General features: G+C 37.3%; 4 protein-coding genes, 1 non-coding gene and 1 pseudogene across 13 annotated transcripts; 3 read left to right on the top strand and 3 right to left on the bottom strand.

The window, feature by feature from the left end:
- The first annotated feature begins 73,791 nt into the window (after positions 1-73,791).
- LOC123623718 lies at positions 73,792-73,962 on the top strand. Its single transcript, XR_006729998.1, has one exon. It is a non-coding gene; the product is annotated as a U1 spliceosomal RNA (small nuclear RNA).
- Positions 73,963-591,254: 517,292 nt separating this feature from the next.
- CNTN4 (contactin 4) lies at positions 591,255-1,026,142 on the top strand. The gene is made up of 22 exons (XM_045530432.1): positions 591,255-591,313; positions 732,327-732,453; positions 739,909-740,084; positions 808,596-808,691; positions 848,112-848,309; positions 864,381-864,483; positions 867,584-867,768; positions 880,372-880,508; positions 882,127-882,256; positions 903,741-903,891; positions 957,248-957,375; positions 995,079-995,254; positions 1,000,441-1,000,561; positions 1,004,233-1,004,391; positions 1,006,235-1,006,384; positions 1,007,940-1,008,010; positions 1,009,057-1,009,291; positions 1,011,402-1,011,514; positions 1,012,044-1,012,230; positions 1,012,662-1,012,774; positions 1,021,642-1,021,810; positions 1,024,314-1,026,142. The coding sequence occupies exons 1-22, from the start codon at positions 591,259-591,261 to the stop codon at positions 1,024,412-1,024,414; spliced, it is 3,081 nt and encodes a 1,026-aa protein (XP_045386388.1). The 5' UTR covers positions 591,255-591,258; the 3' UTR covers positions 1,024,415-1,026,142.
- LOC123623610 lies at positions 954,533-955,272 on the bottom strand (annotated as a pseudogene).
- A 10,957-nt stretch (positions 1,026,143-1,037,099) lies between the features above and the next one.
- On the bottom strand, positions 1,037,100-1,065,532 carry IL5RA (interleukin 5 receptor subunit alpha). Of its 2 annotated transcripts, XM_045529724.1 has the most exons (10): positions 1,065,430-1,065,532; positions 1,063,727-1,063,872; positions 1,062,804-1,062,942; positions 1,060,753-1,060,906; positions 1,060,485-1,060,672; positions 1,057,818-1,057,963; positions 1,054,625-1,054,763; positions 1,041,949-1,042,045; positions 1,040,751-1,040,835; positions 1,037,100-1,037,224 (listed from the first exon to the last, which is right to left on the bottom strand). In XM_045529724.1, the coding sequence occupies exons 1-10, from the start codon at positions 1,065,509-1,065,511 to the stop codon at positions 1,037,138-1,037,140; spliced, it is 1,263 nt and encodes a 420-aa protein (XP_045385680.1). In that variant the 5' UTR covers positions 1,065,512-1,065,532; the 3' UTR covers positions 1,037,100-1,037,137. The 2 variants fall into 2 exon arrangements, with proteins under 2 accessions (XP_045385680.1, XP_045385679.1); XM_045529723.1 differs by lacking the exons at positions 1,037,100-1,037,224; positions 1,040,751-1,040,835; positions 1,041,949-1,042,045 and adding an exon at positions 1,054,418-1,054,490.
- An 18,401-nt stretch (positions 1,065,533-1,083,933) lies between these two features.
- TRNT1 (tRNA nucleotidyl transferase 1) lies at positions 1,083,934-1,112,768 on the top strand. 7 transcript variants are annotated; one of them, XR_006729932.1, is made up of 11 exons: positions 1,084,518-1,084,835; positions 1,084,998-1,085,168; positions 1,091,587-1,091,780; positions 1,096,200-1,096,338; positions 1,099,913-1,100,039; positions 1,101,371-1,101,564; positions 1,102,430-1,102,683; positions 1,102,889-1,103,170; positions 1,104,054-1,104,211; positions 1,112,216-1,112,417; positions 1,112,567-1,112,768. XR_006729932.1 is itself a non-coding variant. In XM_045530893.1 (9 exons), exons 2-9 carry the CDS (start codon positions 1,084,811-1,084,813, stop codon positions 1,103,135-1,103,137), a joined length of 1,353 nt encoding a protein of 450 aa, XP_045386849.1. In that variant the 5' UTR covers positions 1,083,966-1,083,984; positions 1,084,630-1,084,810; the 3' UTR covers positions 1,103,138-1,103,996. The 7 variants fall into 7 exon arrangements, 5 of the variants coding, with proteins under 5 accessions (XP_045386852.1, XP_045386849.1, XP_045386853.1 ...); XR_006729931.1 differs by having other exon boundaries at positions 1,104,050-1,104,211; XM_045530893.1 differs by lacking the exons at positions 1,104,054-1,104,211; positions 1,112,216-1,112,417; positions 1,112,567-1,112,768 and adding an exon at positions 1,083,966-1,083,984 and having other exon boundaries at positions 1,084,630-1,084,835; positions 1,102,889-1,103,996.
- Positions 1,105,515-1,131,926, bottom strand: CRBN (cereblon). 2 transcript variants are annotated; one of them, XM_045530898.1, is made up of 11 exons: positions 1,131,830-1,131,926; positions 1,127,583-1,127,695; positions 1,126,768-1,126,970; positions 1,125,771-1,125,920; positions 1,121,153-1,121,312; positions 1,110,643-1,110,705; positions 1,109,568-1,109,652; positions 1,108,821-1,108,936; positions 1,108,260-1,108,324; positions 1,107,262-1,107,393; positions 1,105,515-1,105,990 (listed from the first exon to the last, which is right to left on the bottom strand). In XM_045530898.1, the coding sequence occupies exons 1-11, from the start codon at positions 1,131,894-1,131,896 to the stop codon at positions 1,105,810-1,105,812; spliced, it is 1,335 nt and encodes a 444-aa protein (XP_045386854.1). In that variant the 5' UTR covers positions 1,131,897-1,131,926; the 3' UTR covers positions 1,105,515-1,105,809. The 2 variants fall into 2 exon arrangements, with proteins under 2 accessions (XP_045386854.1, XP_045386855.1); XM_045530899.1 differs by having other exon boundaries at positions 1,127,583-1,127,692.
- Between the last annotated feature and the right edge of the window lie 21,507 nt (positions 1,131,927-1,153,433).

Here is a 1,153,433-nt window from a genome sequence, read left to right as displayed (position 1 = left end):
TTACCAGAAGCAATTATAAAAGAGGAAACAATTACAGGCATAAGAATTGGAAGAAAAAAATAATAAAACTAATCTCTATTAGCAAATGCCATGATAGACTTTAAAATAAGAATTATTCTGAGATCAAGAGATCTATTGTATAACATAATGACTATAGATAATAACAATGTAAAAATCATGTATCACTTAATGATGGAGATACATTCCAAGAAATGCATCATTAGGCAATCTCATCATTGTGCAAACATCATGAAGTGTACTTACATAAACCTAGATGGTACAGCCTACCTGGTACACACCTAGGCTATATTCTGTGGTCTACTGCTCCCAGACTACAAACTGGTACAGCAGGTTAGTATACTGAATACTGTAAGCAATTGTTAACATAATGGTAAGGATTTGTGCTAAACATAGAAAAGGTACAGTAAAAATATGGGATAAAAGATTTAAAAATGATACAACTGTATAGGGCACTTACCATGAATGGAGCTTATAGGACTGGAAGTTGCTCTGGGTGAGTCAGTGAGTGAGTGGTGAGTGAATGCGAAGGCCAGGACATTACTGTGCACTACCATAGACTTTATAAAAAACACTGGACACTTAGGCTATACTACATTTATAAAAATATCTTCTTTCTTCAATAATAAATTAACCTTAGCTTACTATAACTTTTATGCCTTACAAACTTTTCAATGTTTTAAACTTTTTGACTCTTCATAATACTACTTAGTTAAAACAAATACCTTGTACAACTGTACAAAAATATTTTCTTTCTTTATATCCTTATTATATAAGCTTTTTTCTATTACATTTCTTTTTTTTATTTTTTTAAACTTTTCTGTTAAAGTAAGACACAAACTCAACTTTAGTCTAGGTCTACACAGGGTCAGGATCATCAATATCACTGTCTTCTACCTGCACATTTTGTCCCACTGGAAGGTCTTCAGAGGCAATAACACGTAAGGAGCTGTCATTTCCTGTGATATTATACCAATGCCTTCTTCTGGATACCTCCTGAAGGGCCTGCTTGAGGCTGTTTTACAGTTAACTTTTTTCTCAGTAGAAGTACACTCTAAAACAATGATCAAAAGTATAGTACAGTAAATACATAAACCAGTAACATAATTGTTTATTATCATTATCAAATGTTAGGTACTGTGCATAACTGTATGTGCCAGACTTTTATACGACTGGCAGTGTGCTAGGTTCGTTTACATCAGCATCACCACAAACACATGAGTAATTCATTGTGCGACAACGTTATGACGGCTACAGGGCCACTGGGTGATAGAAAGTTTTCAGCATCATTATAATATTATGACACTACCATTGTGTATGTAGTTCATGGGAAACTGAAACATCTTTATGTGGTACATCCCTGTATTGTATTCTTGAAAGTTGACAAGAGAGGTTTTAAGTGTTCTCACTGTAAAGAATGTGTTATATATTAATATATTAATATATGAAAGAATATTGTTAATATGTGAGATAATGGATATGCTAATTAGCTCCATTTAGCCATTGAACAATGTGTTACCAATAACATGTCTTACACAATAAATATATACAATATTTGTTTGTCAATTTAAATAAATAAAGAAATAGATGTAAAAAAAATAATGATTTTGAGGGAGAAAGAATATTTCCTAATGGCAAAATGCTCAATTTAACAGGAATATAATACAATCCTAAATGCATACGGACCCAATAATAAATTTGAAGCATTTGTACATTTCAATGATTTGTGAACAGGTATACATTAGAGGAAATTAAAAATTTATGAAGCATAAATATACAAAACTGGCAGAAAAGAGAAAAATTCACAATCCTAGTTGGTGGTTTTAAATTTCCTATTTAAACAACGATTATAACAAGTAGACAAAAAAAATCTGTAAGGATGCACTGTATAAGACTTGAACATGATTAACTGAACTGACCTAATGCTACACCTAGCAACTATAGATTATGTACATATTATTTTCAAGAGCACATAGATAATTTAGAAAAATAGACTATGTTCTCGTGAATAAGGCAAGCCTCAAGAACTTTCAAAAGACTGAAATCACACTGTGCATATTCACTAAGTAAATTACCACGGTGTTGAACTCAGTAACAGAAAGATATCTGAAAATCCTCAAACGTCGAAAATTAAACAACACACTTCCAAATAACCTATTATGCATGGAAGAAATTGCCATGGATATTTCAAACTATTTTGAGATGAAAGATAATGAAAATATGATTTATCCAACTATGTGGAATGTATATAAGGCCATGCATAGAGAAAAACGGATAGCTTTGCAGGCATATACAGGTGCTCCTCAACTTACGATGGGGTCGCATCCTGATAAAACCACTGTAAGTCGAAAATAATCATGAGTCGAAAATGAATTCGGCACACTAACCTACCAAACATCATAGCTCAGCCTGGCCTGCCTTAAATGTGCTCAGAACCCTTTCTGTTGCCTAGAGTTGGGCAGCACAGCACATTGTAAAGTACGGGTTTTTTACCCTCCTGATCCAGTGGCTGACAGAGAGACGCTCTTCCCTGGTGCAGCACAGCATCATAAGAGTACCACACCACATATCATCAGTTCAGGAAAAGACCAAAATTCAAAATTTGATGTACAGTTTCACTAAACACAGATCACTTTCACACCACCCTACAGTTGAAAAATCCTTAGTTGCACCATTGTAAGTTGGGGACCATCTGTATTTAAAATGAAGGGTTAAAATTCAGGTACCTTAGATTTCTAACTCATATAGCTAGAAAAGAATAGCAAATTAATCCTAAAGAAATAGAATGAGGAAAAATAATACACACTTAAGAGCACAAATCCATGAAATAGAAAATGCACGTATGATTAAAAAAAAAAAAAGTAACAAACCCAAAAATTCATTCTTTGAAAAGATTATCTATTGCCATTCTCCAGGCAGGAATGATGAGTCAGAGAACACAAATTACACAGATCTGCAAGGGAAAAGAAATAAAACATCACCACGTATAATACTGACTTCAAAAAAAGTAAAAGCATATTTGAAATTGCAGAGGAAGGCACATAAAGAAATATTCTGGGGTAATTGTCACGGTTAATGTCTTGATCTAGATGGGAGTTACAGGTGCATACCTATGTAAAAATGTATCAAGCCTTAGAATTCGGACTTGTACACTTTACTCGATGTAAGTTAGACCTCAATTATTTTTAAGCAGGAACTGTCTCAATAGATCCCATATTTCTTTATATCACAATTATTGTATTAATACCTGTATCATGGTAACCTGCTGGGAAACCAGTTATGTCTCTTGTGGCTTCTTGGTATTGCAGGCATGTCTGCCTTAATTATCTGTACTCTGAATGCTCTGCCTTTCGTGAGTTACTGAACAACTTTCTATCACCTGTACCTGGGTTCACCCCCAATCCTGTATCACCTTGAGCAGTCCTTTCTAGCTTGGCCAGTGATAAGACTCCTTAAGGGATATATATATATATATATAATATATAGATCACCTCTGGCAAGTCATACTCAGTGGGTTTCAGTTGCAGTCTGTAATCTTTCTTTTTTTTTATTTCTATGAAGAGTTCCAGTGATTCTTATCTTCAGCCAATTTTGGAAGCAGCACCCTAGGTGGTATGATTAATTACTGGTATGATTAATTACCATCTCCTGACTTGTCCCACTTCCTCACCTCCCTTTCTGACTAGGTCTAGCAGGCATCCTACTTATTTTCAAGACTAAAAGTTTGAAAAGAGGTCAGAGAAAACATTCAAGATAATTTCAGTGATATTAAAAGTTAAAGGGAAATAGTTTTATTGATGAACTTGTGTGGTTTTTCACCTTCAATGGAGTTAAGAGCTGTGATAGGAAGAAGTAGAAGTCTTTGATGATTTTAACGTTAAGAAAAAACACTGATACACAACCAATTTGGGGTTCAGCATAGTATCAAGCACTTAACATATGTAGTTTTCTCCAGTTTGAAGAATGCTACCACCGTTATACCTACACTTACGTAGTGGTGTTATGTGTTAGTTCACGGTTTTGCAACATCTGTGATGAGGTTCTCAAGAACTGTGCAAATATCTGGGTTTTTTATCCCTCCATTTTCATGCAGAAATAAAAAGTGGAAAAAGGGGAAAACATAGATTAAAAAAATGAACCCTATTGGTATTATTTCTGTTGGGGATATGGATTTTTCACCCATTTGACATTTATTTAACACATACTATGTACAAAGCACTGTGTAAGGCTATGGTTTCACAGCAGTAAATAAGAAAAACATAATCCTTTTCTTACTATAATCTCTACTAGAATTTACGGCAGAGGATAGAGGAGAGATTTTTCTTAAGTTTATATATTTGAATATCAACATGATAAGTTATACTACGGAGAAGTTCCAGATACAACGATGAGATGTCTAACAGAGGGAAGGAAGCTAGTTTAGCAGTCACTCAAAGTTCTCCATGGAAGGTCATGTATTTTACCCCCTGATTTGTACTTTGTTTTTTATTTCCAAATGAATGAATGGACTATATTTTTCACAAAAGAAATTTGTTAAAAAACCAGAGGTTTTCAGTGACATATTGTGATTTGATTCTCTCAGGGACATGTCAGTTAATATACAAGGGCAACTACCAAAGCGGAAATATTTTAAGTGTCACTGTGATTCTGCTACCATTGCTAGCAAAGCCAGCTCTTCTCTTCTTTCTGTTTTTAAACAAGTACCCAACTGTAGTTAGTTTCTTTGCAGACAGACAATAGAAATAGATATGAAAACTTTAAAAAAAGAGAATGAGTATATCTAGGTAGGCGTATGTGTGATTTTTTTTTTTCATTTTTATTGGCTCTGTTCAAAATACGTGACTCTAGAGAACATCAGAAATAGCATAGTTGATCAGACAATACCATTTCTGTTTCTACGTGAACCTGAGGAGATAAGCTACATTTTTTTTTACATTTCCAACGAGACACAGGGCTTCTATAAAAATATATGCCTATAAGTAATATCCAGAAAGAAAGAAAGGCTCGTTAGCATTTTCTCTTGGGCAGTGGTCATTGGTTTCATTTTTTCAGGCTGTTTTGGGGTAGGTTATACATCATATCCAAGATCTATGTATGTTTTTGATAAATGCTAAGATTGGTCAAGATTTTATTTTTTAACTACTGCTTCCATCAACAGAAACCTATATCCATACACAATTCTTTTGGAGAAAGAAGACATGTATCCTTTGTATTGAATTTAACTTTCAAAGGCAGAACTCTAGCATGACTTAGAATGTGGACATGGGCCTGGAAGCTTGTGATAGTTTTCATGAAAAGGTGAAGTTCAAATTTACATGGCTGCTACCTATCAAAGGCAAAGAAAAGTGACCAGTGACCTGAAAACTCCTTTCATGTCCTGTAACGGAATCCAGAGCTCCCAGGAGGATATATGCCCAGGTTGTTACATTAATGCATCAGTGTAGCTAGTAAATTTATTTATTCACCGAGTAAAGAGCACCGTATTCTGGGTGCAGTGCTAGGAAATATGAAGACAATTGAGAATGAAAGAAACTCAAGTCTCTGCCATGATAGAACTTATATTCTGGTCAGAGATGGAAAATAATACACTAAATAAAGAAACACATATATTATAAGAATGTGGATGGGTGTTACAGAGGAAACAAAGGCAATACAGTGATAGATGCCATTGGTGTGGAGAGGGAGTATCACATAGAAAGGAAAGGTTAGGTAAGGTCTCTCATATGCAGTGATATTTAATTAAATATTTGAAAAAGTAAGAAGCGAAGCCAGCCATGGGAATAACAGGGGAAATGTGTCACAGCCATTTGCTGAGATCACAAGACAGGAAAGAGCTCTGTGGTTCTGAGGCTCATTGAGATCAGCGTGTTTGGAGTGTGGGTGTGAGAGGAAGGACAAATAGAAGGTCAAGTGGAGAAGTGATCAGGAGCCAGACCATTTGGAGCCTCTTGATTTTACACAGTGTACTGGAAATAAACCACAACCGACCCTTGAACAACACGGCTTTGAACTGCTTGAGTCCACTTATATGTGGATTTTCTTCTGCCTCTGCCACCCCTGAGACAGCAAGACCAACCCCTCCCCTTCTCCTCCTCCTCGGCCTACTCAACGTAAAGACAACGAGGATGAAGACCCTTATCATGATTCACTTCCACTTAATGAATAGTAAATATATTTTCTCTTTCTCATGATTTTCTTACTAACATTTTATTTCTTCTAGCTCACTCTATTATAAGAATACAGTATGTAATGCATATAACATACGAGATATGTGTTAATCAACTGTTCATGCTATTGCTAAGGCTTCTCGTCAACAGCAGATTATCAGTAGTTAAGTAGTTAAGTTTTATTCGTGGATTTTCGACTGCACGGGAGGTTGGCGCCCCTGCATTGTTCAAGGAGTCAGCTATATATAAAAACTTAGCTGTTAGAGATATGTAGAAGATAAAAATTTAAAAAAAGATTATAGATATGTAGGTTTTTAAAACTAAGAAACATGATACTAGACCTGTCAGTTCCATCAAAGAAGAAGCACCACCAGGATCACCAGGACTTAAGGATAGAGATTAGACCTTACAAAATTATTAGAACTGCTTAAGAAAGCTATGTAAGGTTGTTGCCTTTGTGTCGGGTGTTGAGCTTAAACTGAGGGAGGGGAAAGACAAACTGGAACCTTTCTCACTCGTCCTACACTGCCACCAACTTTGATGATGTAGGTAACCTGTTGGTGGGTGATCTTCACTGCAGAGCTGTGTGCACATCCGGCTCAAAACTCAAAAAAGCCAAAGGAGAAGAGTTGTCAGGAGCTGGAGGAGTTGAGGGTCTGGGTGCACCCTACACCAAGATGAGCCAGAAAGTCAGCCACAACATCCTCAGGTGGCCTGGTGGCAGATCCCTAGGCTGGCCACCAGACCCTAAAGATGGCCTGGCAGCTGCTCCACTTCCGCCTCCCAAATCTCCCATGAATCTCTCTTATTCCAACCCGGAACCACACAAGGAAAGAAATTTTGAGAGTGTACCTATTGTATTAAGTTTAGCTAAATTGATGCAGAACAAAGCTGTTGCAATAAAGGTAACAAAAAATCTGCTATGAAAATCACTTATAGTGATATGACTCATTGAACCTTTTTGTGGTGGCAGTAGTGGTTGTTATGTGTGAGCGTGTCTGATTTGAAGAGTTTGTTTTGGTGAAAAGAGATCTGATCCTCACCCACTCTTTGTTCTCTCTTCTTGTTTTACTGAATGACAAATTCTCATATCTATCCATATAAACTTTTGTTTTGATAATCTGCGGTGTGGTTAATAACCTAAAATTTTACTTTTCTAACAACTTCACATTGAGCAATATACAGCTCCAAGAAATAGATGTGAAAATTAAAAATGGAAATTGTGGAGGACTATGAGTATGTTCCTAATTGCATGATATTCAGGAACACACAGAAATAGATTCTGAAAGATTCTCAGAGCTAGAGGAATCTACAGACCCAGTGGATTTCAAATAATGTTTGTCATGGGAGATCAAAGGACTCTTTTATGCAGAGCATTAAAATAAAGAGTGAGAAAAAGCCTAACAGTAGCTTTGATGGAGGCAGGAATAAGAGCTTGAGTAACACCTCTCCTTTGACCTTCTGTAGTCCTGAGAGGGCTCCAGGGAATAAAACAGGACATGGATGTAAGAGATCTCTGGAGGCTGCCTCTGTCTCATTCTTCCCTCCTTCAAAGCAAGACTCAGCACCTCTGTTATAGCCCCAAGATAAATGCATCCACACAGCTCATAAATGGGAAATGGAAGTTTCCCTGAAGATTCTGAGAGGAGCCTGGGAAGAATGTTAGTTAGTCCTGTTGCCACACCATATGGCAACAGTGCATTAAAATACTCTTTTAAATATTTTTTTCCTCCGGAGTTTCTCTCCGCCATATATTTCTTTCACCATCACCAACATACCACTTCTCGCAATTTCTTTTTTCTCCTGAATAATAACTCAGTGAAAGAAATGCATTCAGTTGGTTTGAGCTCCCCTTTTAAATAATAACAGCTACCATTTGCTGAGTGCTTAGTAGGTTCCAGGCACTGTGAAAATTGCTTCACATGCACAACCGCTTTTTAGTCCCAAAACAACTCTAGTACGAAGTTACTATTATTATCTCCTATTTTACAGTCAGGGAAATTGAGGCAAAGAAAGGTTACCTAACTTGTCCAAGGCCTTTCAGGTAATAAGTGATAGAGACAGGGTACACATCCCAGGCTGACATGTCCTAAGAAAGACAATTGCCAATGGATATAGTATTGTCATTCAATCAGAACTTTAACAGACCTCATGCCCCACCAACCCAAGATGTACCAAGTATTTCCCAAACAAAACCAGTTACCTCCTGGGTGTTGGGGAAGAAGAGGATCATAATGCCTCCAGAAGAAAACACGATGTTCTTTATGATGTGACAGCTGTTTGAAACCCACTAGTTCTTCTGATGCTCGTATTTGTAAAAGCCAAAACTTCTATTCCGCAAGTCATCAGCAACCATCCATTGAACTGAATTATACCATGGCAGACTGTATTTTCTAAAGACGCTCACAAAAAATCTCCCATCCCACAAGCTGCTACTATAATACAATGTGACTTTGACATGCTTTCCATTAAGAGATAGGGTTTATGTTCCCTCCGCTTGAATCCAGGTGGGCTTGTGATGACAGTGAATGCAAAGCTATTTGTCTTTCACGGCTAGTTTCTACCTGACTCTCTTGGTGTACTCACTCTTGGTAATCAGCAACTATTCTGTGAAGAAACCCAAACTAGCCCACACAGAGATCACCTGAAGAGGCCATGTGTAGGTGGTCTAGCCAAGAGTCCAGTTGGCAGCCAAATCAACAGCCAGATGCATGAGTGAAGATACCTCTGGATGATTTCTGTCCTGAGCGTTTGAGTCACCCCCAGCCTTTGAGACTTCCCAGCTGAGGCCCCCAACATCACGGTGCAGAAACAAGAAATACAGCTACACCCTGTCCAAACCCCTGACCCACAGACCCATCAGCACGATACTATGAGTGATTTATGCCACTAAGTTTTGGTGTGGCTTGCTATATAGCAATAATAACTGGAACCTACAGTGAGGAACCAGGTTTAATGAAGAAGTAAGCTCTCAGAAGTCCTGGAACACACACTCAGAATGTTCTCAAAAATATTCATTGAATTTGACTGCAGCATAGCAACCAAGCCAGCATCATCATCTCAGTAGCACTCTGCCTGCCACACCACCGTGCTTTCTCCAATTAGGCCTAAAAGTAATAAAAATTTTTTTTTAAAAAAAGGAAATTCTGCTATACTAGCTATTAAAATCCATGGTAACCAGAACTTTTAAATGTATATAATATATGCTGGAAAGTTCTTGGAAATAGTTTGTTCTCATGAATAAGTTAAAAACTCTTCCAAATATTTAATTCATACTTTCAAAGTATTTCTTGACTTTTTGTTCCCACTCTACATGCCTCCTACATTGATTTAGCACTCTGTATTCTATATATTCTTTCTTCTCCAGTCGAGAAGTTTCATTCTGCTTTACTTTCTGGCTTCTGTAAGAAATAGGTATAGCGAATATACGTTTTCAAACCTGGCATGCTTCTGGGTAACAGATTCTGCCGAAGCACCCCATCCCCACCGAGAATGACTCTTTCATGGCACTGCTTCGGAAATCATTTTTTACACTTGTAAAAAGGTAAATACTATCTGGTTCCCCATCCAAGTTATGACGGTATTCTAATTAGCTGGGTCCATATTAGCCATGTAGGATTCTGTTCCATATTCCCTGCCATATTCTACTATTTCTGAGCAAACAGCAATTGTGCCAATGTCTTGAGTAGTGTCACTCTAAAACTGAAATGGTTCCAGTTTCCTTAATATCATCACCAAATGTCTTATTAATTAATTAATGTTGCTGTGAATAATACAGTCCTAGTGTTGTTAAACCAGGCAAAAAGCAGTAGGTGGGCGACAGCAGCAACGGCTCCAGCTGACCGGAGTATCTGCCAATGAGCTAGACGGAGAAGGTGAGCCTTCTCCAGTGCACATTGGAACAAAGTAGGCAGCAAAATAAAATACTAATAATTCACAATCGGGGGCAACTTCTCTGGTTGAACTCTTTGGAGATGTGATGCTCCTCTGGTTGTTAAAGAGGGCTTTTTTTTTTTTTTTTTTTTTTTTTTTCACATAAAGCCCAAGTTTTCTGCCTACTGGTAATCTCCTGAGAGAATTGCCCGTGTGCCTTGTGTTTGTTTTAAAGCACCTTTCAGAATTTGGGAGTAAATGTAATTCATTGGACAGGCCACACAATGAATAGGTTTCGCAGTCTGCTCTGTCAGCTTTATGATGCTGGAAGGAAAGGTGGAACAAGAAGAGTGAGTATTTCGGACAAAATAGAGTGAGTAATAAGAGAACAACAAAGCCATCGCTGTTGAAAAGAGCTTTTGCTCAAGAGTATTGAACAACAAACTTATTTTTCCCCCCTCATCCAGTCCAGGTGAGCACAGTCTGAGAAGACAGTCATCGCTTCAAATGATTGATGTTATTTCTTGGAGTTTGTCACCATTACCATAAGTATGATCTGGACTACTTTGTTTGCTCAGCGGTTCCCAGTCTTGCTCGTCTTGCCTGGAACCAAGCGCACCGAGAGGTGCACAGATCATAGGAGCCATCCATCAACCGCCTGACGGAGCCCCAAATGCAGGGCTCCCCCTCCCCAGTCATCAATCTCCATTGTCCTGGCAGGAAGGTGACATGCAAAAGCGGAAGCGCATGCCACACTCTCCGGCTGTCAGGTGCAGCAGTGCTTTCCGAGGAGGCTGGCTTCCTGTAATTGATTGGAGATCCCTGGTTTTCATCCGGGGCGTGATGTGCAAGAGGATTCGGAAATGTTGCTGGCATTTTTCAGTATCTACTTCGTGAAAGGCGCAATGCCACTTCTTTACATATATTGCCATTCTATTTAAAGCTTGCAATAATGCTGTGAAGTAGATACTTTTATTTCCCACTTTACAGATAAGGAAACTGAGGTTCAAGATCATAAATAATTTGCCAAAGGCTAATCAGCTCCTAGGGTTGGGGTGTAGAAAATGATTTCCGAAAATATGGCCCTCGGGCATGTTTATGTTAGATCCACCTTACTTTTCTGACTGACAGAGTAAAGCAAATGCAACAATAAAAACGGGTACATAATTAACATATATTGGTGGGAGACAGAATTCTTTATGAGTTAACCCCATTTGATGAGCGCTTTTGAAAATTGAAGGGCCTCAGAAACAAGGCCCCTCTAACCTTGCCTTCTCCCCATCGACCCCCCAGATGTAAGGGCCTCTCACTGAGATTTCCTTATTGGACCAAGAAAGCATCTTACCAAAAGAAACACAAACACCTTCTGTTCCCTCACTGTTACCTCATTATCTATTGCAGAAAAGAAAGCTGAAGAATATAATTGCACCTGGATGGACTTTGACAAGATAATGCCTTCCTCTTGGGGGCATTCAAATTCCCAAGAGAATCATTTCTTAGTTAGTATCTGTCTCCCCAGTCCATTCATTCTCCCTAAAAACCATTTACTGCCCCTCAAAATAATTGTCTACTTTTCTGTCTCCTCCCTCCCCTATGAAAAAGGGCATATAAGCTTCTGTACCCCATTGGAGGACTGGAATAATCAGTCTGTGATTCTCCCCTGTGCACTAGTAATGAAACTCCAAACTCAAAGACTACAGGGATCTCGCCAGTTTTTGCTCACCAATGTGTAGCCTGGTGCCTGGCACACCACAGGCACTCGATATTTGTTGAGTGATGAATGAATTAATAAGTAAATGAACAAATAAAGTGGCAAAACAAGCATTTATCCCTAGGGCTCTGATTCCAAAGTTTATGTTAGATCCACATTACTTTTCTAACTGACAAAGTAAAGCAAATGCAACAAGAAAAAATGGTACATAATTAACATATTGGGGGGGAAATAGAATTCTTTATGAGTTAACCCCATTTGACGAACTTTTTGAGTTTTATGCCTTTCTGTTGTGCAGAGCAAGTACACGATTCATCAGTTTTTGTTTTTTATCTTTAATGTTGTTGTTTTTCTATATGTGGTGCTTTGGCTCGCTGTTAGACATCTGGGCAGAAGACTTGAGCTAATGTTGTAAGTAAAACATTTAAATTAAAACTTCAAATATCTCCTCAACTTATAATTAAATGTACCATATGGTTCTATTTTACTGAAAGTTGGAGCCTAATTTAATGTTTTCTTTTTCAGCAACAAATTTTATTGGCTCGTTCTCAATCATTTTTATGTCATAAAAACAATTACTACCAAGGCAATATTTTGAGATTATTAGACAGAAACAATCTCTTACCTGGGGATAAAAATATTGTTTTTGATGTGGCTATGTCATTATTTTAACTCATCTGGGAATAAAAAAATAATTGCTTAGCTTCACAATTGTGTCATTGTAGGAAAGGTTCACACTTTTCTCTAAGTTTCATCATCCTACTTCCTATTTAATTTGAATGCAATCTGAGACAAAATGCTGATTTTTGCACATTTGAACACATATAGTTGAGCATCATTTGGGGTGTGTTAAAAATGTCCAGTAAGCAAATTACAAATACAAGGCCAGCTTCCATCATTTGAAAAATTTTCTATCTTCTCCTCAACTTTCCTAAATAAGGAAAATGGGATGTGGAGAGGGTTAATTAATATTTAAAGAGAGTAGTCTTTTAAAGAGGCAATTCCAATTTTCTGTCCAGTTTCCTTCTAGGTCTGTGGACATGTTCAATGGCTACCATCAACTTAAAAATTCTTAACAAGCTATTTGATTAAAAAATGTGAGTCATAGTTTTTAATCTTCCCCACCAAATATAGTATATGTACAATTGTTCTGCCAGACATTATTGGTCACTGGCTACATGAGTATGTGCCAATATGCTATATTGCCTAAACTCAACCATTATTCGTTTTCATTTTTAGAGCAATGCAATCTCTGCCCTTCAGAAACACTATGAGAGGCAAACACTTTCAAGAGTGTAGTAACCCTGAAAGGGAGAAGGTTAATACTGTATTGGCAGCTCCAGTAAGACATTATTTTGCACAAGGAAGGATTCATTTAAAGGAGATACTTATACTTCTTGATAAACACTAGGGTTTAAAGTGGTTAAATAATTTGTCATATATCCACATTTTTGAATCCTACAGAGATGTGAAAAAAAAAAAAAACCTGAAGTAGACCAAAATCCAGGTAGTGACATGGAATGACTGCTAAAACATATGAAGTAAAAAAGGCAAGTTATATTCACCCCCCAAAATATTTCAGTGCTTACTATGTACCAAGCATTCCTCTCACTTCTGGTTACATCCGAGAATCAACAAAGTCTCTTCTCTCATAGATTCTGTTATAATCTCAAGTTATGTCAAAAAGAACAAAATGATCTATGTACATATACATAAATTTATTCATATAACTGAGTAGAAAAGAAGCCCTGGAAGAATACATACATGTAGCTTAACTGTTTGCTTCTGGAGAGCAAAGTATGAAAGAGGACACAGTGAAGGAAGGCATTGTGTTTGTTGGGCACAATTGCAAGAAGAGTTGAACACAAAATCAGCGCTAGCAGCCTGTCAAAGTTTGCAAGGAATATGTCTTGAGACTTCCCGTATCCCCGAATCTGCCAACATAGTTAAGTTTCTCTTGAATCATGGATCCACGGAGAGTCACACGCAGAACCCACAGTGTGTAATATCATATCCCTAGTTTGATGCCATTTCAGTTTTCATTGTTTTATATCTCAGTTGCTGGACCTGAAAAAAAGAAAGCAAGAAAGAAAGACTGTCATCTTGAGAGGGTGGCAACACTGGCAGTGAGAAAGACGACCCACAAAGCTAAACAGATATGTGGTTGTCTGGCTGTCGGCCAGTTTTGCTGCTGGATAAATAACTGGCTTTACACATCAGCCTTGTAAATGGTGATAAGAATAATTTAGATTTGCACCTCAACAGAATGACAAATTACTACATATCAGGGATCACTCAGGAATAGTGAAATTATAAATGCTGGAACTGCCATGTCATGTGTCCACTCTTAAAATTAAAAAAAAAAAAAAAAAGAAAAGAAAAGACGAAGAAGAAGAAAAAAAAAATCAAAGCAGATGGTGTCTGGAAAGTGCATCAGTTCTGACTCTGATGGGCTTCTGAAAGGCTTTTGCAGGGCCTGGCAATAGGGTGGAAGTGTGCGGGTGCGATCAATAAATAGTCGGGTAGAAAAGCAAGCTGAAAAATGGAAACCCATGCCAATCCCACAGATGATGTTGCTAAACCACTCCATGTGTGAGAACACCTTCATGTCAGTGCTGGAAAGGAAAACCTCTGGATTCCTGGCCTGTGATGTTCCTTTTCGACCTTTTGTCTTGGCATTGTTGTAGAGAAGCATAGGGAAGAAGATTAGGTGGCAGTGGTAAGCTTCCTGTGGACCTAATTAATACCAAACTCTTTCTAGCAGGCCAGTGGTCTGTACCTGGAGCTTGTTGCCCTAGTGTGTGCAGTGGTCATCCCTCCATATCAGACAAGTCTGTCTCAGTGCTTTGAACAAGGAAATATTCAACAGCCTTGGTGAAAAGTCATCTGTCCACTTCATGAGGCCAACCCAGGACACAGAGTCCTCTGATCAGTGAGTAGAGCTACTTTGCGTATGGGGGGGAGCTTTATTTAAATATCCAAAATATAACATGTTCCTAGTTGTCTTATGTCAAAATAAAAGCAGTCGAACTGTTTCCTAAAACTCAAAGATACCATTTAGCCACCTTACTAATTTGCCTTTACAGGGGTCAGGGACATATGTTTATTTCCTCACTTAAACCATTATCATAGATTCATTTTAATTTTTTGATAATTTTTCAGAGGTTGCTTTTGAGCTGTGGGGTTAAGTTAACAGCATTTTTTAAAACTGATTTTACAATAGTATCTTAATGATAGTATATGGACAACTGGAAAACTAAATGCAAAGCATTTCAAAGGTATTTGAGCATGTTAGGAAAATAGCAATAAATGGCAGTTTAAATACTCATTTGGTGTAGTATCAAAACTGATTGGGGCTTTCCAAAAGGAATACCAGATTTTAAAATATCACTTATTTCTTCATTTAGCCCTGTCAGTTGTTCCATGCTGTTCCCAGTATACAAGAGAATTATTTACCAGTAACACACGGTCAAATATGCGAGTGTCTCCTAATACTTTTTATTCACATTATCAGCTCCAACAATTTGATGAGTTCCCAGCCACTCCCAAGTAGATAAGATCAGAGAAATGGAAGATCTATTACATACTTTGTTAATATGTGAAGTGTAGATGTGTAGGTCTGTGATCAAAATAGGCTAGCAAGTCACAGCACTGCACTATTGTGAAAACCTAGAATATGCCATTAAAATACCTCTTTGTGGCTCAATAGGTCTATGTGCTTTCTTATTCCATTTCAGATATCAGATCCTTTATGTACAAACACCTTTCACACAGCACACTTTCTATCTTCTAGACACATGAAACATTGCTCACCTTATACATTTTCTTATATCTAATACTTTTCCCACAAAAAGCTCCAAAGTAATTTTTCAAAAGGTTTGAATTTTTTGTTCTTCTTGGCTTAGTAGAAAAAAATCTTTATAGCATGTGAAAAATAACAAGTCTAATAAATTATTAAAAGGTCCTTAATGTTTAATGATGTAAGACCCCAAGAAATGACATCTCCTTAATATTCTAATATAAACTATCAGGACCATACACTTGCAAGAAAATGATAGTAAATCTTTTTGAATATTTCTTTCTAAGACTTGACAGAATATTAATAGGGTATTTCATTTCATTTGTTTAAAAAAATTCAGAACATTAAGTGAGAGTTTCCCCTTCAACTACTAAAAATGTCTCAACAGCAATGATAATATTATTGCTCTTAACATAAAGGAGAATTTTAAATCACTTTATCTTTGTATTTATACAAAGATAACATCACCATTAATGAACAAAGTAACTCAGGAAATAAAACTCATTATATTTCCTTGATGTGACTAGGTTCCTGAGAGGAGTAATACATATTTGTTACAAATCATAAAACAGATTGTCTTTGTTAAACATTTTTCACGAACTTGTAGTGAATTAAACTAAATATCTTCATTTTTAATTAAGATGAGAAATCAGACAATTTCCTCAAAACTTAAGACCCCTGCTAAAATGACAAGATTCACTTTGGGCATCCATTGATTAAAATTGCCAGAACATCTTTTACAACTTCTATTTTCCGTTTGCCCATCAAAATAGATAAAAGTGTACAAAATAAAATAAAACAAAATGTCAGCCACCTTGACATATTTGTGTCCTATGTTGAACAACATTCTTTTTCCATAAGATCCTCTGATTGAATTTAATCATTGGAAAATAATTTGTCAAGGGAAGTTTGTGCATAATTATATTTAAGTAGCAGATACTTTCCCCTTTAGATTCATACAATTATTTAACAATATATTTCCATATTTAAAATGGTTCAGTGTGTCAAAAGGTTAGGCTTGCTGAACAATGACTTTTCAGGAGCATTTTGTAATGCCATATTTTTCAATTAAACAATCATGTATTATTATAAGTGCTAATTTTGTTTAACACGCCATGATAAGTAAAGATAGGCAAAAGTGAAACATAGCTATGAAGATGAACAAGACCCAGTCCTGGCCCCAACATAAAAAGTGTTTTTTAAATGGGTTAATTCTAAGAAGAATTACAATGGCTGCAAATTCAATTCTCTAATCAAATAGAATTTCAAAATGTAAATTCAATTTCCTTTAAGCCGCGTGTATGCTTAACAATTTGTGAAGCACCCTGCTAGTTCTGTAGCTTGTTAGCTAACTTTCTTGAAATTAAGACTTTGTCAGAGAAACATCTGTACTCTCTCTTTGGTCCTGTCCATGCTTCCCATGAACTATGGAATAAAAGTATTAATACAGTGGTGGTGATGATCGATTGATTCAGCACATATTTATTGAGCACCTACTGTGTTCCAGAAATGTGGTGTTCAGTTTTCAATTAAGTCATTTGCAATCCAGGATCTCTCTACCAATAATTAACTGTTTGAAATTAAAAATACATCGGCACACACAGGATATCCTGTTGTTGCTGGCTGTATTCTCTTCAAATTAGTGAACATTTGAATATAGCTATATTTCACTGAAATAATAAATTCCAATTCTTGTGTTATTGCAAATTATATCATTTGATAAACCAATCTTTGGTGGGAAGGATGTGAATTAGATTAAGTTGAGGAATGAATCAGTTTGCAGTAGGAGGCTCAAGATTATTTGAATAAATTATTGATATTGTTTCTGATCAAATAGTTGTGATTATTACATCAGGCTGTTAGAATTGTTCCGATGTTACTATCTCATGAACTTCACTGTATCCAAATCTAGCTACTATCCAGTATTCTCCTTTAATATACTATAATGTGTCTTTTCCTCTTTTTCAGAATCTATGTTTTGTCCCAGTGTGAATATGATCTAAGGATCAATTTTATTACTCAAGCCCTTTTTTCATTTTAACTGCTTAATTAAATCATCATGAAGTGCACTGTTTTCCTGTGAGAATAAGATCCATTTCCTTAGCCTTTCTCCTCAACATACTAAATCTCCAAAATAGCCACCTTCTCAGTGTTTCCTACACTGTACTTTTTCCAAATCTATTTTCTTTTTCTTAAGGAATTCCATAATGACCAATCCAATACTTCCTCTAGGTGAGGTCAAATTGGTAACAATGCCACTTCCTGGATTTATTACTTATTGTGCTAGAAACATAACCAAGAGAGTTCCTCCTTTTTTCAGTGCCAGCTTAGTTTGCATTGCATACTTTGGGACTTTTCCCACAATCTGATTTTAGGTTACTTTCTTTTGGGGGGGTGGAAGGAAGGGGGCCATAAACTGACTTTCCTGTTGAATGTCTTGCTCTAAGCCTGTTTACACTGTGTTATAAATATGCCTGCTGTTTTTTGGCCCAGTAATCAAGTGGTACAAATTCATAGTTCCCCTGAAGTCACCATTTCTCATTAAGAAAAAAGAATAACCTAAACAAAATTAGATGACAACATTGGACAGTACAGTATTAGTTTCATTTCTGAAGGAATGACAGGGTGTTTTATTTGTTTATTTTTGGACTCTGTATTTCTTAAGCTTTATTTACATAAACTTAATTACCAAGTTTGGTCAAAAACAAACAAACAATATAAATAAAAACAAATCAGCCATTTCAGGGAAAAATCTGAGACAAACGAGTAGTAAATTATATGTAAATACAATACAATCTTTTTGTGTCCTATATTCATAGACATTTTTAATCTATATAATCTAGAAAAATGTAGTCTCAAAGGAATTTCTTTAATGATAGAAATGTTCTATATCGTCACTTTTCAATGTGGTAGCCACAAGCCACATGTGGCTGTTGAGTACATGAAATGTGGCTGGTGTGCATGAGGAACTCAATTGGTAGTTTCATTTTATTTTAATTAATTTAAATTTAAATGGCAATGTGTGGCTAGTGCTACTATACTGGAAAACACCAGTCAAGAATACCACCATAATGAGTAATTCTGGAATTATTTACTATTTAAATTATAGTTTTGAGGGGGGTTTTTGTTTGCCTTACAAAGAGTCATTCTCTTAATAATTCTTTAATATAATCACAATAGTCCATTTATTCTAAGCATTCCTGTTTCTTGAAAAGGATGACTGTCTAACCAAGTGTGATGGTTTGTGGCTGAAGTCCCAGGTACTCAGCAGGCTGAGGTGAGAGGATCTCTTGACCCAGGAGTTCTAGGATGAAGGGTGCTATGATCAAGCTTCCCACTAGCCACTGCACTCCAGCCTGGGCAACATTGCAAAAGCCCATCTCTTAAAAAAAAAAAATAAAAATAAAAATAAAAAAAGGATATTTACACATCTATCGTATCAGAGCTGGATTGTATCAATAAATTCTCATAGCAACCCTCAAAAGTAAGTATTCCTTTAAACATATATTACAGCTAAGGAAATGAAGGTTTAGAAAAGTACTTTTCCTAAAGTCACACAGCTATAATATGGCAGGACCTGTTTGGAATCCGTATATTTCTAATTCCAAGTTGTAAGATTCTAACAAATCTAATATATATTTTTAACTGCTTGCTATGTCCCAGACTTTGCTTTGTAGACTATCAACAAGACAGAAATGAAATAAAAAATATTTCCACTGACACTAAGGTGAAGTAATATGCAAATACTATCAACAGCTCTTTTATAGTAAACCAATCCGAAGGTCTAAACATAAACCCATAAACTCAACAGATACACACACATACTCAAAGTCTGAAAAATAAGCACTTTTTAGGACTTTATTTCTTAAAAGTCTTTTTAGTTTAAAAACACTTCTCAATTTAAAAAATTTTGAAACAACTTTTAAGTACATGAATGAGCTGGCAAGAAAGTAGGGAAAATCTCCCACTGCTCAAAAAGACAAAAGCGCATTGGTCTATGTCTCTATTATTGTGCCAGTGATATGCTGTTTCGGGTATTCCTCCCTTCCAGACAGGTAGCACTCTGATTACTAGAACTAAGGCAAACTTGGATTTATGGAGCCATTTAGTGCCAGAAAGGAGGCAATGACCTAGCAGGAAAAAAAAAAAAAGAAGAAAAAGAAAGAAAATCAAGAGGTAAATTACCAAGAATCTCCAAGCAAACATACCTATTAAAAAACAAAACAAGCCAGAGCAAAATGAATGGAATAAATAACTAATCCTTCAGTGCAAAGACAAAGATGTATATCCCCAAAAAAGCAACAAATTAACACATGCAACCAGAGGAAAATCACTTAACCCCAAAGGAAAAGAGGAAGAAAGGAAGAGAAGACTTACAAAACAACCAGAAAATAAGCAATAAAATGGCAGTAGTAAGTCCTTACTTATCAATAATAACACTGAATGTAAATGGACTCAATTCCCCAATTAAAAGTTGTAGAGTGGTTGAATAGATAAAGACACAAGACCCAACTATATGTTGCCTGAAAGATACCTACCTCACCTGGAAACAAACACATAGACTGAAAGTGTAGGTGTGGGAAAAGATACTCCATGCAAGTAGAAACAAACAAACAAAAAGAGCAGAAGTAGCTATACTTACATCAGGTAAAAGAGTGTATAAATCAAAGACTATAAAAAGAGACAAAGACAGTCACTCTATAATGATAATGGGGTCAAATCAGTAAGAGGCTATGATAATTATAAATATCTACACACTCAACACCAGAGCTCCCAAGTATATAAAGCAAACATTAATAGATCAAAAGGGAGAGATAGACTGCAATACAATAATACCAGGGGACTTCAATACCCCTTTCTCAAGAATGAACAGATCATCCAGAAAATCAACAAAGAAACATTGGAGTTAAACTACACACTAGGCCAAATAGGCCTAATTGACATTTACAAACATTTCACTCAACTACTGCAGAATACACATTTTTTTCAAAAACACATGGAACATTCTCCTGAATAGATCAAATCTTAGGCTACAAAACAAGTTTTAACAAATTCAAAAATGAAGAAGTAATAACAGTACTTTTTCTGACCATAATGGAATAAAACCAGAAATCAATAGCAAGTGAAATCTCAGAAAGTACATAAACATGGAAATTAACCACCATGCTGCTGAATAACCAATGAGTCAATGAAGAAATTAAGAAGGTTATTTAAAAATTTCTTGAAAAAAATGAAAATGGAAATACAACATACCAGAATCCATGACATATAGAAAAAAGCAGTATTAACAGAGAAGTTTATAGCAATAAACACTTACATTAAAAAAGTAAAAGGACTTCAAATAAACAACCTAACCAGGTACCTCAAAGAACTAGAAAAGTGAGAACAAACCAAACCCAAAGTCAGTAGAAGGAAAGAAATACAATAATAAAGATCAGAGTGTAAATAAATGAAACTGAGACTTAAAAAAAAAAAGAAAACAACAGAAGATTAACAAAAAGAACAGCTGACTGTTTGAAAGATAAACAAAATCGATGAACCTTTAGCTAGACTAAGAAAAAAAGAGTGACAACTCCACTAAAATCAGAAGTAAACCAGGGGATCTAAAAACTGAGACCACAGAAATACCAAGAAGCATTAGAGAACATTATGCACAACTATATGTCAACAAATTAGAAAACCTAGAAGAAAAATAATAAAGACCATATATGACAAATCCACAGTTAACATCATGCTATTAAAAGAGAAAAAAATTGAAAGCCTTTACTCTAAGATCTGGAGCAAGGTGAGGATGCCCACTTTCTCCGCTTTTATTCAACATAATACTTGAAGTCCTGGCCAGAGCAATTAGGCAAGAAAAAGAAATGAGGAACATTCAAATTGAACAGGAAGATGTCAGATTAGACTTGCTTGCTGGAAACATGATTTTATACTTAGAAAAACCTAAGAACACCACCAAAAACCTATTAGAACTGACAAATGAATTCAATAAAGTTGCAGGATACAAAATTAACATACAAAAATCAGTAGCATTTATATACATCAGCAACAAGCAATCTAAAAGAAACCAAGAAAGTAATCCCATTTACAATAACTGCAAAGACTATAAAATACTTAGGAATCAATTTAACCAAAGAAGTGAAAGACTGCTACAAGGAAACATATAAAACACGGATAAAAGAAATTGAAGAGGACAAAAAAAAGTGAAAAGATATTTCATGCTCCTAGATTGGAAGAATTAATATTAAAATGGCAATTCTACCCAAAGTAATTCACAGATTCAATGCAATTCCTATCAAAATGCCAATGATATTCTTCACAGAAATAGAAAAAACAATCCTAAAATTTATTTGGAATCACAGAAGCACCAAATAACTAAAGCAATCCTGAGTGAAAAGAACAAAGCTAAAAGTATCACACAACCAACTTTAAAATATACTACAAAGCTGTAGTAACCAAATCAGCATGATACTGGCATAAAAACAGAGACATAGACCAAGGTACAGAATAGAGAACCCAGATATAATTCCATGCATTTATAGCCAACTCATCTTTAACTAAGGCACCAAGAACATAGAATGGGGAAAGGACAGTAGTTTTTATAAGATGCTTGGGAAACTAGATATCCATATGCAAAAGAATGAAACTGGACCCCTAGCTGTCACCATAAACAAAAATCAACCCAAAATGAACTAAAGACTTAAATGTAAGACATGAAACCATTAGAAGAAAACATCAGGGAAATGTTCCAGGACATTAGTCTGGGCAAAGATTCTTTTGTGTAAGACCTCTAAATCATGGGCATCCAAAGCAAAAATAGACAAATGGGATTGCATCAAGCTAAAAAGCTTCTGTGTAACAAACAAAAAAAATCATAAAAGGAAGAGACAACCCGCAGAATCAGAGAAAATATTTGCAATTTACCCATCTAACGAGGGATTAATGACCAGAATATATGAGGAGCTCAAGCAGCTCAATACCAAAAAACCAAATAATCTGATTAAATAATCAACAAAAGATCTGAACATTTTTCAAAATAAGACATACAAATGGTTAAGAGGCATATGAGAAAATGCTCAACATCATTAATCATCTGAGAAATGCAAATCAAAAACCACAGTGAGATATCCTCTCACCTCAGTTAAAATGGCTTTTATCAAAAAGACAATAACGCACGCTGGTGAGGATGTGGACAAAGGGGAACCCTCGTATACTGTTATGGTGGGTATGTAAATTATTATAATAAGGCCACTATGGAAAACTGTATAAAGATTCATTAAAAAACTAAAAATAGACCTACCATATGATCCAACAATTCCCTTACTAGGTATGTATCCAAAAAACGGCAATTAACATATTGAGATATCTGTATTGCCATGTTTATTGCAGCACTGTTCACAAAAGCCAAAATACACAGTCAACCTAAGTATCCGTCAAAGGATGAATGGATAAAGAAACTATGATGTATATACATAATGGAATATTATTCAACCACAACAAAGAAAGAAATCGGTGACAGCAAGTGCTGTGGTTGCCTAGGGATCGTGTCCCCGAGATGCTGCGGAGCTGGAGCCCTCTGTGGTTGTGCGACGATGTTGGGCTCTGGCCTGTCCAGGTTTCAAGGGAATGGTCCCGAGGATGGTCCAGGGATCCTCAGAGTGGAGGGAGGACAACCAGGCTAAAGAAACCTTGTCTGGCCTCCAGGACGCAATTCACGCCTGCCTTGTGGGCGTGTATGTGAGTCTCCATGAAAGTTGTGTGCCCTGTGACCTGAAGGGCTGGACTGCCTCTGTGCCCGTGGGCTGCTCTGTTCCCAGAGGGGCCTCCTTGCAGGGAACAGAACCCCGCAGCCTCAGGAGCTGCCTGTGTGAGTGTGTGTGCCTCCGTTGTGTGAGTGATTCTGTGCAAGTGTTACATGATTGTGTGTGTGTGTGTGTGTGTGTGTGTGTGTGTGTGTGTGTGTTGTTCCTGTGTGGTGTCTGGTTGGAGGAATGTCCCGTGTGCCTTAGCGGGGCTTTTTTCAAGCCAGCTTTCCCTCCTGTGAGCCCTCCCTGTGTTTCTGCTTGGGCTACATGACCAGGTGAAGTCTGCTTTCCTTGTGGTTCCTGTTTGGGTTGTCAAGGCCTGGGTGATCTGGGGGCTGCTGCGGACTGTCTGGGGTAGGAATAACCTCCCCAAGAAGAGGGGTCACTTTTCCCAATGTAAGAAGACCACATCACAGATGACGACAGAAACCTCAGGATGAACTCATTCTAGGCATTCAGGTGAGGTGCAGACAGAGACTTCAATGAAAGTGATGTTACCTCCATTCCTCTTTTTCCCTGATGGTCCCATCTACCCTCACCATGGCCCAGTGATTGAGAAGCAGACAATATTGTGAGGACACTGTGTTTCACTCAAACTGCAGCCTTTCTGGCTACATCACCCATTTTGCTCCCCTTCCCGCATCCACATCCACACGGCAGTTGGGAGCGATTTCTCCTGGGTGGGCTCCAGCCTATACTGGGGTCCTCCATCCTTTCTTGTCCTCAGTCTTTTTCATGAACCTAGACTTTTCTTCTCCTGAGTCAATATCATCAGCAGAAAACCTTGCCCAGTTCATGGAGGACAATATTCTTGGGGATCCCTTTCAAGGGGGTTTCCTTCTCCGTACTTCCTTCTTACTAACTGAGCAGCTGTGACTATCACACAGATCTGGGTTTCCACGCCTTCTGCCAACAAGGGAACCCTTGATCCCAACGCCCAGTCAGATATCTGTATGATTCACATAGGATTGGATGTAGCCCACCATGGCTAGCCTTTGCCTTATAATAAATGTGTTGTTTTATTTCGAGAATAAAAAATAAAAAAAGAATGAAATCCTGTCATTTGCAGCAATGTGGATGGAACTTGAAATGTTAAGTGGAACTAGAAATATGTTAAGTGAAACAAGCTTAGCACAGAAAGATGAATATCACATGTTCCCACTCATGTGGGAACTAGAAAAGTGGATCTCGTGAGATAAATTGGCAGTTACTAGAGGCAAGAAAGGGAAGGGTGGAGGGGTATGAAGAGAGGCTGCTAAATGGACACGAATATACAGTTAGATAGAAGAAATAAAACCTAGTATTTGATAGACCAGTAGGATGACTATAGTTTACAATAATCTACCCTGCATTTTAAAATAGCTAGAAGAGAATAATTATTAAATATTAATACAATGTTTCTAGCATAAAGAAAAGACAAATATTTAAAGTAGTGGGAATCCCAATTACACTGATTTGATCTTTACAAATTATGTGAATATATTAAATGATTACATGTAGCCCCCTAATATGTACATCTATTATGTATCAATAAAAATGATAATTTTTTAAAAAGGGAAAAAAGATACTAAGATATAAATAAAAATTGAAATATAACATCTTCAGTAATCCTGATATTCAATATCTTTAAATTAAATTATACATCTAGGTAACACTAGTGAAAATCAAAATGGATTTTTTATGAAAATTCAGTAAATTTATATGAAAGAGTAAAGGGTCACAAATAGCCAAGACAATTTCAAAGAAAACATACATGGTGAAAAGATTTACCCAATCAAATCAAGACTTATTATAAAGCTATAAGCAATTAAGAGGTCTGGTACCCATGCAGGGAAATACAAATTAACCAACAGAGCAAAATAAAGACTCTGGAAATAGACCAAAGCCTAGTTAGAAACTCGACAAAATGACAGGGAGAGTGTTGCAGATCAATGGGTAATGACAGGACTGAGGAGAAAAAAAGGTGGGGGATTGAATTCCTACTTCAACCATACACAAAATCAATTTCAGATAACATACATTTCTTAGATATAAAAGCAAACTATAAAACCCTCAGAACAAAATATAAAGAAAATCTTCATGACATTGAAGCTAGGGAAAGATGTCCTGAATGGTACATAAAGCAATAAAATTTAAGGATGCATTTGAAAATATTTTACTTCATCAACAAACACCATAAATTTAACAACTAGGATGAGATAATTACACCACATCTAAGAAACAAAGGACTGGTATCCAGGATACATAAAGAACTCCTACAAGTCAGTTAAAAAAAAAAATACAACCAATTAGAAAAATAGGCAAATGCCACCAACAGAAGTGGAAGACACAGAGGGGACAAACATGGAGGAAGAGTGAACATAGGAAAGTATAGCCAATCTCATTCATAACTGTGGAAAGATAAATCAAGCCCACAATGAGATATCACACTGTATTAACATGAACTGCAATGGCAGAGAGAAAGAAGTTTGACAATAGAAAGTGTGGGCAAGGATATTAATCAGTGGCAACTCAACTGCTGGAGGCAGAGTAAACTGGTACAATCACATCAAAAACCATTTGGCCTTATTGTGATGTGGAACATTCACATTCCTCCCAGCAATTCCACTCATTGCTTTATACTTAAGAAATTTGCAGTCATGTGCACCAGGAGACAATTCATACGATGAGCTATTTCATTAAAGATTATTATGGGAGTTATGAGAATTAAGTGAATCACTAGGTGGAAAAAAGCATCAGAGGTTTTGTCTTGGGTGACAATCTCTGAGAAAGCCAATGTTTTGTGGTACGTTAAGGAAACTGGTGAATTTGGGAAAATATACTAGTCAATTATTTGCACAGAAAAGGGACATGTTTATTTGCTCTCTCGCATAGCACACTATATCCTGCTACCAGAGTGAAAGAAAGGTAAACTTTCTGGAGTTGTCAACCTAGTACCCTTGCAATTCAACTTTTAAAACAACATAACATTATGTTAAAGGAAGTTATCCCACAAGGTACACATGAGAAGAAAAGGGTGGGTTGGAATACTGTGTGACCAGTAAGAATTTGTAAGTTTTGTAGTATAAGCAGTGGTTCCAGAGACCTCAGAGCGGCCAAGGAACAATCCAGCTAAATTTTAATTTTAGCTTCTTGGGGACAAAAGAATGATTATCAGGAGAACACAGAAAAGATGAGGAAAGGGGAAAGTGGATGGGAACAATGCCTGTGAAATGTAAGGCTTGAAGTGAGGAGGAAAGAGGAGCAGGTGCAAGCTCTCTGTGTCACCCCCAAATCACCTGAAAGCAATGGAGCCACATGACTGTGGCTTTTTTTCCTTCTTGCCTCTGATGCTCACTTTATGAAAGAGAACAGAAAGCCTCTGGTGTTCAGAAGCTTGGAACCCGTAATTCCACAAGTTCTAAGAAGAGATGGGAATGCCTTCTTATTAATCCAAAATACTGCAGTCTAACTGGCCTCCAAATATAACTTAATTAACATGAATGCAAAATTGTTTGTAGCTAAAGTTTACATGTATTATATTAGCAAATTTAAAAGCATGCTTGAGAATAATGCAGAACGCTTTTAAGATAGTAATCACCTCTGAGGATTTTGGAAAAGAGGAAGCTAGAACTCTAACTCCTAGAATATATACACATATGCATACATACATGGAAGGAAGAAAGGAAGGAAGGAAGGAAGGAAGGAAGGAAGGAAGGAAGGAAGGAAGGAAGGAAGGAAGGAAGGAAGGAAGGAAGGAAGGAAGGAAGGAAGGAGAGAGGGAGAGAGATATTAGATAGGAAAAAAACAGTAATGATAAGATGTCTACTTACAAGAGAACAAAAGTTCAGGTGAAGGCTAAGGGATGTTTAGTGACCTGACTCTTAGAAATAATGACTGCTTTCAATTACAATTATGTTTCTTGATTTGCTAGTAATTAATAGAGATGAACCTTCGGTGAGTTTTTATAATCAATGTAAAACAAAGATTAATAAATGATAGCTCCACCTGGAAAACTGAATGGCATAAACATTTACCCATCTGCTCTCTAAAATTCCTTCATTATCATTTCCTCTTTCTAAATTGTAACAATATTTCCTTATTTTTCAATATAAAAGTTAATTGCCTTTATCAACTCAGTAATGTCATGTGCCCTACTGTTAAAAACACAATGAAATAACCAAATGGAACACCTTGAGGAAACTTTTCCATTGTCATATGAACATATGAGCAATTTTGCCATATTAGTAGTATCAAAATTATTGAAACTATTTTCCTTGTTTCCAAAATTATACCATGCAACTTTGCAATTTGAGGGTCTCTCTTTTAAGTATAGGTATACTTATAATTAATATATATTTCTCCATAGTTTTGAACTTTGAGGATGACCAAATAGTTCAAATGTAGTAATTTATTCCTCGACCTTTGTACATTGATTCGTATCTCCCTATCGGGATTCTTCCCTCTGCCTTTACTTTCCAGATGTTCCATATGATTCAAGGCCTGGTCCAAGTCCCCACAACTCAGACTGAAATGTCCTTTCTATGGTCAGAACTCATTAATATGTATTATATCTACCATATATTTGGTCTTATGCATGTATTTCATAGAGATATCCTTTCTACTTTAATTTTCAACTATTATGTACTTCTGCTCAGTTTTAATGTTAGTGTTCATATCTCATCTCCCTCAATAGACATGATTTCAAAATGCAGTTTTCCTAATGGACTCCAAACTGAAGCAAAAGATATAAGACCTTCCCTCAGATCTTTAGGTAAATGATATGTAATTCTACTAGCTTTCACTTTTTACACAATAGAACTAAAGAGTTCTTACTAGTATAACCTACTAAATACATTATTAAATGTAACTAAGGTTTGGTATTCATAAACCAAAACTGGTATATTGCTAGGGCTCACTGAAGACTCTAATTCAATATTCTGTTAACTTTGATTGTCACATGGCACTTGGCAACATTTGCAATAATAAGTGTTGGAATTCCAGTGATGCTGGAGAATGCTTTGTTATGATTATGTTATTAATGTTGTCTTGAGTGAATGTTTTCATTTTCTGCCATTCTCGGTTCTTCATTATATATCAAGTAATAAATACATCATTATCAATTTAGTTTTTTATGATTTTTAAAATTAATCCTAATATGTGTTACATATTTCCATTAAGGGGCTTTTAGCATAACATTTTCCAATAACTATACTTGAGATACATAATGCATTACAGTTCAAAACAGAAATAATTCATATCCAGTTCCTGGAACAAATACATATGTAATACCATTTCCCCTCCCAATTTTTTTGGGGTGGAAATACTCTATTGCATATCCTGTGAATTTGTAGCATTTTAATAACTTCCAATATACTACCAAAGTTAAGCATAATAAAAATATTGGGCTATGTTTACCTTATAGGCTTAATTTATATTTAAAACATGTGTATATACACACACATTCTTTTCTCATCAAAATATAAAAGAAAATTTCTGTCTGTTTCTAGCAACAAAAGTATAACAATTTATTTGTTCTTCTCCAATTCTTTGCTACTCATAAGTCTATTTTTGACTGGAAAGCTCATCAGACCTTTTGTTCTGGGGTGGGAATCACAAAAAAAGTTTGAGAGTCCTGTATACCAAATTATAAGAGGAGACTATACTTTAGGACAGGAACTAACTAAGTTGCTTTCTTGATAATATATAAAAATATACCATGGCCATTATTAGGTTCTCCCAGAATGGTGCTGGAGATTCAATGTGATCCCAAGCATTTGAACAATAATTGCCCATTTAATATTATATTATTAATGAAAACTAATTCTACATTTTAAAGACTGAGAATCAAAACATAATTTTTTTACAGATACAAATGCACTTATTATGCAGGAAAACTGTAGATTTTGATGGGCTTGAGTGGTTAGGTCACATATGGCAAATGAATGGCGTGGTTTAATGTTTCCCATAGAAACAGGAAATAACAATAGTTTAGATCATCCTCATTTGTCTTTTGTAAATTATTAATATATTCTAAATTTATGTTATATGTATATACTAAGGGATTTAAGGTGAAATTTTTTACAAAAATAAGAAAAAGCCTTTGCATTCTAAACATGATAAGATCTCTTATACATATCAAAGTCACAGATCTACTTAGTAGTTGGAGCAAAAGGAAAGTGGTTCATATGTTCATTCACTCACAAAATGGGTAGCAGAAACACTTTAAGTATTGCAGATTAGGTCTAATTTTCAAATGAAAATGAGAGAAAGTAAAGGTGCAGCATCCCAGGGAGAAGTGCATTTCTACCTGGTGCGTTTTACCAATTAATGCTAATTGGCTTCATTAAAACTCTGGCACACTTGAGAATCACCTAGAGAGCTTGTTAATACAGATTCCTGACACCCAGCCTCCAAAATGCAGAAGGTCTTGGGTGGAGCCCCAAATTTTCATTTCTAACATGCTTCCCGCTGATGGTGATGTTCCTGGTCAAAGGACCACACAGAAGTAGCATTTTTAAGTCCACTGACATGCAGATATCATCAAACAGATGTTTTGTAAGAAACACTTGCCTTGGCCATGCAGAACAACATGATGATTAATTAATAGTGATTGCTGTTTTCAAAGATATTATTCCTGTGTAATTCAAAAGTAAAAGATGACCATTTGTGGGAGCATAAAATAATAGACCCGAAAGAAAATAGTCAAGTTCTCATTTGAGAATCTGATGTTATCAAAATTAAGTTTTCCGACCCACACACTTTCAACATACATTATTAAGTATTTAATAACTACAGTGACTATTTGGAGGTGGAACATGTTATGCATTCTCTAGGGTGGTATAAACTAGAAGTAAACGCTCAGATAAATTTGGCCAGATTTTAGAGACAATTTGGTAAATGTGATACTTTTTAGAATTTAACAATTCTATCTTTTAAAAGAAAGGGGGAAACGAACCATCAAATAGTTGGTTCTAGCATCTAGTTCACGTTTTTCCTGGAAAATGGCACCAATAGCAGCTTCCTCAGTATTATGTTAGGGCTCTGTTTTAAGTTTTGTAGATAGAAGGAAAGAGTGCCACCTACTGAATAAACCGAATGATTACTCGAGCACAAGGGACACGTCTTGGCTGCCCTGACTTAACCTTCTTAACACCTGAGAAAAAAATTGGTGCGGATCTATCCATAAGACAGTAATAAAAAAATGCCCAGAAGTCATAGCCAGTTGGATTTAGACCCTTCAAAACTAAAAGACCCTAAGCTGTTCATGTGTTTATTTAATAAATCATGAGTTATAATTACACAGGACATTGTGATGCCCACCTGTTTATTCAAGATGAGAAGAGAGATGAAAATTGTGACCAAATTCTTCTGAATCTGAAGAAGCAGGCTAGGAGTAAGCAACCTAATAAAAATGCATTCTGTTTATATTTTACTCAAAATTGCGAATACCCTAGTCTCGCCAACCAGGAGAGGGTTTGTAGTATTCTATTCGAATTTAAACTAATTCAATCTTTCAGATCCTCCAAATCATTCATTAATTTGTGAGATTTAGTAAAAACAAAATTCCTTGCCTAAAAATATGCATCCACATATATGAAAGACAGTATAAAATACCTTTCAAGATCCCAGATTCTAGAAAGAGCGCGTGGGTGCAAATCCAAGACCTGCCATTTATTATACTAGCTTATCTGGCCTTGCACAGTTATTTGTACCTCAGTTTGCTAATCTGTAAAATATGGATGGTAATCTCATAGAGTTATTTTGAAGGAAATGAGATAATAAAGTGCAAGTACCATGAGTAAATGCTCAATAAATATAAGTTGCCACTAACATTTATTGGAAATCTCTTAAAAGTTATGAAAAAAAAAAACCTTGAAGAAATTCTTAAGGGCACACAGCCAAATAATAGGACAAGTGAAAGTCAAACTCAGGTGTAATTCAATTTTGGGAATAGAATAAAATTTTTAAAAGCTTTCTTCCACATTACATACAAAGTTACTAACACTAAATGCAATAGTCTTTTCATAAAAACATTGAAGACACATCGTCAATTCAGTTGGAGAAGCTCTTAACCACTTAATATGCTTACTTTATATGATCAAAATTAACACAATTTTATAAGAAACTAAACTATTTGTGCCCTAAATGTTTCTTGCACAGGGCTACTCTTTCAAATGCTGAAAGTCAAACTGGGTGACTTAATGTTTTCTGCTTGAATTTTCGTGTTTCCTTAGTTTGTGGGGCTTCGTTTGCTTTGTTTTTAATTAAATTATGCTATATGATATTCTACTCTGTTAAGCTGAAAATTCATTAGATAAATTATAGGAATTACTTTACTATTTCATAAACAATCATATTCAGAAACTGGGAGATAATTTTAAAATGGAAGTTCTAATCTTCAGTATAAATAATTGCTGGCTGCCAACAATACAGGTGCTTTCTAAAAAAAGATCAAGAAATTTTAGTAATCCACTCATGAATTGACAGGCACTTGGGTTGTTTCCAGATCCTTGCAATAGTGACTTGTGCTGCCATAAATATTATTTAGTCATGAAAAAGAAGGAAATTTTGTCATTTGCAGAAACATGGATAGATCTGGAGGACATTATTTTAAGTGAAATAAACCAGGCACAGAAAGAAAAATATTTCATTTTCATACTCATATATGGGACCTAAGAAAAAAATTGATCTCAAGGAAGTAGTGAATAGAATGGTGGCTACTAGAGATTGGTAAGGGTGGTGGGAAGGGGTAATGAAGAGATGTTGGTGAAGGGATAATTCTGTTAAATAGAAGGAAGAAGTTCTGATGTTCAGTGGTACAATGGGGCAACTATAGTTGACAATAGTTTATTGTATTTCAGAATAGCTAGAAGTTTTCAAATGCTCCCAACATAAAGCAAAGATGAATGTTTCAGGTGAATCATGTCCCAGTTACCCTGATTTGATCATTGTATGTTGTGTGCTTGTATCAAGATGTAACATGTACTCCATGAATATGTACAATTATTATGTATGAATAAAAAAATGAAAAATAAAAAAACCTCCTCAAAATAAAAACTACATATGAAAATTAGACCAAAAAGAGATCAAGAAATATAATATACAACAGCAATTAATATATTTATTAGATTTCTGGCTACCTTACGTAAATCACTGTACCTTCTGATTTATTCTTTGTTGCCTGTAACTTACTTTAACATACATCAGCATAGGCTGTGTGTGTGTGTGTGTGTGTGTGTGTGTGTGTGTGTGTGTGTTTTCATCTATACCTAGAGACTGTTATCTAAATGAGCAATACAGTCTCCAGGTGGTTAGCTAACATTTAAATGGCTTCCTCCAATCAAGTCACACACCAGAGACAGATAGCTTTGACAAGTAGTATTTTATGTCTAATTACCATGTTAATTCTCACTTAGGGTACTATGGTGGCCTTTCATTGGTAAAATTGGTAGAATTCAACTTAAGTGGATTGTCAGGAAATATTGTAGAGATATTCCCACCCTTGAACAACGAGTCATTGTTCTATACCAAGAACAATGTCCTAAGCTTGATGCATAAATGCTGATTATGAAAGCTTTTGTTACCCTGCTGTGACTAGATGATTAAGACTAGATGCCATGAGAAGATTGTTATGAACATGATGTCATGCAAGGAGCGGATGGAACATCTAAATACACAGAGAGCTAGGACTTCACTGACCTTTCAGGAAAGGTGGGATGGCGATTGTTTTGCCTGTCTGCTGTAAATATTTGAATATGCAACAGTTCAGTCGGAGGCTTCCTTTCATACCTGAAAAAGAGGTTGAGGAGGGTAAGACTATTATGGGGTCTCACCTATTTCTAACAGTCAGAAAATATGAATTTTTACCATTGAGAACCTAGTATTTATGAATTTCCAAACTGGATTAGGGCAATTAACAACACTGTGTTACACACCCCAATGTGCAACTATTTGAGATTTAGGTTCTTGGGAGAGTTTCAATAACCTGGATTTTTTTTTCATAATTAAATTTTTACTGATTAAGCTGAACTGGCAATCTGATAGACAGTTTTAGTACTGAATGCTGTAAGAAGTCTAAGTTGGCACTTTGAGGAGAAAAGAGTTATGTTTTTATCATGTATTCTCAGTTGGGTTGATTTGGCTCACTGACAATATCTTTGAGTTTTAACCTAATCTTGGTTTTATTTAAGATTGTGAGTTTTATGTTCTGAGAGATGAAATGCTTCAACATCAGCTTTGTTCCTCAGTAACTACATCATCTTCCCAAAATACCTTAACTGATGGTTCTTCCAGTCATTTTATAGTTACTTGGTGATTATTTTCCCTTTGACCTAAGGAAGAACAAGGGGGAGAGAAAGCAGGGAGAGGGGAGAGAGAGAGAGACAGAGAGAGAGAGAGAGATATTAGGATAAGATATAAACATGTCTAGGTGTCAATATGAAGTTGGATACTGATTGAGAAACAAACTGAATTAAAGAAAGTATGGAGGCTGAGGGGCAAGGATCACTTGAGGCCAGGAGTTCAAGACCAGTCTGGGCAACATAGTGAGACCCTGTGTCTAAAAATAATATAAATAAATAAAATAAGCCCTGCATGGTGGCACATGCTTGTAGTCCCGGTTACTAAGGAGGCTGAGGCAGGCGGATCACTTGAACCCAGGAGTTGGAGGCTGCAATGAGCTATGATGAGACCACTGCAATCTAGCATGGGCAACAGAGTGAGACTTATCTCTAAAAAGAAAAAAAGTAAAAAGGAAGTATGGCTTCTCCCCTTCTCTCCCCCGTGTATATAGGCTTTCTTAGAAGCTAAGGATACTGATTCTGTTCTTCATTGGATATACAAAATAATGGCACCTTATAGCTATCATAATTTGCAAAGTAATTTAATCTGCATAATCTGACTTGTTTTTCGTAATCCTCTAATGAGGACCTTCAAAAGATTATTCCTGTTTCTAATTTATAAGAGGAAACTAAGTTACTGTTTCACTTGCCTATATGGCAGAGCTGGATCTTATATCGAACTTTTCTGAATCTACCCCAGGCTTCTTGATCTATTATGTATGAACTGATATTGAAATACCTTCAGGAACTTTACGGCTCTGTTGTTGAGCTAGCCATAATTCCAGCGTTTTGGATTCATTGAAGAGATAAATTATCACGCCTTATTGCAATTCAAGATTCTATTCTGTTTCTGAGTGGACTTGAAGTTTTTCTGGCTTAATAATATTACTTCTATGTAAATTTTGTTTACATTGCTAGAGTTAACAATTTAGAAATGGCCACAAAGAACCCCATAAGTCAAATCATTTGTACACACAAAATTGTATCTATTATTTTATGTATCGCATGTCCTGGCAACTGCCATTTCATGGTTGTTCAGCTGAAAAAAAAAAACAAAAAAAACACATACTACTGATACAAAATACATCACTCTTTGGATGCCTTCACCTGTCAAATTAAACTTTTTAAAGATAGCAGTGTTTGTCTTTAATTAGGGTGTTCTGTGTGTCACCTGGTGTGGAGCCCTTCTGCTAAGGTCATGAGGAATAACATCACGATGAAATGTGCAAAGCACTAGTAGGTACGCTGATTCCATTCATGGCCCATAGAAGTCTTTGTTTTAATGTATCAACATGTTGTTTTCCTTCTATTAAGAAATTGTTATATCCACTATTTCATCCCCAGAGGTTTTTAGCCCTTTTCATATGACTATGGAATCTGTGATGGATTACACAAAAAAAGTGCCCCTGAAGTCCGCTATTTAATTGAAATTCTTTTGTTTTTGTTTCAAAATCAGGATAGAAACCTGAATTTTCTCAGATTACCCTTTCCCCTCATTTCCCAACCACCTTCCAATCAGACACAGGAAAGGATTTTATTTAAAAAATTTAAAAGACAGTTAATATTCAGACTTCTAATAACTTGCAGCATTCTGTTATATATAGCAAATGACTTCACCTTTCAGAGCCCAGGTTTCCTTATTTCCTCATGTTAGTTGGATCTGAATCTCATTCATCTTTATAATTGGATTTTTTTTCTTTTTTCCCTGGGGCAACCTCGGGTGGAAAAAAAAAAAAATAGGAATACAGTTGCTAATCCAGGTCATATGAGGGCAGGCCTTCTGTGTCCCTACACAGGAGAGCTTTGTCCGTAATTGAGGGCTGCTGACACAGAGAAACCCAGCATAATGGATGTGAACTGCCTGGGTTTGAATCCCTGCTCCACCACTTACCATCTGAGTGACCTTGGGCCAGATCTGTGCTTCCATTTTCTCATCTCTAGCAAGGGTATAACAATAATGTTTGCTTCATAGAAATGTTGCATAGAATAAAATGTTTTAAAATATATAACTAGCAGTCACATAAAGTGCTTAGAACAATTATTTGGCCCATAGTAAGTATTTAATTAATGTTAGCTAGTAATGCTATCATTGTCACTTTTCCACTGTTGAATTTTCTGTGTTTATTAGACTTTATTTTCTAAACTGCCCATGATATGGCCTATTTTGACACCATTGGGAGTGCTGCCATCTTCTCAAATAGAAAGCAATTGAGAACAATTCAGAATAAATTAGACCTCTGAAGATGTCAACCTCTTCATGGGAGACTCATTTTCAAAAGCTGCTACCTCTAGGGCACTGCTGCCAGGGAAAGAGGCATTCTTTGAAAACCTATTATATTTGTATTCACATGTTCATTTTCTTTTAAAATGTCTATTCAAATATTAAGAAGAATTTTGTGTAAACATCATCAATTTAATGGGTCACGTTCATTACAAGATGGAAAGTACTTCAACCGCAAGAAAAGCATGAATTTCTTCACCCAGTTTTTGCCAACACAGTGTGGCATAATGCCTAAGTGCACAGGGTTTGGTATCCAGCTGCCTGGGTTCAAACCTTGGCTTTGCAGTTTTCCAACAGGGTCACTTCAGTTTCATCATCTGGAAAATGGGGATAATAGTAGAAGTTACCTGTCTTCAGAGTTATTGCAAGGAGAGGATTCAAGAAAAGCACTTAACCCAGGGTCTGGAACACAGCAAGCTGTCAATATTTAGTGGCTATGCTTATGAAAGGATAACTTATGCTGTGCCAAATCTCAGTGAGTACTACTGATTCCTGGTCTAATTAGGGGAATACACCAATCAGGCCACTGTACTGGAAAGATGAGACATTGAGACATTCTATCATGAAATTAATTTATTTTATGGATTAAAAAGAAAAAAGAAGTCCTAAGGACTGAGATGAGTTGTCCAAGGATTGCAGTAACTATAATTTGACCACAAGTAAAATGATTTTCACCTATTCCATTCCACTGCTACCTTCATGAACACATGCAGGTTGGGTACATGTAATGCAACCTTATCTGATTTATGTCAGCTGTCTTAAACTGCCATCCCGGCCCTCAATTGTGACAGTGAACCATAAATGTTAGACAAAAACTAACTTAAGAAAAGAAAAGGAGATATATCTGAACTTCCAATGTAGTCATTTTTCCAATTTTAAAAATCAGGAAACCTGTACCAAAATTTTGTGTACATTCTTTTCTACGATGATTCAAAAAAATCATGATATATGATTCAAAACACGGTTGTCACACATGGATGGTTGATATAAGGTTCCAAGAGTCAGTAACTAGACTTTAATGAAAAGAAGATTTAGATTTTTTGACACTGCCTTTAAGTTTTAAAAGCACAAAGTGAAAGAACTCTTTAGATCTATGCTGTTCAATATAGTAGCCACTAGCCAAGTGTTAATTTAAATTTAATGTTAAATCAATTAAATTTTAAAAACTTAAAAAGTAAGTTCCTCAGGTGAACTAGCCACATTTCAAGTTCTCAATAACCACACGTGGCCAGTGGCTACCATACTGACCAGGGCAGGTGGACATTTCCATCATCACAGGAAGTCCTATTGAATAGGTGCTTCTCTAGAGCATCTAAGAAGTCCTCATAATTATAGTGTGTAGAGTAGGCTGTTCAATGGCCAGAGAAGTATTTTCACAAAATGCAAAAATGTGCTTGAACAGATGATAAATAAGAAAATGGCCTGAACTCTCAAGAGAATTTAGTCAATTCCAAGGCATTTACTATGCAACAAAGAATCTATAATTTGTGATGTGGGAAAGAGCCCCCAGAAGAAAAACAGAACCTGCAAACTCTAAAGGGAAATAAAAAAGGAAAACATTAAACTAATTCTGATGGAGGCTCACCTGATTTTCTAATTTATTTATAAGCATCTTTGAAGTGTTTTTCACTTTCAGCATCACAACAGGGGCTTTTCCAATCAATATTTATGTTACTTACAGTACACTTGGAAAACAGGTAACACTTTCAAACGCTGATATATGTGGAAGACGTGTTGGCTCAAGACTGAGTCTATCCGTGGAAAATGTCCATGTTGATATAATTCTACCAGTCACCATGATGAATTTTAAACAGAAGATACATTTTTATCTGCTTAGATTTTATTTTGGCAGTAAAATATCTAATGATTATTCAATTTGGTCTGAAGTATAAAATATCATTAGGAACTCTGCCTGCACAAGTGCTTTAAAATTTAATCTTACCTCTGACTATTGCTCTTTAGCATGGATTAAACTAATTAATATCAGTAGTTTCCAACTTTGAAGTCAGGAAGGAAGAATTGGCATTTTGACCTCCCAACTCTAACCTTTGACAGTAATGATAATTCTTACATCTGAATTGTGTTTTAGAGTTCGTAAAATGCTTTTGGGCAAAGTATTTTCATATAAAGCAGCTCATTTGCTCCTGAGACAGTCTCATGAAACAGACAGGGGAGTTTTTAGCATTCTTAACTTAGAAATGTGGAAACTGGTGTTTATAGAATTAAGTAATGTGTCCCAAAGACTCACAGTGATGAGTGGAAATCATCTTAGTTTAGTGTTATTTCTGCTACACTATGCTGCCTTCCTAAGCATCTTGTAACCTACACCTGTTGCTACCGCCAGATTTTACACCAGGCTGGGAAGGAGGGTAAAGGGGAAGGGGAAAGAAGAGGAGAGGAAATGGGCACAAATGAGAAATGAGAAACAATTTATGCCCTGAAAAATGATTATCTTGGAGTTGATTTCTAGTTTTATTCCACTGTTGTCAGAGAAGATACATGGTATGATTTCTATTTTTTTTTATTTGTTGAGACATGTTTTGTGGCCTAAGACATGATCAGTTTTGGAGAATGTTCCATGTGCTGATAAGAACAATGCATATTCAATAGTTTTGGGGTAAAATATTCTGTAAATGTCTGTTAAGCTAATTTATTCTAGAGGTCCATTTAATTCTAGTGTTTCATTATTTATTTTCTTCTTGGATGATCTGTACAGTCCTGTCAATGGGTGTTGAAGTTCATGGCAATTATGAGGCTGCTGTTTATCACTTTGTTTAGATCTAGTAGGGTTTCCTTTATAAATCTAGACACTCCTATGTTAGGTGCATAAATATTTAGGATTGTTATGTATTCTTCTTGAATTGCTTCTTTTACCATTATATAATGACCATCTTTGTCTTTCTTTACTACCACTTAATTAAAGTCAATTTTATCTGATACGAGCATGCTATACCTCCTTTCCTTCGATTTCCCTTTGCATGGAATATTTTTTGTATCCCACACCTGGAGTCTGTATGAGTCTTTGTGGATTGGATGTGTTTCCTGGAGACAGCAGATACTTTAGTTGTATTTTGTCATCTATTCAGCCAGCCTGTGTCTCTTGAGTGGCCCATTCAGACCATACATGTTGATTGTTAGAATTGATATGTGGGATGCTGTTCTGTTCATCCTGTTAGATAGTACCTTATTGTTTTGTTTTACCTCTTAAGCTATTGTTTTATATTAGCTCTGAGCTTTAGCTTTTGGGTTGTTTGCTGATCCATGCATAATGTGGTTCTGAATATTTCCTGCAGGGCAGGTCTAGTCTTGATAAATTTCCTCAATGTCTACTTTCTGAAAAAGCTTTTATTCTCCTTCATATGTGAAACTCAGGATACAAAATTCTAGGCTAGCAGTTGTTTAAACACTCAATTCTACACAAAGTCATGGAAATTAAACAACCTGCTGCTGAATGATTATTAGGTTAATAATGAAATTAAGATGGAAATCAAAAGATTCCACAAACTGAATGACAAAGGGGAAACTAGCTACCAAAATCTATGGGATTCAGCAAAAGCAGTCCTAAGGGGAGAATTTATAGCCTTGAATGCCTACAGCAAAACAATAAGACGATTACCAATTAAAAATCTAATGACATGTCTCAAGGAACTCGAAAAGGAAGAGCAAACCAAATCCAAATCCAGCAATAGAAAAGAACTAACTAAGGTCAGAGTAAAACAAAACAGAATGGAAAAAAAAAATACAAAAGATCAATGAAAAAAAAAGTTGATTCTTAGAAAAGATAAACAAAACTGATAGACCTCTTGCTAGATTAACCAGAAATAGAAGAGAAAGGACTCAAACAGGCTCAATAAGAAATGAAAAAGGAGATATTACAGCTGATAACACAGAAATGCAAAATATCATCTGTGAATACTATGAAAATCTCTGTACATAAACTCAAAAATGTAGAGGAAATAGACAGATTTCTGGAAACATATAACCTCTCGAGACTCAATCAGGAAGAAATAAAACTCCTAAACAGACCAATAACGAGCAATGAGATTGAAGCAGCAATGAAAAATATTCCAAAAACAAAAAGCCCCTGATCAGATGGATTCACAGCTGAATTCCAGGCCTATGAAGAAGAGTGGGCACCCATGCTGCATAAATTATTACATAACATTGAGAAGGAGAGGACCCTCCCCAATGTATTGTACAAAGCCAGTATCCCCTTGATACCAAAGCCGGGAAAGGACAAACCAAAAAAAAGAAAAGAAAAGAAAACTACAGAAACAATGTTCCCTATGAATATAGATGCAAAAATCCTCAATAAAATACCAGCAAACCAAATTCAATAGCACATAAAGAGAATAATACACCATGACTAAGTCGGCTTCATCCCAAGGATACATGGATGGTTCACTATATGGAAATCAATAAATGTGATTCACCACATAAACAGAAGCAAAAACAAAGACCATATTGTCATCTCAATAGATGCATAAAAGACATGCAACAAAATTCAGCACCCTTTCATGATATTAATAAAAACCCTCTACAAACTAAGCATAGAGGGAGCATATCTCAGGATTATAAAAGCCATATATGACAAACACACAGCCAACATCATATTGAATGGGGAAAAGTTGAAGGCATTCCCACTCAAAACTAGAACAAGACAAAGGTACTACTCACTGTCACCACTTCTGTTCAATACGGTGCTGAATGTCCTAGCAAGAGTAATCAGGCATGAGAAAGAAATAAAGGGTATCCAAATTGGGAAAGAGGAGGCTGAGCTATCATTTTTTCTTGACATGATCTTATATCTAGAAAACCCCAAAGATTCCACTAAGAGATTTCTGGAATTCATAAATATATTCAGCAAAGTCTCAGGTTACAAAATCAATGTACACAAATCAGTAGCATTCCCTATACACCAATAACAGTCAAGCTGAGAGTCAAATCAAAGACTCAATACCCTTCACAATAGCTACAAAGAAAATAAAATAACTAAGAATACACTTAACCAAGGAGCTAAAAGATCTCTACAAAGAGAACTACAAATAACTAAGGAAAGAAATCAGATGACACAAGCAAATGGAAAAATATCATGCTCATGGATTGGCAGAATCAATATAGTTAAAATGTTCATACTAACCAAATAACCAAAGTTATTTACAGATCCAATGCAATCCCCATCCAAATACCATCATATTTCACAGATTTGGAAAAAAATAATTCTGTGCTTCATTTGAAACCAGAAAAAAGGCTGAATAGCCAAAGCAATATTAAGTAAAAAGACCAAATCTGGAAGCATCACATTGCCAGACTTCAAACTATACAACGAGGCTATAGTAACCAAAACAGCATGGTATTGGCACAAAATAGAGACATAGACCAATAGGACAGAACAGAGAACCCAGATATAAAACCACCCACATATAGCCAACTGATCTTTGACAAAGCAGAAAACAATATACACTGGAGAAAAGAAGCCCTATTCAATAAACGGTGCTGGGAAAACTGGATGGCCAAATGCAGAAGAATGAAACAGGATCCATATCTCTCACCACTCACAAAAATTAATTCAAGATGTATCACAGACTTAAATCTAAGACATGAAACCATAAGAATTCTAGAAGAAAATGTTGGAAAAACTCTTCTAGATATCAGCCTAGGCAAAGAATTTATGAAGAAGACCCCAATGGCAATCACAGCAACAGCAAAAATAAATAAATTGGACTTGATTAAATTAAAAAGCATCTGTCAGCCAAGGAAATAATCAACAGAGCAAATAGACAATCTACAGAATGGGAGAAAATATTCACAAGTTATACGTAGATAAAGGGCTAAAAACCAGAATCTACAAAGAATTCAAGCAGATCAGCATGGAAAAAAAAACAACCCCATTAAAAATTTGGCTAAAGACATGAACAGAAGCTTTTCAAAAGAAGATACACACATGGCCAATAAACATATGAAAAAATGCTCAACGTCACTAATTATCAGGGAAATGCAAATTAAAACCACAATGAGATATCACCTAACCCCAATGAGAATAACTTTTCTTAAAAAGTCCAAAAAATGCTGGTGTGGATGCAGAGAGAAAGGGATGCTTATATGCTCTTGGTGGGACTGCAAACTAGTAAAACCTTTGTGGAAAACAGTATGGAGATTTCACAAAGAACTAAAAGTAGACCTACCATTTGATTCAGCAATCCCACTACTGGGTATTTACTTAAAGGAAAAGAAGTCATTTTATCAGAAAGATACCTGCTCTTGAATGTTTATTGCAGAACAATTCACAATTGCAGAGATGTGGAATCAACCCAAGTGCCCATCAATTCATACGTGGATTAACAAAATATGGTATATGTATACTATGGAATACTACTAACCCATGAAGAAGGATAGATTATGGCCTTTTGTGACAATTTGGATGGAATTGGAGACCATTATCCTAAGTGAAGTATCTCAAGAATGGAAAAACAAATACCATGTGTACTTGCTATTAGACTGGAACAAACTGATGAGCATACACATGCACAGAGGGAAGTAAAACTCAGTGAAAATCAAGCAGTGGGGAGGGGGAGGAGGGAACGGGTAAAAACCTACCTAACAGGTACAATGAACACTATCTAGTGATGGGCACACTTATAACTCTGACTGAAGCATAACAAAATTGATACATGTAAACAAAAACATTTGTACCCCTGCAATATTTTTAAATTAAAAAAAATGTCAATAAGGAGTCAATACTAAATGCAACACATTACCCCAGACCTGTTCCCAGCACAGAGAAAGGACATTAGGTAAAAATTAAGGAAATCTGAAAAAAGCATGGACTCCAGGTAACAAATGAACCATAACAACGTAAGATGTTAATAATAGGGAAAATTGGGTGTGGGCTGTATGGGAATTCTCAGTACTACCTTTGCAATTTTTTTGTTAATCTAAAACTTGTCTAAAATAAAAAGTTTATTTAAAAAAGGATAATTAGTAGGAGGATATATCCAAGATCCCTCAAGGTTTACAGTGCTCTGTATTGGCTCTGCTGCACTCGGCTCTGCTTGGATGATGGGAAGGAGTTTCTAGTACAACTTATGATGTTTCATTAGATGATGCAACAGGGTAGATTTGTCGAACGACAGCCTACGGGCCACGTCCAGCTTATCTCCTCTTTTTATAAATACAATTTTATTGGAACATGGCCATGCCCATTCATTTACATATTATCACTGGCTCTTTTGTGCTCCCATCAGCAGAAGTGAGGAATTATGACAGACTACGTAGCCCACAAAGCCTAAAATATTTACTATCCAAATCTTGAAAAAGTTTGTCAAACGCTAGAATAGAAGCTCAGATTCTCTGGTTTTCTGCAACAGTTCTTCATTGAGTGCCTAGCATGTGCCCAGAATTCTTCTATGCAGTGTAGACACAATGATGATCAAGACAGATTCTGCCTATTATGGAACTTGTCTTCCAGAAAAATGGAATGATAAAAAATAAACAAATAGTTCCACCAACAAATTATGCAAGGTTATGTCCAATAGCTCTAAGTACTGCAAAGAAAATAAAATGAATATAATTGATATAGAGAGTGATGTTGGGGGTTAAAACAGCTTGTTTAGATTGAATGCACAAGGTAGGCCTCTCTGAGATAGGTCCTGAATGGTGAGAAGGAATCAGCTATGTAAAGATAAAGGGAACAGCATTCTAGGTAGAGGGCCTAGAAGGGCAAAAGTCATAAATCAGAAACAAGCTTAGAGTTTACAGCAAGGATATTTTTAAGACTCTTCTAGACTTTAAGCCCTTCCAAAATTAAATATGTCAAAATAAAAATAAATCAACAGCCCCCATTCCTATGTATTTATTTATATTTATTGCCATAAACTTTTTGAAAGAATTTTTTCAATGGGAATAGCCAGGAGTTTCATATTCCATGGGGACTTTGCTAATGAAAATATTTATTATTTTAAGTACATTCACCACAGGAAAAGAACAGCACTAAATGTTATTTATCACAAGATTATTTGGCATGTTACATTTTCTTTTAAGCCTTAAAAAAATAATTCCTTCCTTATCCATGCTAAAGAAAGGAAGCTGCAAAATCTTGGCTACTGTGTTGTATAGCAGATATCTGGAATTTACTCATCTCTTATCTCATGTAACTATAACTTAATACCTATTGAAAAATGACTTCCCATGTACAGTGTTTTTTTATATCCAATTATACTCAATAAATCTGGGGGTGTGAAGAAGCCTGGCTACTAACAGACCAACTTGTAATATGAACCAGTTCCCTTTCTCAGCTGGACATGGAAAGGAAGGAACCAGAATGTTTCCCAAAATATGATTCACGGGGTAACAGTTCTCAATAGTGTAATTAGGTATTACATGGCAAAGCTGAATGATATTGGTAAAATAAAATTTCTTTACAATAGTACTTCTTAGGAGCCTTACTATGCTAACACAAATGGTGAGTCAACAAGCTTTTAAGGCGTACAAAACATCTAATGGATAAAGGCTCTGGAGAATACTTTTTTTAATGTGGCTTTTGAGATTATCATTCGCTGCTTTGGATAATCAAATGAAATCTGATATTCTTTTTACTTTGGTCAGATATATAACCAAATATGTCATATTTGGTATGTTACAAAATTCCAGAAACCTGTTCACTGAAAATAAGCCTGTTCCTTTAGCATGCAAAAAAAAAAAAAAAAAATCACCAGGAGGCGTTTTTAAATACATTGATTTCTAGACTCTCCTCCTGGAGTTTCTGATTCAGTAGCTCTAGGTGAGGTCTCAGAATTTGTGTTTCTAATAAATGTCCACGTGATGCTGCTGCTGGTCAGGGATTGTACTTTGATAACCACTAATCCAGATGTAATTTCAATTTCTTGTCACGTGCATATGGACAACTGAAGGTAACTGGAATCACTAGGAGTTGTGATGTGTCAGCAATTTTAGCATCTCAATTTCTTTAGGACAAAGTTCATTTTCCCCTGTAAAATGTTGATGATCAGAATATGCATTAGTTGCTATAAATCACCCATATCAGAGGTAGTGTAAAAGACACACAAAAAAACAGAGATGACCCATGACATTAAGGGCCAGCATCTTCACTTTAGGTCCACAATCTGTGTCATTTATTCTCCTTAGACATCCTCAGTTATGGTCCATTGAGGCCTTCACTGTTACTAAGGTGAAGGTGGTGTCAAGTCCCCCTCCAGCTCTCTCATCTCTAGGACATACACCGTGCTGTCAACGTGTAGAGTTCAGAGAGGCCAGTGGTTGTTTGCCCCCTAACCCCAACCTCAGCCAACAGGCTGCATTCAGCCTCTCGTTTTCCCTTGCCATATTATTTCTGCTGAGTTATGAACTGCTTCTATCTCAGTCATTATATACATATGGTCATATACATATATAAATATATGTTCATATGAACATATAAATAGATGTGTATATACATATATCACATCACCTAACTACAGGATACATTCTGAGAAATGTGTCATTAGGCGATTTCCTCATTGTGCGAACATTATAGAGAGTATATACACAAACCTAGATGGCAGAGCCTACTACACACCTAGCCAGCATGGTATAGCCTGTGGCTCCTAGGCTACAAACCTGCACAGTGTGTGACTATACTGCACACTGTAGGCAATTGTAACACAATGGCAAGGACATTCATACACATAGAAAATGTACAGTAAAATATGGTACAAAGGAGAAAAAATGGTACACCAGTATAGGGCACTTACCACAAATGGGGTGCTTTTAGGACTAGAAGTTGTTTTGAGTGAGTCAGGAAGTAAGTGGAGAGCGAACGTGAAGGCCTTGGACATTATTCTACACTACTGTAGACTTTATAAACACTGTACATTTAGGCTACACTAAATTTTTTTTCTTTTATCAATAATAAATTAATCTTGGCTTACTGTAATGTTTTACTTTATAAACTTTGTAATTTTTTCGATTTTTTGACTTCTTCGTAATAATAGTTTAAAAGACAAACACATTAGACAGCTCTACAAAAATATTTTCCTTCTTTTTATCCATATTCTATAAGCTTTCTTCCATTTATAAAATTATGTATGTATTTATTGTTTACTTTTAAAATTTTGTTTAAAATGAAGACACACGCACATTAGCCCCAGCCTACACAGGGTCAGGATCATCAATATCACTGTCTTTCACTTCCACATCTTGTCCCCCTGGAAGGTCTTCAAGGCAATCAACATGCATAGAGCTGTTATCTCCTATGATAACAATGCCTTCTTCTGGAATACCTCCTAAAGGACCTGCCTAAGGCTGTTTTACAGTTAACTTGTTTTTTTTTTATTTTCATTTTTATTTTTTTTATTTTTTATTTTATTTTATTTTTTATTTCAGCTTATTATGGGTGTACAAAAGTTCAGGCTATATATATTACCCATACCCCTCCATCCCCCCAAGTCTGAAAATGCAAGCGTGTCCATTCCCCAGACAGTGCACATTGCACTCATCATGTAGGTACACATCCATCCCCTCCCCCTACCCCCCACCTCAGTCCGGTACTCAATTGGTGTTATTCCCAAATGTACACTTAGGTGATGATCAGGGAAACCAATTTGCTGGTGAGTACATGTGGTGCTTGTTTTTCCATTCTTGGGATACTTCACTTAATAGAATGGGTTCCAACTCTCTCCAGGAGAACAAAAGAGATTCTATATCACCGTTATTTCTTATAGCTGAGTAATACTCCATGGTATCCATATACCACATTTTAATAAGTGGAAAGAGTACATTCTAAAATAATGATAAAAAGTATAGCTTAGTAAATACATAAATCAGTAACATAGCTGTTTATTATAATTGTCAAGTATTATATACCATACATAATAATATGTGTTATACTTTTATATGACTGACAGTGCAGTAGGTTTGTTTACACCAGCATCACCATAAACATATTAGTAAAGCATTGCTCTATGACATTATGACAGCTATGATGTCACTAGGAGATAGGAATTTTTCAGCTCCATTATAATCTTATGGAACCATTGTCATATATACAGTCCATGTTGACCGAAATGTCATTTTACAGTGCATGACTGTGCATTCCTTATGGTAAGGCATTCTTGTTCATTTGAGAATATTTTTAAAATACAGAAAAGTATAAGCAAAACAAAACAAGACAAAAAACCTTGCAAATTAAAATCATCCATAATCCCAAAACCCAGAAAAAACCACAATTAACATTTTTGTGTATTCTCTTCTAATTGTTATTTTGACTGAAATATATGTTAAGTTGGAAATGTTTTTACGTTTATTGTTCATTTCTCTTTTTTCTAGAAATTGTTTCTTACTGTCTTTCACCTATTTTTTCCATTTATTGTATTTATCTTAATTTTTAGATTTCTAAAAATCAAAGAAATCTGTCTTCTAATTTTTTTTTCTTTTTTTTTTTTTTTTTGAGACTGAGTCTCACTCTGTTGCCCAGGCTAGAGTGCCATGGCATCAGCCTAGCTCACAGCAACCTCAAACTCCTGGGCTCAAGCGATCCTTCTGCCTCAGTCTCCCGAGTAGGAGAGCTAGGATTATAGGCGTGAGCCACCACTCCCGGCCAGCCTTTAATTTTTATATTGTTTTTACTTTCTCCCAACTTATTTATGGGTTGCCAATATTCGATCATGTTGAAGTACAAAAATAGTGAATATCATATGGCTCAAGCTAATTTTTATCTTTTGATTCTGTCATGTTTGTGATGTTCAGAAGTCTTAAATTTTCACATAGTTAAATCTCTCTATTTTTTCCTTTATGATTTTCCCCCCAGTGTTTTAATAATTAAAGCTAACCATCCAAGGTCATTTTAATGTTCACTTTTATGTTCTTTTTTTTGTTTTATTATATCAGTTTTATATCTAGTCAAATAGATAGCTCCAGGGAACACTAACTTGACATTCTTATCAAAATGTATTCTTTTCCTTAACACCATTTGTTGAATATTCTCCATCTTTCTTATGCTTGTTTTAGGATATCAATTATGGATTAAAACTCTTATATAGTTTATGAAGATCTTACTTATATAAACATTTATTTCATTTATTCTCTGTCCTATTTATGTTTTTATATTATGTGCCTGGTATGATGCTATTTTAATTATGAAAGCTTTATGAGACTGTAATACATAATTGGTAGGACAAAGTTTCCCTTATTAGTCCTTGTCAAATTAGATCTATTTCATTTATATTTTTATTCTTTTTCCTTTGCTATATATTTTCCAGAAGTAAATCTATATTGTGAAAAGATCTTTTTCATCTCTTCTAATATTTTTCCTTTCTACTTTATCTGAAATAGTTTTCCACTGCCTTGTTAGTGTGTGTGCTGCTGGGTAAATTGCTTTCATTCTTTAATTTTTCATATTTTAGCATAATTTTATTATTGTTATTTTCACTGTGTGTGGTTTATATAACTACGTATTTGATTACAAACCAAATTCAATTGTGTTCATCTTCTAATATTATAGAAGAGTTAAATCCTTTCACACTTAGTTTCATAAGTGAATTTTGTCTTATGCTTTGTGGAATTTGCCTGTTTTGTGCTTTTTTCTATAGAAAAAAATTTTTGTTAATATTCAAGGATTGGAAGTAATTCTTTCAGTCTTAAATCCTTAAATAGTTGCTTTTTGTTTTCATGATAATCTCCAATAATTAATCTTTCTTTATTTCAGGAAATTATTTTCTTTTATTTCTTTCCTATCTGTTCATAAAAGATGAGAAATTTAGTATGCTGTACTTCTCTGTCTTTTTAAAACTTACTCCTATTGATTTGAGAAGATTTGGTTTTAGACCCAAATTATTGTTATTAAATTATTATTACATTGAGCATCTATTTCATCAAATATTCTTGACATTACAACTTTTGAAATAATTATTTCAATGGTTTTCAAAATTCATCATTAAATCTCTTAGATTGTAATTCTGGAGCTTTAAAATTTCACTCATTTCTCAAAATCTAAATTTATTTTAAAGAAAGACATATACATGGTGTACATTTTTAAGCATCTCCGTATCTGAGAATGTCCACCTGTTGCCTGAATACATGGAGGAATATTTGTCTTACCTTCACAGGTCTCAAATTTACCACATCAAAATTCTAAGGACAGCCCGGGCGCGGTGGCTCACGCCTGTAATCCTAGCACTCTGGGAGGCCAAGGCTGGTGGATCGCTCGAGGTCAGGAGTTCGAGACCAGCTTGAGCAAGAGCTGAGACCCTGTCTCTACTAAAAATAGAAAGAAATTATCTGGCCAACTAAAAATATATATACAAAAAAATTAGCTGGGCATGGTGGCGCATGCCTGTAGTCCCAGCTACTCGGGTAGCTGAGGCAGTGGAATCGCTTAAGCCCAGGAGTTTGAGGTTGCTGTGAGCTAGGCTGATGCCAAGGCACTCTAGCCCGGGCAACAAAGTGAGACTCTGTCTCAAAAACAAAAATTCTAAGGACATTGTTCAATTGTCTTTATGCAATTAATATTGCAGTAGAGAAGTCTGAGGCTAATTCAAGTTGTTCCTCTATGGTTAACCTGCTTCATTGCCTGGATGCTTGTAAAAATGTTTATATTAATTTTTCTAATTAGAATTCTTGCCTTGGTTGGGTACTTTTAATTTCACTTTCTGGGAATATTATGGAGCATTTTTTATTTGAAGACTCATAGTTTTATCAGATGTGGAAATTTTCATCTTTTTTTTTCATTTCATGATTACTTCCGTTCCAATTGTTCTGATTTCTTCTTTAAGAAAACCCCATATACTCATTTTAGATTTCCATTCTCTAACTTCCATATACTTTATTTTTTCTCCAATAGGTTTCCTTTAATCACTTTGTCTTTCTCCTTTGTTCTCAGGCATGACATCTCAATTTTGTGTTATGCGTGAATGGTTTTATTTGCTGCAATAGTAGTTCTTATCTTTACTGCCTCTGATGCAAATTTTAATTATGCTTTTGCAATCTAATTTACTATATATACTTCCTCATCTTGATCAACTTTTTAACTTCTCAGCCTTTGGTCTATGTGTCTCATCTTATTTCATTGTCTGTCCATTTCCTTTTTGTTTCATATCTGATCCAATGTACTCTCAAAACTTGCTGCTCATGTATGCATAGACACCATCTTTTGTTGCATATGGTGTTTAATTCAAGCTGAAATATTTTTAACATTTTCTTCTGGGTTTTTTAATAAATCATTTTCTAAAAATACTCTTTAAATTATCCATCAGAATGATGTCTTAGTTTCTCTTTTCCTGTATGGCAATTAAATTTTAATAGGACACATGTTGTTTTATTTCATTTCTTGTATGCGTGGAGATTTACCTATTTACAGTGTTCACCAATCAGCAGGATGCCCTTGGCCACTGCTACTGTTCACTTGATCATAAATCTAATCCTCTTCTCAGATATATATATGAAAAGCAAATTAATGTACACAGGTCTTGGCCCAATTTCCAGGGTCTTTTCTGTTCGAATTAAAAGGGGTGTCTTTCATCTCACACTCTGGAGTTCTTACTCTCTAACCGAAAGCAGTACATGAAAATCTACTGCATGTATTGCTCCCGCATCTTTTCCACTTTCTGACTCAAACCACACTGCTTTATTTCTGAGACCTACACTTCCCGGGATACAATGCGTCTCTGTGTAAAATCTCTCATATTCGCGCATCCTACTCCGTCGTGTGTCGTGTTGTTGCAACAGAAACATGATTAAGAGCGTTGCGCACCATCTGGGGAATGGCCATGCTTGAATGTTCTGACTCGGGGGGATGGGGTGGGGGGAGGGGATGGAGGTATAACTACATGATGAGTGCGATGCGCACTGTCTGGGGAATGGACACGCTTGAAGCTCTGACTCGGGGGGATGGGCGGGACATGGGCAGTGTATGTGGCCTGAACTTTTGTAACCCCATGATAATAAGCTGAAATAAAAAAAAAAAAAGTTAAATGTTTAAAATGTTAAAATTCACTGTATAGAATGGTCACATTAAACAAAGGTAAAAATATGAAATGCATTAAAAAAAAGATTACACATAAAAGCAACTGCTATATAATATAATAATAGAGGAAAGGGGTGGTGGCTCTAAGATCCTAGGAGTTAGATACAGGGAGCAGACTCTATAGCAAAGAGAAAAAGCAAAAGAGCAAAATAAAGAGAGAAGAGGCCCCAAGGAAAACAAAGTGTCCTCTATCTTTTTTCAGTAGTTTGAGGCTATTCTCTTTTGCGAAACCACCTTTTTATTCCTCTCCATCGCATTCCATCAGCTTTATAGTTAGTGGAAATTCCTCTCATTTTCTAGCAATAGGCTGTCTGTCAGTCTTAATTTTTTGTGATGTTGTGAGTTTTCCTGTGTCTTAATAGCTATTTTAGAGGGCAGTTGGTAGAGACTGTCTCAGGGATGACTAGCCAGATGCCATTTTAAACCAAAGCCTATGGTTAGTTATAACCACTGGGAAGACAATTGCCCATGTCATAAGATAACATCATTGTTGATTCTTCCCATTCTGGGTTGATGTGAGCCATAGCAGTATTATTTGTTTTCAGCATCATATATTGAGCAAAAGAAATTATGTAAACTCCTTGATTCTCAATATAAGTTCCCCCCAAATCAAGTTTTGCATTGATTTAAGATTATTTTGTATGTTGCATAACCCAAAATAATATTGGCTCAAAGTAGATATTTCCATTTACTAATTTAAGATAGAAAAAAATGCATATTACTACTATTAGATTTGGGTTTTTTTGTGTCCCTTTATGATGTCAAAACAGTTGATTTCATTCCATCTTTAAATTGTCTTCCATACATTTAAAGATTCACCAATGCAGTGGTTCTAAAACAGTATTGTGAATAATTTTTACAGGAGGAACTCATAAAAATATTCAGATTCCCAGACAGTACCTTTATGGCTATAGATTGAGTAGGACCACAGCATCTTCATTTGCAGTGGGCACATACAAATGATACTAATGCAGTGGTCCAGTTATTCTTTGAAGAATGTTGATGAGTTTCAGGTGTGTGGTTAAGGTGAGATTTCTCTTTTCTTATTTGCCTTGACATACTACAGTCTCAGAAATGTGTAACTAATCTCCTACATTAACGACTCTCTTCCTTGAACTAGATTTTTATTGCTCTTGCTAGATTTAAGAACAATATGACTGTCACTTCCAAAATTTGTGAACGCATAGCTCAGCTATCTCCTCGTTGACTGTGAGATTTAACGTGATTTGTTCTAATAGAAAAAAAAATCTTTCCAAAATACTCCCAAATGAGTGTTATTAACTATCAAGGTTAAGTATATTAAATGCTAATTATCTGATAAACATAAAATGCATGATGAGATAGGAAGGGCAGTGGACTTAAGAGTCAGGATAAATAAGTCAAGATCCATCAATGTAACCTTGAGCCCATTATCTAATCTAAATCTCCATTTCTTCATCTGTCAAATAAGGCTAATCCCACCCACTTTAGTAGCTCAATGGATATTAAAAAGGCCACACGATACGTGTATGTGAAAGTGCTTTGTAAACCCAAAACACTGCACACATGAAAAACACTGTGCTAAATGAAACGTACTTTACCTCCCCACCTACACAGCATCAACAGAAGTTTCAGCAATTCTGTTCTTTCCCTGAAAACCAAATAATCATATGGATTTATTGAAGATTATACCAAGAATAAAAACTAGGCATCCAACATACAATAAAGAAATGTCTTTGCTTTTCTACTTTTCAGTTAAATTTGTTGGTATTTAATACTCCAAAAGTATAATATGAGTTTTTCTGAAACTATTAAACTTGAATGCTGCTGTTTCCTAGATAGGATGAATTCATTAGTCTAATAGAATACTACAGGTAACATTTACCCCTTAGTAATTTTTTCCACTAATTCCATGCACAATATTTCATTCTTTCAATACGACTTTAATGACTTGTAGACTTTTACTCAGGTACTTCCTAATTAAGTATATTTGTAATAGCTGTAGTTTTTATTATCAAATCAGTCTTGACTCAGATGTTAGGCTGATAGTTGTTTTTTAATTGCTTAAATTTTTTTATTTAATTAGCTTTAGGTGGCAGAACAGATGGTCTGCGAATCCATCGGTGCTATACCTGTGTGATTATATACTTTGGTTCTGTTTAATGGGGTGACTCTTCTAAATTTTCTCATTAAACAGCACTCTTGGTTTCTCATTTTTTCCCTCAATTTGTGTCAAGGATAATGTGAAATAAACATGAATTTTTTCAAGTTGTAATCTTGGCCAAACTCATAATCAAATATGATTGTTTTGTTTTGTTTTGTTTTTGAGACAGACTCTCGCTCTGTCACCCGGGCTAAAGTACCATGGCGTCAGCCTAGCTCACGGCAACCTCAAATTCCTAGGCTCAAGTGATCCTCCTGTCTCAACCTCCCAAGTAGCCGGGACTACAGGCCTGCACCACCATACCTGGCTAATTTTTTCTGTTTTTAGTAGAGACAGGGTCTCGGCCTTGCTCAGGCTGGTCTTGAACTCCTGCTCTCAAGTGATCTTCCTGCCTCAACCTCCCAGAGTGCTAGGATTACAGGCATGAACCACTGCACCCAGATAGTTTTAATTCTGATAAACTTAGGTTCATAAATTTAAGCTTGTGACACCCAATAACATTAACTCAGTACAAGAGGAATCTTTCTTCAACCATCAGGATACAATAAAACGATTATTTTAAAAATTTTGGTAAGCACATAATATACATGCTGAACTCCACATAAATCATGAATCAAAATAAACAGTGCCCTGCCCCTTTGCTCTCAAGGGGCTTACAGTGCAGGGCAGTGGAGGGAGGGCTGGATATTAAACTAATCATCACACTGCTGATCAAATAATTACAAACTATAATAAAGAGTCTGAAGAAAAACATATGATCACGTGAGTAAAGAAACCTAAACAATAATGGATTTTCAGAGAAGACTTGTTTAAGGAAGCAGCATTTAAGCTGAGATTTGAAGGATGAATATCAATAAATTCTGTTAACGAAGAAAGGTAGGAAGAATATTCAGACACAAAAGGCATAGCATGTGTAAAAAGTATAATATGAGAGCATGTAGTACATGGAGGAAGGCCAGAGTGGCTGAAGCAGAGAAAGTAAGGGGAAGAATTTGTAAGTTGAGGCTTAAAAGATTGAAATAGCCAAACATTTCTTGTTAGAATAAAACTTTTAAGCAATATCTTAAGAGTAGAGCAAAGCTTTTAGATTTTTTTAAAAGAGGGGTAATATGACCATAATTGCTTATGAAAAGATAACTTGGTTGATTTCAACATGCAAATTGAGCTAAGGTGATATGTACAAACATATCAAAATGCTGGGTAAATATGCCAGGTGCAGTAGCCTGTGCCTATAGCCCCAGTTACATGGGAGTCTAAGGTGGGAGGATTGCATATCAGGAGTTCGAGTCTAGCCAGGGCAACATAGTAAGACCCCATTTCTTAAAAAAAAAAAGTGTATAAATGTACAGCAAACTTCTAAAGCATAAAGAAAAACATATGGGCTGGGTGCAGTGGCTCAGGCCTATAATCCCAGCACTTTGAGAGGCTGAGGCTGGAGGAGGATCTCTTGAAGCTAGGAGTTTGAGACCAGCCTGAATAACATAGTGAGACCCCTACCTCTACAAAAAAATTAAAAATTAGCCAAATGTCATGGCATGTGCCTGTAGTGCCAGCTACTTGGGAAGCTGGAGGCAGAAGGATCACTCACGCCCAGAATTTCAAGGTTACAGTGAGCTATGATCATGCCACAGCACTCCAGCCTGTATGACTGAGTGAGACCCAGTGTCCAAAAACAAAAGCAAACAAAGAAAAAATTATCCAAGAGCCAATAAAGAAGAAAGATTTCCTTATAGACACATAAGAGAAAGAGTAGCTGAGTAAAGAACTTAAAACAACAATATCCAAACATGAACCAAGGAATTGGAGATCTTCCTTAAGTCTGTCTGAGTCACAGAGCTGGAATTTGCATATATGCAGAAATCAGGGCCATTGGAAGCCCTGTCCTCCAGGTAAAAGGGCCTAGAAAAATTCTAGTATCTGCACAAAGAAACTATAGACTGGGTACGGTAGCTCATGCCTTTAATCTCAGCACTTTGGGAGGCTGAGGTGGGAGGATCTCTTGAGGCCAGGAGTTTGAGACAAGCTGGATAACATAGCAAGACCCTGTCTCTACAAAAAATTTAAAAAAATTAGCCAGGCATGGTGGCACATGCTTGCAGTCCCAGCTACTCGGGAGGCTGAGGCAGGAAGATTGCTTAAGCCCAGGAGTTTTAGGTTACCGTGAGCTATGATTAGCCCACTGTGCTCCAGCCTGGACAACCAAGTGGGATCTTGTGTCTACAGAAAGCAAAGGAAGGAGAGAAGGAAGGAAGGAAGGAAGGAAGGAAGGAAGGAAGGAAGGAAGGGAGGGAGGGAGGGAGGGAGGGAGGGAGGAAGGAAGGAAGGAAGGAAGGAAGGAAGGAAGGAAGGAAGGAAATAAGAAATAATGCAAAACCACTTATCAGAGATACTTGCACAAATACTTCGATACTTAAAAGTCCCATGATAAAAAATACAGTCTCAACTTAAAAGGAACTTAATTTTTAAAAAATAAATAAATAACCCCTCATGAAGATTAATGCAACAAACTGAACAATAAGAACTTAGACAAGAGGATAATTTGAAAAAGATAGTAAGATGAGAATGTTTAAATTTTTAAATTATAGAAGGAGTCAAAGTCTTGACAAAACAATAGAACATCACGGAGAAATAACAGATATATTTGAAAATGAATGAAATATAATTTCCAAAATAAAAAACATTATTAAATTTAAAATTTTTAAATCTTTAAAGAACAGATTATACATTGTAGAAGAGAGGATTTTGAACTAGAAGATATGTTACAGAGGAAAAGTAAAAATGGAAAATATGACAAATGCAAAGAGAATAGATAAGTAGAGATACCAAAGAGAAATAAAAGACAGAATAAAGGAGAATAAAAATACTTGGAGAGATAATTGCTATGAATTTTCTAGATTCTTTCTTTTTCTTTTTTTTGACTTTTTATTTCAGCTCATCATGGGGGTACATAAGTTCAGGTTATATACATTGTCCCTGTCCCGCCCATCCCCCTGAGTCAGAGCCTCAAGCGTGTCCATTCTCCAGACAGTGTGCCTGGCACTGACCATGTAGTCATACCTCCATCCCCTGAGTCAGCACCTTCAAGCATGACCATTCCCCAGAGGGTGTGCAACGCACTCATTCTTTCTTATGTACAAAAGAAGGAATGTTTGTTTTGATGAAGAACACCAAAGCTAGATTAAAACAAATGAAAATCAATAACATAAAAAGTATACCATAGTGAGTCTGAACAATATTAAAGATAAAAGATGACTCCTTGGTTTTTGGCTTGCCCAACATGGTAGATGGTGGGACCATTGACAAAGACAGAGAACAATGAAAGCAGAGGAGATTAGGGCTGGTAAGGTCAGTCTTGAACTTATTTTATTTATTTATTTATTTATTGCCTTAAAGCTAGTCATGTGAAAAAATCTAGTGAGCAATTGAATACATAAGTATGGATCTGAAAGCGGAAGTCTGGGCTGGAGATATTTGGCTCTCACATAAATAGATGTTAAATGAAGTTGTTTGTATGGGTAAGACTGCCCAGGAAAAGGACTGAGATAAAGTTCAGGACTTTCTGCAACTACATAGAATGACTGATAGAAAGAGACACACCTGCAAAAAATAAACAAAAAAAAAAAAATAGAAGGATTGTCAGCGTGTTAGAAGAAAATCCAAGAGAATATATTCCCCCCCAAAACAAACCAAATCTAAGACCATCTCTATGCATATTTTATACATTTATTTAAGAATAAATATGTTATGTTATACATCATTTTAATATGCATTTCTTGCTTTATTTTTTTTGCTAATGACTTATTACTTGCTGTTTATTTTATATTTATTTTACACTATGGAAATGATGTTAGGCAGAAAGCAAACTTGAGCGATTTTCTTATTCAAGTTCAAAATGGGTTGTGAAGCAGGAGAGACCACTGGCAACATCAACAACGCATTTGGCTCAGGAACTGCTAAGGAACAGCGCAGTGGTGGTGCAAGAAGTTTTCCAAAGCAGATGAGAGCCTTGAAGATGAGGAGAGCAGTGGCTGGCCCATCAGAAGTTGACAATGACCAGCTGAGAGCAATCAACAAAGCTGATCCTCTTACAACTACATGAGAAATTGCCACAGAACTCAACGTCCATTGTACGGTTGTTCGGCATTTGAAGCAAATTGGAAAGGTGAAAAAGCTTGATAAGTGGGTGTTTCATGAGAAGACTAAAACTCAAAAAAATCATCATTTTCAAGTGTCATCTTCTCTTATTGTATGCAACAACAGTGAGCCATTTCTCGATTGGATTGTGATATGGGACCAAAAGTGGATTTTCTACACAACTGGCAATGACCAGCTCAGTGGTTGGACCGAGAAGAAGCTCCAAAGCACATCCCAAAGCCAAACTTGCACCAAAAAAAGGTCATGGGCACTGTTTGGTGATCTGCTGCCAGTTTGATCCACTACAGCTTTCTGAATCCTTGCAAAACCATTACATCTGAGAAATATGCCCAGCAAATTGATGAGATGCACCAAAAACTGCAACACCTGCAACCAGTATTGGTCACCAGAAAGGGCCAAATTCTTCTCCATGACAACGCCTGACCACAGGTCACAAAATGAATGCTTCAAAAGTTGAACAAACTGGGCTACGAAGTTTTGTCTCATCTGCCATATTCACCTGACCTCTCGCTAACCAACTACCACTTCTTCAAGCATCTCGACAACTTTTTGCAGGGAAAATGCTTCCACAACCAGCAAGATGCAGAAAACTCTTTCCAAGATTTCATGCAATCCTGAAGCATGGATTTGTGTGCTTACAGGAATAAACAAATTTATTTTTGTTGCCAAAAATGTGTTGACTGTAATGATTCCTATTTTGATTAATGAAGATATGCTTGATCCTAGTTATATTTAAAATTCACGGTCTGAAACCACAATTACTTTTACACCAACCTAATAATATCATATTAGTCTGACATTCTTTTCCTAACATTAAATGTTAACATTGACACACATTTTAAAATATATTATCATATGTAGACATCAGGATCCTTCAGAAATAATGGGTATAACATATGTTCCCTTTATTTCACTAGAGGTTTTAGTCACTCTTATCCTCTAAACTAGGGATCTGCAAACTTTTTCTGTAAAAGGCCAGATAGTGAATATTCTAGGTTTTAGGGACCATGAGGTCTCTGTCACAAGCACTCAACTCTGCCACTGTACCATGAAGGCAGCCCTAGACGATACTTAAATAATGAGGATAACTATATTCCAATAAAACTTTGTTTACAAAAAATAAGCAGCAAGCCCGAGAATCTAAATACGTGACAGTTTCAGGATTTGCTATACGACAGACTCCGAACTGTTTCTAATCTTTTTTTATTGTATATAAGTAACATTTGCCTGCACAGGATTTGTTTTCATTTCCCATATTTCTGTGAGGTAAAGAAAAAAAATTCTGTTTTTTACCAAGATAAGCTAGATAAAATATTATTAAATGCAAACAATGTGCTAGGAAAATATAGGTTTAATTAGAAAATATCCAACTGCAAACTACAGAAAGGGTAACAAGAGAATATAAATAGCAATTTTTCAATTAAGGAGTATGGCTTATATATGCCAAAAGGGAAATCACATAGAAAATCAATCTGATAAGAGAAGGGAAAGTGTAAAAAAATTCATGATCTGTGTAATAAAACTAAAGTGCCTTTTTTTTTTAATTCCAAGACATTCACATAAATACTTGTGAACAATTCTGTGGGGGGAAAATAATAATAACAGAGGATATATCCCCTAAAATAAAAATGCATGTTCATGCACCCACAGGCATGCACATGCATGCACACACACTACTATAGTTTGTAGCTATATAGTGGCTTACATTTTCTATAGAATACATCTCAAACTTAAAAACAAAAAATGTTGGTTATGTAATTATTTTAAAATGAATATGTAAGAAAAAGACTAAATATATTAACATATCCTGTTTTGTCTCCCTGAAACAACTAGAGTACTTACAGTCTTTTTTAAAAAAAACAAACTGACTTTCAGGAAGATGGAATAAACATACATTTCTCTATTCCCGCCACTCAGTACAATTAATATCCTGCTAATTATATATGTAACAAAGAAAAGGAGACTCAAGGGTGGAGAGAAAAAGGCAGACCAGCTAGGGAGCTCAGGACCCAAGTAACAAATGCGAGTTTTCCGGGTTTTCTTTTTGCCTCATATATTCCAGACTTTGGGCTAAAAAGAAGTTCACAACCTGCAAACATACAGAGGTGCAGACAAAAAACAAAAACAAAAACAAACCTCCTCAAAAGCCTGCTTTCTCTAGCCAAAGGTCCAGGAAAGAGACAGCCTAGCAGGAGAGAAAACTTTTGTACAATAACTGCCTAACTCCAGTCAAACACCATAAAATAAAGTGTGGCCTCACCCACACCAGCACCCCAACACCCGTCCCCACTACCACTACCAGGGTGGCATCAAAGAGGGCTGAGTAGAGCTTGGACTTTCATTCCCACCACAAAGTAGAAAGCTCACTGCTCTCCAACCCCTGCAATATCAGTTCAGACCACGTGGGGAGTTAAGACATCTACCTCCACCCAGCAATAGTAAATAGTCTCTCCTCTCATTGGCAAGTGGTATTGGAGGAGGCTACCTCCTTGTGTTTTTAGTGGAGCCTATGTGGAGAGCATTGAGGAGGCACTCCTACCCCTCCCAGCCAGGGAGGTATCAGAAGAGGCCTCAAGGAGAGCCGACCATACCACCTCCACTCCCTTGGGCATCAACAGAGACCAGGTGGGGAACCTAGACTTCTAGTCCCACCTGATTGTATTGAGAAAACACCACCCTTTTCCTACTAGTACAGTATCAGAGGAAACCAGCTAAAGCGGAGGTTTAAATAAGATCATGTCTTATAACCTAATAAAAATATGTCAATGTTTCAGTTGAATATCACTCAAGAACCAAAAAGATCCCAAACTGAAGACAATCAGTATATGTTGACTCCTAGAAAACAGAGTTGTTAAAATTACCCAACAAAGACTTCAAAGAAGCCATCACAAAAATGTTCCATGGAGCAATTATGATTATACTTGAAGCAAATAAAACAATAGAAAATCTCAACAAAGAAATAGAAAGTCTCTACAAAGAAATAGAAGACTTAAAGAAGAACCAAATGAAATTTTAGAACCATTAAATACAATAATTGAGTTAAAAACTCAGTAGATGGGCTCAACAGCCAGGATAGAAAGGACAAAGAAAATGATCAATGAACAGAAAGGTAGAGCATTAGATATGACCCCATCTAACAATAGAGAAAATAGATTGGGTACAAAATGAACAGAGTTCCTAGTGAAAAGCCAACCCCAAAGATTACATACTATGTGATTCCATTTATATAACATTCTTGAGATGACACAATTATTTAAATGAAGGAAAAATGTAGTGGTTGCCAGAAGTCATGGGTGGTGTTGGGAAGGAGGGGAGGTAGGTAGGTGTGACTATAAAAGGATCCTTCTGGTGATGGATAGGTACCTTGGCTTGTATCAGCGTCAAAATTCCAGTGATTATAATGTAATGCTATAGTCTGTAAGATCTTACCATTGGGGAAAACTCAGTAAAGATTAAACAGGTTTTATCAATTATTTCCTACAAATATATATGAATCTGCAACTATCTCAAAACAAAAATTTTAATAAAAATTAACTGATTCTTAAACAATACACAAGTTCAATACAATATCTACTAAAAAAAATTCTGATGGCATTTTTTGCACAATGGGAAAATTTAACCTAAAATTCATATGTAATTTCAAGAGAACCAGAATAGCCAAAACAGTGTAGTACTGATATAAGGGTAGGTATATAGACCAATGGCTAGGGTTGAGAACCCAGAATAAAAACTCACATCAATAAACCTTCAACTGATTTTTGACAAGGTTGCCAAGACCACATACTGGGGAAAGTACCATTTTTCAAAACAAAAACAAAAATAAACTGATTGTGTCACTGTGTTGCTTATAACTCTTCCATGGCTTCTCAGCATGGTAGGATAAACTAAAACTACTCCATTTGAAACAGGCTCTGCATTTCTGGCCCCAGTGACTTCTCTGGCCTCCCCAAAAGCCTTTCTTCCCACCTCTTCCCACCACAACAGCCACCTAGCACTTACTGTCTGCCAACCTCACTCCGGCTGCCAGCCTTCCACTTGTGCCATTCCCTACACTTGGAAGAGGATTGCCCCTCTCATATCTTCCTATCTCTAGTCAGAATTCATTTATCTTCATGCAGTTATGGTGTGAAGATTTGCTGCTGTTAGAATATTGTTACCAAAGACTAATTCAAACTAAGTAATCCTTATTTAGTGGCCTTATGTATTTCATTTGTAACATGGCACAGTTACAATTTTTAAAATATATCTGTGATCATGTGACTAATATTTGTCCTCTTTCCCAAGAATTCCAGATCCATGAAGGCAAAAATCATGTCAGGTATATTCACCACTGAATCCCCAAACTAGCGCTATGGTGGGTGTGTTATTAATAATAAATATTAATGGAGTTAACGAACATAGTTCTTATTATTTTATGCAATACTCTTCTCTAAGAAATCATGTGCCATATCCAAGAACCCTAAGAAGTCAAATAAAGTTGTCTGATGCAAGAGCAGATAACTTTGAATTGCACATTGATAACAGAGTCCACATTCAACATCTCACTGACCCAATACTCTAGATTACTTGTCTGCATTATATAACTAACCTTGCATATTTCAATAAATATATTTGCTATTAATAAATATAGCAACAGATGGTATTTGAGTGATTAATATGTTTTAAGTACTTTTATCACTTAAGCAAATATTATCTACTTACTTTATAGACAAGGAAAATTAAATTTAGGGATACTGAAGTTTGGTATTAAATTATATTTTAGTTTTAGTAACTACTGTATATATTAAAGTAACACAGTTCATTCCTTATAGGTATGTGGCTAAAATAAACATGTTTACTGAAAAGCAGAATCTTGGGGTTTTAAAACTGTGATAATGTACAAAGACACTGGTTTAAAAAAAGCCTGTGAACATTCTAAGATTAAAACATTATTTTTATGTAAGAAATAATATTTATTATTTATAATAATATCACAGACTATTCATTCCTTATTGATCTTTCCTTTATCACAATGCACCTGAGTAAAATAGATTTTTTTCATATTGCACTGGGTAAAAATTTTAGAGAAATAGACTTGATCCTACATGTGTAAAACCAGAGTTGTATTAGTAATTTTATGTCTGATTTTAAGTTATTACGTCACTGTGGAGTAATCTTTAATTTTTTTGTATCCCATAGTACACCATCAAAATATTTCAAGATAATTCTTTTCTATTCACAAAGACATGAGGATATAAGATTCCTTATTTATCTCAAACAGTACCCAATTTATGGTATCTTCAGATACTTTTTCCAACTTAATTCAGCAAAAAATGTGTTTTCCCCCAAGCCGTTTCACTCGTTCTGCTAGGGAAAATAGCCTCTTTTTAAACAGGAATTCTCAGCAGAACTGTTAAGTAAGCACAGCTTGTAGATTAGACTTGAGCTCCATGAAAAATACAAAAATCAGCTACTAATAATTAGCAGCCTCACACAAGCTTTGTAGACTCTGCTTTGAGTCTCATCTAATTGTATCTAATCCCACATCAGTAGGCTTCCCAAGCTTTTGCCTAATGAAAGATTTTATCATAAGTCCATCAAAATGGACTGTGAGAGAGTTATTTCCTATCTTTCTCATCCCTCCAAAGCATTTTAATTCTTTACCACTTTTTAAAATGCTATTTTGCTTAGTTCTTCTTGATAGTTTTGGAAGTGATAACCACTAGCCAAATTAGACAACAGCAGGAGCTAAGAAAACTAAGTGCTCAGTAAATATCCCAGGTGATATATTGATTATTGAGGTCTTAATTATTCTGCACCTAACTACTGCATTTTCCTTCCAGATTTTCCAGAAATTGTAAAATCTTTAAAATAATTTTCTATGGAGGAAATGATTTCATTTAAGTATGACTTATTGTGAAAATCCTGTAATGTTATTATGCTTCTATTTTAATATTTTAATATTTTTTAAAATTTAATAACCTTAATCATATTTTGTATTTTTAATAAATACATAGTGGATTCTAGCATAGGGTAAATGGACATAGGGTTGTCTAAAATAGGAAAAAAACTAATTTAGAAGGAGCATAATTTAGGAATCTGGTTATAATCCAATTTCTAGATAGCAATCTTTAATCTTATAATTATTTTTCTTTCAATTATTGCTTGAAGATTTGCTATTATTGTGGGATATTGAGACCATAACAGTAACTCAGAAAATAACCCATGGGTTGTAGAGAATTATTTAATGCTCTATAGTGAAGATTTGACTTATAGGAAAAAAATACAATAAAACACAATCACCATATTACTTAATTCATTGTGCCAACAAATTTTAGGATATTGAGAACTAAGCTTTCAGAGGTACAATGGTAATATATCTGAATATCCAAAATTTTAAAATTTGATTATATAACAGATGGATTCCATTATTTTTTTAAATTGCAGATACATTTGTTTTGTTTCTCCCAGTGGAGATTTTTGAGTATTTAATTAAAGGCCTCATTGCCCCATCATTAAATTCAAAGAAGCATATCTAATGTGAACACTTAAATGTAATGTCACTCATTAGTCTTTAATGAAGAGAAACTTATTCTTTCTCTAAAGAACAGCTGTAAAAATAGTATCTGTCACCTACAAAATTATATATTCTGAATATTATTAATGTGCATTTAATGACTTTGAAATATGTCTTTGCAACAGTTACAATGCATGTTTCTTTCTTTTTGGCTTAATCTGTAAAAGAGGTTAACTGAAGTCAGAAAGCCTGGAATTCTCATACACCTCAGGACACCAGGCTGGAGCAGAAGCTGAATTTTCCCAGATACCTATAACAGATCTGGCTTGAAACCATTTGGCTATCTATACCACATGTTCTCTTCCTGGTCCTGTACCTTGATAGCAGATTTCATGATGCCTCGGCCATAAAAATCTGTCATTAGACAGTTAAAATTCATCTGGAGCTCTTTTTCCTAGGATCTAGTCAACAAGAAAATTGATTTTAATGTTTGTGCTATTTCCTGACTCTGCAAGATGCAACTCAGAATACAGTTCAGTGAACTGCAGTTGATTCACTAGTGTCTTATCACCATCATCATCACCATTACTATTATCCTTACCACATCATCACAATCACCACTAGCTCTGTCATTCCTGAAAAATGTATTTAGACATTCTATGTATTTGACTATTGGGCCATGGTAGTTCCCTAAATCTACTCCTATCTTTTTTTTTAAGACAAAGAAAGTGCTAATTAGTTCTGAGGATTCTCAGCAAAATATTTAGATAAATTTTTTTAAAGGCCATCAATTATCCACACCTATCCAAATTTCCATATGTCTGATAAATTAAACATATATTTTTTATAAAATGTTTTAGATTTTATCTAGATTTAGTATCAAATAGGTACAGTTCATCTATGTTCTCAAGTATATTACTACCTTGTTGAAACGCAACCCATCATTAAGCAAAATTCAGTATGAAGTGCCTCCTTAAAGTGCATCCAAGATGCTTTAATTACAGAAGCACCTAAAATATTTCATCATAGACACATTTGCACACCTAATGGTTTCATGGCATAACTCCAAGAATAACAAAATAACATTGTTCTATTGATTTACTTCCAATAGAATATTTTCAACTAATATTTGTAATGCTATGTTCTAGATGAAAAATAATAGAGTCTCACATTTGTGTATATATTTCCCAAAGTAGTGCTATGTTCTAGGTGAAAAATAATATAGAGTCTCACATTTGTACATATATTTCCCAAATATAATTATGTCTTCCTCCTGACATTAGGGAAATATTGTTCTTTATACTCTTAATACTTCATATTTTTTTCTTACAACAGGAATGTGAACTACAATAACACAAAGCGAGAGTGTTACTTCTGGAACTACTACCAACATTCAACAAAGGTCTAGATGCTGTGTCATACATGGCTCTTATAACCCAACCACCTTTTATTAATATAATTCCCCCATCTGGCACAAGAATACATGTAGGGGATACACAAAGACATTTATTGCCAGTCACAGTGGCTCCCAACTCTAGTCCCAGCTACTGGGGAGACAGAGGCACTAGGATCACCTAAGCCCACAAGTTCAAGGTTATAGTGAGGTATGATCAGGGCACTTTGACCAAGGCAAAAGAGTGAAACTCTGTCTCAAAATAAGTAAATAAATAAATCATATAGAATTTTTAGAAAATCTTTTTGTACAGAATTGATAACTTTAACTAATTGGATCAAAATTCAACTAAGTAGTACATTCTAGGTTGCTAAAAATGATGAGAACATAGTCAAAACTATTGACCTAGGGGCTCTGCAATAGGAAGATGTTTGATAGGAAGACTATGATGAGTTTGTGTTGCTTGAAGACCTGAATCTGTGCTGTCACAGCCAAGGCTCTTCATTTGCAGATGATAGAAATCCAATTCAAACTGACTTGACTTTGTTATGTGAAGTCTAGGGACAGTCTTTAGGCTTAGCTGGATCCAGAAGCTCAAACAATGTATAACCTAAATCTTTGTACCCCCATAATATTCTGAAATTTAAAGATAAAAATGAATTTCATACTAAATTTAAATAAAAACGAATTATAATCAGCAAGACTTCTCTCCTTTAATAAGCCCTGCAACCGGAGGCCTACATTCAGCAATCTCACTAGAAAGAAATCCTCCTTCCCAAAAGTTCCAGAGTTCCAGCAAAACTTGCAGGGTTGATTCTTATTCCCCAAACTTGGGACACTCAAATTAGGACTCTGACTAAGGCTGGCTAGGTCACAGGAGTATCCTAGGAGGCGGGGATTTGATCAGCCCCATGTGAACTGGAGGACAGAAAGTAAAGGGTGGTCTCAGAAACAGAATCCGAAGAGCTATCACTGAAGGAGGGAGACATGGAGGCTGATCAAAACCATGCGCCACACCTCGCATGAAATAAAATATACTGCAGATGGATATTCTTGTTTTTACAAAGGTTTTCCAGCTAAAATACCAAATGGAGCCCATAAAATAAGAAAACATGTCATCCATCGTCTACAGAAACTTTTCACATCTAAAATTTTCAGAAATTCAGTTTCCCTTTAGTTACATTTTCATATCAACAGTATGAATTATGTCTTTGGAAACCTTGGTTGCCCTGCTGTATTGACTAAAAAGAGCAAATAACTCATGTGAAATAGCCTTCCTCTCTCTCCGTCCTTCTGTGCTCTATATCTCTATATGCATATAGATCATATATATAATGCATTTCAATTCTTCTCAGAGTGCCCATTAAGGACAGTGAGTATATATGGTACCACTTGAAAGAGCTCAGTAAATTTATTGAACTTTTCACTTGGCCTAATTCATTTTCCGTCACTTCCTCAGTGCTGCTCCAATAATGAATGTGTGTGCACATAGAATCTTTGCATGTGTAAACATCTCCCCGACACCTCTTATGTGTGGAAATTGCTTTACATTTGTATGCATTTCCTCCTCTCCTGCTCTCTTTCCTCATTTATCTCCAAACATAATCTCCACCTGGGCTCTGCTCTGCAAGCTTATTCTTGAGTCTTTGCCATTTGTAAATGGACCCTGTTTCTTCATAAGCTCACTATTTTCTCTTTCTTTCCCCACACCATCAAATTTCTTTAGAGATAGTCTACTCTCAGTGTCTCTGTTATCTCTAATCTCATTTATTTTAAAAATCTACCTTGCAGTCTGTTTTTTGGGCCCACTTATTCTACAGAGACTGCAGTCTTGTTAACACTGATTAAAAATGATCTAAGTATGATGCCTTCATCTCTGAGATAATGTAATACTGTAACAACAATTGTAACGGTAACTAACATTAATGGAACACGGGGGCCAGGCACCATGCTAAATTTTGTTTACAAGAATTATCTCAATATCTCCTTTAATTTTCACAAGACCCCCAAAAGGTAGACCCTATTTTGAATCTCCAAAGAATATTAATCCTCAGACATTGGAAGTGAATTGTCCAGTGGTGGCATGGCCAGGTTCAATCCTGAGTCTCTTGATCCACTGTATTTGGTGCCTGTGTTTTCTCTTAGTCCATTCTCTCCTAATATCCTCCTTTCTACCAGCTCTCTGGTTCTACCCCTCTACAGAAGATGTAATCTTAGAAATTAACAGTGATAACAAATCGCCAAGTACAATGATTATTCTCTGTCCCGACCTCCCTACTTTTGTAATTAAAAAACGATGACATTTCTTATCTCTGTTACATATCATTTCCCCTTAAGACCATAAGGAGTACAGGGGCCAATTCCTTTGTATATCCAGCCTCAAGCACAATGTCTTGCACATAGTAGACTCTCAGTAAATGTTTGATAAAGGAATAAAGTGAATCAGGACTTTTTATCATGTATCATACAGCGTGGTAGGGTCTCAATATCTGAGGTTGGCTATTTGTAAAGACTTCTCAGTCTCAGCATTAATTTCTGTGTCTTGGCACTAATTCTTGATTTACTCATCAGACACCAGTGTGTGATGAGTGTGCCAATACTTATTTTACATAGGAGGCAACTTATTTTTTAAAAAAATATGTAAACCTGGTGGTATCATTCTGCTAGCATTCTGCTATGATTGAAGTAGCATTTTGGGAAATCTCATAAAGAAAATAATACAGGATTTAATGAGAGGGAAAAATATTCTTCTTAGCAACTAGGGAAATACTTTTAAAATGACAGTTTACAATCTCTTGGGTAACCAATATCAGTAAGATTTGGAGTATGCTATAAGACTCAAAGTAATTTCGTTCATGTCAGAGATGTGACTTATTACTCAAGATCTACCTGGTATATCATTCTCTCCTACTCACTGACTTACTGTAAGTTTATCAGCTACACTTAGGAGCTTGATCTTGGTTTCTACTTAAAACACACTGCAAGTCTTAACACTCAGAGGAAAGCACCCTGCAATCTGAGCAGCCACATTTTCCATTAATCCAAAGTTACCTTGATCTTGCTCAGATTCATAAGTCAAATGGAAGTCAAGAACGGAAGAGGAAGGAAAGAAATCAGAAACAGTTTCACGTTGAACTAACTTCTAAGGTACTTTTTTTTTCCTTGATTAATAAAGTCTTTATAACTCAAATTCCTTTCTACCCAGATCAAGGCCTTATTGAGCTGTAAAATTCTTGACACCCACTGGTTCCATTTTCCATGGTACCATATTGATATGCCCCATTATGCCACATACACCTGCCATATTAAAATTCACATTTGCTTCAGATTAGAAATTTTAAAAAGCCAGAAGAAAAAGAACTTTAAGTCATGTTGCAAAACTATGGCTGAATCAAGGATGTATTATTATTCATGATTAACTCATTTGTGCATTTGTGCACAGTTTTATCAAATTGTATGCCTTCAACCTAAATGTGCCAATTCCATTTTGGAGAGAGCTCTCATCATTGAAGTGAAAATAAGAGAAACCACTTTATACATGCACTGCTGAATAAACAAGCCCTTGTTTCAAAATTATTCCTTAACAGCTTCTGCTTCCAATTCTCACACTCACCCTCTGCATTAGCAATATGACCCATTTACTAATCATTAACAGGTGTGTAGCCAGTGTGATGATGCTTGCCATTGTAATGAATCATCTAGCCTCTGAAATGTGAATGAAGCAAGGTATTCCATTCTCTTTATCAAGGATTGGCATAGGCACTGTACTTATAAAGTTCAAGCTTAGCAGTTCTAGAAAAGTTAGAAGTATTTCCTATCATCTAACTTAAACTTTTGTTTTTCATAACATTGCTACAATGCTTCAGCGTCCACAACCATAGATGACATAGGATATAGGTGTACCAAGTTGGCACCAGTTTTATGGATGTGTTACTCAGAAATCTAGAAGTGCATGTTACTCAATCCATCCGCAAAATATTAAGCACACTGCAGTATATGCACAGTGTAAAGATCCCCCCACAATGGAATTGAAGTTTTGGGGGGAAGATGGTAATACACATACAAAAAAAGAAACACAGTAACAACACTAGGTAATAGATTAAGTTTTGCGAAGTGATATGGAAACTGTTGCTACTGGAATTCATAGGAAAAAGAGCCAGCATCATATATGTAGTAACAAAAAACAGACAGAGTCCAAAGTAAGACTTGAAGTACAGGTCAGGCCATGATTCATGAAAAGAGAATATCGTAGACACAGGAAACAGGGCAAACAAAGGAAACAGTTGGAAATCATTCTAACAGCTAACTTTCATTGAGTGTTGAGTCTGTGCCAGGCATTGTACTAAATGTTTTATGTGTAAACTCATTCAGGAGGAAATTAGAGATATAGTTGAAAAAGCTTTAAACAACAGTCAATAAGGTGGTCCAGGTTTTATTCCTGGTTCTACCACTATGCAATCTTCTACCACACTAAGATCTTTCCCTCTGTAGGCCTCAGTTTTTTTATTTAGCAAATAAATAGTATGCACTGGGAAATCCTGAAGGTTCGTCCTGCTTCAAATTCTATGTGAAAATGTCAACACAGGAAAAACGATTTACTATCAAAATGAAAATGGATTGAAAATGACTGTTAGGCATCAGGGACTTTAGTACAAAGATACCAGGTTCATTCAGTTGTTGAATACTATGTTCAAGAAATTTTGCCATTTCATTTGTGTACATTTGAATTTTGTAAAAACTGAGGTCCTGATCAACACTTATTTATGACTTTACATAAGGGTAACCCATCCCTATGCCTATAAAGACCAAGCAGGTATTGTAAGTGAATAAATAAAATTGCATAGTGACCATGGCCATCTGGAGAGTGCATATTCTGTCTAAACAAGGAAGTTACTACCAGTTCCTGCCAATTGTCGGTGCTATGGAAATGACGCTGTGTTCTCTGCTTTGCAATAATTAAGAGAGGATTCAGAAGGACGAAAACAGCAATCATTATTAAGCTGTTCAGACATTCTAGGTTCTAGTCTACATCCTCATATGACTCTCAAACAAGGCTGGAGATACATCTTGTGGTGCCATTTCAGTTAAGAGGAATTTGAAGCTCACAGAAGTTAAGCAACTCACCCAAATTTCTTACTAACACTAAGAAAGGGAGAAAATAATATCAAATTTCAAACTCAGGACAATCTGGCTGTATCGTGCTTTCTTTTCCAATATCCAATGCAGCCTGGTGAGGCTGCATTTAAGTATAATAAGTTTGGCCATCTTTCTCATCTTTAATTATATTAAATTCTTGAATGAAATCCAGCAGTCTAGGTTCATGCCAAAGCAAAGGAAATGGATATAATATTAAAATATATCACATTAAAGTGAAGAGGTGGCAAGGCAATGAGAAAGAATAAACCTCAGTTCTGTGGTCCCTGTGGTGAGATAACAGACATCCATAGGCACTGTGCTGTTCAACCTATTATCAACATCTACTTCCTGTACCTCCAGTTGCTTTTTCTGCCTAGGTGCAATCACTTATCTGCTCTTACCTCAGTGTTGTTCGGGATTTTTCATTTATTTCTATCCGAAACGTCGGCTTAGACCAGATCAGAGTCTTGGCCTCAAGGTACCCTTTTTGTGCTGATGTTTAGTACTTACGTCTCTGAATCCTAGTAATTGCATATTCCTTAATCTTCATTTTATTTTTCTGGTTTCCAGGTCCACTTCTCATGCCAGTCCCTGGTCACTGCATACCCTCCCACCTAGCCAGCCCCTGTCAATCTTGTCCATGACCTCTGTATAATAACTTCTATCCAACAGCTACCCAGTCTAAACGAATTCCAACTGCAGGAGACTCTCAAGTGTCAGTAGCTTGTACCGAAGCCTTTAATGTGATAAACATTTTAATTTTCAAGACATATTGGGGAACAGTCTCCAACATGTGTGTGAAGTTAATTCATCGTTAAAATATTGAATCTTTTCTTTTTTCTCATCTCCAGTATAGTGAAGGGCTTTATAGAATCCAAACCAGCCCACCTGTTAAACATCTTCAGCAGTCTGCTACTGGGAGCTGATTTTCAGGGCTGTAACAACTTTATAATTTGAGCAACTTTAATAAAGATTCTTACCTTGGCAGATACCAGCTTTTTGCTTCAATTTCATACCAGGCTGTTCTGACAGTTTGTTTGTTGAAATTTTTGCCCTTTATTTGGTCCCCAGTGATTTCTTGTTTCATGAGATCCTCTAGATTACTAACAGCTGTTTATCATGTGAAATTCTTATATAATTAAGACTTTACCCTTCTACACCATGGATTCTCAAACCTGGACTGTGTTAACTTGTTCTGTACTTTGGAGAAAGTTTTTTCAGTGTCATTTCTCATGCATGCTCTAAAATAAAGAGCTACTTAATGGTCAATGATATCCCATAGGCCATAAATATTAATATGAGTGCCATTAGTTAGAGTGGAATGCACTCATCTGTGAATGTTTTTAAAGAATATAAATGCTAATTTATTTTTGCATTAGAGGATGTATTCTTAGCATTTGGAATCATTTTTGCTTAATTGGTTTCAGCTATTCTCACATAAATAAATGAATAAATGAAACTCCCATTTGCTAGCCCCCAGTGAAACAAGAGAAGCTAACTTCTGGCACCTTTCTAAACCTTGTCACTGATTACTACACTCACAGCCATCCAATTAACGAGAAGAACCCTTTGGGTCGACACAACATGGCTTTGATGTAGAATTGTAGACAGAATGCGTGCAGCTTGTTTCTTCCAGAAAATATCTCATTAGACATAATTAAGACACACAAAAAGGAGGTACTCAAATTCTATAGCTTACTGCCAACCAAATATCTCAACCATTCACAAATAAATCTCAGTCAGTGGCTAAGTTAATTCACCAGTCAGTTTAATGCAACTGGGATTATCTTGGAATTAGCAGTTTGGAGTTGCTGTGCTCTCCCCCATGGAAAGCTTCCAAAGTCAAAACCAAATAACAACAAATAAGAAACTATTTTATGGAAGGCATATCTAGTTAATTTTTTGACAAAAAATAAATTAGTCATTTTGTGAGGTCTGATGATTAACTAAAAAAACACAAAGAGAAAGTTTAAAGCATTAAAAAGCATAGATTTGGGCTCAGGATTCAGTATGACTATGGCACAAGGAAGTTAATCAATTTAGATTTTGTAGGCTGCCTTTCAAACACAATAGCAGACATTATTATTATTTTTTTTTTTTTTGAGACAGAGTCTTGCTGTGTTGCCCGGGCTAGAGTGAGTGCCCTGGCATCAGCCTAGCTCACAGCAACCTCAAACTCCTGGGCTTAAGTGATCCTACTGCCTCAGCCTCCCGAGTAGCTGGGACTACAGGCATGCGCCACCATGCCCGGCTAATTTTTTCTATATATATATTTTAGTTGGCCAGATAATTCCTTTCTATTTTTAGTAGAGATGAGGTCTCGCTCTTGCTGAGGCTGGTCTTGAACTCCTGACCTCAAGCAATCCACCCGCCTCGGCCTCCCAGAGTGCTAGGATTACAGGCATGAGCCACCACGCCCGGCCATCAGCAGACATTATTTTTAAAAGATATTATCCAAATATCATACATGCATTCAATAATATAACTAAAAAAACTTTATTGCCAGGCATGAATTGGCAGTTTTGAGGATATGAAGAGGTTTTAAGATACAGTTCTTAACTTTGGGCCTTCAGAGAATTAATAAGTTCCCTTGCGGAGCCTCTCTGTGATTCTTCATCTATTTCAGTATTCTGTCTCTTGCTACAAACATGTGGGTACCAAGTTCAACAACTGCTATTGCTGGCTATTTGTCATGACTAGTGAACTGACAATTGATCACAAGAAACTCTAGGATAACAGAATAAATGAAAGTTTGACTTTGCTTATCTAAAATATCGATGCATTATTGAGTAAGTACTGTGTGGCAAATGTTGTACTATACACTAGTCCTTATGTTAGCCCAGGTAGCTAATCTGTGTCTTATAAGTGCCATCAGTTCTTTCTCACAAATGTGGACACTTGGTCTCAGAGAGATAATACAACTTGCCCAAGCAGCAGCTAACAGGTAGTAGAGACATGTTTTGAAGCTAAGCAATTTATCTCTAGAGCTTAAGTTCTTAATACTGTTCCAGTTGAACTCCAGGCATTAGTATAAGTAAACAAAATCATCTGAGTCAGACTGGTAAAGTAAATTAATGGCTAATTGCTCTGCTCAAAATAGAGAAATAAGCTCAATAAATTCCATATATCCTTCCATTTGTTTAAGATTTCACCAGGAGAAAATAGCTTCCAAGGCTAACCTCAAGTGATATGCAAAATAAGTTTCTTTCCTTTTTAAAAAACAAAAAAAGTTTTCTGTTTTAGCATAAAGACCCCCAGATTTTTACAGAGTAGTCATTGCAGAATATTTAGTGCTCACCAATTATTTCATGTATTCCCCTACATTTCCCAGCCTGCCTTGCATTTGTGCTAGAGCCATGGATCTAGGTTTACCAATGACACATTTTATGTCTGGGCTGAGATAGTTCATTCATTCCTCTTTCCTGTGGTATCCTTAGACTCCATTTCAGATGACATAGCTACAAGATATAGAAGGAATACTTACCTGGCAGCAGAGATACCATGATCACAAAGATGGTTTTCCCAGGACGAGGCGTATCTATTGCACAAGATACAGAAGGGCTGCCCAGAATGCACTGGAATTAGAATGTAAGTAAACTCTGATTGTGTTGACTAAGATTTGGGGATCATTGTTACTGCATTATAGCCTAACCAAATCTTACTAATAGTAAAGTTTAATTGTCTGTGGGTTAAAAATAAAGATAAGTACCCTTCCATGCATGTCTTTTTGGTCACCTTGGAGACACGCTTCCTTGGAAGGCAGAGCTTGTTTTGTGTGTTAAGCATGAGCAGGATGCCCAGTTCCAGCATGATCTAGTGCCAACTAGCAGCATGCACAGCCCTCTGGGACCTCAGTACAAAGAAATTGGAGATAATGATGCATGCCTTGTTAGGGACTTGGCTCATTGTTCCTGGTAGCCATTAGTAGGTTGGTGGGCAGAAGTCATTCTGCTCACCCATAATGAAAGGGGTGTGTAAATTTTCCATGGTGGTCACCATTGTCTCTGTGTGTTGAGGCAAGTCATAAAAAGCTGCACGCTCTTTGGCAGAATTCCAGAAAGACCACAGACATTTGTTCAGACTCTTTGGCAAGGATTGCTTTATATTAAAATTTTGCCATAAACAATGTCAAAGGAAAGGCAAGGTATGTTACCATCATTTTTTCTTCTTTCCTAAAAGGAAAATATATCTCCTTTTAAATATGGGATATTCTAGATCCCATCACTTTCACCAATCTGGTATAAAGTTAACATTTAAATGAAATTCAGTACCATCTAATCTCCTGCGATGCACTGCATCAGAATCAAATGTGTACATATTTAAGGAAGAAAGTTTAAAGTCTGTCTCCTGGGTTTTATGTTATAAGCTGGGAATGTATTAGAAGAATCTGGGAAAGCCAAGCCCCGTCCTCTTGTTTTTAAAGACCCAAAATTATATCTCACAATTACACACACACACATGCACACACACACACACACAAATTAAGGATTTCAACTTAGAAGGTTTCTGAACATCTCAGATTTTCTGGCTACAAATAAATTCTCCCTCAGACAAATAGTACATAAAATTAAAGAAAATATTAAATGCCAAATAACAGTGGCATCAGCCAATCTGAGATCCTCTATACTGAGAATTTGTCATTATGCCTTTCAAATTATCTCCAAATCCCACCTGCTTTCAGATCCTCAGAAGCTGGCTCTCTGTTTTGCTATGATTGCTCAATAGAAAATAAACAGATGGGGCTGAAAAAAATCCAGAAATACAAATGGGGTAGAAACTGCCTCGGGCTTTTGAACAGCATCAAAGTAAGTTGTATTTTTTTTTATTTTTCCTGTTTGACAAACAAATCTCCTGGAACACAAATCATTATATGGTTTTACTCTAAACCACCATCAAATATGTTTGCTTTTGCTTTGTTTCTCTTGAAATTCATAGCTAATTTGGGAGTTTATTTCTTTAATTCTGATGAGCGAATGATCCATGATTGGTATTTGAAAAGTATATTAAACTGGGGTGGGGGGCAAATCTGTGTAAGACACTAAGATGTATAGATTCCCTTATTTCATCAGTGAAGAACTTCAGGGGCACTAATCTCATTAATTAAATTGCTTTCAAATAAAGGCCATGTCCACTGACAGCTGACAGAGATAAATTATGCACAGGATAGATTTCAGTTTTCGTGCATGTATTTGACCTTTATGTGTGGACTTCCACATACAGGAGTTTAAGTTAAACGTATTTCTTATTTCCAATCCTCTATTTTCTACCTGCTTTTTTGTTTGCAGAACTTCATCAGATAACTTTAAGTATAAGACCTCAAGCGGGAAACGGAAAGGCAAAGATGCTAAATGCTACGGCTTGAAAAGGATGGAGCTTGCAGTTGTACAGGTTTATTCTGAACAAGGCACCGGGCCAAGGACATAAATGAAGACTTAAATCCAACCTGAGGTTTGCTCTCCAAGCCCCAAACCTGCAATGCTACATTAGTCTAGACTAGTATGTTATTTTTTTTTATTTTTTTAATTATTATGGGAACATAACAGTTGCATATCTTAATGGGGTACATGGATGTTTTGATGCAGGCATACAATACAAATCAATCAAATCAGGGTAATGGAGGTGTCCACCACCTCAGGCATTTATCATTGCTTCATGTTAGGAACATTCCAATTCTACTCTTTTAGTTATTTTAAAGTATACTCTGACTTATTGTTGATTATAGTGGCTTTGTTGGGCTATCAAGTATTATTCATTCTGTCTAACTAGCTCACTATGTTTTTGCACTCATTAACCATCCCCACTTCATCTACACACACACACCCGCCCCCACTATTCTTCCCAGCCTCTGGTAACCATCATTCTACTCACTGTCTCCATAAGAGCAATTGTTTTTAATATTTAGCTCCCACATATGAATGAGAACATGTGAGATTTATCTTTCTGTGCTTGGCTTATTTCACCTAACATAATGCTCTCCAGTTCTATCCATGTTGTTGAAAATGGAAGGATTTCATTCTCTTTGTGGCTATATAATATTCCATTGTGCATATGTACCACAATTTCTTTATCTATTCATCTGTTGATGGACACATGTGTTGATTCCAAAACTCAGCTACTGTAAATAGTACTACAATAAACATGGGAGGGTAGATATCTTTTCGATAAACTGAATTCCCCTCCTTTGAATATATACCCAGAAGTGGGATTTCTGGGTCACATGGTAGTTCCATTTTCAGTTCATTGAGCAGACTCCATGCTGTGCTCCATAGCGGCTGCACTAATTTACATTCTTACCAACAGTGTACCAGTGTTCCCCTTTCTCCATATCCTCACCAGCATTCGTTATTGCCCATCTTTTGGATAAGAGCCATTTTAAGTGGGGTGAGATGATATCTCATTGTAGTTTTGATTCGCATTTCTCTGATGACTAATGATGTTGAACATTTTTCATATACCTGTTGGCCATTTGTATGTCTTCTTTTGAGAAATGTCTATTCAGATCCTGTGTCTATTTTTTAATCAGATTATTTGATTTCTTCCTATTGAGTTGTCTGAGCTCCTTATATATTCCAGTTATAAGTCCCTTGTCAGATGGGTAGTTTGCAAGCATTTTCTCCCATTCTGTGGGTTATCTTTTCCCTTTGCTGTGCAGAAACTTTTTAGCTTGATGTGATCCCATTTGTCCAATTTTGCTTTGGCTGCCTGTGCTTTGGGGGTATTACTCAAAAACTCCTTGTAAAGCTGCATGGATGTAAATACAAATACATAAAGAGGATAGATAAGGCTTACTCTCCTGCCCACAAAAATACCAGAAGTTAATTCTTTTAAACATTTTTGTGTAAGGCATTGTACTAAGCAATTCCGATGCATTATCATTTAACTCCCATAACAACCTTCTGGGGTAGGCACAGCTTTACCTCCACTTTACAAGCTGAGGCTTGGAAGGACCATGTAACTTTCCAAGGAAAAGCAGCTACTATATGGTAGAGCAAAAATTTGACCCCAGTCTGTCCGATTCTGACATCTTTACCCTTAACCATATTCTATCAAATACAAACTGATAAAAGAGAATTGTATAATGATAATAGTTAGCAAGATCATTTTCTCTATATGATTATTGCCAAATGATTTTCAAAAAAAAATAACTTCTAAAATATATTTTTTGAAAAAACAAAAATGCCTCCCTGTCTTCACAAGTTTTTCTTTGATGTGGATTTATGAACAATTTACCTAGGAGAAATATGAAATGCTCTAAGAGCTAAAAGAGACTTTTTAGAGGGGAAAAATACACTATTTCACAGAAAAATCTTTCTAAAGCCATGTCCTTTCAAGGAAATGGTATCCTATCAATTCTTAGGACAGGTGAACTTTATAAAACTAGAGATTAATTGTACATAAGTCTTTCATTATCTAATCAATTTTAAATAAAAAGTATATTGATGTAATTATTCTTATAATTTTAGCATGGATAACTAATATTTGCTTCATATATAATCATAAAATTTGCAAATAAAACAATGTTAGCATTTCATCAACTTATTGAAACGGAGAAGACTGAAATAGTTCCCAAAGTACGGACCATGACATATGGGCAAAAGAATCACCTGAGTGCATGCTAAAAATGTATCTTTTTGAGCCTTATTATTGACAAACTAATCAGAATTAATGAACTCAGGATCTAGAAATCTCCATTTTTAACACACTTAGCACGTGATTCTTACAGAATCTTGAGGTTAAGAACTTCTTAGAGATAGAAGTTCTGGCTCAGAGACTCATTATCTGTATCAATTACTTGTTTTTATAGATGGAAAGACAAACCCATGTTGGTTTAGCTACTTTCCAAAGCTCACACAGCTGGTTTTCCTATTTACCTTTCTCTGTATCTTCCAGAATTTTGATGGGCTTCATCAATGAAAAAACCCTAAGGACTTTTTTTCACCCAGCAAGGGAAGATGAATCAGAGACTAGGTTAAGTGTTCCAGAGAGAGGAAAAAAAATTAGTAAATTTTTGTGTTAAGATATAACCACACTGAAGCTTGCTATGCTTCTACTCATTTCTAAATTCTGCCTTAATGTTCTATCAAATCTAAACTGTAAGCCAGAGACAGGTTGTGGATAGAACAGTGCCTTCCTCAAGGACCTATTTCCAAATGGCATTTATGTACAATAGGCCACGATTGTCAGTGAATATGGAAATATACAAATAAAATTCGTCAGTTGCCTCCAACTCTGATTGTCTTAATGATTGATGTCAGGCTTTCCCAAATCTAAGGAGTAAGATCACTTTCCCATTGATTGACTAACAGGCCAAGAGGCACAACTGTAGCAAAATTTTGCCAGGCCACATTTCATTTACCTGTCTGGTATAGAACTGGTATTGAACTGTTGTAGAAATGGCCCTGAAGATTTGAGATTTGTTAGTCAGACTTACACACCAGGATGAGAACACACCAATCATTTCTCTACCAGTTGAGAAAATGAAGTCTAAAAAGTAGAAGGAGGCTTTGAAATCACTTGACAAATTCCTTAATTTTATAGAGAGAAAAATCAAAAGCCCTCCAAAGTCAAATAATTTATGCAGAGTCACATGGCAATATGGGACAATAGGCAGATCTGGGACAATGATAATAGTATCAATTTTAATTCAGACATGATTCTAGGTATTTTCTATGCCATTAGTTCATTAAACTTCAACATTCCATTAGCAAGGAGGAAAATGTAACTTTGCCTATGATCACATATCTAGTGTACACAGAAGCTGAGCTCTAAACTGTTATATTAGAACCATGGTGCTGAGACCTACACCTAACTTCTCCTGTACCATGCTGCTCTCACACCCCACAATTTCTAGTATACTGGTTTAGTGCCCCTTCTTCAATCAAACTCTCGAAGTTGAATTGATTTTGTATCTCAAATCTGGGTTCATCAAGGCTTTGAGAAACACTATTGCCAGGCTGCTAGATGTCAACAAATGAAAAATGTGCGATGGGTTTATAAAGCCAGTCGAGGAGAGTTCTGCACTCCAAAATGTCACTGCTGTCATTTAGATGATTAGCGGACTTGCAGAGTAACTGGAAGTTTGGGACCCACTTGAAGCATTGGTTCTCTTGGGAATAGAAGAGGGAAATGAGATCAGGATGTCTCCTAAATGGCTATTTTTATAGCAAAGGTCTTTGATAATAAGATAAATGGAGATGAGTAGACAAGGGAGAGAGAGAGAGAGAGAGAGAGAGCACTAGCTAAAAGGAAGAGAAGGCCAGAATACCAGAGTAATAAACCAATAAAGTTTCTGGAGAAAGTACATATATGCTTGCAATGGAGACTCCAAGGGAGACTCATGTACTTCCTCGTACAAAAGGACAGCTGCAGTATATTTGCTGCTTTTATAGGATCAGTAGCCATTAACAGGAGCCTAAAATACAGAGAGGATCTGCTGCAAGCTGCCTGCTAAAACAAACAACCATCCTGTGGCTGACATACCTGTATAACAAAAATAATACTGGCAGTAGATGCTAAAGGAAACTACCGGGACACCAGCCTGGTAAATACAAGTGAGGTACAAGTATGATTCTTGTACTGGTAAGAATGATTGTGATTGCTGTTGTTATCATTATTATTTAGTTATTTATTAATATTATTAATATTTCACGCATTTTAAATGTTAAAAATGTTTGGGACCTCATGGCAAATATAAGTTTTGCACAGATTTTAGTAGTGGGATCTAATACCGTGTGCATGCTCTGATTAAAAACCAAACTGCATATATAAAGACCAGACTTTCATATCAACAGTCATCTGTCATCCATATGAAGGTGGCCAGTGAAGAGATAACACCCAGAAAAGTTGGATAAAATTGCAACAAGTGGCTGGAATAAGATGCAAAAAGTCATAAAGGCAGGAAAATGAAGGGTGCACACAGAGATAAAAGCAATTTGGCAGAAGAATGTAGCACATGGAGGGAGTTTCAAAGAGATCAGACTGTGGATAGGTTGGTGGGGCAGGGGCAGACTGCATTCATTCACTGAGTGATGGGTGAGTTAGTGACAGTTTTGAAGCAGAAGCTTAGTAGACATGAAGCATCCAATTAGCCAGCAACTGCCAATCTAAGCCTTTGGGAATAAAGAGATATAAAGTTTTATCAGCACTAAAATAAGACAGAAATCTGAAGGAATTTTCTCCACCATAAGTGGTAACAGCACCATATAGCATCATAAAATGTTAGGGAGAAATTTACAAAGTCCTTGTCTTCAAAGGTGAATAATTTCTACCTACCAGGAGGTTAGTCATCACCATCCACCTTCCCTTCCTCTCTCCTCCTAACTCTCTACATCAGCTACTTTTTCAGCAGTTAGGACTACTCTACTACTTCATTTCTCACCTCAAAAGCTCCTTGTATACCCCTTCAAATACCAGGAATGCAAAATGGCGGAGGGAGTGGAAGATAGCAGTGGTGGTGCGCATGGTGTTCTAGGATAAATTGCTGGTAGTGGGAAGAGGGACAAGAGGGGAGTGACCAGAGAGTTGCAAATCTGAAGAAGCTTTAGATTCCCTTCCACTCTTCTAACAAAACAAAAACTAAGCACCTCTTCAAATTAACAAGGAATATAATTACTTCTACATTGTCACATGGTCAGGTAACATCATATATGTCTTCTCAAACGATGACTAGACACCTGTAGTTTGACTAGAGGTTTTATAAAACTGTCAGGCTTCCATTTGAAAGGAAGATTTAGCAGCAGCCACATGAAATGAAACAACAAAAAATCCACCACTTCATTTTTATTTTGTGAGACAAACAACTTCTCACTGAAAGGTAAATATCATATAGAGAGAAACAAAAAGGGGGATCTCAGAAAAGATTCTGTGCCATTAAAAAGGATAATTTAACATTCATAATGTATTTTAAAAGCATGTCATAGAGGAAAAGAAAATATTAAACAATTACCTTTATGTTCTAAATAGTCTTTAAAGAAGTATTAAATACCAAAAACAAGAGATTAGAGGTGACATGAAGTCACAATTTGGATGTATACTTTGCTGATTGAGATAAGAAAAATCACAAGGAAACTAAAGGCACAATAACAAGACTGACGCCACTAAGGAGTTAAACTGACATTGCAAAAAATGTAATCATTGGCAGAAGGTTATGAGATGCTTTTCTAGAACAGAGGAAAAGGATAAAAGAGTGAAAATGACAACAGAAAAGTTGTAGATAGCCAGGACTGAGAACGGGGAGTCAACTTTCAGGTAATGAGTGTTTCTAACCCATGCAAACAGATTCAAATAGGATTCAAAGAATGCTTTCCTTAGGTTTTCTTGACCTTTCCAATTAAAAACCATCATTAAATTTTAATTATTCATTGAATTATGTTGCTATTGACTCAGAGAGTAAGATTAGTGGAATAGAAGAAAAATCTGAAAAATAGTCCCCCCAAAATACAGGTTAATTGTGTGATAAAACTGGGATTCCAGCTCAGTGAAAATAAGATGGATTATTGCTACAAGTGAGTATTTACAAAAAGTTCAAGTTAGATGCATATAATGTCTTAGCCCATTTGAACTACTATAACAAAAATACCATAGACTGGGTGGCTTTAAAGAGCAGAAATATATTTCTTACAGTTCTGGAATCTAGGAGGTCCCAAATCAAAATGCTGGCAGATTTGGTGTCTGGTGAAGGCCCACTTCCCGACTCAGAGACAGCTGTCTTTTAGCTGTAACTTCATATGGCAGAAGGAGCAAAGGAGCTCTCTGGGATCTCTTTTATAAGGACACTAATCTCATTCATGAAGGCTCCACCTTCATGATCTAATCACCTCCCAAAGACCTTACCTTCAAATACCACTACATTGGGTGTTAGAATTTAACATACCAAATTTGGAGGGGACAAAAACATTCCATTTACTGCATATAATACCACATGCAAAAATACAGTAGGTAATACAACAGATGGATTTAAAATTTTAATTTTAAAAAATGAAATTATCTATGAACTAATAGAAAAATATGTGAATAATTCTGTTATATCATATGTTGAAGGCACACCTAAACATAAAAGCACTGAAAGATAATACAAACAAAAGTATGATTAGATTTGGCTACCCAGTTATCAAACGATCTCTCTTTCCCTTGGACATCCAAATATTTTGAAAGTGTTGTCTGTATTTTCAAGCTTTACTGACTGGATACTTTCTCCTTAGGACACTGAATCCTGACTTCCACCCCAATAAATTCAATATAATAGCACTTGCTAAGGTCATCAATAACCAATAGCCTACTGGTAATCAGTGAAAAATGCCACAATCTTCTTATGAATTTCTTGTAATATTTGACACATTTTACCATTCCCTGTCTCTTAAAACTTTCATTGGTTTTGGTGACCTAGAATTCCCCTTGCTTTCCTTCCACTTAGTGCCTCAACTAGCATGTATAGAGCTTTTTTCAAAATTGGAAAAATGTAACAATGCCATGCTAAGGCACAAAGCATGGTGCGTGGGATTTTCACTCACCCCTTTGAGCAAATGATCTTGTATATTCAGCATGCTCAACTGTACGTGACAGCCCTCTTCCTGTACTTCTTTGAGCTCATTCCCCTTTGTGGATTTCTAACTACACTACTTTCTTCTACAGTAATGTAATTTGATAATCACAATATTTTAAATGCAAGGGTTTTTTTCTGATTTTTAGACTTAAGCTATATGCAAAGCATTGAGGACTTAATTATAATTATAAAACAGCATTTAAATCCCATAAGCCATGAAAATGTGAAAAAGAAGAGTATAACTAACAAAAGTTAAAAAGGTAGGTAAAAGGGATAAGTGCACTAATTTACTCATATTTCATAGTTGGAAGTCAATAGATATTGTGTGAAAAGTTATTACATATAAAAAAGAAAGGGGTAACTATATTATATGGAGTTACAATGACAACCATCAGAAAAATAAAAAACTAAAACTAAAAATTCAAACCAGCAGTTGCTTCTGGGAAGTAAAACGGGAGGTGGAGAGGAAGAGTGAAATTTCTACTTTTTATTTTACGCTGTTCTATACTGTTTAATTTTTTTTAACCGCACATTACATCTTTAATAAACAAAGTGCATATATCCAGTTCTGATATTTATGAAAGAAAAGAAAGAAGGTTAGATCAGTTGACCTTTAAGTCTTCTTTTATCCGCAGGTCCGATTTTGTTATCAGAAGCACAATTTAGAAAGATAAATCTTATAGCAGCGTGTAGGATGGATTGCAAGGGAGAGAGAGAGAAGTGGGGAAGCCAATTACTGGTTATTATAGTAAAGAAGGTAGGAAAGTAATGAGGATCTGAACTGACATGTAGGCAGCAGGAATAGAAACAGGGTTAAAGATGTGAAGCCTTTGTGGAGGTAGAATGTATGTAATTTGGAAATTGATTGGATAGATGCACAGGGTTAGGGAGAAGGAGGTATTAAATTGCTATAAGGTTTCAAGTCATTGTAATTATAAGACTAGTATTAGCTGAAATAAGAGAGTCCAAAGTAGAGGGAATATTCCAAAGGCTAGACCGAGCTTGGGTGAGGGAAGATTGTAATTATGAGAAGCGCCTTAGTCATTAGCGGATGGGGATTTAGGAGAGCATGGTGCTGGTCAAAAGAAATTTATGCAGGCTTTTGTTGAAGAGCTTGACTCCCACTCTCCAGCTAGGGAGGGTCGGAGATCATTTCTGAATGGGTAGGAGTTTATTTGTAACTTGATGTGGTCTGAGCTGAGAACATCAAAACAAAAACAACAAAAATATTGTATTAGAGGAAACAAAAAGTATTGAATTTTGAGATATTTCCCCTGCATTACTCTTTAGAATTGATCTTATTATGCACAACATAAAAATAAATAATAATGGCATCTAACTAGAAAAGCCTTTCAGACACTGCATAGGTTACGAAAGTAATTGCTCCTAAAGGATATCTCGTCGTATCAGAAATACATTCCTAAGGCAAATAAATGGATGAATATTAAAAATACACAAGTACATCTGTAACAGTTACCTTTTCTTACTTTTCTTAAGGCGCCAAAATTGCAAGAAGAACTGCATTTCCTAATTTCACGGAAGTAAATTAGACTATCTCCTGGGGACATGAATTCATAGCCATCCACTTTATTTGGATGATTTTTTTATATATATTTATACCTGCCTCTCTCTATGGAACAGATGCAAGATTTTTTTAATATATCATTAAAAATTGTAGTTAATTCAAAATAAGGAAATAGGGCAAGATAATGCCAGCTGCTATTATAAATGAAAACTGAAATCTCAGTGGATTAGCACAATAGAAATTTATTTCTCTCTCAAGTGAAGGTCACTGAAGCAGGAGTAGAAACCTACTCCAAGCAGTTTTTCAAGGATCGAGGGTGCCAGGGCTTTACCATCTTCCACACACTCCTTGCAAAGTCTCCCGAAGTGCTGGCTTCCCTATCAGCAGATAAGAGACAAGAAAGATGGGATTGCCCAGAGAGTTTTTATGCACCAGGCCTGGAAGTGACACACATCACTTCTGCTTATATTCCTTTGGAATAAACTTAGTCATATGACCACAACAAACTGCAACAGACGCTGGAAAATAAAGTCGCACTATACGCCCCAAGGGAAAAGAAAGTAAAATCTTTTTGGTAAATAGCTAGCCAGTCTCTGCCACAGTTCACCCTGCTGATCATGAAATACCTGGTTTACTCTTCATCCACACATAGAATTTACCCATCTTCTTCCCAAGTCCCATCCAGTCTCTGCAGGTAGCTCAGCTGCTGAGATCTCTGGATGAAGCACACATAGCTCCATAAGCACTCGATATGGTTCTTCATGGGTTGAAAGAACAAAGTATTTGCACCCACTGCAGTGCATGCATGTGCGCACGCACACACACACACACACACACACACACACTATATTAAAGGGAGAAGCAGCAATGAGATAATCTCAAAATCCCTTTAGAAAAGGGCAAAGCAGGTGACATATAGCAGTCACTGGTTCATAGAATTGTGAAACCCTGGTGGACACCTCTGCCCCGGCAGTGGGGTCAGTTTCTTAATTAGATCTTGATTCTGCTTTCTTGAAGCCAGGGAGATTGTCATTGTTTTCTATATACTCTCACTCTGCCTCTAGTCAGTTTTTTCACGCTTTTTGTTATGACTGGCCACATCTGAAGTGGGGGATGAGAAGGGTGCTCTTCTAGGGTCTGCTCATGTCCACAAGGTGCTTTTCTGCCCATCTTCAGTCTTAAGAAGTCAAATTTATATATTTTTTTTAATCTAGGCTTGTGGGTTTTTGTAAAAATACAATACCTTCAAAATCTTAGTAGGTATCTAATTTATTGGCTTTCAGTCAATTCGGTGTTCTGATAGCCAAACAATGTTTTTTTCTGAGAAATAGTTTTCAAGTGTGTGGGGTTTTGGGGTTTTTGTTGCTGTTGTTGTTGTTTGGTTTGGTTTGTTTCCTCTCTCTTGCAAATAAATGTTAGCTATCTTGAGAACTTCTGTAACAGTTTAACTGGAAGCCCCAGCCCAACTGTACTTTGCTACAAGGTTGAATCTAAAAAGACCTTTGTCACTCAGAGGTTTTTTCAATCTTATTTCCCATTTGGCATCTAGAACCATCAACTTTTCCAAGTCTTGCAAAACCTCAAATTTATGGACACATTTTATCCTCTCTCATTCCTTGTGCAAAGCAGCTAATTATTATTCAACCTGATCTCCATCTTCTAATACCATGTTTTGCTCAACCATTGGCAACCAATAGTCACCAACAATGCTCTTTTTCCATCCTTTTTCTTATAGCCAAAGGCTTTGTATGTATGTTATCTCCCTTCTGAGTTATCACAGGCAAACAAATGTTTTGCCTCTGAGAAACTGGAATTCCTGTCTTTCTTACCTGTGACATCAGTTCTTTTGTCACCCACTAATTAACTGCTGAGCAAAGGGCAACCTTGGAAAGAATGTCGTGAAGATGGCAGAGCCTCTGTCACCCTGGGATCCTGAATGTCTAAGTGAAACAGAACTCCCTGCACTGTAATTTTTGTTACGGCAACACCCAATGTCTGTTTCCAGTCTGTTAATTAACGTGATCGTAATGGCTGTAACCGATAAACTCCAAAGCCTTGGTGGCTCTGTACATTAGGAGCTTATTTTTTGCTCATATAAGGTATAACTGTTGGCAGGGGGTGGGAGAGCAGGGTTGAAAGAAGCTTGACTCTCTTCAGTACGTACCTTCCAAGATGCCCCTAGCCCTTGTTAGTCAGCAGGCAGTTTGGGGAAGGGAGAGAAGATGAGCAGTGTGCAGCCAGGCCTGAACATAGCCCACGTCACTTGTACCTACATTCCCTCCATTACAATCAGTTATGTGGACCCAACTACCTTTAAGAAAGGCTGGCAAATGTGGCCTAATTGTGCTCGCAGTAGGAAGGGAAAATAGGAAAAGGGTATAGCCTCTGCCGCAGATGCTAAATGGTTGCTGTGATAGAGCATTTCTATTGGGTCTGAGCTTCCCAACTGCCAGGGTGAAAATTAAGCATGTTAAAAAGACAAGGCATATTGTCCCTTAGGGGAGAAGATGGTTTTTCTAGAAATAAATTCCAAAGGGTGGGGGGAGGGGATGGAGGTATGACTACATGGTGAGTACCAGGCACACTGTCTGGGGAATGGACACGCTTGAGGCTCTGACTCAGAGGGATGGGCGGGACATGGGTAATATATATAACCTGAGCTTTTGTACTCCCATAATAAGCTGAAATAAAAAAAAAGAAAAAGAATGTTCTTCCTAACATGGAAACTTGCATAGAGACTGTGAAATGATGTAACAGACAATGCTTTCGACGAGACCCTTAAAATCAATTTACTAGTGCTTTTCATATATTTCACATAGCATTAAGTAGTAATTTAAGAAGAAGTTTCCCCTTATTTTTAGGAGCCAGGATCCCCATTTTAAGAAGGATGTACAGTATCTTATGGTGGCTCTGTTGGCCTTGGAGAATAGCCTTGTCCCCTAATTGTTCTTCTCTAATCTCTTCTCTAAAGAGAATGAAATGCTGTAACGCTTTTTATCTGAATGCAAAAAAAAAAAAAAAAAAAGAATTTCCTTGAGCCTCATTTGGAGAGATCTATGATGGATACCATCCTGAAATCAACAATTTCCAGCTGTGCCATTGACAACTCTGCTAGCATAAATAAACATTCTTTCCTGACTCTGACCCCAACCATTGGGTAAAAAGACTCAGTGACACACAAGTGCTCAGAAGCTGTCGCTGAAGATGCATTGCAGCATCAAGAAAAGAACTTGTATTTTGGAATCACAGAGTCATGGGCTTGAAACTGAGCTCTGCCCCAAGATAGTTGTGTGCTTTTTGGCGACTTACTCCACTATTTCAAGCACCAAGTTTCTCATCTATAAAATGGGGATATCAACAATAGCACTGCCCCTGTGGTCTATAAGTACCAAATGAGTTCCGTGCATGTAAACAACTCAGCACAAGGGTTGGCAAAGAGAAGGGTACTCGACAAAGACAAGCTATCATTATGAATATAAGTTATTTATTACTGTACGAAACATGTGAGAGCCTAGCAGAGTGATTGGAGCATGATACCTACCAAACAGATGTTAAACCCCTTTGACAGCCTTCCCTGTCTTAGCTGGCCATGTGTGACCACACGGATCTGTTTCCACAATATATCTTTATACATAAATAGTATATCTCCAAACCACACCAAATAGCTTTTGAATTTATAATAAGAAACACAAACAAGAGAGTGAACTTTATCTAAAATTTCAATTTAAGGAAGGAATTGAAGTGTCTAAATTCTTACAAATGAAGACAACAATTGTCATTTTTGAGTATAGTTCATGGAAGAAGATGACAGAAGATTGCGCAATTACACAAACCAATCTTATCAATGGTTACAATAAAAGCATGTCCCAAAGTTATTTAATATATGTTTCTTTTATAATTCCATGATACTTCAGGAGATAACCTGTTAGTACAATAAAATCAGCATTCTTGGTCTGAGATACAATTTTATTTGCCCATGGATATGTGTAAAACTAACATAATCATAGTCTATTTTTTTTCCTATCAGAGTCTATTGGATTGATCCCACTGTTCTTGCAGTTCTTTGAAAAGCCATAGGTAAGAGTTAAAATATGTCAAACATTTACCATTCGCCACACCCAATTATTAAGCCACATGTTATGTTCTAGTAGGACATTACATGGATGATTTATGTATTGTTCCATTTTATAATTTTAATTACATTAGCATATTTATTATTGATTTATTTTGCCATTTTAGTAAAAGGGACTTTCTTACCCACTTTCTGACATGCACGTCCCAGAAATAACGCGGAAAAAAAGTTTTAACCAAGATGGCAAGAACTGTTGGGTTTCTAACTTCTATATAAACATACCCAAAATAGTTGTTCTTTCTTAATTCATTCAGTATTTTAAGACACACATCCAAGGTAGATATTTATTTATTCCTTTTACTTCAAATAAGATATATGTGTTTATCCAAAATATCCAAAGTTTATTTTTAAAATTTTAAGTTTTCTTATTTCAAATAATTTCTGTTACCAGTTTGAGTAATTTGAATATTAATCTCCCAAATTTATGAAATGAAACACTAAGAACTTTCTCTTCATGATGTGAAAGAAGAACCTAAATGAAATAATTCTTTTCTCACCATATGAGAAAGTTGCTAGCCAAGGAAGAATTATAAAAAAATCAGATCTTTTATGGGCCTATTGTGATTCACTAATATGTGGTAATAAATCAAAATATTAATAAAGATCGTGGTTAACAGAAAGACTTTAAAATCATATAAACTTGGGATGAAAGCAAAGTCTCACTACTAAACAGCTATGTGACCTACCTAGGTAATACACTTGATATCTCTGAACTTCATTTCCCTTACCTATAAAATGGAAAATCACACTATCTATCACAGATATGCGCACTGTTCCCCTAATATCCATGAGCTCTCTTGTAATTTCTGCCCCTTGTTTTTTGCCAGGGCCATGGGATAAGTTAAACAATGGGCTCTTCTGGGTCACTTCTGGGTTAAAGTATTTAAGAGCAGATAAAAGTATTTAAGAACAGATAGCAACTCTCCAGATTTCAGGACTTGGGAGGCACATATTGAAACAGTGGCATCACAAAATTGAAGCAGCCTGAATGTCTGAGTCACAGCATGCTAGAGAGTTTCTCTGAAGGTTCACCAGACCCCATATCAGAATTTGTTGTGTTAAACCCTGAGATTTGGGGGGTTATATGTTGATGTAGCGTAGAAATAAATGATCTTGTAATTTGATTTGAGTACTAAATAACATAATGATATGAAGTAGTGTCACAAATTCTAACACATAGTATGACTTCAATAAGTGATGTCAGATAGTAGTAGTAGTCTTTGTACAATCTTTCTACAGTGTCCCTTTGAAATCATCAGAAGCAAATATCACCATCACACTTTACAAGAGATGAAACTGAGGCTCTTTGATTCCAAGGGCCTTACTTGGACAGGGCTATGATAGGGCTAGAGTTCAAAGCCAGTGACCCGCTTCCTGAGCATTGCTTTTCCTGCTACTGTAATACGATGACAATAGTCAGGGTTTTCTGCATCATTACCACAGTGCGTTAGAAATTAACTTCCAGCATGTCTGGCTTTAACTGTCTTCCAACAAATAATAACACATGCTCATGTTGAACATCTCAGCAGACCAAAATATCTGAGCATAGAAAATACTCAACATAGGAAACAGCCCTTTTGTGGTATTTCAGAGAGGCATCCAATTAATAAACTTGTTAATATTCTTGTATAGTACAAGGTATTGTCTCAGCTATATTTGCCATCCAAAGACTTATTAAAAAATATTTTGTGTTTGTCGAGTTCCAAAAATTGTCCTGGGGAATAGACAATCTGTTTACTGGGGCTTTTTTGTTTTCTTTTTTCCCCACTCACAATTACCTGATTGCTCAGGAAACTTTTTCTTGGAGTATTTCTCCCTAAATAGCATGTCTGGGTCAGAACAATTACAGTGGTTAATTGCCAATGAAGAGCCTTTTAAGCAACTGAATGAATTTTGAGAAATAAGTGTTTTCTAGGTGCACGGGGTTCAAATATGCTGAAACTGCAGCCTGCATTGTTCCAGGCTGTTATTTTTGGTCCACTGAATAACAGCTGCTGCATATGGTGGTTGTTGAGTTTTCTGCTAAAGATCCACTTACTGGCACAAATAGTAAATGTTTGCATGTGCTATTTTGATACATCTCCTGTGAGGCTCCATTTCCACATTTAAATATGGATCACATATGGTGAATCAAAATAACTTTTTGTATGTAAAGCATATGTCCAATGAGTAAATCAAAGAGACATAGTCTACGGCACTGTCGTGTTCCATATGTCTTCTATATGGGTTAAAATTTAATGGCAAATAATATCACCAAAACCGTATAAGAAAAAGTTTAGTTTCTTAGTTATAACACTAGCAACTGGCAGCAACAAGGATAGGCATATACAATGATAGTATGTATAATAAATTCTATTATTCAAAATTTAATTAATATAAAGACTATATAAAATTATACTAATACAAAAATAATGAGGATAAAATATATCATTAAAATACTGCAATAAACTTCAATTCTTAACAACTATAACATTCAGAAACACAATAGCTCCCTGAATCTGTGACTTGACTTTATAAAAATAAAGTAATTAAGATATTTAGGTCTCAGATGCTGGACACCATGTCAAGAGGTGCTTTAGATATGGATTCGCTATTCAGAATATTTACAATCTGGTAGGATCAATATGACGTGTAGACAAATAACTGTAGTTATGTGCCATTTAAGAACAGGAATACATTCTGAGAAATGTGTCATTGGGCAACTTCGTCATTGTGCAAACATCATAGCGTGTACCTAACAAAACTAGGTGGTATAGCCTACAAAACACCAAGGCTGTATGGTATACTATAGCCTATTGCTCCTAGGCTACAAACCTGTACATGTTACCGTACCGAATACTGTAGGCAATGGTAAGTATTTGTGTATTTAAACATGTCTAAACATAGAAAAGGTACAGTAAAAATATGGTATAAAAGATTAAAATAGTGGCACCCCAGTATAGAGTACTTACCATGACTGTGGACCTTTCAGGACTGGGAGTTGCTCTGGGTGAGTCAGTGAGTGAGTGGTGAGTGCATGTGAAGGCCCGGGACGTCACTGTGCACTGCTGTGGACTTTATAATCGCTGTACACATGAGCTACACTGCAGTATAAAAATATATTTTTCTTTCTTCAATAACAAATTAACCTTAGCTTGCTGTAACTTTTTCACTTTATGAACTTTAATTCGTTAAACTTTTTCACTCTTGTAATAACACTTAGCTTAAAAGACAAGCACTTTGTATAGCTGTGCAAAAATACTTTTTTTTATATCCGTATTTAATAAGGCTTTTTCTATTTAAAATTTTGTTTTTACTTGTAAAATTTTTGTTAAAAACTAAGACACAAACACATTCAGCCTGCTGCCTCAGCCTACACAGGGTCAGGATCATGAATATCACTGTCTTCCTCCACATCTTATCCTGCTGGAAAGTCTTCAGGGGCAATAACACGCATGAAGCTGTCATCTCCTGTGATAACAATGCCTTCTTCTAGAACACCTCCTGAAGGATCTGCCTGAGGCTGTTTTATAGTTACTTTTTTTTATAAGTCAAAGAAGTACACTTTTAAAAAAACAACAGAAAGTATAGCATAGTAAATATAATACATAAACCAGTAACAGTAGTTTATTATTATTATCAAGTATCATGTACTGTAAATAATTGTATGTGCTACACTTTTATACAACTGGCAGTGCAGTATATCTGTTCACACCAGCATCATCACAAAGACTTGAGTAATGCATCGCTCTTGAATGTTACGACAGCTGCAATGTCATTACGCAATAAGAACTTTTCAGGTCCCTTATAATCTTACGAGATCACCATTGTATATGAGGTCTGTCATTGACAGAGACTTAGTTATGCAGTGCAGGATTCTACAGTAAGGAAGGAAGAAGCGGAGCCTCCATAATGGAATTGATAGGTTTATAAAAAGGGGAAGAGAGACCAGAACTCACTTGTTCTCTTGTGCCTTTCTCCCCCGATTCCCCCTACCATGGGGGGACACAGCAAGAAATGGCCATCTGCAGGCCAAGGGGAACGCTCTCACCAGGAAACTGAATTGGCTGGTACCTCAATCTTGGACTTACCAGCCTCCAGACCTGTGAGAAATAAATTCCTGTTGTTTAATCCAGTCTCTGGTATTCTGTTATAGCAGCCCAAGCAAACTAATACTGTGGGTAAATTCAAAAAAGCCACATGGTTTTGTTTATGTGCCATACCTCTCTGGTTGGTATCTAATAGTTTGCTTCCATGACTCTGAAACACCATAAGATCCCACAAATGAATCAAAATTAAATTATGTTCTGTTCGGGATTTTGTTTTTACTGTATTTCATTTTTTAATTTGTTTTCAAATACTCTAAAGCTGAAAACTATGTATGGTTTATGTGATAACTGAGTAAAATAGAGTATTTAATTAAACAGAACCCCTCATTCCCCAAGCTTTAGGGGATTTACTTATAATTTCATTATATAAATCCTGCTGATATCTCATAGCAAAACTATGAAGAACATCTTAATATTGTTCTCTCTAGTACTCAAAATAATGAGACAATGACTAATTAAGGTTATATCTCCACTGTTCACAAAATTTTTAAGCTGAAGTAGATATATCAAATAGGTTGATACATTTAAAATAAACACTCTTCAGTGCAGTACATATTTGAAAGAAGCCTCATTTAAACAGGGAATCCTAAACATAACACAGTTTGCTTGTAAATACTCCATTTATTTCACTAATATGGTTGGTAACGATACACTTTGTAATGAATACCAAGGGTAAGTTAAATACTATGGAATTTGTTACCAAAACTTTTATATTCTCATTATAACCTGTTAAATCACATTAATCAAATTAAATTAATTAAATCATATTAAATAAATGTTAATAAAATACGTTACAATGTAAATTTCTGAGCATCTATTTTAACAACTATTATTCCGTTGTATGGATATAACATAGTTCATTTTCACAAATCTCTGTTCATGGCCTTGTGGATTTCTCCCAGCATTTTATTATAAATGAAAAGCTAAATTATCATTCTTATTTATATACAAATCTTTGCTTATTGATGTGAGCATATATTTATCTTGGATAAATTCCTGGCTGGCAATTTGCTATGTCAAATTCACATGTCATGATGTTAAAATTTATAGAGACAACATTGGTGAGCAAACATGTAACTTTGTCAGTAACTGAATTCAACTTAGCTCATGAATTACCATTTCAAATTACTGAAAATAATTACATTTATTAGTTCAAAGTGTATTGGTCACCTCTTGTTTAAAAACTCAGTCACTTTTGGGTAAGTATTCACTTAACTGTGGAATTCTCCCTCTTTCCCTCCTCTTTCCATAGGGGACTATGACTCTGCATTAGACAGTCTAAGTTCTTAGAGTTGGGACAGGGGATTTTCCATCATCTTAGACTCAGCTCCATGTGCTGCCTTTAATCCTTGTTGCCTCTGCTGAGGTGGATGTTCATGCTTAGTCTTAGGACGCCAGCTTCTGTCCTTCCTGTCTCCCTCTGCACACCTGGTCTAAACTTGAGACTTCTTGTTATCCAATGGCTTTCTCACTATTTCCATACTGATCACTGTGTAGCTCAGGGACTTCCAGCTGCTTTTTCCACACCTGACAGAAAGTTTTTAAACTGCATTCAGGTCAAGAAATCTCGCACAATCATTACTTTTCTAGTACTACTCAGGTGTCATGATGCTTCAGTCTTGTGCTGGATGCAGGTCTAGTTTACGAGAGGTTGCCCATCTTCCATGATATAAGCTCCTCTGCACTGAGATGTCCCTCCAAGCTATTCAGAAAAGAGTTAGAATAGAGTTACCCTTCTTAGGCACCCATTAACATCCGTACTCTCATCTCATCCTCTCTGAATCTCTTGTTTCTTCTAGTCAAAATCTTACTCATACTGAGCAGGAAGAAAATGATGACACTGTGCATTTTCCCTCTCCTGTAGCTTATAGTATAAATTCTTTGCTCACTCTTAAAACCTTCTCTTGATATTTTTTAAGCTGATATTTTGAAATTCTGAGATAAAGCTATTTTTCTCTCCAAGGCCCAATGCTTGCGAGTCAAGTGGCCTTTAAAATCTCCAAGCATGATTCTAATTAAATGTTAGTAGGTTAGTTATCTATTTTGAAAAGTCATATATTTACATAAATTTCAGAAAATAAAAAAATGAGTAATGATTTAGAAAATAAAAGCATTTATAAAAATGGTTAGTTGGTTACCTTGGAAGGTGAGTATTGTAATGATAAAAAATTTTCTATTTCATGTGTATTTAAGAACTGCTTAATATATTATGAGTTAAATTATTGATATCATAGATGAATAATTCCATAGTCTATTTAAGGAAATGGCTCAACAATGAAGAACATCATTGTCAGGACCATGGCGTTTTTAATCTTCAACTTAGTAGAAGGGCTTTTTTTTACCATCAATGGAAGAAAAAAACAGAGAGGCCTTTACAATGATATAATTGAATGAAGGGAAATAAAGAGTTACAAATTTCTCTGGATTTGAGAGATTTCATACAAAATGCACTGTCAATTTGTAAAAAAACCACATTGTCTTCCCCAGAAGTTTCTTATTGATAGGAAATAGGTTATTCCTATTTACGAAACAGTCTCAGTGAGTCCTCATTATTGGAGAATTTATCTGAGCCCAGGCCTTATAGCTACTATGTAAGAATAAAGTGATTATTACACAGTATTCACTGCCTAATGAATAGGCCATTTATAAAATTAACCTCCATTCAACCTTCCTTTACAGCTTGGTATGTCTATGACCATTATTGATGACTTTGTAGGTCAACCTACTAAGACATAGTAAACAATTACAAATATTGTACAAGACACAGGATATCACGAAGTCATGGCAGTTAATTCTCATATAATTCTCTATAATTATAATTCTTGTAATTATAGAGAATTAATCAATTACAGGTAAATCCATTGATGATATAGCAGAGTTAGACAGCTAAAAACAAAGAGAAAATTAATGAAGACAGAGACACAACAAATTCAAGTAAGAATGCTTTCAACCTCAGGGGATTAAAAGGAGTGAAATTTATGAAAATCTTGGGATGCCCACAAATTGTTTTTCAAAAATTAGCCTCACTATGATCTTGCCAGGCTAGTTAAATGAGAAGCAGGGAATATCATACTGTGTTATCTATATTGTTAGAAAACTAATATGAGACAATCAGAAACCAACATTTGATAAGGTTTTTGTCCTCCCTAAGAAATTAACACATAATCAGAATTAGAATCTACATTTTGTTAAATGAGATAAAATGTATTTGTTTTTATAAATTTTAGTTTTATGTATTTAAGAAAAAAAATCTCAATCCCACTTTATTTTTTATCCTAAACACCAATGAAGTATTGATTTGCATTTTAAATGGATTTCCTTCAACATCTTTTCCCCAGTACCAATTACAGGGAACACTGTGCCAATGAAGCTAAACTTAAACTATTTTTCCAAAATTCCTTTCCCTGAATGTCCCCAGGACGTGGCTGTGCGCAAGAGACATTTCACACAAAATGTGGAAGGTGAAAGTGAGACAGGACCTATATATTTTGTTATGTTTTGGAGGTCGTTGCTGGGCTCCAGGTACCACGGATGCTCACAGGTGTTGTCATTGATTTGCTAGCTCACCTTGTTGGCATGGAGCAGACATGATTCAAGCATGTCCTTGAAAATTTCATTTTTCCTCATGGGTTGCAGCTTGTCTTTCCTATTATCCACACGTGGGTTTACTTCCCAACTGCCAGTATGGTGGGTCTACGATGATGTAAGTCTCAATAGTAGATACAGAGGCAACAGCCTGTATAGACTGCCCAAATAACTTCCACAGTCATACCAGATTTAACTAGGATGCATCCCATATCACTCCTAGCAATTCTGTTCTTTGATAGAATCATGAACTATACACTATGATATTCTCAGACAATGAGAATCTTCTATTAGATATATAAAAGAAAATAGAATATTCAATATGCATCTCACGTCAGCAGCAGTTTTTCTTTGACCCTAGTTTCTAATCAATGGTATGGATCTAGAAAAAAAAGGATTGCCATAAATTTTAAAATTATAAGAAATTGTCAATGAAATAAATTCAGACTTTGAGTCAGAATATTTATGTTCAAATCATAGCCCTAACACTTAGAGTGCACATTTGAGTAAGAATGCTCTGAATTTTTCAATAAAATGAGAATAGGAGCTAAAAGAAAAAAAAAAAAAGCTTGCCTTGTCCTCTTCATAGAGAATTATGAACATGAAATTAGATAAAACTTTCTTAAAACACACACAGAACCTTGCATGCACACACACACATGCACACTCACACCACAATACCCATTTGGATTGTCTTAATGCATGACTAAATATGTAGTCATGAAGTTATATACTTTGCACATTACTAAGCATTTGATATGAATTACATTAGTCAGACATACTCACTCTGTAAATCATTCAACATTTGTGAGTCCATTTCCATGTTAAGAAAAAAAAGTAAATAATATCTGTCCCCATACTTCATGATAAAACTGTAAGATTGAACTTGACATAGTATATGAAATTGTAAACTAGTAAGTATTCTATGAGAAATATATCAAGATAGTTTTAGTCCTGCAAGTGTTATTGGAATGCATGTGTGTATCTTTCTACTGATGTACAGAGTACACACATGGAGACCACAATTGATAATTTCTGTATAACTCTCACCTAGCTGGGGCAATTTATTTTTATCAAGGCATTAGACCTATTCTTTGTCCCATTCTATTGATTTCTCCAGTCTTTTAGTCAGTTCACTACTTGCCTTTTCCAAAGAATCTAGGATAGCAGGAGTCAATGCTCCAAGCCACCCAAACTGTTACCAGTTAAATCTACTTTAGAATGAGTAAACATTTGTACAACAAATGGTGAGATGAGGAATGGGGTTAGATTTTCCTTACCATCCCTCACCTCAATCAACACAAGTAATTGAAAACTGACTCATGTAAAAGCAAGGTAAAGAATGAAGCTAGATCCTGGACAGAACCAAGATCTGGTTTTCAGTTGTTGAATCATATGATGATCGTGAATAGAGAGCTATAGTCGTGTAGTGCAAGTGTCATTTCTTGTAATTTTACTGAAAGGAAGTAGTTTATCTTTCATTCCTGTTAACTAGAACTCTCTTCCAAAGATGCTAAATAATTGTGAGACTTCTTGAGAAAGAGGCAGATGAAAACTCTTTTGTGAATATAAATTTTTTTCAAACACAATTGTTATTTACTTTATCAACTTCCACCGTGGGGGAAGCGAATAGGCACCCTCTCTGTGAACTGATCACCTTGTCATGAAAGCTAATGAGGTAGGAACCACATTAGTTTTAGTCAACTTCTATCCCTATTAATGAACACAAAACATTGGGAATCATTGATCATGCATTTCCTATGTGCCAAACACTATGTTAAGAAACTCATTGGGAGTATATAACTTAATCCCAACATAGCACATGCCGCAATAGAATCATCTAATTTTGCAGATAAGGAAACAGTGATTTAGAGAGGGTTTCTGGGCCTCCCCAATGGTATACAGCTATAGGGTTGTCAGATAAAATACATAACACCCAAATAAAATAGAATTTCAGAAAAATGGCAAATAATTTTTAAGTATAATGTCCAGGATATTTAGTATAAGTATTTATAAAATAAAAATTGCACTGGACCAGTTAAACAGCCAAGAAAGACTTTATTTGTGACTATTGCAATGAAGAGAGAGACTAAATCCAATTGGGTTGAAACAAAAGGCAGGAGACTTTTAAGTGCTGGGTGAGCTACTGGAAAAGTACTGGAGGATATTGGGAGGAGGTTGGTCAATGTGAGTAGGCCATCTGTGTTTGCTAATTGCTGCTTATCAAAATTAGGCCCCCCATCTTCTCACAGCAAGTGGGAGATAGGAAGCCTATCTTTCTTGATTACATTTCAAAGGGATGGCTCCCACATCCTTGAAAAAGACATTTATTGGTTGTAGAAGATTTATATATCAAAGAGACAGAGAAATAATTTACAATTGCAAGTTTCCTAAAGTAAATGCTCTAAGAAAAGTTATGTCAAGGGCCAAGAATCAGGAAGAAAACTGTCTAAAGTTTAGTAAAGCTGAGGACAGTGTTAAGGCTGCCTAAGTCATGTCCCAGTAATGCACAGGACATAAGTATACTAAAAAAATTTCACTGTTAACCAAATTTAACTGGGTGTTCTGTATTTTATCTGCCAATTCTAGCTGCCCTATATAGCTACCAAGTTGTAGAGCCAGTTGTCTGTGTTGTTATCTACTCCTGAATTCCTCCCTGGCACATAAAAGATTTTGATTCAGCATTTGATAAATAAAGAAAGTCTTCAGGTTCTATTTCTGTTTCCTATTAATTTATTAACTATACCCATGTGTGTTCATTGCTTGCCTTTGTATAGATAGAATATGGGGATTATTGCCAAGAGGTATTAGGAGGTATGTCCCAAACCTAAATCAAAGCATGCCCGGCTGCTTCAAGGATTATATAGGGAAGAAATGTTTTCACTACTTCTCTATCTGCACTTACAGCTGTACTGTGTTGCCTTAACACAGAAGAGAACACAGCAGTTCTTGAAGCCTCTGAACCATTAAATTATGTGCCCAAAGGAAAGCCACTTCTGGAGATGTTCACTTTTTAGATTCCATTTTTCATACATGACTAAGGCTTTACTTGTGAGAAAATTTGCCCTTTCTTTCTTCAGAAGATTAAAACTCTACAAAACAAAAAAGAATCCATCAAACTAACACAAATTCCACCTTAAATTTTTGTCCTTCTGTTTATTGCATACAAGGTGATTCTCATCAAAGAATTATGCTTTAGCAGAACAGAATCCATCACTTAGATTTTTTGTGCATTTATCAATAATAATATTTGAGATTTTTCAAATGCTTTTTCAACAACTGTACAGATTATAAAATAATTTTATCGTTAAATCTCTTATCAAGCTGAATCATATTAATAAATTTCCCAATATTAAACCATCCTTGCATTCCTGAAATAATCCATACTTGGTTATAATGTAGTATTGTTTGCATGAGCAGCTTAATTAGAATGATAAATGTTTTATTTGGAATTTTTAATCAATAACAATAATGAATGAGATTAGGGTTTTTAGTATAATCTTTGTCAGGTTTTTGTATCAATAGTATAATCAGTCCATAAAAATATTTTGTAAATTTACCCTTATTTCATACATGCTGTAATAAATTAAATAGCATTAAGATTCTTCAAAGATTTGAGTAAACCTCCTATGTGACCATCTGGGCTTGAGGCTTTTGAGTAGAGTCTTCTTGGTAGCATTCAACATTTCAAATTTTTAAAAAAAGATCAATTTGGGTTTTTAAAAAATCTCTTGATAAATTATATTTCTCTATAAAATGATATACTTCATCTAGGCTTCTAAACTTATTTTCAAAAATAAGCATATTAATTTTTAATTATTTTTTAAAAATTTTCTTTTCTTCTAAATTTATTTTTCCTCATCATTTCTTATTTTGTAAATTTTCACTCCCTTTCCTTTTTTTTATTAAACTAGTTAATGGTTTATTTTCTTGTTCTCCTCCCAAAGTCTATTTGCATATTACTTCTATTGTTTTAAGTTTGTACAATAATTTATTTTTGCATTTATCTTAACTACAGATTCCTTACTTAGACATTCCTTTACTTTATTTTCTTTTTTTTAAACTTTTTGAATCTTATGCTTAATTTATTTGTCTTCATTCTTTCTTTTTTAAAAAAAATAATATATTTTAAGGTTTTAAGTTTTCCTCTGAGCATGGTGTCCCATAGGTTCTGAGAGGTATTGTATAATATTTATTTTTATTCTTCTCTATAAATATTCTTCAGTTTGGTTTTTCTTCTTTGAACTAAGAATTGTTTGAGAGAGAGAGAGTATTTAAATTCCTGGTTAAAATTATCTTTTATTTTTTGGACTTATTATTTTTGTCATAGTTTTCCTGCACCAAACATATTCAGGGATTATTGTCTGTATTATTTCTCCTTTTATAAATTTATTGAAGTTTACTTATGGCCTAATATTTGGCCAACTTTTAGGAATGTTCCATTTGCTCATAAAATAAGGTATTTTTATCTTTGTAGGAAAAGGAAGATTATTTATACATTGTCAGTAAGCTCAGCCTTTTAAATTATGTTTCTTAGGCCATTACTACAAACCGTTTGGTCCTACCCAAAATTTATATGTTGTGAAAGCTAATCTTCACTGTGATGGTATTTGGAGGTGGGGCCATTGGGAGGTGATTAGCTTATGGGGGTGGCTAATGAATGGGATTAGCACCCTTATAAAAGAGGCCCCAGAGTGTTCCCTTCCCCCTTCCACCACGTGAGGACAAAGCAAAAAGACAGCTGCATATAAACCAGGAAGTGCCCCCACTAGATGCCAAATCTGCAGGCATCTTGTTCTTGGACTTCCCTACCCTCCAGAACTGTAAGAAATAAAATTTCTGTTGTTTATAAGCCAACCAGTCTACAGTATTCTGTTATAGCAGCCCTAACAAACCAAGACACCCATCAATACTTGTAGTTTGTCAACTTGATTTGCCACGATCTGAGTATACTAGTCCTCCACTACTGTGTTTCCATTTCTCTTTATATTTTTATAATTTTCTCAAGAATAACTTTGAAATCATGAACAACCAGCCAATTTACGTTCATAAGGTATAGATATAGATGCAGCCACATGTTTATGTTATGTGCAACACTTATGATAGAGTGTAATATTTCTAAATTTTGTTTTATTTTCTTCAAATTGTAATGTGTATATTATGAGGTAGAGAGACTGAATAGAGTAAAACCATGTCATTCTCACTGTTGTACTGATTGTTTGACAGACAGCAAAGCTTTTCTGCCCCTAGTATAATAGAAAAATCCCAGCAGGACTTTTCAAACACTTCCATGCAACCGGGAGCTGATTTTCATAGGACCTGAACTTTTTTATAGCACTTTTGCAAAAAAATTAGCTTTTACATCAGTAATCTAAATATGAAACCCTGCAACATTGTAATGTTTTCTTAGTATGTAAAAAGTAGGCTCACACTCCTCACATGACTTCTGTACAGAAGAAAAAAGAGAGAAACCAATGTCCTTCCTGACAGTCAAAAATGAAGTAGCCACTAGACTGAGGACTCAAATCATTCTGAAGAATTCAGTGCATCCTCCTGCTATTTGGCCTGTCCATCTCCAAATAAAAAGTGCGTAAGTGGAGTTTTTCATTTCTTTTTATTATGATTGCTACTTTTCCCTAAAATCAAACTAATATGTATCCAATATCTTAAAATTATTAGCTCCTTCTTCAGAGCCACAGTAGCTCAATCTGTGTTACTTCCCTGTTTTAAGCTTTCTTTTTTTCTAAGTAAACTTATTCCATAAAATCTCTCTTTATGTCTTCATATTTCAGCTTCCATACCAATTCTCTCAGGAGACATATCAAAGGGTTTTATATCCTGTTATTTTCCCCATGACCAAGTCTCCTTCTTGTATGATATTTGCTCCCACTTAAACATTCCCACGATAAATGCTAAACTCCTTGAAGGAAAGGAACATGCATTTAAGCCTGGGGACTAGAACATTCTTTTATCCCAGTGAAACAAGAAAGGAAAAAATACATTGTTTTTACAATTATATGTATTGGCTATTAATATTATATTCACAAATTTTCACACTAGAAGAAAGATATCATTAAATTCAATCCATTTACCTTAAAGTTGACAGAATTGATCCTCACAGAATTGATCCTTAAGAAAAGGAAATGATTTTCTTAATACCTAAAACCACTGTATCATTGTTCAATAGCCAACTTCATTGAGAAAAGAAAATAATATTTCTACTCATCATTTATATTATTCCTGCATAAGGATAACTTCCCAACTTTGACCTCATTGCTTCAGTCATTTGAGCTACCGATCAAGACAGGAGCCAGTTGTATTTTTTGTAGTTCTGACCACTGAGCTTCCCTCTAAATGGGGAGTGGCATGAGAAAGGAGTTGCATTTGTATAAATAATGTACATTAACGGTATACATGCTGCTAAGAAAATGCTCATGCTTTCAAACTATGCTGCCTGGAGAGCACAGGTGGGATTTGTGGATTAGCTATTTAAATATTTATAAAGCTATTTAGGCATATTTTATTTATTACAAAAATGTTTATACTATAATTATTTCAAGAATTAAGCTTCCACATGCCATCAGAGGCTTAAACTAAAATCTAATTATTCTCAATCACATCCTCCTAATGCTAGGTCTTGTCCAAGTTGAAAAGGGTGAGAAAAGTTCTTCAATGGTATTTTTTGCCATTAACCTATTGATCTAGCAAAACAATCGATCAAATCATATTTTCAAAGCAACTTCTATGTAAAATCATAGTAGAGTTGTGTTAGGGATTCCAACATATCACAGTAGTAAACATGTTTACCAGGTACAAATGTCTAGGAGCTGGTGTACATTAACTCATTTAGCACTCAAAATAATTCTTGAGGTAGGTCTTATTATCTCCACTGTACAGATGAGGAAACTTTCACTGAATTCTATGAGCTCAAAGTTAATTTGAAGGCATAGGTTTTTCCTGTAAGTACAGCCAAAAACTTTTGATAAATGTCAAAGTAGGATTGAGAATCAATTCAAAAGAAATTAGTGGGAATTAGAAGAATACATTACACAGCTGAATGATGAAAATACAAAGAAATCAGACATCAGTAAAGTAGTGAATTGCGGACCATATTTAGTCCTCCAATACCTATTATGTAACTCACATTTGGAGAAATATAATTAACTCCCAACATTAAATAACCAGTAGACGTCACATAAAATTCCAGATTTCTGGCTTCTCTTACAAGACAAAACAACAAAAAAATTAGGCGAGCTAGAAATCCTTGCGTCATGGTCTCAAATGGCCACAATCAGCTGGGTCTAAGTACCGTTTACATCTTTTAGATGAGTATTTGCTTTCCAATTTACCATAGTCATCACTGCTCTCTAATATCTCTTAGAGCCATCCTGACTCCCTCAGATATTTTACCCCCCGGCTGATGAAGTCAAATGTCCTAAATGTGTATTATTTTCTCATCACTAATGGTTGAGAGTAAGTTCTTCCAGATGAATTTTGTTATCAGACACATTAAATGAATATACTATCATTTTCCACGTCCAGAAGCTAATAGTTGCTTTTAAAGGAGAGTAACAGGAATAGCTCAGAGCAGGCCTTCTTCGGTTATCTTTTTCTTTCCTTTTTCTCCAAGCATATTCTTAATTTCTTTTGCTTTTCTTCTAACACGAAGCATTCTATTTGGGCTGAGGTTTGTTTTTGTTTGTTTGTTTGTTTGTTTTCAGAGTGGAGGAGGGTGGGACACCATTCAAACAATTTTGAAGGAAATGAGTGAAAAATTAAAAATAAGTTAACAATCATAGTTTCTATTATTTTCATTTTTCATGAGTAAAATAACCTTTCAACAGCTCTCTTTGGTAATTTTCTTTCTGTTTTCTACTTTCCTCTCTTTTCTGGCCTCCAGCAGAGAAACACGATTCTGGGCCCTGAAAATCAGTATGACCAGCCTTAAACCCAATCAGATGACATGCTGCTTGATCCTCTAACTGTGCATGTAAATCAGAGACCACAGGCAGACACAATCCTTTCTCTATACGGACCACTGGACAGAAGAGTTCAGGAATTTTAAATTTCAAGCCTGTTGATCTCAGGAAGTTCCTACTGTGTATCACAGTCACATATACCTGTCACAATACACTTCTTTTCCTCAGTCTATTTAGGAAATTTTCTCTGTGCATTGGCCCTCAAAATTTCTCATTTTGTGCTGCTGGTATGGTGTCTTGTTGATTCTTTATTGAGTTATTATAAGGCAGAAGAGAATACAGGAGCCAGCCGGTTATCAGGGATTTCTGTGATCTCTCTTATAAAATTTCAAGTTTTATTTTCTCCTCTTAACTTTTTTTTTTTCTTGCCATTTATGTTTAGCACCAAAAAAGATAGAAAACATGCCTTTAAAAGATGAAATTGCGGGTGAACATTTTTAGGAGGGTAAAAGCACATGAGGAAAGAGTTGACATGGCTTATTTTGAAAGTGTGAATCACACGCTGGAACCGTGATGCCACCAAACAAACCATGGAAATACACCTTTGGAGGTGAAAATATGATTTTAAGGAATGTGATAATAGTTTCTATAGAACACACAGAAAATATCATTGAAATTTTGTTATTCCTTTTATTTCTCACTACAAATATTAGAAAATTGAAAATGAGACCTTGTCATAAAAAACAAAATTGATATCAACCTTTGAAGTTTTTGTTAAAATTCAATCTCAGAATTCTCCTGGAAAAAGACATCTACCACCATGCCCATTTCCAAGTTAAGTACCGCAAGTGAGTGACCTTAGAGTAGTGAATGGGCGGGGTTTTCTGCCTATGTGGAATGAGAGCAATGGTTCTCACACTTGGCTGGATATCACATGGGAGCTGAAAAAGTACTGATACCTGGGTCCCCACACAGGTATCGCCGTATCATTGTTCTGGAGGGTAGCCTGTGCGTCACAATTTACGAAAGCTCCCAAGTGATTCAAATTTCAAACATGTTTGTGAACTATCAAGAAGAGGAAATGGTTGTAAAAATAGTGGGAAAAAGTATAAAGGAGTAACAGAAGGACAGAAATCAGAGTCCCTCTATTCTTTTTGAAACAAGTCATCACACATACAGGAAAAAGGGAAGACGTAATTTTCTTCTCCATAGAAAAGATAAACACTGGAAAGCATGCATGATTTCCACTAATTGAATCCTTTGTACAAAACAAAAATGGCAACTTCATATTGTTCAACCTACTCAATAATTGGCCAACAATTATAGATATATTCAACAATGGTAAAATGTATAGCAATATAAAGGAAATTATATTACTGATCAAGTATGCTAATGTATATAAAATATCTAATTGCGTATCTTTACATTTCTTATTGTTTCCCAGTTTACTAAATGCTTGTATGCGTAGTATCTTATTTGTCTCAGTAATTCTACATGGGACAGTGAGGAGTTATCTTGATTTCACAGGTGAAGATACTGAGGCCAAGAAAGTTAAGTGACATTCCAAAGGTGACACATGCTTGAGGTAGAGCCCAGAAAGACAGTCCAATGTTGCCATGAATAAACCTTGATTTCTTAATCCAGCTATTTCTTGTCTTTGAGCGCTATTGACCGTTTGTATCATACTGACCCCAGCTGGGACTTAGAGGCATTTACGTGTTCTTAAAACAACTCTCCTGAAAGCTTTCTGAGAGTAGGATGAAGGTGCTGTGGCTAAATGTACAGAAAAGATGGCTCTGTCCTCCATGAACCCAGGACAGAGCCACTTCTGTAATCTTTTGAGTAGAGAGAAAAGATAACTTAAAGAGAAAAAATACACTGAGAGTCATAATAGAATATGCTTTGTTCCAGATTCTCTACATGGTATAGTAATGACATTTAATATCTGACCTCCTAAATAAGCTTTTCCCCATTTAACAGAGGAAGAAACTGAGACTCAGAAACTTGTGTAACTAAGTTCCATACTCTTTCTATAATTCTAGAGGCATTAAAAAACCAACACCAAACAAGCAAACAAAAAACTTTCTTGAGAATTAGTAGTCCTGAGTTATAATCTTGGCTCTGCCACCAACTTATTATATGATCCTTGAAAAAAAAAAAAAAACACTTTCTCCTTTTCTAAACATCAAGTCTTTAAGGTCTCATCTAACTAAAATTATGTAAGTATGTGAGCTATAGTTAAAAATACAATTCTAAAATGCTTAGAACTTGGATTTTGATTATATAATGCAGCAGGCATTTGCTCTCTGCCATCTCTCATCTATTCCAACTTAGTCGGGTCCAAGGTCCTCAATTTTCCTCCAGGGAACCACTGCCTCTTTCAATGTCAGTGTAAGAAGTTTTGGCAGGATTGCCTCCATCCCTGGCCTCCTGACGTGACATGTGACTTCATCCTCATCAATCATATTACTCTTTACCATGGTAATTCATAGAGAGGAAGTAACCCAATTCCAGTCAAAATGATCAGGGCCAAGACTAATTTTTTTCCAAATTAGTGAAAGAGAAGCTTGTTTCCTTTCTTGCTGGACTTGGGAGCAGAATGACATAGGCCTGGAGCTGCTGGTGGCCATTTAGCTATTTGGTGGAGCTTGATATTTAAACTAATGGGGTGCAGAGCTGAGCAATGGTGGTGAAGTATGACCTGTCAATATTGTTTGAATTCTTAAATCAAGATTTTCCTAAAACTTTCAGTGATATGAGAAATAATTTCCTCTTTTGTTTAAGTTAATTTGCTTTGATTTTCTATCACTTGGAACTCAAAAATTGACTATTCTAGCCAATAGTCATACACCAAGCACATCCTTTTATTTATTTATTTTTTTTTTTTTGAGACAGAGTCTCGCTTTGTTGCCCATGCTAGAGTGAGTGCCGTGGCGTCCGTCAGCCTAGCTCACAGCAACCTCAAACTCCTGGGCTTAAGTGATCCTACTGCCTCAGCCTCCCGAGTAGCTGGGACTACAGGTATGTGCCACCATGCCTGGCTAATTTTTTTCTATATATATTTTTAGTTGGCCAGATAATTTCTTTCTATTTTTAGTAGAGATGGGGTCTCGCTCTTGCTCAGGCTGGTCTCGAACTCCTGACCTCAAGCGATCCACCCGCCTCGGCCTCCCAGAGTGCTAGGATTACAGGCGTGAGCCACTGCACCCGGCCCAAGCACATCCTTTATTGGCACACACAGAGACTCTTGAGCGATTTAAAAGATAGCACATTGGGTGACAGAAAAGAGACACTGGGTGATTATTATGGGTTTAGAGCACCGATGCCTTTGTCACAAAGCACTCAATTTAATCTGAGTTCTAGCAAAGCAGAAGACTCATTAGAAAGCCTTTGGTTACAAATGAAAGAATGTCTCTTTCAAATAAGATTAAACAATAGGGGTCGTTAATGACACCGGTAACTGTAAGCACTAAAGGTTCATCAAGATCAAGCAGACCAACAATATTGCAAAGATCCAATTTATTTCTATATTTCTGCTGCACCCTGGGCAATGGCTGTTTCATCTTAACACTGTGATAAAATGGCCACCAGCAGCTACAAAAGCCATAAACTACTTTGTTCTCTTCCTACCAGTCAAGAAAACACTTTTCCCTATTACTCTCTTAAAAATGTAAGGAAGCTGCTTTCTCAGAAGCCCTCATTAAATGTCTGCTCATAACTAATTGGCCCTCCTTGGTTCCTGTGCCCTGAAGCTGTACCTGTGGCCCTGGGAATTGTATGTGCTGATTGGCTTAGGCTGGGTGTGGGTTTGGCTTCACCAGAAACACAAAGGGTAAGTGAGGGGACAGAGGGACTGAACATCATGACCACAATCCGGATGCTACTGCCAAGCTGATAAGGTGGTCAGACACCGGGTGGTGACAAATTACAGATGTTAACCACAGTGTCAAATGACCAAACGGTTTACAGCAGATTAGACATGAATGGAGATGACTTGGGCTCCACGTCCGTGGGCTATATGTTTGTGCCAAACTGATTAATTTCCACACTTTCCAAGTGGGGGAGGGTATGTGGAAAAACCCTAATGAAGAAAGTTATGTTGAATAAAGAACAGAATGAGGCCAGTTGGACCAAGTGGTCTCGCCACTCCATTTCAGAAGGCTCTCTTCAAAGCCACTTATAAAATCTGGATTAATTCTAATGGATACAACTGGAAGGAGAATGAAACTCTCTGTATATAGTGAAGCCAAGCAGTGTCCAGGAATGAAGATTTCTGTGATACTGAGCATTTCAGTTTAAACACAAATACATGCAGTTCAGTGTGCAAGTTAACCACAAAACATAGGATTTGTTTTCATGAAGCGTGCAAAATTGTATGAGGCTGCACTGTAGTTTCACATTTTCAGTTCTCCCTGTAATTTATGTATTCATTCAGCAAGTATTTAGTAGTCCCTCTATGTGCCAGGAACTCTTCTACTCCCTAATTTATAGCAGTGGGTCCATAGGCCGAACTCTGCATTAAGCCCTACAAAATTATCTTACTTAATTCTTATTAAAGTTGTTTTAGAGTAGGCGATTGTATTATCCAGCACTCTTGTTGCATATCTAGACTCTGGATAAAGTAAGCAGAAAAGAATTAATTGAAAAGATATTAGGAAGCTAAAAAAAATAGACAGTATGCAGAGAACTGATGTTGAAGAAGGAAGCAAGAGATCTCCAGTGTCACAGGCGGTAAGAATCACAACAATTTTCTAGAAGCAATGAGTTCTCAATAGACCATTAAAGCTTTTTGCAACAAATGCCTTATAATTTTCCAAAAAAAGTCACTTACTCAAGAAAGAAAGCATCTGATTAGCCAAGTCAAAATTATGTGGAGGGAAAAGGAGAAGAATCTGGCCCCTTCTGATTCTAAAGTAGGATAGATAAGATTTTCCATCAAAAAACTAGTACAATCAAGTATTCCTCCAACGTGAGCTAGGAAGGAGTACTAGTAGTATGAGGGTTTGCATGCAGGCCAGCCAAAATCTAATAAATGTCCACACCAAAATTATTAGCTCTACTCTACAGATAAGAAATCAGAGGTTCAGACAAGATGAGTCATAAATTCTTTTATTCTCATATTCTCTAATAGTTAACAAATCAGCAATTGCACCCATATTGTGAGGCTAGTTTATAATGTGTATGAATTCCTGGGATTGGGATTTATTTCTGTTTGGTATCCTGCTGTATTTCATCTTAGTTTTTAACTTTTATAATTTTAAGTCATAATGTAAGAAATCAATTGGATTCATTAAAAAGTCATTGATAAGTGACTCTCAAGTTTATGTTTCCACATACCTTTGCTTAATAAGGTACTTCTAAAGCCATATGAGTCATTAATCAACAGGATTATCAAATGTTTAGCATATTTAAACCTCAATGGATCGACAAGGCATGAGTTAGAACCAACATGGACACCATTTATTGTGAAATATTTAATTTTCAGTTCTGATTCAAAAATATTTATTGATTCATTCTTTAAGAGTAAGTTGAATGTGTGCAGCATTGTACTTGATACTATTAATACAGTGAATTAATAGTTAAAATTTTGGTTGCTGGTGACATAAACCCAACCCATACTAGCTAAAGCAAAATAAAGAAGAAATCAAAAATGTAATGTTTTGACTAGTTTAACGAACCTGTGGCTGGGGCATAAATGGAGCCAGCCTTGGAATACTATGGGATACCGTAACACCAGGGACTCCAATATGTCAGACCTGTCCCTCCCTTTTTCTCTCTCCTCTCTCTGCCCCCCCCCACTTTATACTATATCTTCCCTTTATACTCTATCTTATCCCTGATTATGCATATTGATCTCATTCCCTCAGGCCAGCTGGATCCAGGGCATTAGATAATTTTGGGATTATATCCATATAACCTACCAACCAAGAAGAAAAACAGTATGTTCCTCACCATCTCCAGAAAAAATGTTAAACATATAAATCACTATTAATTACAATTAAGGTGAATGCTACTCAGAAATATGAGTATTTTTAAAAAAGCATTTCATATAGATAGAAAAGGATTCTTCCAAGAAAATGATACCTGAGGTGACATGTAAAAAAAAGAGTAGAAGTTAACTAGATGAAAGGTGTGAGAAGTTCCTAGGCAGTGGGAAAAAGGGGAAAAAATGGAAAGTATAATTAAAGCCCAAAAATATGCTTTAGAGAATCCAGATTAGATGGTTGAAATATAGAAAAGTATCTTGGAAAATCTTTAATAAGATTTTTTTAAAACTTCTAAGGGTGTGTGATAGCTAATATTTTATTCTCCTCATTACATAATTTCTTAATCCAATTACTCTCTATAGAAGAAGCACTGGGCCAGGATCAGAAGAACTACTTCTGACACTACCTGTACTGGATGATCTCAAGCAGATTATTTTTCTTCTGGTATCTCCATTTTCTCCTCTTTATATGAAGGAGCTTGGATTGGACTAAGAGGTCATTCCTGAGAGTCAGTGTCTCATGCCCATGGTGGAAGCTTTGAGGCCAGTAAAGAGCTTAATTTGGGGTGAGGGCAGAATGGGATTAAGAGTTAGCCCTGTGGCATGCCATTTGATAAAAGGCACTAAAACTTCACAAGAGTCATTAAAAAAATATATTACCTGGAAATATGAGATGAAGGAAACAAACATTTATGTAACAGAATCATGGTCAGGAAAAGTTCCTTTGAAAGGACTCTTTGGATGAGTCACCCAGGGTAGGGGTGAGGCCTCCAAGGAACGTGCTCATCAAAGAGCAGCCTCCAAGCTGTCTTCTAAGGAAAGTTAGTCTGGGTAACTGGGTAGTTTTGTTTTTCTGATTAGGGTCTACTACTCTGTTGCCAAAAGGGAATTGTTCAGAAAAATAAAATAGAGGCTAAAAAAGCCTAACAGTCGTGGTCCTCCATCACCATCTATTAACCTACACACCTCAGATTTATCTTCTAAAACACTGAAAACATATTTGCTGCATATTGGTTTGAAGGGTTGCCAAAATATTCTGGCTGTCCAGAATACATGCAGGCGTTGGTACAGTTCTAGGTGAGGAAGAACACCTTTTCCATTACCGAAATTCGTGCCACTGTACTCCACCTAAGGTCGAAGATAGAGGTGAGGCCAATCTTGACGCTCTTTAAATGCTTGCCAAGGAAATTTAACATCAGATGCTGGCACAAACTTGTGAGTTTCTGGTAAAGTGTGACATCATTCAGCGTCTATTGCTTTTATACAGTAGAGGTGCTGCCATAGACACCCCCTAACAAGAGAATGTTGAGACAGCCCCTGATTCTGACAGGCAGACAAAGGAAGGCTGTGAGCAGGGCACGGACTGTGAACTTTGGAATGAAATTTGACAGCTCCATGCAGTAATATTTAACCAGGAGAGTGAGCGGCTGATGGTGTGATCGTATGTTTCTGGGGACACTGGTAGACATGGAAGTGGAATATCAGTATTCATCTTTGCTAAAAGAACAGCAGATTCAGGGTGTACGTAGGCTCCTCAGAGGCAGTGGTTGTAAGTATCATTTATTCTATCATATGCTTTCTGGAGAGGAACACATACAGACTAATTTGGTTGTTCGTTGCAATGAAAAGAGTCATCAGGATGCATTTTTAATCCAAACAGATCTCTTGTGCAATTATTTTCCAAAGACATAGTCTAATGACACAAACTAAACAGAATCTATAGCTAATTTTCGAATCAGTAGAGAATACTGAGATTTCAGGCATCTTTACTTAGTTCCACTTTCCTGTATAAATAGAGAAAAGTGAAGCTGTAGTGTGGTGTTCTTTGTCTGTTTTGTTTTTAACTTTGAAGGAAAGATTGAAATTTATTTTAGATAATATCTGTATTCTTATTGGTCCACAAAATAATTTTATTTTCCTTTGTTTTTGGAAAATTATCTCTTTAATTATTACACTATCCCAATCCTTTTTTCCAGGAGAGAATATTCTGATAAGGAATATTCTAGACTACTAGCAGAACTAGGCTGATTCCTTTGATGCTGTTTTTATTCTCGATAAAGCTGCTTTTGCTTATTTTAGGCCTTGTTTTTACTTTTCTTTACTTTTCTTCAATGGAGGTAGCTCCGTTCCTAATTCACTGACATCATATGGAAAATTGAAATAATAAAATTTTCAGTCATCTGTACATTTACTAGGAAAAAAGGAGAATTTCTCTTATTATCTTTAAGATCAGAGACTGGATTTTGCCTCTATCAGTTCTTCATGCAGCGTTTTGTATTGTGTAAACAACAAGTAAATCCTTGATGAAGACGATGGTAATAATCATGATGATTATCAGAATAAAAACAAGTAAAAGTATGGACAGTCACTTTCTAAACTGTACATCTTTATAAAAGAAAAAGGTACAATGTTGAAATGGATCTGAGTTGCCATGAATAATTATAGATTACTATTAGCGATGCTAATATTATCCAGATAGGTATGCAGTGATCTGACTTCCATCACCTCATTTTGCAAGGATTTCAAGATAAATGTGTGCCACCTTGAGTTATTTAGAACAAAAGATAAATGGAGACTCGTCAGCATTTTAGCAACCTCAATATTATTAAAGTTGTTAAAACAGTTCAATACAAATTTAAAAGCAACTAAATCTGCTATATTTATAAGCCCAAATGCTGCCTTTTAAAAATTGCATACATAATGTTGGTTTTATTTACAAAGGTCAAAAGAGGGACAGATTTAGTTCCTGAACTTGTTGATTAACAGTTTGAGGAATAAAATAACTAGAATATGTTACACACAAAAGTCATAGTCATTTGAATGTATAATCTGTATATTAGCATCATTAACATATTCACATTTTCATGCCGTCTGATGTGTGCCAAAGAATTATAAATTGGTCTCTCAAAAAACTACCCAAGCGTATTCCACAGAAAAGCAATGCAAGAGGTGGAGAGGAAACCAAAGGTCAAAATAAAGTGTTTCTGTCAAATGGAGCCAGAATGTCTCAAAGCACTAGATTTGCAACCAGATAATCTGAGCTAAATGCTTGAAAATTAATGCAGATGGAAGGACTGTGAATGCTGTGAGGAGCATGAGATTCCACCTGTGATGCTCTCACATTACTGTTTTTGATATTTAAAAAGTTAAAGTGCTACAGAGGTACCTCATTAACACACATGACTCCTTGGCCCCTCAAAGAATGCCTAATGCTAAAAAAGAATACCATGGAAAGACACATACCTAAATAGTCAAAGATAGCTAGGTGAATGGAGGCCATGGAACCTCTCAAGATCCTAGCAGCTGCAGGAATCTGATCCACTTGGACGCTTCTCGGTGGTCCCCGGGGCTAGAGTGTTGTGACGTCAGCCTAGCTCACAGCAACCTCCAACTCCTGGGCTCAAGCGATTCTCAGCCTCAGGCACACACTGCCACACTCAGCTAATTTTTTCTATTTTTAGTAGAGACGGGTCTCATTCTTGCTCAGGCTGCTCTCGAAATCTTGACCTTGGGTGATCCTCCTGCCTCTGCCTCCCAGAATGCTAGGATTACAGGCCTGAGCCACGGTGCCAGGCCTTGAACAATTCTTTTATGGACAATTACATGGCAAATCAATGGAGATTTCATGGCTTGGTTACAGCTGCCATTAAAACAAAAGATTGTTGAGTCTGGGTCTTAGCTAAGAACTCTAATGTGTGCATATTTGCCTATACTTGTAAGTGTAAGCCCACTTTCTGTACTGGCAGACACTAACAGTGGAGCCTGCTGACCACCGGACAGATTAACGAATGATTAGAATTGTTACTAAAAATATAAAAAATATTGTTAATGAATTTTTTAAAATCTCACAGAGCACAGTAGGGCCTCCCAGCTCAGTCACATTGTTGTGGTTCAGCCTAGCAAGTAGTACTTTTTAGTGTCAGGGTTCTCTATGAGAGTTTTAAACATATTTGTGTGGTGGTAAAAGGCTCTGGTAAAAACAATCATCATCAATAAATAATTAAGCCACTGCCTAGATTACAGAAGTCAACACGGTCATAATCAAATGCAAACATGATAGAGGTATATTATCCATGGGCGCTCACCCAGATTCATTCAGGACCTCTCAGCAGTCAGGAGAGACCAAGCACATTTTTACTTTCTGACATCCCTGGTATCATAAAAATTAGGAAACACCAAACAAAAATTATTAAATGTTTCAAATATTTTCATTTAACAAATGAATGTCTGATGAAGGTCTTTGTTTCGATTCTGTCAGTATTTCTGGGACTACAGATAATACCTTATTTGTAGATAAGATCAGAAATTTCACTTTGAGCCACTGCCCTATTGTGATTGCCAGGCTTCCCTTGTGATATGGGATTTGCTTTTCAGATATGAGAGTGGGGGTTAGAATAATAGCCAAATACCTTATGCAAATATCGTTATATAGGGAGGAGTGATAGACAAATAGAAAATACTGTTTGAAAGTTTAAAAAAAAAAGTCAAGGGTGGAGAAGAGGAATAAATATTTAAAGTATTGAAAGCTTAATATTTGAGCATGACTTCTCACTTTTAATTATTCTCTAAAGAATATCTTACATTCTAGTCATTGGAGTACACGTCCTACTGCCAGAAGCCAAGGGCAGTGTGTTAAGCACATAAAACAAATAAGTACTCGAGTTACAAAGATGAACAAAAGAGCATGAACCCATAACATTGTCCTAGAAGTGCCTGGTGTGTTGTCGATGCTCAAAAAATATTTTTATATAAATGAATGAATGAATGAATGAGTAAATGTTAGTCTTATTACAATGTTAGGTAGCAAGGTGATTTCGGTTATAGTATTTTGTAGCCCATGACTCCTTTTCTTTTTCTTAAGTTGGAGAATCTTCAATCCAGGCTGAATGTCTAATGTTTTATCTCTTATATATTTTTTTCTGCTTAGCGGGCAGTTCTTGGTTTGTTGGCCTGAAGTATTATAAGAGGAGCCTTTCAGTAGTAGTCTGGGACTGTAGCTTTCATGAGATATGTAACCAAAGCATGAACTCTTGCTAAGGGCATGTATTGCATGAACCCTCTCCTTGAATCCAGTGCTTGGTAAATACTATTCAACTTTCAAAACACAGTGAGCCAAGACCACATCTTTGCAGTCCTTCACTGCTTGTAGTGATGACCCAGCTATTATTCAGGTATGGGTCTCATTAGTCTCATGGGCCCCTGAAGATATATTTCCCTAATTCTTGATGTGTTTAAATGACTTTGCAGATGCATAAAACCTCAAGTAATTTAGTCAAAATGGAAGTTCATTTACTCTGGTGCCCCTATGCCAACATAGTCTGTGGGAAGAGTATATTCAAGCTACAGCCCTGACATAAAGCATCCACACATATAATATTTTAACAGACTTGAATATCTAGAATCAAACTGTCTCATTGTTTGATTGAATTGAACCTTTTATTTTCTCCTTCCTCTATTCAAATTAGATACCAACAACTCTGATCCTTCATTCCTTAGAACAAAGCCAACCAAATGCCTAATTCTTTGAGCTTTCATGTTTGAATATATTCAATGGTAATAAAATAACCAGAAAAATTAAATCCTGTTCTATCATATTTTCTTCACAAAAAGTGCTTATATTTTGAGGTCAATTAAACAGTGACCTCTGTTACCACAGGGTCTTCAACACAGAAATGAATCTATTATATATACCTCATTTAATTACTTTATGGTCTACAGTATGCACAGGGAGAGATAAAATTCTGTACATACTGAGAAGTAGTCTTTTAGCAAACCTAAGACTGGTTTCAGTGAGCTTAGAGACTTCTCTTATAACAGCAGTAAAGAAATCAGTTATATAGGCCACAGTAAAATATACTTATTTAGCACAAAACAGTAGGAAACGGGGTGGCAGTGATTCACCTTGACTACAAGGAATGATTTCGGAAAACATAGAAATGATAAGTAAGGAAGTTTTATTTGAAAGCATTTAAGAAGCAATTATAGACAATGAAGAGTAAAAAACTAAATGATAAAATAAGTACTTGAAAGCTTATGAATAACAAATAAGGCTTATTCAGGTAATAATAGGTTGCAGCAAAGTTGCTAGAGTATAGTATTCTGTCAATATTAAGGAGAAGGACAAATACATTCATGCTTAGCTATTTGAAGAATAAATCCATGTGTGTATTTTTATCACTCCTCCAAAAGAATAAAAGAGTGCACTTAGTAAGCAAGTTAGGGTTTTATGGTCCTAATCAGGGTCAAATTTTAGCAATAAGTCAACATCTAAGGCACACAAAAGGGCCCTGCACAGCAATAACATTAGTTAAAAATGTGAAATTCTCCTGAGCTGGTACAATTTCCCAACAAAGACATTATGCTTAAATTGTATTCAGAGCTTAAATTACTAAGGCTAAACAGCAACTGCTTCTAGCAAAGGTTGTTTCATGATATCTTGGGTTGTAAATTTCTCCAAAAGAAGGTTTGTAATATGATTATTTTCTTTTTCTTTTTCTTCATGGCCATAAAGGCTGCCCACAAAAACATGGACATGGATAAAGTTGATGAGTTAATGCAGGACATTGCTGACCAGCAGGAACTTGCAGAGGGAGTTCAACAGCAATTTCAAAACCCATAGAGTTTGGAGAAGAGTTTGATGAGGATGAACTCATGGTTGAATTAGAAGAACTAGAACAGGAGGAGCTAGACAAGAATCTGCTTGGAAATCAGTGGACCCGAAAGAGTCCCACTACCAAGTGTTCCCTCTATAGCTCTACCATCAAAACCCGCCAAGAAGGAGGAAGAGGAAGACAATGACATGAAGGAATTAGAGAAAGGGGCTGGATCCATGTAACTGGGCCAGTGTGAGCAGGCCAGACTCTGGTGGCCTGCACAGTGGGCAGGTGCGTCTGTGTGCAGGGCAGGCAGGTTCCATTTCTCTCCATTCTCACTTCAAAGCAGTAGGGTCACAGTGTTGCTCACTGCTCACTCTCTGCATAGCATGGTCTGTACCCGATGGGATGGGTAGGGGTAAGGGGGCAGGTGGGGTGGGAGGTGTCTGCTGTTTATAATATTGAATTTCTGTAAAATAAGCTGTATTTGCAAATCCAAATGCTTTTTTTTTTTTTTTGCAATAGAGAGTATACTTTTCATTGACCTAAAAATGGACAAAAATATTCTTAAGTAATTACTTTAAAACTAGCTAAGGGAATGTGCTGCTTTTGACTTGTAGATCTAGAATTACCATAATTTAAGAGGTTTTAGGACAGTCAGAGAAATAATATTGTTTCAGAACACAGTGCCATAAAATAAAATCAGATGCTATGTGTTGTTACTTCCCTAGTGCTTTTTTTTTTTTTTTTTTGAGACAGAGTCTCGCTCTGTTGCCCAGGCTAGAGTGAGTGCCGTGGCGTCAGCGTAGCTCACAGCATTCTCAAATTCCTGGGCCTAAGCGATCCTACTGCCTCAGCCTCCCCAGTTGCTGGGACTACAGGCATGCACCACCATGCCCGGCTAATGTTTCCTATGTATATTATTAGTTGGCCAGATAATTTCTTTCTATTTTTAGTAGAGACAGGGTCTCGTTCTTGCTCAGGCTGGTCTCGAACTCCTGACCTTGAGCGATCCACCCGCCTCTGCCTCCCAGAGTGCTAGGATTACAGGCGTGAATCATTGCGCCCGGCCCCTAGTGCTTTAATTATAAGAACATCTTTTACCCAAAGAGTTCAAGTTGTAACTGTATGCACTTTGGTTCATAAGTTTTTGGAAGGTGGTAAGTAAACTGAAACCACAGAATGGTCTGACATAGAGGTGGTGAGTCCAGAGTTTCAGTAATCTTCTCTAACCACAGCCCAGTTTATTCTTCATGTCTAAGTTAATGTTATTGAAGAACAAGTTGAATAGCATTAAAGAATGGTTTTCACTTCCAGACTAAACTGTTTCCTAAATTAGATAGCTGTTATTATATATTGCCATTAATAATCTTAACCATGACATAAGCTGAAAAGCTAGTTCCATTTTACTCAGTGTGCAACAAACACACTTGTAATTCCGGATATAGACTAAATGCATAATAAATGTTATGAGGTTAAAGAGACTTGAGAATTCACTAACTGTTGTGTTTCCCAAAGTCTGTACCTTCTTGAGCCTCTGCAAAAGGGAGCAGGTCAAAGAAGCCCACTAGTGGTGACTTCTTGATTCCTTCCTGTAAAGATTTTATCAAACATTAAACTCAACCCACATTACACAGTAAATAAATTTTAAATAACTTTATAACTTTGTTTCTGCAATTGTGTGGACGTGAAAAACTCATTTAATTTATTGCCTATGATTTCTCAGCAATCATAATGCATACGCAAGAATTCTTGCAAAGTGAGAAAAGTCTAATCCACAAAATGTTTTCCTAAGTGACAGACAAGATGTTTAGGGATAGTGAAGTTGAGAAAATACGTTTGGAAGACATTTAATCAAATATTTATTAATTTTTATTTGAGGTTTTTTTTGTTTTGTTTTGTTTTGTGTTTTTTTACTTTTGGGAAAATATATCTAATTGTTCTGAAGGTGCTGAAAGGTTGAAGGCCCTAAAAACTCTAGGTCCCAAAGGATAAAACAGCTCCATTTTCACCCCTTCTTTAACTAGAGCAGATCAAATTTGAACAATTTTACACATTGGACATCTGCTAAAAAAAACAATATTGGGAGTTGGCAATCCACTGATACAGAACTTTTTAGCCTCCCAAATGTGGAAACATAGTAACATAAACCCACTATTTTGAGAAGAGAATTCAGGAAATCAGAAATATGGAATCTTTTAAGAAAGAAATCAGCTTATTTTTAGGGAAAATGACAAAGCTCTCACCTGGACATTTCATTTATTTGGATTCAATGCAGTAAACTGCCTTTGCTTCAGAATGTGTATATCTTTGGGATTTGAATTCTGGCTAGCTTAATTACTTGGGCTATTTTTTTAAAAATCCAATTCAGGCTTATTCCACTATACTATATATACTATGTTCTTTCTCATGAAGTTTCAGCTCCCTGAGTCTCCTGACATCTAAAGTCTGAGAAGGGAAAACCGATCTAAGATGAGTATGAGGCACATTTTTATCTCTATTAGAATATATATTCTAGTGCCATATTTCGTAAAAAAATAAATGCTGTCAAATATATCTTCAATAATTGCGAGAAGTCATAAAACACACCTAGTACAGGATATAGTAGTAGTTGATAAAATGAACCTATGATAATCATATAAGACACAAATGATTTCCAAATGAACTCTTCCTTCTTTCTCATCTTGAATAAAGACTTTTATTTAATACCCCTCTCAAATTCTGCATGAAAACCTGAAATATGGCTTTGAAAAATCTGAATCCCTGATTATATTAAAATAATATGCCTATACTTATTAAATGTAAATTAAGTCCTTTCTAGTGTAAGACAAGATCATTCAGAGAGTCTACAATTTTTTATACTCAAAATTCCAGCACTCAAAATTACCAGGCATGTTAGGAAAGAAAACCAAATGACCAAACCTAAGGGGGAAAAAAAAACCAGACTCAGGGTGATTGATATATTGGGAATGTCAGATACAGAATTTATCATAATGATAATTGGAAAGGGAGAAATTATGCTTCCATTAAAGAAACAGTATGTCATACCCATTCAATTCCCCTTCAGATAACAATTATAAATCCATTTAAGACAGGAATCACAACACGTAGACTCTATTGACCTGAACTATCCCTGAAGGCACATACCAGTTCGCTATGACACGGGAGAATATGTGAAGTATTGTATAAAGAGGTAGGGCTGAGAAGACAGGGATTCAAATTCAGGGCTACCAGGTTGGCTTGAAATTGAGAAAAAAATTCCCTAAAAGAAGTCCAAGGTGGAAAGTTTTAAATATGAGTGTAGATTCACCTCAAATACTTGGCTGAATCCTAAACTGCAGATGTACAGGGCAAAAATTTTCTTTTAAATCATAAAGCAACATGTGGGTGTCTAAATAGCTAAGCAAAGCTTTCAACAGATGCCCGGATGCTAGGGAGAGAGTTTTGAGGTAAAATCTTAAGGTTAAGGAACACATACAAGGACAAACAACATTGCCTTGGAACTAATAACAAACTGAAATAAACCCATCTTAACAACTCTAAAACTAAGATTCAATATGATTAAAGTGAACTGCCAATAAATTGCTTCCTTCCAGAGTAAAACTCAACACTCTCTAAAGGAAAATAGCAAAATAAAAAATGGCCAAAATACACCATCCACAATACACAGCAAAAACTAAAATTTTCTAGACTTACAAAGAAGCAAAGAGCTATGACCCATAACCAAGAGAAAAAAGGAATCAATAGAGACATATACACAGACAATCCGTATGTTAGAATTTATAGACCAAAACTTCAAAGCAACTATTATAAACAGATTAAATCATACACACAGGCATGGATAGACAGAATGAGGGAAGGAATGGAGAATTTCAAGACAAAATGGAAAGTTGAAGAAAGAGTATAACAGGATCTCTAAAACTAAAAAGTGCAATATCAAAAATGCAAATTCATTGGATGTGCTTAATAGAACACTAAACAGAGAAAAGATCAATGAACTCAAGGCCAAGCCAGTAGAAATTATTTTACAAGGGAAAAAAATGGTTTAAAAATTGGAACAGCTTTTCAACAAATAGGACTGGAAAATCTGACATCCACATGTCAAAAATGGATCTAAACATTGACTTTATACCTTTAACAAAAACTAACTCAAAATGGATCATAGAACTAAATGAAAAACTGTAAAACTCTTAGATGATAACATAGGAGAAAATCTACGTGACCCTGAGTTTGCCAATGACTTTTTATATACAATAGCAAAAGTGCAATTTATGAAAGAAAAACTGAAAGTTGGAATTCAGTAAAGTTAAATACTTAACTCTGCGAAGACACTGTTAAAACAATGAGAAAAGACAAGCAAAAGACTAAGAGAAAAATCTTTGTGAAACACATACCTGATTATAAAACTGGTGTCAAATATTAGAAAGTCTTAAAACACAACAAAAGAAAACAAACAATGCAGTCAAAGAAGATCAAAAGATCTCACCAAAGAAAATAAACTGATGACAAATAAACATATTACAAGATATTCAACATCTTATGCCTTTAGAAAATCACAAACTAAAATACCCATGAGATACCACTACACACCTATTTGAATGGCTATAATTCAAAACACTGACAACCCCAAAGTTTGGTGAGGATGCAGAGCAACAGGAACTCTCATTCGTTACTGGCGGGAATGCAAAATGCTACAGCCACTCTGGAAGGCAGTCTGGTGGTTTCTTATAAAACTAAACACTCTTTTTAGCACAGACTCAGCAATCATGCTTCTTGGTATTTACCCAAATGAGACAAAAACATATATCTACCAAAACCCACAAATACTTTATTCATAATTGCCAAAATTTGGAAACAATCAAGATGATCTTTAATAGTTGAATAGATAAACAAATTAATACTTCCAGATAATGGAATATTAGCAATAAAAACAATGACCTATCAAGCCACAAAAAGACAAGGAGGAAACTTAAATGCATATTGCTAAGTGAAAGAAGCCAATCTGAAAGTCTTCGTACTGCAAGGTTTTGATTATATGACATTCTGGAAAAGACAAAACTGCGGAGACAGTAAAAAGATCAGTGGCTTCCAGGGAAGGATGAAGAGGTGGAGCAGAACATATTCTCAGGGCAGTGAAACTACATTGTATGATTTTGTGATGGTGGATACTTATCTGATACCTTTCTCAAAACCCATCAAATGTACAACACCAAAAGTGAACCTTAATGTAAACTATGAGTTTTAGCTAATTATGTATCAGTATTGGCTCACCATTTATAATAAATGTATCACACTAATGCAAGATGTTAATTAATCGGGAGACTGTGTGTGTGTGTGTATTGGGGGACGTTGGTAACATGGGGACTGTCTGTAGTTTTCACTCAATTTTTCTGTAAACTTAAGACTGCACTAAAAAATGTTTATTAATTTTAAAAAGTAGAAGAGAACACCTGAACTGTGGGACAGTATCACATAATCTAATATGCATATAAAAGGAGTCTGGGAGCAGGGAGAGATAGAGCGATAAGACAGAAGAAATATTTGAAGAGACAATGCTGAACACTTTCCAAATTTGAAGAAAGTCATCAGTCCCAAACCCAAGAAGGACAGAACATAACAAGCAGAATAATTTCAAATAATACTATCTATAGGCATATCACAGTCAAATTGCTAAAAACTAAGAATATGAAAACAAATCTTCAAAAGCAGCCAGCAAGGAAAACAAAACCAACCAACCAACCAAGAGGAAAGAAACACCACTTTCAGAGGTCCAGGATGAATTATAAATGACTTCTTATTAGAAACAGTAAAAACAGAAGACAAGGAATTACTCTTCAAAGTATGAAAAAGTCAACCTAGAAGTCATCCTAGAATTCTAAGTGTTCAACAATAAAAGCATATAAGAAATTTCCAGAGAAGTAAGATTTGATAGCATTTGTTTCCAAGAGACCCACACTAAAAGACTTTTTTTCAGGCTAAAGTAATGATTGTCTTATATGGTTAAATATTACACTTTAAAAATAGTGTTTAGAAAACTATTCTCTGTTTAAGCAAATATAAAAAATATATTGTGGGTTTTCAAACATATGTAAAAGTGATATCCATGACAAAAAAAGCACAGCTAAAAAGCCAATAGAAGAGGTAAAATGAAATACGGAAAACAATTTCAAATCCAAAATAAGGCAGGAAAAAAAGGAACAAACAAAGATGGGTCAAATAGAACACAAATGGCAAGATGGTATATTTAAGTTAACTAGATATATAACCACATATGGTGCAAGTAGATTACATTCCAATTCAAAGACAGAGATTGCTCAAGTGAATTTTTTTTAAATGCCTAATCTGCTCTGAGTGGGGTATGAAATCCTCCAGTTCTCAAGATCCAGGTAAAGACTCACTGTTTCAGGGAAGGGATACAAGCAAAATCCATCTCCCCAGGGTAAGGGGCAGAAGCTGTCTCACACATAGAATCTTGCCTGGCTACCACGGGGAAGTTGGGCAGGAATACTGAGAAAGCCCAAACCTGTGCCCTGGGCTCACAGAATCTGCCTAATAAATGAATATTCAATGGTGATGAGGTTTTCTGTCCTTTATTTCACAGGCGACAGTTTGTTAGATATTTTCAAGAAGATTTAGAGTGCTAATATAGTCTGAATTTCACAAATTTTCTTGAAACTGCTGTTTTTTCTAAATTGGAACTTTTTTTGTGTTTATGCAAGACATTTTGAACAAGTTTTAATAAGGCATTTAAGCATCTCTTCCTTTTTCTAAAATACATGACTCTTTAACAATTGGAAAGAAATCATAACTTTTTATCACAATTTCAAGTTCAGAGCTAGATAATGAAGTTAAACAAGGATATTCTTCCTTTAAAATTTCTAGGTAGATGATGTCTTCATATCTCAATTAAAATTTCTTTGCATTCTTTGAGTGGAAAAACTTTAGGAGTTTCTTATAATTGCTTAGATTGACTTTTCCTAGTCTTTAAATTCAGTCTTGCCTTATAATTAAGATTTCAATTACATTTGTGGTTTACATTTAAAAACCTATAAAGTATATTTTTTCCTTAGTAAGAAGTATGCACTGGTTTTCTTTAGAAGCATTTGGAAATCTTAACCATAAAAGCAAATAGCTGATTTTTTTAGAAGAACATGAATAAGCTATATATTTTACGCAAGAAGTAACATTGGGAGATATATGTATAAAATATCAAACTTCCATTTGTCTAAATAAGTTTCCTGAAATAATCTGTAGTTTTGGATATATTGAAGAGAGAGAAAGCACATAGTTTTAGGGAAAGTGCTTGAATGGAAGTCACTTGATCTGGCTTTGTTTCCTGACTCTATCACTAAGCAGCTGGGCGACCCTGTATATCTCAGCTTTTCCTCTGTACAGTTAAGGGTTTGGGTTGTATTATCTCTCTGGTTTCCTTCACACCTGCCATTCTTTATGCATGCCAGAGTTACTCTATTTCTGACTATTCAGTTGTCTTATTCTACACTTAACCCCTCTGCCCTGTCTTTTATGGAAGGTGTCCAGCCCTATAAGTAGAACCTCTTAAACTTTCATTTGAAGATTCCTATTACAGAATAAATCCCTAGCCCCACTCCTATAGCTACAGTTTAGGAGGTATGAGGTAGGGCCCAGTTTATGAATTTTTAACCATCATGCCAGGCCATTCTGATTTAGTGGTCACAGATACAAAGAGCCTGAAAGCTGAGAATTTTTTTTTTTAAGTAATCTTTATAAGCCAGCCAAGAAAAGTCTAGAGGCTATATTATGTCAATGGACATGGAAAGAATTAGATTGACTGGGGACATATTTATGAAATCTACCACAATAATCTTTCAATGTCATCAATATGTTGAAAGAGGTAATGGAGGAAGAGAGAGGAATCAACTTGAAGATCATGTTTTTGGCTTGGGCAGCTAGACAGACAGTAAGGCCTTTCACTCCGAGGGCTACTAAGGAGTATGAACAAATGGGGAGTGAGTTAGGAGAATAGTCAAGAACATTGGCAAGTGTTGGACAGTCTTGCCTATGAAACATCCATGCAGACTTGTTCTGAAGACAAATGGACATGCAGGTCCAGTTCCCAAGAGAAAGGTTTAGATCGAAGATAGAGATTTGATATTTTTCCACATACAGGTAGTAATTGAGGTCTCAAGAGAGGGTTTTTAGTCCAAGAAAAAAATGACTAAGCTATAAGAAAGTTCTTTTTAGAGGACTTAAATAGCATGTATACATATAAGGAAGTAGATATCCATATTTAATGTGCATGAAGATCACGTGGGTGCTTTTGAAGTTTCCAAAGGCCTTACTAAAAGAGATTCATGTTTTCTTAAACGGAGCTGGACTTTGGAGTCTGATTTTTAACAAGCACCTCATGTGATTTGAGGATAGGGATCCTTAACCACACTTGGAAAGACACTGAATTGTAAACTCAAGAAGCAGATATTTTCCATTACAAAGACAGATGAATAAATAGGTGTGTTTATACATAAATACACGTTTATTCTATAGAATTTGCATATGATAAATTTAATTACTCTTGCATGTCATAGATTAAATAGAAATAAAAGTCATCTGTATTGGTAAACTTTAGTAAGTTTCTTCTCACTATTAGAACTGAGAACTGAGAACTGAGAAAGGGAAAGCATCCTTGATGTCCTAGTTGTCTCCACATCTTTGCTTCCCAGTGTTTTACTGGGTGCTTAGCACATAAATGCTTAATAAATATTAATTGAACTAAATTATAAGAATAAAGTTCTTGGCAGATGTTGCTTTTTTTCCTTTTCTGTTTTTTATAGATATCTGTAATTCCAAAAAAAATGAGCATTACTGAATTGGAAACCCTAGTACTGTAAATATGTCAATTCCCTTCAATCTTCCATTTATTAGATGTGTGAACATGGTTAAACTTTCTAAGCAGTAAAATAGGATAATAATAGAAACTACTAGGACATCCACTTTTGTCAAGGTAATTCAGACCACCCATCCCACTGATATCAAATTGAGTAATGTCTTTTTAAAAATATGCTTGCAGGCATCAGAGAGCTAACAAGGCAATGAAGATAAACTTTAAGTGAAAGCCAGGAAAGCAAGAATGTACTTGGGGGCTGTTGTTTCTCTAAGGAAGGCCATTTCTAATTCTGGAAGAGGGGTTGAAAGACAGGGAAAATTATCCATGCTATTAACAGCCTCATGGAGTAATCTGTGTATCTAGGTCTGCAAAAAATGCATCTTGGTAAACCTACCATTCTGTGAGTTAGGATCATGCCAGGCTATGCTTTAGGAATAGTGATCCCTACAAAAGAATTAAGGTAAACTGAGATCAATATTTCCTCTAGCTACCTATCAGAATCAAGCATAAATACAATCTAAAAAGACCACGTCATCTTGGGTCTCAAATTATTTCTACCACTTTTCAGATAAAGTGTCCCACACTGAATCAGAAATAAGCAGTCACGTGAGGAGGAAAGATCACATGCATGAAAAGCAGAGAGTATACAACAGAAATAGGAACTGATTCATAAAGTTTCTAGATAATGGAGTTATTAGAATCAGACTTTAAAATAACTAAGGTATTACAGACTAAAAAAAAATAAGATTAGGAACTTCTACCAAATTGAATTGAAAACACAAAAAATGGAGTTACAAACTCATTGGCCAATATGAAAGCAGATTAGAGATACCTGGAGAGAAAAATAGTAAATTAAATTACAGATCAGGAGAAAATATCCATATTAAATATTAAAAGCCAAAAGAAAAAAAGAAGAAAAAATACAGAGGAGAGGGTAATAAACAAGAATAGGCTGGGCCCAGTGGCTCACACCTGTAATCCTATTATTCTGGGAGGCCCAGGCAGGAGGATGGCTTGAGGTCAGGAGGTGGAGACCACCCTGGGCAACATAGGGAGCCCCTGTCTCTACAAAAAATAGAAAAATTAACCAGATGTGGTGGCGCATATCTCTGATCCCATTACTTGGGAGGCTGAGGCAGGAGGATCGCTTAAGCCTAGGAGTTTGAGGTTGCAATGAGCTATTCTCATGCCACTGCCTTCATGCCCAGGTAACAAAGTGAGACCTTGTCTCAAAACAAACAAACAAACAAACAAACAAACAAACAAAAACATAGGAAATAGAGTAAGAAGATGTAACATATAAGTCATCAGAGTTCAAAAGGAAACTATAGAAAGAATCAGGCAGAAGAAATATTTGAAGTTATGATGCATGAGACTTTTATAAAATTTAAAAAAGATACTAAATCACAGATTACCAATGACATGATAGATTACAAAAAAAATTGGCCAGAAATTCCTCCCCTCCCTAAATGAAAACCATTTGGCAATGAGACCTCATTGCTTATCCTGTCAAGAAGTGAAGTGTATTACTTCATCCCCTTGAATTTGGTCTGGCCTTGTGATTTGCTTTGACTGGTAAGAAAGAAGGTAGAAGACGTCTGAGTGTGGGATTTCTGAGCATAGACCTCAAGAAGCCTTGGAACTTCAGCTTCCACTCTCTTTCTGCCTATAGACTTCCATGTGAAGAAACCGAGTCTATCCTCCTTGAGGATGAGAGGCCGTGTGAAGAGAGGGTCCCAATGAACAGCCAGCACCAATTATGAGGCATATGACTATGCAGCCCCAGTTGAGCAATCAAGTGATTGCAGCTGTATCAGTCACTGCAGGGAGGACAAATTTAGGACCATCCAGTTGAATCCAACCCAAACTGCTGACCCACAGAATCATGAGAGAATACATTGATTATTGTCTTAAGGCATTGCACTTTGGGGTAGTTTATTAAGCAGCAACAGAAAACTGATACCAAAATTAATATTTAAAAGTAACTTCACTGCTGTATAAAAACATAAAACTCATGCCAGTGGCCTTGAGATTTGATGTTAAGTGAAGCCTGGAAAATTGTGGAGGAAATTCACAATGTGACCAGGAATGACAATGAGGAGGCTACAATGACCTGTGTAATTCAGTGCCAGGAGAAACTATAACCTGAAGTAACTTGGAAGATAGAAAATGTGTTTGATGAATTTGTGGCTCTACATAAGGCAATCTGTAAGAGTCTTGGCAGTGTCAGTTTTTGAGCAGAATTTAGAGGAAATATAAAGGGCCTAGGATTTGCAGCCTTGCAAAATAAAACTGTTTGTCATCCCTCATCCTTCCAGCTGGCAAAATACTCTCAATGTAAGAATTGGTCTCAGAGTAAAGGTCAGATCATGAGTGTCGCTCTAAGATGCTTTAGTAGAACCTCAGAAAGATTTAAGAAGGGGACTAGTAGACTATTAGTCAGACGAAAGAATTTTAAGACTGTTGCCTTCCAGCTGCCTGACATGACCAAAGTAGAGACAGATCTGTCTTGAAAATAAGTGTGCACGTGGCTTTGTGGATTTGGCGTATTACTCAGTAAGGTTTAAAGGAAATCCCAAAGTTTTTAAAAGAATTGTATTAAAAAACAAAGGGCTATTAGCCTGATCTAAAAGGGACTGAGACTATCCAGGCTGTTCAATATAAACGGTGGCCTCTGAGCTGGTAACTTTCTATGGCAAGAAGAATGATGAGAAATATATTTAGCTGCAAAATGGACCATTTCACATTGAAAAGGAATGATTATTCAAAGGGTAAAGCTAAGAGCCTTAGACAACAATAGACTAAAGATCTATGCCTAGGGAGCATAAATGGGTCATAATCAAGGAGCATTCTCTGCATCTGAAGGAGGAGAAACTAACAATATGCATGTGCCTATTAAAAAAAATCTATGGTCCAATGAATGCTATGTGCTTCCCAATCTTCCGCTTTTGAACAGGAGTTTCTATTAGGTTACCCTATCCTGTCTCACCATTGTATTCTGGGTATATGGAAGAATTTAACTTGTCTTTTGAGTTCAGAAGAAATGCCACACAAAAGGAGCTATACTTTGGAACCCTTATCATGATCTAGCCTGGTTGCAAACCACAAGATCTGAAACTATGAGCTTGATGCTGCAATTAGACAAGAATTTTGGTAGTCATCAGAATTTATGAGCATATTTTGCATGTGAGAGGAATGTGAATAATTTGTGACCACGTGACATATTGTGGTAAATTAACAATATTAGCCCCAAGTTTCTCCCATTCATATATGCACACCCCTTTGCAATATATTTCCATTCTTTTCATCAAGAGGTGGAGTTTATTTCCTCGTCGTTTTGAATCCAGATTTGTCTTATGACTTTGTTGACCAAAACAATGTAACAGAAGTTATATTTAGGGACTTCTGAGCAAGGTGCTGGCCGGGCGCGGTGGCTCACCCCTGTAATCCTAGCACTCTGGGAGGCTGAGGCGGGTGGATCGTTGGAGCTCAGGAGTTCAAGACCAGCCTGAGCAAGAGTGAGACCTCATCTCTACTAAAAATAGAAAGAAATTATATGGACAACTACAAATATATACAGAAAAAATTAGGCGGGCATGGTGGCACATGCCTGTATTCCCAGCTACTCGGGAGGCTGAGGCAGGAGGATTGCTTAAGCCCAGGAGTTTGAGGTTGCTGTGAGCTGGGCTGACACCACGGCACTCTAGCCTGGGCAAAAGAGTGAGACTCTGCCTCAAAACAAAAGAAAAGTTATGAGCAAGGTGTTAAGAGGTTTTGCAGCTTCACTGCACAAAAGTGAGTGAAGAAGCTAGCCTCCTTAAGAATAAGAAACTACATGAAGAATGTCCAACTGAGGTCTCACATGTAACACAAGGCATGAGAAAAAAGGCATCTTAAAATAGCCAGCTCCAGTTAAGCTGCCAGACCACATTAGTAAGACGGGTAGGACCAACAGAAGAATCAATCCAAATTGCTGAGACACAAAATCTGAGCAAATAAAGGTATCATTTTAAGCCCTTAATATTTGGGATTTTTTATATTGTAATTGATACAACTGTAAGCAAAGCCAATATATTCTCTACAAACAAAAAAAAAAAAAGTAAATTTTCAGACAAGTAACATATGAGAGAACTCCTTAACAGATCCTCAATATAGGCAATTCTAAATGAGCCTAGATAAAAGATAAAAATGCAGGAAAAATGAAGGGAGCCAAAGGGTAACTATGCCAGTATATAAACGAGTAATGACTACAAAATAGTGATACTGCTAAGGTAGATTAGATAGATACATAGGAAACAGGTAGAAGATAGATAAAGAGAGCAGGGAAAAGAAAGATTTAAAAATCACAGTACTGATAGCAATAAGTTTGGAGGGAGAAACGTGAAGTTAAAGTGTTCTAAGTTTCTTGAATTATTGGAGAAATGGTAAAAGTACAGGAGAACATTAAACTTAATATGTCAAGGTTGCATTTGCAATCTCTAGGGTGCTAGGGTGACGTCCTTCTTTATTTTTTTTTTTCTTTTTTCTTTTTTGAAACAGAGTCTCACTTGGTTGCCCCAGGTAGAATGCAGTGGCATCATGATAGCTTATTGCAACCTCAAACTCCTGGGCTCAAGCAATCTTCCTGCCTCAGCCTCCCAAGTAGCCAGGACTACAGGTGTGCGTCTACATGTCCAGCTAATTTTTCTATTTTTTGTAGAATGAGGTCTCCACTCTTGCTCAGGCTGGTCTCAAACCTCCTGACCTCAAGTGATGCTCCCACCTCAGCCTCCCAAAGTTCTAGGATTACAGTCATGAGCACCACACAGAGCCTAGAGTGATTTCTAAAAGAAAAATAAAAGAGGGGCTAACTATCCAACTAATAAAAGGAGAAAATTATTGATAAAAACAATTCAAGAGAAGACAAAAACAAAGAAGGGAAGAAAAGAACAGAAAACAGGCAGGACAAATAATGTGGTAGGCTTACACATACATATGTTAGTACTATAATTACACCTGATGTAAATGGAAAAATCACTCCACTTAAAAGATAAAAATTGTCAAAGTGGAATTAAAAAAATAAAATAAAACCCAGCTATTATTAGTTGCAAAAAACATACCTTAAATAAAATAATAGAAAATGATTATTAGAAGTCAGGAGGGTGCTTATCTTTAAGGAGGAAGAAGGAGTAGTAATTAGGAGAAGATATAAGGGAGCTATCAGGTTGCTGGCGATGTTCTAAGTCTTGATATATTTACTGGTTGCACAAGTGTTCAATTTGTAACAATATTCGTTCCTTCAAACCTTGTGTTGAAATTTGATCCCCAATGTTGGAGGTGAGGCCTAATGGGAGGCCTTTGAGTCATGGGGCAGATCCCGCATAAATGGCTTGATGTTGTCCTCACAGTAATGAGGAAGTTCTCACTCTATTAGTTATCCTGAGATCTGGTTGTTGCAAAAAGCCTGGCGTCTTCCTCCTCCTCTCTCTCTCTTGCCTCCTCTCTCTTGCCATTGTGATCTCTCACATGCTACGTCCGCTTCGCCTTCTGCCATGAGTGGGAGGGGTCTGAGGCCCTCACCAGAAATAGATGCTGTCGCCAGGCCATGCTTCTTGTACAGCCGGCAGAACCAGGAGCCAAATATACCTCTCTTGTTTATAAATTACTCAGCCTCCGGTATACCTTTATAACAACACAAACAGACTAAGACACATACATATCACTTACCTTATAGACGTCTCATAAGGATCAATTGATATAGGGAATGTAAAGACTAAACATTATTTGATACATCAAAAGTGTAAATAAATATATATCAGGTATTATAATCATTATTATTTTTCTATTGCATACACAATCCAAATAATAATATCAATAATTTTTTACCTGATAAATGCATTCTATTAATAATATTTATTTTGAGGAATCAGCCAACAAAATTAAAGAAGAATTCACAATGAAAGAAGAATGAAAAGGTTTACTTGGCCTAACAAAGATTGAAAAATATATATATATATATAATAATTAGTAAGAATAATACTGGTATATCTCTAAAGAATATAATGAATAAATGTGTGTATATATATAAATGCATGTTATATTTTATCAAATAATAAATTAGCATTTCATATTTGTTGAAAAACAGATGTTAGAAAAATAGAATGTGCAGCACTTGATGTCATTTTTATTTCAGCAGCAAATAACTTATTACATGATCCCCTAACCCTTCCTTCTACTGCCCCTGCTACTGTTTCATCAGTTGGCTTTCACGGTATTCTCATGAGAGCAATTATACTCTTAAATTGTTAGGAGCACTCTTCCAAGAGTTAGTCACCCTTTTATTTCATACTTATTCTTCCTCAAAGCAGGATCTTTGAGTGAAATGTTTCCAGCCCAAGTGCTATTTCTTCAATTTATTCCCTTTAGTATCTTGTTTGTATTCTTTTACATTAACACATTTTTCACAAAATTCAAAATATACCCTTATTTCTTTTGTAAAAGTAAAATTGATAATGTTAAGGTTGAACTGCCATATATAATGATATTGGCACAACTGGCTAACCATTTAGTAAACAAAAACAATATTTAAAAAAACAAATAAAAATCACCCACAAAGTAAAATTAATGCCAGAAGAATTAAAGACAAGTATTTTAAAAATAAAAGCATGAATATGGTAGGAGAAATATGGGTGTGTATTTATGATCCTTTGAAATTAGAACAGTTTTTTTGGTACCAGCTTTATTGAGATATAATTTACATACCATGCACTTGGTTTTTAGTATAGTCTCATAGCTGTGCAACCATTATCAAAATAAATTTTGGAATTTTTTCATCACCCCAAAATAAACCCTATATCCTTTATCACTCTCCTATCTCCCTATCTTCCAACTCCCCAGGCCTAAGTGTCCAGTTACCTACTTTCTGTATCTATAGATTATCCTTTCTGATTATTTTATATGAATGGACTCATATAAGATGTGGTGTCATGACTGCCTTCTTTAAGTTAGCATAAGGTTTACGAAGTGCATCCATGATGTATCATGTATCATTAATTCATTCTTTTTTATGGCCAAATAATATTCAATTTTATGAATATACCACATTTTGTTTACTTGTTCATCATTTGATGAATATTTAGGTCTTTTCCACTTTTTAACTATTTTGAATAATACTGCTCTGAATATTCATATACAAGAGGTTTTTTTTTAGTTCTTGTACTTTTCAACCCCAGAAATTCCATTAGACTCTGTTAAAAATATTTCTCTTTATTGACATTCTCTGTTTGAAATGCCAATGTCATCATGTCGTCCTTTACTTCTTTAATCAGTCTTTTCTTTAATACTGTCATAATATTTATAATGGTTACTTTGAAGTTTTTTTGTTTCCTGTTAAATCTGACACCTGGTTTCTTTCACAGGTAGCTTCTGTTACCTGCATCTTTTGTTGTTGTTGTTGTATGGGTCACATTTTCTCATTTGTTTGCAGATCTCATAATTTTTTGTTGAGAACTGGGTGTTTTAGATAATATATTGTTACAAATCTGAGGAGTCATTCCCTCTTGCCTCAAGGGTTTATTGTTGTTTGCTTGTTTATTTGTATAGTCACTTGCTGGGCTATTATAATGAAGTCTATTTCCCTCACACCGTGAAGACTCTGATTTTGCTCCTCAGAGGGTGCAGGTTGGCTTTTAGAAGGGTTATCTTCCACTCCTTTTAGAAGAGTTATCTTCTACTCCTTTTAGAAGGGTTATCTTCTACTCTTTTTCCATGATTACACCCAGCTGTTAAGCTCTACTAATTCCCAACTGATTGATCCATTGTTTTTAACAATACCCCAGGGCATAAATGGCTCCCTAGACTGAGACCAATCTAATTAAATTTTGACTTCCTTTATGGGGTAATTTTGAGATCAATGTCTGAGTTTCGTTCTGACCCAAAGAAGGCTCTTCTTAGCTTTCTTTTTCCCTGGTTTCCTCTGGTAAGCTTACTGGTTTGTGGCCTAGTTTATATCCCTCACGAAGCTACCATCCTTTTCTTAATTGCTTTCCACCAAAATCTCCTTTGTTTTTGAGAGCATCCTTAGGATTGAATGTCTCCATACTCTTTTTCAGGTAGAGTCAGGGATTTCTTTTTTTCCTTATGGCCAACTCTCCTTCTGGACAAAATTTCTGAGCCATGGTTTTGGATCTCATTGCAGGGACAGTGGGATGCTTCTGAGTGACACCCTCGATTTAAAAGGGATGTTGGTGGGGGCAGTAGCCTCCTCTAGTCTAGGCTTATCTCTCTTCACACAGAACCTCCACCTTACAAATAAACTGGAGTGAAGGCAATTGGGGCCCTAATATTTTCAGCCTGCTATGCTACAGGAAGAGCCTCTCTACTCTATGAGTGGAGCTGGATGGAAGAAGGTAGCCCTGGTCTCTTGGCCATACTACCTAGTATTTAGCCTCTGCAACAGGTAACTGTAGAGAGGATAAGAAATGCTAAAGGTATGCTCCTCCCCAAAAGATACTATAGTCCCTCTACTGGGAGCCCTGAAGGGGCGGAAGTGCTGTGGTCCTGGCTGTGCTCACCTGGAGAGGAGTCACGCTGAGCTGGTAGGAGAAGGTCATAGTTCAAATGCTACAGACTCTCACTATTCTTGCTGAGTTTTAGCAGATTTTCTTGAATAAATATTTCTTTATGAACAACATAGCAAGACCTTGTCTCTACACACACACACACACACAAATTAGCCCAGCATGGTGGCACACACCTGTAGTCCCAGTTACTTGGGAGGCTGAAGCAGGAGGATCTGCTTAAGTCCAGGAGTTTGAGGTTGCAGTGAGCTATGACGATGCCACTGCATCACTGCATTCTAGCTGGGGCAACAGAGTAAGACCCTGTTCGGAAAAAAAAAAGTATTTCTTCATTTGATGTATGCCCTTGTCAATGGAAAAGAAGCTGAACTCTGTAAAATAATTTTAAAGAGATTTATTCTAAGTCAAATTTGAGGACCAAGACCTGGAGCCATGCCCAAGAAGCCTTGAGCAAGTGGACTCGCTGTGGTTGGGTTACAGTTTGGTTTTATACATCTCAGGGAGACAGGAGTTACAGATAAGTCATAAATCAATACGTGGAAGGCATGCATTGGTTTGGTCTGAAAAGGTGAGCCATCTTGAAGGAGGGGGGCTTATAGGTTATACATGAATTTAAAGATTCTTTAATTTGTAATTGGTTCAAGTAATTGGTTAAAGACATGAAGCTTTGTCTAAATAAAGGCTAGGAATGTTTTAAGATGAGGAGGTCTGTTAATCATAGACAAGCCATCAGACATATATTTGTTGTGTAAATTGAGGACCTGCAGGTTTGTCTTGCATACCCTTAGGCCTATTAATGAGTTGCAAACGATGTCTCCAAGAAGGGAGTAGGGTATGATATGGTAAGTCTGACCTCCCTCCTCCTGGCAGACAATTTAGTTTTAGGATATCCCCTTGGCCAAGAGGGGGTCCATTCAGTCAGCCGGTGGGGGGAGCCTTAAGATTTTAAGTTCACACCCTTAAAACTGCTTCTATAGACTTTAAATGTGTGTGTGTGTGTGTGTGTGTGTGTGTGTGTGTTTAAATAATTTTCACGTCAAGTTATGCCTGTTTTGCTGGGGAATGGATCTGTTGAACTCATTACATTGCCCTTCCAGATGTCAAACCTAAGAATATATTTTAAAAATATGACATCAAAGATTGAAATGTAAGAAACACTAATAAATATAATTATATAAAAATGTAAAATAGATCTAAATTTCTAAAGTTAAAGGAAAATAGAAAATTTGCAACAGAGAAAAGCTTACTATCTTAAATATACTGAAAATTTTGACAAATCTCTAGGGCAAAAAATAAACACTCAAATAAATAAATGAACAAAGAACACAAAGAGGTAATTCATAAAATGCATATAACACATAAAGTTACAAAAAATCTTTAATCTCAGTAATAAAAGAAATGAAAAATGAAAAACATTTTATGTCCACAAATTAGAAAAGATGTAAATAAAATTATAATATGCATTTAGCAAGTATGCAAGGAACTGAAAAAAACTGTGATGAAAGAGTGAATTGACACAAACTTTGGCAAAATGAATAGATATTATAGTTAACATGTGTATAAATTTCCATGTTGCATTTAATTTAATTAAAACTGTTATCTAGTGTGACATATGGCTGATGGTTGTGTGTGTGTTTTTGAGTGTGTTGGTTTTAACCTATACTAGTGCTGCTGTTGGGTAACATTTGCAGTTCCCTAATCAGGAATACATATGCCAGAGGTAGGAATTACAGTTAGCATCTGTAAACCTCTTATCAAAAACTCCGCAGGAGGGGGCCGGGCACAGTGTCTCACGCCTGTAATCGTAGCACTCTGGGAGGCCGAGGTGGGAGGATCATTTGAGCTCAGCAGTTCGAGACCAGCCTTAGCAAGAGCGAGACCCCGTCTCTACTAAAAATAGAAAGAAATTATATGGACAACTAAAAATATATATAGAAAAAATTAGCTGGGCATGGTGGCGCATGGCTGTAGTCCCAGCTACTTGGGAGGCTGAGGCAGTAGGATTGCTTGAGCCCAGGTGTTTGAGGTTGCTGTGAGCTAGGCTGATGCCATGGCACTCTAGCCTGGGCAAAAGAGTGAGACTCTGTCTCAAAAAAAAAACAAAAAAAACAAAAAAAACCTCCCCAGGAATTAAATTAACTTTATTTATTAATACTATCAAGGATCTATTGCATAGAATATAAGGAGAGAAGCTTTGCTAATTGGCATAACTGAAGGTAGCAATGATTATTATTACTGATGAATGATCATTTTCACTAGTGAAATGAGTGGTGCTTAAGATAAGGGTTTGGCTAGAAATACGGCACAGTGAGTTTTGCCCTTGCAGAGTATAGTATGAGAATCTGGTCAGCCAAATAGCCCAGTATTCTTAGAAATGACGCTCTATGCTTATAATTCCAATTAGTTCTGTGTTGAGAAATTTCCAGAGGATTTTGTTACCTGACTCCAACTAAGACTTTAATTCAGTCTTGTTCTTTCAACATTCTTGCCTCTAGTGAATGTTTCATTTAAAGCACTACTGGAAAACCTATAACAACAGAGTTGAGACTTTATTGAGCTTACAGTTTGAATGACCTGATTTTTTTGTTTGTTTGTTTATTTTGTTAATGTCTGCTATGTTGTTATATGTGAAGATTTTATCCTTGAATCTTCTTTTATTATAATTTACTATCTTATTTTGAGGGTATTGGGAATGAGGCATAGACCCCTCACCTACGCCTTCACCTCCTCTAATTGTTTAAGATTATGGATATCTACCAAAAAGAATCTTATAATTAAGAATGAGCAAAATGACAATATTTTTTGACCCAGTAGTTCAAATTCTAGGAATTTGTTCTAAGGAAATAATTAAGGATGTGTGTAAAATTTAACTTTACTATATTTATCAATGAGTTATTTGTCATAGCAGAACACAAGCAATTTAAATGCTCAACAATAGGGAACTGATTAACTTGTAGAACATTCTAAAATGGAATATTAAGCAGTTTTTAAAAATTAGGGCCTAGAAAACTATTTAGTGATAGGAAAATATCAGGTCACGTTGGATCTGAGGAAAATGATATTAACATAATATGCAAAAAACAAAAATATTTTAAAAATATACAATTATGGTAATGTAAATATACTATCAATTGTTTAGGATAAAATTAAAAGATATATGATTTGATGAATTCTTTAATTTCTTTGTAACTCCAAATACCAGGGCTTAATAAAGAGCGGATTATGAACCATCTACATCAAAATCACTTGGCTTGTTTGTAAAATGCCCATACCAGAATATCTTCAGGGAAGTATAAATTATCCATTGCTGTGTAAATGAATTACCAGGACACATAGGGACTTAAAACAACAAGCATTAATTACTCAATGCTTTTATTGGTCCGGAGTCTAGGTACTGCTTATTATGCTTGATGGGATGTTTCTGGCTAACCCTCTCTCATGAAGTCACAATCAAGCCCTTGGCCAGTGATTCAATCGCCTCAAGGCTTTACTGGGACTGGGGAACCTGCTCCTTGCTATAGCTGTTGGTAAGCTTCAAAATACCTCAGAACATCTACTTCACATCTTATTCACAGGAGTGCAGGCAGGCCTTGGTTAGTTGCCATGTGGGCCTTTCTGTAGGCTGAGTGTCTTCACAACATGGTAGCTGGCGCTCTGAGAGAGAGATACAGACAACACCCAAGCCACAGTCTTTAAGTAATCCCATTTTGGAGGTGACATCCATCATTTCAGTGAATCAATAAGTCTAGCCCACATTTAAAAGGAAAGGAATTAAATAAGGGCACAAATGCCAGAAGGCATGGATCACAGGGGTGGGGGTGGGAGGAGTGGGCATCTTACATGCCTCCTAACATGGGCTGAGTCCCCCAAATCTGAATTTTTAAGAATATACTCAAAGGATTCATATATAAATCATTTACTTTCAAAGTCCTAATAATAGAGTAAAAAATTTGATAGGTAGAATTTGACTGACTCATTTTAGCCCATAGATTGATTTCCTCTGAATCTGGCCTTCTGAGCAGATAATAGTCAGTCTTTGTTTCTCATCAAAGTTCATGTTGTTCTTGGGGCCAAGATCAGAACTCCGGTTTTTTCAATTTCTAAAAAGACACACTTCTCACTTCACTAAGCTCTCTCTTTTTTTAACCCTTTACTTTAGTTCTTGAAACTATCCTTCTTTGTGAAAAGCTGCATGAATTACAAAGTTGAAGAGCAACAACAAAATCACCAAAATCCACTTTGGAAATAAACACAAACCACTTGAGGTCTGCAATAAATAGAAACAAACAAACAAAAAATCCCATGTGATTATAGTATATAATTTATTTGAGGAAGGTGGAGGAAGACAAATAGTATGAAAGGTATCTTTTCTTCTCACAATAATGTATTCCTAAAATGATTGTGTGTAAATTGACTATCTATAAATTGAATCATGTAAGATATGGGCCGAGGTGGCTAGCCATTTAAAGGAGACATTTGATACAGTTGATCCTCATTATTTGGAGATCCGTATTTTGTGAATTTGCCCATTTGCGTAAATTTATTTGTAACCCCAAAGTCGATGCTTGAGGCACTTGAGTAGACACTTGTAGACAGAGAGCAATTAAAAATGTGAGTCACCCAATGCCCACGCTCCCAGCTGAGATCAAATAAGGTGATGCCCTGTCTTCTTGTTCAGTTCTCATACTGTTAAGAAATCTCCCTTTTTGCAGCATATCTAGTGCCATGATTTTCCAATTTTTATGGGGTTTTTGTTTATTGGTGATTTTGCTGTTTAAAATGGCCTCACGCAGAGTGCTGGAGAGCTGTCTAGTGTTCCTAAGCACAAAAAAGCTGTGATGTGTCTTACAGAGAACATACACGTATTAGGTAAATTGTGTTGAGGCAAGTGTTACAGTGCTGCAAACCGTGAGTTCAGTGTTAAGCAATCAACAATATATATTTAAAGAAGGTGTCTTTATTGGTTATAAAAAAATCTTGTCACCCAGAGGCTCTCAGGAACCTAACCCTCTTTTTTCCCTAGGATTAATTCAGTGTTTGCCATGACTTTATAGAACCTAACTAGTGAGAACAATGAAAATCAACCATAAATATTTTTGCAAAGTAAAGACCTTTGGAACTATTACGTTTAGGTTTTGTATAAATAATCCAATAAAATCTGGAAAAAGCGTGGATGACAGAAAAGCTGACTGAGTCCTAATTCCACTTTATTATGCTTAAATTCAGTGGGAGTCTCATAGTCCTGTTGATAAAGGAATCTTGGCGGGGGCTTCAGGTTTCTACTTTACTTTGACTCTATTTGTCAGTCTGTATCACAACCTTCATGGCAATTAACTGTGCTTTTGTGTGCTAATTATCATTATCCCACTATGTGGCCATTATTATTCTGATGTCCTTAGTTCGAAGCTCAAATTTCAATCAGTCACCTAAAACAATTGCATAGGAGGGAGCTCTGGAAGGCTGGTCTCAAAGTCCTTACCTGAGTTCTATTTTATTGTACTCCATTTCAAATCTCAACACAAGGTTATTTTTGACACAATTTTTTATAAAACTACTGCTTTAGTGACTTGATTAAAGCAAATTTGAAGCTATGTTTAAAAAATGGGGATGGGATATGGGTAAATGGTGCTTTATAACTGAAGATCTATTCAGGTCTACACAGTAAAAATAAATAAGAACAACTAATTATAAGACTATCTGATGGAGTCAACCCTGCCATTGGATGACCTTATTCAAGTCATGTAGAACAAAGAGGGTAGTGTTTATGAGTTTGTTTCAATCCCACCGGATGCCAGAAGTAAGGAGAAAATCAAATCAAATCAGATGCGATCAGAAGAGACATATTTCTTTTTCTGTGATACTCTTCCTCTTTCCACCTCTTACATTAAATCCACATCCACTAAATCCCCAGGATGTTTGGAGAAGGAATAAGAGGGGGAGGGGAGGAAGGGACTGAGAGATGCCTGTTTTGGAGTTCACAGAACTGTTGCATGCTGAGTAAAATCTGATAAAGTATTCCATCCATGTCTCCAAAAAGTCAAAAGCATTTTCAGCGCTGATTTCCCTTAAGAGTTATCAGACCTCATTCAATCGGTTTAATGAGTGTAAGAGGCGACCTTGTGTCCACACAGATACTTCCATATTAAAAGACCTGGAGGTAAAACTTCACATATGTCCCTAAATAGACATTTTAGAGGGTGTGGTGGGGCTTCCTGCAGCTCTCTGCTGAGGTACTATTCAGTCTAAAAGGGCAGGAGAAATTTTTCACTGCATTATCACGATGATTATTTCCAAATTACATGAGCACCAGTAATTCATCCATGCACTGATACAGAGGTGGGTCTCAGTGGAGTGGTATTGAGCTTGATGCTGGCATCGTTAATTGATTCGTTTGGAATATTTCCCCCAGAGAATCCCAATCACAGGTTCTCTGAGCAAGAAACTGACACCCAGCTGGGGTCCCGGATATGTGGGGATACACATGTGAGGATGTTGTCCTCAAAATAAACCATTTCCATCTCCTGGCAGGGGATGATTCTATTAGGAATACTCCCCAATCCTGGGAGCTTCAGTGAGAGGCTCTCTTTTCTGGCAGAGGTGGCAGCTGAGCATGGCTTCTTCCCTGCAGGATGGAAAAAAGGGACTGGATTATTGGTTGCATTTTAAACTAGTGGCTATTATGCTGGGGGAAATTTTGGGGAAGTGCTGATCAAGCTTAGCATTTGATCAGAGGGGGCATGTTGGTGAAAAGAAAAAATGCCTCCCAACTTAATGTTTGACTCACATCCCCTCAACACAATTGAAATCTTTCTCCAGATACACAATGTCTGTTTTCCCAACTCCATGGTGAACTGTGTGTGGAGCAAGTCTTGGTCATGCTTAGTTTCCTAGCACCTACTAATACAATGCCTAGCATATAGTAAGTACAGACTAAAGGTTAAGGAGAAGGATGAAACAAAACATTTATATTTAAAGTTTAGAAATACAGGTAAGGGACTTTGCTTGAAAGCTTCATAAAACTTTGAAAATTGCTTTAATTTGTAGTCTCAGTGGGAGAATGTGACAACCTACTTTATTCACTTTATTCTTTGTTCTCTGAAATTTTGTGTCCAGTCTAAAATACCACCTTTCCCCTGAATGTGTTAAGAGTATGCATATACACACAGGGATATTTTCTGGAGAACTTCTGGGTAGTCATTTTTAAAATACATTTTTACTGAAAATTATATATATATATTTACTTTTAATTGACTAGTTGAAGAAAAATAATCAATCTAAAAAATGTCACAGTACAGGTAGTGTAAGTCATGGTTCTGGCAGGAGCACAAAAGCCTTCAAACTGAGTGGAAGCCATTCATCTTAAGAAGTTATTTACCATGGAAAACACTCACAGCAACCAACATTCCAGTTTTATAAATTGCCATTATTAGAGAAACAGATGTGACAAGGAGGGGGGAAAAGGTTTAAAATATCTCTTCAGGTTTAGATAATCAGAAAATCTGGAAAACAAACAAACAAAGCAAAACAACACTCCTTTCTTTGGCATTAATCTCAGCAATCCTGAGAGCCATGGAATTTCAAGGGGTGAAAATTTGACCCCAACAATACCGATCACTACGTCTGGATTTGCCCACTTCTTGAATGGGAATTTTAAAAAATTAATTAATTAGAAAACAGAAGACAGAACACGAAGCAAAACTGACACTGTGTGAACTAACAAGACTGCTGCATATATTTGTAGGAGTTGGATGTTTGTTTGCTTACTACAGTAGTTTAAAAATAGTTTTCCAGTTAACATCTTTTCCACATAATGGAGATGTCAGGGTAGGTTTCCATGATTGTGTAAATGGTCGGAAGTTGTTTATGCAGCGCTGAACTGCTGAGTGATGAGCAAAACCCTTGGGGCTTTTTCCCAGAGAGAGAAGCCCAGGTTCCTCCTGGGGTTGCTGGAAATGCATTCCAGATGAGTTCTACTGGGTTAGCTTTCCTCTGCCTGTCAGAGTCACTTTGCACAGTCCCAGTGAGGGGCTGTGGCATCCCTGCCAATCTCTACGGTTACCCTGAGGTTTGGAGTCGGGGTGAAGGGAGCCATTTCTGCAAGGAAACAGTAGATTTACCGTAGAATGTCCGTGGTAACGTCATCGCCTAAAGCACATGTTTTGAATAACAAGGCTTTCAATATGCCCCCACACACCACAAATTGGTCCTTGTACCTATTTTATCGCAACCGTGTCGTCTCGCACACACACATTCCAGCTTGAAAGCACGTTGTATCGGTGAGTCTCCCGGTCCGCAGCGCTGCCTCTATGGCCAGTGTCCCCCGCATAGGGACAGGCAGGTAAAACCTTTCGAAAGCCCCCTCTTCAGGCTTCTTAAATCCAGCGCCGCCCGCCCACTCCCAATCCCTGGCTCCGCACTTCGCAGCCCAGAGCAGAAATATCTGTTTCCCTGGCCAGGGCGCCGTAACCATGTCCGTCATTCCGCGTCTCTCGGAGGCCGGAGGTTTGGGTACCTGGACAGGTCGCGCCTCCTTGTGCCCCGACACCCAGGTTGCAAAGGAAGGCGACATCGCCTCAGTGTCTCCCTGGCCGCCAAAGCAGCATCCTCTGCAGCAACCGTCCACGCCCCTGCACGGGAACCAGGTCGACGGCCTCCACCGGCCCGGGGTTCCGGCGAGGCGCCCTCACCGAGTTTCGCGCGTGGGGACTGGGGGGCCGCCTGCTCCGGGCAAGGCCTGGCAGGTGCTGCACCCCGGCGGGCGCCTTCTTCAGCCGCGCACTGAGCATGCCCAGCCCGGCGGCGCGCGGGCTCCCGCCCTCCCCGTCCTCTCCCCTCCCCGCGTCTCCCCTTCCCCGCGTCTCCCCCTCCCCGCGTCTCCCCTCCCCGTCCTCTCCCGCTCCCCGCGTCTCCCCTCCCCGCGTCTCCCCTCCCCGCGTCTCCCCTCCCCGCGCGTCTCCCCTCCCCGTCCTCTCCCGCTCCCCGCGTCTCCCCTCCCCGCGTCTCCCCTCCCCGCGTCTCCCCTCCCCGCGTCTCTCCTCCCCGCGCGTCTCCCCCTCCCCGTCCTCTCCCGCTCCCCGCGTCTCCCCTCCCCGCGTCTCCCCCTCCCCGCGCGTCTCCCCCTCCCCGTCCTCTCCCGCTCCCCGCGTCTCCCCTCCCCGCGTCTCCCCTCCCCGCGCGTCTCCCCCTCCCCGTCCTCTCCCGCTCCCCGCGTCTCCCCCTCCCCGCGTCTCCCCTCCCCGCGCGTCTCCCCCTCCCCGTCCTCTCCCGCTCCCCGCGTCTCCCCCTCCCCGCGCGTCTCCTCCTCCCCGTCCTCTCCCCTCCCCGCGTCTCCCCTCCCCGCGGCAGAGGAGCCCGCAGCCCGAACTCCGGCGCGCCGGGTTTTTCGAGCGGCCGCGAGCGCCGGGAGGGGAGGGGAGCGCCGCACCAGACAGAGCACTGGGTTCGACACCGGGATTGGTCGCAAGTAGGCAGCTTTCGCCACTACGCCGGGACCCTCGGACTGTGCCGACGCCGCACCCGAGGCTCCAGCCGGCCCAGCGCTCAGGTGCGGAGGTAAGTGAGGCGCGAGCCGTCCGGTCAGCTCCAGCGTGGGCGCGCGCTGCCCCGGGGTCCCCGGCTTGCGGGTCTGGGGAGAGGGCACGGTCCTCGCAGGCTGCCGGAAGGACAGGGGGCTTCTCGGGGCTCTGCCTTGTGCAGGGCTGGACAGCTGCTCTGGGGCCGACCACCCTGAGCCGGGCAGTCCTGTAGGTCGCAGCAGCGGGCGCTGAGCGCCCTGAGCCCGGGAGGAGGCAGGGCCCCGACGACGCGACAGTCACCCCACGGCGACCCTTCTTCTCCTTTTTAATAAGAAAATAAGTTTGTTGCGCTGCGAGGCAGCCACAAAACAAGGAACCCAGAGCCCGGAATGCTTCGGGGGAAACCCTTAAAATCGGCTGCTCCAGCTGGCTCGGGCTATCTGTCCCCGTCGGTGCTCCCTTGCCCCGGGCGCACGGTTCTTGGCGGGCGTTTTCCTCTGATAGTTACCCGGGGTTCCCATAGCCCGGCTGCGGCCCACAGTAGAGGAAGGCGAAGTTGGGCTGAGGTTTGAAGAGATTTGGGACTAAGGGAACAAGAACCCATAGCTGTGATGGAGGGAGACGCGTTGACGGGAACAGACTCTCATTTCGGGAGTGTCCACCGTGCGCCGGGCTCGGTGCCGAGCGCCGGGGGCACAGAGGCGAACCGTCTCGATCAGGTTCCCGCTCTTGTGGAAAGTACCTGGTTTCTGCTGAGGGAGCCTATGGGGGTGGCATTCATTTCCAGCAACTTCTGGGTGGGGGGGATATCCATTTTCTTTTGAGAGGCAGAGGCAGCCACCTCGCCTCCTCCCCGGACTCTGACTGCGAGACGTGCGCCGGGGCACCGCGGACGCCAGTCGGCCCGCTCGCTCCCCTGGAACGCAGGGCTCCAAACCTCCGTGCCTTTCCTCTCTTTGCGCTTCGTGTGTACATTTTACTATTTATGAAAGGTGCGGAGGTGAGGGTAGGAGGACGTGGGTTCCTGAATCTTTCTGCACCAGTAAGGGAGTCTGGTGCGGGAAAACCTTGTGCAGCACAGCGGAGCTCCTGAGAGGAGGCGGCTTCAAGCAACGGGAAGATGAGGCTGTTGGTCGCTGCCAGGGGTCTCCGGATTTGGAGCGACAAGGCTCGCGGAGGTCGTGTAGGGCGAATCAATGTGACCGATCCCCTGGGGTGTGTGGTCAGCGTGCAGGAGGGTGCGCTGGCTCTTGATGTGTGTTGGAGATTTGTTTTTAAGGAGGACTTCCTGAGGGAAATGTTCGTGGAACTTTTAATAGTTTTCCTACTGGAATCAACATAAGGGCGGGGACATGTTTGTCAGAATAACGGTGTCATTTAATTGCAGGGGAAGCTCCTGCAGTTTACTGTGGTGGGAGCTGGATATTACAAGGAATAACGCCACGTACCTGGTTTGTTTGGACACCTACATAGAATAATTTGGAACGTACTTGTAATTTTTTGCATTTGAAGTTTATGGTTTATGTCCTTTAGGGAGTAGGGTAAAGACTGTATAGGTTTTCCTGCAAGCAGGTCCACACAGTAGCGTTTCAAGTCGGGCGGATTAGCAAGTTTGTTCGCTCTTTTCTGTCTCTCTCTCTTCCCAAGTGGGTGAAAAAGAACAGCGTGCATCACGAAGGCAGACACCTTGCGGTGATTTTGGTGGCATTCGTGAGAAAATTCTCATTTTACGCATAAGTTTATTCTTGCTGTGTTCATCTTGATTTCATTCAAGACTTTGTGGGAATCTCTGCAATGGGTGACTGGAGTAGATAAGATTGCTAAGGATCAAAAACAAGTCCCATGAGAATATTATTTTTGCTACCTTATAAAATGGCTATCGATTGGTTTGTTTAAACTGGCTTCAACTGTCCTGTCTTGTTGAGGAGTGATCATAATGATAAGCCTCATTATTTTTCAGTCTGAACCCTGTGAGGGTGCTGGGATGGGAAAACTGACCTTTTTAATTAGGGGCCAAGATTCTAAGAGAAGTGAATTGTTTAAGGCTGCATCAGAGCCACATGGATATTTCAACAGAGGTAGATTTCTTTATTTGTAGCCTTTATGACAGTACTTTTCAGTTTCTTTGACTTGGAGGACATTCAAGTCAGTTGGGAGTCAGTTCAGCAACTCTTTTCATAGTCATTTCATATTGGCAGGTGATTAAGAGTGATTAGTGAACAAACCTTTCAAATGCTGTTGGATTTTTTTTTATCATCCACTTATTTTACCTACGTCTTTCTCCTCCTTTTTGTTCAGAAATAGGTCTTCTGATTTTTTCCCCTCTAGGCACTAAATCTTTTGGCTGCAGTTTTTCTTATGAAATGTACACAGGGTACCTGTTACTTCAATTTAGGTCTTACAGAATAAAAGTAACCTGACTGTTTAAGCTTCTAGCAGAACATTCCCCTTTATAGTTGTGACTTTTCTACAAAAGTTTGTCTGACAATGGTTTTAACTTGTTGAAGTCTTCTTTGTTATGTCTGAAGACAGAAACAACATACATTAGTTTCAATCTCTCTTTTTATCTAAAGGAATTTGTCTTTTGTAAAACTTGCTTTCATATGATTTTAATTGAATTGATCCATTTCATATGATAGGCAAGGGGATGTCTCTGCACACTGATTTGTTATTTTTGTGATTTTGTTTTCCATAATGAAATGTTTTAAGTTTGGTGAAGGAAGCAAGGAAGCAGGATTTACTGCCTAGATTAATTCATATTCGTATTTTTATTATTTACCATCAGAACAAAATCTGACCACACGTCAATAAAATTTATTTATGCATTAAAGATATATACTCTTATATGATATGTTACTTATAAAACACAGAAAAATAAACTAAATGATGAATAAAGCAAAAATTATGAAACAGAAGTTCTACTGTTGTTTTTATGTATTCCAGTGGATTGTATTGCACAGCCCCTGAGGTGTGTACCCCACTTTGGTGATTACTGCTGGTTGGAGATTGTCTTCTCTCCTTACCTCTGCTCTGCTATTGTCTGATTCTGGGTGGTTACAAAACTGCTACAATTCTGTCTCCTGTAACAGATAGAGTAAGCTCAACTGTTTCCCTGTCATGGACTCATATGTGGAAGGAATGAGGTATAAGAGATGAATGTGCTTGGGAGGCATCGTCCTTAATCTCCCAAAGTGGATGTATAAATGATGAATAAACAGTGAAGATTTAGTTTAAGGACTAAAGTACCACTGGTCAGGAAGTGAAGAAACCAAGGAGTAAATGAGTGAGGAAAGGAAGGACACTTTCCGCATTGTAGTATTGTGTGGAGGCTAGAAAAGTCACGGATATTGAAGCAGATTGATCCAAATCTGGCCCTAGCTTTTATTACATTCACAATATTAGTCAAGATACTTCCTTAATTTCTATAAGCCTTAGTTTCCTTATCTATAAAATTGGGATAACATCTATTTCAAGACGTCGTGATAGGGATTAAACATGAGAGGATAGGTACAAAACTTGGCTCTATTAGATTGGATCATTTAACAGCTATAAAAAAATGAATCTAAAAATATACTGCCTCAGATGTGAAATGCATTTATTTCTCATTTGTGTGAACTCCCAAAATGTGTGATCATGGCAGCACTCCTTCAAGGTGCGATTCAGAGACCCTGCCTTCATCCATTCTGTGTCCTTGCCATCTTCAGCAGGGTCACCGTGCTTATCTGCCTCATCCCATTGGAAAGAGGACTTGGCAAGATGTTAATTGCCCAGATCTGGAAGTGGAACATATTACTTTTGCTTGAATTCCACTGGCCAGAACTCAGTTCCATGTGGGTGTATCTTGCTATAAGGGAGGCTGGGAAATGTAGTCTAGCTGTGTTAGCCAAGAAGGAAAAGAAATGGTTGGGGGAACAGCCAGCATTCTTGGACATTCTATTACTATGTGTGATATTTCCACCACGTTTAATAATTGTGACTTGCTTTTCTTTCCCCACCCTCTGTTTTTCCTGGCAGAAAAACTGGAACAGATGTAAGAAATAAAATAATAGTAGAAGCAGCTAATACATCTATAGTGGTTACAATTTTTAAGATACTTCTCTGAGCACTTTGCCCTCCTAGATTGGTATTATTCATATCTCTATTGTACATAGGCAAAGAGAAATTAAGTCGTTTGTTCAACATAGCTAGTAAGTGGCAAACTTGGGATATGAACCGAGTTTTCTGACTCTAGAAATGAGTTTTTTTTTTTTTTCTAGCTGCTCTGTACTACTTTTTTTGTTCTTTCTTCAATATTTTTCTTATTTAAGCCATTGGACCATGTTTTCTGTTTGTCTATATTAAAAAAGTAAGGAAAATTAAAAAATCCTAAAGAAGAAAAAATATCACATCTAATCTTAAACATACTGCAGTGGAATTAGAGATGATGTAGATTTATCTTGAATACCTAGCAGAATCAGGAGCAGATATTTAAACAATGCTCTTTCATTTCTCATAAACAAATTGTCATGATCTATGCCCTAAATTATTACCTTTCTCTTAAGCTTCCATTGTAGGAGTCTTGTGCTCCTACTTTCCTGCAGCAATATGTGAGGATAAAGTCCTCCCCATTTCTCAGCAAAATCAAGCATCCTTCCTGGTAAATACACAGCTAAAATAGTCTCTGCTGACTTTTCTTTTGATAAGGCTTTGCTCTTTATCAATATCACCAACCCTCAAGAAAGGAAACTCTCCTGTTCTCTCAGTTTTGCAAAATTTTTTTTTTCTTTTTGATATTTCCTGCATGACTAAAGGGACCTGTATCCATAACCCTAGTAGCTTCTAAAAGAAAATGATCCCTCTTGTTCTCATCTTGTTGTCTTGTCCCACTTACATTAGAGAATCTGCCTCATCTCACCTTTCTTATGTATTTGTCTTTTATAAAAATGCCTATTATGGTTTTGGTTCCCAGTGGCTGCAGTGGAAATGTGAAGTGTTCAACAGCAAGAGAATACTTTTTGCCAAGACAATTCTTTTTCCAACATTAGTTATTTTTTTCATCTTGTTCAGGATGTGTTTTTGGCATCTTCACAATTAATGGTGCATATCTTCTTACCATGGAGGTAGGCATATATACTGTATCAGTCACCTCTTTTCCAAAAGTCCCTGTTCATTTCCACCTGACTTTCTCTGAACCTCATGACATAAGAAATCTGCTTTATTTTCCTCTAACTCTTTTTTTTCCCCAATTTTCCTCACTTCCATGCCATTTATGTATATGTATGTGTATGTGTGTATTTTTTTTTCAAGCCCCTTCTATGATTTATTTCATGTGGTTGGAGGAACAGAGATGTTTTAACACACTGTTTTCAGACTCGCAACAAGCCATGTTCCATAGGGAATTTTAACAAGCTAAGAAGAGCTGCTGTAACAAACTCCAAATTTTCAATGACTTAAACGTAACTTTTTACATCTTTTTTATATTACCTTAAGATTATTATTTTTTAATTTCAGAATATTACAGAGGTAAAAACATTTTGGTTACATATATTGCTGATGTGGGGTAGTTCAGTTTTCACAGCATAGTTTCTGATTGAGTGACTTTCCACACGGTCATTCAAAAAATCAAGTTCCTTATACTCTGTGGTTTTGTCCTCTGCTGTGTCCCTAGAGTCCTCATCATTCCAAGGTAAAGAGTGTGAGGAGGGAAATTATCCAGAGAGGTCTTCCAGGAGGTGGTTACAGGCCCAGCTTGGGAATGGTTATTGTGGCTTCTGCCTACACTCTGTTGGGCTGAACCCAGTCACTTGCGCATTCTTTGCTGCCAGGGAGGCTGAGAAGTGGAGTCTAGCTGAATGCCTCAGAGAAAAGGAAGGAGTTTGGCAAGTAACTAGCCAGTCTCTGTCACAGGTTTTCAATGAGTGCATGTGAGAATATCAGCTAATTCTCTATTTTTCTCTCTAAGGATGGGAAAAGGAGAATATAGATACTGGTTATTTGCCTGATAAATACCCATTCCCTTTCTTCCTTTTAACTTTGGCCTCTATTACTATCCCATTCTTAGTGCATATGGTCTGGGTGGGACTCAGTTTCCTACTTAAGGATTAGATGGTGCAAACTGGGTCTTAGCTAAGAAGAACACTGATACTCCCTGTCCACAATAATTGCTTCCAGAAGAGAGCAAACATGAAGCTCATAGAACCACTGTGGAACAGTGAGATGATTTGCTGCTTCTCAGTGGCTCTAACTGGGCTGCATGCATGCCCCTGAACCAATTCCCGTGGACAAGGCAACTGGAACCAGGGAGGATGTCAGCCTGCCCCTGAGGCAGCTGCCCTGCCACCAAACAGAGAACTGAGAACTGCTACGGGTCACCACATGTTACATGAGACTGAAGCCAACAGAAGGGAAAGCCGGGGTGCAATGGAGGAAAACTAGGTCGGTCCTTTTGCATTATTTAAGCCCATTAATCCAGCTATGCCTAAGCCATGTTTACCTGGTAATTTTATAGGTCTTTGAATTCATAAATTACCCTTTGACTTAAGCTGGTTTGGGTTGGATTTTTATCACTTAAAGTCAATACTAATTTATTATGTCGAGGCGAAAAGAAGAAAGAATTCTAGATGGGAGGGGGGATCTTGTTGGTTTTTTTTTCCCCTGAGCTCATTTTATGTGTTGCTTTGGTTGTGTGTTTAACAATTCCCCTCCCTTGGAATAAATCAGACTTCAGTCAAGAAACATTTGACTTCCCCCTACCCAGGCACATGCATACCTCACTAAATCATAAACCCAAAGGCTGTGTTTTTCCCAAAGCATATTGCTCTTTATAGAGTTATGGAAGGGAAATGGAGGTAAAACCACATCGTCAGGCATAATTCACTCTTCCTAGATTTCCTGTGGTCCCTCCTAGATGGTGCTTTCCTATCTAGCTTCACTTCCCCACTCCTTTCCTCCCTTAGGCCTGCAGCCCATCTGCACCAATCCAGTCACCAATCCTGGAACTTGCCATAAGATTTTTTTTTCCCATGCCTTTGTTTACATTGCCTCTGTGTTTGGTCTACTCTTGCTGTCCTTTTCTACTGTGTTTATTACAGTTTGCACAATGCCCAACTCAAATGTCACTCTGCTAAGCCTCTTTCAATACTACTGAGGCATAAAGAATGGCTCCCGCCTTTGTACATACTCCCATTGTGCTTGTTTCCATGCCACTGATGTAATGTCTATCATGAGAATGACCAACCCTCCTGTTTTCCCCAGGATTGAGGGGTTCCCAGGATGCTGGACATACAGTTTTAAAACCAAGAAAGTCCTGAGCAAACCAGGATAAATTTGTTGCCCTGCCTTCTACATTGTAATAGCTCTTATTTCACATGTCATTCAGTACAATGTGAGTTCTTTGAGACAGTAGATAAGAGCTTGAAATTTGGAGTCAGAATCCTTACCAGTCCTAAATCTGTTTTATGTTAGCTACATGATTGTTGAGCAAGTTTTCTACCTTTTCTAGGTTTCGGTTGGTTTCATCATCTGTATGATGGGGTAATCTGTATTTTGTAGGGTTCAGATAATTAAAAGGCATAATAAATTAAATGACTTAGTTGAGTGATGGGCACATCTATAAAATAGGGTTGTACCTTAATACACAAGAATTTTGTGACGATTGTATGAAGTACTCCATGCAAAGTATAAGTAGCGTAATGCCTAAAGCGTAGTAAGCATCCACTAAACAGTTTTGTTACTGATCATTGTTATTCACCTTTAAGTATTTCTTGCCTAAAACATGGCAGGTGCCAAAAATACAATTAAACTTAGAGAATACGTATTCATGGAGCATTCATTAGTGATGTTACCCAGAGTTTGTGATAAGTGGAGCAAACAAGTCAGTGAGAGTGATTAGGAAATATTTGTGATAAATTATTTTGTCTTTGAAACTTGAAAAATCAGGATTAGTTCCTTTTTAGACAACGTTCATTTTATTTTTTCTTGCTTATTTAAGTCACAGCCAACAATTTTTATGGTTTGGAAAGAGAAAATGTTTTCCATATTTGGGCAGGGTCAATTTCAGCTCATGACCCTTAAAATGCCTATTTTTCACTATTAATTAAATAAAGGTGGTGTGTTTTGGGGAAGGGAATTGGTGTGTGAATAAATGAGGGTTAGGTATAGTAGAATCACTACTGATTCCATAGTGATTTTGAGTTTTAAAAAAATGCATACAAAATTTTCTTTATTCTTACCACAGAAAAAATATACTTTCTACCTTTGGGCTGAATCTTTGTATATAAAAATATTTTGTACCCTGAACAATTGCACTACTATAAATATTGAGTATTCATGTTGCCTATGCCTTTCAGGTTTGCCATGGAAATTTCCAGCAAGGACAGGTGTTGCGTGTGTGTTTATGCTGATATGGGTCCAGTTTGGACAAGAAGGAAATCAAACAAAAAAAAATGATATGACTCAAATCACCAAGTATGTTTTATAAGGCTTGATTCTGGGCACACTGCCATCATTTCAAGTTGTGCAAATTTATATTGTCATCTGTAATATGACGGCTCTTCAACTGTCACATATAAATATGAATATTTTTGTCTTTAGTCACTCCTTTCATTAGCTATTAGCTAGTTATTGATTCTAGACTCCTTGCAGATTAGTAAATTAATTGGGAGTCCAAGCACTATTGTTGCAGTATTAATTGGCTGAATGATATCCTTATAGATACCATGATTACCTAAGTCACATGTCTAATTCCTAGTAAAAATTATAGTACAAACATAGTCATGTTAGTGTTCTTGGATTTAAGTAATTGTACATGGGGAGTTGTCTTGAATATAATAATAGTTTTTTATTTAATTGAAATCCCTATAAAATATATTCCTTTCTTGCTTAAACAGGTGACTAAATATAATTTACTTTGTGATGACACAGTATCATCATGACAAACATAGTATAGTAGTTTAGACAAGAGCATGGGCCTTTCAATCAGACAGACCTGGTTTGAATCCTTGTTCTGCCTCTTGTCAGCTGTGGTCTCAAACTTATTCTTACCCTCTTCAAGGCTGTTTTTTTAAATTTGTAAGATGAAGTTAATCATCCCCACCTTGCAGAGATGCTGTGAACAAATGTTTTGAGTTAAAGACATTAGTGCAGTGTGCACAGCACATTCTAGAGCACTAAGTAAGTTAGCCCAATACTGTGATCTTTACAATTTATACAGAACATAGTATTTATAGATGTTTTCTATATTTGTTGAAACAGTGAATGTTGCCACATTCCTGTGACACTGGTCTGTGCGACAGGATCCCGTCAAGTGTGCTGAGAAGTTGTTACCTATGCTGGTGACCCCTGTCTGCTTTCTGCTCCTTTTCAGATTGTCATATATGATCCCTTGCTTTGGTGAACTTGCCTTTTCTACTTGCTGTTTCTTACTGTTTGTAACCTGAAAAAATCAAATATGCAATCTGTTCAAACTGCATTCATAATAAGAGTGAATATAGATTCTGAATGAGGCTCTAAAGGGCTCTGTTTTTTCTTTATTCTACCTCCCACCCTTTTTTGTGAGAGAATAGTGGTATGTATGTTTCACATCCATTTTTACTGTTCTCAGTTTCACCTTCCCCACTTCCTGAATGAGGTACTAAGTGGTAAGATGTTACCATACTATAGCAGAAATAGAAAATAACTTGCTTTGATAATATTGTGACATGTCTTTGTGGTAGGCATTGCAGCAGAATCGTGTTTGTGAAGATTCCTCTGTTATAGTTGTGGAATGTTGGCTATCCCACCTGCTGTACAATAAACTTCATTCAGAAGTCTGTGCTTGGAATACAACATGGTCTTTACTGTATAAAGAAATTCCTTTTATTTTTTTTTTCAGCACATTTCAATGTTTCACTTACCAGTTACTAGAATCTAACTTCAACTTCCTAGTATTTTCGTTTTTGATCCTAATAGCCGGTATTCCAGATACCACTATAGTTCTAGATATAATTAAGGTGGTTGTCACATGCATGTGTATGCACCGTGTAACATGAGTTTATTGTGAATTCATAGTTCCATTAATTCCACTAAATTGTTTCATTGGTAGCAAGTTAACATTATATTATAGTTTATATTATGTGCTATAACTGAAATGAATACTTTTTAAAACATTACTGTTATTAGAAAAGAATCTTTTTCTATTAATGAATTTTTATAAAGTTTAGTAGGTTTCTTAGAATGTGGCTCCTTCAATCAGTATATTAAGATAAACTCTTAAGAAAAGAAACATAATATTATACGCTCTCCAAAATAATGAATCCCATGTTTTGAATTGGGATTTAGTCTCCACAGATGGAAAACACTATTTTATGTGAGGTAAAGGAAAGGCTGTAGTCAGACTTGGTGTTCAGAATGACTTGATGATTCAAATCCTGGCTCTACTACTAGTGTATTTGGTACGTACTAATGTATATTAATGTTGGTATGTAACATTAGAGCAAGTTATTTAACCTCTCTTAGCCTCATTTTTCTCATGCATATAATAAAGGTGTTCCTGCAGGGTTGTAAAGAATGAAATGAGTTGATTGTACGTACACGTAGCCTAGTGCCAGGCACATAATTAGACCATCTCTAAAAATGCAGAGTTTATCATTATGATCTTACTCTTTTGAGCACTCTTTTGATTCATTTGTTCAATATGACACCTGCATTGTGGATGAAATAATGTGGATGTTAGGATTTACAAACTTGAGATTTCCTTCTTTTAAACTACTCAATAAAATGATTTATGTTTGCTCCTGTGCCTTTATCCGCAGGATAGACAATGCAATCTCGCCTCGCTGTGTGGAGCCAGAGGAAGGCAACATTTCCATAGTGCGTTGTTTTATGGTTGACTATTACTGCGAGCCACTGTATCAGAACTGAGATGAGATTAGCACTATTTGAGATTTCATTTTGGAGAAATGGTTTTGGCTATGGTCAAGAATCTTATTTATTAGAAAGAATGAATTACTGAATAGGCTCTCATCTGTATTCTTTCTACTTCAGCTATAGCCCATCTTGCTATCCTGCAAAAGAAATGCTGACATGTGACAGAGTAGAAATATGAAAATGTTTCAAGTTGCTTTCAGTCAAATGTGATTGAAATTTTATAAAAGATTTACACTTTTTTTATTTGTAATACTGACAGTACTGGGAAATGAATTTCTGTTTACACTGGAGAGTAGCAGTCAGTTTTTGGGTGCTTTGAATTTTAAAACTTAGGAAACAGAACAGTGATGACTGGTATAATATTAATATCCATGCAAGGAGTTTTACATATTTGAGGAGGAACTAGTTAATGTTATTTTACTTCCTGTGTGTTTTTACAGCCTTTCAAGGCTAACAAACTTAGTAAGTTTGTTTTGAATGTTTCTTTTTTTACATCCTTATATGTAGGTTTTTTATCTATTTCATGGAATTCAGAGAATGTTTATCACAAATTATTTTGCTCAGAGTTCATTTAACCTCATACTACTTAGATGTCTTAATTATTATACTTTTATATTTTTCTATGTTTCTAGCACATACAATGAGAATTTACTGTTTGCCAATGTGTTTTATTTTTTTCTCCTGCTAAATTACTAAACTAACTCACATCAATATCTTAATTCCCGGAGAGAGATCTCCATCCATTTACTTATGTCCTATAGCATCTGACTTATGGCTCTGTTATGGAAATTGGCCTGAATACAGGCTTATCATCATACATGCCCCGGTATTCTCTGCTGTTGTATTATTTCCAGGATGTACTGTGTACTACAGTTTCTAAGTGATTCTTCTGAGCACCAGACCTAGTATTCATGAAAGTCTTACAATATACACTTGCAATGGAAAGGATGGTAGAAAACCAGGCATTTCTGCTTTTTTAGTTTTTTAGATATTAGAAAGAGCTACAGAAACATAATTACGTAACTCACCACTCCCAATTGCCTAAATTACCTGGATTGAGCAACTGAGGACGGTGGAAGGGCTGTTTCCCTCTAATATCTGAATGTAATATAACGAATTGCCCTTTAGAAGGGACTATTTGAATTTGCTGTTGATCCTTGATATTAGGCACCCTGCATTTCTGTGACTGAAAACATGCATTTTGGTTGGGCCTAGGTGCACAGTCTAAGTACACAGTCTATCGTTCAGAACAGAATATCATTCATATAAGAAATTTGCTCATTGCCTTGATGTCATTGTAGTCCATAGATTGCCATCTTCAAGGAGCTTGTGAGAAATGTGAAATTTGATCCTTACCCCAGACCCACTGTTTCAGAATCTTAATTTTATTAAGTGATTTGTGTACACATTAAAGATTGATAGACATTGATTTGCATAGTATTCTTAACTAATTGAACCCACTGATTCCATGCTACTAGGCCTCAATGTCAAGCATATATACAACATGCTTAATTGTATAGTAAGGACCCAACACTTTAGGATTGAAGATAGGTATGGTAGGTTATGGCCAAAGGATGATCAGAGTCTATATAGCTTAAGATACACACACACACACACACACACACACACACACATTTTCCAAAATACAGGTATAACATAGTCAACATGAACAGAATAGAATAGACACTGCTTTGGAAATCACTGGAGGGAGGCTTTATCATTTAGTGGGAGTATGTTCTTATCACTTTTCTGCTTGAAGCCCTTAATGGTGAAATAGCACTAGCTATTCTTCCTTTTTTTTTTTTTTTTTTGAGACAGAGTCTCACTCTGTTGCCCAGGCTAGAGTGCCATGACATCAGCCTAGCTCACAGCACCCTCAAACTCCTGGGCTCAAGCAATCCTCCTGCCTCAACCTCCCGAGTCGCTGGGACTGCAGGCATGTGCCACCATGTCCAGCTAATTTTTTCTATATATATTTTTAGTTGTCCATATAATTTCTTTCTATTTTTAGTAGAGACAGGGTCTTGCTCTGCTCAGGCTGCTCTCGAACTCCTGACCCTGAGCGATCCTCTCTCCTCGGCCTCCCAGAGTGCTAGGATTACAAGCGTGAGCCACCACGCCCGGCCTAGCTATTCTTCCTTATGCTGAAGGTCAGGAGCCCCAGGTACCACATCTACCATGTTACCCATCTATGTGATTGGTCACCCTTTAGTGAGTTCCTACATAGCCAGTATTAAGGATAGACTTCTGGCATATACATGTGCTCTCAAAGACCTCTTGAGAAAAATCATGTTACATGTGTTCTCAAGGAGCTCTTTCCTTGTTATAAAAAGAAAATTAAAATTACACTGTGATGCAGGATATAATGGTGAAAGTTGCATAGAGATGATTGGGAGGAATTGATAATTGAGATAACATGGAAAGATGAGTAGAGTTTTCAGACTGGATTTGGAAAGAGCACTTAAGAAAGAGGGTATGGTGTGTATAGTGGCCAGGGAGACATGAGGGAAAATGGCATGTTCAGAGAATGGCAAAGGTGTGAGTGGACCTTAGGGATGTGGGAAGGTAGCAGCAGGGTCTTTGATTACACAGTTTCATCGACAAGAATGTGAATGTTGCTCCCAGAGTTGGGCAGCCAATAAGCAATGACAGTGTGATTATTGCATCATGGAATTGTGCAAAGTAGTATCTCTAGCATGTGGGACAAAGTGGGGAATATGAGGAAATTGGGCCATATTCTTTATGCCACAGAAAGCCATTACAAGATTTTAAAGGGCTGAAGTGACATCAGATTGTTAAATTTGAAAGATCCATCTGAATTCAATATGGAAAGCTGAATGATGGATTGGGGGTGGTGTGTGGAGCAGCATCTATAAGCTGTCTAAGCTTTGAGATGTATGCCTGACCTATGGTTAGTTATTTCCTATTCTGGCTCACATTAATTATGTGGGATAACAGTAAACTGAATACAAAAGTGCATTTGCATTTTATATATAAAATATTTATACCTGTTTAATGTATTTCATATTTAAATCCAATATGCAAAGGGATTAACAAGTAATTTGGGGCTTAAATTAGACAACCAAAAAAATAAGCAAACAACAAAGGTTATTATGCATATAATGAAAATAAAAGCATCTCACAAGGTAATTAAGTATTTTTATATTGTAGTATGAGAAGACTTATCTCATGCAGGCTATAGGTTTTTAAATGCACAATTTCAGTTGAGTACAAGTCACTTTTTTTTTTTGCATTTTAAAACATTTGGATGTCAGAGGTTTACATGGCAAGATATCAAGTGCTCATCTGCTATCCAATATATTTTCTGGCTTCATTCCATATTTCTCTCCTGTGACTGAGGTGCATTCCTTTGCTGATAACATTTGCTGTTCTTAGACATTATTAAAGGGAAACTAATGTTGTTTGACAACATTTCAAGTAGTAGCCACTGATATTGTAGTGCATTTTTTTTTTTTTTCTAATTTCACAGGAACAAGTTTCCTTTTCTAACAGCAAAATCTCTTACACCGTTGTGGTCTTGTTGGATGACAAAACCTGAGCCCACCCTCCTGCTAGGAAGTGGACCAGAAGACCATTCTGGAGAGCCTTCAGCCAGGCTCTTCTCACTCCTCTCGTATACCAAAGGTGGGGGCATGTGGCCTCACTTGTGGTTATCAGACCCTCTCCTCATATGTAGGATCTTGAGATTAATAACACAAGGATGAAGAAATGGGCAGTAGGATGTATTCCTTTTGCTGTGTCAGTGTTTTGGTCACGTTGTCCAGTGGTATCTGCTATTGGAGATTTTGGGAGCCACTTGGTCCTCTAGTTCTCTCTTCTATACCATGAGCTTCCCACATCCTATTTATAGTCTCCTTTTGCTTAGGTTCCCAGACTTGGTTATTCTTGCTTGCAACCAAAGAATTAAAAAGAGAAATGGAGGTGCTTCCAGTTAACACTGTTTATTCTCTGTTAGGAACTTTCACAGTGCAGACATACAGGTTACTTTTTTAGGGTGTATCAGTTATTAGCTTGAGGCCTGTTCAGTATTTTGGAAAATTAATCCCCTTGGACAGCCTATGGAATTTTCCTCAGTTTACAGTAAGTAAATATTCTCATAGTATTGATCTGCAGAATCGGGGAAGATACCTGGACATTTGGTGTGTAAATTTCTCTACCTCTCCTGGTTTTCTGGGTTTGCTGTATAGTTTTATTCAAAAGAAGTTCTAACATTTCATATAACCACAGCTTCCAAGTTGCTTCTTTAAAAGCTTGTGCCTTCTCCGAGTAGTTCACATCACCCCGTACCTCCTGATGTTTCATAAGATCGCCACCTGAAAGTTCCCTTCATGGTCTAGCCAATACTTTGTCTTTTCTGCAAATATGTTTCTAGAGGCTCTGCTATCACAGTACTGAGCAGACATTTAGCTTTTTGTGCCCAGCCTGGAAACTTGTTGTCGTTAACTCTGGGAACCATAAGTGTTGGTATTTATGCAGTAAGACTTAAATCTTTCTCTAGGATGTCTTATAATAGCCTGAGCATAAAAGTCTCTGAATTTAACTTGGGCTTGACATTCATAATTGGGTTGGACCCCAGTCCTGATGTTCTTTGAATACTCTTTCATACATAGTCATCACCACTAAATTCTTACTGAGCTTCTGTTAGAAGCAGAGCATTGCAGGAGGCCTCATGGTGGATATAAAGATCCATTCCATGTCCTCAGCTTGGAAGCAGAAGAGGAGGGACATGTTTATTGGACTGAATATAAACTCTCTGGGGTAATTGCGACAAAATATGGTCCTCAGAAAAACCTGGGAACTTCAGAAGAAAATAAAGATATACAAGCACTATTCTAGAAATACTGAATCAGAGTCTCTAAGGATGAGCTTTAGGAAACTATATTTTGAATAAGCCCCTCATGTGATTCTGATGTTCAGCCAGGTTTGGGAACTAGAGCATGTTTTGTGGAACACTAATTCTTCTAGACATAAATAGTATTCCCTTTAAGAAATCGTTTAACAGAAATGAGCTGAGGAAATTCTGTATTTTAAACAAGTTCTCTTACATTAGGATTTTTCAGTATCTTTATATCCATTGTGAAATGCACGTTTCTAAAACTTGTTTGACTATAGAACAACCTCCCTCCACCATCCCCCCTGCCAAGCTCCCACCCAGCGCAAGGACTGTCTATTAACCATCTAGTGTTGGTTCTCTCAGCCTGGGCCGCCTGTTAGAGTCATCCAACTTAGTTGGTCTGCAGTGGGGGTGGGGTCTGGATAATAGAGTATTTTAAAGCTTCCCGGGTGATTTTATTGGGCATAGCAGAGTTTAGGACTGTAGATACAGTGGAATAGTCTTTGGAATACATTTTGGGAAATTTCATCCTGATGCATTTATTCCATATCACCCAGCTTTTTATTGTTTCACATCTGTCTGGTGGTTTTACTCAATTTATATATATTTATATATACATATGTATATATATATCATATTTTTTAGTGTATGTTTTCAAATATATTATTTTTATGATTATAATAAAAATGTTTTAGGAAGATATGCCCCCAGTTAATTAGAGATACTCTATAAGAAAAAAATATGTGGGTTGTCTAAGTGAATTTTAATCACAATGAATAACATTAATTGAACATTTTCAATGCACCAGGCAAGTTGCTAAATGCTTTTGTTAATTATCTCATTTAAACCTGTAATAATCCTATTAGCTATGATGACCCCTAGGTCCTAGATGAGAAAACTGAGAGTCAGGGAGACTTAGTAACTTGACTCAGGTCATGTAGCTGATAAGCGGCAATACAGATTTCAGGTCCCAGGTATGCCTGACTGTGAGCTACAGCTCTTAACCAATTTGGAATCCTAGTTAAGGCAGAGACTTTTATGTTTAACGATCAGTGTATGGTTAAAACACCTCAGTATGTGCACACTGCTTTCAGAACTACATTGTTTTGCAAAGAAGGTGAATCTTTATAGATTACAGAGGTTTAGAAAGGCATTCCACATGTTAGAACCATTTCAAAATGAGAAAGTTTTCAACCAAACATTGGGATATGAATGTAAACAGAATTTTGTAGTTACAATAGACTGGTAATTTGTGCCCCTAAATTGTACATTATATTCATTAATTTGAATGTATTTGAATACTCACAATTCACTGTTTAAATATATTTTTCATACAAATAGGCTTCCAAATATTGCTAAGCATCTAGAAAATATTGAATTTGATAAATTTGTTGTTACTCTAGCCACAAATTTAAACAAAAATAAAAGAATGATTTTGACTACTGGCAATAAAACTCAGTGAAGGGGATTTATATTTGGGTCCAAATGCATGCTTATTAGTCACTCAGAACATGATGTTTCATTTTAAAAGTACATGCCTTTGCATGTTGTTATGACATTTATACAAAAGTTTTCAGTTGCATATCTTTCATTTTGCCAGAGAAGATAAATTGAGTAATATGTAAATGACATTACAGGGTCCAAGTGTGATGGTAAATTTTATATGTCAACTTGGCTAGGCCCAGATATTTGGCCAAACATGTCTGGATGATGCTGTGAAGATAGTTTTAAAATGAGGTTAACATTTAAATCAGTGGACTTTGAATAAAACAAATCCATAATGTGGGTGGGCCACATTCAATCAGCCAAAGGCTTTCAGAAAAAGGCTGACCTCCCCCAAAGAAGAGGGAATCCTGCCAGCCGTGCTTTCAGACTCCAGCTACAGAATTAACTCTTCCTTGGGTCTCCAGCCTATTGACCTACTCTGCAGATTTTGTACTTGCCAGCCTCTGCAATCATGTGAGCCAATTCCTTAATATAAATTCCTCTCCCCTCTCTCTCTGTCTCTCTCTCCACTTATGTATATTGTCCATCCTATTGGTTCTGTTTCAGTGGAGAATCCTGACTACTACACCAATATTACTTATTCTCCCTATTTAAGCAAGGTTTTCCCATTATTTTTCAAGAATTTTACTTGGATGTTCTTATCCACAGAGTTGCTATCACATTTTGCAGAGTGATGGGTGAGGGATGGAACCATAGTCTACCATCTCTGACACTGGTGATGTTTCCCCATGTATTAGGAAATTTCATAGATGCTGTATCGGGTACATGGGAAACAGAAAGTTCAAAAATGGAACTTTTTTTTGCTCCCTGAAAATCTGTGGTGTTATAGGTTTCCAGGTGTCGCTTTTGTCTTCTAGTCCAAGCATGACAATTTAGACAAAAGTGAATAAAGTCTCTTTCTAGAATTTACTTCATTCTTTCATTTAACCTACAAATACCAAGTGCAACTAAGTGCTAGAGCTAGGCTAGGTCCTGTGGATAGAAGAGAAGAAGTCAGACATGGAACCTGTCATTGTAGGGCTTAGAGTCTGGTAGGGGATACCAAAAAAAAAAAAAAAAACAACAACAAAAAAAAGAGTTAAACAATTAGTACTTAAAAAAATAAAAATAATTATAAACTCTATAGGCATTCTGAAGAAGAGAAAGGGGTGCTGAGATAGAATATAATGATGGCAGAATCTGCTTTAGATGACATAGTCAAGGAAGACTTCTTGGTAGGTGTAAACTTTGATTCCCCCAAACTTGAGAAGAAGGCAGCCATACAATAACCAGAGAAGAAAGTTCTAGGCAAAGAAGACAGCACGTAAGGGACAGTAGGTAGCTAGGAGATTGGCTTACCACCTAACGTGAGTTTTTATGTACAAACAAGTTGTTGTTGGTCAAGAAAGCCTTAGACTAAGTTGAGTGAAGGGGAGGCTATGAATAGAATGATGTAGGAGAAATGATAACACCAGGAAAATGAGGACGGTTTAGCTGGATTCTAGTTGGCAAGTATGTTAAAGGGGAAACATTAGTTTCATACTTTACTAGTGTTTGAATATGTTTAACTTCCCTATTTAAACCATAACATGAGGCATTTAGGTAATAGATAAGTAATTTTTTTAACGTAAGTATGACTGTCATGAGTATGGATTGCTACCTAAAGCTAGCTCATCAGTACTTGTCTACAGACCTTAAATCTTTGAATGTAATATTGCTGGTTGGGAGGCTCATACTTTTGGAGGCTGTCTGTACATCTAAAGTCTAGGCTCATTGATCATGTGAATTTTAATATTTCCTCCCTCCCTTCCTCCCTCCCTCTCTTTCTTCCTTCCTTCCTTCCTCTTCCCAAAAGCTAGAAGTCAGTGTAGCACTGGCTATGGTGAATATATCACTTCAAGTATAAGAAGTTATATGCCTGGAGATCTTTGTCCTTCAGTCTGGAAGAATTATAAAAAATAGGTTACCATAGAACTTGTGCTGTGTATGGAGCCTTTCACTGAATAATGGAAGCAAATGTCAAACTTGTAACTTGGCAGAGTTTCCATTTCGCAGCTTGATGAATTTAAGTGTGCAACCTTCATGTACATCATTGAAATGAAGTGTTAAGGTAATTATCCATACAATTTAAAAGAAAAAAATTCTAGTACTACTGAAAAGTAGGATCTGGGACCTTGATTAATTTGGATTGGCTAATAATGTTGTTTTATTTCCCTGGATAATGTCTGAACTTTCCGTTTCAGTTTGCCTGTATAACCCTTTGTATTTTTAAATTATTTTTCTGTAAAGGTTATATGTCTGTGAGTATGCATTTTAATAGTATAAAAGGGTGCCTAGTCAAAACTAGGTTTCCTTTTTATCACTTTCTGTTAGCTTTTCCCCCAAGAGGCAATGTTACTATTATTTGTTTATCATTCCCGAGATCTTTATTGTATATGGGCACATATATGTTAACACACTTCTGCAATGTAAAAAAAATCTGAAAGCCTACTTATTAAAAAAAAGTGGCATGGAATATCCTTTCTTTACTTAAGGATGAATCTTAGCTATCTGTCTACATTAGTCTATGCATAGCTAACTCTTCCTTGCCAATGACTACTAGCAGTATTTATTCCCTTTTATGAAAGGCATAATAGTAGAACTTTGCTCATAGTCATTTATGTTCTTTACAAGCCTTTGTTACTATAAGCAATATTTTTGTAAACATGTCTGAGTATATATGTAGAATAAATTCCTGAAAGGGGAATTGGAATTTTTTAGTCAAAAAGAGCTGTGTTGTGTATTTTTTAACTTGTGTGGTTATTTTCAGATTGCCCTGCAAAGAAATCATCACAATTTACATTCTCAAAACAATGTCCCCATAACTTTTGAATTGATGCAGAAGCCCCTTAGCAATTAGCAGAAGTTCATTCCATAATCTGTCAACATTAATAGTTTTTACAAAGCCTTACAAGTGGTCCCATATCCAAGTAGAAAAGCTTTTGTTAGGCATTCTGATGCAAGATTAAGGTTGGCTGTTGTTACTGTCCTATCCATCTGTAAGAGCTCATTGAAAGCTCTCAGTTCAAGGTTGCCATATTATATTATGAGGTGTTGGGTACTATGGGTAGGCGCATGGCTTGACTGTATGGCCAAATGGGTCTTTGAAATCGCACATCAGGTAGAAGCCAGGAAAATATGTTTTTGGCTTAGGGCAGCCTCAGCAAAGAGATAACCTAGCTGACCTTTTGGGAACCCTCAGTCAGGCACATAGCTCTTGCTTGTTGAGCATTAAGTGTATGCCCCACACCTTTGCATACATTATTTCTAATCTTTGCAATGACACTCTAAGGTGGGAATTATTATCTTCATTTTACAGTTGTGGAAATTTAAGTTCAAAGAGGCTGAGTGCATTGCTCAAAGTAACATAACTAATACTTGGCAGAGGTAGTCTCCTCTGCACCACACCCATGTTTGTCACATGGCTATACCTGCTTCCAGAGTTTTCCCTTTTATTGCATCATTGCATTTGATCATCATATTCACTTTGACCTACTAATCTTTATGCATTAAAAAGGTCCCTCTGGTCAGTATCCAGGAAAACTTAGACAGTCCTTGTCTAAAATGTCCCTTTCTTGGGTTGGTCCAGCTTTTGTCCTCTTGCTGCTTATAGTGGTGCTCAGATATCTCTGCTGTTCCTGTACCTAGCAGTGGTGTGTCCCCTCATGCTGCCTGTTCCCAATATTCTTCACTGACATCTCACAAGATTTATTGAGATGCTGTAGTTTTTTTAGCAGTACTCTGACTGTAATTAGTCGCTGACATATGATGATTTATTACAGGAGATTTCCTTAGAAATTTACTTTGTGTTTTGGGGCTAAGAAATGATTGTTAGAATTTCAGATTTACAGCTCTTGTCCTGCACCACTTAACATATCAAAACTACATTTGGGATTACCAGGCAGCTTGACATCATAGCACTAGTCATCATGACCCTCTAAGTAAAACTGAAATGTGCAGCAAATTAAGAGCGCTGAAAATGGTGTGTGGCCAAATTAATTCTTCCTGATTAGGCCCTGGTGAATTTTTAAATATATAAACATATTAGGAGAATTTAAGATGTGGGCTAGTCAAAGCCAAGAATCCAGGAAAACTTCTTACAATTCCACAAAGACAGAAAACAAAGAAACCAGAAGGCAAAACCCTAGACCATCAGTAGAGGAGCATTTTGTCTAGGGTAGGAAAATCAGGTAGGAGGCATCTCCCTGTGGACAGGCTTGCATGTAGAGTGAAATTAGGGGAAAATTCACTAACAACAGGTTACCAATATACCCTGTCGAAAAGTGTGCCAGAAGTCAGGTAAAATTTCCAATCCAACTTACAGAGATTGTGGAGAAGCAACAAGGGTGGGAAAGGGAGTGTCCAAAAATATGAATAGGGTAAAAGTGAGAGAAAATATATCAGCATTCAGTTTCCCTCTCACTTGTTTTCTCACTCCTGTTAGCCAGGACACTAAGGTCAACTTGGTATGTTGTTAAAATGAGACAGTTTTAGGTAATGGTGATTTTCTTGGTAGAAGATCCTCTTCTCTTTGAGGTCATGTTTTTCTAAAACCCTTTGTCTGTATAGATTTATTTTTCTAAAATGGCTTTATTGAGGTGTAATTGGCTTAAAAAACTGCACATATTTAACGTGTCGAATTTGATGACTTTGAACGTATGCATACGTCCATGGGACCATCACCACAATCAAGGTATTAAATGTATCTATCACCTCTGAAAGTTTCCTCCTGCCCCCCTCTCCATATCTGGGTGGTAAAATCACTTGAGTTTACTAACGTACAAATTTTTAAGTATGCAATACAGTATTGTTAAATATAGGCACTCTGTTTTGCAGAGATCTTTAGAACTTACTCATCTTGCATAACTGAAACTTACACTCTTTATACCTGTTAAACAACAACTCTCCATTTTCCCCTTCCCTAGATTCTGGAAACCACCATTCTACTCTCTGTTTCTATGAGTTTGACTAGTTCATGTATCTTTCACTTAGCATAATGTCCTCCAGGTTTGCCTATGATGTCACATATAGCAGGATTTCCTTCTTTTATAAGGCTGAGTAATATTCCAGTGTGTGTGTGTGTGTGTGTGTGTGTGTGTGTGTGTGTGTATGCCACATTTTCTTTCATCCAACGATGGGTATTTAGGTTGTTTCCATATCTTGGCTATTGTGAATAATGCTGCAAAGAACATGGGGAGTGCAGATACCACTTCTAGATCTAAATCTTCAAAATCCTGATTTCGATTCTTTCAGGCATAGATTTCTATGAAGTTTTCTAAGTCCCTCAGTTTTTGTTTTTGGTTTGTGTGTGTGTGTGTGTGTGTGTGTGTTTTAGTTTTTAAAATGTTATCATGTTTATGATTTTCCTACTGATGAGTGTGGTTGGCATTGATTGTGACTCTGTTGTACCAAAAGCCTTCTCCACAGTTTATCTTAATTGCAAATATCCATTAACTCTGGAGCCCTGAATAGAATATAGCCATTTGAATTTTTGAGTATTAAACCATTCACTGTCTTTATGGAATGTCCTTTAGTGAACATGGTTTTTCCTTAGTAGCTCACTGATCTTTGTCCAGTTAGAAACCACAGGCTCTTATGTGATAGATGGAAAATGGAAAAAATGCATTTCTACGGTATGTTATGGTGTTATCTTGTCCAAATCTCCCATTAGACTGAGCTCCTTGAAATAACTATTTCTCTCTTGCCTTCGCTCCCAGTGCATGAAACATTGCAGTGTGCCACAGAGTTCCTAGTATTAAAGTGTTCAGTAAATATAAGAGTGAATGCTAGTTGGGTTCCTTATCTAACACCTTTTCCTGTACTTTCTGAGCAACAAGAAGTAGAGATCTGGTTTTCTAGTAGATTTATGCCTTATAATTAAAAACTATTGATTTACTAATTTTTTCATCCTGTGGACTTTATTTAATCATTAACTAATAAGACTTATTGAGCATCTTGTAGTTCTGTAGCCCTATACATAATGATGTTAGCTCCTTAGCACATAATTGTTTTGAATAGAATGGTAATTTAAGATAATTTGGTATAAAAAACTAAATGCTGTTTATGGCAAGGTTGAGAGGAGGAAAAGAAGAGGTAACTTTAAACATGGTTGAAAATTCATCAGGTAATAATTTTCCTACTTTTAAATGTGCTTTGGGGTTTTTTGTTTTTTTTTTTTTGGTTGCAAGCAATAAAGACTTATTTAGGTTAAGTAACTGGGGGCTTATCAGAAGGTAAAGTAAAGGAATAAAGAAGAGAGGAATGTCTTCCACCTGGAATATTCTGATGGGAATTCTGAGAAAGCTACACACTACCGTGGTACACCTGGACCTCAAGACAGAGGGTGGTTCAGAACTAGAAAGTTATGTGTGGTCTTTTGTGATTTTTACCTGATCAGGAGCACTAGCAGTTTGTGGGTCCAGGTTTTACTCTACAGAGTTAATTTGGTTTACCTACTTATCCTGTCTTTCTTTGAGGTTTGTGTTTCTTTTCTTTCTCAATGAATTGCTTGCTCTTTGCTCAAGGGAAGACTGGATTGGTTAAGTCACCATCTCCCCAGCTTTGTGGGCAGTGCCATTGCTAGGGTCCCCCTGATGCCTTGTAGATCGTCTGCCCTTTATTGGTTTCATGTCACAGCCCCAATATGCTGTGGCTGAAGGTGTGGCCAGGGTGTTCAGAGACAACAAGTACATCAGAGAACTCAGAAGTCCCTTTCTGTGAATCAACCTTCAGAGCCTAGTAGGTGACCTCCCCCACCGTTAAATTTAAAAAAGAACTCAATATTTGATCAAATTAAGTGGAGGGAGGGAAAGGGGAGTAACCGGATCCTAATATAGTAAAAAATTCAGGCTTATTTAACTTGTGTGATGCTTCATAATCTTTTGAGAACAAGCACCATGATTGAAAATAGTCTTCTTTTCTCTATTTGCTTTTTGAATTGATTGTTAAAAATCAAGAACATTCCTAAAATATCAAAGAAATTACATGAGAGATAATTTGAGTCTCTTCACTTTTTACACTCCTGCCAAGAGTTCTCCACAACCCCACCAATTATAGAAGGATCAGAATCCATATTGGAAATATATGCCAACTTCAATTCAGCTGCTCAGTGCCAAGAATTCTTGCACCTATAAGATGCTAGAGGTTTGAGCTAAATGGAGCCACATTCATCATTGTTGTAGAACTCTGCCAGTGTTTAAAAGGTGCTACAGGGAACTATAAGTCATGCACTGAATTAAAAGATTACAAACTCCACTGGTATAGTCAAAAGCAAGCTCAAAGCTGAGCGGCATCAGACTAAGAGTAGAAGATAACTTGACACTGAATTTTGTTCCGCCTCTGAATGCCAGTCTTTCAAGCAGAGCAGGGAAAAGATGAAGTCTGTGTTGTTAAAGATGTTTATTTCCACACCCCCATTTCTCTTTCAAATTGAAGGCTTTGCAGAGTATGTTTCACTGAAACCCTTAAAAGAAAGTGACATGTTACTACATGGGAAGACAAAGATAGAGTCTAGTTGGTAACGATTATGCAGTCAGGGCTTTATCTGCTTGCAGATAATTTGTGGCTTATTTTTAATCCTCTGCCAGTTTCTTTTCTTACTGTTCCATTTACCCGCTGATTGCAACCCTGAGCCAGTCACTGTTGAGCACTTCATGAATTCTACTCTTTTAAATTGGCTGGAAGAAAACACATATTTCCAAAATGGACATATTGATACTAGATAATATTTATTGAATACTTACTATGTGGCAGATTCAATATTTTAAATTTAATGTTTACAGAAACCTCACCAGGCAAGAATTATTGTTATTACTGTTTTACTGATGAATAGAGTGAGGCTTAGAAAGTTAGCTAACTTGTCAAGGTTTCAAAGATAGTGAATGGTACAGCCAGGGCCTGGACCCAGGGAAAACCTAGTCATTATTAATCCTGCACTCATACGATCACAATCTGAGGACAGTGATCTACACTATGGTGGATTTTGCCAAACAAGCATGTGTCATGAGGAGATCAGCCTAGACGATGATGGCATCCCAAACCACGTCCCATGAAGACTTAGGATGTTTAGTGTATAGTGGTGGAAATTCAGTGCAAGGAGTTCGAATAGTTTTCTTAATGCATATGAAACAATTTCAGTTGAAAGATGACTTAGATCTGTTTTGCATTTGCCCAGAGGTCAGATCCAAGACACATTAAAGAAAACTATAGGGAGGCAACCGAGAGGAATGATCCAAAAATGAATGTATTGCCTCAACATGTGTTGAGTTTCCTATCACTGGAAACTTTAAAAAATAGACTATATTTTGGTTTTACAGGACTCTTAGAGCTATTGATTGATTAGCATGTATCATAGAGTATAATTAGCTGAAATGTAGCCCATGGAACATGGGGGCACTGCAGACTAATATTTTCTCTGATCACATATTTGGTTAATGCCTATTTTGTTGATTCATAACATATACTAATGCATGAAAGTCCAGAGAAATTATGTAGGAAAACAAAACTAAACTCCACAAACTTTATTAACTTGAAATTTCCTATGCTTTAAAATTTTTTATTTGGTATTATTTTGTAATTCTGGGAAACCCTTCTTTTCTTGTGATACCATTAAGATCCCATAGAACATTGTAAATGCTGGTCCAAATCTACAAAGAACATTGTGGCAAAGACCTTCCATGGGCATTGGATGCAGCTATTTGTAATGAGAAACAAAAGAACTGCTGGCTTTCTTGGTGGACTTGTGAGAAACCTGTAGTTTTGTATGGTACAGGGATGGATAAAGACAGTTGTTTTACAGATACTACTTTGCATTCTGTTTTATTCTCAGAAATAATCAAGTGTTGATGGCATTAACTTTCCTTTAGCACACGTGTAAAGAGGGCGTGTTTCTGGGCTTTGATTCTAATTTTTTGTAACAGGTCTTATTTTCCCTGGGTATGTTTCTACTTACTTAAAAACAGATGCTCTTTGAAAAATTCATGAAAACCAAAAATATGCTGGAGACTTTGGAGAGAAGCTCTTTACTCTGTTAATAACTTTAGATGGTTTTTAACAAATGGTCTTTTGCATCATCTGCTTGGCCGTTAACTTCATGACCTTGAGCAAGTGTCTTGGCTTTTACATAACTCAGTTTCTTCATTTACCTACTATTTAACCAGATTGTACATAAAATTACATAGTATATGTATATGAACAGATAGATCCTTTCAAGCATTTATATTGGTGATTTCATGAATGAACCTTGCAGTTGTGGCAGATACACCTGTTTTCTAAAATGAAGGTTTTCAAAACTGCCATTATACATAAATTTTACATATTATCACTTGCTTGCCCCCAAAACTATTTGCACTATGAATTAGAATATGTCTTAAAGAAGAATTTTTAAAAAACAATCTAAAGAACTACAATAGTAAAGTGATACAGCCCATCATATGTTTATTCGTTATCGTAAGTAACATGGCTGTTGATATGTCATTCTGATTTGAATTATAATTTTTATTTTTATTGTATGGAGGTTTACATACTTTTATTCTCAATCTTCCATTTTTGTTTTAAAAACAGAGCCTCAGAATCTTTCTTCTGAAGTTAAAACTTAACCCTAGAGAGAAGATATTGCGGCATTTCAGTCTGTTTTTCTGAAGGTCTGAACCATTGAGAGCTGTATCTGACAACGTAAGCAAAATGAGCAGTCCCAAGATGGCATTATAATTCAAACCTTTGATTTATCCAATTCAGGATGAGTAAGAGGATACAACATGAGTGAACAGCAAGCCTGTGAGAAACCTACAAGTGTGAAACCAGTGATATTTAATTCAGGTAATAAAATAGAATTCTTAAACACACTCTAAATTAAAAAGCCAGAAGATGCAGTTCTAATTACATGCCTTAACTAGAAGTAGGATATTTGTAGAGCAGCTTATCAAATTATATGTAAATTTGTTCCTTTGGCAAAATTTGCGTACATAAGCAGTATTAGTTCAGTATAAAATGTTTGTTTGTTGTTGAAATTGGCTCTAATATAATTTCTGGGTTTTGAGAAATCGTCCCGGTTTTGTAGGATCACCCGCAGTTCTCCATTGCCACTGTTCTCAGTGTATGCGATTTTTATTATAGATTTTTCAAATAATAATATCTTATGTATCTACAGCCTCTTATCTGAAACCCTTGGGGTCAAATGTATTTTAGAATTTTAGCTTTTAGAATGGCAGTATGCTATTTATGCTGTATGCTGTGTGACATTCCCATAGGTTCTTGGGCAACACCCACACATTGACATTTCTTGGTGCTTGAATGGGATAAAGTTCACGAAGAGCCTCTTTTCAGCTGAGGTCAGCTTTGGCTGACAATAGTTTGGTTTTTCAGAGCTTTGTGAATAATAGATTTGCAGAAAAGCATTCTTTAGTATTTTAAACATAATAATTAAGTGTAATTATTAATATTATGAAATATTAAACATAATAGCTGATATGTATTGCATTTACTCCAAGCTATACATGGTGCTCTACTTGTATTATCTCATTTAATCTTTGCCACTCTCTGAAGAAAGTGATATTATTAGCTTTGTTTACAGATGAGGAACAGTTTCAGAGAACTTAAGAAAATTGCCTAGGGATACATACACCTAGTAAGGAAGTGAGAGAGTCATATTTAAACTAAGTTGAAGTAGACTCCAAAGCTGGTATACACAATGACTATCCTTCCTGTATTCACTTTCTCTGGCCCGCAGGCCATAAACTCTGTCTTACGTGAGCACAAAGGAAATTAATGGGAAGGGTATCAGGTGGCCAGAGTACGAGGCCCAGGGGTTAACTAGGGGAGGGAATGGGACTCAGTAGTGACAACTGTGTTATGGTCTCTCCAGGACATTGCCACTAGAATAAATATGCTTCAAATATTGCAGTCCTTTTCACACCTTTTTTTTTTTTTTTTTTTGGAGACAGATTCTTGCTCCACCCAGAATGCAGTAGTGTCATCATAGCTCACTGAAACCTCAAAGTCCTGGGCTCAAGCGATCCTCCTGCCTCAGGCTCCAGAGTAGCTGGGACTACAGGCGTGTGCCACCATGCCCAGCTAATTTTTCTATTTTTAGTAGAGATGGGGTCTCGCTCTTGCTCAGGCTGGTCTCAGACTCCTGAGCTCAAGTGATCCTTCTGCCTCGTTCTCCCCGAGTGCTAGGATTATGTTAATAGGAGTGAGCCACCGTACCTGGCCTTTTTTCCCACCCTTTTTAAAAGTCAGATGAGAGAGAAAGAGAGAGAGAATACTTGAGCCCATATTGCCCTCAGCTAGTGTACAGCAGAGTATCATGAATCCAGTGTGGATGGAGCTGTGCTCCTAAAGGAAAATTAATTGCTTTTAGTGAAAGAAGGTGTGATTAACGTGGGACAGCAGACTCCCCTGAAATGTCCACTCTCTATGGATGGTTAATTAATTGTAGATGAAATTAACATTTGGATGAAAACTTCATTTACCTTTTTAAGTGTAATCCATTTTAAGTTTACCACTGCCTGGTACCAGTGGACTTTGAATACTTGGATTCCTGTCCCAGTTCAAACAATTTCTAGGTCTTGGCTCTGAGACCTAGAATCAATGAGCCTGTTTCTTATTTGTAATCTGAAAGCCACTATATGTCTCCCAATTTACCCACTAGGCACTGTTTTGGCTAAAGTGGTCCACAGAGCCTCTGGAAGTTCATGCCCTGTGTGGTCATCTACTACACTGAATCTCTGCTGTCCCTGTGTAACTGCTAGACACAGTGGAGGGGACGCTGCACAACTTTGTGGCTAAGTCATAAGTGGCCTCACAGTGTCCACCTTGTTTTCTCAGCTTGTTCACTCTGAGGGAAGCCACTGCCATGTAAGAAGTATGACCATTATGTCATGAGGGAGCCCAAACTCGCCACGTGGAGAAAGACCCATTCCTGGCCAGCCAACTGCTGTTCCAGCTTCCCTAACTGATGTGCCAGGCATGTCAATTACCTTGGAAATCCCCACCCACCTGAGCCATGGGCTCATTTCAGTCTGACGTGTCATCTGACTAAAATGGCATGTGAGATGCCAAGGGATGACTGCCCTGTGAGCCCAGAACACTCACAGAAACAGGAGAGGTAATAATCCATGGTAAAAAGGCACTAAGTTTCCCAGTAGTTTGTTACGCAGCAGAGATATCCAAAAACAGGTTTGTTGAGAACAAGAGGGGAGATAATGTGTTATATTCCTCAAATGAAGGTGAGCAGCTGTTTTATTATAATTGTTTTGACAATCTAGAAATCAAGGCCTTTCTCTCTAATATCCTCAGAGGTTTCATTATAATTTGCCATTGTGATGAGGATAGTGATCATTCTGAGCTCTCTGGACAAGTACAGAGGGTGAGTGTTTGTGATTGGCCAGCATCCAAGATGGTCATCCTCTCTCCTTAGTGCAAGAGTTTAAAAAATTCTGTTTTTTTCTCACTCATATTTATTTTTTGTCACAATGACTGGGATTTTCTATAATCATAGCAGTTTATTGTCATAAAGTCTCTTATTTGGAACTTCTGATAGATCCTCATTCCAGATGACGGGGCCCATTTCTATGTTTTTATAGACTCCATCTGTTAGGAAACTATAGGGAAAATAAGATGAGATGGAATTTGAAAAAGTGACAGCAAAAATCAAAGAGCAGTTGGTGGAACAGGTTCCCACCGATGGGGACAGGCTGGCAGAGCCAATGTCAAAGTGAAATCGGTTCTTTGGTGGTGTTACAGAGCAAGGAGATACTGAAACAAAGAAATAAGCAGGGGGGGATGCGGAGGGGGAGGAATGAAAGATTTGCTATTAGAACACCAGAGCATTCGGTTGTGGCTTGGATGGGAGGAGGTGGGAAGAGAGAGAAGGAAGCAACTTGGGGTTGGTTGGGACTTCAGCACATCCTGTCTATAATTGATTCTAGCTTTCTTTAGCTTATTTTTTCTTTAGAGAAAAAGCAGGTGACCTGGACTGTCTCCTTTATGTTACAGTTGTTTGGAATCAAGGGTCATTTTCTGTACAGTCTGTTATCCCGTATAATTCTTCAGATTTCTCAAGTGTCATTGCCTGATCAAATTTAGAGTCTTGGTGCATTCTATGACTGTTGCTAGCAGAGGGGACTAGAAGAAGATAATGATACTTTGCAAATAATAGTAAAGAGCAATTGGCACATCCCGATGTCAGTCTCTTCTCAAAAGAGAATAACTCAATGTTTCTCCAAAGCTTTTTGAAATGTCTCTGATTTCTGTATTTTTTCCTGGCTATACATAGATTTTATTGTGAGGAAAATTTTACATAGTTGCATTATCCTTAATATTTACTGATTTGCTGTAGAGTTTTAAAGTGGACAAATGAAAGCCCTTGAGGATGAGATATTTATATTCTATCATAGCAAAGTAAATATATGACCTGCAGCTTGAATTGTTGTTAGGAAATTTTAGGAAATTACTTGTGTTGCCTGAGTTCATGAATTATTTGATTTAAGGTTATTTTCCTTTTTAAATTTATCACTGGCTAGGTCCTTTAACAATCTTTTGATTTATTAAGACTCACTTTCCAGAATTAGATTTAAAGCCTTATTGTTTTCTTATGATTTCTCCATGAAAATTAAGCATGTCTCTTATAAAACCTATATGTCTTTTCTATGACCTGCCCCATTTCTCTGTTATGAAAGGTAATCCTTTTAAAACTGATGGAATTTTTAAAAAATTGACCTCATCTGAAGGACTAGCCCATTTCAAGGTCTGTCTTCAATTATTAGAAAGACTATCGAATTGGGAGTTGGGGAATGTGCTGAGTTCCATCAGGAGGTAAAAGACTTGCTTGTGTCTAGAGGTGTGCGTGTCATTTGTTTCTCAATCCTTCCTGCAATTTTAGGGGAACTATGCTCCTACTGGGGTTATGTATCCAAATCCCCCATGAAGCTTTTTATTAATAGAGATCCCTTGGCCCCACAGTGAGGTTTATTAAATCAGAATCTCCAGGGCACTGGTGTGTTGAGCAAGCCTCACAGGTGATTTGAATTCATACCCAGTCTGGGTCTGAAAACCACTGCTTGACGAAGACAGGGCAGGCAGGTTGATGGATGGTAAGATCCAGTCTGAAGCATCGAAAAGCTGTGAGAAGAGACCATGGAGGAATTCTTAATTCGGGAAGAGCTGGGTATTATGAATGGTGGTGTAATCACTACTAAAAATCCGTGAGGTTTCTAAGACAGTTTTATTTCCCCAGTTGTCTTGATGGAGTCTCCAGTTAAGCTCTAGTACAGTGTGTCTCAACTAGGAGCATTTTTGTTTCCAGGGGATATTTGACAATGGCTGGAGACATTTTTGGTTGTCATAACTAAGGTGATACTACTGGCATCTAGTGGTTAGAGGCCAGGGATGCTGCTAAACATCCTACGGTGCATGGGAGAGCCCTGTATTAGTCAGAATTCTCCAGAGAAACAGAACATATATGATGTCCCAGCCTATAGAGTCAGGCAGGGTGAGTTTGCTCTTACTCAGCCTTTTTGTTCTATTTAGACCTTCAGTTGATTGGATGAGGACCACCCACATTATGGAAGACAATCTGCTTTATTCAGTCTAGAGATTCATACGTTTATCTCATCCAAAACACCCTCACTGACACACCCAGAATAATGTTAGACCCAATGTCTGGGTACCCTGTGGCCCAGTAAAGTGGACCCCTGAAATTACCCATCAGAGTCCCCTACACCGAAGAATTATCTGGCCCAAAACATCAGTGGTACCAAGGTTGAGAAACCCTGATCTAGTGAAGTGCAATGAAATCCTTAAAATAAAAATATTCTGGGGGCCAGCATTGAAAAGGATTTGACAGGACCAGGCAGGAGAGCCTTGGCAATGGCCCATGTGGACGTTGTGGAACCAGATGAGATAAAGAGGAGGAGGGGATATGGACATAGGCTAGAAGCCTGGGACAGGAGGAGTTGGGGTTATAATGAACATTAAAAATTTGGAAAGAGGCGTGTGCATTGGGATATTTTTTTTCTAACAGCATTATATAAAACACAAGCGTTATCTATCTTATAGTCTGAAAAGATTGGGCAAATGTAATATCAGCTTTAAGATAGTAAATCTCCCTACTCTATAAAGATGTAATGATAATTCCTGAGCCTTGAAAACTGCAAGTGCAAAACAATGGTAGCATAAATGAGCCAGAGAGAATTTGATGGTAAATTAGCAGTACAGTACTCTAGACCAGTTTTTAGTAGGAAGAAGCATCAGAGAAACAGTAGGGGTAATCACACATTTGCTGCCTTTCTAGGGCTGATAAGGAAGCTACAATGTGGGGGCAGAACTTTTTTTTGGTGGGGGGAGGTGGGGCTGATCAGTGCAGGTAAAGGGGTAGTGTGAAAACTGTGTGCTTTAAAATACACTGTTTCCTTTTCATCCCAAGTGTAGCTCTTCTTGCCTGATCTGGGTCCAGATTTGTTGTCCAGAATGAATGGAGTTGCTATAAGTACGGAAGATGGTTCCTGGCCTTTGTTTAATTGGAGAGACTGGAGAGATGAGGCCAGTGCTGCTAAAAAGCAGTAACCCCTGTAAATTCATATTCCATCACCTTCTGGTAAATACTTCCTGATTTTCTCTAGGGGATGTGCTTTCCCTAGGTTTGCTCTGTTTGTTCTGAGAGGTGTTGGGTTCATCCAAGGTTTTAGGGTTGAGTTTGCAGCATAGCAATTGCCTCTCAGAAGCACTTGGCCATAAGTCTCATTCAGGTATGAACCTGTGACCCCAGGTCAATTTAGTCAGATCTGCAGATCCTAATTCTGAGACTCTTTTGTCCTTTACTTTTGCATTTGGAGGTATGAGGATGTAATCCCAAGTCCTTGACCATAACTTTGCCAATACTGTAGGGAGGCACTTACTGAAAATGTTATCAATTCAAAAAAGAGAAGAGCTGAAAGATATGATATCATTTGTGCTCCTGTATGAAACCGTACCTGAAGCCAGTATAGTCCCAGAATTCAGTTATGTAAACCATTAAATTTCCTTTTTGGTTATACGAGTTTGTGTTGTTTCTTTCACTAAAGACTGAAAAAAATTACTAAAACATACACTGAATTATTAGAAGAAAATGTGTAATAAGACAGGGAGTGATGTAGCCAACTAGTGAATTTAGTCTTTCATGCTCCATTATTTGGTCTTTATGAACATATTGGTGATATTCTCCCATTCTTGTATTAAATATGTTTTTGTTTTGGAGAGTTTAACAAAAATGCACAGGCTTTCTCTGTTAATGCTTTGTTTAAGGCAGCTTTCATATTTCAGAGAGTTTTTGTATTTGAGAAGTAATGTGAGAATAGTTTTTGAGAGTATAGTTCTTAGAAAATTAAATGGTTACATTGTTTTGTTGGTTTAAAAAAAAAGGAAGAAGAAAAGTATAAAGAAAAAGAAATAAATAAATAAGTATTCCAGCAGTGTTAACAGGGAAAACACACTTCATGGTATTTGTCATTACAGACACAGCTCAACAGAATTGAGTGTTTACTTTTTTATTGTTATACTGTGAGAATGAGTTAATTGTAAAGTCTGTTGTTATCCAACAATGTGAAACGAGTAAAGATAGAAATATAAGGATTATTAGTTTAAAGGACTAGTTGCATGATTGCTGAGATGAAAAAAAAAAGTTCTTAAATAGTATATTTATGACATAACAAATTAGAATCTGTGAGGGGAAAATATTTTCACAATGTCTAAAGCCATTGAATCAAAATCATTGTGTAGATCATACTTGAGTTCAGATATAACCTAAATAAATTCTCTAGCTGTGGCACCCATCTGTCAAAAATAAAACTCTGGCCCTCACTTAAAATGGCTCTTTTGGTCTGAGGTCATCTGGCTGTATCTATAATGCACATGAAATGTCAATTTCATATGTTATAGTGGCACATTTCATATTGCTCTACTTAAGGTTATGTCAGCCTTACCCATAAAAAGCAAGTGATTTAGGTCTCATTCTAAATGAACTAACCATAGATATCAGCAATGTGCACTGCCTGGCCACTACAGACGAAGGGAATACGTGAAGGGGAGGCAGGAACCTTTTCAGTTTCTTACCTCTGGAAGTACGAAATGTTCCAAGTCAGGATGTCTTGTCTATATTTTTCCACATTTTCGTTTCTTGTAAACGGTAATTTGAGGGGGGGATTTTTGGAAAGATGCTTTATTGAAAATGAGTTTTGTTGCCTGCAGGTGACTCACTTGCTCAGGTTATATTTGTGGTGATTTTATGTAACTTTATCACGTTGGGAGGTTTATGAACCTTGTGTAGAAAGAAGATTGCATTTGGGAAGCTGTGCTCATCATGGCTTTCTCACAAGTGACAGAAAAGTACTGCAGATGATTTAAACAGAAATAAATGAATTTTGGAAGATTTTGAGTCCAGCAGGGAGGTTGGAGAGTCAATCTTAGAGGATTGCAAGGAGAAAGGAGGCCGGGCAGGCATCCCCCAGCTATAGCCATGCCAAGGGAGCAGTGTTTTGAACAGGCTACCCGGCTTCTACTGCCCCTTGAGACTGAGTGTTGCCACTGCCTCTGACGCCACCAGTAAACACTGCTCCTTATTCTCTGCATCTCTGGATCCCAATTCAGAGTCCTGGGCACAGTGCGTCTCATTGGTTGAGCATGCATCAGGCATTGGTACTCAAGCTGCAAAGAGGCTGGGAAAGTAAGTAGCCTCCTTCTTTGACTTTTATAATGGGAATCTGATTACCTCCCATTATGTCTCCTTATGGTGGGGATATCTCAAAAGAGAAAGGCTTCAGATGCTTGATAGCTGTAATGGTCAATTTTGTATGTCAACTTGACTGCGCCAGAGAGTGCCTGGATTACACATTATTTCTGGGTGTGTCTGTGAGGGTGTTTTAGGATGAGATTAACATTTGATTCAATAGACTCAGTAAAGTAGATTGCTCTCCCCAGTGTGGGTGGACATTATCCAATTCACTGAGGACATGCATAGAACAAAAATACAGGAGGAAGAACTTGCCCCTTTAATTTTCTTCTTTGTCTGGTTGAGTTGGGACATTGATCTACTTCTGTCCCGGAACGGGTATATACACCAAGTTCTCAAGCCTTCGGATTTGGACTGGAATTACACCATTAGCTCTTTCCTGGGTCTTCAGTTTGCAGATGGCAGATCTTGGGACTTCTCAGCCTCCACGATTATGTGAGTCAATTCCTCTTAGTAAATCTCCTGTCTGTCTATCATCTATCTATCTAATCTCCTGTGGGTTCTGTTTCGCTGGAGAACTGTAAATAATACAGCAGTCAAAGCAAAGACAATTGTTATGTGTATGGTTTTATGGGGAGTCATTTTTCTGGAAAGCAGGAGAAAGAGATCTTTCTAGGGCTCTTGGGTAGTGCGTCTTTTTTCCTCTAGCAGATGAGGGAGGTACTGGGTACTGGGTTTGGTTGGCAAATCAGGAGAGCCAGTGTTTGTAAACTTTCCTTAATGGAAGAGCATAGATCCAGGGCTTCCAATCTTTCTTGGTTCACCGTGCCTGTAGTATCTCAGTGATGTTTTCATGGCACCCCTAGGCCAAAAGAAGTACCCAAAAGTTTCAACATTAAGTAATTAGGCTGAAACAAATAAATAGGAATTTATGTGTTAACATAATTTGAAAAATATATACCATTTTAAAAAATACACACAAAGTGAAAGAAAAATAATTGTATTCCATTTCTTAAATAACCACAATTGCTTACTAATGGGATATCTCCTCCCATTGGGCACTGATTGACTTCTCGAACACTGGAATTAGACTGGACACTGCCACCTGATTTCCTGTCCACGTTGATTTTCATGCAGCACATTTTATCACATCAATGGCTGTGAACCCAGTTTTTCAAAGATAAGACATAATCAAAAGGAACGTGGCACAATCTAATATTGAAACTGTGAACTACCTCGAGCTACCTTGAACGTTTCACACAACTTGGGAGCTGCAGACATAGATTGTCATTGCAATTCTCATGATGATGGTGGCAACTTGAATTGAAGGATATTCTTGGAAGACTGGTTGGGGAGTGTCACAGCAGCCGGGTGGTTCCAGAACCAAGCGCTTGGGAGAAACTAATGCTGACGTGCACAGTGCATGCTCCTCCTGTGCCACTCTGCTTCTGCTCTGTGTTTCCTTGTCTCAGGCAGGCAGACACTTATCACAGATGTGTGCTTCTTTCCTTCTGGTCCACAAAATTCACTTAAGACAACTGCGTCTTTTAAAACTTTTATTTACTGACTCATGAGAGAACACACCTTTCTTCTTATAGATGAACGGAAGATGAGTACCTCTGTTGCCCAGTTTAGGATGTCTTAATCCATTTGAGCTGCTATAATAAATTACCGTAAACGAGGTAGGTTGTTTCTAAACAACAGAAATTCATTTCTGACAATTCTAGAGGCTGAGATGTCCAAGATCAAGGTGCCTACAGTTTCAGTGTCTGGTGAGGGCCCATTTCCTGGTTCACAGATGGTACTTTCTCACTGTGTCCTCACATGGTGCAATAGGTAAGAGACCTCTCTGGAGCTTCTTTTATAAGGACACTAACCCCACTTATGAGGATTCTTCCCTCATGACCTAATCACCTCCCCAAAAGTCCCAAATCCTAATACCATCATCTTGGGGATTAAGATTTCAACATATGAATTTTGGGCAGACACAAACATTTAGAACATAGCATAGGCCAGTTAAGAACTAGGTGTGCAATTCACAATTGTGAAGATGTGGAAACAACCCAAGTGCCCATCAATGCATGAGTGGATTAATAAAATGTGGTATATGTATACCGTAGAGTACTACTCAGCTATAAGAAACAATGGTGATATAGCATCTCTTGTATTTTCCTGGAAAGAGTTGGAACCCATTCTACTAAGTGAAGTATCCCAAGAATGGAAAAATAAGCACCACATGTACTCACCATCAAATTGGTTTCCCTGATCATCACCTAAGAGCACATTTAGGAATAACATTGATCAAGTGTCAGGCAGATGTGGGTGGGGGAGGGGATGGGTGTATACATACATAATGAGTGTAATGTGCATCGTCTGGGGGATGGACACGCTTGAAGCTCTGACTCTGGGGGGGGAGCAAGGGCAATATACGCAACCTAAACTTTTGTACCCCCACAATATGCTGAAATAAGAATAAAATAAAAAAAGAACTAGGTGTATATATGAAAGCATGGTTTCCTTTGTTTGATACTGTGTATATTAGCACAAAGCTGGTGTATGCCTTATAATTTATATTTTGCACACACAAAAAAATTCGTTTTGTTTTCTGAGCTGCTTGTTCATGTGATCTCTGCTTCTGTGTGTCGAGGTCAGTTACATATGTGAGAACTGACTGTTTCATTGTGGCAAGAACAGCTGCTGATTTTGTTAAGAAATCTAGCTCCTTTTCTATAAATGTACCAGATTTCATAATCTGGCAGCCTAACGACCCTCAGTGTACTGCATACAGTCTAAGAGTTACATGAAACCCTCCAGTGAGATATTCCTGGTTCTTCAGCTGGGATATTAGGTACTGGGAGAGTTGGGGGAAAATTTCTAAAATGCAGAGCACCTTGGCCCTTCCAATGCTCTTCCTTCATTACAGTAGCTTTCTACAAAGCTGTTATGTGGGGTTTTGTGGTAGGCAGAATGATGCCCCCAAAGAAGCCCTACACGTCCTCATTCCTGGGACCTGTGACTGTGTTAGCTGACGTGGCAAAGGGCACTCTGCTGGTGTGAGAGAATATCCTGGGTTATCCCGGTGGACCCAATATATGTATCAGTGTTCCTATAAGTGACAGAGGAAGGCAGGAGTTGTGAGGATGCGATTCCGGCTTTGAAGATGGGAGAGGGCCATAAGCCAAGGAATGAGCAGCCTCTAGAAGCCAGAAAAGGCAAGAAACTAGATGGATTCTCTTCTGGACCCTTCAAAAGGAACAAGGAAGGCAGTCCTGCCAACAGCTAATTTTAGCCCAGTGAGACCCATTTTAGGCTTCAGACATCTAGAACTATAAGATAATAAATTTATATTGTTTTAAATCATTACATTTGTGGTAATTTGTCATGGCAGCAATAGGAAATGAATAGAGGTGTGAAGTTGAAGAAACCGTAGAAAGTTCACTGAGGCTTTTGAAATTAATCCTTCACTCACATTCTAAAAATTACATAGCTCCCAGAATCTCAAACTGATAACTACATAATCGCACTTTCCCTGTTCTCAGGTTTACGACAGGCAGAATTATGCCATACTGGTGTTCAGGCAGATGTATTCTCATTAGGAAGGACTTTTTAAGTGGGGTTCTTGTGCTTGCCTCCAAAAAGCTTAAAGCCTTTGGCAGATGTATCCATTTTATGAATCCATCTTCAACAGTGAAGACTGGAATGCTCTAAATCACCAACAATTAATGGCTTAATCAGGAACCGAGGGTGGTTCTACAAATGCAAAGCTGCTGGCCATTAGACTTTGCTGCCATCATTACATATTTCTTCATCCTGATGCATCTCACGTTCATTTGATGACACTTTAATGGTTTCTGTCGTAGGCATATTAACTGTCCACACCATAAACCCGATGAACACTGCTTCCATTTACCACGGAGCTATTTGACTGGTCACACAGCCAAAGAAGGAAGCAAAGGATGTAAGCAGTGTGGGTGTGTACGTCTTTTCCCATTGTTTGTGGAAGCGTGTCTCTACATGTTGATTACAGCAAGTCCTATCTTTTCATAACATTATTTTGTAGTCTCTCCAAACATGCTAGCCTTTCTGTTTTTTAGAGCTATGGCCCTTGTCTTTTTTCCTGCTGTTTTGCTATTCTTTTCTTTTCACTCCAATCTTCTTAACCATCCCCTCCCTGATCAGTTAGTTCACTTACTAGTACAACTGCCTTTGCAAATGATAGAACAACAAAAATGGGGAGGAGAATGGATGGGGGAGAAGAAAAAGAAGAGGGAAGGGGAGGAGGAGAAGCATTTCATAAAAACTAAGGATTCGCTTTCAGGAATATAGTGGGAGATCTTGAGAGAGAATTTAGGAAGGAATTTTCATATGACTTTCGGGTTTTGTGAATGGGCTCCCTCTTTTTTTTTTTTTTCCCCAGTTGTCAGGCAGTGATACTGCACTTTACTTCTGCTCTCCTTTGAAGGAACAAAATGAGTGCTCTATGGCTTTAACTTCTTTTTTTCTCTTAACTCGATTCAAATGTGTGTCATGCTTTGTGCCTTCAACATGTAAGTGATTTTTCTTCAATGTCTCTCGGAGCACCATGCTCACTCCCTCTGGTGGTTCACTGTACTGCAATACAGCCTTTCTGACCATCTCATGATTTGTGGTTCAGTTATTTTATAAACTGGATTTTTAAAAATGTTTCCCATTTCCTTGGTAACTTGGAATTAACCATGGACAAATTAATTAATAAAATAGTTCTGTTTGTCTTGTTCTATTTGTGGATTTGGTTTGCAGTCATCTTCATAAATGTTTTGGTGGCTAATAACATTAAACCAAAGTTTGCCAATTCTGATTTTGCACAAACTGTATGCCAAAACTGTGTTAAGTTCAGCGATGAACATTTTCTTGTTTAGTCTTCACAACGACTTTTAGAAGGAGGTGATAATATTCCCACTTTTGAGATGAAGAATCTGAGGCTCAGAGAATCACCAGCAAAATGCAATTTTGAGTCCAGATCATCAACATCTAAATTCTTGCTCCTTTTATTATATTATTCTGCTCATTTATTAATAACTAGTGTTTGTTAAATGCATGCTGTGTGCTAGGCATCACACTCTGTCCTTTATTTACATGGACTCCTCTAATCAACAAACGTGAGCTATTACCATCTCTGATTTGTAGATGAGGAAAAGTGAGTTTAGAGTTAAGTGATTGCCCAAGGCTCTGTTGTTATAATGCAGAATCAATAATCAAACTGATGGCTTGTGTGCTCCAGGCCTGAGTGGGTCCATTGTGATGAGCCGTTAAAGGCAAGGTGCTAATTAAAGGAATCCGTGACTACTTTTAATGGCCAACACAAGGTTGGTGAAATGGATTTGTACCCGAATATTTTGGTCACCTTTTAGGCCTACTCAGGTATACATTTTGAATAGTAGTAGCAAATGGTATGAGGAAAAACAGGGGTTCTGAGCCCCCTTTTTTGATGTACAGCAATATTTGGAACTAAGAAGATAAAGTAGAATTAGACTTGAGTAAAGCTCTGCCCCTTTCTTCAGCAGGTAGGATGAAAGAAAGTTAGAGGGTATAGGACGTAAGTGATAACTACCTCTTAGTCTTTCTTGATTTAGGCATCTGCACCAGCTGGGACTGGGGCAATTGCCATGAAGTTCATGTTAGCCAGTGATCTGTTTCTTTGACCATAGCCCACATACAAGGCACTGGGATTCTTCTGGACACTGGAGGTTCTGGCCTCCAGCCTTAACATTATTCTCCCACTTCTAGGTCACTAAAACAGGTGCGTAAACTAGGAAAGTTTTATGTAGACAGTTCTCATGGCAAGTCACTCAAACTGATGGCATCTTAGAGCTTGCTGTTGTCTACCTTATGGGTTTTCAGCGAGGTTCTTCTAGAAGGGAAAGACAGGCACTTAAGAACTGTTCTTATTGTAGAAAGTTCATCAGCCCTGGATGGGCACATAGATCAGGGAGTTCAAGGCTAGGGGACAAAGGGTGGTTGTGAGGGGGCTGTGTCACTTGCCTATTGATAGTAGTTAGTTCAACTCTCTCTACACAGCCACGTGGACTGTTGAGGAGCTGGCTTGTGTCGTACTCATCCTCCTGGTCCCAGATCCTAATGTTAATGATTATTCTTAAACCTGGAATTGGGAGCCTAAAGATAAAGCAGTATTCAGCACATAGCAAGTCCTCAACTAAGTTTATTGAGTTAAATAAAAAACTGGAATTATATATATCAAAGGCAGATCAGCTCTTATCCGGCATGGTATCCCCTTTGCTAAGAGAGAAAACTCTGCCCAGGATTTCTCTGGAGAGATTTTGCAACACTGGAGCCACCCTGTTCACACCAAATTTATCATACTTGTATAAATAGGAATCTGTGAGCAGGGAAGATCAGATACCACCATAAGGCTTTGTACCATGGTATACATCCTCTCCCCTCCCCTAGGAAAGCATGACTGATTAAAACAATTTTGGGGGGGGGGTTTCTTGAGAGTAGATGTGCAGATGGAGGTTGTCTCTGGTGCTCTGGACTTATTATTCATAATTTTCTCCCCAAAGAGAGTGATTTTCAACCTCACAATTCCTGAGGAAACAGAGTAGCAGAAAGATGAAGAGAGTTTGTGACTCACAACTAAAATCTGTGTTCTCTTGTCACTTTGTCAAATTAGTTCTGGAGGCATTTTGTTTTCCACCAGAAATAAATCATTATTAAGTGATTCTTTATAAAGCAGTCCACACGTTTATCACACCACAGTCATCTGGACCCAGTTAGGGAATTTTAAGGGACAGGTCATGTTGCTGGCCTGGCAATGCTGGCTTTGTCACATTCCATTTCTCTCCACTCTCTGTGATGCTATTAATCCTTCAGAACTGAAACCCAGGCTTTGCCATTTAGAGGCTTAGAAATAATCATATAAAACATAATAGTGTGGCAAGGTGAGGTTGACTTTTTAATTTTTTCAAGTTAATAGAAAGAAGAGGAATACGAAAGGACAAAGGGGGAAATCAGGAATAATGATAAAGTATCCTCAAAACTTTAGCTTTGGTGATTGATTATGCCTCACATCCAGTTTAATTATTAAATTTACTAAAAGCAACAATTGGCTTTTGGAATACATTAATCATGCCAACGATTAAACATGAAATACAATTTCAATCATATTTGTTGAACATTTTCTAAAAGCTTGGCATTCTTGCTCAGCCTTTTATATATAGTTTTTCATTATCTACCTTACAAAATATGGTATTATTATCATTCCTACTTTCAATATGAGAATATTTGGGGATTAGAAAGCTTAAGTAATTTGACTAAGGTCACATAGCTTACTATAGTAGGCTGGAAAACAAACCCAGGATGCTTTAATTATACTAGAACAATTCATTTTTTTTCTTAATGAAGTCTTGGCATTAGCGGGTTTTTTTATCTTTAATACATTTATTTGGGAATTTATAATTAACCCTTTTAGGAAACTAGTAACATAAATTTAGAATTACCTAGAAAACAGATGAAATTGCTACATTATTTAATTTATGATTATTTCATTTAAAAACTACTAATTTTTATCTATATTTGCAAGAATCTGAGAATCCAATACTTTAGTATATATTAATATTAATTATTTATTTTGTTTACTGTAGTTTTGGGGAAAAATTTAATTGACTATTCTATTAATTCAGTCATCATATGCAAAGCTTAGAGTAACTGCTATTAGAATTTTAGGTTAAAATTTATTTATTCCTAAAAGTAAGCTGAGTAATATCTTATTTACTTGTTTGAGGATCTGGTAGGGCAAAAGCTTTCTAATTTATTTTGCTGTTACCTAAAATAATAAGTATATTTTATATCCTGTCCTAGTAAATACACAGATACACATGCATATATACTAATGTTTCATAAAATATTACTTACCTTTATAGTCTGTGCTCACCAATATTTTATATTTCATCCCATTATATTAATAAAATATATACTGGTCATGATGAACAGTATTGATTTCATAACTCCCTAATGGTTGTAGCCTGCAGTTTGTCATTTGTTCAAGCGTAGTGTGGTGGAAAAATGATGAGATGGCTTTTTAATCAGATAAACCGGGGTTTGGTCCATACCCTGGAATACGTTAGCTATGTGTCACCTTACCTGTAAAATGGTGATAATCAGTGCTTTCCAGAAGGCTGGTACCTAGTAAATAACTCAGTAAACATTAGTTTCTTTTATCTTTAGAGTTCACACTTCATTCCATAGTATTGTAGAAAAATGTCTAGTTGTTTAAGCATACTAGCACTGTAGTTTGGGTTTTTATATTATTTGTGATTCTATGTGTGTTTTTAATATCTTGGGCTAAAAAATAAAAGCCAATAAAAACAAATAAACAACAGCAAAAAAAAAAAAAAAAGAAAAGATCATGCAGTAATTTTAATAGACCAACATTAAGTACTCCAGAAACCAGAACAGAATCTAAGGGCTTGTTAATTTTTATGTATCATAATGGAAGTGATTCCTTTTATTTGTTAATTATTTTTTATGACCACCTATTGTAGCATCTTATAACACATTTTCTTTTTCTGTCCTCCACTTTTTAAACTTCCTAGCCCATTTTCTGTAGAGGTGCCAGTGAGGTTTTTATCGGTCAATGCTTCAGTCTTGTTATTTCCCACCTTAACAGGCTTCATTGGCTCACTGTTATTTTTCAAATTAGTCACAGGCTCCTCAGCCTGAATTCAAGCCTTTGTAGTACCGTGCTAGCCTGCCTTTGGGGGTTTATTTCCTTTTAGTCTGCTCTCCGTACTTTATACTTACTGCTCTGATCAAACAAGGTGGCCTGACTTTCCCTAAACAGATCTCACAATTTCTAGTCTCTGTGTCTTTCCCTGTGTAGTATCCTCTACCTAGAAGACTTGTCTCCTCATCTATCTCTACCCATTAAAAACTCTGCTCTTGTTTTCAAATTCTATATCAGAGCTCCCTGTTTCATTGTGACTCTTCAAATTGATTCCCCTTTCACTCCCACACTACTTCCATTGATACTGATTTTTCTGAAGCTCATTTCTAGGACCCTAAGTCTGCCTATCTTTTTTTTTTTTCTAAATAGATGGGGTCTTGCTCTTTTGTCCAGACTGGAGTACAGTGGTGTGATCATATTTCACTGCAACCTCGAACTCTTGGGCTCAAGCGGCCCTCCCACCTCAGCCTCCACAGTAGCTGAGACTACAGGCATGCACCACCACGTCTGGCTAACTTTAATTATTTATATTTTTAGAGATGGGGTCTTGCTATGTTGCCCAGCTGTGTTCCTATCTTAAGGCGTGTATAGTCTGTCCCAAGGTGCAAATGTTTCATGGCTCCCATGTAGCTGATTGGTGGTGGGACTTTATCTCTGAAGATAATTGAGAAAAATATTAATAGGACTAGTTGCAATTCTACAACGTTATTCTTAAACATATTCTGTTTCTTGGGCTGAGGTGTTTGGATAAATGTATCCAATTTGTGTAAATCTTACAAGATTATTCAGGAAAATAGTCGTAGGAGTAACTGTACTTTTCTAACTTTTGGCTTTAAACATACAGTGTTTCTTGGGCTATGGTACTAAGGTAAAATTATCTAGTTGGTATAAAACTTATGAGGCTTGATAAATGGACTTAATTAAATGAGTCGGTGAATGTTAATGTGTCTCTCCTTTCATATAACTAGATGCCTTGGGACAGTTCCAATATGTGGCATTTATATTGTATTATGATGTGTTAATAACATGGATCAGAGACAAGCAAAAGTCAAGGACAAATGTAATTTTCTGTGAAATGTATATTTAATACTTTTTAACATTTAGCTGAATTACCTTTGGATGTCAATTAAACATTTTATCTCCTTACTACTGTGATTTTATGTGTGTGTGTGTGTGTGTGTGTGTGTGTGTGTGTGTGTGTATGGTGTCTATAGAGCGAATATATTAATTCTCTTAATGCAGTCTCAAATACTAAAGTATTATAGATTTTCTTTAATTGTATTGATTTTTATATATTTTATTGATTCTGCTCTAACCTAAGAGATTTGTTTTTGTGATACAGACTGAACAAGGCAAATTTTACAATTTATGAAGCTTTGGGGTTAGCTATTAGGTTATTACATTATTTCAGAAATGTTCCGTCTGCCTTATGGTGACCTTCAATTTTGGTCAAGTAGTGGAGTAGTGCAAGGAGTACTAACATTGTAGAAATCCCACTAGGGTAGACAGTGGTTTTACTTTGTTCTAAGGGGTACACACTTCCATTTGGCTGTTTTCACGCACAGTGCAGAATTCATATGAGGGCAAGTCCAGTGGCAGCCTTTAGTATGTAGAGGGATACATTGAAAAGTATGCCACATACCATAAATTATCAATTTGAGGTTAATGTATACTTCAGAGGTCCCACTGGCTCACAGTTACTGCTGTACCCTAAAAACACCTCAGGTTTATATGCTCAAGATGGAGAACTTCATAGTTAGAAAATAGCATTCCCCAAGGCTACAGGAAACTGCTTGACATTCTGCAACTCTATTTAATGTTTTTAAAACAGGATGCTATGTAGACACTACTCCAGGTCACATGTACTTTTTTATCTATACTTATACATGCTATTAGACTTGAGGTTTTTACCAGTAGTAATGTTTACATTTCTATAATTTGATGCGATGAGTTTCCCCTGTAATATAAAATTAATTTACTGTTTAGTAAAAAGGCAAGAACCAAATGTCTTGCATGTTACACAGTTGACTTGTGTGTTTTCATTTTCTCATACTGATAACATAACCAGGGGCCTGACCCATGCTAGTTAAATAACCAGAAATTATTTCCACAAGGTTGTCAGGCAAACCTTTGAGTTTCAATGCAGTTTCAACAGAGAATGGGGAGGGAATAGCCCTTTTCCCCCTTGGTTGTAAAGTAGCTGGACATATGCAGGATTAGAGTTAATGATTAAGGTTTATTCATATAAATTTAAAAGCTAATAATCTACAAAATGCTTAGCACCCTACTTGACACATTATAAGCACTCAGTAAACTGATGCTATATTTTAAGAAGCCTTTACCACAGAGGTTAAGAGTATATACTCGGGAGCAAAACTCTGGGTTTAAGTTGAGTGACTTCAGACAAGTTGCTTAAACTATCTCTGCCTCTGTTTCCTCATTTCCAATATAGGCATAGATTATTTACCTCATAGGTTGTTGTTAAATGCATATCAATCATTTATAATAGTGTCTTAATAAGCAAAAAATGTCATCTAAGTGTTAGTTTATTATTTGTAATATATTCTAAACCTATTTAAGTCTTAACATAAATATGCTTCTTAACATTCATGGAAAATTTGTATCTCCTTTTTTATTTACGTTTTTTTGGTATGTGAAACTATAAGTAGCTCTACCCAGGTGTAGGACATATGTTTTTCTATTTTTTTCGCCTTGTTGGAGAAATCTATTTTCAAGGGGTGATCTGGTTATTTGTCTACAGATCCTCCCCTGGGGATTATGTGGCAGCTACTTCAAAGCTATCTCAGTTTGCACTTAATCATTTGAAACATCGAATAACTTGCTTGTTCATTTAATGCATGTTTTCTTATTGAGGAAATTAGTCAACCTAAAATGAGCACCAGAAGCTTATTTTTCTTGGCGTTGCTCTTAAAGCAGTTCTCACGCATGTTTATCTTGGAAGAGTAGGGTATTCTCCTGCAGCTTTTAAGGATGATTGAACTTGGGAACATTCTGTTTTACCACAAGACTCATGTTCGCTCTGTTTAATTTCTTAAAGCTTTCCCTCCCTTCAATGCAATTACCATTTTCTTACACATTAGGAAGACAAGATCTGTTTTGCTTCTTTTTTGGGGGAGCGTGTTTATTTATTTATCAAATACTTTCTGAGTTCCTGCTGGTCCACTGGGCACTGTCCTAGGTGGGTTGAGGATATGGTGATCAGCAAGATGGGCAAAGTCTTTGTTCTCTTGGAGCTTTCACCCAAGTAGGAGAAGACAGACAATGACAACTAAACAAATAAATAAGATATTTTATAATATGTGGAAGGATGATGAAGAAAATGGTTAGTAGGAAAATGAGACCAAGAGGCAAGGAGAGGGGAGATCTCTGAAGAAGTGCTGTGTGAGAGATTTGAGTGCTGAGAGGGAGGCAGCTAAGAGACTTACCTGGGCAAAGATGTATCCAGGCAGAAGGACCAGCATGTGCCTAGGCACTGAGGCCAAAAAACGAGCTTGATCTGTTGAGAAGGGGAATAAGTGACGGAATACATTTCTGTAGCCTTCTGTGTTTCAATTGCTATTCAAGGTGCTTGGGATACACCAGTGAACATTATCTCTATGTTTTGAATGTTGGTCCCCTCTAAAACTTGTGTTAAAATTCAATCCCTGATGTGGCAATATTGAGAGGTAGAGATTTTACGAGGTGATTGGGTCAGCCCTCATGAATAGATTAATGCATTCATGGATTAATGGGTTTGTGGGTTAACAAATGAACGAGTTATCATAAAAGTGGGAACTTTGTCAGGTTCTGAATATATTTTGAAGCAAAAAGACCTACCCTTTTTGGCATGGGGGACCGGTTTCACAGAAGACAACTTTTGCATGGACGTGGAGGGGGACAGAGCTTATGTGGTGATGTGAGTGATGGGGAGCAGCTGTAAATACAGATGAAGCTTCTCTTGTTTGCCTGCCTCCATGCCTCCCTTCCTCCCCCGACCCCCGTTTCCTAAATGTCATGGAAGACAGTTTTCCCATGGATGGGAGAAGGGGGTATGGAGCTCAGGCAGTGATGTGTAGCTCAGTTCCTAACAGGCCATGGACCAGTACTGGCCGGGGCCTGGGGTTTGGGGACTGCAGTTTTGAAGGCTTCAGCAGTGGAGTGTGAGAGAAAGAAGAGTCTAGGATGACTCCCAGTGTCCTGAACAAATGTACTGAGATTGAGATGGAAACGACTAAAGCTGGAGCAGGATGGGATGGGTGAGATTTGGATATGCGAAGTGGGAGACACCACTGTTCCACAGGCATACTATGACAGTGTGTCTCCCTTCCATGCTCAGGTTGGAAGCATGAACTGGCTTTGGCCAGTGGTTCATTTAGACATGAAACAAAAGCAGGGAATTGAAATGTGCTCACAGGCTGGGCTCACCCTCCTGTAGTTCTGTCATCATCATGAGAAGAGCTTCCCCTGGGTGGCTGTTGCCCTCTCAGCCTGGTCCTCAAGTGCATGGAAGTGACGCAGAGCTACCCCAGCTAAGCACAACTAGTTCCTCAGTTTGAAGCAGAGCTGACCATGGAGCCCACCTGAGATCATCAGACCCTCACTGGCCTATAGATCCATGAGAATTAACAGCTACCCTTGTAAGTCATTGAGTTTTGGGGTGTTCAGTTATGTAGAAGTTTTGTGGCAATAACTCAATAATGGAGAATCTAGGTAGTGAAGTGAAATAGGGAGTTGGATATAAGAGACTCAATTTCAGAAGAAGTCTGGGATGGAGATAGAAATTTAGGCATTATTGGAAAACTGATGGTATTTGGAACCGCCGGGTGGAATGAGCTCACCATGGGAGTGAGTGTAGCAGAGAAGGGGACCAAGGATTGCATCACTGCGTCATTACAATGTCTGGAAGAAGAGGAGCAACCAGTGAAGTGGAAGGAAAATAAATTTCCCTGAAAACTAAGTGGACAAAAGCAATATTGAGGAGGAAAAAGTGATCCATGGTGTCAAAGGAAACTACTGAGAATTGTTGGATTTGGTAACTTGGGGGTCATTGTTGACCTTGATAAATACAGTTTTATGAGAGTGTTGGAGATGAAAGCCTGATAAGAGTGTATTTTAATACGAATATGGGCAGAGAGTAATTGGAAGTAAAGAGCAAAGTAACTTTTTGAGGAGTTTTGTGGGAAGGAGACAGAAATGAGATGAAACAGCGACCCCATCACAAAAGGAGTAGTAAACCATGGTAAAGGTGTTGTGCTTTATTCTGAGCGAGGTGGGAGGTAGTTGCAGTGTTTAAATAATGATCTATTTGCATCCAGTTCTGGCTGCTGGATAGAGAAGCATCTGGAATGAAAGTGAGCAGAACAGTTAGGAGGCTATTTCTGTTTCTTAGGTGAGAGATTATGTTGGCTTCAGCTAGAGTGGTAGCACTGGAAATGTGGAAAGCCATGCATACAGTTTGCAAAGTGGTATTAGAAAGATAGCAGGGTAGGATCTTTAGCTTAAAGTACTTAAAAAGTTTTTGTGGTCAAATGAAAATCACAAATGTACATGAGAATTATTTTTTATAAATTCTCTCTAGCTGTATCTTATCTTATGTAAATAATACCTGCTTGAAGCATGATGTTATATTGGTTAATTTATTAAAATTTACATCCTGCCACTTTTTGAAATAATTTTAGTGGTCTATGGAAAAATGAACATGATCATTTTTCTCTCCTTCAAATTCCATTCTGTTCTATTCTGAACCATCCCAGCTACACTGCCCTATTTTGCTCAAGTGACATTGGAGACTGTTCTGGTATAATGTCCTTGTCTGAATCTGTGTGTAAAATAACTTTTTAAGTGGAAAAAGTTCTATGATCTTTACTTAGGATGGGGATTAAACAGTGACAACAACCAAACAGACTTTTTCTTCCTTAGATCTTGGATTTATATGTACTAGAGAATTGTTTCTACAAAGATGGTGAATAAAGTATTTTTCCCAGTGTGCTTTCAGTAGAGACTTGAATGATTGTCTGTGATCTGTTTTGCTCTTATTCCACGTCCAGAGGTTCCCATGGGAACCACCCCCAATTCGTGGGAAGAGTCAAATTTAACAAACAATACAGAAAAGCCATTTAATCATCTTCTGTGTGATCCATGAAAGAGCCAGAAATATGGAGGAAATGCAATCACTAGAATTTCTTTCTATCTGTATGGGACTGCCCAAAGAAAAAAGTCCTGCTCATGGTAAACAGATTTGATGGCAAAACAAGCAAACAAACAAAAGTCCTAAATCTGATAATAACAAAAAACCTCTCCAATCATCTGTCTCCTTCTCTGTTCATGTACCTTTTCAAAATGTGTTAAATGCTTTTGTGCCTTAGACTTTGGCATCTCGCCAGTCATTTTCATTTAACTGTCTTTCCCCTGAAAGATTTGTTTTCAGAAAAAACTTGGGATTGTAATACAGAAAGCCTTCCACATAATCTTCTCATTATGTTCAGAAAGCTAATTTTAAATCTGAATTTCCCATCTCTCTCTATCTCTATTCCAGTGCTCACCTGCCTGTGTTAATTAATTCCTACGCAGCAATGAAGATTAGATTCAGATACCTGATCCTTCAGCTATTGATTGCAGGGGCTCTGTGTCTTTTATGGGGAAATGGGGGCACCTGGTGCCACCGGGACCTGTGAACAGATTCTCTGTACTTGGGGGGTGACTTTGATGAGAGCAGAGACATTGGTGTCCCTCAGCAGCAGGTACTCAGAAAACTGAGGATAAGAACAGAGGGCACCTACACAATCTCATATTATAGGATGCAGCTCTTTTCCTATTCCCTGAATGGATTGAAAACTATTTTTAAATGGATTTGCTTCAGCTTGATTATTAGAGAGCATTGAATCCTAAAGGTGGTAATCTGGAAGGGTCTTGGGGACCATGTAGTCTAGGCCTCGGGTGATCTGGACCTCCAGGGTCACCTTCTCAGTCTCCCCTGGCTCTCTACGGTGAAACCAGACTGCCTTAATTTCAGTCCTCAGACACATCTAGTTCTTGTCTGCCTCAGCATCTTTGTGCATGTGGTTTATTTTACCTGAAATGCCTCTAGATGATTCTTGTTCATTCTCAAGATCTTAGGTTGTATGTTATTTCCTCAGAAAGCAGGTTCTTGGCCCTCTCATCTACAGTAGGTTTCCCTGCACTGTGTTGTCATAGCACCTTTACTTTTCTGTCAAAACATTTCACAGAGTGCGTAAGTATGTTTTGTAGATGAGGTCCTACCGAGAGGGTGCTTTGCTTTGGTTGCTTTTTCTCTTCTCCAGTGAAAGAGGTTTTAGAATCACTCCCCTTAGAAGCATATATGTGATGTTTTCCCCTAAGGGCAGGCCAGTAGCACCACTGCCTCAGAAGGGGTATAGTTAGGCTGAAAAGCAAAAATACTTGGTATCTTTGAGGGAAAGAGATGACATTTTGGAAAGGTGGTAAATACCAGAGCCATTCCTGCCGCAGTGCTTCCGGGCCAGTGGGGGACTTAGGAAATGGCTGTTTGTGGGATTAAAAAACGGGGACATGAGAACCTTGGAAGCCCAAGTGTTGGGCATCTTCGATGACCTTAGCAGTCAGGAGGTGAACCTGTCCTCCACGGGCCCTGTGGGGCCTGTGCAAGAACCTGTACACCAGCAGAGCCCAGAGCAGCGATGGCCCAGCTTCCTCAGGAGCACACTTAAGCAGCGCCACTGTGTGGAAGCAGTAGCAACGGCAGTGGTCAGATTCCTCCTTATACTTCCTGGTATGGATGTCCTAGGAGGACTTCCTGTCTATTATGCACATGGGATATAAAGAAATAAATTGGAAGAATAAGAAATACAAGTATGTATGAACCCTGATTTGGAGAGGCATTTGTTTCCATCGATCTGTAAGATTCATTGTAGACCCTCAGTACATGTTTTAGAGATGAGGAGATGGAGGAGGAGCGAAGTCAAGTCACTTATCACGGAATCATGGCATTCACTGGTAGTAGAATTAGAATAAGAATATGTGAATCTTCTGGCCCCAGTTGTGGTAGTTCTGTGGTTGAAAGATACCATGAAGAAGGCTGGGAAAATTTCTAAGATATATATTAAGAGGTCAGGATCCACTCCTTCCTTATGAGATTGCTAAAAATTATAGGTTGCCAGGGATATTTTGGGAAAGGGAAGTTGGAACCTACAGGTGGTTATTTTATACCTGTCAGACATTTGGGGACCATTCATATTTTCATCTACATGTTTGTTCTCTTCATTCCAGTTTTCCTAATGACCATCCTCCTTTCCCTTTTGCCTGCTTCCTTGAGGCATTTCTCTTTCATCATGTTACCAGAGAGGTTCCACTCTGAGAAGTATGTCATTGAGTCAGCTGCATCTTGACTACAGAAAGAGAAGTTCTGGTTCCTGACCTGAAAATACTGTTTTCCACCTTTAAAAATGGAAGAAAATATTTTAAAAAGTGAAATAAGTAAAGTAAGTGCATTATTAATATAATAAAATAGATTACATAAGACCTCACGGGTAATAAAAGTGAGAATGGGGTGGGACTGATGAGTGGTGGCTTCTTGCAGAACAAAAGTTTTAAAGATATGAGATATAAAGATAGGAGAAGATGTACACTTTGGGAAGAAATGAGACGGGGGAAGATCAGTGTACATATGTTTATTCGGGTAGTGAGAAGAGAGCTGATAAGACTTGATGGGATCCCTCAGAAATAGATAAGGAAAAGATGGCTTAGGGAAGGAGTTCCTGGAATCAGTGGAACCTTAGGCTGCTAAAGGAAAGTAAAAATTAAAAAAAAAGAAAAACCTCTGAAATAATTTCTGGATTCAAAACCTGGATTTACAGTTACTGCCTGGGTGACTTTGGATAAGCTATTTAAGATCTGACTCTGTTTCCTATTCTATAAAAATTGGTTTCTGTGAGGATCAAGTGACATATCCCGTGACATGCTCTGAACAATACTGGCTCAGAGGAGGTGTCCAATAAATGATAGTTTTAAACATTAAAATATACTCACTTGAAATTGTCATAACTGATGCAGGTATGGTTCTGAATGAGCGTTTTTAGTTTGTCTTGACTTATTTAGTTCCCGACTTACAGACTTTACTCTTTGGAATTTCTCAGAAATTAACATTCTTTCTTAAGTAGGTGCAGAATAAATCATTGTTTTCATTCAAGAAACATGGATGAATAGGCACACACTTACATCAAATAATTCTTAGAAATCTATCAAAATGAATGAAAAGAACCCGAAAATAGGAAGGATGATTTCATTTACACTGAAATTAGAGTGGAGCCTCAACCTCAAATGCTACATTACAAAGACTAGTTTGTAGATTACATTTAGTAGAAGTTTCCAGGATTTCATACACATGTTCTTTTAATCTTGGATCTGCTGTATATATGGGAAATGAAAAAAAAAATGTTTGAAGGGCTTTTAATAACCCTGGAAAATAGGACAGGGTGGCAAAGTTACACATCAAATTTCATGTTCCAGAAAATGCAAACAACAACAAAAAGACTTACAAAGAGGGATTGTTTTTCCCAAAAATATTAATGTAAGAAGTTTAGATATGTTTCCAGAAGTCTACCATATTTTATTATTTGTCCATTAATATTTCAGTACAAACATACTCAGTGTTTCCTAAACATATTCCATTAATAATTAAGAAGTAAAAGCTTATACTTAACAATTTCTTACCATATACATTTGGTTGCAGTCACAACAATGCTAGAAGAATTATTGAGCACACTTAAGACTGTCATCCTACCTGCTTGCCTCTTAGATGAACATGATTGGGCAGATTATCCTCATATTCTTTCCCGTTCTACATCTGAAAAGAATGTAGACTCAGTGAACGGAATCCTCACTGACATGGGGAATTGAATGTGTCCCCATCAGCAGGGATCACAAAGAGCATCAGGGAACCTACATGTGAGAATCACATGAGTTATTGAATATACATATCACTACTGTGGAGCCTGTAGAGATGACTACTGGAAAACATGCAACGTGCACTGCTGGTCAGCATCAGCCCATTCTCGCCATTTGGGAAAGTGAGCCCATTGTTTCTAGGTCTCCAGGTTCCCAAGAGAAGCATGGAATCTATTGGCTTTTTTTTTTTTTTTTTTTGTCCATCTGTTTTTTTTTTTTTTTTTTTTTTGGAAAGATGAAACCTCCAGCTTTAAAAATGTTGGCAACTAATTCAAGATTCTTTTTAAAGCATAGTCAGTGTAGGCAGCACTAGTGAGCTAGACAGGACATATCTGTGAGCCACAGGCCCACAGGCTTTCAGTTTACAATCTCTGAGCCGTAATGTATACAGTTGGAATCCTGAGAGGCAGAGAGTGGAGTAAGGATGAAGTCTCAGATCAAAGTCAGAACTCTTGGCATCAAGCCTGTAACATTTCCTGGAGCGCTTTGACTGTCTTAGCATAAGACAAGATCTGATCTGGGAGACCATTGTTTAAAATTGATATTCCACATTATACTGTATGCTTTTGACTGGAATCTTTCCACTACTGAGACTTTGGATCCTCAGTATGAACACACTGCTCTCATGAAGTTGATCATTATTTTTTGCATTTTTAAAAGAAAATAATAATTCTTAACATATCCCCAAAGCTTGCAACATCTATGCCTCTAACTCTTCCTTAGGAACTTTCTTAATATTTTAAGAATTAAATTTTGAAACAGAATACAAAATAGTTAGGCATAAATTGTCTCATCTTATCCTGACCTATCTCAGGTTCTTTTTCAAGCTTTTCATATGATAGTATCAGCCAGTTCTATCAGAGCTTTGGGGAAAGAATCGCAGGGGTCTCAGAACGCTGGGAAAGGATACAGAAGGCATCAGAAGGTTGGCTTTGACATGGCCCCCATGAAAGGTATACCATTTTCCTGCCCTGTTGCTTTCATATTAAAAGAAATATCTATCTGTCAAGCATTTTAAGCATTTCTCCTTCACTGCTTTCCCTGAGAACTATTGCAGTATTATATTATGTGAGGTGGGCCATTTTTTTTTTACATATGATTTGTAGACTATGAAATCTGTAAGCAGCTATTAACAATACCCTATTTTATTTTTAAAGCTATGTTTGAATGGATTCTGTTTGTTCCACTATGATCTTTTTTTATCTGAATAATAATGAGGTCAGTTTGACATAGCCTGATTTTTTTTTTTTTTAACATTTAGTTTAATCCTTTGACAAACCTTGCCCTCATTTGTGTTTGACCTTGGACCACCTGCCTTGGCTGGTTATGTAATTTGCAAATTAGGAAATGGCTATTTCATTTTTCTTGTTATTGAACTCCAGAGCTCACCCAGATTCTTCTTTTTCTTTGCCTTGTGTTTCCCCTCCATCTTCCTAATTTCTTATGCATGTATTAATAAAATTGCTTGAGAGATAATAGTCTAGTCAAACGCATAGCTACCTAATTTGTTTATGGAAAAGCTAAAGTAGGGCTGGAAGGACATATTACTAAATTGTAATTTTAAATTTTTTATCATTGAATGTCAGCCTCACTGTGTTCCTTCTTTGACTCTATAAATATGCATTTTATTGAATGTTAGAGGTGGAAGGCAGTTTGGCGGTCACTTGGACTATAACCATCCTTTTACTGAAAGGGCAATTATGAACTAAGTAGGAGATGCATCTTGGCCAAGGTCATACATCTGCTGGTGGCAAATTCAGGAGATAGTACTGCATAGTAGTTAAGAGCTTAGGATCTGAAGTCATACAAAACTGACTTTGTGTCCTGGATGGATGTATATTAATTATGTTGCTATGACTTCAGACAAGCCAAATAGCTTCTCTGAGTCCCAGTTTCAACAGTTTTAAAATGAAGATTATAATACTGCTCCCTATTTATGATGAGGAATAAATGATAGATTCTGTATCAACTGCATGACACAGTCTCTAACATCTAGTAAGTTCTCAATAAGTTGGTAACTGTTATTGCTGTATCTCTCATACTCATCACCCTAATCACCTGTCCATGTTTATTTTCATCACAAAGCTCTAGCAATGTTTCCAAACTATCTGAAGGGTTTCTTAAGGTCTATCATAATTCTGCAACAAGGGCTTGGTATCTGTTGTCATTTTTGTCATTTGTTGAGGGTGTCTTAGGAGGTTCAGCAAAAGTATATGGGTGTGTTTTATTAGATTTACAACTCCTTGATTTTCATTCTTCACATTTGGTTCATGAATTCAATTACTACGTATTGAGCAAGAACCTTCCTTCGGTGTATAAGGCTCTGTGCTAGATCCCGAGGATGCAGTGTAAACAATAAGACATAATCCCTCTCTTCCTGAAGCTTATGTTCTGGGGTGGGAGAATAGAAGCTAAACAACTAACCATGTTTTTGTTTATTTATGGTTTGCTCAGTGGTTAAAATGCATCCTGAGGGCTATGAGTGAGTAAAAGAGGGGTATCAATCACAGAGCCCTGTAGAATGAATAGGTCTAAGCTAGGGAGATAGGGCAAAAAGCCTTTAATTTTGAAGGTATAGTGTCTGAAGAGGTGAAAGTAGGGGAAAGCACTGAAATTCTAGGAATGGATCGAAAGCCACTGTGGCTGAAGTAAGTGGATGCTGGAGGATGAGGATGGAGAGGAAGAAGAGGCTAGATCGTGAATTTTTAGGCCATATTAAGTTTTCTGGACTTTATTATGAGAAAATGGAAGGTTTTTGGAAAGTTATAAGCAGAAAAATGCCATAGCCAGATCTCTTAAAAAGATCATTTTAGTACTTCATGAAGAATGGGTGGAGGAAAGAAAAACGGGGGCAGAGAGATCTGTTTGGGGCAGAGGGTGGCTTTTAATAGGATGGAGGCAGTGGAAGTGGAGAGGGATCTGAGAGATGCACACTCTTGGATCTCATGCAGTGCATGAGCCTGGTGTGTGACAGGTGCCTCAGCAGAGGCAGAGAGAGAGACAGAGTGACTCCAATTATGACCTGAGTCCCCGATGTCCTGAATGTTGGAGGAAGATGGACCCATGATTAGAATTTTTCCAGGTGGAATCAGAGCACAAAGGAGTTCCAAGTTCTGGTAAAAGACTGATTGAAATGAGAAGTGATAAGAGGACTCTATCTGTGGTCCCCAATCCCCAGAGGGGATTAGGAACCAGGCTGCACAGGAGGAGGTGAGCGGCAGGTGAGCAAGCAAAGCTTCATCTGTATTTACAGCCACTCCCCATTGGTCACCATCCCCTCCACCCCACCCCAGGTTTGTGGAAAAATTGTCTTCCATGAAACTGATCTCTGGTGCCAAAAAGGTTGGGGACCACTGCTGTAAGTCATGATTAAGACAGAAGACATACTTTAAATATGTTAAGAATCAAATACCAAGTGTCAGTATAGTTAAGGTATGATTTGTGAGGTTTGTGTATGCTAATCAGAGATGAGGAATTCCTGTTTCTTGCTCTTTTGATGGGCATGCATCAAATTTAATCAGATAAACTACTGAGTTCAACTAAATCACTTTGTAGTAGAGACTGGGATAATTTGTTTCAGTTCTTGGATGTAAATTGATTGGTTAGAATGTTTTCATCCTGAAATTAAGCTAAATCTACTGACATTTGTACACCAGATACTGATCTTGCATCTTGTAAAAATGTGTCAATTACAAACATTTTTTAAAAATTTTTATTCTTTAATGAGGATGTAAGCTTCAGACTAAATATTGTGTAGCTGTGAATGACAATAAAATAAAATACTAAATAATTTAGCATATTTAGTTTTCCTGTATGCATTGTATTTATTTCAGCACATTATGATTTCAGCTTGATCCGTGCTTGAATTACTTGTTGTTTATCAACATGAGGTATCCATCTGATTAAGAATTAAGTATCTTATGTTCAGGGTTTTGTTCATTGTACTGAAAAAATACTCCTTTTGAATGTTCATGTATTGTACACATGTATACATGCTTGAATTAAAAAATAAAAGAATCCTGTCAATGTAAAGAATTTTGGGGGTAAGACAGTCAAGTTATGCAGGTTTCGTTTGTTTTGGTGTTGTTTTGGACCTTTATTTTTCTACCAACTTCCCATCAAATAATTAAGAAGAAAAACAATGTCTCACAACTGAAAAATCCGTGAGGGTCCCCATCTCTCTACCTAAAATCTTGAGGGGTGTCTAAGGCTACCACTCATGCAGAGAGATGTTAGTGAGCTGTTCTGACATGTTATTGACTCAATAGTATTTGTCAAACTTAGGGAATAGAGAAAGATTCTCTTGCTGTTCTGCTGATCATGTGGCCTGTCAAAGTCCATGACCACAAATGTTTAGAGAAAATTTAAATCTGAATATAGGAGATGACTGTAATGATATACTAATAGAAGTATTCTGTCAGACTCAAGAGGATATTGCATTTATAAAACAAAAGCAACCATAAAAAGAGGAAAACTGAAAATTAAAGCAAAAAAAAAAAGGAGATATGGAGGGAAGTACACAAGTTAGTAGGGAGAGTAAATATTAGAAAGGATGCTATTGGAAACCAAATTAATTAACTGGAAGCCTGGCAAAATTAGCATAACTACAAGTAAACAGACAGTTTATAAAAGAGAAGATGAGACACATAGGATAGGTCTTGGGGCTTATCTCCTAGCTAATAAGAGGAGTTTTAGAAAGAGAGAACAAATGTGAGGAAGGAGAAGAAATAATAGATTACCATTTCCCTTAAGCTGAACTAATCCTTAAAGCCTTCACATTAAATGAACTCACTACAGGCTGGTGAAGATTAATGAAAATAAAAACTTTAGGCCTATCATGGCAAAATTTTTGAATTCCAAGAATAAAGAGAAAATTCATGAAAACATTGACAGAGGAAAAAAATAGGTTATCTACAAGGAACAGAGAATTTGACTATTATCCAATTCCTTATCTTCCACACAAAATGCTAGTGGACAGTGCAACAGTCCTGAGTGAAAAGAGTTGCAACCCTGGTAACACAATAAACTGCAACACAGTTTGCTGATGTTTGCAGAGAAAATGTGCATTTTGATACATTACCAACATCTCATTTCCCCCATACCTTGCCACTTGGTAATCACCCTTCTATTCTGTTTTTATGAATTCAACTCTTTTGGATTCCACCTATAAGTGAGATCACAGAGTATTCATCTTTCTGTGCCTGGCTTATTTCAATTAGCATAATGCCCTCCAGGTTTATCCATGTGGTCACAAACAGTGGGATTTCCTTCTTTTTTAAGGCTGAATAATGTTCCACTGTGTGGAACTGTATATTAATATATACAATTGTGGTGTGTGTCTATGTGTGTGTATGTATGACAATTTCTTTATCTATTCAGTATCTTGGTTATTATGAATAATGCCTCAGTGAACATTGGAGTGCAGCTATCTCTTTGAGATAGTGATTTCATTTTGTTTAGATATATACTCAGCAGTGGGATTGTTGGATCATATGGTAGTTCTATTTTTAATTTTTTGAGGAACTTCTGTACTCTTTGCCATAGTGGTGATGGCAGTTTACATTCCCACCAGCAGTGTATAGGGAGGGGTTCCTTATTCTCTACATCCTCACTCAACATTACTGATATCAGGGAAATGCAAAACAAAATCACAAGGAGGTATCACCTTATATCTGTTAAAATTGTTATCAAAAAGTTAAATGTTAATGAAATGATTAAGAAAGGGTCTTTAACTGCAAAGAACATAGTGCAATTAATTTTTTTCTGAAACTAAAATTCAATGCTATTTAAAGAGAAGCTAGGTAATGTATGTATGTTGTGGTGAATGGTGTATAGTGTGAGGGGATCATTGAAGAAAGAGAAACGTGTAAATGCCTAGCCTTGTTCTTGAAAGGGGAGTTTATAGAGATGATTTCATTATTGAGATTGATGGAGAAGTATTAGTATAAGTAACACATGCTTATATATTTAAAGATTACCAACAATGAAATCGAAATAAGATGAATATCTCCTTAATGGCTAGAGAATGAAAAATAAAGAACAAAAGAAAGATTCAATAGTAGAGAAAATTTGGGGGAAAATGAAAAACAAGAAAATATGAACAAAACGCCAAAGAAACAACTAAAATGAAGTGTTACAATACAGTTTCACAGAGTAAATACACAACCTATGGAATGGAAAAAAACATTCACAAGCTATACATCTGACAAAGGCCTGATATCCAGAATCTATAAGGAATTCAAACAAATCAGCAAGAAAAAGAAAACAACTCCATTAAAAAGTGGACAAAAGCCATGAACAGATATTTTTCAAAAGAAAATGTACAAATGGCCAACAAACATGAAAAAATGTTCAACACCACTAATCATTAAGGAAATGTAAATTAAAACCATAATGAGATACCACCGTAACCTGTCAGAATGACTATTATTAAAAAGTTACAAAACAATAAATGCTGGCACAGGTATGGTAAAAAGGGAATGCTTGTTCCCTGTTGGTGGGAATGTAAATTAGTGCAACCTTTTTGAAAAACAGTGTGGAGATTTCTTAAAGAACTAAAAGTAGATCTAGCATTTGACCCAGGAATCCCATTATTTGGTATCTACCCAAAGGAAAAGAAGTCATTTTATTAAAAAGTTACCTGCACCCATATGTTTATCACAACACAATCCACATTTACAAAGATATGGAAGCAACCTAAGTGCCCACCAACTGATGAGTGGATAAAGAAAATGTGGTGTGTACACACACACACCATGGAGTACTACTCAGCCATCAGTATTTTGCAACAACCTGGATGGAACTGGCCATTATTCTCAATGAAGTCTCTCAGGAACAAAAAGCCAAATACTGCATGTTCTCACTTATAAGTGGGAGCTAAACAATAGATATACATGGTCCTACAGAGTGAGATAATAGACAATGAAGACTCAGAAGGGGGAGACTGGGAGCAGACTACAGGATGAAAAATTACCTATTGAGTACAATGCACACTATTCAGTGATTGGTATATTAAAAGCCTTGACTTATCCACTATGCAGTTCATTCATGCAACAAAAAACCACTTGGACCCCTCAATCTGCTTAAATAAAAATATATAAACTATAAGTCAATATCTTCCAAAAAAGTAATCATTTCATTTTATATATATATATATAAATAAATAAATAAATATAAACTATAAGTCAATATCTTCCAAAAAAGTAATCATTTCATTATATATGAAATTTCATTATGTTGTCCACTTTAAATATAAGCAATAAAAATGAATTTTAAAAAGATTATATCATCCAAGTTATAAAGTAGATAAATTAAATCTTAATTATAAAACATATTTACTACATTAAGTTAAAAAGTATAACCCAGTTATATGCTGTTTTAAAAAAGACATATTTAAAGAAAATGGCACAAAGTAATGAAAATGTTATTCACAATTATATCAACAGCAATTGGCATGATTGGGCATGTAGTTCAAAAATGATTGCCAACTCATGGAATGAATGGATGTGCAAAGATATAACAGAGCATCCCGTAAACGCCACTACCAAAAAAAAAAAAAACCCCAAAATCAGAGGTAACAATGCCAATATTAAAATACAATTCTAGTCTGGGTGTGGTGGTTCACACCTGTACTCCCGGTGCTTTTGGAGGTTAAGGTGGGATGATTGCTTGAGTTCAGGAGTTCAAGGTTACAATGAGCTATGATTGTGCCACTACACTCCACCATGGACGACAGAGTGAGACCCTGTCTCAAAAAAATAATAAAAAAATACACTTCTAAGTAATAAAGTATTAGATGATATACACAGATACTTTTACAAAAATTGACAATTGCACAAGATATAATACTTCTGGGGGTGGAGCCAAGATGGCAGACCAGAGACACTAGCTGCCACATCATCTCAGAAAGAAGGAAAATTTTTTAATTCCGAGGGAAATGTGCCAGAACCTACCAGAGACTCCATGGGAAGAAATAGCTAAGCAGGAAAGAAAGGAGCAAGCTTTCAGCACACCAGGGTTGGAAAAACTATTTGAGAGAATAATAGAGGAAAACTTCCCTGGTCTTGATAGAAATTTAGATATCCAGGTATAAGAAGCTCAAAGGCCACCTGGGAGGCTCATTGCAAAGAGGCAATCACCGCAACACTTAATCCCCACTCAAGAGACATATGCTAGCTGATTGGATAAAAAAAGGCAAACCAAGTGTCTGCTGTCTCCAGGAAAACACATCTAACCCACAGGATCACATTCAGACTCAAGGTGAAGGGGTGAGAAAAAAACATTCCATGCAAAAGGAAATCAAAAGAAAGCAGGTGTAGCCATTCTCATATCAGATATCATGGACTTCAACAATAGTAAAGAAAGAGAGAGATGGTCATTATGTAATGGTAAAGGGAACAATTTATCAAGAAGACATAACAATCCTAAATATTTATGCACTTAACACAGGTGCACCCAGATTCATAAAGCAAACCCTACTAGATCTAAACAAAGAGATAAATAGCAACATCATAATTTCTGGGGACTTCAACAGCCTACTGACAGAACTGGACAGATACTCCAAGCAGAAATTAAATAAAGAAACACTGGACTTCAATGGGACTCTGGAGCGAATGGGCCTAAAAGACATTCACTTCTCATCAGCACATGGAACATTCTCTAAGATAGATCACATTTTAGGCCACAAATCATGTCTCAACAAAGTCAAGAAAATAGAAATTATACCACGTATTTTCTTAGACCACAGTGGAATAAAACTAGAAATCAACTCCAAGATAATCATTTTGCTTGCTGATTTGTTTGAGTTCTTTATTGATTCAGGTATTACCCTTTAACAGATGTATAGCATGTGAATATTTTCTCCCATTCTATAGATTGTCTGTTTGCTTTGTTGACTGTTTTCTTGGCTGTGCAGAAGCCTTTTAATTTAATCAAGTACCATTTGTTTATTTTTGTTGTTGCTGTGATTGCCATTGGGATCTTCTTCATAAATTCTTTGTCTAGGCCAATGTCTAGAAGAGTTTTTCCAACATTTTCTTCTAGAATTCTTATGGTTTCATGTCTTAGATTTAGGTCTGTGATCCATTTTGAATTAATTTTTGTGAGTGGTCTATGAACATGAAAAATGCACAACATCATTAATTATCAGAGAAATGCAAATCAAAACGACAATGAGATATCACCTTACCCCAGTGAGAATGGCTTTATCAAAATGTCCCAAAACAATAGATGCTGGTGTGGATGCTGAGAGATATGAATACTTATACACTATTGGTGGGACCACAAACCTAGTGCAACCTCTATGGAAAATAGAAGGGAGATTCCTCAACAAACTAAAAGTAGAACTACCATTTGACCCAGCAATCCCATTACTCAGTATTTACCCAAGGGGAAAAAAGTCATTTTATCAAAAAGACACCTGCACTAGAATGTTCATTGCAGCACAATTCACAATCTCAAAGATGTGTGATCAACCCAAGTGCCCATCAATTCATGAGTGGATTAATAAAATGTGGTATATGTATACCATGGAATACTACTGAGCCAATACAAAAATGAATTCATACCTTTTGCAACAATCTGAATGGAACTGGAGACCATTCTCCTAAATGACATATCTATAGCAGCAGTCTCCAACCTTTTTGGCATCAGGGACCAGTTTCATGGGAAGATAATTTTTCCATGGGGGTGGAGGGAGGTGGAGCTTAGGTGGTGATGATGCAAGGGATGGGGAGTGGCTAGTAATACAGATGAAGCTTTGCTGGCTTACCCACCACTCATCTCCTGTGCCGGTTCCTGAGTTTCATGGAAGATAATTTTTTCACTGACTGGGATGGCGGTGGAGGGTGGAGGGGTCAGGTTGGGGGGTGTGGTGGACCTCTGTGGCCAGTCCCTGGGGTTGGGGACTCCAGATCTAAAGATGGAAAAGCAAATAACACATGTACTCACTATTAAATTGGAACTAACCAATCAGCACTTACATGCACAGATGGAAATAAAATTCAATGGAAATCATGCAGGTGCTAGGGGGGAGGTGGGGATGGGTGAAATCATACCTAAAGGGTACAATGTACACTATCTGGGTGATGGACACACTTATAACTTTGACTCAAGGAGTACAAAAACAGTCCATGTAACTAAAACATTTGTACCCCTGTTATATTCATAAATTAAAGAAAAAACAAAACATGACATAATAGCATTAAACTTTTATGGACTGGAAAACATGCATTAAAGTATGATGAATTAGACTTTAACACATCTCACAGAATGGGATTAGGCAAAAATATCCAAAATAAATGATGCAATATTTTCTATAATTTTAAACTCACGCTGCCTCTTTGGTGTCATTTTAATTTTAAAATAAAATCAATACGGTGACTAAAAATAAACTAAAGCATTAGAACAAATTAATTCTTTGTTTTTACCCCCTGCCCTTTTTGATATGTCCACTTCTAATAATATATGATATTTCTCTTTTCTCATTTGAGAATCCCTGCTTTGAATATTACAGTTCAATTGATATTTAATTTAAAGATATGGTTAGAAATTATACCCCTCAAATGTAGACTGTACATTGTTTTAAAAATGTGAAATGTTTATGAAAACTCATCATATAATAGATCTAAATGAAATTTCAAATTTAAAAAATTAAAAATCTTTCAGGTTACCTTTTTAAATTAGGAAGCAGTAAAGCTATAAATTAACAAGCAGCAAAAGGGGAACTACTTGGAAAGTAAAATTAAAAAGACAACTTTTGATTGGTTTTGGGTTGAAGAAGAAATCTCACCTAAATTATGGACTATCTTTTTAAAAAGTCGCAGAAAATACTTATTCAATATTCTGATATGTGGTCATGACATCCTGAAAAAGATTTTTACAAACATAAGTGCTTTTTGTTAATATGAAAGATTGAAATTAAGTAAACTAAACATTTAACTTGAGGCTAGAAAAGAAACATTGTAAGTCAAAATTAATTAGAAAAAAGTAAGTATATTATTTAAAAAGGAGAAATTAGTGAATTGTTTACATTCAAAATATGTGCAATTAAAAATAACCCATGTTTGAAAAGATTTGTAAAATCAGAAAAGGTTTGTCGTGTCAGATTTAGAAAAATGAGAAGTCTATAAATATATAATATTAAATTTAAAGGAGATAGGACCATAGGTATGTAACAATTTTTCAAAATTATCAGTGATTTTTACAGATATATACCTGAAAACAGAATTGATGATTTGCTTGAAAAAGTAGCACCAGGAAAAGAAACAATTTTTCCAGAAAAAGAAAAATTCCTGATTAAATGAATTGCCAGGGGAAAATAAATGAAAAATACTGTCTTAGATTTACCTTCAGTTTTGCAAAATGCATAGATTCTGATGGCTTTATATTTAAGTGCTGGAAGCCCAAGAAACAAATTGTTACCAAGTGATTTAAAATGTTTCAGATTTTAAAACTAAAGTAAGAGGGGACATGTTCTGTCTTATTTAAAGTTCACGTTTTGAGAGGCTAACATAAATATATTGTCAAATTTTGAGAAAGGCTACACTAAACAATAACAAAAATTCTAGCTCAGTTTCTTTACAATTGCTGATGTAAATATTATTCAATCAAAGCCATCTTTAACTTAAAAGAATGATACACAGACTTATCAAATATATGTATTCAAAAATGTAAGGAGAGTTCACTCCTCAGAGATATGTTAATATAATTCTTTATAATACATTAAAAAGATAAATCAGAAATTCCATATTTCTATCTTGATATATGTTTAAATCCTTTTGATAAAATTAAATACATTCCTCAACATTCTTAGCAAACTAGGAAAAATAAAAGAAACTCTTAAAGCATGACTGTAACTATGGATATCTATGAAAAACAGTAGTGAACATAACAGTTCATTGTAAACAATAAAAGTGCTCTTGTTCAAAATCAGAAAAAGGACAGAAGTACCTTTCATCAATGCTCTTAACAATGCTCTGAAGGTTATAGTTGGTAAGGTGGAATGAAAATTAAGAATAAATAGTGAGAAGAGACAAATTATTACTATTTTCAGATTATATTTGGGGTCTTCAGTAAAGTTTTATAATTGCTTAAAAACTTTTAAAACTATTGAGTCTAGTAGCGTAACTAGATATAAGATAAAACTAGTAGCTTTACTAATACTTGTAAGAATCAGAAATTGTAAAGGAAATAACATTATATTCACAAGACAATCAAATACAAAAAAAATTAGAGGTAATTCAACAGGAAATGCTAAAGATCTACATGAAAAATAAGGGTTAACCATTTACTAAGTAATATAAACAAATGCTTGATTGAAAAGTGAAACACATTCTCCTCCTAAATGTCCTATCATTCTAAGGGTATCAGTTGTGCCCAAATAAATATATAAATTTATTGGAGTTCAAATGAAAATCTCAACAGTTTTTTTTTCTTAGAATAGGGGAAGAACTTAACAAATCTAAATTTGATCTGGAGGAAAAGTGGCTAGAAAAATCTAGGGAATTAACAGAACATTGTGGAAGAGGGAATGGGAGATTTTTGATAGACATAAACATGAGTTAAAAAGCCAAAATATTTTTTCAAGTATAATCAGTTAAAATTATGGAGATATAGATAGATCAATAGAACAGAAAAAGCTATAGTTGGAAATCGAAATATGGCATATTAAATATGCCATATAAAATGAATAATAGTATAGATTGGTAACTCAGCAAATAATGAAAAAAAAAACCCACTTGTTTATTTCAGTTGGCCAATACTTTAAACAAAAACTTTAGTCTGAAATTTAAATATAAAAATAATCACATGCTACTAGATGAAAATATGGAATGCTTTTAACTTTTGGAGGAGGACTTTGTTAGCCTGATTCAAATCCAATAACTAAAAAAAGAAAAGAAAAAAAAGTTTGGTTTCTTTAGAAACTTAAATTCCATACGACAAGAATTCTTCATAAACACAAAGCCAAATGTAAATAAATATTAATTGCAGTATTTTTTTCTTACATCAAACAATTAGGCACCTAGATGTTCATCAGGAAATGGACAGATAAATGAAAATAGTATGTTCTTTTAAAAAAGGTTAAAATGCCTCTGAATAATGATGAGGGAGGTCTATATGTTTTGTTTTGTTTTTCTTTTCTCCCTTTTTTTTTAATTTCAGCTTATTATGGGGATACAAAAGTTCAGGTTATATATATTACCCGTGTCCTGCCCACCCCCCCGAGTCAGAGCTTCAAGCGTGTCCATTCCCCAGACAGTGCACATTGCGTGGAAAGAGGCAGAAACCACTCCTCGAGAGGAAGAGCCAAAAAAAAAAAAAAAAGAGAGAGAGACTTTTTGCCTGCAACTAGTGTGAATCCTGGCTGCTAACTGAAAGTCCACAGCACAGTGACTTAACTCGTCAAAACGGTCTTAGGTAAAATCAATCCTCTGTGACTGGAGCCATCAGGAGCAGCCCCCCAACTGAGGTAGAAAAACGCTAAACAATACACAACAGGCTCCCCCTAGTGTCAGAGAAAGCAACACACCTAGACTGCTACACAGCCTAAGAACAGAGTACAAGGCATGCTGCTATCCAGACTAAAGCTGAAAGAAGAAATCTAACGGTTGATCCAGATGGGAAGGGCTCAGCGAAAGAACACGGGGAGTATAAAGAATCAAACGGAAATCTCACCCCCAAAGAAGAATACCAGCTCTCTACCAATTGACACAAACCAGATTCAAAATACCAACATGTCACAGGAAGAATTTCAATTATGGGTTATAAACAAGCTGAATAATATACAAGAAAAAATGGATAGCCAACACAAAGAAACCACACACACACAAAAAAAAAAAAAATCCAGGGTTTGGAAGAAAAATTCACTAAAGAAATCAAAATATTGAAGAAAAATCAAACTGAACTGGAAATGAAGAATTTATTCAGGGAGCTACAAAACACAGTGGAAAGTCTCAAGAGCAGGGTAGATCAAACAGAAGAAAGAATCTCAGAGATCGAAGATAATCCTCTCCAATTAAATAAGTCAGTCGCAGAGATAGAGCAAAGAAATAAGAGAAAAGATCAGAGTCTACAAGAAATGTGGGATTATGTGAAGAAGCCTAACGTGAGAGTTATCGGCATTCCTGAGGGTGAAGAAGATAATAAGCAAGGGTTGGATAAACTATTTGAAGACATCATTGAGGAAAATTTCCCAGGCCTTGCTAAAACTCTAGATATACAGGTTCAAGAAGCTCAAAGAGCCCTTGGAAGATTCATAGCAAATAGGAAGACACTACGCCACACAGTCATCAGACTGACCAAAGTATCCACTAAAGAGGCCCTTCTTCGAGCTGTAAGGAGAAAGAAACAAGTAACATTCAAAGGAAAGCCCATCAGAATTACGCCAGATTTCTCAACTGAAACCTTACAAGCAAGAACAGGCTTGGGGCCCCATTCTCACTCTTCGGAAACAGAATAATGCCCAGCCTAGAATCTTGTACCCAGCTAAGCTAAGTTTTGTATACGAAGGAGAAATTAAGACATTCTCAGATAAACAAGGACTGAGAGAATTCACCAAGACAAGACCAGCCCTCCAAGAATTACTCAAAACAGAGTTACACACGGACCAGCACAAGAAAGACCCATGAATATATGTTTTGAATTGGGAAAATGTTCATAACATTTGCAGAGGATAATAACAGTTATGAAGTAGGTTGTAATATGTGATCCCATTTTTGTAATCCTATGTCTTTGTGTCTGTCCTTTGTGTATAAAAAAAAGAAAAGGATGCAAAGCTAATGCCAAACTCTTAAGAAATTCAGATGAATTATAGATTTTTAACTTTATTTTTATCTGTTGTAAACTCTTTGAATGTTTATGGTAAGCATTCATTGCTTTAATAATTGGAAAAAATGAAAGCTATTTTCAATTTTGGTAAAAAAGTCAGTGGGACATTATATTAATAGTCTATATTGTAACAGTATGATTAAGTGACATCCTAAGGCAAACTATAATTCTTGGAAGTATCCTGAATGACACATTCCAAAGCACAAGTATTAGCACACTCACTGTTAGTGTCTGCCCATAGTTAAGAGGAAAATACAGCCATCAGCCACATTGAAAACCATAAAGGACAAGAAAAGATCATTTGTGTAAGGTACTTACTGGACTTCCTCACTGAATAGTGTACACTGAGCTCTTGATGTGTTTGATATTAATACTGTCTGTGATACTCTAGTCTAAACCATTGGTCCTTAGACCACCAGCACCTGGGAACTTGTTAGAACTGCAGATCCTTGGGCTCCACTCCAGACCTGCTTAATCATAAACAGCTGGAGTCCATCCCCAGAATCTGTTTTACCAAGTCCTCCATGTGATTCTGAAAGACACTAAAGTTTGAGAACCAGTGCTCTAATGTACCCAAGGGAAATATGTTTACTAAGTCAAGTTTTAATGTAAGGTGATCTTTCCTTTTAGAGTGTATCAGAGAAGTTACTGAGAATGCTTAGAAAACTGGTTGCTAGTAGGCCAGCCACTGAGAGCCCTTGAGTAGTTGGCTAAGTATGTTGAAGTTTTTTTTTTTTCATAGATAGTAGGAAACTTTAAAGATTTCTAAGTATGGGAAGTACATGAATGGTGATGTCCATCAGGACAACTGCTTCAGCTGTAGTGTATAGCAAATTTCAGGGGACTGACACAGGAGATGGAGAGACAAGCTAGGAGGCTATAAAATAGACCAAGCAAGATATAAGGATTGGAGTAGATGAAATGAGTTGGGGTGGGGGGTGGAGAGAGAGAGAAAGATGTGAAAGTGAAAACAGGACTTGGTTGCCGACTGCATGTATGGGTCAAAAGAGAAGAAAGGCAAAGATGATTGAAATCTTAAGCTTATGTAACAGGTGTTATTGGCACTATAGATCAGAATGATTATCGGTGATCTGTAAATTGGTAGATTGTGTTTGTGCTGATATCAGTCATCACACAAATGATTAGTTTGTTTGGATGTCTAAATTGGGGTTTTCAGTTCATCAGAAGGATGACTAAAATTCTCAATGATTAACATTAGAACAAAAGAGAACACAAATACAGTTGAGTACTTTGCCAGACTCATCAAATATGATTTTGATGGGCTAAGAACTCCTAATGAGCACATAGTGATCAACTGAGCAAACAGACCACTTGGCTTGAACAGAAATGTCAACACAGGCATAATCTACTAAGTTGCTGATTAGGGATGGTACTAGCTGGTTGATGGATGTTAGCCAAGACATACAGAATGGTGGGAAGCCAGTGCGAGGAGCCTCTGAGAATCTGAATGATCCGTTATTTTTCATCCCATAATATAATTTACCTGTATGAGTTTATATGTAAAGTTTAACACTCCTTCCTCAGAGTTCCACAGTACTTCATTCAGATTTTTATTGAAGTATTTATCTTAATGGCTTATTTATCTTAAACAGAGCTTTCTATGTGGTATAAAACTGGGATAGACTAAATATTCTTGGGAGGTGGATCTATGTGAAGCAAAGTTTGAAGTTGGTTATACTATGGCAGGTATGATATAAGAATGGAGAAAGTCTTTGGAAGTTCAATGCTAAACTTGGTTACTTACTTCCTATTATAATTGGATCTGACTTGAACAATCTGGTTCCTTATCTGTTGAACAGAAATAATAACAATAGTTTGCCACATAGGGCCATTATAAGAATTAAATGAAAAAATAAATAAGATTATGCACATGTAACATTTAACACAGAATCTGGAGCAATAGTTTCTAGAAGAGGGTAGCTATTGTTACTATTGTTGTTGTTTTCTTTTATTGTAAAATAGGCATTGAGAGTCAACTGAAAGTGTGCAGATCTTGAGTTAAGAAGTTTCTGCATCCCTCTAATACATTTACCAGCACTATCAGCTACAAGCCAAGCAAGTGTCAACGAGCCTGAGCTTGTTTGATGAGTAGTTGAGTAAGAGACTAATGAAGTCTACATTCACTTGTTTTTAGTTTTAGGGTAGAAGGGCACAGCAACTTGGTTATTCCAAAATATATCACTTTCTGTTTTTTCTGTGCAAACAGGAGGCTACATTTGGTCATTCAGATTGAACTGGTGGTAAAACTATAATAGCCCCAGATGGAAGTGGTTAAGAAAACTAGGCTATTTTTTTCCTATAAATATGTATATATGTGTCTTAGTCCATTTGTGGTGCTGTAACAGCGTACCATAGACTGAGTGGCTTATAAATAACAGAAGTTTATTTCTGAGTTCTGGAGGCTGATGCTTCCAAGATCAAGTCACTGGCAAATTTGGTGTCTGATCAGGGCCTACTTCCTGATTCATAGACAGCCTTCATCTTCTGAGTCCTCACATGGTAGAAAAAGATGAGGGGGCTCTCCAGAGTCTCTTTTGTAGGGGCACTAATCTCCTCTGTGAGGGTTCCACCCTCATGATCTAGTCACCTGCCAAAGATCTCACCTCTTAATGCTATCACATTGGTGATTAGGATATCAACATATGAATTTTGTTGGTCTACATTTGGTCTACAGCAATATGTATACATCATTCATTTAATTTATGAAGATAATATTTCTACTGGATGGGGTCATGAAGGTACCTTCCAGGTTCAATGTCCTTTTGTGGGAAACTTCAGACTGTTCATTAATCTCCTAAACTTCTATTAATGGCTTGCATTTTTCTCTGTGGCCTTGGAATTTTTTGTAGGATTCCCTGCCAAGATATCCTAACTTGACATTACTAAATGTGGTAATCACTAATCCATCAAGATGCAGTTTATAATCCTCCTCCTCAGCAAAGTAACTTCCCTTCATTACAACCAGGAATGAAGTCTGGGAAATTCTGTAGCACATTGGACCAGTATTATGGCATGCATTTCAAACAGCCTGGTATTACATATGTTTGCACATAAATCTTATTTGTATTACAAGATTGTAAACGTCGTAAGAGAAAGGCAAGGAAATCAATTTAAGAATATGGGGAAAGGTTTGAAAAGAACTCCTAGATGCCATGCAGATTTAGCTTCAGTAGTAAGTAGTTCTTGACATTTTGTAACTTGATCTCACTGACCCTGGTTTAATGAACCAGAGATGGCCCTCTGTCCCCAGAGGAAGATGATCTTCAAGAAGTAACTTGGCAAGAGTTCTGGCTAACAGGTATGTTGAATACATCATGGTAGTGCTGACCCAGGCTGATCACACAGACAATGAGCAGAAACTGGTTCGGCTAAAGCTAAAAGGCACAGAGCGAGGGCAGTGATACTGCAGGCAAGCAGATAGTACAACATAAAAGTCAACGTAAAGAAAGTAGTTAGGAGAGGCAGGAGAAGATTATCTGCCCTCCTTACCAACCCATTTAATTTTACAGTAAATCTCATTGACCCAAGTTATCTGAAAATGTGGCTAATTCCTTGTATCTGAAAAGAAGCCTAGCTAAATGCTGCATCATTTTATAATCTCTTTGGTAAAAATAACTCTGTATATGTTGAGTCTAAATATACTGCCTTGTAGTTTCCATGCACAAGTACTTCTCATGCTTCTGAAATCACATAGAACATGCACTAACCCTATTGCCAATTACAGGCCTTTTGTAATGAAGAGGTTTTTCAACACAAGGGAATGTTGTCTTTTATAGGAAACAAATGAGTATCTCTGAGAGCTTCATGTGGGTATACTTTCTACCACTATCTCAGCAAGAAATAATAAATTATAAATAAAGGATCTAAATTTTTCTTATTAATGGAATTTGCTAAATGGAATATACTTAAGTGGTAATATGATTTTTGTGTGTGGCATATCTAAGATTAGCTTTAGTTTTAATAATTATATATCTATTGGAATATATATCAGCAAAATATAACTAGCATGGCAGATCCATGGTTTCCTAAATTCTATTGATTAGAACAAATGGAACATAGGTATTTAAATTTAAAATATGAATTAAAAATGCTAAGTAAAAAATTTTAGTGGCATGCACTGTATGGCCAACATAATGGGGGATGTTTGCTAATAACTAATTAGCATAACACTTCTTTAAACAAAAAGCATTAACAGTATGATACACCACAAGCAAACTGGATCAAGATTAACACTTTTAATTTTGCTTTCTAAATTCAAGGAGTATATTTTATGATATTTGATATAGTTTAGGAGACTCATTGCTTTAAAAACCAGCTTAAGTATAAGATAGAGAAAATATTTTCTATATACTACAAGTAATGCAAGAGATAAATATCACTTAAAGGTCAATATCATGAAATTGGACCACTTTCTGAAATTTTTAAGAATGTATTGAGAAACAACTTTTGTGTCAGTAGAAATACATGAAGAGTTATTGTTGAACCTAAGAAGACTTATAGATACATATAACGGCATGCAAAAATATAAATTAAAAAAAAATCACTTTCAAGAGCCAGAGGGAAAAAAAAACCTTTTTTCATAAAGGTTGTTAAAAGTCCATTTCCTTGTGGTATGCCAAATAGTTAAAGAAATGCAGTTGAAAGCAGAGCTGTGGTGAGTAATTCTAGGCTACATATCCATTAAGAAATCATGACAACAGAAACCAAGTATCTCAAAAGAGCTCTTAAGTCCAATGTAGAGGTGAGAATATATGATTTCATTACCCTATCATTTTATTACAGGATGGAATTCAACATTATTGGTGTGATTTTTCACAGACTTTATTGAGTTGGGAAGGTTAGCTATTAAATATTGACAATAACCTTCTACCTGGTTTCTCTACATCTCTTATCTTTTCTTTCTGACCCATCAGGAAGACTATAGGCACATTTGTCTCCCTGAAGCACATCTTAGATTGTTTTGCTCCTCTGCTCAACACACATTCAGAGGCTTCTTTCTGAATGCCTCCTGACATCTGAATTCTTCAGCATGCCATTCTGCATGTCTCTACTCTCTGTTCCAAATTTACCTTTCAATTATTTTTCTTTATCCTTGTATTTGTTTACTTGCTTTTATCTTTTTATTTTTTTATTTTCTTATTTTTTTTTTATTATTATTATTATTTGTTTTAGACAGAGTCTCACTCTGTTGCCCGGGCTTGAGGGCCGTGGCATCAGCCTAGCTCACAGCAACCTCAAACTCCTGGGCTCAAGCAATCCTTCTGCCTCAGCCTCCCGAGTAGCTGGGATTACAGGCATGCGCCATCATGCCCGGCTAATTTTTTCTATATATATTTTTAGCTGTGTGGCTAATTTCTTTCTATTTTTTAGTAGAGATGGGGTCTCGCTGTTGCTCAGGCTGGTCTTGAACTGCTGAGCTCAAACGATCCACCCACCTTGGCCTCCCAGAGTGCTAGGATTACAGGTGTGAGCCACCACGCCCGGCCTACTTGCTTTTATCGGAACATACTGTATCTGTCAGGGTTTTCCAGAGAAACACTATTAACAGGAGGAGTTATGTGCATATGTATCTCTCTCTCTCTCTAGGAAACCACCTAGAGAGTTTGCTCTTAACATCTTCAACTGATTGGACAAGGCCCACCTACAGTATGGAAGGTAATCTCCTTTACTTACACTCAACTGACTATAGATGTCAATCATATTTACAAAGTACTTTCACAGCAACATCAAGACTAGTATTTGACCAAACAACTGAGCTCCGTAGGCTAGCCAAGTTGTTGCATAAAATTCAACTATCACACATGCCTGGCTTTTTCTTTCTCTATCATGTTAATTTTAAAAAATTTTTATTCTCTGTACCTTGTATGTCCTTGCTCAACATTCCTAAACTTGAATACCCTTCAAGCCCCGGCTCATTTTCTTCCTTATTTGAGAAATCATTACTGTTGACTTCAGCCAGTAATAAAAGCTGGGACCTGTGAAATTCTGTAGCAGGATGCACCACTTTTATAGCATATATTTCATTCTGCCTAGTATTGAATGTATTTGTGTAAGGCTTTTATACTCTATGAGAGCGTTGAGCTTTGCAAGGGCCAGGGCCATAGCACACATGTCTTTGAATTGAGTTAATATATAATACATTGCTTTACACAAAGGTGCTTAACAATTATTTTGTTTTTTGAAGTGTGGAGTGCCATTAATGCGTAACCTCAAAGAAGTATAAATACATTCTGGCATACCGTGGGAACATGGTACAGAAGGGTGTTTCACAAAGAGTTATAGGCATTCTACCACAGAAAGTAGTGTTTATTTTAATAGACACAGATTAATGTTAGTGTGAGTTAGAAAAAATATAATTAACATCAAACCAATGAATTCTCAGATATTAAAGTTTAGGATGATATTAAAATAGAGACTTAGGTTTGAATCAATTATTAAATAAGTAATCGAGGGTCGATATGCAATTATGACAATGTTATGAAATAGTATGTGAAGAAATTAGCTTTGTGAAACATTAATGTAACGCAGTCTTAGACTGGAAATGAGGAGATCTGATATTATATAGCTCCTCACTCTATGTCTGTGTAATATTAAGACATGTTAGCTTTCTTGCTATCTGTATCCTTTTTATTGGTATAGATATCCTCTTATCTTCCAACTCTTAAGGTGCAATTTGTTATTTAGATTTCTTTTAAATATAATCAGACCACAACACAGATAGTGCATACATGAAGAAAATCTGTGATTGGTGGACTAAGTTCAAATAAACTGTGTATATATTTAATGAAATAGGATCAAAAAATCTGCTAATAGCAGATACAGAAAATCTGTAAGCTTAGAACTGAGTCAAGTAGATTTGTGATCCAATTTTATTATTCTGTGACATTTCTATTAAATGAAGGTCCTTGATCTTCCTGACATCCTCCTCACATTTCTAATGTGCTCATAGTACTCCAAGGTAATCATGATCATTTGCAATTATAAATATCCTGTTATCAATTAATTTGCAGTTCACCAGTAACCATCTGATTATCTCTAACAAAGCTGCACTGGCATGATAATTATGTTGAGAGTAATTATCATGTAATTGCACATAATTATTTGTACCTTATTAAGTGCTCACATGATTAAAATATTTCTGGTCAAATAAAAATTATCCATGGGACTAAATTTTTTTTGGAAAATAAGAGATGTTGCTTCTTAATCTTCTCTTCTTTAGATAAAGTAGAGCTGTCTGGCTGACACTCCCATAATACCCCAAATAGGATGAATTGGTAAGGAGAGGAGAAACGTAGATTTCGTTAATACAATACCTTGTACATCCAATGAAGTTGAGATAATAAACTTCAACTTTCAGCATGGGTGAATGCTTTCCCTGTAGTATCTCTAACAAAAAATATTACCCTATTAAGAGTGTACACTATGAATGTCATTGAGGACAATGTGTTTTTCATGTTCAACATCACCATTAGCAATTTTACACTTAACTTTTATATTTCTCATAGTATACTCTCCCCAAAACTTTTAATATTCACCTACTCATATTTAGTGTGTATTTTAATTTTCAAAGGCTATATTTAGGGTAGGGTGGGATACATGTATAATTATAAAAGCATTTCCCAAATTTGTTTATTCAGACATCCATTAGAGGGCAACTGTATATATCAGCACTGTCCTTCAGAGATATTATGTGAGCCACTTAGCCAAATATAATTTTTCTAGCAGACACACACACACACACACACACACACACACAACCCCAGCAAGAAACAGGTAAAGTTAATATTAGTAATATATTTTATGTAAAACAATTATTAATTCAAAGGTACTCAGTATAAAAATTATTAATAAAATATTTTACATTATTTTGTGCTAAGCCTTAGAAATCTGGTGTGCATTTCACTTATAGCACATCTCAATTCAGATTAGCCATATTACAAATACTCAGTAACCACATGTAGCATGTGGCTAACTGAATTAGATGGTGCATGTATGTTGACTATATCTACATGGTAGAAATATGAGAGTCCTAATTAATAGTTTGCTCTCTGATTTTATAGATTTTTCTGTGAGTTTATATTTCCTAATCTGGTAGAAAAAAAGATACATTGAGCCTAAAACATACCTGTTTTTTCAAAAAAACCAAAATGTTTTCTAGAAGGATAGGGATAGACCTAACATTGATGGATTGCTTTACCAGGTCGTATATGATGGTGTGTATATTTGCATTTATTATCTAATTTAATCTTCACAATAGTCCAGAAAGGTATGTTGTGTATACCTTACTTTACAGATTGGAAAAGAGAGGCTCAGAAAGTTTAACCTTATCAAAACTGTTTAGCACATAGTGGAACTGGGATTCAAACTTGGCTGTCTTTGTTCACAAATTTTGTTTTATGCTTTTCAAATAAGAAACACATATTTTGGGTCCACTTACTCATTAATGAGTCTAAGTAAGAGGATTTTGAATTACCCGTGCTTCCCTAAATACTGTGTAACACTGTTGATTGGAATAAACTTGCTGATTACTTTGATTCTTAGGGTTACTCTTGACCTTCCTTATCCATTGAATTAAGTTTCCCAGTCCAGTTCCTTGAATTGGATTCTCCTGATAGCTAGTTCTAGCAGACTTATCTCAAATGCAGCATAAATTGTCTTCTGGTGGCATTTTAACTGAAAGTTTATTGACTATCACACACACTTGTAGAAAGCCTACCTTTGGGGATAACTCAGTGACTGACAGTGATGCCTTAGCAACCATCTGATTGCAGTTACAGAGGAAATTTACCTTGGATTGAAGAATCGCATGCCACTGTGATTGACAGAGTCTGTAAGACAATCAAGGACAAACCCAGAGTGAATTGAGTAAGTGGCTATGAGCATTGACAGATAAGTCATGTGTCAAATATTGCCTAGCCATCTGGTTACTACTTATGATTAGGCTAGACTCATTGTGTTTAACTTCTTATTGAGGGCAACTACACGGGAAACTTGTTTGTTTTTAGTTTATCAGTGAAATGTGCTTTATCTGCTAACACAAAATGATTCTTCCTAAAGTCGACTTGCAAAAACATCGGCTATATGACTCCAGCATGACCTTCAAAAAGCTTTATTCTGGAGATTGCCATAACTATGATGTAAAATAGTTTCTCATTATTTTAAAGTGATTGATGCATTATTGAAAAAATATATTAGGTGCTGAATGCTGTACTCACAAATTGATGCATAATTCCTTAAATACTAATAAGGAAACAAAAGTGACCATCCCCAGTGGATTTAAAAGCCCACAAATGTTTAAAGACCATTAGCCAATCTGTATGGTAGTGAGAGGTGATGAGATGTCACTAATAAGCCATGCATAAAGGGGCAAGTGCCTTGTGTGAAATTCTGAAAATTGATATTTATCAGAATATGTCAAACACCAGGAGTCATTTGAATGAAGCGCCACTAGCAAATACTTAGTTTATTTTTGAGAAAAAAATGAAAACACAGAGAAGTGAATTTAGTTGTTCTTTGTGATATTGTGCTTGGAATGGGGCTCCAAGTTTACTAACTACTAATCCGGTGATATTTTCTCCAGTAGCTTTGCTGCTTTTGTAAATGATTACATTTTAAGTACAAGGACTGTTTGGCTTATCAAATATTTGTTAAGAAACCCAAAGTTGATTTTCATCACTGATGGATTAATAATATTCATTCTTTTTTCAACTACCAGATTATCCTGTTTACTGCAGTATTAGAAACATTTTCTTGTTGTTGTTAGTGACAGGTATGTTGAACAAGGTGGGAGCTAATCAAATGTAAATTCTCAGAGAAAATAGCAAAAGCACCAGTTTTGGTGGTATGATATTTCTATTTCCACATGCAAAGTAGAACACTGCATAAGCAAATAATATGACCCAATTTTATGTGGTGATCTATGTATCATTTGTTCCTCTGATAGGTATTGACTGCCGTTAGGCATTTACAGTAACCATAGCAAATCCATCCCAATAGTGATGGATTCTTGCAAAAACAATATAATAGAATCAATTGGTTCTAGCAAAGTATAATTTTTTCATCAATTATATGATGTTCTACTATGTTAACCCTTATTTTCCAACATGTTTTGGACAGTACTGCTGAGGTTGGACTTTTCAGCAAGTACACCAGGGGGTACCTATTTCAGGATGCAGCTAGTGATAGCCATTTGTGAGTGGAAAATTAATTATCAACTGTGCTTTCTTTTTTCTTTATCCAGGTGTCTGTCTGTGTGTCTCTCTGTCTCTTCCCTCCCTCCCTCTATCTCTATCTTTCTGTTGTAAGCTATTCAAAAGAAAGATTCTAAATAAGTTCATAATAACACTAACTGAATTGAAATGATATAAGGTTGTTAATTGTCTTTAATAAAGTCTAGAGATGTAACATTAATTATATCTTGTTCATTTCTTTATCAGTAAATAAGAGATTCCAAGTTAATGCCTTTTCATCTTTTCATTAATAAGTAGCCAATATGTAATATCTACCATCCATATAACTTAATGAACTATCTGAGCTAGTGCGTAAAATTATAAAATGACCAGCCAAAAAAAACCACACTATTGAATTTGAAGCTTATTGCATATGTTATGAATTATCTGAGTTAGTGTTTAAAATTATTGGCTCATCACCCAAAAAGCTATTGAATATGTGACTCATTGTAACATTAATAGCACAAAATATGTCTTCCCCAAATCCTGTTATTAGTAATATGGGAGCTATTTTTCCAAGCAAAATTTCCCTCTAAGTTTGTTTTTGTCTTGCTTGAGAACTGGCACTTTTGAGATAAAGCCACCAACCCAGCATGTGTGTGTGTTTTTCCCTCCTGAATGATTTTGTTCAACTTAAATGACTGTTCCTAACAGCAGGTGCTCTCTTCTTTGTTTCGAATTATATACTGAACATGCCTTGGGTGTTCAAAAATACTGAAAAATCCACTATAAAAATGCTAGGTAAAAAAGAGCTGTATACATATAGTAAGAAGATAAAATTTTAGCTCTAATTCACATTTTCTCTGAAGAAGATTCTTCAATAAGTTCAATAACTAACTTTATACACTGAGTCTTTTAGGAAATTTTTGAATCTATTTCCAAAATATATCCAGAAGCAGAAAGCAGTTATAACATCTGACTTGTTCTTACATTATGAATGAAATAAAATATTTGATACATATTAATCCTTATGTATGATAACCACGATTTTACCTTTTTTTTCATTTTAATTAATTTTAACAGTTTTGGAGGTCCCCCCACTGCAATATCCAATGAATTCAACTGACAAAGCTGGGAAAGTTTTGTCACCAGAGGAGTAATCTCCATGTGCAATTTAAGTCTGTATATATTTTCTCTTGGTTCCCAGAGGTGAATCTGAAGCAACAATAGAATTTTGCTAACATTGTTTTTTCTGATTTCAATTTTCCTCCCTAGTAATTTCATGGCCTTTGTTTTTGTTTTGGGTTCATCTTTGGTCCAATAAATTATTCTTCATTATTGACAACAGTAATTGGCAATTTGGTTTTATGGTCTGACCATGTGATCTCTATAAGTGGATTAGTGGTTTATAGAGATCTATTCTCTGTTAGGTGAGACAATAGGGAATCTAGTTGATAGTCTTAATCTGTTTGTGTACTTGCCAATTTTGACCTCAAATATATTAGAGATCAGAAAGAAAGCTCTTTGATATCTGGACTGTATATAATTGGAAATAATGGTATGCAACCAAAGCATGGAATGTCATATTTGAGAATGATGCTCACTTAACCAACCCAACTACTAAGTTGCCATAAACCTTTACCCCAAATGTAGCCCAGACAGAAGACACTACTTCCCTGTTAGAAGAAACAAATATATTTGTGCAAAAATATTTTAGGATATTTTAGAAACAGAGATGATCCGCTTCAGAGAACATGCTAGTGAAATATTTTTCCACATGGACTGAAAATTTTCATTGAAAGATATTTCCCTTCTCGGAAGGAATGGAGGAGGACTTTCAGGCACATTAGAAATGATAGTCCCAAAAGACAGAGCTCAGAGCATGGGTGGGGATGGGTGTGGCATCTCACATCCTGGACACCTGCTGGTGCGGCCTCGCTGGGGATGCAGGCTAATTGAGATGTATGGAAGGAAGATGCCTCAGACACAGTTGTCTTCCTCATGTTTCTGAGATGTCTATTCCTGTTTATGTACCTGCTTGCTATGGTTTAATGTTTGTGTCGCCTTCAAACTTCATGTTGAAACTTAATCTCCAGTGCAATAGTATTAAGAGGTAGGGCCCTTAGAAGGTGATTAGATCAGGTAGGCTCTGCTTTCAAGAATGGCTTAGTGCCTTGAAGGTGTGACTTTGCCCTTTCTGTACCTTCTGCCATGTGAGGACACAGCCTTCGTCCCCTCTGGAGGATGCAGCAACAAGGCCTTGTCTTGGAAGCAGAGAGCAGTCCTCACCACACACTGAATCTCCCAGTGCCTTGAGCTTGGACTTCTCGGCCTCTGGAAGTGTGAGAAATAAATTTCTGTATTTGTAAATTACCCAGTCTGTGGTATTTTGTTATAGCAGCACAAATGGACTAAGGCACTGCCCCTGCTCAAAAACTGTAGGTCCTCAGAATATGGATGAAGGCTGCAGGATGTGGCACTTGTCACTCTGCTTTGCTTAAGACAGGAGGGAGGTGTGCGATCACAGGATTGTTCAGCTACAAGCTCTGGCTTGCTTGGATTCCTCTTTGTGTTCACTGTTATGTTGTCTTCAGAGTCCACACTACCCAAGGACAGCTTTGGTTGGAACGTGGCCTGGGCTCTGCTAGGAGTTTGACACTGACTTGACGTTCTGCAGGGGACCTCACTGACTTTTCCCTTTTCTTACTGGGTGAATCCATCGAGACGGATGCTCATCCTTTCTCTAAATTTAGTCTTTTGAGGAGTCTGTCTCATTTGAAGCAGAAGTGACAGCATCTTGCTCACCAGGGTCTCTGTTTCTTCACTGTCCTTCGCAGAGGGGCCCTTTCTCTCTGGCGTGGAAGCTCCCCAAACCTGTATCCAACTTCTGGATTACTTACTGATTGCAGGCTGCTAGAGTTCATATTTTCTTCATTTGGGTCTAAATTAGTATCGTAGATCTTTCCTAGGGACTGAAACTGGGAGATCCGTGTTTCTGCCACTCCAGGGTGCTTGCAGTACCCTCTAAGTGGATCTATAAAACCTGGGAAGGTGCCGTATCCCCACTGGGCATGCTGTGGGGCTGGGTCTGGGAGCCATTAGCGACTGTCTGAGTCTGTGGCACAATTATGAGCCTGGCCCTGAGGCAGTACCTTTGTTTTGAGCTTTAACTGAGAAGAAAGATAGTCTTTGGGGCATAGCTTTTAGAGACTTTGGACTACCAAGAATGGTACGGTGTATTTGTTTGTTAGTAGAGCCCTTAGACTACTCAGGTTGTCACAATATTTGGGAGAGTCTAAGCTCACTAGCTTTCAGAATGTTTGATTTTGTTTGACTTGTTTTTGTTTTTTGAGGCACCAGGTACTCCACAGCCTTAACTGTGCTATCTCTTTTTAACTCTTGGCTCTTGAAGACACCTCTAATTTCATCTCCCATCTCCCATACCTCTACTCTCTGAAGCATGGCTGTGCCATAGCTGGAGTCCCCTGGGGGCACAATTCCCATTCTTACTCCTGGGTTTATGGTCTGTGGTTGTTCTACTCGTAGTTAGCTCTGGGTTGCCCCCTTGGCCCCCATTTCAGTCACACTCTGCCAGGTTCCTTCTTTGTTGTAGAGTGTGAGGGGCTATTTGCTACATACGAAGATGCATCTGCTATTGGCCTAGGCCGATGAGTCTGTGCAATGCCATGGCAGTTATCAGAGCAGGACCACTTCCTGCCTCTGGCTGTGCTCACCCGCAGGAGAGGATTGATTGCCACATTCACCCCCCACCCCAATACCTGTTTTCTCACCTTGGCATCTGAGTCTGCCTCTGAGGTGTCTGAGTACGGAGTGGTGGCATGGTGAAAAGGCCGGGATTGAGATTCTCTCATCTGACACCATAGTTTTATGAATTCAAGGACCTTGAGAAGTGAGCCCCCCCATTTCTGCCACTCATTAAAGCAAATCAGGTGGGTTTGTAGCACCTCTTGAGTGCCTGGATTAAAGAAGGACAGCTCCCAAGAGGTATTCAGGTTGATGTTTCTAACTCACTGAAGGTACCAAACTTCTGGTTTCTCACAGGGTATGAGAATTCTTAGGAGGGGGCTATGTAGAATAGCCAGTGATCCATGAAGGATGCTCACACTCACAGATGGCAGTCCATCGATCTGCCTCTTCTTCCTGCCCAAGTGTATGTTCTGGTCTCGTGTGGTGTATGTTCTCCCTTGGGCCACTTGATAATTCCCTGAGTGACTCTTCAAATCACTTTTGTCTCCTTCTTAGCATAAGCCCCATGAGTCTTCATTGAATAGCTTTCTGAGCCCCTTGATAGGTTATGTTTTGAGCCCCTCCCCAGGTCATTCTTGAGATGAAATTTTTTGAATCCTCTAAATAGAATCTTCCTGGGTGCTTCAGTGCAATGCTCTTGAGATCCTTGTTTCTCCGGACCTTCAACACAGAGGTCCATGAGAGTCTGTATTTGCCCCTCTGTTGAGAGGTTCCTAGTAATTTACCTTTAGGCTGCCTTGGCAAGAGTCACTTGGATGCTGTGGGCCTGGCCCCTCTCTTGTTCTGTGAGCCCATTTTGAAGGTTGTGTCCAAGTTCCTTCCTCATCTCCTTGCTGAAAACATATTCTTCAGGAAGGATAGAGATTAGAATGTAGGATTGGAAGGCCGGGCTGTCTGGAGGAAGGTTGGGAGCTGGAGGAATAGAGGTTTCCAAAGATCTCTGGACCTTAGAGGGTAAATTTAGCCCACAAACTTTCCAGCTGTTTCTGCCACAGTGCCATTTCAGGTGTAGAATTTTAGATGCAGTGAGAGACTGTGCTTCTATCTGGGTTCTAGTGAGGGATACCCTACAGCCTCTAATTTGAGTGAAGTAAAGGCTTGAAAGTGGGCCTAGGTCTCAGTCTGGGCCAGATATAAGGGCTGTGATTAGGGCAGAGTTCCAGGCAGGCTCTGGACTTGGGCCTCAGGGTGTGCCAGGGGTTGCAACTGGGAAAGCAGTAGGGATTGTTTAGCCTGCATTAGGCTTTGGATAGCAGTGGGTTCTGTACTGAATAAAACAAAGGAGTACTCTCCCGGGGAACAGCTATCAGAGACTAGGTCTACAGCCAGCAAAGACTCCTGTGCCTTCCCAGGATTCTCCAGGAAAACTAACTTCATTTATGCTAAAAATCATGCCCCAAGTTCTTGCGGGCTGTGCAACTGCTCTGGTTCCCCTTCAGCACTCCAGGAGGGTTGAGGGTAGTGTCCTGTTCATCCTTAAGTAATTCCGTGAAATTCAGAGAGTTCAGTACATAACCTGCCCTGAGATGTTTTAGAAATGACCCCTCCTTCTTTTTTTTCCCCCCTGACAATCCACTCTCTTTATGACTTTTGTCTCCAAGTGCTTATTGACATCCAGGCTAAAAAAGAAGAGGCTGCCTGTCTCACATGTAGGGTCTGCCCAGAGAGAGGCCTATAATGTATGGGGAGAAAGATGCTCTTGATGTTTGTACAACACAATGTGAGGAGGTGGCTGCCACAGTTGCCTGCCACCAGAAGAAGGCTGGCCTGGGAGCTGCAGTCTATGCCTGAGCATATTAGAACAGAAGAGGCTAACCCACTGAAGAATTCAGTAGACCACACTGGGATGGTACTAAGTAGAATATATAGTCACAAAAGATTGAATTAAGGCGGCATATGATAGTGCTGGAGTAGAGAGGGTTAGTGTTGTAGGATGCCAGATAAAGATCAGTTGGATTCATGGAATGGGTCAAGGTTTGAGAGAGACTGATACCCTGAGAGAGAGAGGAGTTGGGTTAGTCCATACTCCTTTTGTCTCTACAGTGATCCTGAAAAACAAGAAAAGAATGAGGGGCTGTAGTCTCCTTTTCACTTTGCTCTCTCCAGGTTGGATGGGGGTCTTCATTACTCATGAAAAGTAAGACTTCTACCTTTAATTCATAGAACTCTATGTCCCTTTCTATGTTTTCTTTTTTTTTTTAAGTGGATAAGCATATTTTATATTATTTCTTCTTTGTAAACTCAAATAATGAACTTTCAATGAGCCATCCTCAGGTGGATACCTAGTCAGTCGTCCTCTGCTGAAGATAAGGGCAGGATCTTAGATCTATAGTGATCAGAGCTCAGGTTTTACCATCTAATCCGGGGATTTTAGAGGCTGGTCACTGCTCAGATCAGCCCTGACACAAAGGCCTGGACTAGTGTCTCCTTTTATGGGAAGGTGATGATGAAAAAGTGCTGTGGGACTCTGCTCTCCTGCAGGTATCCTGCACTCACTTCAAAGTTTGATTCGAGGGCACTAAACCACAGAGTGTGAGAATCTTCCCCAGATCCCTCTGTGAGTTTATGTGTGAACTTTGAAGAGAACCCCATCTCCCCACTCTAACCTTTGCCCTGCTCAGTCTATTCCACTAGAAGGATACATGACTGATCTTTCCTGAGAGGTCCGATCTCGTTGATTTAGTAAAATGCAAAGAAAAACAGAAAAAAAAATGAGTCATTCTAAACTAAAATTTTAACTACCATATGATCTATCAATCCCACTGCTGGGCAAATAGATCCAAAAGAAAGTAAATCAATATATTGAGGAGATATGTGTACCCCCGTTTATTGTAGCATTATTCATAATAGCCAAAATATGGAGTCAACGTAAGTGCTTGTCAGTGGGTGAATGGATAAAGAAAATGTGGTATAGATACACAGTGGAATATTATTCAGCTATAAAAATGAACGAAATCCTGCCATTTGCAGCACCATTGATGGGAATGGAGGTTATTATGTTATGTGAAATAAGGCAAGCATAGAAAGGCAAATATTGCATGTTCTCCCTCATATGTGGGAGCTGTCTTCTATCTCATGAAGATAGTAGATTGGTGGTTGCCAGAGTCTGGTAAGGTTGGTAGAGAGGGGAAATGAAGAGAGATTCATTAATGGGTATGAATATGAAGTTAGGTGGAAGAAATAAAACCTAGTGTTTGATAGATAAGTGGGGTGACTATAGTTTGCAATAATCTATTGTGTATTTCAAAATAGCTACAAGAGAATGATTTGAATGTTTCCAGCACAAAGAAAAGACAAATATTTAAGGTAATAGATATCCCAATCACACTGATTTGAACTTTACAAATTGCATGAATGTATTAAATTATCACATGTACCCTGAAAATATGTATGTCTATTACGTATTAATAAAAACAAAAGAAGAATAAAAGAGTCAATCTAAGCTGGTGGATGGATAGGGTTCCTGTATCTGTATTTTGTGTCTCTCTCTCTTTTTTGCTCCTTTAAATAATGGTTAAAAAAGGATCTTTCTAGAGGGAGCACAGAAACAGGAGGAGAAATCCCACATTACACAGAGAAAAGAAAATAGATAAAATGCTCCACAGCGTTGAACTGGAGCTCAGCCATGGCCATAAAAGTTCTTCAGGAAATAGATTTCTCTATTTTCTGCAGGGCACTACTTCCCTGGGACCTGGGGACTGAACGTGAATACTCTAGCCTAGGGTTCCAGGCTGCCATCTCAGAGATATGGGACAGTCTATAGGGGTGGGGGGAACGGAGGGGCAAAAAGCGACGAAGTTTTAGCCTCCCTGCAACAATCTGTCTATCTCAGCATCCATCCTGAGCCTGTTGTTACATCTCTACAGCCTTCTTGGGGCCTTGCTATTTTCCAAATTCAACTTTTTAGTGTATTGTATGAATCTGTGTGCAGGTTGAGGTTAGGACTTAGAAATAAGTTTACTAAATATATATACATAGATATATGATACACACACATACACCTATCTAAGTAAAGTTTTCTATATATCTAGTTATTAGCTGGGTTGAACCCCTTGGAGTTCTTGGCTTTTATCTTACCAATTCAAGAGCCTTGAAAGTCTTGAGTTTTCAAGGAATTTTTGTGAATTCCCAGTATTTATTCTCTTGGAATCTCTTCCATCCTTATCTCAGGCTTCCATGCATAATGTGTGTGTTTTTGTTTTTGTTTTTGTGTTTGTGTTTGTTTTTGTTTTAGAGACAATGTCTCACTGAGTTGCCTGGGCTGGATTTTAATACCCTGGCTTAGCCTCCCGAGTAGCTGGGACTGCAGGCACATACCACCACACCTGGCTTACCAAGTGTCTTTAACGTTTTTTTTTTTTTTCCTTGTATCAACTCAGACCTAGAACTCAACTACCACACCCACCTCAGGTTTACTCAAAATAATCTATTTTCACAAGCAGACCATTAGTGAATAGTGTAGCTTCTACATTAAAGGTTCTGCAGGAGTAATACAGCTGGAGAAAGGTGGAAGCACAGCCCATAGCAAATTATTTGAAAGCCTTTCTTAGTAGTAATTGTTATCCTTGTCCCCTTTGAGCTCCTTTGCCCAGAGCCTTCTCAAATCCCCCCTCTGTACCCATGTAGTGCCCAGCCCGGCTGATCCCTCCCTCCTCCCACCCCTCTACCCCTTAAATATGTTAAATATTTTCTCACTTACTCATACTGAGTGATTCAGGTCTTCCAAGTCTGGACCCTAACCTGCATACATAATCATATTCTGATTTGGAGAGCGGGTGAGGCCATCTCTTTAGCACAATACATTTTTTATGAGAATGGTTGGAGTTACAGAGAACAATATTCTGATTTGTTTTGAATTACACCTCTGTTTACTTGCTCTGTGAATAGCTTACTGGTTTTTCTCTTCTACCTTCTAACTTTTCACTGGAACTGCTACTGGCTTCCCAATATTTAAAAAAATTAAGTAATGAGGTCAAACATTTGTTGTTGGTCGGGATGGTGGGAGAGGATGTGTGTGTTTTGCCATGTGTTACAGGCATATAACATATTTGTAATACTTACAGCTTCCCTATTAATATTACAAACTGCTGAAATCAAGCACTGTCTCATTTCCTTGCTTTGATTCCCTCATTTCCCCTTTATTCTACTGTACCAGCCAAGAGAGGACAAGCAAACCTCTCCCACTCATTCTCTGAGTCCTTGCCAGAGTTGACAACTCCTTTCTTTGCCCATTTTCTCCTGCAACACAAGTTTCTCCATAGCTCCATTCCCCCCACCTAAAACTTAGACTTCAGACTGCACTGCCTCATCTATTCTCCCTTCACTACAAACCTTTTTCTGTTTGAAAAGTTCCCTCCACATATCCTAGCATCTCTGGCCTTGTCATTGATGGACTGATCTGGCCCTGACTGTCCTAAAACCTCACACTCCCTTATAAAAAAAATAACGCCTTTCTAAATTTGAAGAAGAAAACAAAAACCCCAGAAAGAGAATATCAAGGTGATAGAAGGGACTATAAAAATGGCTCATTGACTTTATTCTTCAAAAATACCAATATCATAAAAGAAAAAAGTAAGGCTGGGGAATTTTTACTGATTATAGAATACTAAAGAGATGTGATAACTAAGTTCAGTATGCGGCCATAGACTGCATCATGAAGTGGAAGGCATACAATGTTATAAGGGAATATGACTGAGGGAATTAACAACATTAAAATGCAGCCAGTAGATTAGATAACTTTTCTGTATGAATATAGCTATGCACCACATAATGATGTTTCAGTCAATGACCACATATGCAACTGTGGTCACATCAGATTATAATACTGTATTTTTATGTACGTTTTCTATGTCAAGATATGCTTGTACTTACCATTGTGTTCCATTGCCTATGACATTCAGTACAGTAACATGCCGTGCAGGTTTGTAGCCTGGGAGCAATAGCCTCCATGTGTAGTGGGATATACTGTCCAGGTTTGTGTACATACCCTCTGTGATGTTCATACAATGACAAAATCACCTAACAACACATTTCTCAAAATGTATCCCCATCGTTAAGTGACTCATGCCTGTGTTCAGTTCAATAAAATTAGCAGCTGTACTATGGATACATAAGAAAATGTCCCTTTTTAAAGGAAGGGCTGAAATATCTAGATATAATGTCCATGATGTCTGTCCCAGTTGTTTAGGGAAAAGAATAATATGGATATGTATAAAGAAAGCAAATTGGACAAAATGTTATAATGAGGTGTTACGGTTAAATTGTATCCCCCTAAGAAGTTAGATTGAAATCCTAACCCCTAGTACCTCAAAATGTGACTTTATTTGGAAATAGGGTTGTTGCATATGTAACTAGTTTTCCTGAGGTCATACCAGAGTAAGGGAGGCCCCTAATCCAATAAGATTTGCATCCTTATAAGAAGAGGATCATGGGAAGACAGAAATGCAGGGAGGATGCCATGTGAAAACAGAGGCAGGGATTAGAGTTACACAACTGCAAGCCAAGGAGTGCCAGAGATAGCTGGCAAACTGCCAGAGGCTAGAAGACAAGGAATGATTCCTCTACAGGTTCCAGAGGGAACTTGGCCCTGCTGGCACCTTGATTTCAGACTTCCAGCCTCTGGAACTGTGAGACAATAAATCCTCTGTTTTAAGCCACGCAATTTGTGGTCCTTCCTAGAAACTAATACAGTAGGTGAACCTGCATAAAAGATTTAGATTAATTCTTTACTATTCTTGAAACATGCAGTTTGGAAATTTTGCAAAATTACTGGAAGACATTTGTACAGACAGAATCTCCCTATCTTGCTAAGGCTGGTCTTGAACTCCTGGCCTTAAGCGATCCTCTCACCTTGGCCTCCCAAAGTGCTGGGATTGCAGGTGTGAGCCACCGTGCCCAGCCAAGTATTTGAAATTACTGTTTGGAATTACTGGAAAATGAAAAGATTTTTAAAATGGATATACAACAGACAAACACACACACACACACACACACACACACACACACACACACACACACATACACACTCTCAGAAATGGGCAGCCTTTTACTGCCTTCCCTTTTACCACATCTCTCTCTTGGACTACTGTATTTACCTTTTACTAGCTCTCCCTGGTTTAATAGTTTTCCACTGCGCAATCATTATAGTCTAGTCTCAGCATAGTGTGACCTGTGTAAATTGTGCATCAGATCATGGTACTTTTCTCCAGTCCTGCAGTGGACCCCATGTCACTCTGAGCATGAGCCAAAGTCTTTACAATGACTTACAGGCTTTTGCTTGATGTGGGCCTGTAATTTCTTCTCCTACTAGTTTTTCTCTCACTCTATCCCAGCCACAGTGGCCTCGGACACTGCTAGGTATAAACTTGAATCTTCTGACTGACTGATTCACTCCTTTACCCCTTTGATTCCTTCACATCTTTGCTCAAATTATATCCCACTGAATCAACACAGATGCCTCTATTTAACATTGTATCCTCTCCTTGCCCAGGAATCCCTCCAATAGTCCCAGTCCTCTTATAGTCCTATGTTTTCTTGTATCATATTATTTATATTACTTGCTGTTTTGGATTATCATCTGAATGCCCTCACTGTAATATAAATTCCTCAAGAACAAGGGTCTTTTTTTGTTACCTTCTGCTGTATCTCCAGTACCTAGTGGGTGCTCAGTAAATACCTATTGAATGAATGTCACTTTAAGTGGAATTGTCTTAAATCAGACTACAAACCTTGGTAGAAAAAAATTTTAAGTAAATGTCATTTAGTAATCTCTTCCTTAGTTACCTGTGAAAAATATCATTTTGTTTAAAAATATATATTTTTATTAGTAACTATTTGCAATCATGGGTTATTGCCAAGTATCCATGTCTTAGAGTAGAATTTTTAAAAATGCAATAGAAACAGAATTACTACTACATTTTATAGAGAGCAGTGTGCATCTTCAATCATCCTTCCAATCCTGCATTATCATAAAAAGTAAATGTCATTTACAAGGAGTTACTCCCTTAGTCTTATTAATGGCTACCCACTTCTATTCCTGTATCTTTCCCTGGCCAGTCATTTCTTTCTCTGACATTCCATGAAATGGGAATATTATTAGGAAGCTTTTGGCTGTATATAAAAGTAAACTAGGCTTAAAAATGAATAGCTTTATTATTTCACTTAAAGAGAAGCCCTGAGATAGGCAGCTGCTAAGGTTAGTTAATTTGGTGATCTGATGACTTCATCAAGGAACCAAGTTCTTTATTTTCACTCAGACTTCTTCAGTTTTTCTCCCACTGTTAATAAAACAAATAAAAAACCAACAAACAAAAAAACCAGACTGCTCAAATTTTAGCCACCAAATGCAGACACATCAACATCAAAATGAAGAAGAGGTGTTAATTCTTTTGGTGTGTTTCTCTTAATCAGCAAGCAAACTTTCCCTGTACCTCTTCATAGACGTTTTCATATACCTTCTTGGCTAGGATGGTCTCATATTCTTTTACTTAAACCAATTACTGGTAAATGGAATGGGGTGATTAAGACTGGTTTATACCAGGGATTGGCAAAGTTTTTCTAGAAAGGGCCAGCGGTAAGTACTTTAGGCTTTGCAGGTAATACAGTCCCTGTTGCAGTTACTCAACTGTCAGTGTAGCACAGAAGCAACTAGAGACTATATGTAAAAGAACAGTGCAGCTTTGTCCTAGTAAAACTGTGTTCCAATAAAACAGATAGCCTGCTTTGCTTTACAGACTCCCAGTTTATACTAATTTGGATTTAACCCTTAGTCACATCCTCAAGTTTGAGGAGAACTAGGTAAACTTCCCAACAAAACTCATATTCTTCCTTCAGATAAAATAAAGATAATGGCTATTGCTCAGAAACCAGCTATGTGCCTTAGAACGGGATCCCTAGGTTGAGTTTGAAATTTTCTTGCTATTAATATACAGATATGTAAAAAAATGTTAAAAATAAATTAATAAACCTGTATTTCAGCTCTAAGAACTTGGATGTGGTAGTTTGCTACCCCAGTTAGTTCAGGTAGGGATGGATACTCAAGAAGGTAGTTACCCAATTTCACACTCTTTAATTTTTCTTCCCACTCCCCATCCTAATACTCTCTACTTTAGATTCCACATGTAGGTGAGTATTTATCTTTCTATGCCTGGGTTATTTCACTTAGCTTAATGTGTTCCAGATTTATGCATGTTGTTGCAGATGACTAGAATCTCTCCCTCTTTAAAGGCTGAATAGTATTCTATTGTGTATATGTACCACACTTTCTTTATCCATTGTCTGTTGGTGGAGGCTTAGGTTGATTCCATATCTGATCTGTTGTGGAAAACGGTGCAGTGAACATCAAAGTGCAGATATCCTTTTGATATTGTATTGATTTCAGTTCCTTTGGATATATACCCAGCAGTGGGATTGCTGGATCATATGGTAGCTCTATTTTTAGTTTTTTGAGAAACCTCCGTACTGTTTTCCATAATATTTGGAAATAAGTGTTCTTCTGGTGCTATACAGAATGTTATATATAGCCTACCAGAAAAAATATGGGAGGAAAATTAGCATATGTTTCTAAGTGTTGGTTACCTACCCAAGAGAGAAAATAATGGACACCTCTATATGTTTAGCACAGTTTTGGATCCAGAATGTTGGGTAAGCTCACCACTAACAGGTGTCACTCCTGAGAATCACATGGCTGTCCAACTCAGAGAGTTGACTTCATAAACAAGGGTGAAGCCAGGTGCAGTGGCTCATGCCTGTAATCCTAGCTCTTTGGGAGGCTGAAGTAGGAGTAGAAGGCCAGGAGTTTGAGACCAGCTTGGGCAATATAGCAAGACCCTGTCTCTTCAAAAAATAATTTTTTAAAAAGTAACTGGGCATGGAGGCACACACCTAGCTACTTTGAAAGCTGAAGTGGGAGGATTTCTTGAGCCCAGGAATTCGAGATTGCAGTGAGGTATGATCATGCCACTGTAATCCAGCCTGGGTGATAGAGCAAGACCCTTTCTCAAAACAAACAAACAAAAAACAAGGGTGGTTGGTTTCCCAATATCTTAAGATAATACTTATAGTGACACTTAATTACCTGCTTTGGCTTGAAACAGCCTGGAGCATCTTCTTATTTTTGGAGATAAAATGAGATTCTTGGAGACATGTTCTCTAATTGGCAGGAAATAATAGAAGTTGACTTTCTCCATGAATTGTCAGTAAGGAGTGTGGCATTACCTTATATATTGCTAAGCTTTCAGTAAATACTCACGTGTTTGTTTGAGCCCTTTTTGAGTATAAACTTCACCCAAAAATCTAGAGATGGCATAGGAATAAGGAGGCTTCTGCAGACCCTATAATCAGTAGTATCTATGTTTGATCAAACCTTATAAGGCCCTAATTTATACAGAGCTATATATCATCTATTAGTTATACCCTGTAAAGGGAACAGGCTGGGATTGACACCTCTTGGCTATTTTTAAGTACCCTGGCTTTTATGCCTTACTTGGAAAGAACTGGTCTGCGGTATGTGTGTGAAGAGCTGGGAGTAGAAAGAACAAAAATGGTGCCAGAGTACTTTTGACATGGCCAAATTGATATTCTTGCTTTCTTGTAAACACTACCATGAATCCTGCTCCTATCATGGACTTTGAATTCTCTCACTGATAGGATATTCTGAGAACACATTTGTTTCTTTTATCCATTGGTTGGTTGGTAGGCTCAATGGAGTCTTTGTTCATTTGTTCATTACTTCAATAATTCTATCATTTGTTCATCATTTCATTTATATGTTCAATACAGAAAATATTTATTAGGCATCTAATATATGCTAGTCACTTGACCTCTGATTTCTTTTCCACTGGATTTTTTGGTATATTCACTCATTTGTTAATACTAGTGTTTACCATGTGCCAGGCATAAAGGGATACAGGCAAGGGATCTCCTTCTTGTGAGGCTCTTGGCTCAGTTGACCGGGGTGTGTTACTAGTGAATCACTCCTATCTTCTGTGTGCTCTGAGCAGTGATCCATTCCTATCCTGTGAAAGATGCCTGGACTCAGACCTATTCTATTAACAAATTGAGGCACAGGCTTTTCTGATGTCATAGCAACTTTTAAGGAACCTTCACGTTTTAGCATCATTTCCCCATTCTCCCCTCTTCAAACTGGTCCCTGGGCCTCTGCTGCTTTTTGTAGATTCCCATGGGTGTTCCTTTTACCTGGATTCATCCTATGTATGTAGTGGAGGGTGATGGCCCATTTTTAAATTGTAAAGACTGCCATTTTCTTTTCATTCCTTCTTGGTTTACTAGCCTGAATTATTATCTATTTATGAAAGAAAAAGCAGGAAAGAATACATCTGAATTATTCTGAATGTAACATTTATTATGTGCATATTGTGTGCCAGGATTGTGGTTCTGTGTCTTAATGCTCTACATTTCTGGTAATCCTCAAAATAATCCTATGGGATAAGAGTTGCTTTCTTCATTTTGTAAGTGAGAAGATGGAGACTCATAGGTTTTGCCAATGTCTCATGTTAATACATCTCATCAATGGTCAGATCTGGATTTGAATTCAGGGTTTTCTGGCATAAATTTTCTGGTCTTTTAACTCTATCATAAATAAAGAATACCAGTCTTATGAAAAGATGAAAGCTGATAGATGCATACTTTTTTAAAAAAATTATTTTTAATTATAATGGGTGCATAATAGTTGTATATGTTTATGGGATGATACATACTTTTTAAAATAGAGAACTGTGGTAATGTGGAATTCTCTTGAGGGGAACAGTTTGACAGACACTTCAATTTCACCACATGGGGTTCTTGATTAGTGACAAATGCATATTGAACCATAAATCCGTAATACTGTCATGCAAGGAGGAAAATGTATTTGTCTTCCTAATCTCTTTTTAGCTTTGGAAAGTTTTAGGCTTTTCCTATTAACTTGATTTCTCTCAATTTTATTATTTTTTGAAATACATATCTTCTCATATCATAGAGTGCCTTGGATGATGAGTAGTTTTAATGTTTAAACAGAATTGCACGTGGAATTCAAACTGGTGTCAGCTTTCAAGTTTGTATTATGCCGTTTGAAAAAGTTGGTCCCTGTGGACTGTGAAAGTGTATTTGTATCAGGATGAGTTTTACTAATTCCATGGTAGTTTAACTTACGATTGTGAAATCATAACAGGGATATATCATGTCAGAATCACAAAATGCTTGCTCTAATTAAGATTCCAGAAAATTTTCATTTCCAAATAAATTTATAAATAACTCTGGAGCTCTGAATTGAGATGGAATCAGTCAAGAAGAAAAAAATAGTATGAAGAAATAAAATATTCTTCCTCCTCCCTCCACCCTCCATAGTCATCGGGGACTTGCATAGAATATACTTGAGACTTAATTTGCTTCATTTTGAGTTTCATTTTCAAAGCTATTTCTTTTTCAGGCTTCCCATTACACTTTATTTGAAAACCAGCTCTTATCATTTTAGTCATTATTGTCACAGATCCCAAGTTCTTAAATTATGCTGATCACAAAAGATACTAGTTTTATGTTCTCATCTCATTCAGGGGCTGTTGCAATATCCCAGCCGAGGGCCACATTGGTGACATTCAGCACAGATGACAGCTTTTGTTATGAGCAAGCACGCAGAAATGACGGGGGAAGCTGAATCACCATTTCACTCAGGCAAGGCAGGAGTGTCTGTCTGGGTCATGCAGCCCATGGCCAAGAGATGTCCGAATACCTACAGCAAATAAACAGCAAAGTAATTCACTCATGGTCTCTAGCTAGGTGTTCCCCCTCACTGGACATTATTAATCCAGACCTCCTAAAGGACAAAGTGCTGACACCCTGCAGTTTGCTGAAATATATATTGACCTATGCTTTCCTCAGGATGCAGCTTTAGCTAAGATCCTGAATGAAAGCTTCTTTGACCCCACACTTCACTTCTTTCTTCCCCACTGTTTCGTGTCCACACCACTATTTTGGCATTTCTCACAAGTACTTTTTATTTTTTATATTTTTAGAGATGGGGTGTCACTTTGTCACCCAGGCTGGAATGCAGCGTTGTGATTACACTCACTGCAGCCTCCAACTCTTGGGCTCAAGTGATCTTCCTGCCTCAGCCTCCAGAGTTGCTAGGACTATAAGCACGCACCACTATGTCTGGCTAATTTTTAAATTTTTTTTTGTAGAGACTGGGTCACATTATGTTGTCTAAACTGGTCTCGAGCTCCTGGGCTCAAGTGATCCTCCTGTCTCTGCCTCCAAAAGTGCTGGGATTACAGAAGTGAGCCACTGTGCCTGGACACATGTGCTTTTTAAAAATGTGTGTATGTGTGTGTGTGTCACTCTCCCAGAGATTTTGAGCTTTTCCAATGCAAAGATCCCGTCTTCCTCATCTCTTATCCCCTGTCCCTATCATATTTTTACTACAGAGATTTTTATGTCTCGATAGCTTTGAAATTATTTGGTTTTTAATAGTATAATGGAAGGAACCATCTGGATTTTGGTTCTGATTCCATGACTTATTAGTCATTATCTAATACTTTTATTTAACACGTCTTAATTGAGTACCTACTATATGCCAGACTGTTCCAGATTCTCTGAAACACAGGGCTGAACAAAATAGTCAAGGTGCAGACAAGACATTCCTGCAGTCCTGGAGTTTGCATTCTATAGAGAAGAAAGGTAATAAATAACATAGCTTGTAGATAATCAAGACAAACATCCAATAAATGGTGTGCAGAGAAGTAAACGAGAAAATGTGTAAGCTGTTACTTTAGATTAGGTGGTTATTTTAGCTGAGAGATGAAGGAACCAGCCCGGAAGGTTAGGGAAAGGGCATTCATGGCAGAAGGGACAGCTTGTGCAGAGACTTCAAGGTGGCAATGAATTTTTTGTATTCTAAGAACATGGAGGTCATTATGATCAGTGTGTTGGGTGAGGGTGAGGTACCAGAGAAATCAGCAAGATGAGTGGCTTGGCTTTTATTCTTAATGCACTTAAAGCATTGGAGGCTTTAAACTACATAGTGTTTTGATTTAGTTTATTTTAAAAATATTACTCATGTGCTATGTGGAGAATGGATTTAAGAGGGGAAGAGAGCTGAGTAGAACTCCGTGGTACACATATACCACATTTTATTAATCCACTCATGTATTGATGGGCACTTGGGTTATTTCCACATCTTTGCAATTGTGAACTGTGCTGCTATAAACATTCAAGTGCAGATGTCTTTTTTATAGAATGTCTTTTGTTCTTTTGGGTAGATGCCCAGTAATGGGATTGCTGGATCAAATGGTAGTTCTACTTGTATCTCTTTGAGGTATCTCCATAATGCTTTCCACAGAGGTTACACTAGTTTGCAGTCCCACCAGCAGTGTAGAAATGTTCCTAACTCTCTGCATACATGCCAAGATTTATTATTTTGGGACTTTTTGATAATTCTCCAGCAATTCTCACTGGAGATAAGTGATATCTCATTGTGGTTTTGATTTGCATTTCCCTGGTGATTAGAGATGGTGATCTAGCACCTCTTGTATTATCCTGGATAGAGCTGGAGCCCATTGTACTAAGTATCACAAGAATGTAAAAACAAGCACCACATGTACTCAACATCAAATTAGTATTAACTGATCAACACTTAAGTGCACATAGAGTAGTAACATTCATCGGGTTATATACACAGCTAATGAGTGTGGTGTGCACCATCTGGGGGATGGACACTCTTGAAGCTCTGACTCAGGTGGGGCAAAGGTAATATACATAACCTAAACATTTGTACCCCTGAAATATTCTGAAATAAAAAAAAATAAAAAAAAGAAAGAGGAGAAGAGAGGTAGTAGGGATCCTAGACAGGACGTTATTGCACTAGGCCAAACAAGAGGTGATTCATTGTTCTAAGTGGCAGAGGTAGAGATGGAGATTGGTGGGTGGATAGATTTGGAATATGTTTCAGGTAGAGCTAAAAATTTACTGATGGTTTGGAGAGGTTAAGTAAAGAGAGAAATCAAAGTCTATGTAAACTTGAGTAAATCCCTTAAGTATTTCTAGTGACAGGCCCCTCATAAAATCAGGCTTATAGATACGTCAGTGGTTTCCAACTGGGAGTGATTTTGCCACTACCTTCTCTCTTGCTGGATATTTGGTACTATCTGGGGGCATTTTTAGTTGCCACAACTGGGGGGGGAGGGTGCGTTATGTTGCTAGCATCTAGTGAGTAGCCACCAGGGATGATGCTAAACATCCTGCAGTGCACAGGACAGACCCCTCAGCCAAGAATTATGTGGTCTCAAATGTCAATAGTGCCAAGGTTGAGAAACCCTGAAATATTGCCTCACAGGGTGGTTTTGAAGACCAGCTGAAATAATATATTGTAAAGCAGGATGGAAGTTTTAAATACTCTACAAAGTGTTGTTGATGCCTCAATTTTACAATGTCTGTTGGGGTAAGACCATAAATTCTGGCAGTTGAATAATCAAAAGAATCTTTTTTCTCCTAGTCCTGAATGCATGTGGTACATTTTCAATGTGGTTCTTTGGGCAGTAGCCCCATAATGCATCAGTAGAGAATCAGAGGAAGAATTGAAAATTCTTGCTTCAAGATTTCTTTTTACTCTACTACAGCCATAATTTTGAATTGTATTGTAGAAAGACCAGTTATAAATTTCACTAGAAATGAGTTTGAAAGTAAACTTTTATTTTTAAGAGAAAGTAGTGAGTGGGAGAACATGAGGCTTTAAGGGGATCGTGGCACCTTTTTTTCCCTGAGAAATGCCAAGGGAACTAATTAAAGAAGCTAGAGAGAGGGAGAGCAAAGGCACGACTGGAGTAGCCATTCTCCATTCCTTCTCCAGCGCTGAACACCCACCACACAGCCCACGCTGCACTCTGCACCAAGCTCGTGTTAGTAACCTCCCACGGGACAGGACACCTGCTCTTCAGGAAGTCATACTTCAAAATGAGGGAAACAAGAAAGCCTTACCTGTAATTAGGTTCAAGAATACTCCCTACAATCAAAGGTTAAAAAAAAAAAGAAAAGTGCCTCAATGAGTTCTTAATTGGGTACAAGCTAATGTTGGTAGAAGTTTAAAATATTTAACCAGCAGTAAATATTCAAGGCCGTCGTTTGAAGTAATCAATGGCTAGGCAAATGCATACATTAGCTGGCAAAGAATCACTTAATCAACAGTTTGGATAAACAAGAGGAGAATTCAAAATGTAGAACTGAAAATACAGAGAATTAGCAAAGATGCTAATGACATCCAGGTACTTTCTTCCTCCAGTCGTTGACTAAACATTTGTCGAAGTATTGCTAAAAATAACCAGTCATGGAAAGATCCATTTCTTTTCGGAAGAACTGCTTACTTAAGGTGAGTGATTGATGGCCAGGTCCAGTAGGCAGCTAGAAGTACCCAAGAATGAAGTGCTGGGAGGAGACCTCAAAATATAAAACCTTGAGAATCCTTCAACTGGCATGTGCTGCTGACAAAAAAAAAAAAAAAAAAGAACATTTTTTTTCTTTTTCAGTCTTTACCACTTAAAAGTTTCCAACCTTTATCCATTCTCTAAACATTATATGATAGACTCTATCAGGTAGACGGTGAGCTACATTTACGATAATATGCAGAAACTGATATAATGCATGATTTGGTTCATTTAAAAAATTCTTACTTATCTTCCTTTCCCAATCCTTCTCACTCTTTTCTACACCCTGCTATATAGAAAATAAAATATATTAAAATGGTTTAAATCTTACAGGGGAAGCTATTTTTAGTATTTCCAACTAGAAGAACAAAGCTCTTAAGTCATGTAGTGGAGTTACTGGTTAGAACAAGACTTTCCTACAGGCATTTTTCTTTTCTTTTTGAAGGAAATATGACTGCTCCCCCAATGAGCAGCTGTTTCTTCCTCTAGCTTCAGTAGCCATTAAGCAATTCTTCATTTTGAAGGATACATATACATTCAGAGACATTTTCTGGTTGGAGAAAAACAGAGTATATTTTTAAGGCTCCCTAACTTTAAGGTTCCTAGTTCTTACTAAAGTAGCAGGATAATCACCTTAATGTGTAGTTGCTTATGCTTTTCATGGGAAAATCATGGGGGTGGGAGTTAGAAGTATTTGTTCTAATTTCAGCTTCATTACTAACTACCTGCGTAGCCTTGGGGCAAGTCCTTTACCTTGAGTTTCCACTTAGATACAGGAATGTTAAAGTAGGAAGGGTCAATTTGTTAAGCGGATTTGAAACCTGATGAGAGTGGTAGAACCCTACCCAAGGCTTAAGTACTGAGTCAAAATGTTTCCAAAGTCTCAAGGTGATGGATTCTTTTACAGCCAGGGTTTGTGTATCATTGAGAATTCATTCCCTTTGATTTGTAGACTATAGGAATTTAAGGTTCAGAGAAGCTTAGCAATTTACTCAAGGTCACATAGCTGGATAATGGTGGAACTTGGACTTTCACTGCCATCTACTAACCTCCAGACACTGCACATCCCCTATTTTATTAGGTGCTTATTTAACTGGAGACTGGGCATATATTTTTGTAACAATCACAATTTAATATTAAAATTTATACAGATGTATAATTCCATATGTGCATGTTGACTTTTACAATGGAAGGATAGGGACTAAATGATTAGGGACTATTTGGTTCTTATGTTCTAGAGAGAATAAGTATTATTACCTACCATTTTACTGATGTACACTGTTTACATGCTAGGTGTTACAGTTAGGCACTGAGAAATGGGGTGCTATCATTGTGTTGGTGTGATGCCATGCATGTGAATAATATCCACATTCTGCTTTTCTTAGGTACCTCTTGTTCCTATCATATTTCTGAGAGAAATAGATGCAGTAAAAAATAGAAAAGAAAGCAGAGTAGAGCACTTCACCTTTACCTGTGGCTTTGGCCAACTATTAATAGAATGGCATGTAATGTTATTTACCATGTGGAAGGCTCTATTTTCCCTAAACTAATTATTCTAATGCTGGCCTAGCTTGCCAGGTTCACTCTGTCATACTCCTGAATAAGTGTATTCCTCAACCTATGTAGTGGGTCCAGGCACTGAGAGAGAAAAGAAAAAAAGCCAGAACATATCCAGGTACATTGACTTTCTGACCTTGAAAGCACAACTCATAGAAGATGTGGCCCAATTAATGCCCTATAATTGTCTAAATCAGATGAATAACACTCCCAGTGGTAGAAGCCAGTAAATAAAATATTGGGTATAACCCCTTCAAATGGATAAGAAAACTGACACATATGTTCAAATCACAGGCTCAAAGTTGCTTACTCCAAATTTCTTTCCCTTTCTCTCATGGTTTTATATATATAATATATAATGAATAATGTGTGCATTTATATATATGAGTGGTATGAATAATACATATATGAGTGAATAATATAATATATATGAGTGATATGAGTGTATTTTAAATCTACATATTCAAAAGTTCATCATGTAAATGTAATAAACAATTATAATATTTAAATGATTAAACTGCATAGTAAAATATATCTTATAATTTGTATTTGAGGCTTTGGTATTTATTCATTGTTGTTATTAATAATATAGTCCATGAAGAGCGCTTGTGACTACTTGGAAATGCATAGAAGTAGTTAACTTTTAAGATCTTTGATGTATATGCTTTAATAAATAGGTTCAGTAAAATTCATATTTCTTGACATACTCATTACTCAGCAAAATTGCATACATCTTTTTAATTATTCCCAAACTTCCAATGCCTTCAACTCTTAACAATGAATTAATTCCTTTGATGTTATTATACACATTTTATAAAATTACATGCAACTGCACAGAAAAATAATATAGGCTTCTCTTTTGATCCTAAAAATAGCTAATTCGACTGTTTCTTTTGCCATTCTAGAATTTGTTCACAGATTCTTCATGGAGTTTTGCACTTTTGTGTATCTCTACTTATTTTATTGGTTAAGCAAAGTAAAACTTATGGATGGGTTTTAAAACTGTACACAAGCTTCAAAATTCATAAACAATCTTTATACAGATAATGTTAAATTAAGAAAAAAAAAAACAATTCCTTGAAACCATTTTTCTCCTTTTAGATGTAGGCACAAGAGAGAAATGCTCCTGTGTTACTTCTGTTTCAGGATTTTCAAAATCAGCTTCGTCAGAGGAATATCGACATGTCTTCTCCTAAAGAACCACTTGGAGTTTGAAATAGTAACTTACTGACTGGATAATTGAGAAAGCTGAGTCAGGACAGAATTTCTGGTCCTAATAACATGAATTTCTCATAATTGTCTATATAAAATCCTGTGAAAGCAACTTACTTTGGAACACACTGAAGTTATTATTTCATTTATATTTAAGTATCTGTTTACATGTAATAAGTAGATCTGGGTTGGGATGTACTTAGGTTTTGATTAATTAATAGTCACTTTTTTTCAAATGATGAATTATCTTTTGTCTTTTGGTGAGAAGAGGTCATGTAAAAGTGAATTGTCTCACAAAATTTTAGTATTGCTTCTTTTTATGGACTGCTGGTTTTAAAACAGCTTTTTTAACCTACTTACTATATTCTTAAATACATGGATAGTTTTCTGCCATATCCAAGATATTTTTAATAATAAAAAAGTTTTTCTGTTTCCAAGTATCACTATTATCACATATATTTTTCTGACTCTGAAACAATAGTGTGAAAATGCAGGAGAGTGTAATTACTGACTAGAGGTCCCATTCACTGTGGGGACTTATATATTCCTGGAACCAGTTTGGCCCTCAGATGCAACCTGCCCAAGTTCTTACTCAATTGTAAGCTCACAAAGGGCAGGGATTATGTCTGTCCTATTTTCAAGAGGCTAGCACAGTGACAGGCACATGTAGGCATTTAGTAATGAATGTCAAATATGCTTATGGAATTTTAAAACATAGTCCTTTAGTTCCTCTGCCTTGGAGGCCAGTAAGAATGCTAGAAACCCAGAATGAAACAGAAATAATATTTGTCCCAGCGAAGTAACATGTGTATGGTTTTCAGGAAACTGGCTGTTTGTTTCTTTCAAAAGCATAAGATTATTAAATAAACTTCTGTAATGAGTGGATAAGATGGTGTATCCAATGCAAATAACCAGAGAATCACTTAATCAGCAGTTCTGAGAGATGAAAGTCTCATTTTGAGGAAATGCAAAACAATTGAATGCATTTCATTACTTTGCATTTAAAGTAGGGAGGTGATGAATAGTCAGAGGGTATTCCAGTTCTGTTTCTTAGCAGGTAGTTATTTTGCTGACAGTTGAGAACATTTCATCTTTATCTGATTTATAGATACAAACTCTTATATCTATAAATCTCTATATAAGCTCTTATCTATATAGATATAAGCTATTACGTTGTGCTTTTTCCTTACATGGGTCCTCTTCCCTTCTACATCTTCCCAAGTAAATTATTGAAACAGGACTATTCTGAGGTGAAGTGAAGAAGAAGAGAAGTAATATCTCTGTTCTTCCTTTTTCCAAACAATAGGGAGAGATCAAAGTTAGGGTCAGAGCTAATATTGTCAGCTTATAAAAGAGCCCACTCATCATGTGTAACTTTCTTTGACAGTGTCTACAAAGGCTTCTGTATCTAGGGATGATTTTATTGTCAATATGCAATCAGGCAGGTCAATGTTCATTTCATTTATGAAGAAAACGACATCAAGCAAATTTTATTATAAAACTTAAAAATCAATATACATTTGTGACAGTGTTCTCTAAATAATGAATGTGAATACTCCTTTACCCTGAAATAACATTTTTAAGGATTGGATTTTTACTAAAAGAAGTAAGAAGATATATTTGTTTTTTCCTTGGACAGTATTTGTATTTGATATGAAGACAGTGATATCAAGAATGACTTTTGAAGTCTGTTTTGTTTTAAATGTATTTGTTGGTCAGTTATGGTCTTTACATAGTTGAGACTAAATTGAGTAATAAAATATTCAGACATATCAATTGGCAATATTATAACAGTGATAATAATCATAGCTAGTGGTTGTTTAGTATGCACTGTTTATGGACACTATGATAAGACTTTTCATTCATTTCTCACATTTAATCTTTATAACTGCTTTAGTATAGGAATGTAATACAGGGATACTTTATTTTATTGTACTTTGTAGATACTGTGTTTTTTAAAAATTGAAGGTGTGTGGCAATCTCACATAGAGCAAGGATATCTGTGCCATTTTCCCAACAGCACATGCTTGATTTGTTTCTCTGTATCATATTTTGGTACTTCTCTCAGTATTTCAAATTTTTTCATTATTATTAAATCTGTTGGGATGATCTGTGAGCAGTGACACTTGAAGCTACTGTTGTAAATTTTGGAGGTGCCATGAACCACTCCCATCTAAGACTAAGATAGTGAACTTAGTAAATGTGTGTGTGTTCTGACTGCTCCCTATACCAGCTATTCTGTCTCTTTCTCTCTCTCTCCACCCCCCCCCCCTATTCCTGGGCTTCTCTATTCCTTGATACACAATTAAGCCAATTAATAATGCTACATTGGCCCCTAAGTGTTCAAGTGGAAGGAAGAGTCACATATATCTCACTTTAAATCAAATTCTAGAAATGATTAAGCTTAGTGAGGACAGCATGTCAAAATTGGAGATAGGCCAAAAACCAGGCCTCTTAGGCCAAAAAATTAGCCATGTTGTGAAAGCTAATGAAAAGTTCTTGAAGAAAATTAAAAGTACTACTCTAGTGAACACACAAATGATAAGAAAGAAAGACAGCCTTATTGCTGATGTGGAGAAAGTTTTGGTGGTCTGGATAGAGGATCAAACTAGCCTCAGCATTCCCTTAAAAGCCAAAGCCTAATCCAGAGCAAGGCCCTAACTCTCTTCAGTTCTGTGAAGGCTGAGAGACATGAGGACACTGCAGAAGAAAATTTTGAAGCTAACAGAGGGTGGTTCAGAGATTTAAGGAAAGCAGCAAGTGCTGATGTAGAAGTTGCAGCAGTGATTCAGAAGATCTGCAGCTCAGCATGTCTTTAAAAAAAAAGTTATTCAGAAGATCTAGCTAAGATAATTGATGATAGTGGCTTCATTAAACAATATATTTTCAGTGTATATAAAACAACCTTTTATTGGAAGAAGATGCCATCTAGGACTTTCATAGCTATAGAGGAGAATTCAATGCCTGGCTTCAAAGTTTCAAGGGACAGGCTGACTCTGTTGTTAGAGGCTAATGCATCTGGTGCCTTTAAGTTGAAGCCAATGATTATTTATCATTCTCCAAATCCTAGGACACTTAAAAATGTTACTAAATCTACTCTGCCTGTGCTCTGTAAATGGAACAACAAGACCTGATAAGAGCATATATATTTACAATATGGTTTGCTGAATATTTTAAGCCCACTGTTGAGACCTACTGCTCAGAAATAAAACATTTCTTCCTTTCAAAATATTACTGCTCATTGACAATGCATTTGGTCACTCAAGAGCTCTGATGATGATGTACAAGGAAATTAATGTTGCTTTCATGCTGGCTAACACAACATCCATTCCATAACCATGGATCAAGAAGCAATTTTGCCTTTTAACTCATTATTTATGACATACATTTTGTAAGCCTATAGGTCCCATAGATAGTGATTCCTTTAATGGATATGGACATAGTAAACCGAAAACCTTCTGGAAAGGATTCACCATTCTAGAAGCCTTTAAGAACATTTGTGATTCATGAGAGGTGGTCAAAGTATCAACTATAACAGGAGTTTGGAAGAAGTTGATTCTAACCCTTATGGATGACTTTGAGGGGTTCAAGAGTTCAGTGGAGGAAGTAACTGTGGATGTGGTAGAAATAGCAAGATAATTGGAATTGGAAGTAGAGCCTGAAGATGTGAATGAATTGTTGCAATCTCATGATCAAACTTGAATAGATGAGTTGTTTATTATGCATGAGCAAGGAGAGTGGTTTCTTGAGATGGAATCTACTCCTGGAGAAGATGATATGAACATTGTTGAAATGACAACAAACAATTTAGAATATTCCATAAATTTAGTTGATAAAGCAGCACCAGGGTTTGAGAGGATTGACTCCAGTCTTGAAAGAAGTTCTACTGTGGGTCAGATGCTATCAAACAGCATCATATGCTGCAGAGAAATCTTTCATGAAAGGAAGAATCCATCAATGCGACAAACTTCAATCTTGTCTTATTTTAAGACATTATCACCCTATTCTTCAGCAACCAGTATTCTGATAAGTCAGCAGCCATCAACATCGAAGCAAGACCTTCCACCAGCAAAAAGATTACGACTTGCTGGAAGGCTCAGATGATTGAAATTTTTAGCAATAAAGTATTTTTAAATTAAGATGTATACATTGTTTTCTAGGCATAATGCTATTGAACACTTAATAGACTAAAGTATAGTGTAAACAAAACTTTTATTTATTTATTTATTTATTTATTATTTCAGCTTATTATGGGGGTACAAAAGTTCAGGTTATATATGTTGCTCATGTCCCGCCCATCCCCGAGTCAGAACTTCAAGCGTGTCCATTCCCCAGACGGTGCTCAACGCACTCATCATGTAGGTATACACATAACTTTTAAATACATTGTGAAACCAAAAACTCTGTGTGACTCCTTTTACTGGGATATTAGCTTTATTGGGGTGGTCTGGAACCAAACGGATAGCACAGATCTTTTACATGAGATGGGCCTGAAAGAATCCCTTTATCCACATTCTCTTGGGGAGAATGCAGTCATTTGGCTACAGAACTGCAAGGGAGCTTGGGAAAAATAAAGTTTGCAGAAAAAATAGCTGGTCTCTCCCACAAAGGGGTGTTATTCTCTTTTTTATAAATGACGAAACTAAGATTTAAAGTTCAAATAATAACCCATACCGTCAACAACATCTAGGTGGATAATAGTAACACCAGGTCTGCCTAAAAGTACCTGTTTTTAAGCACTGCACTCTCCTTCAACCCTGTGCTCTGGGTAGTTTGCTACTTACTGTGATTTACCCTGGAAACAATAGGTATCTTCCCAATGAAAAGGCTCGCCGGGAGGATGGATGGCTGAGATTTTGACATTATGCTCTACAAAGGGTCCTCTACTTGACTTTGCTGTAGCTCTTCCGGTAATACTGAAATTTCAAAATAGGAATAATAAGTACAACTTTTGGGGAATAGTTTTAAGAACCAGTAGGCAATTCCCATGCTCTTTCTTTTCTGCTATTGTGACAATAGGCAGTGCTCCAATTGGAGCTATTCTGTCAAACTGGGTCCATATCGAGGTTTATGAGCAGGGCCTCTCCGTGGACCCATGCTGGGTGTGTTGTATGAGTGAGTAAGAAAATTCTGTGTAAGCCACTGAGAGCTTTATTTTTATTTTATTCTGTAGTGGTATTATTATTAAAGCACAATGTCCTGATTAATAATACACTTTAGCCCAGAATCTCTCTTTTTATTGTCTATCTTATAAAACTATTTAGAGAGGTGTACAAGACATCTGTGTCCCTGTATCTATTCAACGCTATTCACTGGAGTCTTGTTTTAATAAGTTATGGCTGAGAGAATTATGCTTAACTCTACAATGGAATCTATGGAGCTGATAAATAAAAAGGATATGGTGGATCTATATTTACCCACATGAAAAGATATCTACAAGCTATGTGAAAAATACATAAAATAACATGTATGATATTTCACAATGGAAATAAACATTTTCTTCACATTATTGTGGAAAGCAGACTTCCCAGGACCCCTGAGAGCTGGAGGAGGTGATGGCATGTGGCATCATCCCTGATGTAGTTCAAGCCACCAGTATCTTTTGCCTAAATAACCAAGTCACCTTCTTTAGCCGTCTCCCTACCTCCAGTCTCAAACCCCTCCAATCCATTTTCCACACAATATAGCCAGTGTGGTCTTTGTAAAAGATCTTTTTAATAGATTATTCACCTATTAAAACATTGAAAATTTCCACCATTGATATCATTAAGGAAATCCATGTATTGGCCTTGGGTTCCTAAAAAACAGAGCCTAAGACAAAGCTTAAGTGTTCAAGCTTTCCTGAGAGTTAGAATCCCATGGCAGCAAGAGGACCTCGACTTTGTTTCCTCCTGCTCTATGATATGTCTCCTCATCTCTCTCCTAGTTGCCTCTGTGTTCTCACTTTCTTAGCATCTTTTAGTTGTCTTCTTGAATCTGCCGGCTTCCTTCATTGCATCAAAAGCTCATCGGCAGTAAAGGCTTTTTGTTATTAACTGTTGTTATCTCCAATATTAAACACATAGAAGAAAAGCACATAGTGATGTGTTCAACTGATGTTTATTGAACAGTTATCATATTTTAGCCAGTATAACAATTTCCCTGATAATTGGGTGTTCAGAGGATTCTTAAGAAAGGCAGCACCTACTGCTTTAGTTCTGCCCTTTTCTGTAGGTTCAGAGCAAACTTACGGCACCATATGCATGTTTAATTTTATGCCGTTCTAGATACCACATTGATTTTGTTTTTTCCCTTACTGTCAGCAAAGAACTATGGATGTTTTCCTTGAGATTACAATCAACTTTTTTTCTCCCTAATTCCCATATTTGAGGCATTCTAAAACCTGTATGGTAACACAATTTTGTCTGTAGCAACTACCGCTCATGAGGAGTTTAAAGCAAAAATTCAGCAAATTCTTCATACTGAATTTTAAATTTTTATTTTTTTCTTGGTGGTTAGTTAAAAATACTGAGATCACAGTCTATAACATTCTTCCACATGTCAGCCATGACATAGCTCATCAATCACTAACTCATTTATTCAGTCATTTATTTAACAAGCACCTACTGAATACCCTCTATGAGCAGACTTGTGGATAGACTAAAGCCAACTTTGATATAGTCTGTTTAGTATATGTTTTAAAAAAATTTTCCCACACTAATAATTTCTGTTGCCATTTTTACATCATGATTTAAAAAGTATCCTGATGCTTTAAAAATCTTCCTTTCTCGTGTTGTATGATCTTAAAATGCCTCCCACCCAATTTTTTATAAATTTTAATTTAATTTAAAACAGTATTTTCCAGTGTTTGCACATTTGAATTGACGGGGGACTTTAAGAAAATAATAGCAGTGGCAGAGCCCCACTCCCAAAGATTCTGATTTAATTCATCTGAGGTGAGGGCCAAAAATATTTTCTCAATTCACATGTGATTCTGATACATAGCTTGGGTTGAGGAATTTTATTGCGAAGAATGTTTCTCAAAAGTGTGATCCACAAATCACTGGAGATTTTTATGAATCTTTGAGATGATCAAAGCTCTTGTAATATTAATATGGACTTTGCTTTTAACATAAGATAATGAATATTTCTATTTCAAACCTTCTAGTTATCTTTTCAGGATTGGGAATCAATCGCATAAATGACGTGGCTTGTTTGGTGTTGGTTAGCAAGTTGGGAAACCTGGTTTCCTGAATGAAATTACTGTCTCAAAGTATCAAAAAGTCAGGGAACACTTAGAATGTTGGAGTTGAGAGTTTTCGCTGTCTTCAGTCAAACACAATTCATTTTATGGATGAAGAAGTTGAAGCCAGAGGGCTGACATGTCTTGCCCAACTTCACCTAGCTAGTCTGTTGATAAACAGGACTGAGAACGTGAGGCTCCTACCTGCAGTCCAGTGTTCTTTCTGCTGTATTTATCCCTTGCCTCCCAGGAGCCTGATAAAACATCCTAAGACTTCAGACTTCACTATTTCCCTCTGAGTGAGGTCTGAAAAATTCTATCAGTTGTTACTTAACCAGCGCTAAGTTCTAATTACCATTCAGTAATTACTGTATAGTAAGCAGATGTGTGTTACTTTCTAAGGGGAAAAAAATGGCTGGAATGTGCTCTACACCTGTACCTTCAGTACTGTTTCTCCACTGAGAAGCAGCAGTCAGCATTCATATATAAACTCCCATTGCCAAGGTCTCAAATTTAGCTGATGCGGAGTGCAGGGCAAGGGTTTCTGTTGCCAGCAGATGAAATGTTCTCCGTAGGCGTTCCCGCTTGTCAGTCACCAAAAGTCAGCTATCCCCCTGAAAAACAAGTTATGTTTTTGTACAATTAACTGGTACACTAGGGCCTTTCTCATAGGAAGTGCTTTTACTGGGAGAATAAAGTAACAGAGTAACAAAGTGAATCTGTTGAAGATGTGTTTTTGTAGTTATTTTCTTATAGTGTACATAGCTAAGATAACAGAGGTTGAGATGAGGTTAGCAACAAACCATAGTGATGGATTTAAAAAAAAAAAAAAAACAACTTCATGCTCATTGGCATGCTGCAGCCTATATCAAGTTCAGAAATGAGGATAGAAAATGCTTGGGGGCTTATTTCTTACTATATGATTCATTACATTATGTCATCTAGTGGAGTATTATGTTTGTTTCATTCTAATTGCATGGTTATAAATTCTGCACTCTTTCTACCTGGGCCTAACCTTAAATGGTTTCCACGACTGGGAGGTGGGACTGATTTTTGAAATGTGTGTTAGCTTAAGGTTTGCTCCTGGAGATAAGGTGGATAATGTGGTTAAAATAACTTAGTCCCCTGAGTGTGGAAATCCGGTTCAATGTAGCTTAAGGGGATACAAGTACGAACACTTCATCTGAAGTCTGAAGTCTGAATATTTATACATCCCCAAACAGGCTAGCACTTCAGATCAATTTGCATTTGTTTCTCAATTTGGCAGCTGATGAGTAGATTATAGTAACCAGTCTTAAATATGTCCTTGTGGTAGTCATCCCTGATCAGACAATTGATCAGATTTCCATGTATTTAATAATTGAGTTTTTATAAATGTCTGTCATTTTTTTTTCTTGAAAGGAATAAGAGCATAGAGCCCATGAAAACAATCACTTGGCGTCTGTCATAGTGATCAAGAGAAAACCGTCAAAGCCATAGGTAGGATAGCAATATCTCTGAGGGGGGTGTTGGGCTGCCTCTCAGTAGGTACATAAAAAATAAATAAATCTCCATAAGTATGATCTTCAGTACTGTTAAATGCAGTCTGAAATTTTTATTTAATAGTAATTTAAAATAATGGGGATCACTTAAGAGAATGTTCTATAAAAAATTCTTTGATCATTTTAATTCTTAAAAATTAATTATAAATATTTAAAACATTCAGAATGTACAGAAGATTATATCAATCCATATCCATGTATTCACAACCTCCTTTGAAAAAAACATGAATATAGTATTTTGCTGTGTTTGCTTTGGGCCCAGTTTAATTACAGATACAATTGAATTCCTAAATTCCAGATACAAATGGGGCCCCTCTCACCTCCGTCTCTTCTTGCCTGCCTCATCAGAGGTAGTAAACGTCCCCAAGTGTTCCCTCCTCAATCAAAAGTTTATACTTTTATTATAAATCCATTTATACAAAATATATAGTATTATTTGGTGTTGTTAAAATGTAGATAAATAACATGATACATATCCTTTGGCGTCTTGCTTTCTTTCCTCTGTGTTTGATATGGTCAACATGGATTCTAGGTCATTTATTTTAAATGCAATGTAACACTCCTTTTTCTGACTGTACCATGACATATTTATCTGGTCTTATATTATTGGGCATTTAAGTTTCATTTTAGGAAATGACAGCAATGAATTTCCTGGTACTTACAGCCTCCTGATGTAAACATTCCTTTAGAGCATGTACCCACAGATGTTGAATCTCTGGGTTATGGGGTAGGTATGTCAACTTTAGTAGACGTTTCTGAACTGTTTTCTGAAATGGTTGTTCTAATTTACATTCTCACCAACAGTGTTTAAGAGTTCCCTTCATTTGCTTATAGTTGATGTTTTGCTCTGGCTGGTTCCACTCTGCACACCCTCCTCACCCCATGCAGTCTCAGTCTTACCTACTTTGCTTGAGCAGATCTTGCTCTTTCTCAGCAGATTTAACAAAGCCACAGCCACTACTCTTTAACGCATGGGTGGATTATGCCTGTTGCTAGTCTGACTCTATTTTGTGACTTGGTTCAAATAACTAGACTTCTCTTTTATATTAAAGGCATGGACACAAGTTCTGAAAAGTAGATCTTTTTACTCCATCTCAGAGCCTATTACTTTAGGATCCTATGTTAAATGCAGGATGAGACTTTATCTGACTTCTTAAGTTTCTTTTCCAAGGATTGAAAATTCAGCCCCTGAAATTCAGTCCGCTTCCCAGGACTATGACTGAAGCTACCGGGCTTTTCTGGGACCTGTGTCTCCATCTCCGTGCCTCAACAACCATCCCTTGTCTTCTTTTGAAATGCCTGTCTATGTGTTAAGAGGGTTTATCTTTATCTGTTACCATACTTGCAGGCATGGTGTTTTCTGACTGGGCTTCCTCTCTTGTCACCTTCCTGACCTCAAGAGCTAGTCTAGTTCCAGAGTGAGTTAATCTTGTTCCTCTATGGACTCTGTCAATGATGCCATTTAAGAAAAAGATTTATGGTCATCACCTCTGGAAGTGATTTCGTGCTGTTTATCCAATCTCCTGTAAACTCTTGTCAATTTTTTAAAACTCTGTTTCCTCCTTTAATGTGCTTTGAAAATCATAATCACTTCCAGCACTATCAGATATTGTAATTTCTTCTCCACAGATGTGACTAATATGCACATTCTAATGGCCAAGCAGCAAATGACTGTCTTTGCCTCAAATATCTGGAGTATATCACACAACCAAAGGCCATACAAAAAGCATGATAAAGGGAAATCAACCCTTTAAAAGAGGATTTTTTTTCCTGATTTCATAAGTTATACATGTTCATTTTAGAAAATTTATGTAACGAAAAAGTAGTTTATCTTGGAACTACTATTAACTTTTTACACCAGTCCAAATAGAAACATACCCATGAACATATTAATCTAATACACATTTGAGTGCCTACTAGATGATGGGAGTAGAAAGAGAATGGTAAATGTATCAAATATGGATCTACCACTTAAGGAGGTTAAAATCTATCAGGGAGAGTCAGGTCACAGATAAATAACTACATTGTTGAAAAATTGAAAGACCAGTATATCTGACAAGAAATCATTTCCACCAAGTTTCACAGGATGAGAAAAGCAAGCATGTGAACATCAAGGAGGAGAATGTTACAGGGAAGGGTACTACATGTGAAGAATGTACATAGGCATGAGAGATGTTGGTATGTGGCTAAATTTAGGAAGGGACACCACTAATTTAACATGGCTTTTTATGGAGGAGTCAAGGGAAGATAAGAATATATAAACCATTAAAATGTATAATGCAATGTTAAGATATAACCAGTTTCAGATAAATTAAAAGTTGAAAAGGTATATTTTAGAATCAAATAATATGGTATATTTTATGATATTGGAAATGTGTATACTGTTTCATAACTTTCTTTGAAAGTGTAAGTCTAGGTAGGCACAGTGGCAGGTACCTGTAGTCCCCATTACTAGTGAGGCATGATGGAAGGATCACTTGAGGTCAGGGATTTGAGGCTGTAGCACGCTGTGATTGGGCCTGTGAATAGCCACTGCCCTCCAGCCTGGACAACATAGTGAGATCCCATCTCTAAAAACAAAAAACAAACCAGTTTTTTGACATATGGTCAAGCTGAATATGTAGAAATTGACTAATTTGTGCATTGGCTTAAATATTGGTGGCATGTAACTATAAAAATCCCACAACTCCAACGGTTTATATAATATTAAACCAAAGGGATCTTTTTCTCTGATATAAAGGCAGAGTAAATATTTACATACAACAAAGAAAGATTGATTCCAGTCTACCATTTTCTTACTCAAAATGCTCCTATCATCAATGAGGTCCTTCCATTTCTCATCATGATAGGAGTGGTTTATTGGATTGTCCTATAGCAATTCCAATTTTTGTTATCAGTTAGAACCAAAATGTGTCATCCTCCTTTCTATATTTAGAAATTGTAAGAAGCTGTGCTTTGACATGTGAGATGTGAGGAGCATCTGCTAAGGAGAATGCTAGAATTGAAGATGTGAAATGTTTAAAAAAATGAGAAGCTTTAAGCTCAGCATTCTCCTAAGATGACAAAGGGCTTGCAGATATTAGAGAGCTACTTCTCAGCATATTTCTATGAGGTGGATTTCATCTTCCATCAATGCATAGATTGTTAGAAATGGTAGCTTGATGTTAACAGTAACTATGAAGATAGAGGGTTGGTGGTTTATATTTTAGCAAGTTCCTTATTTGGAACAATCATCTATCTTGGCTATAGTTTAGCACTTTTTTTAGGGCTCCAAAAAATACATGTGCATATATAAGATAGTTTTGGATTTTTGTGTCCCAGTAATACAGAAAATTTCTAGAAATATATATGAACCAGTCAAATATTCTCTCAGTGAGTTGAACTTTATTCCATTTATTTAATTGCTTTGTATATTTGTATGCCTTTGACTGTTACAGAAAGGCAAGTCTGCTACCTGAGTATTTTGGATCTTTCAGGACATTGCATTCTTTTCCTATTTACTATGTAGAGGCCCCCAGTTGTCCACTGAAGTGACTATTAAACAGCTTCTCCTAGAGCTTTGGTGTTATCTCTCCCTAATTTTTTAGTCACATTCTCTTGGAAGAGTCTTTAATTTAGGCCCATATCAACAATAAGAGATAATAAAATGATGGCTTTATTTCTGTTTTAATTATGGTAAGGTAATTTATAACTGCCTTGTTTATTTACTTAGAACTCATAATCATTAGTCACATTTCAGTCTGATTTAAGCATTATTTTTTATAGTTGTTTTGAGCTGGATCTTAAGCCATCAAATGTTCCTCCATAAAAGATGGCATTTTTCAGAAATATAGACCTTAAATATAATGGAATTTGTTTGCCAAATTCATACTGTGCTTCTACTTATTTTCTTGTGATAAATATATTTTTTCATCTAATGCTTTTTCTACTTCTTCTCCATCACCCAAGAAAATATTGTTTTCTCCATGTTCAGGACACAGGTTTAAATGAGTTGATCAATATTTCACTACTTGCTGTTGGACAAATATGGATACTCATTTCTTCTGTGCCATCACTCATAGTGTTTCCTCCATCTGGTATCCTATATTCCTCTCTTGTTATGTTCCTTTATTGCCACCCAAATCGGACCCCAATTTTAAAGGGTGCAAATCACACCCTTCTTGGTTTTCCCAGATATTTCCATTTGGAATAATTACACTCTTCCTCCAGTAATCACACATCATACTGTGAAAACTTACCACCATCTGCCTTGCGTTATATGTAGGTGAGGATGTTTTTGTTTTCCCACTATAACAACTACTAAAAGACATATTTCTTATATTTGGCAATCCCCAGGGCATCTACTTTATCCATACTGTATATTCAGAAATATTGAGTACATTAAATGAAAAAGTTTCTTAGCCAAGTTATTGATTCCCTTGAATTTACTGGCCTTCAAATACTTGCATCTGCCTACTTTATCAGGAGACATAAGAAGGTAAATGAATAACATCAGTGTTCTTCCAAGGAAACTGTGGACCCTGGGGACTTTCAGTTTTGTTTCACTCAACAAACCAATTAACCTTTCTAAACCTTATTTTGATTATCTGAAAAAAAGAAGATGATAGTACCTCCTCATTGTTGTGATGATTAAATAGATAATAATTGCAGGGAGCATGACTCAATACTCTGGCATGTAGAAAGAGCTCAGTAAATGCTACTTGCTAAAAATAATAATAACTTGTCTCCTTTAGTAACTTACTCAGGATATCTCTTAGGTATGCAGGGGGATTGACTCAAAAAAAAAATAAGAATTAGAACTCAGATTTTTTGATCACATACTTATCCAAAAATAAAAATAAAAAAAGAAAACACAAAAGTAGAAAAGTTAATGTTTCTATCCATTCGATGAATATTAATACTTCAGCTCAAGCCAAAAAAGTAAAATTTGGGGAAGCGCCATTGAATAATTCTGCTTGAGTGATTCTACCTTGTTTCTAAGTAGACATTGCCTGCAAAGTTTTTATGAAATATAGAATAGTGATATTTTGGAGAGATGTCTCAGATGTAAATGACAGAATACAATTGGCTGTACTGAAACATCTTAATGCAAAAATAATGAAATCATTGACACTGGATTTACGGGCATTTTGTGTATGTTTGTGGAGGTTGAAATTTAAGGTGTAAGGAAACAAATATTTTTTTTCTTATGAGAAAGCCTGAAAATTCCTACTTTTCAGAGTTTTGGTTTTGTTTTCCATTCATATTATACATTTCTTCTTTTATCTGTTGTATAGCTCAAAATGTCTCAGACCCGTACCTCACATCATACACAAATATTAACTCAAAATTAATTATAGGCCACCTAAGTATAAGAGCTAAAACTCTGGGAAGAAAACATAGGAGTAAATTTTCATGACCTTGGGTTAGGCAATAGTTTCTTAGATAAGACAAAAAAGGACAAGTGACAAAAGGAAATGATAGATTGTACTTTATCAAAGTAAAGAACTTTTTTGCTTCCAAGGCATCAAAGAAGTAAAAAGACAACTCAAGGAGTTGGAAAAAACATTTGTAAATATTTGTAAATATAATAAAGATCTTATATTTATACTAAATAAGGAACTCTTAGAAATTCAACAATAACAAGAAAAATAATCCATTTAAAAATGGGCAAAGGATTTGAATAGACATATCTCCAAAGAAGATATACCAATAGCCAATATGCATGTGAAATGATGCTCAAAATGATTAGCCATCAGGAAAATGCAAATCAAAATCATAATGAGTTACCTTGTTCTACCCACTAGAATGGTTAAAATAAAAAAGAGTATAATAAGTATTGATGAAGATGGGAAGAAATTGGAATCCTCATATATTGCTGGTAGGATTGTAAAATGATGCAGCCAATTTGGTAAACATCTTAGCAAAATTCCTCAAAATGTTAAAAATAGAGTTATCATTTCACCCAATAATTCCACTCCCCAATATATACCCAAGAGAAACAAAAATGTACATGGACAGCAAAATCTGTGAATGAGTGTTTATAGCAGCATGATTTATAATTGCTAAAAAGAGGAATCAACACAAATGTCCATCAGCTGGTAAGTCAGTATACAAAATGTGCTTATTTTCATATAACAGAATGCTATTCAGCAATGAAAAGGAATACTGATGTCCTACAATGTGGATGAACCTTGAAAACATTCTGCTAAGTGAAAGTAGCACAGAAGACCACATATCATATGACACCATTTGTATGAAATGTCCAGAATAGTCAAATTTATAGAGACAGAAAGTAGATTAGCAGTTTCCAGGGGCCAGGAGGAGAGGGGGAATGCACCGTAACTCCAAAGGAAACATGGTAGTAAATTTATATGCAGTCTCTTTTTGTGGAGGCGAAAATCTTCTGAAATTGGATAATAGTGATGATTGAACAACTCTTGAAAAGACTCAAAACCATTGAATTGTTTAATTTAAAGGGTTGAATTTTACATTATAAAAATTATATGAATTATATGTCAATAAAATTCTTGTACACCACCCACCACACACACACATATCTCCCAGGGTACCGAACAGAAAACTGAGTCAGAGGCAGGCTCTCTGGTAGAACTTATTTTTGTTAATAAACTGTTGTTGCTCTTACCCACTGTGCTTCCTGAGGAGGATACTGAGGTGCATGGTATTTGTAAATCACATTTTTACTCTGTCATCTTCCTTTATACCAAACAAAAATTGGAGTTACCACCGTTATGTTGGTTCACATAATTTATTCCCTTGCCAAACCCCTGAAAGCCACTATAATAGACTTCTAATCCCTTATAAAGGAATCTGACAGAAGCCCATGAGGACTCAGGTATAACACTGGGAAATCACGCTGCTTAGGTCTAATAAAGATTGCCTTAACAACTTTTATGTCCCATCTTGCATTCTCTGGATGCAAATTTTGGCTCCCACCTTTGCTGCAATATTGAGTTGTATTTTACCTCAGGGCTTCTTGCTGTCTTCCCTAGGGTTTCTCCAATATTGAGAGTTAATAGGTCCTGGGAATCTTGACCAAAGAGGAACAGAGAGGCAGTAAATAAACACACTCCTCTTCTGTGTTCTAAGTGGACAAACTGGAAGTTAATTTTACGCTGTGCTGTCCAGTTGCCTGCTAGTTGCCCATGGTGATAACCAGTTTAATAACCCACCTTAGATTAGCTTTCCATCCTTTTTTCTCCATGCTTCCTAGCCATTCCTTCACCTACACCCTCCCACTTCTGTTTCGGGGGATCCCTTATAAAACTAAACCTCTTGCACATAAGCCTTTGTCTTTTTTTAGGAGGTGTCAAACTAAGACACATTGTCTGACTCTTAGAATTTTCTTTTTTTAGGAGGTGTCAAACTAAAACACATTGTCTGACTCTTAGAACTTCTAAGACCCTAGGCGAGTTACTTAATGTCTGTTTCAGTTGCTCCATCTATGTGGAATAGTAATAAAAATTGCCTCCTGTGCAAAGAAGAGTTGACAGAGTAGGCCTGAGACTGCTGTCCTTAGACAGGCTGGCTTATGGGACTGTCTATTGGCTGGTGTCTGAGATCTTGACTGGTACTGACATAAAATTTCCCCTCGTTGATAAGAGTGGCTCACTGTGCCTATACTGTACAATGTGGTTAATGCTCAACACCTGCGTCCTTTTGGTAGTTTGGAATTTTGGTACATGATAGTGTAGGGGAGGGAAAATGTCTTCCCTCTGCCCTTCTAGGTTCTTTGGCTGGGCTACAAATTAAATTGACACGAGGTACCTTAACAGGAGGAAAATCATATTTAGGTATGTAAGCATAGGAGACCCACAAAATGTGAGACTCGAAGGAAGGTCAGATGATTGAACCTTATATAACACCCTGAGCTACAGAGAGGAATAGGAGCTGGGGTGTGGGGTGGGGAGGAGTGGACAAGTTATGGGAGGGTAAGGGGAGGAAATGTATGGTGGATAAAGGTTGTCTTGTTAGGTAGGTAAAAAAATCTTTCAGGTAGTAAAAGATGTCTGGAACAGCCTTCTTCCTAATACAGATACTTTTACTCATGTAGATTTATTTTAAGATGTAATTTATTTATTTATTTATTTTTTTTACAAAAGGACAGTCTTTGTAGAGCTACTCCTATGTCTACAGTTTCTCAGAATAACCAGACAAATATATGCCAAATAAGTACATTTTGGGGTGGCATATTCTGGTCTCCTACTGTCATATTTTGGGGTGTTGTGCCCTGAGCACCAACAGTAGGCAGAGGATACTTACGTGACTAGCTTCTCCCCGCTCCCACTCCCAGCCTCAAAAAAACCCACGTGGGCACTGAGTCGCTAATAGGCTTCCCTGGAAAGAAATATTACACATGTGTTGCTGGATTTTTGTTCCTGGGGAAGACTACACTCTGTGTGACCACCTCAAGGGAGGGAGAGAGCATAAGAAAGCTTGCAGGTGTATTCCTTCAGACACTGTGTCTTTTCCCCTTATTATCCAGCTGTGTACTATTAATCCACTGATGCAATCAATCTTAGCCATGAGTGCAACTTATTATAGATTCCAAGTCCTGTGAGTTCTAGTGAATCTCTGAATGTAAGAGTGGTCTTGGGGAGCCCTGACACACCTGCTCTGGTTATGGTGAAGATTAGATGAGATAAAGAATGTAGAAGACTTTAGCACGATATTTCTAACATCCTGATGAATGTTAAGATTTGCTAAGTGCAATTGGGGTCTCAATTGGTGTTGGGATTCCCCAATTAATCAGATTCACTGAGTCTATGACTCATATCAGCTTTTCAAGAGATATAAAGTGACAGACTGATGTTAGAAGTACTAGGGTTTGAATTTAGCTCAGGAATGCTCAATGCAATTGTTTTAAAACCCAGGTCCTCCTCCCCTATCTTTGGCACAGCCAATAGAAAATGAAGAATACTAGCTAATGACTTTTCTATTCTTGTCAACACCAGCCTCTTCCCTAAGCACTCCACTTAAAGTCATAGATCTGAAGTTGTTTTTTACTGCACTGTACTTTCCAGCATTCATTTCTGCAGCGACACCATCCCCCATTTGGAGTAACCTTCCCTTGCCATCAGCTTGCCCATGTCTTACCCCACTTACCATGAATGGGCTCACGTCCTCTCTCCAGGAAGTTGTCATGGAGTACTTGAATCCCGTCGGTCTCTCAGGGGATAGAGTATCCCCACTTTAGTTTTAGTATCATGGCTTTGAGTACTAAGATCTGGATTGTGCACTATGGCTTTGCTTTTAACTTTCAGACCTTGAGAAAGTTACTTTTCTGAGGCTGTGCTTGGTAATCCCTAATACCAAGGCAATAATTTATATACCACTCTGGATGTAAAGCAGTTATTCTTTATTCAGTGATTTCTTCTCTTCCAAAAATCCCAATAAATTACTGTTTCCAAACGCACAGAATAGTTTACCTCCTTGCTGTATAGTTTTATGTTGCCATTATGTTCTTACTTGTTTATGTTTTATATTTTGTTTCTCCAAATAGATTATAAGGTCCTTGAAGGTTAAGCCTGCATCTTCTACATCTTGACATTTCCTATAGTAGTTAGCGAAGTGGTATGCAGTTATTTGGGGTTCTGTAAGAATCTTATCATGTTTATTGGTGAGGTTCTGTGAGTTTGGAAGCAGTAATTCACTGGGATTTTTGGATGAGAAGAAAGCACTGGATAGAGAATAACTGCTTTACATACAGAGTGGGAGCTAATGAAGTGGCTGAGTTTCAGGATTATTATGGGGGAGTCAGACCTTCTACACTGCTGGTTAGTGGCTCCTTAATTATTGGGTGCTTTAGAAGTGCCCTATTGGCCTGAAATTTTGTTTCATTAATTATGCTCAGATTTAATAGTATCTGAGATAAACAACCTTTAGATTTCCATTTCACCTTCATCACTGGCAGATATTTATCATGGGTAGGGCTATTAAGTTCTTTATTAATAACTGTGTATTAAGATGTTTTCCTCCCTGAAACCTAAAAAGAGCCATTTAGTAGTTAACCTATGAAAATTCATGTATTGTAAAGAAGCAGCAGTGCAGAATATTTACTATTGAATAATAAATAATTATTATGGCCCTTGTTTTATTTAACAGTTGTTATTTCTTACTATGTACCAGACAATGTTACAAAAACTTTTAAAATATTAACTACTTTAACCTTTGTCACTCTTTACAATGGCTGTGATTATTATTTCTATTTTATAGATGAAGAAATTGAGGTATAGCATGGTATGTAAATTATCTAAAGTCACACAGATATGTAAGTGGCTAAACTCGCAAAAACAGTCTTGTATAGTTTGTGCCCTTTAGTCTCTGTTCTATGCTACTTTCTTTTATTACCTATGCATTTATCTATTTGCAGATATATGCATTTATGGTGATGTTGATAGGGTTTTAATTGTTTTAGGGCCAATGGGATATCATATCAGAAAAAAAAGAGAGAGAGACCTATTTTGCGGATTCATAAATTTCTGGTACTTATTTACCTGTGCATTCCTATATTTTCACTTTTCATTGTAAATACATTCAAGAAGATAAATTGGTGCATGATAATATATTGGTAGATTAGGAATGCTAGGAGAATAGCTCCAAACTTTTTAAGTTGATGCCATGAGAGTAACTAATAGGAACCTCAACAGCCCATCCTTAGATGCCTTTGTCAGCCGGCTTGATAGTCTCATCATAGCTGACCTAATATTCACTGTCCTTGTTCATTTTGCACATAATCCAGCATTAAAAGCATAAGGTATAAAAGGATGAAAAGATTATGCCCCACTTTACTTATTCAAGTAAATTATTATGCCGTGACCTTTTGACCAAATCAGATTCATCTTCTCTCTCCCTGCACTTCTACCCATTTTAATACTGCAGCACAGATTTCATGGATTGTGAGTCTGTAAGTAATAAGAACACAGAGAAGAGTGGCCAACATGATTAAGATTTTATTCGCGGTGTAATTTCATTATAATTAACATTATGTAACTGGAGAAATATGGTGTTTGCACTTCCTCCTGACAGATGTTTTTAAGTCAGTGGCAGAAAGATTAAATAGTAAATGAAGACCTATTTATTGAAAATTGTTTCTACATCCTGTATCATTGGATTCATTTGTTTGATTCACAAACCACAGTTAATTTAATAAGGAAAATAAGTAATATGTTTAACAAGCACTCAAGTAAATTTGTTTGCAGTGCTTTGAAGTACAATAGCTGCACTTTTGATATTAGAGGCAGAATACTGCTAAAAAGGTCTGCAATTGAAGGAAAGATGTTTAAACAGTGAAAACAAAATGTTTCTTTTTTCTAAGGATTACCAAGAAAATTCAAAGTTAAGCAAATGGAAATAATATAATTTTGTATTTAGAAAAAGGCATTTTCAATTTATTATAAGTGATTTTTTTTTCAAAAACAAATTGGGCCAATAATTATGTAATAAATTTATATAAATTTTCATTAGACACCTCTAGCCAAGGAATTGGCAATCTGTGGCCCATTGCCTAAATTTCGTTCTCCACTTCTTTTTGTGTTGCCTCCAATTTAAGAATGGTTTTTATATTTTTAGATGGTGGAAAAAATCAAAAGAATAATATTTTATGACACATTAAAATTATATACCATTGAAGTATCAGTGAGTGTCCATAGTAAAGTTTTATTGGAACATAGTCTCACTTATTTGTCTGTGTATTGTTAATGGCTTCTTTTGCCCTACAATGGCAGAGTTGAGTAGTTCTGAGAGAAACTACAGGGCTTGGGATGCTGAAAATATTTATCTTCTGACCCTTTACAAACAAGTTTGCAGACCTCTGCCCCAGCAAATAGATGAAACCATGTCATCAATAGTAACAATAAGACTGTGATAAGTACTTTATATCATAGGGACAAAGGCCCTTTGCCCCCTAAAGTTTTGCTGAAAATCACTGACAAGAGGCAGATTGATTAATAGGTGAAAGGCATACAAATTTATTTAATGTGTATGCATGGGTGTCTTCGGAATGAACCAAAGATACAGGGAGAAATTTACCATTTTTATTCTTAGGTTCAACAAAGTGTGAACAGCCACGTAGAAATATAACTGGACAAAAAAGGTATGATATGATACTCATAGACTGAGTGGGGAAACCCAGCAAAGCCTGTCTATCTAGTCTTCTTGGGTTCTCTGAGCATTCCTTCCTTTTGGGTATGGGGCAGGACCCTCACTGGAATGGGAGTCTTATGACTTGTAGTCAAACAGGGTAGATCAGATAATTTGTTTCTGGACAGTTTTTATACAGAATAATTTTAGGTTTTATGGCTGCCTTTCAGGGAAAACAAGCTCTGAATTTTATGATGTGCCTTGGGGAAGAGGGGTTCTAGTTTCTATGGCTAGCAGCAGGGATGAATGGGACTGGGAAATAGGAGGACAGGGGAAGTTCAGAGAAAAACTTTTGCTTCTGAGGCCTTCATTTTGCGGGACTGTTTTCTGAGCCACAGCAATGTATATTGTTTTTAATCTTTTAAATGACTGCAGTATAGATATACAATTATCTTCATCTTATAGATCAACAGGTAGGCTCTTAGACTGGGCTTTAGATATAATCTTTAAAGCAACTTGTAATATATTAATAAACGAATGACTCTTAGAATTTAGACCCATTTAAACACAACATTGTAAGTCTTTTGAAAATGGGATTGTCTTCTACCACCCAATAATAATTATTAAATAGGATTAGGTTGATTGATTTGTAAGTGATGATTCCAGAATATGGAGCTTGAGCTTTGGACATCCCAAATTAATTTATAGCTATGTGTTAAGGGGAAGTCAGTGCTTCATTTTGATGGTAGATATCAGAATCACTTTTCTGTGTCCATATGGATCCTGTTTGCCTCTGCTATATATAAGAATGATTACAACTTGGCGCAAGTTTATGTTGTGGACTCTAATGCAGGAGTCTTACAGGGTTGGCCTGTAGGGCCTTTCTTTGGAACTCTTTGATGCTTACTGATTTATTCCTGAAAAACAATAAATTACCAAAAATGATGGTTGTTCAAAGTAAAAGTTCACTGAAGCAGGTTTATGAAAGGAGTTGAGAAGTTATTGATATATTTTATCATTTATCTCTTTAATCACCCTTTCTGAACTACAGGACCACAGTAAATGATTATTGTATTTGGATATGGTAATAATGGATTTTGGGTGTTATTCAAAAATGGTTTAAGAGGAGGAGGTTCAATTAACAGGGTATTTAACCTAACTTTAAACCTTCTAGAAGAGGGAATCACTATTTCTTCAAGAGCTTCCTGAAATCCAGTATTAAAAGATTAATTAAATGATACCCATTAGGTAAACTGCATTTCAGTTTGTAGACATCATTAGCCTTCTTAAATAGACCCTTCTGAGGATGATGGTTGTAATTACACAGTGTTAACGGTCAGGATAACAGCCTAATATTCATATAGTAACCTGGATATTTGAAAAATCTAATCTTTTAGACTTCTTTAGACATAGCTGAATGATGACAATCTAGTGCTTTGAGGGCAGAGCTTGTGTCTTATAACTTCATGTCTATACAATAACTAAATAATGATAAATATTATTATTTTAGCTAACATTTACTGAGCACTATGTGCCAGGGATTGTGCTAATTTTTACAGTCAATACCTCATTTATGTGTCAAAGAATCCTGCTGAATAATTATTAATAATTTATTCCAACTTTACAGGGCTATATAAAACAATCAAAGTATGTGAAATTAACATTCAAATATCTCTAACTCCAAAGCTTGAGACCTTTTCCACTATGCTCTGTTGTATAGCATATTCCAAATGTTTGAATGCAGGAGTACATGAGAGGCTGTTAGTTGTTGTTAGAAAAACATCATTATAATGGAATTTCCATCTGTTCTCAAACCAATGTTTCCCTACTCTTAATTCTACTACCATGGGCATCATTATTAAGCTTTTCAGAAATGCAGACTCTACTCATTTTGAAAAAGTATCATTTTCGAACAATCCCAGTTATTACTTATGATTGAACAAATCAGCTGCCACCTGTCCTACCCAGCAGTGTGACTAGCAGCACAGGTGTGGTATTTTTGCTCCAATTTAGATGGATTACAGAGAATCAGTTTTTCCAAATGCCATTTGTTGAGATAAAACTAAATATTAATACTGCCTCAAGTGCCATAGTGTATACAACTTGAAGAACGGTCATATAAAGGACTATCCAGAAAGTATACAGCTATTGTTAATACAATGAGAAGGGTTACATGGCTGGATACTTTCTGGACAACCCTCATATACCTTAAGGGATTTTCACAGCAATACTATTGGTCAGATGGACAATAGGCATTTTACAGCTAAGGAAGAGGACAGCTAAGAAAAGATTTAAGTGATTTGTCCAAGTATCCTAGCTGGAAACTCAAGGCTTCTGACTTGAACAGCATGCTGAGAGGTGCCTAGGTTTGAGAAGGCAGTAACTGGACCCATATAATGGGCATGAGCCATCCTTCCCAGGCTCAGTGAAAACGGGATTGTATTGATGTATGGGTTCTTCCCTATGGAGACTAACTTAGTCACCTGAACCATCAAAACACACACAGGACACACAAAGGAACACATATCATATACATATATCGTGCATATCTATTGCACTGTCCAATAGAAATGTGATGTGAGCCAAAAAGGTAATTTCAACTTTTTTAGTTATCACAGTAAAAAGTACAATGAAGCAGGTGAAATTCACTGTAACAATTCATTTTATTTAACATAATCTGTCCAAAATATTATCATTTCAACTGTACCAATATTAAAACAATTATAAATGAGATATTTTAGACTAAGTTTTTGTATTAGCCACATTACAAATATTCAATAGTCACATCTGGCTAGTGGTTACTATTTACAATAGCAGGGCTCTAAACAGCCTAGCAGTGCAATCTAGCTTTAGTGTTTCGGCACAGAGAGGCTCAGAAAAGTATGAGAGAAAGTTTTTCTAACCCATCCCCTTAACACCTCCATATTTTGTTATTCAGATGATCTCCTTTGTGTTTAAATGTAAATGGCTTTTCATATTTTTAACCTAACTGGGTAGTCATTTCACTGTTTGATATTCAATCATCTGATAAAGAGTTTCTATTTTCAGTAGTTCTCTGAGGAAGCAGTGTGTCTGTGCAAGGAAATACATAAACATGACTGCAGTGATTGGAACAAAATTAGAAGATTCCTGAGGAAAAATTGCTGCTATAATTTAACAAATGTACCTCAGCAACATCCAAGGCTCATGAGAAGCAAATTGGTTATTTTGGTTTAAAATCAAATGAATGTGCTTTTTCTTCACTTTTTTCCCTCTTTTTGTTATTTAGCTAAAATGAATGGCTGATAATGATTAAAATGTAATTTAACTATAGAAAAAAAAGATAAAGCCAGAAAGAATTTAAACTATACTTCAACTCATTCAATCAATTATGTCCTGACAAAATTATGGTAATTGTGATCCAGATTACAAAGATTTTGGTATTTTTCCTTAGTCTTTTAGGTATTTATTAATGCAATACAAAACATTCCTAAGAAATTAACATATAGTTATGCATAAATTATATTTTTCTATATAGAAGTTTTCCTAACTGACAAGGCTTACCAGAGAGCATTTTGAAATATCATGTTTCATATATATATGTATGTATATATGTATATAGTGCACACAGGTACTTTTTTTAAACGTTCATGAATATGACTGTCCTCTGAGACTTGTCTGAAATTTTGTAGTATTTCCTAAAATGACTTGATTATACCATCTAATAATAATCATCATCAAAACAATGACATGAACAGCTGCCAAGATTTAAAGACTATATTCCTAGCAGAGATATTTCCAAGTTAAAGAAAATGTATTTTTTTGCTTTTCATAGAAATTGCTGAATAACTCTCTACAGAGTTTGTGCTAATGAATCCACTCAGGAAAAATGTATGTGACTGTCTGTTACCCCAGGCATTTATCGACAGTGTAAAACTTTTGATCTTTGACAATTCCATAGACAGAAAACATTGTATGAAAATTTTTTTTTTTATTTGCATTTTTTGTTATCATTAAGTTAGAATTCTTTTCTTAGCTCTTATTACCTTCCAGATCTCAATAACAGTAATGTCCTGATGAGGGGATTAGTAAGTTATAAAATGAGATGACTTTGTAGGTTAAAAATCATAAGAAAAGTTGAATTGCAAGAAAAGATACAGGCACTTTTGACCCTAGAAGACAGATTCTACCGTTAGGAAAAGCCTCTGTTCTTTCTGAAAAGGTTTGAGCACTTTTGATTGAGATCTGTTTGCATGTTAAGAAGTTGGTTAATGGGAACCTGTTAGGAGGATTCAAACCATCCAAGCATGTCTAGCAGCTCTGGCTGCTGTGATTATATTTTTAAACTAAATGGGGGTCAGACTGAACTGTCTTGAGACATGACAGTTATTAAACATATACTCACAGAAACCCCAAAGAGATGCTAAGAATTGATGGGCTTTTATTTTTACACACCAGATTCTTAACTGTTCCAGGTCTGAAATCTGCAGTTGATGCTTCACTCAATAAAATCATATGAATATTGAGTATTTTATTGTCAGTAGATGGCATTCTCGACTAGAAACACACTTTATAACTCCACCTTGTGGCCTCTACATAACCTCTTAAGTGGTCCATTAAGAAGCCTTTGGCACTTTTTGTTTTTTTGCAGACCTGTGATATATTCTGCATTCTCCCTCAAGGCTATATGCATTGATTAGCATATAAACAGCTGTTCTGAACTATGCCAATACAAATCAATAAGTAGTACTTAATTTAGGAATAATACCCATTTACTTAAAGATTATCTCCAGTGAATCAGGACAAGCATAGATGCCTTGATAATCTTTAGACCATTTTCTAGGTGCTTATTTCAATTCCCCTCCCCCAATAAGCCTTTTAACAAAGGAACAGTATGATAGAGTTCTAGGATGATAGAATTATCCTAGAAATAATAGTTATTATCTGTTGCAGGGACATGAGGGTTAGCTAGCTTATTCCTCTAATTTTGTAGATCAAGAAGTTCATTATAGAAAAGACTTTAAAGAAAGTCAGTGGAAAAGTCAGGACTTTCTAATTTGAGTCCAGTGAATTCTCCTTTCGCAGAATTATCCATGGCTTGTTAGAATAAGAAGTGAAATACACAGCAAAAGGTAGAAGAAAAGCAAACAAAAAAATCACTTGAAAAATCTACCTTATACAATTAATATTGGTAATGTCTTTTTATTATTCCAGCTATTCCATATAATTCCTTTCTCTTTTAGGTATCTAATAGATTTTCCTTGTTTTCAGCTGATAATTTGTCAGGTAGTTTCTGAAATGGCAACCTACCCTTTGGCAAGAAAACCAGTAATGAATGCGCATTTAAGTTGTGTAAATCTGGCTGAGACTTACAAAAAACTTCACCAGCTTGTGGAGTTAGTTTCTGCTTATCTTATATACAGAGCTATTTATCCGGTTTGCCTTTATTCCAGACACTGGACCAAGAAATCTTTGATGTGAATCTATGCTGATGATTCTAATAAGAAAATTCATTAAATGTCCCTTATGGAGGTGACAAGATTGGGTACAATACCTAGAGTTAGGAAAAAGTAAAATTATTTTCTTTAGCATGAGACATATACATTGTTGGTTGCCTTTGTTATAAGGAAATTTTATTTTAAAACTTAATTATTTACTCAAAAGAAGCTTGATCATTTTATCAGTGTGAGGCTAACAAAGAGCATATTGGTCTTGTATTTTTTCTCTCCTCCTTTTCTCTTGCTTAGTAAGCCAGAGAAGCATGTGATTATATTTTTGGTATTCGCTCACTCACAAAAGATTCAGTCTATGCTAAATGGAGATCAGAATACTTGCCTTTATTGTTTCTTAAAGCTTTGACAAAATCTGTTCACTTGCTTTGAACAGTATTGCCCTGAGTTTATTTTCTTGGGAAAAAAGGCCATAGTTATTTGGAAAAATTGAGTTCTCATTTATCTTGGCTTATCTGTGATATGGACAAGATCACTCAGAGCTCACAAAAGAACAAAGTAGCAGAGAAGACCCATAAGTCTATATATTTCAGAAACAAAAAGGATTTATTTTGCTTGTTCTGTTTGTCTTTTGAATAGAGTTTGGAATGAATGATTATTGTGAATAGTTTGATATTTAATGATGTCCAACATTATCAATTTGTACATTTATCTAAGTGTGAAGGATTAGGCATACCAGGATAACCTGAAAACTGATTAGAGCAGTTTATTACTATGGAAGTTAACTTTGATGCAGTTACAAACACAAAACCTCAAATATCTGTCCAGGAAGGGAATATCCGAGCCTACTTTTCAACATGCTACAGTAAATATTTAAATCTGTCAAAATTTTGAAGAAATTAACATGTATTTTTTTATTTTTATCCCTTTTTTCAATAATTCCTATAATTCTTTTTATAAATATTTGAACCTTTCTATCTGCTTAAAATAATATGTCTCCCCAATGCAAATTGCATAGTCCATTAATGTCATGAAGAGGATCTTTGCTATCCTAGATAATGAATACATGATTATGTATTTAGACTAATGGTTACTATGCCAACTAGAGAACTAGATTTCAGTAAAATGATCTCACTAGATTTTAAATTTTGATAAATTAGGAGTAACAGAAGCATCTAGTACTATGCATGGTGTTGGGCTGATTCATTTATTTACTATCATTTATTTCATATTAATTCATTTATTTACTATTACACACATCCACTCTACACGCAGGTTTTCAGTGACCACTCAGAGAGAGGCACTGGTCCTCAGTGCTAGAATACAAATATGATGCACCATCCTGTTCAGTGCACATAACGTTTAGTTTAAGGAGATATCAGTATATGGTCAAAAATGCAGTGCGAGAAGAAATGTTGTGATAGCAGACGCAGCAGTGAGCCATCTTAATTCAGTGGAGAAGGGCTTGGGAAATTGAGGTTGGTCAAACTGAGTTTTGAGGGATGTTTAGCAAATGCTTCTTTAGGTATAAGGTACTATAAGTTGTACACAGTATGATGAAAATACTGGGTAATAGCAACATAATCATCATGAAGTTACCGGATGATCTCATGGGGAGCATTTGTTAGGTCTACATCCTCTGGACACTGCTAAGGCTCTGTAATTTGACAGGGGGAAAACAAGAGTTGTAGACAGGAGAGTCCATTCTGCTGTTCATTAGCAATGCAACCACAGCCACCCGCGGGACCTCTCTTACTCTACTCCCTTATCTGTGAACTGGGATGATACCAGTAGGTGCTCAGCAAATGTTTGACTAAATGTCTAAACAAGATTGTATATCTGGATGCATATTGTAAGTTGAAAAGCCTTATAAAATGCATCTGCTTTTATTGTGTACATATTTATTCAACACCTGGTACGTTCAATCCATTGATACACATGTGGGGAATAAACAATTTCATTTTGTTTTTGTCTTCAAGAAGCAGTGAACATTTTTAAAAGGTCATTATTTGATCATGTACTTTTTATTTTGGGGCTCAGGAATACGCTTAAATATTTTCCTCAGAAATGCAACATAAGCCATGCTTTGGTCAGAAGGGAACATAGAAAAAGATACACCCCAAACTATCATTTTAATTCATTTATTCACTTTGATTTCACACACTAATATCTGTTGGATGGCAGGCTCTACACTGGGTATCAGGAATATACAACATAGATGCCACCCTCGTTTGGCTTACTGTGCAGTTAGGGCTATAGTCACAAATCACATAATGACCTAGGCAATCTGTGATCAATGCTCTTGAAGAGGCAGCAAACTCTGTCCTGTGATACTATACTGTGATATGAGGACCTGACTAACGGTGTCAGGGGAGTCTTCTTTCAGAAGGTGAAGTGAAAGTGGAAAGCTACAGAATGAATGGGTGGAAGAGAGTTAAAAGAGAGAATGCCAGAAGAAACAGTATGTACCAAAGCCCTGAAATGGGAAAGACCATGGCAAATTTCAAGACTGAAACTTCTTCACTGTCGCTGGACTGCAGAGAGCAAGGTTGGAAGATGGTGGAAGATGAGATGGTGGGACTGTTTGGCAAAGATTAGACAATGCAGGGATTTGTAGGCCAATGAAGGAATTTTGGCCTTTTTCCTATGACTTAATGGGAAGACAGTGAAGCACCTTCAGAAGATTGGGACAGGAGAGGTGATCATACTAGCTACTAGACAGGGAAAGGACAGTGGAGTCAGGAGTGAGTGCAGTGAGATTGTTCTCCCTGGCATTACAGGTGAGAGATAACGGTAGGTTGGGGGGAGGTGGTGGTGGAGATAAACAGATGTGGATGAAGTAAAATGGTCTGGACTTAGCGATGGGTTGGCTGCTTAGAAGGTGTGAGAGAGAGGATGTTTTGTGTGGCTCCCGTCTTTCTGGCTTGTGAAATTGCATAAATTATGGTGGTGCCATACATGCCAACACCAGAAATGGACCGCTGTGGAGAAAGGGTTGGTATAGGAAGTCATGTGTTTGTATTCAGACATGCTGAGTTTGACTTCTCTTCAAAGTCTCCAAACGGAGATGTCAGGGAGTCAATTGGCTGTGTGGATAGGGAGCTCAGAAAACAGTCTCAAGACAGAATATAGCAGTCACAGAAATGTGAAAAAAAAAAAAAAAAAAGTTAAGACTAAACCATCATTAATATCACCTGGAGTTAAAATTTAGACAGGTTTAGTGTAAGCCAGGTGTGGTGGTATGTGCTTCTAGTCTCAGCAACTCAGGAGGCTGAGGCAGGAGGATCACTGGAAGTCGGGAGGTTGAGGGTGCAGTGAGTTATAACTGTGCCTGTTACAGCCACTGCACTCCAGCCTGGACAACACAGTGAAACCCTGTCTCAAGAAGAAAAAAAAGAATGTTTTAATGTAAAATTTTTGAGGATAAGAAAAGACAGGGATTTCTAAATCTTGGATTGCTCTCATACCATCTAAAATTTTATAATTGTTGCATGATTTATCTAACCTTTTAAAACTAACGTTTTTAAAAGTTAGATTTCATGTTTTTTAAATTATTTTAGCTCTGGACTAAAAATTTAGCATTGGTTTTAAAGAAAAGATAAGAAAGGAGTTTTTTCATGTAGTGTAAAAGGAATGAATATTGTTGCTCTTTATGATCTTATGAAATTTATTTCTTAATTTAAAATGAGACCGAGTTTTGACTTTCATATAAAGATTAAATAATTAATTTTGCTTATTTGAACATATTATGGTATTATTATAGTATCTCTTCCTTACTTCAGATATTTAGATATAAATCAGCCCATAGGCCTTTTTAAAAATAGATTTACTGTGACAATTTTCTTGCTATTCAAGGTAAGTTATTAAAAATATTTTTTTAAAATATAGTAATATCAGGTCTCTGTAATTCGGTGTATAAACATTTTCTAACATGACTTGCCATTAAGACATTTTTCTAAAACTAGTGATACCACTGGAAAACAATTGACTACTTTAAAGAGAAGAAAAGTCTGAGTTTATTCCTTTATTCTAAAATCCATTTTTTAATTTGTAGGCAATGTTTAATTGAACTTGAGATGAATAACATATTTTGGAGGAGGTACAATTTTTTTAAATAAATTAATATATTTATAATATAATACATAAATATATGTTATATTTTAGGAATTCTATAAAAGTTTGACTACTGATATTTACTGGACTATTTTCCTTATGACTTATGGAATTAATCTATAGCTATAATATTATATTATGTAAATAATATATAAAGAGTACAACAGCAATAGATTTTATGTTAAATTATAAGCTAACAGGTGATTTTTAATGTAATGTGTGTTCCACAAAATTTCTTTGCAAATAAAATTTTATTATTAAATTTCATTTGCCAATGTATTTTAAAGTTGTAGATTTTTCAAAATAGGAACACTAAGTATATTAAATGGATTATCTGAATTCCTAAATATAGTATGCAGTGCATTTAATAGTTTCTTTTCAACTATTTAGCTATAAATCTTTGGTATTTTCAAATAAAATATGTTAATATATTTTAATAAAATGTATATTTTGCTATGTTAAATCCTAATATTGCCAAAATGTACATTTTGGAACCTAACTTACCCCTGTAAAAATTATCTTATATGTTGTCATTTTTAATGATCAGTTGGCTCTGTTTTTATTTAATAAATTCTCATTTTTTAAAGTGTTCAACCTAATATCTTTCCATTTTTGTACAGACTTCTCCAATTTTTCTCTCTCTGGTGTACTGCATATAGCATATATCATATACTGGAGAATTACCAGTTCGTTTGATTCTTTTAGCAATTTACAGTTTAGTAAATCTGTGTTAATAATGTAATTTGTATTTGGTTACCCAATTGTACATAATCCTATGGCATTACAGAGTTTAATTTATCGAAAAGATCCATAGATTTAAAAAGGATTACCGACCATTTAGGAATGATTTATTAATCAGTATAAAACTGAGTCCTAACTATATTAATGCCTGTCTAAGATACACACAGGTACATACACAGATGCACACACTCCCCCCCAAAGTGAGACTGCTATTAATTAAGAAGTTATAGGGAACAAGGGAGAAAGGTAAATCCATTTACTGGGATAAGACAAGAAAGGGGTACAATTGATTCTTTGTCTAGTAAGCAATGTTCTTGTTTTTTTTTTGCTGAATTTGATGGAGTGGGAATGGATCTAGCCTCTCTGTACCCTTTTACCCTATCTGACATGGAGACTCAGGATTGACTTGTTTTGAAAATCACTCATTTTGAAAGAATTCCTCATAACCTTGTTAGGTCAAGGTTATCTTTTATCTGATTTCTCTCTTCCTGGATAGGGTGCAGGCTGAAGAGAGCATTAAAATATCTATTTTCTTAGTGGTATCCCTTTCTAGATGTGAATAATTCACTTGATTCTTCCAGGCTACTTGCAAGAAAGAGTGTTATCTAAGAATGCTAATCTTAGTTCCTTTTGTTTGAAATTACAGAAATAAATTCATTATATTTTTAGTCTAGATAGTAAGACTTGATGACCTTTAAATAATCTTTATTTTCAGTTGCCTTTTATATTGTGGAGTTAGATATTTGTTTGAGATGTGTATTTCTTTTTTCCTTTTCTTTTCCTTTCCTTTATTTAAAAAAAAAAATCTTATCTGAAGTGGGAGAATAGGGCGAAAAGTGCATTTAATTTGCGTATTGGGCTTATTCTGCATTGAATGCTCTTTTTGGTTCCCATTCTGTTCCCATTCCTGTATTGTTTTGAACTCCTTTTTTCAGAAGTACCAAGGGAAGATATCAAATAATTATTGCTTTATACTAGAGGCAATTTTTATGAACCAGGCCAAAGAATCCACTAGATTTCTCAGATTTTTTTTTCTAGCTCTGAAGTTCTATGATTGTATGATTTTCATATATTAGGGTAAATGTAGAAAAAAGTCATTTTTTAGGTGAAAAATGGTCAAGTGGTGTCAATTTTATGTGGTTCAACCTATATGTGAAAGCTTAGTTATTGCAATATTTAGAATAAATATATAACACATCTATGAAAATAGTAATGTTAAGCAGCAAAGCTTATTAAGACACTAACATCATTTAAAAAATTTAGATATTATGAGTACCAGATATTAAAAACTATATTTTAAACATTTGTAAATCAAGTGGGAATAAAATGTTCTTTGCATATTTTATTTTTTTTCCAGGGAGTTTTTTTTTTTCTTGTGTTTTATGAGACAAATCACAGGCATTACAGTTTGAAATCAATTTCATTGTTTTCTTTTAAATTGCTACATAGCTGTTGAATATTTGCAGTTAGTTTTAATGAATAATGAAGTGCGTGCTTGATTATATGCCATTAGTAAAAATATCTTTTTATGGCAAAGGGTGGTTTTCAGCATGGCGTTGACAAAGGCAATACATAAATGTGTTATTCCCCTTCATAAGAATGCAAATCAGCATAACCAAATTTTAAGGGAAATATTTAAAAATAAACAATTAAAATAATGGCTATTCTTTGTGTGTTACATATTGAAATTATATGAATATATAAATAGAGCACCTAGGTGTACTTATTTTCAGAGGCCAGTGTAGTACTAATTAGAAAAGTTGTAAATATAATTATTGCAGTAAATGAATTCCATTTTCATTGCCTACATTTTATTGCTTAGTATGTCAGGCATTGGGTAGATGGTTTCAATACCGACGTCAAGAATGTTCCCATGACTATTTCTCAGTTTTTCTAACAGTCATCTCCTCTCACATTCCTTCTATTCCTGCTACTTATTATCACTTGCCATTTCATTCATTATTTGATCTTCCCTCTCTGCCTTTTTTCATTCAGTCTTCCTTGCCAGGGATACCCCTTTCTTCCAGTTCTTACCTGCCAAAGTTGTACTTATCTTTCAACATCCAGCTTAATTTTGCCCCTTCTGCAAAACTATCCAGATGCCCACACTCAGAACTTCCTGCTCTAGGTCATTGCTATCTGCTTGTCTTTCCAGGGGGTCATCTAAAACATGTCACCCTGTGACCAAACACATTCTCTCTGTTGTCTATCTCCCAGTTACATTGTGCACCTCTCTTCCCTTGTTCTCTGCTTTGGCACGTGTCACGCTTTTCTAAGCAATCCAGATTTGTTCACTTGAATTATTTTCTAAAATTAAAACTGTATACCAGACAGGGTAATAGTGGTCCAGGCTTGATTTTTCCCCCGAGTGCTGCATTTGCGGTGGGTAGGCCAATTATTTCCGCCTCTTCCTTTTCTCAGGATCTCACTTATCCTCTTGTTTTCTGCCCCATTGGATAAATCATCTCGCATGATCATTTATTTAACTTCAAACACAATTCCTAAATGTTGAGAAATACAGGGGAAAAAAGCATGTCTGCATCTGCATATCTGGTGTTCGGCATTGGGGGAAAGACCATGAAAAATTTATATTGGTTCTGGGAAGAACAGTTATTTAAAAAGGAATTGAATGGATAATAATAATTTTTTTATCAAGAAGCAGAAAGAAATCTTGGATAGGAATCACAAAATGGTAGACATTTTCTTTGACCATTCTTGCTTTGCTTCTTTAATATCTGTTTAATATTACTATAAATAACAGTAGTAATGACAGCCATAATGGCTACCGTTGTTTCATAGAGTTTACTGTCTGCATACACATGGCTCAACTTATTTGATGTTTGTGTCATAACATGATATTAGTGAGGCCAGGGTTATATACATACATTATTCAGATTTGGTTGAGGCATGAAATATCTAATACTTTTTCAAACCTGATTGTAAAATCTTCCAGTTCCTTTATTGAATGTTAGTCTAATATTTGATGTCTAATGACCTTTTTTGCATCATTTTTAAAAAGTAACATCTATAAACGAGAACACAATGTTGTAATTTACAAGGATTGATAAATTACAGGGATGTTGTGGTAGACTATAAAGCACTTATTTTTTTGTCATCCCAGCATATTTTCCCCCTTCTCCCTTCTTTTATAAGAGATATAGTTATTTTGACCAAAATTCATGAACTAGAGTCCTAAGTCTCACCATTTCACTCTTCCCTATTCCTCTGGAGAAAGGAATTAGATCAGCAATAAGCTTGTGACTCCAAAGAGTACCATCTCTCTACATGAGGTGACTAATGTCCATACATTTGAGCTAAACCCAGACAACACAGACAAGTTATGTGCAGGGGTGGGGGAAAGAGGATTGAAACTGTTGAGAGCTCATTTTCCTTAGTTTAGGTCCTATTTCCTGCAAATTTCCCTCTAGTCCCTGAGCTACGCCTTCAGGGTATTAAGGAGCTACAAGAACCAATGAATTGCCCTTTCGCTTAAACTAGTTTGAACCGGGTATTTGTTATTTCCAAATTAGAGTCCTGACTGATGTGGGGAAAATCATTGATATGACTGTTTTCTTCCTTTTTCTGCTTTACTTTCCATTACTCTTTTCTCCTTTCCTTTAATTTCCTTTATTTCTCTTTTCTTTCCGTCTCTTTCTACTTTTCTCTTTCTCCCTTCTTTTGTCTTTCCCCTTCTCATCCATCCCTGCATTCATCCCTCCATTCATGCATCTAGTACCTATTTGCTGCTTTGCATGTATTATTAATAAATACTATACTAGGTCCTAAGGACAAAAAGGTAAGCAGTGTAGAGTCTTTGCTCTCTTTCAAATCAAATTTCCTCTCTTTGCTCATAGGAAGTTGGTATTCTGAATAGGGAGACAAAGCCCAGGTCAAAAATGCGGGAGGATGGAGGGGTGGGAATCCTAATAAAGGAATTCCTTAAAGATGTGGTCCCTAGCACCCCCAACCATGCCAGCACCCCTCTGTGTCTTGTCAGGAACCAGGCCATACAGCAGGGTGAGCAAGGTCTGTATTACAGCTGCTTCCCATTGCTTGCATCACCACCTGAGCTCCGCCTCCTGTCAGATCAGTGGGGGCTTAAGATTCTCATAGGAGCATGAACCCTACTATAAACTGGGCATGTAAGGGATCTAGGTTGCGAGCTCCTTATGAGAATCTAATGCCTGATGATCTGAGGTGGAGCTGAGACAGTGATGCTTGCACTGGGGAGTGGCTGCAAATACAGATTATCATTAGTGGGTAGGTTTGACTGCACAGAGATCATAATAAATCACTGTTTCTCCTCACTCCCAGATGGGACTGAAAAACAAGCTCAGGGCTCCCAATGATTCTACATTATGGTGAGCTGTATAATTATTTTGCCATATATTACAGTGTAATAATAATAGAAATAAAGTGCACAATAAATGTAATGTGCTTGAATTATCCCAAAACTACCTTACCCCCCACCCAAATCCCTGGAAAAATTGTCTGCCATGAAAGCGGTCCCTGGTGCCAAAAAGGTTGGGGGGCCACTGCCTGAAACCATATATATAACATTTTAGATTGGTGGAAAGATTCAAAATAGAAAGAGCTCATATGAAAGTTAAGCTTAAAGCAGAGATTTTTTTCACATTGTTGTGATCAAGGCTCTTGGCCTCCTAAAGGTTCACTGAAAATCAGTGACATGAGGCAGATTGATCAATTGGAGAAAAGGTGTACAAATGTATTTAACACATATAGCTGTCTATATGTGTTATAGACATATAGCCTTCAGAACGAAGACCCAAAGATAGAAGGGAAATTGTCCATTTTTATCCTTATTTTCAATAAAGTATGGACAGAAAATGTCCATGTATAAACATGATTGGACAAAAAGGGTATGATATAATGCTAATAGACTGAGTGGGGAAACTCAGCAAGGCCTGTCTGTCTAGATTCTTCTTGGGTTCTCTGAGCATTCCTTCCTTCCTTCCTTCTGGGTGTGGGACAGACCCTCACTGGAATGTGGGTCTTTATGGCCTGTAGTCAAACAAAGTAGGTCAGATAATTTGTTTCTGGACAGTTTTTATACAGAATAATTTTAGGTTTCATGGCTGGTTGGGTGGGGGAAAGGTTCTGGCTTTTATGACTTGCCTTGGGGAAGAGGGATTCTAGTCTCTATGGCTAGCCTCAGGGAAGAATGGTACTGGGACATAGGAGGACAGGAGAAGTTCAGAAAAAAACTTTTGCTTCTGAGGCCTTCATTTGGGGGTGCTGTTTTCTGAGCCCCAGCAACATCAATTCTCCAGTGAGTTCAGGACAGATTCCAGGGTCAAAATACATATGCATATACCATAGTAAACATCATTTAAACTAAACATCATTTAAATTAAAGGTAAGAAAACTCTGCTTGAATAGTTAATCCAATCTTCCTGTGCTCCCTTGAGTGTATCTATGTATGGATACAAGATATGAATCAAGAGAGATCTGGACACGTCACCCTTTTGCATTGTAAGAGTAAAAACTGTAAGAAGACTAATACTATAGTGCATCACAAAATTACTTACTGCAGTTAAAGATGCTTTATTCAGGTCATCATGATCTCATGCAGAACCAGTATCATGAGAGTTGATGAAAAACAGTAATCACGCACAGCAGTTCAGTTCAAGTCTACTCATATGGATATTCCCAAATAGAGCAGTAATTTGGGAAGAGAAGATGTAAATTTTTAAGGCTCTGATCTGTAATGTTTCTTCTTAAAATATTTCAGCTGAGTTGCTTAGCTCGGTATGCAAGATCCTGTATAAGCTGATCATGGTCTAACTTGCCTCATCATCCCAGTCCTCCATGCATCTGTATTTGTGCACCTCCGTACTTAGAAACTACTGTTCTCCCTCCATGGAATGTGTTATTCTTCTCTGCCACTGTCCTCTTAAGCCTGGTGAACTCAGGATTTTCGTTTGAGACCTACTTTTATTAAGGTTTTTCTCTTTGAAGCCTTCCCTGACTATTCAAGACAATATTGACTTCACTTTGTAACTCTGTATCTCCTCATCATATCAGCAACCACTGCTTGGGGTTATTACTGTTTGTCTCTCTCAGTGAGACAAGAGGCTGTATTAGGGGAGGAAACTGAATATCTATTTGTAGGCACATGCATGGGGTATATGAAGAGGTTAATGCTTGTTAGTAATGAATAAATTAACAAAATGGGGTGGATGAGACACATGGTGTAGTTCACTGTAGACAAGTAAAAGATAATGCCTTTCTTAACAATAAGGAAAAAATGAAAGTTCTGAGATTTCAACATGCATTATTCTTAAAACATTTAGCATTTTAGATGTGGAAAGGTTATTGTTCAAACTCTCATTCCATAGAGTAATCATCATTGCAGACATTACCAATGATGTAAGTTACTATGCTTGTGCAACGTATGCTGGTTGCCCACAGTAAAATATTGAAAACAAAGCTGAAAGTGGTGTAGAAACCTTGGGAAGAAGCAGGATATATCTTTGAATGACCCAGTGTGACATGTTATTCAGTCTTGTGTGCATTGTGTGCATTTTAAGAAATACGTTGAGTTGTACACTAGTCCCCCCTTATCCACAAGGGATATCAGCACCCGCAGTGGATGCCTGAAACCTCGCACATTATTGAACTATGTTTTTTTCTTATAAATAGATACCTATGATAAAGTTTAATTTGTAAAGTTTAATTAGGCATAGTAAGATATTAACAAGAACTAATAATAAAATAGAACAATGCTAACAATATGCTCTAATAACATTTATGTGAATGGGGTCTCTCAAAATATCTTATTGTACTGTACTCACCTATTTTTGGACTGAGGTCGACTGTGGGTAATTGAAACTGTGGAAAGTGAACTATGGGTAAGGGGGGACTACTGTTTTTGTTTTAAAACTATGTTGTCTGGTATGGTAGCCAGTAATCACATGGGTACTTGAAATGTGTGTCCAAATGCATATAGGCTGCATGTGTAAAAGGAACATCAGATTTCAAAGACTAAGTACAAAAAAAGAATAGAAAATATATCACCATTATTTCAACTGTTTCTCTGTTGAAATGATTTTTTGAGATATTGGGTTAAATAAAATATATTATTCCACTTAATTTTATCATTCTTTATTTTTTAAATATTGCTACCAGAAAATTTCAAATTATTAATACATATGTGTCTTATATTATATTTCTATTGGATAGTGCTGTTTTAGAAAGAGGAAATTAATCAAGAGAATAACGGGATTAAATAAGAGGAAAGGCTAAATAAAATATGACACTTTAGGAGGGAGACAAACATGGAGACGGGAATAGGATAAGTCAGCCAAACCATGGCAATGTGTAGAGATTGTTTAGAGGTTTGTGCACAGAATCTGAAAATGCTGTAACAGTTCTATGAAAATAGTTTTGTAGCTATTAAGTGAAAATAAGTGAAGAAATTCATGATAGTTAATGTTCTATAATTATGGGAAGTTTTAACCAACCATGATATTTTAAAAAGTATTCTGAAGTCAAATAAATTGACATATACTATATACATTTATCTTCCATCATACACATGATGTATGTTTTCATATCAAATATTCTGAGAAATCTTGCAGCTAAAATTCTATTACTGTTTCAAACAAAAATGCTCTCATATCTTGAGGCTAGAACTCACTCCTTCTAAGTCTTTTGATAACCAGTGTTCCACGAGACATATTTTGTGAAGTACTGACTTCATAGAAGATAAACAGTAGTTTATTAGGGAGGAAACTGTGGCTAGGGGGATCCCTAATTTATATGAGATTTTATGCTTGGGCAAAATAGACATATTGATGAAGTGTTCACCACAGTTTAACAAACACTGAATAGTTACTTTGTGCCAGCTCCTCATTCTGGAAATAAGATGAATTAAGTCAAGGAGGTTGGGGAATATCACAATTTATTGGCTCTCAGGTGATGGTTGTCATATTTTCAGAAAAAGGCAATGACAGTGTGTGTACATTGACTCTGAGGGTGTTTCTCCTTCTATACTTAATTTTCCAACAGCTCATATTGCATTGAAACTGTTGCAACTGTTCTTAAGAAGTATAGACACTGAAATAGATAAAATAAAAAAGTTATGAACCTGGAGTTTTAAAAATGTACCATGTAAGTGTTTGTAGAACTCTTACCATTTTGATTTAAAACAATAAAAATAGGTACATATAATTTACCTTTAGACAAAATATGGTATGATGAAAGTTTCTAAATTTAACCTCATTTTTTATTCCATTAACTGAGTCTCATTGGTTATATGTTATGAGAAGTGATACACCTTTCAGCTACCTGTAACTAGGTATCCTATCATTAATCATAATGTGGCTAACTCTGCTGAAGTTTTCAATTTTTTTATGAATCTGTACTTATTAAATCCTAGTAGTAAATAGAGTAGCTTTTTTGAAAATTATTCCTTTTCTCCCACCCCTTCCTCCAACTTCACCAGCTACAGGCAAACAGCTAGGTACGTGTTTGTGTGCACATGCATGTTCTCTCTTATACTCTCAAACTCTCACACTGTCAGATGCTGTTAGATGAACATCTTTCTGTATGTTAATTTTTTCAGAATGTCAGTGGTCCTAATTATTTTCCTCAGGTACAGATAGGATTGTTGGCCTCATTCTCTCTGTTAGGATTCTGTTTAACAGCAATGATCTATTTTCTTTCAATTTAATCTATAATTCAATTACATGTCATGGACATTCTTATCCTTTAACCATCTTCCCTCCCCAAAATGTTTGAGATTCTATGGCTGAGATAGAGTAAGGTGCACATAATCATGCAGTCATTTACTTATTCATTCAACAAATTGCCATCAAGGCAGCATTCTAGCAGTTGTGGGAATAATAATGAAAGGATTTATAATATCTCTTTTTCTGAAAGGAAACTTTTAATGGGGAGATATTTTTGCCATCATATTTTAAACATTCCTTTTAAGTAATAAAACTCCTGTGTTTGATATTTGCTTTAAGTAAGTTCCATAGACAGATAGTTTGATTCTGGCCCATAGCAATGCTGGGGATAGTGGAAGGCACATCCTTAACTCAGGATATTGGTTTGAAAGTATAGCATAATTAGTAGATAGTGTATATTAATTCTCCACATGTATTTGCAGCAGTGTAATATGTACTGTTTAGTTGATAAAAGATAAACTACTTACAGTGATTATCAAAGAGTTATTTACCATCAAAAGGAGAGAGGGGTGGTGGATAGAAACAAATGATTCTAATACAAGGTAGACTACTCGGTAAGTTCCGGAAACAGGTGCAGATGAAGTCTGAAGAGAATTCAGAATAGGTGAAAAATACTTTTCTCTGGGGGATCCAGAGAAATACTCATGGACTGGATTGGCACTGACTGTGTTCAGTGAAGTATGGTTGGGATATGGACATACAGAGATGATGGAGATGTTCACTGCAAGTTGAGTACGTTGTGTGGACATAAACGTGGATATATGAAAAGTCCTGGGTATGTACCTGAGCAGCAAGTGGTGGAGGACAGTTAGGTGTAAGAGTTGAATGGGAGATGAATGTGATTGCCATGTGCAAGGCACATCTCCATTGTGTTCTACCGTATATGTACACAAGTGCCTTTTCTTTCCCCGCAAGGTAGATTTGGATGGATGCCTTTCTGGCTGGCCATCATTACACAGTCAATTCTGTTGATAAGTTAATGCTGATGTAGTGACTGCAATAACTCCTGAGTTATGCTGTCTTCACCAGCCCTGATAGAGTGTTGAATGTTCAAAAGAAAAACTGAAGTACCTATTAAATCATCAAATGCCATACTGTGTTTATAAAATCAGATGAAAGCCAATTTCTACATTAGAGCAAATCTACTTTTCTGTATTTGGTTTGTGTTGTAAGGAGAGATTACTCTGCTTCCCTAAGAAGGTTAAGCTGTCATCTAGTTAAATATGGACTTGAAATAATGCTGCCAAAGCAGCTGCCTCTGGTGATTGATGATGATGTTGATGGATGATGATAGTTTTGAAATCAGTTTTGCAGGGGAAATTGCTATTTTTCTACTTTGGCTGATGTTGTAGTCTGGATTTGGGAATTTCTTGTCATATTAGGTATCTTTTTTTGATTAAAAAGGAAATTGCTAAGGACTGTATTCTCTATGATAAAATAGCTCTAAAACTGAGCTATGGGGCAAATGATTATAAGTTGCTCTGAACGTATTACTTGAGTGACAGCAGTTATTCTGGGATTTCCAGTGTCATCTGCTGGTGACTTATATTTTAGAGAACAAATAGCAAACCATGTCTGGTCAGTAAAGTGGCAGGGAGTGTGGTACTTGGAAGATATGATAATAATAGTGCTTTGCTAAAGTCTTCAAAGAACGTTCATACGTATTAATATTTAATCTTCTCTGGAATTCTCTCAGGATGCATGCACACGTTCCCTCTCCTTGGATGTTCTCCTTCTCCTCAGCCCCAAATATCCACATGGCTTGTTTCCTTACTGCTTTGGCTCTGTGCTCAGATGTTGTCTTATCAGAGTGGCCTTCCTTGATGATCCTCTGTAGAAAAGTATCCACACCCTCTCTTCTCTGTCATTTCTACAGAGCATTTGTCACCACCTGATATGTTATATTGTGTCTGTCTTCTCATGCTAGATTGTAAGCTGCATGAAAACAGGGACTGGTATCTTCAGCGCTGTAGACTGAGAACCTATAATAGTTTTTGGCCCACAGTAGGTACTCAATTAGTAATTGTTCAGTCATTAGCTATATGAATGAATCTTTATTTTACACATGGAGGGCTAAGTAATGTGATCATGGTGTAAAAAGAAGCTAGTTAATGTTTGGCTCCAGAGTCAAAGTTAAGCTTTTTGGTTTATTTATCTAAATTACTTTTGTTTCCATATGCACAAGTAATACAGACAACAAACAGCCCTGAAAAAAGTGGAATATTGAGGGCTTATTCTTAGGTTTGGACCATTTTTTATACTTCATCACATTCTGGAATAAAGGAATCAGTTTTGTTTATACAAAATCGCTAGTAATTAGTACTCATTACCAGTGAATTGTGTAAGCCTGTGCAGACACTTGTCTGAAAAAGCCATTTTCAGAAAGGAAAACAAACATAACCCCCTCCCCCAAATATTTTTTAAAGGCCAATAATATTTGTATCCATTGGGTAAACATGATCAATCAAAGCTCTATAAGCTTTATATGGGCTGCTTCCTAACAACTATGTTTTTCACCTTGGCCATTCATCATATCTGGAAGTTTGGATGATAAGCTTGAGCACTCCCTTAGGTGAACACTGAAAATAGCCACTTGGTGGATTTGTAAAGGGAAAATCCTGTTAAAGTGACAGAACAAACATGTATTCTCCTGACAACCATAAAATAGCATATTTTAGCCTGTTTATGTTAGTGTTGGCCTGGTGTGGTGAAACTCGGCTGAACTTCAGGAGGAGGATTTGTTTTAATGGGAAATTAGGTTATGAATGGAAAGAACTATTGCACAGATGCTGAAGGTATTCCCTTGCACCCTCGAAATGCACAGGGAATTTTCTCACGGGACTGAATGTATTAGCTGCTGAAAGCAAAGCCATCTGATCTGTTGTCTGAGATGAACTACCTTAAAAAATTCTAGAGGGCCCTCCAAAACAAGATATAGGTAGTTGTCATCACCAGCACTAGTTAGAGGGATTGATGAGCTGTTTTGAGAGAAGAGAAAGGAGTATTATGAAAAATCAAGTTTCACATCAATGGAAGCAAACATGTGGTATGAAATCCAAAGGGTACTCCACATATAGGGTCTAGTCCAGAGAGGTTAAAATGATCTTGAGACCTCTGAAATCGGATAATACACTAATAATATATGATATCATGATTAGAAAATAATACCCCCCCTTGGGTAAGTTAGTACTTCTGAAGGTGAGCAGATATTCAGGTAAAGACGACAGACTCATTTATTTTTGGTTGTACAATGAGTGGGACTTGGGCAGAGAATTTAGCCTCTAGAGTCATGTTTAAGTATTTGTTGAGGTTTACAAGAAGCAGGAAGAGAGAAGAGGAGTTGAAGCAGCATAGGTTGGGTAAAGAAATGAAGGGAAGGAGAAAAAGAGGGTCTTGTTAAGATATGTAAATGAAATCCAATGAGCTGGAAAGAAATCAACCAAATAGAAATTTCAGATGCTGAAGATAATAGAGTGGAAAATGGTTGTACCACCACATTGTGGTTTTAGTTTCCACTCATAGTATAACGCCACAATGCCCCTTGCTGTAGATATTTTCTTTAAAAGAAACAAGGAATAATATTATGCCTTATCTCCCACATAATGAATGTTTTTATTGAGCCTCACTTTTAGATTTTTTTCAAGTCCTTGCACAGGGATTTTGAATCTTTTCAATTCCTGCTTTATCCAGAATATTTGCCAGAAATGTATTTAAAGCAGTGAATGGATTTTAAAAATAAAACAACTTTTGGTATTTGTTTATCCATTTCCAGTATTTTGTACATTGCCCCAAAATATTGCTGTATTCAATATGGGTTTGGGTCTCATATAGAGAAGGTGGCTCATGTGATCAAATAAAGTATCATATAATTGGCTCTTATAATTTAATTTTTCTAAATAAAATCATATTCATTTCTGTATGGTCAATTAAAAATATAAGAATTTAATTTCATGAGACAATTTTAGATTTGGAAGGACTTGAGAGGATCTGCTGCTGCTTCAGTTAATAATAGACTAGGGAGGAAGAGGGAGATTATAACATTTTCCCTTAAATGACAGAGCTAATTCATAGCAAAATGGTAAAAAAAAACCCAGATTTTCTGAATCATGGTCTCAGTGCTATTTTTCCTAGGGAGAGCAGAACAGAGTGTTTAAAAATGTGAGCTCTATAGTTAAACAACATTAGATTAAAAGTTCAGCTGTCATCCATATTAACAAGTTATTTACCCTATAACCCTCTATTTCTTCATCTAGAAAATGGCATTAATAATAGCATTGACTTTATTAAGTTGGTCTAAGGATTAAATAGAAAATAAATATACAAGTCTTAGCACAATGCCTGGCAGTGTCTTAGAAAATATTCCATAGTTGATAGTAAGTCTCTAATTTTTATTGTTGCATAACAAATTACCAGAGACTTAGAGGCTTAAAATAAGCCACATGTATTATCTTGCAAGTTCCATTGGCCAGGAGTCTGGCATGTTTTAGCTGGGTCCTCTGCTCAGGGTCTCACAATGCAAAGATGAAAGTGTTAGCTGACTTACTCCTCATCTGGAGGCTCCATATGATTAGGTAAAGATCTGTTTCCAAGTTCCCTCAGTTGGTGACAGCATTCGTTCCCTTGTCGTTGTGGGACTGAAGTTCTCCTTAGCTGTCAGCTAGGACTGTTCTCAGCACCCAGAGGCTGCTGTCAGGTTCTTGCCACATGGTCCTTTCCATACATGACAGCATGACAGTTTACTTCTTCAAAGTAGAACACTCTCCCATTTGAAATCTCTCCCTTCACAAATGTGGTCACTACCTGTTAAGGGCTCATCTGATTAGGTCAAGACCACTCCGGAGAATCTCCCTCATTAATAACTCAAAGCCAACTGATGTGGGCTCTTAACTCAATCATCTTTGTACAGTAGCCTACTCACAGGAGTGCTATGTTACTCACAGTCAGACCCCACGCAGGGGAGGGTTTTAAAGAGGGGGTGCACACCAGGAGGCAGGAATTACAGGGGGTCTCTCAGAATTCTGCCTTCCACAGAGCATTAAGTTATTGTTAATTATCATTAAACATTGTTCTTATCATTATATGTTTCTGAGGTTATAATGATTTTAGAGCATTATAATTAAAGATGATTCTAGGGAAATAGCGGGAAATAACCAAACTATTGGGAACCCTTGCTCATGAAGGACTTTATTTTGTGTCACACTATTTGCATGCTGATTTGGTTTTGGACTACATTATGCATATTTAAAACATACAAATGTTATCCCCCAAAGAATATAACTATTATAGTATAAATCCTATAATCTTACATTGTTCTGAATGAAGAAAAAAGTAGACAGTGATCATGGAACTCAGAACATAATATTCAGTATCAATATAATACTTAGTAATTTAAAATTGAACCTCTCACTGATTTTGCTCTAGTTCTAGTTAATGAGTGAAGACATAAGGATATTCTTTTAAGGGAACAATTGGTAAAGACACCTATAAATTTTACACATAAATCTGAGTAAGAGAAATTCTGCTTATAGTGCTAATATTGTGTTGTCACTTATTTACACAGTGTCATTATCTAAATATTTTGAAAACTCCAAATAAGTATATCTTGTTTTTCACCATACAAAAGAAGCTAATGGAGAACCAATCCTCTGACCAGTTATTAAAATGCGTTCTCTGTCCTATAAGCTCTGTTGTTAATTTCCTGATACACCTTGAATGTGCCACAAGCAATTTATAATAGCATCAATTAACATTTGGGAAGTTGAGCGTGGCCACCTAGGATATTAAATATTTGCTCTAAGAATGCTAATAAAATCCACTGACATTATATTCCCAAAGTATTTTTTTAATAATAAGAGCAAAGTTAAGGGTTACCAGATAAATGAAAGGATATCTATTTAGAGCAGTTTTCTTCAATTCTTTTGATTTTTGTGTTCCCATTTTGGTTCTGAACTCTCTCATTCAGACTTGAGGTCAGAGTTTGGAAATGGGACTTTCAGGGCTGCATCACTAATGATCCCTTAGGAAATATGTCTTTGCATAATCAAAGTCATTGAGGGGACTTTCATAAGAAAATGAAATGAAAGGATGAATTTGACCTTCCTTCCACTTCTTTATGGGGTCATTGCCGTTTCTGTATTTGGGGATTTTTAGATAGCAGAGAAATGAAGTACTGTTATTTAATTTAGCCCTAGATATAAAATATTATACAGTCTCTTCTATTAGGATAACATGTTGCCAAAAAAAGATATTGTCCTAATTTTAAAAGTCAGTTTAGTACTATTTTTTTTTAAATCACAATATATCATGTAGGTAGGTTTTATATTTTTCTGTACATCATACACTACAGATTCTATTAAAAATAAAGTTGATGTAGTTTTATGAAAACAATGTCATGAAGCATAAGTATTAAGAAGAAAAGGTTGTTTTCCAATTTCAATCACTTTTCTAGTTGATGTATTTATTTTTCATCCAATTAATTTTATATACTAAAAAAAACTGTTAGGAAAGTGATTACATTAAACTCAGTTTCACTGATTTAATTTTGTTTACTTTATTTTGGCCTAATTTAATTCAAATAAATAACATATATATGTATGTCAGTGTAACCTATGATGATTTCTACTCAGACTCTGTGTTTTGATTTACATGAATGAGGATATTGCTACATACACATTGATTTAATGAATGAAGACATTATAGATATTAAAAACAACAATATCTAATGAAATGATTGAATTTATTTTTCCCTCCAACATAATTAAATGGTAAAAGTACACTCTTGATAAAGTTTTTATTATAACTTAATGCATTATGTCCAGCAGGAAATAACATGGACTTTGTTTCCAAATGGATGTTCAGCAAAACATTTAAGCTTCTAAGTCACCTATATTACATTTTTCTGTGACTCTTTTGAAATCTTATTATTGCTTTATTAATTTTTAACTTTTTTGATATTCCTACACGTTTCCATAAATTCCCTGAATTTACATATCAGTAAAAATAGAAATTCTTTTTTTCTATCACTTTTTTGCATTTCCATTGACTATATTTCATACATATGAACAAGAAAAAAAATTAGAAGGGATTCGTTGGAAGTCAAAGATAGCTCTTCTAATAATGCTCAATTCATAGACTATCACCTTGATTTTACTGCTTGGCTTTTATAATGAAATATCCTCCTTGGGGGGTTAATCTGTACATTTAATATGGTTAATGATGTAGAATCATCTCCACTAGGAAACTCAACTGACATACTAAGAAAGGTGATATAAATTCTGAACCCGTTTAAGTATGTATTGGCTTGATGATCATATTTGATGACTCAGTCATTTGTCTTCCAAAACACTGTAGAATATTTGTTTTTTTCTGAATTCATCAATACTGTTGTTGTCAAAAGATTTTAGAAAGCCAGATTGTCTCAAAAATTATTTAATACTTCTTTGTTGTCAGTCTTTTTTAATTTTGTCTTTAATTTTTTTATGCCAGTTAAACCTGGTTTTTTAATTTGTTTTTTTCTCTTTTAGAGACTACCACGTTCACAAGGCCAGATGCAATAGCTCATACCTGTAATTCCAGCACTTTGGGAGGCTGAGATGAGCGAATATCTTGAGGCCAGGAGTTCAAGGCAACATAGCGAGATCCCGTCTTTACAAAAAAATAAATTAAAAAAATTAGCTGAGCATGGTGGCCCGTGCCTGCAGTACTAGCTGCTGGGGAGGCTGAGATGGGAGAATCATTTGAGCCCAGGAGTTTGAGGTTACAGTGAGCTATGGTTGTACCACTCTCTCCAACCTGGGCAACAGTGAGATCTTGTCTCTAAAAAAAAAATTTTTTTTTAAATGAGAAACTGTCATATTCACAAAAGAATAGCAGAGAATACATGCAGAGCACCATATGTAGTAGTTGTATGATTACTTTCAGCAATCTAAATGGCCATTGCAAGTAATTTAGGATCCAAAGAATTTTCTTAGAGTCTAGAATTACTAGTTTGGCTTTTTTCCAAATTAAATTGAAGTTGTTCAAGGTAAGTAGATAATCTTAAATCTCCAGTCTGCTTTGTACTTTGTAATTTTTGTAACCATATTGAAGAACTTTGTCTATTGTTCATCATTTTCTTTTTCTTTTTTGTTTTTTTATTTCAGCTCTTCATGGGGGTACAAAACCTCAGGATGCATACATTGTCTGTGTCCCACCAATCCCCCTGAGTCATCATTTTTAAAAGTGTTTAAACTACTTCCATTCCTGCTACCTTATTTTTCTGTCCATTAGGTGAAACAGTGACTTTATTTCAAGTAGAAGTGAAAAATTAAAAAAATTTTTTTTGCTAGAGGTTGATGGGATGGTATTTATGAGATCTGAGACCATAAATTGAAAAGTTGTGACACATTGTTATAGTCAACAAAACAAAGTAAAACAACAAATGATTTGTGTTTGCCACATGATTTATACCATTAATTCTAGAATTTCCTTTATCCATCCTTTGATAAACTCACTGCTAAAGAGCTCTGCCAACCAATTTTTATTTAATTAAATTATTTTCTTGAAACAGAATACAACTTCCTACTACTAATCTCCTCTTTATTGGCATCAGTTTGATTATATTGTGCCAAGATTTCTTATTAATTTAACATTTTCAATTATTTCTGCATAGTTGATATGTGTCTTGTTACTTTCTGATATTTTGATTTAAGAAGTTTCACTGAATATTGGCAGAGATTGTCTTATTTTTTGCTGTCTCAATAAGCATTTAGAAAATTACTTCCTAATAAATAATAGGCCTAGGTAGTCATTGGATGAAATATTTTATTTTAGGATGAACTACTACTTAAGAAAGCAATGGCAAGTGTTTTAATACTTTTTAAATCATCTATTCATACTAGATGCTCTGTGTTTGCTCATGTTTGTGAACCTACCACCGATAATATAATTGGTTCTGAACTAGCTGGATCATAAATCCTGTATTCAATAATTCTACTCATGCAGTCTATTTCTCAAATCATTTCTGAAAACTAATCTTTTACAGATACTTTGAACTGGCACCTCATGTCTTAGCCTGAGTCCCTGACCTGTTACATTTTAATTTTGATTATTTGATGTTATTTACACGTTGATTTGTTCATTTTCCCCATTGAAATGTGAGATTTTCTTGAGGGCGGATAACTTTTCCATCTTGTCCACCAATGTTTCCCTGGAATTTAGTGCACTGCTTGGCATGAGAGAGATTCTTAAAAAAATAAAAGAAGACTACATACATATATCACAGCAGGTATTTAGTATGTACTCTGACACTGTTCTTTTTCATTTATCATTTCACTTATTCCTTACAACTGTATGAAGCATAGGTACTATTATCCAAGTGAGGAGATGGAGACTTACAGAGATTAAATAATTCACCCAAAGCTATACTGCACTAGTACGTTGGTTATTTAGTGATTAATTTATTCTCTCTAAATTTCAGGCTTTTTTGTCTCCAGAACTCCTTTTTTAAACCATATCTCTACACATATCTCCCTCCTCCCCAACATCTTTATGGGATCTGGCCATACATTTGCTTTTGCCCATAAGCCTAGTTTTTTGTTTGATCAATCTGCAAGCACAAATCAGGAATCTGCTAACCAATTGATATGGGGGAAGGGAGAAGTCAGTAAAAATTCTCTGTGATGTTAAAGATAATAAAAATGTTGGACAGTGCCAGATGTTTTATAAAGTGCCTGTCCTGTGAATTCTTGTTTGGCTATTCCCATATTACAAGTCCGGGAAAGAAGGCTCAGAGTTGTAAACGTTAAGTGCCATAGGCAAAAAGTCTATAGCTGGTGAGACCTGAGATTCACATCTGGTAACTTTGTGTTCTCTCCCATCACTGCAGTGTGATACTAGCAGACACTACCCTTCTTCCCACTCTTCTTCTTTGTTGTGTGTCTGTCCACTGTTTCTGGGCACTTCACTCTATTATTTTCAAGCTTTTTTGCTTTGTTCACTGAGATTTCTCCTGATTTCTACAGATTAGTGGAAGTTTGTATTGCTTTGTGAAATATACAATGAAGCAAGATGCTTGGCTACAGTTACAGTTTGTTGCATAACTTAGAGAGCATATAGGCCTCATTTTCTTGTTCGAAAATGGGGATAGCAATTCTTTTACTTTCTACCACATAATGTAGCTATAGGATTAAATCAAGGTTTCTCAACTTCAGCATGTTGATATTTTGAGCCAGGCAATTCTTCATTGAGCAGGCTGTCCTGTGCATTGTAGGAAGTTTAGCAGCTATCATGGCCTCCGTCCAGTAGCACCTGCCTAGTTGTGACAAACAAAAATATTTTTAGTCTTTAGACATTGGCAAAGTTTTTAGCTTCCAGGGGATGCAAAATCAGCCCTGTTTGAGAACCTCTGGATTAAATTAAGATAATGAATGTGAACAGGTTTTGCATATTTTAAAAGCATTTTTTAAATTCAAGTTATTGTTAGGATGAGCTTGAAGAACAATAAGAAATCATGATGGCAGATGAGGCAAGCAGCCGAAGGGAAAACAGTTTACTGACATTGAGGACCAGAGTTGGTCATCTCCTATTATGGCCTCGTGAAAGCTCACTCATAGGGATTACAGCTATGAATTTCTTGCTTTTGCATTACTTCAAGGAAATATTTAATATAATATTGTCTGCTAATAGAACCTCCCATTACAGATTTAAGTTTTCATTGCTTTATGAAATACATTGCAGCATATTCTCTACCAGATGATGAATAATTAAAAGTAAATTATACTTGTCAAAATAAATGAACACACCACATTTGGAGTCAGAAAAACCCCCAATTTTTTTTCCACATGGTTTATTGCATGTCATTCCTATTTGTGGTATTTGGTGCTATGAGGTGGCTCAAAGTTATTATTCAGAGTTACAGCATTTATATTGTATCTGTTTTGATGAACTGAGATCATAGAAGGTGCCAATTAAATTTACAGGAATATCATACATGTTGATTTGGCTAATACTTACAGAGTAAAAATCTGAAAATCTCATGAGACATCCTTGTCTTAATGACATGGATATGATATGTTACTGCTCATGTTGTTATTGTCAACTCCGATGATATTCATTTATAAAATTTTATTGAATGACGTATTATACATTATTTATGTGATAGGCGTAGGTGATGGAGCTTCGACAAAGAGGAGAAGGATGTGAGCCTTTTCTCTGTCAAGAATATCCTGTGATTTTATTTTAATGTAACTTGCTGCATTTACCATCTTGGATGGGAGCTTAGGCACTGACACCAACCATTCCAGGCTGCAGAGTTTCCATTTGAAACAGTTTAAAAACTTTATGGAATAGAGCAAGTAGTGTAAGGCAGGCTTTCCTCATTGTGCTTTCCTTTCAGTGGAGTATTGCCCAGATGCAGAAGTTAGACGTTTAATTTTCAGACAGAACTGTGTACCTTGAGAATGGCTGGACACCTTCCATTTGTACTACTTTTTATTATTGTCAGAACTGATCAGATAAATCTACCTGAGTATCTGTGTGTGGGATGCACATAGAAAGTGATTTTTTTTTTTTTTTGCTCAATAAGTCCCCAAATGCTGTCGTCTTCATTTTATTTTCCTTCTCTCATCTTCAGTGCCTTTTGCAACTTGCCTCACAAATCACATTGTCTCCACTTATTACCCAGGCTTTTCTCCAGCTGGTAAAATGTATTTTTTTTCCTCAGGTAGATTCAGAGTTTTCGCTTTTCTTATTCCCTGTATGTTTCCCTTCACTTTTAATGTGAAAATTGCAAATATATTTCTAAACCCTTCTGTACAATACTTTCCAGTTACGGAAAACTCACACTATATAAAGTAATGAGAAGAGATATCTAAAATGCTTCTTTCATGTTCTGCTCTCTTTCTCCAACTGGACCAATTTTTCCAGATAATTTTCCCTTTCTTTCCCATTTTATCTGCATGATATAATTCAGCAAACTAAAAGCATTCTTTCTTTCTTTTGTTTTGTTTTTCAGATTCATTCTGTGCTGGAGACTTTTCTAACTGATGAAACACTGCCAAAGCCCACGTGGAGTTTTCTGCAACTTTATGTAAGGGAATAAAAGCTCTCATGCTGAGGTAAGGCAAGCAATCGGTGTAGGCTCTGACTGAAAAGAAGAGAGTAGGTGTTACAGACTTGAACCTGTCTTATAACCTCTCTGTGCTTTGTTCTTGTATGTAAAATGAGAATTTTAACATCTGTCCTTCTCCTGCCCAGAGGATTTTTGAGGTTCACAATTGTGAAATATACAAAGATGTGAAATATATTTGCAATTCCATGTTTATTTTATTTTGCAAATCTCCCTTTCCACCCAAGAAGCTTTCCTGATAACTATCCCATCAGACCCAAGATAACTTTAAATGACACTTTTTTTTTCATACTGTATTAGTTAATTTTAGACTTGGCTGCAAGAGACATAAAACCCTTAAGAGCAGAGACTTAAATGAGATAAAAGTATATTTTTCTCTTTTAATTAAAAGTTGAGGTAAGAAGTCCAGAGCTGCTATGTTGTTCCATAATGCTAGGGATCCAAGCTTTGTCATACATAGTCCTGGTCCTTATGATTGCAGATGGAGCCTCAGTGTCTTAGTCATATTCCAAGCAGTAAAATGCAGAGAAGGTAAAATTATTTCCTATAAAGTTCCCATTAGTTGCCATACAACTGTTGTGGTTAATCCTATGGGTCAGTGCTTAGGCACATGGCCACGTGTGGCCACAAAGAATACTGGAAGATTCAGTTCTTATTCTTGTGGCCGTGTGCCCTGCTAAAATTTCTGTCTTATGATAGAAGAGAAAAATTAGCAGTATTTTCCACACAAACATTAATTTTAATGTATCCTACATTAAAAAAAAAAGAATGTTTCTAGGGAGATTGTGAACTACATGTGGGCAGGGACTATGTTTAATAAAAATTTTTGTGTTCTCAGCTCTTAGCTTAATGGGAGCACCAAACCAATGAATAAATATTCACTGAAAATATACGTGCAGAGATGCTATTTTTGGTTATTGTGAAATATGACTAAAAATAAGACTAATTTTTTTAAAAAAACATTTAAAACTAATGCACCTAAGCATTCCTTTGTTCATTCAATAATCATTGAATATCTTGTGTGCTGGTTAATTATAGTGTTATTTTTCTTTTTAAAATTTTTTTATTGCCAGGCAGGGTGGGTCATGCCTGTAATCTCAGTATTTTGAGAAGCTGAGGAGGGAGGATTGCTTGAAGCCAGGTATTTGAGACCAGCCTGGGCAATATAATGAGACCATGTCTCTACAAAAAATAAAAATAAATAAATTAGCTGGGTGTGGTGACGTGTGCCTGTGGTCTCAGCTATTCAGAAGGCTGAAGTGCAAGTATCATTTGAGCCCTGAGTTCAAGATTACGGTAAATTATAATCATGGCATTGCACTCTAGCTTGGACAACAGAACATGACCTTGTCTCTTACAAAATAATTATTAATATATAATAGTTGTGCATATTTTTAGGCTTCATGTGATATTTTGATACCTGTACACAATATGTAATGATCAAATCAGGATAATTGGAATATCTACAAACTCAAACATTTATATTTTTCTTTATGTTGAGAACACTAAAAATCTTCTAGCTATTTTGAAATATAGAATATTAATGTTATTGTTAACTATAATTTCCCTATAGTAATATTGAATATTACAACTTACTTCTTCTATATGGTAATATATTTTTGTACTTCTTAACCGACTTCTCTTCATCTACCTCCCCCTTTCTTTCCTAGCCTCTGGTAATGACCATTTTACTCTCTATCTCTGTAAAATGCACTTTTTTAGCTCCCACATATGAATGAGAACATGCAATATTTGTCTTTATGTGCCTGAAATATTTTACTTAATATAATGAACTACATTTCTATCCATGTTGCAGCAAATGACAGTTGTGGCTGAATAATATCCCACTGTGTACATGTACCACATTATCTTTTCTATTCATCCATTGATGGACACTTAGGGTGATTCCATATCTTCTTGGCTATGGTGAATACTGCTGCAAAAAGTATGACAGTGTAGATATCTCTTTGATATACTGGTTTTCTTTCTTTTGGATATATATGCAGCAGTGGGATTGCTGGATTATATGGTAATTCTATTTTTGGGTTTTTGAGGAACCTCCATACTGTTTTTCATAATGGCTGTACTAACTTACATTTCCACCAACAATGTAAGAGTGTTTCCCTCTCTCACATCCTCTGTGGCATTTGTTATTTTTTGTCTTTTTGATAATAGCCATTCTGTGGTTTTGATTTGTGTTTCCTGGTGGTTAGTGATATTGAACATTTTTGAATATACCTGTTGGCCATTTGTATGTATTATTTTGGGAAATGTCTATTCAATTCTTTTGCCCAGTTTTTAAAAGATTATTTGTTTTTTTTTTGCTTCTGAGTTGTTTGAGTTCTTACATATCTTGGTTATTAATCCCATGTCAGATGGATAGTTTGCAAATATTTTCTCTCATTCTGTAGGTTGTCTCTTCATTTTGTTTGATTGTTTCCTGTGCTCTGCAGTTCTTTAGCTTGATGCAATCCCATTTGTCTTTCTTACTTTTGTTGCCTGTGTTTTTGAGGTCTTACCCAAAAACATGTTTGCCCAGACCAATGTCCTGTAGCATTTCCTGAATGTTTTCTTCTAGTAATTTTAGAGTTTCAGGTCTTACATTTAAGTCTTTGATCCATTTTGAGTTTATTTTTGTATATTGTGAAAGACAGGGATCTAGTTTCATTCTGTTGCATATAGAAATTCAGTTTTCCCAGAACCATTTTTTAAAGAGACTGTCCTTTCCCCAGTGTATGCTCTTGGTACCATTGTCTAAAATGAGTCGGCTGTAAGTGCATGGTTTTGTTTCTGGGTTCTCTATTCTGTTCCATTGACCTATGTGTCTGTGTTTTTATGCCAGTATCATAGATTTGTAGTATAGTTTGAAATCAGGTAGCCCAGTGCCTCCAGCTTTGTTCTTTTTGCTCAAGATTGCTTTGGCTATTCTGGGTCTTTTGTGAATCCATAGGAATTGTAGGATTGTTTTTTTCTGTTTTTGTGAAGAATGTCATTGTTATTTTGATAGGGATTGAATCTGTAGACTACTTTGGGTAGTATGGATATTTTAACAGTATTAATTCTTCCAATTCATGAGCATGGGCTATCTTTCCATTTTTTGTGTTTCTTTCACCAATGTTTTATAGTTTTCCTTATAGAGATCTTTCACTTGTTTGGTTAAATTAATTCCTAGGTTATATATATATATATATATATATATATATATATATGTATATGTATACACACACACACATATATATATATATTTGCAGCTATTATAAATGGGATGGCTTTCTTGATTTTTTTTTCTGATTGAGTGCTGTTACTGTACACAAACCCCACTGATTTTTTTATGTTGGTTTTGTATCCTGCTACTTTACTGAATTTGTTTATCAATTCTAAGTGTTTTTTTAGTACAGTCTTTAGGTTTTTCTAAATAAAATCATGTTGTCTGCAAACAAGGATAATTCTCCCTCTTCCTTTTCAATTTGGATGCCCTTTATTTGTTCCTCCTGCCTAGGACTTTCAGAAGTGTGCTGAACAGAAGTGGTAAAAGTGGGCATCCTTGCCTTATTCCAGATCTTTCAGTTTTTCCCTGTTTAATATGATATTATCTGTGGGATTGTCATACATGGCCTTTATCATATTGAGGTATGTTCCTTTTATACCCAGTTTCAGAGTTTTTATCATGAAGGGATGTTGAATTTTATCAAATGTGAAAGTTGTTTTTCTTATAGTGGCCACTATAATGTAACCCTTTATTAAGGTGCATTTGTATTCTTCTTGGGAAATGAGTTTCAGGCTTAGGTTTCAAAACACATATAGAAATAATTCTCTTCACTGTTAATTTTTCTCTCTGAGCCTGCTTTTTTCATATTTTTGCTCTGAAAACTTTTTAAGTCTTCCCAAAACTCAAATATACCCCCACAGGATAGAGATTTGGTGTCCTTGGAGGATTTTTAAGTAAGGGCTATGGGGCTCCCATACATCTGAGACAGGGAGCCTTCATGTGCCAGATCAAATTAATTAAATGTTTCATTTAACGTGCACTGTAGTTGGGGAATTTATAATGCCTTCTATGCAAACTCATTCATTGGTAAAGAACAGCATTGCTATTTTGAGTGTTTTAGAAATGTCACAATATTGGACTCTTCTCAGAAGTATTTCTGAAGAGTTCTTGGGAGGGGAAGGGCAACGACTGTAGCAGCAGCTGCCACCACAGTCAAGCAGTTAGTTTGCTTGGCTTGGGGTTTTTAGATAGCAAAAGTGTATGAGTTCTCCAATGCTAAAAGCAATGGAAAAATTACAAAAGTTGCTTTTATTGCTCTTCAAATGTGAGCAAACAGTACTGTGATTCAGTTTATTATAATAGAATTTTAAAGGGAACCAAATTAAGAATTAAATGCATTTATTGGCATAGTTCTGTCAAAGAAAGAAATATGGTGCCAGGGGAATTTCCTTTTCAGGGATGTAGAGTTTCTAATGAGTGAACTTGGCCTGTGTCTAAAAGATAGCATTCACCTCCTTTCCTGGTTCCTGTGCCAAATATGACTGTGGTGTGTAGAAATTCAGTGTAGCAGCCATTGAAAGAACCATTTCCTCAGGTGATGCTGCCTTTTACTCAAGAAATAAGTAGGTTCCCTTTGAATTGACCTGTGTGTGTTTGGAAAAGAAGCATAAATATCTCCTCTTCTCATAGGAAGAGCACTATTTCAAAGAGCCATTTTCTTTTCTAACAAAGAAATTCATGCTGGAGACAAATCAGCAATTTCACAGCTGGTTTGTGAAATCCTGAAATGATGTATACAAATCAAAGCAGGAGAGATTCATTTGGAATGAAAAGAATATTTGAATTGCATCCCAATTTCCAATAGGATATTGTTTCACGGTCCTACGATATTATAAACATGCCATGTCTGTTATACATGACAATCGTATCTCATCTGTGACTCATGAACTTTATAAGAAAGTGACAATTTGAAAGCATAGAATTGCAAGATTGGATGGAACTATATCTTCTAATCCATCTCTTCTTCCTACTTTTCCCACTCCTAGTTGACCATGCTAACCTCCCTCTAAAACATTTCTCAACAGCTACTTGAAAATACCCACTGATTCCTAAGGTAATCTATTATATTGTCAGTGCGTATTGGATTTTCTTATGTACATTGAAAAAATGCCGCTTTATTGGTTTTGATTCTGCCACCTGGAGTCACACCAGGGGACTTTTCATCTTTTTATGTTATACATCACAAACTTTTCTTCCCATACATAATAGTCCTTAAACATTTCCATATTGTAATTTCCTCTGAAATCCTGTTGACTCTTGTGCTAGGGTTGTAGCAATGAAGGTGATGAGAAATGATCATATTCTGGATATATAGCATCAGCAGTTTGTGAGAGAAAGAGCAGTCAATGTGTTTGGCCTGAACACATTTTACTAACATACGTTGAGCATCCACTGTCTGCTCAATATACTTTGTTCGGCATTAAAACACAAATATACTTTTAAATAGTTGTTTGATGATACAGGTAGGGCTGTTCTGTAAGACTAACAGAATGTTAGCCAGGCCTCTTTTATGGCCAGAAAGGGGGAGGGTGCCCCTGCTTTCCACCCTCATGCTTTGACTTGAGAGAACATCAGGATTAGAGATATTACACTGCGTTTTAATTCTAAAAATATACTTTTGAATATCTAGTATTTACATGAGCGTGACTTTACAGGACTGGGAATGAGAGTCTGATAAATTACCAGGAGCAACATTTTCAGTTCAGAGATGTTATATCCCAGTTACTGCCATGAAATTTTAAGCTCCATGAGAGCAGAATTTGATTCTTTTATTATAGTATCTGTTCCATAATAGGAACTCAGTAAATGTGGCTGAACTCTTGTTAAACTGTAGTCTTAGTCTCTGTAAGCGGATTTGTTGTATGGATTAAATCCTAGTTAATGTGCTATATCTCTGTGTCTGTCTATCTATCTATCTATCTGAGAGAGGAAAATAAAAAACCACTCTTAGAAAATCTCAGTTCTTTATAACATATTCTGTAACTCCCTTAGCTCCTTTCTCAGCTGCAAGTTTGCAAATAGCATTATATCTGAAGTTAAAATATACAGGATATAGGAGAAGGGAATCTTTGCTATGTTTCACCCTTCAACCCTTGTCTCTGGAGTAATAGCCTGTGGTAGTTTCTCCACTTTTGTTTATATGTCAGAAGAGGAAATTAGGTGGCCACTTACCTTTTGATAAACATGTTTCTCCACTGACCCACAAAGTAGCAGGGATTTGCAGGGAATTTTTAGCACCACTGTGACAGATTAACTAAATAGGAATCTGTCTAGAGAGTAGAATGATGGTAACCAGAGACTGGGAAAGGTAGCAGGGAGAGGGAGATAAAGTGAGGATGGTTAATGGGCCCAAAAATATAGTTAGTTAGATAGAATGAATAATATTTGTTAGCACAATGAAGTGACTATAATCAACAAGTTAGGACATAATTTAAAATAATTAAAAGAGTGGAATTGGAATGTTCCTAACACAAAAAAATGTTAAATGCCTGAGATGATGGATACCCCAATTATCCTGTGTTGATTAATTCACACTGTATGCCTGTATCAAAACATCACATCTACCCTATAAAGATATACAACTATTATGTATCCTTAATAATTAAAAATATAGATTTAAAAAATAGGCATCGGTCTAAATGTCTGATACTCTGATGCATTAGTTGCCCTGACTGTAAAAGAGCAGGGCTGCCTTGAAACATAAACCCAGACTGAATTCCAAATGTGAATATTCCCCAAACTAGCAAAATTTTCAAAGGTATGCCCTTCAAAGGAGAGCAGAAATAAACTGTACATTAAAGGAATTAGCACTCAGAGGCCTTTGTTTAATCAATGGTTAGTTTGGTGGTGATTGCACAAATTCACTACATTAAATTTAATCAGGGGTGTTTCTGGCATGTGGGTGGCAAGCTTACTGATTAATTCATTTATATTCTTGCAATAAGATATGTTCTCCTGGATGAATTTCCACAGTTTGGCGACTCCACAGTATGCATTTCAGCATCTCTAAATGGCTGCTTTGTTCACAGTCCCAGAGCTTAAGTCATGCTGGGTGCTGGGTACTGATTAGCTTACTAGACTAAGAATGACAGACAGGAAATGGCACCATTTTAGTACATCTTTTGGAAGAACATCAAAAGAACAAGTTAGGTGGCCGGCCGTAAATACTTTAGGATTTTATTGTCACCCTTCTGAGTTGCCTTAAGAAATCAATTAGGAGTGGTAGGGCAGATCACGATAAAATGAGTGATCACGAAATGAGTCCTTCGCAGAATTACACCTTTCTTCAGTGGGGTTCTGAAATTGATTCAGTATAACTATGTCTGTGATGTAATAGATTGCATTAAAACTATCATTTTGGAGTAGAAAAGAGACCCTATCAATTATAGAGTCTACTCTCTTATTTTAAAATATGATGAAAATGAGTCTCAGGAGTTATTGACTTTTTTAGATGGAAAGATAGTTTGTGGTAGAGCTTTGAACTCAGGACTACTACTTTTCTTCACAATGCTCTTCTTATAGTCAGTGTAGTGTATGTGGGAGGAGGGGAGGGTTGTTCCTAGACAACTAGGGATAGAAAGAAGCAAAGGAATACGTGCGGTATATATGGGATTGCCTTGTGTGCACATATCATTTGACTTTAAGTGTGAGGTGGACAAGAACACCTGTTATGACCTTTGGACCCTATTTCTCTACATTTTCAGAGATATTTTACGGAAGTGTCTGGGGAAGATTGCCTGAAATGTCTCTTAATATGTTTCATGCCTGTGTGCACACAGGCATGATGACAAGGAGAAGGGAGAATATTGTTTGTTGTGGTTATTTCCTAGCAGGAACTATGTGATTTACTTGAGGAAGACTGAAGGCTAGTGTTATAGGAAATGGATCTCAGGACTACCCAGGAGAAATACATTCCTTTGGAGGGCCCTGGAGGGTGGAGCAGGCCATGGCTCAGTTCCTTCTATTCTGCTCATTTCTTATAGTTCAGCTGTCTCCTGAAGTGTGGTTGTTTAGTGTGCAAATCAGCAATCATTGCCTATGTGGTGGGGCCTCAGTTAGCTCATAGGTTTATAGGGTACTGTTGGTACCTGTTCCCTCCTCAAGAACTATCAACAAGGTTGAACATCTGTTTTTCTTTCTATAAATCTGAATATTAAGTAGGACCTGTTTGCATTTTGGTGACATGTGGCAGAAAGAAAACAGATGGTTGAAAAAGGAAATCAAGGTAGGGAACAATGTCTGGAGATATATATGTGTGTGTGTGTGTGTGTGTGTGTGTGTGTGTGTGTAATGTTTCCCCTACCATAGTTCCTACCTTGTGGACATTTATTAATTTTATAAAGGATGGTTTCAAGTGCTTCTGGGTGTGGTCCACTGATACTTTACAGCTGAATCACCTGGTGGGACCCCCACCTACAGAATGTAGTTTATTGGTTTCTAAGAATTATGAGGCAACTATCTCTAACTTGAGAACCCTGCCTTATATCTACACCTGAGATTTATTCATCTAAAAACACCTTTTTGTGATGAGAATCATTTCATTTCATTACTTTCTATACCAGAAAGTTAAATATTAACGAACCAAGACATTATACAATACATACTAAAAAATATTATTAAAATTAGATTTTTTGAAGATTCTTTGGAAACATGGGAACATGTTCACAAGATGTTAAATAGGAAAAACAGTTTAACAGGTTGCAAAACAGTATTTCAGTATCATTCTAAATTTGTAATCATCACAGAATTTTATAATCATGAAAAATGTTATTAAAATATTATAATCCTATGATAAATTTTAATGAGTACTTTCTTGATTCTGCCTTAACATTCTTTAAAATTAAAATTGCTTTACAGATTTTTTTCTGATTATAAAAGTAATAAGGCTCATTATAGATATTATAAGCAAAGTAGAAAAATATATTAATATAAAGATTGTTAAAATCATCTACAATCTCACCTTTTCTTAAATGGCCTTACTAAGGTTTTTTAAAAAAAATCTTTCCTCCAGGTATTTATTGATGAATTTCTGAATGCACCACTTCTCTCATTTTACTAAATGGAGCTTATATTATGTACCTTTTCCCGTTAACACTATGTCATGGACACCTTTCCATTGCCAAAATACATTGACCTCCATCATCCTAACGGTCCAGTCCATTGAAAAGATATATGACAATCTCTTACTGATGGACCTTTATAGTTTGTTTGCCTTTCATAATTTGTACATTAAAATTACACTGTGATAAACCTCCTTGTGCATACCAGTTTATCCTACCAAAATAAATGTATGAAAATCCTTCCAGTCAAATTTTAAAATAAAAACCTCATGATTGTTCTAATTTACTCCTCTTTGATGATTGAGGTTGAGTATTTTCCACAGGGATATTCAGGCCCCTCAACTTAACAGTTGTATCCATAATTATTCACTGTAAGATTGTTGAGATTAATGTGATATTTAAATGACTAGTCATTTATTGGAAGGAGTATTGGAAGGGTATCAGAAATACTTAGAAAGCCCCCCCCTTTTTTTTTTATAAAACCACACTCCTGCCCTGGGGATGAGGTGGTGATTGCAGTCTCAGATATTGCTTTTGTAATATTGCATGGTCAAATAAAAGGACACCATTGGGATTACATTCCCATCAGTTATAGAGGAAGGGGCTGAGATTATGTCCCCCAGGGGACCAATGGAGCTCTATCAAAGTGCCCTGACATGTCCTTTTATATCTCCTTAGGGTTAAAATGTGTGTTCCTAAAACCAGTTATCCCTGCATCTTTGAGGGTGGGCAGGGGAATTATTTTTAAAAATATCAATACAGAATGTAAAGTTCTCTCTTAGATTACCTAAACTGGAAGGAAATATAAAGTAAACCTAGAAACTTTCTTTGTGGTCAGATTTTTCTGCCATATTCAAAGCTAGAAGTTAGACAGTGACTAGATTTTGAGATGCCCTCCAAAAGTTGAAATTTCGTACAAATCATTTTTAAAAATACAATAAATGACCATAAACTGTGACACCTTTAAATTGTTTACAAGATTATTCAATGTTCATTTAAAAATAGATTGTTTTTCTGTTGTGCTTTCATTTTATAATTGACTTTAAGTGTAATTTACTGAAGATGGTCAGTATCCCCTTTTGGCCTATTCTGCTTATCTACATCTTTTCCCAGTGAGGTGATAAAGGGCCCAACTCAGAGGCTTGCTTTGCAATGTGAGCAAAGGATGTGTCAATAAGATGTGTCCCTTTGTGTTGGTTTCCTCATACTGTGGATGTCTTATGTGTAGACATTTAACTTCACCTTTTGGTCTTATTTGTGGCAACTACCATGACTGCTGAGCAAGTTGAGTGAGTCTTTGGGATGATGGTTACATAGGTGGGGAAACGGGGTTTTCTTTGTTGGAAGTCAGTTACCTGAATCTTCAAGTTTGTTTTTCCAGAAGTTTATTGACTGTGCCTGCCTGATAAAGGAAATCTTTGGCATAATGGTGTGAAAAATCTGCCTTCCACTTGTCTCCTTTCCTCTTAATATAGTACTAATATATATTGAACCAAAAACAAAACCTGGCCTTATAGCGTAACACACCTGGTTTTAAATTGTGGCTCTGCCATTTGTTATCCAGGTTAGTTACCAACTGTCTGAATGTCAATTTTCCGCATGTAAAATATGGATAACGATGTCCATCTTTTGATTTTTTCAGATAAGATATGTAAGAAGTAAGAGGTTCTTTCTTCTTTCCTAAATTCATTTAATAGGATTTAGCATTATTTTATTTTATGTAAACATAGAAGTAAGCATACTCTAGAGACTATGAAAGAGAAAACAACCCATTTTGGATCTTAGGGAAGTAGATGCACACTTTTCTATTCTTTCTCCAATCTTCAAAGGCCCATGCCATACCCACATCTCCATCCAAAAATCAAGATATCATTCCAGACATTATTTGTTCCTCAAATTTGTAATTGTTTCAGGATCTATGCTTGTTTACTTTTCTTTTCACCAAACCTAGAGAAGTACTGTTACTTATTTTAATTTTTTTCTGAGTCTTGCTACTTACCTTTCTCTCTCATAGATAAATGCTGACACTGAATCATCTTATTTCTCTTTGATTAAAGCAGTCTCTAGTGAAATTCTCAGCACACTAAAAGGTCAAGTTTATGGGCCTTGATAAAAGAAGGCTGGATATATATCCCTAGGGAGGGAGAGAGGAGAAATTTGGGAGAGGGGGAGAGGGAAGCCATGTGACCTGAGGAGAGGGAATTCCATACATGAAAACTAAAAGTTTACGGTTAAGCTTCCTAATGGAAATATTAAATATTAACAGTATCCATAGTGCATATTCTATAATATGGCTGGTTAATTGTTTTGGTTAGAACACAATGCTAGGAATTCAAGAATGGGGATTGTACCCTATCCAAGTGCTGGTGCTCCATCTTAATAATGTATCACAGGACACAGGGATGAGGAGTGGGAGGGTTTGAGAGGGGTGAATGGATTAGTACAAATCCAAATATCTGACTTGATAAACAACTCATAGTGCAGGCATATATTATTTACTCCATAGAGAGATTAGGATTTACTCCCTAGGGAGATTAAGGTGAGAATATCAGATTTCAGATTTGCCTGAAAATTCTGCACGTACATCATCAATGTTGCCTGTTTATCAGAGTCACTATAATGTTTAGTGCTGTAAGTGGTTAATTATGAACTTATTGACTGAATACTTTCATATCAACTGAGCTGTGCAGTTGTCACAGTGAGTATTCTTTACATGTAGACATTTGGATAAAAGTGTCTAAATCATGTTTTATAAATAATATGACCACAGCCCAATATTACACCAAGAGTATGCCTTTTATGTGCTAATTGAATGATGTCCATTAGGTAGTATCATAAGTACCTTTTATCTGCACTACAGAGTCATGTTATATACTAAAGCTTAGTCACTTGGAAGTTTTCTATGATAGTATCCTAAACTTTCTGTTCTCTGACTGTTCTTTACTCTTCTCTCAGGGATCACTACTTCTTCTGAATAGTTTAGCTATTATTAATTATATGCCATGCATTTCACAATTATATATTATTTCATGTTTTTATGTTTTTGATCAAAAAATTAAATCTTAATTTGAAAGATTTGAAATATTGGATAAGTATAAAATCATTAATAATTCTAACAGTTAAAATTAACAATTTGAAAAATACCCTTTTATGTATATGTACATAAACTTTTAAATGTTGAAAACATATATATACGTATATGCTTAAAAGTAAATATTTTCAGTTCATATCATAGCTTTTTAACATCATCTGCAGTATTGTTTTGAATCTCTTTTTCTGATTTATTATCTTTTTAAAATTTGTAATGATGGATCAATTAAATGATAATTATTTAGAAAGTAGGGCTATTTTTATGATCCACACTGCATAATGCATTGCAAAAGAAAGTTCTCAATAAATAGCTTTTGTTGTGAACTAACATGTTGGTCACTTTCTGAATAATTCGCTCTTTTGAAATCCTTTTGGTCTACAAACATGGTAATATAGTATAGATTAATGCAATTGCTTTTAAAGAATTCATGTGCCTCAGATAGCAAACTATATCTTGAAAAAGTATTACACAAATAAACTGGCAACAATATTGAAAAAAATTGGTAGGTTTGGTAAAAACAGACCAAAAAAGCAAGAAAGGAGGAGGGAGCTATGTGTTTTAGAAATCACACATTTTCACCAGGGGAAAGTTAAGGGGCAAGTAGGGTGCATAAAATCATGGCACCCTGAGTCACTTGAGAATATGATATTTATCATTTAATTGTTTCTCTTTTCCTGTTAGAGAAAAGTAGTGTAAACTTATTCTTGGCAGACTATCAGCCAGGTTAATAATGAGCAAAATGCGTGTCGAGTAAGTTTTTTAATTTTTAATTTTTTTATTTTTTTTGAGACAGAGTCTCGCTTTGTTGCCCGGGCTAGAGTGAGTGCCGTGGCGTCAGCCTAGCTCACAGCAACCTCAAACTCCTGGGCTTAAGCGATCCTACTGCCTCAGCCTCCCGAGTAGCTGGGACTACAGGCATGCGCCACCATGCCTGGCTAATTTTTTTTTTCTATATATATTTCAGTTGGCCAGATAATTTCTTTCTATTTTTAGTAGAGACGGGGTCTCGCTCTTGCTGGTCTCGAACTCCTGACCTCAAGCGATCCACCCGCCTCCGGCCTCCCAGAGTGCTAGGATTAGAGGCGTGAGCCACCGCGCCCGGCCTCGAGTAGGTTTTTTAAATATTAAGAAAGTGACTTTTAAAGTTAAAGCACATGTAAACTGTTGCTTAGGTCAAAAAACATTTTATGGAGATAAACAAAACTTCAAAACTTCCCACTCAATAGCTTATTGAAAAATGCAAAAAGGAATGTGGTTTTCAGCAGGCTCTGTCTGCCATAAAGCATATTCCCTTCTATAACTGTTTTTATTGTTTTCTGTCTGGTCTCCCCCTCTTGCCTTTGTTCACAGCTGGGCATTATTGTGCATCTTTCAGGGACTTTGTGTGTTGAATATCCATATGTGGAACACACATACTCATAATTACTCAGCTTCCCCTCCTGTCTCCATTGTTATATGGAGCTAATATTATATATGTTTTTGCTTTTCTCCTCCTCCTGGTTTGTCCTTTTCTCCCTTGGGAAATATCGATTCCCCTCCATTGTAGGTGAGATGCACCTACATGGCTCATTTGTGCTTACTTTCTTCTTGTTTGGAGACTCAGCAAGTTCAGCACCATGATATTTATTGAATTTATCTGTCAATTTCTTTTTCCTTGCATGGCTGACTAATTCAATGAAATCAGCACAACACTAGAAGCACACGGGATAATGGCTAAAATATTTTTGAACAGAAAATTATAAATCAAAAGTAGAGGTTAGATTTGAGGACGAATCCCTTCAGAAAGTGGCAACTTTTTAAGTTTGTGCAGGACTTTCTAGATCAATATGGCAGCAGACTATGACTTTCTAATGAGCTACCTCTCAGCTTTTCATTAGACATTTAAGAAGATACAAAGAAAAACATGAGTTGGCAGCAGGGTTGTGAAATAAAAAGAAAGGAGCTTATAACAGGAAGGAACTTCCCTCCAAACAAAGAAAGACACAAAAAAGTATAATCAATAAAGAGATAAAAATCAAAACGGCCTCATTTTCTTCATAGCACAAAAGACTAAAAATCAATAGTTTTCTTGAATGAGTTAGTCTTTGGAATTGGCTCAGGACATGCACTCTTAGTCTGTACATCCTACTGAACAGGAACACATCAGCTGGCCATTGATAAGGGAGAACAGTAACTGTCTTTTACCCTTTGTGAACCTGGAGCTACTTACAGTCAGAGCTAGGATCTCCCTGGCCTCTCTCCACCAAGGTCAGTCCCTGCTGTTCTGCATGAACACAGAAACTACAAATCTACACACTACAAATATAACAATTAGTTTTAGATAAATGGTATGGGGAGGTACACGTGCTTGGTGTTGAAAGAGAAATATTGTGCATGCTGAGTACCTGTGGAAGTTTCTATGCTATTCAAAGAAGAACTTTAAAACATTCTTACAGCATAGTAGTTAAGAGAAAGGATGTCAAATAGATGTGATGGTTTTGAATTCCAAGACCGCCATGCCTAACCCTGGAAAAGTTTCTAAACTTCTTTGTGCTTTAGTTTTCTCATTGGTAAAAATGGGCATAAAACACTTCATAGTAATCTTATTGTGAAGATTTAAAAGTAAGAACTAAGTCCAGTGTCTGGTACATATAGTAAGCCCTAGATGGATGATTTCCACTGCTGTCATTTATCCTACATAAATTCATTATTTATCTTTAGTGGCCATTATACCACTGCTCTTATTTAGTTAGGCTTAGAAAGATGGCTCCCTGTTAGCTGTGAGGATTGTACTACCATACCATGCCCATCAAGTTCAAATTCAAGTTTAGATCTGACAATTGAAGGTGCCAATCTAAAGTGCTTATATTCTGTGTGAGCAAAATACCTGGCCTAAATAGATTGCACATGATCTATGTAGAAATAAGCAGAAACAAATAAAACAAACAAACCACTGAAACTAAGAAAACCATCCAAATGAAATTATTAATTCAGGAAAGGATTAAGAGTTAATAAATTGGATGATGAGGAGCTGGATAATTATACGATGTCAAGGTAGAACTACTCAACATAACTTTCTAGTCAAAGAAGAAGAACATATAATGGTGGAATCAGACTGTTTTCACTCTAATGCAGTAGTTGGTCAGGTACTATATGCCTGCAAAATATGATAATATGATGCAAGATATACAACATCCACAATGTAGTGTATTCAAAAACATTGTACTAAGATCAGATCATTAGGAGATACAGTGACAGAAGAGCAAGCTAGACATCATCACATGGACACAATCAGACAAATGGCAAACAGCAGGCCTGGCCCCTTCAGCAAGTTAGTCTGGAAAAGGGACTACACAATATTAAAAGGGACTAAAGAAACAAAATCATGTGCAATGCTTGGTCCTGAATTAGATACTTATTGTGTCAAACCAGATGAAAGGACATTTTTGACAGTACTGCCTGTTTTTATAAACCGGGATATGCATTGTAAAAAACAAGCAAGATTTTTCTTAAAATATTCTTAGGTCAGAATTGCAATATACATATTTTTATGACCTGTAAATGTTCTCCGTGTTTGATCAGGTCTTCTTGAACATCAGGTAGAAGTATAAAACTGATCAATCAACAGGCATTTATAAGCATAGGTGTGAGGGTCCTCTTGACTAAAAGAATATTTCAAGAGTTGTTTATTATGATTGTTTGAAATGTAGTTATTATAAAATAAAGTAAAAACATTAATCATTGCCCCCCCCCTTGTTTTCTTATTTTGTTTGTTTCTGCCTTTGGGACCCACATTGCAAAATCTTAATTTAGCTTTGAGGATACAAATGAAGAGGGATGTTCCTTGCCCAAGGTCCCACAGTTAGTGGCAGTTGAAATTGAAACGCTGCCAGCCCAATTTCAGAAATCATGCTCTTAGCCAGTACACTATAGGGTCTTCTACTATTGTCCTCCTATAAAATACATCATCACAACCCTAGAGAACACAACAAAATACCAAAATAAGAAAGGAGGATCCAGACTTTACTATTTTTTCATAGAAAAACCCAACCTATATTGCTTGTTTTCTTTGTCAGCTTTGAGAACTTCTGTATGAAGTTTTGTGCTTAGAGAGCCCCAACTCCTGAAAAATTGTTCCAAATGCCTTAGCACCAGTTAATTTAAGTTCCTGACAGAAGTTGGAAACATTATGAGAATGACACACATAGTTTTTGTTCGGATCACCTGGGGAAGGCACGTCACACTGGCATCAACCTCCAGCAGAGTCTCCGAGTGACAGAAGCAGCCGTTCAGAGGAGGCACCTACCTGCTCTGTTAGTGAAAAGTTGAGATTTTCATGGCATTTTCTACACCCTTGACAGTTCGTGACATGCTGATGGGATGAAACAGACTGCATACTAAAAGTTAGCTGTGACCTAACAAGCAAAGTTACACAAGTCATTCCTGGTCACAGAAGAGATTTCATGGCCTCGTTTCTAAAAGCTCTGATGATAATCACTGGCTTTTTGTGATTACTGGATACACCTTTTCCATTTTTTGGTAGCTTCTACTCTGTTAACATGGAAAGCATTGTTGAACTCAGGATCTGAAGTCAGACATCACTGTAGTCTTGACCAAATTTCTTTATTCTTTGAGCTTCAATCTACTCATCAATGAAGAAGGGATGACAACAGTTCTGTCCGTGTAGTCTAGTTATAGCATAAATAACATGCCCCGCACAGTGCTGTCCAATAACTCCTTACTACAGCTACTACGCTTGTTAGTCCCCATGGCCCATCTCTTTTAAGCCTAAAGCATCTTCAGGAGCTAAGCACTGAAATGCCCTGAAAATGTTTCTGTAATCTCTTCTCTTCTTTCTACTGTGTGTTGTGGTCTTATGCCGCTCCTGGCCACTGTTGGGTTATTCCTAAAGGAATACAGCAATTTCAGAGGCTTCTGAAGCTCTCTGCCATGCCTGGCTGTATCACTGTGTACTAACTGACATGTTTTTACTTTTCCCAATTCTTGAATAGCTTAAGTAGTACTATTTCACATATCTGCTTGGAAAAATATTTGGCTAACAGCTGTTGGTATTGTTAGGTGCCTTGCATTTTCTTTTTACCTTCTTGTTTGTTTATTTTAGTATTAACTATGTGAGTTACTTCATTTGTCAAATTGCATTATTTCTCTGCATCATCTTGCTGTATGGAGATAAAGAGCAGTGAACTTTGAGTAGTATACTAGCAGTTTGGTATGCTTGACTAACTCATTTTTGGCCAACTACTCTACTAACTCTAAAAACAAAGACTTTCATGTGCTTTGAATTTTAATAAGCCATAAGCTTCTAACATCCCACGTTTCCTCCAATAGCCATTCTTTTTTTCCGTTTATTTTTATATATGCTCCTGCTCCATTTCTACAATTGCCCTTTGCAATTTTCTTGTTTTCCTACATATTCTGGTTCATTAATATGTTGCATCTGATAAATTTCTACTTTATTAACTGGAAGTTCATTGATATAAAATTTTATTTTATAGTTTATTTTCTTGTGAATGGCTGTTTTATGCAATCTGCAGGTGATTGGCCTGAATTTTATGAGACCAGTTAAATGCAGCAAACATTTATAAAATTACTGAAAATGTATATAAATGCTGACAAACATTTAATGATTTGTTTATTGTTGGTTGGTTGTAGTTCCATTTTTCTCTAAGGCATTTTTCTTAAGATAAGGACAATTTTATATAAAATGACTGTTACAGTACATAGTGTGTATTTTCTCCTGTTCTCTAGCAATGAAAGCAAGAACACAGTATTGCAATCTCTGTCAGCTAACCTGTGCCCTGACGTGCTCTTCTTAGTTGTATTCCACAGTGTGTGTTGTTCACAAGTTTGTGGCCTCTTTCTGCCACTGCTTTTTTTCTGTTTTGATGAGTAGTTTGGATCATAATGGCTTGCCAAAGATGCACAAGCAATGCAAGGAAACAAAGCAAGATTATCACACTGGCTACTAAATTGTAGCTTTTAGGGTATCTTGAGTTGCCTTCAGGAAGACGTTATAGTGAACAGAAATAAAAACATGTTTACACAAAAATATGTACACAAGTGTTGATAGAAGCATTATTTGTAATAGTCAAAAAGTAGAAACAACTCAGATGTCCATGTCCATCAACTGATGAATGGATAACAAAATGTGGCATATCCATACATGGAATGTTATTCAGTCATAAGAAAGGAATGAAGTTCTGATATACATTACAGCTTGGGTTAACCTTGAACATATTATGGGAAGTGAAAGAAGCCAGACACAAAAGGCCACATTTTATATGCTTTCTTGTGTGTGAAATGCCCAGAATAGGTAAATTCATATAAACAGAAAGTAGATTAGGGGTTGCCAGGCATTGGGGACAGAGGTAAATGGAGGATTATTACTAAATGAGTAAAGGGTTTCTTTTGGAAGTGAAAACAATGTTCTGAAGTGATGATGGTGGTTGCACAACCTTGTGAATGTAGTAAAAACCACTGAATTATACCCTTTAAAATGGTTAAATGGCAAATTTTATATTATGTGAATTTTATCTCAGGAAAAAAAATTTAAAAGAAGAAATTATAGTAAACAGACAGTATAAAGATCAGAAGCCAAAAGAAATTAGTGGAAATTCTTTGACATTAGGAAGCAGATCATAAGTCTCAATTTCAGAACAATTAACGGTAAGTGACAGACTCATTACATAAATATTAATATTATAAAAATGCATTTGGATAAGAAACAGGTATTGCAACCCTTTGTAATGATAATGTAGTAGGTATTCCAATTTCCACAAATAGACCCCTTCTTCCCCAAAATATAAGCAAGTACATGGAAAGTTGGAATGGAAAAATAGAGTAATGTTTTCACAAATATGTCACTGAAACAGTCTCACAAAGTAGTAAATGCCATGTCATGGGGGCTGGAGTACAGAAAAGAGGGTTACCAATACTGCATAACTGAACTGGAAGTAAAGAGGGATTTCATAAGAGAGGCTACATTTAAACTTGTTTTGGAAGGATGCATAGGAGATCTCCATGGTGTAGATAAAGAGGGAATACTGAGTAGTAAGAACTTTCATCTTACCTTAATTGCTTTTTTCTCTCCAGGAAGGGTTAGTCAATCCTGAATTGAGCACAGCTACCCATTCCCAAAATATAATTCAAACAGCTTACAATCCTAATTTTTTTTGGTGTAGCATGTGAGGGTTTTGTTTTTCTCCAACTTCTGCATTTCTGTTCAAGGGAGGCCATTAGAACCCTTCTTTTAAAAATCTACAAAAGCTAAGGAAGCATATTTCTCTTTATGAATTTTTCATATGCTCATCTGATGCTCGTGCGCTCTCTGCCCCTTTGCCTGGCCTGAAATCTGCTTCTTACTTATCTAGTTCATCTTTTGCTATTTGCCAATGCGAATGTGAGACTAAAAACAGCTAAAATAATAAGGGCATGTTAGTAGAGTAAAAAAGGAAAGGAAAGAGAGACAAATAGAGTAAGTACCCAAAGAGGGAAAGAGAGCAGGGGACACAGATGGATATACAAGTTTCAGGCAGAAGGGAAAAAAGGAAATGAGGGAACAGTGGGAAGAAATTAGAATGAAGCCTGTGGGCTGGAAGTAGTGAAGGAAGCAACTTTAGGAATGAAGCAAAAGTTAAGAACAGGATATAAAGCTTTTTTTAAAAACTATGCTGCAAGAATACAGAACCAGGTAAATTATTTGCAAATATGTTATGCTTTAGGCCAATCTATAATATACATATCAGGACTTAGCTTGTTGTGGTGCCCAAGGTGGCTTTATACTTTTTGGGTATCCTGCATTAATTATCCCATTAATCCTTGTAACTGGAAGGCAGTTTTGTTTTTAAGTCAGTTACTATTTTTCATGAATCTTATTTAGACCAAACTTCTCGTGATTGCTTAAAAGGAAGGAAATTCTTATGTAAACTGTAATTTCAAGGAATTTATAACGAAGCATCAAGGTAAGGGTCTATGATATAATCATACTATTGTACTTTTCTGTTGTGGAGGAATTTATTTACTTAGTTGTTGAAATCAAACTCCTGCAATAGAACTATTAAAATGGGCCAGCCTCATCTTTGAGGATGTTCATTTTTAAAAGTAATACAAATCATTTCCAGTAGTGGAGGAAAAATTAAATAACTTAAGATATGAATAGACTAAGAACCATGAAAACTAATCTTGAAGAAACACATTTAAAATATGTAAAAATATTTTGGATATGGAAGCATAAATACATATTATACAAGATTATTGATGTTAGAATGATTCAAATTATACCACAAAGAGTCAACTTGAAAAATATATTAATGCTTCACTAATTGTTATCTTAGGGCAGTAGGCAAAAGGATAGTTTTTATTTTATTTTCTTATATATATTTTACTTGCCAGATTATCTAATGTGATATGCTTGCATTAGGAACAAGATGAGGGATAAATAATACAAATTAAAAAATAAAAAGTGCTCAGTCTCCATAAAAATTATTTTCTTGCAACAAAGACACAATATGGAATTAAAAAGCGGTGGTAACTATCAGCAAACAAGTAGAGATTGAGGTTTGTAATTGTTACAGTAAGACTTCAGATAAAGTGCTGCAAGATGAGTAAGAAATACATACTTAAAAGCATAAAACTACCATTTGATCCAGCAATCCCATTACTGGGCATCTACCCAAAGGTAAAAAAGACGTTCTATAATAAAGACATCTGCACTTAAATGTTCATAGCAGCACAATTCACAATCGCAAAGATGTGGAAACAACCCAGATGCCTATCAATACATGAGTGGATTAATAAAATGGGGTATATGTATACCATGGAGTACTACTCAGCCACGAAAACCAATGGTGATATAATACCTCTTCTATTAACCTAGATGGAGCTGGAGCCCATTCTTCTAAGTGAAGTATCACAAGAATGGAAAAACAAGCACCACATATGCTCACCATCAAATTGGTAATAATTTATCAACACTTATGTGCACATATTGTAGTAAGATTCACAGGGCATTGGACAGTGAGAGGGGGTAGAGGGTATGCGTATATTCACACATAATGGATGTGGTGCACACTGTCTGGGGGATGGGCTGGTTTGTAGCTCTGACTTGGGCGGGACAAAGGCAATATATGTAATCTAAACATTTGTACCCCTGTAATATTTGGAAATAAAAAAGAAATAAAAATTAAAAAATAAAATTTAATTAAAAAAAAAAAAAAGCTTATTTGGGCACAGTGGCTCATACCTATAATCCCAGCTCTTTGGGAAGCTGAGGCAGGCGGATCCTTGAGCCCAGGAACTCAAGGTTGCGGTGAGCTGTGTTTCTGCCACTGCACTCCAGCCTGAGAAGCAGAGGGTGACCCTGACTCTAAAAAGAAAAAAAAAGTCTTATTTAAGGATTTCTTAATCTGCAAAAAATTTGAATAGGACTTAATTTGGTGAATTTGGTGAATGGGCTGGTTAACCAAAATAGTTTATATGGTTCAATTACTGTTGATAAATCTGTTTAGTGACACTGCAATTACAAATTATTCTGTTACATCATAATTTCATTAATAACTCATATTAAAATTCTTACGGGAAGGAAACATTTAAGGTTACATTGGGGCATTGAGGTGCCTCACAGTTTCCTTTCTCCCCCTTTCTTCCCCTGTACATTTCTTCTTATATTTTAAGTATACTGCTATGATAAAAAAAGATTCGTAACAAAGATAACAAAATGAGACCCTCTTCATATTAAAAAAAATCATTGCTTCTCCTATCTGTTATTATACAAACAATATGTATTCACTTTAGGAAACTAGAAAAATCTAGGTAAAGAGCCAAGGCAATTAGTCCTCTGTAATTCTAACACCAAGGAGGTTCTTACCAATGCCATTTTGTGATTTACCTGTTTTCCTTTGCTTAAATTGGCACATAAATAAATTATTATGTATTTTTCAAACTATTTTATGGCCTATATTTCACACTTAGTTTTATGATATGAACATCTTCTGTGTCAGGGAATATTAATATTATTCTCCATTATTTTAATGGCCAAATATTATTCCATTTATGGATATACATAGTTTATTTAACTAATCTATCTCTTTAGAATAAATTCCTGAAACAGAATTGCTGAATCAAAGATGTGTATATTTTGATGCTTTTAATGCATTAATAAATTTTGCTTAAGACAGTTATATCAAGGTATATATCTGTCATCCTGGATTAGTTACATCCTTGATGACTTGAGGTGAAATTTTCATTGTATTTACCATTTTTATAAGCAAAAAAGTATCATATTTTCTCAAATTCGATTAGTAGATTAGGCTTTTAAATATTTGACTGTAGTATATGTACACATATATAGATGTACCTATATGTACACACACACACACATATATCTATATATATGGGTCTTTCCCATCTCTCTTTTTCTCTCTCCCTATATGTACATACACATACATACATATATTAAGCTTTAAAATCAGTATGAACTTAAATTTTGAGGTTGTGGTTGATCTGTACAATAACACTTTATTGATTACAAAAAGAATTTTCATCAAGTGTATAGTAACTACATCAAAATATCATGAAACCTAAAAGGAAAATACCACGGCATGAAGCATAAAGTGTTCAGTTAGTTTAAAAATGCATTGTTATTAAATAAGACTTTCCAAGTTATTTTTTTAAAAAGAGTAACAGATGAAAATTGTAATTTCTAAATATTACTAGGACAACTATCCTAAAATATTTAAGTGGTGTTTAGGTCAGGTAAGTCTTAGAGTGAAAATATTCCATTAATGCATGTATGAGTTGCATTATAGCTGACTTGATAAGAAAGTCATTTACATTTACAACAGAACATTTTCTTCATAGAACATAGCAGAAGCTTAAAACTTGGAATTATCCAAGGATATAATTGAACATATGTTTGGTTTACTCTGGGCAGCATATTTGAAAGGGACATACACAAACTAGAGAGTACTAAAAGTATGGGGACAAAACTAATCCCATTGTTACATGACAAATATTTGAAGAAACCAGGATGGTTTGGTCTGTATGAGTTAAGATTCAGAAATGACATTGTCATATATAAACACTAGATGAACTATCAATGCAGATATAATGTTTTGATTACACCCCTGAGATGGAACAAGGATCGGTAGGTAAAGTTACAAAGGGTCTAAACTGTCATATGGAGGAAATATTCATAATTGGATCAGACATTCTCCTAAAGAAGTTTGTGACACATTCTCTCAATGGAACTCTTTTTTTTTCTTTTCTTTCCTTCTTTTTTTTTTTTTTTTTTTTTTTTGAGACAGGGTATCACTTTGTTGCCTGGGCTAGAGTGTAGTGGCATCATCATAGCTCATTGTCACTTCAAACTCTTGGACTCAAGGAATCCTCCTGCCTCAGCCTCCTGAGTATGTGAGTCTACAAGCACGTGCCACCATGTCTGGTTAATTTTCCCATTTTTTGTAGAGACGGGGGTCTCACTATGTTGCTCAGGCTACTCTCAAATGCCTGGCCTCAAGAGATTCTCCCACCTCAGCCTCCCAAAATGCTAGGACAATAGGCATTAAATATCACTAGAACTCTTTATTCAGAAACTAGACATTTACTTAGCATGGTTTGTTGTAAAGATGACTTTATCATTTGATGGTAGTTGAGCTAGATAATGTTTAGGGCTGCTTTGAGCCCTGACATTAAATATGAGTCCATAAACTTGACCAACTTGAGGAGTTTACTCCGTTCTATACATTGTAGCTCTAGCATATAATGTGTGAAAAAGATGCTGTTTTTGCATAGCACATTTTTAAACTGAAAATTTGCAGCTGTTTGTGTATCAAGGTAACTGTATTGACTTAGTGAACTTAGTAAACTATCTACACCCGTCTACTGATGCTTAGATTATATTACAATAGTAAAAAGCTAATAAAAATTTTCTAACTAATTTTAAAATTGGTAAGTTGAGAATTAAGACATCATTTTGATTTTGATTTTGTTAGTTTTGTAAAGAACTATGACAGCCAGAAAGATTTCAGACACTGATGGCATTGACAGAAACAGAGACACTTCATAATGCAGTGAGAAAATTCACAGTAGAATAAGAAAATAAATTAGAGTCAATGTTAGTAGACATAAAATGGGCTGGATTTGAAGGGAAAATAAGAAGGGGAATTGTCTTAGTTCATTTTGTGTTGTTATAATGTAAAGGAGTGCCTGAGACTGGGTAATTTATAAGAAAATGGGTTCATTTAGCTTTCAGCTATGCAAGCTGTATAAGAAGCATGGCGTCAGCATTGGCTTGGCTTCTGGTGAGACCCACAAGCTGCTTCCACTCAAGATGGAAGGCAAAAGGTGCCAGTATGTGCAGAGATCATATGGTGAGAGAGGAAGCAAGAGAGAGAGGGAGGGTATGTGCCAGGCTCTTTTTAACAACCAGTTCTCGTGGGGACTAGCAGAGGGAGACCTCACTCACTACTGTGAGAATGGTACCAAGCCGTTCATGAGGGATCCCCTCCCCTGACCCAGACACCTCCCACGAGGCCCCACATCCAACACTGGGGATCGGATTTCCACAGGAGGTTTGGAGAGGACAAACATCCCAACTGTAGCAGGAGGAAATTGCTATAAAGGCAGATTAAAGACATTGAGAAAGATTGCAATATGCTGAGATCTTTAAACAGTTTCTATTTAGAAAGGAATAGATCAAGCCATACTAAGTAGAAAACAGAAAATATATTGCAAATGTATGTTATCAAGTAAGTAGAAGGATAGTAAGAGAAATACAAATCTGAAAACCAGAATGAAAGAAAACAAATCAAGTTTTGTTTTGTTTTGTTTTGTCAGTAGAAGGGAGCTGGAAAATGTTAGGTAAATATATAAATAAGAGAGAGTAGGTACATTTGTCTTCGGTGTTCATTGAATTATACAGGAAAGGTGGTCAGAGAACAAGAAATTCTAAGAAAGGGAGTTAAATGAAGTCAGTTTATTCAAGTTTTAAAGGTAGGTAGTGAAATTCAGGGTACACAGAACCCTCTTAGGGCTAGAAAGGTCTTAAAATATTTTAATCCAATCTCCTGCCCAGCAAATGGATCTTGGCACCATATTTCTGAGAAGTGCTTGCTCAATATAGACTCAAAAGGGCATCTCTTCTAAGGTAATACATCTCTAGTTTTAAACAGCTTTCATTTATACATTTTCATAATAAAATATTTACAAGTATTTAAATTATATATGATATGAAAATTATATTTATATTTTAGAGATGCAAAAATAACTTTTGATCAGTCCCTTCCAACCTCAAACTCCTCTTGGATAAAACTTACACACATTGCTAGGGAATGGGTCAATGCCATCCATCCTTTTTTTTTTTTTTCCAATGTGTTGCGATCTTTCTTCTAATCATAAACATAAGTAGGTCTGAGAAGTAAAACTGGCACAAGAGAGCCCAGGGTAGTAATAGAGGTGGCAGTTAGTACTCATTTTATCAGACATGGTCTCTCAAGACAAGTGAGACTAGCACTGGAGGAAGCAGGTGGAGAAGAAAAAGTGATGAAGACAAAAGCCCAGAAATGGGCCTGGAACTCCCGCAGGGGCCTGTGTGCCCTGACCTAACCCTATTCAGTTAAGGGTTCTCTCTGCATTCTCTGATAATTGCAGACAATTTATGTTAAACTGACTCAGATCCTCTCCTGGTGAAAGGTGGAATCATAACTCATCCAAATATGGGCCAACAGGAGACAGGAACATCAGTGGACCAAACAGTGAATGACTGAGTGACAAGCAAGGGGAGGGAGGAGAAACCAGGCCACCAAAACCCAAGGTGACTAAATGTCTTGGGCTTCTGCACAGAAAGATGAGCATGGGCTGGACCTATGTTTTCTACTGCATACAGATAGGAAAGTTACCAAACTTTTCTATGCTTAATTTTCCCACCTGTGAAATGGGGACGATAAGTGTACTTACAACACAGGGTTACTGTAAGGATTAAAAGGATAGTATTATATATGTCAAGCACATGGCACATTGATGGTGTTCATTAAATGTTGGTAATAATGAGAGGGGCTGGAGATATCTGCTTTGATTAGGTCAACATTTATTGAACATGTTGGAGGGGAAGGAGATTACATCAAATAGGTGGTATTTGAATCCCTTCAAATCAACATTTTTTTTTTTTTGTACTTCAGCAGCTCCCTGCCAACCTTCAACACTGCCCCTTCCCTGTGTAAATATAAGGGAAAAAAATAAGATAGTGAAGAACAGACTATGAAACAATTTAGGGTCCTCTTGACACTATTACCAGTTTTTGACTCCTTTCTAATTTTCTTCCACTTTCTTTCTTTAGAAGAATAGTCATTGATGTGTAAGTTGTCACAATAGTGCCTAAATACTATCAAAAATATTTCATTATCAGAAACATTTCATTATCAATAGTTTCTAAATGTTTGATGATTGAAAATGAATACTACCCCATTTGGAAACTTAGAAGAACAGTTTTCAAGGTTTTAAATCTATTATTGTTAGTAGTTTTTTATAATACAAGTGCCTTTCTTGGAGTGTGAGCTTCTCTGAGCCAGGTGCTTTCTGAGATCTTGGAACTTCTGCATCTAACATGATGAAATAACAGCAACTGGATTTACCTTCCTGCCTAAAATAACAATAAAAATGTGAAAAAATATGAAACAGTTTTTAGACAATGAACTATAACAGGCTGCAAAGAGCAATGGTCCCAGAAGCCAGAATAACAAAAGAGGTGAGCACTCGGATTGTCTTGGCTTATACCACAGAGAGAGCTTCTAGGCCACAGTGTGGGAAGCGGGAAGCCAGGTGGATTCTGAAAACATCCATAGTAATTATGAGAAACTGACTGATTTTTATCTTGGTACATTATGACTTTAATACCACTGTACTGAATTATGTTTTCTGGAACTGACAATAGGACATTTTTATCTTTACATTTATACATGCCACACCTATTTATAGAGTACGTAATAAGTTCCATGGTTACAGTTACAGGAAAAAATCATTAATGAAGATTTTGGTTTAAGAAAGACTGGGGAGAGAGAGAGAGAGAGAGAGAGAGAGAGAGAAAGAGAGAGAGTCATGCCTGTAATCCTAGCACTTTGGGAGGCCAAGGCAGGAGTATTGCTTGAGGCCAGGAGTATGAGAGCAGCTTTGACAATAGCTAAACCCTGTCTCTACAAAAAAAAAAAAAAAAAATTTAGCCAAGCATGGTGGCATATGCCTGTAGTCCCGGCTACTTGGGAGGCTGAGGAACAAGGATTGCTTGAGCTCAGGAGTTCGAGGTTGCAGTGAGCTATGATGATGCCACTGCACTCTAGCCTGAGCAAAAGAGTGAGACCCTGTCTCAGTCAAAGGAAAAAAAAAAAAAAGAGAGAGACTATTATGGGGCATAACTAAGTGAATAAATGAATGGTACATTCAAGAGAACGAAAAACTTTAGTGTGACTGAATCATAGTTGTTGAATCAGAGCTGCAAGAAATGATGGAAGGCAAAGAGATAAGCCAGGCTACACAGGGTCTTGAAAGTATCTTAAAGATAGGGAATGGGCCAATGCCATCCCTGCTGATATCAAGGCAACAGAATGCCATGGAGACTTTGAGCAGGCTGTGAGATCACTGTGTCAGTGTCAGCCTAGGACAGCCAAAGTCTTTGGATACTGGCTAGAGATAGGCATTAAAATTCTTCTGACTTAAAACAAATCTGTTAAGAGGAAACAAATTATTTTTCTATGAGCAGAATCTTCAGGTCTGAGCTTTGTTGAGTTTATTGTTGCTGAAGTGACCAGGTTGTTCAAAGAAGACCTCAAGACATTATGGGATTTTTTTTTATCACTTATGACTTACTTATATGAAAGACTTACATTATAAATTAAATCACTATCTCATATTTAGCTACATTTGTTAAAAAGAATAAAACTGTATATGTTGAGAGTGTCCTAGTCGCTTTGTTGTTGACTCATACTACAGCTGTAAGTTTAGTAACTGGTCATTGAGCTATCTGGACCTCGTCATTGCACACGGGATGGTCTTCACGCATTAGTGTTCTCCACGTGATGATTTTCTCTTATTTATGTTTTTGTGCTTGGATTTGTGTACATTGTTTACTTTTTTCCGTACTTTTTATTGCATATTTCACCATAGGTTAACAACTACTATAAAATTATTAAGGAATTAATTCACTAAAGTCTTTATGATAGAGTATTTGAGGGGAGGGGTCCCTAGAATTCTTTTGGGTTTTAAGTGGTTTTATTTGTGTTGCTTTGTTTTGAACGGTAGTATTTTAATGACGTTTTTGAAAGATAGTAAAATATTAACTGATCACATCATTAACTGTTAAGACAAAATGTCTCATAAGGCCTATTCCCTATCTATAAAGAGCGATATTTGTAGTCTCACTTTTACAGCGCTTATCTGCCCTACACATTTTGGCAGCAGGTTATTTTTCTTCCGAATTCTTCTCTAAATGTTATGTATGTTTATGCTTGTCTTTTCCACAACAGAATGAACTTCACAAGGGCAAAGGCTTTTGTCAAATTTTTGTTCTATCTCTTAGTAAATAATTGTCACTCACGATTTCTTTGAGCACAGTGCTAAGCACACGATAGGTACCCCATTGATATTTGTTAACTTGATTAAGTTGAGTATAACCAATTTTATTTTGTTTTGTTTTATTTGCTTTTCAGGATCATTTGCCTGCAATAAAATGCTCATATCTGAAGTGTACAATATGTTGACTTTTTAACACCCATTAACCACCACTCAGATAAAGATGCAGAATATCTTCATGATTTGCGAAAGTTCTTTTATGTCTTTTTCCAATAGTAGTTCCCACTGCATCCCAAGTAACCTCTTTATCCCTTACAGTATTTTTACTGGTCTAGAATTTCTTATAAATGGAAGCACACAGTACATACTCTTCTTTGTCTGCCTTCCTTTGCTCAACATAACATTTTAAAATTTATACGTATTCTTTCATGTATCAGTAGATTGATCTTTTTCAATTCCAGATAGTATTCTACTATATGAATATGCCAAAATATATTTTTCCGTTTTCTTGTTGATGGACATTTTGGATGTTTTCAGTTTGGGACTATTAAAAATAAAATAGTCATAAATATGTGTGTTTTTGTGGACATACGCCCTCCTTTCTCCAGGAGAAGAACTGCTGAATGATGGAGTAAGTGTGTGTACATATTCATTAGAAACTGCCAACCGGCTTTCTAAAGTGATTGCCACATTTTGCACTGTCACCAACAATGCATGGAAGTTACATTTGTGCCCACATCCTCACTAACATGTGTACTGTCAGTCTTTTAATATTAGCTATTCTTGTGCCTGTGTCATGGTATTGCATTGTGGTTTAACATGAATTTTCTTGATGAATGTTGATTGTGGAGCACTTAACTTTAAGGGAAGTATACATACATTTTTTATTTTATAAAATTAAAAAAATAGTACAAGAAGAAGCAATTACTTTATCATCATGTGCCTTTGTTATTTGTTTAAAAACAGGAATATTAGTAGTACAATCTTAATCTTTTGCTCTGAAGAGTAAATAAGATAAATTAAGCACAGTGCCTGACACATGGTAATCACTCAATAAATGTTAGCTATTATTATGAGAAAAAACAATATATTATTATTTTATTGTAGTTACTATTATTATTGAGAGGCAGAATGGCATAATATTTATTGCTTCGATTCAAATCCTAGCTTTAGCAGTTGCTAACTATGTGACTTTAGGCAAGTAACTTAACTTCTCTATGCCTCAGTCTCCTCATCTATCCAACAACCTATTTCATAGGGTCACTATGATAGTAAATGAGTCAATACATTTCATGGCACATAGTAAGCAGTATACATGTGTTGACTGTTACTATTAATAGCAGTAGCATTGTTATTCCTTTGTATCTTTGTTATGAGTATATGTCTTTAACCAGGAGTAACAATTTATTTAAATATTTTCATTTTAATATCTTTATAAAATATTAATTTTACTCCAATAATTTGATTTACCTAGATAGTCATTAAACGTATAATCAGTACTCATAGTCCTGAGTCTGTCAGTTGTCTATTGCTGAATGACAAACCCCAAAACTTAGTGGCCTGAAACAATGACCACTTATTTAGCTTACAATTCTGGGGGTCAGCAGCTTCGGCTGTGCTCAACCGGTATTTCTTCTGGGCTTGAATGCACTGTTGGTGAGCTCTGTTTCTAAGAGTTGACTAGCTTCATTTAGTGGGAACATCTAAGACACATGTCTGTCATCAGCCAGCCAGCTTACCCTGGCCTGTACACACGTGGCTAGGCAGGACTGTAAAGGAAGAAAGAGAGCACGACTCAAGGCCTCTCGAGGCCCAGCCTTATGTCTTGTGCAGTGTTCTTTCCGCCACATTCTAGTGCCCAACACAACTCATAAGGCCACCCCATATCCGAGGGCCAGAGAAAGAGACAAAATCCCTTGATGTGAAGAGCTGCAAAGTCACATTGCAAAGGGAGGGGAAAAGAATTGTGAGTTTTTTAGTTTATCACACTGTTGAAAGTTTTCCTTACTGAAAACATTATTCAAGTACTTGTTAAGAATAGGCTGTCTCTAGTTCTTTCTGTGGAAGTTATTAAAGAGAATTAAAGTTTGTCAGAAAAAAAAATGTGATAGCACTTTGATTTACCGTCATTTAAAAGTAATAAATATTTGAAGACTAAGAGACCAAACTTAAATGGTCATGCTTGAGAAGAATGATTTATCTCAGGGAGTGTAGATACAAATGTTGCCAACCTACCATGACAAAGTTTAGTCAAATAGAAAGGACAATGCTAGCTTTAAGATTTTTATGGAACAAAAAGACAAAAGAAAAGTAATATGGTCCACAGATATGCCAAGTGACAGTATGTGCAGACAGATGTTTGTTTAGTTTATGTTATCAAACTTTGTTCCAAAAACAAACAAACAAAAAAACCCTACAATTCCAATGAGCTAGAAAATAGGATCATAAGGAAAAAACTAACCTTTTAGATTTGGGGGGAAAAATCTTCAATTTAGTATTCTAAAGATTCTCTTGAGTTTATTTTAAACCATATTGCTTCTGTTTTCTTCCACACAGACTGAATGAAATAGAAGAAGTTTGCATAGAGGAATGGCAAAATTTTAAAAAGTCTTCCTTCAGGCCTTTGATGTAGGCATTATTTTCATTTTGAATGCATTGGGGAATTCAGAGAATTCTGAATACCTAACAATCCTCTTATCAAAATCTGAATTTATATTGGAATATAAATTCAGCTTGTGAGCTTTAAATGACAGCTGTAAGATTTTCCAGCAATTCATTAGTGACATTTTTCTAGTTTTGATTTGAGGTATCAAATAACTTATATTATTTGCAACTACTAAAACACATAGGATGCTTTGTAGTTTATATCTAAAAAGAATGCAGAACAGTTTTGATTTTAGTTTTATTTTTAAATTTCCGTTAGTAGGAAATCATATCTGTATAAATGATATTGTTGAATATTGCCAGTGTTAAACATTTTGATGTTTTAATAATTACTTTAAAAATTATGGAATATTTGAAAAATGTGTTAAGACATTATTAATTGCTTTAGAAAGCAGTGAAATAAAGACACAAATCACATGCCATCTTCTAAGTGCTGCCTACCCTGACCTACCTATGGAAAATTGTATCGTCCTTGCAGTTTCTGTGTAATTTAACCCTGTCCATTTAGTCCCTGAGACATTTTGGACTTATAAAATACTATATACTTTTTTGTTATTTTTATTTTCTGAATACCTACATATAAATTTAAGCATCATGAGACCAGGGGATTTTGACTATTATTTTGAGTGATGAGTACTTAGCAGCTAAAACAGTGTTTGGCACAAAGTGAACACTAAATAGTTATTGGTTGAATTAACAATTAAATGGATAAATGCATGCATTTAAATGACCCTTACAAGAGAATGTAATTAGTAACAAATGGCCTTTAAATATATATCCTGTTTTATGTTTAAAAATAGTTTATATTTTTAATGTATTTTAATATAATTTTAACTTCCTCTGTCAGGGCTGTTGTCATTTTGTCAGTCAAATTAAAATCTAATCTCAACCTTTTCTTGAAATTTAACAGGCTTATTTTCAAACCTACCTTTTGTTCTTGTAGTTATAATTGCTCAGAATTAGTATATTAATTTTTTAACACACAGTACCTCATCTATTGCCCAACTTAACTAATTATCTAATTAACCTTGCTTTTTCAGCAAATAGTTTCCCAATTGCATTCAGTATCAAAATGCCCTTGAAACAAATGAAATTTTAAAATTTTATTCTTCCTTCCCTCTACTCCTCTTCCTTTCTCTGTGTCTCTGTTTATATGTCTTCTTTTCTCTCATAAAAATTAATAGAAAATGTATTTCAAATTTTTTTACATTCATATTAAAAATCTAATGCCAATCTGTGGAGGAAAAATCATATAGCTGAACTTAAACCAAAAAAATTATTGTGTATGAAATGTATATTCCATAGGTTCCACTTAATGATTGTTATTACTGAAGACCAAGAGTGACAGCAAAGAAATTACATGGCATATATGCCTAGATTAAATATGAGGACTTTTTCTAAAATGGGGTGAATATTATTATAAAATTTACCTGTTACCTGCATGAGCGTGATAGTTATTGGGAGGACTAAATAAATGCATACGTGTGATAAAGCTTTGTAGTATGTAAAGCACTTGGTACATGAGAATTTTTATTTAACATATTAACTGCCATGAGAGTTGTATTTAACTCACTGTAGTTTTTACCCCAGGCCCGAGTGAAGCATATATATTAATAAAATCTTACTCGTTTATGTTCTTATTGTTACAATTAATATTGACAACTTAATTCTAAAGTATACTTTATGAAATCGTTTATGTGGTGTTTTATCTTTATTATATGCTCCTGAAAATAATTTGCATAAAACTTTTAATAGGATTATCTTAGAGACCCATATTAAAGAATTCTACAAAAATAACTGTAGAATTATTTTCTAAAACACAAATATTAAATGTATTTATAAATTTTACTCAAGTTTAAATATAAATAGCATTGACCACATTAAAAGTATATATTTATCTTAATTTTATACATCACATTGTCTATCAGAGTCATATTTTATTTAGTATTCTGCTCATGACTACTTGAAATAAACCAGAAAGTGTAAGTCCCATAACAGCTTATGGTCTAGTTTAGGCTTTTCAGATAAAGATGACAAAGTGATTTTCAAAACTGGTTTGTAATTATTTAATAGTGATATACTTCCTTGAGATAGATTATTTATAGTCCCTACACACAAGAGCAGGGTTGTTTTATATCATCAGAAATTTTGAATTGGAATTTTAGACACAGTGATTTGAATAACAATTTTTGTGATTTTGCTAATTTTATATAAAATATTCTCACATATATTAAATTTCAAAAGTCTGTTTTAAATTATTTTAACTGGTAATTTAATAAATACGTTTGCATAAGGTCCTGGAAGTTCAGGGCAGACTTGTTTGTGTAAAGTTCTCAAAATAGAAAGGAGAATTGTTTGGGAAGTTTTACATTTTTTATCTTAAGGAATACTTCTTCCTTTAAAATAGGGCCCTTGAAAATTATAGTCACAAGTGAATGTTTGCTTTGAGCCTAACTCGTGGAATTAACTGTCTCATTCATGAGTCCTTGCACCATCCATTTAGCACACAAAAAAAGATGAGTCTATTTAGTCAATGAACAGTCCTTATTTTTATTTAATAAAATCTTTTATCAGAGAAACCTGGCAAATAGCATGAAGGCTTGACCATTTGGTGGCTTCCAAATAGGAACTTGATTCACCTGCAGGAAGTGACAATTTAGTGGATGATCAGTTTCGAAATATTGTTATTATTCCTTAAATCTGGATTTGTACTAAGCCATCCATGCTATATCCTTGACCCTTCTTTGAATCCATTGCAAATTGAAATATTTGAATCTATCAAATGTTCTGATATTAAACATTAACTGTACAATAGTAATGGTGAAATCTTGAACACATTACACACACAATTTTAGTATCCATTATTGTAGAATAAAAAAATTCGTTAGCAAACGTTAATTACTTCTGAGATGGGAAGGACAACAAAAATCCCTATCAGTTTAGATTATTAGGGTCTTCATTACCACTATTCATGTGTAATCTGTTTTAGCCATTTATTAAGCTGTGAATACATTTTTAAAAATCTGGTTGACATTTAGGTATTTTATTAAACACAATAAATGCCAGAGGAAATTGAATTAAGAAAGCTTGCAATACACTTTATTAATACTTAAAAAACTTTTGTGGCTGTAAATGGTTCTGCTCTATATCAAGAATAAATCTGTTCCCAGACCAGAGAATTTTTTTTTTCTTTTTCATGATGAAGGCTCTGACCTTTTTTGTTGATAGCTAGTTTTTAACAGCTTCACCTTATGTTTTATTCCTTTTGATTTGTAAGAAATTTGATTATCAGCCTTGAGCAGAAATCATAATCACTGCACACAGAGGCAAGTCATTTAGGGAATACAGAGTTGTTTGAACAGCAGTATGAAGTCTGAGTTTGACTGACTGAGATGTGTACTCTAGTAGAGCACTCATATCGGACTTCAGGCTGGAATCCACTTTGGACTTCTACAAACGCTTCTATTGGATGTGTACTTTAAGCCACCATAAGGTACTCAGACTGGCCTTACCTGTCTTAAAAAATAAATATATAAACTCTAAGCAATATGATAATAACTAAATTTAAAAATTCACTTCTAGATTCCAAGATAAGAAATCTACTTGAAATAAATCACCATGAACCTCCAGCATATAGTCTAAGATACAGCTGGAGGGATTAATTAATAATCATACCATTGTGTGTGTGTGTGTGTGTATGTGTGTGTGTGTGTAAAATTTCATCTAAATTGGAACTGAACTCATTCCTGTTTAAATTTTTTTGTGACAAAATTTTATGGGGTAGGCAGGGAGAAGGAAAGTACTATTAGCTTTGACTTTATAAAACTCTGAATTTTTTGGATCTAAGTTGGTTATGTAATTTAAGATAAGTATATGTTGTGGGAAAATCTTAGTGTGAGCAAATTAGTGTACATTAACTAAAGTTGTTGCAACACTAATCTTTGAAATGCAATCCAATTTTCTCAGATTGATTCTCCTGCCTGGAAATCTGTGGGCCAGATAGTTATGAATAATTTCTGCCTGTAGCTGCGATTCCTCTACTTCCGTTTATTTTCTCAATGGAAGTGCAAGAAAGACACAGAGCCCTCCGCTTCATCCCAGTATAGATGCTCAGGTGATAATGGTCACTTTGTCCAATAAGGAAGAGCATCTAATGATATGTTGTGAGGTCTCATCTATGAGCTGATTAGTCCATCCAGAATTTTATTTGTACCTAAAATACCAAATACATTGTATGTGCTTCATTGATACTTGTGAATAAATATGTGAATGAAATTTTGAACAATAGAATTCCCCTTTGTTGACACAATGTTAAATATCATAGTGAAGCCACCTGGAAGAAGCTGCTTTGGTTAGCTGTAATAACAGCTTATTTTTATTGTGTGAGACATTGTCCTAAGAACCTTACATATATAATAATTATATAGTCTTCAAGATTATGAAGTATAGATGCTGTTACATTTGTTTTCAGATAAGGTACTGAGGCTTAGAAAAGTTAGGCAACTTTTCAATCATTCTAGATTTCCTAAGTGGTAGAACAATGGCATAAATCATGTACATTTTTTTAAAGAACAGCTTTATTGGGATGTAACTTATGTACCATACAATTCACCTTTTTAAAGTGTACAATTTAATGGTTTTTAGTACATTTACAGAGTAAATAATACGTATATCAATTTATCACCAGAAATAATTTTAGAATGTTTTTATTGACCCCCCAAAGAACCCTGTACCCATTAGCAGTTACTGCTCTTTGCCCCCCGATTACTCCCCTACTCAGCCCTAGACAACCACTAATCTGTCTGTCTCTATATATTTGTTGATTCTGGACATATAAGTTGAATCAGATATGTGACTCTTTATGACTACTTTCACCTAGTTTGATGTTTTCAAGGTTCACCATGTTGTAGCATTTAGAGATACTTCATTTCCATTTCTTTTTATTGCAGAAAATATTACATTGTGTGGATATATCACATTTTATTTATTCATTCATTAAATGTTGGGCATGAATCCATGCTCATGTAACCCCATCTGTCTACTACCTCTCTCTCATGACTTAGGATCAAATTGTAATCGTAGCAGATCTCTTGTACGTGGTAACTTTGAACAGTTCAGTGGTACAGCACTGTTACTACCCTTTCCACACTACCACAGAGAACAGCCCCAAGCCTGTGGCTCCTGAGTCCTAGAGAGGTCATCATCTGCTTTCCTCCAAGGGTTGCGTTTAGGGTGAAGTAGGCAAAATTTTGCCCCTAAACCTGGGTCTTAAAGACGGTTCTGGCCTTGTCCTTCCTATATGCTCCCTGAGAGGCATTCCTGTCCCTTACACATTCCAGGGCAGGGTAGGTGTGGGTAGCCCTGGGGATTCCCCTCTCCCATGTGCCATTAGGACTTTGCTGCTGCTGTCGCATTTCACCAGGCATTGGCTCTGGCCTCAGTACCCTCAAGTCTCCTCTCCCCACATGCTGTGTCCTGTGGGGGTGGGTCCGGCTGCTGCTCTGTATAGAACTGATATGTTTATACCTATTTAATGTGGGGTATGTTCCCCAAGTCCTGTACTTCCCTTAATCCTTCCTTCCAATTTTCTTTCCCTCTAGTTGCAGTATTGAACTGGTCTGTGTAGGGTTGCTCTGTTTTGGGGGAGGTTAGGGACTCATCCTATGCTTATAAATATTAAGTAAGGTCATGAATCTAAAAGAGATTCTATGACTCTCAGAGATATATAATAAGATAAGCAGACCTGGGTAAAAGCACGTGGACTTCCCCTCTATCTGTACTCTCAACTTCCTTCGGCTGACTCCTTAGCTCAGTGTGGCTCTAGAGTCATATTACCAGAGTTGCAGTAAAAGAGGTTTCAGCAGATTTTCAGAACAGATAGGATCCTTGGAATACTGTGTAAAGAGTATATTTTATATCACAATAGATTATCACCTTTGGATTTTTCATTATCAAATAGCATTAGATTACGGCAAATTTTGTTGAGTGTTATTGAGATTTCCTATAAATATAGATTACATATGAGTAGGTGAGATGCAGAGTAATATTCAGTCCATGTGTCTTTTGATGGGCTATTCAAGGTAGCAGTATCAAGGAGAATATTTTGGTGAAATTACCTGTTCATTACATTGTATTGGGAAGTTGGGAACCAATATGTAAAATAAAAAATTTCTCTTACAAAATATTTTCTTTTTATGTTCAGATTTATATGCTTATTAATTTTATCCTTCACATCAAATTGAATGCCTTATGTAATGTTTATGTAGCTTAGTTATGATGCTTAATTTTCTGTTATTAAAGTGTATTAGTATATTTAAAGAATGAAATTGCACATTGTAAATATCACATTGCAAAATATTAGTTTGATTATTAATCTACACCATTTACATCCAATGACACATATTTGGAGTCAGATTGTGTTAGTGCTTTTTTGAATTTTACATGATCCTTGACGTTGATTATGATTAAAGATAAAACAAAGGGAGGAAAGTGGTGTTGTATCACTTACGAGGTAGACACTTAACATCTTCTCGCTTGAGTTCACAGCATAATTTAGATGAAACACTGTTGGTCTTGGTAATTAGGAAAATAATAAAGGCAAAGAGTTGGCTTTATCACATTGTGTGATCTGACCCAACAATAATGTGTCAGATAATACTACATATTCCCTGTATGTGTACTCAACAAAAGTGAATAAACAGAATGAGCTTTCTCTGTTGTAATCTATGGTATGTGTCTTGAGACCACTGTTGTATGTAATAATCTTATATCTTTTGAAAATGTCAAATGCATTAGTTTTAAAAAGTTGACTGTCCAACAGGGAAAATTATGCAGTTGTTTATTTATTTATACACAGCTAATAGTGGCATAAGTGAGATTCTTAAAAGATTAGGAGAGTAATAAAGAGGGTATTAAAAAGTTATCTTTTGCTCCCTGTGGCAGGTGGAATTCATGTATAGAGCCATTTCCCAAGTGCTCCTCTGGACTTTACATTCAATGTACACTTAGAGCTGTCAATTGTTTTCAAATTTTGACGCTTGCAAAGTATAAATGGAATAAAGGAACATAAATTTCCCACTGGTACTGGTGCTAGAAATTTCTGGTTCTGCTCCGGCTGGGGGTAGTAAACAGTCCAACATGGCAGTAAGTACCCTTAATACCTATTAGGGAATGCACTCTCTTCAAGGAAAGGAGGCACATTATTTTGCAGCAGGGAAGATCGGTTGCTCCTATAAGGGAATTCATTGAATGTTACTTCACAATATATTTGCTTCAGGCTAGTCTCTAGGAGTTATTTTATTTAGTGTATTTTATTTTTTGGTGGTCATGACTTTTTCACGTATTTATTTGCTTAATGTTTTGCATCAACTTATCGCTGAATTTCTGCACAATGTACTTTACCAGTTGCTAGATTCAACTTCTCTTCTTTAATGTTCTAGTTTTCAAATCTTAGATTCCTCTTCAATAGTCCTTCTTTATATAGGTCAAAACATATACTGATATTTTCACGAATACATTTTTTGTGAATCTTCTTTTTTTCCAATTGAGATATCACAAATTTGACCTTTTTAATGTGTGCAACTCAGTGGTTTTAATATGTTCACAAATTGTGCAACCATTATCATTATTCAACACCAGAATGTGTTTGAAACCAAAAGAAACCCTTGGCCCATTAACAGCCACTCCATATTTGCCTCTCCCTTGGCCCCTGGAAACCAATAATCTACACTCTGCCTATATGGATTTGTCTATTCTGGATATTTTACACAAATAGAATAATATAACATTTAGAGTTTTGTGTCTGGCTTCTTTCACCTAGCATGATCTTTCCAGGTTTATTCATGATGTAGCTAATATCAGTACTTAATTTATTTTTGTAGATGAATAATATTTGATTCTATTGATATACAACATTTTGTTTATTCATCATTTGATGGGCTTTGAGGTTGTTTTCATTTTTTACAATTGTACATAATGCTCCCATGAATATTTGTGTATAAATTTTTGTGTGGATATGTTTTCTTTCTATTTGGGTTACCTAGGAATGGAATTTCTGGGTCATCTAGTAAATCCATGATGAACCTTTTAGAGAATAATCAATGAAATAGTTTACCAAAGTGTTTGCTCATTTTACATTCTTGACAGCAATGTATGAGGGGATTTTATTTCATCACACCCATGCCAATCCTTGGGCTTGCTTTTTTCATTTTATTTTATTTTTTTACTATAGCCATCCTAGTGAATATGAAGTGCTTCTCATTGTGGTTTTGATTTGCATTTCTCTTATCATTAATGATTTGAACATCTTTTTATGTACTTCTTGGCTATTTGTGTATCTTTTTTGGGGAAATGTCTATTCAGAACCTTTGCCCATTTTTTAACTGGGTCATTTGTTTTTTTTTTCATTATGTTGTGAGAGTTCTTGATATATTCTGGATATGTAATGTGACACTTTTTCTTTTTCAAGACGTTTTGGTAACTTGCAGCTCATTGCATTTCCATATAAATTTAAGGACCAGCTTTTTAACTTCTGCAATAAAACCACCTGGAACTTTGATAGGGATTGTATAGAATCTGTAGATTACTTTGGGAGTATTGCCATCTTAACAATATTGCTTTCCAGTCCATGAATTTGGGATGTCTTTCCATTTATTTAGGTCTTCTTTAATTTACTGCAATGATGTTTTGTAGTTTTCAGTGTTCATATGTAATATTTCTATTAAATTTTATCCTATTTTATCGCTTAGATGCCATTTTTAAATGAAATTGTTTTCTCAATTTCATTTTTGAATTGCTCTTTGCTAATGTATAGAAATACAAATGATATATTGATCTTGTATCCTATAACTTTTCTTAACTTGTTTATTAGATCTAACAATTTTGTGGATTCCATGGGATTTCCTGTATAGAATATCATGTCCTTGGTAAATTGCGATAGTTTTATTTCTTCTTTCCAATCTGGATGATTTTTTTTTTTTTGGCCTAATTTCCCTGACCAGAACCTTCGGTACAATGTTGAATATTAATAGAAGTAGAAAGATAAGCTTTCTTGTCTTGTTTTTGATCTTATGGGAAAACCATTCCGTCTTTTATTGGTAAGTAAGATGCTAGCTTTGAGGTTTTTATAAATGTCCTTTATTAGGTTTATGAAACTATTTTTTTCTCCCTAGTTCCTTGAGTGTTTTTTATCATGGAGGGGTGTTGCCTTTTCTCAAATGCTTTTTATGCATCTATAAAATGATCGTGTGGCTTTTGTCCTTTACTGTATCAATATAATGTGTTACATTGATTAATTTTCACATGTTGAACCAATCTTGCATTGCTTGGATAAACCCATTAAGTTCAGGTGTATAACTCTTTTTATATGTTGCTGGATTTGCTTTGTTGAAGATTTTTGTGTCTATTTTGTAGGCAGTAGGAATTTGTAGTTTTCTTATGCTTTTCTTGTCTGATTTTGGTATTAGGGTAATAGTGGCTTCATATAATGAATTTGGAAGTGTTCCCTCCCCTTCCATTTTTGCAAAATTTTATTAAACATTTTTCTCAGTTTACCAGTGAAGCTTTCTGGTTGTGGACTTTTCTGTGGAAAGCTTTTGGTTATTAATTCAATTGCTTTATTGATACAAGCTCATTCAGATTTTCTGTTGATTCTTGACTCAATTTCAGTAGTTTGTATCTTTCTAGGAATTTTTCCATTTCATCTAGGTTATCTAATCTGTTGATATACAATGTTACAGCTGTTGGAACCAAATGCATGGATGGGTAAATATGTTTTCTCTTGATTGAGACTTTATGATAAAGGATAAGAGTGTTAGAACAACAGTTAAATAATTTGGCTTTAGCCCCCAACTAATTTACTAGGTGCTTTTCAAATTTCCCCCTCTTGTAGATTTCAGTTTTTTTCCTCTATAAAATGAAAAGGTTAGCCTTAATTACTTTAAAAGTCCAGCAGGTTAACATTATTTAGTTATGACTGACACTGTGGAGCTATGGGATTTATATGAGAGTTTTTTCTCAGTCAGTACAGCATGTAAAAGGGAGAATGGCTTTATTTTATGTCATAGTGCCTAATGTCTGTTATTCACTATCCCTAAAAGTGATGTCCTTTATGATGTACAAAGCTACTGGAGAGGCATTTATAGCATAAAGGTCAGCATTCCCACTTTTTCATCTCAGAACATTTTGCCTCATTATACGTTGTCCTTATTTTTACTTTTAAATCATCATCTTTAGGTAATGTTTGACCTAAAACATACACCATTACTTGCTCTCTTTTGAAAATGGCTTCTCTTGTATCCCAATGGCGTATTAAGCTCCTGTGAGACTAGTTTGATATTTTAACTAAAATTATCATCATTATCTGTGTACATGAAATCCTCTTAACCCTCCAGCATCTAAAACTCACCCTTTCTGTGCTCCCACTTCTTTTCTATTATACTACAGAAATAAAAGGATTGCAATTGAATACTAAAAAATGGTCTTACTGCAAGTGCTTGAGTGCACAAATCTGGTTAACTCTCAAATGATAGCTATTCAGCCTGTCTTTCAAAGCAGTAGATGTGTTTTGAGATTTTCACATTTGATTTATAAACAAAACATTTCCCTTGACTTTATCCTCTTGTTTTTCACACTTTTTTTTCTTTTTAAAGAATGAAAAATAACAGCTAAGGAATGTGGCCTGAAATGAAAATATCAGAAACAGAAGCAGACTGAATAAAAAATGCACCTACTATTCCCTCCTTGAAATAACATTAATGTCTTATTGGATCTGACAAAATTCAATGAATTTCTAATTGAAGACTGTTTCCCCATTCCTGATTCAACCTGTCCTGCCTAGCAATAGCAGCAGGAATGAGTCATAGATAGTCTCTTCAGAAAAGCAAGGCGGTGCAGATTGAGTTGATGATGAATTTCTTTTTCTCCTTTTGATTTGAAATTCTCTTGCCTCTGCCTTTCTGTCAACCCTGGAATAGTATTTTGATTTGTAATTTTATATTGATTTTAATTTGCTTCATTATTTTCTTGGAACCATTGAAGAAATTTATCAAACAGGAACATATTTGACAAGAAGCAGAAAGAAGCCTTTCGCTGACACTGGCACTGTTGGGTTTTCTTTCTATTGAAGCTTTTAATGACTCTTTGCCAATCTACTTTTTAATCATCTGAGGTAAAAGTAGTATATAGAGTGTTACTTGAAGCAGTCTTGACAGAGAGTGCAGCTCTGCACCTGTGAGAACAAATGACTGATGCTCCTTTTGGTCACTCAGCAGGAATAGCATTTCAATAGGTTTTCTGCACTGCTGTAGCATACAAAGAGTAGTTAGTAGTGTGTATTTAATCTGCTGTCTATACAGGTAGCTCGCTATGTCAAGGAAAGGCTTATACACATTTATAACACTTTTGGAAACTGGATGATTAGATCATTATTTGGAAAATTGCTTGTACGGAAAGTAGTTGAATAGAAATATGTTTTCCGAGCATTTACATTTCTTTCTGAAATCTTTGCCCATCATTTAAAGATTAACAGAACTTCTTAGGTAACCCTTAGATATTTTTCAGAGTTTTGGAATTTGAAGGATTCTTAATCATGGATGTGTATCTGATTTATATTAGAAAGCACTAAGAAATATTCATTGAATAGATGAATGCAAACTAAGGAAAAAGGGAGGTGATATGCGAAAACATTTTTTAAAAATAAAAGTAAAAATACACAGTGAATTTTGTGGTTGCTTTAGAGTTGCTCATCAATATCCCATCTCTCCTCTCTTTCTGGGCATATGATAGAGTTGCACCTCCCCAAAAAGTGAGGCCAAGCATGTGGCTGTGACCAGTGGAATATGGGTGGGAAGAACATGAGTCACAACTGGATGGCAGGTTTAAAACCTGTGCCTAATTCTCCTATTCCATTCTTGCTGTTGTAGGGATTTCAAAAATGTTTATTGGTATTAAATCTTTTTCATCACCCTGAATAATTAGGGTAAATAAATACTGGCAGCCAATGTTGGTCATAGAGCATGAACGAAAAATAAATTGCATTAAGGCACTGATTTTGCTGTTAATATTGGACTAACACATAGCTAATCTGACAAATAATAAACTTCTTAGTCATTGACCAGTTTGTTACAAAGATCTTCAGAAAATACTTTGCCCAAGGAGCCAGGAGAAATCTACCTGGGAGATCCTGAAGTCTCTGTAGTGTAGCATACAGGGTTCTCCATATGACGTCTATTGTGACCTAAGTGGTTTGGTCCCTTCAAGTAACCAAAAATAATGCTTTCTGGAATATTTATGCTTTGTGCAAATACAGATCACACTGTGAATACAAAATTTTTTTTTAAATGTTGGAGAAACCTGTGTTTTCAGATGATTGAGAAAAGCCAGGTATTTTGGGATCTTCTGGAGTTTTGGTTGGTTGTTTTTTGAGTGTGTGTTTCTGCACGTGTGTGTGTGAGGGGGTTGTATTCATGGGTGTCTGGTGGTCGTTGATATGAATTAATGTTAAAAACTATAGTTATACTATTGAGAACATAACAAAAATAAAAATATTACATGTCAAAATCTGTGAGTTAGGACCAAAAATTGTACCTTCAGGCAAATACATAGTCTTAAATAAAATTTTAGCACATAACACATTGTAAATAAAGTGAAATAATGTTCCACTTAAAAGTTAGAAAATATAATAAAGCTATAGGAGTAAGGAAAATACTGAAAGAAATCATTAAATAATGCAACAACAGTAAGTAGAGCAGGTAAATCTAAGAAATGTAACTTAAAAGCAAGACATACATAAGCTGTTCAAAAGTTTTTTTTTTTTTTTTTTTATTTCAGCTCATCATGGGGGTACATAAGTTCAGATCATATACATTGTCCCTGTCCCGCCCATCCCTCCGAGTCAGAGTCCCAAGCGCGTCCGCTCCCACTCTCCAGACAGTGCGCCTGGCACTCGCCATGTATTCATACCTCGATCCCCTCCCCCCCCACCTCCCCGGGTCTGCACCCTCAAGCATGACCATTCCCCAGAGGGTGCGCAATGCACTCGTCATGTAGGCATACACCCATCCCCTCCCCCCACCCCCCCATCCCAGTCTGATATCCAATTGGTATCCTTCCCTGATGTACATTTAGGTGATGATCAGGGAAACCAGTTTTCTGGTGAGTACATGTGATGCTTGTTTTTCCATTCTTTGGATACTTCACTTAGTATAATGGGTTCCAGCTCTCTCCAGGAGAACCAAAGAGATGTCGTATCATCGTTATTTCTTATAGCTGAGTAGTACTCCATGGTATACATATACCACAGTTTACTAATCCATTCGTGGATCAATGGGCACTTGGGTTGTTTCCACATCTTTGCGATTGTGAATTGTGCTGCTATAAACATTCGGGTACAGGTGTCTTTGTTAAAAAATGACTTTTGTTCTTCTGGGTATATGCCCAATAATGGAATTGCTGGATCAAATGGTAGGTCTACTTGAATCTGTTTAAGGTATCTCCATATTGCTTTCCATAGGGGTTGCACTAGTTTGCATTCCCACCAGCAGTGTATGAGTGTTCCTGTCTCTCCGCATCCACGCCAACACGTGTTGTTTTGGGATTTTTTGATAAAGGCCATTCTCACCGGAGTTAAGTGGTATCTCATTGTGGTTTTGATTTGCATTTCCCTGATGATTAGGGATGTTGAGCATTTTTTGATACGTTTTTTGGCCATTCTTATGTCTTCTTTTGAAAAATTTCTATTCATGTCCTTTGCCCATTTTTTGATAGGATTGTTTGATTTTTTCTTGCTGATTTTCCTGAGTTCTAAATAGATTCTTGTTATCAGTCTTTTATCTGATGTGTAGTATGCAAAAATTTTTTCCCATTCTGTAGGCTGTCTGTTTATTTTCGTGACTGTTTCTTTGGCTGTGCAGAAGCTTTTTAATTTAATCAGGTCCCATTCGTTTATTTTTGTTGTTGCTGCAATTGCCTTAGGGGTTTTCTTCATAAATTCTTTGCCTAGACCAACGTCTGTGAGAGTCTTTCCTACATTTTCTTCTAGAATTCTAATCGTTTCCCATTTAAGGTTTAAATCTGTTATCCACCGTGATTTGATTTTTGTGAGAGGTGAAATCTGTGGGTCCTGTTTCAGTCTTCTACATGTGGCTATCCAGTTTTCCCAGCACCATTTATTGAATAGGGACTCTTGTCCCCAGAGTATTTTTTTGTCTATTTTGTCAAAGATTAGATGATTATATGAGGATGGTTTTATATTTGGGTTTTCTGTTCTGTTCCACTGGTCTGTGTCCCTGCCCTTGTGCCAATACCAAGCAGTTTTAAGCACCACAGCTTTGTAGTATAGTTTGAAGTCTGGCAAATCAATACCTCCCATTTTGTTTTTATTGCTTAAGATTGCTTTTGCTATACGGGGTCTTCTCTGTTTCCATACAAAGTGTATAATTATTTTTTCTAAGTCTGTGAAAAATGATGTTGGTAATTTAATAGGAATTGCATTGAATCTATAGATTACTTTGGGTAGTATAGACATTTTAACGATGTTAATTCTTCCAATCCATGAGCATGGTATGGATTTCCACTTATTTACGTGTTCTGCAATTTCCTTCCTTAGCGTTTCATAGTTCTCTTTATAGAGGTCCTTTACCTCTTTAGTTAAATATATTCCTAGATATTTTATTTTCTTTGTTGCTATTTTGAAAGGTATTGAGTCCTTAATTTGGTTCTCCAATTGAATGGTATTGGCATATATGAATGCCTCTGATTTGTGTGTATTGACTTTGTAACCTGAGACATTACTGAATTCGTTAATTAATTCCAGGAGTCTCTTGGTTGAGTCCTTGGGGTTTTCCAGATACAACATCATATCATCAGCGAAGAGTGAGAGTTTGATCTCTTCTGTCCCTATTTGGACACCTTTGATTCTGCTCTCTTGTCTGATAGCTCTCGCAAGGACTTCCAATACAATGTTGAAAAGTAATGGGGACAGTGGGCAGCCTTGTCTGGTTCCAGTTCTGAGTGGGAATGCTTTCAATTTTTCCCCATTCAGTATGATGTTGGCTGTGGGTTTGTCATATATGGCTTGTATTATTTTTAGGTAGGTCCCATTTATGCCTATGTTGTTAAGTGTTTTTATCATAAAAGGGTGTTGAATTTTGTCAAATGCTTTTTCTGCATCTATTGAGAGGATCATATGGTCTTTATTTTTGCTTCTATTTATGTGGTTAATTACATTTATAGATTTTCGTATGTTGAACCACCCCTGCATCTCTGGGATGAAGCCTACTTGGTCGTGATGAATTATTTTTTTAATCAGCACTTGGATACGATTTGCTAGGATTTTATTGAGAATTTTTGCATCTACGTTCATGAGAGAAATTGGTCTGTAGTTTTCTTTTTTTGTTGCATCCTTTCCTGGTTTTGGTATCAATGTTATATTGGCTTGGTAGAATGTGTTGGGGAGAATTCCATCCTTCTCAATATTGAAGAATAGTTTATGTAGGATGGGCACCAGTTCATCTTTGTATGTATGGTAAAATTCAGGTGTGAACCCATCTGGACCAGGGCTTTTCTTTTTGGGAAGGTTTTTTATTGCTGTTTCAATTTCAGTTCTTGATATTGGTCTATTCAGGAATTCTATTTCTTCCTGATTGAGCTTGGGAAGGCTGTGTGTTTCTAAAAATTTGTCCATTTCCTCCTCATTTTCCAATTTGTGTGCATAAAGATTTTTGTAATATTCATAGATAATGTCATGTATCTCTGTGGCTTCGGTTGTGATTTCTCCTTTCATGTTCCTGATGGAAGTTATTAAAGATTTTTCTTTTCTGCTCTTGGTTAGTCTAGCCAGTGGTGTGTCTATTTTATTTATCTTTTCAAAGAACCAACTTTTTGTTTTATTAATTTCCCTTATAGTATTTTTGTTGTCTTTTTCATTTAATTCTGATTTGATCTTAACAATTTCTCGCCTTCTGCTGGGTTTGGGGTCAGTCTGTTCTTCTTTCTCCAGCTCTTTGAGTCTATTCATTAAGTTGTCTATTTGTAAGTTGTCTGTCTTTTTGAAATAAGCATTTATGGAAATGAATTTTCCTCTCAGGACTGCTTTAGCTGCATCCCATAGATTTTGATAAGTTGTGTCACCTTTGTCGTTTAATTCAAAGAATGTTTTGATTTCTGACTTAATTTCTTCTTTTACAAAATTGTTATTCAGAAGAAGGTTGTTTAGCTTCCATGACCTTGAGTAGGAATGAGAGTTCCTGTTAGGGTTCATTATTACTTTTATTCCATTGTGGTCTGAGAAGATGCAGGGTATGATTTCTATTTTTTTAATTTTTTTAAGACTTGCTTTATGGCCTAGGATATGGTCAATCTTAGAGAATGTTCCGTGAGCCGATGAGAAGAATGTATATTCAGTGGATTTAGGGTAGAATGTCCTGTAGATGTCAGTCAGGCCCATTTGTTCTAGCCTTCTGTTTAAGTCTACTATGTCTTTGCTTATTTTCTGCTTGGAGGATCTGTCCTGTGCTGTCAGTGGGGTGTTAAAGTCTCCAACTATTAAAGTGTTGTTGTCTATCATTTGGTTTAGATCGAGTAGGATTTGCTTTATGAATCTGGGTGCACCTAGATTGGGTGTATATATATTAAGTATGGTTATGTCTTCTTGTTGAATTGTGCCTTTCACCAGTATGTAGTAACCGTCTTTGTCTTTTATTACTTTTGTTGGTTTAAAGACTAAGTTATTGGAAATTAAAACTGCCACACCAGCTTTCTTTTGGCTACCATTTGCTTGAAATATCAAGTTCCATCCTTTTATTTTCAGTCTAAATGCATCTTTGCCGGTTAAGTGTGTTTCCTGAAGGCAGCAGATACTTGGTTTGTGTTTTTTTATCCATTGGCCCAGTCTATGTCTCTTGAGTGGGGAATTCAGGCCATTGACATTTAGTGAGAGAACTGATAATTGGGACAGATTTCTGTTTATCTTATTGGGTAGAACTTCTTTTCTATGTTTTCTCTCTTGAGCCATTGTGGTGGCTAGAATTTGATCTTTAGTTCTTGGGTGGCTTTACATTCGTGGGCCTTTGTTGTGATGATCCGTGTGTAACTCTCTTTTGAGTACTTCTTGGAGGGGTGGTCTTGTCTTGGTGAATTCCCTCAGTCCTTGTTTATCTGAGAATGTCTTAATTTCTCCTTCATATAGAAAGCTTAGCTTAGCTGGGTACAAGATTCTAGGCTGGGCATTATTCTGTTTCAGAAGAGTGAGAATGGGGCCCCAACTTCTTCTTGCTTGTAAAGTTTCATTTGAGAAATCTGGCGTAATTCTAATGGGTCTCCCTTTGTATGTTACTTGTTTCTTTCTCCTTACAGCTCGAAGAAGTGTCTCTTTAGTGGATATTTTGGTCAGTCTGACGACTACGTGGCGTGGTGTTTTCCTATTTGCTATGAATCTACCAGGGGTTCTTTGAGCTTCTTGAACCTGTATATCTAAAGTTTTAGCAAGGCCTGGGAAATTTTCTTCTATTATGTCTTCAAATAGTTTATCCAGCCCTTGCTTATTATCTTCTTCACCTTCAGGGATGCCTATAACTCTCACATTAGGTTTCTTCACATAATCCCACATTTCTTGAAGACTCTGATCTTTTTTCTTATTTCTTTGCTCTATCTCTGTGACTGTCTTATTTAATTGGAAAGAGTTATCTTCGATTTCTGAGATTCTGTCTTCTATTTGATCTACCCTGTTCTTGAGACTTTCCACTGTGTTTTGTAGCTCCCTGAATAAATCCCTCATTTCTAGGAGTTCAGTTTGGTTTTTTTTCAATACGTCTATTTCTTTAGTGAATTTTTCTTCCAAATCCTGGAATTTTTTTGCGGTTTCTTTGCGGTGGATATCAATTTTTTCTTGTATATCATTCAGCTTATTTATAACCCAAGACTGAAATTCTTCTGGTAACATGTTGGTATTCTGAAACTGGCTTGTGCCAATTGGAGGAGAGTTGGTATTTCTCTTTGGGGGCGAGGTTTCCGTTTGGTTTTTTGTGCTCCCCATATTTTTCCGCTGAGCCCTTCCCATCTGGCTCTATCGTTAGATCTTTTCTCACAGCTTTAGTCTAGTTAACAGCACGTCTTGTACTCTGTTCTTAGGCTGTGGAACAGTCTAGGAATGTTGCTTCCTTTATCTATAGGGGGAGACTGTTGTGTGCTGTTTAGAGTTTCTTTTTTCTATCTCAGTTGGGGGACTGCTTCTGATGGGTCCACCCCCAGAGGGTTGGCTTGACCTAAGACCAGTTTGGCAAGTTAAATCACTGTGTTGTGGACTTTCAGTTAGTAGGCAGGATTCACACTATTTGCAAGCAGAAAGCCTCTTCTCCCTCTCTTTTTCTTTCCCTTCCTTCTTCTTTTTCTTTTTTTTTTCTTCTCCCTCCTTCCTCTTTCTTCCCTTCCTCTCTCTTCCTCTTCCTTCTTCTTCCCCCCCTGACTTTTGGTTCTTCCTCTGGATGTGTGGTTTCTGTCTCTTTCTGCAGGAAAGACACTGGCTAGGCAGAGGAGGCAGTGCCCTCACTCCCTCAGTGCCCCAGCTGCTGCAGCTCCCACGGGCAAGGGTCTACACTGTCCCAGTGTTCCCAAGGTCCAGGCTCCACACTCTTGCGTCTGGGGAAGCACTCAGTGTTCACACCTGGGAAGGGGACCTGGAGAGGGTCTATGGATCAGGGGATGGAGCCTCCTGGGGAGCCGCCTGGCACCCTATGGCTCTGCAGCAGTTAGACCTTGGCCCTCACAATTGCTGCTGCCCACCCGCAGTTCACTGGTACTGGGGGGCAATATTCAGGGACCAGTAGGAATCAGACCTGGGGGTCTGGAGCACTCAGGAGTATACAGTAGCTCTTGGGCTGGAGGGCCACCGGAAAGGAAAAAAGAAAAAAAAGAAAAAAAAAAAAAAAAGAGAGAGAGAGAGAGAGAGAGAAACAATATGAATAATCAAGGAGAATAAAGAGAAAACAAGAATGAAAAGAGAAAGAAAGAAAGAGAGAAATAAAATAAAAAAAAAAAAAAAGAGAGAGAGAGAAACAGTATGAATAACAAGGAGAATAAAGAGAAAACAAGAAAGAAAAGAGAAAGAAAGAAAGAAAGAGGGAAATAAAATAAATAAAAAAAAAATAAAAAAAAAAGAAAGAAAAAATCTCGCTTTAATATTTCACACTCGCGGCCCCTCGCCTCGGCGCAGGCCCGCGTCTGTCCCTTTAAGAGATAGGGCGCCGGAGCGCCGCCAGAGGCTTAGCTGTGGGAACCAAGATGGCGACCGCGCATCCGCCGGTTGCAGGCGCCCGGGGAGAGCGTTCAGAGCTCGGCAGGCGCCAGGGCCCACAGTAGCTCCCCAGCCGGAGAGCTGCCGTGGGGGCAGAAAAAAGCAAAAAAAGTCCCGCTTTAATATTTCACGCTCGCGGCCCCTCGCTTCAGCTCAGGCCCGCGTCTGTTCCTTTAAGAGATAGGGCTCCAGAGACGCGTCAGAGGCTTAGCTGTGGGAACCAAGATGGCGACCGCGCATCCGCCGGTTGCAGGCGCCCGGGGAGAGCGTTCAGAGCTCGGCAGGCGCCAGGGCCCACAGCAGCTCCCCAGCCGGAGAGCTGCCGTAGGGGTAAAAAAAAAAGCAAAAAAGTCCCGCTTTAATATTTCACGCTCGCGGCCCCTGGCCTCGGCGCAGGCCCGCGTCTGTCCCTTTAAGAGATAGGGCGCCGGAGAGCCGCCAGGGTCCAAGCTCTCGCCCGCCTATGTCACCTGTCCTCGGAGCTCCAGGTCTCCCGCGGTGATTCTGCACCGATTTCAGTCAGATCCTTGACCGAGTGGATGTGGGGTCAGTGGGGAGATCAAGCCGCTTTGCTGTGGGGCTGAACCCGCCCCACTGTCCGGTGAGGCAGGTACGGCCGTCCCGCACTCTGCTGTCTGTTTTCCGTCCCGCACTCTCCAAATTATCTCGGTCTGATTTCCCACTCGCCTCTGTTTTTTACTGTTCCCTGTGTCCCACGGTGATTCTCCGTGGGTTCACCTCACCCTTCCTGTGGAGGAGCAATCCTCCAGTGTTGTGGCAGGTGGAGATCCACGCCTTCCTCTCCGGGAGCACAAATCCAGGAGGTCACCTCCACTCCGCCATCTTCTCTCCACTGTTCAAAAGTTTTATAAAGAAAAATAATCAGGGAACATACACCAAAGTATAAGGGGGGGGTTAAGTCAATATAGAAGAGATTAAAAATTTTAAAGATATGGGTGATTTTTTAGCAAAATAAATTATCTAAGTTAACTCAAGGAAAAAAAAAATTAATAAACTAAGCCAGAAACAAAACCCTGAAAAGTTGTGATTATCTCCAATAAATTCAGTGTGCTGCCATCTTAATGGATACACCAATCCGATTTATTAATAAATGCCTATCAATTCATGAGTGGATTAGTAAAATGTGGTATATGTATACCATGGAGTATTACTCAGCTATAAGAAATAACAGTGATATGGAATCTCTTTTGTTCTCCTGGAGAGAGTTGGAACCCATGCTATTAAGTAAAGTATTCCAAGAATGGAAAAATAAGCACCACATGTATTCACCAGCAAACTGGTTTCCCTGATCATCACCTAAGTGCACATTTGGGAATAACACCGATTGGGTATCGGACTGAAGTGGGGGATGGGGGGAGGGGATGGGTGTATACCTACATGATGAGTGCTATGCGCACTGTCTGGGGAATGGACACACTTGAAGCTCTGACTCGGGGGGATGGGCGGGACATGGGCAATATATATAACCTGAACTTTTGTACCTCCATAATAAGCTAAATAATATAAAAATATATATATTAATATGTGCATTTAAGTTATCATTTCAAGTATCAAATTGACAAATGTAAAAACAAAAAATTAGAGAAGCTTTCAATAAACATGTTTTCCTAATGTGTAGCATAAACCTCAAAATTATTTACATCCTCTGTCCTAAGAATTTCTAATGAAAAAATAATGGAATCTACTTAAATGTGTATTAAACAAACAGACATACATTCAAAACAAAAGAAACTTTATTGGAAATGTGTGGGGCAGTTCACAGAATTAAAAGAATATTTGATTTTGGAAAGAATAGGGGGAAGATTAGCTCTAAATCTCTATGTAGCAGGCATTTAAAGCTTGGTCAGTATCATTGAGGATGAATCAGCTCCAATTATTTTATTTTTTGCCTTGGAATAAGTAACTTCTCTGGAAATGAAAATTCCTAGTAGAGAAATTAAGCCATTGACGTAACTTGGGTAATTTTTGCCTCTTGTATGGGAGAAGGTGAAAACTTAAGCTGTCTTCTTGGTACTAATACACTCTGTATTGATCGTTTTTACAGAAGGAAAGTGAGATGCTATAATCTAAAATTGAAATGGGCACTTGGGAGGCAAAAACAGTAGATATCCAGCTTGGGTATATATAAGAATGTTTACTGTATTTTTCTTTTAATGTGTTTATGAAATGTTTATTCTTATGATTTTTCTTTTTACTAAATTTTTTTGTAAAAAATGTATGACTTTCAATATTAGAGTAAAAATTAAAATGTTACTATGTAGAACTAGAGAATATATTGAGACACCTTAACTAACCCATGTTTAGCCAATTAGTTTTGTTTAAGTAGTAGAAAAATTTGCGAATCTAGAATCAGAATGCTTGGATTCATGTTCTGGAATTACAGTAATGAGCATTAATAATTCATTTAACTTTTTGTGACTCATGAAGTTTCCATCTGCAAACTATGGATTATGTTAGCATCTGTGTCAAACTTTAATTTTGCTTGAAAAAATGTACATCAAAATGTTTATTATATTTACAAAATCAAGTGCCTTGAACATATATTTGACATTTGATAAATGTTTGTGGAATGCATGAAAAAATATTTTCAAGAGTATCTTATTGTCAGTCCTAAATAACACTTAGCCAAAAGCTTATTTAACTTGAGTCTTCTTGTCTTATTTGCTCACATTGTTATCCTGTCTTTGTCAAAAATAATGTTGATTCCCAAAACTTCATCTTTGTATTTCATTTGATTTTGAAGATGTGGGCCATCTTTTATGATGACATACAGCTTCATTTTTTAATATCATAATCTCATCATGTTAATAGTGAAACCAAGTTAATGGATGAAAATAGTAGAATATTCGGTGAATTTTCAATAAATAGATAATGGCTACTCCATTGTATAGTCTTTTATTCTATGTGATCTCTTTATATAAATTTATCTGTTTGACAGTAAAATATGTTTTTTAAGACATGCCTTACCAAGCTATATTTGAAGCATTTCCTCCTACTGATTTATCTTAAAAATTTGGGGAAGGCCAGGTGTGGTGGCTCACATCTGTAATCCTAGCATTCTGGGAGGCTGAGGCAGGAGGATTGCTTGAGACCAGGAGTTTGAGACCAGCCTGAGTAAGAGCAAGATCCCGTGTCTACAAAAAGTAGAAAAATTAGCAGGGCATGGTGGTGCATTCCTATAGTCCCAGCTGCTCAGAAGGCTGAGGCAGGAGGATCACTAGAGCACAGGAGTTTGAGGTTGCAGTGAGCTATGATGATGCCTCTGCACTCTAGCCTGGGTGACAGAGCAAGACTCTATCTCAAAAAAAGAAAAGAAAAATTGGGGGGAAGCGCAAATTAAATTAAATGATTGGAGAAAAAGTCTCAAAATGCAAGTTGCCAATAAGTTAAATAGTTTTAATAAACTAAGGTTTCTAATGAATATTCTGACAGTCTTTTTCCTGAGGGAATCCTGCAGTATAGAGTCATACATAACCTGCAGTCTCTTGGCATTGCTTTTATCCATTTCATCCATCCATCCATATAGCATAAAACATTGCCTATCATATCACATCTTCCCAGTAATGTATACATTTCAGTTGTCCATTCAAAATTTTAATTTTTCCATGGTCATCTTTGAAATGCCTGTTGATGTGAGTTCTTTTAATAAGTAGCTCAAAAGGAAAAATATATACCAATTAAGTCAAGGGTGATCCAATATATTTCTTTCCCTAGTTTCTTCTTCACAACTTCTTTCTCTTCCCCCATGACTTCCTTTCATTTCTCATACATGTTCACTGTCACCTTTCCAGCTGCCTCTGCCTTTAGTCACCCCATTCAAACTCTCAGACCTCTCTAAAATAGTTGTCATACTATTGATACTGCCTATTTCTTTAGTGCGGTTGTACGTACTACATGGCAAATATTTCTGAAGCACACTGTAAGCTTCTGTATTAATGTTAGGAGTAGCATTGCCTGCTGAATCTAGACTTGATGGATTGTCATAAAGAAGACAGGTTTACATATCTGAATTCAATTAACAGTGTTAGTTGCTTGCGAAGCAGGTGGAGTCTCATTTTCCTTGACTTCATTAAATTATGTAAGGACCAGAATTATTTAGTATGTTTTATATTTTAGAGGACGCTAGCAGGCAGAGGATTCATCAAAATAATAACCAAAATGCCCAGAAAAATCAATAGCTACCTTTCAACTCCAGATCTTTTATCTTCACCCAGAGTAAGTCCTAACCGTTCCTGGACTGTGCTGATCCCTCTCACACACGAATCCTGAAGAGCGTTATCATACCCATTGGTTCATGGTGCAGTGGATCGCCTAGGCATTTCTTTATGTGTATTTGCTGGTCTATCTTTCTGTTCTAATGGGCAGTTATAGTTGATAGTGAGTTTGGAGGCTTTCTTCTAGTTAATCTGTCAATTTTTCTCACACAGTGTAGCTGCTGTGAAAGAAATTGGAGCTGTTACATTCCGTGCTTTGATACAGTTTGTAAAATGCTAGGTGGGAGACAGGAAACCAAACACAGCATGCTAGTAATTTCTTTAAAACGACTGATGTGCTAGCACTCAGAGTCTGTGTCCCAGGGAGCTGGCATCCCTTTTTTCTGAGAATACTAACTTTGTATTAAAGTGTTATTTTACGTTTGCCTCTGTAGTATAGATGTCCTTGGTATGACTTCTGGGACTTAATACAGAATACTTAGTCTTTTGACTTCATTTTTCCCCATTGTTTTGTATTTCTCTACACTTAAGTCAAAATTAACTTGGATGTTAATGTTAGGTGGAGTGATATGATATGCTAAAACTAAGAGTTTGAGAAGCCAGGTATAGTGGCCTGAGCCTCTGATCTCAGCTACTCAGGAGGCTGAGGCAGCAGTTTGAGCCCAGAAGTTCGAGGCTGTGTGATCATGCCTGTGAATAGCCACTGCACATAGCCTGGCAACATAGGCAGACCTCGTCTCGAATAAAACAAAAACAAGAGTTTAAGTATTAATATATCAATACATAATCATGTGAATAGAGCCTTCACTATATACTGTAAACCTATAATATACAATATAGGAAAAGATATATAATTGTGCTAGAAATAAACATTATTAGAACTATTCTTATCAGAATGGTAGCTTATTCCAGAAGAGCTTGGCCGTATCTCCATCAGGAATTGTCAGGATACCAGGTATATAGCAAAGTGTCTTTTGACATATCAGGATTATTTTCCCTTCAATGGAATAACTATATTCTTCCTTATTGAATCATTTCTGAAATTACTCAAAACTTTTGTATATTCCTCTCCTACTAATATATGAGAGCTACAGGTACTGTATTTTAATTGGTATTATCTCAGTATGTAGATTTGTTTTTCATTTTGTATCTTTCAGTTATGTGTCTGCTTATATTATGAAGAGTCTAATTAAGTAATTTTCTGTTGTAATAAAATCATTCTTTAAATTCAGATTTGCCCCAGACTGTTAGTGTTATTTAAAATTTTGCAATTTAGTTATACCTAGTCAAAACAAAAAAGGAAAATTCAAAAGGAACAGAAAATAAAATTAATCTTTATTGAATATATACTAGGCTTCAATCATTGCCCCAAATATTTTATATATATTATTTAATATTCATAAGTACCATATGGATAAATATTATTGTTGTGATTTTAGACATCTAGAATGTCCAGAGCTACTCAAGTATAATAATCTGTAAGTTGGATGAGCGGTGCCTAAAAAACACATTTTTATGATCTGAAAACCTATAAAGTTGACCCTTGAACAACATGGGTTTGAACTCTGCAGATCCACTTATACCCAGAATTTTTTCTATAAAAGTTACATCAAGTGTGCCTGCCTCCCCTGCCTTCCTTTCCACCTCCTCCACCTCTTCAGCCTCTACCACCTCCAAGACACCAAGAACAACTCCACCTCTTTTTCCTCCTCCTCAGCCAACTCAACTTGATGGTGATGAGGATGAATATGATGATCCACTTCCACCTAATGAAGAGTAAATATATTTTTTTCTTCATTATGATTTTCTTAATAATATTCTCTTTTTTCTAGCTTACTTCACTGTAGGAATATAGCATGTAATACATATAACACACAAAATATGTGTTAACTGAGTATGTTATTGGTAAGGCTTCCAGTTAACAGTAGGGTATTAACAGTTAAGTTTTTGGGGACTCAAAAATTGCATGCAGATTTCCACTGCACAGGAGGTCATGGCATCTAAAACCCATGTTGTTCAAGGTTCGATTGTATATTCTTTTTGACTTGTCAGTGTTGATTTTTGAGAGGTGTTGTCTTAGTTCTTTGGCTCCTTGCTTGGAAAAATCACAAGCAGGGTTAGTGCAGCGGAGTGCTGGCAGACACTTAGCACTTCCACACAAGAAGAGAAAGCTAAAGAGCATTTCCTGTGGGGAAAGAGGTCTATCTCCATGAGTGGGGAAGATGCTGGGGTTTTACTACACTTCTACTTTTATGTCTCTACCTTATGATATGCTAAATTGTAGATAAAATAGTCATTATTTTCCTGAGAAAAGGATGCAGAGTTCTTAGAGCTAAGGACCCTTCCAATTTTATCCTTATAGGGTAACTTCCAGGGATTGCCATGACTTTTGTAAACTGTCATGGAGCTGATGGGTGTGATTTTTACTATTCTAATGTATGTTAATGGAGAAAAGGTTACCTGTGGACATGAGCTCCTAGTTGCTGTGAATGCTTCTGGCCAGGAACAGTCCCTAACCTCAAGTTTCTGCTGTTGCTGCTTTGTTTCTAAATGCTAATTGGCCTCCTCATTTTTGGCCCTCTCCTCTTTTCCTGTGGTTTAGCACTGCCAACCTGCACCTGTCCCTAACAGACTCAAGACCTCATAAAAGAGAGGTCACCTTGTTCAAGTCCTTCATTTATAATAATAATAAATAATTTTATAACATTTTACAATTTTCAAGTAAGATCTCAATGAACATTTTATTTGTCTATCATAATAAATACATATATTAGGCATTGTTATAATACCTCTATTTTACTTATAAAACTGCTAGCCTTTGACAATCTGTCAGAGTTAGGGACTCAAAGAAGAAAATGCCTTAGCAAAAAGAATATAACTGAAACAAGATTCTGTCAGGCTGTAGGAGATATAATTCTGGTATTAGTTAGATTGAGCCTCAATCTGTTCTGAAACATCTCTAGGTCTTTGTTTCCACATGTTTAGAATTGGGAGGTGGAATTTAATTATCTCTAGTGACCCTTCAAGCTCTAAAATATTTTGCTACCTGACAATGTTAATAGATGTGTTAATGTTATATATGCAAAGAAACTTTGGTCAAAGTTACTTGAAAAAACTAATCAAGACAAATTATAGGAGAAATCATCAGTAATATAGGACAGGGAACCCAAAATTAATATTAGCTTGTATGCCTAAATTTATGATTTTTATTTCAACCTGGATTTAGTATTTGGATTCATTTACCTTTCCTTTTAATGTCTACATTCCACATTAACATAGAGTTAATTTACATTTGCTGTGTGTCCCAGGTGGATAACTGTTCTTGTCTTAATAGTTGACCTTCATAATGTAACTTTATTGGTATAGTTAAGGCTAATGGCACATTAACTTTACATAAGACATTAGTCAGTATTCCATTTTAATTTACCGTTTTTATAATGACTACTGTTCCAAGTTGTTTGTGTCACTTTTGACTGCCATAAATTATCCTGAAGCAAATATCTGTGTGAACTCAGAACCATGCATACTGCTGACTTCTAAAATTATTAATGCCAGTTCTTAGGAAAAAGGAAACACATGAGTCTATAGTTAGTTGATTATTTTTATAAATTATTATCAGTCTTTTTTTAAGCAAATAGCATGAATGTACCACATGTTTACTTGCTATAAGGGAAACAACAGTTTTAATTAAAAATAATTACAATAGCAGCAGTGAAACTATCTATAAAATATTCTAGATATGCTATCATTCCTAAAATGTTTTTATTTTTGTGGAAACTAACATTAGGATCTCAGGGGAGAGGTCAAAGAGAAACGGTAGATGAATTTGTGTGGAGCCATGTTAGGTTGCTAAATTCTCAGAGTGGAAATACCAAACAATGTGGGCTCTGTTAAAAAGCAGTCTGAGAAGGCTCCATCTTATAGCTCAGAGGGGACCCATTTTAATTCACAAAGCACATTAATTCTTATCTCCCTCATAAACACGTCTTTGTTTGAAGCATTGTCCCAGTTGTGAAATGTGGCTTGGAACAATTCTAGATAGTATAATCATAAAAAGCTTCAACTCAAGAGTCACATAGATATGAGTTCAAATCTCATCTCTACCATTTATTAGCCATGTACTCCCATGAGAGTGATTTAAAACTCTTAAGTTTCCTTAACTTTAAATAGAAATAATTTGTCCCCACAGAACTGGTATGAGGGTTAAATAATCTTACCAGAGTGACCTGTACTTAGTAAACATCCCAAAATGTGGAGTTCTGTAATTATTTAAATGAAAAGAAATAAGTTTTCCAAATTTTTACTCTTTAGCGTGCAATTATTATAATTCTTAATAACTTGAGTTTTCAGTACTATTATTATTTTTCTTTCATATCAGCTTAAATTTATTCTCTTTTCCTACTTAGACTTGTGAAAGCTAGATTGTCTCTGAAGTTTTGAGGCTATACAATCTATTATCTCAGGTTTCTTCTTGTGAAACAACTGAATTAATATATTGACATGCTTAGGAAGGGCATTTGTGGTCACATAAACTGCAGAACCCTTTATGTCCAGTTCTGTTCTGTCACTTGGTTATTAGTGCTACAAGAGAGAAAGGGGTCATATAATAGATGATGACATGATTTGACCTTCATTTGAACTTAACCAAAAATACAGTGAGCTGCTTTGAAATAGAATAGTAGTTGTTTATTCAAAATCCATGTTCATGGACTATAATAGGGACCAGGCATTTGTGGAGGCCACACAGGGGTAGGGAAGAATATGGAAAACACCTGTAGTTATTTGTTTTGGATGCTTTGGAAAATAAGTTAAATGCCCTAAGTAACAGTGTTCATATATGAAAAGATTCTCTGTGATGCCACAAGGTAGCATAGGATCATGTGATAAAATGTACATTAGATTATTTATTTTGTAACATACTTCATAGCTATAGGGCAGTGTTTTTAAATAAGCAAAAGTGAATCAAAATTTAATTTGAAAGCAGGGACCCAAACATATTTCTATGCTAGTGCTCGCAGGGGCATTATTTAAAAATTGCCAGAAGGTGGAAACAACCCAAATGTCCATCAACGAGTGAGTGGATAAACAAAATATGGTATGTACATGCAATGGAATACTGTTAAACCTTAAAAAGAAATGAAATTCTGATAGTATCAGTGGATAAACGAAATATGGTATATACATGCAATGGAATACTGTTCAGCCTTAAAAAGGAATAGAATTCTGATACCTAGTATAATGTCTATCCATGGTAAAACACAGATGGACATTATATTAAAAAATATGGATGGACATTATTTTAACACTAAGTAAAATAAACCAGACATAAAAGAACAAATAATGATATAAAGATCACTTATGTTAGATACCCAGAGTAGTCAAATTTAGAGAGACAGAAAGTAAAATAGTGGTTACCAGGGGCCGAAGGTTACATTTTAATGGGTATAGGTTTCCTGTTGGGGAGGATGAAAAAGTTTCAGAAATGGATAATGATGATGGTGGCATAATCCTGTCAGTGTAGTTAATGCCACTGAATTGTACCCTTATAAATGGCTAAAATGGTAGATTTTACATTATGTTAGTTCTCCACAATAAAACATATTTTTTAAATGAGCCAAAATTTAGATGTTAAAATACTGAAAATCTAATCTGAAATACGGTGTTAGCCATGTCTTTTTCTTTTATTGAGCAACTAGCTGTATTTATTTAGCATTCTAAATGGAGCAGAGCTTTAAAATAGAGAAAAAGTTGAGTCTCGGATTAATGGATTTCAGATTAATGGAATACCAGAGGATTACAGAAGTTCACTTTCCTGAGCACTCTGGTTCATGTCCGGCTGCTGTCATAAGGGCCGAAATTGCCATCTCAGCGGCACAGAGCCTCAGCTTGATAAGCAAAGGTATTTTTCGTGCAAGAGCTGTCTTGTCTCTGGAGGAACCGATCTGGAGTACTGTCAATAACAGCAACCACATACCTGAAGAATCAATCTCTTCCATTTTAATTTCATAGACATGCACCGCTGGAACTATGATTATACAGGATGAAGTCTCCTATAGGAAAGCTGGCCAAGGTAAAAAATCAAGCGCCATTAGTGTGTCCCTGGAACACAGACTGTAAATGCAAGGGGAGGGAAAGTCAGACAGGAGAGGGAAAGTGAATGGAAATTGCAGAATCTGGGAGAACATTGTTGCATGCCTTGGTTCCATGGAGATTCATGGAACCTCGTAAATGACAGTGCACATCCTTCCCTTAAAGTGTCGTTCTGCTTCAGGTCTATTTAATTCTTTGTGTACAGGCTTTTAGATATCTCTGCTTCTTCCATTGTTCAGAGTTCTAGGTTGAAACAATCACCCGTTCTTTTTCTAGGCAGAGTGAGATGTGCTCCAAACCACATAAACATATTTTGGAGTTAAACAAATAACCCACTCATTAATTTAAGTTTCTTTGATGCTTTTTTTTTTCCTGGCAGATTTTGTTCAGAGCACGTGTTACATTGCAACTCTGATTTGAATAAGCAAGCACGTGCACGCTCATGTATCTATATATACTCTCACGTGGGCTACTTTAGTGCATTGACTCAAACTACTTTCAAGTATGAACAATACAATAGTAATACAAGCAGCTTTGGGAGATAGTAAAGTTTAGTATTGGGCTTTATCATAGTGACTGTGTGTTTTTGGAAATTTGTGTAGTGCTTTGGCAATCTAGAGAGTGCTAGTAGTGAGAGAGCTGAGAAAATGATTCCCAAACAATGTTATTTCCTAGAGAAAGGCTTCTCACCCTCTGCACTGTTGGCATATTGGGCTAGATAATTCTTGGGTATGGGGGGCTCTCGTGTTCTTTATGGGATGTTTAACAGCACCCCTGGACTCTACCCATTAGATACCTGTAACACCTGCCCCCCTCCAGTTGTGACAATCAAAAATGTCTCCAGATGTCATCCAATGTCCTCTGGAGTGGGGGCGGCAAATGGCCCTCATTTAAGAAGAGCAGTCTAGAGTATGTTGTGAAATCCCAGGAGTTGAGTGTTGGCCTAGTTCATAAAAGCTTAGTTTTTTGAAGCAGTGAGGGATGAGAGGAGAGGAATGATGGAGAAAATAAATAGACAATATGTCTGTGGTATTTTCCCCATGGTGTCGCTTCTTGTAAGACACACACACACACACACACACACACACACTTGTATTCTGTACAGCCTGTATAAGTGTTGTGTAATATGAACTTTGTTTTCATAATGGAAAAAGTTGAGGTATAACTTTATTTTTTTCTGCCTCCTTGTCTTTATTTATATTACATTTTCTTCTTTTTTTAACACTTTTTTAGAAGTGTTATTGCTCTAGTATTCAGAAGCATAAGAAAGTAACTTAAATATGACTTTGATTGAGCCACAAGTGGGTTTTTTTTTGGATATTGTCAGGACTCTTGGTTTCAGTTTTAATTTGTATAATTGACAATTCCAGAGGTTCGACCTATGCCCTTAAAGCTCTGTTTCTCTGTGTGCCTGGCTCTGCTTCCTTCCCTCAGTCTGTAGCCAGGGCAGGGGCAACTGACTGCAGGGAACTTTCAGCCTACCTCAAAAAAAAAAAAAAAAAAAAAAAAAAAGGAAACCACCTTTCCTACTAACCATAGATTAGACAATTAAACTCAGAAGAAGAAAAAGGTGTTTGGGTCTGTTGGGTCTTGTGTGTTCTTCTGACTCAGGCCCTGTTCCAGGGGATGCACTAGCCTGTATCTAATCCCTACCCACCTCTACCTCCCAACTTTCCAACCTATCAAAGAGAATCGTAATAAATGATTCCCACAAAGCAGAGATGCATAATTTTGTACTCTTTTTGAAGAGAAGGTTAAGCTGCAATTTCTTCATGAAAATCTCTCCCCCAATTTTTCATTTCCGTGTTTTGTCTGAGGTTTTCATCCTCTATTTTCAAGGTATTCTCTTACAGTAGCTCTCAAAGTCTGGTCTAGGGAATCCTACGGGTAAACCAGGACTTTCAAGTGGAAGATCAGATCAGAGCATTTTTCATGGTAATACTAAGAAGGTATTTGCGTTTGTCACTCTCAGTTTCTCACATGTGTACAGTGGAGTTTTCCAGAGGTTGCATGACATCTGATACCACACAAGACTGAATGCAGAAGCACATAGAAGAATCTAGCTATCTACTATTGAGCTAGGCATGAAAGAGAGATTTGCAAAAATGCAGACTATACCACCCTTCTCATTATTTTTTTGTATCAGATGGTCTATTAATAGATATTTTCCCATTAAACATGTTACTTGTGTTAATATATAATAGACCTTGTTAATTTTAAATAGATTAAAAGGTATTTTTAGAAGTCTCTATCTTAATTTCTAATGTGGTAAATATCAACAAACATAACCCATTGAATAAAAGCTCTTCGGGTTTCTCAATAATTTAAGAGTAAAAATCTTTTTTATGGCTTCAATTAAATACCTGTGTGTTCATCAAGTCCTTTCCACTCTGGCTTTTGGAATCCTGACATCTTCAGCCCTGAGGAAAATCACATAATTTTTCCAGTGCAAGCCCCCCAGTGGGTGTTCTCTACTGGAAGTTCCCAGTTGGAAGTCTTCAATTTCTTCCTATATTTAGGTGTCTCTTAGCTGTACAACAAGGAACTCATTTAAGGCTAGGAACAATATGAGAACCTTTATTAGGTATTTTATGTCTTTTTAATAAATACTGTTTACAGTTTACATGTACATAATATAATAACATAATAGTACCACTATGTATATATACTTTAGAAATAAAAATATATAATTCAAGGTATATGCGTTTTTTCCTAATGGATATATATGATCAAAAAAGGTGATACTTCTCATCCTGTAGTATTTGAGCCTGTTTTGGGGAAAATTGTACCCAAATGTAAATAACTTGATACCAAATGAAAAGAATAAATATTTATTTTAGAAAATATGATGGTTAATTTTATGGTTCAATTTTACTGAGCCACAAGGGGCCTTGATCAGGTATAATTCTGGGTGTGTCTATGAGGGTGCTTCTGTGTGAGATTAACATTTGAATCAGTAGACTGAGTAAAGCAGATTGCCCCCCCCCACAATGTGGGTGGGCCTCATGCAATCAGCTGAAGACCTGAATAGAACAAAAGCTGACCCTCCCTCCAGTGAGAGGGAATTTCTCTTGCCTTACTGTCTTTGACCTGGGACATTGGCTTTTTCCTGCATTGAGACTCAGACCAAAACATTGGCTCTTCTGGGGTCTCAATCAATGCTTCTGGGTCTTGGGCCTTCCTGGAACTATACGATGGGCACACCTGGGTCTCCAACTTGCTGACTTACTTGGCAGATATTGGGACTTGTCAGCGTCCATAATTGTGTGAGGCAGTTCCCTATTATCAATCTCTATGCGCGCGCACACACACACACACACACACACACACACACACACACACCCCATATTAGTTCTGTTTCTCTGGAGAACCCTAATTCAGGGAATTAAGCAAACCATCAAGAAAATATACTGTAGCATATACCAACTGTAAGAGGAGAAATTGAGCAATTATATCTGTAACTTGTTCAGTCTGGGAGTTATTCATTCTGGTTACTGGGTGCCTTACTTGGATAGAATGGGGGAATAGGATTTCACTTGAATCAAGAATAGGAGTGGCTGCCACTATTTTTTAATTAGTACTATGTGCTAGGCCCTAGCCAATAAAGGTATTAATATTATTGTCTCCATTTTAATAATGCATAAATCAAAGCTAAGAAAGAATACTTTGCCCGCGGTCCTATGGAAGTAAATGAGGTAGCTAGAATCTGAGCCAGCTTTTTTCTAGCTCTAAAGCGTATTCTCTTCCTAGTTCACTAAGCTTTCTTGAACTTGACCATCTATAAAACAATTTCCTCCTTACCAAGATGTAGGACACCAAGATAATTTTCAAAATGCTTCAAATGTAGCATTGCCTATCCTGGAGTTCAGTTAAGCTACAACTGATTTATAGTGATTTGGGGAAATTTCATCAACTTAGTATAGAATTATAGAATACTGGGAAGAAATGTGTGTGCATGTGTGTCTGGATAGTGCTAAGTTTCTTGGCAGAAAGGGCAAAGATATTTCCCACTGAGTAAGAAATGTTTGCATTCTTCATATACTTCTGCATGGATTTTCAAATTGATGGCTATTTGCTTCAAAATTAGGCAGGAAATCAATCCTGGAAATTATTGTGTGTGTAGTTCAATTCGGTAAAGTTGTAAAATATTGTTTCTTTCATACTGTTTATGCTGTTTAGTTGCCATTTTATTCTTCATGGTAATAGAAAACTGTTTGATGATATTGTAAATACGTATTGATCTTTAAGATTCTTTTTAGGTTCTTTTTTGAGTGGTGCTTTGCTTTTGCATCATGCTTTCCCTCTTTAGAAGAGAAAACCAGGTCATGCTTTATATTTTACATTTCGTTTTAGATGTGTTTCCCCTCAAAAATATGTCACAGTATAATTGTTATAGTCCTTCTGTCCTTAAAGAAAACCATAAGGTATTATACTTCCCTTTAAGGACCAGGAATAGCAATATATATGGAAACTGATGGACATCTTAAGTGATCTTCTTCCAGAGAGTCAGAATAAATAGATGTCCTAGCAAAAACCAGGGGCCATATTTGGAACCCTCCCCATTCTGGGCTATTAGATCCGATTACTTATGTAGAATCTCCCTTTTCATATGTTGGGGACAATGTTCAGGACACATTGCCCAAAAATATGGCATCTTGGCTTCTGAAGAAACAGCAAGGCGGGCCTTAGAAACGAGAAAGAATTCCCCTTGCCCTTTCTCCCCTAAAGTAGATCATAAGATCCTCATTCCAGAGGAATGCTGTATACCGTAGGAAAGCAACGTCACACAGGGATCCCAAGAAGAATCTGAACAAACAGGATGTACTAAGTTCTTCCTAGCTTATTACCATTAGATCATATCCTTTTGTCCTCCAATCATACTTCTGCGCCACTGTCCATTAAAAATAGTTTGCCTTAGGTTTTAGTTCTTTGTTTCTGAAGGCTCTGGTGTCATGTAAAACTTATATGAAATAAATTTGTATGCATTTCTCTTGTTAATCTGCCATATTTTAATTTTTATTCAGGATATTATGAGGGTACAAACATTTTGGTTACGTTCTATGTCTGCCTCACCCGAGGATTAAAGGGAAGGCCCTTCCCCTCTACAATGCTCACTGTGTCCATTAGCTGTGAGTTTACTCCCCCCTCAAACCCCTAATCCCTGGAGAATATTACTACCGTGTGAGCACCATAGTGTTGATCAGTTAATGCCAATTTGACAGCGAGTACATGTGGAGGCTATTCCTCTGATCTTGTGATACCTCACTTCGGATAATGGGCTCAAGCTCAATCCAGGAAAATATAAGAGGTGCTAGATAACTGTTGTTTCTTACGATTAATATTCCATTGTATACATATACCAAATTTTAATAATCCACTCATGGATTGACAGGCATTTAGGTTGTTTCCACATCCTTGCAATAGTGAATTGTGCTACCATAAACATTCGGGTGCAGATGTCTTTATTATAGAATATCTTTTGCTCTTTTGGATAGATGCCTAATAGTGCTATTGCTGGATCAAATGGTATTTCTATTTTTAGCTCTTTGAGGTATCCCCAAATTGTTAATCTACCTTTTGTCATAAGGACTTCAGTCCTGAAACTTTCTGTAGGTGAGAAATCTTTTCTCCCTTAGATTAGTACAGTCAGTCCTCCGTATCAGTGGATTTTTGTCTGTGGAATCAACCAACTGCAGATCAAAAATATACAGGAAAAAAATAACAATACAACAATAAAAAATAATGCAAGTGAAAAAATACAGTGTTACAATTATTTACATCGCATTTACATTGTATTAAGTGTTACAAGTAATCTAGAGATGATTTAAAGTATGTAAGAGGATATCAGGGTTACATGTAAATACTACATTTTATATAAGAGACTTGAGCATCAGTGGATTTTGGTATATGTAGGGTGTCCTGGCACCAATCCACTGTTTATTGTAGTCTCCAAGTTTTGAACAGCATGCCACGATCAAATTTCTTAACATAACTATGCACCATCTCTGCTATTGTCTACTTAACACTTTTTATAAATTGACTGGACTCAAACTAATTTTGTATATAAGAAAAGTTTGTATCAATAAAAATAGAAGTAAAATTTATCACAAATGAACACTAAAAATATATAAACATTTCCATAAGCATAAAATAAATTCACATCAATTTAAATTAAAATGTTTATGAAGTGAAAATAATAGCGTAGATTTTGTATCCAGCAACTGTACTGAATTTATCAGTTCTAATAGTTTTTTTGTACAGGCTTTAGGTTTCTCTGGATATAAGATCATATCATCTGCAAACATGGATAATTTAACTTCTTCCTTTCCAAATTGGATGCCCTTTATTTCTTTCTCTTGTCTGATTACTTTAGCTAGAACTTCCAGTACTATGTGGAATAACAGTGGTGAAAGTGGGCATCCTTGTCTTGTTCCAGATTTTGGAGGAAAGACTTTCAGTTTATGTGAGGTTGCTTTATGGGTACAAAAATATAATCAGGTAGTTAGATAGAATGAATAATATTTGATAGTACAAAACAAAGTGACTATAATGAACAATAAGTTAGGCTACACTTTAAAATAACTAAAAGAGTGGAATTGGTATGTTCCTAACACACAAAAATAATAAATGCTTGAGGTGATGGATGGATAATCCAATTACTCTGATTTGGTTAATACAAATTGCATGCCTGTATCAAAACATCACATGTACCTATAAACATATACAACTATTAGGTACCCATAATAATTAAAAAAATAAAAATTAAAAAAAAGAAAACAATGTGTAGCAACAAAAGTGCCATGACCAGATTTTTAAAAACTGTGACCTACGTTATACTCCTATTTTTCAGGGTTGAAATTGCCATTGAGAGCCCTTGCCCTGGTTTCCACTATATGTAAGACACTTATGGCCATTAAAAAATTTTCTGCCTCAAAGTGCCAAATTATGAGCCCATCAGGCCTCCGAACTATGTTTCCTTTCACTCCTGAACTCCATTATCTTGCACACTGCAGACAATTATGCAGTGTATATATGATAAGTGCTCAATGAAGAAAACCAGACCATGCTTTATATTTTAAATTTTGTTTTAGATGTGCTTCCCTTAAAAAATATGTCACTGTGTAATTAGTCCTTCTGTCTTTAAAGATAAATTGCACTCATACAGCAGTCACCAGGAATGGCCCAGTGAGGGTTAGGAGAACCAGGGAAGTACAGACGGAACAAAAAGTTCAGATTGAGGAATCAGTGATACCAGGGGAAAGTTACAGGAACTCCCAGAACTTTAGTTACCACTTCTAAAAAATAGGACAATACATTCTACCTTATTGAGGTGTTGATTTTTATTAAAATAGCCTTTACCAAATTCTGAGCATTTACTAAACATGAATTTAGGTAATCCTCATAATAGCCCCCATGAGGCAGTAAAGGAAAAAAAAAAAAACTTTTTTGTTTCTACTTACATTCAACTCAGCACACTTCTGTGACCAGCTGTGTGGGTGTTTTTTGATACATCAATTTTTATCATACTTATGATTCAATTTAATTCTGATACTATCTACCTGTAGTTAGAGTCAGATCCCACAGGTTAGGGGCTCAGTCCCACAGGACTGCCCTCTACTGCCCCCTACTTTTAGATGCCAATCCTAAATCTGGGCCTCCAGAATTTATAACAAACCAGCTATAACTCTGAGGTTCCCATGACCCTCTCCTTGGGTTCAATCATTTGCTAGAGTGGTTCACAGAACTTGGGAAAGCAATTTACTTACGTTCATTTATTATTATAAAAGATACTACAAAGGATACAGCTGAACAGCCAGATGGAAGAAATGCACAGGGCAAGGTATGTGACAAAGCTTCCATGCCCTCTCTGGGCACACCACCCTCTAGGCACATCCATGTGTTCAGTGTTCAGCAACACAGGCTCTCCAATCTCTGTCTTTTTGGTTTTTATGGAGGCTTCATTACAAAGGCATTGATTAAATCACTGGCCATTTGTGACCAACTCAACCTTTATCCCCTGTCCCCTCCCTGGAGGTGGGGAGGCTGTGGGTGGAGCTGAAAGTTCCCACTCTTTAATCACAGGGTTTCTCTCCCGGCAAAGGCTCCCATCCTGAGGCTATCCAGGAAACCCCAGGCAAGGGTCATCAATTAGCATACAAAAAGGCACAAGCTTTGGAGATTCTAGGAGTTTTAGGAGTTGTGTGCCAGGAAATGAGAAGATGAAATATATATTTCTTACTGTAAATCACAATACCACAGAGGAAAGGAAGCTCAATACCTTCATATTATAAGTGAGAAAACTAAGGCACAGAGAGATTAAGTAATTTGCTGAAGGTCCCTCAGATAGAACATGGAGAACTGGGTTTTAAAACCCAGATTCTATATTCACAATCTCTATTCTCTGCTGTATTTCTTCTTAGAGTGTATGAAATTATCCATGTGAAAATATTTGGACTCTATCATTCTGTAGTTTCTTTTCGTGACTGCTGCTCTATTTTGTTTGTCTTCACTGCATAGGAATGTAGATAATATTTCCCCCCTACGTGGGTGAACACTTCGATAAGGGGGCCAGCACCTAGAGGAAATATCGAATTCTAAAAATGTTCAATATATTTTTATATCATGTCACATAATGTGATACATTAAACAGTTGTGGAATGTTAAAATTGGCATAATATATGACTTGGGAATGTGAAATGACAGGTTGTCACTACTGCTATGCCAATTTTTTGTGATAACAGTGAACCCTGGAAATTTTTATTTTCTGATTTTGCAGATTGCCAACACATTGAGATTTCCTGTACAGTTTCCCAATGGGAAAGACAGAACTGCATTTAGCCAAACCTGATAATTTTCCTTAATGGAAATTTAAGGAGCTAAAACGTCTATGTTTGGATATGGGATTCAATATTTTGAAGAAAATTATTTTCCTTCTCTATTCCTAGCTTATAGAGGCAGATGACATAGTTTTTCAGGGTACTGAATTGTAGAAGTGGGCACCTAGTTGTTACTGACATCAGAGTTCTTGATCCCTGAGACAGTAGAAATTGGCATGAAAGGGAAAAAAGGAATTTATACAGGCAAGGCTTTATGGGGGTGGGGGTGGGGGTGTTGCCCAAACAAAAGGAAGGCAGCTGGTTAAGCAGCAACCGCAGTACTGGCTCTCCAAACAAAGGGCTGGGGACCTTTTAGGGGTAGAGAACATTTGATGGAAGCACTGAAATCATAGCATGTAGAAGCAGAGTTTGGCTAGCAGCTGCCCATCAGTCAAACATGCTTCTTCATACATCACAATTGTCTCATTAGCATGTTAAATCTCCACCCTTGGGCATGATTTTAATGCTAAAATGAGGCAAATTGTCTATGACCAGTCAACACTGGGCTTCATCTTGACATTTGCCAGTTTGTGCTGGCTTTGACTGGGGCCGTTGGACCCTGCTCCAGTGCTTGCCATGTTCTGTTAAAGAAAGCAGAACTACCTTCTATTGAAGCTGGTGTTAATCACTTTCAAAGCTTTTGTTTAGTATTGTAAGCAGACTTAAGCTCTGGCTCAAGATTCAGACAGGTAGCGAAGGTTCACCTCCTACACTATCTCATAGTGATTCAAGTCATTCAAATTATGAGTTGAGTAAGTGCTCACATTAAGTGCCTATGTTTAGAACAGAGTCTGGTACATTGTGAGGGGTTTAGCTGCATTGCTGTCACCTACCCATGAGATGTTAGTAATAAACCGCATCTGCCCCCCAATTATGACAATCAAAAATGTCTTCAGACAGCCAAAAAATTGCCTTTAGTTAACAATCACTGATATACAGCAATAGAATATTTGGCTCTTTGTTGTTGTAAACACTTAAAATTGATGATATCTTTGCATGCATTTGAAGACTTTAGATTATTTTAAGGATAATAACTTATGGGCCATAATGCCAAATACGGTTCCAGTAATATTATAGTATGATGATTATTGTGTATTCTGTTGACTGTCATTGTCTCTTAAAAGTAAAGTCAAGTCACATCACTGGCAGAACCTCTGAGAAGTTATGTATTCTCATGCCATTTTAAGGTTTACTTAAATAATCTCTCCAAATAACGATAGTATTAATAATATCTGACAGACATAGAGTGTTTTATATCTATAGGGTGCTTTCCTTTCGACTCAATCTTTTCTTTAATTTCCCCAAGAACTGAAGAGAGTTTTTATTCACCCATTTTATCAACTAGAAACAGATGCTCAAGAAGAGTAACTTTTGACTGTTTTTTTCTCAGATCAGAAAATACCACTGCTCTGAGTAATTTTAGGTGAAAAGAATTGTCTTTCTGATTAAAACCATCACATAAAGCTTGTCTTGGTATAAGACTTTTTCCTATCCTTGAGGGCAGTGTCAGAGACTCAGGCCTGTTTCTTTCTCCTGATCTCTGAATTCTAAACCACATACTGCAGTTCCCTATTTTGATGTGTCAGTGGTTGTTTGTACTGGGACCTCGTGTAGACTGGAGCATCTGTCTCTAGCCTCTCAAATGAGCTGCCCTAATTATGTTCCTTCAGGACAACTGGTGAAGCTCAGAATCTCAAGTTTCTGACCTTACAAGTGATGAGCAGCATAAGCCGTTCCCATTGCTGTTCTCAATCCCCTTCCTGTCTTAAATAGATTCATAGATTCCCTAGGCTCTTAACAATCCTCTAGCCCCGTTTATCTTGTAGTCAAGACTCCAGAAATTAGTCTTCCTGAAAATGGCTCTTCAAGCCAGACTCTTCAAGGTGATGGTGCCTGTGTAACCTTGATACGGAACCTCCTCCAGTGTGTAATACTGTCAACTCAGGGAGAGTCACTGTTCATTAGCTTAAATTGTCAGCTTTATGGTTCAGTAAAATAAATACACATTTTCCCTATGGTAATGACTTTTTGTCACTTCGTAAAAGCTGTAGGGATCCTTGTTATCAAGAGATAATCATATTCTAGTGGTGCTACCTTATTGTGCCCAAGGAAAGTCCCAAGGATGTGATTATCTCTTAATAACTCTAAAGCCTGTTACGTATCATGTTGTATTGTTGTTTACTTTGAGTGTGTGTGTGTGGAGAAACCCATAAATGATCTCTGTGGTTTATATTATTCGTTGTGAAATGATAGAAGAATCAAATGACCATTTGTTTCCTTGTGGCTAGACAGCACAATTAGAAATGCATCCCAATTCCCATTGAAAAATGCATTTAAATGTAATCTCTTGCTTAGTATTATTTTAATAACCCTGATGTTAATACTAAATTATGTCGAGCAAAGCTAATGGAAATTCTGATAATAAGCATGGATAATTTAATGTCTTCATGACCTTTACCTCCCACAGAAAATTCAGGTTGGGTTTTAACTGCCTGTGAAGGAAGTAAACACCCATGAGACATACCTCCTGATTCAGTCATGGAAAATGCCATCCATAACTTAAGCAAAATAGGAGAGATACAAGGAAAATACCATGAAATACAATGGCCTTTGAGAATATGGACAGTTACTGAATGTGGACTCTTTCCTTTCACTTCATGCTATCCCTTCATTTTAAAATAATGTTAATAGTAACAGGTGTCACTAGTTGAACACCTGCTACAGACTATATTGTTTTTATACATTATATATAATTTTATTAAGACCCTTTCAAGGTAGATAATATCGGTCCTCTTTTACAGCTGAGGAGATTGAGACTATAAGGGGTTAGGTAATTTGGTTGAGTTTATGCAGCAGGTAAATGGTAAAGCTTAGATTCAAATCTGACTTCAGAATCCATATTTTATCCACTGATTATTTGAAGGCATAATGTGCAGAGTGATCAAGCACAGGTATAAGAGACTTGTAACCGATGGTAATCATATATACATTTATTGTTAGGCAACTACATGTCTGACCCCAGTGGGCAGAGTGAAGAGACCATTCTTTCCTCTTAAGCTTGCGTACTTTGTGAGAACTGAAAGTTTTAGAGTTGTCTCATCTGGTTTTTGAACATGTTCATTAGAATTACTTTCATGTACTTACCTGTCACTTGGGAAGGATTGTTTTTGTTCTGAATAAATAACCAACACACCTTTTGGTTCTGAGGTATTTGGAAAGGGTCTAGATCAGGACTTTTTGTTCCCTAGAGTAAAATCATCCTTTTTGACCCAGGCCTTGCCAGCTGTTGCCTCTTCATATTTGCTTTTAGCTGAGAAGCTCTGCATTCATGCATTTCTCGTTCCTTTGTTGTAACGTAACTAGTGCATTTATGCATTGATGACAACAGCCGTTTTATTCAAAATTCATGGACCCAGTCTTTCTGAGCAGAGGGAGAGTTATCCATTACTCATTTGTGCTTGTATTAATTTCCTGTCTATTCTCACATGTGGTTTTTTTGAGTTTGTAATAAAAACCATAACTAAAATATAACCATAATTTGAAACTATTATGATAGTAGGCAGAAATTATGGATGTTAACATGGAAAATTTAATAAATTTTCAGTGATTTTAAAAGTAATTATCATAATGATAGCTAGCATTTATTTTGTGCATATTATGAGCCGGCACCATTCTTTATGTGGATTAACTCGATCTCCCATAAAAACAACAGTATAATGTGGTATTATAATTATTAGGCTCATTTATGCATAAGGAAGCTGACCTTAAAAAAGATAAGTAAAATAAAAGGCCTTTGCTTGTGTTATCCTTTGGGGACAATCTATTAATCAATCAAGTATAACAGATTCGCAGTTTCTTCCCCCTTTACATGGGAAGCACACAAAAGTGGCCAGAAGAAATTCTGTGATTTTACTCTGTTTCAAAGAATGGAATTAGGTATCTATCTACCTGATTCATCTCTGTTCATGCTCGCATATCTGAGATGGGAACTTTTGACTCAATCACTTTTTCCCCTAATAAAGAATATGGATATTCAACTTTTTTCCAATAAGGCATGAATAAACAATTCCTACTTATAAAATCAGGAACTTCTCAACATCAACCAAGGCATCATTAGAAATTTTTTTTTTTAAGAGCAGTCATGAAAATACATTGTGGAGATGAAACTTATTTTTAAAAAATATCCCTTACTTAAACTGTGAGTTGGTTCTATTCATTCATTCAGTACACATTTAAGTAGCACGTGTTTTAGACCAGGTTGTACTAGTCTCTACAACTTCAAACTGAAGAATAAGAAAACACAGCTATATACTTTCCCACAACAAATGGTATGCATGTGTGTTGGGGTGAGGGGGTAGTGATAAACATTTTGTGATTATTATCCTGCCAAAAATATATGCTGAAGGCAACAGGAACACAAGATCCATTATGGTCCTGAAATGCTATGGTTTGCTAAAAAGGATTATTTCAAAAATAATATTCAATCACCATTTTAGGCCGGGCGCGGTGGCTCACGCCTGTAATCTTAGCACTCTGGGAGGCCGAGGCGGGCAGATTGTTTGAGCTCAGGAGTTCAAGACCAGCCTGAGCAAGAGAGAGAGACCCCGTCTCTACTAAACATAGAAAGAAATTATACGGACAGCTAAAAATATATATAGAAAAATTAGCTGGGCATGGTGGTGCATGCCTGTAGTCCCAGCTACTCGGGAGGGTGAGGAAGGAGGATTGCCTGAGCCCAGAAGTCTGAGGTTGCTGTGAGCAAGGCTGACGCCACAGCACTCTAACCTGGGCAACAGAGTAAGACTCTGTCTCAAAAAACAAACAAACAAAAAAAAAATCACCATTTTACATATATTTTGATTATTTTTGTTTGTTTGTTTGTTTTGGGTGAAGAAGGTGGCTAAGTAGAGTAATAGTTTTATTTTGACAGTGAACCCCATGAGGTCAGGTACCTTGTTCTGCTTTTTTTCTCCTAGCAAATATTTTTTAAATAATAAAAAAATTAATGCCGATGTAAAAGGTATTGGTCTATGATAGTAAAGGAGCAGTTGACTACAATTCATATTCATGAGCCAGGAAAATTTGTATGTGGAGATTTCCTTTCAAATAAATAGGTTGCTACCATGGCAGGGTGGTTTCTCGTTTATTCCTGTTAATTCATGTCTCCCTCAGTTTCTTTAGGCACAAAGCTATGAATTTGTGTTAACCCACAGAAAATTTTCTTAACTAGAAACTCTTTAGTTGTGATGTACAAAAGCTTAAAACTAGCTCACATAAGAAGGAAGGGCTGTTGAAACCATATGCCAGGCAGAATGGTAGCCATTTAGAATAGAAAACTAGGTAAAGCCTGACCTCATGGAGACTTGACTTGGAAAGTCAGGAGATGTGGCTGCTTCTCACCCATTTTACCCTATTTTCAATCCTTCATTTCTCATGAGGATCAGGAGTAAGGGTGTGTGTTAAGTGTTACCTTAACTCTGGTTTTCTCTGAATGTCTATTGCCCGTGTTCTCTCAACAGACTGGCTTCTTAGACGATAATTACAACTTTACATGCCCCCAACTCTCAGTGTTAGACAATGCAAACTCTCTAAGGGAGAGAATCTTGGTTTAATGTGGGTCAAGTGTTAATTGATGATTCAATAGCTGTAGCCAATTAGATTGGATCACACAGTACAAAGGGCAATTCTTTCCAGGAGCTACAGGTGGGACAAGTTCTTTAAGAAGGCTATACTGATTTGGAGGTCCTCTTGGGGTAAATCCCAGATAGCCCTCCTCACTTTTATTATTCTTATTTCAGCATATTGTGGGGGTACAAAAGTTTAGGTTACATATGTTGCCCTTGTCCCCCACCCCCGAGTCAGAGCTTCAAACGTGTCAATCCCCTAGACAGTGTGCATTGCACTCATTATGTATGTATACACACATCCCCTCCCCCACCCACATCTGCCTGACACCCGATTAATGTTATTTCTAAATGTGCTCTTAGGTGATGATCAGTGAAACCAATTTGATGGTGAGTACACGTGGTGCTTATTTTTCCATTCTTGGGATACTTCACTTAGTTTTTCTTAGTACTTCATCCTGCTTTCCATTTTCTTTGGCACTGGTCTTTGCTCCATAGGAGTTAACTGACCTGATAAATACATTCATGATATGTTAGCTTACCCAACAGCTAAGTTCCTTTTTGCCAGGGTTCCCTCTGAAAGTAATTACAAATAGCCATAAGTAGAACTTTAGCTTCTTATCAGTAGTTGTCCTTAATATAAGAAAGATAAAGTCAGGCTATTTATTTATTTATTCTAATTTTATTTTTTTAATTGACAAATAGTAATGGTACATATTCCTGAGATACATAATGATGCTTTGATACATATGATGTATAGAGGTCAGATCAGGATAGTTAACATATCCATGATCTCAAACATTGCATTGATCATTTCTTTGTGTTGGGAATGTTCAATACCTTCCTTCTAGCTATTTGAAACTATATAATATATGAATCTGTATATAGTCATCCTACAGTACCATAAAACACTATAACTTATTCCTCCCATCTAGCTGTTATTTTGTATCTAAAGTCAGGCTTTTAGATACATAATGAACTTTTGTAGCCAACTCATGTACATCCAGCTGGTAATTGACCATATTAAAACAAAACAGATGGTGGATGTACTTGTGATTCAGAGTTTACTTGAATAGAAAATTTTTCCTATTGCATACGAATCACTTCTTACATTTGTCATAATCATTTGTGGAACTTTATGTTTTTGGAATATATAAGAAAGAATAGGGAAAAATTGTATTTCTGAATTTATTAAGAGTATGAAGAATACTTATTTGGTCCTTACTTTCTGGACATCAATACTATTCTGAAAGTATCAATTATGTTATATTTAAATATAAATCAGAGTAGACTTGTACAATATTTCTGAGTGGCTAAGCTAAATATATCTACATAGAATGATATCTTCAATTATTAGAAAATTACAAGACAGTTATTTTACTAAGAAATAAAGTTATTTACAGTAGAAACTTTGTTAGAAGATACACACATATACATAAAGATGAAGACAGATATAAATATGTACATAAATTCTTGGTAAAATTAAGTTATTTTCCTTAGGGAGTAGCAAATTTATTTCTTCAGGGAGAAAATACAATGAGGTAAATATTATCTCACAGGGAAGATAAAATGCCATATGTATGTGAAGAGTGTCTCTTATTGTTGTTGTTGTTTTTTAGTGCTACCCTCCTTTTATGTATTCATATGTCTAACAAAAACCGCAACACGACTCTTAGTTCATTGCTTGTTATTTTAAAACTCTTTACATGTACCTTCTTAGAAAACTATCTCTTTTATTGAATCTGAATACCACAAAATATCATCCGCTTCTAGAGCCATTGTACTAACAGGGGAAGGATAGAATGGTGAACTGACTTGTCAAAAATTGCTCAGCAAAGTACAGAATGGAACCTGGCGTCCTGGCTCCTAATCTAGGCAACTCTGTCAAACCTAACATCCACGCCAGCTGTGTTTAATTTTTATTTCCTCCTAATTTGATTATAGAATGAGAAAATAGTACTTAAGCATCAACTGCATATAAGCCTATCTATACTTGAAAAATGTATTTATTTTGTATTTTTGTTTTTTATTCTAGGACTCATTAACATATAGCAACTCCACAGCATGTGGCTCCAAGAGCTGCCTTAAAAGGTAAGCTTCCCACAAGGGAAGGTTTTCTTCATATGTTCTTCACCTTTGATTAGCATCCTTAGTATCCATGCAGATATTGAGAACCTTTCCTTACAAAGTGATGAGATCATTTTTGGTGTTTTCATGCATGCTGAAGTTAATGAAGGTAGTAAAGTTACATAAAATAAAGCCTGGAACTAGGATACAGAGACCATTTCCATTTCCCTCTGGAGAAGACACTGAGGTAGGTTTTCTGTGGTTCAGATTTATTTGCTAATTCAAAAACTTTAGAATTTGGCATTGTAGAAAGGGTATTGGAAATAAAGTAGATGTTCCTGCATTTTTGCCAAATGGACTTATGAGAGAGGATGTTTTAGCAGTGAAATCAACACAAATATTAAGTTAACTGAGTCCTACAAGTATTCAGGTCTTAAAAGTTGAAAGCCTTTTAAGGGATAAAACACAAGGAATGTAACTCACTGTCTACAATGTATGCAGATTTTTTCCTTAATAAAAGATAGAGATCTAAAATAGTAAAACTGGTATCTGTTTTAGTTTCCCGAGGGTGATCTAATAAAGCACTAAAAGTTGGGTGGGCTTAAAACAACAGAAATTTATTCTTTCACAGTTCTGGAGTCTAGAAGTTCAAAATCAGAGTGTTCAGGGACATGCTCATTTTGAAGGCTCTAAGGGAGGAATTCTTCCTTGCTTCTACTTTCTGGTGGTTTTTGGCAATTTTTGGTGTTCCTTGGCTTGTAGATGCATCGCTAGCATCTCAACCTCTGTCTTTGCATGGCCTTCTCCCATGTGTGTTTCCAAATTTCCCTCTTCTTACAAAGACATCAGTCATTGGATTAGGGCCCATGCTAATCCAGTATGACTCATCTTAACTTGAATTCATCCATAGAGACCCTCTTTACAAATAAGGTCACGTTCACAAATCCTGGGCTTCAACATATCTTTTTGGAGGATGTAATTTAACCATAATAGCATCTATTCATTAAAAGTGAGTTGAGTGACATTAAAGTTAAATATGGTTAAATAGATATTTAAGGGAAAAAATACCAACATGAGGTGGAGTGGAGGAAGATCTCATTCCATTGGTATACACAAAATAAAATTCTGCCTTATTTTAAAGATGTAATAATTATCTGTTCATGGCCAACTTTTCTCCCAGGCAAGATAAAAATTAAATATTCAGTTATTCAATATAGAGATTGATAACATCGGGTAAATATTAGTACATGATTCTTACTCAGAGATTTTTTTAACACCTTCAATTTAAAAAATTTAGGAAAAATTTTACTTGATTTCTCAGATGTTTTTCATAAGCCAAGGGTGAATAATTTTTTTTTTCCAATTAGCTATTGTTCTATAACAAATCACTTCATAACTCAGTGACTAAAACCAAAAATGACTTATTATTTCCCATGAGTCTATGGGGTCAGCTGCTTGGGCCTTCTGATCTGGAACATACTCCCCAGTCTAGGCTGGTTGTGTTCACGGGTGTGCGCCCAGCTCACAGGTCGGGGCAAGCTGCTCCATGTGGACTCTTCTCCTGTAGAAGGAACCAAACTTCTCATTGTAGTAGCATTATTCCAAGATATTCTGAGTGTTCCCAACTTGCCATTAACTTATTTTCTGTTTTTACCTCCTCAGTCCTGTGTACCTACAAACCATCCCACACAAGAAAATAGGAGTGATCTTCCTAAATCATTTACTAAATCTAACTGGATTATCACCATCACCGACATATCTTTTAGTGGTCCCTATCTCCCTTGGATCAACTCCCACCTTTTTAACTCAGCTTTAGAGGTTCTGCATTATTTGGCCATTGCTTACCTTTCTACCTTCATTTCTTTCCCCCACCCTGCACCTTCCCAAATAGATTCTACCAACCTGAAATTCTTTAAGTTGTTCAAATGTGCCCTATTTCACCTTGCTTTTGCTCATTCTATGCCTTCTTGGAATATTCTGTTCTCTTCTCTCTGCCATCTTCTCCCATCTTTGTTTGATCAATGCTTTTTTGTTGTTGTTTGTTGTTTTTGAGGTTTTGTTTTGTTTTGTTTTTGCCAGTTGAAAACTCACTTCTTCTAGAAAGACTTTTCTGGTTTCTCTTATTTGGGTTAGGCTTCCCTCCTATGTCAACATCAATGTAAATAACATGATAATCACAACATGATGTAACTGCTTGCTTAATTATCTTACTCTTCCACTGTAGACTTTTGAAGCCAGGGATCACATTTTCTTTTTCATCATGGTATTCCAAGAACCTAGCGTTGCAATAACCCAGCAGAACATGCACAAAGGATGTCCTCAGTAATTACCCATGGAAAGAATGAAAGATTTAATGATATCTTTGCTACTCTAATTCCTCTGTCTTAAAGTTATTGGACGTTTCTAGGAGGCAGGAGGTCAGGTTCTGTCCAACTTTTCTGATCCTGCTGTGGCTCTACTTAAGGAGGGCCCTGGCACCATCTGCTGGCCTGGCCTTTCATCCTCTACCACAGGTCGTAAAAGTAGTAGCCTGTGGGACAGAACAGTCACAAAAGAGTTATTTTGATTTACACATTTACTCTTTTTAAAAATTTAATTTTAAAAAGAAAAAGTTTAATTGGTTGCAAACACAGAAATTAGGAGATTTCACAAATAAATGATGATTTTTAGATTCTTTTGAAAGAATCAGAATAACTTTCTTCCCTGGGCCTGCTTTGCCAGAGAGCAAGAGGGCTTAACTGGGTGGCAGCTGCATTCCATGCTTTCTCTGGTTCATCACACCATGCCATTCGCTATCTGTGTAGCCCAACGGGCACCTGAGTTCAACATCCTCAGCTATACAAAGATATATGGATTGATAAAATGTGGGTGCTTAGCTCAGCTTCTAAGTGTCTGTCTCTGGTAAACAAAGATCATAGGTTCAGTGGGTTGGATGGGCCATTTAAGTTGTTCCTGCCATATATCCATCAAATAAGTAGAAATAATTTGGGCTTTATATTCCAAGCCCTGAGCTTGAATTCCTGCTCTAATATTTTAACAGATAGCCTAACCTCTCCGAGCCTCTTTTTTTCCCCATCTGTGAAACAGAGACTATAATATTCTTCGTGGGCTTGCATCATGTTAGGTTGCCTCACTAATACGACAAAATTTAGTCTAACCTGCACACAGGGAAAATGGAATAAAATAGGCACATTATTCTTTTTTGGACTGGTACAAATAATTTTCATCTTTTGTTAGTACATTAACAATTAGAATACATTAGGAAGATGAAGTGTTGATACATGCTACAATGTGGATGAACCTTGAAAATACTGTAAAATAAAAGAATCCCGACACAAAAGGTCACATATTTTATGATTCCAAGTATATGAAATGTCCAGGATAGGCAAAACTGTAGACAGAAAGTAGATTCATGGTTTTCAGGAGTTAAAGAAAGAGCAAAATGGGGAGTGACTGGCTGCTAATGGTCACAGGGTTTCTTTTTGGGGGTGATGAAAATGTTCTGGAATTAGATGGTAGTGGCGGTTGCACAACCTTGTGAATATACTAAAAGCCACTGAATTGTACAGGGAGTGGTGAATTTTGTGGTATGTGGATTATACCTCAATAAAGTAATAGATATGGAAATACATATTTTAGGAAGATAAAATTTCATCTTCAGCTATGGTAACTAGGGTATGTAATAAAATAAGCATACTGTCATTCAAATCAATGAATACCATCTTCCTAAAAGTTCTGACTGACCTATCTTCCAAGGCCAAAGACCAAATCAGATTTTTAATTGTTATGATTCATGGTTTTATACAAAGGTTATGAGTGATGGGGTCAGACAGGGATGGTTTGTATTTTCGCTGCTTAAATCTCTAAGCCTCAGGTTCCTTAAATTGTAAAATAGGGTACTCATAGCCATTTTGTTGGGTTAGGAAAAATAAATGCCAAGTACTTACCATGATGCCAGTTAGAAAACAGGCCGTCCATAATTGATACTTTTATAATTAGTGTTATTTAGTTGTAAATATTAGGCTATAACATTAGATTTTTGGCAGCTCATCTGTTCGAGGGTTGGCATCTTACTGGCATCTTAGGCAGAAAAAAAAGAATGGCTAGAATTTCTGTTAGCACTTAATGAATTTAATCAGCCCCTGAGGGACTTTTGATGTAGCAGGGAAATATTTAACAGAGAAACATGATTTTTATTCCTTCTGTGTTTCTCTTGGTAGTTGACAGAACCTTCCCTAGCAGAGGTAACATTACCCGTGCTGAGAGAGGAACATTAACATACCATGAGTGAGATGTTAGAACTAAGAGAACACATCCCTGTGGCCTTATATTAAAATGTTTCTGTGCATATGCTTCTGAATACAATTTAAGCTGCTTTCAATAAGAAAATAATCTGCTGCCTGAAAATGTATGATTCAATTGTCCAGCATTTTTATTATTTATGTTTTTTTTTTTCCTTTTAGTAACATTGTAGAGATTCGTTTTTACCTTTGTCTTTGGGGATTGAAATGAAATCATAGTGTGGAAATATAAAGGATAATTGTGTTATTCTGTGAAGTACATTATAAATTGTAATTTTAAACAGAAATTTTTAATCCAAATTATGAAAAAATGTCTATATGAATTGCTCCACTGGATCCAATTGCTGCTTTATGCTTTTCTTTATGGGCAATGGAAATGATTATGCTATGTTGAATGGCCAGAATTTCAGGAGATATTGGGTCATTTGTTCTCTCAACAGTATTTTTCTGGGAGTTAACTATATGCCGGAATCTGTATTAAGACTGGGTGATATGGTGGCAAATGAAATATGTATGTTTCCTGGAGTTTTGAGTTTGATATCTGATAGAATAACAGATAATAAACAAGTAAAGAAAATATAAATTGTGTTAAGTGCTTTAAAGAAAAGGAAGAGAATGCAATGATAAAGAAGCAAAGGTTATAATATAGTTCTGCATCACAACTAATTTGATGTGTTATCCCAGGTGGGCTACTGATCATGAATGGGCAGGAGATTTCTATTTAATCTGCTGGATTGAACCTTTGATCATTATGCCGTGATTCTCTTTTTATTATCAATAATGCTTTTTGATATAATATTTATTTCATATGATTTTATTAATATATTACCATAACTACTTTATTTAAATTAATTTTGCCGAAGATTCCTTTACTACTTTGTTTTCAACCTTCATGTTTCTTTTTAGGTGTCTCCTTTTAGTAGCATATACCCATATTTTTCAGTGTGATTTTTTTTTTCCTCTTTTATCAAGGGAGTTAAATTTATTTATACTTATCTTGATTCCGGAAATATTTTTAACATTCTTTCTATCATCTTATTTTGTGTTGCATTTTTTGTTCCTGCATATTTCTCCATCTTCTACTAGATTAACTGATTTTCTTTATTCCACTATTCCTTCCTATTATTTTGGATTTTTCACTCTATTTTCATTTACAGTGTGCTTCCTAAAATTTTAAACTTAGCAAAGCCAAATTTAACAATGTTCCCAAATAAAACCTAAATTTTTTTTTCAAATTGTACCACCCAAAGCTCCAAGTTATTTTTCTATACATAGCATTTTAATTCAACTTTATTTCTTTTTCTAACTAGTAATCATTTTTATATTTAATACTGTTAGGGATTAACTTTTCTTATGTATTGGCCAATTTATTTTTCATCATTAATTCCAAAATCTCTGTTCGTTTGAGGATAAGTTCCTTTTACTCAATGTACCTATTAAACTTTTAGCAGGTTCTCCAAATGGTAAATTTTATAATATTTGTTTATCATTAAATATCATTCTTTTGCCATTATTTTTGAGTCATGTTAAGCTAGGTTTGTAATTCCTAGTTGATGGTATTTTTCCCCTTAATACTTTGAAGATATTATTCCATTGTTTTCTACCCTTTATTACTACAGATAATGGAGTCTGCTTTTAGTCAAATTATGTATGTGATCTGACCATGTTTCTCTGTTTATTTTTAAGATTTCCTCTTAATGTTTGGAATTCTGCAGTTCTATTATGATATGTTCAAGTATGCAGTTAGGTTTAGTTATTCTCATGTGATACTCTGTTTTTCAACCTTAGGACATATTTCTTTTTTCCAGTTTTGGAAAATTCTCATTCATTATTTATGTGGATATTGACACTCTTAAAATTTATTTCTTTTGTCCTTTTTCTGCATATCTCGTTAATCATGTTTTGGACCATTTATTTCTCATATCCAGACTCCTAGCTACCCTTTCATATTTTTTCTTTAACATCTTCATTTTACATTCTGGGGAAAATTCCTCCAAATTCCTCCTCCAATTTTTAAATTCTTTCATTATCAGTGTCTATTCTGCTATTTAACTTTTGTATCAATCAGGGTGGTTAGTTCATGCTACAATAGCAAACAATTCCAAATCTCATGAGTTATTAATAAAACAACAAAAGTTTATTTCTCTCTGATGCTACATGCCCAATGAAAGTTAACAGGGAAGCTCTCCTCATTGTATTGAGAGAAGCACCATCTGAGAATGTTTCCACAAGTACTGAGGCAAAGTAAAGAGAATTTGTGGAATCATGAACTGGCTCTGAAAGCTTCTTTCCATAATCTACACATGTCATTTTTGCTCACATTTCCTTGGCAAAAGCAGCCACATGGTCATAGATATCTCCACTAACTATTTTATATACTCTTAATTTTTAGTCATTTTCATTAATATTTTATTATTTTTAGTCCTTACATTACATGTTTTTTTACTGTGCCAGCTGACTCTGTTTATGGCAGTTTTTTGTTTTTTTTCATATATAGTTTGTAGTTTTATATTGTGAGCTCACTTTAGATAAATATTTCTTTGCTATGGACCCTGTGTTGTGAAAGCATTCCCCAAGAGTGGTTTTGCTTTTGCTTTTATCAAGGCTTTCAGATTTAAAGGGTCCCAGATCAGTCCTTTTGTTAATTTCTTCCATTTTATAAGTAGTATGATTTAGATCATATGCTTAAGCCCAGGATTGAGGTTTCAATTTCATTGAGTCCAGAGACAACAAAATCCACACTTGTTGAGGCCCTTTTGCATAGTTTTTTACTAGTTTTCTTTCATGGATTTAGGGGATATGTGTTTTGTTCAGGGACTTTAGATCTATCTCCCTGTGCTGGACGACTGTGTCTCCTTAGACATTAATACTCCAGCTCCCACCCCTCCATGCTGTAGCAAGAACCAGCTTGTCCCTAAACCATGACTACATTAGCTAAAACTTACTGCTTAGTCTTTGATTCCTCTGTTCCTTTATGACACCTTCAACATTCCCTTTCTTTTGCTTAAGCCTGATGGAATTTTTAAAATTTGCGTTGGTTATATTTTATTCATTATTTTTCTGTGCTTGTAGGTGGGCATTGATCTACATTAGCTGAGTTCTCCATGTTTTCAAAATCAGAAGTTTCTAAACCAGCTTTCTAACCTGAAAAAAAAAGATGATCAAATTGCATTATACAAATTGCTATTTTAACTCTATGACTCATCTCTTTATATGAACTAATGGGAAGAAAACATAGTGAATATCAGGTCTCTTGTCTTCTTTCTACTTTGATATTAATCAATTGTGTCATGTTAGACAAATCATTAAACTTCATTGTTTCCCCATCTATAAAATAAGAAGTTGAAACTCAATGCCTTAGATAAATGGATTCTCTTCCCTAAGCTAAGCAAGTTTAGATCTGACAGGTTTTTAGGAAAGATACAACTTCATCTCCAATGCTTTAATATTTATTTTTTTTATTATATCCAGCAGAGTTCTTTATAATCTACATTACTGCAAAGAAATATGATTCACCCCACTTGGTTTGTGATATTTTATATGTAACTATGTACAAACAATCATCACATCTTTTTTTTTTGAGACAGAGTCTCACTTTGTTGCCTGGGCTAGAGCGAGTGCCGTGGCATCAGCCTAGTTCACAGCAACCTCAAACTCCTGGGCTTAAGCGATCCTCCTGCCTCAGCCTCCCGAGTAGCTGGGACTACAGGCATGTGCCACCATGCCCGGCTAATTTTTTCTACATAGATTTTTAACTGTCCAAATCATTTCTTTCTATTTTTGGTAGAGACAGGGGGTCTCACTCTTGCTCAGGCTGGTCTCGAACTCCTGACCTGGAGCGATCCACCCGCCTCGGCCTCCCAGAGTGCTAGGATTACAGGGGTGAGCCACCGTGCCCGGCCCATCACATCTTATTAAACCTAGGAATGAATGAAATTAGGTTTGCCATTTTAAGGATCTCCAGAGATAATATTGACTGGGTGCAGTGGCTCATGCCTAGCACTCTGGGAGGCCGAGGTGAGAGAATCCCTTGAGCTGAGGAGTTCGAGACTAGCCTGAGCAAGAGCGAGACCCCATCTCTACAAAAAATAGAAAAAATTACCCGGGTGTGATGGCACACCTCTGTAGTCCTAGCTACTGGGGAAGCTGAGGCAGAAGGATTTCTTGAGCTCAGGAGTTTGAGGTTGCTGTGAGCTAGACTGATAGATGCCACAGCACTCCAGTCTGAGTGACAGAGCAAGACTCTGTCTCAAAAAAAAGAAAAAAAAAAAAAGAGGTAATATTAACATAAGCACTTGTTGACTGCATAAGATATTTTCTCAAATGGCCTTCCAAAGTGAGTCTGCATTATTGCTTTCTACATACAGAAAGAGAAATCAGGGTGCATTTTAACTTTGTCATATTTAAATTAAGACATATGGTAGCTTGTCAAAATTGCAAAACAAAGTCTTTAGAACATTTAGTACAGAATAACCCTTCTAATTGCATGTGAAATGAAGGAATGTAATGTTTGTATATCACTCAGAACATAGTGTAATTCCCTTTAGAGTCTCCTCTTTAAAAGTGGTCACAAAATTACAGAGTCCATGATTTGAGCATCAGTCACAGATGTACTAACAGATATTGCCCAGGTGGCCAGTGAATTGCTGTCAGTTCATATTTTATACATGTAATTTGTAAGGAAAAAATAAAGGTGAAATATTCATCAGAACATTGTACACAAAATTTACTTAAAAATTCAAGCTGGAGTATGATAGACTATCAGCAGAACATTAGCATAGCTCTGATTTTGCAAACATATAGATTTGGATAATATTACCCAGTGGAGACATACAAATGCAAAGTGGAATATGATCTCAGATAGAGTGCTGATGGCCCATTATAAGTAACTGTGAACATTGACACAAACAACCTGAAACAAGCTAGAGAAATCTGAGAAGCTTAAACCTGGGGATTGGTGCAGTGAAATTGAAGGGAAACAATAGTCAACTTTATCTGAAAAGGATGAAATATCATACAACAGGATGATGTTAATGTATCTCTGGTGAGCATGTTAGGGGCAGGGCATGGAAGAGTTAGCGCAAGCTACCCTTCCTATTAAGATCTCTTTTGAAATGAGACAGGCACTTGTCTCAAAGGTCAAGGACTGAATGTGTCGTAGAGAAGTGGTCGTGGTTATTTTACCTTTTCATCCATCTTTGAAATAAAAGATTAGAGATAAGATGAAAGCTGGCTAGATCCTTGCTAGGAGAATGAAACTTTTAAAGGACAGTCATAATTACAGCTATCTTCAAAGTAGTTGGATGCCAAGTCTTAGAGAAGTACAGGATTAACCATGTTGGTAATGACAGAACCTAAGGTATCTCCAGCAGTGTTCTTAGGAGTGTGAAAACCAAGGATTAGGAAAGCAGGTGATTGGACACAGCTGCTGAATAATCTTCTTAACCTCATCTGTACTCTGCAGGGAAGAAAAATAGCAGGAAAATAAAACCCTCCACCAAGTGGCTAATGGCAGTGAAATAAAAGGAGCATTAAAAGTACACAAGGACAAATTTGTCCTGATGCTAATAATCTTGAACATAAGAGACAAGCAATTGCTGCAGAATGCTGTGTATCAGTATAAAATAAAGACACAATAAGTATGTCTAAATAAAGGAAAAAAAATAAAGTAGAATTCTAGGAGTAGTTCTTTTTTCAAGGCACTTCTAAAGCTATTATTCACTGAGGACCTAAATACCTCTTAAATACCTCTTAATGTCTCTTCATTAATTTTTTGTTCATGAAATAGCTGGAAATGAATAGCTCTCAGTCAATATTGAATTGATGCTTATAAACTGAATTTAATCAGGAACTATCTAGATGTCTCACTAACCAATGAAAATTTAAGCAAGGCAAATGTAACAAAGAAAAATGGGAAGCAAAGCAGGCAAACGGCATAAGACTTTGTGTGTGAGAGAGATAAAATTTTAATGTTTTAAGCCATTTGCATTCCTGGGCTATTGAACAATAGCCTAAACAGTCCTAATTAATGTAGCTCCCCAAGACGTGATAGAGTCTGCAAGGAAAATGACCCAACTTACATACCTTGATTTTTTTTTACAGTGTAATGGTTCCATATTTTAGTAATTCTGCATTTTTAAAAGTTCCTATATTGAGTTTACCTCAAACATACTGACTCTGGAAGCTTAAATTATGTTTATTGTGTGATTGGAGAGCTATATAAGTACCACTCCTGGCATGAATGTGAGATTATTTAATGATCGAACTGGAAAGAGTAAACTCATGGTATGCCATCAGTAAAATAAACCCCAGGTAACATTCAAGCCAAATTTCTCACTTTATAGTGGAGGAAACTTAGGGTCAGAAATGTTTGGTCCAGAGCCACACAGTCAACCAAAAGAAAAATCTTGATAGTGAGAATTTACTTTTCCACCAATTTTTTTCTCTCTCAAGGAGAGAACAAGGCTGACTTTACTCCCACTGAAAAGTGGATGATGTTTAGTTGTACTCAGCAGAAACAGAGAACACGGGAGAGTTCTCACGCTTCAACACCATAAAGCAAATACCTGTGACCTTACTTGCACAGTGGTCCTCCCCTTATTGAGGGGGATACCTTCCTCTTATGTGGGATAGCGTGAGATTTCTTCACACTACTCAGAATGGCATGGAATTTAAAACTTAGGAATTGTTTATTTCTGGAATTTTCCATTTAATATCTTTGGACCACAGTTGCATGCAGGTCACTGAAACTGTAGAAAGCAAACTGTGGATAAGGGGTTTCTACTGAAATCTAAAAAAAATGAAGTCATAGAAGTAGTAGAATGATAGTTACCAAGGTTGGGGGTACAGAGGAGGGAAGGAATGGAGAGTTGCTGGTCAAAAGGTACAAAGGTTTCTATACAGATAGGAGGGATAAGTTTTGCCATCTATTTCACAGCAGGGTGACTATGGTCAATAATGTTACATTTCAAAATAACTAAGTAGATTTCAAATGGTTCACCACAAAAAATGATAAGTGAGGTGATGGATATGTTAATTAGCTTGTTTTAATCATTCCACAATTTTTACATACACCAAAACGTCACATTATACCCCATAAATATACAAAATTATGATTTGTCAATTAAAAATAATAGTAAAAAAACCTAAAGCAGTCCTAAGTGGATGATGATGATGATGATGATAACAGCTTACATATTTAGAGCACCTATCATGTGCCAGATACTGTCCTAATCTTTATAAACACATTTTTTCTTTTAATACTTATAATGTAATCTAAAGGTAAGTTCTAACATTTTGTTCATCTTATTGATAAAGAATCTGAAATTTGGAGTGGTTAAATAAGTTTCTCAATATTTCAGAGTAAATCTGTGGCAGAGGTGGGATTCACACTCAGTTCCATCTTGATTCCAGGGCCAGAATTCATAATCACTTCTTATATTTGTACAGATGAACAGGAACTGAATGTTTTTGAACCTTAAGTGCAAGGATTTATGCACTTTCAAGAAATGCACCCACTGGCATGATGTCTAAGAAGCTAGTTGCACCCCAAACTCCTATCATTTGCAAGGTGGTAAAGTGCTAAGAGGGACCTTGTGTATGAGAATCTGATATTAGCAGGAGACAGTTGTGCTGTACTGCTTTCAGCTAGTGCTGCAGAAAAATCACACTTGGCTGTAAAGAAGCTGTTGATTGCTTACACAGGTTTCTGTGGCATGCCAGCTCTTCTTTCCGCCTATTCTTTCTTATCAAAGAGCCAAGAGTTCCAAGTGAGGTGAGAATCCCACTTGACAAGCAGACATAAACCATTTGGGTAAAATACAAATTAAAAGGCTCCAAGATAGAAATAGGAGCATTAGCAGCAGGAAGTGTCTTGGGGATACATTGTGTCAGATTACATCAGGGAGTTGGGAGAATAAATGAGTCATAGCCTCCCAGTGGATAAACCCTGCTGCGTCAGTGGTTGGGCAGCCTCAGAAACTATACTAGCTATTTAAAGTTGCCAGAGCGGCTCTTAATGCCCCCAAGCCAACATCTGCTTAGTAACATTCTCAGATTATGCACAGTATGTCTGTTTCTCAAGTAGCTTCAGCAATTATCCTAACTTCTGACCAGTGTCAAGGCATTATTGTAGAATGTTGTGCACCTTTAGGGGTAAGAGTACAGAAATGTAAAGAATTAGGGCTATTTTGCCTAAGATCACCCAGCAGTAAAGCTGATGAGATAAAATTTCACTGTTGATTTCAAGGAATTTTTTGGTTTGTATAAAAATATGCAGCATAAATATGCTGTCATTGCGCCCATTTAATCAATGTTTTGGCCAAGAAATCTCAGTTGTTTAGAAACAGAAACCCTCCTAAACTAGCCCAAGCAAAAAGTTAGTTTACTGGAAGGATACAGGGAATCTCACGGAACCTCTGTGAAGTACAGCTGTATTCAGGCCAGGAGCAAAGGCTACCCTTTCTGTATTTCTGGGACTATGTGGTCGCTCTGGGCTTGCTCTGCCCCTCCCTGGCCCCACCGCATGGTGTTTTTTCTTTTCTCTTTGGTGTTTCTCCTTTCTTCTTTAATATGTACTCAGTTGAAATTGGCCATCTCAGCTCTGGATTTACATGACCCACTGGCTCTCTTATTTAGGAATAATTTCATGTCTGTATCCCAATCCGACATTCCACAATGAGAAAAATCTCCTGCCCCAATTAGTTTGAGGTGCGAGGAGAAACCAGGATTTCCTTCTAAGAGAAAGGGCTGTATAACTGGCAGACAACCCAAAGATTACTTCTTTATATTCAGCAAATTGCCATCTATGTTTAATTATGATGTAACTTAAATTGTAGCAGGGGCGGGGCTTATCCTGCTTAATGTAAAATATGGATACTTAACACCAAGGGAGCCACTTCCTCCCTGCCTTCTAGAACTCCCCTCAGTAGTTGCCTAAGTGCTTTTTACGTTGATCGGCTCAGTGTTTCCTGACTGCTAATCCTGTATCAAAGAAAATTCAATACAAGAATCAGAGTTCTATTTCCTGTTGCTCACACTATTGCTACAGGGAGAGAAGGCAGGGTAGTTGGTGTCTTTTTCAAGCTCTGGTCAGGAACTTATTACAGGCAAAGTAGTTTTCAGCTTTAAAAACGGGGGCAAGAAGATAGATCCTGGCTTTAGTGTTGGGTTTTTATTTTTTATTTTTTTGTAGTGTTAGCTCTTACTAAGTCAGCAGAGTGAATTTTTATGAGACATTTGAATACTGTTAAAGACTAGCACATTTTTACTAGAAATTCCAGGACTGTCAACATAATCGGATTTATGCAGACTAGATGGCATGGTGTGTGTTTATTATTATAACTTGATACCTAGACCAGTGCTTCTCAGACTTACATGTGCCCACAGATCACTTGGGAATTTTGTTACAATTTCAAGTTCTGCTCCTGTGGATAAGAAGCCTGAATGGGGCCTGGGATTTTGCATTTCTAACCAGGTCCTAGGTGATCCTGAGATTGGTGGTCCACAGAGCATACTTTATATAGCAAGGACATTATACAGTTTTTACATCTAGAATCATTGAATTTTTCAGAGCAGAAGAAAATATTATACTACTTATTTTAGACCTGAACACAGTGAACTTCAGTTTAGTTAGGTTATTTGCTTAAGGACAATCTACTTTGTAGCAGTGTTGGAATTAATAGCTAAATTCTTTCTATTCTACTGATTTCAGGGACTCATATTAATTATGTTGCTCCATGCTCTTTTGTTCACTTTAGTGAAAATTACAGCACACATAGCCTTAATTTACTGTCATTGGTTTTCAGCTAGAGCAGGTATTGTAAACATAAACATATACACAGAAAGACAGATTTATCTATTTTTCAGCCAAGCTTTTGCAAAGCAAAACCCAGGCTGCAGAGATTGTTGATTGATACTAAAATTTTGACAGCTGAGAGTATATTTTCAGCAACAAGATGAGTAACTTGGGCTAAAGGGGACCAAGGAGAATAAAACTCAGATTTATTAAGGGCCTTTCCAGTGAGCAGGCTGTGTCCTTTCTCAATGCAAAAATAGTGTCCAATTCCAATTATAGGATCCTGCAACAAGTAATTTAGTTTTGATTAACTGCTATAAATTGCTATCATCTTCTTAATCCTGTATATATTTAGTATCATGCTTTAACATCTGTAAATTTAAAATACTGTGATATTCAATATATTTCTGAAAGAATACAGAATACATCATATTTCACTTAGGGCTTTTTAAAACAACTCCAGGTACTGTCTTTTATGTAATAAAATATATGAATTCTACACTTATCTTTTGATTTAGAAACCTACTATGTAGCATCATCAGTGGATTGGGAACATCTGTTTACTCCCATGGAAAATTTTATTTAGTACGTGTGAGGGAAAGTCAACTGAAGCAAAATCATTTCTTTTGCTTTCTAACAGTTTCTACTAGCCTTATCTTTAGGATACTTGACAAAAAAGGATACAATATTCCTATCCATTCAAGATGGATATCACAGTGCACTTAACAGTCTGAGTAATAACATGTCTTGGTAGTTTCTGTGACCTTGGGCAAGCTTACCATTTTCGGCCTCAATTTTTGTACTTACGGCTTGCATATAGTAACATCTACCTCACAGGGTGATATGGATGAAATGACAGCATATTTAAAAGCACTTAACCAGTGCTTGGCATATTAAGCACTCAGCAAATATTCTTTTCTTCTTATTCCCTGAAGCGTTTAATGTCTTTAGGATTAATCTATAGCAAAATAATAATTCTCTGTACTTACCTCTGGCACCTAGAATACCCTTGGGTGATTGGAATGATTTTTAACTGTAATCAAAACTGAACAATTAATATTTGTAAACTTGCTGAGGGAAAAATAAGAGAAACATGCTTCCTAGAACCAATTAAACGTGATTTTAGACAATCTACTATTTCTGATTCTCCACACCATTGCTTTCCCTATTAGCACGTATAAGTGAGAGTTAATGGTAAATAATGGGAACACAATTCAGAACTAAAGTGCATAGTCATTTTTCTTCATGCAGCCAAAATGGTATTACTAATGTCAATTTATTGGTTATATGTAATGAACTGCTATATTGGAGTTTTGTAGAAATCATTTTTTATTCCCAATATAGTTACGTGGTCAAAGAGAACTAAGCTCCTTTTATAAAATACCAGAATATGTCATGAATGAAGAAATATGACTGGGCCGGTCATAGGGCGTTTGTGCAGAAGCTGTGGTTTTCTCTTTCACAATTACAGGAGCCTCTAAGGAGGATACTCTTTCCTGTCCTCCAGTGCAGAAAGGTGGCGCTGGTGGGTTTATGAGCATCTCATAGTTGTGTCAAATAATGTAATCGTTCTGGGCCTTTTCATTCTATCCGAATAAAATAATTATCTTCTCCAAATGAATTATAGTAAATATTTTTTTTTTTGCAGATTTTTATCAAGCTATGACAGCCCTCTGATGTAATGAAATGGTGACTTTGTAAGATTTGATGCCACACAGATACATTAGTCAGGTCTATACGCTTTAATTAGCTGGACATGAGTTTAAGGATAGTCATCTTACTTTTCATAGGTGGGCTCATTGTCTGCTTGGAGAAAAATGCAAACAATTATACAATTTTTACAATGTAAAATGTACAATATGCATTATATGTATAGTGTGTAATGTCCCAGTGTTTATTTAGGAACTCTTTTCTGGAATTGCTGGTGTTTCTGTTTAAAACAACTTAGGTGTTATAATTTCTGATGGATGTTACAGAAACATCAAGGGAATTTTAGAAGTATGATTAAAAAAAAAATCATCATTTTTCTTCCTTAAGACTGAGTCAAACCCAAACTAGCATGTGCTCAATTTAAATCATATGTATTTGATTGTTCACTCACTCATTTAGTCACTTGCTAAACAGATATTTTGTAATTCCGACCAAATTCTAAGTATTGCACAATGTACCATTAAACACAGGTCTTGCTTTAAAGAAGTTAATAGTCAAAGCAGGGTGAAAATCAGGTGAACAGATTATCACTAGACCTGTGCTATTTGAAGCACAGCATATATGGAAATGTCCCAGGAGAGGTGCCATTGGAACAGGATCATGGAGAGTAGGAGATTTCAAGGCACAATCTCTTCTGTTTAGGATCTTCCAAACGAAAGGCTGATTTGAGCATAAATTAATGATTAACTTGTATTGTCTTGTTTTTAGCAGTAAAAAAAAAATATACTATTGAGTTCAATAATGTTTCTGGAATCTTTAGGGTTTCCTTTTTTCTTTTCTCACCTTAAACAATTCTATTTCATTTTTCATTGAACTGGAAATACTGAAAAAAATATAATTTTCCCAGTATTTCCATCTTCTATGTTAGCCCAATGAAATGTGAACACACTCTTGCTTAATGCTGAAAACTGGCTTTTAAAAAGTTTCTAAGTGCTCAACATTTACCTTTCCTGAGAGATTGGTGTGGTGTCCAGGTTTTCCTCTAGCACAATCAGTCAGAATACTGATTGTTGTAAATGTTCAGTGTGGCTCTGTGGTGGATATTGTATGATGTATTGTTGCTTTTCTTAAGCTGCTCATAATATAGATAAAGAACTGACGTGTACCGTGGCCATGGCATAACCCGAATGAGAACAAACATGATGAAACGCTAAATCCTTGAGAAAGGAGAGATTCTTCTTTATTTGTGTTTCTTTCCTAGTTATGTACCTGTATTAACCTTACCCACCTTGGTTTGCAGCTTATTGAGAATAAGGACTTTTTGTTAATACAGATACTCTAGCTCAGTGGTTTTCAACCAGGGGTAGCTTTGTCCCTTAGGAGACATGTGTTGATGTCTGCAGACATTTTTCATTGTCAGAACTGGGGCTGGCGCTATTTGTATCTAGTAGTACGTGGAGGATGCTGCTTAACATCCTACAATGTACAAGATAGCCTCCACAACAAAAAATTATCTGGCCAAAAATTTCAAGTGTCAAGGTGGAGAAATCCTGCCCTAAATCATATCCTAAGGTCACTCTGTGACTTTGGTATTGTTAGCTCATACATTCATTCCCCCTTTAAAAAGGGAAATTAATTAACGAGTGTGTTTATGCAACTATGAATATATTGGAATAAGAGCTCAGTAATTAGGCTGGAAATTACATGCTCTTCTGGAAAAAACAAACTAAATACTTTCTTATATAAAATAAAAATATTTTCTACATAAAGTAGCTGAAGAAATAGCCACTTAATATTGTGTGGCTGTAGCACCAGTGACTTCATTCAGTAAGTATACCCTGAGCACTGACCATGCTGATAGGCACGGGGAATCCGTCAGGGAGCAGGACGGACACAGGCACTGTTCTCATCAGATCTGTAATTTCATAGGATCTGACAGCCATGTTAAACAAATAATCACATAAATGCATATTAAAATTTTAATTTAGATAAGTGTTCTATGGTCAGCAGAAACACAAGATGATCTGAGAACTTTAGAGGGGCTAGCAAAAGTTCCCATTTAAGTAGATTAAAAAGGAGGAGTAAGAGTTGGCCAGGTCAAGGAAGCATTTCAAACAGAGAGAACAGCATAGGCAAGAGCGTGGTACATTTAAACAGCAAGGAGCGAAGTATGACTAAGGAACATGCCTTGAGAATTAGGGAAGACCCAGATCTTCTGGAAGTCCTATAAGCCATGTAAAGGGTTTCTAACTTTTTTATTCTAAAAACAAGAGAAGACTTTTAAGTAGGACAATGACTATAAGATTTGCACTGAAAGCCTAAGCAAAGCAATTAGAGAACATTATATTCTAAATTTCTACAGGAATGTATCTTATGATACCTCCTTAATGATGGAAGTGTTGTGGGTGTCTATATCTGAACTAATCAAGGCCTGCCTAATTCTTTCATATGTAAAGTGTAGAATTAATCTTCTTTCTGCACCTCTCCGTTAGTGAGCCAGGTTTTTAATCACTTTATGGTAGGATATTATATATGTTACTAAAGGAAGTAAACCAGCGTTTTTCAAGTGTCTCCCATGTAAAGGGAGGAAACTAACATTTATTGGTTATTTACCAAGTGCCAGGACTAGGCTAAGCCTGTCACCTCTATCCTTCCTGTGAGGCAGGTGTTATTTTCTTATAAAGATCAGAAAACCAGATCTCAGAAATGTTGAAATATCCTACTAGGTTAAGACCCTACACTTAGTAATTCGTAAACATGTGATGGGAATTAAACTTTCTTAGTTTACCAAGGCTATAACTTTTCTCTCTACAACATACAGGAGATAGGTCATTGGTATGTCTCATTTTTAAGCTATATAACAACCAAGTGAAGTAGACATTATTATTGTTGCTATATTATATGTGTAGAAACTCTATCTAGGGTGTCTTGGTTAGTAATTCCCAGGACCTGCAGTTTAGATTTGGATCTACCTGACTCAATAACCTATTTTCTTTTCACTGCTGTCTCCAAAAATTACCAAAGTCTAACATCTTTCCTCTTTTTATAGACTTTTGTGAAGATGGAGAATAACTGGTCAGCATCCTCTTCAGAGTTGCTTTCTGTATAATTTAAAGTCATCTTCAAGGTGGTATTGGTAGCAGGCTTCATAAAGCATGTAATGTAGTAATTCTGGCAAAGACTGAAACAATAAATAGTAAGGCAACACATAATCTATAGCCTTAATGCAGGCGATTTCCTACAAATAGAAAATAAATAATGTGCACTGCATATTTTCCAGTTACACGATCGCTTTTTAATGATCATTGAAGAAGGAAATATTTATAACAGACTAGGCAACTTTATGTTCCAGCCATCTAAGCGCCAGAGCTTTGCTTGGATGTGGTGCTATAATATTTCAATGTGATTCCTTAATCTTGTTTAGTTGGGGGCTTGGTTTTGGGGACAACATGGTATATTTCAATTAAATTCAATTTGGAAATGAGGCAGTTCTGGGTTTGAGCTCTAGTGCTGAAACCAGCTAGCAGTGCAGTTCTAACTCTCTGATTCTCTGAGACCTTTTCTATTTAATGGAAATAATATCTCAGAGTTCTTGTCAGGATATTTATAAGGTGCCTAGCACAGTGTTAGATAGAATCCTAGTAAATTGGAAAGTTCCATCATAGTTGCTGCACTTGCTTTTTTATTCTATTTTGTTGTTAATCTTTCTATTTCCAAGGACCTCTAAGTGTTGGCACAGCAGGGAGGATGGGTTGCTACCTAAATCATTGAAAATGATGACAATAGAGTTTCCTTTTTCAAAACTCTCAAAAGTTAGCTGAGGTTAGATCATTTCAAAAGAACCTTCTAGCATTTTTCAACAATATATCCATTCTAGATCTCTTTTAATCTAGTTGAGACCCTGGAGAACAGTTAAATAGTTACATTGCAGGCCTTGCACATGAAGCAAATAAAGTTAATGGGTAGTGTATTGCATTGTATTTTGGAAACTGCAAGTCAAAGGAATTATGCAAAACCTGGTCCTATGAATCTGGTTTCCTGGTAATTGAAAGCACCTATTAGCGATTCTAACAAAGTTAAGGGAAAAAATTCTATTGTTACTATTTTTAAAAGAAACAACTCTCCATGGTGAATCTAGGCCATTGCCATGACAATATGAAGTCTTGTAATTTCTTTTTCTTTCTTTTTTTTTTTTTTTGTTCTGCCTCAAATATACTGTTTTCATAGTCTAGAAAATAATGTTAATAATGTGCAATTTAACTTTGTATTTTTGTGTTGGAGACATTTTTCAAAGCATTTATTTATCCTTCAGGGGTAAGGAAGTTACAATACAATGTTTTATATTTTATGTGTATTTCACCTGGTTACTGAAGTACCTTTCTAAATTTTCAATTTTTAAAACACCTACAGTTGTTATTTGGTTTCATGTTATTATTTTATGATGGGAGAAAAGACCACAAGGGGATTTGAAACAAACCATTGTAATAAGTACAGGTAGTAATACATACAGTATATACAACATCACTTATCTTCTCCTCAATGCCAACTTACCTTACTTGGTTCAGTCTGGCATTGTCTTTCATCTCCACTTCTCCAGTAATTTATAACGTTTCATCTTCCCGAAACACTGCTCCTGTCAGTCCCTCGTGTGGATGAAAATATTCCCCATTCTTTAGAGTAAAGAATCTGATCTTGACATTTAGTGTGTTCCATGATCTTTCTTCATTCACCTTGCCTTTCCGATCTCTGTGATCGTGTTACCCTTTACTTCCCAGGCCCAGCCAAATTAATCTAAATGATGTAGAATCACATTAAATGCAAATTTATCTTTTCAAAATTCTGTTCTACCCAGTTAATAACAAAGGAGCGATGGGGGTGGGGGGCTGATGTCAGGATATTTATAAGCTTGGGGTGAATGGAGAGAGAGAAAAAAGTGAGAAAGTGAGAGAATGGAGGGTGCAGATGCTTCTTGCATAAGTTCCACTAGCGATACTATTTGCCAAAGTGAGGATGAGATGAGCTGTGAGATTTAGTCCTCTGATTTCCCATCTGTCTCTTTTGTGTAAATATCTTGCATTGCCAAGTGTGCTTCTAAAGTTCAAATATAAATAATTTTATACCAAGTGATCCCTAAACACAGGTCAAAAGTCAACCCAATGTAGTGCTCAGTGAAGAAGCAGTGACCTGTTCCAATGGCAGGGAAAAATAAAATAAAACAAAAACACAAAAATCTATCTCTGTTGGGCCTGTTAAGAGAGGGCAAAATATGTCCATCCACAACATGGCAACTTCATAATGAAGTAGGGTAATTTTGATCATATGGTATTTTCAACTTGGTCTTTGAGTCTTAACTCTCAAATCTGCTGCTTTCTGTGCTGGAAGCCCATCAAAGCTTCTTTTCTTGGTTATATCCATTCCCAAAAAGTGAATTTATACATGTAAAAAAATATATATTTTCACATTAATTGAGAGCCCAGGAAACTAAATTCATTAAATAACTAAATAAGTGTAATTAAGTGAAAGTCCAGGAAACTAAATTCATCAAATAACTGTCAATTTATATACAAGTAAAGTTTTTCATAAGTGATCCACAGATATTAAACATCAGGACGTAAACTCTGGGATTCTGACTTAAAAATCCATGCCTGTCTTCATTCATGACATATTTTTATATACTATAATTACCCTGTTTGTTAAAAATTAAAAGAAAGCGGACAAAATCTATCTTAACACTGTTCATATCTCTTAAAGCTTGGATTCAAAGTCATTTCTTCCTGAGGTTTCATTGTAAGCATTGTCTTGTCAACTATGTTCACATAATTTTATTTAATAGCTAATTGAATACCATGTTTGATAAGTTGTACCCAAACATTTTAAATTGAAAATATACGTGCTTAGTTATAGTTTATGGAAACTCTAAATATTAAAGATATATGTACTTTGTGTGATGATCCTTCAAATTAGATATATGTGACTTCTTGGATATAGCTATATTTAACCGTCATTTTCTAATAATATTTATTAAGCATCCCTCTGTGTGTATGTGCATGGTGTGTGTGTGTGTGTGTGTATACACAAAGTGTGCTGATAGAAGGCTAAATGGTATATAATGAAAGAGCAGTTTCTAGCATAAAAACAAAGCAAAAAACCAAACAGTCATAAAAAATACACTGACCTACAGAATAAGAAAAATGCTGGATTTCTAAAAGTCACACTGTTATGCTTGGGGAAAGCCTCCTGAATGAGGTATGCAAAAAATATAAATTGCTTTTCCAGATTTTCCTTTCAAATATACAAAGGTAAATAACTAGCGCTATGTTTGCAAGCTAAAATTGTCCACCCTCCATCAGATTTTTGGATAATTTTCACAGAAAGAAAAACACAAACCACCCTTAAAACTATGAAAATCCTAATTATAGTTATGATATATAGTGGAAATGTGAGAGTAGAATATCTTTCTACTGGTAGAAAGTCTCACTTGACTTTAGGGGGCTGGGTCTTTTCTTTTTTCAACATAGGGAGAGAATCCATTAAAATTTTTTTCTCTACAACTCCTAAAAAAGTTCAGAATATTTGAGACTTTAACCTCTTGACCCTGCTGTGTATCATTAAATTCACCTCAGGATTCATAAGTACTGTTATTTTTCTATTGAACTTACCTCTAGACTTATTTAAGCATGAACCTCAGTGATTCACTATGGCTTTACAATTCAGTACTTTTAAAATATGCTAATATAGCTACAACACCTCCTCTTTCCTGCCCATATTGAGATCTCTTTCTTATATGATTCAGTTGGTCTGAATTTACACGTGGTTGTGTCTGTCCATGTACATAGGTCAACTAGACTCACAGAGTCCTTTACTTGAACCTGCCATTCTCTACCTATTTTATCTCCAAGTTCTCCTGCTATTTATTTTGACACCCTACAAATTTATAGGAGTTAATGGGCCAGTTGCCACTACTCCCAAAGCATTTCTAAGCCAGCACATTATTGAACCTGTTCTCTTACACCTATGAATTCTAGGTATTATGGATGGTGCTTGAGACATAAAATGTGAATGAACCGGGCCCTTCACATTTTCTTAAATAATATGAAAAAGAAATAATTGAACTGAAGTGTACGACTATAAAATCCGTGTTAGGAAATCCCTAACAGAGTTACAATGTGCAAGTATGAGGTGGTAACTACCAAAAAAGAAAGTAGATTTTCTTCTCTGGTTTACTTACAGTCAAGCATTATAAAGAAGTGAAGAGGAAAATGATAATGTAAAATTGGCTGGTGAATTAAAGTTCTCTTTGTTTGTTGAGCTAAGCCTAAGGCCAAATATGGAAATGTATCAATACAAATTGTGATTTGGGATTGCTGGATCAAATGGCAGTTCTACTTTTAGTCTTTTGAGGTATCTCCATACTACTTTCTATAGAGGTTGTATTAGTTTGAAGTCCCACCAACAGTGTATGAGTGTTCCTATCTCTCTATATCCACATAAGCATTTGTTGTTTTGAAATTTTTTGATTTACCCAAATCAAAAAAGAAAAAAGACACTTGCACTCGAATATTTACTGCAACACAATTCACTATCGCAGGGATGCGGCATCAACCCAGTGCCCATCACTACACGAGTGGATTAATAAAATGTGGTTTGTGTATACTGTGGAGTACTACTAACATCAATGGAGCTGGAGCCCATTTTTCCAAGTGAAGTATCACAAGAATGGAAAAACAAATACCACATGTACTCACCATTAAATTGAAACTAATCAATCAACACTTATGTGCACATATGGAAATAACAATCATAGGAAATCAAGTAGGTAGGAGGAGAGAGGGGGGATGGGTAAATTCACACCTAATGGGTATGATGCACACTATCTGGGGGATGCGCGCACTTAACTTTGACTCAAATGATACAAAAGCAATTTATGTAATCAAAATGTTTGTACCCTTGTAATATTCTGAAATAAAAAAAAAGAAAAAAAAATGTGATTTAGGTGGGGCAGGGTGGCTCACATCTGTAATTCCAGCACTTTGGGAGGCCTAGGAGGGCGGATTGCTTGAGGCCTAGAGTTCAAGACCAGCCTGGGCAATAGCCTGGGCAACATAGTGAGACCCTGTATTAACAAAAAATAATGAAAGGAATTAGCTAGGTGTGGTGGCATACCTATAGTCCTAGTTAGGAGGCTGAGGCAGGAGGATTGCTTGAGCCCAGGAGTTCTAGGCTACATAGTGAACTATGATTGTCCCACTGCACTCTAGCCTGGGTAACAGAGTGAGACCCCGTCTCAAAAAAAAAAAAAAAAGGCAATTTGCTGGTTATAAAACCTAGGCTTTTTTCCTATTTTTGGGGGGTTTTGGAAAGCTACCATTTTAAACTCCTATTCACAAAACAGGTAAGAATAATTTGGCCTTCCTCTCTCACTACTGATAATCTTGGTGTGGCATTAATTAGAAAATCAGAGCCATTATTATTTACCGACCTGTATTTTTTCCTTTAAGTATCCAATGACAGATATTGATAGGAGGAACAAGAGGCTCGCCAAGGAAGCCTTACCTGTGTCAAGATGAGTAGGAGGTTGCGACAATTAGAAAAGTTACCAGAAATGTTCCTAATTTTAGGCAAACTGGAATTATCCTCCTTACACATAATGGCTTTGTCTTCAGGATTTAAGCACATGCAACAGAATGTCCAGGCTATATTAGAAACCTGAAGTTTGCTTCCTCATGCTTGGAAATTAGAAATATGTTTACATTTTTTAAAAAAGCACAAGGTTCTTCTCTAAGATAGAGTCCTGCCTTTCATCTAATGGTAGAAATTACAATACTTGTCCCACAGTTAAAATAAAAAAAGAAAGAATAATAATTGCATTTGATTTAGAGCTAGCTTCCTTTCTTTTTTGCATCCCCGTAGGGTGGTAGTTTAATCATTTCTCCTAAGTCAAATGATATTTCCTTCTTGAGAATGTCTGGGTCTATTTATACTGTTACCACTCTTGTGATACACCGTTGTCCATATTGATAGTCTGTTTTCACACTTAATTTCCCAAAAAGCCTGTGAACTCATGGAGACTGCAGCCACACACAGCCTTGCTGACAGAGTGCCCAGCCCCTGGTTAATTGAGTACCAACACCACCTTTAATTCCCAAATGTGGGGATAAGTATTCTTTTGTCTTTGCATTCTCTTTGCTCTCTTTAATACACACAACTAGATTCACAACCTGGTGCTAGCAGAGAGATAAAATACATTTCTGATATTTAATATCTTTAAAAGCATTTAATACCAGACCAATGTTAGTCATTCTGTGGTATGCTTAAATCCATTAAAATAAAAAAAAATTAATCACATTATGGCAGAGAGAAATGTTTCATAACTGTGATACTTTGGTTTTCGTGAAGTCATAAAATGGCCATGAAGATGACTTAGAAAAAAATCGGGTTCGGGTGTACCACAGTTCCGGCATCAAGTTTAATGACATCCAAAAGAATGAAATGAGCACAGGATAGAGGAGGGAGAGATGACAGAGCAATGAATGGCCCCCTACTGATCCTGTTCCTGTTTGATCTGACAACATTGGAAGGATAACTGCTTAATGAGACGATTTGATTCAAATCCATTTGCATATTTTTCATCAGAGAAAGTGGTTTTATAGTTTAGGGCATGATTCTCTCATTCTAAATATGGTGGTAATGTCAAGGACGGGTATCCAAACATCTCTACTTGTGTTTGGGTGTAATTTAGAGAAGGAAGCAGGAAAATGAGTAGAGAGGTTGCTAATCTCATCTGTATCCTGCATTTGTCGAAGAGTGAACTGATGTCTGGAGGTTCCTTCTTCTGTAGTTCTTTTTTTTTTTGGAGACAGAGCCTCACTCTGTTGCCCCGTGGCGTCAGCCTAGCTCACAGCAACCTCAAACTCCTGGGCTCAAGCGATCCTACCGCCTCAAGCTCCCGAGTAGCTGGGACTACAGGCATGTGCCACCATGCCCAGCTGATTTTTTCTATATAGATTTTTAGTTGGCCAGATAATTTCTTTCTATTTTTTTTAGTAGAGATGGGGTCTCGCTCTTGCTCAGGCTGGTCTCGAACCGCCTGCCTCGACCTCCCAGAGTGCTAGGATTACAGGCGTGAGCCACCACACCCGGCCTTTCTTCTGTAGTTCTTTTCACACTTATAACTCAGGGAACAATCCCACCATTCATTTCAGCTAGCCGGCGAGAAATTTGAGTTACTCCTGATAGCCATGTGGTTAGCTTCCCACTGCACTTGGGGTAAAGCATGCTTTCCATGGCCGGCACCTCCCTGTGTGCTGTTCAAGACTCTCCTTCGCAGCCCTTACGTAGGGACACTCACTGCTTTTTTAAAGTCTGCTCAAATGTCATCGTCAGTAAAGCTTATCCTTAACACCCTATTTAAAATTATAACCTCCATCTCCAATGCCCTGGGTCCCCTTTGCCCTTCTCCACTTTTTTTCCCAGCATGTATCCTTGCATCTGTCTCAGCCTCCTACCATATGAACCCACAGAGGACTCTGATGTTGTCCACATTGTTCCATGATGTAACTCAAATATCTATAATAGTCCCTTGCACATGGGAGTCTCTCGATAAATATTTGTTAAATGAATGATTGCTTTGTGTTTCCTTCATTATTATTTAATTTCTGGTCCCCCACTAGACTTGTGTTCAGGATTATGCCCCCAGTACCTTGTACATATTTGTCACATGATATATATTTTTGAATGAGTGAATGAACCCAGAAAAGACCTGGAAAACTTTGAGTCTTCTCGTCTACTAAGATTTTCTCTCTCAACCTGATAGAAGCTCAAAGCTGAAGTGATGCTGATGTGATTCCCATTAAACAGTTTCCTCTGGCAGGCAATGATTAGGAGACACACTGAATAATCAAGTGCTGTAGTTGTAATAATAACAGCAGTTGGCCAAGTTACGTAAGTTTACAAATATATTTTCTGTGGAGGAGTTAAAACCAGCATCTGATTACTTTGTACTGTTTGATTTAGATAAAAATAATTTCATCTCATTTAAATAAACAATCCTCATATGTTTCATATAAATGATGATGTAAGCTCTGGTAATAAGGGGGCTTATGTTCTTGCTTAGCATAGGGAAGTTGTATAAATATGATCATTCTCACAATAATCTCTTGTTACACCTTGGGGGTGGGCAATGACAAGCACTTGCAATAGCTTTATTTACTTATTTATTTTTATTGAGGACATATGCTTCAGAGGCTAAAAACTTAAAATACTGAAGCTGTATTATGATTGAAGCAGTATTATGAAGACATAAATGGTTTTTAATGCTTACTAGAAGGAAAATAACAATAATTTTCTGCAGTTTTGAAAGTAATAGTTTTGTGTGATTGATCAACTGAAAGACTGATCAATATTGTGGCTGAAAATATGTGACAGGATACAGAATATAAAGGGCAATAAAGTATATTTCCATTACAATTTGTATATTCTTCTTTGTTTAGTATAGAACGTGACACACTCAATGCTACAAGGTGGTTGTCTATGTCCATGTAGGAGGTACACTCATTCTTCAAAAACTGTAAATCAGGGAAATAGTTCAAATGTAATACCAGGTTTCAATCCCTAGTGTCTTCTGAAAAACTTGAATTTATAAAGGAAGGCGATGTTTCTAAGGTAAATTCCTTGTCTTTTGGGCCCGGTTAGCTGTCTTTCAGAACACGACCAAAAATGTTTCTATTTCTTCAGTTCCAGAAAAGTAAAACAGGCAGGAGATTGTAGAAAAAGCAATTGAGTGGGAGTCAGAAGATATAGTAATAGTCTTATGTCAGGTGGGCTGTTTGACCTGGAAAAGTCACTTTATTTCTAATCTCCCCTTCCCTCTGGTCTTTAAGGTATGGAGGAGGACTGAGGGTACACCAGTTAAGGTGGAAGCTTCGTCCAGTGATTACAGATCTGTGATTACTGTTGTTCTTTAGTGGACCTCAGGGAATCTGTGACTTAGGCCAAGTGGATTGAGGACAGTCCCACTCCTTGAGGGTGGTGGCTGTTAAAGACCTAGAGATGAATGAAATGATTACTCTCCCTGAACCTATTTCTTCATCTCTGAAATGGGGAACTGCTTTTCTGTATTTCCTAGGAATGTTGTGAGTTTCAAATGGAATAAAGTATGTCAAACTGTTTTTTAAACACTGAAAGCCAAGGTAAGAATTAGGCAAGTGTGGATGTTGTGATTATTTGGTAGACACTCTTTAAATGGATACATTGCTTAGTATGTGCTTGATATCTTGGAGCAAGTTTTGTTTTTTGTCCACCTTTCCACCCCACCTAAGAATTCAGTTTTGAGCATTAGGCAAATTCTCAACTGGTATAAGCATGTATTAAAGTTTTAAATTTTTTAATGGGCTCTACATAGAATTTTAATGTTTGGCAGAAGAAGTGGCAATAATGATATTTGGTGCCTAAAACAAATATTAAGTTGTGAACTTTAAGCTTTTATAATCATATTTGGACAGATAGATTACATGCAGATATAGTATTTGGAAGCATTTTAAGGAATTCAGTTCTAGAAAAGCTCTTTAAAGGTCAACCTAATTAAAGCAATGTTTTTGAACCAGTATAAAGTAGATACTATTATTGGAAATTCATTGCAACAGCACAGAATGGCATTTCACTTACAGTTTAAACTTTTTATAGTTAATTTGGAAAGCAAAAATGATCTTTTTGGGGGGTTCCTGATCTCTGACTGAAATGACATTTTAATCAATAATAATGATTTCCTTGCTATGATGAGGAGAACTTTTGTTCTCCAGGATGCGTGGCAGGAATAATTAAGCAGCTCTATTTTAGAACCCCTAAAGGAAAGGGTTGTTTTGTAATGCAAGTACCTATCTAACGCAGTAAAGGAAATGGGCTCCTCAGGTATAAGGTGATATTCGTGGATATTTATTTACAGTCATGTATACATCCATCGTGGAATGAATTGCCTCATGTGCGAAATCCAGTATTACCTATCTCTGGATCCCAGACGGAGATTCAGCTAGTAGAGGTAGGCAGGAAAGGTCACGTAAAATCATTCTGTAGTGAAGTTCACTTCCATGCTTCTTAATGCAATTTAATACCTAGAAAGAAGAGTTCTTTTCCCTCATTGTCACATCTGATGTTTATATTAAGCAGTTAACTTAAAAATGTTGTTACCCCTTTCATTAGATTGCTAACAAATGATCTGTAACTACCCAGTATACTTCACAAAGTAGGTTCTTGGGGGTCTGGTACATTTTCACATAACTAAAAAATCTCCAGAGGTGTTGCTCACCTGTCTTTGATCTATGTGTAAAGTAGGGACGTGATACATTCCTGATGGACCTTCCTAATGTGACAAGACTTATTTAAAAAAAACATGGCTGTGTTCCTACCGAGAAATAATTATTAGAAGTGATAAAATATTTATATTTAGTCATTAAACACATTGACCATGAGGAAATTAAAAAGTCTTAATTGCCAAAACTATCATAAATACAGAAAATATAAATGAATGTTTAAATTTTTATTTAATGATAAAATGAACGATCACATTCTTCACACTCTGCAACACTAATCAGGTGTCACTGGTTGAAATATTGATTAAATAAATGAGAAAAAGACTAATGACTTTCCCAAAATATTAGTCCTATATTTAGATATAATTTAGCATTTTATGCCATAGTCTATTACTTATTTTATTAAATTCATATTACATTGATTGTCATTGCATTGAGTCATACATTTTAAATAAATGAAAAAGTCCATTTGACTATATATATATATATAATGTGATATCTTAAAGTCATTGTACAAATCTGCTCAAGTCAAAAAAAGTTTCATGATACTGCAAATTAAGTTTGAAATTAATCAACAAGTTAATGATATATGACAGTTTCTAGTATCTCTAAATACATGGCATCTCTTTGCCATAAAATAGAAATTGCTACCTACAGATATTTTGTGAAGCATTATTTTGTCTTGTAGAAGGTTACCTGTTCCAGAGGTGATTTATAAACAAACTCGGTTTTGCCAAAGTGTCATGCTGTTTTTTATTTTTCTTGGTATGTCACAAGTCATCCTAACATTTCCCCCTTTTTTTCCCTTTCTTTTTCTTTCTTCTTTTTTCATCTAAAACCGAAGGAGATGGGTCATTTTGAAGATAGAAAGGATATTGTGGTGGTCCTATTCTCTGAGGGCCATTTAATACTCAATAATATGACAGCCTCAGCTTCTCTAGTGGAAAAGGCCACCTGGGTACATCAGTTAAGCTACAGATCTTACCCTGCTTTCTCTGGCGATAGAGGAGGCAGGTGATTGCCCAAACACAAAACTCCTGCCAATTTCTGAAAGGCACAGTGGCAAGAGCAAAATTCAACTCATCTTCCCAGGGGCCTGCCCTATTCTGAACATCTCCAACTAAAATGATTCTTCTTTTCTTTCTTCTTTATCAGTCTTCAATCACTGTTTTTATATCATGAAGTGTCACCAGGTTTATGTGCCTGTCTACATTTCATAAAGTTAGAGGACACATGATAAAAAAAAAATCTAAGAATAACATCATAAATCATCCATGCCTCTGAATTGCTTGAAAATGTTAAATGCCTTGGTTTTGGTCCAGATGTTCAACTCGTCCCTTTTATACCAGCCTGACATACATCAGTTGAAAGAAAAGAAAAAAAAAAAAAAAGAAGAAGAAGAACAGCTGGCTCTGCAAACCCTCTGCTGTTCTCTTTCAGCTTAATACTTGGCATATTTTTCTTTCTTCTCTTACTTTGCCATTTATTAAAGCATAGAAGGGTGCCCTACCTTACAGGAAAGCTATTTCCTACTGCTCATGAAAGAAAGAAATGTGAGATAAACACCTACTATTCTGTTACTAGGTGACAATAGACTGCTAATTGCTGAATAAAGCCATGTAGTCCCAGGACTATGTTGGGGGACTCCATTATACATTTGAAGACATCAGTAATCCATGTATCAGGCAGAAAATGATTTGCTGTGCTGCACTTTTCTTTTATCTTTCCTATGGAACTGTTTAATTTAAGTAGAATAATTCTTATTATTTATTCCCTAATCCAAATTAGAATATTTTCTTGTTTGATGTCCCTGGTAAGTACCTAATAAATATTAGTGGTAATGGTGATGATGATGGCGATGATGTATTTTATGGTAAGGACCAAGAATTATGGGAGCACACAAAAGGTAGATTATTTACGTTTTGGACAGGAGCAGCTATAAGTAAGTCAGGTAAGGCCTTCGGAGGGGTGATGTTTGAAGTGGGCTTTAGAGTATAAGTATTTGTATAGCACCATGTGATTTATGAGTCAGAGATAAGTGCTTTGGATGCATTAAGCACAGTCCACAGTTGTCACTGTTTTTTAGGTCTTTTCTACCTTAAGGATTCCAATTTCTCTGTTTTCATATTTTGTCTGTTTCTGTATAATTTTATGGAGGGGGATTTTTTTATGTAAAGAAATTGTCTGATTAATATTTAATATGTTCTACTAGTTCCACTTTTGATATTTGCTTTCTCCTTTCACTTTGATTCCGTGCTGACCATGCACTGACTCATTATCCATCAGTGTGAAGTTCTGATACAGTGTTAAGGTACCAGCTGAATTAACACGAAAAGAAAATGACTGAGATCTCTTCTCATTGCCAGGCTTCCAGATACAATGTCCAGTTTTCTGTTTTTTTGTTTTTTGTAAACATGAAGTCATTATTACTGGTTCTGGTTGCTCCACTCCCTAACAGGAAACAAATAAATTGTACAGAGCTCTGTCTTTAATGTGAATGCCATCTTGAGCTGTGCTTCATTATACAGAATATTAATAGAATGATTGGCCATACCTGCAAGCCACAGTCTTTTTCTCTATCTCCTTCACCCACACACAGATTGTTAAGTTGCCAAGGGATATGTTACCTCTGTGCCCTGTGAAAGCTTTCTTTTCTAGAGATGTGATATCTTCACAGGAAAGGTCAAATAAGTTTCATTGTCTTTTGCACACTAACACCTTAATTTAAGATCTGAATTTCTTAAAAAAAAAAAAAAGAGGGAGATAGACAGCTCCCATAGAGCTGATAGTAAAACTGAAGCTGCCCAGAATATTTATTTATAATATGTTTGCATAAAATGTTTCCAAAAAGCAAATAAAATATCAGTATAAAGGTTTATTTTCCCAACATAATGGGTTAAAAGAAAGATGAGCCCTAACAACTGTTGTTGACACATACTGGTTTTGTAAGTTGTCTGTATGAAATGGAGTAGTCACTGGTTCTTTCATTATTTGGAATGTGCATATAGTATAAGCCAAGTGCCACAGTGCGATTCGGGGCTTGAATTCTGTGAATACCCATTGCGTTAATTTGGGTAGGAGAAATAGATGCAACAAATGGGCCCAAAATACGTTAGCTCAATAAGATAGAATTTTATTTTTCAAATTCATAAAAATCCTGAGTGATTCCATGTCCAGGAGTGGGAGAGGGAGGTAGTCATCTGATCCACAGTTATTCAGGGATCCAGGCAGATTCAGCATAATGAGGGAAAGAACTTGGAGCAGCTTGTGAGACATTTTATAGGACAGTCCTGGATGTGACATATCTTACTGCCACCCACATTGGTTAGACTTCAGTTACACAACCTTTCTTGGCCATGCATGGGAAATCAGGGAATCTAGGTTAGTGCCCTGGGAAAACAGAAAAAGGGGTTTTAGTGGACAGGTAGTAATCTCTGCTATACTCATTCATTTATTTTTTTTATCCAACGTATTTTGGGAGCAATCTATTTGTTAGGTATTGTGCTAGGTGCTGGGTTTATCATTTCATTGGCCCACTGGCCTCTCTGTGGTACTTTAGGGAAACAACTAATTAATTTATGTCTTGCATGAGAGGAATTAAAGAGCCAGCTAAAACATAGAGAGAACTTGAGACTTCAGAATTAGCTCTTCCTCTTTTTGGGGAAGGATTACAAATAATTCTGGGGTGGCACTATTTTATTTTCTGCCCTATAAATTAGCCATAGTAAGAATTTGTGGTGTTGTTATTTGTGTTTTGTATAAGAATGCATCCCTTTATTATTTGTATTCGAGGAATGGAAAGGTTATACCTAGTTCCACAAGCTTTTCACTGTAAGGCATTTTATTCAATCATCATCCTTACATTAACAATTTTTCTTTTCATTGCTGTTTAGGTTAAACAGGGGCAGACACAATGCTTGTGTTTCTCATAGGTCCCATTCATTGTCTAGCACATTTTCTTGCACAATAGGTATGTGATTTTTGATCTTTTCAATGGGATCATGAAATAACCTAAGCAGCCTAAAGGATTGTGACAGTTTTCTAATAATCACATCATACAGCCAATTATTTTCCTCCTTTCCTATCTTTTCATTTTCTTGCATGGCTTTTTTTTTCCTTCTTGCCCACCTTTTTTCCCCTTCATTCCTTCCTTTCTTTCTTCTTCTGTTTTTAAGTTTTACCCTTCAGATAGCTACCAATATGATTACAGTTCCTCAAGAAACATGCAGCTCTGCCTGTTGCTTGGGGGAAAAACTCTAAGGTTATACATTCTGGGTGCTGATCCCACTCTTGCTACTAACTTCTGATAGTACCTTGGATGGTTAGTTTTATTAATGTGGTTGACCTCAGTATCCTAATATACAAAATGAGGCTATTGCATCCAGACACAGGCCTCTTTCACCTTTTTTACATAACCACTATGTTATGTAAAATATTGTTATGTATAATTTGTTAGTTAATGGCATGAGATAGATGTTTACAAAATATGTTGTGGGGTAGGGGATAGCATTCATTGTTAAAATCTTATTTTTACAATCAGACTGCAAGAATTTGAATCTTTTGTCCCTACTTGACTCAGTTACATGTCCTTGGGAACATTGTATGTCTTCTCAAAGCTATAGTTTCTGCATTATCTTAAAATATTGTGGGTTATTGGAGTATCATCATCATCATCATAGGGTTTTGGTGAAAATTTTATTAGATATTATATGTCTCTTAGAGTAAGCTCTCAAAGAAATGTCCATCAATTGAAATAAACATTTTATTCTTTTTCCTCAGTCCATTGTGTTTTCACAGAAGTTAGGGAAAATGGGATGAGATTTTTCCAAAGCAACCCTTCCTTTTTATGTAAAATTTATTGACAGTATATCTCAGCCCTGATGGTGACATCAGGATTTGCATCTGTGTTTGTCAGTTCCAGGGATCTGTTTTTCTCTTTCACTTATTTTAGTCATTTGGATAAAATATTAAGGAGCACTAAGATCAGATGTTATAGATTGGAAGCAGGAAATAGTTGAAGAAAATGAAATGAGTCTATTTTACATTTATATAGCTCTGTGGAACAGGTGAGATTTGGTATTAATTTGAATAGTAACGATGCTTACCACTCTTGAAGGACATTTTGCAAACTTCAGTTGATTTATGTGAATGCCACTTCTATGGGCTACGTAAATATTACTACTTGACTACTGAGGACATCTAACAAAATGGCGAACTTAACCAAGTCAATTACTATATTGACTATGTCCAAATTAAGTACATCCAGATTAGATTTGCTGATCATGCAAGCTTGGTGGTTTTTATTTTTTTCCACTCTTACTCTATTTGACACAAGATTGAATAACTTACTCTCTTTAGAGTTTAGTAGGCATCTGCAAAATGGGATGCCCAAGGGAGGAAAGGGAAGACTAGGCATTTCTTTCTAGCTTCAAACACTGCTCTTTTGTGATTTCTGGGTTAGCTGGTTTATAAATGACCAGCTGAATTTGTATCATATGTGTATTTTTCTTTTTTTGAAAGTATTATTTTTTATTGTCTTGAGTACCGATTATTTTTGAATTTTTTAAACCTTTGCCTTCTTTTTCTTTTCTAGAGAAAGATGGGCCCCAGTGTTTGCTTGATTGTAGTTTGTGTCTTATCTGACATTTCCCCCCTTAGAACAGCGTACAGAGTGCTAGACTTGGTAATTGGAGGACCAAGTTTCACCCTCTTCACTTGGGCCTCTTACTGAGATACCACTGGTACAGAGACTGTGGGAACATAATGTAAATTCTTTGAGCTATTCTTTTCTTTCCCGTAACGTGGCATTAATAAATCTAAAGTCACATGGTTGATATGAGATTCATATGACATAAAATATGTAAAAGTGCTTAGGGGAATGTCTGGCACATAATCCATGATAGTTTTTCCCTTCCAAGTCTGTAGGTTAAGATGGAAATTTGAAGATTTTGAGATTGATTTTCTCCCAATTAAAATAAATATTTGTAAATGATTTATTTAAAAACTTCATTCTTTAACAAAGACTTGGCTCTGATACTCTCTTGATTATGTAAATTAAGAAATTATGTATTTCTTATAAAATATTGCATATTTTAAAAATGTGTTTAGGTCGTTGAAAATATTCAGGAAAAAAACATATATTACAGTACCTTTTGCCAGGACTTTGAAATCTTTCTATGAAGGAGATAGGTTCTGATACCAAATTGTGTCCTTAGAGTTGTGTAAAATTTTAGAAATAAAATTTTAAACTGGTGAGAAAGTTTATTGGTTTTCCCAAATCTTGTGGTAAAGACAATGGAAACAAGAACACAAAGCCTGTTTTATTTCATTCATACACAGAAAATAATTTTGATTTGTTTATGGAAAAAAGATATATGGCTCTGTGATGTCAGCTAAAGCTGTTTTTACCGTGGATCACTCTACAGCTTTGTATAAAAAACACAATATATACCTGAACATTCTTTTCTTACGTTTTCATCCTATGATGATTTGTTAGTCTAGGTTTAGATTACTCACTCTAAGAGACATTTTTTAGTCTAAACCCATAATCAGTAAAACAGGAACACTTTCTAAGGAATGGTCCCTAGTCCCTAAAAGGCTTCTTTCTACCTCTATTTTGCCCATTTAAGTGATTGGCTATTTGAGTTTGAATTACTGGTGGATTAGGACCAAACATAAGGAATGCTTCCCTTTGCTTTCAGATTAGGCACATTGTATAGTATGTGTTAAATAGACCAATGCTGTCAGTTTGACTCAGTCATAAAGTGCAAGAAGGGTAGCAACATCTGACAGAGCCAAAAAATGCTGTATTAAAAGCAAGATAAACAGCCTCATTGACTATTGAGGCCCTTAATATGCCTGACATTAATTCTGTAAGTCCAAGAAGGCAATATATTATGTAGTATTTCCCAGATTTATATGAGCACATACCCTAACCCACAGGATAACAATAATCTTATCCAATTACCTATCTGTCATGTGAATCCTTTTTATAATATCCTTGGCTTGTATTTGTCCATCCTCTGTTTAAATACCTGCAGTAATGAGTAGCCATTTACAGTAACGATGATGATGATGGTGATGAAAATGAGAAGATTATAGCTAAATAGTGCTTTCTTCCTTCATGCCTTCTATGCAGCTTCATATATTAACTGCTTTAATCCTCCCACAACCCTTTGAAGTAGATACTATTTATTTTTCCCATTTCATGGTTGAGGAAACCAAGGCCTAGAGGGATTAGGTAAATTGTCTCAGGTAACACAGCATAGATGGAGCTGGGTCTGGATCCTGTAGAATCTTGTGAAGAGCCTATGAATTAAGTCACAACACTTCTATCTCTCTCTCTCTCCATACATACAGAGAGAGAGAGAGAGAGAGAGAGAGAGAGAGGCTCCTGAAAGACTAACATCCTGATAAGCCCATGATAAAGTTGAACCATCATTAAGTAGTTGGGAACCGTATGTGTATGTATATATTATGGCCGTTTAATACCTATGATTGACTCCAATAGCTTAATAATTAAAAACATATTCAAATCTCTAATTCACCACTTGAAAAAGTTGCTTGTCTTTGAAATATGCTTTTCTACTAGGATTTTATATATATATATTTATGTGTGTATATATATATGTGTGTTCCATATATATAAGTATATGATTAGAGCCTGCTTGATAGTGTGAATCAAATAAACTAATGCCTTGAGCTTATAGCATGGAGCCTGGAGCATGATAAAGGCTAGATACACATTAGTTGCTATCTTTATTATTAACATCATTATTAGCACATTGACTGCCCACACTAGAAAAAATTTTTTTTTCCTTGAGGCCATGGTGTTTCTTATTATAAAAATAGAATAAAAACTTCGAATACAAAACAGTTCTTTCTAATTTAATGACAAATTTCTTATTTTTTATTGTTTTCTGTGTGGGAGTTATACACAACTTGAAAAATAGTTCTCATGGCTCCCTCGGCGAAGAGATTAGTGAGTTACATATGCTTCATGAGGCCCCAGACTCAAAACTAGCATGAGTTAAGTGCAACTCACATGGCAGTTAATGTGTTAATAAAATGTTGAACATGACAAGCCTAAATATAGGCCCAGGTGTACTGAGACCTGCATATGTTCACTAATTCTGAGCAACTGGAGGGCAAGGACTATGATTCCTGAGTAAGTTGTCCAGTCTAGCAGTGGCCTGCTTCCATTGAAGTTCCTGTCTTACCTCTTCCAAACTCATGAAATAACTCAGAACACATGAATCCATCTATTAGATTAAATAGGGGGGAAAAAAAAGCAGGAGAAATTTTCTTACTGTTTAGATTTAATATCAGAGAATGGCAAGAAGAGACATATTTATTATGCTTCTTTTATTTTTTTTTAACACAGTAGATTGGGAAATAACGAGTTTGTCAAAAACAAATCTTAAGTCATGGTAAACTGCAAATGCCCAGGTAAATCAGGACTTAAAGCAGTCCCATTGTGGAAGTCTCTTTATCTGCTGTGGGACCAAAGGACTCTCTCACATCTGCCATGCTCTTAGCCTAGCATTTCAAACAGCTCCCACATGGAGATTTGTCTCTGGCTCCCACACCAAAATCCACTCAACATATCTGTGTGTGTGTGTGTGTGTGTGTGTGTGTGTGTGTGTGTGTGTGATCGCTACATTTTATCCTTGGTTTCTAGGCAGAAGGACTAATTTTCACCTATCTTTTAAACCTATTTTTTGTGGATTTTTTTTCTTTTTTATTATCACATTGTCTTAAACAATATTCTTTTATAAAGTATTAGTTTCACATAGCCTCTTCTATAGTTGTCTACATTTGAAATCATTTAGCTTGAAAATCGTTGTTGGTACCACTGCCTCCATTCAGATCTTCCTTTTCTCTTTTGCTTTGACTGTTTCTGTAGCTTCCAGACTGGACTTTGCCCAGGACTGGTCAGTTATCTTGCTGCTATCAGAGTGATTTATTGCAAGTATAAATATATCATTTTCCTACTTTACACTATAAGCCATAACTGATATCAACAGGATTTAATCCTGAAAATTTTTTTAATTATCTGACCCATGCTTAACTCTCTACTCATCCCATTTTTTTCTATAGTAATATTAAGTCATTTACAACTCTCCCAACACATAATGCCTGTTCATAATTTTGTGTTTTGTTCCCATTATTCTTATTGCATAGAACAGCCTGTTAGCTTCTGTAGGGCACAGTCTCTGTCCTTTTCACCACTATTACCAGAGCAATAGTCATGGTGCCTTGTTCATAGGAAATGCTTGTACTAGCTTCGTAGGGCTGCTATGACGCTATACCACACACAGGGTGGCTTAAAACAACAGAAATTTATTTTCCCATAGTTTTGGAGGTTACAAGTCCAGTAGCAGATGTTGGAAGGACCATGCTCCCTCTGAAACCTCTAGGGGGAAGAGCCTTTTTCACCTGGTCCATTTTCTGGTGGTATCAGTTGTTCTGCAACTTGTGGGAGCGTAACTGCAAGCTCTGCCACCATCTTCACATGACCATATTTCCTCTGTTTCTGTGGATGTTCAATTTTTTCCTCCTCTTACAAGGACATCAGCCATCTTGGATTATAGGCCACCTAATGACATCATCTTAATTTGGTTACATTTACAAAGACCCAGTTTCCAAATAAGGTCACAGTCATAGGTATTAGGGATTCAGACTTCAATATATCTTTTTGGGAACACGATTTAACCCGTAACAATGTTCCATCAGTATTTGATAAATGAATGAATATATACATGATCACTCAGCCACCACTTCTAAGAAACCTTCTCTTTATGTTCAAAAGAGAAGTCATCGCCCTGCTTCCATTTACAGTAATTTCTTATTGCTGTACCTTGCATATGCTATTCATTGTTTTGTCATGCTATAACATGTTTGTTCATATAGCTGTATCATTAGTTAGACTGTGAATTCCTCAAGTAAGGGCCGATATCTCATTGCCTCACATGGTTTCTGGAAGGGCAGAATGAATGCTTATTGAACTAAACTTTTGCTTTGATTCTGACTGGATTATTGTCTTTTTTTCTCCTTGGAATTGCATTGCTGTTTGCTTGACCTTTGTGTGGCAGCAGATGATTGGCCAGGTGATAATGCCATACTATTATGATATACAATCCATAGTCTTTCTTTGTGGGCCTGTCTTACTGTAACCACTTTAGACAATGAAGAATGCTTTTCACATCTGGGGCCAGCTCCTCCAACTAGCAATATCCTAGGATGCTAATAGTCTGATTTCTTTGGATTAGTTTAAACCAATGTTTGCAATATGTGTTTACATTGCACTGAAAATATTTATTGGAAAATATGTTTTCATTTTAGCAATAATTTTTGGAGAAATTTAGGTAAGAAGAACAGACATGTCACGTGCTTGAAGCTAGGAAATTTCTATGGAGATGTATGAAAATTGCAAAGCTATTTCTGTTTGTAGCTTTTAGCTAAAAACCTCATGGCTAAAGGCACACTTTCCTCTTCAGAAACAAAAAGGAAACATTTCAACAAATTATTAATGAAATATTATGTGGCTCTTTCAACATTATTTGAAGTGGGTTATAACTAAAACTCATAAACAGGGTAGTTAGTGATGAATTGAGAATTCAAAAATTCCATTGAGCACAGGAGATAATTACAACAGGAATTTGCAATAAGATGTAGCTGCAACGGAGCACTCAATTTAGAAATAACAGAAGTCATATATGTAGCAAACCCTTGAATCTACCTTTTCTTTTCTGTCTGCTGGCTTTGTATCTTTATTTCAGGAAGATTATCTAAAGGGGAGGAAATAGAATTTAGAGTTTTGAACTTGCTAACCTTATGTTACAAAGTAACTAATAATATCAGATATTATAGTCTGCTATGGTAATAAATAAATGTTCTTTTTGTGTGTCATCTTGAATTATTCAAATTTATAATACCTATCTTGTTAGTAAATAAACATTAAGTTAAATGAATGAAATATTTTTTAAAATACCTGTAGTTACAGTAAAAATTACTTAGATGTGACACAGTACATTTTTATTATATGTCTCTTAAAAATGTTTTTGGTAATCCAGGGATTCTGGCTCTAATAGTTAATGGAACTAATATCTTTGTAAAGCAATTTGCAAATCACTTGTCAAATAGTTAACCTGATGAGTTATTTTCATTATTCTTAAGGCAAATCTTTATTAACAGTAAAAATAAGAACTTTTAAAAATAAAATTGGCACAGATTATTGCTACTACCATAAATATATTTATCAAAGGAATCTATATTATTTTCTTTTGACTATGATGTTAAACAATAATGGCATCTTTTTCCATTTTATATGTTGTTTTTTTTATTGACTAAGAAATTTGGTTAAATTATTATTTGGTTATTTAATAGATGGAAGAAATATTTAATAATGGAAATATTTGAAAAATATAAAACTTAATTATAAGGAATTTAATGATCTAAAAGTGGATATCTGGATGAAATTCACTTTGACTTGTATTTCTAAGCTCTTTTCCAAAAAGCCAATTTTTAAAGGAGGTTTTCTTATTTTATTTTGCTATTTTTCCTGCAAGAGTTGCAATACCAGTTTTAAGAGATACACTTCCATTATTCTTCATTATTTCTTATGTTCCACCCATTATACCTGAACTATGTGTATCATCAGAAGACAGAAAACAAAGAGCTGGTCTTCCCAAGAACAAAGTGTGAATCAAATTGATTTTAAAATTGCACTGAGCCATGCAAGCTGTGAAGTTCTAGAAGAGTGCAGTAAGCTTCTTTGAAAACATGGTTAAAATAATATTTAGGATCCATTGTTTTTGGTTTTCATGCAGTGAGTTAATTAAGTGTGACATTATGATTTGGGAGAAGGTTTTATTCCAAACTTAGTCTGTAGAGTTAAATTAACAGTAAGCAAAATGAAATAATTTATGTTTTTGAAAACAATTTTTTATTTCGTCTCTGTAGAAGGTACTTAAAGCAGAGCCTTACATGCTGAAAAAGCTAATACAACATATTTCTGATGAGGTGTAGATATGTCTGGTTAAAAATTTTTAGGAATTATTAATATCACAGTACACCATGTACACATGATTAGTCTGTCTCTCATGATTAAATGTTCTGGATACAAGAATGCATAAGAAATAAGTATATCAGGACCGTTTTTTTCTTGGAATCAACACAGTGATACTCTCAGTGGATGAAAAGCTGAGATTAGGCACACAATTTTGCAAATAGATGAACACATACTGGCCTCTCTTCCTCTACTCTTAGCACATCCTGCAATTCATTATCCAAGGAGAAACTAGATTATTTTGCTCCTTTCCTTACTCTTGGAATAAAATACAAACTTCTTGCTATGGCCTGCATGAACTTCCTATGATCGCAAACCTGTCTAGGCAGCCTGCCTCTAGCCACTGGTTTATGCCCGTTGAAGTTCCTGTTCCCTCCACTAAGAATACTCTTCCTTTTGATATATCTTCACATGGCTGGAAGCTTCTCATTTTGTTTTCAGAGAAAGGTTTAACTTCTCACAGACTCCTGGCCTCAACTATCTTGAGTAAATTATCCCTATTCTATTATACTACCAACAACCTTATTTTATTTTTCCAAAAGCACTCACCACTACTGGAGTTCAGCTATTTATTGTTTGTTGGTCTGTTCTTCCTATCCCTCCTTCATATCCTCTCTTTCTATGCCTCTTTCTTTTCATTTTGTTAAGATCCACCTCCTTTGAGAAAATGTACATTCCATGAGAAAATGGACCTTACTTGTCTCGTTCATTGATATATCCCCATTGCTTATCTACAAAGAGAAGAATAGGGACTTTTCAGTGAAGAAACCTGGCAGGTACAACTTTAATCGAGTGATCAAAATTCTCATGACAGTATTGGGACAGACCAACATCATGTGCTTGTTGATAGGTTGCACAGAGAAGAAAACAAATTCACAAAAGAATCTAATCATGAGGAAACATCAGACAAAACTAAATTCTACAAAATAATTGTCCTGTAATACTCAAAAGTGTCAAAGACATAAAAGAGGAAGAAAGATTGAGGAACTATTCAAGATTAAATGAGACTAAGGAGACGTGTCGAATATATGGACTACTTTGGATTTGCTTTTGCACTAAAGGACATAATTGGGACAATGGGAGAAATAGGAATAAGGTATTTAGGTTAGATAATCCACCAATGCTTCCCTATTCCTTACTGCTCTGGAAAATACTATTAGGTTGCTGAGCATAAAATGTCTGATTTTCTTAAGTACCAAGTTTGACAGTTGATATCTCTGACATTCATGTTGACGCCTGTTGTTTTATTTTTATTGTGAAGGTACATCTTTATTCTTTCAAACGCACAATTTGGCTTGTGATTTTCTTTCAATTTTTTTTTAGAGCAGTTTTTGTGAAACCATGAATAAGTCAAAAATTCATATTATTTTTGAATATAAGTTCTGTTGTGGAACCAATGTAGTGCAGACAGCTCGAAATATCAGCGAAGTGTTTGGGAAGGATGTGGCTAATGAATGCACAGTAGTAGTACATCGATGGTTTGAGAAGTTCCATTCTGGTGATTTTAATCTTGAATATGAGCGACGTGGGCCACCTGAGACCAAGGTGGATAATGATGAGCCAAAAGCTATAGTGGAAGAGAATCCATCTCAACCTACGTGTGAATTAGCAGCAAGGTCTGATATTACTATTCTAATAATATTAGACCATTTGAAACAAATGGACAAGGTAAAGAAGCTGGATAGATGGGTTCTGTGTGAATTAAATGAGCATCAGAAGAGAAATTGTCTTCAAGCTTGCCTTTCTTTGCTGTCACGACATAAACTTAAAACCATTTCTACACTGTATTGTTACATGTGATGAAAAATGGATTCTTTTTGACAATCACAAGTGTTCAGCACAATGGTTGGATAAAGATGAAGTGCTGAAACACAGTCCAAATCTGAACATTCATGAAAAAAAGCTAATGGTGTCTGTTTGGTGGTCCAGCGCTGGTATTATCCACTACAGCTTCGTGAAACCTGGTCAATCCATTACAGGGGAATGTGACATTAAAAAGTCAGGAGAAGAGGGGAGGGGCAAGGCAGCGGATGAGAAAAACTGCCAGCCCGAGTGTTTCTGAAAGAAAGACAGATTTTAGACGAAAGTAAACAAAATAAACAGGCAGACAACCATAGATCGGACAAGGATTGGAAGGAAGGGTGCCTGAAACTACAGGAGACTCCATGGGAAGAAGTTGCGGAGAACTGGAAGGAGAAAGGCCCCCAAAAGGGTTGGAGACCAGCGACAAGGATAGGTGGAACAGTTAAATTTCCCCTCCCTTGCATCTCAGATTGCTGGTGGGATCCTGAGCAGCTGGGGAGACCTGCCAACACCAGCCCAGGAATGGATGTGGACATGGAACCAGGCTTCCAGCTCCCTTGAGGCATCCCCCCAGCCCCCAGACCTGAGCCGATGGGCAGGCACCATATTACTTCATTTTTCCCGTCCCCTTCCCCTTCCCTATCTGTGGCTGCTGAGAGAGACGATTTAGCCACCACCCGGAGCCATCTTCAAGGAATGGGACCTTTCCATTTGGGGCCCTACAGCAGACTGAGGGATACTGACAGCACCCTACCAGCCAGCCCTCCCAGGTGGTGCTTGCTTGGTGACTCCAGGAGAGAGGGGCAAATCCCAAAGCAGAGAGACATCGATCCAGCTTGGGCACCCCATGGGTGACTTGAGACCAGCACTCCTCTCCCTGGTAGGGTCAAGGATTGATCTCCAGGGCCCAGGAGACAAGCCTGAAGGCCAGATCGTGTACACCCAGGTCTTGATTGCATTGCCCCAGGGCACAGAAGGGATATTTGTGAAGGAGCCTACTGAGGAGTGTGTGCCTTCAGGGGCTGATCAGCGTGCTTGAGGGGCAACCCTCCTCACATGGGAGGGCTGTACACCCATCTTAGGATGCGATCATGGGCAGGGACCCTCCCGGCCAGCATCACAGCCAGGGGAAATCCACTGGCCTGCGGTCCTGCCTGCTGGCAGAAGCCCAGGAGAAACCACGGAATAGGGGAGGTTGGAAAGGAGCAAGCCCTGCTCCAGACTGCAGTTCTCAGACAGCCCCACCCCCACACACAGACTTTTCGACTGAGTGGGACCATTTCAGCCCCTCCCCGGCAGCTTTACCCAGAAGCAGTGACTAGAACTTTGACTCCTGCATTTGTGGTGCTTGAGGGCAGGCTCACTCAACCCAGCTCCACTCAGACTCACTCCTGCACCTCCCCCCACTGAGGTGGAGAATAAGGACACACCTGGAAGTCCCAGGGCCCAACCCACCAACTGAGCCACTAGAATGCTACTCCAGAGGAACAAGAGCTGGTTACAGGACCTAAGACCAACACTGCAGCCTGCTCCTCCCAGCAATTGCCACCTACTGATATGAAGGTCATTCTGCACACCCTTTAAGTGCATCTACTGACTCATCATAGAGGATGTGGTCCAATCTCACCCACAAACATCACCTACTGGCTCAGAGACTAAACAAGGCATGTCGTTAATGAAACAAAAATCTAAAGGTAAGAAGAAACAGGTGATCCAGAGGGTAAGGAATCAGCAAAAGAACTCTAGAAGTATGAAGAATCAAATGGAAAGCACACCCCCAAAGGGGAACACCAGCTCTCTAGCAATGGACATCAACCAAATTCGGAACACTAAAATGACAGAAGAATAATTTTGAACATGGATTGTAAGAAAAGTGAATGATATACAAGAAAAAATGGATAACAAACACGAAGAAACCAAACACACACAAAAAATCCAGGACTTGGAAGAAAAATTCACTAAAAAAAAAAAGAAATATTAAAGAAAAATCAAACAGAACTTCTAGAAATGAAGAATTTATTCAAGGAATTACAAAACACAGTGGAAAGCCTCCAGAACAGGGTAGATCAAACAGAAGAAAGAATCTCAGGGATTGAAAATAACACCTTTCAATTAAATAAGTCAGTCACAGAGACAGAGCAGAGAAATAAGAGAAAAAAGCAAAGCCTACAAGAAATGTGAGATTATGTGAAAAAGCCTAATGTGAGAATCACAGGCATCTGTGAGGGTTAAAAAGAAAATACACAAGGGTTGGATAAGGTATTTGAGCATATAATAGAGGAAAATTTCCCAGGCCTTGCTAAAAATCTAGATATCCAGGTACAAGAAGCTCAAAGGACTCCTGGGAGATTCAATGCAAACAGGAAGATGCCCACACACAGTCATCAGACCTGCCAAAAAGCCACCAAAGAGGCCCTCCTATGAGCTGTTAGGTGAAAGAAGCAGGTAATCTACAAAGGAAACCCCAACAGAATAATGGCAGACTTCTCAACTGAGACCTTACAAGCCAGAAGAGACTGGGGTCCCATTCTCACTCTTCTCAAACAGAATAATGCCTAGCCTAGAATCTTGTACCCTGCAAAACTAAGTTTCCTATATGAAGGAGAAATAAAGACCTTCTCAGACAAGCAAAGACTGAGGGAATTCGTCAAGACAAGACCTGCCCTCCAGGAAGTACTCAAAACAGTGTTACACACGGATCAGCACAATAAACAATCACAAATGTAAAATCATCCAACAGCTAAAGGTCAAAGGCCAGATACCACAATGGCTCAAGAGAGAAAACAAAGCAACAAAGTTTAACTCAAAAGGATAAACAGAAATCTGCCCCGTGAATCAATTCTCTCAATAAATGTGAATGGCTTGAACTGCCCACTAAAAAGACATAGGTTGGCCAAATGGGTAAATATACAAAAGCCGAGTATCTGTTATTTTTAGAAAACACATATAACCCACAAGGATGCATTCAGACTCCAGGTGAAGGGATGGAAAATAATATATCAAGCAAACGGAAGCCAAAAGAAAGCTGGTGTGGTGGTTCAGATTTCAGATAACATAGTCTTCAAATAAAAGTGATGAAAGACAAAGAGAGTCACTATATAATGGTTAAGGGTACAATTCAACAATTAGATATAACAATTCTAAATATTTATGTACCTAAATAAGGTGCACCCAGATTCATAAAGCAATCCTACTTGATCTAAACAAAATGATAAACAGCAACATGGTAATAGCCGGAGACTGCAACACCCCTCTGACAGAACAGGACAGATCCTCCAATCAGAAAATAAACAAAGAAACAATGGACTTAAACAGAACTCTAGAATAAATGGGCCTGACTGACATTTACAGAACATTCTATCCCAAAACTACTGAATATACATTTTTCTCATCAGCTCATGAGATGTTGTCTAAGATTGACTAAATCCTAGGCCACGAAGCATGTCTCAAAAAAAATTAACAAAATAGAAATTATACCTACCATGTATCTTCTTAGACCATAGTGGAATAAAATTGAAATCAACTCCAACAGAAACACGTATCTCTACACAAAGTCATAGAAACTAAACAATCGTCTGAATGATTATTGCATTATGGAGGAAATCAAGATGTAATTCAAAAGATTCTTTGAACTAAATAATAAATGAGGTACAAGTTATCAAAATCTATGGAACACAGCTAAAGTAGTCCTGAGGGGAAAACTTATACCCTAAGCAACTACATCCAAAAGACAAAATGATCACCAGTAACCAATCTAATGAATCATCTCAAAGAACTGGAAAAGGATGAGCAAACTGACCCCAAACCAAGCACAAGAAAAGAAATAACAAAGATGAGAGTAGAAATAAATGAAACTGATAATAATAAAACTATGCAGAAGATTAATAAAATAAAAAGTTGGTTCTTTGAAAAAATAAATGAAGTTGACATGCCTTTGGCTAGGTGAATGAGAAGAAGAAAAGAAAGAACTCTAATAATCTCCATCAGGAATGAAAAAGGAGAAATTACAACTGATGCCACAGAAATACAAAATATTATCTCTGGCTACTCTAAAAACTTCTATGGACAAAAAGTGGAAAATGTGGAGGAAATGGGCAAATTCTTAAAACACACAGGCTCCCTGGGCTCAATCAGGAAGAAATAGAATTCCTGAACAGACCAATATCAAGTACTGAAATTGAAACAGCAATAAAAAACCTTCTACAAAGAAAAGTCCCAGACCATGCCTGACAAAGATGGTCAAGGGAAGAAATAAAAACAAACAAACAAAAAAAAAAAAAAAAGAAAGAAAGAAAAGTCCGCACACCTGGATTTTACCAGACCTACAAAGAGGAACTGGTGCCTATCATGCAGAAATTATTCCACAACATCGAGAAGGAAGGAATCCTCCCCAACACATTTTATGAAGCCAACATCACTCTGATACCAAAATCAGGAAAGGATGCAACGAAAAAAGAAAACTACAGACTAATATCCCTTATGAATATAGCTGCAAAAATTCTCAACAGAATTCTAGAAAACCAAATCCAAGTGCTTATCAAAAAAATAATCTATCACTACCAAGTGGGCTTCATCTCAGAGATGCAGGAATGTTTCCACATATGCAAATCTATAAATGTAATTCACCACACAAATAGAAGCAAAAACAAAGACCATATGAGGATATGATCCTCTCAGTCGACGCAGATAAAGCATTCAACAAAATTCAACACCCTTTTATGATAAGAACACTTAGCAAAATAAGTATAGATGGGACTTACCTAAAAATGATACAGACCATATATGACAAACCCACACCCAACATCATACTGAATGGGGAAAAATTGAAAGCATTCACACTTAGAACTGGAACCAGACAAGACTGCCCTTTATCACCACTTCTATTCAACATAGTCCTAGCCAGAATAATCAGACATGAGAAAGAAATCAAGGGTATCCAAACGAGGGCAGAAGAGGTCAGACTATCTCTCTTTGCTGAGGCTGTGATCTTATATCTAGGAAACCCAAAAGATTCTGCCATGAGACTACTGGAATTGATAAACAAATTCAGCAAAGTCTCAGGTTCCAAAATCAATGTACAGAAATCAGTACCATTCCTATACACCAACAGTCAAATTGAGAACCAAATCAAAGACTCAATACCCTTCACAATAGCAACAAAGAAAATAAAATACCTAGTAATATATTTAACTAAGGAGGTGAAAGAACTCTACAGGGAAAACTACAAAACACTGAGGAAGGAAATAGCAGAGTATGTGAACAGGTGGAAAACCATACCATGCCCATGGATCAGCAGAATCAACATTGTTAAAATGTCTATACTACCCAAAGTGATCTACAGATTCAGTGCAATCCCTATTAAAATACTGACATCAGTTTTCACAGATCTAGGAAAAATAATTCTATGCTTTGTATGAAACCAGAGAAGACATCATATAGCAAAAGCAATCTTAAGCAAAAAGAACAAGTTGGGAGGCATAAATTTACCAGACTTCAAGCTATACTGCAAGGCTATAGTAACTAAAACAGCATGGTACTGGCACAAGAACAGAGACATAGACTAATGGAACAGAACTGAGAACCTAGATAAAAAACCATCCTCAGATAGCCATCTAATCATTGACAAAGCAGAAAAAAACTACACTGGAAAAGAATCCTTATTCAATAAATGGTGCTGGTAAAACTGGATAGCCACATGTAGAATACTGAAACAGGATCCCCACCTTTCATTTCTCACAAAAATCAACTCATGGTGGATAACAGACTTAAACCTAAGGAGTGAAACTATTAGAATTCTTTAAGAAAATGTGGAAAAAACTCTTACAGACATTGGCCTAGGCAAAGAATTTATGAAGAAGACCCCAAAGGCAATCACAGCAACAACAAAAATAAATAAATGGGACCTGATCAAATTAAAAATCTTCTGTGCAGCCAAAGAAACTGTCACAAGAGCAAACAGACAACCAACAGAATGGGAGAAAATATTCACATGTTACACAGTTGATACAGGGCTGATAACGAGAATCTACATAGAACTCAGGAAAATCAGCAAGAAAAAATCAAACAATCCCATCAAAAGGTGGGCAAAGGACATAAAAACTTTTCAAAATAAAATAGACTAATGGCTAACAAACATATGAAAAAATGCTCAACATCTTTAATCATCAGGGAAATGCAAATCAAAACCACAAATGAGATATCACTTATCTCCAGTGAGAATGACCTTTATCAAAAAGTCCCAAAACAATAAATGTTGGCATGTATGCAGAGAAATAGGAATACTCATACACTGCTGGTGGGACTGCAAACTAGTACAACCTCTGTGGAAAGCAATGTGGAGATACCTCAAAGAAATACAAGTAGAACTACCATTTGATCAGCAATCCCATTACTGGGTATCTACCCAAAAGAACAAAAGACATTCTATAAAAAAGATATCTACACTCGAATTTTTATAGCAGCACAGTTCACAGTGGAAAAGATATGGAAACAGCCCAAGTGCCCATCACTGCATGAGTGGATTAGTAAAATGTGGTGTATGTATACCATAGAGTTCTATTCAGCCACAAAAACAATGGTGATATAGCACCTCTTGTATTATCCTGGATAGAGCCAGAACCCATTCTACTAAGTGAAGCATCACAAGAATGGAAAAATAAGCACCACATGTACTCACCATCAAATTGGTATTAACTGATCAACACTTAAGTGCACATACAGTAATAACATTAATCGGGTGTCGGGCAGATAGGATTGGGGAGGAGGGGATGGGTATATACACACCTAATGGGTGCGATCTGGTGGTTGGACACACTTAAAGCTCTGTCTTGGGTGGGGCAAGGGCAATATATGTAACCTAAACGTTTGTACCCCCGTAATATGCTGAAATAAAAAAAATGTTAAAGAAAACATCAATTACCGCAGATGTCTACTACAACCCAGGGGATGAAATGTTGAGGATACTTGCAATTAAGCAGCCAAGATTGGTCAATAGAGACAGGCCAATCCTCTTGCAAGACAATGCTCGGCCACATGTGGCACAAACAATGCTGCTCAAACTATGGAAGCTGGAGTTGGAAACTCCCTGTCATCCACCCTATTCACCAGATCATGCGCCAACTGACTACCACTGCTTCTAGGCTTTGAACCACTTCTTGCAAGGGAAAATATTCAGTTCTCAACAAGCTGCGCAAAATGCCTTTGTTGATTTCATCGCCACTCACTCTCCAGGCTTCTTTGCTGCTGGCATAAACAAGCTACCATTAAGATGGCAAAACTGTGTTGATACTTTAGGTGCATACTCTGAATAATTGTACTGCATCTCATTTGAGATGTAATAAACTACATTTTGATTCAAAATTGGACATTCCACTTTTGATTTGAAATTGGACGTTTTATATTTAATGATCTAAACAGTACTGTGTAAATGCTTCTTTTAAGATTTTGTTAGTTTTACTGTGGTTATATAAGAAAGTTTCTTTGTTTTTAAGAAATATACAATAAATTACTTACTGTCAATGGGTTTAGGAAAAAAAGTATGTGTGCGTGTGGGTGTGGGTGGGTGTGTCTATGGGAAGCATAGAAATGATAGAGAAGGTGTAGTAAAATGTTAAAATTTGGGCAGTCTTAGCATACAGTAATTCTTTTATGGCAACTTTTCTGTAAGTCTGAAATTATCAAAATTAACAGTTAAGAAAAATTTATCTAGTCAGTTTCATATAACAGAGGGCGAAATCGCCACAGAGAAACAATTTCCAATACTTATGTACCTTAAGTATGCACAAGTAAACACAGGATATAATAATGTTAATGTTCTACTTGTTTACAAGCTGAATTGATGTGAAACCAAAGACTTGTATTGTTACTACTGAAATAATTGTAGATAAGCTAGAGAGCTTATAGGTTCTACTTTGAGAGTAACATATAAGTTAAATGTTTTCTATACAGCTAATGATTGATAAATAACCCAAATGGGATTCAAAGCTTTTGTTTGCCACCTAACTTCTTTTGATAAGTAATTTTTGCAGAATTGGAACACTTGTACAAAAGAAACAATGCTGAGCATGTAACTGAGACTTCATCCAGCCACTTTAATTTCTAAATAATGATGTTTTATTTATTTCTTGCGCTTGCAAATTTTGCTCAAAGAATTGCCAAACCTGAGCCTTCAATTGAATGCCTTTTAAATAGCACGTACTCCAAAATGGTATTTCTTTCTTTGAGAAAATACGTTGTTCTTCAAGTACGTTGTTGAGGTTATAAAATAAGAGGTGCAAAGCAGAATTCATAATGGTTATTACCTGGCTTAAAATTCTAATAACAGGTGTTCCTTATAGATTGTGAATAGCTGGACTGTAATAGGGGAGCCAGATTTAGTTTATAATGGGCTCAATATTGACCTCCCCTGCCACACACTACCTATGGGCATCGTGCTAATATGATAAAATGGCTAGAATCTGCAAAGTACTTTTGTTTATGGAATTGGATACTTGCCATATCTTCAAACATAATAACCAGCATCCAGTCAGATAGCACTGAAGCAGAAAAGTGAAACAGAGTGCACAATAACAGTGTGTTGGAATCATTTGGTACATATTATTTTAAGCTCATTTGACTCGTTGTTCTCTGATTAAATCCATGCTAGCCCCTTTTATGATCATTTTTACAATTGCATTATCTCAGCTCTACATGGCTGGGAGTCATTATCAAATGCAATATATGAAGCCATGACAAACCCTAAGAAAAATGAACAAGCTTTGCAGTTATATGCAGAATACAATGAAGTAGTTCTCCAAAGCCATAGAGCTAGAGGAGATATACAAACTTAGCTTCCTAATTCCCATTCCTGCTTCACGTGTGAAAACTCTGCCAACACTCCCTGAAGAAAATATGTAATCAGACTGAATTGAGCCTTGTTTTGTTGGGTGATGTAATAAATAAAGAGAGGCAATGTTTATAGGTGATACTTAGTAAATTAGCTGAAAATGTTGATTGAGAAAAAGAACTGGCTACAAAAACATTGCATTGGACATTTACATGACCCCACCAAGAATTCTGAGCTCAGAACTGCTTCTCCCATAAAGTGTTGAAAATCAAAGATTACCCTGAATGTAAAAACTTTAGTAGCCAGATTTTTTATTAAATTCATGACCCAGGGTTGCTTATTGAAAGGATTCTGATGTCTCATCAATTTTGTCAAAGTAGAAGTGAAGCCTCTTAGCTTGGGGCATTCATTCTACTGCTTAGGTGGACCAAGTATGGACAACAGCATAAAGTACTTGTGATGAGTTTTATTCATCCTGTTTCAATCAGTGTGTTAGAATCACTGTGGCTTCTTAAGAGGCTCAGAATAGAACTGAATCATCTCCAAATTGCACCTTGCTAGTAATGCCCAGACCAATAAAACTTGCTACGTGACCCCAAATCAGAAATGCTAAATCAAATTCTGCCAGTCTGTTTCTCAGTCTTCCTAAACCCATGCGGTTATCTTTCGTAAGGACAAGTTAGTGTCAAGGAAGCAAAAACAACTTTCACTTCGTTCCCCTGTGAGGCTTTCTCTTCAGGAAGTCTATAATCAGCTGTCTTTGGGTAGAGATTTGATGATTTGATACATCCTTAGTTTGTTCTCACTTCCCTTTAGGGCCTCCAACACTTTTTCTTTTTTTGAATCTCTGCTTTCCACCTTCATATCCATCAAATTCTGATCGTTAAATGTCTCTGGTTGGTTTACTACTTATTCTGCTTTGTTACCATCTTATTAAAAATATGTGCATAGTCTTCATGTTCAAGAGGACATGAGTTTGATTTTCTCTATCTTCTCTATTTTGTTTGTTTTATTTTAAATTAAGAATAATTGTATATATTTATAGAGTACAATTGTGATGTTTCCATGCATGTTTACATTGTGAAGTGATCAAATCAGGCTAATTAGCACATCCATCTCCTCCAATATTTATTATTTATTTGAAATAACATTTACAATCCTCTCTTTTAGCTATTTTGAAATATACAATACAGTATTATTAACCGTAGTCACAATGCTGTGCAATAGATCACTAAAACTCACTCCTCCTAACTAACTGAAATGCTGTACCTGTTCACCCCTATTTCTGGAACTCTTGATTTATCCCATATGTTAGTTTTCTAGTGCTACTGTCACAAAATACCACAATCTGTGTGACTTAAACAATAGGTAATTATTGTCTCACAGTTCTGGATGCTAGAAGTCCAAAATCAAGGTATTTTGAGGTTGGTTACTTCTGAGGGCTTTGAGTGAATCTGTTCCATCCCATTCTTCTACCTTCTGATGATTTACTTGCAATCTTTAGAATTCCTTGTCTTGTAGATAGTTGCTTTCATTTTCACATGGTATTCTTCCTGAGTGCATGTTTTTGTCTGCAAATTTCCCATTTTTATAAGGCTACCACTCATATTGGATTATGGCCCACCCTAGTGACCTTATCTTAATTTAACAAGTTATATCCACAATGACTCTGTATTTAAATAAGGTCACCTTTTGAGGTGTTGGGTATTAGGACTGTATCACATGAATTCTGGGGAGACACAATTTAATGCATGGCTTCCATAATCTTGCCGCAGTGTCATGAGGGTCTTTTTACCTGATAATAGTGTATGACGGGTACTAATCAGTCATTCCTTTTTGGTACATTTTTGTTTTTTCATAGATATATATATGGATTTATTTGTCTACTCTACTATACTTATGTAGATAGAGAAGTATTATACATATATTTACTCTATAGGTAGATGTACATTTAACAGAAAAAAGAAACAATGTGTGTGTATGGGCCTAACTTGATGCGTGAGATTATATAAAGTACAATAATGAACATTTCAAATCACATTGCTTTCTTTTTCTATTATTATACTTACATAAACTTTGTGAATTATTAAGTATTACCATCACTGTCATTGAAGCTATGAGAACATAAATAATATACCTAAAGATATCAAGCAAAAGATAGGAACAAATCACCATAAATCCATTATACCACTACAAGAATATAATTATCAGTGTGAATTGAGATCACCTTTAGATAATGTAGTAGGAGTCACTGTGGCTGCTCCCTTCATCATCATCACTGCTCTTGGTGAATCTGGATATTTTGTATACTAATTATCTATTTTAATCCTCATAACAATCTAAGAGACAGCTATTACTCTCATTTTACAAATATGAAAAATAAAACTCAAGTTTTGGTCAGGGTCACCCATATATAATCAAACACCAGTCTACTTTAGTCCAAAGCCCATCAGTGATAGCTAAATTTTTAGGCATATCAATGAATGTGAAATTGCAGAGAGAGTGTCATTTTATATACAAAGGAAGTTATTTTTGAAGAAGAACAATAACAAAAAAAGACCACAAGGCATGACATCATCAAATCAGAATAAAGGGAGCCACTAGAGGCTGAGTAGGCAGATTTCAGGGTTTCCATGTTGACAGGAATGATATCTCATCAAAGGGCAGGTGCTAGGCTGTGCTGGGTGAGAAGACAGTGTATCACAGATGCACTGTTTCAAAGACCACTGAGGCTTAAACCCATATGGAAAATCTTTTGATCTACAACTAACTCAAAGACCACTTTGTTAACAATTAGTGAAGACTGAGCCTTATACCAATATGTACATGAAAAAAGTGCTCAACATCATTAGTTAAAAGAGAAATGAAGTTATTGAAATTTTATGAAATTCTAATGTATACCCACTAAAATGGTTAATATGAAAGAAGTTGATAGTAACAAATATTGGCAAGGATGTAGAGCATCCAGAACTCTTATATATTATGAGTTTGGGTTATAAAATGGAGCAACTACTTTGGAAAAGTGTTTGACAGTTTTATAAAAAGTTAAAATATGCCTACCCTAAAGCTCAGCCATTATGTTTATACATAAAGGAATTTTTCCAAGAGAAATGAAAACATGTCTACAATTAGCCTTATATTTGAATGTGAATAGCTTTATTCATAACAGCAAAAAATGGAAACAGCCTAGGTGTCCATCAACAGGAGAATATATCAACTGTGGTTTATTCATACACTGGAATACTACTATGTAGCGAAAAGCAGCAACATGAATGAATCTCAAAGCATGGTGAGTGCAAGAAGCCATGCACAAGGAAATACATCCTGTATGATTCCATTAATATAAGGACACCAGGATAGGCAACGTTATACAAAACATTAGATAAGCCATTCTTTCAAGGGCAGGGTGTTGACTTGGAAAGAATAGAAAGGGCATTTTCTGAAGTGATGAAAATATTTTATGTCTTGATGGGATTATGGATTGAACTATAGACTTTAGATCTACAAAGTTTACTATATGTGAAGTATTCCTCAATAAAAATAGTCTTTAGGATTATTAAATGGTACAGAATATGGGCAGCCCATGTGTTGAAGAAACTAAGTGTGAATTATTGGGCATAGCCACATACTCATGTGGGAATGAGCACAAACACAGGAACACATAACACATGCATGGTAACCATGTCCTATACTCAGTAGTTTTTAAGTATGAAGGATGAAATATAGGGTAGATTGGATCTGTAATGTCTTCTCAGAAATCATGTTAAAGGACACTTTTTAGATAGAAACAGTGGGGGGTAATCCCCCCACTTTTTGTCCAAAGTACTCCTTAAATTGGCTTTACTGCCCCTTCCCTAACTGCCCACATTCCATACTTTGCTCTGGATTTCCTCACTAGCCGGATGCTCGTTTAAAATGAGCTCCTCGGAATTGACAGTTCAAAAAGATAGAACTCCCATGATGCCACAACAAACCCAGCTTGTGCAAAGGCAGTGCTAATTTTAAAACTCAAGTGTTATGTCTGGGATTTTCTTCTCCTTCTTCTTTTTTTTTTTTTTTCCTTATTAACCTCTCCTAGAACTCCTCTGTGCTGTCACACATAAATCAGAAGATTATGAAAGAAGTAGTCAAAGTAGCTGTTTCCTTCTAAGGCTGTAATTTGGTTCCATGAATTATTAATTATTAGACTGATATGGCATCAGCTTCTCAGAACCCAATATAAATGTAAAAGCCTCACCTTATCAGTTATAATCTAAGGAGCCACAGTAATGTAATTCTTACCATTTAGTGGTATGTTGTGGGATTTAGGATATTAAACCTACTAAACTTTCTGAAATAAAATACAAAGTAAAGAAGGATTTTTTGTGATTAGATTTGAAATTCAGTATAAGGAAGCAGATGTGGATTGCTTCAAGGGTTTTAATTGTTGTGAAAGATGGAGTTGTTTCATAGCTGCTAAAGCAAGTGACAGGGCATGTAAAAGACTGTGGTCGAAGAAAACTGTCTGAAAGTAAAGCTTTGAAACATCTTGCATCTCTGCTGCTATTAGGGAAGAAGTAAATAATGCACCAGGGATTGAAGTTGTGCTAAACATAAGCTCAATGTATGTTGAAAGCAGACATCTGATATAGTAAGTATCTTATTTTTCATATGCAAATTATAGGTCTTATATTCTTCAAAGAATCAAGAACTAACAATGTATGATCTTTTTGTTTGTTTCTTGCTTGGGTACTTAGCTTTAATACTTGATGAAGGCTCCCAGTCTTCTTTGGATCTCTCTTTAATATGTAATATCATTTTATTTTAAAAACTTCTGCAGAAAAATACATGAGCTTAAATTCTGTTCCCTTTTGTGAGCATAAGTTTAGTCTCATTTTATGTGTAAGTTTTTTTTAGCAATTTCTGAATGTTTCAGAAGTGTACTATTCATATATACATACTCTACCAAATCCAGACTACAGTACTCTTAGTTAATATTACAAATGCCACACTGCTCAGCATTACAATTTAAAGAAGGAAGTAACACCAAAGCTCTGATCTATCCAGTGATTTAAACTGGTGGTTTTATGAGTAGAAATTCTCATAAAGTAGAAATATATGTTGTGGTTAGCTATGCTAAAATAAATGTGTTCTATCTAGCTTAGCTATTCTAAGAGATTATTTAGAAGTAATTAGTTTGTTAAATTTCTCTAAATTTTCATATTATTCATAGGAATTTCAGTAGCTTTGTTACTTTGAGCACACTGCAAGCAGTCCCAGTGCTTTTTGACTTAAACAGATTATGTTTTCTACAAATAATTTTACAGGGTTGAATTTGGTACAGGAAAAGGAAAATAAATTCATTCTGTAAAAAGGGTATTTAATACCCATATTTAATGAAAATGATCTGGGTGATAAAAAATGCAATAAATATGCTCTGTTTTTTTCTGTATGGTCAGTTTTAAGCAACTGACAAGTTAAAATTTTGCTTGAATTGTATGTGAAGTTAAAGCATCAAAAGTAGAGATAGTTTTCTTAAGCCTGAGAGGCGAGTGGGTGACATATTAGATCTTGAAAGGTAAATAACAGTGCATGAAAAATTATGGAAACTTTAAGTCTGCTTGAACAATAGCATTCACATCCAAAGCGTTTCCTGAAAGAAAGAGGTTATGCCACATAATTGTATGACTCATTAGAACAAAAACAAAAGATGATGTTTCTTCTTTAGGGTGAAATAATTCATTTTCTATTTTAAATTAATCATTTTGAATATGCAAAATTAGGGGCAAATATTCATCATAATGGCAATTACGTGAAATAGTTTCATATTTAATATGGTACTATTTTCAACTCATTTATACTGCTGGCTAACAGCTACCATAAAAAGTTAATATTTTCCTGAATTTATATTCTATATAATAGTGTGATTCATTATACTGCTGTGAAGGGGGAAAAACTGTATAGAGGTAGGTTTGTTATGGACGAGTTTGGTTAATACTATGTTGAGTAGACTGTGCATGAAATATAGAGTAGATTTGGACCTGAAATAAAAATGCATCAAAAATTATGAAATTTCATTCAGTATTAAAACAAAATTCGTTTTATAACTAAAGCATCTCCAAGATCCCACCTCTGGCCCATCATTGTTGGGTAGTAGAATGCACTGGTAGTGACTTTGAAAATGAACTTTGTTCTGGCCTGGACTTGATCACAAATGATGGGCTTATTCTCCTTTAAGTTTTGCTAACCCAGTTTGACCCCCTATCTTCAGTTTTACCAGAGATTTGAATTATATATTTAGATTTGCAATGACACTGTAGAATGTGGGGGTTCAAGCCTTTCCAGATGTTGATTTATTAGATAAGTCTTAAATTTTAAATTGACCCAAAGATGGTGACTTTAAAATCCATAAGATGACTTAGGAATCAGGCAGCATTTTGGGACAAAGCAATATGCAGAAAACATCCTTTGGCCCAACCCAGTCAGCTGTTAAACTAAGAAAGAGCTATTGAACTGGGGGGAAAAGAAGAAAGAAATTAAAAAAAAATATGTCCTTTTGGTTAGAGAATCTACTTCTCCCACCCAAAATCTGTGTCTGTTTTTCTGGGGTCACTTTTTATTCCGATTTGCCCTTGCCCTAGGTTAGTTTACATTTCTTATCTCTGACCATGTTAAGTCATGATAGGCATTTCAAGCTTCTCCACTTGCTGTACCTTGTTTGGGTCTTTTTTTTTTTTTTTTTTTATTGAGACAGGATCTTACTTTGTTTCACTCTGTTGCCCAGGTTAGAGTGCAGTGGTGTTATCATAGCTCACTGGAACCTCAAACTCCTGGGCTCAAATGATCCTCCTGCCTCAGCCTCCTGAGTAGTTACAGGCACATGCCACCACACCCAGCTAATTTTTCTATTTTTGTGGATATGGGGTCTTTCTATGTTGCTCAGGCTGGCTGGTGTCTTTTTTTTTTTTTTTTTTTTTTTTTTTTCCCACGTAAGTTTGAGCCATTATAACTTTTTTGATGATAGTTTTAAGACTGTGCTCATGCTGTGGATGAAATTTTTAGTTTTATGTGGGATATCTTAGGATTCATGTGTGATTTCAGACTGGAGTGAGATAGAGCTGTTTTTGAAAATAAGCTAAGCTAATTTCAGCTGTTACTAAAGTTCTCTGAGTCTCTGTTTTTCCCTATTTGTAAATGAAGATAATAATAAATTAATGCATATAAAATACTTAGCATTTGCCTTGCATATAGTAAATGCTCAATAAATCTATTACTGCATTTACCTATTCTATCAGGATGGTTTATGCTTTTCCAAAAATCATTGCAATTAATTCTAGTTTGGGTTAATAATGGATTTAGTCTGTTATATGTATTCTAAATAGAGTAACCATGAATCTTATTTAAATGTATATTTATTTCAATGAAGAGGAAAAGCCAAATGGTTTCATCATTACCAGCTCACCACATAATAATGCTGTGGTGGAAATCTACTTGTGAAGAGTAGTCTCCCCATTTTTCTTCAAATAGAATCAATAGAGGTGAGTTATTTCATTACTTATGAAATATTTCAGGGAGAAATGTACTAGCGTGCATAATTGAAAATAGTTTAATGTAGAAAGACAAACCAAGACTAATTATGGGGTTAGATTTTCCCAGTAAATATTTATATAACTAACTTCCTTAGTTTGGAAATCTGTCCTGTAATGATTTCCATGTTCTCTGCCCTCAGTAATGCAGCACTTTCTCATCTTCAAGATCTAGTTTCTTTATGGGGCTTTCCTGAGTAACCCTACCATAGAATAGTACTTTTCTACTTTAACCATTTCTAGTATTACAAGACCAGAAAATTGTTTCTGTGTTATTTTGAAATTTTCTCAATTTTTCATTACATATATATTTTTTTTTCTTCTTCTTCTTCTTCTGAAACTTCATTATAAGATTTTGGAATCCCCTGCTTCCCATCCACCTTCCTCATGCCCAAGATACATGTTTATATGTTTGTAGATAGTTAGGGAATTAAGTAACATAGCTCAACTTCTAATTGTGAGTTCAATAAATCAAATAAACAGATGCAAAATGTAGGCTTAGTAACTAGTTAAGGTTTATTTCTGAAATATTAATAAAAATGTTAATAAATCTACATGACTTTAATAGTGTAAAAATTATGACTACTATAATTTTAATTACGAAATATTTGATGAAATTTTGTACCTATAAGCCAAAAAACTAACTTTTGGATGGCTTTTATTCCATGTTTTCCAGGAACTACTTTGAAATCATTTGGATTATGCTGTACATAATGGAAGAAATATTGCCCCATGCTCCAACTTTCAATTTTTAAATGAAAAAAAAAAATATATATATATATATATCTCTTAAACCCCTCTTCCCTGGTTTGAAATTAAGCCCTTTGGGGAGTATCGTTATATTTCTTTCTAAGATTCTGATAAGATAGGTATGAATGTATTGGGAAATTAGCACAGACATGTTTTTGCACGTAATAAGTAATCATTTCATTTTAATTTTTTGTTTCACTTTTCAGCTTTAAAGTATGTATGCCAAATATTGAAATGGAATGATCCCACTTTGGTCAGCCAGTGCTATAGAGTTAGATTATTTTCCAAATTTGACACAATCATAATCAAGAATTACTTTTTAGTAGACTTTTCAGAGTTTCTCAGTTATGTTCTTTGGATCTCATAATTTTAGATTAGAAATGGACCTTCGAGAACATTTTATTCGTTACCCTAATGGGGAGATAGACCCCAAGAGGCTTCTCAAGGTTATAAAGCCTGTTAGTGGTGGAGTCAGATACAGAAATCAGGTCTCCTGACTTCTTGTATGATGCCATTTTTAGTACACCATATTTCCTCTGAGTCAGATCAATATAATGTTCCCTGCTGACATTCACAAATCTTTCAGGTATTTGTGGATAATGTAGCATAGTGGCTATTTTTGAGTATCACCCCTGAATGTAAAATAATAAATGATGGTTTTCACTTTAACATGCTTTTGCATATAAATTAATTCACAACTTAGTTTTTTTTCTGTAAAATAATAATAGATTCCTGATATTTTGGTTTTTCTAGTTTTCTCAAGTGGGTTGATTGATGGAGACAATCTGAGTAATTCAAGGGGAGGAAAGCAAACAAGAAAGAAGAAAGAATGATTTCATTCTCATTCAGAGTGTACAATGCACATAGTTTGATGTTTTCATCAGGGATTCCAAATCCGTTGTTTCTATAGCTAATAATAGTTTGTTCTTCAGATAGGCTGTAAAACTTTGTAGAGGTTAAAACTTTCACCACACAAGTGTGGCTGTTTGTTCACCGCAGTGCATTGCCAGGTAAACTTTAACCGAAAGCTCAGGAGATTTAATATTTTAATCCTACAGAAGCAATTTTGTGCACTGGCAAAATAGAACCTGGATTTTGAGTATTTCTCGGAGGAGCTAGGCTGAGAATTTAAAATATGTTAGAGCTCCTGTTGGGGCAAAGAACATCTGCTGGACTGCAAGCTAATAAAACAGAATCGGACAAAGATGAGGTCTGTGACACATGCCCTGCTAGAGCCAGATTTGAGTGCTCAAACTGGTTGATTTGACAAACTGATCAAGACAACAGGCTTGTGGCAACTGCCTTGCTAGGACAGCTGTCCCCTTCCTTCAGGGTTCTGCCCCCAAATCTCCCTTGCAACAGAATTTAGCGTATGTTATCGTGTCCCACACATACAATCTAAAGGCTGAGCTCCCATCCCTTTTCTGTTTGATAGATTCTCCCATGTGATTTTTGGGGTAAATATTGGGACTTGGACCAAGTAAAAATTAACCAAACGACATAGGGAAGGATATGAACTTTCAGGTTCAAGTCTTTCCCTCCTCCATCTTTGATTTATATAAGCTTCTCAGTGTATCTTATATCCACTAGTTTCTTGTAAAATATAGTAATAGCAATTCCCACCATCTTTATGGTACAATGTTTTTTTTAATAGAATTTAATATACACCTGAAGTATATGAAAGTTGTTCAACGGAGTCATACCCTATGCAGGATAAATGGCTGTGATTGCAGTAGTTTTTTGCAGATCTTCTCTTTTAAATGTAGGAGTGCATTAGTTTTCTAGAGCTACCACAAACTGGTTGGCTCAAACAATGGAAAGGTATTGTCTCATTGTTCTGGAGGAGAGGATTTTTCCTTCCAAGATCTGTGAGCATCTGTTCCATACCTTTCTATTTGCTTCTGGTGATTTCTAGCAATCTTTGGCATTCCTTGATTTCTATTATCCCAATCTCTGTTTTCACCTACATATGATATTCTCCCAGTATATATATCTATGTCCAAATTTCTTCTTTTTAAAATGATACCAGTCATATTGGAGCAGAGACCCACCCTACTCCAGTATGACCTCATACTGGAGGGGAGGGATACAATTCAACTTATAATAAGGAACGTGACTTTTTTTTTCTTTTTGTATTACTTTTCTTACTTATTGCTGCTTTTATTCATTTAAAAATTTGGGATTACCATAATGTTATTCTGGATCTTTTTGTTCCTCCATCCATCCTCTCTTTATAAGCCTAAAACCACATTCTTATATGTTCCTTTGTATAATCTCAGAGTACAAGAATATGAGTACCGTAAGATAAGCACTGAATAATTGTAAATCAATCATAGTAAATTAACAGCCTAGGCTAATCTACCTACTATTATTTTAGTGGGTTCTGAGAATCCCCAAATAATACATCCAAACCTGATGATTGTTTATATATGTATTGAATTACAAAGAACTTTAACTTACATTATCTCACTTAAACCAACATAGTTACTATTTATAACCAGGTTAAAGATGTGGAAATTCAAGTGAAGAGATGATGACATGCCAGAGGTCACTTGGCTAATAAGTGATGCAGCCTGGATTAGATTTTATGAGAGACTGTAATTTTAAATCTAGAATTCTTTCTACGCCAGTCATCATGCTGCTCTTTAGAAAATGGATGTAGGTAGGCTTATGACCTCTGTTTGAGACCCATGGAATTATATGGTGGACCATGTAAGCACAGATTGTCCATATACTATTTCAGTTTCCTCACATCAGACATTTCTAACTTCTATTATCTGTCAACGGTGGTTATTGTGCATGAGGTTCTATAGTTGACATAGATTATGAAAAGAATTGTTTCATTTATCTAAATCATTTTGCTTCTGCATAAACCTCATGTATTTGTTTTCTATTGCTGCTGTAATGAATTACTACAAACTTAGTGGCTTAAAATAAACTCATTTCTTAGCTCATAATTTTCATGAATCAGAAGTATGGCATAGTAACCTAACTTAACTGGGTGTTTACCACATGCAATGGAAACCCAGACGCCAAAGCACCCAGTTTTTGCAGGGAGAAAAGTTTATTATCAGGCAGCCAAAACAAGAAGGCAGGGCTCAGACCCAAATCCATCTCCCTGAGCACTTAGATTCTGCCTGTAGGTTGCATGCTGGGTTCATCTGGGCATGTTCAGGTTAGCGTATTGACTGCCACACTAGAAAAGAAAATTTTTTCCTTGGGGCCATAGTGTTTTGTTAGGAAAATAGAATAAAAACTTTAAAGACAAAATGATCCTTTCGAATTTAATGAAAAATTTGTTCTTTTTTATTGTTTTCTGTGTGTGAGTTATATGCAACTTGACAATCAGTTCTCGCAGCTCCCAGGGTGAAGAGATGTGAGTTACATATGCTTCACGAGGCCCGGGGCTCAAAGGTAGCGTGAGTTAAATACAACTCACATGGCAGTTAATGTGTTAAGTGACATTCAGCCTGGTGGTTCATGACAACAGAAAAACAACTCACAACTTCGTTACATAAAAGTTGAACCAGATTGGTCTGTTGCAGTTACAGGTGCAGGATGGATCACTGCTCAGGGTGTCACGAGGCCCAAAGCAAGGCCATCACAGGGTTGTTTTTTCTTCCCCTGGACCTATGGTGAAAATTTGTTTCCAAGCTCAAGCTGTTGGCAGAATTCAGCTCCATGCAATTGTAGGATTGAGGTCCCCATATAAGCAATAAATTCTATTTCCCCGGAGCTTCTCGAATCTGCTTTCTGTCTCTACCAATTTGCCTGTTCTAGATATTTTATATAAGTGGAATTATATAATATTTGTTTGTTTATGTTTAATGCAGCTGTTTATTTTAATTTCAGTTCAGTATCTGCTGCTGTAAGCAATATTTTCAGACTTGTGTGATTTGCATGGTCGGGAAAGTATTTTGTTAATGTGTTGTTAAAACACAGCAAATGAAAACATAATTTGTCAATCTTATTTAATAACCAATGATTCTGACAAGAAATTATATGTGAAAATGTTCATCACTATGTTATTAATTATAGCAAAATGATAAGCTATATAATATGAATAAGCTATATGCATATATGATAATAGGTGAATAATTAAGAAACTACAAGAAAATGCTGACTGATGATTTCTGCATAGTAGAATAACAGGTGAATTTTATTTCTGTTTTTATTTTACACATTTGTTACATTAAACATGACGATTTTCCTAAGAGAAATATCTAAAAACAAGCAAATTTATATAAATTGATGAACACTTCTATATATCTATATATTCTATTCATATAATTGTTATCTAAGCTAAAAAGCTCAAACTGCTACTAAGTATTATTAGTTCATAACTTATTTCTGAGTTAAAATAAAACATACATCTGTGAATTCTTACCAGGAGAGGAAGTGACAATGAGGAAATACAAATGTGAATCCAAAGCCCTGGATTTCAGTCTTGCATGTTAGAATTATTTTAGCATAAAAAATATATTAAAATTAATGTAAAAATTTGGGCACCGTGGCTCACAGTTGTAATCCTAGCCCTCTGGGAGGCGAGGCGGGCAGATCATTTGAGCTCAGGGGTTCTAGACCAGCCTGAACAAAAGCCTGACCCCATCTCTACAAAAAATAGCAAAATTTGCCAGGGAGCATGGTGGCATGCACCCATAGTCCCAGCTACTCAAGAAACTGAGACACTAGGATCGTTTGAGCCCGGGAGTTTGAGGATGCAGTGAGCTATGATGACACCACTGCACTCTAGCCAGGGTGACAGAACAAGACCCTGTCTCCAAAAAAGGAAGAAAAAAAAATTAATATAAAATATTAATATCATTTAAAAACATAACTTTTATTCAAAGATTTGTTGTATAACAGTAGATGAAAGAAAATTTAGTTCATGTTTTATTATTTTTGAAAATGACAGTAATAAATGTTTCATTAATAAGATTACAGGTATATTTGTATCTAGAAAGAAGGTTCATAAAGAAAGAAGTTATTTTTACTTGTCATTCAGTTAGCTTGAAACAAAGAGGAAAAAAATGTGAGCTAAATCAGTTGTCACATAGCTTCCGAGAAACCCAATATCTAATTATGCTGAGATTTGACATTCTCTTAGGTTTTGGGGGGTTTTGTGTATTTTTTGTTTTGGCTAATCAGTTTATGAACCCTAGGTCTATGGATTTACCAATGTCTGATTACTCTTAGAACATAACTGCCATAAATCTATCTCATTATATGGAAGAATGCCTTAAAACATAGAAAAATCATAAAATAAAATGAAGGGAATAAATATAAAAAAAAACTGGAGAGGGATTTGGGCAGCATATTTTTGCAATCTTACCTTCATGTATTGCTTTACCACATTCTTTGAACTTAACTTTCTCATCTGTTGTTTGGGATATTACTCCCTCTTTGGGATATGAGAAATAGTGTTATATGTTAAAATTGATTATCCAAATCAGACCAAGTGTCTTATTTGATGTCTGAAGGATAACAAACAAATGCATTCGTGAAAAGTTATTCCCATCCCTACAAGGGAAAGTCTTGATTTAAGAAAATCTACTATTTCAAAAATTGGTAAATTAAAAGATTAATCACTATATAAAATAAATCTTAGGCTGGGCGCGGTGGCTCACACCTGTAATCCTAGCCCTCTGGGAGGCCGAGGCGGGTGGATCGCTCGAGATCAGCAGTTCAAGACCAGGCTGAGCGCGACTCCGTCTCTACTAAAAATGGAAAGAAATTATCTGGCCAACTAAAAATATATATAGAAAAAATTAGCCGGACATGGTGGCGCATGCCTGTAGTCCCAGCTACTGGGGAGGCTGAGGCAGTAGGATCGCTTAAGCCCAGGAGTCTGAGGTTGCTGTGAGCTAGGATGACGCCACGGCACTCACTCTAGCCCGGGCAACAGAATGAGACTCTGTCTCAAAAAATAAATAAATAAATAAATAAATAAATAAATAAATAAAATAAATCTTCATGTCATGAAATAATCCTTATATGATACATCTAAATTATTGGCTACTGCATCCCTAATAATATTATATATATATATGTCTATAGCTGTGTACTTCTATGTAAATGGTAAATATTTATGATGTATTTATTTAAAATTACTTCATTTCTGAGCAACACGGTAGGTCAAAAGGATTATAATGGTCATTCTTTGTTAAATATTGATTTAAGGAGAGAATGTCTGATTTTTTCTTATTTTGTCTTTTGACTTCTTTTTATTCTGATAAGCAATTGTGTCATATAAACAATGTATCACCAAACAGATATTTTCTGTACAGTTTGAGAGGGGGTTTGGACTAGGGCATTTCTGTATTGATATCCTGAGAGTTACATATCCCTGGAGACCAATTACAAAGGTTCACAGGGTTGTTTTTATTTTGCTTTCTCTTGATTCCTTTTTAATGAGGCCTCCCAGTAAACAGCAAGCATGAAATGCTTTCCTGTTGGAGACCTGTCTGCCGCCTTCAACCATTTATTACTAATACATCTGGGAAACGATTTATAAATTAAATATTAGGAAAATGTACTTGAGGAAAAAAAGTGGTTAAGAGGTATAATTTATAATTCTCATTTAGGAGAAAGTCATGCTAGCCGTTTGCTGATGGAAGGACTCTGAGAGTCACTCAAAGGAGCACAGTTGTGGTTTATGTAATAAATAGAGATGTACATGAAAAGAATCCTCAGTGTGTATATCTGCGCGTGTGGTTCATTTTAATAACTGTGAAGACAGAAGTTCCCAATTTTTTCCTCTGAGTGACCCCTTGGAATATTGGGAAATAATGAAGAACAGAACTGACCTATCAATACGTGCTATCTCATCACTCCTCCACATGACAAAAATGCGTTTATAAATAGTAAGTGAAAATAGCTTCATCACAGCATAAAATGTAATATTAGTAGATGTTGCTGTCATGAGTTTGTGCTACAGGATTTCAGAGGCTATTTTAGAACAGTCTTCCCACTCATGGCTGGTGAGACTGAGGCCATGCCTATGTTAATGACTTACCTAAGGTCTCATAATGTTAAGATACTAAGTTATGGAGGTTATATGTGAAGCTTATTTGGAGATTTATTTTTGCATATATATATGGCAGATTTTGTATGATAGAAATCTGTTCTGCAGCTAATCAATCAGATTAAGCCTGTGCTTTGTGATTATATCTTTTACATTTGTATTATTACAGGAAGAAGAACAGTAGCTGTGTTTATACACCCAGAATTTAAGAGGAACAAAATTATAGCTTTGGGATCATTTTCTAAAATGTGAATTCCAGCTGGGTGTGGTGGCTCACACCTGTAATCTTAGTACTCTGGGAGGCTGAGGCGGGAAGATTGCTTGAGCTCAGGAGTTCCAGACCAGCCTGAGCAAGAGCAAGGCCCCATCTCCACTAAAAGTAGAAAAATTAGCTGGACCTAGTGTTGCATGCCTGTAGTCCAAGATCAGGAGTCTGAGGCAGGAAGATTGCTTGAGCCCAGGAGTGTGAGGTTGCAGTGAGCTGTGATGACGCCACTGCACTCTAGCATGGTGACATAGTGAGACTCTGCCTTAAAAAAAAAAAAAAAATTATGAATTGCAGGGAATCAAAACACATTCATCTTGAGTTTTAATTAATTAATTAATTAATTTCAAAATATTAAGGGAGTACAAATGTTTTAGGTTATGTGTTTGAGTCCTGGCTATAGGTGTGCCCATCACCCAAATGGTGTTCATAGTATCCATTGGGTTGTTTCATACCCCTCCTCTACTCCCTCTCCCCACTGGTTGATTTCCACTGAGTTTTATTTCCCTCTGTGCACATGTGTGCTCATCAGTTAGAGTTAGTTCCAATTTCATAGTGAGTACATATGGTGTTTGTTTCACCATCCTCCTAAGTATTACAGGTTTTTATTAATAAAGCATTTGTTCCTTTTCTTAAAGTTCTGAGTAATTTCCAGATATCTTCAATACTGCTATAATGGTTACATATAATAATTTCAAAGATATAAGAAATGAATTCGTAACTCTGAAATCATAACTTTGTGGTCAATATTTATTTTCAGATACCATTTTAATCTTTTTTATTTCATTTTTACAAGAATGTACTTCAATGTGAATTTCAAAGAAATACTGAAGTATGTATCAAGATATCTATTCTATTTATTTGAAAGAAAATGCATATGTATTATCTATGTATACAATATACCTATATGTCTATATGTACATAAAATATATAATTTTATAAATATATTTATTAGGATTGATGGATAAAAATAATAGTTGATATTTTTTGGTGAAAAAAATTCACTAATATCCAGCTGTTACCACATCATGAAAGGATTGCACTGGGTCCTTATAATAATTTCAGTATTTGGGAAAGTTAATGGAAATTAACAATATCATAATTTTGTTGGTACCTGTATATAGTTTCACTTACATATATTAATCTAATCCAGGCTGGTTTGTGAGGAGAGATATCAGAAATCAGTGATGCACATTTAATCATTTCTCTTTATCTTATTTAAATCATGTTCTTGATAAATGCTATCTTGGCGAATGTAAGAAGATAAATGACCCTTAAATGAACTTTGTGGGACAGACGCTGAAAATCTGTGTTGACAGCATGTCTCTAATTCATCCTCCTGACAACATTTACAGTTGGAAAAGAACAAAGTATTCTGTAAGAGTCATAGTTTTTAGATAAAGATTGTTACAGAGGCATAATAATTCTAGACGATTTCCATCTTCTAACAATCTCTTGAAATTAATAATAAAGACAATGGCTTTCTGTTCATCCAACTTTAGCACATCAGGCAGTGGAAATAGAAAATGATATAAAATTAATCCCTTCTCTTGACAGTTGTAAAATGGTAATCCTCCATTTTATCCTCTCAGAGGATATTTGAAGATAACTTTTTTATTCTCCTATTTTCACATTCTGTCTCATAACCTCGTATATTGTATAGCCCATTTCATTGCTGGTGGTCAAAATAAGACTGCAGTGGAAAGCCACAGCGAGGTTACTAGGGTTCTGAAGAATGTATCAACACAGAAAACCAATTTCAGATATAGTTTCAATGTTATTGCTTTAGAATACATGCCCTTTCCTGAGATACCAAAAATCAAAGACTAGATCAGCTCATTCATGTGAATAAGCTTAGGGATAAATTACCTCTTTTTACTTTCATATTAAAAAACCAGTAGTACAGTCTGCCTGACAGTGAGATCTTGGTCAAGCAAAGCTAAATGTTATTGTTACTAATTTATGCTACTAATAAAATGTCAGAACTATTCCTTAGTCTCTTTATTAGTTATGCTGTTGCTTTTGTAATCTGTGTTTTCAGAATGATCACTGGCCAACAAATATAGTTCTGCATTTCAACTGGACTTTCCATATAAAGTGATGGTGTCAATACAGTCAGTATCCTCTGTGATTATTATTTAGTTAACTTACAAACTGATATGCATCATGCTTGTTTATTTATTTAGAAATATTGAGCAGTTTATATAATACAATCCATAAAGGTACCTGAAATCTAATTAAGAAAATCTTAATTAATTGTATGTGTTGGAAAGAAGCTAGACTATTCATATAAAGGATTTGAAAGTTGCAGCCTTAGATGATTGTCCTGTTTCATGTTTTGGAATGGCTTTTCAAAAGGAAGTTTGATTTTTCAAACTGGGAATTCCAAAATTCCCTGTCCTTTCAACCAGTGGACTAATTGCTTGTATGCATGTCTGCTTGCCTACCTACCTTCCTTCCTACCATCCTTCTCTCCTTCCTTCCTTCCTGCCCCCCTCTTTTTCTTTCTTTCTGTTATAATTAAGAAACTCCAAGTCTTTGGAATAGGTATTGAATCCCTTTATGTTTTGTGTCTTTGTCTTAGGATATGCATTTCACTGTTTTTTGCTTCTTTCCTTTGATTCTGTGGTGACCATATTTTGAAGCATCATTTTTCCCTTTACAATTGTGATGGAATACACATACTACAAAAAAAAAAAACAAAACAAACAAACAAAAAAAAATTTTAAGTTTAATGTTTGCTCCATATATGTACTCATGTAATAACCACTACCCAGATCAAGATAGGGAATATATTCATAAACTTGTGAAGTTCTCGTTTACCCTTCCTGGTCAATACCTCCCCTATTCTGGGATAATTGCTCCTTTGACTTTGATCACTATAGATTAACTTTGCCTGTTCTTGAACTTCATATAGATAGAATCCAAAAGTGGGTACTTTTTTGTATCTGGCTTTTTTTGTTCAACATAATATCTTTGTGAGATTCTTTCATGCTATTCCACGTATCAGGAATGTGTTATTTTCATTGAAGTATATTATTCCATTGTATGAATTAATTTATCAATCTCTTCATGCTTCTTTTGGTGAGGGGTATAACTGAAGCATATTTACTCATTTACTCATGTATTTTTATTTGTCAACAATTCTCTTGCCAGGTGTATATATCCATATGGACTATCGTTTGATTTTCTAATTTTTATGCTGTGGCAAGTATTTTTAAGTAATTTCTATCTTTGAATGTTCTTGAAATCTCAGAAATTATTTAGCAAGTGCAGGTTAAGGCAAATGATTCAAATGTCCTCTTTACATTTACATGGCAAAGTTGTGCCATCAACCAGAATTTCCATTTCAGTGCAGTATGAGCTAATATTGGGTAATATCCCTCTTCTGGTAGTCATTGATCTTCATGTCTTCTTTATGTTTTTTTTTTTTAATATCTCACCTTGACCACTCCAAAATTGGGGGTCCTTTGAGTGATTTTTTTCTCTAATTTCTGATAATCTTGCATATTTTGTCACATAATAGGTACTCAATAGTTTTTGATGAATTAATAAATTTTACTTAACAGTTTTGGATATTTCATAGGGAGATTCTTATTAATTGTATAGCAAACTAATTATTTTTAGTGTCATAATGAAAATGCTAATATGACTACACTTTTTAACATAGCATCAAGGGGAAGGAGTTAAATATGAGGACTCCAACTTCTTTTTTTTTCTTTTTAAGAGACAGGGTCTTACTCTGTCAGCCAGGCTACAGTGCAGTGGCATCTTCATAGCTCACTGCAGCCTCCAACTCCCAGGCTCAAGTGATTTTTCCAGCTCAGCTTCCCAAATAGGTGGGACTACAGGCACGTGCCACCACATCTAGATATTTTTTTTTTATTATTTTTTGTAGAAATGGGGTCTCGCTCTGTTGCCTAGGCTGGTCTTGAACTCCTGTTCTCAAGTGATCCTTCCAGCTCAGCCTCTTAAAGTGCTGGGATTACAAGTGTCAGTCACTGTGCCTGGCCAGAATCCTGTTTTTAAGTGTCAATTCTGTTTTACTTTATATTATAAAGTAAATTTATAATATATTTATATTATATTTAAAAATTCTAAAGTGAACTATATACTTCCATGTCTTCACAGCAAGCATATGATCCACCTTTACACTTCAGTTGGAAACATTGGTTATTGTTTTGTATTGTCTTAATTTTTATAATTCTTTTGCTCATTTCCTGTCAGGCTTCTATCACATCTCATTATTTTAACTCAACTCTCAATTCCCTACTACCACTCAAGCCTCCTGATTTTCTGCTTTTGATATTCTTTCTTTATCTCAAGCAAGTAACCATGTGGAATCAGTGTAAAAATTTAACCCTGTAGCCTATGAAAGAATCAAGTCCATGGGCGTTAGTTCATAGACTGTGTAAATTTTGTTTAGGAGACCATTCTTTGTTGAATTGTGGAGGAGTTGGGGGTATTTCTCTGGTGTTTAATTTCAACTTTGAGCTCAGAATAGCTAACTCAGTCAGGCATAGAAAAAAAAACAACATGTTCAAATATGGATGACATCCTACAATTTTTCATGTACTGATGTTTAGAATGGGCATTATTAGCATTTCCTAAATAGTCACTCACTCAAGTTGAATGTCGTGCTTCCATGACATTCCTGTTCTTCCTCTAGGACTCGCCCCTCATTTCCACCACCTAATGTTTGTATATGACAAGCACACATGCTTCTGTACTTATCCTTCTCCCTCATTTCATTTTATGCATTTGCCCTTATTTTGAACTTTTCATATGTTTTTTTGCTCCTTGGGTCATTTTTTAATATCACAGATATTATTTTGTTTTGGTTATACTTCACATATCTATTCATTCTTATTATTATTCACTCTTTAACTCATGTTTTTAACATGACATGTTTTATTAATTCCAGTTACTATAGATTACTCATTCCATTCTCTCTCTCTCTCTCTTTCTACACACACACACACACACACACACATTTTTAAGTTTCATCTTGTATTATGCAGTAAGCCCTACGAAAATGATACATGTGTCAAGTAATGAGACTCCAATGTCTGAATCACAGGCCACCTGTGTTACCATGAGAACATGGCACTGTCATCACTGTATAGCAATGTTGAACATAGTTTAAATGAGCTATTAAATAATTGATGGCACTTTGGTCACAGGTTTTTTGTGTATGTTTGTAATTGAAAACAAAAGGTAGAATTGCATAGTAGTTGAGATGGAAAACTCTAGAATCAGATTGCCTGAGGTAGAATTACAGATATTTCACCTGCTATTGTGTGGCTTGAGGCAATTTACCTAAATTCACTGGATCTTGCTTTATTCCTTTTAAAAAGGATGATATTAGAACCTATTTCATAGAATTGTTATGGTGATTAAGTTACACTATACCCTCAGAGTAGAGGGTAAATACTCAATAGAACTATTGTTCCAGGTGTGTAGGTCATTTTTATTCAAAATATGTATAAGGTTTCACATGATCTTATATACATATACAGGGTAAAAATGTACTAGATAAATTAGATTAAGCTGTGGATTATTTTCTCCAACTTAAATTGTCTTTTCATTCATTTTGGCTCTTGTATCTCTACTTTAGCTGAACCAAAGTGAATGATAACAACCGTAGAGAGATTGCTTCTTGACTACAAATAATGAGATACTCCTCTTGAAATTACTTCAGCAGTGTTCTTGATACAATTATTCTCAATCACTTATTTTCAGAATCCGGATATTACTGCTAAGAATAACAGCAGACAATTCAAGTATCACTTTTTGAAACACTAAGCCTTTTTTAATATTGGGAAGATGTGTTAGTTGTGAAAGAAAGATGAACATCAAATCTTTTGGACACATAGATGTGTCATCCTAAATTCTTTAGCTTTGAAAAACAAATTTTTCTTGGTATTTTTCTCATCGTGAAAAGATTTTTATATAAACCCTGATTTTAAAAATAATAATTTTAAATTATTTTTCTGACTACCTACTAATCATGGCTAAAATTGTGGAATTCTTCAGTTACACATTTCATGTTTTGTGTTAACAACTCATTGTTTAACCTAATCCTTCCTTATATTAGCACCCAGAGTCTATTTTGGTGCTACTGGTTGGAGACCAAAGGATAGCACAAACAGAGCTAAATCTCCCTCTCTACATAAACACTAGGGACAGTGCCTCCAGCTCATGAATGACAGCTGGTGTGGAGATATGGCTAGAAATGGGTAGATGTAAGACTTTCCTGACCTAGGAGATTTCAGGATTTTTTAACAATGTAGGATGACTAGTGGGTTCCAAAGGTCCATGCCTTTCATGTACCAGAGGTGCTACTTGAATTATTCATGTAGGTGTTTCATCCCACTTGTTAGACTGCACCATCTTTGGTGTCACCTTTTAGGTTTAAAATTATTTCTTCTTCACCATTTAGCATAATGCCCTGCACATCGTTGGTCCCACATAAATATTTCTCAATAAATGAAATAAGCATATTAGTTTTAAAAAGCACAGTGAAATGAAAGGGCTATTTTAAAAGAATATGTCAACAAAAATAGCATATATATGCATTGAAGAAATAGGTAACATGATTCTCACAAAAATGTTAATAGGTAGTTATCACTGGCTGAGAATTCAAGTGATTAAAACTTCTCTTCTTTGTAATTGTATCATTTTCATAGTGATCATGTATTATTTATATAATCAGAAATAAAAGAATATACTAATAGTAGATTAAAAAGGAAAACCTAAACAAACCATTAACTGTAGAAAAATCAATAAAGTTTTCCAAAACTACTTTCCCCCAAATTATCACACCTAGACCTTCAAAGACTAGAATTTTTTGTGTGTATTTAGATTTTTCTACAGTATGGAGAGAGAAGAAAATCTTCAAAAAATTTTTTTTATCAAGTCACCATTACATTTATGCAAAGATCTGCCCAAAATAGCACAGAAAAGAATATTTCAGATCAATTGTACTTATGAATATAGGTTCATGAATCCTAATTTAAATTATCAAATAATTTGTACATTAAAGAAAAATCACATAAAGAAAGGAAAATAATAAACATTAAGTGAGCTTTGTTGGAAAACTCTTCCAATACTTCAAAATTGGGAAGCAATTTCCTCTTCATCTAAATCATTATTTCCAGCACGTTAAGTATAATGCAAGTGTAGGTTTAATCACTTTCTATTTTGGTAGCTCATTTAAGAGCACCACTATTTTTACCCAGTGGATAAGGATAAGGTATTCTGACTTCTCAATTGACTTAAAAGAGTGCCAGGTAGTCATACACTGCAGTGTGAAATGTGCTCTTCCGTCCTGCATTCATGCTAAGAGAGCCTACTGTCTGTTACGTGGCCCCTGGCTTTAGCCTTCCCAGCATGAGTGACCATTGCAGCAGCAACTATATTTTGTAAAAGTATTGATTGTGTTGGTTTATAAAGGCCCCATAATGTTTTACCCATATCAAATTTAGGCTCTCTGTGTAAGAGAACTGTAATAGCTAGAGCCTTCTGGTAATCTATATGAATTTTATAGAATTGCAGTTTATGGATCAAGCATTGTAATAGCACAGAGTTTCATTGGGCTTAACCAGGTGTGGGAAATTGTTGAGTGCTTTTATAAAGTCATAACGTTTTCAAGGACATGGATGTGATAGGTCATTTTATAAGAAAGAAGAAAATGGATTAAACATATCACGTTATTTTTAGTTCAATGGTAAGTGTAACACAGAAAATACTTTTTCTTGGCAAACATTTCTGTGGGACTCAGGGCTTGACTTTGGTGATCTGCTAATTTCCTTTGCCTTTTACTTTTTAAATATTTTTTCTTTTATCCTTCTATTAATAATATCATTTCTATAGGTTTCATAAATCTTCTAAATGCTACAATACTGCCCATACGAGTTATTGCTCTTGCTGTTGGCCTTATGTATTCTCACCTATTCTTTGAAATTTGGTTTTTAATTTATTTTGGCACTGTCTCATTAGAATTCTGGATTTCACCACATTCTCCTCCTTTACTACCAACTCTGGAAGCTTAATAACCAAAGTTATAAACTATGCTTGTAATTTTTTTATTAGCATACTCTAACAGTCTTAACTACTGGGTGGATTTCAATATATGGTTAACTGGGCTGAGAATTATTTAGTCAATCAACAGCCATTTAAATAGGCATTAGGTTACATTCTTTGGGATTTTTAAGAGATATGTAAGATAGTAGTGTGTTCTGCCCTTAAGAGTGAACAATCTGGGGGGGAGAGAAATAAAAAATACATATTAAGCAGAGAATGGTTTTATGTAATAAAAGAGAACGTTTTCAATAAATTATGAGCTGATTTCCTCAGAATGATCATTACATATCATAGGCCAGCTGTATCCTCCAAAAAGAATAATTTCATTAAATTTGAGGCTTTATGTATTATGTCACTTTATATTCTTAACCCTAACTAACTTTTTTCTTACTAACTTTATGACCTTGGGAAATTTACTTATCTATGCCATCAATTTTTCATCTTTAAACTGAAGGTACTAGCAATATCTGCCTTATATGATATATGTAAAAATATAATTTAAATGTACAGAAATGGACAGAATGATAGTTGGTAGATAATCCAACCATCTTGTGTTACAGATGAGAAAATTGACATATCAAAGTAGGAGGCTTCCCCCCCAACTAGGCCGTTGTGCTCCCTCAGGGGATAGTACATTTATTAACTCTTCATGTTTCTGCATTTGAGTTACCACTTGCCACTCTTGCTTCTAAAAAGCCTTTGTGACCTGTGAAATAACAAAAATCAAGGGACTTTCCATTGTCCTGACTTTTTACTGAATCAGGCTTACTTCTTTTACCAGAAGTCTCACAGTTTGATAAGTTTCCTTCTCAGCTGAGGGCCGGCAGGTAGATTATGAACAAGGGCTTCAGCTCACCTCATGTGGGACATGCCGCCCACCCACTCCCTTCAGGTGCTTTTCTGCCCTGGACTGGACAGAGGCACATTTTCTTTTCATATAACATAATTTCCATTTCCCTTCCTCCTTTCTTTTGGCAGTGTTAAAGCTTAAAATGTTGAGACAGTCCTGCGGTTATTTGTCTATGATCAAATAGACAGGTGGTGGAAAATTCAAGATCAGAATCCAGTTCCTGCAATCTTATATTCTTTCTATTCTATTGGGAGCCAATCAAGAATATTAACAACCCATTTGAGCTGGTTTGCTGAAACAGTAATCTCAATCCCACAATCTCAATCTAGATTTGGGTTCAGGAATTCTGAGTTTGCACCAAGGTCTTTTGTGCTTCACTCTGGGGTCTTGAGAAAGGCCGTGAATTTCAGCTCTCTTCCCATCCCTTCATATGAATAACCTGCCAACAGACCCCTGAGAGTGATTGTAATAAACTAACTAAAAACATGAGATTAGATCCTACAAAACTGGATATCCTTTTACCATTCAATCCAGCAATCACACTCCTTGGGGTTTACCCACAAAAGTTGAAAACATGTCCACACAAAACCTGCACATGGATGTTCATAGCAGCTTTATTGATAATTGCCAAAACATGGAAGTAACCAAGATGTCCTTTCAGTAGGTGAATGGATAAATAAATCATAGCACATCCAGACAATGAATATTATTCAGCCCTCAAAAGAAATGAGCTATCGAGCCACAAAAAGACATGAACGAAACTTCAATGCCTATTACTAAGTGAAAGAAGAAAATCTGAAAAATCTATGTACTGTATGCTTCCAACTATGTGGCTTTCTGGAAAAGGTAAAACTATGGAGAGAGTGAAAAGATCAGTGGTTGCCAGAGGTTAGGAGTAAGGGAGAGATTATTAGGTAGAGCACAGAGGATCTTTAGGTCAGTGAAACTCCTCTGCATGGATGCTATAATGGTTGTAGACATGTTATTCTAGATTTTTTTTCCAAAGCCATAGGATGCGCAACACTGACAGTGAACTTTAAACTATTGACTCCGGGTGATAATGATGTGTCAATGTGGGTTCGTTGATTATAACAAATGTACCACCATTGGGGGATGTTGATAATGGGGGAAGCTGTGGGGGGGGCAGGGGCTATATGAGATATATGGTAAATCTCCGTACCTTCCCCTCAATTTTGCTGTGAACTTAAAGCTGCTTTAAAAAGTAAAGTATATTTAAAAAATCATCATATGTGAAAAAATGAGATTTATAGCAACCTCTTTAAAATAATATAGAGATTATTTGGTATTTACAAATGCCAAGACATGAGGTTCCCAACATAAAATTGCTTATAGTCAGGTCCTAAAATTACTACTTAATCATTAGGTACGATAGAATTCACCCAAGTAGCAAATATTTACCTCCTGTCCTGTTATGTACTACTTAACATGGTCCAATGTCAGCATAAAGCTGTAATTTGGCAATTGCATTTGTGTATTTAATAACTGTTGATAAAGCTGAAATAATGAATCGGTAAAAAGATTCCACTTTTGTAAAGCACATCCAGGGTTTATACAAAAGGAAATCATTCAGCATTTCTGGTATATAAAAGACAGGAGGTACTATATTAAGAAGAAATAACAAATAAAATAATGCCAGAGACACTGAATTGACGAAAGTAATCAATAACATTTAGTCAGTGTTGGCCAGTATTGTGAAGGAAAGGAATAATTTAAAGTTTATGATGTTTGTATCACAGTCTATAGAGAATCCCAGGAGATGAAGGAAGCCTTGGATCTTATTTCAGGACAGGGACACTGAAAAGATAAAGAACTTCCTCAAGATCTTATGGTAAAAGGAGGTTTATTTACATTTGCTTTAGGATTCAGGAGTAAGTTTAACATGTAGAAGTTAAATGGCTACATGGTTCAAGTTTTAAAAAGAATTTCCAGAAATTGAATACTCCCAATGATGGAAAATGTATTAAATAAGCTGCTTTGAATAATAGTGAATATTCCATTTTTCAAGTAATCAGTCATATTATAGTTAGTCTCCTGACATGAATTATGTACCAAAAATTCTATTGGGTGAAAAGCTTCAACAAATATATCAACATTCCATAGTAATATAGCTTTATGTATCTTCTAACATTCAACTTTTTAAAAATTTTATAGTTTTTAGGAATACATAGAGTTAAAGAACTTGGAATGTCCTATCCAGAAATAAAGAGCGGGGAGGGTGGGAAGAATCTACCTCCTGAGATTCTCATGTATTCAAGATGTATTCAACATTTATTTGTTCCTAGACAGGGGACAGAATAAACTGATCTCCTTAAGTCCCTTCCAGCTCAATGATTCAAAAAATGCTGGCATTTTAGTGAAATGTAATATGGATGACATAATATAACACTGCAAATAGAGAAGTCTGCAACTAAAAGATAAAGCACTTATATGTCCAATAGCATTGTGCAAATAAATCTAAAATGTAATTTGCACCAATTTTTAAAACTTCTACTAACAAACTTAACATAGTGTCGTGCAGAAGATGATGAAGAGTCAAAGGATATGTTTAGGTAACCTGTAGAAAACCAAATGCCGTGTTGTATTAAATGAATCCAGCAAATCTTTAGAAGAATAATGTGGAACCAAATATAAGTGTGGTTTCTAGGGTCTGTCTAGTTCTCTTTTCTTCCCCTAAACACACCAATATAAGCACGCACATCAGCCCAAATATTTATTTCCCTTTGGTTTCACATTATTGAGTGCTTATCATCATGGCACTTGAGGATTATAATTTTTAGTTAAAAGTTAAATTGTCTCAGGTGTGGATTCTGCCAAAAGGCATGGTTACTGGCAACATGATGTCTGAAAGACAGTCCCAGTTCAGCCCTCTCCCATCACCCTGATAACCAACATTGCATAATAAGCAATGCCTTGTGATGAGGCTTTAGAGGTGGCAGGGAGTGAGCTTTGGGATATGCTAAAGGGGGTTTCATACTGTAGATCTTGAGTTCTTCTTTCTGCTGTTCTATAGTGGGTAGCACTAACCAGTCCTTGAGGCTGTTCTTCATACCTTCACTGGGCATTCCACTGAATGACGTACGTCAGTGGTGCCCAACCTTTTTGGCAGCAGGGACTACTTAGATGGATGACAATTTTTCCATGGACTAGGGGCGGCTGGGGGATGGTTTCGGGATGATTCAAACATATTACATTTATTGTGCACTTTATTTCTATTATTATTACATTATAATACATTGTGAAATAATCATACAACTCACCATAAGTTGGGGACTCCTGAAGTATGTGACCTTCCCAAAGTCTAACATCTGTTCATCAAAGATAGTGCAAACATCAAGATCATTTATAATGTAACTGCTGAGTCATGAGCGTTTACTTGGTAGACAAAATTCTTAAGTACTTTACAACATTTTTCTTACATAATATTATACTCATGGCCATCTTTTGAGGTAACACTCAAAAGAATGTTCTTCCCATTTTACCAGTTAAAAACTTTAGTCACAGAGAGATTAAGTGATTTTCTCAACATCACATAGGAAGTAAAAGCCTGGCAGAGAATTTGAATTTTTACCTTTCTTTTAGATGTTGTCTCTAAAACATGCAATGTGAACATTGGTGTACCTGATTTTAAGTTCCTAGGCATTGTCTAATCCTGCCTCTTTAACTAGCCGTTATGGTAGTTTTTATGGACAGCTTTATCTTTCTGTACTCTGAAAATATGAAAATAAAGTAAAAAGACAGCACAAAATGTCACTAGGTGTCTCTCATCAGAGATGAAGTTATGCAAAATTAGAGAGGGGTTTTAACCACATCTAGAGCACTGCTCAGGGGAAGAATGCAGACCAGTCTTTGAAGTCAACTTGTGTTATCCTCTGCCCCTTAACCAGGGTTCTAATACCAGTTCCACTTGAGGAACTTTCCACCCCTGCCCTTTTCAAATGTCTCCAAGGTAGAACAGTGGAAGGCCAGGGGTCGGGAGACCTGGGCTCTGGGGCTTTTATAAAATGGAAGGTCTGAATTTGATAGTGTCCAAAGTTCCTACCAGCTCCAGACAGATGTTATCATTGTCACTGCCTCTGAAAAACAAAGGCACCTTTTCAATTATAAATTCTAAATGATTTCTAATAGTGCATTCTATTTGGATTCCTGACAGCCTATGTCAGGAAAATACGCAAAGTTTTGGATAAAGTCCTTGTATCCAAAGCCATTGCTCTATAAACTGGTCTCCACTGCCAGTCCCTTCTCTCCTATAAATTGTCAGTATATCTGCTATGGATGGTCCACAGGAATTGATTTTAGCATTTGGCTGAACCTCTATACATCCTTGAAGCAATTCAGAATTTTAGAGGAAGATATTTAGCTCCCTGTCATGAAGTATGGAGATCTTTTCACATAAATGGAGAGCTGTTAATGTCCTGTTTCTCTTAATGTCCGAATGTGACATGGTGTCAGAGGGTTGCTTTACCATGTGTAGGGATGGAGGGAACATGAGGTCATGAGATATAACATTTCCTGAAAATTACTTTGTGCTCTGTTGTCCAGGAACTAAATTCCTTTTATCCCTGTTTGCCACCTGTCCGGGATTTCTAGCGCCGAATCTGAATTTCCATGTCAAACTGAAAAAGCAGCATTGGTTTTAGTTGCCCTCTTTCTCACATCAACGCTAGGTTTCCGCATGTAAGGCAATGCCATTGTTCTTAGTGAAATGAACTTTGAATGAACTCCAACAGTAATGAACTAATAGCCAATAAAATAAATAATTGATTCATCTCAGAACACTCTGACTCCTAGAAGTGATGTTCCTGAGAAGCTGGTGTGTAACTGCCCTCTGGAAAGACTCGCAAGTTTTTGCCTTTTTATATTTACTTTTTCCAAATGGACAATTTTTGACAAACAAACTCCTAAGAGCAGTCAAGTGTCAAATACAAAGTTATGGCTGGTGCAGCTGCCTTTGGGATCACACGCTCCATTTATTCATTATAGAAAGCTCAGACGCACAAACATGTGGTGCCATTTTGTGTACCTGTCAGTTTAGTGCATTTAATGAACATTGATCATGCTCATCCAGACACACTTCTCGATGCTGCAAACAAGAAATCAGCGGTTTCTGAAAGACACGGTAGAAACTTCCTTTTTTTTTTCCGCAAATGTGCCTCTATAGAATCCCAAAAATAAATAAATTAATAAACATAACTAAAACGTACCTTAAAATTCACTACAAAAGAGAAAATACATTAATTAAAAATTTGTTCTAGTTTTGCTAATATAAATCCAGTATTTGTCTACTTTAAGTTAAAGTTTTAATGACTTAAACAATCATTAGATTACTGTATGGATATTTGAAGTTTTGTAGCTTTGTCTGCTCAAAAAAATCATTTTTTACTTTTTAAAAATATCCTTTCCATTATAAAACCTCTTACTGGGTATTTTCCCATTCATAAATTCTGTCAAGTACACTGATAAATTGGTGCCAGATTTATTGTTCTACATTATAGTGAGAATAGTACTTCTTATTTTTTTTTACCATTTGATTTTTACATCCTGTCAAAATTCTCATAAAAGGAGTAGTTTAACTTCTTGTAATTGGAAGATGTCATTTTTTTTATAAATGAATTTTTTTGTTTGCTGTCTCAGTTATTATCAGGAACAAATTAAAAAAAAAATACTTGTTCAATTAGTTTGCCCCAGCGAGAGGGCCATTATGTTTAGCAATGATTTACTTATAACTATTGTGTTGGGAGACTATCCTAATCAGTTTTTGGGAAAAGCTAAGTACATTTGTATTATTCTACATGTGTTGTTATTTTAGCATTTATATTTCTTTTGATCGAAGTTTTATTTAATCACCCTGGGGCACGAGATAGCTGAAGAAGACAGATGTGCTCAAATTATACTACAGACTCATCTGAACAACTCATGGGTTTTCCAAGTTGCTGATGAAAATTAGAATTGAATGATAATGTCAAGTGTCTCAGATACCCAATGTTTATACGTGATAACCTCATGAAATGAATTGAGCATTGCATCCAGAATGGGGCACATCTTTAAAAAAATTCACCTAGCTTTTTTTAGTCTAAGACTCTATTATTCAAAAACAATAAACATGTGTATAATAGAGTATATTCAAAGGTATTCATTGCAGCTTTTTCTGAAATAGAAGGAAATTGTGAATAATCTAAGATTCTATCAACAGGGGAAGGGTTCTGAAAGTTATGGTCCACACCTATAGCAGAATATTATAAACCCATTAAAAATAAGGCAGACCAATATGTTCTGATACAAAGTGATGTGCATATCCATGAGAAAAGCAACATGTGGAACAATCTATATGTTGTGATGCTTTTTATTTAATAAAATCAATGAAAAAATATACACATCTTTCTGTGTATGTATGTAAATGTAAAGAATAAGTTTGGAAGCAGAAGTGTCTTCCTCTGTGGAGGAGAACAGGATATGGAACATTAACAAGAGTATTTGGATACAAACATCTCTACTTTTCAATATTTTACAAAAATGATACATTAAGCTGGATTTCGTGTAATTGTGGGTAACTGACTTCTTTTTATAAAGAAGAAAGTCCATGGAACAGGTAAGAGGAAACATAATCCAATCAACTGGTACTTACTGAACACATACTATATGTCAGTCACTATGTTTGGCACAGGGAATGCAGTGGAGAGCACAGAAATACATTGGCCTGAGCTCAGGGATATAGAAACTATTAGAAATTGTATAAGCATAGAAATTTATTATCATGTGGGAGAAGTACAGGGAATCAGAAAAGTTTACAATGATCTGTTGAGTGAAGGTTTCCTGAAGAAGGAATTTTTGCACCAACATCTGAAGCCTGAGTCATGGTTACCTAAGCAAGGAGACTATTCATTTTTTTTATTTTTTTTTCAGAAATTATAAACAAGTTTATATGAGGATAAAAATAATTAAATCATATTTGAGAAGTGATAGAATATATTAATAAACCTATAAAAAGTAAAAATATTGCACTTTAAAATTTTTACACAAAGTATATCCCAAATTCAGGTAGTGTCACAGGTGTGTTGTACCAATTTTTTTTTAATTTCAGCTCATTATGGGGGCACAAAAGTTCAGGTTATATATATTGCCCATGCCCCTCCACCCCCCCAAGTCTGAGCTTCAAGCATGTCCATTCCCCAGACAGTATGCATAGCACTCATCACGTAGGTATGCACCCATCCCCTCCCCTCAGCCCCCACCTCTGTCCGATACCCAATTGGTGTTATTCCCAAATGTGCACTTAGGTGATGATCAGGGAGACCAGTTTGCTGGTGAGTACATGTGGTGCTTATTTTTCCATTTTTGGGATATTTCACTTAATAGAATGGGTTCCAGCTCTCTCCAGGAGAACCAAAGAGATGCCATATCAATGTTATTTCTTATAGCTGAGTAATATTTGATGGTATACATATACCACATTTTGCTAATCCATTCATGAATTGATGGGCATTTGGGTTGTTTCCACATCTTTGCAATTGTGAATTGTGCTGCTATAAACATTTGGGTGCAGGTGTCTTTTTTATAGAATGACTTTTGTTCTTCTGGGTAAATGCCCAATAATGGGATTGCTGGATCAAATGGTAGGTCTACTTGAATCTGTTTAAGGTATCTCCATATTGCTTTCCATAGGGGTTGCACTAGTTTACAGTCCCACCAGCAGTGTATGAGTGTTCCTGTCTCTCCACATCCACGCCAACATGTATTATTTTAGGACTTTTTGATAAAGGCCATTCTCACTGGAGTTAAGTGATATCTCATTGTGGTTTTGATTTGCATTTCCATGATGATTAGAGATGTTGAACATTATTCATATGTTTTTTAGTCATTTTTATATCTTCTTTTGAAAAATTTCTATTCATGTCCTTTGCTCACTTTTTGATAGGGTTGTTCGATTTTTTCTTACTGATTTTCCTGAGTTCTAAATAGATTCTTGTTATCAGTCCTTTATCTGATGTGTAGTATGCGAAAATTTTTTCCCATTCTGTAGGTTGTCTGTTTACTCTCATGACTGTTTCTTTGGCTGTGCAGAAGCTTTTTAATTTGATCAGGTCCCATTTATTTATTTTTGTTGTTGCTGTGATTGCCTTGGGGATCTTCATAAATTCTTTTCCTAGGCCAATGTCTGTAAGAGTCTTTCCTACATTTTCTTCTAGAATTCTAATAGTTTCCCACCTAAGGTTTAAATCTGTTATCCACCGTGATTTGATTTTTGTGAGAGGTGAAAGCTGCGGGTCCTGTTTTAGTCTTCTATATGTGGCTATCCAGTTTTCCCAGCACCATTTATTAAATAAGGAATCTTTTCTGCAGAGTATGTTTTTGTCTGCTTTGTCAAAGATTAGATGGCTATATGAGCATGGTTTTATATTTGGATTTTCTGTTCTGATCCACTGGTCTGTGTCCCTGCACTTGTGCCAATACCAAGCAGTTTTAATAATCACAGCCTTGTATTATAGTTTGAAGCAAGGAGACTATTTACAAAGTCAAAACAATGGTAACACTGAAGAGAGGGGTTGGGTGAGTACAAATATAGAGTATACCTGGGTCAAGTGGAAATCTTACGAAATAGTCCAGATTATGTAGCCTATCTGATTGGCTCCAGCTAATCTGTAATGCTTTGCAAGTGGTAAACCATCCAGAAAACTCAGTCACCGTAACTCTGACTGCACAAGCAATGAGCCAAGTAATATTGAAACCAGTAAATCTTTATTTGTTCATTTCTGATCCACTCATGCTGACCTATCCCAGTCGAATTTCAGCTCACCATTACTGCTGTTATTTGGGTAACTAGGCATCTGGCATTTCCCAGGCCATAGCCAAACATCACCTATTCGAACTACCTCTCCTCCCTTTCTCCCTTTCCTTCCCTCCTTCCATCCACATGCTGAGGCATTCATGCATCCAGTAAAACATGTACAGCACACTTGGTATATGTCAGAAATTAGGGAGAGCAACCATGGTTTTTACCCTATAAATGCATATTCCTTTGAAAGAAACAGACAAAAGTTGATAATAATCACAAATAGTGACTAATGTTATAAATGAAATGATTGGGGGGTGCTGGGACAGAGAATAAAGAGAGGGGCTTCTTTAGTTGGTATATTCACTGATGGTCTCTTTGAGGAGGTGGCACTAAGCTGAAGCTTCAGCACTAGGAAGATCCAGGTATGACAGGATTCCTCCTCATATACATTTTTAAAGCTGAATAATATTTCAGTGTGTGTGTGTGTGTGTGTGTGTGTGTGTGTACATATATGTATGTATATATGTATGTGTATATATATGTGTGTGTATATATGTATATATGTGTGTTTATATATGCATATATATATATAAACACTACATTTTCTTTATCCATTTATCTGATGGTAGACACCGTGGTGCTTTCATGTTTTACGTATTGTGAATAATGCATCAATGAACATGCTAGTGCAGCTGTCTCTTGGAAACACTAATTTTGATTCCTTTGGAAATATACCCAGAATTGAGATTACTGGAATCATATGGTAATTCTATTTTTAGTTTTCTGAGGAAACTCCATACTGTTTCCCATAATGGCTGTATCAATTTACATTCCTACCAATGGTGCACAAGGATTCCCTTTTCTCCATACCTTGGCAACTCTTGTTATCTTTCATCTTTTTGATAATAACCATTCTAGCAAGTGTGAGGTGATATCTCATTGTGATTTTAATTTGCATTTTTCTGATGATCAGTGATTATGAACATTTTTTCATATATCTATTGGCCATTTGTATGTCTACTTTTGAGAATGTCTATTTAGGTTTCTTGCCCATTTTTTGATTGGGTTATTTGTTTTCTTGCTATTGAGATGAGTTCCTTATATATTTTGGTTATTAGCCTCTTGTCAGATGTATGAAATATAAATATTTTTTCCCAACCCATAAGCTGCCATTTTATTTTGTTAATTGTTTCCTTTGCTGTGCAGAAGCTTTTTAGTTTTATACAATCCCATTTGTTTATTTTTGCTTCTGTTGCCTGTGCTTTGGAGTCATAGCCAAGAAAAATTTGCCCAGACCAATGTTGTAGAGCATTTCCTGTATGTTTTCTTCTAGTGATTTTACAGTTTTAGGTCTTGAATATTCAAGTCTTTAATCCATTTTGAGTTGATTTATGTATATCGTGTGAAATAAGGATTCAATTTCATTCTGCTCATGCATATCTGGTAATTTGCTACAACATGGACAAACCGGGAGGGCATTGAGATACTGAAATGAGCTAGGCACGGAAAGAAAACTACCACATGATCTCACTTATATGTGGAATCTAAAAAGGTTGGACTCATCGAAGTAGAGAGTAGAACAGTGGTTACCAGAGGCTGGTAGAGGGGGGTGGATAGGGAAAGGAGAGAGGTTGATCAAAGAATACAAAGTTTCAGTAAGAAAGGAGAAACAAGCTTCAGTGGTCCATTGCACATAATGGTGAGTATAATAAATGACAAACCATTGTGTATGTATAATTTCTAAAAGAGTAGAGTTTAAACATTTTTGCTTCAAAATGTTTATGCTTCAAAATGTAAATATGTGAGGTGATAGATTTGTTCATTAGCCTGATTTAATCGTTCCACATTGTAAACATATATCAAAACACCACATTGTATCCTATAAATATATATAAATATTATTTATCAATTAAAACTCAAATTAAAAAAATAATTGAACGAGTAAAATGTAGAAATATATCTTTAAAAAAGAAAAATCCAGCTATGAGAAGAGTGAAGGGAAGGGCATGTCCAAGTCTGGAGCTGGGAAAGAACTTCGAGCACTGAGGGACTGAAGCAGGGAGAATGCAAATGGAGGAGGAGCACAGTTTCAATTGAACAAGGATTTTAGCCCCAGGTTGGTGCAGCATCTGGAGGTAAATACTGATGGCACAGCCCTTATGGAGACAGTGAAAGATCGGAGTGTTTCATAGTTGCCAGAGCTGGCACTCTTTATCTTGGAATCATTGAATCTTAGGTGTGGAAGAGAATCTGAAGGTGGTCTAATTAAATCATTTCCCCTATTGCATTCACTTTGTAGGGGAGATCTGAGTAGCTGAAGTTCTCAGTCACTAGTTTTTTTTGTTTTTTTTTCCCCTGTAAGCCAGTTTTGTGGTTGATTCAAAGACCTACCATCCTTTTCTTCGATAAAGGTGATCCTGAATACGGAAAGAGCACCATCCTGCTTCCTCCCATATGCTTTTAATTCATGCCTCCAATGTCCTAAATGAAAACCCTCTTTACACCCTAGGAACCTTGGCAATAGGAAACATTTAAAGCAGTCTTTATTTTAAGTGGAGCTCTCTTAAACCCTGAGACAGGAGAGAATAACTCTCTCTTAAACCATCTCCAGGGAAGGTTTCTTCCCAACTGTTCCCCATGAAATCTGTTTCTGTGTCTTTCCAAAATTTGTGAAGTGGAGAGTTGAGCCAACTCTCTAAATAATTTAAGTCAAAGAGCTTCATATGAAAGCAAATCTCCTGAATGATTCCCATGGTTGTGTGTACTATTAAACACCAATAATCCAATCAATTAATTACCAATTCAATGAGGTAAGTTCTGAAGAACTTATACATAAATACAGTCATCCCTCCATATCCATGGGGAATTGGTTCCAGAACCTCCCTTGGATACCAAAATCCACAGATGCTCAAGTCTCTTATATAAAATGGTATTTGCATATATTAATAACCTATGAATATCCTCCTGTAATCATCTCTGGATTACTTATAATGCCTAATACAATGTAATGCTATACAAATAGTTGTTATACTGTATTTTTAGGGAATAATGACACGGAAAAAAGTCTGTACATGTTCAGTACAAACAAAACCATCATTTTTTTCCCAAATTTTTTTTTATAGGTTTAGGGCATAGAAGTGAGTTATGTTGTGTAGTGGTAAACTCTGGGCTTTTAATGTACCCATCACCCAAATGGTGTACCCAATAGGTAATTTTTCATCCCTTGCCCCTCTCACACCCTCTCTTTTTCCAAATATTTTTGATCTGTGGTGGGTCGATACAGAAAGCCAACTGTATACACTACATATAATCTGTAATAGAAACACTGGCAGCGTATCTCTACTGGGGTTCCTCATTTGACCCACAAAACACAGGAGATTATTTGAGTTACTATTTTTTCAGTTATCCCAAGGAATACTAATGCTATTATGTTACTATTCCAGATGCATAGGAGAAAAATATAATCTATTACATACAAGGGATGTTCCTCTTTTGAGAAAGCCCACTTAAGAAAAGCTCATAGGTTATTTAAAAATAAAACCTATACATAAATAAATGCCTACCTGCAATCTCTATGAAATTCTATAGAAAAAAAATTTATATCTATTTGCTCTTATTTTCTTCCCACAAAACCTGGAGCACTACTATGATTTCTGTCCCCTTGTAATTAATTTCTAGTTGTCGACTTAAACTGTGCCTTTACTGGCAAATTAAAGTGTTAAGGCAATTGAGGAGACAATGCAGGTCAAAACACTGTTTATATCTCTATTACAGGCAAAGGCTGGACCCTTAGTAAATGTCTGTTGAGTAAAGTTGAATTGAATTAGTTTGAATTGAATTGAATTGCTTTGAGAGAGCTGGAGCTGGAGCCAATTATTACTTCATCCTTTGGCCAGTATTTTCAGCTGAATATTTCAACAAGTATTCATTTAACAAACATTTTATTGAATGCATACCTATTATGAGCCAGGCAAAAACTTGTCTTAGGGCTGTAGAGTCAAAGATTAAATAAACATGGTCGCTAGTCCATTATTGCTAACAATCTACAGAGAAAGATAAGGTATAAAAGTGCTACGCATGGGTGTAAGTAGAGGAGTTATAGGGATCTCTCACAGGATAAGTAAATGAGATGGGAAAAGTGGTGGGTGGGGTACAAGAAAGCGTCCTGGAGGGGGTGGCACCTGATTACAGTCCTAAGGTATGACCTTTCTAGTCAAATGAGGAAGGGAATATAATTTCCATTTAAGAGTGAAAATGTATAGTGCAGTATTTTCTTTCAGGTGTTTTCTAAGCTTTTTATTATCTAATTGACTCTTTCTAGAATCACTTTCTATTGGCCTCTGGGGTTGTAGATTTGGACGTGGGGTATTTGTTGGAAAGGAACCCTTTGTGATCTCAGTGTTTGGTGGGATATTGACTGCAAAGTTTAATGTCTCATCTATCTTTTATTTTAAGCATCTATATATATTTTTCCTATTTTGTAAATAGATATGGATATAAATTGGTAGATTATAAATAAAATATGTGTGTTAAGCTGAGAATATTCCTTAGAAATATAGTTTCTGTCCTCCAGGAATTGGCTAGATGATTTTTCAGAACAATCTTTTTAAAGTATAGAATGGTGGATTTGGAGATTACAGGTCCTAATATTAAATTCTGTTTTCATCAGGTAGTAGAACAAAATGTTGCCAATGTGAATTTTTGCCTAATTTTTACCTTTAATGGAGGAAAGGGATCTATGCGGATCTTTAAATTCAGTTACATAAAATGTTTACTTCATGTATAGATTTCTTGAGACAGATTGTGTTAAATGTTTTGTCATCATAAACTTTTTCTCTGCTTTCTGCCTGTTTTCATACCAATGAAACCTGTTTATGGCCAAAGTGCTCGCATACATTTAAGAATTATGTATGCCTCAATCTCAATTCTAGTAAGGAAAAGGGAGACCCTAATAATTAAATGTGTTTAATTGACAGTTTCATAGGTTTTCGCCCTTTGGAAATCACTTGAGCATAAGAAAAATGAGATACGTATCAAGAACTGCTCTAAGCCTTAGAAGAAAATTTTCCATAAAGAAACCTACTCCATTAATGTTCCTTAAAATAAAATCCTGTATAATAAAATAATGTATGTTAAAAGACCCAGTTATTTTAATATTCTTTTTGCAATATGATGAATAACACCTTTTCATTGCCATATATGTGCATTTTATATTGTGAAATTTAAAACATATCATTTCAAACAAACTCCATATTTTTAAATCTGCATATTTTATTTCAGAGAGCTTGCTACTTAAAAGCAATGGAAAAAAAGAAAATGCAGAGCTCTAACAGAAGTTCTAAAAAATTTAATATGCATAATATCATCTCTATATTGATTAAAATATAGATATCCAGGCCTACTTCTAACCATTCTGATTGAAAACCTCCTGGCCTGGGGTCTGAAACCTTTTTAAAAATGGAAATCATGAATGATTATGATTCAAGTGGCTTCTAGTAGACACTTTGAGAAACTTTGAATCATGAACCTTTATTACCTGTATCTTAGAAGATTCATGCTATTTATTTTGGCAAGGGAGAAGGGACCATGGTTAGCTAGGGTAGAGTTCGTGTAGCTGTCTGGAGGTAATGGCATGTTTAAGTTATCAGTGGAGCCACACATCTTGGAAACAAATCAGCATCAGTGGGGTCGTTGCAGTCTTTAGTCTGCAAATATTAATGGATCCATTCCCAGCATCAGAACTGGCACTTGCGTTATATTTTAAGCCTATGAGGTGATGATGTGCCTCCAGCCAGAGTTGTTTTGCCTGCCTTACTTTCTCTTTATTAATTCTCCTTCTTTGCACTTATGTTTATTTTGACCTTCGCGAGGTTGTAGAATGTACCCTCTTTGTTAACAGCTGGCACCCCTTTACCTTGTATTTCTTTCACTAGTTCTAGCTGTAAAAATGTTAAGGTAGCCCTTTACTTTAAAACTGTGCTTATTTATTCATTTACTTGTTTGTTTACTTTGTGGCATTGTTTGTTTACAACGATGTCTTTTATTCAAACTTCCTGTTCAAAATTATTTGCCAAAATAAGAAATGAAAGGCAGAAAGTGAGGTCTCAGTACAGTTAGATAACATACATTTCAGGAGATGCTCAGCCCAGGTACGGGAGTAGATCACAGGCTGGTTGAGCAGGTACAGGCAGGGCAGGCTAAGGAGTGTACCCACAGTCTGCAGCCTGGTTCTTAGGTGGGCAGGGTGTTGTAAATGGGATATGAAAACATTTGTGATCTACTGATTTGATAAACCTCTGCAGCAGAGTTTCTCAAGGTATGGTTCGCAGAGAGGACAAACATGCTATATCTTCAACTCTACTTTTTAGAGAGAAAGGGACTACTAACCACATGGGATACTGAGATAGCAGGTGTAAACCAGGACATTCCAGGCTACACTGTGGCCATGATCACCCTGTTCCTCAACTACCATCCCTAGAATTATGGGAGAGATTTGTTGAAATTGCAGATCCTTAAGGTTTATTTTAAAATTTCCGGAAGTAGAATGGGAATCTGCTGTGCCTTTTGTTCCTGGGAGATTAAAACCAAGCAAGAGAACTCCTGCTTTAGAGCATTAGGACAGTAGAGTCCTCAGTGTGGGCTCCAGACCAGCAATATCCACATCATCTGATAAGTTGTTAGAAATGAAGATCCTCAGGCCTCACCCTAGACCTACTGAATCAGAAGCTGCGGCTGGGGCCAGAAAGTATGTGTTAACAGAGGCTTAGCTTATTCTGATGCATACTAAAGTCTGAGAAGCATTGTTCAATTGGATCTGACAAGCCAGTGCCTCTTTGATTTATTGTTTTTATTATTAATATTTAGTATTATAATGCGATTTTTAAAAATTTGGTTGCTCTTTCAACTTGCATTTTCTCATGTCAGTGATGGTAGAATTTTAGCCATCATTGAAAAAACTGTAAGGAGATAACTATAGGGAGATTTGAATGTTCTGCCTTGGCTTGAACTATAGTCATCTGGAGTGTTTCTGTGTGAGAGAGAGAGAGAGAGAGAGATGCTAAAATAGAGGAAGAGGACAAGTCTGGTGGCTGGAATGGCTAATGAAAAGGAGTGGATGGGATTTGGGGGAGGGGAAGAACAACAAAACAGAGACAAATATTCACTTAGAGAGCCTGGGTGTATGATCCTCCATTTCTGATGCCTGAGGCATTCGGCTCTGCAGTGAGCACTAACATGGTCAAGTTCATCTGCTCTTTAGCTCAACAAGAGGACTGTTTTAAAAGCAGTGCCTTTTGAAAAAAATATTTGGAAGTAAATTTTTTAGTTTTAGCCTTAGGATTGTCAGAACTAGTGGTTTTTATAAGCCTCTGGCAATAAGTAAATGAGATTAACAAAGCCAAGAGAAATGCACAGAAGTTTTACCGACCTAAAATGCAGTTTTCTTTTATTTCCATAAATATTATATTTACAGAGATATACTCACATTTATCCACTGTCCAGATCACTTTTTGGTTTCCTGATGGCAAAGGTACTAACTGAAAAACTGAGTCACATAGACCTCAGATCCATCAACTGATGGTACTCAAAAATCATTCACAGATCTTTAAAGTCCAATGTATGAGATTTTGTGTCATTATGTATTATTGTGTGTCTTTGCTTAATAAGATACTACCTTAATAAATACTATAAGCAGCCAAATTTGCAAATTATTCGTAATTCTCAACAGCTCCATTTCCTCAGTTTATTTATTTATTTATTTTGAGACAGGGGTCTCGCTTTGTCACCCAGTCTGGAGTGCAGTGCAGTGGTGTAATTATAGCTCACTACAACCTCCAAACCCTGGAATCAGGCAATCCTCCTGGCTCAGCCTCCTGAGTAGTTCAGACTACAGGCACACACCACCATGTCTGGATGATTTTTTATTTAATTATTTTTTGTAGAGATGGCATCTTGCCATGTTGCCCAGCTGGTCTCGAATTCCTGGACTCAAGCGATCTTTCTGCCTTGGCCTCCCAAAGTACTGGGATTACAGGCCACTGTGCCTGGCATCCTTGGTTTATTTTTATTGTGTCCAAGGCAGTCAGAGAAGGTTTAGCTAAAGATCCCAATTAATGTATGTGCATAAGTGTATTTAAAGATATGTGTTTGTCCCTGAATGATTTGATGTCTATGTATTACAAAGGCAAACATTCTGAATTTTTTTTTTCACCTATCCACTCAACATATATAAAACAAGGTTAAGTGACTAGTCCATGGCCATGTACTGAATTAATAGTCAATTCAGGATTGGACTGATGCCTTATGATGTGGCATATATTTCAAACACCATTCACTTGAGTCTTCAACTCATTTATAAAATATTGCCCTTGAAGACAAAGGTAGTTTCTATATTTTACATCCAATAATTATTAATTAAAAGTGAGAATATTTGGATAAGTCCAAAGAAACCTCCAATAACCCATTATTGAGATAAGTGAAATACGATACGCATTAATAAGCACGTGTATTAATATGTGATTCAAAAGCAACATTTTCAAGAAAGGAAAGGTATCTTATTTAAGCCTCCCAAGTCTATGTGCTGTGATTGAATCAGCATTGCTTACCATAGGGCTGAAGAGAAATAAAACTGTATTTTCCAATATTATCTGTCCCCAAAAGAGACTCTTCTTCATGGGGAAATATTCTAACAAACTGAAGATAAAGTATAACCTTTGGGGGCCTCTTCTTCAACATATTCTATTCTGGAGAATAGAAGGTAATAAATAAGGTATTAGGCTAGATCTTCGGTTCAAATTTAATTTTGATTCCTGCAGTGGATTTGGCTGTGGCATTCAAACATAGTTTTTGCAGGTGTAGAGAGAGAGAGGGAGAGAGAGAGAGAGAGTCATTTAGCCCTGCAGTGTGACTAGTTGCTCAGAATCGTCTATAGGAAGGGGGGTGGGAAAACCTGTCTCCAAATCTTCATCATATTTTATTGAGGGTCCTTGGGCAGAATAGGCACTGAGAAATTGTCAGCAAGTGGGCAATATCCAAAGCAGGTGGATCTAAGTTTAAAGAAAATCCTGTGTCAAGTGAATTTTTTTTATAAATAGAAAACTCTATGAAAATGTGATCTTTTAAAAAATGCTTTATTTTCATTTCTGAATAACCCTCATTTGAAGCTGGCTCTTACCAATATGGATTTTCTTCTTATTATTTTTTTGTTTTTTTCCTCTTTCCAGTAACTAGCATTCTATAATTATTAATAGTTTTTAATATGCTGTTTAAAGAACTATGAGGGGATCTACCTAGGTATGAAACAAAATCTATTTATAATGAAGATACATGTTGAAGTAAGCTCTATAAAATAGGAATTTAGTATATCCTTAAGTCATATCTTTCTGCAATCTTGTGAAAATGTACAGTTCCTATGTCATTTTGATCATTTCTTTTCTTTCTTTACTTTTTGCCTCCTGGTCATATTATACCTTTGTTAAATCTAACTCAGGATCAGGGATGGAATTCATCAAGTAATTAGCTTTTTTACAATTGTCAGGAACTGAAAGAAAATAACCAAAAAACAAAAAAATACACAGTATTTTCTGAACCATAAAGACATAAGCAGATATAACCCAAGAATAAAATGGATTGTTCCTAAGTGTGAGATGAAGAAAATCTAGACCTTAGTGAATATTGAGGATTATGATTATCTTGCTATCTACAAAGCATCCTACTGAATTTCAAGACATTTTTTGAACAGAAGCAGAATTGCAAGACTTTTTTGTGTGTTTTCTTTGATATTTCTTTTATCCTATGTTTCTTAAATATTGAATTACCATAATCTTCTCATTTATTTTTCTCCCCATATAGAAAGTTTTATATCAGGAGGAAACACACTCTAATTTGGGAGTTTTGTAATATTCAACTTGGTTAGTTTTATTATATTAATATTATGTGGACCATAAACTACTTGGGTAGTTTAAAGAGTGACATCTCAATAGTGATAGATCCACTTCTACTGTCTCTGTGATAGGTAAGATCCAGGCACTTATTTTCAGGCATGACTGATGTGAATCCTAAATTATCAAACATTTTTGAATGAGTTAATGAGAGTGCATCTGTTTCTTTATTCCAAGTTTAATTCTGAACTGGATATTTGCACTTTGTCTTTGAAGAAATATATCCTACAGGGGTAAAAAGCCTTTCTTTCCTTCCTAATAACTTACTTAGGAGAAGTAGTTTACATAAAAATAGTAGCTTATTTATGAAAAAAAATAATTTACTTAGAATTCTGTAAGAGAAGGATGGCTTTAAAGGAAGTCCTGTGGAGTCGTTGCAGGAAAGTTTCCTTTGACAAAGGTGTCCCTTCAGTGTAACTGATGAGTTGGTTCCATCCTGGTTCCTGGTGACCCATCCAGCACTGAGTAGGAAATGGTGCAAGAAATGAATGTTGTGGTCTCATTTGTCAGGCAGGGCCACTGGTTTCTTGGCAGGACACCTGAATTTCCTTCCATTCTTTTCTCACTCTTACCCATGCATCCTTTTCTCTTTCAGTGCTTTTCTCTTCCTGTAACCAGCAGGGTGACTGTCACTGCCCTTTTAGTAGTATCTCAGCATTAGTTCTAAAGAGACTGGCAGCCTGTTTTAAAGTCCGTATTAGGCTTCTATAGCAAAGAATACAAATCATCAAAAATCACAGTAGTGCAATAAGAAAGAATATGGATCATTCCGAAGTAATTTCCGTCATACATGACTAAGCTCAATTTTAAATATGTATTTCAGTGCCTGCCTAACTCACTGAGGCTGTGTTTCTTGCAGACAAGCCTGTTCATCCATGTGAGGGAAGAAAAGCAGCGACCACTCCCTCTGGGAGTGGTTCCCTGTTGATTTTCTTTCCTCTTCATGTAGTTAAGCAGTCAGTTTTAATTTCACTAACCAGCTTAATTTGTGTGTAAGTTGATTCGTTTGTAGTTTATCTTGTTTCCTTCTAGATTTTAGGCTAGGAAGGAACAAATGGCTCTACATAGTGTATCTGATAAACTAATACATGTGATTAAGTTTGAATATGAATTCATCAGGAAATCATTTTAGCCTCTTCAAGGATAGCAACCACCACCTTATTTGTATACTCTTATAGGACTATTTATTTTTCCTTCATGGCAATATAATTATTATTTTATATGTGTGTGTGTGTATATATATATATATATATATTTGCATGCTCATTTTAAATTTTTTCACCCAGTTTTTTCAAATACTTTTTTTAAGAGTCATGCTCTCGCTCTGTCGCCCAAGCTGGAGTGCAGTGGCATGATCACAGCTCACTACAGCCTTGAACTCCTGGGCTCAAGTGATCCTCCTGCCTCAGCCTCCCAATTAGCCAGGACTATAAGCACATACCCCTGCACATGGCTAATTTTTAAAATATTTTTGTAGAGACAGGGTCTCACTGTATTGCCCAGGCTGATCTTGAACTCCTAGATTCAAGCCATCCTCCTGCTTCAGCCTCCTAAGTTACTGGGGTTACAGATATAAGCAACTGTGCCCGGCCAAACAACTACTTTATATCAGGCTCAGTTACCTCAGTGAATATAAATGGATAAAAACCCCTGCCTTGTGAAGTTTATATTGTAGTAAAGAGAGGCAATTTAACAACGTATATTTTAGTGTCAAGTAATGAAAAGTGCTATGAAGATAAAATGAAGCAGAGTAAACATAGAGAACGACCTAGGAGGAGAGGCAGTGGCAACAGTACCTATGCCGGTTAGGAAAATCTTCTCAGACAAGGGGGTGTAGAGTCAAGAACTGGATGACAAGGAGCGATCCATCCTGGGAAGACCACTGGGAAGAACCCTTCAGGCAGAAGGGGCAGCCTTGAGGGAAACTCCATGATTGCATTGGAGACAGAGAAAGGCAGCCAGCGAAGCTGGGGTGGTGACAGAGGGGAGGTGGTAGAAATGTCACGTGGAGAGAGAACACAGAGCCCTGCTGGCTGGCATAAGAAGTTCAGGGTTTTTTTCCTAAATTCAGTGGGAAATCAAAGTAGGCTTTTAATTTGTGTCCCACTTGTTTAGACCCTGCCTGCCATGTGAGGACAGGGTCTGTGGTTACCATTGCAGCCCAGCACTTAATAAATACTGGGTGGGTGAATGGACGGTCAGACAAATAAACTCATGTCCCTCCAACCCTGTTGTTCTTATACTGAAGTGATTCTATTCAAAAGCTTTTTGTTTGCTTGACTTTTTTAAATATCACAATCACATACATGAGGTCTGTCCAGAAAGTACCCAGCCATGTAACCGTCCTTGTTATGTTAACAATGGCTGGATGCTTTCTGGACAGCCCTTGTATTGCTGTTTGGGATTGCATTTGTATCCCTTGACAAAGTAAGTTTACAATTTACTTTATCTAGATAATTAGAATCTCCTGCATCCCATACCTTGAATGCCATGGCCTTTTCCCTCATCTTGTATGTAAAAAAAAAAAAGATGATTGGCTTGACAGCTTGAACATGATTGAGGGTCCATTTAAGCTTCCTTGGGTTTCCGTCTGATTACTAATCCTGAAGGATAGTGTTAAGCCAGATTCAGTGGCACAGAGGTCAGAGGATCAGACATCAACTCTCCTGAAATGATGAGATGGGATAGATAGAATGATTATAAACCGGTTAATCTCCCTTCAGGAGGACCCTGGAGTCAGGAGATGTGTTTGCAGCCTTGGTAACAGCCTCCCTGCTGGTCCGGGATTCCTCTCTAACAAGGGTCACAGCATATCAAGGTACTAACACCTGGGAGTGGAAAGATGACAGCTATTTGCAATTCTTGAGAAATCTAGAAAATAGAGGTAAAACCAAGGATATTGTGGAATATAACACAAATGTTAACTAGATAACCCTCTTTTGAAAATAATATTTAGGTTGGGCCTAGTGGCTCACACCTATTATCCCAGCATTTTGGGAAGCTGAGGCTGAAGGATTGCCTGAAGCCACAAGTTCCAGACCAGCCTGGGAAACACAGTGAGACTTCATCCCTTAAAAAAAGAAAAGAAAAAGAAAAAAATTAGCCAGGTGTGGTGGTGAGTACCTGTAGTCTCAGCTACTCAGGAGGCTAAGGCAGGAGGATCACTTGAGCCTGGAAGTTTAAGTCTACAATGAGCTATTATATGATTGTGCCTGCCACTGCACTCAGCCTGGGCTATAGAGCAAGACCTTGTCTCTAAAAAAATTTTAAAAAAAGGAAAGAATGACAATAATATTTAAATTTATAGACAGTTTTTCTCAGAAGAAATTCATGTTTGCTGCCTGAAAATTTTTCTTTTTTATTGCTAAAGGTAGGAGGTGTTTTCTTACGATTTTGTAATTCTTTTTACTTTGCTTGAATTATCTGTAAAATTAAGCATAGATTTTCAAATATAAGCTCAAAGAACACTTGGACTTTATTGCTAGCATCTCCGTGAAATACAAATAAGTGGTTTTATTATGTAATAATACAATAAGAGTAATAACTAATTCTCCTTTGCATTTCTTCACGTCATTAATATTTAACTTACTTTTCATGATCCTGTTTGTCCTAATGTTAGCAACTTTTTCTTGCCGTATATTTGCCAAGCAGTATATTTGGTTGGAGCTTCCAAAACCCATCCCCCTCTACCTCTTCCTCCTCTACTGGTACTCAGGGATGCCACTAAGATCAGTTTAAGGCTTTGCACAGAGATGGGGGTAACCCACATCAGGTTTGCATGTTTCCCCCTTGTCTGGGCTGTGTGATCCATGAGGGCAGTGACTATAACCCTGCTCTTTTTCTGTCTCCTGGAACACACAGCAGAAACTGTACTTTATAGGAGATATTCAGCTAGCTGTTCAACGACCAGATAGATGGACAGATGAATGAATGAAAATTTTATTTCCTGTTCTGATTTTGGTTGGGTTCTTAAATCCATAATTCCCTAATCCGCCAGCCCTGCTAGGAGACACCAATTTCAAAATGCCCTGTGACCTTGCAGAGACTATCAGAAAGGACAGCATTAGCCCAAGCAGAGGGAGATTTTTTTTTAGTAGAAGATTTTTTTTTTTTTCCTGCACATTTTCACCTTTTAGAGAGTGGGCCCTTTTTTCCTACTGTGGCATAGTCGTGTTTTTATTACTGCACGCAACTAGACTGCAGTACATATGTTACAATGAGCCATGCCACACTGGTGCAAAGATAAACAAATGTGATGTTAATGTGACTTGAATGCAGAATCTGTTTTTCTCTTCCATAGCCTCCAGGGTTTTAGAGAATTTTGTCACTGTCCCATTTAACTGGCATCTTTCTTAAAGGGCTGGATTTATTCATACCAATTATTTTCTCATTCTCTCCCTGATTCCTTTCACTCAAATTCGGTAAACTTTCATCTTCCAGTACATGATCCTGCAGCTCATTTATACCTTCACCCTCGCTCCTTGAATTCAATTCAGAATCTGATTTGGAGCTCGTCTCTCTAAGTGTAAAACACCCTCTGCTGTAAATAAACACACTGAGTGTACTTAGGTTGGATACTTAGGTGAGTCACATCAGCATATGTTTTGTTTCATGCTATCAGCATCTTGTGGGTTGAATTCTTATCATTTTTTACTCCGAGATGACAGTGCTAAATATGTCTGGAGGGACTAAGGCAGGTTGAGGAAATGTCTCTGCAACTGTTGGAGAGAGCCAAGTTAAATCTGGCCTGCTAGCCTAATGAAAAGAGTGCAATCCCTCTTTCCTTTTCTTCTTACTCCGTTTATTTGTGAGGATCATGGATTAGCAAACCAGGGGATAGCAGACAAGCAAGGAATAGCTAGGGGAAAAACAACACTACCAGCAAAGTAGTCCCATCCCATTTTACAGATGAATGCCTGAGGCTCAGAGAAGTGCAAGACTTGTCCCTAGTCACAAAGCAAACAAGTGATGAGGTTGGGATTTGAATTCAGGCTTTCAAACTCTGAGTCAGGGCTCAAAACTTCTGTGAGTCTCTATCACTTGACTTAAGGTGGGATAAGCTCCTTCTCCATCTATGGGTCAGGAATGGGTGGAACTATGAATGCACAGTGCACTGGCAGCTCTCCATGAGGAAATTCCCAGAAAAGCCATTCTCAGCAACTTTACTAAGCACGGTAGAAGCTGCTTGGGGTTTCCCCATTTGCAAGCCCTTTAAGGATGACATAGCACCAGGATATAGAATGCAGGCATTTCTTTCTGTTGTTTTTATTTGGAGGGCTGCTGTCAAAACTCCAGGTAAGAAAGAGTCCTGTTTTAATGTCATTAACACCAACACGTAGTTGAGTACTTACTTTGTGCTGATTACAGCTTTAAGTGTCTTTATCTCTACTAATTCATTCAGTCATCATCACAATTCATATGATGTAGCCAGTATTAGTGTCATCTGATGAATGAGGAATTATTGAGAGAATAAGGAACTTGTCCAAGGTCACACAGCCAGTGAGTAAAGAATGCACTAGCTGTCTGACTCCAGAGCCTCTGCCCTCAAACTCCATCCTGCTACACTTCTGAGGTTCAAAGGAGTCAAGTAGTTGCTAGCCTAAGGCCATATGTCTGGTGAGAGGTAGGCTTGAGATTAAGAACAGTTCCACTGGTTTCCTGAACCTGCTCTCTTTACCACCACCAAACACATGAGGCTGAATAGCCCCCTTCCCCTGTCTCATGTCACTGTTTATTAGTAAATTGTTATTTATTGGTGGTATTTGCCCTCATGTCTTTTCCCTTCTAATGGGACATGCCCTCATGTCTTTTCCCTTCCTTTCTATGTCCCTGGAAATCAAGGACTTTGTCTTTTCCAAAGTTAGGTTTCTAGTCCTTCTCCAATTATTGTCAGTGTTATGTTATTTAGCCTTTGTCAATCAACCTAAAGAAAATTATCTTCATCAGTACAAGAGACCATCAAACCTAGAATCTTGATGTTTCTTTCTCATCGAAAGTAACTTATTGTCATTATCTTTGACTTTCCCAAGAGCACACAGCAAAACTGTAATAATAATAATAAGCACAATAATAACAAAAAGTAGTAACCAATAATTATTTAGTGCTTAAAATGTAATAGATACTGTTTCAAGAGCTTCATATATGATATTATACATATATACAATCATTTTATATTATATATATCTATCATATGTACTTATATATACATGTCATGTATATATAAGTATATATACACTGTATATACTTGTTATTTCCTTTGAAAAAAGAAAAAAAAAGTTAGACAAAGAATTTAAGTAACTTTCCCAAGATTACCTAGCTATGTAGGAGATGGAACCAGAAGGCAAATTCAGGTGATCTGGCTTTAGAGGCTTCTTTTAACCACCAAACTAATGAGAAAAGAGGTGTCTTTTCCAGTGCATGGGCACTTATACATAATTACAATAGGGGCGAGTCACTGCTGCTGTTTTATTTATAAGGAGATACAGAAGACACTAAAACTAATGGCAGGTGCAATTAAATGATGGCATGTGTTAATATTTTTATCTTGAGCAGAGCCACAGCCAGATTCTACCATATTAGAAATATTATTTTACTTGGAAAGGCCAATAACATTTAAAAAAATACTGTGCAGCTTTATTGAACAACACACGAGAATCTGACACTGCATGGAGTGTCAAGCCACCGAAAGCATACTGCTGCCTCTCTGTGTATGAACACCAGTCAATAAACAGGAGAATTTAAGTACTACTGTGAAAACCATATGTCTTTTTATGGCGGGGCAATAATGCTCACAAAACAGAGGTGATCATGACCTTTCTATTTGTTATATGTGTATGAATATTTATGTGTGTGTATGATAGTGTATTTTATCTGTATATGCTTAAATACATGCATGCAATTATATATCCACATACATGTAAGGAAGTTATATACTATGTCCCTCCAAATAATTGCTGAATGATATTTTATATTTCAAATTATTACAGCAATGATGCGTTTTTGAAAAGTAAAACTGCTTTATGTTGGTCATTTACCAACAACTTGAAAACCCTTTAAGCTCTACAAAAAAGTTTGCAAAAATACTCTCTCTTCAGTCTGTTTTTCTGCACAAATACTGTCACTGTCTGAGTTTTAGACTCCATAATTTATCTCCTGGACTATTACAATCACCTCTTAATTTTTCTCTCTGACTTCAATCTCTTGCTCCTAATGTTCATTTCCCATATGAAGGCCTTTCTGTAACACAGGCTGAATTTTTCAATGGTTCATCACTGGGTACAGAAGGAAAACCAATTTTTTACTTTTGCTTAGACGTGTCATAATTTATCTTTCGGTTCAAGAAAAAATTGAAGTTTCATATGCTTGATGTTATCATCTTTCCTCTACTAATTGTCATCTGTAATAATGATTCTTCTTTTTTTCCCCAGTCAACATATTGCATGCATCTCTATTTAACATTTATTTCTTCATTAGTTGTTCATGAGTGTCTCTATCTTGCCCCAACATTTCCACCTAAGCATAGTGCCCTCAGTATAATAGATTCTAAGTGCGTGCCTGTAGTGTTGAAATGTCGCTCATCAATCATAAATTTTGGCACATTCTAATTATCTAGTGTCTTTAAGAGTTAGTGTTGTAATAAAAATATAATAATTATTTTTCTATCAATCATTAAGTCCATATCAGGGTAGCAGGAATTCTAACTCTTCAAGTAGCCTCAAACGTCAGTGTTTATGATTAACTTCTAATATTTAAATATATTGTATCTATATATTATATTATATATTCTTTTTAGTGCTTGTTTATTGTCTGTCTTCACTATTATAATGTCCACAAGAGCAAATACTTTGTTTTCTTTCTCTGTACAAGACCTAAAAGAATATAGGAGAGCTACTTTCACTATTTATATATATAAAAAATATATACTCACTAAATTTATTCAAAAATATGTATTGAGTACAGAGATATATATACATATTTTTGAATGAATATATTAAAATGTATATACTCTACATATTCATACATTCAGTATGAATTTTCTATTTATATCTATACTCAAGATTTAGTTTTGAATGAATTTATTGCATATTTATGTGTTGGGTTCCATCAGAAGGACTTCAAATGCATTATCCCTTTAAGTCCCTCAAGATCCCAGTTAATTATCAATACTATTATTTCCCTAATTTGAAGGATAAGGAAATAGACTTGGCATAGGTAAGTGGCTTGTTAAAGGATATTCAGCTCATTAAAGGTGGAATCAAGACTTAGATCCAGGTCTGTCTGACACAAAAGCAAATGCCCCTAGCTGCTGTGATATACTTCTCCTATAATGATTAACTGAAAGGAAATTTTGCATGGAAATGTAGAAATAATTATGCCTGGTGGGGGTCACAGGCACTAACAGGATAAGATCATCAAATGTTGTCATGGTCCCCTAGGATAAGGTGAGCACAGCCAAGCTCGGAGCAGGCGGTGAAGCCTGGTGGTGAGAGAGAAGCTCCTGGGCATGCACGAGGGCTAGGTCACAAGGCTGGGGCAGACAGTGTAGTAGTCAGTTGGAAACATTACGAATCAGAATCTGGGTAACCAGAGAACAAGGAAACAGAATGCTAAGTTAAAGGGAGTAAATTCATCTCTCAGGAAGGGGAAAACCAATGTGTACACGGTTGGAGGGGAAGATGTAGCAGGTCCTTTGCGATACTGTTAGAGTCAGATTCCCTCGGCCCCGGGAACAGAATGACAGAGTCACTGAGGCTGTAAAAGGCAAAGGAGTTTATTGACTAGTTCGAACTAGGGTCCAAGCCCCGAGCACCAACGCAGTGGTCTCTTTCTATGGGCAGGGACCCCGTGCAGCGGGAGTACAGGTCTTTTATATATTTTTTTTTTTTTTTAGCTCTTTATCGCAACCAAGCGTTAAGCAAGCAAGCCTTGTATACAAAAGCGGACTTTGGCTGTTAGCTATAAGTTAGGCAAGCAGGCCTTGTATACAAAAGCGGACTTTGGCTATTAGCTATAAATTAAGCAAGCAAGCCTTGTATACAAAAGCGGACTTTGGCTATTAGCTATAAATTAAGCAAGCAGGCCTTGTATACAAAAGCGGACTTTGGCTATTAGCTATAAATTAAGCAAGCCATCACAGAATTAACTAAAATGTTGTTTCAGTCCTCTTCTACAATACCATTCTCTGCTGCTGGAGAGACAGGCGGCTGTGTGTCGTGATGGGGCTTCTCCATTACGAGTGATAAAAACCCAGCACATGTGCGCTTGTGAGTTCCCTTCTTTCTCCCCAGGATCTAAATTCAACGGTGGAAAGATTCTCTGACGGTTTGACCAGGGCACGAAGTACTGACTACTTTAGGTCCTGTGCCACGGCTTCTTTATTAATAGCCCTTCCTCTCCTAGATTCACATGGAGCTGGGAGAGATGGTTCTCAGAATGGATATTGGGCTAATAACACACACAATTCTCTACTTACCGTAGTTGTGGCAGCTGTATCACAATTATCCATTTAACAAATATCACTGAGTACCAACTATGACAACATAGAGAATATATTACTTCCTCTGTTAAGTCTGCTCTGGTTGTTCAGCAGCCCAGATGTCCTCACCTGTTAACTGAGAGTGATCAAGTCTAAATTGTGTTTGGTATGCAGATTCAGTGAGAATGTACAGGAAAGTTCTGTGTGAATGATGAAGTGCCCTATAAACGTGAGGTGCTAGTTTATCATCAATACTGAGCCATGAAAGGCTGCCGTTCTATCTCCAAAGTTTTTCAACCTACCCCATGTAACTCCCTTTTTATTTTTGATGATCACTTTAATTTTCACTTGCAAACAGAAGTTCACAGTTTTGAGAGAGCGCATATTGCCTATATAATTGCCTAATCAAAAGATGATGCTAGGAGATAAGAAAAACGTAGAACCTTTATACATTTTTCCAAACTAGGGTGGTATTTGGAGCATGTCAGGCTTTAAAAGAGGGGAAAATAATAGAGGAAAACTTTGTCATTTTCAAGATCATTATTTGAACGATAGTTTCATTAACAAAGAATAGGCAAATTGTCTAACAGCAGATATGTGGGTTGTTTTGGTATCTTGGCTATTGTGAATAATGCTGCAATCAACAAAGCAGTACAGACAGTTCTTCAAGATCCTGATTTCAATTCTTTTGGACACATATCCAGAAGTGGTATTGCTGGATCATATGGTAGTTCTTTTTTTAATTTTATAGAATATTCATGCAATAGAATATTTTCAGCCTTACAAAAGAAGGAAATCCTGCCATTTGTGACAACGTGGATGAACCTGGAAGACGTTATGCTAAGTGAAATAGGCTAGACATAGAAGGATGAATGCTGCATGATTCCACTTATATGAGGCATCTAAAATAGTCAAACTCATAGAAGCAGAGAATGGAATGACAGTTACCAAGGGCTGGAAGAGGAGGAAATTGAACAATTGACATTTATTCAATAGGTGAGGAGTTTCAGTCATGCAAGACGAAAAAATTTTAGAGATCTACTGTGCAACGTAGTGCCTGTAGTTAATAACACTGCATTGTGCACTTAAAATTTTGTTAAGCGCGTAAAACTCATGTTAAGTGGGCTTGCAAAACAAAACAAAACAAAAAAGTCAAAGAGGCGCAGAAAACTTTTGGAGGTGATAGACATGTCTATTACCTTGAATGTGGTGTGTGGTGATAGTCTCACACATGTAGCATATGTCTAAACTCACTAAATTGCATACGTTAAAAGTGTACAGTGTTTTGTGTATAAATTATACTTCCATAAAGCTGTTTTTTTTAAAAAAAAAAAGAATAGGAAGATGAACCTATGGAGAGGAATGAGCAGAGAATGAGCCTGCAGTAATAAGGCAGAACAACAAGCCCAGAAATCAGTCAGTCAAATCAAAACCAACTAAGATATCACCCCACAACTGTTAGGATGGCTATTATCAAACAGACAAATGCACGTGTTGGTGAGGAAGTGGAGCAAAGGGAACCTTTGTGCATTGTTGGTGGGAGTGTAAATTGGTATAGCCATTTTAGAAAACTGCTTGGGAAGATAAAGAAAAAATGGGAGCTAAGATCTGAGATAAATGTCCTCATGTAAGACCAGACTATGTTATATAGTAGAACAGAGGAGAAAAACAAAGAAAACACCCAACTCCTTTTTCCATGGCCTAAAAGAAGAGTGGAGATATGAGAAGGTATTTCCTCTTCCCCTTCATGATTAATCAATTTTATTTATGATAATAGAGAAGAAATATCCTTAAGTAAGGAAATAAGAATGACCTTGACCAGGTATATTATTATCCAGATATGGATATAGTCTGAATTTAATTTTTATTAATGTAGATAATAGCTTACATGGGCCTTATGGCGACATTACTAGCACTCTAAAATTTAATTAGATTTTTAGAGCTTCTGTTAATGTCTTTTGTAGGATTATACAATCTAGGGCATCAGCAGCAAGCTTCATACGTTTTATTTTCATTATGATCTGAAATTAGAGAAATGAAGTATTTTGCATAATAAAACAGTTTTGATTTGGGGGACTTTAAAAAAAACCCCAAACAGTTGAAATCAGTATTTTTTGTACCAAACTGGTTGTATGTATTTTTGTATCTACTGTACATATATTTATTAACTAATATCAGGGAATCATCTCTTGTTTTACTTTTATTAATGTCAATTTTTTCATAATTAATTGACTGTAACCCTATAAATTTGTTTATCCTCTCAATGGTTTTAAAATAATTATTTTGATGCAACATGTTTTCATTAGTGTGTATATTTTCCTGAACTTTTTTTTCTGGTGAAATGTTCCATTTTCTTTGTCACCTCATTACTATACCCTGATTATATATACAATATTCCCTCCCAGGTCCAGTGCACTCCTTAAATGAGTAGGAAAGAAATGTGTTCGACCTTTTTTAGAGTCACCACATCAATGTGATGGACACTTTTGTAAATTTTAACCCATTTATCTCTTTCCCTCACAAGCCAAAAACAGGAATTCAGAGCAAGAATTAAATCTCCATTTTATGTAACTCATGCTTATAAAAGGAGATAGATACTATTGATTCTTACTGACATTTTCTGTTTTTATTATTCAAACTCTTAATTTTGGGTACTGTGAAAATCATGTACCTGATTAAGTGACATTCAGAGAAACTGGGAAAGAATAACTGTATCCAGCATTGATATAAAGAATCAGCGTGGTATAGAGAGCAGAAAAAGTGGGAACAAGAACCAGAAGCTTATGTATAGTCTCTGGTATTTATTGATGTTTGATCCAGAAAAGTCATTTTACTTGCGTTTTCTTCTCTGCAAAATGAGAGTGTTGGGAAGGATAGTCCCAGGATCCCATTTGAGCTCCGGCACAATAAAAAGTTAATTATTGCAGAAACACCCTGTGTAACGTGCTTTGTGCGTGCATCATGTGAATTCACCCAGGCTTTGTGCAGCATTCTCTGCTGTAATAGTTCTGTCCTTATATGCCATCTGATGGCTTTAGAGAGAGATTCTGTTTGGGAAGGGATTTGGTCTGGCATGATTAGAGCCTAGTAATTACAAAAGTACCAATTGGTCCTCATCTATAATTACAGTATGAGCTTGTATTGGGTGGAGGAGGACCTGGGCAAGATTCCTAAAACGTAAATGTATCCATACTTTTAGTCTGATATTTTTTGCTATATTTGGTGTTTATCTTTAATGGCTGCCAGACTTCTATTCCTTCAATCACCTCTATTTATGAGTTGAAAAAGGAGAGGGACCAGAGTACATAGGACTATGTAAGAAATAATCCCTTATCACACAGTTTATTTCCTCATTCCAGCATGAAGATAAGATCACAACAGAGATGAAACAATGGCAAGGAAAGGTAACATCAAGTTGCTGCTTGTTAAAGAGACATGCCCCCAGACAATCCTACCCACCCCTTGCCTAGGAGCTCTAAAAAAATTGCCTTTTTGTGTGTTGTTGTTATATGGGCCTTGATTATTGCAGATATTCATGGTTGTGCTTTACAATGAATTTTTAATTTTTTCCTGATTAGATCTTTACAATTATTCATAACGTTCTACTGAGTGAAATAAAATGATATATACTGACACGGGTGTTAACAGATTGTAAGATTTGATATGTTTTGATAAGAAATGGTAATGATAAATGACAGCAACCTGATCTGCGGAACAATCTTCTTGCATAAAATAGTCTACTAGTTTGTAATTATGTGATTAACTCACAAGAAAAAAAAGTCAATCAAGTCAGAATCATCATGTTATAGAATCAAGAAATGTCTAGAATGTTTGAATTTAATTTGTGAACTCTAATGTGAATTCCTACCATAAATACTATTTTTAAAAAATATTAAGAAAGGGTGTTTATTTATTGGGAACAAAAACTCAAAAGATAATCAGGAAGGAATAAAGAGCAAAAATCCCCCAAAGGAGTAAAGGTAGCTGCTTATTGTTAGATCTTAGTGCTTATGAAACACTTCCACATATGTAAAACCTCATCTCAAAAGAAATAAATGAAGGAGTGAGGCAAAGTATAACCAAGTCCATTTTAAAGACGAAGAATCTGAGGCTGTGGGATTCAATGCCATGCTCATGATCTTGTAGCTTTTCAGAGGCAGAACTCGGAAATTGGTTGCAGACTTCATGGTCTTTTAACTATATATATACTATTAACAAAACAAAAATGAAAAATCTAAGGGATGTGGATCCTAAAGAGTTTTTAGCACATTTGATTATGAACTTTATCATAAAGAGTTCAATTAAGACTCTATTTATAGTACTTACAAGAAATAGATACGTTTCACTTAAAGGTTGCTATTATAAAAATAGCTCAAACTATAATAAACAAACAGAATGAATTATAGTTTGGCTAATATACGAAATGATTTGGATGATTTAACTTGAAACCAGCTAACTATATGAAAATATATTTATAAAACTATACTTCAAATCTAGAAGTTATTTGGAAGAGAAAAGTCACACTTTTATGGCATGAATATCAAAAATATTGAAGTGATTTATGTGTATGTGTCCTGCATGTCCTCAGATTCCTATAACCTTCTGAGAAGGTAGATATAATCAGTCCCATATTATAAGCAAGGAACATGAGGCTCAAACAAGTTAAATTGTCTGTTGTCACTTGGCAAGAACTTGGGCAGAATTCAAGTCTAGGCCTTTCTAATTTCAACATCTATATACTCTTGTTCTCTACTCCACTAATGATCTTCCCTCTACTCCAAGCTACCTTTTGTAACTAATTTGATATCAATAAATGTTTCATGACTGAATGGCTAAATACCTGAATGTGTGAACAATTTAAAAATTTTTTCGATCACATTTATAGCTGTTACCTTTAGGAATGTAAATAGTGGGTGAGTAATTAAGAGAGATCATCATAAGCCTTTCGGAAGTAGAGAAAAAGGGGAATCTTTGATTATAAATAACTAAAAGCAATGGCTAAATCGCTAAATACTAGGAATACTTGATCTGTCAGCGGTCTTAGAGACAAAAATAAAACCAATAATTATGGTGTGCAAGCAACTAATCACCCCTGGATTGCTCAGGAGTAGGATATGCACAAGACGTGCACACAGGTTGGGTGGACTTATGGGTTCTTCCGGTAAAGGGCTGCAGTTGAATGCAGCAAGGGCAGTGGTGTACAAATATGCAGGAACTAATAGGCAAATTTAATATCAGTAAAGAAAAATCATCAACCTGTGTTGGGCTTTATAATAACCATTACTCTTCATTTGGGATTATTGAATGTTCTAAAGGCCAGACCAAGTGTAGTGAACTGTTATTGCCACTCTGGGTGAATGTGGACCCTTCAAATGATCATTATCCGGAGAGGACAATATACATAGTTGAAGTGCTGAAAGTACAGGACAAAGAAGACAGGCAGAAAAGGGAAAAAGTGGGTTCTTGCTTCCTTTTTGGCCTGTTTTTTTTTTTTTTTTTTTTCAAAAACAAAGGGAGATACTTTGCTCCTATACTTTACTTCTTGTGATCAGAAATCTCTCCAGCAATCTATTTTAACTGCTCTGGTAAGTGCATGAGGATAAGGGCATTTTTACAGTTAAAGTTTTGCTGTTCTGTCAGTGATGCAGAGAGGGCATCTTCAAAAAGTATGGAAAATTAATTCAGTGTTTCAGTAAATTATGTGTTCAGCCAGGTGTGTCTATGTTTCTTATCTCTTCAAGAAGTCACTCTTGAAGGGTGTCTTTTGGGGCAGGGATTACATTGTTGTGTGGTCTCAGAGGAAGAACTAGACCAAGTTTTGTGGGAGGAGTTAACTGTTGAGTTAATAGTTAGCTAATGCTAAAAACCTAGCACTAGATATTCAAAACTCGCCCCTCTTGTTCTCTCCTCCAATCTTTCCAAAATCAGAGTCAATATTCTGATCTATTAATTTTGGATTGTATTTGTTCCTAGTAAGCACCTAGTTTGTGCTGGATATTTTGCTAGGCATTGTGTAGATTATTGAATCCACACTGTACACTGATCAGATAGGAATTTGTCATTTCTATTTTATTTATCATGAATTGAGGTGAAGAGAGCTTGGGTCGCTTCCCAACTCTGCACAGCTAAGAGCAGATAGACATGAGCTCAGATCTCCCTGCATCTCAACTTCATGATCTGTCACTACACAAACCTGCCTGAACATGGAATGGGTAGAGTAGTAGCAATAGTAGCAGTCCTCCCCCTCCCTCCTCCTCATTCTCCTACTACTAATACAGCAACAGCTACCTCTTTATTATTATGCTATCTAAAATTTTATTTATTTATTTTATTCAGGTGAAATGCATATAACATAGAATTAGCCATTTTAAAATAAACAATTAAGTGGTAATTAGCACATCCACAATGCTGTGCAACCATCTCCTCTATCTACTTCTAATATATTTTCCTCACCTTAGAATAAAACCCCATTCCCGTTAGACAGTTACCATTCCTCCTCCACACCCCACCCCCAACCCTAGCAAACACCAATCTGCTTCCTATCTCTATGGATTTACCTATTCTGGATATTTCATATAAATGGAATCATACAACATGTAACCTTTTATGTCTGGCTTCTTTCATTTAGTATAATGTGTCTGAGATTCATCCACACTGTAGCGCATATCAGTACTTCATTCCTTTTAGTGGGTGAATAATATTTCATTGTATATATGTACACCACATTTTGTCTGTCTATTCATCTGTCTGTGGACACTTGAGTTGTTCCCACCTTTTGGCTATGGTGTTTAGTGCTGCTCTGAACATTTATGCACAAGTATTTGTTTGGGTAACTGTTTTCAATTCTTTGGGAGCTACATCTCTTTGAGCATTTATTTTATACTAGTTAATGAACTAAGTGCTTTACATATAGGAACTCTTTACATTCTCATTTTAAAGAGAGAATTTAAAAGCTTTGAGGTGAACACTGTTATTGTCTTTGTTTTAAAAAGGAGGAATTGAATTCACAGCGAAGTTAAGGCACCCTGTTTTGGGTCATGCCCTGGGTTGTGCTGAGATTCAAACCCCAGGAGCCAAGTTCCTGAGTCTGCTTTAGTTTTTCTTCCCTGTGTTTCATCAGCTTCAGACTTAACATCTATAGCTGCTTTAGCCATTCCCTCCGTGATACCATCCTTGCCTGTCTTTCCTGGGCATACACTGATTTGTCACATTTCCTCATAAAATTCAGAATCCAGTATTGGGTATGGTATTCCAGAAGTAATTTTAAAAATTATTATTATTATCATCCTCACCATTATTGATATTTTGACTACATTTGAAAGGTACTTACATATTAGTTTTTTAAAATAATTTTTATTAGTTTCATCCCTTAATAATGAAAATTATATGATAAAACAAAAAAGCCCTGAGCTTCACAGCCCAGAGTGTCCCTGTTGCACTTAAAAAATAAAACAAAATAAAAAGTCACAGTACATATGCAAGGTTAAAAATCCAAACAGTGAAGAAATATATAAAATTTTTCTTATGACTTTTTTCTGGAAAAAGGAATTTTGAATATTCTCAAATGTATGTTCTAGATGTATTTTGACAATGATTGTATGCAGAGTCTCATTTGTTTCCTGTTTTAGCTAATTTAACAGGTATGTGACAAACCAAAGGTTACCACTGAGTTTGTGGTGGACTGAAACTCCCAGTTCCTTTTCTCATGATCTGCTACCAAGGCATAACCTCAGCTCTACCATATGGGGCTTATGAAGTTGATTTTATTAACCTAAATGCAGAACTTGCCATGCCCCGGGGTAATTCACTGGGCATGTTTTAGCTCAATGCCATTCTCTCAAGAAAAAATTCATATTCCTAAGTCTGCGATCCAGTCAGTTAACTATTTTTTTCAGTTGGGAAAGTGCAGAGAACTTTGCCACTTAGGGATGCTGAGTGCTTATATTTATCAAGTAACAAGGTTTCAGTTGTAAAATCAGAGCTTTGTTTGCATGCATGTGATGTGGAGGGATGGAGAGTCATTCTTTAACTGTAGCATTTCAAACTACAGAGGTTCTATGCAATTCTCAGTTTGAGTATTGAATTGCACAATCTCTTGCTCAGTATAATTTATTAGCTGAGAGATGTGCCTACATTAGTAATATTTGACCATATTTTAATTTCACTATGCTGCTATGAATTAAACCAAATGGTAAAGTTATGAGTCCATTTTTATATCATTATAAGTTAATATTAACCTATAAAATGAAATGTGTTTTAAAAAATGAAATGTGTTTTACCTAGTTCTGAAATACATCTTTCTTGCTTATAATAGTCCTATAGTATTAAGTAAAGCTAAGTTATTTTTTGCATCTTTTTCAATAAACTATTTGTGTTAGAATGGAAATTATCAGGTGTGTACAGTTGAATTTTTATATATTCATTAATTTTAATTATATTAATTAAGCATTTATCTATTTGTTCTCTTTTATGAGATCTCTTATGTTGATAATGATAATTTGGAAGTGGTCATACTTGTTAAAACTAAGCAATTTTCCATTGGGCTTTTCAAGAATGTATTTTTTTCCCACCTAGTCAGTGCCTATGAATTTTGTGATTTCTCATCTTTTCTTTTTTTTTTTTCTTTTAGAGATAAAGGCAAGCCAAATGGTTATCTTATTTTTATTAAGATTATTTTATATAAGCAGAGATTCTTCTTGGCGTCTTTTTTAAATGGATTTTTTGATAGGAAGAAAATGCAAATGAAATAACAGCAGTGCTCATAAATTTCTAGCCTGGTGACTGTAATGCAGGGTATTGGCTTTGCTATCAAACCTCCCCGTGCACATTTTCTTTGTGTTAGTGACTTATGCAATATTGGATCTTTCGTCCGTACATTAGACTGTATAATTCTTCCTTTCCACCTAATGTGTTTTGTGTTCCACCTTTTACATGTATGGATGTATGTGTGAATGTAGCATTCTTTCTTACCTGAATCTAAGAAGTATCAGCATCAGATTTCTTCTATACATTTCAAATCTGATAAATGGATACCCTGCGGTTATGAAAATTACACACATTTAATACCTAAGGCAAGAGGCTTGCAGGCTCAGCGAATTCCTAAATGATAATCTGCCCCATGTTGATGCCAAAGTGATGTTAACACTTTCCAGGGAAAGATCTCAGATGGTGATTGTTCCTTCAGAGATTTGAATGTACCACCATACCTTTTCAAATTTTCTTCTTCCTTTCATCTAATTTTATGAGTCATACTCATCTTTGAAAGAAATGTTCATTTAGAATTATCCAAATATAGACACATGCCATGAAATCTCTGAAAACAGTATAAAAATATGAACTTGAAAAGTAAAAAAATGCACAGGTGATATCGGGACTACTCACAAATGCCCCTACCTTTCGTGTGGCATTTGCTGTCCCATCATTATTCCCTCTGCAGTGCATCTCCAAAGCAAAATATGTTCCAAAGAAGTTGTGTATGGTATTTAAAATTAAACAATAACATTTGCTAGGTGCAGAACTACTCTCATAATATGGCCAATCAGACTTTTCATCTTGGTGTTGTTTCCCTTTAGAATTACTTTATGATGCTGGTGGCCAGGTGGTAAGCAGAGACAAAAGGAGATGATTTCTAGAGATGGTACCAAACACAGCTCAAAGCACTGAAAAGTGTTTAAGTCATTTATCAGACTCTGGCTGCTACAAAAGGCTAACTGGGTTCCTGGCCTTTATGGCTATATAAGCCAAATAATTGGGTCCACAGGATAACCAATGACTATAAGAGATGATCTGATTTTTATGGTTTACTTCAGTTTCTGAGGCAAGCATAGCAAACATATAGTTTAATTGTTATCACTCCTCTTCTCCTGTATTTATGGATGCTATCACTAATTTGCTATTGAAGTCTTTTCTGCTAAACCAGCTACTGCTTCATAATCTTTCTTAATATAGCACCCGAGAGAGCTATTGTTTCTGGGTCAGGGTTGTCACGTGAGATGTAACTGACCCGGCCATCCATCTCTGAGTTGAGTTGTAGTCATCTTTCTCTCTAACAAATCTCTAATATGGCAGGTGCTGAGTTAAAGGTCTTTCACTTTTTCCGTTGGTCACCCCAATAATAGAAGTACCCTGAATTTCTTATCCTATGTGTAATTTTTCACCACAGTCATTCCTGGTATTCCAAGCTCAACCCTAACTCTGGCCATTATTTTTTCTCAAGTTTTCAATCACCTCATAACCGCCATTGTTCCAAAAGTCATTCCCTGAGGAATTCTGACTGTTTCCACTTTGAAAATCTCCTGCCAGGTCATTGGAGATAAACATGTGTATTCTGGAACTCCCAGACAATAATCCCATAGCTAATTCATGGTTCCATGAATGGTTGATACTGCTGTCAGTACAGTGAAGCCTGAAACTTTGCTATGATGGCTACCTCTTTTTGGTTCAAATGTGAAGGAGGTTACGGGCAGATACGGGGCCTTCAATCACTATTTCTCCTCTGATGCACGTGACCACTGTATCATCTCCATTTTCCTGATGCTCTTGTGAGTTGAAATAGATAAGATGATGGCTTTGCCTATCTTAATGCAAAACAATCCATGGTTAGCTCTGGGTAGACTGGCCTCTAAGGATTACAGTTAAAGATAGTTCCCCCAGAAAGCTCTCAAAGTAATCTTTTCCTATAGGTTAGTCTATTAAATATGCTTGACATCTCTCTGCTAGAGATTCTGGCGGGGTTGGAACATTGGTTCTGAAATTATTAGTCAATAAATGTGTATGGAGTAACTACTGTGTGTCAGGCACTGTGCTAGTCACCAGATACAGCAGCAGCTGAAAGGGAGAGAGCTCTTCACGCAGCTCCTGCTTGTGGAGGAAGACAGGGATAAAGCTAAGAGCTCTGGTTCCTGATAGCCCTGACCAGGGAATATCCTTGTCTGACCTAATGAGCCCATGTCCTCCTGGGATATGAGTGGAGTTCATCTACACCGTCTTATGATTGTCCTAAAAGACTAGTAGCTCACCTTAGTCATATTCTGAGGACTCTCAAGGCCCATGTTGAAATGGATATTATCCACGACCAAAGCTATAGAAATACAAATGAATTGGTCATTTCCCCTTTCTTTGTTATCCACTCTTAAATAACTTAGTTCCCCTTGCTTTTATACATATATTTATTTTAAAAAAAGAAAGGTTAATATTAATAATTCCAGCAAAAGCTACCGTATATTGAGCGTTTCCACTGTTACCCAGTACTCTGCTAATAATGTCTCCACACCATCTCAATTAATTATCACAATAACACTACGAGGTTTGGGTTTTCATATCCAGGTTTTGTGAATTCAGGAAACAATGTATAGGCAAATTCATTGATCTGTCAAAGGTGGGGCAGCTAGTAAGTGTTAGAGCCAGGACTCCCTACCAGGTGATCTGATTCTAGAACCCAAGCTGCTTACTGAGCTGCATCACTAGCAAACATTTGGCCTACTCTCTGCTTTATTAAGGAGAAAACTAAACCTGGAGTGTTCTCTGCCTTGCCAGGTTCACATACTATTTAGCTACAGACTTGGGATTAAATTTTATGTCTTCATTTTAATGGAATGTAAATAATAATAACAATAGGTAATTTATAGTGCTTACTACATCCCAGCCACTCTCCTAATGCTTTTTATATTGGTTCATGTATTTAATCACCACAACTACCTTGAAGAAGGCACTATTATTATCCCCATTTTATTGATTGGCAAACTGATGCATTCTGACACTGTTAGTTGCTTAAGATCAGATAGCTGCAAAACTAAGGAGCTAGAATTCTAACTCAGTCTAGTGCCAGAGTTTGTGTTCTAACTTGGTGGTTCTCAAAGAGGAAAGGCTTTCTCCTCTCATTCCAGGAGCATTTGCAATGCCTGGAGACATTTTGGGTTGTCACAATTTTGGGGGGATGTGTACATATGTAATCTAGTGGGCAGAGGCCAGGGATGCTGCTAAATGTCATAGGATGCACAAGATAGCCCTTTACAACACTGAAGTATTTGCTCATAAATGTCAGTAGTACTATAGCCACTGTTCTAGCCACTGTACTATCCTATCTCTTTATGCCACCACTAAGATCCAGGAAGAAGGGAACAGTATAATATGCTTTCCCAAATCAGAAAAGCAGAGAGTAGCCTTTAGTATACATGCTTGGTTTACTGTGCCTTTTGGGTTGAGATATTATAGTTTAGTATGTACCTCATAAGGAAAAACTAGCATCATACCCAGCAAGAACCTATGGGGGCTCATCAATTATTACAATGGAAGCACAAATTGGTGTGTTTAGATTTAGGATGAAAGAATGGCAACCCAGTTGGAGAAGATGATAAAAGTAGCACTCTGATGACTAGTGGTGATTTTGGCTTCAGTAAAGAAAAGTAGCCACATTGTTATTCAAAAAACATGTTATTTTGGAAAGGAAGAAAGCTGATGTTCCAGGCATTTTCTTTTCATTAAAACAAACCTATTTTGCAGATTTAGTATGCCTTTTATCAGTTGTGCAGCTCAATTACAGTTTGGGCAGCAAGTTTGGACAAAAATAAAAAGAGGAATAAAAATATTTTTATACCTACATTGTATATTTCTCGCAAGAGCTTCCAAGTATAATGATCCATGAATTTCATCCAAAAATCTTCAACTGTGTGAATCTTACATTTGGTTACTGGCTAATCAGGATTGGGCCTAAATCCAGTGTATATGTTACAGAAGGAGGTGGGGACAGACATTCTGAGCAAAAGGAAATTTCCATATTACTCCCACAGAGGTTTTATGTGGTTCATTATCATCCAGGTAATCAAACACAGCACTACTTGCCTACCCTACCTCTCCCACTCCCTGTGTTTTCATTTAATAAATATTTTGGACTTTTTACTATGTGCTAGCTTGTGTGGAGACCACAAAAGAAATGAGATACAGTCTCTCCCTTCACAGAACCGGTAAGTCCTGCAGAGCTAACATAGCTCACACAAATAAAAATCTGTGGACCCTTAGGTATTCAGAAGATAACGTGGATATGAGTAGGCAAATGGGGATAAAGGATGGGATGCTGTGTGGGTTGGGTTGTAAGACAGAACATAGAGGCATTATATGGCTGCAGTCCCCAACCCCGGGGCTAAGGACTGGTACCAGTTGGTCGGTAGCCTGTTAGGAACCGGGCTGCACAGCAGGAGGTGAGTGGTGGGGGAGCAAGCGAAGCTTCATCTGTATTTACAGCCACTCCCCATGGCTCGCATCACCACCTGAGCTCTGCCTCCTGTCAGATCAGCAGCATTAGATTCTCATAGGAGCATGAACTCTACTGTAAACCGTGCATGTGAGGGATCTAGGCTGCAGCTCCTTATGAGACTCTAAGGCCTGATGATCTGAGGTGGAGCTGAGGCAGTGATTTCCTCCCCCCACCCACCATCTCTTGTCTGTGGAAAAATTGTCTTCCATGAAATCAGTTCTTGGTGCCAAAAAGGTTGGGACCACTGTGTGATAGAACAGAAAAAAGCTTTATTGGCTGAGATTTTCTTTTTTTGGGTTAAAGCTCAGGTTCTAGAGTCAGACAGAGCTGCATTTGAATCCTAGTTCTACCACATACAAGTTGAGTGATTTCTGGAGGATCATTTCACTTTTCAGCTTTCTCATTTGTAAAATGAACACAATAGAATTGTTCCACTTATCAAATAAGAAAATTCACGTGAAGCATTTAGTGCACTTATTATATCAGCTATTATTACTACTGTTACCTCCCTCATGCTCTAAATTCTATGCAATATATCTTTACGTTTACTCACAAGAATCTGAATCTTTACCTATATGTAGCCACACCCAGTGTTCTCGCACATGTCTATTCACTATCTATTGCTGTACATTAAAAATATAATGCCGGCTATTTATGAAATTCAGAAGTTTTTAGTAGCCACATTAGAAAAAAGAAAAATAAGCAAGTGAAATTAATTTTAATAATCTATTATATTTAACCCAATATATCCAAAATAGTATCATTTCAACATGGAATCCATATAAAATTATCGAGATATTTTACATTGTTTTCATACTAAGTCTTTGAAACCTAGTGTGTATTTTACACTTACAGTACATCTCAGTTTGGAATAGCCACATCAGAGTTTCTGAAACTCGCTGTATTTGAGAACCATTTCCTTGGTCTATGCACTTAAGTAAATAACATTGTTGGCCTTCCACATGTCTTTTTACTGTATTTGTAGTCATAGATTATTATGACTAAAAGTCTTGCACGAATACAAATGTCAAAAGGCAGACGACCAAGTTGTAACTGGAGAAATAGAAGCCTATCTTTATTAAACAGGCTGACTTTTTTTTTTAAAACACTTGACTTTAAAGCTACCGATAAAACTTTTAAGTAAGAGTATTCTTTTGAAATAAAAACATGTCATACAAAATAAAACCAAAATTCAGCTCCTCTGTGCCTCAGGCTGAAATAAAAGTATGTGGGAGGACCTACCAATGTGCATCACCAAAGTTAAGTGAACACAGGTCATCTTTAGGTTACAGAAAACATTTTAGTGTAAGAAACACTTCATGTCACTTTATATAAAATGATACTGTTTGATTTATGTGAAAGGTTTTGTTGTTGTTGTTGTCATTGTTTTAAGAGATAGGGTCTCTCTCTGTCACTCAGGCTGGAGTGCAGTGGCACAATCCTGGCTCACTGCAACCCTGAATTCTCAGGCTCAAGTGATCCTCCTGCCTCAGCCTCCCAAGTAGCTGGTACTACAAGTGTACTCCACCATGCCTGGCTAATTTTTAATTTTTTTTTTTTTTGGTAGAGCTGGGGTCTGGCTATATTTTTGTAGAGTTGGGGTTAGGCTTTTTCCTAACCCTGCTTCTGTGTCTGGTACTACAGTATGATATGCCATGTTCCTTAGCAGAGGAACACAGTAACTTTCTGCATAAAGCTGATTCTTAAGACCTAGAGCCAGAACACGTGTGTTAGGCTTCATTTTTCAAACCTAATAATGGACTGGCTTGACCTATTCACTTTCCTGTCCAATCTTCTTTGAAAAAACTATATTTGCACCCCTAACTTTGGGTGGCAGTTTTGTACTTCTCAAACCACTATGTCAAGTTTGATTTCTACATGAAGTTTACCGTTGTTTACTTATATGGAACCACGTATGACAACTTCATTTGTGCTCTGCTCTATACAAACCCTGGCACATCAGTTTTAGTCTGTAAGTTGAACATTATAATTAACTGCTCCACTGTGTTTCTCTTTTAAAAAGAAATACCACATCATGTTAGTAAATTAAAATTAAATTAATTTTAAATTAAATTCAACAACCAAGCTCCTACCTATACATTCAATGTAAATTTCCAAATGGTAAATCGTATTTAGGTCTTGGATATCCTGTGAGCCGTAACTATAAAAGGCACGTATACCCTTGCCATTTAATAAATACTGAGTGCTATTGAATAGTCATAAGTGAAATGGATGCCATCATTTTTTTTTGTTGCCTACCCAAAAGGTTAACCAACCAAGAAATAATACATTCAAGTTATAGCCTTCCACAGATGACCACATAAACTACTTCGCTGCTCCTGAAAGGGGAGTTCTTAATTATTCCTGAAATAGCTTTTATAATTAAGGAACTTGTCTAATGTGAGAAAGAAAATGAAAGATATACAGTGAAGGTCAAAAAACTTCAGATGCACTGTGCTATATGTTTTGTTTAGTTTTATTAACTTCAAATATTTTTTAGTACATAATGGCATTTTGTAATTGGGCCTCTGATTTTTTTTTTAAAAAGAGTTAATTTGCAAAATATTGTTAGCCATTCTTCTTTTTCCTCCCAAAGTTGATAGCATACCACTGCCAGTCTTTGAAGAATATCCTTCAACTTTAAATGAAGACAACTTAGAAATAAAGGTATCAAAAATAAAAGTAAAATATATATCTTCTTTTATTGAAAATTTAAAACATAGGGAACTTGAGTAAGCACTGCATTTTTTGCATTTGGGAAAATGAAGAAATTTAGAAGCAAGCGTAGCTGCTAGCAACAATGATGAGGTACCTTGTGTTTTTATTGTGGCTTCTGCCTCATTTTGCCTCATGACTCAGTTGGTTACTGTGAGGTTCAAGTTATGGACTTAAGCACCATTTTAGATGGGTAGGAAGACTTCTTCTTATCTTCTTGTGCCAGATCTTAGTGTTTCTCTTCTTACATCATCAAGTGTGCTTTTGCCCAAGAACTACAAAAGATAGACAGACGTGAGCTTCTGATATAGCTCATAGTCTAATAAGGCAGATAAAGCATAAGTATTAGTGAAGTCTTACAAAATATGCTGTGGATCACAGAGAAGGGAGATTGTGATTATGCATATAAAGCATCTATGGGGTGTTTTAATATTCTGGACGTAGTTTCCTACTGAATGCCCTAAGGTTTTTAACCCACAGATCACTGGAAAAACACAGCATAGTCATAAAGTTCTACACTTAAATAATTTCCAAGCTTATTTTGTGAGTTATTAAAGAAGTCAACAATTTCACTTGTTTGTGCACCTGAAGTACTTCATTATGTGTGAATTATGCCACACATAATTCACAACTGGAGAAAATTATTTAATACATATGCCCTATTCCTTTTTGGTCAGTTTGACCATCAAGAGAATTCAGTTAGTTCTTCCTTTGACCAGTTATTTCTAAATGCTATTGTGGGAAATGGTGCATCAGGAACTAGTGCTTTGAGTTTGTTCTGAGGCTAAAATGTTTATATAAGGCCCTTTACTTGAACCATTGCCTCTCTCATCAGCCAGCGTGGCTTAAAGGAATGTTTGGGAGATAAAAAGAAGGCATAAAGGTATTGTCCATGGGAGGCAGGATGTAGAGGGACAACAGGGGGAGGGAGAAGAGCAACTATACAAGAGCTACAAGTAGTCACACAGTGTTTATCAAACTTTAGTGTGATTTGCAGTCACCTATCGACCAGTTAGAATGAAACGTGCTTGGAACGCTACGCTTTTTCCCAAAGAGGCTTTGATTTACCGGGTCTCAGGTTGGAACTGAGAAACTGCATTTTATCAAGGGTCCCAAGACCATGGAAACTCTGGTGAACAGGAAAGGCAAACTCTGCCCTAGAAGAAAGTGAGGTATCCTAAATTCCATTTTTCATTTTTTTCTCAAGGCAGAAGGTAATCCCAGGACTGAGGTTATTTTGTTTTCGACCACGTTTATTGAATCTCCTTCCCTGGCATGTAACCCAACTGGAAATGACTTTCCTCTTGAGGCTTCAATAACCTTATAGACCACATAATTTGGATTCTGGACCAGATTAGGATAAGAAGCAAAAAAGTTTTCTTACTTGTATTGCTGAAAATGCATAAACTACATAATGAGCACAGAGTTTTTGTTTGGGATGATGAAAAAAGTCTGGGTGGTGATGGTTGCACAACAATGTGAATGTACTTAATGCCTTTGTTTTGTACATTTAAATGGGTATTATGTATGTTTTGGCATATATTATGTTATATATATTATATATTATGTGTATTTCAACATTATATACATATATTACAATAATGATAGCTTTGCTTACTCACTAGTACTTTGTAGATTATTTTATTGACTTATAGGCATGATTCTGCATGAGGACTTCAATGAGGCAGGCAACCATGAAGATGAACTGTTCATCAATTTAGAAAAAACAACTTTTTGCAGTGTATTTTCTTTTGATTTAGTTTTAGAAAGATCTGAAAAATGGGAGTGATGTTTTCTTCAGTCTCTTAAAAAAATAAAAATTAATAGGAAAGCAATGCATGTGTTAAACTTGAAATCTCTCTGTTGTATCTTGAAGCTTGAAAACTCTCAGTTTCTGGATTGGATCAGGTGGTATCTCAGTCCTTCCCTGACATGAAGTTCTACAGCTCTACAGTTTACTGAAATAACTTATATAACATTGGATATGGAATATTTCACCTAACAATGAGTGTGTAATTCATAATTGAGAGGTTTTGGGGGGAGTGTTTTCATTGTTGTTACTTGAAGGTGACTGTGTTCATTCATTGTGCCATATGCAAGGTCAAAATCATCAAGTGTGTGAGTATTTTGTAATTGGCTGTCTGCTGAAGACACCAGGGAATTCAGTCTATTACCTGTTCTTCAGTGTGCTAAACCAACACTTCATGAATCTCTCAGAACATAGTATGGCTACACTAGTCTCACTACAGTAATTATTGTAAGTGTATCCTGATCATTTAAAAATGGACATTCATATTAGTATGCATTATTCTGTTGAACTATTAGGGCCATTAGGGAGCATTATAAGAGAATTTCCTTTGAGTACTTGATAGAGAAGATGAAATTCTTATCAAACAAATACATCCTGCACATTCTGCACACCTAAGATTATCTTCTTGGAACAACAGTATGCATATGTGAAACAATACATAAGGATTTATTGATGTTTTCAACTTGCATTTGCATCCTTTACCAGAATCTACAGGAGTTGTATAGAACAATGAGATTAGAACCCTTGAAAGCTTTAAATGGCACAACTGGGAAATTCAAATAAAAGGAATTTTCATGAGAGAGAAGGGAGGGTGGTAATTTTTTAAAGTACATTTTTAAAAGAACTGGAATGATTCCTTCTTCTAACTTGTGATTGTGAGTTTGCTGGTGTGACAGAAAAGCTCTTGTTGCTATGGTGTCTTTGAATAATGCTTTTGGCATTGGCTGTCATAGCTGTGACTGGTCATTTTAGAGGGGCGTCATATATGCATTTTGACTATTGTCATGATAAAGCTGGGCTGTTTTGACATATGTTCTCTTTAAAATTAAATTATTTATTTAATGCAAAACCCTCTCAAAAATGAACATAGTAAGGGGAAAAAATAGCACTTATATATTAATTATTTTAACAACACAAAGGATTAACTATTTTCATTCCAGCTGTTATGTTCATCATGGAAGGAAGTGGAAGTTCCTTTGTTTTTTTAACAAGACCTTAATCTTCATTTCTTGCTTTAAATTTTTTTTTTTTTTTTGCATTTCCAGCTGCCAGAGCTCTCAGTCACTGATCTAATTTTAGTATTCACATATGGAGTAGATGCCAGTCTTGCTTTATTTAAAAAGTCTTACAGTATAACTAATACATGTTCTTCCCATTGGATGACATACTAAAGTTATATCATTTTTTGAGGATAAAAAAATTCTGGTCAGGCCTTGGCTACCATAAATATCGAGGGTATGAATATTGATAAGATCCCTAAATTGGTGCAGTTTTGCTAATATGTTTACTTTATGAATTCTAAATTTAGTTTCCAGCAAGAGTCCCCATTAGTCCTTTCTGTAGATCGGCCTCTCAGTGCAAGGACTAGGAAACTGTAAATGTTAATTATATTTGCCCTTGGACGGTTATAACTCCACTTTTCAACCAGCTCCAACATACTTTTTAGGTAGGTCATAGCAAAATTGAGTTATATGTGTAAGGTATATTTTAACATGATACCAAGGGAATATTTTTTGTTGTAGTATAGACTTGTGTTCACATCTCAGCCTTTCTACTTGTGTCTGTCTGTTTGTAATTTCCTTAATGTCTCTGAGCCACTGTTTCCTCAAGTGTAGATAGTAATATCTTTCTTGTGATGGTAATCTAAAATAATATATGTAAAGGTCTGAGTAGAATGCCTGATAAATGGTAGTTATGCAGTAATTAATAACTGGTATTATTATGATTATCAGCAATTACTTAATAAAAAAATGAACCTCTTAGATATAGGTAGAGATTAAAGCAGAACAGAATCATCTTTTTAAATCAAGGCCAGATATGGCAGAGACAGACCTGAACTGGGCCTTATAGTATCTTAGTCCCTCTTGTGTGTAAAGTACTAGGCACAGTAATGCAAACTTTACCTTTCATTTATTGTTCATACAACACCCACATGTCATCCCATTATACTTTTCAAAAGAGTTTGACAAAGTGGGCATTATTATCCATATTTTATGGACGAGGGACCTATAGCAAGAAAAGATGTTGGTAGATCTGCTAATGGGGACAAAGTCACATCCAGACCTGATCTCTCCTGATTCCTAGTCCAGTGATATTTCACTTGGACCATGCTGCTCCTTACATAGTGAGTCCCTTCTTTCTCAGGAAACCAAAGCACAAAGAGTTCCCTAAATACGATTGCATTTGATATTTAAACTTTTTGAAAATTTCGGCATTTTAATCACCTTATAAAATGAAATTAACCAAAATAGGAAAATTAAGGGTAGAGAAATAACAAACCATTCAAATTCAGGATTGTTATATTTGGGTCCCCTCTGAAGACCATACGGAGAGTTCATAAATGTTTTTCAGGGAGTTCCCCAAGCCCCATGAAATTGCATGTTCCATGTTGTGTGTTATCAGTGTTTTCGAGAGCAGAGGACATATCTGATTTTAGTTCCGTGTCTAGTTTTCTAAACATAGAAAAAGAAAAGATATCACAAAGTATAGAAAATAAGCAGATTATTAAAACAGGGTACTGGATTGTCATTTAAGGATGGGATATATTACATTTAGGAAATGCAGACTTTTATGGTGGACTCCTGTGTCTGAGATCTGCACAGAGGACTGGACCAGTTAGGAGTGTGTTGAGTTGCAGAACGTCTGCCTTAAACAATACATTATTCTCATGTAATTGGAAAACTGTAGGTTAGGTGGTTTTAAGATTAGCTCAGAGGTTTCTTTCCTCTCTGCCCTCGTTAGTGTCTTTGCTTTTAGTTCTCATGCATCTTAACATACAGTCTCAAGATGGCTGTTATCACTACAGGAATCATATCAAGGTTCAAAGTAGGAAAAAGTGGAGGAAGGGGATGCACCATTAGGATTTCTCTTATTCCTGTTATTTTCATAAAGAAGGAAAAGTTTTCCCAGAAACCCTTCTCCCATGGAAGACTTTCCTCATAGCTCATTGGCCATTCCCGGCTATCTGGCAACACTAAATAAGATTGCTATAATTGACGTAGCACAATTATAATTCATCACTGTGGCTGAGTTCATAGCTAACTCTAAAGAGAAACAGTATTCTGTCATCATAGAAAAAGGAGGGACTGCTAATTAGCTAGCCCACTACCCATATCTCTTTATTATGACAGTTTTCTACAAATCTAGATAAGTTGACTAAGTTTCACTCTTTTTAACTAAATTGAGAACCATCTTGTCATTCCTAAAATATTCCAATGTGTTAAGTAATAACCATTTACTTAGTTCTTTGCCTTATTAAGTGACAAAGTCAGGTAAAACCTGCAAATAATCGTTTGATTTTTGGCAGGTGCTCATTCTGTGCTATGTTAATCCTAATAATGGTCATAGCTGAATATGATGGCTTATTTCTTATTTAATCTATGCCTAGTTTTATGGACTTTAGGTCTTTGGTAATCTTAAATTTTTAGGATAACCTTTAAAAGGAAAAACACACCAGATAATTCTCAGAACTCCTTTATGATACTTTTCTCATGTAAGTCTGTCCTATAATTAGAAGAATAATCTAACACGGCATCAGTTGAAAAACTCATTTTGGGATTTATCAGAAAACACAATCTGCTGTTAGGAAGCAGTGGCCACTTTTCAACCAGTTTTTCATCTAGTTTATAAAAGCTAGAGGTACATTGTGCCAATACAAAAACAGACTTTCCATTCCCTTGATCCATTGTTTCCTACCTGGGGGTGATGGGCCCAGCATAAAAATATAATGTTTGAATTTGTGACACGTGTTAGAATCTACTCCCTAATGTTGTAGTGAAGAAAATCAAATAACTTTTCCCTGAGTTAACTCATCTGAAGTCTGCTTATCAACCTAGCCAAAGGAGGCAAGAAGGCTGAATTAGTATCTATACGTGGGATGAAATTGTTGAACAAAAATCTTTGAAAGAAATATTTTTATACATTTATTTACTAGTATAAGTGTATACTGTGGGAATGGCACTGTCGTTCAAAGTACGGTAAAATTGCTTTTATGACTAGGTATATGTGGCTTATTTTTATAAAACATGGTTATCGAGTAGTTTTTCCCTTTCCAAACATGTACTTTCTCTATTGATAGACTTGTACAACTTTTTTTTTTTTTGGCTTCCTTATCTCATTTCCAAACTCCTGCACATTCTGGAGCTGCGTTGTAAATGTTCCTCTTAACTTCACATCTAGTCTCATGTCTGCTCCTGTCTTAATATTGTGACTTTTTCCCTGCAGTCTTGTTCTGCTACCCTGAGAGGCCAACAGGCACTTGTACTCCCATAACTTATTTCTCCCTGTTATGTTCTTTTGAAGGACTCTAAAGGCTTTACCCATAAGAATGAATGTTACTTTTTGGCCACTTGAGATTGTGGTAACATCTGACCTGCTTCCCAAGTAGAACTGAGGATAGTTTAATAAATCCATCAGCCAATCAATGGATGGATATTGTTGAGGCATCTGGTATATGGGAGGTTGGGGACTAGATGCTCTGAGAAATGCAAAGAATATAAAATACAGTCTTTGTCCAGAAGGCATTGCTACTTTTGCGGGGGAAAAGATGACATACGTATATGAAAAATTAATCTGTTATGTAAGACTTTCTATACATTATTGGTTGAATTAATTTTTGTTGAATGAATATGGTGCCAGTAACAATAGCTATAGGAATTTGTAAGAGGGACAGAGCATCGTGAGCCAAAGAGACTAAAAAATCATAGCACATTTGCTTTGGAAGAGGTTATCTAGTTCCTCCGTCTTACAGATAAGTAAAGGGAAGTCTCACACTAAGTTCCAGAGAGCGATTATGATTTTCAAAGAGCTACAAGCTTTTATTGGCAAAACCAGCATCTGTTTATAGAGATGGAAAAGACTAGATTTATTCAGGAAGGAATGGAGAAAGGGAAGTCCTAAGTGGGAAAATGGAGAAGGGGCCATGAATATATTAATTTGACAGATGTATTTGGATAAAAACAAACATCAATCTATTGTGAGTAGAGAGTTAAAGAAGATGGTATGGGGCTAGCCTTCTGCTTCCCATCCTCCCACTTTATTTTCCCTAACATGAAGGCATTTTCTAGAGCTAGAGGAGTAGTTTTTTCCAAAGTGAGTGGCATCTGTGTTTTCTCTTTCTAACGAGGAAAAATTATCATCTCCCCTCTGAAATAGTTAATTCTACAGATAATACTGCTTTAATCTTGTGATTGTCCTCCATAAATGTTAAACTTGTAAATTATCCGGCTTTGTTGAATTGAAGGCCATCTGTCCCTCCGGAGGTGTGTTGGTTCACAGTATTCCAAAATGAGATGATCGTGGCATGTGCCAGCATGGGAAATTAGGAAATCTCTCATCTAAGTGTTCTGAGCATTAGTAGGTGATGGTGTCAAAATCATTTGCCCATGAACTTTTCATTAACCTTGCCTGTATCTCATATTAAAGTCGTGGGTCTTACCTTCTGAGAACATTTATAAACGCCATATTCTGGTCAAAGCTGTATACAATACACAGTTTAAGTTCTAGTTAAAATGCGCAGAGGAGGCACAAAATGTGTTTTGAATAATTTTGTCACCAAGAATCTCACAGATGTGATGTATTTCTTAAACTACTTATAAACAGGGGAAAGAATCCAGGGTTTGAAAGTTTTTCTCCAACTTTCCAGCAGATCAATTAACACATTGCCACACTAGAAAAAAAAAATTTCCCTGGGGCCACCGTATTTTATTATGAAAATAGAATAAAAACTTCAAAAACAAAATGATGCTTTTTTTTTTTTTATTTCAGCTCATCATGGGGGTACATAAGTTCAGGTTATATACATTGTCCATGTCCCGCCCATCCCCCTGAGTCAGAGCCTCAAGCGTGTCCATTCTCCAGACAGTGCGCCTGGCACTCACCATGTAGTCATACCTCCATCCCCTCCCCCCACCCCCCACCTCCCCAGGTCAGCACCTTCAAGCATGACCATTCCCCAGAGGGTGTGCAACGCACTCATCATGTAGGCATACACTCATCCCCTCCCCCGACCCCCCATCCCAGTCTGATATCCAATTGGTATCTTTCCCCAATGTGCATTTATGTGATGATCAGGGAAACCAGTTTTCTGGTGAGTACATGTGATGCTTGGTTTTCCATTCTTTGGATACTTCACTTAATATAATGGGTTCCAGCTCTCTCCAGGAGAACCACAGAGATGTCGTATCATTGTTATTTCTTATAGCTGAGTAGTACTCCATGGTATACATATACCACAGTTTACTAATCCATTCGTGGATTGATGGGCACTTGGGTTGTTTCCACATCTTTGCAATTGTGAATTGTGCTGCTATAAACATTCGGGTGCAGGTGTCTTTTTTATAGAATGACTTTTGTTCTTCTGGGTGTATGCCCAATAATGGGATTGCTGGATCAAATGGTAGGTCTACTTGAATCTGTTTAAGGTATCTCCATATTGCTTTCCATAGGGGTTGCACTAGTTTGCATTCCCACCAGCAGTGTATGAGTGTTCCTGTCTCTCCGCATCCACGCCAACATGTGTTGTTTTGGGATTTTTTGATAAAGGCCATTCTCACCGGAGTTAAGTAGTATCTCATTGTGGTTTTGATTTGCATTTCCCTGATGATTAGGGATGTTGAGCATTTTTTCATACTTTTTTTAGCCATTCTCATATCTTCTTTTGAAAAATTTCTATTCATGTCATTTGCGCATTTTTGATAGGATTGTTTGATTTTTTTCTTGCTGATTTTCCTGAGTTCTAAATAGATTCTTGTTATCAGTCTTTTATCTGATGTGTAGTATGTGAAAATTTTTTCCCATTCTGTAGGCTGATGCTTTCTAATTTAGTGAAAAATTTGTTATTTTTTATTGTTTCCTGTGTGTGAGTTATGTGCAACTCACGTGGCACTAGAATCAATATTTACACTGCACGCTGCTTGAGTTGTATGTGACTCATGACATACTTATTGAATTTGTTTCAGAGAAAGGAGTCTTCATATGCTTCGTGAGGCCCTGGGCTCGGCTTAAAACAAACACGAGTTAAATATAACTCACATGGCAGTTAATGTGTTAAAGGGAAGTTTTACTTAAGTGGTGAGATTATTTTGGAAATGGTAGAGTTCAATAAAGGTGGTTATGTGATTAAACTGGATTATCTTTTGAGAAAAAGTTGAAAAGGAAAGAAAGCAGAGACAACATAGGGCCTTGATAACAGAAGCAATAAATAAAATAGAAATGAATAGTTAAGCACGCTCCGTTGCGGAGGACATGCAAGATTTCTCCCAGAAGTATGTCTGACATTAGAATACCCTAATTCCATATCAGGAAGAAGGTATAGAAAGAACTATAGAATTTTAAGGGTGAAATAAAAGTATAAGATTGCCTATTTTGATCCTTTCACTTCCCTCCTATTTTCCTTGCAATGTAGTTATACTCATTAACACTATTTACATTCTTTACAGCAGCTACACATTTGTGCATGGGGGTTAGGAGTGAAGTGTGTCCTCAATAAGTGGTTAAATTGAAAGAATTGCATAGTCAGGTTCTTGACAGAGAAACCCTTATAATACCATGACAAATATCAATAGATAACTTTTTTAAATTTTTTTATTTCAGCATATTATGAGGGTACAAATGTTTAGGTTACATGTATTGCCTTTGCCCCACCTGAGTCAGAGCTTCCAGCATGTCCATCCCCCAGACAGTGTGCACTGCACCTATTAGATGTGAGTATACCCATCCCTTCCTCCTGTCTCCCATCTGCCCGACACCTGATGAATGTTACTACTATATGTGCACTTAAGTGTTGATCAGTTAATACCAATTTGATGCTGAATACATGTGGTGCTTGTTTTTCCATTCTTGTGATACTTCCCTTAGTAGAATGCACTCCAGCTCTATCCAGGATAATACAAGAGGTGCTAGATCACCTTGATTGTGTGGCTGAGTAGAACTCCATGGTATACATATACCACATTTTATTAATCCACTCATGTATCGATGGGCACTTGGGTTGTTTCCACATCTTTGTCATTGTGAATTGTGCTGCTATAAACATTCTAGTGCAGATGCCTTTTTTATAGAATGTCTTTTTTTCCTCTGGGTAGATGCCCAGTAATGGGATTGCTGAATCAAATGGTAGTTCTACTTGTAGCTCTTGGAGGTATCTGCATATTGCTTTCCACAAGAGGATGTGCTAGTTTGCAGTCCCACAAGCAGTGCAAGAGTATTCTTATCACTCTGCATCCATGCCAACATTTATTGTTTTAGGACTTTTTGATAAAGGCCATTCTCACTTTTATTGAACATTTGTGAAGGGCTATTTAATTAATTCTTTCAAGAAATATTTATTGAGCACTTTTTTTAGGCACAAGGAATATATCAGTGAACAAGGCAAATGAATATTCCTGATTTCCAAGAAATGTATGAGGTAAGCCAGGGCGTCTCATGCCAGAAAGCAAGGAATCTATCAGAGATGAATGGGATCATGGCAAAAGGACACAGAGGTGACTTGAAGGGCTCCTCACTGCTTTAAAATGTGACAATTTAACCATCAATAAGAATAATGTCTGCAATTGATTTAAGAATCATAAGTATGTAATAAAGTCTATTAGTTCGTGAGTAATAGGTAGCGTTCATCATAACCTGATGAATAGCTTCTGCTTATTCCCATTTACTGATGAGGAGGATGAGACTTTAGAAGGCTAAGCAATTGGCCCAAGACCCCCAATTAGTAAGTGGTAGAACTTGGTGTTCAAACTCAAGAGAGCTTGCATTCACAGACAGAGCTACTGACAGCTGTATTCTATATCTTCCTGCTTAATTAGTCAATAAGCTTGATGTTCTTCTTGTGGTAGACAAAAGAAAAGCATGGGTGCATGAATTCATGTATTATTGCCTAATCCTTTTCTGGAAGGCTCATTCTGAACTTCTCCAGTGAAGAATTTCAGGGCTCATGAGGTCAAACTAGAAAGTTTCTAAAAAAAAAAGGTAGATATCAGCCAACTGTCATTCTTATCTATACAGCTTGAAGGGCAGATCTTCACATCCTGTGTGTGTGTGTGTGTGTGTGTGTGTGTATGTGGTGTATATGTGTGTGTGTGTTTTCCACTTTGACACTTTCATTCCTAAAATTTGTTCTCTCAAGATAAGTGATAAAGGATATGACTCAGATTGAATCTAAAAGTAGCAATCCTCCAATTCTCTGACTACCTTGGACTTCCAAGTTATCTGTGTGAAAACTGATTTTGGACAATTCTATTTGATTTGAAATATATTTTAATAAAAGTAGAAACTATTATTGCTACTGAAGGAAAAACAAGGAATAATAAATGCAGAATTTATATAAAAACATTACCACAAAGGCAGGACTTAGACAATAATAAATGTTTTGTGACTTATTATTTCTGATGTGTGTATGATTAACTGCAGAACATACTGTTATATGTGGCCACACTGGGGGATGTACTCCAGAACTGTAGTGTGTGTATATGTGTGTATGTGCATGTGTGTGTGTCTGTGTAACTTAGGTATATAACTTAGTATATCAAATTAACAAGTGTAATCATATGCTCCTATCCATAGTCAAGTTTGGATTGAGAGAAGACACGTGGTTCATAATATCATTTTTCAATAATAAATATCTTTCAAAAACATGTTATCTTTGATATAAGTTCTTAGAAATACAAATAAATATTCTTGGAAATGTATTTTAACCCCTAAAATCAGACGGAACAGATTTCACTAATCACGACCTCCAAATTTCTTGTTGGAAAGGTAAGTCTTGGGACCCTAAAATGTTAAGAGCCTTGACTAAAGTCACCCACCTGGTAAGTAGCAGAGTCAGTACCCACATGGCAGAATTATCTCCTCCCTAAGTTTGCTGCATTTCCTAAGTTCTTCATCTCCCCTAATGGCACCACCATGCACTCTGGACAAGCCAGAACAAGCATATAACCTTTGAGCACTGTGTCTACCTCTCTGCCAACATGCTGTCATCCCCAAATCTTATCCATGACATCTACTAGCAAATTCTTGACTGAGTTGCTTGGTTCATCCCTCATCTATCACTGCCTTGCAAAAATCTCCAGTATTTCTCTCCTGCTGTACTGTGACAGCATCCTAAAGTCTCCTTGCCTCTAGTCTGGCTTCCTCACTTCCTTTTTCAGCACAAAATTTTCTAGAATGCACACTTAATCATGAAATCACTGCATGGCTCTTGGATACAGGTTGCAATTCCATAACACAGCACACTCATACCTGCATAGTCTGAGCTCTAGCCATAGTGAGCTTATTTTAGTTAACTCAAAGCGCCCTCCAATGATGGAGCCATAAGCCACCTGTGACTATTTACATTTAAATTAATTAGAATCAAATACTATTAAAAATTCAGTTCCCAAGTCACAGTACCCTTCTTATTATTATTATCATTATTATTTTGAGACTGGGTTTTACTCTCCCGCTGGCTGCAGTGCAGTGGCGTCATCGTAGCTCACTGCAACCTCAAACTCCTGGGCTCGAGTGATTCTCCTGCCTCACTCAGCCTCCCAAGTAGCTGGGACTATAGGTGCATTTCACCAGGCCCAACTAATTTTCCTAACTGAGTACATTGTTTTTGCCAAATCTTCCTCATTTCTCTAACTCTTTTTATTCTGGTTTCATGTGCTGAGGTTCCTTCCCCTGGGACTATCTGCTGGGGCATCTTCCCCTCTCCCTTGCCAGCTCACTAGCCTGCCTTAACTTTGGTTAGATTCCCTGTCCATGCTGTTCTTTATACATAGGGCTTCCCTTAGCATAGCATTTCATCACATATATTGTAATTGTGTGTTTATTTGTCTCTATCCCCCACCATACTCTAAACCGGCGTTGTTTGCTCATCCTAGTGTTTAAGGCATGCAGCTTAGTGCCTGGCAGTTATGGGCACTCAGTAAACTTGATTAATTGATTAGTTAAATGTTTATTTTATCGAAATAAACAGGCAAACCTAATAAAATAAATGCATTTATACTTTTCTATGAATGAAAGCCTTTTTTAAAATTTAGACTTTCATTATAAAACCAGAAATTAATTTCCTTAGATGTTAGCCTTAAAAAAAATGACTCATAGAAAAGTGTAAGCTAGGTTAAACATATATAACCCTGAACCACACAGTAATAATGATGATGGTAGTAATAATAATAGGAAATCTAAGGAAAAATAAAAGACAGCCTCACACCCAATTAAGGAGGAAACTACATTTAGCATAGCCTGCTTTGTGTCAAGCCATGTGAGAAGCCCATTATTTAATATAATGAGAACAAATCATTTGTTTTCATTTTTCTGTGATGCCTTCTAACCCTTGAATACATGAATGCATAATTTTTCATTTGCCTCCATAGGTCAGATAGTTTCTATTTTTAGTTTTAGCATTAATGTTTCATCATAGGTATCCAACATAGACATATAATTATTTTTAATGGCTACACAATGTTCTATCCCCTTATGACAGTGTAATTTACTTAGAAATCCCTCTATTACTTTTGGACAGTTAGATTGTTTTCAATGTTCCATATTTTAAATAGCAATGCATTCAGTATTTTCATGTGAACAGTTTTTGTTATTGAAAGAGGTATTTTACCTTAGGGTAAATTGTTTAAGTTTAAAAGTCTGTGAGTTTATGGTATTTGAAACATTTTGCCAAATATTTCCCCATGCCGTTCTGGGAATTGTCATTATTTTAAATTCTTTGTTTATTTGACAGGTACAAAATAGATGAAAGGATATTAAAGTTGAGTATGTGGTGGGAAATATTTTTTCTCAAAACACTTTAGGTAACCACTATCGTGTTCAGGAAGAAGTCAGTTCAAAGAGGAAAAAGATGCCATTTGTTTTACTCAGTTCTTTAAACCAAATCCTTAACCTTATACACCCAAGTTAATATCCCCTTTATGAAATCTAAGTTCATAGGTGTTTCCACTCAAGAGGTTGGTAAGAGTGTGACATTAGTGTCACGTTGCTCTGTGGAGTAGAATCTGGTAAGCTTAAGAACACACGAGCATGCATTCATAGCTTAGCTTTGATGCAGGCAATAGACTGAGTTTATTTTACTATAGTGATGCTTTACATTATGTTTTATTTCAAAACATGACAAATGATAGTACACAGATATTTAAATCCTCCTACATACATTTCCTTCCACTAGTCTCCTATATCAGTTCTTGTTTACTGATATTTATTTTTGTTTATTTGTTTGATTGCCATGATTAAAACTATTAGCCGTTCAGTATACATTTGTTTTCCCTATATTGACAATAATAATGCAGAAATACTAATAACAATAATACCTCTTTTTTGAGTTTTTTCAAAGATGAGAAAACTGAGTCACAGAGGTTAAGGAACTTGTCCATAATTGACCTGCTATTTAAACCTAGGCAGTGTAGTTGTCTAAATTTCCTGCTCTTAACTTGTATTTTATGCACAGAGGATCAAGATTTTTTTTTTAAGTATTTCAGGTATTTATCAGTAAAATTCTGAAATACAAAATGTATTAAAGGTGTTCTTGAATTAAAATTGAAGTTTTAGAGGACTTGCCAAATTCCCACAAAATCAGAGTTTGGAAAGCATAGGTATTAAATGGCCTGAGAACCAGTCTGAATTTATTCCAAATAAGTCACACAAAATTAATCTCCCTTTATGCTGATGATGGGTGGGCCAAAGGACCTCTTTAGGACAAGGAAGCTGGCATTCAGCAAGATCTGGAGCAGCAGCTTTAATGTGTCCTTGTGGAAAATGTGGAGAATAATGAGTAATTTAGCTGATTTTGTGGGCTTGTGCTTGGATCATTCTCTTGAAACTGGAGGCAGGGTAGGTCACATATACTGAAGTGGAGTCAGCCAGTCTTGATTCAGATTTTGGCTTGTCCACTGCAGGCTCTTGCATAAATTTCTGTTTCTCCAAGTTTCAGATTCTTCATCTCTGCCCTAGGGTTGCTGATGTGTAGGATTCACCTCCTAAGATAGCTGTAAATGTTAAAACAGGGTTATGTATAGACACTGTTTGCATAGTACATCCATACCATGGTATAATGTTCAGCAAAGGAACAGACCACTGATACATCCTACAGAATGGGCAAACTTAAGAAGTGTTATGCTAAGTGTAAGAAAGCAGATACATTGCATGATTCCATTCATATAATGTGTCCAGAAAAGGGCAATATATAAAACAAATGTAGATCAGTGGTTACCTGGGGCTGGAGATGTGCATGAGGACTGACTGCAAATGGGCACAAGGGGTCTCTTTGGGGTGATGGACATATTCTAAAATTGGAATGTGGTCATGGTTGTGCAATTATGTAAATATACTAAAAATCATTGAATTATACATTTAAATTGGGTGAATTTTTATACTATGCAAATTGTACCTCAACAAACTTGAAAAAAAGAAATGTTTACCATAAGTCAATAATAATTAGTGTCTTTTATTTTGTAATTATTTTTATTACTTTTTATTTTTCATATTACTGAGTCTTTATTATCCATATTACTTATTATATTGAGAGATTCTATGGATGTGCCTTAGGACCCTGTATTTGATGGGGCTTCATCAACATTTCATGGGCTTTTTGTATGAAGACACACTTTCAAATTTGAGAATCACAGAGCTGGGAGGGATAACTAATAGAATAGCACCCCAAACAAAGATTTGGAATTGTTTGGACAGCCTGAAAAACTAGGATAAAACCAATAACATGAAATTTAACAAAAATAAATGTAAAGTGTGCCACAGGCTGGCTTCCTCAGGCAGGCAAAAGAGGTATAAGCAGCTGATTTCTAAAGTGGCTCTTGCCCTTCTAAAAAATGTCTTTGCGTCTTTAAAGTGAGTCCCATAAAACCCAGGATGGGATTCAGGCCAAAATTGGAGGCTCCAAATATAAACGTTACTTTAGGTTTTTGGTAGGTGCTGCAGGAGTACTCATCTGCATATTCCATGCTTTATGTTCATGTAATATTATTATCATTATTATTCTGTTTATAATGATAAAATTCAGTGCTTGCAATGACGTAAGCTCTGTGATAAATGCTTTATATGCATTATCTCATTTAATATTTATAACAACCCTACAGAGAATATTTTTATCCCATTGACACATGGATAACTGAGACTCAGTGAGTCTTTAGTCAAGTATCTAGTGAGTGGCAGCCCAGTTATGAAGCAGTCAGAATTCAGGGCCCATATTTTCCACACGTAAGTTCTATGGTCTACCTTTAAACTAAATACAGTTCTTGAACTCTAGCAGAGTGAAAATGCAGAAGCAAAGAGATACACAGCTTATGCATTTGGGGGGGAAACCACTGATGATTTTACTGTTACCAGGACTGGTTTATTTTAGCTCTACTCCTTTGGGAGGGACTAATTTCCAACACTGTGTTCTAAACCATGCTACATCTAATAAGCTGTGTGAAAATGCTGAGGTATCAGGGGTGATGGCCATTCAAGCAAGAAGGCCGTAAACTCAGTAGGAACAGCTGCTTAATAAAAGGCTATTAGTAGGCCAGAAAACAAACAAGAGATTTTGCTGAGACAGATAATCTATTTTTAAATTACTTTGAAATAATCGCTTGGGCATTGATATGGAGGAGGATTATCAAGAGTCAGATGTTTTGTAGAAAAAAAAACTGCAGCTTGAAATATACTTGAGATTTTTCTATTTTATCTTCAATAATCTAAAGAGAGGGAAAGGGCAGTCACCATGTATTTATGAAAAATAAAATAGATGGTGCATTGACTTGAAATCCTTTCCTTTTAAAGAGGAAGGAAAATACGTTATACAAAGTCAGAAAAGTACATAATTGATGTTTTCTTATTTCAGAGGGTCACAAAAGCAGATCTAAGTTAGTTTGAGATGTAATATATTAATAGATCAGAGGATCAAGGTCTAGAGGTCCACCTTCAAGTTCTTTCGCAGTATTTATGCATACCATAAAAATAGCTCTTAAATTATTTTTTGAAAATAATGAATGAAAGATTTAAGTTCCCTGATATACTGGCATCTTTTCTTATATAGCTCTTAATTTTATTTATTCTTTAATTTTTACTATATAAAATTCTGATCACAACTTTGGCAAAACTTTGTTTTCTTTTTATTTCCACACCAATAAGGGAAACTTGTCTTAACTGCATATTCCCTCCTTTAGGTTTTTTCACCCTTTCCAATAGGACTTTCATCCTTGGTCATTCTTTCCATCATCCTTTTACTTTGCCACAGTCTATGACTAGAAACTCCCAACCATATCAGTAATATTTGTTTTATTTCTCCCTCTAAATAATAACAACAACAAAAAACCCACTTACAAAGGTTTCCTTTCCTTTCTAGGAAAGAAAAAAATAATATTAAAATAATTTTATCTGTTATCACCATTTCTTTAGCCTTTTATCATTTTGACCTGGGAAACAAGTTACTTTTAAACTTTCACCATTTACCAAACTAGACAAACACATTACAGGAAAAGAAAACCACAGACCAATATTACTCATGAATGTAGGTGCAAGAATCCTAAACAAAATCTTAGCAATTTGAATGCAACAATGTATAAAAAAAATTATATCCCATCACCAAGTGAGATTAATTTCAAATATGCAAGGCAGCTTCAACATTCAAAAATCAATTAATGCAAGTCATCATCACATCAACAGGCTAAAGAAGAAAAAATCACATGATTGTATCAATAGATGCAGAAAAGCATTTGATAGGATCCAACACCCATTCATGATAAAAAAAAACTCTCAGTAAACTAAGAATCGAGGGGAATTTTCTCAACTTTATATCTAAAACACCCTGCAGATAACATCATACTTAATGGTGAGAAACTCAAAGTTCTCCTACTAAAATCAGGAACAAGGCAAAGATATCCCCGATCACCACAACGTTTCAACATAATACTAGAAGTTTTCCCTGATGCAACAAGATAAGAAAAAGAAATAAAAGGTATATAATTTGGGAAGGAAGAAATAAAACTGTCTTTGCTTGCATATGACATGAACACCTATGTGGAAAGTCTCAAAGAATCAACATAAAAACTTTGGAACTAATAAACAATCATAGCAGAGTTACAGGATATGAGGTTAATATACAGAAGTAAATCACTTTCCTATACTTCAGCAATGACCAAGTGGAATTTCAAATTAAAAACACAATACCATTTACATTAGCACCCCCAAAATGATATGCTTAGGTATAAATCTAACAAAATATGTACAAGATATTGTCAAGATGTCAATTCTTCCTAACTGTACCTATAGATTCAGTGCAATCCCCTTCAAAATCTCAGCAAGTTATTTTGTGGATATCTACATACTGAGTCTAAAGGTTATATGACCCAAAATAGCCAACTCAGTATTGAAAGAGAAGAACAAAATGAAAAGATTGACACTACTTGACTTCAAGACATATTATAAAGCCTTAGACATCAAGACAATGTGGTACTGGTGAAAGAATAGACAAATATATTGATGGAACAGAGTAAAGAGCCCAGAAATAGATCCAACAAATATAGTCAACTGATCTTTGACAAAGAAATAAAGGCAATACAATGGCAAAACGATAGTCTTTTCAACAAATAGTGCTGGAACAACTGGATATCCATATGCAGAAAAAAAAAGAATCTAGACACAGGCCTTACATCTTTCAAAAAATTTAATTCGAAATGGATCAAAGACCTAAATGTAAAATGCAAAACTATAAATCCCCTGGAAGATAACATAGGAGAAAATCTAGATGACCTTGATTTTGGCAATATTTTAGATATAATACGAAAGGCAAGATCATTGAAAGAAGAAATTAATGATAAGCTGGACATCATTAAAATTAAAAATTTTTGCTCTGCAAAAGATACTCTCAAAAGAATGAAAAGACCAGCCACAAACTTGGAGAAAATATTTGCAAAAGACATGTTTGATAAAAGGACTGTTATCCAAAATACACAAATAACTCTCTTAAAACTCAATAATAAGAAAACAAGCAACCAAATTAAAAAATGGGCCAAAGACCTTAATAGACACCTCATCAAAAAATACATTCAGATGGCAAATAAGTATATGAAAAGATGCTCCTCACCATATGTCATCAGGGAAATGAAAATTAAAACAACGGTATACCACCACACACCTATTAGAATGGCCAATATCCAGAACTCTGACAACCAGCTAACCCAATAGGACAGTAAGTTCAATTCATTGCTAGACAACATTGCTTAATGTAAAAATAACTCATGCTTTGTTAATTGCATCGGCATAAAGAGGAACTTTAAATGACCTGTGAATACTAGATTGGGGTGAGATGCTATGGGAGTCCCTAGAATCCTTATAACTGTGTATTCCTTGTAGGGACCCTGGAAGCTATTCCTATGGAATTGTTAAAGGAGATATTGGCTCCTGTGGGCCATGAGGCTTTAAACTAGGGTGACTCCAGTACATGCCCAAAGTGACTTGTCTTTTTGTACCTAAACTGTCCCCTGGGAAGCAGATGGCTCCCAGAAAGCTGTGCAAACTGCTGCAAGGACATCCATAGACAGGAGCTGCTACTGTCCTGCCGGCATGCTGTGCTCCTGAACTGTCTTCTTCTGTGTACCCTGATGTCAAATGTGATCTATGGTACTTATGAGTATAATGTTTACTTGAATCTAAGAGGAACCTCTGGTAGGTATCAAACATCTGATTAGAAAGTTATGATCAAATTAGTGAAACATTTATATTTTTGGGTGATTTAATATGATGTTGGAAAGCAATTATGTACCTCACTAATCTAATGACCAGAGAAGCTAACTCAATTCTTTGTGGACAAATATGGTATTTATTTAGGTCTACAGTTTTGCCCCCAAAATCAGAGCTGGATACATTTTTATTTAATTTAAGGTACCAAAAACTCAAGTTAAAAGTGAAAATTTGTTGCGGTTTCTATAAAGTCTATGGTGTTTTCTAAATAATACATTTGTTTGGGTACAACTGTAAAAGAATGGATTAGCCTTGATGTTTACTAATGAGAATATCTGACAGATTGACCATTCTTCCAGAATGGGTAAAAACTGACCATTTAGAGGGTTGCTTAATTTAAACTTAGGGCCCTTGTTTTCTCTAAACTTGTTTCCATGAAATGCCAAGATGATACATAATAACAACATACTAATATTTAGGTTATTTTGTTCATGTGTTTTTGTTTTTTTAAATTAAGTCGTGAGAATCTTTTTTATATAAATCCAATGGAAATTTTCAGCCTCGTTGAAATGATGGACTTGCCAAATCCATGCTACCTTCTCCCAACTTTTTTCTCCTGTATCAGCTTTCAAGGCATCACTAGGGATCCACAGAGTGCAATTTGCAAAAATATTGCTATAGAAAATTATTGGGGTCCTACCCAATGTGTTTTGCCAGTGGTGGCCAATTTGTTGGTGAAATTTCCCATGTAAGAACATTTTTAGTTTATATAAGTATACCATTTCTAAGCCTGATTCCTTTCTCTCTTTATTTATAAATATGCTTATCTTTACTCCAATACATTGTCTTTTACACGTGTTGACACTTCTTCGTGCGAGGGTTACTGTTTAAACTTAACCTAAGAAAGTCACAAGAAAGAAAGCTACATTTTATACAGCAACCAAACTTCTTCCCTTTCTTCCTATCATCCAACCAATTTACCAACCAACTGTCCATCCTTCTCTACCCCCACAACAATTATTTGTTGCCGGGGGATTTAGAAATGAAAACACATCATCCTTGTCTTCAAGAAGCTCAGTCAAGCTTATTCCCTAGGACACTGCCAGGACTTTCAGATATTCTTTGCCACAGATATTTCCTTCAAACTAAAATAAAATGTGTGTGTGTATCCATGTATATTTATAATGCAAATATATATAAACACTTAAAAATTTCTTAGCATTTGACAAAAGTTTCCTTTTACTTTTTTTCATGCAAGAGAGTCTGTGATTTCAAGAAACCTTAAAAGCCTTTGGCTAGATGTTTCATTGATATTGATCTCTCTCTTCTTATGCCTTTGTAATTTCAGAAGTATATGAGAAACTGTCTTTTATACTTTCCTTTCATTTTCCGATCTACTGTGGTATTTGCCACATATAGCTGGAAAGAAACAATATCAGCATTCAGTAACAAATTAATTTTTGCAATAACAAATGATATGATATTTACTCATGACAATAAATTTAGACAGTTAAATTATGACTCAGTGAATTTTGAAACTGAAAATAGAGAACTGGCTTAGTAAACCTGTGAGTCAGCACAGATTAAAAGAAACTTCTGGTTTCTCCCTATTTCCCTTCTTTTGTGCACCTGGCCAGTTAACACCCTCAAAGCAATTAAACTATCTACAATTATCCCTAATACAGATTTACATCCTTGGGCATTAGCCAAACTGCACATTTTACAATCTCTTACCCTTCAAGTACAACTATTGGTCTTATCTAAGAGGTTTAGTTGCAGAGGCTTCACAATTAACAATCTAAGTTCATGTTTGCTAGGAAAATGTACAGCAGGTCCTCAAATAACATATTTTCATTCCATGTCATTTTGTTTTAATGTTGGTCAGAAAAAAATCCCTTCCCAGCTAGAGCCACTGTCTGTGTGGAGTTTGTATGTTCTCCCCACATTTGTGCGGGTGTCTGAATGGTCCCAGTCTGGGTGAGTATGGGTGTGTAAGTGCGCCCAGCTATGGGATCGCATCCTGTCCAGGGCTGGTCCCTGCCTTGGGCCCTAAGCTGGTGTGACAGGCTCTGGCCACTGCACCCCTGAACTGGAATAAGTAAATACGTCATTATCTTACTTGTTTTTATTAGTCTTTCTTAAATGTATGTATAGCTCACATTTATTTCAATGTTTAATAATAGAAGTGTTTTGGTCTTTATTTAGAAGTTTCATGATGTTTTTGTGACCAGAAATATGCCTTTGGAACTTACTCTTGTTTATATCAGTTAGCCTATGGTAACTTATTATTATCAGTTTCCTTATATGTCCTTTTGCTTAGTCTCAGTTTCCAGGAAACTATCTATCAATAACATTAAGTGAGGACTTATTGTACACAAGTCTGAACTTTCAGAGCTTGTGTAGTAGCATTCAGTGGAAATGCACAGTCTTCTCTATGCATTAGTACATTAGCTTTCCCTTCAATTGGAATGGATGCTTACAAGTGAGAAAAGCAACTAACATAATGTTATTTAAATTGAATGTAGGCTCCATTTTTAATAATAGATAGTCTAGAATCATAGATAAAAAGGAATGATAAATAATACAATAGAATCCAAATCATTCATCTTTGCATCGCTCTACAGAGACATGCTGATTTCCATCAGATATTTTCCTGACATCAAGCCTTGCTTTGTTTTTGCAAATTATTTTTTTTTCTTTGAGTTTTTCATGTTGAAATGTTTTGCACATTAGCATGTACTGACTCATTTTACTTTTGGGTGAAATACTGAAATAGCTCAATTTAACAGATAATTTGGGAGCTTATGCCAATCTTGAAAGGATGAGAAACTTGTTGAAAATTATTTTTGCCCTTTCAACAAAAGACGTTAGATATTTAAGCATCCTAGGATTATCATATTATAGCTAATAGCAGTCCCCATAGTGACTAAGGTTTCCCAGACCCCATCAAGATTTGGGTGACAAACGAAACAGTGGAGTAGCATCATTCACCCATTTTCCTTACTTGAATAAAACTAGAAAGAGGGTGGGCTAAAAGAAGGAAGCCCACATTCCTACATCCGCCTTTAATTTTCTCATTCGCTTATCCTAGAATTGTCTTTCCTATTGGATGAATGAGAAATCTCAGCTGAAATGAAAAGAAACACAGAAGTGATTTCCTAGTTTCCAGAGTAAATATGTTCTGAGAAATTGAGAGATTTGGAAGTGTAACTCCATATGTCCAGTTTAGGGGGAATTATGTACTAATTACAATCTCCCTGCTCCAAAATAGTGCTGCTCATATCAGTATCAGGCACTCATAAGAATACCTTTTCTACATGTTGCTAAGTTTAAAAGATGTTTGTATAGGATATAATGTTTATGCTTAGAATAAGCCACATGTTTATCTGTTTAGGAAATGATGGAATTTAGTCGTATTTTCTTTCTTTCCTCCTTTTCTTTCTACTTTCCTCCCTTCCAGTATTCTCCATTTGTTTCATTCATTTTCTCTAAGAAATACTGGGGAGAACCTAACCCACCTTGCCTATCTGACCTTCACTGTATAAAGGCATGTGTGTAGGTATGTGTGTTGGGGGTGTAAAATACACAATCTGTTCTGCTATTTTATATCTGTTTGCAAACACTAATAATCTCATAGGGAAATGGTAAATAGGGGAACATGGAAGTCATATTAGGTCACATGATATTTTCCTAGGCAGAGGTTTCTGAAATAGCAGGATTAGAATTATTATCTTCATCAGGAAAGGAAAAACCCCTCAGCTAACAGCTGTAATAGACAAGAGCACTTTCAACTCTATTTACAGAAAGAAAAAGAAAAAAGAAAAAAACCCAAAGCTGAGCACCAGGGACTTTTTCCCTAGAAAGGTACACCCTCATCTGAGCAAGACTTTGTGCTTGTGCAGGCTGCACTTCCCCCTAGGCCCACCTTAGCAGCAGCCCTACTGACTCACACCCAGTTGCCTTCTGCAAGAAACTATCACACTCCGTCTCCTCGTTTTGTGTATTTTTAAGTGCCACCTAGGCAATCTCCAACCATGCTCAGCTGCCTATCTACATTATCCAAGATAATTTCTGAAGGAGGCACCAATAATTGTCTCTGTTGATGTTGTGGTTATAGAGTTGCATGGGTTTTTAGTGGTCTACCCCACATTTGTTTTTTCCCATAAGCCATGTTTTAGTGCATATTTATACAAAAAGTGAAATCTTTCAAAAACGCATGTATCCTAGTATGGTGGAAATGCCTGTTTTATCCTCCTTTATGCCTATATAGAACTCCTTTATCATTCTATATTTCTGCACTAAGCAACATTATTTATGGAAATGTATGGAAAAGATCTTGAACCCTGGAATATATGTTGCATTATGAGTCATTCTATCAACTTTGTACATATTATTAAATGTATTTTATAGGAAAAATCTCACACTAACACATGGTCATGAATTAAGGACACAAACAAATTTCAAATCACTGATGTAGAGACCAAGATATTATCTTCCTTAGTATATATAAACTTCCAATTAAATAAAAAATAGGGGAAAAAGATATTTCTCCCAGGAGGGTAGGTCTTCTACATGAAAGTAATGAATATGCTTATTCAGAGCCCAAATCAATGTACTTTATCAGTAAAAGAAGCCATTTAAGGGTATATATAGTGTCTAATATGTCTCTTTTCCCCTCCAAGTCACCCAGCATGTATTAGGTGCTCAGAAATGTCTGTAGAAAAGAGCTTCTCATGATATCAACAAATTCACTTCCCCATGCGTGGATTTATCATTACCAATAAAAATATAGTTCTAAATTGAAGAAATGAGTTAGAAAAGAGTAAGAAATTCAGAAAATTTTATACTGGCATGGTTTCTTTACCAGATATTTTACCCTTCAATGGGCCAAAAAATGATGTGAAAACAAAACAAAACAAAAAATACCTGTATGATAAAATGTTAGCCACTGTTGAATCTAAATGGTGGGTATATTGGTGATTATTGTACTATTTAAAAAAAATTTCTGAATGTGTAAGCACTTTCACAATAAACCATTGGGATAAAAAAGATACTGTTGCTATGTTTCATAAAAGAAATGTTATTCTCCAAAACTTTATAGACCCTCACAGATTATAAAAGTCATTTTCAAATTTCACATTATTTAGTTTAAACCATCCTTCCAACCTATCTTTTCATGTGTGGCTCCAATCTCTTCAATTGTAGTTTGGCATTTGTGGCTTCTGATATTTGGTATGGTAGAAATGCCCCTAAGGACATGTATATTCCCATAATTCAAATTCTCTGGTAAGACTGGAAATCTACTCTTTCCTGAAGAATGAGAATGTGAATCTCCCATTACTGATCAGACTGCCTGCTATGGTTTTATTGCACTCTCGTGCTTTACACTGGTGTCTTGTGATTATTTGTGAGTCATTTCATGAGTTTTTGTTCTGTCTCACAAATCTATACATAAACTTTTCAGACAAGGATTATATTACATCTTCAATACCATTTTACTTACCTGTGATTCAAGAAATGCAGCAATTTAGGCTGTACCATGTTGTTTTGATTTTGATTGATTTTCAAAAAAATGCCCATGCATCCTTCTAAGTTATCCAGTAGTAACTGGATTGAAATATCCCTGTCGGCAGGAAATGTTGCCTTCTGGGTTCCTAGCACAGTGCCTCATACACAATAGGTGTATTCAAATACTATTTGAATCTGATGTGAGAAGTGGCTCATATGCTTTGCAGATACTTTGCATTCTTTTATTATAGCCCCTGTGAGCCCTTCCTTCTAAAAATGCCCCAAATTTCAGAGAGATTTTAGGTTCTGATAGTGGGCCAGGTTGCTGGGCTTGGTCCTGGAGGCTTATCTCAAATCTACAGTAGCAATCTGTGGAACTGAGATGTCACACCCAGTTGAGAACTCTGGGGATCTTTTTCAGGCCTTGAGGTTGACAGAATGAGAGAACAGACTCTGGTTTGCAGGAATATTCTTTGGGATATCCCAGAGCTGAGAAAAGCCATTTCTTCTCCTTCTACTTCCCCATATTTTTTACTGATATACGGGTAACCCTGTTATCGTTAATAGATACTTTTCCCTCTTTGTTTAAATAATTAAAAAGGAAAGTCTTAGTTGGCTCATTATTAAATTTTCTACTTGGTTTTCTATTTAATCTCTTTTTATGATATTTTGGGTCCTTCCATTTAAGAAACTGCAATAAATGAAGCAAAGGATTGAAACAGATAAACTTGAATTAGCTGTCTTCCTTGATAATGTTTAGAAAGAACCACATGCCAGTGCCCTAATTAACAAACGTGAAGTGTGGTGGGTAGTTTATAGTTCAAATAGGATTGTCTATATTTATTTTTTAATCTACCAGGTTTTATAGGAAGATGGTACAAAGACTTGATGGTTATATAGTTACACAGATTCAATTCTATGAACATAAAAAATTGATTATCCTGGGGACATTAAAAACTGTTTTTATTGATTGAATATTTTACTTGCATAAATGGTAGTACTTATAAGCAGCTGCACATTTTACTGTTAGTATCTTAAAGTTCTTAAATTGTAGGCATAAATGTTTCATTTTAATTGTGAATTTCCATCCTTTCACCCAGTTATCAAGAAGATAATATAGAGAGTGCTTTACTTCCTATGGGTACCAAGGTGATAAAGTTGCTATCCACACTCAACTCTCAAGAAAACTTCTTTCTTGTTCCCCTTTGTTTCTTTTTCTCTTTCTTTGCTCTAAAATGATTGAATCAATGGGACTACTCTAATATCCTTACAGAATCTAAACTAGATTATTCTAGACATTTGGAATAGTTTACATACCAGAAAATGCCATTCCTCAGAACATAACGTGGTGAGGCAACATCTGAGCTTCTTTAAGAAACCTTTCTTGGAAAGATATCCTTGGAGCTGGAGGATATCTGCGAGGCATTCTCATATCTAGGCTCCTGGATTTTACAGGTTAGGAGAACCAAACCACACACATCTAGTTGGTATCTTCTCCTTAACTAGAAATCCCATCTTCAGAATCCTTGTCCACTGATAGCTGCCACTATAGTTTTATTGTTGGTTTGAATATTTAGTGTTGAACATTGATTTTGGAAGTAACTGCTAGTTGCCAACAAATATCTCTTCTTTGTTCTTTAATAACATAATACCAATTTTATTTAGGGCATCCATGTGCCCAGATAAAATTCTATAATTGCTAGTGCATTCACAACTCATATGGTCACATGACTAAATTTTGTCCAGTAGCCAGAAAAATTTTTGAAGAACTTATGAGAATTCTCCTTAAAGGTAGATGATTGAGCTGGGAATTGTGCTATCTTCCTTCCTTCTTTTTGCTGCCTGGCTGGAAACTCTAGTAGCTCTCTTGGACCAAGTGGTCATTCTTAAAGATGAAAATGCCATTCTACAATAGTGAAGGAAAAAGATAAAAGAAGCCTTTGTCTTTAATTGATGACTATAGAACAGCTATACCAGCTCGAATTGCTAATTAGGATTTTTTCCTATGAGTCAGAAATGAACTTCTCTTTTATTTGAGCTATTAATATTTTTATTTTCCTCTCACATGTAGTTGAGCCAATTTTCGTAGAGTGATGCTAAGAGAAGTGGAGTTTCAGCAGATGAGGGAAGTGTTGAAATGAACACTGGGCATAATCCCAGTAATTTTAAGAAATTCATAGTATTGGAAGAGTCATTTAATTTCTATGGATCTCACTTTTCTTATTTGAAAAATAGAGACAATGATAATAGCCTTAATTACTTCTAATAGTGAAATCATGTATAAATTTATAGAAAAGTGTAAAATACTATTTATATGCAATATGTTTTCCATTAATAATATTCCCTTGATCTAAAGCAGGGTATCTTAACCCAAAATCCATGAATTTCTTGAGGTTTTATGAAAAATTGTACTTGTAGGTATAATTGTTTTCCTAAGAAGAAGGTCCTTTACATCCTCAACAGAATCTACATATCAGAGACAGTGTCCAAAATGGGAAGATGATATTTATCTAGAGAAAGGCCTCTTCTATTGCGGAGTAGCTAAAGTGCAAGATTATTTGAAATGCCCCCTTCGACATCATAATCAACATTTAATAGCTGTCTCTGAATGTCTAAAATTGACAGACCCTTCAATTTCTCATTTCAAATGCCTCTTCCTTCCCAAAACATTTTTAAAGTGCCAAGTAGGAAATAATCTTTTTCTTTTCTAAATTTCCAGTAATTTCCAGTATTTTTAGTAAATACTGTCTAAAAATACTTATCTATATGTTTTAAACTTCTCTACTGGATTTCAAGTACCTCGAAAGCAAGTATCACTTCTAGATCTGTGTTAAATCGTAGCCACCTACATATGTGACTAATTCAATAAATGTTGGTTGGATGACTATTCTTCAAAACATTTATTTATTTTAGGAGTATATACACTGCATTGTTTTGTGTAGATTTGGTTTGGTCTACAACATTGCAAAGTTCAACCTCAAAAGTAAGTTAATAAGAAGACTAAAAATTGGATCCAGGGTTCAGCCATTGGAATATGGTGCAGAGAAAGAGCAGATGGTGTTTTCTAGTACCTTTCTGAAATGCAGATCTTGCCACTTATCTTCTGTCCCTAACCATCCAGATGACAATAGGAGTTAGATTTGTATGTGGGGTTGCTCAGAATAGTTAGACTTAAGAAGATACAAACCATTTTCTACCTGGGAGATATTAGTTGTCAGCATACTATACTTTCTCTGTAGTAGTTATAAAAAAAGGGAAAGTTAATCAAATGTTTCCTTCCGCAAACTCAAATTAGTCATGTCATTCAGAAATATACTGGTGCTGTAAAATTCTACCAGTAGGAAAGCCATTTATTCTTGATGACATCTGACATGCTAATAGTCAATATAAGTTTAATTCTAATTGGTTGTTTTTTATTAGCTCATCTTATTTTTACTGGGGTATTGGAACTTCTTAAATATTTTAGGAAAAAAACTGTTATGGAATCTTGGGGGGCTTAACAACAATACCCTTCTTTCTCCACAAAGTTCAGAAGCAATAGGGAGACATACTGCTACCTATACTGCAGAAATTACTTAATGACATCAGGAAGGAAGGAATCCTCCCCAACTCATTCTACAAAGCCAATATCACCTTAATACCAAAGCCAGGAAAGGACTCAACAAAAAAAATACCTATATCCCTTATGAATATAGATACAAAAATTCTCAATAAAATCCTAGTAACCAAATTTAGCTGCATATCAAAAAATAATCCACCATGACCAAAGAGAAGCAAAGATGGTTCAACATACACAAATACATAAATGTGATTCACCACGTAAATACAAGCAAAAACAAAGACCATATGATCTTCTCAATAGATGCAGAAAAAGCATTTGAGAAAATTCACCACCCTTTTATGCTAACTCTTAAAAATATGTATAGATGGAATATACCTCAAAATGATAAAAGCCATATATGACAAACCCACAGCCAACATCATACTGAATGGGGAAAAATTAAAGCCCTTCCCGTGTAGAACTGGAACCAGACAAGGTTACCCACTGTCACCACTTCTACTCAACATAGTGCTGGAGGTTTTAGCCAGAGCAGTCAGGCAAGAGAAGGATACCATGGGTATCCAAATGGGAAATGATGAGGTCAAACTATCACTCTTTGCTGACAACATAATCTTATATCTAGAAACCCCAAAGAGTCTACCAAGAGACTCCTGGAATTGATAAATAAATTCAGCAAAGTCTGAAGTTACTAAATCAATGTACACAAATCAGTAGCATTCTTATACACCAAAAACAGTCAAGCTGAGAAACAAATCGAAGACTCGATCCCTTTCACAATAGCAATAAAGAAAAGAAAATACCCTAGGAATATATTTGACCAAGGAGGTGAAAGACCTCTACAGGGAGAACTATGAAACTCTGAGGAAGGAAATCACAGAGGATGTAAACAAATGGAAAAACATATCATGCTCATGGATCAGCAGAATCAACATTGCCAAAATGTCTGTACTACCCAAAATGATTTATGGATTCGATGCAATCCACATTAAAATATCAATGTCATTTTTCACAGATCTATAAAAAATAATTCTACACTTTATATGAAAGCAGAAAAGACCCCAAATAGCCAAGGCAACCTTAAGCAAAAAGAACAAATTGGGAGGCATCACTTTACTAGACTTCAAGCTATACTACAAGACTATAGTAACCAAAACTGCATGGTGCTGGCACAAGAACAGAGACATAGAACAATGAATCAGAAGAGATAACCCAGATATAAAACCACCCTCATATTGCAATCTGATCTTTGACAAAGCAGACAAAAACATACACTGGGGAAAAGAATCCCTATTCAATAAATGGTGCTGGGAAAGTTGAATCGCCATATGTAGAAGACTGAAACAGGATCCGTACCTCTCACCACTCACAAAAATTAATTCATGATGTATAACAGATTTAAACCTAAAGCATGAAACTGTATGAATTCTAGAATAAAGAGGTAGCAAAAACTCTTATAGATATCAGCCTTGGCAAAGAATTTATGAAGACCCCAAAGGCAATCACAGCAATAACAAAAATAAACAAATGAGACCTGATTAAATTAAAAAGCTTCTACACAGCCAAGGAAACAATCAATAGAGCTAATAGGCAACCTATAGAATGAGAGAGAATATTTGTATGCTATCTATCCAATAAAGGGCTAATAACCAGAATCTACAAAGAACTCAAGCAAATCACCAAGAAAACATCAAACAATCCCATTAAAAAGTGGGGCATGGTGGCTCATGCCTGTAATCCTAGCACTCTGGAAAGCTGAGGCAGGAGGATCTCTTGAGGTCAGGAGTTCGAGACCAGCCTGGGCAAGAGTGAGACCCAGTCTCTACTAAAAATAGAAAAAGTTAGCCAGGCAACTAAAAATAGAAACAAAAAAAATTTAGCCAGGTATGGTGGTCAGTACCTGTAGTCCTAGCTACTGGAGAGGCGGAGGCAGGAGGATTGCTCAAGCCCAAGAGTTTGAGGTTGCTGTGAGCTAGGCTGATGCCACAGCACTCACTCTAGCCTGAGCAATAGAGCGAGATTCTGTCTCAAATAAAAAAAAAAAAAAGTGGGCAAAAGACATCAACAGAAGCTTTTCAAAAGAAGATAGACTAATGGCCAATAAACATATGGAAAAATGCTCAGCATCTCTAATCATCAGAGAAATGCAAAGCAAAGCCACATTGATATACCACCTAACTCTAATGAGGATAGCTTTTATCAAAAATCCCAAAACAGATGCACGGATACAGAGAGAAAGGAACACTTTTGCAATGTCGGTGGGACTGCAAACTAGTACAATACCTATGGAAAGTAGTATGGACTTACTTCGAAGAACTAGAAGTAGACCTACCGTTTGATCCAGCAATGCCATTATTGAGTATTTACCCAAAGGAAAAAAAGTAATCTTATCAAACAGACTTGCAGTCCAATGTTTACTGCAGCATGATTCACAATTGTAATGATGTGGGATCAACCCAAGTGTCCATCAATACATGAGTCGATTAATAAAATGTAGTATATGTATACCATGGAGTACTACTCAGCCATAAAAATGGTGAACTAATACCTTTTATAACAACCTGGTGGAACTAGAGACCATTATTCTACATGATGTATCCCAAGAATGAGAAAACAAACACTACATGTACTCACTATTAAATTGGAACCAATCAATCAACAGTCATGTGCACATATGGTAGTAAAACTTAATGGAAATCAAGCAGGTGTGGGGGGGGTGGTAGTTTCACACCTCCCAGTACAATGCACAATGAGTGTTGGACACACTTATAACTTTGACCCAAACTGTACAAAAGCAATTCATGTAACCAATATGTTTGTACTCTCGTAATACTCTGAAATTTAAAAAAATGAAGTGAAATAAACTAAAATGCTAACCTGAATCACTTTCCTTCTGAGGCCCATTAACTGTAGTCTAGTATTTTGGATTTACCCTGTTTTCATCCCTAAATATACTTATTGTAAGTATTCTTGTTCCTTTTTGCGTCAATGATTATCTAGATTTCTCAAAATGTTAACTTTGCTTCTTAAGTCATCATTCTTTAATTAAAGCTTAGCCAAATAAAATTTGAATAAAAATATAAAATTATACATTGACAGTTACTTTAATAGTTTGAAAATAATATCATTCTATTGTGTTCTTGCCCCTTCTTTCTGATGGGGAATTCTGCTTTTAGTCTAATTGTTACTTCTTTGTAGATAATTTGCCTTTTCTCTATGGTTGCTTTTAAGATTTTTCTCTCTTTCTTGGCTATTCTCTGGTATACTAATGTGACTGGTTAATTGAAGCTTTGTTTTCATTGAAACTTTTCAATATTCAATATGCTTCTTTTTTTCTGAAGATATCTTTTGATCTAATTCACTCTTAAATGGGTCCTAATTTAATATTTAATCTTCCGTTGATATTTTTTCCTTAATTTTTTTCTATTGAAGTATAATTTATGTGTACCAAAGTACACAAATGTTACATGTATGGTTTGATGAGTCTTTGCAAACATATATATATACCTGTGTTAGCGTCATGCCTGTTAAGATCCAGCACATTTCCATCCTTACAGAAACTTCCCTCATGTCCCACTTTTTCAAGTCCACTTCATTCCACATGCAATGTATAGATATTTTAAATTGTACTCTCTGCTTTTTTATTTCTATAATGAATTTAAGTATTTTATTATTTCCTTCAGATATTTCAATTATTTTTAGTTCTTTGTATGCCAGTTAATAACTGCAACTTCAGTTTGCTCCTTGTGATGATAGTCATTGTATGACGTCGTATTCTTGGCAGATTTTGTGTTAACTATGGCAGACCCATGTGTTCAGGATGGTAGACGTTTCTCTTTATAGAAAGTCTGTCCCTGGTTGTCTAGTGGCTAGGAAAAAATAAAAGAGAAAAAAAGTCTGAATTAATTTCTGCTGGGTCTCAAATGGATTTTTAGGGTTTGTCTAGTTTTTGTGTTCACATTTCACGTTGGGATTATTGGACCACCACCAGGAAGTGTAAATTTGTACTTTACATCTATGCAGACTGCAGTTAAATTTGTTAGCAGATTATACCCTCTGGTGCTAGTTTTCTTTTCCTAATATAACAAATTACCACAAACTTAGTGGCTTAAATCAACACAGATTTATTATCATTCTCCAGGTCAGAAATCTAAAATGAATTGTAGGGGCTGAGTTCCTTTGGAGGTTTTAGGGGAGACTTGTTTTCTTACCTTTTTAAACTTCTAGAGGCTATCTGTTTTCCTCAGCTTGTGGCCTCCTCCTCCGTATTAAAAGCCAGAAACAGAGCATCTTCAAATCTCTCCCCATCACCTCCTACTTCAGTTGTCACCTTGTCTTCTGTACCAGTGTCTTTGATCCTCTCATCTCTCTCTTATAAGGACCATTGTTGGCCGGGCGCGGTGGCTCACGCCTGTAATCCTAGCACTCTGGGAGGCCGAGGAGGGAGGATCACTTGAGGTCAGGAGTTTGAGACCAGCCTGAGCAAGAGTGAGACCCCATCTCTACAAAAAATAGAAAAAATAAGCTGGACGTGGTGACATGTGCCTGTAACCCCAGCTACTCAGAAGGCTGAGGCAGGAGGATTGCTTGAGCCTAAGAGTTGGAGGTTGCTGTGAGCTAGGCTGACGCCACGGCACTCTAGCCCAGGCAACAAAATGAGACTCTGTCTCAAAAAAAAAAAAAGAACAAAAACCTTGTGATTACATTGGGCCCACCCACATAATCTAGGATAACCTCCCAACCTCCCCATGTTAAGTTCTTTAAGTTAATCACATCCTCAAAGCCCCTTTCACCATGTAATGTACCGATTGAGCAGCCCTAATCTGAAACCTGAAATCCAAAGTGCTCTGAAATCTTAAACTTTTTGATCCCTGAGCGTCAGCTCAGATTCCTGCCCCCTCCACACACACAAAAAACAACAGATTGTCCACATGAATGGCTGAGATAATGACAGGTTTGCTTTCTGATGGTTCAGTGTACATAAACTTTGTTTCAGGCACAAAATTATTTAAAATACTGCATAAAATTACCTTCAGGCTATGTCTATAAGGTATATGAAAGGTATACAAGTCTATATTTAGACATAGATTTCATCCCAAGATATCTTGTTATATATGTGCAAATATTACAAAATAAAAAAAAAATCAAAGTCTAAAACACATCTGGCCCCAAGCATTTGGGATAAGGGATATTCAGTCTGTACTATATTGACAGTTTCTGGGGATTGAGACTTGGACATTTGGGGGGGGCATTATTTAGCCTACCACATCTCCTTTCTCCAAATTTTAGAGATAATACACTTCTTTAGCACTTGTATGTACTGGGGGGATGGAGTTTTACTATCCGTCTCTCACATGGTACAGACCTTCTAGTATCCCAGCTTTAAGCTGGGATTTTAAAGTTTTTTGTTTCATGCCTCATCTGTCCCTGCAGTATATTAAAAATCATTCGCCAGCCCCCAGAGGTGCTTTCTTGCACAACTCCAGGAAGTGCATTCATGTTAGACAGTATATGAATGGCACCTCCTAGAGAGGTGCAGTGTGACATCCCAGCCAGCAATCAAATCACTGTGTCCTCCACCATTAGCTTAACATTGCTACTCTGGCTTGACACTTTTTTTCATAAGCTCAGCTATATACATGTGCTCACAAATAATATTGACATTTTTCTTTTTTTTTTCCAGTCCTGTAGAGTTTTATTGCATAGATGACATTTTTCTTTCTTCCTTTTAATTAGCATTTTTGTGACTGCAAAAGAGGAGGCTTAATCCACCATGTTGCTAGAACATCACCTTCATTTTACAGCTGAAGAGTGAGCTTTCCAGATAAGTGAGCTGACTTATCTGAGGACATGTGACTAATAAATGATCAGATCAGGTAGACCTTTGGTCCTGACTCTGAGACAAAAGTTTTTTTTTATAAATCTTAATAATCATGCTGGCATTATTATTATTATTTGTTTCATCACTGATACTTACTATCAAATTGCCAAATTATGCAAGAACCTGATGAATACTGTGTTTTTACATTGCCCTGTAATTGCAACACATATACAAAAAAGAATTCATTAATTCTTGAGACATTTATTGAGCTATATTACTGAGCTAGATGCTAAGTTCACAAAATTGAACGAGACTGATATCTGCCTTCAGGGGGTCAAAGTCTAAAAGAAGAAACAGGTGCATAAACAAGTAATTACAATGCAATGTGTCTGAGTGTCATATAAATTCAAAGGAGACATAGTTGGGTTTTCTGGAGGGTGAGACTGATTGAAGAGGGAGGAGAGAGAATGGGTTCAGGAATGCTTCATCTTAAAATACTTATTGGGTTGATGGATGGATAAGACAGAGGGATGCATAGATGGATACTTATGTGACAAAACAGATGTAGTAAAATATTAATTGTAGGCTCTAAATAGGAGGTACATGGTTTTTCACTGAGTGGACCTTTCAGCTTTTCTCTATGTTTGAAAAATTTTATAATAAAATGTTGAGAGAAAATCATCTTCATCTTTATTATAGCTATCATTCATTGAGTGCTTAGTGTGCCAGGCATTTTTAAGAGCTTTACATGATTTAACTCATCTAATTCCCATATCGTCTGTAAGATAAGCACTATCATTATCCCCATTTTATAGAAAGTCAGGCACAGAGAAGTTAAGTAACTTGTTCAAGCTCATACAGTTAGTAACTGGAGAATATTGGATACCAGGCTGTCTGACTCCAGAATTTTCACTCTTAACTTTGACAGTTGAAGCTACCTCTAAAATATTGGAAGGATTTTCTTGGTAAAGGGGATAGGGATGAGGAAGCATTACAGGCAAAAGAGAGAATATAATTGCATGGAAGAGAAAAATAGCATGGGTTTTTCAAGGAAGAGGAGCAAATCCTGGTTGATGAATGGAATATGAAGTGCAAATCAGTGCGCAAGGGAGATCATTGAGAGTGGGAATTTATAAGAATGGATAGTGTTTGGCTTTACCAGGTAGACAGTTGATAGGGAGCCACTGAAAGATTTATAAAAAGAGGCTGATGTGTTTAGATTTCTATTTTGAAATGCGCGCTCTGATATCAGTGTGGAGAATGGATTTCAACTAGGGCTTTTCATTTTTTATTTATTTGCAGGTGAAAAATGCTACAACAAAATAGAACAGTTTAGAGATCGATAAATGGTACAAGTAAAAATGCCTGGAAGGAACTCTTTGCTTCCTTAATATAGAGTGCATTCTGCAGAAGTTGAAAGTGACCCTAATCTGAGAAGCATAGTATTTTTAGCATTAGTAGACACAAAGAAGGATGCCTCATTATTCAATTTAAGACATTAATAAGTAGACTGATTTCCAGGTTTATCTTGGCAATTTCCCTCTTCTCTTCAGAAAGAAAGAAAGTTTGTATTTTTCTCCTACCTTCATGTTTTCTGTATCTTATAAGTCTTATGAATAGCTTGATTAGTTGTTATTGGCCTCTGTTTCTGAGAAAACTTCAGAAAGCTAATATTGCTTGAATGCATTCATTGCTACCATTCTCACGTTGCATGAGAGAGTTGAGTGACTGGCTTGAGATCCTTAAAAAAAAAGAAGAAATTGAGAGATGAGTTAATTATACAGATTATTGAGATTTAAGAATATCTAGGTATTTTATAACTATCATTATATAAATTGATTCTATCAAGGTTCCTCAATATATGCCAAAACTACTCGGTGAAAGGCTACTAAAGAAAATTATCTTTGTATGACCTCGAAGTATCCACCAAACATCACTGACTAGTTGTAAAAATAAAATGGTACATGTACATTTATAACAGAGAAATCTGAGGATCAAACTTAATATCATCAACAGGAACCTAACAATACCTAACTCCTAGTGTAATACGCTGAAGATACAGCATCATCTCTACGTAGTATTGTTGATAAAAATTTTGAATTAATCACAAAGAACCAATTAGAATAATTCAGATTGAGTGACACTCTGTAAAACAATGAGCCTAGGTTATTTAATAATGTCAGTGTCATAAAAGATAATAAAAGATGGGGGGACTGTGTCTATGAAAGGAAAGCATGCCACAAGAAACATTGTATGGTCCTCGATTGGTCTAGGGTCAGAGAAACAGGAACTAAAAAAAAACCAAAAACCCACCCAGTTATAAAAGACATTATTGGATGAATTGGGAAAATTTGAGTGTAGACTACACAGTAAGTGATAGTTTTGTAGCATTGTTGAATTGCTTGCATTGGTACATTGTGTCACGGTTATGTAGATGAATGTTGTTATTTTTTGGAAACAAACATTTAGTATATTCTTAGGAGAACTGTTTAAATAGAAAGTGTCATGATATCTGCTACTTCCACTCAAAGGACTTTAAAAATGAGTATTACAGAGAGAGAAGGTAGGAGGGAAGCTCAGAAGGGGAGAGAGAGTACACTGGTTCTAGGTCAAATGCCAAAAGCATAGAGGTATTCATTGCACCATTCTTTCAACCTTTATGTACGTAAGAAATTTTTCAAACAAAAAATGGGGGGAGAGGGGAATCCAGATGGTCAAGTTGAAACTGAATGGTCTATAGTCTTATCCAAAGTTAGTATATTTTATATGTTATTTTAGATCAATCCTGCCCAACAATTTCAAGGTTAATATATTTGCTTTATTTTATAGCAGCCTATTTTAAATTTTCAAATCTAGGTAAATATATCACATAGCCCAAGGGTGGACATATACTGTAAAGTTGCACATGATTATGTGGCTATATCACCTGCATTGCATGAAGTTCAGATTACTAGAATTAAAGGTTGATTTCCCTATAGCTGACATTTGCTTTCAATGTTATTACATCATGTAGATGAAAGAGAGTAGAAAGGTATGAATTTAGGCAGAGGGTTTCTCTGAATAGAGCTTTTAAAATTTCTTCTTAAAGAGACACCTTGAACTCTGCCTTAAACTCTGACTTACGTGTATTCTAAAATTAAGCCTTTCTTCTGTATCTGGAAATCAGTTGGGGAAAAAACATTTACCTGTTTTCTCAAAGAATGTAGGAAGAAAAGCAGGCATCTTATTCCTCTTTTCACTCCATAAAATATATGTAATGACGGGTTTTGCCCATTCTAAACAGACATTTTTTCTAACGTAACACTATGGTAGTCTTAACAAACAGAACATTTGAGAGTTAGCTTTGTTTCTGCCAGTTTTCCTCATTTGGACACCTCCTTTCTCATTTTGTTCCATCTGCAGCGTGTCGAAGAGGGGAGAGAGTTTCCCTTTAAGAAAAAAGGCTATCTGTGACTTCCCTCATGTAAAAGCCTGAACAAGGCTTTTTGTAGTTGATGGAAGGAATGCCAAAGAATAAAATGAAAAGCCCCTGCCATCTACCTAGTGCCTGCACTCCCTGGAGCCGACAAAAGAGCTCAGTACCAGAGCCGAAGAGTCCATGGAGCACCACATTAGTGAAAAAGCAGATTATAAATAATAATGACCTTAGTGGATGATGAGAAATGCAGTAAAGTTTTTCTGAGCCAGACAGGATGATGTAGGGGATACAATATAAATGCATAAAGTCTGGAAGGGAAGCAGATGCTGAGAGATTCAATTTCTTTCTCCAATAATTTAAATTGACAATGAATTTAGTAGGTGCTCAATAAATATTTGTTGAATGAGTAAGTAAACAAAAGCGGTCTAACAACTGATTTCCTAATGAAAGTCCATGAATTGAAATGTGTTTGCATTAAATCCCAACTCTGTGTTAAAACTGTATGTATTTCAGGAGTAAGATCAGAATTCTTATGGAGGAACATGTAAAACGCTGGCCATCTATTTAGGAACAATCACAGATATAGAAAAAAAATTAGATATATGCAATTACATCGAGCTCAATTTATCTGGGAGTTGTGTTCATTGTGGTGGTAGAAGGTGGTGGGAGGGGAGGGCAAGAGAGCCTGGACTGAGATTAATTTTTCATGGTGCTATATGATTTTGTGAGAAGCAGACTTCTGGTGAGCAGAGGGCCATGTTGGCTATGTGTTCTGACTTGACTTTTTTTAACTTAGTGATCATGCCGCTAATCATTTGTTCTGAAGCTCATGTTTGTTTGCATTGATAGACTTGGAATTAGAGGACTTTCTTGGCTTTTGAACTAGCTTGTTATGCTGAATATGGTAATTTTTGTGAAAGCATACTGAGAAGTCTAAAATAACTTCCACGGCAAAACAGTTTAGTATAGCTACCACAGCTATATCTAGAGCAGCACCATTTATACTTGGTTGGTTTTTAATCTCAGCAGTCAGTTCTTAGGGATTCTAACTATAAGAACTCCATCACGCTTCCCCGGGGCCAGGGTTTCTTAAATGTAACACTGTTGACAATTCTTTGTTGTGGGGACTATCCTGTGCATTGTAGGATGTTTAGCAGCCAGTAGCACACCCCTCCCCTTCCAGCTGTAACAACCAAAACTTAATCTTTCAAAACTTTGTTTTTGTTGGAAGAAAAATCAGAATCAGCTGAGGAGAAGTATTTTTGCTCCCGTCTTGGATGATAAGAAAATTGGCTTGTGTTCTTCAGGCATTATAATAAGTTTGTTCTATCCCAAAAAGTAAAAAAGAAGTATCACTCATAAAACAACTTGAAAACAATTTTTTCTCTTTCTCTCTCTCTCTCTCTCTCTCTCTTTCTCCACACACAGCCACATGCTCTCTCTCACACACACACCTCAAATTAATAGACATTTTCTGCTAATAGCGATGATGAATTTCTGAGGAGCTAGCAGTAGATAAATATCAAGGCATATTGCACTCTTTATCTAGCTCAAAGGTCAATTTTATGTCACTTTTGACATAATTTTTTAAATGGGCTATTTTCTCCATAGTCTTTTAATTTTGTAACTCTGGCCTTTGTTGGTCATTGTTATTAGAATCTGATTACCTCCTGGAAAATGAATATGGCCACACACTTTCTCATGTGTATCATACTTTTGGCTTACTTCTTGGTTATTTTATTACTGGCTCCACTGCTTTTGGTTGAAAAAGAAAGTCCAGTTGCTATTGTGTAGATTGACATTCCAGTGGGTGCCTTGGGCAGCAATTTCTGAACCATCCCTTCTTTTTAAATTTTGTTCCCAGCTGGAGAAATGTCACAATTGTCTCAGCTTTTGACTCTGACTTTTAGTGAGAGATGCAAAGAATAGGAAAATATGAACACTTTCTAGAAGAAGCAATAAGTAATTGTATGCACATCTGGCGACTTACTGCTGAAGATTCCAAAGCATTTAGAAATATTGATTAAGCTTCAACCTGTTGGGAAATTGTTGCCATAACTTTCATTTTGCCCCTAGATTTGCTGAGGCTTGGAGCTGTACTTAACTTGCTGACTATTGTATTGTGGCCAGAAAGAGACCTCAGGAGCCCCATTCCCCAGGTTCTTATTAGCCTTGACAAGAGTGTTGTTAAAATTGCAGACTCCTCACAGTCACAAAGAGATGCAGTTTCTTGCAATTTCAATGCAAAATCTAAAACAATCTCTGTATATATTTTGCCTTCTGAAATACATTCTGGGATAATATTAATAGATCAGGTTCTCCTGTCTTTGAGAAGACAATTTCTTTTGTTTGCAGTTACTGATCATGTTCTTTTTTTCCCTTCTCTTTGCTGTATTTATTTTGACTTTAATGTTGGCTATGCCTTCAAACAAACAAATGAAAAACCCAGACATTTTCCAGATTTAAAGTTTTATTATGAACCACTTCATATTTTAAATGGTGTGTCTCAGGGGAGAAATGTATGAAGAATTGTTGGAAGTTAGAAATTTTTAGTTAGTAATTATCACCTACCATTAGACACAAGTGCAAATCACATGATGTTAAAGTGAATCTATCACATACCATAATCAAAGATTAATCAAAGTAATTACCAGGCAAACAGGGATTGAATAGAACTTAAAACCAATTAAACTATTTATTTCGACTGTACCACTGAATAAATACTTTAGTATTTTGATTTGCTTCTCTTTTTATTTGCTTCAGCAATATGTTTGCTAATATGACTGAGATGCACAATTGCTATTTAATTAACCTATTTTTGTCAGCACCTCACATGAGCTGTGTGAAGTAGATGTGTTAAAGTCTCAATAATAATGAGCCAGATAAAAATAGCAAACATGAAATTTGTGCTAGTCATTGTACAAGGTATGACGAATTGCAACAATATCCAAAGAAAAAAAGAAACAGGTTACCTTATAGAAATTGGATTGAAGATACCTACAAAAACATGTTGAACCAACACAAAATTACTCAAAAGTTTAGTAAATTTTTTTAAAAGTATAATTACACTGTTTCTTTATTCCTCACTTTGCATATTGTTACTATTAACTGTTAATAATAAATCTGCTTGGGGCCATATATCTTGTTTGGAATAATGGAGTTGATAATGGGCACAGAAGGGTTTAGTAGCATTTATCTTTTACCAGATCCCATATCCTTTGGGACAGCTACATTTCTAGTTATTGAGTGAGGCATCATGAAATTGTTGCTCCATTTCCCTTTTTATTCCCTAAGACCAGTATCAAAACCCTAAGACAATTTGGGTGGTCTTGACCTCAACAACATACATTTTTCCACAAAATATAGCATAACTGACCATGTGAAGAGAAGCCCCACCTTTCTCTACTTTTGGAAAGTAAGATGGAGTGATCCGAGTGAAATGTAAAATGGTTGTTTCCCCACAAAATTCCAGAGCTCTGGTGATTGGCACCATGAAGACAAAACATTCCGATTAGACTTTTGGCTCTTCCTCCAGACATTTTACTCTCAGGTAGACACAGTTTATGTACAATTATAGATAAAATCATTTTATGCACAACCTTTCTTCTTTTTTCTACACATTTAAATTTTATTCACCCTTACTGAACACGATACTTCCAGTTCTCTAAAACAGCTGCTTAGCGGCCAATTGATCATGAGCCCCCAAAGATAACAGAGAACTCTTCACCCTCAAATTTGGGCCAGTCAACAAAGCATCATTTTATTTCATCCCCATTACTCAAGTTGCTATTACGAGGTGTAAGCACCCTTCTAATGGAGGGACACTAATAGAATGTCATGTCACAAGGGTCCTCAGAGATCTGGACCAAGGCTTTTACTGTACAGACCAGAAAACCAAGACTTAGAAAGGTGAAGTGTCGTATTGCAGACCACCTATTTTTTGCAGCAAGATGAAGGTTAGAATTCATATTTCTTTCTCAGTGTTCTCCCTTCTTTATTACACAGGCTCTTCATCTACTAGCTGTTTACATGTAGGGGAACTTTAATCACAGGGGAGTCTTCTTATTCATAGCCTTTTTTATTGATACAAATATTTGTACATATTTATCAGGTACATGTTATATTTTGTTACATTCACAAACTGTCTAATGATCAAGTCAGGGTATGTGGGATGTCTATCACCTCGAGTATTTATCATTTCTTTGGGTTGGGAACATCTCAAGTCCTCTCTTCTAGCTATTTTGAAATACACAATACATTGTTGTTAATTGTAGTCATGCTACTCTGCTATCGAACATCAGAACTTACACCTTCTATCTAACTGTATTGAATCACAGCCTTTTAATGAATGACACAGGAGCTCAGTCTCCCTTTTTCTGAATTGGAATGTTTTATATCCATAACCCAGACTTGCTTAACTAAGGTCAAATTTACATAAACAAATGTCTTCAAGGGCCAGCAGGTAGCACATCTCGGCAAAAGTGAGTGTGGCAACATTTTTGATAAAGTGCAGAACACATGTTCTGTTTAAAAACGTTCACATTCAGATTCTAAAATCTCTCTCTTGCCAAGCCAAGCATCTCCACAGGCTACTAGTTTGTAACTCCTGCCTGCAACACCATGCAGATGGAGTAGAGTGTTCTTTCAGATATGCAAGCAGAATCCACATCACCAGCTCCTTTTAGAATATTAGATGTCCCGAGTACCAAGCCAAACCCTCTGTGTTTAATGCCCTGGACTTCTAGTAGTCAGTGAAGAAGCACATTCTGGGAGGATGTAAAATGCCCCCATAGAGACCAGCTTTTAGTCCAGCCAATCTCCCCGAAGAATCAATCTGAAAAGAGTATACACGTGCACATCACATAAAATCCATAGGAAAAATGCTGCTGCTGCCTATAACCTTCCTGGGAGATGCTGAGAAACCCTAACAGACAAACCAAATCACAGGGCAAACCCACCATATGTACCGAACAACGAGTGTAATTATATGCTGTAGTTGAGGAATTACATAAATTGCCCATTGGGAAAGAAGCCTTAATCTCCACCCCTCCCCTGAAACTATGAACAGCTGTGTGAGTCTCTGTGTATTTTTGAAAGGTTGAACACATTTGATCGGAGAACCAACTTCATTTCCTAATCAGGTTGGATGTGAGGAGAGCCAGTTAGAGATGTGTGTGATTCTCCCAGTGTGCGTCTTTGATTCATGTGCTAATTATGTCGATCCTTTGGGGAACACGGACAGGAAGCTGGGTCCTCCTTGATTAATGCTGGCGGAGAGCCATGCAGCGCACAGCGGAGAGCAGTTCAGCATCTCTAGTCCCAGCTGAGAATATGGTCCCATTATCTCCCAGCTGCCTAAGCAATCCATAAGGGCCTGTTCTGCGTGGATGATCAGTGTAGTGGAAGCAGGGACTTGCTGAGAGCTGAAATCTCTGTTTGATTTGCTGTAACATGTAAAGCGAAACTGGGACATTTTACTTTACAGTCTGTAAGTACCAGGTTTTCCCCCCTCATTCTCCCTACAGCTCCATGTGAATGTGACTTTGCAAGCTGCATTTGATTTTCTGTTCCATTGCTCTTTGTTGAATCAAGCTGGTGTGATAGAGTATAATCTGTTCGGAGCTTGCTGTTTCTGTCAGATCTCTTACATAATTGATTCATACAAGGAAATAAGGGGTCTTTCTGGATGCTTTTATAGAAGTTAAAAATTATTGGTTTTGTTTTTAACTTGGGAGCATGGTTGCATTATCTGTGGTGCCCAGGGTGATTAGAGGATATTTTTATCTTCTTCTGTACCTATGGCTGTTGCAAGAAAAATGTAAGTAACACTAATGTATACGTGAAGAGATCATCTTACATGCACGTCTGTATAAAAGAAGTATGTGTGAGTATTTCCAGAATTTAAGGTAGTTTATTTTGCTGCTCTCTGCTGCCACTGAGAAATACAGAAACAGAAAAGTTTCTCATTTTTCAGCTGTATGCTGTTTAGAAACTTTGCCGGCAGGGGGGATGACTATTAGCAATATTTGCAAATATAACTGTATATCTTTTTATTTATTTTAAGAGACAGTGTTTAAAAATAAAAATCTATGTTTAGTCCATTATCACTTTGAATGCATGACTTTTTAAGAAGTGATGTGAATAAAAAAAGCAAAAAAAACCCACTTCAAATCTGGTTTATTTATCTTGTATGTGTTTCTCAATGCCATCTATCAAATTAATATTTGTTATTCATGCAAGATGAATTGATCGTAAAAATGCTATTAGAATTTAATATTATTAATAATGTTTGCATGGTGTCTTTCAAATGATCAATGCCTTAGTGAAATTAAAGATTGTTATCATTGTGGAAAGGGATTTGTGGATTGTTCTGTCCGGGTTTCCCTAACCTAAATATAAATCACTCTTTTCTTCTTGGATTGCAAGTAGAAAAATTGAGCTGTTGTAAAAATAGAATTTGAATAAATGTGGCTTGAACTGCTGGAACCAATGGCCAGAGTTGATATGGACCAAGGGGAACTTAATATCATTCTGACCTGAAAGAGGGAAGTGAAGTTCCCACACTGAGCTTGAGACCACGGAGCCTGAAAATCCCATAATTTCCAGAGTGGAAATACAATTTCCCTGAATAGGCAGTAAGTCTCAAGGCAGAGAAAAATCACAGACTGTGAAGTATGGAAGCATCTCACTGGTGAGGATAGAGTATGTTCTCATTAGATTTGTTTGAGAGGAACGAGGCAAGAGAGAGAAGACTCAAAATAGATGGTTGCCTCCACAAGCACAGACATTTTCAGAACTTGAGATCTGGAGGGGGAAAGATCACGAACCAGTAAAGAATGCGTAACATCTGATGAGATGAAGTGAAAGGGGAACAGCTGTGGTACCTCGTTAACAGTCCCGGGGCTGTCCTTGCCGAGAGGGCTGTTCTCCGGAAAAAAAGTAAGTGTGTGAGAGGGTCTGATCCTGAAATCTGAAATAGCAGCAAGTGGTTTTGATGGTTATATTTACCCTAAAGAATGGCCTCATGCCTTCTTCCAAAACTAAGCTGACTTTTGTACATGATGGTCTCCGGGGTTCCTTAGCTATATTTTAAAGTAATTGTTGGTGTTTTCCTGACTAGTGCTAGTACATGATCTTGCCCGAGATGTGATCTTGTTTTCAGATGATGACAAGAACAGAAATAGGGTTAGTTAAGGTCCAATTATTTTTTAAACCAATGTTTGATTTGTTTCTACCTAATTTAGTAAATACTGTGTTGTTTTGAATTCTAGTTTATTTTTGCCAGGTTCTTGAATCCCTTTATTTGTATTTTTCAGGAACTTTTGCCTTCTATAGAGGAGTATTTTCCTGATGTAGTTAAATTTGCCTTTTATTCTCCATTCAAACATTTAGAAATTTCAACTCATCTCTTATGATGTTAAACATTTTTGTAGCTGGTCCCCACAAAGCTCAGAGAGGTATTTGCAAGATTTATAGTGTGCTCCTATTACTTTGGAAATGTTTTGAGTATTTTATAAAATTGGGATACTGTCTCCCTAGTTGTGCTTAATCTGTAGAAAAGGGGATTGAAGCCTCCAAGGTTTAGTTCAGGGTATGGTCTCTTGACAGATGGGAAAGCCAGATGGGTGTTACACATACCTTGTAAGAGGTACTTTTAAAGCCATGATGATTTGGTTGGTCTTCAAAATAAATTTAAAGTGCTATGAAAGAGAATAAAGGAAAAGTCCTGCATTGTATATGTAAAGATAGTGTATCTCTGTATGCGTTTACATGTATGCAAATCCACCTAACAACCTAGTAAACTATTCCTGTGCTAGTGTAAGCATTGTACCCTCTCAGCTCCTAGAAGGTGCGGGGATTGAGCAAAGTGGAAAGAATCCTGTGAATAGGGACCCTTCAGGAGACAGTAAAGCCTCCTAACATTCTGTGTTTTGGGCCCTGGGCAAACTGTTTTGTTTGTCCCCAGAGCTTCTGGGTTAAGCACAAAGGGAACTTTATAACATCCTCAGCAACATTTGTAAGCAGGTCCACTTTGCGCACAAATTGCACTCTAGCCCTTCTTAACAGGTAGGGTCAGCCAGTGTGAGGCAAGGAATGAAGCTCTGTAATCTGTCTCCACAGTAAGTTAAAAGGTGAATATGGTTGAATGAAAAATAATTTAATAGCCCCAATAATTTTGGATAATCTTAAATGTTAGCAAGCCTTGACTATGCATTGTCAAAGTGTACAATCCATAGGTTATCTCCAGTAACGGTAGGAGCTTTGACCCTAACCTACTTTAAGTTGCTGTGCAAGCTTTAACAAGCTGCTTCACCTCTCTGTGCCTTGGTATTTGCCTGTCAAATGAAGTATGATTTCTAAGATCCTTTATAGATTCGGAAACTCTGTGATCTCATGACACCTCATTCTAACCTTTTACTCACTCCTGGCAAGTCCTTCAAATTGCGTAGGAACTGGGTGAAATGTGACGTAGCCGTCATCCTATTCAATATGTCACTAGGATGTTTTCTTTTCTTCTTCATCCATTTCTCTATTTCTTTCGTCTTCTGTTTTTTCCTCTTTTCTTCCCTTCCTCCCTTCTTCTCTTTCTCCTCCCTTCTCCCTTTCTCTCTGTCTTGTCTCTTGTTTTCCTCTCCCTCTACCTCCCTCTCTCCCTTTTTCATCAGTGAGTTGTTCTCAAATCAAGCTTAACTTTAGAAACAAGGTTGGGATTGTCTGCTCTTTTGCAAAACCTCTTTGTTCACTACTTTTTCTTATGAGAATTCATTGACGTATACGTGATATATTAATATACTGCTCTTTTATTTATTAAAATTACTTAGCCCTAGACATGTGTTTGTAGAGAGGACCCTGAAAGTTATGGGCATGTACATATGTGTGTATAGATTGACCATGTAATTTTTAAAGTGAGAGAATTATGTATCTTACATTCTACATTGAAAGTAATTAAGCAGGATTCATCCTAATGTGTTAAGCTAACAATATTTAATTTAAAAATAAAACAAGAAAATTCACAAATGACAATTAATTTCAATGTAGTAGGATATTAAAGAGCTTGATTTTTAAAAATATGGGGAAAAAGTATACCAATTCTCCCCCAAAAAATTATCTTGTTAAACAGTATGCAAAATAAAAGTCATAAAAATATTTAATGGAAAATTTTCTTTATGACACATTTCTTGTAATCTCAGAACCATTTATTCCTAGATAAATCTCTTAGTTAAATAAAACAAATAATGAAGTTATTAAACCCACCATGAATGATTCTGGTGCTACTTGATATGCTCAAACCAAATTGTGAATACACTTCATTTGAGCATCTTTATTGCAAGTACTGGAAGAAACTAAATTAATTTCGGAGTTTATATTTGTAGTACAAAGATTGTAGCGCTTCTTGGTTTTTTTTAACTATTAGATGAAATAAAAATACACATTGGCTGGATAGCTGGGATGGCACAAAAACTGCAGGCTAATAGTGTGCTTTACAGTTGACAATATATACATGGAAAAATTTTTTTAACATCAAGTATACTCTAAGATGGATGATAAGTGGCTATTTGATGACAGTAATCACTTATATTGGCTCATCTTATTTCAGATCAGGTAGTGTTGTGACAGCTTTTAAATGTTAGTTGGAATATTCATTTTTTTCTCAGTTTTTACCATTAGGAAATCTCTTTATATGTGTCTTATTATTCTGGAGTTTGAGTATTAATGTTATTTATTATTGACCTTGTAGACTGTATTTGATGTGATCCATGCAGAGTATAAAGTTAATTTTCCAAATCTCATAAAAGTGGGTAGATATCCTGGCTTTTTAGGCAGCAGGCCTGTTGTAAGTAGAATGAGTAATGTGAAATAATTCCTCTATTTTATAGTCGTACCTCCTTCTACGACCAAAATAATTTTATACTTACGGACTATTTCAATGCAAAATATTTAATGGTGACAGATAACATTTGATAATTTGTGGCTCTCAAATCCTTGTTTATAAAGTTACCAGGCAGCTTCAGGGGCACTGCTTTTGGTTTTAATCTAGTACCTCTGATGACTTGAGAGGTTCAGTTCAATATGATTTAGTTAATAGCTCTAGTGGTTTATCAGACTCTTTTATTGTGTAATTAAAAAGATAAAACTGTAATCAGACATAGACATGGCTCCAGGTTTTGTACATGTTTTCACATGTCTTTGCCTCTCTTCCAAAGTAGGAATATCAGTCCTTCTGCATTTTAGCATGAAATTTTCTCTATGTTTCAAGGGAGGAATGGGATGATTTAATATTGAGAGGAGCATATCAGAAGGAGCTGCAAAGGAATAAAGTGTTTCTTATGGATAGATATAAAATGCAGAGCTACCCATTCTGAAGATATGACAGAATTTAGAGAAGCTGACTGTGCCAGGCATTTGGCAAAGGAGACTAAAGGAGACAGATTTAAGGCTTTCCAGAAGGAAACCCTGTATCAGTAGATAGAAATTTGAGTGCCCTGCAAGCAAGCAAAAAAAAAAAAAATGTAAATAAGGAAGTAGAAAAATGAGTGTATTGTGGTTAGAAGAGATGTGGCTTCATGTTGCAAAGGAAAATTGTGGTGAGTGAGTGAAATATATCAAGTGTGAGGGCACTGGGATGAATTCCAAAATAGTTGGCATAGGTATTGCTGTTACTGTGAAATGATTAACAAATTTGGATCAATGAAGAGATACAGAGAAAAAGGAGTGCTGTTGGCTGTCGATTGTACTGGCTGACAAGTTTTAAAAATATAAAAGGAAGTGGATATTATGGCACCAGAGATTGTCTTATTTGAATGAGGATTTCTGGAGTAGTGTATGGAGCTTTTCCATCTAGTTTGGCAGATGTTGATAAGCAACTATCTATGGAAATTGTTTGGCTATTTATACAGGTTGCTAGTAAATCACCTTGATCCTACTCCCAATGTTTGTGTTTCTAATCCACACCCCACCCTCCACTTATCTGTATTACCCCAAATAGTCCCAGGAGAGATGGGATGGGAAGACTGAGTTTCAAGGGGTCAATTTTATTAAATAACGAACTGTTCAGGAAGTAAATTTAAAGTTCTTACTATACGGTGTATCGTGGCACAATAGTGAATGATTTCTTGAAATCACATCACTTCACTTTTCCTCTACCAAGCATTGTGTGGAGAGTAATATGTTTAGGTCTCCCAAACATTTAGATAAATAACCAAGTCTGTTGTACACGAACCTCTCTGTGAGTCATGTCACTGATTAAACACAGTCATTTGCAAGAACTTTACTTCCAAGCTGGTTAGAATTCAATGCATATTCGTGTGCCTTTCAGATTGGTAAAGCTGCTCACACACTGGCATAATACTTGACATCAGGAGTGAAAACAACCACCGTCTCCCAGAAGAGAACAAATCATGTGTTCAAACATGGTCTCTGGCATCTTTATGATGTGTGTGTTAAGTGTGAATCTGGTAATTTAAGGTGTGTGACTCCTACTCCCTTCCAGCTGTCTGGCTGTGTGCTTAGAGAGAAGAATAGCAACAGATTTAGACTGACAATCCTTCCCTAGAGTCCCCCCTTCCCCTAACTCTCCCTGCAGGAATCCACAAGGGTATTCAGTTGATTGCTGTTGTTAACCTCTCTTGTAGTATTATATTTCTTGTTGAAAGTACTCTTTGTGGCATGTGAGTACATTTAAGAGATGTGAAAGCCTTAAAAATGACTTTACTTTTAAACTTTCTTACCTAAATTATTAGGAGGAAAACAGTTTCTTAGGCGCGCGTGTGTGTGTGTGTGTGTGTGTGTACATCTAAAATCTTTGCAAATCTTTAATGTTCATCCAGGGCTATGACTGAATGATATATTGGGATTTTTTTTTCAAATCATTTTCGTAATACATGAATGATATTTAAGATGTTCATGTAAAGTGATAGACTGAAATAATTTCATTTGAGAAACGTTTTATTTGAGAAACATTCTTGATTTTGTACATGACAATATTCAATCTCAAAATAATCTGGAAGATAGAATTAGGAACATATTTGAAAGTCTAGGTAAGGCTCTGACAATTTATCTAAAGTATCTGTTTTGGTAAACTTTGGACTTCATACAGTTTTCCCAAAGTGTGAAGTGAAAAACCTCTGGTGGACTGTTTGCTAACTTCAGTTAGTATCCAGATAGACATTTTTAATAGATATTTTAAAAGAGAAAAATATTTATATCTATAACGAGTGAATAAAATACATAGTTTTACAGATATAATTGCTTAACACAAGGCTAAATTGATAATCTTAAGAAAAATTTTTTCTTGAGAAACAACTTAGGAAGTGATCCTTAAATGTCGCAGAACTTGTGATGGTGGCATGCAGGTGTAGGGGAGGTAGAAGTTTGCCTCTACCTTCATAAAGTCTCGTGCTGGGCTTGAGAATTAAACTGATTTAAAACAGATTAATAGGAGAAGAGTATACAGATTTTTTTTTTATATATACATACATGGGATTTCCCCATAGGAAATGAAGACCCAAAGAAGTGGCAAAACCTAAGTACTTTATATATTAGGTTGAACAAAGAGATGCAATTGTGGAAAAGTAACTATAACATATAGGGAAACTAAAGTAAGATAAGAGTTATTTTAACAAGGTCTGTTTACACAAAATTCCCTCGGTCTTGACTCCTTGTCTCTGGTGATAAGAATGTTTCTTTCTCCTGGTGTAGAGAGAATATCTTTCACATGGGAATTCAGTCTCCTGCTTTTAAAATTAAAAGGGGAGATGAGAGTGCCTTCCTTGTACCTGCTGTTTTTCAAGTGTCTTTAGCTCCAAATAACCCTTATGCCAAAGTTATATATTTTGAGAAGACATACTCTGCCATCCTTCACAAGTGGCCCTGCCATAGGTTATTGTGTGTCCAAGGATAACACTGTAGCCAATGAGGAAACAGTCAATCATGGACTTTTAGATCTAGAAGCGATCTACAGATTGTCTTGTCTGTTCCTCTTGTAATAGGTCCGGAGGTTTACCCAAGACAGGACGGTCATCCTGCAGTGTGACTAGGAATGGAACCTAGGATTTCCAGAGCCCCATGTGGTGCTCTTTCCCTGGCAAGCAAGTCATTCCTGCATTTCTCTTCAGATTCTATGCCTGTCCCACAAAGCTAGAACTCTGTTGAGAGCCAAAAAACCCAAAAGAAAAGACCTGCAGAACCAGACTGCAAATATGAAGAGTGAGGTAGGCCAGTTGTCAGACAACAGGGAGTCCACAGGTCTGTTCAGAACAGCACATAAGTGACCTCTTAAATGTTGTTGCCATGTAGGATTGTGGGGCCAGTGTTGCCATATCTCACAAATTTTAAATACTGCCATTTATTTTTTAAATGTTTGAAAACTAAACACATCTATCAAATCCATACACATCCAGTTTTCAACCTCTATGGTAAGTTATTTGAGGAATCTCTCATAGATGGGGAAGAAAACAAGGAGTTCACAAGGAGTTGAGGTGGCATGTACTCTACCTAAAAGGGGGAAAATACTTCAGTGCTTTCTATGTATTTTTAGAGGTTAGAAACCTAAGGGGAGAATGAAGCAAAGCATGTTAGAATTCCTACAAGGCTTTCTTTTAGACCCTAATATGTCTTATTGATTTTAACTGTGTAAAGGTCAGATTTAAGAACTCAAATTACAGATATAAGTTTGAAGTTAATGACACAGAATTCAAAAAATAAATATATTTTGCTATAACTAAGCAATTCAGTTTAATTGTAGTTACTGGTTTTACTACCATGTTTAAATTGGGCCCTAAAGTTGCCAATAGTGATTTACACTACTGTTGAAAGGGATAGATTGGTGGTTATTTCATTATATTCCTTTTTTTAAAACAAAAATTCTATAGATACTGATTAATCAAGCAAGTAGGAGAAATCAGTTGATTTCATCACACTCAAGGGATAGAAAAAATGGTCTAATTTCTATTTGTTTTTGACTGCAAGACACAGCCTAAATTCTATTTAGTTTTACACTAGGCATTTTGGAATTTGTATCTGATAAAGGAATAAGTAACACGATGCTTTGGCGTTTCAGCACAGTCATTTTTCTTGTGCACCTGTGCTGCTGACAGAATCACCAGGCAGGCCCATCTCCAGGACCAGTGGCCTCTGTTCATTCATTCGTTTAAGTATTTTTTATTAAATCCCAAGTATTTACCTCATGCTATTCTAGGGTGCAGGAATATAAAATGAATAAAATAAAAAAAAAAAATCACTGCCCTTATGAAAGTATGTGCATTCTGCCATGATATATAGCTGTGAAGAAAAGGAAAGAACAAGTTCTCCAGGCCACCTTTGGGATCTGGGGTGGCTTTACTCTCTTTTCACTACTTCTCTTTGCCTTTCTGGCTCTTTTCTCCAGCTGAACATATTTCTGTGGCATTGAAGTTGATCCCATAGAGGCCCTATGAAGTAGAAGAATGAAGCAGTTTTTCAGAAATCTTTGTGAACCCAAACTTATGTGGGCCTGAAGTAGCTAAGGCACTAATTGAAGCGAACTCTTGTTTGTTTGAGGGTAGGATTTTGTAATTAGGCCAGCGACTAAGGCAGGCCTCTGCTTCATTCTGCTTTGATGAACAAAGCTGTACCTCTACCTACCCAAGAAGTCACTCATTTCTTAGGTGTTTTCCTTTCTACCTGCCTTAAATGATTCTTGACCGAATTTACTACTTTGAAACCCATTTATATAACTCTCTAAATATGAGTGCAGCCATCCCTCTCTAGGACATGGTCTTAAGTAGAGTTGAATTAATATGTGGGGAAACATTTTGAGCTTTTTGGAACAAGATGTTTTATAACTGCAAAGTGCTATTACTATTAAAGATAATAATTTAGAAGTAAATATTATAGCAACTAAGTGCAAAGGAGCTCTTAGTGCACTATTTTCATTACAATGTGTAAAAGAAAATTGGTGCTAAAATATATAGTGTCTGTCTGCCTTGTAATTTCTTTCCCCCAGCTGTATTGACTGTTCTCTCCTCTCTAACTTCCCTTTGGTAACTCAGGAGCTTACCTAAGTTTTGAAGTAGCCAGTTAGAGAGATTTACAGAGTAGATGACAGCTTTGTCCTTTTTCTGATACCTGAGAGCTGAGCACTGTGGAGTGATTAATTGCGGGGACATCTGATGTTCCTCAGAGACACAAAGGTAGTAGTGCTTACCACTGAAGAGAGCCGGCTCTCAGCTTTCGTAAAGTGAACCTGTGTGATTCCAGGAAATGATGAGAGAAATGACTGGAGCCTACAGGCTCAATGGCCTTCTAACTCTGCTCCCTTAATTAAACACCGAGCACTCGGGAGTGTGTTTCTCCATTATTGGGCAGGCAAATCGTCTACTGACATCAGTAGATTTGCTATGCATATAGCCTGCCTAAGCAGGTCATATATATATATACACACACACTATATATAGTGTGTATATGATGTGTGCATATATATGTGTGTGTGCGTAAGATCTGAGGTATCTCACAAATAGGAGGTATATTACATTACCTACCAGTACAATACAAGCTCTTTACTTTCCATAGTCCCTAGAAACACCACCTTCTTATGCAAAGTCACGGCATGCTTCAAATTGATGTAGCATTTTAAAGTTAAAAATCTATACTCAGTATTAACAAGGTGGTTACATTTTCCGCAGAGACTCTAACAAATGATGTAGTCTTAAATATCAATTGATTTGGAATATCCCTCAGCCTGACATCAATATTAAGGCTTTAGCATAGCTCTCACATGAGAAATCATGTTTTGAACTTTGGATTACAATTAATTTGGCAATACACTATATATTATCTCATATTACATTTCTTTTCTCCTGTTAATTTGACTTAATGGCTGTTAGTGATAAGAAATTTATTATTTCGGTGGCCTGAGAGTCCAAACATTAAGTAGTGAGACTAGAAGAAAAATGTATTGAACGGTACTTCTCGTCAGTGTGTGAAGTGTGGGTTCTGATTCTGTAGGACTGGGTGGGGCTTGGGATTCTGAGTTTGTGATTAGCTCCCATATGATGTCAGTCTTGGCAGTCTGCAGGTGGCACTTGAGTAACAAGGATAAAGACCATTTGAAGTTCCTTATCCAGCCCACATTGATTTTTTTTTTTTTGACTAAGAAATTTCTTGGGTATCCTTTTTCATCTTTTTCTTTACTGCATTGTTATTTGAAATCAGAAAAGGAAATGCACTAGATTGATAATTCTACCCACCTGTCAAGTGAAAAGTTTGCATCTCATTTTGTATTACACTGCTTTGTGTCCCAGATCTTTGCTTTCTGTCCTAAATTGTTCTGGTATATCACTGCCTGATACCAATGCCTTGTGGTTAGTTATTTAAAAACAAGTGAAGTGAAAGATTTTGATTTTTCGCTAGGATAGGTGCTTTCTCCAGAATCTAGGAGTGGAGGTGTATACTGGAGACAAAACAGATCTGTTCCTTATGGAATATTCTGGAGTACTATGAACGATATTCTTGCTTATCTGTTTCTTACTCTGTGGTTTATAAAAGTGAAATGTGGGCTCTTCGAATATATGCATTCTCTGGTTTCCCTGTACACTGTTTATTTCCCCTTAGTAACATTGTGTATTACCTTGCTGCTGCTGGTGACAACTCAGGAAAGCAAGAGGCCTTTTTTTTAAAAAAAAAAAAAAAACAACTTTTTTCCATTGGTGACATGATGACAGCTGTCATGGGAATGGGGAAAGATAGAGCAATTTTTCAGAGTCCGTCAAATGAAGGTACATTCAATGCTGTAACTTAATGAAAGTTGCTTCATTGTGACATGTGTCAGAGGCTTTGGTGATGCAAGTGTGGAAGGATCTTTTCTGAAAGATTTATGCCTCCAGTCTGGATTTGAGCTGAAGGGACACGACCTTGGCTTTGAACTTACAAAGTGTTACCCCCTGTAATAAAATCCAGAGTCGGTGTGAAGAGGTTTTCAGATCAGGAAAGCAACAGAGAGTAAAGAAGAATGCAGGGTTGCTTTCTGAGATGCACAGATGTCATGGCCAGGTAAGTCTCCTTACCTTTATGTTACCCAGAATCCTCAGATAATAGGTGTATATTTAAATAGTCTTCTGGGTACTTAAAATCAAAACGAATGACTTAGTTTTTCAATGTTCATAAAAATAACACTTGTTTTATAAATACATACAAATAATCATTTCTTCTCATTTGATATTTCTGTTACAAAACCTGCTGTGAATGTATGCATAGTTGAAAAGATTGGAAAAAATTAAAATGAAAATTGTCAACCAAATCTTTTGCCAAACAGCTTTATTGAGTTGTAATCCATACACAGTATAAGCACATTTACATTGTACCATTCAATGTTTTTTGTATATTCATCGAGTTGTACCACCGTCACCACAATCAATTTCAGAATATATTTGTTATCCCCAAAAGAAACCCCATAGCTCTTTGCAGTGACTCCTCATTTCTCCTCAACCCTCCCCTAGCTCTAGGCAAACATTAATCTACTTTCTTTCTCTATGGATTTGCCTATTCTGGATATTTCATGTAAATGGAATCACACGATGCATGGTCTTTTGTGACTGGCTTCTTCTAGTTAGCATCTTGTTTTCAAGGTTCATCCATATTGTAATATGTATCAGTACTTCATTGCTTTTTATGGCTAAATAATATTTCATTTTATTGGATATACCACATTTTATTTATCCATTCTTCAGTTGATGGGCATTCGGATTGTTGAAACTGTTTTGAATAATGTGAATAATGACTCTATGAATATTCTTGTACAGTTTTTGTGTGGAGATATACCAAGGAGAGGAATTGTTGGATATGAACCAAAGATTTCTAACTGATATATGTTTAAATTTTAGCAACCCTGAAATATAGTGGATTTATTTAAAGAGAATATGTAAAAAGATATAAAAGAAAATGCTTCTTTTGAGAAATAGTTTTACTCATTTAAGCAAGGTCACGCTCTCTCCTATTTTTTTAGTCTCTATAAAATAAATGTTTCCAAAACCTTTAGTCCCTCTCCTCTAACTTCAATAGTGGCACATCCTGCAAAGATTAGAGATATGAATACTAGGTGGGAAGTTAAATTATTGATTCTGTAAAAAGTAAAACAAAGAATTTGACCTTTCCCCTTATTGAGAGCAAGATACAGGCAACTTGTATAAGGGGTATTTTACCTAGCACAATGTAAAAAAAAAATCTAACTGAATCTCACCTGAGCCTTTTGGAGGCTTACAATATTTGCATGGCAAGATAGGAAATTGTGAGGAAATTTTGCCAGCTAGTCTGTAAAATCCAGAGGTTGCAGATGCAAAAAGGTATCAAGCTGGAATTTTCTCTTCCCTGAAAGTTCCAATCAGGATAATAAAATGTGGAGCATACCCATGTTGGAATTAGATCTTCACTGTGTAGCAGTGAATAGGACAACCTGGATAAGAACACCTATTAGAGAGGAGGCTGAATCAATGCACTGGGGATAGTGATGTTATTCATGCAGTATGCACCTTGGAAGGCTGTTTGGATTGCATTTGATTACCACTCCTGTGTATTTGATGTTTTGCAAATATTCTATGGGGACTGCCTTTTCTTTTTCCAATTGAATATAGGTAAGAGAAAGGATATAAACATGTTAGTGCTCTGAAAGGAAAAAATAAATACATTGAGATATTTCTGCAAAAGTTATCCTCCTTGATCTGAATCATAATGGTAGTGTGAAAATACCAGCAGACTGGGTATTTTTACATATATTGTCTGTAAATTTTTAGTCAGGTGAAGACGTTTTAAAATTTGTATGTATCTATGAAAGACATAGATATGAACTTCATTTACTGTGTGCCAAAATCAAAGTATTTTATTTAAAATGCAAGATATTGTACATCCTTTCTTACTATAATGTTGTTGAACACAAAGTATAAAGATACAGTAGTTTGCTTGCTTTTTTTTTTTTTGTAGAATCTTGTCACTACTGTTTTCTTTCATTTTCCTTTTGTAGATGCCAAGGTTTTCCATTTAGTAAGTATTATTACTAACAACTGTATGATCTGGAAATCATACAATCAGTAGAGAATGCAGCTTTTTAGACTATTGAAAATGTATATGCAGAGGTAACTATGGCAGATAAACTGAGTACTGAAGTAAATGATTGAGCAAATATCATTCATCTATTTTTAGTGTGCTGATATAATACATAGATACATAGTGTTACATGAAAATAGAAATTAACATTATAGCCCCACACCCACTGATCCTCCAAAAAAAGGTCTCAACAAAGTAGGTTTCTTATCAAATATTTTGCGTATGTCAGTTAAGATTGAATCAGGCCCAGCATGATACAAATCTTTGCAATACATGCTGTGTATTTTAGTGACTTGTTATTTATAATCCCACCCACTCCTTAACAAATTTTAGATAACTATGATTCTCTCCATGACCAGCTCCCAAGCCCTTCTCCCTCCTCCCCACACTCTCCTTCTCCTCCACCTTAGTTTTCTTATTTAAACTTATTCACAGTGAGAACTGAGAATACTCTGTTTCAGTACCTGATAGAGTTCATAGAGTTAAGAGAAGTAACAGAAGCTTCTATTTCTACAGTCTATCAGTTTCAACTAGGTCTTATGGCAAATTTAAAGGAAAAATTTGTCCATATGGCTAAAACTTTACTAATTGGAAAAGAAATATCAAAACAATAGCCATTCCTATCATCTGTAATTGTTAAAAATCAAAGTTGTAAAAATAGTTGATTAATAAAGGAAATATAGTATTTTAAAAGCAACAAAGTTCAAAACTTACTGCTTTATACATACGTAACTAGAAGAAAAAGAATTCAAGTATAAATATATTCCACTCTCAAAAAATCTTGATTTACCAAAACACATAGAGAATTCAGAATAATTATTACTTGTGAAACAACAGTTGTTTACTTTTTAAAAGAGTAACTATAGCGGTCTGCATACTCTTTCTCTCTTATATTCATAAGATGCACTTTTACATTTTGAGAGAGAAAATTCTGATCTTCTGAAGTTTGTTTATTTTAATATCTGCATAAATAGGCATATATCCATGGTGGGGGGCAGGTGGGAAAGGAGATACTACTTTACTGAAAAAATAGTGGGACCCCTGGTCTTACAAGTTTACTGAAGGTACTAACAGAGCAGAATATGTGAAATGAGTTCCATCCTTGACAAGTGGTTTATTTAATCACTGCACAAACCTCTAGGATTTGAATCCCGTTTCAGTGTTGACTATCTTTGTGAACTCAGACACGTGACATTAACCTCTCTGGACACTGGCTACTTTCTCAGAAAATGTAGAAGACAGACTGTTTCATCTTATGACGTGCTCCAGTTCTGGCATTCCGTAAGAATGAGGTTGCTTCCAGCTGCAGTGTGGGTGAACTTGGGGTTGGTGCTTTTTCTGAGAAACTGTGTTGAGCAGAGATCTCAGCTGTGCATTGTTGATGTGAACTCTGGATTCTTTGTTGTCCTAAGTCCCTGGCACTGTTGTGCAGCTGAGGGCTGTGACTTTAGAGCCTTGGCCTTGCTTCATCTTTCCATCTGAAGTTTTAATTGGTTACACCCTCCTCCTTTTGGCTCTCTGTCCTGTCACCTTAGAAGTAAGTGTTTGTTAAAAACTGCTGTTTACTCTTGAGGACTGGCACTATAGGAGGAAAACATATGCTGTTATTATCGTTGTGTTCTTCTAGGAACATACCTAGAATTTGAGGGGGGTGGGTTCAGGTGGCTGTGTAGAACTGTCTTTAAAGATGTTGGTATCTTAACTGAGAAATGCTGTTGGGGAGATAAATTCTTCATACTACATATTTTATCTTTAAAAACAGTGTAAACTCTCAAAGCCTCACCCCATATGGAAAACACCTTATCTATATAATATCAAGAATTGAGTCTGGGTATTTCTTGTGTCCCTTCATGCTCTTTTCTCAAGGATGCCTTTAAATAGGAATAACACGCTCATTTTTTAAAGATAATTTTGTCAGTTTGTCTTCTGAGATCTCCTCACCCACAGATGCCTTTCCTTCTTCAACAAAAATAGAGAAAGTTTATTGGTATTCCTGATGACCCATCTTCCCGCACGGTTGGATACTCTGTGCTGCGCTTTTAAATCTGCCCTAGTTCTTTCTGAAGCTATCTCTTTCTGATGCAAGAGTTCCTGCTTTTCCTGTTTCCAAATTTGTGTCTCTTTATGGTGTCTCCCCTCAGTTCTAGGTTTCAGTTTTGAATTCTCTCTCATTTGATCATAGGATCTTCCTGTGCTCTTTCTAAAACAACTGGTATACTTTCATGTTTTCACTTTGTCCCCTCAACTGTTGTCTGAGCTCAGAAGCTGTTCAGGCTTTCACTGAAGCTAAAGCCCTTCACTTGTCTCTCAGAGAGTTGCTGGCTTATGGTCCATGATACTTTGTATCACATCCAGTTCACGCGTTGATTGGACTGACCTTTCACCACGAGATTCCTATGTTCTTTTCTACCCCTATATTTTGTAAAGAGGAGCCCTGTTTCGCTATGTCAGATTTCAAAAAAGGAAAGCCATAAGATTTGATTATTTTACAGTTTGAAGTCATTACTCCTGTTTTATTGGCAGTGGATTTTGATTATGTATTATTACATATATTGGAAAAATGGAATATCAGCTATATTATGCCCCACTGATAACCACTCAATCCAACAGCTTATAAAATGAACACAGTATAGACCACAGATCCAGTCACACCCATTAAAACCATCACTTAAATAGCACTAATATTAGTGAAGCCATGCTATGTATGATGTGAAAATAATTCAATCTGGGCAAAAATAAAAACTGATTTATCTGAGATTTTAGTGCCTTATTCATCTATTTCATCAAATGTAATTTTCCCAAAATACTTTTAGGAGGTGTATAGTATAGGTGGTCATTAAGGCTCTATAAGTCTATGGCTTGGGCAAACCTTGTGACCTCTCTGATAGAATATGATCCAAGATTTCTTTCAATATTAACATTTTTTTAAAAAAAAACCTAATATTCCATTGTTAGCCTACCATATGATAATTTGTATCATAAGCCATTTATTTACTTTTTACTTCATACATACTAATTGTACACATTTATGAAGTACATAGTAATGTTTCAATACATACAAGGTATAGTAATCAAATCATGCAATAAACGTATCCACCATCTCAAACATTTATCATTTATTTGTGTTCGAAACATTCAATATCCTCTCTTCTAGCTATCCAAAAATATATTATAAATTATTGTGAACTATAATTACTCTACAGTGCTATAGAACACTAGAACTATTCCTCCTGTCTAGCTATCATGTTGCATCCTTTAACCAATTTCTCCCTAATTCCTCACCCTTCCCAGCCTCCAGTAACCTCTATACTACTCTTTACTTCCTATGAGATCAACGTTTTTAGCTTCACATATGAGTGAGAACACATGCAGTATTTATCTTTCTGTTCCTTCATTATTTCACTTAACATAATGACCTCCAGGCTCATCCATATTGCCTGGAATGACAGGATTTTGTATTTTTTATTTCTGAATAGTGTTCCATTGTGTATGAATCTATCTATTTATTACACCACACTTTCTTTATCTGTTCGTGGAACCTTAGGTTGATTCCATATCTTGGCTATTGTGCATAATGATGCAATAAACATCGGGGTGCAGATATCTTTCTGAAATACTGATTTCCTTTCCTTTGGATGTATACCCAATAGTAGGATTATTGGATCATATTTATTGTCTTTAATATTTTCATAAAGTAGAAAATGTACAACATAAATATATATTGTAATTTATAATCACACACATTGCCTACTATATGCAAACAACAGATCCAATAAAATGAAATAACCTGTCTGTCAAGAAACTAATGTGAGAATAGACATTGTTGGTTTTCAGGGATATACCTTCTTGAAAAGAAATGTTGATCATTGTATAGGCTAAGTTATTCATATCCTGTTTAGTTGGCTCGATTGTCTTGTCTCTTTGTTGAGTAACTTGGTGATGGTGACTAAGTTACATTATCATCACCACATGTTGGTGATGATGATGATGATGGTAATATTGACCAGGATAATGGCATCACTGGGAATAGGCAATATCAGAATATCTTGAAATCCTAGTCCCATAAAAGCTACTGATTTTATTCCAGTTAGGTTGCTTTTTTTTCTTAACCCTAATGTAGTAAAAGAGCTACTTGCAGTTGATATATTTTCATCAGTGAATAGTTTGTGGAAATGCTGTGCTTTTTAGATTTCCCTTGATGTGATGCCTGGGCTATATCATCACACTTCTTCCCTGGCAGTGGAATCATTACCTTCTGCTGTTCCAGTGCAGATTCTCAGAGATCTCATATTAAATCCACTGATTTGAGAGCAGCAGGAGCTTCTCTTTCCAGGTTTATTGCTGCTCTCCAACATTTTCATCACGATGTGCATTGGCTTAGAATTTATCCGAAATAAATAAATAAACTCCTTCTCCATCACTGCCTGCGAAAATGCAATACATCATCAATATACTTCTTTATGTCACTGACATACTCTATTTCCTTCTTTAAAACCACATGGATTGGAACTTGACCTAAAATTTTCCCATGACTTAGTTCTTGTATATTATCAATATACTGTAGGTGCTATTTGCATTTTCTATTTGTTATATAGAGAACATTTATTTCAATATATTTTTTTACCTTGAGAAAATATTCTTAAAAGAGTAAATCATGCGATCCAAGAAATGTGGTTTAGCCAAGGAGTTACTCCAAGCTTTGCTGTCTTAAATAATTTGGAAATAGCCCTCTTTACATTTTGGAAATAAACATTAATAAACCATAGTTATGTTTTTAGTTGTTTTTAACCATGTGTTAAAGCTTTCCCAGTCTCTTAAGTTGTTTTGTAAGTTGTGTTAATATGGCAATTACCATAATCGTGCCACCTTCGCAGCTCACATGGAAGTGGATTATCTTTACCAACAGAAGTAATTAGACACATGCAAAAATGGCTGCTGAGTCTAGGAAAAGAAGTTCCTAAGGAAGAGTAAATGTGTGATGACATTAAACTATACTCTGTCAACTGTAAGCACTTTCACTGGCCAATTGGAAAACAGTAGCAGGTCTTGAGATTCTAACGCCTCCTTTTTTGTCCCCTAAAGGAAACAAGATGTTTCCTTCAGGGTGTTTTCCCATCACCCTGGGCCATTTGGGACCAGAAAAAGAAGGGAGGAGGAGGAGCTCAGGTGGGTAGGGCTGGGGAGTGGGAGGCATATTTTGCTTAGTTTGCTCAGGAATAGTCAGAATTCTCTAATAAGCAGCCTAGTCAAGGGAAAGGCTGAGGGAACAAATGGGGGGTATCCTCCATCTCTACCGTGCCTTCTTCCCCCCATACTGGGAGGCAGTATGTTCTTAGGCATCCAAGCTGTTACCCCTAGCTTGTTGTCATTTAATTACTGCACTACCTAAATAATGTTGTACTCTTTGCACTATTCCCCGCCACAGATGCGAGGGTAGTATAATGACTTGATGTTGGATGTCCATTTACTCCTTCAGCTGTTGACTATCTGATTCCATTAAACAGAAAATAGTGACCCGTTTCTGACTCTGCTAATGAGATTTCTGACCTTTTTTGTTCCTCTTTGTGTTGTCTTTAGAAGTGAAGATTCAATCTGAGAAGTGGAACTATCTCCCCCATGTTAATGGTCATGAATGCCCTAGAGAGGCGAGTGCATGCAGTTCAACAAATTCAGATTCAAGTCAAAAATCTGTCTTGATATTCATGATAAGAACATGAGTAATGTCCCGACATCTAGCAGAAATAACCTGTGGCAGTGTTGGCTCTAACACTTGATCTTGTAAGAGACAATTTCAACCTTATATGAATTGAAGAATTGAAATTGAGCCAGTATTACAGTACTAGGGAATGAGAAACTAACTGTTGAGTTGCTGTTGTTAAATGCACCAAAAGCCATGTTTTGAGAGTAATTGACTTCTTAACTCACACTGGACATTTTACATCCTTAGTTCCTACAACCTATATACTTGTAGCTGATTCAGTTACAGGTATGTACATATAAATCTCCTGCCTATTGGAAGATCATATATTTAGAGTTAAGGGAAGCAAAAGAGGCTGGTATTTCTCCATTTTGTCACATAATATCTTCTAGGTCTTATGGCAGGTTAAAGAGATAGTTCTTTCTTTTGGCTAAAATGTTCATACTAGGGAAAAAAACAAATAAAAATACTAGACATTCTTAGAATCTGTATTTTTAATAATCAAAGTTGTCATAGTGGAAAGTGATTAATAAAGGAAATATAAGTTTTTAAAGTAACCAAATTTAAAACTTCTTGCTTTGTACATAGGTAATTAAGAGAAAACAAAATCAAGAATAAATATATTCTAGTCTGAAAAGCTTAATTCACTGCAAAATGACAGTTGTTTACTTTTTAAAAGAGTAACTATAGCAGTGTTCATGCTCTGTCTCCCTTATATTCATAAGATGCACTTTTATATTTTGATAGAGAAAATTCTGATCTTCCTTAAGTTTCTTTAATATCTGCATAAATATACATATATCCGTGGTGAGGGAGGGCAGGGGGAAAGGAGATACTACTTTAGTGAAAAAATAGTGGGACCCCTGGTCTTACAAGTTTACTGAAGGTACTAACAGAGCAGAATATGTGAAATGAGTTCCATCCTTGACAAGTGGTTTATTTAATCACTGCACAAACCTCTAGGATTTGAATCCCGTTTCAGTGTTGACTATCTTTGTGAACTCAGACACGTGACATTAACCTCTCTGGACATTGGCTGCTTTCTCAGAAAATGTAGAAGACAGACTGTTTCATCTTATGACGTGCTCCAGTTCTGGCATTCCGTAAGAATGAGGTTGCTTCCAGCTGCAGTGTGGGTGAACTTGGGGTTGGTGCTTTTTTCTGAGAAACTGTGTTGAGCAGAGATCTCAGCTGTGCATTGTTGATGTGAACTCTGGATTCTTTGTGGTCCTAAGTCCCTGGCACTGTTGTGCAGCTGAGGGCTGTGACTTTAGAGCCTTGGTCTTGCTTCATCTTTCTATCTAAATGTCCTCTGAAGTTTTAATTGGTTACACCATCCTCCTTTTGGCTCTCTGTCCTGTCACCTTAGAAGTGTTTGTTAAAAGCTGCTATTTACTCTTGAGGACTGGCACTACAGGAGGGAAAACATATGCTGTTATTGTCGTTGTTGTGTTCTTCTAGGAACATCCTAGAATTTGAGGGGGGTGGGTTCAGGTGGCTGTGTAGAACTGTCTTTAAAGATGTTGGTATCTTAATTGAGAAATGCTGTTGGGAAGATAAATTCTTCATACTACTTATTTTATCTTTGAAAATAGTATAAACTGTTAAAGCCTCGCACCATCTGGAAAACACCTTATCTACATAATATCAACAAGTGAGTCAGGGTAGTGCTTGTGTTCCTTCCTGCTCTTTTCTTGAGGATGATTTTAATTGTAATACCTGCCCATTTTTTAATGATAATTTTGTCAATGTGTCTTCTGAGATCTCGTCACCCCAAAGATGCCTTTCCTTCTTCAACTTCAACAAAAATAGAGAAAGTTTATTGGTATCCCTGGTGACATATCAGCCCCCACAGCTGGACACTCTGTGCTCCCCTTTTAAGTCTGCCCTCAGTTCTTTCTGAAGCTATCTCTTTCTGATGCAAGGGTTCCTGCTTTTCCTCTGTTTCCAAATATGTGTCTCTTTGTGGTGTCTCCTGGCTGTTCTAGGTTTCAGTTTTCAATTCTCTTTCATTTGATCATAGACTCTTTCTGTGCTCTTTCTAAAACAACTGGTATACTTTCATCTTTTCACTTTTTTCCCTCAACTATTGTCCGACCTAAGTAGCTGTTCAGATTTTTATTAAAGTCATAGTCCTTCCCTTGTCCCTCCAGAGAGTTGTTTGCTTTTTGTTCACAGCACTTTGTAATTATATCACATCACAATTCATATGTTGATTGGACTGCCCCCCTTATACTACAGAGACTCTTGTGTTCTAATCTACTCCCAAATGTTGTTATTAAGGAGAGCCCTGCTTCTTGATGTTAGACCTCAAAAAGAAACCCTCAAAGATTAGATTGTTTTATATTTCATTGTCATTTCTTCTATTAGGTTTTTGAATATTTTAAGAACTAAAAACCTGTGTTCAGACATGTTTAAGAGACTCTCTCAAAGTAGATTGAGTCAAAAATATTTCTTTTATTAGTGCACTTTCAATAGAATTTTTGAGACTGATCTATGAAAGGGCCAATCTGGAACTCTTTGACAGCTTGATAGCCTGAAGAAATCCTCCCTTCTCCCAAAGGTGTGTTTTTGAAAAATCTTCAAAGAGCAAGCCCACTGTTTTGCTATTAGTGCCAAGCAAGGACAAGTAGATGTTCTGTGTTGCAAAGAAAAGCAGTAGATGAAATACCAGATTGCCACCGTGTTGCACATGAAACCTCATTTTCTTTAGAAAACTGCTCAGGGAGTTCTCAAATAGGCAGAGATTTAAGGGTGAAGCAATTCAGACCCACACGTACCACCATATCACTCAAAGGTGACTTTATATATCAGGAAAATGTTCAAAAACCATCTAGATCTATGGGTAAATTTCAAATCTACAAAGTTCAACTGGATGGAAAGTTTACTCAACTGCATTCTTTCATCCCTGTTTTTAAGCCTAATCCTACTGCTTTTAGGCTGGCTCAGAGTTATAGAGCTAAAATCATTATTGTACTTCCCCAACAACTGGTGATGATATTGGATTTCATAAGCTGAGACCAATTTTTACTTAACTCACTATTTTTAAAGAGCTTTGACCTGAAAGTCAATGTCATATGCTGAATATATTAAATTAATGTTCTCAAATATATATCATAGAAACATTTGACCCCATTGAGTTGAGGCCATATCAAAGTAGTACACTGAGTTTCTGATTCCTGAAAAAAAAATATGAATATATTTTTAAGATCTCAAAGCCTAGCAATTTTTCTAGGTCAGCAAAAATAGTTTGTTCTTTCTTTATTTCAAAAGTTTCACGTTTGATGTCAAGTAGATGTTGTAGAACGTAATGTTGAAGAGTCCAGTCTCTAGAATACTATCATGTAGTTTACATCTTGGCTCTGGTGCTTGGTCAGCGTGACCCAGAGAAAGTTCCTTAGTATTTCTCTCCTCGGTTTTCTCCTCTATAAAACAAAGTGAAAGACACTGTCATGTGTGGGTTTTGTGCCTATTAAGTCAGTATATGCTGTGTACTACTGTACTGCATGAAAAGATGCAATGGATTTCTACATTTTGGGGAGAATTATTTTTTAAGCCCAAGCTTTCTCTGTAGGGGAATTTAGAAAACCATGCACTGTGTGTTTCCATATACTATGTTGGTACTGGTGTTGAGGAATATAATACAAAGAGTTGGAATGCTGTTTCAAAGAAATATAATTTTAAATTACAGAGGCCCTTGTGAATTCATTAGGACAGAAGGTATAGACTGGAGACAATGCCTGGGAAGTCTAAAGGGTAATATCAGGGTATAAATTCCAAGATTTAAGGCTGCGGAATACTGAGAGTTCTTGCACTTGTGAGAGAGCTATGTCTATAATTTCTCCATTGGTTGTGAGGATACTTAATGCTGCCTTTTGAGTTGTAGCTATTCAGATCAGTTGTTCATCTGTACCTTGCCTCATATTTCTCTCTGGATGTGAAGATTTTACCTGTATCTAATGAAGAGTGTTTACTCTACAAATTAGTTGGCATGGGTGTCATCTTGAAGCAGACTTAAGACACTTCTAGCGGAATTTGGTACTTTCTGACTCACGAAATCAGATTCATCCTTAATACTAGCTACCCCCTAACATTTGGGAACATCCCTGATCTCAGGGACCAAGGTCATGAGAATATTTAGAAAGATGAATTTTAAGAATTGTCATCCATCCATACATTCATCCACTCATCCACATATCCACCCATCATAAATATTCAGCCCAGTTACTTACCCTCCTGCAGAAGTGAGCAAGCTGAGCAGAAGGTAAGTGGATGTGCATCTCCACTAGTACTCCTCCTGGGAGTGGATCAAAGTCCCTTCCTTCCTCCCATCCTCTCTCCATGAATATATGTTAAAGTGTGTCTTCCTCCCACCCCAAGATTCATATGTTGAAGGCTTAACCCCAAGTACATCAGAATATAACTTTATTTGGAAATGGGATTGTTGCAGATATAATGAGTTAAGATGAGGTCATACAGGAGTAGGGTGAATCCTAATCCAGTATGCCTGATGTCCTTATAAAAAGGGAAAATTTGGACACAAATAAACACATAAGGAGAATGCCATATGAATACTGGGGTTATTCTGCCACAAACCAAGGAACTACCAGAAGCTATGTAGAAACAGAACTTTTCCTAGTGCCTTCAAAGGGAACATGGCCCTACTGACACCTTGATCTCATACTTCTAGCCTCCAGAATTTTAAGACAATACATTTCTCTTGCTTAAGTCAACTTGTGTAACTGTATTACAGCAGGAGCCCTAGTAAACTAATACAGTAAACTATGAGATTAATTATCTCCCCAACATTATATAAACTATTCAACTTAGAAATATATTTTGGATATTTTTCTGTGTCAATAAATATGTCTCTATGTTATTTCTGGTAGTTTTCAAATTTTTCAAATTTAAAAAAGTTAATCTGTTCACAAAAATATACAGTAATATGCTAACTTGTCTCTAACGTATTAATAGTTAAAAATTTGGCAGACTGGTGGTATAATCTGATTTAGATATCAAGCTACCTGTAGCACTTTTTAATTTTCATAACTGCTGCTTTAAATACCTACACTTATATTTTTGTTATTATAAATTTCTTAAATTGGCTAATTTTTAAAAACAGGAATGGATAACAAATAGAGTATTATCCCTAATGACCCAGTGGCAGTTAATTTTCTTGTTGTGTATTCACACCTAATTTTTGCCCATATGTATGTATTTTATATATTCTAATTCTGATGCACATACACATACATGCATATATATATACACATATATACATACACACCCATTTTTTCTGTAATTTGTTACTTAATATTTTATAAACATATTCTGTTTTTATATTATTTTATGGAATATTTTGACTCACTACACAATATCCTATCAAATTTATATACCCCAAATATTATTGATGTAACTACTCCCCGTTATGGAACATTTAGTTTCCTTTTTTAAGCTATTGGAAGTTATTCTGTAGTGCCTATGACTATTCTAACCATGAGAAGAATAGGTCAAAGGTTATGAAATTTTGTTGATTTTCTGTAATTATTTCCATAAGGATTATCTGTAAGTAAGATAATAGTGAAATTGACTAATTTAGGAGGGCAATTTATTCTTGAAATTAGCATAAACCAACAGTATAGAAAACAGTAATACAGGGAAACGATTCAATTCTAGTGCTAAATTTTAGTAATCAGAATGGTAGTTTTCTGAGTACATTGTGCACTTTATCAGGTGAATACTTTAACCTCAGCTTGCCCCATCCCTGCAACGTAATGCTTTTGTCTTTAGAATCTCTTTCAAGGCACTAACTTTTCTTCAGACATGTGTCCTGAAAAAAAAATTAGATTTTTTTTTAGTTTGCCAACTTCATTATTTTCTTCTTAATCTCCACCTAAGATAATAATCTTGAGAACAAAAGTATTTAGAAATGCCCCTAGGTATAAATCCCTATAGAGATTCAATATAAGAAGTCCATGTTATTTACACTTGGAAAACAAACTGACTTTTTGTCCTTTACCACATAGGCTTGATGCAAAAATCAATGAGGTGTTCTAGTTTTTTGAATTTAATTTCTTTTTATCTTTTTCACAATAAAGGAAAATATATGAAATTAATGTTATAAGTAAACAGATTCCTAAGCTTTGTTCCCTAATGCTGAACATCTACCACTTCAAAGGCTATGTAGAATCTTTGAGATAAAGTGGTATTTTTTTTCCTTCTAATACCTGATATTCTAGGATAGGAAACAGTTTTGCTTCAAGAAATGCTATTTTGCATACTATGAATTGTCACTGGTCACTCAACACTTCAGGTTTAGAGCTAGGAGAGAACTCAGACTTATTCTACTATTTTTCTTGCACATTCAATAACTTATATATTGAGAGAATGCCTTTAAAAATACAGATCATTTATTAAAAATGAAAGTGACAGAGGAAGAGATAAATATGACATAATCTGTATCATCAGTGTTGTATCAGCAAGTATATTTTGAGCTAAACTAATAGATGATTAGAAAAATGGAGATCTGTAACAGCCATCCAAAGAGGCAAGCATAAAATACTAGTCATACAATTTCTTTGCCTCCCTTTGGGGGGGTTTATTTCCTTTTCTGATTAGTAATGAACTTGGAGGTAGGTGTGGTCATATATTAAAATGCACCTAACATTTGATTACATGGAGTTGCATCATGTCCCTTGGCACCACTCAATTGAGTCTCCAAACAGCCAGTTTGCAGGCACCAGTCTCGTGAGCACTGAGTATTAATTTCTCTTGCAACAAAAGAGAAAGAAGTTAACTGAGAGAGCAAAGGTGTGTGGTTATAGAGCAGAGAGGAGAAAAAGAGTGTGAGGGACGGAATTTTATTTGTTCTTCTTCTACTGCAGGTACTGGATATCTACTGCCTACTGCTATAGACAGTTTCTTCCAAAACTGGCAGGTGTTTTAGTGTGATTTCTCCATTGTCTATAGAAATTATAATATGGATAATTTTCAGACATAATATATAGAAGTATAGTTAAATAATCAGTTTCATAAACATAATCTAATAACTGATTGCAAGTAAAAATATTCTAGGTCAATTACAAGGAAAAGTACAATTTTTTTGTAACAATGTTTTATGTATTTCATTTGTCTTGATCCAAGGTTTATTAAAAAATTTTTACTCTGTGCTTATTTAACTTTTTTGCTTATATGCCCATTAACAGAGAGGAGAGAGGTGAAAAGAAGAAAGGAGGAAAAGGGAAATAGCCAATATTGTCAATTAATGATTGTAAGGATACATTGGAGAGTGCAGATATATTGAAACAATAAATTTGGATTTGAAAACATCTGTTTTGCATATGAGGAAACTGAGGCTTGTGAAATTTCTTGACTCATTACATATCTGGAGCTTGAACCCATGCCTGTGTTTCCTAGTCTAGTCTTTGAGCTTTCTAGAGCTATCTTCTGGGACTCAGGGCCAGATTTAGGGTGTTTCAGGAATTATTTGTTTGTACACTTAAACTCATTTGAATTTTGAGAAATTTCAAGTAAAATACCTTTACCTCAGCTGTTGCAAGTGCACACGGCAACTTTGATAGCTATTGGAGATAAGGAGGTTTGGGTGTTCCAGGGCACTTTCCTTAGTTGTTTTGTTTTTTTCTGGAGTGAAATGAGGGTATAATAAATAAATAATATTAAATCATACAGTAATTTATGTATTCATTACTTTCCTCTGCCAACACAGCTTCTCAGTTTACTATTATTAACCTTATTTTGCAAATAAGGCAGGAGAAAAACACTGTAGTCCATATGAAGGAATCAGGCAGGATTGGTAGGGTTAATATAGAGTTCCCAAAGCACTTAGCATAGCTTCCTTCTCCCTAAAACAGGTACAGTAGAAGGTAAACTTTGGACTTTTAATACTATTCACTGCTCATGACACTGTTTATCCTGCATTTGTCACATATAATTTTCCCGGGATACCTGACATAACCTCTCCAAGACATTTGGTTTAAAATTAATTGGCAGACAGTGGCAGAGGGTAGAGTCACTTAAATTTGCTGAAGCCAGCACAGTGGCACCTACCAGATTACGTGTCAGATTGTTCTCAGACCGCCAAGGGCAAAAATATGCGCTGAGGGAGGCTGTGCTGGTGCCACTACATTGGAGGCCTCTTTCAACTCTTAATTAGCTTGCGAGGAGTGGAGACGCCATCTTGCCTGGCTCTCCGGGATACCATTAGGCAGGGCCCCTGACCTTGGCTACTCTAATATTTATCTCTGTGGAATTGAGTTGTGAAACTGAAAGGCATTGCACAGGTGTTTCCAAGTATTTCAAACGAGCAATGTGGAGACTACGTGTAGGTCATTAAAACTAACTACCAGTGTGTGCAGTGACCTGGTGCAGGACACACACACTCTGCAGGTATCAGCCTACCTTTCGGTCAGTAGCACAGTGCCCCTTGCCATTTAATGCCACTTTAACGACATTATTTTTTATTTTTAGCCTGAGCATAAACTGCCAGGTTAAATTATGTGGGGAGTAGTTCGTGATAAGATCAGTACGGATGCTAGAAGTAGGACTGAGTGTGAAATAGCTACAGCCAGCTGGCCTCTCAGCCATCAGGCTTATCTCCTGGATAAATAAGAAGCCTGCAATTACATTTTGAGAATCTCTAATAGAAAGATAACCAAAACAGGCCTTCCATAGACTTGGGTTAAAAGGTTTGATTGTGAGATATGATTTAAGGCCAAAGGAAGAAAAGTAGCAAAGAAAGAATAGTAGAGGATGGCAGACACAATCTCCATAATGAACTAGCACCAGAAAATCTTTTGCAAGGAAGAATATCAACAAGAAGTAATCTCCCAAACACAGGACTTAAGCCTCTGCATTTTCTTTCTATTCCTAACAGTGTTCCTAGCAACTGCTGATATAGTACAAATTTCACTGAATGTCAGATAGAGAGCTCCAGAAGGTTTATTTCTGCAGGAGATTAAGGTACAAATATTTCTAGATTCATTTCAGGGTGGCAAGATCAACTCACAGCAGGAGGCTTCTGTCATCGTAGACATGCTCTGTGGCACTTTGTCTTCACTCATAAATGAATTGGCAAAATTGCCTCTTGAGTCAAATGGAAGAAGTCAAAATGTTGTCTTAGGTGTCCTGGGGAGTGAGTGGCGTGTTTCTTGGGCTGGATTGTAGGTCAGGATTCAGGAAGGGAACTCAATGTTCTCTGTGGAACTGGAAGATCGGAAAACGCCTGACCATGCCTGTGTTGTGTCAGTGATGGCCTTGAAAAGACACATTTCCACCTCTTCTGTTACCAGCATAGTGAACATGCCTTAAGACAGCTGGAGTAGAAGTCATAGCACTAACACAGGTTAATTTTATGGAAGGTCACCGTCAGATTATGCACATGGACATGTAGGATGCACCAAGATAAATCTTGACAATTTATTTTAGTCCCCAGTTGCTCTGGGAAACTTATTTTTTGTCAGCTACAGAAAAATATACCGCTCACTGGCTACCATTAGTTTGAAAAATAAGGGAGGATGTATTTCGGCCTGAAAGGACTAGGACTCTAATGATGTTGCAGCTGTAATAAAGAGCTAAGCACCTAAACTTATGTTCGAAAAGGTTACTGGGTACAGACAGAGCTGTTCACGTAAAGCAGTCAGATTCAGAAGCAACCTTGTAAAATAAAACCCAGGGGAAAACCATTTGATAAACAAATACTAAGGCATGCTGGAGAGGCAGTTGTGGGAGTCCAAGTGTAATCAAGTGTTTCTGTCTTAGTGCTGTGTTCCACTCATTCAGAGCCCTGGGTCACCTGGGATTTGGGCCCTGAGAGGGGATAACAGAGAGCAAGGGTTTAGCTCTGGACTTTGCTATGCATTCATCTTTGGAGACACCTTGGGCCAACTGGAGCTCACAGACTTCACAGCTTCATCGATTTCAGCTTCAGAAGGGATAACAGGGAGCCAAAACAAGGCAATTCCATGGCTCCAGTCACTGCCACTTCATTCTTCTTTCCTTAGTAGGCATTTAAATGTTGCAGAGAGTTCATGGGACAGACAGAATAAGAAATCCCTTTGCTACGTTCACAAATGCTCCAAGACTGTGTTAAGAATTAGAATGGGGTTCTCTGCATTAGTTAATACTTCCTTTACCTATACACATTGAGTATTTAAGAAGTTGTTTGTGGAGAAGAGAGCAGAGTTGTTTACAAGATGATTTTTATTGAATTGTGTGGAATGGTTCAAGAGGAAATATTCAGTAAGCCCTAAAAATCTAGGACCTTGAATTCCAGGGACAGGCACAATTAGAGAAAGAGTGAAGAGTCAACTGCTTAGGGAAGGTAACTGAGCTCACCGGAGTGTATGTGGGAGCCCAGGATTGTGGACGTCCTTGGGAGGTTTTACATCGAGAGGACAGTGAAACAAAGTCAGCTTTCATTTCTCTCATGTGCGGAGAGAATTTATTAACAACCTGGTTTCTTATGGTCTGTCCAAAGGTCCACAGATCCCCAAGAAACTTTTCCTCCTTTTCATAGAGACATGAAGATTAAGGCAAGCTAAAGGAGGCAAAAAGGAAAAAAAAATGTGAAAAGAAAATGCTAGTGAAGGACAAGCAGAATCTGTTAGCCCCCTTTTATTCCAGAGGTCTGTGGAGCGTGTCGTACGGTTTTGTGTTGATTCCTTAAGAACCAGAGAAACGTATCACTTAATGGAGAACCTTATCAACAGAGAAATGGTGTGATTTTTTGAGGTCTGATGCAATATTCTGAGTAGAGAAGGATGTCAGCTGGAAAATCCAAAATGTGAGGTGGATGGCAGAAGAAGAAAAGTGGCTGTACGTGGGTGCATACGTATGTGTATGTACAAGTGTGTGTGTGTGTGTGTGTGTGTGTGTTTGAGCGTGTGTAGGCCTACACATGCATGCACACACAAACATAAAATTTTCTTTCTTATTATTCCTCTACAATGATAACAGATCAAGATGGTTTGCAATGCCCACAGATTTAAACAGATAACCAAAATTATGTTACAACAGCAGAGAGAGGAGTGACTTGCACCATGTGTAAATCTTACCAATCCTTGAAGATCCTTACTTTGAAATGATCATGGAAACTTTTTTGAAAAAAAAAAAAAAGACCTAATTATTTTCTTTAATAGAAATGGCAGAAGGAATACCACACAACATCAGTTTATTAGGCATGTGAAGGTTTTGAGTAATGCAGAAAAGAAAATGAATACCTTCCCCGATGGGGATGTACAGGCATGTGTTTTTCATTTAATAACTGTATAGACTTTTTACAACTTTTCTCCCATCTCAGTTTCTATTAGAGGATTATGCATAATGTATTGTGAGTAACCAACTTTAACTGGAATTACTGGATTTCAAGAGCTCTTTATAGGTCTTTTATTTCTGTAGTTATTAATAGAATCCATCATTTGCAACCTAAACGTTGCTGTAGTCTTAGAGAGGCAGTAAAGCATCAGAGAGAAAACAAAATGGGCTAAAATGGATATTCAGAATATGTTGCTACCTGATTCACTATTTAAAACAAGATATGCTTTCCTTCACTGGCTACTCTATTAAAGAGAATGATTTTCTCAATAAATAAAGTTGGGGGTAAAACCTACTTAAGGTGAACTGAATCCTAAGATAAGTGAGGTCCGAATACAAAGCACCAAGCCTCACTTAAACGGATTCATATATCTAGGCCCCAGTGGGTTAAAGTGCATGGTACTTTTACAAACATAACAATTCAAAAAGCAAGAACATTCAGGTATTTTTGCAAAAACCAATGGAATAGGGTTTTAAGAATCTTGGAAATCAGGGAAAATTCCATAAGGCTCTGAGAACAGCAATTCCAATAGTTCTGACTTTTAAAGAAAAGGTTAAAGAATAAATTCTGAAAAATACAAATGTCATCAGAAACATTTATCTGCCCTTGCAAATTAGGGAACGTAGTTTCAGTATCTACCATGTGCAAGACATACTGCCAAGCATGTTGTGGAGGGAGCAAAATTTTTAAAAATGTGGACTGTACTTAACCTCAAAGAGCATACATCCTATTAAAGGAATTGATATACAATTATGACATAAATTGGGATTTGACAAAAAGCACAGGAAAGATAGAGAAAAGTTGCTTTATTATTCAGAGTAGAAGTGGTAACTTTGATCTGTGGGCATCTGGAAAAGTTGGCTGTTTGGAAGGTGATGATTGAGCTGGGTCTAAAAGAGGGGATTTCACTTTAAAAGGTGGGCACGGAGTGGAGGAAACTGTCAAAACAAACCTATGTAGGCAGTATAATATGCAGCAGGCTCATGCATGGGAAAACTAATTTGACTGAAGCACTGCTGTATGCCAGGGAGATTGGGAGATGTGGCTGGAAAAGTCAGTAGAATTTGATTGGAGGTGGTCTTATGAGGAAGATGAATTCCTGTGGCATGGTGACTCACTGAGGGGACATCTGGAGCCTGGGGTTTCAGTCTTGTCTCTGTCACTCACTCACTGCATGTTCTGGAGAATCATTTGACCTCCTCAGGATGTACATCTCTCACCTGGAAAATGATGCTGCCCAATCTGAGACTAATGTGTCATCTCTCAGTGATTCTACACAGCAAGTGTTTCTTCCGGCTTTGGGGAAGATCACCAAGTTATTGGTTAAATGCTACATGAAGTCGTTGACTTGAATTTAGGAACTATATTTTATAAAAACTCTTGTATCTCTAAAGAGAAGAACCCTACTCAGCCTGGGGAGATGCTCACATTATGAGAGATACAAGAACTGAAAATTCCCACGGGAATAATGGATTAGATTTGTATATCCCAACTAAAACTCATTCTGGAGCATATGCTGTTTACAATGTTCTATCTCTATAGGTATGTTTTGTTTGTTTGTATTCTTTTTCACAGCACATGTAGTTAACTTCATACATTAAATATGAAATGTCCTATTTTGAATCAAAAGTGATATGTATGATTTTGAATCAAAGATGCAGTTTATTATCTCTCAAACAAGAAGCAGTGCATTAATCAAAGCATGCGCCTAAACTATCAACACAGTTTTGTCATCTTAACAGTAGCTTGTTTATGCCAGTAGTGAAGAAGCCTGGAGAGTGAGTGGCAATGAAATTGCAAAAGGCATTTTCTACAGCTTGTTGAGAATTGAATGTTTTTCCTTGCAAGAGGTAGTCCAAAACCTGGAAGAAGTGGTAGTCAGTTGGTGCAAGGTCTCGTGAATGTGGTGGATGACAGAGAGTTTCCAAGTCCAGCTTCTGTAGTTTGAGCAACATTTTTCGTGCAACATGTGTTCAAGAGTTGTCTTGCAAGAGGATTGGCCTGAATCTAGTGACTAATCTTGGCTGCTTAGTCACAAACATCCTCATCATTTTGTCCAGTTGGTTGCAGTAGACATCTGTTGTAATTGATTGACCAGGTTTCATGAAGCTGTAGTGGATAATACCAGCGCTGGACCACCAAACAGACACCATTAGCTTTTTTTCATGAATGTTTGATTTTGGACTGTGTTTTGACACTTCATCTTTATCCAACCATTGTGATGAACACTTGTGATTGTCAAAGGGAATCCATTTTTCATCACATGTAACAAATATGGTGTAGAAATGGTTGGCCTTTATGTCATGACAGCAAAGAAAGGCAAGCTTCAAGAGGATTTCTCTTTTGACACTCATTTGATTCATGCAGAACCCATCTATCCAGCTTCTTTACCTTCCTGATTTGTTTCAAATGGCCCAATATTGTTGGAATAGTAACATCAAACTTTGCTGCTAATTCACTTGTAGGTTGAGATGGATTCACTTCCACTACAGCTTTCAGCTCGTCATTATCTGCCTTGGTCTCAGGTCACCCACATGGCTCGTTTTCAAGATTAAAATCGCCAGAATGGAACTTCTCAAACCATCAATGTACTGTGCGTTCATTACCCACATCCTTGTCTGTGCTGCATTGGTTCTGCGATGGAGCTCATATTCAAAAATAACATGAATTTTTGACTTATCCATGGTTTCACAAAAATTGCTCTAAAAAAATGTGAAAGATAATCACAAGCCAAGACATGTGTTTGAAAGACTAAGGATGCACCTTCACAATAAAAATAAAACAAGTGTCAAAGTGAAATGTCAGAGATATCTATCAACTGTCAAACTTAGTACTTAAGGAAATCAGACATTTCATACTTAATAATCTAATAGGTAGTAAATATTTTTTATTGTATAGGCCATATGATCTTGGTCTCAGTACTTGCCTCTGCCGTCTTATCACAAAAGCAGTTATAGACAATGCTGAAATGAGGAGTCATGGCTGTGTTCCAATATTACTTACAAAAACAGATGTTAGGCTTTAGCCCTTAGGCTTTGGGATTTAGTCTTTAGGACATAATTTGTAAGGGATTTGTCCAAATCCCATAGTATGGGCTTTAGCCCTTAGGCCATAGTTTGCCAATCCTTGCTATACATGATAGACATGTCCCAAAATGAGTTCTGAGCAACTTTTTTCCCATGGGATGCTCATGGATGAAAAACTAAATCTGGCAAACACCACTCAGAATACCTCTCTTCTTAGACACTTACATGCCATGTCATCTTATTTCAGGCTCTAAGACATCTTTACAATAAGGTGATCGATGTTGGTTAACTCAGTTTCCCCAAATAGATATGACCTTGAAATCCTTTTTATCATATTAACTTTTAAACATATTTGGATACCTGTGATTCAGAAACAAATTTGCAAATTGATAATTTATATATCTATTCATATTATCATATGCATACTTTTAAATGCCTGATCAACTCACAAACCCTTGTCCACAAAGGTAGCCAAGGGAAATACAAACCTCCTTAAATAGTTCTGAGTACTTTCTGATTATATTCCTTTCTAGCTACATCAGTTTCTGCTGAAAATTTGAGCTGTTGGCCTTACTCTGCTTTTTCATCAGTAATTAGATGCATTATAGTTTAAATCAGTTCAACGTATATTTACTATGTGCATATTTTCCAAGCACACTGATGAATGAGATAGACTTTATCTCTCCCTTTAGAGCATTTATAATAACAAAGGGGATAAAGACAAAGGTTAGACTGTTATGTGATAACGTCTCTAATAAGAGAAATTCTGGATGCTGTCAGAGCACATATAAGAAGTACTAAACTGATATTAGGAGATCAGAGAAAGCTTTTAGCAGGAGTTCATCTAAGCTACAAATTTGAAGCAAGTCACAGAGGGGAAGAGACAGGGGAGCAGCAGGTACCAAGGGAAAGAGACAAGATTGCCTGATGTATCCAGCTCACATGGAGTGTGACTGTAATATAGATTTATGCTGCAGGGGTGAGTGGGAGTTGGAATAAGCAGGTCTTCCCTGGCTTTGTAAAAGTAGGTGGAAAGTTGGAGGGAATTGCTTGATCAGAGTAGTACTGTGGTGATATTGCTGTGGCTGGAGTGTGGAGAGTGGACTGGAGGGGCTGGCTGCTCAGAGATAGGGCTCTTCTTACACCACTATAAAGCTTTCCCAGGGAGTCTACCGCTGGTAACCTATTACTCCAGGTTCTTACTTCAGACAGGTAATGTGCTCTCAAGCCTCCTAGGTTATGATAAGAAACAAGAGCCAGGTAATGTGTTTTTTTCCGTGAAACCATCTGTTTGCTGATGTAAATAATAAACTGTCTTTTCATTTGGGGGTATTGAAACGATTGTAAAGAACAAATAATTTAAAATGTTTTTTTAAAAATTCAAACAAGGTTTTATTATGTGTTTATAATTAAACAAAAATTGGCACCAAGAGGCTAGCCTGAGTGTTGCACCTGAAGGAATATTTACTGTTGAGGCAAACCTAGGCATTTTCCTTGGAAACAGCAATTAACCCAGAAGAGCATCGCCTTAGGTCTATTTTAAGACAACACAACTAGTGGGCATATACATATGTACACATATAATTTCACACCCTGCCTACTTTTGTGCACCTGTACTGTTTACTTATAAATGCATGAGATAATTCTGGAAGTTATCCTCAATTAGAATGCAGCATAATGTGTTCCCAAATATGAAATATGTCCACCTTATCAGTCTAGCACACTGAAACACTAAAAGGATGTGAAGTTTTTTTGTTTTTTTGTTTTTAATCTTTTTCATCCACAGAACAAATTATACTGTTAACAACTGGATGGGCCCTGGAAATTTTATATATGTATAGACTCACATATACATATATATGCATATATAATATATACTACTCAGAAGTATGATTTCTGTATTCTTCCTGTATTCTGCCTATATGAGGAACGTCTATTCAACATTGCTTAGAAGTGCAACTTCTAAGCTCCAAACTTGAAGGTGTGTGGAGTTTTTAATTAGTGACTATTGTGGTTGTGGTGGAGGATTGAGTGTTAAAAAATAAATGGGAAAAAAAAAACATCAGTAACATTTGGGGACTGGGATCAAGTCTTGCTTCCTTAGAGTCCATGTTAAATTAATATCAACAAAAGATAAGTAATACATTTTCCTCTAGCTCTTGCCTTGATTTCTCTGAACATGTTCACCATGGCTACCAGACTCATTCCTCAATTGTGTGAATTCAGGAGAAAGTAGAATATTTTGGGAGGAATTGATGCCAGAGCTTAGAAGGGACACGAATCTGTTGTTAGAACTTGATGCGATTCCATCACCATTGTTACCAGCCCCATGTGATGGCTTACTATGAGCCAAGAACAGAATTAAAATATATACAAAAATGTTTAATTCCAGTAGGCAGAAATTTATCTTCCTTGTACTGACTGGATACTTGGAAGATGATTTAATTGTGTTATGTAGGTTATTCTTTTCCATCCATCAAGGTTACTATTTCCCAGGGAAATTTTTTGGTTTTCCTCTACACAGGGGTTCCATAGGTAACGTAAGACACAGTCTGAGCCTGCAATGTGAAGTGAGAAAAAATCAGATAAGAGCTTTGGTATATTTATAGTTATATAAACATAGGCACCAAAGGGACATATTTCATCCAGTTTTTTCCTAAACTTGAAAATACTGTCCTGAAACTTGCAGCTGAGATGTAGTAAGAGAGGGGCTGGTAGGTAATAAAATAAGAACTTAAACTCTGTGTAGGCATGTACCTTTAACAAAAATCATGGAATTGAATTTTCCTAAAGTAACTTCAACTACTTACGTTTTTCTTTTGTTCTTTGTCAGATCTCTGAAATAGCCCTAGTCTCAAAATTTATATTATTGCTAATTAGAATCCTGTTCTCAATTTTTTTTGTAGGTGATTCAACCATTTCTTAGTTTCCACAGATAACTAAAATTACTACAGTTTCTTCTACCAATAATAGGCCCAGACTACTAATTTAAGGAGGAAGTTTGATGTCAAGAAAAAACAAAAACAAAAGCAAAATTGGAGTGTTGTAGCTATTCCCACTTTCATATTTTTATCTTTCTTTACTTAGATCTCACATTTCATTGCAAAAAGCTCACTCTGGTAGTAAATAAGCAAATTGAGGGGAAACCTGCATGCTACATTTTTAGCACACAAGAAGTATAGAATTCTGGCTTTATTTTTTTCTTCATTAAGATAAGCAGGGTAAGCTTGATTCTTTTCATACCTCAGTTTGACTAGTCAGCTGTTTAATTTTAATTAATTTACAATGAAATATCTACATTGATAGTATTAATTGCATCTTAGATTCCGAACCTTTTATTCTTTTGAGACAGAGTCTCATTCTGTCACCCTGAGTAAAGTACTGTGGCCTCATCATAGCTCACAGCAACCTCAAACTCCTGGGCTCAAGCAATCCTCTTGCCTCAGTCTCCCAAGGAGCTGGGACTACAGGCTCATGCCTTGATGCCCAGCTAATTTTTCTATTTTTGTCAGAGAAGGGGTATCGCTCTTGCTCAGGCTGGTCTCAAACTCCTGAGCACAAGTGATCCTCCCGCCTTGGCCTCCCAGAGTGCTAGGATTATAGGCGTGAGCCATGCCTGGCCTGTTTTTTTCACATAATTTTTTCTATGACTATCTTGTCTTCTATGGGCAAACTTTTGTGATCCTTGAACTTTTTCTGTAAATGATGCTGCAAGCCACAAATATAACATCTACAGTAATGTGATGTATGCACATTTCTTTGAAGAAGAATAGCTCCACTGTTATAAAAAAAAAGGATAAAAAGTCTGATTCTCAGGCTAGGAAATTATTTACGCAACATTACCTTTATTGTAAAATAATTATAGATTTGCAGAAAAGTTACAAAGAAGGTACAGAGTTTCCATATGCCCTTCACTCTGGTTCTCCTAATGTTAATATCATACATTATTATAGTATAATAATCAAAACCAGGAAATTGACATTGGCACAATACTGTGCACTAAACAGCAAACCTTATTTGAAATTTGTCAGTATTTCCACTAATGTCCAGCTCCAGTCCAGAATCTCACACTGTTTATAGCTGCAGTCCCCAACCCCAGGCCAGTCAAGTCGCTCCCCGTGGCTGGTGTCACCTCCTGAGCTCCACCCCCCACCGCCCCCACCCTCTTACCCCTGTCTGTGGAAAAACTGTCTTCCATGAAACAGTCCCTGGTGCCAAAAAGGTTGGGGTCTGCTGGTTTATAATATTCATTTATCCTCACTCTCCTTCAGTCTGTGACAGTTCCTGAGGTTTTTCGTGCCTTTTGATAGTGTGGTGCTTTTGAAAACTACTGATCAATTATGTCATAGACTATTACTCAATTGTCTGATGTTTTTTTCCATGATTATATTGAGGTCATGCATTGTTGGCAAAATGCCACAGAAGGGTATTGTGTCCCTCTCAGTGCACCATATCATAAGGTACATGGGGCCGATATGTCTTATCACTGCTGCTGCCAACCTTGGCCACTTGGTTAAGGTGGAGCCTGCTGAGTCTCTCCACTGTAAAACTAGTATTTTCCCCCGGCATTAGCTTTAGACAAAGACACATGTATTTCCTCTTGCTTTACTAAATATTATGTATTCACTATACTCTTTTATGTCTCAGGTTTTTGTTTTTGTTTTTTTTTGCCTAAAATAGTACTGGAACCTATCTCTCATTTCAACCAGTGTGCTAAGAATTAATACAGTGTCCTTTGGAGATTCTTGGATAAAAGTCACTTTTTAACTGGAAATGATCACTCTATCTCATTTTAAATGAGAACATAAATAGAATGGTTAAAAGTAGATTGGCAACATGTGCTCATTTCACACCCAGAACTACAAGGACATCTGTTATATATGTGACAGGCCAGGCCTGAAATCTGGTTCTCTCAGAACCAGCCAGTGTTTGCCCAATTTAGCCTAAGTCAGCCTGATTAAACAAGGAACACATTTATCACTTGCCACCTATGTTGGCAGTTAAACTAACTAGATGGACAACCACCCATTGATAAGGGCAATAAATAACTTTTTAAAAATTGTCACATTCACAATTTTTTCTGTTTATATAAGGGGGGGTCCCTTGACATGCTAATGATTCTGGATCCATATGCTGTAATTCAGTCTCATTGATGAAGTATCCCCACCAAAGCAGAGAATGATGGCAACCTTTACCAAGGGGTTTACTGACTTTCTACTCTTTTTTTTTTTTTTTTGAATGTCAATGCTGTCATCCCTGACACAATACACCACGAGCAAATTGGCCATTTACAGGTATAGAAGTAAGTAGGTAGGGGAAGGTATAGTAAAGCAATATGTGGCTCACATACCCCTCCAAGCCCCATTTTTCTCTTTGACAAATGGGAATAACAATATTCCTATCTCCTCAAGTCATGATGAAGATGTTGATAATTTTTGTTTAGTAACTGACCCACAGTGAGTACTCAAGGAAAAACCCAGCTTGTCATTTTTATCACTTTGCCATCTTTCATGCCTGAAGACCAAATTTGGGTGCAAAAGACAAGAAAATAGAGGTAAGGCTTGCCTAAAAGTTTCTGTTTAATCTGCAGGAAGTTTCTAAAAAACTCTTTTATACAAAATAAGAATTCAGTAGCATTTGTCAAATGATATTCTATCATCTGCATATAGTCATGGACTAAAGCTGGAGTCCTCAGTCCCCAGCCCCCAGGCCAGGAAACGCTACTGCCCTTGGCATGCTAGGAACTGGGCGGCACAGCAGGAGGTGAGCAGCAGGTGAGTGAGCAAAGCTTCATCTGTATTTACAGCTGCTCCCCATTGCTTGCACCACTGCCTGAGCTCTGCCTCCTGCCAGATCAGCAGCAGCATTAGATTCTCATAAGAGCACAAACCCTACTATAAACTGGGCATGCGAGGGATCTAGGTTGCACACTCCTTATGAGAAGCTAATGCCTGATGATCTGGGGTGGAGCTGAGACAGTGATGCTAGTGCTGGGGCGTGGCTACAAACACAGATTATCATTAACAAAAAGGTTTGACTGCACAGAGCCCATAATAAATCAGTTGCTTGCAGACTCATATCAAAACCCTATCAGTGAGTGGCAAGTTACAATTAAGCTGCATCTGGTGGCAGACTTTATAGTGGCAAGTGAGTTGATGTACTTCAGTTGTACAGCTGCATCTGGTGGCAGGCTTTAAGTCAGAATCAGACACTTATTTTAGTCCATGCAGTGCGTGGTCTGCCCACTATTTTATTTACCACTTCCATCCACGCCTCTTTCCTGCACTGCGCACTTGTCTCAGTCACAGTCTTGGTAAGCCCACAAGCTAACCTAGCAAAAACAAGTCAAAAACAAACGTCACTGGAGAGCTTATTTGAAAAGGGGGAAAGACCCAATGATGAGACAGCAGAAGACTCTAAGATTGCCGACAAAATGACAGCTGCATTTCAAAGAAAATGCCAAGAGTCCTACTTATGGGTTCATTGCAACAGGTGATTCACATTCTCCAAGCTTGCTTTGTATAATATGTGGCGAATGGCTATCCAAGGAAGCCATGAAACCTTCAAAACAGCTTGGCCACATGGAGACCAAGCACCCTGCATTAAAAAACAAGCCTTTGGAGTTTTCCAAAAGAAAAAAAAAATGTGAACACAAAGAACAGAAGCAATTATTGAAGGCCACCACTTTATCAAATGTGTCTGCACTGAGAGCATCATTCTTAGTGGCTAACCACACTGCTAAAGCTAGAAGCTCCATACTTTTGTTGAAGAGTTGATCTTGCATGCTACTAAGGACATTTTCCATGAAATTTTAGGAGAGGCTGCAGTTCCAAAAGTGGCACATGTTCCTCTCTTGGCTAGCACTATAACTAGACGAATTGATGGAATAGCAGAGGATATTGAGGCACAATCGTTAGAGAGGATTAATGAGTCACCATGGTACACGATTCAGGTTGACGAGTCTACGGGTGTTGACAACAAGGCAACAGTGTTTACTTTTGTACAATATATTTTTCAGGAGGATGTGCATGAGATTATATGTTCACTTTTGTTGCCAACCAACACCACAACTGCAGAACTATTCAAGTTTCAAGTCTTTGAATGATTATATGTCAGGAAAACTGAATTGGTCATTTTGTGTCGGTGTATGCTCGGACGGAGCGGCTGCCATGACTGGACAGCTTTCTGCTTTCACTCCTCAGGTCAAGGAGGTCGCTTCTGAATATGAGTCTACACATTGTGTCATCCATAGGGAAATGCTGGCTGGCCGAAAAATGTCACCTGAACTAAACGTTTTGCAGGATGTGATTAAAATTACAACCACATTAAAGTATATGTCCTTAACTCACATCTGCTCTCACAGCTCTGTGAGGGGATGGACGCACAGCACACGTCTTCTCTCATACACAGGAGTGAGAGGGCTTTCTAAGGCAGATCACTGGCCAGGGTTTTTGAGTTACAAGAGCCACTCCAGAGACTGGCTGGCAGCACATTTCAGCAACACGGAATGGGTCACAAAACTTACTTACTTGTGTAACATATTCAACCTGCTGAAGAACTCAAATCTGTTACTTCAGGGGAGAACGACAGCTGTGTTCAAGTCGGCAGATAAAGTGGCTGCATTCAAAGCCAAACTGGAATTATGGGAGCGGCAAGTGAACATTGGGATTTTTGACATGTTTCAAACATTAGCAGAGATCTTGAAAGAGACTGAGCCAGGGCCTTCTTTCTCCCAGCTGGTGCATGATCACCTATCTCAGCTTTCAAGAGAGTTTAAGCACTATTTCTCAACCACAAAAGACCCCCACACTGGGAAGGAATGGATCCATGACCCATTTGTGAATAAGCCAGGTGAATCAACTTTGTCCGTGCTGGAAGAGGATCAACTGCTTGAGATCGCAAATGACCGTAGCCTTAAAAATATGTTAGACAACTTCAAATCTCCATACATTCTGGATTAAAGTCAAGGCAGAATATTCTGAGATTGCCAGAAAAGCACTAAAAATCCTGCTTCTATTTCCAACATTCTATCTTTGTGAAGCAGAGTTTTCTGCAGTGACAGCAACCAAAATGAGATTATGGAGTAGACTGGACATAGGCAACACACTTCGGGTGTCACTGTCTCCCATCACCCCCAGATGGGACCATCTAATTGCAGGTAAACAAGCTCAGGGCTCCCACTGATTCTGCATTATGGTGAGTTGTATAATTATTTCATTATATATTACAGTGTACTAATAATAGAAATAAAGTGCACAGTAAATGTAATGTGCTTGCATCATCCCGAAACCCTCCATGCCACCCCTCGCCCCGGGTCTGTGGAAAAATTGTCTTGCGTGAAACCTGTCCCTGGTGCCAAAAAGATTGGGGACCAGTGGACTACAGGGCAATGATACTGAGGTGTGCGTCAAAAGAAATTGCCCTGCTATTCAAAAATATGGGTTTGTGGACATATCAACCTGGAAAGTACACCAGAATGCAAGCTCCATTCAACTTTACTTTGATATCCAGTGTCTAGCATAGTGCCTGACATATTGTATGTGTTCAAAAATATTTTAGATGAATGTTCTAATATAATATTTTGTTCTATAAATACATAGTTTATGTATTCATAGTTCTATGAATACACAGTTTTTTTATGATTATGTGAGATGGAAGGCTTATCTACACATCCCATATTAAGGCTTAGCTAAGGAGTAGGGTGGTTTCATGTCATATGCATCACTTATTTTAAAGAGAGTAACTTTTGTGCTCCTTATAGGTAAGACAAAACTGATATTGTGTTGCTTTTGCATTATGGTGCTAATCATTTTACTTCCATTATCTCATCTACTCTATAAACTTCTGAAGTAGGTGACAGTGTCTCTATTTTATAGATGAAAAATTAGAGGATCAGAAATAACTTGTCTAAAACAACACATCAGTAGATACACAAATCAAGATTTGAACTTAGGCCTGTCTCCAAAGATCGTATATATTCTTGACTAATACTAATGCACTTGTCCACTATTCTAGACCCCTTAGAGTATTATATTATTTTTTCCCCCAGTAGAATAAAATAATCTCCATGAGGGCAGACCCTGTCTTATTCATTGCTATATCATACTGCATGTCAGTTACTGGAAATTCAGTTAATAATTTGTGAGTAAAGAGCAGAATATGATAGATTTTATTTAGCCCTTTATTTGTATAACCTATTATAATTTGTGTTTTTGTATTTGAAATCTTATTTCTGCTTCTGATTAAGTAGATACAGATTCCCTTTCAGGCCACCAGATATCTGATTTGGCTATTCGAGCAATCGGCAAGCTGTGCATAATGATGAATATACTAGTAAGCTTTACTTCCCCCACTAAGTGTCTCCAAGTAAAAGCCCTGAAAGTCACACGGTTCTTGCCACTTTAAATCTGACACCTAATGTATTAGGTATCAGAGTGTTTTGTGCTTACCTTTAGCTCTTCTTTAGTTTAGGTGATTAAAAAATGCCTGTTGCTGTCTGTATGTGCAGCATGCTTCATTAACAGTGATTTATTTGGGAGGTTAGCCGAATTGGCACTCTGCAGCACACCAGTGGGCAGAAGGAAAACAAACGTGAGATGATTGCTAAGAAATCCTTCTTTCCTGCTCCGGTACTAGGAACCTTAAGAGAGTTTGCAAAGTTTACTTCCCAGTACCCCGGAAAGCATGGCTAATAGTCTCTGGGGGAGTGTCATTCCTCCCAAGTCCCCTGCACCCCCACCCCCACCCCAGTGCCCAGCAGGGAATACAAGGGCTCATGGATTTCACCCTTTGGCACAGTGTGCTCCCTGCATCTGTTGGCTTCCAGAGCCAGATGTCTCCACCACTTGCCCATCTTTTTTTTTTTTTTCCCAATGAATTTGCCTACACAAAGCCACGTTCAACTTTTTCTAGCAGAATCCAATTATATGGATTTTCTCTCATATTCCTTTCAGCAACCCTGTATCTTCACTGTCACTTCACCAAAGAGGAAAGTGAGGATAACAGAGGTTAAATGACTTGCCCAACAACAGCAGCTAAGTAGTAGAGCTGGGATTTAAACCAGGCTTGTGTGATTCTAAAGCCAATGATCCCAACCACCATAGGGAAGCAAAGGAATTTTTATTTTGCTTGCAACCTGTATTGATTTTGTCATGTCTACTTGAAATGCCATGTTAGTAAGATTCTGGGGCTGCCCTTGAGCTAAGCAGGAAATAATGCCATAATCAATTAGCGTTGCTTTCCTTAGGAGTGGGAAGGAGGAGCAGAGGTGCCATGTATTTTCCTGTCTTGAGCTGTGATCTATTTTTGTTCTTGTTTTTATTATAATGAGAGTGCAATAATACAGGAATGGCATTGTAAAGGAACGATGAAGTATCTGAGAAGCAGTGTAAATACAAGATGAAAACCTCATATATTTTGTATATACTACAATTGCATGCTATTCTAATAATAAGCCTACATATAGCTATTTGGGCCAATTTCTAGAGAGTGGTTAAGTATCCAAACTCTGAAATCAAACTTTGAGGGTTCATTTGGAAGATGGAAATATTCTACATCTTGATCATGGTGGTAGTGGTTATATGACTATATATATTTTTGAAATCTCATCAAACTACACATGAAAAGGATGCATATCAATATGTAAAATATACCTCAATAAACTAAGGGGGAATAATTCAGAGTTAAGGTCCTGTCTCCATTTCTTATCAACTCTAACTGAGGGCAATTTACTTAACCCATAAAATGAAAATAATGTTTTCTACCTTAATGGGTTGTTTTAAAGATTATATGAATTAGTACATTACAGAGACTACTACACAGTAAATGCTCTGTAAAGAATATCTATTATTTATTATTTCCCCAGTTATTTTCTATTATATTCTACCATTACATTGTCTCCAACATTAACAGTTTAATCACATATCCTTTTATGTTGCTGATATACTACCTACATTGTGCTGTATACTCTCACAAACACCTAAGCTTCATGTATATGTATAATTGTGAAAAAAATCATAGCTTTGAATACATGGCTTTTCTATTTTCAACTAAATGATCTTAGAAGAGTTGAACCATTCAAGTCTGTTTTTCAACTGAATTGTTAAAGTTCTCAATATCCACATGCCCTAAGTAAATAATACTTACTAAAACTGATGCTTGTTTTTCCATTCTTGTGATACTTCACATGTACTACTCACCATCAAATTGGTATTAACTGATCAGCATTTATGTGCACAGATAGTAGTAACATTCATTGCGTGTTGAGCAGATGGGGAGGAAGAGGGAGGGATGTGTATATACACACCTAACGGGTGCAGTGAGCATTGTCTGGGGGTGGACACACTTGAAGCTCTGACTTGGGTGGGGCAAAGGCAATATATGTAACCTAAACATTTGTACCCCTGTAATATGTGAAATTAAAAAAAAAATCACATAAATAAATAAATAAAATCGATGGACTGCAAGGTGTGTTTGAACATACTGAAAGCATTAGATATGGTAGTGTTTAGGATGAATTTTATAATATACATTTAGAAACCAAAGCCAATAAATAGGAAATTATTAACTCTAAGAAAAAAGCAAGTTCTACAGAAAAGGAAATGTAAGCAGTATACTCTTAGATTCAGCTGAAAAATAACCAAATTATGTGCTATCACTAAATTGGGACAACAGTGTAGCAAAGTATGTGTGCGTGTGATTGTGTCCATGTGTCTGTCATTGGGAGTGATTATGTCAGAGAGCCAAATTATCACCGTCTATAAAGAAACTAATACATACAGACAAAAAAATCAAGAAATTGTAGTATAAGCATTTTAAAAAATTATCAGTATTGAGATACCCAAAAACAGCTTGTTGCCCCTCGGAAGCAATTCTTTCAAAGGAGTGAGAGTTAGTATTTAAGCTATGTTCGTGTATTACTTTAGCAAAAGTAAAAATTAAATAAATCTTTAAAAAGCTGTATAATAAGTGATTATCTAGTAGAGGTTATGGATAGATAATGTGTACTTGTGGCTTAGGATTAAATTTCCAATAATAGCATCATGTATAGAATTTTAAAGCAGTATATCTCAAATAACTTTGATAGATGGGAAGATAATGTAATCTGAGAAGTTGTTGGAAGCCTCAGATGGCTCTGAGGATACAAAGGCATGGTGACCACCCTTCATTTAACTAATTGATTATCCCTGGAATATACAACCTTTCTCAGATAGAATAATGCAACTCCAAGTTTCAAGAATCCTTAGCAACTGCCTGGCCCAGTCTCCTCTCATACTGGTGAAGAAACTTACCCAGCAAATAAATAACCGCACTGAGCCTGGAATGCAGTTATGCTGCATCTTAATCCAGTGAGCTTTTGAAATACCCACACTGTGATTATTGGAGTGGCTTGGGTTTTTTGAAAAGGGTTTCCTCAGTAGCAAAGTGTAACAGTCCAACATGAAAGTAGAATAAGGTTTCATCAGCAGAACGTGTAATGAGAAATTGGTAGTGGATATATACTTGAGAAACTTCAGTAAAAGATTCTTCAAAATTAATCTGTATAACTCTGTTGGCTCTCAGACTGCATAAAAGAGATCCTTCAGTAATTGAAATGATGATATATTCGCTGGCTGGCTTTTGTTCCTGAGGATGTCTGCCTAATGTAATCTTTATATTTCTGGTTTAGAATCATCATAAGTGACAGACACTATTTTGCCTAGAAAGTCTTTAAAAATGAGGGGAAGTTGTGTACCTTAGCTGATCTTCCATCATTCCTCCTGGTCCTCTCTAATGTGGTCTTATGATGGAAAGAGCCCAAATCAGCCACTGCGTAGGTGACTAGGTCTAAATAAAGGATTCCATCTTACACATGTCTATCTCTTGGTTAATAGATACAATTTCCCAGATATATTATCCAGTCCCTTTATATCTTCTGTTCTTTTTCACTGTTCTCTTCATACTTTTAGATGCTTGGGACAAGCAATCCAATGAGAGAAACCAAGTAACACACATTTTCTCACCATTCCTAGCAGACGACTGACTGCAATTTCCAGTGAAGTAGGGAAGACATCACAGGGAGGAATGAAAATGTGTCCTTTCCAGTAGAGTATAGAGCTGGTAAAAGGAGAAAATCTAGTAAGCTAATTCGATTGACTGATGTAATATGAGTTTTCATTATCCAAGAAGAATCCATAGGCCTGCTACCATAATCACAGAAAGTATAGATTATCTGTACTACTTGTTTGACATGTAAACCAACTTGTGTAGCCAGTAATCTTTTCTACTTAGCTGATTGGTAGTGTCCTTGTGGGCAGAGACCTTGACCTAAAACCCTTTGTCTTTTGGATATTACCATTTGAATAATGGACACTCAGTAAGATCTGTTGACTGAACATTAAGGTTTGACTGTATGCCATTTTCTCTTAAAATGATTGGCACATTGCTTTCTAAGGAAGCCTGTTTTCTCTCTTGCTTTCAGTTCTGTTCACTGCTTCCCCACCACTGTGATTGACTGCACCCCTCATTAGCTAATTGTAGAGTTAGAAAACACTCACCTATACAAGAGGGAATGGAGGATGATCCTTTTTAAAATTCCTGCCTTAAGAATGGTAGCTCTCCAAATTATAATTAGCAAGAAAATAAACGTTCGTGTTGTTCTTACACTTAGGGAGAGAGGAACTTATGCACAATCATGCTGTCATAAGAAGACTTCTGAACTAACACTAGTGAAACGTAGGCACCTGACAGTCTCAGCTCCGAAACCCGCGCTATCCTTTGCATTGTGAATGTTATCGATTCTGCACTTTGGCTGACTGGCATGCAGCTTCGCTTCTGCAGAAGGACAACACCAAAGCTGCGTTAGAAAAGAGTCACCATCAGAATGTTATGTCACGCTTTAAAAGACACATTGCTTTATAAGAGTTTATTACTTTTAGGAAAAAGTTCGGTACTTGAAATATGAAGACATAAATTTGAATACTAGCTCTATTGATTTCTAGATATCTGACCTTGGAGAAATTTCATAGCCTCTCATAGTCTAATTTTCAAGGCTGTAATTGTATAGAGGATGGTGATGGCTGACCCTTAAAGTTGTTATAAAGGCTAATCAAGAAGTGAGTGTGAAAGCAGATAGTAGGTCCACAAAAGATGTTAGTTACATTTATTCTTTCTTCTAGATCAACTGTTGATTGACTGGCTACTCTGGACATTCACTAGTCTATGTGCTTCAGAAATATCAATGAAGAAAACAGAGATCTCTACCTTTATAAAGTTGAAAATCTATTTGGCAGCGGGTAGAGGGCAGAATTTGAATCCCAAGTCTGAACAACAATAATAATTATAATAATATTCACTTATAAAACAAGTCAATTGACTTTTACAGTATGCTTATGCAAAAGATAAGGGCTTATGGCATGCTCCCCAATCTACAGACAAGCAAATAGGTTTACAGAGATTAAGTGGCTTTCCCAAAGTCAAATAATTTGTGCACAAACCAGGAAGAAAGAATTCAATGTGCTTCATTCCCAATCCAGTGTTCTCCCACTCTCTCTTGCTGCCATGAGGCCTTAAAAAATATGTTATATATTGAAAGTATACTTAGTAATTAGAGATGTAACTAACTTGTTGACCAGAGGGAAAAAAGCAAAGAGGTAAAATGTATATTCTGTGCTTTAATGCAAATCTCCACACAGGAAGATCAACTTGGTTCAGGTCCTTTCTCTGTTTAAAGCCATTCCTCCTTCCTCTTAGCCTTCCTAATCACATCCAAGGTTGATTAGAGACCAGACTCCTGACTTACTTATCTTCCAGCCTCTTTTCCTCTCAGCCCTTACTCACAACCTCAGGCTAGGCTGTGCTGTGCTGTCTAACAAGGATAGCTACAACATGTCAACTGTGCTGGTACCTGTTCTCTGTGCCTTCCATACATTCTGACTGATCTCTACAGTTGGCTTGGTAGATATGTATTATTGCCTGTATTTTGTAGATGAACCACACAGCTAGAGAATGGGAGGTCCAAGATTAGAGCACAAGTCTGACTCAGCAGGCTGCGCTTTTCATTATCTTGCATTACTGTGACTTGAACACATACTCTTAAGTTCTCACAGCTTTGTGCCTGTTTTCCTTGACACTTCGGCTTAGAATGTCCTTCCTCTCTCTTATTTATCCTTTTAAGACTTAGTTCAAACTGTCAGCCCGTTTGGAGAGCTTTCTTGAAGCCTCTGTCCCATACCACCTCCAGGTCAGATAATATTCTTTTTCTTCATTAGCACCTTGTACTTAATGGACTTACTGCACACATTGCGCTGAATTATAATTCTTGGTCTATTTTCATCTCTCACCAAGTAAACTTTGAGCTCCTTGAAGACAAGACCCACACCTCCCTTCCCTCTGCACACCCAACATCTAGCACTGTCTCTACCACACAATAAACACAGTTACTTTTCGTTGAGCTCAATGAGTACTATTTGGGTGCCAGCAAAATTTTAATTTGGCAGAGTGCCAAACAGATAAATACATGCCAGGACCTGCATGCAGATTCTTGGAAACTGGGACTCTTGAAGGAAAACTGAATCATGGCTCTTTATTTTATTGTATATTATTTATTTTTTTGAGACAGAGCCTCACTCTGTCACCCAGGCTAAAGTGCAGTGGCGTGATCATAGCTCACTGCAACCTCAAACTCTTGGGCTCAAGTGATCCTTCTGCCTTAGCCTCTCAAGTAACTGGAACTACAGGTGTGTGCCACCACACCCAGCTAGTTTTTCTATTTTTTTGTAGGGATAGGGTCTTACTTTGCTCAGGCTGGTCTTAAACTCCTGGCCTACAGAAATCCTCCTGCCACAGCCTTCCAGAGTGCTAGGATTATAGGTGTGAGCCATAGAACCCAGGCTGAATCATGCTTTTGTTTTTTGTTTTTTTGTTTGTTTGTTTGTTTGTTTGTTTTTTCCCAGCACTTTATACTGAGGTCTTCAGAATGACTATAATAGTATCAGAATTGTTTGCAGGGTTGAAAGAAGTTTTATTCTGTGCATGAACGTGAAAAAAAATGTCTTATACAGTTCTTGATTATTTATTTCCTTCCAGCTCAGTCAGAGAAAGCAACCAAGTCCTGTTTCATTATGTGGCTTCTTTGCCAGGATTTATTTACGAGTCCCATTCTTGGGCGAGATCTCAAAGTTAGTGCTGAGTACACTACCTTTGCTACAGTCACCTTCGGATAAACCAGAGAGGGCTCAATGCTGCAGGGGAGATCTATTGCCGCCATAACTCTCCGCTCATCCTGCAGCTTGCTTTCTGGCTCTGGCAGAGAAAAGGAAATTATGAAACCTTGCATCCTGCACCACAGCCACATGAGATTCATGAATCTTCAGCTCCCTTCAGGAAACATGGTGCTTTGGTTACCACTGCCCACTAGACAAATTACTGTCAATGACCCCATTATTTCTGATTAATGAGGGTGAACCTTACCTACCTGAATGTAAATAAATGCCGATGGGGTTCTTGAATTTCTCCATCCTTAAAAATCTACAGCTCTTAACAGAACGTGCACTGTAAAGAGTATAATATCATGAATTAATTCTTTATCATGTAATTGGATACATTTCCCAAGCTAATTTTAATTGCTTCAAGAAACTGCTTAACATTGTAGATCAATCCTCAGGTCTGAGATGACATTTCCCTCGCAAAATTAATTATTAATACCCTGATCATTTGCTTAAGACATTAATAGTTTTCATTGATCAGCACATCCTGTTTATCTAAAATGGCCTAATCACCATGCATGTCAGAAGAGCATCTGAACATATCCAATTAGAGATGCTACCTGCCTTCAGCCACATCAGCGGATCAGAAGTTAAGAGTCTCTTTTGTCTTCACAACATATTAAGTCTGGCTTTATCAGAAACGAAGCTATTTCAGGGCACAAAAGAGAGGCGAGTTCTCTAATGATGGTTCTTCACTTTCTGTTAGCTTCTTGGTAAACATAAAGGCTTTTCAGTGACCATGTGGTTTAAATTAATGCTGAGAGCCCTTGATTAACTAACTAGCTTGTGTTGGTCCGTGTTTTCATGGAAGCCTGTAGTTTGCTCAGGTGTTTTTCTTGTAAGTGGAAATGAGATGAGAAGCTACAGGTTATTATCAGCTTAAAAATATTAGGGCTCGCACAGTGCGTGTGTGTGTGTGTGTGTGTGTGTGTGTGTGTATGAGCATCATATGCTACATCATAAACATACAATTTTTATTTGTCAATTTCAAAAGAACATAAATTTAAAATATTTCAAATATAAAAGCTAAAAAGTATATTGAGATTAAAATAATATCTGGCAATGTTTGGTGCTGTGTAGTTTTCAAAGAGGTTTCAATTACTTACCCAGGAGGTTTCCCTTGAAACAACCTTCAGCGGGAGGCAGGGCGGGGTGGCCTTCCCAGAACCACAGGCAACTAGATACTGCCAGAGTTGTAAACAGAACGCAAGTCTCCCAGTTCCCTAGACTTCTCACTTACTATCTGACGAACTGACGAATAGGCAGCATCTTCCTCATCTTTCAAACCCAGGGGGAGCTCATCTCCTTTATGAAGACTCCGAGGCAAAACGTTTCCTTGATCATGGTATTATTACATTGCAATTATATGAAATTGTGGGTAACTGCCCCCACTGGAGTAGGAGATCCTAGAGGACAGAGATGGTATAGTTTTCATTTTGGCAGGTCCAGTGCCGCGCCTCATGTGCTCCAGCGGTGCATCCGTACATGCTGGCTGGCAGGATGGGTGGGAGACAGAATGGGTGGAAGGGAGAAAGCACAGTGAGGGTTCTGCTGTACCGAGGTCATGTTGTAAACCTTCATCACCGTGGGCCGTTTGGCTTTGTTGGAGTCAGGCGGTATTTCAAAAATATTTTAAACTGATTTCCAACATTTAAAACTTGTGAGATTTTCAAAATACAATAATATTTCCAATTTTTCTTGGAAAAGTTGCAGATGCTCCTGCATCCCTGGGGCCTGTGCCCCCCACGTTACTCATGTGTGTGAGCTGAAGAGCACCTGCCCCCTTTCAGCCAGGACACCCCTCGCTTCTCCAAAATGCAGCGGTCTGCCCACCGGTCTCACTAGTTTGGTTACTTGTTTTGTAGTTTTTGAAACACAGAATGAGTAGCCGCTCTTTATCATAGAATCGTCCTATTTTAAGATTGCTGAGTAACCGAAGTATTACTGTTTTTAATCATGCTCTGCATTTATCAAATGAACCTAGTAGGTGCCTGCTTATAGTTGGGAAGATTTCTCTAAGCAGGCACCGGAGCTGCATATTTCTGTTGTATGTTAGAAAAGAAACATGGAGCTTAGGTAGAAAAAAATGTTTGAATTGATTGAATTTTCCCACGCATAACTCTATTCTAAAACTTGGGAATTTCTGCTTAAGACCCCCAGTGCTAACTCCATCTATCTTGTTCTGGGGCAATTTTTCTGTATTTGCTTTTTTGGGTGCATTACTAATTGGAAAGTAAATAGAAATGGGGACTGGACACTAAGGGACTAGGGGGAAACCTATAAAGCTCAGTCCATTCCCCTGCCTTCGGGTTGGTTCATGCTAAATCAGAAGCTGTTCTTGTCTTCACTCGGTAGCCACAAGGCACACCAGCTCCAGTCCCTTCCAGAGTATTATTTCGAAGAAAAGAGTAAGAGGCTTATTAGCTTTGTATTGATAATTTAACATGCTTCTCTCTTCTTCTTCAGTAGTACTTTTGCACAAGTGAATTTTATTTATATTCAAGTAAAGATAAATTTGCAGAGACCACAAGGAGAAGTATTCCTAAATCTCATTGTAATGTCTCTTCTTTCCCACAGATTAAAGGTGGTACAAAACGTAAAAGAAGCAACAATTCTATTCACTTGTTATTGGACTTGAAACTCCTTTGACCTCGGAAACTGAAGATGAGGTTGCCATGGGAACTGCTGGTACTGCAATCATTCATGTTGTGCCTTGCAGGTAGAGTGTCATTTTAAAACTTTTTGATTCAAAAATGCCACTGTATTTCACACTAATTCCAAAGTGGGCCTTCACTTTAGATGGCAATGATAAAATCGTAAGAGCGCACACTACTATGACTACCATTTGCGGATGCTGTTGAATACACCTTTCTGATGGTCTTTTAGTGGCTCTTTTCATGGTGTTGTATCCAGAGATAGACACTGATGTTTCACCTGTCTATCTGGTCCTTTTAGAGTCGTCCGAGCCATTATTTAGTTTGAAAGTTGTTATTTTTGCTCATCCCAGTGTTCAATTGCACAGAGATGTTGGGCAATAAAACCGATAATATGGAGTATTGCCTACTTTGATGTCAGTGGATGGAAGTTTATCTAGGTAACTCTTTCAACGTCTTTGTTGATATGACTCCATCTTTTGATATTGACTTTTTTGTTCATTTCAGTACATCTGTAGTTTAGCAGGAGCAAGGAAGCAAAAGACAGGAAGTTTTTATCATATGCTCATGGTCAACTACTAGAAAAGGGATTTTAAAAGTTCAAACATGCTATTTATTGCTTTCTCGGTTTTCTGGAAGATGTGAGCCTAGCAGTTGACATACATAATTCAAGTATTGATGCACTGTAAGTCCAGCATGCACTGGGAATTGGTTTCAAGGGTGGGATGGTAGACATTTTTCCAGGTCCTTTTGCAGTGAGTCTAGTTGACCTATTTTGTTATACAGGGTATCAAGTCCAAGTGAGGCACCTGAATCTATTTGCATTTTTTGCAGCATGAAACAAAAATGACTTTTGGATCACCCTTATTTTGATTTATTCATTCCCTCAAATAATATCACTGAGTATCTTGTAACCAGCCAGCCTTGTGCTGGGATCTGGGAATATATTCCTGAACAAGACAGACATGCTACTGCTCTCTTAGAGCTCTATTAGCTGAGTTCTGTAGCTACCGAAAACTCTTTATAGCAGACTGCTTGCAATTGTTATCAAGTCAAAGGCAGTGATGGTAATACTAACGTGTGGATCATTTACTCTATGTCGGGCTCTACGCTAAGCACTTGGTGTACTTTATCTCATTCCATTTTCCCAGGACCCCTAGGACATGTTTATTGTTTATTTTTACTCTAATCACTGTTAATATTACTGACACATTAAAGAAGTTAAGAAAGTCACCCAAGTTCACAAAGCCAAGAAGTGGTAGAGCTAAGATTCAAACTCAAGCAGCCTGTTGTCTTGACCATCATCATACCAGACAGTCAGTTTGGCCAGTGCAAATTTAGTTTTGAAATGTTGGCTTTCATTCTTTCTGTTTTTATAAATGTAAACTCTCATTTATTCATATTATTTATAATACTCTACCCATATATTCCAAACTTCTTGCCTTGATTTCACAATATCCTCACTATTCCAGGATTGTGAACATTTTGGCATCTCTTTTAGAGATCTTATTTATTTCCCTGATCTGGTCAGAACCTAAATCTTCCTTCCAGCAATATGCCCCAGGCTCTAATGCTTCAGCTGGTTTTCTCTGGCATCTTGACCCTCCTAAAGTATTCAACTGAGACCTTGAGCTTTAACTCCTCATAGTAACTCTGGTATAAAGATACTCTTTAAACAATAATGCAGTGAATTGATTTCTTGTATTTGGCTACAGCAGTGTGCTCATATAACCCAATGGGCTAAGTAGATATCAAGAATTTAAAGGGTTGAAAATCAAGGAAGTCATTAATCTCTTCAGTTGTGTTTTGAAAAACTTGGAATTCTCACCTATGGTGTGTACCTGTATCTTTCTTTATTGACTTAGCTTTTTATAGTGAATCAGTATATTGATTGCTTTGTGAGACTTTTTTGTAACCTATTTTACATGGCATTAATATTCCCTTACCATACGCCTCCTTCAGTGTAGGTAAAGTCAAGCTTTAATTAATGTTTTTGTTTTCCTACTATTTGTCTTGATTTCATTAATTTACATAGCACTCAGCACTCTGAATTTTGATTTTCTTAACTGCTTTAACACTCATTTTTTTTTCCTTTTGTGTGTCATCCACAACTTTTCCATACCTCCTTAGTCTTAGATTTCTCAGTGAGTTTTTGGCAAGGAATGTATTTATGCTTATTATGTTTACCATAATCTGTGAATCTCAAATATGCCTTTTCCTGATATATTTTTTTCAAATACAACAGAGGATGCAAATATATAAGTAGGTTAATCCTGCAAGGAATGCATCTTTTGAGGTCTGATAATTATTTTAGGGCATTGATTAGTACTTTATGGCACAATGGGAATGTTCTTCTTTTTTGCTAAATGCTAGACTCAGCCTCTGGCAATAATTTTAAATAATAATAAAAAAAACTACTGATGCTAGTAATCTAAAAATTCAGTCACTACAAAAATCAGTTTCATTATTCTCTTTCTTAACCAGTTTAAACCCAGGATCACAAAACCCTACTACCTAAAAGAGCAAGGAAACTAACAAATGGATAAAACACTCCTAAAGAATTAAAAATGTACCATGTAATAGGGAAGGCTAATGACTGTTAAACTGGAGAAAACATGTCCCACCCAGGTACCAACTGGTGCCCTGCCCTATTCCTGTGTGCCAGTTCTCCCAGTTTTTGAGATTTTTATGCATAAATCTCCTAATTCTTCCACACTGCCATAATGATTATGAATAAAAAATTCAAATTATTTTTTAAAATAAAAGGCTAATACAAAGCAAACAAAATGGTCTGCAGGCTAGATACAGTTCCTAGTCCACCACTTTGCAAACTTTATTTCAAATGTTTGGTTTATAATAATCTATTGTATTTTTCAAAATAGCTAGAAGAGAATAATTCAAATGGTTTTAGCAAAAGAAAAACAAATTTAAAGTGATGGATATCCCAATTATACTGATTGATCTTTGTCAATTATATGAATGCATTAATTTATCACATGTACCCTGAAAATATATACATTTGTTATATATCAACGAAAAATAAAATAAAATAAAAAACCAGAAATAACGCCAAGTACATTTACACCTTAGGGCCTTTATAGGAACTCTTCCTTTTGTCAAGAAGACACTTGCCTCAAATGTGCCCATTCACCCTTTAACCTTCTATAGATCTATGCTCAAATGTCATCTAGTTGGTGAGGCATTTCCTGACCTTGGTAAATTAATTAAAATAGCAATATTCCTTTTCACCAGTATCTTCTGTGCTTCTTATTGCTTATTTTTTTTTTCAGATCTCTTATCAATATCTGAATAATGATACATTTTACTTGCTTATTATTGTACAGAATATCTTTGCCCACTAGACTGTAAGCTCTGCTTGGGTAGATATTTCTGTTTTTGTGTTTTGTTTTGTTTTGTTTTGTTTTTTAGTCCACTACTAACTGCTATATACCCAGCATCTGGAAAATGCCAGGCACATAGTTCCATTCAAATAAATACATGTTGAATGGATGAATGCTGCATCCTGGCCAGTCATGAGAGAGAGAGAGAGATAACTTAAATTGCAAGCTGTACAATGGACCCAGGGTATTCTATAGTCACCTTTATGCTAACTCAGTGAACTAGCCACCTAGGAGGCTAATCCATACAAGTTTTTTAATTATATGTAAATATCTAAAGTATTAAAATTGGTTTGTGTGCCTTGAGTTCTATATATTGGTGCAATACCTCCTTGCCCATTTCTAACATTAAGTACAGCTGGGGTAGACTCTTCCCCTTCTGGACTTTTCTGCTTCAGGTCTTTCTCTGAGTCACAAGCAGGGGAGAATTATGAGAAGTTAACCCCATCCTTGGGGAAAGTTCCCAACCAGTGAGGTATGAGAATCCGTAGATAAATGCCTCCATCTCCTGTCTTAAGATAAGGCAGTTCTTAGGCACATTCAACATAATTTCTTAGGAGTTCTCAACAGCATTGAGTCCCAGTTGCTCACAGTAGCTCTTTCTACTTTCTTGTTCTTTACTTCTGCTTCCTAGGATCACCTCCTAAATAAACTAACTGCTCTGAAGTCCTTCTCTCAGCCGCTGCTTTTGGGGGAATCCAAACCAAGAACACGATGCACCAATTAATAGCAGAGAGGCAGCACCTAGTATTGGTCATGTCAGCAGTTAGGAAGAAACCAGACAGGAAACACAGCTTTAACAGAGATTATTGAAGAGTGGGCTATGTGTGCATGTGCTTGCATAAATGCATGTACACAAACTACTATATATTTATGTCTGTAAACATTATCTGGGTCCTGCGACTGGATAGTTTTCCTCTTTTCACTATTTGCTGGTTTTATTATTAACCAGATGTTGAACAAGTTGTTGAACAATTAGTTTTGCCTCTCTGTGATTCAGTCTACACCTTTTTACAAAGAGGGGATTGAACAGATGGTTTCTAAAGTCCCTTTCACCTCTAAAAATTTACAATTCTATCTATACACATGGTTTGAGAGGCAGATATGTATGCTGATAGGGTTAGAGCTCAGTCTGGAATTTTATTCAGCTAATATGAAATTTCACATAGGTCATATGCCTTACCATGTGTTATTGATTCTGTTCACACTGGCAGCATTTGAAAAAAAGAATAAAATGGCTGGCCCATATGTTCATGTGCAGCAAAAGGCGTGAAGACATTTAAAAACTCTCTGTGAATGAGTGCAAAAATGTATGCTTGATGCATTCTCAGTTGATCTTGGTTTCAGGGAGGCTAAATTTATTCCCATCTCTGTGGTGCAGTTTACCAATTTCAGCAATTATCTGTTCTTGAGAAAGTGCATCCTCCCCAAATGCATTTTTGTTGATTTGCTCACAAAATCTATGCTGTTGTTGCAGCTGCATCTTAGGGGTAAGCAGTGGAGAAAAGGTCCTGTATAATTCATGGGAGACATTCTGACATTGGTGAGTGGTCACAAAAAGTGGAACAAGAAGGAACCCTGGGTTGAATATTCAACCACATGATGTAGCCTGAGTCTACGATAGGAAAAAAATGCAAACCAAAGGCCAATACCTGCAATCAGAGCGCATGTAAAGAATGCTCACTGGTCTTCAGAAGACGTATTACACTCAGGAAGTTTCTTATCACCAACACTGAAGTGGGCTGTCTGGTTGGGTCTTATTCTAGGGTTTGAGAGCACAAATACATAATAGGAGTTTCCAGTATTTGTTGTTGATGATGATAGAACCCAATGAACACCATTTTCCACTTAATGAAAATATTTCAGCAAAGCTTAGGACCAGCCCTCAAATATTCTCCCTTTTTCATAATGCCCATATGTCCCCACCAGCATGGAGTGAGCACATAGAAGTGAGTTTCAAGGCTTGACCTCACTGTGCAGTCGGGTATGTTTCAATTCCAAAGACTCTCATATTTTTTTCCCCAGAATAAACAGAAAAACAGGCAACATTCAAATACTTCAGAGTTCTAGACAGATATCAAACTTAGTTCTGCCTCTGTTCTTGCAAAAGTAGCAAATACTCAATTAAGACCAAAAGAGAGTTGAGTCAACGTCAGTTTTCATTTAGTTACTGCAAAACATACTCTTATAGTGACCTCTTACTTTATTGTTTCTCCTTCTAAGAAACTGGCTTGCCAATGCTTTTATAATCACACTGACTGAAACCAAAGCATGGATTTCCTATTTCCTTTGTGCTCTCTCATAGCCATGGCCATAAAATGAAGCTCGAGTAGTAGAAAGATTGAGCCAAGAAGAAAGCTAATAACTAGATTAAAAAACACTGACTCCATTGATGAAAACTGAGGAAAAGAATGGGAGAAGTATGCCCAGAAAATAATAAATACCCAATGGAAAACTTCTTCTGAACATCAAATTAAGTATTTAAATACATTTCACAATGAGAAAATATTAATCAGTAATGAAGATGTTGAGGTAAATAGAGAAACTGATAGTGATTCTATATCCCCATAGGCATGGACCTATAGTAGCAGGCATACAAACCAAAAGTTGTTAGAGTTACTCAATTGAAGACCTCTCCTGAAGCAAAATCATTAATGGCTCCGTTAGATATGTTCAACCATGCTGGACCGTAAATAAAACTCCCTTAGTGATAGAGTCTAGGACATAGTGTATCTAGGAAAATAAATGATAGAACTTTGTTGAATGAAACAAACTAGGAAGAGGGGAGAAAAACAGACAAGTGAAAATTTAAACGTCATATGGACTTAATAACTGAGGTATGATAATTCTCTGTTGAAATATGAGATCAATGATGCTGCCTCAAAGCTTGAGGTGCAGGAATAGCCTGGGGCAGGTGGTGCCGTGCCAGACACACCGCCTGGAGACACAGCAGAGCTGACAGTGGAGAACACGGACTCTGAAATGACATAGAACGGTCTGCCTCTCATGAGATGTGTGATCAGGGTATGTCATTCCCCAAATCATGGGTTGCTTTTTTTTTTTCTGTCTGTAAAATGGACAAAATAACAGTATTTACTTCATTAGCGTCTCTATGAGAATTGAGATCATGTATACATACATTCTTTGCACTTGGGTGATACTTAGCAAACATGGATTAATGTGAGCGATGATTCATTGAGTCATTTAACATATGACTGAGGACATGCCAGTGCAGATGCCTAAGAATATAGCTTAGTTCTAATTTAAACATAGTTACTGTTATTGTGATGATGAGGATGATGATGCCAATATCAGTTTCTTAGAACATTAGTTTTGGTCCATTCTTTAGTGGTTGAAGGCTGTACAGCAGAGTTTACAGCTCATCTGTCTCCCTTTCTATGCTTTTTTGAAATGTCACCTCATCTATACAATGTGGGTATAATAATAAATACCTATAAATAATAAATACTTAAATTGGTTAAGCTTTTGTGTAATTGTGTATGTGTATAGAGCACTCAGGAACGTGTCTGTCTCAGTATATGGACTAAGTATCAGTTGCTGTTAATATCGTTAGCAGCAGCACGAAGCCAGTGAGTGTCATGAGTGTCATTTATTTTCATGTTGGTGACAGCCAGAACATTTATGGTCTGCCTTTGGCAGCAAGGCACCTAGGACAGGTGTCACTTGGGGACATTCATCTCGGGGCCTGGCACTAGGAGTTAGGGAGGTTCCTGTGATGGGGCTCCCAGAAATTCATCAAGGTGCAAGAGGATACACATTCCAAAGAAACAAGGATCTAGTGATTTGAAATGATGAAAGATTTTTAAAATGTATTTTACTACAACAGCAGCAGCAGCAGCAGCAACAACAGCAGCAACGAGTAACATAAAGAAAAGAGCACATGAAAGCCCTTAATCATGTTCCTGTGATGAAATGTGCTGGAGCACAGACTGCTTTGTACCATATGCTTCCATTGTTCTCCACTCCTAACCCCCCTTGCTGATTGTAACCAGATATTTCACCTGTATGAAGACCTTCATCAGGTGATGACGTGGCTCCACCCTACCTTAATAATGCCTGTAATTTGTTTAGCTCTTGTCAGGCTGTAAAACATTTGCTGAACAGTCAGTTTAAGAAGCCTGTCAGGAGTTAGGCTTCAATAGTAACTTCAACAATAATAGCAGGAGTAAAAATGTATTGGGCGTTTGTATGCCAGAGATAGCGCCACATTCTTGCGTGCACTGTCCTATTTAACCTCACAACAACCCTCTGAGAGACATATCATCCTGGTTTCACAGATGAGGGGTTACGTGGCCTGCCGAAGACACCAGAGCTTGTACAAGGCCAGAGCAACGTTTGAACTTGGGTCTGCCCCGCTCTAAAGCCTGGGCTTTTTACTGCTATGCTAGTATGTCTACCGAAGTAGGGTCCCTGTCTTCATAAAGCTCACCATCTTATAAAATACTGTGAAGCAGTGGTTCTCGAAATGTAGTCCATGGACCGGCAGCATCAGTATCACCTGGTAATTTATTACAAATGGAAATTCTTGGGCTCCACCCCAGACCTCTGGAATTATAATCTGTGTAATTGGGGTTGTCTGTGTTTTAACAACCTTTCAGGGGATTCTGATGCTCAGGAAAGGTTGAGAACCACTCTAAACACTCTTGAAAGACAAGCAGGGCAAAAATTGTCATTATCCAATTTTGCATATAAAAATCTGAGAGCTAAGTAACATGCTCAGATTACATAGCTGACACCAATGGCAAAGCTAGAATCTAGACTTTCCGATACCTAATCCAGGGGGTTGTTTTTCCCCTGGTATATTTGTTACCATTTTACCCAAGTCAACCTGGCTTTCAGGGCACCTTATGAATAGCTGATGATATAAAAGGAAGGATTTTTATATTCAGGAGGTGTCCTGAGTATTGAAATAATTTAATTTTTTCAGAGAAGCCTTGTTTTGCTGCCTGTAAACCACCACCAAGTGTGATATTGGCCTGTGCCCTGTTTCCATTTTATGATGTAATGAATGCAGAAAGGATTCTATTCCTTAATTTTAAAGAGAAATAGAAGTATGTTACAAAATCTCTGGATAGATGAAAAGAAAAGTATCCCCTGAGCCTACAAATAGAGTACAATTACTCATCATCTTGGTAAACAATAATATGCAGGTTATTATGTGTGAGTTCTGTGCTTAGAGAGAATAAAGAAAAACGTTTTCATATTTTCCAAAACCCCTAGTGGATTGCCGGGTTGCTTTGTGTCTTCATAAAGTAATCAAGAATACTTTACCTTACGGAAGGTAACATTATTTTGTTTGGAAAACAATTGATTCCAAGGGAGAGGTCTCACCTCTTTCTATATGAATTAAGACTTACTTTTAAGGTTTTCATTTCTAAAGCAAGGTTTGGAAAATGGCCACAAAAGAAGGCCCTTCTGAAGATTTTAAAATTGTGCTGAAACCAGGCACATGTAGCTATTGAGCACTTGAAAAGTGGCCAGTACAAACTGAATTACCAAATCTGAGTTAGTTTCCTAGGGCTGCCGTAACAAATTACCACAAACTGGGTGGCTCAACACAACAGAAATATATTCTCTTTCAGGTCTTGAGGCCAGAAGTCCAAAATCAAGCTGTCAGCAGGGCCATGCTCCCTCTAGATAGAATGCCACTTGCCTCTCCCTAGCTCCTGGGGGTGGCAGCTATCCTTGTTGTTCTCTGGCTTGTACATGCGGCTCTCCAAATTTCTGCCTCCATCTTCACATCAGCTTCTTTTCTGTGTCCATAGCTCTGCCCTAGGATGCAAATACCTCATTACTAATTTTTGTATTGATTATATGTTGAAGTGGAAATAATTGGTTAAATAAAAAATAATACATTAGGTTTGTCTGTTTGTTTTTACATTTTGTTAATGTGGGTACTAGAAGATTTAAAATTACACATATGCTTGGCATTATATTTGTAGTAGATGGCACCGCCTTAGAAGATAAAGGAGCTGATCTCAGAGTCCTTAATGTATAACTGTAGCTGAGAAGTGATTCTCTCCTTTCCTTGTCTTTGTAGAAGTAGAAACTCAGGCTGGTAACCCTGACCTTCACTGGGAAATGGATTAAAGGACAGGCTTAGAGGTGAGAGAGATCATATATGTAAATTTGCTAGGGTGTTGACTCCAATAATGGGGTAAATATTTCCTTTATCACAGCTCTCTAAGATGCCTTCATAGAGGAAAGAATGTCAAAGTTTTGTATCCAGCAAAAACACTGAAACCGTGAAGACCAGAGTGTTATTTCTTGCAAAGCTCTTTCCAGAGAAACTTGCAAATTGCATTTACCAAAATAGCAATACTTTGGACACACATGTGCATAGCAGTATTATTCATAATAGCCAAAGAGTGGGAACAATCCAAATGTTCATCAATTGATGAATGAATAAACAAAATGTGGTAGACCCATACAATGAAGTATTATTCAGTCATAAAAAGAAATGAAGTACTGATACTACAACATGGATTACTTTTGAAAATACTATGCTAAGTGAATGAAACCAAATGCAAAGGCCATGTATTATATTATTCCATGTATATGGAATATCCAGAATAGACAAATCCATAGAGACAGAAAGTAGATTAGTGTTTGCCCAGAGCAGGGGCTGGGAGAGGGTAAGGAAGGACAGTTACTGGACAGGAGGTTTCTTTTTAGGGTGATGAAAGTATTCTGGAATTAGATAGCGGTGAGGGTTGCACAACCTTGTGAATATACGAAAAACAACTTAACTGTGTATTTTTAAAGGTTAAATTGTATGATGTGTAAATTATATCTAAAAAAAATTATTAAATCTTCCCGTAAAAAAAATAAGCGGTATTCCTCTCTCCTGAGAGACTGTCAGGACGTCAGTTACTCAGAGACAACTTCCCTCATACATGGTAAGCAGTGTTAGAGAATTATAGGCCTATCCCAGCTCTCTTATTTTACAGACAAGTTCATTGGTCTGTCCAAAGTCACACAGCTAATTAGTGGTGTAATCAGATTCCAAGTTTCCCAAACTGTCATCCCAATCTCTCTTCCAACACTCTATTACAGAGCCTCCCAACTGTGTGCTCTTCCGTCATGGGGAGAGGAGGGTTCGTTGTCTCTACCCCACACTCCCTCAAAGTGCAGCTTCTTTAATAAAAAGAGGAAAGGAAAAAAGCATAAACTTCCCTTGGAGAGTGAACTCTCTGAAGTCAATTTACCTGAGGTGTGATATTGGAATCCACCCCAGAGCAGAAGATGGGAAGACTTCTGGCGGGGGAAGGAGGGCACCTGTGTTGTGAGCGTGAGCTTGAAGAGGCAGCCCAAGCACTAACTTCACCTATTTTCAATTTTGTTCCAGATTGGCATCCCTAGGAGGCAGGATAGCTTTTCATTTCCCGCCTGTCTGTACCTGGCGGCCAAAATTAAAAATCCATATTGAGGCTGTGATTAAACTTCCCCCTACCTGAGGCTTATATCCCTGACCAATGCTTAAAAAATAGTTCTGATACAAAAAAGGAAGGCAGTTTCATGGAGAAAGAGTATCTGAAGAAAGTGTATTGTTAAATAGATTTAAAAGATATGAATGCAGCATTGTATATGTTACTCGACCTACTTAAATAAAAAGAAACAAAAATCAATGTAAACACCTGGTTTCAACTATATTGCTTGCACATATGTGACATCTATGCCAGGAAAAAATTAACATAACTAGAAATGCATTCCTCTTGTAGTGAAAACAAATGCCAAAACAAACAACTCAGGATAAACTTGAGATACAGAAGAAAGATTTGTTCTATTCTTTCCTAAGGAGCTTTAAAGATCTGGCCAATGGTTAACATAACAACCCACTGCAGCAAATATGTTTCTTCAACTGTGAGAGATTCACAGATTGTCACAGTTGTGCTCTCATCCAGTCCAGCCTGCCTTTGAGAAGATGAGAAAACTGAAGAGCAAAAAGATTAATTCATTTGCCCAAGTTCACATGGCTAACTGCTTTCAGAGCAAGAATCAGATATTGGGAACATTTGATTTACTTTTATCAAAAGAGTAATAATTTTTCCTGATTTGGACTTGATAATTGTTTTCTTGTTACATCATGACATGTCTAAACTCTACTTATCTAAATAGGCACAAATTTTATTTTTAAAAGTGTTTTAGTCAAATGGTTTTGATTGGCTTTGTCAACAGTTTTCAAATGATAGTTTTAGGGAACTTGGCTAATAATGCCCTATAGTTTTGATACAGTGACAAATAATATTTTTTAGAGATTATTTTCTTAACTTCAGAATTTTTTATTCCTTAGAAAATATTTACACATTCTTCATTTATTACTTTATTCATTTACTTGATAACAATTTCTTATACATCTACTACATTCTATGTATTGATAGATATTAGGCATATCAAGATATTTGTGATTTAGTCTATGGATTTAAGGAGTTTATAATCTTGTGGGCCAAAATGATTTATTTCAAACACATGTGTTCTGCTAGATTTAAGTGAAAAATACAGTGTTTCTGTCAATGAACCATGGTGTTACAATATCAGACACTATTGCTTTGGTACAACCTGTAGTGAATAAGATCATGGTCCTGAGGCTGAGAAAAATCTGAGTTCAAAACCTACCTCTTGGAGAGTAGAAAGACTGATACCAGAGGCTGAGAAAGGAGTGTGGGTGGGAGGGGAAGATGAAGAGAGGTTGGTCAATGGGTATAAACATACAGTTAGATATCAGAATAGGGTGACTATAATTAGCAACAATACTGTGTATTTCAAAGTAGTTAGAAGAGAGAACTTGAAATGTTCCCAACACATAGAAATGATAAAAACTCAAGGTGATGGATACCCCAAATATCCTGGCATGATCATTACATATTCTATGCATGTGATAAAGTATCACATGTACTCCATAAATATGCACAAATATTTGTATGAATAAGAAAGAAACTACCTTTAGGTATAGTTGCTAAGTGTATGAGCTTGAGGAAGTTGCTTAATTCTCAGAGAAAACAGAAATAGTTAGCACGGTGTCTGGCTTTACAATTAGGACTTAATAATAATGTCTGTTGCAATCATTTACTAATAATGAAAGGGCATGGCCTTCTTTCCTCATTACCACTGAGCCCCAGTGCAAGCAAAATACCTCCATCCACTTTACCTTCAGTGGATTCTAAATTACACAGTAGGAATAAAGAAAAAAGGTAATAGTGGGAGTGGGAGGGAAAGAGAGAATGCCACAAACAGGCATGCCTTCAGGATTTCTATCATGGATACAGTCAGGGAGGGAGGTCAAAAATGAGGATGTTTAGTTTTATTGTAAAGTTGACGAAGAAGGGAGCAGGTCACAGTTTCCTTCATTCTCAAATAATGGTTCACACTTGAAGGAGGAAGAAAACAAGATTAATGGCTATTTCTCTTATCTAATTATATTATTCTCAGAATAAATCTGTATCTTGTTCTCTCTATAGCCATAGATAGAGCGATGGATAGATAGATAGACAGATAATGTATATAAGCATGTTTTCTGTATTTTTACCAAGTCCACCGGGCAATCTGCTAATATTTGAATTAGAGAATTTTAGAAATGGAGGAAAGTACTACATCACCCATCTAATATTTTATCATTAACTATATAACTATATGAACAGCTATTATTTTATATTTCTTAGCATCAAAACATGACTTAAAGTCCTAGGCAACTCTTTCATCACTAAGAATGGTAATGATAATATTAATAACAGCAATAATTACTGTCCTCCTTTCTCTCCTCTAAATGCTTTAAATATATTATATAATTTATACTGGGCTCAGAGCAACTCTAACATGGCTAATGTCGTCACCTCTGTATTATAGATGGGGCAGATTAATTGGGTTAAGTGGCTAAAGATCATGCAAGTATGGCTTCACCAGATACCTTCCATCTTCCTTGTCCTCTCCAGCATCTGCCTCAGTCAGACATTACCATGTTCCTTCTATAGCAACACTCTTGTGCAGAAACTCAAACCATCGTCCCTTTCTCAGTGCCCCTCACCTCAGTCCTTCAGCAGCTTCCTCTGCAGTTATTGATTTACCACATTACTACAGAAAAAAACAAACTAAACTGTGCAGATGTTACCTCCCAAAGTTGCTTTATGTCTGTAACCATAACTGTAGTCTGGTGATTTCTGCTTTCCCTCCAAGGAGACATCTGTCCCCCAATTCCTAATATTTTATCTCTTTGAATTGTTGCATTGTTTTCTCTCCACACCCTGTGGTAATACTCAGTCACTCTCCCTCTGACCTACTCTGAGTATGTTCTTTCTCCCACCCTCCTCCTTCCTTTGCTTTCTGTTTTATCTTAGCTTAGAATATTGGCTTAAAACTAATGTAATTGTCTTTAAACACGGCTTCAAACCCCAACTGTTCAGCTCCCTCTGAATTAAAATGAATAAAGTTTTGATGTATTTGTTTAAAATTTACTAGGCTACTATATTCATATATGGCATATATTTCATATACAGTCTTTTCTGTGTTTCTTTAAAGGAGAGTGTGAAATTCTCTAATAAAGTCTTGTCCATAGGAAAAAAAAATTACAATCCTGCATGGGAATTATGATAATTCAAAGAACAAATCAAAACCAAAATAAATTCATATCTTCTCTGAGCAAAAGAGTAAATAATAAAAATGCAGCAGTATTTGTCAGGGTCAACAGTTCTTGCCAGAACCTGATGTGATATTCTCTAAAGAATTTGAGAAGCTATGAACAACTGATAAGATGGGAAAATATGATTTGCACACAAGTGATTTTTGCAAAATAAAAATTGTCAAGTAAAAATAGATTCTCCCATATCCCCTTTTTTAGCTTTAACAGAATTCCTGGACACCCTCTTTGGGAATGCTTTTCTCCCCAGTGTTGTGATATTTACACAAAAACTCTGATTTTAATATAATATTTATCTAACTAGATATAACCAAATTTGAAGTTGATGCTCTAGATTTCTTTATTTCCCTTAGATTTTGGCTAATTGCTCTATATAGTTGCATTTAAGATGAGGGAAGGAAAAGAAGATTATCAATTATATTTCATAATTTGTGTGGATTTCATATTATTTAAACTTGATCTTTAATTCATTAAATTTAAAAGTACATATATATTATATATATATATGTGTGTGTGTGTGTGTGTGTGTGTGTGTGTGTTTTGTTCAGTGATTAGAAATCACTTTTGAATTTTGGTCTTTACCTTTTTATGATGTAATAGAAACCCAAGGAGTCTAGAACCATATTTGCTATTTTCCAGTTTTATGACTTTGATCAAATCACTCTACCTCTCAGGATTTAAGATTCTGCATGAGTAAAATAATGAAATGGAGCCCAGAGTCTCCCAAAATTTGATCATCTACTTTTGTTCAAACTGTACACTCACTACTGTTATTCACTTTAATGTTTTTATAAACTACATGTTTTTTACCTAAAGCAAGTTTATCAAAGCAGTATCACTTGTTATAAATAAAAAATAGCCATAAAAATAAATACCGTGGAAACAAACATATTAAAGCCTGACTTGTCCTCAGAAGACTCAGATGCTGAGCCCTGATATTTCTCCACAGAAATAAGACTGTCAAATGTTAGTGAGGTTTTAAAGACATGCTGGCACCAACTGAGACTTTATTTTTAGTTTAATCAGAAGAACTCAAAGAGAATTAACTGAAAGAAGAGTGATTTATTTTTCAGTGAGTCAATATTATTTAACTGCCTTATCTCTTTACAATCAAAAAATTATCCCACACTAGTGTTACGCACCCTGAATGTTGGGAAATGCTAATGTAGAGAGAGACACCTTCCAGCCCTACAGAAATGGATGCTGTAATGCCCCAACATGATATATCCAATACACCCTGGCAGTAATGATGCAGATGAATCATTTATGTGATTACTTTTACTTCCTGCATTATTTTTCATATGTGTAAACATTTGGTTTTGCATATTTAAATTCATCTGCTTTGTAAAAGGTGGTCTAAATCCATCTGGGACAAAGACGTGGGACAATATCGTTGCCTTTGTGATTTAATTCAATGATGTTCAAAAGCTTTCTAAGTAGTAAATCTACAGCTCATTTTACTACTTACCTCTCCTCATCCAGAATATCATACGATGGGTGACATAACTAACCCCTGGCCAGTCTAACCCCTAAACTGGAGCCCTGGAACAGGGATAGCCTGGCATATAATGTTCTTATGACTAGAGGCCTTTTAAACACCTAGTGTTTTGACAGAGTGCTGAGTAGTTGTGGCATTAGTAGTGGGAGATGTAACACAGAAACCATTCTTAAAGTCTTAGAGAGCCCAGTTGGCTCTTAAAAAGACAACGCATGAGTTTCCCTGGTGTCAGTGCCTTATTTTTAACATTATTTGAAGTGTATTTTTCTTCACTGATTGGTTAAAGTGCAATCTTGTTTCTGTTTTCAGCCATTCATTGCTATTGTCATAATCCCAGTGTTTCAAACATGTGCGTCTTGGAGTATAATTCCTCCTTAAACAGGACTACTCAAGCCATTCCTACACATCTTCTACCCCTCTCGCCCACCACAAAGATAATATCTGAATTCTGGAGGCATTAGAAGAATGTGGGGGTCATTCTCAACTTTTCTTCCCCTCTGTAAAATAGCAACATTTATTCTTTCATGTAAGGTTTTTGGGTCAGGAATTTGGGGGCAGCTTAGCTCAGTGGTTCTGATTTAGGAAATTGAAATCAGATGTCACTTGAACATTTTTTTGAAGCCTTGACTGAGGTTGGAGCATCCATTTTTAAGTTGGCTCAGTCACATACATGGTTGGCACTCGCTGCTGGTGGGAGACCTCTGTTCCTTACCACATGGAGCCCTCACATGGCTGCTTGAGTAGCCTCATGACATGGCCCCTGCTTTCCAGCAGAGTGAATGGTCCAGAGAGAAAGCAAGAAGAAGCCACAGTGCCTTGTTACGGGAGTCACGGTTGTTATTTCCACAACATTCTGTTTGTCATAAGCAAGTCACTGTATTCTGCCCCTCACTCCAGGGAAGGGAATGAAGCCCCATCTTTTGGAAGGAGAAGTGTCAAGGAATTTTTGGACATGATTTCAGACTACCACAATCTACTTCTCTTCCTCTCCTTTGCTTCCATTCTGGGACAAATTATCATCAGTTGTTACCTAGAGGAAACCTCTTAACTGAGTGGCTTACTGTTACACATGGAATAAAATTGAGAGGACTTTTCACGGCATACGATGTCCTATATAATTTGCTCCCCACTTTCTTCTTTAACCTCATCCCATGCAACTCTCTCCGTGGCTCAGCAGGAATTCTAACCTTGCCACGGCTGAAACGTGTCCACCTTTCCTCGTTCAGGGGCCTGTGCACCTGTGCACTCTGTTGGGCAGGGTCTTTCCCCTCCCCCTTGGCGTTCTGTGATTGGCTTTATCTTTTGGATTTCTGCTTAAATACCTGTCCCGCAGAAACAACTTTTCCTGATAAAACTAAGGCAGCACCCTCCCATTTCTTTTCTCTTAAAAAAACAAAGATGTATTGAAATATAATTGACATGCAATAAACTGTACAAATTAAAGTGTACACTTTGGTATATTTTGCCATAGGTATACAAATCATCACCACAATCAAAATAATGAACGCATCACCGCCAAAGGTTCCTCATGGCCCTTCTAAAAGAGCATCCTCCGTTATCTTCTAAATTAAACACATTGGCTAGACCATCACAAAATTTCTTACAATTTATCATTGCTAATTGCTCTGACCTCAGTTTGTAGTAACTCACTTGTGTGTCTCACCATCTAGGCTGTGAACTCCAGGTGAAGAGAGATTGTGTCTGTCGAGTTCATTGCTACATCTCCATGATCACATTGCTTAGAACCTTGGAGATATTCAATATGCTTTTTGAATAAATGAATAATTAATCTTATTATAAGCTGACGAGGTCCCTTAAACCGATACAGGTCAAGTGCTCAGTACTTTTGAGGCAGTTAGGGGATCGGGGAGATCCGTGTGAGGTTGGTGCTGTGGTAGCTGCCCTGTGAAGAGAAAGTAGGTTTGTGCTCTTTTTTTAAAAAAAGTAGCTTTCTGAGATTGAGCGAAAAAGATAAGGTGTAGATTTCAGAAGCTTAAAGAAAGAAAAACAAGATCCCAATCTGCCTCTCATGTAAGAGAAGTGATATGGTTTGGATATTTGTCTTCTCCAAATCTCGTGCTTGAAATGTGATCTCCAGCATTGAATGTGGGGCCTGGTGGGAGGTGTTTTCATCATGGGGGCAGATCCCTCATGAATGGCTTGGTGCCCTCCCTGTGATAGTGAGTGAGCTCTCACTTTATTGGTCCACCAGAGAGCTGGTTGTTTAAAAGAGCCTGGCACCATCTCCTTCCTCTCTTGCTCCCTGTTGCACCATGTGACCTCCCTGTTCCCCCTTCCCTTCCACCTTGGTTGGAAGCTCCTTGAAGCCCTCACCAGAAGCAGATGCTGGCATGATGCTTCTTGTGTAGTCTGCAGAACCATGAGCCAAAGAACCTCTTTTCTTTATAAATTACCCAGCCCTAGGCATTTCTTTGTAGCAGCACAAAACGGACTAACACAGGAGGTAAAGAAAAATGAGCACTGAATGCCAGGTGTAGCAGTAGCCTGATCAGTATTTCAGTAGAGACTGAGAAGCAATCATTAAAGGTTTTTAGCCTGGCCCTGACTTTTTACTGTCCTGGCTTTGCCTCAACAATTAATATGGCTCTGATAGATAAGGGAACATGTGGATATTTTAGAAACATTTGCCTGTCTTTGCGTGATTTATATCATTTCAAATAAAGAAGTTAGGAAAATACAAATATAATTTAAAATATGTATTTTAACTTCTCTAAAACTAAAGAGAGGGTTCATTTAACTACTATCAGGAGTCATCTATTCATGGGTGGGTAACAAACTGTTTATTGTTAAAGTTTTCATAGCCTTAGAAATGCTCACACAGATGTTAGGGAATATATTTGGTATGCAACAGAATAGAAGCTTTGTGCACATTTATTTTTGTATTTATTGCATTGTACCAAAGATTTGTAATCAGGTAATAACTGTGTTGTGGAGAGAAGCTGTATCAGAATAGGAAGGCTGCATTTGAACTGGATATCTTTAAGCAGATTTCCCTCCTTTAGAGCTAATTTGAGCATATCTAGTATATATCTGCCCATATATGGTACACATTCCACATTCTCTGAACTCACATGTTGAATTTTCCCACACAATTTTAATACACATAAAAAGGAGAACAGATGTTTGGTCTATACATTTTCTGAATGTATGGAAGCATCCATGTTATGTAAGAAGCACAATATAATTGCCCAACTCTGTTGATACCATTTTTATGTTTTGGTGGGTATTGACTGACAAGGAGAAGGGTGGCTAAAACATAAATGGCATGGCAGTGAAATACCACATGCATGCAAATATCCAACTCCAGTAATATCTATCACTTGTTTGTTCAGCACCTACTATATGACAAAATCTTTACTCAGTGAATTTACCTCCATTAATCTTCACAATTATTCTTGTAGATAGATACATTGAGGTTACCCTTGTTTAATACATGAGGAAACTGAAGTTTAGGCATAACTTGCCCATGATAACACCACTTATAAGTAGCAGAGTTGCAGTTGAAAACTAGTTTGTGGCCTCTGAAATGATCAGGCAGTGCTTATTGATTTTTTAAGTCCATGTAATTACAAATTTTTGTTTGCCCTTAGAATCAGTCTGAGTATTTTTGATAGAAAGGAAGGGGTAATATTTTGGGATAAGCATATGAAGGTCCCATAAGAATGTTACTGCCACAGACAATACCTAGACGTGTTGAAAATATTTTAGGGAAGAGAACATATTTGTTGATGGATTTGTTTCATCTGCTTCTGGATTGAATGATTAAAGCCAGTTTTTTCTTATGGCTAAAATGATCTGATAAAAAATTAATCATTTGTTATAAGGAAGAGAAGTGGAGACTATGTCATCATTACTATCATCATCTGAAGCAGTCACATATATAATTGCGTTTCCTGTGATGTCCCAGTCAGTTCCAAATAGTTATACTTGTATTTATATAAAGTCATATGTTTCAATAAATATTGCAGCCTTGTAAGAATTGCATATTTTTACATAAATAGGTGTTTCCAGATAGTCTCATTATTTGTGTATTCCAAAAATATAGTACCTTGAAGACCTTGACTTATTTGGGAATGACATGCAAATTTGGCTGCCCGAAAATCTATTGGCATATATTCAAGATAAATTTTACAAGCAGGAGATTATTTTGGGAGCATAATTCATCACTTTGCTTACATAGTTTGTGCTCTCAGTCTGTCATTTTATTGGCGAGCTATGTTTTCTTGGAGTAATGTTGAACAAAGTTCCTGAGAAACTGTTTTATTGACAATTTGAAATGTTACTGATCACGATCCCTTAAGGTCAATTCTATACACAACTTACATACTTATCCATTGATTCCATGAAAACAAAAGTTCTTTGCATTTTATAAATAGATAATTTGATAGAGTATTATTAATATTTGCTCTGGGGTTTTTGGTTGACCAGGATATAAGAAGTTGGATCTTGGAGAGTTCTTTCTTATTGAGTCAGAAGAAGAAGAGTGAGTGTGTGTGTATTTGTGTGTGTATCTGTACCTCTGTGTAATTGTGTATGTGCATACACTTGTATTTAGAGTATATTTTTTTCTTATTCATTTAAAAAAGAAAATGGGATAAATTTTGCATGTCGTTTGGCTCTGGTCCCAATCTATTAGTGGAAACAATTGAGATTCAACCATAATTGGAAAAGTCATAACCTTTTCAAAGAAGTAATATTTATCACATTAGTTACAGTTCCATTTCACATAGAGTATGTGTCCAGCCTTTGACCAGGAAGATATAGAACCCCATATCTGATCCAAGTTATGTATTAATGGGAATGGTACCTCTCTCGATAGTGACGTTATATTCTCCTTGAATGTCTTAAGATTTCATTGGTATGTTTTTATTAGCTCCTTCAAAATGTTGGCCAATATTACACAATTTACCAAGTATTTCTGATGTATTCAGTCTGTTAATATCAAATGCCAATAAATTCTGTATAAAAATGATTTGGTTTGGCGTTTTAAAGATGATATTGTCCATAGTTGCCCTGGCAGTTAGGTCCCATCTGAGTCTACATGCATGCCATAGAGTTCAGGGAAAATTCCACAGTGTCACACACCATGGACTAGAGAACATGCTTTTAGGGGAAATTTAAATAGGTCAAGATTTACATGAGCCCCAAGCAGGCAGGTATAACGTTTTCTCAAAGCTACCACCTCTTAGAGTCTCATCATTTAGTGGAAGACTCTGTAATCACTAGGAGGATTATTTATCATCATCTGTCATATGTGGGTGGCATTGAACTAATACTGGATAAAACAAATGAAGCTGTCATGGTTTTTCCCTTCTAGGAGTTCATGAGATGACATCATTTTCAAAGTCTAAACTTTGTGAATAAATAATAACACTATAGTATATGCCTTTATGTGAAGGCATAATTAAAAGCAATAAATAAATACATATGCTTCTACTCACACTAAATTTATTGGTAATATTTTTAAGGATCCTGCAATTTGCAGATAGGATTAGATGTTAAAAATAGACCTTATAACCATCTTGATTTACATATTGTCTTGGAAAGAACCAGGTGAGAGAAGCATATTGAATAAATGCTAATTCTTATAAATATTGATTTCCATATAAATTGATTTACTAAACATTATAGTTTATATATTAGCATATTTATTTAATTTTAACAGAGTAGTAAAATGGACATTGGTTGTCCTCCAAATTCTATGTTTTCATTTAGATAAAGATGACAATGTTGACAATGATAATCTGAAGCTTAATACTATAATAGCAGCAGCAATCATTTTTGAGTATTTACTCTGTTTGATAGTGAAGAATCAATCAATCCATACATATTACATGTGTTTATATCAATCTACACACACATATATATATTTAAACACACATATTAATGTATATATTAATTTAATCTACACACCATCACTTGAATGTATGTTCTTTTCTACACTTATTTTTTAGATTAACTGAGAAATAAGGAAGTTCAATAATTTGTCCCGATCACTCTGCTACAGGAAGCAGGATTGGAATCTAGGCAATTTGACTCTAAAGGCTCATGCTATCTATCAAAATTCAATACTGTGGATATTGTAAATTGTAAGGCCATCTTGTACATGTAATTTTGATACAATAGGTGCTATGTGCTCGCTGTTTTCTAAATTTTGAATCTGCAGTGAACTGGCTACTTAGCTGACTACCAACCATATCTTTTTGGGTACTGTATCTAGGACAAGTATAAACATCCCTGATCATATTTTCTTATTTGAGTTTCTCTGATTTCCACACATAGTCCATATAAACTCAGAACTGTTTATTTAGGAATCTCACTGAACAAAATATCTTGAGCTTTATAATGGGAAGGGGATAAAAGTGCAGGTCACTCAAACTTATTAATAGTTTGCAAATGCTGTGGCGGGTACTCTTGGCAGCCACTGTCCTTTCCACAGCATTTCCAAGGCACCTGCACACTTTCGCAGCTGCTGCTGCTCTCCCAATCCTCTTCCTTCCCAGTCCCATGGCCAAGATTTCAGAGATTGTTACGGAAATCACAGTGAGGTCAGTACTTTGTTAGAAATGTAATATGGACCACAATATTAGGTTGCAAAGGAAGGGACAATGCCTTTTCTGAGTTCGTAATATGCCTTCCAGGTTCAGCATTAACACTTTATATGCAGTGTTAGGAGCTTTAAATGGTCTGTGGCAGGTAGCATCTTATATCTCAATGAGAGAGCCTTAAAGAAAGTTAATCAAAATGCCAAGGTACTCTGTCCTGACATAGGGCTCATGAGTCATAATTTTGATAAACTTCAGCATAGAGCTCTAGCAACTTGATGCATCTGGTGACGGCATCCCAGCTGTTCCCCAGAAAAGGTGCAAAATTGAGACTCAGCAGCCTGAAGGCATAACAGACAGCGTCTGAGAAGTGATGCTGTGTCGCTGTGGAAGAGCCAAGTCAGAGGAGTACAGACTTAAACTGAACCATCCCCCAGTGTAAAGATACACACGTATCAAGGGACCTTGAATAAGAGAACTGAACTTCCTCAAGCCTGCGGCATCAGAGAACAACTCGACAGTGTTCTTACCTGTCCCTTAAAACAGCCTATTTGTTCCTATCTAACCCAATGCCTTTGCTGTATAAGAAAATACTTCTGAAAGTAAACACATATGAATGACCTACATATGGGAGGGAAAAAGCACTGTATTACAACTGTCACTGTTTCTTCTCCTTCCTCCCAACCTAATGAACATTTTTGCATCCATCAGTTTCTAACCAGGCAGCTGCTGAAATTTTTATTCATGCTTTGGTTTCCTCAAGAATTGATTTTTGTAATTCTCTTTTATGGCCTTCCCTTACCGGGCTATTTTGAGGTTGCAACATATTCTGAATTCAGCAGGTGCTTCAAGCCTGGCAGCATCTTATTGCCTCTCTTCTGGCTTCCTTTAGTGCCTCCCAGTATTAAACATGATTGCTCCTACAATTTTAATTTTTGCTCGCTGTGTCACCGAACAACCTTGTTAGTCCTATCACTGAGCCCAGTTTGCAATGTTAGGAGGTCTGAGTAGTTCCACACTCCATAAACTGCAGCGGTATTAGCATGTACAATTGCACACTCTGAATCATCTTACCCTTATTATACAGGAAGTCTCACACTTATTTTAAGGGAAAAAATGCTTTAGAGAGGAAAGAAAAAAAATCGAAGTAAATTCTCTTTGCCTCTCAATATTCTAATCACCAAGGATTGGAATTTTCAGGAACCAATTTCAATTTGATGTTTCTATTTACAATTGAATTCAGGGTGTGTGTGTGTGAGAGAGAGAGAGAGAGAGACAGAGACAGAGAGAGAAAGAGAAAGTGTGTATGTGTGTACACATTCACATATACTCCTTCTTTGATTTTATGTGTACCACTTTTATTCCATAATTTATAAATATAAGGAAACCTATGTAGTTTAATAGAAATTCAGTGAAGTTAGGAATTAAAGGCAAATAAATATAAATAGCTGCCAGAAGCAAAGACTTTGCAAATCCATTTAGTTAGATGATGTATTTATTTGTGCATGTAAAGCCATGGCATTTGTACAAATGTTGTCCCAACAAATATACATGAATGGGGGCATAAAGATCCACTCTCTTGGTTTTGTAGCTGAACAAATTTCCTCAAGCTGTTACTAATGGTAATAACTTTCCCTATTTAAAGGATATTTCCAAATGAGAGGAGTAGGTTATTTTTCCACCTGGTTTAAAAATCATTTCTGATCCAAGGAAAATAGACTTACATCTATACAACAGAGTACATTATTAATAATAACTGGCATTTGTTGAATATTTACTAAATGCCCAGAATTGTGCATAGAAGACTAATGAAATTTGAAATGCAATGTATTTCTTAATATTGAAAATATACAAAATGAAATTTTGTCTTCAATTCAGAAGGTACTTTAACATGTCCTAGTGTGGGTAAATCATTATAAATTGTCAGTCTCTTGTAAAATTATGGAAGTGCTGGTTTACAGAGATCTTTCTGTGGTAAGAGAAGCAGATAATCAAATCTTTACAGAAATAAAATCCTATAGAAAATAATCCTGGCAGTCTGCTGATTTAAATGTCTGAATAGAATGGATTAGGTAAATAAAAAGAATGAGCGAGTAAGTAGAAGAAATCATAGTTTCTAAATATCAAATTCAGAAACTTTTGATTAATGACTTATATTTCATGCCATACAGCTTTAAAGACTTTTTTCCTTATTCCTTATCCTTGAAAACAAAATGAAGTGCATACGAGAGCACCAATGGAATAAAAACAGCCCATTATGGGCTCGTATATTCCTTCTTTAACAAGGCTTTATCTACTGTCACAGGGCAGCTTAGTATGATAGAAAGGAAACATAGATGTGTGTTCCATTTCTTCCACTTAATAGCTATGTGAGTCAGTTAGGATATATAACTGGTCTAGTTGCGCTACACTAAAAATCCTCTCTAAAATTTCAGTGGCATAACACTGCACACGTGTGTATATTTCACACGTACTCTATCATCCAAGGAGATTCGGCAAAGGGTCTCTGCTGGTGGGTCATTCAGAGACTTGGGCTGATAGCGACTTCCTCTTAACACCTGCTTCAGACTCTATCAACAGTTAGAAAGGGCGGGGCACAGTGACTCACACCTGTAATCCTAGCACTCTGGGAGGCCAAGGTGGGAGAATGGCTTGAGGTCAGGAGTTCGAGACCAGCCTCAGCAAGAGCAAGACCCCCGTCTCTACTAAAACTAGAAAGAAATTAGCCAGACAACTAAAAATAGAAAAAAATTAGCAAGGCAGGGTGGCACAGGCTTGTATTCCCAGCTACTCAGGAGGCTGAGGCTGGAGGATTGCTTCAGTCCAGGAGTTTGAGGTTGTTGTGAGCACCACAGCACTCTAGACCTAAACACGGAGTGAGACTCTGTCTCAAAAAAACCAAAAAACAAACAAAAACCAGTGAGATGGGAAATGTGGCAAATCATATAGGCTCTTTACATTTCTACCTGGAAGTAACATGTAATTTCTGTTAAATTTCATCTTCCAGTGCAAGACACATGGTCAAAGAGAAAGAAAGTACAATCCTAGCATGTGCTCAGCAAGGCATCACTGATGACTGCTATGCCATGTGATTTTGTGTAAATTTCTTAATATATGTGGGCTTCATTATTCCAATCTGTTATTAAAAAATGTAGAGGACTTCCCTGACTTGATTCCTCTTCCCATGACCCCCCTCTAAACTTTTTTTCCCCACTCACAATTACCAGTTTATTATAAAGGATACAACTTAAGAAGAGCCAAATGGAAGAAATGCATAGGAAAGGTATAGGGCAGGGGTGGGGAACACTTTCATGTTGGAAGCCACATTAATTTAGCTGTCATCAAAGAAGGCAGCACTCAAGAAACTTCAATTAGATATACTTAAAAATGCACATTATTTTGTAAAAATCTGCCTACTATGTACTTAATAATTTCAAAAACTATTTGTTAATTTTAAAGTTAATTAACCTTTTCATGCCTTTGTTGTGTCTGCTTTTTGTTGGAAAGCATTTGAATATCTCGTGCAGCATGGAGGTCCACAGTTTCATTTGATCCTTGAGATGGGTACCAGTCATTTGTGACCTTAAGGGTGTCTTGATTTGGGTTAGGTGGGAGAATGCAGATTTGCAGCAATAAGTGGTTGAAAACCAAGAAAGCATTTTTCGGACATGTTGTCAAAGACATGAGTATTCCACTGCATTTTTCCATATTTCAATTGGCTGTTTCTTAGCATCAATGACTTTAAAATGTCAACTACTGAGAGCGCAATCAATTCCATCTGTAGTTTATGGGTGCCTTGGTGATATCAACGAGGTGAGGCTGAAATGCTAATTTGAGTGTGATGTCATGATTCTCAAAGCCAGTGAAACTTTCATTGTATTCTTCAATAAATAGGTCTATAACAGTGGCATATTCTTCAGATGATTCACATATATCATCCTGCTCATCAGTGACCTTTGCTAACTAGGGAAAATGTTCATCCAAAATTTCCTTTTAAAAAAGAAGTATTTTGGAAAAAGATAGCTTTTTTCAAAATGCTTGGATTTTTTGCCATGTATCATATGTAGACTTAGTTTTACCTTGCAAAGAAATATTCAAGTTGTTTTGATTTGACATGAGATCACACAGAAATGCTACATTCCTATAGAAATCTTTCAGTAATTCACTTTGCTGATTCTGTTCTTCATAAAATTTAACTATCTGTTCTCACAGAAATAAAATTTTCCCTAACACCTGTCCCTGTGATAGCTAACACACTTTAGAATGATATGGCAAATCCACACTGAATACCTCATTGTTCAACTTTAGCATGTTAAAAAACCAACAATGCCATGTTGTATTTGCACTAATATAGTTGACAATACGTATAACTTGTTGCAAAGTGTCACTTAAAATAGTAGCTTTAGCACACATCCTCACTCGTAGGGAATGAAATGATCCACGGAAGACGACTTCCCAAATAGCTGTGGTTTCCCCTTCTGAGCTCTGCATCTTTAAGATCATGTGGTCCATTTAAATGAGAAATTCTGTGAATGTTTAATACACACTTACCATTTAAATGGAGGGTTGTGAATAGGCCTAACCTTTTCTTTTGCCTCATCCCTGTTTTACCATTAGTTCAAACTGAGGACCTTAGAGGCTCTTCAGATCTCCAGACCCAGGAGTTTCACAGGTGCTGGCTCTAGTCTTTTTCCCCTGGCCCCTGACTATGACGTCCTTGTGCTTCACTTCACAATCTCCCATGTCCAGGTTTTCAAAACATATTTAAGCCTCTCTCCTGTTGCACTGCTGCCTCTCTTGTTGGGTAAATTATATGGACTTTGTGACTGTCATATTCTTCTGAGGACTTTTTCCTTTTAGCATCTGGTTCAAACTAGGTCTATTTTAGCTGAAAGCTGTCCTATGAATGCAAAATAGAGTACAAATTGTGATAGTCATACTGTAGAGCAATATGACCATTCCACTGAAGTTGAATATAGGCTACCTACAATTCAGCAATGGTAATTCTACATATAAGCCCTAGAGAACCATGTGCATGTACACAGGAAGACACATTACTAGAATGTTCATCAAAGCACTATTTGTAATAATAAAGTGGTAGAAGCAACCTAACTGCCCATTAAAAGGGGAATGAATAAATGATCTGTTTATTCATACAGTAGAATAGTACATGATAAAAAGTAACTGAATTAGAGTTACATGCATCAAAATGTGAATAACTGTAAAAATGTAATGTTAGGTGAAAATGGAAAATTTCAAAAGGATATAGAAATCTAATGTTCTTTACATATGTTTTAGAAAGAACAAAATAATATGTGTGTGTGCATATATGCACACTTGCATGCACACACACACATAAATACATGGCTAATAAAAGTATGAAAACGTGTGGTAGTGACACATACAAATATCAGAAAACTGTGAATACAAGCAGGTAGAAGGGATAGAAGAGGCTGTAGCTTAATCTCTCCTTTAAGTGCTATGTTAAAAAAGGAATAAACATTAATATATCTAAAACTAATCTGTAAAATGTTATCATCTGTTAAATCTGGCTTTTGGGTACATGGGGTGTTAATGACTTTTATGTATGATAGAATTATTTATTAATTAAAAATTTTACATGATGAAAATATAAGTCTTTTAATAGTTATTTTGCCCACAAGTTATATCTTGTTCATGTTTGTGGTTTTTTGTGTGCTTTATAGAATCTAAGAACATAATAGAATTATTTTTTCTCCTGACTTACTGAATCATATTTAGATGTGATGCTTAATTTTTAATGTTTGAGTTGACTCTTCAATAAAAATCACAGGGTCTTATTGTAAGATCTAATCAAGGGACTGAAATAACTTGAACGTAGTGACATTTGAGGCATTGTTTCAGCCATCTTAAAGACCACATGATATAATGGTGCAGTCTTCGTTTTGTTTTTGTTTTTTATTATGTTTTGAGAGAGTATCATTCTGCACACAGGCTGAACTGCAGTGGTGTGATCATAACTCACTGCAACCTCGAACTCATGGGCTCAAGTGATGCTTCTGCTGCAGCCTCCCAAGTAGCTAGGACTACAGATGTGTGCTGCCACACCTGGCTAATTTTTAAAAGTTTTTCTTAGAGATGAAGTTGCCCAGACTAGTCTGGAACTCCTGGCCTCCAGTGATCCTCCCACCTTGGCCTCCCAAATTGCTATGATTATAGGCATGAGTCACAGCGTCCAGCCTAGGATGCAGTTTGGAAGCCAACATTAGATGAATATGTATACTCTGAGTGGATTGGAAGAATTCAAGGGAGAGAAAAACAATTATACCAGGTGCCCCAGCCCATTCACATGAACCATTGTATCGAGCACTATTAATACTAGCCTCTTTTTAAAAGATCCATTTGTTTGAGTGCAAAGGGTAGAAAAGGGAGTTATGGCAGGAACTGAATACCTTATTCTTCCATCATGAGGAGATTCCACAGTCCAGATTTTCCCTCTAGAGACAGGCATGCCTGATGATGCTTATAGTCAATAAATAGTCTGTTCTTGCTCTTTTTTCATCATCTAATGAGGAAGGATAATCAACAACAGCAGTTTAAAAAATCCCCCATATTTTAGACAAGTCACATTGAGCCACTCTGTGGAAACAGATTTTTCTTCTAGGCTTTTTTAGGAAATAAATACATAAGCTTCATGTGATGACAGATATTACTGTGGTTTGAATGTGTCCCTTCCAAAATTCCTGCTGTAACTTAATCCCCATTGTGGAGGTATTAAGCGGTGGGGCCATTTGGAAAGTGATTAAGTCGTGAGCAATGTGCCCTCATGAATAGTTTTTCTAGTGCCTTATGAAAGGGCTGCAGAGAACTAGATTAGGACTTGTTGCCCCTTTTGCCCTTCTGCCTTCTGCCATGTGAGGACACAACATTCAAGGCTCCATCGTGGAGATGTTCATCGTGGAGTCTGGGGCCTCACCAGACACCATATCTGTTCACGCCTTGATCTCGGACTTCTCAGCCTCCATAACTGCAAGGAAAAAAATTCATGTTATTTATAAATTATCTAGTCTCAGTTATTTTGCTATAGCAGCAGGAATAGACTAAGACAGAATGAACAAAGAATTCCAAACAATGAAATAGCTATTTGTATTTACAAAATATAGGTAGTTCTCAAAAGCAGTATGTTTAGTTGGATAGCTCTCTAACTTATCTCTAAATGAGTTAATTAAACATTATGGCTTACAAATGAGTTTTAGTTTCTGCTCTTTATCCTTTTCTAAAGAAAATATGTCTTTGGGACTTGAAAAATTAGATGTTGTAAAATATATGACTAGGGTGGTCTGGGTAGCACCTAAGGTACCCTATAATGAAATTACATATTTTCCCTTTAAAATGTTTCTGTTTTATAATTTTCAAATAAATTCTCTTTTGCTATCAATAAAAATGGATAGATTTGGATAACTTTCCATATAGCATCATTTTATTTCATTAAACAAATATCATCACTGATTTAGTAGGCATAAAACTTTGTGAGCTTTTCAACTTAATTTCAAATATATTCACCAAAAAAAAGACTATTTATCTTCATCCCTTTGAGGTTAGGGAGGATATCTCATTGATCTTTCTGTATCTCCCTAGCACAGTGCCTGCAGACGGTGTAGATACTTAAGTGTCCGTTGACTTGTTAAAAGTATCTGTATTACAAGTAAATATAGAATACTAAGTTTTACAATATATAATATATTCAACATGTTGTCTGTTGCTCCCACCCTACTTTATTTTTCACCATAGTGTAAGTTATTATTAAGATAGTATCTGTTATATTATGAATTTACCTGTTTGTTTCTTGTCTGTCTCCTTCCATAGAATGTACACTCCAAGAAGACAGGCATTTTATTATCCATACTGCTTTGCCAATCTAAAACATTGCCTGTCAATAATATGCATATTATAATTTTTAAATCAATGGACAAATACTGGTTTGCAATAATTCTAAAGCAGATAGTTAAAGGAAGGGCAAGGAATAGGAATCCTTCTTTAATTTTCTTCTCGCAGGATTTCAATATGAAATTGAGCAGTTTGAGTATGAAAATATGCTCATTTCACTTCCTCTTTTCTTATCAAGTGTGTTGTTTCCAAATGGAGAGGGGATCATTTTTATTCCACTGGACTTTGGGAAAATCTACCACTTTTGGCATATTGTTCTATGTTCCAGGGAAGTTTTCTCACTTCCATTCTTGAAACTGTAATCTTCTCTTACTAAAGAAAAAAAAAACCTGAAAATGTGTAAGGGCTTCTTTGATAGGTTAGTTCTTGTTTGGATGATGGGATAATTTTATTTCTTTGGTTGCCATCTTGAAGGAATGGTTTCTGAGTCCTTAGAAACCTATGACTATTTTTAACTTGCTGTTGCTATACATGGTAAACTTTAGATCTGTAGTCTTCCAAGATGATTCATTTAATCAGTTTTAACATCTCTTTTTGGTGGCACTGCTTTGTATGTGTGTGTGTGGTTGTTATCTTCACCTTTTCTGCAGCTGTTTTCACTGAGTCATGTTTTAGCCCTTGTGGAAACTCATGCCGACTTGTCATCTAGTAAAACCTTACACTTTGTGCGCTTTGCTGCTACGGGGCGGGTTAGTGTGCTATAAATTGTACTAATCCTTGTTTTAACAACAAATTTAGGTAGAGAAGAGACCATGAAAATGTTTTGTTTTATTTTTATCAGTTTGAATTTTCTGAGAAACTTATTAGGTATCTCATATGATTGATATCAGAATATTTAAAACATTAAAAACATGCAGCCAAGGGGAGAGCAACCGTTATGAACATGTTTTAGAGCGCATTATCTGAGAATAGGTGGAATTTCCTATTGCCATTGACATAGTGTTCCATTAATAACTTGGGGGAAATACTTTTTCAGGCATATGATGCACAAAGTTATTTGACCTGAAATGGGTGCTTAACTTTGCACTGTTTATATAAAGATATGTGATTAAAGAGATTTCTCTTTCTCACCAGAGCTGTTTTCATGTAAATCTTATAATAATACTTCCATTATAATTTGCTTTATATGTATTATCTCTTCCGATCCACATTATGGCCATTTTCAGTAGATATTGCTGCTGTCCCCATTTTACAGATGTTGTAGGCAACGTTCACAGATGTTTAGATGAGTCACGTTGATTGAAAGTGACAGACCTAAAAGTCTTCACCTTGATCTTGTTGCAACACTCATTAATTAATCATATGGCACCTGCTATGTGCACAGCCTTTCAACTCATGAACAATAGAAGGTTTGGGGGGAAAAGTACTCGGGGCACCTGGGACCAAAAATAACAAAGGACCTATTAAAAATTCCTGCATCACAGATAAGACTTCTCCAAGAGTGGAGATAGCCATGGGACAGAGGTAAGGGAAGGTAAAGATGATCAGCCAATCAGCCAATGAGAGCAACACACCTTCCCCAGCCTAAGCTCCAGGAGTGTAGGGAAGAGCTAACTAGCCTCTGTACTTGGATTGTTGGCCCTTGCAAGAAACTGGTACTAATTTGGGAGGCAAAGATGGGCCTGACCTGTCCAGCTTCAGCAAAGAATAGATCATGTAGCCACACAGAAGGCTCACATTTGGAGAGAACCAAATTACATTCTATTGTTTTGTGTGCCCCAAGGTTACCACAGTCCTTGGTTCATAACAGATTCTCGGTATCTAATGATTTCAAAGTAATGAAATGAATGCCAACATAGCTGTGACTGTAACTAGTGTATGATCTTGGAGAAGTCACCTCTCTTCTCCGAACCTGGGTTTCCTCTTCTCTAGAATGGGTGGTACTACTCACCTGAGAGAGCCATTACGTTAATTCGCTTTGTGAACTCCAAAAATACGTGTAACTTAGGTATGCTCCTACTCTTTCTCTCTTTCCTTTCTTCCCTGGTCTATCTGGTGTCCACTTGTGTCCACACGGCTCTGACTTGGTTGTTAATACCCAGTGAGTTGGTGGAATATAGAATGAAAAGGAGCCTGGAAATGTTAATTGTTGTATACTTATAAATCAAAAGGCAGAAAGGGAAGGTGAACGGGGATGGGGGACAAGAACAATGAATTTTTAGGAAGCTGTCTTGAGCATTTGGAGAATAGAGTTTGGCGAGGAGACTAGCTAAGGTGTTTTGTCTCTGTTGTGCAGTGGACTGCCCGTGGCATCTCTTATATGGGTGGCTACAAAAATCTGAATCACATCTTTTAATGTTAGATGAACATTATTTCTTTTGAGTGCAACAAACCTATGTTGAGACAAAATACTAAGTGGTCCAATTTTACTCAGGCTACATATGGGATGGAATATTATAAAACTGCATCCATGAAGATTCTTATTAAATATTCTTAGATGGTAATGTTTTAGTGGCTAAAAACACTATTATTCTTTTCCAATGAAAACCTATTATTCAACTTATTGTAACCAATTATGCACACACATGCACATTCATACACACACACACACACACACACACACACACACACACAGATGCTCCTCAACTTACGGTAGGGTTACATCCAATAAACCCATAATAAGTTGAAAATATCCTAAGTGGAAAATCCATTTAATACATCTGAATTGACTTACTATCACAGCTTAGCCTAGCCTACCTTTTTTTTTTTTTTTTTTTTTTAAACAGGCTAGAGTGCAGTGGTCTGATCATAGTTGACTACAGCCTCCAACTCCTGGGCTCAAGCCATCCTCTTGCCTCAGCCTCCTGAGTAGATGGTACTACAGGCACAAGCCAGCTACCACACCCACCCAGCTAATGTTTGTTTTTTTTTTATTCTTTTTGTAGAGACAGAGTCTCATAATGTTGCCAGGCTGGTCTCAAACTCCTGGCCTCAAGTGATCCTCCCACCTCAGCCTCCCAAAGTGCTGGTTTTATGGTCATGTGCCACCACACCCAGCCAGCCAAGCCTACTTTAAATGTGCTCAGAGCACTTACATTAGCCTACAGTTTGGCGAAGTCATCCAACATAAAACCTATTTTATATTAATGATAAAGTGTTGAATATCTCATGTAATTTATTGAGTACTCTATTGAAAATGAAAAACAGAATGGTTGTATGGGTGCTCAAAGTATGGTTTCTAGTGAATACATATCAGTTTTGGGGACCATCTGTGTGTGTGTATGTGTGTGTGTGTGTGTGTGTGTGTGTCTGAGAGAGAGAGACAGACAGAGAGAGAGAACTGGAATACACACAGTTGCTCTGCAGCAGTTTTGAAGTCAAGATACAACATATATTAATACAAGTTTCACAAAGTGAGGTACCTTATTATTGCTAAGGGAATTCAGTAAGGAGAATATTGCTTTCAGCCAGGTAGAGTGATGTACATAAAAGATATTTTGATTATTTGAATTAGGGGTTTTATGTGATAAGCTACGTCGCTACATTTCTTATTTCATACTCTTTAAAGAAATCAACATGTTCTTTATGATGTCTTTATTACAATTGAAAATAGAGTAGTATGCCAACATATAGGCATTTAATTTAGTCAAATTCAACTATGCAAACTTAAAAGGAAAGGAAAGTGGGGGAGATATAACAATTTAAATAGCCTGAGCAATTTCTCACACTATTTCACCCAAAGCATACTGGCCTTAGTGACCTTGAGATAGAAGTGAATCACTCAGTAGATCTCATTTTATTTCATGCTTGACTAGAGGGAGCATCTTAAGGTGCTTCATGTGAGCATTACGTTTAAAGACACACTATTTTAGAAGAATATTTTGCATATTGTAGCAGAGGCTTTGGCTGCATATCAATGGTGCAATAACATCATCAATTTTTCTTTTATCATTAATTAGTTCTGTCATTCTGAGAGTGGCAACTTGTTTCCGTTAAGATAGCTTCCGTAGTTCTGTGCGCACATGGTGACTCCATGTCCAGTGGGTAAAGTTCTATTTCTTTTCATATATTTTATTAGTGATGACACATTTTCCCTTAAGCTCCGCAACCCGTTTCTTCTCAATTCTTGTTGGCAAGAATTGCATCACATAACCGAACTAATTCCTGGCAAGGAAAATGGTAATGATGATGATCGAATTATATCAATCAAGATTCAACCATTGGCCTGTGGATGGGGCCCATCTTCCTTGATGCACTTGGCCAGTCATGGGAAAATTTTGGATTCCATCAGCAAAGGGACAAGGAGTAAGTAAATAGTGGTTAGGTAGGTTCTGCAACATATGTATTCATTACTGTAAAGCACTATTTGTAGTTCACATTTATACATTCATATTCATTTATATAATGATATGCATAAGAGCATGTGTATTATACTTTATGAGCAATATAAAGGCTTTTTGTGGGATTAATTTTGACTCAGAATTTTGCTGTAGGATTAAAGTTACACTAAAATCTATGCATAAGATGAGACAACTCTAATGTCAATATTTGCCTTGGTTTACAATTTACCATTATCAGATGTATCATAAGCATTTGTTTTAGGGATGAATAGGGAACCCGTTATAAAACTTTGATCAACAACTTAAATGTTTATTTTATTTTTTAAAAAAGGAAAACAGCATAAAGTTTCTTTCTACTCTACATTGAATAAACCTCACCAGATCTATCCAGACATCCAGATACTCAGCCCACTGATACTGAGTCCTACCTGTGTGCACCCCAGTGTTCTAATCATTGTGGATAGAGCAAAGGTACTTGTTTTCACAGAGATACCATTCTATTGTGGAAAGAAAGAAAATTACCAGATAAGTCAACCAAAAAAACATACAAAATGAGATCATGAGAAGCGCGTGTTGGCCAGTGGGTGACTACTTCAGGGATCAGGGAAGTCCTCTTTGAGGAGGTGGAGTTTAAGCTGAAATCTAAATGATAAAAAAATGACAAGGAGCCAGCATGACAATATACTCAGGGGAGCATATTCTGAGCATTGACAATAGCTGGTGCAAAAACCCTCAGGTGAGAATAAGCTTGAAATGTGGCCAGCAAGTGGGAAAGAGGAAAGAGAGGTCAGAGAGGAACACAAGGGCTAGATCGTGTGGGATTTTTGTAATCCAGGGTACTAGCATTTGGTATTGATTCTAAATATTGTGGGAAGTCACTGGAAAGTTCCACTTGATCAAGAAGTGATAAGGTAACACACTGTATGAGGTGCGGGGACAGTCTTATGGGGAAAACATTGAAGTACAGTTAGGCTCTTGTCCAGCGGAGAGGTGGTAGTGGGTAAGACCATGGTGGTAGTAGAGAAATGTACAAAAAAGGGTACAGATTCAGGATGTTTTGGAGATAGGATGTAGGGAATGAGGAAATGATATAAAAGGGATAAATTTAAATTTTTGGCTTGAGCTACAGAGTGGATGGACGAATCTTTTTCTGAGATGGGTAGGAAGCAGGTTTGTTGGGGAGAGATGGCCAGCAGAATTAAAAGTTCTGTTTTGGTCCTATGAAAGTAGAGATGCCCGTTAAGGCATCCTTGTAGAGATGCCAAGGAAACAGTTGGGTACATCCTCCTGGAGTTCCAGGAAGAGATGGAGCCTGGAGATACAGATTTGGGAGTCATCTACATATAAAAAAGCAGAGAAATGCCCACACAGTTATTTTAATTAATTCCACAGAGCATTCTAAAGTATAATTTGGATAACTAAAAATTGATGGGTACTTATTTATTGAAACATTTGTCTTGAAAATTTGTTAACACCACAATTGCTGAGAAATTAATTGATAGCTCCTGACAAGCAGTGATGGCTCATTTCATCAAAGTTTCCCTAAAAGACAAAGAAAGTTTTATGTTATCAGCTGTGTCTTGCTTTGAAAATTTGTTTTTGCACATCACTGTTTTGAGTTAGCAATAAAATTCTGTGCTTTTGCTTCATAAATCAAACAAGGACACAATTGTTAAATAGTCTATATCATATTAATTAAGCTCTGAAACAAGGCAAGCATTACAGCCATTTATAACAGGGTATTGCATAAGTTGCTAATCAATGAGAAAAGCAACTAATTAACAAGCCACTAGTCAGCATTTTGAGGAGAAGTTGGTGACTTTCAGCTTAATTAAACCTTGCAGGTGTCAGTGATGATATGAAAGAATCTTTAATCTTTTTGTGTCTAAATTCCCCCAGATCATTTTCACATCTGTGCATGTTTAAAGCCCCTATCTATTTTGAGGCAGGTAAGGGGATTTCAGTGTCTTAAAGCACTTTGCATTTTTAAAAGCCCTCTTCTCAACTAAATCTTTGAGATATCTCTTGGATTAAGATAATGGAATGATGTTCATGAATTATTTTACCCTAAAAATAACAAATTTAGAGGACTAAGAAGCTTTATTGAAGTGTAATTTACATAACATCAAATTCACTTGTTTTAAATGTAAAATTTAATGATTTTAAGTTAATGTATAGAGCTGTGCAATCATTGCTATGATATAATTAGAACAAAGGGAATTTTAAAGTTTGGACATATTTGTCCATGATGGTTTCAAAATTAGCTTGCAAAGGAAGCTGGGATGTACCTAGCCTTAGGAATGACCTCTAAAAGTATCGGTATGTTTTTTTCTTCCAGCACTTACATGTTTCCATTGCATCTGCTAAAGCCACCATCAAAAACAGGATTGTAGACAGGATGAATCAAGGATTAGGAGTAATCTATTCCTTAAATAACATTTAAATGCTGCAAATTCCTCTGTAATTACGTACATTATTTGGCAAAAATTAAGAACCCTAGTTCTTCGGCTGCCCTTATTTCTTTTTAGGGATAGTTCTGTCATGGCTAATTTAAGAAATAAGATTCTTTTCTGATGACAATGTTCCTATTTCTTCTCAGTTATAGTAGCTGTGCAAGATGATGTCATTTTCAAAAAGTTGCATAGGAAATGGGCAAACATATTTGAGATTTAGATAAGCATGCATATCAAAAATATTTGTCGTGTTGAACATATTACAAGAAACTATTTGAGATTTTCAAGAGATGGATAGTAGTTTGTTGAATGGAAGTAGCAAATATTAAGCAAAATAGCAGACATCACTTTCTATGTGCTAGAAACTGTTCTAAACACTATCTACACACTTAGAACAGTGTTTAAAACAGTGTGCTTATAGTGCTTAGAACATATATATACATACATATGTATGGGATATATAAGATATGTATATGTATGTATACATATGTACATATTTATGGGCTATATATAGGTTATCCAATATAAATAACTATTCTATCAGGTTGTAAAAATTAAATGAGCATATATGTATATGGATAGTGTTTAGAACATATTCGTTTAATTTTTACAACAACCTTGTGGAATAGGTATTTATATTGGCCCCATTCCACAAACTGGAAAACTGAGGCACTGAGAAATTAAACAATTTGCTCAAGGTGCAAATAATAAGCAACAGAGTAGAGATAAAGGATGCAGGCAGTCGGGCTCTGGAGTCCCTGCTCTTATTTCATCAGTATCTCCTACTGGAAATTTTGATTATCAACAGTTCTCATATCATATGGCTTCAATTGTTTATCATCAGTAATACCTGCAAAGTTTCATGCAGTGTCCCAATCTAACAAAACAATCTGAATTTGCTCTGAAATACATCTTTTTAAAATGTCAGGTATTTTCAGATGCATTTGCAACCTGCAAAGAATGATAAATTTGGATTCTGGAGACTTTGGTTACAAGTGATAAATCTTCAACAGATAATTACAGGAACTTGGTAAATTATTTTGGCTAATTGAACCAGTTATCTGTAAAGTAGGGATTACGTTCATTGACTAACCCAATACCTCTCTTTTGTGCCTTCATAATAGCAAGGTGGCAGCACTTATATTGCCTGAGAGTATCTGTTTACTTGAATATCTCTCCATAAACTATAAGCAGGGACTGTGTCTTTTTTTTTTTACCTTCATATCTTCAGCCTCATTTATGCTACTCCCTGTCATCTCAGAAGCACATATTAAATAAGTGTAGAAGTAAAGTATAAAAGAATAGAAAATGTTGTGTTTCCCAAAACAGTTGTCATCAGGATCAAATGTGATAAGTGAAATTCTGTTCTTGGTCTCTTGCTACCAGCTGTACTGTGAGTAGAACACCAGTGGGGTGCTCCTTCTAGTAGCAATATGTGCTTATTCAAAGGCACAGAAGCAATATAGAAATCACTTTGGGAATAAATATTTTCAAATCAATAGCTTGAAGAATAGATTCAGAACATTATTCATCTATGGGGAAAACATTTGCAGCATCGGTATGTGCCTTTATTTTGTGTTTCCTTTAGCTCTTAAAGTCTTTCAAAATTGTTTATCAGAGACAAAAGGCAGCTGTTGGATCACAGTTGTAAAATGATAGACATGAGAAAAACTAGGTAAGTAATGAGAGAAGAGGAAAGTCCTATGGAATTTCATTCTAGGATAGCACACAGCACATTTCAGGACTCTCTTTTTATATCCTTAGGGAGAAGGCTTTTTATTTGCCTGATGAAGAGAACATGAAGGAACAAGCAATGTTTCCTTGAAATGTTTTTTGTATCGATCAGACTCACTAATAACACAGCCTAGACTACCAGAGGTGCAACTGCTTACACCTTCTCTGTCCACAAAGCATCGCAGTGCCTGTGTTGAGCCTTCACTTTCCTCAGCGATGCTCAGAGCTCATGACTTTAACCCTTTCAATTTTGGAATCTGAGACTATGCTTTGTTTCTGTACCTGGTGCTTTGGTTTTTCCTAGCATTAATAAGTGTCTCTCCAAATGTGTACCCACATAGTGACACATAATCTGTCCCAGTCCCTGGGAAGCTGTATGAATTGGAAGTAAGCCAGTGATTCATTTGATTATATTAAGGTTAAATAATTGAAAACAGGGCAATGCCATAGCCATATGAAATCACATTTTATTTCTCACTTAACATGACTTTAGCTGAGCTACTTTGGTGATGCAGAAAGTGGTTTGAATTTAAAATAGTCATTCATTTATTAAGGGCCCAGAGAAATCTAAGTTATATGAAAATGGTTGGGATGAAATATCAACTTCATATCTTTATTCTGCTCATAAAAGATTTAGCTGTATAAAATAAACATTGCTACAGGTTGAATTTAATCCTTTATAATTGCTTGGATTTAAGTGAAGAACTTGTTTACACAAGGATGTCCTTGTGCATGGAATAAATAGGATTTTAGAAAATCTGAAAACCTCGTTTACAGAGAAATGTGCACATCACTGGACTTTATAATACCGCCCCCCCCCCCCCCGCCCCCATATCAATATCCCTCCTTTGAAATAAAGCATTCTTACTCCAGAATGCCTCTGTTAACAATGAAGTTTGGTTTACCATGATTTTGCCTTTTGGACCCTTTCCTGAATGTTGAACAAAATGAGACCATGTTTTAAGACACACAAACCTAAAAATGAAATATAAAGATTTGAAATTTGGTACTAGAAATTACATATTTGAGCTTGGATAGGTTACTGTACCTCACCAAATCTTAAGTTCATCCTTTTTAAAATGAAATAATAAAAATAATGCCTGCCTTATAAGGTTGTTTGGAAGACTAAGTAAGAAAACTCCTGCAAAAATCTTGGCATGTTGTTGGACATATAGAAAGTTCTGCATTTATATCAGCAATCCCTGTTCTCCTCCGCTTCCTCCTCACCACTAATGTATATAAAAGAATAACACGCAGCAAGGGAACTAGACTGAATCTGCCTGAACACATTCTGAAAAGGAACGTTCTGTTCCACCTGCCCTCCTGACCAGAATTTTGATCCTAATTGTCAGATGTGTTGTTCTGCCCCATCACAGTAATTGTCTATGACAATACATGGAGAGGTCTTTACTTGTGTTTTATAAAAACACCAAAATCGTAAGTGATAATGACTTAATGAACCCCCATGGAATGAGAACCAAATACTGTATGTGTATATGCATTTAACTTGTACAGTTATAAGCAACACACTTTTGAATGGGTTGTGAAAGTAAGTCCCTTTCACGGAATAATTTATGAAAGCCTTAAGTACATATGGCCAAGAGAATGATACCCATTCTGCTTCAATTCAGATTTAACTTCTCAGAAGATTGATGTCCTCGCTGGCATCCTTTATGTGTCCCTCATAGCACTTGCAGCAGAGCATTGTGTGCTGTCCATATTGCTTTTTGATATCCAGACTCTTGGTTTGCTCTGCAGAATTGCAGCCTTGCTATGTGTTTAAATTCAGGAAATTCACGTGCCGGATAGATTGCTGAGGCAATTTCAGTTTCATCTACACTTTAATTGTTAGATAACATTCCCTTTCTCTCAGTCTACCCTTGCTCTGCCTGTATGTCTTTTGCTGTGCTGTTTCAGGATTCTGCTTTTTATTGTGTGTTCTATACTCACCATGACCATAGAAGATTAAATATGTATTACCTTTTGGTGGAAAGAGTAACTTGCAGCTGAAAACATAGTCCCCGTTAGACAAGAAGACAAAGGCTTCACTTTGTCCAAGTAGACTTATTAGACACTTGACTGCAGTAAATGTGATGTTACTAAATATCAGAAAAGCTATGGAGCTGAGAATGAATAAAGTAGTTGCTCAGTAAAGAATTATTGAGATTAGTTCCCCATACCTGAGTCTTTTTTTAATTAATTTATTTATATTTTTTAAATTTTATTTATCTATTTATTTATTTTTAATTTCAGAGTATTACAGGGTTACAAACACTTGGGTTACATAAATTGCCTTTGCACTGCCTGAGTCAGAGCTATAAGCGTGCCCATCCCCCAGACAGTGTGCACTGCACCGTTAGGTGTGAATTTACCCATCCCCCTCCCACCTGCCTATGAATGTTACTTCCCATATGTGCACATAAGCGTTGATAAATTAGTACCAATTTAATGATAAGTACATGTGGTATTTGTTTTTCCATTCTTGTGATACTTCACTTAGAAGAATGGGTTCCAGCTCTATCCAGGATAATACAATATGTAGTTCACCAATTTTTTTATGGCTGAGTAGTACTCCATATACTTAAGAGTCTTTATACAGATGTTGAATGACCTATTATGGATATTGTATGAGAAACTTGAAGAAATGAAGTTAGTATAATTTATTATTGATATATTAGAAGGACTATTTGTTAGTTTTATATCTGCAAGAATGATTCTGAGAGTATGGAAGTGGTATAGAAGTAAGACAAGCAAGTTTTGAAGCAGAGGAGACAGCTTAAAAATCTGGAATGTCTAGAAATTATGGAGAAATAATAAGTAGTACTTTTTATTGAATGTTTAATGTGTGCCAGACCCTTTGAGAAGTTCTGCATATACATTATCTTAGCCTATTCTAAAGCAACCATGTAAGGATGTGTGTTAATATATCTATTCATAGATGAAGTAACAGAAGCTCAGAAAGGTTGATATCTCACATAAGATCGCACAGCTTGTGTAGAAAAGCTGGGATGTGAGACCAGTACACACTGACACAAAAGCCAGTGCTCTTAAGAAACAGATCTCCTTTTGTGAAAAGTAGGTCAGATGAATGATGAAGGCATGTAGCTACTTTTCTTTTTAACCCAAAATTAATTCTGCATATACACATACTAAAGTAGTTTTTCTATATAGCTATCAAGGAGTTACCTGCAAAGAAACGGGTGAAATTAGAGATCCATGCTATGTTTTGGAGGGCATATTTACTTCTACCTTGATAAATGGTGCAAAGCATTATAGAAAACTACTTCTCTGCTAGTCCAAATATGACAAAATCTCTTCATCTTCACTTTATTCAAGGGTGATATTCAGGTGGGCCTGCAAACACTAAACGTTAGCTTCTTGAAGGGTCCTTTATTGAGACTAATTCTTTTTTGTTTCCATTTTTTATTCTCATGTTTTCTTTCCTGATTTTCTACCCCCTTGTTTTGCCCATTCATGGTCCATATATTTTTGTCATTTTAACTTTTCGTCCTGAAGCTCAGCAATCATTTCTGAGTTTTATGGATCACTGCACAGATATTCTGGTGGTATGCTATTAATCCTTCTCTGAACACACGGCAGTTTTACCAAGGCTCTGGGATGGTATTTAGCTGTTACTGCAGAGCTTCCTAGTGGAATCTAGACAGAAGGGGGGCGGGGGAGGTCAGAGGATAGGTAAACATAAATCAGATTTGTGCAAACAAGCATGATGAATGCTAGTTCCCAAAGTGCTCTGCCTTTTGTCAAACTTATATATTAGGAGAGAGGGCTGTGTGGCGTGAATGATAAATCATAAAACTGTTCCCTGGTGAAAGAGCAAGCATAGAAACTACTGCAGTAACATGGTAGCTGGGATACATCACAGGACTTGGGAATACGGAGTGAAAACCAGTAGTATCTGTATCAGCCTGAAAGAAACAGTAAAGAGGAGAGCAGGGTCCCCTGACTGGGAAAACCAGATCAGTCACAGGGAGGTGAGCTTGGAGAAGCAAAATAAGATACAGTGCATCAGTGTTTCTTAACCAGCATTCACAGATAGAAAAAGAAAACAACAACTCTATGTTCATTAATCATTAACTGAAATATAACAGTTCCTTCAATTATGAAGGAAATAATCACAGAATTATGATCAGTTATGGTGGCTTTACCACTAGTAAAAGTCACCAATTTATTCAAATATTACAGTTATTTTTAAAAAATCTCAAAATTATATTTATGAGTTACTACTTTGAAATTTCAGTAGTTATTACACTTACCACTAGAAACACATATATTATTTTATTACAAAATTTACAATTTTTTTTATAATTTTGCTTCAGAATAAATGGTTTCATTTGTAATTCTGTATATGTTATTTTATGTACTAAAAATTATTATGTTGAAAAAGTATCTGTGGGTTTCACCAGAGCAGCAAAAGGGTCCAAGGAACAAAAAAAGCTATGAGCTCTTACAGTTGATGTTTTTAATGTTAGGTAAAATCTAGCTTTTTAAGGACATAATTTTTAAAAATTGCTTGAGGGAGAAAAATTTCCATTTTGATGTATTCAGTACAATACATGTTGCCACAAGTCAGTATCTACCATGAATAAAAATTAATTTGGGGAGTAATGCCTTACCTTCTACTTGTCAAACCTTGCAACCTGGATGCCAACATGAGACCATGGCATGATTTTCAGACTAATCAGTGCTAATCCAGCTCTCTTTCCCCTTTACTTTTATCATACAGATGGAGTTTGCATTGAGATTAAGAGTTCTGGCTCTTAATTGGAATTTCTGGCTCTCAATTTTAGCTGCACTTCTTAATTAGATGTGTGATACTGGGTATATTATTTTACGCCCCCAAAGCCTCAGTTTATTCATTTATAAAAATGAGAAAAATAACAATACCTGCCTTATTGGGTTCTGGTAAGGGCTATATGAAATAGTAGAGCACTTAAAGCAGTATAAATACATGGTAATGCTTAATACACAATTGCTGTATTGTGTTCAGTACATACTATAATTATGTGCTTAATAAGAATTGTAGCCCACCACCATCTTCATTCTCCAAAAATAAAGTAGGTCCCTAAAAAGCCCACACCCCCAGAATGCCACAACAGCAGATTTCTGTGATACTGAGCATCCTGGTACCTACCTCATAGGATGGCTTATATATTTTATTCTAAAATTGTTTTCATTAAATATTGGATACATATACAAGAGTATTTATAAAGTATGCATAAAGAATAACAATATAATAGATACAATGACAGTTTAAGCAAAATATCATTACTGTTAGCTATGGAATTTCCAGAATGCTCCTCTGTGATACCAGTTTCTTCCCTCTCCTCAAATGTAACCACTATTCTAAATTTTGTGTTTATTATTCCATGCCTTGATTTTATAGTTTTACCACACATATGTCCAAATATGAACTTCGTATGATTGGAGTTATATTGAAACTTGTGACTTGCTTTTTTCACTCAGTTTAAGTTTCTGAGATTCATCCATGCTGCTACAACTAGCTCTAATCAGTTTATTTTATTTTCATTTTTTTATCATCATTCATTGAATGGGTATACCAGTTACCAGTATACCACAATTTGTTAGCCATTTACTACTGACAGCCTCTTTTTCTTTCTTTTTTTTTTTTTTTTGCTACTACCAATAAGTGTTGCTATGAATATTGTCAAATATGTCTCCTGCTGTACCTGATTCTACCAAGTGGCGTTACTGAGTCATGAAACATTGGCATCCTAAGCTGCATCCAATAATACTAAGTTTTTTTTAAAGGGTTCTAATTTGCATTTCTACTAACAGTGTCTCATTGTTTCAGTTCCTTCACTCTCTCAACAACACTTGATATTGTCAGGCTTGATATTGCCTGTTTCACAATTTGTTGAGTATTAAATGGTATCTCAATATGATTTTAATTTGCAATCTTTATTTTCATCTTTTTTTATTTCAAAATATTAAGGATATACAAATGTTTTTTTGTTACATGGATCGCTTTTCTAATGCTTGAGTCATGGCTATAAGTGTGCCCATCACCTAAATAGTGTTCATTGTGCTCATTAGGTGGGTTTTTGCTCCTCCCCTTCATCCTCTCTCCCCACTCTTGATTTCCACTGAGTTTTGCTTCCCTCTGTGCACATGTGTACTCATTGGTTAGTTCCAGATTAATAATGAGTACCTGTGGTATTTGTTTTTCCAATCTTGAGATACTTCACTGAGGAGAATGGTCTTCAGTTCCATCCAAATTGTTGCAAAAGGCATTAATTCATCCTTTTTATGGCCGAGTAGCACTCCATGGTATACATATACCACATTTTATTAATCCACTCATGAATTGATGGGCACGTGGGTTGATTCCACATGTTTGAAATTGTGAATTGTGCTGCAATAAGCATTTGAGTGCAGGTGTCTTTTTGATAGGAAGACTTCTTTTCCTTTTGGTAGATACCCAGTAGTGGGAATTCCCTTCTGTAAATTGCCTACTCAAGTCATTTGACATTTTTCTTCAGGCTTGTGTGTGTTCTTCTTAATTTAGAGAAGTTCTGTGTATTCTGGACACTATCTTTTGTCAGTCCTATGTCTTTTCCCTGTTTTTTATCTGCCTTTTCACTCTCATTTGGAGTCTTTTGAAGAGCAGAATTTCTTAATTTTAATATAATTGAGCTTATTAAGTTTTTTCCTTATGACTGTGCTTTGTGTCTTATATAAAAAATTCCACAGTCTATTTTTCCTGGCAGTAAAATGGATCAAATAAAAACTGCTTTATGTCATTTAAGAGGGAAAATTATGACCTAAGAAAAGAGGAAAGAGTTCCCTTGGCTTGAAAATGGTTATTTTTACATTTTAAATCTTTGGCTACGCGGTGGGTAAAAACCAGAAAATTACTTGTGATTACCCAGATCATTTAGACAGAATCTTAAGCTAATAAAAGTTTAATGTTCCTGTGGCATTCACCTCTAGTTTAACTTAAAGGGTCTAGGTCACTGTTTCCTTACTCATATGCACCAGATGATAGAGAAACAAAAATTGTTAAAAGAAGGAAGCATTGTGTCTGGGCTTCTGTATCTGGACAGCCTTTCTCACATTTAGCATGCCACGGGGATGCGATTGAAGGGTGATACGTAGAAGTATATCTGCATTTCAGTTTATAATCTTCGTATTTGATATGTCTGTACTCAGACTACACTTGGCTCCCATGCTCCATTTTGCTCATATACTTACATAATTTGTTTTGTGCCTCATCTTCTCACTAGTCTGAACATGCTTTTGAGGGGGTAGGATATCCTGGTTTGGCTGAGGTTGGGAGTTTTCCTGGAATGCAGGACTTTTATGCTAAAACCAAGCCCCACACAGCTGGGCCAAGTTGGGCACCCTACTTTGAGGACAAGGACTATGTATGTTGCATCCTTGTATGGTGTGCACTTCTTTTCACAGTAGTTACACGTAGTCCATAGTTTTAACATGGATTTTGCATTAAGTTGGAAGGTACTCAACTCTGACTTGGATCATATTCTTTCTTGCAAATTATGTTTATTTTGTAGCATATGATTTCATTAAGCTGCCATTTTTCTTAGATATGTTTAATCTTTTTTGTTTAATCCACTAATGTTAAGGTAGTGATAGACTGTTTACCAACAGCATTCTGTCATCTGTATGAATGAAGTTACCATTAGTGGTCATTTTTTTTTGTTTTGTTTTGTTTTCATTTTCACAAATGCATCAAAGTTTACTAATGAAAACAAATTTATTATGAATTTTAAGATTATTGGAAGATTAATTAACAATTTGCAGAATTTAATTAAAGATACCGATTTAGTTTCTGTTCAGTCATCAAGCACCTCTTCCTAGAATCACAAAAGTTATAGCTATCAAGTTTTCTGCCATTGTTGAATTATCTAGGAGGTGACATTTCTCTGTAAAAATTGATGAGGGCTATGCTTCATAGTATAATTTGAGAAGCAGCTGAAATGGCTTCTGTAGCTAGAAGTATTTCTTCTTTTGGCTTAGTGTGTACCTTACACTCCATCAATTGTCTCCCCTTCCATTGGTTAAGACATTTCTTCCTCCAGCACTCCCTTCTAAAACACAAATGCCTTGAGGAGGCTCAACATATTTATATAGTTTTGATTAGTAGCCCTTTTAGCAGAAATTATTTTATCAGCTGCCTTCCAAAGTAACAGCTTAGATGAGAGGGAATTGGACTACAGGTGGCGTCACCAGGAACACTGAGCAGTAGAGATGCAAGGCTGTAGCAGCACGTTTCAGAGTTGGAATAGGGCACCTTAGGAGAAATGGCTCCAGAGACCAACTTTGCTTTTCCACAATGCCCTGATCTTGGGCAAGAAAAATTTCTTTAACAGGTTTGATTTATGGGAATATTTCCCACTCGATAGAATGCAATGGATATCTGATGTAGTTTTGTGCCAATCTAAGTGACTATTGAGAGAAGATTTCCAAATTTCTCTGATTGCCATCAGTAGGCAGTGATGAAGTGGGATTATTTTTTCCTAGTTGCCTTTATCAGTGTCAGTGAAATGAGAACAAAGCTCTCTATTCTCCCAAATTGGAAAGAAATCAGATCTGAATCTCCAAAAATCAGTTGAACATCCTTCAACCTGTAGTTTCATGTCCGATTCACAGACAGTAGTAATTCTGCCTTATTGAAAGAAACCCACTCTTGTGATAATGCAGAACTGGACATAACCAAAAAACAATTTTTTTAAACCAGAAAATATTTTTTCTGGGTTGTGATAATTTGGAAGTGGACGTAACCAAAAAGTTTTTTTTAAACAACACAAGATATTTTTTCTGAGAAAAGCTTCCCCAGTTGTGTGGCAAATAGATTAGCATGCCTGTCAGAGTAAGAGTCCGACTGCTATTAACTATGGACCTTCAGAATAATTTAATTTGGTCAATTGTCAGTGCCTATAGTGAAATTTTATCTTAAGAAAATGTATCTGAAGTGGACAAGTGTAATGGACTGAATTGTGTCCCCCAGAACTGAAGCCTTCGTGTGACTATATTTCGAGATGGCCTTAAAGAGGTAATTAGGGTCAATGAGGTCATAAGGGTATGGCCCCAATCCCATGGGACTGGTGTCCTTAGAAGAGGAAGAGACACGAGGGATGCACACACAGAGAAAGGGCCGTGTGAGGACAGAGAAGGTGGCCGTCTGCAAGCCAGGCAGAGAACCCTCACCAGAAACCAACCCTGCTGGTACCTCAGTCTTGGACTTCCAGCCTCCAGAACTGTAGGAAAATAAATTTATGTGGTTTAGGCCACTTAGTCTGTGGTATTCTGTTATGGCAGCCCAAGCAGACCAACACAGCATCTAATTTTAGAATAAACATTTTCAAATACACCATTTTCCCAGGTCTGATGATCACCTCTTGGTTTGTGAATTAGGTTCTCTATTTTCTAAAGAAGAATTTTGGCCCCAGTCCTCCACATCCCAGGTTCACAGACTGACTTCTGCTCCTTGCTGGGGGTGTACCAGCTTGGAGGCTGGTGACGTGACTTTGTAAATTTCACAAGAAAATAGAAAGCAGGTTATAGCACCAGCCCTGTTGGTTTGACACAGTTCATGGTTCCTGTTTAGGCCTCTGAGATTTCTGCAACATGCCTCTAGCTTTTGTCACACCCGAAATTGGTTGACTCGTGTGATGGCTGCTTGAGCTGATGCTGTGTTATTTTGGCTTTCCTAAAGGGGAAACTTGTGGATTATTAGAGAGGTTATGATACTCTGTGATCAATGATGCCACAAATTAATATTAATCCATGGACATCCTCCCACAACCTGCCCCAGAAACTCAATTTGAACTTTTTCTCTATGTTTCTTTTTGAGATATTGTCCATCTTATGCTAAGTTATCTTTTCTCTTTACCTGGGGCCAAAAATTAGGACCTTGAGCCAAATTTGGCCCTCCATCTGATTTTGTAAATTAAGTTTTGCTGGGACACAACCATATTAATTGGTTTATGTATTATCTATAACTGTTTTATCACATAACAATGGCAAAATTGAGAAGCTGAAAAAGAGCAAAAAAGACAATATAAGCCTAAAATATTTACAATCTACATATCTGTATTACTAAAATATTTACTATCTATAAAAACATATCTACTTTAAGGAAAAAGTTTGCTGACCCCTGAGGAATATTAATCTATTTGCTTGATAGCCCCCAAATACTCCTATCTCTTATTAGTATATAAATCATAAATAATGCTGAGAAATTATAACTTAATATTATTAAATATTTTTCTCTTAAATTATAGTAAAATTTTAGAGAAATTAGTATGATAGCTCTATCTAGGAGTGTGTGTATATACATATACACATACTTTATGTTTAGTATACTCTTAGGAACATTAGGATTTATTGAGAAGCTTCTCTTTTTAAAAAATGTGTAAAATTTAAAATTATATAAATATTCATAATACAGGAGTCTTATTAAATTTAGTAAAAGATTTATCTGAGTAAAGACAATCATTCTCTGTACTTGATCAAGCAAATTTTCAAGTTCACTCAAATATAGCATATTTCCCATCCATCTTATCAATCCTTCACTTACGTATTATTGGTTGACCAAATTACAAAAGGTTTTGTTTGCATTCCCATCAGATCTCACCCATATTGGTGGATGTGGGAGTAGCAATATTATAAGGCCAAGTTTCTCATCTCTTCTTCCGAAAGTAAGTCTCGACAACATTTTCTAAGAGTAATGGTTTTGATACAGTGCTTAGTGCTTTATTTCCACATTTGTTATTTCTGACTGCTAGGAAGCCAAGGTTACTAGGTCAGGAAATTAGCTTGAGGGGGAAAAGTGCAAGCAGTTACTCTAAGGCTAAAATCCATAGAGTATGACGGGTTATTGTGATGAATACTTAGTTTTGATAGACTTCATTTATTATGTAATAGCAATATGCAGTTAGCAGAATGCTTTTGTTAGTGGACCTCACAAATGTTTTAGTAACCCCCCAGAGATTAGCTAGATGTCCATGTGCACTGTAAGAAGAAAGCAAATCTGACATTAAAAACAACACATAATCCAGTGAAAACAAAATACCTCTCAGGAGTTACCATGTACCGTACAAGACCCATTGGTCATTCCAATACCATTAAGAGCCTGAGGAGGGTTCAGTCATCTCTGCCATCTGGTTTTATACAGGTTTTATCATGTCTTAATGATCATAGTTTTGATAATGTACCAGGCACTACACCAAGGGTTTCATATATAAATAATTTAATTTAATTTTGAAAAATTTTTTGTATCTGAAGAAATAGAAGTAAAATTAACTAAGATGCCTTAGGTAAAGTAAAATTCAAATCAAGTGTGTAAGAATCCAAAGTTTGTTCTATATTAAAAATCATTTCATTCTTCTGCAGCTGCATTATGTATACCTTCTTTCTGATCTATTATCTTATAAAAGACAGGGGCTATATTTTATTAATTGTTTAATTCCCTTTGTGCTTATCAAGGACATTTCTCCCCAGTGCAGTCATATCTTATTTAGAGTTTCGTTTCTAAAAATAGTGCAGAGACAAAATTACTTTTCAAAACCTTTTAGGCAAGGGCCATATTGGAGACTGATCTGTTACCTTTCAGTAAATCCACCACTTCTGAATTTCTCCATAACACTGGAACAAATGGCTGTTTTTCAGTTGAGCATTAGATAAAGTACTTTTCTTATCCTCAGGGGCTATATTGCATGTAAAATATGCCCCTTCATACACTAGAACCACGTTAAACATGGCCTTGAGAGGCATGAAGAGATCAAGACTTACTCAAAGGGCTTCAAATTTATGCCTCTCTCCTCATGCTCACTGTGGGGCATAGTGCAGTATTCAAAGAATTCTGAACAGGATTATCCATGACCTCTCTGGGTGTAATTTAACTCAAGTTAACTTCACCAAAGATGCCAAAACATTGCAACAAGTGGAGATAAAGATCTCCCATTTCTTTAGTACTTAGTATGTGCCAGCCACATTCCATGAACTCTGCACTTAATAATTCTCATGAGACTGCACGAGGTATATATCGTCACTCTCTTTGTTTTACGGGTAATGAAGCTGAGAGGCAGAAAAGCTGAGTAAATTGACCAAGGCCACCTTGCCCGTGTATGGCAAAACCAGGATTTAAAGACCACAACCACTTTTAACCACCAAGCTGTGCAGTCTTAAGTGGTCAATCAGTACATGTTGATGGTGACAGAAAAGTTACAAGCGATACACATATTTAAGACTATACAGTGTCTAGTTTTTATTTCAAGTAGTTTTTTATATTCTTTTCTACATTTATTGTTTCCTTGATCCAAAGGATTATTTAAAGTAGTGAAATCAACAGCCATTTGTACAAAGGCACCCAGTCACGTATAAACCTTGGCTGTAGCCCACCGAGGCCTGCCACGGTGCCCAGATCTGGGAAAGCTGTTCACAGAGCACAATGTAAATGGTGCCCCGACCCCAGAGTGAGGAGCAATCAGTGTCCTTGCCTTCTGGCTACACGTTGGATTCATCAAAAAGTTTGTCAAATGGATAAACCCCTAAAACTATCACACTTCACTAGATACATTCAGTGCTATGTCTCCAAATTCTCCTCTTGTACATCTTCAATACACAGAGATGTCAACACATTGTCCAATGTTAAGTTGTGAAGATTTCAGCGTGGCGGACTTTGGGCCCGTAAATGTGTTGATTTCTCATGTTTATGTGGAAAGTCGAGCTTGATGTCAGGGTTAAGTCCATTGTGAAAACAACAGTAAATCTATTAATTAAGTGAGGATTTTTCTGAAGACATCTTTTATATCTATTTTATTAGCGATGATAATGTAATCATAAAAACAGCTAGATCCAAAGTATCCTCTCAGCAATCAAGTAGTCTATAGCCTGTAAAATCTTCAAGAAAGCAGAAGCACTGTGTTCGTAACCTTGCTGGCGTGAGGTTAATTCAGAAAGTCACTTGGTCTTTGCTCTTGACCTCAAAATCTACCTCCCATTAGGAAGCAGAAAGGGGGAAAAAAGCATTTGCTTGGCACTTGTGAGGAAGTGAAAGGAAGAAATGGGATACTCAGAGTCAAGTAATACAGTGAAAACTCGAAATTTCTACTTTAAGTCCCATTACCTTTCGACACTGTTGATATTGTAGATAAAGAAATGCTTGCCTACTCTCTACAGATGATATCCTATCCCTCAAAATCATTATTTTTCATGAGCAGACAAGCATAGTGGTTGGGAAATGCTGTAAATTGTTTCCGAGTTCTTTGGAGGATCTCATGTAAATTCATTAGTAACTCTGGAACCATCTACTATGCATTTAAGTAATGAAAAATGTATTAGTTTCACTACACAAATGTATTAGCTTCCACTCTATAGTTAAATGAAAAATGTATTAGCCTCTATGTATAAATATATTAACATTCACTCTGTGGCATTTTCTCTTAGACGTTACTCCGCTTGAACTAGTCTATAATGCAAACACTGCTTAAACTCTCAGTGCTGGAGAATTACACTTTTTAAAAAATTCTCTTAAGTAGCAAAAAATATCTGTGTCTACGGTGGTATTTGTTTAATATAGCAAATAAGTATTCCTAAAAAATGCTGTTTCAGAACATATTCAGTGCCAGTTTTGTATAGGATACTACAAGAAAGATCTTATTTTATAAATTATTACATTCATAAACTATTTGAAATCTAAAAATAAAAAAAACAAAAAACAAAAAAACAAACCCAAACCCAGAAACCCAGAGTTGGGATGAATATTTTTTTGTCAGTGGAAAGACATGGCATGCATGTACTGCTCAGTTAATTGAAAGGATGAAGGGATTCACTTTCTGTAATAACTAAATATAGATCAGCAAGACAGATCTCTCTGAACCATCCAGGGGAATTTTTAAGTTTTCATGGAACAATTTTTTCTGGTGAACAATATTGCTCTACTACATTTAAACTGAAACCTATTCACTCTCTGCCTACCTATTCAATGCCATCATTCTGTATAACTGTTAAAATTCCTTCCCCTCTATGTCTCCTTGAAAAATAGTCTGTTACATTTGATGGGTCAATCCAACAATCTCTAAAGAAAGATAAAAGTAAAGGCTGGGGAAAAAAAAAGCAGTGTGAGTTACCAAACTGTAATTTGAAATCCAAGTATTTTCTTTTAATTATTCTGATTCTTACATGCTTTCTCTATTAACAATTTTAGCCATGCCTTATCTCATGTTAAATGGTAATGTGAAAATAAAGAGTTTGTGAGGAAAAACAAAAAGGTATTCTCTCTGTGGATAGGAACATACACATCCATGCATCCACATGATCTCTATCCCATGTGTCTGATGACTCTTTCACCATGGATTAACCAGATCTCAACTCTCTGCTCCTTTGTCCTTCAGTTATTTTCAGAAGCTCCCACAAGGATGTCTCGAATGTGCTCACAGTGGGACTTATTATTTAGAGGCACCAACCAGCATCCACTCTGCTCTTTTCCTACTCTGGCTTCTTCTGGCCATGTTCACAGCTTGCCCCTTGCTCTTGATGGAAGCTTTCACCACCCTTTGGGAGAAGGAGGACAAGAGAGCTAATCCCACATACTCTCACAACTTCCCATCATTAAGCATCAGGATGTACTTCACCCCTCTCCTCTGTGTGCTCTCTGTTACTGCTGAGCAACGTTAAATATGTCTATTTAAATTAAGCATAGAAGATAGAATGTTTATAGCCTTTGGGGGCCATGCAGTTATTTTACAGAAGGATAAAATGTATAATCTGAGAGAGATCTGCTCACCTCAAAGAGAGAAAGTACTAGAAAATCTTTTTCTACTCCTTAAGTTATCTGAATCATCCTGGAAATGAAGGAGTTTAGAAAATAAATAAAAGTCCTTCTTAATAAATTTTGTTGCATTGTCCAGGCTCCCCAATGTCCAAGCTCCCCAACCTAAACTCATACCTGTTTATTACTTTATAGCTTCCCCTGACTTCTCATATCAACAATGAAATCCAAATAGGCTTATAAAATCCTAACAGAATTTACAAGCACAGGTCTTTTAAAGGCATCAAATTTTATGAAGACTATTTTCTATTTCATTTTACTGTATTTGCTGCTGAAGGACAAAACAGTATTAACTGTCTCAAAGGCAATTGCTTTAGAATTGACAATACTTCCCTTTATTATACAAAAGTTTTTAATTGTTTGTAATTGTAGTGCATAATTTTCATTTTCTTTACATATACAGGGTTTAAAAAATAGTTTTAATAAGCTAATGTCCTTATTTCTAAAATAAGCAGGTACACATATTTCGGTTGTTCTTCAGACTGTGCAGTGCAAAGGCCCAAGTGAGTCATTCCGGAGAGGTGTCTGCCCCAACAGGAAAGAAACATCGCTGAACTTTGACAGTACCTCAAGGTCTCCTGTAATTTGCATTCATCCTCTTGATCACTGCTGCCCTACTTCTTTAACTCCTGTAAATCCCTGATTCTTGGCCATTAGCTTATATTCTTGATGGCAGTTGTCCCCAGGCATGTGACACAGGGCTATCTGCCTGAGCTCTGATGTTCCTCTAGGACGGTCATTTAATGTGCATGCCTACCCTTGCCTAAGTGCATTTCCTAAATTTCTCATTTGCAATTACAGAAGATGCCCTTATTGATTCTTCATGCAATGCCTACTCTGACTTTGATCACATGTTGGAATAGACAAAGCCAGAGTTTGGAAGTCGTACCTGGAATCAAAACCCGTTGCACTTCAAAACTTTAAAACACTGGGCAAATTGCTAATCCCTTCAAATATAAATTCTGCCTCTACAATGGAGGTAGATATATGATAGGTCTTTAATGAGTTACTTATATACTGTATCAAGCATGGTGCAATATTTTAAAGGAATTTAACAAATGGTAGCTGTTGTTTTCCTCTTGTTTGACTTTCACTTCCACCTTATTGGAAAAAGTTTCTCCATTAGTGCCTGCTCTCATTTGGCTTCAGATACATGGCTCCACGTAGATACTTGAAATCTTTCAATGCTCTTTGGGCCCCTTTGATCACAGCCCTTCTCCATTCCTAGCCTCACGTTCAATCTTCTGGTTTCACGTGGTTCAATGTTGTGTCCTCTCTCCCCCAACACAGTTATGGCAATAAAAGGTTTTCATTTCAGTAAGATCTGGACATACCTTAAACATTATTAAACCCTTAAAATTTAGATAGAATTTTATTGGTACCAAAGAAGGTTGAAGTGTACAAATTAAAGATTTCTGGAATGAATAAATATTTGTTTCTCATTTTTTTCTGACATTCATTCAGACATTTCATTATGTTTTTTTAAAAAACTGAAATAGTCAATAGATTTTTTTTTCCCCCTTGGCTAATGGACTTCTCTATTTTTTTATTTGCTTAGGAGAATGAACATACTTATGTTAGGTACTCATAGGCATTTGGAGACCATTACTCAAGCATCTTGATCTCCTAAACCTTCCATGTCTTGCGACACTGGGTTGTTTTGTTCTTGGGCAGGTGCCATCTTAGAGTGACAATTCACTGTATGACATGGTAATCCTGGCTCAGAGCAAAAGTGTCCATTACTAAATATTAGACCGATCATATTCATTGTCTGAGACTAAAGTTTGTGAAATAGTTAATAAGTTTTGATACTAATTCATTTTAACTCTATTCACATCTCCAAAACCCTATCAGAGTGAACTTCTATGTATGAAAGCAAATGTAGTCGATGAAACCATTTAGCTGCGTGTATACAGCGTGAGCTCTAATAGGCACCTCAGACTCAGGATGTTGACCTGATCTCCTCATTTCCTCCCCGAGACATGTTGCACCTGCACAATTCCGCGTTGCAAACGACGGCACTTCATCTTTTCCATTGCTCAGACCAAAACCTTAAATTCCTCCTAAATCCTTTGCTTTCTCACATATCCCCCAGCCACTCTGTGGTTTTACCTGTAAAATATTTCAGAATCCATCTACTAGTTCTCAGCGTCTCCCATGCTGCCGTCCTGGTCTGAGGCAGCATTGAGCATCTCTCTTCCGGAATACTAAAGCGTCTTCCTAATCCGTCTCCCCTTGGTCCCCTACAATCTATTCTGCAATCTGCTCTCGCTGCTTTTACCCTGTACTCCCTACAGTCTATTCTCAACACAACTATCAGAGCAATTCTTTTAAAAAGTAAACCAGAATATGGCATTCCTCTATTCAGACGCTTGTGTTGACTCTCCGTCATACTCAGAGCAAAGCCCGAGTCCTTCTCGGAGCCTGCCCTGTGTGACCTATACTGCATCCCCTCCCCAACCATCCCCTTTCCTCCTAATTCTGTTCTATTCCTGTCTCATTCTATCCCAGTCTCACCGGTGACCTTGCCCCACCTGTGTACACACCAGGCCTATACCTGCCATCAGGCCATGACCTACTCATCCCTCAGATACACACTTGTTGAGCTCCGTCTCCTCTCTGAGACGTGGATCAGAGCTTGGCTTCTCCAGGGGACCTGTCCTAAACACTGTGTTTCCCACTGCGCCTTACCCACCTCCCTCCACATTTATACGTCGCTCTTATCTTGTCCCACTTTTTCTTTTTTTCTGTAACATGTATAAACTCCTAATATACTATATATTTTATGTATGTATTATATTTGTTTATAAGCTCTTCAATGGTAGTCACCTTTGTTTTCTTCCCTGAGAATCGTGCCTGGCACAGAGCAGGCACTTAGTAGTTATTGATTGAGTGCATGAATGAATGAATTTTACTTTATCTGAAATAAATTCATTGGGAAAAAGTTTAACACATTAGTGTTTTGTTGACTAGGGGTAGGGAAGGGTTATTACTGCTGCTATTTCTATACGAGGTTGCAATACAGAAGGGAAAAGAAAATCTCACCAGTTATCTGGCTTTGTGCAGATAAAGCCAAATGATTGAATGCTTGACTGAATTGACTGGTTGTTTGGACATATTTTTTATAATAGCTTAAGGAAAAACTAAGCTATCTGACTTCCACCCTATCTCCCCTTGCGCGAGTCAGAATTGTCAAAAAGGCACATAATACACACTTGGTTTTTAAAGAATTTAGTTAATTGAATTCAATGAACCAAAAATACTCACAGTGAAAATCATCAACATTTATATGTAAAACAAAATCTGTTTTTGTCTGGCTTAAAGGGGATGTAGCTGGGGGCTAAAGGATTAGAAATGAGTAGGAAAATAATCTGACATTGCTTTTCTTTTCATTGCAAGCTTTCTAAACTCGCAAATGTCAGTGTTGGGAAATTCATTACTTGATGGTAAAGTGTGACAAGTTGAAAGGTTTAAATTGAGTAACAAAAGCAAACACGAACATATCGCACATGAAATTGCTGTTGAAACAACAGACCAAAAGCTATACTTGAACAATGTAGTGGTTTTTAGGACACAGCTTTGTCTATATTCAGAAATTTTGTAAGACCATTTATGAGTTAGCATGGAAAGAATAAAACTTTCCACCAAAAGGAGATACACAGTTTTTACACAGATATATGTCTACTGGGGATAATATAATTAGGAAATGGTGAGTTGGTGGAAAGACTAGGATGTGAAAGAGGGGAAAAATGTAGTAAAGCACTAGTTACCTGATGTAGTTCTTTAGGGAAGGGAAGATCGGGTGATGGTAAATATGCCGTGGAACACTTACAGAGCTAACCAGTGACTGCAACATAAATGACTGGACACAAGAACAGCTCTTTAATGTCCACAGATGACTTATATATGAGTGAATGTACATGTACATATACACATATACACACACACACACACGCTTACTTGCACACACACATACACACACACACTTTGTATGTGTATGTGAGGAACACTAGGAGGGTCTTTGATCAAAAACACTAACGTCACTATTCAGTCCTTGATGTCAAATTTCCTCTCCTGATTGATAATTCCGTTATTGCTGATTGACTTTGGAAGCACAGAGTTTCTTCTAACAATGCAGCTATTCCTAGGATTATATGGTCTCATCAATACTTCTTTTTAAATGTGTTGTATTTGTCAGGTAACATTTCTCTCTGAATGTAGGCAGCATCGGAGTGCTGGACAGAGGAGAAGAGGGGAAGAGAGTAAGGGTGTTTAACAGAAAGATAGAAAAATTGCAGGATGTGGAATATGGCCATGAAGCTTTCCTTGATTTCTCAATTCTGCATCGGCATGGAACTAAGAAAAATTCTGCCAGTTTCCTCATGAAAACTCAGGGTATTCATTAATAACCTCAAAATTAATATGATAAAAAACTTCAAGTATATATTTCTTTAAAAATGCACCAAATGCATCAAATTTTAATGATGGATGACATTAAATGCTATCATGTGTTTGGCTGTTGCCAAAATGTTCCATTATTATAGGTAGTTCCACTGTGGCATGTATTAAAAATCCTATTGAATTTATCTATAAACAGATTTGAAATGGTTTGTGTACATTCTGTTTATGCTTCCCGGGGAGGCCATATTATTCACATTTTTCAAAGAGACATGAAAGAAGGAAACACTTAAACTGTCCAGAAATCAGCCTTTGCATTAAAACATCTAGGTTATTTTATTCTTCATAACTCTAGGAAATATCTCATTTAAGCAATCCTGACATCAGTCAAAATAATGCAAATAAATTCTCCAATGGAGAATGACAAATTCATCTGTTTTATTTTCCCCCACTCCTAACATTTTCAGTCTTCCTGTTAAGACTGGTCCACAAGTGATACATTGTACACCATCTTCCAGATTACCCCAGTCTATATTACAAATTGTATGTGATTACTATAAATAGCCCCCCCAAAAAATTATGGCAAAGCTTTGCAGCAAAATGACTTACAATGCAATTTGGTATCCTGGAGGTGAATTTTTAAAATTTTGTTCTTTGCTAGTTTGCCAGAGCTTATTGATGCCCGCAAGGAAAATTGCTTAGACGTTAGGATTCTATCATAGCCTGTCTTGACAGATGGAATTTTTAAAGCCAGTCAGATTGCAAACCATGTTTGTATTATGTTGAATAATATACTTAATTATATCTGTACTTCTTTCACACCTTAACTTTAGTGGATCTCAAAATATTTCATGAAAACTTGGGGAAAAAAGATGCTCTTGTTCCTCAAATAAACCACATAAATTATATAAAGTCTGTTGCATCTCTTCAGTGCCATTGTCTGCCAGCCTGACCATATTTTTGTATAGGTGTGCATACTGAGAAACAGGTATGTGTACACATTTTCTGTGAATATTTACATTGTAGGCAAATCTCATGTGTGTAAGCTTTCCTGTCTTTCACGAATCCTATCCCCCAACTTCTCTCCTCCTGCTCAGTGATCACACATATATTTATTTCTGCAGTTAAAAGATAGAAACTTGTGTTTTTCTGTCTTTCTGCATTTGTTCTTGTTTTTCCTTCCTGTCCCATCTGCATTTGTTGGAACTGTCGGCACTTCAAGACCCAAGGGGCATACTGTGTTCTCCTTCCTTGGGTTCCAATTCAAAATCCACAAGCGGATAGGCTGTGTGGTTTGGTGCAAGTGACCTATCTGCTTTAAATGTCAATGTCCTTCCCTTGACAGTGATGATGGCAACAGAATATACCTCATAGTGCAGATGTAAGGCTATGTTAAAATAATCCTTTTAAAACACTGCACACGGTAACTGCCGCAAAGGAAAGGCTTAAACAATGCAAGCTGAGCTCTGTCATCTCCATGGAGCCCCTTTTATCCTCCTGTATTAATCTTTTCTCCTCAAGTGACCTCACAGTGATTTGCTCTTAGAAAGGGCTCATCGAACTGTGTTCTCTTGCCCAGTGACTTGTGTGCATGCCCATCTTCTGCGTTACTGAGCATTTATAGAGCTTCCACAATGGCAAACTCTGTGTTACATGCTGAGGACATGGCAGTAAAAATGCAGGTAAGATGTCCTCGGCCTTACCTTTCAGCTGGAAAAGATAGGTAATAAACAAGTAAATAGGCTGGGCGCGGTGGCTCACGCCTGTAATCCTAGCTCTGGGAGGCCAAGGTGGGTGGATCGCTCGAGGTCAGGAGTTTGAGACCAGCCTGAGCAAGAGTGAGACCCCGTCTCTACTAAAAATAGAAAGAAATTATCTGGCCAACTAAAAATATATATACAAAAAAAAAAAAAAATTAGCCGGGCATGGTGGCTCATGCCTGTAGTCCCAGCTACTCGGGAGGCTGAGGCAGAAGGATTGCTTAAGCCCAGGAGTCTGAGGTTGCTGTGAGCTAGGCTGATGCCACAGCACTCACTCTAGCCCGGGCAACAAAGTGAGACTCTGTCTCAAAAAAAAAAAAAAAAAAAAAACAAGTAAATATATAAACGGCATAGTTCATGAGAAGAGCTATAGTCTCCATTTTGGTTTGTATGTTAGGAGCTACATTATGAAGAACAAGGTGAGACCACACTACTGCTTTAGTTTCTCTTCCAAAGGCTTCTTGGCTGCCTACATCCAAGGTCACAGGCATCCCCTATAAAGCTGCCACAGCTATACCGTATAGCCTCTCTGGGGGCTGCTTCCTGCCTTTCATTCAAATTCATTTGCTCTCATCAGATTTAAACCCATTTTCTTCTTGTAACTTATCACCTCCTTATGTCCTCCATTCTACTCTGATTAAGGCCACAGTCCGCCTGGTGTTGATTTCAGGCTCATCCCAAAACACTGTCACCAACTTATGATTCCATCTCCCATAGCCTAAGCACAGAAGCACAGAGCCAGGGCATCTCTTCCTGCGTCCTGCTCCCCAGTGTGTGTTCTTCCCTGCCAGGTGGGGAAGAGCAGATGAGGAATCCCCTACAGGTGAGTTTTAATTATCTCCCCAAAGGAAAAGAACTTAGTCAGAGATGTTCTCAACAACAGTGCCAGCTGTCATTGTTGGTTTTTATTTTAGAGATCGAGAAGGGGTCCAGCAATACTTGTTCTTATAATAAAGTAGAAGAAAAGTTGCTTTTGGATAAATTGATCCCCAGTCTTCTTCATCACAAGCTGCATAGATCTAGGTCCCCAATATTTTCACCATCTTCTGAACTTCGTTCAGGACCTCTCTTGAGTCTCAGAACCAAGAATGAGTGCTAAGGGCAAAAGGAGATCACACCTGCCTGTCCATCTGTCTGTCTGTCTGCCCGTCACTCAATTCAGATACATGCTTTATCCATCCTGTGTTATGCAAGATACCCCTGCCTAAACCTGAAAGCACATGCCTATAGTTGAATTCGATTTCATAAGTTAATCCATAAATTTGACTCACATGCACTGTATGGTCTGTTGGCAGGATAGTCACAGAAACTAGGACATTTGTGCTCTCTGACCTAGAGTCATTAAAAATGGACCCAGTCTTAGTGTGGCTAACCCTGAGTGCACTGGGTTAATATTTCTGTTCGGGCTGTGTGTTAGTGCTGCATCTAGAGGTAGCCACAGTGACTCTAACTGCTATCAAGGAAAGCAACTAATTCCTCATCTTGTGTTTTGCAAACATCTAGTATTACTCTGCTTGTTCCCCAGACACAAGCTTCATGAATTAATGCCTCCTTTCCCGGTTAAGTGTTCAAGACTCATTTACCTAAACTAAGTGGCAAAAAAAAAAAGAAAGAAAAAATAGTTAAAGAAAGGTGCTGGAGGAGCGTTGCTTGATTGTATTGAAAGCATTTGATTAAATAGATTTGAGAGCCACAGCCAAATTAAAAAAGACTGGCACACTTTACTCATTTTTTTCTCCTTATTTTTCAGACATGAAAATTGCTCAGACTTCAAGTCTAGTCTGTGTGAAAGCATTAAGTGTTTCAGAAATCAACATGTCTTATCAATCTATTGTGCTCTAGGGAAAAAAAAGCCAGCTTGTGACATTATTTCCTTATGTTCTAGAAACCTGATAATACCTTATTGTACATCAGAAGTATAAGCAAATTTCATTGTAAAGAGGTTCTTGTGACAAGATCTGTGAAGAACATTATGTTATTAACTTAGACGTCTGCACTTACAATATAGCTTTTCCAAGACAATTTTTGCTGGGCTACAGGTGGTTATTTAAGACAATCAATTTACATAGAACAATTTATTCTTTTTTCATGCTGTTAAAGCAAATTGGTATGTAATTAGATTTATATACTGAATAATCTCATTTGCATATCCAATTAATTCTTCCTGTTTTAATTTGCTAGGGTTGAATTCACATTAGTAGTAAAAATAACACTTAAATTATCAAGGCCTCAAATTTTCCTTTGCTGTAATTTGTTCAAGATGTTCCATTTAAAAATTGGTCCCCAGAATTCTTTTCTAAATCTATTGGGAATATGTTAAAGACTTTACTTAAAAATGCCCTTAGCCAAAAATCACAAAGATGAGGTTTACTCTTTGTTCAAGATGAAGAGTGTAATGGATGGCATAAAGCTACTTCTTGCCTCAATTCTCAACATTATTCAAAACAAGGAAAAGTCAGGTTCCAGGTTTTCACCCTGTGACCTCTTTTCACATTTCAGAATATGTTTAAACACAGAGATGTACAGAATGTACAGAAATGGTATCTTTCCTTAAATGATTTATATTTATTCCTCAATTGTATCACTTCAACTATTTTGGTTTATCACCATACAAATGTATGTACAATAGAAAAACTATATGACATTGGGATTCAAATAGATCAGGACTTAATATTTTTTTGCTTATTTTTGCAGACACTGGTGTCGGAAAAGTGATTTTATCTATCTGAGAGTCAGTGTCTCCATCTGTGAAAATAAGAGGAAATAATATTAATATGTACCTTCTAGAATTACTATGTTTTCATATGGCATAACCTAGGAAAGGATCTACTCGTGTGGATCTGACAATAGAAGATGTTCAGTCAGCAATTATATCTTGTCTGTACGAAAGATACATGAATGCTTTCAAAATAAATGTGCAGTTTCTAGGACTCTGTAATATTTTTATTAAGCTCAGTGAATATTTATTAATGACCAATGGTGGTGAGAATTAAAGGTATCATCAGTACATGTTAAACCCTTAGGAAATTTCCCGGTACATAGTAAGCTCCCAGTAAATGTTAACTATGGCTATCATTGTTACCATCTTGAAAGAACACGCACACATATCAGAGTTTCTTTATCATGATCTATTTACCAAGTATATTCGTTTCCTAGGGCTATCATAACAACAGACCACAGACTGTGTAGCTTCAACACCAGAAATTTATTTTCTCACGGTTCTAAAAGCTGGAGGCGTCAGCAGTTGGGGCCTGTCCTGAGGCCTCTTTCCTTGGCTTGCAGAGGACCACCTTCTCCCGATGTCCTCACATGGCCTTTTCTCTGTTTCCAAATTTCTTCTTCTTATAAGGACTCCAGTCAGATTGGGTTATGGCCCACCACAAAGGTGTCATTTTAACTTAATCAACTCTTTGAAGGCCCTGGGTCCAAATACAGTCCCACTCTGAGGTTGTGGGGCTTAGGGCTTCGACCTGTGAATTTTGGGAGAATACAATTCAGCTCATAACATCAAGGTTAGACTTTCCTTGTATATAATAGATACCCTGACGCTCTGCTTTCAGAACTGATAATAGAATGTAAACATAGCTATTTACTTAAGGTATTTAAAAAGCGGTAAGTAATCTATGCTTTATCTCAAAATCTCTGCCCATTTTCTGTGGCTACAGCCATTCTTTCACAGCCACACTTTTATTTTCTCCCCTCAGATTTTTAACCTGTATGTCAGAGTCAGGTAGTAGAAATGTGATTACATTTATGTCCAGACCTAGTTTACACCTCCGATTTGCTATTTATTACACAAATATACACATACAAATTACCTAAACTCAAGCAAGTCATTTCCCCTCTATGAGACTTCCTTTTACTTATCTGTAAAAGGGGACATACAGTCTCACAAACAGATGCAAACTAAGACAGGACAGAGAAAAGAATTTTGTAAATTCTAAAGTGCTACACAAATGCGAGCTGTCTTTGCTTACTGAAAAGGCAATCTTAATTCCATTTTCTATTTTATGATTATTGTTAGTTTACAGCTATTAATATTAAATGACTGCAGTGGTCACTTTAGGAAAGACATTTACTTTGTTGCTAAAGCAATACATTTACAATTAGATGCAAGTTTCCTTCTAGATTTTAAGATAACCGTAATTTGCAGTTGACACTTAAGCAAATTGCTATGTTCTGTGTCATACCCATTTGAAAATATAAAGCCTTCCCAGGCATCATTGTGTGTATATAACAACTGCAAAACAAATGCTCTGACATTGCCTTTTTTTTTTTTCCTATCAAAATGCCACTTTGCCTTTAGAACTTCCATCTAAACGTTATGTTAATGTCACTTACTTTATTTGGAAGGCCTGTATCCTGTGTGTAGTTTTTAAATAGCCTACAGATATTTGAAAAATGTTACCAGCTTCATCATTTCAATTTGGAGAATGAATGATCTGTTACAGGCATGCCTCATTTTATTGTACTTTGCTTTATTGCACTTCACAGATACTGTGTTTTCTATAAATGGAAGGATTATGGCAACCCTGTGTCTAGCAAGTCTGTAGATGCCATTTTCCCAGTGGCATATGCTCTTCATGTCTCTGTGTCACATTTTGGTAATTCTTGCAACTTTTCAAACTTTATTGCTATTATTATCATTATATGTTATGGTGATCTGGGATCAATAATCTTTGATGTTATTACTGTAATTGTTTTGGGGCATTATGAGCAGTACCCATGTAAGACAAGGAACTTAACTGATAAATGTTGTGTGCGTGTGACTGCTCCACCCATCTCTCTCCCTTGTCCTCTGGCTTCCCCATGCCTTGATATGCAATATTGAAATGAGGCCAGTTAATAAGCCTACAATGGCCTCTAAGTGTTCTAGTGAAAGGAAGAGACACATCTCTCACTTTAAATCAAAAGCTGGAAATGGTGAAGCTTAGTGAGGAAGGCCCGTAGAAAGCCAAGGTAGACTGAAAGCTAGCCCTCTTGTGCCAAGCAGCTAGCCAGGTTGTGAATGCAAATGAAAAGTTCTGAAGGTAATTAAAGGTGCTATTCCAGTGAATACATGAATGATAAGAAAGCAGAACAGGCTTATTGCTGATATGGAGAAAGTTTTAGTGGCCTAAACACAAGATCGAACTAGCCAAACATTCCCTTAAGCCAAAGCCTAATCAGAGAAAGGCCCTAACTCTCTTCAATTCTATGAAGGCTGAGAGAGGTGAAGAGGCTGCAGAAGAAAAGTTGGAAGCCAGCAGAGGCTGGTTCATGAGGTTTAAGGAAGGAAGCCATCTCCGTAACATAACAGTTCAAGGCAAAGCAGCAAGTGCAGATGTAGAGGCTGCAGCAAGTTATTCAGAAGATCTAGCTAATATAACTGATGAAGGTGGCTACACTAAACAACAGATTTTTTGTGTAGATAAAACAGCCTTCCAATGCAAGAAGATGCTATTTGGAACTTTCATAGCTAGACAGGAGAAGCCAATGTCTGACTTTAAAGCTTCAAAGGATAGACAGACTCTCTCATTAGGGTCTAATACAGCTGGTGACTTTAAGCTGAAGCCAATGCTCATTGACCATTCTGAAATCCTAGGGCCCTTAAGAATGACACTCAATCTACTCTGCTTGTGCTCTGTAAATGGAACAAGAAAGCCTACATGACAGCACAGCTGTTTATAGCATGGTTTACTGAATATTTTATGCCCACTGTCAAGACCTACTGCTCAGGAAAAAAAAATTCCTTTCAAAATATTACTGTTCATTGACAATACACCTAGTCACCAAGGAGCTCTGATGGAGATGTACTAGGAGACTTAGTTTGTTATAATGCCTGCAAACAGTATCCAGTCTGCAGCCCATGGGTCAAGGACTAATTTTGACTTTCAAGTCTTATTATTTAATAAATATATTTTATAGGGTTATAGCTGCCATGCATAATGATTCCTCTGATGGATCTGAGCAAAGAAAATTAAAAACCTGGAAAGGATTTACCATTCCTGATACCCTAAAGAACATTTGTGTTTCATGGGAGGAGGTCAAATATCAACATTAACAGGGGTTTTCAAAAAGTTGATTTCAACCCTCGTGGATGACTTTGAGGGGTTCAAGATTTCAATGGAGGACGGAACTGCAAATGTAGTCGAATAGCAAGAGAACTAGAATTAGAAGTGGAGCATGAAGATGTGACTGAATTATTACAATCTCATGACAAAACTTGAATGGATGAGGAATTGCGTCTTATGGATGAGCAAAGAAAATGGTTTCTTGAGATGGAATCTACTCCTAGTGAAGTGACAACAAAGTATTTAGAATATTGCATAAACTTAGTTGATAAGGCAGCATCAGATGACTGTTGACTTCAATTTTGAAAGAAGTTCTACTGTGGGTAAAATGCTATCAAATCACATGGCATACTACAGAGAACTCTTTTTTGAAAGGAAGTGTCAATCAATGCAACAGACATCGTTGTTGTCTTATTTCCAGAAATTGCCACAGCCCTTCAACAACCACCACCCTAATCAATCAACAACCATCAACATTGAGGCAAGACCCTCCACCAGCAAAGGTTACTACTTGCCAAAGGCTTAGATGATCATCAGCATTTTTTAGTAAAAAAGTACTTTTAAATTAAGTATGTACATTTTTTAGACATAATATTATTGCACACTTAATAGACTACTGTAAAGTGTAAACATGGCTGTTTATTGCACTGATCCAGAACTGAATCTGAAATATTTCCAAGGTATGCCTATATAATAAGAGCATAAGAACATGGAAATTTAAGGACTGGAGGAATATTAAGGAACATCTAATTCATTTATAATTGTGTTATAAAGGGTTTTAGACTCTTTACTTTGGAAAGCAACATACAAGTTTCTTTTATTAACAGAGATTGACTGACCAAGTTCACAAGTCAAGAAGACTGTTCCAGTCTCTTCTTGTGTCATGTCTTCTAAGACTTGGAGGATATACCAGGATAAAGATTCAAGAGTGGCAGTTGTAGTCTATTTATCATCTCCATTCTTCCACCCATCCCTCCTTTCGATCTCATCTCTTCAAGCCTCCTCTCTTGCAGTGAGGGTCCAAGTAGAGTAGAAAGAAATCTTCCCTTAGGACTCTCTCTGATTGCTTTGTGCTTCCTATGATCCCTTTGTATCTTTAGTCTGTGAGTCTCTTTAATGCCTTTATTCCGTCCTTCTCCCTAAAACACTACATCTTCACCAAGGCCACCTATATAGGTTTTTGGTCATTCAATTCTGTAAAATTTGCATAGAACCTACAAGACAAACACTCTTTTCACTTTTCCAAGAATGGCCTCCACTTAGCATATACTCTAGGTTTTACGATGAAAGAAAATCTATCTCTTCCTTTGATCAAGTAGCAGTATCAAAGCCACCAAGACAGTTAAGAGCAGAAGAGAGAGAAAAACTTCATCCCATTATACACATATTCATTCATAAAACAAATATTTAGGAAGTGCCTAACTAAGTAGTAGTTACTGAGAACGTGGTCTAGTAAGACATAGTTCCTGCCCTCATGGATCTGTTAATACAAACATTCACACTTTTGCCCAAGTACAGTGTAAGTGTTGGATGGGTAATGAACGGGGACTGCTATGCAGCTACAATGGGGCATGTCATCAAAACGAATCCAATGCAGACTGGGTCTACGAGGAAGATGGAATGTGAGAGGGAGGAAGAGAGAAAAGACTTCCTGGAGAATGTACTAATGTTTCTAGGCACAAAAGAGTTAACAAAGAAAACTTGGCAGGGGCCCAAAGAGTAGAGGGACTTGTCCAGTGATATGAAGCAAGGAAGTACTAATAGTAGTACAGGTCTCAGTGGAATCCATGCCTCAGGATAATAGGTAGTTTTTTAGAATGCAGCGTAGATCTCTCATATGTAAATGTATTCTCCATACTAGAAGTATGCTTATAAAACTACACACTTATCATATTTTGGCTAGTGTTTAAAACATTCATGAATCCTTTCTTCTAGAATTTTCTTTATGGTTTGTGTTTTATTCCTGTGAATATTTTACGTGCTGGTAAATCCTTGTCCTTTGAAGTTAGATTTCATTTCTGGCTACAGCTAAGCTTTCTATTTTTAGAATCTTGTTCAGAGCCAAGTCACGGTAAATGTTGGTGTTCATGCTGGGTAATACTGTTTTTTGGTTGAAAATGAATTGTGACTATAAATTAATGAAGCTAATTATTTTATGTGGGTTCATAAATCAGTTCTCTATAGTTTTAAAAAGGGGTTTTAAAACTTCTGTGAGTTAGTATATGTGAAAGCTTTTTTAAAAGTTGTAAATCTCTGTACAAAAGCAAGGACTTTTTTATTTTTATTAATTATTAAAATATATTTCAACACTTCTTTAAAATGCAACAAATATGTTTAAAATTATCTTTTAAACTACTAAATTAGTTTCTTTAGTAATTGTTCATTCAGTGGTGCCTACTAGTTAATCTGTAGATTAAGTTCTTTTCCATAGTCAGATTTCGGGTCTATAGTAAAATATCTTAAGAGAATTGTCAAATGAGGAAACTGAGACTCAGAAAGGATAAATAAGTAACTTATCTAAAGCCACAAGGTTGGGGCTGGGCACAGTGGCTCACGCCTGTAATCCTAGGGGAGGCTGTGGCAGGAGGATCGCTTGAGGTCAGGAGTTTGAGACTAGCCTGAGCAAGAGCGAGGCCCCATCTCTACTAAAAATAGAAAAAAATACCATGGGGTGTGTGCCTGTAGTCCCAGTTACTCAGGAGGCTGAAGCAAGAGGATTGTTTGAGCCCCAGGAGTTTGAGGTTGCAGTGAGCTAGACTGACACCAGGGCATTCTAGTCCAGGTGACAGAGCGAGACTGTCTCAAAAAAAAAAAAAAAAAAAAAGTGAAAAATAAAGTCCCAAGATTGGCAACTGATTTACCAGAGAACATAGTTCAAATTTCCTGACCCTAAAACCACTAAACTTTCTCCTTTAACTCTTGTAGGTCCAATGGTTTTAGCCAGAGATACTCTTCTTTCTCCTATTTTCTCTCTAAAACCTCTGCCTTCAACCTCCATTAGTCTACCCCATTTTCTTTGTATTGCTTCTATCTGTGTTTGGGTTTGAATAACAAGAAAACAGTCTTCTTGCCTTTATATTTCCTTTGTGTCCGTCCCTACAGTGACTAGTTAAAAATGATGCACAAAATGGACACAGGGGGATAAACTTCTAATTGTTTTGCAGTTTTCTCTTCTATAAGGATCAAGTGACCAGTTCCTCTGTACCAAATCCAGGCTGTGTTTTTGATGTATGTGTTTTGTGTTTCTGAGTTATAAGTGGTTCCATAGGGCCAACTAGCAGCTGGAAAGCAGTAAGTTTGGGAATACAGATACTTCCGGGGAAGTGGAGGTTTTTGGTTGTTTTGTTGTTAGTTAGTTTTTTGTTTTGTTGCTCTTGGTGGATAAAACTTACTTGACAGTAGGATTTATGTTTGCTAATTTACCCAGTGCCTTGCTTTCCTTCTTGAAAGCAATCCCTCTGCTTCCCTTTAAGGCATGAGCTTTCCCTCCAAAGCTGAGCTCCAGGAATTCAAATGGGATCTGGAAAGACCATTGAAAGTAGAGTTCTTTACCACGTTGGCAATGGCCAGTTGTTGTTGGCATGGTCGGCCTCTTTGTTGTTTATTGAGAATATTGTCTAAGGAAACTCCCTCAAAATTGGAAGCCTTGTAAAAACTATACAGATCTCAAGTCTCTAGAAGGAAAATCTTATCATTTTAATTATTGTGCTACTTTCAAAATTATACTCTTTGTAATCATGGATGTTGAAATAGCCTAAAAATTTGAGTTCAGGTATATGGTTTAGAATCACAAGATACATTCTTTTTTTCCCTGATACTTTTTAATAAGGTGTCTCTCCCTTTTCTAAAAGACTTAATGAGGCCATCCCAAGGGTATTAATTCTGAGAATGAACAAAAATGGTGTTACTTTTTCTCAAAGCATAGTCAGATCAGTCCACAAGCATTCAGCCCTGCTATGCAGTATGTATTTGAAGAATGTATCTTTGTTTAGGAAAGAAAAGAATGTATCTTTGTTTAGGAAAAAAAAGAATGTATCTTTGGGAAGAGTGTGGGGTTAATATTATATGGTGCTTCCTTTGGGCCTTTCTTTTTCCATTCTTTTCTAACCCTGGCAAATGTAGGCAGGAGATCTGGATTTAACTTTGTAAGAACAAACAGAAATATGTAGGCCTTCCTGGGAGGTCTGGGTCAAAACAACTTCTTTGCTGCTACTTCTCATCTTCTACGTGGAGCCGGCTTTTATGCCCCAGATAATGCTGGGAAGGAATTGGACTCAATGACATCTTACATGCAGCCAAACACTCCAGAATCTATAGAACTTTATGAATCAAAGCAGCATCTCACTCTGAAAATTAGGTGGATTTTTAAAAAATTTATTCCCCAAATAATTGTTTTTGAGGAAATTCTTAGTCTATCCAAGGCGGAAAGTCACACACAGTCACTTTCTCTCTGAAAAGTGACACCCTACAAATGACACAAATCCTGATATTTCAGGAAATTTAGAAAATCTTTTTGTTTTATTCCTCCTCCCTCCACTGTCATACAGAATCTTAATGAGAAACTCATACTGCCTTTTGAATCATTAACTCTGAAAAGAGTTCAGGGATGTTAGACTTGGGAGATTCGTAGCTGTAACTGCAAAGAGAAATCTTGTCTGTTAAAGAATTTGTGTGCACTATGGCGTCACCCAGCATGTGTGCCAGGCTTTCTATTTTTAACATTTTTAATGACAAGCTGTCTCCTTGTGTCTGTATGCCCTTCACCTTTGTCAGGATGAGATTGATAGTGAAAGTTCCTCTGCTGTTCTCATGAAAGTTGAATCAAGGGTCTTGATTTCGGTTTAATGCACTGCAGCATTATCTTGAATTCATCATGGCCTCCTGTCTGTTTCCTGCTCTGCCTGTATTCTAGCATGCAGGGCACTTGGCAGGGACTGGTCATGCAAAATAGTAACTGTTCCCAGAGTAGGCCATGGATTCTGCTTAGTGTACGCTATGGTGAGATAACTGACTTCTTCGTAATACAGAAAAGGAGTCAAAAGAACTTTAACAAAGGATTGCACACTGCCAGAGCTATTTAAAATGATGGAACATGAATATTTTGACATCTAGTAGCTCAGTGCCTTTTTGCCAGAAGATGCTAATAACACAAATGTGCAAATCCTGCAGTATTATTAATACCAAGGTTCTTTTGACTCTTGCTTATTTTTAGGGTATCCCATTGGGTTTTTAACTTTCAAATATTTGAAGGCCTATCACATGGAGTTGGAAGCTGACTTGTTTGCAGTAGGACTTGGACAAATGGTAAAAACTGAAAGCACTTTCTACCTCAGATTTAGGATTTGCTTTCTGATAATTAGAGATATCTCAGAAATAAAATGGACTTTCCAGAATGGAGAATATGAGAGTGTTTTTATTGTCATGGAGACATTAGAATTGTGGCCATATTTGGCAAGAATATTGAAGAGTGAGACCATGTTTCCTGTGGAATTTTAAAAGCAATTAAAATAGAATAATTATCATTCAAGTTATAAGGAAGAATAGTGTAGTCTCATTTCATTGTATGATAGTAGATGAGAATACACATAACATCTCTTGAGAGAAAAATCTATTCAAAGTCCCAGAAATTCCGGGTAAATTCAAATGGATAAAAAGGTAGCCTAAGGGTCATAGCAATTTTTACTCATGCAAAAAGCAGTTTAAATTGCTGAGAAGCATAATGAGATTCCCTATGTGATTGTGTCTTTAGAGCATGTTTTACCAATTGTAATCAGATTTGTTTTTATGACTCATTAATGTCTCTTTTCTCCCAATTCACTGTAAATTCTATGAAGACAGCAACTATGTCTGTTCTCTATTTGAATCTCAAACTCTAGGCCGGGTGCGGTGGCTCACGCCTGTAATCCTGGCACTCTGGGAGGCCGAGGCGGGTGGATCGCTCGAGGTCAGGAGTTCGAGACCAGCCTGAGCAAGAGCGAGACCCCGTCTCTACTAAAAATAGAAAGAAATTATCTGGCCAACTAAAATATATATAGAAAAAAAAAATGAGCCGGGCATGGTGGTGCATGCCTGTAGTCCCAGCTACTCAGGAGGCTGAGGCAGTAGGATCACTTAAGCCCAGGAGTTTGAGGTTGCTGTGAGCTAGGCTGATGCCACGGCACTCACTCTAGCCCGGGCAACACAGTGAGACTCTGTCTCAAAAAAAAAAAAAAAAAGAATCTCAAACTCTAGTACAGTGCCTGGAACATAATGTGGACTAACTTAAAATTTGTTGAATGAATCAGTGAATGGATAAATTTTGACAATTACCGTGTGACAATAAATTTTTGAGAGGTCAATCTCAAAAGGGAGGTCTAAGCTAATTAATGTTTTGAATTTGTATGCAGTAACAGCTTAATTTTAAAAATTCTTCAGATGTGGATAGGTGAGCAGCAACTGGAACTCAGTGGTGACATACAGTCTCAAGTGTGGATATTCATTCAAGTATTCTACTCATACCTTATGAGTTATCTTCCTTTTCTTGTGGTAGAAGGACTGCCGGTTTCATCTAAGTGGTTGGCCTCAGAGACTAGCTCATTGGGAGTTCTGGTCAGATACTTTCAAATGAGTAAGCTCTGTGAAAAATCTATACATAATGCAAAATAGTTTAACATTACAGTGTTGATTTGATGTGATCTGGAACAGTTCACCCACTCCTACTTGGCAATAAAAATAAATTATATAATGAGACAGCCAACTGTTACAGCCTGGAAAACTATGAAAGACTCAGAATAAATATATAGGTTAATGCCATGAAGTACTTGACCAGACAAGCATATTTTTCCAATTCTAAGGGCAGCAAGTGTCTGTAAACATTCCTGCATGTCACAAAACTACGTAAAAATGACCTCTAGGTTTGAGGCATTTATTGAAAACCTATTTTAAATTGAATACACAAGCCAAGATAATACAGGCTGTTTGATAAGAAACATTAGAGAAATCTATAACATAAAGCATTTTATTATAGGTTTATTACATCAATCTCTCCAGTGGGTAATGGAACTTGTAAATATACTCTTATGTAGGAGTCTCCTTGCGGGCTTTTTATTCATGCTGAAGTAAGCACAGCAAACTTATTTGCTGTCAGGGTACATTGAATTTAAGATGAGTATTTATTTTGGTTCTAAGGAGGTTTTGCTTTTGTGAATTGAAAGTTGGATCAGCTGCATGAAAACAAGATGGGACTACAGGGAACACAGGAAGTAAATTAGTTTTTTTCTAACTATGCATTCTGTAAACCTACATATTTAATAATAGTTAGCATAGGGCACATATGTGCAGTTTCTCAGATGGATGAGTCATGCATCAGATGTGTACATTTATGACTCTGTGGTTCAAGTAGAGAGAGATGTTCAAAATGGCATGTTGCCATCACTGGTTTCTAATGCAAAGAGTTCTAAAGCTAAAAAATATATATATATTTTTAGAAAGGAGTTTTTTTAACCTCTTTTGACCAGTGACTTTATTAATTTCAGAGGAGCATGTGAAATAAAAACCTCAGAGGTCATCAGCTACACTATACGTTCCATAAAATTGACAAATAACATTGACAAATTATTCCATCCTGTTCTGACATTTGAACAGAAGTTTAATGGAAGTGTATTTGAAGCCATGAGAATGGCACCCATAGAAAGGACCATAGTAGAAATAACAGCAAATAGCTATGATTGATTACTGATATACTAGATTAGTGATCTATATGCGCTATCTCATTTAATGCTATGATTAAATTACATGACTGTGAAGGTAAGTACCATTGATACTCCCATTTTACCAAGCGGGAAAAGTAAAGGTCACAGAAGTAACACAATTTAGTGTAGTTCACACAAGGAAATTCAAAATCTGTTTCATCTGTCTATGTTGTGTTGTTATTTTAGGATCTCCCTTCATATTTGTAAAGAATCCCTCTTCCTATTTTCTTAAATCACCAAACCAGGAACATTTGTACCATCTTTTATTTCTTTTGGACATTTGCAATGGAATACCTATTTTTTTTAATCTTAACTCATTATCTGGGAAGTGAGTGGTCTTATTCAGACTTTATCGGAAGGAACTGAGGCTTAGAGACGTAGAATGACTTGCTCAAAGTAGGTTTACTTTTTCTTCATTTCAGGCCTTTTTTGTAACAAAGCCCACACTCTCTCCAATAGAGCGTGTTCAAGGTTCTGAGATTTGAATCCAGAAGAAGATGGGCTGCAAGTCATGTATCCATGAGAATAAATACCTGCTTAAATTTTTTCATGTAGGCACACACAGAACACACACATGTACATAGAGCTAGTATTTCAAGTCTCAGGAACTATATTTGGTTTTGAAATATATTGATATGAAAGGTAGCGCCTCTGTTAAAAAATCACATACTTTGTGTCATTAGAGACAAAGTTGGTACTCTTTGTTGAAGACTAAAGTTCCATAAGAATCTTCTTAGAAATATAATAAGAGCAGAGCATGGGCCTCAGAAATGTCATAGAAAAAAATGATAGTGGCAATTGCCACTATGAATAAAAGCACAATGCCTACTTAAAAAAAAAAAGAAAGAAAAAGAAATAGGAGCAGAGGACAAATCTGTACTCTCTTGCAGGTATCACTCATCTCAGTTAGGACTCTGTTCTATCATCTCCCTTAATTATCAGTGAATTATACCATCTTTTACAGTAGTGTTCAAATTGCACCTTAATTATCATTATTATTTACATTTTCACTCATTTGACTTGGCTTTGTAAATATTAGATGGTCAACCTGACCCCAGGCACACATCTTTTTCTTTTTTTAATCCTTTACAATGTCTCATAATATCTGGTATGTATTGGATATGCACAAATATTTGGTCATTTTCCTTTGTTATGGAGATGTTTAAAATCATCTTCAATGTACATAACCTTTCTGACAGGCATTGTATTAAACACAGCAACATGTGAATCTCTCAAAGTGCTGCTCTATTCAGATCCATAGAACTGGCAACGTAATCAGGGATTGTTTGAACAGCTTCATTTTCTCTGCTGTACCTTGTACATGAAATTCTATTTCTGTTTGTCTTTTATTGGATTTTAAAATAGCATGACAATTTGATGCAAAGTCACTGGCTTTGGCAAATCTCTATTTCCTCACGGCCAGAGAAATTTACATTTCTTCCGAAGCTACTCTGTCTGTGAACAATCTATCTGAGGAGTGACCTCAGTTCAGTTGAAAGCATCCAACATCCTGAAAACTGTAAAGCCACAGCACTTACTGATTTTCCAAGGTCTAAGAGATGGTTTATAAATGATAACAAAACTACAGTAGTATACTCAAACCATTTTTTAAAAGGAAATAGAGTTATAACTCTACAAGGACTTATTTAAGAAAGATGCACTAATGTTGGGGGCAGTGGATTCAGTCACACTGTTATATCAAACAAGTATTTCATGTGTGAGGAGATAAAGAAGCAAACTATACAAAATAAACAGCATGTGTTCACCTTAGATATCTGGGACATTTTTCTTTGAATAAATTTGCTCTGCTTTTAAGGATCCAGGACAATATTGTCTGTTAGACAAGTTCTGTATTTGGTCTCCTTCTGTGTGTCTTAACCCTGCCTTTAATTGGCATATGCCCAGGCAATTGAAACTATAGCATCTAGCGAATTAAGAGAGGCATTTGAAATTCCAAGGTCAAATTGAAATGGCATTGAATTGTCTTCTTTGGAGAATTATTTCTGCCTCTATTTGTTCCACCAGTGGTGATAATCTAGGCTTTCGTTACCTCTTCTTTGCATGTTCAGAAGGGGAAAACACAGGAATGCAATTTACCAAAGGCCAGAATGACAGATGGAAGACTGAAGTTAAACAAGACTGAAGCCCAGCAGGTCCGAGCAAGACTAAGAGTCAGAGGCAATTTAATGCTATTCCATACCTCTGCAAGACAAAGGAACCCAAGCCCAGAGTAGTGAGATGATTTACTTAGGGTCATCACAACTGGGCTACCCTCCAGTGATCTTTCTTTTAATAATTGCTGTAGGGGACATTTATTGAAAACTTACCTATACTGAGCACTATAGGGCCAGTGAAATAAGTTTCCATTGTATCATACTGTCCACCAAACTACTTCTCTGCAGCTGAGCCAATAGCTGCAGCTGCAGCTCATTCTTAGCCAGACTAAGACAACAAAGGAAATGCACTAAACATGATTTGGCTTACTTTTACATCCCTGGTTCTTGTACTGAAAGTATACTTCATGGCAGAGAAATATCCCAAAACTAGGCTGCCCCAAGTAGGAGTGCCGCTGGCATGAATATTCTAAAAAATCATCAACCCTGAATATTTAAGTTGACTCCCTGATTTATGCATCTAGGGCTGAAATAAAACATTTTAGAGTTTCTATGCAAGACTTTGCAATATTCATATTAGTCAAGGTCAGCTTTTTCCACAGTATGCTCTGTGGATCACTTGCCTCTCAGATACTCTATGGGGGAAAAAAGCCTGTGATTAAATAATTTTGGGGAAAAAAACTGTATCATCTTGATGATGTTCATTACCATATAGATGTTTTGAGAATACCTGAAATAAAGAACATGATTTTTGTTTAACCCAGCATTTCCCAAATTTAGATAAACACAGAACTCAACTCCCCACCACCTTTTATTTTAAAATTCCTGTTAATATTTCTGCAGCACAGATATGGGCAAAGATGTGTGAGTGAAAATTTAATTCATTCAAAAACCTCTTATCAGGTACTGATATTATAGTAGATGATGGGTTATAGAGACCAAATATCTGGTCCCTGACTTCATGGAGCTCACAAGCTACAGCAGGAGATAAGCTTATAAATCAAGAGTTATAATATGGTTTGAAGTAGTGTGTTGCACAGAAGGAGGGGATATGGAGCTAAGACTTTTCTGATCACCTGGTTGAGAGTAGTGCTCACCACCGAATTGCATTATTCCTAAATTCTGAGGCTTAACGTACTAGAAATTTAGTTCTCACTCTTGTAAGATCCAATGGAGGAGAGCAGCAGAAACAACTGTGGTCCACACAGTCTTCAAGAATGCAGGCTGATGTTCAGTGTGTGACTTCCAATATGTCCTTGGATGTCAGCATCCACCCGCGAGACAGGAAAAGAGAAAAGAGAGAGGAACATTGAGCAATGGGCTTTTATGACCCAGGCCTGAAGAGACACCTCACTTTCACTCATGGTCTTATGGCTGGAGTTCATTCATGTGGTTGGCCACAGCTAATTTAGTTAGAGAAAGAGGCTGAGAAATGTTGTCCAGCTCTGGGTCTAGCAAGGAAGGGAAAAGGGTTGGTTGGGTAAACAGCTCACTAGTCTCTGCCTCAGTGGACGATATGAACTTAGGCAACAGAAAGTGTAAGGATATTCCAGGCAGAGAGAATAAACTATCCAGTGACATAAAGGGAAGGCACTCTTGGCAATATTGGTAACCAACAAAAAGTCTGATATGGCTAGAGCAGGGGCCACCTGTGGAAGGGTGGTAGGAGATAAGTTAGTATAATAAAGAGGCATCAACATGTGGGCTTTTTTCTTTTTTTTTTTTTGAGACAGGGTTTTACCCTGTCACTCAGGCTAGAGTGTAGTGACCTCATCACAGCTCACTGCAACCTCGAACTCCTTGGCTCAGGCAATCCTCCTGCCTCAGCCTCCCCAGTAGTTGGGACTACAGGCAAGTGCCACCATACCTGGATGATTTTTCTATTTTTTGTAGATACAGGGTCTCACTCTTGCTCAGGCTGGTCTCGAACTTCTGGCCTCAAGCAATCCTCCTGCCTCAGCCACCCAGAGCATTAGGATTATAGGAGTAAGCAAGTGTGCCCGGCCAACGTGGGCTTTTTGTACTGTACTAAAGAGCTTGGATTTTATTTTTCAAGAGACTGAGTTATTAAAGAATCTAAAAGTGTTGAACTAGAATCCAAAGAATGAGTTAAGAAGTTAGTGGTATAGAGTAGGTATAAGTAATGAGCTAAGAAGTGGCAGAGAATAGGGATGGATTCAAGAAATACCAGTAGGTAACATACACATGACTTGGGGACCCATTGAAGGTAAAAGTGAGGAAGAAAGGAGAGTCAAGAATACCTCCTTGACTTGTCTGGCTAGTGAGATATTGGTCTGACTTATTAAGAGCAAAAGAAGATTCTGAAGGGAAGATAGTAGGTGGGAGGAACCTTTTGGGGTCTGAAGTGCAGGAAGGAGGTCTCTAGAGGCTGAGATTTGAGGCTCGTCTGCATGCAGGTTTCCTTGAAGTGTGTAGAAAGAATGTAATCTCAAAGAGAAAGAAAATCAAGGCATGCGGAAGGCCTATGACAAACCCACAAGCCAGAATTTAAAAGGGCTAGAAGAAGAAGAATTTTTCCATGAATTGATAAATGATTTGTCCATGACATCCTAAAATGATAAGAGAACCAAGGGAAGAAAGAATTTTGAAAAGGAAGGTAGGGATGTCCATCGACTGATGAATGCATAAATACAGTGTGGTGTATATATACATAAAATAATGTTATTCATCAATAAAAAGGAATGAACTACTGATGCATGCTATAACAGATGAACCTTGAAAACAGTTATGCTAAATTAAAGAAACCTGTCACAAAAGACCATTTGTATGAAATGTTCAGAATAGGCAAATCTGTTGAGATGGAAAGTAGATTCCTTGTTCCTTAGCACATTGAGAGGAGGGAGAGGAGGACTGGCTGGATAGTGAAAGGAAAGGAGAGTGACTACTAATGGACCCAGGGTCTTTTGGAGGAATGATTAAAATATTCTAAAATTGATTATGGTGATGGCTGCACAACTATGTCAATGTACTAAAGACCATTGAATTTTAGACTTTAAATGGGTAAATTATATGGTATATGATATATATCTCAATAAAGCTGTCATTTAGAAAGTTTTTTTTTAAAAAGGAAGGTGAGACCAGAAAAGTCTTGGATAAAAGAAACACATATGTGTTCTAAGCAGCCTTCTGGAGCCACAATTCTATGATTTCTATACCAACCACGTGTAGTTTTTTGTCTAGAATTATATTTAAATTTCTGTGTAGAGAACACTTTCATTTTAATTGTAATTGGTCACATTCTTGAGGGATTTCAATCACTACCTATGTCTTTTTCGTCTTAAATAAGTCTAAGTTTTCTGCAAATTAGCATTGAGTTTTATGATAAGTAAGTTGGAGAAGTTTTATTTATATAAAATACTTTTAATATCAAAGTTAATATTAAAAGTTTTTGGAAGATATTGCAATTGGCTATGAACATGTAGCCTCTCATTATCCAGGGTTATGTGGTCACTACCCACACCCTCAATCATGCCTGTGACCCAAAGTGAACCCAAAGTCATGCCTGGGACCCAAAGTGAACCAAACCCAGCCAAATCTTATCAGAGGAAAACATTTGGCATTTTGCATTTAAATTCTCATCCAAGATATTCTCCATGTTTTCTTGGAACAGGAGAAATACCACAGTAATACATTATTTAGTAACCAGCTTGCTTTGCAAAGGTCAGATTCATATTATTCAAAACGTAATGCTTAGTATGTAATAACACAAACAGTTTTGTTGTTCTAAAGTAATAGAATGTGATGAATGAAACCAACTTTCTCTGGGAGAAAGATGTCTCCTTTCCTCAGCATTTGATTTGTAAGTGGGTTTGGCTTCATTAATATTTAATTTTCTTTTTAATCTGTATGTCATTTTTTATTACAACCTGCTTCTGGGAAGGTTTTCCTTTGAAATACCAATAACACAACATTCTTCACTCTAACATCAAAACAAGGGCTCTCTCTGGGACACCTAGCTGTATTTCATCTCTAGAGATACAATTATTTTGTGTTTATCTGTAGTTCCTCAAGGGGCTGATGATGTAGGACACCCTTCTCGCAGACCTTTATATTTCAAAAGAAGAATCTGATTTGTTAGTGTTGCGAATATTAATTCAGATGGTCTTGCATCATTCTTGTGAGTTACTTGTTCTTAACTGAGCTATGTAGAAGTTCTACTTTTTTATTAGCGTGGCACTTGGGTTTTTGAAGCTAGCTTAGTTGATCTTTTCAAAATGTTTTCATGAGCTTTAGTAGTTTAGAGAACAGTATGTCTTTTCTGTTGGCACATTTTAAACATTTAAATTCATTTTCAAACTCAGAATAAATCAGAATAGGGAATAGAATTATAGGCAACCCTTTTTGAATTTTCAACATGATCACATATAGCAATAAAACTACAAATAGGAACTCAGAATCAATATCTCTGGAGATTGACATTGAGAAATCAAGGTTGGCATCTCTTTAGCGAGCTTGAACCTCTTTCATGTGAGTTGGTAATTTTTATTTCCTGGTCACTTTGTAGAAACTGAATGAAAAAAAATTGAAAATCTTAGTTTTTGTTTCTGATAGGAGAAATCCCTAGGATTTGAGCCTCAACCTGATTAAGTGACCACTCTTGGCTCTCAGAGAACGTGAGGGTAAATATGATGGTAAAAACTTACACTACCCTCTCAGTCAATCCCAGTGGTGCAAATGGAATAATTTCTAACATTTTTCTCTAGCTGGATACTTGGCATGTGAGAAAAAAAGATGGAGTATGAAAGATGTGTCTTAAAATGTTAACATCCTAAAATGTTAACACTGACCTGTGCTTACCAACAGGGCATGAGGCATCAGTATGATGCCTTCATCAGTGGATGCCTTCATCATCCTTTTTATGAAGGTCAATTGTGGCATCACCTTGATTCTTCAAAGATTTTTATCTCCCTGGTAAAAGATGTTATCCATTTAAGTAGATACACTTTGAAGCTTAAAAACAGCTTGTAATTATGAATGGGCAAAGGTAACTGATCCTCAAAAAGTTCAGATCCCTTATAGTATTGGTACACAGGCATGCTCACCTACACTGGTAACACACCGTAGCTAACAACAGAACAAATTCACATGACTATTTCACAGATCTTCCTAGAAGAGGAATAGCAATGAATCATCTTGTTATCCAGGTCAATTAATACTCTTTCTCTTTAGATTTCTTAATTCAGTTTACTGGTTATTTGGGGTATTAGAATAACTTGTTTCATGTCCTTGGGGTTTTAGTTTACTTGTAGAGTCTTATTTTTATAGAATACCTTAAATATTCATAGCCATTGTTTATGATTCTACAAATAGGTCATTGTAAGTAAGATCTGATTTTTGGACTGGTATTAGGAAAATGGACACTAAAAAGAAGCCTGTTTCAGGGAGCAAACATTTTCCTTTCCAGATCGTAGTGCAATAAGAGGCTCTTTTATGATCATTATTGATTTTTCCAAAGTAAGACATCCCTGATTTATTTTATCTATGTTAGCTTTTTCTTCTAAAGAAATTCCTTCAGGCATTTTTATCACAAGGAATAAACTTTTTAAAATATGCAACTTTCCATTGCTCAAGGCAGAAAGCACCCTTCATTAGCTTTTTAACATTTAAATTCATTAACTAATTCAGTAGTGGTTATAAGATGTCTATTGTGAACTAGCCAGCCACTGGTTTAGGCCCTCAGGATTAAGATTTTGTCCTTGCCCTATAGGAGCTCTTATTCTAGTGGGATAGTGAATCACATAAATAGGTAACTGCAATGCCATCTGATAGCTGCGATGATAGATATTCAAAGATAATAGATATACAAAGAATATTCTCATTGTATGAGAATACATACTTATAGATTTCCAAAGTATTTTTATACTTCTATAATGGCAAGTATAGTATCTTGCAAAGATATGTTTGTTTTTCTCTCCTATAAATATAATATAGTGGGAAGTGGTAGAATTTTTTTTATTAAAAATGCCCAATCTGTGGTCAGACAACCTGGGCTTAAATGTCTGGCCTTAGTAACTGGGTAACATTGGGAAGTCATTTAGTCTCCACAAGCTTTATTGCGGAAATAGTAAAATAGGCATAAAATAGAGGCCTCTAAGGTAGTTGTGTACATTCCATTTTTTGCTGTCACATCACACCCGGGTCTAAGCCACCCTTACCTGAACCAATTAGACCATTCTTGCTGAGATTGATTGCAAAATATAACCATGAATTCCTCCCATACAGGTGTGCATATTCGTTTGCAATGTTACTTTCCTGTCTCCCTCCCCACTTCCCCCATCAACAGGTGTACTGTATTTCCCTATCCCTCTGGGCTAGCCTTATAATGTGCCTTGACCCGTAGAAAGCAGCAGAAGTGACCCTTCTGAAACCCCGCTTTAAGAGGCCTTGGAGCTTCCACTTTTGTCTTCTTGAAATGTCGTTTTGAGACTACCGTGGCAGGAAGCCAGTCTAACCTACTGAAGGATGAGAGCCCATGAGGAAGAGAACTGAGGCAAACCCAGTGGACTGCCAACACCTACTGCCAGAGTTTTGAGTGAGGCCATCTCAGACCTTCTAGCCCCAGCTGACACTCCAGCTGATTGTAGCCACATAAGACACCCCCAAAGAAAGAACCATGAGAAATAATAAATTATTATAGTTTTAACCACTCAGTTTTGGAGTAGTCTGTTATACAGCAACAGCTAATTGAACTACTTACCCCATATAATCCATATGCCTCATAATAGAAAAGTGGCCTTTTTAAACAAAAACCGATTTCATAAATCGAAATTCATCACCACATATTTTATGTCATTTTTATTATTTTTAATTGACACATAACAACTATACATATTTATTGTGTACAGTGTGATATTTCAGTTCGTGCATACAATGTATAATGATCTAATCAGGGTAATTAGCATATCCTTCAGCTCAAACATTTATCATTTCTTTGTATTGGGAACATTCAAAATCCTCTCTTCTAGCTATTTGCAAATATACAATAAATTATTAGCTATAATAACCCCACAGTACTATAGAACACTAGAACTTATTCCTCCCATCTAGCTGTGATTTTGTATCCATTAACCAACCTGTCTCTCCCCCCTACCCTTCCCAATCTCTGGTGACCACTATTCTGCTCTCTACTTCTGTGAGATCAACTTCATTAGCTTCCACGTGTGAGTGGGAGCATGCAGGATTTACCTTCCTATGCCTGGCAAATTTTACTTAACATTGGTCTGGGCAAAGACTGTATGGATAAGACCTCAAAGGAATAGGCAGCAAAAGCAAAAATAGATGGGATCGTATCAAACTAACAAGCTTCTACACAGAAGAAGAAACAATCCACTGAGTGGGGAGACAACCTTGCCCCATATTTTAACAAGGGTTTCCTTCCTACCTGATCTGGTCCCATCCACCCCTCCTCACCTTTGTCACCTTCCATCTTCTCGCTAACTCACTACTCCGGCCACATTCCCAGAATATGCTAAGGCTTTGGAACTTTTGTTCTTTCCCTTTTCTCTTCCTGGAATTCTTTTCCCCAGACTTTGACATGCCTGACTTTGTCTCATTGATCAGTTCTCACCTAAATGTCACTTTCTCAGCAAGGTCTTCTCTGACTTCCTAAAATAGCCCCACTCTCACCACCAGCTAAAACTTACACAATTTCTCCATTTCCTTTTCATCATAGTATTCACCACTATCTATAATTACCTTGTTTATTTATGCTTCCATTATTATCCGTTCTCGCTTTCCCAAGAAGGGAAGCTCCATGGAGTTCCAGGGAAAGACTTATGGGCCACTATGTGTCCAGTTCCTAGAACAGTGTCTGGCACATAGTATATGCTTAGTAAATACACATTGAATGAATGGGTAAAATAGCCATTCTGAGTAATGACTTAGAATAATAGGTATGAAGGAATCTAGAAGAGGACCTAAGTCTTGAGAACAGTACTACAAACTATTAATAAATCTTAATGCACACTGCTCTTCCTACGTGTTAACATGTCTCAAATACTTTCTTTGTACCAGGCATTCAGCAAAGCATATTATATCCATTATCTCATTTGTTTCTCATATAACCCCAAGTTTTAGGTTCTAGAGTTATTATCCTTTTTTTGCCAATAAAAAAACTGAGTCCTAGAGAAGTTAAATAACTCAGAAACTCAGATAAAATGCCCACAATTTAACTCAAGAAGTTGAACTCTAGAGTTCCATTTTCTTTTTTATTTATTTATTTTTATTTCAGAATATTATGAGGGTACAAACATTTTGGTTACACATAATGCCTTTGCCTCGCCCAAGCCAGGGCTACAAGCATGCCCTTCCCCCATATGGTGCACTCCCCCCTCCATTAGTTGTGAGTTTAACCCCCCAACCTGACCAGCACCCAATGAGTATTACTACCAGGTAGTAGTAAGGTACTACCTTAGTAGTACCTTACTACTACCTTAGTGTTGATCAGTTAGTACCAATTTGGTGGTGAGTACATGTGGTGCTTGTTTTTCCATTCTTGTAATAGTTCACTTCGAAGGATGGGCTCAAGCTCTATCCAGGATAATATAAGAGATGCTAGATCACCATTGTTTTTTGTAGTTGAGTAGTATTCCATGGTATGTATATACCACATTTTATTAATCTACTCATGTATTGATGGACACTTGGGTTGTTTCCACATCTTTGCAATTGTGAATTGTGCTGCTATAAACATTCGAGTGCAGATGTCTTTATTATAGAATTTTTTTTTTCCTTTGGGTAAATGCGTAGTAGTGGGATTGCTGGATCAAATGGTATTTCTATTTTTAGCTCTTTGAGTATCTACAAATTACTCTGCACAGGGGTGTACTAATTTGCAGTCCTACCAGCACTGTAAGAGTGTTCCAATCCACACCAGCATTTGTTGTTTTGGGACTTTTTGGCAAAGGCCATTCTCACTGGAGTTAAGTGATATCTCATTGTGGTTTTTATTTGCATTTCCCTAATGATTACAGATGTTGAGCACTTTTTTATATGTTTGCTGGCCATTATTCTGTCTTCTTTTGAAAAGTTTCTGTTCATGGCCTTTGGCCATTTATTGATGGGGTTGTTTGATTTATTCTTGGTAATTTTCTTAAGTTCTACATAGATTCTTGTTATCAGCCATTTATCAGATGTGTAGAATGCAAATATTTTCTCCCATTCTTTAGGTTGTCTATTCGCTCTAATTAGAGTTCCATTTTAGAATAATACACTGATACTCGAATTTCTCTTTAGATCGTATAAATATTTTACCTTTTGAAATAATTTAAAATAGTATACTGGACTATTATTGCCTGAATAAATTGTTATTTATATTATTATTCCACTTTTATCCCTCCCTCCAACATAATGATAGTATTTTACTTATGTTTGGATCCTGAGCACCAAACATTCAGTGAGTAGAACTGAAGATGTAACCCATCGAGACTCAGCACTTATGGACAAATTCTGTGCATACAGTTTGAGAGTGTGGGGGACACTACATGGGAAAACTTCACTGGAGCTGGGCCTTGAGGAATGGATGGGCAGGCAGAAAATGGGAGGAGACTACATAGGAATTTTTAATGTGGTTTTCAAAATTTACAATATTTGGAATGAAATGTTTTAGTGAGGAAACCTTCCTAATGGTCTTTACACTATCTTCATCCTCTTTGGAAACTTCATAAACATTTAAAAGGACACATTTAAAAAAAAAGTGGAGGGAAAATGACTAGAGAGCTGATTATACAGAGAAGATCCTAACTGGACAACATTCTTCAGTAGAATTTGGTGCTCGTCCTTAATTAAAAGATCTTTTTAAAAGATCTTTTTGTGAACTGGAGGCATCGAAACAGACTTTTCAGCCTGCAGATGAGCTCTTCAGAGTCTGGGGCATTCTGGGTTTTTAACTAAGTGTCTATCTGAGGAATACCCTGCATGTCAAGTAGCTTAAGTCCAATAACAGGTGATAACTTCAGGGATTAACATACCGGATTCTATTGAGAGTTTTAAAGACCTTTATGGTTGAGCAGAAATTGTTTTGCTATATATATGCAGACACATACACACACCTGCATATATACATACATATATATATGAGACTTATAACTTGTTTATCTTAACAAGAGCTTTAGGATGTCTGGAAAGTAATACAGTCTTCATGAAGATAGGACGAACATTATTGAACAGCGTGGTTCATTGTGAGTTTTTGTTTTAAGCATTTTAAACAGTTGACTTCAAATTCCCAGCAGATGGTGGTGGCAGCAGGCAGGCACTCTAGTCAATGAGAAGTCAAAGTGAACTTTGAAAATAGCTGATTCTTAAACTTGGAACAAAAAGGAGTGAATGTTAGAAAAAAAAAAATAACAGGTTTCTTACGATGCATCTTATTATGTACAAATCAAAAAATGAGAAACTGTAGAATTTGCAATAAACACAGGAATGTGTATTTTACATTATGGAAATGTAAAGCATTTAATCAGTCCCTTAGCAGAGAACTTGAATATTAGCTGTCACCAAATCTCTTTAGTGTATAATAACCTCAGAAATGCAGACAAATGTGTTTTTCCCCAACAAAGCTTACCAGAGGTGTTTTCTAAAAGATTGTGGTTTTTCTATTAAAGATTTAAAGTGCAAAAAATAGGGAGACAGTTATTTCTTAGTAGCTCATTCCACAGTATAGTGATGATTATCTCACTATACTTAATGCTACTCTTAACTATTGTGATTTTTTTTAAATATTATTTTGGGAAAAGAAGTGATTATTTTTAATTATTAAAGAACTTTCTATAGATTTCTGAGTACCTCAAAGTCTAGCATTCCATGATTCTGTAAAGAAATTCTTATTTGACCCTGGTGAAAAAAAATCTTTTTTACTTTTTTATCCTTGATGGTGTTTATACTTATCCTTACAAATATTGATTATAACTTCTCTTTCAGTAGAAATTTTACATGTGTTCAACTTTATCTTACTAGAGAGCTGCTTAATAAAAACCAAACCAAAATTACTTATTGTTGCTTTCTTTCTGTTTTATCTTTTTTGTTTGTGTTTGGGCTCTACTTCATGGTGGTGGAAGTGGTAGTTATAGTATGGGGAGGGGAGAGGAGGAGGAGTTACTTGAAGTAAGTGTCTGGAACCTCCGGAAACATCCCTAGCACAGAGAGACTATGTTTGCAGATTACCTTTCTGTTTTATTTCCCACGTGGTATCTTCTGTTTTCCCAGATCCCTCAGGCCATCTTTGCACGATCGATTTATCAGCATGAAATGGAATAGCTCAAACTACAAGTCAGCCCCTCCAAATGTCAGGCCCATGACATAGCTAAGAAACTTCATCAGATGCCAATAATAGGAAAAGAACTCTATGTCTTATGAAGCAGGACCACATTAAGTCTTTTTGACTATATGGCTTTTCTCATGCTTTAGAAAGTCAACAGATGTGATAACTCCCTAACCAACTGGTTCCCTTTCCTTAGTTGGGTGATCAAGGGGGTAGAAGTGCAGCTGTCGTTTTAGCTACAAAGGTACATTTTTACATTAAATCGAGAAAATGCACATGTGTTTTATTGAAATGCCCTTTATATCTGTTTTGAATTTCAGTTCATTGAATGCCCTGAAAATGAAATAAACACACAACAGGGCTTGCTAATATCTTCAATGAGGTGCTTAATTCCCCATCTTAATCAGCCGTTTTCCATCCCGTTTCTCTTTCCTGCCTATCTGTCAAATGTTTCTTAATTAAGAATTATTCTTAATTACAAAGTTTATGTGTCATTTTATTTTAGAGGTAATTAATTAAATTTAACACTAATCGTTGGGGATATTGCCTTTTCTGCACACACATTGTTGCTTAATTATTGGAATACCTTGAATCCCTTGACTGGCGGGGGGGTGGGGGCGGGGAGGTTAGAGCATATTGATTTGTGTCTGGTATGTGACAGCTCATACTGAATAGGACAGAGACTCAGCCCATCGACTAGACAAAGAAGTAGGAAGCATTTTTTTTCTTACCTGATAAAGGACAGTGAACAAATGCACTCTGGTCATTCAGTGCATTATGTGGAGTCTCTGAGGGCAAGGAAGTGTGATGATTGTGGATGAAATTCGATCCTCAAAAGAATACCCATAGTAAAGCGATTCTTTAAGAGTCCTTGGATACTTGTTAGAATGCATTTGCTAATTTTTGTATGTATGGGATTATACTGAGGTCACCCTGAGCAGGTCACTTAGTTGGAGGAGAGAAGAGATCCAGTAGCCAGATTAGGAAAGGGACGCATTAGCTCTTGGTTCCTTCTCCCTATCCTTTTTTCTCAAACACTCTCAGATCTGATCTCCAGCGTCACTTCCTCCGAGAAGCCTTCCATATCTTTCCTTGGCATCTCATTCTTACTATAACTTCAACTTATTTGCTTGATTATTTAGTTGTCTGCCTTACTCAATGAATAAAGTGTCCTTGGAGGCAGAGGTAATTTCTAATGTTCCTTATCATTTATTTTTCATTTGCTTAACTAGTATTTGACACAGGATAGACACAAAATAAATTTTTGAAAGGATGAATGAATGAATGATTAAATATTTTTTAGAAACCATCAGCGATTTGACTTCTTAAAGTATTAAATGCCCAGTATGTTTGCTGGCGCTATATTATTAGGTTCCAGGAGCAAGGGATGGATGGGTAAAAGCTAATCTCTGCCTTCAACAACTTATAACACAGTAAAGAAGAAACTCATACAACTAAACATAATATAAGCTAGACTCTGCTACATGCTGTAATAGAGATATGAACACATCTCTATGAGAACACATAGAAAGCAAATCAGCCAAGCTGAGCAAGGCTTCAGAAATAGGGAGATTATTTGAAATCTGTCTTGAAGGCAGTTTTGGACAAATGGAGAACTAGGGAAAAGGTATACTGGGAAGAGGTGACAAGATGAACAAAAGCCAGATGCATAGATGAGTAAGATGTTATCGAGTTGTCAAAGACTGGAAAACACAACGGTGCTCAATGCTGGTGAGGATACAATGAGACAGGCATTCTCTACATGGCTGGCAGGACTGCAAATGGGTAGACGTTTTTGGCAGAACACATCAGAAGACAATATTTCTTCTAGAAATCTATTTAATGATCAGAGATGTGTGCAGTTCTTTATGTCCAAAATTGCTTATCACAGCATATTTAACAAGCATATTAACAGCCTAAACAAATAATTGTAGGTCAATAGTTAAATGAATTATGGAATTTCTTTAGGATGAAACACTACACATTCATTAAATCATGGTTTTGAAGACTACTTAATGACATAGGTAGGTGCTTGGAATACAGTGTATATAAATATAATGAAAATCTCTATATAAAGTTAGGTACCAGTTTTATAAAGATAAAAATATACCCAGAGGAAAAAAGGAAATAACAATACTGCACTAATTTACTAATATTAATTATTTTGGGGTACTAGGTTTATTAGGACTTTCCTTTTTTTCCTGTATATTTTCTGTTTTCCAAATTTTCTACATTGGATATATTTTTTTATAACAAGGAAAACAGATTTGAACTTTTATATCTTATAAAGGAATCACAATATGATGTCTTATAGTTAAAATATTAAAGACACTGGGAATAGTTTGAGAAAATGAAGCTTGAGTTTTCAAGATTATCTAGACTCTAATGTAGATAGAACCTTGTAACAAGTGTTCAGGATAACAGGAAAAAAATACAAGATATGGCCCACCATTCAAGGATTTTGTAATCTGGCTAAGGAGGCAAGACATAAATATTACATATATAATTTAATAATAATGTCAGATAATATTTCTAATAATACCATGGGGCAGGATGCTCTATAATGCCAAAAACATGGTACAGTACATGAGTTATGGCCTAGAAGTTCAGAGTAGAGATTCTTGAGCAAATTACATAGAATCTGCAAGTGTTTCTTGTCATCTCCCAGCCATGCCCCCTTGGGGGATGTATGATCTCCCCAGCTGTGCAAGGGCATATGGGCTGTGCAAATGCCTGCCATGGCAGCAGAATCAGAAGGTGACTGACAAGGTCAGGAGGAGGATAGAGAGACCCCAGAACTTATAGGCTAGGGATCCAGAGACAAGTGGATGCTAGTCACTGTCCCTAGCTCCTGAATTATGTATTTCTGTAGGGCCCCACCCTAAATATCTAAATGCATAGGTTGTGCCTTCTTCCACACTTGATGAACTTAGTTATGTGTGTGTATACATATGTGTGTATATTTTGTATTTATTTGTATGGAAGTGTGTAAATAAACACATCTACACATATCACATACATGTATAAAAATGTATATGTATAGTATGTATTAAAACTTTTTTCTAGTAATCACTCAATTTCTATGGCAGGTGATTTTATAAACTGTCTTAAATGGATTTGCCATTTTCATTCTTTTTTGCCATAAGTCTTACTTCATCCTAAAATACAGTTGAATTACTGGACTAGTCAAAAATATGTATTGTAATTGAAAAATGCCTTATAGTTTGGAAAAGAATGAGAAGAATATTTTTTCTAGATACCTAGACAACAATTAAATTCCCCTATTTTCAGTGTTATTTTAGAATAGGATAATTTTTAGATGTTCACTTAATATTTTTGTGTTTGTTCTTTAAATATGAATTTTCATCCATTCATTGATATTTATAAATCCTCTACGAAGTGCAAAGCCATTGATAAGTGTTGTAGGAAAATAAAGTACAAATTAAGGAACATGAGTCCCTACTGCTACAGATACTAAAAATTCTAGAATAAATAAGATTCATTCCTTGACCATGAAACATTTATAGTCTCTTGGAGGAATCAGGTGAATAAAGGTGTGGATTTTGTTTCAAGTCGATTCTAGCTGTCGACCTTGAAGACCATGATGTGTGAGCTAGAGAGATCTAGGACATCTTTATGGAAAAGGTGTCTCATGGTGGAGGCTCTAGGTTGCAGTTGTTCATGACGTTTTTTGGTGAGGAGATCAGAGACCCCTTTAATCATATGCTAAAAATGATTGTTTCTCACCTGCAAAATTCACAAGTCTAGCACATTGTAATTCAATTTAACAAACGTATGGATTCTTTCTAGCCAATTTATATGCGTTTAGCTCACAGATCTCTAATGAGGAGTTAGAATTTGGACATGCATTAGACTAGAAGCAAGCAAAGGCAATTTTAGGTGAGTAAAAACACTTCAGCAAAATGCATGAAGTGTGCATAGAAAATTGAGGGTAGCTCCCTTTGAATACCTGGAATTGGGTAATGGAAGATCTAGACTGGAAGGCAGGGGGATCAAATTCCTAATTACTGAAGATTGCACTGTATATCATATTATATCATGGGTTCCTTTCCAAGGGCCTACCTTTTAGCCATTGTTAGCCTTCACTTTATTCAGCAAAAGTACACAATCTTCCCAAAGATAGGCCATTAGCAACAGCAAATTGTGTTCTTATTCTTCATAGGGTGGTTTTCCTTCTGCTGCTAGCATCCAAATGTGCACTTGGTCTTCTGAAACCAAAGGAGAGACTGAGACAGATCATACCAATCACTGACCCTATCATTCAGAATGATTGAGGTCTGTCTTGTCACTTTTCTGTGTAGAGACATTTTCTCTCCTCGAATTCTCTATAAGTCAAAACAATCCACTACCATTATTTTTATAGCATGTCCATCTCCCAGAGTGTCACAAACTCTTTACAACAAGAAATGGAATAGAAAGATGATGCTTTGCAGACTTGGATATAGTTATTTTCAAACAGAAAGGGAAAATGACAAGAGGAGATTGAGTGGAGTAAAAGCAAAGAGAAGGCTGATAACTTGAAAAAACAGTCAAGGCAAGATTGATAGACCCCGTACAAATGTGCACGTCTCTCATGTGGACACACATATACACACGTGCAGATGGGCTGTCTCAGGCAGCAGCTTCTACCGAGAGTCTTGTTGACGATGTGATCTTCCTGATATAAATTTTTAATGATGGGAATATAATGACATGCTTATTCTTGAACATAAATCAGTTGGTCTCTGTGAGCACATGTCCACATTTTGAAGATTAAATGAGTTAATGTATGTAAACACATAGAACAATGCCTGACACATGTGAACACATGTCAAATGTTTTTCCATTAATATTGATGAAGATGATGATGATGAACAATGGTAGAATATTAATTTATTTATTCCTTACAATGACCCATCAAGGTAATGATTCTTTGTAACCCTTTTGACATTTGAGGAAAGGTGAATGGAGAGATATAAGTGGCTGATCCAGGGCTTGCATTCTGATCCTTGGCTAGAAATGTTCCAATAACCTTTCAGGTGGCAGGTATTTCTTAAAATGTTTTTTTCAAGACCAGTTAGAATCACTTGTGTTACTTGTTTAAAATACAGATTCCTGGGCTCTACCTTAAACCTACTAAAACCGGGTCTCTGGGAATAGATTACTAAGCCTACCTTTTAAAGAAATTCCCCCAGATGATTCTTAAACACCCAAATTTGAGAACCATCACCCTATTCAGACTTTGAAATAACTTGTGTTTACATATCATATACAAGATCCTCCAAATTAAAGGAGGGCTTTAATTTGATGAGCACTAGTGGAAGAGAACACTGGCTGTGATATCTCTTTCACCACTTTTCCTTCAATTCACACTATTAAATATTTATTCCTTTGGTTTCCAGTGTACATATAGGAGTTTCCATTTAAAATTTAAATACAGGGGGATGCCATTAACATCCATTAGCACTACATGTGAATTAGGGATTTGAAAGTCCATCATTTAGCAAGGCTTCAAGGGAAGACAAAGATGAATCAATCCCCTTGAGGACAAAGGAGAGGGAAGGCAGGGAGCAGAACAGGCCAGCCTGACAGAAGCATTGCCGCTGAGAACTCTGGACAAATAGGGGAATATGGAAACAATGGGTTCTATAGCCCAGCTGCTGGGAACAAAAAAAGGAGAAATGGTACAAAGTGGTATAAATGGGTTTAAAATATGTTTGTGGTGAAGGTGGACCCCAAGGACACGTTTTGCCTGTTTCTTTCCAAGTATGACCTACAGTAGAATCTGATGCTCTGCCTACATGTTTAAAGGTCTAATGCTGAGCGGTAGACATCTCAGCGTAAATTTTGGGACTAAGCATGGACCCTGAACAAGTTGGACAAAATGACACCTAGATTTAGCCAAACAATAGTAATCAGCTAATTTTGTTTTAGGAATAAATGTTCTTCTCTTCACTTATGAATACTATTTCTCCTAAATTAGTTTAAAAATTACTTATGTAATTTTCAACATTGTTTTTCTTTTCAGTGGTAATAAGTAAAACAATTTAACAAAAATTCATTACCCGTATGACTTTGTTATCTGTATGAACATGTCATTGTGCAGATTAAAATGATAAAAGAAGAATCAGGAGTGCTCAAACAAGAATTCGGAGGGAAAAAGAAGAAAATATACTTAAAAGTATAATTAGCCAGGCCAGTGCCTTATTCATGGATCAGAATGACAGTTTGTACTTGTCTGAACTTGTGAAACAGAAAGATTAGCTATACATTCTTGTGAAATGAAAACTACATTTATTTAGCGATTAGCTTTTTCTTTTTTTTCTTTTGTTTTTTTTTTTTATGAGATAGAGTCTCACTCTGTCTCCCAGGCTGGAGTACAGCAGCATGATCATAGCTCACTGCAGCCTTAAGCTCATGGGCTCAAGGGATCCTTCTACCTCAGCCTCCCAAGTAGCTGGGACTACAGGCTCATGCTGCCACACCTGGCTAATTTAAAAAATTTTTTTGTAGAGACCAGATCTCCCTATGTTTCTTAAGCTAGTCTTGAACTCCTGGCCTCAAGAAATGCCCCCACCTTGGCCTCCCAAAGAGCTGGGATTACAGACATGAGCCACCGTGCCAAGACAGCTTATTCTTTACATGACAATTAGCATTGGTAATTGATGCATGTATATATAAACAACAGTGAAATTCATCTGTCATCTTTTCCTTATATGTATATTATCTACTGTCTGGACTTTAACCCAAAAATGTCCACATCATGAATCATCCTGATCAGGGTCAAGTAATTGAGTAAAAAGGCAAAGCAAAGAACTGAAGAAGACATGTGAAGAGAAGTAACTTCAGCATCAAGATATATACACGCATATATATATACATACACACACATATACACACACACATATATATAGCATATCCCCATTTAACTCAAGCATCAAGATTTGAGAAGTAGTGAGGAGTGAATAATTGAGTTGTCCTAAAGTTCTCCTAATCGACTTTCTGTTCCCTTCAATTTGTGATAAAAATGTTAATGATTATCTTCAGATACAAGAATACATATAAATCTAGGCCTAGGTGGGTGCTCATGCCTATAATCCCAAGACTTTAGGAGGCTGAGGCAGGAGGATATCCTGATGTCAGGAGTTCAAGACCAGCCTGGGAAACATAACAAGACCCCATCTTTAAAAAAAAAAAAAAATAGTCGGATGTGGTGGCACACACCTGTAGTCCTAGCTACTCAGGAGGCTAAGACGAGAGGGAGGATCACCTGAGCCCAGGAATACAAGGTTACAGTGAGCTATGATCAGGCCACTGCACTCTAGCCTGGGTGCCAGAGCAAGGCCCTGCCTCTGGAAAAAAAAAAAAAAAAATGTAAACCCCTGAGGAAATCAAAGGAAACAGTATAATTCTTCCCCCACATTCTTGCATCTAGTCTTATTTCAATTTAGTAGGTAGTGATGGCCATACAATTCAGCAGCATTTGGTCTCATACCAAGAAAAGACTTAACAAAAATTGAAGGGTCCTTCCAAAAATCATGGCTGTTTTGACAATTATGCAAACAGTTTTCAGGTTAACAACTCAAGTAAGTTTCATAGGTCATGGTATTGATTTAAATGAGAAAACCTAACTGCTTTTTGGTTTTTGTTTGCTTGATTTTTTTGTTGTTTTTATTGTTAAAGCATGAAATTTATCTGTTTTCTTCTTGCTAGATTAAAGCCTTGTTTCCCCTCTGTTTGAATACTTTGTTATTTAAATCTCATCCTAAAGGAATTAAAGAGTCTTAAAGCAGGTGGTCATGGTTTTAGTTTACATCAGTGGACTCTTGACAATTATGTTTCTATTCCAATTTCCAACCTCAGTTAGCAATATTACACTCTGTGATTTGGGGCAGGAGAAAACCCAAACCACAGATTAACTGGATTTTTATATGGAGAAAATGTACCAGCCAATTCCCAATTACTCAGACTGTATTTTAATCCCACAGTCCATGGAATTAAAATAATTGCAAATGTGAGTACACACAAAAAGAAATACATCCTATAGAGAAAACTAGCTCCTTTGTTGTTAGTAGGAGGACAAGGATATCTGCTCTGGAGTGGTGTGTGATTTCTGTTATTGAGCAAGGCCCTTTACTTGAGAGTGCATTTATTTAAAAAAGCAGATGAGTGCTGTAGGGGAAGCTAGCAATAGGCAGGACGCATGCAGCCTGATAATGAGACACTCTGCTAGCAGAGTTTAACCCTCACATCAATTCAGATCTGCCTGCTTTTAACTTTTACTTTTTTGTTAATTTTTTTTTTTTTTTTTTTTAGAGACAGGGTTTAACTCTGTCGCCCAGGCTGGGGTACAGTGGCCTGATCATGGCTCACTGTAACCTGGAACTTCTGGGCTCGAGCTATCTCCTACCTCAGCCTCCTGAGTAGCTAGGACTATAGGTGTAGGCCAGCATGCCCAGCTGAGTTTTAAATTTTTTGTAGAGATAGAGGTCTCACTAAGTTGCCTATTCTAGTCTTGAACTGCTGGTCTCAAGGGATCTTCCTACTTGGGCCTGCCGAAGTGCTGGGATTATAGGCATAAACCATCAAGGCTGGCTCTTTAACTTTTGCTTTTTGGTGAAAAAAAAAAAAAGTAAGTCCAATGCTTCTAACAGTATAAGAGGTCACAATAAATATTTAAAGGTAGTGACTATGTCACCTACTCCACCTCCTGTAACACACACACCCCTCATCTCCTCCAGGGTATATATTACTCATTTCTCCTTCCATTCCTCAGCACCAAATCTCTATGCCCATTTCTCTTTTTTTCCTCCTTTTAAAACAGTTTTATTGAGATATCATTGACATATAAAATTGTATCTATTTAATGTCTGAAACTTGATGTTCTGATATGTGTATCCATTATGAAATGATCACCACAATCCTACATGGTTACCATTTTTGTGTGCGTATGTTTACGTGTGTGTTATACCCTTTTCTCTTGATAGTTTCTGTTTTAACAATGACAGGTGCATGCCACCATGCCCGTCACTAAAGCTGTGGTTGCCCCCAATTTCTAATTCCTGTGCTGTGATTGTATGCAAAGCCTGACTATAATGTCCTCTGTTGTGGACTTCTGTATTATTTCTATAAGCCCATTTTAGTTTACACTAGCATCTGCCCACTGTGTCTGTGCCCAGAACTGAATTCCTGAATTCTGTAGGAAAGCACCAGTGTATACATTGTTGTCACTAAAAAGTGATGGTGTCCTAGCAATTAGTCAATCATTCATTTTACAAATGGAGAATGCAAAACCCAAACAGGCAGGAGAAGTTACTTGTTCAATGTTGGTGATAAGTTAACATCACAGCCAGGATAAAGCTCAGGTCACGTGGTTCTCCTCGAACCCTGGAACTCTTAGCTATTAACAGAGATACTGACATATTTGCTCATAATTGCACACAAGAGTTTGGCACTTGTATCTGGGTGGGAATCCCAAAACATCAAAAACAAAATAAAAACCCATAACTACTTTGACAGCTTATTACTAATAAAAGATGAAAATACGATGTACAAATTTTGAAGCAATTGCAACTTTATTTATTGCACTTGTGCTTTGAACAGTGCCTTTTTGAAAATAATCTGCTTATTTCTACCTATTGAGAGAAATAGCTATTTTTTCAGTATTTTCCTTTGGACCGCATTGGTTTTTTTTTTCCCAACACAGTTTGCCATCCAACCAAATTAAAAGGTCCATAAGCACCACCCTCCACCCAAGAATCAAAGAAATAATTTGATGTGAAAGGTATGAGTCGTGCCAGGCCCAGCACCAGCCAATTACTGATTACCCAAGCTGTATTTTGTCACCCCAAATACATGGAATTAAAATAATTGCAAATGTGTGTATACGCACAATGAGAAATATATCATACGCACACAGCTCCTTGTTGTTGGTGGGAGGACAGGAATATTTTTCTCTGCAGTGAAAGTGATTCCTGTTATTGAACAAGGCCCTTAACCTGAGCCCATGTTTATTAAAACAGCAGATGAGTACAGGCAGCTTGACAATAAAGAACCATCTAAAAGGGTTAACCCCTTTTGGTTAGAGGTGTGAATAGTCCCATCCAGTTACTTACCAGCTGAAAAATTTTCAGAAAATGCACATTCCCCTAAAGAAGTATATTTCAAACTGAGCTCCCTGTGTGGGTCTCTGTAACCCTGCTGGGAATGCCTGGTGCCGTTTCTTGAGCCCCAGCCAGTGAGCTAAGTATTTCTGTGGTCCAACCACTAGTCAGGATTAAGCATTAAAAACATTGCAAAAGTTGGCAGTCTGGGAACCATGAAGCTAAGGATCATGGCCAAGATGAGATTTATCCTTACCGAGGTCTGGTGTAGCACCTGAAGACTATCTGGTAAATCATCCCCAATGGAGACTAGAAGTTTAATGTAACAGAGAGTTCTAGAGGTTGCAAACATAAGCAAGTAATGGCTTTAAGGCAACTTAATTCTGACTACCAAGCTCCATCTAATTCTTGCCAAGTTGGTTGCATTTCTGTTCTTACTGGAGCCAACTCAGCCCCTAAAGTTGTACACAGAAAATGGGGAAGGATATCTAAATTCCAGTCTGTTAAAATTGCTATTGACAATCTCATTGTCAAATCCCAGGTAGTTCCTTGAAATATGGCAGCTCTCAGCTCTCTACCATTAGAAAACGAGTCTTTACTCAGGTTATAGCATCACTACCTGGGATAACACCTATCTAGGCACATCATGGAGCAACCTATGGCAGAGGGAACATTTGGGCTTGGCACAGGTGCCCCACTCCCACAAAACTGCTTCTCTTCCCTAGTCCAGAGGAAACTGGTCATTCTTCTTTTTTGTGACTCTTTCCCCAACCTATTTGTCCGCATCTTGTTAGAGACCATCTGCTTTTCACTAATCCTTTACCGCACCTTACAACAGAGAGAAACAGAGGGAGGGAGGGGGAGAGAGAGAATGTGAGCAGAGAGGGAGGGAGGGAATAGATAACAGAGGGGGAGGGATCTGAGGGAGGGTAGTGGTTCAGAAGGTCAGAATGGAGTGAACTCTCTGAAATCCACTGTGGGATTAGTGCTGGATGGACTGATATGAGAAATCTGCCTTTATAATGCAATGCTGTAGCCCCAATTCCCTCTACCTTCTCTCTCCTGTACACCACAATATGAATTCAGGCTTTCTGCAGGGACACTGAGCAACCTGTATCTCCATCCCTACCTCCAGCACGTACATAAACTTCTTATCGGTTCACTATTTCACATATATTTTTTATGAAAAGCCAGGTGTGCCCCGTGAGGGATGTGTGTATGTGTATTATATATCTTCTCACTATTTTCCATTTTTGTTGCTCAGGGGAAAACTGAACACTTAAACTTACTAACAAAAAAGCAGACATATCGGCCTATGATTGTCAGAGGAGCTAATACATTTCCTCTTGTCTTTACAGACTGCAGTTCCTTTGGTGAGTCATTAGGGCAATAGGTTTTTCAAAATAAAGTTTCTCTTCTATTAGCAGCAAGTGTGTATTCTACAGCTTCTGGATATTTTGCTACAACTACAGTTTCAGTTAAATTACATTCTCTGGGATAGGTAATGAGAAATAAAAGTGCTCTATTTTTAGTTACATGCATCCTTGTCCTTGAATAAACTCACCAAAAGACAAAGTAACTTGGAGAAAGGTCTCAAGCATATTGAAATTAATCATTTCTAGAAGAAGGCATTTAGCATAGTAGAATGAGCATGATCTTTCAAATAGTCCAGATATGGATCCACAGACTAGCTATGTGGCCTTGGGTAGGTTATTTAACTCTCTAACCCTTATTTTATCATCTGTAAATGAGGTAATGATGCCAACATCACAATTCAGACAAATAACTGCTACTCAATTCACAAGAGAGGTTGTTATTGCTGCATTTACCATCCTTAACAACAGACTCTTCATTTGTGGGCAAGAGTCATTACCCATCAGTAAGTAACAGATCTTTGTTACTATGCATCTTAGAACAGGATTCAGCAGAGTATTGCCTGTGGGGCAAATCCTGACAGTTGCCTATTTTTGATTAGCTCTTGGACTAAGAATGATTTTAGTTGTAAAACAATCAAATGAAGAAGAATATTAATATTTCAGAACACATGAAAAGTATATGAAATTCAAATTGCAATGTCCATCAATAAAGTTTTATTGGAACATAGCCATATTGATTCCTTTATGTATTGCCTATGACAGTTTTCATGCTATAGCTGTGGAGTTGAATACTTGTAAAAAAAAAAAAAAAAAAACCTCTTGTCCCACAAAACTTCAAATATTTATGAACTGGCCCTTTACAGCAAAAGTTTATCGACCCCTACCCTGTATAGGGAAGGCCATGTGAGAGACAGCTCCATCCCAAATAATCACCTTTGCCCTTGTGATCTTTGATGTGAGTCTTGCACTTGCAATGTATGTTTAATTTTTACACGTGTCATATGTTAATATGTATGGCTTGTCTCTCTCCAGTGGTAGTTATCTTGGCATATCTCAGTTTCAGCTCTTTGAGAGCATGTGCGTTGATTTCTGTGAGGCATTCCTCAAGAACTTTTTGAAATGTATTCCCTATATGCCTCATTGACCATGTTTTAAATCACATTACCCATATAATCTGTCCAAGTTTGTTCAAAATTTACCCAGAACCTTGTACAATGGTATAATAACGAAGAGGCAAAAACATAATTTTATTTATAATATATGGTGGTTGTAATGGTGGTTCTGAGGAAGAAAAACGAGAAGGAGGAAGCGGTGAGGGAAAGAAGAGCAAAAAGAAGATTCAGTGTTTCTCTCAGTGTGGAATACGTCATGCCAACAACTGGCTTGAGGATGACATGATCTCAGTTCCAAGCTGGGTGAAATCAGGGTGGGAGTTCTCTCCACTAGGGTACTGAGAATGAGGCACTGACTGGAAAGTAATGAAAGCTATTAATTGCAGGATCTAGTCCTTGCAAGATATTATTTCATCATGCTGTTTACCTGAAGCTATTGCCTCAGGGGAATGCGGTAATTAGCATAGCTATCAACAACAGCGGCACACAGGCATAAGTTGAAACATACGTATTTTGACTAACAAATTGTCTCACTAACAAAAGGGGGTTAGATGTACTTTCTTGGTTCTGCAGAAATGTGAAAGTTAAGATAAGCAATTATTACAGATTTTTTTCCTATTGTTTCTAATTGAGCTGAGCTAAAACTCGTGCTGTTTCCCATTGCAAACATGTTGCTGGCCTTTGTTAGTTAGCCCACCAGTATGTCAACATATTAGACAAGTGGATACCTACTTGCTAGGGATGGTGACATTTGTTCTTACTGCTTTGCACAGTATCCAGGTGTAATGAGTGTCAACGCTCTGCATCCTTGTTATTGTTAGGCAGGGGCATGCAATCCAGCTGATTTTCATTTAGTGTGTTGCATAAAATTAAATCTCAGATTCTTAAAGTTAAGTGGCACACTTGGACCCAGGAGAAGTATTAAGTTTCGTGGTAGGCAACTGGCAATTCTATCTGCTTATTCACAAATATTTGAAGATGCAATCCCTTGACTAAGTATTTCCGCAAATAGCAGGAGGAAAAGTTGGCAGGAAGCAGCTTTGCTTCTAAGAGAGTTTGATGTTCTCCTTTCTGAAAAGCAATGAAAACCTGCAGTGCCCAGTGCTCTACCTCCGCTACCTGTGCCCTCCCTGCAGACAGTTCCAATAATTTTCCTTTTCCTGCCAGCCTACTTTCTCCTTGATGTAGCTCAGTGAATATTTAAGCCTTGAGGATTGGGGCTGAAGGGAGGGAGCATTGGTTTCATCAGTTGTTTTAGAACACTTGGATCTTTTCTATTTTTCTTTTTGCTTCTTTTTTTAGTAAGACAAAAAAAAAGGAATTAAATTTATCTCTCTGAGGCCTGTTGCTGTTTATTTCTTTGACTAAAACATCCTGCAATAATATATCTTGAGCAGCTTTCTTTCTTAATATGCTTTTGTAAATATTTTTTGTCATACACCAACACATGCAAATACCATTTCATTTAATCTCGTGGTGAGTCTGCCAAGAAAGGGATATATCCTTATAGAAAAACTCTGAATGAGAAAGTGTAACAACCATCAGTAAAAAGACATTCCTTTTTTACTTCCTTTCATTTCTTTACCATTAGGTTAGAGTAGTTTTTTAAACTATGGTAGTCTCAAAAAACGAATGTGGTACTCCTCTTATGAATATTTGTTCTTGATTTTAATTTTTCTATTAAAATTGTTTCCATTATTTTCTTATGAAAATTCTCAAACATGCATCAAATTTGAAGGAATGTTACAGTGAACACCTGTATACCCACCAGCTAGATTCTACCTTCAACATTTTATTGTATTCATCTAATCATCACCCATTCATCCATCAGTTCACCTTTATTTTTGATGTGTCTCAAAGTAAACTACAGACATCCGTAAACTTCTTCCTAAATACTTATTCTGTGTCTCATAAATTAGTGTTTGATATTTGTTTACAGGTTTTTCCTCCCTTAAGCTTAAATGTATGTACAATGAAGCACACAGATTTAAGGGGCTATTTCTTGAGATTTGACCAGTGCATATACCTGTATAAACTAAACTCCAAGATATATCAAGATACAGAACTGTTATCCCAGAAAGCTTCTTCCTGCCCCTTCTAAGTCTGAGTTGTTTTAAGTCAAATGTCAAAACAGATTGATTTTATAGGGTTTTCTTTAAAAATCTTTAGAGACAGGAGAAAACATCAGTTAAACTCACAGATTAATCCTGGGTAGGTTTGCCTACAGCCTGAGTTTATGAATGTTTTGTCTTGGTTTTCTCTTTTGAATATTTTAGTGACATTGGGCAGAGACTTCTTAGCTATGATGGGAATTATTATCTTTGTTCTTATGTTCATGTAAGTGAGTTATTATCTTTCCTCTAATGTCCATCAAATGGATATGTCCTAGTCGTGTTACATTCTTGCAGTTTCCTGACTCTTATCTGGGAGTAGTTTAATGTGAACTGATCCTTCAATCTAAGTAGCTGGTGACCTGCTGTTAATAGTCATATCTGCCATTAGAATTACTCTACGGAATGGATCACTGATCCAGTCATCTGAATTTCTTTATGAAGAACCAGAAGTCACAAAGAAGCAAGTGATTTGCCCAAGATTATACTGCTTAGCAGTAATATAGCTAAACTTAAAAGATAAGTCTAAATACCTGTCTGGTTCTTTTTAAATGAATACATTTTCCTTGAAAAAATTTTTGCCAGCCCTGTGTTAGATGCAGAGGGAATACAAAAGATGAGTAACACACAATTCCAACCCTCTAAAAGCACATGCACATAGATGGTGGTGAAAAATATCAAAATAGAAGATTCCAATTTTTCAATGTGTTTTAAATAATAACATGTAGTGAATGCTAGGGGAACAACTGAGAGTGTCTTAATCCATATGGGCACTCAGGAAGGGATTTTGGAGGAGAAGTCAGCTTAAGTCTGGAAAAAAAAATGAATGTTAGCGAGGAAAAAAGAATAGTAAATGAAATTGCTTTGAGAAATGGAATATGTATTTTGAGACAATGTCTGCTGTTCTAGCGTTAGGGAGAATTTGTGAATCAGAGCACCCCCAGGAACTTGCATCATCCTCTGAAGAAACACTAAGAAACACATCACAGGAATTCACTGAGAAGCCCAGAATCTCTCTGTGCCCCAAGCACATTCCCAGTACGTACTCCCCACCTTCTGAGTTGCTAGACCCCAACTTATCAGAAGGACATGTCTCAAACCTTCCTCAGTGGCTCCCCATTGCTTCTGATATTAGAGACATTCTTTTTATCCAAGTTCTTCTGGGTACCTTTCATCAAGATCGCCACCATAGAGTCCTGATCTGACTTTCCAGTACTTACCCCTTTACTTACATGTTATGCTCAAATTGTACCCATCTCTGCAAATCTCTAATCTTCATTCTTTCCTGCTATTGTGCCTTTGCCTAAGCCTCTTCCCCTCCCTAGAATTTGCTCTCTTTAATGTCTACCTTTCAACATCCCATCCATCTACCAGCTTTTTCCCCCTTCCCATCAGATGCCGTCTTACCTAAAAAAATCCCATAGCACTTTGCTCCTGCCACACCCACCTTTAAAGTCAACACAGCTATTAATACTGAAGGGAAAGGTTTACATCAATTTCAGAAGAGTTGTGTCTCAGGAATTATTTGCATTCTAGAAGCCAAACTTTATCTGGTGCTTTCCGGTTTAAGATAACCAATTTAGGTAAATAATTGCCACGAATGGAATGGGCAACATTGAATAAACCATGTGAATAAGAAGGGAGGTTTGTGAATTTAAAACAAAATTCTTCTAATATTCATTCAATGTTATATATCACTCGCCACAAAGCTCACTGGGTAATCTATGTTACTGTGTTTGAGTTCATGAATCTGGACTCGTTTTAATAAGATGGCAAATTCAGAATTCACAGTATTAGTTACCATAGGAAATACAACAAGCTATTAAGAAATTGTCTTTTCAAGAACTTTATAGTGTAGTTAAGTAGATATCATGCATATGCTCACGGAAAGATAGCCTATAATACTGAGCGCTGGCCAAGTACTCTGGACTGTATAGGAAACATGTGTGGTATGCCTGCCCCGTGACCATTTCTCCTGCTTTTGCAATAGCATTTTAGTTTTTCTTTGAAGAACTATGCTTGTCCTGTTTTCAGTTCATTGTGTTTCTTCTGAGTATCCTTCTCTGTCTCCAAAACAAAAAGAGATCCAGGTTTGACAGCTCAAAGTCCATCCTTGAACCCATGCTGAATCTATGTAGAAAGGAGATATGCCCACTCATTACCATGTTTGAGGTGGCAGAATGTGAGCTTGGGTTGCCAATGACCATATTTGTGACCACAAGTGAGAGCCTCCCGGAAAATACAGACAACAAAAGACAACAGATCTTAGACTTTGCAATTATGTCAGACAATAGATTTTTTTCCTTAAGCTAACTTGAGTTGAGTTCTCTGTCACTTGGATTAGTTGTGATTCTCCACGAAACGGAACCAATAGGATGAGAAAGACACACGTTTTAAGGAATCGGCTTATGCATTTATGGGGGCTGTCAAGTCTGAATTCTACAGGGCAGGCTGGCAGGCTGGAGACTCAGGGAAGAGTTGAAGTTGCAGTCTTGAGTCCAGAGGAAGTCGGGAGGGAGAATCCCTTCTTCCTAGGGGATCTCAATCTTTTCTCTTAAGGCCTTCAACTGATTGGATGAGGCCCACCTACAGGATCAAAGGCAACTGCTTTACTGATTTAAATGCTAATCGCATCTAAAAAATACCTCAGAACATTTATCTGAACTGATGTTTGACCCAACACTGAGTACCATAGCCTAGCCAAGTTAACACATGAAATTAATCATCACATTTGTAAATGAAAAAGCTATGGCTAATCCAGACAGTAACTGCCATAGATGCTCAGATATTATAGAAATCATCATGGCATAGAGGTAGTCAGGAGAGGCTGTCAAGAGGATGTACTACTCCATGGTAGGTAGGTTATAAAATCCACACTTTATTACTATGCATCTGTAAAGTGGGAATATCTTTCATAGCTTTGGGAGAGTTGAATAAGCTAATATATAGTGTCAGTATATGAGAGGCACCTAAATATTTGTTTTTCTCTCCCTTTTCCCTTCCCTTTTTTATTTTTTGGGCTCTAATTAACCTGGCACCATACCTGAGTCTGGAACTTTGCAAGGTACTTTATGTTGAGAGTTTCTGTTTTAGAGATTAATTGGTTTCAAAGGTACCAGGCAGCATTCCAAGAGTCTAGAGCTCAAAGACCACAGAGAGAGCACCTAGCCCTCTACTTATTTTACAAATAGGAAGCTGTTCTCTGTGGTGATGATTTAAAAAAAAAAAAAAAAAACAACTTAGGTTTTGACTGTAGTGTTCTTTGTAAGTCAGGTGTCTACATACATTTCCAAGTCAGTGAAGCTAAAACATATGTTTCAAATAATTCTAAAAGAGTTGAAGTTACTTAACACATGGTTTCATATCTATTTGATCATGCCATTGGAGCATTCCTTGAAGATATAAAAAGCAAAAATATGTAAAGGTAGCCATTTCTGCATAGCAGAGTCTGTTTTAGGAACCTGGGATTGTTAGCATACCTATTCCAGGTGTTTAACTTATAAATGGAAGAATAACTAATGCTTGGGGGAATTTGATGATGGTGTTTTAAAATCTCACCAAATATAATTACTCAGCCCTAAAATACACCCTCTGGGTTGTAAATTCAGATTACGAAGATCTAAGACTTGTTGGGAGGGCTTTGGAGTGGAAATTTCCACCATTATTTGTAGGAAGATGTGTCTGGTGTGTTTTTTCCCCTGATTTCTCACCTGGCACTCTGTCTCCTAGGCACTTGACTGTTTTTCACTTGGCTCCTTCTTGAATGTTGCATCCGGGTTGCCAAAGAACACTTGAGACTAGATCTGTGCCCTGCAAAAGTCATGTGCAACTTCATAAAAGAGTTCTTCCTGACATTTTCAAGTGCGACTCACTTGAACTTATAAAAGTCAGGTGTAAATTGAGAATGGATTTATACCTAAGCCTTTTTGGTTGATTTTGGTATTTATTTGGAACTGACATTTGAAGAATAACTCAATTGCCCTTAGAATTGGTCTCCTGCTCCCTCCAAAGTGTTGGCAGGGAGGGTTGGTGTCCAAATGGCTAGTACGGTATGCTTCAGGTGAATTTCAGGCACTCTTATTTACTGGGGTTGGGCCAGTTTGAAATGGAAGGCAGCAATGTGTGAATTCAGTAATTTCACCAATGTGGCCTCTTGAGTGGGAGCTGGACCTCTGAATCATATTTGTTGCCTAAAGATGTTAATGATTATGTGGCTTGGCCTTATGGGCCTGATTCTTCAACGGTAATCTGTTGATTATTGGCATCTTAGACATGGTTGGTGTTATACAGCTGAATCTCTGCACAAATCCAGAGCAGCCACGCAGGCTTCTGCCACTGGGTGAGCTGATGAAGCAGAAGATGCCTCCTCTCATAATGCTACACCAAACAGATGGAAGGGCAAGCTGTCTAGGACTCTGAGTGTCTCTGAGCAGAACCTGTCCTTCTGCCTACCCCAGTCATTCCACTTCCATGAAGTGCACTACTGACCCACAGAGAGGTTACACAACGAGCACTAGATGTGGTGCCTTAAGCCAACACAACTCTTGAACTGGAAATTTAACGCACGTGTGAAATCCATCACAGTTTCAAAGCCCTTATGAGACTATTATTTTCAAAGGTAAAATTAAAGATGTAATAATCCTTTATAAAATCCTCGTGCCTAATTATCTCATTCTAGAGACGATACAACTGTGATGCACAAGGGTTAAGTCCCTTACCTAAGGTTACATAGTCAGTGGCAGAGATGGGGCAAGAATTCCAGACCCTTTTGAATCACAGTATTATCTTGTAATAGAGAATGACCAGTGAATGTGTGATTTGGACTGCAAGAAAATGTGCAATCCAGTGGTTTTCATCATTTCCAAACAATCTAAGAAAGTTGAATCTTAGAATAGAGGCTCTCTGACTTCTTCCTGGATTTAGTCTGTTTCGCTTTTTAGATTCCTGGAAGGAAGGACTCTTGATGTAATTTTGCCTTGTAGAAATAGTCATTTGTAAGTTGGTTTGAAATTAGCCTGTCATCTGATTCACTGAGATAGAGTTAAAAAAATTCACTCAGAAAAAACAACAACAACAACAACAAAAAAAAAAAAAAACAGGGAGAAAGGATTTTATCATTTGTATGGATCAATTCCAAGAGTTTGCTTCAGTTTGGTTATTAGTTTACCCTACAGTATGAGATATTCAATTAAACCTTCCCTCAAATTGGCCATAAATTCCGATGAAAATGAAATGTTTCATTTAGCAAACAATTTCTGTCAAGGAATCTAATAATAGGATGCAATAAGAATGATTTTCACCTACGCACCTTAGTGAACATGTTTGGTCTGGTTTTTGTTTGGGTTTATTTTTTGTGTGTCTTTATTTTTGTTTTTTGCCCAAATTCAGTGTAGCGTATCCAAAGTGGCTGGGATATAGGATCAGGTGAAATTGCTTACAGACACGGGCATTTTATAGCAATGTTTTCATCACTGATTTAGTGCTATTTTGGATAAAATTTTATAATATGCCATGCCATACCTACATCTTTCTCTATTAAAAAGAATACTGGAATGTAAGTCATGTCTAATGCTTGTTCTCTCATTCTCATTAGAGCACATGTAACAATTTTCATAGCCTTTGTTGGGGCCTTCCTTGTAGCTACATGCACTCATTTAGCATCTGTGGAATGGATGTAGGTAGGAATAACCCACTCTGAAAAACTCATCCAGTATATTTTGAGTAGGGACTGATGATGGATGCTAATCTAGGTCCCGGATATAAGAGATAAATCAGATACAGATGGTACCTCTGTGTAACTTACGGTCTAGTGCAGGAGATGAGGCAGAAATGAGAAAGAAGACATAAGTGAGGATAACACAGCACGAAGTAGTGAGTATTGCTAATGAAAATGGAATGATTTTCACCCCCAAGGGCATTTGAACTATAATTCAGAATGTTCTGCAGATCCACTCATCCAACTTTTGTTTTGCTTTCTCTGTGAATGGTTTGAGCCAAAGCCATACAGGGAGGTGCTGGGTGGGGAGGGAGCATCTGTAGCATTCTGACAAGTGCTTCAAAGGGCTAGACATGAGCTATAGCATCCTCAGCCCCACTTCACATTTTACAGATGAGATAACTAGGGCTCAACAAGGTTAATAACTCAGTAAATCATAAACACTGAGATTTCAGCGCTTGTCTTGTGATTCCTCTTTCATTGGTGTTTCCAGGATTCCTTGATTAGTTAGGATGCTTAGGATATAAGCAACAGAAACTGACTCTGGATAATTTATGCAGAAAATGGAATTTATTGAAAAGTCAGCAGGAGTTCCCAGAAACAACAGAGATGTTAGGTGGCCAGATTGAGAGGACAGAGCCAGAGTAGCATGAAAGGTGTAGGTAACAAAATCAACAGTATTCTCAGGAAAACATGGCCAATCAGAAGGAGTGGGCTCTAATCTTTGTTGTTGTCCGTCTCTATATTATTGCTCAGGATGCAGAAACAATGTCTGACTTAGTTTGAGTGATGTGTCAGTGCTCACCTCTGTGCTAGGGGCAAGCTGCACATCTCAATTTATACGCCACTGTGGTAGCACCCGTAGGTGAAGAGGTAATGCCACCAAATGAAACCAGAGTGGATGACCAGGAACGTGCATGTGTCCACAATGGGAATAAAGGCACATGTAAGTAAAAGAACAAACCAACAATGCATATCCTTTATATGGATAAAGCAACAAGTGATTTTTGTAGGCCTGAATTAACAAATGAAATAGAGCATAATTGTTTCATAATATTTAGAGTATGACTAATACATTCTAAGTGCTCAGCCAAAGTTGATGAGGTCTAAGGACATTTCTTCCAAAAGCTGTGGCTACTTGTTTCTCCTTGTGCCCTGTAACACGCAGATAATTAGACAAAATTTGAAACAGCCTGAATGTAGGAGATGCTCTCTATTAAGGTATAAGAATTATGATAGGATTTACCCCAGGTTTAATGTGTCTTAGCACATCTTTTGGGTGGGTTCCCTCCAGAAAGAAAAAGTGTTCTTAAGAAAGGGCTGTATGATTAATCTTACCTAGAGGCTAAAGCCCATGATATGTGTGTGTGTGTGTATGTGTGTGTGTGTGTGTGTGTGCATATCCATGCACTCCTTCAGTATGCATATGCACTGTTTAGAAGGATAGTTAAGGACAAAAAGGAGTTTCCCAGCACAAATTGAGCACTTTAAGACATTATAAAGTCATTAGAGGTTTCTTCTGCAGTTTGTTCCATATACAGCAACCTCCAGCCTGCCTTTCCAAACGAAATGCGGTGCTGAAATAGATTTCAACTACAAACACCAACTATTTTGGCTAGAGTGGCCTTTCTCACTACTCTCAGGAATGTTCTGCTGGTAATTTTTATAATTTTTCAAAGGTAATGGGAGAGTTACTATTCTAAGAGTTTTAGAGGTAGTATCTCATTCAATTACCACAGTGCTATAAGACAGTTACTCTTATTATACTAATTCTACAGATGAGGAAACTAAAGTGAACTGAAAAGGTTTAGTGAATTAAGATCATCCCATATATATCTCTTTCATAACACTTGCCATACTCTTCATGAATTTTTTTTTTTTTGAGACAGGTCTTACTATGTTGCCAGACATGAGGGCAGTGGTGTGATCATAGCTCACTGCAGCCTCAAACTGCTGGGCTCAGGGCATCCTCCTGCCTCGGCCTCCTGAGTACCTGGGACAATAAGCATGCACCACCACACCCAGATAATTTTTTCTACTTTTTGAAGAGACAGGGTCTCACTATGTTGCCTAGGCTGGTCTGGAACTCCTACCTCAAGCACTCCTCCCACCTGTGTCTCCCAAAGTTCTAGGATTATAGGCATGAGCCACTAGCTCAGCCGTTTTCGTGAGTATTATATTTGTTAAACTAAAGGCTCCTTAAGAGCAGAAGAAGTTTATCCTTCATACTTACATCATATATGCCTAATGTAGCACCTGATACAGAGCCAAGATTGAATGAATGATTGAATAAATAAATTAAAGATGATATTGTACAATATAAGAGTATATATTGCAATGTTTGTGCATCACTGAATATAATAGCTTACATGAGATGGAAAAACCACCCAGCATTTTCTAATATGTTTATAGCTTTCAAATCCATTAGCTCATTTGACTTTTTTTTATAAGAAATGCATTTAGTTGGAGGGTATTATTATTCCTATTTTTAACCTAAAATCAAATCTCAAAGCAGATGTAACTTGCCCATGGTGTCATAATCGTAACAGTTAGTTCTTAATTATAAAAGACATACAGTACTATGCGACAAAGAAATCTTCAGCAAATTCTAGTATCTAGAAATCTAGATATTCTACAAGCTATGTTATAGTAGCACAGGATCACAAAACTAGAAATTGTACAGAAAACCATAAAGAAGTTATTAAACTTAAATAAACATTGAATGAAAGAAGAAAACAAAATTGCAATCACAGTTACTTGTAAACCAGTGATAACAGCACAATATATCAAAATTAACAGAAAATGCAAAATCCATTCTAAGAGGAAAAAAAATCATAGTTTTATATGTGTTTATTTGACCAAAAACATTGAAAACAAAAAAGCTAAGTAGTATAGTACAAAAAAATTTCAAAAGATGGCAGCATAAATATAAAGAAAGCAGGAAGAAGGAAACTTGAATTTGGAAAATCTCCATATAATTATTGGGGAAAGGGAGGAGAGATGAGAAAGAAGAACTAGCTTTTCTCTTCAAGCTGAAGTTGATCTGGAACACACTCCCTCTTATACGTACTTCTACTTCAAGATCCCTTTAAAGTGACAATAAGATAGATAAAATAATAGAGATAGAAAATATGCTATCACTCAAAAAATAAAATCAATTTTTAGAATAGTAATACAATAGAAGTGATCTCCAGTGGCTTAAGAAAGAGAGGGAAATAGAGGATAAAATTGGTTCACCAGTGGGTATGACAAGATTGGTGCACCTTGCAGGAAGAGCTCCACATACGGTACAGGCTGGGACAGTGGTTCTTTATAACAAGCATTAGGATGACTTGGGAGACTTGTCAAAGCACAGACGACTACCCCCATTCCCACAGCTTCTGCTGCTGCAGATGTGGGTGGGGTCTCAAATTTGCACTTCTAGGTTCCCAGGTGAAGCTGCTGCTTGTCTGAAAACCACATGCACAACTACTGTGTTAGAATATTGGCATTCCTCTCCTTGGAGCCCCCTTATCGGCAACCCACAAGTATAGAGCTAGGTCTCTCACTACTCAGGTCATGACTGGGTCTATTCTGTATCCTGGAGATGCACTTTATATACACCTAGGAAAAGCACAAATAGCTAGCCTCCTGTTTGGACCTTATATTATATATGTGTAGTGCCCAAATTACTAAAATATAGGTTTAGATATGGACCATAAGATTGACTTTTAAAATGCATTAGTGGGTTCACATTTTTATAAGACAGGAACATTTAGAGCAAATGAAATGAGAGATGTTGAATACAAGACTTTAATGTGTAATATAATTTATTAAAGTTGGCTATAGATAATGATAACTAAAGTTTAAGTCTCAAGAAGACTATGTTTCTTACGGAACATTAATGCACATTTCCCTTAACCATCTCAAGCTGCATCCTAAAGACTGCATGAGTGATGATAGAATCAAAGATCAGTGGAGCACTGTATTAGACATGTATTAAACCTGAGTTCTAAAGAAAGTATTTGTGTGTGTGTGTGTGTATATGTGTATATATATACATATATACATATGTATATATATATATATACACACACATATATGTATATGCATAGGCTTTATAAAGCATTAACTGTAAAATTCTCATCTCCTTTAGTGGAGTTTAGATGTCTATTAACACAGTAGAATAGTCAAGTGACTATAGAAGTCCACTTTTAAAATTTGCTCCATAGAATAGAGGAAAACCTGGTGACATAATGCATAATGCATGGACATCACTTTTGTGTTAGTACTTTCTATGGTTTATACCCAACACTATGACCAGTGAAATCTGCCTAATATCCATCCACTCTGACAATATTCCAGTGTCATTTCCAAGAAAATAGTAGCATGATTAAAGAAAAATGGTGCATGTGGATGTTTTGTTAACTGTAAGTAAAGTGCTCTAAAATGTGAATCAGCATGTGGAGGTGGTTATATTGATTCTTAGTATTATTATTGTTTGACTCTGAAGTCATATGTGCATTTTGCTTTTCACAGCTGATGAACAGTCCTCCTGCATCATCATATCAGACCATATAATTCACCCACTTTATGTAATATTGCAGAGGCGAGGCAGGGTGGAGATTTCATTGCAAATTAAATATGCAGCAGTTTATTACTCAGGTGATCTATCTATAATTATTTAATGTCACCCGCCATAGCAAAATACTACTTGTATAATCTAAGTGAGTAAGTAGATGGGTACTTGTGTATAATTCTTGTAACTTTTCTGCTTATTTGAAATTTTTCACAACAAAATGTTAGTGGAGGAGATGAAAGATCATGTAGATTCCAGAGCCAAAATGCCTAGATGTAAATCCTACCTCACCTTGTATGACCTCAGACAAGTCCTATAGGCACTCTGTGCCTCAGTTTCCTCACCTGCAAAACATTGTCCATTGGATTGTAATGAAATTTGAGTCAATATTTCCAAAGTGCCCAGAAGAGTAACTGGCATGAGAAAGCACTACATTGTGTGTATGTGTGCCTCTAATTAAAAAATAAAATAAAACTTCACATTTGGTAAATGTTCTTGTGTTTTGTCTTTACTTAAAACCATAGAAAATTAAATTCAAAAAGTCTTTAGGGATTATTTAATTTAACTCTCATAATTCCCAAGGGGTAGCACAAAGGGCTAGTACAAATGAGTGGATAAGAATTATCAGCTAGTTAATAGCAAAGCCAGGTCTATACATCAGGTTTTCCAGTTGAAATCTCCTTAATAATCCTAGCAATATTTTTTTGCTAACTAGGATTTCTCCTTTGGCAGTGGCAAGGAAGAAAAATTAGCAGGTTTTGTTATTTCTTTTTTTGTTGTTTAACTTAATAATGTTTGATGCTTTTAAATAAGTTAAAATATGTTTGAATTTTCACAAATTTGGCTGTATTTCATGTGATGAAATATTTGCAAGTACAGTACCTTAGCTATAATTTAAGCTAACAAATGAGGCTGGAAATAATACAATAAATTATAATATTTTAATTTACTTTTTACATACTCATTTTGAGATATAGTAGGGAAAAAAAAAAGATTGCTTGCTTTATATAATACCAGTCCATTCTCCTCTTCATTCTTTTGGGTTCTAAGAAAACAAAACGTGAATGTAACAAATTGCCTTCAAGCTAGGAAGCTGACCAAATATTTTAGCTCTAAGATTGTTCTGTATTATGTTTCAAAGTTGCAATGGGTAAAATGAAAGCTAGTGACATGAAATTGAAATATATAATAATTATAATCTTCACTACTTACCTTAAAAATGATGACAAAATATCTTCATGTGCTGAAGATACAATGGCATTTTTTAAAACGAAATAGGATTTTGGATAAAAGATAAAATCATTTATGGCCAGGCACGGTGGCTCACGCCTATAATTCTAGCACTCTGGAGGCCAAGGCAGGAGGATTGCTTGAGGTCAGGAGTTCCAGACCAGCTTGAGTAAGAGTGAGACCCCATCTCTACTCAAAATAGAAAAAATTAGCTAGGCATGGTGGCATGCACCTGTAGTCCCAGCTACTTCGGAGGATGCAGCAGGAGTATCACTTGAGCCCAGGAGTTTGAGGTTGCAGTGACCTATGATCACGCCACTGCACTCCAGCTGGGGTGACAAACCAAAATTCTGTCAAAAAAAAAGACCCCATCTACATCCAAATACAACATAAAAAGTAACCCATATGGATTACAAAAAAATAGTTTTAAAAGTAACCCATATTACCTGTAAGAAATGATTATAATTACTGGGAGGGGTAGTAATACAGGATCCCATAGAAGACTCTGCCCATTCTTGGAGGGCATACATTTTCCAGATTTTGGAGAATTAGGTTATCTCCAGCTGCTGTGCTGATGCTCTGGGAGATGAGCAATCACCTTCAGTGACAAAACTGTGAAGTTTTAATAAAGGAGCCTACTGGTATGGTCCTAAGGCTCTAGTGCTGTGGGTTGATGTCCCACACCATGAATATTCAAAACCTTAAATCTGGAGACCTTCATGCACCTCCTGAAAGGCAGTCCATTCCCACCTACCCAGACAGCAGGCATGTGCATGCACACACATACACACACACACACACACACACACACACACACACCCAGAAGAAAATGATGGGATGCCTTTTTCCTAAGGTAAAAAACATTACTATTCTGTAACAGGTAAACAAATTAAGCTTTTGTGTTGGAAATACATATTTTTTAAAAAAATTCTCCATTCCTCTGTAAAATATTCTAATAGGAGAACTTTTAAGTGTAAATCCAATCGTGTGTGGATAGCTTCCTGCTTGATATTGCATCGCAGAAGTGTATGGACATATCTTAATGGCTGCTGCTACTTGCATCTTCAGAATAAAGGGTATATCTCTTTTCAGATGTCCCGCAGATGCCCCCCACCACCAGTGAATTGTGCTTAGACCACAGAGGCTGAGTTTCAGGACAGATCATGGCAAATGTGGCCTTAACATTTGATGACATTCTGGCAAAAATGCGTATTGCACGTACAACAGATAAGACCAAAGATAATCATTTCTTTTAGAATAAGGAATATATTCATTATTTTGTTTTGTTTTGCTTTTAAATCTTGAAAGGTACCTGAATTTACAATCAATACAGTATGATTCTCAACCTTGGCAGCACATTGGAATCAACCACCGATGCAGGGGTCACACTCCTGGTTTATGATTATGATTTGATTGGTAAGGGTACAACCTGTGCACCAGGGATTTTTAAAGCTCCCTCAGGTTATTGTAATGTGCTATGGAAGGTAGGAATTGCCGAAACCTAATCCCCACAATTACAGTGAGTTTATGTAGTTCTCCTGAGACCAAAGATTTATACTAAATTTCTGGACCAGCCTTCTTTCCAATTCTATACGATGAACAATTACACATATTACAAAAGTTTTTTAAAAATAATTATTTAAATTCCACAATGCATGTTTTCTCAATTACTACTTATTGCTAAAATCTTCCTTTGTTAACATATTAAATCCTCCCTCTATATATACCATTACCTTTCCACTGGAAAAGGCTTTGATTAAAACATAAATTACTAGCACTTGCTATAATATTTGGCCCATGTTATAATTAGAACCACAGTTAGTAAATACAAAATACACCATCTAGTCAAAATGCCTTAAGAGTGTTTTAGTGTATCAAAACCACATACTTTATATGTGAGCAATTTTGGTTTCTAGTTGTGCAGTACATGAAAGTGATTTGGGTTAGGGAACTTTGTATTTGTTCAGACTTCATAAAACTACAGATAATATATTATTTGGTGGCATCCATCCTGTACGGGGTATGTGTAAAGCAGTTTACAGATTGCTTATCTTGGCCAGACACAAGTAGTAATTGGAGAGGAAAAAGAAAAAGCAGTCAGGAATAATTTTAATTGTGCATTGTTGTGGCAATTTTATTCTGGCTTTTGTTGTATTTTAATAGTGACAGCTGCACCCAGAATTTGTTTCTGTAACTAGTGAAATTTCCTTTTCCCAAAATGTCTGTGTACTTGTAACATGGTCTTTTGTTTTCCCGCTTTCACTAAGGAAATTAATTTTTTTTTGTTATTAGACAGATTAAAAACAAATGTTAAAAGGTGTCAATTGCATTCATTTTTTTTAATATGGAGAAAGCATCCCATCTTGTGGTCTGTCTTCAACTAATTTTAGATATGATTTAATTTTTCTGGCCACCCGTGGACTTGTCACAAATTAATTAAATGCTCCATTTCTTTTATCTAATTGAGGCCATTTTTGCCTCTAATGAATAATTTCATAAAGTTTGCTACCAAAAAAAATGCTTTGTGAGTGACTGTTTATGCAAAGTAAACACACAGAACAGCTCTATTTTTCCCTTTGCTTGTGGCAAAGGCTTTCCAACACTCCACTGGGAGTTGTTCCCTCTCAAAGAAGGCCAATCTTTTCCTTTTTTAAAGTACAGCGTGAAAATGTACTTGACCCCAAGCTTCAGAGGAGAGAAGTCAGCTTTATCCAGCAAGTACAATGTGCATTAAATCAATAAAATGGCAGAGTATGAAACTGGTGGAATTGGGAATTGGATTCAAGTCAGGGTCAATCAGCCCAAAGTAGAGATCTGATATTTTCTGAATGAACTTTTTGAATCACTGGCCTTCAGAGTCATTGTGAGTTTTTTAATAATTTCCTCAGCCAACGTAGTGTAGCATATAGCAAGGGGGTCACAAACCCAAATGCCTATAGGGGGCAGGTACAGAAAGAAATAAGTGAAGCTGACCAGGTAGAAGATAATAGATGGCGATAGAGATTCTGGTCAGGACTTCGGAGAGTGCATGGGTTATCCAATGCAGTCGGCCCTTGCTGAGTTCCAGCTAGTTCCTGCCTCCTATGAACGCTGGTCTGGTGTTATATAAGAGCTCCTGAGTTTTTCAAAGCTGTTATGAATTTAGATTTTTCTTTTAAATGTTGGAAACTAATTTAAAAGATATGAAAACAGACACCAGCGACACAATTGATATGGGGAGAGGGCAGATTTAGCATAAGACTTTTAGACATGAGATATTCAAGATCCTCTTACTGTTCTGTAAGAAGATGGATGGAAGAAGAACATGTAGAATTGGAGGAAGTTTAGCATGATGGCAAGGTTCCTGATGATGCAAGAATGGGGTTTCTATCAGGGTCACTCTCCAACTTAGAAATGCTAATCACGGAGAGGATTAGCATGACAGAAAGAGAACTGCTCATTTAGTATCACCTCTTCCTTGCTAGGGAATTTATCTAGTCACCCAACTGCCGGTTATCAGAACTGGGACCAGGCACTAATCATAATAAAATTATAAAACTTGTATAAAATTTTGGAAGAATATAAATTCTAGTTCATTTTATAATAAATGTCCAAAGACTGCCAAAGATAATAAGTAACTTATACAAATCCTATCATTAGTTAGTGACAGAGCCTATCTACCAGTTGCATTTAGTACAAATATTGTAGAACAAATGGATACTCAACCATTTATTTTTTTCAACTCTTCCTTCATAAAATAAGACTTTTTAAAAATGTTATTTATGGCATAATTTATCAGAGGGCTGCATGGTTCATCTGCTCTGGCTGTTAATGGTAGATGAATCATCATTCAGCATTTACTAAATTATACAGCTATTAAAATGCAGTTTATGGAGGCTGTGTAGAAATATGGAAAGCGCTTATCATCATTGCAAAAGCTTGATATAAAATTGTATATATATTGTTATAATAACTATTATTACAGTTGAATTACAAAAAAAGAAAAATGGAAGGAAATACACCAAAAGTATTTGTTGAGGCGGAATTACATGTGGTAACAAAGTTTCTTTCTTCTGAATTGTTATGTGGCTATATTAATTTCAATTTAAATATGTATAGCCACCAAAATAAATTATTATTTGAACATCTACTGAAAGCCCAGCAATGTGCTAGTTGCCATAGAAAGATAAAATTCTACTAGATAGTGTAGAGGAGAAAAGGTACTATCTTTTTCCCACCCATTGCAGGATTCATGACTGAGACCCCAAAATGAAAAACAGATTAACAAGAGAAAAGCATATGGATTTATTTAATATAAATGCTATGTTACTTGAGAGTCTTCAGAAATGAAGACACTAAGAAACAGGGAAAACTGTGTTTCTATGCTTAGGTTGGATAAAGAGTGGCAGTTGTGTAGAGATGTGATTGAACAAAAGGGAGTATGATCTAAGGGTAATAAACTGGGGGACCGAGGCCTATTTGTTCATGTTTTCCTTAAAATCTCTAGTCTCTGTTTCTTTCCTATGGGTATAGTGAGGACCCCTCTGGAATTAGGGTCTTATGACCTACTTAAGATGAGACTCAGAAAATTCTTTATGGCCTGCTTCAAGGGGAGAACAACAGGATGAGGTCAAAGAGTCCTTCCTGCTTCTGCTGTACTCTGAAATGCCAAGGTGACACCTTTTGGGGTAGTGTGTCCTGAACCCCATCAATAGTCTCATCTGTAAAATGGGAATGCTGAGAGGTATTGAAATAAACATAGAAAGAAATATTTGAAATAAATACACAAAACACAGGCTTTGGATTCTGCCCGACTTGAATTTTCTTCTCAATTCTGTCATTTAAGCCTCTTGCCTTGGGAATGGAGCCTAACCCCTCTCCAAGTCTCAGATTTCTCATCTGTGAAATCCAGATGATAATACCTTCCTCATGGTTGAAACGAGACAATAGCTGTAAAGCACTTTGCAAGGAGCCTGTCATGAAAACATGCTCTATAAATGTTAGCTATTATCACTATAGTTGTGGATTTTACCCTTCCTTACAGAACTAGTAATAATAATAGTAATAATAATACTGGCACCAGCAATCCAGTAATTACATTAGTGATCACTCATTATTGAAATGGGTACCTGATATTTGCCAGGCAGAATGCTAGGAATTTTACATGATTGTTTTCTAAATTTTACAACGATCCTTTTTTTAAAAAATTTAAGTATTACTAATATTATTTCGGTACTATTTATAAAGAAAGTGAGACTCGTAGAGTTTAAGTAAATTGTCCCAACATCTCATAGCTAGAAATAGAGGAGCTGGGATTTAAACCCGAAACTTAGGATTCCAATTCTTCTAAGACAAATCTATGTCTAGCCCTAGGCAAAGGCATGGTTCTTTCCTTTCAGGGCATTGAGTTCCCTTCTGGCCCAGGGTAGGTCTAGAAATTCCATCCAGGAGCTAAGGCCTGGAATCTGGAGTATCAGGAATCTGCTTGATATTTTACTTTACTGTGGCTGAGCTGGTACCCAGGTTGCGAGACAAAGTTCTCTGTACTCTTCCTTTTCTTTTCCCCTTTTCATCTCCCTCTTGGGGAGACTCCCCTTGAGTCTCCCCAAGCTGCATTGCCTGGAGGTGGGGGAGGGGTGAGGCAGGCACTCTCTTGACTGCCACAGCTGGTGTCTCACTGGATCACATGCACTCCGAGTCCACTGGCTCTGAGTCCAGTGCAGCACCAGGCGTGCTCAAGGACTGCAGTCCTTGTGGCCTAACTGCCTTACAAGTTTATCCCTGGCTTCAGGCCACTTTTGTCAAGCACTTTTGTAGTGGTGTTAGCTGGAACTCAGTTTCCTACCCCTGGGGTGAAGGATTCCCCTCTGGCCAAGGACTGGTCTAAATGCTTCCCCCTCCCTGTGTGCCTGCCAGAATTCTGCCCTATGTTGTATTCCCCTGTGACAGGGCAGCCCCGAGTTCCTATGCAAAGTCCCACAATCACTTCACTTTCCCTCCCTAAGTACACAGATTCTCTCTCCACACAGCCCTGTGGTGGGGATGAGGATGGGGAAGAGGTGGTGTAGGCAATGCAAGACTGTCTTTCCTACCCTCTTCAGTGCCTCATTCCTTGATTATAATGTTAAAACCAGTACCATAATTGCTCACCTGATTTTTTGTTCTTATGGAGGTGCTTTCTTGCCTGGATAGTTGCTTAATTTGGTATTCCTACAGGGGGACAATCACTGGAGGTTTCTATTGGGCTATTTTGCTCCTGTATCCTTTTTTTATTAATATTATTCTTTCAGCATATTATGGGGGTACAGAAGTTTAGGTTACGTATATTGCCCTTGTCCCCCCTCCCCCTCCCAGTCAGAGCTTCAAGCGTGTCCATCCACCAGATGGTGCACATCACACTCATTATGTATGTATACATCCATCCCCTACTCCCCCCCCCCCGCTGCCTGACACCCGATTAATGTTATTCCTATATGTGCACTTAGGTGTTGATCAGTGAAACCAATTTGATGGTGAGTACATGTGGTGCTTATTTTTCCTTTCTTGAGATACTTCACTTAGTAGAATGGGTTCCAGCTCTATCCAGGAAAATACAAGAGATGCTATATCACCATTGTTTCTTATAGCTTAGTAGTACTCCATGGTATACATATACCACATTTTATTAATCCACTGATGTATTGATAGGCACTGGGGTTGTTTCCACATCTTTGCAATTGTGAACTGTGCTGCTATAAACATTTGAGTGCAGATGTCTTTTTTATAGAATGTCTTTTGTTCTTTTGGGTAGATGCCCAATAATGGGATTGCTGGATCAAATGGTAGGTCTACTTGTATCTCTTTAAGGTGTCTCCATATTGCATTCCACAGAGGTTGCACTAGTTTGCAGTCCCACCAGCAGTGTATGAGTGTTCCTATCTCTCTGCATCCATGCCAACATTTATTGTTTTGGGACTTTTTGATAAAGGCCATTCTCATTGGAGATAAGTGATATCTCATTGTGGTTTTGATTTGCATTTCCCTGATGATTAGAGATGTTGAGCATTTTTTCATATGTTTGTTGGCCATTGTTCTTTCTTCTTTTGAAAAGTTTCTGTTCATGGCCTTTATCCACTTTTTCATAGGGTTGTTTGATTTTTTTCTTGCTGATTTTCCTGAGTTCTAAATAGATTCTAGTTATCAGCCCTTTATTGGATGTGTAGCATGCAAAAATTTTTTCCCATTCTGTACGTTGTCTGTTTGCTCTCCTGACAGTTTCTTTGGCTGTGCAGAAGCTTTTCAATTTAATCAGGTCCCATTTATTTATTTTTATTGTTGCTGTGATTGCCTTTGGGGTCTTCTTCATAAATTCTTTGCCTAGGCCAATGTCTATCCTTTTTATGAATGAATAATGTTCCATTGTGTGGATCTACCACAAGTGTTTATCCATTTATCCATCAGTGGACGTTTGGGTTATTTCCACCTTTTGGCTATTATTAATAATGTTTCTATGAACATTTGTTTAAAAGTTTTTGTGTGCATCCATGTTTTCAATTCTCTTGGGTATTGTACAAAAAAAAAAAAAAAAAGAGTTAACTTAGCAGGTCTGACTGACTGCTATGCTTTGAAAGTCCTGCTTAAAAAAGGTTGGCCTTTGATTGGCACATGGGAACTTAGATTTCAGTAGGGTTCTCACTACCCTAACTGATAAGATTGGATCACTAAACTGTTTGTGTAAACAATATGGCTTATAATGAACACCTACTTTCCTTCTGGGAATCTGGAATTTGGTATGTGCCAAGCAGAAGCTGCCTACGTGACCAACCCACAATAAAAACCCTGGGTGCTAAGTCTCTAATGAGTATCCTTGGCAGGCAACATTCATTTCACATGTGTTTTCACAACTCATTGCTCTTTTGTGTGAGTGAGTCCCCTGGGAGAGGACACTGGAATTTTCTTTCTGGTTTTCTCCAGTCTTCACTTCATGTGCTCTTTTATTTATGTGACTTTTTTTTTTAATTTCAAAATATTACAGGGGTACAAATGTTTCTGTAATATGTAATGCTTGAGTCAGGACTATAAGTGTCCCCACACCGAGATAGTGTTCATTGTACCCATTAGGTAGGTTTTCACCCATCCCCTCCTATCCCTCCACCCCCACTTGATTTCCACTGAGTTTTTCTTCCCTCTGGGCACATGTGTGCTCATCAGTTTGTTTCAATTTAATAGTGAGTACATGTGCTGGTTTTTTTGCGTTCTTTAGATACTTCACTTAGGGAAATGGTCTCCAGTTCCATCCAAATTGTTGCAAAAGGCGTTAATTCATCCTTTTCTGTGCCTGATTCCATGGTATACATATACTACATTTTATTAATCCACTCATGAACTGATGAGCACTTGGGTTGATTACACATCTTTGCAATTGTGAATTGTGCCACAATAAACACTTGAGTGCAAGTATCTTTTTGATAAAAATGACTTCTTTTCCCTTGGGTAAATACCCAGTAGTGGGATTGCTGGATCAAATGGTAGGTCTACTTTTAGTTCTTTGAGGAATCCCCATACTGTTTTCCATAGAGGTTGTACTAGCTTGCAGTCCCACCAACAATGTATAAGCGTCCCTTTCTCTCTGCATGCATGGCAGCATCTATTGTTTTTGTACTTTTTATAAAAGCCATTCTGACGGGGGTAAGATGATATCTCATTGTGGTTTTAACTTGCATTTCCCTGCTTGGCTGATTTTGCTCTGTATCCTTTTACTTTATGATGCAATATCATATCTGTGAGTACAAATATATTCTGACTCCTGCGAGTCCTAGCAAATCATCAAATTTGGGGGTGGCTTTGAGGATCCCTGACATGGGTATATACCTAAGTAGAAGTGGAATTTCTGAGTCACTTAACTTTTTGAGCAACTGCAAAGTATTTTCCACAATGTCTATAAGATTTTACATTATCATCAGCAATATTTGAGGTCTCTGATTTCTCCACATTCTTGTCAACAATTATTTCCTGGTTTGGGGAGTTTTGGGGTGTGTGTGTGTGTTTTATAGCCAATCTATGGGGTGTGAAGTGATATCTCATTTGATTTGCATTTCTGTAATGTCTAATGATGTTGAACATTTTTTCATATGTTTATTGACTATATATCTTTTTTAGAGAAGTGTTCATTTAAGTCCTTTATCTATTTTTAAAATTGGGTTGTGTTGTCATTACTGAGTTGTAAGAGTTCTTTATATACGCTAAATACTAGATCCTTATTGGATATGTGATTTGTAAATATTTTCTCCCATCCTGTGGCCTGTGACATCTAAGTGCTTCATAAACATTAGTTATAATTATTATTTTTAAATCAGTGTCTCTTCAAATCATCACTAGCCTTATCTCAGTTCACCAAAATTGTCTCATATATATTATCTCCATATGCATATATTTTCTTGGTTATTTTTTCTGACCCTTTAACTTTTGCTATGTTGATAACACACTGAATTCCCTATGTTGGAAAAGTGTCACACATTTCAGTAATTATCCACGGAAAGATTATAAATACCTCTGTTATGTTTTCATGCTGAAAATTTTGCTGAGAGTAAAAGCCTATCAACTCTCAAGGGCCACCTCCTGAATTCCCTTTGAGAAAATGTTAACAATTGCCCCGATTCTACTTTAAGGGCTTTTTGGGTCAAGATCCCCAAGGTTTGGTAATGAATGGTTCCTTCTCAGTTGAGGGCAACTGTTACCCAGGCAAAAATGGTTGTATTTCACTTAATCTTTTTGTAGAGATTGGCTTCTGGCACCACAAGTAATATTTTTCTGTTCATTTCCTGGGGATAGGGAAGAGTCAAGTATAGTTTTACTGCTTGAAATATATTTTCTTATTTTTGCTACTAAATGAGACCAAATAAAATTCTCCATAATTATTTTTTTTCATTTTCACTTTAAAATTTTTACTTTTACATTTGCAACTTCTCAAGCCCCATACCCTAAAGAAACTTATTTGTAGTAAATCTTTTGCTGTGAAGCTTCTACTATAAGCCAAACATTTTACTTTGTATTGACTCCTCCCACCTACTTATCAATGTGTTCTTTAATTTAAAAAAATAATTAAGAACTATTGAACTAGGTGATGTCTTAGACCTGTCCAGATCAGGGTTTCGTTTTTGTTTTTGTTTTTGTTTTTAACTGCTAAGCATCAACTTGTCAGTGAGTATATGGTCAATGAAGGAAGAGAGGGCCCTTGTCAGTCTTTGTTCACTATTGTGTCCTCAGCATGTGAAACACAGTAGGTGCTCAGAAAACATTTGTTGAATGACTACATGAATGAATGCATGAGGAATTATTTCTCAAAAATAAAGTGACCTAACATTAGAAACAAGGTTTGTAAAAACAAGACTTCATTTTTTAAAATAGAATGAAAAGTTAATTTTCATAGAATGTTCAGAAATCAACTTTATTGGTGGGCTAAACCTCAGTTCTCTCGAAGATCTTTCAAAAGCATGAATTTTTATTATAAATAATACTTGATAAGCAATCAGGATATTTAGTGTTCAACCCTAGTTCTGCTACGTACCAGCTTATACTACACTCCTTGGCATCAAAGGACAGAAACCAATCAGAGGGATGTATACTTCTTTTATTCCCTATTCAATGCAGGCAGACATTACCTACCTTCTTTCCAGCCCTGTCTGAAAGTGGCTTCCTTTGATTGTTTAAACTATTCTGAGCCTGGATGTTGCGCATCACTTGTTTAAAGACCTGGGGAAAGACTAAAGACAGGTTGTCTGGGACTCACACTTGAGTTTTAATAGACCCAAGTAAGCCACCAATTTTGGAGTGGAGGGGGCAAGGCAGAAAGATGTGTTGACTCACTTTATTACTTTCCTAGAGGCAAAACTTTGTGTGCTTGGTGATTTACATTCAAAATTTTTACTGCATCTGGACCACTGAGGGACAGGTGTGTGTCTTCCTACCTACTAGAGGAGCACTAAAAAGTCACAAGGGCACATTCTCCTCCATATCCTCAATACCCTCTGGTATCCTCAATACCACCCTGAGGGAATCTGCAGACATTTTGTGTTTCCATCTTTGTGTAGGATTAATTAGGTGCCAGACACTATTCTAAGCACTTTAAATATATTAAGGCATTTAATACTCACAACCGTATAAGGTAGGAAGCTGAGGCACAAAGTCTAAGTAACTTACCTAATGTCTCATAGTGGTAGAGCTGAGATTTGAACCCAACCACTATGGTCTGGAGTCCATGGTTTTGATCCCTGTAAATAGCTCGCAGATATTGGCATATTCTATTTGAGAAATTTTGTTAAGAAATAGTTTTTTGTATACATCTGATGAAAGGCTGATAACCAGAATCTACAAAGAACTCAAGCAAATCAGCAAGAAAACATCTTCCCTTTACTTGCTGCACTGGGACAATACCCATATGTTCTAGTAGTGGGGGAAAGGTACTATGACCCCAGGAGGGACAATCAAGCTTTTCTAAATCCTATCCTTTGCTTTGAAAGAGTTACCCCCACGATTTCAGAAAACTTTTGTTTATTTGATGGGATATTGTTCACACTTGTAGACTGTGCAAAACCAAAGTAGGCAGTATTAATTTGAAGACAGAGACCCTCCCGGGGACCAGCTCTGCCTCTGGCTTAAATGCTATAAAGTCTCATTAATTTGGGCTCCACACAGTCCTAATTCCATAGAGACTAGTCTGAGGTTTGCTCTGCAAACTCTTTTTTCATAGATGGTGAAAATTAATGCTATATATAAGACTTTGGTAATGTTTGCAGTGGTAGTGCTTTACACTTATAAAATCAGCTATATTCTGGGCATCTTAGAAATATAATTTAGGTTTTTTGTTACATTAAACACATATTTATTACGTACACTGCCAAGTTCTGAAAGGAAAAAGGAAAAATTGTTCAATCTTGTGTGGGTCTTTGGGTTGCAAATCTGGCTTATTTTGAAGATCTCTCTTAGCCATAGTTTAAATGAACAAACCAATGAACAAAGGAATATTGTAGCATAATCTGAATTAACTGTATTCATCTCAATTAAATAAAATGTCTTTTATGCCAGAAATATCTTCATAATGGTGGTTTCTAAAGAGTTACATTTAGTTCAAGGTAGTTGTGTGGCAGCATTTTGTTATTCAACAAACTTTTATTGAGAGAGTATGACTGTAAGCCAAGTCAATTTATTAGCTTGTTTCACTGAACTGTTTGAACAACCAGGTAAATTATTTTAACCAGATTTCAAAAGTGCTTCTGATCCATTCAGTAGAGACTTTGACAGTTAAGCCAAAGTAATCAGATATTATTGAATACTTGACAGTTGTACACAGAAAACTATGTAGTGATAATGGCACTTATTAAAGTATAAAAAGAGACATTTTCAATCTTAATAAGATATATAATATTAAATAGATCATTTAAAATATGCAAATACCATTTTAGATGTATCTTCTGGTTGATTTTAAGAGGTATGTGTGCAAGTGTGTGTACAAACACACACATTTTCATCTAATATTTTATCAGGTTGATTTGAACTATGCCCTTTTTTCAGAATGCAAGAACGCACTAGTGTTGATTAGTTAAGTGACTTGCACAAGGTTACAGAGTTAGTAAGTGGAAGAGTCAGGCTTCAAACCTAGAGACAGAGCCTGATACTTAACCACTGGTATTATTAGAAACTGATATTTTTGAAATAGATGTATACAATGCAAGTATTTTCTCCCATTCTGTAGGTTATCTATTCACTCTATTGATTGTTTCCTTGGCTGTCCAGAAACTTTTTAATTTAATCAGGTTCCATTTATTTATTTTTGTTGTTGTTGTGATTGCCTTTGGGGTCTTCCTCATAAATTCTTTGCCTAGGCCGATATCTACAGAATTTTTCTAGCATTTTCTTCTAGAACTCTTATAGTTTCATGTTTTAGGTTGAAGTCTGTTATTCATCTTGAATTAATTTTTGTGAGTGGTGAGAGGTGCAGATCCTGTTTCAGTCTTCTACCTGTGTCTATTCAATTTTCCCAGCACCATTTATTGAATAGGGATTCTTTTCCCCATTGTATGTTTCTGTCTGCTTTGTCAAAGATCAGATGGCTATATGAGGATGGTTTTATATTTGGGTTCTCTGTTCTGATCCATTGGTCTATGTCTCTGTTCTTGTGCCAGTGCCATGCTGTTTTGGTTACTATAGCCTTGTAGTATACCTTAAAGTCTGGTAAAGTGATGCCTCCCAATTTGTTCTTTTTGATTAAGGTTGATTTGGCTATTCAAGGTCTTTTCTGAAGCTTTTCAAAAGAAGATAGACTAATAGCCAATGAACATATGAAAAAATGCTCAACATCTCTAAATGCAAATCAAAACAAAACCACAATGAGATATTACCTAACTCCAGTGAGAATGGCTTTCATCAAAAAGTCCCAAAACAACAGATGCTGTCATGGATATGGAGAGAAAGAAACACTTACACGCTGCTGGTGGGACTGGAAACTAGTACCATCTCTGTGGAAACTAGTATGGAGATACCTCAAAGACCTAAAAGTAGAACTACTATATGATCCAGCAATCCCACTACTGGGTATTTACCCGAACGAAAAGAAGACATTTTATAAAAAAAGACACTTGCACATGTTTATAGCAACACAATTCACAACTGCAAAGATGTGGAAACAACCCAAGTGCCCATCAATACACGAGTGGATTAACAAAATGTGATATATGTATACCATGCATTATTACTCAGCCATAAAAAATGGTGAACTAATACCTTTTGTAACAACCTGGATGGAACTGGAGACCATCCTCCTGAGTGAAGTATCACAAAAATGGAAAAACCAACACCACATGTACTCATTATTAAATGGAAACTAAATGATCAACACTCATGTGTACATATAGTAGTAAAATTCAACAGAAATCATGCAGGTGGGAGGGGAGAAGAGGGGATGGGTAAATTCACACCTAATGGGTGCAATGCACATTATCTGGGTGATGGACACACAACTTTGACTCAAACTATACAAAAGTAATTCAGGTAACCAAAACATTTGTACCCCCATAATATTCTGAAATTTAAAAAAATAAAATAAATAAAATAAAAATAAAGGAAAGAATATAAAAAAAAAAAAAAAAAAAAAAAAGAAATAGTTTTTTAATTCCATCTGCATCCCTTAAGAGAAAGAAAAAAACATCATAGTCGTGCCAGAGCAACCAATACAGTAGATTTGGGGAGGCCTCACTTTGTTTATCTATACAATCAGGATACAGCAATAATACCTGCCTTAGCTTATGCAGTGTGGATTGGGGAACTCTGCCATGAATATGGCCATATTAAGCACTGATACATGATATAATGCTGCCACCACTGCTACTTCATCTCCTGTGATGCGTATGGGGTTGAAGGCACATTGACTTTCATGGAGAGAGAGAGAGAGAGACTTCCCACTGCCCCAGAGCTCTTGCACTTACTGCTGTCTTTGCCAGTAGTGCTTACCTCCCAGATATCCTCATCGTTTGTTCAGACTTCCTCAAGTCTTGGATCAAGTATAATTTTCTCAGAAAGGACTTCACTGTCAACCCTCTTTGCTATGGTCTGAATGTTTTTATCCCCTGCAAAATTCATATGTTGAAATCCTAAGCCCCAGGGTGACGGTATTAGGAAGCTGGGCCTTTGGGAAGTGATTTAGGTCATGAGAGTAGAGCTCTCGTGAATGGTATTAGTGCCTTTATGAAGGAGACCCCACAAAGCTACCCTTCCGCCATATGAGGGCACAGCAAATAGGTGCCCTCTATGAACCAGAAAGCAGACCTCACTAGACCTCAGATCTGCCAGCACTTTGATCATGGGCATCTCAGCCTCCAGAACTGTGAGCAATAAATTTCTGTTGTTTATATGCCACCCAGTGCATGGTATTCTGTTATAGCAGCCTGAACAAAGACACTATTTAAAATTACAATGCTGTTCCTAGACTCTCTATTTCCTTTCTTGATATATTTGACTCCATAACTCTCATCACCTTTCTACACACTCTACAAATCACTTAAAGTCTGCCTCCCCCAGCCTAGAGTATGAGCTCCTAGGGCAACGCGTTTATTTACTTCTCTGTCTATCCTCAGTGTGTTGAATATAGCCTAGTGCATAGTGGTTACTCAGTAAATACCTGAATTAATGAAAGATGTTAATCCATTATCCCGTCAGTTACTTCTTACTTAGTTGGTGTATTGCTCAAGCAAACAGATGCTTCTGTTATAAAGGTAGAGAAAATTGTAGTCATCCACCTTCTATGTGGTTAGAGGTCTCTGGGAAGGGATTTGAGCATTGCTTGATAGTAAAATGAAGAGGACAGGTGGATAACGTATTCAAATGGCCCAAAAACTTGCTTTTTACCTTGTCTTAAGAAAGCCAAGAAAACATTTTTACTTCACTTTTAATAAGCCTGTGATTCAAGTCAATGGCATTTTTCTGCTGCCATTTATCCCTTCACAGAAAGAGTTTTTGCTTTGTGTTTGCCCAAATCGGCGTGCATGCCACTTTACCTTATGACAAAATGACATAGAAAAGGCAGAATGCCCAATAATTAGATGCAAATTTTATGCTTGTCATTTTGAAAGGTTATAAATCCCCTCTTTTATGAAGTTTTCTATAGAGGATACTTTAGGACAAAATATCCCCTCTGTACATCAATATGCTGCTAATTCCAGAAAAGAACAACTTTGTAATTTGAAAGAATTCATAATGAGTGCAGCATATGATGAATCACATTTATCCATTCTGCTCTCTATTGACAGGAAATAAGCTTTCATTATTTCCTTCTACACCAAAGTTTCAAGACATAAATATTGACAAAATAGATTATTTCTCTTCCTAAGGGATGATTCCATCATCTTCCCCACTGTATTTCTAGGTAGAAGTGGACCAGTTCTACTGTTATACAAATAATAAACTGAAGGAGACTTAGGGTACTATGAGAAACATTTAATTTGTAATCAGAAAATCAGGATTCTGGTTAGAGCTCCATCACTGAGTGTCTGTGTGACTTTGGGTAAACCACTTAATCTCTGTAAACCTTTTTTCCTTGCCCTAAAACTGGGGTTGGGTAAAAATCTGAAGTTATTCACATTTTTTTGTGATTTGCTTCTTTTTTATCACAAACTATTAAGGGGGTACAAATGTTTTTGGTTATATGGATCACTTTTGTAATGCTTGAGTCATGGCTATAGGCGTGCCCATCACCCAGTAGTGTTCATTGTACCTCTTAGGTAGGTTTTTGCCCCTCCCTCCCCCCCCCTGCTTGATTTCCACTGTGCTTTATTCCATCTGTGCACACATGTGCTCAGCAGTTGGTTCAGATTTAATAGTGAGTACCTGTGGTTTTTTTTTTTTTTTTCCATTCTTGAGATACTTCACTTAGGAGAATGATCTCTACTTCTATCCAAACTGTTGCAAAAGACATTAATCCATCCTTTTCATGGCTGAGTAGTACTCCATGGTATACATACACCACATTTTATTAATCTGCTCATCATTCATATTAACTATGCCATTTTTACTCAGAGTCTTAGTCCATTTGTGCTGCTATAGCAAAATACTTGAAACTATATAATTCATAAAGAACATAAATTTATTTCTCACCATTCTGGAGGCTGGGAAGTTCTAAGATCAAAGTGCCAGCAGGTTTGGGGTCTGGTGAGGGCTGCCCTGTGTTTGCAAGGTGATTCCTTGTCACTGCATCCTCCGGAGGCAGGAGGGATGGAAGGGCAAAAGGGCCCAATGCTGTATGAAGACTCTTTTATAAAGGCCTTAATTCAATTCATGAGGGAGGAGTTATTATGACCCAATCACCCCCTAAAGGCTGCAATCTTAATACTATTGCATTGTGGATTAACTATCAACATGAATTTTGGAGGGGGCAAAAACATTGAAACCATAGCACTCAGCATATTAGAATCTCATTTGGTATTTGTTGGTGGTAATGCGTAGAGAGCAATTGCCATAGTATATCATAGTGCCACTAAGTACTTGGCTCTGATCTTAGAAGAAACCAAGTTCCAGTCCCTGTTCTGCAACCTATTATATGGGTGACTTGTCTCCCGGTCTCCTTTGTTCCATCATTAAATGAGGAGGAGATAGGTCCAGTCTATCTTCTGTTATGTAAGACAGGTCATAACAAGCATTTTTACTTAGCAGAGAGCCTGACCTTATTATGCACTCAACAAATGATGGTTATTATTGTCATTATTCTACATGACTCCAAATAGGATACACAGGGGTTATCTTTCAAAGAAGGAAAATTTGAAGTTGAATTGTGGTTTTCTAGGCATCTTTTTTTCCAAAGCTAAGCACATCTATGCCTAAATTGACTGATTATGGGTTGTGTTTAACCTTCCCTAATGGGACTTTCTGGTTTCAGTCAGTGAGCGATGTAAAATATGTCTGGCTTGAGTTTCCTGACCAACTTTTCAATTAAAATACCCACGTCCCAGCAGGGAGACCCATATCTGGAGCACATTGCCTGCCATGAACTTTGTCTCAATTTTTTTGTCCTTCCCAGCTTCACTGTGGATATCATGATAGCCCTGCCTCCTAAGAAACAATATGCAAACTAATTAAAATAGTTACAAACCAGAAAGAGAAGCATACAAAATTCAAATTTAGTGGATCTTTACTGTTAGAAATATGTTCTCAAAGTCTTGCTAGAAAAGCTCCCAGATTACTCCCCTTTATGTTTCCTCGTATATGTAGTGATGCACTCACTATGTGCCAAATTAAAAACTGAAACATTTAAGGAAAGGCAGAAGTGGGGCACGTTAGCTGCCAAAGAGACAGGTGCAAAGGTTCATGAATATTAGTTGAGGAGCTGCAGTGAATGTAACATGAAAGTTCCGCCTGCAGGCGGTCTGTGTTTGGGCAATTTAATGTCAAGGAAGGCAGGGGGAGCAGAGGGTGTCACTGAGGAGTTAAGAACACCAGCAGTTCACCCCAGAAGGGCTTAAAGCAGATGGTCTCCAAGAAAGTGTGAAATTATGACTGAGTGTAGAAAAGGCAACCTCAACACTTTGGTCCTACTTTTGTTTAGGCGAGGAAGATGCTTTGGGTCTGGGAGGTTTGGAGAGATAGCTGGGGAAAAAAAGTTGTTTGTTCCTCCCAGTCCCACAAAAGCTTGGACAACTCTGGATGACAGCGTTTTTAATATGTGATAACTAAAGCATTGGAAGCCAAACCAGAATCATTTATACCTCCTATTAAACAAAAACTAGACCTCCATGAGCATGTGTGATGGGAGACACTCTGCTCACTCAGAGCATAAAAGAGAGGCATTTCCAGCATTTGATTTGAGAGCCATTCAAGTGCTCTCTTTCCTTGGTTATCAGTTCTGGCAGCCACCAGGTGCTTAAAACAGCGTAATGTGGTTGCTGAAACTACCCTACTCTGTCCTCCTTAAATAGTGGCTCATGATTGTGGATCACCTGTACCTGAGTAACCTGGGGTGCATGATTCTAATGAATATGCCTGCAAACCACCCCCAAATCTAGCTAATCAGAAATTTGGGGAAGGACATGGAGTTCTATAGTTGTCATTTTAAACTGTCTCCCTAGGAGATTCTTTATGCTTACAAAGAATACACAAAAGCATATTGAAAGCATTATCACTGCTTTAGGTTAATGATCTTTTCAAAAGGCCACCATAAAGTGTATGAATTCCAGCTTGAAGCTAACAGCCTCCAGAATGGATTAACATGCAGTTATATGTATTTTTTCTAGCATAAAACAGTGTTCTGTGGTAGGGAAGGGCCTGGGAAAGACACATTTTGATGGGGTTTGCCCTGTACACCCAGACATATCAGAAGGGGCACAGGCTTCAAGGGTACCGGCTTCTAGGGAGCAGTGCACCACGGGAGTGTCCAGGCTGAGGTCCAGGCACACAAATGAATAGGTCCACCCAGAGAAGGTTTTTGCCTGCATGTTGCTGAGGACAAATCCTATTTGTGTGCATTCACACACACAAGTGCCTTTGGAGAACTGGCAAAAAAAAAATAGGAGGAATAGAAGAAAGACCAGTGACATGAAAAAATGAACCCCCTGAATAAATTGATGTGTGCCTTTCTATGAACACAGTGTTAATGAGGTGTTATTAGCTACAGCTGATATCAAATTAGCTTAAATGAAGGTAATCATTTGCTCATCTATCTGGGAATCATAGGTATAAAGCTTACTTGGGACAGAGGCTGAGCTCAAATGATGTCATTAGAATTCAGTCTGCCTCCATCCTTTGGTTTTGCTTTCTTGTGTTTTGGCTTCATTCTGTTATTGGGCACTCTCTATGTGGGAGTCTCTGGAAGTCCCAGGCTTCCTTCTACCAAGCAATCTTAGACTAAAAAAGGGTTTTTTCTTCCTCAGTAGTTTTATGAAAAGTCCTGCAGTGGAGTCTCATTACAGAGGTCACATGCTTGGGAACTGATTTAACTATGGAAATGGAATATTCATTGGCCCAGCCTGAGTTATCTGCCACTGCTGACCTAAGCAGAGGAATTTAGTCTATCTAAACTACTTAGGTTGAAAGGGTGGGAGGGTTGGCTCACCAAGGAGAGAGTGGAATACTCTGCCCTAAAGAGGACCAGTGGCTACTAAGGCAAAAACCATAGACTTCCACTACAGAGTTATGTCACTAAGGAAGCAATACTGAGTAAATTAGGAACCTGATATCCCATTTAGATTTATGTAGCTGAAACCAATCAATTAGATACACATGTGTTTCTGTACTCTTATTTGTTCTCATGAGTAAATATTAAATAGTAATGTATTTGAATATAAATCAAAAGTTAGCTACAGTGGAACGCAGAGGATTTGGGGGGCAGTAAACTATTCTGTGTGATATTGTAATAGTGGATACATGTCAAAACACATTTGTCAAAACCATAGAATGTACAACACAAAGAGTGGACCCTAATGTAAATTGTGGGCTTTAATTAATATGAATGCACTTCCATTGGCTCATCCATTGTAACAAACAGAGCACACTGATACAAGATGTTAATAACAGGAAACTGTGCAAGGGAGAAGAGGTATATGGGAACTCTCTGCTCAATTTTTCTATAAATCTAAAACTGCTCTTAATAATAAAGTCTATTAATTAAAAAAATAAAGTTGATTATACTTATCTGATTGTGATCTGTCAGTTCCTCTAGCATAAAAGTTCCATAAGGGCAAGACAATGTCTGCTTTGCACACTGTTTTGTCCCCTCCATGTAATATTGGAACTAGAATGTAGTATAGGCCCCAAAACTCTGATCAGAAGCTATTTGGGTCAGAAATGTTTGAGAATTAAGAATTTTTTTTGTATTTTAGAAAAGAAATAAGGCCTATAAAACATGCCCAGTATTACATAATAGCATCCCCAGCTGAGTCTGGGTCAGTACTGCATAATCAAACACATTTCTAATTCTGCAGCAAAGCATATGAATATTCACACTAAAATTATAAATAACCTCACATCAGTTCAGGTCAGTTTTTGCCTCCAAATGAGTTGCAGAGTATTTTCATTTGTTGAAAATGCATCTTTCTTGTCATAACTGGGGCTTGACGTCAATATTACTCAATTACTTATTTTGAAGGGACTGATTAATCCATTGTTGCTGAAATGTGTCAAGGTTTGAGGTCAGGTCAGAGTAGAATGTGATGATACAAACCTCTGTTCTTTGCCTCTCCTTAGATGCTTCAGCAATGCAGAATTTGTCCCTAAGGAGAGACCCCCTTTACATCCTAACACTCCCCCTGCCCCGCCATTATTTCTAACGTCTGACATTATGTATGATTAGGTCCTCATTATATGAGACACATTCTATGGTGGCAGCAGCATTATTTTCTTAACTACAGAACAAAGCAATAGAATGAGAACAATTCACTTCTTGTTTGGGTTTTCTTTCACTTTGAGCCTTCAGACGTGCACTAGCCATCGGTAGACTTCTCTGTTTCTTGCTGTTTAAGATGCTCATTTGAGGGGGTTAAAAGAACCAAGACGGAAGCAAGGACAAATCAAAGAAACGTTTTATCCTTTAAGCAGGCATGTCTGTCTCCTCTAATATTTGTTTTGCCTTTGCTCTATTCAACTGAACAACCAAATAGAATACTTGTTCAAAAGAAATGCTGTACCTTGCCTAGTTTTCAATGTAGGCACTTGCGTGGGGCCTCTGAACCTCCCTTGCTATTTATCTTATAAATACTAGCAACACTAAATCGTATTTGTAATGATGGTGTGACAGCTGTCCAATCATCATTTCTACAATCAGCCATGCAATTTTAAAGGAATTCTCCCACTCAGGAAAATCGTTGTTACAGTATTTCATTTGTTTCTGAATTTCCTTAGGTTATTGCCCATACATTTTATGAGTAATTTAGATTCACAGAGATGCTGCTGACCATACAGGTTTTTAGCCAAAATGAATTTCCATGATCACTAGGAAGGCTGAAGGAGAAGGCTCGCAGCCAGTGGGACACAGTAGGCCCTGGGTGTGCCCTTGTTGGAACATTCTGGGTACAGAAAAAGTAATGGTTCTTCCCACTGGGCTTCCCCCTTGATGTGAGTGGTGAGGGAGAAAGTGAAGTATGAGCAGGACTCTGGGAGCACGCCCAAAAAACCAGCTTAGTGGAAGAACTTCCCCTTCCTCGTCCCTGGTGCTTTGCTCTACAGTCCGATAAGGCAACATGTTCCCGCTGATTATACACACACAGAGCAGTTACTCTCTTGATTGGTCAAGGGCTCTGCAGGATACAGACAAGCCACTCTGGTTTCCCCCAGGATGCTATGTACATGCATAATGCAAAATCTACCTACCCTCCAGATGTGACCCAGATATAACTCATACCTAAACCCATGCAATCTTCCCTGCCTGGTATTCTAAGCTTATATTCAAGCTCTTGTGTTCCCCATTAGGTGTCCTAGAGTTTACTTCCCAAATTGAGACTGTTGCCATTTAAGTGTTTTTTTCCCAAGACCAGGTGTTTGATCAAGCAGCCTATTCGATGTCATAGGAGGATTGACTGTCTATCACAGTCCCAGATTCTTGGCTGTTACGGCAGCACTTCTTACCTGCCATTAGGATTAAGGGGCCTAAACAACCATCAGGTGCAACACCTGGGAACGCCACAGCAATGAGAAGCAGAATTGAATCTAGGATTTTTAGTTTTCTAAGATGAAATCATACTATTGCATTTATATTTTTCCCAGCAGAGTTGAGTCACAGAGTTTGCAACAGATAGAAATAATTCTAGAAGAGAAGTGCATTGTCCTAAGGGTCATGCAGGCAAAATGTGGCATTCATCCGACGAGGTAGCCACAGAGTGATTGATCTAGCACATAGAACAAAACTCTGCATGGTGATTCTTCTTCATTGGGATCTTTAACTGGTTTAGGACTGGAAGTTGTCCCTCCTCAATTCACAACTTGAGGTACTAGTTTTCAAACTTTAGATTGCGTGAAAATCAACAGAGGTGCTTGCTGAAATGCTGTTTCCTGAGTTTTGATAGTAAGAGTCTAGTAGGTCTAGGAGGGACTCAAGAATCTTTTAACAAGCACCCCGAACTAAGGTAATGCAGGTTGAGTATCCTTTGTCCCAAGATGCTTGGAACCAGAAGTGTTTCGGGTTTCAGAATTTTTTTGGATTTTGGATTATTTCACATACATAGTGAGATATCTTGAGATCAGGATCTAAGTCTAAAATGTTTCATATATACCTTATTCACATAGCCTGAAGGTAATTTGTGCAATATTTTTAATAACTTTGCACATGAAACAAAGTTTACATACACTGAACCATTAAAAAGCAAAGTATCACTATCTCATGTCAGCTCTCAAAAATATTTTAGATTTTGGAACATTTTGGATTTTGGATTTTCGGATTAGAGATGTTCAACCTGTATTCATGGAGGCGGTTTCTCGACCACTCTGAGAAATAATTATTTTAGGTATAGCTAGACTTTTTTTTTTTTAACACTAAATAGCTTCTATGAAATGTTTATGCTGAGATTATACCTGCTGCCTGATTTGGCTCGGTTCCTTTAATGCCTTTCCCCCATCTTGGCTACCTTGTAGGATTGTTCACAGTGCCCTATTAAAAAAAAAAGAAGAAGAAGAAGAACTCCTTCAGCATCAGTGGATTTTTCCCAGCTCCACACACCCTCTAGCTTGCCGCTTTCTGCATGTTCTGTTTTACTAACCTTTCACTTGGAATCCAGATTTCGCTCTATACTTGCTCACTCTGTGGACTTGCTACTTGGGCCTCGTCTTGCTTCCTAGAGTTAACTATAACCTGAGATTCAGTGTTATTTTTCAGCCCAGAAAACCTCAGGCCAGCCCCATCCATTCCAATTCCCTTGCCCAACCTGGCTTCTGGCAGCCTAACTAAGTAGTATCCAGTTTGCCTAGGAGGGAAGTTTAGGGGCATGCAGAAATGGGTCAAATTAATTCAGAGAAAAAGAAAATAGAGATAATTAATGTCCCAAAACTGCAAATAAATTAAGTGACACCTAACTGCGGAAAGGCACTTTATCACTGTTTTTCTTAGAGGGTTATTTTTTTTACGCAAAAAAATTATTTTTGTTTCCATTACAGATGTAGTACATTTTTAGCCTGTGACCTGGGAAAATATGTTTAGGATTAAATAACGTCTTCTAATCTAAATTCTGTGATTCTATGCATCTCTTTCAGGAATCCAAAAATTTTGGAATAGCCTGACACTACATTTTATTACTGGGATACTTGCAGGAAGAAGTTAGCTGACAAACATATTGATTTTTTCTCTTCCCCCCAAAAAAATAGATTTTAGAAAGAAAAGGATCAAATGGGAAAAAAAGGCATTTGAGAATCACTGGCTGAAAGCAATGTTTTCCAATAATTTTCAATATTTGATGAACAGATGCAATAGTAGCCTGACCTTTAACATAAATAAGTTTCTGGTCACAAAATCTCTGCTTTTTTTTTTTTTTTTTTTCTGAAAACCCAAAGCTTTCCCATTCCTTGTTGAAGCATGAAAGGAGGCATTTCTCAGCCTCGGTCTTCTCCCTTCCCTGTATAGAGATGCAGTTTACATATCCTATTTCAGGAGAATTTCGGTGTTGTGGAACTTTAGGGAATACTGGTAGAGTGGTTGAAGTTAGCCTAGTGACCAGTTGGCACGTACATAGTCACCAAGGAGAAGAGAACCCAAGAAGTCATGATGTACCAGTATGTGCACTAAATCCCCCCAGCTGGAGCTCAGATCGGTGGACTCTGTTAGACTTATGCGGGCTGTTGGCAATCGTACTACTCCCTCCTTCTCACCTAGGGAGGTGACGTACTAGCGCAACTTTCGCCTTTTTGGGGGCCCAAATGTAGAAGCATCAATCCCAACATCCTGTCACTTAAATAACAAGAGATTCATTACTTATAAATAAAAGATAGTGGTTACAGCAAGAATGCTGTGTATAGCACGTGAGGATAAGATGTTACTGTAGGTCAATGGACTAGGGGTCTCTCTGAGAATGCCTGTTCTTTGTCAATTCAGGGCAGCCCTTGTTGGGGAGGTGGAGGAGTGGTCCTCACAATTAGCATCTGGAGTTCAACTATAAGTGTTCTAAGGAAGGGTTAGTTTATCCAACTTTAGTACCAGACCTTGACAAATTCATCCACTTTCTTTGTGTAAGTCATTTTTAAAGTTTTCTGTTCCCGGATACTTCCCTCTCAACTCTCAGTCCAGGCATGTGCTAAGATTATTTCTATAAATGTTATCAAGCAAAGATGTATTGGTTAGACTTTGCCCAACAACAACAACAAAAATGCCTAGGAGTGGGTCTAAAGCAAGTGTTGGCTGATGTTCTGTTCTTAGGAAACAGAGACTGGGAATAGAAGGGTCTGTGTTAGTAGTTCTCAAACTTGAGTGTGCAAAAGAATCACCCAGAGAGCTCGGTTAAAGGGCAGATTCATGGACCCCAGGTTCTTCTGGTGCAGTTAGTCTGGACTGGGATTTACTAAAATAAGCATGATGATTACAGGCAGGTGGTCTGCAGTCTAACTTTGAGACATATTGGATTATTAAATCCTGTCCTCTGTCATTTGCTGAGACACTCCTTTACCTCTTTAGACTGAAAAAGTCACAGCCACTCTTCTGGTTACAAAGAACAACTTACAGTGACAAAGAGAAGGATGAACTTTATCTGCTAGGCTTTGAAAATGGTAAACGCGCAGTCTTTTGTGTGCGCCTTCAAGACACTTGAAAGTCACTTTGTGGCCACTACACAGAGATAGAACAAACTTAGTGATGCTTCCCCCGTGTTTCATCTAAGAACACCTCTCTCAGGACTCTTTGTCTCACCCAGGAACTTCAGGGTTTTGGTGAAATAAAGTAACTCTTTTTTCTCAAAAATATCAGTAACCCCGGTCTAAAGGTTTAAAAGCTAGGATGTCTGTTTTCTATACCTGGCTAGCTAAACTTTCTAAAATCTCTCCCTCCATCTTTGTGAAACTAAATAGCTCATGCATGAAAGGCTGTGGATTTCCTTAAATGAGAACTGAAACACTGTTTCCTTTATGCTAATGTTAATATCCAGGCAGTGAGCTTGGTTAACCATGAGAAAATAGAAACTTTAGATGGAATGTATTATTTATAGTGAATGCAAAGCATCATTATTATCAATTCTTGTTACAAAATACACAGAAAAATATTTCTTTGTTATTTAAATATGGCATGACTACATTGAGAAATAGTACAGATGTTAATCCACAGCCTCTCAGCTGCATCCTGAGTAATCATTATTATGTTTTATTCTTATTTGGAATTACTAGTAATAGACTGTATATTTCTGTATGAAATTCAAATCAGGGAACACCAGTGAATCGAGATGATTGATATTATATATACACACACATAATTTTGGAATTGGGACAACAATGGAAATATTTCTCTCTTAGAGAAAATCCACCAAACTTGCTACTCTGTTAGTGATCTTGATAAATAATGTTTTTCATTTAGCTAGATGTGCAGAAAATTCCCTTAATTCTTCAGAGTTGAAATGAGCCACCCTTTGGCCAGTATCTAAATTTGTTTTGAATATATCTGTGTAATTGTTGAAAATGTGAAATGTAAATATCTCGATTTCGAAATATCCAGCTTCAAATATAAGTATTTTTAAAAAGTGCATGTTTGTGTACTTTTATCCCATGCTTTTATTTTGTGTTCTTTGATAAATCCTATTTTCTTCATCTAAACCTCTTACCGTGTGGGATTTTATACATGGAGTTAGGAGAGAGGAGAGAGAATGGTGGTGGGAATATAATTCATGTCTTCTTTGCAAATTTCATGTGTGTGTGTTTATGGGAAAATATTCATGACTGCTTTCTCATTTTTAACTGGTGTAAAATCACTGGTCTTTTCTAATCTCATTAATTTATAGATGAGAAAATTGAAAAACAGAGAAGGCAGGTGATTCTTCCAGAGTTCTTAGAGTTAGTATTAGACTCAAGACATTGAATCTCAGCTCATGGTCTTTCTAATTCCTTATCCTGCTTGTTCTCACAAGGTCATGGGCTGTCCCCATTCCTCTATAATAAAATAGAATTCTGTTTGGTCATCTTACCTTATTAATTTTTCTCCTATTCCAACCTTAACATGAACGTTTTTGTTTTGAATTTTTCTGTGTGTGGGGTGTGTGTGTGTGTGTGTTTATGTGTGTGTGTTTATGTCTGGGGTAAAAGCCTTAAAAGAAATTACCTTGCCAGGCTTCAACTAGATCCCCAAACCAACTTTATTCTTTTTCTTCAGTCCTGATTCACCTGAATGAATTCAGTCTCATCCTATCACCTATCAACAAAAGGCCAGTTATGAAGGTTTTCCAGGATAGCAGTTGCAATTCATGCCCTTCAGAATAATCATAGCTAAAGGGAAAATGAACTGTCAGCTGCAGGGTGATATTCAATATCATTTTACATCATAGCCACTGGTGTTTCTGTCTGAAAACTCATCAGACAATGGCCAAGTGAGCTAATTGAATATATTAAAAAGTGAAAAAGAATACTTTCCAATAGAACCAATCCTTATTAATCACCTCTTCTGTGCATATGCTGCTGTACTTGGTACCACAGGAGATACAGAAACGGGTAAGATACACTCATGCTCTCAAGAAGCTTGCAATCCAAAGAGGGAAAAGAAAGATATAAATGCATTTGATAAAAAAATATAAGTGTTCATGGAGAAATATAATTTAAAAATTATGTGGTTAAAGGAAGAAAGTGAGGGTCTAGAGAAGGCTTCTAGGAAAAAATAAAATAATTTTAACTCGATTTTGAAAAATGAAAATAACTTTCCTGGGCATAGGTGTACATAGTCTAGAAACATATGTACTTTATACTGCTACTTATAGTATGGTTTGGGGATTATTCCAGTCTTGGAACAAAGTAAGTCTCATACATACAGTTTTCCTTACTGAGAGAAAGCATTCAGAAATGCATAGCTCTTTGACATTGCTGGGCCATCCAAGCACATCATCAGTGGACTCAAATCATTGAACCTGTTATAGATCAATTTGGGTGTTACCGAGTCACATGTGGCACCAGCTGTGTGATACTTATGCAAGATAGCCCGTGTATGGGTTCATAGTGGGTTGGAAAAACAAAAAAACTAGTCCTTCACCAGAGATGATTTGAAAATCAGGACTGTAAGTTGTTCTTTATTTGCCTACATAGCCATATTGGGAAAGTTTTATTTACATTAGCAATACAGACCTGTTTCTCATTATCAATGTATTTACAAAATCATCATTGCCTGTTTCTAATTATATTATCCCATTACAGGGCAGAAAAATGTTAACTTTGTGACATTAGACAGGCTTCCACAGGGACAGCAGCATAAAAGGGATATAGGAGGCACAAAATGTGAGCAAAGTAAAAGGGTGAGCTAAAGACACTGGAACAAGAAGAAGTAGAGGAGAGAAAGGGAGATGTCAAGCAATCTGTGTCTGGAATTTGTCGGTAAAATAACTGATCAAAATGAAATAGGAGAGCCCATATTTTCACTTCCTAACAATCCAGAGAATATTAGTCTTCAATGGGAAATTTTGTCCAGAAGCTGAAACACAATCTATTTTGTATTACCATTTTTTGTTAACTTCTTTATTTTGTTTTCATTGTGGTTTTGTTTCCTGTTGTTGTTCTTATTTGGAAGACATTCTTAATTTTGGACATTGTCTCTTCTCGTTTCAGATGACTACACGCTGCATGGCCCGATTTTTATTCAAGAGCCAAGTCATGTAATGTTCCCTTTGGATTCTGAGGAGAAAAAAGTGAAGCTCAATTGTGAAGTGAAAGGGAATCCAAAACCTCATATCAGGTTTGTTGATTTAAAAGCATGTGTTTCCATTCATATAGTTTCTGTTATTAAAATCAACAAAGACATAGAATACTGGTTACATAAATAGCTGTTAGTCAGGCATCATCACATACCCTGAGAAATCTAAGGAGATGATTGTTTCATGAAGAGTTAAATGCCCACCCTCTGTTTTTGGCAGTACTGGGAATGAAATATTCTGATTGACCTTCTCATTGAAAATTTTAACAATTCCTAATAGCATGTTTTTAATTAAAAAACATCATGTAAAAATGTATCAGTAAACTGGTATGAAAATAAAATATTCAGAAGTCTAAAAGTAAGTGGGTTTGGAACCCAGAGAATGAAGCTGAATAGTAAAGGCAGGTTTCACATTGATGAACTACATACATGAACTGAGCTTTGGGTTTTACAGCCTCACAGGCACTGAGGTCATAGGACAAAGCAACCAACAAGAAACTTAACTAACAAGAGAGTGTAACATGAGAACACCTCCCAGAGTAAACCTGGGGTCCAAGGGCCACATCTCTACATTAAATATGAATGAGAAATAAGCTTGCCTTTAAGAAATAAGCTTGCCTTTCCAGGAGACTGTAAAGTACATGCGATTGCCTGTTTCAAACCTCAGGTCTGAGTGGTTTTAATAACAGATGAGATACAGCTTGAAAAGAGAATCAATAAACTGCAAAATAGGTCTGAAGAAACCATCCAATGGCAGCAGAAAGAGATGAAGCAAAACAATTGAGAGAGAGAGAGAATACATGTCTGATCAGAGTTTCAGAAAGGCAAGAAATAATGAGGCAGAGGCAATATTTAAAGAGAAGGCTAAGAATTTTCCAAACTAATTAAAGCTCCCACGATACAGATTTAGTTAGCCCAATGAACTTCAAGCAGTACAAATAAAAATGAAGCCTCATCTAGAATAGTGAAATAGCAGGACACCGAGTCAGAGAGACAATCATAAAAATAGCCACTGTTGTAATACAGATAACCTTCAAAGAACTGACAATTCAACTGGCAGCTGGTTTCTCAGTAGCAGCAAAAAGGCGAGAGAGAGAAGATAGAATCTTCAATATGCTGAGAGAAATTAACTGTCAAATTTATAGATAGCAGAAATATTTTTCGTAAAGTAGAACAATAATAGAAATAAATAATAGAACAATAATAGAAATAAATTGAAAAGAGATATGCTGGACAATGGACTATGATTAAAGAGATAAAATAAAATTGGATCCCTACCTCACAGCATACACACAAAAAAATCAATTCCAGGTGGATAGAAGACCTAAATGTGAAATTTACAACACATTTTAAAAGGAAAATAAGGAATACATATTTTTGAAGTTTGGGGAGGAAAATATTTCTTAAATATGAAAGAAAAAGTATGTCATAAAAGAAAATATTTAATTTTATTAATATTAAGTATGTCTGTTCAACAAAATATGCTGAGATAAGCAAAATTACAAACTACAAAACCTGGGAGAAGATATTTTTAATATATTTATCATTGGTAAAGGATTAATATCCAGAATATTTAAATAATTCCCACAAATCGAAGTATAAAAAACAAGTTATCCAAAGGAAACATAAGCAAAGCACTTGAGCAGATACTTCTAAGAAAATGAAAACCAAATATCCAGTAAACACATAGAAAGATTATCAATCTCATTAGTGAACAGAAATATACAATTAAAACTAAAGTGACATACTTTTTGAAACTTACCAGAGGGACAGAAATTTAGAAGGGCAGTATGTTGGTGAAGGTGTAGAGCAAACAGAACCCTTGAATTTTGCTGGTAGGAATGTAAATTGGTAAAAGCCAGTGAGAAAACAGGCACTCTCTAGTAAAGCCCTGTGATCCAGAATGTATAAGTATGTTCATGGTACGTTTGTAAATAAACATAGCCTGGTATCTTCATACAAGGTAACCCCACGCAGTAATAAAAACGAATGAATTACAGCTGCAACAATATGGATGGATCACAGGCACATACGTTTGAGTAAGCAGTGCAAGTCACAGCAGAACACATACTCTATAATTATTTATACAGTTCAAAAGCAGGTGAGATGGAGTGGTTGTTCAAGGTCTAGAGGAGGCAAAACTTTACTCTCTTGGGCTTTTTCAGCTGGTCCTGAGAATTAAATTCGACATAAAACAGATCAAAAGAAGAAAGGCATACAAATTTATTTAATACAACTTTTACATGGCAAGGGAGCCTTCATAAAGAAATAAAGACCTAAAGATGCAGTTATCAGCCAGGCCTGGTGGCTCACGCCTGTAATCCTAGCACTCTGGGAGGCCAAAGTGGGAGGATCCCTTGAGGTCAGGAGTTCAAGACCAGCCTGAGCAAGAGCAAGACCCTGTCTCTACTAAAAATAGAAAAAATTAGCCAGAAAAAATTAGCCGGATGTGGTAGTACGCACCTGTAATCTCAGCTACTGGGGAGGCTGAGGCAGAAGGATTGCTTGAGCCCAGGAGCTGGAGGTTGCTCTGAGCTAGGCTGATGCCATGGCACCCTAGCCTGGGGGACCAAGCAAGATTCTGACTCAAAAAAAAAAAAAAGATGCAGTTATTGCTGAACACTTATATACTGAATTGGACAAAGTAATAAATTATGGAAAAGTAACTAAATTATGTGAGTAGCCTAGAAGAAAATATTTTAACAAGGTCTGTACAGAATTTTCTTTGTCTTAACTTCCTGTCCTTGATAATAAGAATATTACTTTCCTTCCAGTGTAGGAAGGGCATCTTTCACATGAGAATTTTGTCTCCTGCTTTTTAGAAACAGAATGAAGGTCATATGATCTCCTTGCCTTTGCTGTTTTCCAAGTTCGTTTAACGCAAAATTGTCAGTATACCAGCGTGGCATATTTTGGGGTAACATGTTCTAAACTCCTTCAAAGGATACTAACATACATGATAAATTCATAAAGAAAATCACGGGAATGAAAAAGCCCAAATTAAAGATTATAATTAACCATTGAGAGGGGAGTAATTGTAATCAAAGTGGACACAGCGGACTTCAAAATCAATAATAAACTACAACACATTCATTCATTCATTCATCCATCAATCAAACATATCATCTTTCATCCACCAAACTTCACCAGTGTTTATCAAACTGTGCGTTCTGGGGTACATGGAGTTGGCTCCAAGGTTACCTGGTGTGGAGAATAGCAGAATTTCCACTCCAGATTCAACCTAAGCAGCTCCACCTTGAACTGGGGTATATATTAGGACTCTGAAAAATATGTCCCCCAGGAAAAGTATTTAAACCACTACGTTAAGCAGCTACAATGTACCAAGCACCTGGCTAGGTTTGAAGTATTCAAAGATTGATAAGAAACTACAACATGTTCTACTAGTGTGATTGTTTGGGGACTGCCTAGCTGTGGAAGTAATGGAACACTATGATGTAAATGTAAGTGAAGGATGATCAAGTTTTAGGGCATCCTGGAGGACAGGAAGTCTAATTCAAGATGAGGAGGGCAGATATCAGTGAAGGTTGCACAAAAAAGGAGATATTTAACCTAGCTGGAGGGTGAATGATCTTTTGCCACAGACATAAGGAAGTGCATTCCAGAAAGTAAAAAAACAATAACCCTCTAATAGACCCAGTAATTAGGGTGAATACATAATTTATCATCCCAACAGGACACTTTTTGAGAGTAAAAGGCCACTGTTCGTAATTATTCTAGGACAGCAGTCCTGCACTGTCCTGCCCAAGCCAGAATGGTTATTCTCCCTGTAATATATTAAACTCCAGGCTAACTCAGAGATTTTGAAACACTGTATGTAGTAAAGAATGCAAGAGACAAAAAGGTTCCTAGATACATAAATGATGAGTTAACTGGTCCCAGTTTTCAGTACATAGCCAAGTGTAAGTTCAGATGTTAGCCATAAATGAAAACAAATTTTGCAGCAGAATTTGGCAAGTTGCTGCTTTGTTTTTCCCCAAACTGTGACCTTTAATTAACATTGCTTTTGTAACATTGTGTTTCTAGACATAGGGCTTGCCTTGTTATTTAAAACAAGCAGTGGAACAGAAACCTATTATGTTTTTAGAGATTGCCAGGAAAAGCTGAGAGGAAAACTTTTAATCAAATGCACTAGCAATTCATTGCAGCATACTTTGCTTGTCTTTATACCTTGGGCAGTTTCCCTGTAACATAATAGCAGACTGGTACCTGGGAGCTAAAAAGTCCCTCTTATTGAAGGAAAGAGCAAGAGAAAGAATGGAGAGATCAGGTATTTTCAAACACCTTTCTGGCTGAACTTTTTCAGTCTTGAGGCTGACTTTGAGGGGGAAGAACAAGTAGGAGAAATTCCAAAGTGAGCTCTCCATGGGGATCTTCAGCATTAGGTTTTCCCCTCAGACAGGGCAACTGACCTCTCTTCTTTGTGTTTTTTCCCTCTACTGAGCCTTCTCTTTTCATTGTTTCCTGCCCCTAGATTTTGAAAGGATTGACCCAGACCCAGAAAAATTTAAGAAGTTTTGATTTATACCAACTTCCCTTGAATTAAAGTTCCCTAAGGACACATGACATTACTTAATGCACTCAGCATCCCTTTCCAGACAAAAGAAACGTTCAAGTACTTGGTTGGAGTACTTTTGCTGTGAGGTTTATATTCAACTGACTTGTCAGAAAACAAATTCCAAGTCACAAAGGCCCTGCCTCTCCCTTAGTGCCAAGTTGAAACAGTTAACAAAGAAAGAGGGTTTAGCTACAGCAGATCCCATAGATACCTTCCCAGCAAAGCCACAAAACTGTGCCTTCCAGAGTTTCACAGTGTCAGTATTTGGTTGTGTACAACCCCACTCTCTGGAGAGAGTTGGGTGGAGGTTCCCCGAGGGATTCAGAAATCAGCTTATGAGACTCACAAATTTCTCTTGGCCCTTGAGAAAATCTCTATTGGCTTCAAATGAGCATTGCCTCTACGTTACCAATACTTAAAAAGTTCCTCAAACATTGAAAGTGAATTGTGAATGTTTCAAGAGTATTTCGGTATGCAATGAGATAAGGAATTCAATGCAATCCACATTCAATTGGAATGAACAGTGACTGCATTGCAATAAAACTTGGTATAGTGCTTTGTAATAGAGACTCAACTGCATTTCACAGACAGCACTTTATTTTCTAAATAATCCCTTTTCCTGCTATTTGTATGTAAAAGCAGGCAGTAAAGTAGATTAATGGACTTTCTGCACGGCATTTTGGTTGAGATGACTAGTGTAGACAAACCTGCAGAGGTGTTCTCATTGTCCCCACAACCACTTTTCTAAAAAGACTTATATGGTCCCATTCCTAAATTCCACACTCTGCTTGCAGCTCATATTATATTGCAATTTCCTCTTTGAGTTCTTAGATTTGTCATATTAAATTGCTCTACTATCATTTGAAGTGAGAGTTATGGCTGAGACGTGATCAGCTGACTCAAAAAAAAAATGTCTAGGGTAGGCAGTCAGTTCTAGAGATTCATGTGCATATAGGGCTGCTAGAATTTAACCCGGCTATTCTCTCTTTATTGCTTATTACTTTTTTGTCTGTGTCAGAGCACAGAGAGAATTACTGTGGAGCCTAAAAACATTGTCAGTTTCTAATACCCACCTTCTTATAAGCAAACACATAAAGAGCTATCTCCTATTTCATGCTTCTAGCCCACCTTTCTCACTCCTCTTGTTTCTAAATTTTTACATCTCAAAGACGTAGATGTGAATAAACATATGCTGCTTTGCTGTGGTGTGCTAGCATGCTTCATAAATTTTGTATGCCTGAAAATATCCAGCAAAGAAGTAAAATATTTAATCAATTCAACAAGTATTTATGGACCACAACGAGCGTGTTAAATTCTAGATGGCTAATGTGAGAATACATAAGGGATTTAGGCAAATTATCTGCAGTGAAGGCAGAATTCCTACATAAAGGATCAGGGAAAATTCTAGGAGATTGGATGAACCTTTGGTTAATTTTCACTAGTTTTATCCAAGAAGACTTCATTGGAAGAGGTGTCGTTGAAAATTGGCTTTGAAGTGGGAGAGAGGTCTCCACAGAAAGAAAGTCTTACTCTTCTGGCCAGGCATGGTGGCTCACGCCTGTAATCCTAACACTCTGGGAGGCCAAGGCGGGAGTATTGCTTGAGGTCAGGAGTTCAGCAAAGACTTACTCTTCTATATATTTGCTTTCGTGGATACCAGATATCCAAAATCTTGAAACTAACTGGCTTGCACTTTTTCCATTTAAATCCTTTTACATTATGCACACACAACCATAATGCCCTAGAGTATTATAAGAGGATACACAATGAGTGTGCATGTGCACACACACAAATATTTAAATGGTGATTTTTTTACTATTTGAGGAGATAAAATGAATGTCTCTCATTCTTTACACCTGCTATAGATGTGGATCCATTTCCTTTGTGCTACAGTGTTTCCTTACTTTTTGGTCTTCCAAGGTGAATGCTATGGGGAGACTCCTGATAATACACAAACTTCAACTATGCTATTTTCCTTACCTGATATTCTGTGTATGATTTGTGGAGGGTGAGGGTAAAAATTAAGATAGATAGTCATTGAATTATCTTAGCTCAAAAGTTCCTAAGTATTTAAATGACTTCCTGGTAAGGCTATTTGGTTAAGATAAGCTCTCACTTTTTGGAATGTTCCTGGCTATGAAAACAAACAAAAATGTAGATCTTATCACTAAAGTCAGCTCTGCTGTTGAAATGTGTTGAGTCCTGCAAACATTAATTTTTTTGTGCTAAATACTATTGTCAGATACACAGGTGATCTATGTAAATAAACAGAAGGACAACAAAAATCTTTCTTTGCCTGGGTTACCTAGTGGCCTGATCTGCAGTTTACTGGGAGGGTTGATTGATGTTTGAGTGCCAGTGGCTAAGGAGAGCTTCAAAGCGATCCATGGTGAAGATGAGTTTGGTCCCTAAGACAGCTCTAGGTCGATAGAGTTCCTCTGCTTTGCAGTCAGGCATTTCAGTCATATTAAGGATAAAATCAAAGCAACTCTGCTTCAATTTCATCAAATACTCAGCAATCTACCTGCAAATGGTATATTCTGTTGTCTGTATGGGCCTATTTAAAGAATGACTGAAAACTAGAAAAAGGACTTTTTCTGAGGAGCCCTATTTGAAGAAAGTTATACAAGGTGCTATGGGAAATCTATGTCCCCCACCCCACCAAAAAAAGTGAAGTGTTGTAGCAACATAGCAACACGAAAACAGGTGTTAACATTTTAATATCATTGTTTACTTTAAAGAACATCCTCTTTCCATTAGCATTTAAGATGTCGCCATTGCTGAGTAGAGCATTTCTAATTTTTTTTGTTATGGTTTAAAAATGATATTCCATGCTGTTTATAGTTTTTATATATTTTAGACAATTCAGAAATATTGATTAATATTACAAGGCTTTATCTACTGGCATTTTTATACTATAGGTGGAAGTTAAATGGAACAGATGTTGACATTGGTATGGATTTCCGCTACAGTGTTGTTGAAGGCAGCTTGTTGATCAATAACCCCAATAAAACCCAAGATGCTGGAACGTACCAGTGCATAGCAACAAACTCGTTTGGAACAATTGTTAGCAGAGAAGCAAAGCTTCAGTTTGCTTGTAAGTAGCAACTATATCATGCTGCAAATGTTACTTTGAGTTTTTGTACCAATGTACCAATACAGCTTTAAAACAGTCTCTTTTTAAAAACCCAACAGATTTTAATATGTTATATATGATCTTCTTTATCCTTTCATCGTATTTGAGAAATAAGTTATTTGTAGGATAAATTGTAAATCTAAGTGGGAAGAGATATGCTTCTGCTTTTGTAAGAATCGACAGTTTGATTATATAATAATTTGGTTGTATATGCTTTATACACATAAATATACACACTGAAATTTATACATGTATAAATTTATGTACACAACAAATCACACACACACATATTTTAAATAGAATGTGTATAAGCAAACAATTGAACTGCAGTTAATTTAGTAGTCAATAAGTGAAGCACTTTAACCATAAAACTCATAGAGTTGGAAAAAAACCCTAGGTAGTTAATTAATCCTATAATTCTCTAATTATTTCTTACTTCATAGAGTAGAAGAAATTTTAAAACAGCTATGATAATAGCAAAAAGTAGAAACGAAGTGTTAACCACCTTTTGTATTTCCAGTTTAGAATATTTAAAAAACAAATTACCATTTCTTAAAACCACTATTTAATAAAAGTCCATGACTATATGAAAGAAAGTGGAATTTAGAAATAACAGGTTGAAAATAAAATGTACAGGCAAGAGCAGTAAGCACACATTTGAGTATAGATGCTTTTAAGGATCGATGTTCAGCTACATTTTTAGGGGCTTATATATATGCATATGACTGTATATCTCCTTGTGTGAAATCCCAACTCATATAGCAGTGCATTAATGTCAAAGGTTTCATAATTACAAAATCTGTTGGCAGTAACACTGTAGAATATTCTCATTAACAAAATCCTCTCCGGGAACTCAACATCAAATACACCTAAAATCCAGTGCTTAATCTATTATTGCCGTTTGTTGGCATTTTTATTAGTTGAGAAATGAATTTTCTAAGTATTATACATATATATGGGATTCCAGGATTATTTTGTTTGTGAATGTCTCCTGAGATCATCTTCTAAATATTGTTCGGTGTACAGAATAATAGGAGGATAATATGTGTGATTGAGTGCAAAAAAACTAAAGTGTTTATTTCTCTTATTTTAATCCAAGTCATATCTATATTTATTTTTTAGTAATGACAAATTAATTTTGCTGCATTCATTTTCAGAAATAATCACAGAATCATGAACTTTCAGGGTAGGAAAAAAATCTCAGTATTCAATAAACCTTTTAAGTCTTTGATTTTTGGTTATCGTAGTGTAGGAAATTTTTAACAACAGTAACACCAAAAAATGGAAATGGAAATAGCATTATCAAACTTCTATTTGTCTAACTTACATTTAAAAAACAAATTACCAACCCTTAAGATTATCCTACCAAAACATCAGAAAAATAGAACCTCATATTTAACAACAGTCATTTAGATATTAAAATAGTTTATTTAACCTGAGCTCCACCACTCATTTTGCACTGGGTTGGCCTGAGGGCCACTATTTGAAATCCACGTTGCTCATCCTGCTTCTTGTGTGATGTAGGCATTCCCACTACTCTTAAGATCCTTGGCTGAAACTCACTCAGTTTGAAAAATTTTAGTGGCAGAGAGTTCACCTATTCAGCACAAACATCCTGACCCATAGTGGACTGCTCTAGTTGTTCAAAAATACAAAAACAAGTTTGACGTCTTTCGTAAAATTGAGACAAATGCCCAAATTTCTATCACTTTCACTCCCAATTCTTACTGTATGATGCTAGTTAAGCTTCAAATATGTGAAAACATGATCATGTCTCTTGTCCCATAATTCTTTTTTCCTTTTAATTCTTTTTTGTGTACTTAGTCCGTAGCCGTCTTCTTCACAACACACTCAATTATGTTAATTCATCAATTAAATTGTGGCCTTATAGAAATGCACACGTGTACATTCGTAGAAATTCCATACATGTGTCTTGACCTTTGTAGAGAACGCTGGGAATAATAGTATCCCATGATGTGAACTTCTTTTTCAATTAATAATATTCATTTTTTAAAGCACTAGCCCCATATTGTAACCTTATTTTGAACATACAGTCATGTAAAATCTGAGAATTGATTTTACGTAAGTTTCTATTAATCCAGCGCTACCCAGCCATGTTATTATATTAACCTAAATTCAGAAGATTATATTTACCCCTAATAAATTCACCTTCTAAGTAGTGAACCTTTGTTCCAGCATATTTGAAATTGTTTTAAGTCTTTTTTTTTTTAATATGACATATTGATTGTCCTCCTAGTTTAGTGTCAGTGGAAAATTTGGTAAGTGTGTCTACACTCAAATAATTCATACAACGTGTTGACCAGGACAGGGCAGCATGCCACTAGAGAACTTCCACTAAGATGAGATTAAACCTTTAATTTAATATTGTTTGGACACTCTTGTTCAACCAGCTATATATTTAGCCAAATATACTGTAATCAAACTTTGATTTCCCCTATTTTTAAAGTAGTGAGAATCTTTGCTTAATGCTTTGCTAAAATCAAGATGTATTGTTTCTACAACATACACTCCTACCTGGTCTCTCTGCATCGTCCTGAGACTTTCTTTAACCATTTATCATAAAACAGGCAGAGTAATCTTTTAAAAATGTAAATTAGATCATTCCACTTTCCTGCTTTATGCCCTCTACTGCACTTAGAATAGATCTCAAATTCATTACCATGGTCTCACTTTAATTTCACAAAAATGACAAACTATTTTTTGCACCAAAGCCTCAATACTTTTGTTCCCTCTGCCTGACATGCTTCTCTCCTGATCTTTCACATAGCTGACTTCTTATGATCCTCAATTCTCAATTTCAGTATGACCTCCTAAGAGGAAATTTTCATATCACCCTAACATAACAAGCAATTCTTGTCATTTCTCGTTCCCTCTTCTGCCTACCTTCCTTCAGCCCTCTACTTTTACATAACAACACCCTCCCTCTATTTAATTTATCAGGATTTAATAAAACCTGGAGTGATTTTGGTTTATGTATTTTTTCTCATTTGTTATTTGACTCCTGTAATAGAACCTAAGTTAAAAAAGAGCTGAGACTATCATCCATCCTCGTATCTCCATAATCTATAACAGTTTTATATGTATGAATAAAGGAATTCCTTTATTAAGTGCCTATGATAAAACAAAGAAAATATATATATAAGGTTAATTACGGGATGATGTATTTTTAAACCCACATCCTTTCTATTCTAGTTATTTTCTGGAGTTCAGCTTCTTGATCATCAATCTATAGTTTGTAGACTTATTCTCCTACCCTTTTTAAATTAAAAAAAAGATATGGCTTGTATTCAAAAATAATTTTCAATTGGTTAGAGTAAAATATTTTTCTTCAGTGAATAAAGGTGAAACAAGACAATGACATCTTTTGAATGTTACTAATTTCTTTTACTCTAAGCATTTTCATAATCATTAAGAAAAACAATGTTGCTTTTTGACCACATTTACTGCCCTATACTATGCAAGTGAGAATATTTCATTTTTAATCATATGATTTTTATGACTGAAAGGGACATTTAAGGTCTCCTGGCCTGAATCTTTTTAAAAATGAAATTGAATATTGGAGTAACTGAATTATTCATTGTTATTATATAGTTGTAACATAAGTTGAGAAGCCAAGGAAATCCAGTTTCAGCGCCCATTCCTGTGCACCCTGGCTCTCTTCTGCTTCAGACTCACCTTAATTTATAAGAAAAACATCCCTTCACCTTTATTTAACATGTCACAATTTTCAAATCTCATTTATATACTTTGTGTAATGTTATCCACACGATAGTGTTATGAGGTAGACATTATTATTTCTACTTTATGGTTCAAAAGTATTTTCATGCTGTTTTTGTATAAAGAATTTGGCAATGTTTAAGATTAGCATTTAGCATTTGTAAATTGAATTAAAACATATAACTAAAATTTCTAGTTAAGTAGAGATGATGATTCTCAGAACCTGCTCCTCTTCCCACTTTTTTCCAGTTAACATATTTAGAATAGAAATCCTTCTTTGATTAAATAGGGGTAGTATGATTTAAGTCCCTCTTGATGAGATATGGACATTTTCATAAGCATAAATTATTATAATGTAATTTGGAGCACATTTTGTTTTTCAGTCCCCCTGCAGTATTAAACTACCGGTAATCACTTCCCTACTGTCACTTAGCCTGTTACCAATACTCCTTCTGCCATTTAGTCCTTCTCTCTCATCTAGTGCTACAAAATTTGATTGACTAATTTACCCAGTGCCTGGCACTTAGCAACCTCACAATAATAATTGTTGAATGAATGAAAAATAAGAATTAGAAAGTCTTCATGCCATGTGTGGGGCATAGGAGTGAGGTGAGCCACTGAGTCCGAGGGCTTTCTGATGGCCCTTTGCCGTGCTTTGGAGGCAGGTGCAAGCATTTCCACCTTGAGGTTGTACAAAAGACAGTTGGCATCTTAATTCCTTGTAAGTGTATGTGCTGGGTGGGAGGCCTTAGTCCACACGAAAAAAAAAAGGATCCTCCTGCATGGAATGTATCAAATACGCCATCAAAGTTCACTTGTCTCCTGGAAAGTCAGCCTGGGACGATGCATAGCTTCAGTGAAGTGTTGGGAATAGCTTTCCTTTAAACTCCAGTATGCCTTTCCAATCCCCATCCACTCCACCCTCCCCTCTACTCAAGAAGAAAAGCAACTTGAATATTCTTTTACTTCATCCATAGACAACTGAATCAGAAGATGACATTATTTCCACAGCTTAATGATGGTGATGTTTTCAGAAGCCGTGTCTATACAGAATGAAGCACTGCAGCCCCATCACACTGGCTGCCCCTTCTCAAGCCAAGCACCCCAATCTAAATCTGCTTGAGAATCATTGTGCATGGTCACTCGGCAGAGAAATTTTTCTCCGATAGATAGACATGGATATTTATTTTTAAAAATAAATTTCAATGCACACCTCTACACTCACAAAAGATACAAATCCTTAATTTAAAAAAAAAATAGTTGGGCATGTGGGCTTGAAAAGCTAGAATACTATGTTCACTAAGTTGAATGGAATTGAATGTTGTTCATTGCTCCATTTTATTTTATATGTCCCATAATGTCTCTAGAACTCTGGCTTCTCATGAGCACTGCAGGATAACCATACTTCCCTCTTAGGGGTGTTATGAAGATTACATTATAAAGCATATGCAAAATCCCAGAACAGTTCTCAGTATAAGAAAGTTATGATGGCCAGGCACTGTGGCTCACGCCTGTAATCCTAGCACTCTGGGAGGCTGAGGCAGAAGGATCACTTGAGGTCAAGAGTTTGAGAACAGCCTGAGCAAGGGCGAGACCCCATTCCTACTAAAAATAGAAAAAATTAGCCAGGCATGGTGGCACGTGCCTATAGTCCCAGCTACTAGGGAGGCTGAGGCAGGAGAATCACTTGAGCCCAGGAGTGTGAGGTTGCTGTGAACTAGGCTGAGCCATGGCACTCTAGCCCGGGCAATAGAGTGAGACTTTGTCTCAAAAAGAAAAAAAAAAGAAAAGAAAAGAAAAAAAGAAAGTTATGCAATACTGTTTCTCTGTTCCTTTCTCTCCTTTCTTCCTTTCCTCCTATCTCCTTCCCTGTTTTGTCTTTTTAAAATAAGAATAACATTTAAAAAAACTTTTTAATTGACACATAATAATTGTACATATTTATAGGTTACATTGCGATATTTCAATATCTATGTACATTGTGTAATGATCAAATCAGGGTAACTCGCATATCCATTCCTCAATTATCATTTCTTCAGGCCAGGAACATTTGAAATCCTCTACAACTATTTGAAAAAAATATAGAGTAAATTGTTGTTAACTATAGTCACCCTACAGTGCTATAGAACACTAGAACTTATTCCTCTCATCTAGCTGTAATTTTGTATCTGTTAACCCACCTCTCCCTATTGCCTTCTCCCTACCTTTCCCAACCTCTAGTTACCACTATTCTACTATTTCTGTGAGATCCACTTATTTACCTTCCCCATATGAGTGAGAACATGCGGATATTTACCTTTCTGGGCCCGGCTTATTTCACTTAACATAATGTCCTTCAGGCTTATCCATGTTGCCACAAATGAGAGGACTTCATTCTTTTTTATGGCTGAATAGTATTCCATTATGTAACTGTACCACATTTTCTTTATCTATTCATCTGTTGATAGACTCTTAGATTTATTTCCTATCCTGGCTATTGTGAATAGTGGTGCAGTAAACATGGGAATGCAGACATCTCTTAGACATCCTGATTTCCTTTCCTTTCAATATATACCCAGAAGTGGAATTGCTGCATTGTATGAATAACTACCATTTTTTAAAAAAGCTTAGATGTAGTTGATAAGAGCACAAGCCCCAGAGTCTGATTCCTGGGATTCAAATTCGGCTCCTCCTGTAACTTAGTGACCTTGAACAAAGCACTTCTTTCTGCCTCAGTTTCTTTACCCATGAACATCTAAAAATGAGGTTAATAACAAATAAGTTGTAATAAGTTAATAATTTTAAAACTCCTAGATCATTGTTTAGCACACAGTAAGGGCTTAATAAATATTACTTCTTATAATTTTTATTACTCTTTGTTGGATATCATGCTCAGCATTTTGGAAGCATTATTCCATTTAGCTCTCAATACACCCAAGGAAATAAAGGTATTATTTTTATTTCGTAGGTGAAGAACATGAGGATTAGTGAAGTGAAATAACTTTTACAAAGGGTACAGTAGTGGGAGGAGGGGATTAAGTTGCCTAACTCTGAGCAGATGCCCCTACATGGCATTTAAAATGCACGGTTCCCCCTATGCCACTTGAAACTACACTTTCCTGATGGAATTTATGTTCAAACCATAGGTTTGGGTGGTTGGTAAAATGTTTCCTTTGTAGAGAAACTTGGACTCTTCATTGTGCTGACAATTTTTGATATAGAAAATACATCCATCATAAATTTTTTGTTTTTCATTTTTTAGTTATAGGCATTCTTGATGCCATCATACTGTTGATTTACAGTTAAGAGCTAAAAGCATAATATTGTATACCACAATTATGCATACATTTGTGACTCTAATTTTAATATAATTGGTTTCAGGTTCCATAATGAGAATAATTAATAACAATATTTCTGCTCTAAAAGTTAAGATGCAAATTTCCAATTTATTGCAAGTAGGCCGTAAAACATTTTGAATATTGATATTTTATAGTAAATAACAGTGGTTGGTAAACTATTTATCCCCAAGCACTAAATGACATTTTTTTGTAAGTTTGTTACTTCCCTGGCATTCCTCCCCCACATGTGAAAAAGATGCACTTTAAATGTAGATTATTATGAAGAGCATCCAAGAGAATACGCTAATAACTCCAGATTTTAGCCTGTCAAACTGATTGCTCTATAAACATTGTTTGGGGCCTTTTTCATGGAAGTTCCGCTGTTTTATAGCTGTTGATATCTGCAAAACAAAAGACTTAAGCTATTCATCATCTCAGGTTGTGAATAACTATAATTCATACGTTAAGTACCTCCAAATTTCTCATGGTAAGATTAAATCATTTAACAAGCTCCAGTTACCTGCCTGCTATAGGACACTGGCTTCGTCTTGTCCATGGGAAAAGTGGTGTTATTGTGGAAGAAACAGTGGGTGACATCTATGTTTATCTCTGTTGATACTTAAGGTGGAAAAAGACATTGGACTGATACACCATGCGTACCCTACATAGCTCCCTCCTGAGCTTGTATTAAGCGAAAGGACATAGAAGAGGGAAAGTAAAAAAAAAAAAGAAAAAGAAAGACAAAGAAAAATGGAGATGATAAGTGAAAGGAGACCTTACATATAAAAGCCACTCCGTTTTGGCCTTCCTCTGACCTCGAGCAATGTTCTATGACAGTAAAGTAATTCGATAAACCAATCCATTCTGAGGTTAATATCAGTTAGCTTTATCAGTTAAATGGCAGCCAACATTTTTTATGGTGAAAATGTCAAATGAATGAACAGCAACTGATTAGACAGACTCGTTTTGAAAAAGATCTTTCTTATGACTTCCACAGGAAGCCTTGTGTGAGTTCTTAACTGGGGGTGGTAGTGGTGGTGGTAATGATGATAGAACGTATTAAACTGAGAATGTTGTATGGTATTCACATCAGGGATTTGGGCAACATGGGTTTTGAGCAATGATCGTTGCTTCTTTTCACTGTAATTTTCAAATGTTCATTACTGATACTGATTTTCAAATGTTCAATATTCAATAACTAGTTTAACCTTTATAGCCAAAGAGTGAAATGTGCAATGAGAACAATAGCATGGAGTTTGATAGATGGCTGAATCCATGACCGACTTGACTAATTTTTAATTAGGAAGACTGTTTACATAGACAGAGTTTTGATTCTGAGCAGTAAAATGTTAATAGATGACTGTTTGCATAAATAATTTATGAATATTTAGATCAATTAAAACTTAGTCAACTTTAAGAACATGTGAATGGCACAACTGAAAACATCAGTGGAGGACTGTGATCTTCAATAAAAAAGTAAATTATTTTTCATTTGAACAGGATTCAAACCAAAACTTGGTGAGATTTTAAAATAATGCTTTTAGTAGGTAGTTTCTGCCACTGAGTGTAGTGGTGTTCTAAAAAGATATCAATGGTGACCATCGGTGTCTGTTGAAAATTTCGTAATGTAAACTTTAAGAACTGTTGAAGGGCAGATGCTATGAGGTGTAGTTATTAGTTGATTAGGTATTTCTCCCTTCAGTCATCCTGCAGTGCTGTTTGAGCTTTGTATGACCAACAAAAAGTAGTTTGTGATTTAAGACAATCAATGAAGCATAGAGATTTTTAAAAATTCAAGAGCATCCTATCAAACTGGCAAACAAGACGTGATGGGGGTCCAAGTAGGATTGACCAGACAAGTCTTTAACAAAATACTGAGGTTAAAGAAGAGCAATTAATACTCTGTTCTTGCAATTAAATACTTTGCAATTAAAAGCAGCCAAGTTACTAAAGTATCATTCCTTTTTGTTTCATTGTTGTGAACTAATAATTCAGTCAATAAATATTAAAATGATTTTTATTGTTTTTTAAGTTTAATGTTTAGACACTAGAGATTTGGTCAACAATTGAGTGTCACCATTCAGGGGAAAAGGAGGAGCACTTTATGAATGGGTTAAAATATCAAAATCACTCCAATCATGTCAATATCCGTTTCTTAAGAGTTTTAATTCGAGAGGTTATGGTGCTATGGAACATATATATATTCACTTATGGTTAATGAAAATCTAATTGACCAGCTGTAGTGAGTTGAATGGTAACTGCTATAGACTGAATGTTCATGTCCCTCCAAAATCCATATGTTGAAACCCTAACCCCTGTGTGATCATATTAGGAGGCAGGGCCTTTGGTGGTGATTAGGTCATGAGTGATCTGCCCTCAAAAATGAGACGGGTGCCCATATAAAAGAGATTCCTGAAAGCTCCCTTGCCCCTTCTTCCTACATGAGGATAAAGTAAGAAGATGGTTGATGGCTGTCTATGAACCAAGAAGCGGGCCCTCACCAGACACCGTATCTGCCAGCATCTTGATCTTAGACTTTCCAGCCTCCATACCGGTGATAAACACAATTCTGTTGTTTATATACCACCCAGTTTGTGGTATTGTGTTACAGCAGCCTTCACAGGCTAAGACAGTCACCCTCAAAAGATACGTCTACCTGGAAACTATGAATGTGACCTTACTTGGAAAAAAAGTATCAATATCTTTCCAGATGTAATTGAGAATCTGGAGATGACATCATCCGGGATGACCCTAAATCCAATGGCAAGTGCTTTTATAAGAGGCTGAGAAGAGGACACATGAAGAGAAGGAGATGATGTAACCACAGAGGTGGAAATTGGAGTGATGTAGCCGGGGAAGCTGATAATTCCTGACAGCACCAGAAGCTGGACAAAGCAAAGAAGGATTCTCCCCAGGAGCCTTCCAGTGAGCACAGCTCTGGGACACAAGTCTGACACCTTGATTTCAGACGTCTAGCTTCCAGAGCTGTGAGAGAATGAATGTTTGTTTTAAGTCACTCAGTTTGTAGTCCTTGTTCGCCGAGGCCTGAGGAAACGAAAAGACCAACCTATGCACAGTTCCTCTCCTTTTCTTTCCTCACCACTTTCTTTGATCAAGAAAAAATAAAGCCAGCTAGGGAATAAGATCGAAATCAGGTGCTTTTGTAACTTAACTGTGTTAGGGTGAAAAGTATTAAAGAGATGGCTTCCAGAAAATGTGGGATTATCTGTGTAAGTTTTGTGTCATACTATTCATTTTCCCCTGGAGAGCATAACGGGGTTTTGAACTTTATTTAGGATGATTTGACCAAATAATGAAAATGGCAGCTGCAAAAAATTCAAAGAGTAACCTTTCCGTTTCCCAGGCACGTTTCTGCGTCTCACTTGGAATAGACCTCTGCAGGCCTTCTCTGAAACAGGCGGGATTGGCCCTTTGGCCATAGGGCAACGATTTGAAGTGATTCAGAGTAGTTTGTTGGCCCTGAGTCCCTCTCTGGACTTCTTCCTTTTTCTAGGTCATTTTCCCTGGGTTTGACCCCTTTGTCTGGCACTCTAAAGCCCTAGAAACTGGCTATTATCACATTTAGAGTGTCTGACCTACCCATGGCTGTAACTATTCCACTGTGGTCCCTCAAGCATTGTTATCGTTCATGTTATGACATTTCTAGCCCCGGAAAGCTCCTGTGCTGGGAAGGGCCCGCTTCTATCCTCTTCCCAATCAGCACCGTTCCCTGAGTTGGCTCTAATATGAACAAGCCTCTAGCTGAAGTCTATTTTATGCACCATGCTAGCTAGTTTTTACTTCCCAGGTGTAATATACAATACCTTTAGAGAACAAAGCGTGCTTTAGGGTTCAGGGGTTAAATCTCAAATTCAAGGGCATCATGAAAAGAAGTGTATGTGTGTGTGTTTCCAAAGAACTAAATTATTCTGTTAGATATTTCGCCAGAGATTAAATTCTGTACTAGTCACTAAACCCTCAGTGGATGGCACTCTTGGTCAGCAATTTATCCCTGAACTATGTCTTTAGGGTACGCACTTATTATGACCAGAGTGTTAATTTGCCCCAAAATACTCACATTGTTGTATATCATTAGCATTTCAGATTTGTTCATTTTTCATAGCATCTACTTTTTTCCCCCCAAATTGAATGCAGTCTTGTGTGGTAAGCGATCTGTTAGCTCTACCCATATTAATAAAATTTAGGTTAGTAATGTCCTAAAGACCCTTCTTTAAGTAATGTTTATGTTGAGGTGGGAGAGTCAACAAATGGATTTTATTATTTTTAAGCTCAGTGACTACTTTCTCCTACTTTGTTCAAATGTTGTCACCAGGAGGGCAGTGGTTTATGAATAGGTGCTATGTAAATATTTGTAGAATAAATGAAGCTGAATGAATAAATGAATAAATCAATGAAAGAATGTAAGAGAAAAAGAAATGCCTTGCCCTTTACCAGCCTATGAGATCATATTACCTTTTAAATATTCTACTTCTTGGAGCTAAGAAATAGTTTCTTTTTACATTTCTAAAATTGGGAGGTGCCCTCCAATAAAGATGTATGTTCAGGCTGGGCATGGTGGCTCATGCTTGTATTCCTAGCACTCCAGAAGGCCACGGTGGGAGGACTGCTTGAGGTCAGGAGTTCAAGACCAGCCTGAGCCATAGCAAGACCCTGTCTCTAACCAATGTGGTGGTGCAAACCTGTAGTCCCAGCTACTTGGGAGGCTGAGACAGGAGGATTGCTTGAGCCCAGGAGTTTGAGGTTACTGTGAGCTATGATGATGCTGCTGCACTCTTGCTTGAGAAAAAGAACAAGATGCTGTCTCAAAAAAAAAAAAAAAAGAGGAGGAGAAAAAGAAGAAGATGTATGTTCAATATAATGTTTCTCATTTGCCCAGAAAAAAATTGATTAAAGAAGTATTGCTTCTTACTTTCAATACTATACTTTCTTTTTGGTAACAGATTTATTAAGATCCTGTACCTTATAATTCATTAATTTAAGGTGTACAATTCAGTGATTTTTAGTTTATTCATAAAGTTGTGCCACCACCACCATTATCTAAGTTTGGAACATTTTCATCACGCTAAAAAAAAAAAAAACGAACAAACAGACAAACAAAAAACCACCTGTACCCTTTACCAGTCACTCTCCGTTCCTCCCTGCCCCTGACAACCACTCATCTACTTTCTGTCTGTGTGGATTTTCCTATTCTGGACGTTTCATGTAAAAGGAATCATAATATATGTGGACTTTTGTGACTTGCTTCATTCAGCTAGCACGATATTATCAAGGTTCATCCATGTTGTAACATGTATCAGTACTTCATTTCTTTTTATGGCTAAATAATATGTGATTGTATAGATATCACCCCGTTTTATTTATCTATTCATCAGTTGATGTACATTTGGCTTGTTCCTACTTTTTAGCTATTATGAATAATGATGCTATGAATGTTCAGATACAGAGTTTATGTGGACATACGTTTCCATTTCTCTTGGGTATATTTGTACGAGTAAATTGTTCGGTCAAGTGGTTGCTGTATGTTTAACATTTTGAGCAATTGTGAAATTATTTTCTGAATTGTCTGCATCATTTTACAATCCCACCAACAGTAGTGTATAAGGGTTCTTATTTTTCCAGGTACTCACTAACACTTTTTACTGTCTACCTTTTTTACTTTAGCCCAACCTACTGAATATGCAGTAGTATCTCATCATGGTTTTGATTTGCACACAATGTATCTCTCTCATGACTCATGATGTTGAACATCTTTTCCTGTGATTATTAGCTACTGGGACATTTCCTTTGGGGGCATGTCTGTTCAAATCCTTTCCCCTTTTTAATTGCATCATTTTTCATTGTTGAATTGTAATATTTCTTTATATATTCCTGGTACAAGTCCTTTGTGAGTTATATGATTTGCCAATATTTTCTCCTATTTTATGGGTTGTTTCACTTTCTTCATGGTATCTTTTGAAGCACAACAATTTTAATTTTGATGAAGTCTCATTTGTCTATAGTTTTCTTTTGTTGCATGTGTTCTTATCGTCATATCTAAGAAATCCTTGCCTAATCCAAGGTTGGCCAGCACATCTCCATTTCTAACTTTTGCAAGAACTATAGAGAGGTAATTGCTGTATATTTGCATAACTAAAAGGCCCTTAGTAGGTTTTCTAAGAACAAAAGACACTATGACACAAGGTTTATTTTATTTTATTTATTTTTTAAAATTTCTTGTCTCAACCAAAGACTGAGGTCTATTTAATGATTTATTTATTCTTTTGATACATGGTCTCTGTCACCCAGGCTAGAGTGCAGTGGCATGATCACAGCTCACTGTCGCCACAAACTCCAGGGCTCAAACAATCCTCCTCCCATCTGAGCCTCCCAGGTAGCTGGGATAACAGGCACGTGTGCCACCATCACTGGCTAATTTTTTAATTATGTTTTTGTAGAAACAGGTTCTCCCTGTGTTGCCCAGGCTGGTCTTGAACTCCTGGCCTCAAGTGAACCTCTCACCTCGGCCTCCCAAAGTGCTGGGATTACAGGCATGAGCCACTGTGCCAAGCCCAAAGGTTTATTTTAAATTTGCAACTTTTCTATCTCCACCAGAGTGCTCTGCACTAAGCAATTTCTCCTACATTTACTTAGCTCTTTCAATTGTCCCCTGGGCTTTGTACATGTTATTTTATCTAGAATCACAGAAAGGCTGTGATCTTGAATAAGTTTCTATACCCCTGTCACCTTTATTGCCTCATCTATATAGAGTGGGCATAATGACATTATTTTAGAATTATATAAATTGAATGTGACCTTCAGAGTTTTGAGCATTAAGTATGCCTGGAAAATGTAATTTCTATGTATGTGAACAGGCTTTCACATATTCACATATAGATGTACATTAACATATGAATGATATGCTTTCTTTTCTCTTTTGTCTGCTAGTGTTCTACTATTTGTTATGCTATACTATAATTACAGGGTATGGGTTTTTTTGTCTGGCTCTCTCGCTAGTCTGTACACACCTCCAGAATTGGACGAGGTCCATGTTTTTATATTTTACTTGGCACTAGACATTGGTTCCTTATACCTAGTAGATGTTCAAAGGTCAAACACAGGTGGCAATTGCTTTATCTAAGACATTAAGTTTCCTTTTACTCTAGCCAAACATTCATCCTACAGAAAATTCAAGATCAGTAATTACAACCTGAGTTTTCTAATAAGAAATTATTATTAATTATCTATCCTGTCAAGAACTTGTTAATTCTCCTATATATTTGAATAATCAAGTACCCTTAGAAAATACTACCACATCATTCAGGCAAATGTGTTGTAAAAACTTGAGTTCTCAATACTCAGTGTGGAGATTTTCTTTGTTTGCTTTTCCTTTTCCCATAAATATTTAATGAGTATCAGCTAGGTAGTAAGCACTGTGTTGGATGCAGAGAATACATCAATGAACTAGACAAATAAGAAGTTTACATCCAGCAGGGAAGACAGACATTGAACAAGTAACCGCAAGTGTGATGAATGTTACGAAGGTCGAAGCCCTTGATTTCCAAGGAACAAAGGGCAGAATCAGAGGCAACAGAGAGGGCACGGAGAGATGGCCTGAAAGTACAGCTTGTGTGTAAGGCAGGACAGACAGATGTTCAAGGAGAAGGATGAGGTGGGAGGGTGCAGAGAAAAGAGCAAGGCATTTTAAGAGAGGAGAAAACATGTAGATGGGATGTGGCATTTATCCATTCAGACTTTTTCTATCTCCTCTGTGTTGGGTCGGTCAACTAAACCAGAACCAGTCCCACATCTTGCATAGTTCGTGTTCTAGCGAGGGAGAAAAATATTCATCAAGTAATCACACAAGAAATATGTAATCACCAATTGAGATAAATGCTGAGAAAATAAGTGTGCGTGGTTTTATTTGTGACAAAGGAAATGAACACAGAGGGAGGGTATTGAAGAAAACTTCCCTGAGGAAATGACTGTAATTGAGATCTGAAGGATAAATGAGGATTTGAGAGGAAGCATTTTCTAGACAGAAAACACAGAATGTGTAAAGGCACTGTGGTGACATAGAGCATGGCACATTCAAGGGATTCAGAGAAGACCTGCCTGTGTGGCTGGAGGGCACAGAGCAAATCTGAATGCAGCAGAGTAAAACATGGTGGCAGGGGCCCAGCGTGGTGGCTCATGCCTATAATCCCAGCACTTTGTGGGGCTGATGCGGGAGGATGACTTAAAGCCAGGAATTTGAGACCAGCTTAGGCAAGCCTGTCTCTACAAAAAAAAAAAAAAACCTAACAACAACGACAACAATAATAATAATTAGGTTCGTGCAGTAGCATGCATCTGTAGTCCCAGCTACTCAGGAGGCCGAGGCTGGAGGATTTCTTGAGCCCAGGAGTTTTAGTTTACAGTGCACTATCATTGAGCCACTCCACTCCAGCCTGAGCAACAGAGACTCTCTAAAACAGCAGCAACAACAAAGATGATGGGAGGGAGGGAGAAAAGGGAAGAGTATTTGTACTTGCCCTGCATTTTATCTCAAGAATTCTTGTGGTCACTATACTCTTAAGCATGTCTACTGCACTGACAGAAGATTAGGAAGATTCTCACATACTCCCGTAAAACATGCTCAGTGTTTTGAAATCTGCATGGTGTTCGATGCAGTAGCTTTCTGCAAGTCTAATCATCAGTTCACACATCCCCACCAACCACCTGGGACAACAGGAGCTTACACTTCTCACTTGCTTTACGCTTGCTTTACACACACCAACCATTAAAGTACGAATTCTCTCTTTTAATCCCTCCCTCAACACTAGATACTTGTACTCTCTTGGTATTTTCGTTTTACGAGGGAAGGAACTGAGGCATGAAAAAAATTAAATAACTTGCCAAACGTCACACAGCTGGAAGCTGAAGGACCAGGGTCTGACTCCATGCTATTTGACTTCAACACTTGCATTATTAATCACGACACTATCCTGGCTCTCTGTTATTTACACCACAGTGAAAATTCATCTCCATCAGAGGGAACAAAGCCCAAAACTGAATCTGGAATTGAATGCTAATAAAATAGCCAGACTCAATTTCAAAATGCCATATTGTTAATGAAACTCCACTTGCATTGGTGGGTGAAAAGGTAAAGCCGTGTTTTGTTCTTTTGCCAGTAAGTGGCGGTGCTGAGTACAGTACAAAGAGAGAATTTCAGTATCACCACTCCTATTGGTTATCACTAAGTTTCTGAACAGGGAGGAGAGGTTGAGATTAAAGATGCTGACGAAGTTAGGAAAAACCCGTGTACCCACCCAACAGCGCTAGAGAATGGAGCTCAAGCGATGCTGCCAGTGCTCTCTCTTTCCAGGTTAAGGAGACATTTCTCCTGGCTCCCCTTCCTAGAGTACCTCTCGGACATGGTTATTGTAAGCATTAGAAAACATATGTAGGCCGGGCGCCGTGGCTCACGCCTGTAATCCTAGCCCTCTGGGAGGCCGAGGCAGGTGGATCGCTCAAGGTCAGGAGTTCGAGACCAGCCTGAGCGAGACCTCGTCTCTACTAAAAATAGAAATGAATTATCTGGACAACTAAAAATATATATAGAAAAAATTAGCCAGGCATGGTGTCGCATGCCTGTAGTCCCAGCTACTCGGGAGGCTGAGGCAGGAGGATCGCTTAAGCCCAGGAGTCTGAGGTTGCTGTGAGCTAGGCTGACGCCACAACACTCACTCTAGCCCGGGCAACAAAGTGAGACTCTGTCTCAAAAAAAAAAAAAAAAGAAAGAAAAAGAAAAGAAAACATATGTAAAGTATCTAGTATGGAGTAGAACAGGGAAACTATTTGTTTTCCTAGTGTGAGATGACTAATCAAATATTGCTCTAATAGCCTCATTTGTGTTTTTAATTTTGTTTAATAAATTTAAATCATTAACCATCAATTAAATATGGTTAGCTATAATTAGATCTTGTTATATGACATAGAGTTTTTATACCTGTGAGTAGCTGCATGTAAGTTTCTCTGCCTTTCTGTCTCTGTCTCTGGTTATCAAACAGTTGCCCTCAGAAAGAGCATCTCACAGATTGACAGAGCAAGTGCCACCTGGAGAAACCTAATTTTGGATTAAAATCCAAAGTCACAATAGGGCTTACTTTTGGTTTTTCATTCAAAGTTGAAATATCGCCTGCCTCTGCCACCCCGGCTAACGCACCCTTCCCCAGTGACTGCCCCTCCCAATGCCCTGTAGATTCCCTTCACATCCCCCCTGATTACAGTCTTCAGTTTTATCCACCAGTCTACCTACTGCTGGTCAGCCGCACTAGAAACTCCACCAGTGCCTCAGGGTGTTAATCACGTTTTTGGTTAGGTAAGCAGGCTGGTACAGCACTCTGTGTAGAAGCCGGGGTCACAAACAGAAGCTAGGAAGAAACACAACCTTGAAAGTTTTCACACTTTAGGGCTAAACATGCAAAATTCAGAGTCAGAGATGACTGTGCTTTCCTTTTGGAAGAGATATTGATCTAGGGGAAGGTGGGGAGGGAGATCTTCCAAAGATGTTATTTCCTTTGTTACCAAGTAATTGGCATGTGTGTGACGTTTTGGTCAGAGGTACCTAGGCACACTGGAGTGGCAGTGCCCCCTCTGCTCTTACTGAACTGCTATCTTGTGGTTGATTTTTGAAATAGACCCATTGTTTGCCTCAGCTAATCAGGGCCAAGTTAATGTATTCCGTAAAAGAATGTTTATGAAAGTACTCTTTATTGCCTTTAAGGAGTGAGCAGTTTTTTAAAAATTTTTTCATTTAGTTGTCCCACTGACATACAATAAAAACCTCAAAGTGGAAAATACACTGCCCTTTGGAGACGTGTTCTACTTCAGAGTAGCAAACTGAGAATCCCAGACCGTGGATTCTGATCCCCTTTCTGTCTCTGATTTGCTCCATGATCTGCATTTTACAATGATAAAAGCAAAGTCTTCAATGTGAGTTCATTCGTAGTAGCAACTGTGGCTCACCTATCCTGGAAGCCCAGCGCCTAGGACAATGCTCTGCAGGCAGCGGGTGACCGATACAAGCCTGTTACATCAAATAGGTTGCCTTCTCAGTATTTTCATGTCTTTTTCTTTAAGTGGTTAGAAGGAAGAAGAATTTAAAATATCATCACATAGCAGTGGGTGTGTAAGGTCATTTGCTGTTTGTCAATCAAATAATGAAGCTAGAAAACATTTGCATGTAAATGTTACATGGAGTTGAGGTTTTAAAATCACTGAAATGTAGGTAAAATGGTCAGAGAGTGGCACTTAGAGATGAACGAATGTATTACATCTGTGGAATCTTCATATTTATTACTTTGAGTGTCATTGCCATTTCCTGCTAGGAAATTAAACATCACAAATGTATCCTTCGTTTGACCAGGTGGCCTCGATGCCTCTAAAATGAATGGTGAATCCGGGAATGTAAATTATAATCACGTCATAAGCATCTTCCTCTTAACCTTGGGTAATGATTGTAAAATAGTGCATTTTAAGCTTGTTTTGAAGGTTAAGCAGGAAATCTTGTCCTGGATAATTAATATTTCAACAAAAATCAATGTGGCTACAGTTAGCAGGTAGGTAATCTGACTAATTGGCTCAATATTAAATTTGTTAACTACAAATTGTCTTTTAGCTGAAATTGTGTTTATAGAAAAGTGGAAATCGGTGAGATATTTAGTGCATTTGTAGCACCGTCTTGTTCAGCCAGCTACAGAGAGCCCGTGATATAAATATGGAGGACCACAGGCGCTCATCCTCTGATTCACCCAAAACAAATCCTGGTGATTTTCTCTAACTGCTTTGTAAAGCTTAGGAAACCGTCACCCTGCTCACAGAATGTAGGTTAATCCTTTGCATCCACTCCTCACTTTGTCCTTGATAATCGAAGCCACCACTGTTATACCTTGAAAAGATAACTAACAGTTAACCTGCCTATACTATTTTACTATTTAGAAAGTGCTTTCAAATCTGTTATGTCTTTTGGTCTTTACAAAGCCCCATGAGGTATGATTTTTCATTAGCAGCATCTCCATTTTACAGATGTAGAATGTGCAGCTCAGAAATAGGAAGGGTCTTCCTCAAGTCCATGATGCTATTAAGGGTCAGATCTAAGAATCAAAACTCAGACTTCTGACCTCAAGTACTGATGTCTATTCACCACACCACATTGCTATTTTCATTTGAAATGGCCTCTATGGTGAAGCCAAAGAAATAGATCATTATTAGTGGCATCTAATGATGTGTGTCATTATTTTGTGAAGATATTTTGGGGGCACACCTTCAAATGCTGGTTCCCAAAACTTGTCTATGATGAAATTTCCACCCATCTGTAGAAATGTGTACTACTTAAAAATAATAATAGTAATAATAATAAGGCAGAGTTTAGTCCATTGGAAGGACAATTTTTCTCCTGACATTGTGCTCTTCCTACGATTCTTAGTGTCAAAAAGTTCACTACTTTATGAATTGATGGTGGTAGAAGAAAGTGGTGGTAGTGATGCTAGTTTTTAGTGTCAGTACTTGGAAATACGTATGTTGGATTCACACACGTTGCGTTATTTCCCTTAAAATTCTATTGCTCCATTAAATATAAAAGTCTACAAACGAGCATTTTAATAAACAACACACAGCTGATAGAATGGCTGGCAGGTAAAGTGCTTCTTGCCTGTAGCATAGGCCTTTGGAAATAATCAAGAGAGTCAAGGGTCTACAAAGAGTGGATTAAACAGTGCAGCAAGACAAGCAAACTTTCTTCCAGAATCGATGCCAGCCTCTTATGGCATTCCCTAGAGACCATCTCGCGGGCCCCAGCACCTGTGCCAGGTGTCATGGGTAGGTTAATTATATCCTGTTACTGAAGAACAAAGAGTGGCTCCTCTTCCACCCCCTTCAAATTAGCTTTGGAGGCAAATGTTGGAGCTTTACAACTATTTGGGATATGGCAGTATTGCCTTTTGCACACACATATCTCCCCACCCTTGAACCAGGCCAATCAACTCCCTTCATCCCAAAGAGAGAAAGTGTGTTGTTATAGAATCCCTCATCAGTCTGGCTCTACCAAAGAAAAGGGATCTTAAAAGCTGCAGATTTTTTGCAGAACAGCATCTCTTTTTCTCCAGATCTTTCCTGCATGGCTACTACACATGCACCACTTCTCTGACCCATAAGGATTAGGGAAAATAAACAAACAGAAACTGTCCTGGGCTTGAGATAATCAGTGGACTGGGCTCAGCAAAGGAATGTAAATCCAAGTGTCATGTAGCTAAGAACTGCCACTTGAAAAGCCGATGCAGTGGGAATAGCAAGAGTGTAAAAGCAATGCTTTGCGGATGGTGAAATGTTCAGAGCAAGACTCTTACCATCTGAGGTACAGCTTAGGGACTCTACTACCAAGCATGGCAGATAACTCTCAGAAACATGGACAGTGCAAACCCAACTGATACTAACAGTGTGTTTTCCCTATTTGTTGGTTTGCTTTTCTATTAAAAATTCAGAGTGGGAAGCAAATGTGCTTGAAAAATACTATTTCTCCTTTACTGATAGTGTCTAGAAGCCCTGAGTGGTCTGGAATGCAAAGAGCAAGATGGAGCCTCAAACATCTTCACAGAGATGTGTTTTCAAAGTCAGCCCATACAGCAAAATGCCTATAGTTAAAGTTACCCTCAAAATTCACTTAAGTAGTGGGTATGCATACCCACGTTGGAGACAGGCATGCCACTTTCCCCCCCAGGATTGGAACATGCAAGTAATTGTTTCTTTAGTTGAGCATCAGATGAAGAAGTTAGCTTGAGTTCAAAGCACAGGTTGTTTGAAAAATAGATATCTTTAAATAGTAGACAATGTGGTAATATACTCTCTCTGCATGAAGCCGGTAAAAGTCAAAGCTAAGAAATAAAAGAGATTTGGGTCCCCCATCTCGAACACAGTGTGGGAAATTGACCCAGCAAGCTGCATAGTGTGCAGAATTGCCCACACCTTCTCTCTCACACCTGCCACCCCACTGTGTGGCCTCTGGCAAGTCGTTTTCCTTTCTGGGTCTCCATTTCATTCTCTGTATAATGTATATATGATGTCAATATCAATGGCTGTCTTAAGGGTCAACTGACACTAAGTAGGTCAACATTTTCTTCCAACTGTAAAAGTAAGACATGCCTTGTTGAAAAAAAAAAAAAGATAATAGAAAAAGAGCTACAGAAAAAATGTCTAACAGGAGTAAAAAAGAATAATAAGAGGGACCTTTCACTCTAACGGAAGAGAAAGACATAAAGTGTTAATTCCAGAATATTATATGGTAAATGAAAAGACAGCAGCGTGCCCAGTCTGTAAGGACAGCATGGAGGAGCAATGCATGACCCATCCTAGGGTACGCAGTGGGCTCCCCAAGAGCGACGATGACTGAGCCACGCCTTGACAGATGGTTGATAGTCAAAGAGGCCAAGGGAGCTGGCAGGGTGTTTATGCAATAAGAGCAGCAAAGCCTGAATCTTCATGGATATGCAGGGGGCCTGGAAACACTCCATATATCAAGGTGGTCAAACATGAAATAGGGAGAAGGAGGCTATGAGGCTAGAGAGAGAGGTGAGGTCAGGTCATGTGAGCATTGTTTGACGTGGTAACGAGCTTTAGTTAATCTTTTGGTGGCTGATGATTTTAAAGGGTTTTTGAGCTGCACTGTGATAGAAACAGGTTTGCATTTTAGAGCTTGATTACTGTGGCTTCATTTTGGAGTGTGCATTTAAGGCACTGGGCTACCAGAGTCTAGAAAAACAGTGAAGAAGAATTTTCAATATTCCAGGCAGGAAATGATAAGAGTCTGTCCTAAGACAAAGGCAGTGAAATTAGAGGAGGCATATGAAATGTTTCTGTGATGAAATCATCAGGGCTTGGTGGATGGTTTGGATGAGGATGGGGAGAGAGATTGAGAGTAAAGAGTACAGAATGAAAAAAAAGATTATAGAATGACTTCCAGGTGTATGACTTGGATGGTGGAATATGATTGACTGACTCTGGAAGCAGCTTATGGTTAGAGATCAAGAAGTGTCAAATTTGCTTAAACACATACCCAGTTTTGTGATTTATCGTCCAAATCTGGATACTTATGAGTGTGAAAGGGGCCTTGTATTAATAAATTTGCCAGGACAATAAATGTAAACTATAACTATCTCAGGAAAACTAGAGTATAAATTTACCTTATCTATGGAACATTCAAGTAAATGCCTATGCTGATCAGACTGTTAAATTTATTAGAATAGTCAATCTACAGGTGATTGAAGATTTATGATAAACGGGCATGAGCATAAAAGTTAGAATTAAAATTATGAGGATAAATCAGACCATCTAAAAGAGAGAGAAGAGCAGCAGGCCAAGGGCACCACGGTGAACAGCACCGTTTAAAGATTAGGAGAAGCTGAAAGAACTGTCAAAGGAGACTAAGAGGGTGGAGGCACAGAAGGTACGAATTCGGAGAGGACAGAGAGCAGACATTTTGGGGGAGCATTTGAAAATGTCCAGTACAACAAAAAAATAGAGAAGGATTGAAAAATGCGCACTGGATATGGCAACACGGAGCTGACTGTTGCCAGAGTGATTGCCCGGGGGAGCTGAGGCCAGCGTCCGGGTGTGGTGGGTGGCTGCGTGAATGGTAAGTAAAGAAGCAGAGAAAGCCAGGGCTTTCCTTTTATGTTCAATGATAGTATTAATAACTTATTTAAGTTTTGTTTTGCATTTTTCTCTGTTCAGCAGTAGGTAGGGAAGGGGATCCAGCATTCTTATTGGGTACACGCCATGGCACATTGAGTGCAGAATTATTTGAGAACATAGGGCAAGTGGAGGGAAACCTCAGGAAGGTAATGCATGTACGATTCTGGATGATGATGAGACTGGGAGTCCAGTTGTGTGCCTGCTCCTAAATTACTGCAGTAAGGCAGCACCACCGACGTCCTTGTCTATGGATAGAACGGGTGTCATCTTTTCTAAATAGCCAGCTGGTATTAAGGGCTTAAAGGGTTACCAAAACTATGGTATTGGGTAAGAATGAAGCCTTCGCCTCAACTCAGTAGACTGTTGTCCAAGGCGAGTGTTAGTCCAGAAAAGACATGTCAGGTCCACCCCCCAACCTCCATTTCATCTTCCACACTTGTTGCTCTCTGATCAACCTGCCTTTCCCACAACAATTCTTCCTTCTCTCTTCCATGTCACTTTTACATTATGTTATCTCCTTCCTCTCCTCTACCTTCACCGTAACCAATCACTCGTTCTTTCCTTGTGCACATCAAAGTGAAGGAGGGACCCATTTGTCTACAAATAATTGACTAAAGTATAGTGATCACCCTTCCCTCCATTAGCTCTTGTGAACATTGAGAAAATAACTGCTAGTGTATATATTTTGAGTTTTGGAAGGTCTCCAAAAAGAGCTGAACTTTGACCGTGTGTACTGGACCTGTGGGGGTGGGACAGCTAAATAGAGTAATGCTCCTTCAGACTAGTGAGTGTGTCTCTTTGTTTCCATTTGGAAAGACTGCAGGAGGACAACAGGTAGAGTCCTTTTGGAACCAATCTGTGACCCTATCCCATGAGACAATTTGGCTCCAAGATGTTTATTTAATACTGTTTTCTTATTTTTCTTAACCATCTAGAACATGAAACGGCTGTATTTTGGGGCAATTTACAAAATGGCCTATTGTACTTGCAAGAGTCCAAGGATTCTTGTGTCAATTCCCCTCAATCATGGACTGAACGGTCCTCTTGTTTGGAGGCCTGGCAGCTATTTCAGCTTTGGGAAAGACTGGTCGAGCTTGTAATGTTCGCCCAGCAGCGTGCTGGTGCTCTTTATTCATCATGTGCTCTGTGGGACAGTAATGGCTTTCCAGCAGGCATAAGTGACGGTTTGCTTTTGCATCTTAAAAGCATTAATCTTGTATGATATGATGCATATGGTTTGTACAGTGGCTGTAACAATTAAACGTTCACGCGGACTCCTTTAGGGCAGTGCATTGGCTTATTTCAGCATTCAAATACTGCTTAGTGTTTTTATTCCTAGCCAGTTCATTCTTATGAATATGTTGTCAAGGCTCATTTCTTTTGCTCCTGTTTTACACTCACCCTCACTCTCTTCCCCATACAAAATTCTTCTCTATGTAGAGTTCCTATGGAAACACACCATCTCTGACCACCCCCTAGAAAGTCATTTCTTACCATTTAATCTCTATAACATTTAAAAAATTTCCAACAGAGCAATTACTATGCTCTGTGATTATCTAATTTTTTTCTTATTTATTAAGCTATTGCCTATCTCTTTCACTGTAATATGAGCTCCATGAGGGCAGGAACTTTTTCTTTTATATTCATAGCAATAATACAAACACCTAGCATTGGAACTGACCCATACAGGCAGTTCACGTATATTTGTCGATTGAAGTATAGCTCTTCAGGTAGAAATGACCCCCTCCCTCTGTTGTGCTTTGCATTTCATACATATTTATATCACTGAGTATTTATTGCATGAATGTGTGTGTGTGACATACCCTCTCCCCTTAGTAGACTCGGTAGACTGTGAACTTCTTGAGAGAAGGGACTGTGTCTTCCTCATCTTTGATTCCCTGTCACCCAGCATAAAGCCTGTTATTGAGTCAGTGCTCAAAGAATATTTGCTGATTTACCTATAGGTTTCTCTGCATTAAATGTAACTACATTATATCTTATTTAATAAGTTTTTGCTGAGCCCATAGGTTGCAAAGTCCTCAGTTATGAATGTGTGCTAACTGGAAATAGACACAGCACCTCCGTTTGATCTTCGAAGTACATGGTGTAGAGACTTTGTGTGGGGGTTGGGTGTGGAGCATATATATAAAACATATTGAAAATCTCTCATTTCTGTGCCAAGAGAGACATCATAAATCTTTGAATTTAAGGACATTATGTTTTCAGGAAAATCGAGTTTGTTTTATATGATATTTAAACACAAATTGAGTATCACTCATGATTAGTACTTCTGACATGAGAGAAAATACAAGACTACTCGGTACACACTATCCCAGGTTGACATGCTCTTTGGCCCCTAAATTTAGTAAAGAAGGATTGAAGATAGTGAGGATTATGATTAGCACTGTAAACATCTCCAACTGATATTTCTAAGTGTGTGTTTGGAGCTCTATCAGGGAGTATATTTGCTCATATGCCTTTCACTGAATACATGTTTGCTTTAGGTAATGTGCCTGGCATCGATCACCCATCCAACACAAGGCAGCTGACCTGGCCCTCTGGCAGCAGCAAAGTACAGGAAGACCAGCCGGGCACCAGATTCCCCCTTTACTATAAACTGAGTCACCTCACACGTAGCCAGGAGAGTAGGCTCTGCTGTCCTGCAGTGTAGGATTTCTGCTGCATACATAGCATGCTGACAGGAAAGATGGAAGTCATGAACTCTTGGTTTATTTGGGAGGCATCTCACCCAAGACATCCTCAAGCAGGCCATTCTCGGTTCTTTTACCCACAACACAAATTCTTTCCAGTATGACCAACATATTTCCAAACATACCAAACCATGTAATTTAATCTTTTTATCTATGAAAGTTCTTAAAAGATATATTTCTCATTCAGTGTCTTAACCTATTACTATATCTGTGTATTTTAATGCAGAATTTTGTTTACTGATACCTGTCCTCTAGTTTTAAGAAATAACTATGGAAATATTTGATGTCATCTATATCCCACATATGTACAAGAGAAAACCACGATATGATTGCTTTAATGATTCCAAAGTTGATGTATAGAAGAGTATTCTTCTAGGCCAAACGAATTAAATTGTTTTCTCAAAATATGAGCCCACAATATGATTTTTAAAAGCAAGCATGCAACTGAAAATTGCCTAAGCTCTGAGACCCAAAACCACTCAAATTTCACTACTGTTTTCCTCTGTTAACAACATCTAGAATTCTTTAAAATCCCTTTTGCTCTCACTCAAATCTATTATAAAAATTTTAATTTACTCTATCCATGACTACATTCAATAAGCGCTGTTTCAGACAGGAAATGGAACTATTAAAGTGATGAACTCCTTTCTCCTTGTTATTAAAGGATTCTGTTTTTATCCTGCTGATTCTTTTCAACTTATCATAATGCATGGAACAACCAGTACAGGGGGTTCAGTATAATAGGGGAGAGAAGAGAAGAAAACAACACACATAATAATAGCTGACTTTTAATGAGAATTCTTTAGGGCTTTGACCAGGCAGATCCAAAATAATTTATCTTATGATAGTACCAAAAGCAAATTACTCACAAGATTACACTGTTAAGAACTGTCGCAATATTCCCAGGGCTGTAATGCTGCCTCTTTTAGATATTTTAGAATCACCTTTATAACTTTTGCTATTAGTTGCTAAGAAACAAATTATAATTGCAGCTCAGACTCTTTACTGTGTTAGCCTCTTACTGCCCCATAGTGGCATTTATTTCCTTCAGAAGATTAAATGATCAACAAAGTAATTGTTTTAAATATAATTGACAATGAAAGCATTTTCAGAAAGCAAGACATGATTGTACGATTTTTATTTGGGGGGGAGAGTAGTGAGAGTAATTATTATAATGACATCACCATGTTGAAATGACTTAAAATTTTGAAAAACGTCTAATGGCTTTCTTTTCAGGCAATTCGTTATTAATTAGAAATCAATTTTACTTTTTTTTTGACTTGTTATGTTGGATGGAAAGAGATGATGAAGAGTAGAAACTTTGAAGTGAGACTGGTCAGAGTTTGTATGGTAGCTCTATCCCCTGCTAGATGTGGCTAACTTTGGGTAAGGCATTTAATTTTCTCAAAATCTCAGTATTCCCTTCTGAAAAGGGGGGATAACAATTCATACTTTGCAATGGCACACAAGCAATAAACAGGTTAATGTGTTTGAAGTATCTAGAAGCCACACAATAAGTCGTAGTGGTTAGTTGTGTTATTAACTCCTAAAATTGGAGGGAAAATTCTTAGGATAGTCTTAAAAGCCTTCATAAAGATAAATGGCTAATTGGATAGATTAGCAATATAATATTTCAAATTAGTATATATTAATTTTCAGTAAGTCATACCAAACTCAGGCAGTGACATGAGAAATTCATTAAATTGTTCATTTACTTGAAGAACTAACTGACCATTATTATTTTAAGAGTAAGTGCTCACTGATAAAAGTGTAAAAGTAAGGGGGGAGGTCTTAATCCCCCCAACACGTGATTGAAGAAAAAATGTTAATATGTATATCTGACTCATACTCTGAACCAACAGGTTTTACATCGGAGAATAAGATAAAATGAATTGCCCTGCAAATCTACATTGTGAGGGCCAAATGTTGATACAGAATGATTATAAATATTTTCAATTTAGCTGTAGTAAGCACCATAGTTTTTTACTATTAATGTCTTCTCTGGTATCTTAGTGCCTGATTATACAGACCTTTTCAGTGTAAGCGATCACTTATGCCTGTTAGCTTCTGTGAAATCGATTCCTGCTCTCCCCTCTGCTCCCCCAAAAACACATTTATAATCTCCAAAGGGCTCTGGATCCTCCAACCCTAAATATGAGTGTGTTCCCTTTTACACATTTTATATTTGGGTTCTGCATAAGAATAAAGGACCCTTTCCCACCCACCCCGCCATCCCTGCCTCCCTTAAAGTGGTTTCTCTAGAAAATAATCTGGGTTTTAAATTTCTCTTAAAGACAATAGAATTTCTGGCAATCATGTCTGCCATTGAGTTCCTCCAAATGGGGCATGTTCTTCCACCACGTTGATCTCATATGTAATATGCAGCTACGCCCAGCCTCCTTCACTTATTTAACAGCTGTTTCTGATCCCTAAAGGCAAGTGAGTTTATGGTCCCTCATACACACTCATGCCCTTAAAATTCCATACTCACATGGGTGAAAAAAATGGCACGTTCATATCTATACATTTTCATTCTTTGAGAGGGAAAGTTGTGATGCTGTTTGTCATAGAGAGTTAAATAATTCTTAGAGTCCCTGCATTATAAATTTTAGATAGTGTGAATTCTTTGCTGATCATAATTTTCTCACAATTCCAAGCCCACGTGAAGTCAAATATTTTGATCTACATTTAAACACCAACTGAGCACATGACACTGTGCTAGGAACTCGGGAAGCAAGAGGCAAATTAGATATGATCCTGCCAAAATCTCAAATGAGTAGGAATGGGAGAAATAAAAAGAAATACACATGGAGTGCTTAGCTTCAGATGAAAAGGAGAGAAACCAACATGCCATAAAACCAGCTGAAACAGTGTATCTGCCAGAAACCTAAACAAGGAAAAAAAGTGCTTTTAATCTTAATTCCAGCAAGCTCAAACTTGCTGAATTCAGTAAATATCATTTATATTCTTCATTTTTCTGTGTCCTTCATTCCTCCTGAAACTCTGGAAAAAATACTCTACCATCTTCTGTTTATCATCATTAACGAATCCAATTCATAACACTTTACAAATTAAAACAATGGAAAAAGGGGCAATAAATAACACTATACTGTGAATCAGATCTACTAAACTGTATGTTAAGCATTTATGTGAGTGAGCAAGATACCTCCCAACACTGTACTAACCCTTCTAGTCTGCCTTCCACAGAGCCTCTTTTTACTAAATGGTTTCCTAGTGGCAATGAAGACTTGAAAATGCACACCCATATTGTTGTCAAAACCGCAAGTGGGTTTTAGTCTAGATCCAGTTGCTGTTCACACAAAGATCCAATTACTGAGACAATGAGGAATGCCAAGGAAGAAAGGAACTTTTAATACAATAGATATCTTGTGGGGAGAATGGGAGAAGCTGCCTCAAATCTTTCTCCCTACTAAGGGAGGTCATGGGCTTTTTTTTTGTCTGTGAAGAATTATTTAATTGTGCATTTTCCAACATGGGAGGTAAACTAAAGGCAGTTTGACAGGTGTTCCACCAAAACTGTTTATATTCACCCAGGTGTTTCCATCACAGGCTATATTAGTTATCTATAGCTCTATAACAAATTGCCCCCCAAAACTTGGTGGCAACAATAATAAACATTTATTAATCTCCAGTTCCTAGGGGTCAGAAATTAGAGAGTAGCTTTGCTGCACAGTTTTATCTTAGAGTCTCTCATGAGTTTGTAGTCAAGTACTCAGCCAGGACTACGGCCATCCAGCAACTTGACTCCAGATGGAAGATCGGTTTCCAAGGTAGATGGCTCACACGGCTGGCAACTTGGTACTGATTATTGGTGGGAGGCCTCGGCTTCTCCCCAAATGGGCCTTGGGGCTGCTTATGTGTCCTCATGACATGGCAGCGGGCTTTCTGCAGAGCAAGCAATTCAAGAGACAGTGGGGAAGAAGCTATCCTCTTTCTGACCTCGTCTTGGAAGTGTAGAAGAATCACTCTGCCACATTCTCTTTGTGAGAAACAAGCCTCTCAGCCTGTGTGTGGTGGCCTTAAAGTGTGTCCACAGAATCTTTGGCACTTTTCCTTCAAAAGGTGGAGCCTAATTCTCTTGGATATAGGTCAGGCTGAGAGGTCATGGGCTTTTTAAGACCATGTGCCTTGGCGCAGGCCATGGTGTAACTAACAAGTGGCTACACGCACTGGGATAAGTCACATGCATTGGGGAAAGTCGTGGGGGATGGTGATTCTTGGCATCAGGAGTCTTGCTTAGGGGGTCTTCGGAATCTCAACTCCTTTGTCTTACAGACAATCCACCATTTCTGGGAAACAACTCAAAAAGTTCAAGTAGTTAGTTAAGAGAGGAGAGTATAAACTTACAGTGTTCATGGAGCTGGTGACAACTCCTCCCTTCTTTTTAGTTCATCTCTAAATCTTGAGGAATCAGGATGTAGATCTATCTGGGTCCTTCCTGCTAAAATGGAATATAGTTGTGGTATGAGGAAGAATAAAATTGTTGGGCTCGTAACTGAAACTTCTTAGTACATATTGTTGAGTTACCACCCTTTCCCCACCGAGGTAGCAAAGTATATCGAAAGAAGTACCCATCCTTGTCTGGGGTCCTTCCCAGGAAAATACTGGCCCAGTGATCCCCAGATGGACTCTCCATCCTAAAATTTCCCTAGTTATTCATAAAGGAAGTTTTAGGTGGCTAAGATAGGTTAGTGGAAGAGGCAATAGAATGAGAGATCTTAACTAGAGAATTGTCTTGACAAACAAAAATCCCCAAAGAACAAGCTAGACATACAGGGTTTATATTTCTAGACATCCCAAGGAATAGGGCATGGGCCTCAATTACCTTTTGGCCAGTAGCCATAGGATACCCAGCTTTGCATTGTCCCTGTTCTGTAATGGTGCTAACCAGCTCCTCATCTAGGTCTGACAGGGGCTGATCAGTCAAATCCTGGAGACTAGAATACCCTTGGCCAATAATCTGAATGTAATCATAGAATGGGGAATAAGAGTCCTTAGACAGCAAGGTGGCTGGACTTAAGGTGGACACCAGCCTCAGAGATATATTAGGATTACCTAACAAAGTAGCCTGATATTACCCATCTGGCCACTCGCTGGTAACCAAAGGCCTCCCTTTTGTTCTAGTAGAGGTGATACATAATGCATGGTGTGAACAGTCACCAGTTGCCCAAGGGCAAACTTTTCAGCTTCCTATAAAATATCATAAATAGCAGCTAAGGCTCTCAGACAAGTGGGCCATCCTTTTATTATCACATCCAATTGCTCAGAGAAATAAGGTACAGGCTGCTTATGATCCCCCAAAGTTTGTGTCAATACCCTGAGTCCAATTCCTCACCTTTCTCAAATGAACAGATCAAAAGGCTTATATAAGTCCAAGGGGCCCAATGTGGGGCCATCATTAATTTTTAATAGTCAAGAAAGCCCTGTGGCATCCCCCAGTCCAAGTAAGTTGTTCTTTTTCTTCCCCTTTTAAGGCTCTATACAAGGGTTTTCCCATTAGTCTGCAGGTAGGAATCTAAATCCGGCAAAACCCAGCCATACCCAAGAATTGCTGCATAACTGCTTATGGGTGGTATGGACTGTCGTTCTGTTTACAGCCGCTCTCCAATCTGCAAGGAGGGTCTGAGTTTCAAGAGATGATTCAGACCCCAAATAATTGACAGTAGGAAGTGAGATCTGAACATTCTGAGTTGCTTTATATCCTTTGTCATCCAGTACATTTAATACAATTACAGCCTGTTGCTTTGATTCAGCCTCAGTCTCACTGGCTATCAGGGTATTGTCTATATACTGTAAAATCATTTCCTTGCCTAAAATTATTTCCCTCAAATCTCTGGCTAGAATTTTCTGAAGATTTCAGGGGATTCCCCTTCAAAAGCAAATAGTACTTGGGATTTGTGGGCAAGAGGAATGCAAACAAAAGCATCTTTTAAATCTATTACTGAAAATCAGGCAAAATTTCCAGATAAGAATACCCTCCACCATTTGGTTCACTGCCCTTAGATCTTGAATAAACTGGTCTTCCTGGGTTCCAGGTTTTTTTCTTTTTGACCAACAGAATGGGGGTTTAATGAGGCATGTCTGACCTCTCTTCCCTTTATGGCCAGGAACTCAGTTTTCAATTTTTTCTTTGGGGTCTCCTTGGCCAAGAGGGGGTCCGTTCAGTCGGTGGGGGGCATGCCTAGGATTTCATTTTGGTTCACATTCCTCCCCCTTTGGCCAAGATTTGCCAGAGGCAGCATCAGTGACCAAACTTTTATTTTGTCTCATCGTTGCCCGTGTGGTGTAGCCACCTGCCCTGGTTCCATCCTGTCCCTCAGTGGGACCCTGTGGCCAAAGAACTTAAAGTAAAAGACTTACAGCAAATTCAATGTTCTGGGCCAGATGTGAATGGAGGTGGACAGGCATTTATCAAACTTTAAAACCTTTTAAGCAACAGAAGAGCAAAAAAACCAAACACTAAAAGCAAGTTTATAAAATTAACTTATCTATTAGCATCAAGCAACTGTCAAATTCATAGGAATTCACTATACAAAACATAAGCATTTGTTAAAACCATTTGAATTAAGGATTTAGAGACTCTTATATCAGAATGAACAAACAACATTCTAAAGAAAAAGTTATATGTCCTGCCTACTTTCAACAATGACAGGAAAACAAGCTTATAGGTAGCTAAACATTCAAATTATCTAGACTTTGTGGACATTTGTCAAAGATGTTAAAAGGCTCAAAACATTTGATCAAAACAGAACCACAGATTATTGTAAAATAATAGCAATTCACTTAAACAAGAGTGATAATCAGACTTTAAGGCAACATAGCAAAAAAACCTTAACTTTTTAAAGCTCAGTTTTCTCACGTAATCAAAAACCTGATAAGGACAACATGGGAATTATCCTGATAAAACATAAAATCTTTGTTTCATAGGCAAGTTAACAAAAAGTCAAGAAAAACCTTTAGTGCAATTGTTTTTTTCATATGGGAAACCCGTTTAGACAACTTGGAAGTCAAACCTCATGAAAAGGATACCAGAAATTATCAGTCATACGAAGACTGTGTTCTGGTCATGAGTGAACATTATATTATAAAAGAAACAAGAAACTAGAAAACTAATACCTTGAGAAGGGAAATATACAACTCTTAGTAACATCATAGGAAGTTTTTTGACCATGTTGAACAATACATACATATTAAGAAGCTAAAGAAAAAAAATTGTTTTGCAGACCTTTAAGGTAAACATTTCAGTATCAGACCTTAACAGCAGACTTAGAACCAGAGGAGGTAAAATGTTGTAGGAGCAGATGAAAAGGTGGAAAGCGAGGGTTATTATCTCAGTCCTTCTCAAGGGGAGGAAAAGCTGAAAACAATGAGACACAGCAGAAGTTGAACTTGTGAGATATAGATCTGAGAAGTTTCAAAAGATAAACCTGTCGCAATTTTATCACATTTATCTCCTTTACAGTTGCCTAATTTCTTTTAGCAGTTTACTTAACCATTTCGATAGCCTGTGAATATTAGATATACAACCAATGTGATTAATTGTGCCCTCAACAAACTCATTTAATGTTTAAACAAATGTAATATCTAAACATATTTTCATAAACAAAATTGGGAAATGAATTTTCAAACATAGACCAAACAATCACAAAATATAATTTTAACTATTATTTTTAAACTTAAAAGAAACCCACCAAAATAATAAAGGTAAGTATTCTAGTAAGGCTTGCTATTCTGAGAAATGTAACATCTTTAAGTTCTATAAATACCTGTAGAAGTTTTAGAGCACATCCTGCTTAAGGATGTTAACTAATCTGATCTTTCTAAAATGCCAATATCCCAAAATAAAATTTATTGATGTGGTATCACCTGACTATAGACCGAATAAACCTCAATCCTAAGCATCTCAAATAATGGCACAAAATCATAACTTTTTTTACATCAAGATGAAGCTATTTTAAAAACCAATCTAACTGGTCTCAAAACGACTTTCTACTTAAATGCCAATTTAATTACATGTAATACTTCCAAAGAATAAGATTGTTTGGAGATTCTCTTGGGATTCTAAGAATAAACATTTTGTTCATTTTGAAATAAATTACTATACAAAAATTAACCATTCAAGGATTCCTTGTAAAATTTTTTTAGGCAAAGGTCTTTTCTATGACAACACAATGTACATGTAACAGGCTAGCTTACAACCAGTACTCAGAAAGAGTGACCAAAACCAAAATATCTTCATAAACGTTTCACCATAGGTTTCTGTTTTTGTGCTATCATTTACTTAAAGAGTTTTATTTAGTCTAACTTATTAACACTTATTTTTGTTTAGACAAGTCTATATTTTACCAGAGTAAGAAACTTAAACACATGAGTATTTTTGCCGATAACTCAGGAGACTTAGCTGTTTTTAGTCATACAAACACAGATCATTTTGTTTTGGCTGGGTTTTTAGTTTTATAACCTTTGTGTCAAACCCTGACACCTTCAAATACAAAAGTGACCACTAAACTCAGGTAAAAATGTATATTGACAGTTTTTAGGACATTTTTATTGCTATTTTATCAGTAATTTTTGAAAACCTGCTTGTTTACTAAAGATTATTAAATTCACATGACCTTGAAAAGCATTTGGGCTTATTTATTTAGTTTATGAGAGCTCCTTTTATTTATAAGCCAGTTTTGGTATCATGTGGATGTATAATACATGTATATACAAAAAACACATGTAAACACATACAGACATACACAAAGTTTCAATTGCTTTCATCTCAGAACTCTAGCCCTGAGATCCTCTGAAGTTCCACACGAATCTATATATTAATACATTATGTTTCTGTTCCTCTTTCCCTGTCCAACAGTGGGGGTCCTCCCCCCCCCCGCCTTTCAGCCAGGGTGTCTCCACGGAGGGAGATGTCTTTCAGTCTCTTAGGCCTTGGACAGAGACGTCTCCTAATTTCCCAGACTTTAGAATGGAGACGTCTTTTGCCCTTTTAGATCTTAGAACCTGCTGCAAGAGAAAGTACCATCAGAGGTGTCTTTCAACTTCCCAGACCTTGGGTTGTGCGTATAATACCATCAACAGCAAATGTAAAGTAGGCAAAAAGAAAATAGAGACAAAGAGCTCAACAGATTGCACCTTTACACGCCACACACTAGTACAAACAGGCACTCAGCACAAAGGAAGTTCCAAACAAACCTCCAAAAGGAGGTTCCAAACAAACAAACTGCAGTTTCCCCTAATAAGCCGTGGGGGTGCAAAATCAAAACAGTTAGGTTGGTTCCCACACTCACAACCAAACGGTTGGGGGCTTATCCAACCCTAAGCAAACAGGAATTCCTTCAGAATCCCCAAATTGAGAGAGGCATCCCCCAATGGTATGGCACCTTCAAATAAAGCTCACAGGCCCAGCCGCAAATTTCAAAACCCAAATCCAGAGTTGCTTTCTTCAGAGGTAATTAGGAAGTAATCACCAATGCCTTGGAGGCCCATAATGGTGGAGCTGATAGGAGCGTCCACAGCTGCCTTCTGGCAAATATGGCCCCACAGCTGCTGAGAGAGGCTTTTGGTCTCCTTGATCCACAGCCACTGAAACACGGGCAACATCCCATATGAGCCCCCATAGTTGTTGAAACAATAAGGGAGTTTTGGTCTAGAACCAGTTGCTCATCCCACAAAGATCCAATTATTGAGACAATGAGGATTGCCAAGGAAGAAAGGAATTTTTAATACAACAGATGTCTTGTGGGGAGAAGGGGAGAAGCTCCCTCAAATCTGTCTCCCTACTAAGGGAGGTCATGGGCTTTTTAAGCAGGAGCCACGTGCCTTGGGGCAGGTCATGGTGTAACTAACCAGAGGCTACATGCACTGGGGCAGGTCGTGGGGGACAGTGATTCTTGGCATCAGGAATCTTGCATAGGGGCCTTCAGAATCTCAACTCCTTTGTCTTGCAGAAAATCCACCATTTCTGGAAAACAACTCTAAAAGTTCAAGTAGTTAATTGAGAGACTATAAAAAACGTATAGAGGTTCCTGTAGCTAGTTACAATGCTGTTTCCTACTCTCACTGTGTGTATTTTTTTTAATGGGAAGGAATAGACAGTTTATAAAGGGTCCTGCCTTTCTTACTAACAAAGAATTAGCTTGAGTCCCAGAAAATTCTGCCTGTTTCTCTAAGAAGTTACGATGTACCGCTGGGCAGATGGGAGACCAGGTGTCATGGCTCAGTTTAAGAACCAAAAGCCAGGAACACAGCACTTTGAATATTTGTTAGTGCTCATTCCCTGTGGCTTGCAGGATAAGCTACTACTTTTCTTTATCTCTCTGCTCTTTAATGCATAAGGAAGCAAAGAAAAAGAAGGCATGTGTCCCAGAGCCCCGTGGTGAGGAAAAGCAACGGTGCTTCCGTTATGTGCTTTCAAGGGGATCAGAATCTTAGGTCTAAAGAGTGACCTGGACTCAGTTTTGTGTTTCTCATGAGTGTCCTGGCTTCACTTGTGTATTTACTTAGCTGTGTACGGGATCCTGGAGAGTGCTGGTTCAGTTCCCCAACTTTAAAGGTGCGGAGAATTGAGGCCTTGGAGGGGGTGCATCTTGAAGAAGGTCACAGCCTTTAGCTGCAGTCCTATTGCTATTATTAGGTCTTCCTACCCTTCTCCCCATTGTACCTATTGTTCTCACATTGGTGACCCTCCTTCATCTCCAGAGGCATGTCATTGGAGTTATCCTGGGGACCTTGCATTCAGAAGGAATAAGAGTGAAATAGGAACAAAAGGAAGAAGTTAGAAGCTACTTGTGATTTTTCTCAGCAGAATCCAGGCTTCTAAACTTTTTTAAACTTCTAAACTTTAGAGTAATGGAAACTATCAATATCTTAGTGCCATGCTTAGAAAATTCTCAAACAAATTTCATGCCTCCCGCATTATAAAACAGCATTTGAACTCCAGGCTTCTAAACTTTTATAAACTTCTAAACTTTTCTCTAGAGTAATGGAAGCTATCGATATCTTAGTGCCACGCTTAGAAAATTCTCAAACAAATTTCATGCCTCCAGCGTTATAAAACAGCATTTGAACTCAAGACTGGAGAGGAGTTGTCACTTAAAAAAAAAAAAAAAAAAAACACTCTTGGCATTTTGAAATATCATTTGATCACTGCAGGCTAATTATTGCTGTTCCTAATCCACCAGGTTGACATTTAATAAATGTTCATGATGAATCCATTCTTTAGTTAGTTGAACCCTGTAATTTTCTTGCTTCTTTTTCAATTTACAATATTTGTAATAAAGGTGCCAGGCATAATTCCCTGGGAAAGGTCAGTATACTGTTTATTAACCATAAGCCTTTCTGGTTCTTCTGGGTGTATATTTGTCAGAAAATAGATTATCCTATTATGATTTCAAATTTTAGATTCTCCTGATCGATTCTCTTCATCACATTGCCTGCTGACATAATTGGGGTAATAACAGCCAACATTTTTTATTATTCTTTCAGGAGTTAGAAACTCAGACCCACGTAGAAATTGGACAGGTGATGTGAATGGGTGGAACAGGGGAATGGATACGAGGCCAACAGAGACAGGCCTACAGTGTGGCAGATGGGAGCCCATACGCTCTTCCTTACAGTTCACTGTTTTGAAAACAATTTAATTGTTATGCTGAGCAAGCACAACACACCCTTGTTTCTGTTTACTGAACACTTCCACATACATTTAATCCCCAAAATACTATATAGCAGGGGTCCCCAACCTATGGTGAGTTGTATAATTATTTCATTATATATTATAATGTAATAATAATAGAAATAAAGTCCAAAATAAATGTAATGTGCTTGAATCATCCCGAAACCATCCCCTCTTCCCTGGTCCATGGAAAAATTGTCTTCCATGAAAACAGTCCCTGGTGCCAAAAAGGCTGGGGACCAGGGACCACTGCTATAGAGGGAAAATATAGCCCCATTTTTCAGATGAGGAAACTGAGTTTTAGAGATGTTATGGTCTTTGCCTTAAGTCATACGGCTAGGAAGTAGTAGAAATGATACTCAAACTCAACTCAAACTTTACTCTGGTGCCTACAAAACCAAAACTGTGGTCTAAGGGAAGAAAGATAATGCAATGAATGCAGTTGGTTAGTGCTGAAAGAACATCAAGCAAGAAACGAAGTGATTTGCATTTCAGGCCCAGCTTGCCATTAGCAACATGGCTTTAAAGTGATGTTTAAATGTCTCGGTTCTCATTCTGGTGTATTGACGATTTTGTGCCCACTATGGAATCTTCCATGCTGGATTCTTGGAGCCATATTACAGATAACATTTATCCAGTGTACACTGGTTAAGTTGACCCAGACAAGAAAGATGGGTTACAACTTAAGAATCTGTTTTGTCCCTCAGAAAGGAAAGAAGCTGAAGTCCTGCTGTCTTCTCTGGTCTTTGTGCATAAGTGAGGGCCGGACACTCACCCTCCTGTGTTTCATTCTCCTTATCTGCAAATTGAAAGGGGTTGAATAACTTGATCATTTTTAAGATCCCTTCTAGGTGTGATATGCCATTAATATGTGTGATCTAATTAGAATAACTCATTTTAGGCTGAATCATACTGATACAATGTGTCAAAATTGAGATGATGCCATGGGACACAGGACTGAACCCTGGGAAAACCTAGTGGTCAGGCAGGCAGGGAGGGAGGAGTAACCAGGGAGCACCACAGTGACCTTCAAGGAGCAGAGTTTTGGTGGCAGACATCGCTGGATTAAAAACCCAGCTCTACTTGCCACTTTACAGTTGTCTCTTTTTGAATATTTAATCTCTCTGAGTTTCATTGTCCTCTCTGTATAAAAGGGATAATATGACCAGGTGATTTTGAGAATTCAATGCCATGGCTCATAGCAGGCATTCAGTAAGTGCTAGCTCCCTTTTTCCTACAGATGCAAGTGCTGGTATGAGTATAGGAAAAATTTCTACAAATGAGTCCTGTTTATTTGAGTACTTGCATGATTAAACTTGAGTAAGAAGTGAGGCCCGGTCACTCTACCTCCACCCACCTTCAGCCACCCAGCAAGGCGGCCCCACTCAGGGGATTGGGGAGATCGCTGTCCCTTCCCTAGCCAGCTCCCTCTGAACACTCAGGGGCCAGGTGGCACCTGAGACCATAGCAGGTGGCCCCCACTCCCCCCCCTCCTGCTCCTCCAGGGGGTGGCAGTGTTTGCAGCGGTTGCTGAGGCTCTGGCAGCCCCCTCTTCACCTGTTGTTAGCGTGCCTGCTCCCAGGGCTGGGTGAGGGCATCTCCAGGACTAGCAGCCCCTTGGTTTGGGCTGGGCACGGCAGGGCAGCCTGTGGAACTTGCTGGGAGTGAGAGGTGATCAGCAGAGACAGTGAATAAACTGTGTCTCTGCAAGAAAAAAAAAAGTATCCACATGGCTGGATACTTTTCAGACAGCCCTCATGTGTGTGTATGTGTGTGTGTGTGTGTGTGTGTATGTGTGTGTGTAAGAGAGAAAGAGAGAAATAGAGATTTTATATGAGGAATTGGCTCACATGATTATGGAGAGTGAGAAGTCCCATGGTCTCCACCTGGAAACTGGAAACCTAGGGAAGTTGGTGGTGTAGTTCCAGTCCAAGTTTGAAGGCCTGAGAACCAGGCGATCTGACAGTGTAAATTCCAGTCCAACGGCAGAAGAAGACCAATGTCTCAGCTCAGTAGGCAGGCGGGAAGCAAAAGGAGCAAATTCCCCTTCCTCTGCCTTTTGTTCTATTCAAGGCCTTCAGTGAATTGGATGATGCCCCCACTTTGGGGAGGGCAATCTGCTTTGCCAAGTCCGCTGATTCAAATGCTAATCTTATCTGGAAATACCCTCACCCTCAGAAATAATGTTTCAGCTGGGCACTCCTTGGCCTGGTCAAACTTGATTAGAATTAATCATCACCGATGTCTAAGGCAAGCAAGTTCTCTGTTTTCATGGTGCGTCTATACTAGAGGGGAAGCCAGATGAAAACCAACAGAACGCATAAATAAGATAATTTAAGACAATGATCATGCCATGGTGAAAATACAACTGGTTTTATGATAGATGGGCAATGTGACAATGAGTGGTCAGGAAAGTCTCCCGGATGGCAGGATTATACTGCACAATTTGTGCTTCCCCATGTGGTGACTCGGGTGATGAGGCAGATATTTGAGTTTCGAACTGAAAGACAAGAAGTGATGTCCACCCCTCACCACCCCTCACTGTCTGCCTGAAATGATGAACAGCATTGGTAATTATCAAAGCCCATCTCATACGTTTTTCAAGAGTATTAATCATGTTCAGAAAAAAAAATAGGCCCTACTGGAGCCGACCGTGGCTCGGCCTCAAAAAAAAAAAAGTGCCTTTTGTCTATGGTCGCCTATATTTAAAAATTGTTAGATCTATTTCTGTGAAGTGCAATTGAATTGTATAGAGAACATCATCACAGGTTGGCGAGGGCAGCTTTCCAGAAGAGTAAAATCTGGTGTCAGCTTGAGGCCAAATATAAAATATTAAGCTTAAATGCAGTGAGTAACCTCAGTAATTTATTCAAATGATTCTATTTTTTATTTGAACTATTTTTTGGCACTCAGGCATGCAAAAACTGTGTCAGAAATTGGTATAATAGGTACATGCTATAATATGAACATACAGTTTGATCTTGACAGCTAAGAGGAATAAGAAAAACTTGAAGATAAGAAAATAAAATATTTGATATTTTATGTTAGGAAGCATTTTGAGAGCCATTCTTTAAAAATGCATGCAGCCAGAATTAGTTCACCTCTTAAGGAGTAAGTTGAGGAGACATAACAGTGATTGTTATATACAGAAATTATTTCAGTAAAAGCCATGGTGTTTATTTGATCAATGTCTGAACTCTTTATGAGATGATAGAGAGTAAAAATAATCCTATAATGATTAAGTTTCATATTGTGGAATAAGATTCCCTGAATTCAAATTCAGTCCTTATAACTTACCAGCTATGTAACCACAGGCAAGTTATTTAACTTCTCTGAGTCTACTTTCCTCATCTGTAAAATGGGGATGTTATAGCACATATTCGATGGGTTCATTAGGTTAGCTAATGCCCAAAGTGTACTTATCATAGGCCTCCCATAGTGTTAATAATAATAATATGTAATGTATTAGTAAGAATAGTAACAATTATACCATCACATCATCATAATAGAAACAGCTAATATGTACTGGGCATTTACTATGTACCAGGCACTATTCTAAGCATAGAGTTGAAGTGGGCATTTAGGAATAGAGAAGTAATTGAAGCGCTCAAGAGAAATGGATTTTTTAAGTACTAATTGTCTTCTGTGTCCTGTCGCCTCCCATATTGCAGGCACCCACTCATTTCATTATATAATTTGGGATTATTTACCCAATGGAATATAAACTGATGAAATATGTATTACCTCATAGTATTATATAATGATAAAATGGAATTTGGAGATATAAATAATTGATCTCTCAAATGACACATCTCCCTATTTACAATATTCTTAACAAGTTAAGATGTTCAAAATCAATTGGACTTTTTAAAATATATATGAAAGAAGGATCTATGATAGGGTAAATTTTAAACACTATTATTTGGCTAATTATTCTCCACAATCATTTTGAAGACTACACTATGTCTGTTAAATTCTATTCCAATTAAATTGTAATCCCATATAAAACTTCTATTCTAAAGGTCAAATTAGAAAGCATTTATCCTCAAAGGCTCTAAAAAATAGTCATTAGAATGCCAGCCCTTAAATGGAAACACCATTAAGCTCATTATCCAAAGGGATTTTGTTAGAACCGCCCATCCTTCTAGCCAACCTTGCAGCCTTGCTAGCATCCCCAGGGCCTGCAGGAGAATGTAATCTCTGCATTTGCTTAAGAAATGACAAGAAACATTTCCTTTTTGAAAGATAAAACACTTAGAGACATTGGTCTCTACATAGTTCAACATATCAATCTTCTAAAAGACACAGACATGTTCTGATTCTGTCTTTTTTCGCCATATGCCTTTAAGGATTTCCCTTTATTATTTTTTTTCTTCTTATGCCTTTGAGGATTTCATGTAATACATAATCAGGTGGATCATCACCACGTGTGATGCTGCATCCATTTACTCTTAATGATATGAACTCAGGACCCCTAGGATTTGCCTGACCATTGGAAGGAGGCATAGTCAGTTAAATTCGAATGTCTACAACCAGACTGTGTAGGGTCAAATTTTGGCTACTCTTATTAGCTGTGTGCCTCTGGGCAGGTCATTTATTCTGAATCTGTTTTCTCATGTATAAATGATAATAATAATAATTCCTAACCCATTGGGCAGTCTCAAGAATTAGAGATATGACACATGTAAAGTGTGGGATCGTGTGTAATTATTTTTATTGCCCCTTCATCATTATTAAATTGCCATGCCTAAGAAGTCTTAGCCCTGACCTGGCTGCCCAAATGGATGCAACTGAGAACTTTTCTTTCAATGGAAAACAGAGGGTATCTCAAAGAACAATGTAGAGATGTAAAGGAAAAATGAAACTAAACTAGAGGAGACCTGAAAAGGTATCTATCTGGTTGCAATATTAAGAGTAAATTTTCCATAGTTTGGATCTGGCCCTTAATTATAGCTGTGTCAGACTAGAGAAATGCTTATGGTGTCCAGCCATTTGGTAGAGTTTCCAAGTGAGGTAGCTCTTTCTTTGCTATGGTGCAATTGCTAACAATGATGATTATAATAAGTGCAGCAATTGCCATTTAGTGCTTTGCATTTACCAGATGCCAGGTTACACACTTTACAAGCATAATCTCACCTCATAAGGGGAAAAAACATATCTCTTTTAACAATGAGAAAACCAAAGTCAAATGAAGTAATTTATATGGAGTCACACAGTAAGTGGCAAAGTTAGAATTCAAACCTGAGTTTATCAGATTCTGATCTTCTAAATGCTACTGCCTCGCCTGGGCCAGGTGCCCTCTTCCATATTTGGGGCCATCTAAAGGGATTAGTCATGGCTAAGTGAACTGCAGAGAGAACATCATGCCGTGATAGCTCTCGAGAGATCAGCCGGACCAGCTCGCTGCCTTCCATCAGGTAAATGACCCAGCCTTCTAGGACATATGCTTGCTATTTTTTCGGAAAGATCTTCAGGGATAGTCATTTCACGAGCTCCTCAGAAGGTAGGGGTGCAGAAGTGGTCAGGCACAGCAAAGTAAGGGCGTAAGTAGGCAGATGTGCTCTGTGTGACTGGGACCCCCAGCTGACAAGCTTACTGTGAAATGTTCTGCTTGAGAACTTTCTGTTTAACATGCCAGGAATAACCAGCGAGTTAAGTCTTAAGTCCGGAAAAATCACTTTGCTTTTGGTGAGTATTGTACAAATTTATCCAGGGGCTTTGGTTGTAGCAGAGCAAGTTTGATATCTATCATAGACATATCTACCATCTGTAAAAGCAGTTCAGAGGATGACCGATGAGTTGCCTTGTCCTGCCATCTATAACTTGTGCATTTTCTTGACTTGCTTCTGTTGCCAGGAAAATTATCTTATTTTATATGCAAAGTCTGTGCATGAAATGGATAAGTATTTCATGATAATCAGCATCTGCCATCACCAATTTGCAGAAATAACAGATATTGTTACTTTTGTTTGGATAAGATTCAGATGAGATTGGATTTGGTTGTTTATTTAATATTTGTCTTCCCAGCTCACCTGTAAACTCCACGTCACCAGAGCAATCACAGTTTCTTAAGCATATTGTGCACTGAATGATGAAGGAAGAAAAAAGACCAAGGTTTGAGTCCCTCACAAACTCCGTTTCCACAAGGACAAGTCCTTCAGCCTCTCTGAGGTTATTAAAATGAGTTTTATCCCATAACTCACAGGATTTATTGTGAGAAATTATGCACATGATGGTGGTATTATTATTTTTATTATTTAGTTCAAAAAGCACTTTTTAAAGATGAGGAAACCAAGAGCTATAGAAATGTAGTAACTGTTTGCCCAAGTTCATGGAGTGGAAGAATGCAAACCTGGTGTATTAGTTTCCTAGTCTACTATTGTAAACTACCCTAAATTTGATGGCTAGAAGCCCAAAACTTAGTAGGAATGTGCTCCCTCTGGGGGCTTTTGGGAAGAACCTGTTCTTTGTGTCCTCTAGCTCCTGGTGGCTGTCCTGGCATTCCTGAGCTTCTGGCCACATCATTCCAATCTATGCTCACATCACTGTCTCCTCTGTGTCTGTCTAATCTCCCTCTGCCTCACTCTTAAAAGACACCTGTCATTGGATTTAGGGCCCACCCAGATAATCCAGGTTGGTCTCCTCAAGATGTTTAACTTAATTATATCTGCAAAGATCCCTTTTTCCCAATGAAGTCATACTCACGTGTCCCAGGGCTTAGGACATGGACATATCTTTGGTAGGGTGGCGGGGCACTATCTATCCCATGTTTTTACATGATCCCTATGCATTCCTGGCATGGATTTTAATTTGCACATTTTTATAATTAGAAATGATGGACTGTCTGAGTCAAGTAATAGGAATTACTTCTATACATCCACCTTGGTGATAATGGCCATATATAATCTTTATTTCAGAGATGAATCATTTCGGGATCCAAAGTCCTCCTGTTTAATAGAAATAACATTAATTTGCTTGAATATTAATGTTTCTCTTTCTTTTGAATGAGATTTTTTTTTTAATTTCAGAATATTACAGGGATACAAATGTCTTAGTTACATGGATTGCTGCTTGAGACAAAGTTATATGTGTGCCCATCACCCAGATAGAGTACATTGTACCTGTTAGGTATGATTTCACCCACCCCCTCTTCCCCCCTCCCACCTGCACAATTTCTGTTGAGTTTTACTTCCATCTGTGCATGTGAGTGCTATTAAGTTAGTTACAATTTAACAGTGAGTACATGTGGCAGTTTTTTTTTCCATTCTTGCAATACTTCACTAAGGAGAATGGTCTCCATTTCAATCCAGATTGTTACAAAAGCAATTAACTCATTTTTTTTAATGGCTGAGTAGAACTCCATGGTATACATACACCACATTTTTTTCATCAACTCATGTATTGATGGGCACTTGGGTTGATTCCACATCTTTGCAATTGTGAATTGTGCTGCAATAAACATCCGAGTGCAAGTGTCTTTTTGATAAAACGATCTTTTTTCATTTGGGTAAATACCCAGTAGCAGGATTCCTGGATCAAATGGTAGGTATACTTTTAGTCCTTTTAGGAATTTTCCTACTATTTTCCATAGAGGTTGTGTTAGTTTGCAGTCCCACCAACAGTGTATAAATGTTCCTTTCTCTCCACATTCATGCTAACATCTATTACTTTGGGACTTTATGATAAAAGCCATTTTTGCTGGTGTTAGGTGATATCTCAGTGTGGTTTTGATTTGCATTTTCCTGATGATTAGAGATTTGAGCATTTTTTTATATGTTTCCTGGCCATTACTCTGCCTTCTTTTGAAAAGCTTCTGTTCATGTCTTTTGCCCGCTTCTTAATGGAATTGTTTGGTTTTTTTCTTGCTGATTTGCTTGAGTTCTTTGTAGATTCTGGTTATTAGCTCTTTTGCAGCAGTCCCCAACCTTTTTGACACCAGGGACCTGTTTCGTGGAAGACAGTTTTTCCGCAGATAGGAGTGGGATGATCGCCGCCTCGGCTCCACCTCAGATCATCAGGCGTTGGATTCTCGAGGGAAGCAAGCAACCTGGATCCCTCACGTGTGCAGTTTGCAATGGGGTTCGTGTGCCTGTGAGGGTCTGATGCCACTCTGATCTCTTGGGAGGTTGGAGCTCGGGCAGTGATGCAAACCATGGGGAATGGCTGTGGGTGAAGGTGGGCCCTTGCTCACTCAGGCTGCTTAACTCCGGTCAGTGGCTTGGGGGTGAGGGACTGCAGCTTTACAGAATGTATAGCATGCAAATATTTTTTCCTATTCTGTATGTTGTCTATTCACTCTGTTGAAAATTTATTTCCTTGGCTGTGCAGAAGCTTTTTAAATCTAATCAAGTCCCATTTATTTATTTTTGTTATTGCTGTGATTGGCATTGGGGTCTTCTTCATAAATTCTTTGCCTAGGCCAATATCTATAATAGAAGAGTTTTTCCAACATTTTCTTCTAGAATGCTAATGGTTTCATGTCTTAGATTTAAGTCTGTTATCCATCTTGAGATGTTTTTTTAAAACATCTAAAACTGATTGATACATACATCTTTTGGTTTGCAGCTGAATATGTACTAATTCTGGCTGTGAGTTTCCTAAGAAAAAATGCTAGAAAGCCAATTGAATTAACCAGTGCACTCGGATTTTGATAGCATTATTCCACTAAATGTGGAATCCTTCAGGAAGAATCAACTACAGAAACCATCTTGCTAAGAGACACCTGTCAAAACCAATTCCATTCACTTAGCATTTACTTCCAATATTGAAGGATATTTTGTTATAACTTCAGTATCTTCTCTCCCGAGAGAGAGAGAGAGAGAGAGAGAGAGAGAGAGAGAGAGAGATCCTTAGGTTAGGCTGTTAGTTTTAAAATGGACATAATAACAATAAATCCCACAAAATTAACATAAGATGTATGTATACTGTACATGTTCAAAATATACATTCTGAAATGCCAGTATTTATGGGAACATTTCCCTAGTAAGCAAAGATTTGCAAAGCAGAACTCAGCTTTCATAAAAGATAGGGACATCTCTGTCACACCACCAATGACCTGAGACATGTAACCTCCTCGGGGAAGTATTATTGTTTTCATTATGGTTGCCAGGGAGCAGCAAGTTCAGTTGCTGAATTATTTCCACATTATAGGCAATGAAATGAAGAAAGCTAACCTTGTACAAAATGTTGTAAACAAGATGACAAAGTTCAAATGAAAAAAAAATACCTCACAATTAGCTTCATCCTAAATGGAAATATGTTTGCTTGCTGGAAACAGAGGTCACACTTTTCACTCTCAATTCCTATCACGCTTCTGCTTGTTTCTCCAAAGCTATAAGAAGGCTGGTTAATCATCTTACCTATTCATCAAGCCTATTAATCTTTTTTATTAACCGACAAGACCTTGTCAGATGAGGTCCAAAAGCAAGTTTTAAGACCTCACTAGTACTGGTATGGATGCGGCAATGTTTCTCCACTTCTACCTTTTCCCCATAATCATTTGGCTTATTTCCATCTATTATGGAAAAAAAGACTTTGAGTTTCACTGCATTTTTGGCCCCTAATTATTAATAGTTACCTACATGAAATATGGCATGGTTTTGGTTTAATTACAGAGTCAACGCTATCAAGAACCTCAGTGATTTTTTTTGTATTATTTATTTCAGCTTATTATGGGGGTACAAAAGTTCAGGTTATATATATTGCCCATGTCCCGCCCATCCCCCCGAGTCAGAGCTTCAAGTGTGTCCATTCCCCAGACAGTGCGCATAGCACTCATCATGTAGGTATACACCCATCCCCTCCCCCCATCCCCCACTTCAGTCCGATACCCAATTGGTGTCATTCCCAAATGTGCACTTAGGTGATGATCAGGGAAACCAATTTGCTGGTGAGTACATGTGGTGCTTATTTTTCCATTCTTGGGATACTTCACTTAATAGAATGGGTTCCAAATCTCTCCAGGAGAACAAAAGGGATTCTATATCACCATTATTTCTTATAGCTGAGTAATACTCCATGGTATACATATACCACATTTTACTAATCCATTCATGAAGTGATGGGCATTTTGGTTGTTTCCACATCTTTGCAGCTGTGAATTGTGCTGCTATAAACATTCGGGTACAGGTGTCTTTTTTATAGAATGACTTTTGTTTTATTTTATTTTTATTTTATTTTGAGTTCTTGATCACTGTTATTTGAAGGGCATTTTGATAGCATTATTTCTTATTTTCATTTCCCCAAAAATGATTTGTTTCAACTGCCACATTTCATTTCCAGACCTTGGTGATCACCTCATTGTGGCTACTAGTGTTGTATTACCTCATTCCATGCTGTGCAGGCAAAACAGCAGGGAAGGAAAGGTAACCACATTTGGTCTTGACCACAGCTACTGAGGATACGATCAGGAGAGAACAGCAAAGTGATGTGGAGCTTCAGGTTCTGGGAAGTTGAAAGGGCCCATGCAATATTCAGGTCACTCATTCCTGTGAATGAGTTTTGAGGAATGAATGACTTTAAATTCATATCTGAGAAAAATGACCAACTGCCACCTACCACTTTGCTGGTAGGCTATGACTAGTTGGAAATACCAAGTAAATGCATGTAATGCCACGCATATTTTTGTTGGTGGTGATGTTTATATAGCATAAAGCATAGCATGTTCCACATCCACCAGATCTTTTTGGTATATTTTCCTCTCCTTTCACCTCTTTTAGTAGTTTGGAACAAATAATGAAAAACATGTTCTATGTTTTATATTTTCTGATCCTCAAAGCTAATTAAATCATCAAAGAAATGTTTCAACCTCTGCAAAAAAAAATGTCTCGTGCCCAATCTATGAAGAGAAAAAGCCTTGCAGACAGGATGCTCTGCTGCAGCGGTTCTCAATCTATACTGAAGAGGACACTGATTCTAAGAGAGAATTAACAATTAACATTCCACAGCTTTGTTTTCTACAGGACTTCTGGGAGTCTTTGATGCTACAATATACACTGTACATCTCCCAAAAGGAGATACAATAAGTAGTAACTACAAATCTCTTGAATGATAAATCCCTTTTTTGTTCATACAGAAGTGCTGTTTTCAGAACAAACTGCAGTAACTCTTAGCATGTTACGAGAGAGTGGGATGAAAGAGGAGTGAAAATGTCAACTTGGGTTCTAACCCTGGCTCTGCCACAAACAGGGCGTGTTAAGCATATCACTTGACAACTTGAGGCTTCAAGTTTCTTTGAGAGTGGAAATAAATAATCTTTTGAGCCTTTTGAAAACTTGTGTCTTAGTCTATTCGGTGTTCTATAATAAGCTACCATAGACTGGGTGGATTACAAGCAGAAGAAATTTATTTCTCACAGTTCTGGAGCCTGGGAAGTCCTAGATCAAAGCATTAGCAGTTTTGGTGTCTGGTGAGGTTCTGCTTCCTAGTTCACAGACTGCTGTCTTCTCACTGTGTCTTCATATGGCAGAAGGGCCAAGAGAGCTAGCTCTATGGGGTCTCTTTTTTAAGGGCACTAATCCCATTCCTGAGGGCTCCACCTTCATGACCTAATCACATACCAAAGGCTCCACCCTCAGATACCATCACATTGGGATTTCAACAGATTTCAACAGAGAATTTAGAGGTGGGAAGGACACAATCATTAAGTGTATGACCTATTGAAATACTATAATTCTCTTATATCTTATGATATAAGAAGGCTCCTATATCATATACATATTTCCACTCTGCAAGTTTTATTATGATCTTCTAGTTTTAGTAAGAATTATCAAACCCACTAGAATATTTGAGTGATTAAATAACCTGAAAAAGTTACTGTTTTGTGTGTATCATAATTATCATAGTCATGAGCACATAATCCAAATTAGGCAGGTTAAATATCAAAATTGGACCTGGCAGGCTTACACTTTGATCTTCCACCCAAATAAAGAGCTAGAATAGATTTGGGCCCATCACAAGATTTTTGGGAAAGTGAGTGGCTGGGGTATTGAAGGACTCTGAGCTTTTCCTGGTGGCGTCAGTTCAAACATCCATCCCCTTTTGCCAGGATCTGGTACAAAGTGACGTCATCTGTGTCCGTTGTAGTCCCATTCTCATCTGTCATTTTCTTTTCTTCTTTCCAAAAAGCATGGAAAGGAACTTGTGTAGTTTTTCCCACAACTCTGGTGACATTCCCACAGGGAAGGGAGCTCTCTATAATCTACTCTGCTAAGTAGGTGAGAAGCATCTTATTGTACTCCTTGCTGTCTTATTTTACAGTAACATATGGGTATCTTTTTTTTTTTTAATGAGTATCTTTGGATTCAAATTTTTCTTGCATCCAAAAAAGGTATGTGTGATCAATGCAAAAACTAATCAAAATTACGTAACATTTGATTGTGAGGAATCTTTTTATTACACCGATTTTTATGTGTTCATGGTTGCAGAAAATATAAACAACCCTTTCTCAGGCTTTTGTAAATTACTTATTCTTTCATTAGTTACAGAAATAGCTGGAAAAAATGATATTTTCTTCTCTTTGTAGTATTGTTCGTTACAGCTTTCTTGACACATGAGATGTAAGAGGTTTAAGTTGTCTTTGTTTTCTTCTTTTAAATTAAATCTAAGTGAATCTGAATTAGGTTACATACTTGGTTTGGGACAAAAAAATAGGGACTTAAGCTGCACTATAACTTGAACAAACTGAAGTTGTTTGGTTTTGGGTAGCTCTTGGTAGTTGGTGGTAGCTTTTACCTTCCTTCATCATTGCAGTACTTACTAAAATGGAATTATTGGGAGATGTCCCTTAAAGGGTTATAACTGAAGGTTTTCTGGAAACCAAAATGTGAAAAGTTGAAGAACTCATCAGTATGGCATGACATGAATTTGAGGTTTCTTAAACCCAATCAAGCAGATCTTTCAGCAACCCTTATCTAAAAATAACACTTAATTAAATTCACTTTCCAATATTCCTTTGCTATAGTATGGTTTTTAATGTGCCCTTATTTCTCTGAAAAAAAAAATGAAAATGAAAAGCTGAAATCTAAAAATAAAATCCGTACTTAATACACAAGCTAAATATACTCCCAAGTTTTCTCACTGCTACATTAATTCAATGAAATCTAATTTAGGCTAGTACCACTGTTCTGAATAAAGATGAATACGTATTACCCGTTCACATTGTGTTTTAACTTTTTTCTTTGAGACTTATCAGAAGAAATGTTAATTGCTTAAGTCCTTACATAAAATCCTGTGTTCTTGAAAGTTTTCTTGAAGAGAGATTAAGAGAAGGGTGACAACCAAGTTTGCATTTATTTTTAGCTTCATCCCATTGTATTGCTATTACCAAAGTAGTCGTCCTGACTTCATACCATTCCCTAAGAGTTAACTTTCCCAGAAGAACAAAAGACATTGTATTACAAAGACATCTGCACCCGAATGTTTATAGCAGCACTATTCACAATTGCAAGGATGTGGAAACAACTCAAATGCCCATCAATACATGAGTGAATTAGTAAAATATGGTATATGTATACCATGGAGTATTACTCAGCTGTAAGAAACAATGGTGATATAGAATCTCTTATGTTCTCCTGGAAAGAGTTGGAACCCATTCTACTAAGTGAAGTATCCCAAGAATGGAAAAATAAGCACCACATGTATTCACCAGCAAATTGGTTTCCCTGATCATCACCTAAGTGCACATTTGGGAATAACACCAATTGGGTATTGGGCAGATGTGGGGGGGGGGGGAGGGGATGGGTATATACCTACATAATGAGTGCAATGTGCTCTGTCTAGGGAATGGACATGCTTGAAGCTCTGACTCGGGGGGACCAGGGGGGGATGTGCAATATACATAACCTAAACTTTTGTAGCCCCATAGTAAGCTGAAATAAAAAAAAAAAGAGTTAACGTTCTAAAACCCAGGTACTATAATGTTGCTCAGTGCTTCACCTCCACTTCATATGCCAATTCCTAGGAAAGCTCTTGTTGCTTAAAGGAGTATTTCCCAAACTGGTAAACTCTGGTTCTACAGAATATTAATAAAGGAAGTTTCAAAGTGTTCAGTGCTCAGATAAGTTTAGGAAATGTTGAATTAAAAGCAAACAACTTCTTTTCCTGTAGAATTTTTTCTGCAGTGTGAACTGAATCTGTAAGAGGTCAATAGAGTTTTTAACCTTTTGCAACTTAACCATAAAACATTTTTAAAAGCACTCATATGTAGTAAGATTATTCTGTGGAAAACAAAGTAAAATTCTAAGGTGTCAGCAATGTCTGCACTATGACCTTTATTAGTTTCTACTTTCATGTCTTTTATTTTTGTGCATACACCCTGGTACCATTTGGTGACCACACTGCATATTTTTAACACCTCTTGATTTTTGTGCATGTTGTCCCTTACCCTGACAGTCTATTTGTCCCTTTTTTATTCTCTTGAAATCTTAATTTTTTCCAGGTCAAGACTGCATGTTATGTACTTTCTTATTATTTTTGTTTCCCTGCAAGAAAAATAATATCCTTTCTCATTTGTACTCCCATAGCATTTTGTTTACATACTCTCTAAATTTCTTATTGTCTGTTTGAATTTGGTAATTGTCCACATCTCCCTACAAGATAAGGAGCTCTTCAGGGGTAAGGGCTTTATTTTGATTTATCTCTGCATCTTTCATTTCTTACCACTTTGCCAGACACTGAATAGGCAATCATTCTGGCTGAAGAGAATTGAGTTGAATAACCACAAAACTGTAAGTCAAACCATGTCACTCCTCTCTCTGTTCAGGAGCCCGTAGTGGCTTCCACACTCATTCAGAACAGGAGCCAGAGATTTTGTAGAGGTCCACAAGGCCCTACCTACATGGTTGTCCACCCCTCTGTCCCAATACCTCCCTGCCTCTGTGTCTTAACTTCTCTCCCCCTCATTCATTCTAGTCCAGCCTAACTGGCCTCAGTGATGTGCCCTGAACATGTTCAGGGTCCTGTCTCTCACAGCCCTTTCTTCTACCTGGAATGATCTCTCTAAGCACTCATCTGGCTAAATTCCTCACCTCCTTCAAGTCTTCGCTTCCAATGTCACCTATTTTCTGAGACTTACCCTGAGTCCATTATTTAAAATTGCGTCCTTCCTTCCTACTCTTAGCTTTCACAATCCTTCTTATTCTACTCTGTTTTTTCCTCCCTACAGCTGCATTACCTTCTGACATCCTGTGTCATTTACATCTTGTCATTTACTTCTTCTTCACTATTTTCCTGCCTCATCTAGCTGGACAAGTTCCACAAGGGCAGGCAGGGGTTATTTGTCTGTTTCGTTCGTTGCTGCATCCCAAGACCCTAGAGCAGGGTCTGGACTATATTAGGCACTTCATAAACATATGTTAAGAGAATTGAATGAATGAATATAGTTTTATCCCATTTTCTAGTTCAGTGAATTGGATATGTCTGTTTGTCACAGTATGCACACATAAAACTTAGTAAGATCAGGGTAGTTTTTGTTAGTTTTTATTATTGAAAAATTGTTCTCTGCACTTCGACTCACTCAAGCTGTGAAGGCAGTAAAACATTGCATCAATTAAAATATTCCAATTAACACTAATCAGGAAGAGCAATATTAATAACACAGCTGAACCAAGTTGAATTGTCGTAGCCTCCCATATCACTCTGGGCACAGTATGTCAGTTTCACAAGATAATTTTTCTTTCCTATTATCAATTTTGGTAAAATAATGAAGATGTTCTTCAGGGGAGTAAAAACAGAGCATTATAAAATTTAGGTCCCTATTTTAAAATAGCACATTTCTGCTCTTCAATCCAATATAGTATTGCTTGCATCAACATCATGGTTAAGAATAAAATTTCACAGCGTGTTCACCCCATCAAAACATTGAGATAGCTTTGGGGACCCTAAGAAATATGAGATGGCATCCTTGTTCTCAGGGAGCTGGGAATCTCCACTGAGAGTAAGTGCTTTGGATTCTAGCACCAGATTTTTCATGTATTGAAGGTTTAACTCTGAGCAAATCTCTTAACTTTTCTGAATTTCAAACGTCTTCTACACATTAAAGTTCATATTTAATGCTGTCCATATCTACTTCACAGAGATGTTTTCATAATCAGATGAGTTTTCATGAGTAAAAATGTTGGAGTTTTTTTACTTGTTAAAAAAGCCCTATTGGTTGGGCATGGTGGATCACACCTGTAATGCTAGCATTTTGGGAGTCCCAGGCAGGAGGATCACGTAAGCCCAGGAATTTGAGGTTGCAGTGAGCTGTGATGATGCCACTGCACTCTATCCCTGGCAACAAAGTGAGACCCTGTCTCAAAAAAAAAAAAAAAAAAAAAAACCCAAAAAAACCCCACTATCATTCATGAGTCACTTGAAGAAAAAAAATTTAGAAAGGAGAAAAAAATTAAAAAATTAAGCACTATAAAAATATAAGGAAACATCACTGGTCTGGTTTCTGCTACTATGATTATTACTACTACTTCTAATTTTATTCTTGCCATTATTGTTGTTGTTAAATTATTACTATTACTATTATTATTATCTTCTTCATAATCATCATTTCACCTGAAGTATGGCCTAAGAGAATATATTTAACAATGATATTTATTGAGTGCCTACAAAGTACCCATCCATCCCGGGCTAGATGCCCTGAAATTTATAAATAACCCCAAGATCAATACTGTTGGAGCCTTTGTGGTCGTTCATGGACATGTGCAGAATAGCAAAATATTCGAGTCACCTGACACTTATTTTCCCCATTGAGGTTGAACAAGGTGACATTCTGCCTTCTTGTTTCAGCTCTCATTCTAATATAAGCTAGTATCCTTAGTGCTATTTAGTGGCATGTTTTTTTTGCATCAAATGCTTTTTGTTGGTGATTTCACTGTTTAAAATAGCAATAGCACTGAAGTTGAGGTCTAGTGTTCCTAAGCACAAGAAAGCTGTGCCTTACAGAGGAAATACCTGTGTTATATCAGCTTTGTTCTGGCATGAACTATAGTGCTGTTGGCCATGAGTTCAATGTTAATCAATCAACATTATGTATTAGATAAGGTGTCTTCAAACAGAAACACAAATAAAGCAAAGTTATGTATTGATTGGTTGATGAAAATGTTGTGACCAGAAACTCACAAAAACCTAACCCTGTATTTCCCCTAGGAGCAATGGTTTAGTAGTCACTAATTCAGTATTTGTGTCAACTTCATAGAGCATAACTACCTCCAGTAATGATAATTGACTGTAGAAACTCAATAGTATGGTGCTGTAGTTGAGAGCCTTCTCTTGACTTAAATAAGAACAACAAAACTTTAATACTTTTAGAAAGTATTAATTAAGTAATTAATCGTTTCTAAAATTAATAATTTTTTCTAAAAAAATTTTTAGAAAAAAAATTTGGGAGAATATCATTATGACTTTGGGATAAAGATGAGTTTTTTTAAATAAGAAACTAAGAGTATTAGTCATAAAGAAAAGATTGATACATTCATAGGACTTCCATTCATCAAAAAATACCAGAAAAAGAATGAAAAAGACAGTCATATACTAGGAGAAAATATTTGTAAAAAAAAGAATGGGTCCCAAATGTATAAAGAACTCCAATGAGTCAGTAAGAAAAAGACAAAAATCCTTTAGATGACTGGGTAAATGAAATTAACTGGCATTTTCAGAATGATGAAACGTGAATGGCCCATAAACATGTGAAAAAACAATGTTATTAGCAATCAAAGCTATGCAAATTAAAATTACCATTTCATACACCAGATTGACAAAAGTTACAATGCTAAATTTTGATGAGGAACAACAGGAATTCTCATTTAGTCTGACAGGATTGAAAATTGTCCCAACCGCTTTAGAAAACAGATCGTGTAAACATCTTGTGAACTTGCAAACCTAAACTTGTATTTTATAATCTTAGCTATACATACCGTAGACCAGAGAAACTTGAAAATGTGCCCAGGAAACATGCTTTCCGTACCAATTTAGTTTATAACAGCAAATAAGTGAGGAAAAATATAACTATCGGTGGACAGTGGAAAGGATGTATCAACTGTGGCAAATTCCTACAAAGAAGTATTAAACCACAGTGAAAATGAATGAACCACAGCTACACCCATCGAGGCTGAATGTCAAAGGAAAAATGTTAAGCAAAAATAGCAAGTCTTAGTACAATTCCATTTTTATAAAGTGCAAATTACTTTCAAGATTAAACAATAAGTTACATGTATAATGTATATTATGTATATCTTTACGAGCCATTCATATTTCATCATTCTGAAAATATCCGTTCATGTCATGTCATTGTGTGTGTGTGTGTGTGTGTGTGTGTGTGTATATAAAAATGCTGTCCAGAAAGTATTCAGCCATGTAACCATTCTCATTATATTGACAATGGCTAGATACTTTCCAGACAGCCCTAATTTTATAGTATATATATAATATTAATATGTACATATATATATACATATATAAACATAGGAAAAAACACAGAATTATAAAGAAAATAATCAGGACTGGGTAGGTGCAATCACGGAAGAATCCCCAGGGGCTTCAGTATTACTGACAGTGTTCCATTTGTGACACTGGGTGTTAGGGTCACAGTGTGCATTTTATTATACTTTAAACTCTACACAATCATTATCCATTTTCTTTTGTGTGCTTAATACGTCTCACAATAAAAAAATAAAAATAAAGGAAAAGCATCAGGTTACCTGGAGCCAGACAGCCTGGTTTAGAATGTTAGCATTGCCATTTATCAATACAACTAATGTGAATCTGAGCAAATTATTTTACTTTTCAGGCCTCAGTTTCCTCACATATAAAAGGGAATATAAAAGTACCCACTTCATGGTATTGTTAGGATTAAATTCCAAGTATTTTAAAAATATGAAAAACACTTAGAATAGGGCCTGACACAAGTAAGCACTCAGTAAATTGTAGATCTAAATATTGTTTTTATTGCAACCAAGAGGTGGCTGAATTAGCTACCAAACTTCCAACTAAGCAGCAGGGTATGAGCATTGCTCTTATCACTTGAATACCAGAATGCCTCGTCAGAGATCCATAATATAGTCACTAGCTCTCCCAAGTACGTACACGTATTTTAGGGACTTTTGTTTACAGAGTCTTGCTACGTTGCTCAGGCTGGTCTGGAAATCCTCAGCTGTAGCGATCCTCCTGCCTCAGCCTCCAGATAGCTGGGATTCTAGGCATGTGCCACCATACTTAGCTATTCTAGGAACATTTAAAAATGTCCTTAGCACTTGCTGTGCTGTGTAGCATCCTGATAACTGTGGTTCCATCTACATACAATCTTTAAAGAAGTCTGTGGCAATTTGAGTGCCCAGTGAGGTTGTAGCTACAAAGTTTCTTGCTGCAGAAGAACAAGGGGAGTTGTGCTGGAACTCAGTTGCTGAAAACTGCAGCAGGGAAGTCGCAAGGCAGAGAAACTCAATGTAATCAGAATGGAAAATGACCTCAGGAGCAACGCTGTGAAGATGGGAGGATGACAGGCAAGTGCTTCTAAGTGCAAGATGTGGCTGTAGCTGGATGTGAGCTTGTCTCATATTTTTGAAAACCAGAGCACTAGTAGTCTCAATATTGATAAAGTCCGGGTTTGAGTAAGTCTCATGAACTCTCTTGATGCCAAAGCTCTCATAAGAATCCAATCGCTCTTGCAGTGAGGTGAGGCTGTGTCTGGCATTGTGTGTGCGCTGACCTCTGTAGGAACAAGGGGCCAAACAGCAGGGCTGAGGTGGGCGTGGAGAGAAGCCAGATATGGATGTCAAAGGAGGAGAAATTGGCCAGCTTTTTACCCCACAGACTAAAACCAAAACTCAGGTCTCTTGATCCTCATTGTCCCTGGGTCCATCATCTGTGCAAATGGAATATTGATTAGATGATGCACCCCCCAACAAAAACTGCAGTACTGTCTTTCCACTCCCATAGCACATCCTCTCTAATACTCTATGGCACTGAATACATTCTTTATGCTTTGCAATAGAGTTTTTATGTGCCTATCATATCTGGATTGTAAATGCCCTGAGGTCAGGGACCATGATAGATTCATCTTCATATTCCCCAGAGCATCTACCACTCATGGCATCATAAATAATATTAGAGAAGGAGGGGCAGGGCATGGTGGCTCATGCCTATAATCCCAGCAATTTGGGAGGCTGAAGCCGGAGGGTCACTTGAGGCCAGGAGTGCAAGACCAGCCTGGGGAATAGCAAGACTCCATCTCTACATAAAACAGAAAAATTAGCTGGGCATGGTGGCAGCTATGCAGGAGGTTGAGGCAGGAGGATTGCTTCAGCCCAGGAGTTCAAGGTTGCAGTGAGCTATGATGAGGCTACTGCACTCCATCCTGGGCAACGGAGGGAGACCGTCCGTGAATAAATAAATAGATAGGTAGGTAGAAGGAGGGCAAAAGAGGGAGGTCAGAATGAAGAAAGGATAGTAAGATCATCCCAATTCTGAAATTCTCTGGATTCCTAGGATTTCTGAGGCAGAAAACAGTAACTTATCCAATGTGAACACAAATTATTACAATACCAGTTTGGTAATTGCCTTCTTTTTGGAAATCAGTGAATATGTTGTCTGTCTCCTCAGTTGTTTCTCCCACTTCTTCAGTGGTTTAGAAGTTTGTGTTTTGCCGGGGAACTGTTTTAAACTTTTAAATGTAAGGTGAAAATGCTTATTTATTAGTTTCCTCAGGTGTTACATGAACTGAGATGACTTCCACATCAGTTATAAATAAGAAAGTACAAAACTAAATCAAGACTGCTGTGTCACTTGGCACTACCTTGTGCCCTTCTTAGCAGCCTCGGTGGGGGATGAGAACGGAGTTGGCAAGGGGGAGAGTGATTTATCCTCCCACACTTAGAAGTAGGATGGACAGTAAAAAGATTCTACTTTTATATATTACGTCCTGTTTTAAGGTTTTCATACCAACATCCCCTATCCTGTTTCGCTAGTACATATCACCATCAAAGACACGATGTGTAATTTATTTATTTTGCTTGTTGTCTATTTTACCCACATGAAGCTCTTCGAGAAGAAAGATTTTCATTTTGTTTTCTTTTGCTTGTCAATAATGCATTCCCAGTGCCACAACAGTGGCTGGCATTCTAGTGGGTGCTGAAAGTAGGCACAATGCAGGTACTGAGTGAGTCTTTATTACTTCTCATCTACCGTAAAGTGCATTCAAGAGCAAGGGGAATTTCTAAAAATTGGCAGGTTTAACACACTGCAGCCTTATCTCTGATTCCTCTTTGTGAAAATGAGCACAGGGAAACAGCACCCATAGCAAAATCTAAATAGATGATGAATAAACACATTGCTTGCATGTATATTTGATGATGGTTTTATTTTCAAAACTGTAATTAAATGAGATAAAAATATATGGTTGAAGTTGCCGAAGCAACTTAAATTCAACATAAATAACAGCTGCTCCTCATCTGGGAATTTCATTTATATACAGACTTTTTTTTTTTGTATGCCCTTAAAAATTTTTAACCAGTGTACAGCTAATTCAGCATCCAGTATCCCAAGAAATGTTTTAGACTGAAAGAAGAGGAAGGAAAAGGGAGGAAAAACAGCGCTCGTTGAGAAAGTGATTAAATAAACCTGTTAAATTCCTACAGCTTTGAATTCCCCCTAAATAGCTGTATGGCAAAGCATGTCCAGTTTCTTAGGAGCACTGAATCTAAGCATGACTGGCATATTTTTTATGAGTCACCAATCCCTATTTTATTAGTTCGAAAACCCAAAACTGAGTACATTCATAGTGAGGCATCTTCTCTTTGTTTTTAAAGCAAAACTTTCCTGCAGAGCCTGAGTGTCAAGGAAGTGCTGATAACATCTGCCTCTCCTTTTTAAAGTAAGGATCAGTGCCATTTTCTCCCAAGCTTCTTGGGAAGAAGTTCCTACTTTTTGGGATAGAATTAAGGGAAAATATAAGTACATGAGCATCTATCTAGTTTCATTTATGAGCAGGAAGTGAGAACCTGCCCCTCTTCCCTGAGAGATCGTATCCACTGCCATTAAGTGCGAGGCAAATTTGGTAGCAAGTTCATTGCCCAGGTTTATACCCCCAAGAGGTTAACAAAATAAAAGAAATGGAATGGAAAAGTTTGAGAAGAGAATTCTTTCACTTTGAAACCAGATTTTTCATGACCCGTTTGTGTGGCTGGTAAATTTCTAGTCTCTCAGGTTTGATCATGATCTTTGGCCTCTTCTGTCTCCATTTAGTAACACATTCCCCAGGTTTCCCATAGATTGCTGACTTTATGATGGATACGTGACTTTTAGGCATTTTCTACAGAGAATATTCATTCTGGTGGTGTTACTGGATTGTATCTGAGTTGCCTTTTAAGGTTGCCCATTTATTAAGAAGACTGGTACCATAATCGCAACTTGCTGATTTTAACTTTCAGTGGGGAGAAGAAAAGGCTATGAAGTAAAAATTCAAAATGAAGAATCATGTTTCTTTCTGTCAAAACTATAGTGATCATATGCCTATCAGTTATAGAATTCTCACACTAGATGAAGAACAGATAATTGCATGATGCATCACTGACTAGCTGGTAACAGCCAGATCACAAATAATAGGCTTGTAAAATTTGCACGGTGTTGGTTCGTGTTTTATCATCTCAGGCATTCCCTGGGGCAGGGGCAAGTGGGTGGGTGGGAAGGTATTTCTTTTGGAAAGTGTCAGGGAATAAGACTGGTGATGTAGACGGGGGTTGGATCCCAAAGGGCCTTTGTAGAGCATGGTATAGACTCCATATTTTATTCTGAAATTTACTCGGCCAAATGCTTTTCTGAAACCTTTATTTCTCTCTGTGTTGTGTAAGTATGAAACCAAAGATAGAGAATGCAGCTGCCTAACCATTAACACTCCTGAGTCAGGATGATACGCGGTAAGAGATGAGCTCCCGTAGAGAAAAATGCTGGTAATAAGAGCTTGTATGTTAGGGAGCCTGTCTCCAAAGGAGAACAACATTATTAACGATGCCATATCTCACTAATTGCAGTGACCTCGTAAGTTAGATAGGTGCACATTTTTTGTGGAACACACCGGGAAACTCAAACATTTTAAATTGAGTTGTTCTTTGGCTTCTTAAATAGCACAAAGGTCTAGATAAAACAGAATATTTCAAAGAAATGAGGAAACAGAAAGAATTAAAATGAGAAAAATAGCAATCAAGAAAGTCATACGCATACAGAGAAAAGGGGAGCAAAGCAACCTATATTTTCTTGTAAAGTCAAGAAAACAATAGTTGAGAGGTAAGGAAGTATGAGAGTCTCAAATAGTCAATCACACAATCAACAAGTATGGTTTGACTCCTGTCCCTTAATTCATTATGGAATAGATGCCATATGTGTTAATATGTGGACTTCTGGGTCAGGAAGAACTGGATTCTAATCTCAGCTCTTCCTTGTACTGTGTTTATGACCTTGGGTGTTGATTTTTCTTTCTGTTAAATGGTAATGGAACCTACTTCATTGAGTTGTGATGAGGATTAAATCAATAAATACATAGAAATTGAGAGACTGTGTTCTTTAGGTAAGCTAGTTGGAACTGGCCTTAACATTCTGTCAAACAGGTACTATTTATAAAAGTGATTAAATTGCCAATGTAGCCCACAGAAGCCTTCTTAACATACAATATTGAGTACACTATTTTTAATTCTTGCCTAGGTTGTTTTTTTTTTTTTTTTTTTTTTTTGTCCTGGAAACAAAGAGTGATGTAATAATACGGTGCAAGAGGAAAAAGAGGAGAGTAACCTCCTCTTTTACTAAACACAGGTTTGCTGACCCTAGGCAAATTTGTCTTTGGCAATCTCCCCATACCTTTCCTTGTCCTATTTTTCTGTCATTGTTCCTTCTGGAACTTTCTTAGCCCTACTTTCCCTTTCCCACTACTTCATAGATGAAATTTTCTTCTGTTCCTTTTTTTGGTTATTCAAAACTCACATCTGAAGACTCCACACTGCTCTTACTGACTTGTTAAGTGGAAGCAATATGATTGAATTCATTTGCTTTTCCCTGTACATAATTAATATCAAGATATTAGTTGGAGATATTTATGGTATTTCTATAATTTCAAAGTGATATTTAAATTGCAGCATTTCATTTGCTATGACCAAACAGAGTGACAAAAATGTTCAGACAGAGAACAGTGTGAGAGCTGGAGACAGTACCTGGGAGAGTACCCAGTACCCAGGCTCCCAATGAGCCTTTCCTTTTGCTTTGAAATCAGTGTACTGAGCATTTTCATGGTGTTGTTCATGACAGCAACGTTAAAGGGCTGTGAAAGAACAAGGTCAGAAGCCGTTTCTATGAGCGAGTCATTTGTAAATTGAGTGTACATTAACTTAGGAATATTAATGAGGCCTTTTGTTATCTATACAAGGATCTCCAGGAAGGAGGCTCACTTTTCAATGTCAAGCCGACACCTAGCATAAGATTTTGGTCCCCTACTTTAGACTGCCCGCAAATTGGAGTAATGAATGTTTGGTTTTTATAATAGCCATAGGTTGGCTTTGTTTTGTTTTGTTATACTTAGTTGTTGAAGAGAGAAAATGGCTGACACCAATACTTAGCATCAAAAGGGAACTAAAAAAATGTTTGCTGAATATTGGATAAACAAATGGAAGAATAAATAACATAAGGAACCTCAAGATACTGACATGCATATCTATCAATATTTTATAATTTATATATGTATATGGATATATCTGAATTTCCATTTGAATACACCTTATTTCCATTTGGTATAAATATGAACTTCTAAGAGTTTACGCTTGGTGAGTAAATTTATGCGATCAGTAAATAATATAATGTTTAATCTTTTATTTCTGTTTGAAAATCACATATTTTTACATCCTTTAAAAAAGGTATAAACAAGTATCAATTTTACTGTTTTATGACAATGATATTTTTTATCCTTACCTTAAAAAGTAACACAGGCTCTCTAAGACCATAAAATCACGAGAAGGAGTTCTTACGGAGAATTATCTGAATCCAGAATTATCTGAATCTGTATCTTAATTATTAAGTCTTACAAAGAATACAGTCCATGCACTGCAAAGGACAAGATACCTGATTCACTTTCAGCACCAGTCTTGACTTGAAAGCATAATGAAGACTAGCAAAAGAAGATGAAGTTTAAGTCTTATCAGCATTTTTGGTTTTTTTGCCACAATAGGACTGACTTGGCCACTCTAATAGTACTTTACTAGTGGAAGTTTGGACTCAACTGGCTTTCTCCCAGTGAGTCTACTTTCTGTAGACTTTTCTTGGATGTTCAAAAATGGTAACGATAGTGCTAACGTTATAGACTACTGACTTCGGACCGTGCAGTATGTTAAATGCTTTACATGCATGATCTTAATCTTCAGAAAGCCCTGTGAGATAGGAATTACTGCCCTGACATTAGAGAAGAAGAAACTGATGTTCAAGGAGATTAAGTAACTCACCCACATCACATAGCTAGAGAGTCAGAGTACTGAGTTTGTACTCAGGTCCTTCTGATTCCCAAGCCAGTGTGTTAAACTATTATGTGATTCTTCCTCTTGCTACTTACTCCCTCACAAGGAGATCCAGTCAACCGTGCCAATCTCACTAATGGTTTCTTCCTCCTTCCTGAGTGGAAAGAATGTCAAAAATATGGCTTTGCAACTCATAAAGTTTTGTAAATTTAGATTTATTTTCAGCATGAGTCTCTATGATCCTAGAAACCATACAAATGTGCATCAACGTAGACACACACAAACTCAGAGAGCAAATGGCAGAGAGTCAAGACATAATTTTAAATATGCTTCATGATCATGGGTTTTTAGAGTTACTCTCCAAAAATATATCTTTCTTTTTATAAATGGTGCAATCATTATGGAAATCATATTCATAACAAATGTATCACCTGACCATTTTTCCAAGTTGATATTGATTTCCTTATTGATTGCTTCTTTCAAAATTGGAAGAAGCAATAACAAAGGGGACTGGTGCTGAGAATTTCTTGTTCTGAGGCCACCCTGTGAGAACTAATAGAATCCAGGTCTACGCAAGTCAAGAAAAATGTGAATTGGTATTTTTTTATTTGCGTTAAATAGTATATGCATTACATCCACGGTTTACAGTATTGTTTTTCCTTTTTTCTTTTCTTCTCTCCGTGAATTCTAAACAAACCATGATGTGTGTTATTATCTCATTCACTTTGCCTGGCCATTTTACTATTTATTTATTTATTATTTTTTGAGGTAGGGTTTCACTCTGTCACCCAGGCTAGAGTGCAATGGTATCATCACAGCTCACTACAACTTCAAACTCCTACACTCAAGCGATCCTCCTGCCTCAGCCTCCCGAGTGGCTGGGACTACAAGTGTGCACCACCATGCCCGGCTACTTTTTCTATTTTTTGTAGAAATGTGATCTCCCACTTGCTCAGGCTGATCTCAAACTCCTGGCCTCAAGCGATCCTGCTGTCTTGGCCTCCCAAAGTACTAGGATTACAGGCATGAACCACCATGCCCGGCTCTTTCCTGGCCATCTTAAAACTAAACTTTTTATATCCTCCTCCGAGTGGTCCCACCCTGTTAATAGCTTCAGCTCTTCCTGTCCGTACTTGTGATGACTAGTCCCTTAATGGTGGTGTAAATAAATTACTGTTTCTTATTTACTGTTATTACTTATCAAAAAAAGTCTTGGATCCTGTTGATTTGATTTTCTCTAGACATATTTAGGTATTTATGGTAAGGTACTTCTTCAGCAGCTCTAAACATTTAGAAAACTTTTCAGGCAAGAAATATGTGGATGTTTTCCCCCTTATTTTCTGATTTATTCTGTGGGCTGAATTCTAAATGTTTTCCTATATTAAAGCTTTTTATTATTGATAGCATATTGCAACTTTAAGACCTTTGTACAGTTTCATATCTCCAGAAATTTAACAGCTAAATCACTTCTTCTCTGCTCTCTAACAGACAACACATTCCAAATACTGTAACATATTTTCTAATCGCATTTAAAACTAAAATGCAGATATTATATTCCATGGGAGAATAAAGGACAGTTGTTTTCATGGAAAAATACCATATGAAAACACATCTTCCACAAATTTGTGCATTGCTTGGCACATGACTGTTGGAAAAAGTTATGTAAAATTCTGATGAATGAAATCAACACAAAAATCTAGAGCTGTTTATTTTGTACAGTGTACACACCACAGGTTAATACACCACACACAAAACTGGAAAAACAAGTTGTTTTAAGAAACTACAGTACATAGATATTAATTCCTTGTTGTACATATACGTCATTTATTCAGCCGTATCTTTAGTAACCAACTGCATGAACTAAAGGGAATACAAGCCAAGTGGAATTATTTATGTATCTTTCCAACAAGGCTGAAATCTTACCTTTTAATAGAGTTGTTTCTGATTATTTTATTTTTGATCAACTTCATCCTTTGCACCTAATGTTTAAAATCCCCACATTGAGTGCTCATCCACAAAGCAAAGCAAAGGAATAGATGATCTGGAACCAATGTACCAATGCATCACATTGTGCATTGAAATGTGGATTTTCTTACATATTCATTGAGTGTAAAACTCATTTAGATGAACTTTCTGTTGTTGTCTCTAAGATGTCAAGTAACTGGTTTGAATGCTCTCTTTTACTGGCTTAACTAAATCAGTGGGGAAGCCATACATTCTGGTGCTTCAGAGCAGGAACTTTGGACAGAGATAAAACATGAGTTTATATCCTTGTTCTGACCACTTTCTATTAATAGGTGCGTGAAGAAGGTGCTGAACCTTGCTGAGCTTCAGCTATATCTCCTGTACATTGGGAATTTACACTGTAATGGAATTAAATGAGATCATGTAAGAAAAGTACTTGGCACATGGTATGACCTCAATACATTTTGCAAGTAGGTCCTACTGTTGCTATTAGTGTGGTGGTCACGGTGAGAGAGCATTATACATGATGTATTCTAATTGTCTCATAATGCCTGCTGCTACTGATCATTACCCAGTACCAAGGCTTAGGAGAGAAAATGACTCTAAATAGAATAATATATGTGTGAATGTTGCTGGCAAAGACTTAGCCATGAGTGTACAATCTTCAAAAAATACCCATTCACACACATAGTTCTTTGAGTTGAAAATTGTCATGTTGCTAGCAGTTAGGATCTGGATAGTTAATCCAAAAAGGCTGATTTTGGACATGTAATCTTCCCCTAAATATGTGTGTAAATATCATGTCCTTTGATTAGCATCTATAGCTCACTCTAACCTGTGTTTGCTATTTGGAACCCTTCCTCAAATGGAGTGGTTGGGGAGTGATTTGCCACTGGATCACAGCATTCCCTAGTGCTGCAGTCCCCAAACCCCTGTCCGTGGCCGCTGGCTGCACAGCAGGAGGCGATTGGTGGGCAAGTGAAATCTCAAAATCTCACTCGCCTCACCGCTCCACCCTCCCCGCCCCCACCTTCTGTAGAAAAACTGTCTTCCCTGAAACCAGTTTCTGCTGTCAAAAACAAACACCACGTGTACTCACCATTAAATTGGAATTAATCAAAGAACACTTATGTGCACATGTGGAAATAAACCTCATCGGTAATCAAGTAGGTGGGAGGGGGGAAGACGGGATGAATAAATTCACACCTAACTGGTACAATACACACTATCTGGGTGACGGGCACACTCCTAAGTTTGACTCAAACTGTACAAAAGCAATTTCAATTTACATAACCAAAACATTTGTACCCCTGTAATACTCTGATATAAAATAAAATAAAATTTAAAAAGGTTGGGGACCGCTGCCCTACTGGACAGAACAAACACATGTTGAACACCAACCCTGAAGCATGCAAGGCCATGTGCTTGCCCTGATGGCTTTTCGAAGATTATCTCATTTTATCTTTGCACAGGATTATTTTAAAACAAAGCATATTTCTTTTCATATTATTTATGAGAAAATTAAGACTTGTCCAAGGTCAACACAGCTAATCAGTGGCAGAGATGGTTTTCAAACTCAGGTCTACCTAATACAGTATTTCCATTTATTGTGTAGGTGGGGTTCACCATGTGGAATCTATATCAATTAACTACTAAGAAGTATTTTTAAATATTTTCTCAGATACCAGATTAATGTGATATACTTTGAATGCACAAATCTTATAGAATTGAATGAATTCATAAACTAAAAAGGAAGAAACAGGAATCTAGTTTTTCAAGCTCAGAAAGGACAGTTAAAACTCATTGTATATATTTTCTTTCTCAATTCTTAATACTTTTTCTCTAGTCAGAAACTATGATTGATTGTCTTTGCCTAGATGAGACCTGATCTCTATTATTTCTCAGCTCTTAATTTTTCATGAAACTCTGGAAATTGAATGGGATTATCTATACAAAAACGTAGATGACTTGCTCTAAGAACTTGTATGCAGAGTAACAATTCAGACTGACTTAGTGTCACTTTTAGGCATAATAGTTTGAAATATTAATTTCATAATAAAGTTTTTAAAAATCTATAGTTTAATTTCTTTTGAAGAAATCTCAGACCATGTCCTTAAAGAAAAAAAATATCATGGTCTACCTTCACCTGATGCCCATTTAATAAAAAGAAGTTTATTACATCAGAAGTGTAATTCAAATTATAGCACTGATTGTTTTGTGTTGAGTATGTGTGTGTCCTTCATGTGCCCTTTTCAGACCTCGATTCTAGCAGTCTTTAGGTTGCTATGATTAGGTGTTATGTGTCAGACCTGCCTGCTAAACTCTTGAGTCCCCACAGGGCAGACACTGTGTTCTCACAATGCCTTCATCCTGAGCTGCCAATCAAATGGTACTTAATGGAATTTTTATAAGTACATATGTGATGAAGGCAGTAATGTATAAACTTGAAAGTTTCCTAATTCCAAAAGAATCTGGTCAATAAGACATGCATGTGTATAATTTTTTTATTACCCTGAGCTCTCCCTGAAACTAAGCCTGAGTGTGGAAACATTCCTATTTGTAACTGCAGCCTTCCTGATTGCTGTTGGGGTCACATGAGATAATCATCCTCAAATACTTAGCAAAATGGTCAGCATGGAGGAAGTCATCAGGAAACGTTACTGTACTCAGTGTGCACAGCCAGATGGCTTGCAACCCTGCACGGCATACTTGAGTTGGAATAGCCCTCAAATCCAATAAGAGGTTATTAAATCAAATATTGTAGACAACAAAAAATAAAATGGCACTTGACACTCGCCTTAGCGAGAGGATTTACATTTGGGAGGGTAGGAGGAAAAACATTTCTTGCACAATAATATGTCTTACTTTATTAGACATATTTCTTATATTAACTCATTTTTATTTGCAACTGTTTATTTACTGACTCAAACTGTGATCTTTGGGTTTATAAATGTCTTATCTCTCTGACCAGACTTGACCTCCTTAAGGGAATAAAACTCTCTTCCTAAAGAAACCATGAACAGTACCTTCTAAATATTTAAAAATACACAAGAATGTTAAAAAAAATTATGTGCCCATATATATGTCTACTAATACATTGTATGCAGTGATGTGCGTGTGTGCAGAGAGAGAAAGAGAGGGTCATATGCTAGGTATATATTGCAGAGACAAGTACAATTACAGATAATAGAATTTTTTCACTATATAATTTGAAAGCTTTCTTCCCCCACCCCCCAACAATTAGCAAATGGATTTCATATTAGTTAAACTGCAAGTTTTCTTTGTACAGTTGCCTTTCTCATTGACTATGTCATTGGTGTGGAAAACTGCTTTCTCATGGGGGAAGTGAACAGAATTATCAGGAAGCATGAGTTTGCTTCCCGATAATGATATTTAATTACAGAGAGGTCTTAGGTTGCTTAACATCTTTAAACCTCAGTTTCTCCACCTAGACCTGCCGTGTCCAGTAGAATTTTCTGGAATGATGGAAATGTTCTAGATCTGTGCTGTCCAATGTGGTAACCACTGACTGGGTGTGGCTGTTGAGCACTTGGAATGTGACTAGTGTGTCTGAGGAACTGAATTATAAGTTGTATTTAATTTTAATTGTTTAAAATCTAAATAGGAACATGTGGCAAGTGGCTATTTTAGTGGACAACATAGCTATAGAATCAAGGAGCATGGGACAATATCATGTGAAAGGAAGCTAAACTGAATGTCGCTGGTACAGGTGCTACCAAGGCTCTTTTCAACGAAGAACTATTCTCTTTTGAAATAGTGATACTCTCCCATGGTATTTTAGGACTTTAAAGTTTAAATGCTTTTTCCTTTATTTCTCCCAACAGATCTTGAAAACTTTAAAACAAGAACGAGAAGCACCGTGTCTGTCCGTCGAGGTCAGGGAATGGTACTACTGTGCGGTCCGCCACCTCATTCTGGAGGTATCTATAAATGCACCGGCATGCACTCTTCACTGACTGCTTTTTTTCTTGCTCAGTGTTCTCCTTGACACCAGCTGAATGGACAGTGTCATTTATAGAGATTCCCAAAATCCTTCTATGTATAAGAACCATTGTGAATGCCTCCCATGATTAGATAGGAAAATATCAGATTGTGCTGTCTCCCTGCCTGGCACAAGGGGAAAGACACCTGAATCAATCAAAATCAGAATCCTGTTGCTTGGTAAAGCATTGTAGCTGAAGCTACCAGTACTTACAACTTGGGTGGGTTGAAAAAGATTGTCCTGCTTCATCTCATCTCATTGTTGGTCTGGGAATGGCCTGTGAATTGTTTCTACTCACAGTACTTTTGATACCAACTATATGGGTATTTTTCCACACCAACAACCAATTTTGCAACCCTCTGGGCACCAACTGGCTGTCTAATGATTCAATTCCATTCTGACACCACCTACCTCAGGGTTAGTGTCAGACCTCACAGGGTAGAGGCTCGGTCCCATAAAACTGCCCCCATTCAGATGCCAATCACAAGTCCTTGAACTCCTGTACTTCTGACCAACTGGCTATAACCCGGGAGGTCCCACAACCCCCTCCTTGGGTTCCATAATTTGTTAGAATGGCTCCCAGAACTCAGGAGAAACAGTTTACTTACTATACTGGCTTATTATAAAGAATACATATGATCAGCCAGATAAAGACTTACATAGGGAGAGGTCTGGAAAGGTTCTGAGCACAGGAGTTTCTATCCCTGGGGACCCTCCCAGCACATGGATAAGCTCATCAACCTAGGAGCTCTCCAAACCCTGTCATTTAGGGTTTTTATGGAGATTCCATTATGTAGGCATGATTGATTGAATCTTTGGCACTGTCACCAATGTACTCAATTTCCAGCTCCTCTCCCCTCCCCAGAGGTCAAGGATTGGGGATACAGTGGAAGAAGTGGCAGCTGAAATTTCCAACCCTCTAATCACACAGTTGGTTCCTTCCGCACGTAGTTCCCATCCTGAGCTATCTAGGGTTCCACCAAGAGTCCACTCATTAGAATAAACTCAAGTATGTTTGAAAGGGGCCTATTATGAATAACAAAAAATGTTCCTCTCACCCCTATCACTCAGGAAATTGCAAGGGTTTTAAGGTTCTATGCCAGAAACGGGATGAACACCAAATATATGTTTCTTATTAATCACAATATCATAGGATCAGACCAAGAACAAAAGTCTCTTGACCATAGAACCCAAGATCACTTTGTAGACACTCACAACAACTAGATCAGTTAGGAATGCATTTGACTGCAAATAACTGAAAAACCAGCAAACACTGGCTTAAATAGATGAGAGTTTGTTTTTCTCACATGTTAAGCTTTTCAAAGGTATGCAGTCTAGAGCTAGCACAGCTTTTTGAAGGTGTATTCCAGGACTCAAGCCCTTTCTCCCTTCCTTCTCTGAAGTCCTTAGCATGTGGTATGGCTGAGGCATGAAGTCTGTGTTCCAAAAAGAAAGAAATGGGAAGAAACAAGAACAAAAGGCAAAAGTTTTTCTCCTTTTGAATTTACCTTTATTATGGAAAGTTTGCTTTGCCTGAGGACTTTGCCTACATTTCATCGATCACCCCCAGTGGGAAAGGAGACTGAAAAATCAAGTATTTTATACAGATACATCGCATGCTGGAAAATGTCGTAATTCTGTTAATAAGGGAGAATATGGAGAGATGCTGTGTAGGCAACTTGAAGTGTCTGCTAAAAGGACCAATGATGACTAAAGGGCAAATATAACTGCACGTAAAGGGTTCAGTGGTGTGGAGGTTTAATAAGCAGTAATATTTATTAGGATCCCACTAAGGTCTGCAATGACAAGACCGACAAACTCTCCACTTGGAAATTCAGGCTGAAGTTTAGTTTAATATCTGCTATTCTTGTTATTGCCTTAATTTTCTATTTGGCTTTATATATGGTTAAAAGAGCAAACTTTTTGAACTTAGAATTTGCAAAGCCCTTTTTTATTTTTGTCCTATATTAAAAAGTTATAACTTTTCCTTTCTCATCTAATGCTCCAGCCAACTTTTCCAGCAGAAAATCACAATTAGCAGAATAGCTAAAAGGCTTGCACTCCAAGTACACTGCAAACAAAGTCAGGGTGCAAGAGGTGGGTGCCCTTCCACTCTGGATCAAGGACATGGAATTGTTAGGGATTCTGGATTTTGAAGACTGGTAGAAAATCTAGGTTTGATTTCAGGGGTTTGTGTATGGAAAATGGGATTATTCTTTAGGACTTCCATTTTCCCTTCAAGTTAGTATCAGAAGCACTAAATTTGGTGTCCAAGATATGAGTTCTGGTCCCAGTTCTGTTTCAAATCATTATTTGATATTGGGTAAACATCTTCAAATTCTTTACACCTCACTATACTTATCTATAAAGTGAAGGGATTAAAAGAAATCTCTCAGATCCCTTTTAGTCCTATCATTACATAATTACAACTAAATAAAGGCTAAACATCTTATTTATCAAGAATGAAACCATTTAGCTGTGGACATACATTTAGATTCAGGTGAAGTTCACTCAGTCTAACACTTCTTTCAATGTGAAATCTGATCAAAATAAAAATGGAAGATGTTGCTAATAGCTTCTGCAGGCCATGTTCACAGCATTAAGCTTTCATAACATGGCATCAACTCTAAAAATTAATCTTGTAGATACATTAAGAAAAAGTACCCCTACTCTCCCATCTAATGATATCTTTAGGAAAGGCAAAACACATGAAGTGATGCTGTGCTGCTACACAATGAAGCACCTGACTACTTTCCCCTTCCCACAGAGAGATATATTAAAAATTTCCGTCGACATCTACCAAAATGTGCTTGTCTCTGCTGGCAGCAGTCAGCAGCTCTGAAATCCAGTTCCTTGAGCTGTGCTGTCATTCCTGACAAACTTGATGGTGAAAGACAAGGAAATAAATATTCGTATTATGGGCTTTATTAGAAACTGTGTGCACAGTAACACTGTGAGCAAGACAGGCATGGCAAGGAAATGGTCGAGAAAACAACAAAGAAGATCTTCAAGGTTGTAAGAGAGCATCTCAGACATCCATCAATTTTGGGCGTTAAAGACAATGGTTATCTGATGAAATCTCCCCAATTACTCAAAAGCCTCCAGTGCAAACTATACACAGTGATTCTCTCGCCGCTTTTCCAGGCTGAGTATCACCTTAAAGCTGGCAGAATCACCGTGAGCTACTGGACATACTGAGCATTTTAGACCCAGCATATGGCATCCCAGTTTCAATTGTAACAGATCATGCAGAGGAAAGGAAATGAGTCAGCCTTTTATGATATCAGTGGGGTACTGAGTAATGGCATGAAATCCATTGTAAGGGATCCTGCATGTCCTATTTCAAAAGCTGTGCAGTGTCAGACCTTTTTAGGGCAACAGAGAAGTGAGCAGCGATTAATCTGTTTTGAAAAGCATTTCCGTCAGCAGGTATTTCCAGCACTCTACCAATCACTGTGTGGAGCATCTTTGTCATTTCTTGGTCTATATATATGAATTCAGATGTGATGGTGTTGCATAGATTTTACCATTAAATGTTGACAAAAGCACCAAAAAATAGAAATGACTCTGATGGACTCTGGTTGTCCTTGGTACTCCTTCATGTTAGAAAAAGAGTATTGAGGTCCAGGATATTCGTTTTGCTTTCTGCCAACTCCAGTGTCATTGGGCACCAGGAGTTCATGACCTTTAACCAAGCTCTCATGAAATAAGCATAGAACTGAGAAACTTTGAGATTCTTTCTTCTAATATTACTAAAATTGCTGGATTATGAAATCCTCAAGAACCATTCTTCAAAGGAGATTTTTGTTCATACCTTCCGTTTATACGTCTCCAGGATTCTTTCTACTTAAAGGTGGTCCGTGGACCAGCAGCATCAGCCTCACCTGGATATTTGATTAAAAGGCAGAATGTCAGACCCTACCTAGGCCTACTGAGTCAGAATGTGCATTTTAATAAGAGCTCCAAGTGATCCTCTGCATGTGAAAGTTCTAGAAGCCCTGAGCTCTATCTTTTGTTCCCACACACCCTACCCCTGGCCAGCGGTGGACAGGCAGCTTGAGAATCACCAGGGCAACTTGTTAAAGCCATAAGTGCACAGACTTTTGTCAAGGACATTCTCATTCCATAAGTCTGGGGTGGGAGTCCCCAAAACTGCTTTTATGAAAAAAAAAAAAAAAAAAAAAAAAAACTCTAATTGACTCTGAGGCAGCACCAGATTTAAGAGCCACTCACTTTGATTACCTTCTACTAAACCGGCCTAGGTCCAGCCCTGCAGAAATGGGGTGCTTTGATTTCTACATCACCCAAGCAGAAGGTTTGAGCATGCCTTATGTCAAACTTATATTTAAAAGAATTTAAAATAAAATCTAATCATCTCAGGCTTTACCTTTAACTTCATATGTTTTTGTGGTTATACAAGGGGCGATGAACAACTAAGAAAAGAACAGTTTTTCTTTGTATTCATATTCAGAAGTAGCATTTTACATTTGGCCAGCTTTTCCTACATTATTATTAGTGAAAGTGTGGTTTCCAAGAGTATTAAAAAAAAGAAAGAAACCTGATCCTGAGATTATTTTCATTGTTACAGATTTTAGAGAAACTAGCTAGAATTTTCATCATTAGACGCTTTTACACAGAACACATTGCCACTAAAGTTGAATCCCATTCACAGGGCATCATCAGACCCAGGGACCTTATAACAAAACATCTGCAGAGTTCGTTATGGTGTTGATAATGCTTTAGTTTACATTGTATTATCTTTTGATCCTCACAATAATCCCATAAGAAGTAAGGACATGTGTTTCATAGATAAGGAAATCAAAGCAAAGAGATTATGTGAGGACGCACGCTAATCAGTGGCAGGAACAAGAGTCGCTGTTGCCTAGAATGTGCCCTTTTATTGCAGGTAGCAGAGAATGGTGGAAATGTGTAGTACTCTCTATGCCAGGGGTTCTCTGGGCTCTACCCCAGGTCAATTAAATCTGAATTTCATGAGAGCTGAGGTCCTCTGGCATCATGTATACTTTTTAAAACATCTCAGGTGATTTTAATATGCAGCCAGGGTGGAAAAATTGTGTCCTTGCATTACAAAATCAAGTAGGTCTTATCCCAGCAAAACTTCTATTTGCAAACCTCTCCAGGGTTCCATAAATCTAACTTAATCTGGATGTACCAATACAGATTATAATCAGAGCCTTAAAAGAAGCACTCATGCCTTCTCACAGTGTAGTTATTTCAACTATACCATATTGTATTTACTTAGGACAGAGGTAGAAGAGTGAAAGTAGAACACCTGTGGCCTAGTCCTAGCTCTCCTCTTAACTTACTATGTAGTCTTGGGCCAATTATGTAACTCCTGTGAGCCCTATTTCCTCATATGACTTCTGTTTCTATCTTCCCACACCTGCTCAGCTTTCAGCATCAAGATGTCATCGTCAGGGTCAGGTTCACCCAGTTTCTTACTTAGTCCAAACCATGGTGACAGATCATTGAGCCAGGACTAATCTTACTGCACAGAAATTTAGCATCCTCTATGCCCAGAATACTCTTCAAGACATCCACATTCTAGCCAAGCTGCCAACTCTCCCTAACTCCCCACTCAATTCCTTTTTCCCCCTCTTCTTCCCCAAACTGGCTCCCATGTTTACCAGTTCTTTGCAATCTTAGGTTTCCAGGTGCCTCTTATTTGCTCCAAATATCAACCCATTTCACTGTAGTCTGAACACTTAGCTCTTGTCCTCATTCCTTACCCAAAGGTAAACCAGATCCCATTTTAAGCTCACTCCAAACCTCCAACCATAATGTAGTATCCTTTGGATTCTAACTATTGCTGATGTCTATCACTGAGCCCCACCCACCATATCAGACCCTGTTGGATATTGACATCAGCCTGGCTGGGTCCTAGGTTTATTACCCTGTACTTTGACCAACTGGCCACCTTCCTCAAGAAGTGATCCCTGTGCTTCCAACTTATATTCTCTCTACTTTCTCTCATTGACATTTTAGGCTCCCTCTCCTTCCCCATATCTTGGTTCCCAGCATAACGTTCAAATCTTCACACAGAGTTAAGCCAGCCAAATGGAATTCATCTTTGTCCTGTAAACCTTTCAAATGTGTTCTGAGGATAAAAAGACATAACAAATATGGCAACAATTTGCACAATTAAAACTTCCAAACATTCGTAACTTCATTAGTTAGGCTTGGTTTGATTATTTTCATTTGCTTACCTTGAAACCAAGGTTAAATCAGAAAACTGCTAGTCTTTGGAGATATATAATTCTTGATTTACATTCATGTAACAACTTTTAACTAGGCAAATGTTTTTCAGATATTTCTCCCAAGAGATTCATATGGAATTTCCATCTATCATTAACATAAATTGGTTATGCTCTGGCATTGTGGCTTTATTAAAATGCTCATTTAGCCAATCTTCTAACATTTGAATATTGCTCTTCAAGACTCAAAATGACAACTCTACCAATAGTCTTCTCAGAGGCCAAACCCTGTGTAATTCTTTACATTTGCATTTTCTGTTTAGTGTGTACAATATGTGCCTGGGCTCTGTTTTCTTAGAAGAAACAGGCATAAAGTAGACCTAGGAGGAGCCAAGACTTTTAAAATATTGCTGAAATAATGCTGAAGATTAAAAAAAAATAGATTAAAGACTGTTGTCTTAAAACACATATTTTATATGACAGTTTTAAAAATAAGCAAAATGTGAGAATTTTAAGTGGTTTTGAGATTAACAGTCAATTATCATGAAAAGTTATAAGAACACCACTCTACATGTTGATATCCTTTTTTGGTCATAGTGAAAACATGGTTGAACATGCCTATGGGAACAAAGAACGGCCCAGCATTCCAATTCAGTCCTCTCATTCTCTGTGTGTGTGGGTGCTCAAATATAGTCCCAGTTCTAAAAACATTTAAATAACAAACGATACATAATGGTCCTAGGATCTTGAGTCTTTGTTGCTTAGCCACCTCTGAGCTTCCTGATCTCTGATGCCCATTTCATGTCACCTGACAAATGACTTCCCTGAGAGATGTCTTACCACCTGCAAATAACTTAAAAACCACAGGTGTCCAATAGGTTAAAACTGACCTCATTGGAAATCAATGATTCAGAAACGGTTCTGTCATAAAGCAAAATGTGGGTTCTTGCCATCTGGACTTGGTACCCTAGAAAATGATGTTTGAAATATTGGTTGGGAGTGGCATTTAAATACTGTTACTGTACCATTCTTCAAGAGTGTTGGGGGTCAGTCAAACTTGGGTTAAACCCCCTTTTACAATATAATTTCTATAGAACATGCATTCTGATTTTCATTTTTACAGAGGAAATTTATATATTCCCTTAAACAGATATCTGTCTCAATTCATTGAGGAAAGTCTAACATTTAGTTGGTAATAGGTTAATCGACATCTTAGACTAGTAGGTATTTTTTTAAAAAATCAGTTCTTAAATATTCTCAAGGCAATCTTGTTTGGTGCTTCTTAACTCTTTCTATGTTCTTTTGAAAGATGTGAACCTGGACTCTTTTATCTGAAAAGTAATCACCTAATTCCTCCTTTTGTTTCTATTTCCCACTTTGCCAATCAGAGGAGGTTATAGCACATTAGTGATTTAATCAGCATAGAATAATGTAAAACACTTTGCAAGGTGATGCTTTTCTGTATTCATTAAGCCTCCTCTTTCACCCACTGAGCAGAAAAAAGAGCCACATTGATCAGGGACTACTTGTTACAAACCATCTGATCCAAATGGCATGGTGGAGTGTTTCATGTTTAGGAGGAGAGGCCACTGGGAGTGTTTGTCCTTACCACACCAAATGCGGGCTCCATTCCTCTCAGCCATGAGATCATTTAGCTCAAAGAAAGAATCCGCAAAGGAAGGAAAAGGGAGGAATTGAGGCCTGGCATGTCTACAGGAGTGACTTGCTTCTCCACTACCAGATATGAATGACAAGAAAAAGTGAGGTGACTATTTCTGATGTCAATTATCGCAAAAATTGGTGAGGTGTACTCTTTGACGCTACTGACATACATTTTGCCTTTGAATTTTCCTGTCAACTCTCTTAAAAACAACTTGAATGTTTTAGGACTATACTTTTGAATGCCTAGATGTCAACAACTATACACTTATGAGTAGGAAAAAGTAAGTTTATATAAGTAACAAACATTCCCTGGTCATAGAATAATTCTAGACCTTATGTAGCTGAGCCCTCAATTTCTTAAATCAGCTTGTATAGAGAATTGCTGGTGTGGTTTCTAAGAAGAGTTCCCCAAGAGTGATAGCTATACACCTTGCACTTTAATTCTCCTTTTAGTTCTGGTAAGAGAGATGTTTAAGCTGTTTTTGCAGCTATAGCAAGTCCCAGGCCATAGCGCTTAGAAATAGACTCAGCTACTTAATAAATAGCAGTTAATTAAATATCTTGTTCAGTAGTCTAAGGAGAATCATTTAGTTTTAAAAAATAGGAGAAATTTCAAGAAGTTCTTTTTCTGTCTCTTCTTTTCCTCCTTTGCTTTTGTGTAAATGTTTCCATGTACTTTATTGGGCAGAAACCAGGGATTTTAGTTCATTAATGATGTCTCCAATTACCCAGCTTCTCTCCTGACAGTTACTCCACTCCGTACTTACTTTAATGATATGCAGTACATAAGTGTAGTTGTGGCTATATAGATGTAAATTCAAGCTGGGAAAGTCTTTATTTTATTTCTAAACATAAAAAACAATCAAAGTCATTATCTCCAGATTTGATCCTAGAGTTGAAGGCCCAGTGATCAGTCAGAGTAAGGGCCAAACCCATTAATACCAAAAGGAAATGGCAACTGGAGAGTGAGATTTGATCCATAAAGCTAAATGATCTACAAACTGTGATCACTCAACAAAGCTCAACTGCATGCAGAGCTTTCTCTTTTGGAGTTGTCCTGGCCCAGAAAGCAGTGAAGGATGATATTGTATTGGAACACAGGTGCTAGTTGGGATGGGAAGAGTCTGGAGATGGGAAAAACACACTACATAGCCAGTAGACTGTTACCAGGGATGTGCTAGCCAGAATAGAGCAAACGATCAACACTGATCTTTTGACAACATGAACCTGGCTGAGCATTTCATAAATAGTCCAGCGGACAATCACTGCAGGATATATGGGAACCATTCTTGTTTTAATGCCTGCTGGAAATATATGCTATGAATCTCGTCTTTTCAGCTGAAAAAGAAATGAGCAATTCTTGGGTACATTTTCAGCAATGAATCGGCATTTTGTCAGGTCAGTGCATCATGATGTTACATTGAGTTAAGCAGGATAATGGTGCAGTGCATAGAAATGCTGACTGAGTCCTGGAATTTTGGAACTAGACTCTGGTTAGGAGCTCAGAAATGGAATATCTACCACTATCAGGAATCCTGATGCAGTGAGTCTTAGGCACAAATAAGAAGTGGATCATTTTTCTGATTTTTTTTAAGCTTGCTCAGTGTAGCTTTTAGACATTTAGGAAGAAAATAACTGGAGTAGGCCAAATTCAAGATCAGAGAAAACTATATAGTTGGGCAGGTAAATTTCACTTTCACACACAAAAGAATAGATTGCCGCATTTTGTCTAACGGTAGGATTAAAACTTCTGATTCTGTGTCAAAAATGTCAAAATACTGATTTAAAAGGAAGTGATTTAATTAATTAAGTGACTGTATATTCATCAAGGACAAACAATGTGGATGAAAAACTTTTAATCAGTCAAGCTGATTGGAGTTCACCATGTTCAGTAATGATTTTGACGTTTGTAGATATACAAAGTTCCAAATGAAGTGTAATTGTTTTATAGGGAGACCAACTCTCCTTGCATGATGAACTAAAAGAAATGTCTAATCTTTAACTTCGAGGCTGACTGGGAGAATGTTAACCATATCTTAGGTAGATACTGGCTAGAAAGTTCTTCCCTTCTCTAGCTGTAACACACCCTCTTTTTCTCACATCAGCTAGTTGCAGGTTAACACATTATCACAATCTTCACTGTCACAATTAACCCCTGGATAGGAGTTGTGTTATAACAACACTCCACAGGAATTCATAAGTCCATATGGCAGGCACAGCTGGAAAGATAGTTGCAGTTGATAATGTAGCATTTCAGAAATATCTGAAGAATCTCTACTTTGTGAAGTAAGTCAGAATTTACACACTTCCTCATTCCCTCAAATCAGCACATACACTATGGAACACCTGGGAAATGCCAAGATGCTTCAGTTGTTTGAAGCCCAGTTCTTACCATTTCATGCAAAACAAGGTTTACCTTTTGAAACAGGATTTTAAACAACAAAAAGTGGCTGATTTAAGTATCACAGTTCTTCCTTTTGTGGTTTCCACTGTCAATGGAAAAGAACTCAAATTCTGTAAAATAATTTAAAGAGGTTTATTTTGAGCCAAATATGTGTGAGTATGGCCTGGAGAGCCATGCCCAAGAAGCCTTGAGCAAGTGGTCCCGCTGTGGTTGGGTTACAGTTTGGTTTTATACATTTTAGAGAGATAGGAATTACACGTAAAATCATAAATCAATACATGAAAGGCAGACATTGGTTTGGCCCAGAAAGGCAGGACATCTTGAAGCAGGAGCTTATAGGTTATAGGTGGGTTTAAAGGTTATTTGATTTATAATTGGTTAAAGAAATGAAGCTTTGTCGAAAGGTTTGGAATGTTTTAAATTAAGGAAGTCTGTTAATCAGAGACAAGCCACTGAACATATACCAAGACTTGAGTGATCTGTTAAGTAAATTGATGACCTGCAGGTATGGTTTAACCTTTGTCTTACATGGCTTTAGGCCTGTTAACGATTTTATATCTTATTGTTACAAAGAATAACTGCAAAAGGGACAGGGCATAACCAGGTGTGTCTCACCTCCCTTGTCCCCCTTGCTGGCAACTCAGTTTTAAGGGTTTTTTTTTTTTGTGGGGGGAGGTCCCGTCTTCCAAGAGGGGATCCATTCAGTCAGCTGGGGGCTTAATATATCATTTTAGTTTACATCACTCACTGCAAAATGAAGTAGGTATGACATCTCTCTGAAATCAGTACTTAAATATAAGAATGACATTCGTACACCTTCTTCTCTGTGTGTTTTGCTACCTTGCACATTTGTTCACTGTATCTGTAAGCCAGCACTCCTTCTAAATGTACAGCTCTAGTTGACTTCAATAGAAATGGTTGAGATGAATGAGATTTATGATTGTGTTCTAATGGAGTATGTAAATTGGATTTCAAGGTAGAAAAGAATAGATTTCTTTTAAAAAGTAAAAATATAAGATTTTGGCAGAACCTATCGGATACCAAGCCTTGTAATAGACACAGCAGATATAGGAGTAAGCAAAAACAAAATGGTCCTTTGTGCTGTTTGGCCCACAGGTCTGGCTGGGGAGTAGGAAGGTAATCAGATCATCACACTGAGATGTATGCTCTTGGTTGTGAGGTGGGGGTGAGGGGAAGGGGAATAGGGTTCAGTGAGCCTGTTAAATAGAAGGACATGATGTGGGCTCGAGAGTCAGGGAAGGCTTCCTTAAAGAAGTAGGTCTGGAGCTTAAGTCTGAAGGATGAGAGAGTAGAAGGAAAGAAGGAGCATTATAGACAGAACAACAGTACGTAAGTCTGGAGTAGGGAAGTTGTCAAAAGAGGCTGACATAGCATATTGGGTATGGACATAGGGGTAAGGTTTTTAGTTTACTATGAAGGCAGTAACTGAATCAATAGAAAGTTCTATCTTGGTCCTCAAAATCTTACTAAATCACAACAGCCAGACACCAATGAGTTGGAAACAGAAAATGGCTATCAAATTGCCTCAGACTTAAGATCTAAGATTGGGATTCCAGAAGCCCCATGTGGTCACTCTACAGAAATAAAGGGATGCACCCATTTTTAGCTGGTGAACCCAAAATCTGGAGAGAAGCACAACCAATGTTCATAAGCAGAGTTAAAAAAAAAAAAATCTACCCCATCATGATGACTTAAGAAAAAGCTCAGTGATAAAAGGGGTGGAGAGGAGGGGGGAGGTGTCAGATACTGCCTAAGGATGCAAAATACAACAAAACGAAGGAAAATGCATGTGAAAGGGACACCTCAAGAAAATATAAGAAAAGTAAGGGATGTATATCCATTGTGCTTTTAGTCAAGTACAAGAAAACATGGATTCTGTGAAACAAAGATGTTAATGTAAAAAGAGAGCTTCCTCCAAAGCAGATTGAGGTTTGAAGAGAATTGGCAAGACTAGAAATGAAAGAATTAAAATCTGCAATGCAGACTCAGTAAAAAGCCAAATGAACATTGTAGAAAACTGAATTAGTAATAAGCATGACTAACTAGATAAGTTTTTATAAAGAACATGAAAGGAAAGTATAATGATCGAAACCTTCATAAAGATGGAGATTTAGCAGTAAAGTTCCAATCCATATGTAATCAATATAACTGATCAAGTTATATGGTCAGTGTATACATATTATTTTATTATTTAATTTCATGATATATTTACCATACCATGCTTGTTCATCATCCTTTTAATAGTAAAAGCATTTTGTACTTTCTCATTTTTGAGAAGGAATAAAAAGTTATTACGGTGGTCTTTATTTTAGTAATTTAAAAAATATAGACCTAGGCAGAAATAAAAATTGGATATGTACCTTCTAAGTTGCTAGAGACAGTAAAATCAAAGTTGTAATCTATTTAACAGAGACTAAAAATGAATATGAGCAAAAAAAGCATAAATGGAAAAAATATACAAAAATACAACAGATGTAAGAGTATATATAGGTTATGACAAATATAAAGATTTAACTTCCTTATTAGACACAAAAGCCTCAGATTGAGTCATAAATCTTTGTGATATAACCAAAATATGACAGCATAAAGTATGTCTTCTACTAACAAAACAGATTTTGAAAAGAAAAAAAGGAGGGTAGAATTATTAGTTTTAGATCAAGTATTATTCAAATATGAAATCATTAAAGGTAATTTTTATTATTAAAATGCACAAACCATAATGAAGACATTCTATTTATGTTATTTTAAATACCACAAAATATAGAGTCAAAATATATAAAGCTAAAAATTTGGAAATACAGGGAAAATTACTAAAGCACATTTGTTATTTAACTTAATAGACCAAGTAAATAAAAATAAGAATATGGAGAATTTGAATAATGTAATAATAAGATTGACCCTTTTAAATGTAAACACATATATTTATGTACTTTCTTTTCAAGTACCTCTGTAATTATTATTTTAATTGGTTACATGTTTAGGCAAAACAATTATTTTAAATAAAATTGAAGTTCTATAGGCCAGGCCTTATTTTCTACCATAATGCAATTAAACAAGAAATTAGTTATAGACCAGTTTTATACAACACCACAACAAATTTTTAAAAAATCAACCCATGTAAATTTCAAATCACATTTCTAATATCTACTGGCTCAAAGAAAAAACAAAAAAACATAATAATATATGTTTCAAAAATGAAAGAAACTAGAACTCATATACTTATAGAATTTATGAAAAGTAGACTCTGAAGCAAATTAACCTTAAATTCATTTTTAAGCAAAAAATGCTGGAAATCAAAACCAGTACCTTAAGTAATCACTTCATGAAGTTCAAAAGGAACAAACCTAAGGGAAATGAAAGGAAGGAAGATATAAGTCAAAATTACTGAATTAGAAAATAGAAAACAGTACACATGAGACATTCAAGAAGAACGTTGAGATATATATATATATATTTCTCTCCAAATCTAATCAAGAACAAACGAGAGAAATACAGATATATAAAATTAGAAATTAAAAAGAGCATACAATTTTGCATAAAAGATTTAAAATCATAAAAGAAAACTATGAACAACTCTATGATCATTTGAACATCTGGATAAAATGAATAATCTACTGGGAATCTATAAATAACAAAATTGAACCAAGAAAACATACACAATATGAATAGTTCAATTATCATGGAAGAAATAGAAAGTTGTCAGGAATTACTTTCTCCAAATGCTCTGGGTTATACATTTCATAAAGAAAATCTTTCAAACTTTTAAGGTAATTCCCTTGCCAAATAATTTGAGTCAGAGCTAAGACAGATGAAAAGCTACCAGTTTATCTTATGAGATAAGAGTAATTCTGGCACCAAAATTTGTCAAAGACAGCAAAAGGAGAGAGGCTCTCACTTAGGAATGTTAGTAACACATTTATATATCGTGGATAATATATGTCAGGCACTATTTTAAATGTTTTACAGATATTAGCTCATTTAACCCTTACAAAAACCTTATGATATAGGTGTTATACCCATTTTATAGATGAAAAATACTTGAGATGTTGTTTAAGTAAATATGACATTCCTCAACAATTCATGAACATTCACTTTAGGATATGTACATAAAATGGGATAAAAGTTTTTAAAAGAGATAATTCAAAGAAAGCCAAAAGAAGTATGTGCTCAAATCGTAACATACTCCAGATTAAAAATACAAAAACACAAACAAAATTTAAAAATAAAACAAACCATAATGAAGACTAAAAAGATACTTTTATGGCCTCCTAAATGACAGCCAATACTATATTTAATAGAGGGCATAGAGACAAATAAGAAGGAAACAATGTTTATATTTATTGCCTGTTGGTGCATGAGGCTTCTTTATATCATGATTTCTACTTTTGTTATTTGTAAGGAAAATGTTTTTCTAACGAAAATTTTCATAACAAAAATTTAAAAAATAAAAAGAATGTGGTTGGATTTAATGATTTCCAAGATTGCTTCCAACTCAGATTTTACATGGTTCTCCATTGTTAATTACCTCTTTCTCCAAAACGGAGTTTTTGTACTAGCCTTTGAGGGAGGAAGATGCTTGCATTATATGGAGGAGTTTCTGCAATGCATGGACACATTGGTCTCCTGCAAATCCTCCAGCTTTTTTATTACTTACTTTTTCATTTGAAAATCACTCTGGATACTCAAGTTAAAATAGCTGTCCTTGCTACCTTGCCTTGAGAGATGGGTATCACTAAAAAATGCCTGGATTGGCAGTAATCCGCTTTGCTCCTGCCTGGAGCTGTGCTGAGTCTCCAGTGGCAGGTCTTCGCCGTGTTAGTGGGGCAAGTGTGCAGTGATGTGCATTAAATCTGCACTCAGCAATGCTCAGCCGACTTGACTTCTGCAGGGAATGAAAAAAACTGTACTTATAAACACCCCCATTCCCAAATGGCACTGTAGCCTAGTTAAGAAAATTGCTTGTGGGGGAGTGCATTATGCTAAAAGGACTAGTTCATTTTCAGGTTAGAAGACTTTAAATTCAATTTGACATAGCTTCTATTTTCATTTCCATACTTATCTTGACTCAGAAAATGTAGTGTTTGTCACTAAAAAAACAGCCAGTAAAATATAGAGAAGGGCTGGGAGAGTCAGTAGTCGAAAGCTTGTAGGTGTTGTGGTCTGAAATATCTCATGTGTTAGTTTGCAGCAGATACTATACCAAATTTGCTTTCCACTGGTAGAGCTTCTCCTTTTATTTTCAGCAAAATCACATGTACCCAGCGGCAATCTTTAACAGCAAAAATGCAATTAACACAAGTTACCTCATTATGTACTAGCATTCTCAATAGCTCATAAACAATTAAGAATCAAGTCTGAATTACATGCAGAAGTTCAGGGCTACGCGTGTTAGAGTAAGGCACAGAATGCTGTTCTGTCCGTGTTCTGACCATGAGCAGCTTCATTCACCACATAGAAGGTGTTCCACCATTAAGCACCCCAGGCAACCTCTCCATTTTGAACATCAAAATAGATCCATAAAGCTTAAAGTATATAAGCTTTCATGTAACTATACGGAATTTTTCAGAACGAGAATGAATCGGCCCATTAAAAGATAACACTGGGTAAAACTAAAATTAATCCTCCATAATCCTAGCTTTAAAAACTCTCACCTTTGCAGTGTACAAGTATCCTCCAAATGAGTTATGAGGAAGTGAAAGGGCTCTTCTGGTCACCCTTTCACCTATAGTCTACCCTATTCCTATTCCAGTAGAAACTGGGAAACATTCCAGGATAAAGTAATTGAAGAATCAGTTTGCTTTCGTAGACCATGGATATGAGAAATACTAAAGTTTTAAGAGTTTCTGTTGACAGACTGATGGAATATATTTGCCATTCAGACCCTATGCCTTGTAAAAAAAAAAAAAAATTAAGAAGCATTTTGTGTGTTGACCCTGGGATGTGTAATTTATGCATGGCTCTTGTAAGCTGTTACCTCTTAATCACCTAGGAGTCCCAGCTCTTGAAACAGACTAATGATCCCCTGCTGACTATGTGCTCTGCTTGCAGTTCTGCCTTCAACACATCTGTCAGCACCACTTCCCAAGGGGACGGTATGGAAGTTGGAAAGTCTGACATCCATACATTAACTACCCCATGACTTTCTCCATTAATAATGGACTGTCCTGCCGTAAGCTGTGAGTTTCCTCCCCAACACCGACTGCTTTTCCTTTTATGTGCCACTAGGCCTGTCATCGGAGAGACAGCCAGAGAAAAGACATCTGGCATCTGTAACTCATAGGAGGTTCATAAAAACTAAAGAACATAGATTGTCTCTCAAATGAAGTTCCTGGAAATACTGAATGATGAATGTCATGCTAATGGCCTCCTTCCTCTAGCTTGGTGACAGCCTATAACCAGTTTTTTTAAAATAAATCCTGACACACACATCCTAAACTTTTATTTAAGAGATATAGTTCTAATTGTTATATTGAATCCTTGGAGATAGAGCCCAATTATTTTGAAAACATTATTTCTTTCTGCATATGCAAAGGAATGGTTCTAAGATGTGACAGCTAAATATGTTGTCAAGATCTATTTTCCAATTAATTGTTTAAAAAAAAGAATTCTCTGAAGTAAATCACAAGTGCCTTTAAGATTCTGGGGGATTGGTTTTTAATCTACCTTAGATGCAGATAAAAACTGAGAGCAGGAAAGAGAAAGTTGGAAGCTTACTGGGTCAGCACGACAAGTTTTTGCTTTTGTCCAAAAAAAGGAAGAAAGGGGCTGGAGTGGGGACAGGTTCATGGGAGAGGACAGCAGTGAAATCTAAATGAGCTGAGTCATGAAAGTCTATACAAAGCCTTGGGATATAGCAGAATGACTTTGGGTCACTGCTGACAGTACACAGTATACCACAATATTACACAGGATTATTTCATTAAAATCATTGCTATCATACTATGGTGAAATTGAATTACTTTAACTGCTAAATATTACAGGATATGGATATATAATATACCTGTATATGTCATGATTAATTTCTAATAGTCAAAAAATGTTAAGACTCTGATAAATAAAAATATAGGGCCAAATAAAAAAAAGAAAGAAAAGAAAGAAAGGGAGGAGGAGAGAGGAAGAAAGAAGGAAAGAAAGAAAGAGAAGAAAGAAAGAAAGAGAGAAAGGGAGAAAGGGAGAAGGAGAGAAAGAAGGAAAGGAGGAAGGGAAGGGAAGAAGGAAGGCAAAGAAGGGATCAAAACAGAAACAGGTTGGACCCTGTTGGTGAGTGGTTTTATATCTCTAAAGCCTATCAATATTGAGAGGCTTATTGCTTCCCTTGATAGGTTGCTTGTCAAGTTACTGCAGGAATAACTTACCCTACCTGGAATCTAGAACAGGGCTCTAAAACTTTCAAGGACTGCACTGCAGGTGAATTGGAGTGAGCAAGATGTGAGATAATAGAGAATGATGAAAACCTTGAAGGACTAGAGAGCACATATCTCATGAAAAAGGAGCAGCGTATTGTTGCTCCAATGCACCCAAGGGGGTGTTCTTAGGCTCCACTAGACAATCAAACTAACTTGATTACACTTGGCATCTGACTCACTCAGGAACAGGACGCAGTGCATGCCAACAGAGCAGTGCCAGGCCTTTGCCTTCAGTGGGAGTCCCTGGAGTCACCCAAATGGCAATTCAGGGACTTAAACCTTTAAAAAAAAAAAAATCTGTTTTCCCAAGTGTTATCTCAAGAGCAAAGAATTAAAATTCATGTAGCTAAGTGTGGAGGCTTCTGATTTAGAAGGTCCATGTCTTAAATAGGAGCCAGGATCTCTTGTAACATTCCTATAGACATAGCTGCCAAAGTCCCCACGAGGGACAAGCCCAGTGGCAAGAGTCATCACACACAGGGAAGCCCAAGGCCGTCACGTCTTACCAGCTGTGGACAGTTCATTTGCTGTCCTCCCAGCTAAATGCAGCAAACCAATCCTGGGTCATTTTTACCATAACAACTTTGCCTGCTCACATGCTGACATTTCTCCCTATCAAGTTTCCAGGATAATAAAGCCAGAAAGTTAACCCAAGATAAATGTGTCCATAAGGAGAAAGGGTTTTACCTTTTCCCACTGTTACCATCTGGGAGTGCAAACCCAGACCTTTTCTTTTCCTTTTCTCCTTCTCTCCCTTCTCCTCTTCCCCTCGCCCTCCTTCTTGTTTTAGAAGAGCTAGAAGTCTAGATTTTTTTTAATGTTAAATCTCCCAATTTTAAGTGAGAATACTAGAGTAAGAGTATTGAACCAGAAAAACAAAAGACCTGGGTGCTAGTATTCTAGCAGTTAGCTGTGTGACTTCCCTTTATAAAGTGACAGGCTTGCATAACCTCAGCTGAAAAGCTATTTCTATGATTCTGGCACTCTTTTCTAATTGCTGAAGAGGTGCTACTTCTCGTGCTCAATGCCAGGGAACCCATTTCTCTTCCCTCAACTTTTTCCTTTTCTACTCTGCATCATCATGTGAAACCAAAGAGTGAGATAAAAACAGACAAGGGTCTTTCAAAATCATAAATGACTGATACCAATCTCATCATGGACTAGATTTCCCAGTGAAGATAATATAAGGGTTAATGTTAACTCTCGGGGAATTTAGGCCAATATATCTGCTTTTATTTGCATTGCCCAGAGAAATTGTATTAAAAAAGTTACATCTGGGTGGATTTTAACTTTTAATCCAGATTTTCAGAGCATCCACATTTTAATATACAGTGCAGATATTCTAATGCGGTTAGTTGTTACAACCCCAGTTAAAATTGCTTCATATGGTGATATCATTGTATCCTATAATCCTCAAATATTTTTACTTTGCCAACCCTACCCTACCATCACCATGAAGAAAATGTAGTGTGGTGTGGAATTCACGTACAAATGAAAAAAAAATGAGATAATTTTCATTTTAATATTCCTGCTGTTATTTCATCTGCAGTGTTATGAAGACCAAGTCAAGGATTCCATCTGTAGCCAGCAATAAAGAAATGAATTTATCAATTTCCAATCTGGCTCCAGCACCAAATCTATATTTGGCCAATGGCCTAGGGAGTTGGTTATTTCCTCAAGCCTTTTTGAAGAAATCTTTTAGTTTTTTGTGGGTCAGAGGCTCTTTGTTATGTAGTAGAAGTATATAGTCCATAAGGAATAGAAGGGACTAGGTTGAAAGTAACTGTGCCTTGTAGTTATTAAAAATACATCTCACTCATGATGACATGGTCATTTTCAGGAATTTCATTCTTCTTCCATTGACCACAATATTAAACATTTCACCAAGGAAATATCCCATAGGCGATTTAGTCTTGGGAATAGGATATAATCTTTTATATCACTGTAAGCAGCTGATCAAAGGTATTGAAAGCTGGTTATAAAAGGATTAATTGGGTCACACTGAAATATGTGATTTTAAAACATATTTTTAATCATTATTCAATTGAAAACAACAAAAGAGAAGATAGTTACCCCCCATTTTTTTCAAGAACACATTACTGAAGAGAAAATATCGAGCCTTCATTCATCATTTAAAATATTCTTACTGAACAGAGTCGAAGCTGTCTTAAACTAAGAAAAGAGGAGGGTGGGAGGGAAGCGAGGGGTCAAAAATTACCTGTTGGATACAATGTACACTATTCTGGTGACCGCTACACTAAAAGCCTTGACTTCACCACTATACAATTCATCCATGTGATGAAAAACTTGTGTACCCCCTCAGTCTATTGAAAAAATAATAATAAAGAAAGATTTTAAAAAAGAATCTTTGTTCTTAAACATAAGGGCAATTAAAAGCCATTAGGTGTTTTAGATAACTGAGCTTATACTTTCAAAATACCACTCATTTAAAGAGTATGGAAATCGATTGCAGCAGATAGGGCTGTTTGAAGAGAGACGAGGAAGGTGGATGTTGCAATAATTGCAAGCAGATGTTGATGCTGTTGTCTTAGGCAGTGGCTGTGCTGATGGATTCCTTGCACGCCCTCCACTGAGCCCAAACACTAAACCTTGCTGGGCCCAATATAAAGTCAACCCTACCCACTTGTGCACTGGACTGCATTGCTCTAACGCATTCAAGGACTTTGCTGCAGCCATTGTTTTACTTGTTTCTTCTGAGTTGGATAAATTTTCCTTCTCTACTACATCGCTCCCATTGATCTTACATCAAAATATTGACAAATAATAAATTTAATTACCTGAATAATAAATATTTTTACTAATAAATAAGGAAAATACATTACATATAGACATATAAACAAACTGTATTAATATATAAATAATTTATAAGTTAATCTCATTCCATAAAATGTTTAAGACATAAATATGGCATTTCTTTATGGTTTCCCCCTTCTACCAACTTTTTCAATTTACCGACCAACTCTTGGTCCTGAAAGTGTAGGATAAGAGGATTTTTACATGGTTTGAAAATGGCTTTCAAAAGTGGAGATTGCAGTCCTATTACTGACATGATAAGAACAGCAAACGAGGTAAAATATTCAGAACAATCCTGGGAGAATAATACAATTAGTATACCCATTTTACACATAAGGCTTACAAAGAGTAAATGATCGAGAGCTGAGCTGTTTTCGAAACTACTAAAATACACCTTACTCAAGGCTTGTTTTCTTAGCTCTGATGGTATAATGTCTTTTCAAACCTCTCCTCCTATATTTCTCATTTAGACCTTTTATAACTTGGCTTTTTCAAAATAGATGTCAACTAAAGGCTACTGAGCTAATCATTTAATTAATGATGCCTGAATCACTATGACATTGTAATGATAGAGATGCCATTTTTGTCTTTGGTAATCAACTCTTGTTTCTTAAGAGCAGGTGTGAGAGCAAGTCCTTGATTAAATAAATTTGGGAAATGCTGCATATCAAATTCTCCTCTTAGAGATTCTACAATGCTAAAATTGGGAGAAATCCTGTAGTAAAGAAACCTGCCAAACTTTTTTTTTAACTTAGTATCTCTAAAACATATTTGTCCACATAATTTTTAAAAAATATTTTTTTCTTTACGTCTTTAATTTTTTTTTTATTTTTAGTTGGCAGCTTTCATCTTCAATGTCCATATGATTTTGGCATGTAATGCCTCTTTACATTCCATTGAACCAGAAATGCGTGGCCCACATTTTAAAAATATTGGTTTATAGAATATGTGCTCACACTTTTTCTTATGTCTATTCCTGTCCTTATATACTCTCAGAGAACTCACAGTTCTCTGGTCTGAATCTTGTTTAGTGCACCCTTATTTTTCCTCAGCTCCTTGTCATAATCAGGAGAGAAAAGGCAAATGTTGCAAAAAAAAAAAAAAATAGACTTGGCAGTTTCTTCTAATAGCTAAACTGTGACCTTGGCACCCATCCTCTTAGAGGTCAGGAAGAAGTACATGTAATCATCCACAAGCGGAGAGTCAGCTAAAGACTGAGACCACCCCTGGCTCATCAGGTCCTGGTTAAGAAGCTTATGAAGAGCAAAAAAAGTTCAAATTCCTACCACAAGCTGAATAAGTGCATCCAGGGTCAGGCGTCATCAAAGAGGGTCAACTAATCAATGTTCACCCAGCAATTTGTGATCTGAAGGGCTGCAGGAATGCTAAAATTATATGTATCTTGTTGTTCCTTACAACTACAGATGACACATCAGGAGGTGATTGCTCTGTGTTTGTGAAGCTGGCTGAAAATAACTCTGTGCAGACCTTAGCCCTGGCCCTGCTGCAGCCACACGCACTCCTTTATAGGATAACCAGGCCATTTGCAGTCGGCTGCCTGCTGTGTCTGTCCTGTGCAAACTCATAGCACGCTAGCACCTGACTGTCTAGTAAATATCAGGTTAAGATTGAATGCTTTCAGCTTTTATTGAGAAAGACCTTCCCTGATTCCACCATTTGCCCCTCTGCTGAATCTTTACCACCATGCATCAGAAGAAATCAGCTACAGAGAGACCCTTAGGGAATGCCACTCTGCTTGTCTTCCCTGTCGCCATCCATGCTCATACCGGGGCAGACTTGAATACCAAAATGGCTCAGAGATTGAAGTGACTCGCCCAAGATCACACAGCTAACAACTGGAAGATGTGACATTGTGTCTAAAATCTTAGCATAGGCTTTTAGATGACGTGATTTTCAGTTAGGATGAGGCTGGGTAGAAATCTAGAGAAGAAGAATGAAAGCAGAGAAGCCAGAGATATGTTAGGGCAGGAGCAGGATTCATGGAGGAACAAGATAAGGGAAATGATTTTGTTTTAAATAGAATTAAGAAGGTAGAGTTTGAGAACACATTTCCAGAAGTCCCTGTGCAGTTACCCACTGAATGCTTGTTCAGATTATATAACACTCTTCAATACTATGTCTGTTGTCTGATTGTTCTACAAATCAGAATCCTTTTTGGTTGCAAATGCCAAAATCCAATTCAAATAGTGAAAACAAACATGGAGATTTATTGTCATAAAATTCCTATTAGGTCCCACTAGATTTTAGTTCTCAAATGATACTGTTAGGAATCTCTCTATATTCATCTTTTGGCTTTGCTTTCTTTATTTTTTCATTTTTTCTTTTTGAGACAGGGTCCTGCTCTATTGCCCAGGCTAGAGTGCAGTGGCATGATCATAGTTCACTGCAACCTTGAACTCCTGGCCTCAAGTTATCCTCCCGCCTCTGCCTCTCAAAGTGCTTGATTACAAGCATGAGCCACTGTGCCCGGGCCTTGGCTTTGATTTCCTCAAGCTGCCTCTGACTGCAGTGGCAACTCAGCAGGAACGGGATGCCTCGTTCCCAGTAATTTTAGCAAATGCTTCAAAATTGACTTTTATATGCCAACTTGAGTCATAGGCCCATCCTTAAACCAATTATGTTGAGTGGAGAGTATGGGCCTGGTGCTGGATAGAAAATGCTGATTAGGAAGGCACAGGACATAGGGCCATTCCTGGAGCCAGAATAGAGATTAATCTCACTTATATAACATCTCCTGAGAATGGGGGCAAGGGGGGTGGAATTGGGATGAGGTTACCCAATGAGGGGAAGCTGGGTACCAAAACCAAAGGATGTCCAGGTGTCATCTTACTGTAAGGTATGGTCGCAGACCAGGATTCCATCCCCAGAGAGTTATTTCAAGATGGAAGAGGTACATACCATGCAACATGAGATCCACTGTCCTGGAAACATGAGCAGGATTCAGGAAAATTGATTTTCCTAGAACTCTAGCCCTGCTGTATATATCCTGCTATGTCCCTAGTGCCTAGAAGAATGTCTGCACATAGTAGGCACACACTATGTTTTTGTTGAAAGATTAAAAACTAGGCATGTTGGATACAGAGCTTCAGTTTGGGATTCTGGAAAAATTCTGGAGATGAATAATGATGTACAACAATGTGAATGGACTTAATGGCACTGCATTGCACACTTAAAAATGGTTAAAATGGTACATTTTGTTATATTTTGCCCAATAATGTTTTTAAAAAGAAGGGGAAAACCTTAGGCATTAAGAAAGATAAGACTTTGGTGGTTTCTTGTGGACTCTTGTTTTCCATTTAAGCTTGTCAGTCACAGGACCTTGGGAGTTAGGTAGTCACCTCTGGGAGCAGAGGAAGTAAGGAAGTACTTACCCAGTGCTTGTCTACCAAAGTTGAGCACAGATGTTAATTAGCTGCTCCCTACTTGACTTAAGAAGATAAAAGGATACAAAATGCTTGGGATTGATGGAAGTCAGGAGAATTTGCTTTATGAGTGCATGTGATGTGTGAATGAGGTTCCGCCAGAATTGACAAACTCTGTTGTCTCCTATGGCCAAGCAGGTAAGAACGTAAATTAGTGAGATAACATAGGTCAGGTGGAGATCCACCTGACCTTTAAACAGGCCAGCCGCTGCTCATCTCGGGCCAATTACTGCCTTGAAGAAATATAGGCTCAGTATTGCCTGACCTTATGGTTTTTCATGAGAAGCCATAAATGTGGATTTTTATGTGAAATCTTTCCATTTTTGAACGTTAGCAATCACTTTTGAAAATGTTATACGGTAGCATGGGAAACAACACAGCTATTTTCCAGATCTGGTCCTTGGGCTGTGAGCTTGCAATACCTGTTGTAAGTGCTACTGTCTTTCCATTGATTTTTAGTTTCTTCCAAAGACTAGACTATTGTTCACTTTCTAACAAATGACAGTAACGATCCAAGATATTTTTTACATTTTACAGTTTAAGGTGACACACGTGGTTAGGACAGATATTATCATGCCAATTTTATTTTTGAAACACTGAGGCTTCAAGTGGAGGGACTTCAGCTTGCACTCAGATCATGTGAAACAATGTTCTGCATGATGTGACTTCAGGTGGTTGCTTTCAAAACTCTCTCTCAAGTTTCCTTATTTATATCATTTTCCTAGGTGAACTATTTCTTCCTTGTATTGGAAAAAATTGAGTTTCTCAATTTCCCACAACTCCTTTTGTTAGTCAGATGGGAGAAGTCATTACCTATGCAAAACTATAGAAACAGATTTGTGTGTTTAGCAGTAATAAATACAATAACTAGGGAATTTAAGTCATATAATACTTTCCATCTTGCCAGAGATGGATAATTTTTTTTCCCCTGAGGGAACTTTTGACTTAAGAATGTTTCAATCCCTTTGACAAGTTGGAATAATCATTAATGTTTACAGTTGCTATAGCAACTAAAAATGCTGGCAATTGAGTAGGAAAGGAGCCTGAGAGAGGAAGATAAGCTGTGTCAATTATTGAACATCTGTCAAACAGTTAGCCAATTTAAAGTGATAGACAAAAAGCTAGGAATCGAAGGTGGGTAAAATGGATTTTTACTAGTGTTCAGTTAAGAGCATCAGTGTTGTATTGTCTTGCCACTATTACAGAGGGATAATTAACTTTTATTTTCATCCACATAAAGGAAGTATTTTCTGAGGGTAAGATCTGGTTGCAAGGGTAATTTTTTATCCCATATTAATCTTAATCCATCTCTACTGAATGTTACTTTGCACTTTCCTGAGTTCTTCTGCAAACGTTATTTAATTAGCCTTCATGACAACACACTGAATGTGGCAAATTAATATCCATTTTACAGACTTTTTACATTTTGTAGGAGCAGAGAGGTGAAACACAATGCCTCTGATCATATGCCACCCTAGCCACCACTCATTGAGAGGCAGTGCCCTAAATATTTGTCACATGTGTCTCCAATACCCTCCCTGGTTCCCATGGCAGATCAATTAAAACTCCTTTTCCTCTGAGTCCCAGGCACTCTCAAAACCCTAACACAGCATTCTGGACTGCCAATACCAATTAGGCAGAGCTCTGTAGTCTAGTCAAAATCTATTTGCAATCCCTATCCAATAATGATTTCTCACCACCGCTTAGCATTGTATTGTTTACAAAGCTTTTCCCTTATTGTCTCATTTGGTCATCAAGGCTCTGAAGTGAGGGGTTGTTATCCCTTCTTTACATGTGAGAAGATTGAAGCTTAAAGACACTAAGTGATTTAGCCAAGACCAAGACAGAGTTGGGTGGAAGATACCTCCTCAACTACTGTCTTTTCCACTGTAATATATGATGAAAAATGGGTAAAAAATATAGAGTAATGGGATCCAGTCCTACCCTGATTACTTACTAACTAAAAGGAAAAAGAAAAAAGAATAAAACAAGAAAGTATCTAATGCTTCTGTAGGTACCTCTTCCTGCTTCTGACAAAGGAGAGTTGGACAGATTTTTTTCTAGGGTGCTCTCCAGCTATAACGGTAACACATGAGCTCTAAGTATAACTTCACTGCTAAATTTCACAAATACAATACATGTTTATTATCTGCCACATCTCAATTCATCACTGAATCCCCAGTTTCTCCCAGATCTCAGTTTCTAGAAAGTGAAAGATCATATTAATTTTAAGTTATGATTTTTGCTACTTCAATCTGTTAGTGTAATAAGCATTCTAACACTGCATATAAATGATCAGAAGATTGAATTTTCTGGCCTGGCTTTGTTTAATGTTGAGTTTTAATGAGTCACTTTTTCTCTCTGTTCCTCGTTTTCTTTTCTGGATAGCAGATATTATTACCTCCTAGAGAGGAACAAAATAAATTAACATAAATGAAAATAATTTTAGAAAAATAAAGTACTGTCCACAATAAGATATCAGTGTAGCTTTTTTAATCCTAAAATCTGACCTGGTCTGTTAATATAAGTAAATGATTTTAAATGGATCTTTAGAATCAATTGGAATGAATATATAATTCATCAAATGATTCCATTCACTATCTTTGCCTTAACAATAATAATAACAAACATTAACTAACATTGAGTGTTAGTATGTGCTAGACAGTGTGCTAATTATAATAAGCACTTTGCTTAGTATTGCACTTTATCCTCTCAACCACCCTATGGGGTATTAAGTATTATCATCACTATTTTTCAGATGAGCAAGTTGAGTTAAGTAACTTTCCATGCTCACATAGTAGTGGCAAAGCAACATTTCAGGACCAGATATGTCTAACTCTAAATGCTAGGGTAGATACTTGATACAGTTATAAAAAAAAACACTTGAAACACCTGAGGTAAAGATATGTATTTTAAAACAAAACAAAAGATGGTCTTGCCTAGATGTCAGATTATCAGATGTTATTTTTTCTCCTGAAATTTTTTTTCTTGAAGCTGACTTTTTTCTTGCGACTCTTTAATTATTTTATTGCCTTGAAAGAGTTACAAGAGTCCTTTGTAAGAATCCACTGTTTCTAAGAGCCAGTTCTTATAAAGAACAATTTTAAGTGGTAGTGAGTGGATGGGAAATTAGTATACAAGTATTTTTCAAAGGGCATTCCGAGGAGACTTATGAACAATGGTAAGAAGAGGCCATTACTAAATAAGGGAAGTCTCTAAGGAGAAAAGAAATGACAAGGGTTTATATTAGTCAAGATACTTTTGATCACAGGGGACAAAAATCCCAGTATCCACTAGGGAATCTTTTTAAATAAATGAATTTATTGATTTCAAAAGAAAAAGCATATTACCTGAAGGCAAAGAATGTTTCTTCTGAGTAGATTTTTCTCAAGAAATTCAACCACAACCTGCACTCATATCATCTGCCTGTCAGCTCTGAACCTTAGCTTCATACTCACAGAGGATGTATCAGTGGTACATTAGACATGGGCATAGGGCAGTCTGTGCTCACAGTTTCAGAGTCTTGAAACCAGAGGAAAAATGGCCCTTTTTGCTCAGCTTGAATTTTAAATAATTCTGATTGGCTGACTTGAGGCATATCTCTCTTACTGGACCAATCAATCACTGTTCCTTGGGAGATGAGGTGATATGATTGGTCTACCTTATAACTCATCCCCATCCGTATGGCTGGCCATGGAGGGATGGTAATAGGATGCCACGAGAAGCAACTGAAAAAGCATTGCTAAGAAGAGGGAAACCAGATAATAAAGTCAAACTCGCCCATGATTAATCTTTCATTTGATCCTGTCCACTACACTTCAATGCAGAGCCTCACCATTACAATCAGTGATTACCTCTTTTGTTGTTAAATGTCCAAATAAAAGAATAAAATACCTTTATTTTGGGAAGAACCGTTCCATTCTTCATGGAACACCAGACCAAATGCTTTTCTTACTGGTTTCACTGGAGCACAGAAGGATGTAGGGAAGAGGGGGTAGGGAGGAAAAGCATGTTGGGTTATGATTAAAACTGGTATTTTCTTAGTAAATTTGATTAAGGGTTAATTCATGCTTTGAATTTAAATGTCAATTGTCTGAATTTTTGATCACAACTTTAATTAAGGAGAGTATAGAATTGTTTAATAATCTGGTGAAAAGGTTGTGCATTGGTGACTTGTGTGGGAGTTGATTATATTACTTGAAAGCCTGCTTAGTCATATTACTGCTTGAAGCCTTTTAAAAATGTAAATAATTATAGTTTAATTGGCATTTTCCACCATTCAAAATTTTTCATTATTCCTGAGAATTCATTTTGGTTCCCATATTGAATTCTCCTTCTTTCTCCTTCTCCCCAGAAATTGCTTAGCCTAAAGTAATAAGACAGATTTTGATTATGCTGTGACAAAAAGCAAAAATTCTGTTAATTATGATTTGTGGAGACTTTTCCTTAGAAATATGTTTAAATGCTGATGATACAAGTGACATATACATACTGATATTTCAGGATTTAACTGGTCACCTAGTTCCCTGAAATTCCAAGCATCTGCTCAGTGTAGACATGGGGTTAGGTACTATGGCGTGCAAAAGCAAACAAGATTGTCCTGATCCAAACAATTCCCTACAGCCATGGGCCTGGCACATCAGTCATGATAATCACCCCTGGACCACCACGTTGGCTTAGTTAAGCCGAAGGTTGCAAGTACGATGGTTTCTAGCAAAGGAAAAGAAATGTTCTCAAGAGATGGTCTCAAGAGATGTCTGTTTTAATCCCAAATCTAATTCCACTGCTTTGTGGTCTCAGAATAGCTCATGTGACTTTCCTACATGGTTCTTTCCCTGTCTCTCCAATGGAACTAATCCTTATTGTACTTATTTTTAAAACTTGTCAGAGGACCCAGATAATGGATATAAAAGTGCTTTGAAAATATAAAGAATTAAGCAAGTTCTGGATCTGCTGTTGTACTTAAAAGAAGGAGCCTTATTTAAGGTAGACGGGGAGAAGATCTGGCTCATAGGATCCATTTTAACTTTCCTCGTGCATGGAGATCTCTTATTTGGTCCAGGGGTTACTGCGACTTTTGTGTAACCGAGATCTGGCCAGATCACACTGGTGTCATCTGGTGACTCAAGTAATTCCATCAACATATGTCGTTTAACCTAAGTCATGTATGGGCTAACTTCACCTCTCCATTTCTCCTGAGTCCATCTTACTCTTGGATAATCAGTCATCTGTTCTTTCTGCCATTTAGTAAACTCAGTAAAACTTCATCAGAGAGTCATAAAAAAATGGAAAGGGAAGGATTTTTTAAGGAAAAGGGCTTAGGAATTCTGATTTAAAACATGAATTCTGATATGGGGGGGCTTCTTCTGATTCCAGTAAATTTGATTTACTATCAATGGTCTGATAAAAGCATTGTACCTTCTTATTTACAGGTAACTTCTTTCTCACTAACAGTCCTGGCCTGGGGTTCAGTCATGATATTTATTGTTGCTCCAGGAAACTTCTGACATTTGGAATTCCACTTCAATTCAACTAATGTTTACTGAGTTGATTGCATGAAAGTGAAGCATATGTTCTCCTGCCACATGTATTCTTGTCCACAAGTAGTACTCAAGTCTGATAGATAGAGAAGAATTGAGTAACTGAACCATTTTAATACAGTAAAAATAAAATTTTAACATGTGAAATAATGTGCTAGTTGCTATGAGGCATAAAAGGAACAAATGCTGGTTTTGTTGTTGAGGAAAGACCGCATATATTTTCTGGGTCAGAAAGTGGCTCTTTGCAAAAAATAGTGGTTTGGATAAGCAGAAACAGGGAAGGGCATCCTTAGAAGAGAGTGCACAGGCTGAGGCAGGGGACTGAAAAGCACCCAGCACACAAGGGAATCCGGGACTATTTTCCACTTTACCTTAAGCAACCCTTGTGAGTAGCATAAACCTCTCTGAAAATACAATTTTATATGGAAGTGCAAATTGCAAAAAAAGAATAAAAAACAGGGCTCTCTGCTTATAGCCCAGATGGATGGGCAGAGCCCTCCCACTGTGCCTTATCTTTGCATCTAAACCATGACCCCTGTAGGAATACTATGTACTGTACAAATACATTTACCAAAGATGCCCCTCCTCAGCCTCCCTAGGGTTTTGCAGAGCCTAGCTTGAGGGATACTCCCCCAGAGTATAAATTTACACAGAGAAAAGAGTGGGAAGCTAAGACTAGATAACTTGGGGTCCTGTTAGGAAAGATTTGGATATGAGCTTGATGCATTTTAGTTAATGCAGGAGGCAGTGGGACTCACGGAGGATTTGTGTGGGAAGGAGGGACATGACTCAAAGCTGTCCTTTAGTAGGATTAAGCTGGCAGTGGTGTGTGGGTTGGCCTGGAGCGGCACTGAGCCTGAAGTTGACAAAACAGCAAGCTCTTAGGCCAATGACAGGGAAGGGGAGACTGGCAGGTAAATGAAACCCCTCATGGAAATCAAATCCATGGTACCTGGATGCTGATTGTATGTACCCGCCCCCGCCCAGCAATGGAACCTCACTCCTTCCTAGAGAGAATCTGGGATCTGGCAGAGGGGTTGTATGAAGGGGTCTAAGAGTTGAACTGAAAAAATGTTATCATCTGATTTCCTTCTATTTTCCCACCACCTGACAAAAAGTAATATTCTTCCTGGAACTGGACATTGAACTTTGATAGGTATCTCTTTCTTATGCAGTTTTCACATTACCTGAAGTATTTTACACTCGGCTATCAAAGGGTATTCATGCTTCCAGAGATTAATACCTCTAAAGTGAACTTAACTGTGTGTTTGAGCTGTTTGTAAAATGTGGTGGTACTTTTGCTGTCTTAAAATACCAAATTTTTAATAAATAACTGAAAGAAACATTCTTTATCCCCCATGAACATTGTTTCCATCTGCCCATCATACTCTACTAAAGCTGCATGTGTCTGCTCTGTCCTCACTGGTTTGACTACACGGAGAAACTGGGCCACTCTTTGTCACGATCAGGCAACACTGCATTGTCGATTCTGTTTGGTTTCAGCACCAACCCCATTTTTATCCCATTCAAATACCCACATTAATTTGTATTTGTATTCTCCAATACCATTCTCATGCCAACCAAAGTATGCAACTAAGGGTCAGTTCCACTGATTTGTCTTTGTGTCTATATCTGAAGCAGGGGTCGCAAACTAAATTGCCCACAGAGTAATATAGGACTGCTATAGCAGTAGGGAGTGGTAGAAACTGTAGCTAACTGGAAACCGGGTGCCCGCTTCTCAGTGCCAAGCTGGTACTCAGCTCTGCCAGTTATTTCCCCGATGGAATGACAGCCTAATGTATTCAGATCTTTTAATGCAGTGGTCTGCAGACCAACAGCATCAGTAGCACCCGGAAACATGTTAGAAATTCAGATTCTTGTCCCTTCCCCAACTCACATCCTCTGTAAGAATCGCTGAAGGCAGGAACCAGCACTCTGTGTCCTAACAAGCCCTTCTGGAGATTCTGAAGTTTGAGAACCCTTTGCTATAGTGAACGTTGTGCGGCACCACCCAGATTGCTCTTGAGGACTGATATTTTAGAACTCTGTTTCAGTTTCAAGAAAATCCCAATATGAAGATGTTTATTTGATTTTCAGTTTTTTAAATTATTTATTTTTTAATTGACAAATAAACATTGCGTATATTTATGGTGTACAACATGACGTTTCAAAATGTCCACATTGTGGAATGGCTACATCAAGCTAATTAACGTATCTATTACCTCACATGCATTCCTTTTGTGGTGAGAACATTTAAAAATCTGCTGTCAGCAATTTTCAAGAATACAATACATTGTTGTTAACCATGTTGACAATAGATCTCTTGAACTTGTGCCTCCTAACTGAAATTTGTTCCTAACTGAAATTTTATATTCTTTGATCAACATTTCCCCAACCTCCCTGCTCCCTAGCCCCTGGTAACCACCACTGTGCTCTCTGTGAGTTCAACCTTTTCTGATTCCACGTATAAGTGAGATCCTGTGTCTTTCTGTGCCTGGCTTATTTCACTTAACACAATGTCCCCCACGTTCATCCATGTTGCTGCAAATGACAGAATTTCATTCGTTTTTATAACTGAATACCATTCCATTGTGTATACATGCTGCATTCTCTTTATCCATTCATCCATTGATGGGCACTTAGTTTGATTCCATATCTGGGCTATTGCGAATAGTGCCGCAGTGAACCTGGGAGTGCAGATATCTCTTCGACATCCTGATTTCATTTCCTTTGGATTGTCACTGTTTTTAAAACATGGGGAAACTATAAAAGACACTCACACTTGTCAAGCTAAGTCTGTTCTATGAGCTGTCACTTTTCAGCCTCCACTCAAGAGTCTGAACATGCTAACAAAAAGGGTGCTTTTCTGTTTAAAAAAAATATGATTTCTTCCCTTAGAGGATGCAAAGTTTACTGACTCCGGATGTAGGCAATATTTCTCAAACATCTCCACTGATACAGTTCTGAGAGCAGAGGAGAACCAGAATCAACTCCTGGGAATTGGGAGCATATCCTGAATTAACTGCAAGGACAAGATTTTGTTGAAATCTTCCCATTTACCTTTAAAATTCCTATGAGTTTTATATCCTATTCCATCATATACTCATATTTGGCTTATTGTCAAAACAATGTTTTACATTGCTTTCAAGTTAAATTCCTTAACTTCCACAGGTTCTTAAAGAAAATCAATACCCCAGAAAAATGCCCAAATTACCCAGTAAATTAGAGGCAAGAAAATAGGAAATAACACATAAGAAGGAGGAAATCGTAAGCCATATTCAAGAGCAGTATGCATGACTAACAAATGCTCTTTTTGCCATCTTAATTTTCACACCTCCATTGCCACATGGGAATGAGTAAATAGCATGTACTAAAAATATCGTTGAACAAAGTGGGTAGCCCCTGAGTCAGAAGGCTTATTTTTAGAAATGCTTGGCACAAGTTTGGATGAGATTTAGCAGTAGGCTTTATCTAATCCTCCACTCATATGGTCACTATTTCATTTCTCCAAAATCAGTATGGTGAAGATGGTGGAAAGGTTTGACTTTATGGGGCAACACAAATTGATTGGAGATAATTGCCTGAAGCACTATATTGAGAATGATTCTGAATCTGTGTCTGGCAGAGTCAATTATAAATGTCAGCCGTGGGTGTAGGAGTGCAACTGCTGGTCCAAGTGACAGATATATGTCACCTTCCTCTACTCAGCACTAATAAATAATGAAAACAGTGTCTGGACCGTGAATGGTCCTGCCTGATGCTGGAGACCTGCCTAAACCAAGTTCTCTGGGCCACAGAGCATTCATAATCGGGGTCCTGAAAGCCACAGGCATGATTCCAGCAACCTTAGCTGCACAGGGTTATTGCCATCATTATAGCTGTTAAGAATTCATTCGTCTTCTAATTAATAGAGATACAATATCTCTCCTATCTCCACCCCTTCAGATTTCAGCTCCTCTCAGACTCTTCCCCTCCACTCCTGTTTCCCAAAGCATTGTTCACTGGATGACAGCTCACATATGACTTTAGATTTATCATTTAGTGCCTTGGTATAATTAGAGGTGTCACCCAGAGGCTTCCTCTCTCAGAAGCCAAAGTCTATCGGTCACTCTCTTATTGAGATGGCTCACAAATCTTTCACACAACACACTCTTGGACTCTCCTGCTACCTGTGTATTGCACATAATCACCAGTGCTATTTAGTTCCTGAGGTTCCTGGTACAGATCTTGCTTTGGGGGAGGCTTTTTTAGGTTGCTCATAATTTACAACATTTTGCTTTCCCAAAGGTCAGAGAAAGACAAATGACTTACCAATCCATTTACAAGGAGATATTTTTTTATTAGAAAGAAAAAATGCCAAAAGAATCTTTAAAAGTTTACGTTAATATGTTCGGTGATCAGTGCAACTATTGGTTTTGGCAGGGCAGATATCCTTTTAATTGTCCTATTTTTCAGATGAGAAAACCTAATACTTTACAGCTGATAAGCACTAAAGCTGAGACTCAATTCAAAGCTCTTGACACCAATTCCAGGGATCTTTCCACGGAGTTATGCCATCTTTCCCTTTGCCTAGCAAACTGCCAACCGATTCCCAACCACTGTCTTCCTCATTGCTGTCCAGCATTTGCCACCCCCACCCTCCATCTCAGCACCGAGCTCAGTGCTTTTGCAAACAGTTGGTGCTTGGTGAATATTTGACCAGCAAATGGACCAATGAATGCATTCGCTTTACCCACTTCCTTTGTAGACTCACTTAAAAATATACTTTTCACATCTACTTGTTTAGAGGCATATCTCCGTTTAAATTCAGTCTCACAAACACTGTGCAAAAGGTAGGATAGGTGTTGATAAAACTAAAGATAAGGAGACTCTCTCATGCTGTGAGAATAATTTGTCAAAGCCAAAATTGGTTGCAATACAAAGACTAGCATCCAAGTCTATTAACTCTAGTTTCTTCGTTTTATAAAACATAACACAATTTAAATCAGTAACTGTACTGTGTGTGTGTGTGTGTGTGTGTGTGTGTTCTGGTTCTTGGCCTTGCCAATAACTATACTGTGATTCCTAGCAAGTTAATGAGTTTCTTTGCATCTCACTTTTCTTATTTGTCAAATGAGGATGTTGGATTTGATGACACAGATGTAGAATTTATGGAATTTTGATGCTAGAAGAGATTTAGAGATCATCTAATCCTACTCCCTCAATTTGCAGATAAGGAAAACTGACCTCTTCTAGCTCCAGAATAAATTCTTAGAAGAACATATGGCTTCCTCATAGAACCAGCTCTTCTGAATACCAAGGCTGCCCCGTAATTTCATCCCTGCCACTTATCAAACGTGTGATCATGATCCACTCATGTCATTCCTCTAGACTTCACTTTTCTGATCTGTAACATTGAAGGGGTTGGACTAAGGATACTTTCAGATTTAAAACTTTGAGGATTGAGAAAGGCATCTTTGAAAACTGACATCTTTGCTACCCCTGGGATATGACTCAGAACATAATGAAGCATAATATAGCTCTAGAAAGAAATTGGTGTCAAGAACAAGTTAAGAGCGTCCTTCCAGCGGATTCGGATTTATTGTTGGGTGAATTTGCTCAATGAATACCTGGATTTTAAAATTGCTTGCCAGGTCTCTTCTTTAAAATAAGAATAACCAAACATCCTTTAGGGTTGGCCCAAAGATATGGAAGAAGGAACCAATTAAGAGAGTGAAGTTTTAGAGTTAATTTCCAACAGATTTGGATGCTACAAATCAGAAAATCATCACTAGATCTTTCTACCTTAATGAGTATCACATTATAATGAGTCTCAGTGTTTTCCAATTGAGCATCAGAAGTTTCACAATCTATTTAATATATTGCATTCCAAGTGTCTGTTTACTCAGTTGTTACAAATTGCCAATGGGACAGAAACTGTCTGTCACTTCCAGAGCAATTAGTGTGTGAAAACTTATCAAAAGAAATCTGTCAAGTTTGAGAAAGTATAAATATTGCATGGAAGTCCCTAAGGAAATCAAACTGAGTGGGATACATTTTTGCTAGTTGCAGCACATGAGAATTTATTTTGTTTTATTTACTTGGCTTTATTTTTCAGAATGTTGATAGCATTTCATGTAACCCAATGGATTAAAATGTTTTGCTCTGATAAAAATAGATTTTAGTTCTTAGGGGAAATCTGAATTGTCTGTTGAGTGACATAACAATACTAGCTCTTTACCTTCAAATGTCAAGAGCTCTTATGTTTTCTAGGCGGAGCATTGGAATGGGAGCTTAGACTCAAGGGCTAGGTTATAGTCTGCTCTGCCACTTTATGATGCTCCAACCTTACCCTTTCTAGTCCTCAGAATTTTCATATCTTTAAAATGAGGAACTAGGACAAGTGATCTGTTGAGTACTTTTCAGCTTTACTACGCGTTTTGCCTGCTCTGATATCTGCATTGTTAGTACATTATAACCCTCCTGCTCCTTCCTGATTGCCCTGCACCCATAAACAATAAAAATACGATATTCCAGGTGGTGCTACTGGCTGTGAAGAAAATGAAGTTAATATCTTGGCTCGTGATTTCCCCTTGTTTTGGGAGCTCAGCATTTATTAATAGCTCAACGTGCTCTCACCTGTACACCAGCCAGGACTTTTCGGCTGCACTTCAGAAAGCAACAGTGTTTACCGCAGTCAGATGTTGAACTGATGTTAGTTAGCATCCTTAGCACCTTCTGTCTGAGGCTGTTCTTGGCAACTGTGGTTTGTTCCCTTTTTTGCTTCATGAAAAATGGTTCTAGCATTAAATTGTTACAACAATTTCAGAAACTTAGTACAACTTTAATTCAACATTTTGCTGGTTTCTGTTGTTCTAGTTAATGGTAGTTAATGATTTTTCCAAAAAACTGAAGTAATAGAGTTGATGATCATTATATTATACTTATCATTTTTTGAGTTGAAGTAATGCCATCGGTTCAGGGTTTCCCAAACTAGGTTTTGTGAGCTACTAAAAGATGTCGCAAGAAAGCTGTGTGTGTATGAGTGGGGGGTAGGCGATGTTGGTGGTAATTCCATAATCAGGTAAGTCTGGATGCTTTAACACTCTCTAAGGAATTTCAAGGACATTAGCACGATAAAATCTCTTGCCAGTCTTGAAAGAAAAAATTTAAAAATCTGTTTAATGCTGTTTAATCTGGTGCTTCTCAAAGTCATTTGATCATGTAACTCTTTGAATTTGGGGGAGGTGGGGTGATAAAGCAAGAAAGTAATAATCATGGACCACGGTTTAGAAAATGCTGCAGGATGCACCAAAGGTTGTTTGCATCTCCCGCTAAAGAACTAAGTTATTTAAGTCACAAAAGCAGTGAAACCAAAGGAATTAACTTATTTTCAAGTAGATCAAACACCATGTTAATTGAACATATTTTTTAAAATGTTTACTTTTATAAAGATTAACCTGGTAAAGTGCAACCCCAGTGATAACTAACATCTGTCCAGCGCTTTAGAGAATTCAGAGTGCTTTCACAGGAACAGAGCCTCACCACATACCTGTATCAGATTTAAAATCATCCTCACTTATTATGAATTAAGAAGTTGAAAGTGAGGGTTTAAAGGGCTTCCCTTACATAACATAGGTGTGAACTTTAGTCTTCTTGTGTTCTGTTTTTTTCCCCTCCATTAGAAAAATAACAAAGCAGATGCCTTTTTTCTAATATCCACTTTCTACTTGCTAAATGAGCCTCCTCGCACAGAATTCAGAGAGCCTTGCAGCCACTAACCACCAGCAACAGTTCTGAAAAATATCTTCAGGGGAAAAAATACAGTACCCTGTATTTGATTACAACTCTCCTTGGAGCGGTGTGAGTTGATTAATATTGTGCTGGTAAATTACTTTCTAACGTCTACCTTTTGACTTTGGAGATGCTAATTTATACTTAAAACTCTCTAATTAGGGGATAGGGAGTGTTCTCCTCCACTGTGCATAGGAGAAAACTGAGGTGCTGAACAGATTGCTAGATTTGCCTGAAACTCACATATAAAGTTGAGTAAGGAGTACATTGTCTGCTGTGCTGATTGTTAAAATCTCCCATTTTTATGGGAAGCCTGCCATACGGGATTGTACTTCTTCACAACCTATTATATGGGCTTTTCCTTCCCCAGGTTTTGGTTTCTTGAGGAAGTAACTGGCTTGTTGGAAAGCACTTGCTTATTTACACTGAGTATCCTCTTGACATCAGCATGGGTTACTTATAATTACACACACATTTGTAAATAAAATGATTAGCTATTCTCATCTAGACATAATTATATCACTATAAAATAATGCATGTGGAAATGTTATAATCCAGTGATAAAGGGAAAGCAATCTGCATGACCCCTCCTTTGTATGTAAACAGTGGATTATTAAAGCAGAATATGTTTCCTGTTTCACATTCAGTTGTCGAGGTCAAGTACAATTGGGACTCATTGAAGTATTAAACAACAGAAACGCCTTTTACCATAATTAGTGTTCTCTATTCAAAGCTGAAATGACCTTCCTGCCATTTGCTAAGGACACTTTAGGCGTTTAGTCTTTAGCCCAGGATCATATTAAAGAGTGACACATAATAACTCAGCCAACTAGTTCTGAAACCAGAGGCTCCCTTTGCATCTAGTTGCTCCCTCACCCTCCCAACAACAGGGTAATTTTTGAAGATAAAATGGGACATGTTGGCTAATCAGTGTGGGCAGCTAGTATATCATCGCTTCTCCACCTTTGGACAAATCTGGCAATCTCACTTTAAAGAGAGAACTCAAGGAGTGCCTGGAGCTGAGGAAGTTTGATTTCCTTGGAGCACAGTAGTTCAATGCAGAAAATCATTTAAACTCACTGTCATCTAGGGTTTTCTCTGAAATTGAAAGCATGGGCTCATGTGTTCATTCACAAAACATTTACCTAACTTTTATGAAAAATTAAAACTTTCAAAGGAACATTTTCCAGTACAGCTGCCTATTACATTCATGCCACTGCCATTCTGGAGTGAATATATGTTTGCGAAAATGTTGCTCTTTGATCACTATTTCATGTTCATTCCCTCCTGGATATAATAATTTTTTCAGCTGATTTTTAAAAATATGGGTGTACATTTGTGGAATCAATCAGCTAGTTAGTCAATGTGTATTTAATGACTATTTCCTACAGGATTAAACCACCATCTCCCTAACATGATGGAAAAGTGTTCAACCTTACAAATGAGAAGAGAGTAAGAATTTGAGTTGATACTAGGAGACATGAGGAGACTGTATTGAGACTCAGGAATTATTCTGTCTCTAACTAGGGCTAAGAGTTTGAGTTAGTTACGCTGTTCCTCTGAGCCAAAGTTTCTCAGTTAAGGGAAAACCATCAAATATATTTGGAAACCACGAATAGCTAGGCAAGTATGTGGTACTATGATACACTGTAATGATTATCTATAAAATGAAAGAAATGATCTAAATATTTTCCACAGTGGCTTTTGACATTACTATATCAAGATTATAGATTCCCTGGGTCTGTAATTCGGGCATTAGCTCAGTATGTGTTGCACAGTGCTTGGCACATGCTTAGCAAACTATAAATGCATATTCCCTTGGCTTAAAGAGGTTGGGCCTCGCTTAGTCAACTGTCAAGTGTATCTTCTAGTTCTCTAGAAATAAAACCTTGTTGACTGACAGTAGGAAGACTGGTAAAATGTTTTAGGAGATTGTGATTACTTCCTATTTATATTTAGAGAGCTGAAAATGCATAATTGGGCAACAGTATGAATTTTAACTTAACCATTTCTTTCATGAATACAGCAGAGTTCCAGTGCCAAAAGACATATTTACAATGGAGATTCCTTTTACTTTCAGAGCTGAGCTATGCGTGGATCTTCAATGAATACCCTTCCTATCAGGATAATCGCCGCTTCGTTTCTCAAGAGACTGGGAATCTGTATATTGCCAAAGTAGAAAAATCAGATGTTGGGAACTATACCTGTGTGGTTACCAATACTGTCACAAACCACAAGGTCCTGGGACCACCCACGCCACTCATATTGAGAAATGATGGTGAGTTTTCTAAGTAATTTTGTTAATTCTGTTTTTTTGTGATCACGGGCTGAATGTGAAAAGATGTTATGTTAATGGCACACAAAGCTTGATGTTCTAAATTAAACTTAAGAAAAATTTAATGCTTTCTACATTTGTTACCCACATTTTCTCCACTTGTGTAAGAAATAAACACATGAATGCATTTTGGAAAACTAATTAGAAATCTAATTGCTAATTTCAACAGGAATGGAATGTGGATTAGGGTGAATATAAATAACAAAGGAATCTCCTTCTTGTTTCTCTCCCAGTCAAACTGTACACACAGGCAGAATGAAGTGATAGGTTGAACAATTAGCTCATTAATCATTTCTATGTAATTTAGTATTCAGTGTCCAGAAAGAAGTTTTCAATTATCCAAATAACCTCTGGATTTATTATGCTGAAGGCATAGTTCCCCACCACAGTGAAACACAGACAAAACAAGGCTCATTTGGGACAGAAGTTTTAATTCCTCACAATATTGTGAGAATATCTTAAGAAAAAATATGAATTTCACCTTAATTGCCTACATGACTTAACAACATATGGTAAATCACCATGTGCTTTTTGAAGATAGTCTTGTATGCCAAACTCGAGGAGTTCCATGTTCTTTCCCACCATGGGTTTTTATGCATGCTCTTCCCTCTAACTGAAATGCTCTTCCTTCCCTCAGTCCCAGCCTCTCACTTGGGGATAACTGCTACTGGCCCTTCCCGTTTCTTCAAAGATACCGCTTTTTCCAGGAAGCCATTTCTGCCTGCCTACCCCACCACCTGGTCATGCTGCATCAGGTGCCTTCTTTTTTTTTTTTTTTCTTTTTTATTTCAGCTCATTATGGGTGTATAAAAGTTCAGGTTATATATATTGCCCATGCCCCCCATTCCCCCAAGTCTGAGCTTCAAGCTTGTTATCCCCCAAGAACTCTTTATTCTGTATCATAATTGTCAGTGTACGTCACTGTCTCCCTTAATAAAAGCACATGTAGTCCCTTATTCACTGCCGTCTCTCCGGCACCTAGCATGCATAGTGCCTGGTACATAGAAGATGCTCAATAAACACTTGTTGACTAAATAAAAACAAAGATATAATTAAGCCCTTCAATAAGGGCCGATATAATGATTCAAGCACTCATAGTTGACGTGTTTAGATTTCTATTCTTTTTAAATCCCTTTTCCATCTAGTACACATTTAACCTTCCATGATGAATGGGAATGACTACATACAGGTGAGGAAAGAGTCATCCAAATACCAAATATTTGTCAGGTACTTAGTATGTGTTAGTCACCATGCTCAGCACTTTACATGAATTGTATCATTCAAATATCAAGCAATTCCATGATGGATATCCTCCTTTACAGATGGGGAAACCAGGTCTCAGACATGTTAAATAATGAATTTCAAAACCACATAGTCAGTTAGAAAATGACTCCCAGATTCCCACCCAGCACTCATGTTTTATTGACTCCAGAACCTGATATCTTAAACCCTTACTATGTTCCTTTTCATTATACTATACCACTTCTTACCTGAATTTATAAGAAAAAATTGGCAAATTCAAGACTGGAACTCAATTTTCTGTTCCCCAAGTTTGCTACTCTTTCCCTCTGTATTGCCAATGAACTTTGTGCTCAAGTGAGGCTCTGAACTTGAACCTTCCAGAACAGGGTGTTTGCAGACAAAGCAGCTCTGCAGAGAGGGTCTAAGCATCCTTATAGCATAGACCACACTGTGAAATTTTTGAGCAAATAATTTAGATTTTATTCATTCATTTATTTCCCTTTTAACATATATTTATTTGGAACTTGCTGTGTGACTGTCACCATTCTGGGTGCCAGTGAAGAAGAGCAATAAGGCCCCTGTCTCATGCATGGCACTTATATTTTCTTGGGGGTACAGACATAAGTAAACAAACATAAACAAAAACAGGAACAAAAGTCAAATTATTTTAGATTGTAATAAGTAAACCACTATGATAAAATAGCAGCTCTGTGGGGTGGGTGTCTGCTTTAGAAAGGGTTGTCATGGGAAGCCTTTCTAAGGAGGTGACATAGGAACTGAGACCTAAATAATAAGAAATCAGTCCTCTGAAGATCAGACGGAGGAGCACTCCAGGCTGAACTAGCATCACATGCAAAGGCCCTGAGGCCTGATAAAAAACACTTGGCGTGTTCAGGGAACAAAAAGAATGTGAGCAGATTGGAGCATAGTGAGCAGGATGGAGGGCGCTTTGAATTGATGTTAGAAGGAAGTCAGGGGCCAGATCATGGAGGCCATAGAGAGGACTGGATTTTATTTCAAGTGCAATGAGAAACAGTTAGAGGATTATATGCAAGGGAGTGATTTATGCTTTAAAAAAATATTGCTTAGCTGCTATGTGGAAAATGGACCTTCCAAAAGCAGGAATGGAAACTGGAAGTCCAATCAGAATACTGTTGCAGTTATTCAGTTGGGAAATGATGGTGGCTTGAACTAGGGAGTAACAGCAGAGAGAGAGAGAGAAGTGGATTCAGGATATAGTTTGCAGGTAAAGCTGCCAGGACTTGCTGATGCGTTGGTTGTGGGAGGCGGTGAAAGAGAAAATCAAGGATGACACATAGGTTTCTGGCATAGCAACTGAGTGTACGAGAATGGCATTTACTGAAATGGTTTTACTGAACAAGTTTGCAAGGGAAATATCAAAATACCATTTTAGACATTATTTATAAAGCCAAATGCATACCTTGTCCCTTAGCAACAGGAAGAATTATTTGTTTTGTGTTTTTTGGTTCATCTCTCTACTGTAATATTCATCTGTTGTAGTCACATTTACTTGTCAGCTTGCCTTCCCCACCCTGCTCACATTATGATCAAGCAAAGAGCATAATTTTCACCCGACTTTGTATTAGGCCCCAGCAAAGTGGTTGCCACATGGCAAATGTTGAATTAATATGTTGGATTAAACTGCATTATATTAAATAAAACTGAAAACTCTTATCAGTTTAGAGAAAAATAAGCAAGGTACCAGTTCTGTCAAAAGCAATCAGGCTATGTCTCCTGACCTACACATGAAGAAACTTTCAAAAGATATGCTCCAGTGGCTTTAGATTATATAAGAAATCATTAAAACATACAGCCCCTCTGGCCTCTACCCAAAATGCACTTATGCCAAAATGTCTGTTCAGTGGTATCATCTGTTTTGGTGTGTCAAGTCACAGATGTAATGCCATAATGACTTTAATGTACTCTGACATAGCTGAGGACAGACATCACACAGAACTGCTGCTTCAAAAACAAGGAACAAAAATTCAGAAACATAAGAACTCCAGAATCATCGTGTACACTTCAAGTTGGCAGCAACTCTGCCTTTTGTTTGGCTTTTAGATTTATCTCGACTTGTCTAGTATACCTTCATAGGGATGACAGATGTTTTGTATTAGAATATTTTATCACAAAATTAGCATGCAAAAGATCTCATTCTTCAGCCACTAATGCCCATTCATTCTTAATTTCCATGAGAGTTGCATGGTGAAGATTCATAATGTCTTTCCCATTTAAGACTGGAGTACATAAAATGGATACTCGAACTATATACTACTAAGCACAAAAAGATTATTTAATTAGGTCTCTTCTGGAGGTGAAAGAAAAGGGGAAATATAAATCAAGAAAAGATTATGAAATAAGGATGACATTCCTGTCAAAATCTAAAGATGTGGAAACAACCCAAGTGCCCATCAATATATGAGTGGATTAATGAAACGTGGTATATGTATTCCATGGAGTTCTACTCAGCCACAAAAAAACAATAATGATCTAGTACCTCTTGTATTACCCTGGATGGAGCTAGAACCCATTCTACTAACTGAAGTATCACAAGAATGGAAAAACAAGCACCACATGTACTCACCATTAAATTGGTCTTAACTGATCAACACTTAAGTGCACATATAGTAATAACATTCACTGGGTTTTGGGCAGAGGGAATGGGTATATTCACAGCTAATAGGTGCAGTGCAAACTGTCTGGGGGATAGACATGCTTGAAGCTTTGAGTTGAGTGGGGCAAAGGCAATAAATGTAACCTAAACATTTGTACCCCCATAATATGCTGAAATAAAAAAAAATTCAAAAAAAAATCTATTCCATGAGAATGAACTCAATGAAATTATCACTCTGCAAATTCTGGTACTTAGTGACTATATATTAGAATGATAAGTGCACAATGAGTATAGAATTTGTATAATTATTTTGATCATTGAAGTGCACTCAAAATTTCTCCTCCTCCTTCTGCCTCAGAATGTGGATACACAAGACAAAGGAGTTTGAAGCTGAACTGAACTAATTGCCACACTAGTCATTTCCCTCCCTCGCTAAGAGCAGATGTAGCTTAGCGAACTAGATTTCCCCAATATTAAGGTTATTATTTTTTTTGAGTTCCAGCTAAGCAGTTCTGGACTATGAGTCACTGTTTCCAGCCCCCCAAAGATCATAATGAGTCATAAACAGTGGACAGGAAACCTTGGCTCAGGTCCTGGTAGGAGTCAGGTGTGATGTGTCCGTCCTCTGTCTGTCCCACTGACTGTACTTACCGCTTGCCCCCAGTACACAGAGTTCTGCAAGACCTTGGTACTCCCTGTTCCCTTTTCCCAGATCTTGACGAGGCTCACTCCTTCCTGTATTTTAGATCATGACTCAACTGTGGGGCAGAGGGTAGGGAGGCAAGCCATGAGGACCCTGGAGCGGGGCTGTCTAGGTAGAACTCAGCCGCGCCATTTGCTTTGTGACTTTGGATGTGTCCATTTGACGTCACTGTGCTTTGTTCTCTCATCAGTAAGATGAGGACAACAGTGTCTACCTCAGAGCAGTATTTGGAGTGTTAAATTACGTATAAAGTGCTTTGAACAGTGACAAAATAGAAGCATAACATCCATAACTTTCTTACCTAAGATATGCTTAAGAAATTATATTTTTGAAAGACAGTTTGCAATAGTGCATAGATAGTATGATCCTTGTTTTTTAAAAATATGTGTGGATAATGATAGAGAAAAGTGGAGTATTACTCTCCAAAATGCTTAATAGGTGTTAGACTTTAAACTCTCTGACTTTTAGTGAAAAAAGTTTGAATTCTTTTGTTTGTTTGTTTGTTTGTTTGTTTTGTTTTGGCCTCTCTGTATTTTCTCACTTTTCTACTGTGATTATAGATTTTTCAGATTTTTAGTACATTGGTAAAGGGGTTGTACACAGATTATTGGACCTAGAAGGCACTTAGAGATCATTCAATTTTATATCTTTATTTTTCAGTAAAGAAGGGAACAGAGGACCAGAGAAGTCAGGCAAGAAAGACAGCAGCAGGACAGATTCTTGGTCCTCCAACCCCTGGCACCATGCTATCTAATAGAAGTTCATAAAAGGCTGTTTGGGACTCTAGATTTACATGTTTACTCTGTTTCTTTTCCTTTATGATTTTTGAAAACTTTATATCAAGAATTCTTCCAAATAACTGTATGTTATTTTGTAGTATTCACCTCAAGGAAGTATAAAATTGAGAGATGTTAGTGACATAATTTTATATCAGAACTTATAGTTACTTATCTGCATATTTTAAGATCTACTTTAAAAAGATATATAACCTGTTATATGTTAAAGTGCACCTATTGCTTAGGTACCGTGAAAGGAAGAGGTTTTTGTTGGGAAAAGTACGTCATCCTTATTATTACTATAGGTACTAAAGTACTTCATTGATCAATCTTAGCCCAATTGCTGGTTATTAATAATGATGAGTTAGCTCTATTATGTGCTTCCTACACAGATCTCAAAGAATTGTCCCTAAATGTCTATAAACAAAGGTAACAGACCACCCATATAGCATAACTACTAGGGAACTAGTAGACTTAGATGATAATTTCTTCTGCTTTTAGGTATTATCCCTGACTCCCTTTAAAATGGTGAAAGATGTAAAGAATTAGAAGAGATTAGGACAGTCTTGAGAAAATGAGATAATGTCTGTTATGACATTTATGTACATTACATACACAGGTGAATAATTGAGCATGGAAAACCATTCTTTAGACTTTGCCTTTTACTATGTTTTCCTTGAGACTGGCTGGAGATTGGTTTGGCAGTTCTTTATTTTGCTTATCAGAACCAAGATAATTGTTGAGCATTTTACAGCCTGTGTCTGTCTGATGGGTCCATGCTTTACACATATTATCCCTAATTAGAACTCTACATATAAGAGGTGCCACAGAACAGAAAACAGCAAAATTTTCCTATCTTAGAGTTTCAAATTCTCTCTGTGTTCTCTTTCTCTCTTTCTCTTTCTCTCCTCCCTTTCTATATTTACAAACATTGTTAAACATGTATATGTTGGGTGTATGTATGTATGTACATACACACTATCTATATTGTCTTTGGAGGTTAAAATGTAAACTTCACTTTTCTAAATGTTTATTATTCTAAATATTTGAAATTTATATTTATGTTCTCAAATAGAACTGAAATAATTGACCATGTTTTCCTAAGTCCTCACCCATTTTCCCCAGCCTCATTTTATTTAGCCATGAAAATATTGAATAAGGTCAGCACTGAAGTATTTAATCTTCTTGCCTTAAATCGAGCTTCAACCCAGTGCAAAAGAGCTCAACTGGTGGCCTCAGCATCCTGCAGTTTCAGAGCAATCTGGGGTGAGGCAGAAATAGATGTGTCGAACATGCTCAGGACTAATAGTCCAGAGGGAACATGACAGGTTCTAGGGTATAGTCCCAGCCCTGCCACCAACTTTCTAAGGCAAATCAAACCATTTCTTTGGTCCTTAATTTTCTCATATATAAAAATGAATGATTTATAATAAGATATATCTAAGGTTCCTTCCTTGTTGTCTTCTAGGATTCTAGTCACAACTTTCTAGTTTACTTACTCCAATTTCAGTGTTTCCACACACCAGATAATATCAAACTCACCAGACAGGTGCTGTTCATTGTGTCAGATTTCTTCCCAGTGCTAACAACCAATCCTGGCAGAAAGCAAGGTGCAATCACTCTATCAGGCCACAGAGGGTCATTTTGTGAACCTCCACCTCGGTGACCCTTTAATCTCCTCGTGGCTTAGCAGACTATATTCCCCTCAAAGTTCCAAATTTAAGACCAAAGAGAACCTTTAAAATGGAAAGGAGAAAACTAGAATATTCTGAAATATTTTGATGCAGTATCACGTATCCTCCATTATGATACTGCCAACTGTTCATAGTAAACTTCCCTAATATTGCCCCAAACTGCATTAGATCCTCAAGTGGACATTAACAGCCATTATTTGTCTTCATGAACAGATCTGCTTTATTTGCAGGCCACTTACTTCACCTAGTGGTCTATTCAAAGACCCAGGCATTAAGAGAATCTCCTTCAGATTGTAGACTTAATCTATGACCTTTTAATGATGACCTAGCATTTAGACAGGCAACAGGTAGAGATATACCCTCGACTTAGACATAATTTTACATTTAAGATCTAGAGTTTATACCAAAACACTTTGCTTTATTTTACTCTCACTTCTAATTGCAACTTTTGTGTGGCTTTGTCACAGCAATCATGTCTTGTTTTTAATTCTCCAGCAACATCACAGTTGAGGATCTGTGGGCGTAAAACATGTTTTATGAGGAGAGAAATCTAAATGACTGAAGGATGTGAGATATTTTGCTAAACTGCCATTGCTAATCTGATTTAATAGCGTCTTAATGACTCTGGATATTTTGAAGGTTTGACAAGCTTAGGAACTTGGCAGCCAGCTTTAGACCTCTAGCACAGCCAATTCCATTTCAGGTCCATGAGGCCAAAGGTCTTGGATGGTCATTTGGCTAGTCACTTAGGAAGCATCTGTTAAGTGCTCATTGTGTGCAGTACACTATGAAAGAAAAAGATGTGATTTCAGGCCCTGGAAACCTATAGTCTTAGAAAACTCCAAATTAGTGAAGGGTAAAGTTTCATTCTTTATTGGAATTATTGAGTTGAATTCCAAATAACACACTTACAGATAGAGGGATTTGAAATGAAAAAAGGAAGTAGAGCTGGTTAGCCTGGAATGGAGTTGACTTGGGCATTCTTTTGGTCATAACCCACGGATATTCATTGATTAACTGTTGCATACTTGCCACTAGGGATACAAAAGTCTTTCTCTACCCTCACAGATTATAGTCTGGCTGAGGAGCCTAACTGCATACATTCTGAGGCAAGAGAGGGGCCATACTGGGGAGAGAATTAAAGCTGGTTCACTTACGTTTCAACTGCGGTAAGAACCACCATGGAATGGTGAAGTGTACAACGAAGTTATGTATATAATCACAGTCTGAGGATAAAGCAACCTAGCCAGGTATTGGGAATCAGCCCAAGCTTCCATGAAGAGTTGGACAACCTAAAAGAGAGAGAAAAAAAAAAGAATTCCAGGCAGTGGGCACAGTATTTATTTAAACCAGAAATTGGCAAACTCCCTCCCACAGGCCAAGTCTTGCCCATGGCCTGTTTCTGTAAATAAAATTCAAAATTTTCTCTATAGAAATGTTGGATATTCTTGGATAATTCCTAAATACTGTATCATTATTGCTATTGTAAATAGTATCTTATTTTTAATCACATTCTCTAATTAGTTATTGCTTATGTACGGAAATGCTGTTATTCTTGTAAGTGATTCAGTATCTGGCAAGCTTGCAGAAATTTCTTGTTAGTTCTAATAGTTACTCTGTTGACTCTATCGATTCTTTAAAACTTTGCTATCTTCCATATTTCCTCTAAGCCAAGGATCAGCCAATTTGGGCTCATGGCTCTACTACCTCTTCTTGTAAATAAAGTTTTATTGGCACACAGCCACTCCTACTTGTTTACCTTTTGTCTAGGGCTGCTTGCCAGCTACAATGGCAGAGTTGATTAGTAACAGAGACTATACAGTCCACAACACATAAATGAAATCCTTGCTATGTGGTCTTTTGTAGAAAAACTTTGTTGACTTCTGATAACATATCTTTAACTATCTAAATTGTCTAAATATCTAGACTGTCCATTAAAAGATTTGTACTTTGTGGCCTCCGAAGACTTGAACTAGACCAATGCCTACAGAGGCAGAGAGAATGCCTAGTTCAACACAATATGAAGAACACTTTAGCAGGACGAATATAGGAGTACTTCCTCAAAGGAGGGTAAAAGTTGGCTTAACAGATGACTTTATCATTAATTGCCAAACTGGAAACTATTAGCAAGTTAATTCAGGAATTCAGGTAAAGCAGGACTGTCCCAGGCAAGTGAGGATACATACTTACTCTGCCTTTATGTGAGACAGTCTTCTGGAAAAAGGTTATATCTGCATTTTTATTATTGAAAAAGAAAGAAAGAGAAGCAGATTTGATTGAAATCAAATGTTAGGATTTATTTTCATCTCTCACAGGTTTCTGAGGGCACCTGAAAACCCTACATAGAAGAGGTGACATATAATCTTGAGGTACCTTACTCTTCCTCTTCTGCAGTGGGGAGGTTCTTGTTTTCACAGTCGTTGCCCCAAACTCAGTGGAAATCCACCTACTGGATGATGGCAGTGGTGGAGAGATTGCTTGAACAGTCCGCTAGACTGCATATGTCTCCCTCAAGCCAGGGAAAAACATGTTTTTTTAAAAATGGGAAAATGGTAAACTCTGCCAAGGGGAATTTGTATGACTGATCAGATATTTTCAAATATTTTTAGTTTAATGGAATACATATCGTATGACTTGTTTCTCAAGAAAGTCAATGTGGGAAATTTTCATAAAATAATTTTTGCAACTTTTTTTCAGTAGAAAAATTCCTAGTCTGTAGAAGTTGGTAAATGTCCCTGCTGTGGTTTAATTTAGCAAGCACAGATTCCAGCTAAGGCAGGTGTTGGCAAAATCTTATGGCTCGCAACTCTGCAAACTGGCCTCCTTCTGCCAACACAGTGCTCTGCAAATTGTACTTAAATAAGTGTGATGTATGGCTGATTTGTCTTTCATATTATATAAATTGCTACTTGTTTTGTTAAATTTATATTCTTAGAGTCATCAGCATCAACCTTAATAATTGCTTAGGTTTTGAAAGGGGGAACATTGCCACAAGGTCATCTACTGAGTCCAGGCTCCTGATGGACCTTGCTCAGGTGGGACCCTATCACTAGCACTCTCCCTTGACCAGCCGACACGACACGCTTATTAATGTTAGGTGGAACTTCTCACTTTTCCTCATAGTTACCAAGGTGGTTCTCAAAGTGTGTTCCCCAGAACAACAGCATCAACATCACCCGGGAACTTCTTAGAAATGCAAATTCTCAGGCTCTATCTCAACTTACTAGATCAGAAACTCGAGCTCTCCAATTGACTTAAACTTTGAGAACCACTGCTTTAGGAAAAATACCTAGGAATTTCTAGCCATGTCTTCATGAAACCAGCTCTTTCAGTTATTCAATAAGCAATTACTCATTGCCTTCATCAGCCACAGTACTATGCAATGCACTGAGAAAGAGTAGCCTGTACGTGTCATGAACGTAAAGACCGAGGCTGTATTGTCCACAGTATGTCCCCACTGCTAGGCACAGCTCATGGCTTACGGTTAGTGTTAAATGAGTATTTATTGAGCTAATTTATTAGAATATTAATAGAGCTAAGTCCCTGCCTCTGAGGAATTTGATGTATGAAATTTCAAGTGCTGTAACGTTCATTATTGTTACAGTGGCTCCCTTATTCCAAAGAATAGAAAACATTGACAACGCATTTGAATGAATTAAGACTTCTGTTTTTAACTTTATGTGTAAAATTATAGGTATAAGTGTCTATTTAGAATTGAAAGCAAGAGTTGTTTCTATAGGCAAATCAGATATTTCATACAGCAGAAAATGAGTATGCTGAGATTATATATCCTGGCTAAACTAGACTATATTTATTATATGTGCTCCTTACTTCTACTTTACCTTGGTTGCGTAGACATGGCTAGACCTTTACATCCTCCACCTGTTTAGTTTGAAGATGGAAAAAGGGTTCTGGAGCAATTCCATCAATAGCCTCAGTCTTTTAGCCTAATCATTCTGTAAATCACCAGAGCAGCAGTAGGCCAATTAATTTCAAGAGTGTACAGGTGGTCAGAGGCATGACTTTAAAAATCCACTGTTTTAAGGGACCTTTTGTTTCTTAAAAAACAGCAAAGGCAACAGCTTTGAAATTTAACACAGAAAGTAAAGGCCAAAATAGTTAAAATGAAAAAAAATAGTAAAATAACAATATAGCCTGTGCCAGATGTAACCAAATTAAATGAAGCAGTTCACACGTGTTCCAACAAAATGTTCATAACATAGTCGAAGAAAATTGCTTCCCTCATTTTTATGACTTTAATAATAGGACAATCTTTATATACAATGAAAATTCTTTAAACAGCAGTGAAACCATGCCATTCTATCTCAGATCCATCTCTTTACGTACTGTAACTTCTGCCGTATATGTGGATTAATCTGTGTTATTACCGATGACTCTGTTATTCACATTTCTATAGCCATAAGTATGGCTCACTGTATCTCAACCCAGAAATCACTCCATGTCACCAGGTAAACAACCTGTGCACATCATTTTAGTAAAAGAATCTTCACTGAGTGAACTTGTACTAGAAGCCACAACGATAATAAATGACATCCATGCATGGAAAGAAGTACATGTTTGACTTAATGGCTATTATATATCACAGTATAAAGGCCTCCTATATTCCTATATCTTTTCCTCCCTTCCACACATTCCTACTCATACATTTTTGCCCCCATATGCTGGTACTGGGCTAGGATGTGTGAGGGATACAGAAAAAAAAAAAAAAAAAACAGAAGGATTTCCATTCTTCAAGCAGGTAAGAGTACAACGGAAAAGATGCCATGTATACATATAGCTGTTAAGATGATAGAAAATGGTTACTATAGCCTTGTGGTATAGCTTGAAGTCTGGTAGATTGATGCCTACCAATTTGTCTGTTTTGCTTAAGGTTGTTTTGGCTACTTGGGGTCTTCTCTGGTTCCATACGAAGTGTAGAATTATTTTTTCTAGATCTTCCAAAAATGATGTCGGTATTTTAATAGGGATTGCATTGACTCTGTCAAGTGTCAGGCAGGGGGAAGGGGGTGGAGGGGATGGACAAACCCACACCTAATGCGTGTGGTGCGTGCACGCTTTCTAGGGGACGGGCTCGCTTGTAGCTCTGACTCCGGAGGTGCAAGGGCAATATATGCAACCAAAGTGTTTTATATTGTTTGTATACATTGTTTGTGCCCCCCGTAATATTCTGAAGTAAAGTAATAAAAAATAAAAATTTTTAAAAAAGATGATAGGAAAGGTAATGCTATTCCAGAGGTGCCTTGAGGTTTATATGTACAATGTTTTATGTCAGTAGTTATTATGGAGTATCTATTAAGTGAAGGGACTGCAAAGAAGTTAGGAATACAACTATGAAAAGGACATATTATTTGGTATTATAGGTTTTACCATCTATATGGAAGACAAACACTAAACACATGAACAAACGAGGATTATTAATTGTGATCAGTAACATGAAGGAAATGAGATGTTAATAGAGTATAAACAGCAGGGACCTACCTTAGATAGGGTGATCAGAAAGTACTACTCTCAGGTGGCATCATTTGAGCTGAAGCATGAAGCATGAGAAAGAGCCATCCATGCAAAAGTTATGGAAAACACAAGAGAAATAAAAACATGTCCACACAAAGACTTGCATGTAAATCTTCATAGAAGAAGTAGTGGGAATAGCTAAAAGTAGAAGCCACCCAAATGTGCATCAACTGGTGTTAAGGGTTGAATTGTGTCCCCTCAAAAGATAAGGCCAGCTCCTAACCCCCAGTGCCTCAGAAAGTGACCTTATCTGGAAGCAGAGTCATTGTAGATGTAATTAGTGAAGAAGAGATCATAGGAGAGTAGGATGGGCCCTTAAACCAATATAACTAGTGTCTTTCTAAGAAGACAGTCGGTCTAAAGACACACAGAATGTCATGTGACAACAGAGGCAGAGATGGAGGGACATGGCTGCAAGCCAAGAAACACCAAGGATTGATAGCTACCACCAGAAGCTAGAAAGAGGCAAGGAAGGATTCTCCCCAAGGCCAAGAGAGAGCATGGCCCCCTCAACACCTTCGTTGAGGACTTCTACCCTCAAGAACTGTGAGAGCATAAGTTTCTTTTCCTTAGGGAAGTTTGTGGTACTTTGTTACGGCATCCCTAGGAAGCTAATACAACCAGCAAATAGATAAATAAAATGTGGTATATCCAAATAGTGGAACACTATTTTGTAATAAAAAGGAACAAATGACTGGTACGTGCTACAGTGTGGATGAACCTTGCAAACATTACGCCAAGTGAAAGAAGCCAGGCAAAAAAGACCAATATTATATGATTTGATTTATAGGAAATACCCAGAAATGGCAAATGTATAGAGATAGAAAGCAGATTAGAAGTGGCCTGGGGCTGGGACTGGTAACAGGGATTAACTGTAAACAACGGGCAGAAGGAATCTTATTGGGGTGATGGAAATGTTCTAAAACTGGATTGTGGTGATGATTGCCCAACTCAGCAAATTTTCTAAAAATCATTGGATTGTACGCTTAAAATTTGTGATCTTTTTGATATGTAAATTTGACCTCAGAAATCTTTTTTTAAAAAAAAGCAATATCATAGGAAACAGTGAGACTGAAACAGAAGAGGTTTGGATGCTTTCTGGTCATTTGAAGACCACTGTGGGCAACAGAGTAGGGCATACAGAGGAGAGGGGAAGGCAGTAAGCAGGTAAAGAATGCTGGGAAAGTGGACTTTCAGTCTGGGCCTTAGTAGGCAGGATTTTAGGATGAGGAGATAACACTTCAGGGATCTGGGACATTGCGTCTCTGCATTGCCAGTGATACTTCAGTTCCTCAGAACAAGCTTGTGCAGGGATATATTTGCTCCTTGGGGTAATTTCCATGACCAGATTAAAGAAACACAATTTATAAGTAATGTTTTCAGAAAGAAGGAGGCTGGAGAAAAACCTGATCGTTTCTAAGATGTACTTGCCCCTTGTAATTTAATCTTACTGTCTTAACTCCCTCCGATACATGATACACTGCAATGCCGACCATCGTGATTTCCTGGGAGGATGAAAGACCTCTTTCTCCCAAGGCAATTCTTTTTTTAATTAACACTGCTCTCAGAGTATACAGCCACATACATAGCACTAAAAGGTGTTAACTCACTCACTGCGCTCAGAGTCATACTACTGATATTTATGGGAGGATGATTCAACCGTATGGGCTGTTTGTTAGCGAGTTCAGCAGCTGTGTGTGAACACCGTTGTTAGCATGCGCTGCATCCTCACCAGGGCGGCTTCGTGCAAATGCTCAAAGCAAGGCAAACGCCACCTTAGGTGCAAGAGAACTCCAAGGGCAGAGACTGGCCAAGAAAGGAGGAATAATTTTGTTTCTGAACATGTCAGGCATGGATGTAGTGTATTTTAATCTACTTTTGTAGCGTTACGCATTGCAGTGGTGGGAGGCCATAGTAAAAGATTAAGACAAGGAGTCAGGGGCCTGAGTTTCAACCTAACTAGTTGTCTGTGGGGCTAGAGACAAACTGTTTATCCCCTTTGAGATGACAGCCTTGCTGGTAAAAGGAGGGATAGGTAAGAACTGTGATTTTAACCTTTTGAGGGATAAGCATTACCTTGAGAATAGGTTGCTAACTATGGGTCCTCTCTTTAGAAAAGTACACATCCCTAGGAAACTAGGACCAAGATTAACTAGGACGCTGAAATAAATTACGTTAAATCCAAATCCAACACTCCTACTGTCACTCTAGGAGAGGGAAAAAAAATGAAAACGCAAAAAACCATTTTGTTCAAGTTTGTACTTTTGATGACATACTTCACAAGAAACCGAGCTAGACTGTAGGTCGTCTGACACTCAGGGTTGGTTCTTTTTTTCCCCACAGTTTGAGGAGATCCTCTTGATGCTCCACAAATTCTGAAACGGCAGATGCAAAGGGTCACCTCTGCTAAATGAGTGAAATCATTTCTCTTTGTTATTGTACCTGTCCCCATCCATTCCTCGTTTTTAACCTTTCCTTTTAAGGTTCAGTCTCTTTTTCCTCTGGCTATGGGAAGCCTGAAGGAGATGAAATGGCGAGTCCTGTCTTTTTATAGTAAGCTAGATAATTCCAAACCCTTTTTGGTACAGTTGAATCAGGGATCATAGAAAATGACCAGAAATCGAATAGAAATAAATGTATTAAAACAATTAGAGCAGTGGTAGATGGGGTCAGGAATGTATTGATCAGAAATAATGGATAAGTTTCTAGGTATAAAGCATGGACTTGGTTTATTAGGCTGTGTTTGCTTGGCCATAAGTGTACAGTCATTTTCCAGGCTATGGAAAAAGTGGGAGAATATGACCCTCAAGGTAAGTATGTCATTGGCAAGATAGGTAGAACTTAAAGGTTGTTTTCTAGAGCTGTTTCCTATTATTAGTTTTTCATTCATCCAAAATAATAATAAAAATACAGGCATGTGATATTACCTTGCACATACTCATTTATGATTAATTCAGATTGGCTTGGGAAATGAAAGTAAAATTTGTGGGTACAGAATTATTACTCAGAAAAATTGTTTTTTTAATATAGATATAATAAAACATGCAAGTATTTTTAAAAGTATGTTTAAATATTATAGGTTTTTCTGCAATATACTTCCAAGAAGATAATTTATTTGATTTTCTTAATAATGAGGACTTTATCCTCTTCTTTTTTTTCCTATGAAAACCTTAAAAAATATTTTTGAGACGTGAAGTTGTATGCATGAAGAACTTAATCCTAGGCAGATGGTGTGGCGCTGTGACACAAATTTTTCTCTAGCAGTAACTGGGAGAAGAGCCACAATTCATGGCCATTAGAGATAGGACCTGCTTTAAAAGAAGGAATTAATTGTGCACATAATGTTATATAGGAGCATCCTACATTAACAGAAAAATGCTTATGTACATTTGAAAAAAACTTCCAAGACTTAGCCCCTTTGTTTATTCACAGGGGTGATGGGTGAATATGAGCCAAAAATAGAAGTGCAATTCCCGGAAACGGTCCCGACTGCAAAAGGAACGACAGTGAAGCTGGAATGCTTTGCTTTAGGAAAGTAAGTTCTGGTTTCTCTTCCACCCTGTCCTCCCTGCAGCATGGGCTGGTGTAGAATTTTCCTTGTGCTGTTCACAGCGATAATCAAGCCAAGCCTTTCTCTTTGTAATTCTGCGTATGCATCTTTGATTCTGCCCTCTCACCACAGAGAGAGGACAGGTAATGGTGCAAGTAGGATTAGGCTGCCACAATTGACATGGTCACAAAGGAGAGGAGAATGGGCAATTCTGAAAAAGTATTTTGTTCTATTATTATGACCTGTAATGCGCATGCTGTCTAACCCAGAATGACAGGAAAACAACGGCCTTCGTTTGAGGTACAGTCAAGCTGGCTATTTGAAAAAATATGGACTTTCATTTTGGCCCCAGTTTATAGAGGATGCATCAGACGTTTCTTGAATTTCTTTTTAAATTGTCAGTGTTTTCTCTCTACTTCGGATTTCCTTCTGCTCTGGCTAGAGATAGGTAAGATCTGATATTCTCTAAGAGAGTCCGTTTTACAGAGTTGTCTGAAAATTATTTACAACTTTATTATTCAGTTCGGATTATATTTAGAAAAGTCTGCTTGGGAACTAGTTAATTTTCCCATAGAGTATCTGTCAGAGGGCATAAAGAAAATGAAATGCAGATCAGTTGGGATTTTTCTTCGCCAGTAACCAGCAGTAAAAGTGTGGCATAAACAAAAATAAACTATCATCTGAAGTGAGAATTTTTACATCTTCTGTGGTTTTTAATGATCCATGTCAGTTCCCCATCTATCCAGCTAACCCATTACCAAATCCCTGTCTTTATCCCCTGCCCAGATGTCCACCAAGGCAGCGACACTAACTCTCACCCAATCCCTGTATCAGCATATAATCTATTTTCTTACAGTTTTTGTGTTTTACAGCAACCATGGAGGAAAGAGGTTCTTTTTTACATTTTATTTTCAGCTCTAATAGAAAGGTTGTTTTGGTTTCCATGTGTTTTCCAGTCATGCCAGTATAAACTACAGTAGTATCTTTACTTTGCTACAGTACAATACAGTGGTAACTTTTTATGTCCTGAAAACTTACCACATTAAATAAATTATGACACAGCTATACAATTGAACACTGTACAGCCATTAAAAGTCAAGTTGTAAAACAACGTGTGAGACATAGAAAATCTCCACAATTTATTGCTAAGAAAATAAAAGCAGATTGCAAACAGTATAATATGGTCACATTTTTAAAGTTAAAATATTTGTGTATGCATAAGTATTTATATATATGAAATCCATCAGGGAAAAGGTAAAAGCAGGTAACTGGATAGTAGGTATATATTGGTGAACCCCGCAAGGAGACACCTTGGAAAATCTTCTGTGGACAAAGGGAGCAAAATTCATATTGTTCACACTTCAAAGGGAGCTATAAATTAAACTCTATTCACACTGCTTGAATGGTACTAGAATCAAAACAAAAGATGCAAATTGGGCTCCTTCAGTCTACATAGAAATGTTTGCTGTTGCTAAAAGACATCATCATTGCCCACTTAAGAGCAGAAAGACTATGTCTAAGCACAGTTTTTAAAAGCATATATTATGTGTATATTTCATCAGATGTAAAAATATCCATAATGGTGCTTTTCATAGAGCCCTTTCTGGATTTTGAGTTAAAGTCTGCCTAATGAACTTAAATTCTTCTAAAACAAGCAAAATAGAGTTGATGGATTTAATGTTTTAAATACCATCTCAGGTTTCCCAGAGAAGATTAGCAAGTCTTTAGTCTAATTACTTCTCTAGGTGTGTTTTTGTGAAAAATAAATAAGTAAATAATTTGTATCCCCTGCTAGGAAGCCACAGTCTTAAAAGCTGTGGTTACTCACTGAAATATTGATTTGCAGACTCAGTGATGCCCTCCCTGCAATTTCAGATGTGTTCTGACAGTTATGGCAGTAGGATGATAGATGCCTTGGGAGTCCATAAAGACCCCACAGACTGCTGCTTTCTTTATCTCACTATTTTAAGTTTCCCCAAACCACTCTCCAAGTGGACTCCTATAAGATGAGTAAGATTCTCAATATATAAATAACAAGGAAAATAACCACTTTGTCAAAAACAATGTACCTTGAGTGAACCCTTTCTCTAAGTCAGCAATTAGGTCTGTCTCCCAAATTTTGTGAGCTCATTATTTCTACTGTCATTTATTCATTATTTGAGTGTTTCTCAAAGTAGGGTAGCTTGCATTGCTGGCACAAAAGATTTATAAAAATATATTATTTCTATTGTCTACTGGTGCATAACAAACTCAGAACAAATGACCAGCATTTTATTATAGCTCACAATTTGTGGGTTAAGAATTTAGGCAGGGCTTGGAGGGATGGTTCTCTTGCTTTATGTGGTGTCACTTGAGGTCTCTCAGTGGTATTCAGCTGACGAGCTGGTCTAGGATGTGCAAGAGAGTCTTACATTTCTGGTATTTTGCTGGGAATGTTGGAAGGCTGGTCTCACTGGAACTGTCAGCTGGGAGCCTGATTTAGGCCCTGTCTTGCATGGCAGCCTCAAGATATTCACAGTTCTCATAGGACAGCTCAGGGCTCCCATGGAGAGCGTTCCAAGAGACAGAAAGTACAAGCTGCCAGTTTCTTAACTCCTGAGCTTGGATACTCAGCAGCACTTCTGCCTTATTTTATCAAAATGGTCAAAAGAAACTCACCGGGTTCAAAAGGAGGGAGCACAGACCACATCTCCATGGAAGGAATGTGGAAGAATTTACAGCCACAAATGCACATGAACATTTTTATTTTCATATTTATGATTTAGAAAAAAACATATATTGGAAAAAATATAACATAAAAATCTGTTTTCATTTCAATGATAATATTGTACAGGACATAGATCACCTAGTTTAAAGTTAATAAAAATTATTTGATTTTAAGAAAAATACTAAATATTAATACTAGAGGTGTGGATATAGTTAAAATCATAATAGTGATACAGGAATGAATGAAGTTTGGGAAACACTGTCTCAAGTGAGCTTTTATGTTTAGAACCACGAAGGAAGGTATTGTTAGGAGTGTAAGTTTAAATGAAAGATACAGTTTTCTCTCATTTGATTCACTCCTTTTTATTCTCGCTATCAGCCCAGTACCAACTATTATCTGGCGAAGAGCTGATGGCAAGCCCATAGCGAGGAAAGCCAGAAGACACAAGTCAAATGGAATTCTTGAAATCCCTAATTTTCAGCAAGAAGATGCTGGTTTATATGAATGTGTAGCTGAAAATTCCAGAGGCAAGAATGTAGCAAGGGGACAGCTGACTTTTTATGGTAAGTTTGTGATTCCAATTTATCATTTGTGGTACTCCAGCACTTCTTGGTATTAAAATCATTAAGCTGGGAGGTTTGCATTCAGGCTTTTTGGGTGGGATTGTGCAGGAGAGGCTTGTGTGAAACTCTTGGTTTGCTACGTAATTAGCATTCCCTGGATGACTCTGGGTGTGGAGACTGAGGGCGGGGGCAAGGATGTTGACAGAGCAGAGAGGAAGAAATTAGGCTGATGTGTTTGGGGGATGGATATTAGTGTGAACACACTTGCAAAGAAGTCTGTTTCTCCTCCTCTCCTCAAGGTGTTAACCTGACACAGGAAACGTTTTGTTATTCCTGCTCCCAATTTATTTTTGTTTAAAGTTCTATGCTTTTCTTCATTAGAATTTTGATTTGGGGCTTGTGTTAATCCTTTGTAATTGCTCCTATTTGGTAGCAATTTAATGTAGTACCATGAACATTTCGAAATGTCACTGTCCAAATTTAGTTCTTTTCAGAATGGAACGTGACAAATCTCTCTCACCCCAAAGACTTTTTATGTGCAGCTGCTCCCTATTCCAATCAAATCATCACCATTGATCCAAACATAATATAAATGTAAAACCTCTAGCACACGGTCATTATTGAGCCCATCTTGGAAATCCTGTTAGGATATTGATTTGAAATCCAGAAAATAATTTCATTGGATAGGCATTTTGAAAGCAAATTGAGTTCTGCCAAATTGGAGCATGCCTGAATCCCATCTGTCTGGGATATAGAAAACAAATATTATAGACTGATAATTATTTAAGAATGGTTTAAATAAACAACAATGCTTATTAAAATGATGAGAGTAGTTCTGTAGGGGTAAGTTGTAACCAAAGCTTTAAATGTTCTTATTTCTTGCAATAACTGATATCACAAAAATCTATTTATTTTACTAAGTCTTCTTCCAAAGCACATTGGTTTAAGAATTCTTCAAATATCACATAAAGTTTCTTAAAAGCTTGATTGGGAAAATGGTGATTCCATTAGTTTGGAGTCAGTGTTTCTGGGTGGAAAATAAATTAAAATTTTTAAAAAAAAAGGAGGAAAAAAACTTGATTGAAAACCGGATGGAGAGTTCCGATATCTGCCAGCCTTTAGCAACCTCCCCATATAACCGTCTGCATTTTGTTTGAATAAACCTGCACTTCTCTTTAATCATTCAACTTTCCTCAAGAATAATAAAGGACTAACTCTACTCATGCTGAATAACAGACCTGATATTTGATATCTTCCTTAAACTGTGGCCATTGCTATCTTACTTGATTGGGTGAAAAGCCATGGATAACACACTTAACTGACTGGAAAAACATAGGAAAGTTACAGATTTATTCGGTGAGATGCAATTGCTATATATCGTTAACTGTTTAGGGTTTCTTTCCCTGACCCCCGTAATAATTATTTTTTATATGTCAGGTAGGGACAATCTGAAAATATTCAGGCAATTAGCCAATATGTTCTCTTCTTTCCTTGTCGAATAGACTTTTCAATTCAGTGGTGATTGTTCAAATGTTATTTGAATTGCTTAACTAATTGAATGAAGTCATTTTCACTTTCATGATTTTCTTTTAAGTGAAATACCTGCTTTCGGTATGTTAAAAAGATGTGAAATTTTGTGTAACCAGGGGTTGGTGGAGTGCTTTCTACTGGGTTAGAGGTTTCCTGCCCTGGAAGTAGAGTGCCTCAGAGTTACTGTTACAGAGAATCAACTTTGTCATTGGCCCCCAGCCTTATGCAGGGAAATGTTTTTTCACAGATCCTGCCCTGGAGATGAAAATCAGGTTCTAACAGTGTTTCCTTTTTAAATGGAGTTATCTGCAGCCATGCATAGGGAAAAGAGCAGAATGCAATTTGCCTGCTTTCTGAAGATAACTCAGCTTAACCTCAGTTGTCAAACCGGGCTTGGTGTTAGAAACTTGGCAGATCAGTTGACTTTCATAGCACTTGGCTATTGCATCTATGTTTATCCTTTTGTTCTTCCTCAACTAGCATATCAGTGACACAGAAATCATCTAATTGTTTCATTGTCACAGGAGAGCTTAATTATACATAAGTGCTTGGCTGTCATTTTTTTTTCCTCTCACTCTTTTTGGTCTGGGTTTTCCCAGTACTGTATTCCTAATATCCAGCTGCCTAGACCTCCAATTTAAATGAATTACTATAATTAAAATCACTGTGTAGATCACAAAAGGGGAGAAAGCAGCCCCAGTCACTTATCCATGAACATTCTGTCTTTGATGACAAGACAATTTCTTACAACATTAATATGTGCTATGCTCAGGGATTATAAACCATGGGTTTGAGTTTAGAAACCTGCTTCTCTCTCTTTTTTTTTTTTTGGTTCCAAGTTGTCGCATTCCATTCATCAACTCTCCACTTCAACAACCACAGGTATGCTAACTCTGCTAACTCCTATTCAGGCTTGACAAAATGGAAATTTTTTTCTTCTTGCTCTAAAACCATTTTACCTTCTTCAAAAGGCCTGCTGGGCATGATTCCATTGCCCCTACCTTCCACGTGTCTGAATAATAGAAGCTGCTATGTTCCCACTGTGTCCGTGTCTCTAGGTTAGCAGGTGTTACCCCTGTGGGGTATGTATGAAGAATGGAAGCGGGTTCAGACAGAAAATATTTTGACTCTACCACGTCTTCCCAATTTACTTTTGCCATAACATATACTTGGCCAGAATGGTCTAGTTTTAATCTATTCTTTGAGTCTTTTTTCTTTGGCATGAAAAACTTCCTAAAAGTTGATCTATTTTTAGACATTGATGCTATGGATCTTTGTTACTAAAGGTAGAAATTTTCCAAAATGCCTTTATATATTATCCATTTGTTCAACAAATATTTTTTCATTGCCTACATGTGGGAGGCACTGTTCGGCACTAGGGCTACAAGACAAAAATCCCTGCCCTCAAGGACCTAAGATTTTAGTGGAAGTTAACAGACTATATACTAGTAACCAAATAAATGAACTAGAATATTTCAATTGTGGTAAAATTTATAAAGAAAACAAGTAGGTTGATATTATAGAAAGTAGCTGAAAGCATGAGAAAGACTTCATATGATAAGGTGGTCACAAGGGAAAACTTATCTGAGAATTGCCCTTTGAGCTGAAACCTGAAGGATGAAAATGGGCCAGGATTTCAAGGGGAAGTATATTCCTGGCAGAAGGTAAGGAATTGCAAACGTCCTGGGGCAGAAAACCACTTGACATGCTTGAGATGCAGCCAGAAAGTCAGTGTAACTAAATCATAGTCAGCAAGGGGACAAAGGTTTGGTATACAAGGAGGTGACAGACTGTGTAGTATCTTGTTATCCAGGCAGAGAGTTTAGGTTTTAATCTGAGTATAATGGGAAGCCATTAGAGGATTTCAAGAAGGGGTGTGAGTCTATTTGATTCATGCTTTTAAAAGATCACTCTGGTAAATAGATGATTGGAAACCAAGAACAAAAGCAGGGCACCAGCTAGGAGGCCATTGTCAATATCTAGGTGAGAGATGTTGGTAGCTAGGACTCAAGGTAGGAAAAGAAATGGAGAGCCTTGAGATATATTTTGGAGTTAGAGTCAATAGGACATTCCATTTCACTTCTACAACTGCCTAGTTTATGGATATCGAAACTTATTCCCAAAGAAATTAAAGTAACTGATTTAAGTTTACACAGTAAGAAACAGAGCTAGATTCCAAATGCTATGTGAGAGGTTCTCAAACTTTGGTGTGCATCAGAATAAATTGGAAGTCCCATGAAAATACAGAATGCTGTGCCTTATCCCAATAGGTTTTGATTTAGTAGGTCCAGAGTGGGACCCAAGGATATGCATTTCTATTATATTTCCAAGTAATACTGATGCTGCTTTCTGACAACCACATTGTGAGAACCATTGTTCTATGCTTAGGTTGTTTCCAAGTGTATAGTGAAGCTGAAGTTTAAATTACATGCAAGGGAAGGTGTCCCTAGTACTCTGGAAAGCTAACAGGTTGCTGTCTCATCAGGCATTGTAGCCAGTCTACACAGCCAAGTAGAATGAGAGTGCTAAGGCAATTACATTTGAAGAAAGAAAAGGGAAGAACAAAATGAATTTAATTCACTTGATAATTATTCATCTTTCCACTTCATTGTGTCTATATATTCACTTCCTTTTTGCACAAATAGATGGATAGAATTATAGTCATCATTTGGAAGAATGAAGTATGAACTAAAGGAACCTGATATTTAATACCTTTTGTATAATTTCTTCAATTTGTAACAGGCATTATGAGAGTAAAACCATCTTTATCATTAGGAAATAGGGAATATAATATTTGAGCAACCAATAAGGCTATATTTCACAGAATCCAGTAACACTTGAGCTGGAAGGAACTGTTGGGAATGAGCCTTCGATTTTTACAAATAAAGAGAATAATGACCAGAGACATAAAATAAATTTCCTCAAGGTCATACAATGAGTGGGAATCATAGCTATGACTAGAATTGCTCTTTCTGCTGCACTTCATGTTTTACCTTTCCTGCTAGCATAACATTTTAGTATTGTTAATAGGTAAGGGGAAAAAATAGGTAACAGGGAAAAAAAATTCATCAATTATCCAGATAATCTTTCTGCGTATTTTCACAAACGAAAACATCTGGATGAACAACTGATTTATTCACTTTCTGTTTTCTAAGTTGGTCACCTGATTATTGAGTCCAAAAGAGCTCTTTTCCTCTTCTTCAAATTACATGTAAGACTATATGTCTAGCCCTTGTGTGCTATAGTCCTTTGGCTCTAAAAGGCAAAACTATAGGCTTGATGACACTGCAAATGGTGTTTGAGTATCTCTAAGGTCATCAAGAAGTGAATACAGAAGCATCTTGCAGCACAGCATACTAATTCCCCATGGGTGTGCTAGGTATATGTGATCACTAGATAATATTCAGCCCTGCAAAGAGGCTTAAAGGACAGAGTGACCAAAAAATGAACACAGCAGATAAGGTAATTTCACAGTAGAGCAATAGTCTGCTTAATTGTCCTAGACAGAACTGATACCGATACCCTCCATTCCCCTGAGTGTCCCTTAAGATAAAGTCAACAATTTTTGTTTCTTTCTTTCATTTGATAGTTCTGATAAAGTAGGTTGCTGCAATTTTTCAAGGGGTGCACGCTGAGAACATATTGTACATAGCAGTCACTGGGAATTAATGCAGGAGTGGGGGTGGGGTACAAGGTCCTCACCCCATGAGAAACTTTAAGCCATGAAAGAGTCGTATCAAGGACAACATATGGAAATGCAATTCACGTCTCACTCTCTAGTGCCACAGAAGGCAAAATGTAGCTGTTACATTTTTATCCATCAAGCAATGTTGCTTAAATTTACTTGTGGGAAGTTTTGCTTAAATGAATTCATCTGTCTGAGAATTCGTCTCCTTGTCTAATGCAGGAGTTCTCAGACTGTTGGCTTCAGGGCTCCTTGTTACCCTGAAAAATTAATGAATACCTCAAAGAGTTTTTGTTCATGTGGGTTATATCTACCAATATATATATCATATTGTAAATTAAAGCTGAGACTTTAACTTAGTACTTAATTTATTTTAAAATGACAAAAATATAATCAGTACAGGTTAACACAACTAATATATTTTAAGAAAACTGTTTTCTTAAATGTTTTCCCAAATTAAAAAAAAATAATGAGAAGAGTGGCATTGTTTATGTTTTTGCAATTCTCTTTAATATCTGTTTGAATAGAAGAAAGCAGGATTCTCATATGTGCTTCTGTATTCAGTCTGTCATGATAGGTTGTTTTGGCTGAAGTATATGAAGAAAATCTGGTCTCACACATATATAATTGGAAATAGAGGATATCATGGACTCCCTGAAGAGAGCCTGGGGACCCACAATGGTCCTTAGACTGCACTTTGAGAACCATAGTTCCAAAATAATACACCTATTGCCATTGAAAGTAGGCTTAGACATATTTTTGAGAGCTTCTAGATAGAGAATGGATGTTGGAGCCAAGCGGGCTTGTGTACCAGTCCTAACTGAGCCACTTTCTGAATCTTAACATTAATAACTCTGGGCCTCATCTATAAAATGGGAATAATTCCACTTAACTTGCATATTGTTATGAGGTTTAGAAATGGGACACAGAAAGTGATGCTGATAAGATATTCTATAAATAAGTAGTGTCCATGATTGATTATATTTGGGACTAGAAGTGGATAGAGGAAGGAGAAGGAGATGAATTCAGCCCAGTAAGAGCAGATTCAGAGAAACACTAGGTAGAGGCTGAGTTGAGCTTTAAATAGGAAATGTAAAGAAATTAACCCATTCTTTGTTAGAGTCATAGATTGGTTAATCTGGGTATAATTGAATAAATCAGTCTTACAGCCTTTTTTAAAATGAACATGTTGCTGATTTACAATTGTTTTATTTCATAATTCATTTTATAAAGTTCTGAATTAACTACAGCACCTCTGGGAAGAAAATAGAAAATGTGCACTCTTACAGAAATTGGTTAACAATATATGAATTAAACCAAAACATAAGGAAACAATATAATGGATGGCTCAAAACTGTTATGCTGTTTGTGCCAAATGAACTATACATGCTTAGGAGGATTAAAATTCACAGATCAGGAAGGCTTCATGGAGGAGGTGGTACTGCAGAGTAAAAAACTGGTTAGGGGACAGAGGGCAGGGGGACTTTCCAAAAAGACAAGATGGTACGAAAAAGATATGGGGGTAGGATCTGGCTTATTGGAGTGGAGGACAAAGACCCACTATTTGATAGGAGGTGTGGGTTTACTGGGCATAGTTGGAGAGAGATTAGGTGAGAACTGACGCCAGAGGACTTTCAATATTTGCCTAAAGATATGAAATAACAGTAATGGTCTCCACATTTGTCTACCATGCACAGCATGCAAAGCACATTCACAAATCTCACCCATTATCTCATACACAGATTACTTTCTACAGTTATATTTCTTTTATGTATTGATGAATACCCATTATTAGAAATATGCCTGCTATGGGTTACCTTCTAGTGCATCTTCATGTACTTGGCTTTTGTATTCGGTCCAGAGTTTATCATTGTTACCTGCAAACAGATTGGCCTGGTGGCATCTACTTTCAGTTGTAACTTATGTAGAGAAGAGAACATAAATAAGAATATCTGAATAAAGCAAAAGTTAACAGCAAAACCAGGAGAGCCATGAATCCAGTTGGTTCGAGAGGCAATCTAAATGCAAAAGGCTTCACATGCTACAGTCAGAAGGAACTGTAGACATCATCAAGTTCAACCTTCCCTCAATTCAAAGGAGAAAACATAGGCGTTCGATGTCCAGACTCCATTTCCAAAGCTCTTCTTACAAAAATGCAAGATATCCGCATCAGTGTAGCATTTTTCAAAGGGTGTGTATATTTAGTCCTGGAGTTACTTTTTTTTTACATGAAATGTTTAATATTTAAAACAAAGCGAGGCTGCTCTAATCCAAGGTGGTACATTCCAAGAACTCTCAGGGCTTTGTGGAGTGCAGTTGGAAAAGCCCTGTGAGGATCATGCTTGGTGTTATATAGGGAATGGTTGAAAGAAGTCTGAGGAGTGGAGAAAGGGCCGAACAAAGATGTACGTTGGGCCCTATTCTGGAATGCAACATGAGTATTACTTGTAAGGCTAGGCCTGCTTTTCAGTGACTTCTGCAACCTGGAAGTCAGGAATTTATGAGAAGACTAGTAATAAACTGGAAAACTCTCTACAGTAACGTTAGAAAATGAGTAGTTCTAGTCCCAATACGGGGGACATTGGATTTGAGGTAAATTGAGAATATCTTGATGATTCTATCAATAGTATAAGAATCCCAAGCTTGAGATAAAGATTTGGGAAGCATACGTGGTAAACTTAAGCCAAGTAATTATCTTCAGGCTCATAAAGTCCACTGTCATTGAAATTCTTAAGCAATGTTAAAAAAACTTCTGTGTTCCCTGGAGATGATTCATCTTCTCCAAGATTGTATAAGCAAGCAAAAAGTAATTGCAGATGTCTACAGGTCATCTTTGTAATAGTAATTTAAAGGTTTTTAGCAATCCTATCCTTTCTTTTAGATTTTTAAATTTCTAAGGTTGAAAGCCCAAGTTGGCATTTCTTTCTATTAGACATTTCTGTTTTCAGAAAATTAGAGAGCCAGATACCCCTGAGAATTGTTTGACCCAGTGAGTTCAAATTATATCTGCCTACAGTATAAATTATTATTGGATAAGACACTTGCACAATTCCAGTGGCTGGAATGCACAAGCATTGATTTAGGTCATTTCTGGCAGCTATTGAACAAAAGATTGAGATGAAGAGATTGTTCATTTTTCCAAGAGACAGTGTCCCAGGGTCAAAGCCCAGCACAACCATTTAACCTTTTATTTGAATTTGTAGCTTGAGAACAAGACTTAGGGATTCTTTTTTTTTTTCTTCTTATTTCAGCATATTGTGGGGGTGCAAAAGTTTAGGTTACATATATTGCCCTTGCCCCCCCATCCCCCTGAATCAGAGCTTCAAACGTGTCTATCCCCTAGACAGTGCACATCACACTCATTATGTATGTATACACCCATCCCCTCCCCCACCCACATCTGCCCCACACCTGATCAATGCTATTCCTAAATGTGCTCTTAGGTGATGATCAGTGAAACCAATTTGATGGTGAGTACATGTGGTGCTTATTTTTCCATTCTTGGGATACTTCACTTAGTAGAATGGGTTCCAACTCTTTCCAGGAAAATACAAGAAGTGCTATATCACCATTGTTTCTTATAGCTGAGTAGTACTCCATGGTATACATATACCACATTTTATTAATCTACTCATGTATTGATGGGCACTTGGGTTGTTTCCACATCTTCTCAATTGTGAATTGTGCTGCTATAAACATTCAGGTGCAGACATTATAGAATGTCTTTTGTTCTTTTGGGTAGATGCCCAATAATGGGATTGCTGGATCAAATGGTAGGTCTACTTGTATCTGTTTAAGGTATCTCTATATTGATTTCCACACAGGTTGCACTAGTTTGCAGTCCCACCAGCAGTTTATGAGTGTTCCTATCTCTCCTCATCCACAACAACATTTGTTGTTATGGGACTTTTTGATAAAGGCCATTCTCACTGGAGTTCTTAGAGGAGAAATTTTTCTATTTCAATCTTTGAAAGAATATGAAAGTCCAAAACAGATGGTTCTGTTTCAACATATGAATTGTTTAGTTCTGTTTAATATGTGGAATCTACATATATTACAAAAAAGGCATTTAGAAATGCCTTCTGAAATAATGGTGCTGAACCAACCTGTTAAGGCCTTCCTGTGAGCTAGTACACATTGAGTATCCCTTATCTAAAATGCTTGAGACCAGAGTGTTTTTGGATTTTGACTTTTTTCAGATTTTAGAGTGTTTACGTATATATAATGAGATATCTTGGGGACAGGGCCCAAGTCTAATATGTGAAATTCATTTATTGTTCATATATACCATATACACATTGCCTGAAGGTAATTTATACAATATTTTTAATACCCTTGTATATAAAACAAAGTTTTGACTGCAACTCATCACATGAGATTAGGTGTGGAATTTTCCATTTGTGACATCATATCAGTGCACAAAAAGTTTTGAATTTTGGATTTTGAATTTTCAGGTTAGGGATACTCAACCTGTATGTAGATATGGACTTGTAAAATATAGTTGAACTTTGATATTAAGTTATAAATACCAGATACCCAGATGCAGTATCAAAAAGGGGGGAGGGGCAAATGGTATTTTCTATAATACACTAAACTATAATGTTTGTGATCGAAGGACTTTGAACTAGGTGACACCAAAACCATATGAAGGTATATGAGCCATTTTCATCAAGGACAGGACTTTATTCTAGTATGAAAAATTCACCCAGTTAGATATGATTCATGCATTCTAAGTCAGTAGGAATGAAACCTTGACTATGGGGGCTTTTGCCCTGTAGATCTGAAATTGGCCTGTTAAAATGAAGACTATCTCATTCTTCACCGTTTATATAATATGATATTCCATTTCTGATCTTCATGGGCCCGTGTCCAGATATTTACTTCAAGAGGAGTATGTTTGTATCATTTCAAATTTGGCTTCTGTGATTTTAATTTTACTTTAAAAACAAAAAGTAAATCACTAAAATCACTTTAAAAAGTGATTCTAATTTTACTTTAAAAACAAAGAAAGATGGCTCACAAACACTGAATTAGTTGTTGATTTCTCCTTGGCCATCGCAAATAACTACCACCGAACATTCTTGCCAAGTACCTTGACCTCCATAACCTTGTTGGAAAAGACAGAAAGAGCCCTCAGGAGTGTTTAATTAATTAGAATTTTGCAAGGTCTTTTCAAAATTCTCTCAAATCCCTCCCTTCCCTGCCCTACCTACTTCTTGAGATTTCAAAGTTTTGCTTCCAGCTTTCTACATTTTTAAAAGAAAGCAATAAGTAAGCCCAAGTGTTACAGGAACTCTATGACATTGAAATCTCTGTGTCTGCATGTGGTTGGATGTTTCCCTTTTGAACTTCAACTTCACATTGCTTCATAAGTTACATTTGCCCTTCGGTTTTTTTTTTTTCCTCGCTCTCTTTTGAAAGTTTGGCTTAGTTGTTAATATTCTACACAGATTTCTGTGGCTTTTCGTGTTTGCTTTGTTTTCATGAACTCTGTAGGGGGTAAATATTCAGCAAGTTGAATGTGCAGTCAGGCACACAACTGCCATTAGCCCTATCAGGGTTACACATGGAATTCTCCAAGCAGAGAACCCTTTTAGCTTGCTTTGCATTAGCAGCAGGGAGACATAGGATAAGGAAGACTCGCAGCTCTTTCAAGGATGTGGGTTATAACCCTTTCTTCAAGTTAATGCTTGTTGATGTTATAGCTTTTTTTTGAAGTTGACCCTTTCGGCCTCCCTTCATATGCAGCAAGGCATCACCCCCATCAGCAGAGGATGTGTGAAATTGTGTCTTGTTCCTTGAAAAACATGAAATTGCTTATAGATGGAAAAAAGAAGAAAGGAGCATTTATTCAAGGGCCTAGAGACCTGTGCTGGTTAAGTGAGTTAACCAGCAGAGTTAAGTGACACGTTGAGTGTCTTTCTACTTTTCTTTATTATTGAGAAGGTGAGATACACAGCGTGGCCTCAATACTAGAAGCTCCCTTTTGAATTAAATTACAGATGATTTGAAGCCTCATTGAATGAAGATATTGAGGTCAAGTCAACTAGAAGACATGTTAAGAATATCAAGTAGCATCTTCTAATTAAATACTGATATCAACTTTGATTATTAGGTTTACATTGGTAGACATTACCCTATAGAAATGCCCTATAAACATAAAATTCCACAATAATAACTATGGTTATCTTCTGCATGACTTTGGGCTAAAAGTCTTCTACCTAAATATATTTATTAATACTGTTATAAGTTAATTGTATGAATTGTGCTGGAGGCAAGATTTGATATTTATGAAGACTCTTTATGGAACATGGAATTACCATTGCCTTTATGCCCATTAAGAACAAGGAAACAAAACATTGACTTCAATCGAAGCACGAAAAATGTAGCATTTGGGTGGTGGAGGTGGTGTACGGCAGTGGGCAATGTGGGAATTAAAGTGCTGCTTTCAATCCCTGTGATAGTCTGTGAGCAGGACTTGATTTCCTAAGAAGGTTTGATAAAACTCAGGACTCACTCAGAGATTTGGGGTTCTGGGGCCAGACTCCTGTGGATAACATTCTATCAAAATGGAATCAATCATTAATAAATAACAATGGTATTCTCAGAGGAGGAAGGAGTCACAAAAGTTAGCTATACAACATGTTGGAGTGAAGTGTACTAGTTAGGGACGGGCTAAGCTATTCTAATAAAGGAGACCCCAAAATCCGGTGGCTTCCATCAAGAGTTTATTTCTCTCTCACATAATCTCTCCAAAAATAGGCAAGTAGGTTTGTGGCTGCTTCGCTCCACAAAGTCATTCCAGGTCCAAGGCTGGGAAGTCAGCATTTCTGTCCCCACAGCTTCCATCTCTGAGCCCAAGGCTGCTCAGTTATCATTGTTTTCCAATCGGTGTAAAGGGGTGAGAGGCTAGAGCAAGTATCTTTGAGAAACCCGGAAGTTGCTCTCACCACTTTCACACACATGCAATTGGCATGAACTTAGTCACCTGGTTACCACTAGCTGCACAGGCATCTGGGAAATGTAGTGGTAGCTGGGAATCCACGAGTCCGGCCAAAAGTGGTGGGGTGGTAGTGGGAGATTTTCCCTACTAAAAGGAAAAAAAGAATAATAGGAGAGGTATAGTTAATTTTGCCCTATGAATAATGATAGCTTTATCCATTCTGCATTTAGTGATTAAAAGGCTATCAACACAAACCACAAAAACTGAGCGCTCAGAGTAGAGTTATAGGCACCCCCTTAAACTTTTACCCAGCCTTGTTATTTGCATAACATCTGGAAAAGGAATTTTATTATAAATGTACTTTTGCCCTTTGATTGCATAGGATGAAAATAGATTGAGCATACGCTGAATGTATGCTTTTTCTTTGCTTTTTGAATTGCTATAGCTCAACCTAATTGGATTCAAAAAATAAATGATATCCACGTGGCCATGGAAGAAAATGTCTTTTGGGAATGTAAAGCAAATGGAAGGCCCAAGCCTACATACAGGTGGCTGAAAAATGGTGAACCACTGCTAACTCGGGTAAGCAAATTGATGGTACTTGTGTCTTAGTATTGACTGTAATGTTTAATGTAGACTTATTGCCATAGAAACAGAAAAATGATGAGTTGTTTCCAAAATAACACACAACAAAATGCCGTTAAATGTGGAAAAAGTGAAAGTGAATACAGTTGATAAACAGAAAGTGTACATAAATCCAGTTCTCCGGCCTTGTTCAGTTAAGTTTCTATTCTAGATCTTTGGTCTTCACGTATTAACATCTGGGGCTTTACAATGGGAAAGTTACCCAGAAGGTCTGGAACATGTAATTCTTCTGAGATACAAAGGAGGGTGCATCCCAGGATCCACCACAAGAGAAAGAGTATTGATACAATGCAGGAATGCCAACCTAAATGCAGTAAGACTCTGACAAACAAATGATGCATGGGCAGAGGTAGAGGCCCTTTGAACAATTGTGTCCGATTTAATTTTTCTTACTGTATTTTCCTACTGAACTTCAAATATTAATTGAAATTAGACATTTCCCCCAGGCCCCAAGTCAGGAGCCCGTCTTTTTCATGTTCAGATTTCCTCCTCCAATCAGCCACCCAGGGGAGAATGCCTGCTCTGAGCAGTGGCCCAGACATGAGTATTCAACAGGAAGAGAAAGGGACCCGTTTCTCCTAACACATCTTGCGTCTCATATACCTTCTCCATTCACTGGAAGGGCTCCTGTGAGTCCGTGATTCTCTCAGCTATGAAAGGCAAACTCAAACAAATTGCCAGCGTGTAGGTGCGCAGGTAACTGGCATTTTCTTCCCTTTGTGTAACATGAGGAAATGTGGATGCCTGGATTTGATCAAAGCCTAATAAAGTGGCCACTCAGCTAAACTGCAAGCCTGCGGTAAACAGAAAACCAGTCCTTCTTTGTATAGGTTCTTTTTCTTTAAATGGTAAGTTTCCTGGAGAGGAGGAGATCCTTTATGATACTTATGAAAACTGATATGCAACTTGAATATCCTCAGGGTGAAAATGAGAAAGATCCCTTGTGCCATACACTAACTTAGCTGCCTTCAGACTGGCTACCAACAAATGGTTCTAGGCTTAAATGACAGAACCGATGACAATAAATTAAGGGAACATTTCATTATTAATACATTTTTGCATTTTTTAGTAAACCTCAACATATATTAAATATTTGCATCTGCTTTATCCAAGAAGATACCAGTCCTATTAACCTTCAAAGTGTCGCCTACTCATAATTTGAGTGTTTTAAATACTCCAAACAGTAAATTTGGTTGTATTTCCAAACCCCCTCCACTCAGTTAGTACACAGCCTTGGAGTAAAAAAGCGTTTTAAATTTCAAATTCTTCTATTTAGAGGGGATATTAATCTGAATGACTTCACTATTAAATCAATGAGAACTCAAGAGAATCCTACAATTTAAATTCCATTTACCAACTGAGGTACCGGTTGTTCCATTTAGCATCTGACCTGCCACAAATTTAGCTGACAGGTAAATAGATCATGTTATGTAAATTGCTTATATGATGGCGATTTTCTTCCCATTAAGCCCCTGTGATATAAGACATAGCAAAATTGCCTTCAGGTCTCCGTTGTCAAAGGTCATTGTTTTTGTGTTCCTCTTTTCTTTCACAGGATAGAATTCAAATCGAACAAGGAACGCTCAACATAACAATAGTGAATCTCTCAGATGCTGGCATGTATCAGTGTGTAGCAGAGAATAAGCATGGAGTTATCTTTTCCAGTGCAGAGCTTAGTGTTATAGGTGAGTCTTTATACTGGCAACAAAAAATAAAAAATAAAAGCTCTTTAAATCACTAAACTAACATGTGCTTTGCCAAGCATAAATATCCAATCCAAGAAAAAGAGTAAAGAAATCTTTGGACCAAAGATATTGCCGGAGAAACAAGTAATGCAGTCCACAAGCAATAAGAAGAGACCACTTTCTAAATCAGCCTCTTCCGATGTTTACAATGGGTAGCACAGTTCCCTTGGCACTCATTTTTATTCTTTTATTGGCTGCACTTCTAAATTGAGCAAAGTTTCTGAAATGCTTTGGGATCTGCCGCTATTGTTCTGATTTGGTGCAAACTGCAGCTTGGAGGGAGTGAGAGCTAAGCTGGTGTGGAGAGGCTGATTTGAACAGCTGATGGAGTGAACCATGTTCTTCCACATCTGTACTTTCCAGACTATACATTAACACATTAACGGTCTTTCCTCCAGCCTCGTCTTTCACCATATTCCACTTCCTCCCTCCTCTTCATCAATGCTGACCCTCGGTTCTGCTTAGTCACCATCCTCCTTCCTCCACAGGCCACTGGCAGGCAGTGTTGCTTCTGCCTGGAATGTTTTTCCTTCCCCTCTTTATTTCTGCAACTCTAATTCTCCATTTCCCAGCCCCACGCTTGGTTCCCCAGAAGGTCATGCCCAGCCCTGTGCCTGGGTCAACTCCTCAACTCCTCCTCTTATAGATTTTTACACTGTCTTTTCCCTCTCCTTTATAACAGATTCCACAGTTACTTTTTACGTTTATTTATGTGAACTTTCTGTCTTTTTCTCCCACTGCACTTTAACTTCTCCGTGATGTCAAGGGTCATATTTGGTTCATCATTTTATTCCCAAGACTTAATGCAGTATTGAATGAAACACATGGTAGGCACTCAATAAATACCAGATGAAAGTAGGGATGAATGCATTAAATGAACGAAGAAGTTGAGAGATTGTTATTATAAAATGGGTTAATGAGTTAAGTAAATAAATAACTGAAAGCATAAGTTGAGTGAATGGACAAATCTATGGGCATTTAAAAAAAGTTCAGGCCATTAACTTGCATTATCGCATAGAAAAATCTTGAATTTATCTATTATAAAAGAAGAAAAGGTGATAATAAAAGCTAAAAACACCAAAACAAATGTAAATGATTTTGGCACGGCCTCCTATTTTAGAGCATCTAAGCAGTAGTTCTCCTTGGTAAGAGCATAATAGAAGGATTATGAATAAGAGAAAAACAGCACACAAAGAGAGCTGATTCACATGCCCTGATAATTTGCCCAATTTCAGAGTTCTGACTGTCTCTTCTGCAGAGCACTCATTAGTGCCTAGCATGTAGATCTTGCATGTATATAAGTAGATGCTCTCAAGTTGAACATACTTCTGCCCTGGGCAAAGTAAAAAAAAAAGAAGGAAATGCTTCCACAACTGCTCTTCTCACCAAGTTCTTTGGCTTGGACCAACATCCCTTCAAAGACAAGGATTTTATGGAGCTACAGGCCTAGGAATGGTTCTGTGCTCTAGGAATAAGCATCCGCTTGGCTTGGCCTATTGTAAACATAACCTTTTTGAAAGTCTAAACCTACTTACCTCCCACACTATAAATGTTGGGCACAATAATTCCAACCTCCTCCAGAACAGGTACGGTGGTTTGACTGTGCCCAGATTTGTTCTGATTATTGATACTTGGAACTGACTCTTTTAGAGTACAATGTACCATGGCAGATTGCTTAGCAGTTTCTTCTGAAAGAAAGAAACTATTCAACTCTATGTAAACTAGTTGGAAGAACAGCTAAAGGTGAGGGAGCGTGGCCTAATGAAATGAATCATACTGTCCTAAAACACCTCTTAGGTGAGTGCTTGCCAGTTTATAAGCCTGGGAACCCCTTTGTAATTTACAAGATTTTATAGGTCCTTTTGTTAAAATAAGAAAATTTGATAGTAGCAAATGACTACAATGAAGTGAGAGAGGCTATTAAATGATTTTTATCCAGAGCCCCTACCCATAGCTAAAAATAACAGAACATGTGTATGTGCGTATGTGTGTGTGTGTGTGTGTGTGTGTGTGTGTGTGCTCCAAAGCCCTCCATTCCCTACCTCCCTAACTAGGGTTCAAGGCCTGTGGAGCTGGGAATCACTGCTCCAACTGTTACCTTAAAAGGTTTATTTCAAATCATTTCTGATTAGAACTAATTCCAAATGAATGCTTGATCTAAGTTTTTTCTTATGTTCCTTGAGGTCAGCAAGCTAGATGTGTTAGTCTGTTTAAGCTGCTATAACAAAAATACCAAAAACTGGGTGGCTTGTGAACAACTTTTATTTCTCACAGTTCTGGAAGCTGAAAGTCTGAGATCAGAGTCCCAGCATGGTCAGGTTCTGGTGAAGGCCTTCTTCCAGGTTGCAGACTGCCGACTTTTTGCTGTGTCCTCACATAGCCGAAGGAGAAAGGGTCTCTCTGGGGCCTTTTTTCACAAGAACAGTAATCCCATTCATAAGGGCTTCACCTTCCTGACTGAATCATCACTTAAATGCCCCACCTCCCGATACCTTGGAGGTTAGCATTTCAACATATTAGGGAAACACAAACATTCAGAGCAGTGAAGATAAGATGAAAATGCCTGAGAAGTTATTTAACCACCCTGATCCCAGCCATGTTTAACATGAGAATAATAAAGGCATGTCAGTAAATGATATAGGCCAAACAAGTTATAAAAATACTAAGGCTTGCAGGAATTGAGGAAAGGGAGTTTTGCTAATGGGCTAGCCTGAACAATTTGGTCTGCTGAGCCTTGAACAATTTGGATTTGGACAAACAGAAAAGAGAACCAAGAATATTCCAGATTAGAATGAAATGGCCTAAAAAAAAGGCTCAAAGTTACAAAATAACTAGGATAATTTCCTGCAAATAGAGAATCCTGAATGTTTTCAAAAATTTTGATTTATTCATGGATGAATGGATAGAGAAAATGTGGTATATATACAGCATGGATTAATATTTAGCCATAAAAAATAAGGAAATCCTGTCATTTACAACAACTTGGATGGACATTATGTTAAGTGAAATAAGCCAGGCACAGAAAGACAAATACCACATGATCTCACTCATATGTGAAATCCAAAAAAGTGATCTCATAGAAGTAGAGAGGAAAGTGGTGGTTACCGGCTGCTGGGGTAGTTGGTGGCAGAAGGGAGGGTTGGGGAGATGTTGGTCAAAGGATACAAAATTTCAGTTAGGAGCAATCAGTGCAAGAGACTTATTGTGCAATATGGTGACTATAGTTAATAATATATTGTATTCTTGAAAAATGCTAAGAGAATGGATATTAAGTGTTCTCACCACAAAAAAATAACTAGGTAAGGTAGTGCATGTGTTAATTAGCTAGATTTAGTCATTCTACAATGTATATACACTTCAGAACATCATGTTGTAAACATTAAATACGTATAATTTTATCTGTCAATTTAAAAAATGAAATAATGAAACTAACTAAATAAATATTTTGATTCAAATACATAAAGCATGTATAGTCAAAGTTTAAACTTGAAAAGGAAAAATGGAAAATTCTTTAAAGACCAATTTTAGATACTCATGAATGACAGGCTTAGAAGTTCTCTCTTTAATATCCCATTATCCCTTCCCGCGAATCGCATTAATATATTCCAAGTGAATTGAAGAGTGCTTGATTATTGAGTGGTGAGTCCCTAGACTCCCTCTTGAGTGAATGAGGAAAAAGAGATCTCTGGCTATTTAAAGATATGCATAAGTTAATATTGGTTAATTTGGGTAAACTCTAATATGACTGTATTCCACAAGTCACTTTGTTCCTTAAAGCAGTTGTCTCCAACCTTTTTGGCATCAGGGACCGTTTTCCTGGAAAACAATTTTTCCACAGACCGGGAAGCAGCAGAGGATGATTTCAGGATGATTCAAGCGCATTACATTTATTGTGTACTTTATTTCTATTATTATTACATTGTAATATATAGTGAAATAATTATACAACTCACCATAGGTTGGGGACCCCTGCCTTAAAGAACAGTAATAGTTTGGCTCTTTTGGGTCAAATAACTAAATTGTTATTACCTGTGTTAGAATCATAAGGAGATTGAATTGAACAAAGAAAGAAAATGGAAATGAGATACTTCAGGATAAGGAAGAAAAACAATATGTTGGTTCCAGCTATTGATCAAATATCAGGAACCCCCAATGCTATAGTGGAGAATCCCTTTAATGCTAGGTAATAGCCCTAAAGTCATGAATAAGAGATGGTTAGGAAGCATATATTTAATAGGCTTTTCCCTTTGCTTTGTTTTATGTGTTCTGTCTGGGTATTTAATGTGTGGGGGACATATCTACATTTAATGGATTGAAACTGCTAAATAATTAATCTGGGTGCTCGGTGATTTACTCACTGGATGGGCAAATGCCATAGAGAGACTTTTACCTTGAGGTCAGTATATTAGTAGACCTGGTTAAGAGTATATCAAATGGAAATGTCCTTGTTTGTGACTGAACTATTGCAACTTATAGTTTGTGATTTCTCAAGACTGCTATTCCCAGACCTCTTCTGTCTTAACCTGTGTTGTGGACGAGGCTCACTTGTGTGATATACTCCCGTGGTCATCTCTGGGGTGCTGCACAATGCCCTGGGTGGTAACCATCATTCCATCCCTCTGAAATTGGAGTGAATAAAGTCTTGTAATCTACTCAAGGAAACTTGAATTTTCCATTAACAAGTAAAAAGTAATGATAACTATGTAACTTAGATATTTTATTGGATTACAAAATAACTTTTTAAATATAATATTTCTATTCATGTTTATTATTTGTGTCCCCTTCATTAGACTATCATATTGGAGATGGGTCTGCTGATTAAAATCCCAAACTTGAAATTTTCTGCGATGCTTCATATGGAATGCTTCTGCCATGTATATAATCACGGGGCACATAGAAAGGCTATCTAAGGTCCCCAAAAACCAAGTCTGAGGCAATTCACTGAAGGAGTGTTCTCTAGGAAAAGCCTGTAAGAAAAAGCATAATGGGGAAGGGGGAGGAACCAAGCAAGGATGAGGTCTTAGGTAAAATCTAGTCTAGGTTTAATCCAGAAGGAGGATTTCTGGAACATAAATTGCACTTCAGAGCCATTCCCACCTTGATGCAAGACTTTTTTAAAATCTATGAGTCAGTTCTTAAACTGGAGGCAGAAGTGGTAGGGATCAAAAATCTTTGATTTTGCAATGGGATGAGCAATCCCTAAGAGAAAGGGGTTCTCCACCTAGTGGTTTTTGAATATGACTTGACTTTACCAGGACTGTATAATGGAATAGAAGTCGCTTCTTCCCTGGGGAAATTATGACTAATGGTTCAGTATCACAGGGATTCTCCTGTCCTGTGTGGTGTAGGACATCTGACCCTGGAAGGACATTCAATATCATCAAGTAACTGATGGTCCAATTAAAGTAAGGTACAGGCTTGAGCAATTTTCTGGTTAATTTGGCATTTATCCAGATGATTGGCTCCTAAATTAGAAAAACATTAAGGCTAAACTAAAAGTTATTTCATAGGGACTTTCACAAGTGCTCATCTGCATCTAAGTCTGATTTCACAACTGCCTCGTTGAGCCAGATTACAAAATAATCAAATGTGCTGAGTGTGATCAGCATCTAATGAGAGAACAAATGCCTTTCTTACCCAGTGTTGTCATCTAGGCAGGAGGTTTACTTAAATTGTCATGAAGAGGGAAGCTATGCACTTGTATCTTAAAATCAAATTTGATATCTTCAGCAAGTTACTGAGTATACGTTTACCAGGAGGAGGAGGTTGCTATTACTCACCTTACTGTGACAACTAACAGAAATTACATGCGAAAGTCTTTTGAAAACCTAAAAGTGTTTGCAGCAATATAAGAAGCTTTTTGCTCTTGTTAACAAGTATCCATATCCAAAACTTGTAATATAGATAGCCACGAAATCACCAGCAAATGCCATTTCTGTGGCTCTCGATTTTTGCTGCAGATTACAATCATCTGGGGAACAATTTAATATCCTGATGCCATGCTATACTCCATATCAACTAGTTCAATCCCTGGGCCTGGGATCCAGGCACTTTTCTTAAAGGTCCCCAGGTGTGGCTCCAATGAACAGCAAAATTTGGGATCTATTGTGCTAATTGATCAGATTTAAAAAGCCACTGAATTTCCCTAACGTGTAGATTTTCAAACTTTATCATGCATCAAAATCATCTAGAGGGCATGTTAAAATATAGATTGCTGAGTGCTACCCCCAGAATCTCTGATATAATAGTTATGGAGTGGGACCTGATAATTTAGATTTTTAACAAGTTTCCAGGTGATGCTGATGGTCCAAGACCACACCTGTAGAACTACTATCCTAAAATAGGAAATCTATTCTACACAGATTTTTTTTAATTGAACATTGTCTACCTATCAAAATAATATGATTTTGGATCAGAACTCTGAATCCAAAATCCTTCTGTATAAGAGAAGCATCAGATATCAGAGATTCCAACCATGGCTGAAGGCCCCATTTCACCAAGGCAGTTGGTAGGAATAAGGTACAAAGAGTGACTTTATAGACTACCATATGAGGATTGAGCTAAGGTGTTGCATAGTGTGACTCTGGTAGCTTAAAGCCAGCAGAGGGGAGACATTAAAAGCTGAGAGATAAATATTATGACAATTCCTTATGTCAGTTTCCCCAAAGAAATGCTGTCAGTGAGTTAGAGTTTAAAATATAACTCAAGAACAGCCCAAGGCATGACTGAGCAGTAAAACCATAAACTGTCCTATAACCAAAGTCTCAAAGTCTTCTATAAAACTACTTTGAGGGATTATCCATATTGAAATCTATAGTCCTTTACATAAAGAGATTTCTGATAAATTCCTCTTAAAATGTAGAACTTTTCTTTTAAAAGAAGACAAGTTTGAGTCTTCTAACAAAGAAGCAAAGTCAACCAGTAAGAAATATGTTCTTTTTTCTCTGTCCTTCCGTATTGTCCTATTTGCTTTGGCTTCCAAAAATCCAGGACTAATTTAACTTTTTTATACTAATTTTAGTGATATTGTTTCCTACTCTTCTGTTTGACTTCAGTCATATTTTAAATGTACTTATTATATTTTATCTTTCACCACTATCCACCTCAAGTCTCTCTGAATTCATGAATAAATAAATGAATTAAATGAAGTAACTATGATTTTGCTATCCAATATCTTATGGCAAAAAGTTGAGTACAGTTTGGTAGGCTGATCTAGCGAGTACTAGAATTGATGTTCAAGAAGCTTTAGTAGTGGAGAGTGATGTCAGCAAGATAGACATAGGAAGCCCCAGATCCTCTTTCTCCAATGGAAACACAGACTTGACAACAATACACAGACCAATTATGGTTGGGAGAAATCCAGAGACCCACTTAAGAGGTTTCTGCACTCCAGTCAAGTGTGAAGCTAACCACATCCAAGCACTGTAGGAAAATTTATGATACCAGCTCACTTTAGCATAGCATGGAGCCATCAGGAGAAAATTCCCAACATCTGACTTTATGCCAGGGAGGGAAAGAGAAAAGTGCAAGGTACATCTAAAATTTTGACTTTTTGTGGGGTCTGCTCAAGGGAGTGATTTCTGTTTTGCCTGAATCAAGGGTTGACAGGAACCACTGAGAACAAAGGCTATCAACTTGGCTTGGTCTGATATCAGAGTTGGCTGATATCACAGGCACTAGGGGGAGCTCTAATACCTCTAGAAGAAGATCTAGTGCTTGTCCCAGCTCTAGAGTCCACAGTACCTCATAAGGACATTAAGGAAAGCTCCTGAGTAGAATCTGGAAATCTTCTTCAGTTAAGAGATTACACACAAAATCCCAGAGGGTACGCATCCCCAGAAAAGGCTTGAGAGGTCTCCAGAATCTCTAGCTGGGCTGAATGGTGAAAGTCCTCCCAGATTGCAAGACTGAAAGAGGTATCTGATTTTTCAAATGCCAAAGTCCCAACAGAAGATAACAAGTCACACAGAAACAGAAAAACATGGCTTAATCAAAGGAACAAATTAAATCTCCAGAAACAAACTCTAAAGAAACAGAGATAGATGAATTACCAGATACAGAATTCCAATTACTCATCAAAAAGGTGCTCAATGAATTGAAAGGATGCATAGATGGATAAGTAAACAAAATCAGGAAAACAATACATGAACAAAATGAGAATATCAACAAAGATAGAAGATAAAGAAGAAGCTAAAGAAATTCTGAACCTGAAGAATACAATAACTTTTAAATCTGGTATAGATGTAAAAACTCTGGAATAGAGTTTTTATATGAGATTAAAGTTAAGTTGTTAGTTTGAAATGGATTATTATAACTTTAAGATATGTCATATAATTGCAATGATTATGACAAAGATAATATCTATAGAATATACTCAAAGAGAAGTAAACAAGGAATCAAAATATGTCACTAAAAAAATCAAGGAAACACAAAAGAAAGCAGAAATAGGGGAAAGGAGGGACACAAAAGCTACAAGACATACAGAAAAGATAGGAAAAATGGCGATATAAAGTTCTTCCCTATCAGTAATTACTTTAAATATAAATGAATTAAATACTTCAATTAAAAGACATAAGCTGACTGAATGAGTTTAAAAAAAAAAACAAGATTCAACTATATGCTGTCTGTATAAGATTTACTTTACATCTAAGAACACACATAAGCTAAACATAAAAAAAAAAAAAATGAAAGAAGACTTCCCATGCAACCAGAACCTAAAAAGAGCAAGAGTGACTATATTTATATCAGGCAAAATAGACTTTAAGAAAAAAAACTGTCACAAAGACAAAGAAAGACATTATATAATGATAAAAGGGTAGATTCACCACAAAGATATAACAATTAGACATATATGTGCATCTAACATTATAGCTCCCAAATATAAGAAACAAACATTGACAGAACTGAAGAGAGAAACAGACAGCAACACAATAATAGTAGGAAACTTCAATACCCCATTCTCTACTGTGGATGGAACAATCAAACAAAAGATCAATAAGGAAACAGAAGACACAAACAGCACTATAGACCAATTGGACATAACAGGCACATACATAGAACTACATCCTACAACAGAAGAATATGCACTCTACTCAAACACACATGGAACATTCTCCAAGACAAACCACATGTTAGAATATAAACAAATCTAACAGATTTAAGAAAATTGAAATCATACATAGTATCCTCTCTTACCATAATAGAGTGAAATTAGAAATCAATAACAGATGGAAGCAGGAAATCCCAAAACATGTGAAAATTAAACAACTCATTCTTAAACAACTAATGAGTCAAACAGGAAATCACAAGGGAATTTAGAAAATATTAGGAAACAATTAAAATGAAAACACAGCATACCAAAACTTACAGATGCAGAAAAAGTAGTACTAAGAGGAAAATTAATAAATGCCTATTTTTTTTTAAAAAAAGGAAGATGTCAAATCAAAATTCTAACTTTGTACCTGAAGGAACTATAAAAAGAATAAGCAAAACCAAAAACAGCAGAAATAAAAAAATAATAATGATTAGGGCAGAGATAAATTAAATATAGACTAGAAAAATAAAAAAAAATAGTGAAACCAATAGTTAATTTTTTGCAAAGATCAAGAAAATTGACAAACTCTTGGATAGACTAAGAAAAAAGAGGGAAGACTCAAATAAATAAAATCAGAAATGAAAGAAGAGACATAACAACTGATGACACAGAAATAAAAAGGCTAGTAAGAGGCTACTATAAACAATTATACACCAGAAAATTGAATAACCTAGAAAAAACAGATAAATTGCTGGAAACATAACAACTGCTCAAGACTGAGTCATGAAGAAATAGAAAACCTGAATAGACTTATCACTAGTAAAAAGACTAACAGAGTAATTTAAGTGTCCCAACAAAGAAAAGGCCAGAAACAGATGCTTCACTGGAGATTTCTATAAAATGTTTACAGAAGAACTAACACCAATATTCCTCAAACTTTCTGAAGAACCGAAGAATAGGGAACACATCCAAATTCATTTTCTGAGCTCAGCATTATTCCAATACCAAAAGCATACAAAGATACAAGAAAACTACAGACCAATATTCCTGATGAATATTGATGCAAAAATACTCAAGGAAATAGTAGCATACTGAATTCAGCAGCACGTTAAAATGATTATGCACCATGACAAATTGGGATTACAGCTGGAATGCAAAGATGGTTTAACATATTAAAAATACACCACATTAACAGAATGAAGGACAAAAAGCACATGATCATTTCAATTGATAAAAAAGCACTTGTCAGAATTCAACATCCTTTCAACTAATAGAAGGAAATAACCTAAACATAATAAAAGCTATATATGAAAAGGCCACAGCTAACGTACTTAATCATGAAAAACTGAAAGCTTTTCCTTTAAGATCAGAAGCAAGGAAAGAATTCCCACTCTCACTACTACTGTTTAACCAGGAAGTCCTAGACAAGGCAATTAGACAAGAAAAAGAAATGAAAGACATACAAATTATAAAGGAAAGAAGCAAAATTCTCTCTGTTTGCAGATGATATGATCTTATATGTAGAAAACCCTAGAGTATCTATGGAAAAACCTGTTAAAACTAATGAACAATTTCAGTAAAGTTGTAGGATACAAAATCAACACACAAAATAAGTAGCATTTCTATAAACTAACAATGACCAATCTGAAAAGTGAATTAAGAAAACAATCCCATTTACGATACCATCTAAAATAATAAAATTTAGTAATAAACTTAACCAAGGAGACAAAGACTTGTACACTGAAAACTACAAAACATTGCTATAATAAGCCAAAAAATATAAATAAAAAGATATTGTATATTTGTGGGTAAGATTTTAACTTAATATTGTTCAAATGTCCATTCTACCCAAAGCAACCTACAGATTCAATGCAATTCTCATTAAAATCTCAATGGCGTTTTTTTTGTTTTGCAGAGATAGAAAAAAAATTCCAAAATTCACACAGAATCTCAAGGGATTCACAAATAGCCAAACAATCTTGAGAAAAGAAGAACAAAGTCGTAGGTCTAACATTTCCTGATTTCAAAACACAGCAACAGTAATTAAGACAATTAGCTACTGACATAAAGGTAAATATATAGACCAATAGAACCAAAGAGAGTGTTCAGAAATAAATATTGGTGTCTATGGCCAAATGATTATCAACAATTATGCCAAAACTATATACTGGTGAAAAGACAGTCTTTTCAACAAATGTTGGGGAAACTGGGTTTTCACATGCAAAAGAATGAAGTTGGGCCCTTACCTTACACCATATATAAAAACTGGTGCAAAACAGATTAAAGACCTAAACATAAAACATAAAACTGTAAACTCCTAAAAGGAAACATAGCTTCAAGACATTGGATTTAGCAATCATTTCTTAGATATGACACCAAAAGTATAAGCAACAAAACCAAAAATAGACAAGACTACATCAAACTAAAAAACTTCCATGCACTATCTACAAACCATATATCTGATAAGGGGTTAATATCCAGAATATACAAAGAACTCCTACAACTCAACAAGAACAAAAAATAAGTAACCCAATTAAAAAATAGACAAAGGACTTGAATAGACATTTCTCCAAACAAAATATACAAATGGCCAATAAGCAAATGAAAAGATGCTTATTCGCTAATCTGTAGGGAAATACAAATCAAAACCACGATGAGATCTCACACTGGATATGATGTCCACTATAAAAACACCATCACCACCAACAACAACAACAACAATAACAGAAAACAGCAAGTGCTAGTAAGGATGTAGAGAAATTAGAACCCTTGTAATCTACTGAAATAGCTCAGTTGGGAGAGAACTAAACTGAAGAAATTAGAACCCTGTACCCGGTTGGTATGAATGTATAATGGTTACTTACAGTCATTATGGAAAACACAACATTGTCTTTTTTGCTCAGAAAATTAAAAACAGAATTATCACACAATCCATCAATCCTACTCTTTGGTGTATATCCAAAATAATTGAAAACTGCATCTAAAGAGATATTTGCACACCTTTGTTCATTGCAGCATAATTCTCAATAAGCCCAGGGGCAAAAACTATCTAAATGTCCATGGATGGATTAATTGGTAAAGAAAATGTGGTATATACATACTACAGAATATTATTTAAAAGAAAAATTAGATGAGTATATGAGGATGGTTTTATATTTGGATTTTCTGTTCTGTTCCACTGGTCAGTGTCCCTGCACTTGTGCTAATACCAGGCAGTTTAAGAACCACAGCCTTGTAGTATAGTTTGAAGTCTGGCAAATTAATACCTACCATTTTGTTTTTCTTGCTTATAATTGCTTTTGCTATATGGGGTCTTCTCTGATTCCATACAAAGTGTATGATTATTTTTTCTAAATCTGTGAAAAATGATGTTGGTAATTTAATAGGAATTGCATTGAATCTATAGATTACTTTGGGTAGTATAGACATTTTAACAATGTTGATTCTTCCAATCCACGAGCATGGTATGGTTTTCCACCTATTTACATGTTCTGCAATTTCCTTCCTTAGTGTTTCATAGTTCTCTCTATAGAGGTCCTTTACCTCTCTAGTTAAATATACTCCTAGATATTTTATTTTCTTTGTTGCTGTTTTGAAGGGTATTGAGTCCTTAATTTGCTTCTCCAATTGAATGTTATTGGCATATATGAATCCCTCTGATTTGTGTGTATTTATTTTGTAACCTGAGACTTTACTGAATTCATTATATAAAACCATCCTCATATAGCCATCTAATCTTTGACAAAACAGACAAAAACATACTCTGGGGACAAGAATCCCTATTCAATAAATGGTGCTGGGAAAACTGGATAGCCACATGTAGAAGACTGAAACAGCACCCACAGATTTCACCTCTCACAAAAATCAAATCACGGTGGATAACAGATTTAAACCTTAAATGGGAAACGATTAGAATTCTAGAAGAAAATGTAGGAAAGACTCTTACAGACATTGGTCTAGGCAAAGAATTTATGAAGAAAACCCCTAAGGCAATCACATCAACAACAAAAAAAACCAAATGGGACCTGATCAAATTAAAAAGCTTCTGCACAGCCAAAGAAACAGTCACGAAAATAAACAGACAGCCTACAGAATGGGAAAAAATTTTCGCATACTACACATCAGATAAAAGACTGATAACAAGAATCTATTTAGAACTCAGGAAAATCAGCAAGAAAAAATCAAACAACCCTATCAAAAAGTGGGCAAATGACATGAATAGAAATTTTTCAAAAGAAGATATAAGAATGGCTAACAAACATATGAAAAAATGCTCAACATCCCTAATCATCAGGGAAATGCAAATCAAAACCACAATGAGATACCACTTAACTCCGGTGAGAATGGCCTTTATCAAAAAATCCCAAAACAACACATGTTGGAGTGGATGCGGAGAGAAAGGAACACTCATACACTGCTGGTGGGAATGCAAACTAGTGCAACCCTTGTGGAAAGCATTATGGAGATACCTTAAACAGATTCAAGTAGACCTACCATTCGATCCAGCAATCCCATTATTGGGCATCTACCCAGAAGAACAAAAGTCATTCTATAACAAAGACACCTGTACCCGAATGTTTATAGCAGCACAATTCACAATCACAAAGATGTGGAAACAACCCAAGTGCCCATCAATCCACGAATGGATTAGTAAACTGTGGTATATGTATACCATGGAGTATTATTGAGCTATAAGAAATAACAGTGATACGACATCTCTTTGGTTCTCCTGGAGAGAGTTGGAACCCATTATATTAAGTGAAGTATCCAAAGAATGGAAAAACAAGCATCACATGTACTCACCAGAAAATTGGTTTCCCTGATCATCACCTAAATGCACTTCAGGGAAGGATACCAATTGGATATCAGACTGGGATGGGGGGTGGGGGGAGGGGATGGGTGTATGCCTACATGATGAGTGCATTGCGCACCGTCTGAGGAATGGTCATGCTTGAAGGTACTGACTCGGGGAGGTGGGGGGGGATGGAGGTATGACTACATGGTGAGTGCCAGGCGCACTGTCTGGAGAATGGACACGCTTGAGGCTCTGACTCAGGGGGATGGGCGGGACATGGGCAATGTATATAACCTAAGCTTTTGTACCCCCATGAAGAGCTGAAATTAAAAAAAAGAAAGAAAGAAATCCTCTTATGCACTACAACATGGATGAACCTTGAGAACATTATGCTAAGTGAAACAAGCTGGTCACAAAAAGGCAAATACTGTATGATTACACTTATGAGATATCTAAAGTAGTTAAATGCGTAGAAACAGAGATCAGAGTGTAGTTACCAGGGGCTGAGGAAGAGGAGGAGGAAATGGGAAATTGTTGTTTGATGGTTATAAAGTTTCAGTTTTGCAAAATGAAAAAAGTTCCAGAGATCTGTTGCACAACAGTGTGCATATAGTTAACGCACTGTATTGTACACTTAAAAATGGCTAAGATGGTAAATTTGACTTTATGTGCTTTTTACCACAGTAATAAATGAAAGATTTAGAAGTGTTTTTCAAATTTTAATGCACACATGAATTACTTGGGTATTTTGTTAAATTCAGATTCTGATTTCAGGTCTTGAGGGGGCCTGAGATTCTATGTTTCTGACAAGCTCCATGGGGACACCAATGCTTCTGCTCCAGGGATCACATTTTCAGTGACAAAAGGTGTAAAATCCCAGGTCTCTCTCACAGTTGGTGTAATTCAAGAGTATGTATATTTAACAAGTTCCTCCAGGCAAGTCCTATGATCAGTTAAACTGAGGTACCACAGAGCTAGAACCTGCTTTCTAGATTCCCTCCTTACCCAATCTTAAGCCATCATAGCTGAGTAGCTTTTGAATGCGTAGAAGCAAGTAGAGGTTGGAAGGAGGGCAGGGCTGTTCTGTTGGTATAACCACTCTATGTCCAGTTAATTCATGTTTCATGTTTCCATTGTTATTACATTATCCAAGAGTACCATGTGAACCTAGTATTGACAAAAGCTCTATTGGTCACAAGAGGCAATTTTTTCCAAAAATAGAGCATTTGCACCAACAACATTCCAGCTCTTTTTTTTCCAACATGAGCAGACCATGGTTCTTCTAGACTCCTAAAGAAATTAATTTGTACTTAGCGTCTTGCTTTTTAAAAAGCCTTTGGAATGTGGTGAAAATGAACATAGCGCAAATGCAAAATGTGTGCTCTCTTTGCCTGAAAAGCTGTTACTGGTGCCTCATTGAAGGAGCATGATAAGCAAGCTATGGGTCACTGCCACATTCCATAAATATAGCTCACCTACATTGTAATATGTTTCTCATGGGCCTACATGTATAGGGCAGAGCCTGTGTCACTGCAGCCTTTAAAACTACTGTGACACCTTGGCTCTCAACGCCTCAGGGAACAGATTTTTAACGTGAAACCATCAGAGGAATTAGAAGGGAGTTGAAGTTCTTGTCTTCTCAGCACAGGGTCCATTGTTTAGAGTACCTGGGGAGGAAAGAGGAGACCATGTACTTCTGCAGAGTAAGGTCTAAATCTGGGGAAAGCTGAAGCCCCAGAGCCCATTTGCCCTGTCACCTTCCCCTAAGTATGTGTTTTGGGGAAAGGCAGTTATGTGCTGGAGCTTCCTCATAATGGTAAGATCTGATTCTGTGTATCTCTTCTCAACCCAGCATTCAGTGACTTCATGTTGATAGCCAGAAATTGGCCATCGTAGGAGTATTTACACCACAGAAATTAGCAAACACTACAAACCAAGTTTTTTGGTGTTTTGTTTTGTTTAGAGAGTCAGATGTTAAACATGTACCATCATACCAGTTCAGGTGATTTAGGAGTATAAACAGCCCATCTGGTATTTCTTGGGTAACTTTGCTTCATTAGACTGAGGCCCAACTCCAGAGTGTCCTGTACACAGGCCAGGGAGTTCAAGAAGCTGTTTATTTGGAGGGAAGAAAGGGATGTGGTAGCCAGGCAAAGGATCATGAGAAGGGAATTTCTGTTTTGAACTGAATCCCTGAGTTCTTTCCTATAACATATATTAGTTCAACAAATATTGATTAAATATCAACTCTATGCCAAGTAGTATGCTTAGGTCCAAGGAATATACAGATCTATGATACATATTCTTGCCTTCCACGAACTAATCGTTCTAATAATACCTAATGACAAGAGCTACTATTTCTTAACCACTGCAATATGAGGATTCTCACCATCACAGTCTAGTGACTCTATTCTGTTCATTTAGCAAAGATTTCTATCATATAACAGAGTTATTCATGATCAAACATGACATTGCAATAATATACACCACTTGCCTAGCCAAGGATGTGAATCTGCATAAGAGTTTAGGACACGGGGCCAAATACAATGAAATATCACCAATTTGGACTGATATAAGAAAGTCAATGTGATTACATAGTTTAAAAATGCATAATATCTTATTATCTTTATATAGATAGGATATCTCAAAGGAGATTAACAGGGGTTTAGCAGCTGAAGCCCTACTTAAAGCATTATAGAAGAATGATTTTTAATTATCATGTTAATTGTATAAGAAATGATGTTATGAAATGGCTTTAAAATGTTTCTCTGGGATTAAGAAAAAGAGTTTTTACCCATGTTTACATAATTAATTTTTGGCTTTTCAAACCTTTTATAAAAAATATTAAAAGGCTATTCTTGATCCTACTTGTTGGCAGAGAAAACATTGAGAGATCTTGAAATGGTTCCTATGCTTAAAAGTATTTGTCAGTTATCATAGAGCATGAAATGCCAACATTAAAGATGTAGCTCTTATCCATACCAGCATATACTACTCAGAAATAAAAAGGAGCTATTGATACACACAACAACTTAGGTGGATCTCAAGGGCATTATGCTGAGTGAAAAACAACTCCCAAAAGGTCACATAGTGCATGATTCCATATACATATATATACACACATTATATATATATAAACATTCTCAAAATGACAAAACTGTAGCAATGGAGAAGACACTAATGGTTTCTAAGGATTAAGGAAGGTAAGTAGGTGGAGGCTGGGTGTGACTATTGAGGGTGGGCATGAAGAAGATCTTTGTAGAGATAGAATAGTTCTCTATCTTAATTTCAGTGGTGCTTATTCAAGTCTTTTAATATGTGATTAAATGACAGAGCTATACACACGCATTACACCAATTATCAGTTTCCTTGTTTGATACTGTACTGTATTTACATAAGACATAGCCACTGGAGGGAACTAGGTGAAGGATGCACAGGACCTCTCTGTGTTATCTTTGGACCTTTCTGTGAATTTATATTAATAATTATTTCAAAATAAAGAGTTATCTTTTTTCAAACAAAGATTTATTTCTCTGACTTTAAGAAGTTGTTCAGCATAAAAGAAGTCCCTGATAACGGTGGTGGGTGTAGTATAATGGTGGAAATAGCAGTGGGGAATGGGAGGTAGGAAGTTCTTACTCTGGCCAAATATTTTGCTAAGTACTTTATGTACAATACATATATTATTTAATTTAATCCTCAAAACAATCTTATGACTGTAAATATTATTTTTTTTGCTTCATAATAACTTGCCCAAGGAATAGGAGCCCATAAATACAAGAGCTGCCATGGTAGAAGCATTATTATCGCCCTCAGGAAATAGGGCATTCAGTGAATTAGACCCAAACAAGCAGGATACGGGTCTTAGGGACATTACAAGGGACACATCATGCTAACATCAGAATGGAATGGAAAAATCATCTACTTCAGAGTTTTGCTGAGAGTCTCCATTGCTGGTTAGAGAGGGCCAATTTTGAATCCGCCATTCTGAAATGATGTGCCTAGAAGGAAGAAAATTTCCACTGTGCCCTGCCTTCTATCAATAGATAGCAATTCAGCAGGCCAGAAGAAGGATCTTATAATCTGATGCCAGCATTTTCTTCTCAACTGTGGAAAGATTTGAATTAATGCATTCACTGCAATTTTATTTTTATTGAGTGAAGAGGTAATAAAGATAATAGACAGAGTTTAGAATAACGTGAAATTCTGAACTTCCAAAAGGGCCAGCCTTAGTAGTCTCCATCAACAGGCAATATTCCCAGTGATGCTTCTGCAGGCCAACCGTGATAGAACTGGCGTGCATAATAATCCTTTTCTCTTCAACAATATAGTAAAACATCACAATCATGTATTTCCCAAATGGGACTGCCACTGCCTATCTAGTTAAGGAGTTTTCATTCTGCAATCTGTCTTGAGAAATTACAGTAATTAAGGCACAGAACTTTTGTTTTTAAGTGTTCTATTGGCCACTTAGAATACCTTTGATATGTGACCAAAAGTCATTTTATTAAGTAAAAACAAATAGTTGTAAATTGCTTACAGGACTTCTTTCAGCCAGATGCTTCTCATCAATAAAGTCACTGTACCCTGTAGCGTGACTCATTCCAACACTGAGGGAGTGGTGCCCTCTAGTAGTTACCTTGAGAAATATTATCTTTTAAGTATATTAGATTTAGCAAATTAGGGTCTCCCAGTATCTGAGCTACTTTAATGGATAAATTGACAGTTGGTTTTGTCTTTTCTGAACTATTAGGCACCTACTGAAGTTTCACCTTCCATGTGCACTAGTTTTTGAAGTGCCGGTAACAGTTAGGTTCTCATAGTACTCTATCGGGACCTTACCAATAACTTTTAAAACCTCATTCTTTGTGAATATCAAATTGGATGTGCCGCTTTCACTTTTCCTTCAAGCCTCTGCATAAATATCAGGTACAGATAATCCTACTTGCTGAACAGCATCTCAGGTGCAAAAGATGGTAACAAAATGGCAGAATGTTAAGAAACCCATTAATGAGTCAACTAATCAAAAATTGATGAAGTTCTAAAAATGTTGCAGTAGAAAGCACTGTAGCTTATGATGACAACCGATAGATTTGCAGGGTTAGATAACACTAGAAGCAAATTAAACAAATTGAGTAAACAAAAGAAAAATATTTGAATTGATAATTCCATTTTTATTAGAGAAAAAGATGTTCAAGTCAGTCTTATCTCTAAAATCTCCAAAAGATAACATGCACATAAATAGTACGTTACAAATGCCTTTGAAACTAGAAGGTATGTTTTCTGTTTTCTGTGTGGCTGATATGCTATTTCAAATCCAGTAAAAGCAATATATAGTTTTTTTGACAAATACATCCATGTGTTGTGCAGAGTTTGATTTATGTAAACTCATTTCAAATGCTACTGCAGAATTCCTCCTGAACAGCTGAAAAATGTCTGCCTAAAGTGATAAAAAAAATGTATGTAGAAAGGTATAGTTTTAAGAACGGATTTTTATGTAATACAGATTTATAACTTTATTTCACAAAATATCTGTTTAAAAAAACTTCTAGAAGACCTGATTTTTTTTTTTACATTTTTGCATCAACTCAGATGTTTATCTAAGATGAGAATGAGTCTGTTTTGCTAAAACATTTTTCTCTGACATAAACTAGCTTATATGGAAGGGTAAGTGGGGAATGATGTCAGTATAACACAGACGCTGGTTTTGTTCATGTATTTCACTAAGTAGCAGCAACTAAAAACACAAAGCCCACTAACAGAGCAACACAGCTAGGCAAGGGAATAAACCTACTGCACAAGATTCCCATCCAAGGCACATTCTTCCTCTTGGCACCCTTTGGCCATGTATCCTAACGTGATAGTGCTTATTTCATAGTTCTCAATTGTTCTGCAATTTGCCCTTATTTCATAGCTTAGAGATCTCAACGCTTCCTTCTTTTTTCTTCCATCAAGCTACCTTCTCTTGCTCATGCACATGTGTGCACACATGCATGTGTGTACACACAGACACTGTATTTTTTGTAGTATTTTCTCTATTATGAATTTGACTTATCTTTTTAATCATATTTTATATTTAATCATGATTAATATTTACCAGGATGGTTATTGTTTTTGTTAGTGTTCTTGTTACGGAAATAATTGAGTAGGTCTTCCCTCACCCTTTTTCATAAACCCTGTAATTTTTTGTATGTGATTTTGCAGACCATACCAGGAATGCATTTATCTCATTATAGCAGAAACATCTGTACTTGCACTCTACTTATTAATGGCACTTATTGTTATTGAGCTACTCTCTGAATTACAGACTCCCTTCATGAAGCCAGGGTACACAGATTAAGATAGCAATTGCCTATTGGATTCATTTATTTAATTTCACTTTCACACAGTAATACCAGCTCCATGTGTACATTGTATCCCCCCATTAAAAAGTAACCTTTCTATCTTGATTTGTTTCTAGGCAATTACTGAAAATATTTCCACAACAAAAGCACTTAATAAAGATTTAACTTGCTTCTTCCACTGAAGCTTGTTTTTATGTTTTAAAATCATTAGCATATGGTTTAGGTACATTTAAGAAATTGACCTCCACCTCCCCACCCACATAACACACACTCACTCCCAGTCCTCCTTTAAGTAATTTGTGGTTTGTATTTAAATTTTACATTCAACATGGTCTGAAATCTTAAATTCTGTCAGGTCAAATTGCAGTGAGTCAGGGGTTTTAAATATGGTAAAATTAAGATTCCAAGAGATGAATTTATCCATTCCAAAATCTCTTCTCACACATTGATCAATCAACTCAGAAGAAAATAGAGATTTTTCTAGAAAGACATCTTTTATTTTACTTTTGTGAAGATATAGATATGTATCTTTTGTTTTAGAAAAATATTCCTTAATATTATTTCTATGTAACTATATAACTGGTGTCGGCATGAATGAATTTTTTAGAACACTAGTGATGAGCATATAATACAGTTTTCTAAAGATCTTTGCTCCAAGAGCAAGCCACAGTTTCTCCTAAATGGGCTAAGCATTGCAGCAGGCACTAGTAGGGAAAAGCTGAACAAAGCCCTTGTTTTTAAGGGGAAACTTACAGAAAGTGACAGTGTAGACATTTCGGCATGTTTCCTAATGAAGATGGATATATGTACACAGCGTTACGGGACAGAGCAGAGGTGGTAACTGTATCAGAGAGGGGATGCTTTAACCTACGCAATCAGAAGCATGCCTCATAGCGTTTCTTATTTTGTTTCTCCCTCTTTTACTTATCTGAAATTTTAAAATTTTTGTTTACTTGAAAATGGAATAAATTTTTTTTTAAGAATCCGTCAATAGGGTGATGAAAATGTTCTCTGTCTTGATTTTCACGATATATACCAAATTCATCAAGCTGTACACACGCAACTGGTGCATTTTAGTAAATCTATCAAAACTTACAGTGCTACTTGCTTTACTTTAAAAAAAATTTAGCTTCCTCCTTTGATGATTAACACACCAGTAAGTGCATTAGAGAAAGAAAAACACTACAGAATGATCTCGTCGGGGGAGGCTTCTTGTACAATAATAATTTTATTTTTTATATTGTCTTCCAGCTGCAGGTCCAGATTTTTCAAGAACACTCTTGAAAAGAGTAACTCTTGTCAAAGTGGGAGGTGAAGTTGTCATAGAGTGTAAGCCCAAAGCTTCTCCAAAACCTGTGTATACCTGGAAGAAGGGAAGAGACATATTAAGAGAAAATGAAAGGTACTATCTTGAAATACTTTTAATATTTAGTTAACCTGTAATAATGTGTTGGTCTGTAATTAATAGTTTGGGGGAGGCATGGCATATACTTTCTGCTATTCCTCGACTAAATGTTAATCAAAGGACTGAAGATTTGTAAGTGTGGATGGTAAATTATTGGCCTTCATAGTCCTTCTTGATATTGGGATTCTACAAAGCACTCCCTGCAGAGGGAGTTCACGTGGTCCCTGTTGAAGATTGCTAGAGCTTCCTGAAGATGAGCAGCTAGAAACAGCCTCCTTAATTTTAGTCTAAAATTTCATTGCAGATTTGCCCACGTTTCTCCATCCTACCTCCCTTGGCATATACAAATAAAGCTGCTGCTTCTTTGCTATGGCAACCCTTTGATTATTTGGCAGTGGCTATGATGTCTCCTGTTCATCTCTCCTTTTTTGAGACTAACTATCTCTAATTTCAAAACTCCTTCTGCATACATAGAGCAGATTATTCTGCTTGATTTTTGTTTATTTCAATTACATCTTTTTGAGACAACAGCTTTTTCTTTCTAATATCCAAACTCTTCACCTGTGTATTTCCTATTATGCATGAATTGCATTTAGAATGCATGTTGTTTATACAATGTGAATATATAGGAGTTACTTGAGGTTTTACAGTAGATTGCACCAAATGGCAGGTGTCTCCGAGACCTTTTCTTGGCTGTCACTCCTATAAACTATCCCCTACCTTTTTCTGTAATCTACTCAATCTGTTTCAAAATGGCAATTATGCGTGCGTCTCTGTTTGTCACCCCTAAGACAGGATTTGCCAGCTGTATACATAATGATTTTAATTGATGCTAAAGGTCAGGTACTCAAGGATGCGATAAGGAAGCCTGTGAAACTGTGTGTGGATCTACCTTTACACCTGTACACCTTTGCATTTGCATATACAAATTAGACCATTTTGCTGATGATGTTGTCCTTTTTAATGGCTTTTGTAAACAAACCTGATATGGTTTATAGATGATGTATTCACCTAAATATTAAACTCATAACATACATCCCTTCTTGATTGCCGGTATATCCAAAAAGCGGTATAGTTAACTGAATGTTGGCATGGAATTCAAATTTGGACCCAAATCTGAAAATTTAGAGCACAGTTTCTTATTTTGCAGCCTTCAACATCAGGTTTAGCTCTTATTTTACCTCAGTGTTTCCCAAAATGTGGTATGTTAGATTACTTTTAATAGTTATCTATCTACTTTGAACATAATTGAAATATATTAATAACTAGCATGTACCACATGTATTGCTTAGAATAAGGCTGCATTTAAAAAGTTTTCATTTAAAGATGACATAAAGAAAAAAATTATTAAGAAATAATAATATGGGTAAAAGACAGATATACCCAAAACTATACATGAGTAATATTGTAGATTAATCAGGAGAGGCTAAGCTGTGCTACTGTAACAAACAACCCACAGTGGCTGAAAGCAACAAAAGGCAATTTATCATTCATAGTGCATGCACATCAGGGGTCTGCTGGTGGCTCTCTCCCCTCCAAGGCCAAGCCGGGGAGAGCAGCCCGCTCTGGAACATTGCCATTGCAGAAGGAAAACAGCACGGGCTCTTACAGCTCCTGCCTAGCAGTGCAACACTTCGCTTTCACTCACGTTTCTCTGGCCAAATAAGACTCACGGCCCTGCAACCCAGCAGAGAAATGCAATCTTACTATGTGCCTAGAAGAAAAGAAACAACCTAATATTTTGAACAGTATTCGTGACTGCTTACCACTGCTGCAGCTTAACCATCATTATAAACTAATTAAATTACCTTTGGGAAAATAGTATATCAATATCAAGAATTCTATCTAATAAGTGAATTTAATTGATTGTTTCCACCACTTGACTTACCTGTTTTCACTCCTTCTATTGCTGATTCGATTAATAGGGTTCAAATACGCTTCAGCATTTATTTGGCACTAAAAATATATTTAAACTGAGGGAACTTCCCATCATTACCCAATTTATCACCTCCGCCTTCAGTGTCACCAGGCTAGTCCCAAACTATCAGTATTAGCACTTCACTCTCCACATGGGTGCTGTGTTCTCAAAGCTCTGCTCCTCCCTCTACCTCACTCAGAATGGATTAACCAGATCACTGGCTGGGTGACGTGAATGCATTCGAGAACTGGCCAGGTGTAGCATAAGGGGAACAGCAGGGTCTTCAGCGTGTGCCCCATCCAAGGGAGATGCCCACCCCACTTGGCCGCAGGGAGCTGCAGGTCAGGTGCCTCCACTTCTTCTCATTTTTCAAGAGAAACTAGAAATAGGGCTTTTATTTGTGCTTGCAACTTTCAAATGTCAGCAACTTATTTTTATTTTTATTTTAATATCAGTTCACTATGGACCATACATTCATAGACCAAGGGAAAGAATGCAGAAAAGGATGACAATTATTATTGTTATATGACATCTCTAAAGAAGGAAAATTATCTTCAGCAAGCTTAAATTAGTAAGGCAAGCAAGCAATTTATCTATGATACAGAAAGACTGCCCATTGCCAATATTTATTTTTAAAAATTAACTTGGTGCTTAAAAGGGTAAGTTTAGTTGCCTGGAAAATTCACTTAGACAAAATATTTTACTAATCATTAAAGCTGAAAAATGAGTGAAGTGCTACTCTAGTTAACATTGTATAAATAAAGACTTCTTGTTCTTACTCATGCTTGAGAATCGCTCTCCTCCCTTTTAAACATTAGACTAATACATTATGTCAGACTAATGGATATAACCAGGTATAGATATGCCGCTGAATGTTTCCGAAAAGAATCTCAGACCTACAGCCCTCATGTCACAGGCACGGTCTTAGAGCAGCAGCGTGACTATGTTTTGTCAAACTAGCCAATTCCAATTTCATTCAATGAACAGAGCATTCACTGAGTGCTTGCCTCTGCTTGGCACTGGAGATAGAATGAGGAAATGTAAACCCGGCCCTCAGGGTGCTCTTACACTAGTGCAGGGACCCAGTAGCAAAATAACAATAAAAGTTTTTCGACATCCTAAGTCATATGTTATAAAGGTGATATATTGGGAAGGAACACTGAAAAATGTAGGGCAGCCGTAGATCGTAGAGGCTTTGTATTTTGTAGAGTTTAGACAGGAATCATAAGACCCTGGACAGAGTCAAAGGATTTTGTGCAAGGGAGTGCACAGTCCTGTGCATGCTGCAGAAATACTGCTGTGCCCGCAATGTGGAGAAACAGTACGGAGGAAGATGGGGATGCAGCGGGGCCAACTGCAGGCAGTAGTCTAGGACAAAATCATCAGGACTCGGTCATGTGAGTCTCCTGAGAGTGAAGGAGGGAAGACAGATACACAGGCTATTCAAGGGTAGAATTCAAAACACTTAATGACACAGAGAGTAGGATTGAAAAAAGAAGAAGAAAAAAAGAAAATGACTCCTAGAATTTCTACTTGAGGAGCTGTTCCATGGCACTGCCATTTGCCACAGTACTGAATATAGAAAGAGCAATTTGAGAGGGGAAAGGAAAGAGCTTAGTATTAACATCTTGAACTTGAGGTGCCTGCAAGTAACGATGTCACTCAAATGGAAATTCCTACTCAATGTCACCTTCTCAGTGAAGCCTTCTCCACTAAATCTTTTTAAGATTTTGACTTCCATCCTCCTTCCTTAATTTATATTTGTCCTAGTATTTATCACCATCCAACAGACTACATGTTTACTTTTTAATTTTATTATCTGTCTCCTCCACCCTCTACCCAGACACTTGTGCATGTGCCCATATGTGTGTGTGTGTGGTGTGTATGTTTGTGTGTGTGTGGTGTGTGTATGTTTGTGTGTGTGTGTTTGGCTTAAATAATACAAATTTAGATTCTTATCGTTCTGGAGGTCAAAATTCTGGAATGGGTCTCATTGGGCTACAATCAAGGTTTCAGCAAAAAAAACTCATTCCTTCTGGAGGCTCTAGAGAAGAGTCTGTTTCCAGCTTCCAGAAGTCACCTCCATTCCTTGGCTCCTGGCTCCTTTCCTCCATCTTCAAAGCTAGCACAGGCAAGCCCTCTTCCCTTCCCATCACCCTGACCTCTTCTTCTGCCTCCCTTTTCCATCTTGAAGGACTCTTTTGATTTGTGGGTGTTTTGTTCCACTCTGTAACATTAGCGTCTAGAACACTGCCTGGCATACAGTAAGTGCTGCATGAGTGTCCAATAGGAAGTTGGAAATGTGGGTCTGAGTTCCGCAGTAGAGACAGAGATCTAAACGTCATTGGTAGATGAGAGGCCATGGAGTGCATAAGTCCATCCAGAGAGAGTTTTGTAGTGTGAGAACATCTGTGGCTCAAAAGAAGGAGCCCCGGGGAGCAGCGACATTCAAAGACTGGGCAGAAGCCAAGGCTGCTGGGAGGTTTGAAGGAGGAGACTCAAAGAGATGGGGGAATGTAAGAAACAGAAGCTAAGGGAACAGAAAGGTGCAAGAAGGAGCAAGTGCTAGATGCTTCCTCTTGGTCCAAAAAAATAATGGTGCAAGGACAACAGCTGGATTTAGGAACCTTAACGTTACCTTGGGCAGAGCACTTTTAGGCCACTGAGGACCACTTCTGAAGACACAATAAAACTGTATAAACATCCATATTCTCAGGCATGTCTTGCCAGACTGAAATATATGTTTAAGTTTGCCTGACCCCCACAGTATAATCAGATCAAGTCTAGCGTTCTGTGAAAATATCTAACTCAAATAGAAATAAAATTCATGTGCATGCATCTTGTCTCGAGACATTGAAGTCTGCCTCCAAGGTGAAATTAGATCATGGCCCTAATTTGCCTCTCCTCCCAAAGGCTTTTGGAAGAGTTGAAATTCATGTAAGACATGGAAGGAAATCCCAGCACAGGGCTGCAAAACTCTATGTTGTATATAAGGTGCGAAGCCCAGGTTTGAAGACGCTGGCAGTCTGGGAGGCAGAGCAAATGTGATAGCAGGTATTTGCCCAGAAGGCCGATCGTATCCTAGTGTGGAAAGGAAAGTTTATTGCTTCAGGCATTCTGTTTCTCTTCTTGGAGGCAGAGTATCTATATATGTGCTCTTAATGAGAAACCTGCCCTCAGGATATCTCTTACAGTTGCTGCAGAGCTATACAGCTCTGTTATTAGGAATTCTGCCCTGGGGAACAATTATGTTATTGCAATAATTAGAGGCAGTTCATCTCCATAATAATGGAAATCCTGCCTTGGAGGCAAAACAACATCAAAGCAACACAAGCATCATTGCTCTAGTTAGAATCTGTTGCCCTGCTTATTGGTAGTACTATATCATTTTAATTTTGCATGTGCAGTTATGGAAATAGAAAGAGCTTATCCTGCTCTCAAATTCAGACCCAGAGCTCCCTTCCATTCCCTCTGTTTCTCTCTCCTACAGCCACGGATAAAAGTTATGGCTTTATGCTCTCCCGAAGGGCAGTTGCAAAGAGTTCAGGGAGATTTGTTTTAAAATGTTTGCCACAATCCACAGATCCATGGACCCAGTCCTCTGGGAGACCCCATGAACTTGCCCTCAGCCACAGACATTTTCCACCTCAGTATAGTACGTCATGTTATATTATGGTCGGGGTTAAAATGATGACCAAATTCAGGTAGCGACCACCTGAGACTGGCCTGACTCCTAATTCTGTTTATGTGTTGTAGAATAATATTGGTTATACCTCAGGACATATATATAGAATTTGTATATGAAACTATTTATTAAAAGGCCCCTAATCTAAAGGCAACTCTTGACTTAAAACAAAAAAAGATCTTTCAGAGCATCTCCCATATTAATCCTCTCTTTGTGAGTCAGTTCTCTGCCCCCTCTCCTAGTTTTCAGCCCTTATTGTCTCGTATAAACTTTGCAACTATTAAACCAACCTCTTACCTGGTTTCCTTGGAACCAGCCCTCACCCAGATCTTTACAAGAGAAAACTTCCCACATTACACCTCTGATTAATTCAATGTAATGAATGCATGTCACATTTCTCCTCTGTACAAGACGCATTTGAGATTATAAAACATAACCTAATTTAAATCAAGATTTTACAAGTGTCATTAAAAAAAGGACAAAACAATTTCTACCATGGGTTAAATAGCAGAGCCTTTTCATCTTATTACAGTTATAAATTGTATATTTATAGGTATGATTATTTAAATAATGCTTATTGTCCTAACAGGCTGAAAGGGCTATGAGCAAAGGGAGCATTTGTGTTGTATCACATGGGTCCCCCAGCTCCTTGTCCTGTGCCTGGAATAGACACTCAGTATTCGTGTATGAAATGAATGAACCAACCAACCGACATCATCTGATTCCTGGAGGGGACTGGTGGAGAAGGTGGTGATGGGATATTTAGGTGCAAGGAGCAGCAGGAAAGAAACATATCTGAAAAGAAAGTAGTTTGAGCAGGGAGAGATGAGACTGGGAAAGTTCCTCAGAATCAGGTTGAGAAAAGCATCGCATGGCAAGTTGAGGAGTTTGCATTTCGCTGGGGAACGGAGTGAGGGAATGATTTTGTCATGGGTGTCCCCACTTCCTTTTAAGTTGTTTCCTGTCCTTGATTGGTTGAGGTCAATGTGTAGTATCTGCTCTTGCTGTGCACCCATCTAGGAGATCACGTGACCTTCCTCGGGCAGTGTTTTTCCATCCCTAAGGAAAAGATCCAGGGGTAGTTCCCAAATTTAGGTCTGCCAACCAGTGCCAGGCTGACTGCAGCAGAATCAGTTGATGTGTATTGAAATGCAGAATCCCACCTCCCATCCCCAAAGACACCTTCTCAGGAATTCTGAGGTGAGACCTAGGAATCTGAATATTTTTTAAGTTTCCCAGATGATTGTAACACACAGCCAGGTAGGACACTGTATCAGTGGCTTCCTATTGACCTCAGGTTACATACGAAGTCTATCCCATGACCAGTAAGACTAGGCTGATCAGGCTCCTGCCTCCCTATTCTACCTACTCTCTCCCTTCACTCACCTTCACCCTTAGTTCTTGAGCCACATGGACCTTTTAGTTCTTCAAATGCCATTGTTCCTCTAGCCACAAACCTTTGAACATGCTGTGCTCTCTGCCTGAAATGCTCTTATCCAGGGCTTGACAAGCTCCAACCCACAGGCCAGACTTAGCCCTTCACCTCTGCTTGTACAGTCTGCAAGCTGAGAATGGTTTACAGTTTTAAATAGTAGGAAATAACTTAAAAGAAAAATAGCATTTTTTGATGTGAAAATTATACAAATGTCAAATTTCAGTGTCCACAAATAAAGTTTTGTTGAACACAGGCATACTCATTCATTTACCAATTGTCTATGGCTGCTTTCCCACCGCAAGGGCAGGGTTGCCTAGTTATAACAGAGCCCACCCAGATCACAAAGCCTAACATTCTTACTATCTTGCCCTTTACAGAAAAAGTGTGCCAACCTCTGTCTAACTAATGGTGCATTTCTGAAAATGTGGGGTATTGAAACATCTTCCCAGTAACATAACCTTTCCCCAGCTTGGGTTTTTGTTTGGTTTACTGTGCCTTTGATTTGTCCATTGTGACTTACACTTTCGATTAAATTGTCACTTCCAACGGATCCATCTAATGCAAAATGAAGGGGAAGTAAATTTGGTTGGAGGCCTGAATTATCTCCCTTTGCTCTCTGGGGCAGTGGCTCCCAATTTTTGCTAGGGAGGAAATTCTTTTCATGCCCTGAAAGCCTGAACTCCCCGGAGAAATCAGAGCCAGGGCAGCTTTAATGGTGGGAGCAGAGAGAAAAGCAGATCCCCAATCATCTTCCCCACATTCCTGAACAAAGTAAAAGAATGAAGTAGTGGGAACTCTTCATCCCTGTTGAGGATCCATGGTTTTACGTGGACTATTTTACACAGGGGCTTTATTTTAATTTTATGATTATAAGCATTTATAAAAGGTCTGGTTCAGTTGAAGGAGGGGAGAGAAGATAGAAATCATACAAGACTTGCTTTCTGGAGTTTTATAAAATTCAGCTATGGTGACCACATATACACACATGAAATAATTTAGAAACCACCAGTAAAGAAAAATTAGCATAATATAGTCCAAGCAGAGTACAGAGCAGTGCTTAAGGAACACACAGGGAAGAATCTCTCAAAATCAAGCAGTCTGTCAAAATTGGCTTCCAACGGGAAGTGAGTGTAAGCCTTTGTGAAAGAAAGTGATCCACGTGGACAGGCAGAGGTGGAAGGACTGCCCGTGTTGGAGCCCAGGTACATGTGAGATTAAGGGAGAGACATGAGCAAGTCACATACAGGAAATGAGGGTAACGGGGGGTCCAGCCAGGTGGAAGACCAATACATCTGTAGAGTGTAGACGGAAGAAATGGAAGGAAAATCGTCAGTAGGGAGAAGCTACAGGTTTAACAAGAGATTATTAGCATTATGAAATGACGTGGATGGAAATAAAATAATGACGGAAAAATCATGAGGCAGCTTAGCTGTGAAGAAGCCCAGGAATCTCTAGCCGTTAAGATGAAATGAGACTTTAATCCCCATTTATGTCACTGGTGCATTTATGAATACATTTTAGGCTTTGGGGATCCTTGGGAGTTCCGGTTACTTATTACTTTGGCTCTTAATTTGTATTTTTTGGTTGTCTTGTGGCCTTGATTTTTATCTCTGTAAAAATGGACACCAACAACCTCCCTCATTTGTTAAAAATTATAGTAATATTAATACCTAGCTTTTATTTTCAATCTTTACTATATGCTCTGCTAAATGCTGTCATTTCTCTTAAAAATCCTCAAAGTGTTATGAGATCCGTCCTATCATGAACTTCATCTTTTAGATGAGGAAACCAACCTGGAAGAGGATATTTCCTTCACCTAGAGTTGCAAAACTCGATGATGTTAGGCCTGGAATTCAAATCCAGGTCTCACTTATTTCAAAGCCCATGTCTTTATCAGTTTTGCTTGAAAATGGAGCAAGCATTAGATGCTTTTCTCTACCGCAAAGAGAACTTGGAATCTGGTGATAAGTCAAAAAAAATTATTAGTAAAACTAAAGCACTGCTTTCATTACCTCCCTTTTTGAAACACTGGAATGTTGCTGGTGCCTTAAATATTATGTCAGTAAGATGGCTGGCCAGAGCAGCTTGTACTGTTATTCACTTCATATTTTCAGTAATAAGTTGGCAGCCTTCGGATCAATAGCTTTATAGTTTCCTGAGGGGGAGGGAGGTATGATGGTCTGATTTCAGGGCTGGGTTAGAATCATCCAAGCCCCTTGGAGAAGAGGTAAATTAAGTCCTTAAACTACCTCAGCAGTGCCTTTGTTCGGAGAAAATAGCTCTGTATCATCAAATGGATTTAAGTGATCATGGAAATATTCAAACCAAAGTGGCATGTAATTAAGAGCAATTAGGACTGAAGTGATGTGACTGGATATTAAAACCAGACAGGCAGTGCTTTGTGCCTTCTCAGTAGAGACACCGCAGATAATTTGGATCTCTCCTAACTTTGTCATCTCTAGAAATAAAACCTGCTAGACTGCTTAGATGTGCTGATGCCATGTAAATATTGAAGGTCTGGGATCCTCTACTAAGTTCGACCCCTATATTTCTGTTATGTAGTTTTATCTTCATATTTCAGTCACAGATATGCCAGAGTTAATTAGATCTCTACTAGTAAATATCCATCATGATGTTTCTAAATCCCTTTTGCCAAATGATCTAATTAGAGCAACACTTGGCTCTCTGTATAATTACAACATATGGCACCTAGAGGGTACATATAGTAGAATTATAGGTTGCCTGATGAGAAATCCAGGTGGTGGGTAAAAGACTCTATTAAATAGAGTTGTGGTGTATGTGCGTGTGTGTGTTTTAATGTACACAATTCCTCCAATAACTCTCCCCAGAATAAGTACTATTTTGTAATTCAGCTGTCCTTCCCACATGAAATGACAAGATTATATGGAAGAGGAGTTTTAAAATTTAAAAGAAAACAAATAATTGATAATATTAGCGTAAATTATTTAACCTTCCATGTCTCTAAGAGTCATCATGTATAATAAGTCATCAAGGTTGAAAGCAGCTCTGTACAAGATGAATTACTGGGGACACATTCCTCCCTCCAAGCAAGATCACTTATCCAAATTGCTAAATATGTGACAAAGGTGGGATTGAATCCTTCAACCAGAAAGAAAGAAGGATTTATTAGTCCTATTTATTAATATAATCTCTGGAAGTAGACTAACCAGTTTGTATAGATGATGAGTTCAGTTGTGGTTTGTTGAATTTGAAAGGCTTATCATGCAATGGTGTGCTGGAGCCCACGTGCAAGGGCTCAAAAGCACCGTTCAGCATGTCTATTCCCAGCTTCATGTTCAGTGACATCATGCTGGTAGCTTGAAATTGTCCATAGTGGGAATATTTACACCATGGAAATTGGCTCACTTCCAGGGCAGTTTTTCCACAGAGCCAGTTTGTGAAACATTTGCAGCACACCACTACTTATGGGGCATAGGCAGCTCAGAGTTGTCAGTGCCAGTTTACGGTTCACAAGAGAGGTCAGGCGGAGAAACATGGCTTTCTAAATCATCATCTTTGAAGTGACGCGGGTACACGAGGTTCATTGAGAGAAAATGGAAAAACAAAAGGGCTTTGGAAGACTCTTCTGAATTATGTAAAGTGTGCATGAGAGAGAAAAAGAAACAGAAACATTCATTAGAAAGCTAAGAGGAGAACCAGGAAATTGGGGTGCCATGAAATTCTAGGTATCGTGAATAGACAGGCATCAACAATGTCAGATGTTGCTGCAAAGTCATAAAGGATGAGGACCACAAACTACATATATTCGGCCATAAAGAAGTCAAAAGTGACCTTGAAATTAACACTTTGGACAAGAACAAAAGCTGCAGGATGGTAAGCAGATGGATGCAGTGGATACTTTTTTGCAGGTGTTATGTAATGAAAAGAGGAAGATCAGATATCATGGAGGGGAGTGAAGTATTTGTGGCAAGGATCTCATTAGGGTGGAGGAGACTGGCAAATATGTATAGCCTCAGGGAAATCAGACTGTGTCAAAGAAGGAGTTAAAGAAATAAGGCAGGAGAGATGATTCTCAAGACAACAGTAGGAAAATGGACCCCAAATCAATTATTGTGGGAAATGAGGACAAAGCTGTCTTCTGTGACTATGGGTAGGAAGAGAGGATGAGTAAAGACACAGAGAAGTTAAGGGTGAAAGAGGGAATTGAGGAATTTCATGTAATATAACCTTGACCTCAGTCTCAATAAAGTGAGAGACGAGGTCATCTTTTGAAAGCGTGGGCATGGGGGTGATTGTGTGCTGGAGAGAAAGGGAGATCTGGACTGTCGTTTATGGTCCATGTGATAGAAATAACATTTGGATTGAGCTTTTTATATTTTCAGCTGCTTCCACACACGTTGACTTTCCCACATATTGATTTGCTCTGAAGGGTTTTATTCCAAAAGAGGTGGTTTGTTCCAAAGGATGCATAAAGTTGTTATAGAAAAAAAAAAAATGAGGCTGACTACTCTCAACACCAAGAAAAAAATGTTTTTCCAGGTGAATGCAATCTGTTCTGACTCAGAAGAAAAGCAATGCATTTTAAAATTACTATTATCCTCTCTCGTTTTCTCAAGGATTTCACTCCTTTGGTCACCCCTACTCTTTCCTATATCATCAAACTCTCCCTCTTCTTACACTTTCTATGGGATCATTCCTGACAGCCCATCAGCATCTTCCTCATCCCCTGTGCCTCCTTTGCTTTCCTACACCTTCTCTCTCTCTAGACGTCCCTCCTCTCCCATGGCTTTAAACACCGTCTATGTACCGACAACTCCCAAATGTGTATCCTCAGTATAGGTTTCTACCCTGAACATTTCAGGCTTAACGTGCCCCAAGCAGAACTCATTCCTGCCAGCAATCTCCACCCTGAAACCCAGTGTTCTTCCAGTTAGACATCATCTCCCTCTGGTCATCAAGCCTGAAACCTAGAAATTATTGCTGATTTCTCTGTTTCACTATCCTGCATATGCAATGCATTAATAAATGTTAGAAATTCTACTTGCAGAGAATATAATCAATCTCTTCTTCTTTCCATGTGTGTTGCCATTGCCCTGGCCCATCACTCCTTGCAGGGCTGTGGCAGTAGCCCCAACCAACCGGTTGCCCTGCTTCTATACTCAACCCCATCCAATCTGTTCTCTATATCACAGCCAGAATGGTCTTTGAAAGCAGAAATCAAATCTCATCACTAATGCTTAAGATAGAAACTAAGCTGCTGAGCATGATCTGGCTCCTTGTATTATTTTTGTGATTTGTTTTATTTGTTCTCCCCCTCCCTAACTCTAAGTGCTAAGAGGTCTGAGGCCATGGGTATCTTGTTTCCCATTAGAACACCAGTGACTGCTTTCCTCTTTAATTCCTCCTTTGCATTTTTCTGAATTTATAATTTCATATTTACGTCTTGGTTTACTTGACTATTATCTGGCTTCCTAATCTGGTCTGAAAGCTGTATGAGGACAGAACCTACCTGGTTTCATTCACCACTTTTTATCCAGCACTAGCACAGGAGTACAATTTGGGGGGCTTACTATTTGTTGAATAACAAGAATTTCCTTCAAGAAAAAATAAATCGATGAACTCACAGTATTATTTCACAAAGGATTTGAGATTACTTATTAAAAAATAAAAGCAATAGAAAAGAGAAAATAAATAATTTAAGGAATTGGAATAATGGAGAATTATCAGTAGAAAAATAAAAATGTCAAATAAAACTAGTACATAGAAATACATTCTATGTAATCCACAGGTTTGGTTGTACCCATCTGACTAACCAAAGAAAGAAAGAAACATAATTAGTTAAAGTCATGGTGTTTATAAGATTAAAAAAATGTTTTGTCTGATAATAAGATCTTAGCAAAATCTTCCCTATGAGACACAATTACTACACGAGATTTCATAGATGTGCCTTATAATTTTCACACATTTGGCAAATTATGTAGTGACAAACGATAAGTTAGTAAGTTCAGTTCTGTGAGATGGGGTGAAATATATAGTTTTTTTAAATGAGGAAGTTGATCCAAGGGCAAAGTTTTATATATCTATGTAAGTGTTTTCCAGCACTAGTCCTTGGTATGAGTGGGATATCTATTGTATAACATGGTATTCTATAATCAAACAAGTATAAGAAATGTAATTTAAACATTCTGTATTGCAGCTCTCTCAGAACCTTTAATATGCTAATTGCATTGCAAGTCTCCCAGAATCATGGTTCCCAAATTTATCTGAAAATGAACCTTATTGCACATACTACTTCAAGGGACTAGGGTTTTAGGAGAAATAAAAAAATAAACAAAAAATAATCTGATCTAAATGAATGTGAGTGTTTATTTGCTTTAGGAATTCCATCATTAATTTTTACAGCCAGAATTATGAGGACAGATTAGAAAAAAGTTTTGAGATTATAGTTGCTGGCAAGAATATGGGATGCAACTGTTTTGTGTTACCAATCTAGACCAGGTATATACTATTAAATAGACCAAAGAGAATCATGAGGGCAATGCTGGAATGCTACCTTTGGGGTTGTACAAAGATGCAAGTTCCATGTGAGAATCATTAAGCAGGATCTTGGCATTTAACTTATAATTGATTCCTGTCCACAAAGTCAAAGATAAAGAAAGCTTGATAAAAGCTACAGATAGTCTCAAGTTTTTCCTGACATATTTTTCCACAAAGCTGTTAGACATTATAACTGAATAGCTAAATTCATAACAAACCAGCTATTCCTGTGTAGAATAAGAGCGTGAACAACTCAAGCCTACAATTAGCCAAGGAAAAGCAGGGCTTTTCTCTTAGTTCTCTCAAGTGTGAAAAGGCAGAAAGTTGGAGCACAGTCAAGCAAGAAGGAACACTCAGCAGGTTCTTTGCAATTTCATCATCGTCCTTGTTGATCTGACATCCATTCTATGTTGATTAGTGAATACTTGGTTATAAAAGCATAGATGTTATTTAGATTGTAACATTATATATTTTTAGACGCCTAGACTGTATTTATAATGGCCACAGACAATTCCCTAGAAATTGGCTTAAAACTGTTGGCAATGACAGGAGGGAATGCCCATATCAAAAATGTTGCCTAAAAATGGATGCATTTGAATGTGTGGTTATATAATAATGGGTTGTGGTTTCAAGGAAAAAAAAAATCCATTGGTGAGTTATTCCTCGGGAGTTCTTGCTATTTCATTCCTGATAAAACCTTTATCTGCATCACTCAAACAACCATGGTCACAAACCAAGAACACGGCCCAGAGAAATGATGAACTTTTTTTGTTTTGCATTGCGCTGTTTGGTTTGGTTTTTTTCTCCACACCCTCAAACACCAACAGAAACATAACACCTGCTTTATTAAATTTTATATTAACAGCAACATTTTGAGGTAACTAGAGTATAAATTTTACTTTTCCATTGTATTATTGGGGACGCTATATCACAGAGTTAAAAAAAAATAAATTCAAGTAGTGGGTTTTTAAAGGTAGGAGCAGTATTCAGTCTAAGAACTCCTAAACCAGCTCCTCCTCTATGAGACTACATTCATTTGCTTTCTAACAATCATGCAAAGTCAAGTTCCAAGTTCTGCTTCTTCATAGAATCATTTAGTATTTAGTTCTGAATACGTAATGCACTTTGTTCCCCTTGAATACTAGACTCTATTAAACACCTACCAAAAACAAAGCAAAGCAAAATGTAACAAAAGTATAACGGAATTCAAATTTCTAATAACGATCTTCATCTTTATTTAACAAATACTTGAGGCAACTGCATTGAAGTAATAATAGGAACACTTCCTTGAATTTTGCCGGAACCTTGTAGAAGGCTATTGTCTTAGACAGGATGGTCTGAAGCAGGCTCTGAGATGGAAGCTGCATGCAGCAGGTTTACTGGGGAGGGGTCTCTGGGGATACACCTGCAGGGAAGAGAGAAAGACAGAGGTGGCTAGAGAGAGCAACTGCAGTTCCAGCCAATCCCACTGGGAGGTCTGGAGCTGAGCTAGCCCTTCAGAGTCTTCACATCTTGAAATAAGGGGGTCTGGTCTTTAAAGCCCTGAATCAGCCATTCACTGTCCTCAGACCACCCTGATAAGAGGTATAAACATAGTAGAAGCAGTTCCCCAGTGCAGAGCATAATTCAGCGAGGTACACAGCTGTAAGCTGTCAGCAAGCCATAATTTTGGACATAGTTTTAGGGGTAGAGTGCACTGGCACTCAGGAGGAGGATCTGAGTAGAGGACTCTTTCATATAATTATAAGAAATGACTGTATGGCACCCTTGTCATGGGAAGAAACATTCAGAGCTGCTCATTATTAAAACATGTCTTAGGTTCGCCAATTAGTCTTCCTTCCACACGGTGCCCAGAGGAATCTGTTCGAATTCCATGTCATGTTCAAAGCATACGCCTAATTGATAGAGTTTTGGCAAGGGAACAAAGTATGATTTCTCTGTCTGATTTCATTTTTCCAACCCCTTCCTCAGAAGGCAGACTCAGGCAGTGTGACCTATTCAGCAACCCCAATTTTAGACCTTGAGGATGCTCCGTCCAGTGAATTCCCTCTCTCCTTTTCCATAGACACTCGGTGTCTTAAAACTGTGCACCTCCACCTCCTCTATCCTGGCCTCCTTAACTTTTGACCAGGATTATCAGTAATTTCATTCCATTTTTTCCCTCCTTGATGAAGTTGTAGATCTCTGATCCACATAGAAGGAGGAAGGAAGAAAGGAAGGGAGGGTGGGAGGGAGGGAGGAAGGCAAACCTGAAGAAAATCAAACTTTTACACAAGATCCATAAGACCACCTCCTAGTTCCTGTGACTTTATGCAAGAGTATCTTTTCTCTGCTTTGAATTGCATGAAAAGAAAAGGATACTTTAGTTATTCTAACTTGGTACCTGTCCATTGTCGAGAGGGAATATTTATGTCAAACCCGAAAGAGAGAGTTACAGAAAGAAATAGAACCCATTATATATACATCACTACATATAGTTATTCATTCAAATTCACTGGGGAGTTTTCAAAAGTGAGAAGATTTTCATGCTGGAAATGTTTTGTACAACTTATATATGCAAATACTAATTGGTATGACTAGGATCCAGAGATTCTCATCTTCTTTGAACGATGTATATCTTTTCATGTCACTAATGTGATTAGTTAGGATATTAGGGATAAATGAAGCTTCAGAGATAAATAGACTGGTGGTTTTCCACCTGTTTCTACCTCAGCATCCCTAAGGGATGCAACACATCCCCATTGTTTGAAATGGCTCATTACACACTAATTGTCAGAGGAAACGGGTTCAGGAAAGAGGCAGAGGGAGAAGAAAGGGAGCTTAGGTGCACATAATGTACAAGAATTCCAGGAAAGGATATGGTTTGAAAAATCCCACCTGAACGTTCTGTCATGCATGGCTCTCCAAGCCATGGGAATCATTGGTTCCCCCAGCATTTTGTTTTATATTTATGGAAAGACTAAGATTAGATGACTCATAATAGGTCTCACAGCTAGCTATTAACATGCACATGCTCACATAACATTTTGTCCAAACTAAAGAAAACTCTTCCCAGTGTAAAGCAATAAAGGTTTCTAGCAAAAATGGTATTCAGAATCTCAGAAAGACATTATCAGAAGGTTCTAAAAGTCATCTAGCCAAGAGTTCACTGAATCTAGCTTTCTTCAGCAAGCATGGTATATTAGCCAGCACCATGTTTCATTTTTTTAAATTAGGTTCCAACAATTAAAATCTGATGTGTCGTATAATCCAGACTTCTAACCTCTTTAAAAAAACTGGATGATCTGCAACAAACTGTCTGCATTTCTATATGGCAGTAATTTCCTTAAAGCCGAGAAAGAGTTATCCTTTTAGCAAGAGTATGAAATCTCCAGTTCACCATCCAACCCTTGTACCCCAAATTAAGACACAATGTCAGTTGCCTTTTATCATTGCTTTTGCATGGTAGTCTTTCTTACAGAAGAGTTAAGATGAAAGTGAAATATTTCTGGTACTATTTCTCTGTCAAAAATGAAAATAAGAAAGCCTGGCCAAAAGGGTCACACATTTCAAGAAAATATAGGGAAGAGTATGTTTTCTTATGCCCGTAATGGATTTTCCTGTGCTTTTAAATACAAAGTGTGTCATGAAAACATTCTCACCTGCTTCATTCATTTTTATTACCTGCCTATCTCCTGTAGGCAATGGTGTTTGTAACTTACCTCTGTCCCTTTGTTACCAATGATAATTCAGAAGGACAAGAAGGTTTTGGATCCCTCAGACTCCTGTGGAAATCTGGAAAAGAATCTATTTCCTTATATCTAGTTCAGTGTTGTTTTTTATTCTACCATGAATGGTTAAATAGTAAAAACTCTGTATTTTTTCTTCCCTGGAGATTGTGCTAATTCACTCTTGTTATTTTTTGGTTTTGTTTCCTCTGTCATACTGACATGAATGACAGGTTGTCAATTATCTCTCTTCCCAGATTATATTAAAAACTGAGCATAAAAGCTATAGCAAGCTCCCTGCCTGACCTCCTAAGCGAAGGTTTTCCTTACAGTGTTTCCTGAGCAGCTGATTGTCAGCCTAACTTAGTGCCTGATAAATAAAACAGAGAATGAAACTTGCCTTTTAAACTAGGAAATTATTCTGTTCTAACGTTATTGCTCATATTAAACTCCTGTGCCATTAAAGCTGTCTCTTTTAAACAAATGTGCACTGGGTGCTTTGTTTATTCAATTTAATTGTAGGAAAAAAAAAAACTCATCGAGGGAAATGGTTGTTTGAACTGGTTTTTACCAGTCACAAGCCATGTGAATGAGTGTCCAATTAAATAGCGGCTCACTAGGACTTGGGTAATAGTAACATCTGTTATCTTAATTAAACAAGTTACTATATAAAGGAGCTTTCATAGCTCACTTTGTTAAAGTAGGTTCTGACCTAGAAACTCTAGGAAGGTTTGTTCTCTTTGTGGGATTTTGTTGGCGGTGGTGTTCCCAGTTGGCCCCATTATACTGTCGACCTGACAAGCTCTGTGATCTACAAACCTACAATATGTTCAAGCCCACAGAGCCCGGAGAGAGGAAAGAACTGAAGTTCATGATGCAAAGTAGAACAAATAAAACAGTAAAAACCCAGGGTAAGAATGCTTTGTATTCATTCTGGTGTACTTGGGTGTCATGACTTAGAGAGAAGTTGTGGGTGTGGGTGGTACAATGGAGAAAGGAAAGTGCATAAATGTTTATTGACTCTCCATTGCATCTCAGCACCCAGGAAAACCCTAACCTACAGGTGCAGGCCCATAATCCTGTATCTGTATCTTTGAAATCCAAAAAGCTCAGAAACAAAAAGTGGGTTTTTTTCCTTTCTTTTTTTTTCTTCTTCTTCTTACTCATTTATTTGTTTATTTTTGGCAGGTTTGCAGCAAACTCATTTGTTGGCAAAACCCAACTGAGGCTGTTGATAGACTTTGTCTTTATTTACCCCATGTTTAATCACAGACATAATACTATGTTGGATTGTGAGATACTACATCAGACTTCTCTTGTGATGTTATATAAAATAAAATATTTGTACTATATTATGTTTCTTAATGTTAGAAATCCTGAATCCCAAAACATAACTTTCCTGAGCGTTTTTGATAAGGGGTTGTATATTAGACCGTTTTAAAAAGAGTAAAGTACACTCACTGGGGCTCAGTGATGTTAAGTATCTTGCTCAAGGATAAACAGCTAAGCAGCCCCTCCAGCGGCTTCCCATCGGCTTCCCATCCACTTCAAATATAGTCTCACGTTGCCCTGTCCTGCAATGTCCTACATGTCCAGGTCTCTACTTATCTCTCTGAACATAACTGCCACTAGCCAGCTCTTTCACCTGGTTGCAGTCACACTGGCTTTGCATTTCCTCAATGACATCATCATCTTTTCTGCCTCAGGGCCTTTGCACTTGCCTTCCCTGACTGAAACACTGTCCTCCCTGCTCTTTAATGGCCAACTCCCTCTTGTGCTATATCGCAGCTGAAATGCTGCCTCTGCAGAGAAACCTCAAGCACTTTCCAAAGGATCTTGCTCCTGTCATGCAAACCAAAAAAAGGGTGATGGAAAATTAAGTGAATTTCTACTGGGTTTTTAGATGAAATGATATCAGGAAGGCACAGGTTAAGCCAACCAGACCCTTTTGTTCTTTCAAGTATCAGAATTTTTCTATGGATAGAACACAGAGCAGTCACTGGGAATATTGCCCCTTAGATTCTACCTTCTAGATCCCCAGAGCTACTACTGGTTGCTGTCTTTTCCAAGCCCTGTTTGTTCAGCTTCTTCTCCAGTTTGCGAGCTACCCCATATCCTTTCAATAAATTCCCCTTTCTGCATGATTTAACCAAAGTCTGTTTCAGTTACTTACAACACCAAAACCCTAACTAACATAGGCAAGCACATGGATCATCCTTAGCAAGATTATTTTTTCTCCAAATCCAACTTAGAAAAACAAAATGCAATCCTTTAATAAGCATTTGGGTATTTATCTTTGTTCTTAATAATGCTTATACCTGATCCCATTTGAATAGACAACTTAACCTGAATATCTAAAATTTGAGGGATGGGGCAGTTTGAAACATTTTGCTTCACAAAGGTATGTGCATTCAACTGACCTAGTTACCCAACTGATTATTAAGTACCTCGTCCGTGACTAATGGAGCTGTTGAGCCTGTGGAATTGCAGGGATCCCCGGAATTAAAATGTACGTGTCCCCTCCAGAGAGCTCTTTTCCCTCGAAGGAGAACCAGCACTGGAGTGGGACACTGCCTGGCCTCACAGGCGTGTGCTGACACCGGAGTTAGTGAAGTCTGGGGGATGAAACCTTGGCAGCTGTTTGTGCAGACTCGGGTTGTCTGGCATCTGCATCCTCCCAGAATGAGTCGTCGTATGTCTATGCTTCATTGATTCTTGCTGAAGGAGATTTGGACAATGGGCCTGAACCTGCCAAATGAGTTTGGGAAGCCCCCAACACATCAGTAGCTTGTTATCTAAGCATCTTGTGCTCAGCAGTGAGGCCTACCGCTGTTTGCAATGAGTGGCAGGTTCCTGTCCTAGACGCGGTCCTTTGCCCACCTCGATGCTTGTGTGAGCCCAGAGATGCTGGAATCGGTTCTCTTTCAGCAAATTGAGCTCCCGTTGCCCTGACGGCATTGCATAAACTGGAAAAGAATATAGATGGCAACATGTGGCTCCTCACCTAGACTTTGATTTGAACTCCCTCGTCATTGCCTTGTGGATGTGGAGGAAGGAAAGATGCCTCAGCATTCTTGGATGAACTGGTTTTAACTCTATATGGAGACTTTTCTGAATCCCAAAATAATCTAATCTCTATTCTTACAGACCATGAACTTTTATAACATTTGAAGTTGAAATTGCTTGTTTAAAGTCTGCTTCCTACTCTAGACTATATATATACTCCATGAGGACAGGAGCTTGCCTGTCTTGGTCATTGTCATATCTTAATCACTTAGCACAATATTTGCCGTACAATAGACAGTAAATAAATATGTGATGAATGAACTCACTAGCTGTATAACCTTGGGCAGGTTACTTAATCTCTCTAAACCTGATTTCCCCGTCTGTACAATGGTGATGATAATAGTAACCACCTTACAAAGGATTATATGACCTAACTGTGAAAGGCTTAGAATTGTGTTTGCTGTTGTTATTTATAATTGACAGTAAATAATGAAGAATGAATCTGCCCTCTACTTTCAAAAAAGGAAGTCATCTGAACTGCTGTGTAGATTTTGTACACGTATAATTGACCTAAAATAATTAGTTAAAAAAAAAATCAAGGTCTTCTCCGTGACTCTAAGAAGTATTTTAACTTTCTGGATGAAAAGGTCCCAAAAGGAAAGTTTCATTCATTTCTATGTGTATATCAGGCAACAAATGTGTCTCATCTCGCTATGACAGTTCCACTGGTTATACTTTCATTCCAAATTCCTTGTCACAAGTGTTAAAATAGTAATACACGTGAATATCTGCCTCCAGTAACTTTACCTTCCAGGCACTATTTAAAAAAGGAGTTTTGTTTTGGAAATGCCAGCAGTTTAACCCCCAAACCACCATAGGTGTCATGGAACCCTGTGCTGGGGGCTCTTAAACAAATGGGTGCACTAAAGGGAAACTTTACAGACAGAACATCAGCTACAGGAAGACCTAGGTGATTCTCAACTCTATACCCAGGTGCCAGGGAGGTTCTGAAAGTCACGCAACTCAGAGAGGCCATGCTGCTACCCCTGGCCTGAAGCCCCAGATGCTGGTGACGAGTCTTGCTGCCCCTGCAGTACAGAGGTTCTTAAACCAGCGGCAAAAGTGATCACCAATGGAGGAGGAAAGAGGATGAGCGTAAGAACTACCTTCTCTCAAAGCAGCCTCATCTAAAGCCTTAGTGACGTGGTGTCTAGGATGTAGATGGTCTGGACTCACAGTTTCCCATGTATTTTGAACTCTTAGATCTAGACTCTTTTGGAACTTGAGGCTACTGCAGTATACCATAAAAAGGACTAGATTTGGGGGATGAAATCAGAGGCCCACCTTTGCCATCTATGTGGCCTTGAGCACATTGCTTAATTTCTTGTCTTTAAAATAGACTTAATAATAAATACCTATGGTGTTCTGGTGAGATTTCATTAGATGGGAAAGTGTTTTATAAATGGTAAAGCACCGTAGAGGTTTTTGTTCTATGCTTTTTTTTTTAGATCTGTACACATTTTTAAAAAAATGGGATTATATCATACCTGCTGTTTTATAACTTGACTTTTTGATTTACAGTATATGGTAGATACCATGCCATCTTGAAGAATATAACATTTTCATTTCATATTTTCATTTTTAATGGCTCAATCATATGGCATTGTATGATTTTGTCAGGTCACTACAAATATTTATTAGTTAATTTTGAACAACTCAGTGTCTTCTTTAGAACTGCTATTTAACCTACTACAGTTCTCATCAACCACATTAAATCTCTAGGATTCTAATTAGAATTGCAATCGTAACTATGGGAATTCCCAAGCAGCTATATTTTGGGCATCTCCACCAATGTGATTGTAGTAACAGGTAGCATTTATTATCTAATGTGTGCCAGGTGTTTTACCTATACTGTTCCTTGCCTAAATCTCCCCCGCAAACAATCCAACTCATTATTGTTTTGCTCATTTGCACTTGAAGGAACTGAAGCTTATCAACATAAACTAACTTCATCATAGACCTACAGGATGAGTAAGTGGCAAAACCAGAATTCATCTGAAGATTTATTTGACTTCAAAAGAACATAAACTCCATCCACCATATCAAGCATCTCACTTGATCTCAAACTCAAAATATCCAGATTTGATCTCTCCATCTTGCCTTTCCCTCAAACATGTCCCCATGGTGCACCCCATTTCTTTGACTGGTACCATCATCTGCCCAGCTGCCCTTACCATCAATCTTTCTCAACACTGCCCCGAAACCACTCTTGTTAAGGTTAATTACCTGGGGATTGTCAAATCTAATGACCAGCTCTCATTCTTGAACTTTGCCTCTCAGTAGCATTTGACATGATATCTAGGACCCCATAGTCCCCTGGGTTTTTTCTAAACCTCTCCCTCACCATGCCAGCCACTTCTCAGTATGTCTATTGGATCCTTTTCTCTACAGCCTCTAAACCAGGGGTGGGAAACCCACAGGTTTCCCACCTCTGCCTAAACTTACCCAGGCCCCAGTGCTTGGGCCTATTCTCCAGTTGTCCCTTCTTCCTAGGTGTCTTCATCTAGTCCACAGCCTTAAAACCTATTTAAATGCTAGGGAAGTCCAAGTTTATATTTCTAGCCCACAATTCTCCCAGAACTCCAGAGTAGTATACTGAACGATCTATTCATCTACCAAGGTCTTTGCTATCCATCCTAGACATAAAAAGTTCTGACTCCAATATATAAACTGTCTTTCCACTCAGTGGAAAGGAGGAGTGAAAGGAGGAGAAAGTAGTCAAGCTTTATTGGGCCTATTGATTTGGATGACACATGGTCTCTGAACCACCTACAGAGAGTCATTGATTAATTGAGTAATTCATTGATTGATTCATCCAAATATTATTTAGCAGCTACATCATGTCCCAAGTACCATGCTAAGAATCTAGATTAAATTTTTAGAGGCAATTATCTAGGAAATAAATACTTCTAAATTAAATTGACAACTTAGGCATTAGAGCATAGTTTTCATACTACACAGTAAATGGAGGATTCTGAATCACTCGTTCCCAAATGTGCTTTTCTAAAACATGCATACTTCTTTCCAAAATGGAGATTTATTTGGACGTCACACAAGATAATTGCAGCTTTGTAAACCTGACCTAAGGGAGATTGAGTTTTCATTCAGAAACCTTATCTTGATTGCCTAGACATCACCCAGCATCGTCTGATCCTCCTGCTTGATGTCATTATGTCAGCCTGTCTTCAGGAGAGAAAGAAGAAATGTCACCAAAATGAACAAGGTCTTTCACCTTCTCACTTTGGGTTACGGGAAGAAACTATTTATGAGAGTTGTCCCGCAGTGCCCACTGGGACCTTGCAGAAGATCAATTACTATAGATGGACAGTAGGTCTTTCTCCCTCTTTCCACATATTAAATTGTCATCGTGTCAAATGTCTTGTCATCAAATATGGTGCTGCAAGGAAATTGCAATTATATTTATCAGTTTTTTTTCTCTGACCTTTGGATTCCATTCAGTCTACAGAGAATCCCCTCTAGGTGGTTCAGAGAACATGTGTCATCCAAATCAATAGAGCCAACAATGCCTGACTCCATCCTCCTCTTTTCACTGGGGAGAAGGGAAATTCTAGTATTAGAGTCAGAACTTTTTATGACAAGGGTGGATAGCAAAAATATATAGCTTCAGGGTATCTTGTCTTGCAACATAATAATAGCCTTAGTCATGCCATCTAGGTCTAGTGAGTAATTACAACAATACTGTATGGAGTTTTCTATCCTATGTACCTAGTACTGATTTTGAGCTTCTGTCTCTGGACAATTTTATTTAGGTATTTAAAATCTTGGCTTTTGTTATTTAATCATTTTCTTTTACTATACAAATTCTGACTGTCAGAATTAAGTAGGTTGTAAAACTAATATTTATAGTCCCACTATCCCCTCTAATCACCTGGAATATTTTGAGGGGCTGCGTGGCAGATAACAGCAGCTAGGTTCTCCAGAAGTACAACCTCATTTTAATATCAGCTAAAGCAGAAATAATCAAGAAGACAAACCTGCCATGAAAAGTCTTATAAAACATTCCAAAGTTAAATGGACCATTAAAGAAGAGTAGACAGAAGAGACAGCCAGGTGATCACCAAAATCTAAGAGTTGAACTTTAAAAGTCATACATAATGAGCAAGATTTAGATGCAAAGTCAGCCTTAGAGATAAAATATTCCCCTAGGCTCGAAGCTAAAATGCACCTAAATCTTATTTATTAGCATGACTGAGCTAGCAGCAAAGTGAATAGTATTTGCACATGTCAGTCAGGTGGAGTTTATTAGGCCTTTTCTGATTTCAAGTAACAAAATTTACACAAACTCAGCTCTCTTGTCCACCTTGTTGACTCTGTTCTCAGACAGGTTTCCTCCTCATTGCCAAAAAATGGCTGCTGCAGCTCCAGACATTAAATCTTCAGATATTGACTTCCAGAAGGATAGAGTGAGAATCATTTTCCAGAAAGTCCAAGAAAAGTCCCAGTGTAGCTCATTGACTCAGATTGGGTCATATAATTATCCCTAACTAATGGCTATGGCCAGAAGAAATTGAATGCTGTGATCAATTTAAGCCTGGGTCCTATGCTTCACTCCAATATTTAGTAGTGGAGCCTACCAAAATCTCATGGCTGATACTGAAAGAGGAGTAGCTTTTAAAATGGCTATTCTTAGATATAAGGCTAATGGATACTGGGCACAACCTTCTGTACAATAAGGAATGGTTAAAAATGGAAGATATAGTGGAGAACTTGGAACTCTTGTGTACTGCTGGTGGGAATGTAAAATGATACAGCTGCTATAGAAACAGTATGGCACATCCTCAAAAAATTAAAAATGGAACTACTATATGATTCAGCAATTCCATTTCTAGGGATTACCCAAAAGAGTTGAAAGCAAGGAATCAAATAGATATTTGTATATCCGTATTCATAGCTGCATTATTCACAATAATCAAAAGGTGGAAACAACCCAAATATTTGTTGACAGGAGAACGGATAAACAAACTGTGGTATAGAAACACAAAGGAATGTTTTTTGGCCTTAAAGAGGAATGAGTGAAAGGCCGTCACATGGGTGAGCCTTGAAAATGTCATGCTAAATGAAATAAAGCAGACATAAAAGGACAAATATTGCATGATTCTGCTTATATGAAGTACCTAAAATAGCCAAATTCATAGAAACAGAAAGTAGAATAGTGGCGACCAAGGACTGCGGAGAGGGAGTAAATGTGGAGTTATTATTTAAATGGGTACAGAGTTTCAGTTAGGGGTGATGAAAAAGTTCTGAAAATGGACGATGGTGATAGTTGCATAACAGTGTAAATGTGCTTAATGCCACTGAATTATACACTTAAAAATGGTAGAAACAGAAATTTTTGTCATACATTTTATCACAACAAAAATATTTAACAGTGGAAGATAGCTGCAAATAAAAAATCAAAGAGGCAATATCTACCTATATCTAAGTTAATAAATGACAGAGATATTACTTCTTTATTTTTTAATAGGTAAATGATACTGATTTTATTTTTTATTTTAGTTTATTTAATAGATTCAAATAAAGATGGAATATATCCAAGGTGTGCGATATGATGATTTGATAGACATACACATTGTGTAATGATGACCACAGTCAAACTAATTAACATATCCATCACCACCCAGGTTGTACATTAGATCCTCAGACCTTGTTCTTCTTATAATTGAAATTTTATACTCTTTAGCCAACATCTCCCCATTTCCCCCACCTCCCCAGCCCCAAGCAACCACTATTCTGCTCTCTGTTTCTATGAGTTCTACTTTTTTGGATTCCAGATAAAAGTGAGATCATACAAGTATTTGTCTTTCTGTGCCTAGTTTATTTCATTTAGCATAAGGTTAACCTGTGTCGCACAAATGGGAGGATTTCTTTCTTTTTTATGTCTGAGTAATATTCCACTGTATATATTCACCACAATTTCATTCTACATTTATCTACCTATGGACACTTAGGTTGTTTCCATATTTTGGCTATTGTGAAAATGCTTTAATGAATATGGGAGTGCAGATTATCTCTTCAAGATACTGATTTCATTTCCTTTGGATATATACCCAGAAGTTGGATTGCTGGATTATTTGGTAGTTATATTTTTTATATTTTTGAGGAAACTCCACATTGTTTTCCATAATGGCTATACCAATTTACATTTGTACAAACTGTGTGTAAGGGCTCCCTTTTCTTCATACCCTGGCCAACACCTGTTATCTCTTGTGTTTTCATAATAGCCATTCTAATAAGTGTGAAGAGATATCTCATTGTGGTTTTGACTTGCACTTCTCTGATGAGTAGTTATATTAAGCACCTTTGCATATACCTTTAGCCATTTGTATGTCTTCTTTGGAAAAGTGTCTATTCAGGTCTTGTGAGGAAAAGTGTCTATTCAGGTTCTTTTCCCAAATAACTCAGGTTGGTTTTTTGCTATTGGGTTGTGTATTTCCTATATATTTTGGCTATTAACCCCTCATCAGATATATAGTTTGCAAATTTTTTACCCATTCTGTAGGCTACCTTTTCACTCTGTTGGTTCTTTCCTTTATTGTACATAAACTTTTTAGTTTGATGTAGTCCCACTTATTTATTTTTGATTTTATTGTGTGTGCTTTTGGTGGCATATCCAATAAATCATTGCCAAGAACAATGTCAGGGAGCTTTAGCCTTATGTTTTCTTCTAGAAGTTTTACAGTTTCAGATATTACATTTAATCAGTTTTAAGTTAATTTCTATATATGATGTAAGACAAAGGTCCAGTTTCATTATTTTGCATGTGGATACCCAGTTTTCCCAAAACTATTTATTAAAGAGACTGTTCTTTCCCCATTGTGTGTTCTTGGTGCCCTTGTCAAAGATGAGTTGACCATATATGCATGAATTTATTTCTGGGCTTTCTATTTTGTTCCATTGATTTATGTATGGGTTTTAATGCCAGCGTCACATTGTTTTGATCACAGTAGGTTTGTAATGTAGTTTGAAATCAGGTAGTCTGATGCCTCCAGCTTTGTTCATATTTCTCAAGATTGCTTTGGCTATTTGAGGTCTTCTGTGGTTCCATATGAATTTTAGGATTATTTTTCCTAGTTCTGTGGAAAATGCCATTGCAATTTTGATAGGTATTGCACTGAATCTGTAGATCACTTTGAGTAGTATGAACATTTTAATAATATTAATTCTTCTAATTCCTGAACATACGATATCTTTCTATTTATTTGTGTGTTCTTCAATTTCTTTCATCAATATTTTATAGTTTTTAATCTATAGATCTTCACCTCCTTGGTTAAATTTACTCCTGAGTATTTCATTCTTTTTGATGGTATTGTACATTATTGCAAATGAGATTGTTTTATTGATTTCTTTTTAAGATAGTTCATTGATAGCATATAGAATTGCAACTGATTTTTCTATGTTCATTTTTTATCCTGCAACTTTGCTAAATTTGTTTATTAGTTCTAACAGTTTTTTGGTGGCCCTTAGTGTTTTCTATACATTTAAGATCATGTCATCTGAAAATGAGACAATTTAACTTCTTTCTTTCCATTTTGGATGCTATTTATTTCTTTTTGTGCCTCATTCCTCTGGCTAGGACTTCCAGTACTATGTTGAATAGAAGTGGCAAGAGTACACAACTTTGTCTTGTTCCTGATCTTATAAGAAAAGCTATCAGCTTTTCACCATTGAGTGTGACGTTAGCTGTGGGCTTGTCATATATGGCCTTTATTGTGTTGGGATGCATTCTGAGATGTTACTTATATGAGACACTGTCAATACTAAGAAGTGTTTTCTTCTAGAGGGCAGAAATCTTTGATCCAATCTCAGAAGTGATCTGTATGAAATCAGTCTCAAGATTACCTAACCCTCATCTCTTTAAACTTGATTCCATACTGACCAATCTCTTGATGATATTTTGATTTGTCTAATGGATTTCTAATGTCTGTATTTCTTGAATGGGCTGCTATTGCATTTTGAATGGGTGTTTCTTTTGTGTGTGACACTGTACCACATACAGGACTGCAGCATCTCTAGGCTGTAAGAAGTAGTAATGCCTCCAGTTGAGAACTACTGGTTTACAGGGAAAGACTATGACAGTTAAGCTGGCTGAGTGACAATTTTATTTCTCATAGTACATTAATAAGTGAGTATCCCATTTTATATACTAGTTTCTCATGAGTTTTTATATTTCTAAGTAGTCAGTCTGATGACTTTATGACCCAGGCAAGATAGTTTCTGAACCTTCAGGGATAAGGCCTAGATATTGGACCATGGAAACTCACTGGCATAACTTAGTCTATTGAATTCTTATGGCAGCCAGACTAGCACCCGCCCTGCTGTCTTTGCAGTGTGCTTCTTTTAAACTTTAGCATAAACAATCTGCATTTTTTAATTATTCCTGTCATTGCTCTCCTAGTACAACTGTGAGTGATAAAAAGAAGACAGATATAGGGTCTACCTCTAGGAGCATATAAAATGTAAGTATTATAATAAAACATAGAAAGCAAGAATTCCCTTAAGGAGAGCAGAATCACAGGCTGCAAGAATGCAGGGGAGGCAGAAAGACTTCTAGCTGTGGGGAAGCAGAGATGGCTTCATAAAAGAGGCAACACCCAAGAGGTGCCATGCACGATAAATAAGGTATATGTTTGTGGAGAGGGTAGGGAGGGATATTCTGGGCATTCCATGAGTAAAGTGGGAAACGAAAACTCAATAGGGAGCTTAGGTTTTATGAACTTCTAGATTTCTCCACAACTCCGGAGCCACTGGCAGGAAGATGAAACAGCCATACCCTTGACTAGTTATCTTGCCCAAATAATTTGTTTGACAGAAATTGTGCCCCGCAGGAACAAAAGGGTCAGCAGTCATTTTAGGTATCCACATACATTCAGATAAAGACACATATATAATGAGAGCAACTGAGAAGGAAATTGAAATCAAAGCTCTTAGTATCTATGTCAGAGCCTTTTCCTGAGTAAAATACATAGCACTTAAGGTTAGCTATAAACTATTCCTTTGTGCACAGGAATAAATATCATTACAGGAAACTACAGCAATAGCTTGACATCAAGAAAATAATATAGTCCTTTGAAGTCCTTTTAGGTCAAGGAAATTAGCTTCTAGGGGAAAATATATTTTAAAAAAAAGAGTCAGATAATATTTTCCAAGCAAGTTTTCAGAAGGCAATATATCCTCAGTTTATGGTATCTGTAGAGTGCCTGTGAAAATCTCTTTAAAAATGTAAATACCTAATTGTATTTCAGTATGGAAGGACCAGAAAGTCCTTAGGTCCACACAGATGTTTGTGAATTCTTCAGATTCATCATAATTTTTATAGCCCTTTTCACATTTATACCTATCAACATGTTGTATGAAAATCATTGAGGAGCTAAACTTTGGTTTTAGAATTGGTATATACAGTCTAATTATTATTTTAATATAAATCATTTCCTTACCATTAGACTGAATACCTAGTCCATCTCACATTTAATTGAGAAAGCTAATCCTTTATTTTTGAGCCCATACTAATTTGTAAGTGACTGATTTATCAAAGAGCCATCTTCAACTCATTATCAGAAACATTTTGGGATCTGTATAAATCCTCTGGTTTATTCCAGAGGTAAATTTCCCCAAAGACTTTCAGCACCTATTAAGTCTCTGTCTCACTAGGTATGAGAGTGTGCTGTCAGTTGAGAGGAAATTCATAAGAAAATGTTAAAAAAAAAAACAGCCTAAATAATTCTGTAGTTCTATTTAACATTGCTACAACCTCAATAAAAATATTTCAAGTCAGCATTTCAGATTCCACTGCCAAGACTCAGGTAATATTTCCTGGACTCAATCATGTGGGCATGAGACACTGCAGCTCTATCCTCAAAGTCCTTTGAAAATCTGTCTCATGATATCTTTAGAAGAAAATATTCCAAAATGAAATGAAGAACTTCATTTTCAGCTGAATTTTCTTAACGTTTGTCACCTTCTTAGGGATGGGTTGTGAATTTTAAAATACTTCTCTTTTTGAACCTATGGGGATTGTAAAAGGCTACATCCCTAGTGAAAATTGGTTTGAGATAATTCCCCGAAAAACTTCTGTTGAGATGTACAGTTATCACTTTAGTCCACAATAGAACCAGGAGAATGTAATATATAATAAGGACTAATGCCCCTTTAAAAGGTAGAGCTTCACTCTCTCTCTTCTTCACAAATACTTCAAGTGTCTGTAGGTACTGCATGCACAAGAGCCATACCTTAGATAAACATAAGTATTTATTTTTTATTTATTTATTTATTTTTTTTGAGACAGAGTGTCACTTTGTTGCCCTGGCTAGAGTGAATGCCGTGGCGTCAGCCTAGCTCACAGCAACCTCAAACTCCTGGGCTTAAGCAATCCTACTGTCTCAGCCTCCGGAGTAGCTGGGACTACAGGCATGTGCCACCATGCCTGGCTAATTTTTTCTGTATATATTTTAGTTGGCCAGATAATTTCTTTCTATTTTTAGTAGAGACGGGGTCTCGCTCTTGGTCAGGCTGGTCTCGAACTCCTGACCTTGAGCGATCCACCCACCTCAGCCTCCCAGAGTGCTAGGACTACAGGCGTGAGCCACCGCGCCCTGCCTTGTATTTATTTTTTGTTAATATACTATCTTTCCCCTAAACAAAAGAAAGATGCTTGAGGCAGCTTATAATGGAAGTTATATACAATAAATTTGTTAAGATAAAACATTTAGACCATGTAGAAGAGGAGGAAAGCATACATGAATAATGATTTAGCTAATAATATTAATATTTTGAGCTTCCTAGCATCCTAAGCCAAAAGGGAAATCAGCAAGCTACTAAAGTTCAGATATGAAAAAAAATTCTGAAGAGAGACAACTTTCTCCTGATATTAAATTATAAATTAGTTACTTGAATCCAGTAACAGCTTGATTGCAGCAATGGCCACTGTTTTTCACACCTGCCCATGCGTTTTTATAGTGCCTTCTCACTTTGCCTCTAGACTTGGCCAGGGGACTTGCTTTGGCCAATGAAGTGTTAGTAAAATTGATGCAAGCAAATGTTTTAAAAAGTGCTTGCACATTGGAGCTTTCCCCTTGCTGCTTTTCAAACCTTGTCACTACCATGCAAACATGAAAAAGGAGGCCTATTGAACTAGGAAGAGACATATGGCCCATTAAACCCTGTCACCCCAGCCAACACCTAGCTGACCACTGGACTCATAAACAATAAAAACTCTCGTTGCTTTAAGCAACTGAGTTTGGGCTTCTATGTTATGTGGTAATAGATAACTGATACAGATCTTTAGACAATGGATATTTAATAATATAATGGACAGTGTCTTGCATAGTAGTTTTAAGCCACTACAAGACTATCTCCATATAGCAAATGACAAACCTTGAGAGCATACCTTACATAAAAATAAAAATGCTTTTTATTTGTCTCAGAGTCTATTATATAAAATGTTATTCAATTCCTGCTAGAGAGAACATACTTACCTCTGAACCAAACCACCTTGTCATTAGGAAACAGCCTTCCTTTCCATGGTGCACAGGAACACTGCTTAATGTCTGGGGAAACAAAGGCTAGTATTATTCTCTTAAATGTTACACAGGACCTGGAGAGAATAAAATGACCAGACTGTAGTTTAGCCAGAGTGCCATACTTTGAGAGTAAAACAAAACCATTTGCACAGAATAACTTCTGAGAAACATTTTATAAAGGGGAATTGGTCTAGAACACATGTCCTAACTTTTGCAATCCATTTGATACTTGAAAGGTTTGTATTATAGCTTTCAGTGGTACTTTTTATAAAAATCCATTGCCTTTTATTCTTCATCAAAGTCTATTTAAGCTTGGGGAAAATAGACTTGCAAAAACATGTCAAAGAAAATTACATTTGAAATTTTAAGTTATATGAAAGCTGTCATTTGATCCTTAAGACTTATTGAATCCCTGGACCTTAAAAATTATTTAGGTCAACCCCGTCTGATTCTTGAGTTCCCTTCAAGAAAAGTGTAACTTGTCTAGATCTCTTCTGCCCAAAAGACGTCCAGTAACAGAAACTTTCATGGAGGATTATACCCCTTAGGGAATTTTTATGTATTAAAATGCTTATCCCCAAATAGACTCGTTCGGTTTTTAGCCAGCGTCTTGGTACAGTGCGGGAGAAATCCCAGCTTTCTTTTCTGTGACAGTCTTCCAAATATTTGAAGGCAGCAGCTCTCCTGTCCCCAGGTTCACCCAAGTCCTTCCTTTGTTCACCAGGCTAAATGTGTCAGCGTTCTTTGGATGCAATTAACAGAAATAACTCTAGCTAACTCAAGCAAACAGGAATTTTATTGGAAGGATATGAGGGACTTAGAAAACCCCTGGAAGAAGCAGTTTTGAAACTAAGTGAATCTAAGGCAGCTCTCTGGGGCTAGGAAACAGGAAATGCAGAAGCTGTTTCTTTACAGGAATAGTTTGATCAGGCTGCCTCTGCTGAGTTAAACTCCAGCCATATTCAGGTTCTTTGTCCTGCTATTCTAGGAGAAAGCAGTTATTGCAGGGCTACTATAGGTTTGCTCATAGAACACAGGAAAAGGGAGGACTCCTGAGGACAGCTCCACCAGACTGAATCCACTGGGAGCAGCTATCCTCAACAGAAAATATGGGTGCTGTGAAAAGGAGAAAATGGATGCTAGGTAGCCAGGTAGTCAAAGACAACAATACAAAACAAAACGAATGTTAAACACCATTCTTTCATCTTCATGTGAAGTGGCTTTGAGTCCCATCCTTCTTGTTCCTGTGAATCATCCAGTGTCCTTGGCTGCTCTCAGACAGTGTTTACTTCTTCAGCATCCGTATCGAATGGGGGTGCCTACAGCTCTAGCTGCAGTTTGATCAGCACAGAGTAGAGTGGAGCTGTCCCCTCCTCATTCTGGATGTCGTATATCTATCCACGCAGCCCAGGATTATGTTCACAGTTTTGGCAATCTCCTCATTCCACCGAATCAGACTGAGTTTAAAGTCACCTAAAACTTAGCAATTAATATTCTCACTGTTTCTCTGTCTATGCCACGTCTGTCCCCATTGTGAGCATATCTCTTCCTCTGCCTAGAATGCACTCATTTGCTTTCTGTTTTTGCAGCATAGTTAACTCTTCCTTTTGTTTCAGACTCCACTTACATCATCACTTAGATTCATTCAATTCCCCTTATTATAGACTTTTATAAAACCATGGACTTCTCCTTTATTGCAGCTATTATGATGTAATTTCTCATTTATCCATATGATTATTTGGCTTCAAATTGGTCTACTAGTAAAATCTAAATTTCTTATCCATTAGATCTTAGCTCAAATAATACCTCCTCAAAGAGAAGTCTTCTATGATTAACCTAAAGAAATACACCATCCTCTCAAGTACCCCTTTCCATCATAAGAGTGTCCATAATTTCTCCTTAGCACGTAGTACTGAACTTTATTATTATCTCTCCTCTTCCACTGAGATGTGAGCTTCTAGAGAGCAGGACATTATTGTCTTATTTACTGCTGTATATCCAATGCCCAGAAGAGTGTAGGGCCCACAGTGGATGCTCAGGAAATTTTTGCTGAATTAGTCAATGAAAGAATGGTCATACACAGAATAAATGGTCTTCTCCAATAGCGTTTGAGTTTCATGAGGGCAGGGACCTCGTCAGTTTTGTTCACTATTACACCTTCAGTACATTCCCTGACACATAGTATGTTCTTACAGATCTGTTGAATGAATGAAATACCCTATTTGCACTGTTAATTTATTTGAGTCTTATAGGGACATTTATATCTATCCTTGTCAAATATCATTCATTGTTATATTCAGACCCTGACTGATATACAATAAGTGAGCTTTTCTTCTCAATTTTGTAAAAGCAAAAGCAGTTAGCGTGTTATCTCTACCTTCATCCAAAGTAATCAGCAATCCCATTGGAGAAATTTGGCCACCACTAAGACCTGATCTACATAAGAAAATTAGACTGGGATCTAGCAATTTTCTAGGGCCATCAATTAATTATGAACACCCAATGTTGAGCAAATCTGACTTCAAATTATATGTATTTCCCATCAAATTGCTTAGTAATTGTGTGACTCTTCCATTCATTGTCCTCTAAGAACTGAGGGACTTGAGGTGAAATTCCAGTCTGTTAATAAGTAGTTCAGTGTTTCTCTGACTTTAAGGAGCATACAAATCACCTAGGAATCTTAATAAAATGCAGATTCTGATGCAGAAGTTCTGGGGCTAGGGCCTGAGACTCTGCATTTCTTACAAGCTCCCACATATAACAGTGCTGCTGATCCAAAACCAAACTTTGAGTAAGGAACTAGATAACCATGGCTATTAATAATAAACACCAATCTTAGGCAACGGCAGCATTTCATAGTTTTCAAAGAACTTATTCGTAAATTAATTTTTTAATCCCCAGAAAGACACAGTGCTTTAGGTATAGATGAGGAAACCAGGTTTAGAAAACAATTTATCTATAATTCAGCTGGCACAACTGGAAAAGTAACCACCTTTCTCACTCCAAAAAAAGGTGATTGTTCCCCCTTTTGTGCTGCTTCACATCACCTGTCCGGGCCACATTCGTCCATGCGATCACAATGAATTTAGTTGTGTTTCTCTACACATTGAGCCCTATTGGAGGGGCTGAGGATGCAGCAGTGAATGAGACAGAGATCTTACTGTGTTTTCTGATCTGTAAATGGAACGATTGGTCCTTCCGAACTCCAATGTTTTGTGATTCAATTATAGTGTGCCATATTTACAAAATGCAATTATAGAATTAATGCATTATCTTAGGCAGCATTTTCTATCTGCATGCCCTCAGAGTCTATAAACTTAAATTCATCTGATCATCACCATCATGCAAAAATTCTTCCTGTATTCTTTGTCTCATTGCAGTCAAGCATGTCTGAATCTTTCTTCACTTCCCTTTACAAATCCATCTACTCAGTACCTAATTCTCCTCTTCATCTTCCTTCCTAATTTGTGCTGTTCTGTGGTCATCCTGGCACTGTTGCCCTAGTTCAGGCTTCCTCTCATCTGGTCTAGCAGCATGCAATAGCGCTTTCTGTGCTGATGGAAATACTGTGTATCTGTACTGTCCAGTACAGTAACCATCTGCCATATGTGGCTATTGAGCACTTGAAAGGTGACCAACTTCAACTGAGGAATTGAAATTTTAATTTTAATTTAAGTTTAAATAGCCCCATGTACTTAGTAAGCTATCTCTCGGACAGCGTATGGCTGGACCCTTGCAGGAGTTTTTCTGCCTGGCTTCACTGGTTCCATCTCATACTCAAATTCATTTTCCTACTCATTCACTAGCATGATCCTTCAAAAATGCAAATCTGATGATATTGCTCCCATGCTGCTAAGTCTTTAGCCTCAGGATAAAGTCTTTGCTTCTTACATGACTTACAAAGCTCTTTGTGACCTGGTCCCTGGCCCAGTCCTCCAGCCCCCTTTCTGTGTCATAGTTAATGCTCTGACAATGATATGCCACATTTCCACATGTTGTCCTCAGTATGTGTCTAAGTCCTACATATCCTTTAAGGCTCAGTTCATCTCCGTGAAAAACTTTCCTTGCTTCATCCCCACCCAAGATATCTGCCATGTTTTCATAATACTCTACAAATATAATACATATATCATTTCACTTAACCACACTGTTTTATCTGTCTCTTATTTATTGGTGGTGATGGTGATGGGGTTTCTTTTTTCACTGGACTGTGAATTTCATAAAGGAAGGGACTATTTCTTATTCATCTTCATTTACTGAGAGACGACCATGGGCAGTAATCACTACCAGGCCTTGAATAAATATGAGATGAAAAGAAAGAGAGAGGTAAGAAGAAGGGAAGGCGAGATTAAACCCATTAATATAACCATTTTAAAAATAAATTTCACCTGTTCATTGCTTGGGAATCTCAATTTTCCAGTGAACTTTATTTTCTTACCATTGACAGCTAGTGTAATTCCCAGCCGGACATGTTTGAGTTTTATTGTGGGGGATAGGTTTTCTATGAACAACTAAATTTTTGAATTTAGTTTCAACTGTACAAAATAAAAGGTGTTGCATCTTCTCTACATAGACAGATTGTTTCAATCTGCCGGATTGTTTTTCCTTTTGCAAAATGTCTGAGTCTTTGACTATGTTGACTGGCAACACCATCAGGGACTTTTAAAGCCAGAAAATACTAAGTTCAGCCCCATCATTTTTCAGAGAAGGGAATGGTACAACATGCCCATGATGTGTAAGTAAGTAAGTGGTAAATTCATCTGAACGTGATGTGTACGTGGACACAGGCTAAAAGTCCTAGTCTGGAAGGAAAGGCATTTTGTTTTTCAAATGCCTACTGCAAGGGAGTTTATTTTTTAAAAAAAAATGACAATGATTTTGGTTGAGATTTCACTTAAAAGGAAAATTACAAAGTTGTGCTGCCTTTTGTACTTCATGGTGTTTCTGTTAAAAGTGGGGTAGGTCATTCGTCTTTGAACCATGACCATTTTCAGTTGAAAGTTAGGGAAGTCTGCCTTATCTCAAAAGCCCTTGCCTTCAGGCTTCTGTTCAGATGGTATCAGCTGGAACAAATAAGCTGAGATTGCATTTGCTGTTTTCTGTGCTAATCTCGAGAACGTTCCAAAAATGGTTTGTCAGCAGCTGAACTGAGTACCGAATCTGTGGGCATGTACATATTTCTCCTCACAAGAAAATCACTTTTTAAGTTTCTCAGAAGCTGATTACAATGTGCTTTTTTCTCCCTCCTCAAAAGTAAGATTAAGTTTCAGAATCTATCATTGTATACATTGGAATGTATTCCTAAACAGCGAAAGGAGTGCATCAGCCCTGAGGAAAAAATGTGGACGGGCCAACCTCAATGTCTGCAGGGCATGATCCCCCCAAAGACCCTGTTGCCCCATGGACAAAGTGAGGTGAAGAACTTGGCAGTTATCTGGGGGATTTTCCCAGTTTGGTTGATAAACTTGACACTCCAGACTTCCTCTTCTCAAATACTTTTTTCCCTGAATTTTCTGAAAAACAGAAATAGCAATAAAGATGAAGCTTGAATTCTGAATAACTGTCATAAGGCAGAAAAAAATTATTTGTGATCAGCCACTAAAAGGGAAGCCATATATTTACCCTTGTGTCTCATACAATCAAGGTAATTGTGTACGTACTGTCTTTCCACAACCCACTTCTCACAGGAACAGTTCCCTGCCACCAACACCACCACAGAACTAACTTGTTTACAGCCTCTCTGAGTCATTACTGTGATAGATTTTGAACACAGAGAGCGAAAGGAATATACTGCAGGAGCTTATAGTCTAGTGAGGAGGCAGAAAGTAGGTAGATAGTTATAATGAGTATAAACACACATAGATGCCCTTCTTTTAGTATTTCACCCATTGAATGCATCATCTATTGGCACACAGATATTATTTCCTTTTATGCACTATCTCACCAGTGAGACTGTGTATTTGTCACAACTTTTTGGGTGGCAGATGACAGAAATCTAACTCAAACTGGCTTATAAGAGATTTTTTAACAAATTTACTGAGGTATAATTTATGTATAAGAAAATTCACCCACTTCAAGTGTACAACTCAGTGCTTTTTAGTAAATTTACTAAGTTTGGCAACTATTACCATCATCATATTATACAATGTTTTCATTACCCTTCAAAGGGAATCTTCTGGATAATGTACCTGAAAATTCTAGAATTTGATCTATGTCGTAGGGGAATATCATCAAGATTTGATTTCTTTTGGGTTCATTCTCAGGTAAGCTATTCCCTGGTGTAATGAGAGGTAACCCCTAGAAGATCATCCTCCATTTTAGTAACCCAGCAGAAAATGTATCCCTTTACCCCAATTGGCCCAAACTTGGTCACATGCTCACCCCTGAACCAATCACTCTAACCAAGAGCATGTGAAGTTCTCTTATTGGTCATACCTGAGTCACATGAACTATATGTGGTAGCCAACTCTGGTAACCAGAGGATAATGTTATAGCCACCCAAATACGTGGTCTGAGAGTGGGGAGACATGGTTCCCTAAAGGAAGATTGGCATTACTATTACTAGGCAAAGAGCAATGGATGCTGGACAGGCAATGCAATAGATGTCCACTCCACAGGAAAACTGAGCAGAGGATGTTGCTTATTTCCTTTTGAATCTCCTGCCGTGGTCATGACAGAGCCTTTCCTCTAGCAAGTGCTCAAGAAATATCTGTGAATTGATTATGGATAGGTTAGAACTTACAGCAGACTAAGAATGGAAGATTTTGTGTTTCCTTATTTTATTGTTTGGGAAAGCTACAGAAATTAGGAAGATCAACATTTTTAAAAGCTAATAATTTGGGGCTTGTCTGAGAGGCCCCATGGGATGATCAGAGAATGGTTGGATGGGTGTCAGTACTCCAAAGCAGGCTGTGACCAGACTGTTCCCCTGGGTAGTGCATGAAATATATGTATATGCATACATGTACACTTGACCCTTGAACTCCGCGGGAGTCAGGGCTGCCAACCTTCCATGCAGTCAAAAATCTATGTGTAATCTTAGACACCACAAAACTTAACTATTAATAGCCTACTGTTGACTGGAGGCCTTACTGGTAACATAAAGTCACACATACTTTGTATGTCATTTGTATTGTGTACTGTATTCTTACAATAAAGTAAGCTAGAGAAAAGAGAATGTTAATAAGAAAATCATAAGGAAGAGAGAATATATTTACTATTAATTAAATGGAAGTGGATCATCATAAAGATCTTCATCCTCATCGTCTTTATATTGAGCAGGCTGAGGAGGAGGAGAAGAGGAAGGGCTCATCTTGCTGTCTCATGGATGGCAGAGGTGGAAGAAAATTCATGTATAAGTGGACCCACATGGTTCAACCCTGTGTTGAGCTATGTGTGTGTGTGTGTGTGTATTGAATTCTATATATATATTTATATATACATATATAAATATACCTTTTTAAATGCACTTTTATCAGAAGAGTGATGCTAGTGAATGACCTGGAATTAACTCAGTGGTATAACATAAGCTGGCAAGGAACCTACCACATTGTAATTTATATTCACAGAATATTTTTTTCAAACAATATAAATCATTATACATAATGTAAAAACAATAAGTGAAATTCCAGAAGTTTTAGAATAAATAATTCGGTAGCAAGGGATACCTTAAAGTATATTGTTTGTAGAAAGGACCAGAGTTGAAAATTACAAAGAAACAACTTATGTTTTAGAAGTAAATTCCATACTTAATTTCATAAAAGGAATATTGTTCATGGCAAATTTTAGATCTGCAAAAACTTTATTTTCTAGTAACTTTTAAAGTTTTCTTTGCTGACATGAACTTCAAAAATGGAAAGATATTTCTTTCTTATACTTAACTGCAATGTGACTATTAAGATGCTGTAAAAATTTGCAAATTAGGTTGTAAATAGCAGCAATGAAAGCATTAACTCTCTTGGCCACATTTCCTAAAGTGCTCTTTACGTTATTCTAGAGGTAGATATTAAGAAATAAACCTGAATGCTTATATAAAAAGTCCAGCTTCCTATTTTCCAAGCACAGTGGCATAATTGCAGCTCTAATTTATGGCATACTTTGTAGGATTTCTGATTAATTATACAGACCCCCTGATGTTTTATATTCTTTTCAACTTTGTTTCCCTCTGCTGTTTGACCACTACAAAGTGAATATCTCTAAGTCACTTATTATTCAGGTTACCTAATTTAAAAAAAAATGAATTTGCTATTAACATCAGTTTTCTCATATATCACTCTAACTCATAAATGTTAACAGCCATTCTGCTTCTTAATTTTGGAGCCAACTCATACACACACACCCCCCACACACACCCACTGCTAGGTACACACACATAGATATACACACACACTCACTCCTAGGCACACACCTATAGACACATACACACACTTGAATGAAAGCTTCTAATAAATTTTTTATCATCTACCCAATGCAAACATGTCTAACCGTTCTGCATCACTTGATCTGAATTATTGGACACATCAACAAAGCAACAAAGTATGCTTTCTTAAGGATAATATTAACCAATCTAATTTTTAAAATGATTATAGAGATCCAATTTGAATAATTTGCTACTGTAGATTCTTTAGAAACAACTGCAATATATTTGGTTTGTTGTATGAGGTTATCAGTGTTTTTGGAATTAATATATTCCTGTCATCATTCTTTTGGGTTTATCCTTTATACAAAAGCCTCATTTACCTTATTTTCCAAGAGATGTGGTGTGCTGATTGTTAGAAGAGGATTTTCCAGAACACTCCTTTATACATGTATAGTACAACTATGTTCAAATATTATCCTGTTCTTTGCTTTAAGTAGGTCAGGTTCACAATGGTCTGTTCTCTTCAAAACCCGCCCCTCATATCCTGATAAAACTCCTTTTATCACTGTCGTATCTAAATTACATCTCTACCAAGACACTTTTAATAATAAGAGATTCTGGCTCCTTTCTTGAGCTCCTCTTTTTCTGTCATCAACTTCCCCTTGGAATTAGGAAAAGGTCCTTGCAGATTTGGGCTATTAAATAAGAGAGGATCCATATATCAAGTCCTTAAATGTTCTGTCATCATGAGAATTATTTATTGGAACCCATTACCTGTGTGACTTCATGGTTCTTTTTAGATGGTTTGTCTGAAAAGAATAAAGACTCTTCCTTGAAAAGAGATAGCTTTCTTTGCTATCTAGGGAGAGAATAGTTGAGTTTAACAGTTGAGAGAAGAAGGGAGGATGGCTACAAGGACTTGTGTTGATCATGGAAATTTCTCCTATGCAAAATAGATCTGAAGGTACAGACAGCATAAAACTAATTTCCCTGGGAAGAGAATAGCCAAGTATTAACTTCATCCCATAGAATACATCAGCACTTTACTGAGCTTTATGGAAAACAGTAAATACAACGTACACACCTTCATGACTAAAATTTTTGGTAACATCTCTCTTTACCAAGAACAATGATTTCACTTTGCAGTTTTGTTTTGTGGGGAGGTTTTAGAAAACCCATACATTTTCCAAAAGAGTGTGCATAGTTACATTTTGAGGGGAGAATATTGTAATTTGCTTCAGAATCTTAAGGAAACTCTGACCTCCACCCACCCATCAAAAAAGCTTAGAAATCAGGGTCCTAATCCCAACAGGTATCATCAATGTCTCTAAAATTTCAAGACTAAATCAATTTTAATCCAATAATTAACATATTTTACTATATGCCTATTGGTATATAAAGGACTGTACGAAATGATAAGAGAACAGAAAAATGCATAAGACCTGAGTCCTGATTTCTGGAAATTCTTGGATTGGATGGGGAGAAGATAGATTGAGGTGTGTAAGATCAATGCCATGTGAATGTATTGGACAACTTTGGAAGATCATGAATTGGCAGTAGTGGAATTCGTCTAACACTAGTTAATGGCCTGCTTGTTCACAATGTTGTAAAAGAAACTTGAACATGTGATCAGGGTTGAAATAGATGCGTGTTTCACCAAGTATAAGATTGGCACTTCTCCAAGCACTCAGGTAATTTAGGACAGGATACAGTACCCAGACATTAAATAACATTGAGCAACATAGTTCTCTTACACTTCTTCTAAATATATCAAGGGGAGACTCAGTTTGATCCTAGCTTCTCTGAACACTTTTGAAACCCTGAGTAATCCCCTTTACCAAAGAAAAAGCAGGCCCTGCATTCAGAATCCTGGCAGACAACTGTACCTAGCTAGAATGCAACACTTTAGATATGTTTTTATCATATTTATTTTTATAGTTACCACTATTTATGGCAAATGGATACTAGTTTCCATTTGTCATAGCAATATACAGTTTTCTTTCTTCAGCTACTTTAATTTTGAACTTTGAGCAAGTTAAAAATATTAAGCAACTACTGATTAATGAGAATGATGCTGAAAATAATAATAATAAAAATGATAATTACAGCTAACGTTTATTAGTTGCTTACTGTGTGCCACCACAGTCGTAAATGTTTTACAGATGTTTTTACATTTGATCTTTACAAAAAATTTATGAAATTGGGGTGCTATTTTGATGATCCCCATTTTATAGATGACAGTCTGGAACCCAGAGACATTCCCAAGTCACACGTCTAACAAACAGTGGGGCAAGAATGCAGGCCACCTGGTGGTACCTGAATGTGGCAGAAATTCTGAGCATGTCAGGGAGTTCCGGAAAGCTTGGATTGTATGACTTTTAAGGTGACACCGTGTATCAGAAGGCAAAGATGTAGCTGGTGTGCAGGGCAGGGAGAGACATTAGGGATTTTAACTGGGCCTTGACAATGGCATTCTATTGTGATAAGTGCATGAGCTAGGAAATTCCATTCTGATTTCCCCTCTTAGAAATGTTGTAAGTTCTGGTATGAGGGTTTGAAGCAAGCAAAGCATGATCCTGCAATTACCAAAGGGTTGAGACTTGACTACACAATAAAATTAAAACTTTTTTTTTTTTCTGGCATGGTCCTTATTGCTACTTGTGTTATGGAAACCTCTTCTGCTTGCTAAATTATATATCATGGGCTTCCCTTTCCAATTAATAATTAATATTGTCTTCCAGCCATTTTAGTTACTAAGGGTTGTAGGAATCTTCTTTGATTTCAACTTCAAGTTATTTTTTAGGCATTCTTTTGCTTCTGCTTTCAGACACATTAGTATGAACACGAATTTCTCAATATTAGAAAAAGCTATTTTGAAAAGTAAAATTAGAAAGCAAAAATAAAAATACAATTTAATTATAACCGAAGATCTAATGGCAAATTTAAGGAAAACCTCTTCAATGTGGTTATATTTTTTGCTTCTAGTTTTCTTTCTTTCTTATACCCTCCAACACCACAGGATGGCATGGTAGGAGGACTACAGGCTTTGTAGTGAGAGATGAACTTTAAACGCCACTCTATTCCTTAATAACTACATTGACCTTGGACATTTTAATTTATTTCTCTGGATTTCATTTTTCTCAACTGAAGAATTGGGATAATAATGCTCCTCAGAATTGTGCAGATTAATTGAGATAATAAACGCAAGCATCCAACAGCACCCAGTAGTATGTTGTAGATGCTTAATAAACTTCCTAAGCACCTCAGCATGCTCATCACTCAACTCAGTATATTTGCAGTTTTTCCTCTGGGTCTTTGGGTCCATTTCTGTTCATGTCTTCTTTATTCTAATTATTTCTAAAGACAGCTGCACTTGGTTGTTTTAATAAGTTTTTTCTCATTATAAAAGAAATATTACTTATTATGATGCTTTGATAAAACTACATGGAAGTGTTAAAAAATAACATATGATATTACTTTCCTATCTCTACCCCACCCCCATTCATCTTCACAATACCTTGTAGAATTATGTTAAAATTATCTCAGGCTGTAAGTTCCCAGAGGAAAGGAATTCTAAATCTTGCATTAATGGAGACACAGAGAGATCTTGCATAAATTAAAGACAGCAATTTAAGAAACAAATTTTAGACAAAACCACATCCAAACACATCCTTTGTTTTATTTCCTTCTCCCCAAGACATGGTGTTTTTGGAATTATATGCTTATCATGCAAAAAAATAAAATTACAAAGTTTTACCAGCCCAAGAAAAGTATTTCCCACATTCATCGTGCACTGTGTAACAAAAAAATAATTAAAATTAACTTTATGATCTTTAATTCTCATCTAGCCCTAAGCAGATAGTTCTTTCTAGGTTATTTTACAGGGCTTTAAAACTGTTGTTCAGAAGATGGTAGACGTGGATAAAACCAGGTTAAACAAACACAAGTTTATTTTCTCTTTCAGGCAATGCTACCGACAAGGGCAATAGGGTCTGAACTGCAGGTTGTTCTTCAGGCAGCCTGAAATACTCAGGTTGTTCCGTGGTTTATTAAACCCAAGTCTTACGACAGAAAGCAAATTATCTCTAAGGGAACTTTGTCACCAGGGTGTCTGTTCAATAGCGATGTCTATTGCTGCCACGGAGACTACATGGGAAAGATCAATGACAGGTTTGCTTGAAATTGCCCTTGGAGTAAGTCCCTTCCCGTTGACCTACATTTAAATTGTAATCCAGAACATCTTTTTTTCCTTAAGATGGGGAGCAAAGCCATCTTCTAGGGCTCTCAATTGACTCTTTATCAATTGCACATTCCCACAAAGCAATCTTTCTTTCTTTCTATAAATCAGGATAATTCACTCCCTTCCCATCAGGCTGAGAATTTCCACATATCTTTTGAAATTAAGCATGTAAACTCAGGCAAATTTCCTTTAAAAGTTAAAATGTCTTTTGAATTTTATTAAAATAGATAGCCAAGGAAATTTAAACCAAAACAAGTCCTCTTTTTTTTTTTCCTTTCAGAGAAAAGTTTTGGTGTTAAGTTTGCCATCAGGTAGGTCTATAGCATACAGTATAGACCTATCTGCCAATCAGTCGGCTAGGCTTTTCTGACTTCTGAACTGGCACAAAGCCAGGGACCCCATAACTAAGTCCATATGTCAACTCTGTTGGCCACAGGCTAATTCTCCTGTTGATAGGTTGAATATACAAATCTTTATCTCTGTCTCTTCATTGCTACCTCTCCGCTCCTTCCACATTTTGACTATTTCTTGTGTTCTAAAACTATGGTGTACTGCTAGTGCTCCAAGGGCAGGTAAAGACATTGCCTTTCTCAGAAGCAGTTCAGCTTTTGTGCAGAACAGCTTAGAAAACGATAGGTCATCATTTTGCTGTAGACCTCCTCTGTCTAATTTTGGTTATAATTTCAGTATCAAAATAAATATTGATTAACTGGCCAGAGTAACAACAAAAGGATTGAATGGGTGATGTAATTTAATACAACAAACAAATAAACGGGGTTACTTAAGTTAAAACGGTCTTCAATTTTTTTCCTGTTGGACTTTTTATTCTGTTGTGCATTATCCATTACCACACAAAAACTGTCTTTCATACTCCACATTTGATTGTTAATATATTCCCCACAGAGCAGTGATTCCAAGTGTCTGCTAGCTACTGTGGGGGAAAAGGGTCAGCCCCGTACAGGCAGGAAGCAGGTTGAGCAGGGAGCATGTGAGGTGGTGCCAGGCCCATGGGAGACAACCCCCCCTTCGTGTCACTCCCTCTCCCCTACCCCTCCTCTAAGGACCACAAAGGGGGTCATGAAGCTGCTTGTTCACCAACAGCCCTCTTGAGGTTCCTTTCTTGACACCTCTTGGGGGTTAAATAGTGTCCCCCTAAATTTCATATTCACCCAGAACCTCAAAATATGACCTTATTTGGAAATAGGGTCTTTGCAGATGTAACCAAGTTAAGATGGGGTCATCCTGGATTGTCAAAGGGCCTAATCCAATGACCAGTGTCCTAGTAAGAAGAGGGGACTTTAGTTATAGACACATACACAGAGGGCAGACAATGTCTAGACACACAAAGAAAGAACACTATGTGGTGATGGAGACAGAGATTGCAGTGATGCTTCTACAAGGAGCGCCAAGGATGGCCAACAGCCTGCAGAAGCTAGGAGACAGCCATGGTGTGGTTTCTCCCTCAGAGTCTCCAGCAGCGACCAACCCTGCCCATACCTTGATTTCAGACTTCTAGCCTCCAGAACTGTGAAAGTATAGATCCTTTTTGTTATAAGCCAGCTGTTTTCTGGTACATTGCCATGGCAGCCGTAGGAAACTATCACAACACCCAATGTCCCCTCTCACCCCACTGCTCTGTTCTCACTGTGTGGTGTGTACAGAGTGGGGAGCATCACTGAGGGGGGTGGGATCCTGGCCCTGTGCCCGAAGGAAGGCTGCCCCAGATCCCTGCCCCGTGTACTCAGCCCATGGTGACAGTTTGAAGTAAGGAGTCACAGTCTTCAAGCCATAGATGGATGGGATCTAGAAAGCCCACCATCTGCTCAAAGGGGCTGCTTCCCCTCTCCCCTTTCCTCTAGCCTACTGGTGCCCTGAGGGGATGTGTTGTCAGTATTGCTCTATCTTCCTATGTGTCACAATTCTCCAGGAATGGCTTTCCATATGAAATCTTCCAATTATTTAGATTAATGAATGTTCTGTGCAGAACAAAGCAAACACATCTGTGGCTAGGCAGCCCTTCCTCTAGTCTTGTGATGAGGGGTTGACTGGCATGTGCCTAGCCCTGTGGCCCCAGTAGTCCCTCCTGCCTGGAGCCACACCTCCTCTGACAGCTCCACCATCCTGCTCATTTGCTTGAGCTGGAAAGTAGCAATAATTGTATTAATGATGTTTGGGTTCTTATAATATATTTTAACTCTTTAGGAGCATAGCCTCCCTTGCAATGTGTAAACCTATCGTTTCACTGTCAGGCTTTCAACTTTCAAACACATTTTTTAGAACCTATCATGTATAAAACAAAGGAGAAGCCTGCTATGACCCTTTGAGATTTTTAAGAAATTTCACATAATTTTAAGTGAGCTATGTTATTCTGGATCTAACAGTATGAAAGATGACTTAAAATTTAACTTACCAGTTTGAAACTTTTATTTATTTTTGTTTTGTGTTTCTTGAAAGAAAATTATCATTCCATAATTCCCCCCTTTGCAGAAGTGGAGAAGTGTTTTTTTAAGTTGTATTCCAAAGGGATGTATTTATAAGGGAAGTGTTTCAAAGTGACTCAAGGGCAAGTGAGGATAAGCTGTCTCCCTCACCAGCAGTTGGGCTTCCATGCAGAATGGCTCAGAAAAATCACAGGTCACCATCTTCCTCTTTAGGGTGATAGAATATTGTGGAGTTGGCAGCTTTTGTCATCTGTTACGAAAGCCGCCCCCCCCAAAAGAAAAGATCAGCATTTTTAAAGGTCCTGTGTCCCCAGACTGATTTTGATTTATAAGACTGACAAGGTCAGCTCCTCAATGGCTGTAACCCAGAGCCTCATATGAAGAAACAGAGATTCAATTTATCTCGTAAGTCCAGATTTGTTCCTATCCTCTATGGATCTGAAATCTCCAAATGACAGTGAGGGAACAACTGCTTCTCTATGCTATAGGTAATTTACTGTGTTTTGAATTAGATGACCTCTTTTCATGTAGGGAAAATTAAGTTTTGTGTCACACCTTTATTTTTACTAGTTGCTGCTTTATCATCTTTGACTTTTCTCTGATACTATCAATAATTTAAAAAGAGCCCACAGGTAGGTCAGGGCTAAAGTATTCTAAGCCAGGGATGGATTTACATTTCAATTCTTTTTATCTAACTCCATCACCATTTATAAGTATTAGAAGGGGCTCAAAGTTCAATACCAAGCTAATAGCTACAGGTCAGTCAATAGTCTAAAATAAGGAAACCAAGATGAGATGGACCACAAAGGAAACTTTAAAATCTCATCAAGAAACAAATGTGAAAATAAGGCTATCTTTGGACTGGATTTAGGTACCATATTTATGAAAAAAGTGAATGCAGAAATATTAGTTGAAAAATTTTTTTCTAAGTTGGTATAGGATCCAAATTGAAAGGAAGCAGATATCTAAGTATTTGTATTGAGTTGCATTTCAGAAGTTCCCTGAGTTAGTCCAAATTAGCACCCAAGGCCAAATTCTAGCTTTATAGCCAATTCCTGGCTCATAAAAATCCCATAAAACAAATTAAAAACAACATGTCAAATTATATGCCTAGCCATTGTATGCACAAATGCATAGCCAAAAGTGTATGATATAGCTGTGTATGAGGAAATATCAGATCAAAATTTTTTCATATTCAGAACTCTGCAGTTGTTCCTCCATTATAGATAGCATTCACCAATCTTCTAGCAAGAAGGTCTATAGAGACAGCCATCACCAAATCATCTGCAGAATCCATTCCCTTCTCTCCAGTTTTACTACCAATATCACCTGAAAAAGTTCAGTAATTTCCTGAAAAGATTACACTCTTCTAGTTGTAAAGGATGAGAACTCAATTTCTAATATCTTAAATTGTTGGGATGCTGTTAACTTCAGGCATGGACAGAAACAGGGGCTCAAAGATGTCATAAGCTCTCTGCTTCTCTCTCTCTCTCTCTCCCTCCCTCCCTCTCTCTCTCGTCTCTGTCTTCTGGGCTCTTTTTATCTTAGCTTGGCTTCCTTAAAGCATGCTTTCTCAATATGGCAGGAAAACGACTGCCAACAGTTTCATATTCCCACTTTCCAAATTTAACAATCCCAGCAGAAAGAGATTGTTTCCTCAAAGAGCTCCTGGTTTTGGAGGCGTGCTTATCCCCAAACCAATCACTGTGGACAGAAGAATAGGGTCTCCTGATTGACTAGGTCTGGGTCCCTGCCCATCTTGATAGCTAGACAGTGTGTGGAATAGCTTTCCCTTTGGAAAAAGTAATGCTCCTACTCCAATGCACTTACAGAAATATGTGCATTATGGTATATTAATATACTACATTGGCATTAATTTCAGATGTATAATCGTCTAAAGCCTTGATTTATTATGAACTTCTTGAGAACAGAAACTATAATTTTTACATCACTATATACTAGCACAAGGCCTAATATATATGAGATATTTAGTAAATATCTATGAATGAATGAGTCCAATATATCATCTGCCTTCTATATCTACTTGGTATCACCCATATGCTTCATTAAGCATAATAACAAAGTTGGACTCAAAGTGGCAGAACTACTGAGAAGGTATCCTAGACTTAATAGAGTCCTTTATAAATGCTTGAAACAATGGGTGAGGAGGGAACAGAGCTTCACTTAATAGAACATTTGGCTAATGTACTTATGCGGTGCATTTTATGTGCCAGGCATTGTTCTAAGCACTGCACATCTTAATAACAACCCTATGAGATATGGCTACTTTCATTATTCCATTATCTCAAATAGGGAAACAGGTACGAGATATTAACTTGCGCAAAGTCACACAGCCCATGAGTAGTAGGAGCATGATTTAAGCGTAGACAGTTTAGTTCCAGAGTTTATGTTTTTAGTCACGACACTACATTGCTTGTATAAGAAAGTGGTTGAGTTTCAAAAGAGCACAGTTCTTCAAACTTCATATTGCCCCACATTTGGATAATACCTAGGGAAGAATAAATGGTCACAACAATATGACGTGATTTAATGAAGTCCACTGAAAGTTACCCCCTCTACAAACGATCTTCCTCGCTGACCTTGTCCCATCTGGAATTCTATTAATAGCATTTAGAGTCTTGCCTCTTTTACTTCCTCTTTGCAAATAATAATGGGAGAATTAAAGCACTAAATCAGTGTTAGGCATTGAAATCTTAAAAATTAACAGTATAATAGCCTGTGAAATTATTTTATCATTTCACAAGGCCAGTAGGAAATTGGATAGGGAAGGCTTGAGGACAAGGGGCAAAAAGAGACTTGTACTAGGATTGTGAAGAGCTAGTTGGGTTTTGTCTAAGGAGATACCAAAAGCAGGAAATGATGGTGGGAAAAATATTTATAGAGCAGTTTACAGTTAACAGAACTTTTCATATACCTTCTCTCATTATAGAAGATATTCATCATAATATTCTGTGAGATTTTTAAAAAATGACTTAGACCAGTAGTTCTCAACTAGGGGTGATTTTTGACCCCCAGCGCCAAGGTTGAGAAACCTTGTTTTAAGGTATAAGTAATCTGGCCAGCTCTTACCCTTGACGAGTTTCAGAGTCCAGGCTAGAACCCAAATCATCTGACGACAAATTCTTTTTATCCTTATTCATATCCTTTGGCATTTTATAGTTTGATACAAGCAATAGCTCTAGGTTTTTGGAATTATAATGATACCACTTTAAGTGGTATAAATTATTGATAATTTAAATTTTAAAATGTCAAAGCCTTTGTGCTTTGAAAGAGTCACCTTTACTCCTCAGAATGTTCCATACGCCCCAGGCCAGTGTCACCTCATGGAAGATGAGTCCCTATCCACAACACGAATGTTACCTTGCTTATTGAGACCTCATATGCCAACATGTCACAATTTCTAGCAAATTATCTTATAAATAGGAAAATGACTAACTCCTTTAAAGCTATTTTTGTTATTATTGAGGTAATTAAGACTTGATCACTACTCTATTTTTGTCAGTACATCTGCTCTTTGGCAAATGAGGTATCAGATGGTCTGTATTGAGCAAGTGCTATGTGAGTATCTGTGGTGTGAATGAACAAAAGGCCTCCTTGTCTGTATCTTTATTTAAAAAAAAAAAACTAAGGCTTTTTTTAGATGTGCTGTAAAGGCCATTTATTATAAAAAGCTGGTACTCATACATAAATTATTATCAACTTATAATTCATCATACATACTTCATTTCTTTAGCTTGAGCTTCTAGTAAATTTTTAGCTGCGTGGATTTGGGCTGCTATATAAGGACATCTCCTTTGTCTCCTTTGTCTGGGTGACTTAAGAGCATAATTTTACCATGAGCCTCTCTTATTTTTCCTTTATTGGCAGTAAGACTTACACCTTAATGCTGCTTCCCAATTTGTCATTTTGGGTTCAAACCCATCTCTGCAATAGCCACCACTGGAGATAGATTTTGTTAGACTTTGTAAAACTTATTTTACTTGGGGCTCCATATGCTTCGTGGTTTGCAAAACCTAACAGCTCACCAATTGTGCAGCAGCAGTGGTCAGTCCAGCTGCTACCACTGTGCTGGCCACTGCTCCAGCTCAGCTCTTCAGAGCTGGGGGCATGGCTGGGAGCATGGCTCACCCCAGGCCAGAAGCCAGGGCCCTCAACTTCAGGCCTCTGCCAGAGAGCCTCACCACCAGCAGCAGCGGGTACAGATCACCCTACTTCCTTGTCTGTATCTTGTGCATTGACTTGGGATAGCTCAGTTAATTTGGATATTGACTTCAGGTTGCCAGAAATGATAGTCAAAGTACAAAAAGAGGACTGATGTAATTACTATATTAAAAGGGCACAGCTTTAAACATGAAAGAAGAGCACTATCTAAAAAATACCAGGAAATGTGCTAGGAATCTCGCTGACCCTATTTTCTCTAATTCTTACCATCAACCTGTAAGATAGACATTGTCAGTTCCATTTTATAGATGAGGAAGCTAAAACTGTGAAAGTTAAGCAAATTGCCTCCAGTCACACAGCTAGAAATGACAGAACTGGAATGTGAACCCCCATCCTTCAGATTCCAAAATCCTTTGTGAAGTTCTTCCACCTTAATATTATATCTTCTCATCAGCCTGAGTCAGAGGACCTGTGGTGGATCCCCAGGAAGGCTGTAGTTCCTCCACCCATGAGAGGCTTCACAAAATGTATATATAGAATTTGCAACCCAGTGTATTTAAGTCTTCATCTGTGCTTTTACAATGCTTAGTCAAAAGTTCTATTAAGTGAGGTTTTGCCCATCCTAGACCATTTGTTTCAAATATTTGTAAAGAACTCTGTTGCAAAGTCTAGCACTAGTACCCAGTGGTTTAGCCACTCTGACTTCCTACAACACATTATCAATTTCTCCCGTAGGATATTTATTTACATACTGACTCACCTAGCCACTTAACAAATATTTATAGGGTGTCTACTACACGCTATCCTGTGTACTAGATCCAGGACATTCAGCTGTAAGACAAACACTGTCACGACCCTCAGAGATGCTAACATTCCATCTGATAAGACAACTAACAAGAAAACAAATAAAACTTCTAGATTGTGTTTAGTAGGAAGAAATAAAATGGCTGCAGGAAAAGAGACTGAGAGGGAGATCCACTTTAGAAATTGAGTCAGGAAAGATCTGTAAGAAAAGACTACTGCTATGTTGAGGTCCTGAGGGTGAGAAGGTGGCAGCTACGTTCAGACGCAGGGCAATGACTTCAAGGCAGGCAGAACAGCAAGTGCAACAGCCCTGTGGTAGAAAGGAGTGTCACATACTCTAGGAACTTGCAAAAGGTCCCTGTGACTAGAGTTCATTGAAGGGTAGAAAGATTAGAATAAAATAGTAGGCAATAGAGGCCTTTGGGAAAAAAAAAAAAAAAGCTAGATCTGTTAGACCCCATAGGTTCTAGAAAGGAATTTATTCAGAATACATAAGCCAGGAGAGTGATGTAACCTGATTTAAAACTTAAAAGATGATCTGGCCACTGACTGAAGAATGGATCTGAGGGTAAGGGTGGAAATAGACAGAACAATTAGGAGGCTGGTTTGATAGACTAAGGGAGAGCAGAGCAGATGGAAAGAAGTGGACATATTTGAAATATACAGGAGAAATTTAAAAGACATTTTCCTTGAATGCACCATCTGTGTACATTTTTTTCATTTCTTAGAATAGCCTCTAAGCCAGGCTGTCTGTCTTATATTCATCTTTGTATTTTCCTGTTCCTTTTCTGGTAATCACGTTGAAAACAAGGTTCTCTAAAAATCCCTCCTGTTCCAGACTTTGTGTCTGTCAACAAAAGCATTTTCTTCCTTGCAAAAAGTAGATGTTAATCCCTATTGTGGGGCCTGAGATATACCACCAACATTTGCTCTTCTGCCAAAGTCACATCAAGTTGTAGAATAAGTTTTTTTTAAGTTCAATTCTTGTATCTCATTAAAAATGTATTGGCTGGCATATTTCAGAAATAAATATGCTTAATAATACCTCATTCAATTTAATCTGCTCATTTACAAAAAAACAATTTCAATGAAAATACATAAATTGATTAAGGGATTTTTTTTCTTATTCATCATTAGCAGTTTTAAGACTAATGGTAATGTATAATAAGCTTTCCCTTTGCATAATGTGATTAGAGCTACCAAAAAGAGAGAAATGGTCACAACCTATCTAATATCTATAATAGTTATTACAACTGAATCTTGAGATTATTTTAGCAAGAAAAGTAGTAAAATTACTAAACAAGTCACATATCTCAATTATGTTTATGCATATGTGGACAAACATCCTAAATAAAGATGAGGCTGTCAAATGATATAGCCGTGATTTATAGTTTGAAAGATGACAAAATGACAGAAATAATTTGCAATGAGTCATATTGCTTCATTTATTTTGATTTCAGAATTACCATTTCTGAAGATGGAAACCTCAGAATCATCAATGTGACTAAATCAGATGCTGGAAGTTACACGTGTATAGCCACTAACCATTTTGGAACTGCTAGCAGTACTGGAAACTTGGTAGTAAAAGGTAATGGCCAACCTAAAGAACTCATATATCAATATATGTGTCCTCATTTCTAATAATGTAATCTTTAGAAGTGGCATCATTCGTATTAATGCATACAGATATCACTGTGTTGCTAAATTAATTCATCATGGCAAACATGATATGATTAATAATTCTTGGGGAAGTGTTGGCCATGAATATGATTGAAAGGCTATCTTATTTCAGAATCATCCAATACAATTTTGAGAATTACAGCCATTGTATCTATTATAGTATTGTAACTAATGTTATCTTCAATCCTTTAATTAAATTTCTTTCAAGTCTCTATAGATTTGAAATTCATGTCTAGGAACACTGTGTTAACAAATTAAAAACTCACAACTCAAGTACTATTTTTAGCAAATATTGTTTAAACAGTGACATTGGTGATTTTTAAAAGAGCTGCCCCTGTTATTCAGAGATATGGATATGGCTTATTATGCTAATAAAAGGTTTTGATCACCTCTGTGCTTTGCCTTAGTCACCCAGCCAACCCTGTCAGTTTTATGGAAATAAAATTTCCACATACTGTACGAGCCTGGGTGCTTTATAGTTTATAACAGAAAGTCCTTTATGCTCTTAGAGCAGCACATGATGTGAAACTATTCCAACATCCTCGGTTGATGATATGGGCTGGAAGTACTAAGTAACAATTGTGAAGGATGAGATCTTAATTTACATTTCATTTGCATTTCTATTACTTTATATTTTACCCTCTCATTGGAGTTTTGAGTTAGAAGGATCTTTGACAATGATTTGACTGAAGAAAAGGAGGCTCAGGTTGGTGACTTTTTAAAAGTCATCAGTAGCAGAAGAGGGAATTGAACCCAGGAATCCTGATTCTGAGTGCTCCTTGGTTCTTTATACGGCACCAGGAAATTTTTTTTACCCATTTATCCTATTTCTGCATAATAGACACAGATGGGTCATAACATATTATTTCCATTTTGCCCATTTGTAGCTCCCTCTGTGATATCAGATAGCCTAAGGCTGTGGTCCCCAACCCCAGCCACAGCCCATTACTGGTTTGTGGCCTGTCAGGAAACAGGCTGCACAGCATCCCCTGAGCTGTGCACCACACCCCACCCACTCCATGTTACCCACCCCTCCCATCCCCAGTCCATGGAAAAATTGTCTTCCATGAAACCAGTCCCTGGTGCCAAAAAGGGTGGGGACCAAAAAGAATAATTGCCTCTATTTTAATTTAAAGAAGAAAGCTAAAAATCACCTAATTATATACTTTAAGGTCAATGGAAGTTGGAAATGTACTATAATTTTGGGAAGTCTTTTTTATCATAAATATTTTTGTCTAAGCAGATAGAAAATGGAAGTCCAAGTGTTGGAACCAAATCTGTGTTTAGATTGATTCCAACTATTTCAGTCCATTAATTACTTCCTCAGAGCAATAGCATCAGTGTATGACCATGTGTCTATTCTGTTTCACAAGGCAAAAGAAAAAGAAATTAAATAATATTTGTAACACACAATTCTCACTAGAGGTCTTTGCTAGTATGTAGCTATCTCAGCTACAAAAGGAAATTTAGTGATCAAATAGGACCGAGAGAGATCCCAAGGTTTCAGAGCTGGTTAGTGTCAGAGCTGAGACTCGTTATAGATCATTTGCAAGTTATGGAGATATAAGAGAATATTAGGCAGCTATCTTAAATCATGATTAAAGGGCAGGGATTAGAATCAGAGATATGTGGGTTTGAATCCCATTTCTCCCACTTACTAGCTCCGTGACCTTGGACAAGATGATTAGCCTGTGTGGGGACAATAGCAGTGCCAAGCTCATAGGATTGTTTTGTTGACTGTGATAATTCACATTTAGTGATTAGCATTGGTGCCTGGCACCTAAGAAATATTAGTAGTTGTTTTATTATTGTTGTTTATATTTTAATTAAATGTCTATGCATATATTCTAAATCATATTGAAATGAACATTTATGAAGTTTTCACACCAATAGAATAGTTAGCAAAGAGAAATGAGCCTACTGCAAAGAAATGACTAAGAAATGTGAAAGATTATAAACACCTAAACCCTACAAACCATAAGTATGCTGTTCTTAATTGTTGAACGTGAGGTATTTTCTCGTGTAGGAACAAGTTATGTCCTGTGTTTCATTATCATAAGCAATGGCTTCCTTGGCTCTCAAGAGAGTTGGCAGAAAGGAGTCTTCTACTTCCCACCAGAGTTCATACCGCAGTGACAGCACCAGCCCCAGGACAAAACCATTCCCAACCAACCGTGCAGTTCCCTGCTGCTCGTCTTATACTGAGTCATGGTGCAAAGCTTACACATATACCCGGGATGAAATATGTTAGGGTCACCTTATTTTCTGTGTGGATATAAATATTGCTGAGACAGTAACTTCTAGCTATTTTAACAAACTAAATAATTTATTTCTTGCCTTCTAGTAAAACGTGAACAGTGACTCCCCAAGTATAGTAAGAGATAGTTTTAGGAAGTTTACAGTTAAACTTTTCTTTTTTAATTTGAGCAATTATTTGTATATCTCAAAGTATTAGGAAAACACTAGTTTTCCATTAATGGCAATGATAAAAACAATCTTTTAAAATATACTTAAGAAGTGAGTCAGCGTAGAGAAAAGTATTGTCTGCACTGTTGCAGGAGGATATGCAAAAGAAATCGTGAGGATGGTAAAGCTGGGAAACATGACTTGAGGACAATTTTCAGGAGCGTTTTAGTGGACTGAAATGGAAAGGATTTATAGGGACATGGGACAGAATTAATAGGTCGTGCCTCTGCTGGCCCCGTGTTTTGTTGAGGCACATGAAACACTTTACAAACTGAAATTTCCTAATAGATGAGAGAAAGGACTAGGACTGAGGGCAGGAAGTACCTGGTCCAGCACGAAAGGAGGAAGGCAGAGGTGTGTGGGTGTGAGCCACGGGTCAAGGCATTGGGCGCCCAGGTGGTCCGATTGCGAGGCAGGACTCAATTGTTCCAAAGCAGAGTCCCTTCCAGGTCCTCAGCTGCAGTCAGTTTCCCCAACAGAGGTCATCTGATTCTTATTTTCTTCTTCTAGGTGAGGTGGGGAAAAAGTCAGAAATGTGAGCTTTGTCTGGCCAATATGTTCATAGAAGTTAACAATCCTGTTACTTTGGGGAAGGTCAGAAGAGATTTGGGAGCTCGTTTATCTCCCGGTGCGCTTGGTTCCCAGTCCCATTAGCATTAATGGGAAGTACCTGTGTGAGCAGAAGGGACACCACAGCACACCGCTAGGTCTCCGGGAAGGACATTAACATAAACCGAGAAAGGCAATTTAGACATCCGCCCCATAAAGCACGATACAGGCAGAGAAAACCATTCTGAACTCCACGTGAACTGTGCCAAGTACCGAATCCTACATCAAAATGCTTGAGCCCTGCACCTTTAATGCAAATGTAACAGTTTAGCCCGAAATGTGACTGAGCGCTGTATTTTAATTCAATTTTGAGATCTACAAAGGGACTAATTTATCAAAGAAGGTGTTCTCTAACTTTAAAATGTGCTTGTATTCATTTCGATCTCCTCGTGTGTCTGGGATTAAAACGCCGTGAAGGTCAGGCATCAGAACACATCTTTCCTAACCTTTTTACGATAATTCTATCATTAACCGCGCTTTGAAAATCCAATTCTCCTTTCTCCCCACCCCTGCCCTTATGTTTTGAAGAGAGGCTGAGATAGTGTCAAACACAGGGTCAGCAAGTAGAAGAGAAGAAGGAGGGGACCAATCCACTACACCACACACAGGAGGTTTAAAATAAATCTCTGGCAAGTAACCATCGAAAGGATAAATATTCAGATTATGCGTGAGCCGGCTCCCAAACTGCAGAATTCTGACAGGTGCCCAGGGGGCTCTTGATTATCATCCCATCATCTGAATTTCTAAATTTTACTGATTTTATTTTTCAAGTTACTTTTAATATATTTGGGATTTGGTTTGCTGTTTAAAATTAAGCAAGAACAGTTCTCAAGTCAAACCCCCAAATCCTAACAGAAAGCATAACATCTGACCTTTAAACAAAGATGTGCTGTAGCGATTGTTGACATCATTAAGAACTCCATGGAAGACAGGATACATTTAAATGCAATATTGTACTTACTAATTCATTTTTATCTCTATGGCAGAGTTAAAGGCAGGCCATTTTGCATGATGCAATGTCTTTGCTGTACAGTTTTATATGACATATATTCTTAAGTAGCAGGCCCAGAGAAGAGCAACTTAGAGTATGTGTCTTGCATATAGTTCAACAAGATAACTATGGTAACAGCAACCCAAGTCCTATTGCTCCCCTCTAGGACTGAAAATGTAGGGCTTTAAGCTATGTATGCTGTTACCACAGCTCTCTTGCTGAACTACATTCAAAATAACCCCAAGTAACTCTGAGGCTGGTGGTTCCAGACTATACTTTGAGAAACTCTGTCCTACACCAAAGAACTTTGCATGTGTCACCTAGCAAGTGAAAGTTCAGTGGAGTGCTTAATAGAAATGCAGATCTCCTGGACCTCACCCCAAACCTGAGAAATCTAACTCTGCAGGGATAAGGCCTGGGAAAAACTACATTTTAAATAAATACCCCAGTTGATCCTCGCACACATCAGAGTTAGAGAACATTTCATTTTCAGGAATTTTCAAACTATGACCTGTGGGCCAAATCCACCTAGCTGCCTGTTTTGGGTACCCCAGAAGCTAAGAATGGCTTTCACATATTAACTGATTAGGAGGAGAAATCAAAAGAGCAATAATATTTTCAGACATGTAAACATTTTATGAAATTCATGTTTCAGTGTCCAGAAATAAAGTTTTGTTGTAACCGAGCCATGTCATTTGTTTACATATTAACTATTGTTGTTTTTGCCCTGGGACTGCAGAGTTGAGTTGTTACAAGAGAGACCATACAGTGTGAAATACCTAAATATAATATCTCCACCTTTGCCTCTTGAACCAGAAAAGCTTTAAATATTTACTATTATACTCTTTACAAAAAAAAAACAACAGTACTTGTCTCTTCTTTTGACAACTTTTCTTCTTCCTTAGATCTTTAAAATTCATTCTAAGATGTAGTCCAGTCAGGCTATACACAACATTTCTTGCACCTCATGCTGATGTTGCCTGCTGGAAATGTCACATATCCTTGAGTCTGATTACTAGCTGGAATAGGTAGGGAGATTTCTTTCCCAGGACCTTAACCTCATCCTAGAATCCAAAGGGTTGACCTCAGATCTTAGATATAAGTTGGAAATCCAGAGGAGAGGCAACAGATCATTGATCGAGAGAGAGGAGGAAAATAATTTGGCAGACACTGGAACAATGCATTCAATTTGATTTTCCAGGATTTGGGGACGCCCCACACTGCTGGAACCAGAGTAGTAGGCCAGGAAGATCCTCAAGTATGAAACATGACAACTGGGATTTTTCAAAACACTGCTCACTTCATAAACCTCCCACTGCTGCCAGCCTTAATCCACTGAGCTGTTCTGCCTTACCTTATACACTTCTCAGGCTACATTATGTTTTCTTCTTTTGAAGTTGCCCATATAACATTTTACCCTAATTTCATTCGGATTTTTTAAAAGTTCTTTTTATTCTTCTATTTATTTAAATTTCTAAATTCAGTACACAGAATTACTTTTATTTTTTTATTTACTTATTTATTTATTTATTTATTTATTTTTTTGAGACAGAGTCTCACTCTGTTGCCCTGGCTAGAGTGCCATGGCTTCAGCCTCGCTCACGGCAACCTCAAACTCCTGGGCTCAAGCAATCCAGCTGCCTCAGCCTCCCGAGTAGCTGGGACTACAGGCATGTGCCACCATGCCCAGCTAAGTTTTCTATATATATTTTATAGCTGTCCATATAATTTCTTTCTATTCTTAGTAGAGACGGGGTCTCGCTCTTGCTCAGTCTGGTCTCAAACTCCTGAGGTCAAACAATCCTCCTGCTTTGGCCTCCCAGAGTGCTAGGATTACAGGCGTGAGCCACTGCACCCGGCCCAGAATTACTTTTATAACAAGAAAAAATAAATTTGTACTTTAAATAGCTTTGATAGAAAAGAGGTCTTTAGTAGGATTTAACTAAGATCACATATACTCCCAAGAAGAAACAAATTTTGCATTTCCATTCTCCACCCCTGCAAGCTGAAGATGCTCCTGTGGTTTACAGAACATTTAATTGTTTCCTTCGTTGCTCAAACTAGTGCTCATTGTTCATCCCATAAAAAGTTTATGTTTAGAAGAAAATATTTCCTCAAATATGTATATATAATACACATATATGTTAGGCATAAAGGAAATTTTCTTATGAGCACTAAAGATTGTCTACAGCATTACTATTGTGCACTATATAAAATTCTTTGGTTTTAACTGTGCGATTTTGGGAAATATCAACCTTTCCATGCATAGCATGACAGACACAATAATGTAGAGTCTTTTCAATTGGAACTTTTCTTGAAAATGAGTTTGAAGCAGCCCACATCTTCTATGTAAAATTATTCAAGGCTTTATCCAGATTTGACTGGGGATCAATCAGAAATCAGGAACCAGCAATGACATTTGGTTGCTAATGCACAACAAAAGCTTTTAACACTGGTCCCTTATAACAGAATACATTTCGACCTAATTAGATGTCTTCCACTGGAACCAATTATTTCTAGGTGATAATTAGGGGTCTTTCTAATAGGATTAACATAAATTCTGACCCAAGGCATCTAGAGTAGGAGGGAAAAGTTTGTTGTTAGAAGTGTTAAATGCTAATTATGATAGGTCTCTTGGTAGAAGGGCAGTGGCCAAAATGTTTCAATACTAGATCTTGTTAGATCTGAGAAGATCTGCTACATTGGAGCTGGTAACAGTTAAGATAGGAGAATCTTAAAAAAAGGGGGGAGGGTAATTGTGCCTAGCTGGTCTTCCTGTGTTCACAAAGCAGGAAATAACCTGGAAATATGATAAAACAGGGCATAATTATTTCCCCTGACATTCTTGTGGACGCTTATGAAGACCACATAGATTTAGCAAATAGTGTGCCTTTAGCAATACCAACCAGGGATAGCATGATTCTGCTTTTGTCCACATTTCTCTGTAAGAGAGCTCTCTCCCCTTTCGTAATGCTGAGATTTCAGTTTATTAAAATTACATACTATGACAATCTGCCCTGACTCTGTCCTGCCCATCACTTCTCCATCCTCGATTTAGAGGGAAGACATAATTCCTTAACAGTTGCATTTCACGGTACGCACTCTGTCCTTTCATGGGAAAATCTCTATGCCAAAGGCAAGCTTTGCATTTTCTCTTTTGGTATAAAAGAAACATTGTGGGCCAAGAAGCTTGTGCAGAAACATCAACCTCGTTACTAATCAGGGAAATGCAATTTAAGCACCACTGTGGTATGATTTTTTTACATATGGGATGGGCAAAAGAGAAACATCTAATAATACCTTTTATTGGTGAGCAGGTGAGGAAAATGATACACACTTTAAGTCGGGATGCAAATCGGAATAGACAATGTGGAGAGCAAGTAAGATTTACAAAGTGCATTCTCTATGGCCCATCAATTCCATTTCTGGGCACTTAACCTAGAGGAAGTCACACATGTTCCAAGGCAGAAACTGGCAAAGATGCTCATTGTGCTATTTGCGATGAAGAAAAATACACAAGAAAATTAAAGAACAATACATATGGTATTATTTAATTATTTAACGTATAGTATGCTTAAATATAAAATTAGTAATGTAAAATAATAACATATAATGTTTACATCCCAAATATGTGTGCAAACATAAGTACTAACTCATGATAGAATTCTGGGGGAGGAGCCTGAAGTGAGATTACGTGATTTTCACTTTAGCTATATTGGTACTATTCTGTCTGAGTAAATTTTTAATATATATTCATAGGGGAAAAGGCTAAAGGTACATGAAAATGTGTTAAAGACTGCTAATTCTGGAAGTAGGAATATGAGTAGATACTGGTACATTTTTGTTGTAGCTTCATCTGTATAGTATCTCAAATTAAAAAAGAAAACCTCACATCAGAATTCTACATAGTCAGATATTGCAGGCAAAATTGTCCAGACAGTGGATCTGATTTCCTACTTCTCTCCCAGATATTGTAGAAGAGACACAAACCTTTTAATTGGTGATATTTAACCCATTCAATCAAAATACTTTCTTTTAAAGAAAAAAGCTCTACTGTAGAATGAAATAATGGATTTTTTTGGTAATGAATACTTACTAATCAGAATAAACAAAACAAACAAACAAAAAAGGCAAACAGAACATGACTCTTTGGCTTCATTAAATGTGAAGCACATAATTAATTTCTTTTCCGGCAATTCAAAGAGACTTGTGTTGTACTGATTCAGTTTAATTGAACTTATTACCACAAGCAGATAATAAGAAGTATATTGAAGATATCCATCTGGCTGGCATTGAAAACCTCACGTTTCATTCTTCATGGCTGTCATAGGCCATACTAATTGCCTCATTTCAGCTGTTTTACAATCAGTATGATTTAGCTATTAATGTGATAAAATCCTTACTGGAGAGGAAGTTGATATTAAAAAGCATAGATCTCTGACCTACCTCTGCTACCATGCTGAACACATCCTCAGCATTATTAAAGTTATATATTTTTGAAATACATAAATAAAAATCCATCTCTTTCTCCTGCATATCTTTTTAGGTTATATCTGTCATCTTACATCTGTCATCTTGCTGTAGAGCTATTCTCCTGCTGAAGGAAAGAAATGGTTTATGTTGAGCTCTTCAGTTCATTAAATGTTTAAAGCTCAATGTAGTTTGTTTTCAAACTATGGCTTGTTTTCTCTTTTATAATTTCCAAAGCTGAAGTGGATTTTAAATGACTAATTGTGTGATAAATAAAGAGAAGAGTAAAATTGGGCACTTTTATCTTCTGTTTCTAAATATCTGAATTTCCTGTGGTGTGAGAATGATGCTTTGTCATGTAGACTGATTTTATGTGCACGCAATCTCTCAGAAGCAGAGGAGATTTTGGAGTGTGTATATGCGCATGTTTTAAATCATCTGTCTCTTTGTATTTTAGAGGTACTCCCATGGGGGGAGCCAACACTTGGTCCCAAATCTGAAAGGGAGGGTTTTGGTCTCTTACAAAACCCTGAACCAAAAAGGAGATGTGTCAGAATAATTCATGAGTGACTCTCACCTTCCATTCTTGGCATTTGTTTTCTGCGCCAGAGGCAGGAGGAATATCATTCTCTCAAAGAAGCAGTTCCACCAAACCATGATTGAATTTCTCTGGCTGTCATAGGCAATCAGATCTAAGAAAACCACCCAAAAGATGTAGGCCTTTAGGTTAAATACAGAATTTGACCAAGATGAAAGCAAGTTAATTAACATTTCCATCATCTCTCTCTGATTTACTTTAGTAAGATCCATTTCTAAAGGTTAAAATGGTTGTCTCTTTTATGTATCCATTTCAGGAGCTGAAAGTAGGTTCCTTGTTACGGGAGAGGAAATGTAAGCAGAACATTTAGAGAAACAGTGGCTTTTTACATGGCCTTCTAGCCGGTCTATAATCAGTGTGCAAAAGTGCAAGACATAATTAAGTGAAGATTAGCAACATCTGCTTTGAAGATTTCCCAAACTAGAAAACATGACACCTGTCATTTTATTAACTTTGCCCCCTTTCTCTCTCCTTTGAAGTAGAACAGATTATAAATGTAAGCAAAGCTTGGATTCTACCTAGAAGAACAGGATTCTGCCTTCTCTTCCCTATATGCTTCCATAACCTAGCCTGCATCTCTTCTGATATAACATACATCTGTCTCCATTAGTTCTGTCCACAGCATGGGTAAAACATCTGGTCACTGTGCTATTTGCACCAACACTTCTTGATGTGTAAGTCAAAGGAAAGTAAATTATAATGACCAGTGTAGTTGATGAGGGGACACTCTGATACAGTCCAAATATGAGGGAATAGTCAAAAGGTACAAAAGACATAGCCATTTTCCTCCCTCTGGGCCGTTGTCTTAGTTGACTGTAAGATCATTGATGGGTCAACAATTTGCTATGCTTTGAAAAAAAAAATTAAATCTAGAACATAATAGAGTATCCAAAGCAAGAGAGGGAAAAATCTAAAGATCTGTTATAGCATTGATTAAAATATAACTAGAGGAGAAAAGTGTTTTTGTTTTCAGATATTAAAATTTGAAATCAGGTTAGAGTGACAACTGAGATGATGACAGAAGGAACAGCTGAGGAAACTGAGGCTGAGTCAGCCAAGGAAGAAAAGACTTACAGACAGTGGAAGGGGAGGGAGGGTCAGTGTTTTCAAATATTTAAAAAGCTTTCAAACTCTATGTGACGTCAAAGGGCAGTACCACAAGAGATAGGTGGTGACTATCAGAGCAGAGGATATTATTTGTGTTCATTAAAAGGAAAAAGTTTCAAACAATTAGGCCATGAAAATGAAATCAGTGATATTTCTATGATTGGTGGTATTCATTGACTAGACATCTACTCTGAGGAAATATTGCAGAAAGAATTCATGCATCCAATGGGATTGTGTGGTCTAAGTGGCCTGTATGGATTATTTTGTTTTCATTTTAGCATTCTCAGGGCCTACCCTGAATAAACCCGTATGTCCCTTTCAACTCCAAAATTTTATCATTTATGATTTTATGGTTTTGAAAAATTATTTCTACCGTAGTGTTTTTCTATCCCTGAGCAAAATCATGCCCTTAGGTTGAATGATGTCACATTGACTTTGTTTCCTTATTGCAGACTCTTTCATTTTTTTTTTCTTCCAGCATGAATTTATCCATAATCAGCAAGGCAGTATGAGTTGAAAAGGTTATTCTGCTAATTTTGAGTAATATATTCTCAAATAATGTATTCTTAAAATAGAGTCCAATAAAAGGATCTCTTTTCTATTTAATCATATGCTGTGGTTTGAAGGAGTTCAATCAACAACATCCCTGTTCAATTCCTGAGTTTTGTATCAGTTGAGAAGTCAGTAGAGGTAGTCGGGCAAATGGTAATCAAATGTCAGGTTTGTTACTGGTACAACTGACAGAGGAGAATGTGGCTTAGGGTCATAGCAATAGTGGGCTTCCCAATACTGAACCCCAAATCATGCAGACTTGTACCACTGTACAACCTCAGGTCTCTCTCACTATAAAACTTATGGAATAGAGGATCAACCCAATATGTGTGCTTCCTTCATCCTTCCAGGAGAAAGAATGGCACTGAGTCAAAAATTCCTTATTACTTTTTCCCAGACTGACCATCACATAAGGCATGAGTAAGGGGAGGAGAAAGGATAGGTGTGTTAGGAAACATCAGGTATGTTTAAATGTCAGCTATAGATGAAACTGGTAGTTCTCACAGCTAACTTGACTTGAACTCACAGGCTTGTATTGTTTGGCTGTCATAGCATTTAAAATTTGTGAATTGGAATGCCTTTAGACAGGGGGCATGCATTCTCTAAATTGACTCCAGACCTTATTATTCCTTAATGTCTTAAGTCTCTAAATCACACATTTATGATACTGCCAGGTCCTCTATGAGCACTTGACATGCTGTATTAAGTGGATCTCGTTGCTCTGTGGAATAGGCCCGCCTTTGATTATTTCCAATTTTTAAATTATTAAGTAGATGTAAATTGACCATGTTGGGGACATGAGAAGAAGAAGACTGGAAAAGGGGATGTTTCTAGTCTATTTATAATTCTGTGCATGGGTCTGTACCGAATCTGCATTTCTCTCCCGTGTCTGTACCGAAGGTTATCAGTGGGAAAGAAACTCAGTTATCTGAACAGACATGGTCTTCTCAGGAGCAGTCAGTGGTTAATTGGGACAAGAAAACACAAGTCATTATCTTTGAGAAATATCAAGCAAATGAGGCAGGTTGTCACCTTTTACCAGAAACAAATTAGTCCTGTCTTTAAAAAGACTCTGCTCTCTCCAGCTGCTGATTGGGAATTCCTGTCAACTGCCAAAGAAATAGGGAGAGTGTGGATTAATGGTACTAAAACAGTGGTCATGAAATACCCATCAACCCATTTTCTTATTTTTATGAATATTTCTAATTGATTTGACTAATTTGTTTGAATGACAAAATTTGTGCTAAGCTTCAGTTTCAGAAAACAGAGTGCCATTTTCAGCGAAGATCATTAGTGTACCTATATGTTTCGGAAAAGTTCTGTGTATAAAGGAAAAGCCATAAATTATAGACAAAATAGTTCTTTCTCTTGGCTAATTTACCTTCATGGACTCTCTGCCAGCTATGGAGGTATATAGTTCAGCTTTAGCACAAGAAAGAGAGAGAGAGAAAAGTAATAAAATAGTAGATAACATGCTGGGTTATAAAGGTTGTGAATAGTATAAAACTTGAGAAGGTATGACCTACTTTTTCTACAATTTGTGGATACGGGGAATGATTGCAGTCTAGTGGAAAGAACAGTTGAACTGAGGGCTTGTACACCTGGGTTCTGGTCCCCAGACTCTAGTTTTTGCACCTGTAAAATGAAGATCTTTTACTAGAGACAGTTAAGGCCTCTTCTAGTTGTAAAGTCCTATGATTTGATTTAAAAAACAAAAAAACACTTTGTTGAAATAAAGCATTAAAGCATTCTAATTTCAAATTTCTTAATCACTCAAAAACAAAAAATCTATCCGGAGGTGCTCTGACACAGGCTCCCACCCAGAGAAAGTGAGATGAAATCTGTGGAGGACATTTGCATGGTATGAACATTTATTTTACACAAATTCAGGTTATGATACTGAAGGAAACAGAGAGATGTTGCAATTTGAATAGTGTGGGCAGTTTCTCCAACCAGTCTATCCATGAGTGATCTTCAGATAAGGATCTGAAAGGACATTGGACTCAGTTTGCCTCAATCCTCATGTACCTTTTAAAATGTGATCATCTTTCCACACTGAATAGAAATGATGACATGTAGATTTTATACAATATGGACAACAAACATGAGCCACCTGCTTCAACTGCTTCACAGCCAAAGAAGGAGCTAGAGAGAAAACTGCCTCATTTGAACGGCATATTGACTCCAAGGTGGTGCCTTACTGAGATTTGTAAGGGCAATTATCAGTATGTAAAGTTTTTGTTTTACATACTGACCTTATAACCGAGCCTCATGTAGATGTATCAGAAGGCAATGAAAACTTGTACATGACTGTTCATAGAAGCCTTATTCACAATAGCCAAAAGTGGAAACAGCCCAAATGTCCATAAGCTGATGAATACATAAACCAAATGTGTATATCCATAAAATGGACTATTATTCATCCATAAAAGGAAATAAAGTACTGAAACATGCTAATGATACATGGATGAAGCTTGAAATCATGATGCTAAGTGAAAGAAACCAGACACAGAAGGGCACATATTCTATGATCCTGTCTATATGAAATGCCAAGAAGAGACAAATACATAGAAACGGAAAGTAGATTTGTCGTTGCCAGGGGATTCAGAGAGGGGAGAACTGGGGCAGACTCCTAATGGGTACAGGGCTTCTTTTTGGGATAATGGAAATAGTCTGGAATCAGATAGTAGTTTTGGTTGCATAAAAAAAAAAAAAACACTGAATTGTATACTTTAAAAGGATTAATTTTATGTGATATGTATAATATCTCAATTTAAAAAAGGAAAAAATAAGTAATGATCTACTTTGCACACTAAAAAAAGAGAATGAATGAAAAAGAAAAGGAGGTAATGGAGCAAATTTACCAGCTGTGGTCTCCAGGAACCATATAATTCCTAGAGCTGCACATGTTCCTAGGGATCACCACCTTTATGGCTTCAGTTACTTTGGTGTTTCTCTTGATCCTGCTTCTACTATGATAACAACCCTCAACTCTACTGCTAGAAAATATTGCTGGAGAATATTCCCCCCATCAGTCTTCTGTCCACCGTAGCTCTACAGAATCTTGGCACCTTCCTCTTTATTTCTGTGTCACCGTGCCAGATATTAAGAGCATAGTAATTGGACAGAGAAGGTCTCCGGTTGATCCAATGTAGCCCTTCTGTTCTTTTTTCTTCTAATACATTATAGGAGGAAGAATACAGGCTTTCGAGATAGACCAGTCAGGTTCAAATTTCAACATTACCACTTACAAGCTATTCAAAGTGAAATCTGTAAAATGAATACAACGGTATCTATTTCATAGTATGGTTGGGGAGGCTAAATTATATTGTGTTTTTATATTAATGAGCACATATGAATACTCAAATAGTTATTGCCTTCTTTTTCTCTGACTACTGTTCACAGTCCAGCAATGGAGAGCTCCAGCATCTGGCCAAATGGCCATATGCTACAAACATCTTGTCAATGCCACTGCATACTTGGTTTCCCAAATAAAACCTTCCAGACCCATTGGGGCAGTAGTCCTGCCCCTGTGGCTCTCCAGGGCTCTGCTGGGTAGCCGCACCCCTACAGCTTTGGGTGGGGGGGGCTGCCTGGCCTGTTGGAAGCAAGGTGATGGTTCTCCTTTGGAAACCCAGAAGACAACCCTGATGATCTCTGAATTGTCTTCAGGGTCATTCTTCCCTTATCTTGAAGAATAGCACACATTCACAGCCAGATACGTCTATGGACCTGTTCTATAAAATTCAAAAATTCTAACAGCCTTCCTTCATTTCTTCCCACCTCCTTCCCCTCGGTTCAAACTGTCAGTTTTCCTGCTTGAGTGGCTAAGTAAGTCTATTATTCATACCCAGACTAATCTCCTTTTCAAAAGGTCCCTTGGCCACAATCTCAGTGTTCTCTTCAGAATATGCTTTCTCATTTGTTTTGCAATATGCAAAGGATTTTCCACATCTTTTATGCTTAATAATTCGGTCTCCTAGTCATATCCTCCTTCTTTCAATTTACTATAAGCAGTCAGGAGCAGCCAAGCTACTCTAACACTTTGCTTAGAAATCTCCTCAGTTAAATATCCGGTTTCATCGCTTGCAAGTTCTACCTTCCAAAAAGTACTAGAACACAAACACAGTTCAGCCAAGTTCTTTGCCACTCTCCCAACTTAAGCAACAGAAATTTATTTCTCATAGTTCTGGAGACTAGAGAGTCCAAGATCAGAGCATTGGCAGACCCAGTGTCTGGTGAGGCACACTTCTTGGTTTGGAAATGGCTGTCTTCTCACTGCATCCTCACATGGCAGGAAGAAAGCTCGCTAGCTCTCTGACCTCTTCTCATAAGGGCACTAATTCCATTCATGAGGGCTCCACCCTCATGACCTAATTACGGCCCAAAGCCCCCACCTCCTAATACCATCACATTGGGATTAAGGTTTCAACATATCGATTCTGGGGGGACCCAAACATTTTAGTCTATTGCCCTCTATCACAGGACCCTATTCATTCATAACACTTCTGTAATGTAAACATATTTTTTGTTTTTGCTTACTTGTACATCATGTCACCCTAAGTAAAATGAAAGCTTCATGAAGATCAGAATTGCTGACCTGTGCCCACGGTCTTTAGCACATATGTTGTACACACTAGGTGCTCTATAACTGAATGAATGAAAGAATGAATGAATATATCAAAAGACCACATAACCAGGTCTCCTTCTGCAATGTGTTGGAATCATGCTGTCATAGCTGATTCACAGATTGCCCCAACTAGAAGGTCCCTTTGACACCCTTGGAAGAGATGCAGTCATCTCTTCTGGCCTCTCCTTTGTGCAGAAGAGACTAAGGGAAGGGAAAATTTCATTTCCAAGCTAAGGCCCAATAGTTTTGCCCTTTTTGCTTCACCACACTGTCTCACAGAGAAGCTCAGAAAATTCTTATTATTAAAGAAACTGCCGAGCAAATTGGTAAGTAGCAGACCAGGAAAAACAGAGATCCTCAATGGCATCCTCTACCATAATGGGCTTTGATGTCTGACAGGCCCAGTCTCATATAACAACTCCAACCCTCTTAGCAGTTCTGCGGCCTGGGACAAATTAACCTTTAGAAGTTTCAGTTTTTTCCTGTATAGAATGGGAAATGTCAGCTGTGATAAGAATTAGAATTCTCTATGTAAACCACCTAACAGCACCTGGAGTTTAGTAGGTACCGTTAACTGATAATCAATATCACTCTGTCTGTGTTTCTTTCACTCCTGCCCACCCCCCACCCCCCGTCACCTCCAACACCACTTACCCAAGAGCAATGTCTCAAAGTGCCGACCTTTGTGTTTTGCTGTAGTTCCCTAAAAATTTGCCAAACTCCAGCAGTGTTTTTGTAGCCGTGCTGAGGTCTAAGAGATTAGTCACTCTCTTCTCAGAAAAAGTAAATCATTACTGTATATCTATTTCTTATATTTATGTTGTTTACTATTGTGCATTTATTATAAAACCCACAAATCAATGCTCTCAGCAGGCAAAACTGTTCAAATCTGCAGCCTGTCCTGTTTTTGTACTAGGTCTTTGACAAACCAGTATCCACCTGCCCTGAATTCTGTTTTCTGAGGGATGGTGGCTTGGGCAACTCTAGTCTGTGATTGATTTCTGAGTGACTTGTACTTTATCAAGGAGCAGATATGATTTCTCATGTATCTGATTAACCTTCTCTGTAAGATTGCCATCGTTTCTGTAATGCCGGTGGATTATTCTGTGCTTGGAAAGATGTATATCAGCTCATTTTAATCAATAGCCTACAAAAGGTGTCACCTGGCTCTGCCTGTGGTTATCTATAATGTCTGACCCAAAGGGTACTGTCATTTGTCAAATAACCTGGTTTAATTTAAAGCACCTAGGAGATGAAGTTGCCTTTATTTTAAAACAGTATGCAGAACAATACATTAGGTTAATAAAATGCATGCTTCTTTTCTATGTGCCACCCTATTAAAAAGAGAGAATACCAGTGGGGTAAAATACCCCCTTATCACACAAGACTGGCTTGGTAACCCATATGTTGGCATGGGAGGAAGAGAGGAGTAAGGCATGCAATACGTTCTGTGCCGGCATAGCACAAGGGAGCAATGATGAAGTATCACTGGGCTGTCACATAATTTTTCATCAAAACTAGAATAAATGGAATGCTGTTGATAGGCTGGGACAACAGAGATAAACCAGGACTGTCTTGGGCTTGACCCTTTTTTTGTAATTTAAGAAACTTCCTTGTAATGTTGAATAACTGGGATGTTTGAGGTTGATGATGTTTGTGTGACGTATTTCTCTTCTAGATTCACCGAGAAAAGTCTTTGGGGATATAAACTAATCATTGCTTATTATTCAGCCATGTAGGGAATGTTGTGTTTCCATATTTGAGAAAATGGGTCTTATGCAGAGACAGGAGGTGTAAATTCTTGGAAAGGATAGTCTTTCATCAAGTTCACACAGTTTTCAGTCTGTGCTAAGCTCCTTTTTCATGGTCAGTTTAGGGAAAATGCTAATGCCTCCTACCCAAACTTCTGTTTGGAGATATAGCAAATCAAGCGGAAAAATGCCATTCTCCTAAATGAGCGTTAGGCAACAGAACAAGAAATCTGCCAGGCAGCATATTACCTGGCACGATGCTCCAAAGAAAACAAACAAATCAGAGTTGGATTTTTTGAGACTAAATAACTGCAAACCAAAGAAACAGGATTTACATTGAGAAAACTGTAGGAATCTTATGGAAAGGTTGACAATATCCCCAACTCATTAATATGATGGGCAGGATTAAAATACGTAGCATTTTTGGGCTTCTTAACATGTGCTTTGAAACCTCCCTTCAGATCCTGATTTCACCACTTTCTAAGCTTCAGATTCTGCCTTTGTAAAATGAAAATAATACCCACCTCCTCGAGATTTTATGCATTTGAGTGAGATAACGTTATGCAGAGTACTTAACATATGACCTGACTCAGAGACTCTCTGCAACATAATAGATCTTTTCCCTTCTAAGGCTGCCCAGTTCTGGAGGCAACTAGCTATATTGTTGTATTTAAAGAACACAAGGCCGGGCGCGGTGGCTCACGCCTGTAATCCTAGCTCTGGGAGGCCGAGGCGGGTGGATCGCTCGAGGTCAGGAGTTCGAGACCAGCCTGAGCAAGAGTGAGACCCCGTCTCTACTAAAAATAGAAAGAAATTATCTGGCCAACTAAAAATATATATACAAAAAAAATTTAGCCGGGCATGGTGGCTCATGCCTGTAGTCCCAGCTACTCGGGAGGCTGAGGCAGTAGGATCGCTTAAGCCCAGGAGTCTGAGGTTGCTGTGAGCTAGGCTGATGCCACGGCACTCACTCTAGCCCGGGCAACAAAGTGAGACTCTGTCTCAAAAAAAAAAAAAAAAGAACACCTACAGATCCAAGTTAAAATTTCCCCTCCGCAACTTATTGTGTGATATCCTGTTTCCTCATCTTTGAAAGAGGGATAACAATAGCTGCCTGACAATGTTTTGTTTTCTCAGCTTTAGTTTTTCCCCACAGTTTTATACGGACAAAGAATAAAGAATCAAATAGGTCTAAAAGGCTTAGTATGAGAAACATAAACCCTCTTGCCTCATTTTTTTCCCTTTCCTTAAAGGCAGAAACCACTGTCACCTCTTTGGGCATTTTTGTTTTTTTTTTTTTTTTGCTTGTTTACATGGATTTTCATCTTTAATGTTTTTTTTTTTTTTTTTGCATAGTATCATAGGGGTACAAATGCTTTAGTTACATAAATTGCCTTTGCACCACCCGACAAGCATGCCCATCCTGCAGACAGCACGCACCGCATCTGTTAGATGTGAATTTACCCATCCCCTCCCCTCTCCCACCTGCCTGACACCCTATGAATGTCACTTCCCATTTGTGCACATTAGTGTTGATCAACTAGTACCAATTTAATGGTCAGTACATGTGGTGTTTGTTTTTCCATTCTTATGATACTTCACTTAGAAGAATGGGCTCCAGCTCCATCCAGGATAAAACAATAGGTAGTTCATCTTTTTTTTTTTTTTTTTTTTTTAATAGCTGAGTAGTAACTGCATGGTACACATATACCACATTTTGTTAATCCACTCATGTATTGATGGGCACCTGGGTTGTTTCTACATCTTTGCAATTGTGAATTGTGCTGCTATAAACATTCAAGTGCAGATGTCTTTTTTATAGAATGTCTTTTTTTTCCTTTGGGTAGATACCCAGTAGTGGGATTACTGGATCAAATGGTCCATCTTTCATTTTTAAAAAGATATTGCTATCTCTTGATTCTTCTGTTGTAAGGATTATCTTTTGACCTCTTATTATAGAAAATGAGTTTTTAGCTCTCCTTCACACCCTCCTAATATAAATAAATCACAATTCTGGTTAGATCATTAACCCATGATTACATAACTATGACTGTGCAACGTATTTTCAAGTGAGGAATGTAGCAAACCATGATTACGCTTTCTTGTTTATACTTTCTTTCTTTTATATATCATTTTGCTTTACCTAGGATCCTGTTGAGGGCTAGACACCAAGAGTTAGAGTTGATTAGGGTTGACTGCCTTAAACACTGGGCCATGGTTAGTTTCATCAGAGCACTGAAGACAGCCTCCTCCTTTTCTGGGAGGTCAGCCTATAGGAGATCAGTCTTAGACAAGTTAACCTTTACCTCTCGATTATCATGGCTTAAATTTCTAGGAACTCTCTTCCAGACTGGATGTTCCTTATTTGTAACATCCTTTTCTTGTTTATCCATGAATTCAATATCTCATATTGCTCTGAAAATATTAATGGTAGAATTTCCTTTTGTTTGCTTTGAACTTAATATTTTATGTTAGAAGCAGTCCTCAGATGTCTATGGATTGTTAGCTGTCAGTCCGTATTTAAGAGTGAGGCACTAAAAAGCTAACATGAAGCCATGAACACGTAAATGATGAGTTCAATATGGCAGAACCATTTCCTTAACTCCCCCAATTCATGTCCGTATTTTAGGTCTTTCCTGTTGGACTGATCACTGACAACAAAAAGCATTTCCAGTCTCCTTCTTGAAGGACACAGGGTTCACTGCCAGTGTCCTGGGAGCCATATTTAGGAAGGAGTGAGACTCTCATCACTCACTACGTGAGCATTTACCAAATCCCTGCTACTCTCAATTCAACCTGGTATTCTTTGGCCCAAAGACCTTCCTCTGTATTATCTGCTTGGAATTTAAGATCCCAGCATACTTCTGGGGTGGGATGGTTAGTCACTCAGCTGTGTGAAATAAGGGAGAGTATCTATGGGCCTAATTGATTCTAAACAGTATCCATTCGGTGTTCTATTACCTGCACTTCTGGCAGTATCAGAATTCCTCAATCTTTGAGGCTTATACTTATAAAGTATGTCAGATTGCTTCTTGTCTTTTCCCTTTTCCAGCTTAGGGGTTAGAGTTTTTTTGTCTGCTAACCATCTATTGCTTCCCAGTATCCCCAGTTTTAATGTAATCATACCTCCAATCATTCTATCTGTCCTTATAGAGTTACGTTTTTATGAAAAAGATTCCTGTACTACTGTTTACTGAAGTTTTAGAAGGTTCCTAAGACCCATTAGGGTTCTCATAAAGAGGAAATGAGTTAAATTATGGAAAGAAGTCAGCACAGTGCCTGACACATAATCGTAGTGATTATTTTTGTTGCTTTGTTATTATTCTATCCTTCTGAAATCATTCAAGTATATATATTATTTTCAGTCAACTCTACAGAGCTGAATAGCATGGACAGGGAGGGCCCTGTGAAATTAAGACCTATCTAGTTCACCTTGTTGCTGTTCTTAGGTTACCTATGTAACCATGATCATTTAGACTGAGACTGTGAAAGAAACAGGGATTGAGTATGAGTGACACCCAGCCACGAACAGGATGAGGATTCTAGCTCTATGTTCAGCATCATGTAAGTACACTGTCATATTGAAATGCAGATCTCTGTCACTGGTAAGTTCTGCTGACTCTTGTGGAAGAATGAATTGCTCATCTGAAGTTTGTATCCCACCTCCCTTCACGTATCACTTGTACAAAGTCACACGCAGCATGCCTCAGGTGACCCTGCAGGGTTAGCAATCTCACAGTATGTGTGAGAGAATTTGTGCTAATGCTCCAGAAGCAACCCTTAGTCCTTGTGCGATTTCCGGCCTCTGGGGAATTATAAAATAGAAGACACATGGGGAAAACAAAGGTTTGAAAAGATTCTGCGATTTAAAGACAAAGATACCACTTAACTAAGCTTTGTTTAGACCTTTCATGTCCCTCAATAAAGTATATTTTTGGCTATGCCCAATAAACTACTCGAATAATCCATTAAGATAGCTGTGGAAATCAGCATAGCAAACTATCAGTGAGCTAGTTTAGTTATTCACTGGTTATTAATCTTCTCAGCTCAGGGTCATATTGTCCTGTCTTCAGCATTTTTCACAGTGTCTGATGATGTCCAGAGAGTTAATGGGGGTCCTGGAATGTGGATACAACAGGCACTATGATCCCTTGACTTGATGTTATTCTAGGGATCATCTCCAAACTTCGTGTGTCGCCCTGGCAAACGAGCAAGAAAGCACCTGTGCTATTAATCTGGGTGTCTGTATGCTGTTCTGGCAAAGAAATGCCTATGTACAATGATAATTTCCTTATGATACTTTTACTAGCAGAAAATTGCTTTGAACATATGTTATCAATTTTAGTAGCTGTCAATTTTGCGTCTTCTTTAGCTTCCTTGTAAAGCTGAGGCAGATTTTGCCATGACTTAGAGGCCCACAATATTTCTTTGGATATTTGTATGGACATTTTTCTCTAAATTTTACTCCCCCACTCCCCAGTCTCTGCATGTTTGGAGAAGTTGTTCTCCTCTGAAACTTCCTGCACTTAAAACACATGGACCCAAGCACAAATGGGTTCAATGATGATGATGATGATGATGGTGATGACGATGATGATAGTAAAAATGACAGCTGACTTGTATCAAGCACTTAGAATGTTTGTCAGATTACATTTGCAGGCATAGGTTTACCACAAATTAAGACAGATTAACTGACTTACAAATCAAGTAACTTTCCTATAATCAGTCAACTAGTAAATGGTAGAGCAAAAATTTGCATACAGATTTTTGTGACTTCAGAGCTCAGTTTCTTTTTTTTTTTTTAACAGGTTTTGTCTTTTGTTTTCTATTTTTTTTTTTTTTGATTACTGGAACAAACCTTATTTTTTTTAATTTCAGGATATTATGGGAGCACAAACATTTTGGTTACATGTTATGACTTTGCCTCACTCAAGCCAGGATTAGAGGTGTGCCCTTCCCTCCTACAATGCTCACTGTGTCCATTAGTTGAGTTTACCCACCTCCAACCCCCAACCCCCAATGAATATTACTACCATGTGAGCACCTTAGTGTTGATCACTTAGTGCCAATTTGATGGCAAGTACATGTGGTGACATGCACTCGAATGTTTATGGCAGCACAATTGACTATTGCAAGGATGTGGAAACAACCCAAGTGCCTGTCAATCCATGAGTGGATTAATAAAATATGGTATATGTATACAATGGAACACTACTCAATTACAAAAAACAGTGGTGATCTAACACCTCTTACATTATCCTGGATAGAGCTTGAGCCCATCCTCCGAAGTGAGGTATCACAAGAATGGAAGAATAAGCACCATATGTACTCGCCACCAAATTGGCAGAGCTCAGTTTCTTAACCACTTCTAGTCTGATAGAGCAACCTTCTATTTAGAATCTACACTCTATAATAGAGTCTAAATGGCAATCTTCAATTTGGATCTGCATGGTGAAGGTTCTATCTTTACAAGAGATTCTTTTACTCAGGCTTTTTATCTTCAACAAAATATCAGTTGAGATTATGCAGGGCATTCTTGGCCTTTGTAAGGATTTTGACATTTACTCTGAGCCAAAAGTGGGGACATCTTTGTTTCTGCTACACTGTTAGGAACAGCTAACCTTTGTTGACTGCTTATGAGTGGCAGGCTCTATTCTCAAACCTTTACATTAATTCGCTCACTTAGCCCTCAAAATATGAAGGGTACATTAGTATTCCCATTAGATCCGGGGAAACTGAGGTACTAAGGAAATAAGCAACTTGTCAACATGGGAAATGGTAGAATTAAAATTAAAACTCGAGAAGTGTGGCTCCACTGTCCACATTTTTAATCCCTAAATTAAACTGCCTCTTTTAATCCCTAAATTAGACTTCAAGGAGTCTAATTTTCTAATATATAATGAATTGTATAATATATATGTTATATAATACATAATGAATAGAGAACTTGGGAATGTTTTAAATCCATGTTTTTTGCTTCCGCTTGAGCTGAGCCATCGTTTCTGGAGCTGGGCTCTGTAAATAACTGAGACATTACTATGTTTTCGAGCATTTGACAGTAAAGTCTAATGATTCCTTTTTGGCTTTCCCAGAGCTGCTTCTTGTCATTCTTCTCTTGGATCCTTTTCCTAACCTCATCACGCAGGCTTAGTCCGATTCCCATTTTTTTCCTCTCCTTTCTTATGTCTTGACTCCTGCAAATACCTCTGATTTGAACATATCATGTCATATTCTATCAGAATAAAAAGAGAATTAGGCAAAGCTCATTTATACCTGAACACTGGCAGCCACCCAAACACCTCTTTCACAGTGAATTACAGTGAACAGTGAGCTACAGTCATACTGAAATGAATAGAAATTAGTAACTTATAGGGCTTTTGAGTCAACCAGACCTGGGATCCAATACCTGTTTTCTCTTTCTAATTACATCGATAGCCTTGGACAATAGCCTCCCTAAGACGGCCTGAAGGACATCATCTATTACACGATGATAATAATGATACCTATATCATAGAGATGTGAAGTTTAACTGCTAGTGATCCATTCGCTCTACAGATGTTTATTGAGCACCTATTATGTGTCAGTAACTGTGCTATGTGTAAGGTATCTATGCTGAACAAAAGAGACATGGTCTCTGCCCCCACAATGCTTGTATTTTAATGAGGCCATAAATGCAGGCGTGTAGCCCAGATCCTGGCACATGGTAAACACACCGTGTGTGTAAGCTGTGCTGATGATAAGGATGATGGTGCTCAACAGTGGTGACGGAGCCATCACAGCCATCGTGACATCATCACCATTTGACCAAAAACTCAAAGTGGAAATTCCAGTCTACAGAAATTAGGCACCAATAGCAAACCTACTTATTCTTTCTTTTTCTACTCATATAAATTATCCACATATAATATAAATAATCACAAAACAATAGGGAAAATTTTTAGTAAACACATTCCCTGAACACCTTGATAAATATATGTCGAACTTAGCTCTTGGTGAGAGTAATAAAGGTAGACATTTTTAGCAATTTCTTTTAAACACATACATTGAATCTTCTGCTGAAAGACAAAGGGTTGACAGAGTTCCAAAAATCATAATGAAAGTAACCTCTTCGGACATCAAGGTGAATGGTTATCTTCACGATTAGCAAACAGCAGAATTATCTTTTATCATACAACCATATTGCCGCATTTTCTCTGTTCTTGTTTTACCTCCTTTTCTAACCTATGCTATAATGTTTCTTTCTGAATTTGCCGCCTTTCTCGTCAGTTTCACAATTCGTCCTTCTGGGTAGTTTTCCAGTGACATCCTTTCCTTTTGGAATGTGCATTTGTGCAGTCTTCCCACTTGAGAAGCCAGAATATTGTTGGTGCATGAAGTGTCTTTGGTGTGTTTGGATTTAGCAGCTAGCTTGAAGCAGCTGGCAATTGAACATAAACTCCTGTACTTGAGCATTCATGCCTGAACCAGAAATGACTTTGTCATCTTCACTGGCTTTTATTAAGCAGCCAGCAGCTGCCTTGGAACGATGACTTACTACAGTGAGCTCGTTCCCTTAGAATGTCACTCTCTTTTTATTCTCAAAATAAGTGGTTCTTTTTTTAATTTCTTCCCAAGCAAATCTTTGGCATCAATAGTAACAGTAATAATAGTATCTCACACTGTGTAGCTCTTTATGGTTTATGAAGCATGTTAGAATCCATTAACTCATTTTGAATTTCATAGTCATCCTGGGATGTCAGATATCATCACCTCCAAATTACAGATGAGAAAACTACAGCTCGGAGATGTCAAATGACTTCCTGGTGGTTACATGCCTAATCAGTGCTGTATGGCCAAACTTAGAAATTAGGTTTTTCAACACTAAATTGAGTGAGTGTTTTATACATTTCATTATGCTGATATTTTTAGCAAAACCTATGTGAGCATTGGAGTACCCTAAGAGAAAGTCTTATACTCCCTGAGAAATAACTTCCAGCTACCATTTCTGAGATAAGGTCTGGGCCTGGGCTTATTTCCAGTGAACTGAGTGTCTGGCTTACTTGCGGTGCTCCAGCCGTGAGGGCTTCTGCTATGGGAGATCTTGGCAGGGAGTTCTATTGGCTGCCATGTTGTCTGAGTGAACCCTGCATCCTGCGTGAACAATGCCCTCTGGGGTTGTGAAAAGTGGCAGGTCCTGGTATGGTGACCAAAGGAAAGATGGCCTTTCTTAAGCAAAGCAAATGTGTAATGGATAAGAAAAGGTTTTGTAAGATAGGTAATAATCTACAAATGCAAGGGTCATGTGCCTTGCACATCTTGCCTTGCTTGAATGAGTTATTTCTGTGAATATATTCAAGTACCTCTCTGTTTGATGATGCAGCATTTTACAAACTCTGTTCACTCTTCTGTGCTGCATCCCAGAGAGATACCCTAGGAACTTGGAATGAGTCATCAGGTAATGTGTGCATATTCGTTATAACCTGGGCTGAGGTCTTGCATCACTATCTTCCCTACCAATAGTGAGCTGTTAGATTCGAATGCATAATCTAGGAAGTGACTGTATTTCCTGTAAAGTCTAAAAAGATTTATTGAGGAATGGGCATTTAAATGCACACACACACACACACACACACACACACACACACATCCTCCTAGGGATTTTGTTTGTTTTAATTAAAGTTATCAACATGTTTCTGGAATGAAGAAGCCATTAATTTTTTTATTCAAATAACCAAGACCTAGCCAGAAATCTATTTTTCTTTTATCCCTTAATAAATCTCTCTGGAGTATCCCGCCAATTTTTAATGCTGACCATTACTCAATATTTTCAGACTACAGCAGCACTAGAGTGCTTCGCTTATCACCACGGCAAAGCCCAGTTGTCATTGTAGACAACAGTACATGGAGATTTGGAAAATTGGAACTTTGGGGCACATCAGAACTCTGGCTTAAATTCCAGGCACCTCTTAGATGGAAGTAGCAAGGTACAGTTTATCTGTAAATGCCTATATTTACAAAGATGCAGCTTGCCCAACAAAGGTGTTCTATTTTAACATCCTCTATTTTAAAACCCAAAGGATGGAATGTGGTTCCACAAAAGACTGTCTTTTCACTTTTTAAAAATTGTTTTCTGGCTATGTGCATTCCGCTTGATGTGAGTGTCCTTTATTCAGCATGTGATATCTTTGGTGTTTGTCAGGTAGAAGACTTTGCTACCCTTTGCCTGTGTCTTTCTTGCTCTGTTTTTCTGTATTTTCATCTCCTTTCCCTGTCTCCTGGCTTTCCCATTCTCCCTCACCTTCATTATCCTTTACATAGATTAGATCTAAGTTGTAAATTATTTGATGTATCTTTAGATTTTTATGTCCCCTGTATGTTGACATGAAAAGTTGTAAACATCTCTCTGAAAGTAAACTGAATTAAGTTGTTTTATACTTCTCTGACCCTCCATTGATTTTTTTTCCCCTCTCTCTCTCTCTCTCTCTCTCTTTCGGTCGCAACTTTTCAATAGAAAGAAAAGTTTTCCTATCTCTGGTGTGAAAGATTGGACTAAATGTGCAGTGACCTGCAAACCTGCCCCAGAGAGTTCTTCCTTACAAGAGTGCGTTTTCCAATGATTTGCCTCTTTTTCCTCATTAGTTCAGGATTCTTCTAATTTTCATTCTCCTTCCTTTAAATTTCATAGAATGTGTGTACAGATCCCACTCTGAAGCATGCAATGCAACAGGAAGAAGAATCTTTTAGTCAGCCAAACTCATATCTTACCTAGCATGCACACAAAGAGGGCGTTTCAGCAATTGCAGGGGATCTAGGAGCTATTAATAGCTGTCCATTCCAAAGGGTTTCAGGAAAAAGTTCACTTGGAATTACAGACAAGCCCCCAAATAAGCTAGTCAGTTGGAGGGGAGGGGGCAGCAGAGGGGGCAGTGTTTGATTTTGTTTTGCAGAAAGCTTTATAAATCAATCCTAACTAATACATCAAATGAAGAGAGAGTAGCTAATAATGTCCACCAAGATATTAATACTCTCTGTTTTAAGCGACATATGCTCCTTGGTGACCTCTTCTCAAATCTATAAGCAAACAAAGAAGTGCTGTTTTAGAATATAAGAATTATTGCCTGTTTCTCAAGATGCAGAGTTCTTAAACCGAGGAAACTGAAAACATGTAGAAAATTGCTGACAGGAGCAGGTTAAACAGAAAGGAGGGACGCTTTCTCCCTCTGCTGAGGTTTCAGCACCATCTACTGTCCAGAAGATTAATCCTTCTCCACGTTGCAAATTGTGCATGACGTGGCACTCGGTTGTTACTTTGCATGTAATGACAATGGAAGGCATTGTCTTTGGAATTCATTGTCCTTGCCTCAAAGTATACATTTCATTTTCTTTTCTTTTTTTTTTTTTGTAGTTTAAGTAAATATTCACTTACTTTGTATCAGTCGACACAGCCAAATGCCCAGCAGATGCAATAATACATTTCTTTAATCAGCAAAGACCTCATTATGCCATTCTTATGCATTGTCTATGATAGAATTTACTTTATTTCACTGACACTAATGGGATTTCTTTGGGACCCTTTTGCTCAGTGACTCATAAGGGAGAGTTACTCATGTGTAGTAGCTGTAAGAAATAGGCTTATAATCTTTGCTTCTCAAACAGAAAACATTCTATTTATTATTTGATGAAAATGTTTCTCCATGGGTAAAAGATATCTGTGGTTCCCATTTATGATTCTTTTTTATCTTCCATCGCAGTCAAAGGTATGCCATAGAATGATTTTAATTATACCTTGACTTGAAGATAGAATTTATTTAATTTGCCAATGAGAACAGTCTTTTCCAATAGTCCTTTTATATTTTCATTTCTTTTAAATCATAAAGAAAGCTTCAAAAAGAAAATGTGAGAGGGTAAATTTAACATATGACTCCCTCCTCACCTTTTTTATTACTTGCTGTTTTGCTTGGGGAGTATTCTTATTCATAAAGGAAGCTTAGGCACCTACAGAAAATTCTTTACATTTAGAAAGATGTCCTGGATGAGAAACCCTGCTACTAGAATATGGCATAAATTTAACTCTAGGAGGTTTGCTTTGCCTGGTGATGTGTAAAAATGAGAGCAAACAAGTTGACCATAAATGATTTTAAGACAAATTATACCTTGCTTATTAAAAACAAACAAACAAAAAACTCCTTATTAATAATTGTAACCAAGTTAGAAACTTGGGAGGCAATCAAGAGCGTTTGGGTGTCATTAGAACAGTCATCATAATTAAATAGGTGCTTTATGCTACACATTTTGACCAGGCAAATCTAATAACTTTGATTATCCTTTGGCTGCTTGTCTCCCAAGTACCTGTACTTGGCCACCCTCAATTGGCTTGTGCATAGCAGTTTCCATTTGTGGCAGTCAAGCTTATTAAACAGCTCTGCTTTCTGTTTTTTCCCCAGTCCTTGAAAATAGATCGGTAAGCATTCTGCTCAGGGGCGATTTGTAAATTGCTTTACAGAAGGCTCCAGTTTGTGCTCAGTCGGACTGAGGTCAGAATTTGCCTTGTGTTTTCTTCTGATGTCGTTTGTCAAGTAGCACGACTCATTCAGAGAACCAGGTCACAATACTACGTGGCAGTGCTTTTCAGCGTGAATCAATTAAAACCCTTAACTCATGAAGGTGCCCTATGCCATTGCTGTGTTATTTCCGCCACCGAAAAGGGAAGATTTACTTGTCTTTTGCCAAGATGAAATTATTGTTATTTTTCCAATTGGTTCCTCTTCCCTTCTTCATATAACAAAGTCACATTTTAATTGTGTTAACAAAGAGAAAAGTAAGATAAATAAGGATGCTATTGAGAAAAATAACGTATGCTTGTTTTAAAATTTTAAAAATTCTCAATTCATGAGCATAGCTACTCAATAGAAAACAAATGTTAGTGAAAAGTAAATATGTCTAAAATAAATCAAATCTCTAAATGATTTCCAAAAGAGTAATAATTATAACCCAAGTAGATATTTAGAAACAAACCAATTATGTAGATGCCTGATATTATCTGGATGATGATACACTTAATATATTTTAGTTCATTAGAATATGTTGGCAGTTAAAGTTTATGCTTAAAGTCAGGGCCTGGATCTAGGCTCCTGGCTCCTTGCAAGAGAATTAGGCAAACAAAAAAAAAATTCTACTAGATTTCATATCTTTTTTGTTTATTGTTTTTTATTTTATTTATGCATTTGAAAATATTACAGGGGCACAAATATTTTTGGTTACATGGATAGCTTTTGTAATGCTTGAGTCAGGGTTATAAGAGTGCCCATCACCCAGATAGTGCTCATTGTACCCATTAGGTAAGTTTTCACCCATCCTCCCTTCTTCCTCCCCACTGCTTGATTTCCACTGAGTTTTCTTCTCTCTGTGCACATGTGTGCTCATCAGTTAGTTCCAATTTAATAGCAACTATATGTGGTGTTTGTTTTTCTATTCTTTAGATACTTCACTTAGGATAATGGTCTCCAGTTCCATCCAAATTGTTGCAAAAGGCATTAATTCATCCTTTTTATGGCCTAGTAGTACTCCATGGTATACATATACCATATTTTGTTAATCCATTCATGAATTGATGGGCACTTGGGTTATTTCCACATCTTTGCAATTGTGAATTGTGCTGTAACAAACATTCCAGTGCAGGTTGTTTTTAATAAAATGACTTCTTTTCCTTGGGGTAAATACCAAATACTGAGATTGCTGGATCAAATGGTACATCTATTTTTAGTTCTTTGAGGAATCTCTATACTGTTTTCTACAGAAGTTGTACTAATTTGCAGTTCCACCAACAGTGTATAAGCATTCTTTTCTCTCTGCTTCCATACCAGCATCGTTTTTTTTTTGGGGGGGGGGGGGGCTTTTTAACAAAAGCCATTCTAACTGGGATAAGGTGATATCTCATTGTGGTTTTAATTTGCATTTTCCTGATGATCAGTGATGTTGAACATTTTTTTCATATGTTTATTGGCCATTTGTCTATCTTGTTTTGAAAAGCTTCTGTTCATGTCTTTTACCCATTTTTTAATGGGGGTGTTTGTTTTTTTCTTGCTGATTTGCTTAAGTTCTTTGTAGATTCTGGTTATTAGCCCTTTCTTGGATGTATACCTTGCCAAATATTTTCTCCCATTCTGTAGGTTGTCTATTTGTTCTGTTGATTATTTCCTTAGCTGTACAGAAGCGTTTTAGTTTAATCAGGTCTCATTTATTTATTTTTATTGTTGCTGTGATTGCCATTGATGTCTTCTTCATAAATTCTTTGCCTAAGACAATATCTATTATAGAAGAGTTTTTCCTACATTTTTCTTATAGAATTCTTACGGTTTTGTGCCTTACATTTGAGTCTTTTATCCATCTTGAATTAATTTTTGTGAGTATTGAGAGATATTGATCCTGTTTCATTCTTTGGAATATGGCTACCCAATTTTCCCAGCACCATTTATTGAATGAAGCTTCTTTTCCCCGATGTATATTGTTGTCTGCTTTGTCAAAGATCACTTGGCTATATGTGGATAGTTTTATATCTGAGCCCTCTGTTCTGTTCCATTGGTCTAGGTCTCTATTTTTGTGCCAATACCATGCTGTTTTGGGTACTTTAGCCTTGTAGTATAGTTTGAAGTCTGGTAAATTGATGTCTTCCTATTTGTTCTTTTTGTTTAAGATTTCTTTGGCTATTTGGACTCTTTTCAGTTTCCAAACAAAGTGTAGAATTATTTTTTCTAGATCTGTGAAATATGACATTGGTATTTTGATGGGGATTGCATTGAATCTGTAAATCACTTTAGGTAGTGTGGGCATTTTAACAAGAGCAGACCAAACCAAAGTCAGCAGAAGAAAAGAAATAATTAAAGTCAGAACAGAACTAAACAAAATGGAAAATAAAAAACAATGCAAATGATCAATGAAACAAAAAGTTGGTTCTTTGAAAAGATAAACAAAATTGATAGACATCTTGTAAGATTAACCAGGAATAGAAAAGACCCAAATAAGCTCAATCAATCAGAAATGAAAAGGGAAATATTACAACTGATACAACAGAAATACCAAATATCATCAGTGAATAATATGAAAATATCTATGCACAAACTCTGTAATGTAGAGAAAATGGAGAAATTCCTGGAAACACACAACCTCCCAAGACTCAATCAGGAAGAAATAGAACACCTGAACAGACCAGTAATGAGCAACAAGATTGAAGCAGTAATAAAAAAAATCTTCCAAAAAAAAAAAACCTAGATCAGATGGATTCACAACTGAATTTTACCAGACCTACAAAGAAAAGCTGGTACCCATACAGCAGAAATTATTCCATAATGAAGGAGGGAATCCTTCCCAGCTCATTCTATGAAGCCAGTATCACCTTGATACCAAAGCCAGGAAAGTACAAAATAAAAAAAGAAAACTACAGACCAATAACCCTTATGAATGTAGATATAAAAATCCTCAATAAAATACTAGCAAACTGGATTCAACAGCAGACCAAGAAAATAATTCACCATGACCAAGTGGGCTTCATCCCAGGGATGCAAGGATGGTTCAACATATGTAAATCTATAAATGTGATTCACCACATAAACAGAAGCAAAAAGAAAAAACATATATCATCATCTTAATAGATGTAGAAAAAGCATTCAACAAAATCCAGCACACTTTCATGTTAAAAACCCTCAAAAAACTAGGCATACAAGGAACACATTATATCTCAAAATTATAAAAGCCATATATGACAAACCCGCAGCCAACATCATACTAAATGGAGAAAAGTTGAAAGCACTCCCACTGAGAACTGGAACAAGACAAGTGTGTCCACTTTCACCACTTCTATTCAACATAGTGCTGGAAGTCCTAGCCAGAGCAATCAGGAAAGAAAAGGAAATAAATGGTATCCAAATCAGGAAAAACGAGGTCAAATTGTCACTTTTTGCTGATGCTATGATCTTACATCTAGAAAACCCCAAAGACTCCACCAAGAGACTCCTGGAATTGATAAATAAATTCAGCAAAGTCTCAGGGTACAAAATCAATGTACACAAATCAGTAGCATTTCTATACCCCAATAACAGCCAAGCTGAGGGTCAAATTGAAGACTCAATACCATTCACAGTAGCTACAAAGAAAATAAAATATCTAGGCATATACATAGCCAAGGAAGTGAAGATCTCTACAAAGAAGACTACAAAATGCTGACAAAAGAAATCACAGATAACACAAAAAAATGGAAAAATATATCATGCTCGTAGATTGGTAGAATCAACATTGTTAAAATGTCCATACAATCCAAAGTGATTTACAGATTCAATGCAATCACCATCAAAATACCAATGCCATATTTCACAGATCTAGAAAAAATAATTCTACACTTTGTTTAGAACCAGAAAAGAGCCTGAATAGCCAAAGCAATCTCAAGCAAAAAGAGCAAACCTGGAAGCATCACATTACCAGATGTCAAACTATACTGCAAGGCTACAGTAACCAAAACAGCATGATATCGGCACAGAAATAGAGACAGACCCTTCACATATTTGGAAACCACTAGCGTGTCTCTCTTAATTTCTCTTTCTCATGCCAAATGCTTTCAGTTATTTAGCTGTTACAGATTTATTATATCCTTCACTAACTCAGATGTATTAATCTGTCAGTGAATCCAAACCATGTTCCTAGTAAGCTGTGGTCTGACTAATGAAAAATAAAACCAAATTATTACCTCTCTAAATGGGAACACCACATGTTCCTAATGCAACCTAAGATTGCATTTTCTTTCTTGGGCAGCTACATGGACCCCTTGGAGACTGAAATGTTCAAGTTTTATTCATGTGAACTGCAAATTCCCCAGTGTGTACCTGTGTAGCTGATTTTTTTTTAGTGTATCTTTTTGCCTTTACCCCTATTAAATCTTATCCTAGATGAAAACGTTGGTCCTACTTGAAATCACTGTGAGTCTTGATTCTCACCTAATGTTTAGGGTATTCTTTTTAGATGTATATTTTATGCAGAATTGATAAGTACAATTTATCTGGCACAGATTTTATCTTTATTGAAAAAATGGGGCCAACTATAAGTGCCAAAATTCATCCCTCGAGATGCTACCTCCAGGATTATTGTCATCATTAATTAGCATTCTTTGATGTAGCACTTAACTATCATTAAAAATAGTTCTCTGTCCAGTCTTCTTTTGTCATTTGAGGTGAGCTTGGCATCAACTCTTTGACTAGCTCTAGGCCTTTGAAGAATTTCCATTTTTTAAATTCTCCCTATAAAAATTAATTTTTTAAAAAAGAAGACACAACACTATTGGAAGTTACCATCAAAACCATTTAGAGTCAAGAAATTTGCTAACAGAAGGGATGTGTCTCCTTCCATGAAAGAAGATGACTAAAATATACATTAAATATTTTCCTGATAGGCAACAAGTAAATATCTTGGCTCTGTGAATGAAAGGTGAAAAAATTACAAACTAAAATAAAGCATTGGTATGGTATAGGGAAAGCAACATCAAAATGGAATCCTATGGACCCAAAAGCACCTGTTTTTACAATTAATAAGAGCTTTAAATCAGAAAGTCTTTCCACCAACAGGGAACGTTTGAATATCACGTGGCTTAGATAAGTGGTGTAATTTATATATCTAATTGTCGATATGATTATTAACTGAGTGGTTATTAACAACTTCATGGTTGTTACAATCTTTACAACAAAGCACTTAGTTTATCTTCTGTCATCTGTACATTATAGAAAAGACTATAGAAGGTAAAAGAATTACTTTTATACTCTAAGAGGATTAAACACGTGGTAAATATGTATTTTTAAGTCAGTCTTCTGGAGTTCTAGACTTATCATTCTCTGCAGCATGAACCAGCCACACGTAGGGACGTTTAGACGTGTTGTTGGTCCTATTTATTGTTGCTATTTAATTACATCCAAATTCAGCCATCAATTCACATCTTGAGTTCTAATTGCCTTTGAGAGTTCTATGCAGAGAACAATAGCTGAAGCGATTCTTCAGAATAAAAGTCATAAATATAAGTTCTTCCTGATTTTGATGAATTAAAACCAAAGAAGGGGAGACAGTTTGTTTTGCAAGAAGCCATCTGTTTATTTGTGTACAGTGTTTGTATTCAAATTTAAGGAAATTAATCAAGTAAAAAACATCAGAATTCACAACACAGAAAACAGGAATGCTGAACAAACACACACTTTGAGAAAACAAAGTAGCTAATGAGATTTTGAACCTCTTTAGTTTAATCTTCTCTAGTCCCAAGGAGACCTCTCTGGTGTGTGTACAGTGCATGACTTACTTTGCATTGATTCTTGCTACTTCAGGGCTCAGAACATGAATCGGCGACAAGTGCTAAGTTAATGAATTAGCAGCATTCAGCACAGCAACTGTACCAACATAAGCCTTTATTTAGGGAACTTCTCTGGTCCTTGGTTAACAGGCAGCTGAGTTTACCAATAATAAAAATTCTATCCCAGATCCCTACATGTGCATAAAGAGACGAACATTTCTTTAGGAAACAAATGTCATTCAAAACTGTGAGCCAGAATTTCAAACGGCTCTAGGCTTTGGGGTATGTGCCAACTCCTCGCTGCTTGCCCAGAAGTTGTCAGGAGATAGGGAGACAAGATGTTTTTAGGGACTGGAGCCTGGGCATTTGACTCTACACTCATAAGTTTGATGTGTAAGCTTAGAGCTAGAGCCAGCATTTTAGGCATAAAATTATCACTGCTTGTTACCTGTCTAAGGCAGTAACTTCATTACTCATGCAGTGAAACTCTCCGCAACCATCTGCACCCCATGGCAGAAATTCTTTGAATTCCTTCAGCATTTAAATATCTTCAGTTGACTACTCATAATCAAGTGCGAATTTCTGTATTACACCCTTAGACTTGTTCTCTCAATGATTTGTGTATGGAGAGCATGTTTTCAGCAAAACAAGAAGTAGAATAGCTCAAGAGACAGTTTCTTAACCACTCTGAGACATCAGTGTCCTCATCTATTAAATAGGGATGATAATAGTAACTGTTCATTAGGAATAAATGAAATAATCCATGCAAGACACTTAACAGTGCGAAGGGGCTCAGTTATTATGAATATTATTATTCTCTCAGCCTCCATTGTATCTGCTACCCGTGCAACACAATACGTGCTTGATGGATACATCAACAAAAGAATGTATTACAATGAAAATTTAAATTGCAAAATCAGTGCTATTTAAAGAAGAATTAGGCAACATCTTTGTCAAATAAAAACCATAGTGGTACATAATTTTAGCCTGGGATTACTTGTTTCAGTTTTCATTTTATAGGTGAGGAAAATTTAAATTCAAAAATATCAAATGACATATTAAAAGGAAATAGGGTTATTCCTAGATTTTTGTTTAGAATAATATTTGCTCTTACCTCCTTTCCTCATTTAAAAACAAAATCTTATTGTGTATCTATTGCTGAGGTTTAGTGAATCATTAGAGCAGATTTTTATTATGTGGCTTGCAAAATCCTCGGGTTTTAAAATAAGGGATTTTCCATCCCATTGCCTCTCAACTGGCAATACCTGTTGTTCACTTTTCATTTCATGGACGTGACTCATCCAGCAGTGACTAAAAGTGCATTAATCCACTTATCATGATCTCTTTCTATTTTCAGAAAACAGCAAAAGTATATCCCACTGATAGGTTATAATCTATTTAGGACAGAGATTTCCCTTTTCTAACAACCTAAGATGTTTTCTTTCTGTATTTGGATAAAAGGGTAAAAAAAATATTTTAAATATTCCGTTTAAAAAGGAAATTTTAGTATGGGTTGTAGGGAAGGAAGACCCATCAAAGTTCTCCTATGAGATATAATTTCAAAATTCCCAGCTGGATTTTAATCCAAGGGGTTCACTTAATAAATATTTGTATACCTCACAGCCTGAAAGAGAATTAACCAATGTTCTTTTATTGTTTGGTTTTGATTTGTCTTCTTTGTAATTGTTTGATTGGTTTGGTTTAGTTTTAGTACATAGATATTTTTGGAATATTATTCTTTAAGCATATATATGGCCTTTGTATTGAATTCAAACTGCTTCTCACCATTGTACTCTCTGACACCATTTATTAAATCATATTGCAGTGAAAATTAAGGTACTACAAGCTGGGTGGGGTGGCTCACGCCTATAATCCCAGCACTTTGGAAGGCCAAGGCAGAAGGATTGCTTGAGCCCAGGAGTTCAAAATCAACACCAGCCTAGACAACATAGTGAGACCCTGTCTCTACAAAAAATTAAAAAAAAAAATTAATACTGTGCTGTGTGCTTATAGTCTCAGCTACTTGGGAGGCTGAGGCAGGAGGATCACTTGAACCCAGGAGTTCAAAGCTGCAGTGAGCTATGATGATGCCACTGCACTCTTGCCTGGGCAACAGAGTGAGATCCCATCTCAAAAAAAAAAAAAAAAAAATTAAGGGACTACAAGTGTGTGAATGTAGTTTTGGAGTTTATAAACTGCCTCAGCTAAGCAAGCTCATTCTATGCCCAGTGAGAACTATAATGTAAAGGGTGAATTTAAAAACTAATTGGTAGTTCTTATTTTGAAGAAATATCATACATATATCATTTTATCAACGATGTTCATTATAGCACTATTTATAATTACATTATATTTCTAATAAAATTTGCGAAAATGCCTGCTAGTTTCAAATGGTTAAAACTACAAACAATACCACATTATGCAGATTATAAAAATATGTTGCTATAGGTATAAACGTATCTCTATGATATTAATATTATGTAGGGACAAAAGGAACACTGTATGTGTCACATGTTTAAAACGATGTAAAATGCAACAACTGAAAAACTATGAACCAAAAAGACTGGGGGAAATTATACCAAAAGGAAAATAGATGTTTTATCTGGGTTGGGTGTTTTTTGGAGGGGGGTTGGTTTTTGTTCTGTCCCTTCTTTTAATTTTCCTGAATTTTCTAAATTTCCTGTACTAAAACATTTACCACTGTTATAATAGAAAAAAACAAAAAGCCTGACAAACTTCAAATCAACATGGATTTTCCTGTTTGCACTCAGCAGAAATGTAGCTTTCTAGTGAAACTGGAGAGGTATGAAAACCTTTTCAAAGAGGTCAGTCAGAGGAGGCTGCCAGAAAGCTCTTCCATGAGCGTCTTCGGAGATCTAACCCTTGTGTTCCCCAGCTGAGTTCTCTTGCTCTGAGAAGGTTCACATAATGAGTGTTTTCATCTTTTCACATTAAAAATGACCTCCTGACCTGAACCTGAGCCTCCCAGATGACTGAGGTTTGCCAGTGCCAGTCACAGCCTAAGAAAAAATAAAGCAAAATTACTTAGTACTTCATCCTGCTCTTGGATTCCACATTTTATTTCCACAGGAGCTCACAGGCTTTGCCGTTGGTGGTGTTTGTTTTGTTTTAACTCTCCAGATCCAACAAGGGTGATGGTGCCCCCTTCCAGCATGGATGTCACCGTTGGAGAAAGTATCGTTCTGCCGTGCCAGGTAACGCACGATCACTCGCTGGACATCGTGTTCACGTGGTCATTTAATGGACAGCTGATAGACTTTGACAAAGACGGGGACCACTTTGAAAGAGTCGGAGGGGTAAGTATTAAAGTCAAACTATCCACCCGAAACACAGTATGTTACTGAACTTCTCGAAACTGACTCAAACTAACTTGTTTAGACTAACTTGAAAACATACATAAAAGTTACTATTTTATAGTTTTGTTCAAGTATCTTGTGTATTTGGCAGGACTACTCTCTTATCTGCACAACAGTCCTACAGGGTAGTTATTCATTCCTGTTAATGAATTAGGAAACTGAGGCTCACAGAGTTGTATGACTTGCCTTGGTCTCATAGCTGCTAAATTGCAGAACTCAGCTATAAACCTCAAATCCCAAGCTCTGTGCCCCATATCATAGTGTATGCCATGGAACCTGATTAAGAAAAGAGCTTAAGAATAATTTCCTTATATGTTTTTAGGCTGCTAATTAAACTCCCTTTGGTCTTGTAGAAGACTCCTCTTTGTGAATTTAGGGCTCTTGTCAATCTGAAAGTCTGATTGGGTTATTTATTATTTCCAGGTATAATAATTTGAATTCAAATGGTTGAATTTTCAAAATGCCTTACTTTCCATAAAAATATGTATTATCATTGAATACATAACAAAAAGAGGTTAAATCATGAAACGATTTGTATCTATCACAATAGTCCTCAAAAAATTTTTTTTCTGCTCTAACACAGCCCTACATTCCCGTTGATAATAAAGATTCTCTCCAGCTGCCACTCTCATGGAGGGGTCCAGCCAAAAGACAGAATATAAAAATGGTCCTATGATTTGAAAAGCCCTCCCTACTCTCTGTGCTTTCATAAGAATCTGATTTGTCCATCCCCCCTTACGTGGAGAATAAATGCCCTAAAGCTTACCACGTCATCCGTATGATATATTGGGGGCATATTTTCCACTCCACTGTAGTACAAGTCCTGTTCATTACATTCATGCTGCATTTCTCAAACAAGGCTTCTCAATTGAGTCAGAACATCAAAAATTATTTGAATGACTATTTTCTCAATTCCCACCAAGGATAGTATCTGAATGGTACCACTTTAGATGCAGAGGAGAGAAGTTAATTCATTACATCAGAGGATGGCTCGGTTCCTTGGGGATTCTCTCTTGGAACCCTGGTTGAGAAAGATGGGATGAAATTGCCAATAGTGACCATTCTGGACCTCTTTCATATGGTTCAGCTTAATAACTTTGGCTAAGTGAAAGAAATATTGACTATTAATACTTCACAAGGACATTGAGGATATTAAATACCTTGAGGTCTAAGAAAGTACATAGCCCAATGCCTATGACAAGAGAAGTACTTGATCAACTTTAAGGGTTGTATTAATTGAAAGAAGGATAACATTGAGTGTAATAACAGGAAAGCATAAATCTAGAAAATTCTTCATAAATTAAGCAGAATATTTGTTTTCACACTAAAACCAATTTCTTGGGCAGCAGAAATATTAAAAATACAATCTCGGCCGGGCACGGTGTCTCACGCCTGTAAACCTAGCACTCTGGGAGGCCTCTGGGAGGCCGAGGCGGGTGGATCACTCGAGGTCAGGAGTTCCAGACCAGCCTGAGCAAGAGCAAGACCCCGTCTCTACTAAAAATAGAAAGAAATTATCTGGCCAACTAAAAATTTATATAGAAAACATTAGCCGGGCGTGGTGGCGCATGCCTGTAGTCCCAGCTACTTGGGAGGCTGAGGCAGGAGGATTGCTTGAGCCCAGGAGTTTGAGGTTGCTGTGAGCTAGGCTGACACCAGGGCACTCACTCTAGCCCGGGCAACAGAGCGAGACTCTGTCTCAAAAGAAAAAAAAAAAATACGATCTCCCAGAATGGCATGGGCACCAGCCAATCAAAACTAATACCTGACTGTCAAAATGGGTGTCCTGCCAGACGCATATGACCTTTATGCTGGACTAATGCCAGGGCTGTGGCACATTTGAAGACACTCTACTGGACTCTAGCACTGATGACCACCTTTTATACAGACCTATCTGTAGGGTTGCTCTCATTCACCTTCCGTATAGAAAATGTGTTTTCTCTGTGAAACTAGTGCTAACACCAGTCAACTATGGCTAAGAAATATGTGAGGCTGGGCACAGTGGCTCACACCTTTAATTCCAGCATTTTGGAAGGCCAAGGTGGAAGGATCACTTGAGGCTAGGAGTTCCAGACCAGCCTGAGAAACATAGCAAGATCCCATCTCTACAAAAAAATTAAAAAATTAGCTGGGCGTGGTGGCACATGCCTGGAATCCCAGCTACACAGGGGGGCTGAGGCAGGAGGATCACTCGAGCCCAGGAATTTGAGGCTGCAGTGAGCTATGATGACGTCATTGCACTCTAGCCTGGGTGACAGAGTGAGACCCTGTCTCAAAAAAAAAATAAAAAGAAAACAGAAAAAAAGAAAAAAATAAGTGCAAATTAAGGACAGAACTACAGTGTGTGAGACCTAAGCATATGAGCCATGAGGATCATTTATATCTGTGGAGTTCAGACTCATATACAATTCTGAAGTCAAGCCCATTTCAATTTCTACTTCCCCGGTCAGCATGGAGGAAATGATGCTTGGTGGAGTCAGCCTACTGAGGTTTTATAAAAGTTATTATTTCCTTGTCCTCTGATACCCCAGAGTGCTCTTTCAGAAACAGAACAAACTACCGAAAATAAGCTGAAGCCGTTGTGTTCTTTTTGTTAGGAACATAAAAAAATATAGATCTTAGTTAACAGTTTGGTTTGGATGACTTCAAAGGGAAAGAGAAAATTATTGTGGTCTCCTTGTGTGAGACTCTTACCTCAGGCCTGACTTTTATTTTTTTCTTTGTTTCAGTTTTACTTTAAAAAATACAAGTCTGTTCAGAATTTGTAAATAACCAGAATATGTTCTAATTCACGAAATCACATATTTCTGTTAATAGGTTCTTGTGCTATGAAATATCCAGGCTACAAATTTCTTTCACATTCAAGCCTTTGGTGAATAAAATGAATTATTGAGATAGTGTAGGCATTGCCTTAAAGTGAATTTGGCTTCCCACCTTAAAAACAATGTGGTTTCTCACCTTCCCTGCACACATTCTCTTGTGAGGCATGTTTTTTATTTGAGCCTATACTCAAAGTCCCAACATGTGAATTGTCTTACATAAATAAGTAATAATAAAAATCATAATAATGATGATCATAATTTCTAATATTTGCAAAGTTCCTATTCATGTTATCAAGTGCTTTCTTATATACAGTTGACCCTTGGATGAGTTTGAGGTGCACAGGCCCACTTATATGCAGATTTTTTTCAACCAAACGTGATTGAAAATATAATATTTGTGGGATGCTAAAACTGCAAATACAGAGGGCTGACTTTTCATATACATGAGTTCTGCAGGGCTGACTGTGGGACTTGGGTATGCAAGCATTTTGGTACACTTGGGGTCCTGGAACCACTCCTTTGTGTATACCATGGAATGAGTGTACTAGCTATTTAATCCTCACAGAAACCCTATGAAATAGGTTAGCAATTATTTTCCCATTTTACTGAGCAATTATAGGACTTGATCAGTAAACAGAAGAATCTGGATGAGAACCCAAGTGTTGTAAATAAAAGGGCTTCTGGGCTAAAAAAAAAAAAAAAAAATTACAGCTCTTCCTAAATGTGATTTCATGTCTTTGACATGATTGTTTCACAAAGAAAATTGATCATGACCATCAATGACACCAGTTTAGATTTACTCTGTGCTTCACAGTTTTCACAAGGATTTCACTTACAACATAAAATCTCATTTGATTCTCATAACCTAGCACAAAGGTCTTCGGGGAGATTAAAAGACAGATGAAATCACACAACAGGGATCAGCCTAAGACAAACAACTAAGTACCAAAACTGTAGCTCTTCCTTCACGATGTGCTTTTGCCTCTTTTCTAAACCTATTCATAATTGGTAGTTCCATCTCTTCCATTGTCCTCAGTAAATCTGAGTTTGATGTGTTTTGCTTAAACAAAGGAAGGAAAATAAGTACACATTAGTTTTGAATGAGGATAAAACCTTTCTGGATGGTAGTATATTAATAGCATTATCATTAAGAACAGGGAGTGGAGCTGACTGCGTGGGTTCAAATCCTGGCCCTGCCATTTACTAGCTCAGTGGCTTTAGGCAAGTCACCTAACCTCTTTGTGCTAGAGTTTCCTCGTCTGTAAAATAAGGATAGCAAGAGTACCTGCACCATAAGACGTATGAATATTCAGTGAGTCAATGTAAGTAAAGCACGTGGAAAGTGCCAGTCATATACTCAATACCATGAAGCATCATCCATAGTTACTGTCACTGGGGGAATAGCAACACAAGGGTCTATAGTTTGAAATGGGAAAACGAGTGTGGACCAATGTACCCTAAATTATCTTGTCATCCATGAGTAGTTTAGAATGCAGTGTAGCTTCCCAAATCTGGCCCATAGGGTGGTCTCTTGCTGAAGCAGCTGTTCTCCAAGCTTTTAATTAACAGGGCTATGAAACCAAACTCCAAGGTGTAGCAGTGTTCTTCAGTTAAAGTGCTGCCTTTGTGATAGCCTGTGGAAGCATCTCCTCATACTTATTAAAAGTACTGGCAAACAGTGGAGAAATATTTCTGGGGCACAGAGACATCCATACCGGTATGTGATTAGTCCTATTCATCTGCTCATCAAACATGCATTTGGCATTTAGAAAACAAATTAGCACTGTTCCATAGTAGGTGATGCAGGATTTCCTTGGAGAGTCTGATCCTCATAATCCTTTAATTCAAACCTGGGAGCAATCAAAATGCTGGCTACAAGACAGGGTTGTGCAGTAAAATGCAGATGCCTCCAAATGTGGGCTTCCTTCCTTTTTCCAAATATAGAGTTCCAAAGTGTTAGAATGCCAGTGAAGGCTGTAGGCTGAAGGCATGTCTGAAGAAACTCGCGAGACTAAATCAGGAGTCACCTTACATAAGTTTAAATGCTTCCAACATGGGTGGCAAACTGCTCCAGAGACCCAGAGAAGCCAGACACCTGAGGTCTTGTCAAAGGTGTGTAGTGAAAACGTTGGTGTTCTTATCTCTCAGACAGGCTCACATATTTTTAATAGGCCATGGATTGCATCACTAATGTTTTCATCAGCCAGTGTAAAATAAATCCATTAGTCACAGTGTCCTTCATGTGATAATGATATTTAGAGCTCATTAAAAAGTAATTGTAGCCACTTTCCCCTACTTTATCAGCAGGATTCAGCTGGTGATTTGATGATCCGAAACATCCAACTGAAGCATGCTGGGAAATATGTCTGCATGGTCCAGACAAGTGTGGACAAGCTATCTGCCGCTGCAGACCTGATTGTAAGAGGTATTGGATTTTATTTTTTTTATTTTTTTATTTTTTTTTTCTGTCCTTAAAGTATTTTTGTGATATCTCCTCTAGTACAGAGTTCTAAATACCTTAGTGGTTTGGAATTATGGAATGAAGTCAGGCAGAAGCTGAACATTCTAAACAGTGGCTACAACCTACAGAAGCTTTGTGTGCGTGTACAGTTTCTCACAGGGGATTGCCACAGAGTGCCCTGAGCAAATCCAGTTACTTTATACTAAAAATAACTCCTTCGAGTGCCCTGATTATGGCTGTTGGAGTTGATATGACCTTTTAGAATAACTTCAGATTAACAAAAGCAAATAGTTCAAAGAGGGATCACACTGTGACTTTTTATGTCTCATCTGGGCTAACCTGAATTCGTATTTTAGGCCACTGGTATAACATTGGATTAAGTAAAATCGTCTCCAGGTTTTTCTTAGTTGCCTTTCTTTCCCTGAAGTTAGTAGTGCTGTTGAGTTCCTAAAATAGGGTTTTGGGGGGGAAACACTTCCTGACTTCCTGAGATGTAGTAAATAAACTGGGAGTTGATGTAAAAGCTAGCATCTGGGAGGTTCCCTCGAGCACTACCAACATGGCCTAATCTGGACCTCACAGCTATGCCCACCACGGCTGGGCCACACCAGCTGACGGCATTCCCAGTCTCACCAAACCAACTGGTAAAGGAAGTGTAAACGGACTTTTAAGAACTATTTTTAAACGAAAATTAAAATATTGGTGAACCCACGGTATACAGTAGAATCAAACCTCTGAATGCTCAGCAGTTTTCTAAAGTATTAAAAGCGAGGCCATCACAGAGCATCAAAATCATCTCTTGGCCAGCGTCTCCTTCGTTGGAATCCCTAACTGTTGGTGTTGAGGCATCTCAGGCCAGCCAGCTGAGCCCATGGCGGAACTTTGAAAGCAAGAAAATAAAAATTTAGGGTATCAGAATTGGAGGCAGGGTGAATCTGAATGCACAGGGAACAAGGCATTGTTGGAAGCAACAAAAAGTGTTGCTATATCCTCTCTGCATAACGTGAGGGGTGAAATGAGTGGGAGTTAGCAACTTAAACTAATTGTCAAGAGAGGTTCAAGAAAAATAGCAATCCACATGTCTGCTTTGGTTCCTCTTTAAATTGCCTAAAAACCCTTTCAGTAATGGTGCAGATAAGGGCTAGATAAGAGAAAAACTTTCAACGTAGGTAGATCTGCCCACATAATAACTTATGGAAGCATGTTTATTTCCATTTTAAAATACGCCAATGTGGGTCTGCTCTCCCCTTGGGGACAAAAGAATTCCATTGCTGAAATTTATCCTCTATCTAATTAGGATAATGTTCAGATCAGCAGTTTAAACACCAATAAATTAGACTAATAAATATTTAAATCAGTAATACTTGAAGTTCTTAAATGATATTGTATACTTCATTTCACAGAAAATAACATTAAATACCAAGAGGAATTTGCAAACGCAGTGTAAAAGAAAATCTAGTCTAATCAGTTAATAAGGCCAATAAATTAATGTGCCATTTAAAGCCATAATCTTTCACTTTATCTCCTCCTGCTCTGCCCTTGCAGCTTTTCTCCACAGTACAGAGGGAAGGCAAAAATGCATTTTACCACTCGTAAGAGATTTTCATATTTGAAACTAGAATAGCTCTGAGTCTTGGCTCTGGCTTCTTTGATTCTCTGATGCCGGCTCTATTTAACCTATAGCAGTCTAATGGCAGCTATGGCAGGAAGCAGACACAGGTATCAAACCAACATTCCCTTTGCCATTACCTGGGGCAAAAACTTGTAGGGGCCTCTGAGCATGTTATCATTTCTTTCAGAGGACAAAGATTTGCACATTTGTCATTTTGAAAGAGGGAGCCAACTTCCCTAAAACCAAGTTGGTAAACATTCTGCAAGGGGATCTCTACACAGTGGGGAGCAGGGGGTAGATGCAGGAAGATAAAGACCAACAGACCCTGGAAAGTACCATCTTCTCTCTAATGGCCAAATTCACACCAGCCCTTCATTTCCTTCCTACACAGTGGCCACCGATGGGCTCAGATACTTCCTATTGATCGAATTCTTTGAGAAGTTCACAGGGGAACCCTTTTCTATTTGTGGTACTTAGATTTTAAAGGCCATTGAAGCAGCATCCGTAAAGACAAAAGATGGGGAATGCTAGGATGAGAAAGCTGGTAAGGAAAAAAAAAAAAGATTATATTGTCTTCTGGACCTTATCTAGTTAAAAAGATTCCCAAAGACCAAAGGTTACATCAGCCCTATCTAGATGGCATTAGATTGACATGCTGAAATGTCACCATGGAAAGTTAATCAGTTCCAGCATACAGATTTTCAGACATTTCATTCAGGAGTGGGAGGGAGAAGATAAATTTAGTCTCACCTGTGTGTCTATAAAAATGGTTTTTAAAAAAGGAAAGAGAATTTAGGGCATCGTATAAAGGGTAAAGGAGTGAATTCTAGAACAAAGTCTAACTTCAGGAAAGTGCCGTTAACTTTTCACCACTCTGTGAGACGTCTCTTTTCCCTGTCCCTGCGACGTGGCCCTATAGTATTTTGGCAGTACACTTGATTGCTATACTGGGGATTAGTAAACCCCTCCTGGGAATATCTTCTTATGCCTGTTGAATGGGCATGGGGCTTGTCATTATGTCCCCTCAGAATCACTTTTTCTCCTGAGGTGTTCAATTGTGCCTTGTTAAAAATGCATTTAACTGCCTGGTAAGAGCTTTCGCATTGGAAGCTGGGGTAGCGTTGGGTCTTTGCTCCGGCTCCGCTGTTATTCTGTCTTTGCCCACCAACCGCTTTCCATCCCTGTATTTCTTTTATGATTCTCCAGCCTTCATTTAAATCTGATTTCCTCCCCTTTCAATGGTTTAAGCACAAGGAAAGAAACAATGAACATCGGGAAGATAAGTAGAAAAATACAGGTATGACTTTCAGAAACTACAAATGAGGGTGTTTAGACTCCAGCCCAATTTTGAAATTGCTCTGGGGAAGGGAGAGCCCTGTGACTCTTGAGCACCGTCCATTTTCACAGCGGTTCCCTTGCCCACAAGCCTGTGCTCCTATTGGATACGGGGCGGGGGGCAAGGGGAGTGTTAGCAATTACAGTGCAGAGGAATGCGCAGAGCCACACTGTGACTTCCAAAATTTCAAAGCCATTTCTGCCCAAATCCATATTCTCAGTGGTAGAAATGGCCATTTCCAGCAGACTGTAATCTTCATAAAATCAGGAGCAGTATCTGTCTTTTCTCATGACTCTGTCCCCAGATAACAGTGCCCGACCCATAGTAGGAATCTACAAATATATGATGAATGAATTAATGAATGTGGGCCCTTACGGTAGCCAGTATTTTTAACATCAAAACAAATACTCTGTTGTAATTCTTTGTTTACATATAAGTTCTTCCCGTTGTACTGTGAGCCTCGAGGAGGAAGGGGCTGTGTCTCATACATTTCTGTGGTTTCTGTGGCTTCGGAGCCCAGCAGAGTTCCCAGCATCTAATAGGTGTTCAAAAAGGGTTTGACAAGGGATAGATCCATGCATGGGTCAATAAATGATTGAATGAGTCAGCACCCATTCAAGTAAGTGGACCATTTACGTAGACATTTGAACACACTGCTCCAATTCTGAGCACCCTGCTCTTTCCCAGGTCCCCCAGGTCCCCCCGAGGCTGTGACCATAGATGAAATCACAGACACCACTGCTCAGCTCTCCTGGAGACCCGGGCCTGACAACCACAGCCCCATCACCATGTATGTCATCCAAGCCAGGACTCCGTTCTCCGTGGGCTGGCAAGCAGTCAATACAGGTACCATACCGGATGCTTGGTTCAGGGCCTTCTGAACTCAGCAAAATGCACAGAGCACTGTCGTAGATGCCAACGGACATCTAGGTTCTCAGACACAGCTATAAATGACACATTATGACTGTTTCCCAAACCTCAGCCCACTGTACTATCTTTCATGTAATATTTTTCTGGATATCAACTCACATTTGTCTTTTAACTCATCCTGAACAATAATATCTGTGCAATGATGCATCTGTTGTGCTGGTTATATATGTTTTCTTAACACATACTAAGAAATGCATTAGTTATAAAAACAAAATGCATCAATCTGTGTATTACCTAAAACCATCCATATTTCAGTGTGGTACACTTTGGGAAACAGTGGAATCTGCTGGACTGTAATCACAGTCTTTGCAAAGTTTACACACTGCTCTCAAGAACCTGTAGCTAAGGAGTGCAGAGAGTCTGTTGACTTGCTGCCCATTTTTTTAGATGGATAAATTTGGGGATAAAAAGGTATAGGGGGTGGTTTCTAACCAACTTTACAGATTCAAGGTTGGTTTTTTTTTTGTTTGTTTTTTGTTTTTTGAGACAGAGTCTCACTCTGTTGCCTGGGCTAGAGTGCCGTGGCATCAACCCAGCTCACAGCAACCTCAAATTCCCGAGCTCAAGCAATCCTTCTGCCTCAGCCTCCCTAGTAGCTGGGACTACAGGCATGTGCCACCATGCCTGGCTAATTTTTTCTATATATGTTTAGTTGTCCAGATAATTTCTTTCTATTTTTTAGTAGAGATGGGGTCTCGCTCTTGCTCAGGCTGATCTCAAACTCCTGACCTCAAGTGATCCTCCCGCCTTGGCCTCCCAGAGTGCTAGGATTACAGGCGTGAGCCACCACGCCCGGCCGAGCTTTTTTTTTTTTTTAAAACCATTGTTAACAGTAGCATTTTCATCCTCTTCCTTTATTATATTATACAGCACTTCCTATTTTTTTTTTTTAAAAAAGTTTCACAATCATTTCTCTTTGGGTCTTAATTCTTATACCATTCTTGCTTCTGTCAATACCTCCAAATTGATTCATTATTTAATTTAGATTTCATTTGGGGAAAAACTGGACAAACAAGTAATTATAAGCAAGATACACACTCCTCTAGACACTAACGCTTGGGCATGTGGCTTTAATGTTTTGAAGGACAGATAAATGGAGTGCCATGCCCAGTTTTATGCAGTACATATGAATTGTGTTGATTTAACAATCTCAATTTGTTTTATTCATTTTAGCTTATGGATCCTCAGAAATGGGTTTCTGTTTCCTGCTGTAATCACTGAGTTTCTGCTGAGTCACAGGAGTGGCTTTAGGAAGGAAAGATGAGAAAAGTCTGGAAGTTAGGAGATGAATCTTAATCCTGGCTGCTAAGGAGCTGATCTCTATACATCTTCATTTTCCTCTTCCGTTAAATGAGCACACCAAGGATTGTTTAAGAATGAACATAATAATTCTACCTTGTTCATGGGATAGTTGTAAGAATTAAACAATGTGCTTGGCGCTAAATAATAAATGCTAAAAAACATGTTAGGTGATAGCAATAATGATTACAGTCAAGTAGCTTTGGGTCTTGAGGACTCTGTGACTTTTATGTTGTCGTCATCTGCTGGTATCTGATTTATTAGTTTAACATACATAGATAGTTGTGAGATTGCCTCACTGTAATGACTATTTGCACAGCTACTGTCAGGCACCAACACCGGGCTGCGTACAACGATGATGCTGGTGGATGTTCCGCTCTTCCTAACCCTGTCTCTGCAGTTGTTTTCTGAGAATCCTATGAAGCAGTCCTCTCTCCCCCCGCCTTTTGATGTCTTCCAGTCCCAGAACTCATTGATGGGAAGACATTCACAGCGACTGTGGTGGGTTTGAACCCTTGGGTGGAGTACGAGTTCCGCACGGTTGCAGCCAATGTGATTGGGATTGGGGAGCCCAGCCGTCCCTCAGAGAAACGGAGGACGGAGGAAGCCCGTGAGTAGCACCCAGGATACAGTCTGTTCCGGCAGCATCTGTTCCTCAGGGAGAGGCTTTGACTTCTTGCTGCTCTTCAGCCCTAACGAGGCTCTGTACTTGCACACCCTTCCCCTTAAATGATTATAATGATCAGAAATCAGGCCAGTAGAAGCTCAGCTTAACAGGCAATGAGTGTCAATCAAGAGTGAAGTTCTCGTCACTGGGTCTACTTACAGAGCAGGGACACACTGTGCGTGGCTCTCTCAAAAGCCAGCTCTTCCTTCATTGATTCATTTGTCACCAGGATGCCCCTCACAGGATTTTTTTTTTTAAATACCCCACACTTCAAATAAAATCATCTCACAGAAAGCACTAATGGCAAAGAATAACTTCTTTAGAAATGTTCACTAAGATTTTCTCAGGGTATAAACTGTTCCCAAAAGCTAAGATTCAGAACATGCTGCTAATTCATACAAGACCAGCCAGCAATTTAGTAGAGCCTTCTGCATACATAGCTTGAGTGAGCACAGGGCGAGAATAACAAATTTGTCTGAGTCAGTCGTAATTTTATTTCTCTACTGCAAAGCCAGAGGCCTACATGCATGGTCTTTGTAGAGCTCCCAGATGTGGAGAGGCCAGTGTGTTGAAGGAATAGCAAAGTCTCTAAGCAAATGGGAGCTCTGACCCTATTCTCAGGAAAAAAAAAAAAAAATCCACCTAGATCTATGTCATTGGCTTTAACGAAGAGGGGACATCCCCAGTCACCAGCGACCCCAATGAGACATTTTCATATTCTGTCTGGAGTCTTTCAGTTACATGATGATACTATAGTGAATCCCATGCTTTCTCTTCCTCTTCTTGAACTGTAATTAATCCCTCTCAGCAACCCTGCGAAGGAAGCTAGCATCATTTCCCCTCTTTTACAGAGAAAACTAGGGATCGAAGAGGTTAAGCACAGTGATCTAGGGGTCAACTTATGCCCATCACTTCCTTCAACACCCAGCTCAAAACTCACCTTCCTTTGAGAAGCCATAGTCACCCCTGCTCTGAGCAGCCTGCCACTCCAGAAGGCCACCGCGCTTCTCCATGCTGTCTGTACCCTACTCTTGTGTGTTGCCAGCCTGGCTCTGTAATCATGGTGTACGCACTCTCACCCGCTACCCAGACTGTGAGCTCTGCAGGGGCAGAGTTTGTACTGTCTTTCCTTTGTGTACCACCACATGCTTAGTAAACGCATTAGGACCAGAACCTCAGTCCTTTCCTCTTCCCAGGAACCGCTCGGCCTCTAGGGATTGAGCTGAACAATTGTTCAGACATGTCAGATAACACGTGTACCTTGTTGGATGGGAAACAGGTAATTAACAGCAATTTCCTTGGTACATTTCACTTCCTCAAACTGATGCTGTGGGCCCCTTGGTGACGATGTTTCTGATCTCAAAGGGCAAGCGTATTATACACAGTATACTTTGCATCACAGGATTCTTTGAAAGTGAGTCACCTCAGCCAGGCAGCCTTCCCGACCCTCATTTGACTTTGCCACTTGACATAACTTGTTTTTTTGTCTCCTGCGCAGTCCCTGAAGTCACCCCAGCTAACGTCAGTGGTGGAGGAGGCAGCAAATCTGAACTGGTTATAACCTGGGAGGTAAATGAATCACAGACCAAAAGGAACATACGTTTGTCTAAGCTGTTTAATTATTTTCCTCCATGTTAAACATAGCTGGGGAATTCCCTCCTCTGTATTTAACATCTGAGTGCAAACACTCCCTTTTCATACAGCTAATGGCCAGCAGGAAAAGACGGTGCTTGCCCATCAATTGTAGAGGCAAGTTTTGATTCATCACAGGAAAAACAGTCATGAAAGGGAAGATAACACAAGTAAAAAGAAAAAAAAATATATATATATATATATTAAAGAAGGCTATTCAGAGAAAAACAGTTTTTCTTTTCTTCCTGAATTGCTGCATCGCCAATTGATTTAAACGTCTGCCAGCGATAGCTTCAGTGTACTAGTGTGATTTCCTGACAATTGACTTTGCTTCTGGAACCCTCTTTTAGGAGGTATTTTTTTAAACAAGCTGGAGGAAAGTTAGTCACCAATTTATTAAGTATTGACTTTGAGAGGAGGTGGGAGCTGTAGAAAAGAATTCTTAATGTTCTGTGGAAGAGTCTAGACAACAGCCCCAGAAGTTAAAATCTTTCATTTACCCAGAGCACAGCAATGAAAGAATCCCACACCCCGGCAGCTGGACTCTTGCCTTCTGGGAGGGGGGATCTCGCCTGAGCCATAATGGTCTTTATTCCTTCAATGAGATCGTTTGTCTATTTTGCACTGGAGGGAGGAGAGGAGTATTAGATGGCACGTGTCGGAAATGTTGGTTTTTAGGAGATTGATGTCCAGGTTCTTTCACAATCTTTTCCCACTATTTTAGTTCAGAGCCTGCCCCATCAAAGCGCCAGGCTCTGAACTGCAGATCTGCACTTAGTTTGCTAACCCTGCCGTCACTCCAATACCGCATGAGTGTTTAAAGCAGCCTGACCACAAACCCTAGATTTAAAAGACTCCTGACAAAACCCCAAATAAGATAAGTAGGGCAGAATGTAAACGAGAATGTTGAGGCTGGAGAGAACAATTTCCACATTTGAATGGAACTGCTGTGATTTCTGAAGACCACCTCCCTTCTCTCCCAGACGGTCCCTGAGGAGTTACAAAACGGGAGAGGCTTTGGTTACGTGGTGGCTTTCCGGCCCTACGGCAAAATGATCTGGATGCTGACAGTGCTGGCCTCTGCCGATGCCTCCAGATACGTGTTCAGGAACGAGAGCGTGCGCCCCTTCTCTCCCTTCGAGGTTAAAGTGGGTGTCTTCAACAATAAAGGAGAAGGCCCCTTCAGCCCAACCACAGTGGTGTATTCTGCAGAAGAAGGTAGGAGTCATGCTGCCTCAATAGTTGATATTTCTTCAATTCTGAAATATTTCAGGAGGTATACTCAATTTAGCATTGTACATATAAATTAAAGGCATATCCTGATTTGAGAAAAGGATAATGTAAAAAATTTGGTTCATTATCCACTACCAATCTCTTGAAAAGACAGCAACTCCACTCCATGTGAAAACACATGGCTATCTTTTATTAATTCCATCGCTAAGGATGGGAATTGTGAGTACCTCGTAATATCCTATAAGACCCTATATATAAATGTCATCATTCCTTTTAAAAGGATTTTATTTTATGCCCTTAAGTGAATGCCAAAACATGCTTCACATTTTATCTCACCACTTATATTTTCATAAATCCTATTGTACTTATAATTTATTCTAACTTATTAAAGAAAAGAGTAAGTCATGAAGCAGTGTGATTGCATTCACTATCATCCACACTGTCATTATGTTTAATGTTTCTCACACATTATTACCACTTCTATGCCATGCCTGCTCTCAGGATGCCTCTCACACAGTGTTCCTTACTGTTGGAGTTCATCTGTGTTGTTTTAAAGATGATGTTCAGGCCAGGCGCGTTGGCTCACGCCTGTAATCCTAGCCCTCTGGGAGGCCGAGGCGGGTGGATCGCTCAAGGTCAGGAGTTTGAGACCAGCCTGAGCAAGAGCGAGACCCCATCTCTACTAAAAATAGAAAAAAATTATCTGGGCAACTAAAACATATATAGAAAAAAGTAGCCGGGCATGATGGCGCATGCCTGTAGTCCCAGCTACCCGGGAGGCTGAGGCAGTAGGATTGCTTAAGCCCAGGAGTTTGAGGTTGCTGTGAGCTAGGCTGATGCCACGGCACTCACTCTAGCCCAGGCAACAAAGCAAGACTCTGTCTCAAAAAAATAAATAAATAAAAAAATAAAGATGATGTTCAGAATGAGATCATATTAAAACATCTGAGGCTGGTCTCGGTGGCTCTCACCTGTAATCCTAGCACTCTGGGAGACTAAGGAGGGAGGATCGCTTGAGCTCAGGAGTTCAAGAGCAGTCTGAGCAAGAGCAAGACCCCGTCTCTACTAAAAATAGAAAAATTAGCTAGGCATGGTGGCACACACCTGTAGTCCCAGCTACTTGGGAGGCTGAGGCAGGAGGATCACATGAGCCCAAGAATTTGAGGTTGTAGTGAGTTACAGTGACGCCACTGGACTCTACCTGCAGCAACAGAGCAAGACTCTGTCTCAAAAAACAAAAAATCTGAAAGTTGAGTCATTAATTAAGAGTCAGTGAAGATGCAAGACATTCTTCTCCCCAAGTAGAGAAATGATCCCCTTGGATTCAGTAGTCCTCCGTTATCTAGCACCTGCTTCTGTCTGCACCAACACCTGATGCCCTTCCCTGCATACTCCATGCTCCAACCAAATCCAAAGGATTTACAATGATCCAAACAAGCTTCAGCCCCTTGCATATGCTTCATCTTCTCCTAGGTGACAGTCCTAGTCACTGGATTATGAAAATGGGAGAGACAAGGAAAAGGGGTGGTCAAGTATTTGTCTAAAATTTAGGAGAGCTAGGTGACAGTTCAGTTCCACATTGCAATCTGTATGAGCTTGGACAAGTATATACTCTCTGGGCCTCAGCATCTTCAGCTGCAAAGGAGAGGCTGGACTAATGCTTCCCAAATTTCAGTTATTTTTGCCAGAACTGTGTACCATTTGTATATGTTAACATTTTCCTTTCATGGGTCTTTCTTAAAGAAAAACATAGTTTAGCCATGTGGTAAGCAATAAAATTCATTAAATGCTAATTAAAAGGGGTCTGTATTAAGGGAATTGCTGGCTGTGAAAATCTGGTGCTTACATGTAAATAGTTCTGGGTTACTTCTCTTCCACTCACCCCCAAATTTAGAACCGAAAGACTCTGGACAAATTTTCCCTATCACCAACCCTCAGCTGTTAATCACCGCTCTTCTGAAAAATGAGGGTTTGTCTTGCAATCATTAAGGGTGATTCTATAACCGTGAATTTTTTGTACCTTGTAATGCCAGTGTCTGGAAGCCTGTCCAGATGCAGCTGATAGAGTAATAACTTTTTCCACATTTATCTGCAGAACCCACCAAACCACCGGCCAGCATCTTTGCCAGAAGTCTTTCTGCCACAGACATCGAAGTTTTCTGGGCATCCCCCCTGGAAAAGAACAGAGGACGCATACAAGGTTATGAGGTAGGCAAGAGATATGTGCCTTGGGTCCGGCAAAGTCTGTGCCCCTCAGCGAGGCCTTCAAGACACACTCTGATGAGAAAAGACCCCGGCCTGGCTTCCAGCTGAGCATTTATGGAAGCATTGAACATTCAGCTGTGAGACCACTCTTTTTTTGTGTTACACTCTAGGGGTATTTTTCAAAATACATGCAAGTCTAAGCATTTATGAGATGGTTGACAAAATGAGTTTTGACTTCTGATATGCCCGGGATCACTTGAGCTCAAATGTGGGGGAAAAAGGAAGAAATAAGCAACAAAGGTTGTACCGATTTACCATCTCACTAGGAAGCGAAGAAAAGAAAAGGGACCCTTCTTACTGTGGATAATTTCATGGAACGTACCAAGTTTTTTGTTCTGAAAGCTCTGCTTCATGAATTGGTATAGAAAACTAACTCTAGCATAAAAATCTGCATTAAAAAGTTACTACCCAGTGACACTGGAAATCTCCCCAGTGGGTGTGATTTCCAAGGTCTTTCTTTTTATTTTCTCAGGTTAAATATTGGAGACATGAAGACAAGGAAGAAAATGCTAGAAAAATACGAACAGTTGGAAATCAGACATCAACAAAAATCACCAACTTAAAAGGCAGTGCACTGTATCACTTAGCTGTCAAGGCATATAATTCCGCTGGGACAGGCCCCTCTAGTGCGACAGTCAACGTGACAACCAGGAAGCCACGTAAGAACAAACTTGCTCAGAAATATTGGGGGGATGCATCAGACATATCCCAAGTTCATTTTCTGTCCCCACCTCCCAATGATCATTTGCATACTAATTGGTAACATTATGTGGTTTCAAATTTACCTTAACATTTTAACTGAACCTTTCCAAATACCATGCAAAATTCACTGCTCCGGAGGACAGAAAGATAAATGTTTTTCTCCTCACTGGGAAGGGCTACTTCTCTTAGCTATAAATGTTAGGCGACCAACTGAATCTTTTTCCATTTGCAATGCTGTATCTCATCAGATTTTAGTGACCTTGAAGACGCATATTAGTGCAATAGCCCATTAAATTGTCTCCACTCTCAGATTCTAGTAAGGAGATATTCCTCAGAATCCATTGAGACTTAATAATCTGTGACTTCGTATATCTTAATTTTTTTATAGCACCAAGTCAGCCCCCCGGAAACATCATATGGAATTCATCGGACTCCAAAATTATCCTGAATTGGGATCAAGTGAAGGCCTTGGATAATGAGTCGGAAGTAAAAGGATACAAAGTGGGTAATTTCTTTTTTGCAAAGGCACCTAATCCTGCACTAGTGGGGATAGTCTCTTACATGAATCATACGATCTATTCATATTCTCACGCTCTCTGATGCTCTCCCAGCGTCTTTAGGAATCGCTGCCCCCAAAGTGGTTTGTTCTGAGTTTTACAAGTGGTCTATGGCAACTGGCCCAGATTTAGACAATCACCTAAAAAAGTTAGGCAAAAACCCTGAAGAACCACTTTTTAAACATTTCTACTCTTGGCTTTGTTTTGATCTTATCTCAGTATTTTTTTTAATCAACAACAGTAACTTCCCAATATTACTAATGATTAATCATTTTGGTTCATGTTTCTATAGTTTATATAGGAAAAAAAATTTTTTCAGAAAATTTGTTTGCCAGATCCCATAAATGTCGGCCTGTCTTTAAAGAGAAAATGAAAAGAACGTGTATATAGTCTCATTGCCACAACTAAAAGGGGTTATGAATATCTTTGCAAGGGTTTTCAGCTACCTATTTCTGCCTAACAAACCACCCCAAAACTAGGGGCTAAAACAGTAATAATATAGCATGTTTCATGATTCTACAGTCTGGACACGACCAAAATAGTTTCTCAGGCTGGAATGACTAAGCTTCTTCTTCACACACTTCTGGCTTCTCACTTAGAATGACTGGCAGAACTGGAGGCTGGCCAGGGATCATTCTCTGCATGAGGCCTCTCCACGTGGGTAACTTGGGCTTCCTCACAGTATGGTGATCTCAGAGTAGGCAGACTTCTTACATGGTTGCTGGCTTCGAGAAGGAGAAAGCAGAAGCTGCAGGTCCTTTTAAAAGCTAAAGATGAACCTGTCTACTGTGAGGCCAACTCAGATTCAAAGGGAAGGGAAATGAATTCTACCTCTCGGTGTGCGGAGCAACTTGCTTGTGCAGACAGTGAAAGAACCGATGACGGCTACATTTATAGACCACAGCATGCATTGAGACGCTGTGACCAGGAGGTTGACAAATCTGTGAGGATGAATGAAGGAACCCAGGTTATTTAACTGGATAAACAACTCTCAGAAGCATGACAACCACTTGAAATATCTGAAGGGCTATTGTAATGAACAGCAAGTAGAATTGTTCCTCAAGGTTACAAGGAATAAAACTATGACCAATGAGTGAAAGCTCATGAAGATATTTTGGCTCAGTTTTGCTTTCTAATAGCCAAAGCTCTTCAAAAATGGACTGTCAAGGAGAGATGGAGGGTTCTCCATCACTGCAAATAATCAAGCGTTAGCTGCGTCACCCCCAAGGAGATGTTAGAAAAAGGAAATATAATGTGGGTATTTAAATTATATGGCATTTTTTTTCCCTTTCTAGCACTAGAATGTTATGAGTAAATGACTTTCAAAAAGCTTTTGAGAAACCATAATCATTGGGCTATGTTAACAATGTTCTTGACCTTCAGTGGTTTTGTATTCAAAAGAAAAATGGTTTTTACAATTTCAATAAACTGTCCCATAGTTTTCATTATAAAAGGAAGATTATAAACCTGGGCATGGTGGCACATGCCTATAGAGTCCAAGTGACTGGGGAGGCAGAGGCAGGAGGATCACATGCACCCAGGAGTTTGAGTTCAGTCTGGGCAACATAGCAAGCCCCTGTCTCTAAAATAAATAAGTAAAATACAAAAATAAATAAAAGGAAGATTATAAAACCAAACCTATGATTTTGAAAATGTTTTCAAATAGGAAAGCTTGGAAGTCAAAATTTTCTGAAGTCTTGTGAACTGGTCTTTTATCTACCAGAAAATAAATGAAAGGATTGCAAAGACGTGAACACTAGATAACATGAGTGGCAGAAGCAGGCAGGTGGAAGCTATAGCCAGCTAGAGAGTGTGCTGCTGTCAAAAAGCACCAACTGCTACTAACTTCCTGCCTCTGTTGCCTTGTGAAAAAGTGGGCATAATGCCCCAGATATGTCAATGTTTCAAAAGATGGCAGGAAAAAAATGGATTATTATGTAAAATTTTTCAATTTTTAAATGTTGGCAACTCCTCTAATTTTGTTTTGTTTTGCTTTTAAACAACATTTGAGGCAATGGAATACAGGCCAAATAAAACTGGTATGTAGTCTGAATTAAGCCTGCAGGCTGCCAGCTTGTGACATTTTTGTGCAGAGCTGTTGAGGTAGCAGATAGGCAGAGCTGTCAGGCACTGGTTAAAGAACACGGGATCATTGGAAAATAGTAAGTAAAACAAGGGCTGCAATTAAGAGTTGATGTAGAAGGTGGTAGAGCCTTGGATAATGTACATAGAGAAAAACTCAGAAGACCCTCCCTGCCATGTACGTACTATTGTTCCTTCATCCTCATGGCACAGTGACTTGTATTCTACCAGCAGAGAAACAATCCCTAAGAACTGCTCTGCAGAACTTTTACTGGATCCTTTTTAAAACCAAACTCTTCTGGGAGAATCATAATACTATAGGATGAAGAGATAGGAAATCCATATTTTGGTCCTCTATTGGGTATGTGACTTCAGGTAAATCACTTAAACTCTCTAGAACTGCATTTACTTTTTTTAAAATCAAAGGAGAAATTTGTAGTGTCTTTATCTTTCTCTGACCCTTTGCATATCTGTTCCTTCTCTCCTGGACTGCCACCCTATGTGTCCCCAAGGAGCCACTCAGCTTTCAGGTCTCAGCATAGAAGCCTTCCCTGATGGGTAGAGCTCCTTCTAGTTACCAGATTTTAAAAAGTACTTTGCATCCTCTTGGGTAGTTGCTAATTACCTGATGATTTGTTGTAAATTCCCAGACTATGGGCTTCCAGAGGACCGTGTTTGAATTGTTACCATTATTTCTCCAGCCAAGGATACATTCCCTATGGCCATATGAGAGTGTAGGTTGTATTAGAATGGAGATCTCACATCCTAAACTTCTAGATCATTTAGCTCTTGGTGTGAAATAATGTGACAGAGTTTATCTGATCAGTTTTGTTTGTGGTAAAACAGACATGGGGTTGAGTAAGCTGGAAGATGGATGAGGGAAGAGAAAACTAAAATGAAGAAAACAAAGAAAGCTAGAATGAAGACAGACCTTTGCAACCTTGGATTTCCCCCCCAGGCTAACACTGCCTGATCACCTTGACCTTGATTACCACAATATTAGCAAAAAGCAGATGGGATATGGGCAAAACTAATTTAACCAAACCAAGGGAGAGAGTAAAAAAAAATACAAGAGAAAAATTTTTCCTCCCAGCTTCCAGTTACACCCAGTAGACCAGGTAGAAGAAAGCACAATAAAAACACAGGTAAGCTTTAGGAGTCCCTGGGAGCTGCACAAGCTCCATGGGCAAACCTTTAACTAAATTTTAAGCTCCTTTTCAAGCTGTTGCTAAAATAAAACTGATGGGCAGGGAGCTACCTGAAGCATTTCAGCAGCCAGGCAAAACGTTAGCTTGGCGAGGGATTCTAGAGATCACTTTACAGGTGCAAAAACAGAAGCCCATCGAGTACAGTGACGTGGAGTGCCTTCAGCTTTCTCAGGGGCAGGGATCAATAAAGCTGGTCTACTTCACTGTGTCTGAGAAATGATAGGCATTTTTAGAAGAAAAACTGAGTAACAATTATTATTTAGTTGCCACTTCTTTGCAGGAGTGCAAAGAAGTGGCAGAGTCTCAGAGACTCATGTGAGCTTGTCTTGGTAGCACCCTTCCAAGAAGGTCTATCTCACATTTACTACCTCAACAGACACTTCTGCAAACATCCAGAAGATTCGCTTGAGCAGCATAAAATCAGGAAGGATGTGTGGTGGGAATAAAGCAGGTCAGGACAAACACAAGGGCATTTGACCTCCGAGGAAAGATGTGCTGGGCTTAGTGTAGGATTTAGGGAAACTGCTTTTATTTCTTTAGAAATAAAATAAGACATTGGAACAAACTGAAGTTTCAGATATGAGCAGACCAGATGATAACCATAGATTTAGACACTTTTTTCCAAATATGTCTTTTTATGTTGGTTCATTATATCTTCTAGATCTAGTCTAGACTATCTCTATATTGGGAATTTTGCATCCAAGGAAGCATGAGTGGTGGGTGGGTAGCAAGTGTGTGAAATGCTGTAGGAACCACACGTGGTGACAGCAGAGGAAAGAGTAGCCAACAGGGTTGGAATAGGTGATAGGAAAGGACACTTTCTGAGTTGTTCTTAATTTCCAACTTAATCGCTCCCCTTATTTTAGGGCAGGGAATGGAGAGGCAGACTCCCATACTTCCTCAGTTAGATTCCAAGGAATCCCATGTAACTGGCTATAGAAATTGAATTGCTACACATATGAATGTTTTGGATATGTAATTTAAATATATATGCAGTTGACCCTCCATATCTGGAGAATTTGCAGATTCTGCATCCTCAGATTCAACCAACTGTGGATCAAAAATATTCATAAAAAAGGCTGGGTGCTGTGGCGCATGCCTCTAATCCTAGCACTTTGGGAGGCCAAGGTCGGGGCGTTGCTTGAGGTCAGGAGTTCGAGACCAGGCTGAGGAAAAGCAAGACCAGGTCTCTACAAAAAATTGAAAAATGAGCTTGGTGGAGTGGTGCATGCCTATAGTTCCAGCTACTCGGGAGACCAAAGGAGGGGGATCCCTTAAGCCTAGGAGTTTGAGGTTGCCGTGAGTTGTGATGATGCCACTGCACTCTAGCCCAGGTGACAGAGTATGACCTTATCTCAAAAACAAAAATAATTCAGAAAAATAAAAATAACACAATAAAATACAAATTTGAAGAAATATAGAATAGCAACTATTTACAGAGCATATACTTGTACTAAGTATTATAATTAAAGATGATTTGAAGTATAGAAGAGGATGTGCTTAGGTTATATGCAAATACTATACCATTTTATATAAGGGACTTGAGCATCCCCAGATTTGGGTACCTGGGGGGGTCCTGGAACCAATCCCCTGCAGATAACACGGGACAACTGTGTGTATATGTGCCCCCTCCCCACACATATATGGCACCTCCCAAGATATCCCAGGAAACCCTCATGTCACTTATAGAGGTGAGATTATAGGCTGAATAAAATACAAATCTAATTACAATGGCAGAGTGATTTTGATGGAGAATTTGACTCATTAAAAATAGCTATTGTTTATATCATACTTACCCCTTCCAAAATTTGCTTTTTATCCTAAATACTAAAGGTGTTGTGGTGTAGGTTTATTTTTGCTTTTTAACTAAATTGTCTGGATTCGTGAGGTCTCAGCTTGGGTAGACAGTCTCAACAAAAAGTTGACTTAAGAAAATTTGAGGCCTAGAATATTCTGTTAGCACAAATCCTGTACTACTGTATTGACACCAGAGCTAAAAGGAGAACACCTGATCTCCGTATCACAAAATAAACTGCCTGCAGAGACAGGCGGGTAACATAAAAGAGTTACATTGACTCAGTTCATTCGAAAAACTATTAATATATATCCTAAGGTGAAGCACTGTTATAATGCATCTTAAATTCATAGTAACCCATGGAGTAGGTAAAGTTGTCAGCCCGCAATTTTATACATGAAGAAACACGGCACAGAGTTCAGTAACTTGCCTAAATCACACAGCTTCTGTGTTGAAGACCTGGGATCTCAATACAGCAGGATGGGTCCAGAGTCCCACCTTCTAGCCACTTGGTTATTCTGCCTGCCAGCCAATAGTTGCCAGAGAGGAAGGACCACTACCTTAGTCAATTTTGTGCTACTGCAACAGGATACCTGAGACTGGGGAATTACTAATAATAATGAACAGGAATTTATTCCCTTACAGTTCTAGAGACTGGGAAGGCCAGTATCAAAGTTCTGGCATCTGGCAAAGGCCTTCTTGCTGCATCACTCTACAGCAGAAAGTGAGAGGGTGAGAGAGAGAGGAGGCAGAACTCTCCCTTTTACCACAGCTCCCATCCCACCCACGAGGCTGGAGCCCTCACCACCTAATCAGCTCATAAAGGTCCCACCTCTTGATACTGTTACGACGGCAATTCAATAATTTCAACTCGAGTTTTAGAGGTGACAAACATTCAAACTGTAGCAACCAGTGTGGCCATATCTTCCAGTTCTTTAATAGAACCCAAAACTTTTTCATGTATAATTTCTTGGTTTTTAAATGTTGACATCTAACTAAAAAAAAAAAAAAAGAAAAAAACACTTAAACACCATGAGGGCCAAACAAATAATATATGCAGACTGGATATGACCCATGGGCCACCAGTTTTCTCCCGTCTAACCCCCTTGTTTTGCATTTACGAAGACACAGACTAGAGAGGGGAAGCAATGTGCCCACAGCCCCACAGGTGGTGGCCAAGCTAATCTTAGCTAAGAATCGAGCTCTGAAGGCAGCCTGCCTGGGCCTGAATGCAGGCTCTGCCACCTGCTAGCCATGGGACCCTGGGCAATTGCTGAACATCTCCGGGTCTCAGGTTCTCATCTTTGAAATCAGAATAACAACAGTGCCTAAGAGGTCATCTATGTAAGCATTTAGAACATACAGTGTCCAGACATTCAATAATGGAAGTGGAAGTAGTCGATAATATTTGCTATTATCATTATTCCCACGAATCCATTCTTTCCACTTGTCTTCCTCCCTGGGTTATATCAAATGCAAGCACAGCCTTCACGTCAATCAGAGGAACCAAGTGTTTGGTGTAAATAAAGGTTTGACAGGACTTTATTTAGGCCCCGCGGCAGTTCCTAATATTGCAAAACTGATAAGCAGTGCTGATAAAAAGGCTGCTTTTTCCTGGAAGTGTTTCTTTTGGATTTATATTTGAAACTAGTTGAATTCTCTGAGCTCTTGCAAGGACCAGAGGTAAATCAAAGAAGCAATTTATTCCTCAAAGCCAGATGTGACCTTGCATCCCATCAGCCAGCCCATTCTCCTGGAGGGCTGTGATGAGAAGTTTTGGCACTCCTGAAGGTGCCCGAGGATTTATTTGTGCCTAATCATTAGCGAGGGGGTGCTGAGTCTGATACAGCTGATGCTGCGGGGGGGGGGGGGGGGGGGACTTATGAATCTTTCCACCTTAAGGAAATTGTGTTTTCCACCTTGTATTAGAGATACATAAATTAAGGTGATGAAATGCCAGGGAACAAATGGGATCTAAACCATTTTAAGGGAATTTTATGAATTTCATTTGTGTTTGGTTTTGTCTTGAGATAGAAGAGTGACCTTATGTCCCTAACATCAGCAGATCGGAATTTATAGAGGATTTTAGGGAAGGATGAGCTAATCTGGTGGTTCTCAAGGCATGATCCCTGGACCAGCGACCTTGGCATTAGCTGGGAACTTGTTAGAAATACAAACTTTCAGGTCCCGCCCCAGACCTACACAATCAGAGACTGTGGGAATGGGGCCCCAGAAGCCTGTGTTTCAACAAACTTTCCGAGTGATTCTGATGCATGCTGGAGTTTGAGATCCACTAATTGAATTCAAGAGGCCCATCCCATATTAACATCACCTGAGGATCTTTTTTTATGTAAACATTCCCCCACCTCTGCAGAGCCTTACCCAGGACTGCTGGAGTGGAACTCGAGCAGGGTTCCTCCACTCCCTCACTGCTGACACTTTGAGTGAGATGATTCTCTGTTGTGGGGCTGTCCTCTGCACTGTAGGATGTTCAGGAGCAGCCCGGATTGTTACCTGCTACACCAGTTAGCACCTGTTGTGACAGCCAAAGATGTCTGCAGACATTGCCAAATACCTTCCTGTGGGGCAAAATTTCTTCCTGACCCTGCCCACCCCTCATGAGAACCATTGATCTAGAGCATCAGTATTTTGCAAGCACCCCAAGTGCTTCTAACATGCAGTCAGGACAGAGAACCACTGTCTGATCCAACCCTATAGCTTCAATTGCCAGGGGAATCTGGAGAGGATCAGCTATAGCGGTTCTGTAGGGAAATGCACGTTCTATAGATAAAAGTGGACACACTTTCCCAAACCTATATGTTTTGTTCCTGATTGCAGTGAACGCCAATCAGAGCAGGCAGTCCCAGGAAGGTGAATGTGTTTTCAGGAGAGCTAGTTGGCCACCTCATCAAATGAATCACGCCACAAACTCAAAACCCAGTGGGGGCCAAGAAGGAAAACACAGATGTGTGAGTGGGACTGTGGGAAGCTCCAGACACTTGCAGGGTGACAGTGATTGACTCTTTTCTATGTAGATTCTCAAAAAGGGATCCCAGTTGGAGGAAAGGGGAGGAGTGTTACTGCCCTTGCCTTTCAGAGACCTTCCTGTGCTGCAATGTCCTCTCTCCAAAAGATTCATGATAATAATAACCCTTTGGCTATTCTTGCCTTATGCTTCTAAACTTTTCCATGTATGTTTCTCTTATTCTCTTTAAGCCTTCATAGATACTATTCCTTACATGCTTCCTTTGAGCCAGACCCTCCCCATATTCCATCCTTGTGCAATCTTGAAAATGCTCCAAAAGGGGGGATATTACTGTCCCCATTTTACAGATGGGAGAAGTGAGACTCAGAGAGGTGAAGTAAGTGGCCCACAGTCGTGCAATGGCCAAGTCTATTCTGATGCCAGAGTCCAGTGTGTAACTGAGCTCTGTGCATCCTATTTTTTCAGGTATGTCAGCTGAGCCTCCGATAGGCTAGGCAGTTGGTAGAATCACGCTGCCCACTCCCCTGCCGTCATATCCTTTTAAACTCTCTCCTCACAATGAAATGGTAGCTGCAGACACGGCCCTCACGGTAAACGAGCCTTCCAAATGCAAGTGGGCAGCCGGACAACCTCAACGTCGCTGCATTTAGCTGGTGCCCAGAGGTGAAAACAAATGAATGCTCCATCTTTGGGGCCTTTGTGAGAACAGCAGGTGACACCTGTTCTTTCTGTATTGGCAGGTCTTGTACAGATGGAACAGACAAAGCAGCACATCTGTCATTGAAACAAATAAAACATCGGTGGAGCTTTCTTTGCCTTTTGATGAAGATTATATAATAGAAATCAAGCCATTCAGCGATGGAGGCGATGGCAGCAGCAGCGAGCAAATTCGAATTCCAAAGATATCAAGTAAGAAAGTCTATTTTCTCTGTTTCCCCCTGGCTGTCTTCTCTTATCAGCCTTCCAGATGAGTCAGGGCTTGAAACAAATTAAGCCCGGAAAAGGAAGACTTACAATAAAAATGGAGGCTACCACCTCTCTCCCTCAGACAACTGATGTTTGCGGAGCACAGGCAGTTGCATGCAAAAAACAGCTTGCCCTGTTTTGACTGATCAATCTGTTGCCAATCAAAAATAAGGTTAAAGCAGCCCAAATCAGTCACTCAGGTTTCTGTGTTGACACATGTGGTTTGCATTTTCATAACCCCAGAATTACAGCTTAGAAAGTTAAAAGCATGACTCGGTCGGGAGGAACAAGCAAAAGCATTCTTAAAAATGCTATAGCAGTTTGTCTCCAGTGAAACAATGTAGCTCACTGTCTTCAGCTGAAAATATTTCGAACTTCCTATTTATTTTGAATGTGTGTATGCAACATGCGTGTAAAGGCATGTGTCTCTATTATCTTCACTTTCAAATATCATTGAAGGATGTGGAAAGTATTCTTTTTTGAGCTAATACATTCAATCTGGTTTTCAAACTTTTGTAAGTGTCTCAGCAGCATGTTATTTTTCGTTCTTGTGTGTGATTCCATTTATTTAAAGAAAAAACACAGAATAGGCAGATCCATGGAGACAGAAATCCGGTTGGTGACGGGCAATGCCTGGCCAGTGGCAGCTTCATGGCTATCAGGTTTCCACTTGGGGTGATGAAAAAATTCTAGAACTAAATAGTGGTGCTGGTTGTACAACACTGGGGTGTCCCTAATGCCACTGAATTGCACACTGTAGTTAAAAGGGTAAATTTCATGTTACCTGTATTCTACCACAATAAAAAAAGAACGATTGCAGTTAGATATCTAAGTGTAGATTTCCACTGGTCTTGGCTTTAGCAGTCTAGAGATTAGGGGCATCAGTGGAGGCTGGCGATATAAATTTTCAAGCCATCAGTGAAGATATGATATTTTATATCCTGGGCAAAATCCTCCCCACAGAGTCCTAAATTTTAGCCCTGCAATGTGCCCGTGCCATCACATTGTTTATCAGATGAGGAAAGGGCCTATGGTGTCTTGCTGATACAAGTAATAGTCAAGCACCCACTAAGCAATTTTAATTGCACCTACAAAATTCCAGTGCCTCAGATCGGAAGAGAAAAAGTTCCTTGGTCATTTCCCTCTTCTTCTGAATCTCTTTTTGTGTATGTGGGACTCAGTAGGCTTGTGTTAATGCTAATGGACAGGCCTTCGGGTGGGGAACTGAGGCCCCACACAGCCATGCTTTAGAACCCAGGGGTGATTTTCCAGTGTTTCTAGATGGAGTTTATATTTACTACATCTTTTTTGCATACAAACACTAAAGGCATTTTTATCTTTTAAAAAAAAAACTGGGGAGAATTGGATTCTATGCTTCACCAAACAGGGGCTCTAACTTCTGTTGAAAAGGAGGCAGATTTATGGTGAGATGTGGAAGTAATTTCCAGGCCACAAACACACACGATTGGGGTTTATTTATCTCACTCTGTTAAAAATCTGACTTCAGACTTTCTTATTGCAAGTATTGGTTTTTTGACTGATTCCTGGTTTGATTATTCATTGTAAAAACATAGATTAAGCACTTACGTTGGTATAGTTATTAGATGATAAGGATGTGACTGTGAGCAAAACGTGATCTCTTCCCTCAAGAGATTTTTCATTATGTGGGTCACAGAGATCTTACAGTATTGAAGAAACCCTGAATGACAGATGGCAACTTCTTACTATGAAAAATGTCAGGCCCAACAAAAGTGTTGGTCCGAGTGCAGTGGTCTTTACAACTAATTGATCACAGCCAGTTACAGATTCCTTTGTTCCTTCTCCTCTCCCTCTGCTTCACTTGACTAGCCTTGAAATAAAAGAAAAAGAAAAATGCAGGACCCATATTAAAAAGGATGGAGATTATTTTGTTTGGGGAGAAGGGGTATATTTAGACAGACATGAATCTGAATCCCAATCCAGCTATTTACTGGCTAGGTGATCTTAGAAAAGTTACCTTATTTCTCTGGGCCCAAATCTCATCTGTTAAATGGGGTAATAGCAATAGCTGGCCGTCATCCAGTTTTTGCAAGATTTAAGGGTCACAGAGGTCTGTGCCCAGCGCGAAGGTAGAATTCAAAAGAGAGTAGCAATTTTCATTTTGTTGTGTTATCAATATATTTGTCAGTATTGTTATTAATAATATTGAAGTTTCTTCTCACGTTAGATGTGGACATTCTCGTTTTACACATGCTTTAAGGTACAGGGAGGGATGTCCCACACCCTGTTCCCAAGTTCATAGCTAGGTAGTAATAGAACCGATATTGAAAAGTCATTAAGAGGTAATTATTTCTAGTAGAACCCAGGCAGTTCTGCTGTTTCATTGGCCTCTCTTCTCTTTGTACCCAGGATGAGGCTGTTTTACTTTGCTATTTATTTATTTTGAGTGATTTTTTTCTCTTTTCAGACGCCTACGCAAGAGGATCCGGGGCTTCCACTTCAAACGCGTGCACGCTGTCAGCCATCAGTACAATAATGATTTCCCTCACAGCTAGGTCCAGTTTATGACAAAAGTTATCTAAAGGACTTGCTGTTTATAATATAAGCAACATTTAGCTAGTTGTTTTGAAGACACCCAGTACTAAGTAATATTGTTGTTCGAGTACATCTTATTACTGGAAAAAAAAAATGTTTTTTGCTTCTTTAGGAATGGCATTATACAGTACTTCCTCAAAGCAAATCTAGCTTTGTCTGAAGGTTCTTTGGAAACTCTGCAATGCACTGAAGACATCTGTAATATGATGTTACCAAAGCAGTTTACATATGTCCTTATATGCATATTTTTTATTATATATTTAGTGTTTTATAGAATTTTTTAAAGTTAACATATAATGTAGATATTAATTTTTTCCTCTGCTGTAAAATGCTATGGGCAACACAACCATGCAATTATAATTTGAAAATATTTCCTTTAAAAACAGAGTTTGAAACTCACCTTGGTTAATAAACTGCAAATTACTTGTACAGTTTTATGAGGATCTAGTGGCAGAACAGCTGAAGATTTGGTCTATAACTCAAGGCTGCTGTATGCAAATTACTCTTTGAATGGTTAATGCTTTTTGACATGTACAATATGTTTTCCTGCCCCATTGTGAATTCTGTTGTTCAGCACAACTTGAGATGGTTTCAGGAATGGCTGCAATCTCAAAACCTAAATTGACTGCCTGAGAGGCACCTTGTGCAATACTCCCATCCCTGAATTTAGCATTGTACAGTAAGACTTTCTTTTCACTCAGCTAAGTTAGCATTGTCTTTGTAGTAGCATTATCTTAGACCTTAAATTTGAAGTTACATATCCTGTAGTAACATAGACCAAAAGTTACTATAGTCAATCAAGTATTTCAAAGGATACAAGATAATTTTACTATCTTTAAATGTATCTGTTTTGAATGTAAATTTTAAAGAAGAAGTAATTCTCTGTCAATAGAGTCATAATTTCTTTACAAAATTTCTTATATATAATACGTGTATCTCTGTAATAATAGAGCCCTTCTTTTGAATCCAAATTACGTATGGAGTTTGGAAGATTTCTCCTATTTTAGCAAATAGTTGCTGCAAAGAATTTTTCATATGACTCTATAAGAGATCTTTAATACAATTGTATGGTATCTTGATGATTCTCCTGTTTTGCAATAGGTAGCCTAGTTGCTTTATAAGCTTAACCTTCTAAGTCTTTAAATCACACGTTGGAAAATGACAATATCAACAAATCTGTATTCTTATGAAAAGAACTATTTGTTATGATGGGGAGGTTTTGTAAGCTGACACTAGTGGAACAGTAATATAAAAGGCAATGAAATTTTCTATAAAATTTTTCACATGTAAACACGCTGCCACCTTTTCTTCTTTCTCAGAGAGCTCAAATTTGCCTGTAATTTGTCATTTTTGCTTACAAATAATATAACTTAACTTTTCAACCTTCTAGTTATATTTATCCAATAAAGTCATAATCAGGATTCCATTTGTGTAAAAATTAGGGTGGTAACCGGAAAAAAATATTGTCAGTATTTCAAGCTGTGTTCCTTTCTTAGTTTGATATGGTTACTTACTTCTGTTAAAATAAAATAAAATTTAAAATCACGTGCAAAAAAAATCAAGAAAATAATAAAATGAATGAAAAAAAAACATGACACCGCAGGTAGTCCCCAGCCCCAGTGTAAATGACATTTACCAGTGATCTAGCATATGTGATCTTTTTTTAAAGGCATTGTTAATAAATATTCTGTCATTTGTAAAGATACTTGTCTTTTGGGAGCATTTTTCCTGCCTGCCTGTCAGGGAATTTGTTAGCTCACCTTTGTGCTAGTCATAATTTGGGATCATAGTGGGACTCAAAAGTCTCTGGCCATGACCCAAAGCTAGACAGCCCAGACCTATTCCTTTGGAAGTGACAACCCTGCAGACATCATTTCAAATCCTCTTTGGAAGTAGAGAGGGTCATACTCCACAGATAAATGTCCTAAGATCAGACTTGAATATTTTCTCTTGATTAGCTAAGTGTTTTGTATTTAATCTAAGTATATCTGTTGTTTCTCTCACTCCCATTGCTAAAAGGATAAGATCTAAACTTGAGCATTGAAGGCCCTTCTTAATCTAAAACAACTTAACTTTGTTTCCAGCCATATTGAGCCCTCCCTGGCCCCTGAACACTGCTTGCTTTTGGTCTCACCTCTGTGCCTTTTGGTCTTACGGCTGCCTCTTCCTGACATGCCCTCCCCACTCTTCTCTCCCACCCAGATCCCGACTGTCCTAGGGTAGCCCCTGCCCCAGCTTGTCTGTGAAGTCTTCCCACATATCGGTCTTCTGTGACATCCTTCCTCTGAATTAGCTGCAACCCCTATCAATACCGCTCATTTAGTAATTAATCAGGTATGACTTTTGGAAATCTCTTGTACTGTTATCTTGCATTTTAATTTAACTCCTGTATTGTTACTTACTTTTCCTTGTATGTATGCCTTGTCTTCCCAACTAGATTGTAAGCTCCTTGAGGGCAGGGACTTTGGTCTTATCTTCCATGTACTCTCCATAGTGCCTAGCACAGTGCCTTGCAATAAATATTCATTGATTAATTGATTGAAGGGGTCTTTGAAGTAGCGTTTTGCATCAGTTGCCCACCTGTGTGCCATAGCAAACCAACCAGGGAAGACTGTGTCACTACTTTCGTGATGTGGTGGAACGTGTTAAAAGGCCTGGCTTCTAACTTTATGACTTGAGGAAGTCCTTTAGCCGCTTGGCTTCATCGTCTGAGAAATGAGGCCCTGGATTAGCTGAGTCTGACTGAAGATATTTTAGAAAGTGCCCCATGGGCACCTTCACTGAAACTCGTCTGATTTGTTGGCTTCCGTGGTTTGCCCGGGTGGTGTCCACTGGTTGCAAGCAACAGAAACAACCCTGGCTAACTTGAGCAAACTGAAAGGCATTAACTAGAATGACACAGGTTAGATCAATGAGCCAAGGAAACACTGAAGGGCCAAGCCTTGGTGAGGATAGGAATAAGGCCACTCTAATGGTCCAGACTGCAAGAACTTTGGAATGTCTTTTTGGGGTCCTGTTGTGGGAATGAATCAGCTTTGTGTCCAGTTCTGATGCCACTCTGCTCAATATCCAAATTCCTGGGAAAGTGTCTGATCAGTCCAATTTGGGCCACACAGCCAGAGCACCTTGATCACACTAAGCCTGCACTCCTAGAGGAGGGATAATTTCTTAAGAGAAAATTGAGATGATGTTTCCAGAAGGTGAGAGTATAAGTGCTGGCTGGGTCTAAGCAATAGACTTTCTATGCTTAGCCAGCCAAGGAGATGTTCCCAGGCCCTAAGCTGAAGTAATACACTCAAATGGAAAGTATTGCTGCTTTCGAGATTTTTTTTTTCTGAAAGAGGAGCACTAGGAAAAATTTGCTTTGCTTATTTAACCTTTTCAAGTACTTACTCTTATCCTCTTTGTTGTGTGTAATCCACCTGTGATTTAACTGTATAAAAGGAAATTCTATTCTCCCAGATAAATGGATTCTCCCAGCGTATCTAGTTTCTATAGAGCCCACCCAGGCTATGCACAAAGCAACACCTTTCCATGGGGGCAGGAGACATGGATGATAAACTTCTTTTCTCAGGTAAGCTCTGAATTCTTCCAGCTTGTGAGGTGGGAGGTACCATAAACCTGTATCTTAAGATTGAGTTATTTCTACCATCCAAATTGTGGTTGCTACGGCTGGGAGGTGATGTTAAAACCTGCTTAACCTTTCCCAGTCTCTCCTACCACCTTACCTTACCACAAATATGCTCAAAGAATGTTGAGTTATAAAAAGTACATAAATAGCACATAATTAGCTATTGAAATGTCATGTAATTTTTAAAGTAATTCCATGCGATATAATCAACCAACAGGTGATTTTTGCACACCATATTGGATTACCTTGTTATCCATTAACACAGATAATCAAGAATTGACTGTATTTTCCTGATGTTACAATTAGAACAATGTTCTGGCCAAAAAAGTTACGTGGCCAACCACAGTGGTTTGAGGGGCAAGCTTTTAAAATCAAGGATTTATAGTCAACCTGTGGGCTTGGAATCATATCCAAAATGATTCCATTACCAAATGCTGGACACGGAAACCCTACAAAAGCAGTTTAATACTAAGGCTGGGAGTATGGATTCTGGAGTTTGACTGCCTGGGATGCATTCTGACAGTTGCTGCTTACTAGATAGGATAAAAGTTTGTAAAGCTCTAAATGCACGGCTCTCCCAACATCAGTGATTGTTTTATCATCAGTTCTTTTTTTCCTCAAGGGACTTCAGAACTGCAGATGTAGAACGTTGATGCTTCCCAACACCAAAATGAGCTGAACTCAACTAGCACGTCCATTATCACCTTTTATTTAAATATTATTTCTTAATATTAATATGTAATCATTTTACTAACACTGTAGACTGTTTACTAAACTAACTATTGATATTGATGTTAATATAAAATATAAAAGAATTTAGCAGCAGGTTCTTCATCGAGATGCCAGGTTTTCCACAAAGACTCCCTCAGTTTCCCCAGCTGCTATCGACCTCTCGTTTCTCTGACCTCCAAGGCATGTGATCAGTACCTGCTCGTGTCAGTTATCCCTCTGTACCTGATATGTAAATTGTTTTAGTTCATGTCTTCTTCCCTCTAGTAAACAGAGAGCACCTTGGGGGTAGTCTAGCTGTGATTCCTGATCGTACTCCCCGAGCACCGGGCCCGTATCCCCCAATCCCAGACCCAGAGGGAGGCGAATACATGGCACCATTTCGTATGATCTCTGCAGCCCCCCGCCACAGTGTGGTAGCAATAGGCACGTCAGGCTGCCCGTTTTGCAAGGAGGCCCCTTTCCCCTTGTGCTAAATGGGCCATGCAGATTAAATGTTCCAATTCCACAACTCAAGTGTAAACTACAATACTCAACAGAGCTCACAGTTTAAACAAAATTGGCCTCTAGCCTTTATCACCAACAGTTATGGGCAGTTGTAGATTAGCAGAGCCCGAATAATATAGATCACACAGAGAAAGCTTTTTTTAAAAAAGGGTCAACCACATGATAGATCTGAAAGTCTGAAAAACGGCAAGGCTGAGGTACTTAAACATAGCTGCCATTAAATGTGATATCTCCAATCTCTGTACACTGGACTTTTGCTACATATTCTTACCAATTATTATGAACAACACAAACTGCACCAGGAAATATATGTGTCTTAGGATTTTAACTAACAAAGAGTAATCTCTTTAATTTGGTTTTATAGGTTTCAAAGGGCTCTTCACACTAAGAAGCAGGAGACACAGGTTGTATTCCTTTTTCATTTATGAAATGAAGGCAAAGAAGTGATACAAGAAGCCCAAAGTAACACAGACAATTAGAAAGTCAGGACTAGTAAAACTCTTAATTCAGTGCATTTCAACACCTGGAAATAAGTATTTAACGAGAGAAAGGACAGGATAGAGCAAGGAACTGGACTTGAGAGAACCAGAACGAGAGAACATTGCAGGGCACTGCGTAGGCGAGAGGAAAACGGTGAGGAAGGAGGGTGGGATGTCTGAGGGTCAGATGTGGGAAGTGAGAAGCTCCGAGTGATGGCCAGGCCCCGAGCACAGCCGTCTGGAAGAGTGGACGAGGATAAGGGCCCCGACGTTGGTTATTCAGCAAAGGACTATAGTGGCCGTCCTCTCTGCTCCAGGCACTATTCTAGGCACAGGGGAATGATGTGGCATCCAGCTGTGGGTGAGGAAGCCAAGGGACCCATGACCAGGATTTTGTCACAGTGCAGAGAAATGCAGTGATAATAATAGGCAACAATGGTTATGCTCAGAGTATGTGCCCTTCTCAGTGCGAATCAACCCAGCGATTTAGTTACTATTTATTGTTTCTATTTTATACACAGAAAACTGAGGCTGAGAGGTTCAGAGACTTGTCCCTGGTCATACAGCTGGCCACAGAGGCCAGGAATGCAGATGCCGATGGCTTGGCTTCAAGGCCTCCTCCAAAACATTAGCTGTCTCTACCTATAGATAGAGAGATGACCAATACACAAACAGTAGATAAATAGATGATAGACAGATACTAGTTCCCATATAACCAGAAGGGAAGACAGTGGTGAGTTTCCATGGAAGTCATACACTAGTTGTTGAAAAGTGACGCCCAGGGCCATGGGCCGAGCTCCCAGGTGTGGGATTCCTGCAGCGAGAGCCCACACGGCTCAGATGGGATCATTGCTGTGCTCCGAAGTATCCCAGCTTGTCTACGGCTCTTTCCTTGACTGCACATGTTGTTTTTTGCTTGTTTGTCTGTTGTATTTGACTTCAGGTGTCTTAGAGATGTTTCTTCAAACTTGGGCTATCCTACAAGGTGACAGTTTCCAGACAAAATTCAAGAGGAACAGTTAAACTTGGAGTTCAGATTTTAAAAATACACTTTTTTAGCATAAACATGTCCCCTGCAATATTTATCTGAAATTCAAATGTAACTGGGCCTCCTCTATTTTCATTTGCTAAATCTGGTAACCTTACACAGGCAGGAACATGCACCCCCATTGAGGTAACTAATTTCTAACTTGGTCCGGCCGCGGTGGCTCACGCCTGTAATCCTAGCACTCTGGGAGGCCGAGGCGGGAGGATCGTTTGAGCTCAGGAGTTCAAGACCAGCCTGAGCAAGAGTGAGGCCCCGTCTCTACTAAAAATAGAAAGAAATTATCTGGCTAACTAAAATATGTATATGCAAAAAATTAGCTGGGCATGGTGGCACATGCCTGTAGTCCCAGCTACTCGGGAGGCTGAGGCAGAAGAATTGCTTGAGCCCAGGAGTTTGAGTTTGCTGTGAGCTAGGCTGATGCCACAGCACTCTAGCCTGGGCAATAGAGTAAGATTCTGTCTCAAAAAAAAAGAAAAAAAAGAAACAATTTAGGGCTTACTGATGTGATGTCAGATCTCTGAAGGTTGATGGCTCTGAGGATGAGGCATGAGGTTTGTTGTTTTGAGTTCTGTTTGGTTTGCTGAACTCTTCTTCCCCCTTTCCTTGGATGGTGTGAGAATGACATGTGTGTGTGTGTGTGTGTGTGTGTGTGTGTGTGTCTGTGTGTCTGTGTGTGTGTGTGTGTCTGTGTGTATTTCCAGAGAGCCAGGAATGGTGGGCGAGGTTCCTCTTAGAGCTGGTAGCAAAGAATGTTCAGACAAAGACCCAGATTATGTGGCAAGGAGGTGAAAAGTGGCATTGGGGGGGAGGCGGAATTCCAGAAATATTTTGAAAAGTTATGAAAATGGGCTTGTTGCTAAGAACATAAGCCATAGCTCAGCTAATTAGAAAATTATGTAATTGATGTACCATTTATCAACTACAATATTAGGACTAAATGTCTGAGACCAAATAACTGGGGGTTTGAATCGGCCCAGCTATTGCCCCTGAATTTAGTGGGTGACAAATAAGATGCTGAGTGCTTACTATGCATCAAGCCCTGTTCTGGGCACTGGAGAAACTGAGATAAACAGGATTAAGGCTGCCCTCCCATGGTTCTCCGGAGGAGACAGAAACATACACTTATTTGAAAGATGGTGTGCAAAGTGTGGACAGATAAAAGTATGAACAGAATGCTGGATCTGGGTTGCTTGCAAACCAACTTACAACAAGGTTAAGTTCAGTCAAACACAAATATCACCACTGATCCCCCAATAGAATGATTTTTATTGATTAAACATAATTATTTTCTCAAACTGGTTGCTTTTCTGAAAAACAAACCCAAAAAAAGAAACAAACAACACACCCAAATGTGACATATTTTTTAATCCATTAAGCTATGTACTGATAAACACTAGCCCTCTGGCCAAATCCAGCTTAATGCCCGTTTTTTGTAAATAAAGATTTATCGGAACACAGCCATGCTCATTTACGTACCGTCTGCAGCTCCTTTATGCTATCGTGGCAGAACTGAGTAACTGCAGTAGAGACCGTGTGGTCCTCAGAGCTGACAATATTGACTATCTGGCCCTTTAAGAAGCTTGCTGACCTTTGAACTATGACACTAGTACTTTACTGTTAATTTCTTTCCTCCAGTTTTCAACCTCAGGTTTGTATTCTTTCACTTTGTCACCTGGCGGGGGCAAATCTTGGCCTTTAATTTTAATAAATGAAACAAACCTAATAACACACCTTCAAGTTGAAAAGAGTCCGCTGGAACTTTAAACTAGGGCCCGTGGGCCACGTGGGCCGCTTAGTGCTGCGCCTGACAACCAGCACGCACACTGGGAGCCAAATGGGTGGTACCGGGGGCCCTGCTTGGCGGCTGCACGTGCTCGGTGGCTCCGAGGAGCCCGGGTGTTTGGTGGCTGCTGAGGTCGGGGAGGTGTTTCTGAAGCGACTATCACACCAACTGTGAGTTCTTATTACTTTGTTATTTTAAGCTCCAGTGATGAATTAATGTCTGTTATAATCACGCGGCTTTAATGAATGAGTCTACCAATTAGAGCGCAGCTCTGCAGTATCCGAGTGGAATATTCTGGCATGCACTTAGGAAGGTCACTTCCTTTTGCTCTGTCAGGCTGCGCTCAACCAGCACTCAGCTCCTACTTACATACACCAGCACTCAGCTCAACCAGCACTCAGCTCCTACTTACATACACCAGCACTCAGCTCAACCAGCACTCAGCTCCTACTTACATACACCAGCACTCAGCTCAACCAGCACTCAGCTCCTACTTACATACACCTCCTCAGAGTGGTTACGCTTAAGTGAGACAGAACAGAATTAAACATAAGGCACCTTGGGAAACATAGGGGGACATTTAATTCAAACTGGAAGTTGAGGAAAGACTTTGAGGTCACAGAGAGTGCAGATTTAGAAGATAAATTGTCAACAAGGTGAAGAAAAGGGTTTTTTTTTTTTCCCAGCAGAGAGAGTTTAAGCAGAGTCGTGGAGGGATGAGACCGCACGGTGCTCGCAGAGAAGTGATCGGCACGTGAATCGTAACAGAGGTAGTAGCGTTGCGAGGCGTGGCTGGAGAGCTACTGAGGAGCTGAGTCACAGTCGATTTTGTTTAAAAGGAGCTCTAAGTTGAAGGTGATGGAGAGCTCTGTGAGGGTTTTGGACAGGGGTGACACAGGCAGATGTGCCTTTTATCTAGATCTTTCAGAGGGAGGCGATACTAGAGGCCAGGAGATCAGTGCAGAGGCTAATGCAACAGTCCTAGCTGAGAGCTGCTGAAGACAATAGTGGGGACAGAGGGTGGGAGTACTTAGGAATAATTAGGGGAAAAATTGAGAAATGTACCCCCTTTCAATTTGCAGACTTAGACAATTCACCGTCATTTATGTTAAATACGTCTCATTCTGAACCACATTTACATTCATATCTATTCCCTAAAGCAGAGGGATACTCGGGGGAAAAAAAAAACAAGATTGTCTTTTAGTTCAATATAGAATTCTAAAGTAAGAAATGGTTTCCAAAAACGTCATACCCTGGAACTTGATTTGTAGGACATAGAAGCAAGCAGGAGCAGCTACATAGTCATTGTCACGAAGACCCTCAGGCTAACGCTAAACCCTATGTTAATTAGGTTTTTCACCTTTGCTCTTGCCATCAAAGATTGTTTTCAGTTCTCTGTTCTCACTTCCAGATATCTACTTTTTCTTTCACAAATTAGCACCTAAGGTTTATTAATTCCACCAACAGATGGTCCTGACACATACAAGTCTCACCATGAAAACGTTTGGATTTTTAATCAGGATGTTCTTTGCCCACATGGATTCTTCCCCAGCCTGCATGCGTAGCTTGAGGCCTAAGGCATCTCAATGAGGCTCAGGTGGCTGAGATGTTGGCAAAACGTGACCTTGACCCCCCAGTCTCCCCCACAGGCCCCCGTGCTGCATGCAGTAAATTCCAAATGCCAAGGAAAGAGACTGGGCTGAAATCCTTGTTGGAAAGGATGTCTTGGAGAAGCATGTGTGTTCTGATGCCGTGTCTATGAAGGCTGTAGGGGGGACAGCCTCTTGGTGGGAGGTGGGGAGAGCTGGGAGCCAACAGCCTGACCTCAGCTTACAGCAACCTGCTGACAATGGTGTTTCCCGCTAAGTGAATGTTCAAACTCTCTGATTTGCCGTGACAAGGCTAGCGAAAACAGCATAGGCTACTCAAAATGAGCCTCTGCTGAATCCTGACCCCTCTTATACAGCAATTTATACATAACAACTTAGCCACGTTGTCAGCAAAAAGAGATCAAGCGATAGCGTCCTGCTGGTCAGGCACGTGTGTCTCGTTACTCCCAATCACGTTCTCAGCAGACACCTGTCTTACTCGCCGCGGTACTGTTGTTGGCCTTGATGATCTCTGCTGAATACTCTTGGGTTCCAGCCGTACGCAAGGTGCCGTGCCGGGGCTGGCGGAGGCTTTAAGAGGGTCCGATGAGCACTTAATTTTCTCAGGTCAGGTAGGGTCGTAGACGCCACAGATAAAAGGATGCACTTCCCGTGAGCTCCGTCCTCCTGATGCTCACGGTCTATCATGGCACATCTCACCAGCTCCAATGTGGGGGTGGGGCCCAGGATGAGAACCCAGGATCCCCCACCTCCACTTCTGAAGGCTTCGTGGAAGAGGTGACGTTGGATATTCGATCCCAAAAAATGAGTATGAGTTCCACAAGCCAAGAAGGGAGGAGGAAGTTCACATTCCACCGGGGAGGCCACCTGGGCTACTCTGTGTTGCTCCTGACTCACAACCCAGGCCCAGATGGCAGTGCCAGCTCAGGGCAGGGCGGCAAGGAGCCCTGCAGAGCCCAGGTGATTGCTGGGTCCTGAGGTCGGGGGAGGCGTCTCTGAAGTGAGCACCGCACCGAACGATGAGGAACTGGCCACACTGGGGGGCAGCCTTCTTCTGTCCCAGCCTCCTGGGCAGAGGCGGCTTCCACAACGCTGGATTTCAGGCAGGGAGCTCTAGGTCCCCCAGGAGGGCAGGTTTTTTGGCAGGCCTTTTCTACCACTTATTCCTTCGGCAGGTGGTTTTCAAATTTCGCCATTCATAAGAATTGCCCGGAGCAGCAGTTTTCAAAGTGTGGTCCTGGGACCTGCAGCATCAGCATCACCTGGGAACTTGTTAAAAATACAAATTCTCGGGCCCCGGCCAGGCCTATTCAATCAGACTGAGGCGGGGGCCGGCTTGCCTGTGTTTTAATGAGCCCTCCAGTTGGCTCCGATTCTGACCTAAGGTGTCCACTGACAACACCGTTCCCGGAGACTCTGGATCAATCGGGCGATCAAACATTCTGCAGGTTACCGCAGCACCTCCACCGGCCTTGCCTTCTAGGCCACACCCCTAAGCCAGCCTCAGCCTTTCCCTGGCTCTCCCCTCCACATCACTGGGGTCACCTGGGCCTGGTATTCAACTCCTCACTATGCCATTTTCTAACAACCTCTCTGCACCTCAGTGCCTGCATCTGTAAAATGGGGGCAGTGATACAGATTACTGTAAGATGATGTGGGCTCATCAAGATTAGAGATGATGTCTGAAGTATCTGGTACAACACGCTGACACTTGGGAAACAACCAATAACTGACAGCTGTCACAACTGCTGTGCCTGTCATCCAGGGCCCAACTCCGCTAGTAACAGTGGGTGATTATAGGTTAGTCAGAAGAAAACAACCCCTGGAGATATATGGTGGTTAATGTGTCCCCATGGCTGGATCAAAACGGGCTAAACTAACTCCAGAAAGCATAGAAGAGTGTGCCATGCTGGGGGTCCTGAGCACTGTCACCTCCCTTCCCTGTCTACAGCTTCTTGACCCAGGGCCAAGCATTGTTCGGGCCCCTTCAGCTTCCTCCTGCCCATCTCTGCCCAGGACTTTCCTGTACTTGGTTCCACCTGTGGCCCATTCATTGCCCACCAAAAGGCCTCCAATCTGGATGCAGACTCGTATGCGAGGATGTTAGAAGGAAGAATTTCTGTATCTATTGGGGTGGTCGATGGCCTGCTGGAACCCTTCCAAATTTAAGAGATTAGGATCCACCTAGCGCTACCTGACCAACAAGTTGCTCTGAAATCTTTGGCAGCAAACATCTCTTCTGAAAGGTCATTTTTGACCCAGTGATCCCTTTCACGATTGAATTCTGCTCAATTCTGTTCTCAGTATATTTTCAGAATAGCAAGGCTTGCTTCAAGAATATAATCTTTGAACAAAATCCTCTTCTATCTTTTAATATGGGGTGATGTCTTAGCTCTTTAGGTTGTAAATTAGTTTGCCTCAAATCATGCTCCCTGGACCAGGCCTCTGGAACTTGTCATAATCTCTTTCTCTCTCTCTCTTTCTCTCTGTCTCTCATACACACACTACTTGAAAGGAAAGTATTCTAGAACTCAGAAAAAAAAGAAAGGCACTGTGAATTTTTGACTCCCACTTGCCATAGGAAAGGCAGTCTTGAATCCAAGTTCCTGATTCACTCCGGGCGGGTGCAGGCTGCTTTCTTCCTGAGATTTCAGCTGAGGGCCACCACTGGCAGCTTCAACAGCCAAGCTGGCACTGCCAGAACGAATCAACCTCCTTGCTGTGAGGAGATTTTGATGAAACGTGTCCCATCGAAAGAGTTACAAGACCAGTATTTCTTGATGTATTGCCTTGCAGCTAAACTGAGAATCCAGTAAATTGTGAATGCCTCTTAGCCGAGAGACAGCAGTGGCTGTTCTGCCCACTGTGGCCTGCGTGTGTGAGTTTATCTGGAAATGCCACAGTGACAATCAAAACACAGAATCTTCCAGGGTCTCAAATCCAGGCTCCTCCACGTAACTTATGACTTCAGTTTCTGTTTCAGTGGACCCAGCTTTCTGCAAAACAAATCATCTTTTCTTAGATATCTGTGAGAGAATTTTTTCTTTGAATTCTTTACAATTAGTTTTCAGTCTATTTTTAAAATAAAAATAGCAAATGTTCAGTGAAGAAAATGTGGAAAATCAAACGGAAAGAAGCAGAAAAACAAAACTATCCATAAACCTATCTCCCAAACACAGCCCACCGCTTCTCCACAGCTCTTTATTTAGGCATAAAGTGTTCTTTGCACTTACATGAAGTCATGGACACACAGCTTTATAAACTGATTTCTTTCTCTGTAACATCACATAATATTTTAAATTGCGTTATATGTACTTTGGCTACATAATTTTTAATAACGCCATCATATTTCACCCATAGTTTACTGTAGTATTCCCCTAAATTAGGGCAACTCAGTCCAAGTTTGGCATTATATAAACAATGCTGATAACAACTAGAACATTGGTAACAAAATAAAATCACCCATAAGAGGTCCTATTTCTTTGCCATTTACTCATCCAACACATGTTTTCATGCCTGCTCCACACAGACACGATGCTGAGCATTGGGTTCACACTGGTGGCCACACAGAGATGGTCCCTGCCTCGCGTGCGTTACTTTAAATAGTTTACAGGCAACTTAATTTGGGGAGGACCCTTCTCTGGTTACCACTGTGGAAACAAAGAACAGCTGGAAACCAGTCCCTTAAATTGAAAGTTCAGGATGAGATTTTTTAAAACAAGCTTTATTTTTTTAACTGTTGAAGGCCAACTCACCTCCCTCCTTCACTGTCTCCTGCATATTACAAAACAATTTCTAACTGAGGTCTGAGCAAGCAGAAACTTATTTCACCGAGAGCTCTGGGATGGCAGATCTCCTCTAAGCCACAGGACCTTGGCACCCACCCCAAGCTCGGAAGTGCAAATTCTCATGAGGAGCAGAGGGTTTCCTTTCCTACTAGCCAAATGCTTCTCGGTGGCCGCTGCCCAGAGCACCAATGTGCCCTCTTGTCCTTGCAGCAGAGGCTCCGAGAGCGGGTTGCACAGCTTCTGCTGCCTTGGAGGCAGAGGCAGGGCACTGCCACACGTGGGCCAGCTGTGGTCAGCACTGCACTGGCTCACATGTTCCCTCAGGTGGAGAATTTGGCCCACAGGGCTGACAGCACCAGGCAGTGCTTCATTTCCCCAATTCCTCTCTCTCTCTCTCTCTCTCTCTCTCTCTCTCTCTCTCTCTCTCTCTCTCTCTCTCTCTGGTTTGTTTTTATGTGAAACTCCGCCATGTGAGAAGAGAATAAGTTGTCCTGAGAAGCCAGGCAATGTCAAGCTCTGACATTAATCCTTTGCTTATTCTGAAACCAGCTTGTCTAGGCCAAGTTGTTATTTTGCACAGATGACTTGACTTTAATTAACAACAGATCACAAGCTTCTACAATAAGCTTTTAAACCAGTATCTCTCACCAACTTCAGAATATTAAAAAAAAGCTTCGAGGGCTCTGTAGGGAAATTAGATGCCAGCATTAAGATGTTCCATTAAGAAGCCAGGACAAATGACTTAAGGCTGCTGCTTCAATCAGATGGGTTTTCTCGGGGATGAGTGTTCGAGGGCAAGGGGAGGTTGGTGGCAGCACACGTTCAGGTGACCCGACGCCAGGCTCCACACTGGGGCCCACTCTCCTTCCGGAGAACTCAGGGAACAAGAGCAGATGGGCTGTGCCTCGGATAAAGGACAACACAAGGATCGAACCAAGGGCAGGGTGATTCTTTTGCCAGCCTTAATTCTCTGCTTCAATAGGTTAGTCACTGTTATTATCTATAAATCATCCCAAACACCCAAACTACACACTCTTAAAGAAAGGTCATAGCTTATTGAAATCAACCATTTTGGTGAGTTTTTCATCGACCCTCTCTTTTCCCTACAACCAGTCACCAGGCAGTTCACCCAATCATCAGTTATTTTGTTAAAGAGAAACCTAAATTTGTTGAGAAAATTGCTTGATCTAAATCAGGGGTTGGAAAACGACAGCCATGGACCAAATCTGGCCTGTTGCCTGTTTCCATAAATGAAGTTTTATTGGAACACAGCCACGCTCATTCATTAGCACGTTTTCTGTGCCGACTTTCATACTGCAGTGGCAGAGTGGAAGAGTTGAGACAGAAACCATTTGTCTCTCAGATATTTACTATCTGGCTTTTAAAAAAAAAAAAAAATGTGCTGACCCCAGATCTAAACAACCATTCCACTTAAGAACAAATTTGACAGAGTGCAATAATTATACACTGAAAATCACAAAACACTGTTGAGAGAAATTAGTGAAAACCTAAATTAATGAGGTGATATGCCCTGTTTATAGATTGGAAGACTCCATATTGTTCAGATGTCATTTCTCCCCAAATTAATCTGTAATTCAACACAATCCCACTCAAAACCCCAGCTGCCTTTTCTTGTAGAAAATGATGCACTGAATCTAAAATTTATATGAGAATGCAGAGGACCTAGAATAACCAAAACAACTTTGGAAAAAAATTCTTTTTGGAGGCCTTACACAACTGGTCTCAAGGTTTACAATAAAGCTACAGAAATCAAGACAGTATTGTACTGGCATAAGGATAGACAAATAGATCAATGAAGTTAAATAGATATTACAGAAATACACCTACCCACATATAGACAACTGATTTCCAACAAAGATGCCAAGGCAGTTCACTGGGGAAAAGACTTTTTTTTTTCAACAAATGATACTGGAACTATTGGATAGCCATAGGTAAGTGACCATTGGGTTAAGTCTAAGTGCTCTTAATGGTGAACGGGACTGAGAAAAAACATACTTGGGGAAATCATTTGCTTTCTGTATGGATTTTTTATTCAAGAACTAAAGTTCCCCTGAAAATTCTCTGTTGACTAGGTACTCACATGCAGAAACACAGAACCTTGAAACGTTAGAGCTAAGTGGCATGTTGTACAATCCCATCTGTGCCCCTAACTATGCACAACAGGAAGTTGGGGCTCATAGGGTTGAAGGAATTGCCCAAGGTCAGTTAAGAGATGATTGATATGAATTAAAAATTCAAGTCTGACTGGCGAGAACACTCATAATTGCATGGGACCCTTCCAAAAGGTAAAGACAGTAATGAACATTTTTAACAGAACAGCCAAAGAACAGAACAACTGAAGCAACAGAAAGACTCCTGGCCTTCTCAGTAAAAACCCTACCTCATAATACAGAAAACCAAAACCCAGTGGCAGTTCCCAGGGGACTCAACTCTGGGCACACATGGCAGTGGTCCCCAGCCTTTTTGGCACCAGGGACCGGTTTCATGGAAGATAATTTTTCCATGGATGGTGAGCAGGAGTGGGGGTGGGGGTGGGGAGGATGACATGGGATGGGGAGCGGCTGTAAGTACAGATGAAGCTTCACTCGCTCGCCCACCACTCACCTCCTGCTGTGCAGCCCAGTTCCTAACAGGCCATGGACTGGTACTGGTCCAAAGCCTGGGGGTTGGGGACCGCAGACATATGGCATATCATAAGAACTGTCAACATTACCTCATAGTTAGTGGTTATAAAGAACTCTTGAATGTTACTTTTTGGTGCTGGAACTGGTGGAAACAACTTGGTCCATAAATGACACCTGAAAACAGAGTAAAGGAGGGAATTAGGTGAGCATGAGTATCCCTTTTGTCCCTAAGTATCTACTCTAAGAATTGAACTAGTTAATTCCAGGACATGCTATTTTGTAAATTCAAAATCTTTATGGACCAAGACTCCCACAGTAACAGTTGACCTTGAGGGTACTGCAGGGCTCTGATGTGGCTTCTGAATTACCCTGGAAAGACAAAATGGTAACTGCTCCCTGTCGATGCATGTCCCCGGGCCTAGTCTCTGAAGAATGGACCGCATATGTCAAGTTCAAGTGTGTGGTGCCCCATCATTACCTACAGCACTGATTGTAGCACCCCTTCCTCAGCTGTGCTGGCTCACAGTTTGCTTTCTTCCCCCCTCCTTTGAACTGCCAACCCCTAGCCCATAGAAACCATCTGAATGTAACACTTGTAATAGTAAAGCTGCTCATAGCAAAGTCATTTTCTAAACTGTGAAAGGGCCAAGTCAGAACATTTTCTTAAGCCTCCGCAAAGGTGCTTTTCCTTACTGAATGCTAAAGTGGATGAGGAGTACTTATAGGCCAATTGCAGGCTCTAGGATAGGACATCAGATCTGCATGACATTTCTAGAATCTGTGTTTGACCTAATAGCCATTGGATACCCCAGGGCCTGGCAACCGAGGGCCAGGTAGGGGTTGGCACCTGCTAATTGAGGACCGGACGTGGAGGCATTGTGGTGATTTCAGCCTCCAGTGGGCAGCCTTGCCCTGCCTGGGATGTAAAAGACCCTGCTGGTAGCTTAACAAGGACAGCCAGGTCCTGAATGGAAGGCTGCGAAGGCGTCAAAAGAACACGCCTGGGAAAACCTTCACAGAAATTCATAGGCTGTTGACAAGTTCAGGAAGGGGTGAGTGACGGCTGAGCGCTGTGTTGTGCTCTGTCCAGCTACTGTAAATCACTTCCTGGTGTTTCTCTCACCTTTGATTTGGCCCACACTCGTCCTGCAAAGGCCACCAGGAACAAAAGAATGCCATAAATTCCACCTGATAACAAGACCCCTCTGTCTAACAGATGTACAGCAAGACTGCAAAAATTCAATACCCAGACCCCACGGGAGGCACCGAAAGGTAAAGAATACCTACATTCTACAGAGGAGGGAGGACATTAACAAGAGGAAACAGATGGTTGCCATAAGCACAACGAGAAACCATCTTGTCAAGGGCTTCTGCTCATCATTTCCTGATGGGAAACAAAGAAACAAAGAGAAAATCGAAATTAGAATCAACAGCAGAAAAAAGAAGGGAAGCTTAGGTTTGAGTCACAGGTCCTGGGTGACCCTGGGCAAGTAGCTTAACTTCCCTGAGCCTCAGATTACTCATCTGCAAAAGGGGATAACAGCCATCTCACAAAGTTGACATGGGGGTGAAATGAAATGATGGCAGTGAGGCCACTTTTAGCTTAAAGCATTGTGTAGTCCATCAGCAAATATTTATGGGGTCCATTCCACGTGCTGTGCTACCTGGGTCCTGGGGCTTATCAGCTTTTGGTGCACAGTAAGGTTTTTAGATGATGAGGCTGCAAAACCGTAAACCTTCTTCGGAACTCCATAGCACTGCGATCAAAATAGTTTACAAAGTTGTGAATTGAACTCTGGAGGAAGTAAAGTATGAGATAATACTCGTAGTTAACAATAAAGCCATCAGACTCTGCTGTAAGTGCTCTACAATCTCAATTCTTCCCAAAGCACCCCTGACCGTTATTCTCATTTCACAGATAGGAAAGAAGAAAATGATCAGGAAGTCGGTTCAGAAAGTCAGACTTTTGCAGGCAACCTTATGCTCTTTTTAAATTTGTTTCTAATCTACCTTCAAGGCACAGATTTCTTTTATGGGCTTCGATGATAGCTTCGGGGGGGGGGGCGGTGTGATTTTAGTTTTTTTGAAGTGCTGCAAATAAATTCAAGAAAAATTCAAGGCTGTTTACCAAATGGTGTTTAAATGCCTGATTCGCTTTCAGAGAGTAATGGGAGTCCGAGTTGTCTCCGAGAATACACGTTTCCCTTCTCTAGGAGAGGCCACTCATTCACTCATCCATTGGACAAATATTCACTGGGCTCCTGCTACATGTCTGGCACCGCACAGGGTACTGGATACAGTGGTCCAAGGGCACAAGCAAGCGCCCCTCGCATGCAGTGTAGCCCATTGGGGGAGAACACCCCCAGCGAGGAGCAACACACGTGGTGATCTAACGACGCCACGCTAAGGACTGTGGTGAGGCTCCAGCCACACTGCCCAGGAGAAGAGATTCTAATCTTCTTCAGTTTGCCCTTCCCTGTTTCTTCCATCAAATGAGAAATACATGTGCGTGGGATTTTCGACTTCTGGTTAATAGCCTAAGACTTCCTAAAACTCCAAAATACTTAAAACCCCAAACGTTCAAGTGTCAGGAGGGGCAGTGCCTTTGGAGGTAACCCCAGCTTTGCCTCCATCGCTGGCTCTTTCGCCTCCTGAAGACGCTTCCTCGAGGTTTATCTTCGATTTCCCCAGAGCTGTAATCTCTCCCCCCATCTCTTCCCTCTGCTTCCAAATATCCATAGAACCCTTCGTTTTGAACAAGCCATTGTGCTGCTCTGGCATCTCTCTCTACTGTCATCGTACCTTCTTCCTTTATTTCTCGGCCTAATTTCTTGAATAACAGATTCAGGCAGCTTCATTTCCCCATCTCTAAAACTGCTTTTTTAATCGCCGGTGACTTCCCTTTAGTTGAACCAAAAGACTCTTGGTTTTGTTTTCCAACTTTATTTTACTGTCCTCCTTGCTGAATTGCAGAAGTTGACAGTCGAGCCCACCTTGAAACCGTGTTCTTGGCTTTTTTACCCAAATCTTCCTCTTCTTCCATGGCCTTTTCTTCTCCCCTTCTTAATTCCGACTGGCCTTCTCAGCTCACCCCTTGGCCCTTTGGTATTTCCCACTATGGTCTATTCTTTGTTTATCACAGCTTCATCTTTCAATTCCTGGTCCTTATTCCCGGCCCTGCCCTGACACACGGCTTCAGGTCTAGATCTTAACCTACCCGTGGTGAAACCCGCTTGGACATTCTGACAACATTCAAACCCACACTCTCCCCTTCCCCTCGAAACCCCTTCTCTCACTAGCTGCCCCATCCCAGTCCCTGCTCTTGCCAGGCCCCAAACCTGCATCCTCCAAAAAAGTTGGATTCTTCCCCTTCCTCGCACCTCTGTCCTCTTTCCTTATCCCCTTCCTTGCGTCAGTCACCACGACATACCCGGTCATAAACGCAGGAGTGGCCTGCTTTGGTCTGATGTGCCCATGCTGGCCTGCTCTGGAAACCTGGGTCTAGTCCCCGCTCACTGGGCAGGCGATCACTCTGGGCCTTGGTCTCCTCATCTACAAACAAGGCAGTGGAAACACAGAATCCTTCAGACCCCTCCCAAGCCAGCGCCTTTTCTAGCGCCACTCGCTCAATCCAGGGCACTGTCATTTGATGGACGCACACCTTTAAAATCCAAAATTGATTGTAGAAAAGTACTACCTTTTTGCTGCTGAAAGTTTGAAAGTTAAAGTATTAAAAAAAATAATGAAAATCATCAGTTTCCAGGAGTAACTAAAAGTTTATTTTCTTTTTTATCTGGGTTTTTTTTTTTTTTGTCTTTTTAGAGATAGGGGTCTAGCTCTGTCGCCCAGGCTAGTAACTGGTACTACAGGTACATAACATTACACTTGGCTAAATTTTAAGCATTTTTTTTTTAAAGATGGGGTCTTGCTATGTTGCCCAGGCTGGTCTCAAATTCCTGGCCTCAAGTGATTCTACCACCTTGGCCTCTCGAGTCTTTGGGATTACAGCATGAGCCACTGCACCCGGCTAAGAGCTTATTTTCCATGCATGTTTTTACATTCACTTTTTTCTGAGGGCTCACAGGTGCCCAGACACTATGCAAAGTGCTAAACATACATTCTCAATTCTCACAGTGATGCTTCGAGGTGGGCACTGTTATGCTCACTGTACACGTGGAGAGACTTAGGCAGAGAAGGTCAGAATAAGTCAGCAGAGGCCACATAGCTTAGTAAGTGGGGGAGCCCAGATTCTAGCCCAGGACTGGCCAACCAGCCCAGGCTCTTAACCAGGGTGCAGGAATCCCATTCCAGTCTCCTCCATCTGCAAAGCTGAAGGCACACTGCACATGCAGGAGATTCAGTTCACTTATTCTGAACGTTGCTTTGTCACTGAGAATCCTCCGGAGCACGATCTCCATAGCTGGATATGCTTCCCTAGAGGGAAGCCCTGTTTTGTCATTTTGCATGTCCCCACTGTCTGAGAGGGCTGCGTTTGCAAGCTGCTTCCCTCACTGATGTTGGCTGCTTTGCAAACTACCATCCTTCTGACATTCCTTAGGCTCTAGGTGGGACGGAATCACATTACTAAAACTGTATGACTATACTATTTTTTTTTTAAGTTTTATTTTAAAATGCATTTTTGTCTATTATTTTGCAAAAGGCATTAGCCACACTTTGTAAAATGATGGAAAACAGACCCTCAGGGAGACAAACTTTTTCTTTTCCTAAATCCCACAGATACTTGGTGGTTCTAGGATTAATAATCAGTTCTCTGGATTGGAAATGAGTGTCTTGTTAAACCTTGTTTTTACTACACTTGCTCTTAGCTAACATAAAGAGCAACTGGGATGAACTAATACCGTCAAATCAAATACCGTCTTACTTTATTTCCCAGTCCTGTTTCCTGAATGAGGAATCCAGCCTGCTTCATTTCCCCACCGTTGAAACTAACCATTCCCTGCCCTCACCCATTGTGCAAGTCTCCTGATAAGTACGTTCAGAAACGTTAGACTCGCATATACGGGATGCGAATTCAGCAAAGGGTATGTCAGCAGAAAAAAAGTTATCCTGTTTACAGCTAGGTTAAACACAAAAAGTCTGGGTCCTGCAGAAAGAACAAGCAGTGTTGTAAACACTATCAGCATCACACACTCGGTCACATTTGTGTCTCAAATTGTGCAATACCCGGTAGCCTGATATGTCAAGTCCCGATAATGGCGCCGTTTCTTCTGACCATGATTACAAAAATCTTTTCAGTTAAACCACTCTGTAGTTATCCACTTCAGCTCTCACTTTGATAAGCAAAGATTCTCACTGAATTAGCAAAAATACAGAGGCAACTGATTTTATTTCCTTCCATCAAAAAAAGTTATAGATGCATGCAAGGTACTACGTGGGAAGCAAAATCATGGTCACTGCCTGGAGGGAGCTGGCAAAGTAGTCGTTTCTCCCAGCCAGGTCTCTCCAGTCATCCACAATACATTAGAGCAACTGCCCTGCAGACAGCTGAGGGGAGAACCAACCCCCTGGAACACAACCGAGGGCAGCTGTTTTGTGACGAAAACATGAATTGGCAGGTAAATTTAGTGCAAGAAAAAGCTTTCACATGCTCACTGCCAAGTGGAAATTACTGGTGGATTATCTGTTGTTCAGTTATTCATTAATGCAAAAAATTGAGATCAGTTATATTAATACAAATAGGTAAATAAGTAAGCATCAACTCTATTTTCCCTGAAGGTAGAACAAGGGGGACAAGTCCCACCGACAGTGTGCATTTTGGGGGTCGAAGTGTTTAAGAATTTTAACACTGTAAAAGTTGGGAAATCCTTTCATACATCCTTAATTTGAATTCTGGGGTCTCCAGCCTTGAGATTTTTCTAAAAACAAGTATTTCTAGGTAATTCGAATCTTCTCTCTGACTCAAGGAGAATACCTTTCCTGCCATTAAAACTGAAGTCACACGTTTCTTTTCGAGAAATCGATGGGCACTGCCATTTGGTTATGCAGAGATCAGTTTCAGAAAGAGGAAGTCACACTACCTGTCCTGTAAGGAGGGGAAGCCCTGCAGACTCCACTGCATTCCTGGGTGCTCTTCAGACGTGACCAACTGAGAGCATTCAGGAAACTCAGCCTGGCTGGTTTCTGGTGACCTCAGTCTCCACTATTTTTAACATCTCAACCATTTGACCTTGCAAACAAGTCAACTAATGGAGACTCTGCTATTGTTCTATGACCCAAGAATGCGTGTGGAGTGGGACACGGGGTGGAGTGCAGGTGGGATGGGATGGTGGCAATGCAGAGGGCAGGAGCCTCTAGGGTTGGACCCGGCTTAGTCCCAGCTCTGCCTCTGGCTGCCCTGGGAGCTGTGTCAAATCTGTTCCCTCCTGGCACTGCAGCCCCTCTTGCTCTAGAATTCTGTGACCTCTGCAGTTTAGACTAAAGACTCTTAAAAGGTAAATTTGATTTGGAACCCTGCTCCACCTTAAATTATCCATACACGTATGAACTTTTAGTGCTTCCATATTGATTCTGAATCTGATTTCAGACTCAACAAGAGGTTTCAAGAGAAAAGAGCTGATTAGTAAATTGATGGGACTCTTCCAACAGAGCAGCCCCGCTGTGTATTTAGAACCAGCAGGTGCTGGGAGAAGTTCAAATGGTACCAACAGGGCTGGGTAATTGAGAGCATGTCAATATGTTAGTCTATGATACAGGGTTTAACTAGCTTCCTGTGGCTTGCCTCGGGCTGGAGAGTGAGGCTGTGGTGTCATTCAGGAAAGGGCCCCCCCAAACCAGATCACGGGCCCCCAAAGCAAGCAAGAGCCAGGAGCAAACCTCCTGGGCAGGTGAGCTTTCCGAGGCAGCTGTCAAATAGACTGTGGGCAGCGCAGGGTTTAGGGAGCCAAAAAGAGTGGGGACAGCAAGATGCAATATCAACAAACACAACATAGAGAAGTCCAGGACCTAGAGCAAAATGCACACAACTTGCACTATGTTCATTTGGAGGAGCTAGGCTCAAGTGAACCGAAGTAAGAGCGGTAAAAGGGGCCATGTGCTTGTGTGCCTGCATGCGTCTGTGTGTGCTCAGGACTGACTGCCACTTGGCCTTGAGCAGGGTGGCCTCTCCCACTCTGACTTCCTGTTTACAAAACAGGGATAAGGATTAAATGAATTCACACATGTGAAGTGCTTAGCAAAGTGCTGGTACACAGCAGGTGCTCAATAAATATTACGTATGATCATTACGATTAGGATGAAATACATTGTGTCCAACTAAGACATCAAGATAATTTCCCTAAAGCATCAGAGCAAGACCAAAATTGGAGCGATGTCAGAATCCTCCATGCCCAGGTCAAGAGAAACAAACACACACCAAATATTCCAGATACTGGGGAACAGGAGGGGGCTTCAGGTGTGGATGGTCCTCAAGGACCTGTGTTAAAATGAAATTATCGGCCGGGCGCGGTGGCTCACGCCTGTAATCCTAGCACTCTGGGAGGCCGAGGCGGGTGGATCGCTTGAGGTCAGGAGTTCGAGACCAGCCTGAGTGAGACCCTGTCTCTACTAAAAATAGAAAGAAATTATCTGGCCAACTAAAAGTATATATATGGAAAAAATTAGCCGGGCATGGTGGTGCATGCCTGTAGTCCCAGCTACTTGGGAGGCTGAGGCAGTAGGATCGCTTGAGCCCAGGAGTTTGAGGTTGCTGTGAGCTAGGCTGACACCATGGCACTCACTCTAGCCCGGGCAACAGAGTGAGACTCTGTCTCAAAAAAAAAAAAATGAAATTATCAACAACTTGGAAAGAAACATTTAAACAAGAGTAGCCTGAAGAGGTGACTGCATTCCGCTTTGCTTGGTCTGGGTGGAGGCTGACCCCCTCCCAGCCCCCAGCCCCTCCTGCCTCAGTCTCCCTGGCTGGAATAATAACCCACAGGGCAACAGAGCACGACGGAAAGAGCATAGGTGTGGAGCCAGTCCTGTGGGGGTGCCAGGCCCAGGTCCACCACTTGCTAGCTGTGTGACTGGGTAGTTCCCTCACCTCTCTGCACCTATTTTCTCGCCTGTGTAACCAGGAAAACCATCTTTGTGAAGACACACAGATAATGTAGGTGAAGCTGCTAGAACACAGCCTGGTTCTGTGACGGAGTCCCTCTCTCCCCTAAGCCATCGTCCCATCACGGGGCAGGATTTCTGCATGGAAGAGCAGTGTGGGCACCAATAGAGGTGGCTGTGCCTGAAAGCACAGTGGGCACCCCCTGCTCCTGGCTTTTGGGGACAGCTCTGAAAGCTCCTGGCCAGCCCTCCTCCAGGCCAGCAGGACAGCCACGGGGGTGAGGTGGCCCTGCCTCCCTGCGGGGAACAGATGGTGGGACCGCCAGGCAGGGACTAACCAGCCTCGAAACCACAGGAGCCCCAGCAGAAGGAAGCGGCCAAACCAGCTCCAGCGTTTACCCACCTGAAATCCCCCGGTTTGCACAAAAACCCAGCCCCACGGTCAGCTGTGCTAGCCTTGGGCAAGCCTAAGTGGGTTCTCTCGGCGTTCCTGGGTCAGCTCTATCGACTCCCAAGCAGTGGGCGCCGCTGCGTGGCCCCAGGGGCTGCCATCTCTGACCTCACGAAAGCCTTGGAGTGTGCACAGTTCTGGCAGGTGTCGTGCTGGCCTTTCTGCGATGTTTCCATTCATCTTTCCCTTTCCCGGTCCTCTCCCTGTTTCTCCCCAGTGTGAGAGATTTAGAAAGAAGGTGCTGGTCAGGGGGCACAGGGAGAGAGAGAGAAAAAAGGAGGGAAAGGAAAGAGCAGACCTCAGGCGTGGGGGTCAGTGGGGGTCAGAGTCAGAGGGACAGGGCTGGAGCTACAGGCCTTGGCCTGAGGCAGACAGAGTACAACGAAGATGCATCATGGTCTCAGAGGTGAGTCCAGCCCCTGCAGCCAGCTTTTGATTCCAGGTGCCCAGGGCAAACGTCCCAGGTTTCCGCAGACATCAGCCCATGAGTGTCAGTTCAGAGGAAAAGGGCACAGATTTCCTGCGGTGGCCTTCCCCCCACCCCAGCCCAGATGCCTGTAGCATGCCCCTCCCCCGTCTCTCACCTCAACCTTCTTCATGAAGTCCTAACAGGACTCTAGGATGTGTCACACAACTCTAACCCCCCATCCTGCCCCCAGCCCAAACTGTGACGGGAAAGACAGCGGCGACTTCCTGTGAGCACCACGTCTGGCTGCTGGAGGAGATGCCCGGGGAGGCAGCAGCTCCCTGTCCGCCGAGACCTCCTGATCGAGCCATCTCAAAACTGAATCTTGTTCTACCCCCCCGGGGACAAGTGCCACCCGTCTCCAGCCCAAAGAAAGCTTTTTAAAAAAACACATTTTAAATGATACCCAAGAGCATCGTCACCCAGATCCTGGCCTTCGATGGGCAAGACTCCGTTGTTTGTTTGAGGGGTGACAACTGTGACTGTGGATAAGCCCCGTCACTGAGAGGTGGGTCTCAGAACCACTGAGGCTGACCAGACACGGCCGGGAAACAGCACGGGGCAGACCCGCCTGGCATGCTGTTTCCAAGGGGAACCGTGTGACATAACGGTGGGAAAATTTGTTTTCCTAATTGTTTGTTTCACGTTTGGCATGTGAGCTTCCTGAAGGGGAGGGAAGAGGAGCTGCAGGACTTCAGAAACCCAACTTCACTGAGACCGGGGTCAGGGAACAAAAGGTTTGGGTAAACAGGAGATAGCAAAGATAACACAGGCACAGAAGAATCCGGAAGTTAAGAAAGTTTAAAAAGGAGAATTGTGAAAATTGGGAAGTTAGCTGTTAAGATAAGACAGAGAAGCTCAAGGGCAGTTGATAACGAGCACTGATAAATGCAACTGCTGCTGCCATTAAAACATTCCAGCCAGGCACAGGAGGTCCGCCTGCAGTCCCAGCTCGCTGGGAGGCTGAGGAGGGAGGATCGCTTGAGGCCAGGAGTTTGAATCCAGCCTGGACATCGTAGCAAGACCCTCTCTCTTAAGGGAAAAAAATAAATTCCATGCTCTGGAAATCCACAGTTCAGGGCAGGCAAATAGCCCTTGCTCTCAGACCTCCCCCAGTATCCCCTGTGCCTCCCGGGTGGCCAGGGACCTTGGGACAGCAATCCTGCCTCCCCAACCCCCTCATCTCATTACTCCAAACATACCCTGTGTCTCATTCTTTATGCTCTAACCTTGGGCTGTAACTGGGTTAATTAGTAATTGCCTCTATTCTAATTCACTAATTGGCTCATATGTCACTTATTTGAGAAAATTGTACAGTAATAGCCACTTCTTGGCTGTTTGACAACCACTGGGTCACTTGATATCTCTGAGCCTCCATTTCTTACCTTAAAATAAAGAGGGTGGACTTAATGTCTAAGAAAGGGGGATAGCTGAGTTGGGGCTTGGAGTAAGGAGGGCTCCAGTGTGCCATTTGTAAGACAAGGCAGGAGAGGAGGAAGGGTGTTGAAAGGAAGTGAGTGTGGCGGCAAAGTCGCCTGATAGGCTCCTAGCTGAGCATAATTATTGCTGCATCCTCGAGGGGTAAAGAAGAGCCATGCAAAATGTCCCAGAGGGACTTGGACTTCCTATTATGTTTATTAATCATCTTGATGAAAATGGAAAGTCTGCATTGATTAAATTCACTAATGATCCTAAACTGAGCAGGGGAGTAAATTCCAGAAAGGATGGATTTATAAGGTGAGGAGTGATATTAATCAGCTCATCTGCATGAAAGGGTGGCAGTAAATGAAATGGAATTTGCCACAGATAATGGCAGCGAGGTACACCTGGGGGGAAACTATAATAAGCCCAGATCCCAACCAGGAAGCTGTTATTTAGGAAATAATAATGGAACGAGAGCTCTAAAGTGGAGAGTGAATAATAAGTTAAAAACAAGCTTGAACTAAGTGCTCATTACGGATCACAATTTCACTCTCAGCACTTTTGTGGTGGGCTGCTGGGCATGGGAGGCCGTGAGTGGCAGAGGTGGGAGCAGCCTTGGATGTAGCACTCACACTTCACAGGTGAGGAAACTGAGGCCCAGAGAGGTTAGTGTGACTGACTAGGTCGGGGTGGCAAAACCCAGGCACGCTGGTCTTCACTCTGTCCCCTGCAGTGGTGGCAGGAGATCACCACTCCTTCTGACAACTTAAATTGAGCTTCCTGACACTGTGCTGTAAGCAGTCTCTGATTCCTTGGCTCACAAAATACCATCTTTTGCCATCTCTAAGGTAGGTCAGAGAGCTAGAGCTTGGCAGAGCCACGGCTAAAACCTAGATCTCCTGGCTTAGCTAATGGTTCTTTCTCACACTACAAGTTCCAAACTCTTGACAGTCAACATTGTAACTTCAAAACTCAAAGACCCAGAAGGCATTACTGGCTTCTTACTTGGGATTCTGACCTTGGTCCCCACCATGTTGGTTTGAGGTCCCTTGGACAGCACTAAAAAAAAAAAAAAAAAAAATCTCTAAAATTGAATATGTGGTAGTGTTGGGAAGACACTTAGAAATATCAATAGTTTGGGGCTGGTGAGTTTCGAGCCCTTGGGGAATAACATACAGCACTTTAAAAAAGAAATCCACCAAATTCAAGTAACAAAAATTAAGCTTCCACCATGGGCGTTTGATAAGAATAATAACCTTGTTAGAAATTCCCCGAGACTGATTAATGTTTCTCCTATTTATCTCCCTCTTGGGGAACAGAGTGAATTTTCTTTGTTCAAATGAAGCGAGGCTGGGGGCTCCCGTGGGTGCTGGGTCAATTTAGTCAGGTCGGGGCACCAACCTGGCGAGGAGGGGAAGGAGGGAAGATTGGCTTCAATGAGTTTATGGAGGAGGTGACTGTGGCCCTGTCTCAGTTCCTTTTACCCTCCTTTCAGTTCCCTCTCCCCAGGAAGCCTCGTGCTGTCCTCTGCGTCCCTCTGAGGGACTCCAGGGCCACCCATGAGGCTGTGCTGGGTATGTGGCACACGATTCTAGGGCACCATTCTCCTTTGGGAGCCCAGCAACTCAGCATGACCCGGCCCCTTGCACACTCGGAACTTTTCTTCATTTCTCAGGCCTTTTCCTGATCTTTCCCAGTCTTCCGTGGGAATCTACCTGCTGTGTGTCTGCTCGGACTCACATCCACATGGGCTAACACATCACTGCCAAGAGTGTCCTAAAGACCCACCCCATAGCCTAAGTGAATGAATTAAATAGTAGAACATCTTAGTATGTGCCTGAGAGAAATCCTTCCTAAAGTATACTCTTAAAAACGCCATCAGTCCCTCATAGGATTCATGAGAGATGATGTTCACATGCTTGGCCAGCCATAATTATAAAGTTGGCCACCAGGATCTCTGAAATAAGTCTTTAATTTATACAACACTTTGCAGCTTTCAGACTCCTGTCACACGGTGCCCAGGTGCCAAGAGATTGGGTCCTAGAGTCGGTCAACCTGGGTTTGAGTCCCGTGTCTGCCACTTGCTGGCCATGCAGAGTTAGGCAAAGTACCTAAACTTTCCAAACCTATTTCCTCATCTGCAAAATAGGTTTGTTGACAAGATCAACTAAGATAATGCACAGGAAGCATTTAGTATAGTGCTTGGCAAAAACGCACCAGTATCTGTGAGCTGCTATTGTTCTTGTTTTTATGTAACGATAGCCATTGGGCAGGCACGGTGAGTGTTATCTCCTTTATCCTGAGAACCCAAGAAAAGAGATAGATGATTTGTCTGAGGATACATAGTCAATATCTGCCAAGGCTGGGCATTAAACCTGAGCTTTCTATGGAAGACTCTAATGTTCTTCCCACTATCCCATGCTCTTGTAGACCTCATACAACACTTAACCATGTGCGTCTGGACCCCCAGGCTGCACGGTTGTGGCATATGCATGAGACACATTGTTTCATGACCATCCCTTTCTCTCACTAAATGCCTATGCTTGCTTGCCCAAGAAACCCAAGTAGCAGCCAACATAGAGTGTGAATTTTCTGTCTTCAAGGTGCAAGGTCACGTCTCCTGGGAATGGGATTGCCACCTGATGCAGGGTGAGACTAGGAATGTGCCCCTCATTACCTTTCATGGACCCCACTAGCAAATAAGATGCTCCTTTTACTTGCCAAACAAACTAATCATAAATGAAAACACCCATGGACCCAACACAGAAGCCTGACAACACCCAGACCTTTTGATCCTCTGTGTCTGTCGGGCTGAAGATTCAGGGATAGATCCAGATTTTGTGGGCTCTGAAGATGATTCAATTTTTTCTATTTTGAAATCTTCTTTTAAAAAAGAAACAAGTATGTATTCAAAATCAGGCATGGGAAAATTATAGAGAGGGAGAACAGATTAGTAGTTGCCAGGGGGCAGGGATGGAGGAGAGGAAAAGAGAGGTGAGTGTATTTGTAAAAGAGCAACACCAGCATCCTTGTGCTGATGGATCTTGACTGGTGAAGGTCCATGAACTTTAACATGTGCCACAATTGTGTAGGACTAAACACACACATGCAAATGAATGCATATAAAATTGATGAAATTTGAATAAGATCAGTGGATTGTCAATACCAGTATTCTGGTTGCAATATTGGACTGTTTTTTACAAGATGTTACCCTTGGGGGAAACTGGGTGAAATGGACACAGTGTCTGTCTTTATTATATCTTACAATAGCATGGGATTCTACAATTATCTCAAAATAATGAGTTTGATTAAAAAATTTGGGTACAAGTAGAAACAAAAAATTTGGGGGGAAAAATAGGTACCAAGCCGAGAAGGGATCATGCTAATGAGAAGCTGGGACACTTCAACTTCATTGGCTTCTTGGCAAATCCATCTCTGAGTGAAAAGGCAGGAAACCAACAGAAGATGAGACATGGCGGAGATGTGAGACCATTTCAAGACCCACGAGTGGATGATGTGCTTTGGCCACGAATAAGGCCACTGCTGTGACACCACCATGAGCTACTCACCCACGTAAACAGGGCGGCTCCACTGGCTCCAGAGCCCCGACACTCTGCACGTGGAGCTCACCGCTGCTCTCACTTGAATGTAATACTTCGAAACATCGTCAATGATTGAGACGAATGCATTGGTTGTCATTTTTTCGGTCTAAATGGGAAAAGAATGGCATTATAAGACTCTCTAGACACACAATTTAAGTTCTGCCAGTTATCAGAATGAGAGAGCCTATGTCGGTAATGTGACTCACTGTTCAGCAAGCAACTTAACATCAACAGGGCACACATTGATCAGTTTATTCTAGACTGCTTCAGGGTGGATGTGTTGGCAGTCACCTTTTGGCAAAATATATAAAATAGTCAATTGAAGATCTAGGTGATTCAATCCAGCCCCAACTGATGTTTCCAGATTGAAAGACTGGAGTAGCCTGTACTGGAATGCGTAATCCCTCTCCTTGTCCCTCCATATCCTTGCAGTCTCCTTACTAAACAATACCCACGATTCCCATCGTATTCAGCAGACATCAGCAAACTATGGCCTGCTGTGCATTTCTGTGTGACCTGCAAGCTAAGAATGGTTTATATATTTTTAAGTGGTTGAAAAGAATCAAATGAAGAATAATATCTCACGATACATGAATATTACATGAAATTGACATTTCAGGGTCCACAGGTAAAGTTTCATTGCAACACGGCCACACCCATTTGTGTATGTATTGTCTTTGGCTGCTTTATTCTGGAATGGCAGAGCTGAGTGATTGTGACAGAAACTGTGTGGCCTGCAAAGCCTAAAATATTTACTATCTGGCCTTTTACAAAAAAGTTTGCAGATCCTTGATATATACAGGAACGTCTCAAACAACTGGAGCCAGGGCTTGGCGGGGGGTGGGGGGCAATGAGGGGACACGTCGGGAAGCAGAAGGAGTAGCAACCTTGAGTCTAGCATGGACAGGGTTTGAGTCCTAGCTCTACCTCCAACTAACTGCAGGGCAAGTTCCTTGGCCTCTCCATACCTCTGTTTACTCATCTGTAAAATAGGAATAACAATATCTATGTTATGGATTGTTGAGTTAAATGGAATTACCTTTGTAAAGCCCAAGCTTAAGAAGATATTAGGTTGCATCATATGAGAATTATCAACATTCAGCCCGTTTTTTGACCAGCAAAAATGTCAGTTTGGGATGGGTCAGTCTCACCACTAGCACTGTGGTCACTAAGTGCTAGTTTGCTGCCGGCAACCTAGACTAACATGAGATTGTCTAGTGTTGAAATGAAGCTATTTTCTCACACATAAGCCCTTCTCCTTTTTCCTTCTATTGGGCAGTGTCGTCACCATCCAGCTAGTCCCTTGTGTGAGAGATGTGTCTGTGACAACTGCCTCTTGCATACCCCCTGGATGTTTTTCTGTTCCTTACCCTCACCCCATGATCATTGCCTATGTTAGCTCTTGTTATCTTTTGCTTGGACTTGTGCAGTAGCCACTAACTGATATTCCTATGTCCACATGGCACCTTCGCTCCCCATCTAGCTTTTACACTGCTACTAAAATTATTCTTTGACTCTGCAGATGTGGCTTCCACTGCCTATGGCCATGGTTTTAAAAAGAGAAGCCATTTCTTTATTTCTTAACAAAATGTTACAGAGCCACTCTGAGAGAAGTCTCAGTGTAGGGTGTGGAGTTATGATTTCAATGTTGGCCTGAATTACTTGCCATTTGGCTGTAATGCTCTCTTGAGCCTTTGAGTTACTTCTTTTCCCAGACTGGTGCAGGTCTAGAACTGTTCATTACTGATCTACAAGGTAAATACAGAAATTGAGACTATAATTTAGAAGCTTTGATAGTAATTTGGCATTGCCACGATATCCAAGCTCATGATCAGTGAGCTTGTATTTTACATGTCTTTGGCTATATTTGATTTCTCTAGCCCATCATTTTTATTGTATCTGACAAAAGCACCAATCTATGGTGGATTAGAAATTTTAAAAAAATAGTCCTTCACTGTAGGTATCTTGGGAGGCACTGGCTAGGAAAGTCCTTCTTCTTTCCTCTCACCAGGCAAGTTTTTCTTCACCTATCAGTGAAACATAAGTTTGAATCCCAACTTCCCCATTTTTTTCCTATCTTTGTGACTTTGGATGAGTTACTTCATCTCTTTTGCCTCACTTTCCCATAGAATGGGAATGATAATTACATAATAGACTTATTGGGAGTATGGCATTAACATAATAAAGCTTGACACATAATAAATGCTCAATAAATGTTGACTCTCTTCTCAGTTCCTTTTCCATTGAAACTTTTGCTAATACGTTTACCAAAAACTTAGTGCTAGTAGGTTTTTTTTTTTAATTGTGGGTAAAATACATATAACAAAATTTTACCATTTTAACCACTTTTAAGTGTACGGTTCAGTAGTGTTAAGCATGTTCACATTGTCATGCAACCAGTGTCCAACACTCTTTTCATCTTGCAAAACTGAAATTCTGTACCCGTTAAACAATAGCTCCTCATTCTTCCCTCCCCCCTGAGTCCCTGGCAATAACCATTCTACTGTCTGTTTCTATGCATTTGACTACCTACCCTCAAAAAAGTAGAATCAGACAGTATTTGTCTTTTAGTGACTGGCTCATTTCACTTAGAGTAATGTCCTCAAGGTTCCTCCAAGTTGTAGCATGAGTCAGAATTTCCTTGCTTTTAAAGGCTGAATGATATTGCGGTGTACGTATATGCTACCTTTTGTTTATCCACTCACCCATCCATGAGCACGTGGGTTGCTTCCAGCTTTGGGCTGTTGTGAATAGCGCTGCTAGGAACATGCGTATGCAAACATCTCTTCAAGTCCCTGCTTTCAATCTTTTATATGTGCATATATCTCTCCAGAAGTGGAATGGTAATTCTATTTGTAATTTTTTGGGAACTTGTCATACTGCTTGCTTTTCATAGCAGCTGCATCATTTTAAATTTTAACCTACACTTGCACAAATGACTTTTTATCTGATCCTTTGTATGAATTTCAACGAAAAGTATGTCCTTCCAAAACAAAAGGCCAGTAAGATTGGCTTATTTCCATAATGCCTGGGTAGATGTAAGATAACTTTAACCTCATTAGTACCAAGCTGGAACTTGGTTATAGTCACTGGAAATAATTTTTAAATGCTTCTCAAATGAATGTCTATCATCAAATAACAGAATGATCTGAAGAATTACCTGAAAATAACCCTTCCTTATGTTGTATATTTTCACTTCGTAATCAAAGCAGTGGGTTGGAAAGGCAGAAACCGGTTTCTCCCATTGGATGGAGAGACGCGTTCCTTCAATCTCTGCTGTGACGTTCAGTGGAGGGTTTACTTGGTCTAGGTTAGAGAATGAGAGGTCAGTGATATTTCTTTTGAATCAGTGATCGGGGCTGATAACTGCAATCCACACACACTTCTCAAGGCATTTCTAAGATATGCTTTTCATAAGTATTTACCAGCAGGTCTTAATCAACTGATCTCCAAGCCACAGGAAGCCAGTGGCCTCCCACAAGACCAGTGCCTTGTGGTGCTGAAGAAGAGACCCCTCCTGCAATCTATAAGAATTACTGCTCCAAATGGAGTTGAACGGCTGAATCCCTCCCCTGTGAGCTCACTGCAAGACTTATCCACCATCTCTTCTAACTTCCCAAGTTGAACCAAGCCAGGAATAAACTGGGCCAGGGAGAACACTGTGCCCTGGAGAGCCCACCAAGCCCTGCCTCTACCTGCCAGCAGGTGTGTGGCCCCGGGCAAATCACTTCCCCTTTCTGGGCTTCAGTTTTTGTCTTATTTTGATTAGTGTGTCTTGGTTTGTTTTGGGGATAGAGCAGGAAGTTTCAGTTTTCTTTTGCGTAAAAAGAATGGATTGGGCAACGTTTGTCTTATGACTAAAGTTCTCCCCCCATCCCAAGATCTCACTTGACTGTCCTACGGCCATGTGAGGTGAGTGGAAATTATTGCTGAGTGTCCTTATCTTGGGTTGAGTGATTTAGAGCTCACAATTAATGGATCGTAGGAACAAGCTAAGAATGAAGTCCTCTGGCTTCAGAGCCTGCCATTCCCTAAGCAGGAAATTCTTAATCGAGAAAGTCCTTCTTTCTTTTAGTAATCCCAAGAATTGTCCTCAAGAAACTAGAAATCATAAAAGAAAATGAATCCTGTAGTCTGTACCAGACCACATCCATGTTCATGTTAATATCATTGCTTCTCAAGTCTTTCTCGGCATCTTCTGTTACCTATTTCTATGAAAGCGACATTTTTAGGTCAATTAAGAAATATACTATTGAAGGGAATTGCATAATCTCTTTAGTAAGGGCTATAATTCTTTAAACAAAGTTATACTCCACTTGATAGCAATGTGACAGCCAAATCATGCCTTTTAAATAGCATTTTAGTGTATTTATTCCACACCTATGCCAGGCACTGTTCTGAGCACTTTATATAAGTACCGTGGGCAAACCAATTGCTCAACTGGAGCTCTCTAAGCACTTTATAATGATAGTAACACAAATCTCACGAAAACCTCACAGGAAGTATTAATTTCTCTCTGTTTTTCAGATAAGAAGATTAGGTGCAGAGGAGTGGCCGGAGAGCCCGAGGTCCCTGAGCTGGTCCGTGGAACAGGCGGGACCCCCACCTGGGCAGCCAGCCCCACTGCCCCCGCCAGTAACCACCCACCACTCAGTCTCGAACGTTGACACCAAGACTGCTACATGAGAGGCTCCTGATGGCTTTAAATAACAGACTTTTTTAGGAGGAGGAAGAGCATCTTCTGTATGGGAAGGTGAGACCTTGAGTAATACGTTTGGAGCTGAGAGTCGCACACTGAGAGAGACATTCTAACTCGAGAGTGTCCAGAGAGGGGCCAGGGTGGTGGCGGGCCCTAGGAGGCTCGAGTGAGGAATGCGCCTGGGGAAGAAAGACCCCAGGGTGGGAAATGTGGCTGCCTTTGAACAGGTGAGGGGCCATCCAGTGGGGAAAGGGCTAGAGTCGTTTGGAGAGACCAGTCCATCACAGGACGCAGGGGCAGACATTTCACGAAACCTGTCAGAACTGATGAAAAGAATAAATAGCCTCCCTTAAGAGTTCGCTTTTCCTGGTGCAGTGATTCTTAATTGAGGGAAATTTTATTCCCTACGGGATGTTTGGCAATGTCTAAGACAATGTTTTGTCACAACTGGGGGAGGGGCAGGGAGGCTACTACTGACATCTAGTGGGTAGAGGCCACGGATGCTGCTGAACATCCTACAGTGCCCAGGAGAGACCCTCATAACACAGAGTGCTCCAGCCCAAAACAGCAGTCGCACCGCGAGCCTTGCCCCAGCGGTTTTCAAACATGGGCCGGATGGATATGCAGCATCAGAAAAGTAGTCAAATGAGGTGATTTTTTTTTTTGAGACAGAGTCTCGCTCTGTTGCCCAGGCTAGAGTGCCGTGGAGTCAGCCTAGCTCACAGCAACCTCAAACTCCTGGGCTTAAGCGATCCTCCTGCCTCAGCCTCCCGAGTAGCTGGGACTACAGGCATGCACCACCACACCCAGCTAATTTTTTTGTTTGTTTCTATTTTTAGTTGCCTGGCTAAGTTTACAGGCATGCGTCACCACACCCAGCTAATTTTTTTGTTTGTTTCTATTTTTAGTTGCCTGGCTAAGTTTTTCTATTTTTAGTAGAAATGAGGTCTCGCTCTTGCTCAAGCTGGCCTCAAATTCCTGACCTGAAGTGATCCTCCCACCTCAGCCTCCCAGAGTGCTAGGATTACAGGGGTGAGCCACCGTGCCCAGCCAAGGATCTTTATAATCCCTTCCAACACCAAGATTCTGCCACCCAGTCAGTGTGGCTTTGGGTCAAACCTGTCTTACCAATGGCATGAAGAGCGAACAGCTGATCAAAGGGCTTGATCGCAGCGTGCTTGCTGGAGCCGTTAACATGCACTGCAAGCCAATCGCGCCCTTTGCCCTGGATAAAAGTCCTTGGAAACCAGCACGCAATATTTCTGTTCAGTGTGTCTTTGCTATATTCTTGGCATTCTTCGGTCCAAGAGCCATACCTAAGTTGGAACACTCATGAGTTTTATAAGGCTGGAGGAAACAACCCATTTGCATAAGTAAAAATAGGTATGGCACTAACCTGTAATAGAGAAAATACTGCGTGTCCTCAGGGGCGTCCTTGCCAACAAGCCAGGTGCAGTGAAGAGAAACTTGGTAGGGCCTTAAATGTGTGTAATTATCTGCTGCAGTGTTTGTGGTGCAAGTTAAATTCACAACTGAGGTTCCAGGAGACCCTAGGTGGTCAAAAATAAAAAGAACAAAACATTGCCAATGACACCTTCAGAATTTTGTACTTCTTTGGGGACCATAGCAATTGTGACCATCTTATACACTACCGAAAAGTAATCACCATCACATATTTATAGAAACCTACTATTTGCAGAAGGCCAACCGACTGGAGGGTGAAACTAACATTACAAAGCCCCAATTTCTGACATCAAAGAGCTTTCCAGCTACTTTGGTTAGAGGTGCGGCGGTTGTGTTTGTGAGATACATGTGTGACAATTCAAGAGCAGAATATTGTCATTCAGAGGTTGGTGTCCCGCAAAATGCCACCAGTAACTAGCTGTGAGACCTTTGCCCCTACTACTTCTGGGCCTCTGTATTTCCAACTGTTAAAGAGAGGGCTGGTCGAGGAAGGTCTCCGGGGCCCCTGTCAATCCCAGAATTGTATGATTCATTCCACTGTGTCCAGATGCTTCATGAATGACATAGATTGCTGCCCTGAAGGAAATGAGAATTATTTTGCAACATTGCAAAATAATATCACTACTTTAGAGACTCGACACACATTAGCATGTTAAAGTCCTCTTTAAGATACTGGGACTTTAAGGAGATGTTGAGATTTTAATGCAACCTCTTTATGTTTGTTTCACCCAGGATTTGCCAAAATTACGTGACTGGAAAGCCTCATTTTCATTCCAATCCTCTTGTTACAGTGTTAACTGTTGCTCTTCAAAACACAGTGTGGGAAACACTGGGCTTGTTTGTGGTTGGAAGGAGAAGGCAAAAAGCACTTTGAGCTGGGAGTTAGGGAGTCAGCCAAAGTGGGAGCCTCAAAAGATAGAAGGGGCTTTTTAGCTCAGTTTCAGTCAGCTGCAGATCATGGGTATCACTGTCAGCCAGTGTCTTTCAGGGGGTAGAGGGAAAAGGTGATGGGAGAGAGCCACCTATTATCAGTAGAGAATTTAAAGACAGAAAGAAGACTGACTAAAGTCAGTTTGCTTTGATATATATATATATACATAGATATAAATATTATATGTGTACATGTCCATGTACTACATGACCAGATAGTCCATGGCCAAGTCCAGTTTAGACTTTCTGACGTCTGGTTGTCTTACAGTTCCCATCTGAGGAATTATTTGGTGTGAATTCCATTTGCTTCAAGGCAGAAATAATTAAATCTTTATTAGTATCAATTTGTACTGGAATACTCAGAAAATAATGGAATTACAGAAACATAAGCTGAAAAGTGCACCATAGGTAAAATCGTTACTCACTATAGATAGGTGGAATAGTGGTTTAACGTAAGGCACGTACAATGACCCATATTTGTGATCTTGTGTCTGCCTTGGATTAGTCTCTGTACTTGAGACCAAGCCCATGTGAATGGGCTGGGACACAGCAAGTTGTAATGAGTAAATGGGAAGATCTTTACCATACTGTTTTAAGTCCCTAGTGCAATTCAGGAGGCATGATCTTTTCATCCAGGGATGTGATAAGAGAATAATTTGAAAATTACAATTGTTATCGGGATCACTCACATAGCCCAGGATCTGGGGGCTTCTCCTGTTTTCCTTCTTTCCCCTTTTTTGTGTGTGTGTGTGTGTGTGTGTGTGTTCAAGTGTTTCATCAGAAGTATCACTGGTTCTAAGTGTCAGGAACACCAGCTTTCCACTGGAGGCCAACAGAGAGACAGTGGGAGTCTGCAAGAATGTGCCAGATGGAATCGGATGGGTTATGATAACAAGGAGTGATAGTAGCCTGGGGTAGGATGTTGATGATGTGGCAGAGTACTTGGTGGGAACTGGTGACTGACTAAAGAAAAGCAAGTTATTGCTAGTTTTTCTACTTTCCCATATTCGCAAAGTCTGAAACATAAAACAGGATGTTTGAGGCCTGCTTTACCTGGTGGGGCTTCAAGTTCAGCAGAAACCCAGCTGCTGGCGAGGAGCGAGGGGCCGCGCCACAGGATGGTCTGCACACTTGCTGAGAAGCCTCTGTGAAGGATGGTGACACATTTGCTTTTGGTGTTTCTGGTTTCATACTAAAAATAAAACCCACAAGTCATGATACACAATAGAGAAATAGCCTTAAGAGAACTATTTTAATCAAATATGCATTTTCTTCCACTTTGCAAATGACACATAAAGAAAATGCAATGCAATAGCTTTGCTAGAAGAAAATTGAAAACAAAACCATTGAAATAATAATATGATTTCTCAATGACACATGAATACATTCCTTGTATAAAAACAAACACGATATTACAAGTAAAGCTTAAGTTCCCTTTTAACTTGATCTCTAGTTCCACTCACCTCCACAGAGGTAAATGCTTGACAGAAAATTCCCTAGACTTCCATATTGATTGAAAAATAGTTCTTACGAATCACTTCTGCCTTTGTTTGACTTTATTGCACACCTGATATTCAGCAGGTGCTAGCTCGGTTTCTCTGACTCTACACCCTGCCTGCCCCTTCCCATTTCACCAGGCTACTCTCCTCTGTTGTGTTGGTCATTTTAGAGGAAACAGAACACCCATATCTAATTAATTGTGCCTAAGAAGTTACTAAACATTCTTTCTTAAGGGAAAGAATTGTTCCAGAGTGAAAATAGTCTGTGCTGCTGTTTAAAGCTGAACAGCATGCACGGCACTGGTTTGCAGCCATTGCTGCAGAGACACTACTGTACTGACAACATAACATCAAGCCCTTTAGTAGTTTCCTTTCTTCTTCTTTTTTTTTTTAACTTAAAATTTCATTTTATAAAGAAAATGCAGTCAAAATGCATATTTACTCGAAATAAGGATTGCCATTGGAATAAACACTTACATCATCTTCTTGTGGGGCATTTATTTTCACACGATATTCTAGATTAACATTTCTTGGCTTTTGATCAGGATTTGGTTCCCAGTATAAAAGAACTTGAGCCAAACCAGTAACTTTAATGGTGAAATTGACAGGTGGAAGAAGTAAAACTGTTGATTGAAAGAGTAGAGAAGTGAGGTATGTTCAAATGCACATACATAGCATTTTTAATTTTTAAAAAATATTCTATTATGTAGCATACTGTTTTATTATGGCTCTTAGCATGTACCATACTGAAACAATTTTGGAAGAAATGTCTTTAAAATTGTTTTTAAATCATTATCCTTTTTACCTTGCCCAGGTATTTACCTATACCATCTACATGATTTTTTATTGAAATATGAACATTTTACTATATCATTTTTGCTCTAACCATAGTTTTCAAACTGAGAATTATTATCCATTAACGATCTGTGACAATTTATTAGTTTGGGAACAGCAATTATTTTTTAATGATATGGAAGAAAAATAGAATAGAAAATACCAGGGCGCATCAAACATAAGAAGAATGAGAGCTGGTTCATGAATCTTTTGTCTCTATTAAATGAAGGTGCTTACCTATGTGTATGTTGTGCTAATTCATGGTATAAAGTGTATTTGCCTCTCAGTATGAGTCACAGTCAAAAATATTTATGAGCAAAATTTCTTAAATAGGCATTTATAGAAAAGCTTTTTTCTTCCCTTCATGACTCACTCTCTGAATTTGCTTTCAAAAGAAAAGCTTTTGTTTAATTACAAAATCAAGACCTGTTCATTGTATACATTTTGGAAAGCACAGATGAGCAAAAAGAAGAAAATAAAAATAGCCCACAACCTTACTACCAAGAATGGCATTAACATATGATATATTCACTATATTTTGGGAGGGCATATATTTATAAAACTCTTTCATTTTTTTTTTTACTAAAATTAGGACAATATTGTGAATGTAATTACGAAACCTTCTTTTATTTACTTACTGAGTTGTCAGGACTTTTCCATTCCACAACCTTCCACAACTCTGTATCCACACTAGCCACATAAGATTTTCTAGGGCTCTGTCTGTATTTCATTGTCTATGGGAGCCACTGGCCACTTGTGGTTGTCAAATTTAAATTTAAATTACTTTAAATAAAATCAAATGTTCGTTACATTAGTTGCACCAGCCACACTTCAAGTGCTCAATAGTCACATTTGGCTAGTAGCTATTACACTGGACAGTAGAGAGATAGAACACTGTCATTAGCATAGAAAGTTCTATTAGACAATGCCAGATTTGGACCACGTCACAGTTTTCCTTTCTTAAACTCTGTCATCACACCAAGCCCATAGATGCAACATGTATCAGAACAAAACACAGTGGAAGCTTCTCAATGTTTGGTTGTGAGGCTAACTATTCCCTTGCAAGGGAAGACATTGCAAACGCGACCACCAGCACCAGCGTTAGTCCATAGGGTCCGTATGCCCACACCTGGATTTGATTTCCCACTATAGCAAAAAATTTCAGCCAACATTGCTTTCTTAAAATATAGTATGTTTAAAGAGTTTGCCTTTGAAAAGAGATAAATACCCTCTTTTATAAAAATCCACATATATTCCTAATTGAAGGTTTATTTGAGAAAATAATGCTATCCTTTTTATAATGTCTGCTAAGGAAAACATTATTGAATAGCATAGAAGGCTCTTACGCTTTTCATCAGGCAGGAATTCTGCTTGCAATGTCATCGCAGCCCCCAAAAGAATCACTAATGCAGGCACCATGATGATCATAGCCTACAGAAAACAAGGAAATTGAACATCTAAATCATCCTGTTGCCATTTTTTAAAAAAATGGTCAGCTACTTTCTAACGTAAGATGTGGTCATTTGGCTATTTAACAAACACTGCTGACATATCTCTTATGTGCTGGAAATACAAACATGACCAAATCTTAGCCTTTCCCTTCAAATGTACATCCATAATCTGAGAGGCAGAATGAAATGTAAAATCAATAATTGTAAATCAGTCAAAAATCTGCCCCAATAAAGGTATGTATGGGGCCTAGTAGAAGCAAAGAGACTTCTGATTGGACATCTCAAGGATGAAGTAGAGTTCTGGACACGCACAAAGCGGGAAAGGCATTCCGGGTGGAGCACACAGTGTGTGGGAAGCTGGTAGAGAGGAAAGCAGTAGGGGAGGGCTGCTAGCCAGCCAGAGACCAGAGCAGATCTCTGCGCAGTGAAAATTCCAGGCACAGTTAATAAAAGAAATAAGCAACAGTACCATTTCATTAATGAGTATTTAAATATGAACCAACATGGCAAGAAACTTGAATCTAAAACAATTTGTAATGTAGGAAAGAGAGACTTTGTATCACGAACACAGAACAAACTTGTTCTACTTTGAGCTTTGGAGAGGCTGATTTTTTTTCTTTTTTTTTTCATGAACCCAAATGGGAACAGGTTTTAAAAGAATTGAAGAACACAGACCTGGAGAAAATAAAGACAATATTTCTACCTCCTTGAAACAATTGGGCAATGAGAATGAATCACGAGTAGGGAACGTTGTGATAACTCAGTGTGAACAAGCAGAAAAGTCTCAGCCTCTTGTTCTACATGTCAAAGAAGGGAATTGGGGACCCCCTGCTGGGAATTGTAGATGAGAAATCTTGAGTTTTTCCTCAGCAAATTTTGAAAGGCATATTTCGTATGAACGAAATTTTGAAGGACAAATAATAGCTCACATGGCTTCCACCTGCGGTGTTGGGCCCTCAATTTAACAAAGTGGCTCCTCCTGCTGCCTCTCCAGGCACTCCCCCAGCGATTTGGTGCCAGGCACATACAGTTATTATCCATGATGGAAATTCCTTCCATGGACATTATTCCTATTCACAAACCAAGGGAGTCTGAAAGTTTCAATGATTTGCCAAAAATCAAACAGCTGGTAAGTAGTGGAACTTGGACCCGATCTCAGATCTTCCGATAGCAAAACCTATGCTCTGTCAACTCTGTGGCACTAATTACAATGAATTATAATTTTCAGTTTAAAGATTTATTTAAATGCTTTGATATATTTCAAATATAATTCCAGTAGAACCACAGGAGAAATCTTAGCTAAATGGATACCTTCAGAAAATAGCACTAACTCTTAATGTCATTATTATTTCTTAACTTACTACTTAACTTACTACTACTGCTGCTTAACTTACTAATGAAATTGATAAAATGCCACAATAGCAGGAAAGGAACAGCATGTAAATCATTCAATTCCCTTTTCAGATGAGAAGTGCTAATCAGGATTATGCCAGTTTTGATAAAAAATAATCCTGTTTCTTTTTCTCTGACAATTTCACATGAGAATGTTTAAAACAATAACAATGATGATGACAACAAAAGCAGGTAGTCTAATATTTTTTTAAAGTTTCAGCAAGTGAGAATTTTAATGAATTAAATAATATGCTAAGCCTGAGAAGCAAAGATAAAAAATTCTTAACAACAACATCAACAAAGACAGCTTCCTCTTCAAGTTATAAAGGTTATGTCTTGAAATATCAGCATTTCCTGAAATAATATTTAATATGCTCTAACTTTGTGCTAATTTTTGATAATAAGAATTCTAGGTCAAAAAACGCAAAATCAGTATTTCCTAGTGACTTTTACTGACTGGCAAAGTAAGAAGTATGTTATAACCATACTTGCAAAAATAATAAACATCTATTTATCCTTTGTAATTAAAATGTTGAAGTAAATAATGAAACTGTTCAACATCTCAGTGGGGAGATAATTGAATATTTTATGTAAGTAAGCACTCTCCCTTGGAATTTGCCATGTATTTTGACTTTATAGTTGCTGAAAATAGAATTGTTTTTCAAATTTGAGCATTCAAAAAATTTTTGATTATAAAGTTTGTTTCCATAAAAAGCTAGATACTTTTCTCACATCTTATTATGATATTTTCTATTTAAAAAGAGACGCTTTTGAAAGATTATCATTGTTCCATAGCACAAAATACTCAAATAGGAGTCTAAATATTACCAAGAATAACATTTTTTTTGTGAGCCAGACAAATTTCACACAAAGGTCAGCATTTGACCCCGTGTTTTTTATAATTCTGCTCACTCTCTGCTCTGTTCCCTTTAGCCTTGGCCCATGGCTCCTTAATATTTCTGGTCCCTATTAAAAAAAAAAGACTCAAATTTCTTTGGACCTTCTCTTTAATTCAAAGATATACTATTATATAGATATCAATGAGGCCATATTTCATTGTACAAGAAGAACACTACTTCATTAGCTCGGAAGTGTACACACACACACACACACACACATTCCTATCAAAATGACAATATGCTCAACTCATTTTTCTTATGGTTACCAATTAAAATCCAAGAAAAAACCATTAAATTGTTAAAATAAGATTTAATTTAAGCAACATGAAACAACCGTAGGTTGCCTATCTACAATCATCAGGAACACATGCTCAACTACTAAGAGAAATCATGACATACAGTTTCAGTCAGTTTCATTGAGTCAATCTGAAATTCCTCGAGAGTCCTCTGAGGATGCAGCTTTTGGTAGATGTGATATTCTTTAAAATTTGAGAGAAAACATGAGCACAATCTCTTTCACTATGGGTGTTTCTAGAAAGTTAGTTGGGTAAAGTTTTGACAATTGGCGATGGATTTCCCCTGTGTTCTTGAGAATTGGTCAAATTCTATTGAAGTTCAGACTTATAAATATTTCCCCCCTTTTTTTCCTTTGCGACTTAATACTCTGCCTGGGGAATTTGGTTTTACAATCAAACTTGTGCTTGCAGCCCTGGTTTTAGAAACTTTTGAGTCAGCTGTGGTGACACCTAATTCCAGGCTCAACCTCAGTAGCAGAAATTGAAAAGCAACTGAAAGGATTCATGCTCTATTAGACTCTGAAGTGGAAAGAGCGTTGTATTTCCTCTTTTACCCTGTACAGCATAATGAGCAATAAAACTTCTCTCTTGAGGGATGAAGAATAATAAACAAATAAACCAAGGTGTACTCTACAAAGGACGTAATTAAGTAGGTAGACTGCATAACCCACCAATGAAAAACTGTGCACACTCCTAAAAATATGAATAGTCATAAGGACCACTTATCATACCTGCACTTTTTATTACTATGTTGGGCTTCTCATCAAATTTCTGCAAATATAACTCATGGGTTCAGACTGTGGCCACAATCATAAAACAAGCTGTCAGTCCAGATGGAAATGGTGCTGCCACCCTGAGTGTTTGGCCAATGAATTTGCTACAAACACCCCAATGGTTAAATGGCTACCCGCCAATCGTGTATGTTGTGATTTGTCACCCCGCATCCACACGCCTCCGTTCCTGGGCATACCTGTCTGCAGACGATAGTCTTGTTCTGACGAGCACTCAACAGCAGACAGCGAGGACCACGTCGGTAGTGTCTGTGCTCCTGATGCAGCCCCAGCGCCTAGCACAGTGCCAGGCACAGGGCAGATGCTCAAGGCGCCGAGCCCTGTGTAGAATGAGGCGAATGAGTACACAGCCCTCCCATGCAAGCTGTGTGTGCGGAGACTACTGAAGGGGCGAGTTAGGTCAGGAGTGCAGCAGGCTTGAGAGCATTAAACAAGCCTGGTCCTTTCTGCTATCTTGCCAAAAAAGTCCCCCCCCCCCCAGCATGTCAAGTAATGCATGCAAATGAGGTGGTTAGATTTCCAAAATTTTATTATATTTTGAAATGCTAACTTTTAACAAGTAGCTACAGAGACTCATTTCCTTTTCAGTGATTCTGAAAGGGGACATATTCACATGAAATAGAAATTATGCCAGGTAATAAAATGTTCGGTATGATAATTCCTTAAATCAAGTATTAAATACACTATTCAATGTGGCTATAAAAGCATAGTCACTTTTCATACGTTTATTAATTTTAGGCTCATCGTGTATTTAAAGATTCTGATTTTTCTTTCTCTCTTGCTCTCCTTTCTTTATCCTTCCTTTTTTTTTTTGGTTCTATTCCATCCATTTCTTCTGTCTACATGGAAACAGGTTCACCTTGCTTTGGGTAAATAATTAACTTAGTGAACATAAAACCAAGTGAGAGATATTTCAGCAAAGTTTTGCACATTTTATACAAAATGTAACACTCTTGGAAATCCAAGAAGCCCCAGCAGAAGCAAAAAGCAGAATGCCTTCAGTTAGATATAACGCCATCATCTCCTTTTTGTTTTTTCTTAATTTGTGGCATTTTAAATTAACTCTGAAACTTCCTAAGACATTTTATTATACCCTGTACCCTATTTTCTAAACTCATATATTTTCTAAGAAATCTTGGCAGAATATATGTTCTCATTTTAATACCATAAAGTATCTGGAGCCATAGAAAACAATTGTCTTGTATTTATGTAAACATTAACAAAACTATAGATGTTATTTTAACACGACTCACCTTGCCATGGATTTGCACAACTGAGTTACTTACACAAGACTAGAATGTTATACCCCAAATCAACATGACCTGCCTAATACAAGTTTAATAGCACAGTTATTAGCTCCATCCCTGATAATAACAGAGTTATAAGGGGTTTTGTTGCCCCTATTTCATTACTTAAAAATTTGCCATATACTTATAAATCATTGCTTCTTGCTTTTCCTACCTGCTTTCCTCTGATGTAATGAAATTATTAGGAGGTGGTACAAAGGGTATTGATAGAGCCTATGTCATAGAAAAAAAAGGTATTTATTTGCTTACTCTGTGGTGAGTCAAGCGTTTGATTCCAACCTACTGAGAAGCACGGTGCCCACGCGGTCAGAAGCTGCAGCAGGGCCTGGGGAGTGAGCCTTATCTCCGGGTGCACTTCTTGACTCAGAGGCGGTTCTTCACTCTTTCATCATCATGACTGTCATAGTTAAAAACTCTCAGGCGGTTTCCTTTCTGATGGAAGGGCAATGCAACTTCTCTCAGCAAACATGGAGGAGAGTTTGTAAGAGAGCGATTATGACGAGCCTGAGTGGATCTCCCAGTGACCGAACTGCTGTCAAATGAGCGAATCTCTCTTGTCCGGATAGCCACTATCTGATAACTGTCTCGCCTGCATTTGCACTCCTGCAGTGCTGGGTTGCTCTCTGTTCAGGAGCTGAAATTAACTTTTACTTTGGTGACAAGGTAATCCAGTTTGCTGAGGGTGCTCTAAAGCATTGCATTTCCTTTTTCTTTATATGCCCCATTCTGCTGGAGTTGTCACTGTGCCTCTACCCGCTGTGTGACACTAGCACAAGATGTGACAGGAATACCCTCTCCCTACACGGGGCGTTGGCAGCGATTCTCGGTCATTAGGGAAGGCCCTTGGCCCATCTCTGCTTTGTGAGCAGGTCTTGCACCCTCAAGTAAATGTGTGTCGGGGGAAGTGTTTCTGGGTGAGATAATTGCTGGTGTCTGTCACTTGGGCTCAGCCTACACAGACTTTGGCAGTGGCAGTGTTGGTCTGTGGGCACCACCCCAAGACCTTTTCCCCGAAGTCAGTACCTGGTTCCCAGTGTAGACCCCCGCTGTCCTCAGTAGGCTTCTATTTTAAGCAAACCTACAGGGCTTTTCCTGCCCTTGTTTCTTGTCTGTTTCATTCTGGAGAATTTTGAGGTGACTGACTAGCAAAGCTGACTTTGAAAGTGTAAGTAGATGAGAATGGTGCCTGTTGTATTAACTGAGGCAGATGGTAGTAGTAGCCTTTGAAAGGAGACCTTCAGGCTTAGCCCAAGGGATCAGTGACACGGGGTTTCCTGTCCCATTAGGCCTGTGCAGGAAGCTCTGGGAGCTGGGGACTGAGGTCCCCTCAGAGCAGGCTCAGCAGAGGTTAGATCAGCGGTTCTGTTTGTGAGATGAAAAATGATGGGCTCCCTGCGAGAAACTTCCACAGCGCTCAGTGTATTTGCTGTCTGAGCACAGTTGGTCTGTGTACTTGGGGTTCTCAAGGTAACCGTTTTAGCACTTGCCAAAGTGAAACTGGATCAGTCTTTGTCAGATGACTTGAAAAATGTGATTTTCCTTGGGGAAAGGGGAAGTAAAATCAAGAACAGAGAGCGATCCATTTATTTGCTAAGAGGTACCCAGAGAAGTTTAGCTATACTATGGGCCATTTGGCCTGGTCTTTGAAAGTCCTACACATCTAATTTTAGGTCCTACACATCTAATATTAATCATTGTAAGGGGAGTAATTTCTGCCTTGAAAGGCTGCTTTAATGTTCACTATATTTCTTACATTCATTTACTCAATAAATATGTATTGAATGCACTTATGTGCAATGCCAGACACTGAAGGGTTTAAAGAAAATGAGACCCAGCTGCTCCTCCGGATCCCACCTTCCTGAGTATGCGATCTCTAATCAACCAGGCCAATAGAAACAAACATCTCTCATCAACCACGCCAATAGAAACAAACAAGCAAACACGTGCTCATATTTTGTGCTCATGTTTCTGTATAAACCCAAAGGAAAACAAGAGAGGCAGAAATTTGTATATTTTATTTTTTATGGCAATGATTGCATTCTTCAGAATAAAATATAAATGTCCAAAGACAGTATAATGGAACACACTGAAAGAATTCACAAGTGTGTTTTTTTTTTTTAAAGTAAAATCAAATTTGCCTGTATCCCTTAAGAAGCAAAACAATGTGGGTTTAGCCAAATAGCTTGGGTGGAAACATGAATATTAATGACATGGAAATCAGGATTCAGTGGGTCCACCTTGAACTTTGGTTCAAGGAGCTTAGTAAAGGTATCAATTTCTAGGAATCCATTCCATGAAAATAATGTGAAATGTAGCCCAAGATTTATACAAAAGAGAGAGAGTGAAATTTATTGTATCTTTCCTTGTAGTAGTAAAAGTAATATAGGAATGGCTAAGAGAAATATATAACTGCTCAAGATTGAAATATGTGAATGTTTAAAAGGGGTGTCTATCAAGAACTTTTAACAACACGGGGTATTACAGAAAAAATGTTAAGTAAAAACAGGAGAGTATACACAAGCATATAATTTTTTAATAATCTCATTTTTGGTCAGAACCTCAGATTGATGGGAGTGGTTATCTCTAAGTGGTGGGTTTATCAGCCGGCTATTGCTACAGAACAAACAACCACAAACACCTCAGTGGTAAACAGTGATAGACATTTATTTCTCGCCTATGAGTCTGAGTTGTTATGAGTCTGAGTTCTGAGTGAGGATGCCTAATCTTGGTTTGGGCTCCATAACACAAATGGATTCAGGTTTATTGCGAGCATCTGTCATTAATTTGGAAACTGTAACTAATATTTCATGGTGATAGCAAAAGTGCAAGAGAGCAAGACCAATGGTATAAGCACATTTCAAGTATCTGTTCATGTCATGATCCCTGACATCCCAAGAGTCTGAGCAAATTGCTAAGCTCAGAGTCAGACGGACCAAGCCCAAAGTACACTCCACCCACCAAGGTAAGGATGTGACATATACAACTACTAGCGGGGTGTGAAGAATTGGGACAAACAGTTTATTCTACCACAGCAGGATTAAAGTTTCTTTTACTTTTATTACATGCTTCTACATATACGAATGTTGTATTAGGTTATTAAGTGTGAAATGTCTGATTCCCCTCAGTACTAAGTTTGACAATTGATATCTCTGATATTTCACTTTGACACTTCTAGTTTTATTTTTATTGTGAAGGTACATTCTCAGTCTTTCAATTGCATGGTTTGGCTTGTGATTATCTTTCACATTTTTTTTAGAGCAATTTTTGTGAGACCATGGATAAGTAAAAAATTCGTGTTATTTTCAAATATGAGTTCCTTCATGGAACCAATGCAGCACAGACAGCTCAAAATATCAACGAAGTGTTTGGGAAGGATGTAGCTAATGAATGCACAGTACATTGATGGTTTGAGAACTTCCATTCTGGTGATTTTAATCTTGAAAATGAGCCATGTGGGCGACCTGAGACCAAGGTGGATAATGATGAGCTGAAAGCTGTAGTGAAAGCAAATCCATCCTAACCTTTGCATGAATTGGCAGCAAGGTTTGAAGTTACTATTCCAACAATTTTGGGCCATTTGAAACAAATGGGCAAGGTAAAGAAGCTGGATAGATGAGTTCCGCATGAATTAAATGAGCATCAGAAGAGAAATTGTCTTGAAGCTTGCCTTTCTTTGCTGTCATGACAAAAAGGCAAACCATTTCTACATCGTATTGTTACGTGTGATGAAAAATGAATTCTTTTTGACAGTTGCAAGCATTCAGCACAATGTTTGGATAAAGATGAAGTCCTGAAACACAGTCCAAAACTGAATACTCATCAAAAACAGCTAATGGTGTCTGTTTGGTGATCCAGGGTTGGTATTGTCCACTACAGCTTCATGAAACCCAGTCAATCAATTATAGCAGATGTGTACTGCAGCCAGTTGGATGAAATGATGAGGATGCTTGTGATTAAGCAGCTGAGATTGGTCAATAGAGACAAGCCAATCCTCTTGCAAGACAACACTTGGCCACATGTCACACAAACAGTGCTGCTCAAACTACAGAATCTGGACTTGGAAACTCCCTGTCAACCACTGAATTCACCAGACCTTGCACTAACCGACTCTCACTTCTTTCAGGCTTTGGACCACTTCTTGCAAGGAAAAATATTCAATTCTCAACAAGCTGTGGGAAACACCTTTTGTGATTTCATCATCACTTGCTCTCCAGGCTTCTTCACTGCTGGCGTAAACAGGCTATCATTAAGACGGCAAATCTGTGACCATGGGTTAGGAGCATACTTTGATTAATTGTACTACTTCTTGTTTGAGATAAACTGCACTTTTTGATTCAAAATTGTACATTTCATATTTAATGAACTATATTCTGTACAAATGCAGAAATAAAAAAAGTTATTTTAAAAATTATCAGAGACATACACAATAAAGGAATAGGATTGAGAGTCCAGAAATAAGCCCTCACACATATGGTCAACTGATTTTTGACAAAGATCCCAAGACAACTCAATGGGGAAAAGATCCATCTTTCCAACAAATGGTGCATATCCACATGCAAAAAAGTGATGTTGAACCCTTACCTCAAGACGTATACAAAAATTAACTTCCAAGGGATCAAAGACCTAAGAGTAAAGAGGTAAAACAATAAAGTACTTGGAAGAAAACATAGGCATAAATCTTCATGCTCTTGGATTAGAGAATGCTTTCTTAAATAAGATGTAAACGCACACACAACAAAAGAAAAAATAGATAAATTGATCTTCACCAAAATTAAAAGCTTTTTTGCTTCAAAGGACACCATCAAGAAAGTGAAAAGACAACCCACAGAATGGGAAAAAAATATTTGCAAAATCTATCTGATAAGGAACTTGTATTGAGAATATGTAAAGAATTTTTATAACCCAACAATAAAAAGAAAAATAACCCAATGGGTGCAAAAATGTAGTTAGATAGAATGAAAAATATTTGATAGCACAACAAAGTGATTATAATCAACAATAAGTTAAGATATACTTTAAAATAACTAAAAGAGTGGAATTAGAATGTTAGAAACACAAGGAAATGTTAAATGCCTGAGGTGATGGATACCCTAATTACCCTGATTTGATTAATTCACATTGTATGCCTGTATCAAAATATCACATGTATCCTATAAAGATATACAACTACTATGTACTCATAATAATTAAAAATATAATACAATAAAAAAGAAAACAAGAAAAATAATGCAATTTAAAAATGGATAAAAGCTTTGAGTAGAACTATCTCCAGAGAAGGTGTACCAACAACAGACCATCTGCACATGAAAAGCTGCTCAACATTAACCATCAGAAAAATGCAAATCAAAACCAGGAGATACTTCTTCACGCCCTCTTAAGATGGCTAAAATAAAAAAGACACACAATAACAAGTGTTGGCGAAGATGTGGAGAAACTGGAACCCTCATGCACTGTTGGTGGGAATGTAAAATGGTGTAGCCATTTTGGAAAATAGTCGGTATTTCCTCAAAGGATTAAACATGGAGTTACCATATGACCCAGCCATTCCATTCCTAGGCAAATACCCACCCAAGAGAACTGAAAACATAGAATCACATAACCATTTGTATGTGAATGCTCACAGCACAAATAAGTGGAAATAATCCAAAAGTCCATCAACTGATGACTGGATAAAGAGTATGTGGTATGTCCATGCAATGGAATATTATGCAGTATTATTCCCTAAAATGTTATTATATTATTCAGTATTCAATATTATAAAGAATGAAGTACTTATACTAAAATGTGGATGAACCTTGAAAATATGAAGCTAAGTAAAAAAAGTCAGTTATAAAAGACCACACATTGCATGATTACCACTTCTAGGAAATGTCCAGAATAGGCAAATCTATAGAGATAGAAAATAAATTAATGGTTGCTAGGGCTTCAGGACAGGGGGGTGGGGGAAGAGTTTGGTGAAAATGGGAAGTGACTACTAATGGGTATGAAGTTTCTTTGTGGGTAATGAAAATATTCTAAATTGATTCTGATGACGGTTGCTAACTCTGCGAATATACTAAAACCATTGAGTTGTACAACTTAAATTGGTGAATTTTATGATTTGTGAATTATATCTCCAAAAAGCTGTTATAAAAATATCAGAAAGATGCCCTAACTGGATTTAAATAGAATCCTAGGTAATTATTAGAAAAATTTTAGTGTAAAACCAAATGTGGATTTACCATGTACAGCTAAAATAAAAAGCTTGTCTTTATTAAACAGTAAAGAATTTCAATAACTTAAGCTTTTTCTGTTCTTTATTCAATGACCAGTTCTTTGCTCTGAAAGCCAGACATAAGAAATCAACCAGAATGTGTATAACAAAATAACAGTAACAAAAATTATACAATTAAACTTTTGTTAATATAAATTAATGTTCCATTTCAGTCAAGAAGTAACCCACTATGTCCCTGGGACTGTCAATTACATTATCCACATTATCAGATCGTAGCCCTATAATCCTGTTTCACAGATGAGTAAACTGAGGCTTAGAGAATTTACATAGCACAGTTTCTTTGTGATGCTCCTCAAAACTTAATTCTATAATTGTCATTATTCTAAGAAAAACAATATAACAAATGTTTAACTTGGACTCTCCGATTTGACAGGTGAGGTGATTCCACTTGAGAAACTCCTGATTATTTCGGATGAAGTCAGAATGTCATCTCCTCTTCTCCTTCCCTCGAGTGTACATTCAACTGCTCCTTGCAGGTGTCTATTTCACTTTTACATCATGCCATCATGCCGAGTATTATCTTTGTATCTCTGTTTCCACCAGGTCTCACATTGTGAATCTGAGATTAGAAGATAGGTCTTTATTTTATCTAGGTTGTTTTTTTTTCAGAATCTATTCTAGTATCCAGCACATAGAGTAGGTTCTCATGCTTTGGGAAGAGAAGGGGGTTTCTGTTTTTGCAATAGGGAATTCCATTTGAACCTGTACTTAAAGGTAAAAAATGCAATGGCGAACATCACAAAGAAGTTGAGTTTATAGTCCTCTTGGTGCTGATCTGAGGCTGCTGAGAATTCCGAATTTTGAAGGTGATTATTCTCAGTCTTTACCCTTGGGCCTTTGTTCTTTTAACTATTATTGAAGTCTCATCTTTTAAAATTAATGACCCAGTATGAAATTTCAGAGAAGCTAAAATTGATTTGTCTATTTACTTACCTCTTTTAAATGTAAAATAAAATTGCATTTGTGTGTAAAATCCCCCAGCACCAATGAAAATTGCAATTCTACATTTGCTGAGAAATATCTTTATTTGTCCTCTGGGAGATCTTAAACTTCAGTTGGCTTCTATTAAACTTTTATGAGAACAAAACTAGCGAATGACTTTTTCTCCAAACAGGTACTTTTCATTGTTTCAAAGAAAGAACACATTCTGGAAACAGAACTTGTTCTTTTAAACAAATTACTCAGTGTGGCTTACAAAGAAAGAGTGGGGCTGGGGAGGGGTGGGAAGGGACAACCACCGATGCTCCTAAATTGCAGAACATTAAAATCAGGTCATAATTATTTTATTTGACTTGTCTAAATATTGCCACAAATATCTCCCCCAACGGGCCTAAAATGCTATCACTATTAATTCATATCTTTATGGAACGTATTTCTCTCCCTTCTCTGTCCTATTTTAAAATGCAAGTGCTCCTGGGAACGGTGATACAGTAAGGAGGGCTGACAGGAAGGGACAGTCCTGGCGCGAGTGACAAGTGAGGGCTGGTGGTGGCTGCTGAGCTCTGATCGCAGAGGTCTCGCCCTGCCATTTAACCGTCTATCTGGCTCAGCCGTGGGCTTCCACGTGAAATCAAACCACCTGCCTAAAGCCCGAAGGTGGCGGGGTGGAACGGAAAATGCAGCACTGAGGCTGATACAGTTAATTTAATGCCCCAACTCGGCCGATCAATCGTTTTATAAAATAATATTTCTTGGTGTTCCTGTGTTCTCCTGCCCACCTAGTTACTGAAGCACACTCTTGGAGGCTGCAGCAGGCAGCCCTGTGGACCCTTTTTAAAACTTCTGACTTCCAGAACTTCCAGATGATAAATTTAAGTTTGTAGTAATTTGCTGCAGCTGCCATAGGCAATGACTGCAGGGGTCACCTGTGATTTCCTCTGTCCCTCCCATCTCACGTCGGCTCCTTCCTCATCCTTACGTCCTCTGCTTTTACTCTGGAGTCCACCCCCTTCCCGTCCCCTCCCGTGGCCATTGGCCCACCCTCCCTGGGACGACTGCCTGGGATGCCCATCCCGTTGCCATGCGGTCAGACTAACTGCAGGAGCACACAAATGGGTGTATGAAAACTCCTGGTTTTAAAAAAACCTTTAATGTCTTGCTATTTCCATTAAACTTAAATCCTAATGTGATAATGTGAAGTGCCCACCCCTGGGTGGTCCAGTCCCCACCGGCTACTGCAGTCTTATCATCGTGCAGTGGTGAGAATGCCTGGGTTCAAATTCTGCCTGTGCCTGCCGCTCACTCTCTGTGTGACCTTAGACTAATAAACCTCTCTATCCCTCAGTTTCCTCTCCTGTAAAACACCTCCTTGAGGGAGTGTGGAGACTAAACAAGTTAATCCATATAAAATGCCTGGCACTGTTCCAAATACAATATAATTTGGTAGGTAGCCTGATTATTACTGTATTACCCATAACATTGGCATACGGTGGGCACTAAAAGAAACATTTTATGAATGAATGAATGAGTGAATGAAAGCTTTTCTCTCCAGCATGCAGAAATGAATCAATGTCCCAGAAACACAACCAAAACTCAGGTGAACCTAGGGACAATTGAACATTGGGGAGCCACAATTTGGCCACTAGTTGTATGAACACGAGGATCGAAGATCTGGTTTACTAAGAAGAAAGATGGAAGATTTTTTTAAGGAATTTCTAAACTCTTGAAGGAATCTCTAACAAGCCCTGAAGGACATTCAAACCAGCATTAATGAAGACCTAATGTTGGCATATCTGATCAATATTGACATATATTAATAGTGCTAAACTGTCTCACTTTCTTGAATTTCCTTCTTAATAATGTGTTGCCTTCTGACTGAAGAATAATCTTATGCCTGTGGTATTTCTAGAGAATGGCAGAAACTTTCCAGACCCTAGCAGTCCCCTCTGTTCATGATATTTACTTTGGGGTATGTACTAGACAAAGAGGATACTTCCTGTAGGATTTCTGTGCAGTAAATGTCAGTTCCTTTGCAGATAAAGTTTTATTTCCCTTAGGCCAGGTCTATATTAAGAGATAATAGTAAACACCTTCTGTGGGGTAGAGAGGACTTCTGGATCGCTTTTGTGGGCCTCATAATATCCTGGGGGTTGAATTGGGCCTTCTGTCCCTAGACTTCTTTCCCCTCTAGTATTCCTCATCCTGCTTTCATATGTACATGCTTTAATAACTGAATTAATTTGAATAAGCATTCCTTTAAGTGAGAGCCTTTTTAACTGTATTTTAAACCGTTTTATGTTTCAATTGTTTCTTTTTTTCTGCTATATATAAAAATACAATTAATTTTTGGGTCAGGTTTATTGAGGTATAATTTACAAACAAGAAAGTTTTTGCCTTTTAGTGTACTGCTCTATGCATTTTGGCAAACAACATAGTTGTGTGTAATCACCACTATAATCAAGTTATAAAACAATTCTGTCACCTCCCCCCACCCCAAATTCCCTTATACCCTTTCATAGTAAATCCCTTGTCCCATCTCCAGTCCCTGAAGACAACTGATTTGTTTTATCTCTATAGTTTTGCCTTTCCTGGCTGTCATATGACTAGAATCATATGTATCCTCTTGAATCTGGCTTTCTTGAGAATGAAGAAACAACTGATACACATTGTTGTGTGTATCAGCAGTTTGTTCTTTTATATGGCTGAGTAGTATTTCCTTGTATGGATATACTCCAGTTGGCTTATCCATTCATCTGTGGGAAGAAATTTGGGTTTCTTCCAGCTTGGATTGATTATAAGTAAAGTGACTATAACCATTCACATACACTTTTTGGTGTGAACAAAAGTTTTCATTTCTCTAAGATAAATATCTAGGAGTGGGATTGCTGGGTCTTAAGGTAAGTGTACACTTAATTCTATCAGATATCAGTAAACTGTTTTCCACAGTGGTGTGAACTAAATAAAATCTTAAGGCTCCCTGTCACCAGCTGACTGAATGGACGCCCTCCTGGCCAAGGGGATATCCTAAGACTAAATTGCCTGGCAGGAGGAGGGAGGTCAGACATGCCTTATCATGCCCTCCTCCCTTCTTGGAGACATCCTTTGTAACTTATTAACAGGCCTAAGGCTATGCAAGACAAACCTGTCAGTCCTCAATTTACACATCAAATATATATCTGGTGGCTTGTCTCTGATTAACAGCTCCTTATCTTAAAACATTCCAAGCCTTTAGACAAAGCTTCACGTCTTTAACCAATTACAAGTCAAAGAATCTTTAAACCCACCTATAACCTGTAGGCCCCCCACTTTGAGATGCTTCACCTTTTCGTGCCAAACCAATGTATGCCTTTCATGTATTGATTTATGATTTTACCTGTAACACCTGTCTCCCTGAAATGTATAAAACCACACTGTAACTCAGCCACAGTGAGTCCACTTGCTCAAGGCTTCTTGGGCATGGCTCCGGGTCATGTTCCTCAAATTTGGCTCAGAATAAATCTCTCTAAAACTATTTTACGGAGTTTGGCTTCTTTTCCATTGACAGTGACCATACTAGGTTGTATTCCCACCAACAGTGTATGAGAGCTCCAGTTGTTCTACATCCTCATCAGCACTTGGTATTATTGGCAGAAGTTTCGATTTTAGACATTCTACAACAGGTGTGTACTGATATCTCATTGTGGTTTTAATTTGTTTTTCCCTGGTGATTGATGATGTTTATTATCTTTATATATGCTTGGGTGCCAGCCATATAGCTTCTCTTGTTATACTTATTCCTACATGCTTGATAGATATATATTTTTATATTCTATATTTTTGCTGCTAATATATAAAATAGATTAATTTTCATATATTAATCTGGTATCCCAAGACTTCGCTAAGTTCTCTTATTAATTGTAGTGGTTGTTTTGTTGATTTCTATGATTTCCATGTAAACCATCACATCATCTAAAAATAGTGACAATTTTACTCCCTTTCCAATTGTTACACTTTTATTTTGTTCTTGCCTTATGTAAATGGTTATGAGCTACGGTCAAATGCTGAATGGAAGAGGTGAAACTGGGCATCCTTGCCTTGTTCCTGATATTAGGGGAAAAAGTATTCAATATTTTACCATTAAGTTTGATATTAGTTGTAGATTTTTCATAGATGCCCTTTACCATATTGAGGAAGTCCCTTCTAATCTTAATTTCTCTGGCAGTTTTTATAATAAATGGCTGTTGAATTTTAAGTGTTCTTTCTGTGTCTATTGGGATGATCATATAGCTTCACTTTTTTAGTCTGTCAATATGGTGAATTACATTGATTGGTTTTTGAACATTAAATCTACCTTGCATTCGTTGCATTTGGGATAAACCTAAGTTGATCATGATGTATTATTTTTCTATATATGGTTGGATTCAATCTGTTAATATTTTATCAAACTGTTTTGTATCTATGTTCATGTGGGATATTAATCTGTAAATTTTTTGGCAATCGTTATTTCAAGTTTGTTATTAGGATTATGCTGGCCTCCAAACGAGAGGAAAAGTAACTCCTCCTCTATTTTGTAAACAAATTTTGTGCAAGACTGGCATTATTTCTTCCTTGTAAGTATGACAGACTTGATCATTGAAACCATCTGGGCCTGGAATTATCTTTCTGGGAAGTTTGTTGAACAAAATTCAATTTCTTTAAAAATAAAGTGCTAATCAAATTTTAAATTTTATCCTATTTCAGTTCTGATAATTTTTTTCATAGAATTTGATCATTTCATCTACATTTTCAAATTAATTGTCATAAAATTATCCAAGTATCTCCTTACTATCCTGCCAGTGTCTATGTGATCTTTACTGATATCCCTTTTTCATTTTATTTCCTTGGTCAGTATAGTTAGGAATTCTCTCTCTCTCTCTCTCTCTCTCTCTTTCTCTCTCACCAGTTGGCCTTCTGTATCCATGGATTCTGCATCAGCAGATTCAACCAACTACAGGGCAAAAATATTCCAAAAAAAATAAAAAACTAAAAAACAGTACAACAATAAAAATACTAATTAAAATGCAATATAGCATAACCAGTATTTACATAGCATTTACATTGCATCAGGTATTATAAGTAATCTAGAGATGATTTAAAGTGTACAGGAGTTGTGTTAATTGTGTTCACTTAAAAAAAATGAAATGTTACAGGAGTATATATGTAGGTTATTTATAAATACTATGCCATTTTTTATAAAGGACTTGAGCCTTGTGGGATTTCTGGTATCTGCGGGGATAGAGGGGAGGTTTTCTGGAAAAAATCCTCCATGGATACTGAGGGATGACTGTATATATCTACATCTATATATATATGTATATGTAAACTATATATCGACAAGGCCAAAAATTGGCTCTTTGAGAGTGCCCAGCAGAGTAACCGGCAAAAAATAAGTTATTATAATAGCTGTTATAATTTAATTAGTGTTGCCTTCAGTAAGTGGTAATTTGGAGAATGCTATTCTAGGTGAGGACAGCAATGAAGGCTATGGGCCAGTTTGTCTAGAGTCATGGAGAGAAATGGGAGGAAAGGCTGAAAGAGTGATTTGGGCTTTCCTTGTTCCGTACAAGCATTGATTGAATCAATGCTGTGTCTCTGAATGTCAACTTTGGAAAGCTAGTCTTAGCACCCCCTGAAGATATGGGGCCTGGTAATCGGAAGCCACAGAAATACCATGGCTTATGCATTTTTTTCTAGGAAAACTTTAGGGAGGTCATGTTGAAAAGACTACACGTTTTTCCATTTTAAAGGTTTAACAGCTGTACTCCCCTTCCTTTGCCACTGTCTTCACTCTTCTTTGCCCTAGAAAAAATTAATGAACTGAATCAAATCCACGTTCTCCACTTTACAGCTGTGAAACTTCCAGACTAGGGAGCCAGAGGTTGCACAAACCAGGTAGGAAAATGAAATACGCCCAGTAATTCCAACAGACCGGAGGGCTTAGATTTAGAATATGTGTATTTTGAACACACTGCCTAGGTTCTGATGCTGTCAGTTATGGTCTTAATTCTATGCAGAGATTAGGGTAGAGTAATAACATGAGCCAAGTGCAAACTGGGGAAGGGGCAAGAATAGCAAGTTAGCATTTATCCACTACTTCGTCGGTGCCAAGGAGTAACTCGACATTTAAGCTTGGCAACATCCTGAGATAGGTTTTATTAATAGCTGCATTTTACAAAGGAAAACAGTGGTCAATTGTCCAAGGTCACACAGGTGCAGTGCAGATGGGCGTCTGCGCACCTCAGAGCAACTGACAGGTGCGTTGGGAGGCACATAAATGAAAGAAGTGAACGGGCCCTGGCTCTCCGCCTCACCATCCCCGGGGACAGGACCTGCCTGCGCCGGCCTAGCCCGGGCCCAGCCACCAGCTCAGAGCGCAGTCCCGCCCCGGGACGTTGGAGGGGCGGAGAGAAGCCTCTCAGGCCCCGCCCACGTCCTGCCGCGACTGCCCATTCGCCGCTGACCAACGGGCTTCGGTGACGTCACCGCGCCCGCGTCCCGGAAGTGCGTGCGGCGGCTCCGGTGGCGGCGGGGTCGGTAAGCGGACGCGCGCCGCAGGGAGGGCAGCGTTGGCGGCGGCGCGAGCGGCCGACCGTCCCTTCTCGCGTGTGGGTCGAGTGGCCGGCCGCCCACTGTCCTAGAGGAAGGCGGGAGCGGGGTGCGGCCAGAGGCTTCCTAGACAGTGGGCAGAAGGGCCTCAACGTGGAGGTCGTGGCCACCTTTTCCCGGCTGGCCGCCGCTTCCTCTTCCTCCCTCGCGGCCGGCTCCCCGAAGGCCTTTCTCACTGAGCCCTTTTGCCAGCACCTGGTGCGGGGAGCGGGGCGCCATTTCGGGGCCAGGGTCCCCAGCGGGGTTTTCTCAGTTGAGGCGGGGGTGGAAGGAAAGGGACGCGAGCTTTTCCTCCCCACGTGGCCTGGGTGAAGGGCACGCGCTCCCTGCGGGGAAGCGCCGCCCCTCAGACCTGCCCGCCGCGGAATGGAGCGGCCCTTGTCTGGCGGAGTACGCGTTGGGGTCACTCGAGAGCCGCTGCCCACCTGCTGGAGAGAGGAAGGCAGGTGTGCTGGGAATCAGGAGGCGGCCCGATGGGAGGAAAAGAATGAGGAAATTGCAGGCAGCAAGGCTAAGTCATGGGCAGATGTATTTTACGATTCCTAGGAAGTGTCCCTGAGTCGTAAATTTCAGGTGCCAGTGGGGAAGTAGGCTGATATCCACCTGTGACCATGACGTGTTCTGGAGGAGCCAGGTCTTGCTGCAGGTCTTCGAGATGCAGTCTCTGGAACCCCGTACCCCTCGCGCTTTAACTGAAGCCCACCCCTCAGGAGAATGCTGTAACAGTAAAACGGGGGTCTGTGAGTAGAGTACTATGTGCTTCCGGAGTACAGAACCAGGTAGCTATAAGCATAGATTTAGTAACTGTCCCTTAAATTGTCACCTTTTCATCTGAACAAGAGATGGGCCTTTCTCAGTTGATAAATAAAATTGTAATGTGTCCCTTTACTTTCCTTCACTTTCAAATTTCATTGGGTGGTGTGTGCACGTTTGCCTTGTAGATGCATGGTTGGTGACTTTCCAGATGCTGAGGTACCTGTATCCTTGGCACAGGCCAGTACTGAGCTTTAGTTGGAGTAGGCTGTGCCTTCTGAAGCAACACCTGTTTACAATGAAGTTGCAGTCTCCAGACTTTCAGTCACTTTTCACAGAAGGATTGAAGAGTCTGACAGGTGAGAGATTAGGATGTCTTTTCTTGATTTGGGAAGCCTGTGTGAATAGAGGGTCATAGAGTTTACATTTTTTTAGCCAGTATTCAGATATTATTGATGTTGTTGAGCTGATGAAAGAAAGGTTTACTTATAGGTAATCCAAAACTATAGCCAAGTCACTAGAAAAGGGAAGAAGTTGCCACAAAAAGCCAGACTTTTCTGAATACTATGCCAAGAAGTAATTTCCATACATTACAGGATTGGTCCTATTAACTTAATGAGTAGGTACATTTTCTCTTGTTACAGGGAGGAGGAAACATGCTTAGGAACATGAAGTGCTTTGCCTGTGTTTCTGCCACAGATAACTAGAGAGCTGGGTGTTAAACTTATGCAGTCTGATTTGAGAACCCACCTGTAAGCATTGAGCTCCATTCCTGCCTAGGTATAAGGACTTTCTGAGAGAACTGAAGGCAGAGGGAAATAGAAGTTACCTCCATTGTGCACATGCAAAACTCACCTGGAAGGAACATGGAAATGGGTTTAGCTAAGTGCCTGACTACAGGAGCTGCTGCTTGCTGTTGCCACAGTTTTATCAGTAGTGGTCCCTAATGTCAGCTACTGATGTTGCTGAAGCAGCCACACAGATGCTTTTCAAAGCCTGTGGGTATTTTAGTAGCACCTTCAGAAATATATTAGGCTATAGTGTGTAGAAATACGACCTAAATGGTGCTTTGCAGCCCTGGCTGTCCATTAGATTGACCTGGGGAGCTTTTAAAACATAGATGCTAGGATTCTGCCCCTGCCTACTGAACTGGAATCTCCAGGAGGGATGAACATCTATATATTTTTTTATAAAAACTCCACAGATGAATTCTTATGGACAGAAGGCAGAGGAATCATTGCTGTAAAATTACTCTGATTGTGTTAGCTTATTCACGAAGCTACTTTCCCAATTCTTGAAATTAGATAATGGTTTTTTAGGTGTATGCCAGTGGTGAGTATCCCAGTACATGTTGATTAGTTTAGGTTCTTCAGGTGGTCTTGAAGTAGAGCGCTTATGCGCGAGTTGGTTTATGCTGATGTCTCACTGTGATTTTTAGTAGGACAGAGTGAAAAATATAGGTGCCCATATGTAATACAAACTTCTACAAACAACATTGAAGGTAAAAAGAAATAGGTAGAATTAATTTTAATAATTATTTTTAGTAAATTTTACTTAATGTATCTAAGATAATATAATTTCAATGTGAAACATGTAAATTACTGAGGTATATTCTTCTATGTCTTTGAAATCTGGCACGTGTTTAACACATACAGCACATCTCATTTCAGACTCACCCCATTTCCAGTGCTCAGTAACCACAAGTGGCTAGTGACTACTGTTTGAACAAGGCAAATCTGGAAGCTCTAATTCTGGGTTGAATTTGAGCTTTTGTCTTTCTTTATATGCCCTTCCTAGCCCCCAGTCTTCCCATTCTCAATTGCAAGAGGCCTCTTGGAAGAAGCAATAAGTAGCTCCCAGCGGCTTATTTGAGCTCATTCTGCATTTTTTTTTTTTTTTTGGAAACAGGGTTCTGGATTTTTTTTTTTTTAAAGTCTTGCTTTGTTGCCTAGGCTGGAGTACAGTGGTGTGATCATAGGTCACTGCAGCCTCTAATTCCTAGGCTCGAGCGATCCTCCTGCCTCAGCCTCCTAAGTAGCTGGGACTACAGGTGCCCCTACCGCACCTGGATGATTTTAGTTTTTGTAAGGATGGGGTCAGGTTGTGTTGTTCAGGTTGGTCTTGAACTCCTGGCCTCAAGTAATCCTCCTTGGCCTCCCAAAGTGCTGGAATTACTAGTGTGAGCCACTGCGCCTGGCCTAGATAATGATTACTGTAGTTTTTTGAAAATCTTTTACCAGTTGTGTTTAACTTTCTAAACCTGACTTTAAGAGCTGAATTTTCTCTACCCTGAGAAATGAAGTCCTAAGGAAGTTAGAGTCTAAATGGTATGATAAGATAGAAGTGGTTGTTGCTTGCGGGTCTTGTCTTGAAAGACTGGCACATGAGAGCATGGACATATCTAAAGTTGACTTTTTCTAGGTCATGGTAGAAGTGGCAAAAACAGAATCTTTTACTGCATTGCCCCACAGTTAGAAAATCAAAGACTTGGGTGCCCTGGTAAAATTCTGTATAAAAACAAAATGCACAAAAACACACAAAGCCTTTGTAATGGCTGCCATATGGTGATACATACAGTTTAGATCCTACTGTACCAGTTCTCAAATCTTAATATCTGCTTTGCGATGTGTAGAATTAGTTTTAGTATGCAGGAATTTGGGAAGCTAGGAGAATGTATTACGGTCAGATAATATAGTTTTTATAGTTTTATAATTTGTCAGGTTATTTCGCATATTTTTGTTTCTGCCTCAGTACAACCATATAGTGCTAGTGGTATATAAGATTATTTCCCTATTGCAGAGATGAGGTTGAAGTGCTGAATATAGGGGATTTTTTCCTGAGTTACATGATTAGTGGACAAACAAGGACTTCCTTAGTTAACTTGGTTGTGGCCCATTAGTCACTGCTGGGTGACAGTGCTCAGTGGTATTGTCAAGTTTTAGTCTGAAATGTTGGTTCTCATTCTTGCTGTGCTCATGGCTGAAGAATGACCACACACACCAAAGTAAGGCAAGCACGAAAATGAGCTTTATTGAGGAGAGAAAGATAGGATTATAGAACAAGAGTAAGATACGGGTTTACAGAGCGTGATACATATGCCCCAGATAATGACCAGACCCATTGTCGCAGCAGAGGGAGAGCCAAGAGAAGGGCAAAGAGTTTGGTTATGGTCTGTGACTTGTTTTATAGTGCCCAGATTGGGACTGCCATGGTGGCTCAGACATCACCATGGGGGACCACTTTCATGGGACAGTTGGTAGTTACATTACTAGGCATGCTGGTTGTTCTAGGTCAATTTCTGGACTCGACAGTACCTATGCTGCTTGGCCTGTGGGTTAGAAAGTCCCCTGCATTCTTTTGCAGCTGGTGCACTAAGTTATGATTGGCTGATTCGTAGGGTATTCCCTCCTCCCTCAAGTATGGCAGTTGCTCAGGAAGGATTAGTGTGGAGCAGGACCAAGATGGGAGCCTGGGACCCCACCCTTGTCCTTCCCAGGTGGGCAGTTGCACCAAGGCAACAGCACCCGCTTTCATCCCTAGGAGACCCGGAATCCCTTGCTGTCTACCTAACAGTATGTGATATCAGAAAGTTCTATTAACATTTGGGACAATAGGAACAACTGGTCACTCTTGAAGGTTGGACGCTCTTAGAAGAGATTGTCTGTTTTCCTGTAACAATGATCTTCCCACCTGTACCTCTCGCTCACCTTCACCAGCCCCACCCCAACCTCCAAGCCTCAAACTTCAAAATTGTAAAGCAAATAAGTTTGTGAAAATTTAATTGCAAATTAACATGAAAAAGGTGACAGTTATAAAAGTTTTCTGACACATTAATGTGTGGTCTTTTGGATTGCAAACAAGAATAATTAACAATAGCTTACTATCGTGTGTGGCAGAGCAAATTAACATAGTTCTGGAATGTTGAGATTCTGCACTTCTGAGTTTCAGGCTTAAATTTGTAATGAATTTTAGCTGCATTAGGTGTTACTTTCACTGAATATGTACGTAACTTGTAAAGTCTTTTGGTATGTTGAATGTATCCTTGTTTTTGTAAGATTGAAGGTATCAGTAACTGAGGAATAAAAGAGTCTTAAGCTTGATAGTCCCTACTGTGTTAGGTCAATATAAACTCATGCCTTTTTTTACAATTTTTATGACTCTTATTTCACGCAGACGTAAATGTCTTTATGTGCCTTTCTCTATTGCATTAAAATGTTATTTTAAAAATCCTGAATTGTGAGTTTTTTGGAAATGGTTTAATAATAGGGTTAGTCAAAATGGTGAATAAATTACTTTAAGTTCTGGATCTCTTTTTCTGAAATGCAATTAATTTATTGAGTGACTCTGAACTTACAATTTTATTTAGTAAAGCTAGTATGAGAATCTTAAAACAGTGGTTATCTATGTAAATTCAGCTTTGACCTTATTCATCCCATTATTTAAAGCAGGATCAAAAGAACATAAAAGTTGCCCTTTATTTGCTTTCCAAAACAGTTTCTTAGATACTGTTTTAATTTGAAGGAAGAAAACTTAAAAAAAAAATTCCCAGTGAAGCCATTCTTTGTTTTTAATAGCTAAAATATCACAATTCTGTTCCATTGTGAGCCAAGTTGGTACAAAGATGAATAAGATAGGTTTTCTACCCTGAGAAGTGGGGAGACAAAGACATAATCAGTAATTTTAACATAATTAGTATGTGTAAAGACGTTCTACACTAGTAGCTTAGAGGAAATTCACTTAACCTCACCTTCAGGAGAGGCTTCCTAAACTGAATCTCAGTGAATACGTGTGAGCTAGATCAGTGTTTTTCCAACTGGTTAGTGACCACTAATGGTCCATGTCAATTTAGTGGTCATGACCAGCATTTTTTAAAAGAGAGGAAGAGAGAATAGAATGTATAATAGCAGATTGCATGGTGTGCAGTAAGGGTAAGTTTTATTTCATGAAACTTTTGTTTGCCACATAGATACACAAACAGCTCTGGGTGACTGCTGTGTGAATGTCCTTCCTAATGTGGGTTATGGCCCGAGAGTTGGGCAGGTGTTTCAATGAAGTGATTTACACAAGTGAAGTTACGGAGGGAAACTACAGGGAGAGTTTGGTGCAGGTGAAGTGTGATGCAAAGTTTAGTGAGAGGTGACACAAAGAGGTCCTAGAAGCCTTTGTATATTGTACTAAAGAATTTGGCTGTTGTACTCTGAGTATTTAGAGGAGCAGTTGCACAGCTCGATTAACCTGCTGTTTTAGATCCGTGTCTGGATTATGGAGGCTGGACTGATAGGAGAGGTGTGGCACTGGCAGTGGGACTTGATTGGAAATGTGGTATTAAAGGAATATGCACACTTCACCTTGCAGAGGGCTTAGGGAAGTGGTATCTGTGTGGAAGAGGCAGCTTTTAGTTAAGGCAAGAAGGTGGAAGGAGGGAGCATTTGTTATTTTTAAGCAAATCACTTCAGGGAGTCTGCAGTGGGGCTGGAAGGTTTGGGAAGAATAGGTAGAAGAGGTGTGTGGGGAGGACAAAAACCAGAAGACATTGGGGTAGGGGTGGAGGATTACGTTCTGAGTTGTGGTTAGGCTGCTGCAGCTCCAGTGTATGTTGAGTTTAGCTGAATGTTTGTGTCACTGTCCTACAGCCAAGACCACCCTGGGACACACCAAGTTGGGTCGTTACTCCTGGCAGTGAGGGAGAGCACTGACCATGGAGAACCTTGGTGCATCTCGGTAAGAGGGTTTTAGAAGGGACTTCTTACATTTGGGCTCTCTGGATAGAGTTCAAGCATTAGATGCTCTCAGGAAGCAGAAGTAATGCTGTGATTTGGTATCTTAATAATTCTTACTTACAAGGTGAGAAAAGTGTGAGAGTAAACCTGATTGGTAGGGAGCAGTCACCTATATTAACTATTATAGGAGCTGCCTTAGAACAGTGTTCCTGTTTTGTCTGTGTTCAAATGATTGCAGAGTTGTCTTGTTTTGTCTTGATCCATTGTGGTCACAGAATGGCCTTGTCTGGTATTGATGCTCTGTGAAATTATTTATGTTCCACAGGACACCAGGGCCTAATTGTGAGTGGCAGGACAACTTGCAGCAACACCAAGGCTTAGCTAGTATCAGTTCAGTTCCTGGACGTCATTCTCACTAGGTTCCATGTGGCATTCTTAGGTCATGTGAGTATAGTTGTGGTGGACTTTGTCTTATCCTGTACCTGTAGCGGAATCAGCTGTGTAGTTACAGTAGCTCCAGTGTTCGTATGGTTCTACCAAGACCACAGCTTTGAGTTGGTTTTGAACATCATATGCAGATTATTTCTTGAAAAATTCTTTGCTATGACATTTATCATAAGTGAATGATAGGCTAATGTCTGATAGTTTCATAGTTTCATACCTGAACTTACTGCCTCAGCACCTAGACACAAAGAGAAATACAAAACACTTTACCATTTCTAAAGTATGCACGTAAACTGGGAAAAAGTAAGCGGAATTATTTGCTTTATTCATTGGTAATAATTCAAGTTTATATTGATGACCTTGACGCACTGTAGAATTCTGAATTATCTCCTAAATAAGCAAATTCTGCAAGTTCCCTGCTTCCCACAGTTCTCACAGGCATTCTGCTCTAAGGAAGTCTTTTCACTTTTTTGGGCCTTGTTCTCATTTTTCATAAGAACAGCCTCAGTTAAGTGATCTCTGCTGTCCCACTAGATGGAAGAGCCTTGTGAATCGCTACTGTGCTGCTTAAAAGAAACACATTGAAATAAAAATCTTCTTTCTTTCATCTCAGAATTATTTGTCAAAGAGAACCATGAATTAAGAATAGCGGGAGGTGCAGTGAGGGATTTATTAAATGGAGTGAAGCCTCAGGATGTGGATTTTGCCACCACTGCTACCCCGGCTCAGATGAAGGAGATGTTTCAGTCTGCTGGGATTCGGATGATAAACAACAAAGGAGAAAAGCACGGAACGATTACTGCCAGGGTAAGCGAAAAGCTTACACTTCGTTAATTGCGTTGTCTTTTTAAAAAATTTAATAATTTTTTCTAGTTTAAAAAAGTGAATAACAGAAAGACCAATAAAAATGTGAGTCTCCTCTAAACCCTCTTAAACCCTGCATCCTCCGTTGTTGCAGCCACATTTAACCAAGTCTTAGGATACCTGTTACCTTCTGATTTCTAAAAAGATCTTTGTATGCTGCGGTTTTTGTTTTTATTTCCCAGTTTTAAGATGTTAGCTATTGACTTCCTACCGGGGAAGATGATTTAGCTTTCATACTACACCCTTCTCAACAGCAACCACATATAATCCTCCTTCCGCTATCTTCCTGGTATATTTATGTCATAATTTTTGGTTAAATCAATATTCAGGGTTTACATTTATGACTTTGTATTGTTTACAGCCAGATCGTGGAGTATGCTATGATTATATTTCTTCTGTTGCATGTTTTTTGTTTTTCCGGCAGTTAATAGCATTTTTCTTTAACATAGCTTTCTGTGTACCACTACTTGTGTCCTGTACTCTGTGCCAGAACTGTAAAGTTCCTCTCAAAAGATTTAAACACATCAAGCTTCAGTTCTTTGTTTTTTATCGGAGACGTCTTACCTGGTGCTGTCTTCCTGCTCCAACATGGACTTTTAGGTTTTCCTGGCCTCTCTTTGTTAGAACTCCTGTTTCCTGGATTCCATGTGGTATTCTTTCTGTGGCCTCATTTTAATACTTTAAAACCTGAAGAAGACTTATATGTCTGAAAATATTTTTATTTTACTTCCACACCGGTTTGATAGTTTCGTTGGTTATGGGTTTCTGTGGGGGGGATGATTTTCACTCAAAGGCTTTGTTTTCTAGCTTCCAGTACTGCCACTGAGAAGTCTGATCCCATTTAGGTTTCTCCTTTGTTTGAAACCTGATGATTATTCTATCCTTTTGGAAGCCTTTCTGTTCGTTTTATCTCTTTTATTTTTATTTATTTTTTACATTTCAAGATATTAAGGGGTTATGAGTGTTTTTGTTATATGGATACCTTGATTAATGCTGAAGTCAGAGCTTTTAGTGTGCCTGTTGTCAGGATAGTGTTCATTGTACCCGACAGGTAAGTTTTTATCCCTCACCTCCCTCCCAGCCTCCCCCTTTTTAGTTTCCAATGTCCTTTACATCTTTTCTGCCTGTGTGTACCCATCTTTAGCTTCCACTTATTAGTGAGACCATATAGTGTTTGTTTTTCCATTCCTGAGATACTTTAGTTAGGATAATATTCTCTAGTTCCATCCAAGTTGCTGCAAAAGACATTATTTCATTCCTTTTTATGGCTCAGTAGTACTCCACAGCACATATATACCACATTTTCTTTAGCTACTCATGAATTGATAGGCACATAGGTCAATTCTATATCTTTGCCATTGTGAATTGTGCTGTGATAAACATTCAGGTACAGGTGTCTTTTTGACATAGTGACTTCTTTTCCTTTTGGTAGATTCTCAGTAATGGGATTGCTGGATCAAATGATAGGTCTACTTGTAGTTCTCTGAGGAATCTCCATACTGTTTTCTGTAGAGGTTGTACCAGTTTACATTCCCACCAACAGTGCATAAGCATTTCTTTTTTACCGCATCCACCCCAACATCTATTGTTTTTTTATTTTTTAATGATGGGCATTCTGATAGGGTTAAGGTGTATCTCATTGTGGTTTCAATTTGCATTTCTCTAATAATTGGTGATGATGAGCATTTTTTCATATGTTTGTTGGCCATTTGTCTATATTCTTTTGAAAATACTCTGGTCATGGAGTCTGCTTGCTCAAGGCTTCTTGGCCATGGCTCCAGGTCACCATTATTGTAAAAAATTAAAAAAAGAAAATACTCTGGTCATGTCTTTTGCCACTTTTTAAAGAGGTTATTTGTTTTTTTCTTGCTGATTTGAGTTCTTTATAGATTCCAGGTATTAGTCCATTGTTGGATGTACAGTTTGTGAATATTTTCTCCCATTCTGTAAGTTGTCTGTTTACTCTGTTGATTATTTCCCTTCCCTTTAATTAAGTCCCATTTATTTATTTTTGTTGTTGCTGTATTTGTTAACTGGGGTATTGGTTATAAATTCTATGCCTAAGCTAGTGTCTAGAAGTTTTTCCTATGTTTTCTTCTAGAATTTTTATGGTTTCAGGTCTTACATTTAATTCTTTAATGTGCCTTGAGTTCCGATCTTTTCATCTCTTAATTTTAAGATAATGTGCCTTGCTTTGTATTTATTTATTGTTTAGGGCACTTAGTGAGCCTTCTTGTGTTTCTTTTATAATTTCATCTCCTTTGTTAAATGTTTTCTTTGCAAACTCCTATTATTTGGTTGCTAGGCTACTGGGACTGATTTTCTAGTTTTATCTTTTGTTGTCTATTCTCAGGTCTTTTACTTTCCACGAGAATGCCTTAACTTCATTTTCTAACCTATTATATTTACAATTTTTGTGGTCTTTTACATTTTCAAGAAATCTTTCTTAGTATATTTCTTTTGAAAGCTTCCTGTTCTTGTTTCAGATGCAATATCTTCTTATTTCCCTTAGAATATCAGTTGTAGTTATTTTGACAATGTTTGTTTCCTCTGAGCTTCTTCTGTCATGTTTGCTTTCCTTAAATACAGTTATTCTTTGGTTCTCTCTGTATATTTGGGTGATGCTCTAAAGTGTTAGCAAAATGACTTGAGGGCTTTATTGTAATTTTGAGCGGAAAGTGTCAGCCAGTTGGGACTCCTCTCAGTAGGAGATTTCATTAGGAGAAATCAGAGGAATCCCCTGCATATATAATCGTGGTGGTTAGCATTTTGGAACCAAGTAGGGAAAGGGATGGTGGTCATGTGGATTTTCAGTTAATCTTGTTTTCATTGTGATACTTCATTCCCATGATCATCTGTGCCTGGTGCACCAACTTCTGATTACTTTTGATTTAACCTTTCTAGAAAGTTAATCCCTGGTTTTCTGCCTGGTTAAGAGAGGCATTCTGGGAGGAAGGGGGTCTAATTGTTTCTTTTTTCTTTTCTTTTTTTTGAGACAGAGTCTCACTCTGTTGCCTGGGCTAGAGTGCCGTGGTGTCAGCCTAGCCCACAGCACCTCAAACTCCCAGGCTCAAGCAATCCTCCTGCCTCAGCCTCCCGAGTAGCTGGGACTACAGGCATGTGCCACCATGCCCAGCTAATTTTTTCTATATACTTTTAGTTGTCCAGGTAATTTCTTTCTATTTTTAGTAGAGACAGGGTCTCGCTCTTGCTCAGGCTGGTGTCAAACTCCTGAGCTCAAACCATCCGCCTGCCTCAGCCTCCCAGAGTGCTAGGATTACAGGCTTGAGCCATCACGCCCGACCTTAATTGTTTCTTATAATGATTTTCAAACAGTTTTCCCATTTCAAACCCTTTTCTTACCCTTTGCCTTCAGAGATACTTGTGTTTCAAAATGCCTGAATTCTGGAATTCTGTAGTAAGAATATAGATATAGATACATTTGTATCTAGAGAACAATATGTATTAAATTGAGAGAAATCCCAGAACAGACTTCTAGTACTTCATTAGTGGCTTTTAGTTCCTAAGGAAGAGATTCCAAACTCCTACTTGGCATGTAAAAACCCTTTGCTTTCTACCCCTAAATGCTGATACGCTATTTGTCAGGTACGCTTTCTCTTTCATATATTTTCCTTTCTCCACTGCTTTTGGTCATCTTTTTAAACTTCATTTGAAATGTTGTTCTCACCACATTTCTATGTACAGATCCTACTTATTTTTCAAGGCTTAGCTCAGATGTCACTCTATCAGGAGACTACTCAACTTTCCCAGCAGGAGGTAATCTCTCATCCCAAAATATATATAATACTTTATTATTATTTCTTTTCTTTTTTTTTTTTTTGGGTGCTGTTACTTGGATACGAACCAAGGTTGCCGTGGACACTGTAACACTTTTAACTTGATTGGTGATTACCAGTAAAGGAATTGAGGATCTATTAACTGACTTCTTCCTTTATCAATCCTTTGCTCAGTGGTATATATCCCATAAATTGATATTTAGCTCTTTGCAAACTGGAGCTGTTAAAAAATATTTCAGAGAATAGCCTGGTTTGAAATTCCAGAATGAGAATACAGTTGTGAGGGTTCTTCCTTTCTACCTACCGTATCACTTAGAGTTGATATGTTTATATGTCAACTCGTATTTTTTAATCATGATGGGTATTAAAAAAAAGTCATTCTTTGCATCTATCTTGGAATATTGTGGGTGTCATTCTGTTTCAATGTTTATGTATAGTAGTTGACTTTAAAAACACATAACTAATTGTCAGGGCTTACAGCACTGTGCCTTAATGAAGACAAACTTATGTTTTCAATCTATCCAGTAATACTAAAAACTAATGTTTTTTTAAAAATGTATTGTAGCTTCATGAAGAAAATTTTGAAATTACAACACTACGGATTGATGTACTCACTGATGGAAGACATGCTGAGGTAGAATTCACAACTGACTGGCAGAAAGATGCTGAACGCAGAGATCTCACTATAAATTCAATGTTTTTAGGTAATATATGGAGATACAATATTACTAATTGTTTTAATTCAGTCTATCAGAACGCCTTCTTTTCAAGTGAAACCTGCATTCTGGAAATGTTCGCCAACTTGAGAAGTTACATTAATTTCTTCTAAGAGACAGTGTGGCATATTGATTAAAAAGAATTAACTCTGGAGCCAAAATCCCTGGGTTCAAATTCTGACTCCATCACTCACTAGCCATAAAAGGAAGGTGTTAATATTAGCTTCTTTTGTAGGCCTGTTGTGAGGATAAAGGGAGTTAATAATTGTAAATACTTAGAACAGTGCCTGACACACATATACATTCAGTCAGTGTTAATTTCTTAAAATTACATCTAAACAACATTAACATTTCAGGAAGAAAAATGTGCATACACATATGTGTGCATGTTCATACACTTACCCTCCTCCCCATATCATTCTTTTTCTTCTGCGCTATCTTTCATGGATCCATTTCTACTCTTTCCTTTCTTCTGCTGCCCTGGCACACCCTGATGAATGACTTAAGTGTCTTTTGTATTGGTGAGCCTACACACTACTTCAGATTCCTGTTTAGCACTGCAGTTTGGGAATCATCAATAGTCAGAGCTGGCATGTCAGATGAAACCTGTCACTACATCGTAACTTTTTCGTTAATGAAAGCAATAGGAATCACATGAAGGTACATAAGAATTAGGTTACTGTTTTGGTACATTATTGATGCCCCATATTTTGTACTTTTAATTTTAGATAAGCCCTTTATGTGTAAGACTGGATTAGAAAAGAGGTGATGAAGCACCCACTAGCCATCATCTATTAATAGTCTGTAGCAACAATAGTGGTGAAATGATGAAGTAATAGGATTTGCTTCATGGGATGAAGAAGTTTGTAAGCCAAGGTGGGATCTCTTGCTGATTACGTTAATGACAAATGCCACCTCTAGGGTAACTACTAGGTTCTAGGTACATCATTGGGCACCTAATATATTTGATCTCATTTAACTCTCAGAAAAACTTCATAAAGTAATTTGACAGATGAGGAAACTGAGACTTACAGATGCTAAATCACTGAGTTCAAGTCCCAGAGTGCCATGATTTCAGCCTGTTTCCAAAGCCTAAGTGATTTATCACCATAGGGGGTCCAATGGGTCCATTTTTTTTCTGTTATGTAGTCAATCTCCACGTATTCATTTCTTCTTACATTATTAATACTTAGAGTAAACTCCAACTGATGGAATATATAGAGCCTAACTGGCTTCTAGTAAGCATACTTAAAGAGAGAAACTAATATTCTTTTTCAAGATACTATTTTATAAAGTAAAAGCTATTCTTACTGATACTACTATTTTCTAACATTTGCTGAGCCCTTATAATGTGCCAGGTGCTGTTCTAAGCACATTACATAAATTTAAACTTCCTGACAACCCTATGAAGCAGATACTGCTATTTAACCCATGGTAATTTGTCCGAAGTTGCACAGGTCATAAGTGTAGGATTAGGATTCCAGCTCAAGCAGTCTGGATCCAGAAGTCATGTTCTTAACCACTACATTAGTCCCTGCAACTCAACTTTATTTTCATATTTTTATCCAGTGTATTTTAAAAGAATGATATTCAGAGCAAAACAAAATATACAACTGATATGGTGCCTGTTAATCCTTGTCCAGTTTCTTGTCCTGGCTTTTTTCAACCCTTACTGGATCAAGTATTCATAGTTCTGACATTTATGCTTCACTGCTTTGCTCCCGAAAGCCTTATTTTTGCTTTTGTCATATTCCTATAATTTTTTCCTCTCCAAATTTTGATCTTTCCATTAAGCTCTCCATGGAGAGTCAAGAGTTTCTTCATTAGGAGAAATAATGTTAAGACCTACAGATACACTGTATTATTTGCTACTTTATGATCATATTTTTGTCTGTTTATTTACTTATTTTCTTTTTCTTCATTTTGTTATGTCTTTTTGAATCTAGAGCCTGTCATGTTTGCCACATACATCAAGATGGTTCCCTTTTAACAGTCGCTGTTTGTATAAAACCATAACAGTTTGGGAACAGTTAAATGTTAAGTCTGAGCTTACCAATATTTGTTGCTTCTGGGATAATCAGCAAGCATTCAAGTTCAAGCAAAACCAAATCGATAAGAGGCATTTTTCATACATAGTGGCAGTGCCTTTCTGTGATGACACAGAGTGAAGTATGTCATAGGATCACTGACCTCCCCATTTGGATGGTTGAATAGTATCTGTATTTTTGCTCTAAATTTTAAGTCTCTAGGGTGACCCACTGTGTGAATTTGCCTGGGATTGAAAAATTTCCTAGGATGTGTGATTTTCAATCTTAAAACTAGGAAAGTCCCAGGCAAACCAGGATGAATTGGTTGCTATACTAACATGAGGTTTTATATACCTATATATAAAATGAGTTAATTGGTCAGTTTTTTTCTTTTAGTTGAACATATGAGAAGAATGTATTATAGTGGGGAAATTTTTTGTTTATATCATTTTGTGAATGGCTAATAAGTTTACAGGGTTCAAAATTCACAAATTTTATAAGGATATAAAAGGAAGTCTCCCAATCTGTACTGAACAGAACTGTCCATTTCACCACAACCTTGCTAACAATGTTATCAAACATCTGGATCTTTGCTAATCTGATAGAAATCTGAAAAATGCTATCTCAAAAGATTAAGGTTGAGAATTTTTTTTTTTTGAGACAGGGCCTTGCCCTGTTGCCCAGGCTGGAATGCAGTGGTGTCCTCGTAACTCACTGCACCCTCAAACTCCTGGCGTCAAGCAATCCTCCTGCCTCAGCCTCCTGAGTAGCCGAGTAGCCAAATTATAAGCACTTATAGGCATGAGCCACTGTGCCTGGCCAAAAATCTTCATTTTTCAAAGAGACTTCTGTATTTCCTTTATATATTTTAGCCCATTTTTCTATTTATATAGTTTTTTTATTTATAACAGCTTTTATGTATTATGAAAATTAGCCATTTGTCTTTATGATGCTTACATCTGTTTTTCCCAGAATGTCATTTGTCTTATGACTCTATGTCATGACGGTTTCTGCCATTCGGGCATGTTTGATTTTTTTTTTATGTAGTTCAATTAATTATTTCTCTGAAGACTCTGGTGTGTGTGTTTGTGTTGTGTTTTCTTGGTAATTAGAGTTTGAAAGATTTTTCCCATTCCAGGATTATAAAATACCTTCCTGTTGTTTCTTCTGTCATCACTGTTACTTATTTTTTCTAGATTATTTTTGCTATTGTTCATTTTCCCATATTAACTTGAAAATCAGCTTTTCCTGGTGTCTTCTTGTCCCCACTCCACTTCATACAGGTCTTGCACATGACTTGTTTAGTTTATTCCTGGATGTATTATCTTTTTAGTTATACCATGTAGCTTTTCATTTTTATTATGTCTTCCATTTGATAGTTGATATATATGAACACTATTAATATCTGTATTTTAATTTTGTAACTCCTCACACCGTGCTGAATTTTTACTGTTTGTGATAGTTTTTAGCTGATTTTGTGTCTTCAAATTCTTATTTGCCAATAGTGATTTTTCTCTTCTTTTTCTAATGAATAGGTTTTGATGGTACCTTATTTGACTATTTTAATGGTTATGAAGATTTAAAAAATAAGAAAGTTAGATTTGTTGGACATGCTAAACAGAGAATACAAGAAGATTATCTAAGAATTTTAAGATATTTCAGGTAACAATTTTAAAATATTTTAAAAACAAAAAAAAATCATACAGTTTTTAATATCATCACCAGAACATAATACTGGTCGTGTGAAACAGTAGATCCGTGTGCAAAATGGTGACATGCCAAATGTCTGTCTCCAGTAGAGCCTTACCGAACTATGACTTATTAGATAGTTCATATTGTATTTTCATTCCCAGAATATACACATACTTATTCCATTCCATATGATCTTTTCTGCTTTAAATTATTTTTAAAAATGCCTAGTTTTTTTGATTGAGTATTTTCTACATTGATCAATTCATTACACAGATGTTTGAGTGCTTAGCACAGGCCAAGTACTGTGTAGGTGTTTTGAGCATGTAATGAATGAGAGTCGCCGCCTTTATATGGCTTAAAGTCTTAGGTGGTCATGAAAATCTGGTACCTCACAACAAAATGATACTGGTGAAAATAAATACGTTATATGACCAGTAAAACAATCAAAGTATAAAAACATGCTTAAAAACTTGGATAAACTTGGTAAGTATGAAATGCATGGATGGTTTTGTGGGCAGCAGTGATTTTTAAACTCCTTACTGTAACCTTTTTAAAAAACTATCTTAACTGGCTAGATGAAGTCTAGTAATATTCATGTTTTGCTGGTTGAGATCATCCTCAGAATATTCTGCAACGTATCACACATTTTGTTAATAAATGCTATTTCTCTAAACTTGAGTATATGCAAACAGTGCTTCTATAAAAGTACATAGATCAAAACTTACCTATATTTAGCATTTAATTGAGATTACTGATGAATTGAATTATAAGGGTATGAGTGGTAGAATGGATATACTCTAGGGCTTCTAGTTCCGAGATTCCATGAAGTATACTCCAGGTTCTGCAACTAGGTATGTCATATTTGAAAGTCTTAATGTGTACAAATAGGCAAACTTTGAGGGATTAAGACAGCTCCACTGTGGCATTCCAGTCTTCTTTTGGTGCCTGTATAAGGATGCTTTTTTTCCATCTGCTTTAAGTACCAATTCAGGAACTGCATTTGATGGCCATTCTGAGCATCTCAGCCAGTCATTTGGAAGTGAAATTGAGACTTTGGGGTTCTGTTTCTTGCTAACCTTAAAGTGACTTCTATCTTATTAGATCTTTGGTTTTCTCATCTGGAAACAAAAGGAGGTAGAAAATTGGCCAGGCGCCTTCCTAATCTTCCTGGTAGACCTAACTAGTTCTATGTTGATTTTTATTAAATATGTGTATGGGATAGTATGAGTAAAAATAAAAAAAGAGATTTCTTGTGATATGCCAATATAGAGGTAATACGCCATGAAGATTTTGTCTTACAGGTTTTATGGGAAAATTGTAGACAAACCTGGTGATCATGATCCTGTTACCTTGGAAGCAATTGCAGAAAATGCAAAAGGCCTGGCTGGAATATCAGGAGAGAGGATTTGGGTGGAACTGAAAAAAATTCTCATTGGTAACCATGTAAATCATTTGATTCACCTTATCTATGATCTTGATGTAGCTCCTCATATAGGTAAGTGCAAGTTATAAAGTGTTTGCATTTTTGGCTATGAAACATCTAGTTTAAAATTTCATAAAAAATGTTTGACTCATTTAAAGAATTCTTAATGGAAGAATGGAAGATTTTAAAATAAGGTAAGCTTTGGGGTATGGAGTAGAACAGTTTTGTCGTGAGTAGGGAATAGCTCAAAGATAGCATACTGTAGTTGTACAGGATAGTTTCCGGAGTGAGACAGATCTGGGTTTGAATGAGGCTCAGACACTTACCAGCTTTGTGACTTAGTTTCTGGCCTTTTAAAAAGGAGGTTTGAAAATTATAGCATCTATCTAACAGAAGGGCTAAGAGGATTCAGTGAGTTAATACAGGTAAAACACTTGTAGAAGAGAAGCTTAAATACAGAAATTGTTCAGTAAATGTTATTCATATTCACAAAGAACAGAGGGATTATATGGTTTATCACACTTCGGAAACTTGGGTATATTTCAAATAAAGACATAAAATTATTGAAGGAGGTAGGTGTTATATGGTAGTCTATCAGTGGGCAGTCAGTGGGAAGCAGTTTGTGATTGGAAAAAGTAGCCTATGTGAACCTGACACCACCATCACCACTGCCTCTGGACCTCCTAATGGAGCTTGTGAATGCAAACAACATTTTAGGGGCTTCCCCTAGGTTTTGAGAGTGACGTGTGAAAGAACAGCAGTAACATGTCAGTTCTTCACCTGTGTCAGTGCTTCACCTGTAAGATGGAGCATCAGATTGGCCCTATCATGTGTCCTAGTGACAGGGCATTTCAGTATATTAAAACAATGGTTGGTTTAGGATGTGAGTTTTTTTTCCCCCACTAAAAGTAAGTGAAAAATGCTTTTGTCCCTACAGGTTTACCTGCTAATGCAAGTTTAGAAGAATTTAACAAAGTCTGTAAAAATGTTGAAGGTTTTTCACCAAAGCCAATGACTGTTTTGGCCTCATTATTCAAAGTACAGGATGATGTCACAAAATTGGATTTGAGGTTGAAGATTTCAAAAGAAGAGAAAAACCTTGGCTTATTTATAGTTAAAAATAGGAAAGATTTGATTAAAGCAACAGATAGTTCAGAACCATTGAAACCCTATCAAGACTTCATTATAGATGTAAGTATATACTAGGCGTGGGCAGAATATACATTATCTTCACTAATCATAGAACTAATTCATTAAAACTAAGACCTACAATTCTGTGGAGTTTACTTATTTTAAATGAAAATTTCATATTGAGCATTTAGCATTTAAATTTTAGGATAAGATCACAAGTGATTGTTTTGTGTGATGAAACTAAATATTTGATTTTGGCTCCTAGTCTAGGGAACCTGATGCCTCTACTCGCATATGTGAACTACTGAAGTACCAAGGAGAGCACTGTCTCCTAAAGGAAATGGAGCAGTGGTCCGTTCCTCCATTTCCTGTAAGTGGCCATGACATCAGAAAAGTGGGCATTTCTTCAGGAAAAGAAATTGGGGCTCTATTACAACAGTTGCGAGAACAGTGGAAAAAAAGTGGTTACCAAATGGAGAAAGATGAACTTCTCAGTTACATAAAGAAGAACTAAAATTGATGGCTACTAAAAACCAGAACATTTTTGGTAATACTGTTTTTCTTACCCTTCCTTTTAGTGAGATTTAGGAAACTATAGTGGAATAAAAACCAGCTTAGGAGGACCTCTTCAGTAGAATAAAGGTCTTACTTTGTGAAATATAATTATATTTCGGGCACTAAACTGAAGTCTACCTCCTCTTGATCTGATTGATATCATTGAACCTTATAATGCTTTTGGAATAGTTCCAACTGAGAAAAGTACAGCTGTCTTCTATCTTTTTATATTTGCAGAGGGCGGTACTAAGATCGATCTTAAAAAAGTAATTGTTTTAAAGAATAGATGTTTATTTGCAAGTGAAATAACTGGTTACTCTATATGATGACTGTCTATAAGTGTCACTTATCTGAATTCTAAAATAAACTTGTGCCTGAAAAGAAAATAGTTGACAAATTTGCATAAAATATCGTGTATAAAATACAAATACTAAATGTGCCATTGGTGGCTGGCATTCGTACATAAGGGGTTTGTTGTAGTAAGCTCTGTTTCAGTATGTTATTTTTCTCTGTCATAATTTCTTTATGTATGCAAAGCCTGGGAAAGTTACGGGATTAATTTGAGGGTTCGTCTTCTGACAAGTATAATACAAGTACTCGGATACAAGTATGTAAGTATTTGTATATTGCACTTGATATAGGAGGGCTGTCTGGAAAGTATCCACCCATGTAACCATTTTTGTTATACTAACAATGGCTGGATATCTTCTGGATAGCCCTCTTAATCAGGTACAATATATGAATACTCCTGTCTCTTCAAAGATTTGAGCCCTAAGTGCTTTCGTTATGTGAACAGATGTATAGCATAAAGTATTATCTATTTCAGCTGCTATATTCTGATATTTTATAATAGATTTTCCTTTGTGCGTAGCCAGTTGTAGCATCTTTGTGGGCACCTAGTAACTTTGGACCTTGATAAAACGATTTTGGAAAGCATATTATTTCTATTAAAACCCAACTAAAAGGAAATGTGACAAACAGTATAACAGAGACTATGGTGCAAGAATGGAGCCTCAGAAACGACTGCACACAGGTCAGTAATTAAGTGCATTACAAAATAATACACTGAAATAGTTAAGTACTACTAAAGTACATATTTGGATCCAATATCATACAATTCCTATTCTTTTTATATAGAAAGTATACAGATTTAATTATTTCAGGGTCTGGTTTTTGTCATGTGTAAAACCCTTTCCAGTGGTATGCAATAGTTTTATACGCGTGTTTTCACATAACCAGAAAATTTTATTTGCAAGTATTAGAACATTCTGAGATTATACCCCATATCCTTCATGGAGCAAAGGCAAAAGCAGTGTTCCCTGGGTTTCGATTTCAGTCTACAGAGAAGTACTGTGCTACTGAAAAGAACTCCCTAGAATCCATTAGAATAAGTTTTAGTGCAGTGTACTTATGAACACCTAGTGAGCGCATATAAATCCAAGGTTATTAATACTACTAATAAAGTGGAGCTTAGAAAATAAAATGACAATCTTGGGCATATCAAATAAAGCAGGGGCATATCCTAAACAGCAGCATTCTTGAGTTGCTTTTCATTTAACTCTGATTCGATTGATTTCAAAGTTGGTAAAAACATGAAGAAATTAAAGTCTGTTTATAGTCGATTGACTCTTCCTGCTATAAATTACATAGAACAGCAAAGGAGTATTAATAAAACCAAAGTTAATCACACAGATGCGCAAGGATCCACTAAACCCTTGAATATATAAGTAAGGAGGTAGGTAGCAAAGCAGTAGCTAGAACTTTATCTTAAAAATTGTTTCGTACACCTTATTTGCTTATGAGTAGATATTATTTAAATAAAAAATATGTTTTAGGTATAGTTTTGCTCTTAAAGTTAAGAGATTTTCTTCAATTTACATTGAACAAAATTATAGTACCACTTCTGTCCTGTGTGAAGGGGGCAGGGAGACGGATGACATGTTTTGGCATGTCTGCCCCACAGCAGTTTAAATTTAGTTGTTTTTAAGCTTTTGTATGGAACAGAATAATCACGGTTAGTTCAAACAAATACTGAGCAAAAATACAAAATGCTGTTTTTCACTAACACACACATAAAGGAAATGAAAACTTCATTTTTGGGCTCAAACTGCATGTTTTAATACTTTCAAGATTTACAAATCAGTATCTCAGAGAAGCTAAAGAAAAGTGAAAGGAACAAAAGCCCTTTAAAAATAACACACATTGCCTGGCCTCTTGCAAAAAGGAACATGTGCTCGGGACCCTCACTTTTGTCATTTGGAGCACTGGTGCAGATATGATATCCCACACATCATGATCAAACGGTTTCACATTGTAGGAACTTAAAATGCTTTGTGCAGGTAACAGCCTCATCACTTTCAAAGGTATCTTCATGTCCTGTAAATGACATGCTACCAGACATATCAGATTCCACAGGATAATGGCACCAAGCTACTAAAGTAGATATTCCTGAAACGAAACTTGTACTCTAGACTGCTTTTCATCTTCTCCAAAGTATACTTTAACTTAAATCCTCATATACAGTTTGACTAAGGAACTTCAACCCTCCATGTTGTATTTACTAGGTATGTATCAGAGGCTATGATTTTAGAATACCAAATTGTTAGATAACTCTATCCCTACCGTATTTATTTACAAGCAAAGTATTACTTTGTCTGGACTTAGTTCATCTTCAGTGTCTGGGATTGTGGGCAACAGAGCAGATCGAGTTAAACCCCAAAATTTTTGAGGCGACATGTCTTTTTTGGTGGCTGTAAATTTCCATCCAATGTGGCTTGCACAGATCCTACACTGGGCAATAGTCCAGGCATACCTATAAAATTAAAGAAAGATAGCAGCTAAGAAAACATTTCTGTACCCCAAGCCTATCATATAAAACTGTTATGAAGATAGATCTTACAGCCAAATTCTAAGGATTAAGGCAAGCAGAATATTCTGAGCTGAGATTTGATCCATAAAGTTCCCTGAAACAAACCTCATAAAAGCATTTTCTAATGTGGACAATTCATATGGTAATATATCAATCTTTATAAATTTTTAAATATACTTGATTTTTATGAATATATATATAACTTAGTGCTCTTAAGCTGTTTAAATTTTTCCTCTACTATAAAGAGAGAAAACGAGGGATCTTATTAATATAGACTTCTTTACACAAACTTCTGGTTGCCAAGACCACATTCAAACTTGCACTGGCTTTGCCTTTGTTTTGTATTGCAGTCAAGTTAGAAAACCACCACCATCTGTAGAAATACGCACTTTTGTCTTGAGTTCAACTGAGTGGGACAGGGGAATAAGGGCATGTCTCATGTAAGATTTAAAATCTATTCAAAAACATGAATGATTTTGTCAGTTGAACCAGAAATACTAACCATCTAATTGCAACCATTTCCTTATTAACAAATTAATTCTAGTTTTATTCCTTACCAACGGTGACAAATCCAAGTGACACAGTCCTAGCAATCCAATAGTGAGACTAATCAATCATCCCTACTCACCCCACCTCTTTTAAAATAAAAGGCTGACCCAGAATTTGGAACAAAAATCGAGTAATAAGGCTCTTGAAGATAATACAGCTGAGGGAATCTAATAAGTTCCCAGGTGATGCTGCTAGGCCCAGGATTATACTTTGAGAATCAATAGGCTAAAACAAAATCCAAAAACTGAAAGAAAAGCATGATTCAATGGTTTCTGCACCTTCTCAGTCTATCACTGCTTGAGAAACATTCTCTGATTTTACACATTATTATAGAATAAGGTCCATACAGAAATAATTTTACTGGGCCATAAGACAATTGATTTTCAGAATGACGTGACAGAAAAATGAAATAATGTCAGGTTAACTATATAGTAATTTCAGGACAACTGCAGTTACCAACCTGCTTTTGCCCTAATTTCACCTTCAATAAAAGTGTAATAGATGTTTCTAGTTATTTATGGAATGAAGAGCATTTAAATATAATTACTCATTTCATTGTGTATTTATTATTATAATTCTAGCAACTCTGCTTAGGACTCTGGGTTTTTCTGCCCAATTAAGGTAAAACAAAACAAAACAAAACGCAACCACCACCATCATATTACCCAGGAAACCAGCTGTGCTCTGTAGAAGGCCGGCCTATCAGATTCAAGTTGCAAGCCTTATACACAGTAAGCGTCTCATGCACATATCCATGAGGATTCACATATGCTGCCATTGGCCCACATAAGGATAAACTGCAACAAAGAATCAACAGGGAGGATAAGTCAAAATGAAGAAAAAGGTCTAATTCTAAATGGACAGATTTTTTAAAGTTCACTAAGAAATGAGCTACAGGTTTTAACCTTTTAGTTTTGGGTAATATCAGAATCTTAGCATGAAAATGGGGGATTGGCAGACAGTGCCATTTCAGTCACTGTGTTTTCTGTGATGTCCCAAAGGGAAATAATGCTAGTTTTTAAAACTCCTCTCAAGATATACATTGTAAAACATACAGAGCTCAAGTTCATCTAAAAGAGTCTGGGAATGTTAGTACAATAAAAAGGTCTTGTATGGTCATCCTTGTGCAGTTGATTATTTTGCAGATTGCAGTTTTTTTACCTTTTTGATATATAATTCTGATGAATTCATCATAAAATCATTTTCAAACGCTGTTATATCACTGCATCATTATGTGTTCCGAAGCATATCCTACTTTGCTCTTATGAGGTAAAACCAATGACTGAATTATACTGCCTGAGGCATCCGTGTTAGGTCCTTAATCACTACGATAATCATATAGTAAGTACATGTCTATAAATTTCTAAGATACACTAATATATAGATTTTCAACAAGGACTGCTCAGTTGTTTTATTTTACCATGCACATTACCTATAAATAATCCCTGACATATCCATGTTGGTATGAGTACCTAATGTGAAAGATGGTCTTAACCAAATCTGAGTTAATTCCCAATATTTCATTTGCTGAGTATTTATAATTTTTAGGTATTAGAGGGAAATATATGGAAGATAGAAATACAGTCTTAATTATATTAATAATTCTGATAAGTTGGTTGGAAATGTATTCAGGGTTATACTAAAAATATAATAAAGATCTTACCTGAATATTTCATTTTTGGTTGTTATTTCTGTTTCTTGACACTGTTTACAGCAAAGAGAAGTACACTACAAAATTTAAGAGAAAATTATCAGTGGGAAAAATAGGCACTTGTTTTATTATGTAATTATATAGCTCATCAAGAAACTTCTAAATATATTTTCCTTCCAGCCATTCAAAAACTTAGTTTTAAAGATGGAACAAGAAACACACTGAACCTGAGATCTGCCACATATTCACTTATAAAACTAAATGATCTCCTACAATAAAGAAATAGTGATATGTAACCACAGATGTTCCATGTAGAAATCAAATATTTTCATAAAGTTTGATAAAGGTATTCATATTTGGAAAATACAAACCAATTTGAGTTTCTGTTGGCATGAACCCGATTGAAATGTTTAAATTATACTTTAAGATATTTTAAATGTAAATCATGGCAGGTTAAACAATTTTTCCTAATTGTACAACTACATTACTAGACTCTACGGACGCCCTCTCAACAGTCCATCCTAGTTCTCTAGCCCTAAACGCAAGCATCACAAACAGAGTCACTTTACTCACTTTATTCATAATGTCTAATTCACAGCGAAGTCGTTGGATAGCACTACCAATTTTAAGGAGCTGAATTCTTAATACATCATCAATAGGAAGACAAGCAGCTACTCTGTAAGAAAAATCTTAAAGACATGGGGTTTTTAAGTTTTAGACTCATGAGTCAGATAAGAATCAGATAACTTAAGAATAAGATAATGTCCTTTTCAAATAAACCCTTCTCTACAGGGTTCCCCAAACACATATTTTATACAATTACAAACATACTAAAATATATCAGTTATCAAGTATATATTCTTAAGAGGCACTAAATGTAACCTCTTTTCCCATACGTGAGTTTTGGTAAATGTCTTTTTTAATGTGAAATATGAACTCAAATCCATAGAAGTCACTTATTTGCCAAGAGACTAGAAAAATAATTAAACTATACCTTGTAAATAGATACAGAGATTATGTATAAATAAGGTAAAGTCCTGGGAACTAGGGTCACTTCTTTTAAAGAGCAAGGAAAGGACAGTCTTGACACTCAGAAAGTGTTTTTGGATGACAGCCACTTACTGCAAGTTGAACTTTTCATGGTAAACTTGCCTAAAATCGGAATGTTCACAGACTCTAAGAATTTTGGTACAATTAAAAACCACTCATTTTTCAACTGCTCAAAGCAAAGGAAATGTGTATGCTTTTCAGATTTAATTAAAATATTAATCAGTAAAAAAAAATCTGCTATTTCTGCCACAGGAAAGTAACTTTTCATACCTATTGGATTTGAAGGAAGAGAATCATCTTTTAGATTTTCATCCCATTCATGTAGCTGTTTCTTGATTCTATCCATTAAGGTTTCCTTTTTAAAATAAAAGGAGCCATAATAAACTTCACAAGCTTATTAAAATTTACTATCAGCTTTTCAACTCCTTTTTTTAAAAATAAAACTAATATATTGGTAGCAATTTATCACTATGCAGTAAGATCTTGGTCCCATCCGAGTCCCGGTTTAAATGTCTCCATTTTCTTATGCAGAAATGATCAAGTCCCAGCTCCTTTCCCCAGCACTAAGTTGGCTTTCCAGGCCTCTCACCGATAGTCTGTCTACCCTAGGGGCACACTGCTCCTAAGTGCCTTGCGGATGCGGTTCCACACTCCTGCCTGGAACTATCTCGCCTCTCTTCTGCTTGCTATGAAGCCTTTTCTGACCCAGTTCAGAGATTACAGCACCTATAAATTGCACTAGCATTTGCTGTCTATGTACCTTACTTGGCACCTATTTACTACATAAAACTGTTTTCAATCTTTTCACAACCATATGCAAAAAATACTCTTCTATAGTGTATCTTTGTAATAGCTCAAGCCACTAAAGAACAGACCAACTGCAGCTTCCCTTAGTGTCACGCATGTCAAAACTTGTTTATTTTTCCCAGGACTCCAGATTTATGGGCAAAGTGATTCACTAAGGGAAATGACTAACGTTTGCTGAATGCTTACAGCTAGTATTATCCCCTTTTTATAGGTCCATAGAGATGTAATACTTTTTTAGAGAAAAACCAAAACATATTTAAGGATTCTTTAATTTTCTAAATTTAACTGCCACTCTGCCCCCCAAACTTTCAAATACTTAATAAACACTGACATGTCTTACAGTATCTTATCCTTAAGTTACAAGCCACTAGAAACTGTGGAAAAACTAAAACTTACAGAAATAAGAGGCAGAGTCTATCCAGTCGTACCTCTTAACTCCTGCCCATTTTACTCTAAATGTAACAAATGGCGCTAGTTCTGACCCTTAATTATGATATGGCTTACTACAGATACAAAATATTTAAGGTAAGTTACTTACAGCATCATATAAGGAATATAGCCAGCGAGGCCACGAAGTCAGATTTGCACAATGAAACTTTCTCTGAAAACAAACAAAAGTCGCTTAAAAACTCCACAGAATAAAGATTCTAATGATGGAAAGAGCAACATTTGAAAAATGATTTAGGCCTAGGAAAACCTTTTCTAATTTAAAAAAGTTAAACAAATTGATAATCCCATAATGGATGACTATGTATTAAGTTTGAAATCATGCTTTCATAGCCTTCAAATATACACTGTAATGAGAATCTTGATTCCTATTGAAAAGTTCAAATATTAACATTTCAATGCTAAAAAACTTAGTAAAAAATAAGATGAACCTGAGGAATAACTAAATACATACTTCTATTATGATCACATTAGTTGCCTATATACCAATACTTACCTGTCCAGTATCTATGCTGAAAACCTCAAAAAGCAATCCAAATTGTCCTGTAAAAACTTTAAAGGGGTCTCAACTAAATCACTAGAAGGGAAAACATAAGAAGTGATATAATTCCAAGAAGAATAAAATGTTCATATACTTCAGACTTCATGATCAAGTTTCCCATTTCATAAAATTCAAGGAGAGGGGAACCCATTACCTATTTCCTCCAATTGTTGTAATTTGGGATCAAATTACAGAAGCGTGCCTACATCCACATAAAAATGTGAATTACACTTACATTCCTGCAGAATTTCAGTATTTGATGGGAAGACTCAATACTGTTAAGAGGTCAGTCCTCAAAATACATGTTCAATGCAATACCAATGAGATTGGAGTTTATAAGCATAATTTAAAGCTCATTTTGAAGACTAAATGTCCAAAATAACCAAATAATTTTTGAATGAGAAGAAAATGATCTATAGCACACAAAAATATGACTGAAAGGATACTGCAGCAGTGCTGTTGACAGCAAGACTGGAAACAACCTAAACATCAACAAGATAACGGTTAAATAAATACATTAGAATGTGTTTATACTAGGGAATACTCTGCAAGTGATCAAAGAATGAGGCATGTTAAACCTACAGAATATAAAGAATGATATTTTTCTCAAAAAACAAAACCTACATATGTACAAATGTTTGTAATTTCATTGTAAACAAACTTGTTCATTGACACGTGACATGACACATGAAACTGGGAGGGAAAAGGAGTAAGGTAGATCAAAAAGGACTTTTAACAGACCAGAACAAGAAAAGCAAGTTAACAGTTAACAAAATAAAAGGAAGATCCTACACTTGCCTCTGTGTGTGAGATCAGTGACTAGGTATGAAATGGGGAAGTGTGGGTACACAGCACACATATGGACGGACGTGGGGACTCAGCTGACAGTTATGAGCTGTGCTGTACAGTTGTGCAGTGTGCCGTACAGCTTGCCCCCCTACTCCTCACCCCCATCTTATTCTAGCTATATTGGAAGTCCAGAATCTAAGAAAAGAGATAAGAATGCTACTCTATTCTGTGAAGCTCAGAAATGGGAACTTTCATTGTCAAAGACGAGAATGTCTTGAGTTAACAGTTTGGAGCTGTCTCAAGAGGACATGATACTTGTTTTCCAATGTTTTAGGAACTACTACATGGAAGAGGACACATTTGTTCTGAAATGTCCATGGGCTACAGCTCAAACCAATGGATTCTTTAATGAGAAAAACTTTTGGTTTAATGTAATCCTGCTTATATTTGAGTCACTCAGAGATGGTCTGGGATGGCCTGGCACATACTTCGGTAGTGATTTAAGCCTGAGGCATCAGACCATGAAGATCCTTAAGGTACTCTCCAATAAGGTTTTTTTTTTTTTTTGAGACACAGTCACTCTGTCATCCAGGCTGGAGTGCAGTGGCGCAATCATAGCTCCCTGAAGCCTTGAACTGGGTGCATACCACCATGCTCAACTAATTTTTTAAAAATTTTTTTGTAGTGACAAGGTTTTGCTACGTTGCTCAAGCTGCTCTTGGATTCCTGGCCTCAAGTGATCCTCCCACCTCAGCCTCCCAAAATGTTGGGGTTACAAGCATGAACCATCACTCCCAGCCTGTCCTTTAAGACCAAATAAATATCTAATGCTATGGATTATTGCCACAGTCCAATTACAGAATTAAAAAAAAAAACTACCAACAGTACATCAGATAACTCTGAATATTCAGTTAACAGCAATGGCAACCATTAATATTGGGCCAAGAACTTCCCATCTTGTAAGAATATTGTAAGATTGGTAATATTATTATCTCCATTTTAAAAATAAAGAAACAGGCACAGAAGGGTCTTGCCAAGGGTCATGAAGTCAGTAAATGGGGAGGAGCTGGGATTTGCACAGGAAGTCTGACTCTAACCATCTTCATTCAACAAATATTTTGAGCACCTAATGTGTCAGGCATTATTTTTATGCATTTAGGATATGCCAGCAAATAAAAAAACACACTAAAATCATTGCCCTGTGGAGCTTGTATTTTAGTGGAGAGAAGCTTACTTTCTAAAATTACGTATTCTTAGAATTACAAAATGCCAAAGACTCAACAGAACGTTTTAGTTTGGCTGATTGACATACTCCCAATTCAGTCATTAAAACATACTTTACACAAATAGAATGATCAATTTTGTAGCAGAAAGTGTACAAAAGTATAATACAAAGGTGTAATCTTATTTGGCATCCATGTCAAGATAAAGAGAAGCCAAAATAATTTATTCATATATAAATAAATTTCAATTATAAAGAAAACAATATGGCATGCTACTACATTAAGAGCAGTGCACTGGGTCAGGGCCATTGATACTCACTCTGCCACCACCACCATGAACAAGCAGTCTCAGGTATCTCAGAGTTCCCTTATTTTTAGAGTGAGAAGACCTCTAAAATTCTTTATCTAGATTATCCCGACAGATTCTAAAAGTTCTACTTACAAATCAAAATGCTTAACACACCCTTGATATCTGTGCTGTGTTGTGTACAGTCAACCATACAAGTGAAGACAAGTATACCAGAGAAGATTAGCTAGCTTTCACAGAGCAACTAGCAAAATTTAAGCCTCTTCAATATCCTCAAATTTAAGAGTCCCATTTAGCTTTCTGGCACAATAGGAGAGGCTTCTGTCTTAAATCTGGGTAAAACTGATGGTAAAGTTCTAGCAATTTATGGGCATTCTTTGAATATATCCACACCATGATTTATATCATAAAAGAGTTACACCTCAAGAAAATTTTAATACTAGCTAAGAAGTTTAGGCACTTAAAAGTGACCAATGACTGATTCTCCAGTGAAGTAGTATTCACTCTGGGAACAGGATTTACTACTGAAAGCAGGCATAAAGGCCCTTAAAATGAATCTCTGTTACCTGGCGGTAATCCATCACTTTCTTCCACTTTTAAGCCTCATAACTATGGCTTCAGCTTTGCCTCTCAACAGTGTAGAATGTTCAAAAAATGTGAAATTCCATTTAGATGAGTCTTTGAAGTGCAATGAAAATTGGAAGAGTAATGTGAAAAGCTAAATATAAATAGTACATCATTATCATTGATTTCCTCTACATAGTGACCAAAAGTGGTCATTTATTGTGTTAAATCATATTACAATTAGCAATGTAAACACTAAATATAATTTATCCAAATAATTCAAAAGTTACCAGTTTTTGTTTCCTATTTTTCATTTACCAAATAACTACTTGGTAGTAAGAACTGGAATGGAATGATAAGCTCTTTCCTCCTCCTGAGGCTTATAAAGCTAACAGCAGATACACAAATGCATACATAAGATGTATGCCTGGGAAATCACCAGTCTGTCTGAGGAAGCATCTGACTACAAATAGCCTAAGACTAAGATTTCAAGACTTTTCTTCTTCTTTAGTACAAAAATACAAATATTATTGCTCTTACTACTTTATTATTATTCTGGAGCAAGGTGAAACAGATTCTCAAGTTCATGTGGAAAAGTTAATCAATAGCAGTCATGAAAAGCTTGACAAAAGAATGGCAGTGAGGGGCTTTCTGGCCCTAATTTTATTTACACAAACTAGAAAGTGCCAACAGTTCTAATACTATGATGGTGGTACATAAGCAGACTGACAGAACAACAGAGCAGAAGAAAAGTAAAATAAAAAACATATGAATTTGGTCTATGATAAAGGTGGCACCTCAAATCAGTGGGGGAAAATATGGACTGCTTAGAAAATGGTAATGGGACAATGGGGAAAAAAATGGAGAAAGGTAAAGAGGAATTCATACCAGGATAAACTACATATGGATTTACAACATAAAAGTAATGAAACCATAGTAGTATAAAAAGAAAACAAAGGACCACATTCCTGTGCATGGGGAAGTCATTTTTAGCTATGACTTAGAATATAGAGCATTAAAAAAAATTCAACTATCTAAGAAGAAAAAAGTACTTTTGTATGACAGAGCACACACACAGACAGAAAAAGAGTTAAAAGACAAATGACAAACTAGGGAAAATGTTTGGAACTCATTAATTACAAAGATTTTACATAAAGATTACAAAAAACTACTAGAATACAACAAGCCAACAGAAAAATGAACAAAAACTTCATAAAAAAGGAGATATAAATTGTTCTTAAAATGCTCGATCTCTCTCAGAGCAATTCAAATTAACCCTTCCACAAGATCCTGTATTTCACTTACCAGATCAGCAATTATAAGCTTTGATACTACATTGTCTGTGAAGCAGGATGCAACAGTGATAATGAGAGCACATATAGATAGGTATAACTTGCTTAATAAGGTACTTTGAAAATATCTGTCAAAATTACAAATGTGTTTATCTGGAAACCCAATAATCCCACTCCTCAAAATTGACCATATATATTTACCTGTCATTTGTACACATTATGTAGTGCAGCTCTATCATCAATAGGGAACTGGGTCATATAAATTATAGTGTATTCAAACAACAGAATTCTGTACAGTTTCAAAGAGAAAAAAGCAGTGCTCTATAAACTGATACCAAAAAAAAGTTCTATATGATACAATGTTAAGAGAATAAGGTCCAGAACAGTAAGTATCCTTTTGCATAAATAAGAGGAAAGAAATAGGAATATTTGTATCTTCACAAAGAAACTCTAGAAGGAGACTTAAAAGCTAATCTGTGAGATCATGTCTGAGGGTCCTGCCCTTCTGAACTGGTATAGTTCCTCCCTGTTCTATATGGTAAGCAAGAGCAACTATGGCTTTGAAATTTAGCAGAGACTAGAAAGATAAGCATCGATCACTTCCTTAATATCTGTTTCCACATTTGATTTCTCTTTACATTTCATATTCAACTCTTTTCTGGTTAACATAGTAAGCCTTTGTAGATAGATACACAGATGGCCTGGACGAGCAACATGTACACTTAGAAACATTTAAGTCATACTCCAGACAGGTTAACAAAAAGTTTCCTCACTTTGAGAAAATCCCCCTTCAGCAAACTCAGTGAATGGATAAAGGCTCTGTAATGGGAAAAGAAGTAAACATTAGTTTCAAAGCCTGAATCACAGAATAAGGAAGGTCTCTAGATGGAAGTGGGATTTGAAAGAATGTTTCCTCATTACGCTAGCCTAACTCCTTAATCATTAGAGACATGTGTTGAATCTTCTGTAACACTCCCTTGTCAGAATAGAAGATTACACAGAAATACTATGAGAAGCTTAAATAATTTTATTTCATGTCATTTGGGATGTTTAGTTTTCAATGACAAAAGTGTGTATAGTTTTGAGGTTAACTGAATATATCTCAGGATGACTACAATCCTGGATCCTTTAAGTACCTTTTCTGCTGGCAAAGTGTATGGCAAGCTAATTAGCTTGAGTTAGCTCAGAATCATGTAAGAATTTCCCAACTCTGACAATCTTAACGACTATTCAGACATGGAGAAGAACACATTGTGGTACGACGTACAAGTCAGATGCAAGAAAACACCATGAAGAGAGGAATGAACGGAGCCCTAGATCTGCCTGAAGACAAGCACTGTTACACAGTCCAGCCCCATGGTAAGCTAGTGTCCAGCTAAATGTGCAGCACGCCAGATCCCTGAAATGGTACCACCGCATATGGAGTCTCTACCAATGGGGTCTGCAATCCCCTTTCCCTATGCTAAATTCTACCTTTTCATGTGTACAGAATGGCTCTAAGTGGTCTCTTTAAAGTAGAACAGAATTTGTAGGTCACCTAGAGTCCAAAATAGAACAGCTAGCAATTTTTCTTGCCCTAATGACCTTCCCAAATTCAGAAACTAAGAAACTCTACCCAAAGTTTAAACAAGAGAACCCTTTAAACAATGTGACAAATACACAGGATGAACGCATCTGTATCTCCTAAAACTTTTTTTTATTCCTCTCATTCCTTAGCACCTTCTGTTAAGCCCTTGGCAACTCTGAATATTAAAATACCTGAGGGCTAATGAGTCCAGAAACTTGGAGAAATAAGACAACAGAGAAAGGTCAGAGGATCTGGTCCCAAACAAATACATGCTCCCTTGGTCTTTGCAGGTCTGTCTTTCCTGGCTATTGTTGAGCCAGTGACAACCCAGTTGCAAAGGGCTAATTCTGAATTCAATGTGAACCAGCCGAGGTGCTTTAACCACAGAAAAGGAAGAATTTACTCAGTAATTTACATAAAAATTAAATTTAAAAAGCAGTCTTATTTGCTTAGCTGAAGTTCAAGACTGTAAGATCCCGTGGGCAGGTCACAGAACTAATTGCACAAAGCACTAAAGTCAGGAATTAATTACAGACACTTTCACCCTATGCTCAGAACTTTGCCAAGAACACTTGATTTAGGATTTTTAAATGGTTAAGAATTTTTAATCAATCTTGGCATGGAAGAACTACTATATAAATCAAAGTAACTTAATACAGGCATATCTCATTTTACTGTGGTTCACTTCATTGTGCTTTTTAAAAATTCCAGGTTTGTGGGAACCCCGCATTGAGCAAGTCTATCAGTGCCATTTTTCCAACAACATGTGCTCACTTTATGGCTCTGTGTCACATTTTGGTAATTCCCAAATCTCAAATTTTTTCATCATTATTATATCTGTTATGGTGATCTGTGATCAGTGATCTTTAATGTTACTATTGTAGTTGTTTTGGGGTGCCATGAACTGCACAGAGAACTTAATCGATAAATGTTGTGTTCTGACTGCTCCATTGACTGCCTATTCCCGCATCTCTCTCCCTCTCCTCCCTGTTCTCTGAGACAAAAAAAAAAAAATTGAAATTAGGACAACTAATAACTCTACAGTGGCCTCTAAGTATTCAAGCGAGAGGAAGAGTTGCATGTCTTTCACTTTAAATCAAAAGCTAGAAATGATTAAGCTTAGCAAGGAAGGCATGTCAAAAGTCAAAACAAGCCAAAAGCTAGGCCTCTTGCTCCAAACAGTTAGCCAAGTTGTAAATGCAAAGGTAAAAGTTCTTGAAGGAAATTAAAAGTACACGTGAATGACAGGAAAGCCAAACAGCTTTATGGCTGATACAAAGAAAGTTTTAGTGCCCTAGTTAGATCAAACTGGCCACATCATTCCCTTAAACCAAAGCCTAATCCAGAGCGATAAGAGTTCTTACTCTTCTCAATTATCTGAAGGCTGAGAGAGGTGTGGAAGCTGCAGAAGAAAAGTTGGAAGCTGGCAGAGAGATTTAAGGAAAAAAGCCATCTTCATAACATAAAAGAGTAAGCAGCAGCAGCAGGTGCCGATGGAGAAGCTGCAGCAAGTTATTCAGAAAATCTAGCTAAGATCATTAATGAAGGTGGCTACTAAACAACAGAGTTTCAATGTCCATGAAACAACCTTCTATTGGAAGAGATGCCATCTAGGACTTTCACAGCTAAAGAGAAATCAATGCCTGGTTTCAAAGCTTCAAAGGACAGGCTGACTCTCTTGTTAGGAGCTAATGCAGCTGGTGACTTTAAGTTGAAGCCAACACTCATTGACCATTCTGAAAATCCCAGGGCCCTTACAAATTATGCTAAATCTACTCTTCCTGTGCTTTAAAAATGGAACAATAAAGCCGGGCTGACAGTACGTCTGTTTACAGAATGGTTTACTGAATATTTTAAGCCCACTGGTGAGACCTACTGTTCAAAAGATTCCTTTCAAAATGTTACTGCTCATTGACAACGCACCTGGTCAATGAAGAGCTATGACAGAGATGTACAAGGAGATGAATGTTATTTTCATGCCGGCTAACACAACATCCATTCTGCAGCCCATGGATCAAAGAGTAATTTCAACTTTCAAGTTCTTATTACTTAAGAAATATATTTTGTGACACTATAGCTGCATAGTTATTCCTCTGATGGATCTGGGCAAAGTAAATTGAAAACCTTCTGGAAAGAATTCACCACTCTAAATGCCACTAAGAACATTCACAATTCATGGGAGTTCAGAATATCAACATCAACAGGATTTGGAGGAAAATGATTCCAACTCTCATAGATGACTTTGAGGGGTTCAAGACTTCAGTGGAGGAAATAACTGCAGATGTGGTTGAAAAAGCAAGACAACTAGATTTAGAAGTGGAGCCTGAAGACATGACTGAGTCAGGGTTTGAGAGGACTGACTCCAGTTTTGAAAGAAGTTCTACTGTGGGTACAATGCTATCAAACAGCATTGCATACTAAAGAGAAATCTTTCCGTCAATACAACAAACTGCATTGTCTTATTTTAAGGAATTGCCACAGCCACCCAACCTTCAGCAACCACCCCCCTGATCAGTCAGCAGCCATCAACACTGAGGCAAGACCCTCTATCAGCAAAAAGATTAGGATTTGCTGAAGGCTCAGATGATCGTCTGCATTTTTTCAGTAAAATATTTTTTAGTTAAGTGATGTACCTTGTTTTTTTAGACATAATGCTATTCCACACTTAATGGACTAGAGTATAGCGTGAAGATAACTTCTATATGCACTAGGAATTGCTTTATTGTGACATCGCTTTATTGCAGCGATCTAAAACTGCACCTGCGATATCTCTGAGGTATGACTGTACCTCCTGAAAAAAAAAATCCATTGATTAAAATTCACAACTATGTAAATATTGAGATGATATATAGGGAACATCTTGATGCACTTACCTTACCACATAATATTTCAGTAGCAAACCAGTACCAAGCACACTATTAGGCACGAAATGACCTAATAAATTCGAAAATCACTCCCTGGAGCCCACAAACTGACAGTCATCTTTGACATACTTACTTCAACAATTACATTTAAAATGATTATGGGAACAAAATTTCCCACTGATCTGTTACAAGAAACAAGGGTAAAGATATATTTCAAGTGTGTGTAACAGGTTCAGAGAAGGAAATATTGCACAGCCATACAAAAGCTGCCTGCAACTTAAGGCAGTATCAATATTGGTAAACTTTCAGAAGTATTAGTTTAAGGTTGTTTGAGAGTCTTTAAGCAATGTAAATAAATGTTTCTTATTAGAATCTTCTTAGAAACAGCAATTAAACACATTGTACCATGTAATAGATTGGTCAACTGAAATACAGAATAATGAGACCAAGATGTCAACTGACACCCAGGCATGTGCCTGATGCCCATCCTGCACAAATTCTCTCTGAAAACTGGAGGAATTCCACTGCATGAACATGAAAAGTGGTGGTAAGCTGACTAGTGTGTGAGATCCCTCCATGAATAATCTATACTAATTTATACTACATTAATACAGATTAATTAGTATCCTATGTTGATTTACACCCAAATTTAAAACTGTCACTACTTGATAAAGAGTAAGGGATAAGTAATACAGGATTTTTAAGGTTAAAATGGAAATTATTTTTCCATAGTTTTAAAAGATAAACCTCAAAAAGACATTTATTCTAAATTTAGAAACTAGTAATCTTTTCCTTTAGGCAGAAATCATAAATATTAACCACTTTGTACTTAAAACTATATATATATCTCACAAATGAGTAGAAACAGGCTTCATCAACTTTTTTATTCCCTAAGACAAAAGAATGATTTAGTCAAAAGGATATACAGAAAAATTAATGCCCAAATAAGCAATACCTGTAAAGAGCACCTAGTCACAAGTCATTTTTTGTGATGTCAATGGAGATGTACAAAATAATAGTCAAGCTTTTCTCTCTGAAGTCTGATAGAAGGAAAACATACTCTACTTCTCTACTACTACTCTGTGCTAACCCAGAGGAATCCTCTCTTTTCTTTAAGGTAATGTATCTTTTTGACTCAAGAGCCAAGCATCTGATCTGATCATATTTTAATAAGAGATTCCTGTGGAATTAAAAATCATAATCTATTAATACATAACTGATAAGCATGGAAAGAATAGCTGTGTGACATTTTACTACTTCTGCAAATTGCTTTTACATAAATAGCTGCCTGTGAAATCTTTAGAAGCTCCAGCTATGATCAAATGCAGCCAGAATATTGCCAAAGAAGGTGTCTGGGGAATGAATCAAGAGAGTTGTTTGTGTTTCTTTCTTAAAACAGGAAAAAAGCAACCGGTCTTCATTTTTTAAGATGCATAAAAAAATTAGTTTCTCACCTTCTGGTATTTCTGCCACCATTTATAGGAACACTGGTCTTCCCATGAGACAGGTTTTGAAGGAAATATCTGGCATTTATTGAGGGATTCTAACTGAACTGCAGACATGGTTGAAGGCAACACACATTCAGGAAGAATTTGCACTTTAGCTTGCTGGATTCTAAAATAAAGAGAATCAAGCATGGTGTTCATTTTTAAGATAAACTAACTCAAACTATAAGTTTCTAAACATTGATAATTTTAAATACTAAGATTTTCAAAGTTTTCTTTTTTAAACATATTCTTCAAATGCCGATGTTAAGAAATTTTCAGAATATAACTTTATTTCATAAGTCATACCAAAGTTAAAACCAAAGATAACCTAAGGTATGGATTTTAAATCTCACTGCAGAAAGGAAAGGGAGATTTTTACATTTCAGATAAATACAGAGTCTATACATGAAACAAAGTATTAAAACAATATACAACCAACTACTGCTTGATACCTCTAAATTAATTTCTGAGACATTCTTAGATACCTCAACCCTCCCACCCCCCCATCCATGCTGCTGAACTCTTACATCTACCCCTTCTCATAAATCATGCAGCCTGAGGAATGGATAGAAAAAGGAAAAGAAAATCCAGAACCCATTTATAGGGATGAGTTAAAATAAGACTAGAGAATTACATGTAGCCTTTATTTCTATGTGTGTTCCTTTTCTCATTTTCGAACGTTTAACTTTAATATTCTGATATTCAAAGGATCAAAATATACATATTATCTCTTTTACTTAAAAATTATTTAAACTCTCATAATAAAGTTATCATTTACAAAATGTTACTTGAGAATATCATAATTGCAAACATCACAAACTAATACAAACAAGAAATTTGAACCTGTCAGTTGTCTTCCTATGAGGCATATCTCCTACAGTGTAGCTTTTGAAATGTTAAGTATGTAACTACATTCAAATGCTAGAGCAAAACACTGTCAGATTGATAAATTCAAATATATTAAAAGTCTCTGTTTCATTATGTTATATTTAAGACTTCTAGAGTGTTCTTTCATAAAAACTACTGTTCTGACCACAAAATGTTATGAACGAAATTCTGATATTTCCACTTATTTATTGAAAGAAAATAGCTGTTTGTCTGAAAATATCTAAGTTTAATTTCATGATGATATTAGACCCATCCTATTAGCTTGAGTTCCTTCCTTGCAAGCTCATTAAAATACTCAGAAAATTTATGTCTTTATGACTTTGGAAAATGTTAAAATATTTTACAATGTTCAAACTATGGGCAAATGTTCTTACATTATTAGAGCACACTAAAAACAAACAAAATCTCAATTTTCTTCACCTGATACACGAACATAAATAACCTGATAATTACGTTCTTAAGGTCAAAGTACATACCATCCTATAGAAATTTTTAGAAATCTGATTCTTCTTTAAGGTTATCGGTAACTGAATTAAGAATTATGCTTTACCCAACTGTTGCATAAGACTTTATACCATTATGATAAAACAATAATGCTATCAAACCCCTGGCTTATAGATGATGTAAATAATTAGTCTGCAGTACAGCTGTCTGAATTGCCTTGCAGAATTAAAGAGGGCTCTCTTTTACCCCCGTCAAACATGCCCAGGGTCTGCTGCATACACACAGGGCTGGTTCTTCCCCCAGCAGCTGAGTTTTGTTTTTACTATAAGCTAGTTTTGCTTCTTCCCAACCTGTTTCTGGCAGTTGTTATGTGATTATAGTAACGTAATTTATATAAATGTTACAAAACCAGTAAAATATGAATATAAAAATAAAATTGTTTCAAGGAACATTGAGACATAAAAGACTGCTTTCAAATTAGGGACAGATAACTCTAATAGTAGGAAAAAAAAATTACACAAATCTGGAAGGATCCTGCACTCAAATTGCCTTGTGAATATCCTTAGAACCTCTCTTTTAGGGAAAACTGTAAGTATAAACTATAGATAGATGATGCAGATAATCCAGAAAGTCTGCAGCCATATCTAATCTGAAGTCCCACTTCAAAGAAAAGATCTTGTCTCTGCATCAAATGAATACATTTTAAGTTAAAATAAAATGTTTAAGGTATATATGTGTAACTTTTTGTAATTTCCAGCTTTAATTAACTTTTTTTGGGGGGGGACAGAATTTTGCTCTGTCACCTCAGCTGGAGTGCAGTGGTGTCACTGTAGCTCACTGTAACCTCAAACTCCTGGGCTCAAGCAATCCTCTTGCCTCAGCCTCCCAAGTAGCTGGGACCCCCAGCGCACACTATGATGCCCAGCTAATTTTTCTATTTTTGGTAGAGATGGAGTCTCACTCTTGCTCAGGCTGGTCTTGAACTCCTGAGCTCAAGCAATCCTCCTGCCTCCGTCTTCCAGAGTGTTAGGATTACATGTGTGAGCCACGGTGCCAGGCCAAACTAATTTTTTTGATTAACAATTACTGGTCTCAATTATGACAGGTAAGGGTCTTCTCTTATAATTCCAATTAATTAATCCCTTCTCCTCTCTACATGCTAAGAAATACTCGAGAATTTCTGAAGAGTCCCACGGTGATTCTGCAGTGATTTTACTGCAGAAAAGCAACCTAGCTTGAGTTTCAAGTGTGCTATGGAGAAATTTTGGTATAGTGGAAAGAGCAATAGTTTGGGATTCAGGGGTCCTGGAACCAACCAGCTCTGTCACTTACTAGCTTCATGACTCTAGACAAATTACTTAACCTCTCTAGTACTTGGCTTCCTTATTTTGAAACTAGCTTATATTCATGGTTTAACTTCACCAAGGTGTTTACAGGACCAGAGGAGCAGTGGAGACAGAGAACTCTCATTCCTAAGGGGCCTTTTAAATTAAAACAGCCATACCTTTATGAGAGGACTTAATAGTGGGTCTATGGAATGCTACAGAGAATGTGCCCTTTCCAAGTCTTGTCCAGACCTATCAGTTTGATGTTAATCTTGACTATAGGCAAACATACACTCCTTGATTTGTTTTCAGAGTTAATGATCTACTGCCATCTTGTGTTCAAAAGAGGTTTTCCACAATCAAAACTTACTGATGTCAAGACGGACAGTCTGAAAAATATACTTTTCCCCAAGCCAATTTTCTCTTATGGTTTCTGGAAAAACAGTATTCACAAATAATCAAAATTGTATAAGGATAGAAAGCACTTTAAAAATGGAACTGTTAGAAAAATCCACAGTAACAAAACAGTTTGCTAACTATCACAATGGAGAGCCCTCAGGAGATCACTCTTTCATTCATTCATTCATTCATGAAACATTGACAGTCCTAAATGTAGAACATATATAAGTCTCACTCACTGTTCTCAAGCAGCTCATCTATGGAGGGAGAGAGACATACAATCCTATAAGGAAAGTACAACGCGGTATGGGCTGTAAGAGTTTGCACAATAAATGTTCTAGGGAAGTACCAGGAGAGAACTTAAACACCATAAGAGCTCTGGCAACCCCATCCCACATTCCTCTATACTTTCTCTAGGCCCAAAAGGCTGCCTGACCCATCTATATTTTCATAATTCAATAATTAGGAATGCCCACTATATAAAGAAAACAGACAAAAAATTCTTTCCCTTAGGCAGTTCACATTCTTTTTTAAGTTTAAAAAAAAAAAAACACCAAAAACCCAAAACTCTGAATCTCCATGTTTTCAGAAGATATTACCTGTGCAACACAGAGGTCTGATGAGATTTTCAACTCTGGCTACAGATCAGAGACCAATTCACTAGGACTGGGTGGAACCCAAGACTCTGTATCTATAAGACTTCATAGTCGGTGTGCCAGGTTGAGAACCACTCCCTTTAGAGATAACATCCAATGATCAAGATAAATGCTTTGTTTTACTTTGTTTGTTTTTTAAAAAAGAATAAAATAAGGTGAACTGGATTTTTGAAAACTTATAGTATTCCTTGAACTTGTGAAAAACCCTAACCATGAGAGCTGTGTCAAAGTGAGTAACTGCTCAAACAGTATACTCAGGAAATTTCTAACCTTTATGAGGTGCAGAGACAAGTATTTACTGATCACTTGTTAGGTAAATAGCATTTCTGGGTGACAAAAAATTCACACTGGAGAGGGGCACTAAATATAAACGGCTTGTACAGTTCAAATGGAGCAGTTGGTAGGTGTAACCAGCGTGGCTTCAAACGTCACAGGAGTGCTGCAAACACCACAGCTGTCCCAGTCAGCACACACAGCGCTCAACACCTCTGGTCTCCCCACTCTACTGCACTCTGAAGAGAGGTCTTCCATCCCAAAGCCATGTCCCAAATGATACTTTGCTTTGAGTTTACAATACTGTTCTTAAACCTGGAGGGACATTAGAATCACCTGAAAATTATTTTTAAAAGATGCTGCAGCCTCACCCCAGGCTAAATCACTCTCTGAGGTTGGACCTCAAGCTTCTCTAGTTTTAAAAACTTCCCAGGTGACTCTTATGCACAGCAAAGTTGGGGAGCACTATATCTTCGAAGGGAAAAACAACAGCTAGTTAAAAGTTACAAAATATAAAGGGTCAGTAGAATAGAAAAAGTACAAGAAAACCATTTCATTATAAGATGTTCACAAAGCTTTAAGATATATGTTATTTCTTACCCATCTGATTGTGTTCTTAGCTCTAGGACTTTGAACCTTTGTCTTCCAACTGCTTTCACTTTTACTATCTCAATTCCAAAATCCTGTTCTTCTCGGTAGGCATATATCTCTGCTGTTGTTCCAAACTGTGCTTCCCTTTCCTGTATATTACTTCCAAGATAAAATTTAAAAGGAAAGAGTTTTGAACATTTGACTTTTAAATATGCAAAGTTGGCAAAAGCAATACATAAGGAAAAATAATTTATAGTAATCAACCTTCATTGCAAAACTAGCATAATTTTATTTATTTAAAAGTCCCCTGGGGGATATAAGGAGGCTTCAGGAAGTAAAATTAGAGCATTTTAGGGAAAGGATAGATATCTAGTCACTGAAAATGATCTAGGACTGATAAGGTTTTAAACTCTCATTTCCCAAACCACCACTCTTTCACTTTGTTAGACCATCATTTCTGCTGCTTATTAGCAGCACCGTACTAGGGTGGGAACTTCCTGTACTTATTTCCTGCTTCTACCGCAGATTTCCTACATTTGCCATGGGATACGTGAAGTTCAGCTTCAATTTGCCACTGGTTTGTAACTGTACAACTTATGAATTTTGAAAGAGAAAGAGAAGGAAAGAAAAAATCACACTTTTGGACAAGTAATCCTTTACATTAGAATATTAAAGCCCTGTTTCTCTTTGAATAAAGAAGACAGCTCTTGAAACTAATATTCCAGAAATGTTTTTCAGTAAACATTAATGATTAGAAATTTCTCAAATACTAGAAAGTTAAATTGTGCATGAAGATAAATGTCTGATTTAGTATGGTAATAAAATAACAAAAATACTCCAACTTGTACTTTCAAAATTTTACACAACAAAATACTTTATCTCACATTCTCACCCAACCTCTCCTGTACATGCAAAATAATAGTCTGCTTTAGCTTCAACAATGACCTCTGCTGCGATGACACATGAGAGGAAATGTGTTAAGCAATTTACTCTTAATTAATTTTACCTGTATGCAAGAACAGCAAAGGTTCTATCTTTCTGAATTAAATTCCGAACCATACTGACTTCTTGAGGGCTAAAAAGCTGAAGAGGTAATGTCTGCCCAGGAATCAGGATCATCATCACCTGTGGCAGAACTGGAATAACCTGACAGCTGTCATCATCATGCAAAGTCCTGCCATGAAATTCTTCCATGTCAGAGCCCAGATACTATTTAAGAACATACATAGGTACAGTGTCAAGACAGATATGTAGCAAAAACACAAGCTCAACAGACTAAAGAACAAATCAGATTAAAAGGAATATAAACAGAGGGTACAAATATTTATTTAAATAATAAACTTGGTATATAAACATACCACATGAAAAGCTAGTTTTTAATCTAATTTTTACTCTTAGAAATAGAATTTCCAATCATTTATGAAGAATCTCTCGGATACGCACATTCAAGAGCATTTTTAGTTCAAAATATTTTGACTAAGAAACATCTCTATGTCCAAATATCACAAATGACAAGTATAAAATATTAGTATGTTAAATAACACCCCACTACCTAGTAGTACAGAGAGTAAGTACTAGCTCAATTACTAGCAAAACCATAAGGAGAACAATAATTCCTCAAAACAATTACACTAGGACATAATACTAAGTTGCTTAAAACTTATAGTTATATGTTTATCTAATGGCAAATAGCCCACATCCTCATCCACAATTTCTAGAGTGAAGTAAAAGCCAGTAATCCTAACAGAAGTCACCTGGTTTTAGGAACTCACATTAATAGTTACATGTATATCATATTAGATCTGTTATTAAATTACATACTGTGTGTGATGTTGGCAGACTGGTGTCAAAATTTATGACATTTGGTTTTTTGGCTTCTTTGCTATCCTGGTCCTCAACTTCCATTTCAATCTCATCTTCTTCCTCATTCTCTGCTATAGAAACAGAATATCGTAAGAAAAAAACAAGATACGTGAAAATGTCAAAGCTGTGCACCCTCTCAAATGCATAACGTCTTCTTGAGAAAAGGGGTTCTTCTAAACACCACATGCAACTGGTAGCGCTACAGCACTGTGGAGAGGCAGCCAGAGGGCTAGGGTCTATGCTGGGCTCTATTACTAGCTACTTTTTTTTACAAATTAACTTTTTATTTTAGAACAGCTTAAGATGTACAGAAAAGATGCAAAGATAGTACAGTGTTCCCATATATCCCACATCCATTTTCCCCTATAGTTTAACATCTTATATTAGTACGGTACATTTGTCACAACTAAGGCATCCATATTGTTACATTACTATTAACCAAACTCCACATTTTATTTGGATTGCCTCAGTTTTTACCCAATCTCCTTTTTCTGTTCCAGCATCCCATCCAGTATACCACATTACATTTAGCTGTCATGTCTCCTTAGCCTCCTCTGGGCTGGGGTGGTTTCTCAGACTTTCCTTTTTCCTGATGGTCTTGACAGTTTTGAGGAGTACTGGTCAGCTTGTTTTGTAGAGTATCCCTCAATTAGGTTTTGTTTGCTGTAATTCTCATGATTAGACTGAGGTTATGTATTTTGGGGAAGAAGACCACAAAAGTGACGTGCCATTTTCACAGCATTATCAAGCATACATAGTATCAACTTGACTTAGCCCTGCTGATGTTAACCTTGATCACCCAGCTGAGGTAGTATCTGTCAGGTTTCTCCACTGTAAAGTTACTAGCCCCCCTTTTCATATTGTACTCTTTGGAAGCAAATCACTAGGTGCAGCCTACACTTAAGGGCAAGGAGTTGTGCTCCACTGCCTCCAAGGGGAAATATCTATATCAATTGTTTGTAATTATTCTGTATGAGAGATTTTTCTCTTCTCCCTTGCTAGTAACTAATTTTAACCTTAGACAACTTATTCCACTTGATTAAACCTTCGTTTCCTCATCTGAAAAATGACAGGCTTGAACAAGACATCTCTAAGGTTCTTTCAAACTTATAATTTTAAGGAGTTCTTTCATAAGGAAGGAAGAAAAGAAATAACACAAGCAAGAAGATCTGTTAATTAAAATTGAAAAAAGATATCATTATAACCTGGGAGACTTTCATAACATTTTACCAGTGACACCGCTTCCCTGGCTGACAGTATTTAAAAATGAAATGTTTGTAAACATTCTCATACACACTTTGCTCTGTAATTTTAGGTTTAAAATAAAGGTGGCATGAAGTATGAAGCATAAAGCATAGTTTAAAAGAAATGTCTTAGAAAGCTTTCTCCACACATTTTTTAAATTGTGAAAACTAAGCTGATCTATTTTATAAAGCTGATGTTACCAATGACAGGGTTGAAAGTCAGAAAAAGCTACACAATATAGCTGCTATTCTATTAAGTGGGAGTCTGTCCTTTTCCTGGCAACTATGCGTAAATTTCCTATCTTAGACCAGTGACTCTCCATCAGGGGTGACTATGCCCTCAGGGGATGTTATCTGTCACAACTAAGGGAGCTGTACCGCTATCTTGTGGGTACAGGCCAGGGATGCTGCTAAATATGCTACACTGCACAGGACAGTCCCCACACAAAGAAATTTCCAGCTCAAAATGTCAGGAGTGCCAAGGTTAGGAAACCCTGGCCTAGATTAATGATAAAGAATTACTAATCTCCTTTCTGACCTCTCAGTTCATATGTTTTTAAATGCCCCAAGTAAACATCTAAATAGATGAAATATCTTTACAAAACAGTCATTTTTTCTTTTATGCATATCATTATCATATCATATTTAAATCAAACCACCTCTAGCTAAGAAACAGAAAATACAAATGTTTTTCAATATGGTAACTGCTACGGACTTTCTATGTATTCTTATAAATTCCTGGGTATAAGGCTTTATCAAAAAGAACATAATTCTTTCAACTTATATGCAAACAGTCAATGGTCTACCACTTCATATAAACTTTTCCTAAGAACATATAAGTTTCACAAAGAGATGAAGAAAAATCTAAATTGATAAGAAAGATGTTCTGCATCTAATTCTTTGTATTTACAACTCTGAGGGCATGGCTTTCACTTGGCATGTGGTGAGACCCACTTTATTGCTCTAATAGAGAAAGTTCAAAAGATTAACTATTAGCTCAAAGGCTGGAATTAATATTTTTCAAAGTTTACATTTTAACTCTTCTAATTTTAGTCTAGTATCTAAACAATTTCCTTAGTAGGCTTTCCCATAAATAGGCTAAAACCCACTTCCCCTGACTCTGCTATGTTTATCTATTGTTTCATTTGGCCAGGATAGATTCTTCACATCTCACATATAAAGCTATTTCCTGAGCACTTAAAGAAAATTACTCTTCAAAACAACTCATACAACATGGATTTAGAGAAAATCCAATGTTACTGTACAAATAAAAAAAACCACATATATAATTGGGAAAGCATTACTGCTACATCTACAACACTTCTGGGCCCCTCTCACCTCTGATTTTTTTCCTGAGAAAACACACACTGACTGTTTAGAGCTACCAGGGTGAAGTCTGATGACTCATCTCATGCAGAGGCATCCTGTGAATGCCAACAGAACATCAGTATGCTCCCTCTCCTATTCAACATTCTCCCTCAAACACTGGATTTGGCACATACAGAGTGGGGCTGATTTCTCTGAAAAAACAGCTCAGCTTTTCTGCTGCAGGCTGGCACACTTACTTTTATATCAATTCAGTTAGGATGGCTTTAGAACAACCACTGACTCTGACTGTGGTTTATTTTTATAGAAAAGTTCCCTCCTATATGGTGGGCATATTCTCAGTCTCTTCCTCTTTCAATCCATGCTACTCCAAGTGAACAACTTAATTTTCCAAGCATAGCTTTCTTTAGGCAACTACTTGAAACTTGATATTGTTTCTTGGCAATACACAGAAAAAACCCAACCCCACTGGTAAGAGATGCACGTTCCCCAACTACTTAGACCCAACCTACTTCCTAGGCCTTGTCTTCCACCAACTTATCCTAAGTGTATGGTTTTGGATGCCTCCAGATCTACCTCACAAAGCTTTTCCCCAATTCCTCTGACCCCTGAACAACCCCTCCCTCCCTCTGAAGAACCAAATAGCATTCATTTATCTGGCCCTAAATCAACTGCCTCCGCTAGTTATATTTCAGTAGCCTCACCTAGATTATGAACCAAGTAACAGATTGTGTATCACACCTCTTTTCATTCCCACAACACCTAACATACTGACTGACGTATAATGATGGGAACAAGCCAGTCTCAGTTTGGACGATACGCCTCTTGGAAAGCACCTCTTGTCTACAGCATTCCATAAAAACTTTGCACAATTATTCCATTCCTTTTTTCTATTCAGTATTCCAACACAAGGCCAAGGTGTAAAATTTCACAAAACATACAGAAAGAGAAAACTGAGTTTATTCACATTCTTAAGTATATCTAATTATTTGTATATGCCTACGAAAAACAGAGCAAATACTGAAAAATATAGACCAAACAGAGAAGGAGATAAGAGATGCCCGCTACGTTGACAGATAAACCCAGGTTGGAGTCCTGGCTCTGCAACTGTGTGACCTTGGGCAAGTCACTGAACTAATCTGCTAATTCATTTCCCGCCTACCAAATCAGAATCCGAATAGCGATGTGGAAAGGATTAAACGTAGAAATGCACGCCAAGTGCTTACTGCAAGGCTCATAATGTGAAATAAGTGCTTAATACTCGTTAGCCGACACTCTTACTGAAGGGAAAGAGTCCAGAAAAACTAATGACTGCTAACCTGACCCAGTCCCCCAGTTTCGGAGCATTTCCTGGGAGCCAAGCTCAGGGCCCAGGGAGGACGGAGAGGACCACGTCCCTGCCCGGGGAGCGGCCCCCGCCCCCCACACGCGCTGGCCCACCGCTGGGGCGGCCGAGCAGGGCGGAAGCTCCGCACCCGGGGCGCCCACCGCGGCCGACGCGAAACCGCGTCCCGCTGCGGCCCTGCGGGGCCGGCCGGCCTCGGCGCGCCCGCCCGCCTCCCCGCCCCGCCGCGCCCCCAGCAGCTCCGGCCCCGCCCCCCGTCCCGCCGCCGGACACCCGCCCCAGGCGGTTACCCGGCAAGAGCGGCAAGTGGTTGCCCATGTTGTGCGCAGCGTCCTGCGGCTCTCCCTCGCCGGCCATGTCTGTTTACCCGCAAAGGAGGATGGGACAGGGCGGTGCCGGAGATTCCGGGGGAGGGGCCGCCCCGCGCCACCGCCGCGCGCCGGGGCCACAGCGCCCCCTGGCGGCCCCAGCGGGAGGCGCCGGCCCGGGCCGGCCCGACTGCGGCTCGGGCGTCCACGACAGGCCGTCCGCCGCCGCCGCCGCCGCCGCTTAGCGCCCGGGGTGCACGTTCCGGAGCCCTGGGCTTGTCCCAGCCTCTGCCGTGACTTGTTTAATCAGGACACTTCACATATGGAGAGTTCTTAAACGAAGGAGCAAATAGAAACATGTCTCTACAGAAAAATTTATATATGTATGACTGTATGGGAAGCCTGGGAAAATGCATTAGTTTTTCCGAGAGCAATTGAATTATAGCTGATTTTTTCCCAACGACTTCAGTAGTTTCCATGTACGTATATTCAAAATTAACACATATTCATCAGAAACAAATACTGGAAATGATGATTATACAGAATGGAAAAATGCCTGTTATTGACTGGTAGGTCAACTTGTCCGAATACAAACTAGCCTGCTCGTTATGACTTAAACTAAGTAAAAACAAGTCATTATATGACAAAAAAAAAACAAAAAACGAAAACAAAAAACTATGCAAAAACGAAAATATTTCTGTTATAATGGTGGGATTGTGACCGGTCAGATTTTTGTTTTGGAGGGTGGACAAAAGTTTTCTTAATGTCTTTTCAACATCATTTGTTCAGAAAAAGAGGAAAACTGAAAAATCCTTAAATGAAATCAAACATCTAAATGTGGTAGAGGTGGGTGGAGGGTGAGAGGAAGAAGTCGCCTTACTCTAGAGAAAACGCATGAGTCTGAGATTTTAAACAATGTTTTTTCAGAAAACTTGCCTCCTTGAAAAGTAACAAGCTGAAAACCTCCTCGTGGTGGAGGCCCGTGAATCGATTCTGTGTTGTTACACTTTCTGTCTCTGAATCACTCTGTGGTCTTGGCCAAATCACTTATACCCTCAAGCCTCAGTTACCCCCCTGTGAAATAAGAATGGACCAACAGAGTCCCGTATTTGTTATAGTTAATAATGTCTGCAGCATTAATTATAGTATTAATGACTGCGATGTATATACAATTACATATATTACTGTGATGAGTTAATGGAGTTAAGGTGATCAGGGTAGTGTTGAAGGAAGATGATTCTGTGCCAGGATGACAGAGGATATGCAGCATAAAACAATGAGGGGATGGCTGGGGTGGGGGGTGTGTGTGTGAAAGAGAGAGAGAGAGAACAGGAGCTAAAGCAAGTGTGTGTATGTGTGTGAGAGAAAGATGCTGTAGCATTATCAGTCTCTCTATAGTTAGTAGAATTTCAATAAACTGTGCTTACCTGCAGAATTTTCTTTATACAACAAGCATCTGGCCTCTAAACAAGAAAGCTCTGTCTTTCCAGTGGTCCTCCCCAGAGGTGGCACCAGAATTGCTGTCTGAACTCTGGGTCAGTCGAGAACTTTTTGGACAAGACAGCTGCAAGCCTGGCAGAGTCTGGCGGAGTCAGTGGATGCGGCTGGAAAAGCACTAGCTCTTTCTTTCTTCTTTTGTGCGTTGCTCCAGGGTCACAAGAGCTCCCATCTGCGTATCTTTTACTCTCCATTCTCCTCCTTTTCTCCCCTCCATTCACATTCACCATCTGCTCCCTTCTTCACTTTATCCCTCTGGAGCCTACCCAGTCATCCATAGCTACGTCTTTCAATAGGGATAACAACAGATGATCATTGAACAAAAATATCTAAGCAACCAGGTTTCTTAGATTAAGCCCTGGTTATTAAAACCAAAAAAGGAAAACATGATCATTTCCCATTTATTTTTAATTTGGTAACTTTAACCTGAAACAGGATACCACACTGAGCTCCTCACATTTCTTCTTGCTTGCATGAAGTGTGTCGGTTGACAAGGAGCTCTGCAAACTGGAGGGAAAAGAAAGATATAGGTTCATAGACCATTGTCTCGCAGCTCAAGAATTAACTTTAATAGTACATAATTAAGGCTGGTAGGAGATGAGAGAAAATGAGAATGAAGAAACCCATTGCTCTCTCAATTTCTGGCTTCTACACAATATTAGCTGCAAGGGACACCTATACTGGGAGAAGACATTTCTGTCTCTCTTCTATTTTTTGTATTTTCTGTTTTTTAATATATTAAAGAATGCTGCTACTTTGGTCTAAACAGTTGATTATCTCTTACCTGGATTATTGCAACAGCCTTAATACTGGTTTCTTGGCTTCTACCCTTGAGCTCACTCTCAACAAAGCATTCTGAGTGATCCTGTTAAAGCGCGTCAGGTCACGTGACTCCCTGCTCAGTACCCTTCCTGGGCTCCCCATCTTGCTGCAAGCCAATTCCTTGCAGTGAGCCTTGTAATGCACAGTGGTCCCCATGTTCTGCTCTGACCTCACCTCACTACTGCTCTGTAGGCTCTCACTTCCCTCCATCAACACCAGCCTTCTTGTTTCAAAACCATGTGAGGCCCACTCCCACCCCAAGGCCTTTGCACTTGCCTTATTCCATTTGCCTGGAATGCTCTTTTCCCACGTGGGTGCATAACTTGCTCCCTTATATCTTCCAGATCTTTGATAAAATGCCCCCTTCTTAGAGAGTCCTTCCCAGACTCCCTGATATCAAATTGCAACCCTATTCCCAGTTTCACCCCTTTGCTTCATTTTCCTTCAAAGCATGTATCAATTTCTAAAATACTATCAGGCTTACTTTTTAGAATTGTCTCATCCCCACCCCCTTAAGAATGTAAGATCTGGATGGGGGGCAGGGATCTCTGCTCCCAAGGACAGGTTCTGAGATTTAAAAGGTGCTCAAAAAATGTTTACTGAATGAATGAATGAATTGCACAGTTGTCACAGACACTGTTGATTCCCTCAACAGCAATTCCTTTTTCCTTCCTTGCTAAGAACTCTGATTTTCCTTAGAGCAACAGTCTACTCTGCCATGTGTTTGTGTTGCTCTGAGCCCACGGTAGCTAGCCCACTCCCTCCCCATGCTCCACTACAGCAGATGGTGTCATGAGACCCAGTTCTGGCTGATGACACCTGAAGAAAATCAGCTTGGTGGTCTCTGAATTCATTAATTTTGGGACTGCTTAAATCTTCCAGTTCTTTCCACTTTGGGGCAAAAGCGCGTATAAGTGTCAGATGTATGTTGCCCCAAGAGAGTTTTCCTCTTTCAGTGGAGCAGTTCCCCTTACCACTCTATAAGACAGAGGTCAAAAACAGGTGACCTTCAAGCTAGAGTCATGAGGCTTTGTTTGGTCTTTGTGCTATTTTCAGTTTTAGAATTAAATGATTGCCAGCATTTGAAACTGAAGAGTACACATACTGATTTTCAGCTTCTCTTTAAAAATGAGATGATTTGGCAATCATAGGTCAGATTCATGCACTACAACAATTTCTGCAATTAAGTGGCAATTCCCCAGTTTAGATGTTGGCCAAAGACCTCCACCAGACAGTGTGTTACCTGCCTGGGTCTGGTTGACATTTGTATTTGCAACTGCTCATACAAGTGTGTATAAATAGAGTGACCCCAGCTCCTGATTTGCCCAGGACAGCCCTGGTATGTGTTGTCTGCGGTAGCAGCGTAATTACCAGAACACCCTCCACCCTTACCCCTCGGCCCATTCCACTCTCCAAAGTGTGCCAGTTTGGACAATAGCTTATCCTACCTATAGAGTCACAAAGGTGCTTGAAGCACTGTGACAGGGCCATGTGGGCTGAGTTACCTGCCCAGGGATTCACATTCACATTCTGCTTCCCTTGACAACAAAGGGTCATAATTATGGATCTTTAAATTACCTCTGTGATTCATTCATAAGAGATCATTTTCATGAACTTTTTAAAAATCATTCTAGTTGTACTGTCACTAACTTAAAAACAATCTTTAGATAATCAGAATCATTCTCATGCTTCTAGTCTTCGGAAGCCACAACTCATTTCATAAATTTATCCCAGTGAAGAAATCTTTTAATTTTTTTTTAGCAACCTATATATCAGGAAAAATAGTGACATATCCAGGAGTGCATCTTTTCTTTTTTTGGTCTACTTCTTACCAACACGTACTGGGGCTGGCAGCCATGCTATGGAATGTGTACTGCAGCATCTTATCCTGTAAATCCCAGAGTTACAAGGGCATGAAAGATGGTTCTTGTCAGCTTTATGTAGACCTAGGGGGAGAGAAATAGGGAAACCTGCTCTTTGAGTAGGCATAAAACCAGGGGTAGTAAGAGTATTTCATAGCCCCTTCAAAATGGTGACAGTTTTATTAACGACTCACTTTCATATTTCAGTAATATGGTGAATAATTGGGGATTTGAAAAAAAATCTTTATATGCAACTTTCACTGCTACGGTTATATTTTCAGGCACACCAGAACCTATACAAGTTCCAAGCACGTTGGATTATTTGCAAAAAGTGATTATTTGGGACAATATTTAATGTTGCAATTTACTGAGACTTTCTGCCACTGCATCCATCTCTGACTTGACAGGTAAAGTAGGGAAGATTTTGCAAGATAGTAAAATGTTGGGCAATTTATGGTTTTTAAACTTGTATACAAAATTGTTTTCATGACTCACCCAGGAGCCTGACACCACGTGGAATAACCAATATAGTTAAGGAAGCAAAGGGGGGTGGGATATTGCAGAGGGATGAACACAAAATTGGGACCAAGGGGTCTAAGTGCTAGTCACTGCCTTGTTTTTAGCTGTAATTTTGGATGGGTTATTTCAACATCTTCCCCCTTGGCCTCGTATTCTTGGTCTTGCATGTAAGGGTTTACAATGGCCAGGTTATGTGAGTTGTTGTTATGATAACAAAATGTCAGTGGATGAAGACAACAAAAGTGTATTTTTTACTCAAATCATGTCTGCTGTGGTTTTGGTGGCTCTCCAGGCACCGTATTCTCTGTTGACGGATCACCACATTATGCTGCTTCAATCTCGAGCCACCTCCACATGATTGCCATGGCAGAAGGCGTTACTGCCCAGCTGGGTTCACTTTGCCCGCTGTGCAGAGAAGCACCAATACACTGAGACAGCAGGTTTTGCAGCAGAGGAGTTTAACAATAGGAGACAGGAGGGATCCCTCAAATCTGCCTCCTCCAAAAGTTCTGGGCTGGGGTTTTTAAGGGAAATCTGGTGGGGAGGGGACTAGGGAATTGGCATTGCTAATTGGTTGGGTTGGGGGTGAAATCATTCTTGCACTGAGTCAGTTCCTCAGTCGGGGTCATAGGAGTGATTAAATTCCAACGTATTGGTCACTGGTCCAGTTGGTGTCAGTGGGCCCATTGGAATATAGGGCCTGGAGAATATCTTTAAAAAACAATCTTAGTGTTCACAATAGAAGTGTTACCTATAGAAGCGATTAAGGGAAGTTATAAACCTTGTGATTACCAGCTACATGACTCCTAAGCAATTATAGGGAAGCAGGCTATGGGGCAATAGCTGGTTAATTTTTAGCTATAGCTATACATTGCAAAACTTAGGCCTCTGTTAAAGCTTTAGCCTCCTGTTTTCAATTGATTTGATAAAGACAGTTTCAAAGGAAAAGGCTTGGAGAATTGAACACTGCCTCTTAAATGCTTCTGCCTAGAAGTGACACACATCACCTTAACTAGCATTTCACTGACCAAAGCGAATCCCAGGGGCCCAGTCTAACTTCAAGGGAGCAGAAAAATCTATTACTCTGTGTGCAAGAAGTGGAATTTGGTTGGATTAGTAATGTCTGCTACAGGGTGGGACTAACTCGGTGGTTTTCATATGTGTGTATGTACAAATATTGATATATTCATATGTGAATATATACATATAGACACATGTATATATATACATACACATATATAAGCTTCAGAATTCTTTACTCAAATGAAATCTTGCATGGAAGCATAAACAGATACAACAGATGAAAGTGGAACTGCTGAGGTTGATATTCTTAGCTCTCATCACCCTTCTATACTTGAGGGGGAGCACAGTCATAGTTTGACAATCCCTAGACAGTTCTAAAATGCTGTGAGGCTATCCAGTGGCCAGTAACTGAATAACTTTATAAGAAACTAGCTTAAAAATAAGAGACCAGCACAATGACTAAATTCATATGTAACCAGAATAAGGTAACTGAGAACATCTGTACTGTATGAGAAAGTCCAGCAACTCATGAGGGGAGTAAGAAGAAAGAGGGAAAACAGATCAAATTAGAGTCTGAATAAATATCATTCCCAATAGCATGAAGTGAATTTGGGTCCCCAAATTCTAGTAAATATATCCTTTGCTGCAACTGACATTAGTTTACCATTTGCATTAGGAAGAAGCAGAAAAATTTAGATCCTAGGTGTTAACTGGGGAACATATTTGCATGAGTAGTGTGGCTTTCAATGAATGAAAAACAGAAAGATGGATAAAAGAGAGTCCAATGATATGTTTCAATAGGGAGTTAACTAGAACACCGTTAGGCACAACAGGGCTAAAATGATTTGCAAGCCAGGACCGGAGATGAGAATAGAACCCTGATGTGTTCAGAGATAAAAATCATGCTTAGAGTCTAGACTCTGAATTACTTGGCTATTCTTCAACTCAGATTAATAAATGTATTTACTGTATGTCTACTCTGGGCCAGGTGTTATTACAGGAAGCCAGGATACAGCAGGGAAAGGAAACAGACAGAAGTGCCCATTCTCACCAGCTGACGTTCCCCTGGGAGAATGCAGCTTGATGAGCTGCTAGAGAAGAAAGATGACTAAAATGTAAAATCTGCCCTGGGCTGGGTTATAGTTTCAGGGTGGAGGTGGAGGGAGCAGGTATGTAAATAGCATAACGGTTATCCAGTGCTGTGGGCCACATTATCATCTATTTTTTCTCAAGAGAAACAATGTGAACCATGATGCTTGCTGGAAGAGAAGTGGGCACATTCCTGTGAGGAGTGCATGGCCCTTCTCACGGGAGAAGGATAAAGAAGAAGGTTGGCCCCAGCCAGGCTCTCTAAACTGCTGGGTTCAGCGTGGACACAGGGCTACTTAGTGTGGCGGCAGCATCAGTAGCTCATGAAGGCTTCTCTTCCAACGCCCAGGTTTCAACAATGACATTACACCTCTGCATGTGGCTGTAGCAACAGCCACAATTTGAACAGTGAGCAGCTGGTAGGTCTTCTAGTGTATGTGTCTTAGGCATGCACTGAAAGAATTTATCATTCATTTATTTTCCTTCATAAAAATTACTTGTAGATTTACACTAGCTAGCCATCCAAGATATTAATCAAAATTAATGGCCCAAAATATGGACTCTCATAATATCAAAGGATTCACCTTCATTCTTTATTTTTAGAAATCTATTCTATGGAAATAATTCAAAAAGCAGACAAAAAATTTATGCACCAAGATGTTCACGTCAGTGTTATTTAAAACATGCCAGGTAGAAACACATGAAATGATGAAAATTTTGTGAGTTATCTGATATCTTTCTAATAAATTATTTTTCTGATTAAGTGAGCCAGAGTCAGCTTCTGTTGTTTGTGATTGAAAACCCTGATATATACATGAAAAGAAATGCACAGACAAAATAATACACATCCAAATTAATGAAATATGACAAAACAACGGTTGCCTCTGGATTCTGGAATATCTTTCCCCCACTGGCTTCTAAAACCTTTCTATTTTCCCAAGATGCCATAAGTAATTATGCATAAACATAATTGTAATTACCTTCATAATTTAAAAAATTTAAAAGGAGGTATACTTTTTTCCAAAGAGGTTACAATAGTACCTGACATAAGACACACACAAATAATATTATAGGCCCAACATGGCAAGTGCTATCTATAAGAACTTTATGCTGTAAGAGTATAGCATATAACAAATTACTTTACTGGATAGAGCCACATCCTGGGCCTGGGACTCATTCCTCTCTGAACAGAAATGTACACAATCCCTCTGAAGAGACTAGAGCTGGACCCGGTATCATGCTCTCAAGATTGCCATTGTTTTATTATGAATCTCCTATATACTTGGGATTTCTGGCCTGACAGAGCACTTGCCTCTAAATTAGAAGACTTAGTTCTGATTCTGCCACTCGTGAATGAGCAAACACTTGTTTAACACTTACTCTGATCCAAAATCGATATACGTGCTTTGCATGTGTTCTTTCATTGAACTTTACAGCTATCTTGAGAGGGCAGTGCTATTATCTCTATTTTTTTATGAGCACGAGTCACTTTCCTCCTTTAAAAAGACAGGTTCAGGCTAGATGATTTTCTAGGTCTCAGTCAGCTTTTATTTTTCTACAACTTGGTTAATTCAAGCCTCCTCATATCTTAACTTACTGTGTGTTCTTTGACTTTTGTCCTATCTACTTGATCTCTGTTCCACCACTGCCTGGGTCAACCTCTGGATTCCTTCTCGTACTGTACATTTCTGGACTTATTCTTGCTTCTTGAAGTCCTATGTGACTTCCCTTAAGACAGACACCAAAGAGGCCAAAACAAGGGGTCTAGGAGACAGGGAGTGGATGTTCATTACATCTAGAATAGTGTGTCTCATTGTGGGGCTGTGAGCCCCCTTTAGGCTGCAAGAGGTCTTCCTGGATAGATTGTAAATTTATCCCACAATGTATATCTTTTTTGGGGGCGCAAGGCTAAAGACACGAGCCTGTAGACTTTCATTTTGATGCGTGACAAAGGACTTTTTTTATTAATAAAATGTTAAAATATAGATAACTAAAACTTGTTTTTTATAAACCAAAATGAGAGCATTATTAGAGCTCACTATAGACTATAATTTTATATTCTATCAAGAAGTCTGGCAGCCACCCAGCGCTTTGGCAACATTTGAAAGCTTCTGCCGAGACAGTACACGGGCAAAGCAGAGGCATTCCCACAACTTCTGGAAGGGAGCTGCGTTACTCACACAGCATCAGCACTGTCTTAAGTGGGTTTTGGTTTTGGATTATTGCTCTTATTGCATTAATTAATACAGTTGAAAAGTGTTAGGATTTGCTTTTGTTGATCATTATGTTGATTGACTGATGCATTTTTAGAGATTTACACTGATACTGTGCTCACTCCAATTCTTAGCCCTCCCAGAAGTCTTTTGCTCTGGAAAGCAGGACTGCATAGGAGGGGTAGAGTTACATCTTTTGCTCTGCTGTACTGAGTCAGGGGGTCCAGAAAGTCAGACAGACACTGATTTATAGCCCAGCCTGATGTCTTTTGAGCTTCATCCCGTGGCCATGTTCCTGTGGGCAGGAGCCTCTGTGCTGGCTAAGGACATCTGGGCAGCCACCATACTCCAGCCCAGCACACTGACTATGCCGCTTTAAATTTCTGTCTTTCCTGTTGTTGGAAAAGCAGGGCATCCTGGGATTGGCCAGCCCCCTGCCACAGGCTCTCTCTTTCTCAGGGCTGGGCTGGAAAGGACAGAGTGGTGAGGCTCTTATTATTCTGAAACACTCAAGCATAAATCTTGCTGATGACAAGAGATTGGCCCACTGCCTTGGGCAGTGACATAATCAATGCACACAAAGAGCAATAATGCTTATAATTTAACCCTTTTCCTGCAAAAGTATTTCTTGCCTCACTCAATTCAAGAAATCTTTCCTGAGTCTTCCAAACAACTAAGGCATTTACCAATATTATTTTGAAATTTTATCTTTCCACGTCCAGTTCCGCAGCTCTACAGAACGCTGGCTGAGGGCAGGGGCCAAGCCTCACTCACCTTTCTGTGCTCAATGCATAGCACAGGGTGAGTGCCGATAAACAATTGTTGACCTGAATTCAACTCAGAAAAGTAAGTTTGGCCTACATCTACACAATTGGGGAATGTGCTCTTAGATGGCCAGGACCCAGCCATCTTTACAAGCAGTATAGATCTTCAGACCCCCAGTTAGGACAAAATAAAGTGGGAGACATTGAAGGGCATGACTGTGATAACCCACATTGGCTGACTGCTTCCCACCTACGAGGCTCTGGGAGACAAACATTCATCCACCACTTCAGTTAATCCTCTTGACGACAGCCCAGAAGGCAGACAACCGGAGGCCAACTTAAAGGGAACCAGAGAGTTGAAGTTCCATGAGGAAGGCTACACAGTGGAAGTGACAGGGCTGGAATGCAAACGCAGAGAACTCGGTAACTCCAGTTGAGGGCAGTGAGAGGAATTAGCTGCCCACAGAAAGCGCAGATGGTGTGGAAGGATGTGAAAGGCAGAAGGCGGGCAAGTGTGTGTCTGCCTTGGCAAGTGCAAGAGGCACTTCTTCCCTAGAAACAGGAGGAAGAAATAACAATGGGGTGGGGTGTGGGGCGTGTAGGAGGCTGAATAATGGTCCTCCAAAAGCATACAGGTCCTCACCCTGGAACTTGTGACTATGTCACGTTACGTGGAAAAAGAGGCTTCACAGATGTGTTAAATTTAGGATTTTGAGATGGCAACATTTTCCTGGACTCTCTGGCTGGACTCAATTTATTCTCAAGGGTCCTTATTATAAGAAGGATGCAAGAGGATCAGTGTCAGAGAAGGGGATGTGGTGGTAGAAACAGAGGGCCTGGGATGTGGGACTACTGCGAGCCAAGGAATGTACCAACCTCTAGGAGCTGGGAAAGGCAAGGAAAGGATTCTCCCAGGAGCCTCCAGAAGGGATGTAGCCCTGCCAACATCTTGATTTTAGCCCATTGAGACTAGTTTTGGACTTCTGACCCACAGAACTGCAAGATAAATTTGTGTCATTCTAAGGCACCGAGTTTATGCTTAATTTGTTATAGTGGCAGAAGGAAACTAATGCAGCACAGAAAGTGACTCTACAGAGGTCTTGAAGTGCAAAAGAGATTTCTGCTGTCAGAGTTTGTTTCTGGGTGAGGATGGAGCAGCGTTAAGTGGCCAGGGCAGTGTTCCCCAGAGTAGACCCAAGGCACCGGGGTGCTTGCTAACTTGCAGACAGATCCCTGGGCCCCACCTCAGAACTTCCCAATCACTGCTCATACAGTGACCCTCACAACGTTGTGTGTGCTGCTGTGTCCCCAACAGTGATGATCAAGTTATAGTCTATCCAGATCAACAAACAAAAAGTAGCCAGCATGGGAATATTGATTTGCACTGGCCTTTGTTGAGGGAAAAATTCAGACCAGATATCAGATAAAGGGGCTGCTCACTGCACCCCACCAGCTGTGATCATGGGGATATAGTGTCATTTAATTAACCCTTCATCATGTTCAAATGGTTACTATGGTCCAGTGCAGGGTTAGGAATTGAGGACAGACAGTGGTGAACAAAACAGATGTGACCCATCCTCACCCAGAACCTGCAGTTCTAGTGGGGAAAACAGACATCGATTAAATTAATGTGCAAACATATAACATAAATGATGAGTGTGTAAAGAGAAAGTTCAGGGTGCTATGACCCTTTAATTGGACGACCTGACCTGTCTGGGGAGGAAAGCCCAAGGACCTTCCCTGGGGGAAGTGATATCTGAAACATTACTAAGAGGTAACTGCAGAGAGTGGCAGGAACAGCATATGCAAGATCCCTGAGGCTGGAGGGACCCAATGGGGCCAGAGGTCAGGGAGTGAAGGTGAAAGTGGCTGAGGTGAGGCTGCAAGGAAGTCATCTCCTTGTGGATCACATTAAGAATTTTCACCTCCCTAAGAGCAGTGAGTTATGTGATCAGGTTTGCATTTGGAAATCAGCATTTGGCTGCAAGGCGGATGAACGGTTGAATTGGGACAGGTGTGGACCAGGAGACACCAAATGAGGCAGTGGCAATACCTGCCACAGTGCCCGAGACACAGAGGGGGCTCAGTAACGCTTAGCTCCCCCCTCTCATTCCAGAAGACTGCCAACTCATCTGTCTTGTAAAGAAAGTCAGGTTTTCAGCTTACCCTACACTTTCAGTGCAAGTGTAAGTGAGTCCTCATATTTTCTCCAAATCTCTGACTGATAAGCATGTCTAGACAGTAACCACCGGTGAGAAAAGTGAAATCACTGTGCCTGTAGGCAATTTAGTTACATTCATACAATCATGTACAGGAAATGTGTAAACTAGAGAGTCTTTCTATGGATAACTGCCTTGGGAGTAGTTTGGGCATAAGTGTTCTAGGGAAGAAGGAAGAACTGTTCTCACCAAAGACAATTATCATCTGCAAGAACAAAGTGCAGAGAAAGCAAAGCAATAGTCAGTACATGTAATTTTAAACAACTCACATCAATAGAAACTGTGGGTTTTCACCACAGTGACAGCAGTTCCTGAAAGACCAACCCAAGGCAGAGAAGGACTGTACAGAAGGTAAAGGAAGAAAGATGTTGATGCCAGGGGCTATATCTTTATGAGCTCATATACCCAGCAAATATTGATTACTATAAAAATTCCCTTAAGTCAGAAGACCTGCTATTAATTTTCATGTCTCATTTACTATAATACCTTTTTTTTACAGTAAATCTTTATTTTTGAATTTGAGCATGAAGATAAAAATGAATTAACTTTATAGGAATTGTTACCTACTCTATCTGGCACTTCCTGGATGTGCGACCTTGGGCAGGTTATTTAAACTCTCTTGTCTCTATTTTCTCATCTTTCAAGCGAGAATGATGATAGTTCACACCTTAAAGGGCTGTGGTGAGATGAAATGTGACCATATGGTACGGCTTTAGAACAGAGCTGGCACGTGGTAAGCACGTTCTCAAAGCTTGGCTATCCACCGCTCCACTCTAGAGCCTGGTCCACTGTTGGTTGTATATCTTCTCCCAGTCTTTGGTTTGCATTTTTGTTCTCTTGTCAATAATTAAGCTATTGTCTCTTAGCTCCAACCCCGGCTTCCCTATTCATCTTTGTGCTGTTGGGAGCCTGCAGGGGTCTAGAGGCAAACTACAAGGCTGGAGAAGGAAGGGACTCGCACCTTCCTCTCTGCTTCTTGCTCCGGGGAGCATTACTCCAGCCCCACTCTGCAGTGTCAGTGTGTTCCCATGGCAGCCATCAATCACATCCTGTGTGCAGTTTTTCCAACAATTGCAAAACTAGCTTCTCACCCTGTCAGAGACCCCAGCACCAGCTGCCCAGTGCCTCCTCCTCAGAGGATGGAATTTCAGCTCAACAGCTACTGAGTTGAAGAGCGTCAACGTCAGCCTTTCCCTCTGTTGCTCCAGTCCTGGGGGGGCAGCTGTTTCCTCCAACTGCTACCTGCGTGATACCTCAATGTTCTCTTTTTGCCGTTTCAGTTATCTGGTAAACAATTCTATATCTAGTGTACAATTCCTTATATTAAACCCTTTCTCTTCATATAACTGGGTGGTTTATATATCCTGACTTGACCCTGACTGGTACACATTCTTATGGTGTCTTTTGATGAACAGAAGTTCTTACTTTGAATGTAATCCAATTTCTCAAAGAACGTCTACAAATTAAAAAAAAAAAAATCCAAAGAAAATTGAGCAAGAGGAATGAACATGCACCTCATAAAAGAGGCTATATCCGAATGCCCAAGAAATGTGAGATTGTATTCAACTTCCTTAGATAAGAAATCCAAATTTGAACTCTAGTGAGACACACTAATCTCCTATGCTACCAGGACGAGTATAAATTGGTTATAGCCATTTTAGAAAACTATTTGGAAGTATTTACATCTTAACCATATCTATACCCTATTACCTAGCAATTGCAATCCTGGGTGTATCCTCCGTTGAAATGCATGCAGTTAAAGTCATGTACACAAATGTTTATAGAAGCATCATCTGATCTGTAATGATTCCAATCCAGAGGCAACAGAGGTCTATATCCTCTAACAACAGAATGGATGAAGAAATTGAAGTATATGTATAGAGTGTGATATTATACAGTAACAAAAATGGATAAACAATAGCTACTCAGAACATAGGTAACTCTGACAAAATATTGTTCAGAAAAAGAAGCAAGACATAAAACAAATATAATGTGATCCCATCAATATGAAGTTCAAAAATTGGAGAAACGAATCTGGTTTTGAAAGTCAGGATAGTAGCTACCCTTGGGCTAATCTAAAGGGTATAAATGGGTAGGAGGATGAGGGGTGTTTCTGGGTTCTATTTCTTTCTTGACCTGGATGATAGTTTCATGGGTGTGATTACTTCATTCCTTGTATGATAATTCATTGAGCTATGTGGTTTATGTACATGTGCTATATGCTAATAAAGGATTTACAATATGTAAAACCTTAAGTTTCCAGTCTTCACTGAGCATTTGTTTTGAAAAACTGTCAGCTTCTCCCTTACTATACTTTAACTTTCTTCAGGACATGACTTTGATCTGTGGTTTCTTGGATCCCCTACAGATCTAAAACACAAAACAAAACAAAGTTGCTTTAACTCTTGGGTATGGTGCTAGATATGGCCAAACTCTGCTTTAAGGCAGGGTTTTACTTGATTTTGAATCTCCAGGACTGAGTACTTTGTCTAACTCCAGCAGCTGCTCAATAGGTGTTTACTGAATGACTGCTAGGGGATTTTCGCTTAAAATATCATTATTTTAAATTATGACTTAAAAATATTACTTTTCTTACAACTCTAATATAGTAACTTGCATAGAGAAAACACTCAAACATATTTATTGAGTATATAAAAATGAATTCTGAAAGCATAATTATAGTTTAAACTACATGATGCTTCACAGGAAAATTGACTTCAAATTCTTTTAAACTATTCAATGAATTGCCACCAATTTCCTAGGTAAATTATATCACCATCCAAATATGTTTTCTGCTTAGTTGTTGTTTTTTTGAGACAGTCTTGCTCTGTAACCTGGGCTAGATTGCTGTGGCATCAGCCTACCTCACAGCAACCTCAAACTCCTGGGCTCAAGTGATTCTCCTGCCTCAGTCTCCCAGGGTGGTAGGATTACAGGTATGAGCCACCACACCCAGCCCAGTTGGTTATTTTTTTTTCTGCCAAAGTTTTTAGATACCCAAGAAACTGTTATTTAGTTTCCCATTTTCTAGAAGTTGTGAGTTGATATTGTAGAGCTAACATGCTCTTATAGAAATAGTAGTGGCTAGTTCAGCTTGACCACAGACCAGCTGGTTGACTCTGGCAAATCCTTTAAAGTATCTATCACCTTAGGTTACTCATCTTTAAAAAGAAGAAGTTGAACTCATTAAGGATAGCAAATAAGTGCTATGCCAGCCACTCTTTCTTCCACCCAGCCTTTGCAGACATTGTTAATCAATCATATTACGCTTTTCCACTGAGTCCAAATATAGTCTCAGAATTCTCAGCACAGCACACCAGAACCATACCAAGCGATTGTTGTTAGCAACTAGGCAAAATCTAGCTTTCCACCTTTAACTGGATGATCCAAAATGTCCCTCTCAATTCCAAAGTTCTGTGTTCCTATGATCTATAAAAAGTAATATTCTCTCTGATGAGTCCAAGGCACTGCACAGTTTTAAAGTACATTCAGACTCTTCAAAGAAAGATTACATTTTATGACTCACATTTTCAAAGATAAGAGTATTTTATTGTATTATCAATCTTTGCAAATGGATAATCCACGGGCAGTGCTCATTTAACACAACTCTTCTTACCTATGCATTTCATTTCTAGAATGAGATTTAAAATTAGCACAGGGACACATATCAAGTATCCCCATAGAATGCAGATGTCTCAAATCTGAAATCCCTGTGTCCCTTAAGTATTAACAGTAAAATGAATTTTCCTAAAACTACAGCCCTTGACAGGTAAGCGTTTAGTATGTCTTTTATCCCTGGAGTGAATGAAGAGAAATCAAGAGCAAAGATCTAAGAAATTGCCCTACAAAGGCCTGAGGTTTGAACTATTTGAATAATATTTTCATATTAGGTTTAACATGAACTTGAGTTTATTCTAAATGGCTCTGGATGGACATCTTTATCTAATGTTAAATATACTAATATTATGCTGAATGTCTGGGTAATCCACGCCAGCCTGTTAAGGTAGCATTACTTGGTGGGTGAAAGGCAAGTGAGAGATCTGTGGTTTTCACAAACACTGTGGGTGGTCTGCATATCAGATTGCTGGCAAACACTTCCTGCTTGCCATCTCTTTGAAGTTGTTGTGTCCTCAGCCTAGAAGTGAAATGTCTTTATTCAGCAAAGAGTTGGGATGACATTCCAAGTCCATTTTTCTTTTATCAGAGGACATGAACTCTGACCTCAGCAGGCACTTTCAGACCGACGATTAGACAATGATAGTACACGGAGCTGATTCTGAAACACGTTTCATGATGCTCTCACGGTATTCATAAAAAGACATCATCCCAGTTCCAATGAACAGAGGGAAAAGAGCGAGTGCTTGGAAATGAACAAATGGGGCAGAAATCCTGGCTCTGCCACTAGGACGGCCCCTTTACCTCTTGGGCCCTGTTTGCATTTGTATAACTCTGGGGATTATCTAGATGCTCCTAAGGTTTCTTCAAGCTATAACATTCTAAATGATGTGTGCTTAATTAATGTTTTTTAAGCAATCAAACATACCAGAGATGATATTATCCAGATAATTTAGGCCAACGTGGATTATAGACCCTTTTAAAGTAGAGGTTATGCTTATTATTTTGAGCCAGCACGAGTTGATTGTTTGGATGAGCATTAGTTCTTGTCTCTCAGCTGCCCTGTCTTCCACCTGTTGCCTCTGTAAGCCATGGCCAACTTCGGGCTTTGGTTAGCAAGCCCTCAAAATGCGATGTAGCAGCTGGCTTTCCAGATAGACTCACGCAATGCAGATTCTAGGATCCCGTGATACATGTCCACTTTCCAATCCTGCTTTTTTTTCCATTATAAGAACTTCCACTGTAGCTGAAAAAAAAAAATACGTCAAGTGTGGCTTGGGAACAGTTCTTGACCTTCACAGTCTCTGTCTGTGGAATGAAGGAGGCAGCCTGGGAGATTTCCACGATCCCCCCCTATGCTATAAGTTTACATGTATCCAGGTGCTACTTGCAGCCTCCGTGTTTCTCAAACCCAGAATAACTACCTTTCTTATCCAGTCCTGCATGACAAAGGCCACTTGCCTCAGAGTGTCCTTTTGCTGTTTACACTGGGCTGACCCATTGCAACTGGCTTAGCTAGAGTGGCATTTGTTATGAGTTACTAGTTGTGTTTTTAGACTACTCAATGGATTTTCTAGGGATGCTGAAAAAATAAACTGACTATATCTCACTGCATATGTGTGTGTATATATACATATATATGCATATAGGTATTTATACACATACACACATCCACGTGCACACTTCTCAAAGGAATTGTTTGGAGATAAGTGTCAAAAAGTCTAACTTTGAGGACTCCAATGAGTATGAGGTCCAGGCCAGATGACCCTCCTGAACCCTGTTAGAGGAGGCCTTGATTTACTCAGGGGGTCAGCTGGAGAAAGTGCCAGACTCCCGAATATTTCCTGTAATTGTAGGACATATTTATTAACTTTCTATTAGTGTCAGAATAAATTACCACAGGCTTGGAAGTTTAAGCAATATAAAGTCTTACAGTTCTGTAGGTCAGAAGTCCAACTCAGGTCTCACTGGGCTATGATCGGGTGTCCTGGTTGTCAGCAGGCCTGGGTTCTGTTCTGGAAACTCTCGGGAAGAAGCTTTGCCGTCCAGCTCCTAGAGGCTGCTCACATTCCTTGGCTTGTGGCCTTCGTCCTCAATCTTCAAAGCCAACAATATCATGTCTCTCTGACCCCTTCTTCCATCCTCACATCTCCTGCCCCTCCCAGGCTCTCAGGTGGGAATGGGTCTTGGTTTTAAGGACTTGTGCTTAGACTGGGCCCATGTGTATAATCCAGGATACTCTTCCCATCTCAAGGTTCTTAACTTAATCACATCTGCAAGGTCCCTCTTGCCACATAAGGCAATATATTCACAGGTTCGGGGGACCAGAATGTGGACATTGTTGGGGGAAATATTATTCTAGCTACCACAGTATAATTAATGCAGGCTCTCCGGAGAGCCTATTTTTCACACCCAAGGATGAGGCATACAGGGACATCCAATGCCTCAAAATGATGCTAAGTGATATGCAGGGCCCAAAGGGGCTTGGAGACCATCTATTTAAATGTCTCACTTTACAGATGAGGAAACTGGGGCTCAGACAGATGCATGACTTGTTCAAGCCCACACAACTGGTTAGCAAAGGAGCTACACCTGCACCCAGGTCCCCTGGTGCTTAGCCTACTCCTGTTTCCCCAGCTCCGTGTGGCCCTTTTTTTTTTTTTGTTGGACTCTCACTACAAAGAGGCATTTTGTTTTATAACACCACTGATCGATGTCTCTGTTGTAGTTGGGAGAATAGTTTTGGATGAGAACAGAAATTTGTTCAAAAGGCTAGTAGATGAAATGTCAGAATGGTTTGCCATTTTGCAAAAAAATCATTTTTAATCCCAAGTGACAAAATTATTCTGTTGCCAAAGGGAGATGATATTTAAATAAAGGTCGCACAAAATCAGGTGGTGAATGCCGCATGGGATACATCAGAAATTTAAGAATAAGTTTGAAGAATCTTTGGATCTTGGAGAAACTTTGCAATTCTCCCTTCTTCTCTTGTTCATCCTCTCTTAAAGTCCCCGATTCCACATATCCATCCATTCATGGTCCACACCTACGAGTTACTCTCAGGGTCACTTGAAGTACATTGGGGAATGAAACAGAGTCCCCACACTCATAGGGCCAGAAGTAGTTAGATCAACTTTCCCACAGTGTTTTCCATGTCTCACCTATATGAGAATGACGAGATTCCTGGCTCCTTCCTACACGCCTATGGGGGTAGAACAGGGTAGGACTGGGACTCTACATTTTAGCAAGCTTCCTAGGTGATTTTCATACACATTAAATTTTAGACCTCACTGCTGTAAATAAAAAAACAATTCAGCTGGTAGACCCCCACTTCCGTGTCTTGTCCATAGTTCACTGGGATCTCAAGCACTCACTCCCCCTACATGCATCACTAGGCCTCCTCGCACCTCATTTTCTTTTGGGAGGTTCTCAAACTTTCAGTGAATAATCTCCTTTGGTGAACATTTGGGAACCCCCAAACTTACTGTCTAAATTGAATGAAGTCAACCAAACTCAAAATCTACACAATGTCAAATTCAAGTCCATGTGCAATTCGGTTTTAATCAATTACACCTTCACCATCTCTTCTGGCATTCAAATAAGTTCTTACCATGACAAGAATGTATGTGTCAGGAAACACTTAGCATTTGTCAGAAGTCAAAGTACAAACATGGTGCTATAATTTAAAATGGATGTTTGACACGACATGACTAAGTCCAAGAAGGCAGAGCCCCAGGACTTTGCTCCATGTGTTGAAATCCACAAGCTCAGCAAGTTATGGTATGGAGCTCCCAGTAGTGAGCCTTAAATCAGTTATCTAAACGTCACTTGATAACCCAGTGAAATCCAGCAAACATCAAAATATGAATTTCCCAGCTGTTCTCTGATTGATTCTGAAAGGCACCAGCGTGCTGCTAAAGACCCCAAGGCTTCTTTAGAGGGTGTCTCATTGCTAATGACTTATTGGTGAACAATGGATGCATTCTCCTAGCAGTTTCACTTTTAGCACGATGGCCTTAAACTGCAGCTTCTGAAGGTACCAGCGACATATATTCAAACCAGACTCACTGCATTCCTGGAAAAAAAAGTCAGTTCACTTTTAGTCGGAGAGCTTTTTCTAATTTATATGTGATCCTATAAGTTCTTATTTTTATTTAAGAGCTTATTTTATTTATTATTTTTAATCAATTATATTCGTCAAGCATTTATTGAGTGTGTACTATGTGCCAGGAACAATGCTAAGCATTGGGGACACGATGGGGAAAAACACAAAGGCAATCCCTAATCTTATGAAATTTATCACATTCTAAAAGCAAAGCTGAGGGGAAAACAAAGTAACAGAAGTCGTAATAAATAATCTGAAGGAAATTACAGGGGTTGATGTAAAGAAGGATGAGGAAGATCTACTTTAGTTAGAATGGAAAACAAAAGCCTTCACAACTGTAATCACATAGATTGCAAATTCTCAAGCCTGAGTTTATGTGTAAAATTCCGGTAAAGGGTTTTATATCTGTTATATTTTTAATTACCCTTCATTTCATAATAAATATTTTACAACAAGCATCTAGTTCATTAACAATTGCAGTATAGTCAATATCCATAGCATTGGAATTCATATTTTATTTAATGATTAGAGGTAATGAGAAATTATGACATTGGTGTGTTTCAAACTTGTTCATTTTGCAAAGTGCGATTTAAGCCAGGTGCACAAACACGTATTAGCCACAAGATGGCGCGGTTGCTATTTACAGAGAGTGCTGGGGCAGGGGCATATTGGACTTTTTGAGCAGAATTATTCACACACACACATTCCGTTTCTCTTTCCACCGAATAAAGAAGAAAATGAAAGCGGATGAGAAAACAAAGACATTTTTGAAAATACTTGACTGAGTTTTTAGAAAAAAAGTTTCCCCAGACTTATCTATGAAAACCAAAGTTGACTGGGTTTGTGGCCCGTCTTAGAGGGTCTGTTCTACATAATGATCACAAGTGATCTGAATGCATCAATTCCTAAAAAAAAAATTTGCCACCAGTACAACCTTTTTCCCTTTCACCAAGACCAAAAAAAAAAAAAAAAAGTTTTAAAAATTAAAAAAAGTAGGGGGTGGGAAGACCTTGAACTTTGGTCACTTTAGGGGCCCAGTGTTTTTTAGCACCTACTTCTCTAGGTGTCAGGCCCTGGGAACAAACTTCTATGCTTTGTCCTGCTTCTTCATGGGCTCCCACGCCCCACCTGGCCCTGCCCCACCTGCATCTCCAGGCACGTTCCTGTCTAAATTATATTCATTTTCATCCTCTGGGTTAAAGAAAACAATCGCCATGCTTCATTTTTTGGCTAGTTCCCTCTGCTTATGTGAACCTTTTTCTTGTTTATTTCTGTTTCTGTAAATAAAGTTCAAGAACTCCTTGGGTTGGCTTTATGATTTAGCATTTGAATTTCCATTGTTCTTCCGATTAGATTATGATTTTCCCTTTCATAGGGACCCCCCTGTGCCCGCAACCCCGCCTCACTCCAGCCCATTCCCACCCCAGCAACTGGCTCTAAACCTCACCTACCCTCAATGATTTATATGCTAAAATTCTTACCTTGGCCTTCATGGGATTTTCATCCCTAGGGAACTACAAAGATTTCTCAAGGCTACTCTTGCTCAGCATGCAGCTCAGATAAATTTCAATTTCATTCTGCCCCAGCATTAGAGCGGATAACCCGATTCTCACATTTTGCTAACTGATTCTCCTCGCAGTGTGGAACCATGATGAAAATAAGAGCAGAGCAAATTTACTCTGTTTTAGGCAGGTTTCTTGGTGTTGGGTGAAAATAGCTCATCCTTTTTATGTGGCATGTTGGAGCCTACCCAGCTAGCATAAAATCAGAGACCCAGGCAGCTAGTCCTGACACCTTCACATCAGCTGTGACCTTGGCCACGACCTCCTTGGGCCGTGGAGTCCTCCGTCAAATGAGG

Source organism: Lemur catta, chromosome 18 (assembly GCF_020740605.2).
Source record: "Lemur catta isolate mLemCat1 chromosome 18, mLemCat1.pri, whole genome shotgun sequence".
NCBI lineage: Eukaryota > Metazoa > Chordata > Mammalia > Primates > Lemuridae > Lemur > Lemur catta.
The sequence above is the reverse complement of the archived record's forward strand: the minus strand, read 5'-3'. Positions and strand labels throughout refer to the sequence as shown.

Excerpts from the sequence above, each read along its gene's own strand:
- IL5RA (XM_045529724.1), bottom strand. The coding sequence starts at position 1,065,511 with ATGATCATCATGGTGCCTGCATTAGTGATTCTTTTGGGGGCTGCGATG. Across the intron at positions 1,062,943-1,063,726 it reads ATGCCCCACAAGAAGATGAT|TATGAAACCAGAAACACCAA; the intron begins GTAAGTGTTTAT and ends TTTTATTTTTAG. Across the intron at positions 1,054,764-1,057,817 it reads TAAGGAAGGGTTATTTTCAG|ACCGAAAAAATGACAACCAA; the intron begins GTAATTCTTCAG and ends TTTCCCATTTAG.
- CNTN4 (XM_045530432.1), top strand. The coding sequence starts at position 591,259 with ATGAGGTTGCCATGGGAACTGCTGGTACTGCAATCATTCATGTTGTGC. Across the intron at positions 882,257-903,740 it reads TGCAGAGCTTAGTGTTATAG|CTGCAGGTCCAGATTTTTCA; the intron begins GTGAGTCTTTAT and ends ATTGTCTTCCAG. Across the intron at positions 1,012,231-1,012,661 it reads CGTGACAACCAGGAAGCCAC|CACCAAGTCAGCCCCCCGGA; the intron begins GTAAGAACAAAC and ends ATTTTTTTATAG.
- TRNT1 (XM_045530894.1), top strand. The coding sequence starts at position 1,084,811 with ATGTGCTTCCGGAGTACAGAACCAG. Across the intron at positions 1,096,339-1,099,912 it reads TATAAATTCAATGTTTTTAG|GTTTTGATGGTACCTTATTT; the intron begins GTAATATATGGA and ends TCTAATGAATAG. Across the intron at positions 1,101,565-1,102,429 it reads TGATGTAGCTCCTCATATAG|GTTTACCTGCTAATGCAAGT; the intron begins GTAAGTGCAAGT and ends TTGTCCCTACAG.
- CRBN (XM_045530898.1), bottom strand. The coding sequence starts at position 1,131,896 with ATGGCCGGCGAGGGAGAGCCGCAGGACGCTGCGCACAACATGGGCAAC. Across the intron at positions 1,108,937-1,109,567 it reads TCTTCCTTCAAATCCAATAG|ATTTTTCTTACAGAGTAGCT; the intron begins GTATGAAAAGTT and ends CATGTCTTTAAG. Across the intron at positions 1,107,394-1,108,259 it reads ACCAAAAATGAAATATTCAG|TTTATCCTTATGTGGGCCAA; the intron begins GTAAGATCTTTA and ends TCTTTGTTGCAG.